The 1143805-nt window shown below is 45.6% G+C and overlaps 31 protein-coding genes, 1 long non-coding RNA gene and 1 other non-coding gene across 86 annotated transcripts; 11 read left to right on the top strand and 22 right to left on the bottom strand.

Annotated features, from left to right (window-relative positions):
* Positions 1-14024: 14024 nt before the first annotated feature.
* TEDC1 (tubulin epsilon and delta complex 1) lies at positions 14025-88268 on the bottom strand. The gene is made up of 7 exons (XM_062581353.1): positions 87934-88268; positions 82367-82569; positions 68763-68933; positions 62509-62607; positions 41376-41462; positions 34606-34818; positions 14025-15285 (listed from the first exon to the last, which is right to left on the bottom strand). Exons 1-7 carry the CDS (start codon positions 88055-88057, stop codon positions 14926-14928), a joined length of 1257 nt encoding a protein of 418 aa, XP_062437337.1. The 5' UTR covers positions 88058-88268; the 3' UTR covers positions 14025-14925.
* An 8787-nt stretch (positions 88269-97055) lies between these two features.
* Positions 97056-99386, bottom strand: CRIP1 (cysteine rich protein 1). The gene is made up of 5 exons (XM_062581003.1): positions 99282-99386; positions 97856-97950; positions 97706-97763; positions 97571-97618; positions 97056-97346 (listed from the first exon to the last, which is right to left on the bottom strand). The coding sequence occupies exons 1-4, from the start codon at positions 99319-99321 to the stop codon at positions 97578-97580; spliced, it is 234 nt and encodes a 77-aa protein (XP_062436987.1). The 5' UTR covers positions 99322-99386; the 3' UTR covers positions 97056-97346; positions 97571-97577.
* Positions 99387-102367: 2981 nt separating this feature from the next.
* On the bottom strand, positions 102368-107813 carry LOC134143191 (cysteine-rich protein 2). The gene is made up of 8 exons (XM_062581002.1): positions 107672-107813; positions 103695-103789; positions 103550-103607; positions 103305-103445; positions 103162-103230; positions 102948-103042; positions 102711-102768; positions 102368-102584 (listed from the first exon to the last, which is right to left on the bottom strand). Exons 1-8 carry the CDS (start codon positions 107712-107714, stop codon positions 102517-102519), a joined length of 627 nt encoding a protein of 208 aa, XP_062436986.1. The 5' UTR covers positions 107715-107813; the 3' UTR covers positions 102368-102516.
* A 2068-nt stretch (positions 107814-109881) lies between these two features.
* Positions 109882-113500, top strand: LOC134143193 (uncharacterized). 2 transcript variants are annotated; one of them, XR_009959054.1, is made up of 3 exons: positions 109882-110336; positions 110454-111209; positions 111296-113500. It is a non-coding gene; the product is annotated as an uncharacterized LOC134143193 (long non-coding RNA). The 2 variants fall into 2 exon arrangements; XR_009959055.1 differs by having other exon boundaries at positions 110506-111209.
* MTA1 (metastasis associated 1) lies at positions 113461-202049 on the bottom strand. 6 transcript variants are annotated; one of them, XR_009959052.1, is made up of 22 exons: positions 201942-202049; positions 182067-182134; positions 179218-179311; positions 171431-171557; positions 171184-171247; positions 165178-165295; positions 163453-163555; positions 160174-160273; positions 158529-158717; positions 157369-157443; positions 150033-150091; positions 142823-142938; positions 141845-141996; positions 139973-140162; positions 139486-139575; positions 136591-136743; positions 135293-135328; positions 127972-127983; positions 123134-123165; positions 120195-120346; positions 115930-116044; positions 115089-115163 (listed from the first exon to the last, which is right to left on the bottom strand). XR_009959052.1 is itself a non-coding variant. In XM_062580999.1 (21 exons), the coding sequence occupies exons 1-21, from the start codon at positions 201967-201969 to the stop codon at positions 115025-115027; spliced, it is 2097 nt and encodes a 698-aa protein (XP_062436983.1). In that variant the 5' UTR covers positions 201970-202049; the 3' UTR covers positions 113461-115024. The 6 variants fall into 6 exon arrangements, 3 of the variants coding, with proteins under 3 accessions (XP_062436983.1, XP_062436984.1, XP_062436985.1); XR_009959051.1 differs by having other exon boundaries at positions 115092-115163; positions 115854-116044; XM_062580999.1 differs by lacking the exon at positions 115930-116044 and having other exon boundaries at positions 113461-115163.
* Positions 202050-206592: 4543 nt separating this feature from the next.
* On the bottom strand, positions 206593-291819 carry PACS2 (phosphofurin acidic cluster sorting protein 2). Of its 6 annotated transcripts, none has more exons than XM_062580974.1 (24): positions 291692-291819; positions 263373-263460; positions 259114-259203; positions 253748-253873; positions 251291-251453; positions 250127-250200; positions 249045-249125; positions 246669-246728; positions 245151-245308; positions 242947-243037; positions 241510-241587; positions 240632-240753; positions 239731-239863; positions 238903-239007; positions 237887-237993; positions 237017-237171; positions 233504-233614; positions 231327-231435; positions 223942-223984; positions 220071-220113; positions 218729-218864; positions 214986-215212; positions 212874-212987; positions 206593-211852 (listed from the first exon to the last, which is right to left on the bottom strand). In XM_062580974.1, the coding sequence occupies exons 1-24, from the start codon at positions 291817-291819 to the stop codon at positions 211734-211736; spliced, it is 2661 nt and encodes an 886-aa protein (XP_062436958.1). In that variant the 3' UTR covers positions 206593-211733. The 6 variants fall into 6 exon arrangements, with proteins under 6 accessions (XP_062436958.1, XP_062436961.1, XP_062436960.1 ...); XM_062580977.1 differs by having other exon boundaries at positions 241510-241584; positions 249069-249125; positions 291692-291805; XM_062580976.1 differs by having other exon boundaries at positions 249069-249125; positions 291692-291805.
* A 387-nt stretch (positions 291820-292206) lies between these two features.
* SEC22B (SEC22 homolog B, vesicle trafficking protein) lies at positions 292207-300562 on the top strand. Its single transcript, XM_062581746.1, has 5 exons — positions 292207-292348; positions 292586-292695; positions 297001-297161; positions 298074-298220; positions 298591-300562. Exons 1-5 carry the CDS (start codon positions 292274-292276, stop codon positions 298743-298745), a joined length of 648 nt encoding a protein of 215 aa, XP_062437730.1. The 5' UTR covers positions 292207-292273; the 3' UTR covers positions 298746-300562.
* A 4110-nt stretch (positions 300563-304672) lies between these two features.
* Positions 304673-396312, top strand: NOTCH2 (notch receptor 2). The gene is made up of 33 exons (XM_062580875.1): positions 304673-304771; positions 315846-315927; positions 325797-326056; positions 326742-327077; positions 335260-335382; positions 350818-351051; positions 351862-352017; positions 353087-353275; positions 354394-354507; positions 355703-355816; positions 359246-359479; positions 360025-360135; positions 361724-361916; positions 364170-364315; positions 365521-365640; positions 365752-365904; positions 368091-368319; positions 370803-371004; positions 373690-373843; positions 374962-375146; positions 375987-376119; positions 378347-378592; positions 380624-380736; positions 381281-381810; positions 382598-382945; positions 383203-383345; positions 384218-384428; positions 385197-385293; positions 385724-385892; positions 390266-390567; positions 390911-391058; positions 391563-391660; positions 392553-396312. The coding sequence occupies exons 1-33, from the start codon at positions 304690-304692 to the stop codon at positions 393894-393896; spliced, it is 7299 nt and encodes a 2432-aa protein (XP_062436859.1). The 5' UTR covers positions 304673-304689; the 3' UTR covers positions 393897-396312.
* Positions 396313-399279: 2967 nt separating this feature from the next.
* On the top strand, positions 399280-400037 carry REG4 (regenerating family member 4). Its single transcript, XM_062581924.1, has 4 exons — positions 399280-399453; positions 399525-399662; positions 399754-399859; positions 399944-400037. Exons 1-4 carry the CDS (start codon positions 399280-399282, stop codon positions 400015-400017), a joined length of 492 nt encoding a protein of 163 aa, XP_062437908.1. The 3' UTR covers positions 400018-400037.
* Positions 400038-400554: 517 nt separating this feature from the next.
* On the top strand, positions 400555-403371 carry HMGCS2 (3-hydroxy-3-methylglutaryl-CoA synthase 2). The gene is made up of 9 exons (XM_062581433.1): positions 400555-400631; positions 400828-401267; positions 401581-401706; positions 401832-401996; positions 402075-402243; positions 402401-402571; positions 402823-402929; positions 403045-403170; positions 403265-403371. Exons 1-9 carry the CDS (start codon positions 400555-400557, stop codon positions 403369-403371), a joined length of 1488 nt encoding a protein of 495 aa, XP_062437417.1.
* Positions 403372-404019: 648 nt separating this feature from the next.
* Positions 404020-407947, bottom strand: PHGDH (phosphoglycerate dehydrogenase). Its single transcript, XM_062581332.1, has 12 exons — positions 407659-407947; positions 407379-407530; positions 407057-407122; positions 406920-406974; positions 406735-406833; positions 406470-406602; positions 406241-406389; positions 405872-406024; positions 405525-405657; positions 405053-405180; positions 404574-404802; positions 404020-404276 (listed from the first exon to the last, which is right to left on the bottom strand). Exons 1-12 carry the CDS (start codon positions 407794-407796, stop codon positions 404122-404124), a joined length of 1590 nt encoding a protein of 529 aa, XP_062437316.1. The 5' UTR covers positions 407797-407947; the 3' UTR covers positions 404020-404121.
* Positions 407948-413755: 5808 nt separating this feature from the next.
* LOC134143793 (myomegalin) lies at positions 413756-445271 on the top strand. Of its 11 annotated transcripts, none has more exons than XM_062582096.1 (44): positions 413756-413765; positions 413885-414069; positions 414472-414582; positions 415259-415335; positions 416107-416272; positions 416418-416578; positions 416703-416823; positions 422742-422861; positions 424649-424768; positions 424973-425065; positions 425176-425391; positions 425930-426088; positions 426478-426591; positions 426840-426977; positions 427287-427466; positions 427750-427944; positions 428834-428980; positions 430032-430110; positions 430657-430745; positions 430915-431031; positions 431592-431729; positions 432075-432187; positions 432973-433100; positions 437116-437207; positions 437339-437499; positions 437605-437920; positions 437994-438162; positions 438354-438470; positions 438557-439022; positions 439240-439475; positions 439640-439691; positions 439990-440207; positions 440675-440869; positions 441418-441642; positions 441820-441951; positions 442102-442221; positions 442305-442482; positions 442585-442709; positions 442960-443061; positions 443238-443425; positions 444043-444180; positions 444293-444431; positions 444594-444640; positions 444727-445271. In XM_062582096.1, exons 1-44 carry the CDS (start codon positions 413759-413761, stop codon positions 444757-444759), a joined length of 6423 nt encoding a protein of 2140 aa, XP_062438080.1. In that variant the 5' UTR covers positions 413756-413758; the 3' UTR covers positions 444760-445271. The 11 variants fall into 11 exon arrangements, with proteins under 11 accessions (XP_062438080.1, XP_062438081.1, XP_062438082.1 ...); XM_062582097.1 differs by having other exon boundaries at positions 416418-416539; XM_062582098.1 differs by having other exon boundaries at positions 416149-416272.
* Positions 445272-445516: 245 nt separating this feature from the next.
* PRKAB2 (protein kinase AMP-activated non-catalytic subunit beta 2) lies at positions 445517-454318 on the bottom strand. Of its 3 annotated transcripts, none has more exons than XM_062582104.1 (8): positions 454237-454318; positions 451525-451701; positions 450803-450969; positions 449761-449854; positions 449067-449187; positions 447400-447533; positions 446961-447029; positions 445517-446474 (listed from the first exon to the last, which is right to left on the bottom strand). In XM_062582104.1, exons 2-8 carry the CDS (start codon positions 451684-451686, stop codon positions 446397-446399), a joined length of 825 nt encoding a protein of 274 aa, XP_062438088.1. In that variant the 5' UTR covers positions 451687-451701; positions 454237-454318; the 3' UTR covers positions 445517-446396. The 3 variants fall into 3 exon arrangements, with proteins under 3 accessions (XP_062438088.1, XP_062438089.1, XP_062438087.1); XM_062582105.1 differs by lacking the exon at positions 454237-454318 and adding an exon at positions 453409-453994 and having other exon boundaries at positions 449073-449187; XM_062582103.1 differs by lacking the exon at positions 454237-454318 and adding an exon at positions 453409-453991.
* Positions 454319-454872: 554 nt separating this feature from the next.
* Positions 454873-460158, bottom strand: LOC134143795 (flavin-containing monooxygenase 5-like). Its single transcript, XM_062582106.1, has 8 exons — positions 459829-460158; positions 457984-458172; positions 457731-457893; positions 457136-457278; positions 456281-456480; positions 455814-456163; positions 455656-455728; positions 454873-455361 (listed from the first exon to the last, which is right to left on the bottom strand). The coding sequence occupies exons 1-8, from the start codon at positions 459961-459963 to the stop codon at positions 454980-454982; spliced, it is 1635 nt and encodes a 544-aa protein (XP_062438090.1). The 5' UTR covers positions 459964-460158; the 3' UTR covers positions 454873-454979.
* Positions 460159-460931: 773 nt separating this feature from the next.
* On the bottom strand, positions 460932-465717 carry LOC134143286 (flavin-containing monooxygenase 5-like). 4 transcript variants are annotated; one of them, XM_062581240.1, is made up of 9 exons: positions 465623-465717; positions 464650-464796; positions 464140-464328; positions 463887-464049; positions 463411-463553; positions 462931-463130; positions 462216-462568; positions 462058-462130; positions 460932-461763 (listed from the first exon to the last, which is right to left on the bottom strand). In XM_062581240.1, the coding sequence occupies exons 2-9, from the start codon at positions 464779-464781 to the stop codon at positions 461418-461420; spliced, it is 1599 nt and encodes a 532-aa protein (XP_062437224.1). In that variant the 5' UTR covers positions 464782-464796; positions 465623-465717; the 3' UTR covers positions 460932-461417. The 4 variants fall into 4 exon arrangements, with proteins under 4 accessions (XP_062437224.1, XP_062437225.1, XP_062437223.1 ...); XM_062581241.1 differs by having other exon boundaries at positions 464650-464792; positions 465623-465686; XM_062581239.1 differs by lacking the exon at positions 465623-465717 and adding an exon at positions 465218-465484 and having other exon boundaries at positions 464650-464792.
* A 2283-nt stretch (positions 465718-468000) lies between these two features.
* Positions 468001-473231, bottom strand: PLPP6 (phospholipid phosphatase 6). Its single transcript, XM_062581917.1, has 2 exons — positions 472832-473231; positions 468001-470891 (listed from the first exon to the last, which is right to left on the bottom strand). The coding sequence occupies exons 1-2, from the start codon at positions 473229-473231 to the stop codon at positions 470521-470523; spliced, it is 771 nt and encodes a 256-aa protein (XP_062437901.1). The 3' UTR covers positions 468001-470520.
* A 509-nt stretch (positions 473232-473740) lies between these two features.
* On the top strand, positions 473741-487724 carry FAM78B (family with sequence similarity 78 member B). 2 transcript variants are annotated; one of them, XM_062581193.1, is made up of 3 exons: positions 473741-474003; positions 480359-480500; positions 481185-487724. In XM_062581193.1, exons 1-3 carry the CDS (start codon positions 473741-473743, stop codon positions 481467-481469), a joined length of 690 nt encoding a protein of 229 aa, XP_062437177.1. In that variant the 3' UTR covers positions 481470-487724. The 2 variants fall into 2 exon arrangements, with proteins under 2 accessions (XP_062437177.1, XP_062437176.1); XM_062581192.1 differs by having other exon boundaries at positions 480359-481266.
* A 2020-nt stretch (positions 487725-489744) lies between these two features.
* PRDX6 (peroxiredoxin 6) lies at positions 489745-503471 on the bottom strand. Its single transcript, XM_062581194.1, has 5 exons — positions 503321-503471; positions 499123-499279; positions 492483-492629; positions 491750-491896; positions 489745-490471 (listed from the first exon to the last, which is right to left on the bottom strand). The coding sequence occupies exons 1-5, from the start codon at positions 503410-503412 to the stop codon at positions 490340-490342; spliced, it is 675 nt and encodes a 224-aa protein (XP_062437178.1). The 5' UTR covers positions 503413-503471; the 3' UTR covers positions 489745-490339.
* A 155-nt stretch (positions 503472-503626) lies between these two features.
* TADA1 (transcriptional adaptor 1) lies at positions 503627-526796 on the top strand. 2 transcript variants are annotated; one of them, XR_009959072.1, is made up of 9 exons: positions 503627-503729; positions 503851-503942; positions 504941-505006; positions 512613-512710; positions 515642-515851; positions 517270-517421; positions 518378-518540; positions 519501-521893; positions 522294-526796. XR_009959072.1 is itself a non-coding variant. In XM_062581191.1 (8 exons), exons 1-8 carry the CDS (start codon positions 503656-503658, stop codon positions 519651-519653), a joined length of 1008 nt encoding a protein of 335 aa, XP_062437175.1. In that variant the 5' UTR covers positions 503627-503655; the 3' UTR covers positions 519654-526796. The 2 variants fall into 2 exon arrangements, 1 of the variants encoding a protein (XP_062437175.1); XM_062581191.1 differs by having other exon boundaries at positions 519501-526796.
* Positions 526797-542713: 15917 nt separating this feature from the next.
* Positions 542714-552993, top strand: TNFSF4 (TNF superfamily member 4). The gene is made up of 4 exons (XM_062581668.1): positions 542714-542763; positions 545538-545760; positions 550170-550212; positions 552285-552993. Exons 1-4 carry the CDS (start codon positions 542714-542716, stop codon positions 552647-552649), a joined length of 681 nt encoding a protein of 226 aa, XP_062437652.1. The 3' UTR covers positions 552650-552993.
* Positions 552994-555724: 2731 nt separating this feature from the next.
* TRNAI-AAU (transfer RNA isoleucine (anticodon AAU)) lies at positions 555725-555795 on the bottom strand. Its single transcript has one exon. It is a non-coding gene; the product is annotated as a tRNA-Ile (tRNA).
* Positions 555796-695244: 139449 nt separating this feature from the next.
* On the bottom strand, positions 695245-698791 carry FASLG (Fas ligand). The gene is made up of 4 exons (XM_062581825.1): positions 698402-698791; positions 697977-698022; positions 696063-696116; positions 695245-695639 (listed from the first exon to the last, which is right to left on the bottom strand). Exons 1-4 carry the CDS (start codon positions 698789-698791, stop codon positions 695245-695247), a joined length of 885 nt encoding a protein of 294 aa, XP_062437809.1.
* Positions 698792-710515: 11724 nt separating this feature from the next.
* Positions 710516-754171, bottom strand: SUCO (SUN domain containing ossification factor). Of its 6 annotated transcripts, none has more exons than XM_062581732.1 (24): positions 753951-754171; positions 741983-742091; positions 740058-740165; positions 738627-738772; positions 734413-734553; positions 734087-734237; positions 733204-733324; positions 732847-732971; positions 732356-732423; positions 729971-730078; positions 728805-728910; positions 726588-726608; positions 726306-726361; positions 725207-725298; positions 724552-724617; positions 721228-721302; positions 720628-720724; positions 718550-719716; positions 717531-717618; positions 716123-716227; positions 713769-713923; positions 713311-713402; positions 712595-712650; positions 710516-712432 (listed from the first exon to the last, which is right to left on the bottom strand). In XM_062581732.1, the coding sequence occupies exons 1-24, from the start codon at positions 754013-754015 to the stop codon at positions 711986-711988; spliced, it is 3765 nt and encodes a 1254-aa protein (XP_062437716.1). In that variant the 5' UTR covers positions 754016-754171; the 3' UTR covers positions 710516-711985. The 6 variants fall into 6 exon arrangements, with proteins under 6 accessions (XP_062437716.1, XP_062437719.1, XP_062437717.1 ...); XM_062581735.1 differs by lacking the exon at positions 753951-754171 and adding an exon at positions 747723-747794; XM_062581733.1 differs by lacking the exon at positions 726588-726608.
* Positions 754172-780350: 26179 nt separating this feature from the next.
* PIGC (phosphatidylinositol glycan anchor biosynthesis class C) lies at positions 780351-782892 on the top strand. Of its 2 annotated transcripts, none has more exons than XM_062581416.1 (2): positions 780351-780511; positions 781719-782892. In XM_062581416.1, exon 2 carries the CDS (start codon positions 781878-781880, stop codon positions 782769-782771), a length of 894 nt encoding a protein of 297 aa, XP_062437400.1. In that variant the 5' UTR covers positions 780351-780511; positions 781719-781877; the 3' UTR covers positions 782772-782892. The 2 variants fall into 2 exon arrangements, with proteins under 2 accessions (XP_062437400.1, XP_062437399.1); XM_062581415.1 differs by lacking the exon at positions 780351-780511 and adding an exon at positions 781054-781393.
* Positions 782893-792057: 9165 nt separating this feature from the next.
* Positions 792058-975643, bottom strand: DNM3 (dynamin 3). 7 transcript variants are annotated; one of them, XM_062580961.1, is made up of 21 exons: positions 975498-975643; positions 959045-959118; positions 951017-951166; positions 949148-949351; positions 948484-948582; positions 947603-947763; positions 943122-943264; positions 939914-940049; positions 938493-938560; positions 934963-935101; positions 931789-931875; positions 929110-929180; positions 925388-925436; positions 923676-923705; positions 916484-916597; positions 863841-863950; positions 851743-851854; positions 818707-818871; positions 813443-813669; positions 811965-812201; positions 792058-792242 (listed from the first exon to the last, which is right to left on the bottom strand). In XM_062580961.1, exons 1-21 carry the CDS (start codon positions 975641-975643, stop codon positions 792206-792208), a joined length of 2559 nt encoding a protein of 852 aa, XP_062436945.1. In that variant the 3' UTR covers positions 792058-792205. The 7 variants fall into 7 exon arrangements, with proteins under 7 accessions (XP_062436945.1, XP_062436948.1, XP_062436943.1 ...); XM_062580959.1 differs by lacking the exon at positions 792058-792242 and adding an exon at positions 793733-794104; XM_062580958.1 differs by lacking the exon at positions 792058-792242 and adding an exon at positions 797894-798236.
* A 4673-nt stretch (positions 975644-980316) lies between these two features.
* METTL13 (methyltransferase 13, eEF1A N-terminus and K55) lies at positions 980317-987483 on the bottom strand. 2 transcript variants are annotated; one of them, XM_062581748.1, is made up of 8 exons: positions 987296-987483; positions 986437-987184; positions 984578-984777; positions 983754-983949; positions 983315-983458; positions 982759-982971; positions 982079-982210; positions 980317-981309 (listed from the first exon to the last, which is right to left on the bottom strand). In XM_062581748.1, the coding sequence occupies exons 1-8, from the start codon at positions 987449-987451 to the stop codon at positions 981035-981037; spliced, it is 2064 nt and encodes a 687-aa protein (XP_062437732.1). In that variant the 5' UTR covers positions 987452-987483; the 3' UTR covers positions 980317-981034. The 2 variants fall into 2 exon arrangements, with proteins under 2 accessions (XP_062437732.1, XP_062437731.1); XM_062581747.1 differs by having other exon boundaries at positions 986437-987483.
* Positions 987484-987697: 214 nt separating this feature from the next.
* ITPA (inosine triphosphatase) lies at positions 987698-992084 on the bottom strand. Of its 2 annotated transcripts, XR_009959103.1 has the most exons (10): positions 992007-992084; positions 991845-991902; positions 991696-991760; positions 991402-991475; positions 990567-990598; positions 989690-989805; positions 988911-988987; positions 988368-988506; positions 988145-988298; positions 987827-987916 (listed from the first exon to the last, which is right to left on the bottom strand). XR_009959103.1 is itself a non-coding variant. In XM_062581451.1 (8 exons), the coding sequence occupies exons 1-8, from the start codon at positions 992067-992069 to the stop codon at positions 987799-987801; spliced, it is 603 nt and encodes a 200-aa protein (XP_062437435.1). In that variant the 5' UTR covers positions 992070-992084; the 3' UTR covers positions 987698-987798. The 2 variants fall into 2 exon arrangements, 1 of the variants encoding a protein (XP_062437435.1); XM_062581451.1 differs by lacking the exons at positions 988145-988298; positions 988368-988506 and having other exon boundaries at positions 987698-987916.
* Positions 992085-997056: 4972 nt separating this feature from the next.
* On the bottom strand, positions 997057-1008903 carry VAMP4 (vesicle associated membrane protein 4). Its single transcript, XM_062581337.1, has 7 exons — positions 1008632-1008903; positions 1006818-1006864; positions 1006396-1006446; positions 1000514-1000614; positions 999584-999663; positions 998732-998783; positions 997057-997726 (listed from the first exon to the last, which is right to left on the bottom strand). Exons 1-7 carry the CDS (start codon positions 1008695-1008697, stop codon positions 997698-997700), a joined length of 426 nt encoding a protein of 141 aa, XP_062437321.1. The 5' UTR covers positions 1008698-1008903; the 3' UTR covers positions 997057-997697.
* Positions 1008904-1009982: 1079 nt separating this feature from the next.
* On the top strand, positions 1009983-1012697 carry MYOC (myocilin). 2 transcript variants are annotated; one of them, XM_062581893.1, is made up of 3 exons: positions 1009983-1010471; positions 1010553-1010663; positions 1011076-1012697. In XM_062581893.1, the coding sequence occupies exons 1-3, from the start codon at positions 1010015-1010017 to the stop codon at positions 1011861-1011863; spliced, it is 1356 nt and encodes a 451-aa protein (XP_062437877.1). In that variant the 5' UTR covers positions 1009983-1010014; the 3' UTR covers positions 1011864-1012697. The 2 variants fall into 2 exon arrangements, with proteins under 2 accessions (XP_062437877.1, XP_062437878.1); XM_062581894.1 differs by having other exon boundaries at positions 1011079-1012697.
* A 3755-nt stretch (positions 1012698-1016452) lies between these two features.
* Positions 1016453-1094791, bottom strand: PRRC2C (proline rich coiled-coil 2C). Of its 10 annotated transcripts, XM_062582192.1 has the most exons (35): positions 1094680-1094791; positions 1074842-1075009; positions 1073271-1073448; positions 1069710-1069816; positions 1066489-1066623; positions 1064169-1064404; positions 1063592-1063671; positions 1062482-1062615; positions 1062312-1062399; positions 1061888-1062029; positions 1060802-1060876; positions 1059351-1059993; positions 1058973-1059142; positions 1058098-1058344; positions 1056969-1057182; positions 1053287-1055647; positions 1051915-1052120; positions 1051118-1051272; positions 1050307-1050649; positions 1049747-1049832; positions 1048682-1048870; positions 1045657-1045908; positions 1040355-1040444; positions 1038533-1038634; positions 1034146-1034359; positions 1032990-1033193; positions 1031939-1032051; positions 1031205-1031341; positions 1028611-1028845; positions 1028062-1028169; positions 1026437-1026655; positions 1024559-1024662; positions 1021743-1021869; positions 1020519-1020755; positions 1016453-1018343 (listed from the first exon to the last, which is right to left on the bottom strand). In XM_062582192.1, exons 2-35 carry the CDS (start codon positions 1074954-1074956, stop codon positions 1018083-1018085), a joined length of 8307 nt encoding a protein of 2768 aa, XP_062438176.1. In that variant the 5' UTR covers positions 1074957-1075009; positions 1094680-1094791; the 3' UTR covers positions 1016453-1018082. The 10 variants fall into 10 exon arrangements, with proteins under 10 accessions (XP_062438176.1, XP_062438168.1, XP_062438167.1 ...); XM_062582184.1 differs by lacking the exon at positions 1020519-1020755 and having other exon boundaries at positions 1028047-1028169; positions 1069725-1069816; XM_062582183.1 differs by lacking the exon at positions 1020519-1020755.
* A 792-nt stretch (positions 1094792-1095583) lies between these two features.
* Positions 1095584-1104969, bottom strand: LOC134143552 (dimethylaniline monooxygenase [N-oxide-forming] 2-like). The gene is made up of 9 exons (XM_062581666.1): positions 1104839-1104969; positions 1103102-1103239; positions 1102526-1102714; positions 1101962-1102124; positions 1101105-1101250; positions 1099708-1099907; positions 1098624-1098973; positions 1098354-1098426; positions 1095584-1096460 (listed from the first exon to the last, which is right to left on the bottom strand). The coding sequence occupies exons 2-9, from the start codon at positions 1103231-1103233 to the stop codon at positions 1096073-1096075; spliced, it is 1641 nt and encodes a 546-aa protein (XP_062437650.1). The 5' UTR covers positions 1103234-1103239; positions 1104839-1104969; the 3' UTR covers positions 1095584-1096072.
* A 1155-nt stretch (positions 1104970-1106124) lies between these two features.
* Positions 1106125-1113407, bottom strand: FMO1 (flavin containing dimethylaniline monoxygenase 1). The gene is made up of 9 exons (XM_062581667.1): positions 1113285-1113407; positions 1112111-1112251; positions 1111782-1111970; positions 1111535-1111697; positions 1110821-1110963; positions 1110249-1110448; positions 1109312-1109667; positions 1108414-1108486; positions 1106125-1107245 (listed from the first exon to the last, which is right to left on the bottom strand). Exons 2-9 carry the CDS (start codon positions 1112234-1112236, stop codon positions 1106903-1106905), a joined length of 1593 nt encoding a protein of 530 aa, XP_062437651.1. The 5' UTR covers positions 1112237-1112251; positions 1113285-1113407; the 3' UTR covers positions 1106125-1106902.
* Positions 1113408-1126105: 12698 nt separating this feature from the next.
* On the bottom strand, positions 1126106-1135061 carry LOC134143213 (flavin-containing monooxygenase 3-like). Of its 2 annotated transcripts, none has more exons than XM_062581050.1 (9): positions 1134972-1135061; positions 1134658-1134795; positions 1133725-1133913; positions 1132658-1132820; positions 1131317-1131459; positions 1130909-1131108; positions 1129877-1130235; positions 1129094-1129166; positions 1126106-1127667 (listed from the first exon to the last, which is right to left on the bottom strand). In XM_062581050.1, the coding sequence occupies exons 2-9, from the start codon at positions 1134787-1134789 to the stop codon at positions 1127322-1127324; spliced, it is 1605 nt and encodes a 534-aa protein (XP_062437034.1). In that variant the 5' UTR covers positions 1134790-1134795; positions 1134972-1135061; the 3' UTR covers positions 1126106-1127321. The 2 variants fall into 2 exon arrangements, with proteins under 2 accessions (XP_062437034.1, XP_062437033.1); XM_062581049.1 differs by having other exon boundaries at positions 1134658-1134800; positions 1134972-1135052.
* Between the last annotated feature and the right edge of the window lie 8744 nt (positions 1135062-1143805).

Genomic DNA, 1143805 nt, shown 5'->3' on the forward strand with positions numbered 1-1143805 from the left:
CTCTCTTCCACAACCACTTCATTTTCTGCCACCCTGAAACTGTGCCAGAGATGGAAGACAGAGGAAATCGGCACCAGGGAGAGGAGCGGGACGTGAGGATGGAACCGTCACCCCAAATCCCTCTGCGGAACAGTGGCTGGTCCTGCGAGGGGTGCAGATGCCGAGGTCTCTGAGGGCTGGCTGAGGCTGACCCCCCCCCTTGACAACCAAATAGCTTAAGGTGGGCGCAAGCGGCGCGAGGTCCTGGGATGTCATCCTTCCTCCCTCACCCCGCGACGGGAAAGGACCTTGGAGGGAGGACAAGTGAGCAGGGGATGGAAGGGGAAGACGCCAGCAAGCGTTATAAATAGCCCCGAACGCTGCGCCGCGCTCAGTGGGAAGGTGCGAATCTCAGACTAGATGAGCAGCGGTTAGAAGCGGAGCAGCAAACGCGATGAGAACGAGGACGCCAACGGAGCAAAACGGCGGGATTTGGACGTGCGCCGGCCGGGCGTCGCGGTCGGTGACGGCTTTACCGTGCGCGCGAGGGCGGCAGGAGAAGCTGCCGCGGGTGAGCCCGGACGCAGGCCCCGGCGGGGCAGGCGACCCTCCCGGCGCCGCGCCGGGGGCACCGGGGCCGTCTTCCGCCCGGCGCCCGCCGCTCTCCTGCGGCAGGCGGGCTTCGGGAAGCGTCGCGTTGAAGCGCCCGATCTCATCAGCGGCTGCAGAAGCGCTAGACTCCCGCTTAAATGCGTTTACTGTACCCTCGCTTACAATCGCCGTAATGAATCTGGGAATTAATCGCTTGCCCATTTAAAACAAGTCCCCTCCTGCACCATGCCGCGCTCCCCTCCTCCCAGCCCGCTGTAACTGGATATTCCGGTTAGAAAACAAATTGGCATTCATTGGAAAATCAATCTTTTCATTGTTTAATTCTCATTTCTCCAGGGAACGCGTGGAAATGGAATTACATCCTCCGAGAGGAGCCCTCTCTGAATGCCTAATTGCGGCCGGGGAGCAAAGCGGCCGCACGGGGCAGGGCGGCACGGCCGCGCGCCCCGACCCCGCGCTCGCCCCGGGAGCCTGCCCGAGGGCGGCCGCGGTCCGCGCGCTGCAGGCGAAGGAGCCGGGCCCCCCGGGCTTTGCCTCGGGCTTCCCGGCCGCGGCAGGCAGCCGGCCCGGCAGCCGCTCTTCTGCTTCCCAGCGAGACGCTCGCTGCTAAATAAACCGCCGTTTTCACGGGTAACGTTGGTCGGGTTCTTACGCTTATTGCAGGAAAATGAATAGCTGCTTGTACACAAAAAGGGTTTACCGAGGTATCAGAAAGCACTAATGAACACCCAGAATCAATTTACACGGTCCCCCCCGAGCCAAAGCCCCCAGACAGAGATTTACAGCTAAACAGGCAGCAGGCAAAGACAAAAGCCTGTAGCCAAAGCAGGTCACACGATTAATCAGAGACAATAAATTTCTGAAAAATTGAGCTGGCAGTCCCTTCCTTCCAGGCGCCCAGCTCCATCCCGAAACTAAGTAACCTGCAATTTCGGGAAGCCCACGCAGCCGACGGCACGGGAAGCGCCAGGGCGCCGGCGGAGCCGCGCTGCGGGCGACGATGCCGCGGCGCCCGCCACCGCGCTGCGGCTGGGTTTCCCCCCTCCCCTTTTCTCCACAGCCTCACGTATGAGCACCTTTGCCAGATGCATATTAGGAAACATTGTTCGTATAAAAATTAAGGAGTATGGAAACGAAGCAACCTCTCTGAAAGCTGCAATTACACCGAGAGGTAATTGCCTCTCCCCCATACCTCCATCACAGGGTTTGGGAGTCTTCAGCAACAATTTATGTATTTATTATGGTTTAGGTATTCGTAGCCCTGGGCTCTTTGCAGTAATGAAAACACATAGCGCAAAGGCAGAGTGCTGCAGCTGCCGGCTGAGCGGTGCTGAAATACGACGGCAGTCGTCCCGGCCCTCGCCCGGGAGAAGCGGGGCGGCCAAGGCCCGGGAAAGGCCTGCGGAGGCCGAGGCCGGGCTGCGTCGGGAGCAGCATCCGGGGCCGGAGGAGAGAACAAGCTCATTTTGGCCCTTCTCCCCACTCCGGTCTTGAAGGAGGATGAGCATGTTGGCAGGGAAAAGCACAGTCTCGGGGGAGCAAGTCACTTCCCCGCTCAGGTCTGAGTAACGTGTTCTCCTGGAACACGAGGCAGCAGCAGCCTGGCCTGAGCATGTAACCGAAGAGGAGCCCTGTAAGACAGACAGACAAAATGCAAATTCTCCCTCTCGCGCTCTCTCTTCCCTTCCTTTGCCAGAAAGGCCCAAAGCCCAGCACCTTAGGTGAGAAAGAGATGATTTAACAGGGAAAAAAATGTCACAAAATCCCTGAGCCATAAATCACTCTCTTGCAATCTTGCAGCAAAAACATCCGGCATCCATTCTGCGCAATATCAGTGCCTGTGCTGGGGACTGCAGCTGATCGAAACGGCAGCGCCGCGCAGTGAGCGAGCGAGGACGGCCGAGCTGCTCGAGAAGGGGCAAGCGCCCGGGCAGCGGCGACCGCGGCCCGACTACGCTCGGCACGAGAGGGGCCGGCCCCAGCCCGCAGCACGTGTCGTGCAAGCGCTAACAGAGGTTGGGGGAAGTCGTGAGCAAAACCGACCAAGCGGGGAGAAAAGCAAAACTGAAGCGACCGTGAATGGGAAAGTTAAGAGCTCTCTCGCAAGTGCTTGAGAAGCAGCGAAGGAGCTGACCTTGCCAGAAGCCTGGCCAGACAGCTATTAATATATATATATATATACATACACGCACACACATACACATATATATAGGTCTAGGTATATAGGTTCTGGCCAAGAGCTAATGTTTGCTTCCTGCCAGTGCCGCAGCAGCGAAGGTCTAATTTTCTAGAGCACCGTGCATTAATCTAAATACACTTGCTGCCTCATTGCTTTTCACCCCCTTGTTTTTTATTGATTCTTCTTTTGACGCGTTCTTGCTCCCTCTTTTTAAAGATTTCTAAATACCTGACCCACTCAAAGGCAGCGCTGCCGTTCCAATATTAAAGCAGAATAATTTTATAATAATTTTATGCTGCAGTTTTCTTGCTGTTTTCTTGTTACGTTTGTTTTCATCCGAACGCCATTTCTGTATTACCGTTGCAAACGAAATTGTATTAGCCTCAGTTCTGACCTTGCCTCATTTTCTACTGGGAAATTGTTTCTGCTTAGAAATGGCCAGATTCACTCTTCAAGCTGATAAAATAAGTCTGCAAGGTTGAAAAGAAGAAGACAAAAGCAGGCACTGAAGATCACTTCAAATGATAGCAGCTGCACTTGGAGCAAAAATAAAACACCAAGCTTTCATCCAGCAATTTTCATCGCGGGAGAGCCAAGCGCTTCACCGCCGCGTCGCTGCCAGCAGCCCCGTTCTCAGCGGGGCCACGGCCTTTCGTCCCCGGGCACGGCGAGGAATTTGGGTAAAACATTCGCCGATCCCGTCGCTCGTCCAAAAGGGGAGCGATCGCGTCTTCGGCCGAGGGCCTCGCCTCGGGCTTCCCTTTTGCGCTACTTTACCTGCTGCGGAAAGGTCGGCATCGTGGGCTGCCGCCAGATAAAGCTCAGCAAGGAAGTCAGTCCTTGCAGGAGGTTTAACTGCGGGCATTAACCCCCGAACCTAAACGCTGCCCACGTACCTGCTCGGTGCCGCCCCTGCTCTGCTCCCTGCGCCGGTGTAGCTCGCCCGTAAATCAGAGGCAGGTGGTCGCTGCTTCTGGCTGCTCCGAAGGGAGACTCCGTTTAACTCGGATGTCTTATTCCAGGAAAATCACCCCCGAAAGTCTGAGGGCCGCCTGGGAAATCTTGCCGCGCCACCAGAGAAATGGATATTTAAAAAGGATTAAATCTGACGGTCTCGTGCTGAAAGCGGCTTTCTCAGGCACAAGCAAAGATTCGGGGGGAGAAGGTTCGTGGGCTGTTGAGGCCGCGGCTGCGTGCAGGCGCACGAGGCTCCGCTTCTGGCTGGATGTATCGCCTCGCGGCACGGCAGAATCGGGACAGCGGCGCTGGCCTCGCAGGAACCGACGACCCACCGAGCAAAAACCAAGCCCGACACCGTTAAATTCAGCAATTTCCTTTAAATTTTAGCAATCTCAGCAGCGGGGGAGCTCCAGGCCTGACGCCATCCTAACGCTCGCGGCACAGCGACCGTCTGGGCCGGGGGACGCCGGCTGTCACCCGCACGAGTCATTTGGGAGATGCGCAGAACAAGCGAAAACCTCGCAGGAGCCCGGCCCGAGCTCCAGGGTGCGGGCGATGAGGGGACGCTTCCGCATTCGTTTCCAGAAAAAGCCATTTTTCGCCACGGGGCCACCGAAACCGCCGCTGAGCTGCCCCAGAGGTGACGGGCGGCAGCAGAGCCTGGGGTGGGAGCAAATCCAACCCAGGTCTCGCTGAGTGGGTGAGGGTCACCACAGCGCTGCACGGGACCCGCAGGGACGCGTGGAGAACAGCACCGTCCTCCAAAAAAGCCCTGAGAAAGGACCCACCCCATTACTCGATACGACATTATTTGACTGTATTCTGGGGAAATTAGCTGAGGACCCTCCGCTGAACGTTCGGGAGACTGAAATGATTAACACCTCAGCCAGATCTGAAGAAATTTCTCATTTATTTCTTCTTCTGACTGGTCGCCACGAGAGGGATTTTCAAAGGTCAGTGGAAAGGTGGGAGGCGGAATTAAATATGGATCACTCAGGAGGCTGATAAACGAGCCAGCTAAATTTGCACCAATACATTTCACAGCTAGGATGACACTATTTAATTCTTGGTACAGATTCTGCATCCCTTCAAAACGAAGGAATCCGACGACGTTTAATTCCTGTACACCACGGTTCTGCATGTGCAGAAGGGTCATAAGTTACAAAATAAGTCGGGTTTAATAACCCCCACTCACTTCGCCCAGATGTTTGCGTTTCCCGTAATGCAGAAGCAGCTCAATTACCTGGATGTCAGAAAAAGAAAATAAAAATAATAAAAAAAGAACCAATAACTTATTCAACAGGAGCCATCCGGAGCGGGAACACTTAAACGCGTTCAGCCTTCGCGGCACGAGCACGGTCGTCGCTTCACGTCCCGACATCGGCACGTTTCATAGGGAACGCCGCCCCGCGGGACACGCGCCGGGCTGCAAAAATACCCGCGGGCCAGCGGGGACGAGCAAATATTTCTCTGACGCCTCCGTTTGCGGAGCCCGGCTTTGGCACTGGGGGCTGTGGGCCAGCTCCGCCACCGGGAGCCAGAGCCCGCGAGCCCGAGCCTTTACCTGCCGCAGCATCCAGCCTTTTCCATGCCGCGTTTTCAATACCCTCGCATTTGCGCATCCTAGCTTTTTTTTTTTTTATCTATATTTAGACAAATTATTAACTTTGGTGAAGTGTTTAATAGTTACATCACGATAAAAGCGCTATAAAAGCATCCTTCCCAAATATGCAGACTTCCCGCACATAAGCACACTCAAAGTCACATTAAAAGTTGACACTACTGAAGAAATATTTGATGAAATGGTAATTTCTCATATATACAATATTCATCCCAAGAACTAGATCGCGACAGTTACTAAGAAATAGCTGGGGGGGGGAGACAGAGAATAGGGAAATGGGGTGGGGGAGGGAACTCATAGAAATTCTCATGTTGATCAAAGACAAAATAATTCAAAACACAGGTTTTACAAAAAGTCAGACCTGAAAGTATACTTCTCCCTGGTTGTCTGGGGGTTATTTGGGAACATTCCCACCTGCCCACAAGCCTTAGAGGCCACGCACCGGCACCCACACCGCCCCGTGGGGCGCTCCCCGAGGCGGCCAGCAGCTCCCTACAAATTCGGCTTTTTCTCCCGCGCTCCCTCGGGGTCTTTGCGGTTCGGCGCAGGGCCAGAGCTAAGTCAGCATCGGCCGGACCCCTGCAATGTTTTGCAGGAAGTTTTTCCCCACTCAGCCCAATGCAATTGCAATCTCCATCAGCAACAGATGCAAATTGCCCCACTCGCTCCCAGGAGGACGTGGGCGCTCAGCACCACTGCTCAGCACCTGCCCCAGCTCACTGCTGCCTGGGAGGGGAGTCGGGGAGAGCCCCCCGCTCCCCATACCCCAGACATGGCCACAGCTGGGATGAGCTGTGATCGGAGCATCTCCACCCCCTCCGACTCCTGGTTGTTAGCGTACAAAGTCCCTGCAGCTAATACAGCAAACGCCCTGCTCCTTGCCTCCTTCTAAACCATTTCTTTCAAAACAACCTCTGAGAAACTGATGCAAAAAAAGTGATTTTAAAAAGCAGCTTTACCCTTGGAAATTAAATCCCATCTGCTGCCTCAGCCTTGCCTGCGGCGTCAATCTCCCCCCGAAGAGCTAGCGCGGGAAAGCTGGCTCCCGCGCGCCCGCCGGGCCCCCCCGGGCCGCGTCTTCAAAGGCGCTGCTGGGGCAGGATGCGGCCCGAGCGCAAAACCCTGGCTAACCAGCCGGATTTTTCCTTCATTGAGACACAAAATTAATATTGCTGTTTGGCAGGCGCAACGATGCCGAGTAAATAACTCGCAATTGAGCTTTATCGTTACGATGCCTTTTGCTGTTGCTCCCGGCCCCAGGAGGGTGGCAGTGAAGAAGGAAGGCTACAAATAGAGACCTGAAACAAGCATGCGGGAAGAACCGCGGAGCAGCACTGCAGCCGGCCGCCGGGCTCGTGGGGCGGCCGCCGGGCTCGCGGGGTGCCGGCGCGGCTCCCGCCTCCCTGCCAGCGCGAAGGGCCCGGGTAGGCAGCGGAGCCGCGAAAGCTGGCGTCAATCGACAGCCGGGTCTCCTTAAGGGTGATTAACGCTACAAAATACATATTAGCATTTTTAATGCTCACCAGTATAAGCAAGAAAAATGCTTAAAAAAAAATCTAATTAAAAAGCTCATTTAGTCAGAGGGCCAGAATGAATTAGCGCCGCATCTCAGGGCCGTGAAATATTCACAGGGAGAGCAAACACCCCGGGGGAAGCACGAGCAGGCGCTGCGGCTCGGCTGGTCCCTCCTTCAGACGTCGCGGGGCGGCAGCAGGACAGGGGAGCATGCACCTGGCTCGCTCCGCTGCCAGCCCTCCTCCACGCCGGGGGGGGGGGGGGGGGGGGGTAGGCCAAAATACTTGCTAATAGCCCCTAGCATCACAGGGCTCACCCCTCTCACCGCAACGCGGGCAGGGCTGCACAGCGCACGTCGGAGCTTACCAGCGATCTCGCCCTCCCTGCCGGCCCCAGAGCCGGAGCGGGGCCGCGGGGCCATTAACGGTGGTGTAACTCCGCTCCGCTCCGGTGGGCTTCCTTTGGGAGCTGGGAGGAGGCGCCGTCCCGGCCCGGCGCGGAGCCAGCAGGTAAACAACAGCTCATCCCCACGACGAAGCTGGGGAATAATCATTTCTGACAGTAATATCTGCAAAAGACAGGCAGAAATTATACCAATTATCCGGGTGCTGCTGGTGCCGGGGGAGAGGCGGCAGCAGCAGCAGGCAGGGCTCCCCTGCCCGCAGGGCGCACCGCCGAGGCTCGCTCGGAGCAGGCCGTGGAGCGCCAGCGTTTTCCCAGGACCTTCGGTTTGAGGGTGCAAAGCTCCAGCCCCTCCTAGAGCTTGCAGCACCATTCAGAAACCATTGAGGAGGGGGCTGCCGTGACACGGGGGCCAGGGATCAGGCTTGCTGCGCCTTGGATAGGCAAAGATCAGCACAGCCGCTATACCCGGGTCTGCCTAACTCCAGGAAGCTGCAAGTCCCATGTGAAAAACAAAAGGAAAACAGGATTAAGCAAAATCCTCTGCTTGGCCCCAAAGCGATGGGGAGCAATTTGTCAGATGAGCAGTTAGAATGGCAGAGAGAAACTTCTTAGCTTGGATCACAGTATTTATAACATAAAAGGCATTTTATGACTCCTGCAAGGCAAACCCAAGCGCATGAACGGTCCTGCAGTGCCAGCTCCTTCTGCATCCCTCCCTCTACCTGCACATCAGTCTTGCTCCACTGATCGGTTCAATCCTTCCAGAGGTTTTGCAGCCCACTCCCTCCAGAGCTGCTGTGGGCTGCTGCAAGGCAGAGGAGGTATCTTGCTAAACAACCAGGCTGCAGTCTGCCGCGTTAATAAGGTCAGATGGGAGAAGGAAAGAGCTAGAGGAGGGTGAGATTGTGCTTTCACAGCTACCCCAGTGAATTACTTGTTTGCTTCTCTTTGAGGCAGAGTCAGCCATGCTAGAAACCGAACGCTCAAACGTTTATTAGCCGTGCTTAGTGCTAAATCAAAGTACAAGCCACAGAGCACCGCTCCCCCCCAGCCCAGCCAGCACACAGACCACCCCGGCAAGCAGCGATTGCTCAAGCCATGCCTCTCCCCTCCCCGCCTGCTGCCCGTTTCAGCCCTGAGATGCCAGCATGCTCCAGAGAGAGGAGGAAGGAGCCTGCTATCCACAGCTGCTGCTGGGCTTCCCAAGAGAGACAACTGCACTTTGCACAGAGCAGAGGACAGCCATTGAAGAGCTGGATTCTGCCCTCTTCTTCTATTCTGGAGATGCAGAATAACTGCAGGGCCAGCCCAGCCTGGTGCAATTCTGGGCTGTTCCCAGACTGCCAGGCTTCCCTGGGACCTGCAATCCCTTCCACGGCCTCGCTGCCTTTCTCCTAGATGGGGTACGTCCCACCAAAACCACACACTTGCTGAGACAGGTGTGTGTATATGCTTCTACGTGTGTCTATTCCTCTAGAGCACGTTGACCCCATCAGTTTGCGAGCAGATGAGACTTCGCAGACTATCAGCTAGGTGGAAGCAGGCACCTTGGTACAAAGGGGAGGTGGGCAGAGAGACCCCCACAGTAGTGCCCCACCAAAGGCTGCAGCGTGAGCTTTATCACTGCTAGGCAGCAGAGAAACCAGCCCATCAAATCATGTCTCACAAGGACCCTGGTGTCCAAAAGGGCACAAATGACTGAGTCTCTCCCCAATACAAGCACACTCACACCTTGTGTCACCCTGCCACATGGATTCGCTGGTGCCAAAGGGGTGACTTCTTGTAGCAGTGTTCACACGCCACAACCATGTCAAGCCACCATGAAACACAAGAACAAGAGATCCAAGTCCAGGTGTGCACAGACTACTTACTTCAGCAAGCCCTACCTTTCTAGCTCTTGCTGCTTTCTAAAACAGTAATCTCCTGAAAATCTTTTTGTCTCATCTGGCATCAAGGTTGGAATATTTTCCAGTCATTGAGGAGAGGAAATACAGAGCAGAAGTAACGAAAGGCTAGCCCTCTGCCTCCAACAGCAGTGAGGACAGCAAGGAATCAGAGGCCCACTTTAAAAGGTTGTAACAAATGAGAGACAAGAGGTAAGGAAAGGTTGAAATCTAAGCAATTTGTCGTACTTACAGACTCATAAAGTGCAAGCTCTTCCCTTTATTCATGGTCAGTGTCTAGATGTAGCTGTGCAAAGAGTATCTCTTGTTGAGTAAAGGGCTCTTCACCCTTGCAGAGGAAAGCAAAAGTTCTGGATGCGGAGCCTGGATTCATGCTAGGAAATAAGGTTCATTTCACAGTGAAGGCAATAGACTGCCACATCTCCTACAGGCACAGGAGCAGTGCAGCTCCTTTATCACTGGGAAAGGATGGTGCGAGATCAGCAGACTCCTTCTTACAAAGTGCAACAGACCCCAGGAAGGGGCTGGGGGCAGGCATCACCAGTCTGGCCAGGAGCTTGCACTACACGAGAGATCAGATGCTTCAAATGTCCCATGTGCTGCACGCCTGTAGATGACGCAGCACGAGCCATTTCAGGGAGCTCCCATTTCCCCCTTTCCTCCCTCCATTTCCTTGTCATCAATCCCAACAGCTGGGAACGACACCTTGAGGAAAAGGGCTCTGGCCACTGCCTGAGTGCTGGGAGACAGGGCAGGTACAGAAGGGCTGGGAGGAGGAGGAGGAGCTTCCTTGCCCTTAGGGAGCACACCGCCAGCCACAAGAGCTTGGGCCATCACTCAAAGAGTGGAGGTACCAGTGGAGTTGTTTATAGGACGTGAATCAGCTGCAAGCTGTTGATTCAGGGAAGCAAACAGGGAAGGTCAGAGGCCTGTGGGTCTTGCTACCAGCAGCTGAGGGGCAAAGGAGAGTGTTAACCCAACGAGCGGGCACCTGCTGTGGTGCACGCACACCCCACTAACTGCTTCCAGCTCATGCTCCTGCAGGAGCTGCTGCAGAATTCCCACAGGGAACCCAAAACATTCTATGTTGGAAATTACTGCTTCTAACAGCTCTTATTTTTAAACATAGGTTGCAGCCCTTACTTACCAGCAGGTGCAATACTGTCAGAAGCAGGGAATGCAGATGGCTCATCTGCCTTTTCCAAAGTAAACCTCCTCATTTGGCTCCAAGCTGACTGAGGCTCAGCTATTTGGGAGAAGTATGCAATGCAACCCAGAGTTACTGGCCAATTAAGTATTTATAGCCAATTCCATTTTCCTAGCAAGATGTTTGGAAAGCAATTGCCAATTATCTCAGAGAGATTGGTTAAACTGTGTTCACCTGTAAATATCCCCACACTAGCATACAAAAAACTACACAAAACCTGTACAAGCTTCTCTCAAGGATACATTCAGAGACAATCCACCATCAGAAAGATGTTTAAACACTTTGGCAATAACTTAGCTCATCTTCAGTGAAATGTTACCAAAGAACTAAGCAAAATGCCTTGCATTTCCAGGCCCTGAAGAGCAGTTAGCTGGGTGGGGGCCTTCCTAACTGACAGACTATCACCAGGTGAATGTCTGGGACTGCTCCTTCCCTCCTGGCCCTCCTATAACTGAATGGGCAGGTGTGCTCCAACACCACCTGCAGCGTCTCTCATGGTTGCTGATTTCACCCCAGCTGTACACTCTTTTAGCATGGGCCATCATCTCCCACACGCCCCTCTCTTTCTGAGATCACTTAGGAGATCCTGGATCCAAACCCAAACCAAATTAATTCCCCTTAAGATGTGTCAATGGGAATAACTTTTGTTGAAGCCCTTTCAAAAACAAACAAACAAACTCCTACCTATTCCCAATGTTATGGCAGCAATTATTTGCACACAATGTGTTTGTCTCTCTCCCAACTCCTCCAGCTGAAACACACCCTTCTCCTTTCAATTCCATCAATAATTTTAGGATCAAGATTCCTGCTTACACAAGGAAATGTGCAACAAAGCTGGTGATGTGGCAAAGGACAAATCATTTAGCAGCTTGTATCTGCTATTCATTTTGTAGTGGGTTGTTTACAACACATTCCAATTTCAGTGAATAGTCAGTTCAGGGAACAGTCATTCAGTTAACATTCACCAAGCATGCTTGAGGCCAGGGATGAAACGCGCTGCTTGAGTTATCTTCCGCTTCTCACAGCATCTGCCAGAGATCAACCAGGGTACACGACCAGGGCCAGTGCATTGCCGCTTGCCACACATCTTCCAGAGCAACCATTCCCTTTCTTCTACAGCACCTTTGGCTGTTCACACTGGACCAAACCCTAGCAACTACGGCGGTTATTACAGCTTTTGAAACTGGTGTGTAACGACGCAGTAGCAGCTGAGAGGAGAAGTCAGCATAAACAAGGAGAGAAGAACTCTTCAAACACCACTGTAACTCAGATGCACAAGGTGACAGGCATCTATTTGTTCCTAAGTTGTATCTGGTTAATTGCTACTGTAGTCAACCAGTTCACTTTCCTCCTGCCTTCTGCCCTCATTTCTGCTAAGAGCCTAGAGTGATCTTTTATTTTAGGTGTGTTTATCATATATCATCTTCTAGCAGAGCTGGAGAGACAACCTAAGGAGACAACTTGGCTAGCTCATGAGGACCAGAACACATCTCCATTTCAAATGAATCGGGTGTGCCACAAAAGCAAGCAAAAGCTGTGACCAGTAACTGAAACCTGATCCACACCCCAGTCCGTTTGTGTCAAACTACTGTGGACGTGCAATGTTTTTTAAAAGGCAGCCTGCATTAGAAAAACATCCTGCAAATTTTGATGCATGACTGTGCCAAGCACTTAAAGTAACTACTGCTTCCAGGCTTTGCACTCTCCATGCTAGTGTGGAGCAAAGGGGCAAAGGAAAGAGGGGACTGCAGGCGCTGGTTTTAAAAAACACTGCCAGCTCAAAATGCCCTGCTCACCTCCATCAGCAATGGCAGAATATCCATTCTGCGCTTAATCTGCTAATTGCTACCAAAAACAAAAGGCAGGGGGAAAATCAGTGCTAGAAAAATCAAACTACTCTTGTAGGTGCTCTTTACCCAGTAAGTCTGAAGCACACAAAGCTAGCCTGGAGCACCAGGGATAAAAGGCAATTAAAAAAAAAAAAAAAAAAAAGCTACTTACCTTTAGCCCTTTCTAGGTGTTAATGTCAGGATAAGGAATAACAGTTCCAATCTGCTGGTTGCTCTGACAGTATCCCATTAATAATACGGCCACCTTGTTATGATGATTTGTGTCATGCGGTAAATGCAGCTGTCTAGGATTCACTGTAGAGACTTCTATATTTACACACACACACACACACAGGAACATAATTTTCACATTTCACCAGAGAGGGAAATAATTCTTCAGGGTCAAGCAGGGGGCACGTGCTCTGCCAGTTCTAGTCTCTACTGAAATGCAATTCATGGATGAATATTAAGACACACTGCACTAAGTACTGCATGCTGACAAATATTTGATATTGGGTAATGAGTTCATCTCCTTGCGAGTGACTACTGTCAGTTTAAGTGGATGGCAGTATAACACATCATGGCATACAGCATTGAGATGACCCTGATAAAGCACAGCAAGGTATGAGCTAGACTTGCATTTGAATTTGAGCTCTCGCTCCACGTTAAAGAACATTTGTCCATTCTTCTCTGCTGAGAATCCCAGGAGAACAGAAGTTCTTTTGAAGGCAACATTTTAAGCCTAAATTTGATGCAATGAGTATTCCCTCATACAGAAGTTAAAGGAGGACATAAAATGCTCAGAAAGAAAAAGACTGGTGCTACCATCTTCGTTAGTTCTAGGATAGACTGTATCTTTCACATTCACCAATAATTTTTCTAGGAGATCTGTGTCTGAATTAGTCCTCTTATGCTTTCAGTCAGCTTATGCTGCTTTCAGCAGCCCTGGAGTCAACACCTACACAAAGTTGTAACAGCCAACACCAGGGGCACATATGCTTGAAACACCGAGTACTGCATCTCCTGCAGCTACAGAGATAGTTTCAAAAGCAAAGCAACTTGGACCGGCTTTTTAAAGCCCAGGCTATTCTTCCAGTAGCAGTCTGCAGCCATCTGCCCCAGGTATGAATCTCTCTAGCCCACTGGGGCTTGTGCCTGGTGCCAGTCACGACTGTGCACGCTTGTAACCCTGGCTGCAGGTGGCAGCTTCTGCCAGCACCTGCAAATACCCTGCTCCTGGCAGCTGCCCTCCTTGTGTAGGGCTGACAGTAGTTGAGCTTTTTGGCTGAGAATACCACATCTAACCAGCCCTGCTCAAGCTTGACCTCCTGAGAACCTACTAGGTCCATGCAGAGGAAAAGCTGTCCCAAACTAGGTTCACATTACTTGAACTAAGTCTGCACACTCCTGGCCTACCAGCAATGGTGAAACCAGAACACACTGGCCCTTTGAGCGTGGCTCTCCACTGATGTTCGTATTGTCCCTCATTCCTGCACAAAATACCAGCACGAACGGGGGTCTGGGAGCATGTGAAGTTCACTTGGTGCAGTAGAAACCAGGAGATCTCAGCCCTGTCCATTCACTCTCACTTGCATACCATCTCTCTGCAGAACAGCAAAAAATCACAGATACCTGGAGGGGGTCCTTAAAAGTACTCTTACATTTGGCTGCTGAGTGAGCCAAGAGCAGCTGTTAATCAGCAATACAGTCAATCTGAGGTGGCAGACAGAAAGCCAGACTGAGGAAAGCCCACTGCTCATTGCAATTCACAAACAAAAAGCAAACTGTTTTTATTTCTGAAAGTGTACAACCAGAATATAAAAATATGCTTTAGTGAAAGCAAAATAGAAAAGGACAGAAAATAAATGCTAAGTGAAAATCATCCGTATGTTCCAGAGGGGAGGGAAAAAAAAAAAAAAAAAAAAAAAGAGAGAGAGAGAGACTCCGGAGACAGAGGATGGAGACTCCTAAAGCTTGTAGACTCCTCAGGCTTGGAATTTAAGGACACATTTCTATTTTACAAAAACTTCCTTACAGGAGACCCATAAGTTATCTCATGTGATTCATAACTCAGTAGAATGGGTTTCTAGATTGTTCTCTTTGCGAATCCAATCACCTGAAGTGCATCACAGCAGTGAATGAAAACATTGTGCTGCTTTATTTATTATTAGACATTTGTTTTTCCTTATGGTGACTGCATAATAGCTGCCACAAATATGCAAACTAGCTGAATTAAACAGCATACCTTTTTGAACATTTCCAATCTCTCTCAGCCTTGGTACTTTACATGTTTTCCAATACCTGGATTTTTCTGACTAATGAACACTTCCACTTGCTGGAAAACATTGAACACAGTTAGTACTTCAACCTGCAGTCTCAAAGTATGCTGTGCAGCAGCTGAGCACTGTAAAAGAGCCCAGTGCTTGGCAGAAGAACTAGAAATCTGAAAGATAAAAGGGAGATTTAAGCACACTCCCACTAAGGCCTGCTGCAGAATTTAATTGGCAAGGTTAGCAATAAAAGGGCTGCAGAGAGAACCACGAAGGTTATGGCCCCAGTGTAAGCCACAAAGCTGTAACAAGTTATGATTCCCAAGCTAAAAATTAGAAATTACATTCAGTTCCTCACCTCACACTCCCCCATGCCAAGTTGTGCAAATGTGTTCTGATCAAATAACTCTATTCCTTTGCTTTTCTCAGTCCAGTTTTATCTCTTCAAGGGGAGATACAAATCACTCCATCCAACCCTTGCGCAATTTCATCCATCCTCTGCCTGCACTCCTCCTGAAGCTGTTTCAGCTCTCTCTCCAGGCTGGCCTTTCTCATCTGCAGTTCTCTGATCACCTCTGTAGCACTGACAGTTGGAATAGGTTCCTCAGATACAGATCTACTGAAGCCTGTTTTGCTGGCAGAGTGTTTGCTTCTAAACACCAGTCTGCATGAACCATGCATCCTTTTTTTTTTCAGAGCACAACAGTATGTAAGATCTAGTAGTTTCAGCTCAACAGCTTCCTGTATCTTTCTAGCAGCAGCACAGAACTCCTCCTTCTGCAGTTCTTCCTCTCTTGTTTTCACCTGTAGAAGGGAAAAAGAGAACAGTAGACACCCATAAGCTCCTTGCGCCAGGAAACAACATGAAATGGCATGTTTGGACAAGGACGCACCAAGCAGAAGAGAGCCAACTGTGATTGCAGGCCTCCATGCATGGCTACAAAAACTGAGTTAAGCTAGCCTGTTCCTTCCATCAGGTAATAGCATCAGTGACCAAAGAGTTACCTTTGGTAATTTGCCTATGGATTCACAGTCCACCAATTCCTCCACTGATGACTAACCCACAGGGGCTCTGCACTCCTCCCTCTTACAGCAGTGTGGGTGGTTTGACTTCAGAGCCAAATACACAGAGCAAAATGAGATCTAGAGGAGTGACCTTCTCCATCACCACTGTGCTCTACGTCACCACGTTGTCATAATAGATTGATTACCTCATGACTAACAGTATTAATTCAGTTTGCAATTCTTAATTCTCATTCTTATTGAGGGGTAACAAACAGTAAAAGGAAAAGAATGGAGCATAAACAAAGAAGTGGAGGCTAAGAACAAGATGAACACCAGATAGCACACTTTCAGTGAAGATAGGTCCAATAAAACAAACCTTTTCTTCTGACAGAATCACAGTCTAGATGATAAAGCAATTGTATATAGTGGGATTTCTGCAAAGCATTTGATTCAATGTTCTCTAACAATTTGATATTAAGAACTTGCAAGATGGTAATTGCCTTTCCAATTTTACAAGTGGATTAAACACAATTTCAGTGACTCATCTCAAAACGTAGTTGTCAGTAGGGAAACATCAGTAAAAAGAGGTACCCTCCCAGGGTCTTCAGGGAAATGATTTTTGGTCCAACAGCATTCAATGTTTTATAAACAGTCTCTAGGCAGTGGTGGCTGGCAGTGTTCAACCCAAGCGGAGAATCATGGATGGAACTTGCAAGGGGGTAGCCTGGCACGTGACGGGCCCCAGAGAGTGGTCGTCCTGCCTTGCTGTCCTTCCCCATGCCTTGCCTCTGGCTGTGTATGCCCACTGTTCTACCTTCTGAACCCTCCATGAGCCAAATCAATTCTCCAGCCCATCAGAAAGCTCCCCACTGCATTAGCAAGGTGAATCAGCTCCTGGAGGTGTCCAGTGAGCACCATGCTGGGGTAAGCAGGGCAGACCTATGCACCTGGGAGCTGAGGCTGGAAGAACAAGGACAAGGGGGTCTCGCATCCTTCTGCTATAGCAACAAGCTGCCAAGTCAGCTCAGCAAAAAAACCAAAACAAAACAACAGTGAAAAAAAAACAAAGCCTCTGAAAAGCAATGCTGCCTCTGCAATCTGCCTAAGTTCCACAGCTCTGCTGAAGCTTATGCGTAGCTCTGGAGCTCATGCTTCATGAAGCATCCAGAAATAGAGAGTAGTATTCAAAGACAGGTCATCCAGCAATTCATAGCCCAAAAACAAGCCTTGTAACATGAAACTTCAAGAGCTCAAACTATTTTGTTTGTGCAGGGCAAGGCAGAAACAATTTGTTTTAGATTCTTACGTATGGAAAAGAAACCGGTGAGATACCAGACTTTGCTGATGAAGGCACAAGAAGATCAAATGATGAAAATTGGAGGTAGATATTCAGCTTCAAAATAAAACATTTTTTTCTACTGTGAAGATAATGAACCATGAAATGGTTCATTGTAACTCTGGGGATGAATCCTTTAGCCAGAGCTTAGCTCAGGTCAAGCTCAGTGCTAATGGGACCCCCTTCCAGTTCCAAAATCGATTAAGCTGCTCTGTATCACTCCCTTCACCGGCCCTGGGGTGAACCCAAACTCCTTCATCCTTCAGTTCTACGTTAAGACACTGATGATATATCACACTTTACACCAGTTGCCTGAAAGGTCAGGGATAGTTTGGTATCTCCCTGAAGCACCAGCAATTGTTCAGAGCTTAAAGTAGCACCAGTTGCAAGGATAAGAGTCTTAAGGTAACAAAGCCTTCCCCTTTGCCAGTGCGAAGCCATTAGCTCTTGATCATACTGATCAGGGTCAAGCCAGCTGCTGCATCTGGAGCCAAAAGGGTTTCTCCTTAACACAGTAGGGTGGGTTTCATCACTGGCACAAATTTAGAAGTTTATGACATATGGGAGACAAGGCTGTGTTCTCTTACAGTGTGAAACACTGAAGACATGAGGTCAGTAGCAGTCAAACTTCCCCGTAACACTACCATGTAGCTTCATTCAGTATGCTTACCCCGTGGTCCTCAGCACAATATATTCCACGTGCTTTGCAACCAAATAATTGACGCTCTCCATATTTTTCTAAATCCATCAAGCATGGAAGGAGTAAATTCCTCTGAATTTTTTCTAACATTTTAAAGGGTTTATCAACGCAGAACCATTTGCTAAGGGAGACCTCTGTTCATTAAGGCATTTGAATAGAGAGCGCTGAAGTAGAGAGAAGTATATCTTTGCCCTTGTCCAAAAATCCAAGGGTCCTTCTTTATCATAACCCCCAAGGAATCCCAGAATACTGTTTGCTGTTGGCTAAATGAACTTCTGAGGTCCAATTTTCTAACACTGCTTCAGAAGAAGCGAAACAGAAAAAATAAATTCAGTGTTATCTGGTATCCCCACTACCAATGAATAAAGTGAAGTTTGAAAAAAGCAGATTTAACACATTGGAATCAAGTATGGGAAAAATCTCCTGTTACTCACAAAGAACAAAATCATTCAGCAAACAGAGTCCACCTTTTTTTTTTTTTTTTTTTTTTTTTTTTTTTTTTACATTAAACTCAGGCAGAATACTAGCTGGGCTATATGAAAGCATTTCTAATTAAAAAAATGGTTGTCATACCTTCTACTAGCAAAAGTGGAGAATTTTATTACCCGCTGTGCAAGGCACATGACAGAAGATCATGCTCCTCTCAACGTTAAATGCACTGAGTTTTAACTTATCATTGGACTAGCTGATCTTACTGTACCTCAGCAACACCAGCTCTAAAGACAAGGACAACAGCCTATCAGTAAGAACAATCAGGGCAGCAGTAATTCTGACATCTGTGTATCAGAAAGGCATTGCACATTACCTTCTGTAAAGGGGGCCAATATCTTCTGGGACAATATTAGATGAATTTACTATGGGAAAATTTTGAAAGAAAGCATGTGAAATAAGAGAACAAGCTCAGCAAAGCATCATTTATGTCATATCAGGACAACTATGAGTGGGAAAGCAAGTCTGATTTATTTTTTGTACGGATGTTTTTGGTAACAGGTGAATTCTGCAACTACGTGTATGTTCACAGATATTCCTGCTGTGGCCTGTAGATTTCAATAGCTAAAAATCTCTAAAGGTTACCTTCAAGTAATGTTCTTTACTCTTCACATCCTAAAGACTCAGGAAAACGCCTGATAACCTCCTGCTATATGGTTAATTGCTGTTCTTAAATAGCTTGCTGTCTCCTATTAGTCAGCAGGCAGTGATTAATCCACACTGCAAAACAAGCTCAGCAAACCACTTTACATTAAACAAACATATTGTAAAAGATTAGGAGCCTCAGCATTTTGTATCTGCCCTTCTCTATCCCACAGCTCTGCCTTTCAGACTCAATCTACCAGCTGGAATTTGAATTCCCAATTAGATATGCAGTGCTGTCTGACAACTGCTGTGCATCCTCTCTGAATAAATACAACAACATGATAATCATCATTTCCACTTCTACAGAACCGACTTCATCTGAAGGGACCTCGTGCACCTCAAGAGAAAATGCACAAAGCATACAGGGGATCAAGCTGACGAGAAATCAACATCTTCAAGCCGTGACACACATCCAGCTCTGGAGTGAAGTACTAATCAAGTTAGTTGTTCACAGCAACTCTTGTCCTGCCTGCCTGGACGTACAAAAGGGAATTTACAGACATTAGGACTGAGTCCATGGAAACACAACATCCTTTTGCATACCCACCACACACATGCTAGTTTCACACCTCCAAGACCAAAATAAGCTATCTGAAAGCTTCCATGGCATGCAAGAGTCCTAACCAACCCTACAAGCACAGCGGATGGAGATGCGCTCTGAGTGTGCACATAGGAAGTACAGTTCCTGCTGTGTTCCTTCTACTCTTTGCGTAACCATGTCATCAATCATCGAATCATGCTGTTCAGAAGACAAACTGCACAAGCCTAGAGAGGGCACTTTTTCTGCCTCCAGTCTGATATGTCCACTCATTCTCTCAAATAATTCTCTTAATTGGGAGACCACTCCATATACATACAACATGAAATACAAATTTTTCTTCCCAGTTCACTACAGATACTAAGAAGCTACAAAGACTGCCTTTACAGGAGGAAAAAAAATAATAATAGAAAAAAAAGTAGTGCAACCTGCTCCTTATCACTCTGAGTCACAAGTAACTGAAACACTTCAGCTCTTGTCTTTTCAGGTTGGGGTGTGAAAGGAAATTAGGAAATGTGAATGGATGCAACATCCAAGTCACCAGGTCCTTCTGCCTTTGCTATCAGGAGCAAAATCACTCAGCTTCCATAAACTCATCTAATTCCGATGAAATCATTAATCAGCATCCAGTTTGCAGTAATTTTTCACTTGTACGAAAGGCAATTTTGGAACTTTATTTAAAGCTATCACATCCAAGATGGTCTCTGAAAAAAACAGCTCTCTTATTAATATCATGGGAATTGAAAAGGTCAGTGACATACTGGATGTTGGGGATTTTAGAGTTTAGGATCAAATTCCAGAAACAGAAAGGGCTCAGCAGGCCAGCTGGTGCAGCTACCTCGCTGGCTCCAAACTGCTGCCCACAGCACATCACCATAGCCCACGCACCAAGGGGCATTCCAAAGGCGCTGCCTTCACGGCACTCGAGCTTAATATATCCTGGGCAGATTCGTAATGAATAGACAAGTATCAGTCATAGATAACCTCTATAAATAAAAAAATAAAGTGAGATAAGCACTCAGATATTGGCATTGTTCAGAGGCTGCAGTCACAGATGCCATGCAGAAATCTTGACAGCTGAATGCTGAAAAACAGACAAGCTAAATTAAGGCTAGTTTAGAAGCTCTTCAGTTTCCAGACTTGAATCCAGATCAGTCCAGGGGCTGAACCTTGTAAATGCTCGTCCTTAGTCAGTGTGGTCCTAAATAAGACTGTTTATAAATATAATCATTATTTACACCTTTTGCTCTATCTTTAAATTTGTATCTTGTATTTATATCTACTCCATGAAAAACCTTGCAGAACTGCAATCCCAACTGACAATCTATCTAGAATAGAGAAGGCAGGATGCAGAAAGATTTGTAGATTGCTTTTAAGAAAACGCTCCCTGTCAGCACTGAAAAAAACAGCAGCTAGCACAAAAGGAAAAAGAGCAGAAGGAAATAATAAACAAAATTACCAAAAAAAACACAGAAAAGGGAAGAGTCCACTATAAGCAACTCCATGCAGGTAACCTGCAGTAACATTCCCCTTCAAAAGACACACAATAAATCACAAGGGTGAAGGCTCAAAAAAATCACTCTGCTGCAAAATCCACATTAGACTTGTGATGTGCTTTAATGGTAGCTTCCCTTTTAATGAAGTTTTAAGATTTGCACAAAATTATATCTGCATACACGCTTGCTTATGAGTTTTATTAGCTTGTGTTCTTTCATGTCTGATTCTTTAATTTCATGAAAAAAGCATAAAACAAATTGGAGAATTCCTTTTGGAAAACTTGCATGGATTATGCCCTCCAAAGCCTAAGCAACTTAGCTAGCGAGGTACATGTTCTTGTGTCCAGCAGAAGTCACTACCTCCTCCCTTTTCTTTTTAAGTTGCTTTACATTTTCCTTTCTAAAATGCTAACTACTTGTTCTCTTCTACTCTGCAGGACATGGTTAAGGAACTCACTTGGGGCCAAACTCCTGTCCTTTTCTATCACTTTCCTGCCCAAGCTCCACACTTTGACTACCTTCCACGTGCCGTTTTGCTGTGGGAGTCCAGCAATAGGAGGGAAATGTGGATTCTTCCTTACATCATGAACGAGGCAAGTATCATCATGAAAGGCGCAGTCAACATCTGACCACTACTCCCTTCACGTATGTTGGAAAAGCAAACCAAAAGCATCATCTGGATGCAAACATGCATGGTAGCAAAGCATCAGAGATGCAACTCTCTCAAGAACACAAAAATAACCATTCACAATTCACCTATTCGAGACAGAATGAGTTTTAAATTTAAAAAGGAAGTAAATAATAGATTATAAATTTCTTTATCTGTAAGCCTTAAAAAGCCCAAAACAAGGTAACAAAAATTAAGCTTTCTCACCCTTTTCCTGTTTGTCTCCTGAGTAGTGCTCATCTCAAAGCCTCAACCCACATGTCCTTCACCTGTAGGGGCTCTGTAATGAAGTTCTGGAATAGATTTCTAAACGAGCTCCTTTTAATGCAAATCCCACATGGCAAGGCAAATATTTTCCACAAACCTATGCCATGGCTTAATCTAAGAAGGGATTATAAGATTTTACCCTAATCTCATCCTTTATTTCACAAAGCAATCCTTTTGCTCTTATGCCAGGGAAGTTCTATATCAGTTGACACACCTTAAAAAAATAATATAAATGTTTCATTCCATGTTCACAGGATTTAAAGAAAAAAGGAAAAAAAAAAAAAAAAAGGAGAATGAATGTGTCTTAGACTGCACAGGCTATTTCAATGAACCTCAAGCAACAGTAGTCAGACAAAAGTATCACTTGTATGGTCTTACTGCACCTAACAGAGTGGCAACTGGAATACAAAATACAACTCACCTTTTCCTAACTAAGCTTGCCATTTTCTCCTCTGTTAGTCTCCCACAACCTCTACCCATGGAAAGATCTATCAACGTATTAGTGGAATGCAAGAAAATAGTCACAGGGATCACTCACTCTTCCCACCCACAACGCCTTTGTATTACCTGTACAAGAAGGCCATCAACGCATGTTTCGTACCTACTGCATGCCCAGCGATGGAGCAGCACTGAAAAAAAAAAAAAAAAAAAACAACCCGCGCAGCCCATCTTCACGTGAAAGAGCATGCTCAAGCAGAGTTCACCTGAAACCTCACTGGAGAGAGAGAGAGGCAAGACCTCAACGAACCAACACTCTTAACTCTCCGTGTTTGTATCACTGGCTGTGTATAGAACAAAGTAGAAGTTCACAAGCCAGAGATTTGGGGTGCACATGTTTCTAAAGGCAGAAAAGGAAATCTGTTTTCACACAGAGGTAGGATGAAGGCCTTACATTTCTTTAGCAAGAAACAAATATTAATAATTTGGCTAACAGGCCAGTTACTTCTAACTAAAATTTATTTATTTTTTTGAATAATCATGCTTAAGCGTGTAAGTTCTTTCCTTCCATAGCTATAGAACAGATGCACGTCATTACAGAGGCGCATTCAGCCCTAGAGAAGCTGAGAAAGACACATTTCATGGGATGCTATGAATGCAGTAAGTGATGGAAACTCAAATCCTGCAACTCCTACTTCTCCTGGGAAAATTTACAGGGGGTGGGGGTGAGGGGGAGGATGCTGCAGAGCTTATGAAGTTCAAACATTTGCTGAACAGTGTCTTCCAAAAATGAGATCCCTGACCTTCAGAAAAATGTCTAAATGCGCTTGCTGCTTATACAGAAAAACAAAAATTAAAGCAAAAGCAAGGTCTGCAATCAGCTAGTCTGAAAACATTACCACAGTAAGTAAACAGGTGCTGCTCTATAAAAAATTGCTTCCTCTAATTTCAAATTCATGTCTTAGAGTAACTTGCCCAAATATAATTTCAAACCTCTAAGAAAGTTATAGAGCTGGTACTGCAGCTCTGTAAAACCTGTCTCACTGAATCAAACTTCCTTGCCACTAGCTTTAAAGAGTTTTAATTTTCTGCGGCAATTTCTGCAAGGTAGAAAGTAACCAGGTAAAAACCCTGGAAACCGTAATTTCCTACTTTAACAGCTGAACACTTCCCACACTGTCCTGCCTAAATGAGCTTTCTTTCTTCTTGTGTGATCCTTGACTGTACAAAAGGAGACTTGATTTTCCACCAAAATAGCCCATTTAATACCAATGGACAGGATTTACAGATTTAAAGTCATAACGAACCGTTTGATTAGGCTAACCTATTACACAGCGCAGGCTGCAGTGTCGCACCCAGTAATTTCTGGACTGTTCTCCAACATTTTGCTAAGCTACAGTGACTCTTCTGGAAACACATACTTTCTGTCTTTTACAAGCTCCAGCTGATCAAGCTGCCCTGCCTCTGTGTTATTTCAGCAGTGAGATACACTTTGTGTTAAAAATGCACCCCTTGCTCGTTTCAGCCTCAGCCTCTGCCGTTGGTTACATCATTTTTCTTCTAAAAAGTCTGCTGTAACCAAAAATCTACCTGCCTTGGCTACATTACTCAGCCTGAACATCTTTCATCTCTCAAGAGAACACGCCAAGTAATTCCTTCACCCCTCTTTTAATCCTTTCTAACTTTTTAACCATTTTCTAATTGTGATGGTGATATAAATACAGCCAACATATTCCACTAAGCCCTGAACTGTGACCTGTAGCTTATTCTTCATTTAATGACCAGTAACAGATAGTAGCATTTTGCTACCCAAAATCTGACATCTTTTCGGCAACCCATTACCGTTAGGAGGCCACAAAGTAGAAATGTTTGCAAAAACACAGTACCCGATACTGTAAGCAGATCAACCTGTTCTAAGATAAACACATGGATATTTCTTACTAAAAAAAAAAAATATATCCTTTGGCTTAACAACTATAGAAAAATTTCACTGTAATACAACTACTAGTTTCTAACACTCACTAGTTCATCAACAACTTTAGGCCTTCACCTTCAGAAGTGATGGAAAATAAATGAAGGGGGGGGAGATCCCAAAATAATATTAATAGGGGGCATTATTTGCACTATAATCTATGAAGACATTTTGAAGGGTTGTAAAGCTGAGCTACAGCAACTGACAGAAGATGTAATTATACAAGCAGCTGCATTCCAAATTTTGCCCGGATTTGCAATTTCCTGCAATTAGGGAGGAATGTATGCATCTCCATCTTACGCATTTTAAGCGAGACGCTCACTATTCAGATGCTAGCTCCCAGACGCACCTATTGTTATTCCAAAACAAATTGAAAGAGAAACCACAGAGAGGCAATGTGTCCATTTTATCTAGAAACAGAAGGTCATCTTTTAATTGAAGAGGAGTCCTCTGAGGAGAAACTAAAAATATAGTTTTAATATCAGGCTGGACGTAGCAGCATCCAATGAGAATAGCCACAAACAGTCTGATAGGGCATTCTGTCATGCACTTCTTTTAATTATACACTGAATTATACACTGGGAAGGACTTGCTAAGCCTTCAGAATGGCATCCAAGCTGTTCTCCAATGGAGAGCTTTAAGATGGTAAGGAAGCAGGGTAAAGGAAATTTAAAATTTCACTAAACATTTGAGTACAATGATGGAATAACTTGATCTTGCATGAATGGTGATCATATTTTGTTGACTTTTTTTTTAGACAAACAAATCAATTTCTATTTAGAATCATTTATCTAAATACCACATTGATAGACTGGAGTCAAGAAAAGCAGTTAACCTTAAAACAAAACAAAACAAAAATATACAGCATTAAGCAAACAGGAAAAGAATGACATGAAGATTTTTCAGGGTCTGCAAACGAAACCTACAAACACCAACTCCAAACACAAAACATTTGACAGAGCACATCACCACTGACTGCTGAGCATACAAATGTCCATTAAAGGGGGAATTAATTCCCCTCGAGCCCAAAGAAATTGTGACTGTGTGGACAGAACTGCTGACAGTAATGGCATTGCCCAGCTCTGCTGCCAGAACGGAGCTGCATAGGATGTACCATGGTACATGTCTCTGTGCTGAAGAGAGGTACGAAGCACCTGGTGCTTCAGGGATGGTCTTTGGGCTGGATTGGTGAAGAATTTATCTGAGGCAACCACTTCAGTATGAAGGCAGCTCTGCTGAAAACCTCATGTGATACATGTCTCTCACCACAAAGCTAAGAAAATAATTTCATGTCTTATAGATATTTTCTGAACTACTTGTTCCTGAGTTTTTGGTGGGAGTAATTTGCTTAATCGGTGTTTAACTTCAGAGGAGAACAACTGAGTCTAAAAAAACCCCAAAAATAATCCAGATGGGAGTCAAAAATGTAATGTGATTATTATATTAGAGCAACTCTGTGTGGATAGAAACAGTCAGGGACAAATCACAAAACACTGAACGGTCTTCAAAGAATCACTAGTTTCTGCATCACCTCTGTTCATCTAAAGAGGACTCCAGAGATCCAAGCACAAGAGCAGAAACAAAGCATCAACACAAGCAGTCAACAAGATGGCCAGAATCACTGAGGCACTCTGGAGCCAGCACCTCATCTAAATCTCTTCAGCTACTTCCCAAGAAGGCAGGTAAGCCCACCACCAGGTAACGACACCACTAGCCAGGAGACAGAAGCAAACTTGCAGATAACCTTATCACCAGCCACAGGGAGACACAGTTTACACTTGTGAAAATTTCATATGCTACACAAGTCTGAATGCACAGCATGTAGAATAACAGATAAACATCTCACTCCCTTTTCCAAATTTTACAATAACCAAAAAAATTCCAGTCTAACAGCCCAGCCTTTCATTGTGCATTTATTTTTAACTATAGTTTTGAGTTATCTTTAGACTTTTTTTTAGATTTTGCAATTCAATTAAAAGATCACAAATCTTAACACAGTAACAGTCACACTGAAAATTCATTATAGGAAAACCACAGTATCTCAGTGAAAGTAATTTAGATACTTGCAAAAAGGCTGTGCTGCTACTCAGAAAAAGATCCTGACAACTATGAATTACAAAAGACAATGACAGACAAGTACTGCTTCATATAATAAATTGCTTACTTATTTTTCAGTTTGTTCTTCCAAATTTTTATCTTGAACAGCAGAGATGCACACTGATGATATGAGATACCCTCTCAGATCTAAGCGACTTCCAGAGGTCTAGAGGGCACTGCTTAGTTTTAAAGGGAACTTTACCATTCTGTGAAATACAGGCCTAGTCACTTGAGAAACAAAGTATTATTTATGATGTGCATTTCTCTGTATTTTCCTACTTTGAGAGAGCAGAATGTGAAACAACAAATTCAAGCAATGTCTGTGTACATGGGGCTAAAAGAAGAATGTCTATATAAACAAATCCTCAAATAGACAAACAAGAGGAAGGTATTATCACCTAGCAGTTCAGATTTGCAGAAAATGGTCTTCCTTGCACAAAAATTGCAAAGAAAATTAAAAAGTGACTTTTTAAGGGTTACTTCACCCCCAATCCAGAAATATTTCCATTGAAAAATCTCCCTGGTCACCTCCAGGGGCCTCGGACTTTGCATCACCACTGCAGAACAACCACCTTGGCACCTGCACCCAGCTCTGTGCATCCTCATCTCTGTTTTTGGGGGAGCAGTAGTGCATCAGGGGAGATAAAGGGTGCTTTGGCAATCTGGCCTAAACATAATGATGGCGTGAGGCAAATGAATGTCAGCTCCCAGGCAGTGATTTGTCTACACAAAACGTTTTCAGAGTTTCAGAGTAGACATTTTCTAAAGACACAATTGTAAAGAACAAAAAACAAAAACAAAAACCCCACACATTTAATCAAAAGTAGTTTCTCATATTAACTAACAGTTTTGATGGTGAATGTCAGCTGTAGTTAAATGTGAAGCTGCTCGAATGAGTAGCAATGACTTCTTGTAGCAGTCAAAGGCTAAGCCCTACAGCTGGCCTGTCAAGGGAAAAAAAAAATCTAATAGTTTCCTTACAATTTTGAGAGGATAAAGTGTTAGAAGCAGTGAATTCTGAGCTCAGAAGTATATTAAACCTTTATTTGGCTGTATTTCTGGCTGAGAAGAAAAAAATTGACAATATTAAATTATAGATTTACATCAATTCTTCTACAAGTGTAAGAAATGAGTTGGTTGCTTTTTTCTCTTACGATCAAGTACCCTTAGTTTCAGGGCAGATGGCTGGGAGGACAAGGCCATACAACTAGAAGGCAGCTAAAAGTTAATCTTTGAATGTAGGAATGCAAACAGCCTTTTTTTCCAAAAGCACCAGGCATCTATTAACTCACACAAAGCCCAAGGAATAATGCAAAGTACGCAACACATGTAACTCCTGCTCTTGGAGGAGAAACCCATCCAAGGATCTGCCTGGCGCTGTAAAGCAAGCCAGATGGTTGTCTGGAAGTTAATGTCCTAAAAGCCCGCTCTGAAAGGCTCAGTAAAACACTCTTAATAGTGTTTCAGGTAGAGCTGTTCTAAAATACTGCCCCTGGCCATGGTGTTTAATAGGTTCTCTGTCAGCCAGGAACTCACTATGTCCCCAGGATACTGCCCACGTGGAGGATGACATTTGTTATTGTGGCTCACCACCAGCTGGAGAGTCTTGACTTCAGAAATCTCACAAACAACTTTGTGATCCCAGGTACCATCAAATCTCCACTCGTCAGCCTCCAATCTTTTCATGTTCAAAGGATAAAGGCGATGCTGGGAACTGTGATCTTACAGAGCTTGCATATCTGCCCATTAGGAATGCCAGTAGGCATTCCTAATCTTTGCCCATGTTTTATGTGTTTTACCCGTGAAAACTAAGTACTACACTTATTTCTTAAAAATGCACTAAAACATTTACAGTGGCTACAAAACATGTTCTCTCATAGGAATGGGCTTTTTTACAGTTGATTGTTAAATAAAGCTCATCTAAAATTTATTGGAGTATAATTTTTCAGCTGCATTTACTGCCTGTTTTCATTGACTTGGTTAGTATCCAACATCTTGGCAAATAATATGAGTAAAATATTAACAGTGGTTATTGATTACATCTTAACAGATCCTGTCATCCGAGCAAACATGCTGCATTTCTGCAAAGGAGAGGAAAACCACATCTTTTGGGAAGCAAGAAAAACTTTCACCCACGCTTACTTCAAAATACAGAGTTCTGTGCACAACACAGAAGACAGCACTCTAGTTTTTAACGTTTCTCTTTTCCCTGAGGAGCTGAAGCTTTTCAGAAGATGAGCCCCATGAAAAATGTCAGGCTGGATAATTTATTTTTGGTTAGTTTTTGTGCCTTTTTGAAATGGGTTTGCTGATTTAGCAACTGGTACATAGAATCCCTCTCTCACACATTTCAGCACTCTTTCAGTAATCTGCACAGCAAGTTGCACCTGCAAACAAAGAATAAACACTTAACTTTTTCATTCCCTGGTATGCTGCAAACTTAACACTAACTATTCAAGCTTGACCAATTTGTCAGAAGTGAGCAAAATTATTTCAAAAAGCCTCCCAGCTCTGATTGTCTACAGTAACTTTCCATGTGCTTTTATAAGCCACACTTAAACCAGTCTAACTACAGGCTTGAGGTCTAATGAAAAAGACATCTCTGCTTGACCCAGGACAAACACCAGGCTCTGCTGTTAAGGGAAACAATGCATGGAGAGGACAGCTTATCCTCTGACCAAGGCAGGAGAGCACCTGCCTTCCAGGAACAATTGCCTGGATCTCCACTGTGTTCTCTACAGGCACTTCCCAAATGTAAGCAACCTCGGATCTCCTGCTGGAAATATTGATAAGCAAGTGATACGTAAACCAATATAACAAAATACATAAGCAGAAAGTGAATGCAAACTGTAGGATCTTACTTCCAACTGCTTAATACAGAACCATGCTTTTGAATAACCTAAATCTCCAGTTTCACCAATAGCAAATTTAATTCAGCATTTAACTAAATAAGAACTACACATAAAATCCATTAGCACTATCCCTCTTTGCCATCCCCCTGTCCATGGTCTCTATCGCTCCCTTTGATGGATGTTTCTGTTCATCTTGCTGGGTTTCCACCCCCACACCCAGACATCTGGACCCAGCCAACCATGCGTTTCCAAAAGCTGCTCTTGTGGCCTTGCTAGTTCTTCAATTTCTTTTTGCATGAAAAGCTCCTCTGACAGCTGCTCAGTGCTCCAGATGGAGGGTTTCAGACACAAAGTGGAACACAGAGACGCAGGGGGAAGGGAAAGGGGAAGGGGAAAGAGAAGGGAGAATGAGGTTATATAAGGAAATATGCTAATACGCTTTGAAATTCAAACTAGCTTCTTCCTCCTGCCCAATGAAATGCATCACCAGACTATTCCCCATTGCTCCACCACTTCCTGCACCCCAGATAGCTTGGATAATTAACCACTCACTATACTAATATCTTCAGAATATCAGCAAAAAGCTCTGAGAACTAGAATAAACAACAGAACTAGCAAAGATGAAATGGGAACAGTTTGAAAAAAAAATAGCTTTTGACAAACCTTGAGAGAGTTCTCGAGCAAGAGCTCAGCTGCAGCTTTGCCCCAAGCTCTGTGTTTGAGGCAGCAGAAACACAACCAAGTCCAGCAACCCTGGTGATAAAGGGAACACTGCGCACCAGGCATTCAGTCTAAGGTCCTTCAGCACTACCCAAGGAACTCCCCTCTCACAAGGGAGGAAAAAAAAAAAAAAAAAAAAAAGAGCCTTTAAGATATTTCACTCACACACACACACACACACCAGACATGCCTTTATTTTCATGCAAGTTAGATCTGATCCTAAAACAACAATGTCCTCACAACACAGCACAGTCACTAAGCATGCTACCTGGTCTTCTGTCCCTCACAGCTCATCTGCCCTCTTCCAATCCGATACAGGAAAAACACTGGAAATGCAACTGTCTGAATAGCTAAAATCCAACACCACCTCAGTTAAAGAAAAAAAGAAAAGAAAAGGGGAAAAAAAACACTAGAAAGATGGAGGACTATGTTTCAGCATTAGCCTCTGGAACAGCTTCCCTACTTCAAATAACGAAGTGTTAAATCAAAGTGCACCAAAAAACACAATCTTTTATAAACCTGAGATCATTTAGAAAAAAACTCCTTTTTTTTTTTTTTTTTTTTTTAAAAAGGCTTCACAACGTCTTGAGCAGTGTGCTGTGATAAGGTGGCAGTGGCATAAAGTTCCGAGTGAACCAGAGGACTACATCAGATAGAGTGAAATCCTGTTTGCTTTTTTAATCCCTTCCATCCCCACTTGATCAGGTATCCCAGGTGACTTCTACTGCCACCACTGACCATATTCAGTGCCTCTCTTGTAACTCCCCTCTCTCACACCTGCATGAAAAACAAGACATCCTGGTCCAATATAGATTCAGCCTCCCCCCAACACCCTAAGAATCCCAATGACATCTTTTCTGCTTCTCTTCTGAAACCCCCATCTCTATCAAGGCTGCACATGCAATAGTTTGAGGAGGCTGGGAGTTGCATCCTCCTCATGAATTCAGAAGCGGAGACACTGAATTCAGCTACAGCTCTAAGTACCAGAATGTCCCCAGTGAGCAGGAACTCAATACATAATTTTCCCTTCAGAAGACCAATAGTACCAATGATACTCGTTCAAGGCAGATGGCTGAGCTCTCTGCACTTTCTCTCCTGCTGCCTGTACTGTCAAGACACTCCCCTGAAAAGAGCACAAGAGATCACAAAATCTCTTTCATAGCTTGAGAAGGTTCTCAAATCTGAAGAGCTATAGGGAAATAAGAGACTTTGGGCTGGTACCTCCACCTTCAATGCACATCCCTTACTAAAGCATTCTTTACGTACTTTAAAAATAATATAAGGACAAAAAAAAGTATTTTGAAAAAAAACAAGAATGTCAGAAGAGATACAGGAAGTTGTTCACGAGCTACCAAAACCAGACAGCTGTCAACAACCATGGTTCTTTACATCAAACAATGCCTGATCAGAAAAGAAAACACAGAAACAAAGGCAAAAACAACAAAAAATATGCAGGCTTCAATGCACTATTCTTCTCATTAAGTAGTTCTGACATGGAGCAGGATTGTAACCTCTTAAATCTCATCTCACAAGTCTCAGTGCTCGAACACAGCACAAACCAAGCATGCAACCGCAGCTGTCAATACTGCTGGAGAGGACTCCAGCTTAATGTGAAGGGAGCATGTTCAAGCTCAGATTAATGGATCTGCTCTTTCCGGGCCATGCTTCAGAGACTGACATATGAGCCCACCCAGCATATCACCATTTGTTTTTAAATGGTGGTGAAGTCAGAGAATCCCGAGTTACAACATCCTATGCTTTGACGAGAGCTCAGTAGGGCATGAGCATTTATGTGACTAAAAGTAATCACCACTTGGAGTCAAACACTCTCTGCATTCCAGGCTGTGGCTGCTGAATGTTTAACACTGTCTGAAATCAAAAACTCTCTCAAATAGAGTAAATAATAAATGAAATACTCTGGAAAAAACAAAAAAAACAAACAAAATTCTCTTGGAACTATGCACCTTCTTTTACATTTAAGAATGTTACTGAGCAAGAAAACATTTTTAAAGCTTAATCATTTCATTCACCTTTTTGATCATTTACAAATCCCCAAAATGTCAAAGAAAAATAAGTACTTCATGTATTTGCTCCCTACTGCTGAATGGAAAAGAAGGGGGAGAAAAAAAAAAGAACAACAACAACAAAAAAAAAGAGGCCAGTATTCAGACCACACCTCTGCCAATACAGGTATGTCATATGCCTCTTCTCCTCCAAGATAAGGAACATATTACTGCCTATAAATGGATATCAATAAAAATGTCATGTTAACCAGGGTTGCCAACTCCCACAGCAACATTCAGTTGTCTTCTACTCGGGTGTTCCCAAAAAGGGAAACGATTTCAGTGTCATTCTAGCACACAACCAAAGAGCAAGCTCCAGTGTGATAACCCTCTACTCTAGTGCAAGAAGCCCTAATACAGTAAAATGTTCCCTGTTTAGAAATCCTTTCACAACTTCAGTCACCATCATTTCACCTCCCAGTCCCTTTTCCAGAACTGCATATAACATTCCAGGTTCAGAAAAAGGTATTTTCAGCTTTGTTTTCTTCTGCTTTCCTAACAGCTCTTAGGATTCAATTTGCTATTTTTGACCAGTGACACTTCCACAGAAATGCTATCAAAACCCAGGAGCTCATCCCATGCCATGAAAATTAGTTCATGAAAAACATGTGTGCAAAATTAGGATTCCCCCTTCACTTGCATCTTGTTAGATCTATCTCCATGCAATTTTATCTGCTCTTTCACTACTTAGCTACTCAGCACTATGAAGGCCCTCAATAATCCTTTGCTGTTGTGCTGTACCTTTATCATCAGTTATGTAGCCTCATCTGTTAACTTGGGTATCCAACTACCCTTCTCCAGACTAGCTATACAGATGCTGAGCACAGGCATGTGAGGCTCCACTGGCGACCATCACCTACTGCTAACATAATTGAGAGACAAGTCTGCATTCAGAAAGCATCCTGATGGTGGGGAAAAAAGACCGACAACAGGCAGAAAGCATCACACAAGCAGCACCACTGATAGAAGTAAGGGTTGATATAAAAAGGATTGATGGAGAGTCATCTGACCTCCAGCATTCCAAAAATGCTGTCATGTAGCATTACAAAATGATTCTGTTCTGTGGGATGCAGAAGGAAAGGCACTTGTGATAAACCACCCTTTTAACAACACACTAAGATACACTCCATTTGTTTTCCACAGTTACATACACTATGACATTCACTGAATTTCAGAAACATTGGAACCTGACTAGCCATCATTCAAATCTAAACAATGCATCTATTTCAATATACAATTAAGATTTCCTTGGTTATTCTTTTTGGATTTCATTCCCTGATTTATACATAAAAAGTTACAGTGTTATTACTATTAAATATCAGGCATAATATTTAACAGTACTTATACTGCTATGTATAAAAGGAGTCAGAGCATATCTTGCTTTAGAAATCATGCTTTGGAAATTTTATTTTTACAGTTCAAAATATTGTTTGTTCTGCTATGTTCAAGCCAGTCTTCACATAAGAGCAGCCAAATCAGATCATACTAGAGATCTGTCTAGGCCAGTATCACATTGCTGACAGAGACCAACAGCAAGCACCTAGAGAAGAGTAAAGACCAAGGCAAATACACCAAGATGCTTCCTCAGAGTAGTGTCCCAGCCTGCGATGATTTGTAGCTCTGCAACTTCCTAAGCTTATAATTCATATCTGTATACTAAATAGTTCTTTATGGATTTCTTCTTCTAAGAATTTGCCCAACAGATTTTGAATCTATGTAAACTGCTTATACCCACAGTGTCCTCTGGGAAGAAGTTCTGCATAGATTGTGAAGCAGCAGCTCCTTTTGCCTGTCTGAAACCTATTCCAGCTCATTCCTTGTTCTTACAAGGACAGAGAATGATCAGCAGTTGTCTACATACTTCTTCCATCCAGACCGTTTGGAATTCCTGGGCAAGTGCTTCCTGATCTGACAATCTGTTATTGTTTGTTCAACCAAATTATAATCCTATCTATCAACATTAATCCAAGAGACACCCAAAGAAAAATTCCCTCTCACAAAATAACATAGATACAAAATATTGATGCAGAAATCTTTTTGTTACTGCTCTGTCTGCCCCAACCGCTCCTTTCACCTCCCAATCATCCACTGCTTCCACAGTCTCTGGTACTCTTCTTTCCCCTAGAGACATAAAAAAAACCTACTAGTTTTTATGCCTCCATCTTCATCAGATCTCCTCCTCACACAAAATTCACCTTGTACGATCTACATCAACAGCTCTGTTGTTATCCCCCACTGCCTTCTCCTGCTCTTTCCTTGTATGTCCCCATCATCAGTGATTGCCATGTACACTTCTTTCACAGTACCTGCTTCTCCTCAGCCAGCCTCCATTTTGCATATCTTTCACTCAGTCTCTTCTCTCGCTTTGCAGGTTTCAGCTCCCTCAGTTATTTCAAAGACTACTCCCTCAGTGAAAGGTGACAAAGCTCTGGCCTCTCTCTTCCTCCTTTCCCTGCGAATACTCATCTTTTCTCACTATAAATATTACTGATACCGCCAACCTGATGCCTCTGTCCCTTCCAAGGGCTGCCATGATTTCCTCTTCCTCTTTGCTGCAACCCCTATCCTTTGATGCCTTCTTTTCTTACAAAAGCAGGAACACTTACTGTGTTTCAGACCGATGCTTCTGTGGGACAGATGCCTACTTTGTGCTTGAAAGAGCACTTGGTATGCTCTGGGCATAAAGAGACAAGTAATTGTAGACAGACATCAAAACTGCAGCAAGTTTGCTACAGAGCAGCAATAGTGAGGCTGCCCTAGGATGGACTATAGCAACAGAACTGAGAAATACAGGAGCTGAAAGGGCTCTTGGGATCAAGAAAGCCACCTAAAACCTTACCTTCTCATACCACACAGACTTACGATGAGCTACAAGTTCCTGCAGTTGGTAATGGACAGCCATTAGATCTCTGGATAATCTGTCAATTTTCCCCGTAAGACTGTCAGCCCAGTGGCAGCAGGAGTCCACCTCTGGTAGTGTGCTTTTCATTGTATGAGCATCCTGGGGCTTGCACATACTTCCCTCTTCAGTCATATTATCTAAGACAGTTTCCTAAGGGAAAAATAGTAAAAGTTACTAGTAAAAGCTTTTTAGCACAAGCAAAAATGGATTTCCCCTTTTGCCCCCTTATCCTCCCAGTAATTTATAGTTATAAATGCACTGTTGCCATTTCAGGATACAGTTTTGAAATTATTTTAGCAAATAATCTCTTCAGTTAATTCCAATGTATTTTTAAATTAATAACAACATATGTTGCTAATCTACCTTACTCTAGGAAGTACTGCATACTGTGCGCTACTCTCCACTGTTTTTACTAAAGTATGAGTGACATTCATGAGACAGAGATCATCTGCAGAGGCTCTAGATATGCTGCTTCTACTCACTCTCTGCAGTTCGATGTGCTTTTATGACTTTTTGAGACAAAGTGATGACCAGCACAGAGATATGTACTCACACTGTTCAGGAGAACCCCATCTGCTATGTGGACAAAGTAAGTTATAACACCCACAGGGCGACTTGTGTCCATGTAAAACTCTACAAAATGAGCAACTCCTGAAGAGTGCCAGTACTGCTGTGCAGTAGCTCTGTCAGCTCTGTTTGAACCTGAATCACACAAATGGCTCTGTAATTAGTTCTGCAGCTGTTTTCTGAGATAACAACAGTTAACTGAAACACTGCCCCACCCTCCACCCCCCTCCCCCCAAAAAAAAAAAAAGAACAATTAGGTTCAGAGTCCTCATTCCTTGAAATACATGTATCTATGCACTGTGGTGCTCACAGTATGAAGAAACACACTGTTTTCAAGCCAGGATACCATAACTAAAGCACCCAGGCCTCCTCACTCACATAGTATTAAATATTTATTTTCATTTTTATTAGAAAGTTTGCAGAAGATATCAAATAAGAAAGGTGGTAATCTCTTCTAAGAACATGGCTAGAATTCAAAATTATCTTTATAAATTGGAGATATGATCTGAAAATAGTAAGAAGAAATTCTGCAGAATTATGCAACACAGTCTACACATGGGTGAAGAAAAATCAAACGTGTAATTAGTGGCTCAACAGCAGCACTGCTGGAAGGGATGTCAGAAAACCAGACAGAAGTCCCCAATGTGATGCTGTTAAAAAAAACCCTCAAGTATCATTTTAGGAAGTATAAGCTCAAGTCTCTGTGCAACAGAAGAGAGCTGACTGTGACACTGGAGTACAGGTGAGGCACCTGAAGTTAAACACAAGACAAACCAGACAGAAGATCCCATATGGGAGCAGCAACAAGCATCAGAAGTTTGAAGGATGACCTACCTATACGAGGTAGGAAAGGACCACTTTTGTTCAGTCTGAAAACAAGGACTGGGGAAGCAGTGACATGCTAACAGCCCTCATTTAGATAAAAAGTTGCTTTAAAAGAGGATGGGAATCAACTTCTCTCCCTCTCTCTCTTTTCTCTGCAGGTAGGTTAAAAATTGACTCACATTACAGCAAGAGGTTTTAAGGATCATTACGAGGAAAAACTTTTTAAGGTAGCTGAACAGCAAAAGACATGCTATAAAACCTCCTTTCTCAGACAGCGTCAGCATTGCAAGCCGTCACAAATCACTGCTGTGACAAGCAGTTTAGTGTTGACCACAGGAATGGTTTGTGGTGATGCAGACATGCTCTGGACACACACAATTTAAAGGACTGTATTATTACTTCCATAATAGCGCCTGGAGGCAATTAAAAGAGACTCACTCCCATGTACGTCCTGTCTAGGTGCAAAGGACAGGAGGGCAGTACAGAAGGGATTTAAAAAAAAAAAAAAAAAAAAAAAAAAAAAAAAAAAAGGCCAGAAAAGCCATCGCTGGGTCTGGAGACAAGGAGAAGAGAATAAACCAAAGTGCAATATACTTTCATTACATAATTAAGAAAGTTTCTTAGTTCTTGGAAAGCAATCAAAATTATACAGAGCTTTTTCTTTTTTTTAAATTCATAAAGTGAGAGAATCTTAAAAGTAATATTAATCTATTTGAATTACCGCACTCACTCCAGTTGCTGCCGTTATGTCAAACTCTGGCCTACGGCAATTGGTTTGTCTTCCTTTAAATATTACATTTAAGAGCCAATACACTTGCCCTTTAAAGCCAGGGACTTGTGCCACAGCCTGCCGCTGAAAGAACCACTTGAATGCCTCCTACAGAAGCACAGGGCTGGTAATGAAGTCCCTTGCTGATTTCATGGAGTCCGTTTCATCCTCCTTTTTCAGTTTGCTGCTCTGCACCTGGTGGAGCATATGTGACTGTGCAGAAGAAAAGGGTCGGCTGAACAGTGAAGAACATGGAGAAAGGAAATACAGAAAAACGAGGGAAAGCAGGATGAAAGGAGGTCGGGGACAACAACAGGGAACAGATCTCTGTACCCCGACACAGGGGCAGGATAAGCATAAGGCACAGGCACACATTGCCACACGCATTAGTAGTGGTCTTTTCCTCATCATTTTCACAAAAAGAAAGTGGACTAAAACATAACCAAAGCTTTCACAAAATCCTATTAATGGGGAGTGATCATGAATTCCCAGTTGCTGAAATTATTTATGCTCTTCTGAGGTTGACTACAGTACATTAAACTTCAAAGCAAACTGGCCCACTTCCTACGATGAGGAAGTGAGGAGGAGGCTGTGCTTTCAAGACCAACGGACTATGTAACCTCATACTTCTTTTGATACAAGATACAGCACGTTGAATGTAGCAGTCTTATTTGTAGCAGTAAGTATATTTAAGGCCACAAAGTAAAATTCAGTCCTCCTTTTTCAAGTTTATCTCAGAATTTATGAAGTTCTCTACCTGCTCTTCATTTGAAGCTAAAACTCTTACATTTCGGAAAATTGATTAAGATTTTTCTTTTCTGGTACTTAAAAATGTATTCAGTATGTTTTGATAACATAACTGAAAATAAACAATATCAGACTTTAAATTTGCCAAGGAAAACTTTAGATTAGCAAATTTTAGAACACTAGCTAGTATCTATACTTAGCAGTAATGTCTGCTTTATAAAATACAAAAAAGTTGCTTTTAAAAATAACAACATTAAAATCATCTGACAACCTAGAAGTAGGAAGGTACGGAAGAAAACGCTCTTGACAGCTTGCTGCACTTGGAAAAAGAAAATGAACTGAGCATGCAAAGATGCAGACCTCACTAAAAAGCTGTCTTCCTACAGGCATGTGCAAGCTCAACTGCTGAATCAGGCAAAGAGAAGTCTGAAAGACTTACTGATTTCAGATCTTTAGCTGATGGATCCCTAGCAAGATTGAGGAGCCCAGTCTTGCATCAAGTCTTTTACATCTTCCATTTGGAAACACTGAAGGATGCACTAGTAGTTGTGGGAAAGTCCTTCCAATTCTTAAGATTATTAATACTTTTAATATGCTATAAATACCAACGTTCATCAGCACCTGAGCCAGACATTAGGTTTCCCTAGAGTTTGTAAAGGCACAGATAATTCTTGGGAGGGGCAGAGGAAAAGGGAACGCTTTTCCAAAAGTAACTACAAGTGAGCTTGTAAACTGATGGCCACCGAAGAGATTATTTAAAGGTCAAGGGGGGCGGGGGGAAGGACTCAGAAATATCATTCGAAATAGCACATACTCTTATTAAAACACACAGTTCAAAAACTCAAAAATCAGAAAGTAGCAAGACTCAGACTGCTTTTTTAGGAGGATACATGACAAAACTCTCTGGAGGAAATGTGATAATACACCTATCATCCCTTCAACCTGGGCCTCCTGCATTTAAATATTTATAGCAGAACTCTAAGTCAATACTTTATTCAACCCAACTTTAGGTAACAGTTTAACAAATACTTTGTTGAATCGCTCTTGCAGGAACAATTGCTCACACTCAAGTGTTCCTCCTATTCTTTCCTAGTAAGGATAATGCTTTAGAAAGCAACTTTGCAGCAAAGCAATTTTAAAACTCTGATTAAGTAATCTCTTTCACTTATCATTAAATCTGCTTCCTTCCCAGAATTTTTCCCACTTATATTTGTGAAAGCGAATCTAGTGAACCTTTACTGTTCCTAATTTAAGACATGCCAAGCTTGTCAAATGCATCAATTTTCCCTTTTTTTTCACCTTCATTAATTTGTCCAGCTCCTCATTCTGTGATTCTTTAAACTTAACCCCCTGGACACTGCTTTTCTTACAAACCTCGTGCTCATCACTGTGAGCACAGTGCCTCATGATTCACTGGTCCCAAGAATCCTATTGCAGTTGTTGTCACACATCTTGTTCTGACCACAGCTGAGCTGGGATTTGTTACCCAGGTTCCCAGTCTCCAGTGCTAAGCTATGTGCTCAGTATGGCTCAGTCAAAACAAACCAGGGCAAGGAGAGCACTTACTTTTAAAGTGTTTCAGCAAACCCTAATCATTCTGGATTAAACAAGTTCAGGAGCTATTGCCAACATATGTGAGGACAATATTCTACCATTCTGGACAGGCAGGCATGAACACCTGCAGGCAGACTGATAAGCCCTTTGCCCAGAACAGCATACACAACTGCTGCTTTCAGTTCTTAAAATCATATGAAGTAGATCAAGTTAGTATCCCTATTTATGAGTGACAAAGTTTTCCTCTATTAACAACATCAGGTAGCTGTTGCATTAGGACTGTTCATGTACATCAACCTCTTTCATGTCTAAAATTATATTTTATAGTACTGAAGAAGGCAGTTCTCTATCCATGCTGACTCTGCAGATTTGCTGAAGAATCACTTCATTCTTCTTCCTGGCAAACAAGAATTTGTTCTCTCCCCCTGCCCCCGCAGTACTATCAGAAGATGCAATTCTTCGGCACAATAGGGCAAAATAAACCATCTGAAGCAAGGACTGGGAAAGTATTGATGGAATGAAGGCATTAACTCAGACCATGGCCTGTGTGATCTTCTGGCTGCTACTGGCTGGCAGCGTAATTCCACATCAAGGACCACCAACTCTGTCACAACAGAAAGGCAGACAGCATCTGAGCCAAAAGGTGAGCAGATGGCCGCGTCAGGAAAGTCAGAAAACTGGTATTAGATTAAGTGATAAAAATTGATTTAGAGAAAAGAGCACATCATAATGGGGCCAAGTATATCAGAGTTCTGTCAGAGTAACATGTTTGATAATTAAGGAACTCAGACAAGACAAAAGTTAGGATAAGCGTAACAAGAAGGAGCAATGCATCCAGAATAAGACATACTCAGCAAACAAGGAGGAGGGCTGCACAGTAGATACTAAACTTCCATCAAGATTAAAACATTTAAGAACTAGAGTAAGGAAGCTGTATCAGGAATATGTTACTAACATTCCCCACAGCCATACAGAAGAAGTGGGAATAACCATGCAAGAACCATCCCATTCATCAGATCACCGATGCAAAATGTGGGTTAAATGGAAAGACAAAGCTACTGAATCCTCAAAGCACATCTCATTCCCATACACTCTACAGCGTGCAAGAACACAACTATCACCAGCAAAATGAAAATGGCAAAATCACCATACAGCCTGTTCTACAAAAACACCACTGTACGCAGCTCTGATTTAATGTGCTGGTCAGGTTTTTTTGCAGATGTTTATTTGGGACTTAACTCTAGGACACACTTGAACACCCACAATACTCCCCACACTGTGCAACATGTCAGGGGCTAAGGTTTTGGCGGGTACACTAAAAAGCCATTGCACTTGCAGTTACATTTTGCCTGTATGACTTCGGAGCCAGTTCACACCATTCCAGTGTTTATACTTTGCAAAGACCCTTAAGACGGTAGATAAAGAAAAAAAAAAAAAAAAAAAAAAAAAAAAAAAAAAACCACTAATGGTGATATGCAGGTCTGTGGATTGGAAGTATTCTTCAAGACAGGTGAGGTAATTTTACACTTCTTTGCCTTGCTTTCAGTGTAGGCATACAAGGCATATTGGCAATTAATGGTCAGCTCACTGATGCTCAAAATTTTTTAAATTCATACAGCTAATACAGTGTTCTGAAGGATTATTTTCAGCAACTGTAAATGGGCAAAACTTGTACAGAGAAGTGAGATGGATGTTACCATTTACACTCACTTGAGAAATTGTAAGATGCACAGAGGAAGGTTTATTGATTTTCTTACGATCGTTCAACATAGTTGAAGGGGAAATCTGCAATTTCAACACACTATTTGGCTGGGAAGAATGAAGTTGTTTTCAATATCTGCTGCTTGCAAATTCAGTTGTTCTCAAATCTGCAATAAAGCTTAGAGTCTGCAATAAAGCTTCTGAAGAGCCATTTAATTTTAACAAAATGTACACTTGCTATGTTTAAAAAAACATTAAGGAGACGAAGATCAGGCATTTTCATTTGTGTTAACTGTATGAAATTTTGCTACTCTTCCCTGCAACTCCTCATCTTAGCTGGGTAAGTCTTACTGAAAAAAGAGTGATGAACGTGAACTACGCAGGTATACTTTACTTTACCAAAGGCTTTTTTCTCTTTTTCTCAAAATCCTGTTAAAGAGATGTTTTACAGCACGTATTTTTGTGGGAAGGGACATTTGGAAGTAGTAACCTATTTGTTAGATTCGAGAAAGGTGCACCCTTTAAAATCAGTTTAATTCATTACCATCCACTGCCAATAAACTTGTTCCAGTTGCTTCCACTCCAGAAAGGCTTCTAATTGTGTTGTTTCAGACTCCAGAAACTGTAATAGCTACAGAGAAGGAAACAAAGGAAAGAAAATTAGGTAACATTAGTCATTTGTGAACTCAATGAAATGTATGTTTGATCTGAGTTATAAAAGAGATCCCCATAAGAGAGCGATATTATAATTTCAGAGGTATATGGGACATCTAGTGTGTTATTTCATAGGACCATTATAAAAACAGCTGTGCGAATGCAAATGAAAACACTCATTTCCCAACATCGCTGATTATTCCTCACCCCAATCATACAAACATCATCAGCTTCCACGTACATATGGTTTCCATATTTTTTTGAGGGATCAAAGGGACATAATTCAGATACATTAAGGCCTAGATGCATGTACATCTTTGAATCTTGCATGCTTTTTGACCACCAAAATAAGTTATGTTTCTCCAAGATTACTTTCTTGACCTACCCATTCACTCACATTATCCAACTTCTAGGGTCTAAACACCACTTTCTCTTCCAGGACATGCACAGCCTTTTCACTTGGCTAAAACTGATGCAATTGGTCTTTAATTTTATCACCTCATGCTCAACAGTAATAATACCAACTGTAGTACACAAGTATTTCCACTACTCCAAAATATCTTTCCCAAGTTGCTTATACTCATGGAAAGAACTCACAACTCCAGTGTCTCATCTCCCACCTGCCCCCTCCCCCAAACCTTTCCTCCCTTATTCAGATCACTAACTGAGATGATCTCTGATGCTCCAAAATAGCATGGATGAACTCTCTAAAAATGTTACATATTTCACATAGCCAAATCTGTCAGACCCTTCACACAAGGAATCCCCCTACTTACTTGAGGGCACTTAAAGAAGCGAAAGGGGTTGCTCTAGTAACACAACTTACAAATATATTCATATATGTACACACACACACAATGAGCATGTAGGCACACATACGCATACAGAAAAAGACAAAGATTCCAAAACTAACTACAGTATAACTGTATCAGTAAAATAAAAATTTTTGGAAAGAATGATAGATGAACTGATCAGGTATAAACAGTTACTGCCTTTATCAATTTCAATACTGGCTATTTATTTGAAATGAACAATTTTAACACTAATCTGACACCAAAAGCAACTTTTTAAGCTTACACACAAACAGAATATGGTCTCAAACAGGACAATCCTCAAAGAGGACTAGCAGATACTCAGCTAAACCTGCCTTGTACAGACAACTATCTATGCCAGATTTGTTGGTTTTAATTACTTACTACATAACATAGAATTGAAATAATTATGAAACATGAATTGGCTTTCCAATTTTATTCTAAGGATGTAACTTGAAGATAGAGAAAGAAAGGTACTCTTGCAAAAGTAACTGCTGGAAATTATCAGCAGTTCAGTCTAAAACACTGCTGGATCCAAAATGTAATCATTACATATTTATTCACACAAGTGACACTTTGCATTACTGTTACTGCTTCTACTAGTTTTGAGATCAGCTGGTATTAAAAAAAAAAAAAAAAAAAAGTGGCCTCAAAGGCAGAAAAATAGGTTTGTCTCCTTTTTTTTGCTCATAGATACTTCTACAGCACAAATGACTACATTACAGGACCTGATGCTGGCAGCAAAACCCAGCTGAAGAGCTGATTAAATATTCAGGCAACAGCTAAGTTGCTTGATTTTAAAGCAGCTTTGTAATGTGGTCATGAGCTGCATACGACTGCAGTACACACATCTTGTGACAGCTAAAGAGAACATAAAGATGGAATGGGGAGCTTTTTTCTTTTTTTCCCTTTTAAGTCTTAAAAAAATTCTTAGAAAAAAAAAAAAACAACTACCATCTCTAGTTTTAGCCTCAAAAGAGGAGGGCCTTAGTGCTGAAAAGACAGCCATTTGCTTTCAGATCACAGCTGAATGACTTGATTCTGAAACTTTACCAAACGTATTAGCGAGCCGCTGGAATAAACTGAGCTTCACAACAAACACAGCTTTTTGAGCAGTCTCCTAACCTCAAGCCTTTCAGGATTTGTTGTTTGTTTGTTTTTTAAAATGCTCTATTAGTCATGCACTGCTCAAAGAGCTGGGAAGCTCTTCTGATTCTGAATCTTCATCTGATTCACCTAGCTATCATGTCTTTACTTTACACTAAGATACGACCATCCTTGGAAATACCTAGCAGCCAGCAATAGTGTGCTAGACTCTTTCAGCCATAAATCAGTAATGGGATAATTACACAGCTAATCCTAGGAGGACAGTTTTTTAAACTAGCTGGAATGCTCCGTGACACTGTCAGGCTGCCTGCAATAGCCAACATTTTAGTTTCTACCCTTTGAGACTGAAGTCACCGTTTCTGAATTGCAAAATTTTGTGCCATCCTTTATACAGCCCCTGCAAGACTGTGCTGTTACTGCAGCACAGAGAATAAAGCAGAACACAATAAAAGCTCATGTTCTACAAATATCCTTGAAATACCACAGCAAAAAACATAAAAACAAATAAGGGTTCACTGCTGGAAATAAATTGTACACCTGCATGCCATTAATTTGATCACATGGCCAGTCTCCACATGACCCAGAGGCAGCACATATCTCCCACATATCTGCCCCTAGCAAATGAAGAGCCATCTGTACCAGCCAGCTTCCTTCCTCCCCAACTTCATCCTTTACTCAAGCTTCTTTTACTTAGGCATTTCTTGTTCTTGAACTACGCTACGCGTTTGGTGACTATGAGGCCAAAGGCGTACATCAGCTTAGGAACACTCCTAGCCACAGCAGCTAGGCTGAACGTTACATCTGCTGTTTCAGCTGTATTTGCCAGTGGGAGAATGAAAGCCCAGGTTGTAGCTCTGCATTTTTCCAAAATCCAGTACTCTTTTCTTATTCATCTAGTGGCAATAACGATTCAGGCAGGGATGCCTTTACGTGTGACGAGCAGTTCCACTGCTGCTGCTACATAAGCATCTCTAATGGAAGAGATAACTCCGCAAGCTGCAGCTGAAACTGTCTCCTCGTTCTCATTGACCTAAGGACCCAGATGTAGCTGTCCCTCCTAATGAAATTTAAAGACTCACATCTGCAGAAGGGCACTCGCTTTGTCTCATGAACTAAGAGAAGCAGTAAGTCAAAAATAGTCCTTATGTGGGAATCTAAATGATGCTTAAGGATAATATATGAAGATCGTCTTTCTCTCCACACAAAGTTAAGACAAGAAATCTATTTCCCTTTTTTTCCTAGAGGAAACTATTGCCACAAAATACTTACACTGAGAGGAAAAGTAATGACAAATTCAAATTGCCAAGCTCTATGGAGAAGTAATTCCGTAATGAACGCCGAGAGCAAACACTTTGCCGTAACAACGTTTCTAAACCACTGTAAAGAAACACTCTCTGGCGCAAGTGACTTGCGGGCAATAGCTTTTTTAGAGAGGCTACACTGTGCTTAACTGAGATGCCTCAGAGCACCTTGCTGGGAACCTTCCAGTGATGCAACTGAAAGCAAACTCTGTGAATAACATGCCTCTTCTCCTCTGATACGTAGGGAGAAACAAGCACCCAGCATTCGGTGTAGTTAATACACCTCAAGAATCTTTGGAAACTTCAATTTCAAAACACGTGAGTGACATCTTCTAGGTGGTTTTGAATACTCAACCATAGGCCAAAGTTCTGTTCAGTATCTACATATCTAACTGCTACAAAAACATCATTTAAACACATCTGTAATTACTTTTTCATATTACTCACTAGCATATTGCTAAATCATTGATGCCTGCAGAGTATTATAGAAATCAATAGTTAATAATTTGCCGCATCATGCATGCTTTTCAAAAGCTAAGTTCCAGACAGCTCCCTGCAACAAGTATTTAACTTCTGATGTGCTCAGGTCATAATTCAGCTACCACATCTCTTGCAAAAGTATTTTAAAACAAAAACTGCTCTACCTAAATATCCAGAAAAATCATCCTATTTTAAGACTTGAAAAAAAAAACAGGCTTTCAGCAACAAATTATGTTTCCTGGTTCGGAGACAAAACCCTTTGCTGATTCATCACTTACTCACATATGACTGTAGACAGCAAACTTGCACCAGACTCCAGATCACTGCAAACCTCTCTCCAAACGCCAACTTCTCTGAAGCACGATTTGAGGCTCTCTCAATTAAGATACAGTTGAAATGCGCTGGCTTTCAAGAGCTCAGTATGAAAACTTATATGGAGAGAGTATCAAGAGACTATTTTGTACTTTTATTTGCTTAACTTGAATTTTGGAAAGAAGAATACAAGTCCCAAACATTTAAGAATTGTGGGAGAGAAGAAAAGCAGGGAAGTTCCTTCACAAGAAGGCAAAGGAAAGCAGTAGAAGAACTACTGGAAGAGTTACACAACTTACATTTCCAGAAGTAAACCATAATAACTGAGATTAGAGAGCCTAAGAGACCTAGAAAAATACTGCATGCAAAAATAAATAAATAAATAAATACAACACAGCTTCATCTCCTCCACTACCAAATACAGGAATCTCTTACCAGAAGCAAGCCAACCTTGACAAATACAAGCCTTTCACAGCCAGAGGATAGTCAGATTAGGATGGCACGTACTCCCCGGCTTGCGTATTAGCAGGACTAATTCTGGCACTTTCTCACCAAAAAGCAGAGGGAATCCTGATATAAGAACCAAGTCAGGCTGGGAAAGAAAAATAACACTTTCAGCTGACACACTCAATGCTACACGATTCAGTTCCACACTATGTTTTCTCTAAAAACACAAAATACAAAATGGAGCAGCCTTGAGTGGACAGTGTAATTCTAGATGCTTGAAAATGCATGAAATTCCAAAACTAGACATAAGAGACTGATTTCTCCACTCATCAACACCAGGTTTCCTTATACCACAACTCTAACTTTAGTGACTTCTCAGTTCTACATTGCTCGGAGGAGGGAATCAAACCGCTAGTTAAAAACTTAAGTGACAAAGATCGTCATTATAAAACATAATTGCTATTTTGAAAGGATTTACAAAACAGCTGTTTAAAATGAAACTGAGAGAAAATGCAATTTAAAGCAAATAAAATGAAGTATTTGGAACATTAAAATTATAATACTGCTTTCACATTGCTAGGCAATGAACTGGAATGTCCTAACAATTAAATTCACTTTCAGAGGAACAGGCCCATGAATTTAGCACTTTTCATTTTTTCCCCTAAGGACGCAGCATATATTAAACACAAGGCCAAAAAATAATAATCAGGAAAAAGATGACTGAAGTGTGAGTTTTATACTTTAATGACAGAGATCAAGATAACTGAGAATGAAAAAGGTGAAGTTCATTTTCTTCCCCAAAGGTATCACTGATTTTGGGTGCATGGTTTGGCATACCTGAAGAGCCAAATTTTCAGGCAGTACTAAAAACCTTTTGCTGAGCATAAGCTCAGCTAATGCACATCCAGCAGGTACCCCCCCCAAAAAAAAACACAATTTACTTGAGAGAAATCTCAGCCAAAAAAATTTCAAAAGACAACATTAAATTTTATCACAGTACTGCCTGACAGCTGTTCACACTCCCCTGCTATCCAGAACTCCTATGTAGCTGGTATCAAAGAAAGATCATTACTCATCTGCTTTTATTCAGACTGTTTCTATACACAGAAAAAAAATTATACATATTCAGTTTCTTCTTTTTCCTCCTGTATACTTGCCCATTTTCCTGTATTTTTAACATCTTTCCTATATAAATGGAGATCAGAAAAATACACACAGAAATAGACAGAAACAGAAGCTATTTCCAATTCACTTTTTAGCCTCCACTGAATTCAGAAAGGAATGTTACATTTTTGAACTATTCCCATATCTGAGTTTCCACACTGCATGTTATTACACTGCGAACAAGAGCTAGTCACGAGATCAGAAGTGCATGTGCGTACGTGCGTTTGCACACACGCACATATGCGTTACGATTACCAACTTCAGCAGGGGAATTTACCCCTTTAGATTTTCCCCTTGCCCTTTTATTATTCTGTCCATCCTTGCCACCAGCTTATTATATCCACCTACTGGGTCCTTCCTTGAAATCCTTATCCTGCATTTGACAGTGAATAGATAAAAATAGTATCCTTAAAAAAAGTCTAAGAACGTTTCTTTTTTTAAAACCAGCCAGTATGTCAAACCCTTCCTAAGCCAAGGGATTTTAATTCCTTTTTCTTCCCTGGAGCATTAGGCCTGTCTCTTAAAAATAAGAGCTATGTAACACAAGTTCTGCACATCGGTCATGCCTTCACCCTCCTGCTGCGATGTCTCCTGCCATCACCTTTGCCTCCTGGCAGGTAAGCACCAAGTGATCTTTAACCTGGGACTCAACCAGGTTTCCCCAATGCTGCTTCAAGGGACTGCTACTTGGGGACAGAGCTGCTTCCACAGACTGCCAGGGCACCATCAAATACGCACCACGACTAGCACCGACATGTACAGCATCCATGGCAATAGAAACCCAACCTCTGAGCACTAACAAATACAAACATTACATAATACTAGCTGTCACCCAACGACAGAAGAAGAAGTGTGAATAAGAATGGCATTCACCCTGAAGACCCAGCAGCACAGAGAATTACCATAAGATGTTCAAGGCAGTTAAATAACCAATGAAAAAAGTTATTCTATATGCAGATTAATCTAAGCTTGCCAATTTGATATGAATACAATTTCTCCCAATCTAGCTCTTCTATGACAAGGCATCATAACCTATCATGCATGCAGGTATTTTCACACATTTTAAAATGTGCATGATCAACGAGACAAACTACTAATTTAAAGTCTGCCTCAGCCTCCCTTATGTCAATTCATTTCTCTTGCTGCTCTCTTAGCATAGACTTTTAAATTAAGTGACAAACATACTTAAGAAGAACCACAAATCTTAAACCACTTGCAAAGCATGAGTAATGGCCGATTTTACAACTCTAATTTTTTAGCTACTCAGAAAAACAAAGATACCTGCCAGCAGAGCTAAGTTAACATTATGGGCCAACTGCATGCTAAGTTTAATTTTAAAAAACTACAAAAAGCTCCACCAGTCTCCTTCCAATCTGAGCTGCATGCTCACCTTAAAGAACAGATTCCAGTTCAGTGTGACCAAAGCCACTGCAATGCATTAGTTTAACTTCTTTAACTAGGATTAGAGTGGAGATTGCAGTTGCCTTGTTTTGCCTGGCTTTCCAGGTGGCTTAAGTGTCTTTTCAATGCAGCAGTGGACTTGACTGAATTGAAAGGAAGCAAGGCTGCCGTTTTGCACTGAGAGAACAGAAGAGGGTACCTATCCTACCATGCACTGTTTTGGAGACATCCATTCGGTCCAAGAGCTGTAAGTTACAAAGTGGGGCTGTATTCAGACATTTGCACAGAGTCCTACACAAACAGGCTGAGTTCTCTTACTGGAGAATTGAGACTATTCATCCAGGGAGTGCTTAGTGTCCAAGTTAACAGCAGTCCCAGCTAGGGACCATAAGATCATCCTAACTCTGTAGCACTTCCTGATCAGCTTTCACCAACTGCCACATTTTGGCAAAAGAGAAAAATGACAAGTCTAAAGTCTATTTCCTGCCCAAGCTTTTAACTGATTTCTCTGGATAAAAATAGCAACATTAATGACACCACAAGCATAATGCGCAGATGCTCTATACTCTAGTGGTTACTATTAGCTTCATGGCTATTGTCAGCTTCAAGGTGCAAGTCAAGAGATGGGTTATGACTTTAAAAGCTCTTATCCCGAAGAATGTGTTTCCTGAGATTTAATTTGTTCCTTCAGGGCCCAATATCTCAGATAAGATCTGAGTTGGCTTGGGCCAATGAGACCCTTTGAAACTCCAGCACCAAAGACCAGCACCAGATAAGCCACTCCAGCTTTGAAGTCTCCTGCCTAGGAAGATCAAGAGGCCACATGGCAAAGTAGTTAGAGATGCTTTTCATGGCACACTTGCTCCTGAACACCAGCCCCTACTGATGCAGTTGCAAACAGGAACTTCATCAATCAGCTAAAAAGACCAGACATAACGCTAGTAATACTTTTCCCTGGGCCTGCACGACACCACAGGGCCTGACTGTCTTCACTGTCTTGGCCCAAAGCACCAGCTGAGCAGGGGCAGCTTGCTCCCATCATTGGCTTTACTAACACTACTCAATGCTAACTGATGATGAGCCACCTCAGCCTTGTCTCTACATTGATTAACTCTAGCTAATTTGTCTCAGGTGGAATTATTTTATAGCATGCCAATGTTATTGCCTGCTAGAGCATATAGACTCTGTTAAGTAGGGCAAAAAACAACCAAAGGTACAAAAGCAGAAGTGAAACTCTGTGTCATCCTATCAGTTTTGCTGTCTCTAGTAATCACAACCAACTGTTCATATCAGTCAAGCTGGGAAATGCAGTTTCTGCTTCAGTACAGCACATGTCTACTGTATTTCAGAGATACCTTCCTTTCTTGCGGTGCAAGAGACTAGGATATTGCTGCTGCATAGTCCAACAATTTATGGAGTCCGTGATGAACCACTGTACCATTTTTCAAGGACCAAGAATGCTACATGCTTGGTCAATAAAATGCACTAAGTAATAATTCATCCAAAAAAATGGTGACGGCAACTCCAGAACTGCAGCTCTATTAACTCCTTTTTTTGTATGGTTAAGTTTAGCTGAAGGCAATATTAGTGACAAATTGCAGCCCGGGGAAATTTTCAGATCAAGGTAATAATGCCATGAGGTAGAATGATTTGCTTTAGTGTTGCTATATAATGCTGCCAGTTCTTCCAATGGGACACTAATTGCAGCCAGAGGCCACCTTGTTTAAAAAATATCTAAAGAAATATTTTAGCACTAAAGCTGTCTGGAGTAATAAAAAATATAAAGCATCTTTCCCAAGAAGGGGCACTGGGAAAGTGAAACTGAGTAGAGTTCAACTGAATGATTCAAAGCTGACCATAAGAAACAAATGAGCTGCTTGTCCGCTAGGGAGGCTGGTCTTTCGATAACATTATCAGTTGCCAAGTAGAACCATGTAGATGAGTAGGGACCTCTAGGGGTCTCTACTCCAACCTCTTGCTAAAGTGAGGTGCTCAAGGCTCTGTCCAGTTGAGTTCTGAATATCTCCACCCCTTCTCTTGGCCCTGTGCGAGTGTTTGGCCACCTTCATGGTATTTTTTTTTTCCTTATGTCTGGCTAGAGTTTCTCAAGTTGCAATGTGTGTCTGTTGTTCCTCATCCCTGAGCACCTCTGAGAAGAGCCTTGCGCTGGGGAATCTCACAACTGCCGAGCAGAGGAGCAGGATCCCCTCCCTCACCTTGCCAGCTGCACTCTTGCTAACACAGTCCAGGATGCCATCAGCCTTTGCTGCAAGGGCACACTGCTGGCTTTTGAGCAATTTGCCTATTCAGATCCCTAGATAGGGTTTTTTGATTGTTTGCTCTCCCAAAGCTGCTTATTAAACAGTCTGCTCCCAGCTTGTGCCACTGCAAGGGGTTATCCCATCCCAGATGCAGGACTTTGCACTAGCCTTTACTGAACTCTCTGAGGTTCCTTTCAGCTCATTTCGACAGCCTGTCGAGATCACTCTGAATCGGAGCCCTGTCCTCCAAGGCATTGACTGGTACACACAATTTGGAATTGGCTGCCTCCCTGAGGGATGCCCCTAACAACCAGCCATCAGTTTGAGTTCAGTGGTCTAAGCAATTTTGCAATTTTCAATTATTCACTTACCTAGACTATCTCTAAACAGCTTGGCTACAAGGATTTTTCTTTAGTGATACCCAGACACCGGCACTTTCCCTGTCCCTATACGGCCTCTTCAGAGTTCTTTAATTGCGTGTCTCTGCCTCCTTCTGTGACAGGATACTTCATTCTGGTTTGAAAGGGAACCACCAGCAGGATCTGAAGAATCTGTGGAGGTGGAAAGTGTCTGTCCCAGAGCAGGCAGAACTGAATCAGCTAGTAACAGCAAGCATCAGATGAGCAGAAAGCCACCAGAAGCCAAAGAAAGTTGCAGGAAAGGAGAAATGCAGAGGAGGTTGTTTTGATCACACTCATTCTTCCAGATCTAAAGCAGTTTAGTCTCTTTCTGAAGCATGAGGAAGAGTCACTCTATGTCTTTCTAGCCTCTCTGTCCTCCCTAAATTATCACTCTCATGGGTACATTTGCCTCTCCTACCACCAAACCCAAAACTCCACTCTGACCTCAGCTGCTTCCTGCCAGCGAGATAATTCCAGTTCACCTTCCACTCATGATCTGGAAGTCTGGATCCACTTCTTCCAGAGAGGAGCTAAAGCCTGCTGCAGCAGCACAACAGGGAAGAGAGAAAGGTTAAGGAGCAATCCTCACCCAAGACACCTGTTCCAATGTTTGCCCCAACAGGAAGCCAGACAAAGCTGCATCATCCAAGGGCAACAGTATTCATATTTAATCTTTTTTTCAAATTCATCTCTTTGAAAATTTGTTTGCATCTGCCTTAGAAATATCAATATATAGTATTTTGCATAAACTGTTTCTCTTGCTTCTACAGTGCCCAGCTTTCTTAAAAATGGATCAGGAACCCAGCTACAAGTAAAACACCATACAAAAGCAGTTTTGAAGCTATATTTGACCTCTGTAACTCTTCCTGATTTAACATCTATGGTAAGAGTTGTATTGGCTCTGCCTCACTTTTGCAAATTAATACCTGGCCCACTGTTTCTAATAGGTCTTAATAACTACTACAGCAAACCATGTCTTGTATGATAAATGACAGCAAAAGAACTGAAAACCAATTTTCTGTGGAATTTAGGAAGGAAAATGACAAGGCAACCTACAACCTCCTTCTCTGGAGTGAATCATAAAAAAAAAAAAAAAAAAAAAAAAAGCAGGGATAAAATTCTTTGTTCTTCCCATGCAGCATGGGGTGAGCAGCACATGCTGTCACTGGCAGCTTCTTTGCTTCCTTAGCTCATATTCTGTCCTTGTGATGAAGTATGAGAAGGAGAAATGGTATCTGAATCATCAAGAGGTTTTTTATTTTATTTTTAAATTATCTTCTCAGTAGCCACTCTCCTACTCTATAGGAAACACATAACAACCACCAAATCATCTCATTTTTAATGGAGTATTTACTGTTGTTCCAGTAAGGAGCAATTTACACGTACATGGGCAGAAGCAGCAAAACAGGGGAACAGTTTTCTCCTGTTTCTACGGCCTCCAATGTACCAAGCATGAAACCAACATGTTTTTCTGGGAGAAAACTAACAAAAGTGTTCTGGTCTTTAAAGGTGATCTAGGCAAGCCTGCTAAGAGGATCAATTTACTTAAATATAATGTGCCGAACATCCTCGTCACACAAATGTGGGGCTCCTAGTACAGCTCATCCTTCCCGTAGGAGGCTCTGAAACTCTGCACTTCCCTACGCGCCAGCTTTCATCCAGTGCAGTGCTGTAGCGCGTACTCCATTCCTGACATTATACCACCAAAAGGCTGAACTAGTGATCATCTGGAGAGGGAAAGCAAACCTTTCAACCAGCCTAAGTCATCACAGTTTAAAGACAGTTCCTGCATCATCGTTCAGCTTAGCTATTACAAGGCACAACAGAAAAGCAGTACTCTAGGACAGGGCTGGACTCTCAGACCTGGTCAGAAAGCCAGCTCAGAGCAGCTGAGTATTGCTGAGGCTCTCTGAAATCCTCCTGAGCCACTGGCCTGAGACACCCAGCTCATCATACTGCAGCACCGAGGTTGTATTTACTTTGAATTTCTAGGTAACCTTCATATCAAACCCAACCTTACAGCTTTTATTCTTTCTTATTTGAACAGCCACTATATATATATATAAAAAAAAAAAAAATACATAGTGCTCTGTATCATACACTTCCTTTCAGCTTTCTCATGTGAGCCTCCAAGCCTCCAGCACTTAGATGCTGGGGCCCTATGCATAATTCAATATAAAATCTACTCCACTTCGCAACATTAATAGGTCAGCTCCCATGTTTGCTCTCACCAACCCAACTACCATGCATATAAAATGTCTAAAGTAGCTGTGGCTAGAACAACAACACAACAAATTAAGCAATTTAACATAAGAAAAAGATGGGTTTGACGGACAATGCTGTTCAGAGTGCAAGGCAATAGGCGTTTTACGCTTCTAATGTGCAATCCAGTAATATTACTACAAAGGTTGTAAATAGAAGCATTCAAAATTTAAAAGTACCAGAATTTTAGTGAACAACATTAATTTGACCCTCTTGTGTGTATGTTAAGGTCTAGAATTATGTGATCAAAATATTTCCCTGTATCATCTATCTCACTGAGGCACAGACTAGTTTGTGCTCACTCCACATGCTACTCCATTTCTGTTCTTTAAAATGCATATTATCCCATGTATTTTTCAGAGGGAAGTCACAGACTTATTTGCCATGCATCATTCAAATCATATTCTGAAGATAGGAGTTTTTAACTTCCACATAAACAAGTTATCTTTCCTAATGACCCATGTGAGATGAGACAACAGTATTATCATCACTTTACAAGTGGAAAATAAAAGAAAAGAGATGACAGAAAAATGCTTTTATTTCTTCAGGATGCCCTAATTGAAGCTTTTCAGAGAATTTATAAATCATTATAAAGCACTTTATGTTTGCCCCACACAATTCAACATCTTGCAGAGATGCTCTAGGTAGTTTTGATGGAGTTAGTTCCCAAGCCAACATAATCATGGCACACCGCCATGGCAAACGATTAGTTCTAATCCAAGAAACAAGCCAGCTGGTCCAAGCCACCCTAAAATCTCTCTACTGATTCTGGGATCCCGTCTAGCATTTCAGTGGAGTGCTGCATGGACCTATTATACTGTCCGGGGTTAATCCTCACCCTTTTGCGTGATGCTCTGCCAAAACATTTGATGGGCTCCAATCAGAGATCCCACCAAGTACAGCTGCAGCAAGAAACACTGAACATTTCTACAAGTTAGAATCCTGAGCATCAAACCAGACACACAAAAATGGCAAAAAACCCAGCAATGGCCCACCAGGGAAAGTCTAGTTTAGTGGGACTTAAGAACTCAGAGGTACAGAAATATGTCAGCCCTCCAGGAAAATGCTCTGTTGCCTTGATCATTAAGGTTTCCTTCTTCTTCCAACACTTCTCCTACTCTTACTACTACTACTTTGCTTTCAGTAACTACTTTATTCACCACAGCTTTCATTTAGAGACAAGGCAGGCACACTCTGCTCTCTGAATGATACAGCAGTTCTAGAATAAAATACTATCCTAATGAACACAGTTAAAACTGTCCTACTAAGGTTAAACTACCATCATTTTCTTTTCTTCCAATTTAGAATTTAGTATCTTTGTATGTTAAAAAAAAAAGAAAGAAAAAAAAAGAAAAAAAAAGAAAGAAAGAAAATTAAAAAGAAAAAGAAGATGCTTTCAGAAATTCCTCCTAAGGCACCAGAGATGCTTACTGGAGGACTATAACCTCTAGAGACACTGGATATGCCTCAGGTACTTGAGTTAACAGACTAATAGCAGTATTAGGTTGTCATACTGCATTCAACCATCACTAGAAGGGGATGAAATATTTTGCTGAAGTTAGGGAATACTCTTAGAATCCTGCCAGTAGCAATATAATGACTCAGTCTCTAGACAGACTCATCTTCTCCATTCACAGCACTCTCTGTACCTGCCCGGTCTTGATCTTTATGTCCTTATTCAATCCCCTGCTTTAGTACCTTAACCCAGCTCTTTTTGCCCAGATAGTCTGAAATCTTTCACATTACCAGAGCCACCTTCTTTCCTCAAGGCCCTCATGCAGGCCTCTTGTCCAGGGGTGGCGCTTCTGGATTTTGTCCGACCTCACTGAATGACAGCCAGAGCAAGGTGGCTCTCACTGCTCATGCCACTCATCTCCTCTACCTGTTCAGAGCCCTACCGCTTCTCCCAGCCTGTAGCTCCTAGCACAATCAGTCCATGTTCCCTGCGTTCGTCATTGAATAATATTAAAATTATTTAATAAAAGCAAGTTAAAGACAACAAGAGAGCAAAATCTGAATACATTAAAAGCGCAAAGCCTTTGCTATTTTTATTCAAAGCACAGTGGTGAACATATTTATGTAAATTCCAAAACCTTGTTTTAACTGACCTTTTTAAAACATGTGTGTCCATGGGTCTAACATGCAGTTCATTGGTGACCCCTAAAATTTATCAAAGGGCAATAATTCTAGAACTTCTTGTCATTATTCCATTAAAGAACTTATTTAAGATGTAGCCAGTAGTAATCACCAATGGAAAGCAAATCTGCTTAAAAAACAAGAGAAGACAAAATTTGTTATTCTTACAGAATATATCAGCTTATTTGTTGTTCTGATAATAAAATTCAGCAATGCCAGAGTCCAAGGATGTTTGTCATCTGAAGTCCCATAAGCAGATTTGTAAAGAGTCAGGAATCACTACTGATCCAAATTCAGTCTATTCTAGAAGTGTGTAAATTTAAGCCTAAATGTAATTGTGTTCAGATCCTTTTGGAATTGTCCGTCTCCTCCACTCTATTGCTCCAAGAACTGTGTCACAGACCTTTGTATTTCTTTTGGGGAGCTTGTTCTCCACCTTTCCAATCTCATTCACAGGAACATCATTTTTCCCCAACTTGAAAATTGGTTCATGCTACAATTTTTCTATGAAGAGTTCACACAGAGCCTGGCATAACACTTAACAAAATGAATCTCCATGAAGATTTTGGTGGAACTGGACTGCACAGAGGAGAAAAAAAATAACAAAAAATCTCATGTTCAGAAATACTCAGAAGCCCCTCTACAATTACTCTTGAAGTTTATGTCATATTTTTTCTTTATACAGGGTCCCCTCAAGAAATTTCAAATATTTTTTTCCTTTCAAGAAACTGAAACAAGATGACAAATAGTCAAAGCTGTCCTTATTTAGAAAGGTAGTCACAACATGAAATATAGATCCTCTTCCATGATAGAAATGACAGAATGATGACTCTTATCAAGGGAATGAAGCTACGAACATAAAAAAAGCTGAGGGCCATATCAAGCAGAATTAGTTGCCAGAGCATCATAGAAGATAATGAAAGCAGCTTGTCCCCAAAGCTCAAAGTCATTCATTTAGAAAACATCAGATCTTTTTTTTTCTTCCCCTAGAACTTGCATGCAGTACAAGTCTTCACTTCCTGAACTCATTTTCTGCATAGGAGCAACATGGTTTGGACTATAGCATGAATATAATTTTTTTCCACTGGTATCTACACTCATTCAGAAAGATGTGTTGGTTCAACTGCTTCTTGTACAACAGATGGATGGACATCATAAAATATCAGATGGTGCCATAGTAGGCTGCTTGAAATTCAAATAAGACAATGTATTCTTCAGCCCTACCATACAATACCATGGCAAGGCTGAGTGCAGCAAGTACTTCATACTAGCACAGGTCTGTGTCAAATCAATAGTTGTAACAGTGCGTCAAGTCTCGCGGCAGAATTTTAACTGTTCAATTTCATTTAGCTACCGCCTACAGTGCCTGTAGCCCCCAGGAACATTCCCTGAACGCTCAAACCACCAGTTTTAGAATACCAAATATACTGCACAGAACAGCCAGAATTATTCTGCCATAGTTATTCAATTTTCACCCAAGACAGTAAGCAACTCAGAATCCAGTTTTGGAGATACTCCAATACCATAGTGACTACTCAGTAATCAGTTGAATAACTTGCATTAGATAACAGATTTCACTTTTGCTGCACTGCCTTCACACACGTTCCAGGAGGTGGTGCTGTTACTCAGAGGGAATGGACCAAAAACTTGAATACAAGATTTGTGACCTGAAAATACCAGTTGATCTTAACATTTAACATGCCTGTGCAGTTGAAGTACATCAACAGTTCAGAAGGATTTTTGCAAAGAAGTACACAAGTCCGTATGTCCATGCACATGACTCAAACTGAAGACTCAAATTTCGTGCAAAGCAACAAGCAAATACATGTTCAACATTTTTGTAAATACAAAGCCTATTAGCTCCTAATGCCTCCAATCTCAATGCACTTGTTCCAAAAAGAACAGAAGCTCTTTAGTACTTTGCATGAATTCAAACCACAGGCTATCACTCACAGAGAAAGAACAAATCTGTTGTCAACCCATCTGTAACAGCCATCTGGGACAGATGTTTTAAATGGAAACTGTCAAGAGATTTAGGGTCCACAATCAACCTACCCTAAAACTTGATCATTTACCCCCTTGACTGTCCCAGCAAGAAATTATGGAGTCTCATCTGATCCAAGGAAGTAATACTAATATGGAACACTGGCTTCCTTCTCTGATATGTGAGCAGTCTGAAAACCTGATTAACAACACAGCAACATTGTTCTATCCCATTCCACCCAATCCTTCCTGCTTTGAGAGCTAAGGCTCACCTGAATTTTTTATGGGCCTGGAACTAACCATATATAATGCAGAGGTGGTCAGAAAGACTATTTGCTTGATACTATTTATTTGCTACCAAGGACCTTGCTTCCTTAGGACAGCGGAATACTCTTTAAAACAGTTGAATTATCAACAAATACAAACATTTTTCATAAAACTCTAAAATAAAATGATTGGCTATTTGCATATGAATACTCTGAATTCATATATTCGTTATACAGATTTCTTTATATGCCCATTTGGCAGACCCTTGCATTATTTATTTGCTGTTACGCACAGTACACCGATCTACTGGCATTTAAAGGTCTCTACTTTATCCATTACTCAAACAATTTCACTGATCTCTCCAGCACTGCCAGCATTGTACCAATGACACGAGTTCAAGCCTACAACTTGTAACGTGCTAATCACAAAACCAGCAAGACTGAATCCCACATTTAAAGCAGTACGAGGAAGACAGAAGAAACAGTTAATAGGCTGCTTTGCTTCAAACTTCATTCATCTCTATATAGTCACAACTTGATGAGAAAGTTAGTTTAGTGACTCTGAAGGTCAACCTACATTTTGCAAGTTCTAGGCAAACATCAGAGCCGGTGACAGCACAAAATTAAGGTAAACGTGCTTCAGACACAAGAATGGGATTATCTTATCCTCAAAAGTATGAAAAACTATCCAATTAGTCCCACTTCACAACCACTGTCCACAGTCACAAGAGGGACATGACTGCCTCCTCAGAGCTAGACCACACTGCCCTGGAGCATGAGGGGCAAGTTTTGGTTACCTTCAGCCACATCCTACGCAGGCTCAACCTGTAACATTTCCAAACTGTTTTGGTCCCAGTGCCAGGGACATCAGAACTCTGAATCTGCCCCAAGACATTTCAAAATGGCAAATGACAGCAGTCCCTAGCCCAACATCAGCTGACATGGGGAACCATCTAAAACAAGCAATACTGATACAACTTGAAAAATGCACCCAAACGCAACACATCCAAGGTACTTTTGACTACGTTCTAGCATAGTCTAGCGTGGTCATAGAATTATAGAATTGGTAAGGTTGGAAGGGACCTCTGGAGATCATCTAGTCCAAACCTCAAACGAGCAGCCCACACGGGGATCGAACCCACACCCCCGGCATTATTAGCACCACACTCTAACCAACAGAGCTAAACCTAACCCCCATACGTACAGTAAGTTTTAAAGAAAAGAGAAATTTCCTGACACGATGAACATCCAAGCTGCCTAGCAAGGCACAGGCTGTTTGATGTATGTTGCCATACTGTAGTTGCTAACAATCTGCATGCTCTAGCGTGGCCTCATAGGCAAATGGCTTTGTAACTGTCACCATTGACTGTGAGTAGCTGCTTTTGCTGGGAAAATGATCACCAATGTATTTCTCATTCAATAACCTACAAGCCAGTGAGCGCTCAGAAAGTCCTGACAGCATCCTGGGGAGGGGGGGAACCTGCAGGTAAGTTTCGACGGCCAACAGGAGCATGCAAATACATTCCCTTGGAAATCCATTATAAATCGAAGTAACTTCACCTCCCACTCACCGACACCTCTGGATGGCAGAGCAACTAAACACAGAGGTGACCTACAATTCACAGACAAACATATATAACCATCTAAAAATTTAAGCTGCAGGAAAAGTTGAAATTTTGATCATGTCTCACTAGAGAAAAACGTAATTAAAACTGTTACAAATGGAACACTTCCAGCTCTATGAATCTGACAAAGACATTTATGATGATAAAAGAATAATAACGTCCAGTAAAATCCTTCTACATAAAAGCACACCAGAAGAGTTTAATCATGAAAAAGCCAAGGGAAGAGCACTTTAAACAAGTTAAAGTGAATGTGAAACTTTTACAGAAAGGGGGTAGCATGACTTTTCCGTTTCTCAAATTAAAGTTTAAACTTCTCAGTTATCTGTATTCTGTCACATTTTGTCAAAATAAAAATCTCTTGTTTTATTACAAGTCAGAGCAAGTTCTCTCTCAAGACAAGTTTTGATAGAAATGAATTCTTGGCTTCAGTAAAACCAGCCCAGTGTCCCTTCTACGACCACTTAATTTTTATCCTTTGAAGGATGCCTAGCACAGGAAGGAATTTATTACACCATCCACCAACATTACAGTAAGAAAACTGATTTGTGCGCTTTTTTTTATTGATCCATGGAGTAGGTTATTATTTGAGGTAGCATTAACAATAACATCATTACTTAAAGAGAAAAAATATTTCATAGTTTTTAGAAAAAATATTTGCCAGAGTACTGCCATCTATACTAATGTTTGAAGACCAAGCAGTTCAAATATGCATAATTTACTTAAACTTATGAAGATATTTGAAAATAAGAGGCATTTTATTACATTTTTTCCAAAGAAGTATCAATTTGCATAGTGAGTATTAGATCCATCTGGAAAACTGGCACATGAAATAGCCTTGCCCTTTTAAGTCTATACTAGTTTGTAATATCAAGGTCTTCATACATACCAAACATGTGACTTTTGAAGCTCCTATGGGGAAATCAGGGCAAGGGGAGACAAACTACAGAGGCTGCTGAAATGATGACAGGAAGAATCTTAACTCTCTTGAGAATTCATACACTGAATTGTTGTGAGGATCTCCTGTGATCTGTGCCGATTTATTTAAGAATCAGACACAACAAAATAAACTGGAGGAACATCTTCTCTGGGAGGTTCAAAAAGTTAAAAAATTTCACAGCTGATTACACTGACAAACAATTAAAATTCTGGATGTCCAAGCAATAAGTAGCACAGGAAAGGAATTTTCATTGCTCATGCACCGAAGCCGGAACCTGTTTAGGCCTGCACCTGCTGTATTAGCAGAAATTAGAGATGGGAGATTGTGGCCACCTGTAGTTTATTTGCACAAACCATCTTCAGCTGCCCTTTCTCTGTCCCTCTCAGTGACCACTCCTGTTTTTAAGGGGTGTTCCTCTTTTTATTTATTTGCTATGAAAGCCTTGAAAAGGTGGATTTAAGCCTTCATAGATTATCGCTAAGCGACATAGCAGCCCACTAAACTTTCTTGACTATAGCACTTTACCTAACCACAAGGTTTGAAATAAAAAAGAATCTTTCTGGATTTTGCTGAGACTTCAGTGAACAGCAGCACGCCTGAATCAGATACTGCGAGTACGACTCCAGCTAAAACACATTGCCTGCTCAAGCATGATACAGTCTCACACCTCTGGTTCTATGGCTTTAACCCAGAAAGGGAGCAGCATACAGGAAAGAAAAATTCTGGGAAAAAAAAACATTTATAGCACAGGCAAAAGCAACCATGCTTTATTAGTGCATCAGTATGATTTGCTACAACAGATCAGTGACTTATGTAGGCTAAGGCTTTGAAACAGCCCAGTTGCAAAATCCTTCAAGATTTTCCTTCAAGTTTCTAGTACCTTTCTGGACATTGCTAAGTTCAGGACACTATAAAGCATGGACTTCAGAGGACTATGCTACTGTGTGTTCAGAGCCACTGAGCACGCTGTAGGAGGGGACTGTGAAGTAAAAGTGAGAGGGAAGAGAAGAGAAGGGGGGGGGGGGGGGGAAACACATACACACACACACTCACACACACCCTTAAGCTGACTTAGTCACTTTCTCCAGAAAAAAACAGTAATTTCCCAGGAAAGTGTTCTAAATGGCTCAACTTTATCAAGAGACTGGCCGTGAATTTGTCTTCCAAAGCATATTCAGTAATGAAAGATTAATCTGCACTTTACTTTACTCTAGGGGGTTTGAACATAAGATTGTCTCCCATCTTCAAATCTACTCTCCTGAATTTCTTAGTGTGCGATATTTACAATGCCCACTTTTACTTTTTAGATAGCAGCAGAAAAAACATTTTCCTTCGGTAAACAGATTTCAACAGATTGCAGAAACTTGCCAAATATTGATTTTGTTAAGGCCAAGCTTAGTTTGAAGTTGATTCAGTCACACATAGGATGAACTGTTTGTAAAACAGATGTATTACACTGCATTAAAATAGGTGAACTGTACTATCTGAAATAATAAACTGAAAAGTCTATGATAATTGAATATTTTAGAGCAGCAAAAATACATACTTAAAACAGTATATTAGGGAAAATGACTCTAAAATATTTCTGAAAATAAAGCACTGGCCCTCATTTCCATCCAAAAAGAGGGTCAACTTGTATAATTTCTGAAACTAGTGAATTTTAGCATCTAATACACTTTGCCTCTCCTGAAGAGGCAAAATACATCTCTTCATGTTCTCACTGACAACCTCCTCAGACAAGATCACAGGTAGACACACACTGCCTACCTTGTGTGGATGTAGGTACTGGTAGTATATAACCGCAGTCGGTCAACAGATCCAAAACAATTGTATTCTCCTAGTCTTTTCCTCAGAGGCACAATTAGTTAGTTAGGTCTCTTCACACTCCCTAGCTATCAGTTTTTTAATAACCTAACATAATACTTTTGTGTCTTCTATGTTCCTTCCAAGTGGAAGGAACCATTATGCGGATTCAAGTTATAAGCAAAGAGACACACAGCCAGTTTGAGAATATAAGCTTTATTTCCATTGGAAACCAACTTATAAATGTATTACAAGGCATGTAGTCTTCTGAACAGCGCTTGAATAAAGCACACTAAGCATGAAAGTATTATAGAAGAGGCATTACCTGCTTGTAGTTCTCTGGTTGTCTAACAAGATCTGTTTCCATGACAGAAAAGTGTCCAAGGATCTTGTCCATATGAGAGCCGCTAGTGAATAAATGGATCTGAAACAGATTAAAGGAGACTCATCAGTATATAAGGACCAGACCATTACCACCACCACTAGCTACTACCTGAAGGCTGTTTGGAGGCAACTCTGATGTGAACCCATGGTTACAAGCCTATTCCCAATGGAAAAGCACAAATGTAACTACTACCACCGCTAAAACAGATCTTTTTAAAACAGTCTGCAGGAAGTTTTGGCGACATGCTATGAAAAATTATCTCACTTGCAAAATGGTCCATCCAGTATTGTTACCAGAAACACATGCAGGAATTGCCACTGCTGCTGTCACAGTAAAACCATAAGATTTCTCTCCTCATCATGTCGGAGTCCTTTTCCTTATACCAGACATGCTCTCGTGCACAGCACAAAAGAAAGACCCGTTTACAGAGACAGCAGAAGTCTTCAAGAAGTGAAGCATACCCTGACAATAATTTCTGATTTCTTCTTTTAAAGTAGAAAATGCTACCTAGTTACAGCAAGTTTCTCTTTAGCTGTTGTATATTCTTGGCTTTCTTTTACCGGGACCTTGTCCCAGCTGCACTGGTGATGGTATCATCAATTATTTGACGAAGAAGCTCCCCAAGTTAGTCAAGGGAACAATAAAATGCAATTCCTTCTATTCAGAGCTGATCCCTTTGTTACTGTAATAACTGTAGCTGCCAAACAAGATAGCAGTGCACATTTGTCAGACAAGCCCTCATATTTCATTAATATTTCCGCCAGAAGACAGAGAATATTTGCTGCTCTTCTTCTTTTATTCTAATATGAACTTTATCATACACTTGGGTATTGACAACTATTTTAAAGTTGACAGGCACTGGGTAATTATCAACCCTTCCCTGAAACTCAGGAATATTTTAGCATTCCTTTCCCCAAACTCACTTCTGGTGACAACCATCTGTCACATGTGCAGAGTTATGCAGTTTAAAAATAAAAAAAGCACCTCCCCCCACAATGTTCTCTCTTTGTACTGCCACTGCCCATCCTGCTGCGCTCTTGTGTAACTGTGGTTGCCAACTTTTGGGCCTCCGGCACCATGGCTTTCACCCCTCTTCAGAAATATGTTGCAGCCATGTCACTAGCTAAAGTCCAAAACAAATACTTTAAGGACAAGATGTTCCTCTGAGACCAGAATAACTGGATACTGAAAAAGTCAGGTATTTGTTTTTTAACATTCTTGTTATTGATAACCACAACATTACTAAAGATGAAATAAGGCATAAAGAGGGAAACAGTTCTACAAGCCGTTACTGTAAGGAACTTGAACCAAATCAGACTAAGGAGGAGGCAAGTCTGATTTAGCCTTGCACAAAACTTCTTTCCATGAGAGTACAGGCACAGGTCCGCTAAATATTTCTTTTAGAGGACTATCCACTACCAATTTCTGAATGTCCTTGAGCTTAGACAAGCTGCAAAGAGATCAATTTATCTAATTCATCTAAGAGAACACAAAAAGAGAGGCTTGTTCTTAGTCCATGTGTACCTGCAAGCAACAGAAAAAATTACCATAGCATTGAAGAATGAACTATTAAGATCTAATGGCAAATTCACATTAGGAAAAAATCCAAAGACTTTCAAACATCGAAAACTTCAAAACAAAATAAAAATAATTAACCAATACAGCAATTTACAGAGTAGCATGGTAGATTCTTCATGCCAAGATCAGATACTTCTAGCAATTGCACTTCAGCTAGAACATAAATTACAGACAATGAGGTAATCGCCCAGTATCAGCCTCTGCCCTCTGTTACTCCAAACATTGAGACTTTTTCCGTGTCCCTTTATTCCTGTACTATGACATAAGGTAACTAGATACCACCAATCTAATCCACTGCACATTTCTTTTTTGATATTGCTCATCTTAAAGGATGCATAAAAAAACTGAACTGTTCTACCTCCCTTCCTAGGATATATTTCCCAGTACTAGTCTGCATTCTTACTAAAAGCTTCTAAGCATATTACACTTGTTGTCATTTTACCATGATCTGATAATGCTGATTATGTTAAATTCCTCTTCTATTGTCAAATACTCTATTTAAATATAATTTTATTCCTGTTAACCTATGCCTATAATCCACAATCGCACACTTAGCTAAACAATGTTCAACAATATAGGCTGTGTTCAGACTCAACCTGTCCCTTCCCTAGTTCAGTTGCAATCTATGCCCCAGCCTTTCTAGGATGGGGGAGAGCTGACAACATCCAAAGGAAAACCATTAAGTTTTACAGGAGCTCAGGTGTTTCCTAGTTCTTTTCACATGTTGATCGTAGCACAGTACCTTTATGAGACCCCAAGACAAAGCCATATTTAATCTATACAGGTTTCTACCTATTTTTATAAAACTGTACATGGGTTCTCATTCACACTTTTAAAGTAGATGGGTAATTCAAGGCCTAATTAAAAACAACCATTCTCTCCTATGAATTCAAGGGGGATCAAAAACCAGACAGACAGATACTCTACTGGAGCTTGCTAGAAAGAAGAAACAGAACAAAAAGAACCAACAGGCAAGCCTCAACATGGTAATTTGTCTTTCAGGCTTTGATATATTTGAGGGTATTTCAGGCAAATGAGAACCACTAAGAAATTTGAGGGAATAACAGTAGTATTACTATATTAAAATTCAAAGCAGGCCAACCTGCCGAGGTTGAGAGCCATTATAATGTTATTCACAGCTCATAGCCTCAGGCTGCAAACCTCCGCAGCAACAGAGAGGTTAAGATTTCCCTTAGGAATCTTCCCTCCTACACTAGGCCATGTGCACACCTGCATGCTTCAGCATGCCTTCTGGGAGCTGAAGGCACTGAAGAGCAGCTCGTCAAGAGAGCTAGCAAAGAGCAACAGCTAAGTCAGAGCACCGACAAGCAATTCACACCACATGAACCAACGGTAGCTCCAGGGAGGCTTCCCCTTTCCGTAATCTAAGCAGGATGCTGCAGGACTTGATATCATCAAACTGATGTGGCAGCAGGCACAACAGATTACATAGGGGCCCCAGCAATCCCATACGAAAGAAAGGGCAACTTCAGATATCATTTGTATACTTTAAGGAAAAAGTAGTCATATATTTTTGCCTCTTCTCCCTCGTATTTCCCTCTTGCTGCTCCCTTCCCTTTTCTCCAGGGAACACAGTACTATTCCATTAAGACCTGACTCATCACTAGTAACTTGGAAGTCCATGTCCTGACCACCCAAGCCATTCAATGCATTTTCACAGAATCACAGAAGTGGAAAGGCGGTCTCTAACCCTACCTCCTGCTCCAACAAGTATGACTGCCAACATTAGGTTATATTGGTATCTTGAAAACCTTTGTGAATAGAGATCCTTCCTCAGCTCTAGTGACCAGTCTGACCATCATCCTAGGGAAGAAACTCTTTCAAACTCAACCTGAACCTCCAAAGCTGCAATTTGTGGCCCTTTCCCCTTGGTTTGTCTTCTGCCACTACAGAGAAGAATTTGGATCCAACATCCTTGTAAATGCCCTTCAAATAGCTGAAGGCAGGTATTAGATCATCCTCTTTTGACTCTTCTCCACCAGACCAAACAAGTACCACTCCCTCAACTTCTCCTTGGAGTTCATGTCCATCTTAGTTGGCTCCTGAGCATCTTTGTAGCCCCTTGCTGTATTCTCTCTGTACAATTCCTATTTCCAGTAGTAGTCTCCATACTTGTAATGCAAACTGGTAAAGTAGTCATCTCTTGAATACGAATAAAGTTTTAAAGTGCAATATGCTTGTTTCAAAAAGCCCCAAATAGAGAAAATGGCATTTTAGAGCCTGTGTGAGTCACAGAATGAAATCTGTGGAAGTGTCGCCACTACTTGGCAAAAATTATAGCTTGTGATTAGCAGTAAATAAGACTGTTCCACAGTTGAGATACGTAACTTGTTAAGTTATTAAACAGAGCGAGTAAAAGCCATAATTATCATTTTCTAGAGAAAGCCCCCTGTAAATCTGTCAGTGTAATTAAAAAACATAACACTCATTAGCCTTTTGCACACTGTGTTTGTGGTTTATATTAGAAAAGCAACAATTCATACACAAGTCATACTGGGTCAGCTGGATTTCCAAATTAAATACACCAAGCCTCAGTCCTTTGACACACAGTAGATGAGTTTAAAAGTTTTAAAATTAAGTTAATGCAGTAGCACAGTCAAAAAAGAGTCAAGAAATATCAATTATTATTTATGCAGCAGCTAAATTGTTCCCTTTCCACACGCTGTATTCTGTGTTACCATAAACGTTAACATTAATGTGGCAATGTAATGAAGTCCCTTCCAAAGTCACACTTCTGCCTTTCAATTTTCTGCTTTGAATTCTGACTAGAATATAAATCAAAGCACTACACTTCACTCCAGGTCTACACAGAATTCCTACTGTTGCACATACCTATTTGAGCATGCACATATATGAAGGAACTGGGCTCCAGCCTATCTTGAGATAAATACATCTGTGACGACAGCCCTCTATGTACACCACAGAGCAAAGCCTGACCATAAGAAGCATCACCTACATTGCTTATTGCTTCTACTTAGTCCAACATTCCTTCATAGAGAAGGCAGATGCTTTCAGAAGCTGGACAAACAGACTTCTTTTTCCAGATTCTAGCAATCATGGTCCAGGGGGCCTAGTGGATAACTGTAATTTGCCTTATGTTTGTCTGACTACAATAGTCCTAACTTTAACAAATGCTTTTCCTTGAATAGCCCTGGGGAAAAAAAATTTATTTCAAAGAACAGCTTCAACAAAGAAGGTCGTCATCTCCTCTGTCAGCAGTTCAGTATGCTGCCTGATCAGTACATTTGTTCACATTTCAGCGCTTGATTTGGACCATGAGAGTATATACTCATTTGTACTCAAGGTCCCAGATTGGAACTGCTCTTTAACTCTTCCTTGGTCTCACTCACTGCAAGCTGGGGTACTGAAGCTGCCTAATGATTTGTTACTGCCAAGCACTGGACAAACCAGAGAACTGATGATGAATTATGGAGATTTTTGCCTCACCTACTAGAAATCAGCACAGAAAGCTTATCAAGGAGAGAAGATGACAGTAGTTTCATTTGAATTTAACATCACTAAGCCACCTCTCCTATTAGCAGCTGTTTCTAATCTCAGTGCAAAACTTAAGGACCAAAATTTGCACTTACAGTGAATTGTTATTTTCCTTCCCAGTTCAGAAAAGCACATTCACAGCAGGCGATGAGAAGTAAAAGGTTATTTTAGATGCTGCACACATGCAGCACCTGATCTCCCCCTACGGCTGTCAATCAGGCATCTTCCCTAGCAATCAATTCATGCAAAGAACAAAATGTAACCTCATTATAGTTTACAGGATTGCTCTGTCAGACGCAGGATTAAAGCCAAGAAGGCATCTTCATTCAAAACTCTCCTGCTCCAATTCTTACAGCTTCCTGATCAAAGGAATACATCAAATCATACAGGAGGAATATAACTCCTTCTTTGAGAAGAAATTTCTCAAAACCTGTTCTGAGTCTCAAAAAGGTTATTTGTGATGGTTCTGGGTACAACAACAAGTGGCACTGTACCAGTCACCAAACTGTCAACTTTGGGACTGTAGGCTGTTCCCATCCTAAGCAGACATGATGTTCCCAAATGTGTGCAAGTTTCACGTGCATTATAGAAACTGCTACTGTTCCCTGACTTAAAAGCAGCTATGCTTTAGTGTTCTGTTTAGATTTTCTCTAGTAATCTAGAAAGGGAAACAGCATTTTATTTTGCTGTCATTAGTACTTTCAACATTTGTGCCCAATATTTTGAATACACATTTGTGATGAACTAATATTTTGAATCACAGCTTCTAATGTCCTCAGCAGTGGAGTAGTCTGTCTTGCTTCTACCAGACATTTTCTGAGAAAAACGGAGACCGTCTGGCTGGCTGCAAATTGTCTAAGTTGTCAGTCTGCAAAGAAGACTTTTACGTAACAGTTGTAACCTAATATCCATGATACACACTTCCTTTTCTCGAGTTTCTGCCCACTAGAAAAAGGTAGAGGTATTTATATTTAGAGTAATTCACTTGTATCTAGACAAAACGCAAAACTAGCAAATAAGAGTAATTTGTACATTTAGCATTAGTTGACAAGGCTTTAACATAATAAACAATGCCATAGTGAGTCAGAAGAATCATTTACCTTATGCAAAAGTCTGCACTGCTCTTGATGCAGAGCGTGCAAACTCCGCCACTGGAACTTCAGTCTCCCATTTAACCATTGAAGGTATCGGACATCTACTTTGTCTTCTAAAGAATATTCAGGTGCTATTTCAGTCTTGTCTTTCTGGCTTTTAGGGAGATCATCTTCACACTAAAAGCAGAAGAGAACACCAAAACAGTTTAAATTAGCTTCAAAATTTTCAAACTACTCAGTAGTGAAAAGCATAAAAGATATATAAGCCAAAAAGGGAAAATATTTCCAGAAAAGGAAAAGGTAAGTTCCAGCAATGGAGATAAACAGGGACCTTTCAGAAACCAAGACTAATGGAATGCTGAGGGGTGGGAGGATGGAATAAATATCAGTTTCTCAGCTAACACGTGGTGAGTTGTCTTCTCTCCCGTTCTTCCTCCTCCATCCTCAGAAAGATACAAACAGTGATGGATCCTGAGACACTAAGCTTATTCTTTACCCAGATGGGCAAATCACATTTTGACTATGTTCTAATAAGTCAACGTAAAAAACAGATCTAGTTCCTCCATGGTCTTTCTGAAAGAGCTGCAGGCTGTATTCAATAACCTCACTTTGTAAATCAAGTCCTAAGACAGGGATGAGATTGTGGACCTGTGGTTACTCAGCTGTTTTCTTTTCTTCATCCAGCATCTCCCTTCTTGGAGGGGGGGGGTAGGGGGGGGAGACAGCTGATCTTGGCCATGGGGCTACACAGGTGTTCCCAGCTACAGCTAAACAAGCTGTCCTGCCTTGCTTTACTTTTCTCTGGAGTAATTAGGAAGAAAGAAGGGAGGAAAAGGAAAGAGGGGTTTTCTTCTGTTCATCTTACCCCAGTTTCCTATTACTGCAGCAAAAAAAAGCCACTCTCACCTTCTAGATGCAACTTCTCCTTGGCTAGCAGCCTAAGGAAAGCAAGAAACTTTTGCCACATCTTTTTCCCTGGGGAACACGGTGGGAGTTCCACATCCACCAGCCTCACACACAGAGAGCATTCACATTTACAAACAGACCTCTCTCTCTGCTTTCAGCTAAGACTCCTGCAGCTCATGAATTCAGAAGGGAGAAAGGCATGGACTGGTTTAATTCTGACATCAGTAACACCACTTAAAGTAAATCTGAGCTGTCAACTTCATCTAGTCTATAGTAAGTACATACAATGAATACATGCCGTAATTGCAAATTTTTGATTACAGCACATAAGTAAAAGTGTAATAACACAATACTGAAAGGTCTAGGGGGTTCTGAACTAGTGTTCTCCAGCTAAAGTGTCTCCCAGTTGCTGGATTCTTAAGACATTTCTTTATAATAGAAAATTTAAGATGCCTACTTGAAACATGACTGTTTTCAATAAAACACTTAAGCAGATATTTGTACCCAAAGACCTTGGTGGTATTTAAACATATGTGCCTCCCTGCTTCACAGACTTACATGTTCAATAAATCTTATAAAAATTCACTTGGCAGGCAACGCTTGAATGCAATCCCAATTTGGAACCTAAGCTAAAAATGCAAACTGTAAAATGAAGAGATTTTAATCTTGTCTAAATTGTAGATTTCAGAAGAAGTGAATCTGTAACTGATCAAATAACCTCCTAATGCTTGCTTTAACCAAACACCACCTCAGTCGACAGTGTCTCTAATACAGTGAATGTTCATATTATTTATAAACACAAAAATGCTGGTCTGGTCACAAAAAATGTGTCAAGATTACATTTTTTTCCCCTTTGCTCTGTGGTTCAGATAATGTATACTAGAAATTACAGTAGCACAAGGTTGGTAAAGGACTTTTAAAGGCACAGTCATTTGCCTTAAAAAAAAAAAAACAAAAAAAAACAAAAAAAAACAAAAAAAAACTCTTTTGTGTTAACCTCTTTTGTGTGCCCAAATTAAAAGGCAATGTATCCCTTCACCAAAACTAGCCAAGCTAATCCAAACAGAATGCAGCCCTAGCTACAGTACCTTTGTAGTTCAGTCTGCCTTGCCAGCACCAGCACAGTTTTCCAGACTATACAACTTTATTGAGGTGGTTACCAAGTTGTCCTTCAACATGCCAAGCCAAACAAGTGGCTACTACTCGTTACACTGAGGAGACACGTGTAAATAAAACTAGAAGGTCGTACATAAGCAGCCAACGACCACAAAGCCAAAGCCAGAGTCCAGCACGTGTCTCTACCCCTCTTTCATATTTCGGATTCCCAGATTAAAATCTGCATTTTCCACTATGTACATCTTAACTCTTGAGTCCCCTAGATTAGAGGTTTCAGCACAGCACACATACTGCTCTCCTGGAGAGTCATTTCAGGAAGGAATGGCATTAGGCTCAACTGCTTTGGCAGTACAATGACAAACACCACGCAGAGCTAATTTTATTGTAGCAGTTTGCCTTATTAATATTAAAATAAGGAAGTCAGACAATACATTTTTCAATGGGATTTCTCTATTATTCATTTCACAAACCACACCAAAAAATTACATTTGCTATGAAATACTTAGCCTGGCATAAAGTAAACAACAACAATAAAAAAAGGTCTTCCATATTACACTGTGACCTCAATTTCTAGTCTCATCTTTACAATCCAGATACTATTTACTACTCTCCCAGTGAGAGAAAAATCACAAAAATATGGACCATAGCTACAGCTTTTGCTTCAAATATCACAGTGCATTTATCCAACCTATGCAACAATCCGGGTATGCACCTGTATTTACCTCTAATATGCAGGTAGTGCATATTATTTAGTTAAAGTCATAAAGTGAACAAGGCAACTACCCAAGGTTTAACTTCAATTAAATTTCAGAAAAGAAAGGACTCACACCACATGCTCGCAGTATAAAATGTCGTGTTCTGAGTCTTCTTCCATTACACCAGCAATACCAGAGCTATCAAGCTATGCTTATCAAACAGGACAATGTGGGCTCCCCAGAGCACCGGCGATTAGTGCAACCACTATGCAGAAGCTAGAATGAAGCTCCTCCATTTCACTCACACTGTAACTCACCCCAAATGCTTTCTGTCCTAAAAGTTCAAGGTACTGCTGCTAGAAGTCCTCAATTATCTATTTACAAGATTCAGAAAAGCAAGCACAAGCCTTATAAAACACATATGCACATATTCACATAAACTTTCTTCAAGTTACTTCTTGAACTTCTCTGCCCACAATTCCTTAGAACCCCACGGGGAAGGATCAGGGCAAATAACCACCTTAGCCCCACACTAAATAGGTGCTCCAGGACAGAACACAGCACCATTCCAGCTAGGGCAGTTCACAAACTACAAACTTTAACTGAGCTCGTAAATACACCTCTGGCATAGTAAGAGCTAAACATCGTTTATGACCTAAAGCATATATTTAAAATTTTTTGAAACACTCTCTAGATTTCAAGCTCTAATGTCACATGAGTTTTATCACGAACATTCCTCCCTGGCTATTTCAAGTCCAATTATTATGAAAAAAGCTGCTAAATCCTTCTGAAAACATGTGAATATACTTGTGATTAGACAATGCAGCAAATGCAAGGAAAAAGGCTAATACAGTCCTGATGGCAGAAGTGCTCTGGCCAGACAAACCAGATCCACTTTTGACTAGATGTTTTTACGGACAACATAAAAGAAAGTAGAGGCACAGAAACAAGGCACCCTAGTATTTTTATTTCACTGTTTGAACTACATTCTAGAGCAGGATCCTTTCTTAATAAACTCAAACCGGGTAGTGACTTGAGAGAGAAGGAATTACGACGGCATTTCCTATGAACACTACTTCAGGTGCTCCACAGGGACCATGCGCTTCACATATTAGAGGGAGTGTTCTTAATTTGCTCCTTTTGCCTATATAGGTACGTAACACAAACACACTTAACACACCATAAACAGGCAGCTTAGCACATCTGTAAACTGCAGACTGAGCCAAGCCCTCCCTCAGTTCAGTATTTTGGAGGAACTTCGAAGCACAGAGAGAAATGCTAGGATGCAAGCAAGAAGGGGCTGACAGCCACCTACTTACCCATAAATTGACTGTCTATATGCTAAACTGCAAGTTACACAGATAAAACCTGCCTTGTGGACACTCACTATCATTCGAGAGCTGATTTTATAGCTCATATCTCCCCCCTCCATCTCAAGTAGCACACTGATTGGAAAAAGCCATCAGATACATAAGCACTTAGAGGAAAAGAATAAAGGTGGGAAGAAAGAGGGGGTGACAAACAGCCACATGGATATACCAATTTTAATTCACACTCCATACATCTGAGCAAGCGACTTGTATGTAACATACTCAGATAGAGAGCACTAGCTTTGCATGCCTTGCTTTAATAAGGGACAAAGGATTTAAAAAGATTAAGAAGCTTCAACTCATACAGCAGAAATAAAGGTCTTTTTGGTTTCAAATAAAGAGTAATCCCATGCCATCAGGAACCAAAAGGCAACACTACTAACAACGGATGGACCTAAACTAAACACGTACTTCATCACATAAACAGTTTATCAAAGAACAACACGAGCAGGCATGTGAGAAGAGAGCTTTTCTTTGCACTGTTTGCACCATTGAGATATGAGAATTTTAGTGACTTGGTGTGGGGCTGACCTTTTCCTACTACATACATTTGGAACTAACTAAACTTCAAAAATTGCTGTAAAGCAAAGTTCCTTGCAGATTCAGGGAAGATCACAAGGACCTAAAAAAAAAAAAAGAAAGAAGAAAGAAAGCCTTACAATATACCACCAGCAGCTGAAAAAATAACATAGTGTCTTATTCTGTCCTGTGTGCACGATGGAAATGAAAAGGTCTATGCTGTCTGCATTGCTGTAAAAACAAAGCTATGGCACAGCTAGTTCACTGAAGGATGCTCTTCCATGACTACAAGCTGCCCTCTGTCGGTAAACGAAGGACTCTCGCAGAAGCTGGTTCATCCCTAGTTAGCTATAGCTTTTTGTAGTACGTATTCCAAATCCATCAAGCAATCAACTCTCTGCTTCCATATGTGGACAATCACCAGCTTGTTTTCCTCCCCACAGAGAAACAGCCCTCCTGGAACATGTTTAACCCACGGACATACGCATTAATCAACTCCATAACCAACGGTAATTCTTGAGCAGAGCAAAACAAACAAAGCATCAGTCGCTTAACACCACTAATGCATGCTCCCACCCCAATACTCATCTTCAGACAAGTTAATCTGTGTTTAGATAGAAACTAGTTACTCTCAAATCCTACTCAGCTACACTAAGCAAGCACCTAGTATCACAAAGGTGGGAGGCAGCGTATCTAGATCCCTCACTGCAGGACTCAGGAAAAGCAAAATAATCCCAGGAATCAATACAGTGCTTCGGCAGCTTTTACTAATAGCTTGTTCTGAACTGCTCATAGTTCAGACAACAGTCTTCATGTGACATAACATATGTTAACCTGTGTAATTACAGATCTTTAAACAAGAGGGTTTTTTTTTTAATTAAAAGCCATAGCCAGAAATAACAGAGTATCAGACAGGGTTTACTAATTAATACAGCCATATATCTAGCTGCAGGAGGCGAAAACATGCAAAGGAACAATTTGAACAGATGAATGGGAAATGGACAACACTATTTTCATTAACAGCCCCAACAACAACAGTAATTGGAATTCCTCCTAGACATTGTAGGATCCAGGGATAGACAGGCATGGAAAGACGGACGGTGTAAAAAAATTACTCTCACATGATGCACATACTAATTAAATATCCAGACATTTGTACAGAAGAGTATGTTTTCTGCAAACATGTTCCCAAGATAGAAGTGAGGGCCATAATGTATACAGTAACACAGTTAAAATATTATCATTATTAATATACTTTATGTTTCTGTAAGGCCCTTTAGCTTAAAGTTTCAAAGACTTTTGTAAAAATTACATGTCACAACAGCACTACTAAGAGCTCTGCTGGTACCTGATCAGCAAAGAGTGAAGAAGAGAAGGTGCTGAGGAAAGGCACAGAAAATGTGAGCGCAGCTCCTACCAGTTCTTGTCTCATTTGAACAAGTCTGTCTGGCAAAAGCCACAGGCCTGAGGCACTAGAACAAGACTCTTATCCCATCTCTCCTCACTTATTCAGGAGTTCATGCTGAAGAACTATGCATTACAGCAGAAGCAACATACACTTAAAAGAGCACAGCAGTCTTGCCTAATCTTTGGAGCTGCAAGGTCAGGGTAACAACTTCCTAAGCAATACTTCAATCCCCCAAATCACTGCATCATGTATGAAGGCAAAACATGGAGGTCAAATATACTAGCGGAAAAGGAATACATATATATATAGAGAAAGGCAGACTCCAACTCGCAGAACAATCATTTTGTAGAGACTGAGACATGCTATATGGTCAACACCTTGCACTGCCTTCCCTCTGGCTGCAGCTAGCTACAGTCCTGCTTGCTCAAGTCCATTTTGCCCCCTTAAAGCAATATAGGTGGACAAGGGGTAACCAGTAAAGAGAGCTGGACACAGACTGCTCCACCAGCAGCAAATCTGGAGCCAGAGACCAATGGGAGAATAAACAGTAACTGCCCCCCAGGAGAGGAGAGGCAAGGCTCTGCAACACAGAGAAGGCCTGCCATGCCCCTTCTTTGTACATTTGTTTTGTCCTCCTGAAGGAAAAGTGTTTATTTCAAAAGACACTCCAGTGAGAATTAAGCCTGATCACAAAAAAGCAGAACACCAAAAGCAGAGGAGGTATTAACAGAGCAAAGATAATCAGAAGCTACCAAAAGGTACTGGCAGTTTCTCACCACTGGTAGGCAGGAGAAGCAGCAAAACATCTTAAAATTACACAGCTTCACCGACCACAAAGAAAAGGCCCTGTACACAAGATTTTAGCTCAAATTACAAGCACAGAATACCAGTATTACCATGCTAAGCCTTCTTATTAGTACATCTTTCTCTTCTCATTTGAAAGCTCAAGTGACATGCAGGCGTCTGGTGGTAGAACCCCATCCAGAACACATCAACTGTAATGTCAGGTTCAAGCAATTTTGCATTTATTTGAAATTCAGACATTACCGAAAGAAACAGCAAATTCAATAAACGGTGAATGTCAAATGCCTAAATTATAAGCCTTTCTGATCTTTTCAGACATATTTTAGAGCATTTTATCTTGACACACTGTCTAAAAATCTTGAATATACTCAGTGTGTCAGGCAAAAATAAGCGCTATTTGTTAACTATACATATTCCAGTGCACCACAGGAATGTGCTTTTCATTGGGGAAAAAGATCCACAACAAGCCTGAAGCACGGAATTGAAAAGTCATAAACATGAAAGATCAGGAGGAATAGTATGTTCATACGTACACAGAGCATGCAGAATGACAGGGAGACAGTATCAGTTGTCACCCATAAATTTTGCTTTAACAAAACACAGAACATTTCAGGAGTCCAAACTGAAGTATGCTCCAGTTTCTTTTATGGCAAAAATGCCAAATACATTCCTAATTTAATCACCTTTTACCAGAAAAATGTTTAAGTGTATGAGTAGTATCAGTAATTAAGGAGCTAAAATTAACACTTCAAGGCTCAACAGCTGCTTAGGCAGGAAATTATTTTAAAAAATACAAAAGGCAGAAAAGCAATTAAGATCCAAGCCTTTTTCTCCCTTAATTTCAGGTAGAAGCCTTTATTGGGTGGGAGAGGGGGAGGCAGTGCAGAGAGTGCTAAAACAGACCATCAGCCTCCCAGGAACCCAGTGAGCCTCAAAGCTCAGGTCCTCATGCCACCACAGTGGAGGCTGAGCGCAGACAAATCTAGCACCCACACTAAATCCACCTGGGTGAAGCAGCATTGCTTTCTGGCAAAAGTATGGTGAGGGAAATTCTGCAGGAAAAACTTAAGGGTTTCTGTGCCCTCTGTTCAGGTTTCAGGGGGCTTTGGAGGTGTTCCTTAGTAGCTACCATAATATGGCAACTGCAGTCTTGTAGTGGTAAAAAAGGACAAAATGATAAACGATGAGAAGTTCCAGGAAGACAAGAAGGCAAACAGAATGGAAGAAAAAGTATGGAGAATAGGGGAGGAAAATCAAACTTAGAAAATGAAAGCTGACAAGACAGTATGGCCCATAAAGGTCTGGAAAGTAATTACACTTCAGAGTGTAACCTATTTGAATAGGTGAAGTGAAAAAACAAAACAGAACAAAAAGAGAAAATTGATATTTACTGACACTAGTGTCAAAGATTTCTTGGTTTTCTATTTGGGGGTACATCAAGCCTGGTTGGTACATTAATGCTTTCCACTAATGTGGTTTATTGAACAGCAGCGCTGTTCAGGATTCCTGTAAGAGAAAGGCATTTCAAAAGCACCATTAGAAACCGAGCAGAAGCCTCACTTCATTGCAAATAGCCAGTGATACAAACCAGATTGCAAAAAACAAAAGATTAATCAAATTGCAAACCTAAGAGTCGGAAAGCATTCTTGGTTTCCTTTTTTCCCCCTAGAAGTAATTAAAGTGAGTTCATTTGGGCCTGCTAGAGATACACACATGAATTCCAACTATAGTAACTGTATTAGATGATCATAATAAACTCACAAAAGGGGAAGGAGCAATTTCACACAACAGCAAGAAGCAAGCAGAGGGAATTAGTGGAACCAAGAACCAATGTTTGTACAACAGATCTTAGTGATAATGAGGGAAAAACACCTCCACCCCGATCTAAAAACCGAAAGTCTCCACACAGATTAATTCAGCTCTACAAACAATACCAGCACAGGCAATGCTTCTCCCTGCAGGCAGAAGGAATACATGCTCACAGGTGCCAATATCTGCAAAAGCCATCACAGATTCAGAGAAAGTTGTGATATTATCACTAAAATTTTAAAAGCTAAGCAAAAACATTTTAGTCAAATATTGAATGTGTTAAGATGTGTTTAAAAAGACAGGTTTATTTCAAACGACTATTGGCAACTTTTTAAAAAAGAGTGAGCAAGGAAGAGATAGAGAATGTAAGAACTTGCCAAGTCTACCTTACAGGTTGAGTGAAGGACAGCTTTGGTGTCAAGTTTTGCAGAGAGAAAAAACATAGCTAGTAAACATTTATTGTTATGGCCCAATAGAGGGGTTTGGGCTTCACTGACACTAAACTTTGTTTGTTTGTTTTAATTTTGCCATTAACAGAGGACAGCTAGCATTTCAATAAACGTTTCTCTCAAAATCTCATTCTTCTTTGCTCCTTCCTGGGTGAACACCATATGCATTCTCCAAGATCTGCCTGGCAACCAGTCCTACCAGCTTTAGTCAATGAGCTGTCAGTAGACTACAAATCATACAACTTAAGATACAAGTAAAAGACTAAGACTCAGATCATTACTGGTGGAATTCCTCCAAAGGAACCAAGAACCTCCACCTCTCAAAACTAGTAAGTTTGAATTAGAGAGAAGTGCCTATTGCTGCTTAAGTTGGCAGTTGCAAAAGCACAGGGTTCGTTTGTGAATTTTCATAAACACACTGGGACAGCTTAGAAAACCTGCTAACTGTGAAGGAATAAATCCAAGAGGAACAATCAGTTCGGTAGAACCCCATTAACCTGTCAAATTAAGTAGGACTTGTCACAGGTAGTTCTTTATAAAAAGTGTTTCACATACTAGTTTTTAGACGTGTTTTGTAACTTTACCTGTACGCTGGAATACTGATGTATAAATAGGAAGCAATAAATGGCACTTAAGAATAATCTGCATATATGTGATCACACACACTAAGCTTATGGATGTCTTCGCTAGCTCAAGATCTTAAGACTACGAATTCCTTGCAGCAGTTGGTCTCCATGTCCATTATGCGTCATGAATACCCTTGCCTCTATAAATAATTGGCCCAAAAGCCTTCAGAGCTGATGGAAGTGTTCAATTTGCAGGGGAAGAAAACCGTGTTGCTAAGGAACTGCAAAGAAAAGACCACAGAGTAGTAATCTGACATGAAATGAAAGGAATTAATTTAATTGGCCCTTGATATGTTGGGTATTTGGCATATTACGAGCTATTTAGTAGGCTGTAGGCTTTGTTTCAGACTTAGTCTGAAGGAATAGCCAGAACACTGCTGCACCTTTGAGATTAGCTGCATTCTCTCCTCTTCATACAACAGACTGTGCCCACTTCTGCGAATTTCTGACAAAACTTTGAAAACAAACCATGTGCATTTCAGTTTGAACTAGCAGTTATGCCTACAATTCTTGAGACTGTTTTTTCAGATTAAAACAATAGAGAAGCACGCTTTTCTCATTCATTCTCTTTAGTATATCTACAAATGTGCTTTGCTGGTAAGTACATGGTTTTGGCAGAGACTTCAGCAATGAACAGGACCAAATACTATGTAACAGATATTTGTTCTGGAGCTTTTTCGTTTCAGGAAAATATTTCATTGCTCATAATCTTCTCAAAAAGACTCCAAGCAGTGGAATATTTGTCAGGCTCTTTCTCAACTTTTTTTTTTCTTTTTTCAATTTTTTTAAGAGTATCTCTTTTCCTTTCTTATTTTTCAAGGCCTAGGTTTCTCTTGTAAAACTTTTTTCAAGTACTTTTGCCTTTTTCTGTCCACTTACTTAAACGGAAGAGAACCAGGACTGCAACGATGTACATCTTTGGCATGTTTTGCAATGTCTTTACAATTTGTTACATATCTTTCAAAAACATCTCAGTTTAAGTATCAAAAATGCTTGGTATTTAACATTCACACAGAACTAGAATTCCAGTACTGCAACTGTTCAAACTGTAGTTTAAGTCATGAGATGTCAGGCATCAAACTGACAACCTGATCTCCTTTCCTTCCTTACTATGATTTTAGGGGGTATGTTCTCGAACACCATCTGACCACCGAGTACTCGATGCCGTAAGATGTGCCATATGATAACAATACAGCAACTATCACACTTTTATACAACAAACAACACACTTTCATGAGTGGTTTACAAGGAACTGACTTATGAACCAACAGGAGGTGTGTGATCCACCTACCTTCCCCCTTCACAGGATCATTACCTTTGGTAACAGTGCATTTCTAGACCTTAAATTGGTTAGGTTTTACTGGTTGAATTAATCGGTTCTGAAATGTCTACCTGCTCCAATAAAATAACATCTCTCCATGAAAACTGTTCTCTTTACACTCTTATGATATAGAATCACAAAACATGCTATCTACCTATTCTCAGCTGTAACTACCTTTTACAATTTTTCCCTAAGAACATCCTGATTTTATCAGGATATCAAAATTTTCTTCATGCACACTAAACAAAAATTGTTGCTATTAATATATTGAGTTTTACATATATACACCAACTCACAATCTATAAAAGTTTTATAAGGCCCACTGACAAAAATATTTCCAGACCTGTAAACCTTCCAAATACTGATCTGGACAGTTATTAGAATACAGATTTCATATTTTTCTCTATGTTTTTAAGAAACACAGGTGAAGTACAGTAAAATTGTGGTGAAAGGGACTGCAGTAATTTGCTTAATGCGTCTCTGTGTGGGCGTAAGAGATAACATTGTATTACCACAGTTCTGTCATGTCATTTTTGAAAATTCAAACTTAATCCTTCAGAGGAATATAGGCACTGCTCATTTCCTGAATTCATATTGCTGCTACACTTCACTCATCATTCTTTCGTAACAGAAATAAAGAATTTTTTAAAATTAAATAATCTGCTACTACACAACAAAAACAATTTAAAGAGCAGGAGAAATTTAAAGTAAAAGTTCTCCAGAAGTGGGTTTCTTCTAAGGCCTCAAGGTGTCCTTCACATCACTGGAGGGCACCGCTACTGACACTAAGTACACCAAGCGCTACCTGCAGCTCATGCTCTCTCTCCTGTGAAGCAGACAATTCTAAAACAGCAGCCTCAGTCTGTTACCTCAAAATACGGTTTACAATGATGTTACAGGAGATTCTTCCGTTACAATTGTTTCCCATTTATACAGATTTTTCCTTACAAAGACACTGTACTTTTATTTTGGTTTTCCAAAGTCTCTGCAACTAGCGTTAAGCACAGCCAAATACCTCCTCCTTGCAAGAATGCATCCTGCAGCCACACCATGTTCAGCAGCAAAATACAAAGGCTACTACTAGCCTTCCTGACACAGACAGACTTGGTCTTACATTCTGGGCTTTGAGCTGACACTTGGCTTCTAATTTCCCTCATGAAAGAACAGATTCCTGCACAGGGGGAGGCTGAGGAGGTAGTGGGTAGACATTAAGCCAGACAGACAGAGCACACACTGGAATACAGGTGGAAACCTCAATCCTGGAGCCAGAGGTTCTGCTCCTGGCAGGGCAACCAGCCACAGAAGCAGCTATAACTGTACTGCCTCTAACTCACAAGCATTAGTTTAAAACAAAGCTGCTGCTATTTGAGAATTTTCTTGAGATCACTGGCATTCCATGCTTTCCTGCTTTGCTGTACGCTCAAAAACTTTATTCTAGAAATCTAGGCAATTTAAAGTCTAGGAGAGCACGTATGCATGACAATGAAGATCAAAAGATTTAAGATCTTTTGAGATTAAATCTTTTTAAGATTTAAATATTGCTAGATATGAGCAGGCAGTATTTCTGAACTACAATGTCCTTGTCTGAGGAATGAAACAATTCTGAGTGCCTGCCATTTGGAATCAGACTTAACAGTAATTACTGTCTAACTAGACCAAGGTGACTTAGAACAAACTCACAACCACATAGAGGGACCTTGGCCACACTAACACATCGCATTGACCAGTTCAAACACAGCCTACCTCACCTTAAGGGTTATGAGTAGGCATAGTTTACTTGCAACAAGCCTGATACAGATATGAAAAAAACATCTATCATGTACCTGTGAGATTAAAATTCAAAGAATAAGTTTTAAAAGGAGTATCACTAAATGTTATTAGGCTGTGCTTTTTTTTTTTTTCCTGATCACTACATATTACAGCTGTGGCAGACACACAGCTATCCTTAGCATACTTCAGAGCATGCTTCCTATACATTAACATATTCTTATGGAAACACAACAATAATATCACACTGTTCTCTCAAGGAGGCTACAAAGTTATTAGTTACTCAAAAAGCAGTAGCTACCATTTAAGATCTAAATGCTTCTAGAAAATGCTGTTTGTCCTAGGATTACTTGCTCTATAAGCAACACCAACAGACCCAGTATTCACAGCCAACCTCTCTGCCTACACTGTAGAACTACAGGTGTGTACAGTCTGGAAGCATACAACTCAGAACCACAGAGATCACAAACATCTGCTTATTTGCAATCCTCCACACTGGTTTCATCTATATTGCAAGAAAAAGTCAGGGCATTCACACAGTGATTGGGTTTGGAAAAGAAAAAGAATCGAGGTTGCTTGCAAACAAAAAAGTGTACACTGGGGTTCCAGAGTAAACAGACACACTGTAGACTGGATTCTACATGGTGGTCCCTTTAAAGTTTTTTTAAAGTTAGGGTAAGGCAATAATTTTTTAGAGGTACCAAGGTATCACGTGTCAGGTAATACACATCAATGATAGCATCACAGCAATGATAGCATGGCTGCTCGCACAGAACACTACCTACAGATGGATGAGAGGGAAAGACACAAACATGCTCACCGTACACACAGAGGTTTCATCCCCAGTCCTCACTCTGTTCCGAGCCAGCAGCTGCTCCAACAGATTGATTCTGTGCAGCAGCCAGGAAAATGCCAGCAGCAGCTCCCGACTACCCGCTGAGCCATCGGAGGGGAGCCGGTAGAGTTCTGGCCTGCCATAGCCATGGTACCACAGCGCTGATTTTACAAACCTAATTTGGATATCTGAAAAGGAGAAAACAATTAAATACACCACACTGTGCTACTCAATACATTTACTCATTCAGTTCCCGAAACGGTTGCCTTCTCTGAGATCAGGGATCTTGAATCAAGACAGGGATTAGTAGGAGACAATGGAGACTACAGTTCTGCACTTTATCAACAACTGATAAAGCATAGAGATTAAAGAGTAAGCCTTCCTTATGCTGCCCATTCTGATCTACAAGAATGACTGTTGAGGGAAAAAAAGAAATTCAGAGTTCAGATCAAGACCACTAACGGCCTCCTGGAGATTAATAAAAGTAACAAGAGTAAATAACCATCCTCACTAGAACAGGACTCTAAATCGCCAATCATTTTATATAAGCCACCAAACATGCTATGAATTAGTAAATATTCTAGGTCAATTTAGTGCTGAATGAAACTGAAATTTAGAGATAGGAGTTTCACAGCCTGTTGCAAATTTCTGAGCACCAGTACATCTAAATGCTACCACACTGCATGGACTATTTAATTCTCAGTAATAGTCTGCTCCATATTCCTTTTACCTGACAGCGACAAGACAGGCACTGCAGAACTGTAAAACACTGGGGAAAGAAAGATGAAATTAAATCTATTATAAAAAGGGGGTCTGACCAAAAAGCCTGAGAACTGTACTAGATAGATCAGTCAAAACTACAAAGAACATAATTAGTGGACACAATGATAAACAGTGTATCCTAGGGAAAAACTACAGCTCATGTATAAAGCAGCACTGCTAAAAAAGGTAATGGGGTTTTCCTAAGGCAACAACTAGCAAGTGATTAACGAAGAGTCAACTGACTCAAGCCACGTAGATTTCCCAAAGGCATTCAACAAGAGTAACAAGAACAAATTAAGTGGCTAGAGTAGACAAGGGAAGGCCCTTGCATCGATGGCACAAGCGACCAGCAGACAAATCTGAGGGCAGGACTACATGGTGCTTTCACGTGACAGCTCTGTGCTAAACATTTGTTGTTCAACCAACAAAAAAAAATGACGAAAAGGCAAAGTAATAGCGACAGAAAACTCATTGCTGATGTGAAATTACTCAGGAATGCAAGCAGGTTGTGAAGAATTGTAGGGCACTAAAATGATAGATAAGATTCCATTTAGAAAAAAGTGAAAACTGATGCAGTCAGGGAAAAAAAAATCCTAAATTTACTGATGTAGCAATAGGCTTGGAGCTGGTCACTGCACTCTGGAAGACAATCTTGTATTGTAACAGTTCTGTGAAAATATCAAGCTCAGTTCTTGAACTCCAGAAGCAAACCAATGACTAGAAATCAAGAAAGGAATCTAGGTGAAACAGAAGAAACGTCATTATATTGTTGTGTAAATCTACCATGATCTCATATCTCAAATCTAGAGCTTGCTTTATTTCTTCAGTTCCAAAAAGGCAACAGAGAATTTGTAAAATATAAGACGAAGACAAGCAAGACCACAAGCAAAGAATATTGGAAGGAACAATAAAGTAGGCTGACAAGACAGCAGAGAACGGCCATGACAAAAATTTTTAAAAACATGAGTGGCCTGGAACGAGTGAACAGGGAACAATTCATTTACACTTCCTCCAGTACAAGTACTACTGGCCATCAAGAAAGTTAGCAGGCATATGAGTCAAAGCAAGTTAAAGGGATGCTCTTCACACATACAGGAAAGCACTGCAACTTCTGGCAAAGGTATGCTATGGACACTGAAAGCTATGTGGGCTGTAGCAGGGAGCGGACTTAGAGAACAGAAGGTTATGGAACCTTATGAAATACAAAGACATAATTGCTGGTCTGGGAAGTCCCAGTGTCTTATCTACCAAAAATAATACAAAAGTCAAGGCACAGAGAAGAGCTGTAAGTTCCTATATACTAGTAACCCTACAGGAGCAGCACACTTAGCTCTGCTAAGGCTGGAAGGAGCTGGTAATCATAAGGGGCCAGCAAGCCCTTTGTGCCTTGATAAACCAGAGGAAGCTTTATTGTTTGCATTGTCTGACCAGCTTCAGGGTTTAAGAAAGCAGAGTGTGCATTCCCAAGGAGACCCTTGTTTCCAGGGTGCTTCTCCTCCAAATACACTGCTGAAAATACTATACACATTACTGCATATGTTCAGCAGCAGGAGCAAGAATAGGTGATTAACCATGTGAAAGCTATAAATGAATCCCTGACAAAGACATTAACAGTAAGTGAATAACACAAAACAGGTTCAAGAGCAGGCTTAAACAGGCAACATGATGGTGCCAAACTACTGTATTTCGAGCATCAATGTTTTGCAACACAGACCTTCTGCACAAGCACATCACAGAGAGACAACTGATTTTAGAACTAGCTTGTTTCTGCTTTACAGATGGAAAAAGGATACACAAAGGCCTACATCACTGTGCTCTTTTTGCAGAATCTGTGAATGTAAAAATGTCTGACTTCCCTCCATGATGCTGGGGTGACCCGAGATGTATATGGTTTGCCAAAAATCTCACTATAGGGATGCACTCCAGTCACTTGTGCACAAGGAAAGCATTCAAATCTTAGAGATTTTATTTTGATCACTATTGAACATTCTCCAGTTACTTCAGTTTGCATGTTGCCTTTTTCTTTTCTTTAAGCATTTGTCAATGTCAGGAAAAAAACCTGCCATAACCAGGATGAAAGCAGAAACACTCTAAAAGCAAAGAAGACTATCATCTTCTTCCCCCGCCACTCTCAAACCAAAGCAGCACCACGTGCTGCCACCTAGAGTTCAGGCAGCTCTCTGAAAAATCACAAATTCAAAATAAAGAATACAAACAGCAAGCTAGCTTTTCTCTTTTCTTGCCATTCCCCTGCTATGACAGGTTACTCAGGACAAGACTCACCAAAGCAACTAGCCACCTGAATTTCTATGTGGTTCTAGTCTTTACTCTCCTTAATCTCCCCATTTCAGCCTTCCCTCTGCAACACACTGCCATTACACCAGAGAAGACATGACTGGTGCAGCTATCAGGCAGGAACTGTAGAAGAGCAATCCAAGTACAGGCCTGGGACTGGAGATTAAATAGTCATAGAGACTTTCCATGACCTTTCAGAAGTCACTTAGTTTTCCTCGTCTCTACAGTTCTCCACCTCACAGTGCAAAGATACTCAGATAAATGGTAGTGGAAGCTAGGTAAGCAGGCAAGAGCAGGATGGATTCTTCCAAACTGTAGCCTCAAAAAACATCACTCAGAGAGCAGATAATGCCAATCACTCAGACACGTCTTCTTTGTCTGCATCTTCTTATGGGCTTTCATTAGGATTAGGCAGTTTATAGAGAAAGACCTACTGAATCCTTCCAACAAATCCCCTTTTGCGTGCACACGCTGTTTATAAAAGCATCCGAAACCTCAGCTAAAACCAGAGGGTTTAGCTCTCTTAAAACTCTGTTCAAAACATGCTCTTCTGCTTCATGAATCCTGCAGAATATTTTCAGTGAAAAACAACGTGATATTCAAGTAAGGGCTTGCATTAATCTAGTTTAGGCAGGCTAAGATGGAAAGAACCTAAAAAAGTACAAGAACAGACACAGATACATTACTTCATGAATTCAGGCGAGAAACATCTGTGGAGCCAGTAGTATTACGGGAAACTACATCTGCGGAAGAATAGTTTCTGCTTCATTTGTCAAACAAACAAAAATATGTCATAGCTCCAGACCTCTTCCTCATAGAATAAACACTCAATTATAACTGGGAAAAAAAAGAATCTTCTCAACCATCAAAAAGTATATTGCACTGCTATCTCGTGTGGTTGTTAATCAAGTCCATCAATTCTCAGTTGCTTTGAAGAAAGAGCAACATGAAAACAGTAATCATGACTTCACCTACGCCAAGAGTACCATTATGCAACTTAGCTTGACTTGCACTCTACCAGTGCAAGAGCCATTGTTCTGACACGTTTAAGTGGCTCCAGTATGTGAACTGCTTCCCACAGAAGTTTAGAATAAGCACTTTTTATTGTATGAAGCAAAAATTTCTTCCAAAATGAAAAAAAGCAAAACAGCTATTTGCAGAATTTTAGCAGCTACTGATTGAGAGACTTCAGTAGGGTTTCTGGTTTGTCCCTGCAAGAATGCAGCAGTTGCTACATTTTAACACATCAATCTATGTGGCTATTTTTTTAATATATGATTCTTCATTGCATTTTCTGCTATTTGGGCAATAAAATGTATCAATCATTGAAAAAACATAATGTAGAATGTTTTTCCTAAAAGATACCACATTACAACCATAACAAGGGGATGGCTACTAGTTGTTCTATATAAAGTAAATAATCTTCCCTAAAAATCACTTATATAACAAGATCAGACCATAAATTTATTTACTATTCAATTGCACAGAGCAGACCAGTAAGCGGAGAAGCAAAAACAACAGGAACAGAAATAACAGTACTGTGAGCAACACAGTACCTTGCTAATTTCCTCCTCAGTTGCCAGCAAAACTATGGTGGTTTTGCATCACATTCCTTGAGAAATTTCAGACAAAATGTTTAGTCTTCTTTGTTCCTTTTTACTCAGTTTCCACAGCCATGAGATTCCTAGCTCTTCCAGGCTCAAACAATGTAGCTGAGCTTTACTGGTTTTCAAGAGCTGGGTTTATGTGGTTTAGTCCTAAGGAGATCTCTGTCTATCAGAGAATGCTCAAAACTACCTCCTACACTGAATATATACAGTGATATACACAGATACATACACAGATATCCTTGAAGGGAGACAAAAGCCTGGGGAGTAGCATCTTATTTGGAAAAACATATATTTAATTAGCAGGCAGTGCTCTGCCATTGTAAAGAGCCGACATGCATGAAGTTTCTCTCTGCAATAGAGGCCTTGTCCTTTCATGATCCCACTAAAATATCCACACACATTTGATTTTCACTTCTGTCTAGAAGTTAGACCCAGAAAATTGCCTTTATAGGTCACATTATAATACATAGTCCTGAATTAGGACTCGGTAGAAAATTAACCACAAAATCAAGCATCATATGTGGAATAGGGAAAGAAAATGGGATCAAAAGAAATCTGTTTTCTGTAGTTATCCACAAATGCTGATAATGTACAAGGTCAGTCCAGAATTTAATTGTGTCTGCAGTGGTAAGTCCAAGGCAAGCAAGAGCCCTTGGCAGATGCAAAAACATTCATTTCCGTTGCCTAGAACTTTGTTGGTTTGTATAAAATAAGTCAAATAGGAACAACTCTGCCTGCATGCCTGTGATAGAAGGGTAAGAGTTGGTGGCATAAACTGCAGCGTTGAGGCATCCCTAACAGGGGAGCAACCAGTTAAAGTACCATAAAACCTGCCCCGGGAGTTCCTTGAAAAAGTCTCACAGTCAGCTGAGTTGAGTAAGTTACCTATGGCATCGGACTCGGTCCACTTCCCTCCATGGATTTGTTTCAGAAGAGAGTAGAGCAGCCTCCAGAACGGCAAGCTCTGCAAGAGAGCACAAAGGGGAGAGAAGGTCAGCTTGCAAAACATCCGCCGCGTGTCGAGCCTTGACCGGCCAACCACACCAGCACCCGAGCGCCGGCCAGCGCACGGCCGAGCACGCCTGCACCCAGCAAACCCTCTCTCGCGCGTCAGGCAGCTTCACGCACAAGCTGACCTCCAGAAGCCACCAAGGCCAGGCACGCTCAGGAGGCGAGGGGGACCAAGGCGGGCTGCACGGCGCGGCCCAGCACCTCTCCCTGCCGCCCGAGGCTCGCGCCCGCCGGAGCTCCGCTTCCGAGCCGCCCGCCCCGACGCGGGCTCCTTTGGCACAGCGCGCAGCCCTGCCAGGCTGCCTCCGCAGACGAGGCCACGGCAGCAACCGAGAACTCGCGCACGGCGAGCCGGACACCCGACGGCGCCTGCGGGGGCAGGACGGTGACGCCGGCCCAAGGCTCCGCACCGCCAACAGGCCGAGCGCAGGCCCGTGGCGAAGAGCGGCGTGCCCCGAGCGGCACTGGGACGGGCGCCGCGCTCCCCCGCGAGGAACCCGGGCCTGAGGCGAGAACTAAAACCGAATAAAGTCTCTCTTCGAGAACGCCGAGCTTGCCGGCAGCCCGCGAAGGCCCTCCGGCGGCGGCGGGGCGGCTGCTGCCGACCGCCGCGGCGCCGCCTTGCCGGGCCCACGGCGGCGCGCGGAGCCGGCCCCACGGGGCGACCGCCGCGGGGAACGGGCGCCCACGCGCGTCCCCGTCCCCACACGGCAGGGCGGGGCCGCCGGAAGTCGCCGCCCGCACGGCGGGGCGGGGGGGGGAGGGTCGCTAGGCAACCGGCGGGGCGTTGCCAGGTAACGGGGCGCCGCGCGAGGGGCCGCGCGCGCTCACCGCCTGCGGCCGGTCGAACCTGGCGCGGCGGAGCGTGTCCGGGGCGGGGCGGGCGCGCGGCGGCAGCGCCCGGCACAGCGCCGCCACGGCGCCCGGCAGCGCCCGGCCCCGCTCCCGCTCCCGCTCCCGCTCCCGCCGCATCGCCATGCCGCCGCCGCCCGCCGCGCCTGCGCGCCGCGCCTGCGCGCTCCGCGCCTTCCGCCGAGCCCGTCCGCCGCCGCGGCGCCCCCTGCGCCCTGCGGGGGCGCTGCAGCGCCGCGGCGGCCGGCGCGGGCCGGTACAGGCCGGCGCGGCCCAGTACAGGCCTGCGTGGCGCAGTGCATCCCAGCACAGACCAGTGTAGCCCAGCACAGCCCGGCGTAGCCCAGTACAGCCCAGCGTGGCCCAGCGCAGCCCAGCGCGATGCAGCAGCCGAGCCCAGCGCAGCCCAGCGTGGCCGGGAGCCGCCCAGCGCAGCCCGCGGGCCCTCTTGCAGGCGGCCGCGTCTTCCCACAGGGCTCGCGGGGCTGCCAGCGAGCGTGGGCCCCCACGCAAAATCCTGCAGCAGACCCAGGCCGGCCGCTTGCGCCGCGGACGTCTGGACTCTTCCCCCTGGCGCTCGGCCTCAGGGCGCAGCTCGTGCCTAGCGCGGCCCGAGTCCACCAAGGGATTTTTTTTATTCTGGAACAGCACGGCTGTCCGTAACCTTGGGAATTGAGTTACTAATTTGGTGCAGCCCTGAATGCCTTTGAATCCAGGTTTTCAATGCACAAACCAGCTTTCCCAGTGCATTGCAAAGCTTCGCGTCATGTTTATAGCGATTTACTGTGTTTCCCAGGCCCCTGTGTGTCAGGAGAAAAATGTAAGCATGTTTCCTTGTTTGCACATAAGAGATCCCGAGTATTGCAGAGCCTGGCTTGGGTGCAGCATCTCCATGCGGTAGAGAAGCTGGAAAGAGCCGCCTTTCTCCCTGGCTCCTTATAATTCACTGATCTTTTCGTTATTGACCCGTTCTTGAGCTCATGTCCTGGGCCAGAAAATTCACTTTTTGCCTCTCTCGGACAGTCATCCAAAGCTGAGCAAGAAGTGCTCAGGGGAACGCCTGCGTACGGATGGCCTCGCCAGGGTTGTCTCGCTGCGCTGTCAGCGTGCGTCTCCTGCACACGCCTCGCCAAAAAGCCCAGGGGAGCCCAGCAAGACTCCCCCACCCTTCCTGGCTGAGAGAGCTACCGCAACCTCCAGGCTTCTCCTTCTCTAAAAATATTATTCTGCTGCTGTCAGAAGAAAGAAATCGTTTCTCTGCTGATAGAAGAATGAGCAATTTTGGCAGCAGGGGATCATTTCCAATCCCCATCTTCTTGAGCTCCTCTTAGTTTAATGGGGCATGATGCAAGGCTTCTTTCAGGCAGTTCAGGTCCCGAGATATTTATGCTCTTAATTGAAGCAATCCCAGAGACTGATCTTTGGTGGAAGAGAGAGGGGCACCAGGGGAGAATTTTTTCTGCTGTCTGGGAGGCAGTGTAAGGTGCTCAGCTGGGAAGCAGCCACGTCACGCTGCCCCTCCGAGTCCGGCGCCTCTGCCTGCTCAGCTGTCCCCTGGCCCCTCTGCTCGGCTGTCCCCAGGCTCAGCTCGGCTCCTTCGGGACGCTCCCCTCCTGCAGCCGGGAAGCACGGTCTGTCCGCGCCGCTCCCTGCACGCCTGGCCCTGTCCGAGTTGTATCCCCCGTGCAGCCCCTCTCTGCAACGAGGTCTCATGTGGAAGGTGGAAGCCCACCTCTGCTTGGGAGGCATATGGCGGAAACCTGGCCCTCCCTCCAGGTAGGATGAATTAACACCACGGATTGGTGTTATGGAGAGACCAAAAATGCTGCCTGCCAGGGAGACTGCTCTGCTCAGCCTCCTCGATCAGAGTCGAGCATGCCTGTAGGCTTCACACAGCTTCACAGCATCTAAAGTTGAAAGAAACCATTCAACCACCTAGCCTGATCCCTTGCAGGGCACACAGCTCTCCCGTGCTCCACGTGCTGCCCTGAGGCCCGCGTCTGGCTGAAGCAGAAGAGCCTGCCCCGTGCCAGCAGCCAGACCTGGCAACCCAAGCCCTGCTAGTCATCATCACGGCCGACAGCGCCTGCTTCTCTGCTCACGCCTTGTCTAAGGCGCTCTGCGGTCCCGAGGGTTTTATTCCCCCAGGGTACTGGCAACGTGCAACGAAGTCACCTCTCACCCTTGCTGCGGGTGCTGAACGGACCTGCCCGCCAGGCACGTCCTCCAGCCCTGCCACCATCGCTGGGGCACCTCCCCGGCTCACGCGACAGCAGCGGCAGGGCGATGCTGCCCCTGCGGCACGAGCAACAGGGCACCAAATCTACCGCCAGGAGAAACCGGCTGGAAACCCCCCACCTGCGGACGATTTCATGGCCGGTTACCCCGTTCATAACCTCTTCAACATGGGTGTAGTGTAGTGTTTTTTTTTTTTTTTTTTTTTTTAACATCTGAACGCCATGAACAACATGTCAAATTCCTTCCAGCTACGGAATTGCCTCTGTCAGCCAAACTGTTGCTCGCAATGAGGAGAGAAATCGCTTTTGTCCAGGCAGATGCTCTACAAAACCCTGCTTGCTAGCGTGAACTGCGTTTGCACTCTTTCCTCTTCGGTTACTGACTCGCAGGCGTTCCCATCCCCTGACCGGGCAGCGCCTTCCCTGTTCACGTATTAGCGTTGCATTAACGCACTCCCAGGCCCGCAGGTTCTGGCTGCTGCTCCAGACAGCCCTGAAAGGACTCCTGGGTGTCAGTTATCCGGGTTTACGTGGTGTTTTTTTTTTCTTTTTTTTCCCAAATATCTTCCCTAGCAGCTGTTGTCTTGCATCCTCCTTAGCTCCTAATGGCCTGGAAAGTATTTCCTCCTCCCTGTGTGAATTTATCCAGCTCCAGCTCAGCAATATCTCTCCGTCGCTTTGCCGTCTTCCCTAACAGGTCTGGCATTTCCATATGATTATTTCCCTGGGTCCCAACATCCTTTGAAGTGCTCTTCTGCAGCCCAGAGCCTTGCTGGACCCAGATTTTCCTCTGCTGTCTTTGGCTTCCCACGTCGGCTTTCTGCACCGTGCCGGTATCAGGCCCCGTCTGGTCTGCCCGTGACGCATCGCTCCCCTATTCCCTGGTCTCCGGAGCAGCCGCCGGGCAGGAGGGCCTTCAGCTGGCGCCAATTTCCTCTGTTTTTCTTGACCACGCAATAAACGCTTCTCAAAGCTATCCGTGTCCCCACGCACATTCCTCGGGCTGCGCCTGCCCCCGGCCTCCCCCCAACACCCGGAGCGCGCACAGGGCCGGGCACGCACCGTGCCAGCGCCGCCGCGGGCAGAGCCGCCGCCGGGAGGCCCCGCTCGTCCGCTCTGGCTGCAGCCTGAGCTGCTTTCCCGGGGCCGAGAAGCCGAAGGAAGGGAAGGCGGCGGTTTCCTCCTGCAGGAACGCACTCCCGAAGGCGTGCGGACCACGCGCACAGCTCCGGAGCGCTTGCGCATACGGAGGAGCCCGGGTACCGCTGCAGCCCTGCCTGCAAACGTGGGGTTTTCCGGGGGGGACAGGGAACCCCAGGGACCACGCGGCAGGGAACGGCGAGGAGAAGGCCGAGCAGGCAGAGCGATGCCACCCGCAGTGGTTTTCTTTACAGCGTGTCAGCTCAGGTCATTTCCGCCGGGGGTGACTCACCCGGGGACAAGCGCGCTGTGTTTGCTCCCGCGCTATAGCAACCCACCGCCTGCCAACAGCAGGGCTCCGCTCGCGCGCTCCGCGCCGCCGCTCCCAGGGATGACGGCCGTATCCCATTGCCTCATGCAGATTGTATGCGATAGCGGCGATCGCCCCGCGCCCACGACAGCCGCGCTTCCCGCCGTCCCCTCGGCCAGCCCGTGGCCGTGGCTCCACCTGGGGGGAGGCGTGAGCTCCCCTCCCGGGAAAAGCACCCCCGTTTGCTCTATTTTTATTTTTTCCAATATTATCCTTTCGAAAAACTCAGACGAGACACAGCCTGCCCCGGGCCGGGCCCCGGGCGCGCATCAGCGCTTCCCGCGGCCCCGCTTCCCACGCTCCCGCCGCCCGCCCGTCCCGGGGGAGCGCCCGCTCACCCCCCCGGCACCGGCGAGCCTCGCAGCTGTTTTCCCTGCTCGCCCCAGCGGGAAGTTGGGTGGCTTTCACGCCCCGAGCCGATCAGACCCACGCCTCCGCCAGACAGGCGGCACTTTCCCGCTGCAGACGTTCCCAGCTCCTATCCAGGGCCCGCCCAGCTCTTTCAGATACCGTTCCCCGTCGGGCTAACCTCGGCCACGGGGAAGGGCTGGAGGAGCGCCGACGTGGAGGGCTCTCCGCCGGCGCCCCGGGGCAGGCTTTCCCGCGGGCAGCGCGTGAGCCGCGCTGGGGGTCTGCTCCAGGCACCCGCGGGCCTTGGTGCTGCCGGGCCTCGGGAGCAGGGTCCGCACCTCGGACGCGATAATGAATCGGGAAGGCTTTAAAACACACACGCACGCCGATGCCTCCGTGCTCTTCTATGTTCTCAGGAGTGGCTCCTTTTCCCTTCTGCTTGTAAAAACAACTTGCCGTTCCTCTTCACACCCAGCTGCTCTCCTTGACACTGAATCAATATTTACTGGCCGTTTCATTACTCATCAGGGTGAAGATCTGAGTCTATCTCTGTCGCCTCTGCAGAGCTGCTTCTGGCAGCAGCACGGGGCTTCTCCTGCCCCACGGCCTCGCGGAGCTGGGCCGCGGGGGCCCGGCTGCCGGAGCGGGCTTGCAGGGCGCTCGCTCGCCTGCCTGACATGAGTTGCCGGCTCTCTTATCGCCGCCTAGATAAGCGGGCAGATATCTGAGCAAGAATTACCCAAACAGCAAGTATCAGGAGATGGGTGGACACTTTCTGGCTGCTCTCCCCGCAAGATATCAGAGTTCTTTGAGCTTGACACACACTAGCCTTAAAAAAAGGGGGAAAAAAGGGGGAAAAAAAAAAAAAAGAAGAAGAAGTGGTGGTGAGCTGCTGGGTTAACCCCGTTACGGACGCACCTCCCAAGACCGAGCACCCGCCAGGCGTTTCCTGCCCGGAGCCGCGCGCAGCGATGAGCAGGAGCTCCTCTCCTCTCCGTCCCCATCTCCCTGCGGGAACGGGTGCAGCAGCACGGCGTAAACCCACGGGGCTGCTGTGGGATCCCAGGTGCCTGCCACGGCACCGTGAACCGGGGCAGGGAGGAAAGGGCCATCTGCCAGGGGCTGGAGGAAAAAACAAAAAAAAAACATACCCGCTTCTCATAAATGAGCCGCCTGGTTCTGTCCTTTACCCCTTCCCCCCACACCCCCGTGCAGAAAGCCACAGGGCTGGGGGAGGCTGCAGCAGCAGCCCGGTTTCTGAACCCCTCCTGCGCCTTGCCCTTGCCAAAACCTCTGCTGCTTCCCTGCCCAGCACTTTCGGGCTCACCCACACTCAGCTGCCAGAGGAACGGGCCATTTTGTTTGTTTTTTTGCCACAATGATGAAATGTTTATAGCAACCAACTCTCAGCAAACCGCAAGCTTCGCTGAGCTCAGCCCGAGCTTCCGAATAATGGCAAAGGGCGGGCAGCCCCTTCCTCCGGGCTTAGCAGCCGCGCGTTTAGGCGGGGGGCTCCGTGCCGGGCAGGACCCTGCGGGAAGCCGCACGGCTGCCTCGGGCCGCAGCGTCCCCGGGGGCATAGCCCGGGGGCTGCTCTCCTCCGAAGGTCTCCTCTGGGCCACCAGAGCAACCGGTGGGGCGCGCTGAGCCGGTGTCCCCGGGATTCCTCCCCCCCCCTTCCCGGATATCCCGCCGTCCTCGCGCCCCTGCGGCGGGGAGCACCGTGGGCGAGCGGCTCCGGAGGCCGTGCTGCCGCCCGTCCGCGCGGCTCGTGCGCCGGGCCGGGAGATTTACTGCTTAATGGAGAAAAGCCCATGTCTGCTGACAGCCGTCTCCTCGCTCACCCCGTCCCCCCCAGCGCCGGCACGGCACGGAGGAGAGCGCCTGGCTCGAGCGCACGTTTCCTATCCAAATGCAGTACAGCTGTTTCTTCTTCCTCTCCAAAGACCGAGGCAAGTTTTAAGTCAATTTATGGTGTATTTTCTTTGACGGAGGCTCCGTCGGGATGCAGCCCAAGCCTGAACCGCCCAGCCCCACAGCATCAAGGGCATCGCACCTGGGAGCGTTGCTCCCGTGAGCAAAGCGCCCGGAGGGGAGCGCCGGGCAGCAAGCCAGCGAGGGCAGGAGGCGAGCCCGAGGCTGACGGAGCCCTTTGTAGGGGGCAGAGGGGATTGAAACCCCAAGGCTCATCCCCAGAGCCTGCCGGAGGCATCCCCAGTTTCCACCCGTGCCCAGGCAGCGGCTGGGGCGAGGTGGCTGCAGCTTGGGCTTGGCCCCGCTGCGTGTTTCCTGAGGCTGCATGGACCTTGCACAGCTCGAGGCGCCGAGAGCAAGGGGAGCCACCCCGAGCGTCGCAGACACGTAGCAACGCCCAAGGCGAGCCACAGTCTCAGCAGCCCCCGAGGAGCCAACTGAAAGACTCAGCAGCAGAGCGGTGACTGACAGCGCAGGGCCCCGGGGGCATAAGACCAGCCTCGGAGACCAAGGGAGGACCCAGTTATGGCTACTGCAAGACAGCCACGCTGCACCAAAGCCTGCACAAACGGGAAGAAGTCAGGTACCTCCATCAGTCCATGAGAAGTCCTGGGCTGGGAAGCAGCTCTCATGGTCTCTAGTCCAAGGCTTGCCCCAGGCAGGGCCACCTTCCCAACTCTGGCGAGCTGCTCGAGGTCTCAGCTGGTTGTGTTTTCTCTACCATCTTCACGTGGCCTACAGACTCTTTCCAGGGCAATTTCCCATCACCTTGTGCCAGGCCCACCACACTTCCCACATGGGAGCAAACTGCACTTCCCCCCATGAAGCCGATGGGGCTGTGGGTAGAGAGAGGCCGGGGTCCCCCTCCACCCTGACATCAGGATAGAGAAGAGAACACAGCAGATTGCTAAGCAAGGTCAAACCTGCCTTCATTGCAAAGTGATGGAGCTAAATAATCGTAAAACAGCCCATTAAGATTCATTCAAGACCCCTGTGGAGGAAAGCAGCCTGCTTTCATTAGCACAGCACTCGCAGCTTGCCCCGGAAGGAGGATGTGGTGGCAGAGCCCAAAGTGTGGGAGGCTGCAGCTTCCTCACCCGGTTGGCAGGTGCTTTGAGGATGCTCTGATGAAGGCAGGGTGCACTGCCTCCTGCCCCAGGTGCTGCCACTACCCACTGAAAGTGCTCTTCTTTGGAGCAGGGCTGCCCTGAGCTTCTCCCAGTCAGCACTTGATTTTGCCAAAGTGTCATCTGGTTCCCCAGTAGTCCCTGCTGGTTGGGGCTCTTGTCCCTGTCATTATCTGCTCCTGGAAAGCTGGTCTAAAAAGGTTTTGGTTTGGATACTTCTTTGGGAAGACCAAGAGACTGATTCAAAGTTCCCTTCCCCAGCTGGATGCACTTATGCAAGCCCAGAGGGTGGCGAGGCTCGTACTCACGATTATTTTTAACATCAAGGGCAAAGGGTCTCGTTGGCCTGCCCAAGGCCTCTGGGACTGTCTCGCTAGCTCGCTTTGAGGCCCGGCTTGCAGAGGAGAGCCAAGTTCCCGATACCCAGCGCAGGCCGGGAGCGCGGCGCGGAGGGGCAGAGCACGCAGCGCCCTCGGGGGCCGCATCCCCCGGACGGGGGCCACGTCCCCCGGACGGGTGCCACGCACGCTGGCGAGCGCGGGAAGGCTCCCAGTGGTGGCACGGGGCCCCGAGAGACCTCGCCAGTGGGGAGGTTCGCAGGCGACAGGGCAGAAACGGCCCCGATTTGCCTTTATATGGCCACGAGCGTTCGTCGGGCTGAGCGGGCGGCAGGCGAGGGCGCAGCAGCTCCGGCTGCTTGACCGTGTCGGGCCCAAGTGTGCTTAGTGGGTGCGGAGACCGGCGACATCAAGCACACAGGAGGTTTTAAGAGGCTTATCAGAGCGGGCTGCCCACGACACCGAAGGTTTTGGCACTACCCCAGTACGCCTGACCCCGGGCGGTTGGGGCCCCGGCGCCGCGCCGAGCCCAGCGGCGCTGCCCCCCGCCCCGGCCCGCCCCAGCGCCCGCGGGACCCGGTCGCGAAGAGCACGGCCGCCGCGCGGGGAAGAGCCTCGTGGTTTATTGCGGAGGGACAAGGCGAGCGGCGGGCGCGGGAAGCGGGGCCGGGCTGCGGCGGGGCGGGCGCGGGCTCCTCTGCGCCGGGCCTTCGGCGACGCCGGCCGCGTTGCCCGCGCCGCGGTGCGCCGGCCGGAGGAGCGGAGCCCCTCTCCGCGCCGGCTCCATCCCTGGGTAGCTTATTGCTTTTAACGCGCTAGCGTGCTGCGGGGTGCATTAAACTGCCTGTGCGCTGCGGCGGGCTCGTGCCGTCTCCAGGCTGCGCTGGGGCCACCGCACCTGGAGAGGGAAGGAGGAGAGGGCAGCTCGGTGCTTCGGGACGGACCCCTCGCAGCAGCGGCGGCCGCCTTTGGCGCCCCGGCACGGACGCGCGTGCCGAAGCCGCCGCCGGCACCCAGCACTGGCCAAGCCCGGAGAGACGCGGCAGCGCGGGGGACGTCCCCACCGGCCCGGGGCTGGGCGGCACCCGGAGGCAGGAGGCGAGCTGCAGAGGGGTCACCAACCTGGAGGTTACTTGAACGTGTGGCTCTCGGCTCCTCCCCGGCCGAACCCTGGAAGAGAGGCAGAGCGGGGTGGGCGCTGCCTGCGAGCGGCCGCCCGCCGCCCCACGCCCCCGGGAGCCCCAGCCCCCTCCTCACCTTTGGGCCCGAACAAGGCGGCGTAGCAGGGGTGGTTGCAGTAGGGCTTGCCGTCGTGCTGCGGGACACAGAAAGAGCGTAAGGCCCGGCGGGCCGGCCCCGCGGGCGGGTGGGCGGGCGGGCGAGGGGCGCCCCGCCGGCAGAGCTCACCTCCGCGTGGCCGCCGGACGTCAGGGTCTTGTTACACTTCTCGCATCTCAGGCAGGGTCGGTGCCAGTCTTTCCCCAGAGAAGTCACCTTCTCGGCTGCCGCGAGCAGGAGAGGGGTTAGCGACGCCGGCTCGGGTCTCCCGCGCTCCGGGGCCGAGCCGTTGCCGGTCCCCACCGCCCCCCCCGGGAGGCGGCCCAGGCTCCCGCCGGCGCGCGGCCACGGCCCCGCTCACGTGGGCGTCGCGTGGCTTTTCCGCGCGTGCGCGGGACGGCTGCGGTTGTGGCGCGGAGGGGTGTTTTCCGCAGGTACCTGAGCTCTCGCTACCGGCAGCTGCGCTCCTGGGGGTTCGCTAAGCCATAAAGCGGAGTTTTCCACGGGGACCTGCTCAGCGCCAGGTCCGAGAGCTCTTCCCACACCCGGAAAAGCGGGATGAGCCGGCAGCGGGAGCACCCCGCTCCCCAGCGGGCCCTGGGCATCCCCCGAGCGCCTTGCCTTCGGGGGCCAAGCGTGCCCACGGCAGCTTATGCAAGGAGCAGCCGGCGCCTGCAGGGGTGGGAGCGGGGGCGGCGCCCCGACGGCTCGAGGCACAAAGCGCCCGCTGTGCCCGCAGCCGGCGGGGCCGCGGCACCCGTCCTCCTCCCGGCAAGCCCCGGGCGCAGCAACCGGGGCCTCTCCCTGCCCGCAGCGCCGCTCGGAGGAGCGCCGGCTCCCGACCTCCCTCCCGGGCCAGCCTTCGCCCCCACCCCTGGGCAAAGCCTCCGCCCGGGCGCCCCGCAGCAGGCGGCCGCGACCCTCCCGCCGCGGGAGCCCAAAGGGCGCCGCAACCCGCCCCGTCCCGCCATCGCCTCCTTGCTCCCTTTTTCTTCCTTTTTTTTCTTCCTTTTTTTTTTTTTTTTTTTTTAATGGATGTATTCGGCCCAGAAGCACCCCGGGGAGGACAGGCGGGCGGAGTAGACCCTGAGCGAGCGAGAGCCACGTGCCCCGGTCCCGGTTCGCACCGCTTGCTGGGCCCAGCGCCGGCGCGGCGAGCGGATCCCCGCTCCGGTCAAGCGCGGCCCAAGGCGAAGGTGCCCGGGCAGAGGCGATGCCCAGCACGGCAGCCCTCGCACCGGGGCCCCCGCTTTCCATGGCCGAGCGGGGGGGAAGCGGGGCACGCGCAGGCGCGGGGCGCAGCGAGGGCCACGAAAGCAGAAGTCGGCCACCGCGCTTGGGCCCCCGGGTGCCCCGTCCGCGGGGGGTTAGGAAGCGGGGCGCGCACGCGAGGGGCTCCCAGCGAACCCCGCCAGCTCAGCTCGAGCAGGCCGGGGAGGGGGGAGCTCCTGCGGAGGGCACCGTCCCCTCGGGGGGCCGCCAGCCCGGTGCCCTGGCAGCCGCCAGCACCGGGCCGTGCCACGCCGGAGCACCCCGGCGCCGGGGCGCTGCTTACCGAAGTAGACCTCCTTCTGGCAGCGGGGGCACTTGGGCATGGTGCCGGCTCGGCTCGGCTTGGCTCGGCTCGGGGCTCGCCGCGCCTCTGCGGCGCTCCGCGCCCGCCCCGCCGGGGTCACTGCGCGCCCGCCCCGCCCCGCCCCGCCCGCGCCCCGGGGCGCCCGCCCCGCGCAGCCTGCGCCTCGGCCGCCCCGGGGCCGCCCCTGCCCCTGCAGCCCTTGTGCCCTGGCATCCTGCACCTCTGCACCCCCTTGTATCCCTGCACCCCAACACCCCCTGTACCCCTGCACCTCTACACGCCCCGCACCCCAACACCCCCTGTACCCCTGCATCCTGCACCCCATACCCCTTGCATCCTGCACCCCTGCACCCCCCCACACCCCAACACCCCCTGTACCCCTGCATCCTGCACCCCATACCCCTTGCATCCTGCACCCCTGCACCCCCCCACACCCCCTGTACCCCTGCATCCTGCACCCCTACACCCCATACCCCTTGCATCCTGCACCCCTGCACCCCCTGTACCCCTGCATCCTGCACCCCTACACCCCATACCCCTTGCATCCTGCACCCCTGCACCCCCCCACACCCCAACACCCCCTGTACCCCTGCATCCTGCACCCCTACACCCCATACCCCTTGCATCCTGCACCCCTGCACCCCCGCACCCCCTGTACCCCTGCATCCTGCACCCCTACACCCCATACCCCTTGCATCCTGCACCCCCCCACACCCCAACACCCCCTGTACCCCTGCATCCTGCACCCCTACACCCCATACCCCTTGCATCCTGCACCTCTACACCGCCCACACCCCAACACCCCCTGTACCCCTGCATCCTGCACCCCTACACCTCATACCCCTTGCATCCTGCACCCCTGCACCTCTACACCCCCCCGCACCCCACACCCCAACACCCCCTGTACCCCTGCATCCTGCACCCCCATACCCCTTGCATCCTGCACCTCTCCACACCCTCTGCATCCTGCACACCTACATGTCCTGCACCTCTGCATCCCTTGTGCCCCTTTCATCCTGCACCCTGGCACCTCTACACCACCCCCCCTGCGCCCCCCCCCCGCACCTCTACACCCCCCCCCCAGCACTCCTGCATCTTGCACCCATATACCTCCTGCACCCCTACACCCCATATCCCTTACATTCTGCATCCTGGCACCTCTACACCCGCCCCCGTACCCCTGCATCTTGCACACCTACACCCCTGTACCCCTGCACCCTGGCACATCTACACACCCCTGCACTCCTACATCTTGCACCCCTACACTTTCTGCACCCTTACGTCCTGCACCTCTACATCCTTCTGCGCACCTGCACCCGCTGTACTCCTGCACCCTCCTGCACACCTGCACCCCCTGTATCACACACCCCTACACCCCCTGTAGACTTGTATCCCACACCTCTACACCCCCTGCACCCTGGCATCCTGCACCCCCTGCATCTTACACCCCTTGCACCCCTGCAGCCCTTGAATCCTGCATCCCTGACCCCCCCCCTTTTGCACCTCTGCCCCCTTTTGCATCCAGCACCCATCGCACCCCCTCTTCCCTTACACCCCTGCACCACTGGCAGCTTTTGCAGGCACACACCCACTGCTCTCCTTGCACCATGCACTCCACACCCCTGCACACAGTACACACAGCAGCCCCGCACCCTCAGCAACCCTTGCACCTCGCAGCCTCCCGCACCCTGCCCGCTCCCCCCGCCCCGGCGCGGGCTGCGGCCGTGCCCCGAGCCCTGCTCGGAGCAGGCCCCGAGGCGTGCGGGGCGTCTGTCGCTTCGCCAGCCGGCGATGGCTCCGCGGGGCATCGTCCCCTCCGGACAGCGGCGGGCTCCTCCCCGGGGCGCGCGAGGGCTGGCCCTTGGGCAGCGCCTGCTCCGCGTGAGCCCGCGGCACGCCTCGAAGCACGAGGCGCCCCAGGAAGGGCGCCGGCTGCCCGACAGCACCGAGGACTCGCTTTTCCTTTTGGACTCAGCCCCAGGGAGGCGGCACGGGGCCGGGGCGGAGGACCGTCTGGCACTGCAGGGAGGGAAGAGCCTGTCCAAAGGTCTGTTTTGCACGCAGCAGCCATCCCTGGGGCTCGGTGCTGGGCCGGAGAGGCGGCGGGGGCTCGGGGAGTGCCGCGGCCGGGCGCTCCGTTGGCAACGCGGGGCACCGACGGCTCCGCGCCGGCGGGAAACGGGGCCCTTCGGCTGCCGGAGCTGACCGTGACCCGTGCTGCAGGGTGCCAGGTGCCCCCAGAGGAGAAGGAGGAGAAGTTGCTGGGATTGCTCCGTGCCCTAACCCCTCCTCCGGGTAGGAGCCCCCAGCCCCACGCCGGGCCCCGCCGGCTGCCTGGTGGCAAACGCACCGCGGGCCGGGGCGCATGGGCACGGTGCAGCGAGGGCCCCTGCCCGCCCCGCGGCTTGCGCGCAGGAAGGGGGGCACGGCATGGGGACGGGGACAGCCACGGCTGCCTCCGGCTCTGCTCCCTTTTAAGGGAGGCTTCGTGCCGGCGGGCAGGCGAAGACCGGCCTCTCCCGCGCCTCCTCGGGCCCGGCCCCGCGGCCGGTCCCCACGGACCACTTGGCACCCGGCCGCCAGCACGGCGCCCAGGCGCAGACGGCTGGCCCGAGCCCCACGCCCCGGCAGAGACGCGGCTCCCTGCGGCACCCGTGCCCCGGGGCGAGGGTGCCTCCCTGCGCCGCGTTTCGGGACGGGCGGGCAGCGCCGCCAGCCGGGAGCTCCCGTTCTGGGCGAGCCGGCCGCTGCTCCCGCTGCGGTTCGGGGCGCCGCGGGGACCGGCGAGCCGCGCGGGAGCAGAGCGCAGCGGCGAGGAGCCGCGGGCGCCTCTTCCCGCCGCGAGCAAGGTGCTGCAGAAACCCTTCCTCCTGCGCCGGGCAGGACGCCGCAGGACCGCGCGCGGCCGCCCGAGCCGTCCGCTACGGCTCCGCGGGACGGGCTTCGCGCCCGGCGCCCGGCTCCGCTCGGCCCGGGGCGCCCGCGCAACGGCCCCCGGGCCACGCGCCGCCCCCCAGCGCCGGCGGCCGCTTACGAACGGACGAGGCCAAAAAGCACCTTCCACCTTTGCCTTTCAACGCAGAAGCCTGTATTAGGGAGGGCGAGGGGCGGGCGCGGGCAGGGCGCCCGGCCGGGGCGGCACGGGGCCGGCGCCGGCCGCTGCCCCCGGCGAATGGGGCGCGCGTGGCGGGGCGGGGGGCCGGCCGGCCGCCCTCTACGGCTGGTTCTTCGCCTCGGGGTCTTTGTCGTAGATGTAGCTGCCCACGGCGCCGGTGTTGACGCCTGCAACGAGAAGCGCGCGGGGCAAAGCGCTGGCGGCGGCGGCGCCGGGGAGGTGGGGGCATCCCCACGCCGGCACCCGCAGCCCCCTGGCTCGCCGAGCCCCCCCCACCGCCCCCGGGCACTCACCCTTGGGCCCGAAGAGGATCCCGTAGCAAGGCTTGTGGCAGTACGGCTGTCCGTCGTGCTGCACGAGGGACGGGCGTCACATGCGGCGCGGGCAGCGTCGCCCCCGGCCCGCCGCGGCACTCCCCCGGGCAGGGCCGCAGGAGCCGCGCGCGCCCGCCCCGCCGCCCGGAGCGAGCCGCAACGCGGCCGCGGGGATGGTCGTGGGGACGGGGATGGGGGGGTCCCGGCCGTCCTTACCTCTGCGTGGCCCCCCGGGGTGAGCGTCTTGCTGCAGCGCTCGCAGCGGAGGCAGGGCCGGTGCCAGTCCTTCCCCAGCGAGGTCACCTTCTCGGCTAGGCGGCAGGGAGGCTCGCGAGCCCCGGGGCGGGCACGGTGCCCCCGCGGCGCGCGGCCCCCCGCCGGCAGCCCGGGCACCCCCCCCCACCATCCCCGCACCGCCGGCCCCCCTTACCGAAGTAGACCCTCTTGCCGCAGCGCGGGCACATGTTGGGCTCCCCGGTGAAGGTGGTGACGGCGGAGGCTGGAAGCAGAGGGGCCGTAAGCGCGGGGCGGGGAGGGGTCGGCGGCGCGGCGCCCGGCGCGGGCGGCGCTCACCTTTGCTGGGCGCCTTGGGCGGCGCGGCGTTCGCCTTCCTCTCCTCGGCGCGGGCGGCGTGCTCCACGGGGCCCGGCGCCGCCGGCCCCTCCAGCTGCGGCTTCTCGTAGATGTACGAGCCGGCGCCGCCGATGTTCACCCCTGCGGCGGGCGCAGACGGCTGCATCCCCGGCGCCGGCGCGGGCGGCCGCCCGCCCCCGCCCGGCACCGGCCCCCCCCGGCACCGGCCCCCCCCCGGCGCCTACCTTTGGGCCCGAAGAGCGTGGCGTAGCAGGGCTTGTGGCAGAAGGGCTTCCCGTCGTGCTGCGGGCAGAGCGGGGCGTCACGGCACCGCGGGGCCGCCCCGCCGCCGGACCCCCCCCCCCCGCCGCCCCCCGGGGCGCCCCTCACCTCGGCGTGCCCGCCCGGCGTCAGGGTCTTGTTGCAGCGCTCACACTTGAGGCAGAACTTGTGCCAGTCCTTGCCCAGCGAGGAGACCTTCTCGGCTGCGAGGAGACACGGCGAGCGGGCTGAGCCGATGGCGCCCCCCCGTCCCGCCGGCGCCTGCCCCCCGCGCCCACCCCGCTGCAGCCCCCCAGCCTGTCCCCCGCGCCCATCCCACTGCAGCTCCCCGTCCTGCCCCCCACGCCCGTCCTGCCCCCCACGCCCATCCCGCTGCAGCCCCCCGTCCTGCCCCCGCACCCGTCCTGCTGCAGCCCCCCGTCCTGCCCCCCATGCCCATCCTGCCCCCCCCCACGCCCATCCTGCCCGTTCCCTCTCCCCCTGCCACACGCCTGCAGGGACAGCCGGAAAACGGCGCTGCTCCATTAAAACCACCATAAAACAAAACCATAGGAGCCAAATAAAACATTTAAAAGGCAAATAAAGCGGCACAAGCGAAACGCGGCCCCGCTCTCCGGGAAGGCCTGCCCCGCGGTGTGCCGCACCGGCGGCCACAGCCGAGCTCGTCCCAGCAGAGAAACCCCCGGCGGGGTTGGCAGGCTGCTCCCGCCGACAGCGAGCTGCTGCAGCCCCGCTTCACCAGCGCGGGGGCACGAGAGCTGGCGCACGAAAGCATTGCTGCCGCCCCAGAGCTGCGCACGGCCGGCTGAAAGCCCCTGCCGCCCCCCGCCCGCGCATCCCCCTGGTGCGTACATCCCCCCCAGCCTGTGCATCCCCCTGCTCCGTGCATCCCCCCATCCCAAGGGGACCCCCCCCCCAGCAGGAGCTGGGCGCAGCATCCCACTCCCAGGACACAGGGATGCCCCTTCGGCGGGAACGCCAAGCCCGGAGCACATCCGCCCGCCGCGCACAGCGGCTCCCCGGGGTGGCCGGCACCGCTTCCCGGGCCGCAGCGTTGGCGCCGAGCGGAGGAAGCAGCTTGGAGCCGCCCCAGCCCCTTTCCAGGGCGCTGGCATCCCGCTCGCCTTTGCTCTGCCCTATAAATCACTGCAGAGAGAAAACGCCCGCGTCCAGATTTCCTGTCACTGAGCCACGTCTGCCCTGCAGCGGCGCCAGCGGAGCAGCCGCGGCCGCATCCCGCTGCCGCGGCAGGTCCCAGTCCGCGCCCCGGTGCCGGAGGCGCCCGGAGCCCGGGGCAAGGCGGCTTTCCGGACGGGAGCAGGGCAGGAGCACCCCTGCGCCCGGCGCCCTCCCGCTCGAGCCAGCGCCCCAGCGGCACAGGCACGCTCCTCCTGCGCGGGGGGCAGGCGAGCTGCCCGCGCCGCGGGAAAGGGCCGCGGGTTTCCTACCGCCTGCAGTATTCTCCCGAGGGAGAATCCAACGCTAACCACCCCACGGACGCAGCCCTTCCCGCGGCGGGGCCGCGCGCGGGGAGCAGGAAACTGGTGCACCCTCAGCCACCGTTTTGCAGGGGCCAGGGGAGCGGCCGCGCCGAGGCAGCGGAGCGGGCGCTTACACAAGCGCCCGCGCTGGCGATCAGAGGCTGCGCCGCCGCGCTGCGCTCCAGCGCGGCTCCCTTCGTCGGGAAAGGCGGAGTAACGCCGCCCCGGCGCTGCTGCCCACCCGGCCGGTGCCCTCGCCTGAGGACGCGGTTACTTATTAATTGTGGAGCGGCATCCGCAGCTTGAATTTCCGCCGCCCGGCGCCCCGCAGCAGAGCGTCCCCGAGCCCCGCGCGCAGCGTCGCGGGGGCCGGGGAGCCTGCAAAAGCCGTTCGAGGCTCGCGGTGCAAAAGGGAGCTCGGGAAATCTTCGGCTGTTTGGCTTCAGGGCTCTCGGGTGCTTCCTGCCAGAACAGATAACCCAAAACCGCAGCCACCTGCCAGCGCGGGAGGAGAAACCAGCTGGAGAGCTCCAGCCAGGCAGCTATTCCTGCAGTTAAATATTCACTGGAGCAGTCAGACCTCGGGGAGCAGGAAAGCTGGTCCCAGCGGCCCAGCTGCTACTGGAAACAATGTTACAGACCTCAGCGTGCTCTAAGGGGGAAAAACAACAAAAAAGCCAAACACTATTTTTATATTTTCCTGTGCTTTTTAAAGAAAAAAAGGCTCATTCTCTAGCTCAGGAAACGCCCACATCCTTCTGACTACGCAGGGAGGAGTCTGCTGGATTTTTCCAGGGAGCATGAAGCAACAAGCAGGCTGGAAATTAGTTTTCCATCGGTGCCCATTATTGTTAGTTTTGCACATTTGCTCAGCCAGCACTTATGCATCTTCCAGGAGGACGGCTCAGGGCCGGGAACAGGACGCGGTGGCGCTTCTCCCACGTGACCCAGGGCTGTAATCCCAGGCATTCGAGAAATTACCGCTGCCAGCATCCATTCAGCAGCAGCGAGGAGTGCTCCTGAACAAGCGGGGCTTTATGGATCGCTCCCTCCCGCGAAGCCCCGCGCCGGCTGCGGGACGCGGGCGCGCGCACCAAGCCCTCGGCGCCAGGCGCGGGGCTGCCGCCACTTCCTGGCCGCCAGGAAAGGCCGCGGGGAGGTTTTGCTCGATATCTGCCGCCGCTCCGGCCGGCCCCATCCCCGGAGCGCTGGCAGCGCCCCTGACCCCACGCCAGCGCCCAGCACGCTGGACAGACAGGCGACTTTCTGCTTAAAAAGGAAAAAGATTCACGCAAGGAAGCGCATCCAAGAGGCTGAGCCGTTCCCACCCCCACGCAAATAGGTTTATTTAAAGGAGGAAGACAGCAAATTCCTGTTTCTCTGTGTTTACTTGGAGATGGCCAGAGAGGAGCGGAAGCTCCCGACACCTCGAACGCTCAGGCTGGCGTCCTCTGCCAGGCAAAGCGGCCGAGGCAGTGGGGGCTCGGGGAGCCCCCGGGGCGCCCGCTTCGCTGGATTGCGGCGGCACGTGGGGGGAGACGGGGCTCAGCCCGGCCGCTCCTGCACGGGGGAGCGAGCGGGCAGCGCCGCGCCGGGCCAGCCGGCTCAGCTGGATTCCCCTCCAAAGGCACCCCGAGCCCGCGCTAGCACAGCTGTGCCTCGGGGAGGAAGGGCAGCCCCCTGCTCTGGGAGGCTCCCGGCCTCCGGATCTCCGTGCACGGCCAGGCTGAGGCGGACCCCGCCGAGCCAGGGGATCGGCTCCCACTCCCCTCCCAGCCCCTGGCACTTTCTGGAAGACGGTGCTAAGCCCAGGATGCCCAACGTGAGACACCCCGCAGACCCCGGCCAGCCACAGCGCCGTCCGGGGCGCTCGGAGCCCCACGGGGGCTTGCTGCCACCCAAACCCAGCTAGGGCGTCGAGAGGGACCTCCCAGCCTGGGCACTGCCTTTGAAGAGGTGCTGTAAGGCCCCCGAAGCGTTCAGTAGCTCGCCCACCCGGGAACACGCCGCGCGGGGATGGGCACGGGCGAGAGCCAGGCCGAAAGGCGCGTCTGAGGCACGGGGCTGGCAGGGAACAGGAGCAGAACGACTGGGGGGGCGGGGGGCTGCACCTGCCCCCCTCTGCTCCTCCACACCAAGAGCCACCCCACGGCTCACGGAAGCCGCCTGTCCCCCCCTCCCCCCAGGACAGCGTGTCCCCCCCGCAGACACCCAGCCCGCGTTAGGTGACCCGGATTCCCCTACGCCCGGGCCGGGGGGCGCAGGGGGACAGGCTGCGGCAGCCCCCGAGCGGCGCCCGCTGCCTGCCCGCTCCAGCCCGGGCAGCGGGCGGGGGTGCGGGCGGCTCAGCCCGGGGCAGCGGCGGCAGCGCCGAGCGGGTCCCCGCCGCGCCGGGGCGAGCGCGGCCCGGGGGCGGCCCCGGCGGCAGGCTGGGGGCCCGGGGTGCCCCGGCTCGGGGAAGGGGGGCCGGGAGGCAGCCCGCCCCGGCGATGGGGAGCGGGGGGGGTGAACGCCCTGGCCCCGGGGAGGCGTCCCGGGCGGCGGGGCCGCGCCCGGGCGTGGGGAAGGGGCGGCGGGGGCGGCGGCCGGGGCGGGGGCGCTCACCGAAGTACACGGTCTTGTCGCACTTGGGGCACTTGGATGCCATGGCGGGGAACGCAGTGCGGAGCCGTGCAGAGCCGAGCCGAGCCGAGCCGAGCCGTGCCGAGCAGCACAGAGCCGCGCGCCCCGCTCCGCCCGGCCCCCGCCCATTGGCCGCGCCGCCGCCGCCCGGGGGGGGCCGGGGCGGGGCTGCCGCGGAGCGTCTGCCCGGCGCGGCCCGGCCCGGCTCGGCCCGGCCCGGCACGCGGCAGGTGCACGGCCCCGCGGCACGGGGGTGCGAGAGGCGCGGGCGGGGCGAAGGCGCCGCGCAGGCGGCCGCGGGCCGGGGCTCCCCGCGCAGAGCCGCGGCCCGTGCGGGCTCGGCCTCGGCCTCGAGCCGCCCTCGCCCCGGCGCCAGCCCCGCGCCGCGGCGCTCCCGGCGGTTCCTCCTGCCTCGGGAAAGGGGCTGAAACGCAGCAAATCCCCGCGGCCTTTCCTGCCGGCTGGCTGCTGCCGAGGGGAGGCCGGTCCTCCGCGGCGCGTCCCGAGCACCCGCGCAGCCTCCGCGCGAGACCCAGCGCGGCCGCCGGCGCCGGAGCCCGGCGGGCGCCGGAGCGGCCTCCCGCCTGCGCGCTTCGGGGCCGGGCGCGGGGCTGCGGCGGGCAGGCCGCCGCCGCCGCCGCCGCCGGAGCCGCGGGCCGCGCCGCGGGGAGCTCCGCGAGGGCGCGCATTGCCCGCCGGCGGGCGCCCGCGGTGGGAGACGGGAGCCCTGGCCAGGAGCCGGGCGCGCGCAGGGTATTCTTAGCCGCATTTTTTCCGGATGGGATAACTGAGAAACCGAGATTAGGCAGCCGGGATGACAGGCCTGATAGGGGAGCCCTTGGCGGGGGCGAGGGCGAGAGCAGATAGCGCCAAGGGCAGGCGGGCGGGCGCCGCTCTCGGTCCGTTCCCGCGGCGCCGGCTCGCCGGCTTCCCCGCGCCGGTTTCGCTCCGCCGCCGCGGGCCGGCACGCGGGGCCGCGCGGAGGAGCCTCGCGGCGCTGCCCGGGGCCGGCGAAGCCGCCGCGTTAGCCCACGGCGCGCGGCCTCCGCGGCCCTGCTCCGCCGGCACCTCCTCTCCGCGCCAGAAGCCGCCCGAGCCTCCGGCGCGGAGGCAGCGGGGGGAAACCCGGGGGCCGGGGCCGGGGCGACCCCCCGGGCCAGGCGCCCCCGTCACTCGGGCCCAGCTGCCGCCGCGGCGCGGGGCCGCCCGCCCGCCCGGCGCTGTCCGGGCCGGATTAAGACGGATCTCCCAGAGGCGTGAATCCGCGCCTGCGAGCGCGCTAAGCCCCCGGCGGATACGGGAGCAAAGTGGCTTTAGCTCGTGCGTGCCGTAATCGGCCCCGGCTCCGGCGCTGCCCGCCCCGAGCGCGGCCCCGCAGCGGGCTGGGGTGAGAGGGGCGACCCGCGGCCCCTTCCCCCCCCCCGAGGCCGCAGCTCCCACCCGCGGCGCGGGGGATGCCGGAGGGGGTGGGGGGCTCCATCCCTCCCCGCCGCCCGGGAAGCTCAGGTTTCCACGGCAACGGCCGCAAATGCCGGGTTTCGGCAGCCGGGAAGCGCGCGGGAGCTCGCCGGGGTGGGGGCGACGCCGCCGGGCGCCCCCCCTGCCCCCCACGCGCCCTCCCCGGCCGGCCGCGCAGCCCGTGACCCATTTTCCCGCGGCGGGAGGGAAAGGCGCCGTGTCCCGAACCATCCTAAGCCGCCGGCGCCAGCTGGCCCCGCGGCCCCCCAGCGCCGGCTCCGCGGGAAGCGGCGCCCTTCCCAGGCCGCCCCCGCGCCACGACTCCCCTCCGCTCCTTCTCCCCTCCGCTCCTTTCCCCCCGCTTCCTCTGGATGCGCACGCCGCAGAAACGCGGGCGCTGGAGACCGAGCGGCTCGCGCACGGGAAGCGGCGGCCGGAAAACCTTCCCCTCCGCTCGCTCCTCGTCGCGTTCGCCTCGCATTTTTTGGCATCTAGAAGCGGTTGGCTTCGCGACAAGGCGAGACTGGGGGGGGGGGGGAAGAAAACATTTAATAGCCGCAATAAAAAGGTTAACTAAAAGGACGAGCGCCCGCGAGGCGCTGCTCGCCGGGCCGGCCCGGAGGCCGGCGCGTGCCGCGGCGCCGCGGACCCGCTCGCGGCTCCTCTCCTTTCAAGGCAGCGGAGCCCGGCCGTTATCGGGCAGGGCAGATAGGCGCCGTGGCCGGCCCCAGCACGCGTCGCTCCCGCCGGGACCGGCCTTCGCCCCGGCGCGCGACCCGACGCAGAAGCCCCCCCAGGCCCCAAGCGCTTCCCCCTGCGCTCTCCGCGCGCGGCCCCCGCCAGCCCTGGCAGCGGCTGGCACCTTCCCGGGGAAACGGAGGCACAAACGTGCGCGGCCCCAGGCGCCTGGCAGGACGCGACACCCCTCGGAGCCTGCAAAATCCTGGTTATTCGGGGACCCGCAGGGAGAAGCACCCGCTCGCCCCTCCGCTGGCGGGGCGCCATCCCCGCTCGGCGGCGGGCTCCGCGGCAATCCCGGGCGCCGCGGGAGGAGGCTCGGCCCCCCCGAAAGCGGCCCGCGCTCCCGCGGCTGCTGCTGCGGCCGCTGCTCGGGGCGCCGGGGGAAGCGGCTTTCCTGCACGCGCCACCGCTCCTGCTCAGCGAGCGCGATGCCGAGGAGAAAGCCGAGGTAATGGCTGCCGCCCCCTCCCTCCCCCCCCTCCCCTCCCCACGGTTTCTCCCTCCCTTTCATTTTCCTGTTTTTCCACAGCGATTAATCACGTTTTATTCCATCTAATCCCTCTAGGAATAAGGAGCCTTTGTCCCCGCTTTCCCTTAGCGCATCCTTTCTTCCCCAGGCTACTCGGGGCTCCCCAGCGCGCACAGCTCCCGAGACGGCCACCAGCAGCTTTTCGGACCTAGGAACAAACACGGAGGCAACGGCGGTGCAGAAGGGGTCTGCCAGGGGCTAACGCAGGAGGAGAAAGGGGACACACCGGCGTCCCCGGCCAACGAGCAGACGCGGAAGAGATGCACGCAGCCAGCCCGGCACGCCTGGCTGCAGCCTCTTGTTTCCCCCTCTAACACCACTGTCACTGCTTATTCCGCGTTAAAGGTGTTTTAATCCATCAAGAGGGCAAAGGTTTAAACAAAAACATGACACTTAGGAAAACTGGACTGTGCAACACTTTCCCTCCTTTTCCATCCAATCACAAAATTTGCTAAAATGTTTTATTCTTTATCTTCTCTTAAATCCCACAGCACTGCACCCTTCCCTTCCACCCTTTTCTGCTCCAGGCAGAAAATTCCCCATCAGCGTAGCATTTCCCCCTGCCATCACTCCAGCAGGTTAATTGAACTTTCCTCTTCGGTGGTGGAGAGCGGCTCCAGCAGCAGGGAAACCGGCCCTCTGAAAATAAGGACTGAGGCTTCCCAAGGTCTGGCTTGGGCAACATCTGCACCAAGGACCCAGAGCTGGACCAGGGCTCACATAGGCTCCAAATTTCCTTTGGAATGGAAATCTCAAAACATTCTGCTTTACAGCTCTGTAGCAATGTCCCAGGTAAGTCCACCTCCCAACCCAGGAGTCTGAATCTCAGAATTGCTAGCTTTGGTCATGTTTGCTTTTTTTCCACTCTGTTTCAACAGTGCACGTTATAGAGAGCAGGCTGCTGTCGTGTTACCGGGGCAGAAGCACAGCTTGCACGAAGCTGCTACTGAGAAGCTAGTTAAAATGCAAAAATGCACATAAACCCCCTCACCAAATTCCCAAGTTAACCCTGAAATTTAGAGAGTTCTACAGAAGTGTTTTGTCTCAAAGTACTGTGGGAACGTTCATGGTTCTCCCCCTGCCCCAAAGACTTTCTCGATCAGCTCCCTGCTCCCTTTAAGCCTGCGAGGTTGGGAACGCGGCCCCGAGCCCGGTGCCCTCCACCCGCCCGGCGCAGGAAGAGCCCTCTCCGCGCGCGAGGCGGGTGAGCCCGCGGCTGCTTCCCTGCTAGGTTGGAAGGGATGCCAGGGACACACGTCTCAGGGAAACTATTCAAGCGCACACGGCAAAACTCTTCCTGTGGGCCGGAAGAACACGCAGTAGGAAACCACCGCTTTGGTCGCGGCGCAGTCCCAAGCCGCGGGCTCGAGGGGAGCGGGCGCTTCCCCGCGCTCCACACAGGCACCGACCTGCTGCACTGCGATCCCTGTCTGACTGCAGGGCTTTTCGGAGGTGGACGCGTGGAGGGGAGGCAGGAAGCGAATCCCTGACCCACTTGTACGCACCTCTTTACAAGGTTCTGCAGCAGAAACAAATCAAAGACAACCCCTGCAACAACAGCGTGCCCAGCACATGGGGAACGTGGTTTTCAGCAGATGGAAAAGATGGAGCCATGGGACAGAGACAGTGACAGCGGCTGGCTAAAGAGAGCGATGGCTCAGAATTGGGATAGGCCAGCGATGGGACCTCGCAGTTCTGAATCCCTGCACCTGAGACAGGTTATTTCTTTGGTTTATCTGAAGATATCTTCCAAATCTTTCCAAATATACAGCGGTGAAACACAAAGGAATGAAGTCTGTCACAATACACTCAAAAAACTGCATCTGCATGAAAGAACATGCAAGGGATCCTTCAAAGCCAGAGCTGCCCAGGATGTTTTCTAGAGCTGCCTAGATTTATTTTCCAAAGCTTTTAAGTTGTTGAAACTGCAGAGCTGGCACCCCCAAGTGGTCACTCTAAGCCGCTTCGTGTGGTTTGAACACTGTCCAGTCAATAGTTCACCCGCTGACACCTAAAGCGCATCCCTCCCCGCGCGCAGGGATTTTTGAGCTCCCCGAACGTCCGCTGCTGTCAGAGCGGACAGGGTAGAGTACAGCCCTCTGCTACAGCCGAGGTGTCAGCTCCAAGCACCGCCGCACGGGCGCCAAGGCTGAATTGGATACAAGGACACCTTCAAAGCAATCTCCTCCAATTCCGTTCTGCAACGGGGAGAAACCACTATGGGACCTTCCCTTCCCGGAGGAAGGGTCACAAGCCACGAGGCCTTCCCACAGCCAGCACTCCTTAGGTACAGAGGGCTCATTCTACTCATTGACAGGGGCAGAGGAAAAACCGCGTGTGGGCTTCACAGTTCGGCACTGCGCTTGCACACAGCCCGCCGGCTTCCAGGCCGGCAGACCTCCTCCCTGCACGGACAGCATATCCTTCAGCCTTCCCTCCTTCTCCTCCTTTTAGATTACAGACAGGAGAACAGGAGAAGTAGTACAGGCTAAACTTGTAATTATCTGCTAAGTTTCACTCACAGCCATTAACAGCCACGGAGCAACTCTTACCACTCCCCAAGCAGCAAGCAACAGCAAGCGTTGAACCCATTTTGCTAATCCTGGTAGGGAGTGAACATAGAAATGATGCGCTGAAACGTGAACATCTCCTGCGAGTAACCCACAGGGATCTCACCCTGCCACATCTCACAGCACCGATCAGCAAGATGTACGAGCCACCGCAGACAAAAGGCTCGTTCAGAGCTTCAGCGCTGCATCTGCGCAGTGTTGAAATGAAGGAGGGAGTGAGTCAGATCCTGAGGTGTCAGAAACACTTAAACTGTGTATTAGTGGAATCAAACTACGAACCGCTCTCGCTCTGTGCAACGCAATGGCCCAGGCAGCACAGGGAGGCACCACAATTACACGAGCGCTTCCATGCCAAACAACTCACACAAGTAAAGCCGCAGGCGCAGAGGCGAGCGCGCCAGCCAGGTGGCACCCCGAGCAAGGGGCTTGATGGCTCTTTCAGAACAGACAAAAAGCAGATGTTTCACAAAAGCTCACTTTCCAGGTTTATTAAGTAAAGTTAACTGAATTGATTTTATTTTGTGGGGATTCCTTCCTGTCTAACCCAGCGGGTTGGCAGAGTTGCACAGAATCACGGCTGGACTGTGATAACCCAAATACAACTTTGGCTCATCTCACTGCTGACACATATGGAATGACTTGGGGGTTATTACATGCTGTGTCTGCTTGAGGCAGGTACATGTACAGATCAGCACAAGTTGCAAATGATAGTTTACATCCTTTCAAAACAGAGCAGGGCATTCGGCAAATGCACTGCAATGAGAAGACATATGAAAAAGAAATTATACAGACTTGCAAATACATAGTAAGTTCAAGAGATGCAAAAAACCTCAAACACAAGAAATGTCAAGGGAGGAAAAAAAAACACTTAATTTCAGACACAATGTGTTCAAATTAAAACTCAGCTGTAATTTAAATTCCCTTCAAAATGGGAAACATACAAGAATGCAGTTTAAGAGAAATGAGGTTTTGTCCTGGGAGAGATGTGTCCAAAAACACCGTCGCACAAACAGGTTCAGAATTCTAAGCAAAATGTCCCTGGGCATTGGTGTACTTGACTCTTGGAGCCAGAGCAAAGCAATTCATTACACTTGCTGGACTGCTGGGCCTACTGCTGGGTCTCGGTGGTACAACAGCACGTAGGATTCCAGATGTCAGAGAGAAGGCAGCACGCAAACTGCTGGTTACTGAGAGAAATGCTACAAGCCAGATCTCCCAGGGATCAATTAGAATAAGGACACCTAATTCTGGTAGCCTGGCCTCCACTGCACACAATGTTAGTGTAATGTTCTGCAAGGTTCTTCAGTTCTTAGCTCACTCCTTTCTCAGCCTGAGTTGTTTCTGTCTTGTGCAGGAGCACAACTGGCCATGCAAAATGATCCAAAAAACATAAGGGACAGGACCAAAGAAAACTGGCTGAACCTGGGGCTGGCTTTCAGCTCTTATTTCCAAATATCAGTTAAAGGTTGGAAATTTATCTACAAAAGAAATAATATAAATGAAATAAAAAATGGCACCGTCCACAAAATTAAAAAAAAAAAAAAAAAACTTACAACACAGCCTCGTAAAAACAGCTTTGCAACGAGAGCTCAGTCACAAAATGAAGGGTTCTAAGCTCTTCATACATCAGAAGAGGAAACAAAGCTAAAAAGTACTAGTCCACATTCTCTTAATAAGTTAAACTTACTTTCCCTCCCCTGTCTACAAAAGGGGTAGAAGCAAAGGGGAAAATAGGCTACCAAAAATTAAAAAAAAAAAAAAAAAAAAAAAAAAAAAAAAAAAAAAAGAAAAAGAAAAAAAGAAAGAAGAGAGAAGGAGAGAGTGCGCGCGCAAGAGAGAGAAAGAGCAATCTGTGGTCAGAGGCTCAGAGCAGGGCTGAGTTCCTTTTAAGGGTTTAAAAGATGCAAAACAGTTCCTCAAAAGTTCCCTCTCTTCAACAGTTAGTTCAACGCTGTAGCCATAGAAACTCAAGTATACGCTGGAGGAGAAATTCTTTCAGGCAGATCCACCGTCATTTGGAGAGAGCTGCGCAGCGTGTTAATCCTCGATGATTATGGGTTCATCATTCATGGGCTGGCGTAGCTGCACTGCCTGCATTGGCCGGAGGATAATAGGCTTGTAAGGGCGTCTGGCGGCTCGCTTGGCTTCAGAAGACGAAAGCAGTTTGCGGATTTTCCTGTAGAGAGGGGGGGAGAGAAAGGAACCGATTACCAAGAGCCAGCGCTTAGGCGTTGCAGATTTCTCTACTTCTCCAAGCAAAACCGAGCCTGCACGTGGAAAGGCCGCTCGCTAACAGGGGGCTGACGCTGTTTACTTCAGCAGTGTTTTCCCCTGGGAACCTGCCTGCTGCTATGTAAACCCACCAGGGAAGAGGACATTGCACCCTCCGTTGCAGAATCGTTCCTCTGCCAAGCGGAGGACATTCTCACCCAGCTTTGCAGGGTCAGGGCCCAACGTTGTAAATATAACAAATAACACATGAAATAGTTCAAACAACCGTTTTCCATATCACTAGAAGTTTATTTTGATGTGCGCAAACGCGTGTGACATGCTGCAGATGGCTTCCCGCAAAATTAAGTTACAAACAAATCTCTTCTGGCAACTTTGGTCACTTCCGTGCCCGTTAATCCGTCTCTCGTAGGGCTCACGCTGACATTCCCGTTCTCAAGCAGGTGCCCACAGCTGCCTCTTCCAAACAGATGTCAGAGCACGAGCAGCAAAGCCAGCAACACTCAGTGTCCCAGAGACTTACACTGCAAGGCCAAACTCCCACAGGGGAACCCTACGATAACTACTAAGAAGTGAGCCAGTACTGGAGCTTCCCCCTACACTGGGTGCGCTAGCAGGGTGCCTCTCTCGCTCTTACTTTCACAGATCTGAGGGACATGATGGATGGTGTAGGCTCCCCCAAAAGTGCAGCTGAAAGTGGTTGACATTAAAACCTCAGAGGAGAGCAGGGTATAGAGGTCCCATGCACAGAAAATGCAAGCACATCAGTCTTTCTCCAGAAATTTCCTCTCTCACTCTGTACTTCCTCCCACGCTGTATGGGCCCAACCTAGAAATGGGAGATGAATTCACGTCTCACATTGGTTAAGAGTTTCCCTGTATGCTAGAAGAGGGGAAACAAGTCTTATCAGAGGCAGGAAACAGACTTCCAAGAGGAGAGAAAGTAAACAAACTCTTCAGCTTGAATAAAGGGGGCACATGCTCAGGGTTTAAAATTTTAGCAAAATGAAGTAGAAAAGGTCAACAGAGAATGATTACTCACTGCTCTCCATTAGTAACAGGTTTAGAGCTAAAATAAGTACCTTTAAAAACACCTCACAGTTTATAATTAAAATGAAGAATGTGTGTCCACAGGATGTTGTGGTGATCAAAGGCATTAGAAAGAAAAATTATATATATATACACATATATATACACACACACACATATATATATAATCCTCACAGAGGAATAGTTCACCAGAGCCTACCAAATACAGTGATCTGAACACTACCATCAGCTAGGAAACTTGGCCAACAAGGAGGGTTTGGTGAGGACAGACTGCTTCTCCCTTATAGACACCTTCTTCTGTTTGTTCAATGTCCCCATTTCCCCAACTTCTAAAGTTGAAATGGGGTGAGGAGAGGGGGCAGATATTGTGAAATGGTGATTTTTAAGGCTCGTTTAGTTGAAGTTGAGCTACTTCTAGCCAATGGACTCCTTACGGTATCCGTGTGCGCTATATGAAAGATACCTGCCCTCAGAAGCAAGTCTCTCGGTAGTTCTAGATTCCGATCAGATCACCCTCCGCCTTCCTCTGCATAAATTACAAATACTGACCTCCAAGTTCCTTACTGCGAAGCTTGAATTCAAAGCCTTACTCCTTTCAATCTACCAACATTCGAAGTCATTCTCTCAAAGCTACCCAGTTTTCTAGTACCATTCTCAACTGTAGTACTCAAAGGGGAACAGGGGGAGGCAAAACCTTAGAAAACCTGCATTCTGGGACTGAAAACACAGCCTGACCCTCAGCCGGAGGATGATATGCAGATACTGCTGTTAGATTGATTGCCACGGAGCCAACACAAAGCTCAGATTGTTTCAGAGCTCACAAACAAGCCTCACATTCTTGACACTGGAATGCAGCAGATGGTTCAGGGAAAAGTTAGAGGTGAAATGCCCAACAGAAAACCCGTGCCGCTTACAATGCTACATCACTCAGGCCTCCCTGCTTTTCAGCAGACTGCCAAAAAAATCTCTTTTCGGCACTCATCAGTCAGCTAAGCAGCAAGGCTGTCAGACAAAGGAGCTCGTTCTTAAAAAAAAAAAAAAAAAAAAAAAAAAAAATGGAGGAGATGAGGTCTTACGGAGCTGATGTCTATCACCGCGCTATGATTTCTGCGTTTGAAATGTGGCTGCTGTGGAAGTGATCTTTCCTGCCTTGGTCAGTGGGCTGCAAGAGCAGGCAAATTCTCTGCTCCTACAGACAGTTATTCTCATGGCCAATAGCACACATAATAAATATTCTTACTGTTCTGCAAAGATCAAAGAACAAGACCTTGTAGTGGGGCTGAGACATTTCTAGCAGGAATCTGCAGTATTTTTGGAAGGCTGAATGATAAATATGTCAACAAATGTTTTGTAGATTCAGGATTATGAAATAAGTTTTGAGCATCTAAGGACTGAGCTAAGAGACAGAACACCCTATGTTTGAAATGGCACATGAATTTGTCAGAGCTGAAAGTCTGTAACAGGACCCCAGTATCTCTCTCCTGGAACATGAGAGCAACAACAACAACAAAAAAAAATCATTTCCCTTGAAAATTAAGTATTTCTCTCGCTCTACTTCCAATTACTGAAAGAATTCCATTTCTTGCTTCCACAGCACCTCACAGAAAGAAGAGTAGAAAGTGAGAAAGTGAAGATACTTTGAAAAGATCAGGTGCAGAGAACAGAAGGAAATAGCAAAGCATACATCATCTGTGCTGCCAAATGAACAAGGTTACACTAGTAACTGACTTAAGAGATCACATTAGTAACCTTAAGTCTAATAATCTACTTATTCCTCCAAGTTACACATCCACGCCTTATGCTAAGAGATTTCTTCAGCCCTCCCTTCTGAGTGTGGATTTGGAAGATTATTGTGTGCCATCTTTCATAAAGAGCATTTCATTAAGGCAAACCTGGTGCTACAGGCCAAAAAGGACTCAAATTTTATGGAGGTCACCTGTAACTTCCATCAGCTTGTTTGAATCTCCCTGGAATTCAACTCGGCATTTATAGCAGGTCCTTGAAGGAACAAGCAGTTCTTCATTCATATGCCTAGCAACTTCACAGAGATGGAAGGTACAAGATGCTTAGGGCTTATGAATATTGTGGCATTGCTTTCAGAGACCTCTAGTCACTGTTGCGCCCTTTAAGCCCTAAAATATGCCTTAATATGACAGAGGTGCCAGGCAGCTGTAACTGAGGTGTACATGTTTACACTGAAGATCAATTCTTTCTTTTGAAGTAAATGCTTTTCCTTATTCCCCTCCCTATGGCATTCTAGGACTGAAGCTGTCCCAGCTGACTCAGCTAGAAGAGATTAAGGTTGCTTTTTGAGAGGGAGACAGACACAAAATAAACAGCAGTGTTAGAGACCTCCATAGAAACAGGCCTGACAAGGAAATGAATTGAGTGTTTATTCTGAATTCTAACTAGGGTTTTTCCTACAAACAGCCCTCTCTTATCAGTGATGCTTTATTTCTCTGATAGTCCAATGGATAAGTTACTAATAACTCTAACATTACTACTCTCAGCCTGTCTACAAAGGAGACCTTTGGCATTGGGCCCACAGAAGTCACCTGACGCTTGAAATGCTTGGGACACTAAGGAAGAGGTTGAGGATGCTAGGATTGACCACCACCCACAATTCAAAATTAGTTGCAACACAGGGACTGAGTAATCAAAACTCATGTCCTCCTTGGTTACTTGTCAGGCCTTGGGTGTCCAATCATTCCCAAGTCTCCATTTACCAGGTACTGGAGGAAAGGACTAGTACACTCTGGCTCTTTGTCTGTCAGGGTACTGATACCGCCAGCAGCTAGTAACTCCAGCCTTTAGACGAAGGCAAGGAAGCTGGAAGGCACCTCTGCTTGCAGAGATGACCAATGAGGTAGCCGGCAGCTCCGCTCTCGCTTTCCTCAAGGTTACCCAGGAGAGAGGCATCAAGCCCTTGGGAGGAAATAACATGAGAAAACATCTCTACCTTGCTCACCATACCCAAGAGTCCTCCTTTCCTGGGAATAATACAGCACTGGCAACACAGCCACAACAGCCTTGCTTTAGGAATCAGGCCACATAGCTTCTGCTACATTGTCCACAGCCTGTATACAGAGTTTAAACAAACTCATCTAAGAAAAGTTTCTTCCCTTATTTTTATTCTGTGGGCAAAGTACTAAGACTAGCATAAGCAGTAGTCCCAAAGGAATAATAAGGAAATTGCAGGGCTTGATCTGGCCATTCTGGGTGAGAGGGAACACCAAAGAAATAATAGGCAACTCAATCCTCTGTGCCACTTGCCATATTTCATTACTGAGCCAGACTCATGGAGAGACAATCTGAGAAGTAATGCAACAAACTTCAGCATGCAAGACAGCATCCAGGGTGCACACAGCCTCAAAACCTTATTCTGGCCTAAAGAATCTGATCTTGTATGTACAAGGGAGGAGCACTACAAGAGTGGAACACACATTGTCATCTCTAGGCCTAGGTCAGCTGCTTTCAATATTCTATTAGGATAGTTTTGGATGCAAACTGATCCACGCTTTAATAGCAAGCAGAACCCCATGTACAGGAAGCTCTGTGCCTCAGTGTTATCCACAAGCCAGAAGGCCTCTATTCTGTTACTGAGATGGGACCTCCACAGGCATTTATGGGTCTGAAGCATGGTGAATTCCCCGTTTCAGTCTTCCTCCCCTTGTTGCCCATCTACAGGAATGGTTTGGGAAAAAAAAAAAAAGAATTTGCTTGCTCTGGAATGCAAGTGCATGATTAGGCATATCAGACAGTTATCACAACCTTTGTTCAACTAAACAGCTGAAGTGGATCCTGCATTCAATAAATGGGAACAGGTATGCTAAAGAGATCACCAGCTAACCACAAAATCAGCTGCAGCGTCCACAAGAAACAAATCAGAACACTTCCCTTAAACCCTCTGAAAAGTCCAAGTCTCCTACCTGGTTTCTTCAGTGGCCATGTAAAAAACATCATCTGGTGCATCAATCCAGTTCATCCTCCTCCTTTTCACTGGAGGCATGGATCCACCACGAATTAATCGGACTTTTGTTGGGTATGATTTCCCATTGAGCAGCAAGTTTCGGCTTGGTCCCTAACGTGATACATAAAATAGTACAGTTATGGACTGTAACAAATCTGCAGTAGCATGTGATAAGCACTCAAAGGAAAGGAGGATTAAAGTTTGCATATCAGATGTTGAGTTTCTGGTAATCATGTCCCCTCTTGACCATGACAGAATAAAGAATTCACAAAAAAAGCAATGGGCCACAAGCACTAGAAGTTAGGTACCTTCATATACAATAGGACTGCAATACTCCAACAACAGGATAAATAATAAACAGAAGGTATCACCAATAATCTGTTGCTTGCATCTAAAAGATGGTATCATGCTTAAAAGATTGAGCATAAGACTTAGATTTCAGCTACCACCATAAATCTGCATTAACTCCACTTCCATGTCAGGGAAAGACATCTAGTTACACAACAAATGAGATATAAAACTTGGAATTTAAAATTATGTGGGGATGCCAAACTTACCTATATTCTTTTTGTTCTAGGGAAGTTACTATTAATACGGATAGTATATAATTAAATATTTTTTTGAAAAAAAAACCCTAGAACTAGAAGCTTCCAACAGCTTTCATCATAAAATCCTTGCAGTATTTTAACAACAGAGATCTCCCATATATAATACACTTCGTTTTGCAAATCAACATGGCTACTGCTTTCCAGACCCACAAAAGCCCCTTTCACTCAACTGAGAAAGTACATGTTCTTATTAAGAGAGGTGCAGATGCAAGGGAGCAAAGCTTCTCAAATGCAGCTGTCCTTGATCATTTGGAGTCCAGTTCTGCTGCCCCTCTTCCTGCTGATTAGCACATTGAGAAATCTCACCAAAATCAGTAACAATCAGGAAAGGTGCAAAATGAGGGCCTATAGAAAATTTGATATGCATAAATTAAAGGTGGTCAAAAAAATGCCCCAATAGACTAATCCTGGTACTTCAGAGTCCATCTTCCCAGATCAGACGATCTCCCCAGATGCACCGAGGCTTCCGGTTCTGTCCCCAAAATGGGAACGGCTCACTAGGCAAGAGGATGTCTGGCCTGGAACAGCAACCTCCAAAGGGAAGGCCGGACTTGAGGTACTCAGTCCTTGAACGACAGGGTATGGTAAAATGACTGATGACTTGGTTTTGATCAGCCTTAATCAACTAGGCTAGATAGATCTGATTCTCGTAGAAAAATAAGAGCTTTAGAGCTAAGCAAACAAAATCCTGCCTTTTAAAATCCTAAGCTCTTCAAAGCAGTACAAGAGAGATTTTAATTTCTTAGTTGTCCAGCTCTATGTTACCTAAGACAATTTCAGCACCACAGCAAACGACTGAAATACTTCAAGAATAGCCTTCACATTTGAGGTTTATCAGGAACAAGGTTTACAATAAAAGGTTTGGCTTTTTTCTGCCCTCCAGTTTTCTCCCAAGAAAATCCTTCTCATTAGTGTTGAGAAGGGTATTTTCTCCCCACTTTCTACAAATACAGGAGAACAACTCCAGAGAAAGTATTTGGAAATATATAAAGGTACCCCATGTGCTTGGAGCTTGCCTTTTCTCTACCTGCACAGAGCAATATGTTTCCAGTGGCACATCCTGAAATACAGACCTTTAATTTTCAGGTCAGTAGAACACTTTGTCACACAACCAGAAATCAAGACAGTTCAGGGTTTTCACCCTTGCAGCTGAACACCTTAAGTCATCGCAGATTTATCCCACTGCACTGAGTTAGTTTATACAGCAGACACAAACAAGTAGCCAGTCTCCTCAGTGAGCAGAAATAAAACCAAATTCAATGGGGAATACAATTTACCACTGTGTATCTGATGCTCAAGTAACAAGCAGAATGAATGCTTCATTATTACAAGCAGACTAGCATGCTCCAGTTATATCCGACCCATGTGATATTACGCACCATCCAAGAGCGTTCTTAGATTTAATAATACTTGTGATTATTATTCAGTAACCACCATTCCTACCTGCTGCAGATTTACCCATTTCAGAGAGACTTTATTGACGCTAATACATGGTGGCAGTTCACCTGATAGAGCAGAGCTTGCCTCCTTAATACCAGGAGGAGATACTTTGTGGCAAAAATTTAAGCTTGAAGTTCTCTCCCATGAGTGAGGAGACAATGTCAAGGTCCCTCAAAAGCCATCGGTAAGGGATGGGGTGGGGTGGGGGGAAAGCAACACACAGCCTTTGTGCTGGCCCCTTCACACACACAGGAATTTCATGAGAAAGCATTTTGCCAGAGAAGTATCAGTCAGACTGGCTATTTGCTTCTGTCCTTCGATAAAACTCTCAGCAGAATGGATGAAAGGCTAGGAATCATTTTTACTTGGGGGAAAAAATAATAATAATAAAAAAAAATCAAGCATTCTCAGTAGGCAACTTGCACACCAACTTCCTAAAAAAACAAAAACAAAAAAAAAATTACAGGAACTATTTGCCAAACAAACCCTTCCATTATTTAAGCCTTCCTCCTTCTGTGAACCACATTCCACCTAGAAATGCATCCCAGGACTTTGCTGTAAACAGCGACTCATTTTCTGTATGAGCAGAAACAAGATGTTCCATTCAAAACAGAATCTCAATTACATATATTGATTTGGGGTTTAAATTTTATTTAAGTACTTGGACCTTCCATATGCCCAATTATTATTTCTGTTTGTTTGTTTTCCAATGAGAATTAGAAAGTATGACCAGCTATAAACAGCAAAGATAGAAGTGAAATACTACGGTTTAACAGGGTATTCTATCTAGAGAGGGTTAATAATTCTTCTCTTGCTTTCCCTTGTTTTTGTTAAATGAACATTCTCTTACCATTTGTCTGGTTTGTCCGTGGTTAGGCAGACCTAACAAACAGGAAAGAGAATAGAGCTGGTAAGACCATTGCTTTTCCAAAACAGAAAAAGTACAAAATCAAAACACACGCAGCTATGTTTGCAACTGGGTTGTTTTGCTGAAACAAGAGTTTTCTACCAAACTACCTTCTCCCCTCCTTGAAAGGTAACTAAGAAAAGAGCTTCCTTAACAACATATTTTGAAGAGTAAGGCTTGCAAATTTTTTTTTAAAAAAAAGTTCCACTCGCTCATTCTTTCCTCCATTCATTCATAATTTTCTTCAAACTACCACTAAAAGCACACTTCCTCTGTCATATCTAAGAATTTCCTCAATTCTGTGGGGAAACATTTTTTTTGTAGTTTTTGAGGAATTTACTGAAATCAAGGAGAAGGCGAAAGAAGAAGGTATCATACTGTCAAGACAGCAATATGCAAAAAGTCTTTCCTATCATTCTTGGATCCCCAGGGAACTCTTCAGCTCAGTTACCTATGAACTGTTAGCAAACAGAATATATCTGCTAAACTGCTCTGAACCTACCGCACATAAACACTGCCATTAGCTAAGCTCTGGCAGTCACAGAGCGCAGGAACTCTATCACCCAGAGTCATACTCAGTAACAGAAGCAGCACCGCAAAGCACCAAGCACAACAGCTGGATTTGACTAGATTGCCATTTGCTGTTCTACTGGCTACCCCATCACACTGCCCAAAGTCCATGTTCTAGGTGAGGATCTAGTGTGTGTACTGAACTGCACACTATACACATGAGACCTCAGAGGACACCCAAAAGTTTCAGGATGTAAGAGAATGAGGTGCTGCTATAAGGCAGGTAATAATAATGCTATAAGGTATGCTACAGAACGGACTAGGAGTCCTACTACATCTGTCACTACTTTTTAATTTTCTAAGACGCAAACTCCCAGAAAACACTATTTCATCAACATCAAGGCACCAAAGCACCTTTCAGCCCTTTCTGGCCCAACACCAAAAAGTTCAGTACAATAAAGCAAACAGGTACTACAGGCATCAGGAAATGCTGTCACCGGCTGCAGAAGTAGTTATCACTGTCAGTTCTGCTTTCACATTTATAGCAAGTTTCCCAAACTCTATCCATTTGGTTTGACATTTGAAGTTTCCCATTGTTTAGCCAGTCAAGCTGTGATGAAACAGCAGAGCTTTTTAACAACCCAGCAAAAACTGACTTTCGCATTTGTGGCTGTACTCCAAAAGACTCCTTGATAAAAGTGAACGCAATGTACTCAGTGAGTATGCCAGGAAACACATGCCACAGTAATGTATTGGAAAGAGTAAAGGAAGAGCAATGGGGGATTTTTCTGAGCATTGAGTATCATGATACCACATTAAAACCAACAGTTTATACATAAACTTTATTTTCCATTTTGGTAGGGAGGTATGTTAGCTACTTCAAACAGACATAGCTTCATTTTCTGCAGTGTTTCAGTGCCTAAGCATCCACATAGATGAAGAAAGAGTTGCCAAAAGATTTGCATCAAATCTGTAGAACAGATGTACTAGGCACCAAGTAAGATGACTAGTAACAACCTTTGGACTCTGACAAAGGCAATGTAAGCTCCAGATAATTATTCCTTTCTACACAAGAGCAGCAATCATGTTCAAAACACAGCTGCAAACAGCTGTTTGAGATGGATGGACAGGGAGGTCCACAATGCTCGGAAACAGCACAGCCAGCAGGATGCAACCCCAGTCTTCAGACTTCAGTCCAAAGAGCTAAGCTCTAGCACTTTTCTTCCCCTCTTCCATAACAGAAAGATAACATTTCCCTCATTCACAGGAGCTCTCAGAGATGCAAATCAACCGATGTTAGACCTTGGAGAGAAGCCAGATGTTTTACTTTAACCACACTCAGGATTAGCTCTTTTCTTATACTAAGAACATGCTTGATGCCAGAAAAGTCTAGCTTACAGGAGCAGCTGATATGTGGCTGCTGCTGAGAAGACTGCTGCTGGATGTATAGCAGACTGCTGCTCCTGTGCACCAGGATTAACCCTAGACCTTCCATGGTGAGAAGAGATGCTGAGAATGATACAAAACTGAAGGAAGGCTGAGTACAACTGCTTCCAACTGAGCCTCGAGGCTTCAGAATCCTTGAATGGCAAAGAAAACAGCTGGCTAAAATGTGGACACGTCTCACCAATAAACTATTGCTTCTAGGCTAAAGCAACCCACGTCAATGTTGTGTCGTATTGTATTGCAGCTAAGAGTTATGTTTTTCAATACAATTACTATCCTTGCTATAATACTAATAAGGTGTTGAGTAGCTAATTAATCCTTAAACACCTGAGTTTTCCCTTAGTCACATTTTGATAACTGGAGTATGAAAAAGTAAATATAGAAATGGACACTTGAAAGACTACTTCTGCTTTACAATAAAAAACATTACACTGAATTGATGTGTGATGATGTGTGATTGAAGCACTGTTATTAAACGAATACTTAAAAAAAAAAAAAAAAAAAGCAGTGGCCACAAAGGAGAAGCAAGAGGGACTGCATAATATCTGTAATCCATTTCAAACTTGCTGCCAACAGGATGCATCTGTACTCGCAGTAAAGGATTCTTGCCCAAGAACTGAGACAGGCACCTCCAAGAAATAAATCGATCCCGAGTTTCGGGATAAGGAATGGCACAGACAAACAACCCACCATGTGAAACTTAGTCCTTCCCAATGTGCTTGCTCCACTTTCACAGTTCAAGGTTTAAAAGAAGCTTCTCACACGCATCCATAAGCAGGTTAAAAATAATATATAAAGTAAGAGTATATAAGTATAAACCAGGAATAAAATCCATTAGGGCTCTGGCAGCTCCTCTATAGCTCCAGTACTAGACCAGAAGACAACTTAAAATATTATTTTATAGAAAGATGTCTAAGTCACCACAGGTAAGCAAGTGCAGATATTCTTTTCAATGATGTCTAAAGTCCAACTGCTTGAAATCAGACCTCTGTGTCAGAAGCAACATTGAAACTACAAAGAGTAACAGTCCCCAGTGAATCTAACTGGATTTCCCAGTCTTCTGCAGCCAAAAAATTGAAATATTTTCTGAAAACTGAAGATTTTTAAAAAAAAGTTCTACAGCAAAAAAACCCAAGGCCCTAGAAAACCTGCTATCTTTCAATCCCTCCTGACAGTCTCCTCTACACATTTAAATAAGGAGGAAGTTCCAATTGATACAATGAAGACAAGGTAAAAAAAAAATGTACATCTGAAGATAAACCTAAATCTCCTTCACCACTGACAATTCCTCATTGTTACTGCAACAGCAATAAAACAACTAACCACATTAGAGACATTAAGTGAAACCCTCCAAGGAACCCTTGACTCTTGATCAAGGCCTCAGAGCTTGTTTGAGCATAAGCACAATTAGGGATGAGATCTTAGCTTAGAAACCCCAGCCACAGCAGGTTACTATGGCTTAAGGATCCCACCACTCTCAAGTATCAAAGTTGCAGAGGAATAGATGTTCACAAAACAAATGAATAAATGAATTTGGCAGCAACAAGCATAATGCACTAAGACAGGGGGAGCGAGGAACTGCTGGCACCCAGTAACACAGAGTGGAAATGCGGGATCCAGCTTCCAGGCCAGGCAGAAAAACAACTCATCCGAGCCAGTCAGACTGAGATACGGATGCGCGTCCTTTTTATCAATTCAAACCTACCTGCAGCGAGTCCAGCAGGACAACCTCGCCAGCTCAGAGGCGCCATTCCAAAATTACTCCTACAGCTTAAATGCAATTCTGCCATTGCCAGAAGCAGGAGAGCCCAAATTCTCAGCAGTATCCCATCCAAACAGATTGGAGCATGGGGAAGTTTGCAAGAAGTTACTACAACAAGCACCAGGAAGCTGCAGAAGCAGCACCAAGCATTGCCACTTTCCTGCTAGGGTACAAATACAGGTCTTTCCATGCCTGAACATCCACAGCATGGCCTGTATATTTACAGGCCATTTCATAGTTTGGCACAAGAAGTCCGTACCGAGCTGACCCCAATATGAAGAACGAGCAGCAGCTCAGCCTCTAGTCTCTGAATGTATCTTGGAGTTGTTTAATTTATAGTTCCTAAACTGGCATATCCATTATACTCAAAAATATAGCTCCTTCATCTCATATGAATCTAATTCATCTTTTTTATCAATCAGGACAACAAGCAATTAGTCAGAGAGGCTGTTTTGATTTTACTTCTCTTTACTAATGAGAAGTCTCATGCAGAACATGCAATACACAAAATATTCATAAGCACATCTTCAATTGCAAAGAACACAGAAAATTTAGCAAATACTCTCACAACTGGCAGGTTTTAAATAAAAACTTTACTAAAATACATGGCTGTGATTTCAAAAGCCAAACACTCTTTATATACATTTTCCTTTTTCAAAAGGAATCCTTCTCGAGATTCCATCCTTCCCAGCCATAACAAAAATACCAACAGTATCACATTGAGTGAGCTATATTAAAAAAAGAAAAAAGTAGCAACACGCATGCATGAACAAGACTTGATAAACAAGGATTTCATCTCTAAATTACTGGTTCACTGCAAGTAGTCTGTGTATGTTGACATACACACACACAGACTTCTTGTAAGCTTACAAGAAGTCTTTAGTACCTCTCTTTCTTAGAGAAATTGAGTGTCCATCTTCTAACAATGAATGAGTAGAGTATAGACTTCCAGGAATGCAAGTATAACAAGCAGAGCATAAACTGTACCAAACACCACTTGGACTAATATTTTCTTAGAATTCTGTTGTACGTAAAAACAATGTTAAAATTGCAATTTACTTACCTAAGTAAGTTCCTACCAAGATTCGCAAAGGAAAAGGAAAAAGATGTAAGGTTAAGAAAAAAAAAAAAAAAAAAAAGAAAAAAGAAAAAAGGAAAGGTTAACATAGTTCAGAATACAGTAGCCCAGCTCCATGCAACATATACAGAAATACACACTGTTTTGGTTGTAATGAAACACAGAGGTGATCACATTTCTGTTGGATGAATAAACCTTGGACAACATTAAACAAACAGTAACTTCAAATGTGATATTCCACAAAAATGATTTTTCAGTTTGAGTAAGCTGTGGTTCTTTACCCACCTCTTTCTGCTAACCTTCCCACATTAGCCTTGTTGGATTTGGATAGTAGTTCCCAAAATGCTCAGTCTACCAGCTGATTAGTTGCTTCATCATGTCTCACAGATGAGGTCTTCTTCATGCAAAGCAGGACCACATGCTAGGAGTACTTCAAATGACCCTACAAATACTTTCTAGGCAGTAACATCCAACTGCAATGAGCCAAGAAGGCAGTAGCTGTCCTCTGGTAGGTACATCCAGATTGAAGAGCTACTGTCTATCTCGGCGTTGAGTGAATCACTACTGTCCACCTTAGTCTGGCTGTGACACATTGGAGAGGCAATAAAACCATGCACTTCACTTCTTTATGATTTGTTGTTCCAAACTATGGGAGCTAGACACAACCCACTGGTCTTAGAACTTGGAGTACTCCACTTAAATACACATATCACACATGCAGATGCCATTTATGCTTATGAGTTTAGGATTTGCATCTTTATGTATTAGGATAGGCACTCTACTCTCACCCAGTCACCATACTTAGGTGCTGCCATCCCTCATGTATTAAATACTTCTCCTAAGCTGATCTGCAGATTGCAAAGCCCATCTCTTCCTGAGCTTGTTTCCAGATCTTTCTCCATAATACCAAAATGAAACAACCGGAGTATAATGGCTAAGCTGAAGGTGAGTGAAAACATTTTCACTCAACAACTGAATATAAAATGCTAGGTAAAAATTCTCAGAAATAGTCTGTACTTTTGGCATGTAACCCAAAGCAAGGAAGTTGCAGTATTGCAGCACTCTTTTTTAAAGAGTATACCTAGGAAGTAACCCCTGCACATGCACAGACTGCAACTGCGGCTTGGCCTGATGCCTTCTTATTCATGATTATACAACCAAGTTGTAGTCTAGTCCTCAGGTAGAGATCTAAACCTCAAAGCAACTTCACTTTGGGCACAGTAGCCTTTCAAAAATCAAGTCTAAGACAGAGAAGAGATCTCTCCCAGTCCCATGGAACTATCATTTGTACAAATTCCACAATTAGACACCTTTAAAGAAACTGAGCTTGACAAAAAAAATGTAAATCAATGGAATTCAACTAAAAAAATTCAGCAGGAAGAAGCTTACAAAAAAATTGTGAAATGTTTCAGAACTATCAAACAAAAACATTTTGTACAGACACTCCTCCACAATAATTTCTAAGTCACACTGATCTTCTGAAGCAGCATTTTAAAAAAAGATGATCTAAATTGAAACAAGGTAAGTTTTTCTCAACTTTTACATAGGGTTTAAAAAATATATATGGTGAATCTCCATGCTTGTTTTTCTCCTTGTTCTCCCTTTTTGTCACAAAACCAGAAAGTTAGCTTTTTACTCAGCTCCAGTAGTTAACTAGGCAGGTACTGTTTTTAATGGTTCACAACAGCTGCTCCATGTACGGATATGACTGCATCTGTCTGCAGTCTCAGCAACACTGACTTCAGAGATTCTACTTTATCACATGCCAGTAAAATCACAGAGGCTCTTTTCTTCTAGTATCTAAGTAACAAGAACTGATAAGCAATCATGATGCTTGAGAAATTTGCCCTAAAATAGGATTACGCTATGTTCTACTCAACGCTTGCTTTATTTTTGACCACAGGGAACCTAAGTTTCTCTGGGGTTCAGAATACTTCTTTACTGTGTTCTTAACCAATCCTGAAAGCAGATGTAGCACATATTGATCTTCAGATCTGGGGTCAATTCATGAGCATGGAAAAGGCAATACTGCAGGCTGACTTTTCTTTTTTCTTTTAAATCTGTCTCTCCATTTCAAGTTCTGCTCCGCATGCTGAAGTCATTTTATCTATTCATTTTTACAAAAAAAAAAAAAAAAAAAAAAAAAAGATTATCGGACAAGCTTTCAAACTCCTCTGCCACTGATAGACCACTGATTCACTGTTAACAATTCCACCCTCATACATATCCTTTTAAAACCTTCACTAATGCTGTCTGTTTGCACTGCATCCAATATAGTTATCTCAAGTACTGCAAAACTGCACAATCACTACATCAGCATGTTTGCTACTAGCAGTCTTGAGTGCAACCTGTTTCCACTGGACAGACCACAGTCTCACCTTCAAAGAACAGGAAGCTCTCTTCTGTCTCTTGGAGGTTCATGTTACAGCTATTTCAACTATTTACTTTCTCAGCATACGCTCACCTTATTTTTCTACTTCTTTCCTCAGGTTTTGTATGCTTTTCAGGAAACAATGTCCCTGCTGGCTACCCTTACACCTTTTATGCCTTCTTGATTTGCCAGCTGCTTCCATTGCCTCTAGAAAGAGTATACAACATCAGGGTCACGGGCCACTGCCTCGGGTACCAGCTCATTCAGAGATTCTTTTAATTAGTTGCTCTCAGTTTTATATTCTGCCATTGCTCAGGGATCAGTCTCCCCCTGCTGTTCCGTACAGCTTGATCCTGCCCAGAAGACACTCTCCTACAGGTTCTCTCATACACAGGAATCCCAAACCTGATATAAATACACAGAAGATAGAGCTAACTGCTCAACTACTGTGCATCTACCAGTTTTGGTGATCTAACTAGATACAGTCAAATCTAGAGAAAACAGGTCCAAGACACATTCTAACAGTGCTCCCTCTTGGTTAAAGTCATTCCTGGATGGACAAGCTTCCTTTGGATGGTTATTCTCAACTTTGGAAAGGCAGACAGTGCCACCACTGATAAAGGAAGAATTGTAATGCAGTTAATGCAACCAGGTAAGTGCAAAGCAACAACCAAATTTTACATAAGGTCGAAGCAAGCAGAAGAGACCTTTGAAATAAGTCTCACTTCCTACATAGCTGGTGCCAAAGGACTTCCCTGTAGTCCCACCTCATAGCTGTCTTTGATCAAGAGCAGTGTTTCCACTTTCACCCTCATCTCCTGATAATTAAATCTAATGCCACGCTAGCCTGATGAAGTTATAATGTCTCCAGTTCTAGGAGTTCATTCATATTTCCTCAAGAGGCGGTAAGAAACAATGAACCAGAACACATTAAATTAGATCATCATTCCATTTTGTTTAAGAAATTCCCAGCAGTGGAAGCAAGGTATTTCAACAGTTAATTAACCTCATTCAAAAACTTGCAGCTTTTTTCTAACGTAAGTCTTTCTACCGTACCTTCTGGCTATGACAGCTTATTATTCCACTCCTGGCTAGACTAAAAGCCTTTTATTATCACATTTCTGCTGCTCCTGTCAGCAGTGACAAACATCTACAATTTCCTCTTTGATAAAAGATTTTCTGTTATAAGGTGCATTTTCCAGTCCCTTCACCATTTTCATGGCTCTTCTATGAACCCTCCCAAATTTTTCAACATACTACTTGTAGTATGATCCACCACCACTTTATTTCAGCATTAAGTTTGCTGCTGGGAAAAAGCCTTCCTTTTATTCTATCTACTTGTTCATGTTCTTTCTTTCTGCCAATTTTTATAGTGCATGTGATGACCCTGAGAAACAAATTCAATTAGATGAAAGCTAACGTGGTGCAAGAGAGAACAAAGTCCAACAGTGCTCCCTCTCTCCACCCACCCCGTAGGAATCTGCACAAAATGAGTATCACACAGACCCCACGTTGGATAGCTATGTGGACAAAAGTAACCAGGGTCCAAAACATAAAACATCCTCTCTATTGAATATTGTCAGGCAGGCTCCAGAACATTAATGAAATGAGGAAGGAGGAAAAAAGAAAAAAAGAATAGACTAATAAATTTTTGAACAACTCACTGCATTCTACAGCTTCTGAAACTCCGTGCACTTTTAAAGTTTCAAAACTAGTAATCAGCAGGAATTTTTCCATGCTAGCCTAAAGCTGAAGAACAGCTAGGAAGGCCACTGCACGCCTAATGATGCCCCCTGTAAGATTTAAAGGAGAAGTAATAAACAAAAATGCAGAAGAAAATTACACCTTTCTTACACAGTGGAACAGGAGGAGAGAAGAGAGATGAGATGAAGTATATTTTCCTGTTCTTTAGAATTCTAAGTATAAGCCTAAACTCTGGGTGTCTGGCCAGACAAATCATATTCAAAGCTTGACAAAATTCATCTCTCCATGGTTAGACAAACACAGATGATTCAGAAAAAGAAAAAAGTTAAAGAGCTATAGTAGCAAGAGATGAAAGCAAACCAAATTCCAAAGGAAAATTCTAAAATACTCTTTTAAGTTCAGCAACGTCTAACTTTTCCATAATTAATTTTGCTAGCTCAGACTGCAGCAACAGCAGTTGCCTTTCCTCTTCCTTCTTGATCTTCCACCACCAAGATCCCCCTTTTCCATCCTTTCCTTTGCTCTTGTTACTACCTCTCTTCACAGAGAGTTCAAGTTCATCAACCCACATACACACTCAGCCTAGAGGGTCTCCTTTCTCCATCCCTTCCACCCTTACATGTTATCTTGGCACAACTAATCATTTAGGAACTGTATTTCCATTTATCCAAGAACATTCAAGGTATTTCATTAGTTAACTTTTGAGGGCTGGACTCTAACCACCCACCAACCTAGTTGCCAAGGAGTGGAAAAGCCTCAGAGGAAAATCTTCCAACAGTGGTGCCTGAAGCAGCATGCAAAAACTTACATGAATGGTTTGATTTTTCAGCAATGTTGGATAGTCAATTCTAAATGAAGGTAGGTGCTATGGAGTTTAAATGCCTTAGAAACCTGGCCACCAAACACTTTACACCAAGCAAAAATACTAGCTAATATCAGGCTTATTCCTTGCAAAACAGTCTCTGGCTTTCATAGTGCTTTAAAGCTCTCCTTTTGGCCAGTTCTTACAAACTCATCATATGCCATCTGCTCAGCATCCAGTCATAATTTCTAGTGGATGAGATACTTTCCCCACACCTTTGGAAGGAATAGTCCAGCACCAAAAAGCTTTCAACACCTCCCCTCCCTTCCCACCAACAGCCCCTCCAACTAATAAGTCTATGTAACTCCATCCAGAGGCATGGAGGAGCTTCAGCAGCACATTCCCAATTCTAGCACAGCACAGAAAAGAGACATTAGCTATCCATGCCCTAGCCAGCAAGCCTTACCAGCTTGGGCTCAAATGCCAGCCTCATGTGCCAAGCTACAGGAACTTGTGCTCCGAGTCACACTGACACAAACTGGCTCCAGGCCAGGAATAGCTCTATCAAACATCCACCATCTGTTTTCTCATGCCCAGCACATCATGATGCAAATTCTTTAAACCTTGTTTCCTTGCAGGTGGTTCCTCTCCTGCTCCACCTTGGTGAAGCCTACAGCAACCCAGAGCCAGAAAATATTCCAGAGGTGGCAAGGTGTAGCATCACAAACACTTTCCACTCACAACTAAAACTCAGCCACTAAATACTCGCAAGAACATGCAATTAACACTCAGGGCCCAAGGAGGCAAACAAGTTCTGAGACTGAACTATGTTGAGCTACTTAGCAGTTACAGGACCAGTTAATGCTCCGGGTCTTTCCACAACTGGTTAAGAACAGACAGTAGATAAGCAGTAGGCACTCAGAGCCTGCCCCTGCACAACTTCACGTACACTGCAAAACCCCACATATTCTGAGCAGCCTGAACAGGTATTTCACTAACATCTTTTTGCAAACTTCTCTAGCATCAGTTATCACTGCAATATATCTAATAAAACAGGTACACCAGCAAGCAGGTATCTTACAACACTGCCATCACAACAGAAATTCTCCACCTCCAGAAGCACATGTTCTCAGGTTACCAAATTCAGCACTTCACACAGAGTGCCTGGGGGAAAGGGTCAGTTCCTCTTCCAATTTCCTTCTTTGGGCCACAACATTTTAGAGCTTCAGGAGTGTGTAATGTGCCAGGTGACTCAGCAGGCCCCTTGCTGATGAGGATGTTCAGCAGGGAACAGCAGGCATGACCATACGCATATACTTTTTAGGAGCTGTGGAAATTCAGAGAGCTACTCTGCAGCTGTTTCCCTTAATACTGGACAAAGCTGCTGAGGAAGCCACACTCACTAAATAGCGGACTCAGAAGAATTTTGTTATTTTTCCCCAAACAAGAATGTTAAAAGTGACATTTAAAACTCAGCAACACAATATCAAAGTATATATTGCCAAGAGAGCAACAGCACTGTCCTCATCTTTATTGTACTTTCTGCATGCATTTACCTATGCATGCATGTAAATATAGATAATAGCCAGCCACTGCCTCAGCTGTTAAACACAAAGCTTAAAACATTAGGGCATGCAGTGTGGGTCATCTAATGTTAACACATAAACCTAAGTTATTGTGCTTGCCTGTTTCATATTGACATCTTTATATCCTAACTATTCACAAATGGACTGCTTTACCAAATTTGGCAAAACAACATTACATGCATTTCTGATGGATAAATTTTCTGCATTATCCCAAACCAAAACTTCCCAGGACTACTCTTTTGTCAAAACCATTCCCCTTCCCTTCCCCCAGTGGAAGTTTAAAGCCATTGATTTCTACTGCATGTAGAAAAATGTGTGGTTCCACATTCCACAAGATCTGACCCAATGGAAAATACTGAGGCTTGAACCTAAGACTTGACATGAATACTGTCTCCTTTCTCTTTTGGTCAAATTTTGTAAATTTAAATTAGTGCAGGACATATAAAATTTTGAATAAAAAAGTTATAGTGAAACAATATCTACATTCAAATCAACCATCTCAAGTTTCAGTAGTTTTACAAAACTGCTAGCTGATTGCTGTGCGAATGTGAATTTACTAATCAACTCTGAATATCCCTTCTTTGCGTTAATATGGTTGTACAGCTTGTCTGCACATGAAAAGCCTGGCAGATGAGCAGCATAACCACAGGTAGAATGGTTACCCAAGGAACACTTAGACATCAACACAGAATGTGCACACAGAATCATTAGCCACAAAGCACAGACAAGCCAGCAGATGAAACTAGAAAAGAAAAAAAAAAAAAAAAAAGAGGCAAAAAAAAAAAAAAAAAAGCAAAAACATCTCTCTCCTAGCATAAGCTGAGCGCAGCTTCAAGGTCTTACCCCTGCTAGGCATCAACAGGCGCTTCTTCATGTTGCCTGACAGAGCACAAGTGAACAGAAAAGAGAAAAACATCACATCAGCAACCTGAACAGCAGCAGTTTAAAAAGTTCTTAATGTTACAGCACAAACAATAAGATATCAAATGGTCACAATATGCTTCAGACAAGCCACATATAAAGTTAAAATTATATGTAAAAAATGAGGAAGATTCTGTTCAGCTGTATCCAAAAAAATAAAATAAAATAAAATAAAAAAATCAATCATTGTGATTTTACTCCACTACGACAGCTTAAGTCTACAGGAATAAGACACAGCAGGACAGAATGTGTTTTCCCTCCAAGAAAAAGTCTGTAAGATAATGTAATTCAGCTTTTGTTCACTCCTGAGAGGACAGAGATTTTATTTCCCTCCCTACCCCACAGTCACTGTTAAAATAATGGTTCCATTCCTCTGCTATGGAGAGCTATCCTCTCCTTTAAAAAAAACAGATGTTTTTATTCCTGTTAAGACCATTTGAACAGGTCCTTTCATCCTCATCTGAGAAATAGATTGCAATTTCTTCTTCTCTGGCATTCTGAGGCTACAGCAGCTCTTCAGAACAGAGCCCTGGAACCCATGCCAGGAACACTTCGCTTCTGCCTCCCACTTCAAACACCTCTCCCACTGCCTTTTGTCCTTGAAGAGATGAAGCCCAACCTCTACTGCACGAGGTTCTCATGACAGGGCCAACAAAAGCAACTGCTCTTCTTGAGCAAGGCAGGAGCAGGTTTATGACATGCCAAATCCAGCACTGGATTCTGCCTCCCTCAGCTGAGCAGTAGCTGCCTTTCTCGGTGCAACACAGCCTCTGGCAGCTTTGCTGAAACCCAGGAGATCTAAAGGTTGCAAAGCCACCTGGGAACTGCACAGCTATTACCCACAAGGTTAAAAGCAGTAAGCCTCGAAAGAAAAATGAAACATCACTGGAAACAGCTTTTAAGTTTTTCTTCATATTACTCATTTAAAAATTGAAGGGAAGTTTCGATCTTGAATTGTCCAGTTTGCAAGGCTGGTCAAGCCAGACAGTTTCACTAGCACAGCAAGTCTACATCCATGCACCACCCAGACAGTACACATCACATGTGCACACTCAAAAATAAAAATGGAACATGCAACTTTTGCAAGAGGAAAAAGTTAAAAACCTTGAGAATAAGCTCTGAATTTTTATTAGGGCCTAAACAGTTTTAAGTTATCTCCTTGTATACTAAAAAGATAAGAGCCTATATAGACAACATACATTTTGCAGAAAAATATTTACCATCCATTCCATTGTGTTGTTCATAACTTCTTTTTCCCAGGATAGTCGGGGACCCATTATTAATGACAGGTGTAAACTTAGCAGGCGTCAGATTGTTGAGAGAACTGGACAAACTCTTTGCAGGATCTGGTTTCGGAGGACATGGATGAGACTCTGAGAAAAAGCAGAGTTTTCTTTTCGTTAGTGAACATACTGTAATTTTAAGTCTGAAAACAACCTGTAAACTTTCAAGGTGACAAAGTACACCTCACCTCCCCTTATATACAAACTATTTTTCAACTCTCTTTTCTGAATTTGACCCTAATTTTGACTGAAGACTAATACTCACATACAGCTATATATACTTAAGAAATTCACCATACTAAATATGTTTTAAGTAACATCATAACATTCAGCTTGATACGATATGTCACACATGTAACATAACATTATTCTAAAATAAGAGATAAGAAAAAAAACATACTTTATTTCTAAAATTTTATTTTCCAATCCTGTGGGATAATTTCTGGGGAAAAGTTACAAGCAACAGGAAATGGGAACTTAAGAGTGGCTCCACCTCAGCCCTAATCAGAGAGTCCCAGTTAACTTGAAGAGCACAGAGCATGACTCCTCCAAAAACTCATCTGTGTTCTCTCCACTCCATCAGCTACCCTCCACTCCCTTCTCCCAGCTTAGTAGCCAGAAAGTCTGACACAGCACCACTGAATTTACTCTCAGCTAGATTTCAAAGTAGTCTACCATTACATTCTGTGCAATTGTTAAAAGCAAGAGTTTATTCAACAGCAAAACTTGTCCTTTTATTGGCTTTATTTGGTTGCAGTATGCACTAGAGATTGGTAAGCCTTTGGGTATCTTATTAGTACACAGTACTTTAAGTAAAAGTCAACACTGAAACAGCAGATAACATTTAATAAGACACTGAACCTTAAAATATTTCATCAAAATATTCAGACAAACGTAAGATTAACTCTGGTGCTTCTTATTAGGGTAAAAAGGCAATCAATTTCCTTGTTAAGAAGGAAGTGTTCAAAGCACTACTCTCCAAGCTAGCTTACTGTTAGATTCATCTTACATTCTGCTCTAACATCCTAAAACTACATCTTCAGGGTATCTCTGTAACAAATCAGCAGCACCAGCAAAATTGATAGAAATATTTATATGACTACAAATGAATGCAAAGTAAATTTCTACCACTACAGACATTCATTTTTACTATTTACTGGAAACCTGCTACCTCTGTATCTGAGCCAAGAAAGTGTTCATGCTAGCTCTCTCTCACCACAGACTGCAAAGTCGGGAGAGCTGGAATACCTCACTGCTGAACCGGATGATTTTGTACCGAAAGATCACGTGCTCACATTCTCTGTTTCAAAGCTACAAGATGGGCTACATTGACCTGGGAGACCGTTAACTCCGTAACCTTCTCTAACTAGGTTCCCAGTAACGGATGTGTCTCCAGCCAAGGTGACTGCACTATAAAAGTCTTAAAGCACTTAAATCCCTTTTTTTAAGCTTGTTGGCAAGCCTGACAGATGCAAGCCAGCACCAGCAGAAGACACCATGTAAAGGTACAGAAGTTTAAAAAAAAATCACCATGGCCCCCAGCTATCCAATTAGAAACAGTGTGTTGTCCTCACTCACTTTAAACCACTAACAAAAAACATTACAAGTTAATGAACTGCTTCAGCAGAAACCAGTTTCCCCTGGCCTCAACTGCAACCAGATATAGTCAGCCCACGTGACGCTTAAAGTGGCTGGACTTGAAGTTCACATTATCTACAAAAATAATAACAAAAGGAAGATACTGAAGGAATGGGTTTAAAGGGGGTTATTTTGAAGTGATGCAAGGCATAAGGCCTTGCACATGCTTTCCATCAAAATACTGTATTTTCCTACTTCTATTGCATAAGGATACAGTACAGTAATAATTATTTTCAATAAAGATCAAAAAGGTCATGATTGTACTCTGCTACTATATTAAATCCTGATCAAGTGAGGGGATCTTCATGCAAACAATCTGTACCATATTTAAGATGTCCATTAATGTACTCAATTTCAATACTTTATTTTACAGCCCACTCATGAGACTTTTTCCTCTCACTAAAACAAGTGGTCGCTGTCTAATTAGTACTGTGCTGCAAATTATTGTATAATTACATTCCCAGAGAGACACCAAGCTGAACTCCAGAGTGGGCAGATCATCTATCTGTTCTCTTTGAACACCTAGAGCTTGGACTTAGGTCCTCAGACAGAGGTACTCAAGTACTGTCAGCTGAGCTGTAACAAGAGGTCCAAGTCCTCAAAAAAAAGTTAAACAAAAACAAAAAAAAAAAAAAAAAACAAGATAGAAGTGAAGAACAACAGAAGCGTATGCCCAGTCTAGCTCCAATACAGAAACAACCACCACTTGATTTAAGATATGTGGGACACCATGATCTCCTAAACCTGAGATGCTTCCAGACGGCCTAGTACTGAAACCATAGACTGGCCAATTGTTTCCTAAAGACTTCATACTTCTGTCAGCAGATACCCACTTGTCATATACATCGGGGACAAAAGTAGATTGTTCATCCCCTCACTTGAAAAGGTTTCTCATACAGGTCAGCAAGCAACAGCGCATTGCTGAGCCACTAGGACTGTCAAATTACGTATGAAAAGGAGAAATAAGAAATTTGTGGGAAAGGGAAGAAGCAATTTTGAGCTCTATCTCACAGTAGCAGATTTAAAAAGAGAAACCCCGCCCTCCCCCACACACAGCTCTAGAAAAATTTTGAGAACAGAATGTTCTTTTAATCCAGCAACCAGCGTCTGAATCTAAAACAAAATGGAAAAAGAAATTGTTGGTAGACTTAGCGAGTAGGATTTTTGTTTGGTTTGTTTGTTTGTTTTAGATACCTAAATAACGGAGTACTGCTTCTAAAGGCTTTCGAACCACTTGCTTTAATAGCAGTGGGTTTTCTGATGCCTCCGGTAAACGTGCTGTGCCTGTAAAACAAGGAAAAAATAATTAGAAGGTAAAGACATTTAGATATTACAGTAAGACTAAATTAACTCTTCTGAAAGAGCTTTTCTGTCAAAAGGAATATTCACAGACTGCAAGCATGTCTTGGCAGTAAAATACAAATGCAGCTGAATGCTATGTGTTTTAGCAAACAAGCGATACTGAAAATTCACGAGTTGTTTGTTTTAAAGTGAAATTTGAAAATAGCCTATAACCTGCAATCAGTTAGAGTAGTCTACAAGTACAGCTAGTTATTGTTTGACCATCAGTTACGAGCAAGAGTATCTCCAGAAGGTACAACTCAAACTTCATAGGAAGGGAATCTCAGATACTTCTTTTCCTTTCCTCTGTGAGGAAGAGCCCAGCTGCACCACCACTCACATTCTGCTTTGATTGCTGCACTGTTAATAGGCAGATAGGGATGTCGTGCAGCATGCCAAGGGCGCAAGATATCTCGACATAAACGTCTGGCGATTCTTGTCAGTTTGGTTGTATGGAGATAGAAAGCTTGTCGTGTCTTCATGGCAAACTTGGGGCTCCCACTGTTTCGCACTGGCACACCGTGAGGACTCTAATTGAGAAGAAAAATAAATACAATTTCTAACAAAATAATTACTAAAATGTCATTTTTAGAATAGAGATAACATCACATAAAATCATTTTCAACCACTGTTTCACAGATATAAAAACAGAAACAATATCACAGATGAAAATATCTTCAGCACAGCTCAGCTCTTCCTCATTCCCCAAGTCTTGCCATCAGCATTTGGCATTTTCTTCCAAAATGCCTCGAAGAATAAAGTGAAGATTAATGTTTTCTCTTCAAAGGGAAGTATTTGTTTCTGTGCCATCCCAAAACCTCAAAGCAGAGATCCAAAAGCCAGACCTAACGAAGTTAGCTGATGATTTTGTGCTAAAGAGCATTAACAGAAAGACTCTCAGACTTCAATTGCTTAGAGTTGCTCTTCATACATCATGCAAACTGCTTACAAGCCATTTGCAGGTGGGAGAGGGAAAATGGAAGGTAAACGTATGGCCAAAAATAGACATCAAAACCTGACTTCCCAAAGTAGACTACTACAGTTTGCCCAAAAGTTTTTGCCTCAGAACAGAAGTTCCTATTAATTCTTGCTTTGAGCTCAATGAATTATGCATATAGAGTTGTTGAATAACCATTGCACATAAAGAGTAATTCTGAAAGGTATTTATCTACTAGAAAAAATTAAAAGCAGCATCTTTTTCATGAAAAGCAGCTAGGCCAGTGATGTAGTATCTTGTTAACTGAGAAATGGGAGAAAATTTCACTTTGGGGAGAACCAGGTTTTCCCTTCTCAGGTTATGTAACACTATTTTTAAGTAACAAGAGTTTTAGGGCTGACAAAAGCAGGCAGCTAATTCCACAATTAAGTAGCTCCAGAGGGCACACAGAAGCCTGGAAAGGAGCGTGGCTGAGAGAAAGAAGGAGTAGAAAGAGAATGGCAGGAAGTAAAGACTGGGAGAGAGGAGGGAAAGAATCTGAGAGCAAAATTCAGTGTGCCATATCCTTCTGCACAGGTAAGGCAGCTGCACTTTCCCACCAGCCCAACAGATGATGCTCCAAGATTGGACTTTCAAATTCAGAAAAATTGTGTCAGTTTTCTTAAATTAAGTGGGAGGAATGAGGGAAAAGAGTGGAAGTCATACAATGCTTACTGAAGATCTATACAAAAGAGAGAAGGATTAATTTAAAAAATAAGATGAAGTAGAGAAACAAGTTAAGGGATCTCTCAAAGCTACTAGCTATTTGGGATAGCTAATTTTGAATGTGCCTTGGGGAAGGGAATAACTTGCAGGAAATAATGAATTTCTTTATAGAAAAAAAAAAACCCAACAAAAAAACAATCCTCTTCTCCGCACAGCTAAGACTGAGGAATCAGAATACCCAGAAACACTGGCTGTTTTTCCAACTTTTCCCATCTTCATTAAATTATCCCAAGTATTTGAAGGCTTGTTTGCTAAACAAAGAATGTTTCTTCTCTGGGCAGTACTGGGCAACATATTATATACAACCAAACCTAATGTGCCAGCTTTTGCAGGTCTAGATCCATACTAGATCTAGTATGTCCAAATCCAAGGACAACAATGAGAGTTGAAGGTATTCTTTTTGTTTTGTTAAATTTTTTTTTTTAAGAACAGCGAGTAATTAATTACATATGAGAGTGCACCTAACCTCCTGAATAAGAGTACTTAATAGTCTACTTTCATGATACCTACCAAATTATTGCGGTTTGGTCCTGGTCTCTCTCCATCTAACCGTGTTGGCATTTTCAAGCCACCGTATTTCTTCCAGTACGTCCAACAGGATGCACAGAGGCGACACTGCATGTTAGGGGGACCCCAAGAATACCACTGGTAAGACTGTGTGGCTAGAGATAACAAAGGTGAAAATTATATTTATCCTTAAACAGGATCACTTTTCAGAACTTATTCTCTCTAGAACTATCACCAACCCCCCCCCCGAACAAACAAAAAACCCACAAAGACAATGCAAAGCTCAAAACAGACCTTAGACCTGATGATGGCCTTCCTTGTCATCACCACTGTAAAACGTTTTGCATTTTCAGCAAAATTAGTTACACATCTTAAAATAAGAATAGTAAAAAAACAAGCAACAGGATGAAAAAAATTTCCTGCCATTGAAGCTAAAAGCTCATTCTGGAAAACCCATAAACAATTTCTCCGCAGCACAGGGGGAAGGAGATTCTCTTCAGAAAGTCCTCATACATTGATTTTACGTCTAAAGAAGGTAAAATAAGTTTTTGACTTGACTCCTCAAACAATTGTACATTCCAGCACAGCTGAAGGCTCTCCGTTAAGGAAGACGAGCATTAGAACTCAGCATACTATCAGGAGACAGCAGTTCAAATACAAATAAATATAATTTACACTCTACACAAAAGTTGTGGAAAAAAATTGTAAAGCTCACACTTCAGCCAAAGTCTTTAGTCAGTAGCCACCTGCAATTATGCAGGACATTTACTAGTTCCCCAAGCACTTGCAATTACATTTACCAACATCACATCAGTAACTTCAGAAAAGCTTTACTTAAATCCTGTTAGATCAAATTCTGCATGTCCCTCCCCCAAAAGCCTTTTCTCCCACCCTCCCACCACTACAAACTTTTTATTTTACAGTTTGCAGTACAGTACTTGTATTCTCTATGAACAACTGCTACATTTGCATGTCACTTACTATAACAGCTTTCACAGGCCCGTCCTGCTCCCGTGTTCTGTGCCTGCACTCCAGTACCATTTACCACTCCTGGTTTGACATTATTTACATTGATCTGGTTGGGGTTTGGCTTGTTACTTAAAAAACACAAAGCAAAAAGGAGGACAAACATTAATTGAGGCATGCAATTTCTTATGGGACTTTTTAAAAAAATAAAAAATAAAATAAAAAAGGCCCAAAAGGCTGAAGTTGAATATTGACTTTCTTTTATCCTATAGCTTCCAAAATAAGAAGCCTTACTTACCAGGAATCTGATTTCCACAAGTACATTTTCTGATGTTCATATCGTATTAGAAGCAACTTTCAGGAATCCAAAACCATTAAAAAAAAAAAAAAAAAAAAAAAAAAAAAAAAAAAAAAAAAAAGGCAAGCCACAGAGATCAGGTTGGTATCTCAGCTGTAACCCCAGGCACTCTAATCTAGGTGACAAAAGGATCCTATCTACCTCTCAATATGAGGGATATTTCACTTATATCTTCAAAAAGAAGAAAGGGATAAAGGAGCAGAAAAGGTAGGCAGGGAAAGGCCAACTCCCTCCTTGTTCAGGGAAAGGCTACCCTAGATTACAGTCACGTAAATATTTCCACATTATCTTACCGCAAAGGCTTGTCTCACGTGGCCCACAATTCCTGCAAGCACAGCCAAGACATCAAGCAAAATCTTTGATCCAGCATATGCACACAGATGTTTGCCTGCTGCGCTTACTCAACAGGTCCAGTCATGCAGCTGAAAAGGCTGAAGCATCTGGACCTTGCCAGTCACCAGATAAAAGCCTGTGACCCAGTGGGTGCATTCTTGCTATTAAATTGTGGAAGTTTTGTGCATAAGAAGCCTTTGAAACTTAGAAACTCAAAGCAACTCAAAGAGATTCTAAGCAATCTCTTTCAAGTAAAATGTCAACCTCTTATTACCTCATATACATAAAACACCATCGTGTTTACAAAGGAGTCCTCAAACGGCAGGATGAGATCCTAACAGGCCAAGAATCTGTACAGCTCAACAGGACAAGGTTCTCCACAAGCAGAGCCTGAGGGATTCAGCGCTCTTAGCGCACAAGACATCACTCTCAGGAAAGCACGTTTCAGCTGAGACCTGAGCTCTAGTTCCAGCTCTGCCCAAAGCCACGGGCATACAGGAGCTGAGTCATCTCATCTCACCAAGCTTCCTTTCCCAAGGCCCGCAAGAGAGGCAACACTTCCTTACTCCACACCATCTCTCTCACCTTCTCAGAACAGAAGTTTTTTAGGATTTTTATTACAGTTCAGAGGACTTTGTAGCCATAGCTGTAGATGAATATGAAAAATAATAATCCAAAAATCTGACTTTCCATCACAGGGATATTTTTCCATGACATAAAACTTGGGAACACCTCATATGATCAATTCTACAAAGACATTTAAGGCTCTAGCAAAAAGTGTGAGTCCTAGCAGCTAGGGAGAGAACTAGAAAATTGGTTTAGAACTGTCAGCTCTGCACAGTCTTCAATCAGTAAGAGCAGTTTAAAACTGTGGCTCACAAGTTCTCAGGAAGATGGAAGAGAAGCAGGAAGGGAGAAAAGTAAGTAGATAACTTCCAAGGCACCCAGAAAAAAAATACTGAATATAAGCCTTCTGACAAGTCTTTAAACTATGATCTGCAATTCTGCTGGAAAGCATTTAAGCTTCTGCCAGTTGGACAAAGTCTGAAAGCTTAACATCTGCAGAGCAGGAGATCCATCAACCGTTGTCATTAGTATATGTAACATTAGAACCATCTCAGCTCCTCCCTATACTCTGTTAAAATGTTGACTCAAAAAGAAAGCTACTGGCAAGAGCTGAAATCAGAAGGGCAAACAAATCTCTGGCAGAGAAAGAGCAGAACAGAAGAGTATAACACCTCTGCAAAAAAAAAAAAAAAAAAAAAGTATCTAAGGAGGGGACAAGGAGACATACAAAAGAAACTTAGCATGGGATGGAACAGGAGGCACAGAGAACCACTACTGCAGAGATGGAGAAGATGGAGGAAGGTCACACAAGAAGCTTGAGACACGAAAATACACAAGGAGATTTAAAAAAACAAAAAACCACCCAACTGACTCCAAATTGCTCTTAGGAGCTTGGCTTACAAAAATAAATAAATAAATAAATAAAAAAAAGTGGCACTTGGTGGTAACTTCTGAGCCTGAGCCAAAATTCTACATCCATGTGTGTTTCACTGTTCTCCTACCTGAAGACTGAAGGCAGCAGGCATATTCCTTCTACTTCCAACTGATAAAGCCATGATTTGGAATACACATATTCAAGCAGAAATATCTTAGAGTGGGCTCTATAGAATAGTTTTACAAAAATGCACCTTCTTGCACATTCATTGCACACTGACACAGGAGTCATATTGATTTCAGTAACCCAGAATATTTATTACTCCTCACTCTGATTAGTGCTGCAAAAACAGCACTGTGGAGAAATGGCCAAATTACTTTCTTTCTAACATAGCATCAGTATTAGGTTTCAAATTCTCAGAAATGACCACTGAATGGAGCCCCACATGACTGATTTCGGAAGACAACTGGACCGTGCAGCTTCAGAACAAAATCAAACTCAAACTGAAAGCTTAAGCTGCACTAGAAGCTAGAAGATCCTCTTTCTCATACTGAGATATAGAGCTTGGTAAAGCACTGCTATAAATGACCTAAAAAGACCACACACACCACACAAGGAGGTAAGAGTATTTGCTCAGTCCAGGAAAAATTTCAGATAGCATTCAGATGTTGCTCCTCCCTGTAAAGCTGAGGGTGGAAGAAATAGCTTAGAAGGCTTAGTGGTACACAAACACTATAAATAGTTTGTTCTTTCAGTGCATTGAGCAGCCCCTGAAAAAAAAGTAGAGAAAAAAAAACTCCAACCAGTACAGGCATTTAGATTAGCAAGCCTGATTAGGTTTTCTTGTTTTGTGTATTAATTTGCCTGGCTCCTACAAGGATTAAAGTGTTTCAGGGTTATTGGCAGAGTGCACGAGGTGTTGACGCCACAGATGGCATGAGATTTGCAGACATAATTTAACGAAGGGCAAGTTGAAGTGCAGTACATTCATGAAACCTAGTACTGCTCTTGGTATGTCGCTGCAGTAACTACTGCAGGACAACCTTTGCCTATGATTCACCAGCAATCTCTATCGGCAAATACTACTAAGATTCTCTAAAACAAATGACCATCACAGATGCACACTACTGCAAGCAGTGTTGCTCAACGGACTGAAGCACAGAAAACTAAGGCTCCACTCCAGGTCCTACAACTTCACCTCAGGCACGCTGCTGCCCTTCTGCACCAGCAGTAAAAGAGCCTGAAATCCATCAGCAAAGCACGTTTCAATGAAACACAAAGAGATCCTGTATTTGAGCAGCACACCCAAAAGTCCAGATGCATGTAGCTGTATACAATTAGTTGAGAATAAGACTGCGTGCATTGACATGCACACCCAAAATGCTAAGATGTGTAGAAAGGCAATGGCCAGATGCCATTGTCCTCTCAGTCCACCCTTACGAAACAGATATCGCAAACAAATGGAAGTGATGCATGGATGAAAGCTGATCAGAGATGACCATAGTGTAGCTGCAACAATAACTTCACTTCAGGATTTTGGAACACAAATTAACATAGCTGCAGTAGCAAGCACCAGAAAGTCTCTTGCCCCAAAGCAAAGTTTCACAACTGCAGTTATAGAAGAATTTAGGCAGCTACTCTTGTCATCACATCACAAGCAAACAGTTCTTGACTGTTGACAATTTGTTAAACTTGTTTGATTTCAAAGCCTGCTAGGGTAATTAACATGAGAATTAGATGAACAACTGAATGAATCATTAGGCAATTAATGAAGTAAGAGATACAAATAAGGTAGTGAGAAGACTGATGGTGTGGTAAACTATCATTTCTAGTTCTTAACTCAAGTTTGGAAGCCTTTTAAACAAATTTCAACTGCAATGGAGTACTCGAATATGCTAGACACAGAGATCACAAAGCACAAATTTCTAGGCTGTATTATGCTGGACATCAGTCTCAACTAAAGAGATTAAGATGAAAAGGCACATGCAGAAAGAAGGCCCTGGAAACCAACTATCATGGACTGAAAGCCTGCTCAAAAAACCCCAGTCAATGTGAAGACAATCCTGAACCATGCAGAAATGCTGAAAACTTTTTACTACATGACTCACTACTAGCATTTGATCCACAGTGCAATGATAAATTTTGTTTTAGTAGCTTTAAAAGCATTGCAAGTTTAATATAATCAATGCATGATTCCAGTTATTCAGGCAGCCACAGTGGTAATAGATGCAAAAGAGCAATTAAGAAATAAAATCTCAGAAATAGAACAACTTTTTATCCTTTCTAAGGAACATCTAATACCATCTACCCTTAGGTATCTAATTCAAGCATCTGAATTCCTTACGCAGACAGCAGAGAGGCGAGTTCTCATCACAACAGTCCAAAGTAGCATAAATACTGACTTCTTAGAACAGGACTGCTAAACAGTACTTTCTGAAAACAGAAAGCTTTCTCCATAGCACAAAGACTGCTGTTCGATCAGAGCTACATAAAGAAAGAACAGGATTATACTTCTGGTAGGCTTCCATGTTATAATGGACCTCTGTACAATTAAACAGGAAAGGAAAAGACTTGTTCCTCAGGCACAAAGAAACATGTATGGGAATTATCTTCAACGCGTAAAACGGTCTCCCCTTGCACTTGTCCAATACTTCGACCTATTTCTTCAGTTTCCCTATTAGTTTAATTAAAAGGGGGGGGGGGGAGGTAAATATTTCCCTACTTTACACAAGTTTACAAGACAGAATTTACAGGTCGTGAAAAATGCGCTGAGACTCTCAGATAAAATATTGCAAATAGTGTTTTAATTTTCATCTGCAGATTTCAGGTTACATCAATGTATTTTGAAAACTAGGGATCCCTAGTGTTCTTCCCTTGGTATTCTTACCCATTCCGATACCATTTAGACCTATAAAGCAAAAGAAAGAAAAGTCATGCAAAATTGCGTGTCTCAACTTTCATGATTTGCAAATATCCTAATCTCAAAAAGAACCAGCTAAACAACCAGATCATTATCAAAAAGAAGCAAGCAACTCTGAAGCATGATGCCCATAAGACTAGTAAAACCAGAACATGACTTAAACAATAGACTGAAGAATGAATTTGAGTAAATACTAGGAGAAGGAGACAGATTACATCTGCAGATAGAAAATTCTCCAAGCCCTGCATTTGCCCCAGTAGATGACAAGATGAAGTGTAATGAACACAAATCTTTTTGTGCATTCAGAATTCTGCTACTTCTTTAAACACCACTCCCACTGAAACAGAAACTGTTCCAGAAACTAATCAAGAGATTTTTCACTATTCCCTGAATACAGAATTCAGCTTATTTTATACCTTTTCTTCTCACCAGAAAAGCCTGTAAGTGCTTTTCATCCTTACAGATGCTTTACAAACTCACACATACAAACGTTGGGCTGCACTGTATTTAGTGCAGATGTCTGTCTCAAAGCCATGGGCTCTTCTCAGAAGGAGAACAGAAATGTTTGTCTAAGAGCTAAGATGTTGGTTTAGGACCTGAGGCTCTCAAGTCAAATCACTTGCATGAGTCAGCACAAGGCATGCGGCTTCTCTGTGCCTCCGTTACCCATACTATAAATCAGAAGCACACTATCAGGCTTAGAATGATAAGCTATAGAGCTTTACCTAGAGCTGTTATTTTTCACAGTATAACATGCACATGAGATGAAAAATAGCCTTTGAAGGCTGCTTCTATTGTTTTGCTTATTATTCTTAAAAGTTACTGGGACTAGAAATCAAAGGCAGAGACAGCAATAGCAAGCACATGGGAAGAAACAGAAGTCTTCTCTGAAGTACAGAGGGAAGTCGCCGATTCGATTACATTCTCTAGACTGCAACAGGAATTATCTTGCTGAGATACAACGTTGAGGGATAAGATACCACTCCAGACAGTCATTATCAAATGAGCACTGTAACCTTTCAAATACAAAGCCCTACATCCATTATAATCCCAGAGCAAGAGCAAGCCTACCAGGCCCTCTCTTCTACAATATCCTTTTGTATCTGCAGTCTAAATTTCATTGGCTTTTGCTTTACAGGCCAATCACATTGTGAATTCATGTTTAATTTGATGTCCAGTCTCCCCCTGCACAGTAACAGCATTGATAAAAAGCAATACTGCTGAAAAAGAGCAAGACAAAAAGACCTGTTTGGCTTCAGTTGGAATATTACGCTTGATTTTTGTTAAATTTACCAGTTATTGACACATCTCAAAAGGGGGGTGGGGGAATTGTCTTACAAGCTAAATATGTAAATTATAGTTTTGCCTTAATTAACAGAACACATGATAGAAGTTCATAAATATTTGAAGGGAGATACAATAAAAGAGTACAGAAATTATCGAGGGTAATACACATGAGAATGTGTCTGGGAGCGAAAGTAAAAAAGCAGAAGGGCAGGTGAAGATTTGATTTCCACATCATGACAGCTGCTGACTGTTTTTTGCATGCTGAAGGACAGAACACAGGGGAAGAAACACCTTTTACTAAGAATTAAAATATGTAACACATTTGAAACAACCACCTATAGATGATCCACTGATGAAAATAAGTAAGAGAAAACAAAAAACCCCACATACACACAGACAGAGCACAGTGGAGCATCCTAACCGGGAAAGCCCTGAAGGGAAAGTTCTCCACAAGCAAAGGAGAAAATACTCTGTGCTCCAGAAGTAGAAAGTCAGTATGAAGGAATGGTTTTGTCTTTTGCATACTTGTAAGCAGACATGCAAGTGTATCGAGACCGGTGCTGCTGTGTTCCAGCCAGCTTTGAAGTACCAGAGCTACCGTGTTTTATTTTGCTAGGCTCCTAGCTGTTCATCAGCATCTGGGTCATTAGCATTAATTCAGTTAAATAAAAAGGAATTCAAGCTTGTTTAAACATCAGCAGAAAGTTCATTACATTGGTAACCTAATTTAGTAATTCTGACATGTTTGTTCTCCTCCTCCTCCCCGCCCCCCGGCAATTAAAGCAAATATGTATCGCCATGCCAAGGCCATGGAAACTGAAAAAACAGACCTTCCAGCCTTCCACAGTGAAACAGGAAACAAAGTAACACAAAAAAAGATACTTACTAGTTGGGTATATACACTTGTTTTAGCTTGCTTTCTGCTTCCGCAGCTTTCAATCGTTTCTTTAAAAAAGAAAAAGGAAAACATTAGAATAAAAAAACAATGGCTACTTTTTTTTTAGGAGTCAAGTAATTCACCCATAAGCACCTTTAGCACTTATTAATAAACAGGAATGAATTTTCTTTTCACTGAGTGGCTACCACAAAATCCTTTTCCAACAAGATAACCACTGAAAACAACTGTGGGTATCAAATGACTACGTACACAGCATCCTGGAAAGTCAGAGAGATTACAGACTACTACTTATCAGGACAATCTTTTCATCCTCGTGCAGTCCGGTACAAATTCATGTGTTGTTTCACGCATAACCCTTTTTCTCCCCTGCAGAGACATATCAGACACGTCTGACATACCAGTCTGTTCTCCTTGATATTATGTACCAATTAGATAAGAACTGTATGGAAAAACACCTTCGCCAACATGTTTCCTGAAGAGCTGAGCCAATACAAAGAGTCTGAAGGAAGACTTTTCTGCTGACAGTCCTCATTTTTGTAACTAATGGAGAAATCGATTGACAGTGGAGGTTTTCCTTACAAGGCCGAGAGTTTAACTCAAAACTGATACAGAATTACCCAGTAAGTTTATTATTTATGGTTTATGGCTGCTGTTTAGTTTGAAGTGATAACATACCATAGGCAATCTGTGCATTTGCACTTTCTAAAAGTAAAAAGCTTTGGGTATGAAAGCACTAAATGTTTACTCCCTTTAAGGCAAAGAGAAATAAACTCCACACAACGCACATGCCTTAATCCTAGAGGACAAGTGGCACACACCAACACCAAGAGAGGGGAAAGGCAAGGCAGGGGAATTAACCATACAGAACAGCCTCCTAACAAAAAATACCTTTCCTAGAGATAGTAAGGAACATAACAGAGGTACGTTCAAGGGAAAACACGCACAAAGAGAACAGCCCTTCAGAGTGTAGGAATGCACATTTAGAAGTACACACGGTTTCTCTCTTTGCATGGCCTCACTTTGGTAAAAACAGTCATTAAAAGTTTTGCCCAATTTCTAGAGTAGACAGATGAAAGGATCCTTTCAGTGTGAAGTATAGCATAAATTCACCCCAAAGAGTATCAGCTCTTTGTTCAGTTATGAATGTAAACTTGCTGATAGCCGATCAGAACGTGGCATAGGTAGTAAATTAGCACAAGTTTTACTAACTCTCCAAGAATTCCTTTTACAACTCAAATATTCACACTCTTCAGAATGTAAAAGAGAATTTCTAAGGGTTTAACTTCCTTTTTATTATATAAACTAAATGGATTAAATGAGAGAATAACTCAGGGCTGGAATAACCTGCGGAGGCTCTAGTTCAAGCCCTTGCTCACAGCAGGGCCCATGCTCTTCTATTCCTCTGTCGGTAACAGAAGTCTACATAAAGCCATGACAATGTTCTCCATGCAAAACAACCGTGCAGTTTCTGCATAAAAGCTGGAGGTTTTTGATTGCTATCAGATTGGATGCATCAACTTCAACATGAAAGCACTACTATTTTGAACGGGATTATTTGCTCAGTGTTTTACACATTTCTAGGCAAACATATTAACTTAACACTTTTTGTGTAGCAGCCTCAAGGCACAGCCTAGAAAAATAACTGTAAAGCAAAATCATTCTCTGCATAGAAACAGGAAGCACAAGAAAACATAAAACTGAAAAAGTGTCACTAAGTGATTGGACTAATATAAAAATCTCCTTTACAGAGACATGATGGACAGATGTAGAAACAATGAAGTAAATGTTTCCGGCAAACATAACGCTTGCTATGAGCAGAGGGACAGTCTGAGCAAAAGTCTTCCATTTTGTAGTGTGACAGCTCGTCAGTTCCTAGTCAAAGCTCTTAATACTCCTAAAGTACTCCCACTTTACCTTTTTCAACAAATAAAAGTCAACTTGTCTTAAAAATCAAATACCTAAATTATCAGACAAAAAGAACAAAGTCTGAGAAAATAATCAGAACTTCTGAAAGTTATTGAGAGACTATGAGTACACTTTGAGCACTGCACTCAAAAGCATATTTTCAAAGCAGAAAGAGAGATTTGTTTCTGCTGACAGAAGTGAATTTCCCAGATCACTCCTGTTCAATCAGGTCTCATGCAATGACAGCTATCCTGAAATTGTCCTCAAAAAACCCAAATGAGTGCTTGCATACTCAATCTGTATCAAGCCTACAGACCTACAGGAATCAAAAATTCTCATTTTATTAGCAATCAATTTTGCAACTAAAGAGGTTCTCTCCCTGAATACAAACCAGAAGTTCCATACTGAACGTTTTCAAAACTTCCTGCTCAAGTGACATAAGTGACCAAAGCATCCAATGGCCAGTCTCAAGAAGTGCTGTGACAGTGGTTCTTCAGCAGCAGCAGAAACACTTCTCTACTTCTAGAAGAGATACTACCACACAGACAAAAAAAACCCCACACATGCCCACATACCCAAAGCCCTTCAAGAAAGCATGCTTAGAAGCTTTTCTGCCATTAACTGCAGGCTGTTCCATCCTCATGCAGGACTGAAAACCAGGTCTTCTTTCCACAGGCAATCAAAAGCACAGAGCATCATGAGCAGCTACATCAGTAAATGAACAGCCACAGAATTCATACTTTGTCCAGGAATAAAATGGAAGTCTAGCATCAGATACTAATAGAGGCCTTAAAATGTTCCTTGAGGAACACTGTACAATAATTTTATTTCCCTTAAGACCAAAGCAAGATATTCAAGGAATTTCCACTGGTACAGAACTGTGTCTCTCCTCGCCCCGACTCCTCCATTTCTACTAGATTGGAGGTAGCCGGAGGATACAGTTTTTTTGGTAAAAGCTCCCAAGGGGGACCATCTTGATTCATTATGTTATGACATTCTTGGAAATCTGTAAATGGAAAAGCGTCATGCAAGCACAAAGCATTACCAGCAGCTGAAACACTCCACTGTCCGCTTGGAGACATGGTTAATTTAGGCTATTAAGCAACACTTTAGTAAATTGATGATGAATATCAACCTCTGCAAGTTCTCCTAGTGGCTGACAACGACTGTGCAAACTCTGAGCTAACAACTCCCACAGGTCATCTGGACTTTGCAATACCTTCCCTTCCTACAGGTACCTGGAGATCACAGCAGAATGCTACATACAGCATACATCTTTATTTTTAAGAATACTAGATAAATAAACAAACTAGTAAACCAAGAAGGTGAAGGTTTTCAGAGTGGTACCATGATCTATTGGATAAGAACAGGCCAGTTTTATACTGTATATTGGGGGCCCTGAGGAATCACTATATCAGGTTTGACAAGTTTCCTATTCTCTGACAGTGAAAGCACAAAAGAAAGATGTCTGAAATGCAGTAATGCACAATAACAGAATAATACCTTTACAGAGAAAGTGCCTCACTAGTTCCTTGCCAGTTAGTAATTGATTTGTGCCTGAAGCAAATGGGTTTTAATGTCTTGAATTTTTAATGTTGTCTGATGTAGTTTTGAATGTTCTCATCTACAAAAAAATCCTTGAGCATTTGTAAGTTTTTCTAGAAGTCTAATGCAAATGAAATCTTTGTCTTTCTAAGTTATCAATAAACATGTATCTGAAGTACTTCCTCATATTCACTTCATCTTACTTCTCCCATCCATAAGAGGGAGATCACCAATTTGCCTTGCCCATTGGCACTAGGTAGATCATATTATTGAGAACAGTAGAGACGACAATGCTAACATCTGTCTTCTATATATCCTCTCCTTAGCTTTAACAGCTTTCACTCTACCCACTGAGCTCAAGAGAGTCTTAAAACATGTGACATATCAGAGCAAACATTTGGGGTCGTTTTCTGAAGAGTGAACATTTATAAAGAGGAAAATAAGGGAAGAAATCCAGGAAAGCGGGGGATATTTCAAGGTCCACCACACAAGGGATAGGCTGGTAGACAGCACAGAGAAGTCTCAATTCCTCAAATATTAAGCATTTATTAGTTTGAGCTGGGGAAGAATAGTCTAACTTTTTAAATTTAGAAGAGAGCTTTCACACTCCCCCCCCCCCCCAAAAAAAAATGTTACTTAACTGCTGGCGCTTTGGGATGAGATGCCCTATGTATGTGGAAAAACATCTCTTTTACATTATTTCTGCTTTGCTAGCACACAGTATTTAGGTAGCTTCATTCATTAACATATCACTTGCAGTTCTTTGCTACAGAGAAAGGTAGCTCTCCTTATTAAAGGCATCTGTGAGCCAAGATTATCTCTGTACCTGTTATCTATATATCAAGATTTATTACTCAGCCCTCTCTCCTTTAGGTTACAGAGATGAAATATAAAGACACTGACTTTTTCCAGTATCTTCTCCTTTATATTCATTTTCAGGTCTATGTACAACTTAAAATTCTATTGCTTCTTCCTACTTCATTTCTGTCATGCAGCACTTTTCTGACGACACTTCCACAGATTACAAGTTTCTACATTGTTCTGTTTTTAAAATTTGATCTTCCTCTTGAGGTTACGTGCTCCTCATGCACAAACGAAATCCTAAAAGTAAAATTAAAGCTTTCAACTTTCAGAAAATATGCTTAATTCAAATGATCTTTTGCCACTGCCATCTCCCAAGCTGTTTATCTCAACGACTGGAAAGTGTTATGTTTCAAAGTCCTCAGGATTTTTCCCTGCATTGGCATGCAAAATAGTACAACTTAAAAAAAAACCACAACCCACCCACACACACCGGAATTCAGAACTACCTAAGAACATAATTGTAACTTCGAATTAAAACATAGGCATGCCCAAACATCACATCACATTTTTAAGAGTTTTCAAATCTCTGGGGGAATACACCAAATAGAAGTTACTCAGTGGTTGCCATTTCAAACATTTCTGATTCAGAAATGCACATTCTAGGGAGTACACATGGAAAATCTGTCTCAGGAAAAAAAAAAAAAAAACACACACATTCAAAGGAGACATAGGATATTGAATTTGGACAAGATCTCCCTCATTCTTTTCTTCAAGACAAATCTGAAAAGGTGTCTTCTATCAGACAAGTCTTGGCATCACTTTGAACAGAAGTTCAGGAGCCTACATCAGGCCATAAATTCTCTGCTGACATTGCAGTGGGTGAAACATTCTCTCTAACAGTTCTGCTCTTGAGGGGCAGGAGGAGGAGGGGGGGGAAGCTGGTCCTTCTCTTGAAATTATTCAATTCCCAGCTATGCTGGCAACCTTCAGAAGTAAGGTGTAACTCAAGCCAAATAAAAATCATTGCATCTCTTATCCAAGTACATCCTCCAAAAGAGGACAATTTTGCATTTATCTCAATCACAGTATCCTAGCCACACAACAAGGAAGTAAGGTTGTATTAAGCCTTCTCATCCTACGTATACAAAGCACAATTTGTTTTCTTCTGTTTTTGGGGGGAGGTTTTTTTGTTTATTTGTTTTTCACATGCATGCAAGTACAACTCTTTCTGCATGCTAGTGCTTCAAAGAGAATACCTTGTGTGGTTTATTTTCAGAATACTTTGAATACTGGAACTGTAATTTCAAGCTTATACAGGATGCAATTTCCTAAAATCAGAAGATCTGGTTGCACTTTCCTTACTCTTCAGTTCTGAAAAGTGGTCTTCTGTTGAAGGCAAATCAAAATATAGCTTCTTTGATGGCAAGAAGTAGATAAATTTTACTTTAGGATTGTGACGGCCAAGAATCCTTTCTTGCTCCAAGAAAATCACAAAGCAGATACAGAAGGTAGTAAATAGATCCCAGCTAAATGGCTTTTATCAAAACAGGCAGTTTTGATGAAAAACAAAGGCTTCATTATTACGTTGTGTAATTCTTAGAAACAGACAGGTTAAATAGATGTTTAAGTGCATTCAGTCAAAAAAATTATATGAGAATGAGTATGTTATTTCTTTTTTTTTTAAAAGAAAAATGCTAACAATGCCTTACAGAGCAGAAATATAAATTTAGTCGTTCTTATAGAAGGAGGACAAGTGGAAGCGAAACAATTCAGGATATGCACTTCCTATATCCTTAGTACATTTTCAACACTTTATGTACAAAAATACTGCTAGCCCCCAGAACCATTTTGTGGTATTTGACTAAGGAAAGAATCTACGCAGACAAAATACTTTGAAGTAGACTGAACAAATTGGCGAGGAATGTGCGTTGTCACAGACTCTGCACATGTCAAGTAAAATATAAATGCAAGACACTTAGTTCAAATACCACTTCCTACATTTTGTGGTTTATACATAATGCCAGGTATATACAAATATACATGTATAATAAATACATATAATCTCCCTGGCATTTATTAAACATTTAATAGTGTTACTTGCTTGTAATGTTGTGGAATTTGAAATGAGGCCTTCAGCTCAGCTGAAACTTAATTCATGCGATATCTCTGTACTGCAATTTCTACCTGTTCAGTTTATAATCATACCATCTCTTAAGTGCTGAGGCTCTAATTGGAAGTTTTCCCCAAATCCTACTCCCTGGTACAGTCCATATGCTCCAGCGAAGCAAGACAAGCCAATTTTATAACTCCTCTTCTTCTATTACTTTAAATAGATGCCTACACATTATACTGATAATTATCAGGAAAATCCAATATATATTTCATCCTTCTTTATAATAAGTTTTCCTATTATAAGTAGTTTTCAGCAACTGATTTTCTACAACATTTTGCATGATTCTTGCATTGTGTTTTAATTATTTAAGGGACTAAGTAGCCTTTGTATTTATATAAACAGTAGATAAAAATGATTGTAAACACTAGTCAAAGTTGATTCTTAAGTATAATGAGTCTGGAAATCTGAGCCATCAACACTTCCCAGACAAATATTTCACTCACAGTTCTTACAGGAGGGAGCTTCCACGCATCTGAGTCTGCAATCAAAGTCATGGACAGGCAAAGGGGGGGAATAACCACAGGTGTCTGTGGTAGAGCAAGTGCCCACTTCCCCATAAAGAGTCTTAACTGAAGGTATTGCTAACCTTGAACTCAGTAACAGGCAGAGATTAATTATATTCTCTTCCTCAAACCACTGAATTCTAAAGCAGGCATTTGAAAGCTCCAAACAAGTGAAGTAGCAAAAAAATGAAAAGAAAGCACAAACCCTGATGCCAGATGTTTATTTCTGCAGGATGGCCTATGAGATTAGTGATGAGAGAAATTTCTGGTCCTTCAAACCTTCATGAACATCCAGCTATTGGAAAGGCTGAAGCCCAAGAAGGAGATAAAGCAACAATGCTTGGATTTCGAAAGTGCTTTCTGTTAGAATGAGAGGTGATTTTGAATTTCTTACCTGCTGAACATATCTGTCTGTAGTTTTCCACATGTAATAATATTCTATTATGCTTGTTAAGGACTTCCATGGGAGCTAAGGACATAAAGGAAAAATAACAGTCATTGCAGGGAGTACCACACAGCCTCATGGAAATCGTAAGGTTCCTCTGATGGACTGTTTGCCGCAGTGTCTTCCTACTACTAATCCTCCTAACAAAAAAATGACAGTGTCCGAATCTCTGGACAGCATCAGACACTCATGAGTCCGATGTTGAATTAAAATGGCCTTTCAAAAGATAGTGCCTTCAGTGTAGAAGTGGAGCAGGCTACAGGTAAATTTTCATGCCACACTGGCTCCACTGTATACCATTCAAGAGACAGGTACAATGTGGAAGAGTGCTCCACTGGTTCAGATGCTCTGCTTGAGCAGCAAAGATCCAAGCAAGAGCCACAATTACAGCATCTCAGTTCTGATTTGCTCAGTTTTTATGGAGTTATTATTTTAAATGGTCTAACAGAATTGTGCCACGCCAGTTCTATTCTCTGCATAAGGATCTCAGCAAGACCAGAGTGCTGTGCCACTCCCAAGCCCCTCTGTCTAAAAGATTAGAGCAAGGGACAAACTACAGTGAAACTACTTGATCTGTTGCAGAGGACTTGAACAGCAAAACAGCAAAACTCGTGTCTGTTTACATTGCTCCAGTAAAGCTGAGCATCTAGGGCGGAGCTCTGGCCAAACTACAGGACACTTCCTTTGCATCCTGAAGATTCATTTTTTAAGTTTTCCAAGGACCCTTTTTGAAATAGTATTATAAAAGTGACCGAATGTTCCTGTTTCAGAAGGCCCAGTACTTACTCTCCTTTAGAGGCATACTAATTTGAAGGCAGCTAGGCTGTCACAACACTTTCCTAAAACATCTCTCAGTTGTACTGGAGAAGATGACTTTAAATTTACATCTCTGAAGGAAAAGTCATCATCTGCAATTTAAAATTCTGACTGTACGGCAGGCTGTCATCAGTACGAGATCTTCTTTTCCCCAATTTACAACAAGACACATATTCCAGTTCAGAGCCCTCTTCTTCAGACTAAAGAAAAACAAGATCGCTTAGACACAGGCTGTAAGCCAGCTCTTTCACTGGTCAGAACTGCTCACCATGTGGCTCATTTTTCATACTTACAAAATCTTGCTGAATGTCAGTGAAATCTTTTCCATATTTTTCTAGTGCTTCCTCAAAGAGGTTTGCCTCTGAAGCAGACCACTCCTCCATCTCATCTCTGCACAGGACTGGCCCACCCTGTGGCACAAGTGCAGAGATCGCCTTGGAAATGTCATAGACATTTTTGTGCAAAGTATCCATAGCGTGGAACTATATGGTAATAAAAAAGAAAACATAAACATAAGGACATTCAGAGCAAAAAACACAGACGTGAAACAGCCATAACAGAAAACATGCACTGAGATTTGAGGGTGAAGTATTCTGTATCTACACAAAGCCAGTAGAAGTTTGTTCAACCTCAGACTCTCTGTAACTATCAGTGTACGCATCTAACATTCACTAACAATAGCGGAATTTTTGGAACAGGAGGCTCTGCATATCCATAGTTCTTTCTTTATCTGCTCCCCAGCAGCAGCTGCGTAGCGCACCCGTTAAGGAAATGCACGCGACATAGCCCTGGCTCGGCAGGACTAAGCAGCCCTGTTAGGTTTCATCCACAGATGGGGCATCAGAATAGATAACCTGGAGTAGAGATCTGAGAGTATATTGTCGAATAAACTTAATCATATGTTTTCTTTGTCAAACAATCCACTATATTTTCATATAAAAACAAATATTTAATGAAAGCAGCATAGACACACAACCACAAAGGCCTCAAATCCCAAAAAGGAATTGAGTCAAATCACATAGCATAACTAAGAAGGAAACAAAGAATTACTCCCAGGAGCAATTACTCCTCAGAAAGCTGAGCTACAACTGTCTTCAACTTGCAATTTGCAAGAGGCAGCACCATGCTGCGAGAGAGAGGAAATGGTGTTAGTAAATGAACGCTTGGCTCTATTTCTTAATTTCTGTAGTTTTAATTAGGATGTTGTTTGTCTTTCATCATACCAGAATTTTGTGCATGTGCACAATTATCCTACAGTGCTTTATCCTAGAATTTGCTCTATATATGATTTCGTGTTACTCCAGTTACAAGGCGAGATTTTGATAATAAAAACCTATGAAGTCTCCAGAGTATTGTTCACATTTGCATTAAACTCTTTAGCACAGAAGCTTAAATGTTGCCTTTCCTCTGTCTATTCATAATCACTTATGATTATAAAATATTAAGAATCACCACTCCTTAGGTACTTTAAAAAACAGCTCATAAAAGAGGAGAACTGACTCAACTTAAATTTCTTATCTAACTGCAAACTTTTTCCCCCAGATGATCTTGCTCAAGGGTGCCAGTGACAGTCTGTGGTGTTGGACAAGTGATGAGAAGTGGCATTCCGACATTATAACATCGCAGACAGGCACATAATCATTCACATTCTTTTCAAAATAGCCAGCTCATGGAGGAGACGGGCTGGGTAGCATGTGGTCAAAATATTTTAATAAAACCAAAAATTCTGGTAGAAATATCCACAACGGATCACAGGAGTCACAAGGCCAGATAAAGTTACTTCAAATGTAAATAGAGGATTCCTTTACAAAGACAGTATCTGGACCACAGTAGGCTACAATTACAGACCATCTTCCCCTCTACCTTTGTCAACTGCTATTGCAGAGGAGAATAGTTTACATCTCCTTTCAAAAACTTAAGATCCTCAAAAAATCTTACCAGTGTGATGTCCCTGGAAGCTGCCGCAGCACTCATATGCAAACTTGGCTGTCTGACAGAACTACTGCAATCTAGTGCTCGGGCAAACGTACCAACAGATCTGAAAGAAATTAAACAGCGCATTAACTTTGCATGAAAAACAAGCATAAACAAACACCCAACCAACGCTTCTTGAGATTAGCGCACTTCATTTCTCAGTAACAAGATTATACGGTTTGGCTCTAGTTCTGAGCCAGAGACCATTTTCCTCAGATGTGGTTTGTTATTATAAATGCTTTACTCTACTTAGTTCATATGGCCAAATAGACTTAGGCATAGGAAGGGAAAGAGTGAAAGACTCGATCACAAATGAGTGGTTTTGAACTCTATCTTCTATCTCTCAGTGGCTCCCTGAAACAAGGTTTAACAGAAATTGATCATAATCAAGCTTTATGAATGGCAAAATCTTAAAAAAAAAAAAAAAAAAAAAAAAAAAAGAGTAGTGCTTGATTGTCCAGAGGTACAAAGACAGATGCCAAGATCAGACAGAAAGAAATACAGCAAGCCAATTATTTTCCTAAAAGTTGCAGACAGATTAAAACAATTCTTTATTTTAAAAGTATATTATAATATTTTATATAATGCAAAATGTATACATACATATATATATATACATACACACACACACTCTACATATACACTATTATATTTATACATTTATACTAGGCTCATACAGAAGAAAGGGAGAGGCATTACAGAAACTCTGAATAGTGACCCACAGCAGAGAATGCCCCTGCCTCAACAACAGAAAAAGACTTTTTTCCAGCTGGACCACTTCCCCAAACTAGTTCACAGTGTGAAGAGGAACAAACTCCAGCATCAAACACTGCATGAGTAGGAAAAGAAAATATGTAAACAGTAGTTGTCATCAGATATATGTTTTTGGCCAAAAGTCTCTCAGTCTTCCCCTATCCATGTTCCCAAACAGGCAGCCCTTTCCAGGCCCTCAGTGAGCTACACTTCCAGCCACTCACCCCCTTCCCTGCCTCACAGCTTGCCCTCCCCAGCTTTAGCTGAGCTAATGCTTCTTTTTGTAGAGTCTAATTTTAAACTAGACCACTTTGCTGATTATGGACAACAGCAAATCTTTATACTGATCTTCTCAGTGACTCTGTTTACAGCATGAGTTCACAAGCAGCTGTAGCAGCACACCAAGTGTGCAGCAGCAAATAACCAGAGCTACCTAGAACAGCTTCACTGCCAAAAGCCTACACACGCCCCATCACGAAGCAGCACCGCTGTCACTCTAAACCATCCCACGTGCAAACTCTCATCCATGAGGGCACTTCCACCCTCTTGCTTCCTGCTAGGTCCTCCCATCACTGACACCAGAATACTGCATGGCTGAGGAGCAATTCTAATCAATCTCACTGAAAATTAACCTGAGAGGCAGAGAGAAGTGCTCAATGTTTTGGTGGTATCCTATACTTCACTTGATTGGAAGCGCCTGCACCCTCTTGCTGGTGGAGGGGATCATCGCTCCTCTTTCAGCCATTTCCCTATGCTCATCTGGTCAAGTAAAATTAATCCATTGTACATGGATGAGTTTGTTCAGCAAGTTTCACTCTACTGTTGGTGCGGTCAAGGGAAATGGCAATATACAGTGAAACCTTCAAGACTGAACTTTTACGGTGATCCCTTGATGTAGCCATAACACAAAGGATTTTTTAAATGAACCCTAAAACAATAAGCCTAGAAAACAAAAAGGATCTGTTTAACTAAAGGCAAAAGTGCAATAACCATGAAATTTTCTTCAGTCTAGACAGCAGTTAACATTTTTAACTTAACTAGTCAAGTTTCATTCTTGGTTCCCTGTTAGAGAACTCACAACAATCAAGCAGTCATGCAAACCTTTTAAAGCTCCTCGAAACAGATTAGCTGGTCAAAATTGCCCAGAATTTATAATAATGGCAAGTTTGATCTTCAGATTATATTCAAAAAAATCTATTTCATTGTGCACTTCCGAATACACACATTTCTCATCTTGTCCCCTCAAAATGCTGCATTTCACTCCATTTCCCTCAATTCACTTTTTTTCTCCAGTATTTTTAAGTCTATATCATTCAACTCGTTGAATGTATTTACTACTCTAATAAACGCATTCGTGGCATCATTCAACAGTTTCGATCAGAAGTAGAGTGCCCTGACTGAAAGAATTTGCCCAGACAAAATTCTTACATATAAGGTCTAGTGTTGCCCCTTTAGAGAGCATCCTGTTAACTTACCCCACAATGGGTCATAGAGAAAATTCAACACGATCACTCAAGAGGAAAGTCAAAAACAGGACATCCAAAAGAACCCAGGCCCAATTCAGCAGAGTATCTGATAAGTAGATTTAAGTTCCCGCTTTTCAGGGCTAAAACCTCTGGCTGAAGGGGGCTGCTCTGCCTGATGCAAATCAGGGTCGACATCTATCAGATTCCATGGCCAAAGAGCAGAATTGTGGAGTAGCAAGCCAGCTACTACTAGTACCTTGTAATTCTGCACACCCTTGTCCTACCTCTGTCCAACGATAATTTGCTCCACGACTAAACATACCAATAGGCCTAGTTATCCACCTCCTCACACTGCTTTCCTCCCATACTTCCAGACAGTACTACAAATTTGCCTAACGCACACAGTAAGAATTTGAAGAGTATTATCATTCTTCTTTGATGGTTAGAATTATTCACTCACTGGTTGCAATGGGAACCTAAAATTTAGTATGTGCTTCTGTCCATCCATCTCAGCCTCTCGCATCTCTAGATTTGCGGGCTTTACTTTACTGGGCCTAGCTACTTGAATCTAGGCATTAGAAAACACCCAGACTCCATCAAGAAAACGTTTTGTGAGACAACTCATCTTAGTAAATTATTATTGGATGCTGAAATGCTACTGACTTAGAGGAAGAAAATGAGCAGAGCAATGAACCATCAAGAATTTAGTTCACTGAAGTGTTCTGCACATTGGTTAAAGTATTTAAAAAACCTCATCCTTTACAGGATAATGTTTATATGCCATTTGCTTTTATTTTATGAAAGTTATTAATTGTGAAACGTAAATCTACATAGCTGTTCTCAGTCATGCAACTCCCAGCAGATCAGGTAAAACATCCATCATTTCAAAGTTTCAGAGCACATGAGAATCAAGCAACCAAAACTAACTTTCACATTAGTAATGCAGAAAGAACATAAGTAGTGCTAGGGAAAAAAAAAAGATATTAAAGTTTACTTATTCAAAGAAAAGGGAAAATGATCTTACCGTGCTACCACCAAGAACTGGTCTATCTGCTTGTCTACTAGTGGGTTAAAGGCTTCCCAAACTTTTGTTTCAAGTTTTGACTGATCTCTTCCATCATCCTCACCTGGTTGAAAAGTAAGTTAGAAATGTTTGGCATGACTGTTTTAAAATAGAAGTATTTCTAAATTTTCTATCTCACAATAGCTGAACTGCTGAATCATCTCAGATTCCCTGCCTTAGAGGCAGTAAAAGTTAAAGTTTCATTCATCCATTTGTCTCTGACAATATCAGCTGTACCTAGCAGCTGGACAGACACAGTAACCCAGCTCACCTCAATCAACCAGTTCTTCAAGAACTGGTTTTAAAGGGCACATGCAAGGAGAAACAGTAAGTCTTTCTCTGAACAAGACAGTTTCTCATCAACCCTTCTCCCCAGCTTTTCTCTCTCCCCTCTAACTTGCAGCAGTTCCAGAAAGAGAGACATTCCCAGCCTCTCTGAGCAGGCAAAGAGTAGCTGGCTGAATTGCGCTGGCACACTCTAAGGGGGAACTCATGGCATCAGACTCTTCTGCTTCTATTTTCCTTATTCTACACAAACCAACATACCCTATAAAAAATACAGGAGCCACTGAGGCCTTTTTTCTTTATTTCTTTCCTTTTTTTTTTCTCCCTCCCTTTAAAACATCTGGAGATTATCCTTCTCCCAAACCCAGTCTTGGCCTGCTGAGGAAGGAGAATGCCTTTCAAATTAGTTCATCCTTACTTCGGAGACGAGTCAAGTTGCTGAATAAATACCAATTTCACAGGCAAATTAAACAAAAGACCTGACCAATCCATCTGCCTGTTCTAACCTTAGATGAAGAGTATTAACAAAGCTAATAAGCAGAGATGGAAGCGCCTTCCTACTTTCACATCTCTGCCCATATAGACAACTTGGTGAAGATCTTTTCAATGTGGTTCACAATCCCTTCTCTTTTGGGAGAAGGATACCGAGAAACATATCTCTCTGCATCACATGGGTCTCAGAAAGGAACAAGTAGATACTTGTAGTCTCATCCCTCTCAGGTTTTACACGTACACACTTCTGGGTAGTGCAATGACAAATCCAAAACAAATCCAAAATAAGTTACTATTTGGCTCCCTGTTCCTGGACCAGGTTCCTCATGCTCCTTCTGCTCTATGATACAGCAGTGGCAGGCGAGGGCCTCACAGTACATTCAGATCAGCAAATTCTTCCTCCTGCCTGTTCTGTAGGTGAGAAGTCTAGGCTGGCAGCCAAGACTAACAGCTGGGGAGAGGGCTCTTCAGAAAAAGGCACCCAACAGTAATGGGCAAATTGATGAGGAGAGACAGCATTTAATTGGTAATAATTTGGGAGGGGCCTTTGTAGGGAAGTGAGGCTTGATTAAAAACACAAAGGGCTTTTACAGATGTGATAGAACTTAGAGCTTACAATCTTTTTATTAAGACATTTCAGAACTTCCATGGGAAGCACAAAGAGCCAATTAATTCAATTTGTTCCAACAACTTTTATGATCTGGACAAATGCCCACTTCAAGACTGGTTTTAGAGATAACTAACTGCCTTCAGTAGGCAACAGTCTCAGTCACTAACAAATCAGGCCATCACTCTACGCATGACCTGGAGAAAGAACCTCCATTGCCCATACCCATGCAAGTCGCACGCATGGAAGCGGCCATATTCAACATGGCCTATTGACAATTCTAAATAAATCATGAAAATTACCCTCTTTTAATAAGTCTGTTATGTCTGCCTGGTATCTGTTTCCAACTCGAATTTCTCCTTTATCAGCAAGTAGGGTCTTTTGTTGAGGATCATACACTAGTGAATAAAAGAAGAAATCCTAAAAATAAAACAAGAACAAGAAAGTAAACAGTATTATTAACTTTTATTTTAAGCTTTACAGACATACTAGCAAGCTTTCAAGTTTGGTTTTGCTACCTGCATATATAACTTAGAACAGGTGAACAAACAATAAACAAAACACTAATGTGAAAACTCAACATTAAATTCTGTCACTTTCTTTTATGTTGAAAGTTTAACAGTTGCCCTCAAAAAACAGCAGTTCCTTTTATATAAAATCTTTACAGTTAAAATGAATGCAGCTCCTCTTGCACAAACAGGGCTCTTGCATCAAGAGGGCCAAAAGATAATTCTTAGTAATACCAGCTGTTTTACAACACACAGTTGCACTTTCCCATATGCCAAAATAACAGTAAAGAAATGCTAGCAACTTATCTGCACAGAAACACTGACACAAATTAAAGCATAACTTCAAAACGTTATAGCTGTACTAACAAAATGCCCCAGCGAGACATAATGCCCCAGACTATCTTGGTGGTCTATGCTGGGCTCACTTCAGTATGACAGTTTATCGTATGCTGGGCGACCCAAAAGGGAAACAGCACTCCAGACGGGCTCTCACAAGCGATGAGTAAAGGGGAAGGATCCCCTCCCTCAGCCTGGTGACTATACTCTTGCTTATGCAGATTAGGATGCAGCTGATCTTCCTTATGGGACACATCACAGATTCATGTCCAGCTTGTCCATCACCATCTAAGCTTAAGTTGCCATATGTCCTTCTGCTGGTTATTGAAGGAGTAAAAGGAGTAGTAAATTTGGCGGCAGCAGCAACTAGTTGCAGGTGGTAATAGATTAATTTGTTGCCTTTGGCTCAGTCAATGAGAAAAAGGCTAAAAAGGCTGTTTGGCTTCTACCACCTGGGAAAGCATGTAAAATAGAAGTTCATACCAGAATAAGAATGACCATCCAGGGTGATGGAAGAAAATAACCACAACTGTAGCTCCTTAATTATGCAATATAAGCAATTACACTTTTTCACACAGTTAGTACTTAGCTATAGTTACTAAGTGACACATCAGAGCCCACACACATTTTAGGAATGAGTAGTGTGGAATTTGGGGCAGGAAGAGAACTCTGTTCGGTTTGTTATTTCATGTCCTATCACAATCTCTGTTCATAGTTACACCACCACTGGGAAGAAGAATTGCTTCTGGGCAGAAACACAGGATGTGCGATTTTTCACATCTCAAGCTTCAGGCTCTATGTCGGCATGCTGCTTAGTACCCCTCATTCCATGCTTGCCTCATTTTCCCTTCCCCTTTATTTGCAATTCAACAGCAAGAAACAAGAATAAGGATAAAAACCAGCATCATTTCAAGCCCTGTTTATCTTCATGAAGAGGCCAGGGCAGGGGGGAGGAAAGGGAGGGAGTCTCCCAGTCACTCACACAAAGCCTGAAAAAAGAAGAACCACTGCTAGTTCCTCCAATAATGTAGCAAAAATTCTACAGCCTAGAGATTCAAAGCTACATTATTTCTGCTTCCACAGCCCGGCTCATTGCGCACACTCATCTAACACTGATGCCAGAATGGTCCCATGTTTTCCCTAAATGTCTAAATGCATCTTGCAACCAATTACAGAATTGAAAAAGTGAAACACGATAGCTCTATACTTTCTGCTGCAATTTAATAAAGTCACCATTTTTCAGAGAACAGATCAATGTCTATGAAAGGGGAAAAAAAACAGCAAGCCACCCAAATGTGCTTTGCTACTTGAGAAAGCACCGCATAAAAATGTGTCACCTACAGAGCACAATATGAAGCAAATGAGGAATCTACCCTTATTTCCTCCAGCAGAAAACATATCCCATTTCCCCGGAGCAAAAGCAGTAACTTTAAGGGTAGGTACAATCTCACATTATATTGTGGTAACAGGATAAAAGTCATAACTAAAACTTAGCAACATACTGTTCTAACGCCCAGTCACATCAACTTTGGCATTCTGAGGAGGGTAGTGGACCACTGGGTTTCATCCTAAATGAATGACATTCTTGACAGCATTGGATCCAACTCCCACAGGCACTAGGGTCAATTTACATCAACCTACCAACAGAAGGGAGCTTCAGACTAGGTGAAAGCTTGTTTATATTATAGCTGTGTAAGGAAATCTGGGTCTCTTGCTCCCTGACAAACACAAAGTTCAAGATACCATAGTATTTTGAGGATGTATTGTTGCATAAATGAAATGTAGAAAGAGGTTCTGTCTTGCATGCTTCCACGTTATAAATATAGCGAGTGTTTTATTTGTTCCAGCTCCAAAATACCTAACTGTAGGACAAAGTATATGCAGTGCAACAGTAATGCTTTTCAGGCACATTGCCCAGCAAATACACAAACCAAACACTGTAGTATAATCACACTATGGGCTCCAAGGAAGGCCAGATTCTGCAGTCAGTTTCTTAACACTGTTTTTGTTGGACAGGGAAAACCATTTGCTGCACAGGGGTTTCCTCCTATGATATTTGACTGACAGATGCCTTATACATGCTCCTTTATACATTATTATTGCATATTTAATGAGCTAATGAGAATCATGTGATGAAATATCCAAACAGACTACATGTTTCTGACAGCTGTTCTTCCTCACTCCTTTTTGGGGGCAGGAACAAGGGAATGAAAAGGAAGGAAGAGAAGTCTTCTACAAAATAAAACCCATCCTTGTCTACTGGTCTCAGGTAATCTCTTTGTATCTTGTCCAGTTTTGTCTTGGTTCAAGTGTGGGTAAGACTGTAGACCCCAGTTAGAACACAGCAGCACTACCATCTGCCTCCATAGCAACAAGAAATTCAGCTCATGGAGACAGAGTTGGATTCCCAAAGACGTTAATAAACATCAGTTTAGTGTCAATGTAAACCATAGTCTAAGGAACAGAGCAGTTCGTTGTATACTCCAAAGGGCAAGGGAGCTCTTGATCACCTTTAAGTGAAGAGAATCCTACATGACATTTTTCAAGAGTTTCACAAGAGTAATATTCAGAAAATAGCATGGTTCTTCAAAAACCTCTGAAGCTGTCAAAACTGTGTATGTTGCTATTGCAACAGTGAAGAAAGAAGAGTTTTCTGGTTTAACTTCAGATCCCAGAAAACATTCTACATGTTTGGAAAAAATCAAAACGATCTGCCAAAAGTTAAAATTAAACCATGGCTTTCCACTTTTTCAAAGTGTTATACAGACACATATGCTCAGAGCTTCCCTACCCAAGCCCCTAACTACCAGTAGCTATAGCCAAGAGCCAATGCCAGTAAGCAACTGCAGAAAAATTGGCTCAGTGAAAGTACAGTACAAAATTAGTGGTTAGTTCATTACAGTTTGCAACCTTACTTTCATGAAGTCACTTGGGGTGAAGGGGAAATATGTTTTAACTATGCAGTGCTGTATTTTCAGAGAGTATGAAAAGGAACAGAAATGTTAGACATCTACCCAGCAGGCAAATTTCACACAAGCCCCTGCATATATCATAGCAGGGCAGTAAAATAAGTGGATACATATAAAACAGCTTCCTGCAGAACAGGAAAATCTAATGCTCCTGCCCTTTTCTTGATCTTCCTGAGAATTTATTATCTACTGGAAATTCAGGTTTTCCAGTTGCCTTCTCCCCACACACATGCACCTTCCTCCTCCTACTCCTCGCTTTTCCTACTACAATTGCAGTTTTGCCGTACCAGCGGCTGGCAGTCAGTGCTGCCCCCCTCTTCAAACCCTTCTCCCCACCTCCCCGAATTAACTAAGCAATCTACCTGGGGAATAAGACAGAGACACTGGAAGGAACAGAGATAACAAGCATAATTTTGCTGTACTTGTATCTCCCCAGATTTCCATCTATCTGAGTGTTCAACATCCTTCCAGGCAAACAGCCTTGGGACGAAACCCCACTTTTAGTGGTCATGATGTACAAGAAACCAAACAATAGATTCCCTAGAATTGCTTATGCTTTATTGACAGAAGACATTAAAAAAACACTTTAAAAGCCAAGGGAGAACTAATAATGGTTTCAGAACAATTCCATCCACTGCTATGAATTCACTGGGCTACAGCTACCTCCTTTTCTTAGTCTCTTTACCCTCCACCCAAGCACATTTATGTTCTTGAGCTTTTCATTTCCTTACCATCTGTCCCAAGCTAGTTTGCACCTCCAGTGAAGTACTGTGTTAAGTGACAGGAGACATTCAGGAAACTCTCATTCTGTGAAATCTATAAGTGCCTGCTCAGTTTAAAAATAACCCACACCACTCAGCCTGCATACTGAGAGTTCAAAAGGATGAAAAAGAGAAATCTCTTTCCATACCTGCATCTGCAACTAAGCAGCTGCATGATGATAGGAAAAGACATTCCCCTCCTCTACATACCTACCTGTAAAACTAGTGATAATGAAAATGCTTCAGGAGCTACAGAGAATAAATACTTGCTTTAATACTAGTAAATCTGAACTAGTTTTTGCGCAATTAGCTTTTACTTTCAAACTGGCATATCCTATGCTGATAGCTGGTAACAAGCACTTCTGAATACAACAGCCCCTGCTTGATAAACTGCCATTTGGCAGCCCGGAGCAGATTCAACATGGTTTTGGTTTAACATTCCAAAAAGAAGCCTGACTACTTAATTCCTACACTTTGTTTAAAAATCTCCTCAACTAGAGCATCAGATTAACCTTATGCTTAAATAACTACTAAAAAAAGTTAAAAAAGCATTTAAAAAATCCAACTATGAGGCAGACTGCAGTATGCACTTTGCAGAAATCACCTGTTTTTTCCTTGTTTCTTAGAGATTGGTTAATGACTATTACCCTACTGTTTTCAATTACAAGATTTTCTCTCTTGTATAACATTTAAATATTTTCAGATGCAAATGTAATGCTCACACATGTATTCAAATCATAACATACCAAAATTGGTTATTATTCTCCAATACAAAGTTGGAGGAAAAATTGCTGCTAATCTCCAAAAGTAAAGCCCCCAGATTGTTAAGTCAAATTCCGAGACTGTCTAACCAGCAGGCAGCCCACAGAGAGCTAATCACAATTAAAGGTACATAAATGTATTAATAAAGGATTACAACTGCAATGTTTAAAATCACAAAAATACCTGAAAAAGTAAAACAAGAATTAAATTCTGAATAGTGATTAACAGTTCAAGACATTTCAGATTCAAGTGTTCAGTCTGAGGTATTTTAAAGGAGCCAGATTCCTAAGATTTCAGCAGATGTCAGAAATTAGTTGACAAGCAGTTTTTCAAGAATCCAAATGTCTGTGGTGGCATATGAAGAACTACTGGCAAACATTTTAGAGTCCTTTAAAAAACCTGTACATATGCTACTCTGAGTTTCAGATTTTGAAGCCCGAACAAGTATGGGTTTTTTTATTATTATTATTAAAATAGTTTTTTTTTTAATTATGAATCAGTGAACTCAAAAGTAGATAACAAAGTTCCTCATAAATCTGAGAAAAGATCAAGCTTAAACCATTTTAACATAGATATTTCAGATTTCAGGAAAAAGCAAACATACAGAATTATAGCACACTGGCTTGTCTGCCTTTCTACAGTTACTCCATCTTGTACCTCACCTTGTCAGAGGGCACGAGCCTCTGCTTGAACTTTGATTGCCAAACTGATGAGCGATTACTTATGAGAGTAAAAAACTACTGCATGAGAGATTGCTTACTATCACAAGGATGTATACAACAAGTCTTGCCTGCTAGAGATACATCAAAAATAAACAGTATTCAGCCTAAAGCTTCTCATTATCAATGCCCATTACACTTAAGAAATGAAAAAAGATCAGCCTTCTGATTATAAAACTTGCAAAAAGTCACTAATCAAATTGTGCCAAAATAAACTGTTCAAGCTTGACAATTCACAAAATGGGTTCATACCTCCCGTTCCAGATATGATTTAAGGGATTCTGTCTCATTTAACAGAGTAACACTGCATTTGCCTCTAAAAAAAAAAAGAAAGAAATCACATTTTAGGAAAAAAAGATGCATCTTAAACGCCTGTGTGATACACAAAATGGTACTAGAGAAGTCCTGCACAAAATTTATTCTTACATTGAAGAATACCTGAATAGTATAATGACATTTGGGTTTTGAATAAACAACATTGGAGGAAAATAGCCATTACCTAATGTGTGTTGCTGGCAGAGATTCCAGCTGTCGTGAGAGAAACAATTCACGATGTCGCAGCTGATGCTTCTGCTTCTCTGGTAAATCAACCATTTCTGGATTTTCCATCTCTTCTTCCATTTCTCCTAGACATGGAGAGACAAAATGAACATCAAGAACACAGTGCAAGTATTGATTCTTGGCCAAACAGTATGCACTGCTCCACAATCAGTGCAAAATAAGAAATAGGCACAGTACCCAGATGAAATCTAACTTCACCTGAATCCTCATGTTTCAGTCAGTTGAGCAGTTAGACAATTAGCATATATTCTTTAAATTATGCCTGTAAACAATCTTAATCGGTCACCATCAGAATCAAAGATTTCCAGGTACACACAATTCACACCAGCTCACCAAGCTGCAAGTCACACTGGAATTTGCTGCCAACAAAACTGCTCTAAAACGAGCTCTTCTTAGAGACCATCACTGCACCGTCAGCTTTATCAGGAAGAAGCTGAGGCACAATGAAGGAAGCAGTAAAAGTGATGTCTTTTCCTTGGCCAGGTATCGCAACCTTATAACGTATTCTAGTTTCAGAAAAGAATCACAGCCACAGACTGTTAAGCTGTTAAGCATACAGCAGCTTGCTTTTACATATTATTTTTCTGAAGGGAACACTGACTGAAAAGGTTAGTTCTTTTATTTAGTGTATTTTATTCTGTCCACCCCAACCACAGCCCATAGATCCCAGTCACAAGATTAACTGGAATGCAACCAACTTGCCTCGTAACCAGCCCTACCAGACCACAAGCATCCGACCATCTGCAGGACTGCTGCATTTCAAAAGCTTCCCATGTTCTGCAGTCAGGATCTCTGATCTCCGACTTTGAGCTATGCTATCCCCATTCAACTTTTTTTTTTTTTTTTAACGAATACCAAAATAAATACACAAAATCATATCCACACTGACACATAACCGATCCAAAACATATCTAGGCATCTTTCTAGAAAGAAGTATCCTTATGTTTTGTGTTCATTAGCAAGTATCTTCCCTAAGGGATAAAGGCAGTTACTATATTTTCCAAAACCATGAAAAAGTTTCCCAGATTGTAGTAGAAAGAGCTGTAAAGTTCCGTATACGAACAGTAAAACTAATTTTGTTTCAGCAATACTCTCAAAGACCTGTCTTAGGCCTGCAGCTTAAGTCAACAGTTGTTGCCAAGAAACCTTTCTCTAGATACAAGCACAGTTATGATTAACATACCCTTAAAGATTAGTTACCTATAATCTTAAAAGTTATTTCTAAAGAAAGTAAATAAAGAAGATTTCTGCATTTTATAAAATGCTAAATTGCATTCAGTTTTAAATAGGCCACCATAATGCCAAAAGCAGTGACTAAAAAACAAACAAAGAGCCAAAAAAACAGCCCACACCCTCCAGGTTCCACACAATTTAATCACTTTGTTTTACTGTCCTGGAAATAGACCTGTGGTTTATACGCCCCTCAGGTAAACTGCTCCAGCAAAAAAAGCAAAAACAAAAGCAAAAAGTAGCATAATTAAAGCAGACTGCATCATACAATAGCTATTATACCACAAAAGCTGTTAAGCATACAGCAGCTTGCTTTTACATATTAATATTTTTCTAGGACACAATTTAAATTTGTGCCAGTTTCATGTTTCTGCAATTTATGAACTGAAGTGAATTCTGGTTTAGCTAAAAATTAATATTGTGGCTGCTGACCTGCACTATAAATACACCAGCAGCAATCCACAAACAAGTCAGCAAATTTCCAGCTAGCTTGTTTGAAAAGCTATGGATATAAAAATACAAAGGCATTCACGTCTGCACTTAAAGAGTTTTCAGAAAATGAGACTGGTGTGCTGTGCAACACAGGACAGAGACTGTAAGAAGCAGCTTAAAATACTTAATACATTCAGCACATTTAATAGCCTCAAGCTTTTAAAATTACCTTCTTTTTAAGCGTATCAACAATTATTTGCCAATAAATCCTACAAACAAAACGAAACCAACCAGCAAAACTGAGCTGATCTCAGGAACTGCATCACCTTCAGCTAGGATCATCTTCCAACTGGTGTTTTATTTATACATCTAGCTTTTGTAACAAAACAAGGAAGGTGGGAAGCACACGTTTTCTCCTTATGTGGGCTCTGCTACGCATAGCCTTTCAAAATAAAAAGGCACAATCCACTTTAAAAGACAGCTATTTCTACTGGTAACAAACAACACCCCCTTGCTCTATACCCGTAATATTGCCACAGCTCTCAAAGTCAGCGTTAGGAAAATAAATAAATAAAGCTCGATATGAGCATCTTCCCTCTTTTTTGCCCCACAGACATGATTCAGCACCGAAAGAATGGACTTGACAAACCCACTCTAAAGCAAATGCTCATGGAGAGAGCACAGGGTTGAATTCGGCACAGGCTCCTGCACACCTCGCTGAAGCAAGGCTTTTAGTTGTATTTTTTGTATTGTATTTTGTATTTGTATTTTTAGTTGTATTATTTTTATATTGCTTCTAGCAATAACATCACCCACAGCCTCTGCACACCGGGGCCTGACCTGGACTAATCCTGAGGTCAGCCTGTCCCTCACACCTGAGCTTCTGCACCTTCATATAACTCAATTATTCCAGCTTCCAAATGAAGCAAACGCCATAGCCTTCCCCTAGAAATAGAATCTCTACACACTTATATCTATCTGTATTTATATATTTATCTCTTTTCAAACAAGTTTGCATGCATTTATGACCATACTACAGAATACAGGCTGAGGGGATGCAGTAGATCCATTACATTGGGACTTAAACGGATCATTTAATATGCTCATAAAGTCTTCAGAATTCATCTCTCTGCTTGATAGATGCGCTCACGCAGATTTAAGACTAAACATTTAGTCTTAATACAAACAGTAATACATCAGCCGTGCAGGAGCAGCCAACAGAATGCTGCAAGGAGTGTGTCAGAGTAAGTATTATTTGATATTTGATGGTACTGTTTTTAATAGCCCTTTAAAAAAAGCTCAGAGATGGATGTTCTGTTGGAAACAAAGACAGGCGTGTTGGTCACAAACAGCAAGACTCACGTGAAAACTAACATATATGAGGAAAAACTATCTGAAAGAGTAAACATTGAACCGGCAGGAGAAACCCAAGAGGCAGAAATTGTAATTCAGAAAGACTGGGTATATGAGATGCTAAATTAAATATCAATATTTGCTAGACTCCAGAAAGAATAGCAATTTGATACAGATCAGATTGGGCTCTCTACACCAGAGGCAGAAAGAACCAGCCCTTTCTCTACAGCCTCCGCACCAGGTCCCACGAGTTATTACAGGGCAGAAATCAGAAGAGCAAAGGCAAACAAGATGCAGGAATTAGATTTAGAGAGCTCAACCAGAGGTACAGCCTATGAGACAGCAAAGTCTATAGTAACAGAAGAATTAGTTAGCATAGTATCACTAACAATAGCACTTAAAAAGTGAAAAAAAAAAGGGCAAAATAGCAGGGAAACACAAGTCAGTGCTACTGACCTGCAAAATAGTTTCTTCAGTAGTGAAAGAAGCTTAAAATCTTGGTGATTCAACAGCTCAACTGAACAGCTTTGAAGGATGTTGTAGAATTGATGCATTTGAAGAAATTAGTAGTATAAAAACTCATTCTCTCCCCCATGTCTAATTTCTAATGCTCTATATTAAGCCTCAGTCCCATTTACTTTCTCTCTACCAAAAGCTAGATATTGATTGATAGCTACTAGTAGTATGGTGAAAATTTTAACAAACTGAAATCCTTATGCTCAGACAGTTTGAAGGAGTTTGTCACATTACCAAGACAACATCTCATAATAATCCCTTCCAAGACTTTTTGTGATCCTCTTGAGCAGTCAGTCATAGCCACTACTACAGACATGCAGCAAGAAAAAAAAAGCAACAAAAAAAAAAAAAAAATCACACCACTTTGGCCACTTTGCATACTCTTTCCTTGCCATCCTACCCCCAGAAGAGGAGATCTCAGTTTCATCCTCAGTAACAAGAGTCCAAACTGTCAGTAATGGATTAGTGAATTCAACTCCTCTTAAATCAGTACGCGTAGCACAGGGGAAAACGGAAGTGGGAATAAAGCAGCTAGGAACTCGTTCATAAGGCTACAGGCAAACTGCATTTGACTGACTAGCGTTATTTAAAAAACAAATTCATAGACCTGAAACTGTTTAGACACACAGACCTCATGCAAAATCATAGACTGATTGAATAATGACACCTTACTACTGCAAGACATTTATTTTTAGAAGCTTTGGCACCAACACAAACGTGTTGTCGTATGTGCCTGGCACCCAAACACCAGCTGCTGAAAGCTAACCATAAACCTGTCAAAAGCTACTTCTCCTACCCAGCTGGCACCAACTACTCCAGCTACCAGCAACTACTTGCTCACTGATTTACAAAATGGGACTACATAAATATAAGAAGTGTGTGTGTGTATGTGTGCATATATGCGTGCATGTGCATGCATACATACATAGACACACACAGTCACAACACTCATGAGCAGTTTACGGAGTAAACTACAAAAGTCATAGTGCTCTTCTCTTTCATCAAGCTCTGCCTGCACTTTCATTTGCACACAGTATTTTATCTTAAAATTACTACAAAGCCTTTGTGCAAGCACATTAAATAGTAGTCTTCTCCTGGCAAAGCAGATTCATTTCAGAAACAGGTGGAGAAATTCCCTAGAAGAATTTGCAAGGTGATTAAAAAGAGGTTGATGAATAAAAGCACATGCAACGTATGGAAGCCATTATACAGCCGCAACATTTATAAGACAGCCCCAGACAAGCTTTATATCATGTAATAAAAATAGTAAGATCACAGACAAATCCAAGAATAAGGTTACATACATCAGGTACTAATTTACAATCTCCAACAACAAAATAGGTTTCTTCCAAATCATTTTTCTTCTTTATAAAGAGTTATGAGAAAATTCAACATATCTAAGTTCTTCCTGTTTCTAATATCTGATGGGCTATAAATTTTTTTTTTACTTAAATTTAGCAACATCCATTTCATAATCACATTTCTCTGCTTTCCTTGAGAGAAACATTTATTGTAAAATAGGTGTGTGTACACACACATAAGTGTTCATATTCTTCCATATTTGCCCAAATATTTATCTCACTGCACTGATCCCAATAGTAGCTCTAAAATAAAGGCATTTTAGATACAAGACTGTGCGAATCCAGAAACGTCTGCAGCCAGAAATCTCCATTAATCAGCTGAACAAAGGCAGTTAAAAGATCAGTGATGCAGATCCGTACATCTACTGCAAACTTATCAAAATGAGGCAACAGGAGACTTTATGGAAATGAACTCAAAGTCAGTGACAGTGCTGAGTATCTTCACTAGAATCTTAGTATCCACAAAAATTAATTTCATTATATCATGCAGGATGTAGATTTTTTCCAAAGTAAAGAAGTAACTGCTATCCACAAGTATAATTTTGCTTCCTCTTCTTGCTCCTTTAGAACAGGAGCCACACAACCATATATGGTTCCATCTAAACCAATGGAAGTTATTTAATAGCAATTTTATTCTGCACTAAAAAGGAAACATACAGGAAAAAAAAAATTAGTTACTAATGAAATTTACACTAAAAGATAGCCCGAGTTTTTTCTGGTAGCTTTATTAATAGGATTGTTCCGCAGAAGAATTTTCCTGTCTTTCAAACAGATCATGAAAACGAACAATGAATTATTTGTTTGTATTGGGGGAGGAGTTCTATCACAAAAACGATCAGTCCTTTCATGTTCAGAGAATATTTGCTCGGGTTTAAAGGCAAGATTTTTCAGTGTCGAACATTGCATTTCTTTGAGTCATTCCTACTTGCTTCATTTACTAAATTTACTGAAGTGAGATACAGATGAAGTAATTAATAGTCATGTTGTTTATGGTCAAGCTTCTATTAAGCTTCAGTATTCTTGGATAAAATGAGTGCCACTGCACTAAGATATCAAAAAGGTTTTACCTGCTACCACCATCAAATGGCATCTCAATGCCACATGACTGTATTTTCAACGAATGACTAATGCAATATGGAGACTTATTTGGACATAAAAACTACAAGAGAAAATATTCAAATAAAAGAGCTAGTTTTGCTGCATTTTTCCCAGTGGCATTACAATGCTGAAAACACAGTAAGACATTACATTCGTCGTTAAAACTAGATATCTGATTTAATCCCCATGCCGCACAACTACGTCGATTGGTATTACCTACACATCGCAGCCTTGTCATGCATATACTGAGAAGTACATTAAAAGAGGATGCTTTTTTACCTAAACTGAAGTGTTGACATACACAGATCAAATTGCTTTTCTTTTGTTTATCTACGTGCCTACAGGAAAGCCTTCAATTACAAGGACAGATATCATTATCTATCCCTGCTTTTTGCAAAATTTTAGCAATCTAAACTCTTAAGTTTCCCATACTTCATTATTAACAAGCAAAGTCAATTTAGTAATTCTACCTGCTTATTTTTTTCCCTTTGTAACATACCTGTTTTGGTAACTGTTGTTAGTATTATGTCTATCAGCTTGCAAGAACAGGATGAGAGGGACACTCAACTGGCAGAGAAAGGTGTAAGGAAGCTCAATCTCATCCTCACCAGCAATTAGAATAGTCAAACAGGCCGAAAGCATCCCAGATAAGGTGCCCAACATCACGTTAAAGTTGCACTGATTATCCTCCTGGAGATGGATATTCCTCTTGAGAGGTAATTAATGCACCATGCTCACACCATTTTAATTGAATTTAGAATGCAGCTATCTACAGCAGCTTCTCCGCTGTTTCACGTGCTTTTTTTGAACTACTTCAGTGTTTTTGTAAATTCTTGCCTTACATATTTATACGGGCAAGTATCTAATCCATACTTACACGTTTCTATTTTGGTATTTTTAATCCATTTCTCTAATTGAAGATAACACATTTGTTTTAAAATAAACATCCATCTCCACTCAACTAGGTGAGTCACACATGTCTCTGGTATGTTTGACAGAGGAGCAAAACAGCATAAGGTAACAGAGCATTCTATAAAATAGCATAACTAAGAATATATTTATACAATGCATGCATTATAGTAGTAAGTTTTAGTGTCAAAGTAAAGTTGCACAATCTTTCGAATTTTATGATAGTTCAGTTTCACAGCCTTTTTTTAAAATCTTTTTTTTTTAAAAAAAAACAAAGTAACAGTAATACTGAAGACAAACAGTTTTCAAATCTCCATTCAGCCTAGAGATAAACGAGATGAACACATACACAAAACAGTATATCCTAAAATTTACTACTTTTAAAATCTATCTCCTGAACATGTTCAGAGGAGACCTATGTCACTTTAAATTTCAACATTAGTAATGGTTTTCAAATAAAATTCCTGGTAACCAAACTGAATGTTTAAAGTTGGCTTTCTACATTCAGGCTATTTGATCTACTCAGAAGGGAAGTCTTCTCCACCAATAAAAAAGAACAGTCTCCCCTTTCTTATATTGCTTCTAATAAGCTATTTACTCTCTTTCCCAAAATTACAAAATTTACTTTTCATAAAGAAAAAAAAAGCAGTAACTTTTCCTCTCCTCTTTATAAAAGAGTCAGCCAAACAAATAATGCAATTCATTGGAGATGGATACAGGTAAAGGACATTTTAAAATTATAGTATTGGTCCTTCTAATTGCAGTATCAAAATTCTACCCAAGTTTGGAAATCGTGTAGAAGTGACTTGAACACAAACAAGCTTACTTGCATGTTTGTCTGCCAATACAATAAGTGTACTTGATATGTCTCTTCTTCTGTAGAAACATACCACCTTTGCTTCCACATTTCCATTGGCAGTCTGAAATAGGAAAAAGAAAAATTGAATTGAGCACAAATCAAAACCTAAACTCTACGTACTGAACTAGAAAGCTTCATAAATAACGAGCGATTTTGCCACAAGGGCTTATACAGGATCACCTTCTAGCATCCTCCAACTGCACAGACTTTTTCTAAAATGCTAACTCCAATGTGATCCACTACAGGGTTTCTAGGGTAGGCAAACTAAGCTGGTCCTTTGCTCCTAATTCTTTCTGCAGGATCACCACTTTAAGCAGTTACAGATATTTCAAAGGGCAAGAAAAAACACTTACCTGCAGTTACAATATACCAACAGGCCACTTTGCTACTTTTCAGGGGTTGCTTGCATTTAGCAGAATGCAAAAAGCATCTTTAAAATCCCAGTAAAAACAACCATGAAATACAACAACAGAATACAGGCTTAGGTTCAACTTTGTTCTCCAAACTCAAGAGGACAGTACAAAAAGCAAGAAAGAACCTAGGCACTACTATCTTTACAAAGGAAATAGGTAACATTTCCCTTTTCTGACAGCATTGAAAATAATCTTCTAGCTAAACAATAAGCAACTTGAGAATCATTCTAAAAAAAATAAATAACGAAGCTACAGCAGACAATCAACTCTCTACCAGTGACAACATACAAACAGGTCTGCGTTTGGGTTTCCCCCCACACCTCTTAAAACTCTTAAGATGAGACAGATGAGTTTCTTTTGAGATAGTACCTGACAAATTGTGACTGGCTTTATGCCATTCCTAGAGGAGGTACATCTACTGGCTTCTAACAGAGCCAGTCAGTGAACTGTCCCCAAAATAAATAATTAAAAACTGTAACTTAAAGAGTGGATCCTGTCATTGAAAAGTCTTCAAAAACTGGAATGAAGATGCACAGTATAATAAAATATAAAACTGATACACAAATGCCCTTCCAGGAAGCCTCCAAAAAACTGGTGGACCAGCAATCTATCCATAAGGAGAGAGAAAAGGAAAAAAAAAATTTTTAAAGCACTGATACATACTCTAGCTGATAAAATGTGAACAGAAGAAAAAATACAGCATATTTTAATGAGAGTTCTTACACAAACAATATATATACACACACAAATATTTTTACTGGTAGCCCACCAGTTTTTGGTGCAGTGCCTGTAGAATTTCTAACAAGTCTCCCAACCTTCTCAGATAAAATCATGCAGAACTTTTATTCTTTAATAATCATGCAGAACTTTTACCTATTTATTTATATTTCAATAAAAAGGTAAATGGGTAATAAAAGGTAAGAGTCAGCTTGTTAGAAGCAGACAGCTATAATGCAGAATTATCTATTTCAGTTAATTGTCTAGACTCTATTTACACTCAGTGAAAGAAAAAAGAGAAAAGGCAATTCAAGATACGATTTATCTCAACCAGAAATACTTGTTTCAAATAGTATGGTCAGAGAAATCACAGCCCAAGTAAGCCTTTCTCCACTTATGGTGGAGTGAATTTAGAATGACTAGGTTGGCTATAGACACTTGCACTATGTACCTCTGAAGTCTGGAAAGCCAAGAGACCCAGGCTGAAAGCATCATTCTTTTTACACACTTCAGAAGTGAGGAGGAGAAGAAACTTTCCTAAAAGGCAGTCAGCATATCTATACCTTTAACTGATGGATTATGGCTAATAAAATCACCTGGATATGGATCTCCTTAACCCTCTTCAAGCAAAGGATATCCAAAAGAATGAAAAAAAAATGCAATTTTCCTTCACTAGGAAGCAAATATATACATTTAACCTCAGCTTCCTAATACGTAGGATAAGTTCTGGATTTTTAATACTAAGATAAGGTAAACAAGCCCACCACCAGCTAACAATTTTAGGAGACCATTACTGTTTCCACAATGGAAGAGGTGCAAAGTATTTCTGCAGAAAATCTGTACTAAGAGTTTAAGAGTTTAAGGTTTAAGGATGCCTTAGTCTTCATATTCTTTATCTGTTATTATTCAGAAGAGTAAAATTTATTGATAATAAAAAAAAGAATCAATTTATCATGTTTTTCCAGGACTGTGGGCTGAAGCAAATAGGCCTTTTCTTAGCCACTTGATTTAAATTCAAATACAAAACAGCAGTGTTACATTCCTTCTTTATGTGCTACAATAGACAAGCTGCTATACAGCTTCAGAAAATAGCATGTTTAGGGCCCAGTCAATGGCTTCAAAACAGTCTTCTCTCCACATTTAGATAAGATTTCTGCATCAGAGACTTCACTGGGGTCCCCCATGTAACCTATCATGCTTCCTTTTCAGAGCCAATGAAAAGGAAATTTGGCAGCTAAAATACACTAGCCCAAAGGACAACTAGGAAAGACAAAATCTGAAGAAACAGATAATAGCTCCAAAGCTTTCAGTTGAGTGAGAGTCTCCCTAAGGAAGTTCAATCACAAAGTTCCTCATCCTCTTGTCAAACTGATATTTATCTTCATATCACATGACCATAGCACAAAATTGAAGAACTGCAGAAACATTTTGCCCTACAGGTGGGCATAATCACCTTGTGAATGACCTGCAGTTGACGCTCTGTCCTTTCATGCCAAGTGAGAACAATCTAGCAGTTCTCAAAGTGTTCCAGAACATTATCACAACAAAAGTATTTTTAAGCTGCTAATCATTAGACAACTGCTAAAGAAACACTTTGATTTTATTCAAATCAAATGGATCATAAATTCAATTGCCTCCAAAGACTCTGGAAAAAAATTAGCCAGGAAAAAAAAATTAGCAGTTTACCTTATTGAGTTCTTCTATTCTTCGTATCAAGTACGGGTTACTTGAAGAATTTTCGAAGTAGACATAATCTGATTGAAAAAAAAAAAGTCTTTAAAATACGAACTGCTAAAAATCAAATAGAGAATGTTACATGTATATCCATTAACAACACCATACCAAATTCATTTCTTGTCACAAGCTACTGCTTGCCCTAAAATCCACTAAATTTAGTATGCAATGCCCTAAAATTGCAATGCCCCAAAAATTGCAATGCCCCAAAAATCCACTAAATTTAGTATGGTAAGTGAGAAAATACAAATTCTAGGCTAGTATTTGCTAACCAAAAATACAAGGAACATGCACTGGTGCAGTATAAAAGCCATAAACTCACTTTCAGAAACGGAGCTCTATTCCCATCCTGTATATTAAGAAAGCAAAGCAATATGATGATCTTCCTCCTCCCTCAGATTATATTTCACTTCAATCACGCTATTTTCTTTACTTGCTTCACCTTCTTTCATAGCAAAATTTAGTTGCTTCCCCTAATTGGCATCATGCTTATCCTTCTCACCTCAGTTCAGCTCCAATCTACTGCCCATTGACTGAGACAATGAATAATCTTGCTCTTTCTTTATCTTTTCCACCGCTTCCTAGTCTATGCCTTAAATCCCTGTATTATCCCAGAATATCCTCGACAAAAGTCTATGGCAAGTCAAATGCATGTCAGTAAAGTTCATATTTTCAAGCAGTATAACCACCTTAAAAGAAAAGCAGTTCTTTACCCAAAGTAACTCCTAAAAAACCCAAACAACAACAACAAAAAAAAAAACCCCACCCCACACCCACCCACACAGAAATGCACAAAATGCACCAACTACTGTAACACTAGCTGGTTTTACTAAGCTCCATGGTATTACTAAGCTCCAAGCTTAAACATTCCTTTTTACAGATGAGGAACATGAAAGCTCAGAGTCTGGAATGGATTTGTTTTTTTGGTTTTTGTCATTCAATAGGTAAGATGTAAATTTATTTGGGTTCTAGCCTATCTGAGGCAAAAAGAGGGCTGACTCCTGCTCTTCTCCTGGGATGCTGATCTTGCACAGTCCTTAAGCATTACAGATTTCTCTTACACTCAGATGCAAAAACGAATCCTTCCAAGACATGCCAGTAAACTTAAGACAACTTCCCTTTAGATTTCCCAGTTCATTTGGAGTACAAAACCCACAGCCCCCAGGGCATAACTCAGGTCATCTTTTTAAATGACCACATTAGCATGATGCTCCACTGCTAAATGGCTGTTTAGTGGTGTAACCTTTAGTAAATAAAGATAACTGCTTTAGTTGTTAGCTTTAATCTTTCTGGAATGGTTGGTAAAAGGTCAGTCAGCCCCATGGATACTGTTATGCTCTTCCTCAACCAAAAGGAGTGGGGACACCCCCAGGGCCTCTGCTACTGGAAAGCTGCATGATGAGGGTTAAAGAGTCCCCTCTTACCTTCAGGGTGGGGAGGGGAGACACTGGAGCAATTCCCTCCTGTCTCTTAACCTTTCTTCCTTCTTAGCCCAAGGCCCACTGCAATGCTTTTACTTCCCCGTGGAACAATACTCAAGCTCCAGGTATGGATTTTTTTCAGGATACTGCTTACAGCCTAGGTTATTCATAGGTCTCCATGGAGTTAACAGACCAAATTGCTCTTGCATCTGTCACTTAGCAAATAGAGTAGTGAGCACTGAGCTGATGAAGCAGCATGAACTAGCCCTCACCAGCTACCAACTTGTCTGAACTGACTTGTTCCTGTGTCAGTTCAAAAAGGTTGCACCGGTTTAAGAGTGCTCACAAACCAAGAAATCCCAGGGGTACAATCCCAAAAGTGGAAATTCAAGAACTGGTTCCCAAACTCTTCTTTTGCCTTTCAAAATAAAGGCCAAACACACCGAGTTGAGAAGACATCTTTAAAAAAAATTTCAGCACAAACATGGTTGAAGTGATGAGTGACGAGGCTGCAGTGAGAATATTCGAACAGTCTCCATCCAAAAGCACCAGCTTTGTGTAACATGCTAAACAGAAACCATAACTTCAATATTGCTTTGACTAACCCTACCTCAAGACACAAAAGGAAGCAGAAGTCTTGAGCAATTCCAGAATAGGTATTACAGATATTAAAGCATATACTGATCAATAACCAGAGTAAGAAATCTTTGCTGTCATAGCAGAAGAGGCACAGATGTCCTACAACAGTGCACACACAGAATACAGGAAAGGAGGAAATGGAGGCTTCATCTGCTTTACAGTACCTCGAAGCGTGTAGATGCTTCTGAAGACAGAGAGCCTCTTTGCCTTTAATTTCAAGGCTCCACAACTTGAAGAAAGTCCCAGCCACTCCTCCACACAAACACTAGAACTCACTACCATTTATTTCAGATTGGGGCCAAATACCAAAAAAAAAATTTTTTTACATTTCTGAACACTACAATTGAAAATCCAAAAATGAGAACTAAAAGAATGTCAATTTTCTACTTGAAAATACAACTTTAAATCCATAAGTTTAAGACGACCATTACAAATCTTTATAGTTCATATCATTTTTAAGAGCCTTTGTGAGTACATGTGTGCATATATTCACACGTCTCATTCGTGTTTTAAGCAAGCCCCACGAGCATGCTCAGCATTTCACCAACAGCTATGCAACTAATGAAGAGCCATTTCTCATCATTCGAATTACAAGGAAACAGGTCTCCTCCTCTCTACATGTAATGCAGAGCCCACTGCAAACCACACATAATAGAATGTGGGAGAAGAACAGAAGAATAACCTACATTTTCATAGAGACTTTAAACACTTCTAAAATTGAAAAGCTATCCTGCACAGAAAAATACTCGTTACTCACTGTTCCACATACGCAACATAGAAATTTAAGTTCAACAAATTACTCTTAATTTGATACTTCAGCAGGTGACAGCACTCCTCTTACGTTGTTCCATAAGCAAAGCCAATCAAGACTGTCTTCCTACAAACTGGAGTTAAAAGGAGGTAGGACACCATTCTCCATTGCCTCTTCACGCCAAAACACCTCCTCTCTCTCTCCTTGAGCAATACTTCCCCCTCCTCTCCAGCTTCTTCCCGTGTCAGGTAAAAGCATCTTTCTCATGCTGCCTACCCAATAAAATATTGTTCCCCCAAAGTTTGGGAGAGAGCAGCTACTCCTACACACGCATATCCAATAACAGGAACCTTCTATGGGCTCCCAATATTCCCATGGTTAATGGGAGACCTTCTATATGCCCACAACTGCCAAAAATCTCTGTGCATTGGTCTGAAAGGAAGAATGGGGAAAGAGAGAAAATTAACAAGTCTCTAAGTAACAGGAAGATACATGCAGTTCAACTCCTACCACAGGACAGGAAGGAAGGAGTGCACTAAAACCAAAAAACATCTAGAGACTTGCCTGACAGCAAGTAAAACAAAGTCATACCCCTCAGACACACCAGACTGACTATCCTTGCCCATTTATTAGCTTTCCTACCTAGTGACTGAAGAACAGGACCAGCCAACCCCCTTTATATTCCACAAGCACGGCACACCTCCTTACAAGCAGCCACCACCATAAAGCACACGAAGCTCACTCTTTACCACCCGAACAAACGTTGGAGTCTCGGTCCCATACCTTCACAACAGCTTGTGACTCACACCCACCCACAATCCTTGCTTGATCAGCCATGGGTCATATAGCTCTGCATGAAAAACGTAGTTAGCAGTATCACTCTTACACATCATGGAATTTTCTATGGCCAGGCTGAAGTAAGGACTGAGGAGTGTGGCAATATGATAAGACAGTAAGGACTACCATGCAGGCCACCACCTTCCACCACCAAAAAGGATGTTCCATGCTGTTGCAGAGCACAAGTACTCACATACATAAGTCTACCCAAAGAGCCTTTCCACTCCACTTTTTTCCCCTTAAGATTGTTGGCAAGAGCTGTTATCATGCATGTACTGAACTGCTAGAACATACACAGACAGTCACACAACAGTACAGAAACTAAACACTAGAATGATAACCTAGGGACCATAAAAAGTGGAAATTTTCCACAAAGGCAGTAAAATAATTGTTCTCAATTAACAACAAACAGACTTGCTTTTTTCTCTCACATGTTTTTAAGACATTATTGCAAAATTGCTTCCTTCTCCACCCTCTTCATGTCCGCTGTTGACTAAGTCTCCATCAGTCCATGGAAAAGAAAATCAGGAGGGGGGGGTACAGCAAAAGAAAGAACTAACACTGTCTAGGTCATATATTTTCAGGATTAGCCATGTCTGAGCTACCTAAAAGCCCATAAGATTATTAAGTGATCAAGCTGCAAAAATGCCCCAAAGTATTTTTATCCCTCCCAATTTACATTTGCCTTTGAGACTGCAAGCTATTTTTTGAACACTAACTCCACTGAATATTCCCTGTGTTATCTCCAGAAACAGTCACAGAATGCATCTGCATTTGCTTCACATGTACTCAGGAAACTACAGAGGCTGACACCTCCTCTTCACACACTTGCCACGCTGTGCAGTACAGCACGCGTTTCCAAATGTGTGATATGGAAGTGACTTAACGGTTGCAAATACCTCCCATTCCTAATCCACAAAGCTGCTGCCCTGAATTAAAGATGAGTGTCAAGAGAGCTCATAAACTTATGGATGACCTGGTTATTTTACAACTTATCTTACCAGGAAAGATATGCCTCCTCATAGTCTAGATTTCCAATTCAATTTTGAACTTTTTTTTTTTTTTTTTTAAGGTAAGCTCCAGTTTTCAAATTATTCAGCAATTTGGTCCTGAAACTGTCCATCTCTTTACATTTGTGGCAATACAATCCCTCCCTGTCAATATTTTCCTGGAAGAGGAGGCCATAAAGACTATGCTGCTTTCAGTCTGGAAGTCAAGCAATCTCACTTGGCAGAGCCCAAGTCCCATTGCCTTTCAGCTTTCAAAAAAACCACCATCACTCACATTATTCTGTAACTGAACATGTCATCAGATGACAGCTAGATTCACTTTCAAAAAGAGAAAGCCTTGGGAGCACAGTATTTTCATTACATAAAATGTAAAACTGAAACATTTGTTTCTGTTGCTAAAAGAAGAATAAGGTCCAATACGAGCAGTATTCGTGAACCAGATATGCACAGTTAATTTCTCTCACAGATTTACAATGGTATCAAAGGTATACTGTCAGCACAAGTTCAACCATATTTCCCAGACAGCAGCATTTGTGGCTGCTGCATGCACATACACAGCTTGGCTTCTTCCTGAGCTTGCCATGCTGTCGGCAACACACCACTAGTACCACTCAAATCCTTGCACTGAAAAGAGAGGAAACAGAGCAACAATCCTAGCAGACAAGTATCATAAATACCTGTCATCATTTGGAAGGGGCACAGCAAAAGCCATCAGTATCACCTGCAGAAATCTCTACTTCATACAGATAGCAAACCATTACTAAATTTAATCAGCACAGGTTGAGGTGTCCCTGATAAAACATAGTAGTTTTGCTCTTCTGACTTAAGTGACTAAGTCAAAAGGCTGATGAGAATAAACAGAGCTCAAGACAGATAACCCTTGACTGAAATCTTTAACCAAGACACACGTCCCAAAAGGGAGCATGCTTGTTAGAAGGATCTGCTGCTCACACAACATTCCTGAGATTAGCTGCTTGGTCTCAATCAAAAGGCTTAAGCTGTACAAAACAGCAAAACAAAGCAAGGAGCTCTCACCACTGAAGTAGAGAGCCTAGCTTCCAACCAAGGATCAAGAGTAACAAAACCACTGCAGACTTCCTTCATCCCAAGGCCTGCAATAAACTTCCTAGATACAAATCAGCAAGGATAGTCCAACTCAGCTGAGCAAATGTCCATCCATATGCAGATTGCCTTGTCTCTAATCATGCAGTGAAATGGCCCGAAATCAAGTAACAAAGGACAAGGCTTCCTCAACAAGGAGCGATGCCACCCTACAGAGCTCCTGGTCACAGGACACAGCCAGCTCTGGCAGTCAGGCAAACGCCGTGGGACAACTGCAAGGTTTATAGGACTCCAGCAGACTCCTTCAGTGAGGGTGCCCATGACTCCCTGCACAAGCAGGGTGATTTACAGCCAAATAATCCTCAAGTACTTGCAGCTCTGCAAAGAGAAGCCAGCCAGATCTTCTAAAGCAACTGTTACACTTCTACCTTTCCCTTTACTGTCATCTGCTTCACTTCAGTAGTTAATGGCTTCTGGCTTGGAGTTTCTAGAGCATGGATCCTCAGCTCGCCCAGCGCTCCAGGTTCAGTGTATGCGGCCCTCCCATGGAGTTACGTGAGCATGCTCCTTCCAGAATAGCCATTAAGTCTAGTTAACTGCACACAGAAACTATGCATATAGGCTAATCTTATTTGCAATGCTGGCTTCTAATTATGCAAAATGCTTATTTCTGCTACAAGACCAACCCTCCCAATCAACGCGAAGTTGCTTTTCTACCATCTCTATATCCTCAAGCAGTTTAAGAAGGGTTCCTGTACGATCTTGAGCCTTTAAGGACGTATGAGGACAACATCCTAGAAATTAAAAATAAATCATTATATCATCTGTGTGCCAAGGACTTCAATGGTGAATGTGCATATGGTCTCTCTAGATTTTGCTAGTTCTTGTAATATTTCAGGTATAAGAAACATACTGTAACAGGTCTCAGAAAAAATGGAATTTATAGAAATACAGACAATGATACAGTATGTTCACTTCAACTTCACTTCCCCCCCCCCAAGAAAAGCAACATGGCTTAAAAGAATGCTGATGTTGTAAAACAAAGAGTCATGATATGTCTATGAAAAGGACAACTCTGAGCATCATTTAACAAACCAAAGCCTCTATTACCACAAATTCCAAGCATACATCTACATACACACACGCAGGAGCACTACTCAAAAATTGTGTACAAAAGGAAATAGTTTCACATGTACAAAAAGCACAACAGGAGTCCATGGTCTGAATTTCACACTAACTTCTATTCTGTCTTTCAATAATAAAAACAGAGCAAGATGCCATTGCAGCCCCAAGCAATGCAAAGACCAGCAGTTGGAAGGAAAACAAAAGTGGCAAGTTCATACATAAACAATAAGAAAACCGTGTTCTTGTGGCCAAGTCCCTCTGAAACATGTATGTGTATGAAAATGAGTAGAAGGTATGTGTATGAAAATGAGTAGAAGCTAATAAGCATTGCAAATACCAACACTTCATCTATACTTTGTCACAGAGTCAGCATGCTTGTAACAAATAGATGGTCGATTCCCCACAGTTTGTTAACTCGATTCTTTCTCTAATGTTTTATTTCTAAATGTGGGTTTCCCTGCAGAATGTGATCCAGAGCCATGAACATCAAGAAGCAATAATAAGCTCCTATCTCTTCCCCAGACTATGAGACACTCAAGAAATAAGGATTATCTGCACATTCAAGTTGGGGAACAAAATGTTTCACACTACATTTTTTTCCCCAAACATACAGCACTTATATAGAAAGGGACAGCCAAAGTAACTTAGTCATTTTGAGATGAAAACCATACATCAGTTTTGCCAACTTACCTCCAGAAAAGAAAATAAGTTCAATAAGTTCCCTTAACTATAACCTTAAAGTGGGGGTAATTCATGGCAAGGTCTGCTTAACAGGACTATGGATTATACAAAGACCTACCTACAAGGAAAGCTGGTATAAACAGTTATCAGTGCAATCCCTTCTCACTCTGTAAAAAAAAGAAATTACAACAAAAACAAACAAACCACACCTCACTGAAGTACTTGTGACAGTTACAAACAAAAATTCAAATACCCATGACACAGATCTCTGCTCAAGTTAAAAGACATTCTCCATGTTTTTGGAGCAAAAGCCAACCAATCCAATGATATAACTTGCTTACACAAACTGATGGTTGCCTGATCCAATTTTAACTCTGAAACATTAAGGGATTAGGGACTTTGCAAAGGTTTTCTGATCTTTGTTTTCTGTCATGTCAAAGAGGAAAAGAAAAAAGAAATCTTGTCCAGCCACCTCATGTCTATCCTTTTTTTTTTCTTGTCTGAATCTTAATGAAACAAGGTTTATGCAACTTCATTATCCATGCATTAGTTCTTCCCTATTAACTCCTGAACCTTTTGTTCAATTTCCAACATTTCACAGAGGGGCAGAAGTCTCAAAGATAATTAAATTCTGATCACTGCTCCCTATCTTAAAAAGGGAGGTACTAAAGCTACAAAAGAAACTGAGAAAGGTAAGACAAAGATAAGAAATAGTTCCCACGTCAGGAACAATTACTAGACTAGATTTTAAAACAAATCATTGGAGGCTCCCCAGTATTTGGGGGAATTATCACAAATGTGTGCTTTCTTATGCACTTCCCATCACCTCTGCTGTCAGTGCTGTTCGAGATGGATACTGGGCTAGATAACTTTTGATTTGATTCAGTGTGACTGCGTACGTTCCCAGAACGTTACTGTCTCCATCAGGGAGGAAAGTAAATACTGTGCCCAGCAGCAATGGAGCTGAGATCACAGCCCCAGACCAGGCACAGAGCAGGTGCTACATCTGTCCCAGTAAAAGGGTAGGATTATGAAGGGGGGGGGGAGCAGATAACCACCATCTCAGGGAACAAAGAAAGCAAGTTTTAGAGGAATTCACTGTTATTTCTATTCCTCACAGAAGAATTTGCCATCTTCAGCATGCAGAAGACTCATTAAAAAAAAGAAAAAAAATGGGGGAAAAAAAAGGGAAGGACTGCAGCCTGGTGATACTAGTGAAAAACAGCAGTTAGAGTGTCAGAAGAACTTTGCAGGTCACTGTTCTCAAGCAAGAACTCTGCCACATTGACATAACTGCTACTAGGGATGCCAGTTGAAACGTAAAATAGCAAGAATGTGTACAAATAAGGCTTTAAAAGTGAATTTGTAAGAACACTGGCAACAAAAATTAAGCTCCCAGAATACTACCCAGAGGATTAAGAAACAATTCTGTTCCTAAATATCAATTATATGGCAGTAAAAGGAAACCCATTTCAATTAATCCACTCCCAATATCCTAGAGATAACGGAGACACATTTGCCTGTGGCACTGACCCTTTAGGCTCACAGGGATCAACTCCTCCAGGTTGCTGCAGGATGAGAGTATACTAAATATTCCTGGACAGCCAATCATTTGCTTCTCTGCTTAACATCAGATATTTAAGCATGATTCAAAGTCTTTTGGACACAAAGCCTGTCCTGTTTTAGTTTTTCCTGTTACTCCAATTCCCAAGGATGTGGCCAGGCAAACATTTTCTCCAGTGGCAAGATTGCATTCCTACATAATTTCAGTTGTGCTAGTAAAACTCTGTGCAGCAATACCATAAATCAGGTGGGTTAAGAGGGAAGACCAGGATAATCTAATTTACAGAAGAGCCACACAAACATTTGACGGAAGAACTCTTTAAAGCGGGGAGAGGGAAGTATCCTCAAACTGCACCCTAATCTCCTTTTCCAGCAGCAAAAAAGTACCACCTATTCCACTGTGAGCCTCATTGCTAACGACAAAGAGGAAAAACATTCTTTCCTGAAAGATTTTTAGGCATTGCAGAGGATCACAAGAAACCAGCCTGAAGTTCCCTGCAAGTTTTGCACAGGCTGCAAAATTGGTAACTGTATACTTCAAAGGTTCTTAGCTAGTATCAACCTTAACCACAGGGAAAAAGAAAAAAAGTTGTTATTTTGGAAAGTATGTTCAACTTAGTTAGCTAACACAAATTAACTGCCGAGGCCACAGTATGACTATGCTGAGTCCAGGACTTGGGGCATTACTGCCAGATCAAAACCACCACGGCTTTACCACGTCAATTGTGTATAAGCCCTTGCCATAGTTCTGCAGTGCCAGAAGCTGATTCATCCCCCACCTTCTTATAGCACCCCCTCAAGTTGTGACAGCTTCTCTTTGGATGGAAGGAAGGAGGCATGCACATGGTAAACCTGATTAGGAAGTGATCCAGGTAAAAATAATAATCTCCAAACCAAACCAATTCCCTGATGTGCATTTCACTGGGCAGCCACGCTCGGTTGCGTCAGCCCAACTAGGAAAGCAATGAGAGGACAGTAACAAGTGTCTGAGAGCAGGCACTGCTTAAATTGATACCACTAACCAAAAGAAACATGTATAGAAATTGTCTCACTTGGCTGGTTCAAATTTGCTCAGAAGATGTTGACAACTTAACTCTGTAATGACAAGCTCAATGCTAAATTGAGAATCATCTGTTCACACTACACTAACTTTATGCTTGGTCAAGTATCGTCTGTCCTCCTACATCTCGCACAAAAGCATAAAGTCCCTAAGCTGCACATGATGTATTCTAGTTAATTCAACAGAAACATTACCACAGGCCACAGCTGATACAGATCACATTTGGTGATCTGGCAACAGACAGAACCAGAATTGGGAAGTTACAGGTACTACAAAAACTATACTCTTTTAAGTCACACACATGTGAAAGTGTGGAGAAGCCTAAATTTTTTCTCAGCTTACAAACTCACTTTAAAACAAGTTAATTTTTACTTGACATCGGTCAATGCAGTTATCTCAAAATCACTCCCCTCTTCCAAAAGGCAATACAGTAAAGGAACTGGAAAATCACAACATTTGCATGCTTGTTTCTGGGCTAGGCTGTACAACCTAAAAACATCATAGGAACTGCCCTTAAAGGTGATCCATTTTGCCTATAAATACCCATCACTTATTTCAGCAAACAGAAATACAGGTTTAGTTAGGAATGATGTACCAAAGATGTTCAGATTTGTACAAGATAGCGAAGAAAACTTCACTCTTCAAGACTTAAGTTCTCCCTTTCAGTATTGTGCAAAGAACAAATCAAAGAAGTCTTCACACCTCACAGGTTACTACCCACCCTCACATCCCACAAGCCACGGAGATCCCCGTGAAGAGCTCTGTGAAGAACAAGTCCCCACACTGGCAGCAGACCACTCAAGATACCAACCAGAAAGCTCTGCTTGAGGACCCTTCTCTCTTTGGAGAGGATTAAGTTGAATCTAATCTTCAGTGTTCATGAGTAAATAGTAAAATTTATCATGGAAGTCAAGTAGCAATTTTAAGCTTTTTTGTTAGGCAAACTATGAGCAAATCAGAAGCGTGTAGGCTATTCTCCTCACAGGCTGTATTCCACACTGACATATGAATGGTTTTGATGCATCTTAAGGCATTAAATTGCATTCAATCGACTAAATCTTCCTGAAAAACACTAGCTTACGAGAAGTACGAGAGAGGCACAAAGGAGGCAATATGGCATTTTCTGAAGCTACTAAAGAAACAAAACACTTTTTTCCTTAAAATCATCTTCGACTTTACTACATGCTCAAAGAAAATTGGTGAAACACGTAAGTATTTCTGGCAATCTTATTCTTTTCAAGGCTTAAACTTTGTCACATTTGCACATCTGACACCAATTCTGAGGACCTCGCAAAGTATTAACCTCCAGAAAAAGCTGTGCCACACACCCAACTAAACATGAGAAATTTGCCATCTGCAATTAGGAATAAATTAAATTATTCATCTAAGTACAAGAGTTCAACTCCCTTTGAACTGTGGTGTAACAAAGTTCCTTTACAAAAATGCTCTGAATACTCTTCTTTTATGCAAAAAATTCCTTGATGTTTTTCTCCTACCAAAATGCTTTCTTATGTATTAAATAATTAGCAAGAACTAATGAGCTTCTTCTGTAACAACATACAGATCAACAGACCAAATTTGGCTTTACAAGTTAAAGAGAAGAAGAGGAATCAAATAGGACTTAAAAAAAATGCTTTAAAGCAAGGCTTCTTTGTGTATTACATGCACAATGATGAACTCAGAGATACTGAAAACCTAGAACTGTAATATCTTCCTACAAAAGCATCTTTCCCAGCTACTCCCATTACCTAGCCTTCAGGGAAAACTCACGCAAGATTGCTGAAGTTACTTATTTGGGGAGTGAGGAAAAAAAAAGCAAAGCAATAAGATACAATGTAACAACTTGTCAAATGACGTGGAAGTGAAATTTACTTAGATTATTTGTTGTCAAAAAAACGTGCAAAACCAAAAGCAAGGTACCTCCAATAATTCATACCCACACTTTGAAGCCACCCCAAACTACTCGAGTAGTTTACAAAATTGAAATAAAAATAATAACAACCTTAATCTCTTCCGAGTAGTACAAGAAGAGTGTAAGTACTCTATTTATTTAAAACTAAGATGTTTAAACAAAGTTTTTAGTTGAGAAAACCACTCCATGCAAGTGAAAGGAACAAAAATTCTTTAACATTCACACACAACTCAAAAGTTTCACCAGCTTAAACAGAGAGGCTTAAGAGTCTCCCAATTACTAAACAAGTCCCTTGTTCAACACTTTCTTATCAAGTTGTCTTTTACTCACCATCACTGAATGGCAAAAAAGTGAAACAAAACTGCCTGGACTCCAAAGGTGCCAAAGAGGCAACTAGCAGGCAGAGCCGCCCCCGGGGCCACTGCTGCCCACAGCCCCCGCAGGGAGAAAGGGTTCCCAGCCCTGCACACGGTCCCTGCCAGCCTCCAGCACACCACCACAGACCAGCTTGAACTCAGCAACCCAGCAGGAAACTATCTGTACTGCTGTGCTAATTTTCTAACAGGCTGGTGTCACCAGTCTGGTCCAGATGGGGCAAGAGAGACTGGACTAGGCAGGAGGTGAGACACCTTGCTGGGCGCAAAGAGAGGAGGAACCAGGCTTCCATCTTTTGGCAGAAGCAAGTTGAGGGCTTTTACCGCGTTTTGTGAACTGCAAATAGCTCCACAGTTACTACAAACACATAGAGTGTACTGACACAGTCTGTACACTGTATCTAGCGTCCAAACACTCCTAAGCACGCTCACGATACACTCCAGACCATGCAATATTTCTTCAACTACCAAAAGCTACCAAACTGCTTCAATATCAGTCCAATATGAGGTAGGGAGGAGAAAACTCTAAAATAAATGAATATAAATCCCTGTGTAAAGGGAAATAATGAAAGAGGAAGATGAAGAAAGTCAATGGCTGGCTGTTGCTGCAGTGTGATAAGCAAGAAGCAGGCACATATCTACCAATGACTGTAGAAACCTCTTAGTAAGTAGCAAGAATAAACTCCCTCATTTCTATTATCTAGTTATTTAATCCCTTTCTCCAGTAAATCCAGTCTCAGCTCAAGTTACTTTCAAACACTCAACTTCAGGTAAAAATTAATAAAGGAAAAAAAAAACCCATACAATTCATCCTCTGATAAAGAATACAGAACCAAACAGTATACTGGATGGAGCTGCACTACCATCACCCCCTCCAGCAGTCTGATACGTATACACACACCAATAATAAAGACAGACGATAGGAGAGGGTCTACAAATGCATTTGTAGTTAAAGTACATGAATAATATGTTCCAGATTTGGACTCATCAACACGCTCCGGTGCAAGCCTTCTTAATAGCTCTGTATTTCACTTCTTCACTAGAAAAAGCGCAGAAAATTCTTATTGACATCACTGTGATGTCAAGAGAACAAATTCAGTCCTCTCTTAGCAGCTCTCAGACAGTAATATAGATGTTAGGAGTCACAAGCCATGAGAAGAGTTTAGATTCCACTCTATGGTATGTAATTGGATGGAGGCAGGTCAAATCATGGTCCTCAGTGATGCATTAATAACACTTTATAATAATAGAGAACTGATGTCATGCTGCCATGGTTGAAAACTTTGGGGATGGCTACGTTGCAATCAGAAGTATGACTGAGCACAGACAGGCACCAACACCAGTTCTAATCTAGCTAGTCTGAATAACAATACCAATTAAGTTGTGCAGCTACAGTCTCCAGGACACTGGAATAAAGCTACTGTGTAGTCATGGTTTCACTTTTTACACGTTAGATAAAGCTAGCACAGGGGGACCTCACAGTCCTGTGATCAAAACTTCCAATACAATTTAAATACACCTTAAACCTACTACAGACTCAAAAGCAGTGCCAATTTTGTAGCCTAATACACTCCTACACAAGTGGATTACTTTTAAAATTCAAAAACATATAAAGAGCTTTTCAACTAAAAGCATAAGTTGACATTTGTCTCCGCAAAAAGTGTTGGCTCCATCCTTCCTTTCCTTTCTTTCCTCCATCCTCTTGTTTCTAGCCCTCCCACTGAGCCCATTCAGCTGTTTACACAGTCCCCACAGTAAGCCAGATCAGGTAGCTGGAACAGATTAAAAATAATCCAGGAAAAACAAAAGGTAAGGAGGAGGAAAGATGGAAGAATTTTGGAGTTCCTCAAATCAGTACAACAGAAAAAAAAATAAATAAAAGCTTTTGTTTCACTGCAACTGAAGGAATGCCACAGGAGAATAAACCTGCAGTTGGGCTCAAGCAATTACAGCCACAGAAAGAAGTATTTGTCATACTACAGTTAAACCCTCCCCGAGAAGGCAGAGACAGAATAGCTGTTGGAAAGTCTCTTGATACCGAGATGACCTGTTCTCTTCCAGGAAGGTGACACAGTGCTCTCCTGAAAGGGGAAGCTGGCACTCACCAAAACAATGAGCATCTCTTCCCCCACACACATTTTTTCATCAGAGGCTCTCAGTCCCAGCTCAGACATCCCAAGTTTCTTAGATCTGGTGTTTATCCAACATTCCTGTAAGGTCTTTGATCATGCAGACAGCTAGGCCTCTCTACAAAGCAGCAGACCAAACCACAATGACTCCTTCCAGGCAAAGCAGCCCACCTTCATCATGCTACCTGTCATTTCAGAGCTGCATGACAGCTCTTAAGAAAATCTTCACTTTACTACATTAGAGGCACATAACTTCAAAAGTTCCTTCCAGATAAGAAATAAGATTCATACTTCATCTTGGAGGGTGATATCCTGGCCTTTTCCCTATACATCTGAAAGGTTTCAGGTCATCCATGAACTACACAAATATAAGAGGGTCCAACCTGCATTAGCAACTGAACTCCCCTCCTCCCACCATTAGAAGCGTACCAGGAAGGAGTTCACCAGGAAGCAGGAGACCCTCTTTCTACAAGCAACTAGATGCTATCCCCCTCAATTTCTGCACAGACTCTTATAACCATCCAAGCGGCAGCTCCCAACTCCCTCAACATCTGCTCTACTACACAACACAGAGTTAAGACTTGCATGCCAATTTTGGCCCTATGCTGCAGGCTGCTAAGCTCCGCCATAAATGAGCAATGGTATGTCAACATTAAGAGGGAGTAAGATACTCCATGTCCTACAGAATAGAGTTGATAGCTACATGCTTAAAAGAAGCCTTTATTAAAAGTGTAATCCAGCTATTTGTTTCTGAAAATGAGAATTCACACAGTTTCATGACTAGGCTGTAAGTAATCACTATCCATTCCAAATCAAAGCACACTTTGAGGAGTATTATCGATCAACAGTGAACAAGATGCTCTTGGCAGCTGCTAGATCTGGAGTCCATATACACAATTCAGCAACCACAAGGACAATAACAGACTGTCTGTTGAACATTTGTCTTCCAGTGAGAAGTATATGAAATGACTATGCACAAATCCCATTCAGGTTTTAATCATGCCCTGGAGTTCACACAGAATTTCAATGTGCACAGTCATTAATGAGAGCCACCAACATCAGGGTTCAGAAACAATACAGCACTACCAGCTCTTTCGGCTCACACAGAACAGAGCTGTCATACAGAAATGGCTCCATCTATCCATACGTTGATCTTGGTGATTTGTCAACTCAAGACTTCACCCATATGGGCAATAATAGAGGACAGTAACTTTGGCTGTCAGCCAGTTGCATTGCCCTCCACCTGGAAAGGTTACAGAGCAAATCCTGGACACTTACTTCCAAGCTTATGAATGACAAGAAAGTGACTGAGAACAGCCAAAAGGGATTTACCAAAAGCAAATTGTGCCCAACTAATCTAATCTGATTCCTCTCTGTGATGAAAAGACCGGCTCTGTGGATAAGAAGAGAGCAGTGCACGCGGTATACACTGTGACAAGGCCCATGCTCATCTCGCACAGCATACTTAAAACCAAATTGCCAAGATATAGACTGGATCTCTGGACAGTACGGTGGGTGGAAAATTGGCTGAACCACGCAGGCTCAAAGGTTTATGATCAGTAGTACAGCATTCTCCTGGCTGTCAGCAGCATCCCTCAGAGATCAATACTGGGGCAAATCTTGTTCAGTATTTTCATTAACGACCTTTGTAGGGGCTACACTGCACTCCCAGAAAGTTTGCCGACTTGGGAGGAACAGTTCCTGCGCTGCAGGGCAAGGCTGCTATTCAGGAGGGTTTCAACAAGCCAGAAAAACATGTTAACAGGAACCTCAGGAAGTTTTACACAGGCAAATGCAAAGCCCTAGATTCGAGACAGATTACCTCCTTGCAATGGCACTGGCCATCTACAAAACATCTTTGTAGAAAAATACCAGAAAACAAGGTGCCCGGGAGACAGCATTGCACCCTTGCAGCAAAGTTGGTGGCATCTTGGACTGCATTAGCAAGAGTGCAGTCAGCAGAGTTAGGAGAGAGATCCTGCCCCTCTGCTCAGCACTTGTGGGACCATCTAGAGCACTGGTTCCAGTTTGGGCTTCCCAGCACAAGGACAGTGACATACTGGAGCAAGTCCAGTAGAGGCCACCAAGATGGTTGGGGCTGAAGCACAGGATGTACAAATAAGAGGCTGAGAGACAGGTTTGTTCAGCCTGGGGGGGAAAAAAATGGGTTTTGAGGCAGGACAGATGTTACTGCTATCTACAATGTAGTGCAGAGCCAAGCTCTTCTCAGAGGTTCATGGGAATGAGGGGCAACAAGCACCTGTTCCAACCAGAAATTCCAACCAGGCATAAAGAAAACAACTTGCCAGGAGGGTGGTCAAACATTGGAAGAGGGCCCAGACAAGAAGGGGCATTGCTATCCTTGGAGATATCCAGAAATTCAACTGGATGCAGCCCCCAGCATCCTGCTCTAACTGGATAGCTTTTAGCAGGTGGTTGGACTAGGGCTTTCCAGAGGTCCCTTCCCACCTGCATGATTTTATGGGGAGCACAATCCAGGCTTTGTCATGCAAAATACTGGAGATGACATTCAATGCAAGCCTAATACCTGTAATCTTAAACATTAAGTGAAGATTCCCAGAAACAATTCCCTTTACAAATCACACCAGGAACAGAGTTGTAATCTCCTACAGTACATTTTGCTTTTCGTTTTTCTGCTCTCAACATTTCTAACCAAAAAAAAAGGTGTACACACACACAACCAGCTTGTAGCAACCCAAGAAACAAAGCTGGGACAGCTAAGATGCACACCTTACCCCTTTATGAAACCAAGTGCACCCAGGAAAAAAAAAGCGTGAATGTAACAACAGACATGACATTTTTCCAGAGTGCGAAGTAAGGGTAGGCCAGAAAAGTAGAAAGAACCAAAAGTAGTTGTTGATGGAGAGCAGCCAGACAGGATGGCTTGGCCACCTTCACTATATTTTCCCCTTGTTTACTTCACTCTATTTCTACAGAACTCCAAAAGAATGGGGTACTTTGAAAGGGAGGAAGCCCCACAGAAATATCTTCCCTTACATCCTATGGTCCAGGGAACAAGGAAGTTCCACAGAACAGCTTTTATGAAGGAAAATGGCTGAACATAAATTCATTCCAGACCACCCTCCGTGTTTATATTCCATAAAATTCAATCCCAAACCCCGTTGCCTCTCCTTTCTCTTCACATGAATTTAAACAAAGGACAATCAGACAGGAGTGCAAGGCTCTGAACAGAAGACTAATGGGAAAGCATACAATAAAACAGCACGGATAGAAGGCCAAGATCAGCAGGACTTGCTTCATGTGACTGCCCTGGTCCTACCAGTAGTCTCTGCTTATCATTACACTCGTTCTTATCCCAGCAACTCCCCGTATGTCCCCACCCTTACAACTTCATGACCCTAGTATGAACAGTCATTCAACCCTTCATCAGCCCCAAACCCAATCTAACTCTGCTTCCCCACGGCCTCCAGCCTTGCTCTTACAGGTTGCTCTAGCCCCACCAATCCACCCCCTCCAGCCCATGTCCTCATCCCAAATCTGCCCTCTACTTGTCTCTGTCCAAACTCCCCAACTCCCTCACACGTGCCAAGCAGGCCCCCTGTTGTCCTCAACCTCATATAGCCCAGGAGGGCTCTTCTCCATCTCCAGCCCTCCCAGATGTGTCCCCACCTCTGCTCCACACCCTGTACCTTGCACAAGGCCAAACACACCATCTCCCCAAACACACCACTTCACATCCACCCTTGCCTCACAGGTGAGCTCCAAGCCTCGCTGCCCACTCAAAGCCTCCCCAAACCACCCCCACAGCAGTGCTTCTCACCATTTAATCCCACCCAGATCCCCCTAGCCCTCCCACAAGGCTGCAGCCCACACAACTCACTGTGTGCATCCCACATGCTCATCATACCTGACCCCACCTTCCTGTCCTCTCCCCTTCCCCACACCTCCAGCCCAAACCCACCCCCACTCCACACACCCTCTTCCAACAGTCCTGCACCCACCTACCTCCTCTTCAGCCTGCCCCACCCCAGAGCCACCCACACCTCCAGCCCAAACCCACCCCCACTCCACACACCCTCTTCCAACAGTCCTGCACCCACCTACCTCCTCTTCAGCCTGCCCCACCCCAGAGCCACCCACACCCCCCACATGCCGGCCTTCCCACTCGCCTAATGTCTCCCCAAACTTCCCCCACTCCAGCCCCAAAGCCCAAACCTGCCTTACATCCCTACCCCAGTGAGAAATCCCTGGGGCCTCATGGCCCAACAGCCTCCCTCCCCCAAACAACTCCTGCCAAAGCCACCCCACAGCCCACCCAAACCTCCCCCGGAGCCCAGCCCCACACCACCCCACACCCCAACACAGCCCAGACCTGCCCCACAGCCCATACCCACAAGGCCTCACACCAGAGCACAGCCCAGACCTCCCCGGAGCCTATCCCCCCACCCCAACACAGCCCAGACCTGCCCCAGAGCCCAGCCCCACACTCCAACACAGCCCAGACCTGCCCCACAGCCCATACCCACACCACCCCACATCCCAACACAGCCCAGACCTGCCCCACAGCCCATACCCACACCACCCCACATCCCAACACAGCCCAGACCTGCCCCACAGCCCATACCCACACCACCCCACATCCCAACACAGCCCAGACCTGCCCCACAGCCCATACCCACACCACCCCACATCCCAACACAGCCCAGACCTGCCCCACAGCCCATACCCACACCACCCCACACCCCAACACAGCCCAGACCTGCCCCACAGCCCATACCCACACTGCCCCACACCCCAACACAGCCCAGACCTGCCCCACAGCCCAGCCCCACACCGCAATACACCCCAGCACAGCCCAGACCCTTCCCAGAGCCCAGCCCCACACCGCAACACAGCCCAAACCTGCCCCAGAGCCCAGCCCCACACCGCCCCACACCCCGCATCCCATCCCAACTCCACCACACGCTGCCCCACAGCCCATCCCAAACCCACCCCACAACTCTGTCCACCCCAACGGGCCCCAGAGCCCCGACCCACAGCCCTGCCCGCCCCAAGGCGCCCCACGGCCCGCCCCACGCTGCCCCCCACCGGGACGCTCCCCGCGGCCCAGCCCCAGCCCAGCGCGCCCCGCTCCCCGCCCGCCCGCGCCGCCGCCCCGCCCGGGCCGGGCCGGGCCTGCCCCGCCGCCGCGGCCCCTGACGCGCCGCTCGCACGCGGGGAGGCGCCGCCGCGCCGGGCCGGGCTGGGCCGGGCCGCGCCGGGGTCCCGGCGGGCCGCTTACCTCCGACCCGGTACATGTTGGCGGCCATGCCCGGGACGGGGCCGGGTGCGGGGCGCGGGCCGCTCCCGCCGCCGCCGCCTCCAGGTGCCGGATCCGCTGGAAAATGGAGGCTGGAGCGGCCGGGCGGGGGAGGGGAGCGAGGGAATTAAAGGGGCCGCGCCGGCTGCCGCCCGGCGCCGAGGGGAGGGCGGCGGCGGAGGGCGGGGCGGCGGCGGCGCGGGCCCGGCGCGGCCCGGCGGCGGCGGCAGGCAAAGGAGCGGGCGGGAGCGGGCCCCGCCGCGCAGCCCGCACCATGTGACGGCGGCGAGCGCCGCGCCCGCCCGCCGCCGGCGGCACCAGCAGCGCCGGGCGGCCTCCTCCGGCGGCGGCGGCGGCGGCGGCGGCGGCGGCGGCGTCGGGCCTGCACGCAGCCCCCGGCCCTGGCGCGCACTCACACGCGCACACGCGCGCGGCCTGTCCTCACACGCGCACACACACCACCTGTCCTCGCACACCGCATGTCCTCACACGCGCACACGCACTGCCTGTCCTCGCACACCGCCTGTCCTCGCACACGCACCGCCTGTTCTCGCACACCACTTGTCCTCACACACATGCACCACCTGTCCTCGCGGGCCTCCTCGCACACACACCACCTGTCCTCACACGCGCACACGCACTGCCTGTCCTTGCACACCGCCTCTCCTCGCACACCGCCTGTCTTCGCACCTGCATACGCACCACCTGTCCTCGCACACCACCTGTCCTCACACACGCACACGCACCACCTGTTCTCGCACACCACTTGTCCTCACACACGTGCACCGCCTGTCCTCGCGGGCCTCCTCACACACACACCACCTGTCCTCACGCGCGCGCAGCGCCTGTCCTTGTGGGCCTCCTCGCATGCTTGCTGCATGTCCTTACGTGCACACATGCACCGCCTGTCCTCACACACGCGCACACACACCGCCTGTCCTCACACACGTGCACCGCCTGTCCTCTCAGGCCTGCTCGCACGTGCACCGCCTGTCCTCACACACCCTCACCACCTGTCGCAGGCCTCCTCACACGCACACTGCCTGTCCTCACACACATGCACCACCCGTCCTCGCAGGCCTCCTCGCGCGCACACGTACTGCCTGTGTTCCCTCTCACACACACTGGCCGTCCTTGCGGGCCTCCTCCCACACACACCACCTGTCCTCACACACGTGCAGTGCCTGTCCTTATGGCCCTCCTCACACACGCACTGCCTGTCTTCACACACCCCGCCTGTCCTTGTGGCCCTCCTCTCACACACACCCCGCCTGTACTCGCAGCTCCCCTCGCACCGCCCTGCTTGCACACCCGCGCGCCCTGCGCGTGCGCCCACGCACCGCCCTCGGGGGCTCTGCTCACCCCGGCACGCCGCGCGCGGGGGGGTGCCCAGAACCCGCGCCCCGACAGCCCGGCCGGCGGCGGCCCAAAAGCGCCCTGGCACCAGCAGTTAACCACGCACGCGGTCGCACGTTTCACCGGGGCTGTGTGGCAACCACCCGCACCCTCACCCCCGGTTTTTACGAGGTCCCCAAACAGCCGCAGAAGACTACCGAAAGTTTTAACACTTGCCAAAATACGTCTTAAAAAAAAAAGAATGATTTTTTTTTTGCTAAAATTCTCCTTTTTATGTTAAAAACCCTATGACTCCAGTAGGCCGTTTTGAATTTGTATTTCCAACCCAGGCAAGGACTGCTGCTGAGAGAGGAGAGCGTTCCTGGGGCTGCGGATCACTCAGCTAAGGGTTAGTTCAGCGTGCCACGGGTCCTCTTGTGCCACTGCGGTATTTCCGCCTCTCCTGAGCTGGCCCCGTGGGAGCCGAACACGAGCAACTCGGCCTTTGGGGACATCACGGGACCCGCGTGTGCTGGGCGCGAGGACTGGTCGTCCCCAGGCTGTTCCTGCAGCCTCTCTGCAGAGCGGAAAATAATACAGTAGGACACAGAAAAATTATCCAGAATAAATATTTACAAATCGCATCATGGGGCACTTGGTAGTTGCATACAAAGAAGTGACCGCTCACATGGTGTTGACTGCTCTTCCCAGACGCTAAATTGTTTTTTAAACGATAGCAACAAAAACATGTCAGAACTTCCCTGCTGTTCCTCTTCCACATTGAGCAATACCTATGGTCGTCACTGGGGTGTTGTGCAACTGGAAAGGAGGGGAGCTGGCTCCTGCAGCTGCAGCCTGGAAAGGCTCTTGCAACGTCCCATCTCCCACCACCAAAATCCCAATCCAGTATGTGCCGCCAGCTCCTCCTGTAGCAAACTCAGTCGTCTGAGAATGGTTTCTGAGTGTTTTGGCAGGAAAGCTCCGTAGGTTTAGGTGGCCGAAATCCATCCTGCTCCTTCAAAGGTGTTTGCCCAGGCTGGTTGGATTCACGACACTGTCCTGTGCCTGGAAGGGGAAGCTTGATGTCCTCTGCCGCATTGAAGCCTAGCATGACTGGTGCTACGTTACAGCCACCTGTGGCTACCCCAACATGACTTTCGCACTCGGAAAGCTTCAGCCTGCCTTCCTGGCCACACACTGTGTCATCCTTAAACCGCTTCCACAGCGGTCTTGGGAAACATTCACATTTCAGCCACGCTGCAGGTTTGCCTTGCAAGGTCTACTTTCCTCCAGAGGGGGGGGGGGTTTCCTTCTGCAGTTGGGAGGGCAGGTAAACCCCCACTCCACCCCCCCCCCCCCCCAGAGCAGTGCCAGGAGCCCCTACTGTAGCTCACAGGGCTGTATCTCCTCCACTGGGATGCACGAGCAGGAACTGGACGCAGCTCCAGCTGCGCTGGTGAAGCTGAATCACCACCGCCTCCCCCTTTCCCGTACCCACCACCCTGCAAGCAGCCAGGCTGGCACTAATGCAGGCTATTTCTAGAAACGCACCGTCTACTGCTGTCGCAGCCCTCTCCTGCTCCGAACTGCCGGGCCACAGGCAGTCCCAAGCATCGGCTGGGTATAATCAGGGAGGATTAACTGGGAAGAGATAAAACCAAAGCGAAGAAGGAAGGAGAAATATCTGTCAGCTTGAACTGTGAGGCAGTGGCTGGGACATGCCAATGCCTCGCAGGGGCTGGGGCTTCACGGGCCTTCGTGCATGCAGGCGGGCGAGCAGCGAGCTGGGCACAACGAGGTGGGCCAGGCCTGCTGGATAAAGGTCAGGACGAGCCTCCTCCATGTGCCAGTTTACAGATGAACCTGTGCCAAAAATATGCACCCAAAGTACAGCCTGGACCCACTCACCTTTCCCCCAGCTGCTCTGCAGTGTTTGCCCTCTCTTGCCAGTGCTTTGGCCCTCATTGCTGTATCTGTACCAGCAAGACCATCTTTGCCATCTGGACAGATAACCACTGGGATGCTGCTGGGAGACCCTCACGTCCCATCCTCCAGCAAAGGAAGGGATGCAGGACACCTGCAAGCCCCAGAGGCAAATTTGGCTGGCCGATACAGAGAAGCTGGGGCATCCATTGAAAGCTGCCTCAGAAGCAGCCTGTCCGCATGCCAGGAACCCCTCGCCCTGGCCAGCCCTCCTCCCTTGCCCAGGGGAGCACGTGGACGCAGGCAGTGCTGCCTTGGCATGACTGCCGCCACCTGCAACAGGCAGGGCCCCGGGGGCTGCAGCCATGTGCCCATTTCCTATAAAATTTCCCAGAAATGGCAGCACCAAAGCGGATGTGCCAATGCACCAGTTCTGCTGGGCAGCCAGCTACATACCACCTAGGATCCCCCCCTGAAAACCGTGCTGTGGAGCTAGGTGTGAGGAAGTGACACAGGCCAGCTCAAAACAAGATTGCAGCTGCTTCCTGGAGATGAGGCCCCCTCAGGGGCTGAGACCTGCTGCCTGCAAGGAGCTTGGGGCACAGGAGCCTGCTCCCTTCCAGAAGCCAAGAAACTCTGTCCAGAAGGGGTGCTCTAAGCCAAGCTCCGCTTTCATTCCTCTTCCTTGGAGCTCTGTTGAGAAGATGCTGAGCAAAGCATGCCAGTCCTGTTCCCAGATCCCATAATGCTCCCTTTACAACACACTGGCCCAAGACACCACAAAGTGTTGCAATGGGCACATGGGCATTGCTCATCTGGTCACTCCTTACCTGCCACACAGCCCCTGAACAGTGGCACTATGGCACGAGCAGGGCTTTGCCCATCACCAGTGCAGCTAGCAACCCACGTTGAGCTCGTGTGCCATGCTTGGCCCCTGCCCAGGAGCCCAGCTCCCGTCTCCCACCTTCCCTCCCATGCCAGAGACGGAGAACAACAACTGAGTGACCAGGGGACTTTAACACCTTGCATTAAGGTGAGTCCTGCTCTTACGAGCCTGCAGGAAGGACAGAGATGGAGTTGCAAGGCTGCATCTCCACATTCCTGGTGGTGGGAAAATGCCCTCAGGGCACAGCCATCTGTACAGAGGGATGGGATTAACCTGAGCTGTGATGCCTTAACACAGCACAGAGCCGAACTGCCCCATCTCAGCACCTTGCAGGCTCTTCCTGCTCACATACATCCTTCTGCTTGGCCACCTTAAGGACTGGTTGCTGTCAATGCCTTCCAGGAGCAGGAGCATTTCCTAAGGGAGACAACCCCCTCCCCGTCATGCCAGAACAACTCCTGCTGAGAGACGACTCAAGGGACGGGTATGTGCTTTCACGTCCAGTTTTATTAGTGTTGCATTAGTACCATAAAATAGTTGACGAGGTCGAGCACGTTGCAGTTTGTTCCAAAAAAAGGCTATTTACATTTAATCTGTCTTCATAAAAAAAAAACTAGAACCCAAACAATACAACAATGAAACAGATGGACAACTGAGGAATCTACAAAGTGGTAACGTCCCTTCATATGCCGTGGTCCGGACAAGGCTCACACGCAACCCCTGGCACACACTGCGCCCACGCTAGCGAGGCGCTTCCCCACAGCTCTGCCACATATACGACCGGGCAGGCAGCGCTCTGGCAACCCACCAGTCGAGTTGCAAAGCTGCAGCTGACTGGACGCAGCTCCATAACAACAGTCTTCCTTAAGGAAAGCAGTGGGTCACTGGTTTCCAAGTGTGGTGTGTCCTCTTCTTCAGCCTGTCCCAAGCAACTGAATTGCCCTGCAAGAGTTGGCCCTGCCAGGAGCATCTCCCAACTTCTGGGAAAACCCTGCTTGAAGAGTCTCCAGGAAACGTCTGGGAGATGCTGCTGCACATTTCTGGCCCTCTCTCTGCCAAGTAAGCCCAGAGGGAATGCCACACTGAAATGAGTCACCACACAGCTATCTGCTGAGATCAAGACCACTGAATCGAGACCCAGGCAACAGAGGCAGTGCACCCAGCCTAGCTTCAGAAAAAAAAAAAAAAAAAAAAAAAGAAAGAAAAAGAAAAAGGAGAGAAAAGAAAAAACACAACAGGATCCCCTTTATCACTGCAGAGCAGGAGTGCCCCAACCCCAGGGTTCATACACCCCAGACACAGGCACCCTTGGCAGGTCAAATGACAAAAGGTGGCCATGGGCCCTGCTTCATCTTGCCTTGATTTTCTTCTTAAACATCACAGCACCAGGCACAACATCCTTGGCCCTGGCTAGCCAACGTTCCCTCAGACATGTGGAACTGGTGAGAAGAGACCGGGCAGAGCTGTCTTGGGCAAGCTGTGGCTGAAATCCCACTACTGCTAGGAAGCAGAACGGGGCCTTTGCCGACATCCCGGTTATACCTGGGTCAGCGTGGTTCTCAGCCGTCAGCGCATGGGTACATCTCTGCCAGCCCAGGCAAACCTCCCAGCCACCCACTCCTGCCTTCTGAGCTCTGCAGGATAAAGCAACAAGCACATGCTAATTAGAGCAGCAAAACGCAGCCGAGGAGACAGTGGCTCTCCCCAAACTCACTGGTAACTAAGAGAGATCCTGCAGTTACCACTGAGATATAAACAGTGACAATATAACTGGATTGCAAATGCAGCACTGAGCTAAAAGAGCTGCCTGAGTTCCCTCTGCAGTGGCCAGCACAGCAGAAGAGCCGGCAGGTGATGGACCATTGGCAAGGCAGAGGCCAACCCTCTAACTCTGGGAAAATCCAACCAGGGAAGTGTTCAAGGCACAACACGATGCCACCAGAACTTCCCATCTTTTGTCTGCTCACCAGCTGTTAAACTAGATCAGTATTTCACAGCCCAGCACAGCAACAAGCTCTCTCCTGAGACCTCACCTCTGAGCAAGGTGTGGACCAGTTTCCTAAGAGAAACTGCAAAAGACACCAGCTGCTTTGAGAAGCCACAGTCAGGAGAGCAGCGAACAGCAGCCCAGAAGGGACGGGGAGCCCTGCTGATGCTGCCTCCACAGCACCGCCTCAAGAGAGCGAGCAGTGGGAAGAGCAACGCCTGAGAGCGGGGCAGGGCTGCGCCTTCACTGGAGAGCCCAGCCCCAGAGCTGGACAGACAGGCGGGCTTTCACTCAAAGCAGGCCCCATCTGACACAGGCCTGCAAGATAACACCTCTGCGTTTCTTTGTTCAAGTTGCACTTGCTGTGCCAAAAGAGTCGAACGTGAGCTGTGCCAGTCCCTGCTTCAAGCCATCTTCCTGTATCATCAGCTCCCAAGCAGCCACCTCACCCCGCCGTGCTGGCACACCTCTGCCGGCTCGATCCCAGTGCTGCCCTGGCAGCTCTCGCTGGGAGAAGGTGGGAGAGCGCCTTGTGGGAGCCCTGAGCTCAGCTGCTCACCGGGTGCAAAACCCCTTCCCAAACCTGTCTGAACCACTTGTTCACTTTGACATTTGTTTGCTTTAGAGATAGCGACCTGTTTCCTCTCCAGTCAGGGAAAGAAACAGCTGCAGAAAACGGCTCCATATGGTACAAGAGAAATGACAGCAGCACAACACACCCTGATCAGAGCAGCACCAAACTCACCTGCCAACCCTTGGCTCCAGGGCTGACGGGGGCCAGGCCCAGCTGGCCCCGGCAGACGCGGGAGCACAAGGCTGAGAAACCAGGAAGCTTCCTTGCAAGAACGAGCGCCTCATTTCAGAGCGAAGGCAGCTCCCCGCAGGAGAGAAACCCCACAGAGAGGCAAGCCCTCAGGTGCAAAGAGTTTCCCGGTGAGTTCACTTGTATAAAATTAGAGCAAAACATAAACGAACGTGAAATGCAACAAGTCGGAGTGTTTTTCTCTCACACATACGCACACACACGTACATACAGAATAGAGCAGGGCAACATGTACTTGATGAGCAGGACCCTGGAAATCCTGTACTAGCTACCGTTTGTTTCTCTACAGTAGGTTGAAATACAAAGAGGAGCACAGTGATGGTTTCCCCCTGCCCTCCCGCCCCCCAGTAAACAAAGTTATTGCAGTCGGTCAGTTCACCCCACCTCCGCGGCGATACCGCGCGCCGGCACCCTGGGCTGCGTGCGGTTCCTGCTGCTGGAACCGAGCCCAATCGCTCTCCTCACACAAGTGTGAGACTCAAGAAAAAAAAAAATCACACTGACTAATTTCCTTTAAAAAAGCTTTTTGATGCAACAGCCTCAGTTAAAAAAAAAAAGTGATGTGCTTATACATGGGCTCCCACGCTATTGCTGCTAGGCAACGCTATACAATCCTGGAGCATCAGACCAGTTCAGGTCAACTTGAAACGCTTGAACCAACAGACATACCTACATTCAAACGAGAGTCGAGCCTTCGCCACGGCCAAGCGCTAGCGGACAGGATGCAGACCTGCCCCCGGGACTGTGGGAAGACAGGGAATATTGCAATTAAAGTGACAGGGCCTGCCCAGTAGCATGTTACTGTGCACTGGACCACAACATCTTCCCATGTGTGATTTGAAGGGAATACCCAGTTCCCAGCCAAGCAAGCTGCATTTGTTCTTGGAAAGGGTTTCATGAACAGTCTGCAGAGCAGCCCACAATGTTAGCTGCAACAGACACCAGATCCAGCAGGGACTACCCTCTTGCCTAACAACCTCTCTTCTCTTTAGCAGGAGGATGCCTAACAGAGCACACCATCAGCTCCCCGCCTAGAATAAGCTGGGTAACCCCTCTGCAGACCAGGACACACCACAGAGCACAAAGCAGATTCTCCAACCTTTAAAAAACTCAAGGGTAAAGATTAGACAAAGAATTTACTGACCAGTAGATGTTGGAAAAAGCTCAGAATCATCACTGCCCCTCTGGAAGGGCCTTCAAGAAATGCTTGTGGAGCCTGGCCTGCCCATAAGGGTGAGACCCAAAAAGTCAATCTGAACTTGGGTGGAAGACACCCAAAAGTCTTGCTCCTCCAGCTCTCAGGATGTCTTGCTGCCTGAGGCAGACAGAGAACCCAGCTGGCTTCATCCTCTTTCATGTCCAAGCTATACCTCCACTGCAGTTTGGGACTGAAACCATAGCAAAGCCCCAACCCACAGGCAATGCTCTGCCAGGGAAAGGATGTGACCCATGGAGAAATGCCCATGGGAAGGAATATTCAGAAATGAGAAGGCAAGGACAAATTCCATCTACAGACCAGGCCCGCAGGAGGCCACGTGCCCTTAGCACCCTCTATTTTTGTTACAGTTCTTTAATCACCTAGGACCTGTCCTCACAGGGACAAAGAGGGCATGGTGAAATTACACTTCTGCAGCGGCTCTGAAGCCACTGCACACAAACTGGGGAGGTGCACAAGGGAGACGGCAGCAGGCTCGCTAGAGCACAGCGCGGTCAGGGCAGGACAAAGGCAGAGCAGAGAAAGCAGCCCACGCTATCTCACACGTGCAGTTTGACAGATGGATGGGAAGGCAGCTGGACGTGGAGGGCGCCTAGCTGGCTCCGAGTCCAGTCACTACAGTGATGCATCATTTCATAGACAACGGCTCATCTTCCTGGGTTTCTTTTCTTTTTTTTTGGCAACTTAAAACTTTTTCTTTTAAGGAAGTGTTAAAAAAAAGTCTGCAGCTATTAAAAAAAAATCCTTTCCCTTTAGAGGCTGGATGAGGTTTTATTGACAGGTAAATAATCGGTGCGAGTATGTAAATAGCAGCGACCCCACTGACGTGGTGTCCTCCAGCAGCACAGCCAGCTGCAGGGACATTGTGACTGGCTCGGTTTGGTCATTGTCACAGACCTGGGACACTGCAGTTTCTTACATCTAGTGTTTCCTAATTTCTGTTCCTGCCCAACCTCCTCAGGCCTCACCTCAGCACAAACACCTGCCTGCCTTCATGACAGACCCACTCCTTGCACTGAAGGGGGATCTCCTCTCCTGACCTCCCTAGCTATGCAGTCGGTTTGTTTTTCAAACCAGACAGCTGAACTCCCTCCAGACTCACTGATCTCTCGTCCTTTGGCAGTAGAAAGAAAGACTGGCCATCTTTTTTTCTTCCTAGGAATACAGAGGGAGGGGGCTAGACACACTGTAATGCGTGTGACCTTTCACAAAAACCCATTCAAGCGGATCCACGGCTCCCCCAGCCCACACACACCAATGAGGTCTCAGGTTAATAAGCAGTGCAGTTATTCAGCTATCTGCTCATAAGTGGTAGGTGTTCTTGGGCAGGCTGCCTGCTCCTGCCGACTCCCCCACAACTTTATGTTGTCAGCACATCTATATTTAAGACTGTTTTTTTTTTTGCCTTTGTTTAAAGGGGTTTCCTTCCCTTGTAGTAAACTTAAGAGTTAATAGAAAAAAGTAATTCAAAAGTAATCCAAGCACATCTGTAAGTAATTCTGCAGGAGAGAGGGCAGAGCAATGCAAGTCAGAGTTGGCACGCATTTCCTGGCTCCTGGTGTGCAGTCTCCGGGACGGACAGAAGGTCCCTCCGCCGAGCACGGCTAGAAGTTAGATTTGGAGTGTCCAAATATGCAGATGGGAAAGTGCTTGACATGAGAGGACCACTGCGCTGCCAGCTGAAAGAACTTGACATCGTTCCACTCCACCCCATCGATCAGGACTGCAGGGGAGGACAAACAAAGAGGTGAGTTAGGAAACACCGAGCAGAGCCATCGACCCGAAACACATTTGTTAGAAACCTGCCTACAGTGGGGAGAGGGAGCCCTGGCCATATGCTGTGCTCACCGTACGAGCTGCTCTGTCTGGCCACCCTATTGCTGCCACCGTAACTAGCTGCAAACATGGGGAAAAAGGGTCAAGTGCAAGCCAGGTTTAGGGAGAACAGCTCAGACTGTTGTTCTAGCATCACCCCTTGTATCATTTCTGTTCACTGAAGCTGGAGCTCCTCACACTGCTGACTTCAGCTTCACCTGATCTGATCTCTCCAGTTTGCTAAACACACTCCACATTTCCCTTTGGGCACAGTCTTACAGAGGCAGACTTGAGCCTCTCTTCATTAGCACTTTTAACCAGGAGCTCAATGATGCTAAGAGGGTGACACATTGTGTGACCACCCCCAACACTGAGTGTCACAAGGGTTAGGCCAGGACTGAGGAGGATGACCTAAGTAGATATATTTGCTGTTAATGGTGGTGGGAACTACTAATTGAATAGAGTACAAGGATACTTCTGATACTGGATGCATACGTTCACGAGCAGTCTGCAAGATGCATTTACAGCTGCTGCTACAGCGTGCCTTTGTGCCGGAGTCCTGCCTAGAGGACTCTTACGGCTCTGCACAGTCACTTCCCAGTTGTGTACTGGAAACAGTGAACAAAAGGGAGGGAAAATAGAGCCTGCCCCAGCCCCTGGCCTGATGCAGGGCACCAATTGAGAGGAGTTCCTTGGAAAAGAAGCATTTTTCTCATGATCCAGACCCATTAAGCAATCCCCAATGCCATCTGCCAAAAGGACTATTCTAGCATCTGCTACAGGTGTGAGTGAACATATCCATGCCTCTTCTCCAGGAATACCCCCACTATGCTGGCTCCAGGACATCAGGCCAGTCATTTGCCTGGAGGACAGCATTAGCAGCTGAGCCTCACCCTAGAGCCCCTACAGGACATTAGCTCTGCACTTACCCCGCAGCATGTTCTGCTGATGTTTTGCTGTGCAAATCAACCTGCTGATTCCTTCAATACACTGGCTCTTTGACTCCACCTCCTTGTCTTTAGTTTTCTTGGGCAAAAACATCACTGTAAGAAAACCAGATCAGCACACAATGAACATCTGCCACTCATAGGAGCTGTTCCAAGGTTCATTTGGGTCTTTCCATTTAAACACTGATTTAAATCCAATTTAAATTCTGATGTCTCAGAACTCTAATAAAAATTTTATTTTCAACTCCTACAATTATCTCTGTTTGGCAGGAGTTTGATCATATGAGTGCACTGTGGCGTCACCTATACACACGAGCATTTTAGGCCTCAGCACCACTGCATGAAGCATTCTCAGCTCATAGCCCAGCTACCAAAAGGCACCTTCAGGATAACTTTCTTGCCATTCCACTGGGATCCTTGGGAAAATAGCTGTATCTGCAGCAGTAGCCAGCCTGCACCTTGCACAGGGCTGATGGGATCTGCTGGGCAGCCACACCACCTAGGGGGAGTCCCACATACTGCACACAGCTTCCAGGCACTGCGCTCTGCTCCAGCCCCCTCAGGCCCACCCAGATATCTCTGCCAGCAGATTTGCTGTGCTAACAGTGATCCAGAGGCCAACATGAACCAGGCTGCAGGGACACCTGGAGAGCTGGAGGGGCTGCAAACTAAAGGAAATGGCTGGAAAGAGGTGTTAGAAAGGACTCTGCTGATAAGGCTTCAGCCACCCAAGCAGCATCCAAATGTACGAGTAAAAATGCAGAAACTGGCTCTGTGAAATCTGGAGCTGTTCACCATGGCTGCTCTAGGATAGGCCAGCCTCAGTGATGACCATTTTGAGTATGTCTCAACATTGCCTCTCCAAGAGCAGGATATACCACTTAGAAAGGAGACATGCGTGACTGAGGGTGAGAGCTCTGGGTACCAACAGTGCCACAGCTGCGCTGGATGCAGGGGAGCTGCAGAGTTATGTGCTTGTGTACTGCAGCCACAGGTCTAGGAGGCTCTTCAGGTCTGCTCTCAGAGCCCCCTGAAACCTCCAGCTCCTTTAGGAATGACTTCCAGACCTGTGAGCAGGAAGTTGTTGTAAAAGATAGCTACTGGTATCTGAATTTAAGTGCAGAACTGCCTTGCTGCTTCCTTGAAAACACTTCTTAGCAGAGCTGTCCTCAATTTCCAATGTGTTTCACATCGCCAAGGTCAGCTACAAATACAGAATTACTGACAACATCTAAAATGCAATGTTTTCTTGAGAAAAATAATTTTCTGCTCTTAAACTCATGGTTCCAGATTTCAACAAGGAAAAATTAATGTCAGGCTTTGTACTGCAAGCATTCCTCTTTTACCTCCCTCTTGTCCTATAAAGTGTCCTGTGCAAGAACGTGGCAGCTTCTACAGAACAGCCTGCTCTGAGTGAGGTCGCCTCTCATGCATATGGGCACAACTAGCACTGGCTTGGCAGGTCTGGCTGGCGCCTTCATCCAGCTGTGACGGCCAGTACTCTAAGGCAAGGACACCATGTCAAATCCTATGAAATGTCTCTGCTGGGGCTGCTGCCATATGCTGCACCATGATGGGATGTGCACACATCCTGACTCCAGCTGCATCTTTGTCACGTGCCAGAGGAGAGACCAGAGCATAGAGCCTCACACGCTTCAAGGTCTGCCCTGACCCCAGTGAAGAGGGGCACAAGCTCATTCTTCATCTAAACACCCCAAACCATCACCTGTGAGTTTATAAAGAACACACGGAAGCTGTCCCAAGCAGCATACTTCCAGGGTCTCTGCACAGCCACCCAAAAAATGACCGTGCACTGTCCTTACTTTTGTTATTCTGGGCCAGACTATCTCAACTGTTCAACTACAAGGGTGAAAACATCCTGTTTTCACAACATGAAGAGGAATCATCCTTCCAAGCACCCTTTCACCTGATACAGTCACTTCTACTCTAGAGTCTAGGATTTGGGGCTAGCAATGCAACTAAGACTCTATAATGTGAATCTGAGAAGACAGGCAGCCTTGGAGCAGCAAACAGGGAGAACAGCATTTCATTCCTGGCTGCTGGCAACAATAAGTGTGTGACATCCCATCTTACCTTTCTTGTTCTTTTCTTTTGTCACAACAGTCATGGACATTGTTGGAGTGGTAGCGATCTCGCCACTAGCGGGTAACCTGCTGACCTGGAGGGACCGGAAAGTGCATTTCAGTGTGTTTTTGGTAGTGGAGGGGTCCTTCTTCTCCGGGTCTCTTTTTCTGTCCATGGGTGCAGCTGCGATCCAGTAATCCACCTGCAGACCCATCAACTCAGCACCAAGGCTCTGGCTACAAAACAGAAGAGGATCATTTCCGCACGGCACTGAGCAGCATTCCCACCCCTGTTTTTCAGAAAAGCTGCCATTCCTGGCCAGATGATCAGAGGACATGTGTCTAACTCTACAACATTTCTTGGTGCGACCTAACAGTCACAAATGCACAAGAAGTCATCACTCAGCAACGCAGTCTGGCTCATGTCACATGGGGGCAGTGGCTTGGCAACATAGCCCTGCAACAAGCTGAGACAAGCTGACCTGCTGCTCAGCTACAGGGACAAGCAGCAGGAAAGGGATCAGACAGACTGTTTCCTAACATGATGCTGAGCTCCATGACCCAGCAGGTGAAGGCAGCCTGCGGTGGCCCAGGTCATATTCAGGGAAGAGACAAGCTGCATGCATTTGGTTGTAGCCTCCTGGGCATTGATGAATCAAATGACTCTGGCCAGGCACAGTACTTGCAAAATCATCTTTGAGCTGTGGGGGACAAATTGCTGGTGGGTCCCTGAACATCAGGCGCTCAGTTACCAGCCTCCTTGACTACTTTCATCTCCTATGTCCATCAACTTCTGTCACCAGCTGCTTCCCTTCCTGCCTAGGTACTCCACCAGGACATACAGGATCCCTGCTCTCCTCAGTTCCGTATAATGCAGCTTGCACAGGGCAGTTCACCACACAGCTCTGCTGGGGGCTGGGGATCTCCCACACTGCAAAAGCGCTTTTCAAGTCCTATGATATTTGCTAAGCAACAATGGATTTCGGGATATGAAATTCTTTGGGATATACTGAAAACTCCTGCACGTAATGCAGTAATGGGCAGGCATCATATAAAATACACTGCCAGTCTTTCTTGAGCCAGAAAGGGGAAGATGAGCAGCCTGGGAAATTCCACCCACACCCCTTGCTTGCTCACTGCCTCTTGCTAGCTAATGAACACAGCATTTACCCTGAGCAGACCAGAGGTCAGGCTACAGCATGTCCCACAGGTGTGACAGTTGGCATGGGAGCCGGTGGCTGTAAACAGCCATGCTTACACCCAGCAAGAACATAGCAGGGAGGCACTGGACCTCAGAGTGAACAGAAAGCTCCCCTGAGACTGCAAAATGTGGTTCTTGTGCACCTGGAGAAAGAGGTGTTTGGGGGGCCCTGGATCAGGGAACCTCCAAGGGGGTTGGGACTAACTTAGCCAAGAGCATGGCTGGAGCTGGTGACACACAGCTTGGAGTAAGCCATATAGCAAGGTGACACATACATAAAGAGATGGGGGCAAAACAATGGAAAAAACTATTAAAAACCCCTGTATTTCACCACCATTATCTGATCTCCCACCTCTCCTTCCCCACATGGAGGGTTGTCTCTCTAAAATCAAAACAGTCCTAAGACCCAAGGTTCAATGGCCTCTTAAATGACCACTCTGAGGAACTTCACTGACCCAGGGATGAAGGCTTACTTTTGTCATTTATCTACCAGTCTGTTGTATGATTACATTTAACTGTGTCCCTTATTGGGGAAATGGCAACTGTTAACAAAGTTGAATCTGTGATCCCGAATGGAATATTTATCTCCCTTCACTGCCCGTGTAATAAGAAACCCTCAGGTCAAACAAGAGCATTGTTATGGTCCTCAGCAAATCTTTTCCTTTCCTCTGCTATTTATCAACTGCAGCCAGACTGCAGAGCACAGCTGATCTTGGATTATCAAAAACAGGTTTTGGTTTCCCAGGGCAATTTTAGAAGGGATTTTTTTAAAAGGTAATATTTGAGATGCAGCTTTGCACTAAGATGCTTCATCTTTACAGCTGAAATGAGAAACATGATGCAAAGCAGTATTATAATGCTCACTAGGCCTAGGCAGGATTTTCTACTCCCTCCCTAGTTAACTAAGTGGTTTAATCTTTCAGGCTGGGTCACTGCCTGACCACTGTGCTATTACACACAGATCCGTGGAGATGGAATAATATTGAGCCTGAGCTTTCTCATTGCCTGATGATTTTACCACACAGCCTTAAGCCAAAAGGTATCAAAAATTCATAGACCTAGGGATGCCAACTACAAATGTGCCATCTCCAAGACTCAAAGTTATAATGAATTATGCTCCTATGGATACAGGCTCCCAAACCACTTCTGCATTTGGAAAACCCATGCAGAGCTCATGCATGAAAAGTCAACTTCACTCTCCAGAGCCTGCTCAGTTCACTGCAGCACCAATCAGTGCTGCTGGGACAGGTCTGGGCCCAGGAGGGCTCTTCTGCTCTCAAACTGCAGGGGGACCAACAGGAGGGACATAGGGAACTGGGCCAACTGGGACAGTCTACAGGCCACAGACACCTTCCAGTAGCTGGATGCCTGCAAAACTGGGACTTCTACATTTCCACTTCCTCTTGTTAAGAGAGGACTTTCAAGCCAGTTTTAGAAGTCAGAGGTTAAAGGGCCCCATGCAGCTTTCTGAGATGGGTAGAAAAGGTCCCACTGAGGGAAACTAGTAGTCCCTCCAAACTTGGTCCATCTCCAACAGCAACAGTAGGAGATGCCATTTAGGGAGAGCACATGAGCCCAGTCTCTATTTGCAGACCATTCCATTGAACACTGCCAGCATTCATAATCACTGGATTAGGCACGTTAGAGGGGACAATCCTGCCTCATCCTTTAGCATCCATTTATGGACCTGCTGTCCATGAATTTGCTTAACCCCTCTTTGACCTGCTGATCCTGCTGCCACACAACGTAGTAGAGACAGACAAGTTTCTGACATGCTTTCTCTGCTGCATATCTAAGTCGTTTCCTTTCTCTCTTTTAATTATGTCTTCCTAGTTTCACTGTGTGCCTCTAGGTCTTGTATTGCTAGTTTGGTGCATGACAGTTCAGCATTCAGCAGACCCACCACCAATGTGATTTCATAAGCCTTGATAATCTTCCCTGTCGCCTTCTCCCCAAACTCTAGCATCTCAGTCTTTTTAGTGTCCTCACAAGGTTGCTGTTCTGTCCCCCTGATTGCCTTAAGTTGCCCTCTTCTGCACCTCCCTCACAGAAGCTGAGCCTGCTCCTTCCACAGCATCACACTGATCATATTAAGGTAATTTTGAGAGGCTAGATTAGCTGCAGAATGGGCATTTGGGCCTTGCCCAGGTGCCCTGAATCAAAGTCTCATTAGCTACATGTATCCCCAGCAGAATCCAGTCTCAAAGGGGAGCTGCTAGAAGATGGAGAACATAAACCCTCTCAAACAAGTGGCTGCAATGGCTAATCAGACTATGAGAAACAAGACAGCCCTTCCTAGTTTCCTAGTGTGCCTGCCTTTGAAAAACACACCCTTCTCACCAAGTGCAAGACCCCCCTGCTCTCCCCAGCTCCCCAAGGGCCAGCAGGTGATTCCAGAGGCAAAAGAAGTGAAAAGCAGAAGTGACAACTTCAAGCATTCACTGGGGAGAAAGAAAGCAGAGCTATGGGTTTTCCTTTAAAAGAAGTTTCTTCCCACCTGTATCTCAGATAAGACAGCTGAGGGGGGTGTAAGGAGACCAAGTGTGCTTTACCTTGAGGATGAGAAGCTGCCTGTGACAGATGGCGAGGAAGGTGGTGTGGGGGAGGCTTCCTTAACAGCAGGCGACACAGACGGTGGGGTAGAAGAAAGGACACTGGAGCTAGAGGGAGCTGCATCATCAGAGTCACCTTGAAGAGAAGGAGTCAAACTGTCTGGGTTTGTCTCACAGCCCAGTGCATGCACACTGGGCTAGCTCAGTCTCTTTGCCCACCCTCCTGCTGCACACTGCACAGGTTTCTGCTGGCTTTGCTCAGGCTCAATCCCAAAATCAGCTGACCGTCAGCTCTGACTCTCTCCATACCTTGTACCATGAGACTTTTTATAATCTGGTAAGAGGCAAGGACAGGCATTCACACTCCTCTGGGCTCCCCATCTGGCACCTGCTCTAAAGTTCCCAGCCAATTTCAAGCCTCCTGCACTGTCAGGGAGAGCCCAGACCACTGATACCTACTAGAGCATCTTCCCCCGTGACCGTGACAGATCAGCACCATTCCAAGACACCTGGAGAATCCAGTCATTTTTGGCTGACTATAGGGACTTCCCCATTCCCCCTTGTTTCTATCCTCCATGTCCTTGTTCCTTTCATGCTGGACTTTTGAGGGTGCTGGGAGCAGTGTGGTAGTATGAAGCAACCCACATAAAAGCTTTTTCCACACACCTATGTGCAATCCAGGCTACAGGCTTAATGGTAAAGTCCCAATAGTTTAGGAAAAAAAATACTCCTAACCAGTAGTGCATATGAAGGAGGAAAAAACAAGTTCGCACTGATAAAACACCCCACAGGCATGCATGTAAAGCGTGCTGTACCATGCAAGTCAGTTTTACACTACCCCACTAGAATATCTGGGACCAAATTCTTTGTCAGATTGGCAAACTAGGTGCCTTTACAGGAGTTTCCAGTGTTGGGCATGTGTTTGAGATTCATTTTACTAGGCATTTGAACCCAGCGTAGACAGATGGGCATAAAATTTCAGTGACCTGCCTCTCCAGTTTGGAAAAGGGGCTTCAAATAATCACTGCAGCAAAAATTCACCCCACTGAGAACAATCTTAAGAAAAATGAATGTTTGAGCATATCTGAGTAGAGATCTTAGACCAGATTTCCTGGATGAGAGTGAGAGAATTTCAGCTGCCTAACACTCCTTGTAAAGTAACAAGGAAAAGGGCCACTTGAAAGAGAGTGAGGACAGATGCTGAGAGTTAAATCAACAGAACTGGGAGCTAACACAGTCCAACTCCATCTCAAAAAATTCCAAATCATCAGCAATGGACAAGTCTGTTCAGCCCATGAGGTCAGGCTCCCATGACCTGTGTGAAATAAAACATATATAATACCTGATGTTGCAGAAGATTGTTCCACTATTCCAACCTTCACCACCTGAAAGAGAGAAGAGCTCTATGAAACAGCAGTCCCATGAACTTCAGGAACCTCCACTCCGAAGTAAGCCAGTCCTACAACCACCTGGGCACTGTCCTTGCAGTCAAAGAATAATATGAAAGTATATTAAAAAGTGGAATCTTCTGAAGAGCCAGGTAGATCTCTGCAGTGTCCAACCAAGCTACACCAGCTCACAACCCTTCACTGACTTGATATAAGAGGCAGCACAGACCCTACAGAGCTGTTACAGACCTGCACAACTCTGAATAGCCCAAGGCCAGCCCCAAGCTATGCCAACTACTGTGCTTGCCCTGACACCCAGGAAAACAGGACAGGAAAGAGGAACAAATAAATCTCTCTTTAACATTGCTTTGATGTACCTGCTAATTACGCACGAACATATTCTACCACACAAGTGCAGCCATTTGCAGGGTGCAGCATAGCTGGGCTTTGTTAGGGAGCCACGAAAGCAGCAAAGTACAGGTTTTGATTAAAGTTTTCTAGGGTCCAAACACAGGAAGTGCCTGGCAAAGAAGAAAAAGCTCCTGGCAAAGCCTGCAGGCATGCACATGGATAAACCATCACACGGACAGGTCAGAGCGATCTCAATCACATCATACATACACACAGGTGAAAATGCATTCTGATATGGCCAACCACCAGCTGGTACATCTAGGATGACAATAAATATTACACCTGGAGAATAGCAATAATTTGTGATATAAAGCAATTGACTAGCCAGTGAATGCAAGCTACCATGAACCAACCATGTCTAGAAAGATAAAATAACTCTTGGAGATACAAAAAAGCATGGCCTTTCTATACAAATAACCTGCTAGGGTGCATAGGAATCACATCTCTTCACACTGCAGAGAGAGGACCCTTCTTGGAGGTCCTTAAGAAACCTGTATCCAGGGCAAAGGTCTAAACTATTAAAGAAAAAGAAGAACAAACAACAAGAAAGAGTTTCACAGTCACCTCAAGTCACTAAAACCTGTGTTAGAAAGAGAAACTGACGCTCAATCTATTTGGTTTGAAAACAAAAGATGGTTAAACTTTGACATGACCATGTCCAGATCCCATCTACAGGGAACAGATTTCTACGCTACACGATCAAGAGAAAGCAGTCAATCTTTAGAAGCAAAATGCTGCGCAGTCCTTTGGAGTCCTTGGGGGAGCAGGGGGGCTGCATGCTCAACACTTCAGAACTCAGAGAGCTCTCAAGCTCTGGTGGATTCTTGGTTGACTCCAGTCTTGCACTAGCAATCTCTATTTCAGCAGTGTGTGCAGTGGTTCCCTGATGCTGCACTGGCTTGGGAGAAGGAGTTATCTCCTCTGGTGAAGGTCACAGCTCAGTTCGGTAAGTCTACATCAAAGGGCAATAAATTTTGCTCTGGAGTCTAGCAAATGTTTGTGCAGTATGTGTTAAAGGCTAAGAACCTGCTTCACAAACTAGCTGGAAACAAGAAGTGAGGCAAAGGAGTTATGGGGGAAAAAAAAAACACAGACAATACAAAACTGTCTAAAACTTTCTTGATCTGCATGCCAGAAAGGAAATCTCTTTTGGTCTTTTCCCTTCTGTTGGCTGACTGAAGATGCTCAGGTACTAACACACAGAAGAAAGATGACTAGGTTAGACACCTTCCCTGCCCTTCATTCAGCGACAGGCTTGAAACTGCTCCAGCTCCAAGGCAGTATCCATCAGGGGATGATGAAGCCACCTTCCTTTCCCTTCAGGAGGAACATGCATCCTGTGAGCTCTCTTGGCAATCAGCTGTTGGCATGGCACAGGCACAGGGCTGTTAAGCCTTGCAGCCATGACCCCTGCCTTCACATCCCACCGTGCCCCCTCACAAGGTTTTACTTTCATCACCTTGGAGCCTGTCTGAGCCGCACAGCACTGCTGTGCCTGCTTCTCAATCAAAGACTGTACACAACCCAGCCAGGGCACACGTTTGCCCTAAAAAAACCAGCTAAGTCCAACCAACTTCAGAAGCCCCAAACCTGAACACCACTGGCTCCCTCCTCTCATTGTCCAACAGCTCCAAGCAAGTTGCAGCAACTGAAGTAAAGAACACCAGTGTTCGTGTTCAGCTCCAGACTTTGTGACACCTATAATCTGCCTTTTAAGGTCACTCCAGGTATGCATCTCAGGAGGAATTACTGCATTAGGAGTATTTCAGCAGCTGAGATGAGAAGCACTGATTTTACCCTCAATCCCAGCCAGTGCAGGAAGTCAGTGTATGCTTTCAAGGAAAGCTTTTTTTCAGGTTAGCAGTGTTACAAACACAGAACAGAAAGCTCTTCACTCTTCCCACTTCTAGCCATTCAAATATAAACTGGAAAAGGGTTGCTAATGCAAGAACTATACTCATTTTAGAGCAACTGGACAAACATTCTGAGCCCCATTTGCTCATATATAGCACTAAACTAAATCAGCCTGGAGGAAAAGCTTTGCTGTAGCTAATAGCTACAGTGAGCATAGTCCAAGACCTCTGAAACCCTTCTGGGCTTTTTCTGTTATTGGGAAAAGTGAAATGGCTGTTTCATAATGGCAGTTCTTCACCATTACTCACAGTATATGGGAGAAGATCATGGCAAAACTCATCAGCAGGGAACAAGTCAGGCAGACTCGTCTGTCTACTTTAGCAGAGGACAACTTTCCTTTGACAAAAGCAGACTGTCATCACAGGAGCACAGCACAGAGACTCTCACCAGGGGAGAGAGATGCCAGAATGAAAGCAGGGTCAGCCCGAGGGCAAGAGAGACTAAACCCATTAAAGCCTTAGGATTTCAGATTAGCTCTGACGCATTGACAGGGATACAAGCAGGAACATACACAAGTTGGCTTAATGAAGAGACAGAAGAACAAGACAACAAGCATGCAAGGGAGAAAAGCTAAAAGAGAGCAGCAAAAGCTGCGAAGAGGACATCCAGTAGCTAAAGAGCTGTCAAGGGATATCCTTTTGGCTGCAGGTCAATGTCATTACACCTAAAATTTAAGAAATAGAAGAGCAGAACCAAATAAGGGGACGGAATCTAGAAAACGCAAAGTACTTAGTGCACAAAACACTGACAGAAGCATGGACACAGCCCAGCACAGACACTCTGCACTCAGTCCCCTGAGCTAGGAACATTTAAAAATGAAGAAAGGAGGCAAAAACAGAGACTAGTATCCCAACTACTTATTTACATATTAAAATGTATTAAATAGTTACTGTCTCAGACTCAAACATAACAGTGATAAATGATCTGTTTGGTGGGATGTACTCTCCACTAGTGGATGGGACAGTAAGAGGACTAGAGACTTTGTGATAAGCACAGGAGATTGACATCGAAATAGCAAATACAGAGGAATTAATTATACAGGGCAATCTTCAGAATAGCAACCCTGAGGTCAGGTTTCCAGGAGCATACCACTCGCCTCTGCCTGTGGCCCAGCAGCAACTCTCCACCAGCTGATTTAGCCTGCAGCAAAGCGATGTGGACAGGCAGTGGTTGGGAGCACTTCGGTGTTACACTTTCCTGCCTGCATTGCCTGAACAAGGCAACAGGAAGGCTGTGGTGTCTGTTTCAGTGCTGGCAGGGACACTGCACAGAGCTGCCCCAAGCCACCTGCCTGGGAAGTAAAAAACACCTAGTAGTTTGCTGAGGGATCTTAGTTAGAGGTTCACCTACATGCAGGCAGTTAGTTGCATCCAGCCATACTGCTAACACTACCTTAACAGTTCCTAGCGTTCCTGCTCTACCCTCAAACTCGGGCAAGTTTGTTCCAGTGCTTGCAAATATCTAGCTGGTTTGAGACAGCATAACTAAGATAACACTCACCCCGACAAAGGGAATGAACTTCTGCGAAGACTCTTCATCAGGGCTAAAGGCAAAGAGAAAAGAGTTGTTAACAGCCTGTATCCACACTGGGCACAATACTCACTTTATATGTTGCATTCAAGCATGCAGCAGGGACGGACAGTATGCAAGCGCCAGTCCAGTGTCTCCTTTCAAGGCCCCCTGCCAGCACGCTAAGAATCTGCATGGGTGGGGAAGAGCACACAGCTTTTGGCACATCTCGCAAGGGAAAGGTCTCTTCTGCCCTCCCTCACACTTCACAGAGAAACATGCTTTAATGGCATGGCAGTTGTTACAGACACACAACCTCCTACTGCAAGGAAATGGATCTGTGCCACGACAACATGGAGAACTGTGCATTACTTACTAGTACCTGAAGCGCTCTGCACTCATGGCCTTCACACGTCCCACCTTTGGAGTCATGTGCAATACCTTGCATATCCCAGCATCGCTAAAGCAGTTAGCCTGCCACGGGGTTATAAGCCGTGACACGTGGTTATTCGTATAGCACTAGCAAGTACATACATACGTACACACACAGACACATGTCCCCTACTACTTGGAGCTCGTGATCACTTAGACAGGCACACTACAGAAGTTACGCATCAGAGTGGAAGCAGAGCATACTAGGTAAATCAGGACACCAACTCCAGAACGGTGAACAGCTAAACAAAACCAACCAAAACACACATTATGTCCCAGAAACACCTGAAGACAACACTACATACATTTCAAAAACAAAGACATTAGCTCTCCCTGCCCAGAACTTGCCCAGGATTCAGAAGCCAGAGAGTGGAGAAGAGAACGGACCAGCAATGAAGGCCAGAGTCAAACCAAGCAGCAGTTGGAGAGAGATTCAAGACAGACAAGGCGGCAAGATTTGAGCAAGAAGGAAAACAGACAGGGAGGCTTACAGAATTACTGCACCCTTCAAGTGCTATAGAGAAGATGGACCAGCAGGGTGATGAGATAGCTGCAGGATTGCAGCTGCATACTGGAAAGAGTTAGAGTTCAACAAGGGAAGTGACTGCATGGCCCAGACACAGTATGCTTCTCAGTGGCCTACTGCAGGAAACAGATAGGAGGAAGACAAAATTTCATGTCTCTGTGCTGCCCCAATGACTAGAGCACTAAAGAATTCAGGAAAAAAAAAATCCAGTATTGCCTTCACCAAAAATTTTTCTGGTTGAAACACAAATACTTCAGGAAAGCAGGTATTTCTATGCTGTCCCCAGCACAAATCTGAAATGCACCCGATGCACAAAGGTTGCCAACCGTTGCATGACTAGCATGGGCTGGACAGTTTCCTCTAAGCCCTATGGAAAGCATGGCATATAATTGCAGGAAATATGACTCAGCTAAAGTTCCCTCTTGGTCCAAAGCAGAGTTTGCTTTTGTAAATAGCCTCTCCTCTTGGCTGAGCTCTGCAATAGAGCCAGAGGTTTTGCTCCCTTCTTACTCCACATCGCCAGGCACTGCATGTTCATTCTCCCCTCACAGCACAGGAGAAAACAATCAGATAAGGTCCACAGTTCTGTGCTGGGAGTCAGAAAGGTTACATCCTTTCAGCCACAGTTGCAGGCCTCTTGTCAAATAAATTTCTCAGGATCATGAGATTTCCAGCTCCTCTTGCAAGGAAAGGAGAAGCCTACAGAGCTGTTGGGAGAAGCAGAGAGCAGAGGTTCAGCTTTCTTTTCCTTTCTTCAGCTCCACTGGCTGTGAAGCAGACAGGAGCAAGTCCTGCTGACCAAACAAGCGAAGCACACTGGTAGCACATTTAGTGTTCTGAAAACTATTGGACTGTTTTGCTTCAAGCTCTCAAAAAATAAACCCTTCCCAGTTCCAGCAGAAAACCCATTTTGGTTCTCCTAGGCTGCCTAGACTATTGCTGAGGAGAGATGAGGGGTAATTCTGAAAGAAATCATTTGCTTCATAGTTCATCACAGCTCACAACAATACATGGGCTGTCTCCAAAGCAATCCTGCTGGATTTCAGCCGTCCTGTCACACATCCTCTTGGGAACTCAAACCTTCTACACACACCTCTGAAAAAGTAGCTTATCAGAATAGCTCTTCTCCATGGCAACTGGAAGGAAAAATGAGATGTTCTTCACTTTCTCTTTCACATTCTTCATTATTCTTGGCTTGCAGGATTGCCAAAACATTCACACAGAATCCCCTCACCTTGGCCCAGGCCCCTTCTTTTCCTCTACCAGTGCACTGCAATGAAGAGGTCCCCTGTCCTTGCAAAGGCAGGCCCCAAGCTTGTTCACTCTTCTTACCAAGGCCATACAGGTTCCCAGTTGCATTGATCACAGAAGGTTCTAATCCCCATAGCGACATCGAGGATACTGGTTTTATTCACAATGCTTCTGAAGGCCCCAATATCTCAGCTATAATTTAAAGCTAGACCTGACCCTTGTTTGTGGTTTTCAGTGAGGTTATTGGTACTTCTGGAGAAAATTCCAGATCTACAGAAAGAGGCTAGAAAGAAAGAAAATATTCCTTATCTGGTATGGAGGGTTCTCTGATCCAGTCATCTGCAATCAGTCTTCTGCAGTGATCTGTCCAGAAACGGACCCAAAGGCTCCCTCTCCCCCGCCTTTTTCCAGAGGCAAGAAGCAAAACTGAAAACTACCCAAGATAAATACACAGAATTCACCAAATCAGAAATTAATTTAGGTTGAACAAAGACAGCCAGATTAAAATGCTTCAAGACTCTTAAAAATGAGAAGAAATCACACCACCATGAACCATCTGCCTAACAAAGGAAAGAAATAGCATCTCTCACTTCTGTGGAGAAGGACAAATTAAGCTGCAAAGCACAGAAGTATTACAGTACGAGACTGAATAACCACTGTAGAGCAGTTATGCCCATTATTAGCCTTTTAATAAAATATTAAGACTACATTTATAGTTTAAGCAACCCAAACCAGATTCAAATGTAGCCAAACAGTTGTGATCTTCTAGCAGGAGGGTCCCAAGTATTGCCTTTATTCTGAGCAGGTCCCTCAGGAGGCTACAGAAAAGGTACTTTTATCACTAAAGGATAAGCAGGCCTCTAAGAGTTCAGACCAGGCATCACCAGCAACCCTCTCAGGGTCTGTCTTTGGTAGCAAGCATCTATCCTTCCCACTGAACGGCTGTGGCTCCCTGCTGGCTAACACTGTCCCTGCTTCATGAAGCCTCCAGCGGTCAAACCAAACAAAGCACAAAGCAACTCCAAGTCCCACTGATATACTTGATGAGTCACCTCTCCGTTTCCCAAGGAAGCTGTTGTCCAGCACCCTTCACGTTCCCACCAAAAATCGACCATACCCAGCAGGACATCTGGCATGTTTCTTGAGCCCTGACCTTATTCCTCTGCCACACTGCTCCATGAGTCGAGGAGCACAAATAATTCTTAATACATTTCCCACGGCTGCACAAGAGGTTCCTGCAGAGACGAGCCAGGTGATGCATGCACTGCTGAACCAGAGGAGGGACTGGCTCCATCTTCACCAGCTGTGTTAGTGTTCGGCAATTGCTGTAGGGTGCTTTGGAAGAAATACTTGGAGAAAGGAACGTGAGACTGCCTGGCCACTGCCCTCCAGAGTGTCAGGGACATGCAGCAGGCAAAAATCAACATCATCCCTGCTTCCTTATCGCTGAGGGCCTGAACCAGCGCTCTCTCCATCCCAAAGTGCTTGCTCCAGGGAGCAAGAGCTGGGGAAGTTCTCTTTACAACACAAAAGAGTAGAGAGCTTTTGATAAATATGTAATGAAGTAGGAAATGACCCAGCCCTCACCCTGACGAGTGTGCAATGCTTTCGTTTCCAACAGCCAAACTGCTCCCCAGATTCATGCAAGGGCTATCCCAAAGCCACACGGCATGAGCTGAATTACAGTGGGTGACATCAGCCCAGGTTTACAGCAATCCAGCTACATGGGGAACAAGTGTCCGCTGCCAGTCACAAATCCCAAATAGTGCAGGGTTTCATTCAGGAGAGCTGTGCAGGGAGATATCAATGTTGGATGATACACCGCTGCTAGCGAGAAGCCCATCCCTGTCAGCATTGTCTCAGGTCCCCAAATGTTACCAACATTGCTGTGTTGCTTGGCAATTTAGTAACTAGTATTTCTCCTAGAGTTCAGAGACGAAAGTCACCCAGTGTAACACAGAGGAGTTGAAATGACAATTCATTTCCTTCCTGAACCCCTTCCTCTTTCCCAGTCCCCTCAATTTCAGGTAAGGTCAGCAGATGCTCCAAAAGAAATGGGACAAAGCTTTCACACCATATGCAATCCATCACAGGCAGTACATGCGCCAACCTTTCGCCATGACAAACAGAACAAGGGGACAGGAAGGAGAGCAGAGGTCAGTCAAAACAGGGATAGTTAGCAATAAAATTATAAAGCAGCTCATCACATACAGCTATGCCCTAAAGACTAGCTTGCTGCCTTGGCTTTCCTGGGACCACTAAGGCTTGTTTAACAGAACGAATGCCAGGATTCTGGGAGATTGGTCTTGTGATGCATTTGTAGCTAGTGCTGCTGTTTCTACATGGACCATTGCCTTGGAAGTTGGCCTTGGAGAAGCCGTTCACCTCTGGCCTTGAAGGAGATTCAGCTCTAGTAACTTTGTGAACTGAAGACAAAACAAGTAGTGGCCTACCATCAGGTGGTTTGGAACAGGAGTTCCTGCAGAGCAAGGGGGTCTCAGTAACTTCTCAGAGACCCCAACCTCACCATTAGCATACACCATCTCTCATTTCTTAGCTTCAGAAAAGTCCCATACCTATGAGATAGCTTGCCAAGAAAAGAAGAGGCCTCAATTTTTCTATTACCAGGAGAAGACTCCCTGATCTGCACTCAGACACTGTATGGCTGAACCTTACAGGCACAACCCCAAAACCAGAGGCCTGAGGCATGCCCTGAGCAGAGCCTAGAGCACCTGAGCTCCAACAGATGGGAAATGAAAGTCCTTGCTAGTTCTGATCCTTTTGGAACTACACTATATCCTCTGATGGCTGTGGCCAAACAGCAAGGATTATTTACGGAACAGGGAAGGAAAAACCTACCGTCACAATGTTTTACTGCTCAAGGCTACTTCCTCAACAACCCTTTCATTCCCGTTCAGTCTATACGCTGGGAACCCGTACGTGCGGTCCAAAGGCAGAGCAGTCATTTTAAAGTGCATTCTGCCAGCAAATGCCATACTTTCAAAGCAGCGAGCAGAATTTAACCTGAAGCATAAACTGAGCATCCCAGACCTGCAGAACTGTTAAACAAGACACGAAAGACCAGCCCATAGGGAAAAAGAGATAGGAGAGGAAGCCTAAATAAACCAATACCTTAGAGTAAAATCAAAATGAAAGCTCTTTTTCCTTTTCAGAAAGCAACCAAAGGAAAAGATAAATATGTTATTATACTTACAATAAAATGATGCATTCATTTAGATAGTGCTAATGGAAACCCAATTTCTGTTTTTTTGTTTTGTTTTGTTTTTTTTTCCCCCCACAGTACTTTCCCTCAGCCAGTTCCAAGACTGCATTTCTAAAGGAAGCCATATGGGGAAATAATTGCCCATCACTCCATGGGAGTTTCCTCCTCTAACCCACTCTCCAGTTTGCTCATGTGGTATCTGGCTGAAAGTGGAACTTGTTTTTAAGTGGATACAACAGAGATACCAAGGGACTGTAGGCTACAAGTACAGATCTAAGTGATCTCTCTTCCAAGTAACCTTCTGCAGGGCTCAAGCCTGCAGCATAACATGAATTTCTCAGTTTCGGGCACAGCACAGGAAGGCCCAAAGGGTCTAAAACCCAAATTGATCTGACCAACTCAGTGAAGAGATCATGCACACTGCTGGGAGTGGTGAGTCTACTCACTGAAGTAGTTTTCAGAAGTCTTTTTTTTCAACAAAATACCTAACTGATATTTCTGGACATAGCAGAAACTCCAAAATTATTAAATGTGCATTAATTATGAACATAAACCTCCAACTGGGACCACAGAAGGCAGTGAAGATGGTACAGAAGCCAACAACTGAGAGGTGCAGGGAAATGAGCAAGGCAGCCATCAGAAGGGGTTATCTGCACTTTTGTACAGTTGGGACATTTGTACATTGTTATATTTGTAACTAATGGGAAGTCTTTATGCCAAAAAAAACAGGATAAAAGACTGAAGCTTCCACTGCCCCTGGACTTCCAAACTTCAGTAATGTTAACCTGATAAAGATGAAGTTCAGGTACTCAAAAATAGTTATGAGAGAAAAAAAAAAGTATGTGAAGAGAGTGCCCCTTTTCTAAAGGACTAGTCAGTCTGGAAATACTTCCCTTAGGCAAGTATCAAGAATGAGCTAAGTTTTACTAAATCATTTCTGCAAAGAAATGTAGAATAGGCAGATGAATCAAAAAGTAATATGTTGAGCTTTTGCCAAAAGGGGCAAAAAGTGACCATGTCTACACTTCTAATTCCTCCCCGTTTTTATGCAAACTAGGCACAAAGGAGGGATGTTAACAAACCATCAACAGCAGAACAGATACAGCAGGGATAATTAAAGTCATCCACTTTCTGCATGAGATTGCTAGTCCCTAATGGAGAAAATCACGAGTTGGGTGTTTGTCCTGCTCTGACAACCAGTCATTGGGACACGTGTGAATTACAGTCTATTTGTCTCAACTGTCTCAGAAACACCGCATCTCCCCCCCTTCAGTGACAGTACTCTTCTTCTGGGACCCTGGCCACATGAGGCTCTTCATACTTCCTCAGCTGGTTTTCAGACCGCAATCCTCCCTTCAACAGGCTTCTCATGCCTCAGGAGAGGCTGAAAGAAAACCTGGTTAGCCCTCCTCAGCAGAGGTCCTGTAGACTGCAGCTGTCTCACAACAAGCATTTTGTCTCCTCTGTGGTGAGCTCTGTTATTTACAGACAGCTCTAAAAAGAAAAAGTTCTGGTTCCCTCAATGCTGGTGCAAAAAGGCCAGGTCTCACAGGAGACACCGTAAGGAGGGAATGCTGCAGTCTGCAATCTTACACCTAAAGTCTCTCACCTACAGAACAACTGAAAGGCAGGTGTAAAGCTGGCAAAACTCTCTGTGGTAAGAGACATCTGGAACTTAAGCAGATACAGTCATACCCCCTACCTCCTCGTCCCGCTTCCCCAAACCTCCCAGGTCTTCAAAGTGTAAAAAGCAGAACATTGTCCCTGTTCTAGATTCACTGTTATCTAAAGTGGGATACATCACTGGGTGCAGGGTACGATAACGCTCCCAAGCTGTTTGCAGTTTGGAGCAAGTTTAAGGTTGCTAGCACACAAGATGAGAGAAGAACTTCACCTGCAACCTGCTGGTCATTCTGGCAAGTCAGTATTACATTAGTAACATACCTTTTCTGCTTGTATGTCAACATCGCTTCAGCAATGGGCAACTGATGTGCACAGTTTGCCCCTGCTATATATTGCGTTATTCTGGAGACAACATCAGGCGTTTCTGGAACTGCAACAGAGCAAAGAGAAAATAAATGAAGTGAATTCTCAGACCATCACTAGTGTTGTCCATTACCTGCTCAGGCAAGCAGCTAATGGTACCCAGCCAGCTGCATTTTAATTGCATCTTCTGAAGGAAGCTCTGCAACCTACCCCAGAGTGCTGCAAAACATGTCTAAACATAAGCCAACATCCTACAAGAGCTTCAGAGATAAAAGACTAGGAAAGCACATGAGTTGTAGAGTTCTGTACACAGCATTACTTATTGAAAATATCACAGTTATTTTATATTTGCTAAAACACTTTTCTTTGCAAAAGCGTATCTGCTCAGAGTCAACTTTAGACTTTTGTCCCTCTTGACTGTGAGCAGTTGCTAAAGAAAGTGCCCAGCCTTCCCTGCCAGGACCTTGGTGAGCTGCTCTGCTCACACCAGTGTCTGGGTTACCTGATTTCCTAATGAACTCAATGTCTTGATGAGATAATCGAAAAGACTGACAGTCATTCAAGGGTAGAAAGAGCACAAAGATCATGTGTTTATCAGCAAGCATGCTTAAAGTCTGTGAGTGAGTATTTGCCTCAAGTTGGCAGGGACAATTCCCTCAATGCCTTCCACACTGCTTTCATTCAGGCAAAGAGCCCGAACCATGAGATAAGGGAACACAAGTTACCTTCACCAGGCACTTCCATACCTTAATGGATATTTTAACCCAGAGCCTCTAACAACAGTTATTTTAGCAGCGAACTGTGAAAAGCTAGCATGCCTTGCCAGACCTCCTTAAGTCATCACAGGGTTTGTATGTTCTCTCTGCCCGGATGAAAATGAAGAACCCACAAGGCCTGGACTGCACAGAAATGGGGATGCATTTTCCTCACAGCATATGCGCAAGTAAATAAGGGCTGCAGCATAAACCCTATTAATGAAGGGACACAGCTCTTGGGCTGGACTTCCATACTTAATGAAGTATTCCTAAGCCAGACACAAAGGGCAAACTTGTAATACATTTGTTACCATTTTCAAGTGCAGCAAGGAATTGAGACCTATTCTAGGTATCTGTTCTTCCATGAGCTTGGAATCACAGAAAAATGTAGGTTAGATGGGACTTCAGGAGACCTCCAGTCCACCTTTCTGCTCCAAGTAGGAGTAACTTCACAGCTAGAACAGGCTGCAGCCAAGTTCCCATCTGCTGGAAAAGGCTCCAAAATATCCCCTGGAAAGAGGCATCTCTTTCCTCCTCTCACAGGAGGATGACTTCCGCAAGCATCCTATCCCCCTAGGGAGCTCCAGGCACTCCCCATAATTCCAGCAGGAGAAGCATACTGAAACCCCCCACCCTCACACTGCTCTGAAAATGCTGATGCTTTTTCCTGCTAGGGGAATTCCTGTGAGGGACAGGCCACCATGAGAGCATTGCTCCTCACACAAGTTGCAAGCCTTCAGGGAGGCCTAAACATCAGATGCAAATCCTCCTTTCTCCTGTTTCTTTCCGTTCTTGTAGGAACGGATGGAAAAACTGTAAGCATTAATATTTCAAGCGATTGAGTACTTTAACACTCAGTAAGATTTTACTCTGGCTTAGAACAGATTCACATCAGGAACTTGTTGATCTGACCAAGGGCAGCTCTCACATGTTACAACACTGGCAAAGAACAAAATTCTTTTTTAATGAGAAAGATCCTGCCAGCAATTTCAGATATGCCAAAAATCATTTTCTTCTGCAACTAATAAAAGCTGATCTTCTCAGAATTTGCAGTTTTCCAGATCTGGCTCTCCAGATCACCAAAGGCGGTGATGTAGTAAACTTTGTAGTGAGACCTTCACATCAAAAAACAAAACTGAGAGCTAGGAAAAACAATGTGACTCAGAGGCAGCTAGTGCCTCTCAGAGCCAACAAATGTTTGCAGACCACTAAGTGGAGGACACACAAAGGTCAGCCTCTGAAAAGGGCATGAGGTGGAGGAAGGAGAAAAGAGGAACAAAAACATTTGTCTGCTTCCTTTTGTATTTACTCGACCTTTACTAAAATTACTCATTCAAAGCTTTTATCCCACACAGGCCAGACACAGACACGTGGTCTTACCAGTGGTCTGTGCTTCAAGTTTGTTGAACAGATCTCTCCACGCTAGATCTTGGAAGAAGTTGTTGTATCTATAATCTACAGACCCCAGATACTTGGCCACTGGATGAGAGCCTAAGAAAGAAAGGAAAACATGACAGTTGTTCTTCCCAGCACTAAACACAGGTGTGGTTTCTGTCTGCAATTAAATTCCAAAAATCAAAACTACACTAGACACCTCAGAAATAAATTTCTATAATTAAAAAGAAGTTAGTCAAGCTTATCTCTACAACAGCAAGCGAATAGATTTTCCAATAGGGACACTGCTTCAACATCACTGACTTCTTTCAGAGTTACATCCCTCCCTCCCAGGCAATCCAAATATGAAAAGGCCAAAGAAAACAGGACTGGGAAACTGCTGAGGAACTAGATGATTTGGAAGACCCTGAGGCCCTACAGCTTTCCACCTCAGGCACTCAGTTTTGCAAGCATCTTGCACAGCAGCCCTTTCTCCCTCCCAGCTGCCCTGCACGCAGTGAGGTCAGGCCACTTCTGCCGAGAGGAGAGGGATCCCCTCCAAACACCACTCATCCCCCATGGCTGCTCTGCAACACAGAAGGAGCAATCATCTCCAGCCCAGGGAGGCTTGTTTAACCCGGGGGAGAGAGATAGGGGGGGAGGTTAGAGAAGGTGCAAAAGAAGCCACAACAAGTTCAATAATTAGGCTGTAATTAAAGATAGAAGCAGAGTCTGAAGAGCACAGTCCCTGGTGAATGCTGGCAATACACCTGAGGTCCTTGCTTGCCCTAGCTACACCCAACACTCTTCTGTGAGTTCAGGAAGACCTACTACTTTCACCAAGTTTATTCATGCAGGCTCCATCTTGCAGCCACGGATGGAGATCTGCCTTCACACCTACCGATACTGAGCAGGAGAGGGAAGGCGTTTAAGGGGCAACCTCTGCCCTGGGGAGGTATCTACAATTTGCCACCAGCAATTTAGGCTGCATGTGTCTGGAAACCAGATGATATGCCATTGTAACTGCCTCTCCAGTTTCCAGTACAGGAAAAAAGGTGCACCAGGATTAGACTTTCTAGTCATTATGTTTCAGCCTTTGCTCTTTCCATGCTCAGTGTGGATCCTGGCTGTTTAAAATCATCTGTGAACAGGCTTCAGAGCTTCTCCCAAACAGCTTAGTTTTATCCTCCCTACATACTGAATTCTCACATCAAGCCACATTTTCAGAGACCACAACAGTTGTGTCATCAGCTGGTAATCAGTAACCCGATGAGTCCAAAAACACCCTAGATTGCTTAAATATACTCTCCATCCTCCAGTAAAACTCATAGTGGAAAAAAATCACTGTGTTTCTTAGAACTCCAGACTAGCACAAATTTCCAGACTTCCTCAAGAGTTTCAAGCAAAAGATCTCTGAGCTCTCCCTGGTTTCATTAGAGACTAGAGCATAAGTTCTTTCCTGGACACTCAGGATGATGGCTACTTTAAGACTCATTCTTTCTTTTATAGTGGAGTTTTAAACAGTGCATGCAGAATAGCTCTGCATCATGCACTGGAGAAGTGACAGCTTTCTCACATGTCGGGAAAACACATTACATACAGTCGGAACCAAGTACCAAACACGAGATCTGCTGAGAAGCTGTAGCCACAGGGGCTAAATAAAATGCTGAAAACAAACAAAAACACCACAACAACAAAAAAAAACTTTGTTTCTCTTTTATTTGCTCCTTTGAATCATTACTTCACTGGTCTGGACATCAAGGGAGTCTTTCATCCAAAGAATCAGAAGCATGTGAGCAGGATGCAGACAACAAGCCATTGTACATTAACTCTTCTTCATCTGTCACTACAGAGTAGTGGACTAAAAAAGTAAAATCATCTCAGAAATTAAAAGAAAAAAAAAAGCCACCACTCCCTACTTAGAAGGCACTGGTAACAGCAGAAACTCTTTTCCTTCTAGATGTTTATGGCATAGTCACCACACTGTCTTTGGTGCATTAATTGTCAAAAGGAGGTTGCTACTCAATCACACCGATGAACTGCCAGAAAGCTGGCCAGAAATGAGTGCTTGATACAATCAAGAAATAACACAGACTTTCATGGGAAAGTCTCATTAGAGAAGTTTATATTTTTAAGATACATTTTAAAAATATTCACAGTTCTGAAGCAGTTCCACTATCAGTTCAGTGTTTTGTTCCCTTTTGTTTTTTTATATTACCAGGAAGAGTTTTAAGATTGAAAGTGCATTGTAAGATTTAGCTAATATTTTTGGATAATTTTTTAAAGAGAGAATAACCAAAGACCATGGGACGGAAAAACTACACTGCGCTCCTCTCCTCAGGCCAGGAGAAGGTGAGGACTAAAGCCCTCAGCCACACAGACTCTCATTTAAGCACATTTAGCCCTGCAAAAATAATTCTTTTGTGTGCATTTCTACCTTTCCTCTTTCCTGCTAACTCCTTTGGAATTAAATGTTTTTGTTACAGAAGAGAGCCAGGCCTCTTCATTTACCTTCTGCAAATCCCACCACTAAATTGACACAGCCTAACACCCTGTCCATGGGGCCAGGCAGCACCTTCTGCCTTCCCTCAGTCAGAGCAAACAAACACCATCCAGCCAGTTGCAAACCTTGAAGACTGGAATATACCACGGAAAAGCACTCTTCAAGCTCCACTTGTGTCACTCAGGTGCCCTCACTTGTGTGAGCAGCTGCTCACACAAACCAAGCATCAGACAAGACTGACCCCTTGCATCAACCCCCTATGACACACCAGCACTGCCCAGATGTTGCTCCCTGAGCATAGGCGACTGCCCTGCTTCTCAGGCCTCGGCTAGAATGCTCCTCATCTTCCTGCCTACAGCAGCGAGGCCCCAGTGCTATCGCTGGTCCGCTCTGCTCCCCGGGATGCAAACGCTCCAAGCTAGGTTACTTGCCAGCCAAGCAGCCTTGCTGAGCTGTTGGAAAGGCAAAGCTGAGGTGCTAGAAAACTGAGGAAAAGACTCAAGGAGAATAAGACATAAAGGAATGGTCAAAAGACACAGGTAATTTTAATAATTTGAACTCTCAGCAGTTTCAGAGCCTTTAAAATTTCCTCCTTCTTCTTTCACAAATATTTTGTGTGTCAGCCTGGAAGAGGCTAGAACAGTTATTGCTTCAGGAAACACTGCACCCCATAAATAAGATTTCAGCCAGAGAAAGGATTTCCAAAACATTATTCCATGAAGTCATTGCGTAGTGATAAAAAGATGCATAAGAACCTCCCCATTTGGGAAGAAAGGACTCAACCCCTGCTTCAAACAAGAGGTTTACAAGCAGACTTTGGCATCAAGAACATAAAGACGAAATTTACTCATGCAACGCAAGCAATGCAAACAAACAATATTACGGCAGCATGACATTTGCCTCATTTAACAGCCAGTTACCTGGCCAAAGCTTCCAGGAGGGCTGTTCCTGAGGGAACACATCACATTTAACTCATTCATCTTTCTACAAAAAAAAAAAATTTGTTCCTTATTTACCTAGAGGGATGATCAAAAATCTCATGTAGCCGAGCCAGTCTGGGGTTTTGTGAGACAGCTGCTCTACAAAGAGCCTCAACACAGCACTGAGGTAATTCTGGGCTCCGGCCACTGCAATTTTAATTGGGTTTGGAGGCTGGGAATTGCAGTTACAGCTAGACAAAAAAAAAGAGGGAACATATTCATCATTGTGCTTCCAATCAGCTATTTCAGAATAAGACAAAAATTTTCTTCAATAACAGTCAAGGTAAAAAAGAGCTTGTTCAATACACAAGGCAATAACACAATGACTAGTAGCAGCTTAAAACACCATTAATAAAATACAACATTGCTCAATACTTTAACTGGCCTCCTTGCTCTTTCTTTGACACATTTTGACAGTCTAAAGGGTTTGATTTAACTATCCAGGTTGGGATGCATGCACCACAGCTAATTGTGCTGGGTCAGGGAACACATTCTGGTATCCACAGCCCTCAGTAGATATCACCTTAAGGAAAAAAACAAAAACAAAAAACAAACACACCCATCCTAATTTAAAATCTACCTATCAGCTTTGAAAGCTTTAGTGCTTTTTAGATTAGAGGCAACCTCCAAAGAGCAATCGTGTAAAATCAGCTGTGTTGATGATAGGAGACTTGTATTCCCCCCCCAAACATGGCAGAACAGCAACACCTGTGCGAGGCTGGCAAATGCTGAAGAACCACACACCACTGACTTCAGGAGAGTGGAGGGGAGAAGTATTTCGAGCACTAGACAGAAAATTCCCTGAGCGTTGGGGCACAAGAGCTGAGAGGCATTTACAGCTAAGGACCACAAGCCCTCCTTTCTACAGGAGCCAGAACAAACAAAATAAGCAAGGTCAGAACTTACTATCTCTGTATCCTGGAGACAATAGTGCTAAAAGCCGCCTGAATATCAGCCGAGGAACACGTACAGACCACAGGCAGAGTATGCTTTTGCAAGACATCTGATAGGTACTGAGGAAAGAACAGAACATATCAATGTCCTTTTTGGCACAGTTTATCACAAAAAGAAAATCCCACCTCCCTCAGCCTCTTCGGGCTTTTCACAGCAAAGTATGGGCGCTCTCCTTGTGCCCAATTTGTAGGTAGCGGTTTCCTAAACACTTCTTTCCTTGGGCCTCAGCCAAAGAAAAGCTTTTCCTCTAAAAGACTGGAACCACTGCACCTTCTTGACCAATGTCAACAACACTCAAAAGTATGGCATTTATGCCAACAATAATTTTAGAAGAGCAGTTTGTTAAGGCCCCAGAGAGCAGGGAAGCTGCAGAAGATAAGAGCAGACTCTCCTACTCACCTGCCTCTGGAACTGCAGTTGCAGTTCTTTACAACTTAAAAAGAACTTGACAAATGTAATGTTCTGCCCACCCTCAAGCACTGAAAAAAGGAAAAGGCTATGAACACACATTCCTCATGATGAATTCTTCCCCCTCCATCCAGCTCAAAGGGAAATAAGATATACACAGACATAACATTAACAAGTCTCAGTAATTACCTCACACTTCTATCAAACTCCACACCATTAATCCATATCCCCAGGTCAACACTACCATCTTCTCCACTGATATTGCATATACAACCTGCTAATGTTACTGGAGGAAGACTTAAAAGCCCTCTCTCCACCTCTGCCACCTCTCTGGTCAAATAGAAGGCACCTCTTCAAGTGTGGTGGAGCAACTGCAACCAGTAACTCTGCTGGAATCGATCCCCCTGCACGCTGTAAGCCCCCACAGACCACTAGTGCTCTTCCAGCCAAGTGGGAGAACCTACTTGGCTAGTGTTTGAGCTCAAGGCCTGCACTCACACCATTGCTGAGGAGGGACAGCCAAGGAAAGCTGTGCTTCAGATCATGTCTCCTGCCTTTACCTGGCCTTGCCAATCAGACGTATTGACAAGAATAATGTTTTCTGGCAGCTGGTCATCAGAAACCAAGATGTGATTTAGCTGGTCATATACAGTTTTCCTGGGGATCTGGAAATACAAAGACAGAAAGAGAACATAATTGTAGGAGATGCCAGCTCTAACCCATAGCTCCAGCCCATAGCTCCAGCTCTGGGAATTCACAAAAAGCATCTGTGGATAGGCTGGTCAGTACATGGTCACCTCATCAGCAGGGTAGACTAGGAGCTGCACTGGTTGCTGGGACTGGCACTTGCCAGCTTTCCCAGTATCACAATATTACACTGGCTCCTCTATTAGCCACTTTGTTTTTGTCAGCCATTACTCCTTTTCCCATGCACTTCTCAAGTCACTTAATAGCAACTAATAGCAGCCCAGGGAATTCAGTATTCATAGAAGCCTGCAACTCTTTGTCAAGGAGGGAATTAACTGAGTCCTGCAGCTAAGAGTACAGCACAGAGATGCTCTGCATAAAATCAATTCCTTTTTGGCTTTCCTAGCAATTTCTCTTCTTTCAAAGTAGTCTTTCTCCAACACAGCCCTATATGTTCCTCATCATAGCAATCTGTCCCAGTGTCTTCAGTTTACGGCTGGCTGACAAAGCAACAACCTGGCAAAACCCAGCTGGAAAATACAGTATCAGCCAAGATGCAAATTCCCACCTTTCTGGAGCTGCAGGGCCCAATTCCCTTTCAGCAAGGACAACACTTGGGCCAGAAGAAAAGGGATCACTGGAGACAGTTTTGAGAAGAGAAAAACTAAAAGTAGCTAGAGAGGCAGCAATACTTTTCATACCTGTAAGTGGTGGCGGGTGTCTGGAGACCGTTCATTGTCCAGACTGTTTGCCCTCTCATTCTGCGGCCTCACTGGCTGCCTCTCCTTCAGAGATGTGCTTCTTCCCCGACGTCCAGTCTGCTTTCCTTCAGACCTGGTAGCGAGAAGTGATCATGTTCCAACTTAGGGCTTATTTCTGAGTGAGATTCATCCTCAAAACCCCATACCAACCACATCTGGCAATCTCAGCACTGTCAGCGGAGGTATAACCATTATCATACATGCAGATCTGAGCTAGCTTGAGATCTGTTAATTTGATAATGGAGAAGCTATTGAGCACATGGAGAAGCTAGAGAGCATATTCCCAGGAGTCCCAGGCCAATTTCTATAACCCATGCTAAGACCCACAACATTGCCCTGTTGCTACACAAGCAAGATAGGACTCAGTCATGTGAACTGCAGTTGCACATCCAAAAGCAGCACAGAAAGCAGAAGAAAATCTATTTGCTTGCAGATAACCAGATTAATTTATCTGATGGGGTTGTTCCTCTCTCTCAAAAGACTTAACAGTATTTAGACAGACTCAGCAACTACTTTTAAGGAGAAAATCTGCATCACAGGTTGATTTAGCAACAGTATCTTTGAGCCAGCAGGTCCTCAGTGTTACAAAAAACTTCCTTGCTACAGAGCAGTTATGAGGAGAGGAGACAGATCAAGGAATCATCCCTGAGCAACACTGGAGCAATGCTGCCCTTCAGGGCGCCAAGTATCCATATCTCAAGCACCATCACTTGAGTGCCTGAACACAAGGAGACTCTTCCTGCAGTCAAGAGCTAAGGGCCAGCCCAAACAAATACTAGTAGGCTGTCCATGCCCTCCTGCGCAGCCCTGCAGCAGAGACAATGCTGTGCCACTGCTCTACCTGGTGGATGGGATAATGAGGGACTCAGTCTTGGTGATCTTTCCACTGGGTGGGAGCTTCTCGACAAACACGTCTGGTGTGGGAAGTTCAGCTTCCTGGACCTCAGCTTGCTGGTTAGACTCCTGCAAACACACAAAGCACCTAAATAAGAAATAAAGCCTCCCTCTGCCTCCCAACCATGCACCTCAGGTTGGTTCACTCTGGTGCATATTCAGCCTGTCCCTCCCAGACACACTATTCACTGCCACAAGGGACAAGTCAATATTCACTATTTGGGGCTGCCAGGTCCCAGCTTTACCTCATAAGAGAGCTGTAAGGCAGGAAAGGTGCTCAGAAACAGAGTTTTGTAACAGGCACTCTCCCAGCTTAAAGCAGGGATATACTTCCTCATGCAACGCAGATTAACTCAGTTTATCATAACTAACAGAGAAAAGTCATAGAAGTGTTATGAACAATGTATCTCAGCAGTAACAACCCTAGGTTTGGGATTTTTACTCCAGGACCAGCTGAATTCCTAGCAATTACACTTGGAGAGACCAGACCTCATTGTAATTTTGTACAATTAAATGCAGCCCTAAGAACTCTTTTCAGGACAATACACATAGTCAGCAGCACACTTTGGGCCAGTCTTCCACAAACCAAGAGAAAGTCTGTTTAAACAGAAGTCCATGTAAAGCATTCCCATTTCAAAAGGCTGAAAGACATGAAAGACATGAACATCCAACAGCTGGGGTCAGAAGGACATCTCAGCATTATCTTCACTGCAGCTACTGTTATCTACATGAGTTATATTGTATATGTAGCTATATGGACATACAGACACATATCACAGACTGCAGTTCACAGCTGATACCCAAACAAGTGAGTTCTCAACTTACGTAAGAGACAGTGTCAGAAATACTGTCGCCTGCATGTTTGGTTCCAAGACTCTTGGACTTTTCAGGCACTTCTACCTGCTTGAGAAAAGCCAGGTATTAGGAGGTATAGCACCAGCACAATTCTCAGCCACACACTCTAGATCAGGCTGTTCAAAAGACACAGTTTTCTGTTTAAACACTGTGCAGTTCTGGAGCACGAGTGGGAACGCATCCTCTTCATGCTAGAACTGAATGCATTAGCATAGGATATGGCATGGTAACAACTGATTCCTCAACAGAAATTTAATGCAACATTCACGTTTAAAAACTTGATCACAAAGTCCCAAAAGAAGATCTGGTACCTATTCAACGGGATTTGGTCTCTGCAAGGCCAAGTTTTGCCAACTACAGACAGAGTTAGGCATTAACCAGCACAGACAGCCCTGCAGCTGCTGCACAGAAACAGCCTCAGCGTTCTGCAAATCCCACCGCCTTCGGAGTGTTGCCACGACCCAGCACATGGCTCATAGGAACCGGGAGCCTGACCAGACAAGGGGTGCCACAAGCAATGATCACAGACAAGCAATACAGGTGACCAATGGATGTGACAGCTTGGGAGACCACTGGCAGATGCTCAGGGCAAAGTTTCCACTGGAGCCCCTGTTCCAGAGCTTCTGGGCACAGGCAACTCCAGTGCAGACTGCAGCATGTACTCTCCCATCAAGGCCCTGCGGCTCATCAGTGTCTCTCTCTGGAGCTAGACACCTGGAGGCACACACTGCCCCATGACCAGCGGGGCTCCAATATCCACCCCTTCACTCACAGTCTTAGAAACTCAGCCAACTCACACCAAATGATGCGCTACAAATGCAGGAGAGGCAAGAAAGCGCTCTGGAACTGCGCTGTATTTTCTTCAATCTAATATACCACCCTCATCAGAAGCATACAGAAAAGAGTATGAGTTTCCCTTGCATTTGCTCCAGCCACCATCCTGAAGAGCAATACAGCATCAATGCAGTAAAGCTTTCTCTTAGCAATATGAGGGAGTCCACAGAGCTTCCAGGGAATATCTCCCACCCTGGCTTTCATTGCTACTATGTGCGAATCTGAGCTATTTATACCATCAGAAATTACTAAACACATAACCTGAAGATATCCACTTGAGTCAAAACTACATTTGCTATACAAGCAAAAAAGCAAAAAAACCCAAATCCCCCACCACAAACCATGTGTTCTTAGCACAAAATTCACGTCTCTGTATCCAATTCTTTGGGATCAGAAAGTATGCTCTAATTTACATGTGCAAATACAGACAGCGCTGTTATCAGGGCTGAACATGACAGGTTAATACCATGTGGCTAGAGCACTTTAGTTTCAAAGGAAATGCAGATAGGTAGGGGAAATCTTGAGGCTGCTACATTAACTGCAGATAAATAATCTTCTTGAAACATGACTTACAGGACTTGATGGCTCTTTCTGGCTCCTGATGCTGTGGATGCTACCAATTTCTGTCTGAGAGCTGGAGTGTGACAGTCCTTCAAAGTAAGGTCTATATAAAGGGAGGAAAAAAAGTTTCTTGCTATTAAAACCAGTTACAGCAATAATTCAACAAGTTCACAGTGAAGCAACAATGACTGTTCTTAGCGTGTTTTACTGCTCCTGACGGTTCAAGTAAAATTTACAAGCAACTTGTTTCTGTGAGCGAAAGGATGTGAGCAAGAGAAGTTAGCAAGTCCAGGGACCCCTGTCTAGCCCTGACACTGTCTGACCAACCTCCATTTAATGTATCCAGTGTGTCACCTGGGACACATCAGACCATATTTATTAAGGTCTCACTAGAAATACCTGCGTGCCCTCATATTACACAGCAAGAGGCAGCTTTTCATTCCTTAAAATGCAAGGTGGCTATAGGTCTAGCATTTCACACAGCAGAACAGATGCACATTCATTCCACATAAGCAGTTGTGCCCCCACTATCCCAAGCACCAGGTGCAGAGTTTCACAGTGCAATTCCTGTTCCAGCTGTGCAAATACTGAATTAGATGCCATTCCAGATAGGGCCTCGCTCATGACCGAAAGACAGCAAATGAAGTGGAATTACTGTCCCCCATTGATACTCTCTGCTCCTGTGGATAAGTGACTTTTGGTGCTAATACGGATTTTATTTCCAGCTTTCATCTGGATTTGGCTGCCAGCCCTAGGATCCAATTACACATTTGCTGAATAAGATAAGGTGGTGCATACAATCAGATTGTGCTTCCACGAAGAAATGCAGCTCATCACAGCAGGCTATGGGACTCTTACAATTTAAGGAACTGAAAGTTTTAGTTGCAAAAGCAAGCTGCCTACAAGCATCAGTATTCTTAACATCCTTTTGAAGATATAAACACAAGAACTGGACACAGTAAGCCAAAAGCTGTCTCTCCAGGATCAAGTGTAGAGGCAACAGACTTTTATTCCAGCAGTCATATATCCCAGAACGGTTAGCGCCTCAGCTATGGTACCAGGGAACAAGACACAAGCTCTCAGTGCATGTACTATAAACTTCACCTTGTTTCAAGGCAGCTGCTTACCCCAACATGTCTAACTCCAAATCCCTTCAAGGTAGGATCTACCAGTTCACAACACATCAGGTAAAGCTCCAAATGCCTTTAAAAGCCACCAGCCCCAGTACTTACTCCTCCTGCCCCCATCTATCCTTACTGTCTTCTAGCTCATTGATAAGAAACAAGTGGCTCCAGACTAAGAATTGATTCTTAGCCCAACTAAGTCATTCTATGTTAATTAGGACACTGGGACATTTGATAATTAGCTGGTGTTTAGCAGATACTGTACTGACCTTCTGCAGTTCTAAGCTTTGTGATGTTGTGATGGCTCTGGAATGAACAGGCCTGAGCATGCATCCACACGTCTGTCAGAAGCATGACTAGCTCCCATAGCCTCATGCTTTAAATCTTTATTCAGGCAGAAATGTGACACCGCTCTGCTAGCCTAAGGTCCTGCATCTGCTTGAGACCCTGAGCCCCAAGACAGCAGCTGAACCCCTGGCTCAGCTCCACATTGCTGTGACCGCCCACCTGCCAGAACCCACAAGAACTGGTTCTTGGGTGTATCTGTATGAGCCACAGTAAGTTCCCTTAGGCCTTGAGGAACTGCTCTACTTCTCACAGTCCTGCCTGCTCTCTCCCTGCCAATACCATCCTTCCATGTAGGATCTTATCAGCTTTTCCAGAAAGGCAGTTTGCCTTGTCCATCCCTCCTCTCTACCCCTGTAGCTCCCAACTACACCTCCTCCTGCCTCAGCATCAGATTTCCTGCCTGTTTCTACCATCTCTTCAAAGCACCTATGTAAGGTTTAATTCCACTGCCCAGCAATAGTTTCTACCTTGAGCTCAGCTAGCTGAGCAGGCAGAACATTCGATTGGAACAAAGAAACAAACACGCCTGCAGTAAGCTAGATTCCCCACACATACTATTAGCTCATGAGCAGTCATTCAAGTTATCGTAACATACACTAAGGCTCTTGCACCGAGTCAAGAAGGAAGGCAAGCAGTGGGGAACAGAAACTATATCTGTGCTGATGCTGGACAGAGCAAAGGGCACTTGGTCAAACAGGCTACACTCTACAGGGGGCTGGCCAAAACCAGTCATCTTATACTTACTTTAACTTTGGCTTTGGAGTGCTCAAGACACTGTCATCGTCCTCCATTTCTGGCCCGCTGTCACTAGGGTTTTCTATATCCAGAGTGTCATATAGAAGGTCCAAGTCCTCTTCCACCTCTGGAACGTGCTCTGCTGGGTCCTGCTCTGAATCCAGAACCTATACACAGGACAAAAGCAGAAACTGCTGACTCAGTTAAGAGCCAAATGAATCCTACATCATCTGAGCTCCCTCGGGGGCTGCAGCAACCAGCCCTGTAAGGCTGTCAACCCCAGACAACTCAGAGCAGGGAGGAGAGGGCACACTTGGGAGAAAGATTCTGTTTCCAGTGCAAGGGCACTATTACCCAACAGAAACATTAAGTAGTGTGTGTTGCAGGGGTGGTCAAGCTTGTCAGCATCTGGTTAAGCAACAGCTATCCATTAGACAAGGCATCTATGAACAAGCTTTAACAACGGATTCCATCATCACACAACCCACTCTATAAACAAAGTGTTAAAAAGTCCCGTTTTTCTTAGCACAAGTATAGAAATGCAATACTCCCAATAGTGTAACCTGTCTTGGGTTTTACTGAAAAAAGTTGCCACGACCACCTCATGATTTCAGTATCTAATTTCCAAGCAAGTAGAAAAGTGACAAAAATGTCCACAAGAGGCATCCGAAACCTGGACAAGGATTAGTTGCCACCCACATGCAAAACTGAAAAACAGACATTCACATCATAACTTCCATGGGCTTCTTCACACATACAACAGAGTAAACAGGCATCTATTGTGCAGTTCTGCACAGTTCAGAGCTTGCTTTTTGGATGACAGCTCTAGAAAAGCAGCAGCTCAGCTGGCTGAGACCTCCACTATGAGTGCTGACTCTGCTGAGCTAACTTGGGAGCACAGCAAAACTAACAGGACTGTTTGGAAGGGTAAGGAAGCACGAGGAGTTACTCACTCTTTCCCACAAGCCACAAAAGCAGCACGTGGACTGGCAGCCAAACGAGCTGTTGACTATTTTTATATTAGATACTTAAGTTTACACAGGTTTCTTGGGTTTTAGGTCTCTCTCTAAATGTCTCATTTTCAGCTCTAACCAGACAGCTGATCTCTTGCGGATCTGTGTTCCCTATCAAAGTTTTTCATGTCTTGCCTGGCTGTTCTAGTAGGATGATCAGACAAGCTGCAATTTAACTCAACAAGCAACATACATAGTGGACTACTTGCCTTTGTAAGGGTCAAGTATCATTTCAAAGCAGCCTGTAAAACTAATGGGTATACAAGTGATCGCTAAAATCTGTTTTTTTATCCAACTAGATCTAGAAAGTGTTTGACGATATTTTAAAACTGGCCCTCAAGCCTCCATACAGGGTCAGAGTATCAGGAAAGGTTACATCAGCTGCAGACTTGAAAATAAAATGAAGAAAATTAGGTGGAAATAGAGAAGAACATTCCTGAAGACTGAAGCAAGATGCACCAAGCAGCCAGAGGACAACACACAGAAACGAATGCATTCGCAATGCATTACTTACCTCATCAGACACTTTAAACCTCTTCAGCAATGCCACAACCTTCTGTTTGAAGTTTTGTTGCTGCAAGTTAAAAGACACTTTTGAGTAAATAAGGCATTTAAGTAAACTCTTTTCTTCCAGTGCATAAGAAACCCAGCCACATCTGACATTGATGCTCTAGCTGCTGCTTCAAATCAGACTATTGATGGGATGACAAACCAACAGGCTCTGCTGCACTCATACCAAAATCAGCTTTCAGATCCTTTCTCTCCTGCATTACAACAAATTAGGTCCCATTCCACTAAACATTATAAACCTGCTGGCCCTGACAGATGGCTCTTGTTGGGCTTGCAGTGAACATTAAAAAAAAAAAAAAAAATCTTTTACCTGCCAAATAGTCTCCTGTATCTGTCTGATAAGTTTTTGGCAAGCATTTGAGAGCCAAGTTTTCTGCTTCTTGATACAAGTGAGCTAACACAGACATCTACCTACTCACTGGCCCAAAGCATAGACATGTTTTCTACCAGCAAAGCACCGGTTTTCCAGGACCTTGCAAGTTCATCCTGGCAGGCTCTTACTTGATGAATGGCACTGTATAAAATTTGTGGGGCTCATCCTTCACACTTGCCTATCAGAAAAATGCTTTCACAATGTGATACCCCAGATCCAGGACAGAGAAGGCACCAAGTGAAAAGTAACAAGCCAAATACCTACATTTGCTTTCCATTCACTTGCCCCAAGAGCTATTTCTCTTGCAGGATAGAACAGCTCAAATATGCCATAAGATGCCCAGTCCTGTCGCTAACCAAAATAATATGCACAGTCTACAGACAAGAAGGACAGGAAGGGCTCAGGTGTGCAAGTGCTGGTACAGGGCATTTGAAGTGACAGCCCTGTGTGAGGAGAAAGAAAACAGCTGGCATAAGGATTCTCTTTGGTGAAGCAAGTTGCTTATTTTGCTGGTTCTCTTTTATCTCATATGAACTCTTCCTGTAAGTCCAACCACCCTCCCACTTTGGCCTGAGACACCTCATGCTCCTCCTCCTAAACTGGCTCTTTACCCCTGAACACAAACCCTGGGAGCTGCAATTGTCTTCTAGATAGCTAAAGGTTTGGTGAAATGTATCCATCAGGCCTTAACAAAGACTCTCCAAAGAGTTCTTATATTTCTGCCCCGAGAGTACTCATGAAAGAGGAATGCCCTCATGATAGCAAAGGCTGTCACCCAGCTCACGATGTCAAGCGAAAACTGTCCATTACACAGACCACCTTGGACCAACATGACAGTCTGTGGAGGGAACAGATGCAAGATGTCGTAGCAAAGGACACATGGAAGAGCTGTGCACTGGCCTGAATAGTTTGACAGTCGTATCAGACAGAAAGCATGTTGGGGTTGGAGCTGGGCAGAAGTTAAATTATCTGACAGCACCAAACCCAGTTTTGTACCAGTCCTGCACGCTGGAGATGCAGTATCACCTCAAGGTCAGGGCTAGAAAGATGTTATTCTTATTATGAGGAAGTTGAATGTTTAATAATCAGAGGGTATATTTTTTCCTGGCCAGTTGTTGGCACCTGCAAACAGTACTAAGGATACCAGGGATATGAGCCAGTACACTCCTAGACTCATCTATAGGATCTTTTTAGTGGCAGATTCAGGCCAAATAGGGTTTATTGCAGACATGGATTTTAGAAACAGCCTTGCAGGAGTTGCACCAATCTCCAAACTTACAGTAAGTCCAAAAAAACACCTTGACCCATTGTGGTGATTCTGAGTTATGGTCATTACAGACATGCATAAAACCTTGTGTAAGCAGAAAGCTTCGTTATAGCATAGTCAAGCACGAGTCAGTGCTCCACACAGATGTGCAACTTTGCATGCACATGCATGCTTGCTGAGAAAGGGTGGACAACTAACTGCATGCTACTTGCCAAAGCCTTCAATCTACTTCCATTGCCTCAGCACCACGTGCATCATCTCAAGTTCATCTGACAAATTCCAGCCCTCTACTAATTTAATTCTGAAACCTTCCCATTGGCCTCACACAGGCAGAACACAAGCAGAGGAGCTCCCCTCCACTTACAGCTACTTCCAGAATTCACATGAGCATGGATCTTGCACAGGCTTCCTCATGGAGGTGAATTTCACATATTTACGTGATATTTGGAGTTCCCTCATCTTGCAGCCAGAGGACACTCTACAGCATGTGCACACAACCCTAGACTGCCCACTCCCTGATCTGGCTGCTTTTGCTAGGTCTTCATGCCACGAGCAGTAACCATGCCCCCAACATCTCCGCTGGGCCAGGGTGTGTCTAGTACAACTGCTCTCATGAGCCCCATGCACTGCACATCCTGGCCAAACCCCCATCAGTGTTAGTAAAACTAATTTCCACCGACCCTGGTTATGGACGTCGTTCTTACTATCGATCTCCGCTGCTTCTTGGGCTTCCCCAGCTCGTACTCATCATCATCCAAATCCTGAACAAAAAGAGGATTCCTGTGTTACCTCTGTGATTTGGACACATGAGCATTTAAGTTGCAAAAATGTTCCCTCCACGCGTATTAGGAACTGTGAAGTCAGGCAACCAGTTCCACAGCAGAGTGCAAACTCTCCCTTATAGCATTTGCTTCAATGTCACCTGGAACTGGTGCAGAGGCAGAGCGCACCAGGGGGAGGCTGAAAAACCTTCATTTAGGCCCAAGGGACACAATGGAGGCACAGTGCTAAACCTCCAGGGGCCGATACACCATCCTGCAGTCAGGCACAGGACAGCTGGGCCACATCACTACACTATGTCTGCACTCCATTGAACTTGCTGCACTGTCTTCCAGGCTTTCAGCATGTGCCTTAATCACATGTGATTATGATGGCAGAAGGAAAAGAAAGTAAATCAGATCTGCAGAGAGCCAGGAATAACAGCTTGGAGAAGTGGAACGGCCCCATTTCTCCATTAAAGTAACAAGGAGAATCACAGTCCCATATTTCAGTTCCTCTCTCAGCCCACTCCAAGAGGTAAAATGCAGGTGATACCAGAATCTGAAGGCAAATAAGCTTCAAACTCAAAAGCATCTCAGTTCTACCCAGTGAGGTTCTCCCACTCCACTTTGCAGAAGGAGTTAACAACTACCAGTCTGACTCAGACCCCTATTGGCCCTTTAATTAGGAATCTAGCTGGGTCTTTGAATCCAATCAGCGTTACAGAGGTGATCAACAAATGCCTTGAGCATTAAGCACAGAAACGTACAGGGATGCTGATGTTTTAGTGTTAAAGACAGGCTAGTGCCCAAACACATGATCAGATAAATCACAACGTGGTGACACGGGTTACTGTGCATCCCTGTTCTCTTTCTGCCATTGCAGCCAAACACTTGGCAACAGTCTCGCACTGAGACAAACCAGCTTTTAGTTTCAAACACAAGCAGAGTGCAGGCTCTCTGCTGAAGCTCTCATAGAGAAGAAGCCATGCCCTAAACAGTACCTGGCCCTGTACGGCATCATCACTGGCCTCCTGCTCAGAAGAGAAGCTCTCGTACTCTTCCTCGGAATAGTTGTCTGAAAGGGAAGGAAAGAGGGGAAGAGATCCTGTGAAACTCCTTTAATGTGAGGAGATAGCCTCGTCTCAGGAGTAAAGAAGCCCAACTCCAATAGTCACAAACCAAGAAATGAAGCACACAAGATGCTTTCTAGTTTATCTTCTAGCTGTGCTAGAACCAGTGAGATAGGAAGCTCCTGGAAATGGGGAGCAAGGAAGAACATACCTAACAGGAAAGAAGGACCAGTAGACAGGTAAGGCTTCTCAGAAAACCATCTCCTTTTACTTTGGAAAGAACCACCTAGCAGACAGCAGGAAAGTACAGAGGTTTCTCCGAAAGGGAAATGTTTTTTGTTTGTTCTTTCATTTGTTTGTTTTAAACACCCTATATGGGCACAACAAGCTCAAAGGAGCAGGACAGGCCAGGAGAGTCTAAACTTCCTACTCAAATGACACTTCTAGTGAGCTCCCTGGCCACAGGGGTTTTCTCCTATGCTCCTGCAGCAATGCACAGGCATCTGAGTGCACTGCCTTCAATATGTCATTCTTCTGGTAGAAGAATGGCTGGTACCATGTAGAAGGTGGCAGATCATCATGGGTGGAAACCCAATGACTTCCCTACGTATAGGACAACATTGGATTTACACTCATTAAAACAGACCATAATCTACAGCTAAACATGGTAGGTTTATAGGTCTCATGCAAGTTAATGACATCTGTTGTAAAACACCCAAAAGAAGTTGAAAGAGCAGATTAAATGTGAATTTCCTGAATGCAACAGTTTTAGCCAGGTGAGAAGCTACAGGTTCTCAACACACCCACCAGTAAAGCTGGAAGACCAAGAGTGAGGAATATACATAATTCTTGCTGGATGGCTCAGGCCTGGTGCAATACGCAGAAGCAGCTTTGACAACTTGAGCCCCAATTACTGTCACACTCCCTGCTTACACATCAGCAGGTTTGTAAGGGTGATTTTCTTTGTATTAATCAGTTACAGGTACTGTTCTCATTTTGGTTCTCATTTGTCCCAAAAAACATCTGGTCCAAGTGAGATTTAACTCCAGCGGTGAGAAAAACACTGGTCCTCAGAGCATGTGGTTGTACTCTTACCTGTAGACTTGATTTTCTGGCTGGCCTGCATAGTGCTGTCTTCATGGTCAATTGGCTGACTTGACAAAGAGAAGATCCAGATTTCTGCCACCTTCACTGCAGCTTCTTTGATATTACTGAAAAGGCTCAGGACCTGGCCACCTTCTGTTGGATGCTGCATGACCTGGGACAGAAATAAAGCAGTGAAAGCAGTGCCTGCATTTAAATAGGTTTAAACTTACATCATTTGCATACTACAAGAATTATTTATGTTAATTGATTACTCCAGATTTCCAAGTATGGAAGAAAGCCAACACCCTGCAACTACAGGAACTGCTTGCAGGCAATATGCAATGCTAGTTTACCTTTTATTTGACTATTGTGATGGAAGGAAAGGAAACACTTTGAGCTTGACATATGATTAACTTATCCCTGAAGCACAGTATTTCGCTACTTCATTACTATGTATTTGCTTACATAGTACTGATTTGAATAATCAGGTTACCTAACTTCTGAACGTCTAACCAGTGAATTTAATTCTGTGTTAAAGCCCAGCAAAAGAGACAGTAACAGACAAAATTCTTGGTGAGGTACATATGCAAAGTACTTCCAAAAGTAAAAAAAAAAAATCCCTGCTCTAAAGAGCTGGCAACTGAATCTCCCAAGGTCCCCACCACACTGAGCTAACAAAGAATGGCTCACACACACACACACACACAAACAAACAAAAAAAAAGATGACAGTGGAGGCAGAGGCACACTTCAGTGTGGGTTTCTCTTGCAATCATCCTTCACAGCCCCCAGGCAGCAGGGCTTTCCCCAGAACTTACTGCTCAAGCTCTGGCTCTGCGGTGGGGCAAGAGAAGTCACTTCCCTGCTCCTGCTTGCCCACACCTCAGCTTTCCACCACACACTGCTTTGTCAGCTCCTCACAGGGCTTTAAAATGACCTCAGCTGATGAAAAACATATGCCCCGCTCCTCTTATACTCTGCACATACTCTATCTCCAATAGTCTTTCAGGGCTTTGTTTCAACTGCTAAGAGATTTTTTTTTTCTGAAAAAGTGTCAACACTGTTTAGGGGTCATTATACTACAAACTGCAAAGAGGAGAGGGAGCTTGGAAAAGGACACAAGATTTGTTTACTTGAAGTTTCCAATTTCAAAAGTATTCCAGATGAGCTGGAGAACAAAAAATGAACCTTTGAAATTTTACAACCTTCTAACCTCAGATGGCTGACATTACAAAAAGATACAAGAAAAACCACATGCTACTTTTCAGCAGTAAATGCCCAGCACTTAGAAGTTCACTGATGGGTCTAATTAATGAGACCACACATTTTCTGCCTTACTACAGTATTTAATTTCTAGCTCTTAAACAAATCAAATACTGTACAGGAAAAATACTAGCTACAACACCATGGATCAGTATTTAGCCAATTCCAAAGGAGAAATTCAACATTTACTACAAGTCTAAGGAAAGCTTAACTCGCAAATGAGTACTCTTTGTAGTGATTTAACATAGTAATAGATTACCAGAACATAACATGAACTATTTTGGATGGAACTTATTAGTTGACAGGATACAGTCTGATGAAAAATACTGGTGTTAAACCAAACTTGCTACTGCTAAGCCCTCTCTAAATATTCAAAAGCACATAGAGCAGAGATTAAACAGGGCATGAAATAACGAAGCATGAAGCTAAATTATCAAAAAAGCTTTAGGGTATAATTCACCTATACTCAATGCTACCATTAACTTTAACTGTAAATCTGTATATTTTATCATTTACCTCCCAGAAACAGAACCCCAGCTACGTTACCAAGAATAGCCATGAAGTAAGAACTGTGAAAGGGATTTCAAGCAAAATGATAAAAGCTATTTGATCATGAACTCTCATACAGCAGCACAGAGAAGCATAGCAAAGCTCAGCTGCTTTAACCTTAGTATTTCTTAGCCTTGGAACACTTGCCTAAATGATCCTAATGATCTTGCTAAGCACATCTGAAAAAAAGACATTCTACATTTAAGACTAACCCGAGATGAATGCTTGTGTTAGCTGAACTGAATCAAACATACTACACCTTCTGTTGTCTGTTTCGGGAAACAGGACACAAAGAATATTTAATGGTTTTTAAACTCATGCTGAAGTGTCCTGAATACAAAGGGAACAACACTATATTTGGGTAAAATTATTTGAATACAAATTCCTCAACCTTAAAAGAAATCCTCACAAGGTAATAAGCCAATTTTATGAAATCTTTTGATCTCAAGACATTATCTAGAAAACATATCATTATTACCTGATGTTAAAATCTGTTTAGAATCTTGCTCTGTGAGTGCTAAGTACAGTTTTGAAGATACACATATGAAATCTATGCAAATACTTCTTAACGAGGAAAACGACAATGTTGGTTTAATGCAAAGAAAAGGAAAAATGTGTACACTTGAAAACACAGACCCTGCCAAATGCTGCTCACCTCAGCCATGTTGATAGACCCCACAGCCAGAGTCTTGTAGCCCAGAATCGTTCGGTTCTTGTACCGCTTCCGTCGCTGCAGCATGATCTGAAGCTTGTTGCCTTCTCTCTTCAGAAAGTGAGGATACTGAGGTTGGAAACACAATGGAAAAGTTTATTACGTCCCTTGATGTTATCTCCCAAGCTGCCTCATTCGCAAGTAGACTCCATTCCTAGGGGTCAACGCATAAGGCTTTTAGTAGTGCCTAGGGTTGAACTAACATTCAGTGGACAACCCCACATTATCCCAAGAAAGCTTACATCTCTGACTGCACACCCCAGCTCTAGGCTTTCATTTTCCCCATTCAAACACTTCCTTGCTTCATCCATTCAACTCTCAGCCAGAGGGAAATAGCAAAACAAGTACCTGCCCGACACACACAGGCTTTGGTAAAGCTCTGATGGAGAACCCAAATGCTACGTGAGTGACAGGCAGATTAGGAGGGAGAGCTCAGGTAACCCTCACAGCTGCACCTGGAGAAATAGAGCCATGTCTGCACATAAAGCTCAGGTCGGGAGACAAGCCAGGCCTTGGAAACCTGCTTTACAAAGGGGGCTGCGTGCTAGAGTAGCCAACAGTTGCAGGAAACTCATCCTGGGGTGCAAGGAAGGGCTGAGCCCAAGCCAGGCTCCAAAGCCATGAGCAGGTGCCACGAGACAGGCTGTGAGGCTGCTTCCCTCAAGAGCCAAACGGAGGCTGCCCAGAACCAAAGCCCTGGAGCTGCAGCCTGGGGCACAGGCTACTGCGTATGTGAACAGAGGGCACCGCGGAAGGCATGGATGCCTGTGCTCTCAGAAGGACAGGGCCTCCCCTCCAGCACAAGAGCACATCTCAGTATTTGACCTTTCGCTGCATATGCTTAAGAGCCTGTTGTACTCTGAACGGCAAGCGCAGGGAAACACAGCTAAGAGGCAGCTAAGGATTTGCTGATGCCTATTTTGCCAAAGCAGAGACACCTACATGGTCCGTCAGTGATTCTCTCTAGGACAATGCTATCTCCATCATGCACGTGGCTCCTGCAACTATCAGTGTTTTCCAGCTTTAACACACTCAGGCTTCTATTTCTCAGAGTAGTTAAATTGTTAGCAATCAAATTGATTGCTCCCCTGACCTTACTGCTCTAAGTTCCCAAAGTCAATGGTGGGAAAAATCTCCTCTGACTACACTTAAGTGCTGGTAACCAGGGAAGCAGGCTAGTGAGTATCCCAAGTTCCCTGAGCTTTTGCTCTGCAAAGGCAGAACAGCAGCAGACAGTGAAGTGGACTGAAAACTGGCTGAATGGTAGAGCTCAGAGGGTTGTGATCAGTGGCACAGTCTAGCAGGAGGTAAGTAACTAGTCATGTCCCCCAGGTGTAAATAATGGGTCCAATCCTGTGTCAACTTATTCATCAACGACTTGAATGATGGGACAGAGCACACCCTCAGCAAGTTTCATGATGGTATAAAACTGGGAGAAGCAGCAGATATGTCAGAGGTCTCTGCTGCCGTTCAGAGGGACCTTGGCAGGCTGGAGAGATGGGCAGAGAGGAACCTCATGAAGCTCAATAAAGGGAAGTACAGAAGGACTCTGTACCTGGGGAGGAATAAACTCACACCGGTACAGGTTGGGGGCTGACCTGCTGGAAAGCAGTTTTGTGGAGAAGGACCTGGGGGGTCCTGGTATAAAAGAAGTTGACTGTGAGCCAGCAGCATGCCCTTGTGGCAAAGGTGGCCATTGGTATCCAGGGTTGCATTAGGAAGAGCATTGCCAGAAGGTAAAGTGATCCTTCCCCTCTGCTCAGCACTGGTGAGGCCAAATCTGGAATGCTGTGTCCAGTTCTGGGCTCCCCAGTATAAGAGGGACAAGGTGCTACTGAACTGAGTCCAGTGACTGGCCACGAAGACAATTAAGGGACTGGAGCATTTCTCACACGAGGAAAGGTTGAGAGAGCTGGGACTCTTCAGTCTGGAGAAGAGAACACTGAGAGGGGGAGATCTTATCAATGTGGATAAATATCTAAAGGAAGAGTGTAAAGAGGATGGGGCTAGACTCTTTTCATAGCCTCAGCCTGGAGCGCTGCCAGGCTGCAGGGCCCATTTGAAGGGCTGTGGAGGGAAGATGACATACAAGGGAGTAGCAATCTTCAAGAAAAGATCACATAGCCACATGAGTAGGTAGCTGAGATGCATCTTGAGAGCAGAGATGAGTGAGACCCAGGCTCCAAACATATAAAACACAGCACAAAGTAGCCTGCAGAAAGGAAAACATAATTGTAGGGATCTCAAATTGGACATTCCAAACTGAAAGATCCTTCATTTCACAGGCAAAAATCTCTCCAACCCTGTACACCATGAAATTAGCTTCCTGCCTAACAAAAACTTGATAAATATCAATGTTGAGTGCCACCAGAAACCCCCAAGATACTAATTTGCACTTCAGAACAAGTCTGGCTGCTACGCAGAGCATCAGGAGCAGTGGCCACACAGACAAGCAGAATACTAATTAACTGCCTGCTCTACAAGCACGAGATCTACTTTGCATCGCATGAGGAAGTGGCCCTGCAGCAGAGAACAGCAGTCCACATAATTAAAAGACCACATCAAAAGACATGTGCATTCAGACACAAGTTGAGCCTGTGACTTTATAGGAGTGCACTGTCCTTAAGTAAGGATGGAAGCACATGATTGGGGGATCCAAGAGGAGTTCAGAAAGCAAGATGGAAAAACAGTCCATTGAACTCCTTGGCAGGCTATCAGCAGGCTGGAATGACTGTAGAGATTGCTACTGCTTTAGCTGGTGAAGCAAGACAAAGCTGTAGCATGATGCTGTCCTTTTGGCTATTCAGCTATTCACCAAGAACAAGCAATGGACACACAGAATCTCCAAGGCCACAAGCCTTGGTTTCCATTAACCGTGACGCTCGGTGCCTACTTTGATATAGTCACCCTCAGTGCTTATTATCCCATCCTACATTACAGTTGGAGATTTGGCACTTTCATACTTAAACCTAGCGTTTCCCTCCCACTGGAGTCCTCCTACATGTTGCAAAGGCAGCAGGGAAGAGGACTTCCTTGCTCTCAGCTCAAGGCACTTGGGTCCAACCAGGGTTACTGCAGGATAGGCCTGAAACTACAGCTCTAGTTACACTTGGTCCCAGGCCAGTTCAGTTTCAATGTGTAAAATTTTCAGGGATCTTCAGGGAACCTGAAGGCTCAAGTCCATACATTTGCACACCTCTATCACAGCTGTACTTCCTGGCTACCTCTGACAATCATTCACAGAAATGATAAAAAATAATCCCCAAAGATACAGAGACAATCAGACCACTCAGCTGCCCACTTAAGTGCAAAGGCCTCCAGAAGAAAAGCAAAGTTGTTTTCACCGTGCAGACAAGTTATTTTTAGCTCCAGTCATGGCTTATCAGCTCTGCGGAATGGTTTCAACCAAAACTCTTCAGTAATTGTCAGTCCACGGTATGGACTGGAGAGGAAAAGAGCTCAGCTCAAAACATTTGAAATCAAAACTTTTAGAGAAAGCAACAAGCACTCCAAGTTGTGAAAAAATGGGGCCATCACACAGCAGAACAGCTACAGAAATTCTTTCTGAAGCCCCAGTAACATAATCCCTTCCATCTAGAAAGGTTTATTAGATCAAACACATGAATTAAGCACACCATGGAGCTGCAATGTTGTGCTTGGAATATCTGGAGAATTTCACCTGACCATGTGAAATGCAAGAAGAGCTGGGGAAAAAAAAACAGCCATTCTAGCAGAAAGGATGATGCTAGCTCACCTGCAAAAAAGGCTGTTGCTGGCTTAGCACTAGCTAACACGGTGAAACAGGATCAGACATATCACTATTCCAGGCCTACCCTAGTTGTGTAATAGAGCAACAGGAAACTCCTGCCTCCTGTTTGAGCCAATGCCTGCCAGACATAATAGGCTGTGGGCTACCATGCCAGCCTGCACTGTCACCTGGCTGGTTTAATGCTGACAAAGAAACGCTCCATGCAAGGGACAAGAATTTCACCCAAGAGAAACAGCAGAGAAGGAGGTGACTGAAGATACAAGAGGCTGCAAACCCAGACAGCTAGCACACTGTACACACACAGAGAGCAAGATACACAGTTCTAAGAGCTAACAGTGAGAGATACTGGCTGCTGCAAGACAGAGCTTGCCATGCTGAAACATCCATGTGCTAGCACTCTGTGGCCCATCACCACTCTCAAATATCCCAGGCACTAATTTCAGAGTGTATCTGGCTTAAGCTACAGACATTAGCCAGAACAGTTTCCAGCCACCACCCAATTAAGAAACAACAACCGTTGTCACAGAAATCCTGCTGCGCTATAATCAGTTCCTGGGTGTCACTGCATCCAAGAGCACTAATCCTTCCTGCAGCCAGAGAGACCAGCAGTACCTCTCTGCGTTAACATTGCCTGCTTTTCACGCTCCTTCTATGAAGGCTTCCCCACTCACGATGTTACACTAGGGACAGCATGAACCAGGAAAGAGAGGAGCCAGAAAGATACAGTTGTCCCAGTTCCCAGCCATCCCCATGACTCTGGAGCCTAAAGCAGCTATCTCCATACTGCTCCTGCTTCCCAGGACAGCACCTCCCTGGGCAACTCCAGATCAGAGGTTTACCTGTCTCCTTTCTAAAACTACTCTCCTATCGGCCTGCTCCTCCATGTTGCTCTCCATGGCTGTTCATTCCTAGCAAGGCAGGCAATGGAAGTAACAAAATAGCCATTCTGGTCTGTTCCAGTTCCTGCCAAGGCCACAAAATGAAGAGAAGCAATGAAACGAAGTCCTTGTGTTCCTAGGCACCAAATACAGGACGTATCAGGAGGAAGGTTCACAGACACTGTGAGCCCAGCACCCTGCTCCAGGCCCTCAGTGAAGACTGCAGACACTCAATGCAGACAGGCGATTCAAACAGATTTGCGTTGCCGCACTGAGAATATGCAAATTGCAGCTAGCATCTAATTTGCTTGTTCCTTCCAGGCAAGTCAGGATTACAGAGACCTGCTTTCTAGGATGCAGGGTTGGCCCCAAGACAATGCTAAAGGTTTACAAAACAGCTTTTCCAGTGGTCTTCTCCCTCTCCAAAATAGATCTCAGAAGCATCTGGGCCATTTTTGCAGAAATTCCCCAAGGCTGACTGCTAAAAGCTACAACCCCAAAAAGCTCAGACAGCTCCTCAAAAATGGTTGGAACAACCTTAAGAATAAGCATCCCTGGCAGCACTAGGAGGATTTTCATGTCAGACCCACATAGTACCTCCACTCACTGAAAAGCAGCAAGTCCAGCAAGCACATATGCCCCAAAACCAAGTCCCACATTACCTGCAGAGAGAAGGTCAGTGCAAGCTCTGTCTCCACATGTCCACTCGGGGGCAATACAATCTCGTGAGACCTCAGGATGCGTTTAGAGCCCTGCACAGAAACAAAATACAGCAGGTAAATCCCCTGGCACCCAACCCATTTACAGCCCAGCCATACAGCAGGTCCTCCAGCATAAAGCAGGCTCAGCAGCAAAACAGGAGAGCTCCAACTACCACAAGTCCTGCCCTCCCTGATACCACTTGCTCCACCTGTCCTAGGGACAGTTGCCTTTGGGCTGTACAGCAAACATCACCTCAGTAAAAGGATAAGGCAGCAGGTCCTGCAAGTGGAGGACTTGGAGAGCTTCAAGAAATGGGCATTGACCCGCAAGCATTGCCAGAGCAGCTCTGGCCTCAGCAGTGGAGTCCAGGCCCACAAGTCTATCCTACAGAGCAGTGGGACACCGGGCAGGAAGACTAATCTGAAACAGAGGTAGCCTTGGCCTGAAATCCTGCCCTAGCCCTATTTATTGAAAACTGGGAAGTATTTTCAGGGACTAGCACAGAGAAAACAAACAGACAGATCAGACCTTGCACTTCTGTGAAATATTAATGAGATGAAAAGGAGATATTTGACTAATGAAGATTTGGACATATTTACTGCCCCTAACTGCAACAAAGCAGCTTTTGTTCTGCCAAACCCCGGCATTCAAAAACTATGAGTCAGCCCCCATCACCCAAGTTAGTCTTATTTTAAAAGTCATTTTATGATTCCAGCCAATAACTATCAAGCTCTTCATCTCCTAGGTTCAGAGGCTACAGCATCACATTTAAATCTCTGCTGTTAGCCATGAAGGACCAGTCTTTTCTTTTTATATACTCCCTCCCTGCTTGGGGAAGGTAGAGATTTTAACCATCCAAACAACTCCAAGTAATTGGGGTGATAAAAGGAGGGGGAAGTGGAGGAAAACAGTAGGTACTACAATGGAATCTGGAGCTGCCCTGTAATCCTATCAGCTTTCCAACTCAAAACTGTGTTTGGACCGCTATATGCTAACCAAGTTACTGGGCTATTTGCTTTATGAGCATTTGATTTCACACAATTGAGAATTTTTCAGGGAAAACTAGCAGGAAAGCATGAGACAAACTGCTGCCTAGCAAGCACTTGTGGGCTGTTCAAACACAGTGGCAACTTTCAGAGGACTCTGGCTCAATTTCTGCTGAGACTGCAGATCTGCCTTTATCTAGATGGGCCAGTCTCCCAGAAGTACCGAACTGTAGCTTTCAAAAAAGGAGCATCTGGAAAACTGCAGACAAACTGGGGGAAACACTTCCCGGTTACACTCAAAGTTACTCAAAGTAAAATTGGTTCTGCCTACATCAGCCCCAAACAGGAACCTGAGATAAGACAAAAAGCAGAGACCAGTTTACACTCCTTCTTCCAGAGCAAATGCTGTGCTTTGCAGAGGTGCCTCAGCTCCTGTGCAGCACAGGGCAGGCTGCTCTGTGGAAAAGCAGAGGGTGCCTAAGCTCCAGCAGATCAGAAGACAAACAAGCAGAGCAGCATAAGAAAACAAAGGGTTCTCCCCACCCCCAAAAGCAGTGTGCATGGAAGAGGACAGCTGCCCAGTGGCAGCAGCAATGTCTGTTCCATTGGTGCAAAGCTCCTAACAGTGGCAACGCTGCTTTACTTGTTATGCAACTCAATCTACTGAAACACCAAATATTGCTGCTTTTAAACAGTTATAGTAGATAAATAGAGCACTGGCTCATGAAATGCAGTTGACAACTCTTTGAACATCACTGTTCAGGAGGCTGCAACGAGACATGGGAAATGCAGGTAACATGCTCTCATTAGATTTGAATTCAGTCATCCCCTCTGGAAGGGCTCCAGCGCCTGACACCTCTCTCCCGCAATTCCCCATAAAAAAGGAAGCCAGTCATTCAACAGAGACCATCTATTTGACGATTCAATGTCACCAGCCTCAAACAACAACCACGTCAGAAATCTGAACACTGGCAAATTAAATGATCCTGAAAGAGCTTGTCAGCATCATAGTAATAACTTGCAAGCATAGAAGTACTGCATTAAAATCCTTTTAATGAGAGGGAGTTTCAAATCACCCTGAGAGTGATTTGAGAGTTGCTACTGACCCACTTTTAAATGGCATTATCACAAAGAGATATGGGCGACAATGAGATCACAGCACAAGGAACACCTAATGTGAAGCTCTGAGCATCTCCAGGACAGCAGTCACTCCAGCCACTCCATCTAGGTCAACTGCAGCAGTAGATCAAGGGCAAAAGAAGACTGGCCCAGGCATCTGAGCTGCAGCCCGGGACTTGGCAGACAAGCTCCCCAAACTTCCCATACAATACAGGGCAAGTCCCTTCGCCTTCCACTTCTTCAGGGATAACAGCACTGCCCTGCTCTAGAAGGGAACGCAGATGACTTGCTCAAGTATCAGTGCTGAAGTTACTGTAGTGAGGCAGATCGCAACAGCATCCAAAATAGACCTAACTGTTAAATAGACCTAACTCTCCTAACTGTCAAAATTCCCTTTGAACTTGCAGATCTGAGGCAACATTTCCCACCTTTTCACACAGAGAAGGTGTAAACAGTCAGCAGTAACCTTGACAGGGAAAGATTTTGCTCTAGTAAAAGCTACCAAGCTCTCCAAACCAAGTTTGACACACTCATTCACTGGCAAGCCTCAGACTTTTACAGCTAGGAATACAAACATATGGAAAGCTTTCAACTTTGATAAGCAGTAACTGACAGCCTGAGAACCCACAGCTGTGTATCTTCAGAAATTCCCATAGAATGCAGTTGTGTGAAAGTATTCCCTACCTTTCTGCTCCCTGCTGTGGGTGTGTGAAACCCCCGCATTCACTTCACTGCCCACTTCTCTTCCCTCACATCCTGCCTCGAGCTTATAAAAGGGGAAGCAACCCTTTATTCTTCCTCACAGACCAAGAGCAGCCAAAATTGAAGCAAAGAGCTGCATTATTCCTCATTGCTCATGCTCCTACAATACAGAGCTCAGGTTACAAGAGCAAGGAAAAGCATTGCTCCACTTCTGCTTTCCCTCACAAGGAAAGCATCTTCAGATATTCCAGTCCACAGACTTGGGGGAAAAAAGTTGCCCCACTGTGAAGAGGTCCTAGACCCAGGAGCATGAGCATTTGCCTCATGTTACCAACACTCTTCAGGTGACTGCAAATTTCACAGGGGAAGAAGATGGAAAGAAAAGGAGGAGGGAACTGCAGCAGAGACATTTGAAACTGTAAGTGGTATTCTTTCAGCTACAGCTGCTGGGTAGCTTGATTCAATAGTCTTAACACAGAGGAACACCCTTTTATCCCAGCTGGTCTACTCACAGAGGTGAGAGATGTTGGCTGAATCCTCAGTTGCTTGTTCTTGCACCACAGACCCTCCATGATTTCAGTTTCCATGCCAGATTCTGTGTGCTTTGACACAACCACATCTCTGCAGGGGTTTGTCTGGCTTTTTATGGAAAAGCAGCAGCCTTTCATCGTGATTAATGGTGTTTTTCTACCTAGAGGTCTGCTAGGCTCTCAGTCAGTGCTTCAGCATTTCAAATGGTGGCAGCACTTGAGCCAGACTGACACTGCGATGCCCTGCAGAACTGAGCCCCCTTTCTCCCTAACCTGCCGCCAGATAGTGTGACCTATATGTAGACACTTAATTAAATGGCACCAACCTGTACTATAAAGTATGTTTTTTACCCTAGGACAATGACTATATTTTAAGGAAACAAACCAGTATGTGTAGGTGCCCTGCAAACCCACTGGCAAGCATCTAGCTACAAAGTAACTTAGACTCCTGGTAGTAGAGCTGTCCCTGAATAAAACAGAGAAGTTAATCAACAAAGGAAGGCCCAAACTAGGCTCCTGCCAAACCAGGGTCAAGTTACCAAAGACGTTCCGCCCTAAAGTAAGCTGAAGCATGTTAGAGAAACAGGCTTGGTTTTAGCCCAGGAAGAACTGGTGACAGCATAAGATCTGTAGCAAGCATCCTTACAGAGTCAAGCTCACGCTGAGCCCTCAATGAGCGGTATGCTTTGCTTGCAACAGTGAAATTCTGTAGGAACATGGGGGAAACATCACAAGGGACTCTCTCCATATCCAGAATGCCCTGATGTATTTGGGAAATGGCCCATGGTTGCAACGGACCCTCACAGAGCAGAAGCTCAGCTTATGCATCTGCCAGTATTTTCACCCAAGCAACACATTTAATTCTTAGAACTGAGCAATTACCTGCATTTTGACAGCAATGACCACAGAAATAAGTTCCTTATCCAATTCCTTTAAGACTACCAGTTTCTTTAATGTCAAGCTGCATAACCTGCAAATGGGAACAGAAGAGAAATAGTTATAATCATGCCTGAAAAAGGAAAAGCTCTGAATACCTTTCACACAGAGCAGTATCTCAGTTTGAGGGAGAACAGACTCCAGCCACAAGCCACATACAAATATAGAAATAAAGACAGCACAAATATCTGAGGTTTCCCAGGCTTTTCAAACTGAACTTCTCCAAATGCAAGGACATGGAGAGTGGCTACATTTCGTCATTTGATACAGACCCCTAGCCACATGGGAGTGCCTCACTGCATGGGCTTCTACAGACCACAGCCTGGGAATCCTTGCTCTGAGTCAGACCAAAAGCTTTTGCATGGTCAGAGGAATTAAATTCCAGCAATTAAAAAAAAAAAAAAGAGAGAGAGAGATCACTGGGTCAAGCCTGAGTCCAGCCAGTTATAAAGTCTTTTTCAAGCTTGTTAGCTTTTTCAGCTTCAGACTCTCAGCTCCCAAAGATCCAACTCCTAGCTCCTCTTGTCAACTCACATGTTCTCCTCCCCACTCCCAAACAGAAGTGTTAGCAGGCAGCTCATACATCCCTAGGGGCGAGGAGGGAAAAAAAAAAAAAAAAAAAAAAAGAAGAAAAGAAAAAGAGGCGGGGCGGGGGGGGGAGACTCAATGGGTGCCCTCTGGCCCTGGCCTTCACATGCTTTGCATATGCAAGTAAATCACATTCTTTGCCCAGGCAATGGCACATTGTTCTGGTTAGAGCTGTTTGCATTTCTGCCTTCCAGCACAGGGAGCCTGGGAGGGGAGGACATTTGGACTAGGTGCAGCTCGAGTTAAAGCTCTGAGGTAATGGGACCGCAGCCCTGGCATGGTCACAATTTCACAGAGGAAGAGTTACCCCCAGCCGATGTAATTTAGAGGGCGTGCCTAGAAAACAAACCTCGGGGAGGGAGAAACCTGAAGCAACGACAGCTTGGCCTGAGGAACACTGCAGCCAGGAAAAGCCGCAGGGTGGGCTCGAGCGCCCAGACATCACCCATGACGCGGGCCAGGAGCGGGCACGGCCTTCGTGTCGCCCCCCGCCCCACGACGGGGACACTCTCGAGGCTCTGCCGGCGGGACCAGCAAGGCTCGGCACACCTCCGGGACCGCTGCCGGGCTCTCGCTCCCGAGCGCAGTGAACGCAGTGTGACGCCGGTCGTCTTCCTTGCGCCGCTGCTGCTAGCGGGCAGTCGCGCTCGGCTTGCCAACCCCCCCGCCGCCCCGAGCCGAGCCTCGAGCCTCGGCGGGTCAGGTGATGGGAGCAGAGGCAGAACAAGGCGCCGGCGTCGTGGGCGCCCGCGGGCGGGCGGACAAAGGGCCCTTTCTGCGCGGCCCCGCGGCGGAAAAAGGTACGCACAGAACGGGTCGTGTGCCCCGCGCGCGCAGCGCCGCGCGAGAACGGGCGCTCTGTTCTCCGCCGGGCGCTCTTTCAATTCGTCATTTACGAGCTCGGATCAAACCCTGCGAAATGCTGGCTGCTTGGAGAAAAAGGGGAAAAAAAAACAATAAAAAAAAAATCTAAATGCCTCCTTTACAGTGATCAGAAAAACAAAAGCTGTTAAAAAATAAAGTCACGGGATGCATCTGCTTTCTTCATCCCCCATTGCCGGACTACTGGTACTAAAAGGCACTTCACACAAACAACAGTGAAACGTTTATATTGTCCAGCAAGAAAAAACAATGCAAGGGAAATAAATAAAAAAACAATCCTAGGCACTCTTACAGTTTAAAATCCCACCAAAACACTCTTACCCTCAACATGCTTGCTATTTAGCCCAGGTCTTCAGTCCAACTTTGCAGCTTACAAATCAAAGAAAGCTTCCGAACACATGGCTGAACGGAGACGTACTTTACTCAAGCAGCTTTAAAAACACACATATTTCAAGCACGTCTCTGCATCCCCCGCCAGCTTGGTACCCACGCTGCCAGGTACAGGGATCCCGACCTGCTCACATCCTCGCATGTGGCAAGGATGCGGGTTTCATGGTCTCCGAAAACAGCAGCCCTTCTCTTCAAACACCTACCTTTAGCCTAGATTTTCCTGTGCCTTTATCAAGTCTCAGGGATCAGGAAGGCAACTGGCCTCACAAAATATTTTCAATAACAAGTATGTCAAAGTTTGTCACCATTATTAGTAAGAAAAGCAGGGCAGAAACAGGCACACTGGAAAAAAACAACAGAGCTACATTTGGAAGTTTCACATACGTACATGTTTTCAGTGCCTACAGGGAAAATAACCCAGCACACAGACTCACAGTGGGAACTGAGAAGCACAAAGTCTGAAGCTGGAAGAGGCCAAATTATTGAGTGGCTTATAAAAAGTTTGGAACGACGTGACAGCAAGCAGGGGCAAGTGCTTTCTCCGTGTGCTTGTTTCAGCATTGACCAAGGTGTTGTTGCGCGTGGGGGAGTGAAAAGTTGCAAAAGCACTAAGTTAGCTGAAGCAGTGTTAAAGAAGGGCAAAGGAAATCTGAGAGCTGAGATTCCCACCCTTGTTTGAAGGCACATGCCACATCTCCCCACTTGCAGCACAGCTGGGTGCCAGGCAGCAGCTGCCAGTCCCAACAGGGGGGCTTGCGTCCCCGTCTGTCACACAGCTTGCTCCTACTGGGAGGAAGGATGCTCCACACCTCCTCCTCACGTTAACAAATCATTAGATAACTTAATACATTCTATAAGACTAAAATACTTCATCTTTTTAATACAATACTGCAAGAACCCAGCTTGAAAGAGGAAACCTGACCCAGTGTTTTTGACTCTCCCTGCTAACATGAGTTGGGCTGAATAGCCCCACCAGGGCTCGCTCCTTGCCCGGGGGGCAGTTATCCGCAAAGGAACATAATATTTTGGTAACTGAGGTCCACCATTGAACACATCCAAAACAACCAAACAAGGTGTTGAATTCTTTACTCATTGGATGTTTTGCTTTCACATCCCTTCGAGTAGAAAGACTAGGAAAACAAGTCTCCTCTAAGAAAGGGCCTGCGTCACTGAATTAAAGGTCTGTATCTCTACAGGGCGCATAGTAATTGCACTGAGACCTCACTCACGTAGAGACAGTCAAACCAACAGGAAGGAAAAATTAAAAATTAAAGACCTGTACTTTAATTAAGCCATATGGAAGTCAAAAATAATAATGGACGCACTCATAAAGGAGACCCCAAGTGCAAGAAAGGAACTGTAGCAGGAATAGTCTGGCTTACTGAAGAGGTTACCCTCGTCCGAACTGAAGGCCAAGAAAAATTGCTCCTAGAGGCAATGTTTCTTTCCAGGAACGCTCTCCTCTCCGAGATCTGTAAACTTCAATAAACAAGGAATTGGACTCCATTTGGTTCCTGGACAGATTCATATGACCCAGATTACTTCAGCATTTCAGGACAGCACTCGGCCTCCTTCCCTGGCGCTTTCAACCCCAGCTTTGAGTGTTTTACTCCGAGCTGACACTTTACGCACAAGTTAGTCCCAAAATAAATCGTGGGCCACGCGAAGGAGAAGTGGAGGGAGATGCCCGCCTACACACACGATTTTCCAGACAAACATAACTGCTCTGCACATAGCTGAGCGGGCGCTTACGCAGGAGAGGACTGAACGAGAAGCCCTGCACAGCACTTTTACGAGACAGCTGTTTGAGCATGCTATGAATGTTTGCAGCATGCAACCAACTGCATAGGCAGTTTCTTATGCCTATTTTGCGCATGTTGAGGAGAATAAACATAACACACATATACTAGTTACTGCACTCACCACCCTCCAGAAGGGCTCTGTGCTGGCCTAGGAGAATTAGCTCAGGGAGAGAGTGGAGGAGCAGAGATGGCCTCTAATGTCACTGAGATATTACAGGGGGGCCTACAGGTGAGAGCATCAATGGTAGAACCATTGCTCTTCCAGTAGTTTCACTCTCCAAACCTTATGAGCTAATTACCTCATTTGATTTCATCTCCATCCCATTCTCAAGTAAGTTCCGTGGTAAGTATGTATTACATGGGGAGGTAGAGAGGCCAAGAGCCCCAATTTCTGTCGTGCCAGAAATATAAGTTGGAGTTACAGAGAAGTATTGTGGTCCAATATTAGTCTCTTGCTTATTTCTCCTTCACTCACACCTAAGACAATAAATGGCAACCTTCAGTCAGCTGTTTTGGCTACAGATTCATTCAAGTAAGCTTCAAGAAATCAGGAAACAAAATTGCAAAGTAAGTATTTTCATTGTTACCGTGCTGAAGAATCTTGCAAGGCACTTCCCTGTTCTAACACAGAGAATTAAGCTCTTAAGATTCTAAAGACTAAGATCCACAGAAATGCTGTAGCCAGCAGTTCTTGTTCAAACAGGTAAGAGGATGGGAGATTATTTTACGCAACAGGCCTTCTACACAGGACCTAACAAGGACACACACACGCGCAGTCAGCTGCTACCCTTCTACAGTTGAAATACTGTCCTGCTCACTTCAGATATGTTGCAAATATACCTGCTCCAAAATGAGCAAGCAAAACTGGAGAAAGGGGGTGTGTCAACATTTTTCAGATGCACATCATTTCGAAAAGCTCCTAGAGTTTTGCATTGGCATGTTTGCTATTTTAAGGGGCACCAGACAGTTAATACGACCAAGGATTAAAGCACATCTGAGCTAGGATACTCCAAGGCAACATATCACTTGGGAAGTGCAGAGAGCTCTCCTCTCTCTTCTAGTGGGCTGAGACATTGCTGGCTGGCTCTATGGGCTTTACCCAAGGCAGGCAGGAATTGGGATCTCTGCAAGCCAAAGAGCTCTAGCTCAGAAGGGAGAGTTTACATATTCCACTGGCATATCTCACCTCTTAGCATTTGAAAGAGGAGGAAAGGAAAGGTCTTTACTAAGGCACAGCAACACTGGAGAAACCCACAGGAGTTAAAGTTACATTTCCACATCTCCACATACTCTTCAGAGAAGAGAAAAACTTTTCATGCAAACTGGCAGTTGTGTCCTGCCATGTTCTAACTACCTGAGCCCTGACCTATTCCAAGTCCCATCAGCAGGAAATCGTTCTGTAACCTTGACAGACAGCTGAGCAGGCGCGCAGAGCTGTGGTGCAGAGAAACTGCATCTCCCTCCCTTTGAGAAGTCATTTTAGCGAGAGCTGAAGCAGTTCTCTTCACACATCTGTTGATCTCAACTGGGATCTTAGTTCTTACGTACACTGCTAAACATTTGGTTCCTTACACTTCATTTTCATGGTTTCAAATCTCTCTACAGAGTGACTTAGAGAAAAAGCACAAAGCAGAGATTAGGTTGATTTCCCAGCACAGCTCCAGCAATGTTGTACAAGGGAGCGAGAACTACTCACCTGTGTGTTCACATGATGCTGCTTGCAAAGCCAAGCACAGGCACATTCCTAGTTAAAGATGCCTCTCCTGGTTTGCCTCCTTCAAACTCAGCATCCAGAGCACCTGGGTTACGCAGAACCTGACACCAAAGTGAGCCTGCACAACAGACTTCAGAGTACTGGTGGATTAGGTTTGACTGATGTTTTATAAGTTTTGGGGGAATAGGAAGGTGTTTTATTAGCTTTAAAAACTAAAGTCATCAAATGATGAAAAGCTGATTCACGGTTAAGACTCCTCTGACAGACTGTCAGGACTACATGTTCTGTACTACGGAGGACACAAACACAGCTGATACACTAGCTGTGTTAATTTAGTACCAGCTGTGGAAATCAAAGGTACCAGTGACTAACAAACAAGCAGCAAGACAGAGACAGAGCTGGAATAGCCCTGCCCGTCTGACCAAAGGCCAACTGTAGCTTGCGAGTCCAACGAGCTCACGCTGGACATCATGCACTGTGCTACCACCTCTTGCACAGGAAGCCTTGCAGCACTGAAATTTCAGTCTCCCATTTGAGCAGCTAATGAGAACAGCCAACAGCAGCACATGTTGGGGAAGGGGAACCTAGGATGTGGGCTAGTCAGATGATTTCTGTTGCCAGGGCTTCATTCCTGGGGAGAGGGCAAGCTCCCCACCACACATTTTGCAGATCAGAATACAGATGTACACAGAGCTATGAGCAAACTAATCATGCCTAAAACCAAAGGGAGACTCCAAAGGAAATAAAAATAATAATAATACAAAAAATGGAGTAAGGGATGCAAAGGAGAAACTTTCAGCTGGAGCAAATCCAGCAGCCCTCCCCTCCCTGGCTCACCCCTCTCTCACATGCCCTCCTTATGCAACCTGCCTTCTCCTTGCAGCCTCTTGCCCCAGGCAGCAGCGCCTGTCATGCAGCAGGCTGATCACTGGGATCAGCTATTCCAGGCATGCTATGGAAGCGCTTTCCTTGCCTGGCAGGAGCTGTTCCCAGCTGCCTTGGGACTATCCGGAGCTTCACAAAGCGACCAGCTGATGAGAGGGATCATCAGAGCTGGGGGTATCCTGAACTGTACACAGCTTGCTGCAAAGCATGGAGAGCAGCACATTTCCGCCTCCATCTGTACCAGGGTCCCCCTCCCAAGCCACCGGCGCCGCAGCCAGCGCGAGAACAAAGACGGCACCAGCCTTCCAGCCCACCGAGGCATTCCTCCCAGAGGTAGGACAGCTCTGTCAGCCACTAGGCACCAGGACAAAAGCGTTAAAGAGAAAACCTCACGGCATGTTTTTTCTCCAGCATGTGCCTTGCCTGCATGCTCCCTCCCACCATCTCCCCCCCTCTATCACATCCATCTCTCAGCCCGGAGTACGGCAGCCCCAAACACAGCAGGCTGCATCAGGCAGGGAACTATAACATCTCCACAGCAACTGGGGCTGCCAGAGCTGGCACGTGACCCAGTCCGCTGCACCCCTGCAACGAATGAGACCGCACTCCTTCGGTGGGCTGGCTCTTCCCTCCTCATCCCCCCTCCGGAGCACGTCAGACAGCAAACTCTCCTTGACTGCTGTGGCAAGAATTCAGTTCTCTGAACAGCCACTGCCCTAGCAGCTCCCCTGCCCGGTCTCAGCAGCGAGCCGCCCACGGCGCCTCCAGGCGAGGCGGATTCAGAGGGAAGTCCTTTGCCACTCGGGCTGACCTGGTCCTTTCTCCAGCATTTTCCTTTCGCAAGTAGGAAGCACAGGTCTCCAGCAGTCTCTCACCTGGCTGCTTTCAAACTGCTTTCCGTTCCCATCACTAAACTGCCCGCCGCGACAGCTCGCTGCCACGCCACCCCGTCCTGCGCTCCTGTGAGCCCACTCGGTACCCCAGGGAGACACCTCAGCCCCACTCACTGCAGAGACCGTCCCTCAGGCCGGTAAATCAACAGAAGCCAGGACTCGACCTGAAATCTGCTGATCTTTCCCTCTTGTCTGTAAATCAGCTATCAAAGGCCTCATCTAGAGGAAAAACTACGCCAACAAGTGCCTCGACTTTTAGCCCATGACAGAAGAGCTTGCAGCTGTGAGTTCAGTGCTGCTCAGGCTACCCGCCACCGCGCTGCCTTCATTGCGGGAGTTCACGACCAGGAAGCCTTCAGCAGGGAAAGCAGGCTAGGAAGAAATGCATGGATTCTCTTTCTATCTCCACAGATCAGAATTTCTTCTTGGGCCTGAACAATTTGCCATCTCTCTGCCTTATTTCTCTCCACTTAGAGCAGCTTCCATGACACCTTCTGATACACAGGTGGGCTGAACAGCCTGTCACTGCGGAAAACAAACAGGCTTACGCCGTGGGCCACATCAAATTACTGCGCACTCAGCCATCCCTGAATGCTGCCCAGTTCATCAGTGACAGTCAGACATGCTACTCTCCCAGTCAAAGCCGAGATCTTGATGGCATGTGATCCTTTAGATCTGGTGCTTCTCTGAAAGATAATCATATTTTATTACTCTGACTAAAAAGACTTTCTAAAAATTGTTGTGGGACAAGAAAAGCTTGTTTTTCTCTTGCTGGCCGAGATGGACCCAAGCCAGCAAAGCCTGGGCAGGCTGTCCATTCCAAGCAGATCGTCATACCATAACCCCAATTTAAAGCAGCTGCGTTCAGCACACAATGAGCACTTTTGCTTGCAAAGACTACAATATGGCCTGAAAAAAAAGAGAAAAAGAAAAAGAAAAAAAAAAAAAGAAAAAAGACAAGCCGGGAGGACCACATAAATGCCATTTAGAGCTCAAGTGTCTATCTGCTCTTTTACTGAGAACCCATGATGTCCTGTAAAGACAGGAGATGCCAGGGCTAGCAAAAAACATTTCTAAACTTTGAGGGTACGTTTGGTATTAGCCAGAAGAGGAATCAAATACGCAAAGCATCCTGCTGACGGGCTTGCTTTCAGGCTAGGAAAAAAACACTTCACAGATCCCAATGCTGTTCTCATTAAAGCAAGTCTGTAAAAGCCTGCCATTCTGGCCATCTTCCAGGTCAGGCATGTGCTACCAAGCACCCCAGTATCCCCGCAGAGCTGATGGTCTACACCGTTCCTTAACTTACCCCATATTTAACTCTGCCTCCCTAATCCCATGACCCATTAGAGAGGAATGACAGTCTGAGATACAGGAATTCACCACATTTTTTCGTACAATTCTAATTGGGCCGCAAGCACAGGAAGATTATTTAGCACTAGAACATATGACTTTTTTTCCAGCACACATAGGTTCCAAAAATACATCACTAGTAATCTGAACTACTTGGGGCAGGGGAACAGAAGGGGAAGTCACAACTCTGAAGCCCAAAGTATTCAACAGCAGGTCAGAAGGGAAGTTAAGAGAAGCATCAGCTCCCCAACGAGCAAATCCTGCAGCTGTATCGAACACCCTGCACAACACTCGCAATGTCTCAGCCATTTGCTCTGACAGCAGCGTGGCACGCAGAAGTCGGAGACGTGCAGCACTGCACCCCTCCGAGCCCCATGACACTGGCTTATCCCTGCATGGCTGCTTTGAACAGGGAACGGCAATACTGACAACCCATTTGCTTTCTGGCCACAGCTCAAAGGATGTTTCCAAGTCAAATATATTAACAGTTATAAAAAGGAGGTTCTTTCTTTCCCTAGCAGCATTATATTCAGATTTGAACAGTGCCAGTTCTTACAAGGCAGTAACACATAGCTGACAAAGTAGGCTCCATCAGTGCTAAATATAATTCACAAAAAACTCCAGATCCTGCCACCAAAGGAGCTGTACTCTTTTCAGAATTAAACATGTTGGAAACACTGGTTAATGTTCCCTCAAACAGAGTTACATCTAGGGAAAAGCAGCTAAAACTTACTGTTCCTTGCAAATCTCTCTCCTACGTAATGAGGCAGCAAACTAAGTACAGCTTTGCAATATTAACAGTGATTAAAAAAAAAAGAGAGAGAGAGAAAGAAAAAAAAGGAAAGAAAAAGCTGAAACAGCAAAAGCATTCTTCTCAGCCTGCAAGAAAAGTAATGCCTCTTGATGCCTTCAGTTGAGGTTGCATTGCATTCCAGCCCCATCCCTTGCATTTCTCCCATCAAATATTCTGGGCAGCACTTGCTCATTTACAGACTGTCTGCTACAGTGCTCAAAAAGCACAGATAAGCTGGGAGAGAGATCACAAAAGAACAGGACTAAGGGAGATGGTGAGATTTTAAGGTGGCAAACAGTTAGCCACAGCAGCTATGTTGAGGCAAGAACTAAATGGCCTTATGAACAACCATCACTACTGCCAGGGTACTTTACTTTAGTGCAAATAGTTTTAACATCCAAAACCAGCCAAACTCAACTGAAAAGGATTACAGAGGGCACAGCACCTATCCCACCACCCAGCAAACACAAGCTCTGCATCAAAGTTCTTAGAAACTCCAGAACCTGCCCAAAGTGCACTAATGAACAGAGAAACTAGGACCTCTCACAGTCTTCAAAACTGAAGTGTGGAGGTTACTTATTAGTGCTGCAAAAGTGTTTTTTGTATTGACAAAGACTGCGTGATTCACGTTCCTTCAGCTCTAAGGAGATAGATATTTGAACAGGAAGGAATCTGCACCACCGAGCTGTCCTTACAGGTCAGGGAAGCCACCGGGGGAAATGCATTTCCAGACCGTTGCAGCAGGGCTTGCAAACAGCTCAGGTTTTCAGAGCACTTCTGATCCATGCTCAAATAAAGCAGCTTCCTTTAAGGAAGCAGCCAGTCCCCAGATGATCTCAAAATGTCTCTCAACAATACTTAAAACATGTCTTTTTTTTGTTTTTTCTTCTCCAGTCTATCTCTTCACATCTAAATATACCCTGTATGTTCTACTTTAAAGAGCCGCTATTGAAAAAAAAAAGTTGGAAAAAAAAGGTTGTTTTCTTTAAAAATCTCATGATTAAGATTTCATTGTATTCCTCAAGGGAAAAGAGGAAAGGAAGGAGGATGGCAGGGAGGCAAAAGGAACCATAGTTTTTACTAAAGGACTTCAGAAAAGCCAGCAATGCCAAATGTTTGCAGTGGTGGGGAGAATGCAGTGATTTGCTCTGGAGAAACATTTGCATTTGCTTAATATTCTAATCCTCTTCAGCAGCTGTCAGAAGCTGAGCTGGCAAGCAGAGATTCAATATTATTTAGATATTACACTTCTTCAGCATCACTGCTGGTAATATTTCATTCCTGAAAGCAATAAGGGACCAGCAAAGCAACCTAGATGCCTGGATCTGTTAGTCCAATTTGTCAAGAACATTTTAATAAATATCTCACTGACCTATGTAAATGAGCAAACTAGTAATCCATGATGGACATAAGGTGCTCTGAGACCTTACTGAGGTCTTCACTGCACAGAGTTTGTTCCCAAACCTCGCAATATTTTTAATGCTGAAGATAAGCAATGAAGAAAACAAAAGTTATTTATAACAACCATAATGAGCTTGGTCCCCATAACCTTTTATCAGGCCTAAGAACTCCTGCTGAACTGGAATTTATCAAGATAAGCTACAGATGCTTCACCAAATCAAATACAGTACAGACGAGGTAAACGAGGCACGAACAACTGGAGGTTGGATGCGCGTTTGCTCTTCCTCAGCAGGAAATTAAGGCTTACTGCTGGGAGAGAGTACCGAGGAGCCCATCAAGCATTAAAATAGATTTACTCCATTTGTGGACAGGACCACGCTATGAGATCACACATGGAGACCAAACTCGACAGCCAGGCCAGTCTCAAGCTCCTGAAAACGTTCTCTTTAATACCTGTGCTTGATGCAATCAGCTAACGTCAGCTTGACGAGGAGCAAAGAACAGGATCAGCATTGTCCTGTGGTCGGTACTCGGGTTTGTGGATGAGGCAGGCAAGGAGCATCCTGAAAGCAGGTGAACATACTCAGGCTGCCAAGGAAACTTCAGTTACAGAAATGGTTCAGGATCATCAGTGGGGATGGAACAGGGACAAGTTATCTGGTGTCACAACATTATTTCAACCATCAGGATGGGACGTATCCTTCATTTTATCTCTGACTCAAAGGACCACATTCAACCTCCAATTTTTGCCACATTGGCTACAGGCATTATGATTCAGAGCTTATGGCTACTCATATATGAAACAAATTTACATACTCCCTATGTTTATGACCAGGAGCACCAAGCTCAAGTTTCCACCCATATCCTCAAAAACACTAATAAGCAAATGATCTACTAAAAATATATATTTTTAAAGCACCTAAACGTTCCACATATGGCATATTGAACTGAGATTTAACAGGATGATACATGAAGTTCTCAGTTTCAAGTACCTGTAAAACTAAACCTGTTCCTCCATGCCCATCCCTTACAGAGCAAGCCAAATCTAGCATCCTTCGTGCTCTTTTCCTTCGGAGCCTGGGTACTTAAACTGAAGCCACGATGAGAGCACTTTTTCTTATCTTATGAATGGCAGAGCGATACCTCCCATTTTAAGATTTCACACGCAATTTACATGAGGTCTCCCAGGCCATCATTTGGCATCATCTTCAGCACCAGGCTACTCATGCCCACAATCAGGAAAAGTCTGCGGACCACAAGTCATGTCACCACCGCAGTAGGAAGTCAGAGAAAGATTTCATTCAGGTTTTTAACACTGTTTCAGCAGCTGAAAGAACACAACTGAGCACAAACACAAAACTGCAACTGACCTTAAAATGTTACAATATGGCGCGCACATTTCAAAAAATCAATCGGCACAGCTTAAAGCCAGTAGGGTACAGGACACAAGCAAAGCTTCAGAACACAGGCATTAACTCAGAAATGATTAGGAGATGACACAGTCATTTTAACCCCAGAGGACTCACAAATTTCTCACAATTCAGGCACTCCCTCTTCAGACGCACATCTCTGAAAAGATCACATTGTCCTAACACAGAGAGGGAGAACCAGAAAAGTTCAGGGTTTCCAGGGCTCTGGCTCCTGACTCTGGGCAGTCTGAACCCCCCAGAGAGCCGGTGTGGATTTGCTACCACCCCCTAGATGTTTATTCTGAGCCTTCATTTCCCCTGCTGTGAAGCAAAGGTCAGCTCATCAGCTCACAGCAAGCGCCTCAAGCCTGGCTGAAGGGAAACATTAGAGCCAAGCAGAGTGCATGCTCCAACTTTGTTACTAAGAGAGCTTCATTTATGGCACATATGAGAATTACGAATACGTAAATATGTATGTTCATGCAAAGTACTATGCCATGTCTCTGCTTCCACACCAGAATCAGCGAGAATACTGCAGAGATGGATGGACCCCAGTGACTGATATGCAGTAGGGTCCTCTGGTTGCAGACTTGCTCTCTTGAACACAGGTTAGCTTCTCCTCTTGTGGGGTGCTGGTGGGGAGTGTGAATTTACTCACAGGAGGAAAGCTCATGCAATAGCTTGGGAAGTGTGGTATCATTCTGGAATGAGGACAGCCCAGGAGACTGTCAGTAGGAACAGCTGCAATCTGTTGGCAGAGGAAGGAAGGTGAAGAACAAAAGCTAGAGACAGAGCATGAACTCTCTATTTGGCTGTTCATGAGACAGGAACTGTAGGAGACAAGATGAAGTTTCTGGAGAATAAAGCATTGCTCACACCCAAGCCACATCAAATTCTGCCTTTAGACTGGTACAAAGGTAAACTGGTACTGTGACATCCCGAATGCCAACAAATCTGTTCCAGCTTATCTGTAAACTGATGCTGGTTCTTGCTATCACTTTGCTTCAGTCAGCCCCTCACCAAACCCTGTCAGTCCTAGAGTATGGTAACTGCACCAGAACGTGGCATGCCTGCAGCTTCCAGACACCGGGCTTTGTTACACATCCTAAGGAGCAAGGAACCACAAAGATCCAAGAGGAAAGGGAGACAAGGCTGCTCCATTCAGTAGGGAGGGCCAGTGGAAGGCTACCAAAGCGTGTCTTTAAACAATGTACCAGAGAGCTGCAGCAAGCAAGACTGGATAATCCTGCTGTTTCAAACATTAGTAAAACTTTTGTTTAACACTTCCTTTAATGTACCCTAGCTTTCAGATCTTTCTGCAAAACAGTGCAGGGAGAGCTAAGGAGAACTCAAGTAGGTACCCATTCTCAGGGACACGTTAACATATCTCCCCACTATGGAACTACCCTGTACCAGCTATTTCTCATCTGCATCAAACTGGAAGTCACGAGTAATTAAAATGTTTTCAGAGCTTGGTAAAAATCAAGCGTCTTCAATAAAATCTTCTTTGCTACACATTCTGATTCCCCTGGCTATTGAAACTGCAAATCTGTTCAGAGATGAACAATGAAGTGTCATTAAAAATACATTTGCAGCTGTGCATTTTTCTCTTCAGGCATGTGATTGTGAATTATACCTCAGCACGTGCTTGTAGAAAAGAGGTGGGCTGTCAGGGGGATGAGAAGGAGGAGAGAAAGGGAAGGAATTCCTTTTGAACAAAGGAGCTCCAAGAAACTGATACAACTTTGCTGGAAGCTATTACCAGCCTACTCAGCATTTTTGATTGTATACTGACATACCAGAAGTCCAACAAGGGGCATTTTTTCCAGCTAAAATATGAACCATCAGCAAATCTGACCACCATCAGAGAGAAATATAACATCCTAGTGGAAGCAAGGAAGAGCAAAGAAAAATAATTTTATGGTTGTCCTAGATCAAGAGCTTCTTTTGAGAGCTCACCATGGTGGCTGCTTTACACATCTGCCCAGCACCCAGCATACTGCTTGTCAGGACTTAAGCAAAGCAAGATTCCTGCGCAGTTAGTTGCTTTACTGTTACAGTAGGCTCATTTACACTGCAATTACGAGTACACACGATAACAAGGCACCTTTCCCCATCTCCCTAGAAGTCCTGTGCAGAACGATTTGGCTTTACCAATATTCACTAGATAGAGCTATGGTGACCCACTCTGCAGGAAAGTGTGTGCTAACTCCAAGTTTGCTGAGAAGGCAAGCACTGCACATTTCTTTCACAGCTTGAAACCTCAGCAGTGGCTAGTAGAACTGCTGTGAGAAGCCAGGAAAGAAGTAAATAGTACAAGAACACAGGAGATGGCACATGTTTGGGACCCTGGCAAGGTCAAGGTCAACTACTCACAATCCAGCTGTGGTCCAGAGCTCATACTTGAGCACTTTGGTGCAGCAGGTTTCTTGAATCAGAGATCCTCACGAACACTAACAAGAGTATAAAGGCAGAAGCACTGCAAACCAGGCTACTCTGTCCTACAGGAGAGCAATGTAGCAAAGCAAACCTAAGCATCCAAACACAGACACAGCAGATGCACTTCAAAACTCAAGGCCACCAGCATTTATGCAGGGCACCAAGAAAAATATGCACATGGCTCTATCTCTGCTATGGAGAGCAAGGGACAGGCACAACCCACAGGTGCAGTGGGAACATAAACACAGCTATTCAGTACTGCCAAATTGCATGTACATTTAGGTATGACCCTGGAACAAGGAAACAATTGTATGAACAGCATAAACTTATCATGGAGGTTTTTTAAGCACAAACAGCAAGATTTGCCATTTACACAACAGAGAAACGTTAGCAGGCTGACCAAAAGCTGAATGAGAAAATCCACCCCTAAGAAGTCCCTTCTTCCTGGAAAAAGCCCTACCCACTTATTTGAACTAAGCATGTCCCAGGCTTCTTGTCCTCAAGAACATCCCCAAGGGGCAAGGAGAGAAGAATCACCACAGTTTTGTCTCAGTGAGCAGCTTTACACATCAGCTGCTGAACATCAAATGTTAGGAGGAACAAATCCTCAGATCTTCTTTAGTATCTGCTTGGTAACTCAGAGCTAGGACATACTAGGACTGAGCGTGAGTAGGTGAAGCTCATCCAAGTACTTGAGGATCCTCAAAGTCTATTCATGAAGCAAGGGCAATTCTTGAATCAAGGACAAAGGCTACACTAACGGCCTTTGACAATCAAAATAAAGCAGAATTCTGGCAAAAATAAGATAAAGATCCTGCCAGCCAGAATGTGAGATCTAAGCACTTTATATTCTGGCACTCTCAGGTACAGCATAGGAAAGAGGTAGAAGTGCAAATAAAAGGAAGTTCAGCCACTAGCAACATAAAATATATATGATCCAGTTCTTGCAGTTCTCAGCTTTCCTTCCAAATCCTTATTTTAAGGCAGTGGGTGCAACTTGATAGGTAAAGGAGCATATTATCTTTCTACCAGTTAGAAGGCATGCAGATGTATTTTCATGAAAGGAGACATTTTGGAATGGTATTTTTGACACTGAAAACTATCTGTCTGAGAGGAAGAGACCGCAGAGGAAGGCTGTGGGACAGCCCCAAGGAACTCAGAGCCGACCCGCAAACTGTAAATCAGCAGGCAGATGGAAGGGCGGAAAGGGCTGTGGGAAGAGGACAGAGAGAAGAACAGGATAGAAGCACTAGAGATTTATGATGACCGATGCTCTAAGAATAGCTTTCTCTTAGAAAGGAAGTTCTTCCTGCTGTAGTGTATCCATTTAGTCTGAATATAGATTTAGACATTGGGGAAGGAGCACACACAGGACAGGCGACTCCTCGGTCAACCAAGAACAATTGCTCTAAAACTACTAAGCCTGCTCAATAAAATAGGCACCAGGAGAATGGTCAGTCTCTCAAGCAGTTGCCAGGAGTAGGTCAGTAGAGCTGTTCCAACCTTCACGCAGAGCCAGCACAGATTAGATGACCTAGTAAGGTCTTTTTCAACCATATCTTCATAATTTCTCCGCACCCAAGAGGTCATGTAGATGAAAATACCAACTTAACTAATGCCAGATTGGAGGCAAGTTAACCCATAAGAATCTTTGCATATTATATAATTACCCTCATTTCTTGTAGAAACATGGAAATGCTTACAGTCACTGGCTCGATATTTTGTGCATAAACAGTAAACACTTCTAGGCTGTTTATATTTTAAAGAAATTAAGCACACATGGTTTTGACCACATGGTACATTTAAGAAAAAAACAAGTCTAATTTTGAAGCTATGACAGGAGGTTATAGACACCAAGCTCTCACAGGAGCTCAAAACTATTCTTATTAAATATTTTGGTCAACACATGCTTATAGATTTACTAGGTAGAAACTTGAAATTATTTGCATTTGGTGTTAAATACACGAAGTCCTTCATTTTCTGCAGGATTCAAGGCCACGCAATTTATCTTCAAGTAGCCCCAACACATCAGTAAAGCAAACGTAGCATTAAAATGTCCAGCGTATGTTGATACCGAACCAGTTCACCAAGGCAAAAGGAAGCTTCAGCATTGCACGCACCAAACCATTTGCCAGAACCTACACAAGGAAACGTCATTTGCACAGGTAAGAGGACCAGCGAGAAACAGTTTGTCACAGATGCAGCTCTGCAAGTCATGCTCATATTATATAGTCACAAGCAATTAAAGATCCAATGCATGGATGCAGAGTTCTGAATGGAGTCAGTTGTATTTATACCTGTTCCAATAAAAACCAGGAGCACACGTTTGCATTTGCATAAGAATCGGTGTGAAAGATTCAATTACATCCCAAACAACCTCCAGTAGCTTTGGTTACACTGATGATTATTCAAGTAAGAAAGTACCTGGCTGACAACCTCCTCGTGAAGAGACTCAGTGACACACCCTAGCTCCCAAAACCTTTTCCCCCCTGGAGACCTCCTACCCTTGGAGCTAGGAGGAAGAAGCAGAGCCCAAAGAAAGGAGAGACCACCTCAACTCCAACCATCTCCTTCTCTTGGCTCACTTGACAGCTTTGAAACATCAGCCTTGAGCTGGAGAACAAACACAAGGCTTTGGACCGCCCAGGGTTCAGCACACAGCTAAAAAACACAGGCTCTAACAAGGGGCTGGACTTCCCCTCCTACATCTTGTGGATTTGCACAGTCATTAAAAGTCATTTCCCTGATCTGAAGAGAAGCTCTAACAGAAGTGTAGCGCACACACACTGGGAGCATGCAAATCCACTTTAATTCCTTCCACTTGATGCCTTTCCCACAGCAGCAATAGATTAAATAAGTTCCCTACCTCCCCACTGCTCTGTCCTCATCCTCACACTCTGCTAGCACAACCATTTGGACAGTCATGCAGAAAAATACAATAAAGAACTGATCTAGGTGACACAAAATCTCCTCATGCCTCTCCTGTCCCTCTCCCAAGAAAATCCTTTTCTGATGCATTTCACTATGTGAACTCTCAAATGTTTGCATTGGTGCAAGGCAGAAGGTGCTGACAAGGAGTAACCTAAGCAGGTGGCTCACAAACAGCCACCAGACACATCAGCCTCACAGGAATTAGTAAAAGCTAGCTATAATCTTACCTGGAGCATGTCAGAACAGTCTGCACAGCTCCTTGCACGTCTCAAAGAGCTCTTCAGAGACAGAACTATTATAGCTTTGCTGTAAGAGGCAGAGGAGTGGTAAATAGTTAAGATCTTGCACCTGTAACTACACACCGCATAGATGGAACAGAAAAAGGGTAGGGAGTCCCAGTCCCACTGGCTCCCCATAACATGGGAACGGATGCTACAATTGCTCTGCTGAGAACGGTAATGTTCCTGTCCCCATTACAAACCACTGACTTGACTTGGTTGAGGCAGCAGTGAAACCAGGACACATGTGACAATGTGAAATAAAGATTCTGCATGCACATCTGATGAGCTGGAAAGTTTGCAGGATTGTCATGAGATTAGACTCCATGCCACAGATGCCCATTTTGAGAACAGCCCCTCCAGAGGCCGCCAAATCTGGCTCTGGCGCAGCCTCCAGCTGAAGTGTGCTCTCCCTGAAGAAACCCAAGACTTAGTGACCTCAAATGATCCTGCTATATTTGTAAAAAAGCATGTGAGAAGACGTCCTCCAACAGCCCTGCGACTTTGACGGACTCAGGAAAGGCAGCACACACTTGTCGAGCTTCCAGGCAGACCAGGGTTATAACTTAAACCAACAGACAAGTTCCCTAAAATACAGGGGAAAGGAATCAGCCTCTCTAGTGTAAGGAACAGGGCTCTTTCAAAACTAAGGACCTGGACCCACAGTCCCAGAGCCAAATGAATCCAAAGAGAAACCATGTCTCCAGTGGGTCCAGCAGAACCTCACAAGCTGTTCACGGAGCAACATTTTGAACTGTTACAAAGCTCGCCAGGCTCTCACTTCTTTGGCTTCCCGATGTACTGTAAAAATGCTAGATGGACAACAAACCATCTTTGCTAGCAGAAAAAAAAGGCCACATTTCTCCTGACCACAGAGACTGCCAGGTCAGCTAAGAAATCTTACAGTGCACTGACTGGTTGAGAAAAGTCATGTACTACAGGCAGAGGAAGGCTGGCTGGGAATGGCCTCAAGACACCCTAAGTGTGAAACTGCACTTGCATTTAAACTGACAGGAGACCACACTGCTGCGCGGAAGGGCAGTGCTGACCACCTGGCTGTGCGTTCCTGCCTCTCCGCTAAGCCACCAGCTGGTCTGTTTTGCTGTGTTCTGAAGAAGCAGGTGGGCTGTACAAGGCACGTGCCTTTCGTGCCACAAGAAGCAGTGTGTCCGTGAAGGTTCCTCTCATAGTACAGCCTGGCAAACAGCTGCAAGAAGGAATTGCAACGGCATAAAATCCTACAAGAGCTGTTCCAAGAGAACTAATTGCCAAACTACGGTTTCACTGCTTTAATGAGTACATCCAAAAAACCAACACGCTCAGGACCAACGCTCTTCTCCCAGGAGATGTTATCAAAACCCAAGAAATCAAAAACTAAACACTTGCATTAGAATAATGCTAAGTTCAGACTCACACTGTAAAAATTCTCATCCGCAGCCCCTCACCCTCTTCCAGGATACATGTTTCTTCACATGCATCTTAAAGCCAGAAAACAGCCTAAAGCATATCAGTGTATTTGTCTTGTCTCACGAGTCCTCTAAGTCCCGTCTCATAACTTGCAAAAAACCCTGCGCCGCTTGGTGAACGTGCCACCCAGGGTGACCACGCCACCGCAAGTGACCTAACGCACCCAACGGCGCAGACGCCTCCAGCTCCACGGAGCCTATGCTGCATGCTTTAGCCTTGCTGGGCTCTCAGACGCTGGGGTGTATCTGCATTAACCATGTTCCACAGGCAGTGGATTCTCCTCTCAGCAGGAAGTGGATACAGGCTTATATAGATTATCTATAGATAAGATTTCCTAAGAATCTCTTTATGAGGGTTCTTCTCTGGTCTATGTCAAGACCTGGCTTAGTGCCTGCTGGGGAACACATACAAGGCAAGCCTATGTGCAAACTGCAGAGCTTTTTGTCTATTAACGAGGGCGTGCGCCAGAAACCCATGAAACACAGACCAGAACGCACATTAAGAGCTCAGTGGTTTTCCCGTGTCTCCCTTTGCGGCCCTCCGTGTGTTTTCCCACAGAGGTAAGGATCCCTTCAGAAATCTCTCTCCTGCACAGAAAAATTACCACTAGTGAAAAGCACCAACTCCTCACACCACAGTAGCTTTGCAGGGAGGGGGGAAAAAAAAAAAAGAGCAGGAAAGGATTTTTGAACTGTCAAGCTAAACAGAGCAAAAGCATCTGACAGAAGGAGATGGTGCCTTTCTCCATAAGATATTTAACAGCAGAAGATACTCTTCTGAGCAGTGAAAATGTATCACATTGCACACAGATACATACACTTGATTCTCCCACACCATCCTTGCACGCTGATCGCGACTTCCACCTCCTCTCAGCCCAGGCAATACACACTTAAGAAAAATGATCCTGGCTCATCATGTTTATTCCCTTTTTTCTTTTTTAAAGAGAAGGAATTATCTCCTGTAAGACCAAGAATAACCTGCAGGTTCTGCAGGTTTTGGTTAAACACCAACGATCCCACTTTCCTACTCCCTTCCACTTACATCCTACAAGCTCCAGTGAGCACCTGTCTGCCCCCAAAAAAAGAAGGAACAGGAGAGGGGAGTCAGTTTATCTTTAGCTCAAGCTACAGCTTGACAAGGGGTCCCACACATCTTAGAGCAAAGGGGAAAAGGTGACTTCACCACCACCTCCCAGCAGCAACCCAGTGATCTCGTTATCTATTCAATTTTAACAGAGGTTGGATGAGACATGCTGGAAGTGAGGTAGGTTGATGATAAAAAGCTTTCAGTGCCCTGCTACTGTTCTCTGCCTAAAAAGCAAACACTGTCCTTGGGGGCATCTCCCAGCATGCTCAGATGTCTAAGAGACAAATAGTTAACTCCCCAAACCAGAATAGAGATTGTGGATGAGCAACACGGTGCACATAACATCAAAGTTGATATTTCATGCTAATCTTTCTGCCTATAGGACAACAAATGCTATTTTCCTTGACAACTCTTCTGAAGTAAGATCTGAGCAATAATGCAGATTTCAAGCTCTTTTGAAACAGCAGTAAGCCAAACACTCTGCTTTTAGCATAAAAACTTCCAAAAACAGTCACTATGTTGCTCAGGCAGACAGCAACTTCCATGACGCATGCAGCCTTCAGGAGCTGAACTCAAACATCGGTGCACCTTTAGGTGCAACGGCTACTGCACGTCATCCTGAGCTAGCCAAATTTCAAGGTGCCCATCAACACAATTTCTAGCTTGTAGACACCATCTCTACTTTATACGTGCAAGAGCCTTCGCCAAGCAAGCATCACTGCACACAAGCTGCTCTGATTTTTACTTTTTACCTTAAAATTTATACTGTTTTCCCATAGGGGCAGGAGAACCCACACATTTGAATTCTTGATCAAATACAGTTAGTGTTCGGCAAGAAATAGCACCTGAAGCCAGACTGGCCTACAGACTTACAACCACTGGTTGAGAAGAGAGGGAACAAGCAGGCCACATCACAAGTAAGGCAAAGCTTGTGACAAGCATGTCAAGACAGGCTGGAGTGGTTCTAGAAGCACCTGGAAACAGGTTCCAGACTTCAGTATGCACCAAGATATCCCGAATATCTATTTTTCCAATTAAGGAGCAGGAGCTCTCCTTTCCCCAGGTTCAGATTCACACAGCAGATTTGCAGAGCTTCTCCTCTAGTTCCACTCACCCAAGAACAGGGTCTCAATAGTCAGAGGAGAACCACAGGTTTTGAGGAATCGCTTCTCCCAGAGTGCTTGCTGTTGCATGCCCATTAGAGAACTCTCTCAGTAATTCATTGTTTTAAACAAATGAGTGATTAGCAAGGATCCACTCTCTCCTCCCGAAGCTGGCTGCATGCCCTGCAAGCTGCCACATCACTGTACAGTACTGTAATCCAATTAAACCTCACCATGAGAAGAGCTTCACGCTATCACATTCAATTAGACACTTAAGCCTCTTATCATCTGTGTGTTAGGATTCGTTTGGCTTGAAACTCCTGCAGCGCCTGTTTGAAAGGCGTCATTCTTCAACTGAGCATGGACACACACAGACGTCTCGTTTGGGGCCACAGGAGGATCATATGGGTTAGGAAATTAGAATCGTTGGCTTACAGGTAGCTAAAAACACAGGAAAAATAAAAACAAGTGACCAGTTCCTGTCTGCTCACAACTACACACCGAGGGCCCTCTGTTCCCACTCTTCCTTCTGCTCCCTCACTTCCCATGGAAGTGGAGCAGGTCTGAAGAACACAAGAAGCCCAGAGGAATTTCTCTCTCTTCAGTAAGGCAATGAAACGTTGAAGCCTAATGGAGGGCCTGGCAATACAGAGCCATTTGGCAGCTAGCCATCAATTCCATAGGAAATACCCTCCCTAGAAGGTCACCATAACGGTGGCAAAATTTGGCCCAAAAGAATTAGAAAAAGCTGCCAAGATGTGACGCAAATAAAGCCAGTGAGCAGGCCAGCTTCCTGTGCAAGGCCAAAACACGAAGTGCTTTCGGAAAAAGAAAGATTAAGGGTTGCACAGAAACATAATGGTCTCTTGTAAGAGCCGGGTTGTTGCTTTTCTTTTCTGGCAGAAAAGAGGGATGTTTTGTTGCCATTTGATTAATCTATTATGCAAATCATTTCATAAGCTAATTTGATACAGCCACAAGCTTGACACAGAAATCATCTGCACACTCAGAGCTGATGAAAGGTGGAGTATCAACAGCTCCATTTGACAGAGCTTTTATTTCCTGGACAGCAGCAGGGTCACCTCCTCCCACGCAGGGCTGCAGGAACATGAGCCAGACCTGCCAGGGAACACAAAGACAAGCGCCCCTGCAGCTCTGACACAGTTACCCAGGAAAGGGGGTGCAACATCTTCAGGGCTGAGGCCCAGTATCCACTGCCACAGCCAAGTGCTGAGCTGCTCCAGGATGCATGAGCAGATCTATGGCCCAGGAGCAACAGCGTCGTCCCTCAGCCTTTCCATCACAGTGCACCAAGAGCCATCCAGCAAGGATTTAGCTGATGCTTCTGCCAACTCCAACTTCTGGGCCAGGGTCTTGTTATGCTTCCACCCCTAGCATAGCACAGCCCTTCCCAGGGCAGCCTTCCCTCAGGAACGGGGTGTCAGGTTGCTCTGTGGGCTCGAGGACCTGCGCAACGCGGCACAGAGCAAGCAAGGGCACAGAGTGACCACACAGTTACCTGTAATAGCAGTCCTGCTGCACCTCTCCCTGATGGAAGAAAATTGACTCCTCCTTTCCTTCCACTCCCAATAACCTTCTGCCAGATGAAAAACACACATAATCCCATCCAGAGATGTTTCGCTAGCAGCTTTGAGATTTTAAAACTTTTTCAGAACTACCCTTGACATTCATAAGCTTGCCCATACATCAGCTACACGCTGATGTGCTGAAGACTCAAAATAGGACTAACCGGAAGTTCAACTCTGGCCCCTGAGCTTCAAGAAACCAGAGTTTTTTCTCCCTGAATTCGAGAGCCCTACTTATCCAGTTAGACTGTACAACACAACAAGCTCAGTAACTGCTCTGGTAGGACATCCACTGAACACTGGGAGCACCAACGGATCACTTGATCTTGCCCACAGTAACGTTAATTCAGTCTTGTTCTCTTCCATGAAGACTGAACACAGGCAGAGGAGAAACAGGATTAACTACTACTAAAAAGGGCTGCTTCTGGCCACTGTGCTTTACCCCAGTATTTCATTTCCAATAGTTAGTTTGGGATGCTTTCCTCATACACCTCCAACATTTAACATATTTTTATTTAGCAATTTTTTTAAAGCCTATCCTATGTGCTTGTTTGTAGTCCAGTCTCCTTCAGTGGCAAAATGTTAGGCATTACACACAAAGTCAAAACAAAGCCTCTAAGTAAGCACTTGTAAGAGGTACATAGTCATCTGAGTAATTAGACATTTCCCTCATTCCAAGTGTACCAAAAAAATACAGCCTGTTCCAGATGAACACGTCAGCAGTTATCCTAACAACCTAACAAACAAGGGTTCCCATTCCTAAATGCCAGTGTACCAATGAATCGGAAGGTTAAGATGCATTTAAACCAACATTTCTTCCTACTTGAATTAATTAGTGATTTTAATTACTCACTTAAGTAGCATCACCTGATCATACTTACTTCTGTTGCAATTTGCACACCTTTCTCTTCCGTCATGGCCCCTTCTCACTATTGCTTGAGCCAGGCCAGAACGTACACACACTTATCAGCCAAATTAAATTCCGGTCTCCAGCAAAAGCTCACATCCTTCGTACTAAGAGGCAAAGCCTCTCCCTTCTGAAAGCATTCACTGCAACCCCACAAGGAGAACAGCAAGCCCTGCACTCCATGCAAGCCACAACCGTGACAGTGCTCTGCTGGGAAAAGGAGCATACGCCATAAAGGGGTGCAGACACGCAGATTGCTAGAGCCGCTCTGCAACCCAGCAGGTCCCACAAAGCTTAAATGCAGATCCACGAGAGGCAGCAGGTTGATTCAAGAGTTTGGTGCTGTCGAGCAGGAAGTCTCAGTCCTTGCTCTGTCCCTCCTGGCCACACATCTGAGATGTTAACCCCTCTGCCAGCCACGGCACTCATTAACCTACAGGAAGCAGATAGTGAGACAGATCAGCCTAAGAAGATGGGAGCTGGCACAGGGAGAGGAGCACATAGCCTGGGGCACTAGCAAAGTGTTAGGATTAGCTCAGCTGCTGTGAATCCACAGCCTCATCCCACTCAGTTTCCATTGCCCTGGGGATTTCCACACCAGCACTGGTACAAGAGCCCCATGCTGGGAAGCCAATCCCACAGCCTGCAGAGCAGTCGCATCGCTGCAGGAAGAACCCTCCTGTTCAAGTCAAGGGGACACACTTGGATTCTCTTCACGTTTCCTCACCCAACAGGCAAGCTACAGAGGCAAGCTGGCATGTGAAATGCTAAGGCAGTACCCAATAAACAGCCTCCAATTTCCAGCATAGCCTATTTCCAGCTCTGTTAAACGGGCTTCCTCGTTACCTCCCAGGGACCTCAGGTCACATTTGCTCCATGTGCAGCTCTGCCTCTCCATACACCCAACTTCAAGGGTTTCAAGGTTTTAAAATGAACATTTTCAAATACATGACAAGTAAGGCAGAAAGCAACACAAAACCCATTCTGAATAGGAGCACCAAACCTGGCTGTCTCTCATTCCAGGAGACCCCCTTTGAACAAAGCTTTCTCCTTAGACTACTCTTTTGCTATACAGAGCCTCTCCACAGCTCCCACTGCTACCTCTCATGAGGCTCCCTGTAAGACGAGACAGTACTGGGTTCTGCCATAGCTTCTTAAAGAGAATTTGGTGGCGGGGTGGTGGTGGGGGTAATTCCTATTTTTCAGTGTGGAGAAACTCAGGAGAAAGGTTTAGTCCTCTTACATTTAGGCTGTGAGGACATCATTCTTGTTTTTCACAGGTGTGTCTCCTTCCACAATGGAAGGCATTTCAAAGCACAAAACTAAGAAAAAGGGAAGAAAAAGGTAGGCATCTCTCTCTCCTGGTATGCAGCAGTTACACCCAGATAGTAAGAGTCTGAGTCACATTTCTGAGATGACTAAAAGAAAGGACTCGCATTTCAGAAACACTTCTGTACACCAGAAGAAGAGCCATGCCCATGACTCTCAGACATCTGGAAGGACACCGAGCTAGCTGAGGGTTATCACCCAGAAAGGCAACATCGCCTGGCCCAGCACACGGCTGGAGAGAGCATCCTGCCTAGCTGGGGTGTTAGGATCACTAACACTCCTGGAAAACCTACACACAGCAACCGCTTGCCAGTTTGTTTGTTTGTTTGTTTGTTTTTAATGGTTGCCATCACCAGAGAAATAAACACACGTCAAAGACACATTAGATGGTTTCTTCAATGGGCAGAAGAGAATGGGAGACCAGTACCAGTGCTAAACACCACCTAAGCTTGTAGCTCATGCAAAGCACGTTGCTGCAGAATAATGTTACAGCTCCTTACTGTTACTCTTCCGCGGGTTACATACAACCTTTTCCACACAAAGCTCTGCAGAAGAACCAAGAGAGCTTTCTAGATTTTACTGAAGACCCCTCAGGCTGAAAGAACTCTCAATAAATCAAACCCCAAGGGAGACCCTGTAGAAAAGCAGTACTTCAGAGAATAGTCCATTTCTCAGCCATCATTTGGAAAGCACATACCACATCTGCATGAGGACCCACACACTTCAGGGCTTCCTACCAGCCACATAGTACAACCCACCTGAAGTCCTTTGCCCTTAATTCTCTTTCCTGGCAAGCTCTATCCACATGAACATCCCAAAACACATCACATTCCCCAAGACATGTATGTGATAAAGAGAAATAACAACAGTAACTTAGACCCAGGACCGTATTGGATCAGTACAGGCACAGTTTGCTTCAGGCACTGCTCCTAATCAGACTCTCCAGCTCACTGTATGAGAAATTGTTTAGAAATGGAGTAAGATTTATCGTATCAAAAAAAGGAAGGAAGCAACACTCCCTCCGCAAACACACGTCCCTCTTCCGCATATCCTCTGACTTTCTACCAAGTTCAAACTTCTTCTCAACTACAGAGACCTGCTCTGTCAACAGAGACTCAAGAGAGGAACTTGTAACTGGTGGAAATCTCAGAAAATACCAAGGCAGTTCCCCACTACCTGACCACACAACAAAAGCCCACTCTCCTCTGCATTCTCCTTTCATATCTCATTAGCTGTCTGCCTGAACAATATGCTAATTTTGAATATTGTTTCTCCTGAAGAATAGTTTTCTTCCCAGTCTCTCACACTTTAACATCTTAAACACCCCTGTGTCACTGGAAAAATTATTGCAGTATGAGCTTAAAATAGAGAGGCAGTAGTATCTTATAAATTTTCGAACTCCTGCCTTCTCCGACATATTTTTGTGCAAAGCCTACAATAAAATGCAAAGCATCAATCTGATGTAGCATCACAAGATAGTGTTAAAACAGCAGAATTTAGCATCCAGTCTTTGCACGCCCCCCACCACTACAGATTTCACTGTTTGCCCAGCACACGCAGCATAGCATACACATTACTGTACAATCAGGCTAATGTCTCTCCGAAGGCTGCAATCTCATCTGCTTCTGACTTAATTTTAGATTAACAAAACACTTGGCACAGACAGCTACACTTGCAGACCTGCCACACACTGCACCCCTTACGCAGGGCTCTGGTGCGCAGGGAAGGTGTCTGCACAGCCCACGTGGAGCAGCCCGCATCCAGCCGGGCTGAGGAAAGGCCTGGTCACTCTGTCACTAGTGGCGGACATGACAGCTCTAGGTGTGCTTGCCCTCCTGGGCTCCAGGAGGGAAGGTCATCCAGGAGCAGCAAGCAAACGTGACAGCAATAAGGGGAATGAGACTAGAGGGTTCCCCCTCCACCACCACTCCTGAACTCTCTTAAGAGCTATGTTCCCAGCGGGGCCTAGTTGCCCCCCTTCTCCCACCACTGCCGCAGGCTGCAGGGTTGCAGCCCAACCATTTCCACCAGCCCCTATGTGACCGCTTGCCTCAGTGACTCCAAGCTTTCCCCTCTGAACTCCAGCTCTACCCCACCTGCACAGATATCTGCATTACCTTTGCGTTACCCAGATTCTTCCAGGTCCCTGACCAGCTGCCAGTAGCCTGCCGCCTGTCCGACCCAAAGACACTTCAGCAACCAGGATGCCGCCTCCATGCCCAAGACAGGGCTAGTGTCCTTGTGCCGCACAGTTCCAGTAACACACGGATTCACAAACAAGCAAGCTGTGTTGCGAGCTAGTTTTCATATCTGCGAGTATCAGCACAAATGATAATGCAGAACTGAAAGTCCTTGACAGCTACGGACGTTTGTTTTTTCTTTTAGTAACCACCGCTGCGGGGCTGGACGCGATGGGAAGTCAACCATGTTCCTGCAGCCGGGATGCGATGGAGAGAACAGTTTTCAAGGCACGTTACAAGAGCGCCGACGCTGCCCGCCGCGCACGGCCAGCACCGCGGGGCGGAGGCGCTTCCCCCGGAGGCTGCAAACCCCTCACGCCAACCAAGAGCTGCGGGGGGAGCAAAAGCGCCCGAGCGCTCCCACCGCCCGCGGCCGTCAGGGCAGCCCCAGGGACGCGGCGCTGGCGCCCGGCCGGGACCCGGCTGCGCGGCGGAGCGGGGCGGCTGCACGAGACACGAGCAGGCGAAGCCGCCGCGCGGCCGGCACCCGGGGCGCTGCCGGCACCCGGCGGGACGTTCAACCGCGGCGGCTGCCGCTCCCGCGAGCGAAACGCTACGGCGGCGAGCCCGCGGGCGCGGCGCGGCCCCGAGGGGCGGCCCCGAGGGGCTCGGCGGGCGCGGCGCGGCGCGGCGCGGCCCCGCAGGCAGCTGCCCTCCCGGGCGGGCGCCGAGGCGGCGGCGCCGGCGGCCCCGCAGCGGGCGGGCGCGGCCCCGCCGGGGAGCGCGCCCCTCAGCGCGGCGCCCCCCGGCCGGGGGAGGGGGGGGCGGGACCGCCGCCGCCGCCGGTACCTGGGGACGCAGCTGGGGCTGGAGCCGTCGATCTCCCAGGTGGCGAAGAGGTTCATGGGCACGGGCCGCCCCAGGGCGCCCGCGCCGCCCGGGAAGCTGAGGCGGCCCCGCTCCGCCGCCGCCGCCATGGCTGCCGGCCTGGCGCGGGCCCGCCGGGCCGCCGCTCGCCTGCGCCGCCGCCCCGCCCCGCGGGGCGTCACGTGAGGGGCGGGGCCACGCCGAGGGGCGGGGCGGGGCAAGGGGCGGGGGCTCGCCGGGGCGGGGTTTAAATCGCGGGAGGGGGCGGGGCTGGAAGCCGGGGGGCGGGACCCAGCGGGGGTGTGGCTCCTCCGGGGCGGGGCCTGGCGGGGCGGGGCGGGGCGGGGCCGCGCGCCGCAGGAGCCGCCCGGCGCGGCGGTGCCGGCTGCGCCGAGCGCGGCCCGCGGCGGCCCTTTAGCTGCGGGGCCGCGTTGCCGCCCGGGCGCTGTGCTGGCGTGAGGCCGGAAGCGCCCGGGCGGCTTTCCGTGCGGGACCGGATGTTGCGCTGGCGGTTTCCGGCTACCTCCGTGGCAGGGGCAGGGGCGGCGGCGGCGGGGCGCGGAGATGGTGCTGCTCACGATGATCGCCCGCGTGGCGGACGGGCTCCCGCTGGCCGCCTCCATGCAGGAGGACGAGCAGGTGCGGCCGCATCATGGCTGGGCGCGGGCCCGTCCTGGGGCGTCGGTGGGGCGCGGGCCTGTGGCCGGGGCTCCCGCGGCGCCGCGGGCCCTGGAGGGGAGCGCGGGGCGGCCACGGTGCCGCCGGGGGTGGGGGGAGGGCGGGGGCTCGTCCTGCTGCCGCCCGGCGTCCCGGAGCTGGGCCCGCGGCGGGCCCGCGGAGCCCCCGGCGCCCCTGCAGCCTGCTCTCCCCTCTCAGTCAGGCCGCGACCTGCAGCAGTACCAGAGCCAGGCGAAGCAGCTCTTCCGCAAGCTGAACGAGCAGTCCCCCACGAGGTGCACTCTCGAGGCCGGAGCCATGGCCTTCCAGTGAGTAGCCTGCGGCGTGGCGGCCTCCCCACCTCAGAGAGGACCGAAGGCGCTTCTGAGGCAGCTTGGGGCTTTCCTGGGAGCTGGGCCATCCGAGCAAGGATGAGTCCTTCACCTGCCTGCTCTGCCAGCTGAAATACGGTAGCTGCTTTAAGGGAGCCGCGTCTACGTTATTCCTTGCTGGCACTTGCTTTTCATCTCATTTCTTAGTTCTGTATTTGCTGTAGGTTTATGTAGATTCTATTTCCCTTAAGCCTTCTTTGTGGATTTGGCCCCCCTCATATCTCTTTACCTTTTATGGCTTTCCTATGGCTTCTGTGTCTTTTCTTGTGTAAAAAGAGCAGTCCTTGCTAAAAGCAGACTGGCACCACTTCTGTGAGCTCTTTGCGCACAAGACTCTCCTCTCTGCATATCCTACAAGGGTGTACTTTTTCATGCATTCCTTTTACATGTGGAAATGCATGCAGCTGCTCTGTTTGTTGGATTTTTTAAAATTTCCTTAACATCTGACAAGCCTTCCCCCTCCCACACTCTCAAATTGATTTGGTTGCGTTGTTGGCAAATGTGTTGGTTACATTTAATTCATTTCTTAAATTATCTGAAAACTCTCAGCTTAAGAATATCTTTGGCTTTTTCCAGTAACACATAAACAAGGGCATTTGAATATAAAATAATGAAAACTTACAACAAAAGTGAGTCAGACATCCTTATCTGCTAAGGAATAGAAAGGGACTGTGAATGAAAGTGGAAAGAGGAAGAATTCACAGCTAGTGAAAGAAAGAAGAGCAGGCAAACTTATCTTTGAGAAAAGGAAATGTTTCTTTACCATGGCACATAATTACTTAACAGACAAATTGCTGAAGAATTTAATCAAGGCCAAGATCTTTTCAAGCATCAGAATTACACTGTTGGCAGAAACGGTTATGTTATAAAAACAAGTTTATATGAGATCAGTGAGGCCGAGTTGTGAAAATTTCTTTTGTGAGTGACATGCAGAGTTTCACTAAGCACCGCTTCTGCTGCTGCCTCCCCAGTGGCGAGATCCCTCCCAGTTCCCAGGCTCCAGGAGCAGGGGCACGTTTGCGGTCGAGTGAGTGGGCGGCAGCCTTTGAATCCAGGGCAAGGCGTGAGTTTAAGGCTCTGTTTCTATAACAAGAGCCCTTTAACAACTCTCCTGCCCTGACACTTAGATGTTCAGAGATTTAGTGACATGAAAAGACAAGAACAGAAGCCTTTGGAAGGGCTTTAGGCCATTTGGGTAAAAGCCATGACATTGAGGCAGGCATTTCTTGTGATTGACTTACAGATGATCAACTATTACAAGATTTCTTCCCCTCCCCCCTCCACCAGCTTCTAGTTGCCTTTGATAACAGGGACTTTTGGTGGGTCAGATGGGGCACCAATTCAAATAGTCCAGCCACTCCTAACTGCTGGTGCGATTTGGGCGTTGTTCCTAGAGCTAACTGCAAAGTGCTGCTCAGCATCTTCTGGAAAGCTGTCAGGTTTTAAATGTTTCCCTGGCACTGCACTGACTGACAGTGGGGGCTTGGGAAGGAGCCTTTGTAGATCCTAGTAAATCCCTTGCTGTGTTTTTCAGTACTACTAGAACAGTGTCCAGGAAGGCTGCTCTGGTTGTGCTGCCCAGGAAACCAGAACCTCTTACTGATGGCTTTAACATCACCAGGCCTGATGAGCCAGGGTAATTTGGGCAGGTTCATGTTTTGATAGCAGGCTTGAAGAAACAACCAGGTTGTATAGCAAGGTTATATATAAGGGGGGAAAAGGAGTGTCTCCCTTCTGGACCGAGTCAGTCCACAGGCAACGGACAGCTGCATAGTGCTCGCAGGAGGCCTTTTTAAGAGAGCGTGTTAAGGCAGGATCCATGTGAGAGAGGATGACTTTCAGGTCAGAAAAAAAATATATCCTGTGATAACACTACAGAAAGGAGAAAACAAGGAGGCTTTTGAGACTTAGTCTAAAACAATGCTGACTGATGCTGGTTAACACAGCACATCTCTTCTGCCAAATCAGAGCTCTGACTGCTGAGGGCAGCATAGCCCAGGACGCAGCATTTTGTGGTGCAAAACATAAAAGTGTGGCTAAGGACATTGCTGAACCTGCTGAAGTGATGTTAAACATTTTTAGCTTGATCTGTTCAGAGAAAAGTCTCATTTCTGGTGAAATGTGAAGCTCAAACTAAGACTACTGAAGCAAATTTTGTTAAATGTAACATTTAGATTTCAGATCTGGAAGCTGTGCTGCCCTTTCAGCTACAGTACTTAGGCACTTCTGTACCTGCATGGCCATGGGTGCTATGCAAGTCTGCCGTGCTGTCAGTCATCAGTTGACCTTTGTCTGGTTAATGGCGTAAGTGCTACTAACACATCATGTTGAAACAACCCTTGGCCTTTGCCACTGGTATCATCTAGAAGGATTAAGCTTTTTTGTCTCAAAAAGGTTCAAAATAATTGTAAGAAATCTAGCAGCTGAAGTTGGCATGTGGAAATCTGGAGTACAGAAGATGTAAGTGGCAAGCTGCAGCATCTGCTGCTTGTGTGCATACATTGCCAAGCAGTCTGCGTAATCAGATGTTGTGTTAAAGCTCAGAATTGTGCACACAGTGTGAAATGGAGAAATCCAACTGTGCAGGAACTCTGTTCTGATGTTGCACTGAGGCTGACAAAGCTGTGCTTCAGTCTAGGACAGAATGGGTTGTGCTTGCTGTCTGTGCTGCTGGCAGATTAATGTTAAATCCAAGATGTTTAATATCACATCAGGGAAAGGCAAATTGGGAAATCCAGCTGAAGAGCTCCAGGCAGGACCAGCTGGCCTGAACAGAGATAACACAGCTGTACCGACAGGGGATGTTCCTTAGACTGCTCTCTTGAGCATGCTGCTCTGGCTCTCGGGGAATGCTGTTGCTATCTGACACGAGTTTTGTTTATTTCAAAAGACCTTTTCTGTAATGACTGTGGCTAAATCAAGCTCTGAGTGATGATCTAGGGAAACCCTGAGCTGTTAAAGAGACCTCTGAGGGTGAGGGAGAAACAGGAGCATGAGATGTACTGTAGAACTAACATTACAGATTGCAGTCCAAGCTGAGGGACATGAAAAGGAGATAAAAATGTGCTTGCACAGATGCTCTTGAATAATGGATTGTAACTGAAGTGTCTTGCTTCTGCATGGGATGGATCAGTTATTTGAAGAGTGGCAAGGTTTGCCCCCAAGCCATGGAGACAGCAGAAGGGAATAATCCTGAGCCTGAAAGCTACAAGTTGAGGATGGCTAACTTAAAGGATTTGGATTTTTCAGAGATGGCTGGAAACACGGTGGGGAAGAGGAGGAGGAAGTTGTTTTATAGACTTGGTGCATCTATTAACCAAATATTTTAAGCCATTTACTTAACTACAGTGGCCTTAAAACTGGGTTAAATTTCTAACACACTTTAATCTGTATGCTAATTGGGCTGCTACATAATGGTATTATGTGGAGAGTCAAGGAAGGTTATGTGAAAGTAGCATTTAATTCCCCCTTAATAATAAACATTCTAAGTGTATCCAGAGCCATCTGCCATCTCTGCTACCTTAGTTTTGGTAGAAATACTGTTCCCTCTGTTTTTGTATTGGCCAGATAAGGAGGAAGATATAGTGGGGAATGCGCTACTGCAGACAGTTGTGATGAAGCCTAAATAACTGCTTTTCTGTCTAGCCAGGTCTAAATTTCAAGATTGGCTCCACTTTATTAGTTATTTCAGGAAGCTTTTTATTTGAATTATAATGAAAAGCCCCTATTCTCATATGCTGACAGACACTGGAACTCACCCTGAAACAAGGTCAGAACTAAGCCTCTGAAAGCAAGTAAGTATTAGATGCAGTAGAGAATGGGGGTGGGGAGGAGGGTAAGAACAGGACCTCTGTGGGTTCAGCTGCAAAAAACCTCAAATTACATTATACAGTAACAGCAGCTTCTGGTTCAGAATCACATCTTGGGCTCCTAACATCGCAGCCCAGGAGCTGATAGCACAGTCATGCTTGGATGCTGCAAATCTGCAAGGGAAGTCATCAGATCCCAGCACTGATATTTTTCCCCAGCTGCCTTTGAACAGCAACACTGCACCAATAGGCTGGTGTCAGGGAAGAAAGGGGCATTTAGTCCTCCAAACTGGAAAGCGGGAGCATAACACAAACAATAGCAGGCCTAAACCTGATGTTCTCTCTGTCTCATCAGAGGAGGAAGAGTATGAAGGGTTGTGTTTGATAGGATTGGTTCAAAATTGATTGATTAATGCTCTCTCTGCTGTTCTAGCTACATCATTGAGAAAGGGGTATGTTACCTGGTCCTATGTGAAGCTGCATTCCCCAAGAAACTGGCCTTTGCATATCTGGAGGACTTGCATTCGGAGTTTGATGAGCAACATGGCAAGAAGGTGCCAACGGTCTCCAGGCCCTATTCCTTCATCGAATTTGGTGAGGTCTCTCTCCCTGGGACTAGTTAGGAAACTTCTTGGAGGGGCGGGAATGAGAAGCCAAGGGATCCTCTCCAGCTTGGCCTGTGGAGTTGCAACTTCAGCTTCTTTTTGGGACCACAAAAATGGGTGTTTTGAGCAAGTAGAGAAATGGTAGGAAAATGGTAAATGTCCTTTGATTCAGTTTTCCTATTTTAAGTTTCTTGGCTTCTCTCCAGTGAATGTTTGTGTGCAGTTGCTGTCTCAGAAATGCTTCTACTCCTTTGGCAGCCAGGCTGCTCTCTGTGAGGCACGACTTCTCTCTACACCGCATCCAAAGGAGTTAGTGCAGAGCTAATGGGGTTAGTAGGGCTTTTTTGGTACAGCACCTGTGATGAAAGGGAATGGGATGCAAAGTGTAGGGGAACCAATATCCACTAGAGTGCTGGAGAAGGAAGGAGAACTCTAAGTCTGTTGACTCTAGATCGGTTGACTATCCAGCAGCAAGGTCTCTAAGCCCTCCTGCCTTGCTGATAGGCTGAGGTTTCTCTGTGCTGGCCTGGTGGGACAGGTTCTACAGAGTAATGTAATAAGCAGCCCAAAGGGCTATCTTGTGCTGTATTACTCCAGTTGTTCTCACATACAGTGAAAGAAGAGCTATGCTAAACCTGAATGGTTTCTCACCCCACACGCTCTTTTGTGACGGTTTTTGAGGGTGCATTTCTATGAACGTTGTTAACCAGAAACCCTGGAGCTGTTTCGCAGCCCACCCCGATGTCTACCAGACCACTCATTGGAAGTCCTCTCAGATTGATGGTGAGGGGTGCCTCAGTTAGAGGGTGTAGGCTGAACCAGAGAGTTTGTTTTCTGTCCTTGGTAAAGCAAGCAGTGGGGGAAAATCCACTTTTCCACTGACAGCCACCTCTTGTTCCAGACACCTACATCCAGAAAACCAAGAAGCTCTACATTGACAGCCGGGCAAGGAGGAACCTGGGTTCCATCAACACAGAGCTGCAGGATGTGCAGAGAATTATGGTGGCCAACATTGAGGAAGTCTTACAGCGAGGAGAAGCGCTCTCAGGTACAGGGAATGGCTGCCATTTGGAATACAGTTCTCTGTCCTGTTGGTCAGCTGAGCAGGCGGAGCATACCTGAGGGAAGGACTTGCTAATCCCTGAGCCTCCTAAGAAAAGCAATGGAGTCAATGGGTATTTCATTTTAACCAGTTACATCCTAAAGCAGCCAGTAGGTAGTAGTAGTGTCTCACAGGCTTGGGTGACTCATCCTAGTGGAGCAAGCGTTGCAGCACTGCAGATAGTACAAGGCTTGCTGCTGTGCAGAACTACTGCACTTCCAGCATCTCCTGAGAAACTCTCAGTTAACGTAGTATTTGGGGAACATTTGGTTGTGTTAATCTTGAGACTAACTTCTCTGCCCTTTCCCTTTAACAGCTCTTGATTCCAAGGCCAACAACTTGTCCAGTTTGTCCAAGAAGTACCGTCAGGATGCGAAGTATCTGAATATGCGTTCCACTTACGCCAAGCTTGCGGCTGTAGCTGTGTTTTTTATCATGTTGATCGTCTATGTGCGATTCTGGTGGCTGTGAACTGGTTACAGTTGCTGAAGAGGGAAAGCCTGTAGCCTGGCAGGTGTATGTGTGCAGGACACTGTTCACGGGGATGTGCATTAGAATCCACATAGGACCATCACCTTTATGGGAATGTCCTGAAGGCGTTAGGTGACACCTGAGTACTACACCTCTTAGTGAATCCTAACCATAGGTATAAAGGCTTGTTGACTGCAGGCTTCTCCTCTGAGAGCGTTTGCACTAGAGGACTGTAGTTTGACCTCCCGAAGTTCTGCACCCCTCCTAGGGGTGAGCTCTGGGAACAGTCAATCAGTACAGTTTAGCAGAATCATGCTGTACATCCTCCTGTTGAGTAGCTCTAGTGGGAACTGGACTCTAATGAACATTCCTTGTGTTGGCAATGTTTTCTTTTCTAGAATCTGGGTCTGCAGTTGTTGGGTTTTTTTTTAAAGACAAGACTCCCTGTCTGAAGGCAAGTTCTGCACTGTACATATTGTAGTAGCTTTCACCTCTGTTGAACTAGCTATTGTTGAGTTTTTCTTGTCTGACAACTTTGCTTGTTACACTTTCAATTATTTTAGGAACAAATGGATGTTAAATTATGCCTTAAAAATATATTCTGGCTAGTACTAGGAGAGGCAGTGAAACTATTAATTAATTCCTACAAAATTAAACTACAGGTTTGTAAGTGTCCGCTTTCCCTCTCCTGACAGCTATGTATGAGAGTTTGTTTCCATGTGATTAAGAACAGGGTACTTAATTCAAATGCTCTTGGAGCAGGCACAGTGCAGACAATGTCAGCACTCTTTTTTTTTCCCCCTTCTATCTGCAGATTCACTACATTATTTCCTTCCTGTTTGTAACTGTGCTTTCCAAAACACATCAAAGCTGCCATCTCTAGGATGCTTATTTTCTTTCCCCCTCTTTCTTTCACCCCAAAAAACCAAAAAACCCAAAACTTTGAATGTTGTTGTGAAGAAAAGGCAGTGTTTCCTTAATGAATGTTTTAGCTTTACGTGAAGGATTCAGGATAACAACTTTAAATCCTTTGGAAATGCCACCTTTTTTTCCTGTTTTCACCCTCTCCCTACCTCACTTGGAAAGCTGAAACTGTAGCTGAAGGAAAAACTCACTGTGGGGCAATGGTGTATAACTTCTTATTTCTCATGGGCCAATGTGTATAGTTCCACTATAATGTGATTTTTGTCCACCTGTGCAAGAACTAACACTTTATCAGTCTGCCATTTTTAAAAAACAAAACCTGCAGCTCAGGCCTTTTCGCTCTTTTCTGCACTCAGGTGCCTGTTTCTGCCACTAGGCAGGAAACGGGCACTGTCACAGAAGGAAATTTCAGGGCTCCCCAGCACCTTTTAAAAGCACATAATCTTGTGCAATTCTGGACATAATTATGACCGAAAGTGTTTCCTGCCACTGGGTAGGAAACAAGACACTCTTGTCCTGGCTGGGAGCACTACCCAGCTTGGCTCCTCTTTGGACTAGCAGGGAAGCAGTTGGCACTTGTCCACCACTGATGAACCTAGCAACTCTGCTCTGCCACCTGGTCTCAAATCGTCTGATTTCTGCATGATACTTCCACGTGTTGCTTTGATTGTTGTATTATTTTTTAATCTTATAAGTTGTGTCCCTAACAGGTGAATGTCCCAGTGATGTAGGTCTGTGTGTAATGTAGGTCTTGAAAGGTGAGCAGACGCTGACCGTGCCTGGATTGCCATGACTTGAAGGGAGTGATGCTTCTGCAGTTAACGGCAGCCCCGTGAGCAGCTGCCTGCTGCAGCGCCAGTGTCAGCAGTGAAATAAACGCTTCCAAAAAATCCCCTCTGCTGCATGGAGTTTCCTGTCCGTATTTGCATGCTCTTGAAGGATGCTCTGTTTCCTTTCAAGGGTACAAGAGAGCAAAGACCTTTTGGTAAAAACTCCTGTAGTTGAAGTCAGCTGGGATGATTGCAAGAGTAGATGTCTGTGTTAGTTGTTCGCGTGGTCAAGGCTCTGAGGAGAAGCCAGTACTAGTTTCTTCGTGAACTTCTTGCGGGGGGTCAGAGATGTGGCTCCTTGCCCTCGTGCACAGCAGCAGCGGTGCGGCGTGCCAGGCCCTGCTAGGCAAGAGCAGCCCCTTTGCCAGCGGTTGCAGTGCTGGGCGAAGTCCAGGGCTGCTGCCTGCAGGTGGCAGTGCCTCCCTGGAGCTGGCACCGCGGCGCAGAGCCATGCCCGGCGCAGGGGGAGCAAGGATCTCTTCCGAGGGTGCCTCAGCCCCGTGGCATGCTCTGGCCTCCCGGGAGACCTGTGCAGCCTCCCCGGGCCTGGGGCTGCAGCCATCCTGTCGCGGGGCCTCGAGTGTGCCCCACCGAACGGGCAGGGACGGGCGGGCGGGCTGTGCCTGCGGGGGCTGCCAGGCCGTGTCCTGTCGCAGGGCCAAGCCCCGTGAGGGCACCTCATAGCGGGGAGTTCCCTCATCCCCTCCTTGTGACTCTTGCACCCCACAACCCTCTCGCTCCTGTTTCTGAGTTGCCCCTCTGCGTCCCAAGGGCTCTGGTCCAGCCCTTGCTGGATTGCCTGTGTCACGCGTTGTCCCCAGGGTCAGAGGGCTGGAGGCAGGCTGCACATGCTGGCTTATCTGCCCTGTGGGAGCCTTGAGTGCTCCCAGGATAGCCCTGCCCTTGGGGCTACAGGGCCAGCGCCTGGGGTCCTGGTCACCCCCAGGCGCCCGAATCCCACCAGGATCTCTGCTGTGCCAGGACACAGCCCCGTGTCCTGAACGCCTCCCCTGTTCAGACAGCCGCTGAGCTCGGTGCACAGTGTGCCAAATAGTCCCCATCAGCCCGTCTTAAGTTGTTGGCCCTCACCGCTTACCGCTGCCCCGGCCATCTTCTGTAGGCTTGACCAGCTGGGCGCTTCCCTGGCCGAGAGCCCTTCCCGTCCTCCGAAGCAGCGCTTCTCCGCTAGCCCTCCTTTCCGGGGAGGCACCGGCTAGCTGCCGTGGCCGTTCCCAGACCGGCTATGTTGCCTGAGGGGTACATCGCTGATCAGATTGCCCCCCCAGAAGGATGGCATGAGACTGCTCCGTGGCGAAGGCTTTCCCGGCGTGGCCTTGGCTGCCCTCTTGGGCTTCCTCCCTGCAGGAGCATCGGTGCTGCCGGTGCCAACCCCGTGCTGGGCTCCCCGTGGCCGCTCTCCGCAGTCCATCCTGGCCCTCCCCGCTGCATTCGCTCTACCCATTTAATACCTGGAGATGCTCAACAGGGCAACACCTGCACCTCTCCCCGGCCCGAGATGTGCCCCGCGCTGGCGCCAGCAGCATCAGCCCCTCTCTGCCGCTGAAGCTAGCCCCTGCATTGCCCTCCCCGGCCTCTCCTCCCCCAGGCAGCTGCGCTGGGACACCCACGGCGCAGGGACAGGCCGGGTGCAATGGAAAGCGGGCAGGCGGGGGTGCCCCGGGAGCTGCTCCGCTTGTCGCGGGCGCGTGGGGGTAAGCGACCTCGTCCCAGGAGCGATTTTGCAGAAAAGCCGCCAGCTTTCAGGTGCATTTGCTGCTCAGCTCCAGTCTGGGCTCCCCGGGCGTCCAGCCACGGCAGCCACCGCTGGAGCCACCCTCCCCACCGCTGGCACCTGCCCTGCTGGCGCCGCAGCCGTCGGGGAGGACAGCGCCAGCGCCAGCGCCAGCCCCACGGCTGCCCCACAGCTTCCACCACCGTGTTCTGAGCCCCAGGCCGCCGCCGGGTGCCCAGGCAGGCGGGAGAGGTGGCTGCCCCCACGGTCTTCGTGCAGGGCCACGTGCGGGAGCTCGCTGCTGGCGAGGAAAGTCCCCCGCCTGCACGGCCCGGCGTGCCTCGGAGTTTCCAGCCTGAAATCAGGGTTCGCTCTGCAGCTGGGAAAGCGTTTGCAAAACTTCCCGTGAGGCAGGAGGTCGCCGGTCTGCAGCCTCTGAAGACGTTGCAGGGGGATTTCGGGGCCGGGTTGGAGGCCAGAGGAGAGGGTGCATGGGGCAGCCAGCTGCTTAGGCCCGCGGGTTTCTCCTCCTCTTCTCCCCTGCTCGCAGGGACAGTCTCGGCGGTGACCAGGGCTGTGCATAGCGGGGTGCTTTGAGAGGCCCGGTGCTGCGCTTGGTGGCTGGCCAAGGGCAGCCGACTGCAGAGCAGCGGCGCACGCGCCCGTGCCGGGCCGAGTCAGCATCACTGCCTGTCCCATCGTGTCCCCTCCCATCCCAGCGTGTCTCTTCTCGTCCCATCCCCTCCTGTCCCGTCTGTCCCATCCCCTCCTGTCCCATCAAATCCCCTCTTGTCCCATCCCCCGCTGCCCCCTCCCGCCCCGTCCAGGGAGACACTGCGGTGCCGAGGCCTGGACCCACGCCTGCGGGGGGCCCCAGGCTGCCCCCGGCCCGGGGGTCCCCGCCGTCCCGGCAGGCGCAGGGGAGCCGGGGGGCCGGCAGACCCACACCGAAGGAGTTCGCTGGCATGACGCGAGCAGGGAGAAGCCCAGCGTGATTCTGAATCGTAGCTGATAAACCCTGCCGCGGCCAAGCCCCGGCGCCCCGCAGAGAGATGACAAACCTGTTTCCTGTGTCGTTTCTTTTTTCCCCCTGCTTTCCCCCTCCGTCGAGCCGTCATCAGCGCCTCCCCCTGCAGAAACACCCCGGCTCAGCGCGCCCCTCGGGCCCTGGTGCGCTGCCCGCTCGCCCCGGCACCGGGACTCCCCGGTGCGGGCGCGGGCGCATCCCCGTCAGCCGCAGCCTGCCTTCACCCCTGCCCGAAAACGCAAGCAGACACCGGATTTGCATAGAGCACCAAAAATAAACGCGCTCCCGCCACGGGCCAGCCCCGACTCCGGCCCCGGGCGACGCCGGGCGCCGGCGGGTCCTGGCTGACGCTGCGGAGAGCCGAGGCCGGAGCCCGGGGCCGGCGTCGCCGGGTCGGTCCTGCGGCGCCGAGGCCTGCGCGACCGAGCCGCTCTGAGGGCGCCGCAGGCCAGCGCGTCCCCCGCGCCGCGCCACGCCGGCTCCGGCGAGGGATGGAAGCGGGGCGAGCCGAGTCCGCGCTGCGCCGTCCGGGCGGCAGCCGGAGCGGCGGGCGCTCGGTGCGCGCCCAGGTAGCGGCAACGCCGTTTCGCTCCTGGCCGATCTGGGGGGTTGATCGTGCATGTTTTTTTTTTTTTTAAGACGAGACTAGCTAGCAGGTAAGGTAATGGCCAGCGAAGCCAAGTCGCGCGGATTTTAGCCGTTAACGGGCGCGCCGCGGGACGGGCTAGCCGCGGCGGAGCTGCGAGGCTGCCAGCCCTCCGGATTTAGCTGGAAGGCTCACCGGTGTTTTCGTTTAAAACCGCCCCGCTCCTGACGTCGTGTAATTATGCAGGAGCCTCAGCTCCCGTTTCAATGAGGTTCCAGCTCCGAGGTTTGCGAAAGAGAAAGCTGCGGCGTGCGACCCCGGTGGGTGCCGCGGACCCCCAAGAGGGGCGGGCGCGAACAGGGCGGTGTGCTCGCACGCCCGTACAGCCCCGCAGCTGAAGTCGGCTGCTCGGGCGACGGCTGAGCCGGGCCTGGACCGCTGGAGGCCGCCGAGAGCCTCCCAGGCGGCCCCGGCTCGCGGCGGCGCGGCCCCCTCGGCCCCGCTGCTCCGGCGGCCGCGCGGCGGGCAGGCAGCCGGGGCGCCCCGCCCCGCGCGCTCCCGCCCCGCCCCGCGCGCTCCCGCCCCGCCGCGCGCTCCCGCCCCGCGCGCTCCCGCCCCGCGCGCTCCCGCCCCGCGCGCTCCCGCCCCGCCGCGCGCGCCGCCTGGCGGCGGGCGGGCGCGGCGGAGGAAGCGGGGGCGGCGGCGGCGGCGCGGCCGTGTCCCTCCGCGGCGGGCGCCATCGGCGGCGGCGGCGGCGCAGATCCCTCCGCGCGCCCTCCGCCGCGCCGCGCCGCGCCGCGCCGGGACGGGCCGGGCCGGGCTGGCGGGCGGGAGCGGCCGTGGCCATGGCCCGCGGAGCGGGGCCGGCGCTCGCCGCCCTCCTCGGCTTGGTGCTGGCCGTGCTGAGCCGCGCCGAGCCCGCGGCGGGTGAGTGCCGGGGGTGGGGGGAGCGGCGGCGGCGGCGGCGGGACGCGGGTGGGGGGCGGCGGCGGCGTGCCCGCGGCACGCGGGGCGGGGAGGTCTCCGTGGGCTGCGACGGCGCGGGGGCCGCGCCCGTGGGGCGAGGCGGCGCGGGGGGTCGGGGCGGGCGCGGCGGGCCGAGGGCAGGCTGCCCCCCGCGTCCCGGGCTCGGGACCGACGGGGCCCCGCGGCGCGCTGGGGCTCCGCGCCGCCGGGTGGGCGGCCGGCGGCGGGGGCGAAGCGAGGAGCCGTCGGGTACGTCTCGGAGCGCGGCGCAACGTTAATGCGCGGCGGCGTAAGTAACGCGGGAGTTGCTCAACGGGGGGTTTCGCGCGTCCGGCCGAAGCGCGGCCCGCGTACGAAGAGCCGGAGCGGCCGAGACCGGCCCGGCCCGCCGCTGCGCGCTCCGCGGGGGTTGGGGGCGCCGGCCCCGCGGGGAGCCGCGCACGTCCGCGGTGGAGCCCCGGCTCTGAGCAGCGCAGCTGGCCTTAGGAAAATCTGCGGTAGGGAGACTAAGCATCGCGCTCTGGTGTGAGCTGAAACGTGGTGGGAAGCTTATGTGGAAGCCTTCCTCCTAGGGAAGTCTTCCTCTGTCGGCGGTGCGGCAGCAGCTGTGTCACACACCGTTGCAAAGGGACGGGTTGAGCGCTCGATGTTTTGATCTGGAAGCGCGGGAGGAAAAAGTGTTACTTCTTCACATCACCTAGATGTGACGCGTAGGTAGTTCAGCTTTACCGAGGAAGTACCTACGTGTTCAGGTGGATGGGAAGACTTCTTGAAATTGTTTCCTCGCTTTCTAATTATCAATCAACACGCAATTCAGGGTAGCTGAATCTACGTGTGCCCATTTGTGTCTCCGAAGAAGTTGCTCCTTTTCACCGTTGCTCCCCATTCTGTGTTGGCGCTGGCCACAGGTCTTACTGGCGGGTTGGAGGATGCGGTCCACAGCCTTGACTGGTCAGTCTTGCCTTCCTGAGGAGCCTCCCTGTTCAGGGGATAAATCATGTGCAGCCTTGCAGCACTTGAAAGCTGTGAAGGGCCAGCAGTCTTTGACTACTTGTGTGACTTCTCTTTTTTCTTTTCTTCTTCTTCTTCTATTTTTTTTCCTTTTTGCTCCTAATAAGGCAGATCACTCTTCACAAATCTTCTGAAAACTGAAACGATAGGAGAGAGTGGTAGTGGAAACTGTTTAGTATTTAGTACTTGACCAACTGAGCTGCTGATAATTTCAGCAGTTTTAATCTTCGTTATAGTTAGGAGTAGAAGCTGGTATCTGCAGAGTTTTGACCACCACTGCTGTCTTGGATACTGAGTAGCCTGGTTACTCTGTCTGTGTTTTGACTTTGGAATGATTGTTATTTGTCTTTTGGGAGGAATTTTGTGTGTGTGTGTGTGTGTGAATCTGAAATCTGACTTGCTTAGTCTTATTACTATGTTAGAAGAAAATGGTTGGAATCAAAAAAAGCGACTTCCTGAATATGTTTTGGCAAGGTTTGCTCAAAAACAATAGGAAAAATGAAGGCTCTTTCAAGGATAGGTGTCTTAAAAATTTTAAAGTTTGTTTCCTTGGTAGGAAGACGTGGTGCGTGTTGGGGCTGTTATTTCTGAAAATGATTTATCTAACACAGGAGGAGGCAAAATACTGTTATTTTAAAGACTAAATGTCATGCCCATTTATTTAAACTGTGGCTTAATGCTAGCAACTTATCAGTTTGCTGCTAGCTCTAAGAAGTTCCTTTTCTGATGCGGAAGCAGTCTTCACTTTCTGTGTCTAGGGGACTGGTTTAAGGCTTCCCATGTTGCAGAAGGCGAATTTGCATTGCGGATCAGAACTTGTTCCAGTGCCAAATGAAGACTGATTGTTAGAGATGACAAATCTAGAATGAAAACGACTCCTGGTGTTCTTAAGATACTGACCTGCCTGTGGTTCTTGGGAGCAGAAGTTGTGGCTAGAATGAATGGAAAAGGGAAAGGTGAAGTCACCGAAAGAGTATTTTCGGACACGGATACGTTCACCTGTCCTGACGTTCCTGTGCAAGAGACGACAGGTATCTGGTATCAGCCCTCTTGGTCAATGCGTAGGAGGCTGCTCGATGTGCTAAGTGCTGTGATTTGGACAACTCAACTCTGTCTCATCATGCAAGTCCAATGGTGCAGCAACTTGCTTTTCCAGTTGAGCTTTTGTTTTGTAAAAGGCTGGAGCTGAAGTTGCAGTAAGCTGGGGTGGGGCAGGAACACCTGTACTTTTGGTGAGAACACTCTCCTGATAATTGCTGTTAATGTTGACAGCATTTGTTCCTTTTTTGATCGGATAGCAATGGGTGAAACAGGAATCCTCCTTAGTGCAGCTCACTGTAATTATCCACCGTTATTACTATTAATGTTTGCTACTGCAGAAGTGAACTGAGTTTCTCTAAGCCCAAATTCACCAGATTGCAGTTGACAATCTGCCCTCGATTTCTAGCAGATTGCAATACATCTAGAGCACCATAACCGTAATGCCTTTGCGAGCCGCAGTTTGGCATCTTTACTCTTTAAAGAGCAAAACTTTTGAAGACTTCAGATAATGCTGACAGTGCTGGTCTGTTTGCTTGATGTGGATTTGCTGAAAAGCAAGTTTTACTCGATCATTTGAAGGTGTTACTGCTTATCAAATATGTTTTTATCAAAGATGCTGATTTAGACTTTCAAAACTGAGTGTGATTATAATCTGGCTAGTTTACATCACTTCCTGCAGGGCATCATTTAGTCAGTTAAAAAATATGTGAAGATACTCTCCCAGACATTCTCAAGACTTGAATCTCTGGAAGAGAAGTTAGGCCTCTGGTAGTATTTGGCATTTGAATTTCTTACAACGGGTGGATGGGGCTTTTGTCAGCTTCCTCTCTCTCTCTTTTTTTTTTTTTTTGGCCTCCTTTTATATTTCCTTTTATTTCTTGTCTCGCTGCTGCTGCAGTAAGTTGGCATTTTTCTTTAATATTATTGATCTGGTGCTATTCAGCTTCATCCAGTTCTTAAAAATGGTGTTTGTATTATGAAAGGGGACCCACGGCTGGGATTTGAACATTTGGGCTAAACATAACCCCCTGTCCTAATGGCTTGGGGCAGATGGGATCTGGATGTATGCTCCCTGTAAAATCAGGAGTAAATGAAAGAAGATCAGCAGAATTTGTACAGCCTGCTTCTTCCGGACTTGGGAACCTTACTTAAAGACAAAACCAAACATTCACAATTTTAAGTTGACGTAACTTCATTTCCTTTCAGTTTGTACTCTTGACTAATGACTGTGAATCCGAGGAACGATATAGTGACTATTAATTCTGACTCCTCTTTTGGTCGTATTAAGGAAATGTCATTCATGTTGGAAAAAACTTTCCTATGCATCTATATTAAAATGGCCTTTTGTAGTTATATTCTTAGTTTCTGTTAATTCATTTTAAGATGATCTTTCCAAAAAAGTAAGGGCTGTGTCTAGTCAATGCCCATGCAGAAGAAATAGTGCCTATATCATTCTAAATACATGATCGTCTGAGAGCTACAGAAATAATCATTCATTCTGTTTAAAAAATAGTCTGTTCTTAGGGCACATGTCCTTTTTTTAGCCTTCATAAGGATGAAAAAAGAGCTTTGTATCTCAGAATGGCGTTGGTGCCCGCTGTTTGTTCCGTGCAGCAAGTCTTAATCTTGTTTCTCTGACATCACCATTAATCGTTGTGGGGCTGCCACTTCTGCAGAGGCAAACATTCTTAATGTTCGGATTAATAAAGATTTAGTACTGCAGGATGATGGAAGACTTCGGAGAATGTGGCAAGTATAGTTTCTGTCTGCCATTTCCATGGAAACCCCAATGCCTCCTCAGCTCTTTAATTGCCTTAACTACATTTTTTTGTGGAAAACTTTTTTTTTTTTTAAGTAAACGCTTTGTTTTGCATTTCTGGATTTTAGATGTGTTGTCTTTATATGGAAAAATCTGAAAATATGGGAAGGCGGAAAACAACAGCTGTGAAAGTAAATAGAGAATATGGTTATCAGATTTTTAAACTGTATTAAAAGTTCATCCAAAATTCAATATGTGTTATAACTTGGAGCTTTTATCAGTAGTTCTTGAATAGGAATAGTGTCACATAAACTCTGGCCACATCTGATAGAAATGGTAGTCTTCCTACAGGTTTCTAAATCCAAGACCTTGAAGACAGAAGGACTCCAATTCTGTCTGTGAATTTGGACAATAGTTCTGCTCTTAAGAGGACAAATTAATGCTTTCTACCTGTTTCCTAGAAGCTCAGGGTCTTTGACTGGAGAAGAAATTTGAAACAGATGATTGTAGGACATGCAGGTCTGTGGGTCTGAGACCTTATGGGATCACCTCTAGCTTTATATAATGTAGTTGGGTTTGCTGTTTGTATGTTTGAATTTAACAAATTGATGGATTTCTAAAGCAAAATTTCTTCTTCTTATAGGCTTGTTTCTTCTGAAGTACATTTAATATTTAGGTTTTTTTTTTTTTTTTTTTGCAACTGTTTTTAGGCTTGCCTTATGGATTCTAGAGAAGCTAGTGAAGAAAATAGTTTAGACACATGGGGCTTTCTTTCTCAAATGGTACAGGGAATTGGCTATGTTCCTTCCCACTCCTCTGAGCTCAGGTCAGCTACTGAGTTGAGTGTTGAGCTATCCAATTTATTTCAGGCTTTTGTTTGTACCAATGACAGAGAACATTTGAGGGGCACTGAATGTGGTCTGTGGGCAGTTTTCTTTCAGCTCTCCTTGTTCCTGGGGATGTACTGGAAACTGGAGGAGGAGGCATTTCTTTTCCCACTTGGCACCATGTAAATGCTTAATGTTAATGCTTAAATGTTCCACCCTACAGGAAGAATGGCTGGATTTTTTTTTTTCTTTTTTTGCAGTTATCTTACTCATTTTCTCCAGCTCTTCCCCTGTGAGAAACCATTGTTTCGGTGAATACCTCTTCTCAGTGTGGAGGTTTGTGTAGTGTCTGAATGTGGACCACCCACCTATAAGACACCTTGCTGTTATGTGTGTTCTGTAGCAGATGGTAGAAATTACCTAGTTTCAAGTGTAGTTGGTGTCCTTGAGGAGTGAGGAATCTAGCAAGGCATCAGAACTGTCTCATGGATCACTATTTTGGGTCCTTTGAGTTATTGCCTCAACAGAGCTCTGAGTACTTCTCCCAAATGATTTCTGGTTTCCTTTTGGCTTTGGATAAATCTGCAGGTGTTAAAATCTGTCAGGCTTCAATATCAGAAATGAGAAACATGAAGGGAGGATTTATCTATTTAATGTTTTTTAAATCTTTAAATTTGAACTTTTTTTTTTTTAACTTTAGAGCTATCAAGAATGTCAGATCTTAATCACCTATTATCTTAGCAAGGATAAAGAGGAAGTCTTGAGCTGAGTATATCTTGTTTGAAAGTGATGAACCATGAGTCTTTTGAATAAATAAAGCTCTTGCAGCAACTGTAAGCATATGGATCTCTTAAAATGCTTTAATTAATCTGATTATGCTTACTTTATTGATTTCCATGAAGTACAGACAGGCTTCATCATTAACTACTACCTGAGACAGGCAAAATGCTCAACTTGCTTAAGTTCCTAAAATGTTAGTGTTTTTCTAAATCCATTTGAGCTGAATATAACAACTTTATCACTCCTTCACAGTAAGGATTTCTCCTATTTTCTTCTTCCTCTCTGTGTTGCTGCTGTTGGGTGATCTGGTCACTTCCAAAAAATAAACCGTTCTAGTGTTGTCTGCTACCACTTATTTATTAGTGGTTGGTTTCCATGATAAATAACCTCATTTGAACAGTAATCTGTTGAGTTTAGTGAGTAGCCTAATTAGTTATGTCTCCTTAATGGTTTTCTTCCAAAATTTGGTTATCTTGGGATATCCTCTGCATTTATGTAATTTCTTAGTCTTTTTTTTTTCTTTTGAGCGTTGAGTTTCCTCAGCTCGTGCATGTTGTCACCTTTACAGTGTTCTACCGGTTTACTTGCAGGAAGGAGCTACCAGGCTTTTTCCAGGTACTTCACCTCATCCTTCAACCTTGCTTTCTTAGCTCCTCTCGTCACGTAGTGTTTTTCCAGGAGGGAATCAGAGGCTGTTTGTTATGCTCTGGGAATCTGAGATTGGCGGTGGTGTTGTGTTTCTGATCTTGCTGATGCCTCTTTTCTTCAGAGCTCATACAACTCTGCAGCTATAAAGTAGTCTGAACTTGCACAAATAATTTCCCATACATGCCTGTGCTGCTGTGTGAACTGTTTAATTAATTTGAATCCTTTTCTTCCTTCCTCATGGTATATAAGGGAATAACACGGTTGAAATGACGTGTTGTTTCTCATGAATGTCAACTGAGACAGTAAATCCACTAAGTATATAAAGTTATTGAAATTATCCTGTTCTTAAACTTTCTAGTCTTCAACACTTTAGTTTTGGTCTGACTTTTTTCTCTGTTTTAGGTAGGTTGTTGTCCACCTTCTCCCTCAAGAGAGCTTTTGAACCTTTTGACTGGTTTCAGTCATATATGAGAGAGGGCTACATGTTTAGAAGATAGTAAGTTTCTATCAACTTAATAGAAGATTTGTGGGTAGAAGGAGGAAAGATACCCCTTTAGTAGCCTCCCAAGGAGAAGGCTGTACCGTGAGGATAGCTCTGTTAGTTATCTAGCAGTCTGTGTCAGATTATCACTCTCCCCTTACTTGCAGAAAAAGCTTTGGTCAGAGCCTGCACATTCTTAGATACAGGATAATCAACCACAGTTCACAGAGCTACAGGAAACCAGCTTTACAACGTCTCTTCCTCACCGCGTTAATTGTTTTGGTATTTTGCATTTTTGTTTCTACTTGATTTTTTCTCAGCTTGTAGGTGAGCAGTTATTAGCTTTACTGCCCTTCTAGTGTCTGTTACAAAGCCTTTTGGATTTTCTCCACTTACAGCTTCTCCCCCCCCCTTTATAGCAGTCTTCCTTCTTAAAAGCTGAATGCTGACACTTACAGCTTCTGATGTTAGTCCTTCACTATTTCCTTTTATTTTTTTTGCCTAAAAAGAGTCTGAATTTATAGTGTACAGAAGAAGAGTATAAATCAAATCACAACTTTCAGATCGTTTTGGCATCCCAAAGAACAATAAAACAGGAATGTAACTTTTTTTTTCCTTTTAGATTTTCTTTAGCTGTCTCTTTAGCCAGAAGAATTAAACCTGATCTAAACTGTACTCCAAATAGATGTGACCTTAGAGTGATTCAGATGTTTAGAGTCACAATATCTATTTTTTTGAGTCTCACTTTCTGCTTGTGTTCGTTTTACAACAGTGGCTACCAGTTTTTCACTCTAGCCTTGGGAAGTAGTCCTGGTAGGCAAGTTAAAATGGTAGATAAGAATTTTTGTCTAAATGCAGGTGTTCTGCAATGGTTTATAAGGACTCTTAAGCTGTGTAGTTTAGCTAATAATGTTCATCTCATACGCACTTAGTCTTTGTCTGATATGCCTTTTAAACTTGCTTAGATTGCAGCCTAGAAATTGGATATTTCTTTCACTTGGTGATGGCCTGGCCACTGCGCAGTAAGGGCTTGAGCCAAACTTTTGATAATCATTTAATGTTTTCCTAGTATTACCTTAATATGCCTAAAAGGACTGATTAAAATTATAGGGCAGTTCAGTGCAGTAACGAGCCCTGGGGATAGCCCCATGAGGTCCTACTGGCATACCTGAGTTACAAACAATTCCTTATCGTTCTTGGAAGAAAATTGTCAGAAGCAGCCTGTTAGACCCAAAGCCTTGACAGCTGATTTCATCTGTGGCTTCTAGAAAAAGGGCTGGCCAGGGTTTCTTGTTTCAAGACTCTCTCATGCTGTACACAAGAAAATACTTCCAGTTAACATCAAAAGTATGTTTAACTTTATGCTGGCTGAGGTAGAAGATAAAGCTTCTGATACTATTGACTTTTGAGCACAACATGGTGGGTAGCAGGAAGGTAGCTTTTGAAGTAAATCATGTTGAAATGCCTAGTTCTTTGCATGCATTGTGAAATCAAAGTTACTAAAAAATACAGGAAGACGGTGTTTTAAGCACAGAAATACTAATTTCATTGTGAAAACAAGTCCTCAATTTCCCCTATGATTTCTTTTTAAAAAAGAAAGGGTAATGTTACTTTTAATACTCATTTTAATATAGAGTATTGTTATATTAACTTGACCTTATTTACATTTGAATGTATATTTAGTCTATGTTAGTCTTAGGCTGAAAAGGGTAGAGTGGTCAGTTTGCTTTTGTTCTTTTTCACCTTCATTCGCTACTGAAATATTATATACAATATATATGTAATCATTGGCATTCATCGATTCACTTTTGGTCTCTCTTAAATTACTTCTAGCCCTTAATTCTTTTTAATGACCTGCTAAACAGGAGTTCAAGGCAAAAATAATTTGTCAAAGAAACAGTCGAAAATTGATCATTACTTTGCTGAAGTCTCTCTGTATTAGGCCTAGCAAGCTGGACCAAAAGTTACTTGCTTGCAGTTTTTCTAAGACTGTAGTTTTAGGAGAGAAGGGAGGCAAGAGGTGCTGCGTTCTGCTTCACTGACTCAGGATATCCTTACTGAAAAGCTGAAAGCAGTCACCCTCTCGTTTCGTTCCATGCAGTTGGGCTAAGGATGTTTTTGACCAAATGCTAGTTAGGTTTTTACTGTATGGATTACAAAAACGAATAGCTGGTCAGTTCTCGCTGGGGATGCGGTCCTCGAAGGGGTTACAAAACGCTGTTTGAAAGCATTGGCACAAAGGAAGTAATCCTCTGAGTATTTGCTTCATTAGCTTTATTGATGTGAAAGAATGAAAATTCAATCTTATGGTAGCGAGATGAGAAAACCAAGCCCGTTTCCCAGCTCAGTTCTCTAATATGTGCTCAGGCTCACTTTACATTCCTCCATTTCCTTGGAGTAGCTTAAGCAGCGAGAGATGTCTGAATATACGTGTCCTCTTGGGAACCTGCTGAACGCCGTATAACTGAACAGCGCCAACTGAAGCTGACGCGTGTTTTGAAAACGAGCTGCCGCATCCGTCGCGTTAGAGAAGCAGAGGAAGTTTAGAATTGAAGATCTGTGGATGTTGCTGGCAAATGGGGTAAAAATTGATAGGTGCAAATCAGAGTGTTTTCTAACCATTGTGGGAGGGGAAAGCCCTCCAAAATCTGCGTTAGTATTTCTGTTGCCAGTGGCATTGGCCCCAGAGGTTATCCGAAAGGGCCCGGAGTGCGCTGCAGAAGCAGTGTTACCTGGTGCCTCGTTTTCGGAAATCAAGTTAACGGGAAACAGCCATACTCGTATTGTGAGAAATAAAGTTAATGTCTTGTGACAGCCGGATTTAATGTCACCGTATTCCCTTGGGATTGCAAGTGTAAAATGCTCCTGTGTACCTAATAGTGCATGTGACCTGTTCACATGTTCCAGGATTACTGAGAAATAACATTTCAAGCCCTGGATTGTAGCTGGAGTCTGTTCCAAGCTGTCTGACTGTTGGACTGAACTGGGGCTTGTTGTAGGGAAAGCTTGATGTGCCTGATGCCTTTACCTCGTTCCTTTCTGAATCCGTTCTGTAATGACCAGAATATAAGCTTTAAGGGTAGCTTGGACCAGTCCCCCCCTGTATAATTTCAGAACTCCTAAGATTGTTCCTGAATTGGATGTTGGCTTCATTTTAATTGCGATAACCAGTCTTGGCCAAAGTGCCTAGAAGTATCAATAATATCCAAACATTTAATCTGCCACTTGTATTCCAGCTGCGGTAGGGCAGATGGCCTCTTTCTTTTGGTTTTGCTTTCCTCAAACAGTATTCCTCAACACAAATTCAGTTTCTGTGGGTTAAGTACTTTCCTAAATGCAGTACAATAGTTGAAATAGATGCTTAAAAGCATGGAAATGTGTGTGGAGGGATGGAAACAGAAATGGAGGCTTGGAAGATCAAGTGACTTTTGAGTATGTGGGTAGAGTTTAGGATAAAGGCCTAACTTCTGATTTCTAGAGCCTTATTCACTAGCTTTATTTAAATGACGGTTTCTGGCCTAGATGGATTGGGTAAATTTCTGTGGTTCCAGAATACTGTCTATTCCAGCAGGTCTTCTGCATTTCTAACCTTTCTGATTGCTTGAGAAATAGCTGCAGTGTGCTGATTAAGGTCCCACTGAAGACTAGCAGCTGCCAAAGTTGGAGCGAATGTGTTGCTTCCTTCCAGAAAGGCCTCACTAAAATTTCTAGTAGACATGGGTAAAAATTGACTAGTTTTGAAGTATATCATAATTAATGCCTCATTAAAAGTATTGTACTGAAAATGTTAAATTTGAGCTACAGAGTATCTCTTCCTCATAAATACCAATATTTTTCCTGCAGGTCTTTATGTTCTCCTATGTTTGTATTTATTCTGAAACATAACCATCAATGAAATTAGAGTAGCCATTAGAAAAGGGATGTTGCAGCAAATTCTGGATTGCTAGAAACATAGCACGTGAGCTTATGAAGGAGAGATACTGCCATTTCAATGCCACGTAACCCCGGAGATAATAGAAAGGAAGTAAAAAATTTGAGACAAGATATCATGAAACAAAGTTTAGGAGTAGTTGCCACCTACCTAAGAGAATCTGAGTGCTGAATTTTGATCAGAAAGTAGCAATTGTGTGACACTAAAGCCAAAATGTAGAAGTGCTGATGTGAATGTGTTTGTAGCTTGCTTAAATCATGCATGCTTTAATGCTTAAAAAAAAAGAAAGAAAAAAAACTCTGGAAGTGTTCAGTTGCCTGATGAACTAATCTGTATTTGATTCTTTTTTTTTTTCCCTAGTCTGGCTCTTTTGATGCTGCAAGAGATTAATTTAAACTATGTGATAGTGTCTTTGGTTTTGTTCCCCTCATGTAAAATTTATTTCTGTTATAACAGAATTTGCTATGTATAACGTTTCTGTTCCCCAAAATATGTTAATGAGGCTTTGGCTTTACATATATGACTACTGATCTGACCATCATTTACTTTTCTTTCAGCTTTACAGTGTATGGATGATTCCAAGCCTTGTGTTAATGAGGGAAGGTGCATTCCATATCAGAATGGTACAGGATATTGCAAGTAAGTCCAATTTATTTCTAATATTTTTAGTTGCTAATCTTCTTTCAATCGGAGCTCTAAATAATGAGGTAATGTGAATTTTTAATGTTTTCTTATTGTCAGTGTAAATGTTTTAGCACAGGCTGTGTTTCTTGCTAGTGCCTTAATTCTTCTCTACTAGCTTTTTGTAACATAAGAAAATTGGAGTTTCTGTCCAGACTTTTGGGCTTGAATATTTTCAGTTTGATTACTTTACCTACCTGACTAATGTGACCTCTTTTCCTAGACTAACGCAAAATGTATATCTTGATTCAGCAGATCCATAAGTTAAGTTAGAACTTCCTCTCCATCTTATAGCTGCGCTTAATTTATAGAACTTCAGCCCCAAACTGAATATTTTTACAATCTTTTTTTCAGAACTGCTCTGCACTTTTGAGTGTGCCTGTTCTTTTCCAAGTAGTGGACAGCAAGTAATATGTGAGAGTTAAAAAGAGGAGGGAGGGCTGAGGCTAGCAGAAAGGTTGACATTCCTTTACTGCCTTTACTTTGCTGCTGCATGGAGCACTGATCAGCAGAAGCTTTGGAGGAAAGTGTAGTTCCTGGAGAATGGTATCACATCTGTTTAGGTGCAGTTCATCTTTTCAACTATAGCTGCAAAGTCTGGATTTTTTAAAATGAAGTTATATTCTGGAAAAAAAAAAAAAAAACGCTCTTCTCTCTGCGGGGGTTAGATTACCACGTCTGGTGTAAATGGATTTATTTTCTAAGCATTGTTTACTTCATCAGGGCAAGTTGCGCCATATTGTAGCATGCTGAATCTCTCTCTCCTTAGTATTTACGTTCTTTAGATGTTGGTGCATTCTGTCTCATTGATTTAGCTTGGCTAACACATAACTCTACTTCCCCTTGCCCTTCACCTTTTTTGACACATCTGTTTTCCTTGTCTGTAGTTGTTAGATCTTCTCTGTTAATACAGTGCACAAAACTAGATATGCTTAATTTGCACCTGTGGCACACAAAGGGGAAATCATAGCCTAATTTGAAGTTCTTAGTTTCAAATCAATACCTGATGCAGCGAAGGGCCACAGGGGTGAAAAACAGTGGTAATATGTTATTCCAAACTGTGTTTTTAATTTTTCACTGTTAACTACTCCCTAGGCTTTTCCTTTCAGTTGCTTTTAGATCACTGAAAGCAGAAATGAACTGTCATCCTGAAAAGAAAACTGACATTTTTCCTACATTCCCCCTCTATCTTGAGATTGAAAAAAGAACCTATTTGTGTAACGTTAGCAGGTCTTGCTGATGAGTACCTAAGTCTGTTAGTCAGAGTCAAGGCTGGTATTGCTGTCAGTGTCTCTCGTACCTTGCTGTAGGTGTTTTCTCCAACTTGTTTGTTCCTGTTAACCATGTTTTAAACTGTATAAAATTGTTTAGTCAGATAACCTGATGGTTTAACTACATTTAAAATTTAAGTGTTCTTTGTGCAGGTGAGGCTTTGACACGTTTCCTCTATGACAGTGGCAGTTTTGACTGCTCTTATAAATAGCTCTGCGTTCTAAAATATTTAGAATTCTAATGTTGCCTTCTTCCTTTTCGAGCGTAGTTTTCTTGTAGGTCTTAAGCCACACACTGCTTTAAATGGAAAGTCAGTACTTCTGCAGATGCAGTAAATGGAAAGGCTAACACACACCTGTATTCAGAGATGAACATGTACCTGTTTTCTAGTTCTAGCTCAAAAATGTTTTTTTGCAAAAAGAAAGGAAAAATGGCAAAAAACCTTGGTTTTGGAGATTCTACCTTTAGCAGGCTGATTCTCTAGCATCCTGTTTTGGTTTTAAGTGTGTTTTTTTTCTTTCTTTTTTCTTTTTTTTTTTTTTCCCTTTCCTGCACTATGAGGAACTCTGAATAGGGGAACTTTCATTTCTGGTTTAGTAACCTAAATGACTTTCTGAAATTTTGATAGCTGTGAGAATAGAAATGTTTTGTTCAGAAAACTGAACTTATTACTAAGGCAAGTGGCTTGGCTTCTGGCTCTGCAGAATCACTCACTGATTAGGTAAATCTCCACCCCTTCCACTTTTTTCAAGCTTTCTGCAGTACTTCCTCTACTTTGCAATAAGCTGTTATAATAGGCTCTCTTCCTCTTTCTGTACCTCCTCTTGGCAAAGTTGTTTGTTCCAGTGTGTGGTCAGTCCATCTAGTTAATCTTGCTGCCTGTATGAAGCAAGGGAACATCTGAAAGGGAAGCTGCATCAAAGATAATCATATATGATGAATAAGACATGAGTAACATGAGTGTTGATAAGTAAAGCATCCAGTCTAAGTATTTGACAAAGCTTTCTTTGTCAGAGAATCCTATACGATCTACTCCATTAAAAGAGAGCTGGTTTTCTGCTAAGAAACCTTTATTCTGGTGCATCTGGCTTCTGTTATGGGAACAGAGATTGTGACCCGTGTAAGGAAATGGGAATTGAATCTTTATCTGATTGCTCTCGTGAGTGCACTTTAAGTAGCTCAGTTTCTCTGCTGACGCTGCTGGCCCTTGGCTGTCATCTTGTGGCACTTGTTTGATAGAAATACTGACCTTCTTTGACCTTGACTTTTATATTTAGAAAATCGCATGTTCCTGTGTTTGCTTCTTCCAAGATCAGGATTTTTGTTAGATTTCTGCATTCATTCAGTAACTAGCATGCTGAGGATGCGGTCCTGATTTCCAGGAGTATGGAGTATCTGCCTCAGAAGTAACAACGTGCGTGATAGAGTGGTATGCAGAGGGCCTGTCCCTTCAAGCTTGCTGGGTTCTGCTTTGAAAAGGGGCAGTTTCAGTTTGTAGTTTGGCTTGGTGCTGCACTGCAGTAGGGTTTTGTTTATTTTGTTCCCCACTCCCAGCATCTGTGGACAGTCTTTTGTGCATCAGGGTGTTAAGCATGAAGCAGCCTTCTCTCATACTCTTGTACCCAGCAGAGAAGCACGATAATGTTTTCTTGCTGCTTAGTGCTAATTGTGGACATCACAGGAAAAATGTTTTCACCTTTCCCTGCTGCTAGATGGCTGAGAAGGTAATAGTAGGAAGAGTTTGGTGGTAGTATGTTAACTTGCAATATTCGTGCAACTGCAAGTAGTATTAAGAGGTGTGGATGCAGGGAGGTATTTCACGGACAAACAGGGCAGAGATTTTGGCCTTTGCTGCCTGCTGTTTCCTGCGCACTAGAACCTGTTGTGCTGCCTGTGGCTGTAGGAACTGATTGCAGAATGAGGCTGCCCCTGTGTGCTGGGAGTCGGGCAAGGACCTGGAGCAGAGAGAATCACAGCTTGTTCCCCCAGGTTTGGCAGTTGCGGCCTTTCCACACTTCCCTCCAGCATACCCCAGTGATAAGGAGCAGGAACAAAACTGTGCCAGGGAAAGAAGCAGAAGTGAAAAGGCAGTTGGGGTAGCAGTGTTCGAAGGCTTAAGGAGGAAATTGGTCCTTGCTACTTTTCATGCTTTACAGACTTTTAGATTGAATTTTTGATCTTTGGACTGCTGCATGTTGTGTGGCCATAAGGGATTTCAGTACCTATAATATGGACCACAATACTCTTTTAATAGTAATGCTTTTATTGGGTCCTGATGTTAAAAAATGCAGTAGCAACCATAGGCTTGTTTGCTGTGCCCAGTCAAACATGAAGACTGCTGCAGCAGACTGATGCCAAAGGGACTGTCTCCTTCAACAAATCTTTTATGCCCAAAACTGCCAGGCTCTGTGCAGCTTTCTATACTTCTGTGCCGCTTCGGTGGGAAGGTGCTTTTCTGGCCACGTATTGAAGTTCTTGCACATTTTTAATTTCATGATTTTTTTTTTTAATCTTTTAACTGCAGACAGGAGGACTTGTAAGCATGCTAAACTCAAAGGAGGAGCAGCAGTTTGGCAGTAAGGGACTTCCAACCCCATAATATAACTTGAGCCCTCTTCTTCCTAGGATTTTGACCTACCTTTCTCTCCAGCTGAATCTTCTTAGATCTCGGTTAGAATTCAGTTTTGAGGACTTAGGTGTCTGAAGGCTGGAGCCTGCAAAACTGCTTCAGGAATGGCAGTGGATATCTTCTCAGGATCTATCTTTAGAGACTAATTGATCCTAGATCAGTCAATGGGGAATATCCATAGGAAGTCTTCTGGCAGGATGAGGTCTGAGAGTATTCCAGAAGCGGCAGTTAAAAACTTGTCCTATTCTGAGAATAAGCTGCCTTTTTCAGTCTCCTCTTTCCTTTCAGAGGTTTGAAGGAGACCCCAAAGACTAGGGCAGAAGAGAAGAGAGAGCGTATACACCGTTTCCAAATCTGGCGATGGGGATAAAAAGTAGTAGTTTGAGTCACTTGCTCGGAATATTTTATTGTGGTTAATCTGTGCGGACCAAAAACTGCTCAGAGCTCAGGTGGTCAGAAAATGCTTGAAATTGGAAATCTTGCACATTCGAACTTCAGTTGCTGTCACCGCTTTGTATACTGTGGAGTCCTAGCAGCCCTTGCTGGGGATTAGGAGCGATGGTTGCGTACTGCTTTAAAACCAGAACAGCGAGGCCGTCCCATCCCACAGTTTGCATTCAAAGCATGACGCATGACTGGGAGCCTTGAGACATGGGAAGGAACGTTTGAAAAGCTAACCAGAGAATCCTGTTCTCCCTCCTGAGAGGAGGTGTAGGTGTGGGAGTCAGAAGCTGGGAGCCAGAAGGAAGTCTGGTTAAAATCTGTAGCAAAATAGTTGAGACCCTTCTCACGTTAATCATTAGGCTGCGTTTTTTTTTTCTCTTTCTGTTGAAGCATCTTCCAATCAAAGTGGAGGGAGTAATGAGTTTGGGGGGAGAAGCAGGACTACTAGGAAATTCTTCCCTTCACGTTTTAAATTAAAACCATCTGCTTCCTTCTGTGCATCTCCAGATGATATCATTGGGCCCGAATGGGAAACTCCCATGAAAATCAAACATTTAGAAGACTGGTTAAACTAGGGTATGAAGGGGCATTTTAAATAGGCTATCGCGATGAAGGTAGTATGGCAGGTGAGGTGGTCTTTTCAGTAGAACAGGCATATTTTCCAAAAGACTTTTGAAGAGAGAATTCAGTTTTGGGAGCTAACTTCAGTGTAGTTTTGTGGCAGAAAACCCCCAAACCCGCAACTTTGGCGCATCTTGCATGTTGTCTTTGTAGCATTAGCTTGACAGAGTGAATGTAGCTTTATGGGTATGTGGATACTTCAGATTTGAATAGACACCTTCATTTTGTTTTTATGTCTCTTGTTCAGCTCCATGAGAGCCTGTGTTAAGGCAAATGCGGGCTGGAGCTGAAAAGGAGAGGGGGGGGAAGAGAGGGTTGAGTTCTGACTAAAGTATTTGTGCTGGAAAGTAGCCCAGAGAGAGTAAAGGAGAAGCTTTAATTAGAAGCAGCTGCATAGCTGATGCAGCCCACAGGACATTTTCCCATTTCAAATTCTCTAGCTTTCAGAAATCACAATTTGAATTGAGTTGTATGTGAAATTTGTTCTTAGAGGATTAAATTCCTGCTGAAGTAGGTTAAGAGAGCTCATGTATTTCCAGAAAGTGCCAGAACAAACTCCATCTTCCTGTTTCTGTTTCTGAGTATCAGATGGAAAACTGAGGAGAAACAGTGGCTTTTATTTGGAAAAGATTTGGTTTCCTGTTCTGAGCATGTCTTTTGGAGCTGACACAAGCTGCTACAATTTTAAGCTGCTCTGTTAGACAAGTGGCTTTTTTTTTCTCTCTCTCTCTCTTTTTCTTTCTTTTTTTTTTTTTCCCTTTAAGAGCTTGAAAGAATAACTTCGGATGAGAACCAAGTCAGGGTAGTGGAAGAAGCTGGAGTTGCTGCTGAGGCTCTGAATAGAGTAGATAATCATATCCTTTTAAGAAGGACTGGACTTAAATCCAGATTTTTCGGTCTTTGCCTCTATTTTTATAGAAACAGTTTGGTGCCTGGCATGGATAGAGGGCAAATATTTGCAGTTTTGCCTACACCAACATTTAGAACTAAATTACTAGTATTTGTGCCTGCAAATGTTGTTGACAGGAGACGTGACTGCAAATCTGGACTGCAGGTTTTCTTATTCTTTGACACTCAAAAAGGACAGCACGGAGTTGCTGGAGGAGAAAATAGAATAATTCTGTGATCAAGCATTAAACCACGAGGAGAGGAAAATGGTGGGTGTACAGGCTGTGTATGCCTGACCTACATCTTGCCACGTGCAGGCATTTTCCCTCTGGTGTATTCCGTAGTCACTTTGCTATCCAAATATAGAGAGTCCGATGTAAAAGAGCTTTTGCCTTTCCCCACTGGAGTGTTTCTCATGTTCTAGTATCTTCTAAGGCTGATCAGAAAAACAAGTCTGGCCTTGGACTCTTCCACTTCGTAGCAGAACAGTAACATACTATGTGCAGGGATATTTGTGGGTGAGGGGTGTGTTGTCTTGGAGCACAGGTCCCACCTTTCTTCGTAAAGCGAACCACCAGTGCTCTTACTTGGTGTTCAGGCTCCCTCCTCGCTGTTACCTGGGGGTAAGTTAAGTGCATATAAGCCTGTTGCTGCGTGCTGGAGATGGGAGAGAAAGTTGGAGAGAAGACATTATTTTGTCGATTTAATGCGGACAAAACGTGGGATGTTTCTGTAGACTTTCTAGTTTCTTTCACCATTAAGTGAGATAGTGGCCTAACTGCTGACCTGGTCAATGAAAAAGCATTTCAAGATTTGGCTTTTAGGTGTGCTTTGGTTAACTTTGTTGGAGACGTAGGTAGTGTTGGAGAGCCTCGTGTTTGCCCACTGAGATGTCCTAGCTGGGGCTCTGAGGAGTTCCGGTTTGTTGCTGCTCTTTCCGTGGTAGAGAGGACTTTATTTTGCATATCCTGTCTCCGCTGTAATTGGCATGAGGAGCCTAGTGCTTTGCTGACAGTGACCAAGGCTGAGCTGCCCAAACCCCATATTCTAGCTCACTGGGATGGTGAAACCAAAAGAAGTCCCTGTAATGAAAGCTTACAGGCCTTCAGGGACTGAAATTGTTTGACGTTTGCATTCCTCAGCTGCTTATAGATGTCCAGAAACATCGTTTAATTGTAGTTATCCAGACTAGATCTGAGCAGAGCTGGCCAGTGTACTGCATGCAGACTTGAATGCCAAGGAGTCCAACAGACCCACAGCTTCTGGCACGGGAAAGTTTGCTGGTGCCAGGCTTTGATTTGGTGCCAGGTACTGATTGCTAGCCTGTATCTAGGAGTGTTCTGGGGTGTTAAAGGAAATCTGTAGAACTGCCCATGGTTTAGGCCCAGAATATATGAAGATTGCCTTTTGTGTGGTGTGACCGCAGCTAATGCTGACTGAGAGCCTGAAGCTGTTACACCAAGGATGGTGCAAGAGTTGGAGGATATTCTATAAATGCTGTTCTGTCTCAGAGTTTGCTTCGTGTAACTTAATAATCCGGCCTTGCCCTTTAAATCTCTCCTTCCATGTCACTTCTTGCATACAAAGTGGAAAGTATTAAGGTATGGTGAAAAGAGCCTAATTTGCGTGTGGGGAATAGTAAACTATGATTACACACATTAATTATACAACTTAGTTGCTTTAAACTTATGGTTAAAGCTAGTTAATAGATTTAAACATGAGAAAAAAAAACAGTTGTCGTGTAGTAATGACCTCTTGCATAACTTAGATAATACTTCTCTGAATAGCTATGTTTGCACTAGCATGTATGCTCTTTTTAAAGCAACCAATTTGATATTTTTTAAACAAGCATGAATGATGGAGAAATTCCACTGCAATCTTAAATACATTTTTCCAGTGCTTGCTTTCACTGTTGAGAAACTGCATGCAAGTATGTGTACAAAAATAGAGATACTACCCTATTTCTAATTTGAATATATCTACCTGGAACTTTTAGCTACTGAGTCCTGTTACTCTTGTACCTTTTTGTGTACTTACAGCCTTTGATCAACTGTCTTCCCTTCTCCCATTGATAAATAGATTGAGCCTTTCATGGTGTCAAGAATTTTATATGTATCATTACTTTTAATTTCTTTGAATTTATTCAAATTCTTCAACTTCTTAAAGAGCAGACATGCGAACTACCCAATGGTCCAATAATACTCGTGCCATGAAAGTATCAGGTGTAACAGAATCTCATTTACTCTAACTTGATATTTTCTCTTTGTCCAACTAGAGCTTTTCTGGCCAAACTCTCATGTTGCGAGTTCACATTCAGCTCACTGCTGGAACCCTAAGACCAAATCTTTCTGGATTAGTGCCTTACTGGGGGGGGAAGATGCTTTACGTGTTTTCTTCCTGGATGTATGACTTTGCAGTAGTAAGGATACAAGTTGCAGGCTGACTGGCTTACTCAGCAGTCTGTGCTGTTTTCTATCAAGAACTTGTCTTCTGTCTTACTTGCACGTTTGGCTTGTGCTGATGTTTTCAGTTGTTAATCATTGATAAAAGCGTTAAATGGCATAGGAACAAGAACAGACCCCTGTAAGATTTTGCTGAAAACACTGCTTTATGAACTTTCTTTTGATCTTTAAACTGAAGTTTAAGGCCCATCCAGTTAGCTTTTTAATCCACCATACATTTTAAATACCCAAGGAAATGGTTTGTTGTAGTCCCTTCCCTGTTGCATTCTTATTTTGGGGCTAACTAGAAACTTGGTGTTGGACTCTCCTCCCCTTGGATTTGAGCAATTCATTGGTTTAATAGTTGCACCTATCCTGCCCTGGAAGAAAGTGCATCTAATGTTTATCCCTGAAGTCTTTATAGTGAAATGTTCTCCTATACAAGCTGTGTGCAACTTAGATTCAGTTAAAGCATGCAGCTGTGGACTGTAGAAAACACTGCAGGTTGACAGTTCTATTTTGTGTGCCCTAGATTTTATTTTTGTACTTTGTATAATCTTGCAGCTATCTGCTACCTGAAAGAAACAAATGAAAGTGTGAATGACACAGAGGTGGTATTTGCCTGCATGTTTGCCTGTGTCCTGTATCACTGGAAATTAAATGGAAAATTCATAGTACAAAGGCCAAAGAAAAGATGGATTACAGCTGACAAGTGTAGTCAGACTGTATTGACATAAGTTTAGGTTAGGGAAGAAAAAACTGCAATTATTCTGCAATCACAGATCTTTGTATAAAATATGACCCCAGTCATAGATAGTGTGTATGTATTCATTTCGCCGTGGGAGACGGAGGAACAATGACCTTGTCGTTAGGGTGCTAGCCTGGGGCGTGGGAGACCTGAGCTCAGTGCCTGTGTTGCTAGTTGAGTGCAGACTTCACCATGTCACAACCCCAGATTTGCTTATCAACATGAGGATAACAGTATATTCCTGTCTCACGGGAGTACTGTGGAGAAAGATCTGCTAAAGATCTTGAGGCCTTCACGTACTGCATTTGTGCAAGCTTTATAAATACTTTTGAAGATAGATAATTCCTGGTGCTAATACCTGTTACTAAAACTGCTTGATTTTCTTCTGAAAAAGAGGAGGAGTAACTGCAAGGAATTAATTGTTACTTAGTAGTTCTTTTAGTGCTCAGACTTAAGTTTTGAAGGGAAGTGCAGGATGTTTTTGCATTTAGTATAACTGTGATTGTATGCAGTGAGTGTGTGTGTATAAAACAGTTTCACAATTTGAACTTAAAAGTTTTGTAAGAATCTTAAGTTTCAAATTTTCAGGAAGCTGAGTCGGGTCAGTTGCAGAGGATGGCCCATTCTGTTCTATCTGTGACTTTACAGTTTAGGATGTCGATGTCACTGTTTAGATGTGGCAAATTCTGAGACTTTAGATGGTAATGGGCCTGCATTCCTGGCATCTTCCAGCAATGCAATGCTTGAGGTGAATGTGCTGCAAGTAATTTCTTCTCTGTTGCAGGTGTCGAGAAGGCTTTCTTGGAGACTACTGTCAGTACAGAAACCCCTGTGAAAACAATACCTGTAAGAATGGGGGAACTTGTGAAACTACATCTCTGATAGGAAAGGCTACTTGTAAATGTGCTCCAGGGTTCAGAGGAGAGGATTGTCAGTACTCCGAATCACACATCTGCTTTGTGTCCCAGCCCTGCCTGAATGGAGGAACTTGCCATCCCCACAGCCAGGAAACGTATGAATGTGTTTGTGCTCCAGGTTACACAGGTGGGATTCTGCATTTGTACCTTCAGACTCCCTGTTTTGTGAGCTATTTAATCCTAGAATATTCTGGGCCGTTTGTAATATGCTCTCAAAGCTCAAGCACAGGAAATGAGAGGAAGTGCATATGACTTAATGACCAGAAAAGGGGGGTGGGGGTGGGCAAGTCAAACATCCTACCCTTTACACTTAAACAGGAAGGCATTTAAATCTTGTGCTGTGGTCCACAAGGGAAAACTGACTGTGGAAGCTGTACTGGAATGACTGTTGCACTTCAAATGCGTAGTCTACCTTCTACAAAAAATGAAGTAAACTGGGCCAGCAGAATGTCTCTATGGAAAAGTTTTAATTTCTTGCCTGAGGGGAAGTATGGAAACTCACTTCTTTTGTTCTTAAATGGAATGTGTAGAAGAGAGTGATTGTCGGTGTGTATGATTTCAAGTCATGGGTTATTTCTTATAAATCATGATATTTTATATCTTGCTGCTACCCTATAAATGTAAAACAATTTCTTACTGTAACCAGCAAGTTGATTTAGTTTCAAATGCAATACTGTAAAATGCAGACATACTTAAAATTGTGATTGATATACCAAATCTTCGCCTAAATCATTATGAAGTAGCATGAAGGAAATACTATTTTCCATCTGATTAGTTTCTTATTAATGTAATGATCTGCCTTGATTTTACAGGAAAGGAGTGCCAGTGGATAGATGCCTGTACGTCTCAGCCTTGTGCCAATGGAAGTACATGTACTGTATCTGGAAATAAGTTCTCCTGCATCTGTTCATCTGGCTACACTGGCCAGAAGTGTGAGATAGATGTAAATGAATGTGCTACCTTAGCCCTTTGTCAGCATGGTGGAACCTGTGTCAATTTGCCTGGTTCATACCGATGCCAGTGCAAGCCAGGCTTTACAGGACATCACTGTGAGAGCACATATGTGCCGTGTTCGCCGTCACCCTGTATGAATGGAGGGACTTGCCATCAAACCAGTGACTTTATCTTTGAGTGCAACTGTCTGCCAGGTAAATGCTCCTTCTTCAAAGTGTTTGATTTCGTTGTCTCATTGTTGGATTCCTGGATGCAGTCTCCTGAAAACTTACCTCAGAATTTCTGTGTGATACTGGTGTAATGTAAGAGTTGAGAGGAGAAATGTCAGCAAAGCAACAAGCTCAGATAGGATCTTACTTTGAGTGTCAGTATTTCATAATGTGAAAGGGCAGCAGCAGAAAGAATCATAGAATCAGTAAGGTTGGAAGGGACCTCTGGAGATCATCTAGTCCAACCTCCCTGCTCAGCAGGGTCACCTAGAGCATGTTAGACAGGGTTGCATCCAGGCAGGCCTTGAATATCTCCAGAGAAGGAGACTCCACAGCCTCTCTGGGCAACCTGTTCCAGTGCTCCATCACTCTCACAGTGAAGAAATTCCCCTCACGTTCAGGCAGAACTTCCTGTGGTTCAATTTCTGCCCATTGCCTCTTGTCCTGTCACAGGGGACAACTGAAAAGAGTTTGTCCCTGTCCCCTTGACATCCTCCCTTCAGGTACTTGTACACATTGATAAGATCCTCCCCTCAGTCTTCTCTTCCCCAGGCTAATCAGGCCCAGCTCTCGCAGCCGCTTCTCATAGGGCAGGTGCTCCAGCCCTCTGATCATCCTCGTAGCCCTACGCTGAACTCTCTCCAATAGCTTCATGTCTCTCTTGTACTGGGGAGTCCAGAACTGGATGCAGTACTCGAGATGAGGCCTCCCCAGGGCTGAGTAGAGGGGCAGGATCACCTCCCTCGACCTGCTGGCAACACTCTGCCTAATGCACCCCCGGAGACCATTGGCCTGCCTGGCCACAAGGGCACATTGCTGGCTCATGGTCAGCTTGTCATCCACCAGCACTCCCAGGTCCTTCTCTGCACAGCTGCTCTCCACAAGGTCAGCCCCCAGCCTGTACTGGTGCCTAGGGTTATTTTTCCCTAGGTGCAGGACTCTGCACTTGCCCTTGCTGAACCTCAGGAGGTTCCTCTCTGCCCAGCTCTCCAGCCTGTCCAGGTCTCTCTGAATGGCAGCACAGCCCTCAGGTGTGTCAGCCACTCCTCCCAGCTTGGGATCATCAGCAAACTTGCTGAGGAGGCACTCTGTCCCCTCATCCAGGTCAGTGATGAAAAAGTTGAACAGGATGGGACCCAGTACTGAGCCCTGGGGGATGCCACTAGCCACAGGCCTCCAACTGGACTCCACACCACTGATGACGACCCTCTGAGCTCTGCCTTTCAGCCAGTTCTCAATCCACCTCACTGTCCACTCCTCTAACCCACACTTCCTGAGCTTCTCTAGGAGGATGTTCTGGGAGACAGTGTCAAAAGCCTTGCTGAAGTCAAGGGAGACAACGTCCACTGCTCTCCCCTCACCTACCCAGCCAGTCATTCCATCATAGAAGGCTATCAGGTTGGTTAAGCAGGATTTCCCCTTGGTGAATCCATACTGGCTACTCCTGATCACCTTCTTGTCCTCCATAGGCCTGGAGATGACATCCAGAATGAGCTGTTCCATCCCCTTTCCAGGGCTGAAGGTGAGGCTGACCGGCCTGTAGTTGCTTGGGTCCTCCTTCTTGCCCTTTTTGAAGGCTCGAGTGACACTGGCTTTCTTCCAGTCCTCAGGCACCTCTCCAGGACCTTTCAAAGATGATGGAGAGCAGCCTGGCAACAACATCTGCCAGCTCCTTTGGTACCAGTGGGTGCATCCCATCTGGGCCCATGGATTTGTGGATGTCTAGCCTGCCCAGACGGTCTCTAATCCTATCCTCCTCAACCAAAGGAAAGGCCTCCTTTCTCCAGACTTTCTCCCTCACGTCCAGGCTCTGGGATTCATGAGGGCTGCCCTTAGCAGTGAAGACTGAAGCAAAGAAGGCATTCAGTAATTCTGCCTTCTCTGTATCCCTTGTTACCAGGACCCCCACCCCATAAGATTGAAAGATTGAAGATGATGTGATTGGTTAGATCATAGATAGGTAACGAGACTTCTTAGGACCTCAGTTAAGGGCAAGGACTCACATAATCAAATAGGTAAGAACTGTTATGTAGATTTGAGTCTTTATCCCTAAAACATTAGTTCTTGTTTGCTTCTTTTTCCTCTCCCATTCCCTCAAATCTTATGAGGTATTATTCCCAACTCACCACATCTTTACTGTCTTGTGATACTTTCAGGTAAGTTATGGCTGCTTGTTCTCTGATAGCTTTTTCTGCTCTGAGTTCATCCACATCAGAGATGACATTCTGACTCAGGATCATGTGCTGTATTGGATTTGTGTGTCGAGCTGGGCTCTACTTGCCAAGGGCACCTATCTCTACAAATGACCAGATCTCACCTGGTTGGGACCCTGATGGGCTCATCCTACATTGCTCCTCTCCTTCCAGGATTTTTAGAGGATGAGGTTTTTCACTGAGTGATTCAACCCATGGGAAAATGATTGTTTGGAAATTCTTTTGACTAGATTTCCTACTTAAGCATATTGCAGTCTGGCACATGGACATGTAGTGTGTGGTGATCTAGAAAACTAAACTCTCTTCCCTTAAGTTTTGTTATTATTTATATGAAAGATGTAGTTGCCTTGTACTGTTTAGGATGAATGTTGAGAGACTGGATTCTCTTGGAGGTTATCTAGAGTCTTAGGTATGTGGAGGAAGAGTAGTTAGAGCTCAACTTGTGAGAAATACTTTCTTCTAGGAGACCTTTGTATTGAAGTGCTGGCTCAAGTGACCTTTAATGCTAACCTTAAGCTAAGGTTGCTAACCTTAGCTGGTATCTGCACAATAAATTTCAGGGTAGTCTGAGCAAACATGTGACTTTGAAGAATTTAAGAAAGTTGATCTTAAAATAGAAAGCTGTCTCATCTTTTGTGTGAAAGCAACTGTTTCTAGCTATGCTTGAAGAAACAATGCTTGAACACAGAGTCTTGGGAAACTTCATATCCTAACTAGTTGTTGCTTTCAGAGAACTTACTGCTTTTTCCATTTTGCGTGTTCTTAAAAGGAAACGGTAACCTGGGTATTTCTGGATTAAAAGACTTGACTAGTTCCACCACTGAAATTCAGAATTTTCTTAAATTCGAATCTATTTAGCTAGTATAAAGTATTTAACGTATCCTGCAGAAGCAGTGTGGTGGGAGGATGATGAAGTATAAAGGAATTTATCCTATAAGATTGATAGTACAGTTTGCATTAGTGACTTTTATAGGGATGCAAGACTGGGTAGGAGCACGTTTCCCTTAGACAAGTGTGTGGGCTGGCTAAGCTATGGTCAGGAAATGAAAAAGAGATTACTATAGTAACAGTTACACACCCACACTGCTCACACACATTTTGGATTATTAGCTGCTTTTTTAGACTTGTTACACAACATGAAAATGTGGGTGAGTTAATGCTGCTTTGAGAGCCTTCAACTTAAATACAGGAAATACAGAAATGGCTGTGTTTTGCTAACTTTATTTTTAAAAGTAGTCATATGAAAAACACCGAAAAAGGGAGAGATTGGAGAAGCCAAAATGCTTACACTAACCTATTTGATAAGGGCAAGGCACCCAGCCATTTCTTCTCTCTTACAGTCAAGTGTGTACCATGAAATTTCTGCAGTGTTGGGAAGGGATAGTCTGGGAAGGAGAAGTCAATAGAGAAGAGTAGTGGCCTGTCACATGCCAGGAGGATGTGAACAAATTCTGCTCATGTGGAAGAGAGTGCCAAGACCATGGGTTATGAATTTCTCTTCAGATTCCCTCTCTGTATTGGAGCAATGCCAATGATACTGTGACTATAAATGGAATTGCTCTAGCCCTTCTTTCTGGACTGTCTTAAGATGTTACCATAGCTCAGCATTATGGTGGTAGAGGCAAAAGGTAGTAACTTCTTGAACTGCTTGGGTGGTTTTTGATTGCATCTTGTGACCTGTGGTGCTGCTTAGAAGAAATGGATTATGCCCAATTAGCAATTTAAGCATCATAATTACTCCTGAACTCGCCCTGAAATGGATTTGAGTTTCCTGTAGATGTTCTGCTCTAATCTCTTCTGATTTGGTCAGTGGCTGACCTTCCACTGGAAATACTTAAGTTTTTTTCTATTAATAGTAGACATTCTCCTTATGTGGATCCTTTTCACCAGTAATGGAAACTGCTGAAATCATTATGCTCACACTTAAACTAGAACAAAGCTGCTTTTACTTTAAGTGATTTTTCATTTATTGTAAGTGAGAGCTTGAAAATAAGGCAGGGGGAATTCATGGAGTTACACATGTAACAACAGCATTTTCTATAGTACAACTACTGTTTATGTACAGTGTAGTCGAGCTGATATTTCTTCAGTTCTCAGGTTCCCAGTTCAGTTGTGGGTTTACATGAACCAAATCTTGCATTAGATAACTTAGACATGTGAATTGGCATATGTCAGAATTTAGTGGCAAGTATAACCGAAAAATTATTTTTACTCTTTATATTCTGTCTGTGTGAAAGGTAACTTGTTCTATCTACCATAATTATACTTTTCCTTTGGGCTTTATGATTTTAAATAAATTAAGATTGTAGACAAGTAAGAAGCACGTTTAGTGAATCATAATAGATAGTTGTAGTAATAAATACTTTTGTGAAGGAGGTGTAACCTGTAGTATTAACTCCTTTATATTTAAAAATGAGCTCATAGTTACAAATATTTGACAAAAAAGGAGCTCTTTTGGCAGCTAACCCTCAATGGAATGTTAAACAAGTCAATAGAGGAAGTTCTTAGCTGGGAAAGTGATTATTCATTGTTATCCATCAAAATAATTACCCATTAACTAAGATAAGAACCCTAGGGAATTCCAAGAGCTTGTTCAGGAAACTATCTGTCAAACTCGAATAGACTGTTTATGGGAACTGGAACACTTCCTGGAAAGAGGAAGTAACCTCACGGCGTTCCAGAGCGCGGAGTCGAGCTGCTGCTTGCAGTGAAGTGAGCATCGCAAACGTGGCCTGGAGGGCCTGCCGAGTTAGAGGTGTTATGTCGTGGGTGATGCTAGCACTGGATGTTAGCGGGGATGACCCCGCTTACTGGGATTTTGAAACGTGAACTGCTTACGGTTGGGTATGAGGAACTGCATGGCTGCATCGATTTTGTGGTGCCAATCCGTGTGCGTGTGTTTCCGCTCAGCGGGAGATAGCTTAACTTAACATTAAGCAGCCTGTCTTGCACCTATTTCAAGAAGCTTAACTGTCCAGGTTGCATGCAGACAACTACCACAAGGCACCTCGTATTCAGAAATTTATCTGTGCATTAAAATGATGTGGTCAGCATTAGTACTCTGTGTTGAGGTGCCTGATTTCTAGTCAGCAATCCCTAAATTTGGCAATAACTTGGGATTTTTGTTCGAGTGTAACTTTCTGCCCACACACCTAATCGGTTCTTGAGAAAGTCTGAGGTGCAGACTCACTTTTTGATATGTAGGCCCAAGTAAGGCTAAGGAAATTCTTTAAAAATTTGGAGGAAGCTGTATATGCTGCTATGGAATGGGCTGGAAATATCAGATGATGTAAGAGTAAACTCTTCTACTTTCGTCCCTCTTTGTGTACTAGAGAGGAAGGAATATGCCATTAACTATGGGAACCCGTTGCCTCTTGGGGTCTCATTCCTCAATTTTCTGTGCTTGGAGATGCAGAGCAAAATTCAGGGTGTGTACAGCAAGCTGTTCTCTCGCAGGCAGAGTGGGAAAGCAGAGGAGAACACGTCAGTCCCAGCATGGAGGAAGCAGGAAACTATCAGGTGCCCAAACCCATCAAAACCGTGAACTCCTTGGCCTTCTGGAAAAGTCTCAGATTATGTAACTGCAAAATTGGATCCACACACCCAGTTTATGAAAAATACTGGATACTGCTCACATGTCTTAGAGCAACTTTGCGCTTGTAATGCTCAGACGTAGATGCATTGGTTCAAACAGCCATAACTCAAAAGGACTGATTTAAATTTAAACTTCCTTAGGACAACTTTATTTACAAAGTAATCAGATCACAATATTGTGGTGTGTATCCGGCTTGAAACAAACATTAAAAAAGACCATGCCTTTAAAACTTCTAGATGTTCTGAAACAAAGCCAGAGTTTTTCTTCAGAGCAAGAAAAAAATGAAAGGAATTTGGCAGTCGGGAAGTTACCAAAAAGGAAACCTGCATTTTCTTCAGCTGTACACTCAAATAATGTCATTGTCAACATTTTAACCCTTCCTGATTCCTTTCCTTTGCAGATATCTTTTGACTAAGCATGCTTGGCTACGTGTTGCTACTCCTGAATTTTACTACATCCCCCTGCTACAACTACTTTTGTTTCTTTTCTGTGGTATTATCTTGCTTTTGGGGTGGAATTTTGAGGTGGAGTACATGAAGCTATGTATTTGCATGAGATACTTGAGTACCAGCTGTTAGACTTTAGTCTGGCTGGTGAAAATGTAAAAAAATGTGTAATAGCTTGATGACATTCTACTAGTGCAATGACTTTCATTCCATAATATTACTCAGAATCATTGGGACAAACTAAACTTGCAGTGCAATGAGGTGGTTTTAAATAAATGCCTGTTACTAAGTACTTACTAGAAAATAGAATAGGTCTTCCTATTGCTCGATCTGAGATGACAGGAACTTAAACCATTTGAGCTCATCGTTCTGGGTGCATTTCTATGTTGATCATGTTGCTGACATGACTGGAATGTGGGATGATTCTCTTTAAGCTCAAAAACAGCTTGATAGGACACTCCATTTTTGTGTTACATGGCCGAGCCTTTGGTCATGTTTGTTAGCTTTGTACCGTTTTAAATATAATGATCTGATATTAACTGTGTTCTTTGATTGTCACTCTTTGGTAGCTCTTTGCCAGGAATGTGTTTCTGTGATGAGTTGGCTTCAGATCAAGCTTGTTACATTTCTTCCTCATTTTTGCCTTCCCTACTGGCATGAAATCTGCAGGACCTTGAGTGAAGGTGGGAAGGGCTTTGAAGGAAGAGGGTAATGTTACAGGTCTCTCTTTTAACAGAAGTCATGTTGAAGCTGTGCTTCCTTGCTTGTGGGTCGTATAGCACTTGATATGGTTAAGGAACAGTGCTCCTCTTCCCTTCTGACTCTTACTTGTAGTGTTGGAGAAGTTTGAGAGTTTGAGATGGGAACTGATATGGATCTTTTCAAGTCTCTTTAGAATGGCCATAGTCTGGAGAAGTTGCTTCAGAGCTTTTCAGACTCAACCTCTTCTACTGCATAATGGGATCTCTCTGGGACCAGATGTTGCTCAGAGGGTCTGTGTGACTTGATGCAGATGTTAGGGAACTATCTGCAATGGGCGGTAAAAGTAGAGGGCGGTTAAAGACAGAGTTTGAGATGAAAGGCATGTGTCATGTAAATGTTGCATTCCAAAGTGGTGAAGAGGAAAAGCTGATGTTTTAAATTAATCTCTATGTTCTGGAATTATTTACTTCATCCACGTTAATATGCATCCACTTGTACTTTGATAAATAGCTTTCTAATTCGACAGAAATGGCAAGGTTATTTAATGAAGCACGAGGTAAACCAGAGGGGAAATCTAGGGGAAGATGGAGTACTGATAACTCTCTCTCATAAACTAAGTTTATAAGCATTAACCACATAACATGCATGCTGATTTGTTGATTGACTGACTTGTCAAACACCAAACAGGACCCTATCAGGAATTTGAACACTCATTTTCAAAGCATAAAAGATTTTACTTTGACATAGCCAAAGCATATGAACAATTCTGAGATGTTCATGAAATGAAGACCAGGCACTTTTTTACCATAGGGAAAACTATTTCTGGATGGTGTTCTTGCCACTGGTGGTTGGACAGCAGCAAGTTTATCTCCTAGTCAACTAAATCTCTTGGTCTTCACTTTGTTTACGTTGAATGACAATGCTTATTATTCACTTAGGTTTAAAAATTAAGAAACCCGATGTCTTTATATTGGTGAAAAAATGGTTGGTCATTTCCTATCCAGAGCACTAGAATTTTAACCATGTAATCTGACTGCACATTTGATAATGCAAAGGCATTTTACCAAGTCACTGGTCACCTTGCTATGCTGAAGTTTATCAGGATTAGGTTAACATGACAATTAGAAATGGAGGAAAAAACTGTGTAAAGAATTAATTCTCTTTAAGGAGATTTGAAAGCCTGTTTCAATCTCCTGATTTTTGTTTTCTAGGTTTCGAGGGAACCATCTGTGAACGGAACGTTGATGACTGCCCAAACCATAATTGCCAAAATGGTGGTATATGTGTAGATGGTGTGAACACATACAATTGCCGCTGCCCGCCACAGTGGACAGGTATGTACCATGGAAAATGCTCTTGTATGAGCTGACCTAACTTTTGGGACCGTATTGCAGAACTTCTGGCCTTCACCCAGTAAACAGCACAATTGCAAGTGCCTGGGTGAAACTCATATCTATACTGTGTTGTGCAGTCCAAGGGATAGATATCAGCGAAGCTCTTAGAAGATTGTTCACATCAAAGTCATTACAACACAGGGCAGTTTCCTACTGCGCTAGCCAGTATTACGGGCTTATGTGGGCATGGTTATGACAGACAGACACGTAGTAGGATTTGTGAACTGCAAGGCAGTGTGACTATCCGAACTGCACTTCTGCTTGTATAGGTTGCTTTGTATGGGAAGATGGATATTTTACAGAAGTACAGAGCATGGCTTTGCTGCTATAGGTGCATGCATTAGAGGTGCTTTGCTGATACATTTGCATTATTTTTCACCTGGAATAATAATCCTCATGTAGATGATGGTAACAGTGCAGCAAAACCAGACAGATATAGAATAACATAGCTAGGAGAATGGGAGGGAAGAAAAAGAAAGGGTGTGTATGGGAAGCTTATTTTTCTGCTGCATCTGGCCTTTTAACTGGAGTTCTCTGACTGGCAAAGTTACTTTTGCCTCATAAATGAGTCTCCTTTACACTGAGTCTATGTGGAAAAAAAAAGTGTGAATTTCAAGAAAGCAATGTGCTTGATGTGAAGAAGCAGTTTACAGGAAACTCAGTGTCATCTTCAGTCACAAAATGTCTCCATACCTCAAAAATAAACAAATACCTCTGGTTTGGGTTTTTTTGTTTTTTTGGCTGTTCTAGGTTGGCTTGCTTTTTTTTCTTTTTTTTTTTTTTTTTTTTTTGAGTCATACTAGTCATTCGTAGCTGGCACACTGTTTCAGTTAAGTATAATTTTGCCCTTCTTTCAGAATCATAGGAGAAGACATAGCCTTAAAGCTGGCAAACCGAGGTATAAACTTAACTTCATTTTTCCTCTTATTTACTAATTTGGGATGTTTTGGGGGAACTGACACTGAACTACTTTTTCACATTCTGGAGAACCTTGAACACATTTTACTCTGTATCTAGATAATAATGTTTTAAACCTGAACATCTCTAGTGGTTGGTAGCTCAGACAATTTTAATGTGAGGAGTTTGACTGCTGAAGGCCAGAGGTTTCATCATATTATTCTAGCTTTTTCCTCAGAGCATCATTCTTACGAGAAAACAGTTCTCATTAACTGTGAAGGAGGCCTGTTTAAAAACAGACAAACAAAAACCCCCCTCTCATTAACTTCAAAAATCTATATATTCTTAAATGAATTTAAAACCACATAAAAGAATGTAATGCATCACTGCTTGCATAGCTCTTTGAAACTTTGTGTAAGTAGGAGAAAATTAGTTCTGCCCTTGATGAGCAAGCGCCCTTTCCTCTCTACTGTTTCTCTGTCTACATGAGCTTAAGGTTTGCAGAAAGTGAAAACTGCAAAGGAAAACAAAACAAGAGAGCGTGGACGAGGAGCAGACAACCCTTCAGTGACCCCAAAAATCTTGTTCCATGCTGCACAAGTTAAAAACAGTTTTAGGACTTCTAGCTTCTATCTGTTGTAAGCTAATCCCTGGATTCTCTCTGAAGCATAAAGGATGTGATGGATCGTGAGTGTTCTGCAGCATGAGTTTAAAGCATAAAAGGAGTTGATTTGCTTTGCTGAGGTATCATAAACTTAGCTCGGTTTACAGGATGGTTGCTGTCAACGAGGGACACGACTTCTGCAGCTCACGTGGCTGAGGGCTCAGTGGCAGTAGACTGATTCTGTTTGGCTTTGTGGTAGACTTTCTCTTCAATTAAAGGCTGAAGTTCATTGCAGTGCAGTTGAGGTTCAGAAGTGGGAACTGCCTTATGACCCCTAACTGACCAGCACTGGGAAAAATCATTAGATCCATGTTGTGGCCCAGTCTTGTGCCATCTTCCTTTTTTGCATGTGGGTTCTCCAGCAGATCTTATTTGTGTGAAGAGTGCTTCTTTCCTGTGAAATCCTGAAAAGAGAGAGGAACTACCACAGACTTACGTCCTCATAGCTTTCCAGAACAATTTAATGGAATGGGTTTTCTGAGATTTCCCATCCTTTATGGTGAAGTTAACATTATGACTGAAGCAGTGGTTTCAGTTAATGACTTCTTCAGGTCATTGGTTTTCTAAACTTCAAGAACCAGGTCACTTTGGAGCTGAAATTGATCTCACTGTTTCAGTAATAGCAGCTTGCCTGGTTGAACTATGAACCATTGGAGTTTTGAGGGAGTTGAATGACCTTGTCTAAAATGAGCAATTTCAGTTTTGGCTTTCAAATTAAAACATGAGTATCTTAGGAAGTAGCCATGTGTTTTCATGTCATCTCTGCATATACTTTGTTTTATCTGAAGTATGCAGGGCAGTAGCTCTATGCCCATGTCCACAGGATGTCTTAGCAATAACCATACCTCAGCACTTCTGCTCCTCTGATTTGGAGGCTGAAGGCAAACAGTGGCAATGGAGGACTATATTTGGGGTTTTCTCTGTGTAGTTCTGCTTGAAAGCCTTTTGGCCAACTGGCCTGCAAGAATTTGTTTATAATGTCTGTAAGTTTCCTTTTGCTAATGAATGTGTGGGCAGCTGATGATGTCCCATGATGCCCCCAAATCCTGTCCGGCTTCAGAGTGAGTACAGTCATATAGTATGAGTGGGCAACTGTCTTGTAAGTCACTCAAATGTCTCTTGTTTTTAATGTAGTCTTGCAGATCACCCCAGTTGCGACCCACTTTGGTCATCTCAGTAGCTTTCCTTAAAAGAAATTTGTTTCTCTGGATGGGTTTCAGGCTCTTTCCTGTGCTTTCTGTAAGAGACCAAGAACATGCAGGATAATAGTCCATCTTCAGCTTGGCAGTAGGGTGAAGAGGTGTAACCCAGAGTAATATGAGACATGCATGCTAGTTATGCTGGCACCTCAAATGTGCAAGAGCAAGCAGAATGGGACTGCTCATAGCATTTAAACAGGGAGGCAATATGTGGTAAGAGATGTCTGAGTAATAGCATTGTCTATGTCTAACTGAGGCAGGGCACAGAAAGGGGGAAAGTAGGTTAGAATAGTTTAAGGAGAGATGAGACTCTTCAAAATTAAACTACTGCTGATTTTGCTAGGAGCAAAGAAACTACAGTAAGAGAGTTACTCAGCAATAAGGAAATGTATAAGTGCAGGTTCATCCTTCACAAAAACATGGCTTGTAACACTGTAAATCATCTCTAAGGTAAGAGAAGAAAGGAGGAGTGAACAAACAACATTTTTGGAATCTGTCCGGGTGACTGCTTATATTGCAACAGTATGGAACTGTGGGAGAGTCAGCACTTCAGAAAATCAAAAACCTCAGCTGAGACCTTGACTTTAGAGGACACTGGGTGCCACTTCTTTTTTTTTCTTTCTTTCTTTTTTTTTCTTTTCTTTTCTTTTCTTTTTTTTTTGAGAGAGAGAAGGGCCCACACCCATGTGTTTAAAAGCAAAAGATTGTTAAATCTTGCAAAAATACTTTCACTACATAGATATGCAGTGTTTGTAACAGTTCTTCTGCAGTCTTTCTAACAGGTATTTTTCAAGTAATCCTGAAAAAGTTCAAATAGGGCTCTCTGCAGTTTTAGTTTTGATACAGTCTTTGTGTTGTGAATGACAATTTAGCATGTTTGTTAACATAATTTGTGCTTCATAGCATACAGAAACCAGTCCCATTCCTTGCTAAGAAATCGGTAAGCTGTATTCTATCCAGTGAAGCACAGTTTTGTGTAAAGCAGTATCAGAGCATCCTTTACTGAAACAGAATCTGTCACAATTCCTTTTGCTAACCAGCTGCCTGCAGTGATTTCCAGACAGGTGGTAGACCGGAGCACGTAAGCACACATTTTTTTTCTGCTTGGTACTAGAATCCAGCTTTTGAGACGATTTGCTTTCAGCCTCGTTTCCTGTTCCTTTAACAGAGTTGGCTGCTCCCTTTTTGTTGCAGTGTGTTCCTTCTTTCTCCTTTCCTGCTTCTTTTCAGAAAGATAAAATCTTACCTTTCAATGACCAGGAGTTCCTGTTGTCACTAATACGATTTTGTAACCTCCCAAGTTCTCATGTTTCTTGTAATTCTAATGATTGTCAACCTCCGGAGTTTGTAGCTGGCAAGGTAATCTTTTGGGCATGTTTTGGGGAAGCTCTTCCCCAAATATTCTCTGTTGCTGATCGTTAGCTGGTGGTGGTGGTTGTTATTATTTTTGACCAGCATTCCTTGTGTTGTTTCAAGTGACTATCTGTGCTGCACATGTGTTGAAACTCACTTTTTCTTTCCTTTGAAGTAGTTAAGGATGCTTTTGTAAAAACATCCTTATTCTTTATTCTTCTGTACCTGATAGGACAGAGAATTTTGTGCCTTTTAGTGTGATCCGAGTCAAAAGTAGCCAAATATCCTGGCTAACATCTGCATGATGTGAAAGCTTTGCCTAACACTGCAGTTCTGCAGGTGGTTAAACCGACCTAGTGGCTCCCTGCTTCTGGCCACCTTTCCCTTTCCTCTGAGCTGACTCTGGTATTTGTTGGAGTGAGCCACTTAAATTCACTAATCTAGGAAAAAAAACCTAGTGTTCAGCTACTTTTTTTTCTCTCCCGCCTTTGCCTGGGATCAGAAATTAAAATGGCTCACAGTGAGGTCTCGTGAGTGAGCTGATACGCAGAAGCAAGGGGAGTGCAGAGCCGTGGATCGAGGCAGTGTGAGCGCGTGAGCTGTTAGGCTGTCCTTCCACAAGATGGAGCGAAACCACCTGAGGGTTTAAAGGCTGCTCAGTCGTCCCAGACTACAGTTCATACGAAGAAACCAGGCTCTCTTTAAAGCGCACCTGTTTGCTCTGTTAATCTAACCTAGAAAGCGTTTTGTGAAGGTGACTTTAGAGTTTGAGTACTAAGCTAATCAACACTACAAAAATCTGTAAATGCATTTATTTTACTTAGCTGAGAAGGTCTGCTACTTAGCTGTGCAAAGTTTGCTATAGTTCAGAGGATCATCATGAATCTGCATTTGACCGGAGTGGAGCACAACAGAACTTGCTATGATTTATATCCTGCATTGAGTTTTGCACTGTTCGCTCCTGAAGTGCTGCATCGGGATGAGCCTTTGGGTTTGGGGCCACACGCGATGTCTGTGCCGAGATGATTTTTTTTGGAAGAACTACATTATATTGCTTCAGTTGTTGGCTTGGCCTCCTTGCTTCCTTTCGTTTCCACGCCTGTGGTTGAGAAAGTGAGGCTCCCATGGCAGTTGTGTTTGTTCAGGCTTTGCTTTGGGCTGAGAAGGAGGCTCTCGTGATCTGTGTATATTGTTAAAATCTAGGAGACTTTTTTTTTTGTCTCGAGAGAAGCACACTGTGCTAACAGCTGACTCCACCAAATAACTCCAGTGTTGGAAGCAAGCTTAAGAAGCAAATGTTTGTCTTGAGGAAAGAAAAAAAAAAAAAAAAAACCCTTCAAGCAGGAGGGCAGTGCTTTTTAATTAAAATGACTGGTAGCTTGGTCATATGCTCTTGAACACAAGCACAAGGGTTACTTTTTCTGCAGAGCTTTAGGCAGGAATTTTCAATGGGGGGGGGAGTTAAGGGTTCAATTCCTATTTAATTAGAGTGAGATTTGCTCCCTACCTTCGTTTTCTTTGAAAATCCAGGCCTTAAACTCTGGCAGACGTGAATTTTCACTGCTTATAAGGGAGGATAAACATCAAAAAGCTAATGTTTAACATTTTTATGTAAGATCGTAGGCTCTGGAATTTTGTGTGTTCTCTCTCCCACTCCCTCTCCCTTCCACCCCCCTTTTGTTAGGCTCTCTATGCCAAATACCTGCTTCTGTATCTTCTTCTCTACTAGCTTCTGTATCAGAAAAGACACAGTAACAAATCATACTAATTTAATGTTAAAAACAATACTTCTTTGCTAGAATACTTAGAGGCTTGAAATACAGTGGAACTGAATCTGACAGTAAAGAACATTGATCTCAAATCTTGAAGTATTTAACGTGCCAGTTGCTTAAATGACAGAATGTATTTCCTTCCTGCTTAATAGAAAATATCATCGTCTGCCAGGGAGTGCTCTTGGGCTTGCACTCTTTACTTATTCTAGTTGGCATGCGCTTACATCGAGCGCAAAGAGCAGTCCTTATGTTTGGGTATGTGGAGGCTGGGTCAGATTCCTGCAAGAAGTGCAGTCATCTTTCCTGGTTGTGTGGTGATGATAGACTTTCTGGTGCCCGTCCAAATTTATATTAAAAAGCATTATAGCTTTTTTTCTTTTTTGGTACTAGCTCAGATCTGTCTGTGCCAAGCTCGACAAGTTGGCCAGTGGTTTGCTATCTCTACAGTAGTATCTCCAAGAGACGTAGCTCTCGGAAAGAAGCCAAGAGGGATTATGATTCTTTTTCTTCCTTCATGTATGAATTGGCAGATACAAAGGGAGAAGGGAGCACATGGCAGGCTCCAAAGCTGGCTGCTCTAAGTTTGAGCGTGCAAATGATTTGAAGCATCTGATTTAACCAGGTTTCATCCTGGGTGCTGTTTGTTTCTCTTGTGATACTTCTTCCTAGCAGCATGCCGAGCAGATTCATTTCATGGGCCTTAAAAATGATGCCAGTAGTTAGTGCTTTATCCAGTCTGAATTCTGTTTTGCACTTCCCAGTAACAAGCCTCGATTACGAGGTAGCTGTAAAAAAAACCAACCAACCAACCAAACAAACAAAACTTTAAAAAGGTTGAATTGGTCTGATGACAGCACGACAGCATTCAGTTTAGACCGCACTGCTGCCTCTTCCATTGTGCATGCGGTAACATTCCAGACTAGGAAATACTCTTTGAGGTCAAATGTGCCAAATAATCTCATGATGGGCTGTCTTGATGTTTCAGAACATTTTGCATGTGCTTGGCTCTAAGACAAAGCAGACCAGACTGCTCTCTTGTGAGTCTGGGTTGGTGGATATGTGCTGTGAGACCAGACTAATAGGTAACAGTTGTTATATCTGTGTCTGACTTCTTTTTTTCCTGGCAGTGTCTATCGTTTCCTCATACTTAGAATGAGGTGATTTGTCTTTGGATAATTATTAAAGATGCATTGTTGAGCTAGCTTGAGAATATGATGCTTTTGTTTTAAGTTTAAGCTCCAGCTGTTTTATTTTGCTTTTCAGACCTTTTCACTATTTACCTATTCCCCTGGTTTACTTGGTTTTCTAGAGGACATAAATAGAAGGGCAAGATGGAGAGTAAATTGTGGTGACTTACAATTCTTTTGACTTCTCCATACTGCTGCTGTCCCCAGCTACTTCATCTGCCACCACCATGTTAAGCTAGTTTATCATTGTTGCATCAGTTGGAATTTTTCATGAGTTTTATTGTGTTCATTAGTGATAGTACTTCTGCAGAGCCTTCTTACCCTGTAGTCTGTGAAATGATTTAGGGCAGTATTCTTGAGTACAAAATTTTGTGTTTGGAGGGTGTAAAATCCCTAGTAAATGACTTTATTCTACTACATGCTTCATAGTGTGATTTTCAAATTAAGCCCTTTCCCTCGTCATCTTAACTTGAAATGACTGCAGTTGTGTTTTTTTTAACTATACTTGCTGCGATTCTATAGATTCTTCTTCAGTTGTTCAAATTCTATAATATATTTTTAAATATTATGGTAACTTGGATAGCCTTTGACATTGCTCAAGATAGCAGATGTTTTTAAAAAAAACAACTGAACAAAAAGAACTTTAGGAATGCTTGCCTGTGCTTTGCTGCTTCATAGCTGTGTATTTTGAATGGAAAAAAGATAGCGTGGCACCTTGGGAAAAGGAACACTCTTGAGGGCTGTGATCCCTTTCATTTTTTCCAGAAAGCTTCTACAAAGGAGAAAATATTTGGCCCCAGTCCCTTTTCAGGAGAAACTACTGTAGTACTTAAGCAGGGAAGAGCTTTACTAAACACACATGCAACTGGGGAGGCCTTTTGCAGGCGAACGGTGTAGTCGGCTGGATTCCTCTGTGTGTCTGCAGCCATCCCAGAGGCTGGCAGTAGCAGTCCTGTTCATCAGAATTCCCCACAGGGAGTTACCGAGATGGCTTGGAGGGTCTGCAGTTTGAATGTGATCTGAATGTCGCATTCATCACTCCCTAAGCTTGGGTTCCCAGAGAGAGTAGGCAAGTTCTCCGTTAGATGCAACGTGGGCGTTAGCAAGCTGTGGAAATCTCTGGTCTGCCGAGCAGTCACCTCTCTCCTTAGATGAGCAGTGTGAGCTTTTCATCTTGAAGGGGTTTGAGAACTGCCGTCATACATTGATGAGGGATTGACAGCACCCTCAAGGTCTCAACTCATTTTAAGTAGATTGTATCAAAACCGAGTGCTTTTTTAACTTTGTGCTTTTTCTCAGCGTTACTTGTTTATTGCTCTGGGCATTCTTGTTGTATAAAGGTGTCACCTCTTTTAGAGAAGTTTGAAGGTTTATTGCTTTTGATGATTCCTTGGGTCAGTAAAGCTAATTATATAAATGATCAAATATTTTCTTTTGTATACCTTGCTATGTGCTGTATCTTCCCTGCAGTACCTTTTGTATTATGCTTGTACTGTAATATCTTTCTACTTTTGTGGGTAATATTTGCTTTATTAGTCTCTTAGACGTTCACTTCTTCATCAGTCTATTGGACTCTGAACTTCTCCTGTACCCCCATTTCGATGTTTTTTTATTAAGTTGGTGGCTTGAATGCTGCGAGGTGTATTCCACATTGAAGCTATGCCATTGCTATTACACAACAAAATTTGCATTACTTACTCCTCCTTGCAGTCAAATGTCTTGTCAGCGAATATTTGTTTTCTTGGTTAAAACTGAGTTGAGCAGAGATCCCCAGTGAATTGTTCCAGGCAAGCTAAAGTTGTTCTTTGAGGAGTGTCTGACCTAAAATTTGTACAAGAAGTCTTGTTTACACTTATTACTTGGCATTTATCACATCAAACCTCCTCTGCTGTTGCGCTGCCCAGTAACCTCTCTTAGATGAGTCTACTTGAAATTCCCTGGCTTCCTCTTGGTTAACATAAATATTACTGTGTTAGAGATACCACTGCCTACTGTTCATCTCTTTTCAGACTATCAATTAAATGTTCCTGTGCATGTATGTATTTTTTAATTATAAGTTAGTTTTTTCAAGGAGTAGGAATGATTCTGTTGGTTAAAGGTGAATGAATATGGGGGTTTTATTGATGATTTTGATTTTACAAATACATAGTTCAGAAACATAGAAATTGAAGTATTTCTTACATTTTACTAGAAGGCCTGTTGTTTTAATTCTTCTTCTCTATGTTTTTCCATTTACTGAGGAGGCTTGCATAGCAGCTTGAAGCAGCTAATCTTTGACCCTGTTGAGCAACATGCTTTGGGTTACTCGGGCAACACCGACCTTTCCTGTGGGTTACCAGAAAGAATGGGACAGAGAAACATTTTTCTTTAACAGATGCAGTCTGCCAGCCAGTATCCCGGACATGTGTAAAGGTGGTTAGAGGGGAATTGGTATGATCCCTTGAGGTGTTCCACTATTAACCTTCTACCATAACTAAAATTGGCCATTTACATAAATGCTGTTTCTTATCTCTTAGTCATTTCTTGAGTCTCGATAAGGTGGCTTTCACCTTGTAACAAAGTCTTTGAAACTTGGAAAAAAAGCATAAACAGCTTTAATGAGACACAGCCTTTCTTTAGCTACACTGAGCTGATTTAAAAACCTTATAATGATCTTTGGAATACTTTGTTCCAAGTTAAATCACTCTTTCAGAGAGTTTCTCTCTAGATCTACTGCATTATAATTTCCCAGATTTCCCGGCGAGATTTGGCTTGTGTGAAGGAATGCGAGTGCCAGAGAGATGCTCAGCTGCTTGCAAGGTGCTGGGAGGATGACGCCGTAAAGGCTGTCCTGCAGCCTGCTGCTCCTCAGCCACTTGGTCTTTTAGGACCACAAGGATCTGTGTTGGATCCGTGTTGCATTATCCTGTTCTCTCCCAGTACCACTAAACTTCTAAGAAATTCTGACTTATAGTTCGGTCTAAGTCCAGTGATGTGGTGTTCTTGGTTTTGAGAGAAGTGGACACCGACATCTCCCTTCAGCTCAGTTTTGAAGGAACTGATTTTTCAGACACAACAAGATATCTGCATCCTTTTTCCTAGCAGATATTTTTAGTGCTTAAATTGCATAGGAGATCTGCTCTCCCAGAGCATTTGGCCTCTGGTACTCCAGCTGTGCAGGTGAACAGCGGCAGCCTTTCCCATTGGAGAGCTGTTAAGAGACCAAGAATAGTTTCTCCTTTATGGAAAGTCTGTCCTGCCAAAGACCAGGATCTCTACAGGACTAATTAAAGCTCCAGCATTCAGCAGTAGGATCAGTGCAGTTTCCTGTCTTGGAATTGGAATTTATACAAAGACTGTAGGTTCAGTAGGATGAGCTTTTGGAGGCATCTGTTGCTGCTTCCCAGTGTGACTGTTTGGGTTTCTTGTTTGCCTTAAGCTCATGCTGTGCTCTTTCAGAGTATGATTGCACTTGTTCTGTGCACAGTTTTCATTACCTTGGCAAATCAGTGTAAAGAGCTCTAGGAGATGGGTTGTGCTGTTTCTCATCAGTGCAGGCTGGCTCGTAGAGCTAACTGAGGGGCTTTGGACCACTGCATCACGTGCCACCTACAGCGGGTCTCCGTGAGTTCCTGTGGAGCTCCTGCTGGCTCCCGCCGTAGCAGCGAATAGGCGCTGTATTCCTTATGGCTTTCTCGAGGGGAAGCGCACAGGAAGTCAGTTAGATTCATAGTGGGCAAAAAGCACTGAGTTGAAGGTTGTTCCCTTTTTCTACTTCTGATTTTCAATTTTGAAATACCGCACTGACTAGCTGTTTACACTGTACAAGGTCACTTTGAACCTGAGTCTGCATTTTGCTGATTTCCCAGGCTCTGCAAATATCAAGGTCAAGTTAGATTTGTATTAGCTTCTTGGAGTAATTTGTGCTTCCTTTCTTGTCATGCTTTATGTATGTGTTTCTACATTTCCATTTAAATATTATGTAATTAGTGTATTTACACTTGAAGCATTGTGTAAAGACATACTTCACTAGTTCACACTGTACTTAATTGTATTTCTAATAGAAATGTTGCGAAAGTAGCAAGAACACAAATAGACACCTACAGAAACTGTCAGCTAAATGAATTAACATTCAGATGAAATGCTTGTTTGTGGCTTTTGGAAAACTAGGATTATGAAGAGTGTTAGACTGTACAATTCGCAGTGGAATTTGCGCTTGAAAGTTGAATCTCAGCCCTGTGAATGAAAGACTTGGTTCTTCCTAAAACTCTTAGCAGGCAGCAAACAAACTTATCAAGTGCAGATCTACAAATAAATGTGCTGGATTCAGTTACGATTAAACCAAGCTGCATCCCTTAAGTAAACTGTTTCAGAGATCTTTCTGTCTCGCTTGATTTAAATCTAAGTAAAGAGGCAGAGAGAAAGCTTGCGCAGAATATTCACAGCGAAGCCTGGAGTTAAATCCCCTTTTTACGCAATACGATGAAAGGGCCTTTTGTCTCTGCTGTGGAAACGTCATTCAAGAAACTCGCAGGACAGACACCATATTGAAGACCTAGATTGCTGAACAGAAAAGTGCCAAGTCTCTTTGCAGCACCTGCCCAAAATACTCATCGCTCCCTCTCGTTGGTGCAAGGAGATGAAATCCTTCCTGAGGGCTGGGTAGCCCTTTGGGAATGGGAGTTTGTGGCCATCTCTTACTCCTGCTAAGAGAATTAAGTGGCAATGCTGCTTCGAGGAAGGGTAGTCTTAGAAACTATTTATAGCTATATGCTACTTTTGAAAGAAAAAAACTGTGGTGAAGCATTACGAATTGAGCATTAATCCCATAGTGTTAATACCTAGGGTTTAAAAACGCTACATAAACAACCTCAAGGTTTATAAAAAATTTACTGTATTTTTTCCTCCATTTTAAGCTTTTGGACTACAGAATACGTTTCTAAGCCACTCAATTCAGCATTAAAGGCTCAACATTTTCAGTGAAATTGAAATTGTTTTGTATGCTCAGGAGTTCAGCAGTTCTGTTTTAAAAAAAATGCCAGTCTCTTGGATTTTAGTCTGAGACTTGAAGTATTTTAAAATGTAATTCCAAAATCTTTCAAAAATAGTTGTCCTGGGATTGAGTACTTAAAAACGTAGTTAGATTGACATGCTCTGCTGGCCTTATGCTGTTTTTGATCATTATATTTTTACTCAGAACGTATTTGAGTCTGGATTTCAATTTTAACTTCAATAATGAACAAATTTTTCTCATTAAAATATTCAGTAGTAAAATGCAATAGTAAATTGCTCATTTATGCCTCCCATATCATGAACTGAATTTTCTTTGCTTTTTAAAAAAACTGCATTACGATGGGGCTGTTTGATTCATGTTTGTAGTTAAACCTAAATATGATTCATCTAGTAGCTACAAGAGGACCATTATAAATCTGAATGAAAAATCAAATTTAAGGTGCTCCAATGTGTTATGTTCTTGAAATGCAGTTGAATTGCTCGTAGGACTTCAAACCTTATGCTTCTCCCCTCTTGTGGAGATACTGGTATACCTTTAAAAGCTTATTTTGATCTTTAACTGTGGAGAGAAGGAAATAAGCAGTAGATGTGCAGTTAAAACAGGGTTATTGCAAGCATGCCACTCTGCTGCACTTGGTGCTGTATGGATGATAGGAAATAAAACCAATCTCAAAGTATTGCTGGTGACACTTGCAATGGAAAGTTAGTAACAAATCCAAAAAGTTTATGCGAGGAAGTAGTTTGCCCACCTTTGCTAACGATGTTCTTGGCCAGTCGCGAGGTGAGTGATTTTGAGAAAGTCACAGCAGCCCGGAGCGCTACAGCAGCTTCAGGGCTCTTCGGTTTCATGGTATCAAATTAAAATTGGCTGCAATCAAAAAGAGGATGCAGATGCTGCGAGAATGTTTCTGCAGAACAGTCCCGTGCTGAGCACGCGTTGGTCAGAGCGTACGTGCTTTGATCTGGCTTGGGCCCCCTCCAAGAATAAGAGGAAAATAACTTTTGTAATCAAATAATGCCTTGATGCCTTTTTTTTTTTTTTTGGAAGGAAGTCGCTTGTGTTGATGAGTTCTGTGATACGCACAACTGTTAGGCACCAGTCTGAGATAAGTGACTCGCTTCGGTTTGGTTACCGATAAGCTAATGGATTTGCTAACGGTGAAAGCTAATGAACAAATGACTTCTGTTATGACACATGCATTGTTTTGGTTCTTATAATAAAGGGACTTATGTTTTGCAGATAAGTGTGACGTTCCTTTGGTGTTATATCTTGCCCCCAACTGTTTTACTAAGTAACTAGGTGTGGGATTTCATTCTGAAAACTTTACCATTATTATTACTGCTATTAAATGTTTTGTTATTTTCATATTGCTTTATATTAAATTATTATTAAATTTCTCCCTCCCCTCTTTTTTTTCCCCAAGTGATAAAATCCTGGTTTTGAAGTAGTGCTTTTGGAGGGAGACTACACAACACTTGCACAAAACAAAGTGCAGCTGTGTAACTTGATTATTTTTTGTTGTCTTTTGCCACTGAGAGGAAAAATGCAGGGCTGGCAGGATCAAAGGCTAAGACTTCTTAAAGTGCTTTGGGAACAAAAGAAATAGGAACCATGGCTTGGCTGTAGTAGATGCAGATGGTTGAGGCTTAGAGGTTTTTACATTTTTGCCAGCAATAAAGATTTAAGTTCTCTAAAATCAAAATAAAGTGTATGTTTGTGTACTAGCATCATAATTTCCAGGCCATTCATAAATGAGGTTAATACTAAGCAGCATCTAGTATTTTTAAATTGGCAAACCTGGATATACTGTACCCCAGGAGACTTGACAGGGAAGATCGATAACCTGCTCTTGAACTTCTTATTCCTGGAATACTGGGGAAATTCCAGAGAAATATCAGTGTGCAGCTGATACAATAGCTGAAGATGATGAATGAGAGGATCTTAGTAATAGCAATTAGTTACTTAAAGCAGTCTTGGCCAAAATAATAGAAAGCAGCTGCAGGCTACTGAAGGAGGGGATGGTGTCAACTTCTAAAAATAAATAAATAAATAAAGGAGGAGAGGAGTCAAATTAAATCTAGTTTTATTCTCAGATAAGGGAACTTCCTTTAGTGCCGTGTACATCCTATCATCACTTTAGGAAGGATGTTGAAAAGCAGTAAGTTATAAGGAAGCTTAAAAATAAAAGGAAGAGATTTCAGAATTGGAGCCCTTAATGTAATGAGAAGGGAAGAAACAGTTTATCAAAAAGAAGAGTGAACTGTACTTCATGTTCACACATGTGTGCGCATATACCACCCTGGGAAGAAACTAGCTGGTGCTAAGCCATTATTTTTAGCCTGTTGGAGAAACTCAAAGTAAGAATGAATCACTTCAAACTTAAGCCAAATTATTTCAGCTTAAAATAGTAAACCATGCAGTTTGAATAGGGATGATGCATAACTGCTGAAACAAACTATTGATGCAGGTGGTAGGTTTTCCAGATCTTGTTGTCAAATCAAGAAGAGACGCCTATTTGGATGAATAAATATGTTAGGAACACAAATCTGTCAGTGAAATTCACTGTGCTGTGAAACCGACTTTGGTCGGTCATACTTGATGGTCTAGGGGCCCTTTCCCTTAAACCTCTTGGAAGCAGCGTGCTTTTGGTTCCCTCCCTTCAATATCACCAGCTGTTAAAAAAAAAAAAAAAAAAAAAAAGGGGAAAGCAGTTATTCATTCTAAAAAGGACTTGGCGGGCTGGGGTGTGTGTTTGTTTTTTGTTTTTGTTTTAAAAAAGCAAGCTATTTTTGATTGCAGAAATATGTGAGGATAAGAAAATGACTATTTTAGGTAGAAGAGCCTCAAGAATTCTGTTCTGCCTCATCAAGTAATATTTCAGCAAGTAATATGCATTGCATAGTTGTATAGGAAAAAAGTTTTTAGACGAGTTATTTCCCTGCTGGCCGTGTTTCTCTTGTGAGATTGTGCTCTGTATTCTTAGTCACTCTGGCTGCTCTGCAGGCAGGGCTTCCTTCATTCTGGTTCTGAAATCATCACAGATGTATCTTTGTACTCTGCAGGCCTTCTTCTGGCTCTAGCAGTGCACTCTTTCAAAGTTATTTGCAGTTCAGCATCCTATTTAGGGTCACACATGGATGCCGGTTCTTTTTTGTCTAAGCTCACAACAATGTTCATGGAAATTTTCAGGCTTATACTTGACCGAGAATATCCTAGAATTAGGAAGTGGATTTTGGTGTTTCTTGGGAAGAATTTTCTTGTATCTGAGTGACTGGACTTTCATTAAACTTGCTGCCTCTCTGTGCATCAGGTCAGTTTTGCACTGAAGATGTTGATGAGTGTCAGCTCCAGCCAAATGCTTGTCAGAATGGAGGTACCTGCACCAACCACAACGGCGGGTATGCCTGCGTCTGTGTCAATGGCTGGAGTGGGGACGACTGCAGTAAGAACATTGATGATTGCTTCACTGCCTCCTGTGCTAATGGATCTACTTGCATTGATCGAGTGGCTTCTTTTTCGTGCATTTGTCCGGAGGGAAAGGCAGGTAAGGATGGAAAATCTGTGTAGCTCTATCACTTTTGGAAAGATAAAACATCATAGCTCTGAAATTGGTGCATTGTTTAAAGTGATGTGCTTATTTTAAATGTTAATGCATACTGTTGGTGAGCAAAGACTTCTTACACCTGTGTAGCTAAGAAAAAAAAAGTGTTTATATTGAGCTAGTAGAAAAAATTATAACAATTTTTATTGCTGGGAAAGTAGATGTTTTTCCAGTGCTTATCAGGGCCTGTTTTTGAGAAGTTACAGGTAGAGATGAGCTGTTGTGTGCCATTTACAATAACTGTACTCAAAAGTGTAGAAAGTGAATTTGGATATTTTTGCACAGGTGCGGACGCCCTTAATGGCATAATGGAAAAGTTCCTACTGTAGGGTGGGTAAAAGGATTAAGGTCTCCTAACTACTGCTTGAAACATAAGTGGTGTGTTTATCTGAACTAAGAAAGAGAGCTTCATGCACACCTGTATTTTCAGCTATCAGAGGAATTATCATGCTAGTTGGAGAGAAGAGCTAGTTAACTGCTCCCAAAGGGAGGTTTTGGTAACAGTAAGCCATTGGAGAGTTCCAGAAGTGCTGGAGACACCTTTGAAATCATAGAATCTGTATTTAGTAATGTTTTACAAGTGCGTGGTGAAATTTCTTTGGCAGTCTGTCTGTTGAAGCCTACGAGAAACAACTCACACTTCCAGCTGTGGAGGTCTCTACATCTATTTGAAGAAGGAGAATTTGATTTTGTAACATGCAGTCTGCCTGCTGTATCTCACTGTTTTGAATGAACTCTTGTGTGCTTCTCTAGGTCTTCTGTGCCACTTGGATGATGCGTGTGTTAGCAATCCATGCCAGAAGGGTGCTCTGTGTGATACTAATCCTGTGAACGGTCATTATATCTGCACTTGTCCTCAAGGCCATAAGGGAGCAGACTGCACTGAGGACGTGGATGAGTGTGCGATGGGTGAGTTTCGTTTGCTGTTTGGGATCGTTTGCTTTATAAATGAATTGAGGGATAGGAATACACATTTTGTCACAGCTTTTTAACATAAATGACACTTCTCCCCAGTTCTCTGCCTTCCATTTCAGTGTCTTCAGTTGAGTTTTGAGCCTTGCAATCAGATGTGAGACAAAGGGCTGGGTCAGAGGAACTGTCTGTGTGTGAACTGTCAGCCTGTGAAATTTGAAAAGCAGTGAGATAAACTTAACCATTTTTCATTGTATGATAGAGCTTTAGCTCTATGCTAGGAGTGCACGTAAACAACTTCCATAATTAAACTGATACTTGGTTAGTTCTGTTGTACACTACAGTCCTCAGTTCATGTAGGAGCTATTGCAGCTTCTCTCTTGATATAAATGTGTAAAGGATATGAAGCAGCCAAAACGTGACTGAATCTTTTGTCTGCCTTTACAGACTGGTGACCATCTGGGCCTTTAAAGCTCTAGTTCTCCTGTATTTTCGTATTCCATTGTGTTGGGGATTAGCTGGACTCTTGCACGTTTCCTTGAAGTTATGTGCGTGTTAGTTTATGTTTATAGAGCGTGCTTTGTGAAGGTAATACCTTACCAGGCCTCGAAGAAGCATCGGGGGGAAGGAGCGGAAGCATTTCTGTGAATTTTGTTCTTCGTTCTGTCTTGGGCAAGAGTGCAGTTCGTTTCTGAAAACGCTAAAAGGACTACTTTGGTGGTTTTCTGATCTTGGTAACATCTTGTTAGCATCAAGAGCGAAGTAAATGTTAAAGATAACCTAGAGATGAGGCCTTCAAAGCAGCGTTAATTCTCTGATCCGTGTCACTTGACACTGTCCCCCTTAAGAACTGTTTTTAGCAATATGGACCAGAATTGCTCCTTAGGTCCATTGGTAATGATGGTAGCCTTTTCCCAATAGGATGAACAATCCTTTCTCCTGTATTACTTGCCAGAAAGGAATGGCATTAAAAAGATCGTGAATAATAAAGGTTTCTGTGACTTTCCTGCTCAGAGAAAAGGTTTTGACACAGATATATATATATATATATATGTATTTCTTGCAGCAAACAGCAATCCGTGTGAACATGCTGGGAAATGTGTAAACACAGAAGGCTCTTTCCACTGTGAGTGTTTGAAAGGTTATACAGGACCTCGATGTGAAATGGACATCAACGAATGCCATTCTAATCCATGTCAGAACGATGCTACCTGTCTGGATAAAATTGGAGGATTCACGTGTCTCTGTATGCCAGGTGAGGCGAATTTCTGAGAAAGATAAGGCTTCCAGCAAAGGTGGAAGAAATCAGAAGGTGGAGCACAGGCAAGATTGCCAGTTCTGCTGAGGTGGAAAACAAAGTTGTGATGGGGTGAGGCTAAATGAGATGATGAGAGAGGGCTGGCTGGGAGAACACCACCCAAAAGGACTTGGCAGTTTGTGCGGGAAAAGTGACCAGTGAATGAATTTTTTCTTCTAAGCTGGAATATACATGAACATATTTGTTATTCTACCTATTAAAGTATGTGAACAGAAATTTATGTTAGTGTAAGCAGAGCTGGTGTAAACTTTAAAAGAATAACTGTGTTCTGAGGTACGTGTATTATGGTTCTGAATAAAAGAGTGCAATTGTTTTTGTTTTTTATCACTTAAAATATCCCAAATTATGCAATCTTCCATTTATATGGGGAACTGATTATAAAAACGTTGCTTATAAAATATACCGACTCCAGTATGCCAGTGATCTGTATAGTCTGCTATTTTGCCTTCTGATAAAAAGTGGTTAAAAAAAAAAGGTATGCAGATTGCATCCCAGTTGCATAGTCGTATAAAGTGTAATGAAAGAATTGTGACCCCTGCAGGTGATCAGCTGATACCATGAAAACTAAAATACGTTTATGTCAATATCTAATCTCTGAAGAGAGGTGAAACTCTTGTCTCAAGTTTTTCCTAAAATTGTCCGTCTTTTCTGTCATTAATTTTAGTATAAGGGGTTTTCTTTTTGAAATGTCTACTATTTGTTACTTTACTTGTTGCTTTATATTGTTTATATTGGTGCATACCTAAATGTACTGGTGATCTTTTCCAAAACTCTTACACATAACTGTCTGACATCATATGGAAGAAAGTATTAGATTTGCATTTGGTACAAACTTGTTCATCTGTTACATTTGATGAAATGGGTATGTTCAAGATATTTTAACAACTGAAAAATGTACTTTCAGTGTCCATTTTCAGCCTCTAATGTGTGTTTTAACCTCAGAGGTTCTGCAAACTCTACTGCAGTTAAACTAGGCTTAGATTTTCAGCGTTGATAAAAGAGGCAGTCACAGTCTCAGACGCACATTCTAATGCCTCTTACAATTTTTTTTTCAGGATTTAAAGGTATTCACTGTGAAGAAGATATTGATGAGTGTCTAAGTAATCCCTGTGTGAACAACGGAGAGTGTATCGACACAGTCAACCGCTTCCTCTGTGTATGTCCTCCTGGTGAGTACTTATTTCTGGAAGTTTTTCCTGCTTCAGCTTACCAAGAATTGGTAGATTCCCAGTGAAAGATTGTGGACAATGCATTTCCTGTGAGTTTGTGGTCCTAGTGCCACATCTGCTTGAACTAGTTAGTTGTAGTCACTGATAAGTAAGAGTAAATACCTGTCTGGTTGCAGTAAGATTATGCCTGTAATTGGGTGAGCGCTGAGGAATATTCAGTTAGATGACTCTTGTTAAAGGGTGGTTAGCAACAAGAACTACTGTCACTATGAATATCATAGTGAGATATAGAGTAATATTTATAAATATAAACTACAAATCAGAGCCTCTGCATACTTTCTCCTGTGTTTGAAGTTCATAATAGAAGCCATTTTACATCAGTATAGCTTATGTTACTTGCATGAGGAGGGAGGTGGATTAGGTCTCCACTTTACAGAAAAGGGGTAGATGCTGAGCTGAGGGATCAATGTTAGCTATAGAGTAAAGATTACTTGTGTTTTTGGTGGCTTGCAAGTTTTGAGATTGGCATATACTTGACAAAAGCATGCTCTGCATCGTTTCTTGTTGAGTAATGTTCTGGCTTTTACCCACTCTTTCCTTGGTTCTTTCCCTCAGGAAACATTCCTGAAGCTTTTGATTTTTTGCTTGGAAGTGCCTAGGGATCTGCATCATAAGCAGCATAACCTACTGATAGTTTATTGACTATTTCAAGATATGTATTGAAAGATACAGAGCTGCATTGTATTACATGTCCCAGGCTGCTGTAGTAATTCTATTCTGGAGGCTTTAGTAATGAATGCATTATTGTTCATTGACAGTCACTTGCTTTGATTGCTGGAAATTTTTTCCTTTTATTTTACTGATGGCCTCTCAGTTTCTTAGGCAGGCATACTGGTCAGTGGTGAACACCACTTGTGCTCTGTTTGCTTTATTTCTGTTTGCCTTGGCCAACTATTTTCAAGCTGCTCCTGCTCCTTTGACCTGGAAGAGAGAAACTGTTTTGTCTGGTGGTTTCGATGAGGAACCAGTCTATTAAGGGTGTGGTGTGTGTGCTTAATGATGCAATCCAGCTTAGATTTACTGATCTTTTATTTGGATGGTTTTAAGAATTTGCTAGTAAGTAATTCCTGACAGTGCAGCTGTTAACTTAACACTTCAGATTACTTCTGGATTTTCATCTTTTTTTGCCTTTCAGGGTTCAGTGGTGCCGTGTGTCAGATTGATATAGATGACTGCTCCAGCACACCATGTCTCAATGGAGCCAAATGTATTGACCATCCCAATGGCTATGAGTGTCAGTGTGCCACAGGTTAGTCTCAAGTTCCAAGACTGGCAATTGCATGCAACCTAAACATAGGGGCGATCAAAAAAGTGTCAGCGTTTTCTCTTTCTCTGAAAACTTTGTCGTAAAGCTTTGTCTATTCCTTTGCAGTAGACAATAGCACTAAAATACAGAAACCTTTTGACTTATGACAGTGGCGAGTTCACAAATGATGAGTGTTCTGGCCTCCCTCTCTCAGTCCCATCTCTTGTTTCCCAGAAAGTGTCAGCTTCTTCTGTATTGATTAGAGAATTCCTGAATGGAAAAACAGCAGTGTGAAACCTTTTATCTGTGGTTTTCCCTTCATTCTTCTGTGGCAGTATATATTATTCAGTTGGAGATCAGGAGACGGACAGTGCCATACTATTGTGTATTCTTATTTCTGTTGCTTCAGAGTATTTTATATCAAAAATGGAAGATGTAAGTGCAGTAAAAATTGAGTGCACTGGAAGAAGTATCGCACAGGAGCCACCTGGCAGAATGTAGTTTAAGTGATCTGTAAAGCATCATACAGAAATTTTGACAGAGCTGTGGATGGAACTCGGGTTTTTCAAATGTACTTAATTCTGTTGTTCTCTGGTTAATTGTATGCTCAGAAGTGTCAGGTTTAATTATAGGATTTTCTTGCCTTAGAAGTTCTAAAGGAGATGTACATGTATTTCAGCTGTAGCTTTTATATCCGGTCAGATAAGAGGGTTTGGGCAGTTCAGAACTGTTACACTTTAATTCTCAGTAAGGATGGATGACTTTTGGTTGCTTTCAGTTAATGGTGGCTCATGACACGTATTCAGTCTGACCAGATGTGGAATGTACTGGCTTCAGCTCTTCCATTAGGGAAGAAGCTGAATAGTTCATGGAGCTGCCTGTGTCCCAGAAATGTACTGTTAGGCTGGTTAAGTTCATGAGCAGTTTTTCTCATCTTAGATCATTCCAAAATCAAATTGTTAAAACAAATTAGTTTGGCTTCGGTAGCGTATTCTGCACTGTATAGATTATAACAGAAGTTAGCCTAAAAATTCCTTCTCTTTTCACACCCACCACTCCCAATAACATGTCTGAAAAAACAATGAAATGGTTCTAATCAAGAGAGAAGTAATTATTCTTGTTAAGATTCTCTTTTTGATTACTGTGTGTGACAGAATAAGCTGACGCTTGCAAAAAGAAGAAAAGCTTAAGTCTGCTCTGAACTTGGAAGCTATCTTAGAAAGTCTTTCTCAAGCTAGTGTGTGGTCTAGTTGCTTTCGTTCACTGAGAGTGCAGAGCTGCTTTACCAACTCTGTAAAGAGCTTTCTGGGCCAAGAAGAGTTCTGATTCATGTAGTGGATGATCATTTTTGCTCTAAAGAGGCAGGAGAAAGTGTTTTGCTAAAGAGACTGTCAGGAAAATACAGCACTGTATCCTATTTCAATAATCTGGAGAGCTGCACCTTGAAAAGCATGTTCTGAATTAGAGCACAGAGCTATTTGAGAACCATTCAGGTGTGGAAATTCTAGGCTTCCTAGAACAGGACGAGGGAATTCTTCTTCCGTGAAAGCACATGGCGTATGGAGCATTTTCAAGGAATGGGCTGAAAGCAACCAACGGTATGGAGTACTAGTGCAGCAGCTCTTAGTAGCATCCCTGGTTAGGTACACTGGCTGAAAACTGAAGAGGAAGTCTGTACTGGGACTTCTTTCCGTGCACTCTAAGGGATTGGTTTGTTCTCTGTTCTCCAAGAGTTTTTTCTAGTCTTAACTCTGCTAAGAGTGAAGTCATATCTCACTAAGATATATACAGTTAAGAAATCTTATATATATATATATTTATATTTATATATATGTATATGTGGTTTTAGAACTAAAGTGTTTCAGATGAGCTACAATAGGAGGCAAGGAAATCATTTTTTGAACAAATGTATACTAGGTATTGTATTAATATGACAGCTTTTGTAAGACTGAAATGCAGAATTCATCATGAAGTAGCTCAGTTACAGGAATATAATATTCAGACATGTTCTTATTCTATCTCGTAAATATGAGCGATTTATATATTCCCTAATGATAATCACCAGCTGCAGAACTGGTTGAAAACTGCGGAATGTTTGGCCAAATGCTGTACAGATAGCTCTATTTACTGCTTGCTTTTTGTCTTTTCTTTCCCTTCTGGCATTATTCCACTTCTCCTTCCCAGTGGTAGATCATGGCTTTCCTTTTCTCCAGTTGTCCTAGGTCTTTCCTCTTTTCTCTCCCTCCACCCTCTGTTTTTTGCCACTGTTCGTCCTCTTCTCGGTTTGTTTTTCTCCCTTACCTAACTTCTTTTTATATCTATTTCTCTAACTAGCTTCCCTTCCCTCTCCCCACCTATTTCTACAACCATTCATCCATGCATACGTTCGCAGAGCTTGGAAAAGTTAGCCGTCACCTGGTATGTTTGACCAGAGAACTAGCCACAAACCTGTATGAAAAATGGGGAGCCTGTTATCCAGTTGTAATACTCAGGTGAGAATCACTCTTCAGCTGTTGAAATTCCCTGCAGCCTAGTTTGTATCAGTCTCCAGCTAATGCTTGAAATATTAAGTTCTACCTTCCTTTTTTCCAGCTGCTGGAAGGCAGAATGAGCTCCAAAACCTTTTCTCTTAAATTGTCCCTGTTTCATAGACCTCTACCCTGTTGTGGAAAACAGGGCTCTTGAGGGAGTTATCTGCTGTTTTAATCTATCTAGATTTTTTTTTTCTTGTTAAAGCCCTTCTTTTGAATAGATTCTGTCCTCCTCTGTTGCTCAGGATGTTTCCCAGCTGAAGCAGAATGAAACGGGCCAAATTTCTGCTCGTTTCATTGCTCGTAAGTGAAGAGGTTGCTTTCAGTCTTTCATAAATCTGCAGTTGGTGCATGACTGGAGTTATTGAAAGGTTTTTCCAGTGAAAGGGATGAGACTTTTTTCTTTATTCTTTCTTTTTAATAAGCAGAGCTGCAGAAGCTGTGATGCGAGCCCAAGGAACTCCCTTGGGAAGGTTTTGTGCAACATCTCTGCGGTAATTTCCTGTAAGGAAAAAGTCGAATCCCTTGGATTACTCTATAGAGGAAATAATGACAAGAGAGTAACTTCAGATCATTTATATTGATGCAAGGAAATAGTTCTGATGGTGATTTATGTGTTTCCTCTCATTGCTACCATGTTTTGAATACCGTGAAGGTAACCACTTCTGATGCTAGAATTCTTCATGCAAGATGTTCTGTAAAATGCTGTGAGCAGTGGAAGAGTCTATTGTTTTCCAGGGCTGGGAAGTGGACAGCTGAGATGCCCAGCTACCCTTTATGCTCTGTATGCCACTTTGCTGATTTTTAATGTGATGTTTTCTGTGTCTGTATTATATTCACTGCAGCATCAGACCAGTTTACCTTAATTACTTAATTACTCCTGTTGATCATTTTTCCTTAGGTTTTACTGGCCTTTTGTGTGAGGAGAATATCAACAACTGTGATCCTGATCCTTGCCACCATGGTGAATGTCAAGATGGGATTGATTCATACACATGTATATGCAATCCTGGCTACATGGGTGCCATATGCAGTGAGCAGATAGATGAATGCCACAGCAACCCCTGCCAACATCAAGGGCGCTGCATTGATTTGGTGAATGGCTACCAATGCAACTGTTTGCTGGGCACTTCAGGTACATAATGCACAAGGTGGAAGGATTGAATTCTATTAGAATTCAATTAGTATTTAATTAGTTCTTATGTCTGCTCTGATGTGTGTGCTGAATTTGCATATGGATGTAAATTTATGGTATGAGGTTAAGGAGATCTTATTTTCTTCACATTAGTTTTGCTTGCTGCATTTTCCTGTGTTTGTGTGCATTGTCAGCCCTCACTGGTACTGCAGCCAGTCTTGGAAGAATTTACCTCCTTCAAAATTCAAGTTTTACCTCCTCCAAAATTCAAGCCTACGGATGTATTGGCTGAAAAAATAGATCTGATATTCAAGATGGTTTATTGCTTTGCTTGAACATCTATTGACAAGTTCAGTGTCATAGTCAGAACCCATTGATTCAGGTGACTTTCCTTGGTTTCACACTGCTTCTGCATCATCACCTATGTAAATGGCACCAATCCCTACGCAACATTAAAGCAGGCAGGATTCTTAATTTGGCCGTTTCCCAGGAAATAGTTTTGTTGTCCATCTTGTAACATTTAGCTTCCTCTAACTTTTTTTCAGGAGTAAACTGTGAAAATAACTTTAATGACTGTGCGAGTAACCCCTGCATTCATGGGGACTGTATCGATGGCATTAATCGCTACAACTGTGCTTGCAAACCGGGATTTACAGGTAAAGTCAGCTACCTGATGGCTTTGAGTTCTTTTGAAGATAGTTATCCTGTGTGGTAGCTAAGGAAACTGTTCTTTGCATACTGACTATAAGGGATTCAGTCAGTATCTCAGTAAATCCTTCTAATCTGAATCTCAACATCTTACATTAAAGCCAAGTTCTACCACACAGGAATGTCCTAATCTGTGCTGTGAAATGCTGTGTAATTGAGTCCAATTCATGGTTCTCAGTTTTATAACAAATAAATCCATGTGACTTTGGTTTATTGTTTAATACTACTTTCCAGGGACAGAGAATATTGAACAGTATAGACAGGTGTGTGTTTGAAGAGTATCTTGGGTTTTGACCATGAGTAGTGTTTTTCTTTCTGAAAGAGAAATACATTAATTTAGCGTTCTAGTGAACAAATTAGTGAGTTCTTTCCACTCTGAAGTTTACAACTGAGTAACCTGGTTTTTTAGTAATTCTATTTCATAATGTCATCTCTTTTGTCTCCCCTTTAAATCAAAAGCGCTTATGTAGTACTATGCAGACAAGACTGAAAAAAACGAAGTTTTTATGCCCTTTCAGACTGATGTTCAGATCTGTAGCTCAACACCAGGACTAGTTCTGATGACTAAAGCACATCTCAATGTTATTTATAACAGACATAATACATCTCGAGCCATCTTGAATAATATGCTCTTAACAATTTTCTCATCACTTTTGTTACTGTTTACTACTGATTGATTCTAATTAGAATTGATCCGAAATGCATTAGAAACAGCACTGAGATATTTCAAGTGTCGTGTACAATTCTAAAATTCTGGAGTTTCTTCTACTGGTTCTGGCATGGTGGTACTGTCCAACCCACAGAACAGTTGTCTTATCTGCCTGCAAAATTTGTTCTTCTACTGGACTCCTTACTGTTATGCTCTTAAAATACTTTGGTAATTTGATGAATTGGCATTTTTCAGTCTTCAAAGAGCAGGTGTGCCAGGGATCTCATTGCTTTGTTCTTTCCCTAGGCTCAAAATGCTTTTCAACTTCCTGGAGTACTCATTCTGCCTGTAGTTTTCCAGCCTCATAAGATCTTATGGTCACTATTTTAAGGATCTTGCAGTCCAGGCATACACAGTAAACAGAGGCTAGGCAAAACAGGAAGCAGTGTTATTTAGATTTCCTTTTACGCAATAAACCACAAGAACTATATTTGCTGCAGAGTATAGCAGTATTAGTTGTTCAAAGGGTAGCTACTTCAGTGCAGAGCAGCAGGGCTTTGACAAGGAGAGCTCAAGAGGTTTGTTACAAGCATGATACAATTAAGTGATTTTTGTCTTCCTATTAGTAACTAGTTGTTATTAATGGAATTCTGCTGAGATTCTTAAATGATCTATAAATACTTGTTAAATATAAATGCTATTTTCCATGCACAGAAAAGTAGTCCTTCAAAAATGCTTCTGTTAATTGCAGGTGAAGTTAAAGTCACTCTAGCATGAGATCTGTCCCTCCGCATTGGTTTTACTGAACTGTCTCAACATTTGTTCTTGCAAATATGCAAAGTAAATGTTTTTATAAGAAATACTATTTAATAAATAATATTTTATAGGTCCACGATGTAGTGTGGATATTGATGAATGCACATCCAGCCCCTGTCATAATGGTGGAACATGTATAAATGAGATCAATGGCTTTCGTTGTGTGTGTCCTGAAGGTTACCATCATCCTCACTGTCAGTCACAGGCAGATGGTTGTCTTAGTAATCCCTGTGTACATGGCAACTGCACACATGTTATTAGTGGGTAAGTTCTCACTGTCACATTTAATGCTTTGAAATCCTTATTTTAAAAGTAGTACATGAATGTGAATATTCACAAGGCTACAGTTATGCCCCCAGCGTGAAGTCTTTTCGGTATAGATGCAAAACCAAATCCAAACCATATGTATGGTTTTAAAACCAGCCACCTGGTCACATGAGGAGGGCGCTCTTAAACATGTCAGAAAACTGATTTTTAATGGAGTTTCTTCTGCGCACACCTGGTGCGGGGCTGAATGCCCCATTTGCAAATATTAAAATCTTCTTAGCAGTATGGCTTTTTTAGGGTGTCCATCTATGACAAACTCAAATTTGTCTGCTGCCTTGTAATTTTTTTTTTTTTTTTATTTTTATTTTTTGGTTTGCTTGGAGTTCATTATGACTTTGGGGCTTCTGATTTTTTTTCTAATTTCTCAGTTAGCTTAGGATTCTAACTTATCCATTGCCAATGACGTGATCACAATAAGCTGTAGACCTTCAGTCACCAGCTGCAGTCTGGGCTGTTTCAAAGTTGGTTGTTCAGTCTCTGCTTTGTATTCTTTGCTGTCTTTGAATGGGCATGTACTAAAGGTGGTTGGCCACCATCTGAAGGAGGGTTTTATGTCATTCAAGTAAGCAGAAAAGTAAAATAAAGAAATGATTTCACTTTTTCTGTGAGCAGCAGCAACCTACTCCATCAAATTTTAGAATGTGGAACGTAGAGGCTATCTTGTGTTTGTGGCTACTGCCTTTTTGCTACTCGAATACTCTGTATTAAAGAAGTAAATAACTTTAAACAGTTCACTAGGAGCTGGAGAACTGCATGAGGTGGTCAGCTGGGGAAAGCTACGATTAACAGCCACTTAGAGGAGAATAGATAAAGGTACCTCTTCAAGGGTTAGAAACTGAGCTCGGTCTGGAAAGTCAAGGGGAATGAACAAATTAATAGCTCATGCTCTCCATCTTCCTCCTATTCCTTCTGTAAATTTATTTAACATTTTACCCAGAACAAAGTCAGTCATTACATTTCTGGGGAAAGCATTCCTTTTTAAGCAAGATGTTTTGTTTAAGTCAGTGGATTGATTACATGTAGTTGGCCTCTGACTGTTTCCTCTAGCAGCATTCTCAAGATCAGATTTATTGCTGAGAAGTGCTTGCCTAGTACAGTTTTTCCAAGGCTGATTCCATCAGTTTTAGTCGCTCTGTTGTATGCCTGAAAGAAGAAAGGAAAGTTCTTTCTGGCCATTTTGATGCCAGTAGTTGCTTGTGAATCTTCTCATCAAGGAAAACCAAATGCTGAGGTCAGGAGCCTTGAATTGAGACTCCTTTTTGCTAATGATGAGTCTGTGGTAGATGAATGACCTGGGCTTGGAAAAAGTAGGGCCTGTGGAGTTGGCAGATGTAGGGAGGGAAGGCTCATACTTGTAAAGCTCCCAAACTGTAGGGGGGCTCCACAGTGGATGATGATGGCTCCCAGACCTGTGCTGTGTCCTGGGAAGGGTTGTCAGCACTTGGGCAAGGGAGTGATTTACCACTGCAAATTGCTCTCTAGGGCAGGATTCAGCACTTTCTCTGGAGCTAACAGGAAGACTGTCTTTATTTCTAATTCAGCCTCCGCCTAAGCTTGCAAAGCATTTGGTTTATCTCTTCTGTCACCTGCATTCAGATTTATGCCCATTTACACCTTGTGCTGGGTGCCAGATAAAAATAAGACTTGTTTGCGTGATGAAGAGGGAGACCAGTGTGCATGTTGTGTGGCTTGAGTTCAGGGTGATTCACTGAGTCCTTGGTTTTATGTCATATGGGTGGAGTGCTGCCATGCTTCAGCTTTTGAAGCATGATGGAATAAGTTGCTGCTGCTCCCAGCCAGCTGCTTTCATCTGTAGCTACTAGTTTATATTAAATCAGTCTATTTGTCTTTGGAATCTATTGTTCCCCTTTTCTTAAGTAGTGTTTCTTTTTTTGGGGGGGAGGCATCTCTATTTAAATGTGTTGAGATGATCTTGTCAAAGAAGAAACATGTTTTGGGTTAATTGAGTACTTTGTGAAAATTATAACAAAATGGAATGTGGCTTTAATGGTAAGTTTATTTTCAATATTTTGGAAAATACACAGCTAGAGTAAGTGAATAAATGTAACTTAAGACTCTTCTAAAGACAAGTCTTCTGGTTTTCTCTCAAAGACCATTTGCAGGAGAAAGTGGGTAGTCGAAAAGTTATTTCAGAATGCTCTAAAATTGCTGCTGTTTTTGCTTTTAAAGGTACAAGTGTGTCTGTGACCCAGGCTGGGTAGGAGATTACTGTTCAACAGAAGGGAATGAATGTAAATCAAACCCCTGCCAGAATGGAGGAACTTGTGAGGATCTGTTGAATGGATATAGGTGTACCTGTAGGAAAGGATTCAAAGGTGAAATTTCAGACAAACTCCTGTTGTATTTATCTTTCCACTTCATTACACCCTTATTGTCATTTTAATCTTTTCACTAAACTTCATGGAAATAGGAGGGAAGAGGGAAATTCCATGCTTACATGAAGTTAAATGGCAGTTGATTTCTTATAGACACATTGTGGTGGTAGAATGCTTAGTAAAACCATTTTTAATTCTTGTTTGGATAGTCTTATTTAAAAATGTCCTGTTTTCAGTTCAGTTTAATTTATTTGGTAAGAAAGTTTAACTGAGCTATATGAATGCATTGAGATTTGAAGGGGCGTTAATTTACAGCAAGTTTAATGCAGTTTAGTTCAGATTAATTTTCCAAAGAGTGGGAACCTCTTAGTGGGGAATAAGGCTACTCCAGAAAGATAACATTTTCTTTTTTTCAGATAACAAAGTTCAGGTAAGATATTTTAAAAGTACTGAAACTTGCTGCATGAAAGCAACTAGGCATTAAGTGAGACAGTGAGTTTGTCTTACTCTACATTCTTCAGGGAAGTTTGTTTAATGTACAGTACGTTGCAGTTTGAAAGGCTAGTCTTTGGGTGAAAAAACTATGCTTGATTGTGACACTCTAGAAATGCTGGTGATGTTTTTGTGCAGTGGATGAATGAATCACTGAGTTCTTCCAGCATTTTCTTTACAAAAACTAGTCAAAGGAAAAAGTGAAAGAACATGTTAGAATTGGGTTATAAGAGCAAAACTAGAAGAAGAGCAAATAAAAAGAAATATGGTCAGAAGAATAGTGGGCAAAGATGTCAAAGAAGACTAAAGTTTTGTTTAAGCAGTACTAGTTGTATATTTGTGCCTTTCCCACTCACTGCATGTCTCCTCTGCAAGCAGACTTTTAGCTTTTATCTCTCTTGGGCTACAATTTTACAGTCTCCTATTTCTCTGTCCCTCTCTACAGCTTGCTGCAGTGAGTTTAGCTTCCTGTCGCTCCCTTTCAGAATAACTTTATGTTACTTGGAACTAGCATGGCTGCTTCCTGCGTGTACCCAGTGAGCCTGTGAGCAGTGCTCTGATCTCTTCTTTATCCTGCTAAGGTTTTCCAAAAATGGAAATGCCATTCAGTGCTTTGTAGGATAATCACACAAGTTACAACTGGAAGTTACAATTTTTCTTGCAAGAAGCACCAGGCGCTCAGCTCTCTTTGTTTCTCCCCATCTGCTCCCCAGGTGTGAACTGCCAGGTGGTGGTGGCTCCTTGTTCCCCCGATCCATGTGAGAACTCAGGAATTTGCCAAGAGTCTCCTGACTCTGAAGGCTACACCTGCCTCTGTGCCCCTGGTTGGGAAGGTAATGTGGATGAGTGATACGTTTTACTTTCAACTGTGAGCCCTGCTGGTACAGAGCCTTTTCACCATTGGCATAATGGGAGGTCTTACTTCAGCACTCCCTGTGTTTCAGGGGAGAGGTGTACAGTGGACATTGACGAGTGTGTCTCAAAACCCTGCAAAAACCATGCTTTATGCCATAATATTCAAGGCAGTTACCTGTGTGAGTGTCGTCCCGGCTTCACTGGAGGAGACTGTGACAGTAACATTGATGACTGCCTTTCAAGTGAGTATCAGTGGGTCGTTCTGTATTTTTCCATTTTCCCTAGAAATAACTTCGCTGTATCAGTGGTAACTACCATTTGACAGATACTTGAAATGGTTTCTTGATAATGCCTCACCACATTTGAGACGGACGGAGTCTGTCATGTTTAGCTCTTATAATTGGACTTAAGTATTCTAACTGATAGTAGGAGTTATTCTCAAGTTATTAAGTAGAACGGTCCTTGTAGTTTGCATACTTTAATAAGGAACGCTGGTAAAAGAAGAATTAAAACTAATTTGCCTGAAATTTTAATATACAAAGTTAAAGTAACATTGCAGGGCTTGCCGGTATTTCAAAATTAAGCTTGATAGAGGTGTCGTGGGAATATAAGGATAGCAGCCTTTCCTGAAATGTCTCTGTCTGAAATTAATATTCTGGAAAAAGTACCTGGTTACTGTTTCTGTTAATCCATATCTGAAAGCAAAATAAGCAATAGGAAGGTACTCTTATTCTAGAATAAGCCTCAGTTACATGAGGATAGCCCAAATACGTATGTGTCTTGAAATTGTCTAAAATGTTAATTTTTTTTTACATTTTTATGTCATGTGCTTGATTGTGCTATGTATACAGGAAATAAAATACATAGTAAGTTCTTGTTAGGCATATTCTGTATCATTATCAGATAAAATAAGTGTCTCCTGAAAAGTGTAATATGTTTAAAGTTCATTGTTACTATTTGAAAATTGCTTTATGAAACCTTGGTGTTGCTCACAATGTCATATTTTTGTAATTGACTGGTTCTTTAAGGGGAGAAAAAAAGGAATAATTTTTATTGCAATAACTTAAAAACAAAACAAAAGTCTTCAACACTTCAGGTATGAATTTAGTGAGCTGTATTTTACACTGAAAGAAGATTAAATTTGTGACTGCTATATAGAAAGATCTGAATAAGTACTGTAGTAAAAGCTATCACGGGGGATCCCAAAGCAGCACTGTTGAAAGAAGTTTAAGACACCTGGCTTTTGATTGCCTCTTTCTGAGCAAACAGGTACAGTACAGAAAGCGTCACTTTAGTTTGGTTCATCTATCCGAAGCTTTGTTTGCTGAAGTTAACAAAATTATTGCCAGTCCTGATGGGTTTTATATGGGTGTCTGAAGACATACACATTTTTAAAGTGTTTATCATCCTCTTTTTAACAACTGGAAAATCTCTCCGTTCCTAGTTGTGAGAGTTGAGATTCATCCAGTGTAATCTGTTGCATAGCACACCCATGAGGATGAAGAAGAACTTGAAATTGCTGCTACAGCTGATTTCATTCAGCATGACAGAAACCTTTCATGGCTTGGGCCAAGTGTCTTTAATCTATGAAGCAAACAAACCCTGCAACAATATGAACTTGTTGAAGAGTTGATACTGTAGTCTGCTTTTTCTGTGAGTAAGTGTGCAGCACAGAAAATGAATGCACAATTTTTGGCTTCAGTCATAAGTGGCTGGCTGCCATAGGCACAATTTAGCATATCTGCCAGGGCTCTCACTTTGAATGTGTTTTTTCTCTGCGGTAGTGAGATGACCTCTAAATGGATGCAGGTGTCTCTTATAACGCAAATTGTTGTGTGAAGGTATTTCTCAGTCAGTAAATGAGCTTTAATTACCTTTCACATCTGTTTATCTTCATGTATCAGTGAACAGAATGATCTTGTACTTAGGTTGAACTGCAGCATTTTTGTTTGAGCTTATTTGCATTTTAAAGTATGTGTTTTATTAGTACTTAGTTAGTCATAGATCAAGAAACTACTAAATAACCTCTTCCCCGTGTCCCTTTCCTGTCTCTCCTTTTTCTCCCTTCTCCCCATTCCCTTCCCTGCCTCCACATATGCAGAGCAGAAAAAGAAACTGGCTTCAGAGGCAGGATCTGACAGAGGAATGTGGGTCTTAAATCCAGAAAGTGGAAGGAATGAAATAAGAAGAAACTACTGAATGACTGATCTTTAGGGTTGATGGGTAGTTGTGGAAGTAGGACGAATGCAGTAGTCATCCATTATTGGTAATGCTTTGGGATTATCTCTTCCATAAGCGGTTCAGAAAGGCTTGTCAGTAGGCTGTCGCCCTCTAGGCTGAGTAATCCCTTTTTTCTGAAAAGCTCCTGCTCTAGACCTGGCTTTCACTGCTGTCCATTTTGAAACTTACTCTAATGCCTCTGTCTTAGATCCCTGCCAAAATGGAGCTTCATGTGTGGATGGGATAAACTCTTTCTCATGCATCTGCCTACCTGGATTTCATGGAGATAAATGTCAGACAGATACCAATGAATGTCTGAGTGAACCATGCAGGAATGGAGGCACGTGCACCCACTATGTCAACAGCTACACGTGCAAGTGTCCGCCGGGGTTTGAGGGAACCAACTGTGAGAACAACATTGATGAATGCACTGAGAGGTGAGAAGTTTGCTGTGCTGGTGTGGAGAGGAGGGAACTACGTAGTGTGCACTCGTGGCTTGAAATCAGTCCTACTCAGAAGCAGTATTTAAGGATGAGGATCTGTTTTCCTGCCTCCTGTCACTGAGACACTTGAGCTTCAGGCAAAGGAAACTTGCTTACCTTGTGCAGGTTGCCAGCTGTCAGAGTTGGTGTTCTGTCAGCAAGACCAGTCAGAAGTTTAGTCCTATTATAAGAGGAATATAACAGTGTTTAGCAAACATGAAGACAGTAACAGCTGCTAGCTTAAATAAAATAATTTGTGTTTTGATAGGAGCATATCATTCAGAGGAGGGAGAAGAATGGATTGGTTATGAACAGTTACTGTGTTGAGGAATACAAAAACTGCAAAATTGGAAGCAATGACAACTCTCAAAATCACAGGAAAAATAAATTAGCTGAGAGTAGAGTTATTCACTGCAAATAATGAGAAGCCAAAAAAAAGGAAAGGAGGAAGAATTTTGAAAGATGTGAAGAGGCAGCCAGGACCACAAACTCCACAAATCCTGTACTAGAAAGGTTTAGTCAGCAGAGAGATCTTTTAATGCTAACAAATTGGATGGAGGTTAGCAGTGTTGAGATAAAAAAAAAAATAAATAAATTCATTTTAAGAAGGTGTGGAACTGAGTTCAACACTTTGTTCCCCCAAATAATTGCTTGACTTAGGACCTTTTAAAACTCTGAGGAGTCTCTGTGGATGCCTCATCTTTCTACATATTTATTTTTAGAATTTATAGGATTTTTGTATGTAGATTTAGATTCTCAAATAAAAATAATTTCTAATATATTTTGAAATATTAAAAAAAAGAAAGAAAGCAAGTTGGAACAAATTGATCTGTTCCAGTTGACAAGAAATGGATGAGGTACCTAAATGTAAAGCTCTTGCTACTCTCATGCTTTTTTTTCCTGCACACAAAGAAACGAGTTCTTTATTGCCTCTTACAAAATCACAGTCGCGGAGGTATGTATTTAACATCTTTTGCTTAAGAACAGAATTGTGTCACTGATGAGGGTGTGTTTGATTTGCACAACATTGTGTTTAATCGAGTGAAGCAGTTGGGTGCTTTAGCAGAACGCCTGGTTCTTCCATGGTGTTCATCCTGTTCTTGTTTTCATTATCAGTCAGGTCAGAAACCAGTCTTGCAAGTATGAATGAAGGATGTAACAATTTTCAAAGCTCTGCTGAATTAAACCTGTCTCACCTTCTCAACCAAATTTTGCTGATTTGCATTTAAGAGTGCCATGATGGTTAACTGATTTGAATTTAGTTCAAATGATTCTTCCTTGTCACACGTCTCCTCCTCTGAGAGAGTGCTGTCTTCTCTTGGAGAAGAGTACCCGATTTCAGTGAAAAGTTCCAAGTGATTGACAGTTCCTTTCTTTTTTTTTTCTTGTTCCATCATGAATGTAAAAGGCATTTTTTTGCTCCTTCTAAAACAGAATTCAGCCCACAAGGCAGAAAAACAGCTCTGATAAATAGATTAATGTTTATCTCTACCATATTCACAGTCAAAATTCGGGTATTTAAAACTTGCACTTCAAGCTCAAAGAGATGAGTCAGTGTCTTCTCTCATGGAAGTACCCTTTGATAGTGCACCAGGCGGATGACAAACAAGAATTTGTTTGTGTTCTTTGACAAAGTGATTATCTTGAGAGTCTAATCTAGAGTTATTTTCAGAGGAGCAGAAGTTCCCTGGCACATGTTTCTTCAGAGGGAAAAATTCTAACAAGTTAATTTTGCCTGAGGTTTCACTGTCTCTATCTTTTCTAATAATTTCTCCATAGTGCATCTACTGTAGCAACATTTCTTATGATCAAAAGATTGTGGGATAACTCCCTCCGTTTAAATCAGCCATGGCATATGGGGGTTGTATTACAAATCAAGAACTTTACTGAGGTTCTGATGAGAAGAGGAGGAGGAGAATTAATAATACCAATGTGTTCACTTAATCAACAAAGAACGTGCTTGTCTTTGCGTGTTCCATGGACTTCTTCCTTGAGAAAATATACCTTGGACTCCTTCAAAGCTGGTTTTTTTTAATGTTTTGTAGCTTTTTTCCCTCAAGAATTTGTTATAAAATTGAGATTTTGTACAAAATTCATCAGTCTGAGCAAGCCATGTACACACATGATATAGTAATGTTTGTGGTGACATTGAAGTGGGGAAGATTTTAGGAAGTGAGAAGTTAACTCCATAAGAAATGACTCACTGAAACCCTAGTTTACTTTCTTTGTCTTAAAGGTAAAAGAGAGTAAACTTATCCCATTGCTTTGCTAATGCCTGGTTTATGCTCTTTAGTAGGAGCTAACCAATGGATAGATGATCCTGTAATCTGTTTTTCTGCCTCAGGAACGTCTCCTTTTCAGGAACGTTTACATGCTATATTTGACTGTGAGCTAACTGTGTTTTGCGTCAGCTTAGTTTTGTTCTCACTGTCTTGCAGTTCCTGTTTCAACGGAGGTACCTGCGTGGATGGGATCAATTCCTTTACTTGCCAGTGTCCAGTGGGATTTACAGGCTCCTTCTGCCTCACAGAAATCAATGAGTGTGACTCGCATCCTTGCTTGAACAAAAGCTCTTGTGTGGACAGCCTAGGGACATACCGTTGTATATGTCCTTTGGGTTACACTGGGAAGAACTGTCAGGTGGGTGATAGTTTGTCATGCCCATTTTTCAGAGGGAACATTTGTTTGAACTGTACAGTAGCAGAAGCTGCCAGGTAAGGTTGAGGTAGAGCAAATCTCTAAATGCAGCAGAGCTCTTTTTCCTTCTTGTTCTATTAGCCCAGGGAAAGCTTAGTTCAGTGCCATTCTGTAACGAAAGAGGTGCCCCTGTTCAAAACTTTAGAAATCAAACAGTGTCTACTAGGTACAATGAAGAGAAAAAGGAAGCATGGTTATTTTCAGGTGAAGGTGTTACTGGAGCATTCTAGATTAGTTTTCTAAAACCAAAAATAGGTGTTAGCTCTGAAAATGGCTGTACTTCATTTGAAACATAAAATTGTCCTGGTTGAATACTGTTCTTCCAGGCTGACTGTAGATTGCCCCTCCACCCCCCCCCTCCAAAAAAAAAAAAAAAAAAAAGCCGGTCATGGTAATTAGGGTAACCGTATCTGGATCAGAGACAAAGTGTGGAGGCAGTAACTGAAGCAATCATCCTGTTCACAACTTCAGTAAAATACTCTAGCCTTACTCATAGGCTTCAGTTCAGGTGTTTATGGCTTTCCACAGTAAGCATAGGAGTTGCAAACCCAACTCATAAATGACTGACTAGTGCTCATTAAAGATTCATGTGAATTTGATCATTTGCTACAAATACAAGGAAATTGTAAGAGTTGAGCTATGAGATAAATGGGAAAATGTCTTCACAGTGTTCCAGTTTCCTTTTTAAAATTGATACATCTGATTTCAGCCTTGATACTCAGTTCTAAGCATAGAAATAGCTAAATTTAAACTGTGAAACTTGGCATATCACAGTGGAAGCAGAATGCTGATTTCATTTTACATTTGTTTTTAATTTTCTTTTAAAATTTTGTGGTTACCAAAACAGCAAGAATGATTTGAGACTGTATCTAGGTTTGGAACAGTAAGTACTGACATTAGCTTCCTTCTTTAAGCAGTCTGACTGACTGCTGCGATGTTTTACAAAGAAATCTATGAATGTCTTAAACTACTGGAAAGCACTATGGCTTCGTAAGGTTTTTGCAATTGTCTTTCACGCTAATATGTCTGTGTAACACAGTGAGTGTTAGAGGAAGTGTTTTACCTGGGAACTGGGGGTGCTTTTCTAGAAGAATAGTGCTAGACACTGAAATTGTCAGTTCTTGCTTCTAGGTATTGCTAATGGAGGAAGTAAATGCAAATGAATTATAAAGACACAGCCCCTCTGCTACCCTAATTATGTATTCTGGACACACTAATTCAATCTCACTGGGAGAACTAGCACTGAGAGAGATCATAAAGTACTGTGAAGTTCAGTTGTTCCTCCTCTGTTACATTTGCTTTGTTATTACTTGAGAAAAGGATTAATGTTCCCCAGGCTAAATGTTGTGGATTCTGAGAGAGTCTGCTTGCATTACATTCAGAGAGAAGCTTGATCATAGTGTGTTACTCGTTTTGTACAGGGAAAGTGAACTTATAGATACTACTGAAAGCTGTATTGGAGTGATTTATAGGTTACAGCTACACCGCAGTTCTTGTCTTAGTAGAAAACTTGCTTGACCTAATTAGCAAAGCTAAATAAGCAGAAGAGAATTGAACAATGATTCATAAGTTATGGAATTTGCATGTAAAACAGCCAGCTACTCATTACAAATGCGGAAGCAAGAGGCTCAGTGTTTTCCTTCTTCACACTCAAATGCATATGATAAAACTTAATTCCAAGTTTTAGTTGCATGTGGAAGCACAGATTTTTTTCTTCTTTAATCTTTATGGGGAGACAGCTTGCTTCTAAAAAGCAGAACTTTCTGCAGGTGAAGTTGCATTTACAGCCAAAATTCAGTTCTGCTCTCTTTAAAAACTTCATCCTTTCCTCAAGTCAAGTTGAAGTCAATCAGATAGCTATATTACTTTGGAGACTAAATGGTCAAAAACAAAACAATGGTTAGTGGCTGATTCATATTAGGTCAGATAGTTATTCTGAATCCTCACTCCACTTTCATCTGATAATTTACTATGAGAATTCTAGTTTTTGTCTGGATACTGTTTGTCTTTATGTAAAGAATCAAGAAATGAAGTATACTCTGGCCCATCTTCAGTTTGTAAAATAGCTGTGAGATTTTAATTGAATCTCAGAAGATGGAATAATTCAGAGAAAACGTACTAGAGCAAATGGAGCTAAAAGCAGGTATGGTGAGCTAATGATAAAAGGGAAGAACAAAGATCAAAAGGTGCAACACATCTGTCGTCCTCAAGTGGTGAAGTTGGAGGGAATTTGGGAGAAGGGAGCATCTGTTGTTGATATCTGGAAGCCTCCTGCTAACTGTGAAGATAAAAGCTTCGTCTGAGATAAAACTGATTTTTCCTCAAACCTAGCCAACTAAAGATCCCTCTGCATAGTAAAGTGTGGAGATAATCTTGTTCTTGAAATGATGCTGCCATCTGAGGCTTACTTCTCTTTAGATTTGCCCTCTCCTAGACATGAGCTCTTGAGTCTGTCAGTGAAGCACTTAGCTTACCCTAGGGAAGTCCTTCTCCCCTTCTTTCCAATGCCATATGCAACCCGTTCTGCAGAGCCTGTTTTCCTTTTTGTGTTTCTTGAACTTGTGTGGTGATAATGTTTCCAGCAGCTCTTGTTATGTGTAGTGTTTTGAATTTTTTTTTTCTCTCCAGACACTTATGGATCTGTGCAGCAACTCTCCCTGTAAGAATAAAGGCACATGTGTCCAGAATGCAGCCCAGACTCGATGCCTCTGTCCATCCGGCTGGACTGGTGCTTACTGTGACGTGCCCAATGTCTCCTGCCAGGTGGCAGCATCACAAAGGGGTAAATAAGGTTCTCTGGTGCTTCAACTAAAAGCATTTCCCAGTACATTATTAATCCATTCCTCTTTTCCTCGTGCCCCTGTATACACAGCATGCACTGGAAATCCCAGAGAGCTTGGCCTCTTGGAAGTCTTTCACAATCACATTGAAGCTAGAAAAATCTATCCAAGATTATATTGGGAGTCAATCTCTCTTGATTCTTCCTGGCATAAGAAGCTAATTCTTATCATAAAAATATTAGAAAAGAAAATTTGAGTATTTTCCAAAGTCTCAGTTTCAGTAATACTGTACTACATGGATTGCCTTTTTATAAAATACATCTGCTGTTTTTATGCCTTTATAATAAATCCCAGGCAGACCAGGTTTAAGATATGTTGTCCTTGTACGTGAAAATTATGTGGTAACTTCTTATCTTTTTAAGCATGTTGTCAGAGAATACTAGCTACCAAATCCTTTATCTGGCTAAAGCTAATACTGTGGGCCTCCACAGTGGTAATTTCCTATTTCAAATATTGTAATTTTTTTTTAAAAAAAACAAGTTTTGGAAGTGAATCTTCCTGGAAGTCGTATTGGAGCCCCCGCTGATGGGCAGTGTCATGCTGTTCAGGTCAGGAAATCTAAACAAACGGATTCAGTGCCAAAGGAATAGGATCTGGGGGCAGGTTTAACTCAGTTGGTTAGAGCATGATGCTGCTAATTCCAAGGTCGTGGGTTCAATCCCCGTACGGGCTATGCTGAGGGTTGGACTAGATGATCTCCGGAGGTCCCCTCCAACCTTACCATTCTATGATTTGCAATAGGTTTTGCAAACATTCTAGATAACAGAGTTGAATCTTTGTACTGTCACAGTTACACCTTGGAGATGTATATTCACCAGTCAGTGGTAAAATAGTACGGTAGTGCAAATAGTTCATGCTAGTATTGATGATAGTCCAAATGAGATGGAAGCCAGTAGTGGTTCTGTCTTTTTGTGATTTAAGGAGCAGCTAATAACTATTCATTCTTCAAATGAATAGTTTCCGCTCATTGGGTCTGGCCATACTTATTTCTGGCTGAAATATCAACACTGATGGCAAGTATGTTTCACCTGTTTGCTTGCTTTACTGAACTTTGTTTTAGGAGTCACAGTAGACCAGCTGTGTCAACACTCTGGCCATTGCCTCGATGTTGGAAACACGCACTGGTGTCAGTGCAGAGTGGGTTACACCGGCAGTTACTGTGAGGAGCAGCTGGATGAATGCAACTCCAACCCGTGCCAGAACGGAGCTACCTGCCGGGATCACCTGGGTGGTTACCAGTGTGAGGTAATGCACAGTGGTTTAGTAGAAAGAGCTCTAAATACTTAAGAGGATTGTAGTGAAGAGGAATCAGAAGAAATTAGAAAAACATGCAAGTAGTAAAATAGATTCAACTAGAGAAAAAAGCGATCTACGCCTGGGAATAATTTATAATTTGTCTGTGGCAGAAGCAGTGCTCCTGAAAGACTTTTAAGATTGAATTAGAAGTGTGTTTGTAAGGCATAAGGTTGGTAGTCATTTGAATTCCATGCTCCTTGGAGATGGAGTTCTTAACTGAAGAGATTTCTTATCTGAGATATGATTTAATGCACTATACATATATTTTAATATAAAAGAATATTGTATTCCCTTTACTTGAGTGGGTGAATTATCTCTTGCCTCTTATGGTGGGAGATGCCTTCTGTTGCAGTCTGATTCCTACAGCTGATGCACAGGGCAGTGTGGACCAAGAGGTTATGGCATCCAGACCTTTCTAGGCTTTTGAAAATGGTAGAATAGCTTGGGAGCATGTGCTCAGAAGAAAAAGATGAATTTCATGTAAACCTTAAGTCAAAATTTCTGCAGTGAGCTCTGTGCTAAAGAGTTCTAGGATTTGATTGTCATATTTTATAGGAATAAAGTCACTCAATTTCAGACATTCACTGTGTAGTTGAATAGGCACACAGTTAACTTGGGTGCTTAAGCTGTCTGTCTTTGCAGCCCTTGAAATCACTTACGGTTGTACAGCTATAAAGGAAGGTAAAATCTGTCCCATGGAGGGTTCTTTTCCTCTGTGTTAGCCTTTCTCAGTTGGTGCTAATGTATTTGTTATGTGAAGATTATTCACACTTATTTTTATTCCGGTAGTGTGTGCCTGGATACCAGGGTGTCAACTGTGAATATGAAGTGGATGAGTGCCAGTTTCAGCCCTGCCAGAATGGAGGAACATGTATAGACCTTGTCAATCATTTCAAGTGCTCCTGTCCGCCAGGAACTCGGGGTATGAAACTCGGCAATTAAGTGAATATTACAAGAGTGAATTTCCCTCTCTAATAACTGGTTTCATGCCACAAATTCTACAGAGAATACATTATTTCCTGTGAAGAATGTTCCCAAAGTGCACTGAATTCCTTGAGACAGATATTTTCTCTGTAAAAATAAATACATAATTTTTTTAGGCTATGGGATCTCTGTCTTGCAAATATATATATATATATATATATATATATATATATACACACACACACACACACACACATATATATGTATATTTTGCGCATTTCTTTTTAAGGAATAGGTCAGGACAATGCCTGTAGGGAGCGATCATCTCTGATAATGGGGATGGACTAGATGATCCATTAAGATCACTCCCAACCCTGTCAGTTTTGTGACAGTAAATTCAAGGTTCTTTTTAGCTAAGATGCTGTTAGCCATACAGGAAACCTGCGTAATTCTTGCTTAATTTTCAGTGTCCTTTACTAGTTTAAATTTTGAGCCTCTTGTCCTCTGTCCTGGAGTCTTCTGTGGAGGAATTCTGTGCCTCTAGGCTAGCTTATTTATTCCAGAAAATCTGAACTGTTGACTTTTTTTTTTTTTTTTTTTTTTTTAAAAAAAAAGTCTACAGTTACATAATGGTGGAAAAGTCTACAGTTACATAATGGTGGTTTTCAGTAAGTATGATTCCACAGCCTATTCAGTGTCATTTTTCTTGAAACTAACCTGCCGTTTCCCTGTTATATCTGACCTGATGCCCTGCCTTCTACATTTGCAAATACTGAGGATTGCACAGAGAGCACAGATCAGATGCTTTAACCCTTCACCAAGTGCTTTCTATTTTGATTTTTTTTCTCAGATTTATTTCTCAAATCGGTTAAAGATTTTTACCATTTTTACCATTCCTCTAAACTTAGTTTTTCTTTCTAAAGTGTAACATCTCATTAAAAAAAAAAAAAAAAAAAAGTCTTCAGCTGAGGCTAAGTGCATGTTAGGTAGAAGTAGATTCTTGTTTTGTATTCTGAGAAAGATAAGATCATAAAATCATTGAAAATGTTTGCCTCCTGCACATGCATTATGATGCATTTACTTTACAGTGGCTGCCAGCATACTTGCAGTCTGCGTGTTTATTTCTTTGTAAGTCATTGTGAGAGCAGTTCCACATATTGTTTTTAATTTGGTATTCCAATTAAAAAATATTTGCTTCTAGCGTCCCTATCTCAAAGTACATATTTACGTACCAGTTTCTGCATTGCCAGGATATCTCTAACGTGCTAAAGCATTCCTCCTCCTTTTGAAGAATCTTTGAAGTTCTGAAAGTACTTCTTTTAGTTCTTCCATCTGTAATTGTTGTGATGAGTCGCTTGCTTTTTTAAAAAATTTTTTTTATGAAAAGAATTAGAAGAGAGTGATTTCACTGCTTGTGATATCAAGAGTTAACTTTTGTCCCTGGCTCAGTTTGAAATCAGTCCTTTACCAATGACACTATAGACATCCTTTATGTTTAGGTGCATGGTTTTATCTGCTCGAGATAGGTCAGCTGCGTTAACAAGCAAAGCTCCTTGCCCAGCTTGCCCTCTCTGCACCCCCTTTATCTGTTTTGCTGTGTGGCTACAGCAGAGCCGGTAACAGACATTTTCTCTGGACCGGGCACCCTGCGGGGAGAGGGGGGAAGCTGCCGTCCCTAGCAGTGTGGAGAGTTTGCTGTATGCCCCCATGGGTCAAACTGCTGAAGTGGTATGCTGGCTAGGAATCTGTGTTTTATCACAGTTGTTTTTCTGTTGGTTTGTTGTTTCTCATTTTAATGATGTTGATTCCAATGCCCTTTGCAGAGTTTCAGTGTTACTGCCAAATTAAATGAGTAGTGGGCAGTTTACAGCCTTGCAAGGGACAGCGCGAGGCTGGTGGCTGAATTCAGTCACAGGAGTAAATTCGGTGCATCTTGTTTTGCTTTGGTTTTTGTGTTTTTAATTATGCCCTTAAAATAAGTCAGGAATGAAAGCTGCTAATACCAGTGCAACATACCACTGAGAACAGGCTGGATCTGAAACACGTGCTCCCTAGGTCCAGTCTGAGGTTGAGTGAGTGCAGTGGGTATGGATTGAATTATATTGGGATCTTTACCTGTTTGTATCTAGGGCTGTGAGTGAAGCAATCTTAAAACTTGTTGATCAATACAGGAAAGGAGGCCACGACACCATATCCTCAGATTGCTCTTTTTACTGTTTTGACAGGCCGCTTCTGTGAGGAGAATGTCGATGACTGTATTTCAGATTCAGGAGTACCCCGTTGTTTTAATGGAGGACAGTGCATTGACCAGATCGGGGGCTATAGCTGTGTTTGTCTCCCAGGCTTCGCAGGCAAGCGTTGCGAAGGGGATATCAATGAATGCCTCTCTAACCCTTGTAGCCCTCGTGGAAGTCTGGACTGTGTTCAGCTGATAAACGACTACACATGCATCTGTCGTAGTGCTTTCACTGGTGAGTATCTATAAATATACTTCCAGTTTCTCAGTGATATCAAGAAAAATGATCTTTCTTTCACTTTCTAGGAATCATATTATCTAGTCCTTTTTCCTTTACAATACCTAATTGTTTCCTTGCACCATGTCGTAGTTTTCAAACCAGTCTTTCTTTGGAGCTTTTAAGAAATGGATCTTCCAGAGTTGTCTCAGACAAAGCAATCTCCAGGGACATCTGGCTGCCAGGATTATTTTTTTTCCTGGTATTTTCTTCTCCTTCATAATTTCTCATTCCTAATATTGGAAGGGAAACTGTTCACGTGTCAGCTTCTCCAAAGCTTTTCCTTCTGCAAAGCAGCATATGAATTTTCTCTCAGTCTCACGGTATCCATAATCAGCTTTTGACCTCTTTTTCTACCCCTCACTCCCTTTCTGCCTTGTATTGGTGATGTGGTCAGGATGGAATAGTCTATGCGTAGACAGACTTTACATTCCTAGCTTAGCGATGTGATCCTTCCGTAGTCCAACTTTGAATCACAAATCTTCAAAAATTTCTTTCTGCACAAACTTATGCCTCACTCTCTCTAGATCTCTTCTTTGTCAGTATTACTGCTATTCTGCTTTCTCCCTCCCACTGAGTATAAGTTTGGGCTAATAGTCTCCAGATGTATTTTAACTTTCAGCTTTGAGTATACAACTCCATTTAACTTATATATTCTCTTTTCTTCCATTAAAACCCTTCACTTTTCCTGCTGACCAGTGGCCTTTTATGCATGCTTTACCAGTACTTTTTACTTCTTTTCTTTCAAATTTAAAGGTGCTGAGATTATTCACTAAATTTGTGGTTGTTGGAAGCAAAGAAATCACAAGAACATAGTGTACCTGAAGAATACATGTGGTAGTGTTTGAACATTACCTAGAATAACTGACACAAGAAGTTTCTAAAACAGCAATGTATGGGGGAATTGTAGCCAAGATAGGTAGTGGGACACTGATGCTAAATGTTAGATAGGTTTCTATTTAAGCCTGTCTGTTAAGCTTGTTTTTATGAGTTATGCCTCATATTGCTCCTGGCTCACAGGAGGTTTGCTAGAACTTGCAGCGTGGGGAGTACAGACCTGCTGCTCCTTTGGAGGAATAGGGGGAGCCTGCTTCTTCCTCTAGCTGCTCCTCTTCTGCACATTCCACATTGACCCGCTGCCTGGATGGAGAAAGGCTGCCTTTGGTATGGTTTGTGATTGATAGGGTGCCAGGACTCCTTGGGCCATCCTACCCTGTCTGCTCCTGTTTGTGAGCAGTCAGTCTTGGCCACGTGTAGAAGCTTCTTTTAATTTGTTCCTAGGGGGTCCATGTCGTGCTTAGGCCATTGTCATCTTTCTAACTCTGGCACCAGTGAAGGCTGCCGTTGTGTGCTGCTGCAAATGCTAGTTAGAGCAGTAAGACCTCTCCGTGCAACAGAGCCTGAGGAAGCTCTGCTTGCTTGTCCTATTTACTCATGTTGTGTCTGGTCGTCTTTATCTCTTCTATCTATCATGTGGCGCCTACATTACTTCCAGCACTAGTTAATACTAGTGCTAATACGAGTGTGTTCCTCGTCTCATTTACCTCCTTGCCAGAAACTGAGGGTTGTTCATTCATGATTAGAGAGTGATTTGCCTTTGGATTCATTGAGAACCTCCCAAAAGGCACAGAAATCATAGCAAACACACATGTGATACAGCACCTTTAGCCACTGTTCTGGATGCCTTGGTGACAGCAACAAATTCTGTCCTAGCACTGGATCACACAGGTCCTTGAAGAGGCAGATGAAGTGAGGTGTCTCCAAATGCTCCTCATGAGTCCTGGGTGTTGGGCCTTCCTCATGTCCAGGAAAAGGCTGCTACTTAGACAGCATACGCTATCTGAAGAGGTGTGCCCAGCCTCTTCTGAGGAGAAGGCCTCACTGAAACTTTTGGCTCATGGGCTGCTAATCAGTGTTTTATTTTGTGATGGCTTTTTGGTACATACAGACATTGCTCTGCTCTTTTCTTCCCATATGTCTACATCTCAGGTCGTCACTGTGAGAGCGTAATAGACGTGTGTCCCCGGAAGCCTTGTCAGAATGGAGGTAGCTGTGCTGTTGCCAGCAATATGCCAGATGGGTTCATCTGCCAGTGTCCTCCGGTAAGTGCTTTATTCTGAAATTGGTTAGCTTGCTCTAGCTACAGTGACATTAGTTTCGCTGGCCCACTATAGGTAAAGGATTTATTTTCTGTACTGACGGCACAGCTGTGTCCTTGGGCCCTCTGTTCCCACATCCTTTAGGTTATCTACTTAGCTGGGAAACCCCAAGGTTCCAGGTGCCCTAGGAGAATGGTATTGGCTGTTGCTACCCGAAACAGCTTTGCTTTTGAGGCAGCGTAGCTGATTTTTGTCATAAAGCTAGTATTAAATATTCACCAGGCTTTTTGCTCTCCTATGCTCTCTGTTCTTACTACAAGATTCCCCTTGTTAAAGGCTCTTCTAAGCCCTTTCTAAAAGGTAACAGAGCCTTGTAAGGTCCTAGTTTATCCCTGAGGCTAGACTCAGAAAAGCATGACATGCTCCTACAATGAGACTAGAAGAATTACTGTGGAGAAAGGATTTGCACATGATGTCTTGCCTCTGACCCTCAAAGCACTGAAGAATAAGTTTGTGAGCCTATTTTTTGTTTTTTTATTCCTCTTAGGGTTATTCTGGGTCAAAATGTGAGTTCAGCAGCCACAGTACTTGTGGGCAAGTAAAATGCAAGAAGGGGGAGCAGTGCATCCAGACATCGTCCGGTCCCCGGTGCTACTGCCCCAAGCTGTCTGCGGGAGAGGAATGCCAGACAAACAGCGGTTGTGCCAGTGCCCCCTGCCAGAATGGTGGGAGCTGCCACCCTCGTTCTCAGCCTCCTTACTATTACTGTCAATGCCCTGAGCATGCCCAAGGCAGCCAGTGTGAACAGCTCATACATCCCAGCCAAGAGCCTCTAGGATGTTTGGATTCCCAATGTGCGGAAAAGGCAAAGGATGGCTACTGCGATGAAGACTGTAACACTCATGCCTGCCAGTGGGACGGAGGCGACTGTTCCTTGACAATGGAAGATCCTTGGGCCAACTGCTCCTCTTCGCTGCGCTGTTGGATGCTTTTCAATGGACAGTGTGATGACTTCTGCAACACACCCGAATGCCTGTTTGACAACTTTGAATGTCAGCAAAATAACAAGATATGCAAGTAAGACTGGATGCTGAAAACTGTTTTCTTTGTGTCACTAATATGTCTCCTGCTAAAGCTTTCGATAGCTTGTGTGCTTCACGGCTGTTTCTCCTCTCTCCTTTGTTTTCTGATGCCGATCCATAGTTTTGCTAAAAGTTGAGTATCAAGCAGTTTCCTTTTCTTTTTGTGTACTTTTCATCTATTTTTGGAAAAAAGTTCTGGAATTTGTATGTTATGAGCTAAGATGATACCCTGAGTAATGGTAGCTGACCTGCTTGATGAATCTCTGTTGTTTTCTATGGAAATGTGAATATAAGGTGTTTCACCTCGTGCTAGATTTTGATAGTGCTGCTTCCCATCCTGGATTCTCTTCACAGCTGCAATACCTATATCTTTGTCCCAGGTATATTTGGTACCCCAGAATGTGTGTTTCTGCCTTTTTGTCATGATGCTACTTACTCTTCAATCATTCATGATAAATACTACAGCTTTGCTCTGATGATTGTCCCTTGATGAGACAGGAGGCCTTACAGCTTCATCTCAGTAAATACAATCAACAGTTCTCTTCCACCGTTACCAGAACTGCGGTGGATGTTCTGCGCTTCCTATGTCCACCCTGCCAGTTCACAATCTGCCTCCTGGGGTTGCATCTTTTTTCCTTGTGTGCTGAACACAAGTGTTCTCAGAGAACAATTAAAAAGAGATGTAAGGCCTTGTATACTAATCTGCTGGCCCCTGGATTGCAGGTGTGCTATACAGAATGTGTGTATCCTGTGTACTAACTGTAACCCTTTGATTGTTCCAGGTATGACAAGTATTGCGCCGATCACTATGCAGATGGACGCTGCGACCAGGGCTGTAATAGTGAGGAGTGTGGCTGGGACGGCCTGGACTGTGCCGGTGACAAAGCTGAGAAACTAGCAGAGGGAACGCTGATCATTGTGGTGTTGATGCCCCCTGATGAGCTGCTGGGTGATGTCCGCAGCTTCTTGCGCACTTTAGGAACTCTCCTCCACACCAACCTGAGAATCAAGCTGGACTCCCAGGGAAACCCCATGGTCTTCCCGTACTATGGTGAGAAATCAGCAGTGCGGAGTCGGCGATCCCTCGTGATCGTTCGCAAGCATAGAGAACTGGAGCAAGAGGTCATTGGGTGAGTGGATGCCGTTGCCTTTCTCCGGCCTTGTTATGCTGATAGGTTTTGCTTGTTAGGTGTGTGGGTGCTCTGCACCATCTAGAGCTGTAGCCTGTCTGTTTTGCTGTGGGGAAGTTAAAACCATTGAGACTGCCAAATTCAGTGCTGTAGTGGAAAGGCTAACCTAAAAGGCCACAATTTAGCTTAGCAATCCTTTGGGCAAAAAACTTCTTTTCATGCTGCTGACTTTGTGCCCTGTTACTGTGTTGTTGCAGCACCAGGGTGTTCCTGGAGATTGACAACCGTCAGTGTGCTGAGGATTCAGAGCAGTGCTTTCAGAATACAGAAGCTGCTGCAGCTCTCTTAGCTGCTCAGGCCATCAAGGGCATGTTGCCCTATCCCTTTGTGTCTGTCCAAAGTAAGTGATCTCAAAAGGAAAATGTCTTGTACAGGGAGGCAGATGGTAACCTTGAGCATACAAAATGCATGCTCAGATTATTGATCATCTTCATGTGTCTCACTGTTCAGTATGATTTCTGGGAGATAATTTATTCATCCCCAGTAATAAAAGCATGCATGTGCAGTATGCTTTTTCTGGGAGGACTTTTCCTGCTTCGTTAATATGGCAGGTCATATTAGTTTGGAACCTAGTCATTTTAATGCATGTAGAAACCGTATCTCCCACATGCCGCTGTGGTGTATCACACACTACAGTCATCTTGTCTGTCCTAAGAGCAATTCATGTGTTCATGAAGCCATGAACTAAAGGAAAGAGGTGCCATTAAAGAGAAAGAAAGAGGGGGATGTGCCTCAGTCTTCCAGATATGTCTTCCTCTGGTGCTATGTATTGCTTTTGATTTTTCTCCCCCACTGCCTCAGTCTGAGGCTCTGCTGCTGTTTCATACTGGATTGGTAGCATCACTAGATTCTGAGTAGAGGAGGCTCAGTCAAATCTTTATGCAGATCAGATCTTCCCACGTTGTTCCAGGGTGACTGTCTTCAGTCAACCATACTCTTGAAAAAATAAAATCTTCAGTTCAACAGCCATGTACTCTGAAAAAAAAATACTATCTGAGAAACAGTATCAGTGGAAGCTGAAAAGACAAGATGTATTCTCAGGACAGTTGCAACACAGCCTAAGCTTCCAAGCCTTTTTTCTAAAGGCATCACTGTGTAGAAACAATATGCTACCTCCATGGGGAAAACCCTAAGTGAGAAAAGAGCGGGTATAGATTGGAGATTGTTGTCTCAACTTCATTAATCTCACTGCATTGTGATTTGGATTTTTAGGTGAACCCTTGTTACCACCGAAGACCCAGTTGCTTTACCTGCTTGCTGTGGCAGCTTTGATCATCCTCTTAATCCTTCTCTTGGGCGTGATGATGGCAAAGCGTAAACGCAAACATGGTTCACTGTGGCTCCCAGAGGGCTTTATTCTGCGCCGAGATCCTAGTAATCACAAGCGTAGAGAGCCGGTTGGGGAAGATGCAGTCGGACTCAAGTAAGTCTGCGTTTGGAACACTAATCCCCTGTTTACCAGCATGTTGTAGGATTTAAAGAACATGGTTTACAAATCTTACATTAAAGACACTTAACTCCATAGCGAAAGCTGCCTTTTAAACTACACTGTTATTCTCTCTCTCTCTCCAAATTTCTTTCACATTGGACAGAGGAATTTTAAATGACTGTAATACTCAATGTTTTTAATGCAGCTAATGCAGTGCATGCTTTCAGAGATGGAAGGCCTGGGTTTACACTTTGCAGACATCTGGGTAACACATCATTACCAATAAAACCAGGCACCTAATTGCACGTATAGTTCATTTTATAGCCCATAAAGGAGCTCTGGGAGTGAGATATGTGCAATCTGGTTTGTGCTTCTTGTGTTGCCTGGAACGGCAGCGTCTCCAATCAGTATGACGGTGTGACAGTTGTGATTGTTTGCTGAGCTTGTCTGTCGTCTTCAAGCGTGTTGTGGGTGTCAGGACCCAGCCTTCTGGTGCCGTGGTTGATATTTGCGATTAGAAACTACAGAAGCTCAATGCTATAGCTGAATGGTTGGGTGCCACTAATCTGTGTTATGCTTGTTGTCATGCAGCAGTTGTGTGGCATTTGTTTCAGTTGAAATTTTAGTTGTTCCTTTCTAACTTCTTGGTCTCTCTGCAAACTACCATACTGGCTGTAGCCCATCTCTGGACTCTGCAGACTAGTGTGAATAGTGATAGTAGCACCTGGTCAGCCTGCAAAGTGATGTGCTCTCCTTTGTTAGAAATCTATCAGTGCAGATACCAGAGGGTAACCTGACGGATTCTGGACCAGCTGAACACTGGGCAGGTGATGGTGGACCTCAGCCAAAGAGAGCAAAGGTAAGAAGTTGTCTTGCGTACTTACCACTGAGACTGCTTTTAGCTAGCAAGGAAAACAGCTGCATTAACTTCCAAAGTGTGCCCCTTGCTCAAAACCTCTCATTGCTCAGGTGTTAGATGTAACTAAAGATATCTGAGCAAATCTGCAGGTTAGTGTAACCACTCCAGGCCAGTAGAGAAAGTGGGTAGCTTCCGTTCCCGTGTCTCCTTTTTACCAGGCCCCACTGTACCAAAAGGAAGAGAAGACTAACAGTAGTGTGGTATCTTGCAGCTCAAGCTTAATCATGTGTGGTAGGAATGTAAAAGTTCAGAGTGCCAAGCAGAGGTAAATGGAGGCCTTCATTAGCTTAAGAAAAAAGAATGAAAATGTGAGAACTTACAGTGTCTTTGGCCGCTTGCTCTGAAGCAACTTCTTTCTTCATGTGCTCAGGCTGAGGATCAGGCCTTGCTCCCGGAAGGTGATGAACAGGTAGATCAGCGCCAGTGGACACAGCAGCACTTGGAGGCAGCAGATATCTGTGGAAGCACATCACTAGCCCTTACACCACCTCAAGCAGATCAAGAAGTGGACGTTCTGGATGTCAATGTCAGAGGGCCAGGTCAGTACTGTGTGCTGCCAGCCACCTCAAGCCTCCCATGTCTCTAGCAGCTGAGACTGATAATGTTTAAAGCTGATTTGGGAAATGCAGGAATAACAGTAGAAGTTTTACAGTGCTTAGAGGAAAGCTTGTGTACAGTCCCAGAAAGAAAGCTGGGGAGATTGGATCATGGTCTGAAACATGAGGAATATCATAGGAAAAAAAGAGTTCACTTGTCACACAGTAGTAGGAACTAACTGAAGTCGTTTGTGATCTCCTGCAGGACAATGCATGCCTAAAGATGTGGTCAGAATGCTGTTGTAGCAGAAATTTGGAATACACAGTTGTGCTGGAAACTATCAACTTAACCAGTTCATTCACTGCTGAGATTTATGCCAGCTGCTGCGGGGCAACTTAGCAGACTTTATTCTTTAAACTTCTAGCAAGTGTTTTGTCTGGGGTGGGAGCGAAGATGGCCTTTTCCTGAACAAGAGACTTGTGGCAGATAATATGGTTAGCACTGTGTAAGATTGTGCTGGAACAAAGAGTAGCAGTGCAGCAAACTTTTTAATGTTCTTCTGTTCATTGATTTATATCCTCAACTTACGGATTCAATAAACTGTTGAAAGGAAGGAAATTTTTCCATAACACACACACCCACACATGCACTTGCACTTGCATGTGCTTTCTCTCTCTCTATCTCAATTGACTACCTGTAGTAGAAGTATTTTGCTGCATGTGTAAGCAAGCTGTGTGATGTGGTAAGGGACTGCATAGACCATTTGGTAACTACATGATTTCTGCCTTCCTAAGGGAAGGGATTTGTCTAAGAATTTGATGAGGATCAGAAGAGCTTACTGTCTTTTCTGCTCTCTGACCCATTAGCACTCCTAAATGCAAAGCACAGGGAAGGAGGGATTTCAGTGTAATGAGTGTGAGAACCTAAATCAAATCTAAGTCTTTTCTTTTCCTTGTTGAAGCTTCTTCCTGTGCGGCTAGGGTAAAAGCTTTCCAAGTGTAGGCAGCAATGTTTTTAAATCTTCAGAATGCCTTTTTTTTTTTTTGCATCTTCTTAAAACATAGTTCTGCAACAGAAATGAATAAGATTGATCTATCATTTGTTATCCTGCTATTCAGATGCAGCTGTGAAATTTGCAGCAAGCTGCTGTAAGCTATCCCCTTCCACAGCATCAGAAGCAAGCTGCTGCATTATTTTCGGAGAAAGAAATTATTTAAAGACTCAGAGTAGAGTTGGAGAGGTGAATTAGTAAGGAGGGGCAGAATTCATAAGAGTAAATGTTGACATTCGTCTGAGCTGGCCATCTTCCTCCTTCACAGGCACAAGGATGGAATAGGTAATTCTGACATGTAGTTCATCTCTGTCTCAAGTAGAAATTCTATAGATTAGATAACTTACGCTTTAGCAATGCCTCACTGCCCCTCATTAGGAAGGGAGTCTAGGCTGATTGTCGCAGCTGAGGTGTCTGGGTTGTAGTTGTCTGAGGTTAGGTGATTTGGATCCCGACCACGTGTCTAGGTGGTCGATAGAAGAGTAGAGCTCTCTTTCTGGAGAGCAGAGGTAAGTCAAAGTGCCTTGGTATACCAGGGGGCTGTTCCCAGTCTTAATCCAGCACCTTCTCTGCCCTCTCCAGGTTAGGGGCGGGGATCCAGGAGGGCCAGTCTCTTATCAAAGTACTGCACAGAGACTTCTCTAGTAGGTTCTCCACATCACAACTTTTTTGGAGGGGGGAGGGGGAAGGCAGCACTTTTCTTTCTTTTTTACCCTGTATACAGTCCTTCAGTTGTATCTATCAGGTGAACTTTTAGGCTTTACCATCTTGCCATCTTGGTGTAAGTTTTACATCTACTCAGGGGGCCTTTTTCTTGGAAGATAGCAAACAGAAGAGTTTTTGTACAATGCTGCCTTCACCTTTGCCTCACCAAGCTGTTCTTTCTCTGTGTCCCCCAGAGTGGTGAGGACATTCTTTTCAGTGGAGTTATTGTGAGTGTGTAACCAGGGTAATGCAATTATAAGCATAGCTGGTAACACCACCTATAATTAAAACTGATTAACTGTCCCTATTATATGGCCCTCTTTTTTTAGTTGCTTAAACTTTAGTGGTTCACACTGGAATTTTCCATGCTGTGTGTCTGCCTCCAGCTGGATCCTTTTGAATTCTTTTCCAGCTATTTCAGAGAACAAACTTGGAGGAGGAAGAAAGCCATTGTGTCTATGGCTTTTCTCTAATACTCCAAGACCCATTCAATTGAGACACTCTAGCTGGATGTGCTTTTTTGCTAACCTCATGAAACTATCCCTATGTGGCTGACTTAGAAGGCTCTGAGAAGCACATACCTGTGAGACTTGTTGGTGGGTGGCAGTTATTTTTTCGAAGAATTTTATGTATGCTATAGCCATGTGTCCCACAGAGCAGCCCTATAGTCTGTCCAGGACTGCTGCAGTGATTGATCAAGACCTTTCCTGCAAGAGCTTTTCCCAGGATTGTGGTACTAGAGAGAAGGAAGGCTCCTCTGTCTGCTCCATCTCTCCACTCTTTTTCTGGGGGGGGGGGGGAAGTGTGAAGGAGACCACAGCCTGACTTGAATACTGAGAAGTATTCATTTGGGACAAGAAAGTGGAGCCAGCAGTGGGAAGGAGAAGCACAAAAGGAGGTGTAGCCTTGGACAACATGCAAGAGTGTCTATAGACATGACTGGATCTTGGAATTGAACCCAGACCTCTGTGCCAACCCTTCTCTGCTGTGCAGCAAATCTGGAGAAGGTTGTTTGGTGGAAGCGTGTGTGTCCTTTGCTGTTGAGCCACTAGGAGGAGCGTGCATTCTGCTGCTGCCGGGCTGGCTCTGTGCTGCGGGTCTGAAAGCTGCAGCCTTGATCTCTGCGGGTTCCCTGTGGTAGAACTACAGATTTTTAGAGAGGATTCCTAAAACTTTTGGAATTGTACTAAAAAAAAGTCAGAAAAGAATGGTGATTAAAAAAAAAAAAAAAAAGGAGGGGGAATGAGGGAAGAAGGGAAGGGTGTTTGTTCTCTGTATTACATTTATTAGGTGAATACCACTTTTTTTTATACACACGAAATCCTAATTCTGTGATCACACTGTGCTACTTTCTGCAGGGCTCATTCAGTACAGACTGTGTACTGTAGACTGAGAGTTGTGTATGCAGGGAAGCTGTTGTCTGTAGGGTACAGCAAGTCCCCTGCTTGTACATGGAATAAAGCAGGCAGTTGCTGAAAGATTGGCTTGGGTCACTGCTGGCGAGCCACACTGGAGAAGCAGAATTTGGGTTCACTTTTGCAGAGCTCCTGTAGGGTACGCAGCAAATCTCTTAGGGCAAAATGTTCCACTCACGCTCCCCTCTGGGTCCCACTTGCTTTTTGGGTGTCTAGGATGATGTGTACAGGGTGAAGCAGTAAAATCAGTAAGCAAGCATTAGATTACAGTCAGAGTCTGTGATTTTAGGAACTAGTGATGCTATAAAGTTCAGGGTGTGCTGAAATTCAAGCCCATGGCATCTGATTGGTCACTGAAAATCAGTGGAGATGTTTTTAAGCTTCAATTGCGCTATGTCAAGGGGGATATTAACAAGGAGGAAATTTAAGCAGAGTGAACTGGTCTTCCTAGACCACCCTCTGTGATCAGTAAAGAGAGAGGGAGGTTCTCCCAGGGGAGCTAAGTTAAATTAGAAGCTGCCTGGAGTCTGTCTATCTTTCAGTGACAGTGGATTGATCCTAGGGGGATGAACCATCCTAGCCTGAAGTTAGCCTTTGTGAATATCCCATCAGTGTGAGCCCATCATGGAGAATTGTGGAGAGAGATGAGCCTGGCATCTTCCAGAAGACCTAAACTGTAGGAAGACTTTCAGAGATTTGTAGCAGTGAGCAGTTAGTGTTGTGATGGAGGGGTGCATGGGGAACAAAGCATTGTGCACGTGTAGGATGCTGCTGGTATGCACATGAATAAAATTGAAATTTGAATTAAAGTTAAATTTTTCACAGCCTCAGTGCCCTTCTAATGAAGATATAGAGGTGTAACAGTTATGAAGACTTCTGCTGCATTTCTCTTCAGGTTACTGTTTACTAAATAGCTGCCACCAATAATTTTTCTCTATAAATTGGTTCTTTTCCTTAGTACATTATCAGGACATCCACATAAATTATTCTGTTGTGGTTGCAGTAACTGTTAACGTCCTGCTTGGAAGGAAAACAGGCCACTAGTTCTGTTGGGATTTAAGACAAAGGGAACAGTTCTGAGTTGACATGACTAGAGTGTTTGTCTTTAGCTGTCAGTGCTTAATGGCAGAGGATGTACTGTGTGAGGGCTTCCTTTCCTTGCTCTCACTGGCAGGTTACTATGATAACATCTCTTCCTTTGCAGATGGATGTACTCCGCTTATGTTGGCATCTCTACGTGTGGGCAGCTCTGATATTAGTGAGGATGATGAGGATGCAGAAGATTCCTCAGCAAATATAATAACAGATCTGATCTATCAAGGTGCCAATCTGCAAGCCCAAACGGACCGTACTGGGGAGATGGCATTGCACTTAGCAGCCCGTTACTCAAGAGCAGATGCTGCAAAACGTTTGCTGGATGCTGGTGCAGATGCTAATGCACGGGACAACATGGGACGGACTCCTCTGCATGCAGCTGTAGCTGCTGATGCACAGGGTGTCTTTCAGGTATGGCAATTAAGGAACCCTTTTTAGAATCATAGTACTCTGAAACATCTGAGCCTTCCCAGGTTGTGCTCTGTTCACTTGCAGCCCTGCTTGTGCCTTGCACAGTGCAGTGGCTAATTGAAACTGTATTGGGTTTCCTCAGGTATTCATAGCTTAAGGAACTCAGTACATAAAAATAATTTTACACATGTTTATTAGGTCTGTTTGCTTCTGTGTCACTTGTACCCATTATCTGTGTCCTCGTGCTGCTGTTTCATTACAAAGTTTCTCTTGAGTTTGTTGTAAATCCTCAGTCTCACTCCTTAGAGGTATGAAAAAAAATCTGTCTTCCTTTGTTGTCCAGATCTTGATCCGTAACAGAGTGACAGACTTGGATGCCCGGATGAATGATGGAACAACCCCGTTAATTCTGGCTGCACGGTTGGCTGTGGAAGGAATGGTGGCTGAGCTAATTAATTGCCAGGCAGATGTGAATGCAGTGGATGACCATGGTAATGTGGCATGAAGTACCAGACTGGGCAGATGTTTGTCATGGTGTGAGCAAGGAGGGGTGGACTCCTGCTGTTCCAGAGTGCAGGCTGCTCATAAGTTACGTAGCCAAACAGGGCACGCGTTGTCTCCTACGGAAGCGCCTGTCCAGTAGTAATTGACTGCAGACCACTGCAAACTGTGTTTGGTTGGATGATCCCAGCAGGGAAAACGAGAAATATAGGATTGGATATGCTAGGGTCTTCTGTGCTGTAGACATGACACTGTGGGGTAGGTTATTTAACGAAATCCCAAAGCCTGTGCTGGAGTCCCATCACACTGTGAGAATGTAGGAATATGTCACAGTATGATGGCTACCAAAGTCTAAGCATGTGCTTCAGGAAATACCCTACTGTGAACTGTACTACAGGTCCTTAGTTTTTCTACAGGTGTGATCTGTTGTTCATCTTGGTGCTTTAAAAAATAGCTCCTCAGCTTGTTACTGAAGTTGTTGGGTTTCCCTTTAGGTAAATCTGCTCTTCACTGGGCTGCTGCTGTCAACAATGTGGAAGCAACGCTGGTGCTGCTGAAAAATGGAGCCAACAGAGACATGCAGGATAACAAGGTACAGTACAAGTGTGCTCAGCGTGGCTGTCATTTCTCACTCAAAGGATCTCGTTGCTGTTGGAAGTGAGCTTAGCTCAGATTTTCTAAACTGAGTGTTCAGTGCAGGCCTTCTAAACCCAGATCGTGACTGGAACTTTCTCTAGCTGCTGAATGATTTTTTTTGATGTGGGAGAACAATTCTCATTTTTATTTGGCGAGGTCCTGGGCATCAGTGTTGCCCTGCTTTTGTTGCAGAAAGGGATGCAATCAGCAGTCAGTACTAGGCTGAAATGCTGCTAGTGCCAAGCAGCTGAATTCTTTGTTTAGCAGAGCCAGGTCTGATGATGCAGCAGCAGTCACGTTCTGTTGCATTACCAGAGACTCCCACGTAACTTCTCTGCTTGAGAGGAAGCCTGTGCTGTGCAGACCACCTGCTATTTCATTGCTCTTAGTTCTTGCTGTATATTAATGCTCAATTTTTCTTCTTCTATTTGGGATCTCATTTTTTGATTATTACCTGTTCCTCAGGAGATTTCAGAACTACCCACAAGCTCAGGTTCTTCACTGGTCTGTTTTAGTCCTTTGTGCCTTCTCCCTTGTGAGAGGTGATTGGAGAAAGGCACCAGGTGTGTTTATAGTTCCTCAAAGGACCCATGGTAGAACAGTGTCTGGTGGGATAGTTTAACCTGTATATTTCACTGTTATGTACAAAATCACTAGACTACTCCTGTAATCTGCCTTATTCAAAGATCATCTCCTGGAACAGGGTGTTCTTGGAGGCAGCTAGCAATACACCACGTTAGGACTAATAGGAGCGTTAGCTCGAAGTTAGTCCCCTCATAGTGATATGGTTCCCTCTAAGTCTAGTATACGAGCGAAGCTGCTGAAATTTCTCCTCCCTTTGCTTTCAGGAGGAGACACCACTCTTCCTTGCCGCTCGGGAAGGAAGCTTTGAAGCAGCAAAGATCTTGCTGGACCATTTTGCCAATCGAGACATCACGGACCACATGGATCGCCTGCCCCGGGATGTGGCCCAGGACCGGATGCACCATGACATAGTGCAGCTTCTAAATGAGTACAACGTGGCGCACAGCCCTGCGGGGCACCCAGGCGCCATGCTGAACTCTGCCCTCTCCCCAGTCATCTGTGGCCCAAACAGATCCTTCCTCAATCTGAAGCATGCTTCATTAAGCAAGAAGTCACGAAAACCGAATGCTAAGGGCATCATACCCACAAACCTCACCAAAGATGCGAAGAGGAGAAGGAAGAAGTCCCTCAGCGAAAGCAAAGGGCAGTTTTCAGAGAGCTCAGTGACCCTGTCACCAGTTGATTCCCTAGAATCACCCCATGCTTTTGTGTCTGAACCAACATCCTCTCCTGTGATGCCGTCACCAGGGGTGTTACACTCGTCCCCCAGCTCGCTGCTGACTGCCTCATCAGTGCAGGCCGCACACACGATGTCCTTCTCTAACCTCCATGAGATGCAGCCCTTAGGACGTGGTTCTGGCACCGTGCTCCCATCTGTCAGCCAGCTGCTTTCACAGCACAGAGCCACCCCTCCAAACAGTGGGCTTGGCAGACTCCGGCCAGCCAATGTTTCCACCGAGTGGATGAATCGTATGGAAATGAATGAATCCCAGTACAATGAGATGTTTGGCATGGTGCCCCAGGTGATGCATTCACACCCTAGTGTTTCTCAACAGAGCGGCTTGGTTCAAGCAGATGCAAAGCACCTGGGAGTGTCAAGGGAGTCTCTGCCACCTATCATGACTTTCCAGCTGGTTCCCAAGGGTGGCATAAACCAGCAAGCACTGCCACAGCAGGCCCAACCAAACTGCGCTCAGAACATGTCTGGTCCTCTTAGCTCCATGTACCAGATCCCAGATTTAGCTCAGCTGCCCAGCGCCTCGTTCTCCATGGCTGCCATCCCTCAGCAGGATGGGCAGGTGGCTCAGACAATCCTCCCAGCCTACCACCAGTTCCAGAGCTCGATGGGAAAGTACCCCACGCCTCCATCACAGCACAGCTGCTACTCCTCGGCCACAGAACGGACTCCTAGCCACAACCGGCACTTACAAGGGGAGCACCCATACCTGACTCCATCACCTGAATCTCCAGACCAGTGGTCAAGCTCTTCCCCACACTCTGCCTCTGACTGGTCTGATGTGGCAACCAGTCCCAGTAACAACCAGCGCGGGCCTGCAGCTGCTCACATGTCTGAACAGCAGCGGAACAACATGCAAGTGTATGCCTGAAGGCTGGCCAAAGTGAAGCCTATAAAGCGGACTCCAGAACTGATGAAGGTCTTCCAGATGGAAATGAAGAACCATTTTAGTATCCAAAAGTCTTAATGAGCCCAGGATGCTTTTCGTTGGAGGGACTGTGGTTGCTATAGGCTTTTATGCTTTCCTAAACAGAGAATTGTAGAAGCTGGTGATGGAGAAGACCAGTTGGGTCACTTCTAAGTCCCTTGCACCTAGGATGTGATTGCTGCCTCCACAGGATTCTCCATTCTGTTTTTAAGTATGTTCCACCATTTCTCTGAGGAGACAGCTCTTCAGCTTAATGCATCTTACGGTCGTTTCTCCAGAAATTTAGCCAAAACCAGCTTTATATGTTTGTTACGCATTTTGTTACCTACCTAACCTCTTTCTGAAGCACCTTCTACTAGTTCTTCTTGAGCTCAAGTTGCCGTGTCTTGACTCAGCTCAGAGCTGCACCCACATTCCTAGACTTCTCTTTTCCACGGCTCTTCTTGCTCAGCAAGCAAGCCAGACTTCCCGAAACACCTGCAGGTCAAGTGACTGGTGCCATCACCTTCTGTCACGCAGCCTCAGCTTTCCCTCTTCAAGAGCCTTTTTCTTATACAAACCCACTAATATCCGTGACCATTCTAACTGCCCATACCCCAAGTATCCTGACATAGCATATCCATAGAGTCTTCTCTTGCATCTGTTTTTGTCCTCAAAGTACTGGTCTGAGTTGGTCTTCCCCCTGCAGTGGCCTGTAGATGCATCTCTCCTGTCTGTATGTCTTCCCTGAGACGCATCTGACCATTCTGACACACTACCCTTCCTGTGCCCCAGTAATGCCAGATGTGTCTATGACCGCCTTCGTCTGCTCCCCTATCAGAAGAGAGGCCCTGGAAGTAAAACAGGCTTGTTGGGAAACTCTTGGGATCAGAATGAGCGTTTCAAAACCTAATAAAACAAATTCCCAGCATCACTGCACAGAACTGACCCCTCTTCCATCTGAGGGTTGCTGTGTGTCTTACCCTGCAGGTATCGTGTGCTGCCTCTATGGTATTATCGACAGAAGCTGAGGATGTCGTTGTGTGTTTGCATTGTGTGTCGTTCTGTGTCATGAACCCACGGTCTCCTGGAAGGGTGACCAGCCCTTTGAAAGCGGCTGTTTCACTCTGGTCCTGGGACAGTGCTGTCTGCTCCACCCCTTCCAAAGGGGAAGCTGCAGCTCCGGCTCCTGAACCGGCTTCAGGCGGTGGCGGCACATCTAAAACCAGGAGCTGCGTTAAGTTGCAGACCAAATAGTTCAGAAGCCATTGTCAAATACAGCTTGGTTAACAGGTTTGGGGCTGTGCTTTGCTATCAGCCTGTTGTTAAGACTTCCCAACTGTGGTGCCATTCCTTATGTACGCTGTGGGACAGTGGTGGCATTTGTACTGCCGCTCCCCTGGTATTTTTGGAGTTATGGAAAACAGCTGTTGCTGACATTGGGTAAAATGCCACTGCTTCTCCTTTGTCTGCATCTCTGTTGCAAGAGTAGCGTTTCCCTGAAGGGCTCTGGACAAGTCAAAAGTAGAAGGGTACGTTTCTAGGGATGGTTTACTTCTACCTCCTTGGGGGAACCCTGCAAACGAGCTTTCCAAAGAGATCTGAGAGCTGTCAACTGTTGCCAAAAGACAGAGGAGGCCACTCCCCTCTGAGCAGTGGTTATTTAGCATCCTACCGTGTACAGTATTTCTTCCAATGTTTCGTTTCATCTTAATCAAGTCAAGAGTAAAGCTTATTCTTTTTTTTCCTTCTACTTTTTTTCTTCCTTGATTTTTGACTCAATGGTACATGAAGGCAGGGCCTCAGGGGGAGCTGGTTCCCGGGGCCGTGTTTTTGGGCTGAAGTTTTTATTCTGAAGTTACTGCTTTTTATGACGCACACAGCATTCCCCATCACACTGGCGGCAGTGTGTACTGTGAAGTTTAGATGCAACTGACTCAGATTTCCGCTCCGGGAGGTCTGTCCAGGTACATGTTTCACTGCAAATAATCAAGTGTTGCTAAACCAGTGCTAAAGAAACAAAGGGCTTTTCCTTGTAAGCCCCAAATAATCAAGTGCCTTTTTATATGTGTGGCTGCCGTTCACAAGATGCGTGCCCTCTGTGGAATGAAGCCAGTTTCGTGCCTGGTGTCTTAATATGATGGCCCTCTGCCTTTTTTTTTTTTATTTTTTTTTTAACTACTTGTAAAGATAATATCTCCTTAAGGTGGTATTTTATCTCGTAAGTCGTAGAGTAACCATTCACACAGCAGCGTTTTCCTATATTAATAATGGAAAATATTTGCTTATTTTTACATTTTTTATAAAAGTCTTTTATGAAAATAGTTGCTGCAAAATGTATAAGCAATTTTTATCCCCCGAATAAAAAGTATGTGCCCAGTGTCTTTGTGCTGCTGTTTTTATTTGTCCCCCTGGCTCTTGGGGTGCAGCTGCGGGATTATCAGGAGCTCACTGGGGTTTGGTAGCTGTTCAGATCCCTTCCAAGGGAGGACTGGTTAGTACTGCTGCAGCCCAGGTCAGGAGAGGGGGATCAAGAGAGCTCGTTGCCGTGGCTCAACAGCAGTTTTTTGCTAAGCCCAAGGGAGTTGTGCCTGTGAGCTAGAAGTGTCCTAACTCAAGCGTGAGGGAAGGAGCCTCGGTTTCTTGGAGAGCTACAAGGAGGGTCAGAAACCAGCATCCACGCATGCTGGAAGGGACGGGGAGCTGGGACATGGCCTGTTTGAGGTACTTTGACCGAGAGCTCTTGCTTGCCTGGGAGCTGGCACAGAGCTGGGGCTCGTGTGCGGCTTTTAGAAAGGCCGTGGGCGAGGGGAGGGCAGGCGGTAGCTGGCGGAGACGTCCCTGCGCTCTCCCTTTCAGCCCTTGCTTGCCTCACTGGGCCCTTGGCCCTTGCTGCAGCCAGGAAGGGGCGACCTCATCCGTGGGGCTGCGAGGCCTCCCCGTGTGTGGCTTGAGAGTCAACTTAATGCCTGAAGACATAAAACAGGGAGGTGCGACCCATCCTCGTTGGGCATTCAGACTGGAAAAGTCGGGGAACAAGCTGGCAAAGGCGTCGTTCCTGGGTTTTAAGCAGGGAGCTGTCTCCTTGGGCCCAGCAAATGGTCACCTGGCAGGTCCTGTGGGCTCTGCTGAAGCTGGTAGCTGAGTTGCAACACCCACCGGGCGTAAAAGCTGCTGGGAGGCGTTTTTTCGGGGTTTAATATTCAAACAACAACTCCTTTATCTTCTAGTAGAGCCAGCTTGGCAAGTAAATACCTGCAGGAGGCTTTTGTGTGCGTTCTGCCATGGGCTGTGCATCTGTGCCAAAGTTTAGGGAGCGCTGCTGTTCGGAGCTGGCACAGCTGCGCGGAGTTTGCTAGTGCTCAGGCTGAAACCCGAAACTGCTCATCGGGAATGGTACATGTGCGTCTTCCCCTCTCGGAGGTGATCGCTAGTCTGCAAAACCTCATTATATTGCGTCCCAGCAGGCCTAGCTGAGCCAGCTGGGCAGGGAGCTGAGGCATTCCTTATTTAATTAAGGAGTAATGGGGTAGCCTCAGGCTCCTTCAGGGAACCTTCTCGTGCTTTCCGATAAAACGGGTGGAGGCTTGTCCTCTGGGGGGTCGCTGTGGCCGTAGAGTGGCTCCACTCTTGTGTAAGTTCTTTCTTTCAGAAATGATAGCAGGCAGGTGCCTTGGAAGCGGGACTTTACCCTCTTTTTCTCCCCCGAGGGCACCCAGCGGGCTCTCCGGGTTCGGAGCGGCCGTGGGGCGCAGCAGGAGCTGTCCCGCAGCCTCGTCCTCCTCCTTTCCCAGGACGAAAGCCAGACGTGCCTGCGCGTGCCAGGGTGCAGCTGTTACCTGTGGGCGTAGCAGCGCTCCGCAGGCGTTTTTTGAAAAGCCCTGCCAAAAAGGAGCCACGTGAGATCCCGGGAGGGCAGAGGCCTCGGGTCTAGCTCGATAGAGACAAGCAGCAGCTTCGGGTCGGTTCCAAGCCTTTCTCTCTGCCTGCTCGTGCTGTCCGTCCTGGTGGCGGCGGGAGGCTCGGCACTGGCGTTGTGTCCGGGCTGCAGCTCCGCGGTGAAGCAGCTTCACGGGTGGCAGTGAAGATCCCCGGTTGTTTTTCGTGCAGAGCAGTGCCTGCAGCACTCGTCTGCCCCTGGTACCAGCACGACGTCTGTGCTGGCACTGTGCCTCCTCGGCCCTGGCGTGAGCGAGGCCGTGCCGTGCCGTGCCGTGCCACGTGGGCAGACGGGCCCTGGAGACCGGAGCCCCCAGCGCTGCGGGGAGGAGGGCAGGGAGGCACGGAAAACCCGTGGGACGGGCAGGGCCCCGCTCATAGCTTGCGCGAGGGTGGAGAAGGGAGCTGGCAAAGCGGCGCTTAGGAGCAGCGGTTGGAGCAGCAGGGAATGCAAGCTTCAGCCGCCTGCTGCTGCCGGCCAGCGTGCGGGGAGGGCGAGGGGCTGCTGCCGGGGACCTGCCTCCGCCTCCGGCCCGCGGCGGGGGCTGATGAGGCCCCGCGTCACCGCCGGGCACCCTGCTGCTGCGTGATAGTGCTGGCCGGGCGCCCGGCTGTTCCCACGTCCCCGAGCCCTGCATCCTGCTGGCAGCAGCCTGGAGGCAGATCAAACAAGGGCGGCGCGGGGCTGACGCACGCACGTCCGGTGGGCTGCGCGGGGCCGCCCGCCCGCCCGCCCGCCCGCCCGCCGCCGCCGGGGCAGCCGGCCCAGCGCGCCGGCGGCGCGTGCCCGTGGCTCGGCCCCGCGCCGCGGGGATGCTGTGACCTGGGCCGGCTGCAGCCTCCTGCAAACGCTCTTCCCTCGCTGGCCGCTCCTGCCTGGCTCCGCTCCAGGGCCGGGGCTGCCGCGTGCTGCTGGGTGGGCAGCTGCGCTCGCTGTAAAACCATCCCGGTGTTTGCTTTAGCTGCTAACGCTAATCGCAGGGGGTTTATTGACCAACTAGGAGAGGTTCTTCCTGGCCCTGGTAGAGAAATGTCAAGTGCAAACAGAGCTGAGAGCTGGAACGCTTTCTAGGGAAGGGGTAGGGGGCACAATCAGCAATAAGACTTTTATGATGGGAATCACCCAAGCTTGGCAAACAGCGGTTCCCACGCGCGGCGGGGTATATAGGGGAGCCGCTCGCCAGCCCTGCAGAGCCCGGTGAAGCCGTCACCCCTCCCGATCTCCGAGCGGCAGGTGAGAGAGGCCCCGAGCGGCTCGGGGGGGCCGGCGGCCGCCATCCCCGCTGCCACGGCGGCGGTTCTCCGCCCCCGCGGAGGGGAAGGTGAGCCCGGTGGGCCGGGGCTCCGCGCTGGCGGCCCGCGCTGAGCCGCGCCGGGCTCCTGCAGGGCACACGGGACCGACCGCAGGATGGTGGCGTTGACCGGACTCGCCGTCCTGCTGCTGGGCTGCGCGGGCCTGCTGCACGGCTCCGGCGAGTCCCGCGGCGCCCGCTACCTGCTCCACTGCCCCACGGGCTGGTCCTACTACAAGCTCAGCTGCTTCAAGTACTTTCGGCAGCTCCGGAGCTGGGATGAGGCTGAGGTAAGGCATGGGCGGGCGGGGTGGGACGGGGTGGGACGGGGTGGGGGGCTGAGGCCGGCGTCTCCCCGCAGGCGCAGTGCCAGGCCAGCCAGCCCGGCGCCCATCTCGCCTGGCTGGAGGAGCCGAGCGAGGTGGCCACCATGAGGAAGCTGGTGTCCTTCTACCAGCGCACCCAGCCCTTCTGGATCGGCCTCCGCTGGGCGCAGCAGGTGAGGGGGGGGGCCTGCGCCGGGCCGCGAGGCGCCCGCGGGGCCGGGGGCCGGGGCGGCTGCGGCGCTGACCCCGGCTCTCTCCGCGCAGGACCAGGCCTGGCGCTGGACCAGCGGGGCCGAGCACAGCGAGGCCAGCGGGCTCCCCTGGAGCGGCGCCGGCGGCGGGGCCTGCGCCATGCTGCCCCACGTCGGCGGTGAGCGCGCCCTCCCCCCCCCAGTCCCCCCTCCGCCGCCGCGGCCCCCCGGCCCTGCTGACAGCCACCCCCTTCTCCCCGCAGGCTTCTCCCAGTGGGCCGGCGCCGACTGCGCCCAGCGGCACCATTTCCTCTGCAAGCTCACGCCGGCGGCCTGAGCGCCGCCACCGCGCCTGGAAACAGCACCTAAAAAATAGCTGTAGTAATAAAAACCAAGAGTGCGCTAGCCGAGTCCCTGCGCCCGGCGCGCCCGGGGGAGCTGCCGGGGACGCGGGGGGCTCCGAGGGGTGCTGCCGGCGGTGCTGGGACCAAAGGTCCCTTCTCGTGTCACCAGCGATGCCCCAGGCACCACGTGGCTGTTTGCTCTGCGCTCTCGAGGACGACCCTGCTCCCGGCTCGGCCCACGGTCCCGTCCCCCCGTCCCCCAGCCCCTGCCTGGAGCCGTCATGGGGGGTGGGGGGTCCCGCGTCCGTCCCCGACCCCCTGGAGCGGCTGCAGCCACCGCCGCCGGCGCAGGGTGGAGACCCCTCGCGAGCCCCCCGGTCCCCCTGCCGCCCCCGTCGCGTTGGCTGGCGCTCGGCGACCTTTGAGCGCCGGGGCCGGGCGCGCTGATAAGCGATGGGGGGGGGGTTATAAAAGCGCCGTGCAGGGCCTGTCCGTCCGTCCGTTTGTCCGTGCGTGCGTGCGGGGCGAAGATGCTGCGCTTGGTGGGCCGTGCGGCGCGCTGCTGGGGCGCCCGGCGCGGGCCGGCGCTGGCGACGCTGCCAGCACGGTGAGCGGCCGCGGGAGGCCCCGGCCGGGGCTGGCGGGAGCCGGGACGCTCCCCACCCCTTGCCGGGGGCTGCCGGGCACGGGGCGGGCGGGGAGGGGGGGATGCGGTGGCGGCAGCAGCTTGGGGACCCCGCGACGTCCCCATCCCAGCGGCGCGGGGACGCGCCAGGATGGTCCCCGCTCCCTCTGCCCCGCAGCCTCTCCGGGGCGGCCGGCTCGGGCGCCTGGCCCAAGGACGTGGGCGTCCTGGCGCTGGAGGTGTACTTCCCCGCGCAGTACGTGGAGCAGGCGGAGCTGGAGCTCTTCGACGGCGTGGAGGCCGGCAAGTACACGCGGGGCCTGGGCCAGCAGCAGATGGGCTTCTGCGCCGCCCACGAGGACATCAACTCGCTGTGCCTGACGGTGGTGCAGCGGCTGGTGGAGCGCGCGCGCCTCTCCTGGGACGCCATCGGCCGCCTCGAGGTGGGCACCGAGACCGTCATCGACAAGTCCAAGGCCGTCAAGACCGTCCTCATGCAGCTCTTCCGCGACTCGGGCAACAGCGACGTGGAGGGCATCGACACCACCAACGCCTGCTACGGCGGCACGGCCTCGCTCTTCAACGCGGCCGACTGGGTCGAGTCCAGCGCCTGGGACGGTGGGTCGGTGGCTGGCGGCCCCGCGGCGGGGACCCCGCCGGGGCGCCCCGGGCTCCTGCGGCCAGCTCGTGTGCACGGGCCGTGGGATGTTGAAGGGGGCAGGAGGTTGCCTGAAACCCGGAGACGCTCCTGCAAACCCCGGAGCCCCTCCGGGCTCTCCGTCATGCCCGGCGGTCCCCGTTTCTTGCCCCCGGTGGCCATGGCGCCCCAGAGATGGGGGTGATGCTGGTGCGCTGGGCTGTAGCTCTACCTCCCTCTCGCGTCCTGCCCCGCCGGCGGCGTGGGACTGACAGCCCCTGTGCCCTCTCCTAGGCCGCTACGCCATAGTGGTGTGCGGGGACATCGCCGTCTACGCCACGGGGAACGCCCGCCCCACGGGGGGTGCCGGCGCCATCGCCATGCTGGTGGGACCCAACGCCCCCCTCACGCTGGAGAGAGGTGGGTGCTGCGGCCTCGCGAGACCCCCCCGGGGCTGGGGAGCGACCAGGTGCCCTGGGGTCCCGCTGGCTCCCGGCGAGGCCACGACCCACGCTGACCCACGGGTGCTGCCTGTGCCCCCCCAGGCCTGCGGGGGACCCACATGGAGCACGCCTACGACTTCTACAAGCCGGACCTGGCCTCCGAGTACCCGGTGGTGGACGGGCCCCTCTCCATCCAGTGCTACCTGCGGGCGCTGGACCGCTGCTACGCCGCGTACCGCCGCAAGGCCGAGGGCCAGCGGCAGCAGGGTAAGGCGGCGCCGGTGGCGCAGCCCGCTCGCCCCGCCGCCCGGCACCCCGCTCACGGCCCCCCGCTCTGCCTTCCAGCCGGCGACTGCCGGCCTTTCACCCTCGACGACTTCGAGTTCGTCATCTTCCACACGCCGTTCTGCAAGCTGGTGCAGAAGTCGGTGGGGCGGCTGCTGCTGAACGACTTCCTCACCGAGCCCGAGCCCGACACGGCCGCCGGCCGCTACAAGGGGCTGCAGCCTTTCCGGTGGGTGCGTGGGGCGCCGGCGCCCGCCCCGGCCCCGGCCCCGGCCCCGGCCCCGGCCCCGGCGGGGAGGCTCCCCGGGAAGCCGCGGGGCTGAGGACGGCGCCGCTCGCCGCGGGTCCGGCCCTCGCGGGGTTTGAGCCGGCCTCTCTCCGGGCAGCGGCGTGAAGCTGGAGGACACCTACACCAGCAAGGAGGTGGAGAAAGCGTTTCAGGCGGCCAGCCAGGAGATCTTCGACCAGAAGACCAAGCCCTCGCTGCTCCTGTCCTCCCGCAACGGCAACATGTACACGCCGTCCATGTACGGCTGCCTGGCCTCTCTGCTGGCACAGTGAGTGCCCCGAAGGCTGGGCAGCCTAGCTGGCGCGTGGGGAGGGCACCCCGAGGGGCCCTGGGGAGCAGAGCCGCTGCGGCAGAGACCCGGCGCTTTCGCTGCACCTAGCCGCGGGCCCCGCTCGTCGCGCCCGGGCGGCCGCGGGGGCCCCGTCTCGCCCTGCGTCCCGGCCCCGAATCCCGCGCAGGGGCGGCAGAGGCTCCCGGCTGCCGCAGAGGGGCTCAGCGCCCCGCTCCCCACCGCTGCAGGTCCTCGGCGCGGGGCCTGGCCGGCTCCCGGATCGGCGCCTTCTCCTACGGCTCGGGCCTGGCCGCCACCATGTTCTCCTTCCGCGTCTCGCCGGACGCTGCCCCGGGTGAGCCCCGCGCTGCCGGCCGGGGAGGGGGGGCCCGGCTCAGCGGCGTCCCCGCCGCGCCGCAGGCACCCGGCCAGCCCCGGCTCACCCGCGCCTCCGCCTCCCCGCCCGGCAGGCTCGCCCCTGGACCGGCTGGTGTCCAGCCTGGCGGACCTGCCGGCTCGCCTGGACGCCCGCAAGCGGGTGGCCCCGAGCGACTTCGCCGAGATCATGAAGCGGCGGGAGGAGACCCACCACTTGGGTGAGCGGGGCCGGGCGGCGGCGCGGGGCCGACCCGCCCGCGGGCACCCCGCGCCCGCCGGCGCGCTGAGCCCGGCCGCGCTCTCTCCCCGCAGCCGACCACGCTCCCCACGGCTCCCCCGCCGACCTCTTCCCCGGCACCTGGTACCTGACGCGGGTGGACGGCAAGTACCGCCGGGAGTACGCCAGGAAGCCGCTCTAGCGGCCGGGCGCCGGACGGCGGCTGCCGGGCGCTGCCGCCCCCCCGGCCGGCCCGCCGCCCCGAAACGTGGGGAGCTCCTCCTCGAAGGGAGCGGAGGCGGCGAGCGGCCGGCGGCGGCGCCGGCGGGGCTGCGGGGCAATAAAGCGGCGGCTGAGCTCGGGAAGCGTCGCAGCCTGTGGCTTGCGAGGGGCGGGCGGTCGCCGGGGCCGGGGGCGACTCGCGGCGGCCGGGGAGGACGCGGGGGGCTCGCGGGGGGCTCGGCCCTCCCGGGGCGTCCGGCTCGCGGGGTGGGGGGGTCGGCGTGTCCATACCCCCCCCCCTCCTTGGGGACAGCAGGGCCGAGCCAGCATCCTGTGTCCAGAGGGGGAGGCACCGCGGGGGCCGTGGCTGTCCGTCCGTCCGTCCGTCCCTCCGTGCAGGACCTCGGCGGGGCAGTAGCAGCCGCGGGGACCTTTGCACCCCTTGAGCAAACAGTCACGCGGCCCCGCAGCGTCAGCAGCCCCACGTGCGCCAGCGGGGCCGGGGAGCAGGAGGAGGGCCGGGGGGCAGAGGCGCCGGGGGGGGCAGAGGCGGCGCGGGGCGGGCAGGAGCGGAGGGGGCTGCAGCAAGGGAAGGGGCCGAGCGGCACGGACGAGCCCTCGCGTGCTCTCTCCTCCCGGACTCTTTATTGAGCCCGGGCCCAGTGCGGGGGCCGGGGGCGGCCGGGCACCATGCTCCCTCGGACGGCACCGCGGTGCGGGCGCGCGGGGGCTACAGCTGGAGCTGGAAGACCTCGGCCACGCGCGGCTTGAGCTCGCCGAGGTCGGGCAGGGCGGCCGAGAGCCCCGCGACGCTCCACTGCTCGCCCACCACCGTGCTGGAGCTGTGGTAGGACTGGAGCTGGATCCCCGCCTTCCCCAGCAGTCCTGGGCGAGAGAGGAGAAGTGAGGGGCTGCAGCCCGTCCCACTGCCCCGGGACCCCACAGCGGCGGGGGGGCAGGGGCAGCAGGGCGCTGCCCAGCCCAAACTGGTCCGTGACACCGGTTTCTCCTCCCACCCCCCACCCTTCGCTCTGGAGTCCCCTAACCCTATGCCTCAGCCAACCCATCCCCGTCTTTCCATGTAGTGCCCCCCCTCCCCAGTATCTGCACCCTCGCTGTGGCCTCCTCCCCAGCTCCACCCCGCATGAAGCCACCTGGCTTGGGATTGTGTGAGGTGCTCACCAGCGAGCGTGGGCAGCGTGCTGGGCTCGGAGGCTTTGGCTCTGTAGAGGAGCACGTGGCCGGCCAGTGGGGCCGGCTGCTTGAAGGTGGCTCCGTTGAGCTCCTGGAGCACCGGGGTGCTGCCCTGCACCGTCCCCGTGGCCCGGTGCAGGGTGCCCTGCAGAGCCACCTGCAACAAGCCGGCGCTGCTGTCGGGCTCGGGAGCCTCGTTGTTGTGGGTGGTCGTGACCTGCCAGAGAGATGTGGCTCAGCACCCAGGCTTGCACATGAGGACACCCTTCCCTCCCTGGTATGGCCACAGGGAACGTCCTTTGGGGTCATCCCTGGTGGACCCCCAGCCCAAGAGCCTGTTAGTAGCTCCATGGGGTGACGCCACCCCCAGGGCTTTGCCCACCAGGCCGGGCTTGTGCTGATTGGCAGAGAAGGAAAGCGTCTGGCTGCGCGAGGCCAGTGCAGCATGCCCTGGGGCCCCCACGCACCTTCAGCCCAGCCTCCTGGGCGAGCAGCAGGGCATTCACCAGGGTCACCTCCTTCTGCATCCCACCGGCCAGCATGCCTGAGACCACAGCAGGTGCCAGGTAGCTCCCAGCCTCCTCTAGCGGTGTCCCTGGGATGCAGAAAGGAGGCAGATGATGGATGGACTGGCAGCAGATGGAGAAGTCAGCCCTGCACTGGAGCCACCAGCTCAGGGCCCACCCGTCCACCCACACACCCATGCATGCATCCATGCATCCACCTGTCCATACCACCACCCTCCTACCCATCCATTCATCCACCCCACTACCCATTCTCCCATCCTTTTGCCCCACCACCCATCCTCCTGTCCATCTACCCATTCACCCATCCCCATTGCTACCCATCCTCCTGTCCACTCATGCACCCCAGTCTCAGGGTCCCTGCATGCCTTGCAGTCCCTGTGCCTAGGTGTGGGGCCCATTCTGCCTGGTTCACCTTGGGTGCAGATCTGCATGTTGCCATGCGCTTGCTTGGCCGTGGTTTGCAGCACTGTGCCCAGGGCCTTGGCCAGGGTGATCCAGGGCTTGGTCTGGGGTGCGAAGGCCTTGCTGAGAGCCTGCCCATTAACCTGCAAGGAAGAGTTGGGCAAGCGAAGGGAACCCTGTCAGCAAGCACGTAGGGTGGACCCCAGCACCCCCACGTTTTACAGAGGGGGAAACTGAGGCACAGAGGCCTTGGTCTTAGGCACAGTTTTAGCTGAAGCCTTGACCCCCCTTCTCAAGTGACTTCCTCCCCGACCCTCATGAAGGGGTGTCCCATGCGATGTCACCGGGGGGACTCACCATGCCAGCCAGCCCCTTCCCCTTGGCCATGTCTACTATCTGCATGGCGATCTCCTTGCCGCAGCGGCTCTGTGCCTCCTGCGTGCTGGCACCCAGGTGCGGGCAGCAGATGACGTTGGGGTGGTTCACCAGGTCGCGGTCCTTCGGGGGCTCCTGCCGACACAGCCCCGTCCCAGCTGTCAGTCCCCAGGGCCCGGCCTCCCGCAGGGCCAGGAGCACCCAGGAGCCCATGGGTCCATCTACCTCCCTCCTCCCTCACAAGACCAGAGCTGAGGCAGGGCTCCTACAGGCTACCTTGGCCCAGGAAGGGCAGAGTTAAGGTGACGCTGATGCCAGAAGATCCCTAGAGGCCCTGCGGCCCCCGTTCACCTGCGTGAAGACGTCCAGCGCGGCTCCCCCGCACTGCCCCGAGCGCAGCGCCTGCAGCAGCGCGCCCTCATCCACGATGCCGCCCCGGGCGCAGTTCACCACCTGCACGCCGCGGCGGCACTTGGCGAAGGTGCTGTCGTTCAGGAGCCCTGCGGCGGGAGGGCGCTGAGCTGAGGATGGGCTGTCCCGCTCTTCCTCAGCCCCCCGGCCCTGCATGCGTGCCCCTTACCCGTGGTGGAGGGCAGCAGAGGTGTGTGCACCGTGATGAAGTCGCACTGGGGCCAGATCTGCTCCAGCGGCAGCTGCTCCACGCCGAAGGCGGCCGAGTCCTCGGGGGTGATGATGGGGTCGTAGCCTATGGTCTGACGCAGAGCGGGTGCTCACTCCTGCAGCCCGGCACGGTGCCCACCGCCGGGGCGCCGCGGCCGGTCCCGGGAGCCGCCGGCTGAGGAAGGGCCGTGTCCCCCGTCGCTCCTCCCGCCCCACCTCCTTACCTTCATGCCGAAAGCCTGCATCCGCGTGGCCACCTCCCTGCCGATGCGGCCCAGGCCCAGCACGCCCAGCGTTTTCCCATTCAGCTCCATCCCCATGTACTAGGTGCAAAGCAGACAGTGACGTGGGGCTCCCTGCACGGGGACCCCGCTGCCCCAGCTGGCCCGAGGCGCTGCGGCTGTCCTACCTTCTTACGGTCCCATTTGCCTTCCCTCATGGAGGCGGCCGCCTGGGGGATCTGCCTGAAAGAGGAGGCCACGGTCAGAACAGGGTGTGGGCTGGACAGACAGACGGATGCCCACCCTGCCCTGCCGTTGTGCTCACCTGGCCAAACACAGGATCATCCCGCAGGTGAGCTCGGCGGCGCTGAGGCTGTTCCCAGCAGGCGTGCTGGGGGCGGAGAGCGGCGTCACTGGTGTCACCAAGCCGGCGGCCTCGGCCTGGGGGGTCCCCCACCACCCTCTGGGCTAGCCGGCAGCCCCACAGCCTGCCCCATGGACCATGCCACCCCCAGGATGGAGACCCCCAGGGCGGTGGCACGGAGGGAGAGGACGCCCCCTTAAAATCTCGGCCGAAGGCAGGCAGTGGTGCTCGCCCGCGCCCCGGGGCTGCGCGTGCTCCCATGCCACGGGGGTCCTGCTCTTACTTCATCACCAGGACGCCCTTCCTCGTGGCCGCCTCCACGTCGACGTTGTCAACGCCGGTGCCGGCCCTGCCAACCACCTGCAGCCTCTGGGCCGCGCCGAGGACGTCGGCGGTGACTTTGGTGGCCGAGCGGACGATGAGCCCATCGCAGTCCTGGTGGGGCAGAGAGGGTGCTGGGTGCCGGAGCCCCGCGCCCCCGCCAGCCCCGGCCGCGCTCTTGCATCAGACGGGAGGCGGAGCGGGAGCCCGCCCGGCGGCCCCCGCCGCCGCTGCCCGCTCACCCTGATCTCCCGCAGCAGCTCCTCCTTGCTCAGCCCGGGCTTCTCCACCACGCCGATGCCGCCGGCTTGCAGGATCTCCCGGCAGCAGGGGTCCAGGCTGTCGCTGATCAGCACCTTCTGCAGCTTGGCAAAGGCCATGGCCTGGGGGCGGCGGGCCGGCGGGGGGCTGCGGGCGGCTGTCCGTCCGTCCGGGCGGGCGGGGGGCTGCGGGCGGCTGTCCGTCCGTCCGTCTGTCCGTCCGGGCGGGCGGGCGGCTGCGGGCGCGGCTCGGCGGAGAGGCTGCGGGCGACTGCCCCCCGCGCTAAAAGGGCTGCGAGCGGGGCATGTTTTTCGGGCTGCGCTTTCGTCTCATTGGATCCCATTTCCATAATCTCCATAATCCCACCTCTTTCTTTCCCACCTCTTTCCCCTCCTCTCCCCGCCGCGGCCGGCTGGCCCGGGGCCCGGCGGCCCTGCCCGCCCCCGCCGCCCGGGCCCGGGGGGCGGAGGGGCCCGTGCCCGTGTGCCAGCACCCGGCCCGGGAGCGCCCGGGGCCCGCGCAGCCCTTCGCGCCGCCGCCGTGCCTCAGTTTCCCCGCTCGGGAGGCAGGGCTGGGGTGCGCTGCCCCGGCGCTTCGCCCCCACGCTGCCAGTGCTGCTGGCGGGAGGCAGCCGGGCCCCCGCTCCGGCGTCCTGCACAGCCCCCGGGAGCGGGGGTCCCCGGGCCCCACGGCGGAGCGCAGCTGGGTGTGGGGTGGGGCGCGGCGGCGTGGCCGCCCTTGAGCAATGCCTTGATAAGGACCCGGGGGCAGCACGCCCGCCCCGGCCACCAGCTCCCAATTGCGCAGGGCGCACCAGAGCCGCCCAGCAAACGCCCTCCCCGGGGTGAAAGCCGCGTCCACCGCACATCAGCCCTGCGAGAGGGGACCGAGCACGGGCGCCAGGCCCAGCGGGGAGGAGGAGGAGGAGGGACAGGGGCCTTTCTCTAGCCGGCAAAGCCGCACAGTACTGCTGGGCGGGATGGGCCCCCCGGTGCAGGGCCAGGACCCAGCCCCTTTCCACGTGCCGTGGGGGAGGGGGCTGGGGGGGCCCGAGCCCTCATGGTGCTGCGGTTGCCCTGCCACAGTGCGACAGCCCCAGCGTCATACTCGCCATGGCCACGGCCAGGGAACAGCCGTGACGCCAGAGGGGGGAAAGTCCAGGGCAGCCGGCACGAGGTGAGAAGCGAGGTCAAAGGCTGCAGCTGGAGCAAAGCCGCGGCAGGGTCCCGCCACGGCCCTGCATGCAGCGGCTGCAGGCCAGGCACTGGCGCAGGACCCGCTCTCTGCTGCCTGGCGAGCAAGGACACCCCAACCGGGGCCGGTGGCGGGGCCTGGTGCGACCCCGTGGCCATCCCCAGCCTACGTTAGCTCCGCTGTGCACAGCCCCAGGGCTGCTGCGAGCCACGGGGCAAGCGATGCCATTGCACCGCCCGGGGCTGGAGGGCTGGCAGCACCGAGCACTTGCGTGGCACGTCCACACCCCTCTACTTGGCCAAGGGCTCCCCGGGTTTGGGGGGGAGAGGCCGGGGCCGCGGGTGCTGGCGGGCTCGCGCCGCCCCGTGCGCCTCCCGTGGCGTGCAGGGTCCGGCACCCGGACGCGGCACAGCACCCCGGAGCCCCCAGCCACGTGTGGCCAAGCCATCGCTGCCGCGTGGTGTCTGCGGCTGCTCGCTTTTGCCGGCCGGCTGGTGCCCTCTCCTGGGGAGTGGCGTGGGGAGCACAGCCCCGCGGCATGCCGGCGTCCCGGGCCCCTCGCGGGGGGCTGGCCTGGTGCGGGCCAGGGTGGTGATGCCAGCAGGCACAGCGGGCATGGCCCCATGCTCCTGGCCTGCAGAGGAGCACCCAAACGGGCAGGGCCAGGGCCTGGGGGCTCTCGGGTATCGTGTCCCCCGTCAGCAGCAGGGTCCCAGCGTCGCTCCAGCTCTCCAGTCTGCTGCAGGAGGGAGCCATGGACAGGATGGGATGCAGGGGGCCGTGGTACCCCACTGCCACCCCATTGACACCGGGAGCTGGGAGCTCGGTGGGTAGAGGGGCCATGAGGACATGGGTGCAGGATGAAGAGAGCAGGGCAGACTGCAAGGGCTTGGGGTGGGGTCCCTGCACATAGGGGACGGGGCAGGAGAGGCAGCAGGGATGGGGGGATTTGGGGGTATCGAGGCAGGGGAAGGAATTAGGGGTGCCAAAGGGGACTAGGGTTGTCAGATTAGCATGGCAGGTGACAAAAGGAGAAGCAAGAGTGAGGGAGCGTGGGGAGGGGTCAGGTTGGGACATGCGTTAAAGGAGAATGGGGCTGAGGGGGGCGTGAAGGGGCACTGAGAGTGACAGGAGGGTCCCAGTGCAGAACTGGGGTGTCGTGGAAGATCAGAGGGTAGCTGAGGATGTTGTGGGGTGCCAGGGATGGCAAGGGGGGATTGAGTGTCTGGTTGGGACAGAGGGGCAAAGGAGGACCAGGGTGGACAAGACAGACTGGGGGCACCTGGGGTGCTGGGATGGAGGGTTGAGGGTGCTATGAAGGATCTAGGTTACCTGGAGGCCCTGTAGGGTCCCTGGGAGGGGGGTGGGGGAAGGACTGGGGGGTTGGGGAGGGATCAGGGCTTGGAGCCGAGGGTCCAGGGCGTTGGAGAGGGATTGGGGATCAGGACTTAGGGGAGCCAGCTTGGGGTGATGGGGGTGGTGCTGGCGGGTCGGGGAGGGGGGCGCCGGGGTGCAGGAGATGGGAGAGGTGGAGGGATGGAGGGAGGGCTGGAAGGGTGGAAGGATGGAGTGAGGGCGGGGTGGATGAAGGTTGGAGGAGGAGGAGGAGGAGGGGATGCCGCCGCGGCGGGCGGAGCCGGCCGGTGCCGCAGAGCCACCTCCCCGGCGCACGCTGGGGCGGCCCAGCAGCGCCTGCGGAGCCCCCCGCACGGGGTGCCGCGCCCGGCCCGGCCCGGCCCGGCCCGGCTCGGCCCGGCGTGGCCCGGCGCGGCCCCGTGCTGCCGGTGCAGCGGGGCCCAGCGCCGTGCAGCCGGTGCGGCAGGGCCGGTGCAGCCGGTGCAGCGGGGCCCGGTGCAGCCCGGCGCGGCCCGGCGCGGTGCAGCCGGTGCAGCGGGGCCCGGCGCGGCCCGGCGCGGCCCGGCCCGGGGCAGCCAGGTGCGGTGCAGCGGGGCCTGGCGGGGCGGGATGCGAGCACCGCAGCAGAGGTGAGGAGCGAGCCGGCTGGCACCGGGAGGCCGGTGCGCGTGTGTATCCGCTGCGTGTACCCGCTTGCGTCCGTGGGTGATGCAGGTCGGGGTGCGCGAGTGCCCGGGACGCATGTGCGGGCTGTGTGTGCCCCTCCCGGGCCGGGTGGTGCCGTGGCGGTGCCGTGGCGGATCAAGGCCCGCTGGCACGTCAGCGTGGCCGGGTTGCGGGTTTGCTCCCCTCGGGGCTGCGTGGTATCGGAGGTGGCACATCCTGCACGCTGTTCCCCAGCTGGAGCCCGCCGGGTCACGGCTGTCCCCTGGCTGCCGCCGGGGTCCTGTGGGATGCCCTGTTCCCGGGCTGCCAGCTTGCCAGGCGCTGTGCTGTGCAAGCCCCAGAGCGCTGCCGGGCACCGAGGCAGGCGTTTCAGGGGAGCCCAGAGCCTGCGGGACGGGAGCGAGAGCAACTTGGTCAGCGCTAGAGGAACAGTGATGCAATTTGGGGATGCCAGTGCGGGCACCCCACAGCCACATGCTTGCCCTTGGCTCGCTCCACCTTTGCACTTGCCCTCGCCTTCCCCCAGCTCGTGTCCCTCTCCAATTCCAGTGTGAGCTGCCGGCCAGTCTGCGCCCGGCACTGTGTGCACCGTGGTGAGAGCCACGCTGGGAGCTCACGTAGCGCCTGGCTCCCCCCGCGCTGCCGCGGCTCAATGGAGACCTTGTTGCCGTGCCCTGCCGGCGGGTGGTCCGCGGGGCGGCCGTGCGGGCCCACCGCCCCGGGCTCCACCTCCCGCGCCACGACACTCGGACCCGGCCGAAACGCTCGTGCCGACGAGTCAGCGGGGAGCTCGGAGCCGCCGCGCTCGGACCCCCCTGTCCCCGGCGCGGAGCCGCGGCGCTCGCCGCAGCCCAGACGCCACCACCCCTTGCGCCCGGAGAGGCCGTGCCTGCAGCAAGGGGCCGGTGCGTGTGGGGGGCTGTCCGTCCATCCGTGCATCCATCCGTGCGTCCATCCGCCCGGGAGAGCTGAGCCAGGAGGAGGAGGTGAGCTGCTGGCTCTTTTCTCCCCTTGGTGTGTGGTGCTGAGCGGGAGGCGTTGGGGATGCTCGCCGGCGGCGCCCGCCCGGCGCTCTCCCCTCGCCCAGGCGGCCCCGCGGGGCGCGGGCGGCCCCGGGGCAGGCTCCTCGCCTCGGCGCTGTGACTCAGCGGGCGCTCTGAGTCAGGGCTGCGTGGTGGCACCCCTCGTGCCAGGCTGCCGGGAAGTTTTAAGGCACGTCGGTGGTGGGAAGTGCTGCCCCGGAGGGGGCCGTGTGGGGCTGAGTGCCTTCCCCGTGCCCGCGGCTTTGCACCGCGCCGGCGGTGGAGTGGCCGGGCATGAAAGGGCTCTTGTCCTCCTGCAGCGCCTGCAGCATCGCGGCATCTTTCCCTGAGCAGAAAACAAATTCCCAGTGTCGGTGCCGGTGCGCGGATGGGGAGCTGGGGAGGCTGAGCGGGGGGAGCCCGCCTGGAGCACCCAGCCAGCCCCCTGCAGCGGAGCGGTACCCCGTCCTCTCCGCCACTGCAGCGCCCGGGGCGCCCGCTGGCCCCGCTGCCTCCGTGGCACGGCACGGGGCTCCCGGCACTGCTGCGCGGGGACGGCGCCGGCTGCGGGGCACGGGGCGCTCTGCTCCCTCGCCTGGGAGCCCGCGGCCAGCCACGGTGCCAAGGTGGCCCGGCCCCGAGAGGTGGCCCCGAACCCTGGCGCTGGAGCCCCTGAGGGTGGCCGCCTCCCCGGTCAGGTGTTGCACCTCTGGGTGTTGCACCCACTCGGGTGTCGCGCCTGGCGGGATCGTGCTGTTGGGCATCGTGTCTCCAGGTGTCGTGGCTGTAGATACCGTGACTATGGATATTGCGCTGCTGGGCATCGTGGTGTCGCGCGGCCTTGGTGCGGGGGCCGGGGTGCCGCGCGGCCGCCTGCCCCTGGCAGGCCTGCGGTGCTGCTCCCGGTGCGCCCGCGGCACCGGGGGGAGCGGGCATCCGGCTGTGCCTGCGGCCTGCTTGAAAAGCTGTCACTTCGGGAACGGGGCGGAAAAAAATCTGATCTCTTTCCTTGAGTCTTGAAACGAGTCACACTTCCCTGTTTCTGAAAATAAACCTGCCTGCGGCCGCAGCTGGCGGCCGGCGAGCCACGGTAACGCCAGGGCGCGGGCCCTCCCCGGAGCTCCGGCGAGCGGTGCTTTTGGCGTTTGGTGTTTCCCGGCAAGGTCCGGGGCGAGGTCCGGGGGGGGGAGGGTCCGGCAAGGTCCCACGAGGTCTGGCGTGGGTCTGTGCATGCCTGGCGAGGGGCGATGCAGCCCCCCGTGCCCGGCCCCCCCCCCCCACCGGGGTCTCGCTGCGGGGCTCAGGTGGCCACGCTGCCCGCAGAGCGGGGGGTCGGGGCTGCTAATGGGGCTAAAGTGCTTCTGACGGGGGACGGGGGGGGGGCTCGGCCATCTGCGCCGCCCTGAGGGCCTCGTGGCTCGGCACTTAGGGGAAAGCAGCCTCCAAGCGGCAGGAATACACGCGTGCGGGTGTGCCCCGCGTGCCTCGCGTGCACGCGCACGCCCCTGCGCGCGCACGCATGCACACGCGTGCGCACATACCCGTGCACCCTCGTGCGTGCACACCCACCAGCGCACAGAAGCACGCGTGCACACGCGTGGCGCACGCGTATCCGTGCCTCCCCCCACAGGCATGCTTCCCCCGTTCTGCTCACACTCGTGCACACGCGCGTGTACCCCCTCCCTCCCTCCCACCACGGGGCGATGGCACGGCGGGGCTGGGAGGCTGTGCCCCGGCAGCGCCGTGCCCGCCGGTGCCGTGCGTGCGACGCGGGCCGTGTGCTCCCCTCCGCAGGGACCCGTGCAGCGGCGAGCGGCCGGCCGCGCAGCCCAGAGCCAGCCGCATGACGGGTAAGGGGCTCCGCGCTTGCCGGGTGCCGAGGCGGCCCGGCGGCCCTCCGGAGACGTCCCGGAGGGAGGCTGCGCCCCGAGCCCCCCGCTCGCCTCGCTGACGCCTTGCTCCCTCCCAGAGCCGGGGCCGCAGGGCGAGCACCGCGAGCCCCCCGCGCCGGCCGAGCTGGGGGCGCCCCCTCGCCCCCCGGCCGCCCTGCCCGGCCCGGAGCGCAGCCCCTTGGCGCAGACGTGTCTCCCGCGGGACCTGGAGGTGGGCAGCCAGGCGCAGAGCCCGAGCCAGACCCTGCGGGACTTCGAGAAGGTGAGCGGCGGCGGGGCGCCGCGGGGCTCCCCGCCGTCCCCATGTCCCCGTCCCTGCCCTCCCTCCCGGCCGCCCGCCCGCCCGGCGCGCGCGGGGGGCCGCCCGCCCGGCGCTCAGGTTTCACCACTTGTCAGTCCCCTCCGGCGCCAGGCATTCCTCAAATAGCTCCTGGGGGGGAAGGCAGGGAAAAAAAGTTAAAAAAAAAAAAGGAAGGGAAGCGGCGGCGGCTGCGGCACCCCACGGGAGCTGCGAGCGCGGCGCGGGCACCCGGCCGGCTCCCCGGAGCCTCGTCCCGCGGGGCCGGGGCGGCGCGGGCCGGCGGCGCCATGTGAGCGGGGGGCGCGGCGATGCCCCCTCCGTGGAGCGCCCGCCATGGCCAACGGCTACCGCACACTCTCGCAGCACCTCAACGACCTCAAAAAGGAGAATTTCAGCCTCAAGCTGCGCATCTACTTCCTGGAGGAGCGCGTGCAGCAGAAGGGCGAGGGCAGCCGGGACGACGTCTACCGGCGGGTGAGCGCGGGTGCCGGCACGGGGGGTCCCTCCTGCAGCTGTCCCCGTGCCGGGAGGAGGTGGGGACGGGGCGCCGGGGCCCTCGGAGTGGGTCGGGGTGCCAAGGAGGGAGCTTGGGAACGGCGGCAGACCCGGGGCTTGCACGGGGGCAGGGGACGGAGCATCCCGGCGGCAGGCGTCTCACGTCCTGCCAGGCTTTGGGGTGCTGGGAGCTGTCTCCTGGGACTTTTCACCTTGCTTTCCTTGACCGGAAGGAGCGATGGCTCATTCTTTTGGGGAGCCACCTTTATAACAGAGAGCCGTCCTGCGGCAGAGGAGCCCCTCTCCGTACCGCGGCGCAGCAGGGCTGCAGAGGGACCTGGGGCTGGTGGGCTCCGGGTAGAGGCAGACAGCTGGAGCGGGTACGTCCCGTCCCGGCGCCTGCCGAGGCCGTGTGGGGCAGGCTAAAATAGCACCCATGGCGTTGGGCTTGGCAGCACGGTGCCAGCAGCCAGAGCCAGCTGGAGCGGCAGTCCGAAAGCCCAGAGCAGCCCCGGCGGTGCTCGCGGCTCCCAGCCTCCCCGCGGCGCTACGGGCCCGGGCAGCGGCTCCCGTATCCCCAGTGCAGAGGGGCAGCGTGGGGCTGCCCCGCGAAGCACCCCAATGCCACCCTCACCGCCCCCATCCTCCCCTCCAGAACATCGAGCTGAAGGTGCAGGTGGAGAGCCTGAAACGGGAGCTCCAGGAGAAGCAGCAGGCCCTGGATAAAACATGGTGAGCGAGGCCGGCCAAGGCATGCGCGTGGTCCGCGTGGCACTGGTGGCACTTGCAGATGGGCACTGGGGACAGCGGGTGTCGCGGCCCCGGGCAGTCGGTCCCCAGAGCGAGCCCGGGCTGCGGGCAGCGGCGGGGATTTGCAAAGGGGCCGTGCGTCCTGCTGGGAGGGCAGCGCAGCCCGCGGGGCTCCTCTTACACCCCCGCTGCAGCGTGACCCGGCACGGCTGTCGGCGAGCCAAAAATAAAGGGCAGCACCTGTCTGCTGAGGGAGGGTGAGCGCTGTGCTGCGGGGGCCACGGCACAGGTATCCCGCTGTCAGTGCTCCTCCGGGCACGGGAGGCGCTAGGGGCATTTCCCTCATTTCGGGGATGTGCAGGGACAGCTCTGGCGTTGCCAAACATGCCATGCGCTGCACAAGCCCCAAGCAGGATCTAATGATGCCAGATGAATCACTTTTCCCAGAACTGTAGCTTTCTGGGTTTAAAATACACCATGCCTGGGTGCTCTTGCAAAAAAAAAGCAGCCGGTGCCGGCAGGCAGGCTGGGTAGGGCCGGGCAGCCGGGATGGCTGGGCTCTCCCACCCCAGCCGGTTTGGGGTTGGGGCTTTTGCAGGCCTGGCCTGCCCCGTGGGGAAGAGCAGAGCCCCGGCCGTGGGGACGGGCAAGGAGAGCCAGGTTTGCGGGGCCTGGGGTCCTGCTTGACCGATCCCCGCAGTGCAGGTCCCTTCCTGAGGCCCTTCTCCATTCCCTCCCCCTCCGGCTGGGAAGGGACGGTGCGGGGGCCGTGCGGTGCCAGGCCGTGCCTTGCAGGGTGGCCGCGGAGACCCAGACGAACCGCAGCGAGGCAGCACTCCGGCAGCAGTACGAGGAGAGGCAGCGGGAGTCGGAGCACGTCTACGAGCTCCTGGAGAACAAGATCCAGCTCCTGCAGGAGGTGAGCGCCAGAGGGGCAGGTGCCCGCGGCCGCCGGCACCCCCTCGGCCGGAGGACGACGAGGGCCGGGAGGGGGTCGGGGGCCACTGGGCAGCGGGGCTGGGGAGCGCGGCCTGTCCGGGCTGACTGCCCCCGCCGCCCCGCAGGAAGCCAGGCTGGCCCGGAGCGAGGCGGAGAAGGCCGCGGCGCTGGCCAAAGCGGAGACGGAGCGCTGCCAGGAGCTGGCCGCGAAGCTGAAGGAGGCGGCGAGGAGGAAGGAGGAGAGCAGGCAAGGCGCTGAGAGCGGCGTGCCGGCCCAGAAGGACGGGTAGGAGCGCGGGGCGCTGCGCGGCCGCCCGGCCCGGCCCGGCGCGGGCCCGAGGGGCGGCCGGTGCCGCGCAGGCAGGCCCCGCGCCGCGCCTGAGCCTGCCCCGCCGTTCCCTCCCTCGCAGGAGGGCCGAGGGGCCGCGCCGAGAGCCGGCGGCCGGGAGCCAGCTCGCGGAGCCGCCGTGGGCCGAGCGGGGCGACGTGCCGCCGCGGCAGCCGGAGGAGCCCGCCGCCGCCCGGGCGCAGGTGGGTGGGTGGCGGTGGCGGCGGGGCGCGGGCCCGGCTCCAGGCACGGGTGGGCTCGCCGTCGCCGTCGCCGTGCCGCTCCGGGGCCCCTTCCGCGGGCGCGACGGCCTCGCCGAGCCCGGCCCGGGCGGGCAGCCTGCGCGCCTCGCTCGCCTGGCCTCGCCGGGCGGCCGCCGTTTTAGACCTGAGTCCTAAAATACCCCTGGCAGCACAGGCAGGGCCGCGGGGGCCGGAGCCGTCGCGGCCGCGGGGGGCGGGGGGGGTGCGCGGTGCGCGGTGCGCGGAGCCGTCGCGGCCGTGGGGGGGGGGGGGGGGCCGGGGCGCTGCGCCCGGGGGTGGGGCTGGGGGGGGGAAGGCGGTTACTGCGCATGCGGGCCCGCCCGGCGGGGAGACTACAAATCCCGGCAGGCGCTGCGGCCGCCGCGCATGTGTGCGGCCGCCGCCATCTTGAAACCTGAGCCACAAACCGGGCGCCGCCGTGGCAGGAGCATCCTCGGCGAGGGGGAGGCGGGAGCGGCGGGGGCTGCGGGGCCGGAGCGAGGGGGCTGTGAGGGGCACGGGCGAGTTCCGGGGCGGGGGGCCGTGAGAGGCAGGGGAAAGGCCGGGGCGGAGGGCCGGGCCGGGCCGGCGTGAGGGGGGCTGTGAGGAGCTGGGGGAGCCCCCAGGCGAGGGGCGCTGTGAGGAGAGGCAAGGCGAGGTGAGGTGAGGTGACGGGAGGGGAGGGGGCAGCCCTGGGCGCCTGGGCTGTGGGGAGGTGGTGTAGAGTGGCAAATCTCTGCAGTGCAGGGAGCCCCTGGGGGTCCCAGGGCCTGAGGTGCAGGAAGGGGGAGCCGAGGTGAGGCCTGCTGGGGGCTTGTGGCCTGGGTGATGCGCTGAGGGGGTGGCAGAGGCCTGGGGAAGGTCTCTTGCAAAGCTCTGGGAATAGCTGGGGGTGCTGGTCAGGAGGGAACATGAAGGAAACCTGCCGGATTTGTGCCCGGGAGTTATGTGGCAACCAGCGGCGATGGATCTTCCACACGACGGCCAAGCTCAACCTGCAGGTGCTGCTCTCCCACGTCCTGGGCAGGGAGCTGTGCCGGGACGGCAAAGCCGAATTCGCTTGCAGCAAGTGTGCCTTCATGCTGGACCGCATCTACAGGTTCGACACGGTTATCGCCCGCATCGAAGCCCTCTCCATCGAGCGCCTGCAGAAGTTGCTGCTGGAGAAGGACCGCCTCAAGTTCTGCATTGCAAGCATGTACCGTAGGAACAACGATGAGTCTAGCGCAGATGACAGAACTGGGGATGGGACTGTGGACCTTTCTAACCTGCCTGATGTTCGGTACGCTGCACTTCTTCAAGAGGACTTTGCTTATTCTGGGTACGAATGCTGGACGGATCATGAAGAACACGGCTTGGAACCACACAGCTGCCACGCATCAGAGGGAGCAAGTAACCGACCGCGGCGCTGCCGTGGTTGTGCTACGCTGCGTGTGGCCGATGCTGATTATGAAGCGATTTGCAAAGTGCCACGGAAAGTGGCCAGGAGTATCTCTTGTGGGCCATCAAGCCGGTGGTCGGCAAGCATGGGCAATGAAGAATCATCTGTGTGCGATGCTGCGGAGTCGGCTGGCGCCAGAGGGCCGGTGGATGGGGAGAGCATGGAGGAAGGCACGCCTGCATCCTCCATCGAGTCGCTGGACACGACCATGGAGGCTAGCCCTCCGCAGCAGAAAGATGAAGATGCAGATAAGGGAGTGAAAAGGAGTGGGAAGTGTGACGATTTCTCAGATGACCACATGACCCCAAACTCTTTGCTGAGTGGGAATAGGCTGGAGCTGGCCCTCAGCTTGATCAAGGCCGTGGACTACAAACCCATTCGGAGTCCCAGAGGCAGCCGGCTACCTATTCCTGTGAAATCCAGCTTGCCACCTCCCAAACCCAGCCGTGACTTGGCAGATGGAAGTACTTCTGCTGGCTTAATATATGCTGGTTCTGGTTTCCTGAACACAGACAGGAAATCCCTTTCCAGAGCTCATTTGGGTCTTTCCTTGGAGATTTCTGACCTGCAAGAGCTGTGGGATGATCTCTGTGAGGATTATATGCCGCTTCGGGTACAGGTAGAGGTCATTGTGTAGCCTTTCGATTGAGTGGCGTCCTTGCAGCTCGACTCCAAGTCCATTAGGAATTCCTCCGTGTTGAGATAATACAGATAGCCACGTGTCACTGAACCAAGGGCTAAGAATAGGCAGCTCAGCCCTTTTTAGGTGCGGTCCCTCTCTCTGTCCCTCTCTTGTGATCTGTTTCCTTGTTCTGGGAAATTAACCTCTACCTCGATCATCTCTCCCTGTGAATGCAGGGTACTAGCTAGGACTGAGGTCTTTGTATTCTTTCTTATTTTCTGATGAAAAAATACCAGTTTTGCTTCTACTTACTCTTTAAACAGCTGTTCTGAATTTTACCCACAAATAAAGGGAGTGTTTTAAGCTTCTGGGCATGTTTTCTGGCAAATTTTCCATGTTTTCCAGGAAATGCTTTTTCTCTGTGCCTTGGTAAAGGCTCAGTATCAGGCACGTCTGCCTTTAGAGCCCTGCCTCTGCAGATCGGGCCTCAAACCAGTCTGACATGCAGATCTGTGTAGTGATCTGTGGTGTGTGCCCTAAGGAGAAGGTGTTTTCTTTGCAGGTGGATTTGTGCCAGTGGATGACTTTAGGGTTGGTATTCTAGATAATTGGTTTTATTTTCTGATCCTTTAAAAAGATTCGTCAATTCATGGTAGTTATTGCTGAGAGGCAGTGAGCTCTCTTGCTTTCACAAGGTGCTGCAGTGCTGTTATCTGCTTAGATTTTAGTCCTCTTGTAGTGCTGGATTGCCCCTGCTTTAATAAATCTTCATTAGTACGCAGTCAAAAAGCTGAACTTGTAGCTCCTTTATCACTTCCCTTAATGAATAGAAGGCCTCAGTCAGCTTTAATTCAGGAATATCCATGTTAGCCTAATTGCATTCACATTAGCAGCCTTAGTGCTGTCTAATACTCTAGGTAGCCTCAGGGAGTAGAAAAGTGCTTGTTTATTACTATGGCAACTGTAGCTGTACTGCGTTGCATTTCCTATTCAGTGAGGGCTGCTTGCATCTACTCGGGTGTTTTCCAGAGCTGTCTGCTCCTTTCATAATAGTCTGCTTGAGAAATGACGTTGTGGAGGAATGCAAAACAACACTCATTTTCATGTGGTGCACTAGGGCATTGCATTTATAGCCTGTGATTGAATATGTGAAGCTGGGCATAGATGCTGCTGCTATATTCTGTCAGTTGCTGCTTGGTTTCACTTTCAGGGATGTATTTTCAGCATAAAAATAGGGTTTCTCTTAACAGGGTGTAGAGTAATCAGTGTGACGCACAAGCAGCTTGGCTTTATGTTGTGCCTTGCTATCCTTGTATGCTGGAATTGCTTGGAGGGGTTTCTTTAAACCCCAGCCTCTGCCGTACAGCAGTCCTTGCAGGGAATTCATCCTGTCAAATTCTTTCCTTCATTTCTTGCCATGGCAACAGCCCAGTGGCAACTGCTGACAGCACTGTGGGTCTGCCAGAAGGGGAAAGTGCTTGAGCATTCAGATGGTTTTTAAAGGCAAAAGTGAGAAGTTGGATGCTACTACTAAACTAAATGGCTCTTGTATAATTTTTTTCTTCCTTCTCTGTCTTTGTATGAACCACATGCTTTTCTAAAAGTCAGATGCTGCTCTTCAGTAATTTGTATGCTTGAATGCCTGTCTGGAAACATGAAAGGAATATATAGGACCGCAGTTTCCTTACTGCTTTAGGGAAAGTGCAGTTCTCTAAATTCACTGCCATAAGTTATGATGACTGAGAGCAATCTGGTGTCTGAGGCATGTGACCTTTCAGGTACTGTCTTGGGTGTTTTCCTGAACCATCTACTCTTCCCCTTCACTACCCATGCCCTCAGAAAACACCACCAAACCAAGCCTTCCTCGAGCATGCTCTTATAGCTGTCTCTGGAGCCATGCTGGCTCTACTGCCAGTTAGCCAGTGTTTTACGCTCTGTATTGGGAAGAACTGAGCTCAGCAGGTATAGGCAATGCGGTACTTTTTTTGTTTTGTACTACTGTCTAAGTTAATGTGTGCTGACATTGCTGGAGCTGTGTTGAAGAGAGGGCAGTGAGGAGAGAGTGGTTGTGTGTGTGTGTTTTTTTTTTTTTTTTTTTTTGTTTTTTTTTTAACACAAATTTTGATGTAGGAAAAACTCTGGGCAGCCATGCTTCTCTTCATGTGACGTGACTGCAGTGAGGCTTGAAGAAGGAGGCAGCTTGGGCTTAGGGACTTTGGACTCTGGAGCTGGCCTCTGCCTTTTTCCTCCCTTTGCTGTTCACAGGATTTTTGTTTATTTTTCTTTGGAATATGCAAATTGCAAGGAAAGAGTTTTCCCTCTATTTTCTTTTCATCAGCCTTACCTGCAAAAGAGTTATTGTGTAAGAGATTCTAGCAGCTCTCCCTGTCTGATCTGAAACCTTCTGGCTGGACAAAGTCAAAACTGCTTGCAGTGACTGGTTAGGCTTTCACCTAAAAAAAAAAAAAAAAAAAAATCAGTATAAAGGGAAGTGTTGATTAACAGGAAGTATCACAATTAGGAGTTTTGGCAGTACAGGAAAGATTATGTTGGTAGCTCAGTGCCGTAGGAGCAGACTTGTGTACTGTTTAATGTGCTGTGGAGTAAGGGTGCAGTTCAGGTGATGGACTAGAGGATGAGAAATTTGCATGGATAAAAGGAGAAGAGTGCAGAGGGTAGGGCAGGGGAATGTGGAAATCAGAAATGATACGGCATTTCTGTGCAGACCGTGAGAGGCAGTGTGGAGGCCTGGAAGGGTTCCTTGGTGCTGTTTGCCTTACCCTCAGAAATATAGCCCCTGGGAGTTCAAGATGAAGATTCAACATGACAGGGCTAATCAAAGTCAGCTATTCTGCTGGGTGCTGTGCAGCCTGGAGCTGATGCTCCTGTGTGATTTCTGAAAAGGGTCTGTCATCTTCTCATATCCCCTGCTTATCAGGGCCTTCATTTCCCTCCTACTTAAAAATAGACACTAGTACGATCAATCTTGTATTGTTGAAGGTACTCAGTAATACTTAATGTGTCCTGTGAGGGCTGGATTGGGTGGCTGGACTTGAATGCTGCTTGAGGGAGGGTACAAGCTGCTGGTAAGGAGGTAGCAAAATAGTAAGAAGGGATGACGAGGGCTTAGTGTATGCTTAAGCCATAAAGTCTGGCACGCCATGTATCAGGAGACAGTCGGCTGTTTTCATTCGCAGTAAATAGATGTCTCCTAAGAATAAAAGCTCAGCTGTGGCATTGAATTTGATTTGTAGAGCTGAAGGGAATTGTACAAAACAAGGGTGCTGTAGCATGAAGAGCTGTGAAGGAGAGCTCAGAGAACCACAAGGGGAGGAATTTAGAGCAGGGGGCGACTCTGTGTCACACAGGCTAATAGTTTTTGGGGAGGAGATTGAAGGTTATGGGCTTGATTAAAAGGGATAAGTTTGGCAGCATATGGGGAGAAAGAGTTCAGCTTAGCTGAAGCTGCCAGCAGGGCACATAGGAGGGAGGTTTCAGGACATAGCTTGGGTGTGAGGAGCAGATCTGTCGGCAGCCTGGAGACAGCAGTTAGAGCCAGGCAAGCTGCTGAGCTCTCTGTGAGGGAGTGTGGAAAGATGGAGAGCCAAACTAGAGCCTCAGGGAAGCTTTGGCAGAGAGCAGCCAGGTATTGACCTGCCACACCAATGGAGGGAGCCATAGGCAGCGTGATATTTAGAAGGCAGTTAGAAAAACCCAGTGATGCTTGTTTAAGCCTGTGCTGTAAGGTCTGTGAGGGGCTGGGAAACTGAATAGAGACTAGTGCAAGATTTGAACAGTTTCTCTCCTCCTTCCCAGAATCTGCAAGATGAACATCTGCAGCCAACTCCAGGTGACTCGGCAACAGCGGAGCATGTGTCTGATCTGCGTGCTACAGAGCTGCAGGGTAAAATCCAGCAACTTGATGCCACCAATAAGGTATTTTTTTCATGAACAACAAATTCAGTGCCTAATGAGTATTACATAGTAAGGGGGAGCCCTCCCTTCCTCTCGCGCCCAGCCTGGCTGGAGGCAGACATCTGCACCTCTGTTTCAGCAAGGGTGCATGAACTGATGCTATTCTTGGTGCTGTTAGCTGTCAGCTTGAGTTAAAAGCATTTGCTCTTTTCCTACAGCTATGATGTATAAACTTTCTATATTTTTATTTTTGCAAATTGTGTTCTGAAGGAACTTTCTGATTGCCTTGTAAGCTGGCTGGAAGCTAATGAAGGAGAGACACACAGAGCGTTATTTTCCACCTTGTGTGTTTGCCTGGTTTGCCACCTGGTTTGACCCTGGTGCAGGAGAGGAGAGCAGCTGCCTTTGAGACAACTGGCTTCTTTTTTGTAGGCAGTAAGGGGGATCAGCTTGAGGTGGGCTGTGGTCCTGCCTGCACTTAGATTTAAAGGTTGCAAGTTTCTTTCCTAAGAAAGCTGTGTAGTCTTGAGGCAGATCAAATTTAGCACACATTGCATGGGATAGATGTTCTTAGCTACACTCTTGAGCTCAAAGGTAACTACCTACTGGGAAATGGAGGGGATAAAGGGAAAAGCATCACTGGGTAGGTTCTTTATTTAAATCCAGGACAGCTGTAAGCTGTTGGAGCTGCCTGGTCCACAAAAGTTGACAGGGAGATAGAAGAGGCTTAAGGCCCAGTGAATGCAATTGAGAGAGTTTAAACAGTGTGTGTGGAGGGAGTGTGTCTGAGTGTATCTCAGAAGAGATAACGTGACAGATATGTAAGCCAATAAACAACATGAAGGTGATTATATGGCAGTACCAACTCCTTGGGAAGCTGAGGCTGGAGTCAGTTCCAAGAAAGATGTGTATCTTCTAAGACTAAACATGCTGCTTTTTGACATTCCTAGTAATGCAGACAAGCACTAGTTTTCATGCACTGTTATATACATCTCAGTGAAAGAAGAGTCCTAAAACTGTCTGAGCTATGTTCCTCTCCTTAGGGTGAAAATGTCAAAAGCAATTGTTCCTCTGGTTTTAAATCACCAACAGAGTATAGCAAGTTTCATTTTCCTCTGCAGCTGTGCTGTTAGAAGGCTGGCACAAAGTAGACTCCTTTGTGCTGAAGCCAGAACTTGAGGCTAGGTGAACCACTGATCTGATCAAATGTGGAATTACCTAGACCAGCGGTTGCTGCAGAAGTGCATGGGTGATGTAAGGAGGTAGTAAGAGAAGGGGCTGGAAGACTGTAGACACGTAACTGCAATGCACTTGGAGGCCACAAAAGCAAAGGGTTTTTAGGGTGTGTAGCTTCTCTATGGTGACATTTTGGTTTGGGTCTCTTAACAGTTTTTTGGCCTGAAGCAGTCCTTTCTTCTTAAGACATCATTTTGTTTAGGGAATCATTTGTTTTATGATAGAAATGGGGAAGGATGCTGGGCAATCTGAGCAAGACTTTCCTGGAGTATGTGGGAGGTAGTTCAATATATGAAACCCAAGCCTGGAAACTCTGCCCTGCGCCTGGGGGCTGTAATGGAGGAACTAGGAGCACTGAAAAAGTTCTGTGGAGAAAGGGAAGGCTTTGTTTCTTCATAGTAGTCTCCACCCAGCTCAAACAGTGTATTTGGATACTGGAGGGGAACCACAATGGTCTTGATCTGGTAAACATCTGGGCTATATGGACTGAGTAAAGGCTAGAGGGAGTCCTAAGTATATTTAGATAGAGCAGTAGGTAGGATAAGCCAAATTACATATTTCTTTGTGTTCAGTTGCTACAGGAAAAACTGAATGAATTGAATTTTGAATTAAAATCTGTCCAAGAAACATCGCAGAGGCAAGACCGTACAATCCAGAGTCTGAATGAAACCCTGAAGAGCAAGGAGAGTGAGGTAATAGCATCGGGCAGGCAGGGTGGTGCTCACTGACAAGAGAAAGTGTGCTAGCCCGTGTAGGCAGTGACTGAAAAGCCATTGCATGGCATCCTGGATCTCATTAAATTGTTTCTGGAGAAACTCTTGCTTTCTTGTGAGTCTGATGGGGAGGGTTTGTGCTTGATTTGCCAATGACTGGGTTTCCTGTGCTTTGCCTTGTAGACGGAAGAGCTGTACCATGTCATCGAAGGGCAGAATGAGACAATGGCCAAGCTGCGAGACATGCTGCACAGAAGCCAAGTTGGACAGTTGCAGGTATGTCCCTGGAAAGCCTTGAGCACATCAGTTGTGGTTCTGCAAAGCTTGTGAACTTCAGATGCCTCATGTGAAACGGATCTTGCATTTCTTTGCTTCCCTCTCGATAGATGTCAGAGAGTCGGCCCTCATCCCAGCAGCAACATGTGGCACTGCTGGATCTTCAGAACACGCTTTTCTATAGCCAGTTGGAGGTGCAAAAGTTGAAGACAGCTCAGCGCCAGAAAGAGCACCAGTTGACTGAAGCCAGGAGGGTGACCCAGCTCCTAGAAACCACAGTGCATGAGGAAGAGCAGCAAAAGGAAGCAACTTGGAAACACAACCAGGTATGACAGGCACTTAGCCTGGTGGTCTGTGGGGTGACAAGGGTTAAGAAGCACTGATACGGTCCATACACTGCCCTCGTTCATCTCTGACTGTACCATCTTGAGCATGCTTGGTTATACTTGGCTAACCCCATCTGGAGATTTCTCCAGCCTCCTTAGCTTCCTACCCTAGGACTTAGAATCAGCAAAGATGTGATATGTGTATGTTATCACTTGTGTGCCTTTAGTTGCTGCAGGTGTCCCATCTCTGTGTAATGTTACAAAGCTATGTTCACTGCTGCAGCAGGCTAGCTGTGGTAGACCATGAAGCCAAACCTGTGGCCACAGCGAGGGATTTAAAAATAGATGGGTGCCCTGGGAAGGGAAATATATTCAAATTTCATTTGCAAGGAACTGTATTTTGAGATATAAAAGTTGTGTCTAGTATCACACAGCATTTCTGGCTGCTCCACAGCCCTTGTTGTTCTCACCTTCAGATTGGCCAGTTGTTTACAGGGCCACTGAGGACTGTAAACAAGATAAGTGCTTTCCCTTGCAGGAGCTGCGTGCTGTGGTGCAGCTGTTGCAGGCAGAACTGCAGGACAAGGTTCAGCAGCTCCAAACTGTGGAGTGGGAGAAATGCTGTGAGCTGCAGGCCCAGGAACAGAAGTTTCAGCGTTTGAGTCAGCATCTGGCTCGCAAGGAGCAACTTTTGCAGGTGAGATGCAGAAAGACTTGAGCAGAGCATAAACAGCCAGGAGTTCTGCTCCTCCTTTGGTATTTGGAGGTGCAAATGTCAATCTATAGCTCTCACACACCTCTGAAGCGATGGACAGAGATGCTTCTGGACCCTGTGCCTCCCTGAGGAAGGAGGCACAGCTATCTGAGTGCCTCAGCTCGAGGTGGTGCCTGGTGAGCCCTCACAGGTGCTTAGTCAGCCAGCTTCCAGGTGCTGGGACTCTGTTGCCCTTTAACAATGTGGGGGTTAGAGCTGGCAGGTGTAGGTAGTTGGCCCAGACTCTGCTGTAGTGCTGTCTGGACATGTCCTGGACTGACAGTTTTACTGGTGTGTGTGTGTGTGTGTGTGTGTGTGTGTTATCCTTTTAGGAGTCAAGAGAACTTCTGCAATGCCAGCAAAGCTTGGACAGGAGCCCTGCAGTCATTGATACCATGCTGGAGAAACTGCAGCAGCGAATCAGTGACAGAGATGCTGCTCTAGAGGTAAGCACAGTCTGTCAGTGAAGTCTCCCTGTTTTCTTTGCAGCTCAGCCTTTGGGTTACTGCAGTGGTGCAGCCTCACACTGCTACCCAAGGCTGATGCCAGAGCAACCATGTCTTTGGAATGCTCTATGCAACCCAGTCTGCCAAAGGAACCCCCTGGAAGGGAGGGCTTAGATACCTTTAAAATACCTGACATGGCAAGTAGTGTATTCTATCCAATTTTGAGAGATTACCCTTTCTCATCCTAGCGAGCAGTAGATGAAAAGTTCTGTGCCCTGGAGAAGAAGGAACAGGAGCTGCAACAGCTCCGTCTCTCAGTAAGAGAGCGAGGAGGTGACCTGGAGAGGCTGCGCAGCGTTCTGTCCAGCAACGAGGCCACGATTCATGTGAGCGCTTGTACCCGCGTATGCGGAGCGTAGCCTGGCTGCAGTGTGGTGCCGCCCTAGACGAGTGCTCTTGTGTAAATGCTGTGGTTGTCTCTGGGAAGAGCGGGTGCAGGGTGTTAGCCTTTCTCTGGCCCTGTGTGCTGGGCAAGTTTCTGGGTCCATCTGTGGTGTTTCTGGGCTGGGTGTGGAGGTGAGCCTTGAAAGGAGGGGGTTGAAATCTGCATGACTCTCTGCTGGCGGAGGAGACTGGTGGTACCTGTTCTGCTTAATTCAGGGTAAAGGTTGATCTGCTTCTGTTGTGGTCCCCAGAGCCTGGAGAGCCTCTTGAAAGCCAAAACCCTGGAACTGGAGCAGGTTTCAGCATCCTGCCAAAACCTCCGCTGGCTCAAGGAGGAGATTGAGGCCAAATCCTGCAGCAGGCAGAAGGAGCAGGAGGGGATCATCCAGCAGCTGCAGACCTGCCTGCACGACAGGAACAAGGAAGTGGAGGTAAGGCTATAGTTTGGCCTCCCAGGCCTTCAGTCAGTTTGTCTGCAGAGGGCAGTGCCAAGAGCGTCCTGCCTGCTGCAGAGGAGTATACTTAAACTCATGTTCAGTGCCTTGGAAACTGGCTGCTCTTGGCACCTGTGGGATACTTGTGCTCCATAGATGTTGCTCTTACTCAAGAGCTATACTCAGGCTGTTGCTACACTCAGGCTGAAGAACTGTTCTGCCCTGAACAGCAGTGGGAAGGGTAGTAGAAATGTCTCTCAAATTCCTCTCACTTCTTCAGGAGCTCACAGCAACCCTGCTGTGCAAGCTGGGCCCAGGGCAGAGCGAAGTAGTAGAGGAGCTGTGTCTGCGTCTCCAGCGCAAGGAGAAGATGTTACAGGATCTCCTCAGTGACAGGAACTGTCAGGCTATGGAGCATGATGCTGAAATCCGGGAGCTGCTGCAGTCTGTGAATGCCAAGGAACAGTGGAGCCGAGTGAGTTGTGTGCGGCACAGCAGCAGGAAGGCTGAGGCAGATGCCTTCTGCCTTGTATTAAGTAGATGGAAATGGTTATCTGGCCACAATCAGTGCTGCCTAGTTGGAGCTGCTAGGTGTTGGAGAATGACTTGAGATTCCATGAAGTCCCTTCTAGGTGGGTCTCAACCCATTGTGTGGGGGAGCACTTATGGAGCAGCAGTTCCCTTAGCTGTGTTCAGGGGCCAGGTCCCTGGCACCAAGCAAGCTGGGCTGGATTATGTATTCTTAGGATTTGCAGGTGGAGTGGGTGGATGGGTTTTGGGGGAGGGTCACTGCTTCATATGGGTGTTAGCACACCAGAAGGGAAGTCTCCAAGCTGTCAGTTATATAGCTCAGAATTTTGAGGAAACTCTGCTCATTGCCTGTTAATTTATGTTTTAATCGAATTAGTGCATGATCCTGGGAGTGTAACTGCTGCTTGAAGAGTCACAGTTTCTACTCTGCCTACTCTTGCACACTGGATACACCTCAGTGTTACCTGAGATGCTTTGGATTTTTATTTTCATAAAAAGGGGGCTAAAAGACTGAGCCCCATCTCCTCCTTTTTGTTCTCTTTGCCTTTCCTGTGTCTCCATCTGCTCTTGGGTGGAGTGAGGGAAACTGAAGAACTTGCTCCTCTGTAGGCAGAGGCTGAGCCCTGCTGCTCCTGTCTAGCAAGTGGAGATGGGAGGGCCACTGTGAGGGGCCGGGAGCAGTAGCTCCCAGACTGGTTTTTAGAGCTTTTCTCCTAGTCTCAAGTGACAGATAAATATTGATATGTTTTCCCTTAGTCTCTAAGGAAGGTGAGGGATAGGGAGCCAGTCCTTGATCATAGCTCTGCCTTCCTCTTTTTTTCCTGCTCATTCAGACTGCTGCTGAGAAGATGGCACGTGCTCTGGCTGAAAGGAGCTGTGAGTTACAACTCCTGCGCCAGCATGTGTCGGGGAAGGAGCCTGTTGGGACTCAGTCAGCTGGTGCCAGGCTATTGAAGCAGGATGAACAACAGCCCATACAAGTAAGAATTGTGCGGTTTCTCTGCCTGCAGCCTCTGAACTCCAGAGAGAAGTGATTGCTGAAGGAGGAAAGGAGAGAGGGGAAAGCACCACGCAGAATGGTAGTAAAGAGAGCAGAGTTAGGGAAGAGACTTCCTGTAGGAGGAATGGACAAAACTGAGGAGCAGAAATATTGCCTGGATGTTCTGATCTTGATCCCACAAGTCTTTGTCACTCAGTGTCTCCTTTCGTTTTGATAAAGCAGTATTTGAGTCCCCAGGGCATGTGCAAATATGTGAGGAATCCACCCTCTGACCTTCTAGCATCAACCCAGTCCTTCCTTGGGCTGGGCCAGGCCGCTGCGTTGTAATCCACTCCCTGACATTGTCACATTCTGGAAGGGACAAGGGAGCTAATTTTAGGCCCCAGTAAGTCATGGCAGAGCTAGCTGGCCTTTTGCCATCTCTTCCACAATTGGAACTGATATTTTTAAAGCAGCTTTGCTAAAAACCCCTTTGAGGCTGAGCACAATTCAGAGGCTACATATGCCACACTCCTACTTGAGCATCTGTTAATCGTTTACTGGTGAACTGACATGTTGAGGGTTTTGAAACAGCTGTAAGCAGGTGGCTCATTTCTATTCTTGGGCTCCAGAGACTTTCAGAGATGTGTATGTGGGCCAAGCTCTGCACTTTACTTTCTGTGTAGTCCCTCTGGTAGGCTGAATCCCTGGAGGAAGACTTAGGTCTGGTAGAGTCTCAGTTGAAAGATGGGCTTGCTATGGTTGAGTGAAATATGTTTAATCCTTATTGTAAAGGAACTCTCTCCCAACAACCCCCTAGTCCAACAAAGTAAGACCAGAGCCTTGTTCCCATATGTGAAGCTTCCAGGTAGGGTGCAACTCACTTGCCCTGCTGCCTGGCTAGCTCCCCTTCACTGCTCTGTCATGTCTCAGGCATCAGCAAAGCAGCCAGCAGTCTGCTGTAGTCCTGGAGCCCAAGCTAGGTTCCCCATAAAGTTGAGAGCTTGCTAGGTTCCCCATAGAGGTGCAATCCAGGAGGATTTTGTTTTCAGGAAGTACTGCAAGGAGCTTGTGGAGCTACAGCCACTGCCAGACCCCCACAGGGAGACAGCAGCTGCAGGACAGAGGGTGGTGAGTACTGCGACAGCTTCTCTCTGGATCCCCAACGATGACCCAGAGCTTTGGTTGTGGAAGAAAGTTTCACAAAATTATGGGAGGGCAAAGAGCTTTGAGCTAGAATGGGTGTTTTGAAATAAAGCTGAGCTTTCTCTTGGGTGATGGTTCTGAGGGTGCATGAGGGTGTGAACATGTGAAAAGAAAAGTTGGTGTTGATTTTAGGGTGAGATGCTTCTGCTCCACAGTTGATGCTGTCCTGTGTGGGGTTTCTGACCAGATGGTTCAGGCTGGGGGTGAGAATGTGGGACTGACCTAGGGTTAGCCTTGGCTCCAGGACACCTGAACTTTGCCAAAGGTGGGACAGCAGCCTTGGGACACTGCTGTTCCCTGGAGCTGCTGTTGAAGGATCAGTAAGGGAGCAGCAGTCTTTAGGAAGATGAAGTGTGCTGGGGAGCAGGCCTCATGGACTTGTCTCTTACCAAAGACATGATTTTTGTACAATGCTGGAGTAAGAGACTATAACACAGAGTAATCCTGCAGTTAACCTAGCTTTCTCTGCAGTTACGATGTCAGCAGCAGAACTGGAGAAGGAGCTTGTTAATGCCAAAGAGGAGCTGGAGCTGATGGCAAGGAAGGAAAGGGAGAGCAGGGTAAGCCTTGTCAACGGGAAACTGTTGGGCTGCCCCTCACTGGAGGTTTTGGACCTTCTCTCGCAGGGGGGCACTGAATGTGGGAGATGTAGGGCAGCAGCTTGCAGTAGGGTTTTAGCCTTTGGGGGTTTTGGCTTTCTATAGTTCTCACAGACTCTTCCTTCCATAGCGAGAGCTCACTGCTCTCCAGTCCGTTGTGGCCACACAGGAGGAAGAGCTGCAGGTGCAGGCCTCAGATATTGAGTCCCTGACCAGGAACATTCAGATCAAAGAGGATCTCATCAAGGTGAGGAAATACACTGTCCTGGGTCAGTTCTGCCCAGAAAGGCTGCAGAGGAGCCTCTTACTTCCCCATGTCCTGTTCATCAGTCTCTCGTTTCTGCTGAAGGGCAAGATGTCAGGTGTAAAGCTGTTGGTTTCTGTGATAGCAGTGACTGCAGTCCTCTGCTAAGGAGTGAGGGGCCTCTTCAGATTAATGTGGCTGGCTGGCTGTGGATGGGATTGCTGCTGGCTTGCCTAGAGCCCTTTGTTATTTTGCCCAGACTACAAGGACCCCAAACCTGGCCTTTGCTCAGAATGCTGTTATTTGGCGTTCTGTTCCTCGTGTACTAAGTGCCCTTCCTCGGGAGTTTTCTAAACAGTGTCTTGTCCCTCCTCAAATCTCGCTTCAGTGTGTCATCTGTGTTTAACGCACCCTGGCTGCATTGATGTTTCTGTCTTTGGAGACCCTGATCTTCCCTAACACTGGAAACTTTTGGCAACTGCATTCCAGGGAGGGTTACAACAGTTCAGCTGTCCTTGTTCCTGAGCCCTTCTCCCCTGAGCCCTCCTGCACTTGATTTTCAGGATTTACAGATGCAGCTGGTGGATCCTGAAGAAATTCCAGCCGTGGAAAGGCTGACTCAAGAAGTGCTGGTGCTTCGGGACAAAGTGGCTATAGCAGAATCACGAGTACAAGAGGCTACTGGAAACAGAAGGCAACAGGTAGTGTGCCCAGTGAAGCAAGTGTGGACGTGTCATTTTTCTGCTGATGCTTGCAGTTATAAAACTTTCTTTTTCAGTCTCTGGATATTGTGTGGTGCTCTTGTCCTTAGAGGCTGACAGTGTATGGAAGGGGGAACACAGAGGAGGTTTGGTTTCTTCTAGCACTGGCCTCAAGGGCAGTCTTTTGGGGAGCCTGGGGTGACACTCCAGTCGCTTTGTCTAAGTGATTGAAGCTAAGAGGGGTGGTTGGTACATCTGGAAGGGTAAACCTCCACTTGTCAGGGTCGACCGGATGCCTTCTTTGGTTCCTGCCTCTAAGTGTTGCCTCTTGTCTACTCTGGCCAGTTGTTGCTGATGCTAGAAGGGCTGGTGGCTGAAAGGAATCGGCTAAATGAGGCTCTCCAAGCAGAGAGGCAGCTCTACAGCAGCCTGGTGAAGTTCCACACTCATCCAGACAGGTAAGCAGGGCTGCCCTGGCTCTGCACTGCTCTGCTGCTGGGGCATGAGTGGGTGCTCCAGGGGATGACCTGACCCCTGAAGCAGTGAGTGTTCTGCAAGTCTGTGAGCCATCAGTGAGAAAGAGGGAGCCTGGCCCTGAGGAATTGGACAAGCTCAGCTTTTGGTGCCCAGATTTTTGGCAACCAAACTGTAGTAGCCAGCTTCAAATGCTCTGTAAACTGCCCCTGTTTCTACCCCTTGCTCAGGCCTTGGGATTTTCATCCCTATTCTCTGGCTTCTCCCTTTCCTGCTGGGCTTCTTGGAGGTCAGCCACTTCTTGGAGGCTGCTGTTCCCCATGTTAGATTCCCAACCCTACAACTTTTGGGTTGAGAATGGTCTATCTAAGTGCTTGTCTAGGCTGTTGTCCTGTAGCAGAGTATAGCCTGCATTCTCTATCCTCCGCACTAATCCCCTGCCCTTCATGGGACTATAGCCTCTGGGATATTTGAGCTACCTGTCACCAAGAGAAGCACATATGTGGAGTGCTTGGGTAAGTACTGAAGAACAGCTGTGACCAAGTTCCCTGCCCCATGCTGAAGCCTTTTTTGGGGGATTGGGTGTGTTCTGGGGAGGTTTAGGGGTGAGGTGGGAGGTGTCCAAATTGCCTATGAGGTACGGAAGGCCTGTGGATGGAGTAGGTGGTAGTCATGGACGGCGGGGACCCAATCTGATGTGCGCTTGCTACTCTGATGATTGCTGCAGCCTGTCTAACCGTCTTCCCTTTTGTGCGGCGTGTCTGCTTAGCGCTGCAAGAGACCACACTCTGCAGGTGGAGCTGGAGGGGGTCCAGGAGCTCCGGGGACAGCTGGAAGAAGCTCTTGGAAGAAGCTTGGAGCGTTTGAGCAGGCTGGAGACACAGGGCACCTTAGGAGGTGGGGAACAGGAGCGTGTGAGAGTCCTACCCCAGCATGCCTTCTGAGCCCTGGCGCTCGCCCACCTGCCACGGAAACGGTTCACTAACTGAGCGAGCCTGTCTCACTGACTCCGGGGGTTTGCTTTGGTACTTAGTAATGGTACGGTAGAATTGGTGTGGGGTTTCTTGTTTTATTTTTAGAGCTGCTTGGAAACTGCAATCAGTGCAATCCACCTGTGTCTCATGTACGTTCCTGTCTGACCCACCCCGTGGTCACTGATGTATTTGCACACTCAAATCATTCCATTTTAGTTGATTTCCCTTTATCTCCCTTCCCCTTTTTCCCAGTGGGCCAAATAAAGATTCCCTTTCACTGAAGGAAACACCAGATGTTCTCTATCATCTCCCAAGTGCATGAGTGTGAATTTTTATATTACCTTCCCCTTTTTCTACCCAGTAACATCCCCCTCTTGGGTTGATGGCTGCTGGTGCAGAAGGAAAAGGTGTATGTGGACAAGTGGGGTCCAGAGCTAGGGAATTTGGGAAGGGCTGCAAGATCTGTAGAGCAAGGACTGCGTGCTGCTTGCCTGGTAATCTTGTATGAGTATTTTGAGTATATAGAGCCAATGATCCGTTTTATGCTCAAACCAAATGCTATGTCAGTAGTGAAGACTCTCCTGAATTATTTTTTTTATTTTTTTCTAATTTTTTAGTTGTGAGTTCTGTGCCTTGATGGAGAGCACAGATGGTTTGGGGTGAATAAGACTTGTCCCTGCTCCCAGGATCTGGGCTAGGACCTGCTGGATCTGCTGCCTTAGTGTGTGTGCATCTTAGGCTCTACAGCCCCGTTGGATGAGGGGCGGGCCCTATTCCACTTTGCCAGTGACAGCCCCACTTGGCACTACTGCTTACCTTCTCTAGGGCAGCTTTCTTTTTTTTTTTCCTAGGGCAGCTGGGAGTGTTTGGGTTAGTGTAAGAACTGGAAAGTGATGGCAGCAGCTCTCCAATGACCTCTGCTTCCTATGTGCTGAAGGGTTGGATCAGCTCTGTCATACCTGATCACTTCCCAAGGTGGTGGGACTAGATCATGTACCTCTGATTGCCTCTATTTGTGCTGGCCAGGGGAAGTCAAACCTGGAGGGTGGAGCAGAAGAGCTCCATCTTGCTGGGCTGTGTCATCTGGACCTGCAACTGCTCTGCTACGTGCCTCCTTGCGACTGCTTCATGTGTTGGCCTGTATCTCATGCCTTGCCCTCATGTTCAAATCCTCCCTTCCCTGCTTCAGAAACAGGGATAGGAGTCAGCACAGGCTTTTCTTCATGCGGCAGGGCAGTGTTGCACCTCTGTGTGCCTAGCTGCGGCCTGAAGGCCATGTGGCCTGAAGGGATGTGGCTGCTGGGCAGCTCTGCAATGTGGCTGTCCTTTTTTTTTTTTTTTTTCTTTCTTTTGTGTTTTACCTCATATGCTTCCTCTCACTTTTCTGTGTAGCACCATCTTCTCTCTCCTTCTGCCTCTCACTTTGTAGGAACTTTTGTGGCCCTGTCATTGTATTCAACCTTCCTACTCCATCCTTAGCTTTGATGTCTGGCTTGCTCTCTGGTCCCTTGGGAAGTGTGGAGCCCAGGACTGAGTGCAGGCCCCTTGGCATAGTACAGGGGATGCCTTGGCTGGTGCCCTGGCAGCTCCCATGGCTTGTGCTTATATTCTGCTGCAAATCTGTCTCTGATCTGTCTCTCTTTCCCCCCCCTCCCCCCCCAAATTTCACCAGTGTTAGACACTGTGCGAGGTGAGTATTGACCTAAACTGAGGTGTCCCATGTTCTCTACCCTGTTCTTTAGGGCCCTGTTTCATCCCTGTTGTCCCTTGCTGTATGCTCCTTGGCCCTTTGAAAGGCCGGACTGAGCACCCCGTGCAGAGAGCACCCTCTGTGGAACCACTCTCTGCTGTCTCGCAGCTCCCTGTGGAGCTCTGTCCTGCTTTTGATTTCCCTGAGGACCTTGTTCCCCTTCTCCTGTTGGTGTGAAGATTTCCAGTGCAGCCAATGTACCTGGAGTCCTTCCAGCCCTGTGGCCCCTGTGCAGTTTTCAAGCTTTGCAACTAGTCCCCATCAAGCTCAGTGTGAGAGGCGCAGTGGTCCGTGACAAACGCACGCGCGTGTTTGCATCCCTTCTGCGCAGAGCCGAGCAAGGTAGCCCCTGCGCCCCGCGGCACACGCTGGGGCGCTCCTGCTGCTGTGCAAGGGTTCAGACGCTCAGCAAACAGCAGCCCGGGGCCAGTCTGCCCCACACTTGAGCTCCCTTTCTGCCCCCTGCACCAGCTTCCTCCTCCTCCCATGTGTGCCTTTTTATTTTTATTTTTCTCTTTCTCCCCTCCAGGCTCGTGCTCCCTTTTGTCTCAACCCTGGAGCACTGGGAGCTCTAGGGGACGGTGGGGGCTGGTGCCGTTAGAGGCTGGTGGAGAGGTGGTTCTCCCGCGTCCCCAGACCTGGCCTGCCTGCCCTGGCTCGAGAGCTGTGTGCGCGTAGCCGTTGGCCCCTCCGCGCAAGCCCGTGGCCAAGGGCCTACAGCCCCTCTCCCCCCAGGTGCTTTGTCACCTAGCAGCTTGTGCCCCAGAGAGCCCCCCCTGCCATGGGAGCTGCTGCTTCACCTGAGTCCGACCGCTGCAGCTGCTGCTCGTTGCTTTTAAACGTGGTGCTTGGTGAGGAGGGCCTCTCCCAGCTCTCCAGCGCGAGGAGCGGGAGCTCCCCGGGCTGCTGTTAGGGCCCTGTTCTTGCTGAACATGCCCCAGCGGGTGGGGTGTGATGTCTGCCCGGGCCAGGCTGGGAATTGGCCCCGATGGCTGCAGCTTTCCAGCAGTTGCTCTTAGTGGGGGACCACCCGGGTCGCAGAGCAGCGCGGTGCCACGGCCCCCCCTACCCCTGCCCCGAGGCGTGCTCCCGGCTGCCCTGGGCTCGCTCTCCCGGGAGCAGCACGGGTTCCTCCGCCAAGTGCTTCCAGACTGCTTTCGCCTCCCCCAGTAATGCTTGTGCCTCTCCTCCGGCCACGCTCTCCGTGCATTCCCCGGCTCCGTGTTCAGCCTTGCCTGGGAGCTTAGGAGCAAGGCTGCGCTGGGGAGCTGGCACTCAGCCTGGCGGCCGGCAAAGCAGCCAGGGGGCTGCCGAACCTGGCCCTGCGTGGCCCCCGGGGGCTACGGGGGCCTCGGGCCCTGGGGACACACGAGGCTGTGGGTGGCCACAGGTGCAGCAGGATGCTGGTTGCAAGCATGAGCTGTGCCAATCCAGGCAGCCTGAGCTGCAGCTGAGCCGGCCGGCTGTGAGCAGCGTGGTGGAAGGGCACGAGGGCTGAGCTGGCCGGGCCAGGGGCAGAGCTGTGTCCCCGGGTGCAGGGTGACCCTGTGGCCCCTGTGCCACGGGATGCAGCAGCCCCTCTGGCTCTGCTGCAGCAAGGCCGGCGTGGGCTTGCACGGTGCCCGCTGCCACACGGTGCGGTGGGGGTGGCGTGGGCATGGCGGTGCCCTCCAGCGCTGCCCCATGCCCAGGCAGGCAGCGGCCAGTGCGGGACCGCTGGGGGAGCGTGTGGCGGGGCCCTTGGGCCCGAGCCTTTGCTGTTGCTGGTGGCTCTGCCTCGCAACGCCGTAGCACGGGTGAGATGCACGCTCAGCTCGGGGCGGCGGGGTGTCCGCTACAAGGTGGCATGAACGTAGTTGTGGATGTGGCCCATGGCGTTGCTGAGATGGCCGTCTTCCCTCGGCACAGCGATGCCAGAGGCAGCTGGGACCGTCCCCTCCTTCAGCACAGGGCTCACCCTGGCACTGGGCTGAGGCTGCAGCACGCAGGGGCAGGTCAGAGGGGCCACAGGGAGACCCCGTCCCGCTGAGAGAGCCTGATGCTGCAGTTCGGGCCCGTGCGAGATGGGGCTCTGCCGGCAGGGTCCCCCAAGGCTGCCCACGACGGGCGCCTGCAGTTCAGCCCAGGTACGGGCACTGCCAGGGGGCAGCGGCATCGTACCTGAGCGTCTTGCTGTGCTGTCTCCTAGGTCAGGCCGTGGGGACGGACGCTGACGACGCCAGCACCAACTTTACTGACAGCATCGAGGAGGAGGTGGCACGTGGCGCTGCGAGCCAGCACGTGAGTCAGGGCAGCACGGCACCGGGAATGGGGGTCCCAGAGCCAGGCACGGTGCTCTCCAGGGCCACTGCCCCACCGTGCCCCAGCTCTTTTGGAGACATCCCCATCACCAACTACCTCTGTCCTTCTAGAATGGCCTCCGAGTCCCCAGGGAGAGCGGGGGCACTGAGGGTCTGCTGCCAGGGAGCGCGGCGCCTGCCCTGCCGGATCGGGAGGCGCGGGCGGAAGAGGAGCTGCAGGAGCTGAAGGCCCAGCTGGAGGAAGCTGGTTTCTCCTCCATCTCTCACATGAGGCAAGAGCCTCGGGACCTGGGAGCCGGCGGGTGACAGCGACTTGAGGTGGGGGATGCCCCACGTCCCAGCCGCTGCCTGCCCTTCACAGTGCTGTACACCCCCAGGAAGGCGATGCTGAGCCTGTGCCTGGAGAACGCGGAGCTGAAGGAGCGGATAGGTGAAGCCACGTCGCTGCTGGAGAGCGGGGAGCAGGAGGAGGCCGGGGCGGGTGGCCCCCCGACTCCCGAGCCCCACAGGCTCCAGCGGAAGGGCCACGGCGCCCTGGCGGACCACCCGGCCAGTGGCACCGGGGACGGCGAGGGGCTCCCGGCAGAGAGGGGAGCGGTGCCCACGAAGCGCCCTGCGCTGGACGCACAGTCCTGGGACGATGCGCCCAAGAGACCCTGCCCCAGCACCCCGGGCGGGGAGGAGGGGAGCCACGTAAGTGCCGCGGGCATGGGGGACCTGGGTGGGGGTGCGGGCGGCTGCTCGAGGCCCGTCTCTGCTCCGGCAGGTGGAGGGCACGGCCCCCGGCGGGGGCTGGCCGGGGCTGGGCACGGAGCTGCGCTCCCAGGTGGTGCAGCGCCGGAGGCAGTGCCAGGAGCTGCAGGACAAGCTTGCGGCCTCGGAGGCCACGGTGCGGGCGCAGGCAGAGCAGCTGGAGAAGTACCACGTCCTGCTCCGTGAGTCACGGCCAAGGAGGGACGGGACGGGATGGGACGGGATGGGACGGGGCGTGATGGGGTTCTTTGCCTGCCTGTGGGACCTGCCCTGAGCCAAGCCCAGGACACCCTGTGCGAAGCGCTGTACGTGGGGCAGGGGCCGTGGTCCCTCCCGGGAGGGAGGACCCCGCGCTGATGGGGCTGCCCGGCAGGTGAGCCCCACGCCCAGCAGCTCAGCAAGCAAGTGCAAGTGGACTTCCAGGACCTGGGCTATGAGACATGCGGGCGAAGTGAGACGGAGGCTGACCGAGATGAGACCACCAGCCCCGGTGAGCAGGAATGGGGGCTCCTGGGGCTCCTAGGGCCTTCTCCACCTGGTGTAGAGAGGTGACACCATGCCTCATCTGCTCTGCAGAGTGCGAGGAAGCAGATGTATTCAGTGAACCCAGCCTGGGTGAGGAGCTGGGGTCCTGGCTCCGGCCAGGGGTCAACAAGGCTGTCCTCAAGGCCGTGCCCCCACCGGATGTGGGGGCCTTGCGCCAGCACATCCAAGACCTGAAGGTGCAGCTCCTCAACGCCAGTAAGGTGATCCAGAGCCTGCAGCACCGAGCCCGCTCCGTCTCCGTCACCAGCGGCTACGCCTCGGGCACGGAGCGGCCGCTGCCGGGCCCTGCGGCCCTGGTGTCGCCTGCCCACAGCCTCACCGATGAGGACGAGGGCTGGCAGTCGGACGGCCGCGGCACCCTCTGCCCGCCCGCCCTCCGGGCGCACCGAGACCTGGAGCGCCTGGTGCACCGCGTCGCCCTCCTCGAGGCGCAGCTGCCTGCTGCCAAGCCCGGAGGCGTTTTGCCCAAGGAGCTGCAATCTGCCACCTGGCCGGGGTATGACCGCGGGTGCACGGCGCGGGCAGGTCGGGGGCAGCGTGGGGTTTCCCGCGGGCGCCCAAGGCGGTCGCTTCTCATTGCGTGGCTTTACCTGCGGCCAGGCTCCTGCGGCAGAGCCCCGCGGGGACGCCTGCCCAGCGCCCCGGCCCCGCGGTGCCTGTCGTGGGGGCGCGGGCAGCCCCAGGGACACCTCGCTCGCCAACCTCCCCCCTAGGAAGTACGACTCGCTGATCCAAGCGCAGGCCCGGGAGCTGTCCCACCTGCGCCAGACGCTGCGGGACGGCTGCGGGGCGAGCCGCGGCCTGGCCCAGCACCTGCGTGACGCCGTGCGGTCCTTCGAGGAGCTCCTCCGCGGCACCGACATCGACTACTACCTGGGCCAGGCCTTCCGGGAGCAGCTGGCCCAGGGCAGGCAGCTGGCCGAGAGACTCGGTGACAAGCTGAGCACCAGTAAGTGCCCGTGGGGTGGCACTGGGGCCGGTGTCGCGGGACGCGGCAGGATGGGAAGGGACGCCGCGACCGGCCTGCTATGGCTCTGTAGAGAGATGAGCGCGTGGGAGGGCGGCGTCGGGGCGTGGGAACACTGACCGTCCCTCTCCGGGTTGTTTTTTCAGGAGATCAACAAGACGAGGAGGATAAAAGCAGCCACGAACTGCTGGTGCTGAGGTACGAGCTCCCAGGGAGGGCCTGAGGGTCCCTGCTCTGGACGGGCTCCCCAGGGCCATCACTGCTTTCGGGAGGGGGGTCCCGGCTACCCTCAGGGGCTGCTCTGGGTGGACGCCCTGAGGCTGCCTCCGCTCTGGGATGGGGCATCCCAAGTTCGCGCTGGGTGCCCCACGGCCCGGGGCAGCCTTGCAGCCTGGGCAGGACGCTGGCTGGAGCAGGTGCAGCACGGCGGGAAGGGCTGTGGCTCAGGGGTTACCCCGCTTCCCTCCTGCGTCCCAGTGATCAGCCATCTCCGCAGGCTCAGCCGGGAGCTCCAGGAGAAGGAGAAAGTGATTGAGAGCCTGGAGGTGAAGCTGCAGGAGCGCTGCGAATCTCTGGGCAGCAGCCGCCCGCCCTCCGAGTTGTCCCGCTCCGTCACCAGCACCTCCTTCGTGTCCGACGGGCTAGAGCCCTGCTCTGACGGGGACGCAGCCAGCGAGTGCAGCCAGTGCCAGGAGGAGCCCACCCAACGCGCAGGTACCACGGAGTGCTCAGGCCCCAGGAGGGCAGCCGCGGGCTGGGGACGGGAACCACGCACGGTGGGAGACGCAGCCCCTCTCTGGCACAACAGGTCCCTGCAGGAGTAGGTGCCCAGCCTGCTCTCGCTCTGTCACACCCCCCAGCTGCTTCATCTGTGGGGTCCTGGTGGAGGCCACCCGGCACAGCCTTGCCACGTGGCACCGTGCCCCCAGTGTCAGCCTGGCTCCGCACCTTGTCCAAGCACACAACGCCGGGGGTGCCCTGCTGCGGTACCTGCAGTGCTGCGAGGCTGGGACCCAGCCTGTCGCCCATGGGGCACCCCAGCCGTAGGGTGTCCCAGCCTGCGGCCGCTGCAGACACCGAGTTGGCTGCTTGGAGCGTGATAAGACCTCTAGGGAGGAGAGTTTTCCTGCAGCCTGAACCAGAGCCACGTTAACATCTCTCCGTCTCTCTCCTGTCTCTAGGCCTTCACTTTGACTCCTTGTCCAAACCTGTTAGTGCTCCCCTGCCTGCACTAGTCCCCGGGTTGCCCCCCTTTCTGCCTGCCGGGCCCCCCCCTCCTGCGACCCCCGTGCTCCTGGGTTGCTGCGGCCCCCCTGTCTGCTCCCTGGCAGAGGCGCAGCAAGAACTGCAGGTGCTCCGGAGACAGCTGGGAGAAAGTGAGCATGCGGCTCCAGCGCGGGGTCGGTCCTGCCTGCCCGGCATGCTGCGCTGCATGGCCCCCGGCCCTTCCAACCTGTTAGTCCTGCCTGATTCCTTCTCCTGCTCCCCAGGGCCTCTAGGCTGGGTCCCACTGCTCTGCTTGCCTGGGGGTGGTGGGGACAGGCAGCCGTCGTGTGCAGGAGACGGAGGGTGGGTGGACGCATCCCCAAGGCTGCTCTGACCTTTTGGTGGGTGCTCAGATACCCCAGGGGCCCCTTGAGAAGGGCTGGTTTTGTTAGCCCTCGTGTAAGAGTGGGGCTGAAACCCTCCAACTCATATCACGTGCTCCGGGTGCCCTGGAAGAGCCTCTACTCCCCAGGGTGAATGGGTTGGGCAGGGGGCAGACAGTGGGGACTAGTGATGGGGCCACCATAGGGGAGTCCTGTGCCATACTGCTGGGCACAGGGAGGAGGAGGCAAGAAGCGCGTAGCAGGAGGATGTTACTACTATTCTTCCTCCCTGCTGTTGCGGTCCTCTTCATCACCGCCTTGTCCTGTGTGTGCAGGTGTGACACTGCCAGCAAAGCCTGCAGCCCCGCTGGGCCCCTTTGGAGAGGACAGCAAACCCTCAGCATCCCTCTGCCAGCACGGTGTGCCGCAGAGCCTGGCTGAGCCTCCAGGGGCTGCCGAGACCCGTGCCCTCTGGAACGGGCCTCCTCCCAGCCAGCCGCTGCACGGGCCGTTTTATGGGAAGTTGTCTTTGGGGTACCCACCTGGCCAAAAGCTAACAGGTAAAGTCCTGAGAGAGGGCAAAGGGGCACCCCAGCTGGGCACGAGGGGGTGGGGAGGAGACCCAGCCCCAGGAGGGCTGTGGGACATGGCTCTGGCATGGGGCAGGGTGGTGGGGATGGCACGGGCTAGAGGACCTGGCCACCCTTGGCCCTGAGCTGCCCCCCTGGCCGTGGCAGGAGCAGACCTGCTGGAGGAACACTTGTTGGAGATCCGCAGCCTGCGCCAGCGCCTTGAGGAGTCCATCTGCACCAACGACCGGCTCCGGGAACAGCTCGAACAGCGCCTGGCCTCCACTGGCAAGGCCAGCGGTATGGAGCAGTGCTGGGACTGGGGCCATCGGGGGTCCTGGGCTCGATGAGGGGCAGGCTTTGCCCACCCCATTGCATGGGGAAGGTGCTTGCCCTATGGACAGCAGGGAATTGGGATGAGGGGATCAGCACCAATTCCTTCCCTTGCAGGGTTTTCCACCGACATCTACGTTCAGGGGCAGGAGCTGGGGTCCCGACTGAGCAGTGAGAACAGGGCCCTTCATGAGGACAACCGGACCCTGCGGCTCCAGCGTGACCATCTTTCCCAAGGTAGGGCCAGGCTACCCGGCTCCCGGCTCGCAGGTACTCGGCGAGCAGGGCCATGGTGACGTCTCCATGCTCTCTGTCCCTAGAGCTGGCACGGGTGCAGGAGGCGCTTCTGGCTGCCTGCTCCCGGGCACGGGAGGCCGAGGCAGAGGTGGGCCGGAGGCGTGGGGAGCAGCGGAAGCTCGCGGATGAGCTTGCCGAGTGTCAGGAGAACATCCGGCAGCTCCGGGACGAGCGTCTCTCTCTGCAGAAGGACAACAACAGGTAGAACTGGGGCTTTGTGGCCCCGGGGCCAGCAGGGCTGGGCGGCGTGGCCAGCCCCTGACCCGCGTGTTGCCCCTCCACTCACCCCTCACCTGTCCACAGGCTGCAGCACACGGCGACGCTCCTGCAGCAGCAGTGCGAGGAGCACCGCCTGCTCGTGCAGGCCCTGCGCGCGGAGCTGCACGTCTACGAGCGCCTCCCCGGCCCCTCTGCAGAGGCGCGTGCAGGTACAGGCCCTGCACCCAGCCACCCGCTTGCCCTCACCTGGCTGCTGGCTGCACCCAGCCTCTGCCCAGCTGCTGGTTCTAGGGTGCCCTTTCCCTGCGCAGTCCTTGGGGGTCCCAAATGCTTGTCACAGCAGCAGGAGGAATGTGGTCGCTGGATGTGGCCTGCAGGCAGGGAGGAAGGGGAGGCCTCCAGCAGCCCCTGGCACAAAGCCACAGCTGCCTGCAGGGGGTCTGTGACTTCTTGTTCCAGGCTGCTTCCCATCTCCTCCAGTGCGGGATGTTGGCATGAGCTCAGCAGCCCCCCTCTTCTCCCCGCCACCCTTGGATACATCAGTGACCCGGCAGATGGGTGGTAGGTCCTGGAGTCTGGCCACCTGGGTGCCTCAAGGTTGCTGAGGCCTGACAAACTCATGGTGCTGCCCTCACTGGGGAGGGATGGAGAGCTCTGGGCAGAGCCAGGTCTCTGGGATGGGGAGGCTGGAGAGGGGAGCAGGTGGTGGCCTTCACCCAGCTCTTCTTTGCCCACAGCAGTGCACGGAGCCAGCTCACCAGCGAGGAAGAGTGCGGGGCTGGCAGGGGCTCATGTTGTTGGCCACCTGGACACCTACCAGGCCCTGGAGCAGCGCATCGTGGAGGGGAAGGCGCTGGCTCGTGAGCTGATGTGTCTTATGCACCCAGCACTTGGGCTACCCAACCACTCGCTCCTGGGCAAGGAGGTAAAGCGCGGGCAGGACAGGGCTGGAGCCAGCCAGGGGACGGACTCTGCTCCTGGGGGAGGCAGGGCCACGTGTCGGGAGGCCCCATCAGTACCAGTGAGGCCAGATGGCAATTTGGGTGATTTAAATGCATATGTGCACACACACACACATGCCCTCCCAGCCATGCTGGATCTTTGCCGGGGGGGGGGGGTCTGCAGCAGGCACATGCCGCGCGCTTGGTGCGGCACACGTCCAGCTGAGGCTGCGGCCCAGCGCGTGCCACGCTGTGCTGTGCTGAGCCCTGGTATTGGCACATGCCACCCTGGGGTTGCTCTACGTCGTCCCCAGCCCTCTGTGTGCCAAGGACACGAGCCACCAGGCTGCGGCTGGCTCCTAACCTTGCTGCTCAGCTTGGTTTTTGCTGCAGCTGTTCCCAGCGCGGGAGCCCAACACCCAGCACTGAGCTTGCAGGGTGGGTACACAAGCAGTTGTGTCCAGCCCGTGGGCTCTTGCTGGCACTGCCCCGCTGTCCTGGCTGGCACTGCCCCGCTGTCCTGGCTGGGCATCGCAAGTCCTCGGGTGCAGTGGGACGTGGGTGCCCCAGCAGCACCCGCTCCCGCACCCTTCTCCCGCAGGCCCGGGGGTGCGCTGGCGCAGGACGCGTGTGGGGCACCGCCAGCACCCTGCAGCGCATGCTGGAGGAGTGTGGGTCTCTCCTCGCCGCGTTCTGGAGGGCTGTGCTGCCTGCTGCCTCTGCCCAGCATCAGGGCAAGGTAAGGACCAGGCTAGGCAGCAGGGCAGCTTGCAGAGTCCGAAATACCTGGATGAGCTGGCGGGGGGGGTAGGGTCAAGCACTCGCAGCTCGTCACGCGTGTGTCGTCCTAGGAGCAGGCGCTGCAGGGTGAGATCTCGGCGCTGCGGGCCCAGCTCTTGGAGAGGGAGGATGCCCTGCAGAGCGCGGCTGAGCGGCTTCACAGCACCACCCAGCTCAAGGACAGCATGGAGCAGTTCATCGTGAGCCAGCGTAGGTGGCCAGGACGGGTGGGTGGGCAGTCCGGGAGAGCGCCTTGCTGTGGGATGATGCGGAGTGGGCTTGGTGTACCAGCAGGCCTGGTCCCCCCGCCTGTGTCTGCGGTTGCTCCTCAGGACGGGGCTCTCACTGACTCTGTCCCTCTCTGCCTGACAGTGACGAGGACTCACAACGTGCTGCGCAAGGCCAGGACGAACTTGGAGGTGAGTTTGGCCTGGCAGCCAGTGCGGGGCAGAGCCTGGGGCCCCAGCTGGCTCAGCCCTCGCTGCCACACGCGTTCTCTCCCCAGGTGAAGGCCCAGCAGGCCCTGCCCGTCGCCTGAACCCTGCCCTTCAGCCTCCACACCCTGCCCTACTGCACCAGAGGGCTGGACTGTACTGCTGCCGGGGGGCCAGGGGTCGAGGGGCCTGCAGCACTGCCCCAGGGCCAGGCCCGCTGCAGGTGCTGGACAAGCGGCGTGTTTGGGCTCCCGCACCGCGGCACTTGCGTGCCTGCCGTCCACTGCTTGGCAGTGCAGCCGCAGCTGCTGGCTTGTGCTTTGCCTGCCCCACTCTTCAGCACTCAGCCCTTCCTCCCACCCTCCAAAAGGCACGGCCTTCCAAGCTGAGCCCGTCTCACCCTGGGACTTTATCCTGTTTGTAACCTTGCCACACACCTTTCCCTGCTCATGGATGTATGTATTTATATATATATATAGAGAGAGAGATAGAGCTATTGGAGCTGCGTTTTGGGAGCTCCCTGGGCACATCAGGGCCCCAGCACGGGAGGAAGATGTAAGAAATGATGTGTTCTGTTCAGCAGCTGGAGTCCCCAATAAAGGTTCCCTTTGAGTTATGGTGGTTGTAGCATGCTGGTCTGAGCCCCAAACCAGTACCCTAGGGCAGCCCTGTGTCCCACGGGGCCCTCCGCTCCCTCCCCTCGCACCAGCCCACCAGCAGGTGCACCGCAGCCTGCGAGCCGTCAGCCCAGCTGCGGAGCAAACCAAGCCAGCGCAGCTTCTGTGGCCAACGTCACAGCAGGGCAGCGCAGGCAGCCTCCTCCCTGCTCCAGAGCCCCCTCCAACATCAGGCCAGCAGCGCTGAGAACAATAAATACTGTAATAAATAGAGAAAACCCTGTCACATGGCACTGCCCCAGCAGCTGACAGTGTAGCTGGAGCCAGGGTCCTGGGGTATCTGCCCTGCTCCGCTCTCCCTGGGCACCCCTCTAGTGCGAGCGGGCACGGGTGCCCCTCCAAGCTGTGATGAAGCGAGCCCTGCCCCGTGGAAGCGCTCCAAAGCGAGGACAGGGCGGCCGCTCAGGCCTCACCAGCGCTGTCCTGGTGGCAGGTAGGTAAAGCGCAGCCGCACCCAGCAGCACCCTCCTCTCTGGCTGGACGCTGAACCCGAGAGGGTTGGTGCTGCAGCCGTCCGCCCGCCGGAGGTAAGAGCACTCTCTGAAGCTGGGGAGTGCCAGGAGGGGGCAGCCCCAAGGCCAGGGCTGAGGGGCACGTGGCAGAGTGCCTAGAGCCCAAGGTGACCTTGGAGGGATGTCACCAGAGCAACACAGCAAATTCAGCGGGGAGGAGGTGCTCCCTGCAGGCCTGGGCTGGGGCCAGCAGGGCAGTGCTAGGACAGCCTCAGGGACCCTGCAGGCTGGAGAAGAGGGTAGGGTGAAGCCCTCTCTGTGGGGGGAGCTGGGGAAGGTGATTTCGGTGAGCAGAAAACAAAGTGGCTCCAGGGATTTGCAGAAGCCAACAGAGCTGTAGGTGGGTAGAAACCAAGGGTTAAATCAAGCCACACTGGTAGGATGGGACAGTGTCACAGGCCCCAGCAGGCCTGGGCTCATCACTGGGGCGTGCGTCCCTGCCAGGTGCGAGGCTGGAGCCAGCAGCCAGTTCTCACAAAGTCCCGTGGCCCAGCATGTGCAGACAAAGTGGCACTTCATGTCCTGCGTGGGGGGGCAGATGAGGCCCCCTGCTCAGATTGGCTTGTACAGCAGTGTGGTGACATACTTCTTCTTGTAGCGGTGCGTGGCACTGAGCACCATCACGCCATCCTGCAAGAGGCACAGCATCAGCTGGAGCAGGCAGAAGAGCACACTGCTGTGTGGCAGCCTAGCTTTGATCTGGGAGTGGTGCGCCCCTGAGGCAGCGGTGGGGAAGGGGCTCCTCTGCAGCTCTGTGGGCTTGGGGAGCAGCCCTAACCACTCCCTGCAGGCTCGAGCCTTGCTGCCAATGAGACACATCCAACATCCACAACCAGAGCTGGGGCAGAGCGAGGAAAGGGCCCGGCATGCAACAGGACAGCCCACTTCTGCCCAGCTTCACCACACTGAGGGGAAGTGGCCACAGGGAACTGGGGGCTGTAAGGAGACCACAGCCCGCATCCCTGCATGTGCCACGTGAAGACTGCTTGGCTGCTTGGTGAAACGTGAGTGTCTCTATCCCTGCACCCTTTTCTCCACATTGCAGCTGGGTAGGCTCTCGGGAACCCCTGCAACTCCCCTTCTCTCACACAGTAGCCACCTGGGGTTTGCCCTTACCTTGATAGAGAGTGCATAGAGGTGGTTGAGCATGACATGGTTGGGTTCAGGCAGCAGAGCTGGGTCACACTGGAAGGAGGAGAAGTGTCACAGGGGAACAGCAGAGCCCTGATTCCCCAAATCCGGCCCCAACCATTACAGGCAACAGGGAGGGAGAAGGGAATTGGTGTCTCGGGTGATATGAGCTGGTCTGAACATGAACAGAGTCCAGGTAAGCACCAGGCAGAGCAAGAGACTAAAATGGAAGAGGTTAATAGGAAAACTGACCCTTTTCCCAGCACATGGCAACGGCCAGGCACCTGCCAGTGGACAGGATGTGTCGGCAACACATTTAAACGTGGACAGGCTCTTTGGAGGCAGGACTCCCCTTCCAGCCCCAGCCCAGGTCTCCACATCAGGAGCAGGAGCCCACAGCATGCAGACAGGCGCTGGTACCCACCGAGATGTTGGTGTCTTTGTTGAGGATGACCTGGAGGAGATGAGGTGGGAGGATGGGTGGGGATTTGAAGCGCTCCTCAGGCCGGTAGACGTACATCTCTTGGCCATAAGGTCCAGGTGGTGAGCTTGACAGATCTGAAGAGAACAGACAGGAGGAGATATGAGATGGATAAAGCAGGACTGGCAAGTACAGAGTAGTTCCCAAGACACTGAGAAGGACCCAGAAGGGTCTTTCCAGCCCTAACGGCTTCCATAAGCCCAGCCTGCAATTGTTACTGGGCAGACTGGGTTTAACATGCAGTGGGGCAGCAGCACAGGCTTGTCACACGCTTTGTGTCTGGAAGTCCAATGTCTGCTCCCCCGCAGAGCCTTAGAGCACAGGGATCTGGCAATGATGCAGGAGTACAGCAAATAGGGAGACTCAGGGTCCCATTCACAGCAGACCCACATGCAAGCCTCCTCACAGTTTCCAGAAACCCACTAGCCTCTGGGGGACAGCTTCCCCTTGACTATATATCCTAGAGCAACAGCTCAACCTTTTCACAGCAGAGTAAGTAACCAAGCAAGTGCTGGGCATTTCCAAGCATGGCTATAAGCTGGCACATGCACTGACAACACAAGCAGCCTGTGGCATCTGACCCAGGACCTCTGCATACATCCTTCAGTGCTGTTGGGTTCTTCTCCCTGTTGCAAGCAGCTGGCTTGTCAGGAGCCAAGGGAGCCCAGGAGCTGCTCCCTTTGCAGCAGATACAGAAGCATAGCAAGCAGCATGCCTGCACGCTCGCCAGTGTCGCGGGACTGCCTGACGAGAGGGTCCGCAAAGGGCAAATGGGAAATCCAAACTTAACAGCCGTTCAGCCTGGGTGATGGGACCACAGGAGCCGGTGGTCACTGGGAGCTGAATTGGCTGCACCTCCTGACACATCTGACCTGATCATTTTGGGACAGCCAGCACTCTGAAGTGCTCCACCTCACCGGAGTCGCTGCTGCTTGCTGGCTTCTTTCCAATGAAGTACCTCCTGCTCAGGCTGGGCAAAGACATGGAGCTGAGCCTATATCTGAGATGGGGCTCATACCATGGACAGCAGGCCACATTCAGAGCGCCCTGGACTGAAACATTACTGAGCTACCTGCCAGCATTGAACACCGAGCCAGCACTGCAAGTGTGTGAGTGGTAACCTAACCTGCTGCTGTAACACAAGTGCAATGGGAGACGTCCAATGGGTTAGCACTAGGACAAACTGCCTTGGCATGAAAGCCAAAAACGGCTACTGAAAATAACTTGGATCCTGTTCTCACTTAACTTAGACCCCAGATCAGATGACTTGCTCACATCTGAACGACAGAAAGAGGTAACACTCCCAGCAGGCTAGGCTCTGGCATTCATCAGTCTGAAATGGCCCCAGCCCCACACAGGCACTGACCCCATTGAAGGCCAGCGCTACCACAGAATGAGTTACGCTAGCATAGCCCTGCTATGGAAACAAGGCCTCCACCAGAGGCTTCTTAGGATGAGGGCAGGACACACCACCAAACACTGCTCTCCCTGGGATGTGGGCCTGCACCTCTGCTCAGGGGGCCTGTTACCACCAGAGAGGCAAGTCTCAGAGTGAAGGAGGTGGAAAACGGCACATGCAAAGCTGCAATGCCACAAAAAAAAAAACTCACCCCGACCTGAGGTTTCTGAGCTCTCCAGAGAATCCACCTTCAAAGCATCGAACACCTCAAAGTCAGACTTCTTGACATGAATCAAATTGTTAATTGTCCCCATCTGGCTGGTGACCACAGGCTGAAGAGAAGAATTGAGGTAAGCATCTTCCCATGATCATCTCCAACCGAAGCACACTCAGACCCTTCCCAGCAGTTCACAGCCCAGGTTCCCTTTGCTGTCACACCCAAGTGTCTAGTGTTCCATGCTAGCAGGTCTCTGTTGTTTACCCCAGGAGGATTTTCTCCTGCTCCCGGGCTCCTACCCATACAACACCTCCTGTTCTCATACTGCTTCCTGCTCCTCACTAATGGTAAGTGTCCCCTCTCCTCCTCATGCTGCTCCTGCATGTTCAGTTTGGAGGAGAATCTGTAAGTGAACACTGGCCCATGGCCTGCCTTTCTCTACAACCAATTCAAATGGGGTTTAAAAGGGGCAGCGAGACACCAGAAGGCCTTTACCTCCCTGACACTCTTCCATATAGCATGTCTAAGTCCAGAGATACCAGCCTCTGGAAAGATTCAGGGGATGGGGCTGCTCCTTTTGTTTTGGCAGATACACCCTGCTCTTCCTGCTCCCTCTCTGCTGCAGTTACACCATATCTGGTACCTCAAAAGAAGGCAATATCCACAGGCATAAAGCTTTGAGATTTACCTCAGAAGGATCATGGACCCACTGGCCATCCACAAAAAATTTGTATTGGTGCTCTCCTTCAGGGAGGTCCAGGATAGCAACAAAGTCATTGTGGCTGGAAGGAGAGAACAGATGTGCAACAGCATTACCTCAGTGCTGCTCTAGACACTGCTCTTCCACGAGGTCCTAGAACACAGCACTTTGTCCAGTCCCCCCACCCTGAACCCAGGATTCAGCTTAGTCATCATCAGTGATCTGAGGCACAGACACAACAGGCATCAGCATTCAGGGCACAAGCATAGCCCAACCCCCTGCGAATCCAGCCATGAAGAGCTCAGGAGACAACCCAGCTTGCAAACCTGCCCTGCATGCCCACAAAAAAGTGGACATGACATTCCATGAAGGATGCACTGGACAGGATGTGTGGGCAACAAATTTAAACGTGGGCTGGCATTGCAGAATGGCAGCAGGAAATGATAGCAGCCCTGTTTGTGCAGTCTGCAACAGGGATAAACCAAGTCCATATGATTTGCTGGGATTATGCCCAGAATCCTACACAGTGACTCCACAGAAATCCCTATGGTATTGCCAAACAGTGAGAACAACATCATTAGAGCAGGAGGACACGTGAGGGACAACAGAACAACTCCTGCTGGCAACAATACAACTAGGCAAGGGGTAAGGTAACAGCCAAGGGAAGAGCTAACAGCTTCCAAGGAACAACTGCATACCTGGGCAGGGCTCTGCTGCTAGGACGAGATACTGCACGACATTTATCTGGGAAAACAAAGTGGCCCAGCCTGTCCTTTCCCTCTGTTTCACAACCTCCACCACCACAGCTGCACCACCCAGGGAAGAAGCTGACTACATACTTTTGCTTGGGCTACATATTTGTGCTCTACCTTGGGCGTTGTGAATGGAGAAAAACTGAGTAAGCAAAGGAAACAGCAGCCGGAACAGGGAAGGGAAAACATTCCCAGTAATGCAGCAGGGGATAGTTCACAGGACAGCACAACCACGTGGCCTGTAAGGCAGGAATCAGGTGATCTGAGGGGCTGGCTACCTCTTGATGAGTGGGATCTTGGCACTCCAGTTGTTGAAAGACCCAGAGATGAAGACCTCTTTGCCCCCATCAGCCCAGCGGATGACAGTGGGACGAGCCTGTTGGGATGGTTTCACTGCCTCCTCCAGATCTGGCTGCCAGGATACGAACTCCTTGTCCCCAGGAACCTGAGCAAAACAAATCAAGCCCGTCTGACACATAGATACAACTGGAACCATGTCCACTTCTCTCTTGACTCCACCAGCCCATCTGCACATCATAGACAACAGCACTGAAGAGCTCTTCCAGCCTCCCAGCTCTCCACAGACCCCTCACAGCTCTCGCCTTCTCTCATCACATCTCCCCTCCTCTTCCATGCACTCTCCAGTCATGAAGTCTTTGCAGACAGAACCCTGTCCTTGTACAGCCAGCACACCAGGCCAGGCAAGTAGCTCCACTCCTGTGTTTAAGGAGATGTTCCTGCAGTGTTGCAGCTTTCCCCTGCTCTGCCAGCAGTTCGCTTAAGGCAAGTGGTCTCCTAGGACTCAGGTTGAGCTCAACTACACTGCACTTGAATTTATCATTAAACACAGAGCAGCTCTCACATCAGCTGTTACTGCCCACTCGGACAAAACCCACTCCACACAAATCGTCTCAGCTTAGCAGAGCCACCCCAGGGGTGAGCTGAAGCACCAGCCAGGACCCCAGACAGAAGTGCAGGGAAGGCAGTGATGAGCCTATACCTTGGAGTCATGGGAGCTGAAAACACTGGGGTCGTCAGTGCTGCCCACCATGATCTTGTGCGGGTGCTCCTTGGTAGAATGGGGAGTGCCGGAGCCGTCCGAGCGGTGGGACTTGGAGCCATGGCGCTCTCCAGACAGTCGCTCACTAGTAGTGTTCCCCATGGCAGCTCAGCAGCCCTGTAGGAGAGAGATGACAGTGTTCCTATGCCCACAGGCTCCTGCAGTGAGGCAGTGAAGGCACTGTTTCTCAACGTCCTTTGCCTAAGGATACTGACAGCAATCCTAAAAAAGGTCCAAAGTTCATTCCCACTGCCAAATTTGGGAGCTGAAAGGATTTTAACAAATGAGCTAGCTTGATTAATTATAGCCATATCTATATGAGCCACTGGTCTAGTTAATCTGGTAATTGTTATACTCTAAAACAGATACAAATTACACTGCATCCTACACAACCCTCACCAGCCAGCATAACAAAAGGGCTGATGGGAAAACTAAAGCCAACCCTAACTGGCAAATCAATTGCTTAGCACAGAGCCTCTTTCACAGTCCCAACAGGCTCTGCAGACAAAATCTCTATATCCAGTAAGAAAACAGCCAGGGAGTGAGAGTAGCAGCTGTTTAACAGTGCTGAACAACTCTCCAAGGGCTCACGGCAGATGAGCAGAGCCTTGTGCCTGGCAAAAGCAACAGGGAGCATTTAAAGAGTCCGAGTGGAATTGCCCAAGCTGGAGCTTGGCCAAGGCATAAGGCTAATGCCCTGGCGTCTGCAGAAGGCTCAACTCTTGATGGCATTCGCTTATCATTCACCAGGCAAGTTGCCATGTCAGCTCTGGCACAGCACAGCAAGGATGTCCACTCGTTATAGCCGTCGCCAGTGGCGCTACCACGAGTGGTCAGATGTCTGGCTGGCCATCCAGAGGCATACCATGAACAAAACGCAAGTCCAGCTGCTTCAGCACTGCTCTGCACGTGGAGATCGGGCATCATCCCCGATTTCTTCCAGTTCGGCAAATGTAAAGCAGAAAGAACTTGCCATATGGCGTCAAGCCGTGAACGGCTACACACCTCTCAGGGCAAACAACAAAGCCATCATGAGTTACATAGGTCTCTTCAGGCCTGCTCCAGGCCTTACCCAACTTGTAGCAGCTGAGAAGGATGGCAGGTTTTGCCCCATTCCCAACTTCATTCTGTAGCTCATATGCTTTCAGTCATACTATGCTGATCTCCAGCTCTGCGGGCAAGGCAGTAGAACACGCTTGCTTGCAACATTTTGAGATTTGTGTAGAAGATCAGGTTATACATAGGGTGCCAGGCAAGGGTTCCAGCCAAGGCCAGGCTTCAGAACATTACCAGTAGAGTGATTACTAAAGTATTTCTTAAACCCTTAGGGCTAAAAGACAGTTCAAGAGAACATCTAACCCATACCACTGCCCCCTCTCTTAGCTAAGATCAAGTGTACCTGAACAGCCCAGGGCAGGAGAGATACTCCACTTGCTCTGACATCTTCCCCTTCTCCCTTGGAGGAGACTGAACCAGCTCCTCATAAGACCTGCCCCTGCTCAACTATACATGGTGTTAAGAAGTTTCTTCTCTGTTATCTCAGCTAAGATTCTCTTACTTCTCCTCTACTAGGAGCAAGGTAAGGGGGGCTGAACAAGACAGCTCTGACAGAAAACATGCAGACAGTTAAATATCTGAAGGCTCCCTCTTCTCTTTTCTAGATGGAATCCAATCCCCTAGATGTTCCCCAAGGTTTCTCCCAAGTGGTTACTCCTTTCCAAAGTACAGCATACAAAAATCACTGCAAGCAAGAACCTTCTCCTGCATCTTGCACACAGCCACACTGCTGCGCTGGAACAGCAATATCCTTCTGCAGCAACTCACCTGCACCTTGCAAATTCCTACGACGACGTTCCATTTCAGTGCTCTTAGCGCACATCCTGTTGTACTTTGCTTTACTGAATTAACTTTTACCGATCAAGTTCAGCCATCCCTTGCAGCACAGCATCCTCTGACAGCTTGATAAAAGTACCTTCCAATGCATCATGCAAGTCATCGGTGAAAGCCCTGCCTATAGTGCTAAGCCTTGTCCGGCCCGAACTTCCTCCGCTTCCTTATGAAAACGGCACGTGAAGTGCAAAAAGCCCTCCCAAGAGTACTGCACTTACTGCTCCTCCCTCTTCTTTTGGGCCAGCTCCCGCGCCACAGCCCCCGCCAGCAGCCCCAAGGGCTTTGCTCTGCAGAGATCAGTTTGACGTTCAGCCAACAGCTGCCCACAGCCTGCTCAGCTGACACCTCTGGCTGCTGAAGTTAGCCAAGAAAGTTTCGTGTCACTGGGTTCTCCTGTCGCCCTCTCTTAGGGAAGAGCACAGCTCAGCGATGGCGCCGGCCCGAGCTCCGGGCTGGCGACCCGCGGAGACGAAGGCGTCTCGCCCCGCGTCTGCTCAACGCGGCCGAGCTGCCGCAGCGGCGCCGGCGGCCGAGGCGCCGCGGGGCAGAGCCCGGCCGGGCCCACGGGCGCCTGCAGCCGGGCCCGCCGCCGCCCACGCGTGGGCTCCCGCGGCAACGGCTCGCCCAACCCCCGCCCCCTCGGGGAGGCCCGGCCAACGGCCGCCGCCGCGGCGCTCCGGCCCGCGCTCCCCCCGCGCCGCGCTCCCGGCCGAGCCGCCCCCGGCCCCGGCCCGGACAGCGACGGCCGCGCCCCGGCCCCACCTGGCCGCTGCCGCCGCCGCCGCCTCCCCTCTCCCCGCTCTCCGCCTCCGTCCAAAATGGCGACACCCCCCGGCCGCCACCGCCAGCCTCTGCGAGACGTTCTGGCCCGCCCCCGCGCTGCTCTCTATGGCCGCGCCCCCGCGCCCCGCCCGCCCGGGCGCCGCGGCTGCCCGGGCACCGGGGGACGAGAGGGCGGCCGCCCCGCGGGCAGGCCGGGCGGCGGCGGCGGCGCTGGCCGGAGCGGAGCTGGCTCCCCCCACACCGCTCTGCGGCCTCCCGGCCGCTGGGCAGCCTCCATTTTTCTTGAGGGTGGGCTGGCTTCAAGCGGTTGCTGGAGCCGGGCGGACGGCAGCCATTTTTGTTAGGGGCGGTGGAGCCTGGCGCGCGGCCATGTTGGCTGGGAGCTGCTCGGCTGCCGCGGCGGGCGGAGCGGGCGGCCATGTCGGTTGAGGGCAGGGCCGGGCCTGGGGCGGCGGGGCCGGGCCTGGGGCGGCGGGGCCGGGGCCCGGATACCCCGAGGCGCTTGGCGCGGAGGGGCAGGAGCTGGAGGCGAGACGGGGACGGCCCAGGCGCTCACACAGGGCACTCAGCAACGCCCTCGGCACGGGGACGAGCTTTATTGCCCTCTGCGCATCGAGCAGAGGTGGGGTGGCTCCTGCGAGGAGCCCACGTCCTCTGGAGGGCCGAAGCCCCACCGCAGGAGGACAAGTGTCAGCAGGGCCCCGTCTCCCACGGTGGGAGCATCAAGGAGAAAGCCAGACGTAGACGAGGGTGGCCGCGATGAGGCCTACGCTGAGGAAGACCTTGAAGATGTGGGGCATGGAGGTGGCGTGGGGAGGAGCGTGCCTGCCCCTGCGCCTGTCCCTGTCCCCGTCCCGCACGCGCAGGGCCTCGACGACGCGCTCCCGCTGGGTGAGGATGGCCTGCCGGGCGCCATCCCACCGCCCCGGGCCCTGCAGGCGGTACTGGTACGGGCTGCAGGGGCCAAACAGCACCTCCATGGCCAGCCAGGGGTCAGTGAGGAAGAGTGTGAGCAGGTTGGGCTTGACGCCCAGCTGGCAGGCGAGCTCGTCCATGTAGGGGATGTAATCCACCTGGATGGTGTGCCGCTGGCTCTGCACGTACCTGCGGGAGGAGGCAGACGAGCGCTAGGGCAGCAATTTTGGGGGCATGCTGGGCGCAGAGCGGGGAGCTTTGGGGGTAGCGGCAGGGCTGCTGGGGCTGAAGGCATCGAGAAGCGAGCGGGGATGGAGGAGAAGGGGGACGGGGCAGCACGTCCTTCTTGCAGAGCGCGGGAAGGCAGGAGGGACCGTGGTGCTCGGAGAGTGATGGGAAGGGGAAGGACCCTGGGGACTGCCCCACCGCTGGTAGGCGGGCAAGCCTGGCCTCGAGTCGCAGAGGCTGCTAGCAGGACCTTACCGCTTGGCCATCTCTTCTTTCTTCTGCTTGATGTCAGCCTCCATGTCGTGCCTGGGAGGCAGTTTGTTGAGCCCTAGAGGGGAAGAGCCAGAGCGGGTTCAGGTTTGGGGCCTACAGGCCGTAGACTACAGCTGCCGGGGACGTTTTGCCTCGCTTACCCTTGAAGATGCGGGTTGCCCATCGGCACTGGAGCTCAGAGATGGGCATGATGGCACCCAGGGGCTGGATGAGGCCGATGAAAGCCAGTGTTGGCTTCTCCAGGTGGACAGGGAACATGTATTTGTACAGGGAGATCTGGTTCTCCACCACTGTCACGCAATCCTTGAGGAAGGGGAAGGAGAAACTGTATCCCGTGGCAAAGATCACGGCATCGATGTCTTCCTTGGTGCCATCCTCGAAGATGGCAGCAGTTGCTGTGAATTCCCGGACGTTTGGCTTGACTTTCACCCTGCCTGAAATGATGCGGTTGGGCAGGTCATCGTTGACGGTTGGGTGTTGGTGGAGGATCCTGGAAAGGCATAGGCAAACCTTGCAAAGGGTTGGGGTGGATGCATGGCGGTTTCTCCGGACTGGCAGGCGGCATCCTGGCACCTGGGCAGGGCTCTGTCATGCCATCCACACTCACCTGTGCTGAGGCTGCAGGCCGTAGAGCGCGTGATCAAACCGGACATTCAGCTTCCTCTCCAGGATGAAGCAGCTGATGGAGAGGGGAAGCATGCTGTGGAGAAGCTGGGTGAGGCGGGTGAGGTAGGAGAAGTCAAAGGGGTAGCCACTTTCTGCGAGGCGGTGCACCACCCAGGTCCCACGCCTGGTGCTAAGGAAGACCTGGGAGGAAGGAGAGAAGAAGTGGAGGTGGCATGGGTGCCATGAGGGGCAAGAGCCGTGTCCTGAGAGATGTTTCCCTTGTGCACCCCAAAGAGGCGTTTTAGTCCCCTGTCTGGCAACCACATAGCTGGGATCAGCTTGAAGGGCGATTGGGGTGCCACCAGAGTCCCGGTCAATGGCTACTCCTCTAAATTACGTGCTGGCTTCAGGCTCCGTGCAGCAGCCAGGGGACAGAGCTGTGTTCTTGCTGTGCCCCTTGGACACAGAGCTGACATAGCTGCTGGGGTAAAAAAAGCCACCTCCTTCAAGAAAGGATGGAGATGCTCTTGAAGGGATACGGTGCAGGAGGCAGAGGAGCCTGCAGGTGGTGGAGGAGGCCTGCCCAGTATCCTTTGGGATCAGGTTGCTCTCTATAAACAAACATGCCAGCGAGAGAGAAGAGCCTTTTAAGCTGAAGTGCAATCTTGGCCTGAAATCAGACAAGTCTGCATAGGCTAGGAATAAATATAGCCTGGGAGCGAGACAAGGGAGATGGGAAGTGCCCAGCCACTGTCTGCCCTGGCAGCACAGGGTGAAAACCCAGCCAGGTTTAAATGAGGCCCTCCCAGGGGACGGAGGGTGTCCCTGTGTGCATACAGCCATGCCACGGGCGTACCTGCTTCGCCGTGGGGCCCAGCTCCACAGCAATGTCAGTGCCCGAGTTCCCAGTACCGATCACGACAACTCGCTTCTCCGAGAAGGCCTGGGGGGTCTTGTACTCCCGACTGTGCAGGTAGCAGCCCTCGAACCTTTCCAGCCCTGCAAGACAGAGCATAGCCGTGCCAGGGAGGGACCATGGGGCCAGGGAACAGCTGTCCCCCTGCTCGGCCTGGCGGCGTATTTTGGGAAGGAGCTGAGTCCACTGCCCTGGGACAGTGCCCAGAGAGGTGGCGGCATCTCCAGCCTGGGGGATGCTCACTGGGACACAGCGCAGCGCTGTGGAGCAGGGCTGGGATTGGACACCTCCCCGGCTCCCTTCCCTAAATCCTCACGGAATCCAGCAGTATCTCCCTGCAGAGCAGCCTTGTCACATGCTGAAGGCACTGCGAGAGCCCTGTAGCAGATAAACCACCGACTGCATGTTCCCACAACAGGGAGTGGTGCAGGAACCTATCGGGGACACTTTTGGTAGCAGGGGCCTTGGGAAGCAGGTAAGGGGTCTGCAGGGTCGTGAGACCCGTAATGGGCTGAGGGGAGCCGGTGCGGCGTACCTGGGAAGGTGTGCAGCGGGAGGTGTGCGTCAGTGTGGTGCCCGCTGCACACCAGCACGGCGTCGAAGATGGCAGACTCCTGTTCCCCACCACTTTCGGTGACCACGTCCCACTGGCCGGTGACGGCGAAGTCGGGGCGCTTTGCCACGTGGCACACGGTGGTCTGGGCACAGGTGGCAAGGAGCACGCGTCAGGCTGCACCCAGTCCCCCAAGACCCTCTCCGTGTGCCCTGTGGCACCTCATGGCGCTCACCTTGAAGCGGATGTGTCGGAGCAGGTCGAAGTGCTGCGCGTACATGCGGAAGTACTCCATGATCTTGGAGTTGTGCATGTAGTTGGGGAAGTCATCAGGGATGGGGAAGTCGCTGAAGCACATCATCTCCTTGGAGGTGTTGATGATGACAGACTTGTAGATGCTGGCGCGGCCCTCCTCGGGTTGCTCCTGCAGGATGGTGGCACAGCTCAGCACCCACTGGGACTCTTGAGGGTGAGGGACAGGTCTGCAGGGTACTCCCAGCAGGCACCTGTCTGCTCAGCCTGTCTTTGTCTGTGCCTTGCCGTGCTTGCAGGGTCGAGCCTTGTGTGGGAGCTGGAATAAGCTGCAGTGGGTTGGAGTTGCAACAGCAGTTAGACTGGGACAAGCCAGGAAGAGATGGAGGGGACTGGGACTGGGACCAGGACAGCCCAGGAGGGGATAGACAGGACTGGGAGCGGCACTGGGGCAGCCCAGGGAGGGATGGATGGGAAGACCAAGCCAGGACAATGAGGGCTGGCCCGAGGAGTGGGTCTGTGAGGAAGATCCCATTGTGCTGCTGTTGGAAAGGAGATTGTTCCAGTGTGATTGGCACATGAGGTTGAACCATGGGAATGTCCTGATGCTGGAGCAGTTTTTCATTTCTGTGGTGTTCCTTGGAAGCTGCAGATGGGACCAGCTGCCTGCAAAGTGGGAGAGGAAGCTCTGAATTGGTATGAGGAAATGCAGTGATGACAAGTGGATGGCAAGCAAGGTGTGTGTCTCTGCAGCACGATGAGCAGTCTTGTGCCTCGACTTCCCTGCTCCCTCCGGTACCCTGTTTCTACATTTCCTTCAGCCTTTGCTATGAGGCTTTGTGGTGTCCTGGAGTGGTGGGGGTGTTCAGGCTTCAATGAAGCAGCATGCTCCTTGGGCACCTGCCATATCCTGGCCCTTGCACCAGCAAGGCTTTAGGGCTGTTGAGCCAGCTCTGGTGTTTCCAGCTCAGCTGTCGTTCCTGTTCTCAGGGTGATTTCTGCCTGACCAACCTGCCAGCTCAGCTTCAGGCTCTCCTGTGCTTGCTGTGCTCCACCATTGCTGTTTCAAAGCCATCATGGACAGAATTAATGTCTTTTCAGCCAAACAACCCCCAACCCCTACACTAGCATGGTGCAATGTCCTCCCAGAGTATCTGCCACATCATCAGGGCTTATCTTTCTGAGAGTGATGGCAGATGGTTCCCCAGGCATAAAACACAGCAGCATTGCAAGGTGGGTGTAAGAACGAGCTCAGTGGCTTCCCTGGAGGCAGGGAGAGCAAAGGCAGAGGCGTGCTCGGTGCCTCTGTATGGGAACGAGAGAGGAAGCAGAGTGCCTGAGAAGGGACTGAGGGAACTGGGACCAGGATAGCCTGGGACGGGACAGAGAAGACTGGGACTGGGAGAGCCAAGGAAGGGATGGACAGGAGCAGGACCAGGACTGGGACAGAACAGGAAGGGACAGATGGGGAGACAGACAGGGCAGTGAGTGCTGGTGTAAGGTCTGGCCCCAGGAGTCCGTCTGTGAGGAAGGTCCCGTTGCTGGTGGAAAGGAGCCTGTTCCCATGTGGTCAGCACACAAGGTTGCCTGGAGGAAACACCCCGCTGCTGGAGCAGTTCTTCTTTTCCACAGTGTGCCTTGGAAACTGCCCTGCCACACAAGCGCAAAGCAGGGGTGCGGTGCTTCGTTAGGTGTTAACGAAGGATCCTCTGTGTGCTGGAGCGGCAGTGGCAGCCCACCCCCGAGGCTTCCTGCTCACGGCGGTGTGTGGGGAGACCTACCGTGCCAGGATGCCGAATGGCTTCCTGCAGCATGGTGCCAGGCTTACCTTGAATCGCCAGAGCCCGCCGATGTCCCCGCTCCTCTCGAAGCAGGTGGGGTCCAGCCCCTCGTCCAGGCAGCATTTCACAGCGCACAGGCCGGAGGCGCCGGCCCCGATGATCGCCACTCTGCGGGCAGCCATGTCCCGCGGTCCCACGGTGGGGACGGTGGGGAAGCCTTGGCCAAGGGTGGCGCTCGCTCCGGAGGGGGCGTGCAGCCCTGCGGGTTGCGCTGCGAGGAAGGATGGGGAGGCGCGTCTGGTTGCACGCGGTCGGCGCTGGGCAAGCGGGGTGCCGGGAGCAGGGCTGGCAGCTACCTCCCCGTGCTTCCCAGCGCAGCGCAGGCGGCCGCCGGAGCGATGCAAGAAGTGTTTTTCCCAGACATGATTTACAGGTTCCTGACGCGGCTGTGCCACACCTCCTGCCCGCGCACCCTCCCTCCTCCAAGGGGTGATTATTTTATATGAGCGCTTTTATGATGCTGAAGCCAGCCCCAGGGATTTCCTGGGTGTGGGGGGCTGAGATGTGGCCTGGCTCCAGATTTTGGCAGGCCACGGCATGGGAAACAACATGGTGGTGAAAATGCTGACGTCAGGAGGCAGCAGACGTGCCAGCCTCAGCGCAGGGCAGCTGGGACCTGCTGCCACCGCTCCGGGTCCCCAACCAGCGTCTGCTGCCAGCTGGTCCTCTGGAGGAGCTGTGCGGGAGGCAAGGGTGGGACTGAGCTGTTGCAGGGCCATGAGAAGCACGACGTGGGCTGTGAGCCACCATGACTTGCTCCATCTGAGCGCACTGGCCGCAAGCTGGCTCCAAGGCTGCAACGCTGCAAGGCTGGCCGTCCCTTCACCAGGCAGGGCTGTTTTGCTGTGGCTGTATGTGCGCGTGCACGTGCAGGCCTGCACGTGTGTGCACGTGTGCAGCCAGTGTTGGCGCTGGGCATGGCATGGCAGTTGCAGCGAGGCTGCCCTCGTGCACAGAGGCCGTGGTGGTTTCCACAGCGGGTTGCACGCTGAAGCCTGTGCACTGCGCCGTGCTGCATGGTGGCTTATTGGCAACCTGAGTGCCAACGTGCCAGCTCCCACCTCACCTGCTTCATGCACAGCAGTCTGGCTTGTTTTAATGCTCTTTAATTGAGAAAGAAAGTTCCTAGTGCCTTTGCCTTTAGTTACAGTGTTAGATTTGTTAAGGTGCTGCGTTGCAATTACATGAGGCGACAGAAAAGCCCAGCAAGTCCCCATTTAGGCTAAAGCATTGCGAAGAGGGACTGATTTCACACTGAGTGTCAGCATCTTTTCTTGCACGTTTGCAGATGCGGCTCCCAGAAGGAGGCACAGAGCAGCTGCAGGTGCCCTATACCCACAGGGGACGTGTTGGGGCTGCCCTTCACCCGGGGTCTTGCGCAGAGCCCTGGCTTTCCCAGCAGCTGGGGAGACTTTGGGGGCTGTTGGGTCTGGGCTGCTGCTGCTAGGCTGTGCTATGGTGCTCCCGTGGGTGTGCTGGGCAGGAGGAGGTCTCCAGCATGCAGGTGTGCTGGCTGGTCCCTCACCACGTTTGAAAGCTTCCCTTTCCCTCCAGCAGCACAGCTGGGAGCGAGAATCTACAGGTAAGTGAAAAGAATGGCAACGACAGCCACAACCCCAACCAGCTTGGCCAAGAGCGGTACTGAGGAGGATGAGGTGCCTTCGTCCACCTGCCTCGTCTTCAAGGGCTTGATGATGCGCTCCCGCTGGGTGAGGATGGCCTGCCGGGCGCCATCCCACCGCCCCGGGCCCTGCAGGCGGTACTGGTACGGGCTGCAGGGGCCAAACAGCACCTCCATGGCCAGCCGGGGGTCAGTGAGGAAGAGTGTGAGCAGGTTGGGCTTGACGCCCAGCTGGCAGGCGAGCTCGTCCATGTAGGGGATGTAATCCACCTGGATGGTGTGCCGCTGGCTCTGCACGTACCTGCGGGAGGAGGCAGACGAGCGCTAGGGCAGCAATTTTGGGGGCATGCTGGGCGCAGAGCGGGGAGCTTTGGGGTTAGCAGCAGGGCTGCTGGGGCTGAAGGCGTCGAGAAGCGAGCGGGGATGGAGGAGAAGGGGGACGGGGCAGCACGTCCTTCTTGCAGAGCACGGGAAGGCAGGAGGGACCGTGGTGCTCGGAGAGTGATGGGAAGGGGAAGGACCCTGGGGACTGCCCCACCGCTGGTAGGCGGGCAAGCCTGGCCTCGAGTCGCAGAGGCTGCTAGCAGGACCTTACCGCTTGGCCATCTCTTCTTTCTTCTGCTTGATGTCAGCCTCCATGTCGTGCCTGGGAGGCAGTTTGTTGAGCCCTAGAGGGGAAGAGCCAGAGCGGGTTCAGGTTTGGGGCCTACAGGCCGTAGACTACAGCTGCCGGGGACGTTTTGCCTCGCTTACCCTTGAAGATGCGGGTTGCCCATCGGCACTGGAGCTCAGAGATGGGCATGATGGCACCCAGGGGCTGGATGAGGCCGATGAAAGCCAGTGTTGGCTTCTCCAGGTGGACAGGGAACATGTATTTGTACAGGGAGATCTGGTTCTCCACCACTGTCACGCAATCCTTGAGGAAGGGGAAGGAGAAACTGTATCCCGTGGCAAAGATCACGGCATCGATGTCATCTTCCTTGGTGCCATCCTCGAAGATGGCAGCAGTTGCTGTGAATTCCCGGACATTTGGCTTGACCTTCACCCTGCCTGAAATGATGCGGTTGGGCAGGTCATCGTTGACGGTTGGGTGTTGGTGGAGGATCCTGGAAAGGCACACGGAGCTGTCAGGATGATAGAGGGTCTGCACAGTTTCCTGTCTCTGTCCACTACTCTCTGCTTGGGTGCCTGATGCCCTCTTGGTCCCCAGAGATGCTCAACCCCAACAATACTTCTCAGCTGCCACTGCTCTGGTGTTACCATAGAAAGAAACAGAAGCAGGTCCCTTAACCACTACCTGGGCACAACGGATCTATTAGCTGGGTTTCCTGGATCAGTACCTTTACCCCTGGCTGGGTATAGGAAGCATGGAAATGCCAGCAACACCATCCTTCCACCTGAACTGTTCTGGATGAAGGGGGAGCTGGTGGATCTCTTCCCCTGGGCAAAGGGGGTTGTTTCCAGGCACCTGTGCTTTGGCTTCACGCCGTAGTGCGAGTGGTCGAATCTTGCGTTCAGCCGCTTCTCTGACCAGTCGCTCACCATGGATGGGGTCAGCAGGTTCGCAAGGATATTCTTCATGCGGGTGGTGAGGACAATATCAATGGGGTATCCCTCATCTCCAACACGGTTGAGGATCCACGCACCCCGCCGAGTGCTCAGGAAGACCTGTATGAGTGAGAAAATACAATGTCTTTAATGCTGTGACCATCATGGAGGCACCCAAGAGCTCTCCCAGAGGGGACACAACCTCTCCATGCAATTGCTCCTCTTTCCACAGCCTCAACAGCCGCCTACCCAGGTGCTGGGCAGAGACCCAGAGGCTAGAGTACTCTATCTCAGACATTTCCAGGAGAGGCCTCATCTAAGCTTGTGGTATCCCATGTAGGGACAATCTCCTGGGCATGGGGGGACTGTCCGGCTGTGGGGATCCCACTCTGGTTGTCACCTGCTTGGCTGTTTGGCTGATCTCCACAGCCAGGTCCGACCCCGAATTCCCGATCCCGATGACAATGACCCTCTTATCCGTGAAAGCTTGAGGGTTCTTGTAGTCTCGGCTGTGGAGGTAGCAGCCCCTGAACTTCTCGATGCCTGTAGGGAGGGAGGAAGGATACTTTGCTTTCTGGTGCCAGACTGGAAGGTCAACTCTCAAAAAAATGAGGCAGGACCACTGCTGTGGCCTCAGGGCTGCAGCCCAGCCCAGCTCACAGCCCCAGGATGGCCAGTGCCATTCCTCCGGCACTGTCTAAAGGAGCCGTCCTGGCCTGGCCAAGTGTGTCCCAGAGGCTGCGTGAGCAGAGAAGTGCATGGGGCCACAAGAGCAAGGGAGCAGTAGCGACATTAGAGACTGCAGCAGCAGAGCTTCTGGGGGGTCTCTTCTCACAGCTGGAAACAGCTGGGCCAGCGGGAGCCGGTGCGGCGTACCTGGGAAGGTGTGTAGCGGGAGGTGTGCGTCAGTGTGGTGCCCGCTGCACACCAGCACGGCGTCGAAGATGGCAGACTCCTGTTCCCCACCACTTTCGGTGACCACGTCCCACTGGCCGGTGACGGCGAAGTCGGGGCGCTTTGCCACGTGGCACACGGTGGTCTGGGCACAGGTGGCAAGGAGCACGCGTCAGGCTGCACCCAGTCCCCCAAGACCCTCTCCGTGTGCCCTGTGGCACCTCATGGCGCTCACCTTGAAGCGGATGTGTCGGAGCAGGTCGAAGTGCTGCGCGTACATGCGGAAGTACTCCATGATCTTGGAGTTGTGCATGTAGTTGGGGAAGTCATCAGGGATGGGGAAGTCGCTGAAGCACATCATCTCCTTGGAGGTGTTGATGATGACAGACTTGTAGATGCTGGCGCGGCCCTCCTCGGGTTGCTCCTGCAGGATGGGTGGATGTGCTGATGCAGGGCACAGTGGTGGGGACGGCAGTTGGGGGTCCGATCAAATGGAGGGGTCGTAGAGTCTGGGGATGCTCCCAGGGAGGGAGCAAGGCTGCGAGGCAAGGTCTCTGCGATGCCTGGCCCCAGAGAGGCACCAGGACACGGGGCTGATGCGAAGGCCCTTTGCATGGTTCCCCGCCTGCAACACCCACCTGGGTGACCACCCACTGCTGGGTGCGTGCAGCCACATTGGTTCGATCCCTCACTACTGCACTGCCAGCAGCAACAGCGCCTGTGCCTTGCAACCAGTGCCAGTTACCTCAAACCGCCACAGGCCTCCGATGTCCCTGCTCCTCTCGAAGCAGACGGGCTCCAGCCCCTCTTGCAGGCAGGCTTTGATGGCGCACAGCCCGCTGCTCCCCGCTCCGATGATCGCGACCCTCTTTGCCATGCTGTCCTTCACTGCCTACGGGGAGAGCGAGCGATGGTCCTCACCACGCATCCACCACACATCTCTCGCAGGGCAACCAAAGCCAAAATTTTGCCTGGGAGCAATTCAGCCTTCTGTGCTCAAGACTAAGGCTTTGGGAGCAAGAGGTAAGGTTGGGTGACACCCCCCCCCCTCCGGCAACAGACAAGATTTTGGCCCTCTAGACCAAAGGAGTCCCAGGCTGATAGACAGCTGCTGGGAGCTGCCAAAGGTCCTGGTGGGACAGTAAAGCACTTGCTATCCAGCCCCAAGAGGGACCCAGAAAGTGCTGAGGTTTTTGCACCTCCATGGTGCTGCCCCTTGAAAACTCGAGGAGAAATGCTCCAGGGCTGAGAGGAGCAGGGGCCTGAGCACTGAAACTCCCCAAAAATCTCCCTGTCCAGAGATTAATACCCACCTGGAGCAACCAAGAGCTGAGCTGCTAGCCAAGTGCACCTTGTAACTGGCCCTGCTGCACTCTGCCTTGACACCAGCACCCAGCGTGCCAGGGCTCCAGCCCCGCTGGGGTGCGCGGGGCCTCTGCGTCCCTTCCCCAGAGCAAGAGGAGCCGCCTGAAATGCCTGAGGTGCCCTGAGCCTGCTGCGCCCACTGTCCTGCTGCCTGTCACTGCTGACCCCAATCAGCACCCAGCCCGTGACGGGCCCCAAAGGGAGAACAGCCCGTGCTGGAGCCGGGGAGGAGCCCGGCAGCCCGGCTGCCGGAGCTGCCTGGGGCCGCGGGGGGGGAAGCGCCCGGCCGTGCGGGCGCACATCCAGCACGGAGGCATGCGCGGCGCGACGGGGCACGGGGGTCCTCAACCGACCTGCAGTCGCAAGGAGCCGTCCCCAGCCACTGCCCCGGTTTCTGCCCCGTCGCCCCAGCTCTGAGCTGCGACACTGGACTCTGGCCTGGTTTTATGATGCCCAGCGTGAGCTGGGCTTCCCCTCCGTCACTCCTCCCACGCCAGCCACGGGGCAGGAAGCCAGTCCCCAGCTCAGCGCTCTATTTTTTCCGGCCGAGGGTTTCACAGCAGCTTTGAACTGTTGTTTTGAGCTGTTTTTCCCGGGATGCAGGGGAACCTCTGTGCTGGCTTCACCGTGGGGACACAGCTCTGCAATGGGGAGTTACGAGAGAGGCAAAGATCCAGCCCGTTACTGTGCATGCAAATTGGAAAGGCAGAGCTGCAAAGCCAAATGCTTCTTTGAACTTTATCCTCCTGGATTATTGGGATCAGCACCACCCTGCTTTTGCTAAGCCCTGCCAGTACCCAGGGGGCACACGCGGCTTCGTCTGCCCCGCGGGCACCCTGCTCTGGATCGCCCACATTGCCCACAGCCCCGTGGGAGCACCAGGGCTGGGCATGTCAGCACGTGGCATCCTCGGAGCTCCTGCTGTGCTCTCAGCCGGTTTGTGTCCCAGGGGCCGGGAGATCCCGGTGCAAAGAGGACCGTGTGGCGGGGAGCCCCAGCAGCGCGGCCTCCACAGCTCTGCGTATCTCCCTGTGGGAGCAGGCGCAGGAGCGTGCTGCTGGCTCCCGAAGCACTTGTAGCCGGAGAGTGACTGAAGGCAGCAGGAGAAATTTGCTCTCATGTTTGCTGGCTCCGGAGCACTTGATGTTGCCACCCGTCCGGGGCACTTCGTCCTGGAGCTGAGCCACTGGACTGGAGAGGCCAAGGTTTGCAGCTGAAATGGATTTTAAGCTTCCAAAACTCATAGTAGGTTAGCAATAAACACAGTAAAGCTCTTTCTGCCCATGAAAAGACAGATTTTCACACCCCAGGCAGCTGTGGGCATAAGGGTGGGTGCTGTCTTTGCAAGGCAAAGGCACCACCTGGGGAGAAGCCCTGGCCCCCAGAGCCCGCTGGGCTGTTCAGGCGTCCCGCTGTTACTGGGCTCCCTGGTTGTGGGGACAGAGCCGGCCGCATCCTCGCGGCACGACCCCTTTGCTCTTTCACAGCAGCTTTGAACTGTTGTTTTGAGCTGTTTATCCCGGGATGCAGGGGAACCTCTGTGCTGGCTTCACCGTGGGGACACAGCTCTGCAATGGGGAGTTACGAGAGAGGCAAAGATCCAGCCCGTTACTGTGCATGCAAATTGGAAAGGCAGAGCTGCAAAGCCAAATGCTTCTTTGAACTTTATCCTCCTGGATTAGTTTTGCCTCCAGCAGAGGTACCGCGCTACCAACCCACTCTCCGCATCTCCACGTGAACCGGCAAGAGCATCTCACGCTGGGCACAGAGACTGGTATGGGGTCACCAGGGAGGCAACACCGGGAGTATTTTCCTTTCTGCTTTGGTCTCTGCTGGTTTCTTCTGCAGGCGCTGCTCTAGGGAACAGGTACTATTGGTCTGGTGCCTCTTTCCAGGTCTCAACCCTCTGTTGCGCTCTGTAACATTTGTGCAGCTTGCCTTTGTGTCTGCTGGTCTTCCTCGGAGGCCACAGCGGTCCCCGCAGCCCAGGACTTCACCCTCCCCACTCTAACGTGACTGCTGTCCTGAGCGGGACAGGCCTCTCAGCCACCCCGCTCCCTTTGGCCCTAAGGCTTGTGGCCTGACCAAGTGGGACAAACAGGCACAAACTGCTGCATGGGGAGAGAGCCGCCTCCGCCTCGACGCTAGGCGAGGAGCCAGCGCGGCCCTGACCCTTGGCCGGGCATCGGGCAGCACCCGGCGCAGGCGCATCAGCCGGCACGGCGCTGCCTCCTCGCAGCTGGAAGGGGGCACGTGGGGAGGCGAACGCTTGCCGCCGTGCTTCTGGGGTGGCCTCCTTGGGGGCAGCCTCTCCGCGGCAGGGCACGCTCCAGCCTGCAGGGCTGCTGGCGAGGGAAGGCGCTCAGCGGTAAGGACTGCAGCTGGGGCTCCGTGCCTCGGCAAGGGCCTGCGCTCTTCTCCTCCCTATGGGAAGGTCTTGGTCAGGCACCGGCTCTGCCAGAGCAACACAAGGCACCAACTTAGACTTTGGCCCTGAGGCCAGCTGGGTTTCCCCAGGGCGGGACAGCCAGCTCTTTCTTACAAGAACTTGAGAGGGTCTTCTTGCAACATCTGGGGCCATGGGCTCCCCTGGGCCCCAGCCACCTCTCTGCTGTGTGGGAGAGACCAGGGCAAACATGCCAGGCCACAGCATTTTGGATACACAGGCAGCCCTTGGCTCCTGCAGGCCCAGGGGAACAGCAAAATGCAAACAAACATGAGTCAGAGCGAGTTGGAAAGGTTCCCTATTTTAATCAAGTCCTGAGGCTCCAGAACACCGTGCTGATACACATTGGAAAGCATATACAAACACACCTTCTGCTTCTCCTGCACACCAGGAGATGCAAAGGTCTTGCTGGCGGAGATATGGAGGAGGAGAGCCAAGAAGGCGAGGGGCGGCGCGGGCGGCGCAGGCGGCGCAGCAGCAGCACACGACCGTGTGGGGCAGCGGCAGGAGAGGAAGAGCCCAATGGCCGTAAAAAACACTTGGACAAAGAGCGTGTTGTGCTTAGGGAGAAGAAAGCTTAGATGTTTTGGCATGGCTCGACAAGCCCTGATTGCCCCAAACCCTGACGACATCCGAGAGTGCTGCTGCCTGGCATGCAGACACCCTGTGAACCCACAGCCACTACTCGCCTCTCCTGGGGAGAGGAAGGGCTGCCCAGGGTGCCAGGGTGCTGTCTCACATGGGCCCAGCTGGACGTGTGCTGCGTGGTGCAACCCAGAGAATTTGATTGCTGCTGTGTAAGCCCCAAACCGTAATGCAAACACGTAGCCTCCTGAGATCCTCATCACCCCACATTTGCCGGGGCACTGAGTGCACTAATAGGCCTTAATGGCCCTGAAGAGCCTCACCTGGGGCCTCCACCCACCCTCTCTCTTCATGGGCCCAGGAGTTTATTTCAGCTCCTCCTGGGGCCTTCAGTGCTGTTATAGTGCTGGTCTAAAGCTCCATTCCAGCCATGTCCTTGCCCTGCTAATCTGTGCCACAACTTGCAGATTGACTTCCCAGCTTGACCTCAGCCCTGCTTTGTCACCATGGGCCTCCTTGGCAGTCACTGGAACTGGACACAATCCTGACCCCGACCTCTGATTGCCTCCTGAGCTTCATTTTGGACCTGTCTTTTCACTAGATGGACTTTTGGATGGACCTGGCTTCAATCTCCTGCTCTGCTCACTTTGCTTAGGTACTGTGGGTTTGGGCTCCAGCCCTTACTGCTCCCAGGCAATGTCTTATTCCAGTAAAGCAAGGGGTGTTTTGCTAAAGCCCTGTTTCCCATCAGCTGAAGCTGAACAGGCATCTTGAGGAGGTGGATGGTGGGGAAGGGCTGATGTACCCCACATTGCAGGGCCAGCATAGCCCCACTGTGCCTGAGGACGGTCCTGGGAATTAGACACACGAGCCCTCCCAGCAGCAGCAGTGAGAGGCTGAGGCTTTCTCCCAGATGGAGGGCTCGGCTGCAGTGAGGAGTAGTGTTTCCCTCAGGTGTGGTCCTGCTCAGTCCAAGCATTACCCTCAGTACTGTAAGGCTGTCCCAGGCAAGCTGAGGGTCCCTGTGTCCTGCCTCTCCCCAGGAAGTCAGTTCCCCAAGGCAAAAGCAGAGGCTTTCAGATAGACAGCAGCTGCCCTTAGGCCTCAGGAGTGGGTGAGGCATTCTCTGCTTTATTTAAGAAAAAAAGAAGAAGAAAAAAAAAGGCTTACAGGACAAACAGTCACAGTAAAAATGCAGAGTCAATACCCTCGGAGCACAGGGAGCTACAGCTGCTGGTGGTGCAGCCAGGGACCCCTCTCGTTGGGAGGTGCAGGTAAGGCCCGACTCCTGGGGCAGACTAGCAGGCTGCGCAAAGGCGGACCAACAGCCACAGTTGCAAGAGCTACAGGGAAGCAGCTATGCTGCATGCCACTGTCAGTGGCACGCATAGCACATGCTAACAAATGCAAATTGCTGTGAACCCCCCCCCCCCTATTTTTTTAACCACCCCCTGAGAGACAGAAAATTCCATGGAGGAAACAGGAGCTGGAAAGTTCTGCACAATGGTTCTATGAGCAGGTTGCTGCTGGGAGCCGCTTCTCCAGCCACCCACTCACTGCCTCCGAGGTGGCTGGACCAAACCCTTTGTCACCACACTCTTTCCTCACGACACTGGGAGCCAGATGCCTGCATCCTTCTAGGCTGAGATTTGGCCTTGGCGAAAGGCTTAACGGAAGAGCAACAGGAAGGACACGTGAGCTGCAAGGCAAAGATTTTTACAAGCCCAAGAGGACAGACCGCAGCGAGTCCCCTCCAGTCAGACATTACGGAACAGGCTGCACAGGGCATGCTCACCACAGCTCAGCATATTTACAGCACACAGACATGTGAGCAGTCACTGAGAAATCCCTGCAAAGCCACAGCTGCCACTTACACTGCAAGGGTTAACGCAGCTGATGCCCAGCAAGGGCATGCTGATTCACAGTATCAGCACTGAGCTGCCAGACAAATGTGTCAGCTCCTCCCCAGACTCTGCAAGGGCTGTTTTTTTCCCTGGAGAACAGTCAGCACAGCCATGTGGCTGGTGCACTCTGCCTGACAGCTCACTGGGAGAGCAGAACAGCACCAAATGTCCAAGTACAGCCCTTGGAGCACCGTTAGTGTTATAGTTTTGGCTGTTTACATAAAATCTAGGATACTGGTTCAATGAGCCCCAATATCCACTCCGTGCGTGGCAGAGAGAACAGAGCGTGCACTTCCTCCTTGAGGAGGCTCAGCCGTCAGCGACTCCAGAGCGCAAACAGAGCGGGCGCGCTGAGCGGCGACAGCCAGCAGTACTCCACTACGCTGTACAGCATGTAGCCCAAGAGCAAGCCGAAGAGCACGTCTGTCACATTGTGCCTGCCCAGCATGACCCTCGAAATGCCAACGATGAGAGCCCAGAGCACCACGAGGACCCGCAGTGGGACAGCGAGCACCAGGTGATGCAGAACGAAACGGCAGACCAAGGCAGCTCTGGTGGCGTGGCCCGATGGGAAGGAGTACTTGTCCACCGAGATGGTGACGAACATGTCCATCTTGTTGTGGGTAGGCCGCCGCCGCTTCACGAGCCCTTTCACCACTGCCACCAGCACCAAATCCAGCAGCAACGCTAGGAGACAGTAACAGCAAGTGAGAAAGGAAGGCTTTGTCCCCATGGAAAACAAGGCAGGAATCAAAGCAAAGCCACTTACTAAGAGGAAAGCACATGGCTACTGAAACCTGCCAGGAAAAGGCAGTACTTCCCACAGCAGCAATGCCGGGGTAGGGAGAGCACAGCACTCATCCAGGTACTGGCCTCTGTCAGCATGTGCTGAAGAAGTGCTCTCTGCCATGTGCAGCCTTCCCTGAGGCCAGATCCTCTGCCTGCCACAGCCAGTGTCACCACTCGGCCTGACTCAAGCTCAGGGGCTTTTCTTTCTCTCTAAAATCTGCTCTCCCGATGACTTGGGACTCAAACTGGCCCCTTAATTTGAAGGCAATGAAGGGTTCAATATTCCCCAGGAGTCCTGCCTTGAAAGGGCCTTATTAGTCACACTGACTCAGCACAGCTTTGCATACCCTAGCAGTCGAGGTCAAACTGATAGTGGTGAATGATCAATCCACTTTGATTGTCCAGCTACAGCTTGGCACCTGGAGCTGCAAGCTGACACAGCTCTGTTAGGTCCCTCTAGTAGGCCTGAGGGTAAACAGCTCCAGCGCTCCTACAGCCTGACTTCTCCCTCCTGCTGGCAGGAGTAATGCCCCAAAGTTAATCACACTTTGGGTTTTCAAGAGTTGAATAAAGATGATTCAAATAATGCCAGCTTGCTCAAAGAGGACTAACAGCTATTTCAGTAGAAGCACCTGCATGGAAGAAGTGTTCAGCCAATATTTGGCAAAAATAACTTCTTGCGCAGGGCAGCATGTGCTTTCTCCATCCCCATAACTCAGCTTAGCTCACAGTGCTGACGGCTGGGGGCGCTTCTTCCAAGGAAGCCTAGTGCAAGAGACTGATCTCTCCTCGTTCTGAGATGTGTTTCTGGGCACCAAATCTTTCAGTCACTTCAGTTCATTCTCTTTGGATAACCATTTGAGAACAAAACATTTTTTCCATTTAAACCTAAACTGAGTTTTCTTTTTGATCACTTTTTCCTTCTTAAATGTATTTCAGACATTAGGGAAAACTACTTCCTCCAGGTGGGTGCTGCATCCGTGGGAGAGGGCACCAGGGAAGTGAGGGGGCTCCAGCCTAGTGGAGTTCAGGCCTGAACACAGCCATGGCACCTGAATCTGGTGCCAAGCAGAGGCTGGGCTGGAGGCCTCCAGGCCGCTCCCTGCTGGCTCTGAAATGATGCTGTAATTTAACCGTGTACTGTTAAACGGAAACTGATGGTTTTGTGCATCTTTTCGCAACCAAGCAAATTTAGACTTGCATAATAAATGTCATTCATTGCTTTGCAACTAATGAAAATGTAAGAATTAGGAATGTGCAAAGGTCTGCTGCTCTAGGGGTGAATGCAGTTTCTAAATGAGCAAAAATGAATGGAGGTTTTCTGAATGAGCAAAAATGAACTGAGGTATGCCAAACAAGATGGGCTTTGGGGGGAAGTGGGAATATTACAGCGCACGAGATTAAAATGTGTGCTTCAAAGCAAGCTTTCCTGCTGGCTGAAACAGGTGAATCCATGCAGAGATGGTCTGTGGCGAGCCCAAGGGCAAAGATGTCTGTGCTGCAGAGCAGGGCAGCAGCCGCTTGGGGGAACGGCTGGTGTCACAGCGCGAGGCAGATGCACCTGGAATGCACTGTTCTGGTGAGCTGAAGGCCCAAAAGAGAGTTCAGCTTCCCCCTGAGTTTTGTGCAACCACGGAAAGCGTTCAGCCAACAAACGCCAGCGTGCAGCTCACGCTGCGACGCACAGAGCATCCCGGTGCCAGCAGGCTCCCCGGCTCCGGGGCGGCGCGGGGTGCCCCGCGGGAGGCCGGCAGCCGCCCGGCTCCCTGGGGGTGCTGCCGGAGGGGCCCCGCGCGTCCTCGGGGCCCCGCGCGCCTGCGGCCCGCTCCGCGGCTCACCGAAGAGCAGGTTGAGCAGCACCTCGCGGGTGGCTGAGCTGTCGCTCTGGCAGAGCCCGTAGACGGTGCCCAGCAGCCAGGGGATGCCGTGCCCGGACACCTCGACGACCTTCATGAGGGGCCGGGCGCTGCCCCAGGCCGAGCCCTCCGCCGCGCACACGCCCAGGCGCTTGGAGGCCCAGAGGTCGACGGCGAGCAGGGAGCGGAGGGCGATGCCCACGAAGGAGGGGTTCAGCCTCATGCAGTCCTCCTCGGGCAGCGCCGCCGCCGCGCCGCCCGCCTCCCGCCGCCGGCTCGGGCTCTCCGGGGCGCCGCCGCCGCCGCCGCGCGGGCTCACCAGCGACAGGAACTCCAGGCGGCCGCCGCCGCGCCGCTCCCGGCTGCTCCGCGGGCTCGGCATGGCGCCGCCCGCCACCACCGGCACCGGCCCGCGCGCCGCCTCCCCGCTTCCGCTTCCGCCCACGTGACGCTGCCAGTTGCCGTGGAGACGCGTCCTGCCCCCCCCCCCCCCCCCCGAAACCGCCGCCGCGGTGCGGCCACGCGCGCTCCACCCCCCCCCCTCCGCCCCCCCACGTGCGGGCGCGCGCGCGCTCCGTCCCGCCCCCCCCCCCTCCCCCGCGCCGCCGCCCCACGTGACCGGCCGCCGGCCCGCCCTCCCCGCGCACGTGCCCCGCGGCGCCGCCCCGCCCCGCCCCGCCCTCCCTGGCAGGCCGGCCGGCCGGCGGACGGCAGCCGGCGAGGGCCGCAAGAGGCGCGGGCGCGGCGTTCGCCCTGCCGGCGCCGGCGCGGGCGCCGGTGCGCGGGCGGCGGCGATGCGCGGGCGCGGCGGGCGCTCGGCGGGGGGACGGGCCGCCCCCCGCCCGCGGCGCGGCGGCGGCGGCGGGTGACCGCGGCGGGGCGGCGGCGGCCATGGGGTGCCTGCAGAGCGTGGCCTGCAAGGCGCGCGTGCGGCGGGAGCACATCGTGGTGTCGGACGTGTCCGCCACCATCGAGCCGGCGGCCACCGCCATCGAGGAGAGCTCGCCGGTGGTGCTGCGCTACCGCACGCCCTACTTCCGCGCCTCGGCGCGCGTCCTCATGCCGCCCATCGCCCGGCGGCACACCTGGGTGGTGGGCTGGATCCAGGCCTGCAACCACATGGAGTTCTACAACACCTACAGCGACCTCGGCGTGTGAGCACGGGCGGGCGGGCGGCCGCCAGCGTCCCCGCGTCGCCGGCCGGCCTCGCGCCCCTCCCGCATGCGGCGTCCCCCCGGCCCCGCGCTGCCCCCCGCGCCGCCCCGGGGGCCCGCCGCCCGCTTTCCCTCCCTCCCGCTCCCGCTCGGCCCCCCTGCTTCGAGGTCGCTCGAGCCCCGCTCGCGCCCCCCGGGCCCCGCCGCCGGCTCCGCGCTTGTCCCGCGGCCTGCCCGCGCGGGGCCGCAGCTCTGGGGCTGCTGCCCGCGCCCCCGCGTTATCCCCTGCCGCTCTCCGTTTCCCCGTAGCTACGCGCTGGCCGACTGCCCCCAGCACCGCCCCGGCACCGGAGCACGTGCTCCTGTGCCACCCCGGGCTGAACGCGTGCCGGGGCTGAAGGGCACCAGTTCCCCCTGCCCCTGGCCTGAATCGAAGGCTGCCTGTTCCTGCACTGGAAAAATCAAATTTGCCCTGGGGAAAACTGTGTCCTGCACTTCCCTGGGGTGGGGAGTCCCCAGCAACTGAGAGGGGTAGGGTGATGTCGGGTTTAAGGCTTGCAAGGAGAAGGAAAGTGATTCAGGGAACTGGTGTGGACCTTGGGGTCTTCTCTAGCTGCATGGTGGTGTGCGCTGGTTGCAGCTCGGCTCTGCTAGAAAAGAGGTGAGCAAAATTACTTTCCTCAAAGGTTGCCTAGAATGCCCCAGGGCGTCTCTGTGCCTGCCTGGGTAGGTAACAGCGTGGTCCAGAGATGATTTCCAGGCAGGCTGGGGCTTCCCGTTGCGTCCCCGGGAACGTAGCAGCAGCGTCTGCATTCTGGCTGGTTTGCGGTATGAGTTGCTGACAGGAGCCCTGCAGAGCACCACTGTGGAAAGAGCGAGCTGGCTAAAGAGCCTCCAGTCCGTCTGCGCCTTGCAGAATTGTCAGGAAGTCTGGTGCGACTGGGAGCTGGTGAGCTCTGCAAACGCTCGGCTATTAGCTGCGCTGACACCCAGCGATCCCAGGAATTGCCTGGAGTACTAGTGTGGCAGTGTTGAAATGTGCAGATAACAGAAACCCTTGCTTGGAGAGCTGCAGAGAGAAGGTTGAGATGCATTTTTATTTTTTTATTGTATGATTTTAGTTCTTGCAAAGAGCAGAGTGTGGGGCTGTGGTAGCAATAACTCCTCTTTACCTTTACTGTTTTGCTCTGACCAGCCCACATGGGTGCAGTGCGGTCATTGCTACGTAGTGCTTTGCTCCTTCAGCAGCATGCTGCTGCCTCTGGGCCTTGGTTATGATCCTGGCAGCCCTGTGGCAGCGGGGATGGCTCTGCTCTGAGCTGCCTCCTCTCATCTTGCCCTAGAGCAGGTTTCTGCATCAGCTGGTAAATGAATGAAAAATCCCAGTCTGCAAAGTGCTCCTGCCAGCTCTAGCTCTGCACCCTGGGCTCCTTCCTGTGTGGGAGGCAGGCGATGGTGTTTCGTGCTCACAGGAGCCCTGCTAACCCTCCCGTTTGGCGTCCTGCAGGATTTCTCTTGCTGATTCCCAAAGCAAACCAGACTTGAGCCTTTCAGCATGCACGAGCCTAAGACTTCAGAAAGTTCAATTGCAGGCAGTACCCAGACTCTGACATGCAAGGACTTTCTACTGCTGGAGGTGGATTTAATGCTGGGAGTCTTGACAACCTCTGGATTTTTATTGTTCAGAGGCTTTGCTCCAGCTGGCCCCTGTTGAGTAGTGATTTCTTCTGGTGGCCAGGTTACAAGTGCAGGCAACTCTAGAGGAGTTCCTCTGCTTGCTATGCTAAAAGGGAAAAGCTTTGCTGTGTTCATAGTATTCGTATAAAAGCTGTAGGAAAGGCACTTTTTCCAAGGTTAAGAGTGTGTTGGTGACTCAGGAGGGTGCAAAGGAACAAAGCTGTTGGCTCTGTAGCTGTATTTTCTGCTTTTTGAAACAGATGATGGCAGAAAAGCAGAAGATGTGGCTGCAAATGGCTAGATGGATCTGTTTTACAGCTCAGTAGCAGGCTCCTGGTGCCGGTGCCTGGGTGTATTGCATGTGAAAATTGCCAGTGGTTTGTAATTGCCCAGAAAGCCATTAAGTGAAAGTGGGTTGTGTTGCCAGTGAGCGGGGAGGCCTGGAGCCTGTAATGCTGCATGCCTTTTTGTTACGCTGCCTTCTCCAAGCTGTGGCATCTTCCCCAGTGAAAAGTGGGGAGAGGTGCGTGCTCCCGCTCTCCGGGGAGGTAAGGCCACGAGCGGCCGGGCAGCAGAGCCCTGCGGGGCTTCCTCTGTGAGGGTCCATGCAGGAGCTGCCCAGCGTGCTCCACCAGCCTGGCATCCCCGGGAGTTTGCTCGCCGAAGGGCATCCTACAGTGAGGGCAAATGAGCCTGGATTCAAAGCAGCTGGAGATCGGGCACCGGTGGTGGTGCGGGGGGTTTGCTGGAGGATGGTGAGGGCCCGGTGCAGAGGCGCTGCAGGGCTGCGCTGGTCCGTGCTGGCACGGGCTCTGCTCGCTTTGCAGAGTCACATTCCTGCATCCTCAGGAGGCTGCTGCTCTGGCACAGCGCTGCAGCCTTGCGGGGCTGCTGCTTCTTCCCGCTCACTTGCAGGGGGATGGGGGCTGAGACGGGCTACCGGGGCTGCCCAGTGCCTGCACTGAGCAGGGCACGGCGTCCCCTTGCTGCACCCTGTGTCTGCGGGCCCTTGGTGGGAGCAGGGGGATCATCTGCCCCAAGACAGATGATAGGAGCCAGGGGAACATTTCAAGCACTGCTGCTTGCATGGGGTGGCAGCTGGAGCTCGGAGGAGCTGGGCAGACCAGGGAAATTTCAGACAACGGTTCTCTTGGGCTGCAGCCCTGCTTGAAAAGCCTGGGCAAAACCGAATTGTTGCTCTCTTTCTGTAATGCAAAAGAGTTCTGGGCAGCTTTTTGCTTTATTTATTGTACCGAAACTAGGAAGGGACGGAGCTGTCTTTAAGGGGAGTTTCTGTATAGAAAGCAGCAGGCATCGGACTGTAGAGGACCCCTGATTCTAGCAGCTAGAGCAGCTGAAATGGAGTTGCCACAGGTCTGCGATGGGTTGGGGATGTGACTTCTGCGGCCAGGTGACGAGTCCCTCTTCAGTGGTGCCAGCGCTGAGGGGCGGTTGGCTGCACCGGGACTGACTGGTCTGATGTGTGTTGCAGAGGGGGTCACAGCTGGGAGATAGCCTGGCAACGTGACTGAGGGCCGGGGCTCCGGAGACCCACCTGGCCCCAGCACCCATGGCTCTGCTCTGGCCCCCAGCAGCCTAGTCCCGTTGGAGCCGTTGTCTCCGTTCCCCCCTGCGCTGCCGGCGCCCGTGCCGCGTGCCAGCCCCGCGCTCTGTGTAAAGTGCGGGTCAAGGAGAAGCCTCCACAGCCCCGTGCTGAATGCCCTTCTTTTAAGGTTATAAAGTCGGTGCTCGCAAGTTAGCAAACGGCAGGGCGGAGCCTGCTTGCGCGACTTCAGTCCCGTCCCGCCGCGGTCCCCTGTGCTGCGATCTGGTATCTAATTAGAGGATGGCATGCTGTTTCCCTCGGTACCCCTGCTCGCGTGGGGAGGCGCCGAGAAGTGAAGCAGCGCTGAATATTTCTTTTTTTCTGCTCTGAGGCAGTTGGAGAAGTGATGCTCGCTCAGGATTTACCACGTAGTAGGGTCCTGCCTGCCTGCGTTTGCAGAAATTGGGGTTGTGGGTGAGTGGCAAGCAGTGACTGTTTGGAAATGCGGGTTTCCAGGCTGTGTGGCCCCGCAGGGGTGCGCAAACCCCGTCTGCGTACCTGCGAAACGCCTCTGGTGCACTCTGGCAGCTGCTGCCTCCGCTGTTGAGGGTGGTCCCTGGGACCTCCTGGTCTGAGCAACGTTCCCTGCGCTGTGTAGGAGCGTGACTTCCTTGCTTTCTTGTGTTTCCTAGCTTCTCGCGTTCCTGTGCTGGAAAAGCACCTTTTCTCCGCAGCCTGGAAGTTGCGGTGCCGTCGTTATCAGAGACGCTTGCTAGACGCTAGCAATCCCTGACTCAGAGAGCGCGGCGCCTTGTACAGCTCCAGGCTGCCCCGGCTTTCCAGCCGGGAGCGATGGCAGAGGTGGTGCTGGCGTGGTTTTGCCCGCGGAGCCGTCCCCGCTGCAGGAGCGCCCGCAGGCTGCTCTGTCCTGCCTTTGCTGCATTTGGGGGTGTAACAGCTCCCCCAACCCTCATCTCGTATGGGAAGTGGGAACAGCCGTGGCCAGTGCCAGGTTTGCTTCGAGACCCCTGCCCTGTGGCAGGGAAACTGCTGAGCTTGCCCTGTCCTGGCAGCCCTTCCCGAAAGCCAAACCTGCTCAGGATCTCTTGTGGGTGCAGGACGCTGCAGGAATGTGCTGGGATCAGTTTCCTCCAGCTTCCTGCCCTTCCTGGGGACGGCGGAGGAACTTTCTGCTTTCTGCTTTGCTGCGTTGTGGCGGAGGGGTGTCAGCCACTGGTGTCCTGTGCTCTGCGTGCAGCAGGAGGTGTACCAGGGAGCTGCCCTGGCCCAGCTCGCTGCGTGTTGGCAAGACCGTGGCTTTGGAAGCTGGTTTGTTTGAGGAGCTGTGAGATAATCTCAGGAAGAAGACTCGTCCTGTGAATCCATCCCGCGTTGTGAGCGGCAGCATCGGTGGGACACGCGTGGTGTGGCCGGTTCGAATCCTCACCTGCTGCTTCCCTTGCTGGGGGCCAGGAAGGAGCTGTGACAGTTGTGCTCCTCTGCACCGCGTGAGGAGCCTTTGCATACCGCTTTAGCGTGGTTGGGAATGTCAGAGCAAATAGAGAGTGTCACTTCTCGGGCAGAGTGGAAGCCAGATGTCCCGTGCCGCTTGTAGGTAGCTTTGGAGCCCAGATCTGCTTGAAGCCAGAGCTCTGACTCGCAGGAGATTTCCACCAAAGCAAAGCACCTGAGTGTTTTTCAGGCTTTCCTGTGCTTTTCTCACTTCTTTGGTGTCCGGCAGCGACACTACCAGCTTTTTGGCATTGAGTAAAGATGCTTGCACCCTGGGAACCTACCCTGCCTTGAGACTGAGATCTAGCAAAATGACGCGAAGGTGATTCTGACTGCCCCTTGCCACAAGTAGGGGGTGGTGGCCTTTAAATTGAAACTGTGTATGGCATTCAAAGAATATCTACTTTTCCAGTTCTCGGGATTTCAGGAAAGGTGCCTGGGAGTTGGGCTGGGGCTTGTTCACAGCAGTCACAGAGGCTGAGAGCTGTCCCCGATCCCAGCTGGTAATTACTACGTGGCAATCTGCTCCCATTGCTGTGTTCACGTGGTGCTGCTAATGTGGTTACCAGCCAAGATCTCGGCTGGACCTCCCTCCCCCCCCCAGCCTCCACAATGTTACAGGGATTTCATCCCACCAATAGCAGATGTAATTGCAATATTTAATTATCATGTATGTGTCTATGCAAGCGCATGTACTTAGGGATGTAAAAATTGCACACTGAGCTGAAAGCTGGGGGGAAGCTGCTTCCGGGGTTGGCTTGTGCAGTCAGAGCTGTGCTGCAGCTGACAGATAGGAAAGGCTGTTTTTTCCAGTACAAGAGCTGATTAGAGAGAGGGTGACCTGAGAGAGGCTCTGATATGAGTTTTTGCCCAGTTGGTTAGATTGCAGGTTAATTAACATACTGTTGTGCTGGCAGAGCAAAGGCTTCAGCTGGCTGTGACTGAGTCAGCGAAGGAGCTAAAGCTGAATTTGTTCTTGAATTAGGTCCTTGATAGCTTCCTGCAGGTAGGAAAGTAGTTCCCAAGCTCAAAGTGCTGTCCTCTGCTCTAAAGTCTCTGCTGCAAGCAGAGAGACCTGGTGGTTAACCCAAGAGATGGATATTGGGAACAGCTTTGGCTGGGCATGTAGCCTTGTTGAAGTCTCTCGCTTTGGGTTTTGCAAAGCTGTCCAGTGGCTCCAGGCACTGAAGAGCCTATTGATGCCTTGCTGAACCCTGGCAACTTTGCATGGCTCTCCCTGCCCTGTTTCATGCCTGTGTCCTGCACGGGCAGCAAGAGCTCCTGCCTCGCTGAAAGGTTTCAGGTGGTTGCAAAGTCTAGGCAGTGCTTTGTAACAGCGATGCTGGCGTGGCACAAGCAGCAATCCTAGCAGCTTGTCCTCCGTTGTGTGAGCACTCTTAGGAAAATCTGGCACTGCAGCAGTGAATTTTTCAGCAGGACCTCAAACACTGAATTGTTATCCTTTTGTCTGTGCTCTCTTCCCCTACTCTAAAGCAGTCATTTTACTGTGTGAGTGCTCATCCATAGCTGCTTGCCTCTCGTCCTTCCCTTGCAGGCACCAACTGAGCATCATTGTTGCTGTTTCCCTGATAACCTGGCCTTTCTGTTTCTGTTCACTAGATCAAGCTGGGAGCTGCCCGACTTGCGAGAAGGAAGAGTAAAAGCCATCAGCGATTCTGATGGAGTGAGCTACCCCTGGTACGGAAACACCACAGAAACTGTGACCCTGGTCGGGCCCACTAACAAGATCTCCAGGTTCTCGGTGAGCATGAATGACAATTTCTACCCCAGCGTGACGTGGGCTGTCCCTGTGAGCAACAGTAATGTGCCGCTGCTGACCAGGATTAAAAGGGACCAGAGCTTTACCACGTGGCTGGTGGCCATGAACACCACCACCAAGGAAAAGATCATCTTGCAGACTATAAAGTGGAGGATGCGAGTGGACATTGAGGTTGATCCCATGCAGCTCCTGGGGCAGCGGGCACGGCTGGTGGGAAGGACTCAGCAGGAGCAGCCCCGGATCCTGAGCAGGATGGAGCCCATCCCGCCAAATGCACTAGTGAAACCTAATGCCAACGATGCCCAAGTCCTCATGTGGAGACCCAAGCGAGGCCAGCCTATAGTCGTTATACCTCCGAAGTAGAGCAGCACCGGGGCGCGCACCAGTGTGTGCCTGTGAGGACTTTGGTGCTGTCAGCATGGTGCAAATGAACGGGGTTTCTGAGCCAAAGCAGACCTCTTGGGTTCACCTGCCTTTGTAGCTGTGATTGGAAATACGGCTTTTTTGTAGTCAGAAAGAAAGTGTGAGCCTGGCCTGGCCAGCACCGGGTCACAGAGGAGGGATTGCTGAGCTGGTGGATTGCCCAGAAAGTGGAATTGAGTGCTTCTAGGAGATTGTGGCTGGAAAAGAGGCTGTCTTACCTGAACAACTCGTATTTCCTTGCAGGGAAATGCAAGGAGCAAGAATATGATCAAACCGTGCCTGTGGCAAATGCTGCTTTCCACCCAATTAGACGTAGAAGCGGAGACCATGCCTACCAGACGTGGAGGGCTTGTGCAGCGAACCTTCCTGTCTGCCCTGACAGGGAGCGGGTGTCACCACAGTGTCTATACCTATGCATTTTGGATTGATAATCAACCCATCACCATGCTCTTTGGGACTCGGCGGATGTTTGTCGGGAGATGGAAAGGCCCAGGGCGGTGGGGGAGCTGGTGCCATCCGAGGTGCTGAGCTGGAGCCTGGCGGCCGCAGCTGCCCAAGAGGAGTTTTCTGCAGCCGACTCGAAGGAGGACATTTTGCATGCGTCTCAGTGTGTTTGGAGTAGTTGTGAATATAGGAGATGCCATAGTTCTTTTCAGTTTTGGGGTGAAATCTAAGGGCAGATTGGATGTCCTTTAGTTTTAAGGTGCACTAAACCTTTGCAGTTCCTCAATCCCCCCCTTCCCACCCCTGCCAGCTCTTCTTTTACAGAAGCAAAGATTATTCTCAGCTGAAGGAGAAATTGTGAGCGATGCCTGTTTACCCAGCCGAGGGAGAGCAGGCCGTCACTGATTGTGTTTGCGTGGTATCCAAAAAAGCTTGGAGGTATTCCAGGATTCAAGCACTTCTACTGCAGACGTAAGTTGGTTGCGAGAAGTTGGGTGTTTGCTCATTTTTCACGCAAATGCCTGTTTGTGTGGAGAGCCTCATTCTTAGCCACCCACAGAGCAGCGCAGCTAGAAGTTTGCGGGTGTGCTTGCACGCAGTGCTTGCGGATGCCAGCACCTGTACCGAGGCCTGGGCTCATGAGGGTGGGCTCCGTGTGTGTTGCTGTGACTCTCCGCGCTCTGCAAGGGTTGGAAGTGTGTGAAAACACTGTGGGGGGTTTCCTATCCGTGAGTCAGAAGCCCAGATGGGAGCAAATGCTGCTGTGGGCAGGCCTCAGTGTGCGGCGGGGTTTGCGCTGGGAGATGGAAGGGAGCGTGCTCCCTGGGCACTACCTCCTGCTGTTGCAGATGTTTGGCAGATAACAGATATATATATTTTTTTCCTCGCTCCTCACCATTTCTTCACTGCCTGGGTTGATGGCGTTGTCCTGGTGCGTGGGGAGATGCTGCTGTGTTGGTTTGCAATTTCCTGTTTGTTTTAGCCCTGGGAGCAAGATTTCTCCTCTTTCCTGTCCCTATCCCACCAGGGAGGAGGGGTGGCACTTTAGCTTCTCCCTCAGGATGCACCAGAGGCAAAAAACGTGTTTGTGCTGCTGCTACCACCACAAAAGCGATTCCAGGCACCCCATAGCTCCGTGAGAATGCAAGACAGATGGTTGCAGCTTCAGCTGCTTTCTCCTGACCTGCTCCTGTCTCCCGCTCTGTTGGGCAGCCCCAGCACCTGGAGGCTTTTGACCTGGCAGGGAGGCAGCACCCAGGGCCCTGAAGGCAGGAGCAGGATGAGAAGAGCTGAACATCTTCTGGCAAGGCTTGTGTCCAGCTCAGTTCCCTCTGGGAAATGAGACCCTGCTTGTTTTTCCATTGCTGTTTGGAGACCCTGCAGCGCGGGGTGCATGGGGGCCTGCTGCTGAATCCTGCCCAGCGGGACCACGGCCGTTGCAGGAACCGCGAGCCCCCGGCAGCTCTTCAAGCTTGGGTTACTGCCCTCGGGAGCCAGTGAGCTGGCAAGGGGGAGCTTGGGTTGTTGTGGAGATTTAGGTAATTCCTCCTCATAGTTCCCCAGCTCCGAGGCCCCTGTGCCACCTGCCTTCTGTCAGCACGCAGCCCACTGAGCCCTCCTGCTGCCTGGAGGGCCAGGGGAAGGGTGGCCATGCTCAGCACTTTGTGTAAAGCCCTAGTTGCAGTATTAGCAGTGCTCCCTTGCGCTTGGCCATCGGGCAGTGCAACTCGGAGCTGCTTCGCTCCCCCCGGGTGCTGTGCCTGCTTTCCTCCGCTCGGTGGAGGAGCGCTTGCCCCAGCGCGCACACGCCGAGCCTCGCGCTTCTGGGCAGCACGGATGTCCTGCGGCGGTGGGTTGGGGGAAGGCCGCTGGCGGCTGCGGGAGCTGCTTGGGAGCAGCAGGAGCTCGGCTGCTCAGCTGAGCAGGGATCGTGCCCGGTTAACGTACGCCACGGTGCTTCTCCAGGCCTTCTGGTTAGGGTTGCTGCCTTGCTGTTGCCTTGTACGTTAGTACCCTGAGCCCCTTTGGTGGCAGGGACCAGCTCGAGTGTCCCAGGCAGCAGGGAACATCGCTTCTCAGAGCACGCACAATTTCCTGCAAAGCTTCAGCCGCTGCTTGTGTTCTTCCAGGGTGGGATGTGCACCCCGGACATCTGGGAGCCGGTCCCCAAGAGTGAAGGGACTCCCCAAGCATCTTAGACCAAAAATCCCTGTGATCGCCCCATGCTATTTATTATTCTCAGCAGTGTTTGCTACTGACTTACTATTATTTTTTTTTCTTTGGGAATGTTGAAGCCTCGACGCATACTTTGAAATGTTGCGGCCAGTGGAGCCAGTCCTGCTGCTCCCGTTCGCCCTCGTGTGAGCAGAGAGGTTGGCTAGCCTGGGAACCAGCCTGCTGATTTAGGTGCCTCCGTCTGGATTTAGCTGAGGGCTGTGTGAAGCCTTGCAGTGAGGAGGGTTTGGAGGGGGAGTGGGCAAAAAGCTTTGGTTTGTTGAGCAGATCTTCTACAGGGAAATTGTCAGCATGGGAAAATATCCCATTTTTGTGAGATTCTGCTAGTGTTTTTATACTGATATGTGATAAAAGGCATTTTTGCCATCATTGATGTTTTGTTTATCGGAAGTGTGTGTGGAGGGGTGTTTTGGTATGCAGAAATTTTAAATACAATTTTCAGTAAAACTTGGGGGAGGAGGGGTACCTTTCGGTTTGTAAAAAGACAGACAAATATATTTTTGACCTAGTGAGACAGAAACAATCCTGAAGCATCTTGTGAAATCCTTTCCCAGGGTGCTAGCCAGGTCCCGTCTCTGAAGCGCAGAGATTTCTCCACCTGCCTTTACAAGATGGTTTCAATCCGTTCTGAAGATAAGTGACTGGCTGGTGTCCATGGTATGCACGGGGGGAGACCGTGGGCATTGGCTTTGGTTCTCTCTGTGTTCGGGTTCAGGTTCGGTTCGGGTCTCTGTGGTGCATTTGAAGGAGTCTCTTTCTCAGGCAGTATCTGAACCTGGGGAAGGAGTTCCCTGACAAATCTGTTGCCTTGAGGTGAGCTCGAAGCTAGGAGAAGACCGCTGAGCAGCGCGTGGTGGGAGCCTGAGGGCAGGCGTTTGCCCTTCCCACGTTTCTGCCAGGCACGAGCGACGAGGTGAAGCCGCCCGGGGCACTGCCGCGTCCCGCGAGGCTGCTGTGGGGCCCGGCTGAGACACGTGGCCATCTGTCAGTGCTGGGAAACCCGGCAGAAACGGTCCGGGGCTGTGCTCAGGGAGGCTGCGTGCTGGCCCCGGGAGCAGCTGCGGCCACGCGGTGACGCCAGCCAGCTGGGATAGGAGAGGGAAGGAGGGAGCGGTGGAGAGATGCTGTTGATTTTGTTGCCGTCTTCTGGGATGTGTTGGCTGGCCGGAGCCTGAGCAGATCATCTGCTGTGTTTTCCCAAGACCTAGACAACGGCAGCCGCTGTTCCTGTCCGAGTTTCAGCAGCATTCCCCTTGGGGAGCTTTGTGCCGAGTGTTGGTGAAATCTGGGTCGTGTGCCGGGTGCCGAGGGTTGCCTCTGCCCCGTGCTGGCAGGCTGCAGGCAGCTCAGCTGTAGCCTTTGCTTTGGCCCAGCCCTGTGGGACTGCCTACCATGGGATTTACTCCCACGGACTCTTCTGCGACGCCTCGTTCTCATCTATGTTGTCCTTTAGAGCGATTTTCCCCTGTGCTTGTGGTCTAAGGACCGTGCCCGGTACGCCTGAACCAAGAATGGGTCGCAGACATGCTGTGTAGGGCTTTGAGTGGCCAGGGGGAGTCTGTCCTCCGCAAGGAGCGGGGAGGGACCACGTTGCTTTGGATCGGCCACGGCTGCTCACCAACCTGTCTGGAGCTACGTGGCCTCATTTGTGAGGGTGCTGCCAGCACTGGTGCTGTTCTCCCCTGCGCCTTGACTGTGGCTCTGGTTCTCCTCCCTGTATTGGCTTTTGTAGGGGAGGGAGGACCAGGAAAAAGGAATGAGATTCACGTAATCCATGTCTTCTGCCTGGCTCCCATGCCTGCTCCTTCTCTGATGTCTGGATTTGGTGCACAGAGCTAGTTTTGATTTGTGGGTTGTCTTTGTGGGCATTACACCATGCTGTTTGCCCACAAACAGCATGTGTGCTGTTTGGATCTAGTGTGTGGTCACTAGATCCTCCTTGGATGGAGACACCAGCTGAGCATCTCTGGATTTGGTAGTGTTGACTGGTGCATTGGCTGTCCCAGGCCTGTAGTCCCTGTGTTGAGCTTTCTGCAGCAGGCATCTGGTGTCCCATGGCAGGTGAACTGCTGCTGTGTGCTGTAGGAGAAACCCAGCTCTGCTCTGCTTGTGACCAGAGGCAAAAGTGAACCCAGTCTGCAGGAGGCTGAGCTGAGTGCATTGCAAGCTCGCACACCCTCTGTGGGGTGGCAGGAGCTGGCGTGAACGTGCTCCGTCACCGTGGCTCTGCTGAGCTGCTGCTCCACCAGCCAGCATTTCAGAGCATCGTCGGGGGGCAAAAGCCGGCACAGAGGTCTCGTCGGAGCTGGGGTCCCCTGGAGCTTGCTGCCCAGGCTGGCCGCAGGACAGCGGGCATGGGGTTTAATCCTGATGGCTTTCCAGTGCGGGGGATGCCGTGGAGCCTGCAGGCAGGTCTGCCTGTGGTGCTTGGAGGGTCGTGCGCGTTTGGCTGGCGCGGAGCCGGGGTTTCCCTCGGCTGCTTGCTGTTGCTGGCTTGTGTCCTCGTGCGTCATCCATCGCTGCGGGGTCCGAGAGCCGCCAGCAAGCGTGGCAGGGCTGTCTGGGCGTCTCAGCATCCCGGCGCGAGAAGCCTGCTAGATTGGAGAAAGTGGGAATCACACCAGGGCCTCTGGCAGGTTTTGTGGGTGGGAGAGAGCTGAAGGCTGGTGAGATGCTGGGGGCCTGCAGGACGTGCTGGTCCTCGGGAGCAGGGCTGTGCCGCTCGTCTCTGCGGCCCTGCGCCGTGTTTATGAGGGCCCGGAGGGGCTGAGCGGGAGCCCTTGGTGGGACCTGCCGAGGACCTGCCCTGGTGCAGAGCCCTGGGAGCCTCTGGTGCCTCCCCGGGGCCCCGAACCCGGAGCAGGGAGGTGTAAATCGGCCTGGCGGGATGCTTCATCCTCCAAATGCTCTGTTTTCTTCCCAGCTCCCCTTCTTTGTAGCCGGTACCCCATTATCTTGGGGAGGACAGGTCGCAGGAACGCCCGCCGCCCCGAGGCTGGGCCTGCCGGGGCGCGAGCCCGCGGGCCCTCTCGCCTCCCCTCCCTCCACCGCTTTGCGCTTTCGCGGCCGTGCCTCGGGCTGTGCGGGCAGGCCCCGCCGCCCCCGGGCCAGGCTTTGCAGACGGCGTCCGTCCGTCTGTCCTTGCGGCGCTGCCAAGCGAAAAGCGCCGGGCCGGCACGGGGCCGCTTGGCGCCGCGCTGTGGCACGCGTGTCCTGCGTGCCGGGGCACGGCTGCATCGCCGAAGCCGCGTGCCTGGGGCGGACGGACAAAATGCAAAACCGAAGCAGGGTGCAGCCGACCCCGTCCGGGTCTCGCTTCCGCCGAGCACGGGCAGCTGCCCTGGCGCTCGGTGAGCGCGCGCGCAGACGCGTCTGCCTGCGGGCGTGCTTGGTTTGTTTGTTTGTTTATTTATTTATTTGTATTTATTTAAGGTTTATTTAAGTTATTTATTTGTATTTATTGACGGCTGGCACTCGGGGTTTATTTCTGCGGCGCGTGCGGCCGGGCCCCCTAGGCGTTTTGGGGCCCACCGGAGGCGAGCGGGACCCTGGAGGCACTGCCGGGGGGATGCCGCGTGGAGCCGCGCTGCGTCCTCGCCCCTGTGCCGTGACGGCAGCTCTAGTTCTCCTCCCTGCACTGGCTTTTGCAGGAGAGGGAGAACCAGGGAAGAGGAGTGAGTTTCACGTAAATGCCGCAGGGAGGAAAATCCGGGCCCGTCCTCTCCCTGCGGAAGCTCGAAGCCCCCTTGCCCCGCTTCCCGGGCACTGTCCTTCCTCCCGTGCCCGTCTGTATTTATTGGCCCGGCCTCCCCGTGTTTTTCTGTTTGGCTCACGCTGTATTTAATGTTGCCAGTTTCCGGAGATGGTGATAAAAGCAAGAATGTGTGGGTGTCACTATGGAGAAAAGACAAAATCAGGTATTCTGCTGCCGTGTGGGGAAAATCAGAAGGAAGAGAAGACGAAAGCTGGTTTTGCAGAGTGCCTTAAACACAAATGACTTTACTGAGTAGGGGGCTTGGACTCTTCTGTCTTTGGATGTTATTTCAAACTCAAACAAATGTTGCATTTCACTTCTCTGGGATTAAAAGACGAATATTCAATCCATACTGGAACCAGACTCTGTTTCCTTGAATAGGTACAATTTTCTTACAGCTAGAGCTTGTCCCAGAGAGCCAGGCACGCTGGGGACGCATGGGGCTGCAGGGGAAGGAGGAAAGCCCCCCAAAGCCCTGGTGCTGAGCCACCTGGGGGTCCCTGTGTCCCCATGAGCTCATAGGGTTTCAGAATTCGGCCCCCACTGGCTCAAATTGGCCTGACTGTGGGGTGGGAGAAGCTACTGCCCTGTCAGGCTCTGACCTGTTCCCCTTCTGGCTTTGTACCTCTGTGGTCTGCCAGGGTGGTTACTGCGAGGTTGTGCTCGCCCTGCAGCGTCCCTGCTCTGGGGATGCTCAGAGCTTATTCACAAGTCTTGTAGGGGGTCCAGATCCTTGGGCTGCATCTCCCCTTCCAGAGGGAAAGCTCTTGTGGAGGGGGTGGATGTGCTGAGGACAGGAAACCCGGCCAAGGTGAGGGCCATGAGCTGAGGGACGTGCAAGAAACCAGGGAGCTGTCATTGCTGCGGAGCTCAGGAAGGCAGAAGCCTGAGGTGCAAGAGGCTAGGATGAGCTGGGCTGCTGGCCTTGGGCTTTTTTGGGGGGCACTTGGGCTGAAAAAATACAAAGATCTCCCCTTTGAAGTCGCTGATTCTCTCCCACTTCTTGCATAGTGGAAAAATGTGGAACAAGATTCATCTGAGAGTCGAAGTGGTGCTTTTTTCCATAATCTTCTAGTGAAAATAATAAATGAAGATAATATAGAATTTTATAATATTCATTAAAAAATCCACAACCAGGGAAAAATAAGAGCCACTGAAACATTTGGGAAAAGCGGAAATGTTTGCAATATAGTTTCTGAAAGCCATTAAATATTATTATTTTGGTAATGAAAGAAATTCTCTTCTCAGCCTGAGCCCTGCCTGCACATTGGCGATGGTGGAAGACAGCTGATGGGCACAGGGAAGGAGCTGGTGGCTGAATCTTGTTCGAGGACGGCTGGGCTGTGTCCCGGGCGGAGGGGAAGCTAGATGTGGCTGCTGCTGCAGGATTAGGCTCTTGCAGGATGCCGGAGGGGCATCGTCCCCTCGCATTGCACAGGGAGGGAGGCAATGCATTACTTGCAGTGAGCATCAACCCTCTCAGTCCCCTCTTGCTGTGCAGTACATTTGTGCCCTGCACAGGCTGGTTTCTTTAATAGCTGCTTGTTTAAGTGTTGCTGGTTGCGCTAGGCACCAAGAGATGCTGGTGGACAGCCAATGTGTTATTTGATGAGTAGATTTCTTTCCTAGGCTTATATTAAACCGTCAGTTATCTACTTAACAAGTTTGGGACTGCAGCAAACGTTGGTCCCTCCAGGCACGGGGGAGTGCGGCAGTGGGTGCAGAGCATAGCCCCAGAAACACCAGTGTGGCTGAGGGGTGCTGCAGCCTCCTCACAGGGGCTCTCGGTGCGATTAAGGGCTTAGGAGAGTTTGCAAATCCTTGCTGGTGGCTTTGCCCCTGTGGAGCGGGATCTGTCCCCAGGTAAGAGTTGCTCCCAGTGGCAACTGTCTCGTCCTGGCTGAGGGGCTGGGGACACCATGCCAGGAGCAGGATGGCTCTGGCTCATTGAGGGGAACAGGGCAGGCTCGCACCAAGCTCGGGGACTGACTCCCAGCAAATATGGGGCTGAGGCCTTTAGGAACACTCTGGTCCTGGGAAGGAGAGAGACATTCCCAGCCTTGTCCCTGTTGTGGACATCTCCTGCCTTGTCCCCCAAGGCTCCTTCGTGAAGTGAGGCAGCACCACTGCCCCTGGGCCTGCTGCCTCGGCTGGGACGATGTGCTCCAGGGCAACCTGCGTTTCCCAGGTGCCTTATTTACAGAGCAATCACAAGGGCAGTCTGGGGCCCTGCCACCCATGGAGGAGCGTGGGCACGCATCCTAGCGGCACAGCCACGGCAAGGAAAGAAATCCTTCAGGGTGCTGGGGGTGAAGTATCAAAGCTGCGTCTGCGCAGGCCAGCAGAGGCACAGATGAGGGATACTGCATGTAGTACTGAAGAATGCTTTATTTGCTCCATTCCCTCTTCCAGAAAAGCTGAAAATATCAGTCACCTTTCAGCAAGAGAAAGCAGTAAGTAAGTGAGAAAATTTGGCTCTGCAGCTCCTCGTCAATTCATGGGAACAAATAAAGGTGTTAATAAATTACTGATGGCTGCTCCTAAAGGCACGCAGCAGTCTGGCGTCCGCTAAGCTACCTGGCAGGAGACGTGAACCCAGCAGGAAACCCCTCCAAGGCCTGGCTGCTGACCCCACACCTCTTGCTGTGCCTCCAGGACAAGTGTGGCCAGCACTGAATAGGAGCAACTCCACAGCACTGGCCCAGGAGCTCCTGCGAGCCTGCTGACCTCTTCCTTGCTGGGTTGAGTCAAGGCAAGAAAACACCCAGGGTTTTAATTTAAGAAGATGTGGGGGGAAAAAGGGGATGTGGACAATTGATTTAGTATTGGGATGTAACACCAGCGTGACACTACGAGGCTGCTGATCAGATGACGTCAGGGAGGCAGGATCTCCAGGTGTCCCACCCACGGAAGACTCCCAACGCCAAATGACCCACAGCCCAGCGTGGCGGACACGCAGACCCGCTCACTCTGGCTGTGGTGTATAACGTAGGTACTTCTTGCCCGATGGCAGGTCCTTGGTGAAGATTCCTTTGGGGAACAGCTTCTTGGCTTCGTCATCAGGTAAGGTGGGAATGACCATGACGCTGTCACCAGGCTGGGGAGCAAATGGGAAACATGAGGGCAGCAGAGGAACTGGCAGGCTTGGCACGTCCCTGCTAGCAGGTGGTGTGTTGCCTTCCTTGTGAACACTTAGCCCCAGTGCATGTCCCCTGCAGCTGTCCATAGCCAGCAGTGAGGACTGAGTGGGAGGTGAACCAGGAGATATGGGCAATGCAGAAAGGGAGAGCTGCTCCATCTGCCAGTCAGACCCCATGGTGCAGCCCTCCCCATGGTACTGTCAAGGAAACAAGGAGCACGTAGAGGTGAGCTCAGCATCGGTTCTCTACAGCTCATCTTTGCTGCTTGCTGAGCAGGGCACGCAGCAAGGCCTGCACCTGCTCATCCATTCCTATTGCTCAGGCACCCCTGGAAAGGCAGCACTTGGCCAGGCCGAGCCCAAGCGCTTCCCTGGGAGGAGAGGTGGTGGGTGAGCTGGCCCAAAACTGCTGACAGCTTATGCTGCACTGCAAAAGGAACTGCCTACAGGGACCCTTGACACCTTGGTCCCTGCCTCATAACAGAAGTACTACAAGCCTAGGACTTCTCGGGAGCCTGTAGCAGCAGGAAGGAGTGTGTCCTCTGGCTCCAGACAAGCCGGTTTCTCTGGTAACAGCTCTGAAAGCCAGCAGCAGGATGGGTCCTAGAGCTGAGCAGCCCTGCCAGGCCAGGGAAATGTTGGCTAGCTAAAGTGCACTGCTTGTTCTTCCTTTTTAATTGGCTGCCCAGACTATTTTTTGGAATTTTAAATAATGCTTCTGAATTGAAACAGTAGCTAAGCAACTTCAGTTAGTTATCTTCCACAAGGCTAGGACTGGGTGTGTATCTGCTGGGCAAAGTGAGCCTGTGCCCATATTGGCCTTTCCTGGCTCAAAGGGAGCAGAGCAATGTGCCAGCCTTGAAACCAGCTACCCTGCACTTACTGCTTTTTTGGTTTGTGACACTGACTTTGAGTGGAGTTTGGCCTGGCAGCTGATGGCCAGTAATGTTCTTTCCTATCATGGTCAACAAAGACAGGATCTGCCTTGCCCCAGAGCTCGAGTACTGATAGCCCAAGGGAACAGGCTCCATATCTGCCAGCACCTGGGATGAAGGAGAGGGAAGGGAGGTCTCTGGCTAACTCTAGACTTCAATGGCCCTGAAGCCTGTGCTAGGATCCAGCTCAAATCCCAAGATCTCAGTAGCTCCCCCCAAGGGGGGCAACTGATGTTTTAGTGCATCTCTGCTTTGCCCACCCGCTGCAGTGCTGGGCTGCAAGCTTTGCTCCCCTTCTCACCTTCCAGTTCACAGGGGTAGCGACCTTCTTGTACGCTGTCAGCTGCAGGGAGTCCACCACTCTTAGGATCTCATCAAAGTTTCTCCCAGTGGTGGCTGGGTAGAGGATGGAAAGTTTCAGCTTCTTATCCGGGCCAAAAACAAACACCTGAGCATAGGGAGACAGGGTCAGATTCCTGGGCACCAAACACGTCCTACTGCTCTGCTAGATCTGCCCAGCCCTCCTGCTCCTCCCTCTCCTGTATGGTGTCCTGCCAAGATCCCATTTGATCACAGGTCCTTGGGAAAGTGGAGACACTGTTGTGGGTATCTCCTAGAACAACTAGTGCCCCCCACTCTGGCACAGGGAACATGGTGTTTTTTCTAAGAGCTTGTTTCCAACATTAGGTTATTTCACTACTTGAAACATTTGGTCCCCACCCCAATCTGGGCCCCTTGTAACACAAGTGCTGCAGGGGAGAACAAAAGTCCAGCATATCAATGACCTATGGGTGTCCCTTCTCTGCCTAGACCAGCACAATCAGGATGAGCAGGTGCCAGCAAGACAGGGCTGTGCCCAGCCTCTTCTTGCAGAACAGCACATGGATCTACCCTGGGAAGTTGACTCAGCTCCCAAGGCTGGTCACATCCATGCAGGTAGCCTGCTCCTGTCTCTGTGTCCCAGACAGGGCAGGATGGCAGCTCATACCAACTGCTGCAGTGCTCCAAGGCCAAAGCATGATCAGGGTACTCACCACACGGGCAGTCAGGGGCATGCCATCCTTGTCCCGCTCGTCCGGGTCCAGCATGCCCAGCTTGACAGCAAGCTCCCGCTTAGCATCAGCAATAATGGGGAAGGGGAGTTTCTGCTCGTGCTGGTCCCCATTGTATGCATTGATGTCCTGTAGAGAGAAGCCATCGGCATACTCATGCTCCCCATCTTGGGTGCCATCATGCTGGGGATGGAGGCTGGAGGCAGTGTGTGTGTGGCGCAGACTCCAGCAGTCACACAAGTCTTTAACCTCTATTTTGGTATGGGTGGATGCCTCACCTGCTCTCTTACCCCAGCTGGGCTCTGACGTGTGCCAGGCCTGCTCCTGTGCAGAGCATCTCCTCCCGCTACACACTGATGCCAGGACTGACACTGCCCTGTACTGTGTCCCTGCCAGCATGGCACCTGTGGAGAGGCCACACAGCCAGGTGCCCATGGCCTTCCATGAAGTTTCTAAGCTTCCAAAACTGGGCAACAAACCAAACACCTGCATGCCAGGTTGCTTACCCTCTTGAACTGCCGGTGGCTCAGCTTCGCCCAGGCACACAGAAGTAGGAAAAGTCTCCCTATGTCACAGGCAGGATTTACTTGCTCTGAGAATGGAAGTCCCTCTTGGAGCCCTCCCCCAAAAGTGAGCCAGCATGACCGACAGACATGTTGATATAGCATCTGACTTGGACTGTGCTCTTAAAAAACAGTTTTTCTAGTGGTAGAGCAAACCAGTGACTCTAGAGCTAACAAAGCTCACATGCCAAACACAGGTTTTGTGTGAGGGAGCCAGCGCCATTCAGCAAGTGACCTCTACCTTAACTAAAGGCTCTTGAAAATGCAATGAAAGTCTGAGTGTGTATGCTAAGTTACATTTTTTTCTTTTTTCTTTTTTTTTTTCCTTTTTTTGACCAGTATCTGGGAACAGGAGAGAAAACAACCATCACTTGGTCTGTGAAGTTGCTTCCTGTGCTAGTCCAAACTTGATTTGTATTACAGGGCATCCGTATTTTTAGCCTTTCTGAAACTGGTGTGGATTTGGCCAAAACATTCAAGTTTTCATTGTAATCTGGGGCAACTCCCATACGGTTTGGGCTGAGCTGCAGCAGGGCTGAGAGTAGCTTGCTCAAGGCAGCACAAGCAGAGCAGCTGGCAGCATAAAAGCAAGTGTGAATTCAAGGTCACCGCCCCAGAACAGCACTATCTTTTCTTTCCATCCTCATTTTGCTGCAAGGGAACAAACTCAACTCCAGCGCTGATATAAGCCTCCTCCACCACGCTGTGGTGTGTTTTCGGCTGAGCTGGCAATGCGAGCGTACAAGTCCCTGCCTCCCTCATGCTTTGAAGGTAGGGGAACAAACTGGGCCTTGCTCAGGGGGAACGTAGAAAGGGAAGGGTTGGAAATGCTGCCCCTTGGCACTGCCAACTGTGCTCAGATCATGCCAGAGGCAGCAAGAGCAAGCAGGCCCAGCGCTGGTCCTCAGCCCTCCCAGGCTGATGGTAGTGACATGGGGGGCCGTAACCCTGCCCTGGTGAGCAGGTGGCTGCTCAGGATGCTGCAAGCAGGTCACAGGGTGCACACATGGCAGGATGTTTCCTTTGCAGCTTTTCTCTTCACTTGCTTCCTCCCCAGAGCCTTCACAAGTCAGCACTGCACGGCCAAGAGGGGCTGTTCATCTCGGTCTGGCTGTGTGCGTTTCCCAGCTGAGTCCTGTGCGACAGCAGTCTGTACACCCATCCTTGCAGAGCCAGCTGAGGCCAGGAACATGTTTCTGCTTGCCTGAAGTTGCAGCCCTTTCCTCATAGCCATGGGGACAGCCAGCTGGGCACTGAGGACAGCAGCAGATATCCATCTCTGCTCCCCCCCTCTCCCCCCAGCCTCGAACACAGAAAAATGCCTCAGGAGGAGTTCCTGATGCTGCGATGTGGCTGTTCTTTCACTCCTTCCACATCCCCAGCAGGTCTCAGAACTCCTCTGGGGCATAAGGTACACAGACAACCCCTTTTTGCAGCTTATGAATTTTAGTAAGTGCCCAGCCTGCCTTGTGTTCAACAAAGCAGAAAACAGAGGCAGAAAGAAGTCACTGCAGCAAGCCAGTGCTGTGGGAGGCACCTCTCTCTATACAGGCCTCTTGAATGAGTGAGAATCAGCCACTGGAACAAGCATGCGAACTGCAAAAGCTCAGTGAACAGACCAAGCGTGGCAGAAGCAGAAGTCTCTCTCCACCTTGAGCTGAATTAGTTTCTTCTTTTTCAAAGATAACCTGACTTTCCTTTGCTTTTGCTCCCCCTGCCCTGCAAATGTTGGCCAGTGTGTGCCTCCTGTATCGTGCCTATTGGCTTGAACTCTGAGATCAGAATGTCGCTGGGATGCACCCTCAGGTTTTCTGACTTAATTTCTCCTAACTCCCTGCAGCCTCTGTGAAGAGTGGCAAGAAATCCTGTACCAGGACAGGACACTACTCTTTGGAAATTTGCAGTATGACATTTTGTTGTTAAACTGCAATTTAACTGAGACTTACTACAGAGCCATTCTTATAGACCTGAGTAAACCACATGGGAGTGGTTCAAAGAGTAAAGAAGAGCTGTTGTGAACTTCTGCCTAAACTTGCACAGTCTGAGTCCATTCAGGATTTAAAAAAATTGTTTGGCAATCTCAGTTCAGCTGGCTGAGACAACTGTTTGCAATAGCATCTGCTGCCCTTTAGCTGTGTAATAAAAATGGGAAAGGACTCTAATATGACGCATGCCCTACCCAGGCATGACCCAGCAGAAGTCTTGCTCCTTCCCAGAGCCAGACACCTTACCAGCACACTAAATCTGCAAAGAAAATCATCGGTCATGGATTTAAAGGAATAAAGGTTTTCTCCATGGCTGTTCATGTAGCCTTCTCTGCCCTCCAAGTGACAGTTCATCCTTGGATTTCTGTATCACAAGTCACAGGTCTACCTGAAAAATCTCTTCTGCTTGGAGCAGTTCAAGTTGCCCAGCAAAAATCTCTACTGCTGCAGCACTCTTGATGGTGCACTGAGAGGTGAGAAATTAGAAACAAGACCTTTGCACAAAACTCTGCTCTGGGATGGAGAGTGCTTCTGAAAAGCAATAGTCAAATCCTACTGTTTATAACTCATTCCAAAATGCAAATAACTTTATCACCCACGGGAACTCTGTACAAAAGTGTCATAAACGCCACCCTCTTGTGCAATAGGACACCCAGAGTCATTCACTTCCCTATGAACTATTTTTCTTTCCAGAGTCCAAGCTGAAACCAGATACTGCTGGAGAGATTTAGTCTCCCCTGAACTCATGGAGGCTAAGGCACTGGTGACCAAACAGAGCATCGAAACCATCTCCGACATGAGCAGCGCATGTGAGTCACCCCTGCAGCGGCCGTTGAGCTCAGAGGAGAACACAAGCTCTCTACATGCCACAGAGGGCCCCTGCCCCTGGTGCAGATGCCCTAGTTAATCCTGCCTAAGGAGCCTGTGCATTCAGCCAAGTCTTGGAGATGCAGTGCATAGACTAGGAAGGCAGAAGAGCAGGATCGGTCCCTGGTGGAGCTATAAGCTTGCTGAGAAATCTGGAGCTTGCTCCTGAGACTTTGCTAAGGATGGCTAAGAGTATTGGTATCTTGGCTGGGAAAGGATGGATTGACAAAGTGATGTGACAGCTATTGGTCATGTTGTGGTCTACAAGCCTGCTTCCTGCTGCTAGATGAACTGTCTGCCTAGTTTATCTCCTCTCCTATTTGCTCACTGAAATTTGGCAGCAAGGAAAGCAGAGGTTTTTCTGTTGTTTCATGCAGAATTTTAGCCACCTATTCCTTGCTGCCCATTTGCTTCCTCGCAGGCTGCACTCTAGATGAAAACAGCTTCTTCCTCTCAGTACTTTTAGTACCTTCATCCGAAGATGAAGTGTCGGTGTATAGAGGAATACTGCATAGAGATCTGTTTGCCAAAAGCTTTGCTTGACCCAAAGACTTCTCTCTAGATTGAGATCTAGTGAAGGAAGTTGCAGTTTTTCCATCTCAGGCTAGCATCTAATGTAGACTGCTTTTGTCCAGACAGGCATCTGCTCCTAGGTCTTGGTATCTCTGTTCAAGGCTTTTTTTCTTTGTGCCTGGGCAGAAGAACCTTTGGGGCATTGTCCACAGTCTCAGATTTGCAGCAAATTTTAAAGGCTGCCTTCCCAGTTCTTCTCTTCATCTCTCTGCATTATTTCTAGTTCTTCTCTGCTTTGTCAAGGACCTCTCCTAGCTTTTCAAAGGTGTGCAACAACGTTAATGAATGGGATTGGAGTCATCTCAGGTTTCTTGCATGTAATGTAACTGTTTGACAGTTTAGATGTCCCCCCTTCACCCTTCCTTGTACAGCGCTAAGAGGTAAGCATACTGCCCAGCCAGCCTCCAAAACGGTGCTGGGGAAGCCTTCATCCTCCACTCCTGTTAACTAGATGGCAGAGTTGTCACCAGGGAAAGGATCACATTTATAGCTCAGGTCCAAGAGCAGAGCAATCGCACCCTTGTCCTCCTTTAGCCCTATGATGTACACTTGCTGAGTTTGTTGCTTCTCCATCCTTCCCATGCTGCTCACCATGCTGCAGCCTGGCACATGCCCCCAGTCCCAAGTGAAGAGCGCCAGTCTCTGCACTGAAGCTGTTCCAAACCTTTGAGCAGCCTTTCCCTGCCTCTGCCACATGCATACTGGATCCCAACCTTGTTCCCCTGTAGCCTGAGAAAGGGGCAATTTCAAATACAGGCTGCATGAGAGAGTCAAATCTGCTACTGATTTATCCACACCAATTTGAACTTTTGCTCTGGCTGCGTTTAACAGTTCTCCTTTTTACAGATGCCGAGTTGGCATTTGTAAACCACTGTCTCTGAGGCCTGTCCCTATCCTGGTGGAAAGTTCACCACTGTGATGCACAGCTCGTGCTGTTGCCCTTTGCCTTCCTCTGCAGTTTCCTGGAAGGTTTTCCAAAACTGCTGTCTCCCATTAGTCAGCATTGCAAAGCCACACTGCAACTCTTGGTTTTACCTGAGGCTGTGCAGAATAATCCTGTAGCATCAGCAAACTCAGCTCATTGTTCACCTCTTTTCCAGATCATCTGAGTATGCTGAACCACATCTGTCCCTGCAGACTCTTAGGGGAGCTCAATGCTGCCTTCCCTCCTCTAACACAATTACTGCTTCCTCCTATCTCCCAACAAGAAGGGACAAGAGAACCTGCCCTTTCACAGATCATTTCATTCAAAATTCTTGGAAAGTCAAGGATTTTATAGTCAGCAATATCCCTATCGTCCTTCTACAGGCTGTAACAAACTGGGAGATGAGATTCCCTTAAAAAGCCAAACCAAAACTTTCTGTTACGCTTAATGGAATGTATCTGCTAATTCAACTGGTGGTTTTGGCCAATGGGACCAATGCAGAAATCTGATTTATTGGTGTGGGTTTCATATGTTTTTCTCAAGCCTTTCTGAGACCTGGCATCACAGTTGCCATGTTCCATTCAGGTACAAAGGCCAATTTAAGCAATAAGGAATAACTAGAAGACTTCTACAGCAAGTCAAACATGAATTAATGTTTGAGTGGAAAAGTTGTTCACCTTTACCACTTCTCCCCTTACACACACAAGCATCACCAGCCCTGTGCAAATCACATGAGAATGTTCCCAAGTTTAAAAGATAACAAAGAGGCTGACAATTTTCACCTAGGTTTTATGTGCTCTGACCTTATCTTTCTGAAACGCTCATCTTGTTCCCCTATCACCTGTCAGCCCCGGAGTCAAGACTCCCTGGCAGCACAGCATTGCTAAGGCTCCATTTTAAGTTTTTCATTAGTCTCTTTTTTGTTCCTTTAGCAAGTTATTTTGTTGTCATCTTTTTTCTTCTTTTCTTTTTTTCCCTTACTGTGGTTTTATATTTAACGTGCTCCTACTTGCGGTTTTATGTTTAACATGCTCCTATTTATTCTTTTTTCTCTATTCCCTGCCTGGACACGAACTGCACTCTTGGAAGCTATTCAGTTCCCATGCCTTTATTTTTCCATTTTTATGCAGAGTTTTTTTAGGGTCTGTGGATAGACTACCTTCCTCTGGGCTTTTGACACTGCCTCATACATCTTGCATGCATTTTACCCTTTTTGATGATCGACTGGAGAGCTGTAATAGCACTTTCTTCTTGTTTCAAAGCGTCAGTGCACAGGGGTCTGCAGTACTTGCTGACACACTTGGCTCACTTATATGAACTTTAAACCAGTCCTAACGGGTATACTTTGGTGTCTGTACCCCAGTGAGTTTCCAAAGTGCCTGTCACGCAAGGACAGCCAGGAGCATTACTTGTTTTCCAGACCTGTTAGCTGCACAGAAAGAAACGCACATGCTTGGGCCAGCTTTTGGAGTACTTCACAAAAATGGGATATCTGTGTAGACCTCTCTCTATTGTTCCTGTTTTGAATTTTAGCATCCCCTATCCTACATGCTTTGGGATTCAAATATCTTAGAATGTTATCCTCAGAAGATGTGTAAAGATGAGCCTGTGCTCATCTCTGTGTGGGCCTTTTCTCTGGTCTTTCACATGAATGCTCCTCTGCTGCAAGGCAGCCCCACAAGCTCCATGTGCCTCCCCAGGCCCCGTACCTTGCTCCAGGAGAGGTGGTCTTCAACGCTGTCAATGGAGAGGGCGATCATCTTCACGTTGCGCTTGCTGAACTCCGAGGCTAGCTTCGCTGCCTGGCCAAGCTCCGTGGTGCAGACGGGCGTGAAGTCCCGGGGGTGAGAGAAGAGGATGCCCCATCTGAAAGAAGAGGGCAAGCGACAGCATGAAAGTGTGTTGTCATTCTGATCTGCAGTGTGGACAAAGGGCTGTACATAGTGCTTTGGACAGAGGCTAGATGCAGCAGCTCGTCTCCTCACTAAGCGGAAAAGGAAATCCTGTCCTGGGAACTCCTCCTTCCCTAGCGCTGGAAGCCTTCACAAGAGAAGTCCTATTCATCATGCTCTGAGGAACTCCAGCCTCACAACCCTTCTCCTCCCTCCTACCCAAGAGATGCTGGAATAGCCTGCATTTCCTAAAGCAGAGACAGACATGATGCCACGCGCGCAAAGTGTGTGAGAGCCATGTGTATATGCCATACCACAGAGATGCCAACCTGCAGGCCATGGTTTTATAAAGATTGCTGCTGGTTTATAAAGCTCATATTTACTACGCTGTACATCTCATAAATCACCACGAGGAAAAATACCCACTTGTATCATGCAACTTAAAGGAACAGGATAGGACCAAACCTTAACCCAATTGCTGCTGTGAACTTCCAAGTGGGTCAGAATGTCAAAACGTCATCCTATTCCAAAGGGACAAAGCAAGATACCCTGCAGCTCAGACAGAGCTGTGCAATTACTGTAGCTCTTAACAAAGTTATGGGGCAGCTACTCAGTCACTGGTGTTACAACGTGTATTACACAATACTATGCTACTTGAATAAAAAGGCAGCAAACTGCAGAGCAGATGCTGGCTGATATGTGTATGATTAGGCTGGAACAGCCAGTTTTAAAGAATCCTGCAAGCAACGCTTTATTATCTCATTTGAACAATTTCTTTTTTTATCTCACTTGCCCAAATCTGCAATGCCCAAAGGAATAAACTCAGAACGCTGCATCATGCACACCAAGCCCTGAAGGAAGTGTGTCCCATGAGTGCTGTGCTAGACCCCTCCTGTTCGTGCCAGAAACGGAGTAATAGGCTTTGCAGGACATCATGCCTAAATGTATGTGGCTTTGCATGTCAGGCTGAACCAGAATCGGAGCCCTTTGCCACGGTTCAATTACATGTCTTCACATGCACACGGGCTCACTCACAAAGGATGTATGTGACTCCTGAGCTGATTCCCAGGACTGGCCGGGACTCATATGCTGCTCCGGTTGTTCTAGTAGGTCTGGCTTTGCTCCATGCTCAGGTTCATCAGACACCCGTTTTACTGGGGGGGCATCCAGGTTTTCAGAGTACCTCCTCCCTCTCTTCCAGGGAGGAGCAGAGCACACACGAGGGGAGAGTCATCCTTGCTGCAAACCTCTGCCCGTCCTGCCTGCCTCGCAAAGCAGAGCTCAGCCCTGTTCCAACAGGCATCTGTGCTGACACACAGACCAAATGTCATCCCAAGAGGACAGGACACACAATTTAGAGGCCAAAACGCATCGTCATCGCCAAGTCTAACGTATCACGCCTTTCGCATGCTGAGACCAGCAAGCTCCCTCCAGTGTCGCAAGAAACGCTGTTAGCACAGCTCTACCAAAGCAGAGGAGCCTGTATCTGCCTCACCGCTGGCTGCCCTGGAAAATCCCAGCGTCCGACTGCCCAGCACATAAGCGCAGTGACCTCCCCAGCCTCCAAGGGCATGCATCGGGAGGGCTGCCACAAACACCATCCAAAAAGACCGTGGCAGAGACTGGTACAGGCGTGCCTCCTTATTCCAGTCACGCTGCCCACGGGCAGAGGCTGATCTGCACACAGTGTACAAGGCCACGCTCATTTACGCCTCCCGTCCAGGACCAAGCATAGCTGACAGACTGCCAAAATTCATCCTCTCTTTTATCTGCCTTAAAAACAAAGACCGACACTGATCAAATAAGTGGTTTCAAAACCTGTAGGAAATCCCTTGCTTCCACACAGGTTACAAGAGCTCATTTCAGAGGCGTGCTGACTCCTTGCTTACCCTGACAACAAGCCAAACTTGCGAGGCCCAACTTTTCAACTGCAGAATAAAACCACCTCCTTGGGAGCATATGTTCTACAGTGCTATTCAGACTGGAGGGTACACAGCCTTTTTCTTCCTGGGCACAGTGTTAGAGTCATTCCCTTTCCCCTAAATCATCCACTCCACCCACACTGAGATCTCCTTGCTCATGTGGGACAGTTTAGGGTCTGAATGTGTTTTACCAAGGAAGGACTTCACTCACCCTGATTGCAGGCCAGGAAAGCCTTGAGTAAGTGCAATATTATCATGGGGACACTCCCTGAACCCAGAATAGCAATCAAACCCTTAGAGGAAGAAGTCTTACAGAACTGCCTTGTTACACCTCTAGGAATTAAAAAGCCTGTTTGTCTTTTCGGCATTCAGCTGCAGCACTTGGGAGCCAAAAGAATGATGTAAGACTGAAAAAGGAGAGCGGTACTTTCCCTCTGCGCTGGCATGGGCAGCCACAGTGCAGCCGCAGTGAAAACAGTGCGCAGGACGATCGCATAGCTTCACCACGACCTGCACAGTGCAGAGCCACAGGTTTGACCCAGGGCCTTATCAATATGGATCTGTGCAGTATCCTCCCAGAGGATTTCTTGTTCAGGGAGCGCAGGTTGTCCTAGCCCGCTGGGCAGGTGGAATTGGCCACAGTGCTTAAAGCAGGGGGTTTATAATTTGGCACATAACCTCATGGAGGCAAGTCACGGCCAGTCTTCTGATTCAAGCTTAAGCCAGATTTGCTCTTTCTGAGCTCAGACAGCAGAAGGAGAGATCAGGAAAGTTAATAAAAGCTAGCAAAAAGGAAACGCCAAAGGGCTTGTATTATGTAAATCAGATCATGGGAACTTATTACTTCTCCAGGATAGACTGAGAATAAGATTTAGGAGCCCTCCCTGCCAGGCTCCTTGGGAACATTTCACCACGTGATCTGGGGAAACAGATGGGTTTTTTTTTCAAAATCTCATCTTTCTGTGTGCAGAAGAGGAAGGGGTGTGCTGGCATCTCCCTGGCCAACGGGTGGGAAGCATAGGGTCCACAGGGGAGTGAGCTCCAGTTTGGGGCTCTGATGCAGCAGCCCCATGCGAGAGCGCTCCACCTCCAACTGCCTGTGGCTCTGCGCGCGGGGGGGACAGACCAGCCCCCTCCTCCATCCTGATGTTAAGTATGGGTGAAGGGGGCTGAAAGTGCACAGAGCTGGGGTGCCCGGTCTGTCCAGGGCTGGTTTTACACATGGGATCTCCTGCTCCCATTTTCATTTGTTTTCATGGTGGTGAGCTCTGCTCCAGCCCGGCCGAGAGGGTCCCGGTGATCCCAGCTCCCGGCTGTGCCGCCCATCCCTGCGCTGGTACAGCCCGTGGGGGCCCGGAGCCCTCCAGGGGATCCCAAGGTGCTCCATCCCGGGGGATCCCCGTCCTGGGGGTCCCAATCCTGGGGGCCTGGGGCACCAGATCCTGGAGAGCTCTGGGGGATCCCAGTCCTGGGGAACTCCAGGGGAGTCAGATCCCGATCCTGGAGCCCTGTGGGGGATCCCGTGGCACCCAAAGCCAGAAGGCTCCGGGGGACCCCAGTGCTGGGGGATCCCGACCCCGGGGGCTCCGGGCACCCCAGTGCTGGGGGATCCCGACCCCGGGGGCTCCGGGGCACCCCAGTGCTGGGGGATCCCGACCCCGGGGGCTCCGGGGCACCCCAGTGCTGGGGGATCCCGACCCCGGGGGCTCCGGGGCACCCCAGTGCTGGGGGATCCCGACCCCGGGGGCTCCGGGGCACCCCAGTGCTGGGGGATCCCGACCCCGGGGGCTCCGGGGCACCCCAGTGCTGGGGGATCCCGACCCCGGGGGCTCCGGGCACCCCAGTGCTGGGGGATCCCGACACCGGGGGCTCCGGGCACCCCAGTGCTGGGGGATCCCGACCCCGGGGGCTCCGGGGGCTCGCGGCCCCCAGGCCCCGCGGTTCCCCGGCCGGGCACTGCGGTCGGCCGGCCGGGTCCCGTCCCGTCCCGTCCCGTCCCGTCCCGTCCCGTCGGGGGGGGGTCTCCTTCCGTCCCTGCCCTCCCCCCCGCCCAGCCCGCGGCGGCCGCGCTGCCCCCCGGGCCCGGTGCTCACGAGTCGCCCAGGAAGTCGTGGAAGCGGATGCGGCCCTGCGTGGTGTCCGCCTCGAAGTTGGGCGCCTCGTCGCCCAGCAGCAGGCCCGGCATGGCTCGCGGCGCGGCACGGCACGGCACGGCGCGGCGCGGCGCGGCACGGCACGGCACGGCACGGCACGGCACGGCACGGCACCCTAGCGGCGGCGGCGGGGTGGGGTGGGGTGGGGGGGCGGGGGGCGGGGCCTGGCGCCTGCGCGCCGCCACGCCCCCCCCAGCGGCCCCGCGGGCCGTCACGTGACGGCGGCGTCGACGTACTTCCGGGCGCGTTTTACGGCGCGCTTTACGGCGTCAGTGATGGCGACGTACGTGAGCGAGCTGGAGGCGGCTAAGAAGAGCCTCAGCGAGGCGCTGGGCGAGAACGTGAAGCAGTGAGTGCGCTGGGGCCGGGCCGGGGCCCTGGGCCGGGCCGGGGGGCCTCGCTGCCGCGGCGCCTCGCTGGGGCGGGCGCGCCGGCCGGGCCGCGGGTGCAGCGGTTCGTGTCGCCCGCAGGTACTGGGCGAACCTGAAGCTCTGGTTCAAGCAGAAGATCAGCAAGGAGGAGTTTGACCTGGAGGCCCGCAGGCTGCTCACGCAGGACAACGGTGAGCGGCGCGCGGGGGGTCCCGCTGCCGCCCCCCCCCCCCGCGCAGCGGCTTGTGCGAGGGAGGGGTAACGGCGGCTGCGGCCGCGAGAGGCGGGGGCCGCCCTGGGCTGCGAGGGGAGAGCCCGTCCTGGCCCTGGCACTGAGATGCGGTGTGCAAGCAGCCAGAAGACGCTCGTTCTGCTACTGCAGAGACCGGGTCCTTACCGTGGGGACCTTGGCCCCAAGCCCTTTGCTTGGGGCTGGATTGGCGCTTTGGCCAAAGCGAGGGAGGAGAAATCCAGAACTTATCGAGGCAGTTTTGCAGCAGACAACTTCTTCCTCCTCTCTGCAGGTGGCTGGGTGGAGCTCTGCAGGGTGAGAGACCTGCAAGTGTTGGCTGGTATTGCTGAGAATGGTGCAGGAGCTCCTAATTTCCACCTTTGAGATCCTGGAGGGGAAGGACAGGGAGCTTGTCAGCTCTCTGGTTCAGAGGCCAAAGAAGATGTTGTAATCCTCTGGTGCTGGTCTCTAAAGTTCATCTTCACTCTCCTCACTTTGTGTTTCAGGTGCCCTGCTAGGAATTTATATCTTATCAGCAAACTGGTTGATTTAACTTAACCTTCCTGGTGCAAGCTCACTGCTGTTTCCTAGTTATTTTTTTCAAGGAAAACTAAAAGCCCTGCAACCAGAAATCTCCATTGGAGAAGAGAAAAGTGATCTTTCACTGACTGAATATGCTGAGCTTCTCATATCGTGTGTTTTAAGACTAGATTTCTATAACTCATGGTGAATTTGCCAAAAGTGACTTTTTTTTGTGCCATGTAATATTCCTTTTGTTAGGATGAAAAGCTGTGTAGGTTTTGGGTCAAAGGAAAAAAATTCTCCTAAAAATGTAAATTGAAAGTGTGACTAGGCAGCTAAATGCGTGGGAAAAATATGACTGTGGAAGGTGTAGCAAACTGCTTTGAGATTACTGCACTCTGATGTGTTGCTAATGAGCTGTCTGTCTTTACGCAGTCCACTCTCACAATGATTTCCTCCTGGCTATCCTTACCCGATGCCAAATCTTGGTTTCTGCACCAGGTAAGTCCCAAGAAGATTCATTTAAAAAAAAAAAAATAAAATAAAAGGAGAGCAGAGCTTTCACATGTGTGTGTTGAGTAGGGTTTTTTAATAGATGTATAAGGTACTCTTAACTTTCTGGGCCACAACATTCATGTTCTTTTTGCATATAGTAGATGCTGTGTTAGGTAGTAGTGATCCCGATAACTTCAGCAGAAACACTTTTATAGATAAACTCTATACCTGATCAGAGGCTGGTGCTTTCATTTGCTGTTTACAATACGCTGGTTTGATTTCTAGATTGGATGTTTGTTGGGCCACAAGTCTGAGAACTGAGGTGTCAAGGGAGATGCTGCTTTGCTGTCTTTGATCTGCTTTGCTTATTGCTTCTGTTTCTTTTGGCCTTGCTCATACTCTTTGTTCTCCTCTCTGATGAGGATAACATTTTGAGGAAGCTGGATTTTTCCTGACTTGGAATCAAGTGTGTATCTGATAGAAAAATGCTTACTATGGATGCTAACAGTGAAGTCTTAATTGAGTGGTAGCCAATTACTTCTGCCTTTTGCGGCTGTGATAATTAACCTCTTTAACTCCTAAGTGTTTAGAAAGGTTGTTGCCAGGGTGGCAAGATAGCTCTTTTGAAGACTGAAAAAAATATCTCTGTCTAGATATCTGATGTGAGCAATAACTGAGCTGCAATTTAGAATGTGAAAATGCTGTGTGGTTAGGGAGAGAATGCTGTAGCTGTGACAGGCTAAAATCTGAGAAATGAGTTTTTAAAGATGAGTGCCTAACGTAGCTGGAGGAAGGAAAAATGCCAAATTTATGGCTACCCAGAGCTCTTGTGTTATAATGGTTCTTCAACTCTACCAACTGGGATGATAAAATACTATCTCCCCTCTCAGAACTTGCTTTGTCTGATCTTGAGCTTTACAGGCATCTTTTCTTGAGTCTGTCTGATCCTTTTTAGCTGTCTGCACTCATGTAAGTCTTCTGCTTGTTGCTTTTGCCTTATGGTGCTTACAACTGGATTATAAAACAAAGGTCAAGAGCAGTAATCCCACTGAGTTCTATCTGAAACAGCAGAGTCTAGCAGTGCCTTTGGAAGACCCCTAGATCTGTAGATCTTTAGACAAAAGACAGTTCATTCTATAAAGACATTATTTGTGATTATATCTTAACAATATCCCATAAAATACTTAATATGATACAAAAAATGCTTTCAGTATTTACTAGGTAAAATAATCTTATTTTTGGTTCCTAACTTAAGTTCTTTTTATAAAAACTTTGATGAAATTGTGTTGATGTTCTCTGACTCCTGTAAAACCCTGTGTGGAACACAATTTGTCTTATCTTCCAAATCTTCTTTGACATGTTCCCACAAATCCTTCCCTTCCCTGCCAGTCTCTCGGCTGCTGGCAGTCTGCATCTGCCCCATCCTTGTTTGCTTAATCCAGTGCTAGTGCACACAGTGCTGTTGTTGTGCAGCCATGTCCTTTCCTGCTTTGTGAACCTCAGGATGGTTCTGAATGCAAGGGATGTACACATTTGAGTGTCCAAACTCTCTGGCATCAATTCTGAGCTGTCAGTGCTGTCAATTCATGTTGCAGAAATTGACTCCAAACTGATGCTTGATGTTAAGGAGTATGTTGCCAGCAAATGACATACAGTGTATGTAGTGGAAAGAGGCTGAAGTCATTTACCTTTTGGTGCGGTTGTTTTCCTGCAGTACTCTTGGCACAATGTGAAGCAGAAAGGATTTGAGTGGTAAAGTGGGACTTCTGTCATGTTGTTTGTTTCTATATGTTTGTTTTAGTTTGAAGTTCTTGATGAAGCTGCATAATGTTCTCTGGTTTGGATTTTGTGACTTAAAGCTGTGCTCTTGAAGTTATGCTCTTGGAGGCTTGTTCCTCTGAAATCTGGTATCCCATCCCCTGTTTCATTCCTTGGGACCTTTTATGAATACCTGCCTGTGTGCCAGGAGCTGGCCTTTGATCACAGGGTTCCCAGCACTGATGACACAACACATCTTGCAGGTCTGTGGCTGTCTTCTGTTCTTTGGCTTAGACCTGTCCTACCAGTGGTAGATAATGGACATTAGTGAAGACTTGAAGTATAGAAATAGGACACTAATACAGTGAAACTCCCCTGATGTTTGTTGGCAGTGTTCAGAAATTTGTGGTTCATATATGCCCTGATTTGGCATTACTTTGGATGGTTTTTGCTTGTTTTTTCCGTATACACTTTCCAATTGTTTTCTGAACCAGTGATCCTGAAAGCTCATTCAGTATATTACAGCAAGCTTTATCTCACTTGGCACACAGTTGTTTCCTATCCATCATAAGTATGCATAAAGTTAGACCATTCCTAACTTTACTGACTTTTCTTCCCACACTGTCTTTTCATTTCCAAGCTGACAAATTCTAGTCTACTTTGTTCATTTGTGGAGCCCTGTTCATACCTTTGAGCTTTCTAGTCTTCTGTTATTCAGACTTTTGTATTTGGGGTGCAGGCATGTTTTGGCTTTATGTAGGAACGCAGCAGTGTTCTCTCTTGCTAGCGTTTGATTGGCTTTTTGTGAGCGCTGAGTTGATGTGAGCACAGTAAAAGAGGGCACAAACTAAAGGTCTTGCTTTTGAGTGATGGTAGTTAGGTCAGAGCTCACTGCTGCATGGCTAAAGGCTCTTTATACCAGTGTGGACTACTCTGTGCTTAACTGTATTGAATTTCATGTCAGTTTATCACCCAGTCATTTAGTTTCATGCAACTGTTCTGCAGCCATTTGGACAGGCTTCATCTTTACTGGCTTGGATAGCTCAGATCATCAGCTGATTTTATCAGTTCCCCATTACCTCATTTTTTCCAAGTCTGTCTAGAATGTGTTAAAAGTATGAGCCCCAGCAAAAAGCAGTGTTGCATTTCCCAGGTTTCTATCTTATGCTGTGAAAGCTACTCATTCTTTATTACCTTTTTAAATTTAAAGTCCTTGCAAGGACTTTGCCTTTTGTCCTGTTCAAGCCTGCTTTCTTCAAGAGTCCTTGAAAAATCCTATTTTGTAATGCTTCAACTGATTGCCAACAGCATATAACCCAGTAGTAGCACTAGCTTACTAGCTGGTGACCTCCAGTGTTTCCAGGCAGGCTTTTGTTGGCTTAATGTCTGCAGACCTGCATAAACCATCTTGGAAAAAAAACAATTTGATCATGTCTGTGTTCCTAAGGCATGGTTTCGTGCTCAGCAGTTAGTACATGCTTATAATCCTTTCTGGAGTCCTTCTGTTTTGATCTCCTCAGTTGCCAGATCTATGCAGATTCTTCCAAGGATTTTAGAGATGATCTGTGCAGAGACATTTCAGTCTGGGCACTGACTGGCCAACTGGTAGATCTATTACACAAGGATTTTACTAGACAGTCTCCTGTACATCGCTTAGTGAATTGTAAGTGCAAGTTCAGGCAAGCACAGTACAACAGGATACTGGATGATATGTCTAGAGACTTTTTTCCCTAGATACTCATCTGACACTTGTAGTTCTTGCGTAAAAATGGAAAGCTAGCAGGGTCCTGTTTCCACCACCAGCTATTACGTAGAAGATGTTTACTTCATGATATGTGGCAACAAGTAATTTTGAAGTAGTGTGTTGGATGTTCTTAGCTTGTCATCGCAAGAATTGCTGATGCATGTAGCTTCTACCCTCATGTGAGAGAGAAGGAAGAAAAACTTATCTTTAAAATACCATTTCATTTTCTTTTTTAAAAAAGTGAGGTCAGTGTTACAAGCTACTTGATAGCATTTGAGTAGGAAGCCTTGGAGAAGGTATTTTAATCCCTGTTGAACCATTCAGATGAACCTATCTGATCCAAATTTTGCTGCCTCTGATAGTGGTGGTTCTGCCTGGGCTTGTAAGTGAACTCTGGGTGAGTGTGACCCTCTGGTAAGAAAGAAGCCTTTCCAATTCCCTCTTTACTAGGAACTGCCTTAGTGCTGGTTTCAGGTTGGCTATATTAGCTTGAGTGATGCGGCAGACTTCCCATAATGAAAAAACTGTTTCCTTTGGTGGTATTTTTAGCATTATTTTCAGAAGTGCTTGTCTGAGTTTATCTCCATTTTCTCTTCTGAGAGAATTTCTTTCAAGAGTAAATCCAACGTAAAGCCTCTCAACCTTCATGGTTTTGCTCACTAAGCTTATCTTGTTTGTGGAAAATTGCAAGCAATAAAGTTAGCAAAATTTCTTGAGTTAATACATCTTTCTTGGTTACCTTCCTCCTTAGCTAAAAGTTAATTTAATAAAACTTAAACAACTGCAAGCACTTGAGTTATGATAAAAGTTTAGTCTATTTACTAATAATCTTGAGCCTGTGAGCACTTGAGTTAGTGATGAAAGCATTCAGTTTGTTTACTACTAATCTTGAGTCAGCTAAAAGTTAGTTCAGAGATCTTGCTGGGATAGCAGCAACATTTTATGGTTGCCCTTAGACTTTGCTTTGAGGGCAAACTCTTTTTTTCTTTTTTTAAAGAAGAGTCTTTTTAAGGACTTTTAAGTCTTTTTTTTATTATTTTTTTTTTTTAAAAAAAAGCCAACTGTGAGAGACAGGCTTAGGTTGCTTGTGTGCTGCTTCTCTGCATATAGAAGGAAGTAAGAGTGAATTCCTGCTGGAAGAGTCATCAGAAAATATTTGACTAAATCTTCATCCCTGCAAGAAGATAAAATACTGTAAGTCAAATAGTCCTTTCCTCCTGTGATTTGCTGTTTCAGCACATCAGGAAAACCTTGTGTATTCTGTCAGGACTGTCTGCTGTCATCACCACAGAGATATGGCAGCTCTTAGAAAAATGTTCTTACCTGTTGCTCATCTCTGAGGGCAATTCAGCAGCCATTGTTACTGATCTGTTAACATCTAATTCTCTTGCTGGCAAGAATAAATAAATAAATACTAACATTTCTTAACTTTCAGGCCTAAGCCATCTCAGCCTTCTCATTTCTTGTGGCCAGGAAGGCAGATATTGTTTTTCTTAGAATAGGGGAGGGAAGTTTTGCTTTCTTCATCTGGTGGCAGTCAGGCTTATTAATAGGAAAATGTAGAAAGGAGCCAAAAAATTCTGCGCTGGGCTCTTTGTAATGGGAAATAGGAAGTTGTAGCTTACCCTTTCCTTGTTACAAATTTAACAAAAATACAGCTGGATTTAGAAGCTCAGAGTTGTATCTTTCTGACCTATTATCAGAAATTAATTAAATTGCCGTTTAGTTTAAGTCCCTCTCTCTTTAAATCACTTTTAAAACTAGGACTCTGTTGTAACCTATTGTGTGTTATGTCAGATAAAGTGAAGGGTATTGTTTGCTATTTCTGTCTCCAGCCACTCCACTTTTTATCCAGGAACACACTTAGCTAAGGATACTTCCATAGGCGAGGCTCGAAAGAGCTGTGAGACCTCTGACAAAGAGGAAGGCCTGGAGCGGGTAGCGTTACAAGCTGACAAGAGAGGCGTTCCTACTGGAAGCTTTGAAATGGGCCAGGCAGTTTCTAGGCTTGTCCTTAACGCACCACACCACCCCTTCCTAGAAGGGACCTGACCTAGTGAGAAAGGAAGAAAGGATTTTACTATAAAGAGCCAAATGTCTTAGGGAGAAATAGCAAAATTTTGACAAATTCTAAAGTATAAACTTTGAGACTTCAGTGGAAGGTAGCAGTGGTCTGTGATAGTTGTCTGTGGTGCTTTCCCACGCTGTGGTGTTAGGATATTCTTGATGGATAGTGGCATCACTGTGGAAAGAGAAGGTCTAAATATCTTAATTCCCTGGAACTGACTGTTGGATTTTTGACAACAGATTCCCCTCTAAACTCTATGAATTTCTCATCACTAGCAGGATGTAGTTAAACTTGGTAATAAACTACTTGCTTTTGTGGGGGAAAGAGGGGGGAGTGTATGCCATGTCTCTCAATGTGTAGGCTGTTTCGAACCTCTTAACAGCTGATCATTCAAACTTCATCTGCATCCTCTGTTTGAGCCTGATCCCCAAAAAATCATCTTTTAGATGGTTTGTGTGTGTGTGTGGTTTTTTTTTTTTTTGGCTTTTTGTCTGGTGGCCCTTCCCCTACCCCTTCATGGCACAGACTACTGCGCTTCTGCTTTTGGTGCACCTGTGAGTGTGTGAGGCTACGTGTAGCCAAGGACTTGCAGCCAGCCTCATTCATAGGAACAGGGCTGCAATATAACTATGAATTCCAAATTGCAGCAAATTAGATAAGTTGCAGGAGTCTGGAAAACTGGTGTGAACTTGGTCTTGCACCTTGGCAGGCTGTGGTAACAGGAGAGAAGAGCAGAACTGGCAGAGTGTTTGTCAGTGCTCAGCACATGCTTTGAGGTAGGCCGGTCTGTGAATGGTGAGCCATGCGACGGCTGCTGTGATATGTTGCCCAAATCTGGAGGGAATGGCAGATGTCATTTTTGGTTCAGGTCTGGCCAGGAGACATCTGAGACTTTGCAGTGCTGCTGTCAGCATTGCCTGGGCAGCAGAAGCACAACCTCCTTGTCAGAGACCACTGTTGCCTGAGCTCGCTGGATTTGGCTGGTGACCCCGGCACTGGGCACACTCTGCTCAGAGCTCCAGAGGAAGAACAACGCTGGTTTTCTTTGTAAAACCAAAGCAAGTACTGGTGAAATGAAATAGAAGTTGCCTCTGTAGCCACAAGAGGGCTATCTGGTCTTTGGGATGCGAGAAGCACTACTACTTTTTCACTGTCAGCAAGCAGGCATTGGATTCAGTCTCCTCTTAAACACAGATGTGCATAATTCTCATTCAGATACAAATCTTATAAACTTATTGGTGGCAAATCTGCTAGACCTTTCCAAGAGCTGAGCTGTACGATTAGCAAGACATGAGTTGGCCTTCTGTAGGTGTAGCTAGCTATCAAGCAACATACAGTGGGTTTCTGAGCAGTCTCATCAAGGTGATGTGGCCAGATCTATTTATTTTTCTTGACACTGTGCAGTAATAGACTTTGGCATTAGCAGCACCACGCTCTAACCAACTGAGCTAAACCTGCCCTGGTCTTCCCTTGCTGCTTGCCAGTTGCACACAGTTTCAAGCTCACTGTTCATACTGGTGTCATCCTGCTCCTGGGCTCCATGGCCTTTGCAGTTCTGCCACCCTGTCCTTTCCACTTCAGTACAACAAGAATGATAATCCTTGTTGTCTAGTGAATCCAAGACAAAGCCTGCTAAAACTGATGGGGAAACTGTGAGGGCAGTTGTAATGAGTCAGATTGCCCTGGCTAGCATCTGCCCTGATCCAGGATTGCCCCCCTGGGCAAGTACCTGCTGTTTTTTTGAAAAAACCTGTCTTGCTTCCTCATGACTTTCCTTGGAGGCTGTGTTCTCTCCTTCTGTTATTAGTTTTTGTAGTGTACAGACAAAAACCTCTACTGAAGTAGGAGGCTTGAGTCAGTGGGGCTAGCAAAAGATGGGGTGGACTGCTGAAATAGTTCTGCCCTGAGAAGTTCTTTATCTGGCTCATGGCTGTGGGTTTTTGAGCCTAGCTGGGGGTCTAGGGTTAGGGTTTTTCATATTAACAGGATTATCCTGATTTTAAATCAAGTGTGACACCTGTCAACACTTTTCTGATTCATAGAAGGTGCAGGATCTCTACCGTGGCCAGGTGGCTCAGCAACTAAACCTGGAAAGCCCAAAGGAAAGAAGAAGATTTCTTCAGTTCGACAAAAATTTGATGTAAGTGTCTGCGGTCGAGTGGTCTTAGCTCTTTGAAATTTTCTTGGGGATGAAGTTGTCTGCTTGGCGTAGTGTTTTCATTACTACCAGGGTGAAAGTGTTTCATGTGAAATGGTGTATGTCAGGTTTGTTCTGAGCTGGAGCTGGAGCTGGGCGCTAGTAGCTGCTGTTCTTTCATGTGGAAGCTTCTCTGCCAAAGACTACAGTTTGTCCTGGCTTTAAGATGCCAGAAAGCACATTGAAGAACAGCTGAATGTCAAAGTTGCAAAAGCTTTTATTTCAGGAACCAAGAAGGAGCAGCTCTTGCTCTGTAGCCACTCCAGTAACACTTGGATATATCTTTCATAGGTCGGTTCATCTTTCACTTTCTTTGTAATCTCGTTTGCTTTATAGTGTTGCTAAGCTTGTGAAGCTATAGTTATTTCCTATTTATTCTCCGTCATGTAGAATTCCTTGATGCATGATGCCCTCTGCAGGACTCTGTATAGTCTGAGTGGTTAGAAGTAAGGTGTTCCTTACATGCCTTTTAGGGGGTTTAGGTGTTTCAGAATTGAAAATGCCATGTAAAAAAAAAAATAACTGTCCTCTGCAAAGTTGTTTTGTGGTGGATGGGAGAAACACAAAATCCAGTGTGGTGGGTTTTTTCCAGCAAAGACTCTTTACATTGATTTGATCTGGTGACAAACCTGTTCTAAAGTTGTTTCTGTCTTGCCAGATGAAGGAGGATTAAAATGGGACACAGGTAGGATTTCATGAGACAGCCTGAGTCAAATTAACAGCTTGCTGGAAGGGAGTGTGTCAGCTGTCCTTCTGTCTCACTGAGCCAACTTTGTCAGGTGTCTGACCATACAGTGATCGAGTTTATTTTTCTGCTGTGTCAGTGAACCAGCTGGGTGAGGCAGGGGGGAAGTGGTTTTATTGCTGGTTTATTCAGCTAAATCCAGTGTTTCTTGTAGCTGGATGAATGCTGAAGCCAGTGCAAAGGAAGGAGGGACAGCCACAGGGCTGAAGGTGGGGGGGAAAGGTGGGCATGTGAAACCTTCCCCTTCTACAGCTGTGAGAAGTTAACTTAGCTCAGCCAAACTGCAAACCACACTTTGAGGCACTGTGATTGGACATTGTGTGTGAGCTTCACAGAACAGCTGTTGAAAAAGATTGTGAATCCAGGTAAAGGGTGCTTATATTCAGAAACTGCAAAAATACTTTGTGCTGTTTGCAGTTGTGACCTGAATTGTCATAGTTTTTGTTTTAAAATCTTATTGCTGAAAAGTTACAATGATCAAAGAGGTGGTGCATGGTGGAAGTCTTAGAATTTGGCTTACTTGAGCACTCTCACATTATATCACACTATTAGTATATGTTTATACATGTGTTCCTGGAACATTTGGTGGTAAGTTCTATATAAAGTGTCTGTTGGTGGAATTCCTTAGTACTGGGAACTTAGTACCTTAATATTTCTCGATTGTTTCTTCACTAGTCAGAATAACTGTGTAGAATGAACCTGTGGTCATTTATCTGGCTTCTGCTTTCTCAAACCTTGTTCCTTTTGGAGTAGTCTGTTCTTAAAAAATTATTTTTCTATTCCCTCTAGGCATGCAGGAATGTAGCTTGTAATAAAAGCCTAGGTCTTCAGAATTACTGGGGTGAAAGCCTTTCACATTATTGGTAGGTGGATTGGTTTTCACTCTGACTTAAATGGCACACTGTCCTTTGAATAAAGCAGTTCCCCTTTCTATCTTGAAACTGAGATATCAGAAATCCATTTAGCTCTGTATTTGTTTATATTTCAAGTATGATTTATCACGATGCCTTTTAAGAGCCTGATGGCAATTTCTGTTGCAGAGCAATGAGATTTGTGCCTTGTAGAGCTGAGGAATAGGAGTTCTAGGAGTACTTCATGAGCAAGGGCCCTCTTCTCCTGTGGGTCAGGGCTGGGCTGAGCAGGTGTCTGGGACCAAGGATCAGCAGTCTCTCTTGGCTTCCCCCCTACCTGGAGACTGAGGCTTCCCAAGAGCTAATGCAAGCCCTCTGCCAACTGTAAAAGGGAGTTTTATTGGAATGTGCATGGCCTGGGAACTGTAGGGTGTGACCTTGTGGTATGAATTCAAGTTGTGTGGTGAGTTTTTTTCACTTTTTTGAAATAATTGCGTTAGGTCTGAGTAATAGCCATTTTCTGTCTCTGAAACAGTGGCTGCTCAGTAACACAGTGCTGCTTAGAGTGAGATGTGAAAGTGCATGTGAAGACAAGAGAACAAAATCCAGAACTGGAATTTGGCTAACCTGTTGCATTTAAAACCTTATGCTTTTGTGAAAAATTACTTAGGACCTTTAAGACGCACACAAGCTTAGAAGCATAGCTTTATATCTTGATAGGAAACTATAGAGTTTATAGTTAAATACACACCCTTATTGTCCAATAGCAAAAGGCTTCTGTACAAGAAATGACTAAGTAGATGAGAACCCTTCAGTATGGAAGGAGTGGCTGAGAGGTTTGAAAGTCTGTAAAATCATGACTCCTCTGGATAGGTGAATAGAGACAAGGAACAGGGAGCACACTTGAGAATTACAGAAGCAGCAACAGAAGGTAGCAGGAAGGAAGTACAGAGCAAACCAGAGGAGATGGCTCTTCATGGAAGATGTTACACTAGAATATCTTGCTGCAGGATGTTCTGGACACTAGCGATCTAGATGGTTTAAGGTGCTACTGGGCAAGTTTACAGGCTGTTAAATAAAAGGACAGCAGCACTGACCCAGGGAGTTCTTTGCTCACAAATTGGGGTTTGGGAGAGTATCTTGGGTGAACATTGTTCTGTTTGTCCTGCTGTTGTGTATTTCCGTAGGCACTTTCCTTCCAGTTGGAGAAGGGATGTTTGACTAGATGAACTGAAGGGTCTGACCGAGCATATCTCTATGTTCTAATATTGGTAACAGCATCGGTTCCAGCCTCAGAATCCATTGTCTGGAGCCCAACAGTTTGTGGCAAAAGATCCTCAGGAGGATGATGATTTGAAGCTGTGTTCCCATACTATGATGCTTCCGACACGTGGCCAGCTGGAAGGAAGGATGATTGTAACTGCGTATGAGCATGGGCTAGACAACGTCACAGAGGAAGCAGTGACAGCTGTTGTTTACGCTGTGGAGGTGAGGCTGGGCTGGGCAGCAGTGGTGTTCCCATTACACCAGCAACAAAATGCTTCGTGTGCAATGTAGAGATAGTGTCCCGAGGGGAGGGGAGCCTGTTTCTCTGATTGCCTGGTTGCCCACGAGGAATAAGCTCAGAATCAAAGGGATTTCGGATCTGTGGCATCATTGACACGTTTGGAGCTTTGGCTTGTAGGTGGTTTCTGAGTCGCAGTTTGGAGGCTGACTGGAATTCCTCATCTAGGAGTGAGGCTAGATTAAGTAGTGCTTACTGAGAAGTAGTGCCTACTTTTTTCCTCAGTGCTGCTTATCCCACTGTTTCAAGGCACCTGCACAGTGTGAAAGAGGGATGAGTGGCTTTTTGATGTAGTTTTAGGGCAAATATTCCAGTGAGAGTGTAACATCTACTGCTGATGAAATCTTTCAGCTCTTCTAAAGAGATCTGCAGCTGGGGATTTCGTGGCATTTAAGAGACCTATTTGACATGGGAAGAAGCATATCACATGTTGAACTACGTGTCACAGGCTAATACACAGTGCCCTCTTTGCTCTTTTCTCCTCATAAATAGGATAATGTTTCTATGTGAAATAGTGTAATGAACTGCTGACTTGATATTTTCTTGTCTTAAAAGAATAAAGCAGAAAAGGACATACTAATGCAATAACTGAAGAATTCTAGTGTTAGACAAGTGATGTTCATAAGATGAACTCTATGTTCAAGCATAGAATTGTTGGCTGAAAAGAGACCAAATGCTGGAGGTCTGCTAGACTCATCTCCCCTCTAGTGTTGACTATCCCCTACACTAAATCAGTTTGGCCATGGCTTTGTCTAGCCATGTCCTGGAAACCTCCAAGGATGGAGATCCCTCACCTGTCCCAGGCTGTACCAGCTTCCTGGGGAAGGAGTTTGTTCTACTGTCCAACCTGAACATCTACAGATGAAACTTGTTGCTGTTGTCCCTTGTTATGTTGCCTACTGCTGCCAAGAAGGGTTTGGTTGTCATCTTTAACTCACTTCCAGTAGTCTGTAGGTGGCAGCTAATTCAACTTCTGTCTGCCTATATTGCTGGTTTGGGAGGTTGACTTCTCCCCTTTCCCTCTTCTCCAGATTAAGAAGAAATCTGTAAAATTGTCTCGACAGATATACAATGCAGTTCACTACCTGTTTTATAATTCTTTCTACAAAGAAATGCTAAGGAATGCTAGTGAAGGAATTCTGAGATGCCATGTCTTTATTCAACTGTATCAAGTAGTTAGAGCATACTGTTTCCTGTCCAGATCTTGGTTCCATCATGTCTGGAGTCCTTGTGGTTGTAGCAGCACTACCTCTGTCTTGCCAATTGGTGATGCACTTGTCACAGCAGTAGTTTGGTAGGATGAGTGAGTCGGCATGTGTAACAAAGGCTTTTTTTGTTGCAGAACCACCTTAAGGATATTCTGACGTCTGTAATATCCAGAAGAAAAGCCTATCGTCTAAGAGATGGCCACTTCAAATATGCCTTTGGAAGCAATGTTAACCCTCAGCCATATCTGAAGAACAGTGTTGTTGCTTATAATAATTTAATTGAATGGTAAGAAAGCTCAACATGCTGTTAATTTCAAATGTAATTTGCTAGTCCTGAAGCTATTGTGTTGTTCACTTTCTCTTTCCACCTACTGGTGACTGTTAGTAATGCTGCTTAATTTTCACATGCTAAGAAAGTAGCAGTACAGAAGACCCTACTGTTAAATGGAAGGAAAGATGTGGACATTTCTCAGCAGCAGAGTTGAGGACAGTCTTAAGTATTTCTTCCTTGCCTGCACTTGTCACTTATATGAAGCTGAGCCCTGGTACTCCACAGCTTCCGAACAAGACACAAGAAAACATTCAGTGAGTGCCACAGACATTCTGCTGGCCTCAGGGAAGCAATCCCTAGGCAGAAGAGCCCTGTGTTTGCGGGGACACCTCTGTGCCCTAAGAACGAGTGTCAGTGAGGTCCTGGAGGACCTTGCCGTTCTGTCATTTGCTGCCTTACCATTTGACAGCCCTTTCTGGTGAGCAGAGCTCCGAGGGCATGTTTTCCAAAATGTCAGTGCCTAACAGCTTACACTGCATCTGGCAGTGTGTATGTTTGTCTATGACTGAGTTGCTCTCAGTTGGTAGGAGGTTGTAGGTGTTTTGAGATTTGCTTATAGCACAACAAATGCACAGTTGCCTCGAATGGATTGCATCTGTAGCCTAACAGCTTGTATCTTTTAATTTCATGTTGTATGTGCCTTGCTTTTTATGCTGTGGAAAATGTTGTCTGTAAATAAAAATAACAAAATAGGCATCAGCTATAAAGCAGGTTTGATGTCAGGAATCAATTTGCACTGATTTTGTTACTGGAATTTTAAAGATCTTAATTACAGCTGGTATAATTATATGTAGACAAGGCCTAAATCAACTGATACAGAAAGTGAAACTTGGGCCAAGCTGCTGCTTTCTTACTTGGGAAGCTAGTGCTTTTTTTCTCAACTGAAGTTTTGCTACTTGTTCTCTCTGCAGCCCTCCAACCTGTGTGGCACCTTTGGCTGGTCAGAGTCTAGCTCCCCAGCCTCCACCTGATGATGCTGAGCAGCAAGCAGCTCTACTATTAGCATGCTCTGGAGACACCTTACCAGCTTCTCTCCCTCCAGTGAACATGTATGACCTTTTTGAGGCATTGCAGGTAACTGTTCATGTATAGTATTAATATAATGCTGAGTTGTCTCAGGGCAGTGCTGATCTGAGTACCAGCTGCTAATCTCTCAGATCTGGTTTAAATGCACTGAGATCTCCTAAAATCTGTTTCCTTCTTACCCTCTCAAATTAACAGTTCTACTTGCAGCCAGTGGCTTTCACTTGCTTACACCATTACCTAACTATTGACATACAGTCAGCCCAAGCTCTGCCTGTTTTGAGCACCTCTTTCGGAGGGTTGATGAAGAGGTCCCTCTCTTCCCTTATGGCTGCTGTAGGAAAGGTGAACTCTTCCTCTGTAGCCAGAACTGATCTAGACAGATTTTGACAGAAATGCAGCAAAATGATTTGCCTGGCATGTTGCATTTTGCTACCTTCCATGTGTGTGCTTCAAGGAGTAATTGCTTAATTGCTCCTGGCATGCAGATTGCTGTAGTGAATTACCTATGATCTCCCCAGCTTTGGGGAGATGCCTCAGGTAGGCTGGATGACTCTACCTGTGGAGATGACTTTCTGTCCCTCTCCATCAGCCCTAGGGATGTGTAAATTAATGTAAATGTCTAAGGCTAGCTGCAGGAAATCCTTCCTCTTTGTGGACAGGCCCTGGGATTTTGTCTCAAGGCTGCGGCAGCAGAGTGTTCATGGCAAGAGCTATACCCTCAAGAATTCATGTCCTGTTTTTGGTCAAATAGTTGTTTAGCCACAAGATTTTGGAGCAAAATGATTTTCTTGCTATCTCAGTCCCTCATAAAACATTGGAATAGGCATTTGATCTGTGTGGGTCAGTGTGGCAGTGCTGGCAAGTTGCAGCTCCCGTTGTGTGGGACAGCCTGTGTTCTTGCTCTGCAGGGCTGGTTCTCTGCTCGTCCTGTAGCAGAGGCTGGCTATGCCTTGGGCAATATGGGAAAATGAATATGAAAGCATGAGCTTTTCTAACATGTATCTCCAGGTGCACAAAGAAGTTATTCCTGCACACACTGTCTATGCTCTGAACATTGAGAGAATTGTCATGAAACTCTGGCATCCAAATCATGAAGAGCTACAGCAAGATAAAATTCATCGCCAGCGCCTGGCAGCAAAAGAGGGCCTCCTGTTCTGCTAAAGCTAGGAGGCACATCAGGCCTCAGATTGCTACAGTGCTGTTCCTTGGACTTGACACTGGGATGCTTCTTACAAACTTGTGTCAGCATTTCAAGGAAGATGTAAGTTATGAGTCACCTTTTCCTACGGAAATATGACTGAGTTGTGGTATGCTTTGTCCGCTTAATCAGAGCGGTGAGCTGTGGAGTGCTTGCAGCAATACCACTAAATTGGAAAGGGAAAATGAGGTTTGTAAAGACTGTTTTTTAGGAAAAATAAATATGAGGGTGGAAAGAGTTGCTTTTAAAGAAGATGTATTTGTGTTTTCACTTTTGAGCATGTGGAATCTGTCTCCTCACCTTCGCTTCTTGGGCAGTTTCCCTTCTGAGCACAGTCTCCAGGGACTTTGTCCAACTTCTGTTGCAGTTGGTAGGATCCTTGCTGTTCACTTCACTGGAAACAAGATGGACTCTTGAAGTGAAGATAAGTAATTCTGTAAGCTGACATTGTTCCTGCTATGCCAGGGGCACTTCTGATTTGAAAATCTGAGGAAACAAGCTAGAAAAGGACCTTTCCTTTTTTGCCTTGTCTTTTGAAGTGCTTTGTATTATAAAAACACAAAGATATACACTGGCTATTATAGGAATCTCTCACCAATTACCAAAATGTGTTTTTTTTTTTTTAAAAAAAAAAGAGTAATGTTTGCCTATCCGCCTTGTTTCCCCTCTCATCCCTGTCATGCAGCATTTGTGATGAAATATTGCAGGAATTGGCTGAACCTGTGTCAAGAGGCATTCTCAGCAAGCAGCTTGACCATCCCCAAGGTGGGACAGCAACTCCTATATGCATTCAGCAGAGCTACCAATTCAATATCAGTGTTGCAGGATCTTTGGGTGAAGGAGAAACATGTATAAGATCTTAATCAAAAAATATAGTTATGCCAATATGAGTCATCCAGCTCTGTATATAAAAGGAGGAACTCCACCTGCTGTATTTCAGGTGCTTTAGCGCCCTCATGAGTCAGCTGCATCCTCCTCAGATGCTGAAGGGAACAGACTTATTAAGCAGTTTTATAGAATTCTCTTAATTTCTGTATTACCTGTTTTTAACTACAAATATGTAGGTATCTCCCAAAGGATGAGATGGCTTTTTGTTCCTGTTGTGCCATGGGGTGGAGTGCAGACAGCTTCCTCTGTGGGCATATGAAAGGTGAAGCATATGGTTTCCCTCTAGCCTGCTTTTTCTCTGTTTAGGAAGTATTTGGGTGGGAGAGCTATAATGTTTCCCCCCACTTCCTCTGCAGTTTCCTTTTCCATATGTGCTGCCCACTGTTAAGTGAAGAGGGAGCTGGTTCCTTCTAGTGCTGTGTGTGTTAAAATTTTATTCTTTTGTAACTTCCTTTGAACCACATGACTGGTTTTGTTGGGCCAGACTTGTAGCAAGGGGCTGTGCATCTGTCACTGTTTTTGGTTTTCCTTTATTTGCCCCTTCCCTCCACCCTGTCTTGAGGCATCAATGCATTTTGGTGTGAGGTGCAGCAGGAGCCATATTGATATCAGTGGCTGTCTGCACAAGAAGAAGGTTTTAGGATTATGAAGAAACTGGGGAAGGTAGCGGCAGAGAACTACCACAGGCTGGCAGGATAAGAGCAATCGTGCACTGGTAGGTCACATCTTCTGAAATACAGTGGTGTGTGGTTAAGCAGGAGTGGAGGGCGAGAGGGGATTGAAGATGTTTTGGTCCTGTTCTCCTAGCTGCTGTTTTTTTATTTATTTAAGCATATGTAACTGTCTAGAGTGAGCCATTAGCTCATAGAATTTGACCCCAGTGGCTTTTACATGATGGTTTTTAAAAGCAATGTTGAACCCAGGTAACTGGTGAGATCAGCAAGTCACCCAAAGTGTGGACTCTGGGGCGTGGGAGGGGGATTTCCCAGGTAACTGTTATGCTTCTGGTATAAAATGAAAGCATTAAGTTTGTTTGCTAGAAACTTTGGGGCAGCTCTGAGGATTTCAGGTCTGAAGGAATCTTCTGACAGTATCAGAAGTGAGTTCTGAAACAACAAACTAAATATGGCACAACAAAGGCATAAGAAGCGCCTTTCTCTTCTGTTTGCATGCGCTAGGCGGAAGGCTCTGCAGACAGAGCCTTCTGCTCTGAAGAGCTGAATCATCAGTTCCACATTGAAGAAATGGGTTAACCAGGACACCTGCTACACAGCCAAGGCTTGAATAAGGCAATCCTGTCAGCCCTGCCTCACAGGTGGGAAAATGGAATGGCACGTGTTCTCAACCCACAAAGTGCGAGATCTTGTGAGAAGCGGTGCTATTTTTTAAGTTAGCTGGATGGGGCATCTGGAGGTCATCTTGTCCATCCGCCTTCTCAAAGAAGGGCTAACTAGTTAATGAGTTACTCCTCTCTGAAGATGGATGTGCCACTTCCCTGGTTTCTGTTCCAGTGTTTGACTGGTCTTGTGAAGTTTTTCCATGCTTCTAGTCAGAATTTTTCATGTTGTACCTGTGCCTGTCACCTTTTGATCTTTTCCTGTGCACCTCTTTAACCCCCCATTTGAGAGCTGCAGACATAGTAAGATCTTTCACCTTTTCTTCAAGTTGAACAAACATGGCTTTCTCTGTCTTTCCTTGTATGTTGTGTGCTTCAGCCTCGACCACCTTTGTGGCCTCCATGGCACTTGCTCCAATACAATTACTGTCCTGTGCTGGAAGCCCAAACTGGACCTAGCACTCCAGATGGCCTCACCAGTACCTGGCAGAGGGGCAGGGTCCCTCCTCTTGCCCGGCCAGCTCCATCCTTGCCCAGGATGCTGTTGGCTGTCTTGCTGCCAGGGCACATTGTTACCTCCTGGGCAACTTGTCCCCCTGGATCTCAAGGTTGTATTCTGCAGAGCTGCTTTCTAGCTAGTTGTCCTCAGTCTATTCTGCTGCAAGGGGTTATTCCTTCCCAGGGATAGGACTGGGTATTTGCCTTTGAACTTAAGGTTTTTCTCAGTGCTTTTTTCCAGCCTATCTAGATCCCTCTGAATAGCAGCCCTGCTCTCCAGCATATGAATCGTTCCTGCTAGTTTGTCATCTGCAGACTTCATGCCCATATGCACCATTCCATCATGCTGGTCATTATTAAAGTGTTAAACAGTATCAAACCAGTACTGGCCCCTCGGTGTTGGCCCCACTATTGAGTGCCACTTGCAGCCAGGTGGACTCTGAACCCCAAGAGTAGTACTCTTGGAGACCTGCATTGTGAGAGCAGGGTGATGCTATTGATTTATAGCCCACCCACCCAGTCCCTTCTCTACTGCTGGCTCTGTAGCAGATTCAGCTTGATCTAAACTTTTTCTGACAGATGTCACCTTAAAAGCTAATGATGGAAGCTTTCTTGGTTATCTTGGATGGTCGGTCTTGCTGCTGAGCTCTTTCTACCACTGAATGCTTTTCCCATAGTCCTCAGCCTTTCTTTGCATCAAAGTCTGTTGCTGTAGCTTAGGTCGAAAAGATCTAAAACTTCTTGTCCTATTCACCACAGAGTATTGTATGGAGGCATGAATGGCAAGAAATAGTACGTCATCTGCCACATCTTCAACAGTAAGAATTGCATCCTACATGCTTAATCCAGTAGGTACCTTGCAATGTGCTGTAAGTCTGCAGCTTCTTGCAGACTTGAGACTTGCAGTGGGAAACTACCAGCTGCCACAGGAAGAGAGAGGAAAAGTGCTTGAGAGCTCCATCTGGCTCCCATGGTGATAAGAGCTTTGCTGGGTGAAGACAGCTGTCTGATCTTAGGAGGTAGCCAGTGCCTCTGGAACAGTGGAAAGCAGAAATAAACCCCCCCTTTTTTTTTTCCTGACAGTTCCAGCTGTCAGACCTGATCTTCAGTCTGAGCCTTTCCAGCTGGATGCTGAGGAAAGTCCCAGAGGCACAAACAAGTCCTTCTGTACACCCTAAATGGCCAAACTCCTGACGCTACTGAGACTGGTAACTTGCATCCCTCTTTCTCCAAGCTTTGTGCATTGACATAGGGGAAAACATCTCCTTCTGCTTCAGAGCAGAAATCTGGAGCATGGCACTTATCAAACACGTGCTGCAATCTGCTGCCTTTCTCTTAGCTTAGTTGCTTCCATGTCTCCTCCCAGCCTTCAGTCTTCTCCTACAGCTGAGGAGGGATTTCAGTTACCCTAGTTATAGTTGTTTGTCTTCTCTAAAAGAATATCTTGCTGCTGTAGAAGGCAGGTTTCTCAAATTTAACTGGTGGTTTTGTGTCACCTTCCTCAAACTGGGATGACTCTTTAGGATACTTCTAGCAAAGAGGAAAATGAGGAAATGAGAATGCTTGCACTTAATTAAGAAACCACAAATTCTGCATTTTGTGTCACTTAACACCAATGAACCGAAAGCTGGGACTACAGAAATGCCCTGCTGTCCAGTAGGGCCAGACTAAACCAAGAAAGTCTTTTTCTTGGGCTTCTGGGGTGGAAGGAGCATTGCTGCAGTCAGGAGCTGTCAAAGAAAATCTCCACAAAATAGTTCTGAGAAAGCAGCTGCAGAGAGGCTTGTGGCATCTGTTCTCATGATGGATGTGCCTTGCTGGCCTAAAATGATGTGCAGAAGTGTTTGCAGGCCGTACTTGTAGCAACAGTGTGATGCCAGCAAGCTCCTGTCCCAGCAAAAGGCATGGCTCATACTGCTGCAGGAGGTGCTTTGGCAGCACAACTTCAGCTGGCTCCTAGAAGGAAATCACACCTGAGAGGTTGGTTTGTGGTGGTATCCTTCTACACCAGTGTGGTTACTGGCACGGTTGGTTGGCATGAGGAGAGGAAGAATTCAAATGCCTCGCAATTACTGCAGCAGAAGTTCTAATGTGCAGCTGTAGACTGACAGCAATCTCTTCCTCCTGGCAGGGAAAGGCAGATCAGAAAAATCTGTTATGCTGTTTGCTTCTGCCCTGGCGAGATGCGGTAAGGTCCTGCTGTGAACTGTGCCATGTGCTTCTCAAGAGCTTATGAAACTGCTGTTGAATATCATGCCTCTCAGGAGGCTGGAAAGCCAAGCAGTATTGGGTAAATGCACCCTCTGTGTCCCTGAGAAGGCCAATATGCTCTGCACCCTGAGCAAGCCCAGACCTGTGCATCTAGGAAGCCACCAGTTTATGGAAATGTTCTCTGCTTGGTACTGCTGAGAATTGTTTGCACAGCAGCTGTGCATTAATGAAGAGCATTCAGGCAGGCCATGGATGCCACTAGTGTCTTCAGCCCTTAGCCAGCTACCTTCCTCATGTTAGTTCATGCTGCAGGTTGAAGCCAGGGCACTTCAGCTGCTTTTAAGACTTTGCATCTTCTGCGGATTCCTGTTAACTGGCACAGGCATCCTCGTGGAGTCGCTGCCTGGGTGAGCGTATGCAGCACTGACACTAATGGTGTGGATTTCCTCTAGGTCAAACTTGGGCTGCAGGCCACACTGCTAAGCTGCTTCTGTCACCCAGCTTCTGCCCTGAGGTTGAGTTTGATTGTGATCAAAAGTACTAATCAAATACTGATTTTTCTTTTTTTTTTTCCTTTTTTTCCCTTCCCCCCTGCCCTTCCTAGACCACAAAAGGCCAAGGCAGGATCAAGTTATCTAGGCTTGGACAGGAAGCTGGTTTAAAAAAAACCCTCAACTTTTCACTGAAGTGTTTCAGTTCACTTATTGCCAGGAAACAAATTTATATGTCCAGATAATGTCTGGCTGATGTGGGTTGTGTGGCCACGGACTATCCCAAGTCTGAGGATGCTTGTGTGGAGCACAGGTGCTCCAGACTTGGGCTCTTATTCTGTCTGAGGAACAGGTTAAATTAGGGTAAGTGGTTATGCATTTGAGCAGTATGAGCTGTTCCTGGGGCTCTGCTGGGGGCGGGGGGGGGCAGCCCCTGCAATATTTTGGGGGGGATGGTCTGCAAAAGAACCGTAAGCTGCTGCTGGAGCAAGTGTCAGTTCATGGCCCTATTGCCAGCTAAGGTGTAGTGGAGCCGTCCCCATGGCAGAGCCTGTGAGCAGAGCCCTTCACCGCATGTCCAGCCCTCCTCACCCTGAGGGGACCGGCTGCTGGGGGGGCTGCTGTCGGGAGCTGGGGTGGATATCTGGCTGATGGGGTGTGTGACAGCTCGTTCTCCTTCCTCTGCATTTGGTGACAGGGTAACCACTGGAGGAATCCTTTCTAAAAAGAGCTCTCATCAGAAAGATCGCAGGCATCAGCTTAATTATTGCCTCTCTGGGCATGTTTTGTAATGGTTGGTTATCATTAAAAAGTATTGTTTCCATTTGAATTTCTGAAACTTCAGTTTCCTGTTGGTGGGTTTTGTTATGTCTTTGTTGAATTCAAAAGCTCCCAGAATCAGATATCTTGTTCTGCGCAATGACACAGTCACTTCTGAAACTTCTCTTTGATAAGAGAGAAGGAGCTGGGTCTGCTTTCATCTCACCACAGAGCAGTCCATAACCTCTTTAAACCCTTTGCAGGTTTTTATATCTTGTTATGGAGTGCAGGAGCAATGCTCTTGTACAAGTCCCAGCAGTGGTATAGCAGAGGCCCACATCCCTTATCCCTCTTAATACATAGCTGGAGATAGCACATGATAGGAAACACTAGCAAACTATGACCCTGGCTCAGCAGTTTTCCCAAGCAGTTCCTGATGTTGCCATCATACCCCTAGTAATTCTTCAAAAAATAAATAAAAAGAAATATCTGTTTGTCTTCCATCTCAGGCTGCACAGTAGTAGTAAAGACACTTTAGGTGGACACTTTACCTAGCTTTCTCTGGACTAGACACGGATCTTGCAGATGCTGCATGCAGAGTTTGGTATGGAACCCCAGCCCTGTAGCTAGCTGCAAGTTGTATGAGGTCAGCCAGATCCTTTCTTTGAATTGGAGACAGGTTATTTATGTTTTGTTATTAGACTGTTTAAAATGCTGATGGTAGCAGATACTCTGCTCTAAGGAAAAGTAAAATTTCAGATGTTTTCCACTGAGACTTTCTCACTGCTGTTTTCTCACCGGAAAGAGATCACAGGGCAACTTAGCTTGCTTTATTTTCATCTCTGGCACTAAGCTTCCTTGTCCAAGTTGTCAAATCTGGTTCTTAATTCTACAATAAAGCCTGATGCTCTTATCTCCTTGAAGCTTATTGCGAAGTAGTGCTTACCTATCACCTTCCCCTCCATCCTCACCTTGCAGCCCTTTCTACCCTGCTCCCTTAAGACAGAACATGGGAAGCAGAGCATGGCTGTCCTTCACCTTGGGGGTGCTCAGTGGAGGTGCAGCCCTGGTGTTCTGCAGCTGCCCGACAGCTTGCACCAGGGGCAAAGCTGGAGATGTTGCTGCCCACTCTGGGCTGCCTTCCTGGGGAGCACCTTTGGGTCTCAGCTGGACTCCCTGGAGCTCATGAGCAAGGGCTGCACAGCAATGTGGGTGAGAGTAAAGGGAGCAGGGTCACTGGCCTTGGCCAGTGCAGGTGGCAGACTGCAAAGCTGTTACCCTGTCAGGTCTGGCCATGGGGCGAGGAGGAAGGCCAGATGGGCACCTTGCTCAGGACACTGAGCAGGCTTGGCTTGCACTCAGCATCCCCTCCACCTCTAGCGAGCACCCAGAGCTGCCAGGAGCACTCTGCACCCTGTGAGCCATTCAGGGGCTCAGCAGCCACAGTTCAGAGGACTTCTGATGTGTGACCCTGAAAAAAAGGGGGGGAGGGGACACACACCAAACCCAACACTTTAAGGCAAAAAAAAAAAAAAAAGAAAAAAAAATCAAATGGCTACTCTTCTGTCCAAAACTATTTTGCACACATCTGATGCAAAGGTAATTAACGATAGCAGCAGCTAATCAAGTAGCTGCATCTTCCCCATGGCCACAGTCTCCTCCCAGTACTGCTGGTGGTGCGAAGCACGGTGAGATCTGGCTGCCTTGCCGAGATCCGGTTGAGGATCCGGCTGCTGGGTCGCAGAGGGCTGCGGGAAGTCTGCTGCGGAGCCCATCGCCCTGTGCTGCCCCACATCTGAATCCTGAGTGGGTGTTCCCCCCCCCTCCAAAACACCCCCATGCACAGCTGAGCGCCGCATCCTGGGGCTGTTCGTGCGCCGGCTGCGTTATCCCTCCACTTCGGCTTTCTCGGTTTCGCTCCTGCTGGCTGCGAAAGCCGGAGCCAGTGACGCACTTGAACAGCGCTCACGCGGCACCTGAGAACAGGCATCCTGTTTCCAAAACAGCCAGCGCAGCCCCGCTGCCTTCGGCACCCGTGTTCCTAAGGGGAAGCAGAGGGAGCTTGAGAGCCAGGAGTGAAAGGAGAGGGTGGGAGTTTTTTTAAAAAGAATATCAAAATGAGACAGTTTTGCGAGCAGCTGGGAAGGAATGGTATAACGTGGCTGCAAAACCTGCAAGGGTTCGGGGCAGTGGCGGGTCACCAGGGTGTCCCGCGGAGCAGCCGGTGCTCAGGCGGCAGCGCACAGGCGCATCGCGTGGCTGTGCAGCCTCCTGGTGGCTTCCTGGTGCTGCAAACCCAGCCAAGGAAGGGGACTAGCCAGGAAGCCCGTCGCTGCTACCAGGCTTCCCTGGGTCCCACGCAGGCCCCCCCCCCTGCCCTCTCCTGGAGCTGCCCAAGGAAGCATGAAGGGCTGGACTTGCTTTATGGTTTTTTGAGCTGAACGTTCAGCCTTTAAATCAGTGTGAGGCAGATGCCAGCTGGGGAATGTTTCATCTAGGCTGGGTGTTGTGGTATAAATTGCCACCCGTCCCTCGTGCAGGCATCGCTGGTGGTGGCAGCGGGCACAGGTGCTGCTGGCTGGTGCGAGCCACGTGCCCTCCGAGCGTGGCAACTGCTGTGCGGCTCACCGGGCAGTGGCACGCTCTGGCTCGATGCGATCCGTGTGGTTTAGTGGGCTCCAGCACCCCTCGTCCCGCTTGGACAGTGATGGCGGTGGCGACCTTTGTGGTGTTTGAGTCTTCAGGACACCCACGTGTGGAAAAAAACGGGGGCGGGGGGGGGGCAGGAAAATTAAAACTACCCAGATGCACATGCACACGGAGCCCTGCTCTCCTTTCCACCCGTTGCTGGCTTGGCAACGACCAACAGCCTCTGAGCCCCAGCTGGAAACTGCGCTAGAACACGCTGCATCATGGCCACCAGGAGCCGTGGGGCCACGAGCCTGCACCCCAAACCGCCCCAAGCCTGCTCCCCGGGTCCCCTCCCTGCCGAGCCGCTCCTGCACGGGGGGCAGGAGGATGCACACAGTGCAGGGGGGCACTGGCACATCCCCCCCAAAGCCAGGCTTCACCCTGGGCCCCCTGCCCGGTGGCTGGGCTGAGCCGCGGGGGGGGGGGGGGCGGGCAGAGCGAGCTCCACTGCATTGGGGTTGGGGGTCTGCGCCGTGCCGAGGTGGGTTGCGTTTTGCAGGCTGGGCTGCTCAGCCTGGCTGCAGCCTCCTGAGCGCTGTGAGTCACTTCATGCTGGTATTTCCAGCGCGCTGGGGTTTGGCTTGCAAGTGGATGCCGTGATCGGAGTATTTTAAGCTTTGGCACTGTAGGGACACAGGGAAGTTCACGTCCCAGGTCATGGGAGCACGCCAAAGATGCTGATTTACAGAAGTGAAGATGCTGACCCTGACCAGCAATTCCTGGTAAAGCTAAATAGCTGCATCAGCAGCCAAAAAAAAAAAAAAAAAAAAAAAAAAAACCACCACCCACCACAGCCTGACAGGCATCATTAATACCGGCCTGCATCAAGCTGCTCAGCGGGAGGCTGGTGAACACAGTCCTGGCTGCTGGTGGGGCCAGCTGGCTCCTGAAGGCAATGGGAGACAACTGCTGTGCAAGGACAGCCCGCGTTCCCGCACCCCGCGGGCCGCAATGCAGCGTCCTGTGCGCGCCGCGGTCACCCGCGAAGCCGCTCGGCCGGTGGCTTCTTCATCCCTCCAGCCGGGTCTGGGCAGCCCGGGGGGGGTTTGGGGGGGGGGGGGGGGCTCTTGGGCTGAGCTTGGAGCGGCTGCTCGAGCGAGGCAGCTTGTCTCGGTAATACAGGGGCTGCCGGGGTGGGTGGGGTGGGGGGACCGCTGGCCGCGTACCACGTAGGGACGTGCCCGTCCTGCCGAACCGGCGCAGCAAGGTAAGGCCGGAGCACCCTGCCTACCGTGAGGCCGTGGGGCAGCAGGGACAAGGCGGGCCGCGGCGGCCGTCCCCGGGCGCCCGGGCGCTGCAGGCACCCCGGGCACCGTAACCTCACGTGCGACATCAAAGCGGCTGAGGTAGCGCGCGATGCAAATGAGCAATACCTCAGCGCTGGCGCCTAACCACAGCGCCGCCGCCGCCGCGCCGGCTGTGGGAATGAGCTGCCGGTTCCCCTTTCTGAGGGCTCCGGCAGCGCGCTCGAGCGCTGCCGCCGCTGCCCGCGGGCTCGCGCCGTCCTCCGGCCGCTCCCGGCCCCCCAGCTCCTTTGATCGGGGCTTACTCTGCTCCTAAACTCGGAGGCGTCTCAAACCGGCTCACGAGCGCGTGTCGTGCCGGCTTCCTTTCGGCTCCCGGCTGCTCGTTCCGGGTTGTTCCGCAATGGTTTCCCGCAATGGCAAGCGTGAGAAGCGTGCCGGTCCCCCGCCGGCGTCGGCGGCGCGGCAGACAGCTGCCGGGCCGGCCTGGGGCCGCGCCAGCCAGCGCTGATCAGTTGCACGTTTTTTTTTTTTTTTTTTAATTTAATTTATTTATGAGAACAACATGCCCGGTGCCTGCGCGGCAGCCCGGCCCTCCGGAGCCGCCCCCCGGCCCCGCAGCGGCCCGTCGCGGCGGGGAATTCCTCGGCAGTTGAGCCCCGTCTTTCTTTCTTTTTTTTTGTGCTGTCCTTATCTGTGGTTTCTGCTCATTTCTGAAGCGCGCTTTCTATTTAAGGCACCCCCCCCCCCCGCCCCCCAACCCCGGCTCCGAGCCCGCCGCTGCCCCGGCCCCCCGCGCCCGGCCCCCCGCGGCCGCTCTTCCCGCCGCCTGCGCGGCCGTGCAAGACCCGGGAGGCTCTGCTGGCGCCTGGGGAAATGAGATCTCGATCTTTGCTTGCTTCTTCCTGTATTTTTTTTTTCTTTTTTTTGGTTGTTGTTTTGAGAACTTTGGGGGCTCCGACTCATCGCGGTGAGTCAGAGAACTGCAGGGAGGCCGAAGAGCGGAAGAAACCTGGCGGCGCCGCCGCAAATCCCGCTCGAGGGTGCGTTCGGCGCCGTCTCCGCTCCCAGCCGGGGCAGCCCCGGGGCAGGCCCCGCGGTGGAAACGCTCCTCCAAGGCCCGACTGCGCCACGGGACAAATGTCAAGACCAAGATGAGGCGGGAAATCCTCTCACGGCACGTCGCAACACCACCGCCTGCCCCGGGGCTCGCGCTGGGCACCACAGCTGCCCTGGTGTTTGCAGCTAATATCCTTCTTTTTTTGGGGGGGGGGGAGGAGGGCCTTGACTTTTTTTAAATTTATTTATTTTAACTACGTATGGCTCACTGTTGCAGCCCAAAGCTAGCTGCAAAGACAAGACATGCCGTTTAGCTGGGAGTGCTCATGGCAAAAGGGAAAAGAAAAACTCAGAGAAAAGCCTGCCAGCGAGCGGTATTTCGACACAACGCTACGGAGCAGCCTCCAGTCCCACGCTGCTGCTTTTAGGGCCTTGCAACACGTGCACGTAATCACTACCGATATGGGAACACGATCCCGCTTTCAGGAACACGGGCAGTGTGTGGGAAGGGGCAGATATCCCGGGCCACCCTCGGAGCATCTCCATTAACTTCCATGAAGATGCTTCAGCACGAAATACCACTGACCACGCGGATGCTATCAGGCTGCCTCCTCTCCGTGTGCTCATTTCCTGTGGTTTTCCTCCCTTGGACAACTTACACGTGGTAAATGAGAGCGTGAGTCTCGGAGACACTCAAGATCCAGTAACTTAAGGAAATTAACGTTGCAGGAAGAATCCACAGGAAACCAGAAACACGCAAAGGCATTTCTCTCTGGAGCTGGTGCCAAATGGGCCACGTGGCCGACTGCCAAGCGACGACATATGCAGCTCCTGCACGCAGCCTGTTTTGGCTCTCCTAGAGGCTTCGACTATTATTTACTTGAGCTAAATGAGCTGGCTTCTCAAACGGTAATCTCCATACGCTACCTCCGCTGCCTCCAGTAGGCTGCAGTCCAGCTCCTAGGAGCTTTAGCTCCCTCTCACCGAGCAAATCTTGTCTTACCAATAAGGTGTTCACCAGAAGGACCAGAGTTAACCCGCAACCAGGAGGCCAGTATCTAGCAGCCCGTGCTGGGACTGGTTTTGAGACGGGGAAAGAAAGATGCAGACAGGCAGCCTTGCAAGCCCCTCTGCTCTCCCTTCGCCAAGGCTACCCAAAGCCTGGTAATGCTGCTGAGGCAAGCAGCAATGACGACGTTTGATTAAATGGCCAGGGGATTACCGAAAGACTCTTGACACAAGAAGGCACCAGCTTGAAAAGAAGTATAGAAATACATATATGCTTTCAGGGCATCTCTGGATTAGGTCTCAGACACTCATGAAATTCCTCCTTGCCTGCTAGCATCATGACCAGACCTCTTCTGGTCGTGGAGAGGCTTGGACAGGAAGACCTAGGCTCCCATAGACACATGGTCCACCTGAAAATTTCCAACCAACAACTCTAGCATTTTGTTCTTTCCATCCTATATTCTGCACAAGTCATAGCAGTAATGATGGTATCATTGTGTGGAGAGACATGACTGCACCCACTCCCAGCACTATGCAGATGACTGCACCATGTTATCAGCTGAACTTTTCTGGGAATTTTTTTTTCAATCATCAAGTACCAAAAGTTTTTTTTTTCCCAGCCAAAATGCTGATTTCTCCACAGTTAAACTACAACAAATTAATATCAAACAAATGCTGGAAAGCAGAAAATGAGCGGATCAAAAGGGAGCTCTTCAAATGGTCTACCTGGCCTGAGGAAACATCTTTGTGATAGTGCTTAAAAAAAAGCTCCCTTCTCTCCTGTGCCACTGTGAGAGCCAGACCTGCAGGCAGGGCTGGCATGGCATAACAAGGAGATAAGTGTGGGGGCCTGGGAAAACCATGGGCACTTTATTTTCCAGTGCTGACCAACATCTCTAACCAGATCTACACTAATTTTGTAGGCAATAATGGCACTGATGGTGATTCATAACCATAAATATTATTCATCCATTAACACAATTAGTATGGTGCTCAGCCTGCCAGGAGGAATACAACTGCAGAGAAATCAGTGGAAAACAATCAGGAGAGAGACCTGGCCCTTGAGATGGGAAAAATGGGACTGAAAAGCAAAAAGTGCTGTGTAACCATTTGTGATTTGATGGTGACTTTGATACTACCAGGCTGGGTCTCTTACAGGAATCACCGTATCCAGCGTTGAAGCAGGATAGCTGCCTATGATGGAATGACTGGCTGGGTAGATGAGGGGAGAGCAGTGGACGTTGTGCACCTTGACTTCAGCAAGGCTTTTGACACTGTCTCCCAGAACATCCTCCTAGAGAAGCTCAGGAAGTGTGGGTCAGAGGAGCGGACAGTGAGGTGGATTGAGAACTGGCTGAAAGGCAGAGCTCAGAGGGTTGTCATCAGTGGTGCGGTGTCCAGTTGGAGGCCTGTGGCTAGTGATGTCCCCCAGGGCTCAGTACTGGGTCCCATCCTGTTCAACTTTTTCATCAGTGACCTGGATGAGGGGACAGAGTGCCTCCTCAGCAAGTTTGCTGATGATCCCAAGCTGGGAGGAGTGGCTGACACACCTGAGGGCTGTGCTGCCATTCAGAGAGACCTGGACAGGCTGGAGAGCTGGGCGGAGAGGAACCTCCTGAGGTTCAGCAAGGGCAAGTGCAGAGTCCTGCAGCTAGGGAGAAATAACCCTAGGCACCAGTATAGGCTGGGGGCTGACCTTGTGGAGAGCAGCTGTGCAGAGAAGGACCTGGCAGTGCTGGTGGATGACAAGCTGACCACGAGCCAGCAATGTGCCCTTGTGGCCAAGAAAGCCAACGGTATCCTGGGCTGCATTAGAAGGAGTGTTGCCAGCAGGTCAGGGGAGGTGATCCTGCCCCTCTACTCAGCCCCGCTGAGGCCTCATCTCCAGTACTGCGTCCAGTTCTGGGCTCCCCAGTACAAGAGAGACATGGAGCTACTGGAGAGAGTCCAGCGTAGGGCTACGAGGATGATCAGAGGGCTGGAGCACCTGCCCTATGAGAAGCGGCTGCGAGAGCTGGGCCTGCTTAGCCTGGGGAAGAGAAGACTGAGGGGGGATCTTATCAATGTCTACAAGTACCTGAAGGGAGGGTGTCAAGGGGACAGGGCCAAACTCTTTTCAGTTGTCCCATGTGACGGGACAAGAGGCAATGGGCAGAAATTGAAGCATAGGAAGTTCCGCCTGACCGTGAGGGGGAATTTCTTCACTGTGAGAGTGATGGAGCACTGGAACAGGTTGCCCAGAGACGTTGTGGAGTCTCCTTCTCTGGAGATCTTCAAGACCTGTCTGGATGCAACCCTGTCTAACATGCTCTAGGTGTCCCTGCTCAGCAGGTTGGACTAGATGATCTCCAGAGGTCCCTTCCAACCTTACTGATTCTATCATTCTGTGATTCTATGGGCCCTCAGCTTCGAGGTGGCAGCCTGACTCCCAGTGTGCCCATGCTGGCTGGACAGGGGGGCTCTGCCTTAGCTCCTTGCTAAGCAGCCCAGCCTGGACAGTTGCTGGTTCACTCCTGATCACAGCCCAGCAGGGCTCGGGTGGACGTTGGGGTTTGCGCAGGAATAGACCCAGGTGCAGATGGATCTCTAACCACTCCCATTTTCACAGCTAGGCTGGAAAATGTCCCAAATTGACTGGAGCTCATCACATCTAACACAAAAGAAACCACCGCTTCCACCACGGCTGCCTTCGGTTGACCTAGTTGAGTCATGGGCAGACAGCGCGCAAGCTAGAGACATCCTGCGCGACATGGAAAATAAGGTGTTTCTGACAGATGCCCCACAGGGCAGTGGCAAACTGCCACGGCACTTGCTCGTCCGGGAGAAGCCCCCCACGCAGTGGGGACAGTGGGGTGAGGGGGAGGTCCTTCTCTGCCCCCACACAGGCAAGGAGGAGCACAAAGAGCCGGGGCAAAAGGTGGGTGCCACAGGGCAGGGGAAGGCAGCCTGGCTCTGAGCAAGCCCTGCCAACACCTGGCTGGGCCCTGAGCTCTGCTTTAGACATGTTGAGCATGTTTAGACATGTGTTAATCGCTTGCAGGCACTTATCTAGCTTGAGTTTCAATGGAAAGATGTGCAGGTCTCAAGCCATCTCTACAAGTGTCTGAGCTGATCGTTGTCCCTCCATGATACCCATGACCCGGCTGGCCCAGGAGCAGTGCAGCAGGGCCAGTGGCGCAGCCCATGGGTGTCCAGGCTGAGCTGACCGCAAGCTGTGGGGCAGGATGCATTCGGGCCTGCTTCTGGAGGGTGCAAACCCGGGCAGTGAGGACAGGGCAGTGCTGCCCCCTCTGTGTCACCAGATGGGCTGCAGTGTAGTAGCCTTTCCTAGGAAAAACCACAGCTCTATTAGTATTCTTTGTGTTAAAGGCTGCTAGGAAATGGGACATACAGGCAAAAAGTAGGTTTTTTTCTGAAAAGCTTTCTTTTGTGTGCAAAGCTGTTTTGTCAGGGAAAGGGACAAAAAAATCTCAATGTGGGAGAGCTGGATATGGTTTTAGTGTGTCGCGGGTTGGGAAATGGCACTAGGACTTGACTCTGCAAGGAAGTAGTCCCCAAATGCAAGGCAGTGGGAAGCAAAGGCCTGGGGAAAGGCCTGCAGAGGCCGAGGCCGGGCTCAGCTCATCGCTGTGTCGGGAGGAGCATTCGGGGCCGGCTGGGCTGGCGGGGAGCTGCAAAAGGCGCAGGGTCAGGGCTGGGCTTTGGTGGGCTCTGTGTCCCTGCTGGGCACTTTGCTGAGAGCCGTGCTGGGGCAGCAAAGCTTTACCTCACCTCTCGGGGCACCGCGAACGGGGGTTTTCTTTGCACCGACTGAGGCTCTCGCAGCTGTGTCCCATCACAGCCCTCTCTCTGGTGCAAGGTGCTGGATCTGGCTGCTCACGGCTCCCTCCCTGCCTGCGATGGCTGCGCTGCTGTGGCCAGCCTGAAAGAGAGCGAGATGCAGCAAGAGAACAAGCTCATTGCGGCCCTTCTCCCCACCCCCGTCTTCAAGGAGGATGAGCATGTTGGCAGGGAAAAATACAGTCTTGGGGGAGCAAGTCACTTCCCTGCTCAGGTCTGAGTAATGATGTGGTGCATCTGCATTTTGGGGGCTAATGTTCTCCACCTCCCACCCCAAGGAGAGCAATTAGAGCATCCGTCTTGATGAAGAACTGGGAAACTCTCCCTGGCCACCTTGAAAGCAAAGGGGGTGAGTGCCAAAAAGCATGTGGGACATTACTGGATGCTCAGAAGTGCATTTTTTGGACTGAATGGGATGGGATTATTATTATGGGATGTTTAAAGGAAAGACCAGAGGTGGGGAAAGGAAGGGGTTGATGTGGTTTGGGGAGAAACCACCATGGGAGAAGAGGGAATAGGGCACAAAAGGAGCCACTCGGGGCTGTGCCATGCCCTATGTCCAATCACCGCAATGTGTCCTGCCTTCTTCTTAAACTCCATTTCTGGCCATTTCCCTGAATGAGGAGCTCTCTGTTGTCTATGCATGGGTGAGTATGGAGGTCAAGGTGCCAGTCACATGGTGTAGGACCATAGACCATGGAGACCTGTGTGCCAGGAGCTGGAGAAACCAGAGTGGGTGCACAAGGTGTGGGCATGCAGTTACTAGCCAATATTAAGCCAGGCCAGCTAGCGAGTAGGATAACCAAACCTGAGTGCAGGTTTCCTTGTTCCCAGAGGGACAGAGGTATGAAAGCAAAATTGCCCCACACGCATGAGAAGTGTCCCCCATCCCCTGCAAGCCCCCTACCCTGTGGCTATGCAGGGGCTACCAGCTGTGAGCCAGGGCACAGAGAGCCCAGAGCATGCCCTGAGCTCTGGACATGTTTGTGCCCCTGTGGGAGAGCCCAGGCAGGGCAGTTCATTTTGCATTTAAGCAACAGTGAAAATGGCAAGTGAAGGAGAAAGCAAAAAAAAAAAAAAAAACAAAAAACAAACAACAAAAAAAAAACGGGCAACCACAAATATCCATGAGAAAGGAGGGCTGGCTGCGTGTGACACCAAGGGCTTCGCTGCCTCTGCTGGATGCCCTGCCTTTCTGCCACCATCCCGAGCCCAGCAGCATGGGAAAGGCAGGAATCGCCTCCCAGGGATCTGTGGCTGTGGCTGAAGATGAGGAGGGTTCATCCCATCCCCCTGCTTAAAGCCTGGCTGGAGTGCAAGTGCTCTGGTGTGTAATACAGAGAAAACCTCTGGCTGGGGGTTAGTCATTTATGGCTCTCAGTGCTGCCTTGCTGCTCTCCAAACCACTGACACGGGCAGCTGGGAGCTTTTATATAGATATCCCTGCCGACACCAGAATACATCCCTTGCCCGGCATGCGCAGGCTCCCCTGCCTGGCTTAGGAGTCCCTGTGGGCTGGGCCCCCCAGCGCCGCTGCCTCCTGCCCGGTGTGACATGGGGCAAGTGGGGCTCAGCCAGTTATTCTGGGAATAATTAGAAAAATCAGTGAGGCAACACGAAGTGAGGAAACAGCAGAGTTCCTGCTCTCGCTCTGTTGCAGACTTGCATGAAAAAGACTGCAAATTACGTTAGGTATGTTTAAAAATGTGAGGAATATCTACTGAGACCACTGAAGGACTAGGGGAAGGGGCTGACAACTATTTATTTCTGCATGGATGTAGACCTTTTCTTAAAAACTTTCCAATTATTCATTCAGGCTGCATCATTTGGCAATTTATTTTGTTGCAAATAAAAAAGAAAAAATAATAAAAGAGACAAAAGAAGGAACCTGAGAACAGGTAGTTTGGGTCTGCCAGGTTCCAGCTGAGCTGAGCGTGAGCCCCCAGCGAATGCTCCTGGCCAGACGGGCAACAGGAGTGGTGCCGCCACGGAAAACATCCCTCGGGGAGGCTCTTGGAAGGTCTTACACAGCTGGAGTGAATAGCAGGAACTTTCTAAAGGTTACAGCTGACTATTTCCTAATATGACAGCTGCTGAACTTGATGCAAGAGGATGCTATATTGGTGCTTTTTGTGGTGAGTAAAGATGATTAAATTGATGAAGAAGTGGCAATTGCACAGGGAGCAGTGACCACGATCTGATTATACTCAGAATGAGCAAACAGAGGACAGTCCCAGCCAGTAATATAGGTACTAGGTGTTTCAGAAAAACTATTATAAATTGGGGGAAATTAGAAAAACTGACCAAATGGAACAACAATAACTAAATGACTGTCAATGGAAAATTAAGAGCCCTTTAGGAAGTTTAATTTTGTCAGAAGTCTAACCTGACAGCTATTAAACACAAGGAAAGCAATATTCAGAAAACAGGGAGGGGAAAGAGCTCCAAGTGTCCATAAGGGAAAAGCTATGGAGTGCAGAGATTTGCAATGAGAAGCAAAGCACCCGAGAAGGTGAATTTAAATACAATTAGAAAAGAGAAATCCTCAAAATGGATCTTTCTCTAGGCAGAAAAGGTTCGCAATTCAGAAGGCACAGGCAGATGTGATTGAAAGAAACAGGGCTGTGGCAGGATTTGATCAGGAAAGACTACAGGCCTGCAGAGAGACCTCATGCTGGTCAACACACACTTGTTGGCACCAGGGCTTGGTTCGTTCTATGGAATTACATGCTGAATGGATAAATCTGCTGACAGAGCTTGTCTTGAGAGATGTGAAAAGTGGTATTACGCATATGCTGACTAGAAAAGGATGACCATGCGATCCCAATAGAGTATCTGGCAAAGGCCCAATTGACTCATTTCCTAGAGTAGGAAATGGTATCATGTGGAAATCCTTCTCCTTGGGTTTGGCCCGGATAGGAATGATGTCAAACCTTCGTCCACCTCTGTAATATATCATCTGGAAGTAAATATAAGACCATCATCGCTGACAAAAAGCACAAGTGGCATCAGGATGCAGGGAGGGAGGGTGCAGAGGGAGAGGAAAGGCAAACAACTCCTCTGAAGCATGAGGCTGTGAAGCAAAATGCCTAATTCCACCAAAAACTAAAAACCATTGATTCTGGTAGCAATGATGGTTTCGTGAAACAACAGTGTCCTCACCAGTTCAGCTCCCACTAGCCCTGTGCTGTTTCTGCAGACAGCAGTCTCCAGCCCGTTCTGTCCTAAAAAGGTCACTAACTCTTAGCACCTCTCCCCTTATTGTTGTCTCTGCTTGCTAATCTCCTATCTCCTAATAAAATATAGTTACTCTGCCTGGAACCTACCCTGAAATCCTGCACTCAACTCCTATTGTCGTGTTTAAAAAAGATTTCAAAATCCAAGTGAGTTGGCTATAGAACCACAGAATGAGACAAAAACTGAAATAAATCATCTTTTTCAGGAGGGTTGACTCTCAGACCATCTCTGTTGGCCAACAAACTCCTGCAAGGATGATGAGGGAAAGCATACAAGCTGGTGATGATGGAGCAGATGATAGGCAAGAAGAAGTACTTCTTTAAACGTCCTCTGCCTCCCCGGGGCCGAGCCAGGTCTGGTGCATGATTCACTTGCACTTTTCTTTTAGGGGTTTCTAATCCTCCAGGAATGACTGGGAATGAAGCTGGCTGGGTGAGTCAGGATGCTCTGCCTCCATTTTTAAATGAGTGCCCTATAATTATTTATTTTCCGATAGACTGTTATTTCTTTCCAGCAGAAAAATGTCAAAAGATGTACTTGATTTTATCTCCTGGTATCTTCTGGCATGATGATATACTATGGTGTGATTTCTGACCAAAGTAGCTACCGAGGAAAAGGAAGGGAGCTTGGTATGACTAAGTTCACCTCGACCTTTTAGAAGTGCCATAGTGAACACAGCTCCTTCCCACTCAGCTGACACACAGTAAATGAAGTCCACCTAGAGGAACATCTACAAAGGCCCCCTGGAAAAAGATAATGCTCACTGCAAAGATCAGTCAGCAATGGAAAATCTCCTGTAGAGCCAAAAAGGGGCTGCAAATGGCCTTTAAAGATGTGAAGAGTTTGATAATCGTCAAATCTTTGACAATCCTGTCACTGCCATGCAGCGACGATGCACTGACTTCCCCTTGCTCATAGACTTGCTCAGGGCTGTGCTGCTGCTCATTGGCTCCACGGACCATGGCCATTAACCCACAACACAGCTCTTGCTCATGTGCCGGCCTAGCTTATGGACACTGCCTGTCCTGGGGCACAGCACAGACGGCTCTCTGTATTTGTAAAAGCCTTCTCCTGGCCCTGGGACTGCAATGAGCCCCTGGCCTCAGGACTGGGGAAAATAACACCGTGCACAGGGTTGAGGAGCCAGCAGCTGCCTGTGGGGCTGCCATGGGGAAGCTGTTCACCCCGCATCCCGCTGCTCCTGTACACACAACAGCTCCTGTAGCAAAACCCCGGCTCCTTCTGTCAGCTCTGAGATCAACCATCAGCCACATGAAGGTTAAAAAAAAAAGAGGTCCCACTGCAAGGTAGGGTGCGTGTTTGGGATCTCCCCACAAAATCCTGGCTCCACACAGATGACAGTATTTTTATTTATGATTGCACTGAATTTTTCACAATGTTCTCATATATTTCAGGCTGCCAGAAGGATCTTGGCCAGTGCAATCTTCCTGCTGGCTCAGTGCTTCCACTGGCAGAAGCCCTTGCAGCATACATGAGGCAAGGAGTGGCCATAAGCCAGAAACAAGAACTGGACATGCAGAAGTGAAATTAATTGATGAAAAATATTTAACATGGTTGAGAAACATGGGAGCAGGAGTCACGTTTTTGAATCAAAACGTCAAAACATTAAGTCAAGGAATTTTGTTGAAGAAAACAGCTAGTTAGAAAGTACTTTAAATTATTTCTGGAATGGATCAAAACACTAAGCCGTGGTAGGTGGGGCACATGAGGGAACAGCGTACCAATCACATAACAAGAAAGCAAGAATATCAGACTATCAGAGCCACAAGCTATGGAATGATGTAGGCTGAAGCTCCTGCATTAAACGAAGCCATTTGTGCTCAGGCACAGCAAGGGCAGGATAGTGCAATGGAAAGTGCAGTTCATTTTTGTCTTTCTGTTGGGAAACTCTTGATGGTGCACAGGAAATCTGAGCCAGCTGCTCTCTGCTTACACAGTACTCTCCACAGATGGGACTTCTGTGCTCCGGCTTTGCTGGTAATTCCAAGATCATAAAAATTCAACTCCATCTTCGCGTGAGACTTGGCACTACCTTGGTGAGGAAAATCCTGCCTTTTCTCATACATAACTGCAAGGCTTCCTTTGCTGTTTCCTACCAGATCAAATGGTATGACCAGTTATTCTCTAAGAAAAGACAGTCTTCATGGAAAATGTGCAACCTCATGGAAGAAGACAGTACAACATCAGCCATAAATCCTATTACCTGTCTGCAGCTATGGGAGCAACAGCAACCTTCTGTCCCAGAGGTCTGTTCCAAGCAGAAGCTAATTTTTTAAATTACAGGCAAAGACTTCTGGAAAGAGGAGAGGCCAGAGGTAATACCCAGAGCTACTCCTCTGCCCAAGATGCTTTTGCCCATCACAAGACAATATTACATTTTGTCCTCAGCAAACCCACATTGGTTGCTATTGGCTGCTCATTTCCCTATTCCTTCCACGTGTTTACAAACAGTTCAATTACTTGTTCCACTATTTTACTAAAAAGTGAAGTCAAACTGTCCTATAATTCCCCAATTTCTCCTTTTGGTAGTTGTTAGATAGCTGGTGGTCAGAGCACTTTCCTCGGAAACGTGAACTAAAGCGAGAAGGTGACCCCAGCGTCTTGCAGCTGTTGGACAAGCACCAACACTGTTTTACTCCGGCATGCGAGGTGCCCAGTGCTTCCACCAGCCTGTGCTGCAGAGCTCAGTGAGGTCCCCAGGGCCATGAGGCTCTGGCACAAAATGCTCTTTCTGCTGCTCTGCGGGTTGGAAAGCAGCAGCCTCATGGTGCGAGGCTCTGGTGGGTCGGGGCTCTGCACCCTAGACTTGGTACAAAGCTGACACTGCAGCATTCAGCTTGACTACAAGCAAATATTACCACTATATTTTAGCAAAGGTTTTAAAACAATCATCTCCCCAGTCTGAGAAAGCCCAGAAATGACAAAAAATAACCATTTAATGTGAGAGATATAGGACTGTTGCCAAAAAATACCCCAACAAGCCATCCCTCCAGCTAACTCCAGTGCCCTTCAGTCCTCAGGAATAAAGCTGCCGTAAGCATTGCCCGGAGGCATTTCTAGGGAAAACTACCATGACAACCAAGCAACCGGTTTCTGCTGCAGAAAACCAAGAGGCCAGCACAGCCCTAAAGCCACCTGAGCCTGCCCTGCTTGCCCTGTAACTAGAACGAAATGTTGGCTGCAGCTGAGAGGCTCCAGCTTCAGGGGTCATTGTGGAAAAGAGCTTGTCCCCACCTACCCTGCCAAAGCAATTCGGATCAGTGCAGCAAACGGAGGCAACCGCCGGGGGTGTGCAGCAAACCAGAGACCCCATGGGGTGATACAGGCTGGGAAGCGGAAGGTTTCCCATGGGATGGAGCACAAGGGCTCTGACGGCGCACGTCTGAAGCCACTAAATCTGCATGCACTTGGGCTTTCGTATGCAAGGCAAAGGGACAAGACTTAAACCGTGAGAGATGGTCTGTGCATAGGTGTTAATGACGCTACTGAATTAGCTGTCCTCTTTCCTGTTTCGGACACAATACCAGATACATTACTTGAAATGTAGCTTTCGCTCCTCAGTGCTAGCAGTGTAGATAACCCAGGCTGAGTGACACTTGCACTGGGGGAGTACAGAAATGATGAGGCAATTTCAGAAATATATATGCACAGCTTCCACCCACATTTTGAGCTTTTTTGTTTTTTTTTCTTCTTTTTTGGAAACAAAACCAGTGCAAAATCCAAAGTTGAGGAGGGAGGGGATGGAGATGAGTGAGAGACTGTGCCTGGTTCAGCGGCACATACCGGAAACGTGAGAATTAGAGGAGCAAACTCTCCTTCTTAGCTAGGTATCCCTGGCATTCTTACAGGAAACAACCAGCAATGGTAGAAACCAAGTTTCCTTTCTTGGAGGGAGCAGGGAGGAAGCGTGCAAGGCAGAACAGCCCATGCTGCTCGCGCTCAGCAGGGCTGCTCTGATGCAGAGCAATGCCTGCTCTTCCAGGAAGGCAGATGTGGCGTGGTGATTGCTGTGATTCCCCACCGAAATGCTCGCAAGCTTGTGGGTAGGCTGTGCAAGACCGGCAGCTGCCTGCCTCTGCAGTCGCTCGCCCGTGCCTCACGGGGCAGGTACGAACGCAAGGACGGGGCATGCCCGGCTCCCGAACGCTCCCTCCATGCCCGCCTGCTTGTAGGATGCCGCTGGGCGGGCGGCGGGTGCCCAAACCTCCTCCCCAGAGGGCTGCCAGCGGGTCTGGATGCCTGTGCTAACCCCGGGCTGATGCTCTGGAAAGGGAGCCCCTTCCCCCAGCCTGCACGGGAGCTGCCGCTCATCCGCGGGGATCACAAGTGGTGGGGGTCTGGGGCCAGCAGCCCCGAGACATCCCTGTGCTGCCCCAGCAGCGGCACCTCCGGGTCCGGGCACGGGCAGGACAGCCCCCGGCATGCCTTCCTCGCCCGCAGAGCCCCGGTGCCGACGTCCCGGCCGCCCGCCGTCAGTCTGCGCTGCCGGCAGCCGAGAGCCGTGCCTGGGGAAAGCTCCCCGAGCAGGTTTGCTCCCCACCAGAAGGCAGATTGGAGGCTGCTTCGTCTCCAAAGTCTCTGTGGGATCCCCCCACACCACCGAGCCCCTTACGGATGGATACTGGAGTGCCAAGCGGGAGTTTTTTTTTTTTTTTTTTTTTTTTTGGGGGGGGGTGTCTTCTCAAGCAAGCACCTATACACGGCTGGACCTTGCAGGAGCAAACCAGCCCCCTCCGAGCCTCCCCAGGCCCCAGCGGACCCCCGCAGCCCCCCCGAGACAGCACCTCGCTGCCCTGCGCTGCTGGGCCGAGCCCGGCCGTCGGCCGCCGCGCGGTGCCGATGCCGCTAGCCCGGGGCCTGGCTCGGCTCCCAGGCGCAGTCCGACCGCTAGGTGTCAAGATCCTGCCTCAAAAGCGATGCTCGAAATCACAAGGAAGTGCTCAGCGGCAGCCCAAACGCCGCGCGAGTGGGCTGCCGCCGCTGCCGCCGCCACGGCAGGCCGGCGAGAAGCCCGCGCCGACGGCTCGGCTCGAGGCTCCCCGCGGCCAGCGCGCCCGGGAGAGCAGCCGCTAGCGAAAGCCGGGTGACAACTTCCACCCGCTCAAGAACCAATGGAAATTTTGAAAAAGCGGAACGTTTTCCAGCAAGTTTCCACGCCTTTCGATTTGCTCTTAAAAGAACTCATTGACCAGCGCCTATTCCTGACGTGACCTATCAGTTCTTGGCAACTTATTTCTGAGAAAAACACCTAAATGTGCGAGGACAGGGGACCTCACAGCCGTGTATCTACCTGATGGCTGGACTCCCCCCTTCCTTTGATTTATGTTTATAGGAAATATCCTGGCCTAAGTGGAAAAACACATGAAAGAACATTACTTCTGCTTCTTCTGCAAGCAGTGTAGAAGTTTGTCAGGACCTGTGCCTTGTGACAGGTTGAGGGAGCACATTTTGGGGAAGAGAAACTTTCTGACAACTCATGTCCGAACGGCAGACTCACGATAACCCTCCCAACGGGCCTGATCCTCACTGGGAGGAAGCAGCGCCTGACTTCAGTCATGATATGTTAATTTACAACAGAAAAATCCTGGCTGAAAAAGCAGTGTTGGACTGCCCCAAAAGAGGGGGCAAAGCATGTCGCTCAAAATGAGTACAGGAGACAGTCCCCGCTGCAGACCACTGACATTTATCAGCTCATAAGCAAATGTCAGGAGGAGACAAAGTGAAAGGGAGGTGGTGGGACAAAAGAGTCAGCAGAGAAGCATTTAATAGGGGCTTTGGGATGTGCAGAGATAGCAAGAGTTACGCTCACATTTCCTACATCCTCGTGGAGCATGGCCTCGGGGGTGTCCCCTCCCAGGGTACTCCTTGGACTGTGGGCTGCAGGCTCTGCGAGAAGGGATGTGCCCGGAGCAGGTCTCAGTTTTCTCCTTCGGAACTTCCCTGCAACATGCCACTGCTTTAAGGCTGCAAGGGAAAGGAGGTGACATGCACGCTTTCTCGCCCATCCACCTGCCCTGCATCCCCTCCTGTTCGCTGCTGCTTTACAGAAAAGAGATTTCAGCAGCATCATATGCTACTAACAAGAGAAGGAGCCAATCCTGTAACCCTCCCACCTGCGGCTGATAGAGAGCTGGCAGCTTTCAGTGACAGGAGACTTAGAGAGGAAAGCAAGCAGAGTCTACCCAGCCGGTAGGTATTGTTCGAAACATCACTTAGCAAGAGCCACAGCTGTAGCTATGAAAGACATAAACACATCTACTTTCAAAGGCCCTTACTCAAAACTGAACTGGGATGCACTAAATCAGCCCCCACATTCACTAAATAAAAAAAGAAAGAAAGAAAGAAAGAGAGAAAGAAAGAAAGAAAGAAAGGAAGGAAGGAAGGGGAAATTCAGATTAGTCACAAAGAAGTTCCCCCGCCTGCTTCTCTGTGTGCATAAAGCACTCTCCTGAAGGCACTGTATTCATTTCACCTCTGCTCCTGGGACACGGCACCTCTTGTCCACCCTACTGCTGCTGCAGGCACTTGGGACCCTGCTGGGCTACGGGCCACTTTCTTCAGCAGGTGGCGCAGAGCAGTGGAGATGGACAGACGGCCAGACATGGAGGTGAGAAGGGAAGAGCATCGAATGGATCTCGAAAGGGAAGCTGCAGAGGATGAGTGGGAGAGCTGGCAGAGAGGCCAGCTGAGGAGGAACACACTGCACCTCATGTCTGCAGCTGCTCAGTGGATATTACTGTTCGCCTGCTTGATCTACCTTGGCATAGATGCTCTGCAACTCTCGACGGTAAGAGCTTGCGTTCATCCCATTGTCTACTGGCCTGTAAAACTTTGTATGGGCTTTTCTTAAGAAAAGCATTTAGGTTCATCCCTAACTGGTTCTTAATTATCACTCTTCCCCCCCCCATCTCCTGCCCTCAAAATAACACCCAGTGTCACCAAATGCAGGGTTTAGGGGACAGTTTATTGGGAAGGGGGATTGTTCCAAGAATACTCTTTGCACAGTAGCGCTGGAGGTGGAGCAGCCTCCTGGGGAGGGAGCTCTGCCTCCCTAGGGATCTGTCTGCTATTCCAGTCTGCAGCCTTTGGTAATCACTCACGCATATTTTCACTCAGTTAATGGGATCATTTGGGTGAGTGTTTGCTTTCAACAAGTGCTGGACGAAGAACGAGAAGCCAAGTTGCTTGTAAACATTGCCTGAACTTTTTCAAACATACAATATATATGCCAGCAGATATTTTAGAAAGAAAGCTAACTTGTGACAACCCTAGCAAGACCCCGGCACACTTCAGTGTTCCCAGCGTGCGTATATACTGGCCTTTGGAAGTAGTCAACTATATCTGTAGAGGAAAGTGTCTCTGTGCATGCCAACAGGACTGACACCAATTATGTGATCAAAGAGAGTTTCCTTCACACACAGCATTGTTCCAAACTCAGTATAAACAGTAGAGATGCTTGAGATACTTCAGCAAGACTTGCAGCAAATATATTTTTCTCTTTCACATGTTTGCAGACCAGTGGATTGTCAACAACTTTTCACTGCTATTTCAGCACCGCTTACGTGCTAGCTACTTCTCCTCCCACATCTTCTCAAAGGCACTTTGTACACTCTTAAAATTGTTATGCTTCATCTTAACAGAGTTCATTCTTTCCTCCCACTTAGTCTTGGCAGAGAAGCAACCCAGGCACATAACCATACAAGGGTTGGACGGGTCATCTGCCATATTATGGAAACCTGACACTCTGAGCTGAGTCTCACAGCAGTTATTAAGCATTAGAATGATATCCCTGACGGAAGATAACTCTTTCCAATGGTTCAGTCCTCTTTCTTCTCCCTCCAGCTCTCTTGCTCTGCTCAGGACACAGTAACCTCTTGTGTCCCACTTTAGCTCTTAATATCTCTCAGTTCTATAAAAATGTCAACTTAAATCCTCTTCCTCTAGAGGAAGGTGGCACTGGCTGGCATTGCTGCATGTGAACCTTACAAGCCCAAGATGGCAGCAGTTGAGGAGGAGACACAGTAAATGCCTGGAGTTTCCCTTCCTCAATAAAAATGACTGAAACAGGATGCTCAAGGAGCAGCTACTGCAGCAGCTGAAAAGTCCAGGCTCTGGGAGTCACCAGAGGACCCTTTCAGTTTTAAACACTTGCTAAGGGCAGGCTCAAAACTGGTTTCTATTATTTAAACTAGATAACCATAGTCTTCTGTTCTGACTGCACCATGCTGGGCAGGAGAAGTTGCACTGGCTGTACGCAGTGGGGATTTCATTTTATTTTACAGGGCTCTGTAAAATAGCTGCGAACTGACCGTATAAAAGTCTAGAGAAGAGGCAATCAGTGCTAAGCTGAGTTGTCTTGCAGGGCAGTTTAGGGAGACGGACTTTGGGGGGTTTTCAGAAGTGTGGGCACACCACCATCATTATTAGAGTGGCAGGCTTGAAGAGCTGCTCTGTGGGAAAAACTGAGACACTGCCTGGCATGGCACTGTCCATGCTCCCGGGAAGAGTCTCCTTCTTCTTTCCAGGGCACAAAACTGCAGGAATAACTTCAAGAGCAAGACAGTAGCTGTGGTTTTTTTTAATAGCAAGAGTGCTATAAATGTTTGATTACTTTCTGTTGTCTTCACGGCTCTTAAAAACTCTGGAGTAGTCAATAAAAATATAACATAAATAGCATTATGGCGCATGCTCAAGAGACAAACAACAGCGTCTGCAGTCCGGACTGCGCTTAATAAAAATGGGCAGTGATCTGTTTTTCTGTCATGATGTGGCTTGGAGAGCAAGCCTCAGCTGTAATATCCAAATGAGCAGCAGTGAAAAAAATGCTAGTGATAGCTTTTGCATCTGCAATGTTTATGACTTCCCATGTTTCCTGGGATGATCTCCTCTTGCTGTACCAGTTGGGATAAGGCTAAGGACAGGCCACTCAGATGAACTCAGAGGGTGTGAAACTCCCTAATGACAAATGAATATGAGGTAAAAACCTCTAGCAGGTTGGGGAATCTAAAGGCTACTAATGATCTGTTACAAGCGGGGTTTGCCTGAGAAGAGCAGGAAAAGGTGCAGGAGGAGTAATTTTGCAGAGGTTTAACACAGATAAGGAGGATGTGGCCATAATCCTAGCATCTCCTGGTGCAGAGAAGGTATGAGCCACTTGCACTGCACAGTAGTCTGCAATTTCTATGATACAAGGAGTCAGGCACATGATTGCAATGGCCCTCTCAGTCAATGCATCTTGCTATGGTCCCCTGAAATTTGCACTTTCTGCAATACAAACCTATTCCCCAAATTTCTGCCTCCTGACACTGCTCCAGAGAATGCAGGATAGTAACAAATAGGAGGTCTCTGGGAACCACCTCACCAAATCTCATGTTTGGGGATCCTGAACAGCCAAAAATGGTGTGGTAACTATGTAAATGATGCAGGAAAATCTGAAGCAGTTGCTAAGGAGTTCCTCTCTGACCTAAGACCCTCCTGGCATCCTTTCCTGCACTCCATATAAAGGCGGAACAGTGAAATAGGGATGATGAACTTTGTTACGACCTCATCAACTCCACTGCTGTAGGGGATTTCTTCCCTCTGCAAAATCTATTAGTAGATAGTTGTAAGGTGCTTTGTGATCATGTGGTGACTGGAATAGAGATGTAAAAAACAGGTAACATGCATCAGCAGCAATTGCAAGTTTATCACCTAACCAGTCCATGTTTAATACAGCCTACTGTCTACTGGTGGGCAAACAGAACAGGTTGCAAGGGATGTTGTTTGACCTTTGAAGCTCAGTGGTCCTATGCTTAGCTATTGTCTTCTTTGGAAACTACCTAGAAATCCCAGCTGCCTGAGCCAAGGAGTCAAACACTTGTGCACTTAAGCTCACAGAAATGGAGCAAGTGTAAGGCTTGAGCTGCTGGATAGGATCAGTAAGTGAGAGGGGAGATGATAGTCCCACTGGACTCGATGGGTGATCGCGCAATAAAAACTTGTATTTGGTAGGCAGGCCAGCCTTGCCCGCGGAAAAAGCTGCAAAGCATCAGCTCTAGCAGCACTAGAGGGTGCCAGAGGAGGCCTTTCCCGCTGCCTGCGCCGGCACCCACCTCACACCCGGCACAGAGCAGCTGCTGGGCTCCCTCGCCAGCCGCTTGCCTCTGCAAGGGCACAGCCCTGAGCCCGCACTGCAAGCTGCCCGTGGGTTCTCATTCTGCCGTCCGCTGCTTCCAGCGCTCATTCTGCCCTAAGGAGGAGCCATCAAACGAGGCTAAATATACAGAAATCAGCCCAACATGAATCTGAAGAGCCCATTTTCCCGTTAGGATACCTATGGCATAAACAAAGAAAAGAAAACGGAGCAGCGAGCCTAGCCTTTCGCTCTTTAATCAGGCAAAATGCTGAGGACTTGTGGTTGTGAAGCGCCTGCAGACCTGGGCCTCCTGTGGTTAAGATGAGAGATGGGTTTGAGATGCACAGTTCAGATTTAAAAATCTAGCATAGAAGCTTGGTGTTTTGCATATCTGATCAGCAAGATTCACGTTTCTGTATTCACATTCACTTTTTCTGTTATACTCATAAAATGCAAGTCAACTTTAAGGGCATCCTAAAGCACTTTTAACTGAGCCACTGAGAGACACGCATCCTGTAACAGCCTGACACAGGCAATAAGTGGGAGAGCTCAGCGCGCGCCCGTGAAGCCAGGCGCACCTCTCGGCGCTCTGCAGGACGAGGGTGAGACAGCAAAGCTGCGCATCCGGGTCTCGGCTCGGCGAGCCGCCTCGGGGGCGTCAGGCAGGGGGGCTCTGCGCCCCGAGGGCCGGGCCCCCCTCACCGAACGACTCGACTACGTTTACCGGGATGATTTTTCTAAACGGGACCAAAACTACTGGGTACGCTCGGGAGGGACCTAAGGAGACTCACCTAGCTGAGAGTCGGACTGGCAAGGAACTACTGTAAAATCGCGTTTAATAATGACAGTAATAATAATAAAAGCAAGTAAAGAGCGCAGGTGGTTAGCAGCAAAAGCGCGCGGCCGCGCCGGCCCGGCCGCGCCGGCGGGAGCCCCCGGCCGCTCTCGCAGCCCCGCAGCCGGTGCCGGTGCCGGTGCCCGCCCGGTGCCGGCGGGAAGAGAAAGCGAAAGCGGCGGCGACCCGCCCCGGTGCGCGCCCGCTCCGCCGGGTCCTTGACGCGGGTTTCTCTTCTGTTTTTTAGCCTCGGAACGACAAAGTCCCGTGGACCTACATCCAGTACACAGGTTGGTGGGCGCCCGGGCAAGGGGGGAGGGCGGCCTGGTTCCCCCCCTCGCGTGTCTGCACCCCACGACGGCTCCCCGGGAGCGCTTCCCCGGCCCACCGGGACAGCTCCCGGCCGCCCCCAGCGCCCCCCTCCCCGTTCCCAGACGGCTCCCGGCCGCCCTGAGCGCTCCCCCCACCCCGTCCCCAGTCGGCTCCTGGCCGCCCCCAGCGCGCCCCCCAACCCGTTCCCTGACGGCTCCCGGCCGCCCCCAGCGCCCCCCTCCCCGTTCCCTGACGGCTCCCGGCCGCCCTGAGCGCTCCCCCCACCCCGTCCCCAGTCGGCTCCCGGCCGCCCCCAGCGCTCCCCCCAACCCGTTCCCTGACGGCTCCCGGCCGCCCTGAGTGCTCCCCCCGTTCCCAGACGGCTCCCGGCCGCCCCCAGCGCTCCCCCCACCCCGTCCCCAGTCGGCTCCCGGCCGCCCCCAGCGCTCCCCCCAACCCGTTCCCAGTCGGCTCCCGGCCGCCCCGAGTGCTCTCCCTGTTCCCAGACGGCTCCCGGCCGCCCTGAGTGCTCCCCCCTCCCCTCCCGTTCCCAGTCGGCTCCCGGCCGCCCCCAGCGCTCCCCCCAACCCGTTCCCTGACGGCTCCCGGCCGCCCCGAGTGCTCTCCCCGTTCCCAGACGGCTCCCGGCCGCCCTGAGTGCTCCCCCCTCCCCTCCCGTTCCCAGTCGGCTCCCGGCCGCCCCCAGCGCTCCCCCCACCCCGTTCCCAGTCGGCTCCCGGCCGCCCCCAGCGCTCCCCCCAACCCGTTCCCAGACGGCTCCCGGCCGCCCCCAGCGCTCCCCCCAACCCGTTCCCAGACGGCTCCCGGCTGGGGCAGCCAGGGGCCCCTGAAACGCCAGAAGTTGTTAAACACTTCGTGTCAGGATAACGGGTATTTCTTCCGATGGAGGAAGAGGCCAGGAGAGCTGTCTGGTGGGAAGAACTGCAAAATCAGACCCAGCAAGCTGGCTAAACCAAAAAAATGGGCTTTTCAGGAGGGGGCAAAACCTACAGTTTTGGGGTGGATCTCTGCAATAGTTACGTTTTCCAGAAATCTGGGTTCTGTTACCCGGTGTGCAAGCAACCAACAGACCCACAGGGTCAAGATACTTCATGTCTGCGCAGAGATGGGTGCTAGGTGGTAAATCCACAAAGCTAGCAGCCCTTCTCCCCCTCTCATGCTTTGTTTATACACACTTGGTAACTTAGTGTGTACATACAATATGCTCTCGGGAGTATTTTTGAAACAAGTGAATGAGTTCCTGATTTATGAAAAATGTAAATGATTTCCTGGGGAATAGCAAATGTACAGCAGAAAAGGCAGTGCTCTCTGCACCATGCTACGTTGTGCATTTTGCCCAATGACCTACCTCAGTAATAGCAGAGAGTATTAAAAAGTGTAAATCACACTTAAAACATTGTTGACAGTTACACTTTCAATGAGGATTATATGAGTGGCAGTGAGCGTAAGCTAACATTGTACAGAAAAACTCATTTTCCTAAAGAAAAAGCTTGAAAAGATTGACCTCAGCCAGGAGGGGCTGCGTTGCCTGATAGGAGACATCTGACAAAATCTTCTCATCAGGGCCCCCAGGGTCTTGGTCAATGTGCTGGAAACGCAGGAGCACAGCTGGCAAACATTTCGTTATCATTAAGCCTTCTTGTTAACTTTTTATTTTCTGTTCTTTTTAGGAATCTGTGCTTCCTAATCTCAGAGGGATGCTGTACTTACATGTCTGTATTTTACAAATGAAATACATGAAATAGTGCATGAACAGAAGCTCAGGGGGATAATTCAAATAAACTGGAGCTAGTCCAAAAGGCACAGCTTGTTTAGAAACAGGAACCTGGAAATGTGTACTACAGATCTCCTTTTTCTCTGTTTCCTTCATGTCTGAAACAGATCATATTCTAGATCCCTTCTGCCCTCTTATCTATTTCACACTCTTCCTTTACTGTATTTTTCCACCCTTCCTGCAGTCAGTCTTTATAAAACCACCATCTTCCAAGAAGTCATTCACCTTCATAGGACTATCTTTGCTTTCTTCCAGGTAAAAGTGTCGAAGGAACTGCCATGAATCTCAGTGCTGAGACAGGCTCTATTCATATCAGAAATGGTTCCATCATGATCACGTGCGATGGCCTCTACCTCGTGTCCTTGAAGGGTGTTATCAGTTTCCCTGAGCTGGAGAAAAACGACTCATTGAAGCTGATACTGGGGAAGAAAGATAACAAAACCAGCGAGGCCCTCTGGGAGCAAACTCTCCAGGACGATGGCAAGACTTTAGATCTCATCACGATGCTGTACTTGTTTGCTCAAGATAACATCGCCCTGTGGACCAACACAAACGCCACTGTCAAGGGTTTGTCGTTTAGCCTTGTGTTATTAAGTCCCATCTTCTACTGCTTCCTGTAGAAGATGACATATTAAAAATGTAACATGTAAAGTACAACCTTTCCTACCAACACCAAACTAGAGCCAGCTACTAATACATCCGTTTGTGGGAGGCTTGTTCTTACAAGCTGTACTTGTACCAGAAGACTGCTCTAACTTCCTGCCTTGGGGCTATGGAAAGTATCAGCTGGGGTGAGATAAATCACAGTGCAAACGAGCTTTATGTAGTGCATGCCATGTTTATCTCTGGAGCTCTACGCATGTATTTTGCTATCTAGGATGGATCTTCCTAACACTGGAGAAAACACTGGATATATGGCACCCTTGAGGACAACAAAAACAGAAGCCAAAGCCACTCAGCTTTGCTCAGATTCAGAGAAACCCTGGGTTTCTCTATTTATTTGACAATATCTGTATATAGTAAAGATGTGCTGTACATATGCTAAAATAAGTCTGTTAAATCAGGAAGATACCTCAAGTGTCTTGAAGCCATTTGGAGAATGAAGAGAACAGATCTGCTAAACAGCTCTTTGCCTGGCAGGGCAGGAGAAAGTGAGGGGACAGCAAGAAACTTCTCTTGGACTGATTCTGGTAAGTGCTGTCTGACAGGCAAAGGCAATGAACGACAGTATTTGGAAAGGAGCTAACAAGACTGCACTGGACAGCAGAAATACTGGCCCTGCAGTGACTAAGGGGCAGCTTTTAAAAGAGATGATAAGAACTGGCTGTTCTGGCTGGCTGCAAACTGCTGAAGCCTGAGCCAAGGGGACATCTGTTGTGGCGTTTACATTTTGCTATCAGCTCTCAGAGGTGTTAAGCTGAAGGGGAATCCGCCTCAAGCATGCACAACCAGACTCAGAGTTGGGTTGACCCAAAAATAAGATCCAGGCACATAACGTTTGAAAAAACTCTGTTTTGGTGGGTTCTCTTTAAGGGTCCAAGTGAGACCTCCAGGTCTGCGCCTCTTTTCTGCTGAGATGGTTCAGACAGGTCCTGTGAGCCTCCTAGCGAACCCAGCCGAACACACACATCCTGATGAGCTTCACAGGCCTGACCTCCACAGTGTGCTTGTGCACCCGAAGACAGCCTGCCCTTGCTCCCATCGCAGTCAAGAGACAGACGGCTCTCGATGGCTCGTGGCTGTGCGTCCTTCTCATTACAGTTTGCAGCTGCTGAGGATGATGACTGCCTTTCCTGGGCTGATGGCAGCATGGGAGCTCAGCACACAAGAACCTACTATGGACTCAAACCCTCCTTACTGTGTGCTTGCCGTGAGGAGCAGAGCTGCTGATACCAAAGGGCTTAGGTCCCAGTTGCGGCCAAGAGCTGCAGTTCACACTGGTTCACAGGAGCTGCTCTCCCAACAGAGACGGCTTGTGTGGTGGCACGTAGAGCCATCACATTTTCAGTTGAAGACGGGTAGACTTCAAGAGCAGGTTGATAACCTTGCTCCCAATGAACCCCAGCAGCCTTTCGGCATCTCACTGCTGACTGTACACTCCAAAGTGGTTGTTAAAAGTATTTATGTATTTATACTGTAGGCAGAAGAACATTATTTGACATTTCTTAGAAACACTGGGAAGGCTTCAGACTTCAAGTTTCAGTGCTAAGCTCTTTGCAGATGCTCTCAAGTACCTGGAGCTTTCCTGTCGCATGGTGGTGGGTGGCACCATCGTGCTGCCGCTTGCCTCAACTCCCCTGCTTCTTGACAAGTGTGCCTCAGGTGCCAAAGGGAGCTTAGGAAACCTTGCAGGCTTTGAGGGGCTTTTCTGTGTGCTTTCCACTGTTGTTGGCAAATCTGATACATCTCCCTCCCCAGAGGTCCGCGGGAAACCTCTGTGCTGAAGCAGTTACTCATTCAGGCTTGGGAAGCAGCTTTTCCTTATCTTAGGACTGAAAAGTCCTGGGCTGACTTGTACCTCCAGGGTGCAGCTGCCCAGCTGCAAGAGGCGTTTTGGGCTTTTACCACTGGTTACCCGCCTGCTACTCTGCTCGCTACCGAGACCGAAAGCAGCTGCCACCCTGACCCAAAGCTGTGTACTGTTATGCTCTTTGACTGAAATGAGAATGTTTCCTTTCCTAAAAGTTAATAAAACTTTCTTTTGTAAAGTTTGGGCTTGCAGTGTCCCTTTGGAGGGGGGAACCCTGGTTAATTATGCATTTAACTATATTTGAGTGGATATCTATACCAGTATGAAAAGTATATGAAATTTTCATATACTTTTACAGATCAGTTTCAGTTCACCTCAAGGATATGCAAGTCAGGTCCTTCCGTTAGAACAGGCTTGTTCACAACTTTGGCAACATAGGCCAGCAACATGAAGAGGTGCACAGTCTATGAGAAAGCTTAAGCCTAAAGGACTATTGGATTTGTACCTCAGAAAGGACTAATCTTTCTCCTTGTTCAGAGTAGGAGAGGGCATTTTACCCAGTGATTCCTCTATGCTTTGAGGCTGACCTAGGAGATGTACCTATACATACATATGCAAATATAGATACACTTCTTGTCTTGAAATAAAGGTTGAAATAATTCATTTCCAGACGTTAATTGCTTGAGGGGCTAACTATCCTCACTGCTAAGTTTCCATGTTGCCAATGTCTGCTTGTATCTTGTAACACCTTCTTCCACAAAGCTAGAAGTCTCCTTGTTATGAGACAGGTTAATTTTTGTTAATGGAGTTGTTACGGTCTTGTAGGAGCTTGTGGATGGTGCTGAAGTCATGTTTCACAGCTCTGTTTGGCCAGGACAGTGCACTGAGCTTTTATGTCAGCCCTCACAGATCATTACAGCTTGGGGTTTTGAAGCGCAGGGCCTAGACTGGCAGTCTCCAGTCACAGTCTCTAACTCTCCCTGGAGGGACAGTGCATTCTGCCTGTTTCTGCTTACCACGTCTCTGCTCACACGGTCATAAATTGAAATAGGTCTCCCCAGCGTGTGAGGACTTCATGGTCTGTCCCTCACAGGTCTTTTCATGAGACCCATTTCACAGCATATGGTTATCAGACAGTGATTACTGAATCACAGCATCACAGATCATAGAATTGGTAAGGTTGGAAGGGACTTCTGGAGATCATCTAGTCCAACCCTCAAACAAGTGGCTCATATGGGGATTGAACCCATGACCTTGGCATTATTAGCACCACGCTCTAACCAACTGAGCTAAACCTAACCCCCAACATCCCCTATTTTAGAGCAGTCTCCACTTACGCTATGTCTTATGTTCAGCACACGTGTGCTGTTTAAACTACAGCGGCTCCCCTAGCTCTCCTCTTTCCCACGTCCTTACAAGTGTAAAGTGAAGGAGAGCATGACAACACTGATGTAAGAGCCACAGTCACCCCTCGGGAAGATGCTGGCTCCTTTTGTACCTGTTAGACCAACTGGGCTCTTGCTCCCTGGCCATGCACAGAGACAGATTCAGGTTACTGAGAGCAAACAGCTTTCCCCACCAGTACCCTGGACATATGAGGGTCACAGAAAAGTAGTCATTGATACCTGCTTCAGTGACTGAGGTTCAGACCCCAGAAGAGAAAAGCTGGTGGTAGCTCAAGCTATTTTTGATCTTTTCTCACTGTTCCATGAATCAGTCTGAGTAAATCTGCTGTTTTATTGCTAGTTCCTCGGGGCTTTGGGAGAAGCATTCACTACGTCTGCAGGTCCTGCCACGAGGCCTGTATTCAGCAGAAGCGGTCACTGCAGAAGATACTATAGACAACAGCATAGGGCACAGTGGGCTAGGAGCTGTTTGTCTTTAAGTTGGTACAAGAGTCAATGAATAGAAACATTTAAGCTCCTTTACAAGTCATCTCCTTTGCTACCACAAACTTTTACCAATAATGGTGGATAATGAGTTTGTGGTTTTTAGACACCACTTACATTTCATCACTGGGCATGAGTCACAGTTATTGACTGCCTCATTAGCAAGAGGGAATGAGGGAGCTGGTATGTGCTTAGCAAAGTGCAATCAATGCAACTGCTGTAAAGTCTGCATGAGAAAGCAGAAAGCAGAGGAATCTAGTTTTCATATTCAAGTATCAACATGGATAAGTCATATGAAAATCCAGCAGTTTCTTGTGTAACTGGTTAGGAGAATATGACTTAGTAGATTTTGCTCAGCGACATCCGAAACGCCAGTCAGTAGATCTGCTCTGACAAGCAGCCCCTAGCTGGTGGCTATTGTTTCTGAAGGGATCCAGATCAGCCCTAGGGATGCTCACTTCCAGGAGTATGGGAGTCTGCTAAAAGTGAAATGACTAACAGTAACTAAATGCTCACTGGGGATTGGCAGAAGGGGAATGAGGACCAGGCCAGAGATGGAGAGTGGCAAGACAGCTGCAGAACTGCAGAAGGATTTATAGTTTGCCATGTCCAAGCTTGTGAGTCCAAAAGCCATGGAAGATCACAGGGTTCATTTGCTCAGTTCTCTAAACTGATGAGGAAGGCTGGGAAGGGCTAAAAACCTAGGAAAGTAGAACAGAGACTGAAGGTACATCTCCATGCAAAGGTGCTAAGCAGTGAGCCCGTGCTGAGTGAACTGTGCCTCAGTAAATGGCTAAATACAAGAGCTGCCTCCCCAAGCATTTATTTTCTCCTCCCAATGCAAAGGCCTTGCACAATTACCTGCTAAGTACAAGAGCTGGTGCCAATAGCTCTGGTTCTTCTTAATGAAACAAGACTGTCCCAAGCGGAAGAGCATCTGTGTCTTTACAAGCTAGAGATGCTCACAAGCATAAACAGGAGCTCATGGTCATGCCCGCACACTTTCTCTTGTCTCTGCAGTTCGCTGGAGTTGGCGGCCCATGCTACTCCTCAGTGGCCAGCCAAGGCAGCGGGGTGTGGAGCTGGGTCTCCAGCCAAGGCAGTTGGATGCTCCATCAATGTTTCTTCAGAGAATAAATAGAACAAGCCCTGAGGCAAGTCAAAACTTGACGTGGGCTGAACTATACTTTCCTGATAATTACTGTCATTTTTGGCTTTAAGTCAAAGTTCATACTGTTTACTGGCAATCTAGAGACCTGTTTGCTTTACCTATGAAGATGAAACTGGCATTGAATATACTTCAGAGGATGAACAAACATTTATCCCAGCATAGGATCTCGTTCATAAAATGTACAGCAACCTTGTAATTTCACCATCGAGCAGATCCCTGAGACAACATATCATGGGTATTATTTCCTGGAGGTCAGAGGCCTCACTGTCCTTTGCCTGATGGATTAATTTCAGGTTTCTATTGCTGTTAATATCTGATATTGGATTTACCACCACCAGCACAGAAACATTAGCATGGCACATACATCCAGCTGGGACAAACAGATGAGATTTGATTTCAGACATCACTTGGGAACATGTGCAGCAATTTGAAATACTGGTTGATCTGCTTCTCCACCCATCACTTCACATAAGAGCCAGAACCCAAATTTCTTTTGCTGGTAAAAATAGCACATTTTTGACAACATAAAGGGCTAATTTTGGAGGCTGCTCATCAGCTCTGAAGAGCCTCCAGCCCAGATTGTATATTGTCTCCAGCAGTATCCACCCTTTACAAGAAAAGATCTGCTCCGGCTTGCACATGCAAGATCCCACTGTTTCCCAGTTACCTGCAACAACTCGAGTCACCTCCTGGCTACACCCGAAGTTAGGCTCAACTCCCTTTCTGAGGAGTGTCCTTTTCATAAGCTGGGCAGGCTCAGTGCTCCTGCTCCAGAGCTGCACGGCCCAGGTGCTGGCCCGGACAGTTATGCTGACTGTGTTTTCATAGACACAGCCAGAGACCTCAGCTGCCTCGTACCAGGCAGGAACCAGGACTCTTTTCCTTGCTACAGCATGCACAGTCACATTCAGCCTTGCCTCTTGCCTGGCTTACTGAGAACAGCAATAACAGGAATAGCAGATGGAGAGACCCCCATCAACCCTTCAGACTTTCCTAGATGTGTACATGCAGCTGTGGCCAAACTGGGACCATTAGCAGGGACAACACTGCAGGAGGGAATGGGCTGAGTTGAACACCCGAGCCACTAGTGAACAGTCCTGAGAAGCAAGCTACAGATCCTCCGAGATTTCAGTGCTGTGCGATGCTGAGGTGTAAAGAAAGCTGTGTCAGAATGAGAGAAGAAGCTGAATCACTACCTGAAACCTGAGCTTAGTGGAAACCACCTCTTCTGGCAATTAATAGCTACTCCATCCTTGCCGTGCTTCATATCGTAAACACAGCCGATCACAAAAGCAGAGACAGACAAAACCACCAAAACCCAGCTCTGAAGCCACAGTCAGGTGCAGAGGTAGACAAATGATATGTAGAGAGACAGAAGGCAGGAGAGCTGCCTGCTGCTAAAGACCATTCATAAATATCTCAGAGAAGGTACTCAGCCAGCATTTAAATGGATAAACGGAGCCTAGTGGGAAAAGGCTAGAAGGCTCTTTCAAGCAGATGGCTTCGCAGAGGGGCAGCCAGCATCTCTGCACAAGGAGGGAAATGAAAATCTTGACCGGCAACAGGAGCTCCCTCCATGGCTGGGAGCAGCTGTTTGCCAGTGCAAGGCCTGCTCACCCCTGGACAGCACGCTCGCTGCACACGACTGTCTAGGACAGTGCATTTCGAAACCCAAGGAAGCCACAAACACAGACCGTACATGATAAGACCAGTGAGTACTGCTTTTGGCAGGTTAGTGCTATGACAGGGCATATCGAAGAATATGATGAAAGGGCTACAATCTTCATTAGGAATGGATTCAGAAGGATTTTGTACCTTCCTAGGCACAAAAAAAATGCTATTACAGGCACTGGTTGTTCACATGGTGAACATGTGGCAGAGAGAGAGGTAGAAAGCTTTCCAGCTTTTGAACTCTACATTGAAGCTGGGAAGACAGTGGAAGGAAGCACTCAGCAGTGCCAGTTGCCACCAGTATCACAGGGTCTCTGCCCAGGAAGGTGCAGGGGACAGACAACCCAGTGGTGCTCGGGGTCTTGCAGGCTGCCAGAGTATCTCGGCTTATCGGCACCCAAAGGCCAAGTGACAAACTGCTAATTCATACAGTGCCAGGAGTGACTGTGCTACAAATTACTACAAATCATATCAGGCTCTAAAATCACACGGTTTTAAATAAGAATTAGTTTGGTTAAAAAGAACAATTTAAAAGGTTAGATTACTCAGAGGATATAGCTCAGTCATAGTGAAAGAATACAGTTATCTCTTAAGTAATAGGAGATGCCCAGATAGTAACCTGTTGAGGGTCATAGGCATAAGCACATTGATTAACCTGCTTTGCTCAGCACTGATGCCTATCAAATGTCTTGCTTATTGTGTGCCTTTTTCTTGGGCCTAAGGCTGTATTATAATCCCACTCTCAGGCAATGATTTTCCAGCCTTATAATTCTGTAGTATAACTCTAAATGAGTGGCTTTACCCATTTCAGCTTTCTCCTAGAGAGCCTGGGACCAGACAGTCACCAGAGCTCTGAAAAGCAGTGGGATGTGAAAGTAATGTGTTTTTTCTTCTTTGTCCTGTTTCTCAACCTCTGGTCTCAGATTGAGTGCAGTGGGTCAGACCTTGGGGTGCGAAGCTTTGTCTTTCTCCTTTCCCTGCCCAGCGTCATCAACAGCACAGCCAAAGTCTGTGCTTCAAATGCACATACATTCAGTATGCAATACAGCCATTTCTACCATATCCAGGAAATTGCAACAACTGATTAAGTGGAGACTGCGGTTATAGATATTATGCCACTAGTGTCTGAATATTTTAGATACTTGGGAGTGTTCCCCTCAGCTTGTCTATTTCTAAATCTGTTTTGCAATGCTTGCATCCCTGATCCATCCTCAAAAGCACTCTTTTTCCAGACAAATCAACTACTGCCCACAGTTCCTGTAACACTCACTTCTACAAAGGACAAGGCACATGAATTCAGGAATATGGTGGGAAATGAATCTCAGGCCCAGGAAGGTGGGGGGCCAGTTTTGTTTAAAATGGACCTGAATGCCTTCCACAGCCTGAAATGCCAGAACAGCCATGGGGTCTTGCAGAACATGCTCTAACACTGCTCAAAAAACGGGTGTTTCATTCTCTTCTGCTCATGTTCCAGCCAGTCCAAAGAGAAATGCAGCAAGGGATCAAATAGAAAGCCACCCTCGGGAAGGCTGTTAAAGCAGGCCTCCATCAACTCAAGCATTATTTGAGACAGACAAATAGAGCTTTAAAGGCCCATATTACCACCAGTGCTCCTGAGCAATGTATAGGGGGAGCCATGGTGGCTGGCAGGAAACTTGTCATGTTTTGGGCCAGCTTTTGCCCCCTCCCCAGCCAGCCCTGGTTGGGTTGTAGTTAAAGCAACGTGCATCAGGGCTGGAAACCTCGCCTGCTGTGGAGCCTTGTGACAGCACAGACTGCTCCTCAAGGTATGATTCTGCCTGGAAAAAGTGACTTCCCCACCACGAGCTGCCATGCTGCGTGTGCAGAATTGGTACACCTGCTCCAGCTAGGCAGTTGGTGGTTATTAACATAACTGCCTGCTGTCACTGTGGCAGGATGCATTGGATTGCTGCCTAATTTGTGCACTCCCAATAGAGCAAGCAACTGTGGAGCCGATGCTCTTCTCCGTGTCCCCAAAGCTGCCCCAAGAGCAAGGCTCCTGGCCCCAAGAGGGCAATCTTGCTTACCCTCCACAACTGACAGAGAGGTAGGTGCCTATGAAGCCCTGCAGAGGGCAATCCAGCCTGCCTCACTTCCACGTGTCCTTCTGGAGAGCCTGAAGCAGGCCAGGAAGAAGCTGTGGGCTAGTCTTTCCCTCCACAGGCAGCCTCTGACATCTCCACTGACCACATGGGACTCCCAGTGCCTGCCCTTTGCATGAGAACCCTGCCAGAGACCAGCATTTGGTCCTGCTAAATTGGAGGCCAGTTGTCTCCGCAAAGCCATATTGAAGCCTTTCTGTTGTAACCTTGCATGCTGGTGTGGCCCTAATCCAAGAGCTATGAATGATGAAACGCTAGGTCTGGAGATCTGCTCTCTGTTCCTGGCCATGGTCTGGGTTTTTATCTAAAAAAGGGCCTAATAAAGAGTTTGCAAAGGATATCCCATCCTTTTGGCCAGACTTGGGTTCCTTCTGGCTTAATCTGCTCCCTGTTCCATCACTTTTGCATGGTGGCTCAAACTCAAGAGAAAGGTTGGAGTTGGCTCTCACGTAGCAATGAGAGACCTCATTCTGGGTCCAGAAGCCTGCTGCCCGTCTCACATGTTGAGCATAAATCACCATGCAAAAAACAGGCTACAGCTGTCCCTAGCTAAATTCCAGTTTTCATCTGATTTTTCAACTTCCCCCATAAGGTCAAGTCGAGATCACAAAATTAGTTGCCCAGAGAGCTTCAGGCTGAACAGAGAGGCTCCTAATTACCATAGATTCCAAAGAGCTCAGGCAGCCTTGAGAAGAATACACCTGGAGAGGCTGCGGAGGATGTCCCTAGATCTATGAAGCCTAAATGCCACTCAGTGTGCTGGCAGGTGGCATAAACAAGGTGAACGTCAGCTAGGGTGTGGGGGTGAAACACTTGTCTCCCTGTAAGCAAGGAAGGCCGAGGCAGATCCCAGTGCTGCGGAGGTGGAAGCTCCAAAATGACTGCATTATAGTGGGCGTGAGGGGGTTGGCTGTGGCCCAGCAAGGCTGCCCTGCCATCACAAGAACTTTCTTGTGTCATTTTCCTGGGATGCCCTGAAGTCAAAGTTCTTGCAAACAAAGTACACTCCCTTTCCTGCTGCATCTTGCCTGCCTCTTCTCCTTTTCCTCACCCCGGAAAGTGCACCATGCTACATGAGATCATCCAGCCACATGTCTAGTGGGCAGCAAGAAACAAGTTCAGTCAGTAACTTGCCAGCTTCTGCAAGTTCAGCAATTTCACCTCACTTCGCCAAGAATAGCAGTAAAAGAAGCTGCTTTGCTTTTGCCAAGCGGGAGGCTGATGGGAGAGGCTTCCTCAGGGTTTAACAATTAAACAAGGAAGCAACAGATGCCAACCGGTAATGCCAGCTTATCAGTTTCTGGGCCGGGAAGAAAACTTCATTAAGGCTACAACACTCACTGAAGTTTCTTTCTGCTGAGTCTTCTTCAATGTTTCTTTCCAGAAGCTGAGAGGGCAGGTAAGTCAATAGAGAGGATCGCCTTTCACTTCCAGCCCTCCATGCACTGCCAGGGTGTGCAATATCTGCTAAACTGTGCTTTCACCACTTGCTATATTCCCTCTCAGGGTTGAGCTAGGGGGAATCACCTTGCCTTCCCAGCTCTCAACCTGCAAGTGAGCTCACTCTTGGCATGTGTCACGGTAAGGACAAGCTGAAGCCAAACATGGGCCACTGTGACTCTACTGTTATAGGAGGAAAGGGATGGTTAAGTTCAATTGATTTTCCATTCAACGTGCCCAGCACATAACCTCTGCGCCATTCTCTCCTACCAACGAAACACATGAAGACTAAAACCTAATACCTATCAAGCCAAAGCCTCCGGGAAAGAGGCTGTGCATTTCCCAATGGTGAGCTTTAGGAGAACGCTGCTACCCCTTCTACTTTTGCACACATGTTGCAGCTCCACAATGCTAACAGAGTTAAAATACTGGTCTTCTGATAGCCACATGTTGCATAGCTGCTCTGAACTCACCCAAGTAACAATTAATTTGAATATTTAAATCCCCTCTAGAATCCTGCAGGCATTAGTATTGCACTGCAATAGCAAAGTCGAAGAACCGAGTATCAGGAAAAGGTTTTCAGAGGGGAAAATAAGTATAGAGAGAGTGATAGATCAACAGAGCACACGTAAGTCGCAGGGAGTGAGGCTTGGGTGTTGGCAGAGGATGAGGGGATGTGCTTAGGGCCAGGGAGCCGGTCGGTATGACGGAGCTGCAAGGCCTCCGAACATGAGCTGCAATGCAGGTTTGAGCATACAAGAAGCAGTAACTCTAGAGGGTCTCCCTCAAGTATGATTCATTTGAAACATCCACAGTCAGATCAGATTTTAGATAAAGGCTTGTGACTGTTCTTAATTGGAGAAAATGTAGTGGAGTTGGGTCAAAATCTCGAAGCAACCTTTGAGCCCACTCAACTTGTCCACCCAAAGCTGCAAGATTAACAGCTCTGGCTGACCCCCTTTGCGCTCACGTCCCGGCTGGGCAATGCGGCTGCGGGGTGCTGCTCAGGCACAGCGTGGGAGAGCCCGATGGAGCCCTGCCAGGGTGAGCCTGGCAGTGTGGGGCCAAGGGGTGGGTGGTGTGCAGTGTGGAGCTGCACAAAGCCGAATTTACACAAAGCCTTAGCTTTCCTCTGAGTGAGCCCAGGCCACCCAGTGCCCTGGGAGAGGAGGAAATCCCCTCTTACAAAGTGCATGTAATCAAAGTGCAGGGTTGCACAAGCTGGGTTGGGGAAGTGTATTCAGGACACACATACAACTCCGGCCCTAGCGTTTCCAAATGCTGACTTTGCTAGTAAGGTGGTAGTTGCTCAAATGCACAATGGAAATAAAATCAGCATCTGACCATCCAGGGCAAAAGGGAGATTGCTGGGAAGAAATGATCAAACATCTGCAGATGAGGCTACGGGATGCAATTTGCTTGGCTGCCCTGGAGCAAAGCCATGCAGGGAGAAAGGACACACCAGCGCCAGCCTGGGACACCACCCACCACTGGGCCACCAACCCAGTGCACCTTGCACTGTGCTCCTGCTGCTAAGATAACAGGAAGTATGGTGCTGCTGAGGATTTCTTTCTTGGAAGGACGGCCAGGAATGTGTGCGTAGGTCCAAGGGGGGCCATGTACAACAACAGGGCCCCAGTTTCATCCAGTTTTATTTTGCCAGTGAGGGCAGAGGCAGAGGAAGGCAGGCTGCCAGATGCTGATGCAATGGATGATGCTAATTTGTGATGCTTTTGGAAGGATTAGAGGAAGAAAGATTTCAGTGGCTGGGAGTGGGTGATGCAAGCGTGTCAGCTCTGGACTGGGGAAGAACCATGCCAACAGTTCACGGCTTTTGGGATGATTTCTTCTTTCACATCTCAGCAAGCTGGGATCTCTGCCAGACAAGGAGTAGGAAGGATGAGTAAACAAACAGCGCTTGGCTTTTTTTTAAAGCAATTAGGAAGTAAAGTGAAAGAGATGAATGAGATAACGTGGTAGCTGCTCTTTTCCCCTCTCTCGGCTCCTTGTTGCCACGTGCTCTGGCTACAGGGCATGCCCCGCGTTGGTGTGCTCTTGTATGCCCAGGGATGACACTGAACACTCCACGGCATGCCCGAGGGTCCTGTGACTTCACAGGAAAAAACCTTTCTTTAAAGGTTTTCTTTTCTTTTTTTCTTTCTTTTTCCCCACCCCATTAGGAGGGACATTGCTGCATTCCTCTTCCCACGCGAGGAATGTCTAGATTTTATACAGAGGAGCCAAGTTTTGTTGTTATGCAGACAGCAAAGAAAAAGAGAAGAAATCAAAAAAAAGGGGGTATGTCTGAAACTGAAGTAAACCCACCTAAACCAGTAAGCTGATCTCTGCTAGTTGAAATCTCAGCAGCTCCACTAGCAGCTGTGGGCCAAGTTGATATGACTTAGCTTAAGGCCCACTGGAGCCAAGATGAACACTTTCCTACTATGAGACTCCATAACTGATTCAGAACACTGTGCTATGGTGAAGAGCTAGATATAAAAGACCATCTGTGAGCTTTCAAGCCTGGACACCAAACAGGAGTGTTATTGAAGGGCAGGGTTAGAGTTCTAGAGAGTCTAGGAACCTGGAGAAAGGATCTGAAAAAATGAGAAGCAATTTGGGAAGGAGGAAATACAAGTTTATGCTTGCACTTACAAAGGGAGCTTGGTGTAAGCCTGGAGGGAATCTAGTGAAGATGCTAGAGACAAGACAGGAGCCTCTCAAGCATCTCTGTCTTTTACCTTGTCATTGCAACCTCCAGACTGAGGGGGAAAGCAAGAGAGGTCCTCATGTCTGTGGTCACGAAGAAGCCTCAGGGATGAATGGAGGTGAGTCTGGCACAGCAGCTCTGAGCAGGGCAACCTGCCCCAACCCTTCCCCATGAGGATGGGACCAAAGCCGTACACCAGTCATTGCACCAGTGGCAGCAACCTGCCTCTGGATAGAGAAGAGCTGCAGGGCTGCTATTCTCCACAACTGGATTTGGGTGATGCCAGTAAATCTCAGGGACCCCAAACGCTGGGCCCAGGCTTGGACAGAGGTAGAAAGCAAGGCTTACTTCTCCTTGCTCCTTGGAGGAGTAAAGCCTACGGTAGCATGGAGCAGGCCAAGCCTGCAGCCCTGCTGTTTGCCCTAAATGTATTGCTGCAGAAACCTCCAGACATTCCTCTGCTGTGCAAATCTGAGGTCTCTTGTGGGTTTTGCTGCATCTTCACTTCTGCCTAAAAGAGCAATCAGCAGCTGAGACACGTGGCCCAGGAAAGGTGGATGACCTGTCAAAACACATGCTGTGTAACAGCTTGGGAGAAGCAGGAGGGACAGATATAAAGGGCTCGTACAACATCAGCCAGAGCAAAAAAAAAAAAAAAAAAAAAGCTTGCATGCTTTGCAGACAACTTCACTGCACTGACATAAGTGGTGACAATCAGCAAACCATGTGTTCACAAAGCACGCCAGATACATTCACACACACACACACACACACACACAGAGCTGACTAGACAGCCTCATCCTGTTTGTGCCTCTCCCAGAAGGGACAGAAGACAATATGAAGGAAAATCTTATCTCCAAAATTACTTCTTTCCTATTAGGCATATCATCCCCAAATCAAGACCATAGCTAGACTGCAACTTGCCATATCAAATGTACATACAGACACTCTTCTGAGGTTCATCAGTTGGCTGATGCTTGCTATTGCTTACTTGCCCATTAAACCCACAATGGCTTTTAAGCAGGGGCTGACTTTCCAAAAGATCTCATGCTATTTGCACTTTGTCTCTCAACGCACCAGCTCTTGCAATCGCTGCATCTAATGCTACTTGTCTGACAAAGTAGAGGTTTGCAGCAGAGGCACAGCTGTCTTCTGCAGGGAAAAGGATGCTACTATGTAGTCTAAAGAGCCAGAGCACAGTCACTGAGAACTCTGGGCAGCTCTGCAAGTGGCTTGTAATCCAGAAAAAATCTTTACTCCTCCCTGATGGTCCCTGGAGGGCTGCTAGGCACCTGGCTAGGCCCAGATAGAAACCCTGGAGTCAAAGTGGCAAGACAGGTAGGGAGCTTGCTCCAAGACAACGCTGACATCTGAGAGCCAGCAGACTAGTCTGGCTGCAGACGAAATACAGAAGGTAGACTTCCTTTTTACTTGGTGGAAACCCCACTGAGAAACTCCATGTTAAGGGACTACCTGTATCTCACAAAAATTTGTCCTGGTAGCTCTATTAACTGCATCAAGGGATAGTGTAGATGGTTAACTTAAGCGAAGCACCAGCATCAGATCTGGCTCTTACAATGCTAAAGGCCCTGAAACCTCCATGCTCACAAAGAGAAAATACAAAAGGGAAAACTCTTTTGGAGAGAAAGCAGAGGAAAGTTGGCACAAGCAAAGGAAGAGGAGGGTGGAGGATGCATCAACAGCTGTGTTTACATATGACAACACCATCCTACATGGCTGATGATTAACGAAGACAAAGAGGAAGTGAATGTTAACTCTGAGATTGCAGTGCTGAGACTAGAGATGGAAAAAAAGGAGAATTAGTGGAGAGAAATGATGAGTGCAGGGGCAGAGGGGTCAGCTCAAGACTGGAAGCCCTGTTTTGTGAACTAGCCCACTTGATGCTCCAGAGCTAGTATCAGTGAAAAGAAATGATGGAGAGAGAGAAAACAGGGGACAGGTGAACTATGTGAAGCTCGGAGGCTGCAACAGCTCATTCCCTTGCACTAAGAAATGTGGGAGCAGGTGAAAAATTTGCTTTTCCCTTTATCTTTTCCATCAACCTGACGTGTTGCCCCTTGCAAATTTTGTCATCTATTCAAGTGCCAGCAGGTGAGAGAGCAGAGTATGAAAAAGATCCCTCTGTAGTGGAGAATAAACGTTCCTGGCGTTTTGAAAATTGAAATCAGAAGTGTCTCTTGTGCAACTTTTTCCACGTATTTCCAAACAAACAACATCCATTTGTATAAGTAAGTCTCCTAGAGTAATGAGATACTGCTGTGGATGCTGGGTGGGAATTGGGCTGCTCATCTCTTCCCACTCCTCCCATTCCCTGCAGGTCTGATTGGAGGTGGATGTGCCCTAAGATCACCACAATGTGCAGGGGCTACACCCAGCTTCCCCAAAGCAGCGGCTAGTTTTGATAAATTAAGGCTCTTGTCACGAGTCATCAACATCTACTACGCACAGGGCAACGTCCCCTGTAGGCTTCCATTGATTATGCAGCCAGCCAACCCCTGAAACGAACCAGTGAAGAAGTCACCGTTCATATCATACTGCTCACCAACTTGGCAGCCAGAAACACGATGAATGAAAAGTGAAGGCAGACAGTGCATAAGATGCAAGTCTTTTAAACTCTGTGAGAGGTTTGGCTTGGGAAAACAAACCTAGGTAGGAATGTCATGAATTTGGAACAGCCCGTAGCCCTCAAATCAGGCACAGCCATCTTTCTAAGAGCAATGCTCTGGCAGGAGCACGTGTGCCTGGGCTCCCTCCAGGATCCCCCAGGTGGAAGTTGCTGCCTGTGCTCTGCAGGGAGCTGAGGTGCACTGCCGTTATGGTCTGCGTAGGGTTTGGTCAAGCTGCAACTCTGGAAAGTGCTGCTGCTTTACTAACAGTTTAAGAAAAAAAGCAGAGAAGCTACAAAAGTTTAGGAGAAGGCTGTGCCCCAGGGAGACTGCAAAGAGAGTTTAAGGAGGAAGATTTTGCTAAGCTGACAACGTGTCTGTTGTACTTGGGCAAAGAACCAGCTCTTGAAAAATACTGCAATGGGAAATGCCCTGGCTGCAAGCATGCAGGGCTTTTCTGAAAACTGCTGCTGCTGTACTCCTAACCCCAGCCTGGCCCTTTGTCCAACACCGACCGACACACGAAGCACCTTTTGCACCAATTGCCCCCACTTCCCACTTGGCTCTTCTGTCTTGCAGCCCTGCACAGTGCTAGACTGGGTAGATTTGGGCTGTCTTCTGTATGGCCCCGGTCTGAAACATGCTGTTCAGAGTAAAAAGCACCCCACTGAACTTCTACAGACCCCGGCCTGGACCTTCAGGGCAGCCTAATCAAAACCAGGCATTTTCACTGTCAAGTGTGAAATTACCGATGTTTAGGCTATTGAGTAAATAAAACCTGCTTCAGAGAGAGGCATTAGGTGTTTTCAGTGGCTCTTCAACATTAATTTCATTGCAGATAGCTCACATTTTAAAGAACAGTTTCTACACACGGTGAGCATAGCTACCAGAAAGAAATGCACACCATGCCATTTGGGCTTCCTACCGAGCTTCAGTAGGAGCTGCACGTGCAGATGTTTGGGCTGGCCGCCAGGATATGCTGCCAGTGGAAGTGAGACTTCACCAGGGCTTTTCTGTGTTTCTTAAGTCTCTCTCAAACCCTTGGAAAGCTTTGACACCTGAACACATGCCAGCCTTCCCACAAGTGCATGTAAAGATAGGCTGCACTACAAAGAAATGATGGAGCAACCGATGTCATCACTGCAAACTAACTGGAAAGCTTATCCTGGAGTTAAGCAAAGCTCATGCTTATTCTGGGTAGTGACATGTTTGACAGTGAAAAGCGTATCAAGTCCTGCAGCTGCTGAGGCTGCCTGGGCTGCGGAGCACGGTCCAGCACCTGTGTCAGCGGCCATGCGGAAAAACACGCTCACTCTTCTGCTCGCGACCGATGCCAAGAGGGTAATGGAAAGCTCCCTGCTCAGCATGCAGCTACAGGGCAGCAGGTCCACGAGCCTCGACCTGCACCCAGCCCAGGAGATTGCTGTGGCCTCAGGGCTGTGCTCTGGCAGGGAAATCGAGGCCAGCAGCACGGCCAAGTGTGTGAAATTCCCATTCGCCTCTAATCACCCAAGCAGATACTGTATGTTGGAAAACTGGCCAAGAGTCAAGTTTCTGCACCCGGGCATGCCAAAATACTGAAAGCTCAAATGCTGGAGATTATCTTCATGCCTTTGCAGCTGCAGCTTTGTAAAAAAAAAAAGGGGGGGGGAGAAAGAAAAAGGAGGGGAACAGAGAGAAGAAAAGAAGGGAGGAGGCTCATCCTGCTCCTTTCTATGGAAGGTGCTCATTTCTCTACTGAATTTGTTTCTATTCCTTCTGGCAGGCTGTGAGAGAAGTGGAAGAGTGGGAAGGATGAGGATGGCCTATGGCAGGTGCCACGCTGCTCTATGGGCCTGTTGCAAAACCGTATTCTGATGAAAAGCAGCTGAAACTGCTTTTGAGAAGAGCCCAGAAATGAGCAAGAAAAATAGCCCAAACAGCGCGGTGCTCCGTGTCCTCTCTTCTGCTGGACTTAGTTTTGGTTTGGTTTTAAACGAGAGATAAACCCCCCGGGTGGCAGCACGTCTCTACAGCACCGTCACTGCTCTCCCCAGCGCACACCAGGCAACTTATTTTCGCATAACTCAGTGGAGAGAGATTTATAACCCCTGGCTGCAGTCCTTCAGTGCACAGAAACTACTGCGTTCACACATGGGTTTCTGCACGATAAGAGCAAAAGGATGATAAGAATAACGAGAAATATTACCACTAGCTGGGCTCCACCTCCACTGAGTGCAATGTGTATACATAAATATTATATACGGATATTTACAGCTCGAGGCTGGGCAGGAATGGAAAAGCTGGTGGGTAGGGCAGCCCTCACTCCATTCCTGAAGCTGCATGATCCTTCCCATTTTAAGCTTATTTTCAACTCAGTAATTGGCAAATTTGGAGCACTGGCATTGACATTTTGTGCCCTTGAGCTCTATACACAGTGTCACTAATAATTTTGTTGTTGTTGTTTCACAAAAAACAAAAAAAGGAGCTGAAACTGCTGTTGGTAAATCTTGGTTGTTGTTGAGATATTTTCTTGTTTTTGTTTTTCTTTATATGCTTCTTTTGAGATTCTTGGAACTAATTTTTATCACACTTCACAGTTTTTCACCCTAGTGTGAGGGTTTCTGCTAGAGGCAGCGTGGTGAATAATCCAGGAACTGATGCCATGGCACATGCAAGCCGCCACTGGCTCGCAGAGAGCAAACATTCCCGGTCACTCTGGTTGCTCAACTCCTGATCTCATGAAGGCCTGACCCTTTGCTGCCTCTGCACTACATAAGATGTTACAAGAAGTCTCATGCGCATGTTTTAAAACAAAGCTTATTTTGGTCTTTCTTTTGTAGTCAAAGCCGCGAGTTTAGCAAGTGATGACCCTAGTGTCCAGGGCTGCAGGCTGACGGTGTTTTCCAGTCAAAGCAGGGTTTCTAAACCAGCCTGAAGGATGAAGGCTTTCTGCCCTAACACCGCCCAGACCACAGGCCCCCCTTTGCAGCCAGTGGCATGTATTTGCCATCCCACTGGTCCCCCCTTTTGGCAGGACCACTGCATTTGGTCGGGCTAGGAGGGACAGCTCGATTGTCAGCCGCTCTCCTGGGCACGGCTCCCAAGAGCTGTTTGTTTAAGAAAGAGAGGAAACACCTAGTGCAGGGGTGGTCATTCCCACCTCCTTCCTATCAGCTGGCCAGGAGCAGGGGAGACTCACCTTACAGAGGCTGAAGGTGAACAGCATTCTGCTTACAGGAACAGCAGTCTGCTGACAGGCTGCCAGCAGCGTGTCAACCAAGTTCTTAATTGCTTTTTCTAGGAGGGACTCTGCTGAAACTACTCCAGCTCTCTGACATCACCCACGCGGTGCCTCTGCTCGGGCGTACAGCCTGCGCAGCTGCGGCAAGTACAGCAAAGTCACCGGGAGCAAACCCAGGTGATTGCCCCGATTGCGTGCCTGGCCTTCCTGCAAGAAAAACTTGCTCACTTATGTCACCTCTGCAAACCAGAGCTTAGCCATCAGCTGCCCATTAGCAGAGAGTGTATCTCTAGAAGGATCTTGCCCAGGAAGGGTTCTCCTGCAGGGACATAAATGGAAATATGCTTTTATTTACTCTGTCAGCTGAAAATACATCACTGCTAAACTACGCTTAATAGGAATCATGCATTCACTTCCCAGGTACAGAAAAAGCCAGGTAACATTGATAGATTCAACGATACACCTGAGTAATTCCCTCATGCCTTTTCTTCCGAGAAGCGCCTTGGCTTCATCCTCGCTTAGTGCCTCAGCCCCTTCCCTCGGCTGCGCTCCCAGACTGCCGGGGGCTGAAATTCTGCCCCGAGCTCTCCGACTCCTCCACAAAGACACGGCAAACTTACCGAGGCAGTAATAATGAACAACAGGAAAGGGATGATCCTCGGGGATTATTCTGTACTCGGAGTATTTCAAATGATTAAAAAACCCACTTACACATACATATACGTACACACAGATACACATATATATACATATATATATTTATATACACACTTACATAAATGTACACACTCTGCTGCATGTGAATACACACTATCAGGCTTTGAGCTGACAGAGTAAATAAAAGCATAGTCTGTATAAAGGACATTTTCCATGTACCCCATGCATTGCAAAGAGGCTGCAGCAGAGCTGGTAGAGATCTACAGGCAAGGTCTTTGTATATTAGAACATTTTTAAATAAACACCAATCAAGAATACTTTTTCTTGTTGAAATAAGATTCAAAAGATTTTGCAAAAGCTAAGAATAAAAATTACTTCTAACCTTAAGAATCGAATTTATTTTCATTTTTGGCTTTGTTTGATTTTCCTTTTTTTTCTTCTCATGCCCTCATGCCCATTTGCCTTTTTTTTTTTTTTTTTGCCTCCCCCATGCAATTACTAAATCACAATTTTGTTCTCATAGTAATGAATTTTGAAAGTAAGAAAAAATGGAAAGGGCAAAACTAAAAAATATTTTAGTTGTTGTCAAAATATTGACAACAAACTGTCTCATTTCAAATTTAGTAGTTTGAAATAGTAGTTGCACGCGCAAGTTTCCACTTGCCCCGAAGCTGCGTTTGTAGCTCCCACAGCAACACTAGCTTGCAGTCATATTTTCACATGTGTCTGATTGGGAATCTCGAGTAGTTTCACTTTGACTGCATGAATCATGTCCTCAGGGAACTGCAAAAATGCTCTTCCGTCATCAAGGCTCAGATCTCCCGTGTCAAAATGAGAAACAGATTTAATCCGGTGCCAATCCCTCGACCATGAAAAACACATTGCCTCTGGACACATAAGCAGATCACATGCAGCAATCAGAAACATCTACGCCGGTACCTGGTCCTTTTGCTTCGTGTTTAAGAGAGAGTTTGTGAAATTATCTCCTTGCATGAGAAAGTCTGGAGTGCTTATCTAAGCTCTCGTAGTGCGCCTGCTGCCTGAGTTTCATTTTGGTCTTTCTGGGCTGGAAGCCAAAAGAAAGTTCTCTGTCTCGGCATCATGAGGAAACGCTACCTCACTGCCTTTCAGCCCCAGCTAGTGATGAAACACCCCGTGGCTCCTCCTCTTGGCTTTATTAGCGCGGGGACACCTCCAGCATATAATTGTCTCGATGCTCCGTCTCGATAATCAAGAGCTCAGGAATTCTGGCAGTGCCTTTTTTCACCTTCTGGCTGTTTGCTTCCTCACCTTTGGCTGTCTCAAGGATAAGCATCATGGAAGCACCAAGCTTGCTAGAAAATGGAAATATTCCACAGAAAAGGAAATTCTCCTGCAGTCAAGTGGCTTTTTATGCACCAGCATTTCTCTTAACTGTGATTTCTGTCCTGGTTCCTATAGTCTTCTGCGTGCTCCATCATAAGCAGGTAAGGACAAAGCAAAATTCCTAAGTCTAAAGAATAGGGAACACATTAATCCTAATGATCAATACTGCTGTGTTTATACCATGAGCTAACTGCAACATAGTCATTCTTTATCTTTTGCGACAGCCAGTGCTTTACTTTCCAAAGTTTCAGCTGATGGCATTTCCACCAGTCCCTTGGGGAAATGTCATCAGTACTTTGGTTTCATTTCCATAAGGCAAGAAAACAGTTTTTATTCCATTCTCTTTTGCTCCTCTCCTGTACCAATGACATTAGCTCTCCCAATGCAGTATGTATGAGTGATGCTCCAGGACAGGCAGGGCTTAGGAGTCCGTCAATTCAGCAGGCATTAAGCCTTCTCACTCTTGATTTTACCAAGCGTTAACATAGTATAGTCCAAATAGCTGTCGCTGAGTCAAGTTGTCTTCTGCATTTCATTAGCTGAGTTCAATTTCTTCCCCACTTTCTATATCTGTATGTACACTAGCAGCCAGAAATAGAGGCATGAGACAAGAGATTGGCTCACTGAGGTCCAGGGTTTTACTTTCTGGTTTCCAGACTGTAAATCAGTCTCCAGGAGGATCCAAGTGTTAATTTGGGATGTTGGTTTACATACCCCACTGTGATGTAGCTCCTTGCAATTCCTGTTTAAGGGAGGAAGGGGACATGGAAAAAGATCCCCTTGGTTAAGAGACAGGATGGCTTGCTCTCATGCGCTGGTAGATCTTTGCGGCATGATGGCATCACAAACACCTTTGAGGACTGATCGTGTAAGACACTACTTGTTTTTTATAAAATATGAAGACTGCTAAATTCCCACCAGAGGGGAGTGTGATCTGCCCCTTGCAGCACTATCACATAGCAAGCAGTTAATTTTTTTTTAATTGCTTTGCTACTTTTAGCCCCCCTCCCACACTCTTTCCCATCTATACTGGAGCTATGAAGCAGAAGCTCTGCAACCTGTGACCACAGCTGCAATTCTCCGATGGCAGATCACATGGTGATGAGCACAAAAATGCACACAGCACTTCACACACATTCCACTCCTCCCCCTCTTTAATTTTTTTTCCATATTGCAGAAAAACATTTTTTTCGGTAAGTAAAAGAACTGCCGTTAGTCTCTTAGGTTCATATTAATTACAGAAGGTCAGGCCAGGCAATGAAAAACATTCCCTGCTAAGAACTGCCAACATCCCCAGCACGCAGGACAGCAGCTTCCTAAGGAGGAGACAAGGCACGGTTTCATAGTGATCCAGACATTTCAGAGCTTGCCTCCCATTGGATGTGAGAAAGAATTGGGTTCCTACGCCTGCAATCTGATCCCAGATCTGCTTTTTCGAGGCTCTGTCCAGTCAGTGAACATAGCTCCAAACTCAGTGTGCCAGAGAAGCGTGACTTCCAGAAAGAAACACTGAGCTATGGCTCACAGGAACATACCGAAGTCTATTGCCACTGACAATTTATCACCTGGGCTTCTGTGAAGCCTCCTCCTTCCCTGGGCTGAAAGGGTTCTTGGAAGCAGCGCTCGGCAGAGGACCATAAAGTGCTACAACCAGTACTCTGAGCATCCAAAGGGCTAAGCATGCTTTAGCGGTTAAAGAGAGGTGGGCTAAAAAGTCTGAAGCTATCATCTCAAGTCTGCCGACAATATCAGGTGCAACCTTGCAAAAATCTCTTGAGCCCTCCATGCGTCCTTCTCCCTCCCTGTGCAGTGGGTGCAGAGGCCCAGAGTGACCTCAAAAAACGCAGCAGCTGTATCCACACACGTTAGCTGCTCTCCACGTGGAAAGTGTCACAGAGGAGCAATGCATTCAAACATTGCCATGAGTGCTGGCCCAGGCTGCCCTGGCACATGCTGACCTGGTGGCTAACTGCTGTTGAACCATGATGCACAGCAGGAAAGGTTCATGGTTTTAATGCAAGTGCATTAGTACGACACTTGAAAGCTCCTGGTGTGGAGGCACTGGCTTTAAGCTAAGCCCATCTCCAGAGACACCCCACTGTGGCACTCTGTGAGAGGTGAATCCAGGGATGGAAGCAAAATCCTGCCTCATAGCATTGATACGTAGGAGGCCCTCCTCTAGGCAATGCTGATAGTTGGCTTTTTATTTTGTGGAAATATCACCAAAGCAGATATTAAGAATGCTGATAAATTTTAAGCAGTTAAAACTTTGCTGGACCACAACTGTTTCTTCATAACAAATCATCACTCATATTTGAAAGCAGCAATTGTTTGTAATTATGGATAAAAGGTTTATTTCCCTTTCTGGGAGAATGCTCTTTGTGTGCCCGCAATAACAAATCTCCTCTGCTGAGCTCCCTGTTCGACTAAGAAGTCACAGTAAAAAGAATGACCAAGCTCTGCTTCTTCCCACAGGCACCAGGGACATGCTGGGCCCATGGGTCTTGTAAGTATTGAGATACTAGAACCGCTTTATGATTTTGTTAAACTCACACTGTGATACAGATAGCTGTAACACAGCAGGGTAATTCTCATATTTGGCAACACCTTGTCCATAGACAGGCAGAAATTCGGAATACAGAAATTTACAGCCCATATAGTACTGTGGCTACGACAAAGATATTTCCTCAGCTCTGGACCTAAGGCTGTCAAACTAGCGACCTTAAAATCAGCCAAGTGCACCTCTCTGTAAAGGCTCAGTATGATCAGCATTGCAAGGGATGAGTTTTATTGCATCTTGGTGATGGTGCATCAAATTCTTTCAGAAAATGGGCGTCCCTTCTCCCAAGTGTTAGTTCTGCAAGCTTAGCGTAAAGCAGTCCTAAGGTAACATCCAAAGTGCCAGCTTAGATGCTCAGAGAGGTTTAATTAAATCAATGCAATACTTCCGCCTGCATAAAGCTTCAGGTAGTGACTGTTGACTGTGCAAGACAGGATGGGAGCCCCTTCTCCCCCCTCGACAGACACAGTTGTGTTTGATAACTCAAGATGCTGGCCAGCACTGTGCTATGAGCCTGGTATCCTCACACGGTATTTAATCCACTCCACAGGCAAGGCCCCACTGCATTAGGTCCTGCAGAAATGCCCACCCTCAAGGTATGCACAGTCCAACACTGCCGTGTATTGTTGGGTCCTTCTTCGTATGCACAGCGAGGGCCGTAACAACCCCTCTAGCTTTAATACCGACAGCATGTGTTCACTCTGTACAGAGAGGGGAAAACCTGAGGATATCCCACAGGTTCAGCTCTCATGAAGGACTACAGCCACAGGCCACAGTAGCCAACAAGCAGAGGGTTATTGTAACCACCTTCATCATCCTCAGATCCAGCTCATGAATTATTTCCTACTAGAGCTCAGCTCAGACTTGATCCTGAGCCATGAAAGTTCCCTTTCCCCAGGGTGCTGTTGGCAGCTAACCTGGCCATGCAGTGAGCCCCTCTAAGCGACCCCTGCCCCTGGGGGTCCTTCAAAGCCTTTACTGGTACTTGAGGATTCAGACCCCTTCCTAGCACTTCTGAAGTTCAAGAAAATCCCAAAGAGTAATAATAACAAAAAGGTAACAGAAAATATCAGGAAGGTAGTTGAGATAGAGATGTGCAATGGAAAACAGTAAAAAAGCATACTTACATAGAGAATAAAGTTGTCCTTAAATAGAGTTAATCGCCATACCCTTTTTGTCTGTTTTCCTCAGTCTCCTCACCATCTAACCTTAGAGATAACATGACCTGGGATTGGAACTTAACACACTGCGATGGATTTGTGAAGGACAATCCTAGTCACCTGATAATCATGGCGAGCGGCAACTACTTCATCTATGCTCAGGTCAACCGCAAAAAAGATATGAACGAGTCTTTCACACTGATACTGTACAAAGAGCCAAACATGCTTCTCAACAAGGTTGTGGGACCAAACATAGGAGATAACAAGGCTACAATAAATTTTGGGAGACCTTTCTTCCTGCACAAGGGAGATAAGCTGTATTGTCAGACTAATTTTAATCTTGACTCTATTCTGGCAGAGGGTCAGACTTACTGGGGCCTGTATAAAATATAGCAGGATTCTGCTCTGAGTTAACTCCTCCCTTACTCCCTCCAGGAAACCTTAGGGAACTTATCATTATGGCTGAAGAGTTTGTGATTTCTCTTTGTATGCAATTCAAGTTGATGGAGTAAATATCATAGTTGGGCTGGTATCCTGCAATGACAGGCTAAGATGCAGAACCAAGTGAGTAACTTTGGTAATAACGGGTATCAACGGACTGTTGTGAGGTATGAGAGAAAGATGCTTCTGGAAGGAAAAGACCTTAAAACTTTACAGGGGATGACCCTAAGACCCTAGAAAAATGAGTTGTTATATTCAATCCATCCTGAGCTGGGGAGGAGTTCTGCTGTGTAGCTGGTTGCATTTCAAAGCTGGGTGCGTATCAGTACCTTGAGGTCCCTTCTAATGAAAGGTGCTATGTAAAGCTAAGGTATTCTATATCATTCCTGCACAGCCTGCCCATGAAGCAATGTCTCTAACGCAGAGAGACAAAACAGTTCAGAGACGGTCTGTGACAGAAGGAAAGCTTCTCACCTCCATCTACAGCTTTGCCCTCTCAATGCCATCAGCAAGGGAAATTCCACATCAGAGTTTCCTCGAAAAACCTTCATGTTTCTGGGTAGTTCAGAGCACAAGGACCCTTTTGTTCAAGCACAAGCAGTGATGCTCCTCTATGAATTCACGTCAGTTCACCCTCTGGGTCCAGACACACACAACACACTGAGCTCACCGTTCTAGTCAATGCAGTTGCTGGCAAGTGGCTGCCATACAGAGGGCATCAGTGCTGGCTGAGCAGCCTAGAAATGCAATGGAGGTGGCAGGTGCAATATGCAAGCAGATATTACAGAAAAGAAACAACAGTAGACAGACATGTATGGGAAGAGCAGGCACAGAACAGAGAGCAGAGCGTGGAGGGTCTGAGTGCTGTTACTGGCTATTTTTTCCACTTCTCTGTGCAGCTGGGGTTGCAATCTGTGCAGGGCAGAGCAGGCACAGTCCTCCTACTACAAGCACTGCTTTAGCATCCAGGACAAAACACAAGCCAGGCTGCTATCGCAGCAAAGAGGTGGGAAACATGAGCTAAGAGTGGAGCAGCACACCCTTTGCCTGCTTGGAGGAACTGGTGGGTGTTGAGACACTGCTTGGTTTGAGGCCTTGGCCACGTGCTGTGCTCCCTGGGATGGGCGTCAAATCACCTGCACATCACATGAAAGTTTCAAGGCTTCAACAAAGGCAGAGTGCTCTCAGGAAACCAGTCTGCTGTGGCTCCATGATGGCCCAGCTGCCCCATGGCGTGATGTCTGCACCTCGCTGGGCAGGCCTTCCCAGCGGCTATGTGCTTGCTTTCCTACCATCTGGACCTTCATGGGTGAAAACTGCTCTACCATTCCTCAGAACATGTCTTAGCCTTGTGGTTTTGCAGGGGAAAGCAAAGCAACTGAGAAGCTGCCTAGAAATAAACAGTGGTTTGGGGTGGGTTGGGGCAGTTAGGGGCGCTGGTGGCTCTAACAATTTTGTATGCTATGCATTGCCACTCTAAAGAACTAAGAGCCAACTTTTTAGAGATGTCTGCAGTCTTGTGTTTTGTTTCACACAATCCTTAACGATGAAAGAAATGTCTTTTTACTTTTCTTTTTAATTTCCTTTATTTTAAAATAAAAACCTTACAAATCACAAATGTATCTTCCTTCTTTGACATGATCAGGGAAGATAACTGACAGATACTTCTCTCTACCATCCCTCTGCTTTCACTGAGCTGCCTAAGTTAGATCAGAAGATCCCGAGAGGATGGCAGTGTCAGTATGGTGTAAGATCAGTTTGAGCTACACAGTCTTGGCTGCACTCCAAACAAGGTCCTCCTCTTATTAGTGCAGGGCAACCAACTCTGCTGGGCTAGGAAGACAGGAGGATGTCTATACCCATGGGAGCCCACGCACCTATGGAAGCACAGCGCCAAATCACATTAATGCTTATCTGAGCTCGTTCACAGAAAGTTAATGCTAACATAGTACATATAGTTGTCATCTTTCAGTCCCTGCCAACTTCAGCAGCAATCAGAAAACACATTTTTATAGCAGAGGTGATCAATAAATTAGCCAAGGCAGGACAAGAGACAAACCCTATCATGATGACTTCTAGCTGCTTCTACCTGCCTCCTCCATGTTGTTTTGAAGGTCACTTGTGGCTTGGGGAGATGCTGGGGGACAGACACGGCAAGGTTTATGTTCCGAGACCCTCCTGCATGCTGTAACTGTGCAGTAAATGGTACATCTGAGAAAAGCCCTCTGCTGTATATACCAAGAAGATCACAAAACTCAACCTTACTTTTCTTTTAACTTCTTAGTGAAACGACAGAGCAGCCAAACTGCACACTGGACACCCAGCCCCAGCTTCAGCCAGGCAGGCTGGCAAGCAAGAGACAGGCAGAAGAAGCAAGTGATAAGGCTTCAGCATTTGGCAGAAGCTATCATGTCAAGACATACCCAAGATCATTTTCTCGGACACAAAGCAAGTCCAGAAAAGTCCATTGAGGACTCCTTGTTCCACATGTCAGAGCAGCATAATCCTGGATCCTACACACCCTGGGCCTGGAGATCTGACAGATTAGACCCAGCCACCAAGGCAGAGATGAGAGCAGAAGGCAGATACTGAAATGCCAGTATCTTGCCCTGTGGGTGTTTCAGCATGCTCACCCAAGCTGAGGAGCAGGACAGTTGAAACACTGCTTTCACGTTTGTGTGTCATCAGTGTCTGCTAAGGCTTCCTACGGCTTCTTAAGCATGGCCTTAAGTTCGGTCTCCTGTCTCTGCTCCTCATTTAGGGAACAATTGGGGAAATCTGCCTGTCCTCTGTTTCTATCTCTCTGACTCAGGCTTTGCCCATGACATGCATTTAAAGCTCTTAACACTCTGGCACTCAGATTCATCATGGAACCTATATCATGAATGTCAAAAAAACAATAAAATCGTTCCCACACCTCCTCCCCAATCTGTCAGGGACCAGCTGGCTCAGACTCTGTGAAGACTTAAATGTCTCCTTGGATTGTCCCTAGCACTGGAGATTACAGGGCAGACTAGAAAGGCAAAGCTCCTCAAATGCTTTACTTGGAAATCTTGCCTCTCAGAAAATTGCTACACCTAAGTAATCATCAAATCAATGTAGTGTCAAAAAGTCATTCATGTAGCAAATGTTCTTCTTTAACAATTTGAAATTATCATTTGCCACTTGGAGAGTGTGTTTTCACCGGGATGTTGAGTCATGAAACAGTAATTTATTTCTCTATAGTATAGAATATCTTTATATAATACACATTTTCTAATCTATAGGAAATACATTTTAAAGGAGAGTAAATATATCATGAAATTGATGGTATGCCCTTCATGCCCTTCAATCAAGAAAAAAATGTATTCTGAGATTTATTTTTATTACTGAACTCTCCCTAAGTTTCTGCTTTCCCAGAAGCTTACTGCACTACATAGCCTGCAGCAAGACCAAAGGCAGAAAGGGCCCTTGCAATATACAGAGTTCTGAAGCTAGACACAATGTGGTCCTACAAAAAGATGGCCAGTGCTTGAATATAAATAATCACAATATATTCAGCAACAGACGTATTTATTGAACAGCCAGTTCAATTAACAGTCACGAGTCACCTATTACCACCATACACCAATACACTCTCTCTCTATGGTCAATAGGAGTTGCCTATTTTTCATTACAGTGTGATCTGAAAATTTAATGTAGTCTTTCAGGCAACAAGTACCACACTGTACATCAAAACAAGTATGTCCTTTCCTCTAAGCAAGGCACAGAGGCACTTCTAATGGTCCATAGATACACATCTTTTAGAAAAACATAGAATCATAGAACCAGTAAGGTTGGAAGAGACCTCTGGAGATCATCTAGTCCAACCTCTCTGCTCAGCAGGGTCACCTAGAGCATGTTAGACAGGGTTGCATCCAGACAGGTCTTGAATATCTCCAGAGAAGGAGACTCCACAACCTCTCTGGGCAACCTGGTCCAGTGCTCCGTCACTCTCACAGGGAAGAAATCCCCCCTCACGGTCAGGCAGAACTTCCTGTGCTTCAATTTCTGCCCATTGCCTCTTGTCTTGTCAGATGGGACAACTGACAAAACAGTTTGTCCCCATCCCCTTGACATCCTCCCTTCAGGTACTTGTACACATTGATAAGATCCCCCCTCAGTCTTCTCTTCCCCAGGAAAAATTTGTCCAAGAATTCCTTGCTCACCCATTGTATGGGCTTCTCAGGCCACTCCAAAACCCACCACTGACCCCAGTCAGCCAACTGGAGTATGTCAACAGATCTTGTGACAAAGCAGCTCCATTTCTGAACTGCGTGAAAACAGGGCTGTTTTTGCCAAAGCTGTCAGTGCATTGAGAACACACTAAGTCCAGAACCATCACTGTCTCTCTGAGGACATATAAGTAATATAACATGTGGCAGTATCACCCCAAAACTGGCACCAGAACAGCTCCCACACGCTATCTACTCATACTAGTTAGCAAATATATCGTCCATTGAGAGTTTCCAGGTAATTATTGCCCACATTTCTGAATGCCTCTGGTGGCAGGCACTGGATGATGTCCACACACACCTCCAGGATGTGACTTTTATTGGTCTAATGTCCTCCAGTCAACCAATAAACCATCAGTCAACACCATGGATGAGTGTGCTATTTGGGGAGGTTTCATAGTGTGACTTGCTTTCTGGCTGTTCTTACTAAATTTTTCCCTTGCCCTAGAAACCAGCCCACAATACACAAAGGTAGCAGCAGCAAAAGGAAGTGCGGAACAACAACTCAGAAAGCTGAATGCCTCATCCCAAGGAACCAGTGGCACACAGTGAGGTGAGAGCCTGCTGTTCAAATGGAAGCAACTCTTTCAGGTTGGTTAGTAGAAAGTAGCTACTCCAGAAAACTCATGTGTTGTTGCAAATCCCTTGGATAGGCAAGGTCTTAGAGATGCAGATGGTCAAATTTCACCCTTGGTGCAGCTTGAACACTTGTTCCCAGAACTTCCCAAAAGTCAGTGGGATTCAGGTACTGAAGTGTCAGAGTCACTTTTGAAAATGGGACTCTGGCTCCAAAAATTACTTTAGTGCTTTGAAATTTCTACCCCAAGTGGTTTTCTTGCAGAAGCCCCACTGAAAGCTATGGAGACATATTTTTTTAAGTCATGCAACTGCTTTTGAAAATCCCACCCTCCACTGCTTAAGCACAGAGGAGCCATTAGGAAGCATCTATAGGCTTTCAGTTCAAGCAAATATCTCTGAATGTGTTCTGCTTGCCTTGCTACAATTGAGTCTTACTCCTTTCTTGAGACTTCACGACAAAAGCAGAACTAGAAAGCACATTCTTTCATTCATTCCATTCACAATTTGAAACAAGAAAACTTCTGAGCAGTGAGGCAAGCCCCCACTGAACACCTGGAACATGGGTTCATCATGAGCCCATTTCCACAGCAGTAAGTGGATGACCGACGACAGGGGAGAAGCTGCACTCCAGTTCATCCCACTAGAGCGTAGCTGGATTTCACTTCCTCTTTTTACAGTGTTTTGCAAGTTATGTTTCTAGTTTTGGGAAATGCTTTCAAAAATAAGAGATCTTTCGCTCCCTACTGGAATACAGAAATGCTACATGTTGTAATGCTCTTACCATGCAAATTCTTCCGTGATGGTCTGCTTCAGAAGAGCAGCCCATCCACCCTGTAAATCAGAATAGTCTTCAGTAGGAGGGATATGCTCTCTCTATGATCGCAGAGATTGTAATTACTGTGTCAGACAGCAGAGCAGAAGCATTTATCTCAGAAGAGCACCAATTTTTCTGGCCTGCATGGAAACTCACAGGATTTCACCCAGAGAAGAAGAAATTTCTGTTGGTGAGCAAAGGAGAACGGGTTCAGCTACTGTGGTTTTGTACAGTGTGCTTGTCAAGGCTGTGGTCTGTGGATCTACCATAATTTATCAGAATATGGTGGTCACTGTAGGAAACAAGAAAATAAGAAGGTAAGAGGCTGGAGGAATGAAGCGAAGCACTACAGGGCTGAAAACCAAAATGGTGTTTTAAACCTCAAGAAATCTCAAAATTTTATCAGCTACGGAACAGAGAATCTGCTCTTAGTTATCTGCATCCAGCGTCACATCCTGGAATAAGCCTGGCAGAAAAAGGGAACAGTGGAGAAACTCAAGAAATTCAGTTCAGAAAATTAGTTACAGCTGTTAAGCAGTTCCCATTTGTCTCATAATTTGTGGTTACAACTCCCCATACTTGGTTCACACCTGAACCATAGCTCGCCCTAATCTACACTTATTTTTTACTAAATCAAAGGCAAAACTTGATTGAAACTTGACAGGAACATAGCCATCACTGCCTCTTCTTTAAAGTGAAAGTGACAGTAAAAATAATTCTGTGCTTGTAGTTTTAATCAGACTAATAAGTATGCAGGGATCTGCCAATACGATTTTCACTAAAACCTCTGTGAGAGCCAACATCTGGGCAACTGGATCTATCTTGGAATTAAGTTACATGGGCAATGATAAAACACCTTGTATGGAGAAAGGTGTGTACGTACTTCCACTTGCTGATTGTAATTGAAGAGCGTTAATATTCTGTTTTACTGGTGAAAATAAGAACTAGAAAAAAGTTGTATTGTTTAATAACAGTAAGAGCTGTTGAGCTTTCCTATTCTATTTGGATGGTTGGCATATCAGAGAAGATATGAGGGTTGGATATCGCCAGGGATCACTCTACATTTACATTACATTACATCAAGTCACTCCGTTGCTGGTGGGTGAGACTCGAGTTGTACCTGTAATGAGAACTGCAAAAGCAGTATCCAAAAAGCAAGATAAAACTTTATTCATTATATTAGACAGTTTTAGTGGATTCTACTAATGTTTAAATGTTACATATTTTTAAGTATTAATGTTCAGTAGCTCTATAGCCATCATTATAAAGCCTTTCTGTACCTGTTTGAATGTAAAATACTTTTCTAGTGTGCTACAATGCAATCAGCTTCTGCTCTACCGTGAAAATCCAGAGGCAAACTACTGTGACCATCCGTGCTGGTGAGTGAGATTTCTACAGGTGAATATGGGAAACTACCAGGAAACCCTTCTGCTTTAGTCAATTTGGAGGCTGCAAGGGAGATAAAAGAAAACTGCCTGGAGGCCAAATCCTGCATTTTCCAGGAAAAAAAAATCAGCCCTGCACTGGCAATTTCAACCCTGTAGATTGCTTCTCAGGAAATTTTAAACCGATGAAAACAGTCTGCCAAGAGAACCAGTAGAGAAGTATTATTGTTACTCTTGTCCTTAGAGAGAGAGAATCATTTTTATAGTTTTTTTTTTTTCCATAAATCCTCTTAGTGAGACAGGGTCTTGTGGTGGTCTTACTCTACTGTTTCTTAGCTTGTGGACATTTAGTGGTGCAACCCAAGAGGCCTTCACTCCAGGCAGAATCCTCCTGCTTCTTACCTACTGGTGACACGTCACGTGTCCTGGCTGGGGGGCAGCTGTCTCTTCCTGCTCTCTTCTCCAAAGTTAGGGAAGGGTTTGCTTCTTGCTCAGCCTCTTCCTCTCCCAGGCACACCACAAGCTGCCCCACCATGTGAGGTGACATCGGCCCACACTTAGAGGGAAAAAACTTACTATCAGCACTTTACAGAGAGGGAAGAAAGGTGATGTGATTTGATCACAAGATGATGTGATTTCCCTAAGGTCACCAGAAGTCCAGACAAGCAGAAGTAAGAAATGCAACCATGTTGCAGAGTATGGCAGTGTTAGGAGGCTGGCCAGCACACTACTCACCCACCACTTCCTTTGGCTTCCTTGGGCACCCGCACCCAGCTGTGTTGTGACTCCCTGGGCTTTAGTTAGCTGGGAAGCAGCTAACTTTTCTTTTCTGCTTCTGTTCTTTCAAAATAGGATTTTATGGTAAATGGCCCTCCTCGGGAAAAGCAGCTCATCCCACCTTTCATCTGGTTTGAGGAAAAGAAGAACCAGATAGCATTTCCTTTTCTTTGAAATACAGCATTTTCTGTGGGAGAGAAATTCTGATTTCATCCCAGACCTATGTAGAAAGACCTCTTAGCACTTTAGCTCCCATCACCTGCAAAGCCATCACTAGCATTGGTTCTACACACAACATAGAAAACATTTGCTTTTGGACTCTTCGGTAAACAGCACAAGGTCTTAGAAATAGAGCGATATTGGGGTAGCAACCTCTCAGGATGGCTTGGGTACTGCAGAAGACATTTGCTGACATGGGCTAGCACCCTGCCTACCTCTCTAGCAAACCTCTGAAGTGGTGGGAACAATTTGGAGGCGATATATACTGTCCTTGCAAATTCACGGAAGAGTGGCTGAAGGGAAGTCACTTGACTCACTCTGGGAATAGCATCACAATATATTTCTTTATATGACAGCATAACAGGCAAGGGCTGGGTGCCATTACACGCAGTGATCTCAAATCCACTTCTTGCTATTGCTTCTCCCAGATCTACCCTTGTAGGCCCCTTGCACCCATCCTTCCTAATGGAAGGTTCTGGATCATCTAAAGCCCTTCAAATACTTCCAACTTTAAATAAGATCTGGCTGGTTGATGCAGTCTTCATCACATGCAAGGATTTTACCCCCAGCTCCCTTCCCTCTCTCATCTTAACTCTCCCATAGAGCTGAAAACTTGCTACCACCCCTTCTTGAACTGTGAAAAACAACTGAAGATGAAGCTTTCATCTCACCATGGCTTTCCCACAGTACCATATACCAGAAGTGCAGATTTCAGTTAAAGAATTTACTCTCTGCCTCAGAGGTTTTGGAGAAAAGGTGAAAAAAGGGAAAACAAAGGTATCAAAAAGCTCTAGAATCCCAGACATTTAACATTTTACTTCTTTCAGTCTCCAGATTTTAGAGCCAGTTTTACAGTTTCCAGGTCTCAGTCATGATTTTGAGTATGTGAGACTAGCAATAAGGAAAGATCAAGCAAAACATCCTAAAAATTACTAATTGGAACAACTCTATGGTAAATGCCATGAGACAGTCAACTAGCCAAAGTTTGCTTACGATATCCAGCAGACATCATCACCTGCTTTAGAAGGTGCTATGAGACTTAATTTAGGAAAACTTATATAGTCTTTTGAGATATGTGGAAAAATAACGTTACAATTTTGGGCATCTCAGTTCTGTCAATTCTGGGGTCATCTCAGCAACATGTGAATTCATAGAGAAGGACTTATTTCTTGTTCATCACCAGCATTTCTCTCAATATTTTTCAGATGTGAGTCAAAACTGTGTGGCTGGATCTGAATGCTAGGGAGAGCTTTTGAACTCAAGTTGTAAATAAGGTCCCCCAAGATTGCAGTTCAAAGGTAGGGTACTGTAATACCACTGACTTGATGACTCTCAAATTCAATTTTTAGCAATGATTTCAGGTCAAGTTAATTATATGCACAATGCACTGAGAACAACTTCTCCTGAAGGGCTAGTCCAAACAAAAAGGCAAAATGTCTCTCAAGAAATTAATGCCCCATAGAAAGGAAAGGCAGGGACCTTCCTAGCTTTCCCTTCATATATAACAGTTCTACATCCATGATAAGTGAGGTTGAGGAGGGCCAGCTACTCTCAGATATGAGAAGGAAACATCAAATTATGAGGGAGACCAAAAACTTGAGCAGCCTCTGAGCTGTGAGTAAAGAAAAGGCATCTGAATGGACAAGGAAGTGAACTTACATCAGTGAACCTTAATGTAAAGGGGCCCTGTAGCCCTCTTTAAAATCAGATTTCTTGGATTACTTAAGCCTTTATCCTTAGAAACAGAGTGGGTGAAACGATGTCCCAAGTGTCTCTAAATTCTCCCTTTATGCAGGTCTCTAATCCAACTCCTTTTTGCACATTTTTCTTTCTTCTTTCATTAGCCAGATGAGGGGATCAGGGATGTAAGTGGAAGTATAGCTCACAGGAGCCTGATGGGCTAATCGTTTGCTTAAATATCTGCCTAACTTTAAGGTAATGAGGAGACTTCATCAGAGCTTAAATTTAGGCTGTGTGTGAAATTGAATGCTTTTCTGAATAGAGACTGCTCTAGTGGTGATGGGAAGCAGGGGTAAATCCATAATACTACATCCTGCTTGGCATGGCCCTTGTTGGACAAACCTGGAAAATCTCACGCTGTGTCCTGAAGGACTGGAGGTGGTCAAATCCTTTCCATTTGGGGTACGGTGGAAGCTTTGGACTATGTTAGCTGCAGCTTAGCTCTCCTATTTCTTTCAGTATTTACTCTTCAGGAGAAGGAATAGCTAAAAAGAACTTTCTTCCCCTGAATTCCCAGTGTTTACAGCCCTCACTGGATGGGCACAGCCATGTAGCTTAGAAAGCAGTCAAATGAATAAAGCTTGCTTCTTCCATAAACTTGCATTTTACGCTTGGATCATCTGGTGCTGAAAATGGATACAGCTGATAAAAACCGTTCCAGCACTTGGAGCTTGCATAAGAGCACAGGCCTGTGTGATTCTTTGATGTCCAATAAATGGTTGAGTTCAACCACTCCCTGTTCTCTCTCCTCTACCAATTGTCCCACCTCTGGGAAATGGCAACAATTTGACACTGGTCTTTTCATATTTGGCTGAAACCGAATGCGCAAAATTGGTGGAGGTATTTGTGTGAGTGCAGAGGATACAGAAACAGAGGTATACAGAGAAACAGCATTACCACATAAGTTTTTCCTAACATAAAGCATTAACTTCAGCAGAGTTTGCACATAACGGGTGTTGAAATCTTTCCTGGAAACTTGACACTTTATAATCTTTTTATTCTCAGCATCATATGCCTGATTTGATGTTCCCCTTTATACTGGAAAGATGACAATTTATAGTAGCTTAGTCTTCAGGCTGACCATGAAGTAACACATCACAAGATCAAAAGATCCGTTTGGTGATCTAGAACAATATTTACTAGAAGCTACAAAACAGTCCCCATACTTTATGATGAGCTCTTCTCTTTGCTCTGTTTCGCTTTTTGGTAAGAGATTTTGTTTTACTTTTTAAGCAAAACTGTGTGTGGCACACGAAGGGGAAAGTAACCATTTCTATACTGTATGTCAGAATTACCTCTCACGACAATAACAGAAAAATTCCAGCCACCAATAAAAGGTATCAGACCTTTACGACGTTTAAGAACAGTGCACAGGGTCACATACTGATAGGACTAGGAAGATATCTGTGTATAGTTAAATACTACTCTCAGTAAAGCCTATATTATGATTTGAAGCCTGACGGCTGTTAATAGCAAAGTTCACACCAATTTCAGCTGTAACCTCTCAATGCTCTGTGCCTCTGACAGAAGCACTGTAAGGAGCTGCTGTCTCAGTGTGCTGCAGCAAGCTGTGTGCTGCCAACCAGGCTTCACGCAAACTGTGGCCATGCTGCTCCAGCCCCGCCAGCTGCATTACACTTATATTCCCCAAGCCCATCCCATTCATTAGTGTCCTACCTCGCTAGCAAATACCCACCCATATGCCATGGAGTTGGTGTGTACCATTGCTGCTTGCTATGGAGCCACTGGGTGCAATTCTGGCTTGGAAGGGCTCCTCTGTTCCCCGATGAACATATTGGATCTAGAGACACCAGCTAACGGCCACCTTTGCTTTCTTGTCACTGCAAATAATTGCCTAAATCAGAATTCAGTGGAAATTGGACTTGGACATAGAACTGAAACCCCTCCACTGGTGATTCTTTGCTGCCCCTACATCAACAACAGATCTTGTTTCTCTCCCACCTGATGGACTTCAATGCTGTACATAAGATGCTGTGGGATTGCCTGGCAGCAATAGCAAACACCCAGGAGACCATGGTAAAATGGTTGTGTCCTCTCTTGAAGGACCAACCCAACATTTATGGATGAGAAACCATGCTTCAGTTCTCATCCCTTATTTGGGGTATTCTACAAAGAAAGGTTTTCTCTTTGGTTCAGTACAACACTTAGAAGAAGCCTCCACATCAGACAACAGAGATATAAACCATTTGATGAGACCAAAAAGGGACCCGTCCTGCTTATCATTTGCTTTCATGAAGCCTCTGCCACCAAGATGAGCCAATGCCTGTATATGATCAGGTGAGGAAGGATATGCTCCACTTATTTACAAACAGAGACAACAAAAGCAACAGAAGATCATTTTGTAAAAAGAACTGGGAAAAAATACCTGGGGAGCATGACTACAGCAAATCTAAATGCCTATGTTTTTTGTTCATTATGGACACACATCTGCTACCAGATGCTATGAGCTTGCAAGGCGTTCAGTCTCTGGCCAACAGGAAGGACCAACCCTTCTGGGCTAGAGCTAGCCAGATACAGACCTCAAATCCAACTCACAGTCAAGCTACTAAGAAGGAAAGGGAGGTCAAGAAAACAGTACTATATACAATAATTATGAAAAGATAATGCACAGATTCTCCTAGTTTGTCATGTAAAGTAAGTCTTAAAATTCATACACTTTGAATCATAAAATTTCTGCTTACTCTTTTTTCCAAGGCTAACTATCTCCCAGCTTTTAAAATCTGTTTCTGTCCCTACTTATTCATACCTATTTTGCATTATTTTCCCTATGCACTTATTTTTCATGTGGAGATTACGTACAAATAATAAAATGAAAGTGTTTCTAAGATTTAAAACTAAAATATAAAACTATATATTTCATTATATGAACTAAGAGATTTTTCTTCCTATGTGATGCTAGGTACACTGTTGCTGTTATTTAAAATAATCTTAATTCAAAGTCTCAAAAAGGAAAAAGAAAACATTTAAGGATGTGAAGGGAAATTAGCAGACATGAACAACAGAGCTCACTCCAGTTCTCACGTCAAAGCCAGCCTGGGCGGAAGAAGCAGGGGAGTAATTAATCTAGGGAGACCCATGTGATCGTTCCAGCCCAGAACTATTCTCATTCACCCGCTTAAGAAATGCCACATGTGGGTGAAGATCATGACTCTCATTTAGGCTGCAGGAATCCCAGCCACAGACCAGACAGAGCTACTAAATTAATATGGAACAAGTTTTCTACCCTCAGTTCATAGCTTATATTGGCTGTTGGGAAGCCTTTTTGCTACTCCACAAGCATTCATTTAACACACCCTCCAGACTGAAGCGATTTGATTAAGTGAAACTATACTGATTTTATATGCATATTATGTATGCTTTTAAATGTTATTATTTACGTGCTGAAATTCAGACAGTTGCACAACAGCCTCAGCAGTTAAAACTCAAACCCAGTTACATTCAGATATTATTTGGAGGGGAAATCATATAAACAGTTTATATTTAGCCGTTTATAACAACTCCTCCTTCAGTGTAGGACATCAATCCAACATGAGAGCATGTCCTGTTTAATCATCGGGCTTGCTAATACATGGGGGCTGAAGTGAGCTAAGCTCTGCACTGACAACTTGATTTGGATATTTTAATGATTAGCAAGGGTTTGGGTAGGCCTCCAAGGACAAGGACTAATCATTTACTAGTATTTCACTGTGAATTAGATAAGCAGAGAAATGTGGTCCAGGACAAAAGAGCCGCCAGGGCTCCACGCAGAGGAATTTGGACAGGTGATTTTAGTATCAGCAGCATGGAGATCTAGGAGATTTTTTTTTTCAAAAAGTGCTCAAAAATATTATTCCAGCTCTGGAATTCAGCTACATACTTCTAGTTTTAGTCACACTTCCAGCCTCCAGTGCATGGTCTTTGTGGAGCCTGCTTTTCTGGCTGCCTTTGCATTGCCTAGCACTCATGAAACCACATGGGTATTCTACCATTCGTTTTTTTGTTAGTACAATTTGAATGAAAGGCCAGTAGTACCTTGGACTGCAGAAACATGAATTTCATGCCCAAAATTGCTTCAAATATGCAAAAAGAAGAATTCACAGTTCCAGCTTGTAGGGAGCTGAAGTACAAAGCGATTGGCATAAAGTTAGACAAGTCTGGGAGAGATTATGGTACCTCCATATTGATACTTGAACCTAGAGATGATTGATACAGTGATGGTTTTTTACCTTCTGTTCAATTTTCCCTCAAAGACCTGGAGAACACAATTGTTTATGTTGCTTGCTTGAAGACTGAGAGAAATCTGAGCCCATGCAAAGAATTTGGATACCCAGTTTCCAGTGGTAGCCAAGAATACACAGAAGCTGTGATCCCTCATTTAGCCTCACCTCAGGCTTTTGGAAGTGCACTAAGCAACCTGAACCATGTCTTCCGTGAAGCATGACTTTCCTGCTGCCTGCTGTGACACTCAGATCAACAGAGTAGTAAATTACAAGCTGTCTTTAGAAACCCAGAATCTCTTCCAACAAAAGCTCTCAGATCCCTTGTCTCTTTGGAGCAGTGTTTGGATCCCCCCTTTTATCCTTGTGTTATGATTTTAAAGCTGTTCTGGCTACTGCACAGTCTTGGGGCCATGTGTTGCTGAATGAAGTCATAATTTCCTAGTTTTCCCTTCTGCTCAAGGATGTATTTGGGCCTGGTTTTGGTTAGGTGAACTATACGATCAAAGCACGTACACAGGAACTTCTGCAAGTCTACCTCACATTTTCCCTAGAAAAAAGTTATTTAAAACAGATCATTTTTTTTCTGAATGCCTGTGGCTGTTCTGCATTGGCAGCAAAGATGCCCACAGATCAGGAAAACACACTGAACGGGAGATGTGCCTTCATGAGGATTTGCTCTTCACCTTTTGCAATGAGTTATCAAGGTCACAGAGCGCCTTTTCCAGGCAGTAGGTGAGAGCACGGCAGTGCTGCTTTCATTACAGGCAGAGTTAGCTGGCTGCTATCTCTTCAGCTGATTAAGATTTTCTTCTTATAAGATTCAGAAAATATTTACTGGATGAAGTCATTCTGAGAAACTACATCCAGAAACCGGCCATTTCTCTTCCCGGGAGCTGCCAGGGAGCTCTGCAGCACTGTGCTGAGTGCTGAACGGAACAGGCCACTCGGGGCATGAACCCAAGCAGAGCTCGGGGCATCTCCAAGTTTGGATAGTGGAGACTGGTGTGGGCAAAATCTCCCTGTCTGCAGTGCAGAGGGCAGCACAAGAAGAGGTTCAGGGGTCCACTTTGGGATTTTGACATCTACTTTCTCAGTAAATAATGCTTCAAGCCCTGAGCCCTGTTTTGCCTCACGTCCTTTGCCAATAACAGAGAGGCACCAAAAAAAAAAAAAAAAAATCTTAAAAGACAGTGCTTTCCTGCCAGCAGCTCAAGTATTCAAAAGTTAGGAAATATCAGAATTTAATTTGTTTTTCAAATATAATGCAAGCTACTTGTGTGCGTATATCCTAAGAAATGCTAGGGCATAATCAAATATCTCCCACGGTATCCTGTCTCATTTTAAGCGCAGTGAATACCTCATTTAGGGCTGAATTTGATTCTGTAAAAACAGATCTGGTCTGTTGGAGCTCTGCCGTATTTGCTGCAGAAATTGGGATGCGTATTGGGCACAGAACAGGGGACTGCAAGCTGACAGATAGTAGCCTCACTAATGAGATGACATAATGATGAGCTCAAAAATATTAAATTCTGTCGCTGCTTCTACTAATAGCATATTTGTGTGATATTAGGCAAATAGCATAAATCAAACCTTTTAAAAGTGGCTGCTAATTGTGCATTCCTCTTTCTCTGAATGTTCGACTTGAGACACTAGACTCTGATTTGTAGAGCTACAAGGATTCTTAGCTACAGGTTAAATCAATAGGTTATTGTGCACTGGTCCTCTCATTTATAATGGTAAGCAACCTAAAAAATATTTTGGAGGATCATCATCCTTGCCCTGAATAAGGTAAGGGTCCTGGAGCACGCAGCTGTGTAATGAGAATACAATCACTGAATAAAACCTGTCCTGATTCATAAACACAGAAGACCAAACCAAAGGTACCAAGGCAGCTCTAAGGCAGAATTCCCTGCCTTGTGAATACTCAGCTAATCAGTCCTTAAAGTAATTTAACATGGGTGCAATCTGAAATCTCTAAAATTTTCTGCCTTGCTTTTGGTGTATGGATGGGGGCCAACACTACCATAGAGCCATCTATACTCTTATTTCTCTTGCAGTACAGAACAGCTGACATAAATATTCATTTCATATATTTTACAAATAGACTCTTACTGTGAGCAAAGATGACCTGATTGGTCAGCATTTATACACAAGAGAAGAATCGAGTTTTGATTCTTTTTCAAAAGTCTACTCCTATATGGAGCAGGAAAGAGATTTTCTATAGTAGATGGATATAGTAACAACTTAATTAGTGTCCAAGAATTTATCTTTGCACATATTTCCCTCTGAAACACCCATCCGTTACCAGTTGAGAATTACTCTAAGTCTGCTAAGGAATGATGCTTCCCCAGAATCCTAGTTTCCCATATAGTCCTATGTCTTACCTAGAGCTTCCAGCTACTATGCTTGGACCATTCCCCTCCTGGAAAACCTGCAAGCTTGATTACCTCTCTGAAATAACTGTACGCTAATGCACACAGCATGGGAAATAAACAGAAAGAATTAAGAGATCTGTGTGCAGTCACAGCTCCATGATCTCACTGCAGTCACAGAGACATGGTGGGATAGCTCGCATGACTGGAATGCCGTCATGGATGGCTATGTGCTTTTTAGGAGAGACAGGCCAGGAAGGCGAGGTGATGGAGTTGCTCTTTATGTGAGAGAGTGACTGGAATGTATCAAGCTCTGCCTAGGGGTGGGTGAAGAGTGATTTGAAAGCTTATAGGTAAGGATTAAAGGGCAGGCTAAGATGGGGGACACTGCTGTGAGTGTTTACTACAGGTCACTTGATCAGGAAGAGGAAGTTGATGAGGCCTTCTGCAGACAACTGGAAGCAGCCTCATGATCACAGGTCCTGTTTTTTATGGGGGACTTCAACCCTGATATCTACTGGAAAGAGAACACAGCTAGGCACGAAGAGGCCAGGAGGCTCCTACAGAGCATTGATGATAACTTTCTGACACAGGTGAGGGAGGAGCCAGCGAGGAGAGGTGCCTTGCTGGATCTTGTAGGAACAAACAAAGGAGGACTGTTTGGAGACGTGAAGGTTGGAGCAACCTTGGCTGCAGTGACCGTGAGATGGTGGAGTTCAGGATCCTGAAAGGAGGAAGCAGGGCAATAAGTAGGATTGTAACTTTGGACTTCAAGAGAGCAAACTTTGGCCTCTTCAGGGACTGTCTTGGAAGAATCCCATGAGACAGGGCCCTAGAAGGAAGGGGGCGGGGGTCCAAGTGAGCTGATTAATATTCGAGGACCTCTTCCTCTACGCTCAAGATCAGTGCATCGCTATGAGTAGGAAGTCAAGCAAAGGGGGCAGGAGATTAAAAAAGACAAAAGACAAACAAGACAAGCAACCCCCCTTGGGGTGTTTTGGGTTGAAAGTTGAAAAGAAGCTGGGGACACGAAGCCCCAGCTTCTCTTCAGTTCTCAGTGGAACTAATCTCCCACCATTTCTGATGGTGCACAGCACCACTATTGCAGTATTCTAATGCCACATAACTGATAGGAGATTTTCAAGAGAAAACTGTTACCTGCAGTTTACAGAGAGGAAGGAAGACTGGCGGGGAATAAATGACTTTTCCAAGGTTACAAAATAGCTGTCACATGTTCTTCTGGCTTTCAGAGCAGTACTGGTTCAGAGCAAAGGTCCATCTAGCCCACTAATGACCAAAAGCAGCTACCTAAGGGAGAGGAAGGGCAGGACAAGCATGCCTGCCTAGGTTTCTTAAAATCTTGCTGGTGAGGGCCTCTTTTGAAGCTATGTATCATCAACATCTCCTTTATCCACAGGAATGCTCACCTTACCAGAGATCTTCAAAGGGTCTGAGGAGCAGAATTTCCTTTTACAAAAGCCACATTTACTTTCCCCAGAGTATCAGTGCTGCTGCCCACTAAATCTGTTCTTTGCCTTAGCTTTGCCATGCAATTTGTTTAGCTTCTCTACTGTGATCTTCTCTCTCCTTGTTTTTTTTGGCATCTGTCAGCCCTGCAGACGTGGCAGGCTTCCTGCCGTAAAAGTGTTTACAAAAACCCTAATCCTGTGATTGCTCCTCAGAATGTTTTTTGACCAATATTGTTGCACTTTACAAGTAACCTCCCAGAGCTTAAGAATCTGTCCATTTTTCTCATTTGAACTTGACTTCAGCTTTTTGAAGAATGCCTTTTTTCTGCCAATAATGACCCTTGTCCGGCTGTTCAGCCAGCTGGCTTCCTGCTGTCCCTTCTCAGCAGCGGCCACGCGTACGTCGGCTCAGAGTGCCTGAGCTCGGGTCCTTATGTCCATGCTTGATGGAAAAGTTAATTCCCTTACTGCCCCTTGTATAGCTGTTTTCCAAGAAAGTTCCTCATTCTGATGAGTTTCCCATTTTGGAGTTGGCAGCTTTTGCAAGTTTGTCTTTTATCACTCCTGCAAGGATGCTGACTTTAAGCGTGCAGTGAGTGCTGTTACAGAGTGGCTCCTCAATTACAGCCTTAAGAAATGTTTCTGATGTTTGAGGATAAGGAAGGGATTCTACCCTTTCTCGTGGGTTCCCGGACCAGCCCCGCTAGGAGGCCATCACTCATTGCATTTCAAAGTTTTTTCTCTACTTTGTGTCTTTATGAGACATTTGCCCAATCTAAGAGTGTAGACAGAGGGAAGAGGTAGTGGAACTCTCCCATTACTACTGCATTTTCTGTCCTTGCAGGCTCCCTGACCTCCACTGGTTTATCACAATTGGTGTTGTCATCCTGGTTAGATGTTCATTAATGCAGACCCTAAACTATACTCTTTCTATCTGGGCCTGGAATTTTAATCCTTTGGATTCTGTGGTACTACTGAAATCACTAGCTCATTCACCTCGCTTGACTCAAAGTTTTCTTTTGCATAAATTTTAAAGACATATATATATATATATATATATATATATACACACACACACACACTTTAATAAATAATATACGTATGTCTATCTCACTTCTTCCTCAGCAGCATATCCAGCTGTACCTTTCCCCTCTACTTTCTGTTGTGGTATTAAGGCGTTCCACTGACTATCTTCCTCCCACTAACTTTCCGCTATGCCTACTATGACCGTGGCAAGTGTAGAAATCTTTGTATCACTGTTTTGGTTTTCTTTCAGTGTGTTGTTTAAATAGACCTTGACTGGTTTTGCATTTTTGACTGTTGCCATCCTCTGCCCTTTCCTCACCAATGGAGAACTTCTGTGGCTTTGTCAGTAGTGACTACATCATTTTGAAACTTGTGTGCTTTGCTACCTGGGAATTTTCCCCTGCTCTTCAGTTCAAAAGGCTCACTGATCACCTCTTTCTGGATTTGAAGTGGCAGCAGCCTGTTTCAGTTGTGGTTTAAATAGAGGTTGTCCTTTCTGCATACATACGCTGCCTGTAGTCTAAGCTACCCTCACGCTCTGAGCAAGCAGGGTCCTTCCTCCTCAAATCATTTTCTCTGCCAGCTATGAAAATTTTACCTTCCTCTCCAGACCATGCTTATGAGGAACATTTCAGAGCATGCTGCCACAGAGGAATAAATTTGAAAAATAATTCACTGATCATTCTTTACAATAGGACAATCTGGGAGTTAATATTAATTTTCTGCAATAAAGCAAGACTGTAGCAATTTAAAACAAGTGAGTAGAGTGTGGTTGTACCATACCAGATGTCTAGGCATCGCAAACACAGTACTGCAGTGCCAAAAGGGATATCATTTTGAGGATGGCTGCCAAAGGTAACAGGTACAGGATTTTTGACCTTGGAGATTCCTGCCACTGCTGTGGTCTCAGGGGGTGGAAAGGGTGCACATGATGCACAGAGAAATTACTCCTGTTAGGAGGCTTTTTTGTTTGTTCTAGCTTCTTGTCCACATGAATGTTACCACAGATATCCTTTCAATTGACTGCATTTCATTTATCTCAGAGATCTTGTTACGAGAACAGTTTTACTGTTTTAGGCACACAGAAAAATTAGCAACTTCAGCAAGATGCCCTATGTGGATCCCCTTTCAGAACCTGCTGAGAAAGGATTTGTCATGTTCCTCCTTTCAATACCACATGGCTTCTCTGAAACTACAGTTTAGAATCGGTGACCACCAAAACCTCATAAATGATCAGCTCCTTTTGCATATGAAAGTCTGTGACCAAAATAGATAACAGGATCAAAACAGTGTAAGAAGAGCCAGTGAGACAAGAGAAGAGGACTGAGAAACAAAAACATACTGCACTTTAGTTAAGATAGAAAGGTTTCTACGTTTAAAGCTCAGATGTAGGTTTATTCAGTATGGACTTGGAAAATATCTCAGATACTTTGTACCCTGCTATGTAATGACCAAGGCTATGATTGTAGGACAGCACATAGAAAGGATGGAATAAAAACCCTGTGAACAAAATTGAAGCCTACTGGAAATTACCTTGTACTTTTAAGTCTTTTCAGAACATTGGCTTGGTTTTCTATTGTTTTAAAAAGGCTGGTGGCTCTGAAGCAACATCAAGTAAACATGACCAAATTTAGAGTTCCACTCTGCCATGCAAATTACAAAAGATAAAGTTTTAAAGCTTTTAAAGCTTAGATGAGATTTTGTTTTAGGCATGGGCTATTAGTAGCAGAAGCAACCCATTTCCTGAAAAGTAATTTTGGCTAGCAAAAGAAGTATCCTCAAGGAGATAATGCAGATCCTAATATAATAGCAATGGTTTTATTTATCCCTACTCTTGGGCCTACGGCAAGAAACTTGTCTCAGGAAGAGTTTATGGCATCTTTGTCCTATGTGTGGCTTAAAGCTTTCCTCCTGGTACTGCTAGGCACAGATAGAAAGACATGAGTAGACACCATCAGGCAGATGGTATGAAAAGTCCTGTTTCTAGCTGGTAAGTACAACAACACTCTTCAAGAAAGATTTGAATGAAAAAACACTCAAAGCTTTTAACATATACGACCGGGTCCTAACACAAGAGCCTCAGCAGAGCTGTAATAACTGATACCAGCTGACATCTGGTTGATTTAGAAAACTGTCGAAAGAATGCAGGAAAAATGTCCTCCCCTGCAGTTGAAAGTCACCAAGGGATTTACTGGTTATGTCTATGCAGCCGGTTGCAGATGTTTACATGTCTGCTCATTTTCCTCAGTTCCCCATCATATGAACCAGCTCCAATATGGAAATGAGACAGCTGTCTACATCAGCCTGGCACTGCCCCCACCACTGCAAGGCAGGGCACAGAGTATCTGACCAGCTGCAGGCCTGGATGGAGCAAATGAGGGACCATCAGTATTCATTCACGTAGACAAGCCCTCAGCAGTCTCTCCAGCAGCACTAAGGAATTAATCCGGCAGCAGATGCATTTCATTTTCCATCTCAGCATTTCTTCACTCAGCTCTTCCACACCTGCTGATTGCTACATTTTCCCAGGTCTTTAGCAGGCTTTGCTAGCTGGGACCATCTGATGCTGTGATTTAGGGTGCCTCACAACAGGAGGAAGAGATGTTGGGAAGGAGAGCAGTAGGAATGGCTTGTAGGAGGGAATAGGCAGTAGACTTGGGTATCCCTTCAGAGTGGGAACAGGGAAGAGTCTTTTTTCTCCTTAAAATAAAGAAGGGAAAGCTTAGGCAGTTGGGAGAGGGTTGGTGAGGACCTTCCTCAGGATGCTCTGTACTCAGAGCTTTGATCAGTACACTAGACTTCAGAAATAAGGGTTAAAACCGGGCATGTCTTTTAGAGCGGTTAATAGTCTTTTACAGTTGCTGTGTATTATATAACAAAGATCTTAGCATCAAAACTGTAACAGCTACTGAGGTTTGGACATTTTCATTGCATAAGAGACTCCAAAGTAAATCCCTTTCAGTGGAGGTGCTATGGTAGGATTTAGCAAGTCCTGGTTCAATTCCTGGATTTGCTTCAGTTGTACTGCGGTTTGGGGCTTGACACAATCTTTCTGTACGTCTCCAGGCTGAATCCTCAGCTGTGTCGTACCTTACATAACCAGTAAAACAAGTACAAATCCTTAATCAAAACAGTAGAGTTTTCCCTGATTTGAACAATGAGATGTTTTGCACGCAGAGAAATCAGGCCCTCTCTGGTTTTGTTTTTCTCAGATCCATGGGGATAAGCCAAAAGAGAAGGTTATTGTTTAATGAAAAAAATTAGCAGCATCTTGATAGAAGCCTAGAGAAGGTTAGAATATTCTGTGTCTGCCCATGCCTTATTGCACAACAGTCCTGCGCAATTTGTTTTGATTATTTTTATTCTCTATGCCAACAATTTCACATATTGCAATAGGGGAATTAGTCATAGAAGGCACATAAAAATAGACCTTGCAAGTATGCACACAAAGATATAGGGAGAATCATTCAGGGCTAGCCTTAATCATCTGCTTCGATCACCGAGGCCCCACTTCCTGAAATGTTTCTTTCCTTTTGAGGTCTGTATCCAATAGGTTAGCTATTTGCTTCACTGGGAAGGCCCTGAGGACTACTAAAAATCTCTATGATAGTAACGCAACTCCTCAGAGTGCAATTTAATTTAATTTCTACTATTTAAAATAAGTCAACTGGACAGGACTTTACAAATAATGACAAATATGTTATCATGCTGCCTCTGATATTACATTTTTCTTGGGAAACAGAGATTAGGAAAGGGAAAATGCTAAAAACAACAACTGATAAAAGCTTTCCTAGTTGCATAGTTAAAACAAGGCAAAACATAGAATTTGGACCCAGATATTTTAGATGTAAATTTGTCACTCTGGATGTAAAGTCCACCGGTCAAGATGTGTGCAGAAGTTGTTAAAACTGAGTAAGCTGCATCCAAACAGATGTTGCTTTGCCTCTGTGCTGGGTAGCAGTTCCAGAACTATACTGCCCTACACTTCTTTACCCATGCTTCCAAACTGAACATACTCCTTTTCAGTTTCTACCCATTTATACCTCAGTCAATTCCTCCAGCTCTTTATTCCCCACTTTATTTGCTGAGGTGTTTATAAGCCATCTTGCTCCTTTCTAATCTGCATTTAGCTATATAATCTTGTATATAGTATCCTGATGAGGTTGTATCAACATTTTGTCCAATTAAAAGAACATTTCCCCATCTCAGCCGGAAAGATGGCATCTGACAGAGCCAGGAGCCAAATGTGCTTCCTGTGCAGCTGCACCACACCTTTACCAGACTGAAGATTATGAAGCGTGTCTAAGTCGCATCCCCTTCCACCATTTCCAGCTGATGAGTTCCAGGCAACAGCAGCATCTCTTGGTTTTGGTCCCAAAACAGTTGCCTTGTACTTAGAATGAAATTCAGTAACACAAAGTCACCATGCTCAGTTCCCAATCTTGTAAGCAGATATTTAGAACAAAATAATTGTTTTCTATTTACCCAACAGCAGAAGGAAATTCGTTAGGTGAAACTCCCTGCTGGTGGCAGGAAGCAGGCTATGCTCCACACCACAAGAGAAGGTGGAAAATGTTCCTCCCTGCTCCCGTCTGGCCATCTGCTTAGCCAGAGGCTTGGGAGTAAGGCAGACCAGTGAGCACCAGAGGATCCAATATTACCTGAAGAGCCAACACACCCCTCTCACTCTCCTGACTTCACTTGTCACCTCTATCTGCTGCTTCAGAGAAAGGCAAAACCCCAAAATGCTGAATTCAACTTGCTCCACAGAGAAAACAAAAACACCCTGACCTTAGTAAATAACAAATAGAATCCTAAAGCAGCAACAGAGTATAAATTAGATAAAAGATTAACAATTGTTAAATCCCTCCAATTACTTTCTTACCAGGACCAACAATACTTGTAATCCAAAGGCTCGTACCATCAAAACTGCCATCTCTAATTCTAAGATTGCCTTCAACTAATCTCCTCAAACACCATCTAAAAATAAGCTGAACAGCCACCCAGAAGTCTGCTCAGGACTCTTGTTTCTCGGATGGTTACAAAGCTTTCTGCAGTTTTCAGCTTAGTTTATTCATTATTAAACAGTCTTGGACTCAACTATCCTTAAAAATGAAGTAGTCTCCCTCTTTATTACTTACCTGGCCATGTATTTGTACAAAAACATGCTATCTTCTAAACTTACCCTTTGCTAGGCTAAACAACAAACTCTCCACTCTCTTTTTTTTTCATAAAAGGATCTCCCAGGGATTACCTAGCCATCCTAAAAGTTCTCTTTCTCCTTTCCCAGTTTGTTTATATTTTTTGGTTTTAAACATAGGGGATCAAAACCTTTCTCAACACTCTCAATTCTCAGTAGATACAAAGAAGCATTAGGACAATTGTAGAAATCATTTTTAAGACTCCCACGTTAAAGTTGATGCATCCTACAGCCTTATTAGGCTTTCTTACATCTGAGTCACATTGGCAATACATCATTTTCTGTCCTCCTCCACCCTTTCTAATGAACAGCTTTAAAGGCTATTGCAAAAGTTCTTTCTCCTTTACTCTTGACAAGCAACTCTGCACTTCATGCTACTACTTTCAATCCTTATTTGAAAAGACCATCCATTTTTTCCTATATGAGAAACCAGTCCTCCACACTAACAATATTAATCCTAGCTTTATGTCATCTGCAAACTTCAGGACCAAATATCTATATAACCAGTGAATACATTAAATAGGGCCAGTCATTAGAACGATACCATTTTCTATCTGAAAATAATCCTGGCAACTCTCCTCTACAGCTTAGTTTCACTCTGCCTTATAATTTCCACTGTCATTTCCACCTTTAAAAAATAAAGTTCTTACGATGTTATGGATCGGTGTTTTACTCGATTATGTCTGCAGCATTGCTCTCGTCTTAGAAATCACTTATCTTCTACCAAAAGATATTAAATCACTCCTGCAATGAATAGCCTTTGATAGAAGTGGTGTATTTTATCCCCTTTCTTCTGCCTTCTCAACCTTAGCTATCCTTTCCCTCACATTTTAAGACTCTATTTTTGGTAGCAAACTAGGAGGGTATGTACATTTCTGGATTTTTTTTCCTCTTGTTTTTGAAGGTAGCTACTGTATTTTTTACTCCTCTGTTCCCAAATTAACAGATTAATTGAAACTCGTTAAAACTAAATCTGCAATTTTATGCACTAATTCTTTCAATAGCCAAAGACAAAGGTTACTCAAGCACCATGGCACTTTCTTACTGAGTAGTTCAAAGATCGTTTCTGCTCCAGATGCTAAAATATTAATATTAAAATGGCAAGGGAAATTCAACATTTATTAATTAACATTTAGCAATTATTCTTACAGATCCTAGCATTAACCTTATATATGTTGCCATCCTTAGTGAAAACTGATAAAGCATTAATTCAGTATTTGGTGCACAGCTCAACCTACACAACTTCCTTTGTGTAAGCATCTCCGCTTCCTCACCATCTCTTCTCCTTCTGTTTATGAGGCTGAAGAAGCTTTTACCCTCTACTTGTTTTCTTTCCATGTTTCATTTTAATATTTTAAGCGTGATGAGGTTCAAGGAAATAGGCTTCCTGGGTATTCATGCGCTCTTTCCATTCAATGTAGTTTCTGAATTTACCCTTGCTTGAGATGTTTACTCACCTGGGGGGATCTATTACCATTCTTTATTCCAAGCAGTACCCACTGCTTGGAAATGAAGGGCTAGCTTCATGTTTTGGCAAAAGCCCCCTCCAGTTAGACACTATCACTTCAGTTTCAAGGGCAGTCAGATCTTTCTGTATGCCACCCCAACTTCTTTTGTACTGACATCTCCTATTTGTGTCATTGGCAAACTTGATCTCTGCTACCGTATGAGAATTTTCCTTGGCCAGCATTCAGAGTCTTTCCAGAATTTGTATAGGCAGTAGATCTAGGTTAGAGTATATTTTTTATGATTAGACAAAAGCAATGCCAACCTCAATCTGGTTATTCCTTATAAGCCACCTCTTTTGCTAAAGACAAACAGCTCTTTCTTGCAAGTAAATACAGTGATGCCAACGAGTTCTGTATGAGCAGGTCTGATCTAGATCTCAGTGCATCCAAGAGAAACAATGCAGTTCATATTGTACAGTCTGCAGATACCTCTGGATCCAAAAATAGTTTGTAGTTAATGTTCCAAAGATCCTGGCTGAAACTAACATCTCTCTTAAATCAGGACTCATCCTTAACTTGCTTGTTTATGCTTTCCCTGATTCCTCCCTAACGTTGATCTAAAAGAACTGATTAAAGTGTTGCGTATAAGATAATAAAGAAACTAGATAATTTGGCAGCCCCATTATCTAGCTAACAGCATGACAAACCACAAAACAGTCACTTCTGCAGATAAAGAACTTATTCCCTCCTTTACAATACTGCTCAACTCAGTACAGCATGTTCTGCCTCCTGCTTCCAGGACAGCCTGAACAGGATTAGCTCTCCATGTTTGGTGGTACGGCTGCGGTTGGTGCTTGGGTTACCCAGTTCTCGTTGCCTCACCTGATAAACCACCCAAACAAATCACCTGCTTTTTATTTGCAAAATGGGGAGGTCTAGCTGCATTTTTATCGTTTGCATTGTGGATCTCAGTGGAGGCCTTAGAAGGTCTTAGGCCGATCAGCCCAGGCTCTGAATGCCTGCAATATGCACAATCCTCCATACAGCCCTCCGTGGGCACGGCAGGCCACAGCTCACAGCAGCATCCTTGATAAAGAGTCGGGTAACAACTACTTTAACAACAGGCCAATGCAGACTGTGTCTGCTGGCACATACAGACATGGTTTCAGTATAGTGATGTGACTCCCTAGAGCTCAAATATTGACCATGCTGCACAGAAACAGTTTGGAGAACATGAAACCATGCAGGCAGAGTACTAGAAGTAAATCTGTTCTGAGAGGGAAAACCCTGGATATTTTCTCTCGTCATGAAGGCTGAAGTGAAATGGGGATGTGAAAAGCAAATATCCTGGGTGGGAAGATTTACATCATGTCTATGATATTCCAGTTATGCCTACACAAAGGGAGAAATATTGGCAGCAGTTTATGTGGAAGAAATGTGAGGAATTGTTATTTTTGAGGCTATCTCATTCTGGCAGAGAGAATTCACAAAGGCAAAGAAAGAAACTTCAGTAACCACTCCTCTCAGGTTGGCTCCCTCAGGAAGGTCAGATCTAGATCTCCTACGCCCTAGCAACTGCTCTGGGTGGCTCTGCAATGGGTCAGTGCTGTGCTGTGGGTCCTGAGCAGACCAAAACAGCTCTAGGCCTTCCTGCACTGCCTTTCACCCAGCAGCAGCAGTTTTCTGGGGAGCATGCAGCTTCACAAGGCCTTGAGATGTCTTTGCCTCATGAAGAGTGAGATCTCTGCCCCATTTCTTTCAATCACCTTGTTGGTTTTGCACAGCCAACTTTTAGGCCTGCGATCCACCCTTTGGAAGGATGTTCGGTCACTCTGATGCCTCCATCAGCCTATCTGCATATCAGCTACCCATCCTTCACGGTCCCCTGCTCTATGCCAGTTGTGTGCACATCAGGACTCAGATCTGTGCAGGGCTTTTGTTTACCTCACGCCTCTACAGCGTCTTGTGCAGGGACTCAGCCAGGCCATCTGGGCACCTCTGTAGTTTGATTAATACTGGTAAATTCCTCCTTCAAAATACCTGTTTTGCAGTGCTGGCAAGACAGTGAGGCAAAGCAGTGTGGTTGAAGTCTATGCTGCCCTACTCCTCACAGGGCTGATGGAGTCTGGTATCCTACCCTGATGTTCTGTATATTCGTCTCTGAGACTTGACCTACAACAATTTTCCTATCTGCTGTATCGCCAGGGACTTTCATTATCTTTTTTTCCTGAACTGCAACTACTGCCTTACTCTCCTGGCTTCTCTCAATCCCTTTTAGATACACACATTTCTCATTTCACTTGTGTCCCTCTTTCTGTCCCCTTCCATCCTCACTTAGTCTTTTCCAAAGTACTATGGAAACATCAATTCATTGTTGTACTCTCACCTCCTTCTTTATAAAGGGCAACTGTAATATCTCTAGCTTCTTTGATCTAACCACTGATAAATGCTGCCACTGAAACCAGGATGGTGAAAGAAAAATGACTGTACGTAGGCAGGTAGCTTTGTAACTCCAAGCTCCACTTGCTATGCTGATGAAGGGGTGAAAGACTCTTTCCCTAGGAAGTCTGGGCCTCAGCCTCATCCTATGGAGTTTATGCTTCCCTTCAGTCCCACAAAAATTTTCAGGATAAACACAGACTGAGTCAGCAGATTTGTCTGGAGAAGTGACTCAGGACGACATCACCAACTTCTGCCCCCTAGACATGATCTATCAGTGTGCTTGGGAAGTCCCTTTGCAAAGGACTGGGAAAACACTCTCTAATCTTCTGTCTCCTTTCCATTCACTTGGCATTTTGCTTTCACCATCTGTATTTCTAATACTCACAGCCAGAGACACTGCCAAAAGGAGTGTGTGATTCAGCAGAGAAGTTAAATATGGCTCTCCTCAGCCTGAGTAACAAAATGATTTGAGGTCCTCTTTAGGTAGTGAAAGATAGATAATGAAAAGGTCAGTCCAAGCACTTGGCAACATGGAACATAAATACTCTCCTAGCTATATTAAGACCATAGTTTCAAGTATCAGACATCTGATGTTTGGCAGAGCCAGCAGGAGCTTGGTCCCTGTGACCACAGCTCTAGATACCATTCCTTTTTACTCTCAGTTTTGAAGCAGATGATGCAACCATGAAGCACCAGCTGAGTATCTCTGGCAGCAGACTCCTTTTGTACCTGGAGAGGATGGATGGATTGATGGACAGAAAGAAGGTGTAGCCAGGGCAGCCTCATCTCTTCAATTCCCGCACCTGGTATTTGTGACTCAGAAGTCCCAGGACAAATCTGTCCTGGAGCTAGGAATGCTGTCAGAGTACGTAGAGATACCACGAGGAAGGCTAAGGCCCAGGTGGAACTGAGTCTGGCAAGGGATGTTAAGAACAACAGGAAGGGCTTCTTCAAATACATGAGCAGCAAGAGGAGGACTAGGGAAAATGTGGGCCCACTACTGAATGGGTGGGGGCCCTGGTGACAAGGGATGCAGAGAAGGCAGAATTACTGAAAGCCTTCTTTGCTTCAGTCTTCACTGCTAAGGGCAGCCCTCATGAATCCCAGAGCCTGGACGTGAGGGAGAAAGTCTGGAGAAAGGAGGCCTTTCCTTTGGTTGAGGAGGATAGGATTAGAGACCTTCTGGGCAGGCTAGAACAAATCCATGGGCCCGGATGGGATGCACCCACCGGTACTGAGGGAGCTGGCAGATGTTGTTGCCAGGCCTCTCTCCATCATCTTTGAAAGGTCCTGGAGAACTGGAGAGGTGCCTGAGGACTGGAAGAAAGCCAGTGTCACTTGAGCCTTCAAAAAGGGCAAGGAGGAGGACCCAAGCAACTATAGGCCGGCCAGCCTCACCTCCATCCCTGGAAGGGTGATGGAACAGCTCATTCTGGATGTCATCTCCAGACATATGGAAGAAAAGAAGGTGATCAGGAGTAGCCAGCATGGACTCACGAAGGGGAAATCCTGCTTAACCAATCTGATAGCCTTCAATCTGATAGCCTTCTATGATGGAATGACTGGCTGGGTAGGTGAGGGGAGAGCAGTGGACGTTGTCTCCCTTGACTTCAGCAAGGCTTTTGACACTGTCTCCCATAACATCCTCCTAGAGAAGCTCAGGAAGTGTGGGTTAGAGGAGTGGACAGTGAGGTGGATTGAGAACTGGCTGAATGGCAGAGCTCAGAGGGTCGTCATCAGTGGTGTGGAGTCCAGTTGAAGGCCTGTGGCTAGTGGTGTCCCCCAGGGCTCAGTACTGGGTCCCATCCTGTTCAATATTTTCATCACTGACCTGGATGAGGGGACGGAGTGCCTCCTCAGCAAGTTTGCTGATGATCCCAAGCTGGGAGGAGTGGCTGATACATCTGAGGGCTGTGCTACCATTCAGAGAGACCTGGACAGGCTGGAGAGCTGGGTGGAGAGAGAATTTCTTCACTGTGAGAGTGACAGAACACCTGACCAGGCTGCCCAGAGAGGTTGTGGAGTCTCCTTCTCTGGAGATATTCAAAGCCTGCCTGGATGCAACCCCGTCTATCATGCTGTAGGTGTCCCTGCTTGAGCAGGAGGGTTGGACTAGATGATCTCCAGAGGTCCCTTCCAACCTTACTGATTCTATGATTTCTATGAAATCTCAGCCTCTGTGTTTAGAGAATGTGAGCAGGTGCTTGGCTGCTAGGGGGTCTGGGGCATGACTGGTCTCTTCTGAGGCATTATCCTCCATGTCCCAGCATTTCTGCCCACAGCTGTACCCCGAGAGCATGATCTGGCCTCTGAACACTCGGTAACACAGAGTTTCAGCTTAGGAACAGCCAAAGCACAAATACAAAAGAGAAACTGCAGAAAGCAGAAGTGGCATTCCCAGACCTCCTTCCTTATCACACAAGCAAAGGAATGCTGCCTGGTTTGGAAAGTGGATGCTTAGAGAACCTGCAGACCTGGGATGAAGCTCCCCTCTCCCCACCTCACACACACAGACATGTTTTATCATCAAACAGAAAACACGCCCAGCTCAGCTTCACTGCCACCCCAGCTTCCTACCATGACTTCTCTCACTGCACTCTGCACATGAGTTGGCATAATGTGCCAACGAGGCACATTTATTCTCTAATTCTCTGTTTAACAGAGAAGTAAGTTCAGACCTGCTCTGTAACCTAGACTAAATTCTAGGCACCAGCAACAGCCTGGAGCAAGGCTGCTGGTACCCTTTCCACCAGCAACCACTAAAGCAAGCGACATATCCAATGTGTTAAACCACACACCACCCTCACAAATATCTGCCTCACAAATACTTGCCTTCACAAGAGATGATCATCTTATCCAAGACGTGACATCCATGACGCACAGGGTTACTTAAAGTGGGATTAGTCTCCCCCAGCTTTTGACACCCAGTAGCTGTCCAGCTTAATTAGTCATCTAAGCTCTTGCTATACAATGGAGCTAGTCAAGAATCCAGAGAGAACCGGCTATCCATCACCCAGTTCAGGGTAAGAGAAATAATACTCTGTAAGTGACTTTCACTCCTTATGAAATGAGGAACACTGAGGAACATACGAACTACAGAGGACGCCTAGATGACAAGGCAGCCAGTGTCTAAAGGCAGCTGTGATGGATCGCACTCCTAGGAATCTCTGCCAGCATATCTGTCACTGATCAATACTGCATATCTGTCACTGACCAATACTGCAACTAAGAATTAATTTCCATTTTGACACGGACAGTGGCATACCTGTAGGAAAGTCTATCAAAGGAGATCTGCAGCTGGTCTCTGCAGATTTTAAGACTTAACTTTTACAAAAATGTCAGTTCCCGAGGACAATGCAACTTTGTTCCACAGGAAAACTTGTGGGATGAGTGTCAGAAAGTTTGAAAAACATTGGCCTCCGTTGAATGGCACTAGAAGATTTGCAGTAATTTTCTAAGCTTAACCACTGGGTCTTTTGGTGGCCACCACAAAGTCATTTGTTTTGAGAGCCAGCAGCCCTCAGTACAGATATTGCAGGCATCTGTATACACGTTTGGACCAGAAGTGCCAGGCCGGAGCTCAGTTGAGACTGAAAGCCAGAAAATCTGGAGAGAGGCAACATTCAACAGCTTGCAGCTACAGTGTGAGCCAAGCTGGGAGTGCTGGCCTTGGACAAGTGCAAGACAGCAGCAACCAACAGGTCAGCGGTATTATGACTCTTTCAGAGTCGGCACCTCCGCGCTCACTGAGGCCCTAGAGGCAAGCTTAGTCTCCAGCATGGGCAGAGGAACTGCCTGGTGCGGCGCCTGGGAATGGCTGCCAGCTACAAGCCGTCCACTTCCTCTCCATTCCCCGCCTTTGACAAAATTGTTTCTGACTTGAGAGTAAATTATTTACCTTGGAACAATTTATTGGGGAATACGATGAATTGTGCATCAGCTGCTTCTTCATCCAAGACTTGTGCTTTCTATGCTCTCTACAAATACTTGGTTAATTGAAGCATAAACTGCAGATTTGTAATGGTTCTTCCTAACACCAGGACGCTGCTTTTTGTAATTCCCTGCCTCTCTGGCTCGGGAATATTTTGTCACGCATGGTGTTTTGAAATCCCAGCTCAAGCACTTGTGAATTAAATGTCTGATTGTACTAAAACTCCCAAGACATATTCAGATCTGTTTTTAAATATAAGCAGTGCTGAAAGCCAAAGATTGAGCTACCACAAAATAAAACGAGAGAATTTTTAAGACTTATCCACAGAGTCCAGCACAGACACTTTGTGTTTGCCATCATCCTTTCTGCAGTCAACATGAAAAACAGCAAGATATATGAAACCCAGAAACAAACTGAAAATAGAAACTGAGATACTAAATATGTAGAAACCAGAAGAGAACCTGTTACATAATTATTGTTACTGAGACAGAAGAAATCAGTATAAAATTGGGGAAGCTGCAGACAGAGTGCTCCTTCATACACAGACAATTCTAAGTGATACCTGAGGGAAATTACTGGAAGGCAAAACTGATAAAAGGAAATATTCCGTTACCTCGTGCAAAACTGAACACAGAACTCCTGGGCTCCAGGATCTTTGAGGGCAAGACTTTAACTAGATTCAAAACACTATTTAGCAATCAAGAATAAAAAGAAACCTTAACAATAAAAGTTATACAGCACAAATTCCAGCCTACTTAATACACCTAGCAGAGGCACGGAAAAATGAGCAAGGACAGAGTATGAAGCTCCAAGAGTCAGTGTTGCAAAAGGGCTAGGAGGGAGGAGTTGGGAGGAAGAGAAGAATTTGGTTTCAAGGTGTGCTTGGAGCGCTCTATGTCCCCTCCTTGACTAATGTTTTTTTTCCCCTGGCTGATCTGATCCTTTGGAGGTATCAGTACTCTCCCCTCCAGGACAGCTTCCCTCTCTAGCATCTATTTCTCCTCCCCAAGTCCCACTTGTATCTTCAAACTAAAGAAAATTCAAGGTTGGGAGCCCCTGAACAGACAGTTTAGAGGACCATAAGGCTGCATTAACAGCCTTAGTTGCATCCTACCTCCTCTTATATTGCACCATTTCTTCCTTTCCTCACACTGTTGTATTATCTAAGGGTAGGAAGACTTAAAAGCCAAAAAATGCCAGTGCTCAACCACACTCAGTGCTGATCCCTGGACACAGCTCAGCTGCCTATCTGTCAAGCATTGCAGCCAGTGAGAGAAGCAGCAGGTGGGAAATCTCTCCCATATTTTAAATCCATTTTCAAATTGTAAGTTCGAAGCTGAAAAAGATCTCTGCTTTCACAGACGTCAGAAGACTCTATTATTTGGCTGCTAAAAATTTTCTGTAAATAAAAACTGGAAAATCACACACACTCTCAGCCTCTTTAGCTAAGCACACAGAGCTTTCATTGGCATTTTTGAGACCCTCCAAGCTTTGGCTGTACCACTATAAAGAACAGTTCTGCCTCAGAGGTATTCGCAAATAATGTAGTTTTGTACTTACTGTGATAGCAGCTATGTCTACACAGCATGTTTGTAAGCTCCAAAACATGTCTCAACCACAGGCAATTTACACACAAGTCCAGCTTGTTTAAAACATCAGGGCAGAGCTTCAATTCTTGGGGAAAACTGGATCTATATTCAAAACTATAAATCTTATTGTGGTAGGGCCAATGTAATCTTATCTATACTATTAAAAACCTGGAGTCACCGGGTGCTTTATCCCCAAGGCTGAGGCACATTAGTTGCACTAAGGTTACATAAATTACTGGTTCAAACAGTGTAAAAATCATCAGAGTTACCCAGCTCATTTGAAATCAGATAAGTTACTGATGAGAAAATTTTTTCTCTCATCTAACAGCTAGGGCATTACATGATTCTCATGACATGAAGATGTTGATAAGTGGAGGACTGGAATGATATCTTGCATGGTAGAAGTAGTAAGAAGAGGTGCAATATCAAACGCAAGAAATCTGCTCAGAAGCTATAGTGATCCATAGCCATTCTTGTGTCTGTGTCTCAGGTTTGGTTGCAGAAGATGGTGAGTGAGTAGCCTTGAAGATGGAAATGGACCTTTCCAGATCTGTCTTTTGGTACTGCTGCCAAAGCCTGAATGGATTCTAAAATCATAAACATACACGGGGCTTTTCTGCTCATTTCGTCATGCACCCTTGTATACAAACACACTGCTCACTACCTTGTGTGTATTGCCATACAACTTATTAAAAAAAACAAATTTAAAGGAGCTGAGCGCCTATCCTCTGGTATCTCAGAAGACCTCACTTTGAGGTGGCTGCTAGCTTGCACTGTGGCAGTTTCACTTTCCACACATAACATGATTCATTAACTCTTTCCCTCCTACACTCTCACTTTTCCCACTTTAAGTATTTAAATGCAACACAAAGAGATAAGAAAAGCAGGATACCTGCCCAAGATCATGCTAGGTATTCCAACAGTGTCTCATTCTTACAAAGATCCTTCACTGCTCTCTTCTGCATTTATTCACTGCTCAATTTTTTTTTCTAAATTGTCCACAGAACTGGTCTGTGAGCATGTGTGTGTATTTGCCCAACACAGCAGTAGGAGGGGACAGATTCTGTTTGCACAGTGTCTGTTTTCTGTGCTGGAATAGCAAGAACACTTGGAGAAGATCCCTACAACACCAGACTTTCACACAGACATACACTTACAAACAAGAATGTGAAAAATCTAGCAGCTCAGTACTTCCTCATGCACTGACATCGGTGCCAAAACAGCACTATTCCTTCACCAGAAGGGAAGGGATGAGACTACGAGTGCATTTTTAAGAACAATGTCTTGTTAGTGAGAACATTTACCCCGTGTGTATTTGAGCCGCAGGTATTTTGGCAACCAGCTATTTTAGAGAGCCCTAGGACATGCTCCAGCCCATGCTGTGCCCAGCTCACTCTCGACAGCCATAGTCATAGTGCTCGCCTTGCCTTGAAGAGCTCTGGCAGTGGAGGTTTGGCAGCTGCCACGGATGGCTGCTTCCAGCACCTCGCCATCCTTCCTGCTAGAAGAGTTTTCTAAGATCTAAGTTAAATCTTCTTCTATGATGACAGCTCATGACTTTTTGCTCTCTCCATGAGGGATCTGGAGAACAGTTCATCTTCCTTGCTGCTTGCACTTACTTGAAGATGACTACAATCTTCCTTGATCTTCTCCTCCAATGCTAACCAGCCCCAGTTCAATTGAGCTCTCTATGAAAGCATGTATTTAAGATCCTTTGGAAGATCAAGCAAGTTCCTACTCCACATTGGAAGCAATATCGTTAAGCTGTCACCTGTCGGTCACAGTCTTTATTTCTAGCGATAACATAAGCTGTGACAGAAGCTCAGCCTCACGATGTCAGAATGAAGCTAGTAGCTAGAAAGTCCTTAATTTAGAATTAAACACCTTTGATCTGTAGTTGAAGACAGACTTAGCATGGGACTGCAGTCTTGGTCCTCTCTGCAGGGTCTATGCAAAGCAAGTTTAGGTAAAGGAAAGGTTTTGTTGACAAACACAAAATGATGCACTAGAAAGAATTAATTTATGTTTCCTGTAAATGTTTTCAGGATCTAAATTGATAACAACACTTAGAAAAATGTCAAATATGTTGTTTTTGACAGAAAACAGCTCAGGAGGCAGCTGCAGGCTGAGGAAGGTCAGAAAGATGAGAACGTAGAATAAATACTGACATGGCATTGCCTGCACATCCCAAAGGTTGCATGGGATTTCACTACCGTGCCTCCCATCCCCCTTGGTTTCGCTTTCTCCAGGCTTGCTCCTGCTCCTGTCCCATTGCCTGGCCCTTCACTCGCCTCCAGCCTCCTGCCAGCACTGGCTTCTGCCACCAGACCAATGGACACTTCCAGCTCTTTGACACCAGCTGGCTCCCTTGTGCTGTGCAGTTTGTCCTATTTCTCCCCATACTACTTAGTTGTGTTACTTAGAAACTAGCAGCCCTTGAGAGTGTTGAGAGCCCAAGGCAACTTTTTGCCTCTCAGTTCTAGTAAAAATAAAATCACTTGGCTGCAAAGCAGAAATGATGTGAAAAATCCACAAGCCAGACATGAAAACAGACCCACCTCAGACATAGATGGAATTGTAGTACTTGACTGCCCCCATGGGAATAAGTTTGTGCTAAGGAGACGCAGAGAGATTCTTCAGACCTTCATAATCTGTCTGGCTTTGGGTTCATTTTTGCTTTAATTGCAAAACTGCTTTTTCCTGAAACCTACATAATTTCTCTGCCAAGTTCAAACAGGCACTCCAGAGGCAGAGAGAAAACCTCGATCAACAAAGTAGCTGAGAATAAGTCCAAATAAGAGATGAACTGAACTGTTGTAGCTAGGGCTTCAAACAAAATCAGTAAATAAAGTTTTCTCCAATGAGAGATGGAAAAAAAATCCATGTAAATAAAATTGGCAACATTAAAATGGAAAATATTCTCATTTTAGATCATTTCCCACAACAGAGGGAAGACCGGGAAAAAACTCTAGCAATTACTAATCACCTCCTAATCCTGGAAATTTGTATCCGTTAGGGGAAAGAAGAAGAGAAGCTTTCAGGACTCTTTACATCTGACAAATATTTTCAAGCTATTCTCAAGTGCTTGAAATAGACCTAACCACAGCAAAACCATAGTTTGGGATTTCAGTGTGTACACTCCCTAAAAGACTCCAGCCACAAAATAAGACAGCAGGGACTGAAGTTTAAAAATATCCACCTTTCCCCAGGTATTTTCAGTACTTTGAAATGTTTCTGAGATATTTGCTTGTGCTAACTTTGATAGGTGAAATGTGTGCTCCTCACATTACCCATAAATGAAATTCAGGGTGAAGGGTGAGATGATAAAGTTTGCTGATAAAGTCACAGTAGTCACATTTGAAGGTGGCTTTGAAGAGCCACAGAGGGCTCTCATGGTCCAGAGCAAGTGGACAAAAAATTAGCAGAAATTCAGTATCAATAAATGCCATGTAATACTCCTGGGGGAGAAAAAAACCCAATATGCTAATAGTTACATGCTGTTATTTACAGCATGCTGATAATTACTAAATTAACTGGGAAAGAGACCTCAATGTCCTGTGAAGACACAAACTCAATACCCATGAAATCAGGCAGAGTATTAGGAACTACTGGAAAAATGCACAACATTAGTATGCTAGCCACAGCTTGTATACTGTTTGCAGATCTGCTCACCTTGTCTTAGGGAAGATACACTAGAATCAGAAAGACTATAGAGAGGGAAAAGGTGGCTAAGAAACTGAGCAGAGATTAGGCAAAGTAACTTCTTAATTTGGAAAATGTTCCCCAAGGAGGAGCATGCAGTGGGATACAAGGGATGAGACGATGTTCAGTAGAGGAGGAATATTCTTTATTTTCAATGCACAAAATCTAGGAGCAGCCAATGACACTTTCAGTCAGCAGATTTAAAACAAGCAAAAAGAAATACTTCACCTTACAGGAAACAATCGAGCTGTGGAAACTAATTCCCATGAGAAACTGCAAAGGCCAAAAATGCTAGCATATTTAAAAAGAGAAGACAAGATAACATAGCCTCCCAAAATCTGCAAATATTATGTTTATAAACATGATACAACTTCCCCAAACCAGATTACTGGAAAAAAAAAGCAGTGTATATGCTGTTTTCTTCCTAAAGCATTCCCCATTAACTGTTATTGGGGCAGAGCCTGGGACCAGGCAGAGTATACTCTCTAATCATCTGTGGGCTCACAGAAGAGCCCTCTTTCTGCACATTTTCATATTTTTCTGCATTTGGCAAATACTCAGCACATATTTTTGTTCTTCACCTGTTAAATACAACTCTTCACTCAGCTTGAATTTTCACTTCCTCCTCACTCCAATATCACAAAAAGAAGCATTCATCACTCAGAGAAGGTAAGGGACAGTCTTATACTTGCTTGTGTCTCTTATACACACACACACACTCCTGAAAACAGTAACTTTCACCAGAAAATGCATTTGGGAGTTTTGAAAGTTCCAGCTAGTATCTGAACATGAACTTTCACAGTTCCTTCCGAAGAGTTAGCATGAGCCAGTCTCTTACCTGCGAGAAGAGCACGCATCGACGGGCATTCGCTTTTCTGCAACTCAGAAAGGCCATCAGAGCTGAAAGAGAAAAAACAAGAGGAGATGGAAGAGTAAGCTCAAGAGGTCACCAAAACATACAGCAACTCTTAGGAAGCTCAATATACCAACCATGCTGTGAACTCAGCTGCCTGCAAAGAGGTAAATCTGGACACAAAGAGCTGAACAACAGTGAGAATGGCTAGTTCCCTCTGAACGAAGCTGAAGTGCTTTTTCAGCATTTGAGTTTTACAAAATTGATCAGTCTCAGCACAAGTCCAACCTGGGCATACCCATTTCCCACAGCCCATGTCCCAGGGGCTGCTGTGAGAGATGTATTGGAAGAGGGGATTTTTCAGCTACAGGGTTTGCCAAATAACTCAAACGTCACAGCAAGGAGTTTCTTACTGTGGGAGAAAGATGACAGAAAACTGTAGGTGTGTAAAGCATGCGTGTGAATATTAGAAACCTTGCCCAGTTCTTCCCTCCATAGGAGACACTGTTCCCACTGCTTGGCCAACGGCAGATTTAGCTTCATTCGCGCAGGTGGGATCTGCTGGGTGTCTGGCTATAGGACAGATCGTAGGGAGCAGGAAGAATTCAAGTTGCTAGTTTTGTGCCTGTGGACATACACACTGCCTCCTGTCACCCCAGCAGAGCAGGGTCAGTTTCCATATTCCCGGTTCCTACTGCCCACATGGCAACTTTTTTCCTGACCTTCACCCACCAATGGTGATCAATGGACAAAGAAGGAGAGGAGTCCTTTCATAGGAGACCTTGAGATCAAATTTGCCTAAATTTGCACCATTCCCTAAATGTCTCCAGGACATTTACCAGCAACACAGGAGCGAAGTCCTACTTGTTAAAAGTGTTGGCTGTACATTTTCGTTTTCAGTTATTTCATCTATTGCTACAGCAGCTCCCCATGCAAAAAGACAAGTTAATTCCTTCACAAAACTTGAATAGGAATTCAGAATTCACAGCATCAAATAGTCTCAAATTTATTTGTGACTCTCCACAGACAGCTAGACTTTCTCTCTCAGAACCAGTGATACACAGGAGGATTGAACCTAGAGTTACACAGGAACTTAAAAGCACTGTATTGTAGTTCTATGACAGCTAAAACGTATTTAATTATACCTGTCACTCTAACTAAAGACAAGGGGTTAAATCCAGCCCTTACTGAAATCAGTGGAAGTTTTGACATTGACTTTAATAGGAGCAGGATTTCATCCCATACACTTGGAGGGACAGAGAAAAATACAGACAAGCAGGCAAGTGGCAGATGATGTTCAGGAGCTATAGCATTAGTTGTACTGATTTAGGGCTGCATTGAGTGTTTAAGTTTTTTTTTTTTTTTTTTCTGTTCTATTTTGCTTTCTTTCAAGGAGAAAAGATTTGTTCCTTGTTATGTTTGGGTAAGACATAACAGCACTATTATTTTCAAATGGGAACTATAGTCTCCAAAAACTCAAGTGCCTTTTATTCTTTTTTCAAAAAGTTCAACTTCTTATCAAGAAAATTATAAAACATTTTTTGGTCAGGTCACTCACTCCTAACTAGAATATTTCACTTTGCTGAATCAAACTACAACTGTCTCATTTCCAGACAATATCACAAAATACAAAACTACACTCCCCTTGCAGTCTGGAAAAAGTTGTTCTTGCTAGGCCCTTTGGAGAACTGCATTTCTTGTAATGTTAGAGAAATTTTTAATTGAACCAAGATGTGTTGTGTGCAGCAGGAGCCAGAATCACTTTAGGGAGCTACTGGCCCACAAGTCAGTGTGTCAGGGGTAAAATGGCAGGAGCATGCTCAGGAACTGGAAGTCTCATGAGCTCTTGTAAACTTGTATTTAATAGTGAGATAGCAGACAAGGCACAAGTCTAACTCATTTTTTTAAACTAAACTATTATGATCTAGAGAAATGTCAAAATATCTCAACATTTTCAAATGCCCTCTGCCCCCTCACCACCCAGCCAGATTTCAATCCAACAAGAACATTTCAGAGTTTTGTCTTGTTGTGGGAATTCAGACTTTCATTCATCTTACGCTGTGATTTTGCAAGTCATTGTGAGGGGAAGCCAAATACAAACAGAGCATGGTCTGTCTGTGCCCATCTGAACCTATCTGGCCTTTCTGTTGGGAAAAGAACAAGAAATCACAGAGTTAACATACAAACTAATTCAAGGCAGTTAACAGATTTTGTTTTTTTAATAAAAACAGTTCCAGGATGCATTTATTCCCGTCACAGCAAGAATCTGTTGAAGTGCAATGATTGCCTGTCTAGACAGGAACACTATGCTTAGAAGTAGCTAGTCCAGACGGCTCAGAAGCAGACAAAACCTTCCTCACCGACAGTCTACCTGACTGCGCAACTTCCTGCTCCTCTTCCAACAAATCACAGGACATCTTATCAATCAGCACTCAGCCCTCCAGTCTTATTTAGACAAAGATCTACAAACTGCTGGGCTACATCATTAAGTACAGTCAAGACTTTTGACTTTCATTCTTTCATTTTTCCACAAAAAGTAAACAGTCATTAAAACCAACACTCAGTTGTAGGTGGCTTTGCTCTAGCCAGAAGTGCGATGCAAGACTAAAGGGAGAGTCTGACAGCAGCAACGCCCATTTACTAAACATCAATTTAGTGGCCAAATCACTTGCTGACAGAGTGACAGGTCTGATCTCTAAAACATACTTGAGCCTGAATATTAGTGGAGGCACGATTACATGATCATAGGAGTTCAGGGTCTAACCTCACACTTGTGAATTCAAACTGCTCTAATTAGCCCAGACTGAGAACTTGGCATATTCACGTTAGGACACACAGCTGGCTAAAGCAATGCCTGCATTTGCTGGCAAATCAATGTCAAAACCAACAAGCCTGACAGATTGCCCCATTCAAGTGAATTCATTGCCCTATTCAAGTGAATGAGGATGCTGGAACTGGAATTGAAAGAGGAAGAAATGGACGCTAGTCATTTGTTTTGTTGGCAAGAAGGTGGGTTGGAGGCAAACACTAGGGAACAAAGGCAAGCAATCAACCTCCTTCTTGGAAATTCCTGAAGCTCCTAACTCCCAGGGCTCAGGAGATAAGAGAAGAACAGGTAATGGGAGAAGAGCGAACAAGTGAAATTATTCATGAATAAGTTTCCTTAGTTACTCATTCTTCACTTCTCCCAGTGGAGGACAAACACCCAAGAAAATGGTCTTGTTTAAAAAGAAAAACTTTGAGGTATAAGAATTAAATAACTTAATTCTGGCTAAAAGAAACTCTTAGATATGACAGGAAAGAATTGAACCAAAGGGTATCCTGGACATCATTGTCCATGTCATTTTCCACGACAGTGACATTCAAGAAGAAGAGGTTGAGCAAAGGAGCTAAGAGGTGTGATGTGAGAAGATGTGTCCAAACACTGCCGCTGTCACAGAAGCAAGGTGCTGCAGGTGACAAATCCTGGGTCGCCTTGGGCAAAGACAGCAACCGGCAGAACAGCCAGCTAGGACATGGACCCTGCAGCCTCACCACGGGGAACTTCTGACTCTGCAGTGAGAGTGTAGGGGGACATGGCTTGCTGCATCTACTTCCTTCAGAAAAATAGACAGGTAAGAGACAAAGGGAGCCTGATAAAGGAGTTTGAGGCTACTCTCAATGCTTTGGGATGCTGTGGTTCACACTGAATTCTCAAGGCATGGCAATATGATTCTTTGATCCTCCATACAAACCATTTTGAAGGTCACAGAATCACAAAATCACACAATGGTTGAGGTTGGAAGGGACCTCTTGAGATCACCTAGTCTAAAACCCCTGCTTGAGTAGGGCTACCTAGAGCACATTGTGCAGGATTGCGTCCAGGCAGGTTTTGAATAACTCCAAGGAAGCAGACTCCACAATCTGGAACAGACAACCTATTCCAATGCTCTGTCACCCTCACAGTAACGTTTTTCCTCGTGTTCAGATGGCACTTCCTGTTTTTCAGTTTGTGCCTGTTGCAGGGCACCACTGAAAACAGCAATGACATCCGCTAGCTCCCTCAGCACTCATTGGTGCCCTATCAGGGCCCACGGACTTGTGTATTTCAGATTTTCCTAAATGATTTCTCCCCCAATCCTCCTCAACCAAGGGAAAGTCCTTCTTCCTCCAGACTCTCTCTCTTTTCTCCAGGGTTTAGGATTCCTGAGGGCTGGCCTTAGAAGTAAAGGCTGAAGCAAAGAAGACATTTAGTATCTCTGCCTTCTCTGTATCCTTCGTCACCAGGGCACCAACCCTACTCAGCAGCAGGTCCATATTTTACCTAGTCTTCCTTTTGCAACTGGTGTATTTGAGGAAGTCCTTCTTGTTGTCCTTGACATCTCTTGCCAGATTAATTCCAAATGGGCCTTGGCCTTCCTCATTGCATCGCTGCATACCCTGGCAACATTCCTATAATGCTCCCAAGTGGCCTGTCCATGCTTCTATCTTCTGTGCACTTCCTTCTTGTGTTTGAGTTTTGCCAGGAGCAACTTGCATGCAGATCTCCTGCCCCCTTTGCTTGACTTCCTACTCATAGGGATGCACTGATCTTGAGCGTAGAGGAAGAGGTCCTCGAATATTAACCAGCTCGCTTGGACCCCCCACCCCCTTCCTTCTAGGGCCCTGTCTCATGGGATTCTTCCAAGACGGTCCCTGAAGAGGCCAAAGTTTGCTCTCTTGAAGTCCAGAGCTGCAATCCTACTTATTGCCCTGCTTCCTCCTTTCAGGATCCTGAACTCCACCATCTCACGGTCACTGCAGCCAAGGCTGCCCCCAACCTTCACGTCTCCAAACAGTCCTCCTTTGTTTGTTCCTACAAGATCCAGCAAGGCACCTCTCCTTGCTGGCTCCTCCCTCACCTGTGTCAGAAAGTTATCATCAATGCTCTGTAGGAGCCTCCTGGACTGTTTGTGCCTAGCTGTGTTCTCTTTCTAGCAGATATCAGGCCATGAGAGCCTAGGCCTAAAGGTGATGTAGGTTTCAGCCCTCATTCTGCCTCACACCTTCTGAAATACCACAGTAAGTTAGAATGACTCACTGTGCCTCTGCCTGCTCATATGTCAAAAAAAAAAAAAAAAAAAAAAGGACAAATATGATTCTGTACTGGGTAGAGATAAAGGGCAGTTCAGTATTTTCAGGTTCTGAGGAAATAGGATAAAAAGCATCAAATAATAAAAGCTAAATGCTGGAATAAAATTATTGCACTGAACAGTGGGTTGCATAAGCTCATGGAGCTCCTCCTGCCAGCACTGGTCTGACTGGCAGGTTCCAAGCTTGTCCCCTGCAAGTCTTCAAAGACAGAAGAGAAGGCCATCTAGTCTCCTACTGAAAATCAGATTTGAGGTTGGACATGGACACATGGAATAAGATGCAACATATTGTATACAGACAGATCCTCCAAATAGCCACAGAAGGTTAAAGGTGATCTGGAGGGCAGGCCCTTACGGCTGTGGGGAAAAGTAGTCAGACCTTGACATGGAAGAGCTCAGTCCAAGGTTTTTTTTCCAGCTGAGGCACTGGTGACACTATGGAACTCTTCTGACAAGCACACTCTGCTCCTAAGACAGTGATAAGGATCAAAACCTGAATTGAGAGAACTGCCAGTCCTGCAAAAAGTACTAATCCAGGCCAGCAGCAGCTATGTTTTGGAGACAGTCTGCAACCTGTAAGCCAGCCACACTAAGGATACTCCTAAAGAAACCATCCTAAGAAAATCACTTCAAATCCCTACTGTGCAGTAGTGCCCCAAAGAATCAACCTGTCCTCTCCATCGGGAGAGCAAGAGGAGCCGCAGTAATTATAGGTAGCAAGGGCTCTCCTTTGCAGACCACGGCAGAAATGGACAACATCAGCATGCACTGTATAGACAAGCAGAATAACTGAGCAATCGATATTCTTTAAGTCTGGTCATTAGCAGAAGCAGAGTTAGGGCCCAGAGAGCAGGTAGCTAAGAGAGGTTAGCATTAGAGACAATTGCAGACCAGAGCAAATAGAAGACATTACTTAGGAACATCTGCGCCATTTGAGCAGAAAACTGCAGAGAAAGAGAATACAAGTTGTGAATGCTGAGGAGAGGATAAGTGAAACTTAGAAAGACGTACAGTGATAAACAGAGAATTGAAGCTGAAAAAAAAAGAAGGTACCACATTTAGTAGATCAGGAACAGGTGCAAGATGGAAAGCTTATTTCCTGCTGTTCTTTTTTGCGGAATAGGTGGAGAAGGATCTTTGTTAATAAGTCCATTGATCTGATCAAAGATTTCATTATGTTTGAAAATTGTATTTTAAGTCTTGTGTGTGTTTAGGCTGCTTAGATCAAGAAATACCATCATGATACAACAATAACACAGAAAACATGAAGCAAATACGGTCTAAAATACTAGACACTAAACCAAAAGTACCCAAATGCATTATAGGAAAAGAAAACAAATAATTTTAAAGAAATCCCATTGCATTGGGGTCTCCAAGATGGTATTTAAATATAATTTAGCCCATACATTTCTATTCATACCCCACAGAAAGCTTTAAAAAAGCAGACTTTGCTCCTAGCTGTTAAATTATGCAGAAAGCTGTTAACTTACTTCTCTTAGGTATGGTTTGGGGCAGGCAGTGCAGCATTGCTGCTTTTGAGAAGGAGAGAATGGTACCCAGAGGCTTGCACAGAGAAAATTTATTGGATAAAAAGATATCAGGGAAGAACAAGATTTCCAAAAGCAATACAATTTCTCACAGAAAACTTGCAAAAGGGAAAAGGCAAATGAGAGGAGATGGACAGATGGTGGACAAGTAACAGGAATCAGCTTACAGTTTGTCTGGAAACACTTAAAAGACGAGACAGTCTAAAAAACAAATGAGTTGCACAAGATCCCAAAACAACATGAGAGCTAAGCTCACAGTGGAAGCCTCATCAATCATCCCAAGATTGTATCATAGAATCATAGAATCAGTAAGGTTGGAAAGGACCTCATGAGACTATCTAGTCCAACCTCCCTACTCAGCAGGGTCACCTAGATCATGTTAGACAGGGAAACGTGGAAAAGATAAAGACAAAACTATGTTCCTTCATAGAGAGAAGGCTTCTTCTGCCAAGGTGGGGGATAGGTTCTTTGGAAATCCTCCTTGAATAGGAGATGGACTCCCACCAAAGAGGTGGGCTGCACACCTGAACCAGCTGTGACAGTCTTTAACACAGGTTAAAGATTTTTCTCCCATCACTAGAGGAGAAATTGCACCCACACTACCAGGAGAGGATAGCACCAAGGTGATAGACAGAAAGGGAGTCTGACCTTGTCAGATGGTCTGAGGACAGGAGCTCCATTCAGCACAGCATGGGTTAAGCCCTGCACATCCTGCCTGAGGAAACCATTCTGCCTCTGCCTTAGGTAACTGTAAGCTGGCTAGTGCTGTCCCAGAGGGCTAAATTGTGCGGAGAGAAATGCTAGCTAGAAATGCTGGTACAAGAAAGGAGCATCCTAGCCGAAATTCCTAGTACAAGCAGGTAGATAAGAGAGGGCATGGCCTTGAAGGCCATACGGCTTGGGCAGGCCCTCTGCAGAACAAAACTTAGACTTGCTGTGAGTTTGCATTGATGTTTATGTTTGATGTGCCAAGTAGCCACAGGGAAAACAAGTTTTACCCACTCAGGTTGTAACTGCTCTGTACACTGCTTCTCACTCTGCAGTTGTCTCTCACCTAGGGCAAGGGCCCTAGCAGGAGCACTCCCCCATGGCAGGAACCACTGGATTCCCAGTGCAGTGGATATATTAGCTGCATTTCAGGTGGAAACAGAGAGCTTCCATGAAGGCTTTGAAGGAACCTATGATCCAAAAGGCATCACCAAGAAATGGAAGTGGCAGAGCAGGGCTAGGCCAGGCACTAAAGGGAACAGAGACCACCATTTTTTCTATCTACTGGAGAACTTGCTTCCCATGAGGGTGAAAAGGCAGCTCTGACTTACAAGCCCATCACCACCACAATGGCTAATCTGAGCTCAGCTTTACTGGCAGGCTTCCAATAGGAAGTCCTGGAAACTCCTATTTTAGTGTAAAGGAGATGTGAGGTCTGCCTTCAGCCACTTTTTCCAGATGCTGTGCCTGGCTTAGGGACAAATAACCCAGCCAAGTATAACTGGACAAGGAAAAACAGGCAAGAATTGTCTACTAAGCTTCCCAGCAAGTTCACCATCCGTCATTCCTCTGCAGATTAGCTCAGATTTCAGGAAGACAAACCCTCTGGATGTTTCCATGCACCTAGAGGGAAAAGAGGAGCACTCCCCTCTCTGCTATGCATGGATAGCTGGAGAGAGCAGAGTCAGACAAGCCCAACCTCAGCACTTAGGAGCAACTTGTGCTGTGGGGTACAGCACAGCCAACTGTAATTGAATCAATTACAGGACAAGGTCATGAACGACCTTTGTGCTTCTTACTAGCCACGTGAGTATCTCTCACTATCAGCAGCAAGTGTGATATTCCCACCCAACTAAGCCTTACAGTACAGAAACCGCCCAAGGCTACCTCTGAACTATGGATTATTAAGCACATCTGGAATTATGGTTGCTATTCATTTGGCTTTTTGAAATATTAACATCTATTGATGCATTACTTTCTTTCTAGGACAGCTAATATCCTAGTAAGAAACACTTGTCACTGACAGTTATGGGCTTTAGGGGTTTTGTTTGTTTTATGTAAGCTTCAAAATATACCCAAAATTCAATCCTATACTCAGTTTCCATGATACAAAACTGCTGTATCTCTTAGCAGCAAAAGCAATCCTGCCACAAGCAGGAGCTGCACGCCTCATCTCAGTACAGAATGTGCACACCACTTGCCCTCATTTCCTTGCAGCTGTGACATTTCTGCTGCAGGTTTGTTCCCAAAGCCACATGCACAATCAAAAAATCACTCAGTATTCGCTTGATTTTCTGCTGTCCTTAAGGGAGAACTGTGTTGAGTCAAGCAGGCAACCCACACGTGTATGATAAAACTGCCCTCTAGTGGGAAAGAGCCAATCCACCCACGTCCAAAGTGCAGAGACACCAGAATCCCCAACACATTCGTGAACTGGGCTGGATCAGATGGGCATCGCATTCTTTTAGATTCTCCTTCTGTCAGGACTGCAGTGACTGACTTGGCTCAGGGCTCCAGCTGGGCTGCCTGCTGGTTCCCAGCATGGCTGCACCAATGTAACCATAGCAAACGTTGCTTTGGCTTTTTCAGCCAGGCCTTTTGTACTCTGACATTCACTAAGTACCACAGAAGAAATCCTTTTCCAGCTAGTGTCCCTAATTAGGTGGGGGAACAGTCTTACAGAGAATGAAATAAAAAGGCTAGATAAATATCAACTGATGGACAACTTGGTGTGATTTGAACACCTTGCATTCTCATGACTCCTAGCGCTTGGACCAGCATCAAGGCTGAATGCATCTCAGCAGCTAGAGCTGAAGTCCTGCAGAAAGAAAGGTCTTCTCCAGGGCCTCCTGCATAGAGGATGCCACCTCGCTACACCCACAAGCCCCTCTCTTCTCCTGCCATATGCACTGGACAGTCCAGCAGCTTAAAGACATTCATGGTATTACCCCTCTTCGCAGCAGAGCATGGTAAGGCCTGGATGAGGGACAGAGCTGTAAGGTGGGACCAGAACAGCCAAGCACTGGCAGGGCACAGAGCAGCACTTCTGCTGCAAGAGAAATAATGCAGCGAGGGGAATACAGCTAGGCATAAAGAGGTCAAAATGAAGGAGAAAATGAGACTCCTTGTTAGAAGAAAATGAAGTCCAGATACCTGCATGTCTTGGCAAGGAAAATTTGCTGTAGAGTTGACTGAAAAAGGGAAGAGAAAAATTATAATACAAGGACTGATTGTGCACTGGTTATTGCATCAGCCCCCTGCTTCCAAATGAACCTTATCCATCTTTAACTTTCAAAGCAGAAATGTTTAGTTTCAGGGTGATGATGCACGCGTGTTTCCAAGGACACAACCTCTTTCTCTGTGCAGACATGTTGTCTGGAAGGATCAACTTCCCTGCACCTCCCGAAGGTACACACAACAGTCCCTTTGCTTCTGAGTCCTCTTCTTATATCTGCCTTGGACACATTTGAGGGAAGCACAGCAGTCCTCTCTAGTGCAGCGAGAGGATGTGCTGCAGCCTCAGTTTATACCTGGCCTTTATTAACAAAACCTCACACTAAAGGCATTTACCATGATTTTCTCCTTTGGGAGCTTGATTATCAGCTCCAGTATCCTCCCTGCTGCAACGTTGTCAGTTGTGCCTTCAGCCAAGTGACTCCAGGGATTAACTGGTCCCTCTTCAACAGTCCCCCTCTGCCTTTTCTACAACCAGAAAGTTGTTAGAGCTGCCATAGGATTGCAGCCCTCGTTTTCACCAGGCATACCGTCTCCTTCTTGCAGGGCTTGTTGTGTTTCTCCTACCAAAGCTAGTTATTTTTAGTACTAATTATCCACTGTAGTCAGGATCTTTGTATCTCTCTACTTCACTGAAGTAAGGAAAGCAGTGATATCTCACTTCTACCCTTTCCATTCTCATTTGCTGAATCCCAGGCTATGGTTTCACTCTCTCTTGCCACAATTTTAGAAAGGCAACAGGTGGCTTTCTGGAAGTGCTGCCCATTCCCAAGGAGAACAGCTCAATTCCTGAGTATTCACAGACGGTAAGAAGTTGGCTGTACTGTGCTCTCTTGGCCAGATTTCACCATTCCACCTTGCAAACAGTAATACACCCTGACACACGCAGGCAGCACAACCACACTGGGACCCCCAGTGGCAAGCACCCAGGCTAGGGAGGTGGGAAGCTTTCAGCTCTTGCATCAGGGTCTGTCAAGCATGCTTTACACTAGGCTATTTGCATCCCTTCAGCAATCTGTTGTCCAACATCACATCACATGGCTGAGCATTCAACAGTGAGCCAGAGAGGTAAGAGGAGGTATGAAATAGGTGCCGGGTCTAAAACTGGGATAACGTGAGATTATGGCATTATTTCCTCCTCATTTCCCCAGGGATGCGAACAATATCTTAGCAACGTAAGTAGCCCAGTAATATGCCTGTTGCCAATAGGCTCTAGCAGCTCTAGCAGTTCTTCCTGCCTCCTGCAGTGCAGAGCTGCTGAATGTTTGTCAAGTATACAAGATCTTGCTTCCTTTTGCAGAACATGGGGGGGGAAGAGGAGAAACCATCCATGTTTATATCCACTATCTTTAAATTCCGACCTTAGACACAACTTCTACAACAATGTCGTGCCAGCCCCCTCAGCCTCGTCTACCTACAAAGCAAAGTGAGCAGCAGAGCTCATGTGCCCAGGGCCCCCTACTCCCTGCCCCTTCAGGCATCCTCAGGTGAGCTCTCTCCCTGGCCCCAGGCCACCAACAGGGCAGTGCTTGGCAGTCCTGCCCATCCATCCCCCCAGACAACGATCCCAGCTTGGACTCTGTTTATTATTTCTACTCCACAGGATGTGAGGACTCTGGCCAAGACCATCACACAGACTCACAAGCCTCCTGACCCAACCTTTTCAACCTGTTCTCAAACTGCATAAAAATGGACGTACAAATGGAGTGTACTCTGCTTGCAAAGGTTGCTAGCACCGCAGCCCTCTGGCAGTGTTAAGCCTGCTTGCAGAAGCAAGGCCCTGACAGCCCACGTGGTCATCAAAGAAAGTAAGAATTTGAGTCCTGAACAAGAACATCTCCTAATCATGGTTTGTTCACGCAATGTTAGGCCATGTAGATAACAGCCACTGTTATTCTCATTCCCATAAGGAAACCACGAACCTATCAGCCTGCAAACAGTATTCCTCTCTTCCTCTAAGAGCCTGGGACCAGCATATACAGTTGTGCTAAAATGCTTGCAAATACAAGCTCCCAGCTTGAGCTGAGACAGTCTCCGAATGAAAATGCCTGCAGGAGGACTAATTTCATACCAACTGCACCCCACAGATGAATTTAATATTCTGCAACAATGTTGCAGGTTAATTCAAGGCTTTTCATTTAAAAACAACATATATATCTTCTCTTCTCCACTTTTAGAAATCTATCTGCAGGTTGTACCAGTAGTTCATTATTCAGGGTGGTGGGGACATGGGCTTTTAGCATTAATCCCAGAACAGAAAATGCTTAATGCTCTAACTTGGGCAAACTGTGGTACTTGACTCCAGACCTTTAACACAATCACTTAAATATGCTGCCCTGTACATAGATATTTACAAAGTGGAATCAGTTTAAAACCTATTTTCAGGCTATTAGGTTTATTTTTCCATGACATTCTGTACCACACATCCTCTGGTTTCCTTTGGTCCTGATACAACCCCCCCACCCCCCTTGGAGCAATCTCCATGTTAGGTCAAAGTCTGATATGTCTAAACTGCCTGCTACAGTTCAAGCCTTCCAACAGAAAAGCTTTTCCACCGGCCCCCGCTGTAGAAATGATCAGTATCATATAGTGGTGCAGTAAGAAGCTCCCCTTTCTTATCTGAGCAATTCTTCAGATGTTGATAAAACTGTTTTCCAGGGACACCAGAGGACAGTCCTAACGTCTGTTCAAGCACCTCTCTGCTTATCTTGTGCTTGCAAGAGTAACTTCTGCTCTCCAATATTTACGGCTAAGACCTGTACCCAAAAACAGTACACACAAGTTCTGTAAATGAAAAGAGCCTGCATAAAGGACGACGTGCAAGGTAAAGCCCCCGCTTTTTCTTAAGCTCAAACATCAGACCTCTACTACCAACTTTTGAATTACACCGACAACCATGAAAGAAGAGTTGAAGTCAAAACGTTATCCCAGACTTGGGTTTACGAACCCAATCTCTGCATTCCTGGTTTCAGAATTAGGCTCAGATTAAGATATTTCATTTTACTGTTACGTACATTTAGAGCTGAATTGCAGAATTATTTCTTTGATCCACAAATAAGTTGCACGCTTTGGAATTTAATAAGCATTTGGGAATAATAAGAGGGTCATCTTTTTCAAAGAGTCATGACAAGTTGCCCAGATGTGTTATTTCTTATTATGGAGTTTTTCTTTGAAAAGGTGATAGTAGTTTGTCCCAAACCATGACCTAGAAGCATTAAATCCAATTAGCTGGAAAAAAAAAAATGAGGTTATTTGTTAGGTAGTAATAATGTTTCCAGTGAATAGCAGTTTTGTTATTATCTGATCAGAGGCAAACACAAGCGGATCATTTTGGGTCAGTTCATTAACTTTTGTCAAATATTTTTGCTATGCCTGCAGCATCTCAGGGAAATGTGAGTTTATAAGCATTTGCTCTGGTTTCCTCTGTGTGCTCGGGGAAATCCAAAGATTCCCTTTGTCCTGCTGGGCCCTGATGAGGGGCTCTGTCTGTGCAACGATCTCTGAAGTTGCTTTCCTTATTCTGGGCAAGACCTTTTAATGCTCCAGTAGGCCTTGATCTCAAAAATGCGCTAGTAAGGCCAAATACGTTCAAATCCAACAGCACAGCTCAACTCAAATACATCCTTAGTTACTAGGCAAGGTGGACAAAGCCAGTTTACTGCATTGACTTGAAGAGATGAGGTGTTGCCACCAGTTCCTTGCTCATGGGCGCTGTTATCCCACTGCAGCAGGTCAGCACAGGGAAAAGGCAGCACTAGGTGTCCCCAGGGATTTCTCATGGTTAGAGTCACGAAAGCTCTTCGGCACACAGCAGCGGCAGCTTTCCCACCTCCTCCAGGGGGTGCCCAGGGACTGACAATGCGAATGCCCAGGGTACGCAATCAAAAGAGCAGCAGGCTACAAGAAAATAGAAAACACAGACTTCGCTGTGACCCTGGTGCCAACTCAGCTCTCAGTCACTTTGAAAGAGTACTATACCCCACTGGAAGCTCCTCAGGGCTGGCAGAGTAGCTTGGCCTACCCTATTTTGGGCAAGGCATTATATTCTTTACATATTAGTGTTCACAGGCTTGGAGATCATCACTGCGTCTCAAGTTTTACCTTCTAGCCTTCTCCCTTGTAACATTTGCGTGTAGCACAGCGTAATTACCACTGTGGGTAAAATCACTTGTGCGGGACAGCTACATGAAATGAGACTCGGACGTGCAAAAGCAAGAGCAGACAGCTCTCTGGAAGCTGTACGTGGGCGGAAACCAGGGAAGACTGGAGATGGGGCTGCTGGGGACTGAAAAGCCCCAGTCCAGGAGGGGGACAGAGCACGTACTGAAAATTCCAAGGTGGGAAGAAGCCCACCTGGCAGGTGACAAGGACTTTAAATGACAACCTAAGGTAGTTATTAGCACACTTTTCTCCAGAACCTGATGTGTGGCAAGTCAACCTCCCATTGCTGCTTCTGCCTGTCAGCACCCTTGCACTTCCACGCCAAAGCTAAGCGCTCCCCTCGCTGCCTCTCTGCCCCCTGTGGCAGAGAAGGGTGATGGATGGGGGCATCTCTTTTGTCTCACCCTTTAGCAAAAGGGCAGAAGCAGGAAGAAGCGTTGCTGCTTGCAAAACTGGTTGGCCTGGACTGGTCGCCGATTCCATGTTACAAATGTCAACCAACAGGAAGTAACAGTGGCAGAACAAACGCAGTGAGGTGCCAGCACAAAATCTGCAAGCGGAGAAGATGCCTATGCTTGACCTGAGGACATTGCAGTGCAAACAACAGCAAATGCATGCACTAGCCAAGCCAGTAGAGCGGGATGAGTAGAAATAACTCGTACTGAAAAAAAGCAGAAGCTGAGCTGTGCATTTAAGTAAGAGCAGAGCTAGACTGGCGTAATTTGTGCCACTCGAGCAGAACAGAGGTTTCAAAGGGGGCGTATGAACTGTGAAACTGCAGGAAAACAGGAAGCTGAAGGATGGTATCATTCTATTTTCCATATTATGAACATTCAGTTCTTCTCTGCAGGAAATCTGACAGGGCAACAAAATGGAGGTATTTTTCCATAGCCTTGGGGTTGATTTCAAGAATAAGGATTTGCTCATTTAGAGCAAATATAGGTGGTTTTACAGTCTGACTAAGGGACATGTAACTTTCAGGTGGATAGTTTTGTTAGTTCACAGAATTGGGAGAGGTCCTGGGAGGTAGAAAAGAGGTTTAGTAAAGGGAGTTTCCAAGATCAAGGGGATTTTTTTTTCTGAGAATCCCTATGAAGAGGAGAAGATGAGGTGAGGATGGGAGGACTCCCTCTCCTAAACCGTACTAACCACATGTGATAGCATGCAATGCATATGTCATCATTATAGAGGTGGGGCTATCCCTTAAAGTAACTTGGACTTCTGCTCAGAGCATTCCCTTGCTTTCAAGGAAGAGGAAGGGAGGCCACTTATTTATCACCTGCCATAGGAAGGGAAGGAGGAGTAATGCATCCCTGTCTGCTCCTGCCACACACCAGAACAGTGCCTCCTAGGCACTTCCAAAGGTAAAAACCGCCCAGCTGGGGGAGATTGGTAGCACTGGTAGCCATGAAATCTTGCCCTGAAATTTAAAGCCATGATGATATCCTGCTTTGAAGCCATGTAGCCATGGGAGAACCGCCAGGTTCACCAGAGATAAAAATGAATAAAAATTAATGTTGTTATTCAGGAGGGAGAAGGATTGGTTAAAAAAGTTTGTACCAAATTCGATTTTACTTCATCAACCAATATTCCAATCACCTGTCTGCAAAATGAAACAGCTAACAGGGGGCAAGCACCAGCATGTCCCTCATCCCCCTGGAAGGGATTTATCTGTTTCTCTGGGATTCCCCTTGAAATTACCCATTACTACCACATCTCCCCAAAAGCTTTCAGTGTCATTAAAAAAAAAAAAAGTAAATAGCATTTTAAAATACTTCAATTTTCACTTGTCCCTGCTGAAGACATCACAGTGAGTCTGAATTTCTAAAAGTTCATCACTTGGCATTCCCTGGAAATAAGCCCGATCTCAAGTGTCCTGACACGGGCATCTATCATGAAATATTTCTAAAAAGCCTTGCCCTCTATCCCTACTCTAAAGATTAGGTAATAGTACAGACCCAGGGAAAACAGCCATGAAAAGGACACCACTACAAAAATCATTAAATTCAAAGGGAACTTATGCACATCTACACTTAAGTGCAGACTTAATTGTTTCCCTTAACTGGTGCCTTACAGCCCAATGCAATAGGGACTATGTCTAAAAAGGATCATTACGATATCTTAGTCTTGTGTCTTACGTAACACACCCAGTGAGCTGTACCAGCTGTTCCTACATTACATCCTCTCCACAGGAATTACCCCTCGTGTTTGCTAGTCATTCATCTCACTGGAATGTGAATGCCACAAAACAGTATCTGCATTAAAAGGAGAAAATCCCTATGTTTGCTTCACCTCTCTGCAGGATCAAAAGCACACAGAAGAAATGAAATTTTGTTGCTGCTTAGCAGTGAAAATACATCAGTGAAGCCTTGTCATGTATGCTAAAATTCTTGCTGACCTCAGCAGGACTGCATCTAGGCTGCAACCAAAACACCTAGCAGGTGCAGTGTTACAAGAAAGAATTCGAAGTTTGCTCTTCACTCTCCACAGTTCATGTATCAGACACACACAGACAGCCTGCTGGGCCTCCAGCTACCCCCTTTCTTAACCTGACAGCAGAAGAGCAGTAGCCCAGCATTGCCTACATGGACAGGCAGGGACAGAAGAGCCAGAAAAAAAGCACGGCACCTCTTGAAGAGATGTGCACCCCCATGCTGTGCTGTGGCAAACTCCAGGGTGCCGGTGGCATATGGCCTCAGCACCACCCCAACAGCGAGGATTTCTACCCAGGCACATGGGAGGCATTACAGGCTGTGTAATGTGTGCTGACTGTGCTTGGCTCAGGACATCCAGAGCTCACCGTGCCTGTTTCTCTTTTGCTGCTGCTGGGAGAAAAGTCCCTTCATCATTCCAGCTGTGTGCAATCACACTGGCATCTTTTCCGTCAGTCTTGCAGCCTGCAGAGATGATTCTCTATGGTGTGACTATTAATAAAGGGAAACTTTTAGGAAAGAACCTTTTAGGAAGAAAGTCAAGACAGCACAAGGCAAGCTTTCAGGGTAAGACAAAGTGAGGGATTGGCAAGGACCTTCCGGAGCAGTGAGAACGTGTAAAGTGAAAGGAGAAGACACCAGCGGCAGAGCCTCAGACAACCCTGGCTGCCTAAGGTCCAGCAAAGTCTGTAGGGCTATGCAGTTTGCACTACTCTGAGATATGGGCCAGCTGTTTGGTGTCCTCATCAATCTCTCCTCAACTGGTGTGTCCAGAATTCAAAAAGTCTAGAAATCAATCAAAGAAAGACTAATAGAGCACTCCATTGGCAAGATAGGATCGGAGGGTACTCAATTTAATAAATATTCAAAATTTGGATCCTGGCTTGGTAACCTAAATTCAGTCCCATTCCCTACAGCTTCTAGATTCATACCATGTCCAGTCTTATTTTAAATAATGGGTGCTTTTGCCACAATTCATGCTGAAAAAGGTCTGTGTATAAAGGGAAGAAAGCAAGGAATGATTACAAGGTTTTTGGTAAAGACAGTGTCCATATACTGCTTAGCTTTTGGTGGAAATAAACCCACAGATATCAATAAGGGGTCCTGGAATTACCTCTGAGGAGATATATAGAAATTATAGGGAATTATCACAGGGAGTCTGACAAAAGTATGATAAAAATAAGGTTAACAGACTTAAGAAGTTGAGGCTGGAATACAAACCTCCTGGATGATGCTTGCTTAGACCCCAGCATTAGCAACCTGGAAAAGAAAGCAATTCCTTCCCCTCCCTAACAAGCACTTCCCTCAGATATTTGCTAGATTTTTTATCTACTAAGGACTCCTTGAGCCTTCGAGCTCGCTCTCAAGAGGGCAGGAAACTGCAGCATCATCCAAAGCAAAGATGCAGCGTAATGCGCTTTCCAGGCTACTTGCATATATCAGAAGAAACCGCAGCCCCTTGACTGTGGTCACCCTGATCCAATGCGAGAGCAACTTCTTCCTGTCCCAGATTAATCATCACCAAAAAGGCCTCCCCTTCTGGGAAGGGGTTCAGTACCATCAGTGATGACATTGTAAAGGTTAAGACTATGGCAAAACCCTTGCATTACTTTACCAGCCCTCTCTTCCTGCCTTGAGCTGTTTGCTATCTGTAAATAGTTAGCAGTAATAGGGAACTGTGCAGATATATGCGCTAGATGGAGAGCAAACTGGCTGTTGGCAAAATGCAGTGGGACTGAACTGCTCTACTCCTGCCTTTTCTCTATTCATATTTCCTTTCTATTAGTTTCTGTCCCTTTTCCCTTTCTCCTTTCCTACTCCTCCATCTTTCCAAATTATGGCCAAATTCTGACATTTGGGCAGCACAAATTCAGGCAGCTCCCTGAACAAGGCAAGATACATAGCCCGAAAGACGTAGAGCAGTCTCGAGTAGCAGTTTTCAGATTTTCATTGGGTTCCATTTTTTCGTCTTTGCAGCAGTGTTGGCCCTGCTTATTTCTTTCCTGTCTCATCTTTCAAGTATTGGCATATCTATACCTGTTCCACCTCTCTGGCTTATCTCAGCCTCCATATCCTTATCTCAAGGCTCCCAGTTCTTGCTAGGTATATCAGTCTTCCTGTCTCTCCCTTTCACCCCCCAAAACCCAATTGAAAAAATTCTTACATATCATGATCCAGCTAAGCTACTCCTACCTCTCTCTGTACTAAGCCCGTAGCATTTAGCAGGGTCTCCTGAGGCTCACCACCTCTCCACTTAACAGGCTCCCTACACCAGATCCTTCTCCCTTTCCATAGGCACAGCCGTGGGCCCTTGCCCCTCCTGCTGGTGGCGTTAGAGCTGGTATGGCACATCCCACAGCTTTGCTAAACAGGAGGAGATGGGAAACTCTTGGCCCACAGCCTTGCACCCTCTTCTCATGGCCACTGGAAAGGAGAGAGCCTCTGTGGGGCCAAGGAGGACACAGACCCCAGGAGAAATGTTCTTGGTGCTTCTTTTGTACCCCCTCCTCCTACTCAAGCCTGGCTCTCCCCAGCTTAAGAAGCACTAAGCCACATGCCAAGGTTACAGATAACCTGTAGCATTTCCACACAAAACCAAATACAGCAGGAACTACTAGCTGGAGCCCTGGGTGCTTTGTGTCAAAAAGGCATCATCAAAAGGCATAAAACTTTGTCCGTTTGTACCAGTGGGGGATCTGGCTCACAGTAAGTCCGGTCTACAGGAAGAGCATAACAAGTGTCAAACATCAACACGCTGCAAGTCTCTCTGGGGCAGAGGAAGCAGAGATCACGCAGAGGTGTGTACCATGAGATGTGAAAGGGTGCGGGGCGGGCAGGGGAGGAAGGGCAAATTTCCTGATTCATGTTCTGCAAAATGTCAACAGAAGGTTGTCCCCAAGATACAGTGCTGCAGCAGCTATCACTTTCTTTTTAGGTGTTTTTCTTACTCACTTTGCTGTGAAGGAGAACTGCTTAAAAACTGCTGCTGCATCAAGTGGGGAAGTTTCCTGTTACACACAGCAGAAGGGCATCCACAGCACAGAGGACTGTACCACTACATGTCGATGGCAAGCCCCAGGGAATTTCCCTGTAACTGCACAGGCCGTGTCAGTATGTAGTCCACAGCAAATTGTTGAGTGGGTTAGTTGAAACATTATCCTGCAAACACAAATCTTAAATACCCTCCACTTCGGCTTTCAGCTCCCCAGGTCTCCCTTCTCCACCCACTTGACAGATGTCAAACAACAGCTCCCTCTTCTAAAGCTATTTCTTCTGCCTTACCAGGGTGAAAACTGAGGCCAGGGGACCTAGAGGAGCTCATGGCAGAGCCAGGAACAGAAAGGAGGAGGCCTCAGCCTTGGTCCGTCCTGACTCCACAGCACTTCTAAGCTGCTCCTGTGTTCCTGGAAATTTTGTTCTAACTTGAAAGAGTCTGAGAAGAGGGGCTGACAACTGGTTTGCAATTTTACCCCTCAGCAGGCCATGGGAAAAATTATGTAAGAAAGTGTCACCAAATGGCCAGATGATTCTGATACAGATTTGCAGGGCCCCCAAACACACAGCACCCCAATGAGTTAAGCTCAATCCCTTTTGCATGGATGTAAGCAGCTACACCAAACACAAGGTGACAGAAAAGCAGGTTTGTGAGCTTGAAATCCAAACGGATAAGTTTTCTGCTTGCCAGCTAGGCCCAACATGTCCAAGAAAAACAGCAATCTCCATATTTTTCCTAAGGTTTCTTTCACTTTTCCCTGAGGCAGTTTGTACAGGCCAGTGATGAAGACAATATCCTGGAGCAGATGAAGCATGTGTGCGATTTGGTCCAGAGACAGGTATACCAGGATACAGACACAGATCTGCTCATCCAACTCTTTTCCAGGAGTTCTCTCAATGAAACAATAGCCAAAATACTCTGTGTTGCCCCTCATACCTTCCCGCCAAGAAGCTGAAAAGGCATCACAAGCTTTAAATAAACTCCTACAACCTCACTCCAGGGAACTGAATAGATTGCAACACCCCAGAAACTGAAATAGAGAGAAAGTAAATGATTTGGACCAGATTTTGTAGCAAAAATACAGAGATACAAGTAATAAATATAGCTTCATCTGTCCCAAGTTCAGCAGCCTAAGATCATCAGAATAACAGGTAGTAAACGTGGCCTCATCCACAACCAGTGAGTTTGTCTTGATGCTCTCACCTAACATACGGGACACACAGGTCCCTGAAAATCGGAGCTGGGAACGTACACACCACATCCTCACCGCCTGGCGCTGGACATCTGCCCCTGCACAAGCACCCTTCCACCAGCGTGATCCCTATCAGGTACAAAGCCCACTGCCACAGTGGTAAAGGTATTTGCCCTGGGTTACGGAGACTATGGCTTTGAAACATGGTGGGACTTGCACCTCCTTATGTTACAACAAAACAGGAAGGGACAAAGTAAGTATCTTCCCAGATTGGGAACTGCTGGAGACTTTCTACCAGTTTCAGTGCTGCTGATATGGCCAGATGATGCCGTTTCCCCACAAGGCTGATAAGCCGACGATACTCTTTACATTCCCAGACCTGCCACGTGCAATTTAACCGTGCTCATTTCCCTGCTGAATCACAGCATCCCACATCATGGCTAGGAAGATTCCCTCCAGTTCCAGAAGATACGTGCCTCTCGATATCACAGATGCAGCTGAAGGCCAAGTGTTGCCACTGAGGGCATCGCACGGGGATTTTACACAGCCACAAAGAAGAAAGGAAGTTTGATAAATGAGCTCCTCATTTAAAAGGAAAATCACCATGACAAAGGTCAAATATTACTGCTTCACAGATTTTTCTCCACTCCTTTCCTACTCCCCCCGTCCCATCTCCCTCCCACCCCACTTCCTTCCTCTCCTCCCCCATGCAGCGCCCCAGCCAACAAAATGAGTCTAGGTAACAGATTAAAAATGTACTTGTTGCCTAACGTATTAGTAGACAGCAGTGAAATATTCTGTGCCAGATTTATCACTGCCAAAACCAAAAAAAGCACTATGCAATAGTATAAGCAGGGATGCACATAAACGTGGTGAGGCCGTTAATTTGCAAAATTTAAAGGCGGCGGTGCTTCAAGTTTGAGCAGATAATTAGCTCTTGCTAAAGTGAAACTGAAAATGAGTGCCAAAACGACATGAATGTCCTGGCATCCTTTTAAAACACGAAGAAAAGACCATGATGATGGAAATGTTACCCTACATCTATCCTCAGCTTATTCTCAGGCATGCAGTTTAAAACGATCTCATCCACGTGGGCCACACGGAAGACAAATGCTGTGGTCACTAGTGGAAACTGTACAACTGCTTCTTTTAACAGCGCGTGTTATAACAGTTGTGCTCGTGTTTCCTAGGAGGTCCCTACGCTGATCGAGGGGAGGACGCACATCGCGGCCAAGGCGGGCGATTCTGCACCGCAGACGCCCAGCGCTCGGCCAGACCACCTCGCCGCCAGATCGCACTGCGCTGCAGCGCCTGAGCTGCGAAACGCCTGCGGCGAGCCTGAATTGCCCCAACCGTCCCGTCCCGTCCCCTAAGCGCCGACTGCTAAGAAAGCCGGCCGAGCTTCCCAGCGCCCCGTTTCCTGCGGCTTCGCCTCGACAGCCACCCGCACGACAGCTCACCGGAGGAGAAGCCAATGCGTGGCCCGGCGGCGGCCGGCGGGCTCTGCTCCACGCCAAGCCTCGCGCAGCGACGCGCCGAGGACCGTCTCGTCGCCCCGGCGAGGAGAAAGCACGCGATTCTCGGAACGACCGCAGCCCGCAGTCGCGCCGCGGCCTGCCAGCGCGGCCCTTGCCAAACGCTAAACCGCAGGGCTCGGAGGCGCTGTCGCGAGGAACGCTGCCGGCGAGCAATATCAGCTCCGACACCGGGCGAAATGAGCGGCGCCTCGAACGTACACAAAAGCATGCGAGGCCAAAACGCACTCAGGCAGTGGGAATTCACAGGTTACTATATATAATGCTACCAAACCATTATGACTGGGAAATACTGGGTGCATTAGTGTGTTATTAGAAGAACAGGATATATATTTTTTTTTAATTTACAGTTAGATGACTGGATTCTAAGACCATAAGGGATATTATTGCTGTTTATTTTGCCTCTCCGAAGAGGGCAGCTGGTTCCTTCATTAAGCTACTGTTTTGTGGTCTAATCACATTTTTTTTCTTTTAGAAAGGCGTCATACTTTGGTTTAAAGTCTTAAAGTAATAATAGAAGCCAGCTCATTTCTGTGCTATTTGCCTCAATGACTAGCTGCTCTCTGGTTAAAAAAAGGTCTCTTAACTCCAGCTAGAAGTGATTTTGTGCCTAGTTTCCTCCTCATACAAAACTTATTTTTATCTTTTGAACTTTAAGCTAATAAATTGTTTTTTTTCCTCAGAGAGACGCTTAGAAATTGTGATCGACTAACTTTGATTCAATTCTGATTCAATTCAATTATTGTCTCTTAATTTTTGGCTGTAAACTGTGGTTAAAAATCCCTAAGCCAGTTTTTACCTTGAAAACTAGAGGAAGAAAAAGCAAGCAAGAAAAGACTGCTTCAAGAACTATAGAAAATGAGCAAAATACTTGGAAGTCTGTTTTGCTTAACAAAATCCTGGAGGACTGGTCCTGGGCCAGACCAGAGGAACATCCTCTGGCTAGCGTTCTGCAGCCAAAACCCAGAGACGTACAAGAACAGGACAAGTGCATATCATGCTTTTTCTGGCTGTCGCTGCAACCACCAGTCATTTCAGGCTCAAGGTCTTCCTGAATTAGAAATAATTTCTAGGGACTTAATGACTCTCAGGGAATTTCTTTTTCACTGCACTTCCCCATTTGATCCATCCTAGATCGGAGTGCAATTCTTTTAATATGCATAGTTATTAATCCCCATGATATCATTTTAGAGGCACATAATAAGTAGCTAAAGGAAAGCAAAAGTACTATATCTTGCAAAGAAGCTATGGACTGTGACTTGTGGGGCCAGGGGCAGGGAGGTGTAATTTGCCTAAATGCCAGAGCAGATTTTTCTCCTTATCACACTTTTGTACACTGCCCTTGAATATGGAGGATTTGCCTCTTGTTGACAAGACAGCCAAACAGAGAAACCTTTCACGGCAGCCGTCAACTTTTCGATGCATATTCAGGCCTCTGAACTGCTGATGAAGTTAGCAAAGGCATCCAAGCTCTCCTCTCTCCTACCTGGTCTTGCTGAAAGTTTCAATACACACCATATCAGCTGTGATATTCTGGCACGTTGTACCAAAGATTTGAGCTAACCCAACTGTAGACATTGCAGAAAAGCTGGAGAAAGTGCAGCTCTAGAATTCTCTCACCTCAGAAGGGAAGTGAGATTTCTTTAGACTGCTAAATTGGAAAAAGGGACTTCCCACAAAAGACGCTCCTATTATCACCGTTCTATTTAAGTCTGGCAGCAGCATTCCTCAGGGAGTCAGGGAGCATAGTCTGAGCATTGGTCCAAGAGGAAAAGCTCCAGATACCTCGCTCGGAGGATTCCTTCTCCGCTGGACAAAGCAAAGCGCAGAGATCACATGCACGTCCAGGAACAGCAGTGGGATGACTCTCAAACGCTATGTCTGACTAAACCACTAAACCAGCTCCTAAGAACTTTTCACTTGGGTACAGACTAGAAAAAGCCTCATTCCAGAATCCTGATTTACAATATCTGTTCTTTTCCAGTGGATTAGAGAAAGTAGTCCAAAGTACAGAAACTGTTCCCAGTTTGTTTTCTCACCTTATATGTTTCTCTTATTACAAAAGGTTATAAAAAATTGTTGGGTCTATTTATGAAACGTACAACAACAACAAACACATTGAAAGATTATTGATGATGCAAGATTCAGAAAATGCCTGAAAAAAGTTTGCCTCTGCAACTTTAATTTGGCTTCCTCCTGTGCACTCATGATATAACTTCCAATTACCTGATAAAAGCACTGTTTTCTTCCAAGCATCACTGTATTGCTCCATACACAGGACAGCCAAATGATCATTTAATGAGCATCAGTTGGCATTTGTTTCCTTCCTATTGTTTAGTATATGACCCTGGTCTTATTAACACCTGCTATCTAAATCTTGCACTAAAGAAGGATAAATACCCTTCTCTCCTTCTCTCCACAGGATTCTTATAACTATGCTTGTATATATTATATTGCTATAAATTATATATATAATTTATAACAAGTATAACAATATAACATTATTTTGTTATATAATTGTATACAACTATACAAGTGCAGAGAACTTCACAAGCATCGTAACCGTGTGAGGTGCATAAAGAGATAATGATGGGGGAAGCAACAGGACAGTTTGGAGGTGGACAGGCTGGGTGGCAGGCTGCTGACACAAGTAGAGCTCTCAAAACATTCAGAAAACTTGTTTCTGAAACAGTGCTGATCTGACAGAACAAATGGGCTACGTCAAACAGATTGAGCTGGTCTCAAGGACACAAAATCCCTCAGTTACAATGCAGGAGTCCAGGAGCCCCTCTGCTTGTGATCGCCTCCCATATCCTTTTAGCCTTTGGATCCCTCTGCTTTGGCATTAGCTATCCCCAAAATTCAGCTAAGCCTTGGCCTCCCACCTTACCTCTACCAGCAACTCAAACCTAGTTTGAGTGTACACTCAACACACATCTACTGCTCCAACTCCTGCAACGAACAGGGGGGAGGTCCTAGAGGTGCCTTCTCTACACCCCATGAGCTGCCCCCCAAGTGAGGCCATCCCCTATGTGGCCACCATCACAACTGAATGATGAAGTACACTGACAGTGGGGACCCTCTTACTGTTTGCCTTTTCACCTCTGGAGTCCTAGTCTGTCCTTTCCTTCACCCTCCTGCTCTTCATCTCCTCAGGTCACCAGCTTCTTTGTCCTATCTGCCCCCTATGCACTGCCTCTGCTCCTATGCCAGCTGTTTATCTTCACTGTCCCAGCCTCTCTTGCACAACTCACCCCAGGCTCAGAAAACCCTCAGCCCCATCTGCTCTTGTCCTTACTACCTTTCAGATAGGCAGCTTGCTTTTCCATACAACCCAAGCAGCAACAGAGCAGCCATGGCATGACATGGGCACAAGATCCCTCGTCTTATTTCTAGCACACACTCAGCCTGGCCAAGGCCAAATCTACAAGGGGCACCTCAGGCCTAGGCCAGGGGCTCTGAAGGCTCATGCGTGCTTGATACAGACAGAGTCTTTAGGCCTTCCTCTTGCTGGACTGCAGTCTATCTCCGCTAAGTATGTATGTAGTATGGCATTTCAAACACTTGTAACTTGAACACAGTGCGTAAGGGTCACCAGGACATAAGACTGAAAAATGAATGCTATTTCCCTCACTTCATTCCAGGGAACACTAGGTTGTTGGGTCTCAATTTCCTGAGAAGTTCTGCTGAAGGATGACTTAAAGTGCTAAACTTCAGCTCATATGGTTAAGGTGGGTCAAATTTTAAACAGCTGAAGATAGGGTTTCTCAGCTGAAGCTTCAGCTGGTATTAGTAGTAACCTCCACCACGTTCCAGAAAGTCAAACCACTAGTGAAAGAACTTTGTTCCTATTTTTATGAATAACAGACTCTCAACAAGCAATGATGGATGCCCCTCAAACTTGAAGCAGTTCTGCTGTATATCACTCTCTCCTTCATGTTGCCTTCAAAGAACCTGGTAAAGGTGCAACTGTTTGGTCCTATCTTGAGGTTTGATTCAGAGAATTTCCTGGGAATTTGTAAAAGGAAGTAACTGGCTCCCACAGAGAAAAGGCAATTTTTCTTGTTATCTTCAAATTGTAGCAGTGCTATCTTCCCAGAAGTAGTGGGATATTCATCTACTCAAGATCAACCCAGTATGGAAGGCAGGAGATTTAATCATACTGTTTATTCCCCATTGCTACCCACTTAAACACATTCCAATGTCCTGATTAAGTCTTACAGTCTTCTTTGCTTTCAGACTGATGTGTAGTCATTGGACAAACAAAACAAATCTAACAGTTCTGCTTGCTCCAATTAAGAAAACTAAATAGAAACAACAGCTCATTGCCCCAGAATTCTGTTTTTGAGCAAGCAGGAGACTTCACTGCACAAACAAGAGGGCAAACCTACTGCTACTGACTTCTTACCTTCCACAGGCCAAGTGCACCGACTTTCCTAGTGACCCTGGGATTGACTGCTGATATCAGAGGGTTTAGTTAGCTATCTTTTCAATGAGAGTGAGTCAGCCAGGGTAGTCTTCGTAGTTTACAGACTGTTCTGTGATTTTAGCTACACCAAAAGCAGAAAACGTATATCACTGACCAAGAAGTTAAACAACATTTACCTTGACTCAAAATTATTAAAGCAAATGGATTGTTTGTAAAAATAAATCCGACCGAAAGCTCTAATAGTTAATGTGCACTGAAGCCATCTTTTCACGGCAAACCAAAATTCTCTTTGGAGAGGACTCCTTTAATGACATTGGCAGGATGAATTAGACCAACAGGTTCAGAAGCGAAGAAAGGTTTTGGTCAAAATCTGCTCAGTGATCAGAAACAAAAAACCCTAGTGGTAACTCTGCTGATCATCACACTTGTGTAGAAATAAAGCTCTCTGATTTCTTGACTTGGCTTCCATTTATTAGATTGGAAGATTCTCTTCTTATTAGCAGCCTTATAGCTATGAACCTCCAAGGAAAACTCTGCTCTTCCCTGCCCTGAACTCCTGCCCACTCTTGTTAGTTCCCAGGGAGCTGTCAGAGTAAGTGCTGGCAGACAGGACAACTTGTGAAAAAAGGATGACAATAATGAGTTGTGAGAACACTATGTAGTTTTCCCCAGTTCCTTTCAGGACATGTAATATCTCTGCATATTACTGCTCAGGTATCCAAAAATGAGAAGCAAGGGAAAGAATGGTTTTCAAATGGCTATATTGTAACAGCCCACATGGAAACCAGATTGCAAAGTGGTCATGGTGCCATGATCCAACTACATCATCACACATATTCAGTCTCCACAGGTGGGTCTTTTGCAATGAAGACTCTGATGGGAAGGGCATTCTTGTGTAGCCAAATATGCCTGCAGTCACACTGGAGAGGGCTCACACAAATGCCCCCACGGGATTTTTGATTTCACTATCACCACTTCATAGTCTAGATGTACTCTGCAGATTCACTGCACTGGGGCTGGCTTTGCGAGAAGCACATGCTAGAACAAGGTGGGTCAGCTCGTTCACTTTAGCCCTGCCAGGGCTCCCTCATCCTCTGAGCAAAATGCACAAGGGGAAATTCCAGTCTCCAAGTCCCATGACAAGTTCAGATGAGTGTGTGTAGTGTGGTCCCCACCATGGTCCTTAACTATTGGCTCTAGCAACCCAAATGACACTCTGCGTATTACTCAGCAGTGGCTGACATTGTTCTCTGGCACAGTTCACGCAACCATAGCGATAATGCTGGGTCATGCTGCAGGGAGAGGGGATTTCTCTCCATCCTCATCTTCGTCTCTCTCATACCTCAGCCTGACAAACAATCATGTTGCTGTGTTTGTATGTGAGTGGTGGGACAGGGTCTCAGACATGGCCCAAGGATGTCAGTGCTCCTCTGAAGATACACAGCTGCCTCTTAAGCATCATTTCTTTCTCATTGCCACCCCAGTCCACAGTTTCTTAGAAGACATGGACTCCCTGTTCAGAATGAGATTCAACAAGGCATAAATGCTGTACACTTCCCTTCACACTCCCACTTACTCTGACTACGATCCAGACAAACTAATACAAACCTGAGTTTGTACAGCAGCTGCCTTAGCTAATGGATCCTAGAGTGCTTTGAAGAGAAGACAGCTAACAGAGTAACAAATATTTGCTGCATTTTCAACTGCTCAGACTAGCTATCCTATGTAGTTACCAGAGGACTGGTAAAAACTAAGGCAATTTCCTGTCTGTTTGGAATTAATGATTGAGGCTGTGAGCCCGTTCAAGTGGGCACAAGGGCACGAGCGCAGGATCAAGAGCACCTAGTGAGAATACACTGAAGCATGCTCTGCTGCACACTCCTATGAGAGTTTGATGAGCTGAATGAAAAGCTGCAACCAGGACATGTTTTTTATCGTCCAGCGAGGACAGAAGCTAAAACATGATACAAACTTCTACTGTGGCTGATACCTCTCTTAATTGCATCGATATAAGAAGTTGGATTAGCACAGATACAACTAGAAAATGCATGAGGTTCTTAGGTGTTTGTGCAGCAGGGAAAGGAATTTGCCACCAGCTGGACCTCTTGCTTTCTCGCCTCCCTGCTTGTGGCAGAATCTGAGTCCCTGGAAAAACAGTAAGTTATTTCAACATACCAATAGCTCCCTGGCATCAGTAGACATGCCGTCTTCCCCCTCAGACATGCCTTCCTAAACCGCTAGCTCTAACGATCACGAGGCTGCCTTCCTCCTGTTTAAGTGATGAGCTGCTGTGTCACTCCACCTGCACACAGACAGCCCCAATCCTCCTGCTAATGCTCAGAGTTTTCCCAAGTAGGAGATTGCTCCTCCCACACAAGGCAAGCAAAGGTTTTGTGTTTCCCAGCCACCAGTTAATCAGAGCCAGTGTGAACCACCCAGAGGGGGTAGGAGGTCATGCAGGGGTATAAGTGATTCATGCAGGGGCTATAAACGACTTGGGGTTTTATTTTGGCAGAATCCATGGGAATAGGCAACATGATTCCACGTGAACATTTCCCTTTCAGGCTCTTTCAGCTGGTGGCTGACCTGCTGGAAAGCAGCTCTGCAGAGGAGGACCTGGGAGTGCTGGTGAATGACAAGTTGACCACGAGCCAGCAATGTGCCCTTGTGGCCAGGCAGGCCAATGGTCTCCGGGGGTGCATTAGGAGGAGTGTTGCCAGCAGGTCGAGGGAGGTGATCCTGCCCCTCTACTCAGCCTTGGGGAGGCCTCATCTCAAGCACTGTGTCCAGATCTGGGCTCCCCAGTCCAAGAGAGACATAGAGCTACTGGAGAGAGTCCAGTGTAGGGCTACAAAGATGATCAGAGGGCTGGAGCACCTGCCCCACGAGGAACAGCTGTGAGAGCTGGGCCTCTTCAGCCTGGGGGATCTTATCAATGCCTACAAGTACCTGAAGGGAGGGTGTCAGGGGGATGGGGACAAACTCTTTTCAGTTGTCCCATGTGACAGGACAAGAGACAATGGGCAGAAATTGAAGCGCGGGAAGTTCTGCTTGAACGTGAGGGGGAATTTCTTCACTGTGAGAGTGACGGAGCACTGGGACAGGTTGCCCAGAGAGGCTGTAGAGTTTCCTTCTCTGGAGATACTCAAAGCCCACCTGGATGCAACCCTGACTAACATGCTCTAGGTGTCCCTGCTTGAGCAGGAGGGTTGGACTAGATGATCTCCAGAGGTCCCTTCCAACCTTATCTACTCTGCGATTCTGTGATTCTCTTGCTTCTTCTCAAGGATAAACAGGCTTAGCCCTTCTGCATCCGAAAGTAAAATATCTTAGAAAATTACTACAAAACACTCTTGCTTTTGCAGAATTTTTGGCTTCATTATTTTTCTTTGTAAGAACACCAAAATAGCACATTTCAGGTTAGGTTCTCTGAGACAGAAACATGACACCTTTTTTGAAGCATTATTGTTTTAAGTTAATGTAACTGAATGGCAAATTGACCTGAATTGCCTTGGTGAAACACCAGAGCTGTCATCCAAGGGCCTTACTCTCCTGTTCTCCTTTATAAGGAGGGTTTTTAATCAGATCGATATCTCTAGCATGCATCACAACTTCCTTTTCAATAGCATCAGCAAGACACGTCACGGGAATTGCAAGGGTCCCAAACCTCAGTTCCTGTGCTCCCCCGCTCTTTGAGTATACCAAACCAAGGTAAGAGAGGCACCAGCTATCAGGTCAAAACACGCTGACATTTCCATTGAGGGAAAGGCAAGCCAGATTCTCAAGCAACTATGCTGAACTCTTTTTCACAAACAGTTCTGAGATTTTGGGTTATTCCTAGTCCAGGACAAAAATCTTTCATGAAGTCAATTCACATTTTCCCATAGGATGAGAGTAGATTTTTATGGTATTTCCAGAGCCTCCTGTTTTTACGGCATGAATCATACTGCTGCCCAGTGAAAGACTGCAGTCTCTAGCAAGCAGAGACCCCAGCAGAGCAATTCTCTGGAAACATACAGTTAGTAGTCCAAGGGCCATCCTAGTAAATATGGTTTTCAATTCATCAATTCACCTTAGATGAAAAACAACTAAGATATTCTGTGCCTAAAAGATCTCATAGTGTTTTCCCTATATGATTTGTGCCATCTCCTCTCCCTCACAAAAAGGACTGCCTTTTTGTCATGAAAACTTCTCTGAAACCTGCAGGTGCTAAACAAAGTAAAATCACATCCATCATTCAAGCTCTGCTTGCGTGGGCTATTCTGAAATAGTTCAGACAGCTACTGGAAATTCAGAGAGCAAAGGAATGCACTGCAAATGCCAATGGGTATTAGACCTCAGCAGCGGAAGGATGTTACGTCAGAAAAGCAGAAAAAATGTTTCTTTTAAAAACCCTATAAATAGTGGAGTGTTGGGTAGGAACATACAGAGGAGGAAGGAAATGCTGAAATAGAGAGGTGAAAGCCAGAGCAGAAAGCAAATACCATCACAGTAATGCACACAATAGCAATATAGCAAAAGCAAAACCAAATAGCAATATGACAGTTCTGCATTACAAGGCTGCTGTGTATTTCTAGTTTTCTGTTCAACATCTTATACGGCCATAGAGCAGTGTTCTGACACATCTCTTTGCAAGGAACCCTATATGTCAACACCTTTTGCCTGTATTAAATTTTGCGTTCCACCAAAGACCATTTTAGAAGCTGTCGCAATTGTTAAGCAGTTACTCCTCATTTCCCTGAAATATAAACAGCAGCATAGCTGCAAGGAAGGACCAAATGAGCCCAATAACAACAGAAAACAGCATTACATAGCACTTGGTTCACACGTCTGGAAGCAGGCAGCTCTTGGCTAGGTGCAACAGAACAACCTGGTGTTTCAAACCTCAGGAACAACCACAGGTCTGAGCAGAGAGCCAAGAGGTTAAATCCACCTCAGAATCAAGATGTGATTGCTTGTTAGCATCAGAAAGCAGCAAAGAGGAACAATGAAAGCTTTGGATTGTTCTGAAAGAAGAATCAGTATTTTATGACAGCTACTGCATGAGCACAAACAGATCTTTGAAAATATTTGTACTAACACTGATAAAAAAAAATGAGCAAGTGAGACAGAGAAGTAACTGAGTAACTGTTAATTCCTTCCTCCAGTAAATAAGGAGTAATGTTTCTGAAATAGAAAATAAAACTGCAAACTTGTAAAAACAAACGAGGACAATCAGGCTACAAGGTGAAAACAAGCAGAAGGGAAGAAGTTTTGGCTGGCAGCTCTAGAACGGGAATCTCTTGGGGCAACTTGTTCCCAACCACAATAATTCTCTATAAAAAATTAGCCAACTTTAGAGGCAGCTTTAATATGCTGTGTACTAGTGAGTTGATATTGGGGTGGAAGGAACACAAGGATCACATGCCAGCCAGAGGTTAACAGGTACACTTATTGCAGAACACCTTCAAGATAAATCTGATCTCCTACTTGCTTATATACTGGAATTAATTCTGTCATAGCAATAACATTACTTTGATGTTGCTTTGCTGACTTCTGTGGACATGTTCCCATTTTGTATCGGAGCAAAAGAAGAATCAGGTTCACTCAACTTCTCTCATGCTTTCTTACTTCCAAGTCCCTTCTTGTTTCCTGTTCTAATACCATCTCCTTGTTCCTGATGTGAACTGCATCAACTTGTACTTTCTGCTTTAGACCAGACATTTACATGCACTACTTAAAAAGGACAACCTGAATGAGAGTTACACAACTGTCAAAACACAGCAGTGATAATACTTCTCCTAAAGTCAAACTTTCCAGGCTGACGAAAATTCCAATCATCATACAATTCCAGAGAAAATTAAATAGTTATGTTTCGAGAGAAATGTCAAACAAGGAAGTCACTGGTGCTGCAAAATGTTGAGCTGGTGAGAGTATCCAGCTGCTTGTGGAAGTAAACATTCGCACGTATATAAAGCAGACAGTTGTGATGCTCTCAGAGAGATGTAACTAAGTGGTGTGTCTCAAGTCAGTGGCGGACTGAACAAAGTTCAGTGGTGGACAAAACAAAGATTTCACAGCTCCTGAATCTCCAATGCACCACTGCAAAGTCAAAACCACAGCATTTCTACAGTGATGGGATCATCAGAAGTAGAGACTCATCACAGAAGAATTTGAGTCAGTTTCTGCACCACAAAGACGGGGCAGACTTGGCACAGAAGTACAAGGTCATAGCATCAGAAATCCACAAATAAAAGGTCAGATTCTCTCTGATGTGAATCAGCACAGTTATGTACTTCAACAGCAACTTCATTGTCACTAGGTGCCTAGACACCTTGTTTCAGTTTTACCTTGACAACTACAGGCCTACTCGGTCAGGTGGAAATGCTAGATAATAAGCTGAACAGCAAAGATGTCAAAATTGAAAGCAACTTTGGGTTTCATATTGAATATCACCCCAAGGCCTGTCCATCTCTGCAATCACAACATATGGACAAATTGGAAAGGACGGAAACAACAGGTCAGTTATCCTGATTTCAAAACCAGATGAGATGAATGAGACAGGGTTTGCTCCTGCACTCTTCAAGATCATAGCAGAAATCATGCACATGTCAAACACGTTTATGCAAGCAACATCGTCAGCCATGTTTGAAGCTCTTATACACATCTAGGAAGCAACAGACTCTCTGCTGGCAAATCACAGGATGTTTTAAAGCACATAAAACTACATGCCACCCTCCACCCACTGTAGAGGTGGCAAACACAGATCATTGGTGCACAAGACCGTAGCTGGGAATGGCGGATGTATGTCCCCCTTTGCACACATGCTACTGCAAAGAACAACTACACTGTTGTCTTAACAATCACATTAGCTACAGCATTCATCTTTTTGCATGACAATCTCCCAAAAGGAAGGGAAGAGAATAAAGTGGATTTCCAACAATTATACTCTGCTGATTGCTGTATACACATGCGTAAGAATGGCTGCAAAGATCAGACAGTAAAGGGCAGTTGAGGTGAGACACCTGCCACCACCAGTGGGAAGTACCAAGTGTTTTAGAAGGAATACCAGAATGCGGGTGCATGCATGAGCCATCCTTTTGTTTATCTTCCAAATTCAAGTAACCACGATTTTGGATGATCCTAACTGGAAGCTAAATCAGTATCATTAGGTTAAGCACCTCCGAAGCTCCATAAACATGACCAATCCTTTTCTTAATGTATTAATAATCTATGACATGCTGGAGCAACGAGATCCTCAGTTTAATCATGCATTCCTGACAGATCTTCAGCCTTTTCTCAGGAACCTCCCATGAGGCAAGCCATAAACAGATGAAGAGTTAATGGACACACTAAACCTACCTTTCAAGACCTGAAAACAAATCCAAAATTCAGCTTAGACAGAAAGGCTCACAGGCCCACAGAATACCCATCATCTCTTCCTGGGAAGAGCTGGTATTATCCCAGAGAGGGGGATGTCATGCAAATAGGGGAAACTTGGCTTCCACTGTGGGTGAAACCACAAAAACCTTCACGAGGCTTCCTTTTGCTTCTTTCCTCCTCCTCTCATTCTGTCCACATATACCTTGTGCAATCCCAGTACGATGCCAAGAAATGGAAAAATACCTGAGCATTGCTAGATCCTCTCAAATTAACACTGAAAATAGTCTCTGCAAAACCTGACACATTAAGTTTCAGGCTGAGTAGGTAAGTCCTACTAACATCAGCAGCTGACACTACATTATTAATAAAGATCTCGTGCTTTAGTCCGAACATGCGTTCAGCTCTACTCAGTTACCCTGAAATCCTCTATCTCTGGTCTCAGTGTTCATACTGTCTGTTCCATCTTTCACCATGAAGGAGAATGGAGGGTGTGAAGATTTTTCTCTTTTTCAAAGTTCCCTGATGGTCTCTATCTGTTAATTCATGTGGAAGACAAGTTATCCTGATTTTTTTTTTTTAAATCAACCTTTACAGGTAAGGCTTGTACAACCTTCCTAGTATTTCCTTGGCTGCAGTACAAAGCTCCTGCAGAAGAAAGGAAGCAGGAGGACATGGTGGTCAAACACCTGTTCCTGAGACACCAGGACTTTCCTTCAAAGTTGTCCACACAATGTCACCATCCAGCACAATACTCAACTTCTACATAAACACACCTGCAGAGTTCCTCATCGAGGACAGCAATTCTATCCAGCACAATATCCTGTTTCTGATAGTGGTAAAAAGTGGATGTGGACTCTTCATCAGGATGAATGTTAAAAAAGTGTATGTATAAGCCCCTGCTTTACCTTCCCATTTCCAGCAAGCGTACTTCACTGACTTCCTGAGCCAAGGTCTATAACAGCCAGTCATGGGCCTACTATCTTCATATGCATCAAACCCCTCTGACCAGGTATATATCATCAGGTAAAATATCCTGTAGCAAGTTATTGCACTTGGATAATGGGTTGTGAAAAAAACTACTTCCTTTGGCTTATTTTAACCTGCTGACAAATAATTTCACTGGATGCCCCTGCACTTGCTCCATAAGCAATCACAAAGAACAAAGCCTACGCCAGTTACCTGTGCCATTCACAGAAACACACACCTCCAGCATATAGCCCCACAATTGCTTCTTTCTAAGCAGAAAAGCTTTGTTTGTGTCTTTGCATATGAAAGTTCATCATCCTAGATGCTCATCTTTGAATTTCCTATAGCTCTACTGTAAAGTTTGAGATAAGCTGACTGGAGCTGCCCCCACTATTGCAGGTGTGGGTCCCTAGAGCAAGCCAGTATTTCCCCCTCATGCACTGCTTTGAAAAGATTGTTAACAAGTTTCATTTGCTCTCTTCTCATCCAGTTATGGAATATCAGAGATCCTGTCTCTTAATGGGCAGGCTGCCACAGGCCTTTGCTTTGCAAGTGTTTATTTGGGATTTTTTTGTTGTTCACTTCCAAGAAAAGTGCTTTACTAGGAAAAAGCCCATGTCTGCTAACCAATAACAACTGTTCTGGCAGAAAGTTAACTGCTATAAATCCTTATTATTTTCATAATTGCAGTATTGCCAAATTCCTTCTGATTCATACTATCAGAGAGCCTAAAGAGAAATAAACACTATCAGCAGTAAATAAACACAGTTAAAATCCTAACCACAGCGTAGATCTAACTGAAAAGATTTTCACATCTCTCTGAACTGCAAAGATACAATTTGGAAATGCTTTTCTTTGTTCACTAGAGCCCACTAGCTCCTAACTCGACTTCCAGCTTTGCAAATCCCACTCTCTGGATACTACCCTATATGAAAACATTAGCCATATGAGGACTGCAAAGGTTGATAGCCAGGCTCAGGAATCTGATGCCCTCATCAGCATCCAAGAAAGAAACAATAGGAAACATCAGCTGGCCTGAGATATATTCCACCATCTTCCAGCTATTGCTAAATACTGAATTTGATCTTCCATCACCAGTGGTCTGACACTGGGTACCACTTCTTGAGCCACATCTGGAGAGAGAGACTCCCACCTTCAAAATGGTAATAGTGGAGATATCCTCTACAATGACTAGGAGGAACTTAGTCCCAGCTAGATCTTCTCAGCATCCCAACATCCTGCACTTTTCCAGTCACTTTCATGTTGGCGTTTGTGAATCTTTGTTGTTAGTGAAGCCCTGCAGGAAGATAGGAAGCAGCAGGTTGAGCAATAAGCACATCCTCATGCTTGTATTATGGTGCCAGCTATGAGTATTAATGGCTCCAGTATGGTTTTGGATTTCCATTCCTGAACAGCCAACTATTACTCCTGACAAATTTGTGATTCCTTCTGTTTACAGCTAAGTCATGCTAATAACTACTGACTGTATAGCCATCACCACAAGACTGACAAGCTCAAACACTTGCATGTTCCAAGTGAATTTCTAGCTGATTTGTCATAGCCAAGGACTGCCAGCTTCCAGAGAACAGCAGCATACATCTCTCATTAAGTGGACTGGTACTAGGGGATTGGACAAAGCTCTCAGCTCCACTGCGATCTGCTTCCTTGCAGAAATGGAAATTTTGGATGAGCTGGTCATTATCCCAAGGTCTCTGCCGTATTTGGCTGCAAATGAAGAGTGGTGACTAGAGAGATCCAAGTGTTCCTTGCCTATCTGGGATAGCTGATGAAAAAGACTTCTGCATGGAGGTGCCAAGGAGGGAAGATGAGTTCTCTTATGAGGCAGTAGGAAGAAATCCCAGCAGATAAAAATGGCAAGCTGCAGAGCTCCCTGGGATATGCTGGAATCCACACTCATGTTTCACCATCACCAGCAATGTAAGGTAGCAGGTTTGATAAGTGCCAGACCTCTTGTAATCTTAGGCCAGAGAACAACCAACAAGTCCAGCACTGTAATATATAGCATGACACTTTAGCAGTAGAAGATATCTGAAGGGCACTGGAAAATTAAAAACAACAACAAAACAACTTGGCCTAGGAAATATGCACATGGAAAGTGAATGCAAGAGTTTCCAAGTCCTATAAAAATAATAAAGTACTGCCTTTCTTGATACTACAGAAAGAAGATGGCAATGCTTTAGAACTTGTTCATAAATAATATTCTCTCTTCCATATAATACAGTCCAAGATGGTGTTACACCCCCTATCAGTACTGCTTCAGGAATTAGCCAGGAAATACCAATAGAATAGCAATAAAATTGCCACAATTATTTCCAGCTTGCAATTGCACAGAGGACACAAAATGTGCTCCACAAAGAAGCTAATTCATAAAAGTCTTAACAAATGCAATAAACCAGAAGGCGGCAGCTGTCAACGTTGAAAGTCATTTGGCTCATTTACATCTTGCCAGAGATCAAACTCTAAGCTAATTTAGGCTTAAAGGTGACTCGTGTGCTTTTTGACAAAGACATCACAGTGTTTTGCTTGTGGTTACTCTGATTTTTCAAGGCACTGGTCTTGGCTAAGTTCTGCCTCACGCACATGGCTTGCCAAATCTCCTCCAGGAATGAGACCGTAATCAAAAACAATCACGCCAAAAGCCCCAGCCTCTCTGGTGGCTGGAACAGAAGAGATCAATGCATCAAGTGGTTTCTCTGAATACAGAGGAGATGGAGCTCTGACTGCTTCAAGAACTGAAGGCTGATACGTCTTGAGCTGCAACACCATGGACACCGTATAACTTCACTAGCAACATACCAAGAGGAGAAGAGCCCATCTTCACAGACCTCACACTTGAGACATGAAAATCTCAGAGCCAGACTCTGCACAGGAGTTTTCACTGGGACTCCTGCTGGAAACTAATTATAGCCTCTAGGCACTCTACGATAACCAACAGTTAGATAAACAGTCTTCACAGCCTATCCTTAACGGAAAGTGTAGGGTAAAGGCAGAAAGTAAATACAGACATTTGAGTCACAGATAGCCTCAAAATCAGAAAATCCAGGTTCTGTTCTTGCAATTCCCACAGCCCTTGGGAGTCCCTAAAAAAACAAACAGAAAATTAAAAAGGCTAGATGTCACGTCCCAGACATGCTCCTCTGCAGGAGAAGCACGGAGGGAGGAATAAATCATAAAGTAGTTCACACACAGATCAAACACCCAGAAAAATCTGAGCTGCCCTGGAAACCCTCATGGACCCTGGAAACCTTGCAAGCACTGCCAAAGTATCTCTGCCACATTAGCACCTTCTCTGCTTGGAGGTTCATAGGAAGAGCCAGAAGCAGGGCAGTGGTGGGAGGCACACACAGCTCTTACACATGGGATGGCAGCATCTGTCCCTAAGCTCCCCTAGGAGGTCACTGGGAACGTGCCCAGGCTGTGGCTCAGCCCAGTTGGAGAGGATGAGGAGGGTTGAATCAGCTTTTCAGTTCTCAGTGGAAGTGCACCAGCAGCAGTCTCTGTCTTTCTGCCAGAGGCCTGGAAGAGACAACAGGTCTGCATCTACAAGACAGCCTCCCTCCATTACAGATAAATGGATACATACAGGTACATGTAGATACATCTGTGTAAATATGGGTAAATTTAAATGACAGAACTACAGTTAAAAATACAGATAAACTGAAATGGCAGGTGGACTCTCTCCAAGTTACCCAGCTGGAGGCAGAGCTGCTGGGTCTCATGTCCTTCAGAAGGTGCATAGGCAGGTAGTGCACTCATCAGGAAAAACTTAAAGAAAGTGAGTCTTCCCCACAAAATATCCCACAGCCTGGGAAACCTGAGCCACACTTTCCTACCATGCAGCGTGCACTTCATGGCCTTGTTAACCGGTAACTGATAAACCACAGAAACTGCTAGTCATGTATTTCAAGTCAAAGTCAAAGGAAGTCCTTTACATCCATGAGGAGACGGACTAGACACAACCACCTGGCACAACCACCATAGGCCCTTTTCTGTTTGCTGCTTTGCCACTGTCCTCTGAGCCTCAGTCTCTGCACCTCACCCACTAGGAGCCCAAGTTGACTGCACCCTAGGTACTTTCCCACAAAGTGGTTTCTTGGTTGGCACTGGTTTTGACACCATCCTCTGATGCTCAGTTTTCAGAGTCACAAAAGGAAGCAGGGAATCCCAGCACTGATGCTCCAGTGCCACCCCTTGGGGAGCTGTGCAACATGCTGAAAGCAGAGCTGCCAGTGATGCTGTAAATTGGGCCACAAGAAGCTGGACAAGTTGGCTCTGCCAACGGAAAAGAAACCCAAGAGGTAGATGAAACCTGTAAAAACCATCCACCGTCCTTGGGGAGGAAAGTAATCACCAGTGCATGCTCTGGAATGACTAATCCACAACAAATATTCGTAATCTGAACATTGAGTTTGGACATCAGTTGAGGCTGCATACTAAAGCTTATCATTTTTGTTTGGATTTCTTAAGTACGTCTTTCGGCTTAGTGGGAGCTGTCCTGTAAGGATGGGGGCACCATGACTGCCAGACTAGTTTTGAAGGACCGAGAACCAGTGAAGAAGAATCTGCCTGTGTGCCAAGGCCAGCAAGAGCTATCCCAAATCGCCTCTGCCCAGAGCAGGTCTTGGCAGTACACACGTCCTTCCTCAATCGCAAGCTGCTACTCTTGGGGATAGCACTTCTCAGCCACTGGCAGCTCAATGACTGTTTCAGTACCTTTGTATTGAGCTCAAGTCTGACTTCGGTATGCCACAAACTACTCTGCAGGTCAGTACCCCCTGCACCAGGCAGGACGTATGGGGGCAGGACTCCTGTCCTCCCACACAACACACTCACTGAGGTGCCTTTGACTGCTGGCTGCAGTTGGAGAGACCAAGAACCTGCACTTCATTTAAAGGCCAAATAGCTCTTTCACCTTCTGTGCAGGCCAGGTCATGACAGAGGCCATGACCCAATGAGCTCCCCATGTCCAGGGACAGTCACTGCCTACCTGCATCTGTCATCCTACGTTGCCATGTCTGAGCACCAGCTCCTGACCCTGCCAGCCAGCGCAGCCCAGCCAGCCTTGGGAAGGCACAGAGAAGTAAGTGGGGAGCATGGCAAGTGTCCAGCTCCCCTCCTTGATCTCTTTGCACTGCCTTTCTCCCTGGCACTGTAACAACCATGTCCCTGGGGCAGGGCAGTGTGCTTGGTTGTTACACCAAGACACCTCAGGACAGTGCTGGTTAAGAGAGCAATTTAGTCATGCTGTGACTGTACTAATCCTACTGGTCTATCACCTGAGGTATGTCCTTAGCCTGTGCTAGGATCCAGCCTTGCTAACTACCTCTGCAAGCTCCCCGTCAGTCAGGCTTGCACGCTGGCAAGGAGTAGAAGAATGGAAATTCATCCTGCAATTTTCTTGGGGCAAAAAAGCTGACTTCACCTACCAGAGCTGTTAATTGAGCCAGCAAGTTTCTAAGCTGAGGATTATGTGAAACCTATTGCAAATAAGCCATAGGCTCATTTGCGTGAAGTTTCATTTGTAGAACCGGTAAATATTTTTCATTCATTATTTTTTCCACATTCATCCTCATTTAACTGCGAATAAGAAGTTAAGCTTTACTGCCTGTCTCTCTTCAGAAACAGAGGCATGGATAGCATGTTAAATTTGTGTTGGTTGAGTTCCCAGCCAGCTTTCTCTAAGTGCTGCAGCCTCTTAGTACAAGGCTGAAGACGAGCCACCCTGCATAGCTCACCTGAGCACAGGTAATGGGCTCCAGCTCCTGTGCACCAAGCAAGACACTGAGGCAGCTAAAGGAGTTGCTCACTTTCTTCCTGCACGAGAAGGCACCTGGACCTCAGAGCAGCTCTTTTCAACATAGGGCATGGCCTAAAATGACTTCTAGTGCCAGTTTAAGCTAATACAGCTCTGAGAGCTTGGGGTGGTAACCCATGAAAGTGCTGCAGCTAGTCAGACTTGTCTGCCAAAGCCCAGCCCAAACTACCTCCTTTACCAGAAGCACCCAAATGAAGTTGGCAGTTTTCATTTCCAGACAAGATACCCATCTACCCTCCACTTATACAAACAAGCATTGGTACTCCAAGCAGGCTTTCTCCTTGATAGGAGAGAAAACACAGCAGCCTTACCGTAAAAAAGGATGACTGTTTAATTATTTTCTGATAAATCTAGATTTCAATATGTTTCTTGGCTTAATATTAAGTTGTACCTATTCTAATTTCTTCAACTCTAATAGCTAGACCACATCATTAGAATCAAATCGCAAGGAATTTGTTAGCAGTGCTGTTTGAACAGAGCCTTGGTTTCATACTATGATGAGTTTATCATGCTGTGCTGCCAATTTATCTGTAACTTGTCGCTTTTTGACTGGCAGTGACAAAAATATCCTTTGCTTTATTAGATGAGTGAAATCCTGAGCATGCATACTCTTTCACTAAAGGAAATCTGACCTGGTTAATTTTTCCACAGTAAAGTCTAAACTTTTCTAAGCATGACCCAAAGACTTTCCCAAGCTCAGATGAACTTTAGCAACATATGAATTCTTACCCAGAATTTCAGACTTTATATTATAAGCCAAGTGCCTGAATCATTTCAGTACCTAGATGAGGAAACCTGAGGTCTAATGTTTACTTTGGCTTCATGAACATTCTCCTGAGGCAAAAAAACAAACAAACAAGTGCTATCAAGTTAACAAACTATCTTGTCTTGGCATCTGTTTAAGTTCCTGTGAAGCACAAACACACTATCCTCCCAAAGGGGCTATCCCAGGTCTTGTTGGGTCAAAACTGTATCAAAAAAGAGAGTCTTAATGATGTTCCCATAAAAGGAAACCAGCGTGAGTCAAAGTGAAATCCTAAACTTTCCAGTGGTTCTTTTAAAACCAGTGGCTTTAGGTGTAAGCTTGATATTTGACAGTTGCTACATGAGCAGAGCTGCATTTGAAAATACAAGAGTTCCTCCTGATCTTACTCACATCAAGGTGCTTTAATATCTCCACTAAACTAAGCAAAGTTACATCGCAGAAAGGAGGGTGCAAGTGAGAGAAGAATCAAGCCATGAGGTTTAACTTCTCGAAGCGGGGATTTCTGTATAAAGATATCTCAGCGTGACCTATCTACCACTGGGACCCTGACATATGCCTGTATCGCTCCAGGCAAGAAATATCCCCTGATGCTAAAACACATGAGAACAGCTCATTTCCTTCCAGTGATGTTCAGAACAGTAGTTTCCAGCCTCTTCAGACAATTGTACCACTTACCACAAGAAAAAACAGGTCTAGATACTAACTGTTTTACAAATCAATTAAAAGTAAGGACTTGGACAAACTGCCCCCAGCCTGCTCCAGTGGCTTCACCCTTGTTACGTCCAGCTCTGCACAAATGTGGGAGGAACCAAATCAAGGATGTTCCAGCCTTGGGAAACTGCAAGAGCACCTTGGCTTCTCCAGCCACTGCCTGCAGCTCAAACCACTCCTGGCAAAGAGGAAGGTGGAGACATCTGTCCTGCCTCATCAGGACTCCCTGGCTTTTTGATCTTAATTGTATACAGTTTCTAGAGAGCGTTACAACGGAACCACATGGGACAGAACAGTCTTCCATGGAAAATAAACTCAGAAAAAAGCTGCAATATGAGAACAACCTGCTACCAGGGAATCCAGAGCAATTCTCTTCTCAGAAGTAGTAGTAAACACAGGGAAAGGTAATGTTCAAAAGAAATGCAAGTCTTACTAAAGAACAGCCTGCTAGACATCAGCTAATACATTTGGGTACTTTGGGCTGCAAACTTAAATTCAAGAGCAGGGATGAACAATCTCTTTCTAACTTCATATTACTAGACATCTTTTAAACAGAAAATTCACACCATTTCTAATTTCACCTGAGCTGCAATATGATCAGCATAATCAGCAGCATTAGTGAGAATGACTAAGCTTCTGGTATACATTTCTGGGACTAAGCACAGTAGACGGGCTTGTGGCAGAATTTAGATGATACAATGCTGAGAAGAGCAGCAGGAACCAGATGTTCATCTTCATGAGGGCTCCTGATGTTGCTGAAGTAAACATTAGTGATCTTGCTACCACACTGCTTGGAACTGGTGCAAAAGCCCTGAGGTCTCTGGTTCTGAAGCCCCCAAACCATCAGGAGAAGTTTTAGGAGCTGCACAAATGCAGCAAACTCCTGCTTCATCTTCTGAGCTTAAAAAAGCCATTATCTGGAGACCCTCAAATCAGTACTATGGTAGGTACCAAAAGCATAAGAAGATACATGTCCTTAATAGGAATACATTTAATTTGGTCCAGACTGGACCAGCCTGGAATGTAACTAAGATTCAAAGTCTAAAGTAAAAGCCACAAAGTAGTAGAGGAAGTAGAAGATGACTTAGTGGAATAGATCACAGAGGGGAACTGAAGGCTGGGGGGCATCTACCACATGCTCACTCCATCCTTATACTCTACCACGTAGTCATCTGCTTCTGGCTGCCCTCTAACTCAGTATGGCCCCTCTTCTGCTCAGTTTAGTAGAATAGACTAGGATTTTAGGAGAGAAGGAGCAAACCCCTGGGTTGGGTGCAATCCTGTCTGGATGGGGAGCAGGGCAGGTCCAACAGAGTGTTGTCCTCCATCTGTAGGTAGATGAACTGCACCCTCCCTGCCTCCCGCAATGCAGGGTGCCCTGCGTGACTCAGTCTGCTTGGGAGGAAGACGTGGCTTCAAGCCTTCACACAGTACATGGCAGAACAGACCTTGCAAGGAAGCATAACTAAAATTCACTTATCTAGGGCTGCCCTCTCTCTTTTTGATCCTGCAAAGCTGAGCCAAACAAAAGCTCCCAAGACCCTTTTGACTATAAGAGGAATAGTTTTCTTCTTCCAGCAGATATGAATCTTCCTATTTAAATTATACCACCGCTCAAATACAGAAGTGAAACCAGTGCCTGTTGAACGGGAGTTAGCAACACGTTACATGCAAGAAGTACCTTAAATCTATACTGATAAAGTAAACCAGTGGACATCTATGGCTTATAAGAGCAATTACTTTATATTTCATGAGAAGGTCATAGGGTTTGTCTTGGATCATGCCTGCAGGGGAATCAAGTCAGCAACCACAAACCACTCTGAGCAGACACAAATGACCAGCACCACATTTGTTTTCCAAATCTTTCTCTAATTGTTCTTAATTACCACACCTGCAAAAACATTCTACAAACACTCCTAGCTCCTTCCATCATAGGCCTTACTAACATAGAGAAATCACAGCTCTCTCATCTAATCTGCTTTCAAATCATTTAGTTAGATCAAGGGAACATTGATTTCAGGAAAGCGCCCGTGCATATGTTCACACTGATCTATCTTGGCTTACCTTGTCTCAGTAAATTTGGGGCTTGTGAACATACCACTTGCAACAGCTTTAACTATCTGCAAAATTCTGTAGCTAAACCAGTTACAACTGTCTGCTTGCATACATTTTCAGCAAACTGGCTTCTACTGATTAATTTTATGCTAGCAAACAGTCTACAAAACTTGCAGCATTTTAACCAGCACCTTGTCTGGGAGCACTGAATTGGATGCAGGTTTATAGACCATCAAAGCCAACTCTGCGCTATCATAGTCCCTTGTAGAATGTCTTTTTAGAGGAAAAGCTACATTTCTTGACCCTTCTCTTTCTAGGAGGAAGATATTCTAAATCCAGATGGTTAGAAATCTCCTTATTTTCAGCCCAGATACATTCATCACTTCTTATATTTTTCTTCTTCCAAAAACACTGTCCTTCAGTTTAGATTCCTTTCCCTTCTAAAAATTCAACTCATTTTATTTTGTTTAGCCTTCCTTAGGCTTTTTGCTGGGCTTCCTTTTTTGGTGCTCTTGTGTAAGAAAGAGTGAGTATCCTTGAACATCCACGTGGTCATTTTTCACTTGTGTTCCAGTTCCTGGGACACACAGGTATATCCTCACACTAAAATTGCTTCTTCATGAGAACATCATATTAATGGTTCATAGTCATCTTGTGATAAGCCAGTACACCAACATCTCTCTCCTTCTCAGTATTTTCCAACTGATGAGTCCCGAGTTTACAGAACAGATTTTTGTTATTAGTCACTGAGCACCCTTGCACACTGTACTGCTAAGTTTCAGCCCATTTCTATTAATTTGGTCTCAGCATTCCTAGTATGATATTCTGATTGTTCCCCATGCTAAAGTTGCCCCCTAAATTTTGTCCAAAACACATTTTGTTGATCAGCCCCAGTTTTTTTATTTAGGGGAAATAATGAAAATATTAGATAAGGCTGAGCCCTGACGCTCTTCTCCTGCAGCCATCTCGATACCTTTGATCTTGGTATTGCCGGTTGTCTCCCATGGAGTAGCTCCTAATGCACCTTACAATTCTTTTAGCATTTCCCATCTTTTCTAACAGCCAATAATCTCCTGCGGACTGCTTATATACTAAACAATGTCTAGCTAGATGAAGGAGCAGAAAAAGTTGTGCTGGTTAGATTTCAACTATGAACTTAAAGTAGTTAAGCAGAATACGTGCAAACACTCACATGGACACTTGTCTACATGACACTTTGAGGAGCTGCTTATTTCCAGCCAGCTCCAATTGACTCCTAATCGGATGAAGCCAACTTCTAACAGGCTTTAGGAGTTACTACCTATTAGTCAAGCCTCTGGAAAGGTCATAGGAATATGTTTATAGGAAGAGTGTGTGACTTGCCTGAATTCAGACAAAGCTGACCCATGATCAAGGAGGGCTAATGCACACATGCGTGCACAGACATACTCCCACTTCCTGCCCTTCCGCTCATGAGTGGCAACTTTATCTAAAGCCACCTTAACCCAATCACCTACCCAAATCCTGAGGCTTCCTTCACAGGATCTGCTCCAGTTTGACAAAGTTTCTAATCACAATTTTCATTAAATCAAAATTTGCATCAGCATATCTGCATCAGCTAATGAACTGACCAAACAGGACCAGGTATATTATTACAATAAAAATGCACCCTGAGAATTATTTTTCCATTTTTACAGGTGGGAAAGACAAGACACGGGTGATATGTGGCTAGAAAAAACTCTGAATAAGCATTCTAGACACCCAGGAGTCAGGCCCCAACAGCCTTCAGAGTGATTCAGAAGCCTCGCTACAGTTTCTGTAAATGCAAATGAGACAGAAAGCACACCTTTAGAGATGTTTCAAGGTGTTGGATTTGTTTAGAAATTTAGGCCCTTACAGTTTTCTGAAAATATTACAAGATGCTCCCAAACCCACATTTGCACCAAGATCTTCTCAGCTCCCCTTCTGGTTTCAAAGTTGAATGTTCATATGCATTTAGACTTGATGTGCCTCATCATGCCACATGGATTGATTAGACTGCTCAGGCTGGTGAGATATTTCTCTATGTTCATGGTGAACTGACCCACATGCCTTAGACAAGCTGCCTTCCTTTTACATGGTTACAGTGAGGCAGAGTGTCACTCCTGCTCCTCACTGGTGGGGACAAAGGCAAGGCGTTTTGGGCCAGCCTGTCTCCCAGGAAAGATGGGAATGGCTATAACACACAGGGGCACAGTGGCTTGGAACCATAACAGTGTTCTGGAGCTCAAGGCAACCACTGCAGAAGCAAAAAGCAAGCAAGCCCTGTGGGCACAAGCCTCTTGGGCTAGTTTAGCTGCTGCTGGAGAACTCCCTTATCTGCAGCCACCAGCAGCCTATGAAACATTCATGACACAGTTACGGAAAGATGAGCACCTCTTGATCACTTTGCAGTGAGACACAAGGCTGTGGACAGCCTGCTTTGCAGCCAGCACTTAAATCCACTTCTCTTTATCAACCACACTGGTTAGGCAGGACCAAGGTCCCCCAACCACTGACTACCCTGTAGCCCAGGGTCATTGCTGACTGAGGCCAGAGAATCCCAAACTGAGAAAACTTCTTAATTTGTTATGAATTTAGTCATGTGCAATTCATATTTACATTTGGGATTTCTCTAAGGGAAAGCAGGTGTGTCAGGAAGAGAATCCAGAGAAACCAGGTAAAACAGCTCATTACCTCCAAACTCAGAGCAGCGATGCTGGGGCTCCATGCTGCTCCCCAGCCTCTCTCTCCTGAGCTGGCAGTGGCAAGACAAGAGCACTGGTTTCAGTGGTGTCTGTGGGAACCACCAACCCACACAAGGGCCATCAACTGTCACAGTAAATAACTGCTAGTTTCAAAGCAAGACATTATGCTTGACATGCTACTCATAGCATCCTAAAGTCACCTGAGACTGATCTCTTACCTCAAATATCACCCCTTGCAAATATCTAGGGCCTCATTTTGCTCTCTGTTCTACCCAGACACCTTTGTGAATATTGAATGATGTAGCCAAAGGCTTGGGAACTCAGATACTACACATCTATTTTATCTACTTAATTACCCACACAGAAAGGATAAACTGGGCTAAAAGAAAAGGAAGCAGGAGCCACACTAATGGAGTATATTCCACTGGTACTGTAGCTGGAAATTGAGGATGCCAGAAAAGTCCTTCTCTTATTCAGCCCAAGCCTGATGAACAGCTTTGGACACTGTCACTCACACACAGGTCACCGCTCTTGTTTGACTTGCATCTTTATTTGCATCTTTATCTTTGGTGGGCAAGAAAAACATTAGCTTGACACCATCAAATCACATGACAGTCCTCTGCCTGTCAAATTGCCCCAAAGAAGGGAAGGATGTGGGATACGAGCTTAGGAGCACAGTCACAGTATAGTACGGCCCAAGACAATCCAGGCAGGCACTAATATTGCAGGTTGCCAGGGTCGTGTGATGAGTCAAGGCGTTACCCATCGCAAGCCAGCTGTAACCCTCCTGCTCAATGGCACCAACTCTGGCAGAGGCTGAGCCACACAATGGTGAGTTGTTGGTGAAAGCATTGCCTCAATCCATCCTGCAGCATCATGCACAGGATGTGAACACTGTCTGTATTAAAGTGCTTCCCCACGTGCACACAAAAACAAAGCCTCTTGCATCTGCGTAAAAAATAAAGGTCACAGTCAAACCAGTGAGTTTCACAAAAAACAGATAATTCTAAAAGAAAAGGAGAAGAGTTTTGTTCTCTTCAACGAATCTGAGTCAACTTTTCATCTCTGTTTTTTGTGAAACTCTTCTGGCTTTCGGTGACCTTTCTCAGACAGCTATCAGCCTTTGATATTGGAAGTTAAATGCATCACTGCACAACACAATGAAAGGAAACGGGCCAGGTCCTGTCTGAGGGGTGGATCTGAATGTTGCTCAGGCCTGTGAAACTTGATCAGACCCAAAATATGATCGGTAGGCAAGCGAAGTCTCTACACTTCCAAATCAAGTCTGCCAGTCCGAGTGGAAGGCACATACGTGGCAAAAAGTATAAGTAAATAAAATATCAAAATTTCAGTTTCTAAAGGCGTCACACGCGCATGACATACCCAAAGTGAATGACAAGAAAACACTGCAGAAAAACTTTAGCGAGCTGATTCACATCTATCAGGAGCCTGTCCTTCATCAGCTACAAAAGATTTGGCTAATTTGTTTAGCCAAGCCAAGCCTGGACTCCCCCCACCTCTCTAAAGACTACAGCTGAGGATGATGAACTCAATAGCAGGAGGAAAAACAGCATAGGAACATGTCACCTCCTTTGCAGATGGGCTGTTGACTCTCATAACCATGCAAGGCTGCAGTATCCTCTGCTTTGTTTTGAAGGCAGAATCAGAAACTGGGTTCCCCTGCTAGCCTTACCCCTCCCCAAGGGGCAGTATTGCCTCACATCATTCAAGATTGACATTTTCAAGCACCATAATTCAAAGAGGAGAAAAAGGCTGAAACTTGGGGAAGAGGCAAGGAAATAGTAGTATCAAGGAATTAAAAAGAAAAAAAGAATGAATGAAAAGAAAAAAACCAATAAAGCAGGAAGTTTTATGGGGAAATTTCACAGGTCTTCAGGGAGGAGAAAATTCACCTTTTTAATGGGAGTTTTAATTGCATTCCTGTTTTCATAATAGAGTTCTTCTCAGATTGAGTCTCAGTTCTGGGCGATTTCAACCACCAGTTTCTATTTCTCATCTTCAGCTGCATGATTCCTTCCGCTGGAGCCTTTCTCTGAGCAGTTTTTGTTTCCTCGGGTGCTGTTTTGGAGCACAGTTCCAGTCACCTTCTCATCTAGGGCACCCTCTTTCCTATAACCCTCCCACTACTGCACAAGCAGCCTGCACTTCTATTAGCATTACTAACACCAAGCGTCTGCCCTGGCTACAAAATAGTTCTGCAGAGGAAGGCAGTCTTTGCTTTGCCGATTAATGGGGTCAGGCCTCATCAGATTTTTCTTTGTGGTTTAGCTAGCTTGCTAAGTTACTGCACCAAGCCCACCAATGTTTAAGCAGAGAGGCATTTACAAAGCATACATACACCAGAAAGATTCAGACAACCTCCCAAGTTACTGTAAGCGTGCTAACAGGACTCTGCTGTTTTGGTTCTTAAGTATTTTATTCCCTGAAACAGCACCTCGGTTCATCAGCTGAGCCGCATTTTTCATCGTCATCCGCTTAAGTCAAAAGAGGTGGCATTTCCAGGCCCTTATGGTTCATGAGACATCTCCATAGCTGCACTGAACTAAGCTCCCTGTAGTTTTTAAGCCAGCTGAGGTGGAGGAGCATTGCCCCATCAGACATCCTGTGATGCCCCCCCCCCCTTTCTTTTTCTCCAGAGTACAACAGCTGGTAGCCCTTCACTCAAGGGAACTTCATGCTTTCTCTATCCTTTTCATTCCTCCACCCAGTTTGCATAGATCTAAACAATTGCTTCACTTTTGCCTGCTACCAAACCCCCCCAGAGCACAGACAGGCAGGAATACAGTCCAAAAAAATCCCATCTACCTGCTTCCTCTCTGCACCAAGAAGTCAAGTTAAATCTGCAACTTGAGCTGTTGTTATAAAGGACTTTCCAGAAGAAGCTGAGCTAGTCCCGCTGCTAACAGACCCTGCTGCCTCTGGATTACTTTCCCTTCAGCACAGCCCAATGTAATCAGACATTCTGCATCTGACTTAGAGAGCATGGAGTCCAGTCCAGCAACAGTGCATGGGCTCCAAATAACACCAACATCCACTGGGACCCAGGCTTTTATCTAGACCCATGACTGATTTGCAAGTTAGAGAGCCCAGGGCTTCTTCAAAGATTACTTGCTGCTCTTTGCTTTGCCACCTTTTAGCAGGAAACGCATTAACTCAGCATCATGTTCCAACCACAGCAGCATGCCCACCCTCTTTGCCATCTGCACATCGTAGCTGGCTTGACAACCCGGGACACCAGCATCCGCTCTTTATTTACCTAAGTGTGGCAAATGGTGACCGTGTGGGCCCCAGAAGAGCAAATGTCTTTAAAGCCTACACACTGTGGTAGAGCAGTAACAGGACTGTTTGTATCTCTTGGGACACCAATACCCCAAATATTGTATCAAGCTGTCAATGGAGATATTATAATCTGGGGAGCAGAGAAGGAGACAGGGGCCCCCTAACTTCTCACTGCCTGCAGATCTGATTTGTCTGATGCTGGCTCAATACAAGGATTGTGCCCAGTGGAGTACCTCCTGCAGCTGCACAGGGATGCTGGGCTCCAGTGTCCACTGCAGCAGCACTTGGCAACCGCACGCTCGTGCCTCCCATAGGCACAGGGACCTCGCATGTCTGCTTGGAAGAAGTTGTCTCTCTCAGTGCCATTCCTTTGTATTTACACACATCTGAGCAAGGCTCACACTTACACTCGAAAATGCACTCATTGGTGATTCAGAAAATCAAAAGTATATGAGGGCCACATGAGCAGTGTTACATGTAACCACAAACCACATCAGAGCCAGTCAACCAGCTCATATGGTGGGAGAAGGCTACAGCTCTGAGCTGGCTTGAAAAGAATGTGCAGAGGAATCCTGCATCTATATCAAAGCATTTTTAAGCACTGTAAGAATTCTTTGGACAGCAAAAATGAATGAATCCAAACTGGCTAAAAAAACAACTATACAGTTTGGCTAACAGGGAATTTCATCTCTCTCTCTTGGAGCAAGACTTTTCTAGGATGAAGAATAAATGTCCAGTCTCACTAACAGAAGACCCATCATAGAGATGTCAGCCAAATAGTAGCAGTTTGGATAGAGCACATCCAGCTCACCATCACATTTCAGAAACATCAGTGCCACCCAGTGCTAGATACTAGAGAATTTGGGGACTCGTCTTACTCAAGTAAGACCACTAACTAGGCTAGCTCCAACCCCCTAATTTCAGGGATGCAAAGCAAAGCCCCTTCACTGTTGGGTGCTGCCCCAAGGTTGGGAGCTGGAGTTGCCCTACTTCTACTAACATGGTTGTGAAGGTTTCAGAGTCAGGTGGTATGTGAAAGTTGTTCTACCTCCAGCTCTTGATCTCATCTCAATGCTCCAACAAGTATTTTCCCTTGTCATCTTCACCTCCAGATGGTGCCTGCCTCACTTACATATGGCAGAATAGGACAGGGCTTACAGCAAGTCTATGTGAGTCTGAGTGATGTCCTGGAGTCTCTTCTGCCAAGATCTCCAAAGAGACTGTCACCACGGCAGTGATGAGGTCTGGCCACAGGAACTGGTCCCAGATGGCTGCAACAGATATGCTGCATCCTCCAAGATTTTGATTGTTGGTGAGAAACTGACCAAAGCCAACCTCAGAGAATTTGACCATGAATGCTGCAGCCCAAACGTTGGAGCAGCATCAAAAAGCAGAGTGTACTAAGAAAGGACCTTGAGCCAGTGACAGGAAACCATCATGAATCACAAGCCAAGAACCAGGGCTGGGAGCAATTACTATAGGTGCCAATTAACTATTGCAACTGCAGATACTGTTGCTGTCAAATGTTCTTGCAATTACCATGGCTATAGCTTACTTATTCAGAAGTTAATGAAAAATTTCCTCATCTGGAAATAGCCAAGTGCAGATCTGGCAGAGCCCTGCATACTTATCTCCCTTTCTCAGCTCTTCACTGTGCTCTAAGCTACCTCCTCTTTCCTCTCCATGTTCTCTCTTCCTCACTAGCTTTGCCTCCTTCGCAAGCTGGAAGTGCATCCAGCTGAGTCACACAGGATCAAAGGCTAATGTTACCCTGGACACAAGTGTTTCAACACAGAAGGAAGTTCAAGAGGTAGGATGGGTGCAAATCTGAAAAAGAAGATCGCATTTGCCAGAAGGGCTGGATGCTTCAGGACTCATTTGGCTGACCACATGAGCAAAATGATACAAACTTGGAAATGTCATTATGTAGTCCTCCGCAGGAGCTGGAGGACTACAGCACTGGCAAGCAACTTGCAGCATCCCCTGGAACTGCAGTAAGAAAAAAATCCTGGTTTGCCAGTTGCCCAGCCTACCGAGAAACACAGCCTGATTTCTGTGCTGGAAGATGGTGCCCTATCGCAGAAGCGAGACTGAAGCAATTTTTATGCCTGCTGCTCTGGGGAGGCCTCAGACTGGCTGCTCCCAGAGAGAAAAGTTGTATAGCAGACTCTCAGTGTTTTTGTGATATTCTGCTGGCTGTCCTTGTGCTTAGAGATTCAGAGCTGAGTAAATCTCAGGTCACACCTTCCCAAAGGCTGCATCAAGTACTGACTGGAGGCTTCCACTCCTCAGAGAAACAACTTCTTTCCATCCCCAGCTCTCATTCTCACACACTTGCTCTGCATCCGGCTGTGTCCTATTCCTGCCTCTAACCAGACAAGAGGTAGTTAGGAGCTGTTGTAGAAGATGCCATGTTTCTTACTACTCGCTCTGGACACAGAAGCTTCCAGACAGCTCAGACAATGTTAATGATATATTTGTTTGGCTTGGGATTAAACAGAGGGCAGCTAGACTTAAAAGTCTGAGTTACTACTACTCAGCACTGAATACAAAGAGCTTTGAAGCAAAGCCAAAAAAGCTTTATTCAACCAAGTTGCCAGAGGATAAATGCACCTACGCTGCAGTGGTAACACAAGATCTCACTTTGACGCAGCCCAGCTGCAAGGCAGTCAGCTGAGGTTTAACTCTACCCTAATGTGCTCCAAGTTCTCCTCCCAGTTGTGCCAGAAACACTAGTGTTCACATTTTCTTTCCAGGGAAAGAAATTAATTTCTTCTGCCTTCCCTTCCCCCAGACAATTTGGATTCAAAACAGGTGAGATAATGAAGAGTATATAAGAACAAGCAGTGGTATCTTTCTTGAAATGCAGGTTCTTGGGTTTCTCAAAGGGTAAATCAGAGCCTGTCCAACACCATGATTTTAAGGGACAGTTTGAAGAGGAACTGTCCCAGAAATGTCCTCAAGAAATCTTTCAGTGGTCTGCTCAAGGCTTCACAAATGCTGACCCTGGAGCATTGAGCAATATTCTAATTGGACACAGATAGCCATAGGCAAGATCTCCCTGAAAGCCCTAGCTTCCTTCAAGGAAAACTAGGGACAAATGCTCTTTTAGAAGTAAACCAGGACCACCTAAGTTCCAAAACTTTCTCAGTGCCCAAAAGGCAAACAGTGGTCCCGCTCTTTTAGAATTAATCCCTCCCCACCCCCAAAACAAACCTGAAAGACACTCCTCATGGCAAAACAAGAAACTTCTATTTGTAAAACCTTGGTTTCCTTCACTCCTTTACTCCAGTAAATATTTAAGCATACTAAAGATGACTATGGGTTCACTAGATCTATGTCCACAGTAGCCCAAATTGGGGGTGGGAGGGTGCCGGATGCTGAGCGCCACATGACTGCTACCATCAGGCACTGCAGCCTCGTCCCAACTCAAAGGCACTGAACAATGTAGCTTGGAAACACCAGGCTAAGTCAGGCAGGGGAAACTCCCTCTCTGCTGCTGGGGGATGGACCCTCTGTAGAGATCCAGCCTATGCAGACCAACGTGCCGCCAAGGCCCTGCACAGAGCAGACTGCTCTCACGAGTGAGAAACCTGCACAGCTCCTTTCAAAGGGTTTGTCTCCACAGCCATGCAAGCGTCTGTTTGCATAGCGCAGCTCCTCTGTCAACCCAGCTGCTTACTCAAGCCAAAACTTTGCCATTGTTGGGCTTGGGAATAAGAGTCCTTCTCCTCATTGTGCACAAGCAACTGCAGCACAGCAACTTAGAGCACGTTGTGTGCTCCAAAGCAGCCATCTCCTGGGCATACTCCTAGGCCCCAGTGCTGCTGAGCTAAGCATGATTTAGCCAAGCTCTCTTTCACTGCTGGCCAAGCTCCTTAGTATCACTATGCATTTGTGATTTGGCTCACAGGTGGAAGCTTCTTATGGCACAGTAAGTTCCCGGGGCTCTAAAGGTCAGAGAAGTAATGGAGTTTGGGTGGCCTGTGCCTGTCCTCATATGGCAGGTTCCAGAGAAAAGGTCCCATCTCCTTGTTTCAATTGCAGCAAAGACATAAACAGGACACCATACATTAGCTCTAGCAAACCATAACACAGCAATAAGAGGCAAAGGAAGGACAGGGGACAGGGACAGCTCTATCTCATCATCCCCTTTCCTCATTTACTCTGTGCCACGGCTCTAAAGCTTTGTGCAGCACTCCAGCTTCCCAGCGGGTCCTCAGCCGCCAGCACCAGCTGTAGGGAGGAGAGATGATGTTCTGCTGCACAGAACCAGGGAGCAGCTGCTGCTCTACAGCTCCTCTAGCCTCCCTCAGTTCACATCATGCTGCATCCCCCCAAGACAAGGTCCCATCCCAAAGAGTCCTTAGAGTGAAGCAGTCATGGAGACAGGGATGCCCTATAGGCTGTGAGACAGTCTGCCCAGCCCGAGGCCAACCCCCCCCCCCCCAACATATAGTGGGCAGCAGCTGTTTAGGTACTTTTCAGCTGCTTGTGCCCACCCACCTTTCCATCCCCAGAAGCAGCTCATGTTGTCCACCTGCAGGAACTCAGGTGGCCATCAAACTGCTCTTTCCTGTGACACATGGTCAGGAAACAGTTTCCATTAATCGTGTCAGGAGACAGAAAGAAGCAGCAGAGAGGTGCTTGCATCATTATACCTGTGCTCTACCCATCCTGACACCCAGCCTATCTGACCCCCAGCCCTGTGGGCATGGAGCACAGCAGAGAAGTAGCCCCTTTCTGTCCCCCAACCCAGAGCCCACAGGAGGAAACAAATACCAGCCCCCTACCCACCCCCCACCTGGTTAAATCAGTGGCACACCACAATCAATACTTTCTGAGATTGGGAAAAAACAGATTCCCACCAAAATGGCTCCTGCAGTCCTCCTGCCCATGCCAAATCCAGTTAGCCTTAAAAAACAGCAGCAGAGGCTGCCCCATTTCCAAGGGGGGAGGCCACACAGCCTTGAAGGGAGCTCACAGACTGAGCAGCTTTCCCTTTCTCATCCACATGTTCTGGATCATCCCATATCACATGTGTTTGGAGGTCTGTTCCTTCTCACTAAGTATCTCAAACTCCTTCTGCTTGTTTGCGTTCTACTTTCCAGGCAAAGCTGTAGCCACTGGCCATGTGGCAGCAAGTACTTTGGCTGCTACTTACTTGCACCAAACAGCCAGCTTTGCAACACAGAAATCCTGTCAGCAGTGATGCCTGACCCTCTTCTGCTCCCCCCCCCTCTTTCTACCTGCTCTATCCTGGGCATAGCTACTCCCAGGCGGAGCTGATCTGCATAGGGTACAGAATATAGGTCTGATGAGCAACCCTGTTCTTGCGAATTGCAATGACACACAGCTCTGGTAGGTCACACTCCCTGCCAGGTATAGCCTCCAAGCTCATCCTGATAAAGTCCTTTGACTCAGGGACCACAGCATAGACAGGCATGAAGTGACAGATACCAGGAGCACACCACGCAACAGCTATTTTTTCAATAGCTGTACCTCTCCTTTAGCTCTGCTGCATTCCAGGAGCTCCACTGCTCTACCAGTGCGCTCAGGCACAGCCATGGGAGATTTTCAGGCCAATCTCCCCCAGTTAAGAGTGTCTCCCGCATTGAACTAACTCATGTATCCCCTTACAGGGGTTCAGTCCCTTAACGTGTAGCTGCTTCCCATCACTTCTCTGCACAGCCAGCTCAACTTGGACACATGCTACTCCCTGAAGACATTTCTGACTTACATAATGCTTACACATTTTGTAGTCCCTAGGGTTTGGGCTCACCTCTAGCCCAGTCATCAAGTCCTTGGTTTCCTTACGTGTCAGAGAGGTCAAAAAACAGACCTGCCACACAGGGAGACTGCTGACCCCTTGCAGCAGTCTCCCAAACCCCCACAGCAGGGCTGAGCATTGCTGGCAAGCTAAGGTGATGCCCTGGCCTGAACTGGGGCAATATGGGACAAGGGCAGAAGGGAGGGAGCTAAGTGAGAAGGGTCCCACAGAAACAGGGAAAGGCCACAAGGGAACAGAGCAGGAGGGGACAGCATCACAGGACAAGAGCCCACTCCTGCACCAGGCCAGCTGCAGTGAGCCTGGCCAGCCCCAGGACCCTTTCTCCAAGAGGTAGCAAGCAGGATCCTTCCCCTTCCCCAGGGGCAGGACCTCACCCCAATGGTTGCTCAGCTCTTTCCAGCAGGCTTTGAGGCCACCCAGCCTTTTCACATACCTTCCCTGCCCTCTAGTGGGTTTAGGAGACTTGTGCAAAAGGGCAGGCTCTGGCAGAGCTGCCTCCTCCTCCTCACATTCCCCAGCCCCATCACCAGGCAGGTGGGCAACCTCTTGCTAATATTGGCAGCACCCCTGACTTGCAGCAGAAGAGCAAAACAAGCTGCTTTGTCAGGGAAATGCAGCTCTCTCTGAGATGGGTCATAGGTTCAACAAGCACCTGGGGATCTGGGGAGTGCATTTTGGGAGAAGCACATTGCTCTGCCTGCAGCGAGGGAAAGGGAGCAGGGCGCCTTCACACCAGACTGCCTTCTCCTTCTGGAGAGAGCTGGGCAGCCATGTTTGAAGCATCCTCTGTGCACAGAGACATGGGCCTCCCATGATCATGGGGAACAGAGATCACATTTCGCTGTATAAAAGTCCAGTAGGATCTTTGCAGATTTTCTAAGAGAAGCAAACCCTGGAGCTGGAGGGTCCCCCCTTTCAGTTCCCCACTTCTGCACTCTCCACACAAGGCCACAGTTTATAAATCTGTGCCTTGTCTCTCTGCTGTTTTTAAGCCTTTAAACAGGAGCTGGGAGTGCTGCACATCAAACCCTGGTTTATACAGACATCTAGCGGTCTCTGCTCAAACTCCACCAACCCCACGACGCAGCCACGCTAGCATCATCATGTCTTTGTGCTGTCAAAGCAAAACCACGCTATCTGTGCTGGTCTCTGAGCACATCCAAAACAAATAAGCATGACCAGAAGAGTCATCTTCATCAGTCATTAAAAAAGGTATTTTAAGGAGTCCATGCCATGAATCAAATACCTCTGAGGACCAGTCCAGTGCCCTAGCCATTTTTTAGAAGTCAGACTCTACAGTAAGAGAAGAGAGCACACATACATCTACTTGTATAAGTCTGGTAAAACATCTTTGAATCTCTTCAAACCAGAAAAGACAACAGAGGCAGGCGTTGCATAGTAGTGTTTTGCCCATGCAAACCTTCAAACCTGTAAGAAAAAGCCCCAGGGGGTCACAGGAAATCCGGTGCTGGAACTGCAAAGCAGTCTTTCAGCCAGCGCAGCCTGCGGGCCTCGGCCAAGCTCCCAGCGCCACGAGCGCACGCGGACGCTGCAACTGCACTGCACGCTGAACCCGCGCAAGGCCCTCGCCTCTGCTCTCCTGCAGGCAGCCGTGTCCAGCGGGGACGTGTCACAGGCATCGCCCTGCTTGGCTCTCCCACCAGCCACCGCTGGGCCTTTTGGCAGCAATCCTGCGTACCTGAGAGGCGGCACTGAATCTGCACAGAGCTAGATGTCTTTTGAACAGCTTGAATGCAGCATAAGGACAGATCTTGTTCAAATCTAATATGCACATCACCCTGTCAGATGCTTTAGAGCACCGAAAGCAGGCAGTTTCAGCCCTATTTGTCTTCCTCTCCCTCCTCTGTGAAAGGTGGATACCCTCACAGGGTCTACCCCAGGGCACCATAATAATAATAAACCCATTCATATTTCAGAGTCACTTAGGCTGGTGAGCAGACAGGCATGACTGAGGGCGCACACCCTTCAGAGCTCAGACATTTTGCAGTCAGACAGTCCTGGGTCACTACCCAGGTATCCAGAAGTGACAAGAGAAATCCTAAAAGAAAATCCTAAAACCCCTAAATCCTAAAAATCCTAAGGCCTCTTTGCTGAGCAAAACAGAAGTCCTATGGGAAAAAGTAAGAGATGCTCGTAACACATCAGGACTGTCCTGGCAGCTCTGTGTGTGCTGGACTCTGCTCCCACAGTCTGCTCTTTTTCTCTGAAGTTCTAATTTAAAACAAATATAATCCCGAACAGGAGAGAACCAAGTTCATCTTGGGCCCACGGTGGGACCCTGCTCAGCTGCTGCCATCTAGAGCCCACAGGCTCTGGCATCCAAGCAGTTGGGAAAGCAGACCCTACCTGGGACAGGGGACAACTTGCCCCCTGCCAGCAGGATTCAGCCTTCCCAAGCCTGACTTCAGGCTTTAGAGAGCAGTTGAGCCACAGGACATTTTCCCACTTCTCTTCCCTAGGGGTTTCTTATCCCTCCTGCTTGAGCATGAAAGCCACTGCTTCCTAAAAATTATGATCATATGACGATGCTCATGGAAAGCTCCCAGAAGCTTAACCTGGCACTGAAGACACGTGCTGAACCTTGGTGGGGTGAAATGCAGCCAGAGCAGTGCAGGAGTCCTACAGGCATTAGAAATGAACTTCCCATTGCTCCTGTGGTTGCTGCTCCTCCTGCACTGGTCTGGTCTTCTCCCCCACCACGGTCACTCCAGGGCTTCCTTGCACAGGAACACTGTTACCCCCTCCCACATGTGACAGCATGCTACATGCAGCTGCCTGGGGAGCAACGGGCTGGAGTAAAGGACAGAGCAGACAGAACAGCACCTTGAAAGGGTAGCCGAGTGCAGAGCAGAAAAGAGAAAAGCCACCCCAAGAGGAGTCCCCGCCTGCACCATGCAAAGGTGACCCAGTCCCAGGCTGCAGTTGAGGAGCTCTGCTCTTTGATCTCCAGAGCTCATTTGAATTTGAGGGGGTGGGGATGCCCATGGAGCTGCTTCAAAAAGCCATTTGTGAGGTGTCCCACTGCCTGTGAGGCTAAGGAGGAGTCACGGTTATCAGCCTAGTGAGATTATCTCTTGGTTTCTTGAAGCGGTGACGTTCTGAGTCACTCGGCAGTGGGAGAGTGGTTTCCTCATGTGCTTATTGGAGCAGCCTAAATGCGTAGGCAGGGTAAAAACAATGCAGATGCAAGTGATTATGGGGGCAGACAGAATCGCTAGAGGAATGGTATTTTTCCTATGTGTTTGGATACGTATAAATAACATTCATCGCATCAGTGTGCAGAGCTATTTGCAACTCTCCCCCAGCATCACAGCTGGTGAATAAGCATGGTGCCCACACCCCAGGGCATTCAGCAGTCCTTCATTTCCCACTACCCCACCCCACGCCTGCTGATGCCCTATCACCTGTATTTCTGCTCTGCCTCCACATGGTTTCATTGCCCCCATCCAGTACAATCCTCTGTGGTTGCTCCTCTGGGGACTTCATTTTACACTAGAGCTTCCCTCTCTGCAGCCTACAGCCCAGAGTGAGATGAGTTGGGGAGGTTTCCAATGCCAGGTGCCAACCTTGGGCAGCAAGGACACAGCGATCTCTGGAGGAGCAGGTAGTGCCGTCCAGGTGAGCTGCCTGCTTGCTGAGACAGGAACACATTTGCCATCTCCCCTGGCCCCTCAATGCCAGCCCTCAGGACCCACAGCAGAGGGACTATCCCCACATATGCACCCCAGCCCCTTCAGAAAAAATGATGAGACACAGTCACAGGAGCCAGTACATCTCTGCTAGCACAACCCTTCTCCATGCCTTTGTCCCTCTCGAGGCATTGACCTGCTCACTCCTGCTGAGCCTGCCCATAGGCCTGAGGTAAAGCTACCAGACAGGGAGAGAAAAAGAGCTGCATCTCCTTCCTGTCACAGTTTTATGACTTGTTTCTCTGCCATGGACAAGGCCTCTATCATCAGGCCCTCCTCACTCTCTGTGACTGCTGGAGGGGAAGAGGGTATGAAGAGCAGAAAATCCTTCCCAATATTTCTCAGGCTAAGCACAACCCTCGATGCTACCCAAGGCATGAATGCACCTCTCACCCCATCCAGAAGAAAATGAGCTGCACAGTAATAAAGCTCAAGGCACATGAAAGCTAACGAGGGCTGTGCTCCATTGCACCAGCCACCTGTATCGGTTCTTTACACACTCACTGCATGTGCAACCAGGCTGAGGGGCAGCATTTTCAACTAGGAATGAGTTTCACCATTCTACTAGCGAACATAATAAAAAAATCACAAGTACAGTATAAAAAGTCACAGGAATATTGTCTCTTGAACAACAAAATTCCAGCTGGGAAAAAGACCTCATATCTTTGGGGATAATTTTGCAAAGTGTTTGTAAAACCAGCTCCCTTCATCAGCCAGCATGGAAAAAGCAAGCCATCAATTTTGCGTTCAAATAGGTATTTAAGAGAACAGTCCTATGTTAGAAGGAGAATAGGGAAGATCATGTTATCCCAAGCCTGGTGACAAACACGCATGCCCAGAATGTGCAAAAAGCTAAATGAGTACACCTGTGCAGTTGTAGTCCACTGCCTTTTCTGAGGGTTTAAAGCAGGACCAAATGGCTTTGGAAAGGGGAATCATATCAGTTCTTCTGGGAATGTGGTTCTCTGCTCACTGCACTACTGCTTTCTCTGGAAGACCCAGGGCTTGAAGCTAATCCAGATTCAGACATTGTCTTACACCATTACCATCTGCAAGACCAAAAGACCTTGTCATGATGGAACAAGCAGGAACTAGAGGCGTGAGACACCACAGTCCTGAGTCACTAAGAGCTGGTATTACTCCCACTTCATTAAAGAAAAGTTCAATTCATCCACGAAAATTCCACCTCTAAGACAAAACTCTCTGGCTGCTACAGCCGCATCTCAGAACTGGCATAAATCATGTAAACATGTATGACAACCTGAGGTATTATAGGATGGAGAGAATGCTGCAGGGAAGGAGAGGTGAAGCCCACCTCACTCCAAAGATTTCAAACACCTGCACAGAAGCTCCTGGAAGGAGGGATTCCAACCTTCTCAGCTTCTCTACCTCATCTGACAACCTGGACAACTGCTTTTTACATAGACACTACAGCCTCACCCTAGGCAAAGCTTTGAGGTCCCTAGCAGGAAAGTGCTCGCCTTTAACACTCAAACAAACCAAGGGAGAGGGGAGAACACGCTGGCTGGAAACAAAGTTAAAATAATGACAGGAGAATTTTTGTTTCAACCTCCCACACCAGCTAATCCAAAATCCAGTTTCTCTGCCATTTTCCAGCCCCACAACAGAGAGGAGAAAGCTGGAAGCACACTCAGCTGAAACACAACAGGGTAAGACGGCAAGACAAGGAGTGAGGCTAAAGGACCCTTGCATACAAGTGCTGCTGCCAGCTAGCATCAGAGCACTAATACACATCAATTTCTTCAAAAGTCCACTGCCACTCCACTTTCTGTGCAGGTTGCTTGAGCATAAGGAAGTCCTGGGACAGAGCCAAATGCCCCTTGGCTGCCAGACCATGCACTAGCACCAGCCTCCATCAGCAGGATGAGGCTAGAGTGGGTAGGGCTGCACTCTCTCCCCACCAGGGCATGGAACCAATGTGGTGGCGGAGGAAAACTTTATTTTTTAAATTTTTTTAATGTCTAATGGAAATACCTACTGACAGTGGGACTGAAAACACCTTATCTCATCAGATCAGCTTTAAGGGGGGGTTTGCATGAATTGCTTCTGATCAAACAGTGCCTGAGAGCCTTTGAGAGAAACTGCCTAGCTGTCATGCAGCATTGCTCCCAGACCCAAACCAGGCAACAAACCAGACCCATCCCTGGAGCAGGACCCCTTTGTACCATAAGACTGTAGGCTCCCTCTCTCCCCCTTACCTTGCACATTGCCCCATCCAGTGCTTGCACTTGCTCCACTCCAGTCCAGCACACCCTACCCTGCACTGGCAGCTTTACGCCAGCAGAGCTGGGAACACTCAGGTTGAGCTGCCCGTGTCGGGAGGCAGGCCCACGCGCTCCGCGCTCCTGTTTAGTCACTCAGGCCCTGGCACACCAAGCAGATCTTGCAAACAGCAAACTGAGGGAGAACTGATGCTCAAACAACAAGAAAGGGAGCACAGATCCGGTCAGGTAAAATCACCAAGGCTGATTTCACAGATGGTTTCCTTTTTTGTAAACACTTTTTGATCCCTAAGCAACCTCTGGTTAGCTGAGTTTCACTCTCTTCTTTGACTGCTTTTTCCTGTGTGACAAAAGCAGGCAGGATTTAAGGTTCACATTTCACTTTGTGACTATAGAAGAACATTTCCATGACTGTCATCCCAAAGGCTCCAAACGCACCCACTCCTGAGAGAAAGGTGAGGACACCTGCAAACAGGATGATGTGGTGCCACATTTTAGCCACAGTCACAGCAACACAGCTTTCACTACCTTTGTAGCAGGGCAGCGTAGGCAAGACTTCAGATTATAAGAACGAAAATGCACAAATCTCTCTGCAGTCCAGGTATCAGTTGCCAAGAAGGTAGGTAGAACGATCCTCGTGGGGAAGAGATTCATCTGCCTTTGGGATATATCTGGCTTCCATACCAGCAGCTGTCCCAAAATCCAGAGATATCGTTCTGAGAAGTTACAGCGAAGGTGCAATAATCACATAACACTGTATGAGCTGTCTGGGTCAGACCAAAGGTCCCCACAGTCTGGTCTCTGGCACTGCCCTCTAACAGATAGTTGGCAGGTAAGAACTAAACTCCTTCTTTTGGGACACTTTCCCAGCTTCCAGAAATTAGCTAGCACACAGCCAGGCTGTGCCAAGTCAGGGATAATGCCTCAAGCTGAGACAGAACTGCTCAGCAGCAAAGTTTAAAACACAAAGCTAGGACAAGCTCATACATCCTCCTGTCCCGTACAAGCTATCAAGTATGACTAAGCTGGCCCCTGCACACCTTTACCTTACCTTTAAGTAATTAGCACAATTAGGGAAATTAACCTTTGGCTGAACTTTGTCCATCACACAGGTGTAAGGATGCCTCAAATCAGAGTTCCCTGTTCTCTTTCCTAGTCTGTTCCTTGAGTTAATCAATCCTCCCTGTGCAAACCAGGTGTTTCATTTATCACCCAATTAGGCTGGTTTTCACCAGTGGATCTCAGGTCTTTCTCCAGTAAGGGAAAGAGCCTTCTGTAGCCTTCTGTATTTTTTCCAAGAAGTTAGTTATGACCCAGCATAGAACTGCTTCTCAGAGTCTTCAGACACAATAAGGTGGTTGCTGTAGCACTGGAGGAGTCACTTGCTGTCTTCTCTGGTTTCTGCTCCTTTCTCTACATGTTCCAGCTCAAATACTGTTTTTGATGCCTCAGATTGTTGAGTTGCTCACCCAGAGCAATCCTAACTGTTCTTCAGAGTCACTCCATCCCAGAAAGCGGCTTTGTATTGTACCAGAGGGTTGTAAGAGCTGGTACTGGCACTAGCAAATGATTTAGTGGTGCTTGCACACCAAGGTGTAGGTCACCTTTCAGGCCCCCCTGAGTCTCTATTCTGTTGTCACTTGCCCAGTCCCTCCTTTTCTCAGTGGAGATTTGATAAGCCACATCAGGGCCCTGGAGGCCATCCAAGGAATGTGAACAACTTTGAGGTATTTTTTGTTGTCTCTTTAGAAGTAGTCAAGACACCCTTAAGGACTGCAGACCCAGGTTGAAAACTAGAAGCACCTGATAGCCAAGCCTGCTGAGAACAAAGCGATTTCAGAGAATACCTGAGGCATTCAAGCCACAGAGACAGCTCCAGTTCTAGTGTTCCTCTTCGACTTGGTTACAACTGAACTGTTGAGTGTCCCATTATTTGCTCAGATGTTAGTGCCTTGGTTCACTGTTACAATTACCATCACACATTACTGACATATTTCCACTCTGGAATTTCTCCACTTTTCTAAGAATTCAAAGGAAGTGCATGTTTTCTCAGGAACCTCTTTCAGACTGTTAGATACAAATTACCTAGGCCAGGTAATAAATAATTCACAAATCATTTAACAACTTATTACTACTAAGAAAGCTGAATGCTTTTTTCACTTCTTTCTACTTCTCACAGCAGATCCTGCTTATCCACAGGATTTAGCCTTTTCCAAGTCTATGACAGTCTTGTGACAAATGCTTAGCTTTGATCAAGGCATTTTTTGCATGCTTAGTCAGGTTACCAACAGCTGATGAAGAGCCATGGAAGGCTGCAAACTACATTGCAGCACCATAGGATGCTTCTTTGTGTGCTCAGAATCTTGTTCTTGCATCAATACTGAGCATTTCGTTGATGAGCTGATATGAACCTTTCAATATGATATAGTTCACATCACAGTCAGTCCACACTGCCTAGCCAAGAGACCGAAGGGACAAATCTTCGAAAAAAATTAGAAAGTTCCAGTCCCAAGGAGGTTTAAAACTGCCATGTTTGTCTGAAGCTCTGCAAGAGTATAGCTGGAAATATTACTATGTCTAGCTGGTGAACAGTCTCAATAATGCAATCCTGGCAATAGACATCTCCAACATCTTTGGACTCAGAGATTCAGGTCATTATTTGGATCTTTATCAATTTCTGAGTTTCCTGAGGATTTTATTTTTAAGATTACTCTAAACTCAGCTTCTCATTTAACATTCACAAAGCAAGCCGGGTATGGTTTTGCCAAAACCCATTTTGACACGACCACATTTGGTATCTGCATTCAGAAGTCACATCTCAGTAAGTGAGATCTGCATGTGAAAAGCAGGGCATTCATTTAAATCATGCCCTTTAAGCCTCCCTTCCACCGTCATCAAAGGTCTCCACATATTTCATTTCAGCAGTTGGTAATTTGCAGTGTCAATGGAAGCAAGAAGCTCAAGGAAAAAACTGTTATTCAAGAATGCAATCAAACCTGCCTAGAGAAAGGAAACAGTAAAAAGGAAGCTTTTGCTGCAAGATGTGTCTTGGACAAAAAATCTGGGGCTCTGTTTGACTTGACAGCAGAGAGTTCTCAACAGAGGATGGAGCTGTACCTAGACTGAACAGCTTCCAGCTCAGAGAACCACATCAAGATCTGTTAAGTTTAAACCCCTACTGATCGTAGCCACAAAGTGCAGAGCAAGAGCTGGTATCTAAGGTAACCTCAGGCATGACTATTGATGCACGACATCAGTCGTGACAGTTTTTGGCACAGTCACTACTACTGTCTCATTGATAGAGGATAGCAAATAAGAGAATGTCGCCACCTTCTCTGGAGCAGACTGATAGGAAGAAAATGCTTTAGTCTATGCTGCAACAAACTTGTTTCCCAGCAGTAAGGAATCCTGCCTACAAGAACAGAGGCAGACCTGGCACAGGGGCAGTCCCTGCTTGTAGGCTCCCATCATTCGGTTGCAATACTGTCTTGAGTATGTCCTCCTCAGGTTACAAATGTTTTTAAAACCTCTTTCCCCTCCTTTTCCTTTCTTGACCCTTGCACCTTCCACCCCAGTGCTGGCAGTAAAAATTACTTGCTGATTACTTTGCACACTGTCCAAAGGAAATCAGTCCTCCTCTGGAGCAGCCACTTTCCCAATGAGAGCCTTGTGAAAAGAGTTTAGTGCCAGCTCCCAGAGAGTATAAATCCACCTCTGCTTAGTGAGCTGTGCTGATTTCAGCTTCTTCCTTGCAGAACATTTCCTAGGAGCTCTCATCCAGCCATGGCTGGGGTGTGCAGGATACACAGCAAAGTGGACCAGTTTAGTGGACCTCCCCATTTTAGAGGTCTGACATCCCTGCGCCCCCACCCTCACTAAAGCCTTGTGAGGTTCCAGAGACCCCTTCACAAAATTAAGATGTTGACAAATCTTCAGAGAAGCGGTAGGCTGAGAGCTCTGACAGAAACATGTAAACCCCCCCGCCCCCCACCCCGTCCTGTCCCTGTCCTCAGTAACCTCTGTTTCCTGCCCATGGCAGCTCAATTTCCTGTAGTTGTGTTTACATGAAATAAAGAGGAAACATTTTCTGTTTGTATCTGCTCTTCTAACAAGCCCCAAACTGCTTATCACAACTGCTACTGTTACACTCCTTCCCAAGCAGTGCAGAGCTGTCATGGGGAGACGGCCCACTGCAAGCACCTGTGGGTGGAACAAGCCCATCACACTCAAAGGTGTCTGGAATGGGGAGGAACTGTTCAGCCCCTCCTGCAAGTCGTCCTGCTCTCTGGCTGCTGGAGGAGAGTTTTCTTGAGTTAGATTATCACCTCTTGCATTGAGACACCCCATGGATGAGCGGCAATTCTAGCAAGGGACAGAGCCAGAATCTGGCATCGAATCATAGGCAAAGTGTGAAGAGTCTCTCTGGAGAGCTCCTGTCCCACCTCCTGCTCCACTCAGAACTGACACTAAAGGTAGGGCATGGTGCTAGTACGGGTACAGCCCTCCCTGTAGCTCACAGTCCCTGATGCCCTGTACTGCATGGAGCCAGCATCACTTCCTAAGGGAGGCTGTGCCACACCAAGGCTCTCCAAGGGAGGCTGCAAGTTTTGCAGAGGGCACAAACTCATTCTGTAGCCACAGGCCACCGCCTTTGTCTCTCAGCAACCACCACAGGGCAAACCTCACTTCTGGGATTAAGATAAACCCAAGGCAAGGCTGCCAACTAGCCAGACACTAATTCCTATCCTGCTCAGGCCCTCCGGGACCCACAGTCTCAACCAAGACTAGAAACAATAGGCCCAAGGAAGGAGGTCTTGGTACAGTTTAGATCATCAGCACTTCCTGCCCCCAGATGCCACTACACACCATGGAAATGTTTCACAGTTGCCCTCCTGTTCCACTGTGAAGGCAGCATGGGCAGTCACAATGGCCTTGTAAGAGACATGGGGCCTCTCCACGACCAGCCTGCAGCAGGGATGAGCGAGGCCTGGACTGTGGATGGCACTACTGCACTCCCTGAGCAGTGCCCTGATCTTCACTCAGTTGCAGGGAAAGTTTACAGCTGTGGGATCAGGAAGGCACTTTGCTAAACAGTGAGGAGGAAAGAGTTTCTGAAAGCTGTTCAGACTCAGTATGTGCAATGCTGCCAGGGTACCCTGGCCAGGGACAACTTCATGGAAAGAACGGCCTTTTCTCCCCCTAACCTCTTGCCACCACCAGATGTGATTCACTCGTCCCAGCAGAAGTGTCATTTGCAGAATGCAAATATTTATGAATCACCTGCAGGCCTTGCTGTCTCCAGGGCTGTTTTGGAAGCATCACACCACTCATCTCATAGTGCTTTGATGCCCTTGTGGACAAGAGTCCTAACATCTCAAACCTCAAGTCCTCTAGGCAGCACTGTGTGGCAGGACTAAGTTGTACAGGCAGGACTCAGGGACACTGACTTAGCCTGTGTTAATGGTTAGGGTGCACCTACTACATAGGCAGAGCCTGGAGTCACCATGCCTGCAGTTGGGACCCATGTTTGTCATTCTTCATGCCACTGTTCCTGGTTTACAGATGGATTCTCAGAAATTCAAGATTTACTAAAGATTTTTTTCTCCTATGGCTGGAAGACCCGCAGCATCATCCAGCATGGAAGACCTCTGCTAACGTCCTTCCAAATACCCTGGCCCCAGCTCCTTGTTTCCATTGCCTCTCTTACTGCAAAACTAATGTGTGTGTGGCCCTCTCCCTCTCCTTCAGCTGAAAATATCCCTGTAAGCATGATCTCAGCCACGAACTGCACACTGAGGTAAGAGTCAACTAAGGATCAGTGTCCTCCAGACAATTTAAGCTATTTTTCATGTACCACAGGCATTGCATCTCCAGTCAAGCTCACATTTCCCTCATCCTTAGCATTGCCAGCTACTCATTCCAGCATCTTACTGTGAAGTGAGTCTGCCCTTGGAGGGGGCTTTAAAACAGAGCACATCTTGGATTTGAACTCATGCAAACATTAACAAAGGTGAAGGAGGGGGGGGGGAAAAAAGAATACCATGAAAAATGCAAGTCATTACAGACTGCTGGGAGGACCTTGGTAGCACCTGAAGATGTACACACACACACACACACACACACACACACCATGATGCCACTGTACATCAAAGCGCACTAAATGCTGACAAGCAGCATATAAATCATCAAACAGAATAACAGTAAGAATCGTACCTCATCTGGAAACACATGAGAAAAATGCAAGCAGAAAGACCAAAGAACAATACAAGGCAGAGTGCAAAGCACGGCTACAGATTTCAGCCACCTGCAAAGGCTGCATGGGAAAATGCTGCCTGGAAATCAAACATTAAGTCACTCTGGGTGAAACAGGAGTAACCACCTCAGACACCAAACTGTTCTAATTTCAAATGGGAAACTGGCTGTGATGAAGAAGGCCCAGCAAGCAAAGCTCAGGTAAAACAGAACTATCTGTATGTCCCTGTCCTTGGGAGGGATGAACCTCACATACCGCTCACTGGCTACTCTCAGCTGTTAGACTAGACTTCTATAGATCACACGTCATATACTCTATAGAGCTCCATGTAAATGACTTTTGTCTTCTATAGTACATAATAGATAGAGCAATATGCAATTTCGACAATAAATAATAGAATTTTTAATTCTACTCATTTTCTATTGAAGCGGGGTTACTACAGGAGTGGCATTCCCTACAGATGTCCATGTTGAGACAAAGTTTGTTCTTTAGTTAGAGTAACTGCTGAGTCAACAGTCCAATTTTCAGGCAACCAGGCTTCTCGTTGGGTGGCCAAATAAAAACGTATCAGTTTTCCCTGCAAAACTTTTCCCCCATACCTCCATGCAGTGATGATTTCACATTGGTCAGCCCAACAGTGAAACCAAAGCTGGGTACCTGCCCCAAGGCACTGGCTAGTTGGCTGCACTTGGGTGTGTGTGTCCAACACTCATCTGCTTTTAAGTGAAAGAGGTCCAATAGGAATCTGTCCGTGGAGATATTGAGCCTGTCTGGAAAAAAAAGGGTCCCCAAGACTTTGGAGAGAGAGCAGGGAAAGGAGTCCTGGTGAGGAGTTGGGTCCATTGACCCAGGGTTGATGAAGACTTTGCTGGGGCAGCGTGAGTCAGTGGTGGGAGGCAAGGCCCCAGCTGTTTAGGCTGAGTAGCCCAGGGCAGGGTTGCTCTGAGTTGTCTCTTACTAAAAAGAGGTGTTTTGCAGTTTCTATTCACGCTTTTCTTTCCATGCACTAGCTCTGAGACCACACTAGCAATTTCATTTTTAACAGCCATCAGACTACTGCCCTGTTCTTACTGTGCACTCTAAGATTTGATTAAAACCAACATCCATAACTCAAACAGCTCCAGTTGGAAACACAAGACTAACAGAAGTTCTCAGTACGGTTTATCCAAGCCTTCTGATATCAAGAATTTCAGTTTTAGCAGATTAATTACTATTGGAAATAAAAGTATCATATCACAGTTATATAATGATTATATTCCATTTCTTTCTAGATATAATTCCAAAACATTTCTCAAGTGTCCTGCCTTGATCATTGTCAGTTCGATCTACTCCATGGCTACCTGCAAATAGTAATATTTTTGCTTTTCTCCATTTAAAGAAAAAAATCTGTCCACAATCACACATAGCACTGATTAACTAATAGTTTTAACTTCCTTTATCAAAAATCTGAACCTCTTCACTTCTGATATGATCTAATGGGCTCAGTCTTGTTGTTGTTGTTGTTGTTGTTACATTGTCTCTTCACTGAAGCTTTCAGCTTTTCCTCTTAACCAAAATAGTTTTAAATTCATTATAATCTTATAATGAGTAATGAATACAGGTAAGGTCTTCCTAGGAATCGCCTTGTATAAAGTAATGTATTGCACTGCTACTAATAAGGAATTCCATTTTTCAGGAATGCTAGGGATGTTTTTATCAGTTATCCTGCAGCTCAAATCCCCCTGGTAACACACCTTTCTTCCTGTATGTAACAGTTCATGGTTTATGGAGTCATCTCTTGCTGCAGAATGAGATTTGACAGTCTGCAGTGGATGCAGATGCTTTCAGCTTGAAAGTAGATGTCTAAGTATTCCAGCTCCTGCAATTCCAAGGTTTTCAGAGACCTCATATGATCCTCACAGACCTCCCCATTCCTAGGACTCCATCCTTCCTGCAGGGATTTTAACCAGTGATTTTTTAATATCCTATATGAAATATTAAATATTTAAGGAACCTTGTCATAGCTCTTTGGTTTTGCCTGTGAGATCACCTTTGTTCCCATTGCAGTCATTTCAAGATCCTTCTGTTTGCTACCCACATTCGTCAGACTGAGCTATATATATATGTATAGTTGTTCTATTACATATATAAAAATATGTGTTATATATATATATATATATATATATATGTATACACACATATATATTGTTTCATCAAACTAGAAGTCACAACCTTGGGTAAGTTCCCAGAGCTGAAACATGTTACATTGATGCATCATTCTTGGTGTTCCACAGGTTTCCAGAGCCGTATCACTGCTTCCCAAACGTTTTGAGTATTATTTAATAAAGTATTTAAGTATTCAGAGATGTGTGGAGTAAATATCTTGTAGGATTAAAATAAATTTCATTTTTATAGCATATTCCAGCTCAGAGTCTCAGTACTTTAAACATGGCTCAATCCTGCTTCTCCACTGCACAGATAAGCAACAGTCCCCATCTGGGAGACAGGGATACTGAAGTGGAAAGCAGACTTTTCTTCTCCGGTGGAAACATGTATGCAGTGCTGACAGGACCTTGAGAGACCAAGATCCTGTTCAGTGGAGCAGGGAGGGATTCCCAACAGGCACGCTGCCTTGCCGACTCAGCGGTACTGCAAGAGCCTGAGTGTTACTGGAAGTCAGCCACCAGGGTCTTCACCGCCTACTTGCTCCGTTTTACGCTCAGCAAGAGAATGGGAAGGTTCTTCAGATTCCTGTCTCTGCGTTGAACGTGCACTTCAAGACCACAGGAAATAGCACCTTCAGAAAGTAGGCTATGGTGGGCAGGGTGACTTTTTTTAAACACAGAGGATATTAAAGGTAGAGAATGAGAAGAGTCAGAGAGGTTAAAAAGAGACCACATTTCCAGACTAATTATGCAAAGCACACTGCTAACAGACAACTAAACGGTTCTGCAAGAGGTTTTCACACCCTAGGAGCAAAAGCAAATGTTCAGCAATGCCACCTGACTTGCAGTGGGCACAAATCATTAGAAAACAGCCTAAAGAGCACAAGGCAAAATAATCTGGTCACAAGCAAGATGCATAAAAATTCCCAGAAGGTCATACTGAGAAGAATGTGTGCTGTCTAGGTGAGGTTCCTGGAGAATCAACGATTTAAGGCAATAAATGTTAGTCTCTAAGCCAGGTCTCTCGTTCAGAATACCTCATTCTCTCTCTCCAGAGAGCTAGGCGTGCTGATTTGGCCTATTGTGGTCTGGTGGGGCAGGGTTGGAGGGGGGGGAACAGGCGACTCACCGCTGTCACCATTTCCTCATGCATTTTTGACGCTGGTCCTAACCCCAATACGAGCACTACGGGAAAATTAGCAAGTTTTTCTTCACCGTGTCCTATAATACTTAGTGATAAGCACAGTTTACAGGCAATGAGCTGAAACACAGAGAAACGAAAGCGATGGTAACAAGTGTCAATTTTAGGATTTCTCAGAGAATACAGCAGTTTATAGCTCTTGGTATGCTCTGCAGTCAGCCCCAGCAGTCTCAAACGACAGCCTTGAGTTTGGCACCCCGCTGGGACACGGCTTTGCCTCGTGCCCCCCACATTCTCTTAATTTGCCCTCCCAACGTATTTTCCAGCTCCCACTGACAAGCAGGGCTGGATTTTTACTCACTTAGCTCTCCACGAAGACAAAGGGTAGGGGATAATTTTGACTGGAATGGTTGTTAGACCTTTCAGACCAGGGTCCCACAGAAGGAAGGATACAGCTCACAGAGGCAGCAGCTTGCAGCACCCACTGCAGCCTGTGGTTCACTGCCAGCCTCAGCGGAGAGCCCAGTGGGGATGGGTGCTGCTGATGTCCCATTCCCTGGCAAGAAAGGTGCAATCCTGCCACAAGCGTGTGGTGCCAAGCCCACCTGCAAGTTCTGCTCTGCTTTCTGTCTCTCTCCTTTCAGCCTGGCTGATGAGCTAACAAAGTGGAAATTACAAAACCTAAAAAAGACCCATAGGATGCCTTCTGCTATAGCCTGTACCTAGAAATCTTTCTAATGACATATCCTAGCACAAGAGGAAGTGGGGAGTTTTGCAGCATGATTTTCCATGAGCTCCTAAGCAAGCACGATGTCACTGGCCACAGCCCTCACTGCATTGATACACATGGGAGGACACTGATGATAGGCTCCTCCAGACTCTTTGTCCCGGGCTGGAAGACCATTTCTGTGTCTTTTCCAATCCATATGTACTCTGGGAGTGAGGATCACACAGACCAGGAGATTATGTTAGCATCAAAATGCAAGTCATGCATCTCAGGATGCAGTGCACAGCTCTTGTACTTCTGTTGTGGCAGTATCATCTGGGTGATCTTGCCAGCTCTGAGGCACCTTTATTCTAGGAGTGAAAATACACCAGATACAACTACTACACGGATGGATGGACGGACGTTCAGTGGCACATGTTTTGCCACTGAGCTCCCGCCAGTGCAGAAGAGATTGTATTTGAAAACAAAAAAACAAACAAACAATCAGAAAAACACTTCCAGGTCAAGGAGAAAGGAAAGAGAGACATAAGTGCCACATGCAGCCCTGGCTATACCTAAGGGTGCTTCTGGCTGTTCAAGCCATTACCATCCTCTTCTCTCCTACAACAGCCTCCCCTAGCTCACAACTCCCAGCACAGCAAGCAGGGTCTCCACAGGATGCAAGGAAGAAGCTTTGAGCAAATCTGCAAAACTCATTCCCTACCCTTGCTGCAAACTTATGCAGTAGCAAAGAACCCCAGCAAAACTCACTCAAGTCTTTGGTGGCTCAATCAAACAAGCAAGCAGCAGCTGCAAGCAGAAGGCAGAAATGCACCCCTTCTCTCCCCCCCAAAAAAAACTCTTTCATATTTCCAATGGCCACAGCTCTGTTAGCAGATGGTAACTCACTCAGCCACAGTAACTCCCTGCTATGTCTGAGCCCTCTCGACAGCAGTAGCAAAGCAGCACAAACACATAAAACCGGACACAGCCTGGCAGGACTGCTCAAAGGCGAGGACGTGCAATACTGATTTCAGAGCACGAGAGCAAGGAACATCACGAAGGCTGTCACAGCACACTTCTGCTTATTTAAAAACAAGGCAGTCAACCCAGTCTCACTCAAATCAAATGCAGCAGTGGGATTTATCTCCTGAATATGCTGAAATTCTCCTGAAGGAACAAGAAAAGAGTCCTTTTGAAATCAGTCAGAGAATTACGGCAAAGTACATCCTCTTTTGCTGCCAGAGCATTTCTGATCTTCTGTGGTTTGGATTTCTCTGTCAGGACTGTAATGAAGGCCAAATCTTAGATACCTGCTCCTTCACGAGTATGGATTAGCAGGGAGCAGAGATAAACAGAATAATAGTGTGTCCCTCGGACAGTGTATCCTTCAGAGTCTGTTCTGAGATGGGATAGCTCATACCATTTTTTTCAGTTGAGCCCTGGTAGTCAAGAACTGCATCAGCCATAAACAGATTACACAAGGGAATTTCACGTCTGTCTTTCAGCCCACGTACAACTGAAGATCAGCAGGAGAAGGTGATGCAGTGTGAAAACACCCAGCACTTGCTATCTCAGGGGCTGGTAGCAACAGAAAGGAGGTTTTCCTTACAGATCTGTAGCGAGCTAGATTCACTCCGGCAAGAATAATCCCACTTCCCTTCCGAGACTATAAGGACAGCTGACTTGAGTGAATTTGCACAGCCTGGGAATGTCAACATTCAAATTTCAGTTCATATGGATGCAGTGATCTGCCTTAAGTGCAGATGAGGTATCAGATGTAGGAACTGTTTTTCACGGCAGTTACAAAAATAAAGTACTAAAGGTGATTTGAATTTCTTGAGTAATATTTGAAATGGCATGAAAAAGTGACTGTGTTTTTCACTTATACTTTCAGTTCATAACTGGTTAATATGCATTCATCAAAGCCTCAAGGGAACAGTCTGAGAAACATGCACCATATTTGCCCCGTTTGAGCTAACAAACAGGAGCGGACGGGCTGGTAGTCCCACGATCACTCCATGTGTCAACACACATGTCAGAATGGGAAAAGTTTCAGAACCGCCAGCTCCCTCCATTAATTTCCAAGGGAATCCAGATGACTACCTCCAGCATGATCAGTAGATAGTTTAAACTGGGTAGAACTGGGGGCTTTTCCAACAATTGTTGAATAAAACTAGCTGCAGAGAAAGGGTAAAAGAGAGAGAAATGAATATTCCCTATGATTTGGGAGGGAAATTATTTTCAAGTGGGAGAGAGAAGTTGAATCTCTTTAGAGAGAGCTGAACCATTCGGAGGGTGCTGAAGAACAGCGAGGCAAGCAAGGCAGGGGGACACATGTAGGTGCTCACTATTTTGCCGGGAGTTTTTTATCTCATTGCAACCCAAAGTAAAAAGCAATTCATTTTCCAAAACCTATGAGATTTCACAATAGAAAGCCTATGTGCTTGTCTGCATGACTGTCAGTGTCCTGTCAAGGGTAACCTGCTGGTGGGATCCAAAAGCAGCTTGCCTGGTCAGCATCCAGGCATAAGCCAGGGAACTCTACATTTCTTCATACCTAAGTCTGTGAGAAGATACTGTCCTGCACACTGCCAGCTAGGGAACAGCACTCTTGCACCAGATCATGCAGTCCCACTTCTCCCATGTCACTGCTTTGGTAATGTGCAAGGAAAGGAATATCTGACATTCTGTGTTACCCCAAGAAATGAATCAGCAACAGGTTGTCAAGCTTTTTTTCCTTTTTTTTTCTTTTTTTTAATCAACAAGAAATTAACGTGCAAATTGTCTCATCCAAACCCCTTCTCCTTACTCACCTCATCCTCTTGCTTGCGTTAAACCTCAGTCACTTAGTCATGCCTAAAATTAGATTTTTGTAACCATGATGTAACATACCCACACTTCTGAGTGCTAAAAAAAATGATATTAATATTTAAGTTTTCCTCTACCTCCTTCTTCTCCCCACTAGACAACATTCCTTCACAACCTGGTAAAAGTCTGGCTTGGATACATTCTTTAGAGCCATACAGGCTGGAAGAAGTAACCCCATGAGACATTGTAATAGAAATTCAGAAAGCCTAGGGCTGGCTTCAGGTAAGTGAATAAGCATAAAAACAAAGCAACAATGAAACACGTCAGATCAAATTGAATGCAGCACAGGACATAAGTGGCTGCAGAAACATCAGTTCTTCCATTCTTACTCATGCTTGCTCTCTCCCTTGGAGGGCTACAGAAACAGTGGCTGGTATAATACATCTCAACAGTGCCAGTTCCATCACACTACAAAAAATAAGCTCTGTGGTTTTTGAGCCAAGATCTGAGTGTATCTGAGTGAGCCTGCCAAGAGCCAGTCCATGCTATGGCACCATTTCTTGACTTCGTAACTCTGCTACCTCAGCACATGCTGAGAGATGAGCTAGAAACAAGCAACCAACTGCTCCTTCTGCTTTTTTATTTTGTAAGTACCCTTCCGGCCTTCGCTGTGTGCCTGTACCCATTGCGAGTGACCACAGGCTGGAGAAAAGTCAGGCTTCGGAGACACAAAATGTAACAGCAGGTTGGGACCAAGGACTGAAGCACACATGGCTAATGGGGAGTGAATATGACCCCTCAGCCCCAGCAGGGCTGCCTCCTTGAAAAGCCTCCCTGGCCTGGTGCTGAGTGATGTTGGTCACATCTGCCCAGGGAAGGGGCATCCTGCCTCTCTGAAGCGGGATTCTCCATTGGAGAAAGCAGAGCAGCTGCAGGAGCTGGCAGGGCTGCTCACCAGCATGCTGCCCCCCATGCACCAGGCAGCCACCACTGTATCCCTGGGCCTGGGAGGAGCTGCCACTGCAGTGCAGCAACCCTCTTCCAACACACTGACAGCTCGGCAGACGTTTTGTGCAACAGGACCAACCCCCCGCCTCCCCAAAGCCCTGTTCATCTCTCCCCACTCTCTGCTAACCTGCCCTTTCCCTCAGAGCAGACCAGGCCTCTCTTTGCTTCCACCACACTTTTGCCGCAGAAGAAGCAATGACGCCATCTCTACACTCCTTTCTATGAAGCAGTCCTTCCTGCCACTTCAGTTATTGTACATACACAGAGTCTGTCCAAAGTTTCTAAAAAAACTGGTATGCTGCCCTCTCCTTTCCTCCATGGTGGGTAGGTAAATAGGGTGCAGCATCTCACACACATCAACCACAGAAGAGCCCGTATCTCTATAAAGCAGCTCACTGTGCTAGGCCATGTAGCAACACAGCTGTATCCAGATCATGCAGAACCTGAAGTTGGCTGCCTGCATACCCCAAACACACAGACATTACCTGGGAAGGGTTCAGCTGAGTATGAGTGTCTGTGTGCCTGCAGCAGACTCACAAGCATGGCTCGTATTGGGTTCCTCAGACTGGATCATGTAGGAAAGCGTGATCCAGCCTAGAAAGAAAGGGCATGAGCCCCCCCCCACACAAGGAGCAGGCCAAAAACCTGTTGCTAAATGATCTGAGTTTATCGCTTCTCATTGGCCATGTTATCTGCAGAGACAGAGCCTCTCCAGAGCCCCACTAAGCGTTAAACGTTCCCAAATCTCACAGCACCTCAGCACATGTCCCAGACAACCCCATCTGAGCAGGACAGAGGAGCTCAGCTCAGGCCCACTGCCATTCAGAAACCCCACTGCGGGCCCTGAGTGCTCTGTGGGGCAGGTGCCTGCAGGAGGCCATGCAGCCATCCTCAGCTGTGGCAGCCACAGCCACTTGGCCTTCTGCAGGGACCAGCCCTTGCGCATCACTGGGCGAGAGTGCTCAGAGGTGCATGTTGGATTGGGGGTCCTACCTCCCAGGAAGCACCTCAGATGACTACCACATCTAGAGATTCCTGCTACATCCTCTGAAGAGGAGGATGGAAATATCTTCTTAAGGAAGAAGGGTTGGGCCTGCAGCACCAGAGGACTGCCAGCCTGTGCCACAAGCAACGATGGCACTGCTAAGGGTGGCCTTTCCAGAGGCCTTGCCAACCATCAAAAGTCACTAGGAGGAGATTAGCTAACAAACTCAAATACATGGCAGGAGGGATTTTTCTTTTCCCTATCACAGGGAAAAAGGAAACACAATGGCCAGTCCTGCAAAAGTAGCTGGGAAATCCTTTCCAGTGCAGACATCCTTCCCCCCGGGAAGGGAACAAAATACTTGATAATTTTAAAATAAATTTCAATAATTTTAATATTTTAATTAAATGAGTAATTTTGCAGAGCTATTAATAATGGCAATGTTAAATAACCATTGAGTAGTTCATGTTAATATTAAGCAGGTATTTCATTAAATGAATAGATCATTAGCTAGATAATTCAATAGACAACTTCATTAAAGCTGCTGTGGCACAAGCAACATGAACTGCATCAGTGTCAAACACACACTCCTCAGCTGGATGTCTCTTCACTAGGAAGGCAGCATAACGCAAATGGCAGTAAGGAGGTGACAACTTCCAGCCCTTCTGGGCTGGGTCTGGATTCACCCTGCTGGTGAATCCTGTTCTGCGCTACGTGGTTTGCCCTTCTGAAACGAAGAAGGGGATAGAGGCAGTGAGAGTGCAGCAGCCAAGCAGAAAGGTCCCTAAACTTTGACCTTTCAAGGCACTTTCCTTCCTGAGAAATGCAGCAGAGGCGCTCCGAGTTTTACAGCAGCAGTTGCGTGAGCAGAAAGCGTTCACCTTGCTCCAGCCACACCAATAGCCAGTCTACTTCTAGGTTTCAAAGAAATATGTTTATCTGAAGCAAGCAACGGGGAACCGCAGGCTACACAACACCGAGCTGAGAGCAGACCATGGAAAAGGAAATACACGCTGCGTGCTGCTGAAGAGTCACTGCTAGCTGTGACCAACACCAGAGCTGCTGGAAGCCAGGACCACAGCAAAGTGGTGCACCACAGCCACACGCAGCCTTCGCATACTGCCCTGCGGCAGCACGGCAGACGGCCCCCGAGCGAAGCAACGCAACAGAAGCGCTTCGCAGGCAAGCTGCCAGAGCGAGCGAACCTTCTTTCACAGCAAACGCCTCTTCCTCTCCCTGCCCCTCAAACTGCCACGGGGGAAGTGCCGGCGAGGGGGCAGCGAGCGTGGCACGGCAGCTTTGGAGACAGCCGCGCTTACGCCGAGCGCAAAGCGCCCTGCACCCAGAGCACGTCCTCGACTGCTCTGCCGCCTCTGCCCCGCTCGCATCCAAACCAGGGCTCGAGAAACCGACCCAGAGCTCGAAAACCAGAGCAAGGATGGGGAAGGGGAGGCGGCGTGTGTGTGTGGGGTTCTCCGAAGCTGCCTACCCATGTCTTTCCACACGAGCTCAAGCCCACGTTTTGAGATGACACCAAAACCAAACACCTGCTTGCCCCCCTCCCGTCCACGCTGCCCTTACCTCAGGCTGCACCCCTCAGGCCCCAAATCCCCACCGTTTCGGCGCGGGAGCCCTCGTGGTGGGAGCCCTCTGCCCGCAGAGGCCGGGCTGCGCCTGGCTCCCCAGAGCAGCATGGCGGCCCCAGCCCCATGGCGGGCTCGGACCTGGCGCCTCCGCTTCCACTGGCGGCTTCGGGGCCGCGGCCGTCGCAGGGGCCAGCTCCCCCTGAATGAGGAGAGAAGAGCGCCAACTTCCTAGAAAAATATACTTTTATTTACCACCAGCCTTTTGCTCTGGAAAGAGCAGCTTGTTACGGGGGGGAGGCCGAGGTGGGGGCGCGCGGCCTCCCTGCGCCGCCCCACAGGCCCAGCCACCGGCTGCTTCCGGAACGTTCCTCGGCGCGAAGCCGCGCGGCGAGTTAAATAAAGGAAGGGGGAGGGAGGAAAAATGCACATTTTTCTGGGATGAGAATGGTTGATAACTTATCGCAAAATGAACGTACCGCGCTTCCCGAGCTGGCTAGCCGGGGGGGCGCCCGCGGGACACTGCGGCATGCCCGGGCGCGAGCCCGAGGAGGCGCTTGGGGACGCAGCCCCCCAGGGGCCCTTCTCCGCCTCCAGCCGGCCCCCTCCCCATGCCGCCCACTGGCCCAGAGCCTCCCGCCAGGCGCCACAGTGGGGCCGTCATCTTCTCAGGTAGCAAAATCTCTTCTGCAGCAAGTAGTGAGTGTCAAGGTCGTCTCCGGCGCACCCTGGGTTTTTTGTCAGGGCGGGGGGAAACGTGCTGTTTATTCACGTTACCCCAGGACCTTTCCAGAGGCCAGGTGTCAGACCCTGGAGAGCCTTACTCATGCTCTCAAGCCCTCGTTCCAAAGGCCAAAAAACACAGTTTCTTGGTGGGCTTCCAGGTGCAAGACTCCAGCTTGCCTGCCTGGGCAGGTTGGCTGCCACTCAGCCCACCCTTGCATGTCCTAGTGTGTGTGGGGCTGCCGGCCGCGCACTGACAGTGCTGTTCAAAGTTTAAATAAGCCAAAAAAAGTCTTGGATTCCTCAAAATTAACCAGAGCGATTTTGGAAACATTGACATGCAGACTGTCCATTTCCCTGAGCTTGAACAAAGCCCCCAGGTAGCTTTTCCGAGCCCACATCTTCTGATTGGTGCAGTAGTTGATCTTTTTGTCCTCCATCAGCACCTGGCTGCCCGGGGAGGCTGGGTTTTTCTTGTACACAACGTGGGTTAACACCTGGCTGCTGCAGGCACTTCCGCGGAAGAGCACGTTGGAGTATACGAAGTAGAGGCCGGTTTCATTGATCACCAGGCCCTGATTGCGGTACTGAATGCCGGCGGTGAAGGCATGTCCGGAGATCGGTTCCCACTCCAAAGGGAGGTCCTGCTGCATGGGGTTCCCTGGAAGCCGAGACCAGAGGGGCGATTTGAGAAGCACAGGCATTTTCTGGTTTTCTCCAGTGTCAAGACAAGTCCCCTGTTCTCTACATGCTCATTTCGGCATGGGACATCCGCCCCAAGCCCCACAGAGGTAGGAGCTGTCACCTTCTGCTTGTTCAGCACCAGCCTCTTCTGAGAGCTTTTGGTCCCGCAGACCCCGAAGGCAAAACAAAAACCAAAAACCACTTAGGCTGAAAAGCCTAAACGAAGGACAAGATTTTAGCTGTGGGGTAACTGAACTCTCAGAGCACGCACGTTACCCAAGGGAACTGAGAAGGCCTATATGAGGCAGACTCCTCACAGCTATAACCAGGCTGCCCTTTTGCCCCAGCCACACTTGCCTTGTCCCCCACGCTCCCGTCTCACTGGCCCCTCAGCACATACCCGTTAAGTGTGCTGCTTTCCTTTCTTCCTTTTTCACTGACTCGCTCTTCTCCCCTGCATGAAAATGGAGAAAACTTGAGCCACACGCTCCATGGAGAAGCCAGCCCAGAGACCAAAGGGAGCTGTCTGTAATGCTGAAATGGGGCAGGTTCAGAGCAGCACAGGGCACACAGGCAACACCGCTTGGTGCAGCAAGGCAGATAGGTGCTCAAGCAAATGCTTCAAAGCAAGGAAGCGTTGCAGCAAAGGATCCAGATTAATCAGAAGCAAGGGGAAGTACAAACGAGCAAGGAGAGCTTTCATCTTGAAATGGCTCAATCAGTAAGCTCAAGCAGAGGCCTCTCCCTCAGGGTGAAGGAGAGGACAGTACTGCCCCATTACCTGGTATCTCGGGCCCATGCCAAGGTGACTACTCATGTCCTGCCAAAGATGACTCTGTTTTACTGCCCCTTTCCAGTCCAGCACTGCCAGGGGCACCTGTCCCTGTGACAGCAGACAGCTAGTACCAACCCTCCTCCTCATTATTAGATGAGAAAAGATATTTAAGACATCCTACAAACCATTCTGCTGGCCAGGCAGACTCTGTTAAGAAGCAGAACACAGCTAGAAGAATGCTGCCCCCCCCCCCAATAGAGGGAGGCCAGTTACAGTGAAAACAGGTGGATGCTTGGATTCCATCCCACCCCATCCTTCCCTTCCATTCAGTATCCATTCCCAAGCACCAGGTTCTCAGAATTTAAAAGAAGCCTCTGCTTTTCTCACGCCAGCTAAATTCCCCTTTCTTCTCTGTCTTCTCCTTTACACTGTTTCCCTGGCTTTATTTATTTATGAACCTCAAGAATTTTGAGGTTAGTATTTATGCCTTGTGCTCATAAATTTATGACTCAGGTGCTGCTAAAGTAGCCTCTGATCAGAGCACTGAGCATTTGGTTAAAATGACAGCTCTCCTTCCTCTAAGCAACAGACTACAAAGTTAATTTGAAACCAGGACTGTCCTTTCCAAGGAGTTTTGCTATTTCAAATTTTGCTTTCATTCTATATCAGAACAAACTTGAAAAGAAATGACCTTTCCTACTAAACAAAATCCTCAAGAAAAAGTATCTTTTCAGGTATGTCAAAAAACTAAACATTTCTTTCAGCTTTAAGCTTCTTTGATAAGAGATATCATCATTGTTAATATCAACATGCTATGTAAAAGTAAAATAGAAAAAAAAAATCTGAAATTTCCAAGTATAATTTTGATAATGCTCCAGTTTAACTGAAACTCTGCTTTTTTCCTAAATGATATTTTAGAAAAATTGGAAGGTTCTTGTGGAAAGTTTCAATTTCACTGAAATAACTTTTTTCTAAAAGAAAAAAAAAATATCATCAGGCTTTTCTCAATCAGCTTTGTCTACAGTGAGACTTTGTACCAAAAGAATTTTGGAAAAAATAAATTGCCCTCTCAAGAGAGGAAATGAATCGTCCACCCCCAAAGAAAATGAAACCCTCCGTGTCCTTGCAAAATCTTGAATATTAAGGAAACAAAGAAGTAACATGAGCGATGCCTATCTAGGATCTCTGTTCTCCTCACTCCGTTCATGTTGTTGCTGTATGTTAGGGCAGTAGCAACTCACTGTAGAGCCCCTCTAGCACCATTGCCCGTTGGGGACTGGGAGGTCCAAGCCAGGGGCAGATCGTCCCCATACCCAGGGGTGATACCGAGACAGCTCTCCTCCAAGCAGGCAGGGTTTGCGACCCCTCCCAGCACCCTGGAGCTACATTTCCCATTCCAACTAAAGTAGTGAAATCAGTGCTTTCAGAGCATCAGAGCTGCAACCCTGTTTTTGCTACCTTGACATGCGGAGGGAAAAGTGAGATGGAAGCATTCAGACAAGCTACAAGAAGGGAGTTCCTCTACCTACATCAACTCACCTATGAGTTTCTCCAGAGCTGGAGGTATGTGTTCAGTGCTGGCAGACTGTCAAAAGAAAAGAGGACAAGGTCTCTTAGCATGGGAAGAACGTGAGGGCGTCATCTGGAACAGCCAAGGACTATCTTTGACAGCGGCTAGTTCTGGACACTAAAGCGGAACTGCAGAGCAGTAAGAGAAAGTACATCCAAGGACAGAGACCCTGCAGCACTTAGAAATTAGAGACAACCGGACATATCATAGCCCCCAACAGAGCAGTCCTCTACAATGTAAAACAACCCCACTCAGACAAGGAGGGCAGACATTCAAGTATCTGCCCCATGGGGAGTTCTGCACCGCCCGAGCATCTCAGACCTGGTTTTAGGTTTCTTTCTTCCCCCCATCCCCACCCCCCCAGAGCTTCTGTGACAAGCCAGATGGACTTTACCTCTCTGAGTTCGGTCAGTTCCTTCTCCAGGCGAAAAATCTGAAACATGCTCAGTCCAACTCCAGTGAGAGACAGTAGGATCAGCAAGGAGACCACCAGGAAGCCGATGCTGTTCCCTTCTCTGTTGCTCCTTGGCTTTCTCTTCCGATCAGGTACCGGTGGTGGGAAGGGGGCAATGGAGGATTCCGAGGGGCCGGAAGTGCTGAGGTTGGTACAACCATCCACCCAGAAGATCTGAGGGTACACGTAGTTCAAGTTCTGCTGCATGGCTGGGAGTCGGATGGGCTGGACGTGCTTTGTGTGATCATCTGTGTGGCAGCTAAAAGGCGCTGGGGCTGGCCCAGACTGAGTCCTGGGGGAAGACCCAGTTCTGCCTCTAAATGCCTGCATCACTCTAGCAGCAAACACCCAGCTCAGATGCTGCGCCTCTATGAAAGCCTCAAGCAGCAGCAAGAAACCCCAAAGAGTTTCCGCCTTCAGCTGCAAGTTCAGGGTTGCCCGCCTGCTCCTCCCACACTGAGGCAGCACACGTACACCAGGACAAACCTGGCAAGCAGGCTGCTTTCGCACAAAACTGCACCCGACAGCTAGGTTCAGGAGCAGGTGCACTGAGCAGCAAAGCACTTGCAGGGCACCAAACAGGGGCTGAGTAATCAGCCTAGCACACACACGCCAGCCAACCACCTTTTCCAGCAGCCCACTCGGGCAGAGGCAGCTGCTTTTCCACTGTGGTGCCCTGGACCAAGAGTAGAGGCAACAGTAAAGCCTGTCGTGGGTCTAGCAGCCTGCATAAGAGGGAAGAGGCAGAGCCAAGGACTCTTCTCCTTGGAAAAAGGGAAGAAAATCAAATCCCAAGTGTGGTGGTGGACATTGGGGAATTACTTCGTTTTGTACAGGACAAATTACTTTTATGGCAGCATGTTGCACATTCTCCCTTTCCTCTATCTGTTCCTTAGGGCATGGATTGTGTGTACAGTTCTGTATAATCCCTGACAGAGCAGAGGTCTGGTCACTGACCCTGTCCCGCTGTGGTGTAATAAACCTATGTAACTGAAAAGAGGAAGGCAGTGTCACTACTGCAGCCTCAGTACAGCTGCCCCAGGATTAACAGCCCAAACCCAGCCTTCACCCACACCCAATCACTGCAGGGCAGTGGCCAGGCTCAACAAGTAGCATGCTGTAACGCAGGAAATACGTATCACCTTGGAGCAAAACCAGGCTTCTTCGGCAGCTTCTGCTACCCCGTATAGCAGAAAAAGTGAGAGATGCCTCCAGCTAGGAGCCAAGAGAGACAGCAGGCTGCTTGGGCAAGCATCTACCATCAATGCACTCCTCATGCTGCCTATGCAGCACTCCAGCCCTGTTGCTCCGCTAGGCTCAGGCACCTGAGCTGTGTGTGGGGGATGCATTATCTGCTCAGGCTCCTTGCTCAGCACCATTTCCTAGCGGTTGGCACCTGTGCTGCCTCACTCAGACCAGTGAGTACAGTACATTTGTGGTTCTTTACGAGGTGGACACTGAGGGAAATAGGGAATCACTATTTCTTCCACAGCCCTCTGTGGCCCCTTCAGCTGCTGTAAAATATAGTGATGAACTGGGGAGCAAAGACCAAAGACTGGAACTTCTTGGGACCAAAAACCCTCTCTTCAAACAGGGTTACCACTGCCTCTCCTCCAGCCAGGTATTTGGGGCTGGAGGAGAGAAGAGCTCGACTGTTGGAACAGAGCTCCTCTGGCAATGCAGGCAACATCCAGTTATGAAGGAGGGAAGAAGACCGTCTGAAGAGCATAGAACAGAGCAAGGAAACTCCCTTGTACTTTTGGGATGCTGGTTCAGGAACGGACTGGCCCTCAAAAACCAAAGTAAGCCATGCCAGAGCTGCCTCGTCTTTGTACAAATATTCACAAATTTAGTTTTGAATTTACCCCAGGACAACCAGCTCTGCATAGGTACCTCATGTTGGCTGAGCAGTCAAATGGTTTTCATTCTTGCTATATGGCACACATCTCATCAACAGCTCTCAAAATTAAATATCTGTCCTACCATGGAATCACAGAATAGGTAAGATTGGAAGGGACCTCTGGAGATCATCTATTCCAACCCCCCTGCTCAAGCAGGGACACCTAGAGCATGGTAGGCAGGGTTGCATCCAAGCGGGCTTTGAATATTTCCAGAGGAGGAGACTCCACAGCCTCTTTGGGCAACCTGTCCCAGGGCTCTGTCACCCTCACAGGGAAGAAATTCCCCCTCACGTTCAGGCGGAACTTCCTGTGCTTCAATTTCTGCCCATTGCCTCTTGTCCTGTCACATGGGACAACTGAAAAGTTTGTCCCTGTCCCCTTGACACCCTCCCTTCAGGTACTTGTACACACTGATAAGATCCCCCCCCTCAGTCTTCTCTTCCCCAGGCTAAGCAGGCCCAGCTCTTGCAGCCGTTCCTCATAGGGCAGGTGCTCCAGCCCTCTGATCATCCTCGTAGCCCTACGCTGGGCTCTCTCCAGTAGCTCCATTTCTGTCTTGGACTGGGGAGCCCAGAACTGGACACAGTACTCGAGATGAGGCCTCACCAGGGCTGAGTTAGAGGGGCAGGATCACCTTCCTCAACCTGCTGGCAACACTCCTTCTAATGCAGCCCAGGATACCATTGGCCTGCCTGGCCACAAGGGCACATTGCTGGCTCATGGTCAGCTTGTCATTCACCAGCACTCCCAGGTCCTTCTCTGCACAGCTGCTCTCCACAAGGTCAGCCCCCAGCCTGTACTGGTGCCTAGGGTTATTTCTCCCTAGGTGCAGGACTCTGCACTTGCCCTTGCTGAACCTCAGGAGGTTCCTCTCCGCCCAGCTCTCCAGCCTGTCCAGGTCTCTCTGAATGGCAGCACAGCCCTCAGGTGTGTCAGCCACTCCTCCCAGCTTGGGATCATCCGCAAACTTGCTGAGGAGGCACTCTGTCCCCTCATCCAGGTCACTGATGAAGTTGAACAGTCCTCCAACTAGACTCTGCACCACTGATGACAACCCTCTGAGCTCTGCCTTTCAGCCAGTTCTCAATCCACCTCACTGTCCACTCATCTAACCCACACTTCCTGAGTGTCTCTAGGAGGATGTTATGGGAGATAGTGTCAAAAGCCTTGCTGAAGTCAAGGGAGACAACGTCCACTGCTCTCCCCTCCTCTACCCAGCCAGCAATGCCATCGTAGAAGACCATCAGATTGGTTAAGCAGGATTTCCCCTTCCTGAATCCATGCTGGCTACTCCTGATCACCTTCTTTTCCTCCATAGAAAGTGATCAGGACTCTGAAGGATTGGGCTGGATGGCCTCATACAATTATATAGAGCTGGAGGGAGGGCCAAAAGCCACCAAACCTGCAGCTTGGCCTGGAAAGAATCCACTCTCAGGGTTTTTCTGATACTGTGTTCAATGCAGACAGCTTATGTTGGTGGGATTGCAGGCACATTAGCTACCTCTCTTAAATGTCACAGATGTACTTACTTGTCACCCACTGCTTTCTTTTTTCACTAATACACTTTTCTATGAGTGGATGACAGGGCAGACACAATGAAATCAGTGAAAACCATTTCAGCCATGCTGCATCTTCTCATTCGCATGTTCAGATCAAGAGCCTGCTAATACCACATGTTGTGGCAAACCAAAGCTTGGGCTTATTTTACCATCAAAGGATCTTTTTTTGGTGCACAGTGTGTTTTCGGAGACCTCTCCCTTCCCAGCACACCCCACCATGCTGATCTTGTTCTCACATTCTGTTTCCTTTGCAATCACCTTCAGAGACCACCAAGATGATACACCCTGGAAAGCAGCGGTAAACAGAGCTGCTTCTGTGCATCACATCACGATGCCTACAGGCTCTGCGCTCAGCTGGCTTCTTGTTGCTCACATGACACGTATTAATAAACAGGACTTTTGAAATAATAGCAGGACGATTTGCTGAAGACAGACACCTGAGTCACTGAGTCTCTTTCACTAGAGGGCCAAGAGCAGGAAAAGAGGACAGACACAGGGAAACAAGATGGGAGTCAGCTGTGGCTCTCTGCCTCCCTATCCCTCTCTTTGCACTGTTTGCAGGAGGCCCACGCTGTTTTCTACAGCCCCATTTGAACAGGAGGAAGTATTTTCAAAAGGAAAAACTTTATATGCTCTTTGTCAGAGGATCCCCTTTGCCCACAAACACACTACAGAAGACAAGCCACAGCTACATGGACACAGGAGGAGGGTTTGCTCAGAAGGCATGTGCACACACGCTTCCCCTGAGGAAAAATAGGAACTCTTATTTATGATACTCAGTATTAACAACACCTAGATTCTGATAGCAATGAGAACTGGCCAGCACTTAGAAATACAGCTAAAAGTCTGTATCTAGCAGGTTTAAGGACAACAGGATGGAATTCCTGACATTTATCAAGGAAAACAGAACTTGAACAGTGATCTAGATCTAATACTTGTCAATAAATAAATAAAAAAAGTGGAGCATGACCCATTACGTAGGAAGGAGACTCTCAGCAGGCTCTGGACAAAGAAAAACGTGTCAACAAATATCATACCACAATAATGACTGGCAGAAATGCTAAAAAAAAAAAAAAAAAAAAAAAAAAAAACACTATTGAAAGTCTACAGGGCTGCAAAAATTACAACCAAGAACAACTGAAGAATTAGCTAAGAAGCGTTCTCATTCAAAAAAGACAGGATAAAGAACCAACGATGTGTTCATTTCACAACGTTAACCCTAGAAATTACAACCTGATCCAACTTTTGTTGTCCCAGTTTAAAATCTACCAGCAGAGCCAGGAGAGGCAATCAGGTTTTGAGAACAGTCTTGTTTTTGCAAACAGCAAGTATCAGCTGAAGTGTGCAAAACAGATGCAAGTCATTAAGGCTTGTTAACGGCTACATCAGAAAGAGATGCATCCAAACTGAGAGCACAGACAAAGCTTCTGAATTTCTCCTGGGGATTATCCTTGACACAATACCATTTGAACATCTTTAGCACTGATTGGGGAAAAATTAAAGAAAACAAAATGCTACACAATAATTGCAGATGAAAATGGTTGGTAACTGTGATCAGACCCTTTAGGAGAAAATAACAACCTAGGAAAAATAGTTCAGAAACTGATACAGAGGCTGCCCCAGCTGGATGTTAGCTTTCCATGGAGAAAGGGTGCAGGATCCCTGTGCTGTAAGCTCGCATAGCACAAGCACGACAAACAGGAAGACACAGACAGCGCCAAACTCACATTGCACGATCATATTCAACTTCAGCAGGGCTCAGGAAGAGGGTGAAAAAAACTGCCTCAGAGCAAAGGCACTCACTCTGGTTCACTGGAGAGAAGTTTAAGAGGGACAGACAACATGTGAAAACATGTAAATAGGGACAAGATTTCCAACAGCAGCGGTCTCTTCAATTTCACAAATAAAAGCTTCCCAGAAAGCTACCAATTGGAAACTACAGCTGAAGTTTATGCTAAAAGCATAAAAGACAAGGATTTTTGACTGAATGCTTAAACGGGCACTTGAGGAAAAACTGCCTCCAACCATAACTCCATTGACTGAAGCCTTCAAAGAGGCTCAAAAGGCTTTGAGTTACCCCAGAACTCAGCCAGCATTGCCAGAAACTCACTGCATCCACAGTGCAGGAACCCTGACCAAAGGGCCCATCAGTCCTGTGCTGCCTGAACTCCTGGGATACACATCTGTTGGATTTTACAAGGCAGATGGGACATAAATAAGCTGTATCAGTTCCAAGGGTCTTGCAATAGCTCTACAGGACTACCCACCAACTCCCCCATAGAGGCTGGACAGAAAGGCACTCATCACACACACTGCTCTTCTGTCTGCCCAGCTTCTGCTCTGGGGGGATCCCATGGGGAAAGCGTTAGCAGAAGCTCAAAGCTGCAACGCTCTCTGTGGCCCAGCAACACGTAGCACTCCACAGCTCTGCACAACATTGCGGTGAACGCTGACGTCCTTGTTTTGTTTATTACTTTTTTTTTTTTTTTTAAACAGTTAGTTTGCCCATGCAAGGCTGATGCTTTTGATTTCCTCAACTACCACTCCTTAAAACATTTGAGGTACAGAGACATGCCTTTGCATGAGCAGCTCATGAGAAAAATGTTCCTGTATTCACAGTCCAAAGCAGATTTCAAAATCCATTCCTAAAGGCCCTGGTCTGGCATCATAGTGCTTGACATAACACCCCCCCTGCTTCCAGTGAGATACTTTGTACTCTCTTTTATTTAGAATAGTAAACTATGCCATGCTCCCACCAAGTAAGCAGCAGCCTTGAGTCTCTGCAGGGCCCTTTAGTGTGGAAACGGGGGTAGGAGAGACTTGAGCAGGGAAAGGAACCAAGCCAGCTGAGAAAAGAGCGGGGGAAGATTTTGACTGCATTTGTAATAGAAGCATGGAAATGAGATAGAGGGATGATGAAGTAATGAAGCAATCGTTTTTGTAAACAGTACTGTTTTACCCATTGCTTAAATGTACGAGGAGGAGAAAAGCAAGTTATTTAATAACACAGAACAGCTTAGTCATGGAAGAAAATGGAACAAGCTGTTGGGCTGCTCAAAGGCTGGGAGGAAGACCACAGTAAAGCTGCAGATGTTGATTTGCTGTCCTCTCCTTCAACAGCTGAGAAGTACGTTCACAAGCTCTTTGGTAGGAATCTACACTCCACTGCAGGCTGCTACCACAAAGACAGTCACAGCCCAAGAAAATGCCAACTGGTGCTGCTGGTCTATGAGGTAAGTTGATTCCTAGTCAGTACTTGACAATTTTATGCTCCACAGCTGGAGCTGCCATTTCCAGCCCATTTGAAAAAAAAAGCTTCACCAAGATCACACCCCAGCTCTGCATCACTGAGATGATACTGGAGCATTAATGCTGTGTACAGCAAGCCCCAAAATGCTTGCATATAGTGCCCTAAAGAAGTACCCCAGATCAGCTGACCACCCAAAACACTAAGGGACCTTCAGCTGCTGTTCTTGAGATTGAACTCTGAGCAAGATGTTTTTATGGGCGATGTACACAACCTTGAAGTTTCAAAAGTAACCGTGCCATGTTATGATTAATGGGAGATACTGATTTGCTGCTTAGTTCTTTTAAAGGATCAGACAATAATTCTTGTTTGCTGTGAATGTGTAAAGGGCTCAGGAGCTTGATGCCTGCTCCAGCCACCACACGTAACAAAGGGAAAAAAGCCTCAAACTAGGAAACATTTCTTTTGCATTACTAGGTCCACAAGGTGGACCTAGCAGTTAACTTCCCCTTTCTCTATCAAGAACTACACTTCTAATCAGTGACTTAGTGATTCTAATCAAAAGCAGCATGAGCAAGACCAGCTGCAGTTCACAGGCCACGTGTCTAATAGGTGAGACAGCATTAAGGTGGCAAAAAGTTTCAAAACTCTTAAATATGTAGCTGAGGGCAAGGCATTCATCAGAAAGTCTTTGTTTAATTAAAAAGTTACCAAAGGGATACATAAGAATTCACAATTTTCGCTATCCCCTGCTAAGCTAAGTCATGGCTAACACATTTCATCTGAACAAGTTCTGGGAACATTGATTTTTCTCAGGCTGGTTACAAACCCCAGTAATTTCTTCACCAATACCTGATATTGTTTGACACTCAGGGTTTCCAGATGAGACACACTGCCTGATGGCCTGCCCACACCACTTTGTGGTCAGAGCTCAACACTTTAATTGTTCCAAATGAAGTGGAACATGTTTGTACCAAATTAAGTGAAGCAAGTTAAGCTGTTCCATCTTGTCTTACCTTGCACTGCAGGATGGCAAAAGCCACCCAAAGACACTTTAGTTCTGTTCCTAGCAATACCACATAGCTGGTTTTGCTCATTTTTAAAATACTGTCTTTCCACTCTGGTGCTTAAGATAAAACACTAGATACTGCATTTTGCCAAGCACAGCTCGTGATACATTTGTGACAGTCCATCCTCCGATGCAAGCATTTGTGTTGCCTAAATACTTCTTGACCCTGGGCAAGCACAAAGAGATCAAAGCGCTCGAAGCGCTTCTGTGTACAGCAGCTTTCACAACAGGAAACAGCTCCTTTCTCAGCTGTCACAGGCTTGCTGCAAGAGATCCCCTGATCGGTTTGTGTGGGAACTATTACCAGAGGTTGCAGCAGTGCTCAGGTGGATGCAACAGCTTCATGTAACCTCCCACTGGTACCTTTAAGTTGAAAGTCCGATTCTGCCATCACCATGATCTTTAATCCACTACATCTATGCCTTAGGAGATTAACAGGACAACACCCTGAAAGATAAGACTCTACACCCCTCCCTACTTCCACTTGAATATAAAATGCTGATATTCACACTAAAGCTCATCCCTCTCTAGTCTAGCCCCCGAAAGTGCTTATTACCACTTTCATCATTTCTGGGCATTTCCTACAGCTAGCATGACATGACATTACTTTCAAACGCGCTGGAATTCAGTCAGCTGTGTTGTTGTGCCCTTATGCCAAAAGGCTGACAGGATCCATCAGTTTTCAGTGCCCTTTTGTCAGTTTTGACTGTTCCCTTGGGTTTCTTGCTTAGTCTCTATTCGCCTCCTGGAACTGAAAACGTAACAGCATTCCCTATGTAAATAGTGCAATTTGTATGCTTAGGTAATTCCTTTATAGAGAGGCTTCAGGACTCCCAAACTCACGATAAATTCTATCAAAATCTGTATTTTTGAAAAAATGTGGGTGAAAACACAGACATCCTAAAACAGAGAGGAAACAGTTACAACTAATTGACTAAGTCCTTCTTATAAAGCAGCCTAGAAATAAATGAGTTATTACTTCACTTTTCGTATCTGCCAAGTTTGATTTCTAAGGCAATCAAGAGCACATCATACCATACAAATTTCCGCCACAGGTGGTAGCAACAAAGCCAACACCTACCAATTAATAGCTGCTTTAGAGTGATATATGCTCTAACACAAAAGTAATTTCTCATAGCTATCCCAGCATGGCTTTTTGAAGTCAAGCATTACACTGAGGGGAAAAAAAAAAAAGAAAAAAAAAAAACTTAGCACAATCTAACTCAAAGTGCTCAGAAATCCACAACAAAGACCAGATTGATTCTAACTAGTAAGGTCGATTCTAACTGGTACACAGTAGGTGGGTTTTGGTTTGTACATATGGTTTTTTGTTTTGGTTTGTTTTGGGGTTTTAAGTTTTATAAACAGTTTAAAAGCTTTTTTAAAAAAAAAAAAAGAAAAAAGAAGAAGAGGTTTAGTCACGGAACCCTCAGTAGCTAGGCTCGTGTTTCCACTGTGCTGGCCTGAACCCTTGACAGTGAGCAGTGAGCAGTCTCCCTTGTCAGAGACCAAACACAGCAGCCCGGAAGGTGTGGAAAGCTCCTGGACCAGGTCCCTTGCTCCCACGGAAGATACCAAGAGTACACAACACCCTTCCCACCCCACCACACTTCTAGAAAGTGCAGAGTAAGTCAGGCCTTGAACAAGCTGTTACTCAGTACAAAGCTAAGAAAAACCCCAGTAGCTGCCTGCTACACAAACCTTAGACACCATCACACTCAGAAAAATGGAGAGACATTTCCACTGGTATATGGTGTCTAAAAATAAGGCAGCTCTCAGCCTCCAAGACAGGTATTTGAAGAAACAACTGGAGAAAAGAATTGGCAAAAGACAATGGAGAAAGGATGCAGTCCTTACTACTTCATATGCATGCACGTCTCTTGGTATTTTACTCCAAGGACTGCTTGACCTTACTGATGAAATATCACAAGATGAACTACACCCTCCTTTTAAATATCCACACAGTCAATGTTAGTCAAGCTTTATAAGCTGTCTACCTGAAAAACTATTCAAATAAAAAATTATGATCAATTCAGAAGACTTGATTTCACCAGAGTAAAGAATCAAGTTTTGAAAGCTAGAGTCAGCGTGGCATTAATAAAACTGAAATAGGAAGTGAAAAATTACTCAAAAGCCCACATAAAAGAGTGATACTAAGCAATAAAAACTTGACTTTAAGGAAAAAAAAGAAGTGGTTACAACTAATTAAAGGTAATTAGTACAGCACGAGGAAGCTGCCGTTCAGTCTCCAGTCTACTGCCAGAACAAATACACAAGTTTGCATTAGCTTAAGCAGCTCAGTAGGTTCCTTCAAACATGGGCTTTTTCAGTGGTTGAGGTATAACCTGTGCATTGATTGGAGAGTTTAGATCTAGACACAGTCAAAGTGTTCAGGTAGCGTATTTACCACGGTACGAAAAGTCACTCCATGTCTGACGTGCACTAGCAGTGACCCTATGATGGACGCACTATGTTCACAAAAGTCATTGCTGCTAATAGCCACCACTTTTGACTTAGCGCAAAAAGACTTGGCTAGTATCTTCACCATGACGACCCAGGTCTGTTAGCCAGGCTTGTGGTCATCTCTTAAAACACCGGTAAGTTGGCTGCACTACAGACAACTGCTTTGTTCTCCCATCACACCAGCTGAATTCACATGAGCTCCTAAACACTTAGAGCCGCATTTCTTAGCGATATTAAGCAGCTTACAGGAAAGTGAATCTACACAGCTAAAGACATTTATTCTTTAAACTGATTTCAGTGGACACCTCCAGAAGTGTGACTGCTACCCGGACTTTTCAGTGTTGAAGCGCTTGAGCCTGAGTGGGAAGTGTTTCTGGCCCTATATTATCTATCACTTCTAACGTCTTCCACATCTTCGCACATTGCCAGTGTGAACTGCAAGCCACACTCCCTCAAGCTGCATAATCCAAATGGAGCTCTGCTATGTATCATTTTCATAGTGTGTTGCCTATGTGTTCATTACATAACATATATGGATAAAATATCTGCAATAAATGCAGCAACTCCAAGTTCTTTCCAATTACAATACATCAGGGAACCAGTGCTGTTTTAGAAGCCATTTATTTTCACACCTGAAATTATTTACTTGAAAATTTAAACATGTGCTTGGGATTGAAAACACACACAACCTACTCGGATTCACCAGAACCTAAGGGATATAACATCATATCAGCAGAAGAGTGTCAGGGAAAAAAAAAAAAAAAAAAAAAAAAAGTAGATTTCAATCCAAAGCTAAGTATCACCTTGCTTATTTCCTCAGGAGAGGATGGAGACATATACAGAAAAGCTTTTGGACAAGCAGTACATTCCTCTTGGATAAGGAAGCGCAGAAAAGTGTTCTGCCTGCTCAGCTGTCATTTCCAGGAGATCTTCAAGGATAACTCAAGTGCTGTGGGAAAACCAAGTCTACAAAAGACAGAAGATAGACAAAATAAATACCTGTCATTGGTTTATACTAATTTAGTGGAAATGGGCTGTTTCACTTGTGTCCCACTTCAGCTGATTCTTACTGATTAACGATAAGAATAGCTCAAAATTACCAGGGCAGTAAAGGAAATCAAGCTTCCTATAAGTGATGTACCAAGAGAGGGGAAGCAAGAAAAAAAGCAAACTTTCTTACTCACTCAGAACTAACAAAGGTTTTCCTCTCCATCACAAAACTCCTTCTGATGAACCAGAAAACCTGGAGACACTCCACTAAAAGATTAGTGCTGAAGAGACCTCATTTGAGAGCAGAAATAGTTGCTGGACAGCCAGTGAATCTGGCATCTGACTTCAGCATTGCTACACTTGCCAGAAGTAAGTTAGGAGGAAGAGGAGACTGGCAAGGGGCAAACTTCTAACTGAAAACACTAGTTTGAGATGTATGACTTTAGGTAAACACTTTCTTTAGAAGAAAGTGCCTGTTACATCCACCACAAGCCTTAGTTTTGAGTACTGACAGATAATTTCATGCAGACATCTTCACATGCAGACATCTTCACAAAGCTACCACTTCTAAGGCCCCATCAAGTCAAGAAGTTAGAGACAGCTGCTTGAAACTTTTCTTTCTAGCAGTTTTACATGGCAAGGATTTCTGAACTTTCAGGCAAAGCACCATTCAACCATGAGCATTTTTCATAGACATACTCATCTAGGATGACGATTAAGCTGTGAACCGCCAAACAATCCCCAATGATGATTTTGCAAAGCTAGCTCTTCTCAGAGATAAAATCAAGCCACAAGTTTGATTTTCAAAGGAAAAAAGCCACTAAGTTAAAGACAAAGTGTTCAGATTTATTTGGAAATTCACAGTTTCTAATAGCACTACAGCTCTGTAGTTACATACTCTTGTTCCACAACATGGTGTGCTGCACTCAGGTGGTAAGTCTCTTCCTCATTTGGGTTTGAAGCCCTTTCGATTTCAGGTTCAAGAAATCTGATTCATGTGCTCTGACTGGCTAATTGTGCAGATCAACTCCAAAAGTACATCACCTTAAGGTATTCATAAACTAACAAGAAAGCAGCAAAAAAAGAAAAAGGCTTTAAATAAGTCACATTACATACAATACCCAAGAAAGGCATTAGATCTGTTAAAAAGGGTACCACTAAAAGTGCTCAATAAGTTAACTTATCTTTTACAACATGAACCTGTAAAACCTCTCAAAAGAAATAACCTCGTGTTCCACTCACTCTGATACACATTCAACATTTTACCATTCATTCTACAGTATCCAAATATACAATTACAATCAAAATAAAAAAACTCATATGAAAATACCAACCATACAAACACTGCACATTTGTTAGCCAATACAAAAGCAAACATTATGGAAATATCCGCTTTAAATGGACCTGACTGGTTAGACTTCAAGGCTTTGCAAACTCTACACATCCAGAGCTGGCATGGAACACTACCCAGCTGCACCAACTCACACTCACATTTTTAGGCTGAGCCTTTATCCAAACTCTGAGCACAGAAATAGTGAACAACCCCAATTTACCTCTTTTAGAGAGCTAGAGCAGTCAGTCCAGGTAACAAATGCACATTCACAAGCATCAGATCAACTGTCATTTGTTTAGTACAGACTACAGTTCTGGTTTGTAACTGAAGGTGAAAATAAATGTAATTGCAATTACAATTCCAGCTGAGTTTTCTTCCTCCACTGAGATTGCAAAACCTGAATCTAGTCAAGTAGGTCCATCTATTAGTATTTTTACAGTATCCAGTCCACATTGAGTCCAGCTGAAGGTCAACACATGTCCCTTTACAGCACTGTAGTGTTGCATCTTCAAAAAAGCTAGAGAAATTACAAAATAAAATGACAAACAATTTTATCTCCCCTCTTCCAGTGGCATTATAAATAGACAAAAGGCACATAAATATGGGAAGGTGCAAGAAATAGGAACAAAGCTAAAGGAAGAGGATTAGGCTTTTATCCCTATTCCACCCAACAAACTGGGTTTCAAAAAAATCTCTGCCCCCAGGAACTGTGAAAAAAACCTTTATAAAATGAACCCTGTCCCTCCCTCCCCCAAGCTGTTCTCATAGGAAATTATCAGCCTTGTAAAGCTGCAGCTTACAGCCAAGATTGACACAATCCCATCTATTTAAAAAGGCAGAAACCAAATTTCTGAATACTTTCCAATTACTTGAGCTCTTCGTCTCCCACTAGCCTCCCACAGAATACCACAGACTGTTCTCAAATGAACAAACACTCTCCTGTTCGAGAAGTTCAGCTAGTTTTAGATGTGTCCAGAAACAGCCGTGACACCAAGCGTTCCCACTGTTATATCTTTGTTTCCTTTGATTATGTCATGCAGGCTTGGCATTGACCCCGACTTAGTCTGTATTAGAGTTTTTATGAGTTTCCCTTGGTCTGAAACTTTAGACCGCCTTCGTTTTATAGCCCTCTTCTCAGTTTTTGTCTTTTGGGTCTGCCCATTGCACAGACTCGTACAAGCTGAAATGCCACAAAAATAGGACTCCTCAGACTGTGACGAAGTTTCTGAGCTTCCTTCAGATGGAGGGCCCTTATACGAAGAGTGATAAACTTCCCCGATATTAGAGAAGTCCCTCTGGTTCGTAAACGGCTTCCTTCCTTTAATTTCCCCATTGGCTATTGGATGCAGAGGCTCTGCTGTTGGCTTGATAGTCTCTATTTTTTCACTTTTGTATTTACAGCGCTTTTTCTGAAAGCACAAGTAACAAGAAAAACAGTTAGCTCCTGGAAGGCAGGCAACGGGTAACAGCCAAACTGAGCAACTGGCACAGCAGTGAGGAGGCTTAAACATGCACCACCTACTGGCAGAAACATGCTCAGACTCAGCTTTTCTTTCTCACATCTACTTTACCTTCTTCTCCGGGGAAAACTTCAGAGGTTCGACAATGTACAGGTCCTCTGGATCCGCTGTAAGAGAGGTTGCAAATTTAGCAGTCCTAACTGACGCTTCCAGCTCTAGAACAATGCAATTTAAATAAGCGATACCATGACAGTGTGCGCCACTTTTCCACACACATTTTTGCTCCTGTTACAAACGCAGGGGATAAAACACATGCACTGAAAACGATCCCAATACTTTGTATGCACTGAAAACGAACTCTACTCTCAGGACTTCTCAGAAGTAGAGCACTGAGATCTTCCCAAACTTGATATCCAAAAAAGGCTGCTTCTTGCGAACTTCATGGCTTTGCAAACCTGACTGCCTACATGCACTCCTATTAACCCCAAGAATGCTGTACTTTATGCTCTATGGGCACAAATAGTGAATTTAACAAAGTTTTAGCACAATATAGCTAGAAGACTGCCATGTTAAAACTACTGCATTTACAGGTTGTGCTTGCTGGAGACAAGCACCTGCATGGACACTGATACAGTTCTGAGAGGGTCTGGTAACTTGGTCTTAGACCACCTCAGCTTACAGAATGCAACCAAAAATATAGTAGTGGTATAGTAACACTGCAGGGTTCTTTGATATTAACTTGTGATCCTGTTCTTATATATTCACAATAAGACATATCATATAGATCTAACAGAGTAACACTAGAGACCAGGTGTATGGAATAATACCTTCTTTACCAGACAGCTGAAAGGACTGTGATCGGACCAGTGGAAGAGAAGTTCTTCTTTTCAAATTCATATCGTCATAGGAGGAAAAACATCTATGGAACAAAATCCACAAAGCTTTAACACACTTTTCCTAGGACTGTCATATACATTTTCCTACTAAGCAGCAACAGAAGAGTTAATCAGTCATTCACCAAGGTACCCAGGAAAGCCTGAAAAACCGACAACACAGTCCTTGCAAAAAGCTATCAGGGCATGTTACACTTAGTGCTCCCAAAATGCTACCATTACTTTGTGAAAAGTGAGCATTACTACAGAGTAGTAATTGGTTTTGGCTATCAGTCCCAGTGTGTGAGCTTGCAGAAAGATGACCCTTAGAACTGAAGCAGGTGTGGCAGTCCCAGTTGATTTAGGAACCATCAATAAAAGCTGCAAGAACAATTAAGTTTCAAATACATTACCTTTTGGGGCTAGGGTAATGATTACTTTTGGGAATTTTAGAGAGGTAGTCTTCACAGAATTGAGACGTGCTTCTGCAGCGTTGCACACACAGCACCAAGCCCAGGATGACACACAGAACCAGAGAAATCACAAGGTAGGTTTGTCTATCAGAAACCTGGAAGAATTTCATACAGTTGTTCAAAACAAGAGTAATACTTTCATCAAATTATTCTTTAGTTTTTAAGTTAGATTTTTAGAATAATACAACTGATACATTTTCAAGGCAACTTCCTTGAACCTCACTTAACACTGATGTTTGAACTTTTTTTTTTTCCCAGAGTTTTGATTTAATACCTTGGTTTTACAGCATTCAGACTTTACTCCTTGAAAAACACTAGTGAGTAACACAAGACAAGATTCCACTCACTGAGGTGCTACCATAATTTATAAAGGTGCCTTGCATTGTGAAAAGCATACAAGCTTATCCAGAATCAATACATTTTTCATAAGAAAACATTCCAGGAAAATAACTTCTCTGCTTTACAGTTGACATGGACATACCACCAACTCACTTTTTATATAAATGCTTTTCATCACTTGGTATTAATGTGATTAAATGAGCTCCATTGTTCTGACCACCCACTCATTCCTCATCCTAGCAGGAGGACTTTTTCTTAGAAGTATGTTCATTTTGGAAGACTAACACATGAAGCTTACTAGAATTCAACTCACACTGAAATGCAAGAGTATTTGCAAATAGTTTCAAAAATGAATTTCACAACCATTTTTAAGAAAAATCTATTTTAGATACACTAACAGGTCTTACAATCCACATGCAGAAACCAAAAATTAAAAGAAAACCCCACCACCACAATGCACACTACTTCCCCTTTTGTAATGGGCAGATTATAGAATAGGTAAGTAGAATAGATAATGCTATAGATTCATAGAATCTGATGACCAGAGCTGAATTCAAGGAAAGCAACGTATTCACCTCAGAGAGAGTCACCTAACACGCCCTGATGTATCACTACTGTCAAATGCCAGTTAAAACCACAACAATCATTACAACAGGAGCTTAGCCTTCCAGGCATCAATAAGGGAGTCCCAAAAGGTGTTGAAAAAAAAAAAAAAAAAAGCTTGAGATGTCTTTAGCACTATGCACAAAGAGGAGTCATGTTTAGCGTCTGAGCCCTAAGGAAAGGCTGAGCAAGCAGGGACTGTTCAGCCTGGAGAAGACGAAGGCGTGTGGGCGGAAATCTTATCAACGCGTATAAGTATCTGAAGGGAAGGTGTAGTGAGGATGGGCCGGACTCTTCTCAGTGGTGCCCAGCAAGAGGACGAGAGGCAACAGGCACAAACTGAAAAACAGGATGTTCCATCTGAACATGAGGAAAAACTTCCTCAATGTGAGGGTGACTGAGCACTTGAACAGGTAGCCCTGGGAGGCTGCAGAGTCTCCTTACTTGGAGATACTCAAAAGCAGTCTAGACAAACCTGGGCAATGCACTCTAGGTGGCCCTGCTTGAGCAGGGGGGTTAGACTAGATGATCGTGTTACCTTCCAACCTCAGTGATTCTGTACTACTGAAATCAAGGAGGGAGAACGTAAACATTTGAGAATGTGTTCCTAATATTGATGCCAAGACTCCTTTAAAGATAAAATAACTAGAAGGATAAGAGAAAGGCATCTTAGCAGCATCAATCTGTCACTCAATCATGGCAAGAATGTAATCCACCACTTGTCTATTATTACTGCCCAGTTACAGAGTTAAATACGCTCTCACACACTGAGTCTGAGTGGACAATATACATGTTAGACACTGTACAGCAATCCTGTTAAGGTGTCTAACAGAAAAATTACAAAAGACAACTGGATATAGCACATCAAGTGCCAGAAAAATTCCTGAAGCAAGAAATTTACCATTTCCCCCGCCTCATATTTTAAACATACCATAACAAATTCCATTACTGTCATTTTAAAGTCAGTGGTTATTCTTTAATTTCTTCTTGCTTGTGTTTAAGAATAACTTCACAGTATAAGACTATCGGCTTAAGTGCAGTAAAGAAAGGCTGAAATATTACATTATCCTGATTAAGTTATCATCTTTTATCACTACAAAAGACTACAATAATTCAGCTAGCAAGGCTGTAGAAGTTATTAGCAATCCTGCTGAGAACAAGACAACTCAGGTCACTTAGCTTTTTCTCCCTCCCTTGCTCAGGTACTGAAATAATGTCACATTCAGCCTATCGACATCTTCCCAAACTTTAAGTTTCATTTAAAAACTTCTGGCCTCTTTGAATTAAGACATATTAATGCATCTGTTTCCTCTGCTTGAGTTCTCATGCCATACTGCAGGAGTTGTAATTACCTCACGTTTTAATTCCGCCACAGTCGTTGACAGATTGGAAACTAGCTGCGTCATGTTGGTCAGCTGAGCTTGTAACAGCTGGATTGAGTCTGTTTGCCGCTGATCCTGTATTGAAACAGTCGTAACTATGCTGTTTAGTTGTTAGGATTCCACTATCATCTACTTTTACCTGTACCATATTAACATGGTCTGAGACAGTCAGATACAATGCAGCTACATGACCTATTTACAGTTCAATTAGATGTCCAAGCAATATCTTAATTCAGCAGTCTTCAACGCTACTTTTATACAACAGCATTTGAAACTGTTTAATCAGCATTGTGCATAAAGATCAAACTATACTACTAAAAACCTCAACAGTTCTACTTCACTGAACAATCTTTTTGTAACATTACACCAAGTGTATTCCATTACAGCAACTTCTATCTTCTCTAGGGGCAGAATAAGTAGCCAATTCTATGCAACTATTATCAGGAAGTTCTGAGTACAGTCATGTTACAAAGCACTTGCGCAGATGGTCTGGCAGAGTTAAAATCTAAAGGGTGAAGCTCAGCTTCTGTTCTGGGGTCAGGGGCCCAAACCAGCTAGGAATGAGCCTTCTGTAGCAACAGCCTCCTGGAAAGAGCCAGTAGTTATATCAGCACTAGCAGATAGGAAACCACAACTCATGCAATAGACAATGAATATTCTAGGACCTGGCCCCAGATCTGTAACATCCTATGAAAAATTGATAAGGGTAAAGAGACTATCTAGGATGTTAACTAAGAGGATCACCTCAGATTGACCACTGTTTAGTGACGTTCAAAACAAGCAGACAATTGAATGCATGTGATCCTGGGGAAGTTCCCATTTTCTTTTCTTTGGGGAAATAAACTACATACCTTGGACTGTACTTCAGAAACTTCCAGTGTGCCACATGCAAAATGGTTTAATGATTATTCAATACTGCAGCTATCTGGCAGGTGCTCCGAGAAGCAAGGTCCTGCTAAGAGAGCAGTGCCAGAGGAAACGACACCACTGCCCTACAGCTCCCACATTCTTAAGTCATTTTTAAAAGAAATCAATACAAACTACACTTCCAACAGCAAGTCTGGCATAAGCCAGTACTGTACTGCTCTCCCTTGCTAGACACGTGGTCTCTTCAATTATACCAGTCAAGCACTCATCTAGTTGTATTTTAAATCAGAGTTGCAAGAAAAGTCTGAAACTGACTGGGAACACGTCCGCAAAATTTTGTTATGGAGAAACAAGTTGGGAAACATGAAATGGAGTTGCTTTAAAAAGGCAGATGCATGGCTAATAAAAACTGAAAACGAGTTTTTGCACATTCTTCTAATCTTTCTGAAAAGCAATCCATCTTAAAGTAATCCTTCCTGATCAGCAAAACTTTTAGCCAAACAAGCCATACCTGCTCTTCTGCTATTCTTGAGGTGTTCTGAAGTTTTATTATAGTTTTATTGAAAGCCTTCTGCATTTCTTCCATTTGCTTTCGATACCTAAAACAAGTGTATAAAGGTCAGAAACGCTGGATTCATCATAAAACTCCGCAGCACTAGACTTGTCACCCCAAAATACCACTATGTAAGGAGAAAGTTTCTCTTTGCCCGAAGAAGCTATTTAAACTTCAAGTGGAATTCCCTTAAGTTTCATACATAAAACAAGGACAGTCTATGTCCAGTTTGTATTTCCCCCTCCACCCCAAAGAACTCTGTTTCAATACTTAAGAGCTGAGCTCTAATATGCTGGAATTCACTATGGAGAGAATTCACTGCAAACCATTTGAGTGTCAAGAAAGCAAGCCCAAGTTAATATAACTCAGAGCCTTTCCTTGGAACCAGTCCTGAAACTGGTTTATTTCTCAGTTTTCCGGTAGTTAGTGAGCATATTAGGCAAACATTAATAGATATACATCCAGCACAAAGTTCTGGTTCTCTCTCCATGCTCCCAAGAGCAGAATTACAGATGACAATAGTTTTAAGGGAAAAGCAATGAGTTTGGCATAGATATATAATGTCTTCTCTACAGAACTGTCCATTCAACTTAGCAGCAATAGGATGTGACCTTCTGTTGAAAGGTCTATGGGTAGGTTTAATGCTTGCATCCTGACAACACTCCTCCTCCACCATCAGCACCACCCCCAACACACAAAAGTCCCATTGCACACACCAAACCCACCCACAATGTTTCTTAATGCCAAAATAAATTTGATAGTAGCTGGGAACACAGGAAGGAAATTTGTCACCTGCAGGCATCTTGGCGTCTGGCAGGTTCTCAGGAATACATACTTTTGTTTTCCATAAAGCTCCAAGCTGTGACTGAAGTTACATCCAGCTTTGAATGCATCACGTTTCACATGCATGCATTTCTTTGAATAGTTGGCTGCATCAGTTACATATGGTAGACTTTCCTAGTCTTCCTCAGACTTACCTCTGACTAAGTTCTTCCAAGTAACGGCTGCTGAGAGACATATTTACTTCCAGGGCTTTAATGCGATTGTTAAGTCGCATAAAGACAGACTCCTTTTGATTAGACCCATGCACAAGATTTCCATTAGCATAACTTAGATCTGTTGAATTCTGCAGTTCAGCATAGAAATCTGTAGCTGTTCTCTGTTGTCCCCCAGAAACTGGAATTGCCATGAAAGCATCTTCAGTTGCCTGATCATCATCTTTTATATCAGCAGATACAGAGGACTCAACAGTAGACAAGACAGGTTTCTGCACTTCTGGAGTGCTTTCTTTTCCTTCCCCAGCATCACTGGCTAACATGCCCACTGTATATTCCGGCTGCAGAACAGTCTCTGTAGGCTTTGAAAGCGTTGGAATAGCAACAGTCTCTCTTGTGCTCACGTCTTTTACTTCACTGACAACACTAGTCTCAGAAGCCAAAGGTTTTTCTGCAATGATAGAGCTCACAGCTTTTTCTGTTTCTGCACTAATCTCAGTTACATCCACCTGAGGAGTCACAGTTGGTGCTACCTGGCTTCCTGCTTCTTTTGCAGGTTCCAGTGATACTTCTGTTATTGGCAATGGCTTAACTTCAGAAGTAACTTCTAAGAGGAGTGACTGAGACACAGTTTGAGGATGGCTTGGTTCCAGTTCAATAGCCTCTGTGGTCTCATTATTCATCTCCTCATAAGCCACACTACTAAAGTCACTTGCAACAGTAGATCCAGATGGTATTTCTGTAACTTTGCTGTCCAATTCCTTAGACAGAGACTCATCTACTGAAGCACGTATAGACTCTGTCAGAACAGCCTGTGGCCGATGAACAGCAGAGTCATCTTGCTCTTGCTTACCTTCAGTTTTACCATGTTGCCGATGGAGAGCTATTATAACTGAACACCATTTATACAGATACTCTGAAAAGGTAGAAATGCAACATATTGTTGCCATGTCATAGCAATATATTTGCGTCTCAAGTTCAAACCATGCTGATGCTTCTTCATCTTGATCATCACTGGGCAGCAAGGTCACTGTTGACTGGCTTGCATCTTCTTCGTACTCCTGCACTAGCTGAACAATAGGACTTTCTTTCGTCAAATCGACAGTTAATTGCTCTTTATCTATTTGTGAAATATCTGTAGTAACAAGTCTAGAGAGAAAGAATTAAAGACAGGATGTTACTTCGACAGTTTTGCATGCCTGCTCTGGAAGTCTAAAATATCCTACTTCTGCAATCAGCAAAGCTTATACCAGTGACCAAATGCCAGTTCGCACATATCAAATTCTACATTATTTTTGCCAGTATATTTCAATCCTGATTTGCCAGCCAGTTACTCCAGCCATGGCTTCTGAAACAGCAAGCCTTCTGAATCAGATATTCTTCCTTCCTCCACGCTCGCCCCAGAAAAAACTGTCAGTTCAAATATCACTAAGCTCTTACATGAGGCAAGCATCTTACTCTTCTACTTTAATCTTCAAATCCAAACAGGAACTACAATTTTTCAACCAACTTTCCTCAATCTTTCATCAGAGAACTAAAACCATAAAAACACTAGATAGAGCATAAGTCAAATCTTGACACCTAGTAACTACAGACTTGGCTCTAAACAGCCAAATCAACTCTTAAAAATTGTAATCAACTGAAAGCAAAAGACTGTCCAGATTCAGCTTCTTCAGTCTAACTCTGTATCTTAGCACATATATTTTTATCAAGTAATCTCTAACAAAAAATACAACCTAAACTAGAATTTTTGTCAGTGTAATTTACATGAAATTTTATTCCTGGTTAGTCATCCCTGAAAGAGACAACCTGCAAAACCTGGAAGAACAGTAACTCACTCTCCACCTGAAAAATCTGAAATAGCAAACAAGCAAAGCCCTTCTACTACAGCTTCTAAACAAAGTACAAGCAATTGACAATGTTAGTGTTGCAGTTTGCTATTTAAGTGCTAAAACATGCAATAATGAAAAGAGCTATGAAATCATTCTACTACCAAAAATTTCAGACTAGTATAGTCAGTCTCTGCTGGGATTACATTTAAAAGCACACCAATCACTCACTCTGGTGAAGGAACAGGAGTTGGCTCAGGTAGTCTTGGTGCAGATGTTGAAGTTGCAGGGTTGACAGTGACATTTTCAGACATACTTTTGTTCCCTGCTGTAGAATATAAAATGGAAGAATTTGGACAAGAATTCAGGAAGCACTGACCAAGCATCTAAATTACAAGTTTCTTTTCACATTTGTGTCGTTCCCCCTCGCCCCTTGCCCTCATGTTTTTTTTTGTTTTTTTGTTTGTTTTTTTTTTTTTAAGCTTCTTAAGATGATTAACTGTACTACCAAACTAACTACTGCAGGTCTCATTAAAATTCTAGTTGGAATAAAAGTGTTAGGGATGGTTGAGGTATAAAATGTTTTGGACACACGGTAAAGACATCATCAGAATATAGCTGAGCAAATATATTTTTGTACCCATTGCCTTCTCAACAAATTCAACTTCTTCACTTCATGTTTTGCAGATTTCTAAGATTTCTATGTCACTAATCACCACAAACATTTATGCCACAGAAGAGTGAAAGAGAAACATTTAAATTTGTCATCCAAGTCTTCACAGAGAACTAAAGCATGCAAACAAAGTAACCAAAAGGAGTAAGAAAAAATACCTTGAGCTTCAGAAGTCTCTTCAGTTTTGGCTCCAAGAATGTTAGCAGCAATATTCACCATACTTAGAATGGCATCTGAAATAGAAAACAACTAATCAAAAAGACATATACAGAGATCTCAGGAATTAGCACCACCAGGCAATATGCTGTTATGAAACACTTCCTTTAAATGAATGAAAACAACAACATTAAAAAAATCCAATCATTCTATCATACTGAAAGCACCGGTCTCTTTTAAAGGATTACAGACTTTCTGTTTAGGAATAGCACAGAAACATGTATTTGAAAACCCCTATCTAATCTATACCAGTCAGTCTGCTGAAGTCTTCTTTTGTTGCCTTCCAGATAGCTTAAATCATGTTTGTGTGTCCTGCCTGTTTCAAACAAATGTTGAAAGAAAAAACTCAATATATAACATTCCTCTTTGCAGCAGTACTAAAGTTACTGTACTAAAGTACTAAAGCTGGTTGTAGCAGCTAACCAAAGTTTCCCTAGCAACTCCAAATAGCTGCACATGCACACTTCCATACCCATCTCAAACACTGCCTTAAACAGTACTGTACCTGCAGTTTGCCTGCAGTTTGCCTACATTAGCTTTGGCAATTGCTATACAAGAGAGATCTGCTCTTCCCATACAAAACTCCCTTACAGAAAAAGTTCACAACAATTTCCACAGTGCATCAACACTTGGACAAATCTGGATCACCCAGCTAAGCTTTCTAACATCAAGACAAGTAGTGGTGGGAAGTACTCACTGATCATTAGACCACTGATCATTAGAAATTCAGGAATAAGAAAGAAATATTAGAGTATTTAGGTACTGAACTGCCTAGCAAAATGAACAACCAAGGGAGGGTCCCAGGATCAACTTCCAGCTTGAACCTGAAAAACTCTGACAAAGACATTATATCATTTGTTGTAATAGCACCCAAGAAATGAGTGAGGACCGTGCTAAACAGGACATAATTCTGCCCCTGAACACAGAATGTGCACAATAGGAGAGAAACAGGAGCATAAAAACTCAATAAAATTAAGATGAACTGGCTCTTGGCCATTGTTTCATACTTCCGTAATCCTAAGTCTTACTTTCTACCTTGAACTTACCTTTCTACTACCTCCTCTTGCAACATTACAATTCAACTCTTAAAACACTTAGAAAATCTAGCCTTTACAATCTGATCCATGAACACAACCTATATCAATCAAGCAAATGCAAGAATATCATAACAAATATCCACATATTTGGATAAGACTTAAGGACCCATAAAGTATAACAATTATTTTCTTTTAAACATTTCAGAATTAATGGCAGAGACAACCTGCTATATATATGTGCATATATATAAGCACACACACACACACAAAAATAGATACAGCTAACTCTGGCCTGGATGATACTGAGAACAATCAAACACCAACATCGGGCTTATTTAGAAATAAGATGAGGAACAGGGAAAGAGCACCTTACTGTAAACATGCACAAATGACCCAACTTTGCCCATTCTTCTGACATCTGTCAACACACACACTTACCACACCAAAGGGGTAAGTTCATTAGAGACATTTCAGTAGTACTGACAAAATTCTCGGACACTACAAAGCTCAGTTAAGAAAATTCCAAAATGCTTCAAAATGTACATTCCTAAATTGTGCTATTTTTGCAGGCTTTTCTTTGACTTACCATCCCTTTGAGAAGTAATAATAACCAGAAGATGTTAAACTTGAAGTATTAATTGATTTGCTATCATTGATAAACAAACAGGAAAAAGCAGGGGGAGATCAGGAGTTGGTAAAGAACCTTGCCAGTCTATAAAATTTGGCAGAGGGAAACACAGGTCTGTAACAGCATACTGACCTGTAGACTGAAACACTTCTAAGGGAATAAAAATGTCTGAGAACTACACTATCCCTTCAGAGGTCTGCCTCCCTCTCTGCGTATCAGTTACTATCTAAGGCAGAAGGCTTAAATGGAAATCTCATTTGTCCAAGTATATATTAAAAAAAACAAACTCAGTATTCAAAGATACCACAGCAATCATTGGTTGAGAAGAAAGATCCTCTAACAAAAGTCCAATAGCAAGATCCACTAGGCAGAACTAAATGACTACCGCAATGCTTCAGTGCTCAGCTGTGCTTCTAAAGCAGCGATAATAGGTGTCAAGTCTTTTCATCCCATTTTCAGTAGCCTGTAGCAAACCTTATGCAAGGAAAAGCCACTACATTTTTCAGACAGCAAACAAAACTTGCCACACTGCATCTGCAGATAGAACATGTGAATACACTTAAGACAGAAACTTTGAAAGCCACAGATAAAAGCTGGCATGTGCCTTCTCTCATCTGTGAAAGGCTAACATTTAGAAATAAATCATCTTTTGCCACTGCCTACTGCCCCTTCAAAAACTGTATTAAGCTGTGCAATATCTCCAGCCATAACCTTTTTGCTCTTAAGTGGCAACCATGCACTAGGAACAGACAACAAAAAAAACCCTGCAGCTTTGATACATTTAGTGGATGAAAGGAAAGCTTGAGCACTTAACTTGTAATCTTCAGTCCAAACAACAATCATAATTTCTCAGTGTAAATGTACAGTGAGTTTCACTAACTGGGAAAGAAGGAAGAACGATAACAGGGAAGAAAATTTTAGGATAAGTTGTGTGGTAGACGATATTCTAAATAATTCAGAAGTTAAGAATACCATTAAAACTAAATATTCTCCTCAAGCATCCTTAGCCAAACAAATTCCACACCTGGCAGTTTTCCAATGGGAAAAGTGACAACAGACAGTCTGAAGAACCATTAGCTCTCTTAAAAATACAGCTCAAGATAAAAAGAGAAGCTATAATATTTGCAAAAAGCCATCTCAGAAGCAAAGCGCTTTTCCATCCCTTTCCTTTAAGATGTAGGAAGTAAACCTTTATATTGCCTCCTAGAAAAAAGGTAGCTTAATTAAGAAGAAATGCATGGATTTTCAAGTTCTGAATAATTAGGATTCTACTGTACTACTGGTTACTTACAGCCCTATGTAAAAAACAAATTATCTTAAGTGCTTGGGATTCTATAGTATTAAGTACAAAAATCAAAGTTTCCAAAAATAAAGTGAGACCTAGGAAGTTCTACTTTTAGAAGAGTTATTTTAAGAATGATACCCTAACTTCAAATTGTCAGTATTTATTCCTATGCAATTAAATAGAAATCACAATGAACTATTTCAGCAGAAAACCTGAAATTTAACTGCTGCATGACAAGATGTCATTTCACTTTCAAGTGGCTCATTTTATTTTAGTCCAGCATCAAGATTCCTAATACTCACTCCATCATACTCACTTGTAGCAGAACCAAGGAGATTTTTTGAAGATTTTTCTTCCCCTGTATTGTAATCCAACAGATAATCTATTTAAAGAAAAACACTTATGACCATCAAAATTAGATGCATCATGAACAATGAAAATAAACCTCAAAATTTAACATGTTATTTAGCTATGTCAGTTTGACATTAAAACAAAGACTACAGAAATAGAGTTAAAGGTCAGAGATGGCAAACTGAAGTATCAAGCTCTAGACAATGAGAAGTCAGAAGAGATTCGAGTTCAGGTTTCAGTTTCCCCCAAATTCAAGACACAGATGCAATACACAGTTCACAAGGGTTAATACAGCATCTTCCCCTCCTCCACTATAAAAGGCATGGACTACTTGGATTATTTTAGCTATCCTTTGTCACCATAAGCACATGAAGATGTTTTTGTCTAGCCCATCAACTGAAACTGAGACTTAATGCAAGTTTTTTAAAATAACCCTCCAAACAGTTATAACATAGATAACATTAGTTTAAAACTTAAAAGAACATATGGATAAGCACTGAAGAACTGTCAACAAGGCTAAAAGTAAACTCAGCAGCCAAATAACTTAGCATATGCAGGAAAGAAACAGCCAGACTTGCATAAAGCATGTCCGAAAGCTTAAAAAACAGAAACTTGCTTACCATAATCTTCATCAAAGAGTTCTTGTCGTTCTGATTGATACTGAGAATCAGCTATTTCTTCATACTCTTCTACCATGCTTGTACCAAATACCCTACGAATAAGGTTTTTTAAATTAAAAACTGAACACTAGATATATCAAGTAGTTAAATGGCTGATAAACTAACAGATGAGCAACAGATAATTAATGGACAATATCTGCCTTCTGCTAACTTAGACCAAGCAGCTCATATTTTATGTACATATGCTGAATTTCTCAAAACTTCTATCCAGAAATTCTGTTGCACATTGTCAAGCGCTGCTCCAAAGCAAGACACTGTTTTTAATTCTAATACTTCCAAACAGACTTTTCTTCCTTTTTAACTTGAACTCATGTCTGGATCTCCATTTCTCAAGCTCCGTGTGAGCTCTTAGTTTCTCCCTCAGCTTCACTTTAGACAACAAGTTTAAGAAAATCCTCCTGACTACCTGACTGCTCATACTATTTTCTCTTTCACCTACTCTGTTAGAATTGAATCATTTGAACAAAGCAGACTTGCCAATTGAAAACATGGTTTGACTTACAATGCTAGAGTACCCATATTCAAATCCTGCCAGAGCACTGATAGCAGAATTGAAATTGGATTTTAGGAACAGTAGAGAGGCCAATCATTCTGTCAGTGTTGTTCCGATTTAGACACTCCAAAAATCACTGATGATATATACCTGAGGTGTAATGCAACATAGTAGTTTGCCAAGAGCACTCACAACACCTGCTCTTTTAGTGCATACATTCTCTTTTTACTTGGTCAGCTAAGAAAGACATTAGTGTTCTCCTGTGAGGCTGCCCGTGTTCCTGCAACTCCACTCCCACTCCTCCCCCCTCCCTGCAACAGATACAAACTACTCAAATATTGCAAAAAAAAAAAAATCAAGACTCAAAGCTTTTTTAAACACTTGAAGCATGTTGTGCAATATGTAATTTAAGCAACTACTTCAGTTCATAGTATTTCCAACTAACTCAGATACCAAAAATTAGAATTTTTTTCCAGTTATTATTAGAATACGCTAATCCTTACTGCAAGCAGGTTATAATACAAAGCAAAATACTTAAATTATTACCTTATAAGACTTAAAGGACAAAAATGTTCTGATCCAAAATGTGATATCAACTCCACCTAAAGAATAAAAGGTACTTAAAAGATCAAAGACCCACAGAGTTAAGAGTTCATTTAACATGTGCATCCAATCTTGAATTTGCAAGTTATGTTTAAGGGATCTGTAGAATGCCCAAACAGAAAAGATCTGAAAGCTTTATTCTTGCCATGCATTAACGTGCTGAGCCGCAGCAGAGAACACCCCAAGCCCTAAGCATTCAGCATTCCAAAAGAAGAGGTTTCTAACCTTTATGTACTTGATGAACATCTGAAGCGAGAGAAAGGAAAAGAAAAAAAAATAGATGTCAGTACAAAGGCTGAACACATGCCACAGGCAACTACAGAGTTTTGTTGTTTTTAACTCAGTACTATAAATGCCTAAGATGACAAGTTATGAAGAATAAAGTTGCAATACTACTTTATCTGCCTGAGTTACGAAGATTTCATTTAGTCCTCATACCTTGCAGATAGGTCACATGCAACGCAAATGTTTTATTAATGAACTCTGTCAAGTTATTCAATCTTTCTAGGCAGCCTGATGCCAGACAGTACTGAAGCATGTTAAATTCATAAAGTGTAGATCCCTTCCCACCCTCCAAAAGAGGGAAGGCTAAACTGACTCAAGAGGGAAAAAACTCAAAACTTAACAGCATGCTTTCTGCATACCACTACTGCTTCAAGTTCAATTAAACATGCTCCAGGTTACAGAAACACTTCTGGAAGAAGTTGTACAGAGCAGCTTACAACACATTTGGAAACTCCATTCATCAGTATATTTTAGTGAGAACTTGTCTACACATTTATTTAATCTAAAGCCAAAGCACTACAATAACAACCCTTCCAAAATTTTGCCATGCTGTATTAAAGGCAGAATATTACATCCTTGAAGGAATTAAGTGTTGAAGTATCTAGCATACTGCTGAAACTTCAGTGACAGTCAAGCTATCTTGAAGCATTAATTCAGCCAGAAAGCAGAATTGAAAGTAAATACATAAAATATTTATCTTTGACTTGCAGACTCATGCAGGATTTCCGGGTATAGAAATTAAACAGATAATTATTCAGAGCCATCTCTTGAAGAAAGTGCAAACCTTAATTTGGTAGTTAAAAAAAAAAAGTTTACAAGCACCACAGCTGCAAGATAACGTATCATGGAAGAAGGCTTTAAAAGCCTCTATTTTATTTGAATTTAAAGCTCTAGTATATTCCAATATTTTCACAAAAGCTTTTAACCCAGTCCAAATACCACATTATTTATGGATTTTTATTCTCTTTGACTCTGAGTAACACTAGTTTGCTGCAAGCTATTTCGAAGAGGAAGAGATTACAAGCACAAGACAGTAATCTTTCCAGTCACGCAAACTTAACTTCAGTGGCTACCATACTGGAGCACCGTTGCTTTTTATTTCAGTTCCCTAACTGCCCCAGAAATGCAGAAAGAGACTATATCATACTTTACTGGACCTCAATCTCAAATTTGAGATTGAGTTTTACACTGCACTGATGCTTGTTTTAACAAATAACTGAATACATCAAAAGAGATGTTATCGCTCTGTCCATATAATAAAGACATTGCTTTAGGAAGTAGAGCAGCATATGGAAGGTAATTTTACCTCCAACTTTGTGCACAGTCAAGTGCTTTCCTTCCCCCACCCCCAAATTAACACACACATTGAAATTCATGTTTCTCAAGACCTGCCTTGAAAAAATAGGAAGAAAAAACCTCTGAAGTTATAATTTGAGATGTTTAGCTCCAATAGCAGTAAGCCTAAATAATTTTTTATGAATAGCAGTTATGTTTGAAGAACTGCACTTTGAGTCTATTGATGAAAAACAGAATTCAAATGCTTACCCCTTTCAGATATACTCAAAAACTATACAGCAGAAGGCAGCACAGAAGTACCAAGAAACATGCATACTGTAATCTGTGCTCCAGGGAGTATGAGTTCAAATGGAGTACTAGTGATTTGAACATTTAAATAAATCTGAACAGGCACATTCAAGAAAATTATGCATCAAAATAGTCACCAGATTTTATTTCTACTTGTATAAAAATTCATTCACGCACATGTATGTATATAGGCAAATACAGCCAAGAGATACAATAGGTTAACAGTTCTAACCAACTGTCCCTGAATGTATGATTAATTCAAATACAGTTTATTGTATTTGACATTGTCATTGTCTAGATTCTTCTCAACTCAGATAAGTTACTAGGTGCTTGGACAAAGGGTAAACACGTGCTTTCCAACATCCTGTCAGTTACCATTACAGGAAATTAATAAGTTTGTGACTGTGGGACAGCAGTTTAGTACACTATCACATTAAAGCCATTAAAAATAAAAACAATGCAACTAATGGAAAGCACACTCTGACACACAATTCTGAATGCTCTGTTGTGGAGGGCACAGCCCAGCATACACCTCCTTTCCCAAGAAGTGTGGATGCTATTGTAGCAGATTACCTTAACATATTTTGCATACATCTGTTCATCTAGAGGAAAGCTTTGGACATTTCTCTCATCTCTGGCATGGAAAGTACCTAGTTTAATCCATTTGTTTGTTGGATACCTGAAAAAACACACAATAGTCAGCTAACAAAGTTCAAGACCGACTCCACTGCTTACAGACATCTGCTGAAGCTTCCCAAAACACTTCTCTGAAGAACTACTTCACCCCCCCCCCTTTTTTTTTAAGGCATGGTAGTTGTAATGTCTTTTTTAAACGGTAAAGAGCAGTGTCTGATAAAGCTAGTCTCAACACAGAAAGCTTCAGCAGCACTCCTTCATACACGTAATTCAGTTTGAAGATTTTAAACGATGAAACCCTACATTTTATTTGGTTACTGAAATTCAGCCAGCTCACCCTCTGTAAAGTTCTTGGAACTGAAAGGACTCCTCAGGAAAACACTTCAGAATAATGAAACTGTCAATACTTTAAGCAAGGACAAAAGAGTGAGAGAGCTAGAATTAGTCAGTGGACCAACTGTGGAAATCTGAATTGACAAGCTTTGAGTACTGTAGAAAGAGCGAGTTTTTTGATGCAGTGTGTATGTCTCCTCTTTCACACGCAAGAATTATCTTCTCATTCCAGAATGTGTTGGGCATAGACAATGCCTAGAACAAAGCCTTCAACCAGTGACTCACCTGACCAGAAGTATTTTCCTGGCATGCTTGTTTTGACAAAGTCTAACATTAAAAACAGACTATGCCACATGAAAATGGTCTGAACAGCAAATGAGCAGGAGACAGCCCACAACCCCAGTGGCATTCCATTAATGAATGTCCATTTTATAATCCGGCATCCACTAGCTAGCTAGCATTTCATTTCTACCGCTTTCCTGCTACTTTAAGACATTTTTCTTTTTGTTTTTAAGGTGACAAAAATACACTAAGAATGAAGAGCTCAAACCATGTATTCTAGAACTTTAGCATTGCCTTTTCGGGGAAAGAAATTGCTAGCAGTTGATAACGCACAAAGAAAATCCATGTATTTAACAATGCATTACATTTTGCAAAACTACAAGCACACACAGCTCATGTTTTGTGAAGTCATCCATTTAATATTCGTCCCCATTTATTTTTCATTCAAAAGGTCAGGATAACAACAAATGTAAGTTATGACAACATACCTGTCGCTGATGGACACCAGAAAGTCTTTAGGAGTGGAGGAGAACAATTCATGATTTGCGATGTCAAGCTGCTTTACTTGGATTGGTTCACAGAGCTCAATAACAAACCTTGAAGACAAAGAGAAAGCATTTTTAAAAAGCACTTCACCCTATACAGTTACATTCCTCAGTGCTTTACTTTGTTTTACTTCATACTTTACTGGGTATAAAAGCATACTACAAAAATCCTACACAATAAGGAGGCATCACTTGTTTTTCCCCTTCAAAATCATTAGCAATATCATCAGTGTATCTAGCTTAACTCTGGAGAGCACCTACAGCTAGAAGAGCTTCATCCAACCAACCCTCAAGGGTGACATGTCACAGAACTGAAAACTAAGTAGTAAGCACATCATTTAAACTACATCTGAAAGACCAGTCAGCATTTGGTAAATTCCAATCACATGCCTTCGAGCATGAAACGAAAATCTTTACTTGAACACTTAGTGCTTTTCCTTCTGCAAGATTATAACAAAATACCATTCAAGTGGTACAGTTAAAATACAGTTAGCATGATGACACAGTGTGATGCTGACGATGCCGGCTGACAGATATACCCCCTGCTAACAGGGAGCAGACTGACTACACAATGCATTTAAAGGCAGGTGGAATTCTTGCTATACATTAATGAACAATATTAGATTTTTTTTTTCATGCAGGCTATGATCCGCCAAAGTAGTCTGATGAGCCCTGTATCTCACAGCAAAATTACTACATCATTCCCGAGACAAGCTTATCTAACCTGTTCCTAAATGCCACAACACCTTTTTCCCTTGCAACACACAACACTGCTCACTACAGTTACCACTACAAGGTAGCTATAGGGGGCAGGGATTAGCTTCTGCCTCCATAACAACTCAAGATACTGACATTGAAGTCACTAGGACAAACAGTACACTCCTAAAAGCAGAAAGAAAACTCTGCCTAATTCTGGATTAAGTAGCTACCCTAGAAGCTCTATTACAGCCTTTTGGGCAGCCCCCAGGTTACTCCAATTCAATCATTCATCAATTCAGCCAAGGACATGCTGTCAGTTTCTGCTGAACAGCAGGCCATAAATTCTGAACAATTCAATGAAGTAAACACAAATGGGATAGGCTGCAAACTAAATGCAACAGCTGAACAGTGGAACGAGGTGGGCACTATGCTTGCTGTCCACATCTCATTTCAGAATTGACTGCTGGACTTACTTAACAGCAAGCACAAATCCAGATATGGCTGCTAAGGAGTCAGGTTTGGCTTTTGTGTTAGAGCAAAGTTGACAAGTCACGGGAAAAGAAACAAATGACAGACTTGCTCTAGCATTTATTTGCGAGGAGGACATCTTGTTGCCTTTCCAGCCCTATGTACAGTTGCTATGTTCCTCTATATATCTGCTCAGCAACAAACTAAGTCTCTGAAGATCTAACAGAGTTCCTCCAAGAAGGCCCACGCAGCCCAGAATATACATTATATAAAACAATCCGAAAGTTTAAACTCTATAATGTGACTCAGCTAATCAAACTACCCAAGATGTAATTATTCAGATGCTTAGTTAGATGAGAAGCTGGCATGCAGGTCACCATTACTTAAAAATTCTTCTGAAATAGAAGTTTGCCTTTGTTTTTTTGACAGAATAAAGCATCAGCTATTTCAAAACCAAGAATCAGAGAAAACAGAACTTCAGTTAGTACCATTAGCTTGTAACTAGGAATCCCTAAATCAGATCTATACTGGCCACATGAATTCCAAGGTAAGTTTCCTCTGTTTCAAGGTTTTATATCAGATAAAAGACAGTTATGATACAATTTTACACCACAGTAGTCGGATTAATTGGAAGTGATAGTGCAGAGGAGCGATAAAAAGCAGCTATTGCAGTCTACCTCTAGGCTAGCAGCACACTAATGTGGTCAGCCTGAGATCCAGAACCGTCGCCTGGATATTCACTACGCTTCAAACACTAAAGTACTATAACACATTGCCATAAGTCAGATTTGAAGACCACAGACAACCTTCAATTTTGATGTGACCTAGGAAAGGTGAAGAGAATTTATTCTACTGAATTCAGGAAGTGCTCTAACATCCACACACTGCTTGGGACACATAAGGCTATTCCTCATTTCATGCATTTTGGTAAGAGTTAAATGAAAGGGCTTAACTATATAAAAACATGTGAAAATACAAATGCTTAAGTGAATAAAGTTATCCCCTTAATCTTACATCTCAGTATCAGAGAAATAATCATACGAGGGACATAAAGTGTCTTCTGGACACCAAGGTCAAGTCAGCCCAACAGAATATACAGACTCCTGTCAGGATGGAAAACTAGGTTAACTCCCACCACACAGACAAACTGCTGTAACCTACCAGATTTTAGTACTGCATGGATTTAGCATATAAAGGTCCATGTTTTCCATCAAAATAGCTGAAGTGCTCTGAATAAACAAGAACAGGATGAATATTTTAAATTGTATGACAGACAATGCATATCAAAGGTTCCCCTCCCCAAACAAGTTTGATATTAATTATGAAGTTGGTATTACTCTAATTCAGACTCTAAATGAGAATATACAGGAGACAGTATATCATATACCCCTTTTTAGACAATCATAGCTTATTTACTATGGCTATCCATTTAATACAACTTTGCTCTATTTCTGTACTGAACAGATTCCACTTCCCCTGCCAAGCATATATATTTAAATATAAACATGTATTTATAAATCCAAAATCATGATAAAGCCAAATACAAAAACAAAGAATTACTTCAGAAGCTAGTGTTCTAAGCAAATGTATTTTGCACTGTTTCTCAAGCAAAAGTGGACTAAAATAGTATGCACTAGTAGTGAAACACTTACCTTTGCCTCTGGATTAGCTGCCAGAATTTTGGCACCACATTCTACAGAGGCATAGTTATTTCTATTTTTCTGAACCTTTTTTGTGGAATGCTGTCCACCATTAGCAGAAGGGTGCATAGACTGACCTATGAAACAAAAAACTTTGTTATTATACACACCATATTACCATCTCTTCACTTCCACAGAAATGCCACTCAGTGCTTTTGTATAATAAGTGCTATCAAATACATAGCTTTAGTAGAGAAGTGAACTGCTGGGCTTCATTTTGAATTCAGATAATTTTACTATCTAAATTCCAGACAAGGTTAATAGGAAAGTGGTTCATATTTAGGCCGATGGAATGAGTTCTGAACTTACTCTTTTCCTTCTCTACTTCCATAACCTTCTTTTTCCATTCATCAAATGTTGGAATGTCTCCTGGGTCCTTTGGGGTTATCACAGACGTAGGGTCTATTTCTCCTGGTTTTTTATAGTCTTTCTGAAAAAAAAAAAAAAAAAAGTCACCACTTGGGAATGTTGTTTCTCAAAACTCAAAAGGAGGAAAAGAAGTTTCCCTGTTGCAGAAATCAGGAGAACCTTGAAGAATCTGTTATGACCAACATTTATATTAAAGAATTCCTGAACACATCATAGAAGCTTAACAGCCGAATGAAATATTCTCTAATAATGTTTTATTACTTTTTAATGATCAAAGAACTCACATTTTGGACCTGCCAAACTCCAAAGCAGCAACCTTTAAGTTATTCACATGCTATGCCATTTCAAGCCTCAACTTTTGCTTTGCACACACACATTTCCAGGTCTTTACACATCACCAGAACAGTGAAAAGTGCAATCAGTTTTTGCTACACGCTTCTAGTGTAGTGGATTTCTTATTTTGTTGTCAGCATTTTACAGGTAATAACTGCCTTGCAAGATGGTATTCTTCTCTGCACTTAGAACAAAAGTTATTTCATATATACTATAATTGAAAATTCTCAGAAAGGAGCCAAAACCACATAGTTAAGCAGAAGTGTAGTGCATGACAGATCAATGGACTAACCCTGCTGCCCTTCCATCTTAATTAAACCCTTCTTCAGATGACAGCACCAGAACCATATATAGTGCTCATGATTTGAGAGCTCTGAATTCATACAGTGGCAACAGAAAAGCAATGGAAATCACTCATAACACCGGTGATCATCTAGGAGGTCATTATGCTCCTGTGTGTATTCTCTGGACAATACCACTGACTGCTTACCTCCCTTTTTAAGTTCTCAGAAGCATTCAAAGCGGATTTTTGTTCATCTGCCCCCTTTTCAGCTGCTGAGACTTTTGGTTCAAACTCAGATTTTGTCGTCTTTCCCTTGCCATGTGAAGATGATATGTTCTCTATCTGTTGACCTGTGAGGCTGAAAATTTGCAAGTATTAAGGTCAATAAACCATCACACATTTTTCAGTCATATACAACGTTAAACACACAAATGAAGACAAGCAAGCACATGCAAATGTTTATTGCAAGGCCAGGACAGAAAAAGAACAGTTACCTTTAAACTATTCATCTTATAACCTACTTCAATACTCACCTTTCTGCTGGACTGACAAAAGAGGAAGGCTCACTCTGAGGGTCAGCCTCAAGTGTCCCACCAATATCACAGTCAGGTTCTGACTGCTCAGCTTCACTAGAGCTGACTACAGGGATATCAGCACGGGAATTTTCTATTGCACTGAAGGGAAAGAAATAATATGCTTTTTACCCTTCTGACAATACAAGTAACCCTACTTATCAAGTACATAAATTAAAGATATTTGAAAGAAAAAAAATTAACAGTCCCACAAAAATAATTAAGAAAACAGAATACAAAACCAAATACAAAACTAGGAGGGATGGCTGACACCAGTCAGTTGTGCTGCCATTCAAAGGGAACTTGACAAGCTGGAAAAGTGGGCAGAGAGGAACCCCATGAAATTCAGTAAAGAAAAGTGTAAAGTCTTACACCTAGGGAAGAATAACTCCTTGCACTAGTACAGGCTGGGGACCAACCAGCTGGAAAGCAGCCTTACAGAGAAGGACACAGGGGTCCTGGTGAATGGCAAGTTGACCATGAGCCACCAATGTGCTCTTGTGGCAAAGACAGTCAACAGAATCCAGGTCTGCATTAGGAAGAATATTGTCAGCCACTCAAGGGGTGCAATCTTTCCCCTCAGCACCGGTGAGGCCACATCTGGAGTGCTGGGTCACAAGAGACATGAAGCTACAGGAACAAGTCCAGCAAAGGACCACAGAAAATGATTAAGGGATTGTAGCTTCTCTCATGAGGAGAGGCTAAGAGAGCTGGGACTGTTTAGCCTGGAGAAGAAAAGGCTCGGGGCGGGGGGGGTGGCGGAATCTTAGCAGTATATATAGCTATCTGATGGAAAGGTGTAAAGACTGAGCCAGGCTCTTCTCAGTAGGGCCCAGCAATGAATTGAGAGGCAACAGGCACAAACTGAAACACAGAATTCCATCTAAACATAAGAAAACACTTTACTGTGAGGGTGGCTGAACACTGGAACAGGTTAGCCTGGGAGGCTGTGCACCTGACTGCAGAGTCATGGGAAACCTGCTCTAGTAGATCCCACTTGAGCAGGAGGGTTGGATCGTATCATCTCCAGAGGTCCATCTCAACCCCACCTACTCTGACTTTTGTAAACAGAAGAGGACTACAGTACACTGCACTTGTGGAACTGCACACTCAGGCTGTACCAATGCAAAAAAGTATTCCCCTTGTCAGCTTATTAGTTTCAGCAAAGGAACTTTTTCAAAGTTGGCTTCTCATCTTACCAATATCGCAATGGATAACGTTTTTCATCATCACTACCAACTAAATACAGCTTCACAGCTATATGACTGCCAGGAATATTCACTCCCCTTTCACCAGATGTTCCTAATGTTCCCAGGTCAGTAGACAGCAAACAGGACAGAACCTGGCTAAACATATCCCAGAAAGAAGTGGCATAACAATATGCAGGTGAGTCAGCCTGACTTCCTTTCCACTAGATTTTTCTGCTGGTGGGGGGGAGGGGTAATCCAGCATGGTGTAATTATCTGAGCTATATAAAGGGCTCAAAATGGCTAGATAATCTGCCCACTGCTTTAATTACTTCATCTCCCAGAATGAAACTTGCTAAGAAAAGAAGGAAAGTCTGCCTAGATGTTCTTTAGTAGGTGGAGTAGATAGGAGCAGGGGAAGTTGGACAAATAATTGACTTGATTCGTCTCCTGCCTTCTCCAGTGCAGGTATGGCTTTCACACTGATCTAAATAACAGCTCTTATTCTGCCCCCTGAATTTCACCATAAGCATTCATCAGCAACAATCCAGTTAATCCAATATCCTGGTAGAGCGCTGCAAAATGCTTTCTTCCCCTCACAAGCGTAACAGCATGCCAGCAACTTAAAAGCCAATCTTGATTTTCCGACTGCTATGATCAACTGAAGCAGCAGTAACAAACACCAGGAGCCAATTTTAGTACCTTTCATATCACAAAGGTTTGGGAGGAGGGAGAAAGAACCACACACAAGCATTCAAGACTTTTGCTATGAAAGAAAATCTAGGAAGCCCTACAAGTACAAGTAAAGAATTTATTAGCAGTGATCATGGAACAGTTTCAGTGAAACTGGTGAGAAGCACACATCTGAGACACACATATTTTAGCTCTGCACTTAACCCTTTAATGACTAAAGGTTGACAAATATTTAAATTAAAAGGCTTCACATACTCTTGATCTTAGCAGATAGGGTGCACCTGAATGGCTCCAAGTAATTCACTCTGGCAGATGATGATTAGCACAAGCCTAAAAGCTGTAGCATCCTCTCTCCTCTGAGTATCTTCACTTATTAGTACCTTAGTCTTTACTTTTAAAGCCCAATACTGAGTTCACTATACATGGCAGCTGTCTTCACTTACTGCCAGAAGAGAAGTTTGAATTACTTTTTCAGGAAGGTTTCCCAAAACTAAAGTCTGGACAGATGAGCTACAATCAAAAATGGCTTGGAATAAAATTCTTTCCTGAGCATTATGACTTAGAGGTCCTGCCAGTGTATCAAGCCCACAATATTTAACGGAGCTGGAATTTGTTAAACTGACATGAATTACCTTCCAAAACAGGAAGAATGCAGTCTAATGAATGCAAACATTCAACACTCTTGAAAATGTTGTAATCCAACTCCATATTAAACAAAAGACCAGACTTTCTGGATATTAAAGTTAATTTGCATAGAAAAAAATACACACATTACTATTTAAAACCAAACTGAAGTTTAAAAGAACATAAAAGTGCGCATTTCTCTATTTTCATCCTGCCCTTTCTTCCTGTAAGCAGTACTAGCATCAGAATACTACTGCCAAGCATTAACTAATCAACTAGGTCCTCCAAACAAGTTTTAATTTTCATCTGCTTCCTCGCTTCCATCGTTAGAGTTCATCATTCTAGCTTTCCTCAATTTTGATAGAAGACTACTTTCAACAAATACAAGATACTGAGCTTCTGCATGTTTAAAAGAACATAAGATACTGAAATTTTCAAGAGCTGACAACAGGACCTGCATCATAGCACACAAACAAGTCAGTACAGTAACAAACAAAAGCTATAAAAAGCCCGAACTGAAATTACACTGCAGTTTCGCTTCTCAAAAAGCATGCACTTTGGGAGCTCGATCTTCCAAGACTTGTAGTTAAAGCACCAGAAGATGCTTAGATCTTAGCCCTAACAGACTAGCAAGAACAGTCATCAGACAAGATTTTTCAGACCATTTCTATTGTAATGAGACTAAACTTGGTAAACCAGAAACACTGGATCCAAACATACACACAGAGGCTGGAACTGATCTAGAAATCTATGCCACATAGTAACTGAAGCAAAGAAAGACTTCTGAGAATCTAAGCAACAAGCAATAAATGACTTTAGATGCATTAAAATTTATCTGACAAAATATTAGAGTATCAGCAGATGAGCAGAAGAATATTTTAACTTCACACACAATAACATGCCTAGGTGAATTCTGCCTACATGAACGTGCCCACATGAAAGTGACTACCAGTATATACACATGCATTTCTATACTACCATTCACATTTGATTGTACAGAAGTCCGTAACATGACAAGAGAGGGGAAAAAAGTTAGGCACACCATATCTTGGAGCAGGAAAGCACTCCAAGGCTGTGTGCAGCAGAGTTCACCTTGTAATACACTACAAAATACCAGATGGAAAAACTGCTTCAGTTGCTTTAATACTAATAATTTGCAGTTCTATCAAAAGAGACTCTTAATAGCAGAACTTATTTCAGACTGTTCTGTTGCAACTGTTGGAGAAAAGTCCTACAAAGTTCATCCTTAATTGGAAGCATAGGCCATCACTAAAGCAGCCTTGACACATCTGTGCCTTATCACTGATGTAAAAGCATGTTTGTGAGGGGCAGAAATACTAACATTGGAGACCTGAGGGCTTCCACAGTACAGTTCATCTAGCATACAGAGACATTAGATTCCCCCCCATACTTTCAAAGCAGCTGCTCAAAATCAATAGTGACAATAGCATGACACTTCAGACAAGTACACAACTCTTATTCCAGGCAGAGTAGAATGATGGCATATTCCACTAGCTCTGACACCACAAACCAAAGCACAGCAGAAGTGTGGTGCAACAGTCTGCAAGAGAACAGTTCCTTACCCCCAACGAACCTGAATAAGTAATCCTAACACCACCAGAATAAGCGGTAGTCTCTGAAAGACCAAAACAATAAAGACAAAAAGCTTACTCAGACTGCGAGACTGGAGATATCTCTGAGGTAGCTGAACTGGAAACGTTTTCAGTGCTTGCAGCTATGCTAGGCGAAGCTTCATTTAAATCTACTGAAGGTGGAATCTCAACTTCAGGCCGGCTTGCTTCATCCATTTCTGTAGTCTGTGAAAACATTAGAGATGAACCTAAGTTTTCCAAAGTTTGAATAGGGCAGGCGTTCACAGAGTAGTTTCTCGTATGGAGACTTGAGTTCAATAACTCAGATTTCCAAAATCAATGAACCTGAAAACTAGACTGAGAAACCAGACAGTTTAGAAAGAACTTGTCTTTCCTCAAACCTAGGTGGTACTCAGTACTACCTTGGGGCGCCTGTAACATGCTTTGGTCAACTCCAATAATAGCATAAAAATATTAATTGGGAAAAAAAGCATACGCAAAGTCAACTTCATCCATGCCTCCCTATGAAGGTACAGCCAAGAAAAAGCAGGCCTGAATAGATCAGCAAGTGAAATAAACAAACAGTTACACTCGCATGCTCTGTCAAAATACCACTTATATTTAGCATTTTCATTCTAAACTTTTTTTGTGAAGCCTTTTGATTTTTGTCACCCCAGTGAGTCCTGAACTGATTTAGAGCAACTGAAGCAGAGTAGTTTGCCACTTCTGACAGTCTAGTAGTCTTGAGCTGTACTTATTCTAAACCTTCAGTTTTTAAGCTCTCACACAGCATAATCAAAATAAGTCTTCCTGAATCCAGGAAAGCGCAAAACCACTGAAACAGACCAGACTGACAAGTGGTTCTTGTTTAATATTTTGTATTCCTTCAAGAATTAACTGGATTACATATGTTGTCTTGAAATCTGCAGAACAAAAAGATATTTATCAAATAAGTTATCTATAATGGTAGGCTTTGTAGCACTTCACTGAGCAATGACTTAGAATCATCAATGGAATATTTTACTGAAACAGCTGTTTGGAAAGGGCTGCATTTTAACATACAAAGGAAATCAGTGACAAAAGCCATTATGGATCAAGGCTAAAAAAGAATGCATAATCATTAAGTTTGACCTATGCAGAAGACTTTAGACAGACGACCAGTATGGCAACACTGTACATTAGTAAAGATAGAGGTGTGTGTGTGTGTGTGTGTGTGTGTGTGTGTGTGTGTGCACATGCATTTCTTTTAAAATAAAGATATCCATACCTACCAAATCCAGCTTTAATTTAGAAAGATTTATTTAATAAGTACCTTCAAATACTACATTATTCTATTACTTGCACATGTTGAAATTGCAAGGTCTGTTAGCTCATGGGTATTCACCTTCATCGGAACGATGAGTATCACAAAAGAGAGTTACCAAGAGCTTTAGACAATCAAAATGAAGGACACTAAAATCCAAAAAGCATTTGAAGAATGTATGGAGAGAGTAATGAAATAAAGGCTTGCCTGGTCAGATTTGGTACAATCATCAAGCATCTCTTCTGTGGAGTAACTCTGTTTACTTGAGTCTGCATGTTCTGAAGGCTGCATTCCAGTAGGACCAGCCACTTCCCCCTAATACATTAGAAGGTAAAACAGTAAGAAAAATGCAGTAACATAAGCCTGCTATTCTGACAAGGACTTAGCTTTGGTAGAGAATAATCTAAATATTACTACCTTTACCACCACTACTAGAACTTCAACAGAAAATTAAGCTACATGAACCTTCAGAGCCACAGTCCAGGTATGTATAAGACCTACAGCAAGTTAAAACAATTCAGTTAAGACAATGTGAAGATGGTCTTGAATTTGCCTGTGAAGACTTAAGACATTCAGTCTGTGTGCTCAGACAAGTTAATCGCTCTCCTCTACCTTCGCAAAGGCTCCCCGTGTTGACAAACCCTCTCTATACCCATGCTGCCCAAAATAAGAAAAAATGATTTTTTAGATTTAAAGCAATCACTTAAGAGAATTACAAAATAACATTTTGGCAGATTTAATCATTCACATTTCATATAGTAATCTTCTCACAAAGCCAGAATAATTTCACAAGTCTGCTGAAACCTTTTAAAGTAAGTTTCTTTTTTACAACTAAGATTTACAATCAAGTGCAACAAATTCAGAGACCAAAATGAGCATGTACTTGAGGAAAAAAATGTTTTAAAAATACCAGAGTGTAGAATTAACAATAGTTATACTTGTCTCTCTGAAATTCTCCCCGAGTACAGCAACTACAACATATGCAATTTATTTTTTTTAGAACATTCTTCCTGCTGTGCTATTTTAAAATGTAGCAATAAAACTGGTAGTTTATATAATCCCTTGTTTTAATGGCAATCTAAAATCCTGTTGTCAAAATCTGAAATGCTGATGTTCAGACCCACAATGGACAGCTCTGCTGTACAAGATTACATGATCATAACTGTGCTCAATCTTAATTTGAGAGGGTTAAGGCACACACACAGAGTACAAAACTGTACAAGTAAATCTTAAAGACAACAGGCAAGCAACATTTTTCCCCAAATATTATTAGCTCACATCTTAAACCCTAAGATTAAATCACATCAATGCCTTTAAGAGACAACTGATCTCAGAAACTTGATCAAGGGCTGCAAGACTGCTCCTCTTCAGCAAGACATCTCTGTAAGCCTAGTCACGAGTAATAGGCACATGCGTAAGACTTCTCAGACCGCAGAGATTCTTCTTTAATGGTAAGAATACAGACCGATTGCTTACCTATGTAAATAAATTGAAACTACTATAACTTTATAATGACTCAGTTGCTTGGGAGCTCACTGTGAAATTGAAATACGTTACTCTCATAAGGAGTTACTCAGGGTGAAACCACTACACTGAATTTAGCCTAAAGTGCTGAATAATGTAAATAAGGGACAAAATCTTTAATAAGATTTCCCAAATCTTTGCGCTTTTGTTAAGTTTTAAACAAAAGGAAAAGACAGATAAAGACAGACATAACAGACAGCCCATCTTAAGTCTTCTCTTTAGGATAGTAATCATGGATGCAGTAGGTGATTTGCACAGATGTAAATTATATACTGTGGCCTAGACACATGCAGGACATCACCTCTTAGCATGGCCTCAGCAGATCCACATATTATCCCTATCGTTCATTTCTTGTAACACCTGGCACTCAAATGAAAAACCTGCACTACCATTGCTAGCTTTTTACAAAAAAAAAAATCATCTAAATATACTGTCTCATAATAGCAAAAACCTTGAAGTAGAAAAAACAAGAACTCTGAGACAGTGTCAGAGTTCACAGGACACCTGAGTACATTAAACATTCTAACAAAGAATACTAAATGAATCAGTGCATGTATTTAACAACAAGTCAGATTAAGTAGTTACTCAACATCATTTATTTAGCATACCTTTTCTTGGATATTTTCATCATCATTTGCCAGGGCACAAGCATCACCTGGAGCATACTGTACCGCAGATGAAAGACTCTCTTTACAAAAGACATGCCAAATAGGAAGCCTGTTAAAGAACAGGAATAAAAAAAACAAAAGCCTTAATTTAAAATGAACATAAAATATTATGAGCTTCCTCAACATTATCTTCTTCTGCCTTCTTACAGATGTTTCCATGAGATTCCTAAAAAATCTTCATATACAGTTCACTGATACTCCTTTATCAAAACTATTAGAGGGCATAACTTTAAGAAATTAGAAACAGAGAATGCACTATATATGTATTACTTCCAGAACAAAACAGCCAAATAGTTAATGGGTGATGATATGTCATACAAAGCGGAAGCTAACAAATTAGCTATTTACTGTATGTTAAAATAAACCTGAGTCAACTTTATTCTTTGTTACACAGTAACAGGATATCTGTAGCAATGCTTATTACTAGGGAAAAAATTAAAGCAAAAGACAAAGAATTAAGTCCCTTTCCACCCCTCCACCATACACAATATATCTGAGAAAATTCTATATTGTCACAAGTATAAAACATATTTATGAGAATTAACAAGAGTAAGTATATTAGATAAGAGGTCTTTGGAGAAACCAATAAAAACACAGGTACAAGTGGCAAACCACATGCTGCTTTAGCTATATCCTCCATAGAGATTTGTTTTGTATTTTCATCCTTGAACAGTTCCCCTGAGTAGAACTGCTGGATACAGCATCTTTTTGATGCAAAAAGATCTTACAACCAAAAGCCCAGCCTTAACAGTCAGTCATGATAGTAACGATATTAATAGGTTAAGATTCACTTACACAGTTGGGAACAGTTTCGTGATTAGAATTTGAATCATTGTCTTAACAACTCAAATATCACCTTTGCTGAAAAGCATATCACAGCATAGCTCCCTCCACCAAGGAGGAGCAGACCTCCTGTCTACCGCAGCCTCATAGGCTGCAATACATCATAGTCACACATTACGTTTTAAAAACACTGTTTCATCCACCTCCATTAGATGCAAACTGAAATTTAACTTCTTTCACCCAGAAATCTCCTTAGCAAGTCAGGCCTACAATATCGCTAGGTCAGTTTTGCAACCACTAGTAACCAACAAATCAAGATGTATTCTCAACTGAAAAATGTCTCAACAGCAAGTACACACAAGGCAGAGCACACAGAGCTAAGCCTCACCTTATATCCTAGCAGAAACATCTCACACCTGGCAGAACACATTCATTAGAAGATGTTGGAGTTAAATGTTTAAATTGCACCATTTTTCCACATCATGACTCTTTTACATTCAGTGCCTTTCAATGAATGCCACATTACTCTTGGGCAGAGATGAGAAGAATGGTAGTTACATGCAAATTCCTCTACGATTCATAAGTGCCAGCAGCAGTATTTATTTGGGATGTAAGAGGCACTTGATGTGAAGCCCTAAAATTGCCATTATTTCAAACAAGCTTTTATACTCACACAGACATAAATATATGTACACACAATCTATACGCACACAGGCACATTTATATTTGTGTATTCATATGCAGGGAAGAAAGGGTCTCCAGGTTGCAGGCAATCATAAAACTCTGCTTTTGCTGTTGTGATATAAACTTGCCGCTTTTCTTCCACCTGCATTAGCAGAAGTGTTAGCAAGGAACTAGCCACTCTAAAGCTAACTCTTACCACCAGAAGAGCAGAAGACAGCAAGCTAGGAACTTGTGTGGTCTGACATGCTATTCTGGAGATACGGTAAGGCAAATAATGTGGCCCAGTTCTGTCCCACCCACCACTGCATCTCAGCCTCAGCAACTCCTTCTGAGGTAACAGCTTTTCTCCAAACAAAATGGAAGTCCTTAAGACAAACATGAGCAACTGCAATTAGTGAAAACTATACACTGAATGTTAAGAACAAAAACATTTGTAACTGCAGATTATAGCAGCTACACAGTCACACATCTCAATTAAGTCAAAAATAAGTGGCATGGACTCCCATATACCTTGAATTTGCATCTCATCATGTAGCTACTTCTTCATATTGAAGTTTCCATTGAACTCCTCTCTTATCCTAAGCAGCAGATATACATTTAAATAACATCATTAAATGCTACCAGACCTTTAAGGTCTATTCATCTCTTAGCTCATCCCTGGAAAAATTATTTATCCTGAAACTTCAATTCTCTTACTTTTTTGAATAGCGATTTCAGTCATTTCATAAAGACGTTCTCATGCTCTTAATTTCAGCAGCTCTCTGAACTTTCCTTCCAGCTATATTAAGTCCCTGGTTCTCCATAAAAAGTACAAGATCAACCAAACACTACACAGAACACACTGTTGCTCCCTTTTTAGGGAATAACCTTTATGTATATGTATTATTTTGCTTACTCTAAGCTGAGATCTTCACTGAGCTGTGCAGAATACCACCAAGTCCCTTGATGTGGGAAATTGAAGGTATCCTTAGTGTTGGCTGTTAATTCAGCATTTTAAAATGCAAGGTATACTTTCACAATAGCATTAATAACTACTTTAGCATCTGTAGTTATGAAAAGCGCTTGGCACAAAAGCATGGCACATATCTTATGTACTGATGTTTTTAAGGCAACAAGACATACTTCATTAGCCTAATGAGAGCTTTTAGAAAAACACAGTTCAATGGCTAATAGATTTAAGCTAGGCTGACATAAGCTGTGTCCAATATCCGATTTACTTATTTTCAAAAATTCTTCTCAGCCTAATCACTTCAATCAAACATGATGCCTCAAGTCTGCTAAAAGCCCTCTAAGCAAGGGAGGAGACTTTTATACGCATGCATGCACACACACACACGCAGATAAAAGTGGGCTCCTACTGCAACAGAGGAAAGGACATATCATTTGGTTCCTGACATTAAGCTCTGCCAGAGCATCAGGGACGCCAATTCACAGAAATCAAGGCCACATGAAACCAGCCGTTCTGTGAGAAGTCAAATTGATCACCTTATGACTACTATTACTTTCTGCTCCCCCTCCCCATATTTCAGTGTTCTGCACATTCAACGGGCTTCTTTTGCTAGTAACAGACTGATTAATGATAAAGCCTTTAATAAAAGCCTTGCCAAATGGCAAGGCACCTGTCAAATCTTTTCACGTATCCAGAAAGACACACAAACATGAAAATCAAAGTGTTTATTTACTGAGAACAGTATTCTCACAGTTTAGTCAAATCATTCAATATCTCCAGCCAAAGCACAGCAGCTTCCTACAGCTGTGTATATTAATACAGCCTTCCCTTCCTCAAAAGGGTAACACTCTGATGCTGACTAGAAAGTAAGCACATTTAACACCCAAGTAGCAATGGATGTTAATCACTATGTATTACCTCAGGTACAAGGTATATACCTTGGGACACTGCAGAAATATTTCAGAGATTGTTCCAAATGCGTAACATTTAGTGACTTCTGTGAATACAGAAGTTTCCAACAGCTCCATTTTTGCTAAAGTATGACTCAAATAGCAGATACTATTTAATTTCATACAGAAACAAAATTTAAGTAAGAGCTTTTTAGTATCATTAATGTATTTTTAAAAGCTATTTTCTCAAGTACTCCATGAATTTTTCAGCTTCATATGCATAAATCCAAAAGCCAAAGCTGCAAGCCCAAAATTACAAACAGAAAAACAAATCTTCACTCTTCACAGGACAAGCATATGCTGACCTTCTCTAGCTAAGTCTGCTCATCCTATCCAAATGGTATAGTACATTAGTTGATTGCTCTAGGAATTGTCTATGGTCTGCGGATGGCTGTTAGGGCTTCTAGACTGACCTGACTGAAACTCACAGAACAAGCTGTTTTGAAATTGCAGTATAGGTTTCATCTGAAAGACTGCCCAGTTTTTAATTCAGTTCAAATTCTTGAAGTAATTGCAAAGGAGGCTGTAGAAGACTCTCAGATAGCACAACTATCAGTAAGTGCTTTGATAAGCACGAAGATCAAGTAGTAAACTGTCATAGGAAAAAGATGCGTTATACAAAGTACAAAGTACAAACACCCAAAATAAAATAAAAGTCTGAATTAGCAAAATCTGATCATCCAAAGCAGTTTGTGCTCAATTTGGTCTTCCCAGAGAAAAAACAGTCTATGTTTTCCCTTTCAAACACTGACACGCACTCAAGATTCTGTTCAAACATGTGTCTGCTAAACAATTCAATAGTTTGCTTAAATTCTCCCCAGGTAAAACTCACTTTTGGGCAGCAGAGAGCAAAACAGTTCAATGCAGTTTGAAGTTGACATCTGTGAGACAGGACAATTTTAAGCAAAGGGGAAAAAGTTACCGCAAGCATACTGATTAACAGGGCATCACTGCATGCGAAGGAAACTGTCTCTCCAGGACAGTCACTGATATTTTCTGCTTCTCTCAGAGGACTGTATTACCAACAGGTGCAAACGCACCAAACTCGGTCAGACAGCCAAGAGGGAAAACGAAGATGTCACTGTCTGCCGCGTGACGCTTATCTGCTAGAAACATTCACAGGATCAGTTCAGAATAGGCAGTGCTAGATGAAGAGAACAAAGGCTGGAGGTGGGAGGGAAAGTCTGTGAAAGGGGGAAAGGTGCACACTTGGGGGTTTAAAAGTTTACCTTCTTAAGTACAAAATAATTTATTTTGGAATAATCAGTTAGAGAGTCAGAAAACTTGCGAAAGGGTGGGGAAGGCAGGAAAAATGTTTTGCTTTGAACAAGTACTATAGTCTCTTACTACTATCACTAGCATCACTTAAAGGAGAAAGAGGGGCCTGTAACAAGGAGGAGCTCAATAGATGCTAAACCAGACTCTTGACTCAGGAGTAGTCTGCCCTTCAGCTGCTGGGCACACAGAAAACAGTGAAAGGCAGGAAATCTTCAGTCTCTCTTCAGTGACTTACTGTATATATCAGAATAGTTCAGAATAGTTCAGCAAAAGGAGTCTCATTTAAAGGGGTCTCCAGAAAGCAGTAAACCTCTGAGAGAAGAGACTGTGGTTTTAGGATAGCTACATTATTTCAAGCATCCAGAGGAAAGCTGTCTGTGCTAAAACAGTCAATGACTTGCAACCTTCCCTGGATACAATATTCATTTCTCCATGTGATGCAGACGTAAATGTTGACAAACCTAATGGAGAACTGTTAATCTTCCTTAGTGTTGTGGAGGGGAAAAAAAAAAGTCACTTATTACCACAGAAGAGCAGCCTGCATTATCAAGATTATTTTAAAAAAATAGTAGTTCTTTGAGGGTGGAAAAAACCCTTAAGTTTAGATCTGTAGATACAGACCAAGCAAGGATGCTGCCAAACAGTCACTAAGGCTCTGTTATCACCTGAAGCAAAATCATCTTATTTCTTACTACCTTCCCTTAACTACAGTGTTCCTGCATTCCACATTCATAAAAAAAATACCACCACACACCTTACCTACTCATTGCAAAGAATGTGCTCTCTAGTCTACCCCCTGACTGGAATGCTATACAAAGATAGTTAATCCATTCATTCAGAAGAGACCATTACAAAGGTACTTCTGAAACAGTCAAATTTAAAGCTTGAGACAGCAAAATTTCAATCTTCAGTTTAATATGGCTTTCATCACTCCAAATGCATTAGCACACAAAGACCATAAAACAAGGTTACACTTGCACCATCTACTTCATCATTTAACTGATTCACAGCCTAAAAGGGTAGCCCTGAATCTCACCTTTAGACGCCCATTTCTCCTGCATCCCCTGATTCAATCTAGTAATTGTGTGGGCACGTGTCAATTAATGCTGAGGGAGAAAAATAAAGTTAGTTTTTAGCTACTGCGTATTCAGTAAATATGTGAGAAGGTAGAGAGAGAACAAAATTTGTTGGTGACAGTCCATAGTTGTAGCAAGTTAAATAACAGAAAGCAAAGCTGAAGAATAACACTGGAAAAACCTCTTCCTTCCTTACAGTGCTAGCAATATCAGCCTCCTTATCTACAGAAGACGGCTGATATAACAGTCATCCTTACAGACCTGTAATTTTGTATTGTTTAGATACAGCACTCAGGCTCCTGTATTAGATGCATACCATAAAGTAACATTGAAAAATGTTACACTGAACACTCCTTTTTCTCTTGGAAAGAGTATCTGGGCAGTCCAATTAAGACATCCACAGAACGACAGATCTTCTAAAGTTACAAACCCTAGCCCTCAAAAATGTGTGAATTTGGAAGTGCTCAAGGGAGTGTGCAGTTCCTAGTCATTCTTGATAATACAGAATGCTGTAACACTGCCCTAAAACTGTATCAAAGTCTTTCAGCATTGTTGAGCTCTCAAGTTACTTCTTTTTGCAAGAATTTGGGAAAAATAATACATTCTGGAAAAAAAAAGAGTTATAAATACCCACCAAAAAGTCTACAGGAAAACAGAAAATAAGCATGAAGCAATGCTTAAAATAATCACCTGTGCTTAAAGTTTAAGGCTTTTAGTGTCTGCAGTAGTGTCCGCTTCACAGGTCTTTGGAGACTTCCCTCACTACTTACATTCATAAGCTTGTCTGCACAGGCATAATACTGCAATGGCAGGCTGAGAGTCCTCATCAGCTGCTCTGCACCAACTCCCCGTGCTTAGAATTCATTGTAAATGCAGCAGTTTAACAGAGTACCAAGTGGAAGAATTTTAGCAATACCAATATGAGTTTTGTCTTAGAACATTACAAAGCTGCTAACACCTAGCTTCCAGACATTGTCTGATGTATTTACAATAGATTTCTTTCCTTTAAATGAATTCAACAATAAATTGATTACAATTCCAAAAAATATTCTGAACCAATAGAGTTCCTTGGAGTAGTTGGAACATTTTACTGATATTCTGATCAAAGTTATTGACACTAATTTTTTCAATCACCTCAGAAAAAAAGTCCTTTTTGCTAGTTTTAAGATCAGTCTCCCTGTTACACCACCATGCTGCTCAGTATTTTCACCAAGAATGAAGAGAAACTTTTTAGTGACTTCCAGTTCTATGTTACCATGTTTCACATAAAAGGTATACTGGTTTTCATGCTTAAAAACTACGCTCTTCAAGCAAAGGGCTGCTAGCAAGCCTAATACTCAGGTTGTAAAGAAAGCTGCACATCCTGCTCTTGAAAGCAGCATGGACTTTGCTAAAAGGTGGATTACTAATGGAAACGAAAAGATAACAGAAGTTAAAAAGCAAAGAATTATTCTGTAAACTTACTTAGTGAAGAAAAACATTAAAGTGAAGCAGAAATAACAACAGCTTAGAGAAAGGCATTTCAGAAAAAGATGAAATTAAGTGCAAAGAGATGTGCCTGACTTGAGCAACAGCTAGGGTCTTATACAGGAACACACCACCTCATGAAGCGATGAATGTCAGTTTAGTATACTACTTGCATAACAAGCAAACAAATTTGAAGTTTCTAGGACAAACCTTTTAGAAGATATGACATGAAAGCACTTCACTGATTTTCGAAGACAATTTTAGAAGTTGAATATTCAAGAACTGATTGAGCCAAGGACTCATCTTTAAGAAAAGAGAGTAGAAGCTCTGCTTGCCCATGACCTGCTCAAGTTGAGGACACTGCAAGTTAGACATACTCAAATTTGATTTTAGGAGTCCAGGAGTTACCGAGCAATTTTTGTCCCAACCTTAACTACAGGGCAAAGGCAGTTTCAAACAAGATACTCAATAACTAAGAACATACTTTTCATTTTGAAATCAGATGCCTGAAACAAGTGTTGGTTACACAAACAGCGCAAGTCACTTCATTTCTTCCTGCCATAAAATACACACAAAGTGCTTATTTTACTATCAGTCTTTGAAATAGGTTAAAGTAAAAACACAAGAGGGGGATCAGCATACCAGAGTTTGAACCCCAGTGCAAGTTACACTAACAGCTCTACCCAGAATATTCGGGCAGCCTCCTGTGAACATTATTCTGCTGCAAATAGAATTTCTATGATAAGAAGTCCGCGCCACTTCAGAACACAAGCCTCACGGTGCTGCCTCCAACTCACCTCGCTCCCCAGCTCTGCCATTCATCATCTTCCCATTATTAACAGACTCAAGCTTAAACCGTAAGGTAGAAGTCAGCAATAGGGCCAATGTTTAATTAGCTAAATCTCTACTTCTGTGATCTCTGACCCAGCTAGCATAGTTTTTGCCTGAACAAAACAGAAGTAGCAAAATAAACTCATGTACACCAGGGACAGTATCACACTACCAATACAGCCTTGTTTTTTAAAAGCTCTTCTTGCATTGCAGAAGCTTTCAACAAGGACACCTTCAACTATGTAAGAGGTTATAACATAAACCAAAGACAGGAAAACTAAGAATATTTTCTCATTAAAATACACATAAATCCTCTTGCTTAACCTCTTATAGGGAGGAATACAAAGTAAAAATCTACCCTCTCCAACGTACTTGTGTTTAGATTTAGTCGTAGCTATGCCACTGACCCATTTTTACTTCTAGAACTTTCAAAAGTATTTTGCCATTATGCATTTGAGTCAACAGAGCTACTACAGGAAGGATTTTCCATCAGAAATAGCACAGCTTATCACTGAGTTACTTTGATACAAGCATATCATACCCTCAAAGTAGCTACAACTAAAAGATCCTATTGTGCACATGCACTTAATCCCTATCTTCCTTTTATTTATAATTGTAAAACTGAGAATGATAAAATAGCTCATTAAGCTAAATAAATCAGGATGTGCAAAGTGCTTTGATTCTGCAATGAAATGAATCACAGAAGCACAAATTAGGGCATGTATGATTTCTTCATTAAAATTGTATCTAACACTGGAAGTGCAGCTTTTGGTAGGCAAAGCTACCAAATGTCAGAACGATTTATACAGGTTATTGTTTAAACTACTGTCACAGCAGGTCTCAATGCAGATAGTACTAGAACCCCTATAAGCTTCTCAATCTATGCCAATTATTTAGCACTGTATATTGTCAAACTATGAAGCACCATCAATCTGAAGAGTGATTTTCTATTACCATGATCCACACAAAGGGATTAACGAAAGCCTAAAAAACCTTTGTGCAGATTCAGAACAACAGGAGTCACTTATGTACAACCAGAGCTCCGGTTTGCACAGATGTGTATTAGAGTACTATATTCGTAAGCCTCACCTCTATCAAAAGTATTTCTCTAAAACCAGGCAGCCACCCCATTCTTTTGGGCTGCTTGCAACAACACTGCTAGAACATTATACAACAACTATGTGATTTTATATTCCTAAAGGAATAGAAATTTCTTTTTTCTCCAAATTCCCAAAGCACCCTTATTGAAAGGGCATAGCTAGTAAATCACTCAACCCAAACTTCTGTCCTTCTATAGATTTCCTAATGCCCAACAGTCACATTTAAGTTAGCAGGAACTGTTTTTTTTTTTTTAAAAAAAAAAAAAAAATCTCCCCTGGTAAGAAAACTATCACACATCTTGCAGGTGATTCCTACTAGTTGCTATTTTTTCATTTCATCAACTTATTTAGGAAGCTTTATAATACCTGCCTGGGAGACAAACTCACCACCACTACCATTTTAAGCTTAATTTAACCAAAACAAAGAACATAACCATCTATGCAGGAATAAAACCGTCCAAGTTTAAAAAACACCAGAGCCCAAGTAGCTTGAAGTATTCTTTCAGCAATTCTACTTCACCTTTTTCTTTTAATTTTTGTCCTGTTTTTTGTTTTTTTTTTTAATTTTGATCCTCTGTTGCAACAGACCATTACTTTCATACACAAAAAAGGAACTTTTCTTACTAATGCCAAATCCTTTGCAGAATACTTTTCAAGACAACTAAATTTAAAAAACTGGCAGACTCAATTATGGGGAAATGCCAACATTTGTAACACAGTTAAGAAGCAAGTCAAAGTCTTCCACTGACTATTTAAAGGTTTTTTTTAGTGGCTTGCATGAAAAAAGTTGATGATTTTTAAGAAATAAACAACAAATACATCACAACTTACATTACATAGCTTAGCAACAAGATAGATCAATAGACTCAGACTTCCCAATTACAAACCTGACATGGCTGCTGAAATTAAAGAAAGCCCTAATGCTATCCTGTAAACAAAGTTAAAACTCTACCGTGAATTAGTATTTGGACAAGAGATTAAAGAATTAGAGTTGTATCCCTCTAGCCATCTAAATTAATCTACTGGCTCTTTAACCAAAAGCAGTCAGAGTGAGCACATAGTCCGAACAACTTTTAAATAGCAAAAATTTAGAGATAGTCTAGTACAAACTAGAGATCAGACAAGACATTGCTTGAAAGAACAATCTCTTTTTAAGGGCAAGAAAAGACTCAGACCAATTTTTTCCCCCAAACATACCCAAGATGAAAGCAAAAGTCATCTGAACTTTACAAGGAAAGCATTTTTTTCAATAAGTTGGTCAAAAATGATATTACTTCAACAACACTGAGTAGATGCCTTATTTTTTCTTAAAGTTATCCATTAAAACAACACGTTAACAACACAGCAACAGATTACTCTGACACTCATATATCATTAAACTGAGAACACTTCCACTTACAGAGTACCCTAAGGCAGGAGCAGATCATCAGCCTTCAACATACACCAAGTAAAAAACCCCAAACTGCTTTCCTAATAAGAGTATTAAGGAAGACTCTTAACTACCAAAAAAAACCAAACCAATGGCTGGAGAGAGTTACATCAGCTTCACAGCTCAGTTAATCAAATCCATATAGCTAGAAACTTTTCTGGTTTTAATTTTTCCTAAATGTAAACATAGCAACTGAGCTTTGAAGATTTGTTGTATTTTCTCCTAAAAAATAAACTGTGATGAAGCGAACCAAATCTAATCCAGGACTATCTGAACCTATTTATGAGAGCTTCAGTGTCAGTTCTGCAATTGATTCTGAATACACAGATCTCTACAACCTAACTGAACACCATTAAAGGGCCTCCCCTTGGTATTCAATCAAAAATCAACTGCAAGAAAAAAAATACAACTTAAAAAAAAATCTTTTGAAATACTTTTAAACATTTCTGAGGAAATATATTAAAATAACACATTGCATACAAAACTAACAACTGCTGCTGTTTAGGTTTTAATGTCTGCAGTTTGCTGTTCAAACTGGCTATGATTTCTCAGTGAGTCAAAGTTCAAAGCAGGTCAAAGTTTTAGAAGTTTAAAAATTATCATGACAAAATATATTGTAATATTTGGGGTCTGATAAAGGTCATAGTTTAAGTAAGCTTGAAAGCAAAGTTAAAAGAAGATGTAGGGACAAAGCATAGCCAAGAGAATCACTACAGAGAACACCTCTGAAAGATGCACTCTACACAGAAGTGAAAGGGCATCCTGGCTTTCCCTTACCAAGGGTCAAGCCATTGCTCCTTCAGAGAGCACAACCAAATTTCAGTCTGAAAGGCAAAGAATGCAACAAATCTTCCTGCTAATAACTCAAACTGACAACAGAATGCATGGAGAAATGCATAATGCAACTCTGAACTCTTGATACCTGAAAAGCAACTATAAATATGACACTCCTTATTTCACGAAGGCAACAAAAACCCTAGATCTAGTATGATTAAAAGAGATTTCTTTTTTTAAGAGACAGCACCCTTCCGAAGTCTACCTTCCTCTCCCACAGCACAACCCTGCAGCCGCCAGCACGTTAACACCGTCTCTTCCCAAAACGCGGCCCCTTCCTTCTCCTAATGGTATTTTCCCCACTTCCACCTCCCGCTTCGCGTGTTCCCCCAGCGCTCTGCCCACGGGGCTCGCCGCGCCGGAGCCAGGGCAGCGACAGGCTCCGGGCCCGGGGAGCGTGGCGCGTCTCCGGCGGGCCCCGCTCCGGGCGAAGAGCCCGCTACCAGCCGCGGGCCGGCACCGCGCCGCTCGCCCGGCGGCCCCAAGCGGCAGGACGCCGCCGCCGCCGGGCGCGGGCCGGCACTCACCACAGCACGGCGCAGAGGAACAGGCAGGAGCCCAGGGCCAGGAGCCGGCGGGGCGGCTCCTTCATCGTCTCCGCCGTCTACTTCCCGCGGCCGCGAAGAGACGGCGCATCCTCCCGGGCCGAGGGGAAGCGGGAGAGGCGGCTGCGGCACGGCCGTTGGCGCTGCCCCTCACCCGCGCCGCGCCGCGGCGCAGCCGTTACTGCCCGCCGAGCCGAGCCCCCTCCCCCCGCCCCTTATCTCTTCACGCGCTGAGCTGGAAGGATACGCGTCACCACCCCCCCCCCCCCCCACCGCACTCAAACCCCACCTCCTCGCCGCGTCGGGGCCAATGGCTTGCGCGTCTGCACGTGGCCACGCCCCTCTCCGCCCTCTGCTGGTGCCGATTGGCTCCTTCGCGCGGCTACGGTGGCGAATCAGAGAGCGGTCTCCCTTTCGTCGGCCCTCCGAGGGCGTCTCTCAGACGCCCGCATGAAATGATCCGTTAAAGGAAAAATCGCCATAATAATAAATAACGGCTGACGGCAAACCCCGGCGGTGGCGGTGCGCTCGAGGAGCGGGAGGGCGCTTTACCTCCGTAGCGGGGCGTTTTCAGGAACGGCGCTCCGACAATGACACATCTTTTTGGTCAGGCTTCTCCTAGGGCTGCCCCAGGCAGGCGAGCGCCCATTGGTGGCAGCGGAAGGCCCTCAGCGGAAAAACGGTTCCCGGGGCGGGGGAACTCCATCTCCCAGCGGGCCGCGGGCGGCGGCCGCGCGGGGCCTGCCGGGAGCTGTAGTTCTTGGGTGGGCGGGGGTCCTACCGCCGAGCCCACCTCCCCGCCGCCATTTTGCGCCGGCCTCCCCGAGGCGATGGAGGCGCGAGTCGGTGGCTGCGCTGCCACCCGCCTGCCGCCCCCGGGCCCTGCAGTCGGTGCCTGTAGGGGATTGCAGCATGTAACGTTTAGATGTGGCAGCACCAGGAGGGTCGAGGTGGGGGACAGAGTCGAGGCCCCCTTAGCACTGTTGATGACAGTGGCCGTCGAGGCCCTGCTCGTCTGTGTCATCTCCTGACCGTCCCCTCTGCTGCGTGTTGCTGCACAGTTAAATATTTGCTGAGGGAAGCGCTCTTAGTGCCTATGGTACCGGCCACTGGCAAGCGTGGGCACTGATGGCCAGGCCCAGCCGAGTCACCAAGGGAGTCATCGCAGGCCCCCTCACGCCTCCTTGGTGGCTGCTCAGGCTGCTGGCAGCCTGGTGACAACCCAGGGGCACGCCAGCGCTTCCTGGGACTTGCTCAGGGAGAGCTTTCCTGGGACCTGACATCCTGGCCAAGCGCTGCCAGCTCAGCGTCTTGCCCCATTGCTGCAGCAGATGTGCACAGAGCTTCTCCACCCACCTCTTCCTCAGCTCTGTCTTGGCTCTGGAGGCTTGTGTGCTACACTGGAGAGATTTTTCAGTCTAGTACAGGTCACAGAGTGGTAAGCGTAGATCTCAGCAGCTGTGTGCAGCTGCTCCTGATGCAGGAGAGAAGGGACTCACCTACCCTGGTGCTGGTATTTTTGGGTAGACTGGTGTAAAATGTATTTGTTGTTACCAGAACATTAGCGATTTTGCTGATAGCCAGGCCTAAATTTGCCTGTCAGAAGCATGGCATTATAAAATGGTCCGATGACATGATTAGCTGCTATCTATCTACAGTAGCCAAGGGAACCATCATAGCAGCTGCTTCTTAACAGAAACCATCTGATTTGGAACAGGCCATCAAGGTGGGGGAGGGCTGCTGTTTTAATGAACAGCCGTTGAGCTGATAGGCAGACCAAGTTCAGATGCGTGTGAACAACACAGTTGCAAAACTCATTCTGGGTTTAAACACAGCCCTGCAGAACAGAGAGCCAAAACAGATGCCTCCCTGAGAGATGTCGCTGCCAACTCAGCTCAGGACGGGGGCTCCTGCTGTAGCGTAATCGGAGCCACAGTAGGCAGCAGCCCCCACGCTCACACTGCAGGCCCGTAACTCTCCCAGCTTGCAGGATGTTATAAAAGGCCTGAAACTCACAGGTGAATTAGTCATGAGTGCTCTGCAATGGAAATGTGTGCATGTGTCAGGACTCTCAACAAGGAAGGACAGCTTTGCCTGGAGGGAGGTGCAGAATCCATATGAATCACTGCAGTTGTTACTGCACTTTGAGGAGCAGAGCCCTCCCCAGCCAGATCTGGTGTTTCCCCGCCCCGAAACACCACATTTTTGCTGTACCAAAACATACAGCACCAGCCCTGCTGTCTGCACATGCTCACAGGCGAGAGGGGTGTGCATGCAGAGCTCGCCCTGAGTATTGGTGGTGCTGCGAAGCAGACCAGTGTGACCACAGGGGCAGATGTTCCCAGCTGGCAATGAAAACTTGAGCAGAATCTGTCTTATCCTTTTCTACCTTTTCACCCTATAATTTTGTGTTTTTATTAATATTTGGCATTGCCAGCCCTCCTGACAGCTCTATGTGCCACAGGCAGTGGAAAGATACTTTTAGAGCCTGGACCAGGAAACACATCAAGGAGAGGGGGAAATGTAGACAATCCAGCTTTGTGCCATATCCACACATGGTGCGGGTTTAAACCCTCCTGGGCAGCAAAGCAAAGGCTGCCCCTGTGACAGAAAGAGCATGACCTGCTGTGCCAGAGAGGGGGAGATCTGCCCAGAACAAGGCCATGTCTGTGGGAGGGAGAAAGCTTTTGCGTCCTTGCTCTTCTGCAAGTAGCCGTGGCGCATCCCCAGGCTTGCTGTGGACAAGCGGCCCTTGGAGGTCACAGAGCACCCAGGTCTCACACCCTCGCCCTGCCAAATGTTCTCCCTGCTGCTAAGGGCACGGCAACCACCAGGTGTTTTGGCTGTCACAGCGCTGCACAGCAGCAGCAGCATGAGCAATGCCAGCAGCTGCCGAGCCAAGCACTAGGCTCAAGTACCTTGCTTCTAAGTCTTACTGGGAGCGCGTCAGCCCAGCAGCATGGTGCTCCATGTTATCACAGGAGTATCCTGTGGACAGCCAGCAGCCTGGATACTCCCCGCACCTTCTGCTTCCCATACAAATGTCTTCTTCAACAGGTGGTACATGAGTTAGCTAGGTCTCCCATTGACATCAAGCATGCTCCCCACCTCTGCTTGGTACAAGCAAGGGAAGACCTCTCCTATAGTACAGACTCCCCCAAACTATTCTCTCATCACAGTTTCTTGGGCCAACCCCCTGCTAAGTTTCCAAAACAGTGTCCAAATTCCCTTTCACCTGAGTCTTAGCACGAGAAGAACTAACCCTGAGGTTGAAAGGCTGCGCTGTGAGACTTGTGAGCTCTGTGACTAGCACAGCCATCTCCCTTCTCCAGCGCAGAGGGCTGAGGCAGCAGTGAACACAGCTGCGCAGAGGCAGGTGAATTGCTGCTGGGGCTCTGTAGGAGACGGGGGATAACAGCGCAGAGAGCAGAAAGCTGGGGTGTGAAACAGCACACTGTGCCCCAGCACATCGCAGCTTAGCTGGAAGCCTGGCTTAGAGCTGCTGAACAAGGCTGTGGCTTGGGTTGAAAAGGGAGAATTTTCTTTGAAGGTTGCTAGTAGGTTTTGGAAGAATCCCTTGGGATTTAATATGAACTTTTAGCTCAGAGAAATTGACTCTTTACCCCAAAGTTCAGATTGGCATGAAAATGGCCAGGAAATAGCTGTGTTCTCAACCTCTGTTGCGAGGTTCCTGTACAGAGGTATCCAGGCCCTATGGATCTGCTTCCCATTAAACATTTTCTAAAGACATTTCCTTTAGCACGCTGAGAGTCTGTTTTCTTCCTAAGAAAATGTTTCACAAAAACATATGCTTCCAGGACAATCACACAGAGGCTGCTTTTTTTCCGTCAAAAATTGGCAAACCCCAAACTGGTTATGTTTAGGGTCCTGAGAAAGTCTTTTTGGACACAGATTTCTACTAGCAGCTCCGCAGTGTGTACACAGCTGCCCCAAAGGGCACGGTGCTGGAGCTGAGGGCACAGCTGTGCCTGAATCCACCTCTGAGCCATGCCACCCACGCTGGGGAGAGCCGCTTATCAACCACCTTCCCTCCATCCTGGGGCCATGGATCCCTGCTCTCGCTCACAAGCCTGCCAAGTCGCACATGGCCAGGCCAGCTGAGGGTGTCGAGTGTCTGAAAGCATCGCCACAAGCGCATGGCTTGTTGCTGTGCTAATATCTGCCTTTTTCTAACAGTACTCTAGTAACTTCCTTCAGGGACAGATGACAAAGCAGTGATGTCTTCACTGTGGAGTGAATGGCAGCTGAACCACCCAACCTAAATTTGCAAAGGCAGTGGCACCGGCAGTGGCAGCATAATGCCAAGAGAGCAATGATCACCTTCAGGACGTGCTGCTAAATCAAACAACAGCACTTTTTAGGAGGACAGAGGAAGTAATTAAAATGTCACCCTGGAAATATCTAGAGAGCTCCAAGTTCTTCCTTTGTTTGGCTGAAGCAGTTCTTCAGTCCCCGTTGGCTGCAGGACCCTTTGGCTGAGAAGCATGAAGCTTGGTGGCAGCTGGGACGTGCCCCACAATGGCTCTAACAGCGAGCAAGTTTGGTTTGTGTCCCCACACCAGTGCCCTCTGCAAAGCCTGCAGGCAGCTCTCAGTGGGTCTATGGTAGCCCTGGGTGCCCGGGACACACGGCTCTAAGCACCTCTAGCAACTCCCCGGTCAGGTCCTGTTGCCCCAGGAGGATGCAGGACCAGCCCAACAGGTTACAGCAGCACAATGCAGTCCTATGTGTGCCGCAGAAAAAGTCAGTGAGAAACTGCTTCAAGACACCTGCTGGGTGTGAGCTTCCACCTTTGTCACACTGACATATTTTGAGGGTTTCTGTGCCCTTTTAGGAGACCAATGCTAAAACGCAACACTGCAGTGGTGTAGAGCTGTTACTGTGTGCGTGTCTAGCCCTCCTTGGGTACCTCCCGAGTGGAGATGCAGCCCAGAGGACACAGCCAGGCCCTGGGGGACCCACCACAGCATTTCCATGCTCAGAGCAGAGCCAGGTGCTGAAAGCCTCTAAGCTGGGCAGCACGCTTCCCCATCCACCCCAGGGGAGCAGCCTCAGCAGCAGGAAATTCCCCTAAACTTCCTCAGTGCTATCAGAGAGCAATGAGAGCAAAAGCACACGTCACACCCGCAGCTATTTTAACCATGTCAGGGAGTGCCCAAAATCGTCACCAGGGTGAAGACGGTACCGAAAGATGCAGTGCAACATGAGCTTTGACTGCAGTTGTCTTTGCTCCCTGCCATACCACAGGAGGCACGGACATCTCCTGTCCTCCCCATGGCCCATAAGGCTGCTCTCCTTCCTGCAGGAAAAGCTCTGGCGTCAACTACGGCACCTTCCCTTTTGAGGCAGAGCTGCATGTCCACACAGGGAAATGCCAGGCAAGGTGTTTGCACGCATACATGGCATCCTCAACCTTACCTGGCTCTTAGCAGGAAGAGCCACCTCAGGCCACCTCTGTCCCACAGGTGGAGCGGTTCTTGGGAGCTGCTCTGCTCCCAGGGCTTGATGCTCACAGAAACCCGACTCACTGGTTTCATTGCTGAAAAGCGCAAGGCTGGGAGGAGGTGGGCAGCTCTGGAGCACAGCACAACGCTCAGACCCTTGCTGAACACGCAGAGGAAGGTTGGATGTGTCTTGACACAACATGCTGGCTCCTGGACATGAATCCCGGCCCAGTCCTTGCTGTGGCCGTGCATGCATCATGTGAGACTGGATCATGTCTCCAAGGGCCACCCTGGAGCAGTCCACATCTGCTCACACAAGTGCCAGCCGTGGCACGCACATCAGCACAGACGATCTGCTCGTCTGCCTTGGGCTTATCTTCCCGTGAGCTCAGGTCCCTGTCACCAGTGAAGGTTTTACAGGAAGCACCTCACTGAGCTCCCACCACCGATGCCATGCTGAAGGGAGAGGGGCTCCCTTCACCTCAGGGCAGCAGGCAGACTTCAGTGGCTGGATGGCTTCGCTGTACTGACGCTAACAACCGATACAGCCGGGGCACACGCTCTAGTCAGGCCCCGCCGGCAGAGCCTTCCTAGCTGAGGTTACAAGCTGTTACGGGCACAAACTGTGTGTGTTGTGCATAGCCAGGACCAGAGCAGTAGAGAAATCCACCCACCAGGCAGTGGAAATTTAAACAATTGCTTAGCTGTCTGCTAGAAGAGCTGTTAAATATTTATTAACCCATTGCTAAGTATTTCCAGCCAGAGCCCTTCCCGCGGCACTGGCAGAGCATGCTTCGCTCAGGGCTATGCCACAGGTACAGGTGGGATCGTCTCCACTGTGAGCCGCTGTCTTGCTCCTCAGATAGCTACTCCCCCAAGCTCCTCACTAAGAGCCTGGGTGAAAGGGTGGAGAGCAGGGCCGAGGGACTCGCAGCCGGCGCTGATCTCTGCTAGCAAACGGAGCAGGGATTTCACGCTAGAGACCCTTTTTCTGAGCAGGGAAAAAAAGACTTTGAAGCCACTTTTGCTCAGCCCATGTGACTGCTCTAGCACAGCACGGCTCCCACATGCTGTAGTCCTGTTGTCATCCAGGGATTAATCATACACATCTCACACCATGCATAACTAAAGAGCTGGCACAGATGAGACAGATCATTCCAGGGAAACCATTGCAGTCCCCAGGTGGGACCCTACAGAAAAAGCCCTCTGTGTGCCCCCAGCCAAATTCACTCCTTGCCCAGCCTCTCTGAGTCCATCTCTGTCAGGTGTAAGCCTGTACAGCTCAGCCTCACTGCTGGGACCGTCGGGAGGTTTCCAGTCCTTGTGTTGGGTGAGAGCCCCTGAAACAACACTGGTGCCCACCATGTGCAAGCCGAACGAAGCCCCATGGAGCCTGAGAGCTACATGCCATCTCAGCACCACCTTGATGTGGCAGAGGATCAGCGAGGTGCTTCCGCATGTACCTGCCTGAGACAGCAGGCCAGCATATGCCTCAAGAGCTGCCATGCCCTCACACAGACACAGGTTTTGGTTGATCAGCTGTAGCAGATCAGAGAGGCTCAGTACTTGCTAGGCTTGTTTCTCAAACACTGATAAGATGAGATGTACAATGGTAAAAATATTACAGATTGCCCAATCTCCCAACTGGAGCCTATAATTAACCCACAGTACAATGTACCAGAGGTTACCTGGGAAGCAAATATCTGAATGGGATTCTTAAAAAGTATTACACACTGTAGAAGGAAGATCAGTGCCTGCAGCTGCATTTTCTCCTCAAAAGTCCTGGTCAGCCATAGAATAGTTTGATCAGCAGCTGGAGATCAAGAACAAATTTCTCTTGGGCACAGTCAGAGATGAAGTCAGTGCAGTCCTCGGGGAGGGTAAGTCCTGCCTCAAGGCTGAACTTTGACCGCTACGTTACACAACTGTGCATAGATATTCTCGGGGGGGGGGGGGGACGCACCTTGCCTACAGACACAGTGTTCGGATAGCTTGTTTTTTTCCAGAAGAGCCGCTCCACTGTTCCCTTACCAGGAGAATTTGCTAAGAAAATGTTGCAAGATAGATTTGTATCAGCAACTGCATGATGAAAAAAAGCTCCATGTTTTGAGAGAAGATAGCAGATCACCTGAGTCAAACTTGTTTTGTTAAGTCAACCCAGAAGGGTGCTTTGATAGGTGAGGAAGATAGGTGGTCACGTCTTTCTGAACCTGACACTTTTAGCAGCAGGCTTGGAACTGTACTTTCAGCGGCAATCACTGGTAGTGCATGAACCATCAGACAGGCTGATCACGGGCTTCAGAATGTACCAATTTGCGGTCGCAGAACAATGTGAACATGCAAAGCGTAACGTGTTCGGGTGGCTGCAGTGTGAGTGCCAGTCTGGTGACCTGCAGTAAGAGAAAGCGCGTGGTGTTCAGGGTGCCAGGCAGGGAGAACAGGAGATGCCGTAGGTACCCCTCTGGGCAGTGTTTCTGAGAGGGAGGTAAGAAAAGGTGTCACTGGTTTACTAGAGAACCTGCAAACCAGGGCCGATGATGGGCTAATCCTTGTCCCTTACATTTTAACTCTCAAATGCATTGGAAGTATTTTCCAGGCCATTGGGTATCACCCAGTGCTTCCTGCACTGAGGCCAAAGACGAGGGTCTAACTTCTTCCAAAGAGACAGCTGAGTTAAACCTGGAGATGCTACCACAGCCTAAGTCACGGAATGAATTATCTTCTAGGATTAACAAAGAAATGTATCTCATTTCTAGCTGGGATTCAGCTGGCTGGCCCTTGTCATGCCTTCGTGCTCTCTGTTGGCCTGCTCTGCAGAAAACCAGACATTCAGAGTAAGGAGCATCTTGACAGCTTATACTGGAGGAGTATGACCTGGAAACACTACTGCAGCTGCAGCTTGCTAGGTGCATATTAGCTTCTGCTCCTCATATAGTGAGAAGATCATCAAAATGTGAAAGGTAGCGCTGGGCTGTCACCTTTCAGTCGCTGTGTGTGGCAGTGCCAAGAACCAAGAGGATATGGGCTGAAATAAAATTCTCAGTTGGGACTTCTCCATTTCAGCACTTTCACGTATTTGCTGAAAATGTTAAGCTTTATCTCTGATCTATCAATATCTTCTATTTACAAAGGCTTTTTTTCCAAGTGTTTTTTTTTTCCCCTCATAAGTGATTAACTCACACAAACTCATTCCTTTTCTCACTATTGATCCTGGGCCTTTATTGCTTAAAATGATGTAAATCTTTCCTAAGCAGGTTCTGACACTGCAACTCTTGATTGAGTTTTCCTTCCAGATACAATTTCCTGTTCAATTTTCTGACCATTTCTTATTGAGTACAGGAAAAACTATGAATTGCAAGTTTGTGCTGGATAACTTCCTCTATCTTTAGATGAACCATTAATAATTGCAGGAGAGAATCCAGCAAAATACAGTAAAACTTTTAAAATATCTGGAGATTGCCAGATAATTGAAAACTCTTCTGTGGTTCACACTGAGGGGGAATGAACTGTGTGAAAAATGGGGTTGGAATTGTTTTGCTTGTGAAATTCCGCTTATAGCGTATTTGATAATTGCTCTTTCATTGCTTAAACAAGCTCTTTCTGAAATACAGATCTTTTCCTAAGGGTTACTGAAAGATTTCCCCAGTGTGATTAAGCACCAGGAAGGCTATCGGTTGAGTCTGTACCACTGATCCTGCTCGTGTCGCATCCCTGCCAAACGCGGGCTGCCCCTTGCTGTCCCTTGGAGAGATGCCTGCGTTTCTGTGCAGCTGCAGGCGTGTGTCCCTGAAATTCCTCGTGCGCACGTGCTGATTTCCTCTCGTACATCCGTCTTGGGCAATTACTGAAAATGTGTAGCATGCCAAGTAGTGTCACTGGGATGTCAGAGTTCTGGATTGGAAATAACAGTCACAGTGACTGGCTCGTTAAACTGCAGATATACGGTCCAGGTCACCGAAATGCTTGCTCTGCATAGAGTCTCCTTATGTTTACTTAACATGAGACTGCACCGAGCTACAGCGAGGGAAAATTGCTGTAAATCGCTTTTGACACTTTCCCAGCCCTCCTGTCCGACGAGCATGTTCATGCCCTTCTCTTGGGGACCCTGCCTAACTGGTCCATTGCTTTCCAAAGTTATAACTAGAACTTTTGCAACCAGTTTTTCTACAAGTCCTTGCACTGCTGTGGTCTCTTTGGTGTCCCCGTCCTGGATCTGCAGGTCATGGCTCAGCACTCCCGGTCCTGCCAGCTGTTTCCATCAGCAGCTCAAGGCCAGTCATTTCTTGAAGCGGTCTTTTTGATCCTAAAGAGTGTTCATGGAGCCCTTTCTCCCATGCAGCTGAAACAGCAGGCAAAGCGCCATTCCCTTGCTCCCAGCGCTGGGGAAGCAGATGACAGACAGGCTGCTCCTGTTGCTCTCCCTCCTTGCAGGGCTCCCAGCAAGGCTGTGACCTCCCTGCGCTCCAGCCCCTCCAGGACCAGCCCGGCACTCACAGCCTGGTGCTTTAGCTGCACCATGCCCCAGCCACGGGCTCGGGCCAGAGCCACCCCAGCGCCTCACATTGTGCCTTAAGTTCAGCTGGCATCGAAGGTCTTGATGCGGCGAAACGCCAAACAGTGACGGAGCAGCAGCCCTCCCGCTTGGCAGGTGGCTGATTACTGCAAACAGCGACATTTGGCTGGGGCTACCTGACCTGACGCCAGAGAGAGACTGCCTTGATCTCCTGTGCTGAAAGAGCCTTGAAATTTGGCACAGGTAGAGGGTGGCAGAGGCTCCCAGGAACACCGACAGATGCATATCTAGGGCGTCCAGGCAGAGGTGCAGCAGGCTCAGGTGCTCCAGGTGTTGCTCCGAGAGCCTCTCGGGGAGCATAGGAGTAAAAGGAGAAATATTTGCTCCGGCTGGATGTGATTCCCCCTCTTCAACAGGTCTACCTTCAGGAGCATGGCCAAATGCAAACTCCCTGCTTGGGCCTGCCTGAGCCCTGATTCAAAACCCTGTCTGTGAATCTTTTTGCAGCACTGAGGGTCTAGGAAGCTGAGCAGCAAGTTGACTTTCTGTCACACAGTGAAATAAATTATGAACAAATTCGAATTTGTTTTCATCATTTCATGTTGTTTCATCTGAATTTTAACTCTGACTAGACATAGAAAATGAAGCAATCTCTCCCAAGAGAGTCCCCAGGTGAAGCGCTGTGGAAAGCCATACCATTTCCTAACCTCATCCCAGCACCAGGGAGCCTCTGCAACAGCAACCATTGATTCATACACGTGGTGCTTAGAAAGAAGTGGTTTCTCTGCCGGAGATGGTATTTACCAGCTTCTTTTAGACCAGTCAGCAGGGATGACGCCTTGAGCAATCTTTCAGCATCATCTTAGCTAGATCCTGCCCTGCCTTCTGCTTGTGAAATGTTCCCAAGACACCAAGCATGATCCCACCTGTATGTGGACTTGCTGCCCCTGCCCAGCCCCGTGCTGGCACAGGGTTTGTGCTGATGACTCCAGGCTGCGGCAGCCCGGCAGCTCCCCGGGGAAATCCCTGGGAAGGCAGGAGTTTCTCCCAGAGCCTGAAGTCATCACCGGAGCCAGTAGCATGTGTTGTTGGGGGCCCTTGGTGCTGCGCAGGGGTCTCAGCATCCACCGCCGCAGGCAGCTCCCCGATTCGCACCCGTGGCCGTGTCCCGCAGCCGCAGGAAGGCTGCGCCCCGCACAGGCTTGGCAAACCTGGCATATCCAGTTATGCAGCCAAGGCACAATATAACATTAACAGCTTATTTGGGTTTTTACTATTATTTCCTATGTTTTTGAGAGGGCTTGGGGCAGTGGGACACAAGTCCAGCAGAGAGCAGGGAGGGAGGACAGCAAAGCACTTGTTAAGATCTAAATGGATTATTGCATGTTACTGAAGATTCCTTCTGCTACTTTAAACTCTTTTTTTTTAAGCTTGTAAGAGAAAATGGCACTTTGACATAGCCTCTCCAAGCACCTTGCTTCCCACAGACTCATGAAAACAGTGACACTCTGTTAAATTTGACCTTCTCTAGAGGGATGAGGGCAAGGCAGGAGGACCTGGCCTGATGCAGCTCCTGGGCTGAAGATGAATTTAGCCCCAGGGGATGGTAACTAAAGAAGCAAGCAGCTTTCTAAAGCCTCTTGCCTATCAGCACAAGTCAGAAGGCAAATGAGCAGGTAAAGCAACGACCCACGAGGGGTGAGCCCAGCTGAGGCACCGCTGTTAGTCCCCAGCTCTGTTAACCGCTGCCGGGGAGCAGCGTGCTCGCCGGGGCGGCCCAGCCCTGCCCGCGCGGTCAGGTGCGCAGGGACTTTGGCACTCACGTTGGCAGGTCACCGAGTCTGGAGGACTGTGGCGGTGGCAGCTGACCCCCGCGCTGTGGCGAGCGGCGTGTCAGACTCCAGCGAGGGAAAGCAGCTGGGAGGGAGTTGGGCTGCTTGTGTCTAATGAGAGGGTTCAGCTGTGGGTGAAACGGGGCTCACTTGGGTCTGCGCTAGCTGAGCCAGGGTCTTTGGGGTCTCCTACCACCAACAGCACTTGCCTTCCAGGAGAGACCAGATAAACCTGGCTGTATCCATTCACCTCTTGGGCAGCAAGTTTCAGGTGCTACACGGGAGGGCAGCCCTGGGCAGCAGAAGGGGAGAGTGCCACCACCTAGATGAGTGAAGGGGAATAACCAAACCGGTCAGATCCCACCCAGGGGAGAAATCTCAGTGCCCGCTTGGACAGCTGCTGACCCATGCTCCCACCGAAGGATGCCCCCCCAGCACACTCCTGCAGTCCAGGACACTGTGTCAACACCAAGTCAAGTGGCAAGCGTGACAGCACTTGCACTGCTGCCGTTGCCTGCAGCAGCTCCAGGTGGCCGTCTCCAGCTGCCCTGCACCACACGGCACTGCCCTGGCCTGCGTCAGCTGAGATGACCCTGGAGCAGAGGCCGCTCTGTGCCAGCTCATTGCAGGCATGAGCTCACTGCAGCTGGGCTCTGTCAGCAGGCAATTTGAGTTGGCCAAGGACTTCCAGAGGTGCCTCCCAGCCGGCGTCAGGCTGCGAATCTACGCTGCATCTGTGGCAGACACATGCTAACTCTGTCAGTGCTTCCCAGCAGCCCATAAGCTGAGACATCCTGCGGAAAAAAGCAAGCAAATCTCACTACAGAAACTGAGAAGCAGTAAAAGTTAAGGATGGAGGTGGCAGCCCCAGGGAGCCATGTCAAAGCGCGTGACTCGGTGGTGCACCGTGTCTCCTGGGAGCGTCTGGCGCACACCCACAGCAGGAGCTGCGTGCCTTGTGTGTCAAGGGCATGAAGCACGGGGGCATGCAGGCAGAAAAGGGCACGCTGGCCTTAGACCACAGGTGTAAACCTTTTTTTGGCTTTATTTCTAGGAGGGCAGCGTGGGCTGAAGCTGCCCATAACCCACCAAGGAAAGCACCCCAGACGACGCGCCGGTGATTTTCTTCCTACAGCACTATGCAAATTGTGGGCAAAGCTGGGCAAAGTTGCAGGCACATCATCTGGCATGACTTGACATCTGCTGTCACTCTGTCAACAGTAAAATTAAACCCCGAATGCCCCAGGGCTCAGGTGGCTGTCGGAGCCCCCCGGAGCCCGGCCGGTGAGGGTGGACACCAACGGCGGAGTTGGCCCCACTCGCTGCAGCGAGGCTTGGTGGCCCTGGGGCTGCTGGCAGCTGCCGCGTCAGGAGGAGCAGCGTCAGGAGGTAGTGCTGCCCGCCCGGGAGTGGGAGCCTCACCCTGAGTAAGGAGGGGGGGGGAGATGGCAAGTGCTGCAAACTCACCCGCGTTGTCCAAGGGACGGTCACAGCAGGTCGAACAGCACAGGGCAAACGTGCACAGGGAGACCTGCTCAGCGGCGCAGGCACCCCAGGCACTGGCAAACGCCGTCAGGGGCCATGAGCACGGAGCTGTGTGTCCGTGCGTCATACTGAGTTTTAGCCGGCATCTGTTTTGGCTGGAGAAGGGAGCTGCAAGAGTTGACCTTTAAGAGCCTCTTGCTATGGCCAGCTGAAACCAGCTGTTGCATTTTGAGGAGGTCTCAAGGCATGAGGAGCTGCTGTCTGATGCTACCTCGGCCCTGGCTCTGAGCAGCACCGAGGGTGCGGTGCCCATGGGAGAACTGCCGTGTGCTGCACTGTGCCCAGACAGGATGGAGGGGAGCAGATGTTGCAGACACCTCCCAGGTGGGTCCCACTGGAGATATGCTAGGTGCCGAGCGTCTGGAGCTGAGGAGTTGCTGGCCCATCGGTTGGCTGGCTACCGTATTTCCGAAGGTCTCGTGGAGCCCCCGGGGACAGGTGGCAGAGAGCACTGTGGGCACGATGTAGGGACACGGCAGAGCTCAGCGTCACCCAGCCCAGGACTGTGGCAAGCACAGGAGGTCACACACGGGACAGCGCCTTGGGACCAGCTGCTTCCTTTCCTGTTTGTACAAGCACTAAAATTAACTAAATTCCCACCTGGCTCCATCCCCTCCCCTCTCCAGAAGATATGTAAAAATAGGGAGTCAGATGACCGAGTGCCCCGTGGCTGATCCCAAGGGAGCCACGCTCCTTGGGGGACACGTGCTCATGAGGGAATGGGCATGTCCAGCGGGGCCCCAGCTCTGCCCCGCACCAAGGGGACCCGTGCAGCTCCAGGTGTAGGACACACAGGGAAAAGTACTGTCTAAGCTGGTGTTTCCCAGCAGCAAAAAACACACCTTGACTCTGGCATCGCACCACTCTTTCCAGGTATATGGGCTCCTGTTTGGAGGTAGATGATGGTGGGAAGGGGAAAGAGGGAAGGAAGGACTCCTGGGGTTAATATATCCTCTCAAGCCGGTGTGTTTCCAGGCTAGGAGACCACGTTGTGTTTTAACACATGCTTCTTCTCTGGTAAAATGGGAAGGTGGGAGGGGAGGAGGACCCTCTCACAGTGCACCAGGCTAAAGCAGTGATTTACAATCTTGAGCAGTCCAAATTTTTTCCTGATCTCTCTGGAGAGAATTGAAGCTTGTGAGAGTCCTGTCCCCACTTTTACCTTCTGGACATCCACAACAGTCCACAATCCCTGGGGGTCCCCAGATGCAGGCTGAAGCCTGTAGATCTAAGAGGTCTGGAACAAAATCCATGTTGATGCAGTCAAGGAGAACCGTTACAGATCCGGCTCACCCTGACATGCCTCTTTTCACCCCACCGCAGTTACAGGGAATAGCAATGGAGAAATAAGAAATGTGAGCATGTGTTACAGAAATGAGTGCTCTCGGTCAGCTAAGTGAGCCGCTTTCCCCCTTCTCCACCATCTGACATGCAGTTCACTGGACTCCCTGCAGAGTTTAATATCCCTATAGCATGAGGGATTTGCAGAGTCAACGGAAACCTCCAGGGAGCCAGGGGAAATCTGCGTGACGATGCTGTAGTGACAAGCTCAGCACTTTGCAGCCAGCTTTGCAGAGCACACACGAGGCACACGCACACACACACACCGCTATGGAAAGTGGCTTTCTTCTGTCTCTCCTGGGACAATCACTTTAAACTCACATTTCTGAAACAGCCCCATTTACACTGCCTATAAAAGCCATAGCGTTTGCATTCTTCACTTCCTCAAAGGTCCCCCTGTCTACTTCTGAGTTTACACAGATAAAGAACAAAAATATCCCCTAGGCAAACGGTAAAAACCTAGTTAGGAAACACCGTGTCCCTTCATGGCTTTTGCTCTGAATCCCTCTTTAAGGAGGGCAGTGGATGTTGGACAAGGCTTGGGGTGATGAGTTGGTGCTTGAGAGCGGGAGCATGCCTCCAGCAACGCCTCTGTGCAGAGGAGTGGGCCACAACCACCACCCCTCATTTACAGGCACTCCTACATGGCATGTGCCTGCTTTTGACCTCCAAGGACTTGACTTTTTCAATGTTTTGCAGTCTTCAGCTCTTTATGCATTTTCACTGACTGCAGCAGAGCTTGGTCAGCACTTCATATCTGATCCCCGTGTCTCAAATTCAGGGCTAGACAGAGGAATGTATGATCAGTAACAGCTTGACAAAAGCTGTGCTCAGGAGAGACCCAGTCCTGATCTGCTGAGAGAGGCAAATGTGTGCCACTGCAGCTGGCTGTCATGCGAGAGCTGAGTGGAGACTCCTTCTTCACCAAACAAATCTGCCCTGCGTCAGTGACATCCCTGGCCAGGCCGGCATGGACACAGGCGCTGCCCAGGACACGCTCTGGGTTGCAGGGCACCAGCAGCCCTATGAAACATAAGACCATCCTCGGTCCCGAGTCTCAGACATTTTTCACCTTCCAACTTCAGAAGCAACAAACGCTTGGGTCCTGCTTGGGCAGTTTTTAGCTTTTTACTCCCTAGGCCTGGTTTCCTCCCTGTGACTGCACGTTAAGGACATGCCACGTACACCTGAGCTAAGGTTATCTGCACAGCTGAAATTTGGACTCTTCCTACCTTGGAGAGTTTGGCCTGTGGCTGGCAGAATGCGTCTTTGACACCACGCTTTTGGCTGCCATTTCCTTTTCTAAGCAATTAAAACAAGAGCACCTTCCCCGGGTGACAGCTTGATCTTCAGAGAGCTCCCCTATGAAAAGGGATGCTGCTGACCCACTGCCCTCAACCTGGCAGGGAACTCCAGCAGGGGCAGGTTGTTCCTCTCCCTGGAGACTAGGACGGTCGGTGGGAAGGGCATTTTGCCACAGGGCTTCACAGATGCGAGCTGACCTCCAGGGAATGTCAGGACTGAGGGCGCTCAGTTTCCCAGCCGAGCCACGGAGGCAGCAATTTCCAGAATCATCTCTCTGTAAGCATGTGCCTTTCCATGTCATGTCTTGCCCCAGCTCCTCAAGCCCTCTCCACAGCAGTCCTGCTTTTCCACCCTTCCCCCCACCTTCAACAGGCTCGGCAAGTCCCAAATCTCCAGCTGCTCCTTCCAGCGCCTCTCAGCACCAGCCCTAAGCAGCGTCGCTGGGTTTCTCCCACGACCTCGGTGACTCTTTTTCTTAGTCTTGGTTCCTGGTGGGTACCAAGCACTCCCCTTGCCCTGGTTACTTTGCATTCTTCTTCCCCAGCCACTCTTGTTCTCCTCCTACAAGTCCCCTTGTTTTGCCCACCCTATTCCCCATGCATGAAGTGCCTCTAGGACACTGCCCTGATGGAAAACATAGACTCACCAGCAGTCAGAATGCCTCCAATGGGACTACAGCAAGGTCTTGGCTTGCAACCTTGGGCAGGCTCCTCTCCATATGGTAAGTCAGGTGACACTGTATGCAGTGAGGGTCAAAAACTGGCATAGCTCCCTCTTGAGTTATGGCAGTCGGCAACACCCTCCTTGTAGGCACTCTCATCTTCTGGAGACAACTCACTGAGGACAGCAAGCTTAGACACTGAAGCAGGTGACGTCCTTGCCACCCAGCACTCTCATGTTCGGGCCTCGGAGTGGAGACCCATAGGCATCACTGCACACTCCCTGCCATGGGTGCACCTCCCAATGCAAACCAGCACTACAGCATGCATCTAGGGCCAGTAGGGCCATCACTGATCTGATACTGGGTCAAAACATCCTTCGCCCAAACATACAGGAAGGTTTCCTAGATGATTGATAGAAAATACTGTGGAGGGGCAGGAGGGCATGTGTAACTTCAGCTGGATCTGGCCAGTGAGGCCAGCTAACCTACACAATACCTATCCATGAGTGAGTCCAGGAGCATGCATCTCTCCCTGGCATGGGCTTGCCATGGTGAGGGCGCCTCTGCACAGGAGATGCAACCACAGGCTTCACATACTGGCAGTGGCCCTTCTGCTGCTGGGACCAGGATGTAGAACTGGATCCAGGAAACTTGGCCCGCCAACACAAGCAAGGGAGCTGATCAGAGAGTTGGACCAGTGCTAACTGGGTCTGCCTGATCTTTTTAGGAAAAGCAATCACAGGAGGACAAATGTAGAGGAAATCAGGAGCTCACATGATGGTGTTAAAGGGCAGGCAGGGCTGCTCAAGCAGGCTGCCCGCAGTGCTGCCATGAACCTACCCCCTGCTCACCCAGGCACACTGCTGTGGGAAGACCCCTGCGGCAATCAACCCCGTGTGCTCCAGAGTCCTCCCACTGGGCTCAGCTCAGCTATGAGCTGCTCAGTTCTCGGCCTGGTTTGCTCTGATGGCTGTTGTAGGGCTGCTCAGAGCCTAAACAGGTTTAAGAGTGCTGGGCTGGTATCACCTGACTCTCTGCCAGCCCGGCTGGGAACTGGATCCAGAAAATCCTTAAATAGGTGATTGCAGGAGAGCAGAAGCAGCAAATGTTATGGGGCCATTTAAGGCAGGAGACACTCTCTGGTAACGGAAAAATTCGGCAGCTGGAGCTGTGCCAACCTCCCCCCTCCCTGAAAACATTCCTGCAAAGGGAGCTTTCAGCTGCAGGGTCAAAGGGAATAGCTCAGGGATCAGTTGTCACAGAAACGAAGCCCAAGTGTGAATAGCTGCACTCACAGGCAGCCCTGTCGCTCCCGCTGCCCCAGACCCCCACAGCCAGCAAAACCTGCCCGTGGCAGACGCAGCTTCGAGACAGACCTCAGTGGCAACCCAGAAAAGCTGGAGCAACCCTCATCTGCACAAGCACTTGCACCTCTCCTTGCAAACCAATGGTGAGAACGAACGAGCCTGCGCCGTGGGGCAACCTGCAAAGCTCATCTCGGCATTTCAGACTTGCATTTTTGCCTAGTCTGAGGGAGGGGGTCTGGCTCCCCAGGGTAGCAGTGTCCGGTGAGGCAGGGCAGTGTTGCTATGGCCACTGCGGCTCAGACACCCTCATGCAGCACTGAAGGTGACACTCAGTGTCCCTGATAAGACAGACTTGGCGATGTGGCACCCTGGTGATGGAGGTGACTAGTGCTGTAGAGGGACACCACTGGGAATGTGCACAGCACAGACCGCATTTATTTCCTTAGTGCTTTCAGGGCCGAGCCCACAGCCCTGAGTGTCCCTCACACTAGGGACTGCTTGGGTCCATTAACTGGGGCACAGTGCGGGTGCTGGGAAGGTGCTAAAAACGATGTGAGTATGCGCAGGAGGGAACAGACGGCAAAGCCACAGGCTTTCAGCCTTCCCTCCATCACGGTGCTCCAGCCCAGGGCCTTCCCTGGGAGGTTCTCCTCCCTGCTGCCTCCATGATTCAAGCTACCGTCGAGCAGGGGAGGTTGTAATCCCCCCTCAAAGGCATGCTGCGGGCAAGTCGCTCATGGGCTGGAACCCCCAGCCTGGCGTGCACCAGGGATGTGCACCCCCTCCCGCTCTGGGCAGCCTGGTCCCCTGCAGGCCAACGCGGCTTGGATGCAGAGATGCATCAGAGCAACGTTACATATCTCCAGGCCCTAATGCTTTGCTGATCCCCCCAACTGAGGGCCCAGCAAGTCCCCAGTTTCTTCTGGGCGGTCTGTGCGATCCAGAAATGTTACATTACACAACCACTCTTGCTCAAACAAGAAACCAGTAAGGTGTGCACACAGGGCCTGATGGTTTCCCAGGCTCACGCAGTTTCCTGCTGTCGTTACAACGGTGCACACCAGCACTGAGGGCAGTGCCTTTCTGCTGAGAGCCACTGAGGAGGTTTCACAGTAGTGTTTTGGGTCGAAACAGATATGAACTGTTATCACTTTACAAATTCTGCATCATTATTCTTCAGGGTAGCCACTGTCCCTTTCCCTTGTGCAGCACCTTGCACCGTGGGACCGGTCCGTATGACCTGCTGAGAACTGGCAGTGCAAATACCCTAAGCAGGGAGGATTGTTTAGTTACTCTGAAGCCTGGTTGTTTGTGGCACAAATGTCAGTTCACACCCAATCATCGCAGTCTGGGAACAAGCAGATATATTTCGAAGCGACCCATGAGACTGTGGTTTGCGTGTGTTGGCAGAAGGGGGGGTGCAGTGCCCTGAATACTTTGAAATTCAAATTTCTCCAACTGAGGCCTAGATCAGTCACAGCTATTTAAATCTCAGGCTGTCACCTCTTCCAATGTTACTTCCAAACAGTTTTAGCAGCATATTAAAAAGTCGGAGACCCACAAAAATTAAATAGATCCACGGTGGGGTCTTTTTCAAAAGACGGGTCTACCAAGCAAACAGGAGTCATCGAAGCATACAGGGTATGCAGGAACATCTAGCTCCCAGGATCTGCATTTCAGCAGTGGGTCCCAAAGCACTCTGTGAGGCAGGTCAGCCTCAAAACCCCCATTTTATAAACAGAGGTATGAAAGGAAAAACAGAGATGCCCACAGTCATTCGGCAGAGACAATGTGTTCACGCAGGACAGGGCTGACTATCTGTGGCCAAGTCTCTCCTTCAAGCCCCAACACTGCTATCCTGGCCATCCCCTTATGCAAAGACTGGCCCGGGCAACAGTTGAATGTGGGTGCCAAGTGGAACATATCAAACAGGATATCCTGAATGGGTCACAGCCAAAGCCTGATGGTTTGAGCAGTCACCTAGGACAGGACACCCTTCAGCAAAGACTCCAGCTTGCTCCCCGTAGCAATCCTAGCCTAGGGAAGAAAAACTACCCTGGGTTGCTCTGTTGAGAAAATACCCTCTTCTGTCAACAAATTCCCAGTCATGCAGCACAGCTGCTGTGGTCTGTGGCTGTATGATTGCTTGCTGGGTTTTCTCCTGAGATTCACTCCTTTCTTCCCAGGAAGCTCCAGTAAATGGGAGAGACTCTGACACCTCAGTATGGGAAAGCCCACACGTAGTAATGCCTCAGCAACTCTGCCTGGACACCAGTGCTGCCCCATACAGAGCTCTGCACCTGCAGATCCCCGCAGCTTCACGGGTAGGTGGGAATAGGGACCTTTCTTTTCTGGAAGGGGAAAATGAGGCCTGGGACAGTGATACGCCCCAAATCACCAGCATGTCCATGGTTAGGAGGGGGAACTCCAGATTTCCTACAGCCTCTCCAGAGGTGCAAGAAAACGGGGAGCAACACTTCCCTGCTGGGGTTCCTGGCTCCTGAAGGGCAAACAGCTCAGCCCCAGGTCTCTTGTGCAACACTGCAGTGAGTTCCTGAGATAGTTGATTACCTCAAAAGGGAGTTGAACCACAAGCTGGTGGGTTGAGCGGGAAGTGGTCTGGCCCTGGGTTCTTCACCCTGAGGTGGGGGTTTAGGCAACACCATGATTGCTCCACGTGGTGTTAATAACCATCTTCTTAGGCTAGAAGAAAAAGGAGAGGGCCCCTAGCCTGGGCATGAAGGCAGCAAGAGGGCAAAAAGAGGGAGCCACAGGTCCCACAGGACTGTAAGGGGGAATCCAGACACTGTAGAGAAGCTCGGGTTTGGGGTTAGAGTCAGACAGCAGCTCAGCCCGCTCAGTCCTGTAATATGGAAACATGAACCACACAGGAGAGAGTGGTGTGGAAGGTACCTGCAGCCCAAGTGCCCAGGTGGGGTACAGCATGTGGCCCTGCCAATGGTGTATCCTGGTGCACTTCCCCTGCAGCATTGCCTACTGGTTCCCAGCATCCTCCAGGCTGTAGAGCAAGGTGGAGGATGCTCAGCAGGTTCAAGGTGTGGGAACAGCTAGCGCTGCTGGGATGCACTAGCCATCTGATGCAAAAACTGCTCTGGGAAAGGGAAGCATAAATTATCTGCTGTCACATGCAGCAGAGCAGGGCAGAAAAGGGCCCAGGACATGCAGACCTTTGCTCCCCCTCTTTCTGAGCTAGGACAAAAAGGCTACCCCCACCAAGTCTGCATATCACTGTGTGTGCATTTGCCCCTTTGTGCTGGAAGGGGGCTGAAACACACACAGGTGGTCCTGACTTCTGCCCTTTAGGTATCCATTGATTCAGGCCCTTTGGATACTACCCAGGCCAATGCCCTCAAACTTGCTTTCTGCCTGCCTACCTGCAACAGCCTCATCATGCAGAGGAGCTGCAGCTACTGCCTATGGGAGCAGAAGACTTACGGGAAGTCTCCAGTCCTCAGCAGAAGACTACCATACAGCCAAGTATTTTCCTGTATCATCGAGGGCTGATCCAGTCTGCTGTCCAAACTCCCTTACTGCCATCTGATTATCTGCAGTTGGTGGGACAGACCTTGTTGCATGGAATTGAGAGCAGGAGTTAAGATATTCACAAGGGGGGGGGGGTGTGCACCCTTAACCTTAGTCTACTGCTTGGGGATCCTGTGTGGGGCATGACAGGAATCTCCCACCTGCTCTGCCATTTCTGCCTATAGAGCTCCGCAGCCCACACGGCACCACGAGGGTTCAGGGATGACTCCACAGCACGTGCTTTCCTCTGAGCAGCGGGGACAGACAGTGACCTGGCTGGTCCTGATAGGAACAGGGCTGTCAGGCAGACAGGTGAATCAGTCCCCTGCAGGCAAAGTCTGGGCCACCTGGGAAAGGCTGAGCTGCCCTTTAGACTTTGGGCAGTAGTGTGCACCACAACAGAGAGCACACACAGTCCTGTGCTACGTGGATGCAGTCCCAGAGAGGGACATGAATCACAGTCAGCCCTCAGACAGCAGCTGGACTAGCATCTTCCAGCTGCAGAGGCAGCTGCTCTGCTCCAGAGTCTCTCTGTTTGGCTTTTCAAAGCATGGAGCAGGTGTCGAGCCCAGCAAGTCTCAGCACTGAGCTGATGCTGCCTCAAGCGTGCAAAACCAGGACCTGCTTGGGCTGGATGATCCCCTCATGCAGCCGTGCTGGGGCTGTACACGCAGGCAGGGGATCTATATATGCTGCACAAACACTTCCTAGATGAGCTCTGCTCTGTGGTCACCACGTCTGGCATTGCCCGGTGTTGCCTGAGGATGTTGCATGTTGTAAAACAGCAGCTGTCTCTCACATCTCCTTACATCTGAGTGAGACTTTAATATTCAATAACAGAGAATTTCAAAGAGTGTGAGAAGCACCTCTTACCTCTCTTCTACACCCTCTACTGGATGAACTTTCTGGACAGACTTGACCACATCTTGACTACATGAAGTGTCCCAGCCCCAGCCCATTATTCCCAGTCCCCAAAGCATCCTGCTTAGATATAAGAGCCCAGAAATAAATCAAACTAAACCTGATATAACATACACGTTATGGACAACAGCAGGGGCTCCAGCGATGTTGGAGTGGAGAGACAAAAGCCTGAAAGGCAAGCAGAAAGCAGTATCAGGATGGTGGGGCTGGGCTGGGCTTGGGGGCCTGACTGGGAGCTGGCATATAGGGGGCCATATGACCCTCCTCCAGCTACACAGGGCTGGGGCCTGGCCTGGGCCTCTGACAGAGGGAAGACTTGCAGGCTTGGAGAGGATGGCAAGAGCAGAGTACTGCCCTTCCTTGTGCCCGGGGGCTGCAAGGGCTCCCGCGGGTCATTGCAGTGTTATTTCACATCCATGCATAGGGCTGGCCAGAACTATCCTCCGAGGTGTGGATCTGCTCTGGAGAACCAATGGCCAAAAGGTTACCTTACCAAAAGGTAAAATAGCTGAGTGCCAGGAGAAACAACCAGAGTTACAAAGTTTGGGACTGCTTGGTGCATTAAGAGCAGGGGAGCAGGTCTGGAGCAACGCTGTTATTTATGTTTGTATCCCGGGCCAGAGCTTGTCCCAGACATGCAAGGGAGATGTATGCAGCTGAAGGTGAGCTGTGCTGACCCTGGGACAAAGAGACTAACTCCGGTGCCATTTGCTTGACCATATAACCTGGTGTCAACTGAAGCAGGACTGAATCACAGTATAACTTGCTTTAACAAAACAGATTTCTATCTCACGGGGAGGAGGGCTTTCCTCTTTACTGAATGTCCCTGTATGTGTCCCTACACCAAAAACAGTGCTGGTGAATGCACTGGTTTTTACAGGGAAGTTAAAGACTGCCTGGTGTAGGGAACCTGTAAGATTTTGGTAATGCCCTCTCCACCCAAACAGTGCAAGTATGCGCCAGTTGAGATTAAAAGCAAAGCAGTTTGTTTTGCAAGGAGGAGGGATGAGCTGCCCCTCCTTCCAGGCTCTGAGCTTTTCTCTTATGCACCACAGCTTTTCTCTGCAACTTTGAGAAAAAGATATTTCTTTCAAAATCAAATTCCAGCTCTGTAATGCCTGGGCTCTGGGAGCTGGGCTTCAAGGTGATGCCAGTGACTGTAGGAGCTGGCAGCACTTCCCTTCCCTGGGGGCACAAGCTTGTGTGCATGCAGACACGCGTGGTCATGCACAAAGCAAGAGGACTGGGTGCTTTTAACCAGCATAGTTAAAACTTAGTTTAGCTTTATTCTGCAGGAGCACTGGGTAAGTAACAGCTCCTGCCTGTGAGAGGAGAAGGGGCAGTACCGGGGTGAGCAGGAATCATAACTGTCTTGTCTGAGTCGGGCAGCGATGGCCCCATGTCACTCTGCAGGTGGCTGCCTCTCTGCAGCATGGCACAGTACTGCGTCCCCAGCCGAGAAAGCTGGGAACGCAGTGCAGCAGGAAGCGTGCGACTGACGGGGTCAACAGCACACCACCGCACGTCCACGGGTATAGGGGAAGTCTCGACAGGTTTGCTAGGGTGAACACAGAATGGCCTTGACGCTCCTTTCCTGCCTGCTTTGCAGAACAAGGGCAAAGACACATGGCTAGGCCTAGTGCCAGAAGGTGACACTTTTAGATGCAGTCATGAGGTGACCCGCACCAAGGCTCCCCTGCAGAAGGTACATTTGCAGTGGATGGGTTACCTGCTGCTCTGCATTTCTCCGGAGGAAAGGTGAGGGTACAGCGGACTCCCTGACATCCTCCTCTGATTGGAGAGTCCTCCACGGTAGGAGCAGGCCGACTGTGGCTGGTACCCAAAAGGAACGAACTGCATGAGGTGTGGAAAGAAAAAAACAACCATCAGCTCTTTCATCTGCTCCTAGCACAACAACCACCACAGGACAGCCATGAATGCTCCTTTCCTGAAGTACAAACAGGGCAGTGTTCAGGGCTGCTCTACCCCAGTCTGAGGCCTCTCAGGTCCTAGATCATGGCCTTACTAGTGGCCAAAGTAAGCAGTTCCTCTGCAACAAGCACCTCACTGTGGGCTAGGAAGGAGACCGATTCTGACCTGAGCGGAGCTGCTCCTTTTGCAGTTGCCGCCTTTGGGAAGGGGCACGTCATGCCATGAGGCCATCAGCTGCCTGTCCCCCCAGTTCACAGCTGCAGCAGAATGGCTGGGCATGCTGCATGACTGCTGGGAGTCACTTCAGAGGTCTTGTGCAGAGAAGACAGCTGCAGCCTGTAGCCTCTGCAGGCTGCCCAAATTCCCCAGCCCCGCATAGGCTACAGCAATACCTGAGCCAATCGCAGGGAGCATGGCGTGGCAGGGACGAGCCCTGAGCAGAGGCAGCACATTTGCACTGAGCGTGCGACCGGTGCTACTCCTGGTGACCCACTTGCTGTTTGTAAATTGTCTAAATATTAGCAGCGACTAAATCCACATCGAGATACCATGCAAGAATACTCCTGGTGTCTGCTTCTCTCCCCACCAAACACAGACTCTGGGTCTGCAGACACAGAGGGCTGGGAAGGACCAAACAAGCTGCAGTCACAACCTGCTGGTGAAAGGTGGCTTGAGCCTTGCAACATCACACCCACACAGACGCGCGTATTTACAGGATGTGAGAGCTCAGCAGCCTGGTTTGGCCAGAAAAGCAGGTAGCTACCTGGGTCAGGATGGAGAATGGCACCTGTGACACAGGAGGCTGGGGGCACACACTGAGGAGCAAGGCCACACACACGGGCATCAGGGTCCTAGGTCCGGGCTGCAGGATGAGGAAGGAGGTGTCAGCATGTTGGCACGGCAGGGTGAGCCCAGCCTAGCTGGGAAGGGACGGGCCCCTATCACACAGGGCACAGGAAACAGTCCCCAAATTACACAGTGCTTGCAGGTGCAAGTGAGCCAGCACTCCTGGCTGGGGCTCAAGGGGTTCTGCCCTCCAACCCCAGAGGTGCACCAGAAACGGTGTCCCACAGACTTGCCGTGTCCGTCTTGGTGCCCACTCCAGGGTGGCTCAGTGGGGGTTGCAGGAGGGTCCTCCCGGACAGCTCTTCACCCCCACGCCTGAGCACGGCCTCTGCCAGGGCTCTGGCGCTGGTGCCCTGTGCTCTGCCCAGCTCTGCCTGGCCCTGGGGGACAGCGGCAGCCTGGTCCCCAGCTCGGCGGCTGTGGGATCTAGGACGGAGGAAGGCTGAGACCTAGCGGCCACTTCCACGCACTGCAAGTGAGGTCTCTGCTGCCCCAGGCTGTCCCACCTGCAGGCCCCAGGCCTCAAACTGCTGTCCCGGCACAGCAAGAGACCCGCGCTGAGCTCTCAGCACGCACCGAGCAGGGCGGCCGAGGCTCCCCGACACCACCGGTGCTTGTTTAGGAGGAGCAGAGCTCGGCTCGGAGCACTGCTGAGTCTGCGACGTCCACACGCGGCGCTCCCCACGGGCGCTGAGTTATTTTTCACCCTGCTGCTGCATCGCCTGACCCCTCCATCTCCTGCTGCCCTGCTCCACCGCCGAGATACCCCAAGGCCTCAGCATCCCTGGAGCCTCCGTCCCCTCCCGGCCGTTACTGACTGCGCTGCCCAGCCCCGGCCGGCAGAGCCCCATCTCAGCTCGAAGGGAGTCCCGGGACCCGGGAGGGGGCCGCGGGAGGGCCGCTGCAGTCCCGCGTCCCGGCAGCACCATGCGCGGCAGAAGGCACCAGCCCCAGGCCGCGTCATCGCCGCGTCCCAAAGCTAAGCTGCCTGTGCTGAAAGAGCTCCCACAAAACAACTTGCTTCAACAGGTCACTTCAGGGTAAACAATAATATTTTGTTTGGATGATAGGGGACTTCCGTGTCCTTGTTACTACCAGTTCGTTTGTTTATATAGTTTAGATTTTATACCATAGCAATGCAAATGAGAGAGAGAGAGAGAGAAGGAAAGAGAGAAAGGGAGAGAGAGAAGGATAGAGAGGGGAGAAGGGAAGGAAGAAAAAGAAAGAAGAGAGAAGGAGGGAGAAAAAGGGAAAGAGAGCAAGAGAAACAGAGGGAGAGGTGGTTTTGGTGGCATTTATCCAGAGCCAGTGCCTCAGCTCAGCCTTTAAAAAGTAGGTGACAATAGCACATTCCCTGGGGGGCTGGCGGGCTGGGGGGCGGCGGGCGAGCGGGACCCCATGGGGCCGGGGGAGGCGGTGGGCGAGCGGGGCCCTGTGGGGCCGGGGGAGGCGGCGGGCGAGCGGGACCCCGTGGGGCCGGGGGGGTGGCAGGCGAGCGGGGCCCTGTGGGGCCGGGGGGCGAGCAGGACCCCGTGGGGCCAGGGGGGCAGCGAGCGAGCAGGGCCCCGTGGGGCCGTGGGGCGAGCAGGACCCCGTGGGGCCGTGGCGAGGCAGCAGGCGAGCGGGGCCCGCGGGCCGGCAGGCCGGGCCCCGGCGCACCGAGCCGGCAGATGGCAGCTCCGAGAGGCCCCGGCATCCCTTGCGCCAAGCCGGCGGAGGCTGCAGGGACGGCGGCGGCGGCAGAGGCCGCGGGGCCGGCGGGCGAGTGGCGCGGGGCCGGCGGCGCGCGGGCTGCCGAGGCGCGGGGCGGCCGCGGGGCCCCTGGCTGCGCGGCGGCCGCCGGGGCAGGGCGCGTTTCCGCGCGTCTCGGACGCCGCTGCCACGGCCGCGCCGGCGAGCTCCCCCCGCGAAGGCTGCGCTGGCGGGAGCGGGGCCTTGCGCCCGGCCTGTAGCACCCGGCCGTGCAGCCCGGCTCTCCGGCTCCTCCGTGGATTAGGGATTAACTAAAAGCCGATGCAAAAGGGAGGAGGGGAGGATCCCGCTTCCTCTCGGTCCCCCTCTCCGGGGGGGTCGGCACCGCATTCCCCCGCAGAGCTGCGCGGTGCCGGGCGGGAGCGCCGCGCGCCTCCGACGGGACACGGGGACGGGGGTGCCCGGCTTTGCCCTCTTCGGCGGGGGTTTCAGCGCCCGCAGTGCGAGCAGGCTGCCCCAGGGGTAAGACTGGCCCTCGAGAGTTGCCCCCTCCCCGCGGTGGCAGGGGACCGCGCTAGCCCCAGGCCAGCTCACCCGGCCCAGGCTGCTTGGGTTGCTGCCCCGCGCCAGCCTGCTCCTCCTGGTCCCCATTTAGCCCTGCGTGACTCAGGCAGGCTGCGAGGAGACGTGGAGGCTGTGCGATACCTGTCCCGCAGCCCGGGCCTTTCCTCTGCTCCCTTGCAATCGTGGGCAGAGCCGGGACAGAATTGGGAAGCTGCCGAGATTACAACAGAGCCCTTCCCTGCGCCTCCTGCCATGGGGTAACCCAGTACCTTGCTCTTCCTAGGAGTCCAGCGCTGTGGGTTACTTGCCGGAGGAAGCCTCAGCCAGAGGAGGAGCAGGACCTCACGAAGCTACTGCCACAGGTGTTCCCAGGATCCCTGTCTTATGCCTGCAGCACTCCCAGGCACACTCAGAGGCGATCGGACCAAGCACTGATAGAAGAATGGTCTGTGCCCAGGTGGCGACCAGCCCCACGAGGCGCTGGCAGAAGGTGCTGTATGAGCGCCAGCCTTTCCCGGATAACTATGTGGACCAGCGGTTCCTGGAAGAGCTACGGAAGAACATCCATGCCCGCCAGTACCAGTACTGGGCCGTAGTCTTTGAGTCGGGAGCAGTGGCACAGCAGCTGTGCAGCGTCTGTGTCTTCGTTGTTACCTGGTGGTATATGGATGCCGGGATGCTGAGCCCACAGGGGCTTTTTGGGGCAGGCCTGGTCTCTTCCCTACTTGGCTACGTCTTGTTCAATGTCATTGATGCTGGGGTCGGGCAGCAAGGGAGCAGGCGGACGTGGTGGGCCGACCTGAAGAGCACCCTGGTGTTCATTGCCTTCACCTATGGCTTTTCACCAGTGCTTAAGACACTGACAGAGTCGATCAGCACGGACACCATCTACGCCATGTCGGCCTTCATGCTCCTTGGCCACCTCATCTTCTTCGACTACGGTGCTAACGCTGCCATTGTATCCAGCACGTTGTCACTCAACATGGCCATCTTTGCCTCTGTGTGCCTAGCATCCCGCCTGCCTCGCTCCATGCATGCCTTCGTTATGGTCACCTTTGCCATGCAGATCTTCGCTCTCTGGCCTATGCTCCAGAAGAAGCTGAAAGCCCAGACACCCCGATGCTATGTGGTGGTCACCACACTCTTTGCACTGGCAGCACTGGCAGGACTGATGACCATTTCCAGTGTGGGTGCTGTTCTCTTTGCCTTGCTGCTGCTCTGTATTTCCTGCCTCTGCCCCTACTGTCTCATTCGGCTTCAGCTGTTCAAGGACAATATTCATGGGCCATGGGATGAGGCTGAGATCAAGGAAGATCTCTCCAGGTTCCTCATGTAGGCCTAGCTCAGAGGAAAAGGGGGAGGGAGAGAGGGAAGAAGGGACCCTCTGCTGTAAGCAACACAAAGGTTGCTTTCTGAGAGACTAGACACCTTGTCCAATAAAGCTTCTTGCATGGAAATAGTGGCACATTTGTATGCATTACCTTCAAGAACGCTAGAGCAGGTGCTGTGGCAACGATCCTGGGTATGGAGAAGACTCACAGGCAGTGGCTCACCCGGTCTGTAATACTTGGTGCTTAAATAAGCCGCCACTCCCCAGTGTTCCACAGCTCCCCGTGGCCTCTGTTCCTGCAGCTGCTGCTGGTGGAGTCATGATGGCAGACAAAAGTTTTGAATCAGAATTTTCTAGTTTGGAAAAAGCCCACTGAGCAGACAGATTATGTAATTCTAAGATCTGACCTGCTGTTTTTTGGCTAATAAAAGAGCTGAATTCATCAAAGTAGCCAGCCTGTGGAACAGTTCTGGAGCACAGGCAAGCAGGGGTGGTACCTGGTGTGGACTGGCAGACTAGACAGATCCATAGTTGTATTTTGTCCTAGCAAAAAATAGCAGGTTCCACACACTCATATTTAAAGGCATCCCTGAGATACACTTTGGCACTAGGAAGATGCTAGCCAGATGGTACTCGGCAAGCTGGGAACACACACCCCAACTCCAGTGTGAAACATGAGTGAGGCAGCTTGGCTTTAATCTAATCGAGCAGACAGTGGATCTAATCGAGCAGACAAGACCTCTCGGTCCCTTATCTATGGAGTGGTGGTGGCTTGTGCTGATGGGAGGGTAGGGTACATTCCCTGAACAGAAATATGACTCAGAAGAGCTCAGATCTAGTGCAGCGCTGATAAGGCTGGGCTGGCTGTGCGTGGGCTGGCTGTGGGAGGCCTCCTCCATTCCCCTGGTTGGGGGCGGGGGGCCTTTCCCCAAGTAGAAACAGGGAGGTAGAACAAGAGAACCAGGGAGGAGCAAGCCAGCCAGCTTGCACACAGCATGAGTAACTCCACCGACTACCATGACACTGAGTGCTCCTGGAGCTTACCTGCCCCACAGCATGCCTAGCACAAAGATCCTCAGCCCCTGAGACCTCAATGAAAATGGATGGGGCAGCCCAATGCAGGCAGCTCCTACCCTACAGCATAGGAATGGTGACACACAAGGACTGCGTACGTGCTGGAAGCTATCCAACATCTGGAGAAGAATCCAGCCCTGGCCCCCTTTCTGTCCCCATCTTGCTGGGTCAGTTTTCACCCTCACCATCTTCAGGAAGAGCCCACACTGGGATGGGCAGTGCAGGGCAGCTTCCCTGTTCTGCCAGGCTCATGCCTGCCAATATAAACGCTATGATGGTGGGAGGGGCCCAGCATGGTCCTGTCCAGCAGTCTAGTCCAGCAACTGTCTATCTGGCTCTGGCACACACCACAACAGAGGGCACTGCCGGCAAACAAGTCATGCCGCAGGACACACTAGGACAAGCTGAGATGTGTGCCGGGAGGATTTGTCCAACTTTTGCATTCCTATCATTGCATCTGTGAACCATTCCCCACCACCCCTGCCCAGCACCTACCAGAGCTAGGAAGCATACAGCCTGAAGGAGGCTGATACCAGAGTAGCTATAAGCGAGAGGGAACCCCTGGATCTGAGGGGCCTACAGCCACTCTAGTGGCCCTGAGAGCCACGCCGGAGGCTTTGGCCTGTGCATCCCTGGCATTCTCCCCAGCTGGCGAGGACAGCTAAGTAGTCTCAGCATCCCACTCCATGAGTGCAGGCATCCTGGTGGCACAATGCTGGTTGGAGGAGAGTTGGCGGTGCTCCCTCTGCCCAAGGTGAGGGGACAGCATGGAGCTATGGGTGGCACCTTGGACTGCCCCCTCTTTGTCTTGGCCACTGCTGACCCTTAGATCTGAGCTACAATAACTTTCCAAGTATTTTGTAGACATGCTCTTGGTCACAGAGGCCTCTTCCCCTCCTTGCCCTATGTATTCACATTGTATTCTAGCCTGATGTCTAGATGCCAGCTCACAGTGAATACAGTGGTACCGGAATGCGGGGAATAAAGGCAGCTCCAAAAAGGACAGCAACATCCTCCCTTGGCTTTAGCCTAAAGCACCCACTGAAGACAAATAGCTAAGCAGAGCTTTGACTCACAAAAAGGAGAAGTGTCACAGGATTCCTTGGCCCACTGGAGACTTCCAGTGAGATACCGGAGGTGTTACATACCACATCACAGGAACACTGGGGACATGTGGTACACCTGGGTCTTTGTGAATCTAAAGCATCAGTCTGGGAGATATTGTTGCCCTGGGAGAGATGAGTCTCTGTGATTACCTGGACCGAGAGTGTGGTGCAGAGAACAGTAAGAACTTCAAGGAGCGGGAGAAGTCAAACAAACTCAGACACTGCCAGAAAGTAGTTGTGCTCCAAGTAACAGCACTAGCATTAACTTAAGGCTTCCAAGAAGCACATCTGGACTCCACACTACTGGAAGAAACCTTCCCCAAGAAAACGAGACCTCTGCCCTTGAGCCACACACACAATTTAGCAATGTCAGCCCATGTTTCACTAACAAGTGCTCTCCTATTACTCATCATTTGCACCGCAGTGCAATTTGGCAGCTCTGTCCTAGAGCTGGACCATGCACCATGCAGTAGCCTGCAGAACAGAAAGACGCTCCTTTCCCAAGGAGAAAGACAGCAGGTGGAGATCCATAGGTCATGGCTGGCAGTATGACAGCTGGCAGGGCCAACCTAACAGTTCGGGAGCACTTTTTGGCAGAGTCAGGTAAAAAAGGGGGGTTCAAAGAGAACACAGAAGTGCTTCTATACAAACCTTTTTCCTAATCTGAAACATTTCTGTTTTGGAAATGTACTCACCTGCTCCGGAGGAGGACAGTGACCACCTGAGCCATTAGGCAACCTCTGCTGCACTCACTGCCCTTTCATGCTCTGCTGACAATGGACATCTCCACACTGCTCGGGGAACCAGCATCTCAACAGACCACTGGGACTGAGGAAGCTTGGACTGACAGCTCTCATTCCTACGGCGTTTCTCTCTAACATTGGGGAAGGAGTAAACATTACTCCTGTCAAGTTAAAGAATAAAATCAGATCCCTCTTACTCAGGAGGCTGTGGAAGGACTTACAACATCTGAATACAAAGATAACTAGTTCTCCAGTAAGATGTAGCATCTGCTTTTAGCTCTTGACTGGCTGAAGATCTCAATGATCATATCATATATTCCCCATGAAACATGTCCATATCTAAATTAGCAGTAACCTTCACTTGTGTTTTCAGAATTGTTTCAGGAGTATGGTAGCACTCATTGGAGAAAGCTGTCCACACAAAACACTGCAATGTTTTGTGCAAAACAGCTAACTAGAATTTTTGGAGAGTGACACCCGGTGCTTAATTGCAGGACCCAAGAGCCCAGGATCAACCACTGATGAAGGAGAAGCTGATTGCTTTTCCTCCTCATTAGCCTCACTGCCAGCTTTGCACGTGCAGTTGGGGATCACACAGGCTGGCTGGGCTCCTTGCTCATCAGCCCCAGCAATAAAACTCCTTGGGTAGGGAATTCGGGAGCTGGAAGGCACAGCAGACATGCACATAGTGTCTGCCATTGAAGAGGAGGTTACTTGATGGACAAGACATTATTTTTCTTAATTTTTCATGGGGCATCTGTGGCTTAAATCCAGCACAGCTATAAAACAAAGCTTCCCTGTCATTCACAGATCAGCTAACTGATAGTATCAGGTAGAAAGGAAGAACTGGGAATCTCCAAGCTGAGCAGACAGAAACAGCTGTGGTTTATGGCTTACTTCTAGCAAACCTGTCAGAATAAACCTGTTTTGCAAACTGGCTAGGAAGATGCTAATATGGCACTCTTTGAAAGGGCTTAGTAGAAGATTAGAAGGATGAAAGATTACAAGAACAAGGAAATCTGACACTACAGAAGTGCAAGTTTCTGCTTTTTTTAATCCATCATGTGTGAGGAGGTTTTGCAGGCAAACAAGTTCACATTGAGAACTGACTTCTCATCCCAGCGAGCAGGCGCTTGCAGCACGTTCCCTGGGTTTTCTAGGAAATGAGCAACCCACTTTGGAGTCCCTAACACCTCCAATGTTTTGAGCAGTTATGTCACTTGCCAAGTTTTAAATGTTGTTGTTGTCATGGTGACAACTACATCTCATTTTTATTTTAATTAAAGAAAACCTGTAAAAGCTTACAGCACATGCTCCAACCTTGCAGAGAGCAGCAGACTAGCCAGATGCTCACAATCAGGACAACATTTTTTAGTTCTCCTGAGAGAAGACTATTTCTTTTCATGGAAATTTCCAAGAGAGTTGTTCTGCTGCCAAGAACTCAGATACCCTATCTTGCTTTGTGCTAAAGCCATTCTAGCTGTACCATCCACAGCTGATTCACAAAGTCCATCTGTAGGGAAAGGCTTCAGTGGATTTGGTTCAAATTTAAGAAGGTAAATAAGCACTTCTTTGTTTCTGTCAAAGAAGTAAATAAAATCTTGGCTGCCTGGCTCTGTAGTCTTAACATTTACCATAGTTAGAGGCCATGCTAACTCTGGCCAGATTTACTTGAACTTTACTGCTACACAAACACACCTCTTCCACAGAATTATTATTAACTGTAGCCATAAATCTTCGGGGATATCAATTGCTGGTACACCTTAGATGTAGCACAGGCCTGACTGCATTTTGAATATGCAGCATCCAGGATAATGGATGAATTATGAAAAAATGAACAGTTTTGGTTGGGTGGGTGAGTGGTTTTTCAGGCAACAGACCTAAACTGCCATCATGCTCAGCTTTGAGGCTTTTAAAGGGAGTATGATTAAAGTGCCTGAGACAGGGATCATCTGGGAGCCCTAGGAGGTGAAGGAGAGTGTTAGCTATTACAGCTACTGCACAAATACCTGGCATTAATAGAATGACTTGAAGCTAAAGGTTGCTACCTAGCTCAAAGAAACAAGTCTGTCACATTTTCTTATGGGAGGAGCTGACAGTGAAAATCCAAACAGCAGAAAGAACCACACACCCCTCTTGGAAAGCATTATGAGAGCTCCATGTTTTTGGAACAGGGTCAGGCACAGCTCCAACACTTCCTCTCTTCTAGGGAAAAATATGTCGCACCAAGCACTGACTGGAAGGCCTCAAGGTTGCCAGGCTGCCTCCTGAGCACTGAGCTGTGATGAGGAGGAGCACGCCACATGGGCAGGCAGGTCAGCTATCCTTTTACCAGTCGTCCAAGGTGGTTGCAGGTCCAGATGTTTCATTTGGCTAATCCAGCTGAGCCAAGGCAGCTTATGATGTTTGTGTCTTGAGCATAGAAGGATGGCTACAAGAAAGCACAGTTTCTGTTGGACTCCCTATCCCTTCCCTGAGGAGAAATATTTCCTGAAAAATACTCTTCCCAAATCCAGATTGTCAACAATCCTCCCTGGGTTAGGAAAAGTGCAAACGTCAAATATGCAAATTTGAAACCAGGTAGAACTAGGCACAAACTAACATGGCTTTGGGAAATAAGGGAGCTCTAAAAACAATGACAGGCAGAGAATCAGTGTTTTGTGTTGCTGCCCCAAGCAATGCTCCACTTCAGACCTGAGGACTCAGGACAATGAACTGGAGGAAGTATTCTTACCTTCATTGGAGACCTCTACTTGCCTGGAGCTGCTGTCTCAGCGCTGCACAGCTAGGGCCAGTCAAGCCCTGATTTGGGATATTCAGGTCACCTTCTCTGCTCAGGGACACTTCTTCCTGGGAGGAAGAAACAGATGGGTTCTCAAGGGGACACCTTGAGCTTGGGGGAGTACCAGTGGGCAGGAGGAGGTGGCTGTGCCACCGTCTGCCTCAGACACAGCTGGAAGCTGGGAACCCAGTGCAAACTTCCTTGTCTTTCATGCAAAAATCTCTGGGCTTTGGTCAGTTCATCAGGCAGGAGACACATCTTCCCAGCCACCATGCAAGTTGCAGGGTTCATGCCATGTGGCTCACCACAGGCAGTCTCCTCCTTGCACACAGCAGGCCTCCCTGCTCTGCCCAGCTCCTTCCTTTCACCACCTCTCCTTTAGCCTCAGTCATTGCCCAGAGATCCCCTGGGGAAAGTCTTCCCCTTAGCTTGCCTGCATGGCCACCCTGCTCTGCCTAACCCAGGAGTCTTTAGGAAGCTGAAGCTCAGTCCCTGGTATGGGAGCAGGAAAGGACTTTCAAGGAGGGGAGAAAGGAAGTGCTAAGTAAAGGCGAGTAGGAGATGCAAAGGCCAGGTAGAGTTTCCCTGGGACTTCTTTGATCTTCCCTCCCAAGGAAAGGCACTCTGTGGCACTGTTGCAGTTGTTTAGAGTCAAATGAATGGCATAAAGAATATACCTTTACAACTGAGATCAGAATAGACTCTATACAAGAAAACTTTGTCATAACTCTCCACTCAATTCAGCGACCCCTGCACAAAGGTCTCTGCAGAGGGGGAAGTGAAACTGGAGTGAAACTGGATGTCCTTTAAGCATTCACTATCCAAGTATACTCTTCTGGGGCTCATGTGATGCACATGAGGGGACCAAACAAAAATATTAGTCCTTCTTCATTTATACGCCACTGAATCATTAACGAACTGAAAAGCATTAAATGTTACTTTGCACTACAAAGCAGGTGCAGTTTCTTTAAGTTGTGGTTTCCAAACCCACTGAGATACAGTACTTCAAAGAAACATTTTCTTTCAACTTGAATCTAGCCCAAATTTAAGCAATTCTAAACTGGCCAGGGATAAATCTCGCTCCTCAGGGGAACCACTGGCACGTGCCATCTGGAATATCCACCTACAGTCTGCAGCAGGGAAGATCAAGCGTCAGCCACCACAACAGCGACAACAGGCTGTCAGGGGCCCATGTCTCTCTCCCAGGCAGGAGACTGGGATCTGGGCAGCAAGCAACAACGAAGGTTTAGTTTTTGAAAGCAGGAGCTTTTTCTCTCTCCAGTTCACACTGTCATCATTAACCTTTTTTTTTTTTTTTTTTTTTTTTTTTTTTTTTTTGAGCATCAGATAACTTTGTGACATGAGAGGCCACAGCAACAATTTGAATGATCAGAAAACAAAAATTAGGATTTTTGTGCCAACACATCCATTGAAAAGCAGCCTAGGATGCATAATGCCACCAGCTGATGTGCTGCACTGTTAGCCTTCTCCACCTATCCACAGAATATATGCCACATTTGCAGGATGGAAATAGCACAGAAAAGGTTAAAAGGTTCTTCAAAGTCATAATATGCATTGATGCCAAAAAGCCACCTATTTTTCCAGTCATGAAGTTCCTTAAACTAACAACCAATACCTTTTTATTTTCTTTTCCTTTTTTTTTTTTTTTTTTTTTAGGAGATTTTAAGAATAACTACCAGAAATCCATGTAGTTCATAGCCTTACCTCCAACAACAGCTTTTATTAAATACTTCAGAAGAAGGTAAAGATTTCTCTGAAAGATTTAACACCACAAAGTGTCTGAAAAGGAAGCTTGTGCTTTACAGCCTAAAGCATGGGTGTTAGTCCGCAGACGGAAGCAACAGCAGCAGCTCCTGGTTCAGGTGCAGTACATGAGCCCACAGAACTAAAATATCAGGCACTTTTTATTCACTGTTGCTTCCTCTCTTGATACCATGCCATATCCCAGAGGGAAGGCAGTGGAAGCTTCCCCCAGTGCAGAACAGACTTTTGAGCAACCTGGAGAAAAGCACCTCGTGAAATTCAGGCTGCTCACATTCATTCTTACCTGAAAGGCAAAGCATGGCCAGAATCACCTGCATCTTGAAGAGCTCCTTGCATACAAACCCCATCGCTTGTCAGGAACAGTCCTGAAAATAAGCAATTTCCAAATTCTACTGAACTCTTCTGCCTCAGAATTGAGATACTGCGAGCAGCAGTGTGTTCCACAGATGAAAGATGTGGCAAAGTTAGCCAGTCTGTGCTCCCCTTCCCATTCCATACTCTGGAGGCAACAGAGTTCACAAACGCACTGTCTGCACTCTCTATTAGCACTCTCCACTCTTCCCTTTTCCCAGAGTGCAGGGGAACACACTGCCCATCACTGCGCTCTCCTTAACACAGGGATTTCTGGTTTAGCACATGCAGTTCAAAGGTCTTTATCTCCCTCTCCTAAAAGTTGCTGTTCTTCTGTTTTTTTTTTTTTTAACTTCTTCCTGCTAATCCCTTTTACTATTTTTCCTGTTATGTTCTATCAAACAACAAAGTCTGAGCAAGAAGCAGCAAAAATTGGCATAAGTCTACAGCCCTCTGGGTTTGCATTCCCTTATCATTTGAGTAAATGCAGAGTCTGGCATTTACCGGCACATCCAGGTGAGTCAGAAACTCCCTGGATATATGAGCTCTCAGCAAGGACCTAAATCAGCTGGAACGGCTGAACTCAGCAGGGGTGTTTCAGACCTGGTTTGAAAGGTCTTGCCAGTTCCTTTCTACACACTGTACTAATCCCATCTACTCTCCTGCCCCCATCCCCAGAGCAGCACTGCTGCACATCCGCCTCCCTGTAAGCTTCCTCCTACAAATAAATACATGGTTCCTGCCTCTCAAAAAAAAAGCTGGCATCCTGACACTACTTCTGCCTCCAGATCATGTGTGCACAAATGCCTCCAATTTATCTGCATGGTTTGTGAAACACCCTTTAATGTTTTAATATGAGAAAAATGAAAATATTGATTAGATGAGCTCCTTTAGACTTACTCCTTTATATACTTCTCCAGCACCAAAAACAAACACATTTTCTGATCATTAAATACCAGAATTCACCTTTCACTTGGATGCCATAGGCACAGACATATTTGGAATCCCAGAGGTAGCTACTTACAGTTACTTGAGCTCAGATGCTCCAACAAGGTTGGCTTGCAGAGAATTCAGCAGTTCAGCTACAGAAATGGTCACAGCAGTTGTGATTTCTTTATAATCATGCAGATTCATCAATTGAGAGACTGCTACAATCTGTTCCTTGGACTCAGCACACAGTCTGGTGCCACCACTGGTTTATTACACATTTCTTCAGAGAGTCTCTCTCAATTTCTGTTGTTAAAGACTTTGGCTATTCTTCCTCCTGCTACCACTAAGCCAAAGCCACTTTTCCTGAGCAATCCTAGTGATTAATGAATTCAGAAGCTGTGGTAGAATCCCAGCAGCATGTCCCTCCCTTCCCACATCAGACCGCCAGAGTCTCAACAGGACCCAGGCAATTGCTTTAATGGGGTGTTAATGGCTCCATTTAAGAAAGAGTGGGTAGAGTCTTTAATGGAAAAGCATTCTATTTTATTATCATCAATCTTATCTTTGACATCTGAAAATAAAATCTTATTTACAAATAGTCTAGTGCAAATTAAAGACAATTTTGGGCAAAAAGACAACAGATTGCCTATAAGACAAAAGAAGTATGCATTAGGATGATCTTCCTGGAACAGCTGGAGGAGGTCGCCTAGGAAAAAAAAAAAAAAAACAAAAAATAACCCCAAATTCATGGGGAGGAGGGGGAAAGAGAATTAAAACAAAAGGTTAAGATACAACAAAATGGCTAATATACAAAATTATAAAATGAGTTAAGAGAAAAAGGGACAGAACATGCACAGTAAGGAAAAGAGCAAGAATGAGATTAGAATCAGTTGGCTATCAGCACAGCCTGCACAGCCTCTGCTTTCATCCTCCAAGCTTCCCATCTGACATGCTGGCGCCAGAGAACTAGGACAATCCCATGATGAGTGCCGAAGTTGCTGGTCAGAAACTTTCTAATTTTCTTGCAGCAAATAATATCTTCCAGAAGAGCTTTTCCCCAGCCAGCCTTAAAATCTGGACCACACTTTATTTCAAACATTGTTCTTGGAGTAGACCTTTTAAGTGAGATTCTGATGGATTAGAGGAATGATCAAACAAGATGATCTATGTGTTGGATTGCGATATTTGGAGGGGTCATTGCTGAGGAACGCTAAAACTTTGGGTGATGGCAGTGCAATGAATCTACTGCCAAAACTTGCAGAAAAGACCCTTGGCAGTCAATGGCTTAGTGCAGCAGTCAGAGAAGAGCGGCTGCTCATCCTAGTATCCAGCAGACAGCACTGACATATTAGCTGGCCAATAGGCAGGGAAACAACTCACACAGGGATATTTAATGTACTCCAGCCAGACAGGACACGTGTGTGACACTCCTGTCTGCAGAGAGCAAATGCAGACTCTGCCCCAGGCATATGCATTAAAGGCTATTCAAAAAAAATGCTCCCAAGTGTTACAGCAAACTGAGAATACAACAGGATATTGCTGCTTTGCTCACCCCCCATTGCATTTTGCCCCCCTCACTTTCCCAAATCCTAAGGACCAGCATAGTGACTGTTGTGCTCAGAGCCTCCGATAGGAAGCTGTTGTGTGTTTGCTACCTGCTGTGCCAAAACAGACCACTCCTGCTCTTCCAAGCGCTGATTCCAGTTACTTGGCTCTTACTAATCTGAAGGAGGAACTGAGTGACAGAGACATTCTGAGGCATCTGCACGTTCATACAAAACCACTTCAGGGAGAAATCTCTTCCAGACAGAATGCACACACATACACAACTTCACTCCAACTTCTGCTCTTGAGGACTCAGCCTGGCCCTCTGCTCTGCTCTGAATCTCCCCCAAAACCTATCTTCCCCAACAGTGAAACAAATACCAGATATTGCCTGAAAAACACTTACCTATTTGCCAGCACAACATCTCTGTAGCACTCCAAGTCCCTAACAGGGTAGCAAGCTGAATACTTTCCATGGGTCACTTCCCTCTCATCTCCCCATACACTTAAGTGGTATCTCTAGTGATATGAACTGCAACATGTGTCTCTCATGAATCCTTACTGCAGTCCAAAGAGAAGCAGAGTGCAGCATGCTGTGATTAGGGTGAAGACCACTCATGCGCATCCAGAAAGTAATAATAGAAGCCCATCAAGAGTTACAGTTTATTTCAGGTTCAGAAATGCAGCATAACATTTTTACAGCAGGTGTATGCAATGCTCAGTAATGACCATAGTTTCAGGAATCAACTTACTATGCTCAAAGGCCAACAGCAGGAACCATTTAAAGACTACGAAGCCAGTGGCAGATATTTTGGCTCATATGAAACAGAGCATTAACATACAGAGCAAAATTCAGAAAGAAATCAAGCATTAGCTTCTTACAAAAAGAAGACATTGTTTACACCATTCTGGAAAAGTAAAGAAACAAGAAGTGAAACAAACGGCCGGCAAGATGGAACAAATCATATATCAAGCAAGAGTGAAGGACTGTCTGGACGGGAGGAGCCATCCGTATCAGCTCGCCTGCAGACAAAGCAAGAGGAAAGACAGGCAGAGTAACATTCATTTACACAAGGGAGCTGCTCTGCTAGAGCCCCAGGGAGGAGATTCAATGCAAAAGCAGGAGGCAGTGTGCTTTTAAGCACACCAAGACATCAAGTGCCTCCCCAGTGTCACATGTACAAAGTAGGTCTGCTTTGAATTTAGGAGGCTTGGACTATTTTATGACAGAAAGACAGAGCTAGACAGTAATCTCAATATGCTGTATACATATTGTCTATTGTAGCTGTCTGCAACATACAGTATAATATTTTCTAGGTTATACATTAACACAAAATGCCATAACCTATAATGTATCTCTTCTAATATAATAAATATCTCTTTTTATGAGGCTTACTCAGAAAGTGCAATAAGATCAGCAACAAAATAAACACACATTAACTATTTACATAAACCTTTTTCTTGAACATACAATCTTTTTAATCCTAACACAAGATCCCTTGAGATTAAAGGCTGAGAGCTATTTATGGCCCAAGTGAGCTCTTCAGCTGTTAGTCATCCATGATGGGATGAGGTGGAACATATTCTTTACACAGAGATCTAGGCTTAGCCTAAATGCAGTAACAGATGAGCACCCTCCTGAAACTTAGTTAAATAGATCATCCAGCTAATTATCAAGCTCATGTAAACTCAAAAAACCTTCTGTTGCTTAACTGGAGTCTCCACTACTCCCTATCTTCCGAGCTTCCCCAAGGGAATCAGATAATGGGAGAAGAACCTATGCTCCTCAGATACAGGAGCTCATGCTTAGCTCACCCTGCATACGGATGTCCAGCGAGAGGTAAGTAGCCTGTCCTGGCCAACCAATCCCTCTAGCAGATCTATGGAGATGTACTGGTGAGTTTGTCCTGCTGTCTTTCAGGCCTGGAGCGAGCTGGTGCCAAGGCTGCTCCTCCAAGAACAAGGAACGGGGAGAGACACAATTCACCAGATTCTGGAGTGAGCAAGACAGACAAGCTTGTTCCAGGCACTTACAGCATGAGGAAAGGGACCACGGTTAGAGGGTGAGAATTTAGTCAGCTGTAAGTACCAATTTCTTGGGGAAGCACTTAGAATTGTTGTTTCTTAGAAAAATGCTATGCAATTTATTCTGAAAAGTATATATGCAAGAAATTAGAGGTAAAAATCATCCAACTCTGGATCTGTGCTTAAGGTTAATTAACCTATAAACCTAAAAGTGTTGCATTTCAGGAATAGGTCCAGATTTAGGTGTGATCTGAATGGGGATGCAGAAGAAGGAAGGGCTGTGCAGCTGTACGCTGTGTCCCACGACCTCAGAAATGAGTGCAGAACCAGGCAGTGCTAACACTGGGGCTACAGATCCCTCACTCCCACCCTCCTCTTTCCAGTAAATCTGTGCTTGAGTTTATCATTTATAATTCAAGATTACCATGGAGAAATACAACTCCTTGTGGGACAGGGTTAAGGGTAGCACTGAATTATGATAATTGCGTATTTCCTTAGGCTTGACAGAAACCATGAGTAATGTAAATTAAGAGTCTCAAGCATGGAAGATTTAATTAAACATTTTTAGACCAAGAATTATGCCATCTAATTGAGGCTCCTAACTTACCAGCATTATCACCCTGGTGTCCCATGCAGTCACACTGGTCTGAATCACCTTTTGGAGCCACTTTCTCTTCCCATCTTAAACACTTGACACCTTGAACAACTAAGGCTGTACTCAAGCATTTAGGATTGGGTGGGGTAAAGCCAGATCTTAGCCTTATAACATTACTGAGTATTAAGATTTGGAGTTAATATAATGACTTTCACTGGCTGAGGTGGAAGAGGTACTAAGCATGGCTTTCTGACAGAAGACAGCTGCCAGCCCAGTAACAGAGTTCGGCTAATCTACATACAGGCTTGCTGGTAGGCAATAATATGGACTACTACAGTTGCTTATAAAAACACAACTAATAGATGCATTATATGTTACAGAATAGAGTACTACACAGTGGAAAACAGAAGAAAAATCATCAAAATATGTTTTGACTTTTCTGTAGTAAAAAACAATGTAAATGCAGTTGGGTTTGCACCTTTTTTTTTTTCCTTGTAAGCTGATTTTGTGCACTTGTTCTTGAAGATACGGTCCTGTTCTCTAGGGAAACACTGGCCATTTCAGCCATTTGCTGAGATCACCAAGATGCCACTGTACTGACAGATTCCATCTTCATTGCACTTCAAATGCTGACCTCTAGGCTCCCTAGGTGTGTGTCACAAGTATGAGATTGACAGGATATTAAAGTTAAGCTAATATAAAATCATGGTGCTTTTCCAAACTCATCTCTCTCATGTAAGCAGAAGCATGATGTGTTTCAGTGGTGAACATAACTGTTATTTAATTAGCAGCCTGGGACTACTTAACAGGGAGAATTTCCATTGGTTGTGGCTCTTTGACTGGATTCTGCCTAACCACGGAGCTACAACATATTGTAGCCCTACGTGCAGTCTCCATAAATAAATTTATTAGATTGGTTACACTAGTGGCCTTTGAAACCACCAATGGCTTTACCTAGGTATCTGTAACTGTAATTGTAATAACAACAATTAATATTTTCTGAAGACATAAGGCCAAATTAATCTCTAGTATAATTCTGTTGGCTTACATTTTAAGCCACAAGGATGACATCAATCCTAACTGTTTAGAATTAAGTGATATAGTTAAAATATATATATTTTTTACAATGTACTAATATACAATTTGTAAAACAACAGGCAGAGAAGACCTCTGAAAGTGAATATCTGCTAAAATAATACATTGCCAGGATGCACAGCTGAGTGCTTCTCAGTACCTATTTGGATAAGGGGACAGCCAATCTGAGGTGTGTGGGACTTCAAGAGATGCAAATAGAAAATCTTTATATAGTGGAACTTCACTGACGGGGTTGAGTCAGTATTTTGAATCCAAACTGGATCTTTGGAAAGCTCAGATCCACACCTAGGCCATAGCTCTGTTGATTGGCTCACACAGTGGGCAGAGGAGTATATGGGTATTTTTTGAATTTCACATAATGACCAAATGCAACACTCAACTTTCTGGATCCTGCCAGGCAGTATATATATACCTATCACCCACACTCACACACGTAGCATTTCCAGTGGGCTCAGTGGGAGTACTAATGTAAGTGCTGCTAGAGGACAAAGTAATCTGGCACATGCTGGCCTGTCATGTACTAGCCCTTCAAACTGCTTTTCTCACATCCTTGCTGCACAGTGTGGCAACTCCACATTGAGACTTCTAAGTTATCTGCTGGGACTTCTGAATTTCCATTTCTATAGAGCACTACCCAGTCTAAGCCAGGGTACTGCAGCCTGGTTCTTGCTGATCGCCAAGCCAACTGCCAACTTTGGATGTCAGTCACCAATGTGGAAAGAAGGATTTTGTAAAACAGTGATTGTACCATACGCACCCTTCTTGTTTAAAAACATTCTTTAAAAACTAGGCTTCTGATGAGGAGAACTATAGGAAAAGCTGCCATCCAGCAGGCTTGCAAGAGGGACATGGAAGTGTTGGGCCAACAAAGAGCCTGCATAAAAAAAAACATTGCTTTCCTTGGCCCAGTTTAGCCATTAAAGGAGAAAATGGGCATAACTCTAATTCCAAACAACAGAAAACCTTTTTTCAAATGATACGCCTTAGAAATCTGAAAGTTACAGATAAAAGCAAAGTGCCATTCAGATAGAAGAAAAAAAGAAGCAGACTTAGACACGTGCACACACACACACACAAAGTCAATCCCTCGTTTGACTGTATAGGATTGTGAGCATAGCTATCTGGGTGAATATGTCAGTAAGTTAGCTAATATCAGCTACAGCACAAGGAAAAGTCAAGGCAGCACAGACCTTCCCAAAACATTTAAGACTTCATAAGTAATGCAGAATGGACAGAGTGTATATCAGTAAAATTGGTTACTTGCCTATGGATGTCCATACATGCCACTATACATTGGTTATTCCAACAGTTATCAAGCAATCTGCTTCCACATATTTGGTTAACAACGAATGGCATGCCAGAAACTTCGTTTAGTCTAACAGGGACGAATCTAATGGACGAATTACAGTGGGCCGAGTAGGTGAAGGGGGTGGTCTTCGACTGGAGAGAAAGAAAGAAGAAACATTAAGTGGAAACATTGAGAATGGACCTTTTGCTATAACTACGTGAACATGCACATGCACCTAAGCATTATATTCTTGTGCTCATTTACACTGAAGCACGCCAGCTCTAAGCGTCCACAATAAGGAAGAAGGCAAAAGGTTTCTGCACACTGTGCCTTATTCTCACACATCAGACAACTCTCCTCTCTGGTCAAGTCTGTGAATTCTTTGAACACAATTACCACCTGTGCCATGTAAATGATCACTGGATGATTACTATTCCCGTTTTCTCTGGGGTCATTCCCAGCCTGGACAGCCAAAGAGTGGACATACAGGCACTTTTTCAGAGTAGCCAGTGGGAATCTGGGAGACTGGCTGGAGCAACTTCAGGTGCTTTTCGCCAAAGCAGAAAACATGCCACTTCTTGCAACAGCTACATGAACTGTGCTTGAATGCCAGATATCAATGGCCCCTTTTAAAAATGCCAGCTGTGGTGATGGATTCTGGATTCATTCACTTGTCACTTATGTGTTCATCTATCAACTTCAGTAACTGCTAAGAGAATCCCAGGTTTCTTGAGAGGGCTCAGGGGACCTTATCCCCCTATTTCAAACGGCTGATTCAGCCTAGGCTCCTGTGCACTGCCAAACCCTGCATTTCAGTTTGGGCTGCATCCTATAAGATACTGTGGTACAAGAATTAGCCAGTAGCTGCATAACCCCTGAACATGTTCCACCTGCAGCCCAAGCTGAGCAGGGGTAGTACACAACTCCCCTCCCTTCCTTGGCCAAAGGATGACACAACTCCGCTAGAGCTGTTGACGAATTCTCTCTAGCTAGCTGCTTGTTTGCCTTCTACAGTTTTGCGTGTATTTAGGGTACATCTCCACGGAGCACTTCAGCGCTGTGTAGAGACAATCCAGTCAGCGTGGTTATGAAGATTGCTTTGTAAATACTCTGTTCCACCTGAGCTAGCACAACCCACTGCTGAGCAAAGCCTGTGCGGAGCATGGGGTGAACATACCCCTCCTGCCCTCAGTGCCTGCACTAGCTCAGACAGTTCTGCCTAGCACCACTTTGTACTGTTTAAATATATACCTAAGTGCCTGCTCTTCACAGCCAGTCTGCTCCCTCAGTTAGCTACTTAGCACTCTGCAACAGAGTTTTGTTGATGCAATTTATTCCAATCTCTCTCTTACATAGTCTTTTTGCCCCTCATTAACAGGAAATATTCATGCTCTCTTCATTCCTTAATCCTAATCCTATCTCAGAAGACTGCAAAGAAAATGCTAATCTTCTTTGAACCAGAACATAACATATGAGACAAATTTATACTTGACCGGAAAGGAAAGGAAAGGAAAGGAAAGTGCTAAAAAGCTCGTTTGGCTCCAAGCACATCTTGTACAGCAATATCCTCCTTTAGTGAAGAAATGAGAATTTTAATCCCTACTATACAACAGATACAAAACATTTCAACTGAAGCATTCACGTAAATCAACAAGCTAAAAAAAAGTGAGTGAATTATAATTTCTTCATAGTGTATTTTTCTTACAGAAAAATGTTACTGTGTTAACTATTGTTTCTTAGGCTGCTCCACTGTAGGTCTTCTGGACCCATTTCCGAAATCTGTAGCTTCATAAAGAACCACTTCTAAAGCTCTGCGTTTCTGCTGGGTTACATTAAATTACTCCTTTGTTGAAATGCCCCACACTGCATTGTTTAGTGCTTACTGAGAACATCATATCATCTGTATACAATTTACAAACAAGGGAAAATGCATACAGCTATCCTCCTATCAAATTTAAAAGATACAAGCCCAGCCTTGTATTTTAACACCAGGTTAAATGTAGTGCACTGACTTCAAATGACGTAATTTAGTCAAATTGCCATTTAAGACTAGTTAGGCCAGAAACTAGAGAGCACAGTGGGAAAACATCCTGGATTTAATCAGTCAAGCCGAATCTGAACCACAAATGGGTCTGAGCCGTTTTCTCCTTGAACCTGTTACTACACCTGAACCATTACTCTGAAGTTTTCATGAAGCCCAATCTAGAACTGAACCAGGAAAAAGAAAAAAACCAGCAGACTCTCATACCGCTTCAGAGCAACAACTCAAGCAGAAGCCGATACTCCCAAGGGGCCCCTCTGGCGCGGAGCTGCTGACGCTGCGAGGGTCGGCGGCGCAGCGGCCGCTGCAGCCCGCCCCGGGCAGAGCTGCCGAGCCTGGCGGCTCCCCGCAGCACCGCCAACATTGCTGTGCGGCCCGCGGGCAGCCCTGCTCAGCAAGGGGCCCCGCAGTCTCTGCGAGTACCTTCCGGGGGAGATGAGTGCCTCTTTCTGGGTCCCTGTGCATGCAAGTATTTGCGCACATCTTTCATACAGGTCCAGGTCCGGACGTACGTGAGGAACAGGGCACACTTCTCATTAGCTTCAGTCCCACTCCGGCTCCTCGGCCGCAGGGATGCTGCTCGTTCCCAGGGCAGTGTGGTCGTGTGGGGCTGTCTTTCAGCTCCGTAGCCCCCCGCACCATAGCCTTGGGAGCAGGACTGGCACCCTGAAAATCAGAAGTACCTTCCAGAGGAGTGGCAAATGGGCCCTATTGCCACTCTGGCTGAAATGCCATGGTGATGTGATCCTCCACGTTTTTAACTGGTATCTTTTTTTCCAGAGTGAACAAATCCAAATTGGTTCAGGCTTACTCTGCTGTTAACAAACTGCTATGAGAGTCCAAACTAGAAAAGCAAGATGCCAGTCACAGGGAAATCTAAAGCAATGCTTGCACTACACTACTTTGACTCCCAGCTTTAAATCCTGCAGTTGGTCCTGTGCAGTGGATTTGGTCAACTCAGCAGCTGTTCAAATACAACATCCACAGTGACTAGCCTCAAACTATCTGCAGCTAGGCTTGTCTCTCTCACTCTTGGGGTACTTCTGCAGCTTCTCTCTTGTGATCACACAGGATCTCAGTGATCCAGAAACAACCAGCACACATGGCCAAGATGTGGGAGAGGGGCTGTGCTGTTGTGTTACAGGGGGAGATGCAACTCAGAGAGGACCCTGCATAGTCTGTCTCCTGTTAAATGGCCAGAAGGCCTGGATATGTCCCTGGTGGACAATGGTGATGTCTCACATTTTGAAAAAGAGGGTATGTGAGAGATGTGCAAAAGCACCTCTAGGCCCTCCACTAACAGCCTCGTGGGAAGTCCTTAGTTCCACGTGCCAGTAAATACAGCAAGATGGGCTGTGCTCCTGGATGCTAGGCTGGGGCTCAGTTGAGGTGGCATCTGGGGTCAGAAACCTTGGCTTCACTAGCCCCAAGCACACAAAAGGAATGGGCCCAAGCTGAAGACCAAATCTATATGAGCTGAAGAACAAGCCCAGAAGTTGCTTGTCACTAGCTTTCCCCATGAAGGTGAACAGTCATTCTGTGACGAGTTTTACACAGGGAGCAGAGCTCAGTCGTTTCCGCCCTCCTCCCCCAGGGTCTCAGTCACAAAGTCAGGAAGAGAGGTCAACCCCAAATGCCTCCCGCCTCTTCCCCCCTCTTTACGTGTGGAGCAGTGACTGGAAGAGCTCCAGCAGCACCAAGAGACTTTGGGGGCGGGGGGGAGGGAAGGGGGGAAACCTGGGCATCTAAACTGTCGCCCTGGGATAACTGGACCAGCAAGTCAGCACTGGGCTGCTCCTTGTAAATGCAGCGTGTGGAAATGGCGATGGTATGGGTTCCAGTCCCACCTTCTTTTTTTTTGCTCTGAGCTCATGTGAAAAATGAAAGTCTGAGGAAGCCTAGCGTGATTCCAGCACGATTGCGCTCCGAGTGTGAAGGGCGAGCAAAGGTTACGTAAATGTGCTTGCCAGACCCTCTGAACCGCAGTAACGCAGAGAGCGAGGGCAGCAGGGGGAGCTCCAATCCGCTTCTGGGCAGCGCAAAGGGAAACTGGAGAAAAACAACCTCCCCCAGATCTGTGCTCTGCCCTAGCTGCCATGTCAGTGAGTAAATAAGTGACTAAGCCCAACTAAATGTTTAGTCTGAGGCCAAAAGATGATACTGGTAAAGACAGCAAGGACCGCTTCTCTCTGCTTTATCAGACTGCGATTCCCTCCGCCCGGGGAGGGACGCGGTGCATTAGCTGTTCCCAGGCTAAAAAAAGGCTGGTCCAGATTCATAGAAAGCTCCTGCTTATAAAAATGCCATTTCTGTGGTATTTCCAATTTGGTTATTGTTTCAAACATTTTAACTGCGTTTCCAAGCTTTGGGGCCGAGTCCCACAGCCTGGCCCCTTTAACGGTCTGCGGAGTCCGTTTTTCTTTCTTTTTTTCTTTTTTTTTTTTTTAAAGGGAAACAGTGTTTGCAAAAGTTAGTGCTAAAGGGGCAGGGGATCATAGGTCCCCAGGGTTGAGTAAACGAGTCTGCAGAAAGAATCAGTTCTTCTAACTAGCACATATTAAGCAGACATAAAGAATTTACCAATGAAAATCGCGGACTAAGTATGTATTTAATAACTCCCTGATGTTGCTGCATGGACTCCTCCTTTGAAGAACTCAGTGGGGTTTTGAATGAAGGATAACTCTCATCCCCTCCAAAAAACTTTTAAAAAGGAAAAGTTCTACATTTATTTTTAACATAAGTAGCACACCCTAATTTTTCAGTTTTAAGAGAACTCCTAAAAACTTTAGTTAGGCAAACACAGAGCAAAAGAAACTAAATAAAGCAAGTCTAGACTTAAAATTCGATCGGAAACATATGGGAGCTCTTCAAGCTTTTCTTTTTTGAAAAGTGCTATCACTCCACACGCACAGTCCACAAAATATGCTTTCAGTAAAGCACAGCCATAATTACGCTGGGAGGCCCGGCTTTAAGAAGACAGCTTCTCTTTTCCGAGTGCAGCTAACATACTTCTAAATAAAAGACTTTCATTTCCACTTACATTTTACATTCTTATTTGCTTGTGACACTTGCAGAAGGCATGCACATAACCATATTTTATGATACATTCCTATAGATTTGAAGTTGTAAACAAAAGTCCATTATTCTCCCTCTTTTACGTGATTTTGGCTTTCCTATAAAGCAAGCCTCTCAGAATACCCTGAATTGTCTTTGCAGAATATAACAAGAAAATATTCAAACAAAATCTCTAAGCAGCTTTAAATCTGACTGCAGACAAATGTTATTTTAGGTAAAAATGAAAATGTGGGTGTGAGGCATACAATAATGGGATTAAAGAGTAACATTCTTTAGGCAAGAAATAAATATCATTTCCTCATTCATGTGATTTATTTACAGAGAATAGGTAGCCAATTTCCTAAGCTTGTCCTTAGGACTATTGTAATGCCTTGACTGATTTTGATTTTTATACAGGTTTCACTGTTTCAGTGAGATCCTAAGAGACCTACACAACTTACCCTCTACTTTTCCCCATTCTTACATCAACCTCTGTAACTTTTATATGGTACTTCTTGACCTATATCAGCTTCTGAATTTAGCAGAAAATCCAAAACAGGAATGAAACTACTGTAAGTCATGATGGTCAAAGAACAGAAGTGAGACATGGTTTGTAGGTCTGATCAAGTAGTTCATCTACAACTTGTACCTATAAACTCTTTCTTGATAAGAATAGGTGCAGCACAGCAACTACGGAGACTCAAGGACAACTCAGGAAGAAGGATCTTCACTAGAAGTGAGAAAACAAAGAGGAAGAAAGAGACTTGACACTAGTGACAGAGGTTACATGAAAACAAGAAAAGCAGAAAAAGGATGGTGAGAGGAATAAAGGAGGACTCACGGCCAAGAATGAGGAGGAGTAAGAGATTATGGGAGAAATGAGAAACAGCACTAAATAGTGATGAAAAAAAAAAAAAGTAACATGGGAACACACATCTGAGATTGTCCCTTATCCCAACACAATGGTTCAAGAGAGTAAAAATTTCTTTGATTTGTTTCTGTACTGGAAAATGCCACTTTGTCAAACACAAACTGCTTCTAGTAAGCACACCCAGAGGATTGCTATTGTAAGGCAAGACAGGAACAGATGGACTAAGAGGCAGAGCACACTGTCTGAGGACAAATGCCAGTTTTAAAGTAGCTCTCCAGCGGAACACATATGTATCAGGCTCTACAAATGCATAGAGTGTGTGACTGCACTGCCAGATTATTCAATTTTGTCTGATACCTAATTACTCCCTTTCAGTGAAAGAAAAAAAAATAGCGAATCTGAAGAATGTATTCTTCCGCTACCCACCACTACACTGCAGCAATGTAAGTCTCCATTAATTCCAATACTAACGCTGTTCCAAAACATTAGGATTATTGGGGTTCCACTCATTTAACCTACTATATATTCATAATATGAATTGTCTCCTTTCAGAGGCAAAGGGTTGCAAAATATACTCCATTAGCCTAATTTCTTTGCAAATTAAGCTGAGTTTTCTATATGACCATCATAAATTAACATCTATCACAAACACACACAAACATATTTATCTTTATGTGGGTGTAGCATTTTGGAGTTCGTCATTTTAGGGAATTAATGTGTCATATGGAAAACTCAGCTTGAATAAACAAAGAAATTAATTGAATAGAGCAACCAAGAAAGACTATTATTCTTAACAAGCTGTGTTCTTGTTTGCCCTTCAGCAGAGAACATGTCAAGTAAGCAAGTGTGCAACACATTAGCGGAGGACTATCCCAACTCTTCAGAAACACTGGGTCCAGATGGTTGAGAAGATCAAAACTCTGCTTGGAGGAAGAGGAAGCTGGGAGTGCTGAGCGCATACATTCACAACGCTGCTCTTCCTTCCTCTGTCCACAGCAGATGATGTCAACTGCAGGGCCACAAAATCAGCAGGAGGAACTATCTTGGAATAGTAGCTGAAGCCTTGTGTACTGTTCTGTGTTCAACTGCAATGTTCAGTGTCAGTGAGAGTCATGCGTATCCTGTCTTTAAAGATCGTATCTACTTCTGCCCGCTCTGTTCGTCCTTCTTACTCGCCTCTACTTTCTCTTTGACCTCCCTCTGCCTTTTTATCTCTTTCCTCTTTACTTACCTTGGTAAGAAAGGGAGTAAACATCCTGATTGTCATTTCCAGCTGGACTTGCACCTCTTCTTATCCATGATGACAGCCACTAACATGATTATCAGTGTCATTAATGTGACCATTGAGTGCCCTTTTTTCACTAACGATCCAACACAGTTTGCAGGGGACAGGAGAGTTTACAGCCTTTCAAGCTGCCTGCAGATTCAGAAAGCTTACACTATCACTGCTTACTTTCTATTTACTGTCATATGCTTTCTCTTCCAGCACAAGGAAAACTAGAGATGCCCTGCTATTCTGCCCACTCTTCCAAACATGGCAAGAAATTTCTTATTAGACAACATTGCTCTAGTCCTGCATAGCCTTTATGGCAACCATTATTTAGCTACTCTGTTATGAGATGAAATACGTTCTAGGGACAAAACATATCTTTGAGTTCCTGTCTGTATTCTTGGCAAACAATATTTGCTATTGTTTGACTCTACTTTCCTTTTCAAGTTCAGAGTTGCTAAAAATAAAAACCACTTCCTTTTACTAATAGTATATTGAGAGAGAAAAAGCTAAGATGGCAAAAAAAGTTTTTGCTGAAAATACCTAACAGAATAAATTAGTCACTCATCCAGCTCACCAGCTGACATTCCCAAAGCAAGCTTCAACTGTGCTTGGGGACTGCACTCCTAGCAGTATCTTTATCCTAGAATCACTTCTTAGAACTCTTCTCAGGTTCCTTCTTTTCTTTATTCTCTTTCCTGCATCATTTCCCCATTTTGGGAGATTGGTCTACACTGAGATAGTAATGAGGAGCCATTTCCCAGCCTGAACCACTCTGCTGAATTGAGAAAGTACTTGCAACAGTTCCAATAAAATGGCTTTCTCCTAGTTCACCCGATTTTAAAAACAAATTTTGCTGAATAAGGTTTAAACAGGCAGGAGAAAATATCTCAGGAATGATAGACAATCAAAACTAAGATACAATAAATGGACTTAACCCCCCAAAAATATAAATAATTGACTCTTGAGAAAGATTTGCTCAACTGTCATCAACTGTCACAACCCATCAGAAAATTCCTAGACCACTAAAGAAGTAAAGTGGAAAGCCTGCCTCTGGCTTATTAAAGGAGATGCTGGTGGGAGTTAAATTCAGTGCAGGTAGGCTTAGTACCTAGACTGGGATGACTGACATCAAATAAATTTTGTTTTTTTTGTTTTATCTGACTTTTAGGACAGTTATTTGGGGGAGAAGTATATGAAGGAAAATGGTGAACAAAATCCCACTGCCAGCGTAGGAGAAAGCCACCCTTTTGGGAGCAGTGGTGAACGAAGCTTTTGGAGCAGAAGCGCAGACTCTCCTGTATCTCTCTCACAGCGTTACAGTTCAGGCAGCTGAAGAGCCAGTTCTGCGCAAACGCTGTTCCAAGTTTCTCTTACGATCAGCATTGCAGAGTTATAATGAAACCACAAGAGTTGATATATTGTGATATTTTACATGTTTTTAAAATCTGCTGTGACCTGCTTTCTGGCCAACCCCAACAATATTCATCCTTATTCAGAATGCTACTTATTTTGTTGCTTCAGTTAGGACAGAATCTGATGATGACCCTAGTTAGGCTGACGAGCATTCCTCCACTGTTTTTTTGCACGTGCTAGTATGGTTACCCTAAAGATAGCTAGTGTTTCCAATCGTCATCATGACCACTGGCACCAGGCTGCTCTTAAAAAAGATTGCCTGCTACTGCAGTTTGAAAACTGGATGGAAAACATTAAAAGAAGGTAGAAATGCAAGGAGCAGGAGACAGACTTACAAAGGTGTCAGGGAAGGGATAAGTTGGAAAGAAACCAACATAAGATGGTAAGAAGGAAAGAAGGGAATATATGGAGAAGGAGACAAATGTATTGGGCAGGAAACTAAGTGAAGGGAGAATGTGAAAGAAGATGCAAACAGGATGGGCAAGAAGGGGATAGCGAGGGAATGCCAGAAAGAGGCAAAGACGAAATAGCGATAAAAGGAGGAGTGGAGGACGGGAAAAAACAGATCTCCTTTCTAAGGGATAAGAGAAAATAAATGGAATATCCCGCTCAAAGCAGCCAGCAGCAAAAGGAACATATTACTGTGTGTGCGCATTTGAACAAGAAATTTACATTGGATTGGTAACAAATCACACCGAGGTGTCTTCCCCCAAGGCAGAAATCACAGAAAGAATAATTTATAGTCTCATAAATCTCATGATTTTTGAGTACTTGGATAGGCAGAGTTGGAATCATACTGACTATGGAAGAGCAGTATTTTCAGCTGCGTCGGGCTCTGGCTTTGCAGCACTCCATACAGCTGTATGTTCTTTTGACCACAGACATGAATGGCTTCCTTGTCTCCCTTTAAATTTAGTAGGATTTTGAAATCCCTTCTGATAACACTCTCATCTCTCTGCATGCATTGAGCATTCCTAATTGCTGATTATACTTTCCGACTATAACTTTCAGTGAAGATCATTCAACGAAGGCATACTGACACTGCTGTGGGACAGTGCTGTGCTTGCATGTTCAGACTGAGATCATCAAACTCAGCATGAAAATGCTTTAAAAGTGGACACTTGTTCATCCTGCCAGAAGAGTTTGATGTAATGGCTATTTGACTATTATTTATATTCCATTAAAATATAGTAGCATGTTTTTAAGGCTGCAAGGTCAAACCCTCCGGAGAGAGGAGATTCCCAGGGTAAGGCAGGATAACCCTCAGGCCTTACATGCCTAGGCATTATGACAGATTGTAGTCAGAGGATCACATGCAATTTTTGCAAGGGATCCCCTTATTGCTTGGTGCACAGGGTTAGACTTTTTGTTAGGTCTTTCCAAAGAACTCTGATCCCTAAAAATTCACCAAATAAAACTTCAACTTAATAGTCGGTATTTTGCAATCAAATAACAGAGTACAGAGCCTGGAAACCAAATACCATTAAGCAATGATACTTTCTTTAGTGCTTCTGGCTTTGTCTGGAATTTTCTAACTGTAATTACTATCAAACATAGGTATTTTTCTGCACTGGGGTGGCAGGACTACATAATGATAGCTTATGACATAGATTAGTTACAAGCACAGCAGGTCATGTAATTAACCTCGGTGACATAGGAAAATGTAGCTGCACAGCCATCCCCCCTTCCCTGCTGACTGGCTGCGGATTGAAGCGAACTGCAGGGAGACTGCTGAAAGAGGTGGTAGGCAGCGTATGCGGCTATTCACAAGCAGCATGATGTGAATTCTCTCTCCCCTGCATGCTTCACATTTAAAGATCATGCTCTCTCTGCAGAGGCTGTGTACCAGCAGGTCTGAGCCTCAGAACATACGTGCTCAAAAGTGTTTATTTTCCTGCCTGTGTGAAGAGACGTTGCAGCCCCCCGAGTCCTATGTTTAAGCAGGTACCAAGGTTCCACCTCAAGTGGGATCACATATATCATTCCAGCAAAGTGGGGAATGATCTTTAAACCTTCCTTGGGAAAGCCTTCATGAAGCCACGGTAGCACAGCAGAGCAGGACAGAGAGAGAAGGGGAGCACCCTCCCGCCTCCGCTACCACCCCGGGCCCTGCTGCCAGCAGAAAAACAGTTCCAATTCAATTATTCTCCTTGGGGCAAAGCTGAGATCCCCATTCAGGACATTTAAATGTCATAAAGCATCTGTAGTAGAACTAAAATTGATCAAGATCAGACTTTCTGAACAGGGAGGCAAACACACACCATGGCAAGCTAAAGTGGTTCAAGGGTCTGCTTAAAGCTACCTTACCAAAGCAAATGCACAGCTGCATTTTCTTTTAAAATACTGCTGCAGCCTTTTAAGAGAGAGGGGAAATCATCTAAATTCTGGCAGTGGGGAATATTTCACAAATCATATATGTTTTGGCATCAAGCCCTTCACAAAACCAGGGGCCTTTACTCACAGGCTTTGCTGGGAGAGATCCACCCACCTCAAGTGGGATTAATTAAAAGAGGCATGTATCATGCAAATAGTTTCTGTTTCCTTACAGAAATATTCAGAGCACATAACCCAAAACAGCTTTAGAATCAGAGGCAAGGAAAAAATTATTTCCTGCTCCCCTAACCCCTTTCCTTTCCCTGTACAGTAAGTGAGGAACCGTCAGAAAACACAGAGAGCTCAGTTTCTGCACAATTGTTATGATTAAATGCTAATAAAGTTTGGGGGGGGGGAAGGATTTTTCCAAAGGCAGGGGCTATATCTCAGTAACAAGGTGGCAAATTCTCCAAACAAAACGTGTTTATCATTGGAACAAGATGGTTCAAAACTTACCCCTGAAAATGAGCTTTTTATCTTGCGGCAGAACACGTGAAAAAAGAATGCCTATATTTTCTGGCACATCAGGATTTTCAGCTCCATGTGACAGTGATGGGGGTGCAAAGAAAGCTTCTTTGGAAAGCTAGAAGAACTTTAAAAATACATCTTTCTTCTCAGGAAGCTGAGCTATTTCCCTAGATATGACAAATCCTGACATTTCAAGCAATCATTGCAGAAAATGGTGGTAAAGCAGACAGGGCACAGAGGCTTAGTACAAAAATAAGTCACAGAGAAAGCTCAAGTTTCCACAAGAACTCTTCCTCAAAACCGTTTTTTTTTTTCCCCCTTTTAATATCTCAGACTCATTTTCTGAGTCAATTTCCTACGATCCTGCGAAGACTGTTATTAAAACCAGACGAAGCGCAGCAGAAATTCCAAGGCTCAAAAAAGACTTTTAATAGGCACCGGAGCCTGCCACACTGTCTCCCTCAGGTGATTTCCCCTGCAGCCCCTTCCCTGGGATTTCCTTTCTCAGAGTTTAGTCAGCAGGAGAAACCTGAAGTCTCAGCAGAAAGGCAAACTCTTCCTTCATTCTTAAGCATCTGAGACCTTTATATCTGAGGCTTTCATAGCTCTAAAAAAGGAGAACCAGGATGCAGTCCAGAAGATGTGTATTTCAGACATTTTTTCCACAAAAATGTTAGGCAGTCATACACTCAATTATATATCCAGCTACAGCATTTGAAAAGCACTGACCTCCTTTACCAGCCACTGCTTTGCATGCCATCAGCGGCAGCCATGAATTAAGCTGTTCACAGGCTGCTTACCCGAGTGTCTTTTGTAAGCTAGAAAATCCCTTCCTGATCTCCATCCCACCTATCAGTTTAGCATCAAAAGGATTATCACACATGTTCCTGGCAAGCATTCTCAGGAAAGCAGGATTCGTGCAAAATCCCAGCCAGGCAGGACCACGGAGACGCGCTCATTCGCAAGGCAGGCAAGGTGAGAGCTGCCGGGAGCTACGGTTCTCTCCAGTAGCACAACTGACAACGTACTGGACTTCCCTTCTCTCTCCAGCGAGTGGATTTATTCTCTGATGGCACGGTGGAAACACTGATGCTACTGCCCTTCAGCTCAGACCAAAAATGATCCATCTGGGGGACTCCACTCCAACTTCCACCTTTTCAGTGCAAAGTTTAGTACCCAGAAAGGCAATTTTGCACTTCTCCTCAGTAATCCTAATCTGAGCTAGGATATCCACTAAGGTGGAAAAATAATTCATAGTTGGGCACTGATGCAACACTCTTCATTGGAAATATATTAAAATGTTTCATTCATTTGATATACCTCATTTATTTATTCTTTATAATATAAAGAGCAATTATATTAGAAATATTGAGCCTCAAATTTCAGTTACTAACAGCTATGACATATTCACCTATTTAAAAGAAAGCATTTAGTAGTTTTTCTCCAAAGGCGGAGGATGGTTTTATTTTCAATTACTATATTTAAAATGGAAATGTGCACATTTTTTTTCTGCTTCTATTTTAATCTTCATTTCTTAAAAACTGTTATTATTTCAACGTAACAGTAAATTTATTAAAAACAGAGAAATCCTTTTGTTCCAATGTGGCTAATCTGCCCATGCCTGGAAGTTACTGAAGCCCTTGGAATCAGAACTTTTCACATTTATGAGTGATTAAGAGTATTAGGTCATAGTGAAAATAAATCTTACGGATATTTTATTCAAATATTTTGCAAAAACAAACCCCAGTTAATGCCACATAGAAAAAAATATAAAATATACAAAGCTACTTTTAAAAGAACTGATAAATGCAAAGCCCTTGGAAGTAAAGAAAACAACGCGATCATGAAAATACTGCTCTTTAACCAACCATTTTGTGCTATATGACCTACACCATTAGTCAGCCATGGACTATTCTCAACTGGCTGTAAATTATTTGCACTGTGGAATAAAAGTCAGACTCTGATCACTTTGTTCCACTGATTCTATGAGGGCTTGCTCTTGTTCTCTCCCAGAAGATCCATTACTTCCTCTGGTGAGGACTCAGAATGACTAAAGTGAGTTATTGTACCCAGTGCCACTGTTCTAGTGGAAGAATAGATGACTTTTATCTTTACAAAGCCCTCACGTAGATGCAACACAACAGTGGTTCTTAAGAGAAAATATTTGTTTTTTTAAATGAGAGAAGTTTATATCTTTGCAAAAAGTGGTATTTGTGCTAAAAATAGGTTCCTCAAAATGCTTGTGACTCACTGCAAGGAATGTTTAATTTTGTTTTGGTATAATACTTATTCAACAACGATACTTGACTTTCACACAACTGCAGAATCAGTCTGTTATGCTAGAGGAAGAGAACCATGCCCAGCACCAGGAAGTTTGGATGTCTTACCTGGGGACGCTGGGAGGAGCTCGAGTTGGCCGAGAGGGAACCTGGGGAGGTCCTCCAAGGGCTTCACCACCACTTGGAAATGGAGGCAATGGTCCTGGGCGGAATGGGACAGGGGGAGCCCCCGCCTGAGGGCCTGGAGATGGGATCGCAGGAGCAGGTCCTCTGCCAGATAAAGGTCTGGTTGGGGGATTATTTAATGTAGGTCTCCTCTGAGTTGAGGGACTTGGAGGAGGAGATCTAGTGAAATACCAGAGATTAGGCTCAATAAGTTGGTGTCTTTTTTTTTTTTTTTTCCAGAAATGAAAAAACTTTCTTATATCCGTGACAACATTTTCCATTGCTTGCATAGTGTCTTGAATCTGAGAGGTTTAACAGGGTGCTGAATGAGCATCACATGTATTTAAATTGATAACTCTCTTTTTCCCTTGATTTTTTTCTTTCTTCTGGATGTTGCTTCCCAGGTTTGAATCCCATTTGAAAGGGCTATTTAGTAACACTTCAGATATTTACAAGAACTACTTCCCTTCCCACCAAGTACTGTTCCCTCTGCAGCTGAAGAAAAGATATCACACACACACTTACCTTTCCCACAGATAGTATGCATTAAGATGGTCAGAAATAAACATAAATGAGGTAAATAAAATGGATTTTAATATTAGAATTCTAATAATGTTTTGTTAAGTGGATTTTCTAGGATACAGAGCCTGAAGCACTGAAGTCTTGTAATGGATTGCAAGTAGTGGCCTTGAGGGTAGACAGTTGGAGTTAATTTGCAGATGTAGGTGAGATTACTAGAATAAGGAAAGAGAAAGAGTTGTACTTCTAAAGAAAACAAAACAGTATTTGGTGACAGAAGTCACTAGCTGAAATATCAGCTAAGATATAAGTCCATTGGATGGTCCTCTTAAAGACAGGCATTTACATACACATCCATAGAACATGTATATGTGGGAAAATGTTTTTAAAAAATGAGCATGTAAATTGGACCATACAGAATGCATGCTGGTCCTCATCTGCTCTGGGGATTGTGATCTGGATTTCTGAATCTGGCTTCCTGCTAACACAGTACAGTAGAACACAAAGCTCTTCACATTCTAGGAAGGTCACTGCTCATTGAAACCAAAACTAGAAGCAGTCTTTCCTCGAAGACATTCTTGAACACAGCATATGATATTAGGAAAGACGGCTGGTGGCTTGACTGGAAAAAAATATATTGATATTTAAAGTCCAGCTTGCTTCTGAGATTCTTGGCAGTATGCAAGAAAATCAGCTTATCTGCATGTTCTTCATCTCTTAAGTACTTGAAGCAACTCAAAACATCATCTGGATAACAGCAAGATTTTCCGATTTCCCTCATGAATGTCATTAAAGACTTGGAGGACTACTTGCCCAAAAAGGGGAGTAGGGAGGGAAGCGCTGATGCTGACAACATCTGCCTGTCCTAACTTTCATTGCAAAATGCATATGAAGATCCTTACCTGCGGGCTTGCTGAAGCCAAGAATCATCTACAGGAGGAGGTGCAGGGGTTGACACCGTGCTAGTGCTAATATCACCAATGATTGCTAGAGCTTCCCTAAGTGCTTGGTACATGCGTAGCATTTCATCTCGCCTCTGTGCCTGTTCAGCTGACTCCTCCATTAGAGTGTTTTGGTCCTCAGAAGAATATAAGTGAGCGAGAAGCTCTGCGTTGATAAATTCTTTTACCTATTTCATGAGACAAAGAAACTCCTCATTATTATATTAGCCATTAAAAACACAGTACTGAACAAATACAGCAGAAGAACCACTGTATCAGGAGACAAAGCACAACTAAATTTAATCTGTTACTCCGGGAATACTATCAGATAAAAGAAAGTATAGGTGATACACAAGAAAAGCAGAGTTTAGGAGGAATTACTGTGTTCATAATGTGCCAGATATACCACAGAGGAAAAGAAAGTTACCTGTTAAATGACATGAACTTGAAAGAGAAGACAATACTAGTTGCATGAATTTTCTCCCCTCTAATAAAAAGGGGTTGAATTAGCAGCAGTCAGTTCAATTCTCCATGGCCCTATACAGAAAACTCACAGGGTTACCATTAGTGACAGTTGCTTTCTCCTAATCTCTAAATACTTGGCATGAAGGAGGAAAAAACAGAGATCCCCCAATTATGCTGCTGTTTGTTAAATCAGCTGACAAATATTTGATCATGGAAATGCTGAGATTAGAATATACACCAAGGTAGGCAGCGTTGGTGAATTTGCATGTTTTGCTTATCAAACTTTCTAAAATGTTTTGAGGTCAACAGGACAAAAATGCAATACTTCTCTATGTACACCTGTGTACAATCTCCCTGTGGTTTCACAGTCAGCTTCAAGCCCATCTAGGTACAGGTTCTTCTTACTCCAACTACATCTTCCTGCTACCTTGTTTATGGCAACTCCAGCAGCCATGCAGCTTTGTATTAGGTTAGATCAGGGACTGATCCAGCTGAAAACTCTCTACAGAGGAGAAACACTAAAGAATGTTGAGCTCAGATCCAGGTGACTGTGCAACAGCCTGAGGGCTAGCTGTGGCCCAAGGAAAGGCTGGCACATGCAGCTGAGCAGAACAGATGAAAAAGGATGGACTGGACATTTTGGCAGATGCCTGCATGTAGATGGGCTTAACACATTTATGAAATCACATTCAAAGATTACTCTTCATGTTTCAAAATAAAATGTTTTTGTGCAGTCACTCCACAATGCACTGTGGCTGTTTTTTGCATGTCTTTGAAATGCTGGACATGGTTGGAGTCAACGCTGATCTGTGCCTCCAAGGTGACACCTGTGATTACAATTCATGTCAAGCAGCCTTCCCAATGACTCCCAGGTACTGGCATTTTGGCCCAGTTCTGAGCTGCTGACTGAGAAGTGGATGACAGCCATTACCAATGCTGTCAGATACAAAGTTCCCCTGGGAATGGGAATTTTCACACTTTAAAACATCTCTGTCCATTATTTTCTTAGCAACGGTTACCCTACTGTAGACCATGTCTTTCATCTCTGCCAGCTTTGTGAGATTCTAAATATCCCATCCTTACACATTTAAACTGAAGGGAGAAGTCCCAAAGTAATCTAATTTAGTATATTGATTTCCTGTTATGCCTGCCCTGGTTATAGAAACCTGGGCCATATTAAGAGAGATAAAAAGCTAGAGGTACTCTGATTAAATAAGACTGTGGTAAACAGACCAACTGCTGACCTACTAAATCCTCACATTTGAGATTTTTGTTGTTTTTCTGATCTATTTCTCATGTGGCATTTTGCTCTATAAAGCTTATTTGAGCTGCAGATGCTAGCGATTCTCAAGATTCTGATTACATAAACCTGAGCTGCATTTGGAGGGGCAGTTGCACTAGTTAAACTAAATTGATTTAAAATCTGACAGTTAGACAATGTTTGTGTTCAGACAAGATCAGTAGGAAAGCTGCATGGGCATGGGACCCTTCACTGTCACCTAGCAATGAAAAGAAGGCCAGGAAGGATCTTACAGGGGAACAAAATCATATTGACCATACTCTGCTGTCATTTCCTATTCACGTATGACAGGAGATACATAAATTCTTAGCAAAGCCTGCAAAAATTTTCCATGAGTCTCATGCTGTTTTCCAGTAGATGGTACTGATCAAGAGCCAGAATACACTACTTTGCTTATGAGTGCCAAAAACTCCACATTAAAAACAGATATCATAGTTAAACAGCATCACATTCTACTTGATGAAGTGAGCATTTTAATGGCATCACTTCAAAAAAAAAAAAAAAAAAAAAAAAAAAAAGTAGTCCTAAAATTAAATTAAGGCCAGAGCTGATTGTAAAAGCATTGTTAAACCACAAATATCTGTTTGAGAAAATCAGCCTGTGACAATTACCACGAGATCCCTGTCTGCCACTAGCACAAGACTCAAGTAACTCGCTAGACTCTTCTGCAAGATGACTGCTACTTTAAGGACAGTCCTTTAGTCAGTCTCCTTCCCTCTATAGGCAAATGCACTTTACTAGATAGCAGTAGATTTTCCACAAGAACCACTTTCTCCAGCCTGGAAAGGAAAGGGAAAGTGACACTTCTTCATGCCTTTGTTCTTTTCTAGAAAACAGAAACACAATCATAGGGATGGTTTAAAATGTGTTCATTCATGGACATCAGACCTGCAGTCAAAACTGAACCACAGCAAGCATCCTATATGCTAACATCACTCTGAAACAGGGTGAGATGGGCTTGCAAGGAAACTTCAGCCATCAGCCCAGTTGAGCCAGTGGGACTGACTACTACAGACACCAATGACTCATATGCAAGGACAATTAATTCCTTGATCTTACATTTGCTATTAACATTTACTTTGGAGTTTTCCTACTCAGATAAGACTAATATCAACACTGCTTATAGAGTATACATTGTCTATTGCAAGACTACCCCTCTTGTATAATCTGTGACATCTAGGCACCATGAAATACAAATTCTGAAATGTGCATTTTGTTTTGTGCATGTTTGAATTCCTAATGGTAACTCAATGCAGTTCGTTGTGGTAAATATATTTTCTTTAAAGGTAATCAACACCTACCCTAAGGGAAGAACAAGGATACATTTGGAATACAACAATCTAGGCTTAGGCCTTAAAACATACTTTAGAGACAGCATCTTATTATTTTCTGTACACTAAGTTTAAATCTGATACTTCCCCTGAATTATAAGCGCTCACTTACAAGCCCACAATGGGGAAAGGAAGTTCTAGGAGTACTTGGGAGGTTACAATTGCCATGGAAACAAACTCCTTGGGATCAATTTGTTTCTAGAGTTTTGGAGGCAATGTGATGGGGCAACAGAAAGCACAGAATATGATCATTAAAGCCAGGGGTTACTTTTATTTAACTCCTGGTGGATGGGTTGGACTTTTGAAGACTCCAACACATGCACTGTTTAACAGGACCTACCTTCCCTCACAGCTCCACTGCTTTCTAGGTCTTTGTAGAACCATTGGTTTGGCTTGGCAGCCTTAACTGAAGCTTTTATTTCTCTTCTAAATGGTGTTGATTTTTTAAATTCATATCTTAGCTATTGTTTTTTAGCATGGTATTATACTGCCCATGCTGCACAGAAACATGCACATTAATGTTTTATTCTCATTTTTCATAGTCTTTTAAAAAGATTTGATTCTTTGGCATAAATTCAAATTCTAGGGTTGCACTATAGTTCTTAGTTAACACTAGCAAGTCCAAACACAGGCTATGCGTTATGAGATCAGTTGAAAGAAAGATCATATTAAAAGTATGCTGTTACTGTGTGCCCGTCACCTAGCGTGGCAGACTTTACTAATGGAACAGCTGATGAGATTTAAAATACAAAAATACAAAACATTGCAGTATTCTACTTCTGAATAGAGCATGCACATCAGAGACCCTTAACTTATTCCATACGAGGAGGTGAGTGGCAGAAAATTTAATGTAAATTTTCAAAAGAAACTGCTCACCAAACTCTGCATTTCATAGAACGTGAGCTGAAAAACAGCCTGTTCAAAAGACACTGAAATTGTGCTAAGTCTAAGCAGCAAGTTGCCAGCTGTGATTTGAAAAGAGCAGAAGGAACGTGTCCACCATATGAGTTAAAAATCACTGTTGATTTCAGGGAGAAAAAGGTATTTCCATTGTTCCCATGCTCTTTTGCAAAAACTCAGCCACGATTAGAGCATAATCTGGAGTTTAACTTTCTTAACTCTAAAGGAGTTAATGCATTACGTCTTGCCCTTGTGTGAAAATTTTGCTCACGCTGTACGTATGAGGAAATCCTATTGAAATTTCCTATCCAACCACCTAAAACTCTTAAGTGTAACACAAATTCCACAGGGTTAAATGAGGCCCATCAGACCAAAGCTAAAGGTGGCTCTGAGTCAGAAGTAAGTGCTACTTTCTAATCAGGTTTGCTTTATAGTGTGTTGTATTCGTAACAACTGATTTGTTTGATGACTCAATAGACTACAGAAAAGGTGTCATCCAGAACTAACTGAAGTTGTGCTTTCCATTATTAATTTATATGGCAGTAATAGCAAACTTAGTTCAACAAGGTCTGTTCAGAACTCTGCCAGGAAGTGAAGGTTGATATCCTAGTGCACTGGAAAAAAATGGTATCACAGAGCTATTCCCTTCATTGAATAGCCTTCAGATCAAAGACGCACACAATAAATCAAACTACACCTGCTTTTCGAAACTATAGTGCCCAAGGCTTCTAGATTTATTCCTTAAAAAATGATAACCTGCAAATATAAAAAAAATCCAAACAAAATAACAACTGCCTGAAGGACCCAACAAAAAGGGCTGCAGATTGAAAATGAAGGAAAGACAACTCTGCTCTGCTGCTCTACTGCCTAGATGGAGCTCCCAACCCCAGTTTGTCCTGTGACATCAAAAACAGATGGAAGAAAAGGATCCTTCCTTTAAATAACAATTTATATACTGATTAAGATGTAAGCCAATTCAATCCTATATTGAAAGCACTGTAGCATTCTGGAATAAGGACACAAAGCACTGCATCAGCCTTTTAGAAAGCTGCAGAATTTTGTTATTACTATTACAGAAGATAGGAATATTTTGTTTTAGAGTGCAAAATTTTAGGAGTCTGTTCCCCTCTTTGCTACATGCTGCTGTCACCGCTACATTCAAGACGTGTGTTTCTATGAAAGTCAGAGATGATAGACATGTAAAAATAATTTCAAACTGTGTTACTTACGTTATTGATCATAAGGTGCATGATTGTTTTTGGTATCAAATCTCGGATACACTTGTTGATAATAGACATGTAGGAGTCCACAAGATTGCGAATTGTCTCCACCTGTCTCTCCAGCTGGGGGTCCATTGAAAAATTGTCTGCTTGGCCATTTTCATCATTTTCAGTCTACAGAGAAGCAAAAAGCAAAAGTCAAGTCTTTCAGAATGCTGAAAACTGGAAACATATCAGGAATAATCTGTATTTATATTGTAGTAATCCAGCAACATAAGTCATACAGAGAATGTCTGGAGGTTAAAATATGAGGTACCAGCCTGTTTTACATTAGTGTTTTGCATCATGAAATCTGGGCTTTTAAAGGTTAATGTAATATAAGACATGAATATTTTCAGAAAATACAATATGTATTTCTGCACAACCTTGGAATTTTATATCAAAGAATGTTTTGGTACACAGGCATGTGACAGTAAATGAAAGCCCAATAAATTCTTTCAGATCACTGGGTGCGTTACTTATTATCAAATGTTTTAACACTGAGTTTCAGCCAGCCTGATTTACGCAAGCACTGAGCAGCACTGTAAACCTGGGTTTTGAATTTGACTCTTCTATGAGTAAAAAACCATTCTTGTTACTTAAGGCTGATTCAGTTGCGACAAAATCAGCAGTTCAGCCCCAAACTTGTTAGATGCAAATAGCACCTCTATAAACAAAGGATTTATGATGGATAACAGCAAAAACATCTTTGGTTCCAGCACTCAAGGCTAAGCATAATGTAGGTGGGTTTACATATTAGAGATCTCTCTTTCATTGGACAGAAATAACTTATTTGTATGTAAACAGCTGACCTAATTAAAGAAAATACCACATACTTTAACTGGAGGCTAAAAGGTATGTACTTTACTCCAGTCTGGAGAGTTTAAAAACAAGAAAACAGAAGAAAAAAAATCCTTTTGGCAAAAGCAAACTTCTTTCTCAGGCTCAAGGATGCCAAAAGAGTGGAATTTCAACCTGGAATGTTCCCCAAACTCCAACCTATAATATTTCTCCCTGAAAATTAGGAAAATGAATTAAGCCATACTAGCACAAAATTTAGACTTGTTCTGCTGGTAGCTAAAAACGTAACACGAGGAAATAGAAATTACCTGCAAAAGATAAATAACCTATTAACAAGAACTACCTATATACCAGGTAGATTTATCACTATTAGCACAACTCCATTTAGATTATAGCATTTAGCTAAAATTTGTAAATCTCTAGTGCTTTACAGTTTCCCTGAGCAGTTGAAGTAGGTGATTACATGAAGGTTACAGCTCTTCTCTAGGATATCAAATTAATATAAAAATCTATACTTTTTACATACTGGCTGCAGGATGGGTAGGTGTCAAATGAAGACTACTAAACTGGCTGATATTTCTAAATCCTGAGTGCCTCCAATTTGCAATGCCCAAACTGAGATGCTTTAAAAGATCTTGATTTTTAGCGTGTGGACAACCCACATCTGAAACGCACAAATACTGTACCGCAGCGTGTCAACACAACTCAGATGCCAAAAAGTCACCTTGGAGACCTTGGTCTCAAGCAGCTACACTATACTATTCCCCTTCTCCAGAAAACATGAGCTGCATCAATTCCTAAGCGGTAATAAGTCACATGATGGAGTGAACCTCACTCATATGAAATGAATTTGGTAAGTGAAAAAACATTAGAGCTGGATATGAAACATGTCACCAAAAAAGAGGCTTCTCCTTGCAATGAAAAGCCATCCTGAGTCACCGAAGAGATTCCTAATCTGACCTGCTATTGTGCTCATGCAGAGCACTGGCAGGCACACCACTTCATATTTACTCTTTATAGATGGTGGCTGGATCCGTCCAGTCCAGATTAAATGACCACAGCTGTGATTTGTGAAGTTGCAGTTTTATTAAGAAAGGAGATCTAATATACCATTATATAAAAGAGAAAACCCCTAAACACTTGTAAAAGAATAGGTTATAACAACTTCAAAATTTCACACAGTTTTTAATAATAACCAAATTACTGGACAAACAGCTAATCTAAGGACATAAAAACAATCAGCAGCACTTTCTAAAAATCTTGGGATGGTGAAGGACACAAAAAGAGCTCTTAATGCAAATCTTGTTTTCAGTTCTGTAACACTAATAGACACAGTAACATGCAAACTTCAATCATTTTGTTAGTGTACTTCATAAGCAGAAGAGTCACAGCACGCAGCATTTTTCTTCCCCTCCATGCTTGAAAAGAAACTAACTGTAATTTTCCCTTTGAAATACTCAAAATAAATGGATAATCATGCATCTAGCATATATCCACAGGTTCTAGCTAAACAACTGCAGACAGAAAATGCTCCCTTCCCAGCTCCCGCAGACCTGTCTTGTACTCTCTTTCTTTATCTCTTTGCTGTCTATATAAAGTATAGTTTGTCTGTGTCTTTTTTTTTTCTATTTAAATAACAGATTGCAGTAAGATTCTTAGCTGGCTAATGAGCAGAGTGACAGATGTTTATCATTATCCTCATCAAGGGAACATAAAGTAAAAATAGTAATTTGTCTCTGATCTTTATAGCAAAGGGTAATAGTCTGCAAATATTTAACCTTTTACATACAGGCTCGTAGGTGATATTTACAGAAAGTGGGTAATACTTCAGGAGTCAGTCTCCTGTTTGAATCTGTAACAGAGTTGATTTTGTACTGTTGATTTATTTTCCCTAATTTTGAAAAAGAACAATCTTTCATGGGTTTACAGTGATTTATTATACAAGCTTCTAGCCATTGTACTCTTAATCATTAGCTGCCTCAACTGAAGGCTTGTCATGCCAGGAATCATCTTCATGTTAGTGTTTGCATAACATCCTGAGCAACAGAAATCTTTGCTTCTAACAGATTTATCTCTGTGGTGCTATATACTTATAAAAGTTACCAGGTTTTCTTCTCTAAATGGTCTCCACTTTGTGCCAACAGCAATGTTTGAGAATAAGGCTGCCTGGTAACACTGTGTATGATAACAAGATAGAAGTGGTAGAGACACCTTATTTCATCTACTTTCCAGTCTTTTTAAATGGCTAATTTTCTCACTGAGCATGATGGAGGCTCTCATTTTAGTACAACACACCCCTCAGCCCAAATGCATGCTGCCATGCATTACAGAAATGTATTTGCAAGTTGGTTGCAATGCATAAATCCAAACAAGAATACTTAAAAAACAAAACAAAACAAAACTCGTATCTGTCTGACCACTGATAAAAGTCATTTAAAGACAACACTGAACATTTCAAGACATTATCTTTTTGATGACCAAGCGGTAAGCCCTGTGTTTTCAGCCTACCAAGCATTTTTTCAGTTTAGTGAAGAAAGCACGGCAGTCAGCAATGGTGTCACTGAAACAACGATCACGATAATACCTGATCACCGGCAGTTTTTTTTTTAAATAAATAAAACTACTATTAACAGCTGCTCTTCAGAGTCTTCCTTGGAGGGTATCATCCTACCTTTCTGACAAACAAGTGCTCACATACAGACTGAAAATTCACTAGCGTAATAAGCAGCCTAGCAGGCTTTATCGGCATGTTCTCTTGGTGCATATAAACTGCACTAACGGTTCGGCAACTTGCAATCCTACAGCAACTGCCATCGTCTCCAAACAACCTCTGTGCCTTCTCTGACCAAAGGCAGTGCTTCACGTTCCTCCCACGCCATGCTGCCAGAAACTGAAAGAAGGCCAAGAGATACCACCTTGGTGAGATGAACAGAAAGGGAGAACGAAGCCACCAGTGAGAGCTTTCTGTGCTTCCTTTCCTGAGGGACAAGGCAGCCACAAGTCTCCTTTCAGTGCTCCTCCTCCTTCTCCTCTAGCCAGAACTTGCTAGTTCTGCTAGCAGGTGATAAGTGACTAGATATGAATCTGGGCTAATTTTTCCTGAAATTAGATGCTAGCTATTTATGTTCAGTCTAGTCTTACTTAATACTGTTAGTTATTCTCAGGAGCAGATTATTATTACTTCAACACAATTACAGCTACTTTGGGAACATTTGCAAGCCTCCAACAAAGAGAAACTATGGAAGAATCCAGAGAGCTAAAACCAGGGAAAGAAAATCAAATTCATCTTGAAAAACACAAGCTCGGAGTTTCTGATGGAAATAAACCACAGCTACACACAAGCGATAGGTGAACAAAACACAGAGGAGAAGCTGACGCGAGAGTCAGGATAGTTCTTTCATTTGTAGGCACGAGTACATTGCCACAGAGATAAAGAGACATTCCTTCTCTTCTATGTTCTCCACATTTTAGAAGAATGAAAATAATGTATGTTCTTATGCTCTGCAGTATATCTTAACTCTCTTTCATAAGCTGCTTTATGATCTTTGCACAGAAAGCTGCTAGTGAAACACAAAGTATGCATCACTGCTACTACCCTACCCTTCCCAGATATAGGTGCCTTCTGTACCAGTAAGGTACAGAGCATCCCAGGAAAACAGGTTTATGTAGCAAGGATCAATAAAAAGTATCACAAAAGAGATTAAAAACTGCATGTGAAATCCTAACCACTTGGGTTTGTAGGGATTTTACTGCTGGCTGCAATGGGGATAGGATTTCACCCTACACATGCATGTCTACATAATTAGACAGAAATTATATCAGAAGATCGTAAACTCTCTGGTGCACGAGCAATGATTTCATATGGTACAACGGGATGTAGCTTTGAGTAATTACATGCTGTTTGAAAAAGGAATAGTACCCCAGAATATCAGGATAATTTTCCTGATTCTGGGAATTATAAACATGTTGGCGAAGATCCCAAGAAAAATGCAGGAAGACTAATTCCTTTGGAAATTTACAGCAAAACTGGATAACATACTAAAAACAGTCCTGAGCTGGCCACACAGAGAGAGTAATACTTCTAATTTCCATGATTTCATTAAATTCAGAGCAGCTGCCAGCATATTTAAGAATGTCTTGTATAACATTCCTGATGTCAGTTCCAAAAAGGAGTATTTGTCTAGTGTTTTTGTTAGAAAAATGTATCAACAAATTTTCTGTAATCAGAAAGGCATTCTATTGACAATGACCTAGAAGAAGCAGACTAGAGGTGACTGGCTAAAGGGTACAAGTCAAAGCATCAGCAAAGCAATGTAAAGGTAGAATATAAATCCATGATTGCTGTCAGAAACCAATAGCCTAAAAGCTACTTTCATAGCTTTCATTTAGAGATGCAAGCGTGTAATGACAACAAAAATCTGAAAATAAATTGTTCTTGCATTTATGTTTTAATTCACAGCTGCTAAACATAGATTTATCTATTTCTACTCAAGTAGGGGTTTTCTTTAAAAAATCAACACTCAGCAAACTGCAGTTGTCCTAAACCCCTCGCCTTTTCCTAAGTCTTTACAACTGGTTCTTGAAATCCTCTTCGCTGCACTGTGATGCTGTATATATATAATTCAGTTAACGTACAGTTGTAAATTATGTATTTTGTGCCAGAGGGCTGCTCAAATCACATAATGGCTTCACACAATGAAGTTTTCTTACTGGAATGAGCAACAAGTAAGTGACAACACACTACTTTTGCGTACTTACAACAACACAAGCAGCATAAAAAGAACATTTCCCGGGTAGCTTGGAAGCCATCCTCTTCCCGCATAGAAGAGGGACTTGCCACTCTCCCATGTCCTGTCCGTCGGGGCATTGCCTTCGCTGACCCACCCACAGGCTGCCCCCTTGCAAGCTACCATGCTCTAATTAGCAGCCTTGCAGTGCCTAAGTACAGAGCTTATGATTCTGGCTTTCCCTTCCACATCCCTACTTCACACCCCCGTAGAAGACAGACATAACCTAGCTCCATTGGATCTGAGCATTTAACTATCTGGATGAGTTTAAATGATTTTCTACTTAGATTCTTCTTTGTGATTGTACAGTACAGATCATTTGCTAAAATCCTATGCTAAATCCACACACTGGTCCCTGGATATTTGCACAGCATTTGCGATCCCAAACATTTAAAATCTATATTAGGCTCAGTCCCTGCCTCCTTCAATCAAGAAACTCACTTGAAATTATGAGACTGAAAGCAATAAATGGAAGAACTGTGAGTATTGTAAAGGACAGGACAAAAGTTCACAATGATCACAGTGATGTGGAGAAACAGTTTCAAAATCTAGATGAAATTCATTATGCATAGAAATTATTTCATTTACAAAGGAATAGATGAGTTATACACAACACGAGAATGGCCACTTAAGTAGCAACTCTGCAGAAAAGGAACTGGAGTTAGGGTGGAATATAAGCAAAATATAATCAATACTGTCTTGTTATTACAAAAAAGAAAACATCATCTGAGGGAGTAAAAGCAGGACAGACTTATGAGGCAACTCCATTCAGTACAAGAAGAGCGCATGCAGTTCTGGTCACAACACCTCCAGAAGTCTGCGGCACATCTGGAGATTGTTCAGAGGAAATCAATGAGGATGTTTAGGGCTCTATAAAACATTACCTGAAAGGAAAAGCTAGGATCAATTGGGACTGCTGAATTAAGAAATCAATTATGGAAAAGGACAAATGAGTGTCTGGATTTAGGGGAAAAAAAAGTGGGAAACAAATATTTGGAAAACATTGTACGGTAAGAACTGAAGCACAGACGTAAATGGTCTAGGAGACTTGCAGAGTCGCCTCAAGAACTTAGACCAATATCCTTCAGAAATGGCCTAGGTACAGAGATCCTGCCCTGAGACAGGCGAAAGAACTAGACAGCCTCTTGCAGCCCTCCTGTTTAATGGGGGATACTGGGTTCAAAGCAGCATAAAATTATAAGCTGGCAATACTGCAACAAGAAAGGGTGTTTTGGGGAATCTATGAAACCTGACATCACCTGCTTTTCCTTTTGTTCTATAGGAAAATCAAATAAATCTCAAAACAGTAACAAATGAAACATTGCTGTGAATAGCAGTCTCCCATCAGAGAATCTGCACTGCAATTTCACTGTTTGCTGCCATGTACCTCTCTCACACAAAGGACTTTTACATAACCCTCCCTGGACTCCAGGTTTTGATTCAGGGCCAACAGCTGCTTCGTGCCTTTCAGAACAGACTGCTGGACAAGCAAAACCAAAAAGAAGCTGGCATAAGGAAAACAGCACCTTTGTTTATAAAACAAATACTACTTTGGAATTTGCAAACTTTTCAGTCAAAGAATTTCCTTATCAAAACAACACATTAAGTGCTTCATATTTATAGGGGAGACTAGGAAAAAAAAAATCTAAGGTGTGAGATATATTAGCATAGTATTTGCCATTATTTCAGGGTAGAAGGAGGTCAGTGAATCTTGGACCATCCAGGATCATCCAGGAATTCAAGTCATGATGGTAAAGACTAGAAGTGTGATGAATAGCCTAGATGTTCAAGCTGAATTTTGTTATATATTTATTACCAAGTGCATGAAACAAATCCCCCACTGACAACAATAGCATGAGCCAGCAGTGGACATTATTTATATAAGAAACAGAATCATTTGCTGTGGGAGAAGGTAATCAGTGGTGGAAGCACCAGCAGACATCTGAGGGTTAAAGCTAGTGGCTGCGCTATGCACTTCCCTGAAAAATGAAAACAAATATGAGTCTTTCAATTTCTGCCAAAGAAGATGAAAACAGAAAGCAGAAGAATCATACAAGCATCCATGATGCAGATCAGAGTAGTACACAGCATCATGAGGACTGAAATAACACCTAGCCATTCATCTTTTCATCTATTATTTACCTCCTTACCAGTAAAATTCTTAAAAGCCCAATCTTTGAAATGCTGGTAAAAAATGTTCAGTATTGAAGGCTTTTACTTAGCAGTTCCCATGCAAGAGAGGGTGACTAACAAAGGTTTCCTTATTCCAGCAGCCGTGTGTCAGCCCTGGCTGGAGGAAACCTTTAGCGAGGGGGGAAGTGTCTCATCCTATGGGGTTAACAGGGGGCAAGAAAGTGCTCAGTGTGGGGACAGTGGCTTGTTGAGGGCAACTCCTGAAAAACACATTGCCCAAGATTAAATGTTTAAAACATAGCTGATGACTTCACGTGCCTGTGCATATAATATAAAAGAGTTGCACGCTTTCCTCAGAGTGGGATCATTTTAAAGGTAGGCACCAGAATAAAGAATAAAAATTACTATTCTGTTTTTCCCAGATCTGGTACTGAGCTCCTATTCCATGCTCTCTCCCCCCTCCCACCATTTCTTTCAGCAAAGATGGTAACTTTTCAGTACTTAACATCTTGGTTTGAATAAATTTGAACACTGGGAGGAGAAGGGCAGTATGTGAAAGTACTTGCGTTCTGTGAGGGGTGGACTTGGGGGAGGCCTTCTAGAGGGGGAGCTCTGCATAGTGTCCAATACGTGGGCTCTATAAATTACAGCCTTGCCTTTTATTTTTAGCTGATCTAATGTAATGTGTCACCTATGACTGCACTCTTTTCCATAATTAATGATGTCTGAGAAAATATTCTGAAATTCTCCTCTGATAAGCAGCTAGACAAACTTGATGTGTCCTCTATGAAGCACAGAAGAGGACATTAAACTGCTTTCACCCCCACATCCTTCTAGTCTTGAGAAGTACCAGATCTCTTTTTGCTGGGCCAGACTAAGCCCTTGTTCACCACAACCTCAGTGCAGCAACGACAAATGATCACTATAGTAAATGATGCAAATAAGAAATGTCAGCATGTTCCAAAATTCCTCACTTAATCTTATTGCCAGTTGTATAGTCTGGATAATCAGTAAATAAATCCCTCCAACTTTGCTCAAATCCTTAGGGGCTGCAAATACAGAGAGCACTTTCTAATTCACTCTCATTAACCTTCCCAGCTTTAAACAAAGTAATTTCCGACTTCTCTTAGTGTCTGATTTTTTCCACTGGCCTCTGCAACACCTGATTTAGCAGCAATGATTTCTCACTTGTGATTTCTGCTCCGAACTGGCATTGTTCTTTCTCCTCACACATATGCTCGCTGGAACAGCACGAATCAGCAAGATTCTCAAGTCTGAAGCCCCTGAAGGGAAATTGCAGTTGCGATGCCAAGGAACACAGTCGTACGTTATTTGACTTTTCCTCAGCCAGGCTGACAGCAGAGGGGGGAGGGTGGGAGGAAGGGAAGGAGGAGGGAGAGGAAGATGGCATTTTAATAGCACCCACACTGATTTCACACAGTTGGATCCCTGTGCTCCAGGGCGCCACTATTTCCTTTCCCCTTCGCCTTGCGTTCAGTCAACACTAAGCTGGGGTATACGGGAAGGATCCTCAATCTTCTTCTCCCAACACTGACCACATCTTAATAGAGAAATCTGTCTTCTGGACATCTCCCCCTCCCAAGTGTAGCTGGCTAGCCCACACTTTACCCCTGTTCCTGACAGACCATCGCCAGCTCAAGCATTGCACACGCTACCCACCCAAACGCCAGATGCGAATCAATGGGCCGACATGCCTGCCCCAGCAAGATGGATTATCCCGTCTCTCACCCCAGTTCCCATAGTCTCTGTGGTACCCACAGCAGTTGCTTATGTGAAAAAAAATAGTAATAACAGGAATGTATTCCATCTAATTTAGCAAGTGGACATACAAGAAGAAACCAGCATTTTGTGTAGACAAATCTATCTTTCCCAGATGTTAGTCATATGCTGAACATCTTGGCCAGACAGAATGTTCTGGTCAAAATATTTCACTTGATAATTTAGGTCCTAAGATTCAAAGCCCCTCTTATTCATTAATAGGTTTTCCATAAACCCTCAGTCAGGCAGAGTGACAACGGCCTACGAATTCTGGCAGGAACTCTTATCCCAGTAGAGCATCACCGATCACCACCATCGGTGTTCCCCACTTAAGAACCCCCTCAACTTAGCAAGTAAAAAGTGGAGCTGTAATACTCCTATGGTGGAGGAACCCCACAGGAGAACAGGAGACAAATCTGAAAAAAATAAGACCTTTACTGAAGCATAGCAAATACTGCTAAATAAAAGAACTTCACCCATCCAGGAGCATTTTGGATTCATGTCACAAGAAAAAAAATGAAAAATATCAGGTAAAATTATTTTTAAGGGAATAAAAGAGTTACGAGCTGCACACATGACCAGATCAAATGAAATTCAATATTACTTTATATGCCTTATATTTTGTTCAAATACTCTAGAACTCTTCCAAATGTTCTACAAAACACTTGAAAGTTTTCTACAAAGAAAATGAACACAAAAGAAAATTTTATTTAAGAGAGAGTGAGATTCTGGTAAGTTCATGTGCATGCCTATAAATAACAAACTTAACAGCACTTCTGGTGTAAAGCTATGTGCTTATTGGCAAAAAACAAAATGAAACTATGAAGTCTAAGTCGTAAGTCACTCTAATCTCCTTTCTAAAGGGACATTAAATGACATCGGTGGTTAGCACTCTACCCCGAAGTCCACCAGGAAAACAACACAGACATGACATAGAGTTTACCTTTGCAGTCAAGATCATCCGGCTATGTTGTTGGTACAAGCAGCTCTAATTCTAATTGCATAATTTTGCCAATTAACTTTTAAAATAGCCTGTAGCATTTTCAGTTCAAAGTTTTCACAGTTTTTCTTCTTTCTGTTACTGGTCAGCAGCAAGAAGTACAATAAAGACAAGATTCATTTAACCAGAAATCATCTCTCATTTTGCAGCTCTTGCACAGCAGTGTACAAACAAGGAATCTCATCTTTGCGGCAGAATTATGAACGCACAAACTTCTTTTAGAAAGAGAGCACTAGATCACATTCACTGCCCTAAGGATTAGAACGTCTTTTGTCAACAAGAGAAAAAACAGTCATAATTTTAGGGCTATTACCTCTCTGTTTAAATGGCTTATGCCTGCTGGGCAAAGATGGGTAGTAAGGGCACTGCTTTAACATTTGTCCAGTGATGAAGTGTCTCACGGTACAGTTGCAGATACAAAGTTGCGTTCTTTTTCCCCACGGTTCTATTTTAAAATGTTTTCTGTAATAAAATTGAGACAACTAAATCCAAGGCCAGGCATTTAACTTGAACCCATGGCCTTCTGGCTTAGAGGTGAGACTATTCTTAACTGAGCCAAAGTGACACATATATAATATGCTTTCAAGGTTTTTAGAGGGCTCTGTCATGATTTAAAAACACTAAGTCTTTGTGGTACAAACCACAGCACAGGAAAGAACCGGGGCTCCCTTTTTACTGCTAATTTTAGCCAATGAATTGTTTATAATCTCCTGCAAAATACATAAAGCCTTATTCTGCCTTAAGCTAAGAGAGAACAGCCTTTCAAAACTGATTCTTAATTATAGTGTTCCCCTGCTAGATGGGATGGAGGCAGGTTCCAAAATTGTGTCAGAGTATATGAAGTGATAAAATGAGGATGAGTGAGCTATTTTTAAACACATTCAAAGGCTTTGAGGTCAAAATCCCTGAATTTATGGCCTTATGGCCATATTAAGACTCATGGATTATTAAGACCTGCATAGTGAGACTCAAGAATCATTACATTTGAGACACCCTCTGGCTTCAGAGCCTGTGTTCCCTAACCATGCCTGCCAAATTGCGAGCCCACAGGGAACTGCCTTTAAGCACAGATTATACCCCAACTGAACACAGACATTTGGGAGAAAAAGGGATTGGATGCTTCCATTGCAGTGTATTCCCTCCTCTCTCTTCCCAAGACATTTTGCAAGTCAGGGGCTTTCATTTCCAGATGGGCAGGAAGTGAGCAGTTAAAGACAGAGTTGAGGACTCTTAAGCAAAAGCATATAATTACTTCTTACTCTAGCCCTTCTGGAATACTGGCTAATACAGCCTCAGCTCCTGGTGATATTCCCTTGCTGCATGTTGAGATGGCCATTGAACAGGTCACCTGGGCATCTGCTGGCACTGTCCAGGAAGCTCACGGCTGCTGAGACAGTATGGGGAGCTACACCCCAGGAATATCTAGTTCAATTCATGCAAAAGTAATACTGCCCTCTCCTGCATAGTTTATTCTCCCCAAGAGAAGAGGTGCAAAAGCTTCAGAAACACATCATAGACTTTTCAGAAAACTCAGATTTTTAACAAAATCATTGATCTAATGGAAATAAGCCATGCACAGGCATCACCTGGGAAGCAACTAACACAGCTCTGGCCTCCCCACAGATTTCCCAGCACTCTCAATAAAAGCTAGCAGGCTGGTATACTTCTGATCTCAGCTTTGACTCACGGCAGCATTTGGCTGTCACCCCCTATGCACATGATGGTTTCCTTCCAGTAACGATTAACATGCACTATTTTTGTGAAAAAGGAGGACCAAGCAAGGAGAGCCACACAGGACAGGACTACCCTGCCTTACAATTCTAAGTGGAAATAGCCCTAACTCCTCCTCTCCCCCCACCCCCCTTTCTTTTTTTAATCTTTCTTGATAGTCTGCAGAACCTTTTGCAGTGTCTTCCTCTGGAAGGTGTAACATTAGTCAAACAAAACTCAAGCTTTTTCTTGATTGCTTATGGATTCATAAAGCAATAAAACCATATAACATAAACAGAACAAAAATCTAGTAAAAGAAGATTTGTTTTTTTTAAAAAAAGACTAGCAACGCTTCTGGTTCTGTGAGTAATTAATGTATATTTGCGTTTTGATCAAAAGATGTTACTGAAATGAATTCTGTATTATACTTATTAGAAAAATATGATGCACTTATTTATTACCTCTAAAGAGTTTCTCCCTTTGAACAATGCTGAATGGATCCATGTTCCTTATTTAGGCATTTTGTAAATACCATGGATTTGTAAAAAGGTAAGATGACAGACCATCCTAAAAGTATTAATGATTTGTTCGTTGTAATCTTCTATTTCTAAGTCTGAAAATCTTTTCTTTACCATTACAACAGCAGTCAAAGTGGTGATCTCAGAGATAGTTCCTTGTAGTTGAGAGATCTCATTCCTATATTGCTACAGACTCCAATTACTTATTCGAGAATTGTTACTTTTAGCAGTTGGGCCTCATAATCTCCAACTGAAGTGGTACTAATTTTTGTCCTGACACGCACTGGCATATAACCAGACTACAAGAAAAGCTTCCTTACATTCCAGGAGAGGCAAAGCCTGGTTTAAAGCTTTTCCTACAGGTGCCCTTCATGAGTATGATTTTCAGGAATACAGAGTTCCTGAAAGTCCACTCTGCACCACAAATCAACTGTCAGCTACATCCTGTACTTGTACATCCAATCCTGCTCTCAGTGAAGCTCTTGGCAAAATTCCACTCCCCTCCATTTTAATAATTCTGTCCTATTTCGCCCAGTTCTTAAGTGAGGTTAATTTCTTTTCTCTAAGTACAAACAGAAATCAGCAGGTAAAAAACCTTTGTCTAATGTAGCGCTAAGGCTGTGGAATTTGCTCCCATGTGAGAATGGCACAATAAAATCATTCGTTTAAAAGCAAATTGAAAACATTCCAGTCCTCTCAGGCTTATGATTATTAGCTTTAGTTCTTGCACAGTGCTGTAGAATGTCTGGCATCAAAGGCACTTTGTACACTGCACTGAACTTGTACTGGACACTGTTAGTGGACCATTAATCACAGTGAACAAAGATCCTATACAAACATAAAAAAAAAAAAAAGAAAAAACGATTTTTCACATATTCAGCATGGACTAGAAAAGGTTTAACACTACAGTTTTTTGGATACCATATACATTCTGATATTGGAAGTGTTGACAAGGCAACTGATAGGATGCAGATTTTTCAGATGATAACTACATATTCCCTGTCACATCAAACAATTCCTATTTGTGCCTAATACTCTTTAGAATTAGAGATAAACTTACCTTAGGGTATTCTAACTCAATTTAACAGATGCCTAGATGCCTACAAATACATATACTTCCTTAAACCTAAACAGAGATAATATGTGTGTGCAGGGGCGGTGGTTATTGGCAAGAAAATCTACAATTATGTGTACCCAAACTATGATGGGAGAAAGGAAAGACTTATGTGAAACACGCACTGATAGATAAAGGCTGCAGGGCTGTGATTGTATCTTTGGAAGTCCTTCTGGGAGAAACTGGGTCTGAACCAGTATGAAAATGAAAAAAAATCTGAAAAGTAAAACTAGTTGAAGGCCAGGTAAGGAGCAAAGAAGGTATGGAGGAGAGATCTTGGTCTTGAATCGTAGGCTGAATTTCAGGATGCTAACTTATTGTTAAGCTTAAAGGAGAAAAAGTTACTATGTCACAGGAGCCAGAAACACTACTTTAAGCTCTTCATGGTTGTCATGGGCAGTTTCTTGTCATCGAGACCAGAGTCAGCGCAGGGGAAAATCTGACTCTTCAGAGCTGAAGCCTGTTGTTCAAAAACACAATCTTTTTGTTGGGTTCCTCACTGCAGTTAAGTATTTAGGCCACTAAGTTTTCTCAAATAAAGGCTCTTCTACTCCCGTACTGTCTCAGGAGAGACAAAACTTAGTATATCATTCTTTCCTAACCTGGACAAGAGGTCTGAAGGGAAGCAATGAGTGAATAAATCTGTACCTTCAAAAAAGACAATTACATTGCACATTATCCTCAAAATTTTTCACTGATTTTCATATGCATATCTCATCATCAGTTCCCACTAGGGCTAAGAAAACAGCTCCTGCTATTGCCCACAAAATGGAAGCAGAAATCAACAGTATGAAAGTATCAGCAAAGTACTTGGGCAAGTGCAGGGACTATATGCATCAAAAGAAGAGAAAAGATGACGAAAGTAAGTACAGGTCTGCTGGTCTAACCTTAACTGTCTAGAAAGGCTTTTGAAGACATTTTAAAAGAAAGACTGCTTTAAGAAAACAAGAAAATAAGCAAAAAGTATGACAGCAGAACATGCCAGACTTGCTTAGTAAGTTAACTGATTTCCTGAATAATGCAAGCTTAATAGATTCTTGCTTCAACAAAGTTGAGCCCTTAGGAGACTGGTAATTAAGCTGATAAATATGGGCAAGAAACTAACATAAGTAATTGATAGTATTGGAAGAGGAACTAGTAGCCTTGAAGTTCATCAGTGTCCCATAAAACAAAACAGTGTGATCTTGTCAGTTAAATTTGTTGCTGTCTGTAACACAAAACTGAGACACCATCAACAAAACAGAAGATTGGAAGTGTGTCCTGAAAGATACGGACAACTTCAAGGATTGGAAAATCAGAAACAGGATAAAATAACAGTTTTATGTTGACAGAATGAGTACTGCTGCTCTGTACTGGAAGCTCATCAAGTAGCAATAACAAGAGAAAAGTAAGCCCTACAGACTCTAACCATGAGATAATTTTGAGATACTGGTATAATATGGCCATGAAAAGACCAAAAGAGCTAGTAATCGCTGCTTAAAGCAATGCAGGTCCGGTAGGGGTAATAGCTTTCTTTAAAGGTACTGATGAGCTCTTGTCTGGACCACTGATGGGAGCAGGCTATGCATTCTGCTGGAAGATGTTTTGCATTTCCATCGTTTCCAGGCTCACTGCAGTATTTCCTTAATAGACAAATGAAACAGTATGGTCAGAACAAAAGGATTTTATCACAACAGCACTGAAACTGCTTTTCAGCCTCTGCAGGAAACAGTCCTGCAGTCTTTGAGACCACTAGACAGTTAAACTGAAATAGTTCTACATCTTATATGAACTATATGGTCCTTTTCCTTCCTCCTGTACAAAGCCCTTGTCCATGTGCCGAAGCACACTCTCCTGATTAGAGCTGCAAAGAGCGTTGGGTCAGCTCTGCCATTAAGCTGGGGAGTATATCTGGAAGGAAAGGGAAAAGGTATTTGGTTAGTGGTCACCGAAAACTCCCACGTATACCTTGATCAGCTCCATGCTGCTGTTTACTGGGCCTGGGAAAGGATGAATGTGGCCTTTGGAAAAGACCTACTTTCTTAAGAAGCCATCTGGCACGGAGACTGTTGTTGGACCACTTTTTTCAGGGCAGCCTGGAAAAGCACTACGTGTTCCACAAGCCTGTAAAAAGTGATATAAGTAGCCTGGAGAGACCAGTGTAGAGAAGTGGTGTAGAAAATTCCTCCCCTTCTAAGTGCAATTTTCCCCACTCCTGTCTCTGAACTGGAGGATCAGGTTAGCCCAGTGAATTATCACCTTCTACAGGCTTGTTTCCATGGAGGAGAGGGGCCTGGCCGCAAAGAGACTAACCTGAATCACAGAAGGAGCAAACAAAAACTGCCCTTGTCAGTACAGTGAGCTGGTCCCAGAGGTTGCCTCCTGTCATCCCTCCAGAAGCTGTTGCCTGCTTGGTAAGAACACACGACCTTTGCATGAGAAAAGCAGGCTACTGAAAAGCTTAGAGCTGACCAAAGTGCTTTATGTTAACATTATCAAAGGGACCACTGGTTACAGCTTCCTTGTAATGGAGAAGGGAAGAAAAAAAACCGTCTGAGACTCAAAAATTCGTGTTTTATTGAATTAAAGAACATTGGACTGGACCTTCAATACTAGATATCACACCTGAGACAAACACCATATCAGCGACTAAACTATTCTAACAGAAGGTGACTTCAGAATTATTAGAGGATCAAATGACACATTCGAGGATCTGTTACACCAGTTAAATTTCCATAATTGTCAAGGGAAAATTTCTGGGGTGTTTATCAGGAGGAGAATGATAGGACGTGAACGTTAAAGCACAATTTATTTTCTGGCTACCTTCCTTTAAAAGGAAAAAAGGAGAAAAAGTTCAGCTTAAATAAGAGGCATGTAGATAAGCTGTTTTAAACCCAGAAATTCATCCTACATGTTGATTAATAGTCAAACTACTAGGGCTTTAACATGAAAAATGGGAAAGGCTTCAGCCCAAGATTGGCTGTAGCTAATGATGCAGTGGAATGAACATTTTCATTCCAGCTAAACCATTCCTGTTCCTGTAAAAATAAAGAAATCCAATCTTGGGTTATGAAAAAGACTCAGAGAATTCTGCATACTTACTGGCTTAAAATGATGCCGTGCATTTTAAGAAATCTCTCTATAAAGGACATTTTATCTACATAGTCAAACATATACATAATTACACACATGTACACACAGAGTGTAAAGATCTGAAGTGAAATCAGGCACCGGAAGTGAAGTCGGTGACCATAACCTGGAATTTCATGTGTACAAGCACATTATGGAGTTACTAGATTTTAACATAGCTCTTGTCGGGCTAAAAGATTAAAATGTAATAACGAAAACACCACAAGGAAGTGCAGTGGGCTATATAGATTCTGCCTGGCAAGGCTGCCTAATATACACAGGTCTTGCCTGGAGATCTCCCTGTGGTTCAGCCCCTGGCGCCATCAGTTGGGCTTGAAATCAAAAGCAGTGGAAGGAGGCAATTAAAAGTGACTCTACACCACTCAGCTGGCAAAAAAAAAGACTCTGCTGCAGCCACTGAAGGAGGGTGGGAAAGGATTCAGGAGTATGCAAGAGAATGCAAGTGTCTGTCCAGCTTTAGTGATTTCCATTATGGAAACACAGTGCTTCACAGCTTTTAACCTTTATGAGCCAAAGTCAAACATCTACTTTTTGTTTTAATTTCACCACATTAAATACATACTCCAATTTGGCTAGTGTCAAAACACATTCTGCCTAAGCCACATGTAAGGTGCAGAGTTGAAAAAGCACCACCAGGCAGAAAGCTGAAAAGCAGAATTATACACAAATTATGATTGCCACCAGCACGTCTGCAGGCTAGACCAGTCATTTTCAAGACTATGGAAATCAGAAAGGGGGTAAGGGGTGGAAGGCTACCAGGTTCAAATCTTCCTATTGGCTGTAGGAACAACCGTTAAAAGAAATTAAGAGAAAAGTCAGACCCCAGAAGGAGCAGAAGACACAGTGTTCCAATTCTAACCAGCTGAAGGAAAGTTTATATAAAAACAATCACTTGGTTAGTGACTCATAAGGAAAGAATTCCTAAGCTTTCTTCAGGGAAACCCCAGTAAATAACATGTCTGAAAACACATGAAGATGGTGTTGTCTATTCCGTTGCGATACTTTGTCCACATGATAAAACCGTTGGCAACAGAACAGCCTACTGAGCACAGTTCTCTTCGGGAAACCCAAAACCAGGCAGAAGTGCCATGGCTCCTTGAAAAGTCTGCCTTATATTCTAGCTCTTGTATGACATGCCCAATGAAACTGGGAAGAAACGTGAAAAGCATGTTTTTTGCTACAATATTGGAGAGTGCTTCTCTGTTAACTACACGCAGTTGTAGTCTCAAGAAATACAAATGCCTGGATTTCAATGCATTCTTCATCTTTTATAACTAAATCTTTATGGATCCTGCCGTACTACACCCAGAGAAACTGAATGAAAAGTTCTCTGCATGCACAGCCTCTCTGGAATATATTATCAGACACACAGCAGGCTGTGCAAGAAATAGTATCCTATCAGAAAAAAAGGCTGGATTTTACTTCCAAAGTATACTTCTTTGGTCATGAGTTTTTCTTTTTTTCTCTCTTTTTTAATTAGCACAACATTTTGAAAGTATGTTGTGTATTTGCAAGTGTATCCTCCAGCAAAGAGATTTTAAACTCTGTAAAATAAGTTCATAAAAATAGGAGAGTTCACAGTGGTTTCCAAAGAAATGATCAGATCTGAATATTGTGACGTCTGATTTTGGACTAGCTAAGAACATTACTGTTAGAGATTCCAGGTATGAATATAAACAAAAGCACACACATTCTGCATCAAGCAGAGCTGATATTCTGTAGCAAAATCTCCTAGTTTTTGCCTAAGCCCAGGAAGACAGATTGGAAAGTTGGTAACAATTGTTTTACTGATTTTTGGTTTCTTTCCTTTCTCTCTCTTTAATGAGTTTTTCACTCATTAAATGTGTATGTACACACTCTAACCTGCCCAGAAACATCCTCTGCCCAAAGTTATTCCTTCTCACACTGATTTTATTTCAGGCTATGCTGATCCCCATATTTTCATTTGCTGCAGATCCCTAGCAGCCCCCAGAAGTTTTCAAGGATACAGCCAGAAACTTGCCAAGAAAAAAGAAGGAAGGTTCGAAGTACCCTAAAGTAATTCTCAAGGGACTGTGGAGTTACCATAATAAAACAGTGTTTTTATGAAAATGCTCAGCAACAGAAGAGGTAGTATTGCTGATATTTGAACTGTAGTTTTCCAGGTTCAGTTAGAGGGTGAATTTGAAATAATCAGAAAGATTGTCACAAACACCCCGTTTATCTGTAAACTCAGAGAGAAAGCTTAATGTTTTCTACACATGATAATATATATGCACGCACACACACACATACATATACAGGTACACACACACACACACACACACATATGTATATAAACCTGTGAAAGAACAGTTTAAAGGCTAATACTGATGAAGCATGAGCTTCACATAGTGAAATTACAGGGGGCAAAGTAAGAACCTGCTTTCAAATAGGAGCATCTCTTAGGCTAGATAAATTATTCCATCATCAGAAACAGAAGATTTAGCTAGAAAGCGCACAGGGAGGAAGGACTTTGCCTCAGAACCCAGGGATTCACAAGAAGGGTGAATCCCTTCCTGGAATGTCTGACTGTGGCTGTGATTTCTGCCCCATGTCATATTTCTTTTATTTTATTTAGTTCCATCTTATTTGTACAGTTCCTGGAATGACTTCCAGGTCATTCTGGAAGTGTTGCATCATTTTGACTTCTACAGAATGGCAACTTTCCTGAGCTCTGTCAGAGAAAGGATGTGTATTTAACTATTCCACTGTAAGTCTGACTTTCCCTGTTTTACTGCCATGTTGCCATAGAGAATTACCTAGGAAGTCCTCCACTGAGATTAATTTGGCTGATGTGGCTATGGTACCTTGCACTCAGGGTGACTGAGGTTCTGCCTCCAAGGTCGCACTGTCTACAAAGAGATACTGAAGTAGCCTACATTCAAAAACTTCAGACTTAGAAGGAATCATCTGTTTCTAGACACAGAGGCCTGGCAATACATGCAATTCCTCAGTAAGATCCTATCAGAAAAGATCTGAATTTTGCCAGTTGATATTTGATATTTTGATATTTGTATTAAAAAAGAAACAAAAAAAATATTCAGCATATCTGAGCAAAGACACCACAATTCTTTGAACACACACACACACACACACACACACACACGATGTCTTGGGTACAATCACATTTCAAGGTTTTTCTTTTCCTCCTTCATTAAACCAAAAACAGGATGGAGACTCTCATATGCATGCTGACAGCTAAAATCAATGATCTTGGTGAACTAGCTTAAACCACTTGAATAACTAACCCAACAAAACCATTTGAGTAAATTGCTAATTATACATTAAGCTGAGATGCTTCTAGTTCACCAGCTAAGGAGGGTCACTCAAGTGAACTCACCAGATTTTAGAAATGACTTGAAAAAAGCCTGGTAAATAAGTAGAACAGAAGGATTAATCACTGCTTGTCCATAAAAGACAGGCAGAAAGAAATCACTTTATACACAAAAAATGTTGGAACAAGGTATTTTTAAAGAATAGAAGATGAAGACATCTGGCTGAGCCTGCTTCAAACAGCACACAATTTTACTGCCTTCTCAGGCTTGAAGAGAGAACTTCTGTGAAAAGAAATCATGATCCTTCTGGACAGAATTCTTTAGTAACAAAGAAATCTTAAATCCCATGTCCTCTGCTAGTCAGACCACTAGCAAACAGGTAGTTTGCCCTGAGACCCTCTATCTCCAGACACACTCATTAGCTAGCAACAAACTTCTACCAAGAATGCAGATGGGACATTGCTCAGTAAGTACCAATCTATTCTCATCTCATCCCTTGTAAGCTCTATGAGCCAGGAACCATGTTTTCAAAGTTTGTAAAATGGGACCCTGGTTCACAGCTATGGCTTCTAGGCAAATAACATCTATTCACAATATTAATAACAGCTGCTAGAAAAGAATCATGCTGTGGCCCACAAAAGAAACTTACAAATAAGATGGAACTAAATAAAATAAAAGAAATATGACATGGGGCAGAAATCACAGCCACAGTCAGACAATGCCAAGACTGGTTCTAGGAAAGGAGATCTTTATGTTAACAGAACAGTAATCAGACTACAGAAAGCAAGAAGGATAAAAAAAAACAAAACAAAACATACAAACAAAACCGCGGTCCCCTAAAAGACATCCAATGCTAAGGACAGCACTCCCACTCACAACAGATGAAATCCTAGCCCTCCGGAAGTTGATAGGAGTTTTGCAATTGAATTCATTATGCCCAGTATTTCATCCATGTTTCCAGCCTTTCAGTGACTTATGGTGGTTGCAGCAAAACAACTTCTAAGCTTATGAATTTACTCATCAGTTTAAGAGATATTTCCTGCACTATGTAACAAAGAGCACAGAGAGAAAGAGTTGTATTCACATATTCAGAAACAGCTGAAAGATGAGCTTTCTAAAGCAAATGAACCAACTTTCACCATCCCAAGGATGACATAGACAGTATTACAGACTGCAGACAATGCTGTATTTTGCTCTATCAGCCTCAGTTTTAACATTTTAAACAGCTTTGAGCTCTCAGCTGGAAGCCATTGGTCTAGGAGATGTGCTTTAGGTAAGGATAAGTATTTCCCTGTGCATGGGACATTGGTTACTTGCACAAACATAGAGATATATATTTACTCACATGCAGCACACTAACTCTGGTTTGTGCATAACCAGTATCACGGCTATAGACTCCAAGACATTCCAAGATGTTCGCTGATGTTGTTGACACAGTTAGAGCAGCACCTATACTGAAGCTCTCCGTGAAGGAACAGCAAGGAACTCTGCGCATAGAGCTCCTTGGTGTGCACTGCTGGCATGAAAACTTTGTTTTTCCCGGGTGTTTGCAGCCACATCTTTTGGGTCATAGGTGACACAAAAGAGAGGTTGAGCTATCTGAGATGCTTGACTGCATGCAGTTGCAAAGGCGGATAAAGGGGCTGCCTCTGACCTTTTCTCCCATGTCCTCACAGCAGAGCCACGGACTATCCAGTCCACAGTGTTTCAGAGAATTTACCCATGCAAATCATCCAGGTACCTTTTAATAACTACATGCTACTAATGCTACAGCAGGTGTTTTCAGTCTATGGCCCTGAACAGCTACAGGCTACTTCCACAGTATCTGCAGAGCATAGCCAGTGACAACAAACTTGTGATTGGGAAGGCTTCAATGCATTATACAGGGGTCTATGCAAATATCTAGGTCTGCAAATCAAAATTTAAACCCACTAAGCTACAACTGAAAGGCAAATTACATTAAATAAGACTTATTTTTCTAATGTACTTCACCTCACATGCTCTGGATTCATCTCTTCAGTTGATTTTCCTAACGGCCTTTAGCTGTGCTGCTCAGTGCAGAAATCCCTACTGCCAAACATAAGATAATATCTTACAACATATATGGCTGAAAAGTTTGATTATCTGCTGTTTAAAGGGTCTAGTATGGGCCCAATACCTTGTGTAATGGTTCGTAGGTAATTTTGTACTTACTTGCCACAGAGCTTTTATCTACCCAGACAACTTCATATATGTTTTTTGAACTTAGTATCATTCAAATATACATAATTCTATCTTTGAATTACAAATAACTTGGTTATAAAAGAGGAAAAGCAGCAACTGGGTAAAAATACTCAAAAACCAAAAATCATCTTTTCTGGGAGAACATAAAGGAGAAGTGCAAGTAAGACCATTGTTTCTGAACTGCAGGAGCAGGAGTTTTAAGAACAATAAAAGTCACCAACGTGAAAGAATTTCACATATCAAACAGCACAAAACATCCACAGACAGTTTTTCCTAGTGGCAAAATCAGATTATTTCAAACTAGCACAGTTGATATATCAAGCATTATACACATACAGCAAGTAGAGAAGGACAGGATCAGCCAAGCAAAGGCCACAACAGAACTGGAAAACTGGTGGGACAGGAGCTGCAGAGTGACCGCAGAACAGGAGCAAATGACAGCATGAACGGAGTGTTAAGTGAGAATGCAGTTTCAGAATGGAGAATATTACACTCAGAAAATGAGACTTGGGTTTTTCTCTCCTTGTGGATACCAATTATAAACTTATTTCCAAAAATAAGATAGGTAGGATAGGTTAAAAAAATCCAGAATGAAACCATGCATCTGATTAGACACTGTATATATTAGTTTTTGTCCAAAAAGGAGACAGGGAAAATGGCACCCAGTTTGTCTTGATCATCTTGTTGCCTGTTGCAAATGAAAGAGAGAAGAGAAGTCTCTGGCTGTTTACCAACTGCCCTCCACCCTCATGTCCAATGACTACATTTCCTGTACACTTTAAATGCCATGGAGGTGTGAGCTTGGTGATGCTTTTGGCAGAAAAATTTCTTTCAAATTTATTTAGTCCCTACTACTTTTTTAAAACAATGCTACTCAAGGGTAGGTTTTCGTGTCTTGGAAGAAAAGGAAGATATTTCAGGATCATCCCGAAGTCCGGGGATATCTGCCAGTCAGTTTCTTCCTTCTGTTCAGCTCCTCTCATGGAAGATACCCTAGTGTTGCACCAGAAGTGAGGGAGAGGCAACTGGACCTTCCTGACCATGGCCACCCTGAGACCTAGAGCTGCAGACACCTGAGATGCAGGCATCAGCCTGAGAGGCCAAAGGATCTTTGTAGCATAGGGTGGTGTAGCACACTCCAGGTGCACCCCTCTTCTCTGCCAGCCAACTCTCTGCACTCATCTGCCTGGGCTAGGAAAGCATCCTTGGAGGCTGGCCTTTGGCACTGCCCGCCCCAGGGCGAATCTCACTCCCTAACCCTTTCAATAGGCGCGTATGTCCGGAACTGGACCGACAGTTTTGCTCCATGATCTGAAACTTTACAGCCAGAGAGTTTTCACATTTTTGTACAGCTTCAATGAAATCGTTCATAAGGGTGGAAGTGGTGCAAAAATTAGCTGTGCCATAAAAAGACGAAGCATTTCAAAATATTTTCAATATGCAGACACGTTGCCAAAAGCACAGTAAAGAGCCCACCATGAATACATTAGAGAAATAAAAAATGTTTGCTCATTTCTAAATTTCCTGAAGCTTGCTTAATGTCAGCAGGTCCATTTAATAGCAGAAATGTAAAACCCTGCAACAGCTATTGAACCCCCGACCCCTGATAGGCAGTTACCAGCTTTGCTGGGACTGGTTTTGAAATCATTCAGTTAGTTCGCCTGCATCTTGTTACAGTCAGTGCAACTGATGCAATGCTATGAATCTCTTTTTCCCCTGTACATTTTTAACTCTCTCATGTCAGGGATTATTTTACTCGTAAGAGTGAAAAACAGGGCTGACCTATTCCTTGGCTCCTGGCATTGAAGTCATCTGCCATTTGGTGAACAACACACTAGCTGCATCTAGTTTTTGTTTGAACTAATAAGTATTTAGAGAAGGTGAAGATAGTTTCTATTTGAAACATTTGCTCTCATATCCTTGAAACAGTGAGGCAGCAAGAAAGGGACTGAAAAATAGCCTGCCATTTCCTTTCCTGCCTGTATTTTGGACTGTGTTTGACCCAGCATGTGAGCGCATGCACACTCACTCTCTCGCTCTGCTCCTTTACACCGTGACTTCATTGTAAAATTCAATTCATCTGTTCGAAGCAATGACTGAAACATTGTCTATAAAATCATGGCATTTTTCCACTCAAAAAATATTTTAACACTTCTTCATTTAAAAGTTATTTTTAAATATAGTTGGCCTAAAATCAAGTTTGTCGTAACTGAAGTGGATTCTTTTTTCCTTAGAATTCAATGCCTTCCTTTTCTAAAATGTGTTAGTTTGTTTTAAAAAATTGTAAAAAATAGTAAATGCACAATTTACACTTATACCTACACTGTTTAATCCTCCACCATATCAGCACAGTTTGCTTTTCAATTTCTCACTCTGCAACAAATGCAAATGAGACTTTACTTTTTTTATAACTTACGAACTTAACTCAAACACTGACTTCAGCAATCTCAGAGCAGAACCGCTTACTTTCAGTTTGTATCCGGCTGGGGCACTAGTACAACATCACCAGTCAGTGACTGGCTAAGTCAGATTTTATATCTACGAGGTCGATGAAGACCCTTCAAAAACATGGCTGAATTGGAAAAAGGAAGCATCATAGCACTTTTATTATGCTAAGATACATATGACTTCTGGAACAGTTCCTCCATTTACATGTCAACTGCCAAGCAAGAAACAGATTAAATGAGAGCACTGTTGTGATTTACTTGAATGAGTATCCTGCATTCACTAAATGTAAGTTCCCATTTTCCACGACTGTCTCAAGAGAAACCAGGACATCTGGTCTTTTTAATGAAATAGCTGATCTGGAATCTGGACATGGTAAAACTACCACCCCCCCACCCCCATCCAAAAAAAAAAAAAAAAAAAAGAGAGAGAGAAAGAGAGAGAGAGAGAGAGAGAGAGAGAGAGAGAGAGAGCGAGAGAGAGCGAGCGCCTTGAACCTTGAATCTAAGCAATTAAGATGTCACCAAGAACTATTTTAAGGAATAACAAGCAAACTGACTGGTCGAGTATTTTCCTGTGTATTTTTCTTCTCCTTTCAAAGGGAATTTTGTTTTTCTCTACAAAAAATTCAAACTAAATTATGTTAACTGACTTTATATTCAGCAAATATTCCACATGCCCAGTATTACCCACATTCTGAAAATTTCACTAACCAAGATGCAAATACATTATTTATTATACTTCAGTTCTCTATGCTTTGTAAAAGATATCAGCAAGTACAGTAATGCAAAGTACTTAGAACAGAGCACTGTAGTCACTATACCCACCTGAAGTAGTTTAATCAGGCTTTTATTTTCTAGGGTTCTAGGTTGGATCTTCTCAAGTCTAATCACTGCATTAAGCTGTTTAACATTTCAAATCTAGCAGAAGTGATTGCTGAATTCAGGGCTTGATGACCATAACAGAAAGGTGAACTCTTCACATTATTTTTTTTTTTTCTTTCTCCCCCCCCCCCCCCGCCTTTCCTTTTTTTCCTATGGTTTAAATACCTATGGATTTGGAACCAAAATTTCATGAGGACACAGCATCTAGCTTATCTTTTAACTTAACCATGTTTTACGTGTAATTAAAATGAATTTCATGAGTATTTTTTTTTAATAGCATGCTCTGGAGAACTATTTTTTTTTAATAAAGGTGAAAAAGGTGCATAGGGGAAGATCCAAATCCTCAAAGATATTTAGACAATCAACTTCTGTGTCTTCAGTATCTGGACTGAAGCGACAAACAGCTTCTCAGTGCTCTCCTGTCTCTACACGAGATTGTGGAGTGGAGTTCAGTTTTAATATTAATAAGATGTGGCTCACCAACATGTGTTTGCTGAATGAGGTAGCTCTCCATTACCTCATTCCGAACGACCCCTTGACAGATCTCATCCAACAAAGCTATTGAAGATATATTATCTTTAACCATGTGAGAAATCTCACTTACATTAATGATTGTGCAACAGTAAAAAGTAAAAATAAAAATGATTAGTAGATCCATTGATGATTATAAACCTGTTCTCTTCTCCTTTCTTCTTCTTCTTCTTTTTTTTTTAAGGATCTCATTACTCCAATATTTATTTTTACTTTTGCAAATCTAAGAGTGCAAACCTAAAGGCAGAGGCATAGAAGCAGTCACAATTTGAATGGGTGGATGTATACAATGATTGACTATGCAAATATTACACCAGACAGCAGTAACAGGAGCATTACAGCTCTGCTAGATGCCCAGAGCAGTAAGGAAGGATCATACTGCTTTGAAAAATCAGTGTGATCTACAACTTGCTCCTCCTCTGTCCTCCTGACACCACCTCAAATTTTGTCATCACTTCTCAGGATTACCCATTTAATTTTCTATGCAACTAGATGGTAAAAGTCTTCCAACGTCTCATAGGCTGTGGAGTTTGAGCCCCTGCAGGCAGCTGCAGACTCATTATACCTAACTGGGATAAGGTAACCCCTAGAACTCAGCCTTAATGGCTTGCGTTAAAGAGGAGGGGAATAACTGGAGACACAGCTGATGATGCAAAGGATCCTCAGGATGAATCAGGGCTGAGCAAAAGACCAGGAGAGCTTTCAGAGACATTTCTTGGAATTCCCTTCTGGTTGACAGATCGGGCCAGTGGGAGAACCTAGAGTGAGAATTTCTCTTTGCTCTGTGCTTGGAGCAAAAGGAGGGCAGACAGCTTCATCATCTCTCAAACCTCACAAGTTTCTCTGGTACTTGCCTGTATGTATCCTGCCCTGTACTAGCAGTTACCTCTCCCAGTGTCAGGTGCTACTAGTCCTGACCTCCCTGGAGTGACCCATAGTTCAGGTCTCAGGAGAACAGAACTTCTCTATGCAACTCCTGACCTCCTGCCAGTCCCATGAGTTCCTTGATGCAACATCTACCCACATTCCCTTGACAGAGCACCTACAGTCTATTCTCTCTCATCTGCAGATCAGATCAGCATTCACTGCAGCAGTACAGACTGAATATGGTAAAGAAATACTACAAATGTTAGCTTCATCTTCTAGGTCTCTAGACCTAGACCTAGGTAAGGTCTCTCTTTCCATGCCATCCATGCACCATTTTCGTAACTCCTCCCTACCCAACACTAAAATCCTCTTTTCTCAGACTCAACAACAAAACCAAGGATTTTTGGTGCTTCTGAGCTCAGCTACTATGGAGACAGAGGAGTCAAAAATTGCTTAGAAGTACAAAAATGAAAAGCAGACAAACTCCCAAACCTTCAGAACATTTTAAAGTCTTTATGGTCTTTCCTAAATACCCCAGAAAAGCTTCAACCTCTGAATGTGATGCAGCAAGCAATATTTCAGGGATTAGTGTCAACATTTGCTAGGAAGTATCTTTTGATGCTCCAAATACATCTTTCCTAAGGGCTAATATACCAAAATGGGGGGGGGGGGGGGGAGGAAAAAAAAGAAAAAAAAAAAAAGGCACAAAAGCTGTATAACTTCTTTCCACTGTATGACAAACTCTCTCTGCATCATATTCCAAAGTGTGAGATGTGCAATTTCCACTCTTAAGCTCAGTAAAAGTGGCATAAAAAAATGTACTAGCCTTGGGAACTGCCTGATTATTAGTTTATCAGATCAACATCAGCAAAACTGTCTTTTTATGTGCTGCTTAGTTTCAAAAACCTACCATGCATACTTCAGCTCTCCCTCTCCACACCCCACACCCTTCTGCTGCTGTCCAGCTGGAACACATCAAGGGTCTAGAAGCCAAGTCAAATGTTGACCCCACCCTCCTCCATCCATTTTAAGGCACCTTCAAAGCCAGTACACTGATTTAGTTCAGCTTAGCCAACAACGCCAGCAAATCTGTTATTTAAGACTTTAGTGTTGGGTTTTTATAACTGCCCATTAATACAAGCTTTGATGTATGGTCAAAAAATCCAGCTGTAATGAGTTTCATCAGACTGTAGTAACCTTTCCTCAGAAGGTCTTTATTACTATACCTTCATAACTTTGGTCCCAATACTGTTTATAGTATCATTCTTACTGAACCGCCTTAGAAAAACAACATTCAGCAACATTTAACACATCTCCTTCCCCAAAATTAAAACAAAGAGCTATTAATAATTTTATAGATGACAATTTTGCACCAACATTTATAATACGATTTTTCTCTAAAGAGTATGCAGAAAGCAGTTGTATGAACCACAAGAGAAACTGATTTTTCTGACAAAACCCTTGAGGCAGGTTACAAAAGAATTTTGTAAAAAACCAAAGAACTTACTCTGTTGTTCCCCTTTGCAGGAAGCAGTAAGGAGGAAAGAGGGAAAAAAGAAATATTAGATACATTTATTTTACACGCATTCAATCTAACTTGTACAGCTCTGGAAGTCACTCAAATCAAATGGGGAACTGACTCAAAGAGTATTCACTGAATCCTTTGGTTAGGGAGCTTCCAGGGGAGCATAGGGAATTTGCAAAGGATTGAAGATGTTTGGTGAAGTTGTAAATTCACTGTTTTAGAAAATTTCCTCTCTACCCAAACATTCTGATTCTCCTTTTGCTTCCTCCAACGTGAATCAGAAGCAGCTCCAGGGAAGTCTGCGGACACTAATACCAGGGACGGGAAAATGAGGCCTGAAATGATCTGGCGATGGGACCAAAGCCAGAGGGATTTTCATGCAGTGGTAATACTGAACTAGTACGCAAAGCAACCCACTAAACATGTCTGCTTACCTTTCACGACAACCACTCCCTATGACATGTTAATAAATGGAAAGTTTCATTATCCAACACTTTTTAAAAAGCAAATATTGTATATTTAGATTAGTAATAAATAAAAAAAAAAAAAAAAAAAAAAGGAGATGGCATAAAGGGAGAGAGAAAAAGAAAGACTCCAGTGCTAGCAAGGTAAAGTGTGCAGAACAAGTTACGACGAACATCTGTGCTATTATTTTTTTAATTGCGAGTTTTGCCATGAGCTGGCATGAACAGTGTATATTATACAATGGGAAGTCAGCCAAAATAAACACCAGCCTACAGTTGAGAAATACAGTCTGGAACAGTTAGTCACAAAGTTGTAGTCATTTTTTAAAAAAGGAGGTTTGGATGCATCACTACCGAAACCCAGCAGTAATGTCAGCTGGTAAAAGGATATCGCGTTTCAAAGTGAATTGGCCACAGTGTGATTTATATCAAGCAAGCTGACTTGCATATGGGTTGGAAAAATAAAAACACTGATTCACTGCTATCTGGGTGGCTGTCAAAGCCCACGTCCTGACAAAAGCAAATTCCCTGGAGGAAGGAGGTGACTTGGCAAACTGCAAAAAAATTCAGGGGCTCATGGAGCAACTTTTTGGGGTGGCTGAAGGTAGTTAACAAGAGAGTGAATATAGGAATGTGAGTGTGTGTCTCCATATGCAGGAGGCCAGGGAAGGCAGGCAAAAGGAAGCGAGGAAATGGAGGAATGGAGTGACATCTGGCCTTTAATTTTTAATACGTTAAGGAGTATATGCTAAGGTGGGGGGGGGGGAACCAGCAATCTTGGACTTAGCTTACAAATTAAATTAGTACTGGGGACAAATAGGTGGAGGATGTCTTCGTGTTTGTGGCAGAAGTGTTGAGCCTCCTTATGCCTGTAATTACACAATTTCAAGCAGCTTTATTAGAAAAACAATAGAAAAAATATATTCTTAGTGGAGTTTGCTACTAGGGAAGATTCAGAACAAATCTCTTGAATACAGTGACAGATTCCTAATATCCCTGCCACTACAGAGGTATCTCAAGTAAGGGAAAATGAGTTGGATTTTACATCAGCGTCTTGTACATGAGTAGCAGAACTGTTGATGAAAACACACAGCTTAACTTTCAAATTCCAGGCTGTGTGCACTGCTCTGGCAGTTACAGAAAGCAGGCTGGCTTCACCACTGCAGTACTCCAGGTTTACAGCACTATTAATCTATTTTTCATTTCTAAGCAGCAATTTTTCTACTTCTAGTGCCAGAGTCTTAGATACTTAAAGTTATCAGCTGTAACTTGTACATGTGAAACAGTGAGAAGGTCATCCTGTGAAAGGGCTAGGGTACCTCTTTGCATTTTTAACTTGGGGATCGCAAAACTGTGAGGAAACACTAAAGTGAGAATTGCACCTAGTCCCTAGCAGTGTCACTTGCACAAAAACACGGCCTTTAATCCTTTCAAGGAGAATAAAAGACTAACTGATGTGTCGAAAACTACTTCATATTGTCAAAGGAAGATCTGAAACTGATGTGGATGCACATGATCTTAATAATAAAAAAAAAAGGTACTACTGATTTTTGCTAAAGTTATACTGCAGTTTCTAAGATGTCATGAGCCTTGAAACTTTTGCTCTACAAAACTCAAAACTTCAGCAGCTTCTCAGTACACTTTTGAAGCTCCAGTCTTGTAGGTACAAGGTACTTTGCAAGACTAGAGTAGCATCAACAATCTCTTCCTGCAGAGCCTGCAGGAGCATGCTACTCCCACAGAGTAGAATACTGGATGAATTTCAGACTGTAATACTCACTCTTTTTGCAATGTAAAGATCATTTCAGCTCAAGGGAGAACTGAATTTTGAAGACTCCCTTCACTTTTGTCCTACAAAAATGTCTCATCTTATATCTAAGATTCCTTTAAGAAAGTTAAACAAAAACAATCTTTAGAAAATTTGAATGCAAAATATTTTTAGGGGTAAGGAAGAGCTAGGAGGACAGAAGACAAATTTGGAAATCCAACTAGTCTGTCTTGCTTAAAGATAAAGCATAAAACATACGAATATGACAAATGACACAGAATAAAAGATTAAAACAGCATATTGCTATATCTGATTTAACATCATTAAAACCTGAGCAATAAAAGGAAACTATAATATTTCAATTCTAGTAATTAAGCAGATAACCTCTCATAATTAATTCTTGCAAAATGCTTCTGATGGTCTTAGGTAAGAACTGATCTGTGGGGACAGGCAACGTACTGAAGGGTCACTGAAAATTTTTTAAAAGTATTGATAAAGTCTCAGACATGTGGTAAGTTGCCAGCTAAATTTGTAATTGGCCCATTAAAAAAAATCATCATCATCACTGCTCATTCCTAAAATAACTGGAGAATCTAACAGTTCATTCTCTGATTTAACTTTCAATGACAGCCTTGAAATTTAGTATGAAGAGATCACAGGTTTTTTGTGCGCATAAATAGCAGTATACAAACAGATACAAACAGAGTTATACTGGAAGCTGTGGAGGTATCACAGTATAAGGGAAGTATTAGGAGAAAATACTTTAGGATATAGAATTAGGAGAAAACGACAAGGTAGAAGACAGCACAAGATCCCAGAGCAGAGGACTTTAGGGGACTGGCCCTTCCATGGAACACAGACAGAAAAAAATTTTAATCAAAATAAAGCATCGTTTCTCAGAACAGATCTAGACCTGAAGGGATCTAGCAGAGTAGCATACTTGCTGAAGAAAGGTCAGTCATATATTAGAGAGAGAAAAACTTTCAAAGGCTCAAATGACAGTTATTAGTGCTGAAGTCAGCCATCACTTTGGATATCTCCCCTCAAATATTCACTCAATATTACAGAAGAAGGTGTTGAAAAGAAGAATGGAGAAAGATACCATAGATATTTTCACCTCAAACCATTTAAGTGCACAGCCCAAAACTATAAAAACCTGAAAATTAAGAACTCGCCCTACACTGATGAAATCTCTTGGGAGTTCAACCATGTAGAGGGAGAAAAAAAAAGTACTATAGATTCATCATGAGTTATAAAGGTACTTCATAACTGAAATCTTATTCAAATGAAGTAGCCATAGTCTGAATGGTGCTTAACCAACACTGGTGTTCAGTACTGAGATTTAGTTCTGGTGCTATCGTCCATATTGCTATGGCTTCAGTTGCACTAGCACTTGAGGAAGCTGGGCTTTGGGAATGGGGTTAACACCCCACTCCCTAACTTGTACAAAAAAGAACAATACAAAAAGACAGAGCCCCCAAAACGTGAAAGAGTTGCTGGGAATATTTATTTTCTGACTTTCTCTCCTTTCTGTTTAATTAAGAGGCCTCTTTTCTGTTCCCTATTCAATTTGCTTTACATTACCATTAGCTGAGTAAAATCATCTTGGAAAGGTTCAGCATGTGTTTCATACACAAAAACATCCAGTGAATAAGTAGAACAAACATTATTGCCTAGATGCCTCCATCAGTTATGTGATACAGAGCTTGCAGGAATAAACTCTTCAGAACACATCTTTACCTTAGAAGACATTAATAGCAACAAAGATCAGGAAACTGCAAATGGCTCAATGCTTTCACTGATCAGAACCAACGGTTAATATTTTGGAAGATTTTTTTTATATTGAGGTTTAACACATTAATCAATCTTAAAATGTTTCATTATGAATATTTTAAAATAACTGTAGAAGAGATAACAAGAAAGCTATAATTTCTTGAAATTTCTGCAGACATGGTGTCTTCCCAGATGATGAGATTGTGGTTCTGACTCAAATAGAGCAGCTACTGAAAAACTAGTGAGCTGTTTAACTTACTGAGGATTTATCAGGATAGACACCGGCTCGTAGCAGAGATGCCTTCCAGCTATCCACCTCCTCTTGGGAGTCACAGGCTAGCTCAAGGAAACGGTAATCCTTGTAAACATTCCTAGAACAAAGAGCACCACATTGTAAAACTAGAATTTTACTACTCTCTATCATGCATACAGCATTTTAAATTAAAAATCCTTTGGGATCAGAAATGATTTGGTAATTGTTTTGGATAACAGAATTTATGAGACAGGTGCTTGTTTAATAATTGCATGGAGAACTTAAAAATAGCAGAGCTCTGGAAATAATAATGATCTGAAAGGACTGTGTAACTACTTAAAATCATTTTTCCAGCTTTTTGCCAAATTGGGGCACATTTAGGAAAAAAATGCAGCTGGGATGCAGAGGACAAACACTCACATAAGATATGACAATAAAATTGTGTCTTGTGACTGACTGCTGTTGTAAGCAGTAAATACCAAGATAATTAATGACGGAATCTTTTCCCATGTTAGGTCCTTTCAGTGCACTATACATCCTTTTAAACTTTTAGGCATCTGCAGTAAAAAGGAAAAGAAAACAAATGAACAACTATCGGATTAAAAAAAAAACCAAACTGATATCTGCCATTGCAATAAAAAAACTGGGATATGTTTAAATAATACCTATTGCAGGTACTTAATATAATTACAAAAATGCAAGCAATGCACATAGTGAATCACTTAATGGAAGAAAAGAGAGAGGGGGAAAAATACTTAATATGAAGGAAAGTGGTACTTGTAAATTCTCCAATAAACAGAGCAGATTTTCCCCTTACGGTTTAGCCATTAGTTTCCGAATTCAAAGTCCACATACAGACCAGATTGCTGTAAATTTGTCAGCCAACAGCCTTTTTAGGAAAGGCCACAAGCTTAGCTAACAAAGGTTATGAAACCACATTTTGCTAGATCTGAACAGATGCACCAGAATCAATCTTCCATTGCAACAAGACTATTTCCTTTCCTTAGCAAGAGGATCATTTGACTTTCAAAGACAGCAACAAGAGGTTCTTTATGCAACTAAAGAGGCCTTTTCTGCTACCGTATTTTGGAAAAAAAAAAAAATCTGAATACACCATAGAACTGGGAAATAAAGCCATTATTACTATTGGATAGGCCAATTTCTTCAGCATTCAGGGACTCGAGAGATTTCGCCCTCCACCCTTCTGGAATACAACTGACTTGATGTAATTCCCACTCACAGAAGTGCTTCTCCTTTATCAACGTCACCTACAAACTGCTCCTAGCCATGCTTTTTAGAGGATGTCACAGGGAACAGATAGAAAAAATGATACTGAACAGTAGCTGCTCGTGCCTGAGCATGAAGAGGCCCAGAACTCAACCATTAAATTACCAGCAGCAAAACCGCAGTATGGCAAAATGGACAAAACATATCCATCCCCAAAGACAGAGAAATTAGGTATTACTAGCATGCTTAAGGATTGCACTCAAAACCATAAAAAAAAAATGGACAAACTGAGATTTCTTGATATCCGTGCCATCATTCTCACTGATTTCAGTGACTACAGCTAAGCAGCCTGACCAGCGTGCTCAGCACGGGGGCTCGCACTACTCCCTCAAGCACCCAGGCTGGAGATGTGGCTGGAGGGCCTTTCAGTGCCATTCAGCACAGCTCAGCTGGGTTTCATCCCCAGGCAAACAAGCCCACAGAGGGACAAAGTGACATTAAAGGGTCAGGTCCCATATTTCAGGCAAAGCCTCTGACAGAGCACGTGATTTCGAGTGCTGTGGATCTTTTGTTAATTAGAAATTTAAAAGAGAGATCTTTTTTTCTTCCTGGCTCTAAATGTACTAATACTGCCTTAAGGGAAAAGACAGCCTGAACCACCTTATCAGATCCTGTTATCTTGAACTGATGAAAACACACCTGAATTTTAATCAATTTACCGTATGTGAAACTCCAAGTCAATGTTTATTGAGTAAAGCAACAGACTCAATGAAAATGAAAAGAAAAACAAGATGAAATCTCCAGAGAAAAGTGCATTAATTTATTGTTAGGAGAAACTTTTACTGAGATAAGTTTTTGGCTAAGTTATCTAGGCAGCTATAACAGTGTACAAAAGAGAAACTGAAATAGTAAGGGATATGCTCAGAAAAAATGACTAAAAATAACAATAGAGCAAATAAAGGCTGTAAAACATAGTGACAGGGAAATTCCAAAAACATTTATCTGCAAGAGCAAAACAACATGACACTAGCTTACGAAAAACTTTTTTCAGGGTTGTCATGTTATACATTAAACTTTTTGACATTTTTGTGACTTGCACAGGTTGAACAATTTATGAAAAGGGATTTTAACCTACTGCCTTGAACAGATGCGAGTCAGGAGACCAGGATTCCAGTCTGCATATCATGAATTTTTCAATTCTAGGGGCAACTTATGACCAAGCTGCTGGATGCCTCCTGCTACCTGAGGCCCATCTCACTACAGTGCCCAAGCAGCCCACTATCGCAGCGTAGCAAACCTTACCCTACCATCACCAAGGAAAACAGGTTTCAGCTCACAGCATAAATGAGGAACTAAAGACACACTAAGGCAGAACTCATGGGAAGCTTGCAGTAGGGAAGATAAATGGATGCATGTCTCCTAAATCAGCTCTCTTGCCAAAGGACTCCCTTTGCCTTTCTTTCTTCCAGAAACACTGAAAGGCACAGGAATTTTTCAAAGTAAATAAAGCCAAGGTAACTTCTGAAGATAGTTTGTCCTTTTTCCTGTTACTAGCAGAATCTTACAAAAACACATTAACATGTTTTAGTCATTAGGACTCTGCTGGCATCTTATGGAAAGCTGTAAAAAAGTTCTTGAAAACAATTCAAATTTTCTGGTTCATTTTTTCTTCCATTTTTTTTTAATTGCTGAAGATACCAGCACAGAATGTTACTATCAGTCCTTACCTATTTACTCCATATGGAATGCAATGAGGTCATGCTCTCATTCTCATCTCTGTAGCAGCTAAATTGGATGTTATGCATCAAAAAGAATACTATAATACAGGATACCAAGAAGCAAAAGAGGAGAACTCTCAACAGTAGAAATCAGACATCTTAAATTTAAGGGACCATAGAAACAAACAGATGCAATAAATGGGAATCTGCCTAGCAGTACAATTTGTGTGTAATATTCTCCTTAAATATTTAACATTTTTTTAACATGAGTACACAAAAAAAGGAAACTGTGTGCAAAGCTATATTTGTATGCTACATCTGCCTATGCTACTTCTTCCTGTAGAGTTTCATCATTGTAATTCAATATCCTGTACAGCATCACAAACATGAAAATATATCTATGCTGAATTCCTGGAAATTAAAATAATACTTTTTTTTTTCCCCAGAATGAAAAATACAGAAGATTACCATTTATCTTCTACAAGTTTTATAATAGTCTAAATACATATACCTGAATAGCACTCCAGAAAAAAACACAATACAACTGCTTCTGGAGACGATCATATAGTTGGAGAAAAGAAGCATTTCAGATTCTGGAATGGTTCCAAGTTCAGGACTTATCTTTTCTAGACTGTGGCCCATTACCCAAAAGCTCAGCAGATAATCTGCTATAACATCTTACCTAGCAGCTTCTTCATTTTATTGTCACCATTGCTTCCAGCACACTGGATTACTTTCCTCCATGTACCTCAGGGCTCAAAGTGAACTTTCTAATGCAGAAATGACATTTGCACTGTCCATCTGAAGGTAATGACAGTATTTTTTAAAAAACCCTTTCCATCACAGAACCCTAATATGAAAATGGAGGATGCAAGTAAAGTATTCGAAAGTGTACAAAAGGAAACAGAAATGTCAGACAACTTTAAAGAGTGAGCACCGTTGCAGTTACTGAGATTCCTGTCCCATTTGTCCCAAACTCTGAGTTGCAGAAGATTCCATAGGGAAAAGTTAGATTTCCTACAAAAACAGCAGAACTATATGATCCAGGTCCAACAACGGAATAAAACTGAATTGAAAGCCACAAGCAAAGAGCTTGCCAGTTGCCTACTGCAGTGGAAGCAGTACTAGTAGGTTTCCTTCCGCACTGATTGCGCCTTGCTCGCTCAGTAGACTCAACAGTTAGCTCTCGAGATCCACAATTTCTCTTGCAATTTCTTAATAGTAAGATAAGGTTAAATATTTATCTCCAGCAAACCTTGAAAGAGTTTAAGGGGAACCACTGTATAGAAACACATTACAAATACAGATGATACACATGCATTCGTGATGCATATCCACACACTAACTGTATGCACAGGCAGCTTCTCTGACACTTTAGAGCAAATTGGGCCTGGAATATTCAGTAAAAATAAACATACCTTAAGTGCATGAAATTTTTTGAATATACAGAGAAAATAAAAATCAAGATTAAATGAAGTTGCATTTAATCTTGCCCCTACTCTAAACCTGCCAATATAGGAAGAGACAGAACAGTAATTACAGAACAAGAATAATAGTAAATTTTTTACATGTTCATAACCAATTTAACTCATCCTGCAAAGGACACACAAACATACTTAACCTGAGCAGTCGCACTGAAGTGAGTGAACTCACAGACTGAAAGAGATAAGAGTGGATGGGGATTTCGCACGTGTTTATCATCTAAAATTACTTTTTTGTAAACTTCCGGTCTATCTATTAGGATGCAATCAGAATTAAAATAATTGTGGAAGCAAATGCAGGTTGGCTCACTTGATTCCATGAAAAAGGCAAAAGATTCAATTCTGAAATATTTTTGATTGTTGAAAAAGCAATTGCATTGCATATGAGCTGGATACCTAGCCACACAAAATGAGAAAGAGAGAAAGTAATGGAATTCACACACTCTAAATATATGTGCGTTATTGAGGAAGCCAATCAATCTTGAACGCAACTCGCTGTATATACTTCACTTATTCAACCTTAAGTGTACCATTTTGGGCACCTGCAAGTACACAATGGCTGGTTTGAATATATACACTATTTTTCTTATATGAAAGCTCTGCTAGAAGCTCCGCAAATCATATGTATGAAAGAAACGGAACTGACCATCTGCTATGAGTTAACAGCAATGACTAACATTTTCTACCAAGGCGTGCCATTTCAGATCAGTCCAATGTGAATGTTAATTAATTTTAATTAAATGGCTCTGAACAATATTTTTTTCTAACTAGCCAGAAAAGCCAAAGAGAAATCTCGGATACAATGCCATCAAATAACAGCATTTAAGGATTTTACCATATAACTCATCTAAGTGGTCTCCCAGAAGTATAGGGATCTTTTCAAGTCTGCACACACATGCATGCACAAAGTTTTAAGGTGAAAAGGAACAGAAGATATGCTGATTAGTATATAACTGAGCCTGGACAACAAAGTGTCTAAAATTCTATAGGTAATCCAGACCAGAATTACAGCCAAAACTAACATCATGTAGGCCAAAACCTGCAGTAGTGATAGTAACTGGCACAAAAATACTTCATAATTCCCCAGAGAAGGGGAGTTTGATCATTTTTGTGGTGAGGGAAGGAAGCCTGTGTTGGAACCTGTCTTGGGGGCCACACAGACACATAACTGTTTACAGCTGTCAGAGCCTCATCATACGTGGAGGGAGCACGTCTCCTGCTCCAGTCCTCCTCTTCCCTGGGTAAGGCAGTGGTGGCCTTTCTGGGTTACAGGGACCAAGCAAGGTAAAGCTGTCCTGCAGGCTGAGTCCACCAGTCATGACCTGGCCTTACCACAATCGTATCTCTGATAAGTGTCATAATGTTCCAATCCTACACAATCACTTTGGCATATAACTATCACATTTATTGCATGGCTTTAGCATTGCTATTTCTTTCTCCAAGAACCCATTTTTGCTTTGTAGTGCCAGTTTTCATCTGTATCACCTAGCCACTGTCCTATGTTTTGCTTATTATAAAAAGTATTCTTGTCAGTGATGACAAAAATGAAATATTTTAGGAAACGCAACTTTTTGTAATGGAATGAAACTGAGGTATAATGGCCACTTACTCTTCAGGTTTGTTTATTTTCCTATTCTTAAATATTATACTCATCAGCATCTTAGAAGTTTACTTGTTTAAAAAACTCAGCAGCTTTATTCTGGATTAAATTAATGGGATTTTTAATTAGATTCTCGTTCTTTCATTTCTAACATAGGACTGTGAATAGCTTACAGTCCAGCTCTTCCTGGGGCTTAGCTTTCTTAGTAATTCAAAAAGAGTAACTAAACATACATCTCATTTTAGGCTTTTTCCCTTAACCTGGCTTCCATCCAACACCTCCTCTGACCTAGTCTCCTTTCACTGGTTCCCTTTATTTTGGCTTTCTTCCAATTTCCCTTATATATGGATAGCAGTTAACTAGTTGCTGTCCATAAGAAGAAATTCAGTAATTTTATTTAAGGTTCTAATGCATTTGAAGTCCCATTCCTAAAACAACATTCAGCTTTCACGGCCTCTTTGGAACCTCTACAGGACCAGCTTTTGAATTCTCATGTCTCCTCAAAATCCCTGTGTAATTGCATTCCCATCCCAACCTTTTAGCTTAAGTTCATAGCTAACTAAATATCACATAGAGTCCAGGAAGATTATTGTGTTTTGCAAAAATTTCCGCCAAAGTGAATGAGTAGGAGATGATCTGCACTGATCAGCCATGAGCAGGAAGATTGCAGCTGAAGCTCCCTGTGAATAGATCAAGGTCTGCTATCTGCCGTTGCTCATTTGGAAGTACCATGAAAGAGATAGCAGGCACCCAAGATAAATATTGTCAAGTCTTTTACTTAATAGACGCAGTGCCCTTTCCTGGATCCTCTCAAACAATAGTTGCTTAGGCAGTTTTATTCTTAAGAGTTGGAGTGCACTCATGATTCAGAAGCTATTGTTTGCCCTCAAAATTTTCTTTTGATGGCTCTTCTCCCATCATTCATTTATTTCTCTGATTAAGAATCTGTTTCTCCAATAATTCTGCCCCAAATACTCATCTCTCATGCAGAGATGGTAGGTTCTGTCACTCTGCTTCACAATTCTCAAGGTGCATTTAGGTTGCAAGGATCTATTCTTGTGCAGATAAATAGAGGAACAATTTTGTACTTTCAATTCCCTACTTACATCCCCTTACTACACAGAACCATAGAGGAGCAGAAAGCAACATTATTACAGAATCAGAATGGTAAGGTTGGAAGGGACCTCTGGAGATCATCTTGTCCAACCCTCAGCGTAGCCCGTATGGGGACTGAACCCATGACCTTGGCATTAGCAGCATCATGCTCTAACCAACTGAGTCTAGTTATTCTGTTTTATCCAGATACTGGCTGGGCAGGAATGGGAAGAGCAGAGAGAGTTGGTGGGACCTTCCTCTGGAAGAGAGGACTTCATATACTAGTTCTGCTTCTTTACCTCCCCGGAAAGGAAAAACCTGAACAGGAACAGAAGCTGCCTACATAAGAAAGGCTGTTGATAAGGGACTCCCCACTGGATAGTTCTTCCTCATTTTATATGTTGTTACTCCCAGGGTTGGTGGGAAACGCACGAAACTTCTCCAGTTCAACAAACACTTCAGGTTACTATCATTTTATAAGTTCAGAATGTTTACCTGGTGCAATCTATTTTCCTACAGAAGAGGAAGAACTCATCTCTTCAAACTTGGAGAAGGGATGGAGGGAAAGCTTCTTCTCTACTCGAGGCAAAATAAGGTATTTTTTGCTCCTCTTTCCTTCTTCCTTAAAGGTGAAGTGGTATTTAGATGGAGCACTACTGACAAAATAAACCAGCAAAAAAAGTGTAACTACTCTACTGCAAAGCCAGAAGATTACTTTAGGGCAGTACAGAAACAAGTAAAATTGTGCCATGTGGACTTTGTAGCCACTGGGCAAGATCATGAGATATGATGACTGCTTGCCCTTATTAACTAGGGAGAACTGAGACTCTTGCACAAATCCTGAAGGGAGGCACTTTTAAGACTACAGTTCTTATCCCAAATTACAGTACTTGTCTAAAAGAAAAAGTGCCAATCAGCAAATAATTTTTACGGGAAATAGGTGGGGAACAGGCAAAGTGTTTAGATTGAAATCCTAGAAGAAAAGTAAACTTCCTGGGATGGACAGGGTTTGTTTTGTTTGTTCTTGAACTCTGCTCAAGAGTCTCGTACATGCATCAGTTCAGACATTACAGGTGAATCTGCTGCATGTAAGCACATGTGCTGACAAAATTCTCTCTCCTTCATTCTTAGCCCTGCTTCAGAAACCCAGCCACTGGCTACTTCTACACAACAACCCGGCCAGCCCTTCACCCCCACCCCCTGCAAAAAACCTTAAACTGCCCTGTGTTCACCAGAGTCTCTAAAGCTGGCTCCAGTCCTTGAGCTCTGGGCCTCTGGGAATATTTGCCCAGTACTCATGAGCAGCGTCCTGGCATACCTCATCGCACGGTGAGGAACTATGGAAACAGTCAGCATTCAAGCTGTTCACACAAATTTCTCCTAATCATGCTCTGATCACGTGAAAGGCAGTTAGAGATTTATTTTTCTTGCTCTTTTCATAGGAGTAAAAGTGCACAATTTCACTTTATGTTATGCAGCAATGCTGCAGACATTTGTTTTTTTCTACAGATTAATTATTTTCAAATATTTTGCATATATTTGATTTCTTTTGCAGCCTAAAATATTCACCAGTATTTTACTGTGGAGATAGAAGGGGAGGAGTCAACAAAATACCTCTCACTTTCTTGACAGCCGTAGGTGTAGACACACACTGCTCAATCCTGCAGCTCAACCTTATTGCTTTAACGCAGATTCATGTAGATGGACACCACCAAAAGTGACCCATGAGTTAAAGGGCAGTTGCCCTAATGTACTTTGCTTTAGTATCCAGTGCTGCTACGATAAGTAAACTAGAGAACCCCATCTCCAGTGTGGTGTCTATAGATACCATCTCCATGGTGTCTATAAAGTAAAGTACATGGGCCCACTCAAAAATTTTAAATAATTACTTAGTTTGCCAGTAGGCAAACCCTTCCCCTCTTTTCTTTAAGCAGTACAACTTCTATTTCACATTACAGGGGTTCTTTTCTTTTTTTTTTCTTTATTTTTTAAATTTTTAATTAGAAAGTAATATGAAAAGAATTTAATTATTTCACAACACAGGTTTTTCATAGACATGCAATTATGTTTCATTTCATGAGAATTCATCTTCACTGTGAAATCAATCATCACAGTCTCCATTTACTACACATTACCAAATCACATTTGATTTCTGTCAGAGAACTGTTGACTTCTGCAGTAAATCAAAGTGACAGATACTGTTAGTTTCTTCCTGCCTCTACCCCCAAGTTTCCTAACTCAGGCTGGTTTCTCCTTCTATTCAGTGAAATGAGGATTTCCCTGGTAACTGTATTTCACAACTGGAAAGCTTTCATAAATGGAAAAAATGTCGTGCATAATCCAGGAAACTATTGAAATGTATAGTATCAGAAACATATGGCTGTAGCAAATACCTACACAGTGAGGGCCTGGGAAGGAAAAAGAAGAGAACAAGCTTATGAAAATTCTTTTCCTAAAAAGATTTTTGCTTGAATATTAAAATATTTTAATTGTATATTAAGAACATTTGCGTAATCAATGAAAAAAATTCCTGCAGGTTATGGGGAAAAAAATATATAAAAAAGAGAGGGAGATACAAAATAGTCCCCACACGATGTGGGATGCCGGAGGAGATGATTTTGCCTTTGTTCTTTAATAATCTACATCTTAAATAGCAAAATGTTTCCATAGCCAGAACCCTCAGCAGGCAGACTCCAAAACAGAAAGCTCGTTTGTCTCTCAAAAACTAGCTTTTCAAAAAAGAAAAAAAGTAGAAAACAATATAATGAATTTAGAATGTAAGAATGTTCAACTCCCCATATATTCAGAAACCAGAAAACAACATATTAGCATAAAGTAAAACAAGAGCCTTTATATCCACTATTTCTGTGTTTCAGTTTCTCCAGTAATCTGGGATAGATAACAGGAACAGAGTGCTCAGCTGAGGGCTAGATCACTTTACCCCAGTATCCCAGCTACTGCAGCTACAGCCTATGAATTTAGGAGGCAGCGGATAGCAAAATGATACTGAACTTGATTTGCTCAATTCACGCCAGAGAGGAGATTCTGAGAAATAGCAAAAAAACCCAGCTGTTTCATAGCAACGGAGAAATAGCTGTTTGCATTAGAATTCAGTAAATATTTCTTCAAGAACAAGTTCTGCCTCCTTTCAAGCTCGGGGATTCCCCTCATAAACAGCCCCTCCCAAGGCAAAGTTATCTTGGCACCTTATCACTGCGCTGTCATGTCTTAGCATGTCCACGTAGCTGTAAGGATGTTTTTAGAGCAGCATGCAGATGCTGGAGGACCCACTCACAGCCCAGATGGGCAGGGTTATTACAGATACAGCAAACATTTTAGACATCTCACTTTGAAACCCTTGCTGTGCAGTCTGCACAAAGATCCAGTGAAAATGTAAATGTGCAGTTCTATAACTCCCAAACAAATCCTAGACTTGTCAAGGGAAATAAATGCTTCTCTTGGATTTTCACAACAGTTCAGTGATTAATATTTAAGATGTAGAAAATGTGCAAATCCATTAGCCAAACAAAGGAGAAACAATGCACGAAAATTAAAAGATTTTTCACGGAAGAAACTTAGTATGTACAAGCTAATATGGAGCTACTAGGAAAAAATTATCTTTCTTGACTGATCTATGTGCAATTATGAGATTATTCATGCACATCTACAGTAAAATAGTCAGAGTTGCATTAATTTTCAGCATTTGAAGATAAACACGTATGTTTTTTCAAAACACAGTAAGTTTTTCAAAGCTTTTTCTGTGCTCCAGAAATACAAGTGGTCAAGTGTTTGAAATCTTATTCCCAGCAAGTATTTGTGAGGCATTTTTTCAAAGTGCATCTCCTGGCAGACAATGCCCATATGTAGGTCAGCTGAGCAGTCAGCAGATGTAGGCAAAGCCTTCACAAGGCAGTCGAGAGACTCGCATTTAGTTCTTGTGCTTCTGGAATCAGCAGAAACTATGAACAGCCCAGAAAGCCTGTGCTTTGCTTTTACTTTGCAGGAGGGAGGGACATTCCTTGCTTCTGCAATGACTATTTCTGGCCAGTTCAGGAGCAACAACAGCTGGCTCTGCAGGAAGCAACATCCAGTCCTCATCATCCTGAACAACATCTGAATGTATTGCCAAGCTTTGGTTATAGAAGGGGGAGCAGGAGTGAAGGGACTTAGCAGAAGAGAGGAAGAAAACAAAGACATGAGTGAATGTCACCCCTACAAGTAATTTTACCTGTTTTTTCTGGAAAAAAAATTACAAAAATTGCACCTCATCTACTAAAATGCAATTTCACTGATCTAGCTGCAAATACAACTTTTCCCTTTGGTTTTTTAAAAACACACGCAAACAGATCACTTGTATGACCTTAAATATTTCCATGTTTTCTTGACTTATTTGTGCATAGGAATCTTAACTGTCTTCCATGGAGTACCCATACCAGTTAGATCAGAGGATGGTGTCTGAAAGGAAAAGTATGAGGCAAAACACTAGAAAGCAAAGATTCTGATGACTTAGGGAGGCAGAGGAATCTCATTTGTTCTTCATGCAGCTGTATTTAAACCCAAAGAGATAACAGAATGATTCCCAAGATTACAGACAGTGCGATATTCCACTGGAGAAAGTGGAAAATTCTAATGAAGCTTTTGTGATTACACCAGTTGAATCTGGTCACAAGGTACAGAAGTCATGAATGTTTTGGTAAGCCTAGGAGAATGCTAAACAAAACAAAAATAGGCTCAGGAGATGATTATTCAGCCATACAGAAGAACTACATGACTAATCATGGAGCTGTTTCCCCCTACAAGTGGCAAGGAGGATGCGAGCGTTTTGTTCCATGATTATGCAATAGCACAGAAGCAGATGAACCAAGGGCGTCAAGACCTCTGTTCACCCACATAGTGGAAATACTAGAACTATACTCCCAGTGATTAAAATGCTCAGCCAGGTACACCTTCACAGAACTATCTGCAAATAGCACATTTTCTTACCTCTGTTCCGTGTTAAATAATGCAAAGATATGCTTGCTAGACATGAAGCTCTTTTCAACATCCCGCACTTTCAAGTTGTCCAAAGGAAGCATATACTTCTTCTCTTTTTCCTACAGAAAACAGATCAAATCAACACTGGGTAAGACATCTCAAAGAAATCTGAAATTAGCATGTTCTATTTAGTTGATAATGTCTTCAGTACATTTATTACCACAAGGGAATAATCCAGATTGAAATGTCTGGTCATCCTGTGTACACATATCCACAGCAGAAATGAAATCTAAATTCCAGTCCTACTTTTCACTGACCCAGTTCAGATGACAGCTAATAAAAAAGTCTCACATCAAGAATCTAAGCACCTACATTTCTTCTTCTTCATTCCTATGAATATCAAAAAGAAAAGGGTCAGATTTAACTAAAATAAAAGTATCCACAGTCAATGGAGAAATGTTCTATCACAACTGGAGTAACTTGTGATACAAAATTCATCTCTAAGGTTGTTATGATTAATTATTTACAGGTGGCACCTGATGATCCTAGTGATAAATTTTCATTCCACAAATTAAAAATAAAAAAATCACACAAAAACAAGGTTTCACACATACCTCTTATACATATTACCACACATATGTAAATAAGCTTACATATATATATATGTGGTAATACCTAAACAAAACCATACTCTAATTTTACCAGTTCATCATCCAAACAGTAGGAACGACCAATTCACTCTTGCTGCAGTCAACTCCTGTCTCATTACTAATGATTTAGAGCACGATCAGTGTAATTTTACCTTTTCTACATTATTTGTTTCCTATGACTCCTCAAAATTAAGGATTAGTAACACTCTCAAGCTACCTTGTGATGTCAGAATAAAAAGATGTAAAATAATTAACTATTCCCACTGCGTTAACATTCCTTGAAGTCCTTTCATTGATTAATAAAGCAGGGCAAAACTCTCCATTTTGCTCTGTTAATAGGGCTTATACTAAGTAGAAGTGATCTCTGGAAGACAAGAGCAGCAATACTTGCATCCTCATACCACCGTTTTAGTTTTGTATATCATGCTAAAACTACTGACAAGGTACTAATACAGTACAGAGCTTAACAACATTTAAAGGTTGTTAAGGTACTGTTAAGCCTTGTACTATTACCATGGCAGTGACAGGGCTGGGAGAAGATTTACAGCCCAGAATTTGTGTAGCAGATACCAAATATAGCTTGAGATTTTCATGAATTTGGCCACCCAACAACCCTAAGGAAGTTCAATAAAGTCACCAAGGCTGGAAGGCTTAAGATTCCTTCACAGTCCCTTTTTTGCCAACATGAAGTAGACAGACTGTCCTCCCTCTAGCCATCAGCACTAGCTGTGAAATCCGGCATGGGTTGTACTTGTCAAGGAACTATGAACACGGACATTACTTACGTGGGGTGGCTCCAGTAAGAAATACAAAAGCAATTACATAAAACAGAGCAAAGGGTCAAACCCAACTAGGACTCGTGTTTCTCAGTACATATTTCCCAGTTATTTCCAGAAGATATATATAAAGTATTTTCTATTGTAAAGAACTGGAAGAAGTTCTGGCTAAACTTTGAGATACAAGCATTATGAGCGCAGGTGCAATTCAGCTTGGCTAAGCTTCAGAAGATTACTGAACTAAACTAGATGAGAACATACATAAGAGTGAAACTATAACAACATTACAGTGACGCATCCAGTGATGTCTCACTTTCCTAGACAGCTTTTTAACAGGTCTCAGTAGAAGGAAAAGCCTATTTCAAAGGCCCTTGTAAAAAACACCTCAGTTGTCCATCTCTTTATCAAAAGAGGTCACATCATTCCAAATCAGCAGACCTGTTCCAATATTATAAACAGTACTTGTAGCATTTAAAAGGCAACAACATATGTGTTTTGCTGCCATGCCTACATGACATAAACTTGATAAAATTTCATAGCAGGTAAGTTCAGCAGAACATGTTTTAACTTTTGCTTTTAAAAGCAAATCATATTTTTGAGTTGAAAGTTGGACTATGTAGTAATATACTTTGTTTTTATATTTCAAGCATTTAAGCTTATAACTTGAATCTTTTTGGCAGAGGTATTCATAAGTTACTACTTTTTTCCATCACTACTAAGAAAAAAATAGATAAGCTTAATTTTTATTCTTTAACTATTACCTTTCATATTATAAAATCTGCCTATAATCATTTATTTATTCTATTATCAAGAATACAAGAAGTGATGACAGACACTTTATTGATAAACTAAGGAACCACAGAAGTGTAAAAATAGAACCAATGAAAAATATGTACCAAGAATCTGATTGTCTAAACAAAAGATCTGGAGGCAGGAAAGTTTTATGAATGTTTTAAGCCAAACTGTGAGAAAGTGTTTCTTTTGTAGCCATCAGGAAAAAGGAAATGCCTACTGAAGGCTAAGATGTGGTTGGTATTTATTTACATGGCCTCTACCCACACACTGACACAGAGCATAGTCTCCAAGAAAGGGAAATCACAGGGTGCCTATATTTGAAAGTACAACAGAGACAGCGTGTCACGTAAGAGAGATCAGACCTAAATGCTGCTTAGTTTCAGGAGAAAGGTATTATACACTCACTGCAACATTCAAGTGTGGCAGCAAAACCAAGAGCAGTATTTTCTTTAGACAAAGCTGGGGGGGGGGGGGACAGAGAATATAAACACATCACGAAATGATGTATCATCTGAACAGAAGATGAACCCCACATCAATTCACATTATGTTATGGCAGGCCAAAACACCTCCAGTCGAGACTGTATCTGTGCACGCTTCCATCCTGAGAGGCTGACAGCGTAAGAAATGGAGAATGTACAAAGCCTGGGAGGAATGGGGCTAGGCACACTTCTGCAAGTGATGACACGCACATAACTGTGGGTCCAGTTTGTCCCCCTCAGCATTTGTTCTTTTATATTTATAGATCTTTATTTTTGTAACGGGGCACAGAGCTTAAGCAAGACACAAGGGGGAGAAAAAAGAAAGAAGCAAACATAAGCAGCTCCCCTCCCCCAGAAAGGTCTCAGCCGTTACTTACTTCAAATCTAATGAATTTGATCTCATTTTCTGCCAGAGGCTGAAGTAATTTAAACCTACATTTTCTCCCTCTGCGTTTGGAACTTTGTAGGCTCCCTGGGAACAGCGGAAGAAGAAACCCTGGACTTGATTGAGCTAACTTGGTTATAAGGGTAATATAATTATTCTAAAGATTTCACTTCAAAGAAAAGAGATTGTTAAATTTGTCATCTTTCCAGTTATCAAAGATGATTCTCATTTTCAGTTTTCACTTCAAGACAGCTACTACACAACAGCAGCATTCAGGACGAGCTCTGCTCTGTCTTATGCCTTGAGGGATGGAACAAAATTCAGGCAGGACTTTATGTTAACACAAATATCTGCTCCTCAGATTCTGAAAGGTAGATTGGAGGTTGAGCTTTGGACTAACAGCCCTTTCAATTAAATCACTGGAAACATTTTTAATGCCTTTTAGAATACCAGTTTTCAATCTAAGGGCCATGACACCAAGAAAAACCTAACTGTTTATGCTAATTGTAGGGACCACAAATTCTGGGAACCACAAATGCAAATAAATCAGGCTTGCAGCTGGAAGTACAGGCCACACTTTTGACTCTTTTGGGGGAGGGGGAAGCTTGACAGAGGCTGTTTTACAGCAGCATTTGTTCTGCTCACTGTATTGAAAGCACAACTCACGAATAATTACTGCCCAGTGATAGTAAATATAGGTGTCCATGAAACACCTCTGTCAAAAGAGTTTGGCAGGATAGCCAACTACTTAATCAAAAACTGAAGCAGCACAGCTTTGAATTAAAGCTGGGGAGCAGCAGATAAAGAGGTTGGTGTTCCTGCCTCTTAACTAGATTTCCAGACTGACACTGTACTACTCTGTTTCCACATCAGAAATTCTGCCTAATACTTACCTGTCTCACAGGCATACTGCTAACCCTTGGTTATGTGGAGCAGCTGGTGATGGGAGGATGGGATTAAGGTATTCTGCAATGAGGGTGCTAAAATGTGCAAGTGGAACACCACAGCTAAGCAAGTACTTTACAAAGCTGTTAAGAACCAGAGGCAAAAAATACTACCAGCATAGAGATCTTACACAGTACTGTACTCTTTTAGATCCGTGGATCATTACTCCCATTTTACAGACAAAAAGAGATGCAAAAAGCAGTGACTTGTGAACCAGCTGAGCCAATGACCTATACTAAAGCAAGAAGAGAAAGGAAATAGAAAGAGTGAGGAAATGCTGGTGGTGTGCTACAAATGCGCCTGCTTACACCTGCAAAGGAAAGTCTTAGACGCGTTTACATCTAGGAGCTGCTGTCACTGCCAGTACAGAATAGCCTGTCCTATGGCCTCTGATAAAAACGCAAGCTATTATGTCTCATGGCAACTTTTATAGCATTTAAATCAATAGCCAGGAGTTAGCTACAATCTAACTTTAGATATACCCAAGAGAATTTTACTGTGTTTATATTTCAGTTTATTTTTCTCTCTCAATTTTGAAAGTCACACAGCATTTTCACAATGGTCTTTGCCACACTTGGCTTTACAACATACTCTGAAAAATTAAGCATAAGATACTTTCATATTACTCCAAAATTTTATAGAAAAGCAAGGCAAGTGATTTTCTTACAGACAACTAAGCAATGTGAGATTCAGGCTTGAACATACTCCTGGGTACAGCTATAGAAAACGATTCTAAACTGCCTATAAACTGAACAACGCTGCTTTAGCAGAAAAACGATGCATACATAAACATTCTTTTATGAAAAGCAAGGCAAAAAATAAGTTACAGATGAAAAGAGCATGTTTCTTCCACCTCTCTACCTCTCCCTCCAGTCCCCAGCCCTAAACTCCTAAATGGCTTTAGCTTTTGATAACAAAGCAAGGAAGTGAAACACTTCCAAAAGCTCCTTTCCTTTGGCCACTGCATGGCAGCCCCCACTTTGCAGGACTCAGATAAACAACTTTTCCACTGTCCATCTCTCATCTCCCTTAATAACAAAGGGTGGCCAAAGAGGCATCCCGTTGTACTGATGCAGGCCCTCAATGGCTTGATTCAGAAAAATACTGAAGTCATTTCAATGTTATTCCCTGTGATGCACTGATGATACAAAAGCAAACAGATGTGTATAATAGTTTCTGGAATACAGAACAACTGCAACATGATTAAGGACAGGTGGAAGACTGCCCCTCTTTTTTGAAAGAGGTATTTCTTATCACAGGTAGAAAAGCTAGTGTTTCACTGTTCAGTGCTGTAGGGATGTGGTGTCAGTAGAGGGATCAATCTGAGAAAGGCCCTGGTGAAGAAGAAATCTCTGTTTAGCTCCTATTAGTTGGAATCTTGAAAAGTCATTTTGAATTTGGGAAATCTTATCTGGGAAAATGGCCAGCAATTCCTCTGAACTGAAGTGGTGCTGACATTTAAAACAGAGAGAAAGCACCCACCTGATGAACCAGTTAACAGTCTGGAAAAATTCTGCTAGATGTGACTAGTGGCTGCTCTGGAGGTAGGAGGGGGGCAAGGAAGAGAGAGTATCCTTTGACTTTTTTTTTTTTTTTTTTTAATCCATTGTAACAAAGTCTGTTTTTACTAGCTTGTTTTTCTCTACAGGTGCTCAAATTTTTATTTTTCATCTGCTGCAGATTATCTAATCCCATTGGTTGATAGGAGTGATAGCACAGGATGAAGGGCTTTGGTGCAGCATGTCTGTGCTGGCAGAGGGCACAGAGTGATAGTTACATATCAGTTCCTGCAAAATCTAGCTTCTCAGCCCGGTAACGCTTTCCATTGCAAGTTTTACAATTTCACTCAATAAATATATACTTTTTTTTTTCTTTAAAGGAAAAACCTAACTCCTGGAACCTATTTGAACATGAGTGAGGCTCAGATTTTGGTCTGGGCAGGCTAACCTCTCCAGTTCTAATAACCTTCAGCATTAGGCACACTAGATTAACATCGAAAGAACCTACAAGGTTTTGCTGTATTTTTAATTTCCTGACTTCCCTCAATCTGCACATAAAAAGACAGCCTCTCATTTATAAGGCTCCTGCAGTTCCCTGATAAGTATATGAAGAAGATATACCTTTGCTATAGTTCCCTTTTCTTCCTGCTAGGAAGCCAAGATATTCTCTCTTTGGGTAGCAGCTGAAGTGTCTGGAGGAAGACTGTGTTTCTAGGTGTGTGTGTGTGTGTGTGTGTGTGTGTAAGCAAAAGTCCTTCTTACTAAAATTCAAATGATAAATATGTAATTATATAACACATACATAATATGTAATTACAGTTATGCATAATTTTTTAAGCAGGATTTCCCAAGTCAACATATCTGTTTCTACAACTATCCTGAAGATGCAACAAAATACACTCACACAATTAATTCATGCCATTTATACGGCTCTGCTTGTTTGTTATCATTAAAAGCTTTCAGACAGTAATCAATTTCACCATAGTGGAGATTACTGCAAAATGCATTAAGAAGTTCACGCCTGTGGCAATGGTCACTGAAAATATTTTGGAAAGCATCCCAGAAGTATAAGACTTTTTCCAGACATCCGAGAGAAACTCTGGTATGACAGGGCTTCTGGTCTCGAGTTGTCTCCCCCACCCCCTACCTTTTTTTTTTTTTTTTTTTTTTTTTTTTTTTTTAATATAGCAGCATTTTTTGAAAGGTACATTTCAGTCTTCTTCTTTTTTTTTTTTTTTAAGCAAGCCAAGATATTTGGATCATGGAAAACATTAATTTTTGAGACACAACTGCCTGAAGATATCTCCTTCCTTACCCTACATAAGATGTATAAACATACTCTGGCTTCTTAATTTCACCAAAGAAAAATTGTTGACGTATAACAAAAGAGTGAGGCAACCACCCGCTTAGTCCATCATAACGATATCTGTAATTTTTTTTTTTTTTTTTTTTGTAAAGTAAGTAGCTTTCAGGGTGTTAAATAAAGAAAAATACCAGAATACTCTATAAGCAACAAGCACTACATTTTCTTCATATTAAGAACATTACCTTCAAACACTAAGTGACATACACCATCAAATCTCCCAGAGAATAAGTTTGGAAAATGATTTAGAATTAGACTAAACTAAAGATATCCTAAAATAATTGTGGTGACGGGTAAAAAAACTGTGAGACTCTGTCCTTGGAAATAGTAGCTGTTAGACTGAAGGCTCCGTAGAAACATTTATCAAAAACAATTTCCATGAAACTGTCCCTAACTGAAACACTCCTGAAGTTCATAGCCAAAGTTGTTCCTCAAACTGATCTTAAATCATCTTAGATTATAATCCTCTCAAGACACAGGTCTCCTGTCAATGCACAGTGTCTGTCTCAGAAGGGACCTGAACTCAAGCAGGGTTGGAGACTTTATCATAACCAACATCGAACAGTAAGTGAACTCACAAAAAAAGAACCTGGCAAGGATGGGCATGGGAATATGGAAAAAATGTTGGTAGTCTAATCAAGGTATTATGAACAATCAAGGGCTAGAGAAGAGTAGCCAAAAGGCAACATCAGAGCATTCTTTAAAGTTATTGTCATTAAATAAGCGACTAAATGGTGCTAGACACTGTTCTAACAACTTCCAGCGCTAGGACACTGCTAGATATTTTGACTGTGCTGCTCAGCTGTTCAGTCACAGAAGTGTACAGAAAACAAAATTTCTGTTCCAGTGCCACCATAGCCGAAAAGTATGTCAAGCTTACAACATACCTTAACAATGCACAACTGAAACGCAGGGACAAATTCTATTGCATTGGCCACATGCTCTCCCTGAAAACCATGACAGATGGTGAATTCAGACAGAGGTCAGCAGGAGGTACCGTGGTCTGGGGAAGCTTAGAGAAGCACCTCTAGAATGAAAGAGATCTTCGAACAGAAACGACAATGACAGCTCAACTGTCATCACTACTCTTGTGCGGTCACAGAATTTGAATAAGTTATTGATAAATAATCTTTGTAAATGCCATATTTGTCACCTTTGTGCCCTTGCTGAAACAGAGCGCCAAGGTAATATTCAAACACCAAATTCACCAACTATCAAATATTTGGCACCGAAGCAATTCTCCTGCAGGTCCAGTTAGGCAGTCCAGCACAGACAACGCTTACTAGATAGCAGATTATCCCAAGCTATGGGGGTATAGAAGCATATGTTTCTATGAGCAGGATAGAACAAACAGCTAAGAGTGAACAGCTAAGAAAGAGGCCAGTAAAATTTTGCAAGCATAAACTCCAAGCAAATTTTCAGTGATGTAGTATTAGTTCCACTACATAGCAGAACTCTGTAGCTGTCACCTCCAAAGAAAAAGATCATGCACTGATGCAGTTAAGGCCTATGAATAAAGTAGGACTGCCACTGTGCAGTGCAAGAGGCACCAGAGGAAAGCAGGGCACTGACCTCTGGAAGCGACATCTGTGACACTTCTAGCTGCCAGATGAATTTTCAGCAAAGAAGCCACAAAATCTCAGTCAGCCAGAGACTCCATCATCATTACTGCAAGCAGTGAGTGGAGGAACAGGGCAATGAAAGCCTGTCTCAGAATATCAGCACCTGGTAGTAAAGAATTTCCCTTTCTTCTGCACGGTGCACAAGAACTTGTGACTGCCAGATTAAAAATCTTGCAGTTACATTCTTCTTACTACCTGAAAAATACACCTTCACAAATCATTATAAGTATTTTTAACCATTTTTCTACTTTTATTTGCATCTCTTCTAATCTGAAATAGCACCAAACCTTGTCATTTCTTGTTATAACACTAATACGTCATTTCTTCCCTGTATAAAATGACAATATCTTAAAAAAATTCCAGTTCTCTCTTGCCTGGATTCCTGTAACCAAGCATTCTTCCAGATCATACCTAACATTCTCTTTTATTTGATGCCATATGGTTAGGAAGGAAAAAACAAGACAAACATACATTTGTTCAGACTAGAAACTGTAGTAAGATGATAAACACTCACATTCACCTCATCATCTCTGTTAACATACAGCCAGTTGGTCTCCCCAAGAATACAACTTTAGAAAGAGCTTTTTACTAAGAAAAAGCTCTAACTGACAGCCAAAACAGTTGTAAGAAACATTTCCAGCATTCTCTAAAAATTTGTAACTTGTGGTTTGGATAATACATTGTTGTTTCAGTGATCTTACGAAAACAATATTTTATGGAGTTGACAACCAAGAAGTCAGCACAATTTTTCTCCAGTAGAACTTTCTATACATACCTAACGTCAGCTGTTTCAAAGAAGCTATGAAACACTCATCTTAGAAAGGCCCCAGGATTTTCAGAACGATAGGCAAATGATGCCAATGCAAGAGGTAAATACATTATTGCAAACACAGAGCAGGCAACAAAAAGAGTGTACTGAAATGTGAAAGATGAAACAAGCCTGCAAAAACGAGTGATTTTTATAATAAACAACCATATTCTTTACGAAATGAAGCACCTCTGCTTCTCAAAGAAAAGTATTTATTAGGAAACACCGTTTCCTCAAGAATACAGGTTTCCATCAACACTGACTCAGAACATTGTAAGCTATTAATACACTGGGCTTACTGTTGCAGGACACCACTGTATTTGTAAAGAGTCACTCCAAAGTACGCATGCTAATTCTACATAACATTGACATACAGCATTGAATTCCCAGACAGTCAGTCAAAGTTCTGGGCAGGAAACCTTTATTTTTTTTTTTTTTTTTTTTTTTTTTTTAAACACTACGTCAAAACACTCCTATTACTCATTACTTTGCGCTTTGAAAGATATACTCCATTACTCCTAAACATCATTAGATTTTACAGATACTGCAACCAACAAGGAAATGCTGCTGGAAAAGAATATATACTACAACTATTTTCTAACACTGATTTATTGAGAGTATTTCAATATGAAAGAGGCATTATGGCAACAGAAGATCCAGTATAAAGACGACAGCTAATTTACAAATATTGGTACAAATCTGAATTTCAATAAGGAGTCTATAATAGTGAAAAAAGCTGCTGAGTACTAAAAAGATTTTGTCATTTTCCACATATAAATTCTTTCTAGGACTGATTTTGAAAACTGAATTTATACACTGAAGCCTTATTGGTATAATCTGTCTCATTAGCAGTCAAAGAACTAATTTCACACACAGCGATTCTTAACAAATCTCTACAGAGATAATTTTCTAACAGGTCCTAAAATAATATATGATTATAAAAAGCAACAGTTCAGGCAGATATTCTCTCACTCATTTCAGAGATACAAAGCAGGCAGGAGAGCCTGCAGAGAGGAACATTGCCCCTGCAACAGAACAGCACAGAAAAGAAAAGGGAAAAAAAATTCTGAAAGTTCCCTCCCTGTAAGACTCAAAAATACACTGCTGAGATAGAATTTTCATTAAAAATATGCAAAGAGCTAAACATACTTGTAAGCACTGTGATTTTCTGTGATCTATTTTGAAGTTTACATTACTAAATGCAATGTATGTTTTAATTATATTCTCAATTCATTTGTTTTGCTGAAATAACATTCTATTTTCCTTTGAGAATATTCCAAAGGTTATAAAAACTAGAAGTTTAAATTTGTTTTAGATGTCTAATAATATATTACACTGAAATAGTTGGAAATAATGAGGATTTTATATTAAGAAATTATTAAATGATGTAATTACTAGCAACTCCCAATCAAAAGCCCAGGACAATAGACTTAATGCTAAATGCATGGCTGGTAAAGTAAAATACATTACAGAACTACTGTCATTACTCAAAAAACCATCAAGCATTATAAACTCAGAAAATGTAAAATTAAAAAATAATCCATATTGCCTAATGACAAAAGAACACTTCAAATACTTTTCAATCTGAAATTGCACTTCAGAAGCGGGGAGAGGGTAACTATTTCAGTCAAGGGAATAAAAACACTTTAGCCTAGGAACAAAGAACTAATATTTTAAAAAAATGGAAACAGAAATTAACAGTTAAAAAAATACAAAATTGTCAAATTTCTTTGGCAGCTGCACAGCATCTTTATAGGTGAATCAAAATTACCCTTGCTTTTCTTGCATTTACTTTTATCTCTCCACTCACCTCTCTGATCTCCTACTGAGGACATTTGGTGTTTGAAGTGTTTTAAAAAATAGCAACTTCTGCAGCATGAAAAACACTTTTGTCATGCATTTTATATGTGGACAAAGATCACCACAGCTAGTGTCTTTCTGCAGAGAAAGTCATGTTATGGGACTGAAACTATATGCTGCAGTCTTCTTTCAAAACCTTCATTTTCAAGGGACGTGAAGATGGGCAGATAGCAGGCATAAACAAAACTCGCAGACCCTTTCAGAACCGTGAGACATAAAACCATCTTGAAAAGAAGCAATTCGCGGGATTTCCTTTAGAATATCTTTTTTATGCTCACTTAAATGGAGGAAAATACTATATATAGTAACAGGCATATGCCCTTAATCAGAAATAATTGTATTAGGGAATATCAAGTTTCTCTAAGTTTGAAATACAGATGCAATTTGGAAAAGGGGGGGGGCAATCTTTCACTATTAAGATCATTTAGTACAAAAACTGTCTGATCTCAAGTGCTGAGATTCATGAAGAATACATTTCAAATTTGAATTAGCCTATAAGTTCTCTACTTACTCTGCACTCTAACAGAATTATCACTGCCCTCGCACACGCATGCATCCACACAAATACAGCACTGCTCAGAAAGAAAAAAAAAGTTGTCAATTACAGAATTACATCTCTTGTTCCCTATTCATCCATCTCTTAAAAAGGGGAGCATATTAGTGAGGAGGACCTTAAAACACTTCAGATCATCTCAAAGATGAACATTAGAGGGTAGAGATTCACTGACAAGAATTCTCAAAACACAACCAAAATTATGACTTAACAGAGACTTAGCGGGATAATTTACATAACTGGAAAATTGACCTAAATTCATGTTCTTGTTCAGGAAGCCGGAAAGCAAAATAACTGGGAAAGCGTTATCCTTCTTATCAAGAACCCACGTATTGGTGTGAGCTTCATGCCAGACATGAGGAAAGACCTGCTGGCAACTAAACTTTATTAATAAAGCAGTGGTGAGAAAGCCCCAGTATTCAATGCTTTTTTTTTTTTTCCTCCACAATAGTTTTCACTAAAAAGACAAAGAAGCAAGAAAGATGATTAAGCTTAGCTATTAAGGGGGAAAAAAATAAAGAAAATGAAGCACTAATATAAACTGCTAAGTTCAATACCAACACAAACTCACTATTCTTTCATTTCTCTGAAGTGCCTTCCCTTTCAATCAACAGTATAAAGTCACAAGAGGAGAAACTCTGCAACTGATACGTGTAAAACTGTTATCTAAATTACACAAAATGAACAGGGAAAAAAAAGAGTTTAAAAAAAGCACAAGAGTTCCTTGCAACTAGGCCCTACTCTTACCCTGCTATTGACAACGCAGCTAGCACCTCTGCTGTAACAAGATGACTTGTAATTCTTGCTCTAAAATACAGCCTAAGGAAGAGGGTCTCAAACTTTTTGAGCACATTCTCTCTTCTCTCTGCTCTACTTCAGAATTTTTTGCCTACTGCAGCCCTGCATCCTCCAGTTCCTTCTCCAAGAAATCCCAGCTCCCATGCCATGCTCTCTGGGAAGGTACGGGATGGTGGCTGCAGGTGAGCGGAGTTGTTTGGGACGGAAACACGTGGTGCAGCTGCAGAACTATAGAAGGTGATTTACCAGGAACCATGCTATAACTACAGCGCTCCATGCTTACCCAGCATGAGAGCTGCTGGTCTACAAAATAAGCTGCTGGTACAAACCAAATTACACTGCTGGACTCTGAGAAGTGGGACATCTGCTTATCACCATGCAGTGGCCTGTCCAGCTGAGCAGGAGACTCTATCAATACAGGCACTGCCATCTTCCAGAGCAGAGGTCAACATCTTGTACTGCTCCAAGAACCAAAGGGCCAAGACTCTGGGAAATAATGTTCCACACCTTCTTTAACCCTTTGAGGAAGGTCCCAGCCTAGCCCAGGAGCAGCTAGTTGTCTTTGCTGTTTGGTGGAGTAAGGTGTTGTTCTCTCACCTCAGTGGCAAATAAATTATAGCAAAGAATCATTTCATGCATCTTAAAGGAAGATACAGGAATGCACTGTACACAGCAAAGAAAATAATTATGGAAATACTACAGATTAAGCTTCATGTAATTTGTGCCAATAAAGTGTTAGTTATCCCCAAGTTAAGCTTGTTATATAAGCTATCCTTAAACTGTTGAGATAAACTTCTTCATAAACACGGAGAAACAAAGCTATAAATGTCGTAAGTCCTTATTCACATTTTGACCTAAAATGCCTAGAGGCACTTGTTCTGCTCCCAGAGTCTGGAATGCCCTCCCACAAAGCGCTCATGCAGAATCTTCAGAGGCTATTTTTGAAAAGCATAATTAAAAGGCATTTCTTGTTAGAGTTTATCGTTAAAAGTGAAGCTTATTGGCCATCTTAGCTCTGCGGATGCTTACACTTTGTGAATTTTCATACAGATGAGATTACTGTGCAGCTACCAATTACAAAATCTAACTGAAAATTTACAGTTGTTAACCATAGGACAAAGGAGGAAGCAGTCTTCTCTTTATGTAAGGAGGTACCAGTCTCCCCAGTGAAAAAAAAAAATATTGTTTCCACGAGGTTTATTGTAAATTTACGACAGCAATTAAACTGTCCAGTGAATCTCTGCCTGTATCAACTTATTTCCAGATTCAAAACCAGATGTAAAAACCATCCTTCATTTAATTTGATTATTCTAACTTGGGTAGAGCATGTAGAAACAGATATTTTGGCAACTAGTTGCTAGTGAGCTTTCCTAACTCTTTAAAGCTGTTCTTGCGATCGTTTTCCTACAGTATTTACAAGAAAAAGCTAATAATTAAAAAACATTAAAGGTGTTGCTTCTACTGCAGCAGAACACACTAGCTCTCTTTCGTGCAGGAAAGCTTTTCAAATAGGCCTTCATTAAACACACTGTCTTACTGGCCATTACCTCAGTTTTTCAGATTTGGACTGTACAGCAAAGGGTTAGTAAACCCATCTGCACTAAAACGCCCATTGCTGTACTCCACCCATCAGAGTTTCTAACATTACCAAAAAATGTGCAGTATTTTTTTTAACCCATTGCTGAGCACTAGCATTGAAATGCTTAGGCAGCTTTCATTCTTTGTCTCTCAACAGCATTAAATGCTCTTTGTAAACCTAAATTGAATTTTATTAAATTGAACTCCTAAACGGAAGATGCACAGTATTTTTTGGATGAGGCACTCACCAATAAGGGATCAAAGGGAGATCAAAGACATCAATTTGATGTTTTAATTTAAAACCAACAAAATCAACACTCATATATTCATCAGTATAAGTTACTACCTGTTCCTCTACGCATCCAACTATCAGTCTTTAGATTAACAATCAGTTTCCTATGCCTGTGAACTTGTAAAACAACAGTGCAGATGGGGAAACAGCAAATTTCACTTTAGCAGAACCCAAGTGTACACCGATTCATACATAATGATTTCCTTCAATTTCTGCTTCAGTGTTTTAATTTGGTTGAGGCCCCAATTCCAGCAATCAGCAAAATAAATGTGTTCCAGCTAAGGTAGCACATGACAGTATTTTCCTGGAAATATTCTCTTTTACCCAAACAGAAATCCTTCCATAGTGGAAAAGAAGGGACATGACAACTGATCCAGGATTTCCAGAAGCCAGGTAACCTAGTCAAAGGTGTAGCATACAGACTGCACGCACATCCGTATCAGCCTCCATCCACAAGGCACGTACAACGCTTCACTGCACATCTCCAATGCAGAAAACCACATATACAAGACAGACAAGGCAAACAAGCCTAGAAAAACAACTGAATTAGTAGATGATTCAATAACTTTGCCTATTGCATGTGCGGGTAGTTTAGGCTGCTATTATTGGTCAAGACATCAATGCAAGTTCACACAAGTCATTAGGGTAATTCTTCCAAAATAAGTGCGTTCAATTATTAACGTCTCTATTTGCTATTATAAAGAGAAATAGAATGAAATCAAATAGAATTGGTCTAAGGATCGGAACTATGAGTAGGATAACCGCCAGAACAAATGGAAACAAGGAACTGACAAGTGCATCTGCTAAACAATTCCCCAACAGCAATTTTATCAACAAAAACAGTAGTGCTCTCTAAAATATTATCTAGAACCTAAGATAAAAATTTATCTTCAAAGTTGTGGGAGAAAAAGCTTCTCTTTGGTAAAACTCAGGAACATTCCTGAAAATTAACAGCCTGATGTACTCATTAACTTTTTAATATCCTTCCCAACAGGTTTTGTTCTGGTTCTCACGCTTTGCTCTGACTGCCAAGACACTAATTTGCTTGTCTCATATAATAGAAAATAGTTTCCAAAATTCAAGTTATTATCTACAACTACTAGAAAATTTAACAGGCCAGCAAAGACAGTCATTCATCCAAGCAGCTAAAATAAGGAATTAACAAAATATTTCAGCCAAAAAAACCCTACAGTTATTTCAGTTATTTGTTCTGTTGCTTGTGGCTAATAAGGAGGGATAACTCAGCAGAATTCAGCCATATTCTGATTATTGGCAAAAAAAAAAAAAAAAAAAAAAAAAAAAAAAAAAAAAAACACACATTCAGCTGTGTGGGTCTGTGATACAATGGGAGCACAAGAATGTGGGCAGGTCTGGGAAATTCAGGGGAAATTCAGTTATTTACAATCTTCTGCTAAACTCAGGACCATTATCATAACTTGCATTGTGGAAGTGTCTAGGGATCTACAGAATACTTCAAGGTGGTCCTGTAAAAAAGACTTTAAATAGTTCTTGCCCAAAGGGCTAAGGATCCTTGTCACGTTGGTAAAATGCTTGGAGGTCATCTGGGAGTGTGCCACCTACATGTTCTTTTCTCTGATGCTGCAGCTAGACCCTATTTCAAAGGCAGCAAAATTGTAACATCTTAGGAAAGTTAGAGTTATTTACAATTTGCCCTTCCCTTATATTTGCCCCCTGTTAAAATTTTTTTAGTGTTTAATCCTGTCCAGGAAGCATCAAAGGGTCCTCCCTGTTAGGAGACCTATACAAGGCAGAGTCTCACAAGCTTGTTATCGTATCTGCCATGAACAGTGGTAGTTTGCCATTCAGAAACCCCGGAAAATTGGGACACCTATTGCCTCCACTAGCATCTAGTCCAGCTCTGAGAAACAGGTAAGGATATTCTGCTACTACAAAAATTCCCAAACCATAAGGATCAACCCCAAATTCCCACAGTGAAGCTGCAAACACTATTCACATCCTCAAGAGAGCAAACAGAACTGGCTCCTCTGCACACTGAGGGTAAAGACAAGAATGTCAAACACTAGCTGGATTGACCAATACTGGAAAAGAGAATACAGCAACGCCTGTGTTAAGGACTCAGCAGAGCGAGATGCAGGAAGCTCTGCCAAACTGCTTATAACCAGAGGTGTTGTGTCACTGCACAGAGTAGCACTGAATGAAGATCCTGAGCACAAGTAGGGCGGATTTGTTGCCACGGGGTTGCACTCAGGTTAGTCAGCCCTGACCTTTAAGAAGCTTATCAGCACAGGTCCTGTGTAATGTGGTTATAGTGTTCTCAGTTCCGGAACAGCTACAAGCTCCCTCAGTGAGTGCTGTTACATGGTATGGGCATGGTCCAGCTGCCCTTGCTCCAAGTGTGACCACTCACCAAATTGTACCCAAAGACACTTCTTCAGCCTCCCTTTGCCAAGCAAGGCACTGAACGTACAAGTCAGTCGCGGGAAATACAGCTGAGGAGAAGAAATGCCTTTTGAATGCACTCGGCTTCTTAAGAACAACCTGCAGCAAGTGACTCCAGCTACTCTAAGTACACCATGACTAACTTTTACAAAACATTCGATAGCTAGATTGCCTCATAGGCGCAAAAAATCATTTTGTTCAGATCTGTACGGCACGCACAAACCAACTGAACTTACACAGTCCGTGATATCACCAAAGAGCAGAGATGCTACCATACACGCTCCCGTTGATGCAGCTTTGCTCAATAGTTCCACAGCTCAACACTAGAGGCACCAAGTTACATAAGGACATACAAAGGACCTAGAAGAAAAAGCATTCAATAATCACTGTGGTATGCATGAATGCATGAGAGGATCCAACAGCACTGTAGAATCTGGGCAATCTCCAAGCTGTATGCAATAATTATTAACTAGTGCTTTGGGCAGAGTCTTGCAGGTTTGTTTCTGGATATTGCAACTGGAGTTAGTGTTCCTTTAAGGTACATTGGACTCGCTTTATGCAATAATTATTAACTAGTGCTTTGGGCAGAGTCTTGCAGGTTTGTTTCTGGATATTGCAACTGGAGTTAGTGCTCCTTTAAGATACATTGGACTCTCTGCTATAACCAGGTGGTTACGGTTTGCAAAGTTTTCACAACACTTGCCCCTCTTGCTGCCTTTTTTTTCCCCCCCCTTCTGCTTAAGGTCTTTGTGTTTTTTTTTTTCAGGTTTATATTTAAAAACATGAAATAACCTAGCCAGTGAATTGCCTAGTTTCTAATCAAAGCAATCCAGATACTACACAGTATTATGGTACTTTTGCTTACAAGCAACAATCTCAGACCAAAAGACTTAAGATTATCTGACTCTTTGACAAGGTTAATCAAAAGACAGTGAAATAATGGTGCTGGTGGTAGGTGAGAATTTTATGTGACTAATCAGTTTACCAACACATGAGCTTGTTGATAAAACAAAGCCGAAAAGAGTCTAAGTATCTTTGGGAGGCCACAGGACTGGTAAAATAATAGATCTGAAGTCCCCTAGCAGAAAGTATGATATAGAGGGTGGGGCACCAAACATACATCCCTTGTGAATAATGTGGTTGGAAGTGATTATATATTCTGTTAAAGTTAAATAGCTACGGGAAACACAAAGGATTGGAAAGAAAGCAAATATCCCTTTTCTTTCAGCAGGAACAATACCTAGGTGTCACAAAAGACAAAAACCTCACCATGTGAATGTTTATGGGTTTGGGGCAGATTTGTAATGAAATGTAAAACCAGGTTAATTTCATGCTTTTTGAGTTTTCTCTGCAAAGTTTTAATAGGCTTTTCTAAATACCTACTTTCATCACCCAAAAGAGCGAAAGAAAGTCACTCTTGCTTGTAATAGAAGGTATAAAAGGGACAGAGAAATGCACTTACATACGTACAGCACCAACTCCGCATATAAGTGTGGGCATAATTAACAAGAACAGTTATATAGAGACAGCTTAACTTCAACATTTTAAAAACACAGATTGAGCCCCCCCCTTCCCCCTTCAACAAAAAGCATTCAGCAGCTGAGCTTTCTGCGCTCTGAGAAGGCTAAGCTGGGTAAACTCAGCCAACCACAAGGTTGAAAATGTAGCAGACGTATCATAAAAATTTAGTAACGTTTTTAAACTACTTCTCACCTCGATGGTTTGATGGTGGTATGGTACTGTTATACAATATGTGCGGTTGCTAAGGCAACTCAGTCTCACCTCAGCAGCTGCTACAACTTCAATGAATCAACGTGACGAGCTGTGGCAATTCTGAATTATTATATATTTTTTATAAGAGTCTTTCCAAGTATAAAGCATATTCAGATGAACCTCTGGGGCTCTTTTTCCAAAGACTGTATTTTCTTCTCAAAAATATCTTTTACCGTATTATAGTGGAAACATTTTGACATCAAGTTCAAAAACATATTCTGTTAAATCAGATTTGTGTCTGGCAATTTTATACCTGGTGTAAAACCAATATGATGCCTCTGTGTTCATTCAGTTTAAGTACAAGAATTTTACATCTCTGGCAACAATATGAGTCTGCCTGGACAGTCAGCATGTTCTTTTCCATTAAAAAAAAAAAAAAAAAAGGAAAAGAAAGAAAAGGAAAAAAAATGAAGAAAGAGTAAGAAAGAAAGAAAAAAGAAAATCCTAGCTCCTCAGAACACAGAAGGCGTAAGTTAACTCATCCCTTCAACAGGAGCCAAACTGTAATATTGCATCAACTCCATTTTAAGCAGACTAAAATAAAGTTCTAAAACATGATTTTGTGCAAAGAAATCAGCACAGAGGGCTTCTGTGATAAAGGCTTTTGTGGAGGGAGGTGGTTGGAGTCTCATGGTCCAAATCTGAACAAATTATTTCTTTTTTTTTTTTCCACGTCCTTGGCTTCAGGACAATGTTGTGTGAGCAAGGGCTAGAAAAAGAACCAGAATGTTACAAGTCTTCCATGCAGTAAGTAATAATTGCAGTTTTTAAGACGATTCAGTGCTATTCTTTCTTTTTCTCAACTTGTTTGGGTACAGAACCAAAGTAAACATACGACAGTAGAGCAAGCCTGTGAGGGTGTTTTGTGAAACTCAGCCAAGGTTCCTCCTATTTTAATTTGAGGAGAAAAATAAGTGTTACAAAATGTCTAGGAAAAGTTTGTGCTGAGAAATCACGTAAGTATTTAAAGGTGGGCAATGCAATTTATTGAAGAGGAAGAACATAAAAAGTGCATCAAAATCATTAGGGGAACGATAGACTTATTAGCAAAGAAGTAAAGAAAGACTTGATTTTTTTCCAGTCTAGACTTTTCTCCTTCCCTTCTTTCTTTGCCATTCTTCCCATCCCAACCGTAATCATATATCTGTCAGAAAGAACTCTAAAATAGTGGCTGATAGGAAAAATGCTGGCCCTAACTGTATACACGGTGATAGTCCTCCTAATCAGCAATTCAACAAAATCCGTGTAGGTGCATGATTGTTACTTTCTTTTTTTATCCCGATCTGCAAATACAATTTGGGAAAGGTCCAGTTCTTCCTTTTAGTTCAGTAAAGTATCTCTATAAAAGCTTTCAAGAGTCTCTCTGCCTGTTAATCAGCCTTTGCTATGAAAATACACTGACAGACAACCTATAAGTGTCCACCGCTATTCATAAAATTTACAACGCTCAACATACACCCGTACGATCCTTATGCTTCTCTTTTTCTATCACACAGTTCAAATAAGAGTATCAAAAGCTGCAGCAGTAGTACAGAACCTGGCAATGAATCTGCTAAGCTTAATGAAACCAGAAGAGTTAAGGAAAAAAACAGGGGAAAAAAAAGAAAGAGCAAAGAATGAACCTAATTACCACTAATCCTGCCTATTAGATTTCAGTCAGACACCACAACTTCTTTCAAATAACCCTAGTTTATTTTTGAAAAAAATTCCTTTCTTCAGACAGGATATGGGGGAGGAGTCAATCGGTGATGTTTTACACATGCACATCTGGATACAGTCCAATTATTCCCCTTATACATTCCTCCAGTTGTTTTCATTTTGCTCCATGCTCTGGCATTCATAAATTTGGGAGATTAATTGTGTGTGAGCGTCTGCAGTCTTCAAACTGGGCATGCTTTTAGCAGCAACACAGCTAGAAGTCAACATTAAAGAGCAGCTTCAGTTCAGAAAATACAATTTAAATTTATATATCCTTGATACAGTAAGGATCGAAACAACCACCATCCTTACCACATGCACCAAGTTGGTAAGATTAATTCAATACCAGCCAAATTATATTACTGTAGTTAGTTGGAGCCTCGTGGAAAGTGATTCAGTTTCAATTGCAAAGGAAGGATATTTTCAGCCTTTCTTTTCGCTGCTTTTGTTTGTCTTTGAGAACATTACGACATCACGAAGCACAGAAGCATTGTAAAACCACGAAGGGGTGCAGACAATCTAGCACATCCTGCCACTGCAGCCACTAACAAGGTCCGTGGACTTGGCACATCAAGCAACTTGGGAAATCCCCGTATCAGAGGTATTCCCATGTGGAGCTCATAGATTCCTTGCTGCTATAACTTGCTATTTACAGTCCTCAGCGTATGCTGGCAGGAAGGTTGTGCCTGGACTTCTGCTGTGCTTTGGCTATTCCAGGCTGCTAGAACTGCCCCCTTTGGGGCCAAAGGCAAGTGAGCTTAAGCCAATCATCAGAATAGGGAAAGCAAGGGTGGCTAAACATTGCTTCTCCTCTCCTGGGGCCAAGACTTCCATTTACTGATGTTTTGTATTTTATGTGCAATTTACTAACCAAAACCACCTGTTTCCTCAAGCTCTCTGCAATTTATTGTTTTGCAAAATCAGTTTCACATTACACTTCTGATCAGTGCAGTCACACACGAGAGCTACAGAACTGAGGTGATGTATTAAAAAGCCAGGGGGCAAAGGCCAAGAATTTAAGCACTTCTCTGCAAGCTTTCTGACCCAAATACAGCGCTGCACGTCCAGGTTCCACTTGTGCTCCTACGCTACATTAAATTCCACATTGTGATAGAGCTGTCAAGGCAGGGTGACAAGGGAGCTGAACTGCGCCTAGCTTACACGACTTTTCCAAAAGCAGTTAGTTGCCGGCAAAGACATTTGAATAGCTTTAGACTTGCTTCCCACCTCCCTTCCCCACTTCTCCTTGACGGATATTATATTTTTTTAACAATTACCCATCAGATTCAATGGACTATTTACCGAAATATATTGAACTGAAAACTTCTTATAACCACACTGAGCTTCTTTTCCAAAAATTCAGATGCACTGTATGAGATGCAATATAGGCATATCATTTCAAATTTAGCAGATGATAATAGTTTAACACACTTAAATTCCCTAACATTTCCCATTATCAATCCTTCTTGTGTTTATCTCTGAAGATATCTCAGATCTGTGCTGTTTGGAGCAGATCTTCAGTAATACATAGCAGAATAAAACAACTCCTTAACCCCGGATCTTTCTTTTCCACCCCATGAAATTCTGCTCCACTTCTCTTGGTCCAGAAGGAAGAGACTGAGGATGGGATTCCTCATACCCACAATACCTGAATCTGCAGGGACAATTTTCTCCTCCTGCCAACCATCACAGTTATCCTTATACCTCCCCTTTGGCAACGATTTGTACCGCAGTGCTGAAGGTACAAGATGCAAAATGCAGGGAGAGGGGCTGCAGCTGCAGAGGGTTCATTACTGGGGCAAGCATGGCTAATGGCCCAGCCCAGCACTAGCCGTGGCTGGAGTAGCACATGCTATTACTTGAGAAAGGGACCAGCTGTGAAGCTCAGCCCCTCACCCGGAACTATCATCATTACATCCAATTCCAGCAATTGCATAAATAAGATACTTTAGTCTTTTCCTTTCCAAAGTTAGCGAATCATACCTAAAACCAACAACTGTTGCAACTTAAATTAAATCTTTTCAACATCAAGTACCTGAGAGTGAGGGAATGTCAGATTTATGGTTGCCCATACAACCTTAATTCTGCTCCTTGTGTGTATGCACTGTGGTTAAGTATCTGATTATGTGACTGTGTACTACTTTTCTCCAGGAATTCTGCCTCATTCCGTGTGCAGAAAGTACAAACAACAGGGGAGAATTACATTTGCTCAAACAACCGTAATAAATCTGGCCTTTCCTAGCTTCTGCGTGCTGGACTTTGCAAATAATGTTCCTTTAACGTGCGCTTTGGTTGTAATCCTTACACAGCAGACACCGAAAAGAACCCTGCTACAAGTTACATTGTAGTTTCCTCCAAGAGCATACAACCAATTGCTGAAACCTCCACATTTTATGGATATAACATTTTCAAAAGTCTCATTTCATGGTTGCACTATGAAGCTTATGAAAGCCATATTTTCCACACAATAGAGGCGGTATAAAAATTGAAGCAAGCGGTCCGCTGATTGGCCAGGCTGCCTGCGTTAGTCTCGTTCGTGCTAACAACAACCGGTGTTATCTGAGCTCCAAGCAAACAATTAAGAAGGGTCAGCGTGGGGGGTAACCTATAGTAAACTGCACTGTAACGACAGTATTGTAAAATATTGCAAAAAAATAAAAAAGAAAAGAAAAGAAAAAGAAAAAAGCAATGAAAGAAATAATCCCAGTTTTGCCAGAATTCTACTAGGGGATCACAGTGCTATTTAGTAAAGCAAAATGTCTAAGTTGCAGAAAAAGGCACAAATCTTATCCAATACAACATTAAAGAAAAACAGAAAACAATTTTACCTCTTTAAATTTCCAGAAACATATTTTCAAGCATGGTAGCTTTTATACCTAAATCAGATTATCAGAATAAGTGTCAAAAAACAATGTACAATGCAGTTGCTGGCTCAGCAGGTGGCACTGGATTAATATAGATACGATACTTTTGCTTCATAGCCCACAAACAAGATTTCTGAGGAAAGCTAACAGTGCTGATCAGTAAACGGCAGTCCCACTTGGAAAAACAATTGTAAGGTAGTATTGAGGGATCCCATATTACCAGGTCTCTCTGATTCCACTTTGAGAACTCATGGAGGAAAACTGCCAGCTCAGCCTGGGATCTACACTACATCTCCAAGGTAATACACACCTTGCAGTCTCAAGTATTTGTCTAATTTTAGTTGTTCAATTACCCTCAAACATTGGGGTATTTGTGCTGGGCAGAAGCAAACCAAAATTAGCAAATTACTGTGTCTGCTTTACTCACTCTCAATTGTGTGAGCTGAGGAGTGCAGAGAGGAGAAGGAAACAGTGAAACAAAAATCCAAATCCCAAAGAATTAGATCAGCACCAAGAAAAATACAAGTAGAGACAAAATATTTCCCTGAATAGCTATCTCTTCTTCAAGTTGCTTCCCATGCCATCCAGCCCTTGCAAGAATTCTTAAATTTTCCCTTTGATTTTGGGAAGAGCCTGGACAGAGTTCTAAATGAGTTACAGTTTAGAGAAATCAAGTTTTTCACTAAATAGACTAAACATTTCAGGTAAATTGGGGCTGACACTTCTATTGGAAACAGGTAAACAGGTCTCTGGTATTGCAATTCATTCTGGAATTTCCATAACAGTTCACAGTGGCTCTTAACAGAGATGGAAACCAGAATGAAGCATTTTTAGGCAAAATGAAACTTTATTATAAAATCAATATGGAAGCAAACATAGACTCCTGTGAATACACACAAACATGCTTTAGTGACAGCCTCAATATAAATCCTCTATGCTGCATAGTGTAAACACAAGCATTTATTTCCACAGACGATAGGAAATGGTTAAAGGGTAGAAAAGCAGGATTTCTTGCCATACACAGTAGAGTAACATCTTTGCTTCCAAAAAAATATTTTTCAGAACAACATTACCAACCAGGCTGAAGAGCAAGTAATGAACATATGGAAAGAGTTTCTCAAGGCTAAACTCTAATTGCTCAATAAGAACATTCAGAGAACGTCCTTCATATGTTCAAGCCAATTCAAGGTACGTATCTTCAGGTACAATAGGCAAGTGCTTATTTGATGTTCTGTTTTTCTAGACAGCCGAAGACAGAACAAGGATTCATCAGTAAGCAGCCACTTAACTAAGACAGAAGATATTAACTAAATACCAACTTCTTCATTAATTAATCAGCAGATGAGATATTCCAGCATACCTACTGCAACCTTTGGATGCTCTTCAGGACTCCTCTAACAGCTTCACATTTCTCACAAAGCCTTGGAGAATTTAGCAGCTATGGACAAGTTTAATTTTTATCCTTAACCATGTAACTACCATAGGAAGATTTCTGGGTGCCTGTCTATATTCCAGTATATCCACAGAAATAAGAACCTGGAGACTATCCACAAGATAATATTAATCTGATAACATTTTCTATTACAAGATACAGTGAACAACTTTTTGCCTTCTCTTGGGATCTGGCAAACTTCTTTGAGGAATTTTCTGACTATGCTTACGTGCATGTTTAAAAACAGTTAAATATACAAATCTCTTATTGACTGAAATTTTGGGCACAAAAAAAAAAATCTTTTTCTCAATGACAAGCCTTGATAAGAAACAGTGTACACTTACAGGTTCATCTATCTGTACAAGTAGGAGTGAAAAGGTACATTTAGGCAGCCAGTGTTGATGTCCTGTTCTAATTCCACAGTGGAAAAGTCATTTTGGTGTTAAAATTCTTCACCGTCAGAGACTGAGAAAGCATCTAACATCAGCTATTTCTAGCAAATCCAACTATCATTTCTCACTTTTGCTGTTTTGCTACAGCAGACACTAAATAGCACTATACTGGGACACTACATAGCAAAAGAATTATAATTTTTGTGAGTATTTTGAGGAAAAAAAATATTGTATTTCATAAATCAGGAATCCCATTTTAAATATTTCTACATTTGTTTAAAAAGAAAAGAGATCAGCCAAATCTTACCTTGTTTTTAGCACTTAAGGATTTCAGGGACACAATCAAGACTGTACCTCTAACTAGTCTTTTTTTCTTCAGAATGTCAGAGAAAAAAATGCAAGGGAAATAACTGAGGAATAACGGATTCAAAGCTATCCATTGGGCCAAGACAAAAGCTGTGATGATCACAGTCTAGTATTACTCCTCACTTCTTTTGAGGTCAAGTCAAGCACATTGGTGCCTTGGCTTACAGGACAGCAATTAACTCAGGCATGACAGGCAAAAGGGAGTAAACAAATGCAATGCAGTTATGATTTACCTATATAGAGCAGCTAAGGACAATCATTTTAAAGATGATGAAGGGTTCTCGGTTTTATTTTTAAATAGACCATTTATGACTCAATCGGATAAACATGTTCAAGACCAAGTATTAAATAAAAAAGGAAGAAATTCATAGATAAAAGCAGAACTACATTAAAAATGAATCAGAACATCTTCATAAATATATGAAGAGTGCAGCACAGTATAAAATAACAGGTTCTGCACAGAAGACTATAAATTGGGCATCTGTTTAATAGTTCTCCCTGATGTTACCTTTAGATACCATAAAACAAGCCCTCATTTCTGACTTCCTGGCTCTGGAGAATGTTTTTCTTTAATTATAATGCACATACGCTATGTAAAAGGAATTTAGCATTAGTATTTTGGCCTTTACCAGACATCATTATTAATTATTTTAAAATACCAAAATTATGATAGAGAGTGAAGATAAATATAACCACTATATAGAAAGAGATTTTGCAGGAGATTGGACTGCAGCTGCAAGTAGGTGAACAAAAGATACATGATTTCCACAGGTTCTTTTCCTAGATGATGTTCTTTTCAAGCCCAAACAGACGTTACAGTAAGATCACAGCTTATGGCAGACTGACTACAAACTAACAAGCTTTTTCCGTATGATCTATTGAATGCGATAGGAAAAAAAAAAAAAAGAGAAAAGGCACGTCAAACTCAGATCTCTGGCCGAATATTCAAGTTCAACACAACTAGACAACACCATGAGCAGACCAAATCTGAGAGAAACGGCTTTGGTCTTTTTTTGGTCTTTTTGGCAGATTTTTGGCAAATTGCCCTCAATATATAGCCATAAGGGGCAATTGAAGTTTTTAGTTGTTTATTTCTATGTACATTGAATTAACTATTAACCTCACCAACCACATGGGAGAAAGATCTGTGCAGAGAGCAGAAATGAACGTGAAAACATGATTGGGAGAGAGTGTCCCTGGGAACTGGGCTAATGTCATAGACAACGAAGTTGAGATGAAGGACTGGTGAAGGATGACGAAGGTACAGAAGTAATACGCCACTAGGGTTTCTGATGTGACTGAAATATACTGAACACGAAAGAACAGTACGGAAATGGTTATGTGGGGCTAGAATGGTTCTGGGAAGCAAGGAGACTGCAGCGGCAAAAAGAAATGCAGTATTACAGCCTCTCAGTGACAGTTATTAGAAAGCTGTAGTTTGCAGAGACAACCGCAGAAGACAGAGTCACTGGGGGATGGATTGAAGGTCCTTGAGGTGAGCGGACTAGACTGATAGATGATACTAGTATGGTGGTGGTAGGGTCACCGATCACCAGGTGGACAGAGGAGTTGCCAAGTTACTGAGTTCAAACAGGAAGACAGCACTCTCAGCATCACCTTCTGTTGAATATATCATTACTGCTGTGTCTTTTAACCCTCATGTCTATAACATAATGAAAATGAACAGCTAGAGAGAAATACAGAACAGATCCTGCTGATATCTTTATTACATAAAGGACTGCATAAATACGTACATGCCTAGTGTCAGTCTGAGGAGAAGTTCACACACGCATCGTGTAGGGCTACAGCCCCTCTTTGGAGTACAAGCTGCCCATTGGAGCCAATTTCTTCATTGTTTTTTCAAGCTTGCTTTGAAATGGGTCGTTCAGAACCAGCTGATTTGCAGGGATGATGTGGTAGCATGGAGGACAGCAGCACTGCGATTACAGAGTACGCTGTGTAATCTATCACACCTGACGGTATGATATCTCATCCTTTTTCAGGTAGTGAGATACTGTCTTTATACATTACTATCTTTCCTATTACTGACCAACTTACATATTTCTGTTTAACTCTCATGTTATGATTCTATTACAATTGAAAACGACATCACGCTTTTTATTATTTTAAGGAAAGCAAACGATGTCATAAACTGACATTAAACTGGAGTCATGAAAAGAAATAATCACATTGCATGGAGATTTATACAAGCTTGCTGTCTTTCACAGGAAATTTTCTATCCCTTTTCTGAATGACCAAACATTTATGGATAGAAAATTAAGTGTATAATCTCTTTAAACATAACAGAGACTTCTAAAATAGCAGCATATTGAGTTTACTTAATTAAATGCCTGGTTAATCTTCAAAGTGAGGAAAGTGGAGACATCATCAAGCTTTTTTTTTTTTTTTTTTTAATGCTCATGATTGTTTTTCCTAGTCAAGACAACAGTCTGTCAATACCTCAGAGTATGCCAAATACGAAGTTTCAAAACAAGGGCTTGAATTATGAACGAAAGCTAAAAGAACACCACAAATATTTCTCAACAGGTGGAAAATATATAAATAAAATTTCAGATGATTCAAATATGTTCAAATAGCAAAATTTTCCCCAGAAAAACATATTTCTAATTAAATGAAAATGTCACATCAAAGACAGCACTGTGATCTATCTAACCTGAGAAACAAAATATTTCCCATCTCTCCAAAATTAAAAGATGCAAAAGAAAAGTTCTAGAAACAAAAGATTTCATGAAACAAAGCACAAACCAAATGTTAGTATTATTGGTAGCAAACACATTTGTTACTGCAGGATCCAAATGCCATAACTTAGGTTCAAGTCCCTCACACTGAGATTTGCAAGTACACAGGGAGATAACATTTTGTAGTGCTTATAGTTTAAAGACACAAGCAAAGAATATTGCATGGGAATGAGACACATCAGGCAAATATATCTGACAGGAAATAACACCATTTTTGCTGAAGTTCTTGGCTTAATTTGGGATTTTTGAGGAGTGAAATACATTTATGAATTGTTTTGTATCAGTCAAAATAAGAACATTCACATTCTGCCAATAAGACACAAGAATACAATAATTCAGTCTCCTTCTGTCCACTCTTTTGCACTTTACCACAACATAAATAACATGATATCCATTTTTTTTCAGCGCCTGGTTTGCTATGAAGCTTGTTTGAACCAATCCCAAATTACACTGTGGCTATTCTCACAGGACAGAGAAATCTCACTGTATTTCACAGATGGACTGCTAATGTCTCATTAACACCTTTTCATGAAGAATGAAGCCAAAACAATTATCTCTTGTATTTGATGCTTTAAAAAGCAGGAATTCAGAATTATATTCCACTGAATTACATTTTAGATTTTCCTGTTCAGGATTCAGTTACCTTGATAGAAGGTGAGTTGTCCAACATTGACAAAACAACAGAAATATTCAGTAGCTTCTCTGACTTGCTTTTTAGCTTTACCCTTGTGTGCCTTCAGGTCTTTGTTGTTAATCAAACCAAGCCAGATTTCTACCAACAGCGTGACAGTAGTGTCATTGGCATCAAATCCGGTAAGGCTTTCTGAAAGTTCCTCTAATTATTTTTGTGAGTTTAGTGTCTCTTTGTGAAGTTCTTCGCTGTGTAAAATGTGAAATTTGATCAAAGCGTATCTTGCACTCAGAAGCGATTTTAACATTCTTATAAGTAGTTACATATAAGTACAGAAAGGCCCTTTAAAGAGATCCAGCAATTGAAATTGGCCCTTCAACCTTCCTTAATCTGTGCAGCTGACAGTAGGTACAGAAACACTTTTGAATGCCCGCAGTGTTCCTCTATGACAGCATTACTATTTTTTCCAAGATGATTTAGATAGCTATCTGTGGAAATCTAAGAAAACTGAATTTGAGGACCCATTTCCTTGCTTAATTTTCACTATGACCAAATAAAAGAGATTCCTTAACATGCTGTTTACATTTCTGGATGGCATATTCAACAGCTTGAAATCACCGGACAAATGAAGGTATTTACCACTTACACACATGTACTGCTGAGCACCTGATAACTATCACTGAAGATCCTGATTTTCTATAGCTTCCCAAAGATCCAAGATTCGGAACAAGAACTGAAGATTTTCACAACTTCCCTTTCAAGCAAGTTAGGTCTTTTAATCACTGATTAAACGTACAGTAAAACATATCCAATAGATTAAAAACCTCAGCTTTTTTAAAGTGTTGTATTCAATTTTATTTGTCCTATGTCACTGCTTTTCCTGGGCTCTGCACAAACACAAAGGACTACCTTGGCCCTAAAGAGTCTCAGTGAACTTTTAAAACAGAACTTCTGTTCAAAACTAGGAAAAAAAAATACCCAACCCCTGAGACTGACTAAATCGACTGGATTGTTTTCAGAGATGTTGAAATTTTCCATAACTCCACACCAGATCGTGAATTTTTTTTGAACAATATTAGAGTTCTACTCTAAATATTTTGAGCCTACTAAATATTTAAGTTCTGCATGCAGAGTTCATCAAAACTTTTACACCTCAGTGCCACTACTGGAACGCTGCAGCTCTAAGTTAGTAACCTTACAGTTCTGTTCATGTCATATCAGTCTAATCCACCAAAATTTAAAACAATGGATGTTTCAGCATATTATTTACAAAATATTTGTTTCTACAGAATCCTACACAAAATTATACTACTAATCAGATACCAATTTTTCTTAAGTATAGAAAATACACTGCCCTTTATTTTAAGCTCCAACTAGCAGTTTGTTTCTCTCTCTCTTCTACTAACAGAAAATATAATACAGGAAAAGATTTAAATGAAAAACAGATCTCTGTGTAGTGAATTGCATGTGGTTTCCATTTTCCTTCATGCAATGTTTCATAGACAGTCAACTGAGAAATCCCTCCCACAAATCCAGATCTGAAGTCCACTTTCAGAATCTTGTCAGCACAGGAGTTAGGAGACAACTCGCTATGTATGAAAACAGCACAGTACGTCTGTGCTCTATCTTGTCAGGGCGAATCATTCATAACAAGTACTGTTGGATCAGGCCAATAAATCAGTATACATAAAATATTCATACCCAAATGATGCTGGCTGTGTCTGTGTGGACCTGCCATAGAGTTTCCTGTTTTCAGGCATACTAAGTTTGTGTCCACGGCACATAGCTTATTGCATTTTATGCCTGTTCACGACGCATGGATTTTTCCAGTGCTAATGATTTTATACCTAGTTGACATGCTCAGTGCTATATTAAGCCCAGCCAATAAATAGTACTTCTGCCAGAAAGCCTCCATAACTATTATATTCCATCAGTTTTCCTAGCTCCTTTAAGTAATTACTTCCAAGCACTTTCTGCCTTTGTTTACATAAAATGCATCTTTTCCTCCTATTCCTCATTGCCTGTACTAATGATCGTCTTTTTTCTCCAGCACTCTCAGCTGTTCCTGGCACCATACAAACAACAAAGTGAGCATACCACGCTTCTATCAGAGCCTATGGGAGGTTTAGGAAAGCAGCAAGCTCCTGGTTTCCCTGGCCACTCGCGAGGGACTTCCATGTCAGCAAAAGAGAATGAAGCATGAGCTGCCACTGGACAGGCACTGTTACTGGTGCAGTGAGTTGACTGTTGTTTGGATTTCCTCTTTAGAAAAAGGCTTTGAAGGGGGCAGGAAAGGGAGGCAGGAACAAAGAGGAGGAGCTTGGAATACCTTCCCTATTTTCCTTCAAGGTAAAAGTCATGATGTGTTGATGTCTTGTCTTTGAGAGAATGAGCACACTCAAGGGGTGAAAGCATCTTTTAGCCTGAAAGACATAGCCTTAACGTGAAAATTAGTATCTGTACATTTATATACTATTCCTGTTGTTCAGCAAAATCACACACCTATTAAAGGTTATCTGTTATTCAGATTATCTTTGATGGAGACTTGTGCACTGAGAATTCTTTGACATGTAAGTTTTGCTGATTCTATGTCTCCTTATGCTGTGCATTAAAAAAAAAAGAAAAACAACCTAGGGAAAGGTATAGTCAGCACAAAACTTTAAAATATGAAACATGAATATATATTCATGGAATTGAAAAAAAAAGAAAAAAGAAAAAAAAAAAAAAAGGTTTTGTATGTATGGACCTAGCAAGCAATCTCTACAGCACCACATGCTCTAAAATCCAGTAACAGACCTAGCATCCCCATAAAGCCTACAGCTCAGTTCAAATTGGCATTTCAGATCTTAGCACCCTTGAGGGCTGTGGCCCAGAGTCCAGGAACTCCATGCTATGGCACGTCATTGAAAAAAAAAGCTTAGGAGAACATTCTCTAATCCCACTATCTTCATATGAAAGTCACCTCCAAACAAAGCCAAATTTGCGTGAACAACCTTCTCTATCAGTTATTCCCCTTCACTCCCATTACTTCTTTTCCAATCTTCTTACCTTTTTAACTTCCTAAATTCAAACTCTGAATTTGCTTTCAGACAATTCCCAGAGCTCGGCCAACTCTTTTCAGTTTGTTAATGTTTAGCACTATTTCTACTGTCCAATATTTTGTCTTCCTTCTTTTTATCTTCCTATTTTGGGCACAATGTAAAAAACCAGTGGTCTCCACTGTATAGGTCCCTCTGTTGAGGGAAGCTACGGAAAGACCCGGGACATCTTCCCAGTATTTTCCAGCCAACTCTGGTCTGTGGAGCACACAGTCTGAATCCTTTTCTTATATGCACAAGTACATGATACTTATATTTGACAGTTTGTCTTTACAATCATTGAAAATTTTCTTCCTAGAACAGGATGCAGAAATTATATTTACAAATTGTGTTTTGGGTTGCAACCAGTGACAGAGTGCTGTGGACCTGACAGTATTTTCTTACTTCCTTAATGTAACCTTTTGATATACGGACACATATCAAACCTGCTCAAGCAGGGTCACCTACAGCATGTTGCACAAGATTGCATCCAGGCAGGTTTTGAGTATCTCCAGAAAAGGAGACTTCACAACCTCTCTGGCAACCTGTTCCACTGCTCTGTCACCCTCACCATAAAGAAGTTTTTCCTCATGTTCAGATGAAACATCCCATATTTCAGTTTGTGCCCATTGCTTCTTGTCCTGTCACTGGGCACCACTGAAAAGAATCTAGCCCCATCCTCTTGACACCTTCCCTTAAGGTATTTGTAGACATTGATAAGATCCCCCCTCAGTCTTCTCTTTTCAAGACTAAAGAGTTCCAGCTCTCGCAGCCTTTCCGCGCAGGGGAGATACTTCAGTCCCCTAATCATCTTCGTAGCCCTATGCTGGGCTCTGTCCAGTAGTTCCATGTCTCTCTTGTACTGAGGAGCCCAGAACTGGACACAGTACTCCAGGTGTAGCCTCACCAGGGTTGAGCTGAGGGGCAGGATCACCTCCCTTGAGCTGCAGGCAACACTTTGCCTAATGCACCCCAGGTTACCACGGGCCTTTTTGGCCACAAGGGCACACTGCTGGCTCATAATTAACAACCAAAAGTCCTGCAGAAGTATTCTAGACAGGTGCATGAAGAAACTACTGGAAAATAATGTTGTTCTATAAAATCTTTTGTAATACATGGACCTGTTGGGTCAGGTCTTCTGAAGTAAAGATGCTCAGTTAGGCTTGTGAAACCTGCTTTTTTGTGAAGCTTTACAGAAGTGTACTTAGGCATCTGTAACATCTCAGGTACCTATGCTCACCATTCTCATGAATCTGTCTTCAATTTATCCACCAAACTGCTTTTCCTGATCTCATCCTACATATACTGCATTTCTGAATAGTGTTGCAAGCCATATTAATGCCCATAAAATGTGTCTTGTTCATACCCAATCCCAGACAGAGCTGCATGTACAAGGAAATGTTTTGGTTTAATGTACAATGAAAATGCTTTTCTACAATTTTTAGAAAAGACATGTTGAATAAGCATACCTTGTAGGTGGCTTAAAAGATCATACACTCTGTAGTGGTCCTTGGTTCTGTTAGAGAATCCAACTAGCTTTTAACCAGTCCCTGATTAAGTTCCATTTTTTTCCATAGATGACTGAAGGTCCATTTGGGGATCAAAAGCAGAGTGATCTACCAGAATTTTCATTCCTAAACTTCAGGCAGTCTTCAGAACACACTAAAGTTCACATGGCAGATAAACATCAGCAGAGCAACAAAGGAAACTACTGTAAATACGTGAAATGTGAGCAATGATATGGGCAAGTTTATCTTGCAAATTCTTTGTATTACAATAGTACCCGGAGAGGCCTCTATCAAGACCGGATCCTCAATAGGTTAAGCACCATAAATATAAGAGTAGATGTAATGTATTTGCTAAATTAATGTATTTGCTGTCTTAGGCCAAAGTCCTCAACTGGATAACAGAGAGGGTAATTCTATAGAACCAAGGAAAGGTCCACCAGCAAAGGGAGGCCTGAAATGAAACTGTGGAGACTGCAACAAAAGGAACACATAAATACACAGTGAAGGTTACTATCAGTGAGAGATGATAAAGCATGGATCCGAATGGCTAATATATGAAAGAAGAGAGAAGAATCATGCAGGATCCTGAGGGGAAAAAGATGTTGCAGCAGACTGAAGGACTTCAAAGGGGGAATGCAACATTATTTTTTAATAATATTAAAAGGTTAAGTTATGCTGTGATTTTGAACAATAATGGGGGGAGGAGGAGAAGAAAAAAGAAAAGCCAAAAACCCGAAAGAGTGAAAGCCAAGTGGCATCAATCTAGGTGTTCACCATTAGTACCATCTGCTGTGATTAGGAAGCTATACAAAGAAAGAAATCAGGACTTAAAATAACTGACCATTAAAAAGCTCTTCATAGTCCTCACATTGCTCCATCTCTCAAACCCTCTCAGTTAGTAAGTTGCTTAGTTACTTTGAAACTTGCATAAATATTCTGAAAATATTTAGTAACCCAAGAAAAAGGAAATTCTACCACCAACATAACAAAAAGCCTCAACAGAATATGTTTTACTGAACTATTGAGGAACAGCTGCAGTGAGTTTAGACAGCTGTCAAAAACTCAGAGATATCCACCTGACCAATGCAATGGACAGCAGCTCACAGATACCTTGAATGCAGCTTGTCTTAACATCAGTGAAGCCATGATAAACATGCATTTCCTTATCTTGTCATGTAAAGCAACAGACAAGGCAAAGCACTAGAGCTTTACAGTAAAATAACCATGTGCACTAAATCACAGAAAGATTATTAATCCTTATTAACCCTTCTGCTTCACATGTTTTCAGAAAAAATTCCCTTAAAAAAATACAAATATGAGACTTACACATGGCAGGATCAGCATTCACCAGTTCCGATGAATTCTGCAGAGAGCAGATCTCACAAGGCACCTTAGTATCTCTGAACTATCAAAATGCTTTCAACTTGACTGTTAACTCCAATTTAAATGCTTATTCCTAGATGATATACTCTGATCATAGACTGATGGTAGTGGTACATGATTAAATCATCAGAATCTACAGAAAAGTCAAACAATACCCAGCTCATTTATCTACCCTGGGATACTCCTGACCTGAGTGCTTCTTGGATATCACTTCTTGATCTTTGAGGATGTGATTTAGAACTCAAAAAGTCATAAAAGAGAATGAATGGTGGTTTTAGGTGGCTACACTTAAAATATTTCATGGAGCTGTAGCAACGCAACTCCACTGAGGCTTTAACAATCATCTCTTCTTAGAACATGCATCTCTGCACAGCTCAGATGACCGATTTCTATATTAAGCCTCAGGAAAGGAACTCTCTATTTCACATTCAAGAACCTGACCCATTATTGTTAAGTCTTTATCAAAAGTAAGTCAACTTAAGAAAAAATTATATTATGAACAGAAGTTTTGGCAGGACAAAGATGACACTTCATGCAGCAGTTAATACAAAGAGAGGATGATAGCTCTGCCAAAGACAATAAATATTAGAAGAAATGGCCTTCAGTTTCAGAGGCCCTAAGCAATATTGCTGGTGCTCATTTTAAGATCAGCTTCTACAACAGAATTCTCTTGAGAGTATTCCTAAATGTGAAAAGGATGAATGTTTTTGTTTTGGAATCATTCACAATGTTGGCACTGCAAACCACAGACTTGAACTGAGGTGAGAGTTAACATCATCCTGCCATTAATTTCTTTCAGTTGCATTTTTCTCTTCCTTGATTTCCCTTCACTCTGAAAAAAACAACAAAAACAAAACACAAAAAAACCCAAAACTCCAAGCATTACTATCAAAAATATTCTCAAGTAATAAATCATGTATTTGCTCTCACGTGACTGGTATTCATTAAAGATCTCCAAGATCTGCCCCCAGAGTGTATTATGTTACAGAAATACAGAAATAGCTGCAACAAAAAATTTTGATGGGGGGGGGAGAGCAACGATGAACTGTCTCTCAATTGGGTAGAAGAAGAATGCTCATAAAAATATGTTTGAGGGATTTGATATATAATTAGACAAAAATAGCGGTGTAAACCCAACAAAACATTTGCCAACCTAAAACATTTCATATAGGATTTTCAAAGTAGAAACTTCTACAATGCATATTCTTTTTTTTTTTTTTTTAATGGAAACGAATGAAAAAATCACTTCTAATTTGTCTATTATCTACCTTTGCTTTTGTTAGTCAATGAACAGTATCCTACTACATTCGCACAAATGCTTCCTTTCCTCTTTATTGCCCAATTATTTTGCTTTACTGAATACCACAATCACTTTGTAGAAGTGAGATCTATTAGAGAAACAATGATTTTTTTTTAGTGATGTGGTAACCTGACTGAATCATCCGAGTGGGGGAAAAAAACACTTGATTCAGCTGCACATCTGGGTTTTATAAAGGATCCAAAGATTAACATTAACATGTTTCAGGGCTAAAATGAAGTCTGAGGAGATCACAGCATTCAAGAACGAGGACAGTGTTAATCCAGGGCATATTGTGCTTTTCTCTAGCACTCTAAAAATTAACTTAGCTCAGCTAATTTTGCATCTCCAGTAATTGTGTGTTGTGTATGAGTAAGCAGTGACTAAGGAAATGTCAAAGCTATTCCATATCCTGTTCTTTTCCTGCAGTATAACATGACAGGCAGAGAGGATACCTCCTATTAGGCCATAACAATTCAACAAAGCTGATATTTATTTTAACAAGAATGAAAACTCACATGCAAGCTAAACATTGCCATTCAGTCATTACAATCACTTGTGCCATGAATAAAAAAATTAACAATTGAACTGAACCAAAAATCAGTTCAGGCGTTCAGTTACACGCACATACACATGCACCAAAACTTAAACTGGGAAAACTTAAGCAAGCATGAAGTTTCCCGTGCGCGAAGATTCTTGATCTGTGGTACTCTGGTTACTTCAAACATTTCAAATATCACATATGAAGGCAATAAAAATACTGAACAATGAAGAACACCAAATGATGCACACATTACAACTCGGGTAAAGTTAACCAGGATTGCTAATGAGAAAAAAAAACGTGGCATCAGTACCAAAACTCCTGTCACTGCTCACTTCTATATACATGCAAAGGAGGATGTCAACATCAGCTAGCTGAAGTACCCACCTCAGAGGCACTGAGTTGTCCTCTGCTCACTGCATATGCAGGAAACACAAGTTCCAAAACTTAGCAGCTATCAATTTCAGCTTTGTTATATACCCAAAATAGCTGAATTGATCTCCTCCAGCTCTACTTTCTTTCCATTCATCTCTCTTACAAGCTCTTGCGCCAAGTGTGAGGCAAAACATATGGAGAAGAGCAGAAAAACAGAATAGGGTAGAAAAAGGAAAACATAGGTTGCTAAAGAGTATGCAGAAGAGTAAATATATCCAAGCATCCAAGTTATATGTCTGATGAAGAGGGACAGCAGGCCAGAGAGGGGCAAGTGAAAAAGAGAAAGGGGGAAGGAACAGGACTGGGAGCAGGAGGCAGTATTTAGAGGTTATGGCTCATCTGTCCATTATTTGCTTTACTCACAGGAACGACACAACTGCGGGGCTTTGGTGGAAGGGTATCCCAGCATACATGGAGTTGGACAAAAGTAACTCATAAAAGAGGCAACCAAAATACATTACCAAGGCCAGGCTAGTTAGAAATAAAGCAGCATTTAAAGATGCACCTATTGCCAATCATATATAGTCTTCATACAGGAGTCCTTACTAAGGGGAATCTTTGCTCAGCACTATGATAAACTTCTGCCAATTCTCACGATTTTCTCCCATGTCTCATATAGTGCCACAATCAACAGATGAAGTTCACGGTGCAAAATGAGCAACACTGCACAACTTGTTCTCATAATAATGGAAACCACTACTTACAAACACAGATCATTCTGACATGTATTGGCCAGAAGTAACAAAATCTAAGAGGCAAATGTAGGAGGGGGAAAAAAAAAAAAGATAGATAGATAGATATTAGTGGCTCAGACGGCAGTGGAGTACCAAGAAACAACAGGGTTGCCAGACTACATCAGACCTTCCCCAAGCATCACTGATGTCAATTGGTTAACAGAAAGGTGACAAAATATACAACCAAGTATCAGATTATCTCTGCTTACATGGAAATGCTTCCTCAAACCCTCCTTCTCTTCCCCCATATAATATTTCTCTTCTCAGATCCATAGGCCAAGCATTCCAGATAAAAGGGAACATAGTTTTATGATGCAACTAAAGGGGGCTTTTCTGCAAGTTGACACTACTCCTTTGCATTTGTTCACTTCCACTGCTATTAAATTCTCCACTCAGTTTAGTTAGGCTTTCTAAAGATCATCATCACCCTTCCTAGCCTTGAGTAAGTTAAACAATCATCATCTATAAGCTTTACTAACTGCCATTTTACAAATAGCTAATATTAACTTTGGCTACAAAGTACGACCTAGAGTTAGTCTTACATGCTTTTTTGTGGTGATGAAAATGATAGCTTGTTCCTACTGTTCCACGCGTCCTATGCCTACCTGTTTCTAATTCTCTTAGCTCAGGATTCAGCTTTTTGAGGGCAGAAAAGGGTTAACTATTGGATATGCAAAAAATAAAATAAAAAATCTAGAACAAATCATGGCAGACATGAATTTCTGTTACAGAATAATTTCAAGAATAACTATGTTCCTTCAACTAATTTATCAGCTGCAGACATACAGCTTACTATTCTGTAGTTCCCTGGATCTTATCTAAAGCTTTTGAAAAACACAGATAAAAAAAATTTACAATTGTCTAAACACTTCCTATAACAACTGTGTTTTTAATGTAAAAGTGCACATTAGCAGCAGTTCAGTTGCTTCACTAGTCTGAATACAACCCAGAATGCTTTACAAAAAAAAGGGGGGGGGGGGGTTGGGGGGGAGAGAAGTATATAGATTCCCTGCTAACTACACACTTCAAGACTGTTTTAAAGATGCCTGTCCCATTCAGTTTGAAGAACGGCCTGCCACTATACTGCAGTCTGGCATTAAAAGAATAAGCAGAAATACAGCAATTTTATTTTCATGGTAGCCCTGCAAATAAATGCTAATGAAGAGTAAGGAGTTGGACTTTGCAAAACTCTTAGTTTCCTCCAAATTAAAAAAAAAAAAAAAAAAAAAAAAAAAAAAAAAAAAAAGTAAGAAAAATAAAAGAACATTTTAGTCTTGTGGAGAATAATTTTATCATTGGGCAGCATTCATAGGCATGACAGAATTGTCACAGGATGACAAACTCATAAAAAAAAATGAAAGTTTATTACCACCTCCAGAAGGCACTTAAGATGAGCTTTAGGTAGCAATTTATTATTGATATAAACACACTCACTATGAATCAAGATTACTGCAACCATGAAAGTGACTTCCATTTAAGAAACTGCAACTAGAGGAAAACCTCAGAAGATTATCAACTTTGTCAGAAGCACTTTAAAATCTCACAGTATAGCTGGGGAGCTATTTAGTAGCAGATTTCAAATATTTTAAGTATAGTGTTAGCCTGTTATCAGAAGGAACCGAGATACTGTTTTCTTTTTGGGCCTACCCTTTTCCAAACAGGTATCAAGTGAAAAAGGAGGGACTGAGTCTGAAGATCTAACACTGACACATGAAACTCATTGACTAAGGATGAGAAAGATGCATAAAACGACCAAATAGCTTTGAACTGTATTAGAGGACTGTCCCAGTAAAGATTTAGAATCTTTTGGGGTTCTCAGAACAACCCCAAATCCCTTTTCATTTACTCCATTCTTCTGGAGCTCTGCTTTTGCCAGGGAACAAGCTTAGAGGGACAGAATTTCCAGGCTGCAATGTGATGAGCTACTCTGGTTCTGCTTAACCATCTCGGGAAGAATTCACGGACTAACACTGCTGCAGTCAGCAGCAAGATTCAAAACTTCACCTCCCTCAGCCTCTAAGCCTACTTAGATCAGTAAAGCATTGCCTCTGGTTTTATTCAGGATCTTTGCAACCTAAACTGCAGGGACTGAAAAGTCAGCCTACCTCCTCTTTTGCAGATGGGGAAAGAGGATCCCTCCAACACTGTCTTTTCTTGACAACGTAACAATATCTTGGACCAGTGGCACATGCAGCAATTAATCTCTACTGACTCCTCACTGGGGAAAATCTGACCCTCTAAAGTAAGGATTCTACTCACAAAAATCTCTCACTGCTCAGTCTTTCCAAAATCATATTCTCCTTCCATGAGGTAAGTACCAAGTGGGAAAGTACTAAAGGGAAGAGCCAGTTCCTACACCTGCAGGGATGTGCAGGTAAGGAATCCTCCTGGTTTGCTCATACTGTGCCCTGTTTTCTCCAATATAGCAGCCTTATCTCTGGAAGCTCTTACCCACCAATTTACTTTCTCTTACACACTGATGTGGTGCTGCTGTTCCTAAGGGAACCAAGCACTCTACATATTAAACCTCTCTGCACAGCTTCTTCAAGCCTCTATCTTCACTAATTAAAAATCTCACCATTGCTTGGATACATGCTAGTCTCCTGTCATCAAAACAGCAGAACTGGATACACAATCCAAAACACACACAGGACGCTTGGCCTGCCACCACAACAAAGCACTCCAATAGCCGCTACTCTCTTCATTGACTTACAACTGCGAATCCAACCTGCTTGCATTCAAATTTAGCGTATTCATTCTCCTCGAAGTTAAGAGTTCTGCAATCTGCTTTGTGCACGCCTCTAAGAGTTACAGGTCTCGGAGAACCTACCATCATCTAGGAAGAACTGTATCACATGGCTATTATTTAGGACGCCAGAGTTCAGAGCGCACATTTAGAGGTACATAACAACTTGTTTCAAAAGCTGCCCAGGAAATTAGAGGGTACGCACCTTTTGGGATATACTCCCAATACTGCCTTCTGCCTCATATCAACCAGGCATCTAGTCAGACAAAAAGCTACAGCAACAATTCCATATGTGCATTTTAAAAACTACTTAAAAATCACCTGGAGTTCTGACTTCAGAAAGGCTTACTATGGAGCGCCTGATAAGAGTGTTCCTTTGTTTTAGATCAAGGTTAAGGCAGATTTATATGAAAAAAAAAAAAAAAAAAGAAAAAAAGAGAGCAAGTACAACGCTTAGAATCAACAGGCACGAGTAACAGAGAAAGAAAAGAGTCCGCAGGAGATCAAGGATACATGCCTGTAGGGAGAATATCTTAAAATCTACGGTAAAGTCATACTTGGCAAAATTCAATAGATCTGGTAAACATCAAAGATAAAATTTAGCAGGATAATTCCATCAAGCACCATTAAAAGAAAAATGGGACCAGCAGGGTTACCAGTGAAAAACAATGCCAGGCCTAATAGCACTGATCTACCAGAAGCAATTTATTATGACACCAGAAATAGCTATTTTCACAGTGGATGCTTGAAATGAAAACTTTAAAGCTTCTTTAAGTCTTGAGCTATAGCAAAGTATTCAGCCAGCCAGCCAAAATAGCTGAAGGGAAATAGGAAGGCCACATGTGGAACTAATTACTCATGTAGAGGCTATGACAAAGAACATTTCTCCAGACTTTTCATGGGGGCTTCACTTTCAGGAAGTAACTCTAATTACTGTTCAAGTCTCGGCAGCCTGCATGCCGCTGACAGTTCCAAGAAAAAATGAACCTATTTGCCCTTTTCTTAGTCTGAAACGCCAAAATATAAAAGCATAACTGGAGTCATTAAGAGGAAACAAAATAAGCACTGGTTTATTGCATTAGCTTCTCAAGCACAAATCTTTTTATAAATTCATTCTTTCAGTCTTCACAAAACAGCAAATTCTGCGCCTACGTTAACTCACTTCTCCGTTGGCTGCAGTGAAACTGTACATCTTGACTTTTTACAGCTTTTCCATACTGGGGCCCACTTCCTGCCCAGCTGAAGAAAAAAATCTGGCCTGAAGATGAAATGACTGCTTAACATTACACTAAAACATCTGGTACCATTTTATACACAGACCCATGTCTGAGAGCAGGCAATTCTAGCGGTCTCACCAGCGGCACAGTGCATACCCAAACCTCCCTAGGGTGACATCATCCCATATATGGACTCTCAGGCCCAGCCCTCCCCCTTTTCCTGGTCCTAAATTCATTGCCAGATCCCCAGTCTGCTGCAAATGTGCCACGTCAAGACTGGAAATCACAGCACTTCAGTGTGTTTCAGTGAGTGCTGCAGAGTGTGAGGGAGAGCCGAGCACAACCCGTGATGCAGGAAGGCAGTTTTTCCCAAAGACTAAAAGAGGATTTAAAATAAATAAATAGAAGCGTCCGGAGATCCTGCTCCGTCGCCCCAGTGTTCAGACTACCTGTTCAGGACAATGCTGTTGTACAGTAGTCTGCACATTGGTTAGACTGGGCAAGGCAAAGCAGCGAGATGGACTATTGGGGACGCAAGTTGCCATTGCCAAGGAGAAGACAGTTATTGCTCCTTTCAGATCTCATATACAGTATTTTTCTTCACAGGTTTTGCACACTAGGGAATAAGAAACGCTAAGGGACACTGTGAAAAAGGAGGACTTCAGAATAATGCGGGGAAGACATTCTGGTAAGGCCTACTTTGGAAGAACACCTGGCCTATGACCTGGCGAACCTAGGTGACTCCCCCTCCCCCATTCCTCCAGTCATCACTGCAAGAAAGATGGAGCTCTGATGATTTACCAAAACGTATGCAAGAAACGGGAGAGGTATATTACCTAGAGAAGCGTACAAGAGCATAGCTAAAGTTGATCATTTTCTTTTTTTTTAATTTAAAATAAAGCTTTTTTTTTTCCCCACAAACTAAAAAGGTAATTTTTTTTTAATTGTAGCAATCCGTATAAATATTTAAGGAGTAATTTTTTTAAAATGTAGAAAAAAGCTTGATAGAAGTATGTATTCTAAATAGTTCCTGTTATAAAGTATGATCTGAAGATCAATTTTAAGAAAGTATTTTCTGTTGAAGTAATAAAATAATAGAACAGAATGCATGAATAATAATTTAAAATATTGCGAAATATTCTGTCTCACCATTTGGAGAATTGTACTTCGATTTTATATGCAGTTGAAACTTCTTTGCAAATAACCTATGCTATATGCTAATGAAAACTGGGAGGAAAGCCATAGGGAATATATGGCTACTACTCCATGCTCAGCTTCTGCCATGTAGAATACAGAATCTTTGATTGTCAGGAAAAAATATCCCAGAAAGTAAAAGAAGTGATAGAAAAATAATAGACGAATAAAACAGAACTAACAGCTTTCCATCCCAATACTTGGCTGGCTATTGCTTAGAGGGATCAGGAGCAATTGATTGTTACCGCTCTCCTGTATAGTTTGCATTGCTGATATTTCTTCTAACATTCAAAATGATAAGTTACTTTGTCCTGAATCCCACTGATAAAAATGGAATTTGTAAACGAATGCAGAAGTTTGCTTTGGTGAGTTTCCAGCTGTCCTGGTAGGGGAAAAAAACCCTCAGGCTGAATGAAATCCCCACGGAGAGAATAATACAAAAAGTCTGGGCTGCAATTTGATACCAGCTGAACTCCAGAGTCAGCTCCCCAAAAGTTAACACTAGTAACAAACTACTGCAACTGGGGGGGGGGGGGAACACTCTATACGGTGCTCACTATTGCTAGGAAAGCTTTGAATACTTGTATTATAAACAAAACTAGCATAAATATACTGCTATAAATATTATAATCAATTTACTTTGCAAAATGCATGTTATATTTTAGACAGCCTTGTTGCTGTGCAATTTTTAAAAATATGTATATTTTGATTACCTTTTGCATTGCTCCTTCAAAGATCAATAAAAGTCCTACTGAGAGGAGATGACCATATAGTATTAGTACGACAGTGCTTTCACTGGCTGTCTTAAAAAGCCTGTGAATCAAGAAGCAGCGCTGTCATTTCCCTTACCCTCCCAAAGCTCGTGTATTTTGACTAAAAGATGTATATTTCATAATTTTAACCACCTTCTCTTCATTAAAAAAAAAAGTCTTTAGATTTAAATTCATTTTTATTAACTCATTAGAGCATGTGAAAGAATTTTCATTCTTGTCCTAATTTAAAGTGAAGTTGCAACACCCAGTTATTTGTAGTTATTAATAGAAAATCTGAACAGACAGGAAGAAATCGAAGGGACGGAACAGAATTCAAACTTGCATTAATATTTCTCAGTCTTGCTTTAAATATGATTGCTCTTTTAGGCACAGAAAATCTGGAAAACTTCATGATTTAGATTTTATTTAAGCAGCAGAAAAATAGTTTTCCAGTTATGCTAAGAAACTTGCTCAGTTATGCTTTCAAGGGAAATACGATTGTGTGTGCATATTTTTTCTATATAATGTTTAATTTCATAGTCACATTTTTCTTAATTTCTAGATCAGAATTATAAAGAAACTGTTGTTATGCACTCAATAATAGCCTTTAATGAAAATACCAGTAGAGAGCCTGTGTCAACTTCTGCTAAATAGAAGACGACAATGAATACATGTGCAATTTGTGTTTCTCTTATCTTTAGCCCACTATTTGCATTAATCTTTATTTTAAATGACCTTTCTGTATTTAGGAAGTGATTCCCCTCCCATACACTCATGACTCCTCAAAGTTACATTTTTAGACTGTAAGGCTGAGATCTAGGAGGCCCCCTTGGCATGGGGTTTGGAAAAAGGGAGGGAGATTGCAGCGTGCAAAGCAATAGATACAGAAAGAAAGCCTGTATTGTTAGGAATGAATAAGGAAGTATCTACTCAGCTCAGTAATCAAAACATTTTCAAAGTGAATTAAGCGATTCTATGATTCTTGAAATACTGCTCTTTTATCTGAAAAAAGTTCTAACTGATAATAATCACATAGAAGACAAGACCTCTCTAGTTATAAAACAGAGGTTTAAATATGCATGTCAAAAAACACACGATAGCTGTATACAAACTTTTCAAGACCAAAAAATAAAGACATTACATTTTGTAGTGACTGAAAATTATTAATAGGGTCCAATACATACTCACTCACAGACAGAGTTCTGCGTAACCAGCATTATACCGATGCTTAAACCTGTTGTATGTATTAAATGATACAGTTCATGTTATTATAGAAAGAACAACAGGAAAAGCAAATTAAAACTAGCATGAACATTTAAACAGGTCAGCATTTAAATATGATGGACTTTTTTTTTCATCTTTAAGGAGCATGGTTTATTTAGTACAATCAACAAAACTATATAGGGAAGAGGGGAAAAAAAATGACTTTTCCTATATATTCTTCAATGCAAAAAAAAAAAAAAAAAAAAAAAAAAGGGGGAAGCCGCTCAACCATACAGAAATAAATACAGATCAAAAAAGCATCCAAAGACAAAAAAAAAAAAAAAAAAAAAAAAATTTTTTTTTTAAAAAGTCACTTGTCAATTTTCAGCCTTGCCATTAAGTTGCATGTTGTATTCTGTATTAAGGTTAACGATGCTGTTTAACGGGTCTGTATTTTCAGACGGCTACAAGTCACTTCTGTCCTTTTCATACTCCTTGCCCGCCTTACTCTTCACAGCCTGTACTATCACCACACGCGCACGCACACACACGCACACACATTTCTGCAGACCACCCAAGTATCATTGCTATGTGGAAAATTCTATAAGCAGAAGAGCCAAACGCATGCAGAAAAATCCCAACCTCTAAAGAGTGTTAAATGATTATATTCTTTTAATCAAAATCTATTATACAGAATGAAAAAAATATTTTCCATAAATTCTAGGTTTAACTTTTTTTTTTTATTATTTCATCAAGGCTATAACTTCACTCTTCATTGCCAAAAGCTCTGCTTCTTAAGCTGTAAGCTGAACTTTATAAAAAATATCCTAATTAAGATAATATTAAGGATCAGGAACTTAAAACTACAAAAAGACAGGAAATACCAGAGTTAGGAATTAAACTCTCCTGAATAATGCTACTGTGCTTCTGTGCTGCATTTTATGCTGCATTGCAAAATAGTATCTAAAAATAAAATAACAACCTCCTCTCAGATATAAAGTCCAAATCACAGTTGGAGAGAATTTACTTCTCAAATCAATCTATAGACTACCTAAACTTACAGTCAAATCCTTAATATACATTTCTGAAACTAGAATATTTGTAATCTTGAGATTCTTCTTTGTTCACAATATTTTAAAGTATTCTTGAAGTTTTTATTGACTTAATGAATGAACTAGATACAGCATATGCAGATGTTAAGCCCTTTTTTAGCAACTGAGTTAAAGTTTGATTTTAAAAGATGATATTCCTTTCACAACATAGGAATCAAATGCAGATAGCTATCTAGTCATCAGTAGTACCCAATGAATTAATTTAAAGCAAAATAAATCTGCCCCAATTACTGGGGCAATATAAAGCTCTTTGCTGTTTCTTTTAAAAATTCTCTTTGTATACCATTAGAAGAATATGCAATCTTTCACTTACAACTTTTTCTCTTGGCACCAATTCCCAGATAATTTTTAATAGAAAAACTGTTAAAATGTGTACTTATATTTTTCTAGTCTTTTCATACTGTAAATTTCAATGATTTCTACTGTATAATTCTTTTGCTGTTTCAAGAAGCACTCATAATATGGAAACCTAGACCTAATTTTCTCCCAGACTAAAAATCAATTTCTTCAACCACCAGATGCATGTCAAATTAAATGAAATCTATAAATCAAGCAAAACTTTTTATATTTGTTTTAAATGCATTTTTGATTTGTCATTTTTTGTTTTTTAAATAAAGCCTCTTACTCTGAGGCGGGTAGGAGGACATGCCACCTTAAAGGATTCAGTTAAAATTTTACTTAGACCTATAAAAATTACAAAAACATATGTTAAACATATTATAAAGTCAAAGTAAACATATTTAACGGCTTGGAATAAATAAATGATGTCTGAATTAGCTAGTCATGTTTTGTAATTGATTCATTTTGCAAGATATCTTATTCTATCCTGTTTGAAAGAAAATTGATACACTTTATTCATATAATTGATGTATTTAATTCATATACTTCAACCTGCCTATTAGCCAAAGACACAGCTTTTTCTTTATGGCAAGATAATGATTAATGCCAGAACACTGGAATAACTAAATATTAATTTATTGTTAGACCAGATCAGTTTTCATCCCAGTACAATGTAAATTATTATGCTGGTTTTTTGTACGGGATATGTTTGAGAAGCATCTGAAAATACTAGCTTATGACTTACCTACGGTGGCACTAGTGAGCACGAGCGACTGAAGAACACCATAATAAAACACAATTGTTTAATCTGTGTAAAAACTGATACAGCTATTTTTTCTCTTTTAAAACTTCCAGTGTATTTTATACTTTTTAAAATTAATAATACCTCAATAATGTGGTGTGTGTCATTTCAAAAGTAGGTAACATTCACTGTGTGTATTTTATATACAGAGAAGACTGGCAAAGTAATATACCTTGTGGAAATTATGTTATTTGGATGCTTTTGAATTATACCATAGTCTATACTTAACTTTATTGAGCTTCAGTAAGTTTTTCTGTTATTTGCTTTTGAAGTGTGGATTTCAGGAGAAAAGTAAATTTAAATAATATGCTAAGTTGCATTTATTTAAATAGTATGCTTGCTGCTAAAATGCAACCAGTTTTCTTTCCAGGCTATTTCCTTTAGCTGGGTTACTGTACAAGCGGTTGCCTCCATTTATACAGGAAGATTTTTATTTTTAACATGCAAGATTATTGTACTTATCTGCTCCTAGAAAATATGTACTGTATAAACATATCCTTTATCTTGAACTTCAGTATTTCTGTGCTTCCAAGAAGAGTAAAAACATCTGGCTAAATTACTATGCTCTGTGCAAGTACAATATGCAGGCAAACTCCTGTAGGAATTGCATCTAAAATAAACCAGTTTCAACCCTTTTTGGGGGGTTGGCTTTTTTTTTTTTTTTTTTTTTTTTTTTTAATATGTTTGTGTGACCAGTCTGTTGAAATCACCTCCCTGATACATGTCAGCACAATGATAACTAATGTACTGAAATGCTTATATTTTTCTGAATAAAATCAAATTACGTTCTTGTTCTACAGCTCCCAATGTTTTAAAGTTTAATTCTGTTATGTGTGTTCCCCCAACAAAGCCCCCCAAACCGGAATGGTACAAACTGATTCACACCAGCGGTGATGGCTCCAAGGGACTGGCTGGACGGAGTTGTCATGTGTCTGCCTGTCTACACTTGCTGTGCAGAACATCCTCTCACCTGTACAGCAGGCACAGACAGGCAGTCACATGACAACCCAGCCTGAGTGACAGCCAGCCAGTGGGAAACAGCTCTGACACTAGAGCATCTTCACCAAGAGCTACAGCCAGGAGTCACTCTGGATCTCAGACTGTCGGTCAGTAACCAAGTCGTGTATTGCAACCCACCTAGAGTCAAGCGAACAGTGCCTATAAAATACAATAAAACCCACTGATGAAATTTTTACTGTGCTTTCTATAGTACTCTTTTCCTAGTTGTTCTGATTAACTCACTAAGTGTTATTTATATGCAGCTTTGCAGCACCATTGTAAATTGGAGGACAAAATATATTTCTCACTCGTATCTTTAGGAACCTACTTTTTTAGATTATTGTCAGTGTAAAAAACACTAATCCACAGAGCAGCTCACTGCAGGTGTTTATTCCTATAAACAGGCAGAATGTTAGACCTTAATTTGTCCCCTTTCCACCATCTGACCTCCCCCTAGCTATTTTCATTCTTCCACCCCAAACCACACAGAATTTGACAATTGAGAATGAACTGTGAATTATAAGCTGCATCTAACACTGGATGCTATACTTTACTACTGAAACAAAATGGAAATATTTGAGCTGGAAATGACAATAATTGGAATTTTTCAAATAAATGTAAATTTCATATTTCATATTTTAAAAGTTCTTATCCTAGAATCCAGCTTGGCATTCTTTGCACACCAATAATGCCAGTGAAATCTTGGGCTGCTTTAGACTAATAAAGAATACAAGATCACATTCTCCGCCTATGCCTTACAAAAATCGTACATGGCTTTACAAACAGTTCTTTACAGAACTTTTGATTCACAAACTCGAATGACGTTCCCCATTCTCAAAAGTCATTTTAATCGAATGCAGAAGCTGCTAATTCACAAACTTCAAATTGGCAGTTTGACTCTCGACTGCATGAACCTTAGCACAAAGATCTGCAGCTTTTCACACTTTTAAAGCAGTAATAACCAAGACCTGAGATGCTCAGATTTATTTTTTTTGCAAGTGTCTCATACTATTTTAGCCAGTATGACATGAAATACCCTACTAAAGAAAACTGTATTTGCAAGCTGAATGAATATATTAATTTTGCACTTATTTACAACTGCCTCAAAACTGTACGCTCTATTACTCATGTTTAATTTTAAGCACGGTGAAAAAAGCACAAAGACATGGCGCTGGTCATGCATCAAAATTATGAACGCAAGCAGCTACTCCAGGATCATAAACTAATTCAGATTAGTATCCACACATTTGAAAATAGCATCAGTTCGATATTTCCACAATTACAGAACCAAAAAGCATTCTTAACCACTGATTCCCATTTGATCAATAAAATACTATTGTATGTTTGAGAAGCAACAAAATCATGTCAATAAGGAACAAAAGAAATTACTTAAGATCTGAAATCATACAACAAATTTTGAAATCTTTTGCCAAAGTAACTTGCTTCAGTATGCACTCCACTGTGAATTCTTCACTATAAAAGCCATAACTCACAAGTAAGAGAAATAATTCACATCCTTCAAAAGGCACTAAGCCAGCAACTACTTGCATTCGGAGAGTGATTTTTGTCTCACAGTAAATTCCAGACTTCTCGAAAGGGGTTCAACTTACACCAGAAGGGGTACACAGCCTTAGAGGTCCTAGCAAACGCTGTCGCTTAATACGATGCATTCTCAAAGTTGCTCAGTGGTTCACATGAAGCTACAATAGTTCTTAGGGCAAGAGTGGGGGGGATATACTCATCACTGTGGCTAGCCAACGGCCAGGGATATCAAAGGTGAGACTTAATTTTCTGCCTCTTTCCCAACTGCGATGGAGCGGGTCCTGCTACTGCGAAGGAGCTGGCTGCAGAAGTGGCTGGTCCCCGAGCGGGAGGCACAGGAGATGTGAACTCCTCATGACCTCACGGAGCACACATCCATACGGAGCCTGGGCACAGCCCAGACACATGGAGACGGGCATCACCTCACACATCACTGAAGACTACATATCTTACCAGGGCAGAAATACAACAGCATACAGCCATTTCGGTAATCATCTGAGAACAGGATGTGACAACTACCAAACCTAGCTGCAAGTGAGGAGAACGTTTTAAGGAGACAAAATGTAATTATCCAAACTGGAGTTCAGCCAGGAGACCAAACATTTGCTGCTTAAGTTCAGAAGCAGGTAGTTCATTTCTGAAACAAGTCACTAGTCTTCTGATTAACTTAATGGTCAAGCTGTGGCTTTAACCATTTTCAGAAAAGTATCTAAAATACAGACCTTACTAATTTTTAAGTCCCATTGAGAAAAACCTCAGTAAAAAAACTCAGCATAAAGCTTTGTGAACTCCTTCTCAGAGCAGAATAATCAAACTATACAGCAGATCTGTACTTGAAGAAAAACTTTTCCATGAGCAAAATACGGAATACTGGGCTGTTATCTTCTCTTACCACTGTCAAATGTTCCTAGGTGATCTCCCTTATCAGCCTGAATATACTATTGATATTTTCATGACTATCAGAACCAACTGTTCAGCACTTAAGGGACAGCATTTTAAAACATATATACGGGAATCAGATGGCAGCCAAGCCCTTCCATGTCTTTCATACTGCTTCAAGATTCCCAAGCGACTTTTTCTAACAGACTATCAAAACACACTGTTTATTTTCAAGTGCAAAGCAGAAGGCATTCCATAGGTATTTTCAGGAATTTTTATATTTCCTACTGAACAAAATTCAGACTCCCCTCCCCCCAAATTCAAAAACCGCCATGGCACAGTGCAAATGCATTTTTAAGTGCTTGAGATGAAAGATAGCAAGAAGTGTTAATTTTGATGCATCAGTTACATTTACAATTAAGTGTACCTAATTTAAGATTTACAACAGATTTACCACAAGTTACCAAAACTTATCAGAAAAATGACAGTTACCTTTAAATTTGCATAGATCTTTACATTTCAGGTTGTTAGTTTATTTTTGTTATGTTGTAATAAAATACTTCAAATTATAATCCAGTAAAATTTTGAGGATAAAGCTTTTCTTCTTGACCCAGCACTTGGTTCCCTCCCATTGACTGATATCTCCTGTTACAGTAAATACATTTGTATCCCTCTAAATTGTTAAAAACAAAACAAAACAAAAAAACAAAAAAACACACGGAGGAGGGAGGAAGGGGGCCAAATCTTCCAGATTAACCAACTCAATCCAATCTTCCCTGATTCTTAGGGGCTATCTCAAAATGAATACTGACTTGGGAAAGAAAAAACAAACAAACAAAAAACCCCAAAAAACACTAGCGACCAGAACAATTTCCAACGTCAGTAGAACTACTGAAGTTAACTACTTATCAGAAGTACCACATTCTGGATTTGCAGGACTTTGGGCTCTGGTTTATGGACATGTAGTGCAGGACTTTTACACAGGAGGCCTAGAAAATTCACTGAAGTAAAATGCTAATATAAACAGAATATGAATTGTCTGCGCAGTCCATCGGCTAACTTTGTTTTGTAATTCAGTATTTTGATTATTACTAAATAAGGTAGAAAATTGAGTGATATTTTAGAGCTTGTCAAAAGTATCTGTTTACTTGTGCCACTTCCATTCAACAAACTAGCTGAACTTAAAAGCACTAACCTTTTGCTGAAAACAATTAATTAAAAATAAAAATTGAAAATGAAAGGAAAAAATATTTCTGGAATGCCTTTTTTTTTTTAACATTAACAGCCCAATTTTTCTATGAAAATCAAAATAAACCTAAAAAAAATCCAAGAACTTGATTGTAAAGCTAATAGGGCACCAAATAACTCTATTTTAATCTTCAAAAATTAAAAATAGGATGGCTATTGAGTTTGAGGTTGAGAAGAACATTGCTAATATTGTTGTAAAAAAATGACTAAGTAGAATAGATTAGCGAAAAATTGATTCCCAAAGCTGTCTAACAATATATTGAATAAAGTGAGGAACCTGGATGTCATGTTTTTTGTAGAACTGCTGTTTTCTGATTCCCTTATTAATTACCTATATATTTTTGATTAGCAGCAATATTTCTTACCAAGGTGCATTTATTGGCTTTTCAGTAGCAAATTTGAACTCCATATCAAACTGGCTACATAACTCTGCGGCCAAGCTTTTCAACTTCTCAGAATATGAAGCAGGAGAACAATTGCTATCATTAGATCAGTTGCTGTAGTAGCTCACAGCAGTAACTTTACTTAGACAATTCTTTATGGCCACCTTATAGCTGACATGTAAGAGGAGTCCAAGCAGGCACAGAACAATACCAGAACGTTCCAAACTAGGCTTTGCCTTCTCCCCTGCTTCCAGTTCTATGTGCGAAACCACAGGAAGGGAGGAAAAAAGAAAAAACAAACAAACAAACCAAGAAAAAACCCAACACACCCTGTATTTATGCTTCCAACATTTCTACAGAAGTCTCAGAGGGTATCTCCATAAAACAAAAATAGAAAGTTGCAAACCTTAAAACGTTCTTTCAGTTCAAGTCTGTACAAGCCAATTTAGTATTTCAAGTTAACATCAGAGGACTGAATAAATCCTGTTTTTTCAGTACTTAGAAGCTCTTAATTCCTTACCTCATCATCTTTATACCAGGACAAGCTTTCTGCAGTCAGAACAAACCAGTATTCCTTGGATCCTCCTTTCATGATTCCAATGTTGTTGATGGTCAGCCAGCCTTTCCGGATGACCTGCGCAGAGGTGCAGTCAGGCACAAGTTTAGTTCATTATTCATTTGACATTGTTTAACTACCAAATTCATTCTTTCAAATAAAGAATAAAATAAGAGGTGGTGCATTTTCTTCCTTCCCTGGCAAGTTCAACACAGGTTTTACAGATTCCAATCAGTCAAGAAAAATGTAATATATAGTGAAAACAGTGTTTTCAGACAAAAGATAACTTGGAGGAAGAGAGAAGCCTAAGAATGGCCATGTGAGCTTGAAACATGGTTCAATATCTATTCTTCGCCATCTGTAGATGTTTCAGTAGGAATTCCATTCTGTTCAGCATGCATGTTAATGTAAATATAAGCTCTCAGAAAAAAAAAAGCAGCTTTGGTGTGCACAGAGAAAGAGACTACTTTATATTTAATAACCAAACTAAATAAGAAGGAGATTAGGAGTTGCACCTAACACACTGGTAAAAATGTTGGTAACACATAATTTATTAATTTCCACCTTATTCCTAAGTTTTCCTCCAAACTTAAGGAGATCTAGGGAAGAGGGGAAAAAAAAAAAAAAAAAAAAAAAAAAAAAAAAAAAAAAAGCATTCTCCCTATTACTCCAAGATCAGCTAAGAAAGAACATTACCAAGAAAGTGGAATATACATATATCACAAAGGGGATATACATCTGTCATTGCCCAGGGCAATTAAAATAACTGAAAACACAACAAATTAAATTTGTTTGGACAGGGGAAAGATGCAGACCATATAAATACTATGTTCAGCAAAATCAGGTTACTCAAATTCATGCATAGACAGAGGGCTGTGCACACACTACCACTGCATGATAAATACACAATCATTGACTGTAGGAGTTCTGTATGTAACTGGGCCACACAATCACTGCGGCTAAGTGTGCCATGTTCTGCCTCCCCAGCAAGGCAGAACAAAGATTCCAGATTCTATAACCTTTCACCAAAGCTGCTTAACCACATAAGCTTCATATGCCACTTTTGCCTGAGGCAAAGACTACCGGCATTCAATCTATACTGTAATCAGCATTGCATTTCTTCTGATATTTCACCAGTCCTTTCTTTGAAAAAGAATATTTGCACAGATTCATGGCAGGCACAATTTGGGGTACTGACAATCCCTAAACTTCTAGGCTGCTTCAGAATCAGCAAGCTCAAACTGGACTTGTTTATTACAGATATCTGCAGAGGGCTACTAGATAACACTTTGGCCAATGAAACCTTTTGAGTATCTGTTGGAGTTGGGACTCCATTCTGAAGGAATTAATTTTAGATGCTTGCTTTGCTAGTTAAAAAAAAATGCAAGGTATTTACTTTCACCTGCCATAATAAAAAAAGCTGTTGGGTTAGAGGGACCTTTGGCCTGACAGATAGAGGTGCTCCTACGCCATGCTCTGTTCAAACCATCTCAGACCAAACCCAAGCAACAAGCTCTAGTCAGTGCTAGGAGCGTTGCTGATGCATACCAAAGGTGGCTGCACCTAGCCCTTTTCAGAAACGAATTTTTGAGGAAGTTAAAATAGCAATGAGTTAATAAATGGGTAGTAAAGGGGAAAAAATTGTTCGTTCCTTGTATTTTGTAGGAACTGGTCTGAGAGAATCATTTCCATTTCAAGTAAGACAGTCACATTTTCCATTCACTACCAAACACACCAACAGTCTAGAGAAGAAAATCACTATAGATTTGAAAATAGTCTATGGGTTTTCAGCTCATAAACAGAGTGAATTAATATGGTTCTAAAGGCTCAGTATGCTATGAGAGAAGGGGACATAGCTCCTGCAGACAGACTCCAGGGTATGGGCTGAGCAGACTGGATAGAGCAGCAAGCACCACAAAGGTCTTAGAAGTTTGTTGTTTTTTTTAATGATCATGAAAATAAAAAAAAAAAAAAAAAATGGGGTGGGAGGCTCAGAGAGAGGGCATTGCTTTACCTGGAATACTTGCATGAGTGCAAGTGGAGGGAAATACACTAGTATTAACTAGTACTAACCCATGAAGTACTTCTTTTAAAATTTTACTTTATGCTGTTTATGGAAGTGTATGGAATATAAAGCTTTTAATAGAAAGCAAACAACATGCATATATAGGCAAATAAAAGTACTAGCCTTCAAGCTACTTCCACAGGTTAAGTTGTAGAACCAAGTTATTTTTTTTCCCCCTGCACTTAACTACATGAATGCAGCCCTGTGGAAGAAATTTTAGAAAAAAGCCAGGAAGGTAAGATTTTCCTATCACTTTAACTTAGCTTCATAACAAGGTGAGCTGTGCTTTTATCGCTGGCTCTATGTGACTCAAGTATTTCAAACAGTTTCACAGCAAACATGCAAAGATTCCCATGTTACAAAGAACCTGCAATAAGAGGCTGAAAGGATGCTGCTGGACCATGTTGTGTACAATTTAAAATACTGCATGCTTCATAGGAAGCAACACATCACATACAGGAAGCAGAGGCAGTCAGATGAACACAATATTGAAAACTGGTTTGGACACAGAGAGGGAAAAGATTTAAAGACAGGGAAAAGATTTAAAGACAGAGTTTGTAATGGGGATAAATTGTCAGGTTCTACAAACAAACCAAGGAGAAACACCTGACTAGCAGGTTCAAGATCCTTACAGGTGATAAATAATTCAAGTGGCAAGGGAAGTAGTTTACTATGGGTATTCCACTCAATGCTCTCCCTCATCATTAGCATAGGCTTTGCAGAATGTTAATACAGTTTTCCTCAGCTCCACAAAGAATGCACGTGCCGCAGTAGTCTCAGTACAGACCAAGCTACCATTTCAAAGTCTCTAAAGGATACAAGCCATTTAAGAGGTAATTAAGTTTTTAACGCTTCCCTTTTAATGTGGGACTACCTCAACTGCACACTTCCTAAAGACCATCCTCTCTGGTCTGATGGACATCACCCCATAGATGCATAGCCATCACTGAGTGTGCACAGAAACAGGCTGATTTGGTAATGTAAACATTGGTCACTCCGTCTTGCAGAAAAAGGAATTTGCCAGCTGTTTCCTCAAAAATCCAGTGTGCTAGGGATTAGATCCAGCTGTCATTCCCACACCACAGTGAATCAAGAGCAGGACACCAAGCTACAGTAGTATCTTGAGCATGTGTTTTTCATGTGCAAATTTCTAGATCTGTTTATCTATACCCCTCTGGGAAAACAGTGAACCAAGTTCTCTAAAATACCCTAAATACTACAAGAGATCACAGTTATCCAAAATATCTGGAAGCCATTCCCCATGCGATGTCATTGGAGAGAAAAAATACGTATGTGTATCTAGGTGCACTATAATAGCCAAAGAGTAATCCTGGAGCCTGATGTTCTCATCATCAAATTGTTCACATTCCCCAGGCATATTTTGTTAAATACAGTGCAACAAACAGGTTGAAGCAAACAGTATCCACACTGGGGCAGGGTGGGGGAAAGGCAGGTCTCAGATCTAGGTGTAAATTTTAAATAAAATGAACTTAAGCAACATAGTTTTACTTCCCAGAGGAGTTGGCTTACACTACAGATTCCAGCCAATTTCATCTTTAAAAACAGATAGCTCAAACTATAATTTTTAGCACTTTCTCAAGCAATAAGCAGCATGTATTTCTAAAAAGACTGTTAAATTCCATCACCATGATTGATTTTTTTTTTTTTTTTTTACTATTATGTTAGCTATGTCTTACATTATTAAGCATGGAAAAGAAAGTAGCTTTTCTTTTTACTGTTTTCACTAGTTCATTTTCTGGTTGTTTTGGATTTAACAGATTCATTTCAGTATTTTCTATCATTTTTCTAAATATCACCCTGTATAAACCGGATATTAGTGACATGAGTTATGATCTTCAGGAAGGTGAAAAACATAAGCATTGCCAGAAGCTAATGAAGACAATATTCCAACCGGTAGTTGGACTCCATGTACAGGATGAACAAGAGATGACACAGTTCCTTCCTTCAGGGTCCTGATATCTAATTTGGGTGTCTGAAAAAATGAAACTTAGACGGTACAAATACACATGAACAAGCCAGAAGGAAGTCATTTTCTGATAGTTCAATTGCACAAAAAAATCATATCTGTTCTTTTGATTGTCTACCATTTCATGGGTAAACAGGAAAGCAAGATTTGACAAAACAAGTACATATTATATATATATTGCCACGACTTACTCATTCCATTACATCAAATAAGATTTTTAAAAAAGAAACACATTAGAAATTTAATAAGTGTTCCACTTCTTGAAAAGGTGATATCTGAAAGATGATTTAAAGAAAGGTAAGTGAAATTTGCTGGGCAGACAGGGAAACATCACATGAGAAAATCACGAGATTGGTTACTTCAGCAACAATACAACCAGTTGCATTCTGTTGAATTAGTATAACTCTGTAGAGTTATGTTACCTAACCCCATTGAAATAATGCTGGACAGGCAACAATTGCCAGCACTACACTGCTTTATCTTCTAATGATTGTGATACAATGTGTGTTACCAAAAGGTAAACCCACTGAGGGAATAAAAAAAAAAAATCACAAAAACTAGTATGTGAAACATCCTTACAATCCACTGATTCTTTGGGTTCAAATATGAAGGTTCTCACTCACAAAACAGAGGACAAAAAGAAACAGTATGTTGGAAGGAATTCTAATAGTCTTTCATCATAATTTGCTAAATGCCAGAGCATAATCTTAGTAGATTAATCATCTTGTTTGTGCTCAGTATCCAAACAGAACTTCTTGAAATGACAGTACTTCCTCGAAGTCACTGCAAAGTGTATTCACAGCATAACTTAAAAAGAATGGCAGTGGCTTAAGTCCTGAATATACCTCTACTTTAAAGAAAAATTAACATTAAATTAAAAAATAAAAAATTAACATTTTCACTTTGTCTTTAGTGAAACAAAGTACTCAGTAGTGAGAAACAGGTTTATTCCTCCAAAGAAACATTGAGGTTATTAAGTCAACCATGAAGAAATAACAACCTAAAAAAAATAAGTACAGCTAGAGGCCAGCAAGTACAGTACTACTTCTATAGCACTGATAAGGTGAAAATACAAGAGCACATCTCATTCAAGGACATTTCAAAATTTATTAGCATCACTCTGTTGTCAATCTGCAGCACCTCTAGAATCTTTCACAGAAACACTGCCATTTCTTACAAGACAGCCATGTCATGTCTTTCATGACCACCTCCCTGACTCTAGGGCAAGTTTCCATTTTCACCTACTTGCTATAAGAAAGTCTGTAAACACATATTTCTGGGTCATGCAAGGTAACAGGATTAAGTGTAGTATATGAAGACAAGAAGCAAACTACACTAATGAAACTAGATTAAAACAGAAAAAAAAAATCAACAAAAAAAGCATTGCTGTGGGAAAAGTCAGCACCACAGTTCAGGCCCACTGATGAGGTCTGAAAGCTACTTGTGTCTAGAGGGAAAAGAATCCAATTGCTGCTGTAACCCAAACCTCAAAGTCTCTCAGACAGTGACTTTAAACTAATATTCAGATTAAGCCCCTTCTCCAATTACAGGGGCTACTTCAAATGCAGCAACACCAGATTTTGCCATAGAAGTAAAACAAAAAAGCAGAACTGTGTGTGAAAGATAATTCTTTGTAATCTGAGTAGTTTACATCCTCAAACACTTTGGTATTCGTTGGGCATATGGTACAATGGCACCTTCAAACTGTTAGGGCTTAACAGGAAGGGGAGTTTTAAATGCAAAGTTTTAGTGACAAGAAACAAATCTCACCACATGAAAAACACAGTAAAGAGTGGGTTACAGCCTTCAGGATCCAGATCTTGCTAGAATGCTATGTAAAACCAAGCATTGCATTGGTTATTTCAAGCAAATTAGAAGACAGACTAACCTGTGGCTTAAAAAGAAACTTTGTGGAGTCAGGTCAAAACCTCAGGCGGTAGCAAAGAAAAAAGACAAACAAAAAAGGCCAGAGATTAAGCATGAGAGGATAAATTAGTAGTAGGGAAAAAAAGGAACAAAAATACATTAAGAGGAATTGGCATTACACTTCTTCCAAAAATATAATGCTGGGCACTCATTTTATTTCTGAGATACACAACAGTCACCCGCATCATCACAGTTCAAAGCAAGTTACAAAAAAGAAAAGCAATGACATTGCAAATGAGCACCCCCACTACCACTCTGGAAAAACTTAACAATGTAGAGAAATTTAATTCAACTGCTGTCAGAATCGGTGCTGTCTGGTCATTTTTCCTTTACTGAACTTCTGTTTAGTTTTAGTTTGCTTGCCATAGTAACTAGTAATGATGTGACAATATGGCAACATCCTGGAAAAATGAATACATTTTCATCATAAATAATACCAAAGAATGTACAAGATAGAGATTTACCTCTTACAACAGTCACTGATCCAGAAGTGACTTGTTATAAAATTAACTGCTGTTTAGGCAATTAATTCTAATTAGTAATATTAAATACATTCACACATTTATTTACTCATGAGATGGAAGGGTTAGAAAGAAGTCTGTCCATGACATACTGGTCCTCCTGGTGCTATAAAAAGAATGTCTAAAAAGGCTTTAGATATTTTTAAGTTTATTAATAAAACCCTTTTTTTTCTATCAGAAGCAATTTCTTTGTGTAAACAAAATACCAATAACAGTACCTGTACCCACAGACAGTAAATTCATTTAGCAATAGCTTATGTTTCCTTTTCGTTACCAAATACTCATTTATCCACCTTTCAAAAAAGTTTCACTACAAATAAAGGCACTTACATCAGATAAATACTGCTTTCCAGTTATATAATTAAAAAATTAGTCATTTTAGTTTGAGAACCTCAGTAAATTATAAAATATTACTTTTCTTCAAAATTATCTAGCACATTTTAATTTCTACTAGTTCATACTCATAACAGCAGGTTAGTAGCAGTTAAGAGATGAACTGCAATTATACTTTGTTGAGAAAGTGTTACGGATGAGATAGTTTAACATGAAGTAGTTTAGTAGCAAGTATTAAACAAACTAATAAGTTAGAGACAAACTTTGCCCTCTGAGAAGCTAAATGAAAAAGCAACAATAAAGCTTACAGAACTTAGCTCGTACAATTTGCCTTGAAGGCGGTAGATTGGTTCCCTGAAATAGCAAATTACAAAAATGAAGTTTTATTTCAGAAACATTTTCTCATTCTTTTCAACTCCAAAAAAATTAACTTACAAATACTTGTTTATTCTCTTTAAAATAAAAGGTTTAGCAAAGTCCTTTATGCAACAAGTAATCAAGTTTCAAAATCTTATTTAAAACTCCAATTTTTTTCTCCACTTTAGAGAGTTAACATACACTCACAGAATCATTCATTTCATTTGTGTATTTCTGAAGAATCAGATAATTGTCTGTTTTTCCTTTTACGGGACACTCCAAAGTGATGACGGTTGTTGTGTATGACACATGTTCCTGACACAGCTAGATAAAAAGGAAGTCTCTCCTCAAAGGGGAGTGACTATCTTTGAAGGCATTTCAGTGTTTAGACCTTTCAATCTTGTTTTTTTTTATTGTAGTCCAAATAGTGCATTATGTCAAAAATGCTTCTCAACGCTATTCAAGCTCTGGGGGAACCATCACATTCCAGAAATTATGGATCATTTTGACTAACCTCTCAGAAATGACTAGCAACATCTTGGAAGGAGAAAGAAGTTGGATTTCCTTCCCTCCAAAAGACTACTAAGTTTTCAGAAAAAGCTGGAAACCTAATCTATTACAGCAAAACAGGGAAACTTTCAGAAATTAAGTTTATCACCCCATCCCACCCCCCAGTGTGAGGGGTCTACACTCAGTGGTCACATATGGAAATCTTGACCTTTTAACTCTTTAGAATTGTTTGACCCAATTGTACATGAAAACATCAGGAGTGTATTCATTGGAGAAATTATTTAAACAAAAATTGAATGCCTTTTTTTTACTGGAATCACATATACCATTTAAAGAATTTACTAATGTCATAATATTTTCTTTCTGTTTAAGACTTTGCAAAACCCTCAAACTGAGCAAGAATAGATTTTATATCTGTAGCATCTTCATTATTTTAATTTCTTATAAAAAACAAAGGACTGATCCTGAGAGTACTGAGCACCCATGGTCTGCACAGAAACAAAGGAAGAAGCAAAGCTCAGGAGCACTTAGCATCTTGCAGAATCAATCCTATATCGTATGACAAAAAGAAACAATCAACTAGTTTTAATTACTGCATCTCAGAAAAAACATTATTAAACCTGAGACCACTGATCAGTTACATTTTGTTTACTTTGAGAGAGGAGTATGGTATGTAGTCAACATCTTCATGAAGTCAATGGAAGTTTTCAAAAGAGGTAAAGGCAAATCTGCGTTTGCTTGCTGGATTGCCCCTTCACTGTTAAATACACTGTGTGCACGTGAGAACTAGTAACGTATGTATGTAGTATGACAAAGCGCATACAAGCAACTACTCACCAGCATTTTGGATTCTGAAATTCACAAGCTAGCAATTAATGAAAAAATACATTTAGGTGTAACATGAGAGATTCAATATACTGAATAGCATGGGAGGGAAGACACTAACCAGCAGTGCAAACAGTAGCAGAGTCATTAAAAATAAATTATGACAATAATGAAAGTCAGGTAGCTCTGAAAAAATTAGTAAAAAAGGGGAGATGATATATCGTCTGTATGTTTCAAGCAGATAACGTAAATTACACATTTACAACAAATAAATGCAGCCAAGAAAAACAAACAGCTTGTATTAACTAGCACATGCCATTATCCGTTCTCTGTTAGGTGCCTACCTGATTTCCCACTGCACTTTTGTTAACCTGACTGCTTCTTTGTTGGGCACTAAGGAAAGTAGAGGAGAAAAGTTATTCTGAAGAAACTCAAAAACTAAACCAGTTCCTGAGCAATAGATTTTGGCAGTAAAAGTTTCTTACTATTCCAGCATTGAAAGCTAGCATAACAAAGAAACACAGCAAAATCATTACATATAAATGTATCTTTCAACTACTTTTTCTTACAGTGTATGAATATTTGCGTGCTTCACACAGGAAAGACATACACAGCAGATGTCCTGTGCTAATTTTGTTCTCTTTAACTTCATCCTACTTAACTTGGTAAAGTTACTAACAGCACAGAGAAGTTACAGTTCATATGAGTACTTTGGAAACATTAGCCTCTATAAATATTAAAAAGAGACAAAAGGCAAGGCATTTCTGTTGTTTAAAGGAGTTCATCAAAATCCTCTCCTGTCAGAGACTCCTTAACAGCTTTATCCTTACAGCCCATTTTGGACAATATTCTAACATTTATATACATTTTGTGGGTGTAAATACATAACTGATGGATGAAGCCACCACAAAAACTGGTTCAAAAAGCTGGAATCTTAAAAGAACAGAACATATTTAAAACGTATTCAGAATATTTTGCTCAGTTATTGAACTCTGGTAATTCCTATTCCGGAAACAAAACACACTCCTGTCTCAAAAAACATACAAGTTGCTATTAATTCCAAAGGCATTTGCATTATGTGGTTTGTGTTAGACCACACAATTAAAATATTACTGGAAAGAGGAAAAACGTGTTCAAATAGCAGGCAATAGCTACTAAACCACCAGACTGGCTTCTGGTGACAGCAAGTTTTGTTTGGACAAGATAATACCATTTCAGTAGGCATTGATTAAGTGATGGGGGGGAAGGGCTTAAAAATATATATATATATAATCTACTCAATCAGCTACATCAGCTACAAACATTGCTGTGAAAAAGTGAGACATGCTTGGATCACAGCCTACAGGCCCAATCCTGCAACTGTTTTGTGCACAGCTGCTGTTCTAAAGAATTACTGAAGCACCAAGTCTAGCCTCATCCCAGCTCTGATCCTGTATTTAAGATCTCACCCGATCAAATCAGCAGTGCACTTGCTCTCAGTGTGACAATCCACAAACCATGCTTACTACACATGCCTATTTGCTAAGCTTTGCTCTGAGTCACCTAGATACCTGTGACAAAATTACATTGCATGTCTCCAGTGCCTCATCTGGACTGCATAAATATGGTGTATAAATTATAGTTAAATAACTTGCACACATAAAACATTCGCCCTTCACCAACACTGACCTGTTGTTCCAGAAATGCATAGAAGATCACTTCAGAAAAACTAATTGCTGCTCTTGTGGGTCATTTTTATTCTATTACCTTAGGGAAGTTAATTAAATAGGCAGCTGACATTGTACTAAGAAAGTCACTTCTTTTTAAACAAAGCTCAGCAATTGGTCCTTTATTTACTGTTCTGAATACAAATTACTCTTCCTGCAGATTGAAGCATGTAGCTATGCTTTGCTTACACCAACTGGAAACAAACTCAGTCCTAATATTTTACCACTCATTCTGCTAAACAAGACAAACATTAATACTCTAAAATTTCAGAAAAGTAAATATGTTTCTTTGTAATTATTGTAAGAGCAAAATTGTTCTAAATATTGGCATTCTTAAATCATTTTGAGGTGAATTCACATTGCATTGTACCTGTCTGGGGCTCTGCAATGCTGCAGAGTATTTTGATGTGTCTTGTGCTCTCATTCTTTCCTATGAACGTGGCTAGCAGAACTCATACCTCTAAAACATTGCAGTGACATGAGACAACTGGTTAGGATGTTCAGAAAAAGAAATGAAACACTACAGCATATGGGGAGACTATAGTCCCGGATGTTTAGATATTGCTATATATTTCATTATCTGGTTCTAACATATAGTTGCTGTAAAAACAATGTGATTATAGCTTAAAATGTGTATATTAATGAGCTAAACAGTAAAAAACTTTAAATTCTAAATTGTTCTTAGCTATCCAAGTTTCATCTTCCAGTTGAGCACACTTCAATAGAGATACTTGCCTTCCCATCAGTTTCTATAGAAATACTTTCTTAAACTTAGCATATTCAGTGAACTTAGGGAGGAATTGTCATTTGTTATCTCTTTATACTCCTCACACAGAGCCAGGGAATTTCCAGGTCTGAAGTGCAAAAAGAGGAAGAAGCTTTCCCATGAAACTGAACTTGGGCATTGCAGCTCCTTGGACAAAATGCAGGAGTGAGGACAACAGACTGAACTCCAGTCCTCAGCAGCAACATCCATGAAAGAGATTCTTCCAGGGATAATGAGATAGCTCCAGATAAATCTGACAGTCCAGAATCTAAACTATAAAGTAGGGGAATTTCCAGCTTGACATAACAACAAAGAAACAAACGAAAAAAACCCACCTCACAAACATGTTCCACAGTGAGCACAGGCAGGCATTGGAACGGGCCCCATAGTGAGTCTAGGGAATCTCCAGTTTTGGAAGTTTTCAAAATCTGGACAAAACTCTAAGCCATCTGGTAGGAACTCAACGTTGACCCTCCTCTGAGCAGCACACTGGACTAAATGACCTCCCAAGTCCCTCTCAAACCTGAATTACAATTCTATATGCTGTCTATACATACACAAACACATACAACGTATATATGGAGTGTTTTTAGCAGACTTTTCCCTGTTGGAAAACGATGAAGAGGAATAAGTAGTATGCAGGTTGTTATCTTGACCTCTAGAAGGCCAGCTACTATTCCTACAACATCCTGTCATTTTTCAAGAGAAGTGACAAGGGGTTCTAGGATCTGCAAACAATACCATAGAGATTTGTTCAAGCCAAACACAAACAGTGCCTGGCTTTGCCTATTTCTTTCCTAGATTACTGTATCCCATTTTAAACCTTCACGGCATACTGCCGAAGACATGTACTTTCTTCCACAGTGATATCTAGAATAGGTCCTAGTATAACATGTAGTGTGGTGCCAAAGTTGGTTGCCAACATCACACACAGACGAAACCTGCTGACATAACAGTTTCTAGAGCCACAAATATGGCACGAACATAACTGAAAAAAAAATATTTGTTCTTCAAAGAGTGAAGACATCTCCAACAATTTAACTAGCATCAAAATGTTTATACAAAGTCCTTTAGGCACAACTTGCTGGAAACTAGGAGAATATTCTGGAGAATATTCTCACAGTCTTTTCAATTAAGTGAGAACTGTCAAATTGTGCCCTGGAGGGCATTCTGGTACTATTATCCTCTACAGCCAAACAGCAGGCACACTTAAATTCAGCAATAGCCATTACTCTTGGCAACACTATTTCATACACTGTTTTACAGCTCCCAAAATATTCATCGGCAGCAGTGTGGAAAACCCTCCAAAATTATACATTTCTGTGCTCCTAAAATGGATATAGTGAGGGCATCAGGCTTCCAAAGCTGTTTCCAGAGATTCATGTTATTCCAGATCAAGACATAAGTTTGAGCTCCAGTAAAACCAGGCTTGTGAACTGCGGAAAGAATGCCCTCTATAGCTACAAGTGCACAGAGTTCAGCACTGCATATACTGAGAAAGAACATCTCTACTGCCACACTTCAGGGTTTTGTTTTTTAGACTTAGTAAAAAGAAAACCACTAGTGTCTTTTAACAGATTCTTTATATACATACTTTGCAAAGCCAATGAAGTCTTCATGATTGGTGTTGATGTAAGATACCTGGATATCAATCAACAGCAGTACCTATTATGGGAGAGGGGAGACCAGTAAGAGGGTCAGGGAGGTGGTGGAGAGAGATTGAGGAAAAAAGAAGGGAGAGATGAACAGAACTTTGAGTTTGCTGCATTATTAAATGTTTCTTTCATAATTATTCAAACTAAAAGCAACAATATTTCCTAAACATGACCACTGCGATTTCTGTGCTTGTTTCATAAGCTAGACTACAGAAGAGTGATTCCTGTCCTGTCCTTTACCTGACAGACCTCATTTTTACCAACGAGGCTGTTGCTCACTTCATTAAGGCTAACTACACATGGCCAGAAGAGTTTAACAATATGCAGCACAGGTTCTAGCTCTACATTTTGCAAGTTAAGCAAAACAGTCTATTTGTACCATTCCAGTCAGACTAGCAATAAACATAAGATCAGTGTATCGTTTTCTTTAGGTTCTGCATTAAGCAGTAGTAGGTAAGCTAGTCATTTCCCAGAAAATTATTAGTCCTGATACTAAAGAGCTATTTTGGTGCACAAATAAGAGTTGAGAAATGGGCTAGTCAATGAAACAATAAATTGTTTATAAAAATATTTTAACTTATCATTTGTTGATCCTTCAATATTCCAGAGAAAGAATTTAAATTAAACTTCACAATCTAACCAGAGAACTTGATAAGATATTGGAGAAAGCTCACTCTATTCCACATTTGGACAGCTTCTTGAACATGCCCAAGACTGAAGGAAACCACAGCTGCACTTTTCCCACTGTATTTTCAGACTTCCACTTCTCAGCAGGGAGCAAGAAACCTAACCAATCAATTTCTTAAGAAATCTGGCTGAATACATAAGAAAGAGGAAGCATTCTAGCATCTTCTCCTACTCTTATTTAAAGCTTCATAACAAAACTAATAGTATAAAATTGCATAATTATCCAATCCAATTCACCTGCTAAGCCTACGCCTCAGGGACAGCAAATTATCAGTAAATGCTATTGCCAGACCATGGTGGGCAAGAACATTTGGATGGATACGCCTCAGCAATGACCACTTCACAGAAATAGAAGGCTCTATGCTCCCCCCCTCAAAAAAAAAAGAGTTATCTAACAAAATAATCCCACCAATTTCCTTCCAATCACTTACACCCCTTACTGGGCCCTATCAAGGCATCGCACTGCTGTGCTTTTGAGTAAGAGCTAACCACTAGACAATAAGTTTGCCTGGTTTCTTTTCTTCAGCTTTTGATCTCCTCAAAGCATACACAATTACTTCTACGCAGCTCCACAAACATGGCATCATTCCCAAATTCTTCAACATTTACAAACGATACCAAGAGCCTCATCCAAAGCAAAATATAGTGAAGATTTAACATCTAGTTCTTACCTCTCAGAATTTCCTCAATAGCATTTTAATTTATTAACAATAACTGCTAACAGCATAAATAATTATGTGAATATGTGACAATAACCTATTTGACCAATTCTTGGCATTTACAAAAAGCTGGTATTTTGTACTTTGTTCTGGGAACTTGCCAGGTATGTGCGCACAATGAAGAATGGAATAATAAGACAAAAAAAGACTCAATTATTCTAAGCAACTTTTATCTTCTTCCAAATTTTGAAATAATTGGGTGTGCTAACTAGAGCTCCCTGCAGGCACAAGACCAGCAAATACAACTGTTTAAAATTACTGTTAAAACTACATTCACAGTACAAACCAACAGAAAAGAAGCAGGACATGCTGCACAGTTCCCCAGCTTGCACAGGAACATGACTAGGGAGCCAGGAATACAGAACTACGCAGTAGTTCTGCCTAGCCCTGCTTCCCCCAAATATTTCTGCCATCCAACTCTGCACTCTCCAGACCATAATTCCTGCTTCTACTTCCAGTAGATTTTCTCACATGTAATCTAAGCTTTGAAGATTCCTGGATTTGAGTGCTTGGCTGGTTGATGAATGTTCTTAGAGAGGTTGCTCTGATGATAACTTTTTTTTTTAACTTCAAGAGTTCAACTTTCAACATGTACACTCAAGAACATGGAATACGACTGATCAAATTTTTGAAAGCCTGAGTTTAAAATACCACAGCTCAAAATCATCAGCTTGATAGCAGTCCATTCCTTTTAGAGAAGCTACAGGAGAGAGTCTTTTTCTGGTCAGTTTTAGAATCCAAAGTAGAAATTGTCTTATCGATCTTCAGATTTGAGAGACTGATTTTCAAAGCACAGAATAGCCCTTGGCCACTAACATGGTCAGCTCCAGTGGTTCTGCATTACACACCTCAGCAAGCCTGCTGATATGATCTGAGAGAGACAGGCCAAGTTTCTCAACCTGCATGCTGACACCACTGTTTGATAACCCAGGATGTCAACAGCGATGTTTGCCTGAGCTTCTACATCCGCTACATGGCTTGTCACCCCCTCAAGTGTCTCAGTACAATTGCTTGTGGGCCCAACTGTAAATAGAACATGGGACTGGTTTGTTTAAAAGTCTGCTGGGAGTTGGTGTGTGTGATGGAGAGGAATTCTTCACAATCTTACTACACTTTGTATGCAAGAACTTTCCTAACATAGCACAAAAATTCTCCAGGAGAACTCTTCTCCACACATTTCCCCAAACTGTTGAATCCCTTACTTATTCTCACCTGATCCTTGGTCTTCTCTTCTCTTTCACGAATGTAGCCAGCAACAATTCTTTCTGTTTCTTCACACAGCCTTGGATACGTTGCCAGCTGAAAAGCAAAAAAGAATAGGGAGTTACATCCGCAGGGTGACTTCAGTAGAATACAGACAGGGGAGTCTCCAGCTTTCTTTTTTGGAGAAAACCAAGTGTTATAAGTGCTGGTACTAAAAAAATGACTGCACTACAAACCAAGCCTTACTTCCTAGTAATGGCGATTTTTGAGAAAGCCCTGGAGAGATCTAAACCCCTGGATTGTTTCTGTGCTTTCACTCCATAGAACTTTCAAGAGGAAGACAATGATTCTGGAGGTGTGAGCCTTTTCAGACACAAGTTTTTGGAATAAAGCAACTGTGACACTGAAATCCTAATACTTTCAGCTCTTTTCTTTTGTCTGGATATGAAGTAAATGTCTCCAAAAACGTAAAAAGGAAAGACAGAAGTTGATCCATAAAAATACATAAAGAAAGCAGACTAAGACAGCTTTCTTTCTGTGTTGGGATTTGCTATAAAGAGAAGTCTGAATAAAAGCAGTCTTTACATACAGTATTTAGTAACACCTTAATTCACCCACACCTCTAAGAAATACCCAGACTGTTGCTTTATCAGATCAGTCTACTGGGTTTTTTTGTTTGTTTCTTTTCTTTTCTTTTTTTTTTTTTGTTAACTTATGCACTCCAATTTCTTGTTGGACACTCCAAACTTTGGGTCAGCAGTAAAAGACTCCAAATGCAGATCTGGGATAAGAGGTCAGAAAGGGCTGACTGTTCTTGCATGCTGCATACCACTTTAGCATGTTGCATGTTCCTTGGATGGATATATAAAATACAGTATCATGATACATATATACATGTGTGTATGTATATATACATACACACACACACACACTTGTATCACGCTGCCAATACAAATCTTCACTGATGCTAATATGAAGGCACAAGGTAAAGGTTTTTCCCCTAAACATATACATTCTGAAAGTTGGTGCAGATAGCACAGTAATAAAGCTTCAACAGCTAAAGCACAAGTAGTCAACCATTCTAAGAGGGGGAAAGTGTACTCCAAATAAGTTATACTTTACTTAACTGCCCAGAAATCACATAAATAAGAAAAGCTTCCAATCCCAAACTACTTTATTGCCTACTACTTTATTTATTTTATAGCAAATTTTTAAATTGGTAAATATATTTATCTTCATCTTGTTCAGTCATCCTACTTAGACACATCAACTTAGATACTGCAGCCACTATGGGTATTATCAATAAAATGCATACTTGAATAGTCTGGAAGAGAAATTAAACAGAAGAAAAACAAAACATAGGCTTGGATGCAACCTCTAAATATCCAGCACGCTCTGAAAGAAGTGCTATGCTACAAGTGTATTAACTCAAGAGCAGCTGAGCGGGGTACAGTTTATAGTACCCACAGGCAAACCCAGTTTATCAGCCTTGTGGTGAGGGGTCTCCACATCTCTCTTCCCCTCCTGTGTCTGTAATTAAAGCACTGCTCTGCAAAGTGTCTTGTTCTTTGAAGGCGCCACCTTGTGGCAGCATTTGTACTGCTCAAGAATGGTACTTCACAACACGAACAGCAAAATAGTCACAGTAAGTTTAGCCAATAGCACTGGGAAAGAATTCACACAAGTAATTAAAGTGGCACATCTTCCAAAATTTGAAAAAAGTGGGAAAAAAACTCTAGAATCTCAGGTCAAAATATTGAAGAGAGTCTTCTTCTCAATGATCTTTGCCAAAAGTCTGTCATCCTTTCCTGGTTTTGAGAAAAGCTCATTTAGCAGCTCAATGGTACAAAAAAGTTGAATTATTCAGAGAATAAGGCAGAATACTTCTCAAGAACCCCAGCAGACTCGTGCTCACATCCCAGAACTACTCTTCTAGTTGCTACTATTAGGGTGCCCTGTATTCCAAGATGGTGGGAAAGCCACAACAAGAAAATGCAAAACAGACATAAAATCAGCCAGTTAAAGACATTTACAGTTCTTTATACTGGAAGCAAAGAAGTCCATGAGAGTCAGTGGGACCCTCCAGAATATCCCACAGCAAAGGCAGAAAAAGATAATGCTCCAGATAAGTGAATTACTGTATTTACAAATGACAACTTTACTATGTAGAGGTAGTACAAAAGAAAAAAAGAAAAATATTCCCTCCAGGTCAATGAAGTACACTCAGTTGATTTCTGATTACTGCATTCGTTCAGCTTCCTATATTTCATATCAACGTCTGACATTCTTCCTTAGTTACAACTGGAAGGGGGGAAAAAAGCTTGAGGTTCATTCTAGAAGCATAATCAAACCCAAGCACACACTTCAGGAAACCCCTTCCCATATACTCATAGCACACCTATGATTAGTTTTGATAAACTGATGTTAATTTATTATATTTGTGGGATCTTGAGTTATATTTAATTGATGCATACAACTTTCCCACAAGGAAAGTCAATACACGACAGTTCTTTCCACTTAGAAGTTCAACATTTATGTGCAACAAACTCATCCTTCAACACTTTAATGCAAGAGCATTATCAAGTACAAAGGAGAAGAAATCTTCCTAGCATTCCACTTCTAACTTCTTGACAGTTGGAGATCAGAAGTTTCGGGCTTGTGTGTGAAGAAAGCACAGAAAAAGTTTAGTGTCTCCCTTATATACCAAAGAAATGTGGTGCTACCCAGTAAAATTTCAACACAGACAGAGCATTTTTTCCTCAATATATCTACTCTCAGAATACATTTGTGACTTTCGCTCCAGAAAGATTTCATGGTTTATTCCTACATGCATTATAAAATAAAGCTTTAGAGTGCGATCTTTTTTCTACAATTTGTATATAAGCAGAATTGCTGCCTACATTCCATTTGCAGCACCAGTAGAAATAGGGTTATAAAGAGGAAACTAGGGGCAACATCTGACTCAAAAACTCAACTGCCTGGTATGCAGAGTCAAAACACAGAAATCAAAAAAATGAACATTTTCAGCATTACATTGTTTTGAGTTTAGAAGAAGTCATAATCGCATTAGAGCATCTTAATCTGTTCCGCAAGTGACTGAATACAAAATTTATTTTAATACTATAAAATGCAAAACAGGCTTATCTACTGTATCATTCCATACCAATTTATTTGGCAAATTACCTTTTTAGTGCACTTCTTGACAGTGTTGATTAACTCTTGCATCACCAGATCCACACTTTTTAAGCAAGGTCCTTTCAGCTTCACTATCTGTTTTTTAACAATAGCCTCAAATGCCATGTCTGGAGTAAACAAACCTGTTCTGTGGACATAACAGAATATGCAAGTCAGTAACACAGATATCATGCAAAGAATATTTTCTACTGAACTGCTCATACCTTCAGAGACTTGCAGATTAATACAACAATATTCCTATACAAACAGTCTTCCACAGCACTCAATTTACTGGTTTCTCCTTAAAAACAAAGTTTCATTGTGGAGTAAGAATATAGAAACATGCACTGCTATTTGAAGATAACAATTTCAGGGCTTCGAGCTCACCAAGTCACCTTGCTAGTATTTCCAACAGAGCATTTCCTATACAAGTAGCATGAAGAACTTTTTCCAAAAGACTAAGAATGGCAAAGCTTGTAAGCAACAGTTTCAAAAGAAATTAAGTGCCCACAAGCAGGTAGAGAGTGTTTGGGGGGGGCACAAATCCTCAAACCCAGGCCTTTTGAAATATGTTCTATTGTTAAAAGGACAAAAAAGGGTAAACGGGTATGCATCTGAAAGTCCCCCCAAAACAGACTAATCATTCCAAAACAATTAAACCATTCCAAAGCAAATATTTCCTCCTCCCAAACCTAATAAACTGTAGATATATGCACAGAGTGAAACCTTAGTAAACTCATCTGCAAATCAGTCACTTCAAGACACAGTCAAGTATGAGGGAAGGTAAGGCAGCGCAAGGAGCCTCCCGGACAACAACATAAATTGAAAGTTCTTTTCCACTTCAAGGCACAAGTTTTCCCTCAAAGACTTATGATTTTTCAGAAATACTGGCTCAAGAGCTTGGAAGGATTCCAGATCAGGACTCTGACATGACACATTCCGAATCACCGTATTTAGGATTCTCAGACCTGGATGGTGTGGCTCTGATACTATGAAAACTGAAAGACAGATTTGATGTTCCAAGACCAGAGTAAGATACAGTTCAACTGGCACCTGCTTGATCTTCCAAAGAATTCTTGAATTAAACATAAAGTGGAAATGGAAAGGAAAATATAACCCCAGAATGGAAAAAGATTTAACAGATGCAGGGTCACACCTCTGGACCAAAACTGCAGATACACACAATTCCCCTTCAGAACAAAGAGAGCCTTTTGAAGAATTCCTGTGCTTTCATAATGCCAACATAGCCAAATTCTTGGAAAAAAACTTTATTAACGAAACAAATTCTAGAAGACATTGTCTCTGCCAGGCTGCTTTCCATTTGAATGGAAAGCCAGAGATACAGCACCACACAGAAGGCACTACCTTCCAGACTTGACAGTTTCTTGGTAGAAATGGTCAGGAGTGATCTCTGCCCTTTAGTTAACACAAACTCTGACCTTCGGATGTCTGTCAAGGTCTGACCTTAACTGTCACTGACTTGAGAACAAAGTTACCAAAGAGACAAATTGTAGAGCCTTTAAACCTTAATTTCTTTGGTTTCTAAATGCCTTTTACCAAAAGATGGTGCAGATGGACCCCTAACATGCACCTGAAGACAAAAATTAATTTCAGACAAGACCAGACGAACACTGTTATACCTTTAAAGCCTGAAACTGTTTGAGGTAATGTGTTGCTTTGCACATTGTCTTTCACATTTCCGTATATCATCTGCATGATGACACTAGTTTGCTCATTTTAAGCCTAGATAAAAAGCTAGTATTAGGCTATAGGTATAAGCAAAAGCCACTTACAAACATACGCTTATGTAATTTCAGCTAAGTTATAACATTCACTGGAAAGTTTCCATGTTATCCCTGACAGAAGATGTATACAGTCTCTTGAAGCTCCGGTAGTCTCTCAGAGCAAAAATAATATAGGGAAAAAAAGACAAGAAAAATAAATTTTCTACAGCAGTAGATAAATGAAGGAATTCAATCTAATCTAGTCAATAAACAGAGAACAGGTAGGCAGAAGCTCTTATCTAATGCCAGGAGGTGGACCTGCAAGCTTTCGGCTCTCAGAAAGGCAGCAGTCTTCAGCAAGAATTAGCACAATTCATTCAGAGCTAAAAACTGACTTTGCTGGTCCACTGTTGATGCATGCTACATTTTGATACTTAGTCTCCTCTTGTTCTAGGTGATGAATTTTACGAAAGATAAAATGGAAGAAAGTTTTATAGGAGTCTGACTATTTGTTCTCATAGCTCAAATGGCAGTGAACTTGACTTTATCACCACTCTCAGACACAGACACAAACAGAATTATAGCTTCTTTTTTAAAAAGCAGTGAGAATTACTTCTGGTAGGAGTCCTGAGGTAAAAAGGCGGAAAAGCCTAAGGAAAAAGCTCCGCAAGGCACTGTTTAACGAAAAGAACTAGGAAGTTGATAAAGCATCCAAAATAGCTAGAAGCATAAGCCTAAAGTGTGGTGGAAAATATCTGAGATGACGATTGTTTAATATCTAGACACATTTGCCTGAAGGACCCTGGGAGAAGCCAGCCATATCATGACCAAAAGAGGTACAGAGCATGTCATGAACAAACACTACTGAGTAGGACAGCATTTGTTTAAGAATTTACTTATTTGATGTTTTGTGGATACTTTGTTATCAACAGTTGAGCAAATTTCATGCTGACATCTTTGACATGTTGACCCATTGGGAATGCTACTGGAATTTGGGATGTTACAACTGTTACAGTTGAGTGAAGTTCTTCTTAAAAGGCTGACTGTTAGATATGATCATCAGATGTCAAATTTTAAATACGAACACGTGGCCTTGAACATCATTTACTTCTAGAGGTTTCTGACTTTTCCACAGAGGGTTTGTGTACTACCAAGCAAAATTAAAATGCTTCTTTGTGACTTTTTAATCTTTTCATTGGAGGAACAAAGTTCAACGTACAAACTAAAAATCCCCCAAGTGAGTCACTATGCCAGCTTCCCCCAAGCCACAGTCATTATAAGCAAAGTTTCACTAAATGCTTTGTTCTCTTTCAGTATTGTCTTTCACGCATTCAAAACTTCTTATAGGATTTGCAGCTGATACTAAATTTAACTGATAGGGCAATTAAAAATAAGCAGAAAAGGGAAAGCTAAGAATTGCTCCACTGTGAATGCACAGCAGCAATCAATTACACAAATTCCAACAGCCTTGATGCAGTGGAAATCTGGTGTTATATTGGAAGCTAAAGTTACATACTTTAGCAGGAGCAAGAAGTGCTACCAGGAAAAAAATATATATATAGTAGTCATTGATCTTCTCTGTAGAATAATTTCCCAAGAGTTCCAAGCAAGTTAAACCTCTTTACACAAAGTAACTGTCTGTCAAAAATACCAATCTGGAAAAGTGAAGTATGAAAAACTGGAAGAAAAAAGTCAGGCACTAAGAGCAGTGAGTTTGTGATGTAACACAACAACAGGCAGCAAGTGTATCCACAGATTAAAATAGACAACACCTTCTATAATGTATATGAGCTCATGAACACAGGAAGCACTTGCCTGATACCATGTATGTTCTTGATTGCATAACTTATTTCTCTCCGCAGTTCTTTCTCATTGAATTCCATCTAAAGAAACAAAAATATTTGAGATCATATTAACGATAGCTCTTAAATAAATAAGAAATTACTACTTTTCCCAATGTAACTGCAAAATAGACAAGTTCAACTGGTAAAATATTGATTTCTAACTATGCTAAACATGAAGCACAACTATTTTAACACTAAGACTACAGGCAGCAGCAAAGATTGTTGCAAATTATGCACCCTTCCATTCTAGCCACACTAATGGCTGGAATGATTTTGCAGAACATCAAGACAAACATGAGATGACACAGTGAACCAGAAAAAGCATTTGAAAGATACAGCTTTTCTAAGCCAGGTTTCCTAAAGCAGTGTAATTTCTTTGATTATGTTCTTTGTCTATCCTCCCCTTCCTGCCCTACTATTTTTAAACCAAATTTGAGAGAGTAGTAGTCTATCAAGTACCCATAAATTTCTTGGCACATCAGCTAGCAAGATCCAAATTAGATTTACCATGAACAAAAGGGTTATTATTTAGGCCCAACTCTTATCTGTTCTGTTGCCCTGCTAGCTAACCTACATATTTAAACCCTGGAAGCAGCCACAACCCTGGCTGACATTTATCCAACTGAAAGTTAGGGAATATCAAGGGAGCTCAGTATAAGACAGGTGAAAAAGCAGCTTAGAAACAAGAGGCAGAAAGAATAGAAACTAGAAATACAATAGTGTACAAGGTAAGGAGAAGCTGAAGTCATTGCGTTGCAAGAGAAAGTGAAATAATATGTAATGCAAATCTGTAAGAAATTAGCTTTCATTAGTCCACAGCCCACTGAACATCAGCTTATTCTGTAAACCAAAGGATGGACAGGTATGGGGAGATGTACTGGAGGAGGGTGGGGTGGAGAAAGATAGCTCTGAACATGAAATCTACTTCTCTCCCCTCTTCCCATCATAAAAATATGGGACTGAAAACTGGCTTTGTTTTATGCTCAGAAAACAAAAAGTAGAGAAGTCAGAAAATGGCTATTCTCCACAAGTCTCGTTTTAGTATGTACTAGCTACTTGAACACAGCAACCTAAATTATACCAGCTGCAGTTGCTTCCCTGCCCCATCTAAGCAGAATGAGGAGGTCAATTGCATTAGAACAACAAACATACAAACAAACAAGGCAAGGAAAATAGTACGAGCTGGGACCATAGTTAAAATCTAAATATTGTCTTTTGCAATTCTCAGGTCTTAATATTCTTAACTATAAAAGAAGTATCTCAATGATCATTTAGTGTAATTTGTTACTCAATTAAAAGCATGTTCTTCCAATCAAACCTTCTTTGCTTTACTTCTATCAACACGCACATAAAAATACACATAAAAAACAGAAAAAACAGGAAAATAAATACCTTCACTAGTTCAAAAGGAAAACGTTCATGGAAAATCCGATTGATTTTCGCACCTCCTGAAAGTTCTAATGTGTCAACCTGATCTCCTGATCCTTCAATTCTTTTTTCAAAGTCCACTGAAAACTGTTGGACCATCCTAAAATTTCAAAGGGTGAGAAATAAACAAACAAAAACATTTAAGCATGTCAACTACCAACCCCATATTTCAGTATTATGTGACTAGTACTGCCCAACTGAAACACGTTTGGGAGTTGACAAGACTATCTGTAACAACAATTCATTCAGTCAAGTTGCCAATTCAAGGTGCTACACTTACTCACAGTCTTTGTAAATCCAGTCCTTTACATCTGCACAATTCTCAACCGTCACAGAGCATAGCTCCGTATATTATTTTCTTTCTTCATATTTTTTAAATACTTTTTATGAAACTGTATGTTAAAGTCAACTATAAATATAACAGGGTAAAAAGTTACATTCCTGATTTTAATCAGAGATGACAAAATTGTAAAAACGACAACCATTTTCTACATACACTTTTTAGAAAAGAATAAGTGATTGCAATCTGAAGCAAATAAAAGTCTTTAGGTTTAAGCTATAACACTTAGAATTTATCAGATAGAAAAGCACATCCACATTTAGATGCTATTAAAGAAACTGCAGAGCTCAAAGGCACAGACAAAAATTGCCAGTCTTACGATGAAAAACATCCTTTGAGGAGAGCTCACTTCTCTGCAATGCACTTTTGATCTAAGATCTTTCAAAAAGATAGTTAATAGTATGATGTGAATCAAGTCTCTAAGCTGATCCTGTACTGGAAGATTTGGAAGAGGTGACCAACAAACTTACTTTCCCATGACAAAACTGAGGCAGCCCAAGAAGCAGTACTAACAAGTCAACGTGGCAGCTATCAGTACCATAAGCTCCAGCTTGCCTGGTTATGCCTAGACTTCGGCAGCAGAAGCATTTAGAAAAACACTCAGGAGAACTCCTCCAGTTACAGAATAGTCAAGGATAGCCCAACAATTTTTTTTTTTAAATTAAAGTAAGGACAGGTGATTGGTCATAAAACTTGAAGTGACAGCTGCCAAAAAGTAACATTGCGCATCAACTGTGCTTAAATCCCAGGTATCTGTATAGCCTAGGTTAACAGGGTTATAGAAATAGTGTAAGTGCAGAGCCTCAAACTGAACTTATGAAGAGGATTACAGAAACCTAATATCATCTTATAGGTAGGGGTGGCAAGTTTTATTTTCTTATAGGCATTATGGAACTTGCTCTTGAGTGTCAGAGGAAAAGGTTTCTAGATATGTTATTTTCCACATGAAAAAAAAAGGGTTTCTTCAAAAAGAAAAAGCAAAAATGAGGACAATTTTTACTGCCAGAAGAAGTTAATTTCTCCAATAGCATCTACATATGATGAAAGAATTAGAAAAATTATGCAGAGAAGTAGCAAGCACAACGAGTTAGGTTGAAATGAAATTAAACTCATTTTCCTTTAGAAAGTGCTACAGCAGTAGAAGCAGTATGAGATGTCAGCAAACCTAACAATTCAATACACTTCATATACTTGTTTCCAACAACTAATTCAGCAAATATACATAGTAAGGAAAACACTTGTGTTGTCCTTTTGTGGAAGAGTCCTAGATGATCTCCCCAGATGTTTAAGAAAAAAAAAAAAAAAAAAATCCACTATCTAATGAAAAGCTATGAGGGACAGAAACTAATGTCCACTCTTTTGGACATAGGTATTACAAAAACAAGGACTAAATCAAAATCTTCAGTTGGCTCAAGAAAGTCTCTTTAGTCCTAGTGACCATTTTCCCCTTCTGAGCTCCATATAACTTATGAAAACGCATCCTGTTCAAAACTTACGTATTTTTACAATTCAGGCCTCTATCATCTACCTCAGAGAGGTGACAAGGCTGAAAACCTTTGAAATCAATCAGGTAGGAATATGAGAATGGTCATATAAGGCAGAAAAGCTAGGACTATTTTGCATCTTTTCTGTGGATGCTTTCTATTTAAATGGATAAGTTTGATTGCATACAAACATACAAATGGCTACAGAGGGCCACATTTAAGAAAGAAAATTAAGAATGGCAGATCTTTCAGACAACGAGGAATGAGGTACACTATACTGGATGGTTAGCATCCCTGAAATCAGATCAAATTGGGAAGCTATGTGAAAAGAAGAAGTGAGTGCTAACTAAGGCTTCAGTCCCTAATGTCAGCACTGTCCTTTTTCCTTAGTGCTAAAACCACAATAAGGATTCTTTTCTCTCTGATTCCACCTGTTTGATTGAAAGTCAGATCAACAGTCACCTCTATTGCATTGCATTACATTAGTGTTACCAAAGCCTTGTCAGATAGATGTATTTTGTGGCTGAGACCCAAACTGGACAACGACTTGTATGGTGAAAAGCTTCCTGGTTTAGAACTTATGATAATAACATAGCTCTAGAAATAATTACAATTCATCATGCTACAGCATTCAACCTGTGGCTTCTCAGGCCTCGGAGAGTCAGCATCTATCAGGTCAGTTTTACCACAGTCATGGCTGGCATTTCCCAACATCTTAATTTTATGCAAGTTCTGAAGCCTCATCGAGCACAAAGCAACAAAGAGGTTTTCATCCACCCCAGTACACCAGTGCAGCCATTCTTATGTTCATGTAATAGAGGGAAACAAAAGCCATAGCATAGCAGCCACCAATAGTAGACATCTAGAGAAAAGTACAAGAATGGGACAAGCACACAGTGGTATTTCTTCAAGATACTCTCTTGGACTCAGTAAACTGGTGTTTGTAGGCTGCATAGAGATGTGTTCTTGTGCTTATGAACTTCTAATGCAACATTATCCCCTGGCCTGCAGTCATCTTTTTTTCCAAGTTCAAAAATCTGTCTATACAATCAGAAGCTGTCTCTGACCTTTGATCATGTACGCTGCTCATCTTTGTATTTTTTCCTATTCTACTTTATTTCCTTCATATAATTATTAAAATTAATTTAGGGAAAACCTTATTGAAACATTAAGTAGCTAAAAATGTTCAGGGACATCAAGCACAAAATTCTTCGGAGTTTGCATATAGTATCCTTAATCAAATCCGAATCTTTTACCTTTAAATATAAAATACAACCTCTTAGGAGGAAAAAAAAAGAAAAAAAAAATTTTACACATCAGATAAGCAGATGAAAAACTAGTCACTCACTGCAGCAAGGCTTTAGTTTTTCTGGTTGGATCTTCTGGTCTGAAGTTTTTGTATACCTCTACTTCATGCTCTATAGAAAGCAGTTGGCTCTGAAGTTTGCTCCTGAAGCCTGGCAGGGTATCCCGAATATGGTTGGTAAGTTGCTAAAAAAACAAATAAAAGACCTTTTATATTCTAAATACAGATGAAAGCAAAAGCATAGCCATTTCCTTCTAACTGCCAAGCATATCAACCATGAACTGTGCTAGTTTACTAGTATACTCCCTTTTGATCTTTGTAGCAACGGAGACAGTTAAAGAACAACACATACCACTTTCATGTACATATTACATTGAAGCTTGAAAAATGTCTTGGCCCTCTCATTCACTGGGCCCTATTACTACATACCTGTTTAGCTACACATTCAATAATTAAACAAATTTAACCTTTTACCACTCAGCACTTTGATGCCTTCACCCTTCTCTTCAGCTGCTTTTCCTGATAAAGGCTGTCTCCTAATTCCCTAGAAATGCAAATTCTCTGCATGAATGCCCCTTGCTTCATAGTTCCTTCTTAAAGGAGCAACAGTACAGAGGATTCTTTTTTTCCCCTCCCCAAATACCTCTCTAAACATCTTAGTTTACTCCTGCAGTGAATGCATACTGTCTTTCTTAAAAAGACATGACAATATGTAAATATGCTTCACTTGTGATCACTAGTAGGGCTGGAGATGAACACACACATCAGACCCCCTAAAGACATGTATGTTTATTGTTGGAAACACTCTACTGCATCATTACACTTATTTTAATGTTCCTAGACTTGCGGGCCTCCAGTTTCCCAGATCTGGGCTTTCTGGACAACTATGTTAGGAAGTTAGTTCTGTCAATGACACACACACACACACACACACACACACACAAAAAAAAAGAAAGAAAGAAAGAAAAGAAAAAAGAAAACACAACACACAAACAGTTTTGAGACATACTTCTCAAATCTTAAACTGAAGTATTTAAATCACTGCTATTATATTAGAGTCATCATCTCTAAGAGCCCCTTGTAAACAAGGCTGCAGGAAAGTGGTATTGCCATTCAGCTTGCACTGAATGACTCATTTATAGCAAAAGGCAATGCAGAAAAAGGAACAGATTCTGAAAGTCAACAACTAGTCCAGAAGGGTGATGGAAGGAAACACAGATACACAGTGTGTCTTATCAGCTTATCAGTATTTGGGACTCTCTGACCATTAAGACATACCACCTCCACATCATTTCTGCTCCCTTGTACAAAGTATACTGAAGGGAAGAGTTTTACTTCATGAAGATTACAGCGTTTTAACTTTTTTTAAACGCTTCATCTTTGGCTGAAGAAGTTCTAACTTCTACTTCAAGAGTATCAATTTTCATTTCTGAAAATACACGTACAAGCACTAAAAAATAAACTGAAGGAGACAAAAAGTCTCACCAAATCTGTTAGGGTTTGACATACTTCATTTATTTTGTGCATCTTGCAATGTGTTTGGAAAGCACTATCAATATGTTACCTGTGCTGTAAGTGTATGATTTCTGAACAGTTCCTTGATTAAATTCAAAATAAACTTCTTGCAATTCATTGCAAACTCTCCTCCCAAGCCCCAATTCCAACAAGCTATGAATGAATAATGTTATATGCCAAAACTCCTAATATAAAAGTTGTTTGGTATATGTGACAGCACAGAATCAAAGGCTGGAATTTCCCTGTAGCACCATCTTGTGGATGCAGAGAAATTTGAATTTCACCTGAACCACAAACCCTAATAGGTGTTTAATGTCTTAGGAATAAGACTTGCAGAGTTTTCCCCATATATAACATTCTTCATACAGTAACAGACCAGAAAAATAAAATCATATTGAAACATGTAAATTTATAAAACAGCTCACAAAAAAAAAATTAACAGTACTTAAAGTAATACACTTGAGGAAGGACAAGACAGTCCAAAGAAGTAAGATCAGCTGTTTTCATCTCAAAACTAAGATGTATGATATTAAAGATTTAATATATAGAAAAAGACAAAACATCCTAAACATAGATGAGTGCTTGCACTCTGCTGAAAACTTGGTTCTGCAGCACAAATAAATGGCATTAGTATTCTTTATGCATTCATCCACAGCATATTTCAACCTTACTGTCAAGTTACACAGCTGCAAAGTCACTGTAGCAAGAGATTAAACAGGCAAGCCATTTAGCCTTGCTCCTCTTAGTAAATAATCTCTCTGCTGTTTCCAACTTGTCAAAAACACAGTCGGGTAGACCTGGTCTCTGTCTATCCAAGACCAAAGGCCACAAGTTGACAGCAAATTGGAGATACAAAGTTTGACTTGTTGGAATGCCAGGAATATAGGTCAGCTGATAAACCGAGTTTCAAATAAATCATATTACATGATCAGGCATTTTAGAAAGACATGCATGATTTCACCTTGTCCTCTTCAAATTTGCCATGAGGTACATCACTTGAAGGTGATGCACATGCTATTCAAGTCTGCACTATGAAAGTGGCATTCCTCAAAGACGATCATCTAGTTTCCAGATGATCCAAAAAGGAGTTAATGGCATAGTTAACTGCAATTGTGACAGTGCGAGATCCTTCTTAAACAGGCACTGTGTTCACACTGGCCTAAAGAACAGACTAGTCTTAACATTTCAACCAACGCTAAATATAAACGAGTAGAGTTGGACTTTAAAAACAGATTAAGAAAGACTCATACATTTTGTCACAATCTGCCAGCAAGATTAATAAGCTTGTTAGGGGTATGGAATCAAGTATCATGGACACATGGCATATATAACTCAAACAGCAAACCTCCATGACTTACAGACTTCCTTCAGAAAACGCATGAATATCTGAGGCATGTATCTCCAGATTTATTGCCTCTAGAGCGCTACTTTATGGAGAACAACTCCTGACACAAAAGTCTAGTTACTAGCCTACTGACTGATTAATTCCTTGGAGATGATCACAGAATTTTCATCCATCAGTGACAGCTAACTCTTGTGTCTCTCCCAATTAGCACAGTGATAAAGGGAAACATGGAAGAGTGAAGAAAATTATGCACTCTTCCACCTCTAGTGTTGGCAGTGTCTTGGTTAGAACAGTAAGGAACAGGATTCTCGACAGCTAAATGGGAAACAGACTTCTCTATTTCATGCTAAAGGAAGCTGTGATCTGATACAGTTTGACATGAACTTCTAAAAACAGACCCTAAATTTGGGGGGAAAAAGTAGTGTGAACGAAGTGCTCTGATAACTGTATTTGTCATTTACATCAATAGTATATGGTACATTGTTTCTGCTAAAAACTTGAACAAAATGTAGATCACGAGATTAGAGTACAGATGTACAGTGAACCCTCAGAATATATGATTTCTAAAATACTGTTAATCTTGACATTTTGATCAGTAGGAACACCTATTAAAGTGGAAAAATGTGATAATTAAGGAATAAAAGTGTATGCTTGGAAAAACACTCAGAAAAGGAGCAGAATCTTATTTTCTATGTTCATATCCAGTATTCAAGAGAACAGAAAAGATTTCCTCCTGAACAAAGGGCCAGGGAACTGATGCAACAGCAGCCTGAAGTTGGCACATGGTAAGTTCCCAGCCCTCCAAGGCCACTTACACTTGTCAGGTTTGCTTTCCTTTTTTTGTAACCACACTTCCAGTTTTGTAAATCAATACCATTTGGCTTTGCTAGAGAAAACACAGGTTTCTAAGAGTTTTTGCAAGGAACATCAAGTCTTCCACATGGCAGCAAAGCATCTCTGTAGCCCTGAACAGCCATGACAAATTTCTGCGCAGTTACCTACTTCACTCAAACCAAGCACAGTCCAAGTCCACAGTGAGACTATGATTGCTATATGCAGCCCCACAGAACAAAAGTGAATTAATGATTCATCTCTCGCCAACCTCTTCTCTCAGGTTGTAGCAGGTATGCCCACATTATTTCATGACTGATGTTATAACCTAAACTTCAGCCTGACATAACAGTGAGATAAATAAGCAATTAAATTAACTTCTAAAACCTAAAGTGGGATAAAATATTACAGAACTTCTAGATCTGAGAAACTACAGTCATAAAACAGAATCAGTAGCTTATGCCTGGATGAATAAGAGAGCAAGTCTGACTTATTTCTTTTATTTCTGAGTCAAAAAAAAAAAAACCCATTTACTCTGAAAAAAGTAGTGTTTGAATGTAAGAAGTTGCCATCCTTGATAACATTATGATTAGCAGACTTAATTTTAGTTGTATGCTGAAAGGAGCCTGGAAATTAGGTCCTCTGCTTCTCACAGTGAATCTGCATATACCACAGGTAATATGGAGCTTTGTTTATTTCATTGTGAAACTTTAAAAGGTTAAAGGCAGGAAAGAATAAATTAGGTTCACTGACACACATTCCTTTTAACAAGGATTTTAGACTGAATCTATCATTACAAAAGCGGCCGCTCACCACAAACTTCAGCCTTTACCTGGTTTAGAACTTTCTGGAGATACGGTGTTCCCATCCGATCTGCCATGTGCCTGTATGCTGGATGTGAAAGAAAGAATTTCCTTTCTGCTAGGAGAGCTGCCTTGATATCCTTCTTCCCATCAATGTCCTTCTGGCTTCTATTTACAACACCAATATAACCTAAAACAGCAGCAAACCAGTGGGTAAATCAATGCAGCTACTGCCTGAATTGCTGGATTCACATTCAATTGAACGAGGCTGGCTCAATTCAAACAAAACCTTTCAATTAAAGCACTTCAGGTATTGTTTAGAAGTACTGTAGTGAATTTAATGGTGACCAAATCATTGATTCAAATGCAATAATAATCCATTTCACCACATTCCTAGATTGTTTTCTGTGTTATTATAACAGGAGGAGGAGATAGTCTCATTGGTAAAGCGTAATTAGAATCAAAATTCTTGATACTGTTAGCAGTGCAAGTGACTGTGACAGTAGCTTCAGGAACAGTCCCACAGAAAATTTCTGGAAGGGAAAAAACTTGGTTTACAGTGAAGTTACCAAAGCTCTGGTGCTTGCTTCTGAGATAGATAAGGAAAGAGAGTCCCTTTTGGGAAGGCATGGCAGCCTAGTACAGAAAAGAAAATTTGCTAACTACTTATTCTGGCATTTTTTGTTTCTGGAATAGCACAGTCTATTTTCCAGGTCCAGTAAAAATATCTTAATTACTCTATATTTTGCCATGGCCTTCTGTTATATTTGCTGTTTAGATAATGATAAAAAGATTGCAACTCTTTAAGACCCATACAACCTTTGATTCACCGTCAGAGCTGTTTTATATACCACTTTGGCCCAAATCATTACCTGGGTTGTACAGGATATAGGCAACTGAACATTCTCACCTCTACGAAGAGGAAGTAGTTTGTTTTCTAGAATTTCTCTTGCATCTGTTCCTTCATCCATCAGATCCAATTTTGTGATCACACCAATGGTCCTAAGGCCTGACCCAGGGTGGGGAGACGAAAAAGATAACAAAGGATTATTTATAGTCAAGGAAGGTCAATTACACCTTAGAATTACATAATATTTAAAATATTTATTTTAAAATTCACAAATATCATAAGTTACACAATACTAGGCACAGCTGCAAGCTGAAATGTGCCTGCAAAAGAAGGGATCATCATTCCCAGTGCTGAAATGCATTCTTAAATCTCTTTAACCAAGTTCAGCATTCCCATGACACTACCGTCAGTTTGATAGAGTATCCAGAAATCCCATGGACACTAAGATCCCCTTTTGTGAGTTGCTACAAATGTTTCTAGATAGGCATTGCCCCTTGCTTATAGGAGTTAGTGACAGAAAAAAAAATTACAGCATCATTATATGAATTATGTTAACAAAATTATTTTGATGCTGAAGTCTAGATAAGAATGCATACATAAATCTGTATTATAATATGCATTAACAGTAAAACAAAAAAAGTATAGTAGTCTTAGTTATCACATAATTGGAAGTATGTTACTGTATTCCAGAATAAAAAGCAGTTGAACATTCTATCACGCTTACCTTGAGGGTCCACTTCTTTAGCTAACTTCAGTGCATCTGAATTGGCCAGATCAGTGTTAGCTGGAGTTACGGCCAGTATCAGGCAGTTTTCTCGAGAGATGAACTGCATTATCATGTCTCTAATTTGTTGCTCAATATCTGGAGGTTGATCCCCTACCGGCACTTTAGTGATTCCCGGCAAGTCAATAAGAGTCAGGCTTAATACTAAATGGAAAACACAGCATCACAAAATTGTTTAGCATGCCAGATATGTTTAAAGAGATCGATGGATCTCTGGCTGCAGACAGCTTTTTAATCACAAAAAAACCCACATAATTACCTTTATAGGTATATAAACATTGTTAATGGTTGAAATAAAATGTCTGACAATCTGAAAATTACACTTGTTAGCACAATTGTTTCCCTACTGGTTTTTTATCTCTAGATTTAAGATTACTGTTTAATAACAAACATCAGAATCAGCATAGGAGAATGATTCTCACGTTGAATAACCTTAAAAGATCCCAGAAAACCAAACAAGACTTTCTGAGCTTTTTCCACAAATGGCAGTACAAACAACAAGCCGTCCCCGTCTCATCTTTCAAATCAACCCAAACAGGGTGGGTTTTTTTTGTTTTGTTTCAGTTTTTTAATACTGTCCTTCTCCAACCATCTTTCAACAGTGTCTCCAACTAAGAACTTTCCAAATTGAAAGTTAACAATTAAACTTGTATAGCAAAGTTCTTTTTTTTTTCTTTTTTTCTTTCTTTTTTTTTTTTTTTTGGTGGTGGTAGAGAGGAACAAGCAAGAAAAAGTTTACCTGGTAAGAAAAGCTGTTTTGCTTAAGCATGATTTCCCCTGTACAGGCCACAAGGCCAACAAGGAGCATCCTAGCTTTCTCACAAAACGCTGGGGTAATAGTAAGTTACTTAACAAAGTAAGAGCATTAGACAGGAAATTTTCACCTTCTCCTGGAGTCAGTATGTTCCACAATTGAGCTTTGAGGCAGGGTGTTTAGTTCAGCTCCACTCCTGTTAGCTATGCCACATCTGTACAGCAGAGATAGGGCTCAGGGGCAAGTGTTCAGAATGAAGTCTGCTCACAGCATATCAAAAGGAGGTTCAGTATCTCTTTAATTACCTCTCCTCTTATTTTAATCCTTCTATTCTTTGATTCTCAATCAAGACATCAGATGAGGGGGTTAGGAAAACAAAATGCCTCAGCCAAATACACCACTTTTCCCCTGGATCCAAAACAGACTCAATGCAAAACCTTTTCTCAGGGCTGCCTTCATTAACTTGGGCAGATGGCAACCAGAGGAACTAACTTCGATCTATACTGGGGGTCTACAACAGGAAGCAGCTTCAAGAACTCTTAAATATGTTTCTAGTGACAGGGAACAATAAACATCCAATATGGCAGGGAGACACACTGGCTTTCTAGACAACCGATCAGGGAATCCACATAGGATGTGAGAAGGTGGCAAAAAAGGTCTTGACGCTAAGTCTCCCAAACACATATTATGTATTCTAACTGCTGAACTATTAACTAACAGTATGTGTACTAGAGGATGGAAAGGTTTCATCCTGATGCAGAATAGGAATATTTTTATATCATAAGAACGTTAAACATGACAGAGAGGCTGCTTTCTGCCCAGCTCTAGTGGCAACAGCTCTCTGCAGCAGGATAGTTTCATAACACAGGAGAAGCTGAGGATTCTTCTAATAGGCAGACGTATTCAACACTTCTGGTGCAACTGAAACTCAGAAATCATTTCATCCCCAAAAACTTCTGATAAGTCAATGAGAACTCACACAAAAGGAGACAGCTAAAGAGAGACAGATAATCTATTACATGACAGGAATATGAAGAAGAATGATTTTTACCTACCATGTGGGGAATATATTCTTAAATTAATAGGAATTGAAGAAATGCCTTTGTTCACTCCTGTTATTCTATCTGTTTCTACTTCAATTTCCTGGCGAACTTCATCAAAATCAGTAAATTTCCTCCCTTTGCAGTGTAGAAATTCAGCATACTCTGAAAAATATCAATAGCATCTCTGAATCTCAAAAGGCTTATAGTCTGAGACACTGGCTTTCAAGCAGCTAGTATTTTTCAGATGTGTAAGCACAAAAGCATGTCATCACAGATAACAGCAAAGTGTTATATATGAACACATGCTGTATATGGAATTGCACTGATGAAAACCAGCCTACAACAAGAAAGGGTTAGTTTAAAAAAAAAAGTCAAGTTGACTGGATATGATTTATTGCTTTTATCTTTAGCATGTCATCTACTAGATGAATCTAGAAAGTTCAAATAAATACTGTTAAACTTAATAGAATAAGAAACAGATTGCGAATCATTCTGAGTTTTCATCTGATTACATTTGCCTGTAATACATCAATAAACTGAAGAAAAGGAATTCCAGTTCTACATCATGAAAGAATGTTAGCATTTTTCAACAACAGCCCACATTACACACGATTTTAACAAAGGAGCTATGTATGTTTTATAAGTTCACGATCAAAATAATATCACTTAAAAATATCGTCAAGTAATTAATGAAATACTCAATTCTTCACCCTAGAGACTTCTTGAAGCCCAAATCCAAATCCTGCTTACAAAGTTTTTAAAAGTTTTTAGAGATACCATGGCAATTTTGCCAAAGTAGGAGAAAACACTGAATTTGTAAAATGCCTTACACAATCATCACGCACTTGCCCTCTTAGCTTGAAAGGGCTTCAGTCAGGAATTTTCTTCCCACTTTCATCAGAGATAAATACAGTCAGTACTTCAGTATGACACTAAGTCCCTGTTTTGACTCTTGAATCCAAATACGGACACTGATTACTATATCCTTCTGGATCTTCTTCCCAGAAGAAATATGGTACATAACCAAAAGCGCATCTCAGCATTTTAAAACTGGAGTTTCTCCTTTTAGAACAGGGCAAAAAAGTTTATCCCACTAATAAGATATAACTGGGTTATGATATAAATGGCTGTCACAGTATGAGCTGACATCCGTCCCCACAATCCTCCCCTAAAAAGCTCTTAGTAGGACTGCAGAATGTTTGGACGCAGTTGCACACGTTCCAATATTATTACATTTTGCAATCAAGGTGTTTCTTCCTAGTTTATGAATAAAAAATTCTCAAACCCCAAGGCAAAGATATTGCTTGATATTCACAGAAAGAAGGCAAAAACAGTTCAGCAGAGCTGATCTGAGAATATAGATTAATGGAGGGACTTATGTATCAGCACTCAAATTTGTTTCTCAGGTCTGCCAAAAGTTATTTGATTATTGTTGTTGATGGAGCTGTTAAAAAATAAATAAATTAGCGAAACAACATGCATAACCATCATGACAGTTAAAGTAAACTGAAAGCCTAATAACAAAAGATAGGAGAGGAAACAAACACCAACCTTTCTGCCCTGCATTAGCATTATTTCTTTGGATTCAAAGTGCAAAGACAGGGGCACCCATCCTTGTTAAGGAATACAGACACACACACACACACACACACACGCACATTATATTTTTTATTTATATATATTTTATATATATATAAAATTTTAAAGGGAGAATTCAAAAACCTCTGTCTTAAATCTGAACAACTTAAGAATCTCTGCATATCTTGTATCCTTTTTCAGACCTGGCAAAAAAATGACAAGGAATAAGGGGTTGTATGTTTAAAATATTAAATTATTTCTTTAAGGAAAAAAAAAAAAAAAAAAAAAGGAACATTCAAATATTCCAAAGTATAACAGTGAAAAAAAAAATCTAGGTTTATCTAAAACACTTGGGAATTTACACTTGTAAAATTTATTATCTTAAATTTAGAAAATAGCTTCCCACCAAAAAAAAGCTGACAAGTGATTCTTATTTTGATTGAGTTCTTCATGCACTGCTCTTGGCATAAAATAAAATGTATTCTTCTCACCTACAGTTTTTATTCAGTGGTTCATTAGATTTTCTCAGAAAAAGATTATAAAATTCAGACAATTAACACTTAGTGTCTGCTTTCTTACTCTATGATCTGACCGACTCAGCTGATGCTCAGAGAAGCTTCTCTGTTCCACTTAACACTTGGTAACAGTAAGAGTATCTGAAATGGCTACAAGTCCAATCAAATGAAAAAAAATAAGTGAAATGAAAATAGTTAACTACTTTTGAGCTATGTCAATAATTATCACTAGCTCGTTCCTCTCAGCGACATTTGTGGTCCTGCTAATTCTGAGGGAATTGACTTTACTGTTCTTCATACCCTATAGCATATATGAGATGCTACACACAGCCTGCAGAATAAAAATTCAAATGAACAAATCGTGCTTTGTTTTGCTGCTTTCAGCTCTTTGCCTGCCCTTGGCAACGATTCCTCTAGCCAGACTGAATGAGCACACATTTTAATGCAATCTTCATTTTTCAGTTTTGTACAGAAAAATGCTAGGAAAATAAATACTATATTATATATTTATATGATAGTTTACATTTTTGTGAAAGTGGACATGAAGTCATACAGAAAGAGGGACTCTGCCTAATGCTAATTTTAAGACATGTATTTTCTATACAGAACTTGTAGAACCAAGTATTTGTGGATATGGTTGATCTGTCCAAGTGTGAGCTGAGGCCCATGCCCTGCTTCAGGGTACTGATGGGAAAGCCAGCTGAGCCCTTGAACCCAGTCTGACAGATCTCAGCAGTCACTGTTGGTCCGCTCGGGTCACCATACACACTGTTGGTAGTACACACGGACAAACATCAGCAAAAAGATAGAGGAGTCTCTGCAAGCTTATAACAGTTTAAACTCAGGTTTCAGACTCTACCAGCCTGTCAGCTCTGATTAGATGATGGGTTGTCCCAGATTTGGGTCACTATCACCTTTTCCCCATGATGACTGTGACTCTATAGATTCCAGGGTACATGCCTCCTCAGTCTTCACTGGTCTGCATAGCATCCCTCTTCATCATCTGAATGACAAGTGGATGCCAGGGAGTGGGACCCAGAGAAGGCCAGGCACAAGCTTCCTTTCCTCCCTGTAACGTGGCCAGTCCTTCCCCTATCATTGATACTATGGTATCTTTCTAGTTTTTTTTTCCTTGAAGGCCTCTGAATGCATTTCTGTTAATGAGATCTTTAAAATCATTTGCATTAGTTGAAATAACCAGTCTAAATTCTTTTAATCAATTTCCCATTTTCTGTTAGAGGATTTTTTTATTTTTTGCCAGCAGGTGGCAATAAAAGATGGGTACGCATTAGTAGTAGTCTCACAATAAAAGACATTTGCATTAAAGTTCAGCAACCTTAATAGAAAAGCATCTGTGAGATTTGCAAATATTTCAGTTCTCTGAACCTTACGATGATTTACTTTCTACTTAGTGTTGTAATTAACAGAACGGAAACATACGTGGATATTGTACATATGGATCATTAATCTAGAATGTCCAGCCCAATAACGATTTTTAAAATCTGATAGTCTGCCATTTCTTTGGCACAGAGATTTAAGAACTAGCCTTGAAGCAAATTTGAAATTCTTTAAAAAACAGTTATCAAAACATGGAAAATTACTTTTAAAGATATGTTAACATTTAAATAAGCAGCATTAATATAGCAGGAAAATCATTTTTAACAAGCAATAGCTTCACCCAAAACCAGAGTGCATTTTTTGTTGTCATTGCTATTGAAAAACCATACTACCCAGATTCAAAATATTTGGATAGTTATTTCCATTTCACAGGCAGAAAGAAGCACAGCAAAAGGAAGAGCAGACTGCCTAAGGTTATACAGAACCTATAGCAGGAGCAATAAGGAAAAAAAGCAACTTTCCTAAGATATTCTCAGATGTTTTAGATCATTAGCTTCCCAAAGCCTACTCAGCAGCACTGCTTAGAAGTATCAATTAACTCCTAAGAAAGATGTATTTAATTTTATTAAATTTGTTATTATTTTAATAATCACAGAATAAAGAATTGTCAAGATAAGTATACTGAAAGTATGAAACTTAGACAACACAAATTTGTGAAATACAAAAAATTTTAAATATGTTTAAGAAATTGGCTTTAACATCTAAATTACGACATAGCCTTTCAAAAGAAAAAGAAAAAAAAAACAAAAAAAAATCCATCAGCTCGCTAGTTCTCCTTGAAGGAAGCATGATTACACATGACAAATTTCTTTGCTCCCTGGCAAATTTTGTCAGAAAGAGAGTTAATAGTTAAAACAAAAGCAATGTTCCTTACACAGAATTTGAGATATATTGCTCCAAGACTATCTAACACTGTTGCAGTCCCTGAAACTCTTGTATCAGGTCATGCTGCGCGCCAACATTTACGTCCTCAGTATACACAAGGAAAAAATCCTTCTAAAAGTATAACTACAGGAGTATGCAGTACACTATTTCTCTTGAAAAAGAATTATGAATAAGTATGAGACAACCACTTTACACTAGTTAGTAACTGCTGAAATATAAGGACAGTGTAGCTGTGAGGTCAAGAGCGAGGTTCCTGTACCATACACTGCAGCAGTCAAATACCAAGAGCACTGGCATTTCTTTTACCTGATTCGGACATCAGATTCTCACTAAATGAGTTATTCTTACATACAACTTCTCACCTAGAAAAAGAATAGGTGGAATTCTTCCCAAAGGCATAAATGGGGTAAAATAATCATCACAGATGTCGTGCCTGCCTTGTAAAACCTGAAGTTCTCTATCAGACATTCTGCCAAACACAACTGTGCCTTCTAAAAACTCACTGAATTGTGTGTCCGGATGGAACTATTTTCTTGTAAACCATTTCTGTACTCCAAGCTTCTTTACACATTAGCAATGGTGAAGGTTTCTAGGTTAGACCTGGGACTAGCATTGGGGAACTGCCCAGGGCCAAATGCAGTGACGCAGAGGAGAACATCAAACTGCTTCTATATTCTTTACCATATTTGGTGCAAGAGAGCAACTCTCTTTTTAATTGTGATTTTTGTATGGAAAACAAAGCTGCATTTTAGGGCTGTTTATTGTAGAACAAAGACTTTATGCTTATTTGGTTCAATTCTCTCTTTCAAAAAGAGACCACATATGCCATCTTTCTCCAGTAGAAGAGAAGCAACTTAATTGAAAACATGAGCCGAAGACCAAGCATGAAAAACTGAACCTACCTACAGGACTCCCATGAAATACATTGGGACCAGTAAAGAGTACTATGCATCTCAAGAGAGCCTTGCCTTAGAGCCTCAAAAATATTTACAAGACAGATTTTTTTTCCTCCTCTAGATGATACAGTAGTTTACTGAACATAGGCCACATTTACAATTTCACTTGAAATTCTGCTGGGCAGCCCCAAAAAGGCAGCTCTCAAAATAGGATAGCTAAGATATAAGTTAGAGTCCTTCAAAAGATTGTGAATTCATTTTTAATAGCCAGAGATTCTATGCTACCAGACATTCCTGACATCATCAAACTGAGAGGAAAACAGTCACAACTACAGAAGACTGTCTTGTCAGTTGTAAAGTGCAAAACACGTAAAGCTGTTGTAGGAACTGCATTCCAATAAAAAAAAAAACTGTTACAGTGATTAAATGAGGTCAAAAGGTTGCTACAAAATGGCTTTATACTAATTGCACAGAATTCTTTAAAAAGAGGAAAGTGGAATATTTTAAAAAATTTGTATACTTCCACAGGAGATATATTTCTTAGCATTGAATTGTTTCATGTTACTGCTTGCATATTCTCATTTTCAAAGCACAGAGTCCAGCTCTTTCCCTAGATGTGTCAGATCCTTCCCAGATGTTGGAGAGCCCCTGATACTCTTCCCCTTACCTAAGCGTGACACACGCCTCAGCTATCAACCTTTAGCCCTTAGTGCCATGACTCACAGTTAAATGAAGCTTTGACCTCCATAATCAAATTCACTTTCCAAAAAGATCTTCAGCTGTTACAGAATGATGCTAAAACTACCTTGTAGTCAACCAATCAACTTGGTATGCCTGTATGTTACAGTATACAGAAAGCATCCCTCTTCTCCCCCACGAACACTGCAAGATTAAAAATAGTTACTCTTGAAAGAGTCAAGAAAGAGTCTAGGATTAGAGATCTATTAACCTTGCTATAATACCAGGAACCTGACACACTTCTCTAATAATGTTTTCTAACATTTAAGATAATTATAAACTTGATAAAAATCAGTCCAGCATCTGCTTCCTGTAAAAGAACATTGTGCTTCTCTAAACAGTTGCTCTTTATTTTCTTTTTTTTTTTAATATTATTATTAGTTTAAAAGATGCAGGTAGCTCAGAAGGTAAAGGAATTTCATAACACACAAGAAAAAAAAAGAAAAAGAATAGAAAAAGGAAATGAAAGGAACAAGGAAAGATTAAAGAAATTAACAAAACAATCAAATTATGCATTTTTCTAAGACTCTGGCATCTAATTCCAAACAAGCAATACACAGCATTTCTCAAAGGCAAAACATGCCATGACATTCAGTAAATAAGAAACTGGCTGGAAGCTCACCTCTCCAGAATTTGGGGTGTTTTCTGTTGTGTTTTCAAGTTATAATGAAAAGACACTTCTCAGCAGAGAAGGCACTCCATATGAAAACCTGGAAGACCTACCTAAAAGCTTGTAGTATAACGTGAATATAGTAAAATAAGAGAGATAAGAACCAAGGGACAATGATGATTTTAAAAATAAGGCAATAGAGATCAGCTAAAAGTAAGTTTAGGATGAATGTCTAGGGAGAAGTGTTTAACCACCTGACATTAGAATATTAGTTTACTTACTAATTCATTCACTACTTAGTCCTTGCAGTTTAGTCATTGTATTAAGAATGCCAGCACAGAACTCAGTTCTTTTCTTTCTTCTGCTTTTACACGTTGCTAGGAAAATTAGATGGATATTCTTCATAACTAGGGTTTACACACACATTTCTGCATGCTCTGACAGAGATCTAAAGCCAGATGTGCAGAAATGGCAAGCATTCATACCTCCAACTACAACAAACTTGACCCTTTGATATAAGACAGTATAAGCACGTTGCACACTCAAAGATCCTAAGGTTCCTAAGCTGACCACACAGATCTATTGCATTGCACATTTTTCCTTCTCTCCACCTGTAACACTATGAACATACTTTACAAATACTGATGTAGGAAAAAAAAAAAGATCTTGTACACTGTGGAGGTCACATACTACTGAACGTAGAAGATACAAATACTTAAGTCTATCTTCCGACTGAACAATAACATGAGAATCTTGAAAAACAATAGCTGCTTTTAAATATGCCAGGGGATCAGACTACACAACAGCAGTAAGTGCCACTGGTAAGTTCATGAAGCAGTGAATTCTGCTTCAAAGGTCTCAATACCTCAAGTATCTCAGTGGTATACACTTGCTGTATTTTTTATTTTTGAACAGATAATTTTTAGAAGCTTCATTCTCCCCAAGTCTACCTTCTGCTCTACTTAGTGCAATGAGCCCAACCAAAAAAGACAAGTCACGAAAACAAGCTGCATGGAGCCAAGCCTGTTGTGCACTGGAGCAAAGAATTGAAAGTAAAAATACAGCAGTTTTGCTACGTTAACTAATACAACAACAATGCTCATCAAGAAAAGAATAAATCAAAAATCATTTATAAAATAGCTTGTACATAATGTTTCTCCTCTGCTTCAAGTTTGACCTTGAATTAAATTTACTGTGTGCACTAAGATTTAGATTTTAATATTTTCCTAGATAGGGCTAACTAGTTTTAAGCACATAGTTTTGAAGCACTGGGCCTTTGTTCCAGATAGTCTAGTTGCACCTTTCTTCACACTACTGAAGTTTTTCTAGAATTTCTTTTTCCCTCAAATTTTTTCTTCCCTTCTATTGAAGTAAAGCAGAACTTTGTCTGGATATTGAAATAGAAAGAAAGACAGGTTACCTGTTTTAGCAGTGACAAGTTGCAAAACCAATGGCCGTCTTGTTACAATTCCAGATCCTCGTGGAAGAAAATCCCTAAAAAACACAGAAATAAAACAACTACAACCAAGAAACACTTCCCAGTTATATAAAACTGATTTGGAAGCTCCACTGTATCTCCCGGTGCAATGGAATCAGAAAGTTGGCAGGATAGATTTACACTGAACACTACTATAAAAAGTATTATTAATTTTGGCTTTCAATAGCAATAGGTCACCAAGCAAATACATTGTAAAATTGAATTACTGGCTTGGGGTGTTACCAATTCCCTTTCTCCATGACTGTCATAAATAACATCTCAAAACTCCCCATATATAGTAAGGGTACTTAAGCCATGTCCACATTTATGGAGCTCCCTAAATAAATACGTCTGCACCTTGTACTTTATGTGAAGGTGCACAGAAAGCATAGACATGTGAACATACACACTTTCCACACACTACACCCAAGCTCCGACCAAACCAAGAGTTTGCCAGCACTCTGCACCTACTCTGTCAGGCACATAACTTCTGCCAGTTCAAAATCCCAAATCGCTTTTCCAGCAACACTTCCTCCTGGGAATTCTTGAACGAAAGCCGAACCACAGAAATACTCTACAGCGTGAGGGAGTGTCCTCAGACCAGAAAACCAGCAATAAGGCAGAGAGAGCAACTACACAACCCCACAATACCTTCCATGCCTCCAAAGACAGTAAGAGTCTCCATGCAATGGACACCCAAGAAAAACTTTGAATCAGTTACTATTTGTAAAACTGACCATCAGAAACCCAAAGCAAAGTAACAAACAAAGAGCTTTTTCCAGGGTCTGCCTCTGTCACCATACCGACTAACCTCTTAAAAAACCTTGAGATAAGGTGCAGTGATGGTCTTTGTAGAGCACTCCTTTCAAATAAGCATCTTCAGAGGAATAAAATTCAGAGGTGAACGTACAGTTTCACAATCAGCTGAATTTCAATTAAGTCACCTCCTTTTGCCTGCCTTAGCAGCAATGCTGTATCACCTGTTTCAGGTGAAAAGTAATCTAACAAATGGTCAGGGCATGAATTTTCAGTCAGATCAGAGAGCCGATCTAGGTGCCCAGGGAGCCACAAGTACAAGTAGCCAATACAAAGGACGAGGCAGGAATACGCAGAGTGTGTTTGGGAGGGGTGGGGAGAGGGAGGAGAGGATAAGGAAGAAAGATATGGCCCTGTCAGCCCTTTTGACAGTACTGCTTAGAGGGGTCTGCTCAAGCCACTTACAGGTGGCCACTTACATCTTACCTGTACCCTCACATTTCTTGATGATGATCTTATGATGCCTGACTTCAGTAGTTGCTTTAAGGTAGCTCCTCAACCTACAAGGCTTAAAACAAGTCTGTAGGGTACATCTATGAAAAAACATCCAAAACCAACAAATCCCACAAGTATTTCATGAAGCTTCAAGACATAATTTGTGCAAGTCAAAAAATTCTAGGTCTATGCAGTCTCAGCTCAGGACTGTGACACCAGTGACTCTCTTCACATAAAAGGAAACAAAGTAGAAAAGCTTTGGAGACCTGCAGAGGAGAGCATTCGTTCCTTTAGAACATGACCGTCTCCATCAAAATCCCAAAGTTATACACAAGTTTCCAACATCACAGGTATATTAACCCATGAAAGATGTCATGTCTTCATTACAGTGTTTGAAGAGCATGATACCTGAGAACACATCACATAAGTGCATAAGCAGCCCCAATCCCTAACCGATCAGCATATAAATCCCAAAGAGTCTGTTGCTAGAGTAGAGACTTCACTGGAAAAAGTAATTCAGTTTCCTCTGAATGAGAAAATGAATTCGTAAATTGCTTCCTCCACATCAGTACAAGCATGTTCTACTGGGAATCCACTACACTTCTCAGAGAAACTTAAGACTGCACTTGCCAAAAAAAAACTTAAGGGAAAAGGCCCTCTAATACTCCTAAAACATTATTTCCAAGATAACTAAGTACTACCCTACAGATTATTGGGGGGAAAAATGCCTATTAAAGCACAAAATCCCTTGTATTCTCAAGTACCTCCAATAGCTGCAAATTGAACAAGGAAAAAGCACTTTCTGAAGTGGCAGAAGTTATCATATAATAGTGTGAGTTTAAGCTCAGCAACAGAAACCCTCTTCATGAAAATAATAATATTAAAAAGATATTTTTGAAGATTTTTTTAAAAAAATGTTTCCTCTGGTGTAAGTTCATAGGAGCAGTTCTTTATGTTGAATTCATCTTCTCCATTGTCCCACAGTGATATCTGCCTGATGTGAAAGAAGAATGATTCCCACATGGATCAGCACACATTCTGCAAATCAAAGAACCCTTCTATGCTGTACTGTACACACAACTCAGCAGCACAGATTAAGGCTTGGTGGTGGTAACACTTCAGAGATCATAATGTAAAGTATCGTTAGTATCTAAGATAAGACATGGTTTGCCATCTTCACTTCATCTAAATCTTTGTTTTCTGTAAACTCAGGCACTGCTGTGTGAGAACTAGGCTAATAAATATTTATTTTTCTTGGATCTGTCTCCCCTCTCCCACGGGGTACGACCCAGAAATATTTCTAACAGTTATATCTTGTATTAAGATTTGAAGATCAAGGTCAGAAACGATTGTTAGGTCTTCTGTCAACGCTTCCCGAGTACACTGCTTTTCAAATGAAAGTAGAGAGCAGTTGCAAATTTAAAAAAAAAAAAAAAAAAAAAAAAAAGGCAGAAATGGAATTGCATAACAACTGCAAAAACCATCCATGCAGGCTAGACCAGAGAGAAGAGAGCTGGTTGGAATAGCATGCAATAAGAAAAGTTTGAACTGGAAAAGAATGAGTTGGCTAGATCATTTCTGGAACAAGACTGAAGTGTCTGTAATAGGAGGAGCCCTGGGAAATGAAGCACGAACATCATCATATGGGACATTCACCTCCCCAACACATTCCACCTAGCTGCCTAATTTGGGGAGAGGACCTACACCAGACTCACTCCCCACCACACAGACATAGCCTTTTTCACTATTGAAAATATGACAGTCCTACTTTTGGTATATGCTCTGAAAATTTCATTTCGAGAAACATCTACAACATCTAGACATAAAAAAATAAAAATAAAAAAATAAAAATCACATAATCAAGCAGTCCTAAGGCTCTGAAGAACATGTGAAAGACTGGCAGTCAGCCATGCCTGACAGCACTTTAGGAATCAGCAGCATTTGCAATGAAACAATGTTGATTTCTAGATAAAACCAGAGTCTCAGTTTCTCAATACCTCTTAATGTACGGTTATTACAATGTTGTCTGTTGACAACTGCAAACTAAAGCTTATTCACACCATTAAAAAAAAAAAAAGATGCTGTTCAAACACAAGCTAGCTCATTAACTTCTGTACTCAAATACAGATCTACAGGCAATGTAGTCAATCAGAAGTTTAAGTCATGTCTGAAACAAAATGCAAAAAGCACCACAAACACACTGATTTAAACCTGATTTACAACACTTGAGACAGTAATAGGTATTTTGAAAACTTTTGGTACCTCTTTAATCTAATTTTTGTATTCTATCACAATGTCAATACCTACCAAGTGAGAGACGTCTCTGTCTCAGTGAAGTGTAATCAATTGATATTTCTCCCTGGGAAGAAGATTCTAACAAAAATGTATCAAGTTTTCTGTATGCACTGAAATGACAGTAGCCTGATACGTAGGAAATACCTAGCAAGATGGCAGTTTCACACTTTGATTTTCAAGTATTTCATACCTGATTTAAATATATATTATATATATATGTATTTTTTTTTCCATCAAGAAGCTAAAGAAAATTGACTTTAAGGATAGGCTGATCACACAAAAGCTAGGGCCCCCTAAAACAACACAGGAGACAGTTAAATCATTCTTCAGAGAATCAAAGGCTGAGAAGTCTATTAGCAATTTTCTGCTTCTGGCTAAGCACATTCAGAGATAAAGAACACCGTATTAATGCAACTCCAAGTTATACAACACTGACCTTCCCTCAACAGCAAAATTACAGAGAAAGGTAAGGTAACAGTCTTCTTCCAAAACATTCTCCTACCACATACAAACTGGATGACATCTAACAACCCTCTCTAACACGTTGAATTGTTATCAAAAAACCCATCACCGGTTCAAACAAGCACCAGCATGGAGCCGAGGAGAGTCACTGAGCAGAAAGTCTGATCTTTGCTATGGCAGGTCGCTCTACGGCATGAAAAAGTTTTCATTTAGCAGCTCTCTAGTACACTAGCAGTATTTATCATAGCAAAAAACAACAAACAAACAAACAAACAAAAAAACACAGTACAGTCCCCAGACAGTCCCCAGTTTGTGCATAGGAGATGAAGAATGACATGGTATCAGTACTTAAGATTTTATCATTGTTTCAAAATCATTTAAGTTTGTTTAACCTGGCCCGTATAGTATCGTGGAACGTTCTGCACTTTGATCAAATTTATGATCACTATTATACAGTTTTCTGTAGAATAAATGGTGAATTTAAACTGATATCAATATAATAAATTTATACAAAACATAAAGGGCACTCCAGAAAACCAAATAATGGAGAAAAGCATCAATGTTTACACATTAAATGCATTAATTAATAAGTACTAGGAACAATGTAAAACTGTGATAGCAATGAACTGACAAAAAGGTAAGTCCCTCCATAGAAAAAGCCTTCACGTTTTTCACAAACTGTAGAAACATGCCTCCAAGCAAGCATCACAACTATCTCACTGAGGAGCACAAATCACTCACTGAAACCTATTTCATTTTGCCAGACAATTTCACTTCATGCAAGTTTTTCTATTTAACCCAAAGCTCTCCCCAAGTACGTAACCCTCCCTTCACGTGCAGAAAGACCATACTCCCTAGGCTGTTCATACGAACAGCGCTGCTGTGGTTGCACTACACGTAAGTCTTTATCTCCGAGGTTTGCCAAGTACTACGACACAGCCTTAATTGCAATAGGAAGTGATTATGCCAAGAGTCAACAGTTTTCCTAGGCTTTCTTCCAAACACACTATTCATTGTTCTACACAATTCCAGCCTGGCACGCTAGGAGAACCGAGTGCGTGCTGCCCGCAGAATGGCAATATCTTGTGCAAAAGAACTTTTGCCCAGATTCACAGTGAACACGAACACATGCTTATCACCCAAGGATCTCCCATTTCCCTGGTAAATTTACACTGTACAGAAGTTCAAAAAAGGGTGAAGTGTTGATGTTTTATTTTTTCCATGGATCATATTTAGCTGTAATGCAAAGCATTATAAAAGAACAAAAAAGGAAAAAACACAGCACAGTATTGTCCGGCATAAGCTTGCAAATGAGAATCGTTAATAATTGCTAACAACTTTTCTCAGAATCACATCTTCAAAATTATAAACTAAAATTAATTTATGCCAAAAATAATTCTTAAACCTAAAAATTTACTTCTGGAGATCTAATTTAGCATAGATACATTCATTCTACCTCCTCTTGCTCCTCTGCTCACCAGCATCACAGAGGACCTAGCATTACATCCTTCACACACTTTTGGACTTTTGCAAGATATGCTCAAGTGATGAGCAGTATACTTTGTATTTTAGTAGAAGCTTTCTTTGGAATTAAATTCTTAGCACTGATTTACCTAATTACTTCCTCAGAGCAGACTTTTCATCACTAGCACAGACAGTGCTCTGTTTATCCTTCCTTAGTGGCTTTGGAAGCACAACTCTCCTGTCCTCTAAATGACAATACGAAGATAACTCTGAGACACTTATGTTTTCAAGAAGTCCCAAAAGCTCCAGGGCAGTACATCTGTTCTGTGTTTTGATACGTTCCCAATCACACTTCATTTTTATTCAGCAATACTATAAAATAATAAACTTTATCAAACTGATATTTAGTTACACATGTTCTTCCTCATTAATTCAAAGCACACAGACCAATTCTTTTCGTCAGTCAGCACTTGATCCCTCACCTCCTTTCATTAGTTACAGAAGAGCAAATGCTTTTTTGTTTTGGCACAGTGTCTATCAGTCAAGAGAATCTCCCACAATTTTCCCTCAGTGAGCGCAAAATCTCAACCTAACATAATTGCGCTTACAGAAAGATGTGCAAAGTAATTAATCCTCTTTATTGAAGAGGATATCTAGCTTAATTAGATCTACTAGATCTCTATTAGATCTATTAGGCAAGCTAAATGTGTTAAGAGGCTGTGAAGTGTTAGTGACCTTGGATTTTTTAGTTCTTAAAACTTAAAAGCAGTTTTTTCAGGTTTCTTGATAAATCATATAGCAGATAACTGGCATCCTTATCATCAAGCTTTGTGCTCAAGATCTCCTATGAAATTTAATTTCAGTTGGTTGTAGCCATTCTTTTAAGGTCAGTTAATCTTCTTTCAACTGAGAAATGATTTTAATTAAGTGCTGAATCAAGATGCAACCCAGTTCCTAGGAATCATAACTACATACTGCAGCCTATGCAGTTTGTGCATGACTCCAAGGGCGAGAAACTGGGTACTGAGACATCCTAGGACTATTAACTATCTTCTCCTTCCAAGGCAAGTAGGAAAAAATTGGTCTCCCAGCTCCAAAGTTTTTTTTGCGGTTTTTGAAAAGCCATTTTCACAGAATCACGGAATGGTTGAGGCTGGAAGGGACCAACAGCCCCAGCAGTGCCCTTTATCACCACTGTTCATCCACTGGAACTGACCAGTCAAAGCAAGTATTATCCCCCAATTAGCCCACCCATCACTTCCTGGTGATCACACACAAGTTGAATGAACACTCATTTCTTCTGGAGAAAACAATCTTGAAACAGTAACACAGTGGGTCTCCTTTTTCCCAGTTCTCTATAGAGCTGAAACCAAGCATACAGATCCAGAAGGCAATGGCACTAAATAAAAATAGACAGATAAAAAAATAAAAACTCACAGGAATACAGTGAGTGTTGACTCTAGAGGTAATAAATTTTTTAAATATTAGTAAAGAAACTCAAAGATGATGCAAAGAGAATTCAATCATGCTAGCTGGACAGCTCCATAACAGGTATGTTCAAAGAAAATGCTTAGCCACTACTAAGGTGAGGAAGCAAGTCTGAGATTACCTTTTCATGAAGAAGACTAGAGATGCTCTAAAGAGCAGGCTTAAAAACCACCTTCATTACACTTCTCCCAGATCTGGAATAAATTAACTCACAGCTGCGTGCTTGCTCAACAAGCTACCAGAAATTACTGCATGAAAGGAAACATTATAGGGCTATCTGGAAACTGATGTCAAAAGTTACTCTAGTACCATTAAAGATGACAAGAGTCAAAACTTTCTTCAAAGTATGGGATGTCTGAACAGAAGTCTAAGGCAGCACACATAATAATTGGTACCCTAATGCTAGTATCATATTTTGGCAGCATTAGAAGTACATTACATTGCATTTCTGCACAGAAAAAACAAGTCTGTTCACTGAAGCAAAGAAAGAAAATGCACACCCTAGTTAAAAAAAAAAAAAACACCTTCTACGTGATAGAAAGTTTTAAAGTCTCAATATTGTTTATAGGGCTGAAAATTTGCCAACATACCAGCTATGAAAACTTGCCAGGCAAAAACATAAAGTGCTAAGATGAACAGTGTTCTGTTTGCACTGATTATGCTTGGGCTGTAGGCTTGCTGTATTAACAAATCAGGAAGCTGCCAATGTGCAGGCTTGTAGGCAAGTCACTGTGTGCGCGATGCATCTGTCCTCCCTGGCAGGCATCCAAAACCTTGCTGCATCATTCTAATTCCATTTGTGAAAAATGCTCTTTTCCTCTCTCCCCTTTAAGATTTTACAAAAGCTTCTGCTATTTCCTGCCCAACGGTGCTCTCCAACAATTCCAAGCAGGGGAAGAAAACAAAGCACCAAACCCCAACAATTCTTAGAATTTTCTTTTTAAAAAGAGTAAAGCAGACTTTTCAAGATAGCTGTATTCTCCTTAATCAGATATGTTTGCTCTTAGGGGAGGACTAATTTGCACAGGCTGTGAAGGCATAAAAGCAAATCCATTCTCAAGATGAACAAAAATGCAATAAGATTTTGTATCTCAACACAAGCAATGACAAATAAAAATACCTTACTCGCTTTAAACCACGCTCATTGCTCTGAACAGAGGTGGTTGGTTTTGATCACTTACAGCTTCTAAAAGCTTACTTTTTAAAAAAAATAGAAAAGATGTGATTAGGAAGCTTTCCTCTATAATACAATCAGATACAAACAAAAAAAAAATCCTGATTGCAAGGATCAGACAAAAAATATCTAATATATCATGTCCCCATGCTGTGGACATATCAGCTACAGGAACCAAATTATTACACAGTGACATGCATTTAGCTTGTAATTTACTTCTGGAAACTCTATCATGATACAGTTTTAGATATGACAGATTTCTGTGCTCAAAAAGTGTTCAGATTTCAGTAATCAAAAATCCAGGCAAAATAAGAGTCTGCCTTTTGCCCCAAATAACACTATCTTGAACTCAGATCCATCAGCATAGATTCCTTAACCAGTCGTATACTGTATTATCAGCCACGCCATATCCCAGTCAAGTCCCAAAATTTTGCTTCTTCAGAAGCAACACAAAAACATATTCATCTTTTTGGTGGCAGACAAGGTGTCAAACTTCAGGATTATGTTTTACAAAAAAGTGAGTCATTTCAGGTCATTTTGCAAAGCTGGAATGCAACTAGACCCAGATTTTCTACTCCTTTCACAAAGTATGCACACTAGAAACCCAGTATGAAGGCAGCCTAAATTTTACAGACAGAGACAGCTAAAGAAACAGAGGGGTAGTGATGGGTTTCCAAAACAAATGATCTAAGTCTCTTATTTACCTCTGTTATCTAGCCATTTCATCTTTTTACCTCACTATTTATCCTGCTTTTCGGCTAGTGATATGTGTAGACGGATGTCCTGTCTGTATGACAAGGTAATGCCTGCTTAGTTAACTTTTGAAATTTACTATCAGTCATAATCTGCCACCCTTTCACTCACCCCAAACTAAGAACTATTACTGCAAGAAAATCTTATACTAGCAGTCTGACCAAATCAGTGTTTTACGCTGCTGAAATTACATCCATAAAGCATTAGCAAAGTCAAAGTGCTGAAGCTCTGATCCCGGGCTGCTAAGATTCCCAGGTCATGCCCTAGACCTGATGGAGAACGGGAAACTTCTGTAAACATGGTATGCAGCTTATGAACAAACTCATGGTGAACATACAAGGACATAACATTGCTGCTGAGGGATCACATTAAAAACCTGTTTCAGCAGTTACCACTTCGGCTGCTGATTAGATCTTGAATATAACCGAATTTCATTTACTTTCAGGAAGCAGAAGATATTTCACAGTGATTCTTGAACTTGCTGTACAGAATCCTGCCTATTATCTGCAGGTGAGGAATTTACATACTGATAAGTTTTTATCATTTTAAAGGGTCTTGTATACTTAAGCACTACTGAATATGTTGTACATTTGTAGAAATCTGTACTATACATAATAAACAAATGAAGCATTGAATGTTTAAGATTTATTCAGCTTTGATATCATCTGTGAGAATGAAAATCTAGCTGTATTTGCTACAGCTGTTTGCTGTAGCAAACATTAAAATTCCTACATATCTGAAGAATGAAACCTTAGTGATTTTGCAGGAAAACTATTATGCAGAAGTGCTATGCTAATTGTTGAATTAGAAGTACAACTACTTATTCATACAAATTATAAAAATTGACATTATTGATAGATGCTTTGGTTGAAAATCTCTCTTATCTACTGCTACAGTTTCCTTTGCATCCCACAGGCCATCACAGACAACAGTACTTGGCAGTACATCAAAGCCCAGCATGCAGTTAAATGGGATTTTGCTCCTCTCTAGTTCAATAATACTGTCTTGTTCATCTCAATGCAACTTGCTGAAGAAAAAGATGCAAGGTCACAGTTAAATAATGCTCATTTCCTGTTCTCAGCATATTTACACTACAGGCTTTACACTGCAGACACACAGCACAGCATCAAAAGCGTTCCTTGTAACCCATTACACACCAGCACAACAAACAGGGAATTCACAGGCTTGTATTTACTAGTAGGCCTCCTTTTGTAATGTTATACTTAAAAAACAGAAAAGGCAAGAACAGCCTCTGCCCCTCAGGGCCTACTTTCTAAACAGACATTATTTGAGAAACCAATGAATATTTAAAATAATATTATTGATTTGTTCAATGACCAACTGTATGCATTGACAGATACCAAACCACAAACATAATCTCTTTTAGTGACTAAGCTGTTAGAGGTACAAAGTAAACATCAGCAAGGATCTGTATTTTGAAAGAAGCACCACTGCTGCATCTCAGCTGTACAAAGCAGAACGCAATACTCAAGTTTTGATGTCACGTGGATATTTAAGGCAGCTGTCATATGACACAGAAAATAAAGCAGAAAACAGCAATTTTGAGATCGCAATCACAGTTAACCCATACCAGTTTAAAAGCTGTATGCTAACCTCTTCTTTTAAAAATAGAAGGAAATCAAAAACAAAGGAATAAAGTCTAAATCCTACATATGGTTAAGAGAGGTAAGATGTGAAGCATGTACATATGGATACAGATGATGCATAAAAAATAGTTCAAGTTCATATAGTAGTTCAATGGCAGAGAATAGCCTGCATCCTTACTTCTGCTCCTCTGCTGTAACCCATACAAGCATCACTTCCCAGGTTTACAGGTGAATTTCCAAGCAATCATAATGTGAATATATATTTACATAAACTGGGAAGTCTTGTTCTTTCATTTACAAAGATGACTAACATAAGCCTGAAACATTAGCAGAAGCAATGCCCATTAGCATTGCACAGACAGCAAAACAAAAAAAAAAAGCACTTTTTATTTGTTGACTCCATCACTGCAAAATCCCAAAGCTAAGGCTCCTTCCTGAGGGAAGCAAAGACCAGGGTTTGTATAAATTCTACAGGAACTTACACAAGCGCTTAGAGAGTCAGGCAATCCATTAAAAAAAATGAATTTTCAGAAGTGCCCCTATATTAAGAATTGGGAAAGCTTAGACAACTGTAAGCAGATACCTTTAAAAGCCACTAGAAGCATGCATCACCTTTAGTACCCTGACAGATTGAATTCTATTATCAACAGCAGTAAATTAGTAGCATTGATTTCCCTGAAGGCACTCAAGACCAAGGAGGATTTTTGTTAATTTTTGGAGGTTTTGTTCTTAAAAAAAAAAAAGAAATCTAGGTCTCAGATTTGAACTATCAAACTTCTGTGCACTAAATCACAAGACTACCATAACCTTGCCATGCTGTATGTGATTAGATTAACGCCATATGTATTTTCATAGGTATACAAAAGTCTTAATATTACATTTATTACATTTTAACTTATCAACTCTAAACTGCTCGACACACTGAACTCAAATGCTGGAATATAAGGCAGAACTTCCTACATTATTGCTCATTATTGAGCACAGACTTTCTGAACTGCTGGTAAGAAGAAACCAGCAAAATTTAAATGCCAGAAATAAGACAACAGGCTGCTCAAGAACAGTTCTAGAGGAAAACCTTTTAGTTTAAGGGTCTTTTTAATAATAATAATAATAATAGAATAAAATAAAAACAGCAATATTGTTTGCATGCATGTTTGCATATGTATTTGCTTTATTTTATATTGAGTTTTAAGAATTGTTATATGCAAAAAACAAACTTAAATACACAGAGTTATATCTAAGGACAAAACTAGGCCATCTATATCCCATCCAAAAGTCCAAATTTGTTTTGCTTCCTCTAAGTGTAAAAAAGTATTTGAGGAAGAAGTGTAAACTATGTATTGTCTAATTTTCTACTGTTTCTATTTAATAGATTACCCAGAAACCCTTCTTGTTCTCAGTGTACCAGAATATTTTGATAACTAGCTTAATACATTAAATGCAGCTGCACAATAGCTGAATTAGTCAAGAAAAGAGTGAACAATTCTAATTTCCCTAAGATTAAAAACAAAAAAAAAAAAAAAAAAAAAAACAGAACACAACACAGTACCAGATTTCAGTTTGAATCTCTTACTGCTTAGCATTTCCATAGCCGTTTAACATAAGACGAAAAAAATTCCTGTGAAAAAGTTTTTTCTGTCAATGACTATTAGCTAAAACTATAAAATACCTGCACTGATTTTGACTCTCTCCCCCCTAGGAAGCATACAATTTAAGCATATGTCCTCTCTTTGGAGGAATGCTCTGCTTCAACAGTCAGATTGAGACTCCGTTCTTTGACTCAATAGTCTCTCTCTCTCTTTTTTTTTTTTTTTCTTCCATAACTGCCATCTCAAGGAATAATGAGCTGGACACATGAAGAATTACGGTAATTTGAAAAAACACAAAATTAGTACAAGTTTCATAAGATTCATAAGAACAGTTATCCAACAAGCAGTGGCCATAAGACTATCAAAAGCATCTCAGATCAGAAAGCTACACAGCTGTATTACAAAACCAGATCCCAGGCTCTCAAAATGAAAGTGCTTGTTTGATTATGAATGACAGGCTTGTAATCGAGAGTTCACATCTCTTATAAAACAATTATTTGGCCACATGCAGTTTAAATTACATTAAGCAGAAGAGGAAGTAAAGAGCTTTTAGCTTTAAAATCTAATTATTAACTTTTCACTATTTGTTAGACTAAAACAAGGCTCTGGTTCAAACCTGGAGAAAGAGGCCCTGACAAGTCACAGACGGCAAGCTATCTTAAAAGCCCATTTTGCTGGATGAAGTAATAGAAAATGCTTTCTCTCCAAATACAGTTTCCGAGGATTGTTTCCTGCCATTATTTTTCTTCTACGTTATCCTGTTTTTATCGAAAGAAAAGATGTTTAAAAAGCATAAATGATACATAGGGTCATGAATCTGTGCTCATCTACAACAAAGGAAGAGGACTAGAAATGCCCAGCTCCCATGGACATTCCATTGGTATTTAATTTCCTTTTGTGCTTTTGAATCTGTCTTCCACTAATTTCCACCACAACTAGATTACACCCTTTCCTTTAAACACTGGCTCAGTATTTCATGGATATATTTACTTTCATTACAAAGTGGAGCGGATAGAAGAACATTTGCTCTTACAATACTCCCTCCTCAGACAATAGCATTTCCTCAAATGAGTGCCATGAACTCCAGTTACGGACACATGAAGGTCTAACCCCTAAATGCAAATAGCTGATTTTCTCAGTTGTTCTTCAGAGAACAACTATTTTATTCTAAATACCTAAGTCTTTAAATTTTTAAAAATTTAAAAACTATTTTTAAAACTTACATTTTATTCTAACATCTAGAAGTCTAAGAGAGGAAACCCTTCAGACATAGTCCTACACTACCAGAAGATGCAAAGTCTCCTTACACACAGAGGAGCAGTAAGTAAAGAGTAAGCTCTTCAAATGCTTTAGTGATTGCTATTTCAAATGATAATACCAGAAGATTTGACACTGCTCCACTCCAGCCTTTTTCCAAGCTGACCCACAATGACATAAGTAGTTCTGGTTGTCACACAATTCCTGAAGCAGGCAAAGATACAAAATTCATCTTTGTGCAAAACTAGCATCGACTTATACCAAACAGGTAAACTAATCCCGATTTACTTACTGACTGTTGTCAGGAACAAAAGGTGTTGCGTGCACCTAAACATGACTGAGTAACAGTGCTGCCTTGGGGACAGCAAAAAATGCATGTCACTCAACACCTTCAGAAATAACAAAACTTGGATCCAGCTCCCAGAATGATGTGCCAGCCCACTAAGCTATGCCAGAGCCACATCCTTCATGCATGTCCTGAAGGATCATGGCAATGCATAAAATAGATGCTGAGCAATGCAGTTTAGCCCAGCATCTTTCCCCAGCAGTTATGCCACAGGAAAACTTCAGCTGTAGTGCAAGCTAGAAAGTGGTAAGAAGTAATCTTTGCACAAGCACAAGCAGAGACCCTATGAAGGACTAAATTAGGGGCACAGTGGTCTAGTGGCTACAGGCAACAGAGTAAGAATCTGATCCTAGAGTTAATATGAACAAGAATCTTACTAACTCTCACTAGAACTCCACTAACAAATATTCAAGTAACCAATCAACAGTGTATTTGTAGAGACCCCACATGGAGGATAGTACGTTTTCCTGTTACGAGTAACTGCTGTTTCTGAGGAAAAGGAGATTTTAACTGTCACTCTGTAGGCTGAAAGCTCAAAATTTGCTAACAATAGTGATTCATACGGAGTTAGAAGAGGGCAACACATCTCTATATTGAGACAAGCTACTTGTATTGGTCATAGTAAGAAAGACATGGCTATAATAGACTTCTTGTTTTCAGAAAGCAGCTTCGTTATCAAAGGTGTTACCTGTAGATCTGTAAAAATAGCAATGTCCTACAATACAAGAAAGAGAGCTAGGCTGCTTTATCTGCTGATCTGATGACCAAAATGCCCTCCCTACCTCATGGATATTTGCTTATCTGATTCACAATCAAGTTCTCACGGCTTAGCAAATAACCACACATCTGCTGGCCACGCATAATCACTTAGACAAGAGGAAAGGCATGAGTAAAATACATTTGCTTCAGTCTAATGGAAACAGATTTAAAATAATGCATTTTAATCTCACATTTGTAAGAGGCTCCAAACTTGCAAATAGGGAGGTACCATTGATACTGCATCTCAACAAGTTACTGCAAAAAACAATCATGCTGAACTCACATTGGTTTGAAAAAATCCATATTCCAGCTCCTGCATGACAAAAACACTGTCATGCAGTGTTTGTAAATCACACCAGTTTGTAAATCTTCAGGGAAGGGACTCTCTTGTAGTCTGTGAGGTGCAGAATAAATAACTATTCAAGTGAAAGAAATCATTGCCTTAATATTTCTTCATAGTTCTTGCTAGGTATGTCTATGTCTCCCTTGCGCAGGAGGCCCTAACCCACTTTTGTTAAAATCAACCAGATTAGCACAGCCTTCTCATTTACTCTGTTTGCTCTAGCCTGGCTAATCTCGGGGGAGATTTGGGTGGGGGGGAGACACTCAAAGCAACAGCTCCACCTGCGGATCAGATGGAGGAGAGCCCTCCAGCAGCCGCGCAACAACATGCATCTGGGAGCAGTAACCTCTTCCAAGAGCACCGCCGCATCCAGACAAAAATATCTGCCCACAGCCCACCACCCTGAGCCCCAGTCCCAGGCAGGTGCTGCCCCAGACAAGCCTTTGAGACAGGGACTAAAATATCTTTACTTGCTCGAAGCGTGAAGATTGCCCTTCCTCAGCACCCATGTTTTGCAGAGCTTCGTGGACAAACAGATTAAGATCTCAAAGGTGTTTTCACCTTGTTTAAAGACAAGTCTAATAATGTAATGGTAAATAGTGATTTCTGAGGACCTCACTCGTGCTTTCTAAACTCCAGAGACTTGCAATGTTGTCAATGCTAGTAATTAGCTCTAGCCTTCATGTAGAAGGAATAGGAAGAACTGAAATTCAACACAGTAAGAGTAAATTCCGAAATTGAGCCACAGAAACAACAACTATACGGTATTTTTATACTGCATATCAAGAGGTGTACCACTTTGAGATATGGCCAGTTGTAGAGACAAAGCATTTAATCTTAATTTTAATGAAAATCGCAGCATACGAAAGTTCACAAATCACTGACAAAATAATACTTTTGATCCCAAATACAGACTAGCAATTGTGGCTATGCTCTGAAAACACAAGTGCTCTCTAACAGCCTGCAAACAACAATTCGCTGCAAATACAGCAGAACTTTACAAAACGACACTTAACTCCATGTTTATCTCAAGACATCTTCACAGATAAAGTCAGTCCACTGGCAGGGCCAGGTAAATCTTTAGGCTCTCTCTCTCTGCTTTTGAGGCAATTTTAAGCAAAGATGCTATACCCGTACGTACATACGAAGGAACGGGTGAGCTGTAAGCGTTAGCAGCGTGAGAAGCGGCTGCCACAGCCAGGCACGCTCTTTTTCAGACAGCTCTTTCCAGACCCGCTGCCCGGCCGCACGCACGAAGCGGCTCGCACGGAAGCGGCGCTGCCTTTCCCGCAGCGCGCAGAGCAGCATCCTCGCCCAAGGACGCCCCGGCGCTGCCCCGCCGCAGCGCCGGGCCCGCCCGCCGCCCTCCCCGAGCACCGCCGCTCCGGGCCATGCTGCGACCCCCCCCGGCCCGCGCAGCCCCAGCCCCGCCGCCGCCCGGGCTCGTGGAACGGTCGGTTGGGGGGGGGGGAGGGGCGCTGCAGGGGGCGCGCGCGCTGAGGGGACCGTTGGGCGGCCGGCAGCCGTTGGTGGGGGGGAGGGGGAGACGGCGGAGGCAGCCGTTGGGGGCGGCGGGGGCGTCCCGGCGCCCGCCGCCCTCCGGCTCACCTGGAGACGCAGTTCTCCAGCACCGAGCTCTTGCCCGCGCTCTGCCCGCCCACCACCGCGATCTGAGGCAGGTCGAGCAGGCAGCTCTGGCCCAGCGCCGCGAAGGCGTCCTGCAGCCGGTTGACGAGCGGGATGAGCCCCTCCATCCCGCCGCGCCGCGCCGTCCCCGCCTCCGCCTCCTCCGCCGCCGCAGCTGACAGGTAACGGTCGGCGCACTGCGCATGCGCCGGAGGCGGGGCCTCCGCGGGGCCGGCCAGGCCACGCCCCCAGAGGGGCTAGGCCACGCCCCGCGGGCGGCCGGTGCGGGCCGGGGGAACCGCACGCAGCAGCAGCAGCGGCGGCGGGGGGCAGCGGCCCGACCCCCCCCGCGGGCAAGGCCTCCACCGAAAGCGAGTCAGCTGGGACCGCTCCAGCACGGACCAGAGCGGTCAGGTGCAACAGAGCCCGTTAGCAAACGGCCGGTTGAGAAACGCACTGCTAACAAGGCCCAAGCAGCGCTACTGCACGCTGCCGCTGGGAACCTGCAAGCAAACAGCAGAGATGGGATTTGTCCGCAATTACCAGCAGCGGTCACACCACAGAGACATCGGAAACAGCGGCTTTGGAGTCCTGCAATGATGACAGTTGTCCTCTGCGTTAAAGCAAACAGCAGCCTCGCGCTGCAGGGACAGCAAGACGGAAGGGAACCGCCAGCATCCGCTGGCTGGCAGATGGTAACGATCGGGAGGTTTATCAAAACTTCTGGGCCAGAGCTCTCAGTAAACGTAAGAAGTCGATCTGTACGGGAGACCAACTTGTAACAGTGAAAACAGACCAAGGAGAAGTAAACCCCGCACAGACACACCGCGGGAGCGCAGCGCCGGCAGTGGCCGGGGGAAAAAAAATTAAAAAATCGTGGAAGCAAAGCAGCGCGCATGGCTGAAATCACACTCACAGCGCTGCAAGCAACATTTAACCCCCCCTCCCCCCCCCCCACACACCCACACACACACTCCTGACTGTGCCGGCTGTGCCTGGGGGCATTAGAGGAGCTCTCTGGCCTTCCTCCAACTACTGGGTTTCCACAGAGGCAGGAACTCAGGAACAGCAGTACTGCGTTCTGGCAGACCTCTCCCCGCCTGAGCGTAGGAGCACTTTGCACTGCCCTCAGTGGGATCATTAAGATCCGTAAAAGAGCAACCCGGCAATACGACTGCATCGAGAGACAAGGCAACATTAAAACCAGGCAGGAATCCTTGGGAGCAATGCTGTGCGCACCTTGAAATTAATAACCTTGGGAACAGGCCTTTCCATTAGGGTTTTAAATTACATCCTTGCTTCCACGACTTTTTTTAAAGGTTTTTCTTTTTTTTTAATAATAGGAAAATATGTACCATTATTTCATAGAATAGAAAGATTATTCTGCCAAATCTGGAAATTTCCAAACCAAACACTTTTTTTTCTGTCCAAGCTGAGTGAAGGCTAAGTGACCACGCTCACCCGGCTACTCCATCACTTAAGAAAATCTGTTCTCCCAAAAGCAAGGCCATGGGCAGCCAGGACCTAACTTTCCTGCCCCCTAGGAAAGACGTGAATATTTTTATTATGCATGCACACGCTATAACAAGTGCATTTTTTGAACAGCTCTAAAAGACCAGTGGATAAGAGAAAGCAGAGGACTCTGCATTTCCAGCTCCCTGCTCTTCCTACCACATGTCTCCACAGTTTGTTCCAGAAGACCCCAGACCTCAGTGCTGAGCCCACTCTGGCTTTCTGAATTCCTTTTATGAAATTAAGGGTAGCTAAATACAAGGAAAGCAGGGACAGTACTAGCAGGACCCTTGCCAAGCTTCTTGTAATTTGTAACCTTGAAAAAAAAATAAATAAAAACGGAGTCAAACTCACGTCAGACAGCCAGGCAAAAGCCATTTTCCTGGGTCTTCAGGAGCATGGCAGGGGCAGAGCTGCTGCGCGGGCCGGTTAAACACGCTGCGCTATTTTTACCTTGCAGTCAGTTGTGCCTGTTGGAAATTTATCATTTTCTTTTGCCAGGGGACAGGCTCAGCAGTGAGCCCTTCGCCCGCGAGCGCTCAAGCTCCCATCAAGCCTATGGGCAGCAAGTTTGTCCCACTTGGACTTCCAGAGAAATAAATGGTAAAAGAAACGCGGGTGGCTGGGTGCAGCTGTAACCACCTTGCTCACCCCGAGACATTCCTCCCTAACCAGGGAGCATAATAACAACTTGAGGGCATTTGGGTCAGGTCTCCAGGTTGCCTCATGAACACACCCCAGTGTAAATCACTGCCCGAAAAAGCAGTTACATGAGCACTGTAACAGCGGGGACTTGCAGAGGCGGCGGCACAGCTCCTGCCTGCAAGGAAACACCAAGGCTCCCGGTGGGGAGCAGCGCGCAGAGGAGCGGCTTCCTCCCCGCCAGGAAGCCTTTAGAGCAGGCGAGCTCCTTTATGCCTGGTTTTCCCGTCCCTCCAGGGACCTTCCTCACCTCCTCCTCGGTTCAGATGCAAACCCGAAGCCTTGCAGAGCTCTTCGGGCCGCAGCTGCCTGCACGAAGCAGCAGGCCGTGGAGACAGCAGCCCCGCACTGTCCCTAGCTGCAGCCCCCGAGCATCATTTCTTCCTCAGCCACGATGCAAAGTGCTTCCGCAAGGGAAGAAGCAAAGGACAAGACACCTTGTAGTCCCCCCATCCATGGAGGCTGCTGCAGCCTCTGAGTGCTGCGATACGGCCATGCCCAGGCAGAGCGTCCCTGCTGTGCTGGGCCAGGCTACGCCCTCGCCGAGGCCTTCCCAGCTGGAGGAATCAGCTTGGGTGCTCAGGACCTACAGCTTTCATTATTGCAAAATTTCTCCCAGCTGCTTAGCATACTTTCAGCTGGTGGCAACAGGCCCCCCCCCCCCCCCGAACCTCCACCAGGAGAGCAGCTCCCGCAGGCACTCCCCACGGCTGCGCCCGGGCTGGGCACGGTCCCATGACTGAGCTGCACGGTGATTTACACAGCACTCTCTTCTTGTGCTGGGAAATCCAGCAAGAGGGGAAAAAAAAAAAAAAAAAAAAAAAAAAAAAAAAAAAAAAAAAAAAGAGCATTTCAAAGCCCATCTGAGGTTGCTAAGTGACAACAGCGCTCGATGCCATCCCCTCATTTACAGCATGACTGTGCCTGAAAGCGAGAAGGAAGCGATGTAAACATGAGTCCATTGCCAAAATACGCAACGGAAACCCAGCTGCCAAATGCATACGTTAGCTACGCGTTTATGGCTGCTGTGAGAGAAGATTACTACGCATCAAACACGCGTCCAGCCTTAGAGCCTTCCACCGGCTGAGAACTTCAGGTATTTGCAGCTGGAACATACTGCTGGAGCAAACCTGCAGGGCTGTCGGTAACTGCAAGGGCAGCTGCAACAAACCGAGATTTCGCCGTTGCCTCGTTCCTCGTAGATGTCTTTCCTCCTGCCGAGGGGACGAGGCGTTGCACAGCAGCGAGGAAGCGCAGCGCCGGGCGAGGGAGGGCTGAACGCGTCCTTTGTCCGAGCTACGAGGGGGAAGAGACGCAGTGCTTCACATCAGAGGGCACACGCACGGACCTCCCTCACCAGAATTACGCCAAGAACGGAAGAACTAAGTTAAAAATAGATTAAATGCAGCATGGTTGATCCAATCAAGGAATTTGCGTATGCCAAGCCAGGCTGTATAACAAAGGGTCCCCTCTGCCCCTTTATTTATTTTTCCCACAGGGCAAAAATGCCCAGGTCCTGCTGACAAAATCCAGGCTGATGATTCATCGCAAGCTAATACCCTGCAGACACAATCAGTCATAAAACTGCCCAGCGCCTGTCGGTGCTCCCTGCAGTTGCATCACTGCTGCATCGCCCCGCGGTTCGGCACGCGGGCAACGGGACGCAGGGCTCCGCTTGCCACCGGCACGAGAGGCACCAGCAGCCGCGTGAGGCTGAAACATCGGAGATGCAGCTTCAGCCGTGGCCACGCAACGCCTCAGCCAATGGCAGGATCGGGTGGCTCCCGGAGCCTCTTCCAGCATGGTGTTGCCGCCTTCAGGCCAGCAAAGGGCATCTGCCGAAGGCTTGCTTGGGGAAGCCACTGCAGGAGACATGTCGTCTCACAGCAGATGGGAGCACAAGGTGAGGACACGGCATTGACAGCAAAGTAGAGCATTGCCTGAGCATGTGCTCGGTGCCTGGGAGCACTGGCCGTTTAGACCTTCCAGCATCTCAGGTGTGTTTCGGTAGAAGCTGTTATGCCAGGGGGTAGGAAGGCAGCCCCTGAAATGATTGCTGATGACCAAGAGATCAGCAGAGGGTGGGCCAGTATCTACGCACCCAGGTCCCACACACTAGCTCTGCAGCTACCATCTGTAGCCTTTACTACAGATCCTTCATTCAGGACAGCGAGAAGAACAAGATGCCCTGCAAATGCCTTCAACAGGTATTTTCCTGATACCTTTAAATCTAGCCTGAAAGCTGACCTGCCCCATCATGGCCAGAGAGTTGCCTAACAGAGGTTGGGGTTCAGGTTTAGGAAGGTGAGTCAGGAGCGGGAAGGCACAAGGGGTACTGGTCCCCCCCAAGATGTGTCCTTGGGGAGCAAAGTTGAGCTCACCTTTATCAGGAGGGCGGGTATCAACTCCCCGTCCTGCTTCAACGATGCACGGTGGCAGAGCTGGAAATAAAACCCAAGAGCCACCCACCTCCCACGTACGATCCCAACACCGAGATGCTGCAGCCTCCTCTGTGTCCTGTCACCCAAGCTCAGCCCCCTCCCTGGGCCATAGCTCGACACTGCTAGCGAGAAATACACGTGGCAAAGCCCAGCGGGCCGCAGGGCAGCCCGAGCATTTTATTGTTACAGCTCGCAGCCCAAATGCACACCCCCCCTACCCCGACACCCAGGCTTGGGGCAGAGCCGTGGGGTTGCATGGAGGTGGTGGACACGCGGAGAGAGGCACAACCAGAGGGAGGGAGCTGTGCTGGAAGGGAAAGGGGCAGTTGGCAGAGTGTTTTTGCACCAACAGGGCCGTATGTCCCCACAACGTGACAGCATTGCAAAGCGGCATCAAGCGGCTGCATTGGCAGTGCCCAGGAAGAGCAGCCACCCCGAGCGCAAGCTGAGGATCCCAGCGGGCAGCCAGGCTGGGCTCTTGCCCAGGATCTGGCATAAACCGCAGGAAATAGGGGTCAGTCCCAAACACCAATCCTGCGATCCCAGGTGAGGAGCGCCTGCCTCTCCTCACCTCCCAAACACGGCTCCTTCAGCTGTGCTGTCCCCTGCCAGTCCAAACCCTTCCCCAGCCCCACTTCCAGCATGGGGGAAAAGTCCCATATCGAGAGACCGCGCTAAAGGGGCTCCTGGCAAATAGTCTGGCCCCAGAGCCCCAGCCAGCTGCATGGGGCTCCCTCCTGCTGTGGGGAGCCTTTCAGACCTTCAGGCAGAGCCAGGCCAATGCCAGCCCCCTGGCAGAGAGGGCAGTCCTGGCTATGGCCACAGCACCCATGCAGGGACCCTTCTTTCCCATCACAGCCCCTCTCACAGGATCTTCACAGCCTGCAGCATGTCTGCAAGGACGTAGGAGCTGTCCCAGGGGCGCCCGGGCTGTCGCAGGGCCCCCTCCAGCGCCTGGGCACGCACCAGGAGCTCTGTGGGGTCCCGGGGCCCCTTGGGGCTGGGCTGACAGAACAGGATCTCGTTGACCTCCCCATCGATGCGGCGCGCGTACAGCAGCGGGAAGATCTCCCTGAGGGTGGCCAGGACGGACTCCTTGAGCCGGGTGTCTCGGCACACCAAGTTCAGCACAAAGACTCCTGCAGCAGGGACAAGCAGCAACAGGGACGGTCAGCTGGGTAGAGATGACCCACAGAGCAGTAACACCCCCCCCCCAAAAAAAAACCCTGCATCAGCACCCCAAGGTCTCAAAACCCTCCTCTGGGTGCTCTGCTCTCACGAGGGCTAGGAGACCACCCCTGTTTGCACGTCCACTGACTCATCCAGTTTCAGGCTCTGTGGCTCACACAGGCAGACAAATGGATGAGCAAACGTTTGCCAAATGCCAGGAATAACCCAACGTGCGGAAATCTGCTCCCTCTCTCACACTAGCCCTTGGCTGCACAACAAGTACCGACACCCCACCGGTGCCCTTGGCCCAGCTCCACGTCCCTGCCGTAGGCAGCCATACAATCTGTTCCCAGATACCACCTACACCCTCTCCTTTTCAGCAACCTTAAATGCCAGTGATTTCTCAGCCTGCCTGACCCAGCAACACCGCAGGCCAGTTACAGCCCACCTTCTTTTTCTACCAAACCACACTGCTGCCATCACAACATCTACTAACAAAGCAACGGGATTCTGGGTCTGTTAGGAGCAACGGATCCCTTACAGCAATCCTGGCCACAGTGGCTGTTTTGCAGGGTGAGGAAACCATCACACAGCCCCTTACTCAGGCCCCAAGTGGCAGGACCGGGTGCAGCCATAGAGCCCCATTCTGCAGCCCTGCCTAGGGGCGGCAGCAGCTCTTCCCCGCTCAGCACTGACATTGAGGCATGGGCAGGAGCACCACCAAACCTCCCCTCATACCTTCTGGCTTGAGGATGGTTTTAACTTTCTGCAAGAAAGGCTTTTCCACAAAGGCTGGAGGTGGGCAGCTCATTCCCACCGTGAGGTCTTTGCTGTCCACATCAAACATGACGGCATCATATTGGGCTGAGGCTGAAGGAGGGAGAGCAGAGTTATTAGCCCTACAGGATGGGGTGATGAGCCACGCACAGTGTTCACAACACAATCACTGGGGAAGCACTGAAGGAGATGGTCAATATAACCTCTCTTCTGTATTACAGCCACTTCTCGCTAGCGGGGTCTCTCTTTCCAAATAAAACCCAACACAGCCTCCCCTTGAGGAGGAGCAACAAACTCTGGGTCCCCTGCACACCTGGGCAAGGACAGGGAAGCTAGCTGCAGAGACCTGGTGATGCAGAAGCCTGCGACATATGGCAGGAGATACCAGAGAGACTGTGGCACAATCATCTGAGATCTGGGCTGGCACAGAGGGACAAGGCAGGGAGTGGTGGAGGGAATGGAGCCCTCAGAAGATCTGGAGACCTTTGGGAAGGCAGAGGATTCAAGAAGCCCATCAAAGAAGCACAGGTGGGATCTCCACAAAGGTTTTGTGCATGTCCCATGCTTCAGGGACTCCTATCCTGCACATCCCACCTGCTATGCTTAGTGGGGGCCCTTGAGGTGCTTCCACAAGGTGGTACCTTCAGTTGCCAGCTTAGCGATGTAGTCCAGGCCATCGGAGACATGCACTTGCATCCGGTCATCCTGGGAGAAGCCGAACCAGCGCGTGGCCACTTCCAGCATGGAGGGGTCGATCTCCACCACAGCCACACGGGCCTGGGAGAAGTAGTCGTGGAGGAAGAGGGGCAGGCTGCCCCCACCAAGCCCCACCACCAGCACCATGAGCGGGGCTCCTGACAACAGAGAGCACCAGCATGATCCACCAGGACAGCTGCAATTGGGCTGCTCGTCCCACCAGCTCACCTGGGTGCCCTAGGCCGCTTCTAGCGAGCAAAAAAAAAAAAAAACCCTCCCCAGCAAGGGGAGCTCACTTTGCCCTTCGCCTTACCCACTTATGGCTCATGGCAGGACACACTGGGGGCAGAGCATCTCCATCCCACCACCCGGTGCCTGTGACACTCATGGGGGCTCTGCCAGGCACCCAGGACGTGCTGCGGGCAGGTGTGAGGCCGGCACCCTGATCACCCATGTCCCACCAGTGTTTGCAGGGCTACGAGTCACCACTAGCCTCATTACCTGGGAGAGAGTCATGGCTCCCCAGCAGGCAGAGCCCGGCCACCATGGCCTTGTGGTGCTCGCAGCACAGGTAGCTCTTGTCGATGGCTGAAGGCAGCTCAGTGGGGTTGGGTTTCTTCCTGTCCTTCCTCCGTTTCTTCTGGCCTGAATGACAAGAGGTATCAGGTGGAGACGAGGCAACACAACCACACCAACTGGCTCAGGACAGGGTGCTTTCTGGGAACTCAAACCACCCCCTCCCCTCAACTTCTGCCCTGGTGATGCAGATGTAAGAGAGAGAAAAGCGCTCTCAGAGCCACCCTGGGATGAGGCAGACACATCCCAGAAAGACTCTTATCTTCTTCCCTGTATCGATCTCACTGTCTAAAGCCACCCTCAGCCCCTGCCTCTTCCCCCAGCCCCTTCCATCTCTCCCATCGTCTTGCCAAGCGCCGTGTACCTGGCAGAGGCACTGGGGCCAAGAGCCGGGCTTCTGACTGCACCACATTCCTGTTGCTGAGGAAGACGAGGCGGCGGAAGTAATACTTGTCATCCCCCTTCACATCCTCCACAACATACTCCCCGCTCAGGGGGCTGGTATCACGGTGCTGCACTGTCCGAACCCCGATGTCGCCTCCCACAGACAAGAAAGGCACCTGCAGGGAAAACATGGACTAAGGCGAAGGCAGGCAGGCTACAGGAAAGGCCGTGAAGCTCTCACCATCCTAGCGGAGGCTAAAGAGCTGGGACAAAGCAGATGTGCCTCAGGAGCATGGGGTAGCCACAGGCAGCTGGGTCCAGTGCACAGGACACCGGGACGTACCCAGAGTTTCCCCTCTCCCACGTGTTAGGGCACAAAGTGGACACCCAGAAAGCTCTTGAAGGAAAAGTTTGTGTCTGAGGAGATGGGGCAGGAAGAAAAAGACAAAACGAGGTGGAAAAGTTACAGCCAAGATTCTCAAGAGGGCACAGCAGCTCTCAGGATGCCTGTTCTTTGAGGATGCATGGGTTTCAGAGGGCAAGGACTTCACACCGAATCCTGCTGCCCAGGCACCTGATATTTTCCCTCCAAGCAAAGAAAGTGGACTTGATCAGGGAAGGGAGAAAAAGTAAGAGTGGCTATGCTTGAGCCCAGCATCCTCCCCGCCACTGCAGTCAGGTCTCTTTGCAAGTCCGACTCCCTCGCAGAAGAGAGACCTGCTGCTGGCAGAAACCTGGAGGCGTTGTGAGCCAGTGAAGTGCTTTCAGGGAAGCCAAGCGAGGGGGCCGGGTGGCGGAGCTCACCTGCTGCCGGGCAGGGAGGCCCGGTGGTGCCAGCTCCATCACCTTCCCCGACAGCTCGGCCTGGATGCCCTCCATGCCCTCGTAGTGCTGCTCTCTGTGCAGAGTTACGGTGACGAGGCGCTTGAACCCTGCGCTGGCAGCCAGCTGCCTCCGCCCTTCCTCCGTCCCAAAGAGCCACTCAGTTTCTCTGCCCTGTGGGACTGAGAAGGGGGCTGCAGTCAGCTGATCCCAGAGCGGATCCCAGCCCCAGAGCAACTGCCCCGGCCTCCCAGACAGGAACTGCAGGGGAAAGGCGAGATGTCATGATGACACCCTGCTGTGTGACTTGTGACAAGCCTGCTTTGCTTCTAGACCTAAGCTCTGTCACCGAGGAGCAGGCTGACACAAGAGGCTGGAAAGGCCATGTCTCATAGAATCATAGAATCACAGAACCAGTAAGGTTGGAAGGGACCTCTGGAGATCATCTAGTCCAACCTCCCTCCTCAGCAGGGTCACCTAGAGCATGGTAGACAGGGTTGCGTCCAGGCGGGCCTTGAATATCTCCAGAGAAGGAGACTCCACAACCTCTCTGGGCAACCTCTGCCAGTGCTGTCACCCTCACAGGGAAGAAATTCCCCCTCATGTTCAGGCAGAACTTCCTGTGGTTCAGTTTTTGCCCATTGCCTCTTGTCCTGTCACATAGGACAACTGAAAACAGTTTGTCCCTGTCCCCCTGACACCCTCCCTTCAGGTACTTGTACACATTGATAAGATCCCCCCCTCAGTCTGCTCTTCCCCAGGCTAAGCAGGCCCAGCTCTCGTAGCCTTTCCTCGTAGGGCAGATGCTCCAGCCCTCTGATCATCTTTGTAGCCCTACACATTAAGGGGGTACCTGACAGCTCCACTTCTCATTTCCAGATTCTGCCAAGCCCTGGGCTTTGTGGGCAACACCAGGCACTACTGGCAGAGGCCAACATATCTCTGCAAACATCAAGCAAGAGACTGACAGGACCCTCCATTCCCTGCAGGCAGATCACACTGAGCTCCAGAGAGAGGGATGTGCAAAGCCAGATCAGCACCCTCAAAATTCTCAGAGTTGTGGGAGTGGGTGGTGGCACCGCAGCCGCAAGCGGTCAGAGATGCTGAACTCTGCCAGGCTGCAGCTGAACATCTCTAGTGCAAACAACCCTGAGTGGCCATGTAGGCTCACCTCCCGCTCTCTCCCAGCTGTGGGCCTCTAAGCAAAGATGAAGCCAATTCTGTAGTTGCCAGCAAGGCGCAGAGGTTAAGCTATTTGCCTAGGAGCACACAGCAAAACTCCAGCATGTTGCCCACAGAGCAAAATGAGCCAACTGAGGGATAAATCCATCTTGCTGGTGTCAAAACCTGGCATCCCACGGATCACAGGCTGCACGAGCAAATGCACAGCAAAGCTCCCTTCTGCTGCATACCAGCAGCTCCATGCTCAGGGCATAGGGAGGCCAGGAAGCCAGGCAAGGACGGCTGCATGGGCTGGCAACACTTTCAAGCTGCTTCCGCTGTGCTCCTGCTCTGTGCAGCAACGTGTCAAGAAACACCAGTACCAGTGCCTCCGGGGCACAGACAGAGGCCACCTCAGAGAGGAGAGGCAGCGCAGGCAGCATCTGTCTGCTGCCAGATAGGCAACTTCTCAGCATCTTCTCAGCTCTGGGACTGAGCTCTGCCTGCACAATCATGCAGTATGCATCCCACCACAAGGTGGGATTAAAACACCAACCAAATCCCACAAAGACAGGTTATCCCTTCTCCTGCTCCAATTTTAGCAGGGCCAGGACTACTGCCCATTTTGCAGACCCTGACTAGAGCAACGTCTCATCACAGGTGTGAGAAGCTGTACTCACTGATGAAGATGGCAAAGTGATTGTCCCGTGATGGTTTCATCGAGGGACTGTCGACCACATGCAGAGTGTATCGAGGCTTCCCACCATCTCTGCTGCACAGATCCAGGGAAAGCTGCTCCCCACTGCAGGCTTTGCTCAGCTGGCTGCGGAGCAGGGCATAATGCTGCCTGTCCTTCACTGCCTCCACCAGTTGCTCCGCGCTCTCCACCCGTATCGGCTTGTCCTGCTCCTCGGGGCAGATCTCCAGGATTTGTGGTGCCAAGCCAGGGACTTTTTTAAACTTAGTCATGACGTAGACAAAGATAGGGAGGACAAACTGCTGCTTGTCCCCGCTGCTGGCCACCTCATGGATACGCACTACCCAGCCTTCCTGGGAGAAGTACTCCACCGCCTTCTTCAGCACATGGTCTTGAGCCAAGGAGACGCAGAGGTAGCGCCCTCCTACCTGCAGGACCCGGCTGATCTCGGCAAACATCCTGTCCACCTTGGCTAGAGTGGCCTCCTCTTCGTCGGTGAGGATGGCGTCGAGCGTGCCTTTGTCCAAGACGACCTGGAAGAGGCCGTCGGGGAAGCCCATCTGGAGCACATCCATCCGCACGTAGCTCATCTTCGGCCGCCCGCTCCCGCTCCGCTCCCGCATCTGGCGGACGACCGCGTCGCTGATGTCGATGTTCACGATGTCCTCGCACAGGCCCGCGTCGTACAGCTGCTCGCTCAGCTCCGAGTTCCCGCAGCCGACCACGAGGACCTGCGAAGCGGGACGAGAGCAGCGGGGGCGGCGAGAACGCCCTGGCGACGAGGCCCGGGCGCCGCGCGGGGTGGGGTGGGGGGGGGGGGGGAGGCCGCGTCCCTCGCTCACCTTGTCCCGCGGGCGCAGGTAGCGGCGCAGCGCGGCGCGCAGCTCCGGCAGCGCCCCGTACCACTCGAAGGGCCGCTCGCCGCGCTGCCGGAAGAACCGCGCCCAGTAGCCGGCGGAGCCGAACTCCCGCGGGCTCCGCGGCAGCAGCAGCTCCATGGCGGCGGCGGCGGGGCCCCGCTGCGCGCGCGCGCTGCCTCACGGGCCGCGGGAAGGGCGGAGTCACGGCGTCCTGCCGGCCCATTGGCCGCCGCCGCCTCCCGCGGCCGCTCCCCATTGGCAGGGCGGCGGCGGGCCCCGCCCCGCCGGGCGCGGCCGCTCCGCTCCCGCCTCCTCAGGCCGCCCGCGCCGACAGCTGAGGGGAAAATGGGGCGACGCGAACGGAGAGGGGGAAAAACACATCTGTGGCCTCAGACTGAGCTTTAATTTAAGGACACGGCTGAAAAGCGATCTTGCAGCCCCGTGCGGGACACGTACGGCAGGCGGTGTCCACGGCGGGCAGGACACTAGCTCGGACTGGAGGGGCCCTCTGAGCGGCTCCGGAGGAAGAAGGCGGAGAGCTCGCTCAGCGCCCTGTACCGGTGGGAGATCGAGTTCTTCACTGCCTTGGGCAGTTCAGCGTAGCTGGAGAGGAGAGGAACCAAGATAATTCACAGCAGCAGAGATGCTGCAGCTCGTGTCCCCCAAGGACGCGGAATCCCCCCCTTCGCTTGCCACCTCTGCAGCAAAACGTGGTTTCCCCCCGTTCCCAGTAGGCAATGAGACATCCTGTCCGTGTGTCTGCTCTCTGCACTGGCTCTCTGAGCTCCCCTCTCTAACCTTCTGCAATCTCAGGCAAGAACATTCACTTACCAAATTAATCACAGGAGAGCTCTCAGTAAGAAAAAAACCACGCACACCTCAGCTACAGGAAAACAAGCTCGTGCGTGCACAGCAGTCTTCCAGCTGAGCTTGAGCACTGTCCTGCAGCCAGGCGAAGCAGCTCTGCCCTGCTGGCCAAACAACCCTGCTGAACTGCTTCAGTCAGCTGCTGCCCACCATGCGTGACCAGAAGCTAAGCAGGACTGTAACTCACCCCTCACAGGCCACTCAAGGAGGGGAACATGCACCTCTGCTCCACAGAGCCCCCGTTGTTTCCGGAGGGGCACGCTAGCCTGGCTGCCGGGCCTGCTCTGCCTGCTCCCAGCTCCTGAAGGCTCCGAGCAGAGCAGTGCCTGCAAGGTGAGCTCTGTCTGGTTGGGGCACAGGCAGCGCCCAGAGCAGGCAGGAAGAGCAGGAATCCCACTGGCCCTGCCCATCCTCCTCTGCCTTTTCTCCTAAATAGCAAAATGGATCCTGGCACACTCCCCAGCAGTCCTCCATATGGTGGGAACTCTGGTTCACTTGTTTTATATGAAAGTACTTTTTTTCCCTTTATTTACTGGTTGCAGCTTCAAGCCAAACCAACAATCCTCTTCCTGGTCTGGGTGTTCCTCATAACCCAGTGGGTTCAGATCCAGGATTATGTTTTCTCCTTATCACAAGTACTTGTAAGCCATTCCTCTTGACATGGAAACCAGGAGCAACATCAGCCCCTCGCTTTCTTTACATAAACAGCTAAAGGTGAAAAGCTACTTACGTCTGGTCATAGCCATCAGGCTGAAAGCAAGGATCCCAGCCAAAGTCTCTAGGGCCTCTGGGCTCAACTATCAGTCCCTGCCATGAGAAAGCAAAAAAAGCACTGTAAGTTGTGGTTCCTCAGCACTTCTCTTGAAGTCACACTTCAAACACAGGCTGAAAAGTTACACTCAACCATACTTTACACTGTGGCCACCAAAGGCTTGCTGCTGTCTACACTCCCAGCAGTTCTCCAAGACATGACTAAAATCAGCAGCCTCAAACTGAATCATCATCATGTTGCTCTAAACTGACAGCCTCTTTGCTCTCCCACTACCCTTTAATGTTAACCGAGCTAAGGGCTGCACTCAGAGCTGTGTTAGTGACCTTATGCCCCCTTCTTCCATCCCAAAGCTTCCTTGGAAGCTGGCTTGCACATGCATGGGAACCAGGAACTGCAGATAGACTGGAAGCTGACTGGAGAACATAGCTTAGCTCAGTACTCCCATTTGTGTCTGCATCCCTCACTGCACAGACACTGCCCGTTAGAGTGGCATGAAGGGCCTGAAGAGATTGAGGTAACGCACAGAGTTGGACACGTACAGCTGGGTGAAAGGGCTGCAGCAACCAGCACCCGCTGATTGTCAGCTGCAACTTCTGCAGCCCTTTTACAACAAGAGAAGCTCCAAGGACTCTCTGTGATCCAGCTGATCCACAGGTCACTAACATTGATCTCACTAGAGCCAATGCCATTAATAAAGTCACCTCAGCATGTTCCCTGTCCCCAGGTACAATACTTACATTCGTTTGGCCTTTGAACAGCTTCACCGGCTCCTCTGGGTTTCCAGGACTGAATGCAAAGGTACAAAGAGCATAAGCAGATTTGTCTTCAAAACCAGCTAGCAGTTTGTACAGACCTGAAGAACAGAGAAAGGCTCCTACTGTTACAGCATTTCTCTCAGTGCACAACACATCCATCTAGAGACAAATCAGGTGAGTATTCTGAATTCACATTAACAGCAGAGAGCAAGAATTACACGGAGGCGACAGAGCTAAGTCAAAAGGATGCTCTTGGCCAAGTCTGCTTGTATGAAGCCAGGGGCTCGCAGCCTGACCTGCAGAGGCAAAAGCAAACAAGTGTGGCCCCAGAGAAGGACTAAAGCACACTCTGAGTTAGTGCGATTTACGCCTGTGCTCTTGATGCCACTACAGGATTTGCAGCCACACTCTTTCCTTAACTGTGGGAGCAGATGCAGTCACTGTGCTCTGGCACACCAGCACAGGCTAGCATTCACAGAGAGAAGCTTGCACAGAGGCCAAAGGGGCAGGAGGCCTTCCAGATCACCTCGATGAAAGACAAGTAATTCCTACAAACCTTGCCACCAGCATACGGAGGCAGAAATCTGGAAAACCAATGCAGATATGATGGTGAAGCTACCCAAGGAGACAATATCCAATGAAGTAAGGCAGAGAACAGGCTTAAGGAGAGAATGTGAAGGGACAGAGATGGACAGAGGGTAAAGGAACTGGCTGTGAAACAGGCAGTGAGGCAGGCAAGCACACCAAGCAGAACTCAACACAGGCAGGATTCGTTGGCTGCAGTTACATTTGCCCCCAGGAGCCCATGACTAACAGGAACGGTATTACTTGCAGAGCAGAAACTCAAGAGAAGCGGTACCTTCTGGTTTGAGTTTTTCCAGAAACCATTTTCTGAAGGGGAAGAAAAAAAGAAAAAAGATGATTTGTGTCATTAATACACAGAAAAACAACCATTCCTGAGGCATTGGTGCCTTTATTTTCACAGCTCTTCAAATCCTTCTTAAACGGATTGCCTTCAAACCACCTCATTTTGGCCACTTTGTTAATAAACACAAACCTAGGTCTTAAACTAAATAAGTCGCAGTTAAAGCAACAGGAAGGCTGGGCTCTGTGTAAACAACACAGTTCCCATGAGCACAGACATGCTGAAGCCCACTTCTCAATCTAACTTGTTCGCATCTTATGCCCAGTTCTAGTGTCAACTGAATTATATGAAGCATTTGCTTAGCTAAGCAGAGAGAGTTTGAAAAATATTAGTCCCCCTTAAAAGCAATCCCAGGAGACATGGCAGTTATTTTATTAGAGGAATTACACTACCTTGTAATAATCTTATCTGCTGGATTAAAGCAGTCTCAGTGAGGCCATACAGTAATACAAATTCAGTGTCCTGAACTTAAAAAAGCCCCACGTACCACTCTTACTCAAGGCCAAAGTTTCTCATTGGCATTACCTTCAGCACAGTTAGTTCTTGGAGTAAATTTGTTCCCACTACACCAAGCTGACATCTCGGATCAAGGGATATTTCTTGTCGAAAGCAGATGTTAGAGCCGCGGTCGTTCCGAAATCGAGGGCACCAGGACAGCAGGAACCTCCGCGGCCCCCGGCGCAGGGAGAACCTCGCGCGAAGCAAACGCGAACAGCCCGCGCTCCTGACCCCGGGACCGGGCGGCTGAAGGAAGCTCCCTCCTACTCACATGTAGGGCCCCGGAAGGCCGCCCAGGGCGTTGAAGCACAGGCAGGTATCCTCCACCAGGACGGGTCCCCGGACCTGCGGCGCAAGCCAGGGCTGGAACCAGGAGCTCCGAGGGCGAGGCGGTTCCACAACGCGGGCGGTGCCACAGGAAACTCGCCCGCCCTCAGAGCTCTTCCCCTCTCCGCACCGCGGCGACGCGGGCGATCCCTGCCCCCCTCCCCCCGCCGGCGGGCGGGCAGCCCCCACGCCGCGCCACGCCGCGCCGCGCCGCGCCGCGCGTGGGGAAGCGGCTGACCTGGCGCGCAGCCTCGCGGCACTTCTGCACGGAGATCTCGTCCGGCTCCCCCTGGTACTCCGGCACTGGCGGTACGAGGCAGGGTCACGGCGGGCGCCCCCCGGCCCCGCGCCGCCCCCCGGCCCCGCGCCGCCGCGCCGCCAACTTACGGTCAATTTTCTTAGCAACCAGCTTGTGCGGAAACGTGTCGCCGAGGATCTGCACGACCTGTGCGGAGGGGGACGAGCCCGTCAGCCGCGCCGGCGACGCCGCTCCCCCGGCAGCCGCCCGCCCGCCCCGGGTTGCTAGGCAACGCCCTCCCCACCGCACACCTCCTCCAGCTTCTTGGCGTTGCCGGTGACGAACACCACGCTCCTGCCGGCCGGCGCCGCCATGCTGAGCCCGCGCGGCGGCGCGTGCGCACGGAGCCGCCAATCACAGCAGCGGCGCCGTCGCCCCGAGCAACGGCTGGCCAATGAGAACGGAGAAACGGACGCGAAAATTCCGCCGCCGTGTCTACCTGCGGCGAGCTGTTCCGGTCCTCCAAGGGAGGGCGCGCGCGTCCCGCCGGGCCGCCCTTGCGCATGCGCGGAGCCGCCTCCTCCGCGGAAAGTCTCGCGAGAGCTGCGGTGGCGCCAAGCCGCAGCGCCGGGAGCCCCGCGATGAGGGTGTCATGGCGGCGGGGCCGCCGCGGCCGCCCGCCCGCCCGGCCCTTTCCTTCCCCCGCCGCGCCGCTGGCTCCTGCGGCGGCTGCAGCTGGGCCCCGCGGGGCGCCAGGCCCGCCCTGTTTACTTCTCGGGGCCTTGGCGGGATCTCCCCGCTGCCGTCGGGAGTGACCACGAGTTTCCTGGCAGGTCGCTGCGCCGCAGCGCAGTGTTGTTGTTGAGCCGGGCTGTGCTGTTCCCGGGATACCCTGGAAGGCGGCACCGACAAAGCAGGTGCCAAGGCCGGACCGGGAGCGCGCAGCGCGGAGCGGAGCGGGGGAGCTGCCGCGGCCCGGGCTCACGCACCCCGCGCCGCGGGAGACGGGCACCCCGGGGCTGTTCCCCGCTTCCCGGGGAGCCGAGTGCAGTCGCCGGTAGTCGGGGGAGTTGTTCACGCAGCGCTCCAGGCGCTGCTGCGGCTGTTTACTCCCTGACCTTTGTAAATCTTTTCACTTTGTGACCTCTTGAGCTTCCTGCTTGGGGCCAGTCGGGTGTTGCCTTTCTAAACCCAGGATCAGCTGGGGTCTGGAACAAAAACGTTAGTGGGGGGAGCTGAAGCCGGAGCAGGAGTTAAAAGATGCTCCCTGCTCCTGGTGCTGACTGGGACTTGCCTTGCCTGTCCTGCTGCTCTTCTAATCGATACGAATAACATAATAAATCAGCCCCCCAACATCTGCTACAAGAATGAAGCTCTGTTTGCTCCAGCCCTGAGGGAACAGCTGAGCCCTTCAGGAATGGGTCAGTGAAGCCAGGTGCTCCCTAGGCATACAGTGGCAGAGGACACTGCCCTGCCTGGAGCTCTCCCATAACAGCATCCTCCTGGCCCCCTGATGCCAGAAGAAGGTGCTGGGAAGCCTGGAATCTGGCTGCTTGGGGAACAGCAGGCTGCAGAGGGGTCTGAGTGTGGGGCACAGCAGCAAGGCAGGTCTGCCAGGCCTCCCCATCCATCCCTGCAAAATCCACCCGAAGCTCCTTTTTTGTAAGCCACCCAAGGGTGGCTTCTTCTTCCCTTCCCAGTCAGGACTGCTCCTAGTGCCAGGTGGGGGAAGCCTCTCGTCACCTGCTTCAGAGTTGTGGGACCACCACAGATCTCTGCAACCTCTGTGCCCCAGGGTGAGGGATCCCAGGATGCCAGCCCCACTGATCACACCAGCAACCCAGGAGAGAGGAACCAGTCCTGGATGAGGAACTCACAATTCCAGCCAAAACATGCCGTTCCTAGTAAAAAGTGACCATGTGGAAACCAGCCACTAATGAAGAGATCTGTCTTCTGCACGATGAGGGAATGGATAAAACAGACCCTGCACTTGGGTGGAGGAGTTGTTTTTGTTGCAAAATCTCCTTCACAACATCAAAATGAAAATCAACCCCAAGGCATGCAGACAGCTTCTCTCTGGCACTGCTGGAAATGACAACTCTTTTCCAGTCACTACAGTTCTCCTGGTGATCAGGGCATGGTGGGACTGAACAGGTTATAATATAAAGACCAAGGTATAGTTAAGAAATGTGAGGACTGCTCTGTAACATACCAGGGATCAGACACTGTAATGGTCTTATCAGCCTTGCAGAAATCTATAGAACTTGCCCTATGTCCAATTAATTCTGTTCATGTTACTGGCTGGGAGTGTTGATTTGCTGTTGCTGGTGACTCTCAGGTCCATTTCCCAGCCACGGCTGGTCTCTCAAGAAAGGCAGTGCTCAGCGTGACCCTGGTGTTCAGCGACTTGAACCTAAAACTAATCTAAACAGAACCCTGGCAACTTGGAGAGGGGTGCTGAAGGCAGTGCCTGGTCTTTGGCCTCAGCAGCTCTTCTTGCCTTTCATATCAAGTACAAACATTTGCACTCCGACCTCCTGGGAGATGCTGCAAAAACACTTAGGCAGCCCTCGCTGTCGAGCAAAGCAGATGTGCCAGGTTGTGGCCCTGCTCACTGGGCTCAGCTGTCTGGGGTGATCCAGGTCCAGCTCCTTCAGTATCAGAGACTGATTCCAAGGGAGCAGGTTGGTGCATGCACAAGACACAGGTGGTCCTAAAACACTAAAGCTTATAATAAAAGCTGTTTACTTTAGCACTTGCTTTCACAGTAAAGCCATTTTTTTCTGGGCAGAACCTACTGATGAGAGCATCTGGGCTCAGCCAGGACCTGCTTTTAGTCCCTGCTCCAGCCATGAAGGTACAGCGTGTCAGTGTGGGGAACATGCATCTCTCCTCTGGCTGGAAAACTTGCCCCACTCAACTAGAGGCTGCCTGGGGTGGAAAAAGGGAATGTCCATCCCTTCAGCAATGTTCTGGGATGAGCCCGGCAGAGATGCCCCTTTCCAACCTTGACAAGTGCTCAAAGTACCCATGGCCATCACTCCTCTGCCTCCTTGGGAGCCTACTAAGGCTTAGGCTCACCTTCCTTCAGGTGGTGCACTTCCTCTGCCCGCCCGGGACACTAGGAAAGGCTGCCTCACTCCCAAGGTCTGGGTTCAGATTGGCTCCTTGAAGGAGCATCTACATCTCTAGGGCCTCTCCAGGCTGGGAAACTACATTCAAGCTGCACCACAGCGCTAATGCAGCCATGAGCTGCGCAACCCCCGGCCCTAGCAGGACAGACAGGTGGGGTCAGACGCGCTATGCAGTTTAAAGCAGAGCTAGAAGCGTGTTCAAGGCAAGCCAGCGGAAGGTAAGGTAACCTCGCTGCCTCACATTTCCAAGGATTGTAGCAATTCAGCTGAAAAACTCCTGCTTCTCCTCTAAGCAGCATATTGCTGGGATGCTAATGACAGTCTTCCCCAGGGTTGTACATCCGGCTGCTTGTGTTGTCTCAGTGAGGCACTATGATAGGTTAATGGTAAGTGGAAACTCCCCAGAGACATGCTGTTGACAAAGATCTGCTAAACCCAGAGAGGACTTGGGTCCTGCTGGGAGCTGCAGAGGCAGCTTTGGTGGTTCCTATAATTTACACCCATCTTTTTCCTTCCCCAGCAGTACCTGCACAACACAGGGGCCAGAATCGCCCCATGGGCGCCAAGCCATCGGCCCCCTCTAGCTCGCAGGAGCATCAATGAGGGAAGGGCAAGAGCTCCCAAATTCTGCAACTTCTATCCACTTGTTTGATAAAATAGGGTTGCCATGAAGCCTCAGTCATACCAGCATCCAATCTACAAGACCCTCAGCCCAGCTTTATAGCCACACTTTGCCTCTAGCGAGCAACTGCAAAACTAGCTTATTTTGCTCAGACCTGGTCCCTGTATGGATTTGAAGTCCTAACGTGCTCCCGCAGCACCAAGTTTTTTTCTGTGGGTGGCAGCAGCAGCAGCAGCAAAGGCAAGATGGGGCTGGCAGTGAAAGCCATACGTGTTGGAAGGACTCTCCAGCAGCAGAAGTAAAGCCTGCCCTGAAGTGCAGTACACAGCACGCACGGCACAAGCATCACAAGGGCTTGCAGTGCTGTTAAGTCATTTTCCAGTCTGACAGCAGAAGACCTGATACCTGAGACACCTGCAAACTCTCTGAAGACACAGTCGCTCTTTATTTACCCTCTTAATCTCTAACAGCTGGAGCGCAGCCAGAGACATATGCAAGATAATTTTTATCCCTTCCACTGAGTGCGTGATTTTGCCTTCAGGATCCTAAAACCTGGCTACAGGTTAGGAGGAAAAACCCAGCTTGGCTTTCTGATTCCCTCCTGGAACAAACAGGGCCCCTAAAGGGAAAAGCCCTATCTACTTACTAGCTGGGCAAGTGGAGCTTGTAATCAGATCTAACAGCCTGCTGTGCTCACTGTTAATCCCCTTCTCTTCATGGAGAAGCAGCACCGCTCAGGTGGAAACTGCACACAATATCTTGTGTCTGCAGACAGGCTCCGACAAGGAAGCTGGGAATTCTCTGGGGCACCATTTCCCCTCTCTAACCTCACTTCAGACGCAGGCTAGGCAGGACAACATCTCTCTCATCACCAAGGAGTCAGCAATAAAAGAACCAGAAGAGCCTGATCTCAGCTTAAGTCTCAGCCTCAGAGCCAGAAGGAACAAGGACCTTAAAAATAATGGGAGGACAGAAAGGCACCAAATGCCTGAGAACAGGAGTGAAGGTAACAGTCACAGCCGCCTCTTATTCAGGCTGTCCATGCTGCGAGCAGGGCTTCAGAGGGGCTCCTGAAAGCATGTTGATGCAGGAGATCCCTACAACACCCTCCAGGCACACAGAGACGTGCCTAGAGCTTTCACAGAGGGTTGCACAGCTCTTGCACCCAGATGCACCCCTTTCCCTGGCCTTCACATCAGTCCCACCTGCAGATTGAGAAGCTCGGCTCCTAATCTGTCTGGCAGGAGCCCAGGGGCTCCAATCTCCCCCAGCATCCCGATGCAACTGTCTGGGAACAGCCCCCTGCCCACCAGATCAGAGAAGCATTCAAGACCGCAGCCACCACAGCAAGGTGAAGGACTCTGAGTATCAAGTGGGCTCTGTTCATCCTGGACTGATTTAAGGGGCATGAGAGTTGCCACACTCCTGTTGTGACTCCTGTATCATTGGGCTGCCTGCTAGAGACCTAGGCTTTACACGCTCTCCTCCCTTCTTTTTAAGGAAACACTCAGACAGCCCTTTCCTAGGGATTCCAGATAATAGAGCATCCTGAAAGCCCCCCCCCCCCCCCCGAAACATTATAAAGACGTGCAGGAACTCCACACATACAGTCAAAAATAGGTTTACTGGAATGTCTTTAGTCACAGCTGTAAGCAGCAATACTGAAAACACTGAGCTTAATGCATTCCCATGGCAGGATCAGAAAGTCTTCTGGCTTGTAAAGCCTAATTACTTTTTCCTTTTTTTTTTTTTTTTTTTATTGAATAGGAGAAAAACAACACCTTTGCAGTTCTTCAGAGGGTCAGTTCCCTGTCACATAATGGTATGTTTCTCTTTAGACACGTTTCCCCTCCTTTGCTCTGAGGGAAGGACAGAGTCCCCCTCTGCCCTCCACCGCTGGCGGGAGGAATTGCTCAAACTGTATCATTACAACTTAACCGTATATACAGATAAACCATAACGACAAGTAGCTAGATCCAAAGCAGAGACCCAGAATTCAGCAAAATCGGTGGTTTGGGAACTGAATCTTCTGTTGTAAAAAAGGTGTAATAACAAGAGCAGGTACTTGACCAAAAAAGGGGTCATTTGGCAGTTCTCAAAATGCTCTGTTAGAACTGGCTACTTGCCACCACCTTCTCGCTCCTCTGAGGAAAACAACTTCAAAGCTATATACAGATAGTTCACTTAAATTACACAGCAGTTTAGTTATCCCAGAGCCAGCTCCCCTGAAGCCTCCAGCTGCCTGGTCAGGAACGGTACTTCAGGACTATGGGTACTGAAAAACACACACAAGAAAAGTTCTCAGCCACATGCCTTTGAATGCAGCACCGATCACTGTCAGAGAGGGAAAAACCCACATTCCTTTAGTCACAAACACCAAGCAGCTGTAAGGGAAAGCATATTTCCCAGCTCAAGCCAATGCAATCTGCTGCCTGTACACACACTAGACAACACTCCTTGCCATCTTCATCTCCTTCCAACTTCCCAAAATGAAACCAGATGGGATTTTCCATTAGCCTCTCTCTACAATGCTCCTACCCTGCCCTGCTGTCAGCTCTGCGACTTCCGCTCTCAGCTGTGCATCAGCGGGACAACAGGTCGTGCTGGTTTTGCTGAAGGGCAGCATGGGAACTGTTACAGAGCTGACAGGAGAAAAGCCTCCCTTTAGGACCACCGGCACCAAGGAACTGCAAAGAGCTGCGCTCCCATGCTGGGCTGCTTGGGTCCTCGGAGCATGTCACCCAGCAGGCAGAGGGATGAATTACTTCCCTGCCTTGAAAAAAAGTCATTATTACCTATTCAGTGGGAGAAGCAGGAAAGGATCAATCTGCAGGGAGCAACAGCAGAGCCTCCAGGCCAGCTCCTTGCCCAGCAGCTTAGGAAAGGAGCGTCTGCTGCGAGCAGACCCATTGCAAAATGGTTCATGTATGTGGAGACGCCCTTGAAGACATTGTTCTGGTCTGAAACTCTCACATCTCCCTCTACAAGCAATGCAGCCCCTGCTAACCCTGGATCACCACAGCTTTGGCTGCATCTATCCCTCCTTCTTTAGGAACAGTAGGACTTGGTTTGAGCCAGCTCCTCTGTGCGCACATTTAAACTGCAGAGCAGAAGCAGGGTGTAGGCGCACATATTACTGCTTGACACAGCATGGGGCCCAACAGGAATGGCTCAGGCCCTTTCCCTCCCAGGGACAGCGATACCGCAGCGTTATGCATGGTGCAGAGTGCCATGAACATTTCAGCACCAGAGGCAGCTGGGATGACTTGAGGCTACTCACTGATGATCACAAGCAGGAGAATGACTGCCACCAGGGCTATGACCGCCTTCATCTGCAAGAGGAAGAACAAAGACAGGTTACAGGAGATGCCATGTGTAGCTGCTTCTACCGGAATGGAGGCCTTTGGCCTCCAGCCCATAGATGCTCGTCTGTTCAGCTAGAAAGCACAGCTTCTTCGCCTAGCAGGGAAGGCCAGGTAACCGCTCCTGCACCCTAGTGTGCAGATGACCTCTCACAGAACAGAGGCCTCAGCAGTATCTGCTTTCAGGCAGGCAGTTATTTCCCATGACAAATAGCACAGGCAATCATGTTGTGTGTCTTTGTACACAAACTGACCAAGAAGATCCCAAAGGATCCTGCAACTCCTTTGTGACTCTGCCAAGGGGATGCCTCAGCCCGGGCGGACCTGGCTCCGTCAGAACAGAGTAGGGAGACAAGTCCTGCCAACTTGGAGCCAAAATGCTGTCCCTGCAGGATCATGGGCAAGCAGTTCAGGAGGGAGGACAGCTTCAAATCATCTACCAGTGGTGCAGCATCTCACACCCTGCCTCATCTCACGGGGCAGCATCCAGCTCAGCTAACTGGACCCTGGCTGCCCCAAGGAGCGAGCAGGAGAGCTGCCTCCTGCCAGCTCCCACACCAACTTCATGCACCATCTCTAGGGGCACCTCCAACACACTGAGCCTTCCATTGTTCATACTGTTACAGGCCAGCCCACAGGACAGGACATGCACTTCCTACACCTATTTGCTCCCTTGTATTCCTGGCACCCAGAGTGACCCTGTTGTTCAGCCCGGGATCGAAGGACCTGCACGAAGAAGACCACTCCTTTCTGCTCCAGGTCTCACTCACCTTGCAGCCTCGCCACCACATCTGTCTTCGAAGCTGTTTGGCTCTATTGCTAAAAGCTGTTGCATTATCTGATAAGCTTTCTGTTGGAAAGGAAAGAAAAAAGGCAATTCAGCAGCACAACCACAAAGCATCCAGTTGTTCCACCAACAACACTTAGTTTCAAGCAATAAACTTAGCAACAGAGGAAGAGACCCAACCACAATGTGATTCACCAAAGCCATGGCAGATTCCAACAGTCTTTGTGTGGGAGCACACACCAGGCTGCAGAGCCCCACCAAGCCCCCTTTGCACTGGCTGCCCTCTGAGGAAGGGACTGCGCTTTGCCAGCCAGAGAGCAAACAGATAGCTGAAGTGCTCAGCACCATTGTTAGTCAGACCAATCTACGCTAGCGCAATGGCCAACTAGATCACAGCATCCAAACACCTCCAAACTAAGCCCTTGCCCAAACTTGCCCAAATCTCCTACAGAATTGGTCCCATATCACTGCTGGAACGCTGCACTGGGCTCTTCTGAGACCGCTCATGAACCAGGACAGCTCAGTACTGACTGGCAGCTGCATACACAGGAGGAAGTTGAAGAGCAGCTGCAGTGATAGAGGGGTGATCAGACACCCAAACCCAGGCTGCTTAGTGACCAAGCCAAGGTGAGGAACCAACCAGCAATTTAAAGGCACCAGTGAACTTGGGCTGGGGCTGTGCAGAGCAGCAGAAGGTGAAAGTGGAAAGAGGAACATGCAGGCAGAAAGTTAGATCTGCAGCCCAAGGCAGGGAAACACCATTCTTAGGCTGGAAATAAAAACCCTCATGGAACAGGGCCAAGTCCATCTTTAGGCACTCTCTGATTTGGAAGCTGATAACCCAGCTCAGCAAGTGAGGAAGAGATGCAGGGAAAAGGACAGACAGACAGGGGAACTGCAATTGTCATCGCACCTGATTTATCTTGCAGGTCATCTAGCCGCTCGCCTCTCTCAATCACCTTTGTGATGTTCTCCTGCATAACGTCAATGACTTCATCCACCTGGTTCTGGACACTAGAGCAAAGCAAAGCCAGAGTGAAGGGCAGGAAGCAAGCACCACTGACTGCACATTGCAGCACCAGCCCTCGTGCAGAGCTGTCCAGGGTCCAGGGAGCTCACCAACAAGAGCAGAGGGGACAACAGCAGAGAAAGGTTGCTGAGAAAGCTACTGGCTTGTGTCTCTTGAGCAGCACTGTGCAGGGCTGATCTCTGGCAATCCCACACAGGGTGAGAGGACACAAGGCAGGGGCTCAAAGAGAGCGCTGGAAAGTCAGCAGAGGTTGGGCACCCTTCTGTAAGGGGGCAGGCATAGTGATCCAAAAACGTAAGTGCAGAAATCACCATCCCAAGCATCTGTCTGGAAGTTTAAACTGAACAGCTCTAACGCTGTGCTGGACATTACAATACTTTGGAGAGTGGAACCTCTAATGCCTAAAAATCATACAAAAAGGCAGATTGCTCGTGGTGGCACCTCTGTTGTGGAAGAGCCCACATCAAAGGGGAGATCATGCCTTATCTTTCCAAATAAGCCAGAACCCAGTACCACACCTTTGCTAAACAACTTAGAGTAAAAGTAAAGGGAGATGTGCTCAACCCCCTCCAGAAAATGAGTTGCCATATGAAACAGTCTGCCAGGAGCATCAAAAGGACAGTAAAGAAACTGTTGACATGAACTAAACCAAACTGATGCCTTGCACACATTTATAATTTATAATTCAAATTCTTACAGGTTATGCAACTTTGTCGTAGTCATTTCAGTGAACGGTAGCCTAAATCACACCCACAAGGTTATTACGAATGCATTTATTCATTCCATAAAAAAGCCACATTGTTAAGAGAAAAGTTCTCCTGGTGGAAAAATACTGCTACATTCTGGTTTGTATTTTGGAGCTAAAAACACTTATTTTCCTGGAGGTAGAAATAATACATTTCTTGGGGCCCTAGGGAGACTACATTTTTTGAGACATACCACGCTCAGAAAGTAAACGGCAGCAGCAATTTCTGGGAGGCAATGCTATGCACAGGGCAACGAAACGGAAAACAACCCCAGGACGCTTACTCTGCCTAAAGTCTGATGTTTGATTTCTTAGGTTGCATTGATCAAACACACTTAAGCACTTGAAAAATACTGAAATTCATCCAGCATTTACAAAACACGCAGTTCTCCACGTTACGGGAAATAAGCACCCTCTATTAGCAGCGCAACACTGGTGTCCCCAGGGGAAAGAAGGATGGCTACCACCTCACCATTCACATCTGTCTAGCACCCACACTCTCCTGCTCCCCAAAGTACCCAGCGATAACCTCTTCATCCTCTTTGGACCAACCAAGAATCTTCTCATCCCCATTAGCATCTCCCGGATGCAGAAATTCAGAGATGCTATTTGCCAAATCGAGGTCTTTACCGTAGCACAATGCCCAACAGTAACACCCAGGGAGCCGTCACCCAGCACCTAGCCCCAGAGCACTTGGTAAGCAGAGGACAGCATAACCTGTCACAGCCCTGGCAAGTGAGGCCAAAAGAATCACAGCCACTTGCCCAAGGCCAGTCAACAGGGCAGCTGCAGGTCTAGGAACAGGACCCTGTCCCACCGCTCTCACCACAAGCCACAGCGCCTCTAGGTAAAACTTCTGAACCACTTCTGGTTCACACTGACCTAGTTCTCCCACCTCCCTCACCAGCCTCTCGCTGAGCAGATGCTTGTACTGAGATACACACGTGAGCAGCAGCTGCAAAAGCCCAGAGTGGTTTCAGTGAGAAAGCTGATGCCTGATGCCTTGCACACATTTACTTATCATTCAAGAAAATCAAACAAGCAAAGAAAGCTACTACAAGTTTTTTTTTTTCGCCCTCCCAAGAGCTCAGAAGGCAGAAATATGGAGGGGCTTCCCAGCTTGGCACTTCAGGTTGGGCTTTGTAGAGCCACTGCACTGCGGCTTCTAGAGTTGGAAAAGACAAACCCTCTGAAGCCAATTTCTGACTCAACATCCTTCATATGGCACATGCTGGACTCCAGCAGTGCACTTGCTTTATTTAGGATGGCATAAAAAAGAACCTGGCTTTTCCTGCGCTGCGTCACAACGTCCGCGGGAGCAGTGTGTCTCCACAACACCTGCCTGGGACACACAGGGGCTGTTCCTGACAAGTGACCGCCTGCAACATGAAAGGCAAGAGTTTCTTATCCGGATGGGGAAAGGCCTGGGTAATCCCCAAGCATCTCTCAGTAGAAACCCGTCTCATGACCACAAAACTTTTTTGATTCACCATTTTTTTTATAACGAGGTAAGAGGCAAGTGGCAGAACTGCCACCGCCCAGCACACGCAGGTGAAGGTGGCACCGAGGAAGCAGGCAGTCGCTGCCCAGGAAGCGCATTTTATCCCTCTCAGGTAGAGGCGCAAAGGCGCCGGCCCCACGCAGGCCTTGCGCCCCCTCCCTCGAGCCACCAGCCCCTCCAGCCCCTTGGTGGAAAGGGGGCACGCTCTGCCAGGGAACCTCCTTACCTCGGCACACCAGACAAGTCAAACTGAGAACTGCAAGCAACCATTATAGCTGCCACACTTAGGGTGAGAGAGGAAAAGCAGAAACATCTGCTTTCCCACATGAGCATGGCAAAAAAAGTGGTTTTAAGGCCTGGGAGTTAATAGGCAGAAAACTGTATTTTCAGGATGCAAATATTTCTAAAACCATTTACTGGCTTAAAAATAAAGACTCCTTCCCACAACAGATTTATGACCAAGTTTCTTGGTGTGACTACCAAGAGGAAGGTGACAAGGACACAACGCATACAGGAACATGCAGTGCAACACACTGCTACTGGTATCCCCACCCAGCACAGTTCAGAGCCTGCAGCAAAGCTGCTGCAGCCCAAGGTACCTCGAAGCATTAGAAGCCAACTGGGGTAAGTGTTTAACTTAAAGCTGCTCTGCTGTGTACTAGTATTTAGAAGACCTTATGAAGCTCAGATCACACTGCACAAGTTGCACCTCAGCATCCCACCTCTTTTCGCTGGAGCTAGGAGCCGTGTGCCAAACACTGTGCGCCTTCGCTATTTATCTGCGGCCTGGTCACACCGTTAGCCTCCATCTAAGAAAAATGAAGTATTTCAGAGACAGGGAATAGAAACAGGGAAATCAAGGCCCAAGCAATCATAAAGGCCTAGGTGTTTGACTCCCACCAAAAGCAAAGTTATTTGAGCACCCCAATATCCTTTAGTACCTGAACTAAGGGATGATCTAGGAACAAGCAGAAAGGGGACCGAGAGAGGGAGCTGAACTCCAGTCTCCGGGGTCCCACACAATGCCTCAAGCACTGGCAGCCAGACCATGCTTTCTACTCTCCCTCATCAGTCACTCCAGCAGAAATGCCTCTCCAGGAAGGGGCTGAAAGATCTGTACATTAGATATGCAGTCTCAGAGCAAACTCAACAATTCCCACCAGTTCTGCATGCTTGAGGTTGGAAACTCAAAGTCACATCAAGAATAAAACATTTCCTCGTTTTATCTGGCAAGAAAGAATGAATCCTTAACAAGAAGCAAGCTTGCTGTAGGGAGCTATTGGCTTCTGATGTATACATTTCATGTATTTCACTCCCGCATCTGTACTCTGTCAGATTTCCAAGTGAAATAAAGCAGAATAAACACCTGCCAGTAAAGGGAGTAAGACAAAAGCACAAAATATGTCTCCCTGAAGTCCTGGTTCATATTAATGAGTGCAGATACACTGCTTTTAACAAGGATAGTAACCACACACCTGTCAAAGCAGCGACAAGAGATCCACTGGCATTTAACTTGGTTTAGTCTTTGCTTTCACGTGCCTTGCCTGGTTCCGAGCAGGAGGAATAAGCCTTTCCGCTTTAGCACCACTGAGTTAGCTCCTGAGAAACTCCATAGGCCGGTTGCACTGCAGGACTAACAACAGTGCCGCGTGCTTCAGACACCATGACCGGGCCACGTGCAAACCGCAGGACTTGTTGCTCTAACTTGCTGCTCTCTCCAAGTTGGCTATTTGTAACCAGCATGACACACTTCTATTTTCCACCCTAGGCTACACGTTGGTATTAATAGTGCTATGTGTATTTTGGGGAAAAATATACTGAAACATCCCTTGTTGTGGCAGTAATCCAGGAAAAAGGGAACAGGAGACAGAGCCAAGGCTGCTCAGTCAGTGCAAAGGCAGGAGGCCGGTGCAGCTGCAGCAGGAGTAGCACAACCTCCGAGCGCTCCCCGGGCCACAGCTGTCTGCAGAGATGCTGCCCCATGGGATTCGCTGCTGAACTCAACGATGGGATATCAGTGCTGAGCTGACTCACAAGTCACAGCTTGTAAGTTGCTGTGAGGACACAGCTGTGAGGAACGAAGCAGTTTATGCCTCCCCAAGGCTTTGTGGTCCTTGGAAGGATAACACCCAGCAACGATGTCCAACAATATGGTCTTGGCATCATTTCCAAGTGAACAGTGACAAGAGGAGAGCTCTTGTTTTCTTTCTCTGTGTAGCAGAGACAGAAGATACTCTGTACTCCTACGCCAGTATAGGAGAACTAGGGGGTAGGCATTGCCCCTTCTCTACTTTGTTGGGAGGTAGAGAAGAAGAGAAGCCACTCACAAGTACAACAATTATTCCCCACCACCACCCCCATTTACTTCAGCCCAGTACAGCCCTGCACCAAGAGGATGGCTTTCTCCATACCAGCTTGCCATAACGAAGAATTTGGCTCTACTAACAGCCCTGTCTCCTCTGTAACTCAAGTGCACCTTGTGATTCAAAATAAGGTGGTAAGCAGGCACACAACCAAGCATTGCTTATAGCTGACGTTGGCAATGAGTCATCTCAGAGCTGTATTGGCTTCTTCCTGGCAAGAAAAAAAATCCCCAACGAAGAGCGACTCCAAGGCTGCAAGCAAAATGACCGATGTATTAAACACCTGGTCATCAGTTTCCCACTGATGTTTTGGCACTGGGGTTGCAGGCAAAGGAAATGGTAGAGCACAAGCACAGCAACCCGGGGGTCTGTGAATATCCTCTCCCTAAGTACCACAATCGCATCCCTAATAGGAAACCATGGGGTAAAGAGGAGCTCGCCCCAAGCACCATCCAGGAAGTGACTCGCTGGGAGAAGGATCCAGGGTGTCTCCTCCTTCCTTCTTGCCCTAATACCAGGGTGTTTGCTCTTCCTTACTCTAACTGTTTGTTACAGCCAGTAATTCTCCTCCAGCTGTAACAGTTTCCTGTTTGTCCAGCTGCTTTGATCCCACCAAGTCACTACTTATCTCCAGGTCATCCAGATAAAGTTTTCACCTAGAGAAAAGGAGGCTGGAAGATCAGCAGCTGTCTGAAAAAAGGGGGGGGGGAAGTCCTTACCTATTCCTGACCATTTGTTTTCTTGAAACATTGAGGAGAGAGTTGCAGAGTAAAGGAAGAAGCCATGAAACAATAAAAACAGAAGGTATGTGAGCAGTGAACTAGCTCAAGTTTAAAATTCAGGGTTAATGCTCCAGAAAAAAAGAGATTGGAAAAGCATGAAATAGTTTATCACCAGAATACAGTGCGGGTTTTGGAAACCCTATAGTGCTACCATCCTATCCTTTTATCTGAATTAATGCACAGTTCCTGGACAGTTTGAAGCAAATTTGAGACTTCCCTTAGCTGAAGACAGGTAGGGTAGAAAACCACAATGCGGAGAAACAAAGCCACTCTCATACCCAGAACTACACAGGCTTCCTCTGTAAGAGAGCAGCAGGAGCCTGTGATGGCAGAATAAAATATTATCCATGTGACACTGGGGAACAGGAACTTACTGCCTGATTTTGTCATTCCTGGGTCCAAATCTTGGTCCAGAAGGCCCTCTCCTGCAGGCAGAAAAGAGAGCTGTAACAATAGAGGATACAATGAAAACATACATTTAAACCAGGGGACTCAGAGATAGGCAAGAGAGAACCAGTGCCTTGTGGATGGAGGATTTTTCTTATGCCTCCCATCAGTCCCTCCCATGTCTTAATATGTGGGGTGCCCCAGTTTTACACAGGTCACATCTGCTAAGTCTTAATTCACGCTTGCTGCCAAGGCTTTGGGAGATCATCTCAAAGGAATCAAGTGTTTTGATCACAAGAAGCCTCCGCCTATTTGGCGAGGAGCAGCTTTTGGGTTTCAACATTGCCAGTCTCAGATCTTTGGTTAGTTAAGATATCCTATTCCCTACAATGCCCATTCAGAAACTCACAAGAAGAAGTCTTCCTCTTCATCTGAATCTTCCTCTAAAAGGTTCCTCTGCAAACACAGAAAAAAACCCAGCTTGTCAATAAGCAGCCACCATTTCACACATGCATTTCCAGGCTTTAAGACACAAGCACATGTCTCTAGAAAATACAGGCTGCTACACAGCTCTGATTTGGGACAACTCTCAAATTACTGCCATTAATCCACAGCAGCTTTGCATCAACTGCTGGCTTCTTGAGTAGCTTCAGATCCTACTTTTCTTCCAAATATCAGTACACCTTCCCACAATGCAGGAAGCAGCCAGTCCATCAGTGTGTTGAATCCTACCTTCAATCAGCCAGCAAGCAGAATCCCTGCTTGTGCTGGCTGGGGCGGGCAAGCCCTCTTGGCTCAAGGGACAATCCAAAGCACTACACTCCATCAGCGGTAGCAGCTCAAAACTTCCATGTCACCTACAACCACCCTGGAGTATCCCATCTAGGCGCAAACTTGTATCTATTGCTGATTCAGAGGATGCTGTTTTTCCAGCCATCTGATGACAGCACATCCAAGAAGGACGACAACACTGAAACAGACTCCGGCCTCTCCCATTCACCATGTCTGGGCAAGTTTGCCCTTCCAATCTGCACAAGGAGGAAAAGGCTACAGGCGGATTGGAAAACAGGAGCGCTCTGCTATCTGTTCTGGTTCACGCTGAAGGACTCATCCTCCTGCATGCATTTTCCTGCAACGTTCAGAACAGGACAGGATTTGAGATCATCAAATCCTCTTTTTCCTCCCAAATGCACATCCTCATTCAGGGACCACACACCTCTCCTAACTTGCTCTCTTTAGCAGTTCACTGAGCTCAAACTTGCTGTTCCATTACACCTTACCAATTGGTACGAAGGCTGATTTTTAAAAGCAGCCTCACAAACCCACTTGTACCTGGAAGTTTTGGACAAGGAAGACATCAGTAGATTTCATCTCTCATATTGTGACAACACAAATTCGCCACTCAGGCTGAGGTGCACCAGTAAAAGCTACTTTGGGTTAAAAATAATCAAGGGGGAAGCGGCACCCTACACGTGTGGGCCCAGCAACACAGACTCAGTCGTTATGGCACTAACGGATGCTGCTTCCCCTGTGCATAAACTGGAGCTGCTAGCTGCAAATGTGGTGTTCTTATTTGAAGCCTACCTATATTTTAGCTTTGTCATATTTGCTCAATCAGCTTAAGCAACCTGAGAGACCGTGCGTGAGCTGAAGCCATCGTTTCCTTCAAGAGTGAACTGCTATTGGCAGCGCAGGATCCTCATCTCACTGACAGCAGTCGTGAGCTGGAACAACATTTTAGATAACAGCCAAAACTCGGTTTATACGCTGTGTGACCCCAGGGTCGGGGCATCAGGTTAAACCCATTTAGCCTGACACAGGCAACGGTACCATTTTGACCCATACTTCAAAGCCTGGGACGTAAAGGGCCCTTAGCGACAGGGGGGACGCTCGGCTGCAGAGCACAGCGCGTGCAGTGCAGTCTCGCTCGAGGCTTTCACACAGCTCGCTGGGGAGGAGAGCGGCGACGTGGCCGGGACGAGCTCTGCCCGGGGGCAGCTCCCCTCGGCAGGCAGGAGCCCGCCGGGGTCTCACGGCAGCAAACGCGGCCTGAAGGAACCGAAGCAAGTTCTCCACAGAGCCGCTGCTCCTAACGGGTGAATGCGCGGAGAGCCCCTTCCTTAGGGACTCCCGCCACCGACAGCGACGCTGGCCGCGGGACCCCCCGCGCGGCCACGGGCCCAGCGGCGGGGAGGCGCCGCCGCAAGCCGGGCGCTCACTCACCCGCTCGCTCCTCGCCGAGCCCGTGACCTCGTCGTCGTTCAGGTGCCGCTTGAACTTCGGCGGCATGGCCGCGGCGGCCGCAGGCCTCACGGCGCCTCGCGCCGCGCGCTCACCGCCAGCCTCCCTCTTCCAGGGCCCCGCGAATCCGGGCCGGGCCGGGCCGGGCCCGCTCCGCTCCGCTTCCCCCCCGCCGCCGCCGCCGCTCGCCGGGCCCCGCTCCGCGCCGGCGGGAAATGGCCGGTGCCGCGGCGGCCAGTCAGCTGGCCCATCGACCACCTCGGCGCTCCGCCCGCCGCGCCGAGCGCCGAGCTATCGACCGGCCCCTGCGCGGCGGGGGCGTGGCCGAGGTGGGGGGCGTAGCCGCGGCGTGGCCGGGGCCTCGCGTAGGGGGCGTGGCGTCGCGGGGGGGGGGGGGGGGGCGTGGCGTCGCGGGGGGGCGGGGCCTCCCGGGGCGCGGGGAGGCGCGCGGCGCGGTGGATCCGCTTCTCTGGGGATATCTCGGTTTTTCTGGCTTTATTTCAGAAGAATCGGGAAACAAGCGTAGTATTGGGGAGGGTTTTTTTTCTTTTCCCTCGTTAATGCCACTAAGTGGTTCTCCATGTGCTGTTCTCCTGAGGCCGCTCCCCTGGCGCGGCGCGCCCGTGCCGGTGGCGCGGTGCCGGCCGCCGTGTCCGTGTCCGTGTCCGTGTCCGTGTCCGTGTCCGCCGCGGGCGCGGCCGGCGCCCACCCGCCCGCCCGTGGGGCCGAACCCCCGAATTCGGCCTTTTTGCAGAGCCGCTCTGCTTTTGCACGCGGGGCTCGCGGGTGCTTCGCGGGACCCCCCCAGGACGCGCACCGCGGCCTTCGCGGGGGGCCGCGCGCCCCTCGCTCGGGGGCCTCCTCTCTGCTCTCCCGCCTTCCGTGGCCGAGCGACGCGAGGAATCCGGGCCGCGGCGCCCGGAGGGGGCCGGGAGGCGCCGCGGGGGGCCCCGTCCTGGCGCAGACGCGCTCCTTGCTGGCTGTGCGTTCCCGCCTCTGCGCAAACATAACCCCCGGGGCAATAAAATAACGCTGACAAACAAGCAAATAAATCAACCAGCGCGCGCACGGGGCTGCTTGTGCCGGCAGCAAAGCCCCTCCGCTCGGGGAGGGCCGCGGCGGCGGGAGGAGGGGGGCCGCCGGGGCCGCGGCAGCCCTGGCGCGGGGCCGCCGGAGCAAATATTTTGGCCGCGTGCTGCGGGCGCGCAGCCAGCGCGGCCGGGGAGGGAGGCTGCGGCGGGCGGGGGGGGGGGGCGGTGAGGGCGCCCCGCGAGCGCCGCGGCCGCTCGGCCGGCGCCGGCGCCGCGCTCTGGAAGCTTCCCGCCGCCCTGCGGCGACCCTCTGCCCTCCGGCGCGGCGCTATAAATGCGGGCGGCTCGGCCGGGCGGCGGGCTGAGCGGCGCGGACGCCATGCTGCGCGCCTGGCTGCTGCTCTGCGCGGGCCTGGCGCTGCCCGCCGGCGGGGAGGACGACGGCGGCGACGGCGGCGCCTGCACCTACTCCTTCACGGTGACGGGCCCCGGCGAGGCCGGCTGCGCCGAGGCCGGCGGCGCGCTGCGCGCCGAGCTGGCCGCCCTGGCCGCCCGCCTGAGCCTGCTGGAGAGCCGCGAGGCCGGGGCGCCGCCGGGCCCGGCGCAGGGCCCGCGGGGCTGCGGGGAGCTGCGGCGCGCCGCGGCCCGCCTGGAGGAGGACAAGCGGCGGCTGGAGCGGGAGAAGGAGGAGCTGCGGCGGCGCGCGGAGAGCGGCGCCCGGGAGCTGGCCCGGCTGCGGGAGGCGGGCTGCGGGAGGCGCGGGGACGGGCCCCGCCGCGACGGCGGCCCAGGTGAGGCGCGGGGGGCGGCCGGCAGCGGCAGTTGGGGGCCCCCGGGGCCGCCTCCCCGCCGACGCCTCGGCCTCGCCGCAGGGCGCCCGCGGACCGTCGGCTACCAGGAGCTGAAGTCGGCCAGGATGGAGGTGCCGGCTGCAGACCTGCTGGAGGAGACGGCGCGCGGCCACCCCGGCGCCGGCGCCTCGGGTACTGCCGCCCCCGCTGCCTGCCCACCCGCCCGCCCGCTCCTTGCCCGAGCTGCCGCCATCCTCCCCCGCCTGCGGGCACCTCTTCCAAGGGCTCTGCGCGCTCCAGCCCAGCATGTAAACGCTCCCGCCAAGGCCCCCTGCCCTCCTGCTCCCTCCTCCCTTCCCGGCGCTCGCAGCCGTACCTCTTCCCTCGCTGGCCCTACAGCTCCTCCGGCACCAGCTGCTCGCCCGCTCCCTGCCCCGAAGGAGCTTGCTGGGTCGCCGCTCCAGGTCCTTTCCCCGCCGCCACCGCTCGCCCGCTTGCTGCCCGGCGCCTCTCAGGAGATGCCACCCCACCCTGCAGAGCCGGTGGTGGCACCGCGGTGGAGCAGTAACGTGTTTTTTTCCTCCCCTGTTCCCCCCACCCGAAGCAGGCTGCGGCGAGCTGGTGTGGGTGGGGGAGCCCGTCGTCTTCGGCCAGGCGGACTCCATCGCCGGCAAGTACGGCGTGTGGATGAAGGACCCGGAGCCCGTGCTGCCGTTCACCCGGGCGACCACGTGGCGTGTGGACACGGTGGGCACGGAGGTGCGCCAGCTCTTCCAGTACGATGATGACGAGCAGTTCGGCAAGGGCTACCCAGCCAAGGTGTACATCCTGCCGCGGGCCCTGGAGAGCACTGGCGCCGTGGTCTACCGCGGCAGCCTCTACTTCCAGCAGCGCCACTCCCGCCTCCTGGCCAAGTACAACCTGCGGGAAGAGGCCATCGCGGCCGAGAAGGAGATCCCGGGCGCCGGCTATCACGGGCAGTACCCCTACTCCTGGGGCGGCTACACAGACATTGACCTGGCAGTGGATGAGTCAGGGCTCTGGGTCATCTACAGCACTGAGAAGGCCAAGGGGGCCATCGTGCTGTCCAGGCTGGACCCAGAGACGCTGGAGATCCAGCGCACCTGGGAGACCAACATCCGCAAGCAGTCAGTGGCCAACGCCTTCATCATCTGCGGCGTCTTGTACACTATCAGCAGCTACGCCGTCCCCAACGCTACGGTCAACTTCTCCTATGACACAGCCACCGGTACCAGCCAGCCCCTGAGCATCCCCTTCCAGAACCGCTACCAGTACCTCAGCATGGTGGACTACAACCCCACGGAGCGGCAGCTGTTCGCCTGGGACAGCTTCCACATGGTCGCCTACCCCATCCGGCTCGCCCACGCGTGAGCGGCGCAAGAGCGCCAGGAGGAGGCACCGCGCTCGCTCACGTGAAGCAGGGGCCCTGGGGCGAGCTGAGCACCCCCCCGGCCCCGCGCGCGCGCACGCACCTCACGCTGCTCCCCGGCTTTCCCCGAGTGCAGGCCTGACTCCCGCACGCCAGCACCGCAGCACCGCAAACGGGAGCCTTCGCCGAAGCTGTCCCTACTCCGCTCGACCGCGCTGGGGCCGCAGGCACGTCCGCTGGCACCTCCTGTGAAGTCGGGTCATGCTCAGACGCGGGAAGATGAAGCAACGCGCTTCTGCAGCGCTCGGCCGAGCCGGCAAAACGCCTCTCGCTGGGCTCAGCGGGTTCGGACGGGTGGCAGCGGCAGGACAGCTCCATCCTCCGCAGCAGGACTGGGCTGGCGTGCAGCAGCACCGACCTCCGCACAAGGAGCCTTTCAGGTCCTGGAGGCGCCTGAGCGTCTTCCAAGAGCGCCTGGAGCCGCTGCTCTCCAGCTGGAGGCACGAATTTGGAGGGGGGATGGCTCGGATGCAGCGCAGGCTCAGCAGAGCAGGATGGAGCAGCCCGCAGCCCCAGCTCGCGCCCAGACCCTCTCCGCCCTCGCAGCGCCTGTCGCCGCCCCGTGCTGTTTCAAGAGCGTGCATTTTTAACTATTTATTGTAAAAATGCTGCAGAAGGTTGATTTCCACCCCCCCACACCCCAGGGCGCCTGCAGTAAGCGCAAGCAGCAGCAGCAGCTGCTCTGACGCCGCCAGCCCCGAAGCAGAGGCACAGGCTGCCCGGCGAGGCGGGAGCAGCGCTCGGTCCGGTCACAATAAACATCACCCCGCAGCGCCGCCGCAGCGTGCGCGTCGTCCTTCCGGCCGCTCCGCGCCGCGGGGCCGCGTCCCGGCGGGCTCCAGCTCCGCCGGCGTCTCCCCGCTCCTCTGTGGCGGCCGCAGCAGCGTTGGGCGCTTCCCTAGCGTTTTGCCGCTTTCGGGGAGTTTTCTGCACCCTGGAGAGCGGCGGCTTCCCCCAGGCAGCCCGGGGCGGGGGCTGTCGGGAGAGGCCCGAGAAGAAGGGGCTTCTCCGGGGCGCTCCCCCAGCCCGAGCCCGGGGCGAGGCCGCGGCCCCGTTCTAGAAGGGCGGAGGACAAGGGCCGGGGGCGGCCAGCCGGCGTCCCGCAGGCTCCCCAGGGCCAGGGCCGCCACGGTGAGCCCCCGGGCGCTGGCGGGCCAGGGCAGGGCCCTCCCGAAGCCCCGGGGGTGGTGGGTGGGGGAAGCGAGGAGGGAGCCTGGGGGCCGCCCCACGGGAGCGAGGGCGGCCGCGGCCTCCCCTCACGCCCCGACCCCTCGCTCCCTCGCAGGCTGGCGGCGATGTGCGCGGCGAAGCAGCGGCGCCGCCGGCGCCTCGCCGGCCCCGCGGCGCCCCGTGAGCAGCCGGCCGCGGGGGGGGCCGCGCTCGCCTCGCCGCGGGGCCTGGCCGAGGTGGACCGGGGCCACATCCCCCCGCTCGCGGCCAGCCGCGCCGTCTTCTCCGGGGAGCGGCCGGCCACCGGCTCCGCGGGGCCCCGAGGCTGCGCCGTCTACGCCCTGCGGCGGAGCGGGGGCTGCTGCCCGGCTGCGGCGCTCCGGCTCGGAGACGATCCCTTCCCCGCGCTGCTGCTGGTGTACGAAGCCCTGCCCGGGAGCGGCTCCCCCATCGACCGCAGCCCCCTGCCGCCCGTCCCGGCCTGCTGGGCGCTGTACGCCCGGGCTGAGGGCGGCCCGCGCTGAGCTGCACGAATAAAGCTGTGGCCTGACCCCGGCGCTCCTGGCCTTCAGAAACAGCGGTCGCCCCTGCCAGGCCGCTGGGAGCAGCCTCGGCCCCGGGGCAGACGCGCGGGTAGAGGATCCCTCCGTGCCCACCGCCACGGCCGCTGCCTCGCCCTTGGGCAGAGGGACGAGCTCCCCGGTCCCTGATGCAAGGGGCGCAGGCAAAGCCGGGCTGAGCGAGGCCGGTGCAAAGCGCCTCCAAGCCAGGCCGGCCCCAGGCCCGGGAGACACCCACGAAGGGGCAGGTAACGGTGGTGGTGGTGGGATGCCAGCGCTGCAGAACCAGGTTCCTTACCCCAGGACCCGGGTCCCTGAGCCCCCGGAGGCGGGGGAAGGCCCCGTCCCTCGCGCTCCCGTCGCCGAGACAGGGCTGGCTTGTTCAGAAACGAGCACAGGAAGGGCAGCTCCGAGGGCGCTCACTGTGGAGACACTAAGCCCATAGAGGCCCAGCACCAGTAATTTACGTCACCCTCCTTTTTCTGCCAGGTCCCGGATCTTTTCGGGCTGGGGAGTCCATCACTTAATTGACTAGGAAAATAAATGAAGACCAGCCAACGTACACAGGGTTTCCAGAAAGCTGGGCTTGAGCCGAACCATTCTAAGTACACAGATTTACTTAATGGGCTTTTCAAAACAAGCCCAGAAGAGAAGCCCCCACCCCTGGGAGCAGAAAGCACGGTGCTGAGCAGGGCTGCTGGATCCGGCCCCAGGCACATTAATTCCACTTCTGCTCTTGCCTGTGGTCTTTTCACAGACTGGACTTTGTAACAGAATTAGAGAATTCCCCAAACAAAGTAGTTCACTAATTTAGGGGACATTCTCAACACAGTTACTTGTGATGTGATGTGACAGTCCCAGGAAAGAGCTTACACAGCAAATCCCACTCAAAGAAAAAAAATCAAGATGCAGCCTAGCTGTAAATAGCCAAGAACAAGTTATCTGGTTAAATGTTACAAAAATATTGAATGAACTGGGGTCAGCTTTGACTGAATGCTTAAGCTGGCCTTAAAAGCCACAGAGATGGTCCAAGGCTATTTGAGGCATGCATCAGGATGGCTTTACTCACACGTACTACACCCCCCAAACATTTGATTTTGATTAAGATTTTGCAGAAATATCCTTGTTTTGTTCAACATAGCAGTAGCCAAAAGCTTAGCACATTCCCACTGCTGATATTTGGGAAACCTGTCTGACTTTTCTAGTGGCTTTATTACAGAACTTTAATTAATCCTTTCAGCAGTTTTCTTTTTTCTTCATTACAGAAGGGGTCCAGTGAACGATTTTGGATTTTAGGGATCTTTCCAAAACAAACTAGGCAGAAGATAGCCTCAAATAGGGAAGCATCAGCATAAAGCCACATAACCAGAAAGAGCTCAACTCACAGAAACATTTTGAGTACACCGTAATAGCACCCTATTTTTAATACAGAACACATTTACCATTACAAGCATCTCTTCTAGCACATCATAGACCAAACCAGTGTCTAGAAGCTTACTCAGTTCTCATACCTTCCTCCTCCTCCGAGCATTAACTGTACTTGTGCTCTTGAAAAAAAAGCTTCACTTCAGCTGTGATGTTACCTACTCAGAGGTAACTTCTGCCCAACCATTGCTCCATTTTCAGATTACAGCATCTCTGTCCAATTCACATTGTTACAATCCTATTATAAACCCACTGAAAGAACCAGGACAACTGGTCAGGACAACTCTAGCTCCTCCAGCGTCCCCAAATCACCGCTTCCAGTCCAGCGAAAGCGCTGGCAAGTGTTTGCTTTGCCACTGCCACACAGTTGCCTGCAACACATCTGAATAAAGGCAAATCTGCACCGCTCCCACCAGCAGTTGTAGAAATATCCCAACTTAAGTTTGCTTTCATTCATTTGCATTTTTTGGAAATACGCCACCCAGCAACTGTTCTCAAGGCGGGATTTATTTCTCAGACCAAACGGAGGAGGAGGGTTCTGGTCCTTGCTGCGAATCAGGAGTACCCTCTGGCGGCCAGCTGAAGAGCGCAAACCTCGAACCGCTCGAGCCTTTCCCCTTCTTCCTCTTGGGGATCGCCCATCGCACACAAGGCCCACGCAGAGCGCCTCATGGAAACAAGGATGTCTTCACCCGGGCAACTGAAACTGCTGTAAACACTTCAGTACACCTAGTGATTAAGGGTGTTCCAGAAAAAAGCCAACACTTGTGATTTTAATTGTTGCAAGTGTTTGTTAGCTGGCCAGTTTGTTTAATTTTGGCCCTGCACCAGTGAATCGGGAATGGAGCAACTGAAGGGCCCGGAGCGCGAAGGGCAGCGCCGGGAGGCAGGCACGCTCCGCGGGAGCGCTCGTGTCACGCCTCGCTGCCGCTTCCCCCCCGCGGGAAGTGGCCACCGCTTGCTTTCAACAGCCCCTCGCTGAGCAGGTCCCTGACAGCCAGCATTTGTACTCACACGCAGGCTAAAATCAGGGTGACCAGCATGGCTCATCCAGGTCTCCTCCGACGAGCTCGTCTTCTCCAGGAAACAAAACACAACTCTAACACCACACAAAAGCGGTAATGTCTTGCAATGCAACCGGCCGGCTCCTTCCAGAGCTAGATGGAAGCCATGTCCCATGGGACCCTCACTGGAGAACGAGATCAAGAGCAGTAAGTGCGAGGAAAACCAAACAAAAATAAGCTGCTTCATAAACTCTTTTTCTTTACAAGTCTGTTTTCCCAAGCTGTAATACATGCTTTTCATTTGGCGCGTGATATTCAGGTGATCTGCTTGCATCCTGTAGCACGTAGCTAATCATGAGATTACCAGGATACTTTATTTAGAGAATACTTTATTAGTTTCTGTAATCAAACCCATGTAAATAAGACCTTACATATTTAATACAGTGCGTTACCCCTGTACAAATGGAAAAAAAAATTAAGTTTAACATTTCTAGACCAATATGGCTGTTAATTTCTGTACAATGCCAACTCACACTACAAGTGGGATACTTTTTTCCAAAGTTGACATCACAGCTAGTTTCCAAAAATTCAAATTATATATATATTTATATAAAAAGATAACCAACAGCGATTCACTAGGCATCAATAGCAGCAACAGCCTTTCCAGCTTCTGCAGTCATTTGAACAAAATTATACACATTAGACTTTCAACTCACTCTTCCTTCCAAAAATGTAAAAAAAAAAAAAAAAAAAAAAAAAAAAAAAAAAAATCTCAGAAAAAACAGCAAATTCTGCTACTGATGTGGTACCTGGTGCTTTTTATTAGCTTTTCAATCATTGTCTGGAAAAAAAAACCTCTAGAATAACATTATTAAAAACAGCTCCAGTATAGCACAGTCACTACTACATATCATAAGCAGGTACAGGATATCTTACATTCACAGAAGTATCATACAGTACTGTCCTACAGCTATAATACTAGAGGATACAATTAAAAAGGCATTATTTGACTTGATTCTACTTTCCAGCACACTGTGGGCCAGGAGGTGGTGCGACGCAGCTCTGATATAAAGAATGCATCTTTTAGATAAAATTCTCTTTAATCTGATAAGGTTTCTTTTATTCTAGTGGCACAGTTCTAAGTGCTCATTGCTCTATACAGACATAAGCTGGAAACCGTTTAAAGATCACTCGCTTCATATAAAGATAGCTGGACAGAGGTGAACAGAACAAATTTGACTATCGATGCGTTTAACCTTTCAACTCCAGAGGTGAACAACTGAGGGGGGGGAGTGGATGTAAAAAACACAGGTGGCCAAATAGCATTTTCATATTGTGATCTAAATACAGTATATTATCATCCAAGAAGCAGCAGCCAGCAAGCACTGCCTTCAGAGGGAAATTCAACAACATCAAGGTTACTGTGTTATATTACGTTGGATGTCATGTGGGAGAGGCAATTTTGCCAACTATATGAATTCCCCTGTTTATTACATGACAGCAGCTTCTTCAGTCACTAAAAACACACATTACCTGGCCCAGCTCTGTCTTCAGATCTGCATATTCTCATACACATGGGTTTATAAAAAGATAAATAGCAGCTGAAGACCATAGCCTGAATAAAGAGAATTCATCTTGTCAGCCAGGAATATGCCTCCCCAGCCACCTTCTTCCCCGCTGTGCCATTTCTCAGTTTTCAATTTGGGTAGCATACAGGTGTGTAAGCCAATGCATGCGTACACACTTGTGCACACACTACCAAAAGCAGCTGTCATGCTGTTAGAGAAAATACAAGTCCAAAGAGCCTAGAGAAGCTCAGCTGGATACGCAACAGTTTACATCAGTTTACACCCGTAACTGCTGACAGCCTCCCCGCCCCTGTACGCTGTTTTGAGCCCTGCAGGAAGAGCAGACTCTTGTCTTACCCTTTGGGCTACAGGTTCATGCTGCTGTTATCTCACCCGCCCTCCCCTCTTCCCCCACCTCCGAGGAAACACAGCCTCTAAGATTTTGTTTCTTCGGTTTTGATTGCCTGAGGTTTGATTGGTCCAGTTCTAACGGGTTTTGTTGCTGCAGCAGGTGCAGGGGCAGGTTTTTCCTCAGTTTTGTCCTGGCAGACTCCCGAGGAGTCAGCAATCGCCTCGGAGGGTTTGCTCCCGTTCTCATCCACTTTCTGCGCTTTGCCGCCTATCGGTTTGCTCTGCTGCTGCTGCTCAGAAAAGAATCTCTGGGTGGACTGGAGTACCTCTGCTCTCTGCTTTGCCTTAAGAAAGGGAGAAAATATATTTACTGAAGAGAGGGCACAGGAATAAAAGTGACTTCACAAGAGTAATTCCTAAACAAAAGGGGAAGGGCTGACTGCAGCGACCAGACTCTCTTAGAAAAGCAGTGTTTCCAGTTGCTTCTCAGATGTTACCACATCTGGGCACTTGGCTCAAAAGCAGTAGTTTACATCACGCCTAGGCTTCCCTCGCTCTTTATAATCTTCGCTTCAGAAGAGGATTAAGGATAGTTTCAAGCTGCACATAATATCTTTTTAATGCCTTGTGCATCTGCAAACTCTTCATACGGAATTTCAAAATATGAACCCTGCTCACAGTAGGTTCAAACCGAGTCCACATAAGGATGAGATGCAAGCAGGCTGTGCTGAGCCCTGACCCTACCCCAGCTGTGCTGACACTGCCAGCCTGAGGGCTGTGCTACAGCATGGCTGCACTTCTGCTGCCATGGGTTTTGCACTGCTTGATCACAGGGGGTTGCATGAGAACAGCAAAACCTGGTCAAAGCACTCAAGCTGCTCCCTGTTGCTCCGGTCACAGGTTTCAGTCTGCAATGTCAATGCAACTGAACCTGATTCAAGGTTGCGCTATGTAGCTGAAGCTTTATCTGCTCCCCATTCAAAGCAGAATGTGCTTCCTACTCCAGGAAGCACAAACTACTGCCTGACTTGCTTCAAAGCCCTCTTCTGCATCCTGCTAGTAACCTTGACTTGCACCTGTGAGATTCAGTCCTTGTGGTAACATGTTTATATTATTATTATTTTTCAGACCTTTCCTTTGTCAGCAAAGTGCTGTGCAGACCAGGCACTCCAGACCAAGCACCTGGCTTTCCTGCTCAGATTCAGGCCAAATAGTAAGTGTTGCTTTAAAAGTCCGATCTTCTGGAATAGGCACTATCAGGTCCAATGCTAGCAAATGCCTTTTTTTTTTTTTTTTTTTTTAGTTAAAAAGGATGTTATGCATACAAACGAAACCTCCATGTACCCCTCTGTAAATATTTTATCATTTTTACAAAAAATGGGGAGAAAAACAGCAGAAGTTTGGCACAAAAGCTCTTGGCTTCAATACTGTATAATAACTCCAAGTAATTCAACCAGCAACAGTAAATCCCTCCTCCTCTTAAACTCCGATGTGCAGGACTGCAAAAACAGTCTGAGTTTACCGTAGTCACACGGACACCTGAAATCCTTTGTGTGGATGTCATACAACCCCTGAGGTTAAGGCTAAAAAGCTGGATGATTTGATTACAAGTAACAAGCATGACAGAATAACTTACATTCTTTGAAACAACATTTGCAGGGAGATTCAGAAAACCAGGGCTGCGTGTTTCCATCTACTGTGACTGATAATACAGATTCAGGATGACACTATGCACCACCTGCTAGGGGCTACAGCTAGCATAAACTGGTGGTAGAAAACTAAATGGACCACTTGTTTAGAATTTAAGGGGGTAACCAATTCCTGTTGTTACCATACGTGCTTATCTTACTTTTACATCACAACACATGCTTTATGGCAAAAGCCAATAGATGAAGGAGCTCCTTAGTACAGTCTTATCCATACAAGCAGCTTATCCTGCAGAAAACCAGCAGATGAGCTGCACGATGTGTCCCCACACAGACTCCCCATACTACAGTCGCTACCTTGGTAAGAAGAACTTGCCTCATCCTGAAAGGTCCCAAAGTGCTTTAACAAGTTACAGGACTGACATTGACTACTGAAACGCAGCTACCTCTTCTGTGGAATATACCATGCTACAGCAATCTAACAGAGTACCACCACAGACTCTTCACACTATTGGGAAGTGAATTGTCAGAGTGAGAGAGAAGAGAGGCTGGCTCAAACGCGTGGGTTCGTACTGCTGCTTAGAGTTTGGGGAAGGCGGTGTGAACTGACAGCTAACACTCAGGTTCACATGCTTCATCTCGCAGAAGATTCAGGCTCTTGAAACCTAGTTGTCAAGACTGCCTTCAACAGCAGTGACTGCTTCACAAACACCGACCGTAAGATCATTTAAAAGAAGCTCCCTATCAGTTTTTGGGTCCAGCTACAGGTTTTGGGTGCAGAGGCATTTTAAGACATGATTCATAAACACATTCTTGCCCTACAATCTGTCGAGACTGAACTGGTGTTAACAGCACAGCTGTTCAAATACTAACCTTCACGTCTTGTTCAGCCTTCATCACAGCCTGGGCCTGATTGCCTCTGACTCCAGATACTGATCCACAAGGACCCCTGGCCACATGCAGTAAACGAGGGTGGCTCATAAGGCCTGTGGTCATCTGAGGCAGCATATGACTATGCAGTACTATTGGCAGCCTCTGAACAGGCGCTGGGAAGGTGTTAGTATATGGGGCTCTTACCAATGAAAGGATCAGGTTAGGCTGAGAGAGGATCTAAGTGGGGGAAAAACAACAAGAAGAGACATTTAGCAATAAGGAAACCGCCAACTAGATTACTTGTTGGCATTATCTTAAAGTGGGGTGAAATGGCCTGCTCTGCTATCAAACTGATGTCAAGAAAATAGTCTTATGTTTTGGGAAAGGCCATGCTTGAACTCCAGGAGAAAAAGAAAACAGCCTTCTAGTGCTGCTGTGCCTATAAGCAGTACTGAAAACTTAAAAATAGCAAGTGATAAGGAAACAGACCCATGCAACGTAGTGGAGGAGTCACTAATGTTAGGTAGGTTAGATTAGGTAGCTTCTGCTAGTTGCAGTCAAAAAAGAAGAAACAAATCATAGTCCTGCAGTCACTCTAAATCTTAAATCCCACATTTTTTATATAGAGGCTATATTTCCATAACAGCCTCACCACAGTCACTTATAATAGGAAAGCACCACCCTGAAATGCTAGCAGCATGTCAAATCCTTTGCAATCAGCCCCGGAGCAGCAGGTTGGGCTGCATGACCTTCAGAGATCTCTTCCAAGCTAAACTACTGCATCTCAGGCAAATGACTACAAATCTGCTTCATGTTTAAACACTTAAAATATGCACTGGGACCCTTGTGAGATACTAAGCTTCTCCTCCTCCTCAAACAAATGACTTATTTATGCAGGAATGAGGTGTGTTACAGCTATGTGGGGAAAGCAGCAGAACCATCTGTTCTACATCACTCCAACTAATGTTAAATTATTCACTCTGGTGCACAGAACTGTCAAAATTAAACACCACAAAGTATGTGCTACTAGTTAACTGGACAAGAGCTTCCCCCCCCTTTTTTTTGGGGGGGGGGGGGGGGCCTTACTCTTGAAATCAGTGGTCTTATACACACCATTCTCTTTAAGGATTGCACTTTTTTAGTCTTCTCATAATCAAATACGCAGAACCACAGGTTCTGCAAAGTCACCCAGGTTATAAAGAAAAAGATTTGTTTGTAGCCTACCTGGGGGGCAAACTGTGCAGGAAACGGCTGTGTCATTCTCACTGCAGCAGCTGCTGATTGAAACTGCTTCTGGTAGACAATGCTGTTCATTTTATTGGACTGATTGTTAGGACTTGTAGAACTGGCCCTAAAGAAAGAAAAACTCCATCAGTTAGAACCAACACACTGCTTGCATTCAAGGAATGCTTCTGCCTTTAGTTACAACTTAACTGCAAATTCAACATTGAGCTAAAAAAAAAAAAAAAAAAAAAAAAAAAAAAAAAAAAAAAAAACCCCAAAACTCTTTACAGAGAAACCAACATCAGATATTCTTCTGAATCTATTGTTGGCATCAAAGGCAAACCAACCTGGAACTTAGTAATACAAAGAAAAAAGAATACCAGAAATTTATGATATGGAGAGATTAGAGGGTAAATCCTGCATAAAAAAGGTTTTCCTAAAAAGCATTCATAACACAAACACTGATCTTAAGCGTGTTCCCCCTCCCACCCCTGCCATTTGCTGTTAGGTCCTACTCCTTTACACGGCCTGCAGCATTGTGTCAAGCTCTGAGCTTGTCATGGCAGGAACACGTGGCAGAAGCTGCAATGTGCAGCTGCTTCCAAGGCCCTGTTTTCAGGTGTTCCAAAATACATTTGAGCATCTTCCCAGAATTCACAAAAAACTACCCCCCCTATTTTACTTAGCTAAGAATACGTTTCTCCATTGTAAGTTTTGAGATGTGTTGAATCACTATGAAATAAATGAAGTCTGAAAGATGATTTGCGGGGAGGGCATAAGACAGCCCTCACATAAAAAGGAAACTAAACAGTTTTCTCCTTTGAGAACATTTGATTTGCCTTAGTTCCTACACACTGAGTGCGTGTAATACACTTTTACTCAGCATAAAACTGCAGAAATGGCAAACAACTGAACTAAGTTTAGTTATGCAAGCTACTGCTATTTTAATGCACATCCCTGGAAAGCTCAGCAAAGCTAGAGATGCACACACTTGACTCTCCCTTCCTTCTGGAAGTTTTGCCTGCATCAAGATTTCCAAAGGCTTCCCTGCATTTTCTGCCTGTTTCAGACCTGCAGAACATGCCGTAGAAAATGATGCAATTTTACAAAGACACAGGCAGTAAATGAATGCTATAAACAACTTAATGTAAAGCAATTTCTTACAGAAAAAAACCCCAAAGCCATAGTAGGCATTTATATCTCCCTCCTCGTCCAAGGCTAGAAAGGCTAATTCTGGAAACAAGCAAATTTAACAGCTATACTAATTTAAGATGTAGTGAAATGAAGTAATCTAAGCTGCAAAGTCAAGTCTTAAGGACAGAGACCATGCAAGAATTCCAGTAATAAAAGAAAGCAGCTCATTTCCACCTGCTAAACTTAAGCTATTAAAGGTATGAAATTTATGCAAGTTTGGCTCAATACCTCTACAAGCCATTTCATGCAAAGTATTCTGGGATGTCTTGAGAAAGGACTTTATTTTTTTTTTTTACCCTCCAAATAATTTAATATTAAAGCACACTAGGACTTGCTAGCCCTCTATCAGAGCTACAGCAAAGGTTTCAGCCTTAGATTTATTCACTGACCTAGGCTTCCGGACTAGTAGTATTAAGCAGTGAAAAAAATGTCAGGAACCAAAATAAATGGATTTCCAATACACAGACCATATCCATATGAAGATGTAAACCAATTTGTAAAGGAGACTGAAGTTGCCCACACCAGAGCACTGAGGTTAATAGCAAAGCAAAACAGTGCATGCAGAAAAGTTATTATAATAAAAGTTCTGGAAAATGCATAGCGTTTTCTAGGCATTTTCTGACCAACAATGGGTCTGAGCTGTAACTGCAGCCCTTAAAAGCAGTGAAAATTGCCAGGCTTTCTAGGTCTAATTCCATACTTGCCACTTTAAGGTCTGCAAAGATTGATGCCTCTGCTTCTGAGAACACTTGCTGCTTCTTTCAGGTGCACTCTGACTAAATTAGAAAGCATACCTACTGGCACCTTCATCTCCCGGATGCCAAAAGAACCCGAAGTCTTATTATTAAAGCCTGCTTTTTCATTTAAGTTTTGTATGACATACAGCAAGTCCTTTCCTCCTGCTACTGTTGAAGTCTGTTCTGATGAATCCTATTTAGTTTAACATTTCTTCAACACAAGTCATTCATTCAGCAGCAAAAAAACCCTGGAGAATCCTAACTTTTCAGGCCCTTCTAACACGCACTGACAGTTAACAACTCCCAGTTTTAAATTTCCTTCAGTCCACTATTTAACCCACAAGCACTCCAGTGGGTGCATCATGAAATATACTATGCTTACCAGCAACATCTGCTTACTAATTAACCAAGTAAACCTGCAAACAACTTACTAATTTCACTTTTGAGAAGCTTGTACATCATGCACTGAATATTAGTTCCCTGGAGTTGTTGCCACAATTACTGCTCTGATGTGTAAAGCTCTGAGTACTGATAGTTAAGATTACCTTCATGGAAAAGAAACAGTCTACAGTTTCAACCCTAAGCACGTATTTCCCACCACTTCTGTGTTTTCCTGGTACAATCCCAGATCATTTTTAGGAGAATTGTTCAATTCCACTTAATTCAAAGACTACCATTTTATTTCAAAGCTATATGCTTTTGGCTGAGCGTAGCAGAACCTGTGACCTACTGGAACACTGCTTGTGAGCTAAGATTAAGCTTAAGGTATTTACATTAATTGCTCTTCACCTCATACCTTTCAGAATAATTTGCCGATCACGTCTGATTAGTTACAACATCTTCAAGATCTGACTTCAAGGAATTTTGAGCTTAAAAGACTCTTACCGGAAGGGACTGGAAGTTGGAGTAGTACTTCTACCAGTAACTGGTGGTGTTCCAGGTTTAACATCAATGCCACTTCCAAAGGCCTTCAGGTCCATTTCTGATATCTGAAAAAGCCAGTAATTGGCACATTATTTCTATCAGAGTGAAGAAAAGTTACATTTACTAGGTAACCTGTACTGTTAGGTTACCTCAGATTTTTCTCAATGAATAAGGGTCACTTAAAGCAAGCAGATGTGAAAGCTAGATTGCAAACAGCTACTTATAATGATGACAACCCAGCAGCATGCACAGTTGCATATAAATTTCCTACACTGGCACTTACTTCCAGTTATAGTACTGTTTAGTACTGGATTTCTAACTTGAATCCTCTTTTATTATTCAGGAAGATCATGACTCATTCCAAGTTTCTGGCCCTAAAAACAGTGTTTTAAGGTAGCACTTCCAATTAGATAGCTTTAATTAAACAAAAGTGCACAGCAAAAATAGAGCTGTCACTCAGTCTCCAGGCTCTAAATGGAGCAGTGAATCTTTCACATTCTCTTTCAAGCACAGTCAACAGTTCAATTTACAGTTGACAAAAACACATGGAACGGTATAAATTAGGTCACTTAGATAATATCTTTCCATATGCATCCATGAAGCATAAGAGCAACAATAAATCAGTTAAAAGCAAGTTGCTGTTTTAAGTTGACTATCCTTAGCAGAAACTTGATGGAAACCTTAAACACAGGGAAGCAAAACCACCCTCCAGGGAAAACCCCACCATCAGGACCCCTCTTCCTGATTTCTTTTTGAGGTGACTGATCAAAAAGACCATTTGCCAATCACAATGGTAGCAAGAAACATGCTGCTGATTGGAAGATGGGCTTATAAAAGTTAAGGGTGAGAACTTTTTAGCTAGATCTTTCTAAACTAGCAGACTACATGGGGATCACTGCACACTTTGGTAAGTGACAGGATGAAATTGTAGCTAAGTCTGTCTCCACTAAGCTTACCAATAAGCTTCAATCTAGAATTTTGGTCGCCGTTACTGTTCAACACATCAAGTTAGCTCTCTAGAGATTTTTAGTACACCTGTAAGCCATCGGGAGAGTAGAGCCATTTTATGTCCAAGAACACCCTCAAATCTAGGCTACAAGTTGTAAGGACTTCAGATGCAACTTCCTGAGCTAGATTACTCCCTGCTCCAGGAAAAGACCTTGCCATGCCTGACAGAAAGCTTAATTGTGTTCATGACTAGTATTACTGGCATTGCTTTTCTGAATGTATGCTGCAGATACACCATGCTGAACATTATTCTAAAATATCAAGTTCCCATAAATCTGTGATTCCATTTAAGGTATGAGACCTTGCATTTGGAAGTCAGCTTCACACATCCCTTCACTGGCAATTACCACAGCAGCTCTATATAGTAAAGCAGAGGATTCCTTCACAGTTACTCTGACATCAGAGCAGAAACACAGACAGTGACAAACATGTACACAACCAGAATCAGAAACCCACTCTGATAGTCTAACGTTGTTTGTCTGTTGCTCTACCAATGGCTCCTGTACTATTTTCTGCATGGCTGCCTATGTGAAATAGCCTACTAACTCTGTTCTGCCTAGTCATTATGAGACTAAATATGTCCCACAGTGCAAAGGAACTAGTAGCAAGTTACCCATAAACTAAACTCAGCTAGACCTTCACTAAGTGAACAAACCTAGTCACTCAGGGACTAGTCTTCAATGGCTCTTCTACCTTCCCCTCTGACATTAAAAGGGACGAGACAGGCTTTTAGATGCAGGAGTCAGCAAGGCTTGCTGTACTGCCGCTATAAAACAATGTAAAGCCAATGCCTCATGTGAATTTTTGTGCTACAGAGTTATGCATAGTTACCTTCCCAGTTGCAGCAATCATGCTGTGCTGAGTTCCTGCTGGGATTAATCCTCTGAAAGGCTGGGTTACTTGTGCAGGTCTGCTTAGATTTTGAGCCTGTGCTTGCGGCGCTGTGTGCTGTAGTGGTGGTTGTAAAGACTGGGGCAGGGCAATAAGTGGCTGGGCTGTGGATCCAAAGTTGGGCAAAGAAAGCTGTGATCCAGGTAAAGGTACAGTCACCTGGAAAAGAAAAAAGAGTACAGACTCACCAGCAACATATACACAAGAGTGATTATTTAACTTTCTCTACTAGCTCTATGATAACAGCTATATTCAGGGTAAACAGCTTAATGAGTTCATACATTTGCCCACAGAAATGCAAGCAAATGATAACTGAATTCACTGTTCAATTAATCAGTATAATCAGTTCTAATAGCATTTGGTCTTTGCTTTTCAAAAACAAAGTAGCCTACTAGCTAACCTCTACATCATCCAACATGACTTTAAGTTGGAAGAAATAAATTGAATTCAGTTCAGGAAATAAAAATAGAGTAAGATAGCCTTAAAAAAAAATTGTGGTCATCATAACGGTACTGTTTGGGATGAAAACTAGATTCTACTTTCTAGGAGAGCCAACAGCCAGCATTTCTAGGCTTAAACAGAACTGGTGGGCTGTTCTTTGTTTGCACTAACAGGGAATGCTATGCGCTGAAAACACTGCAGAATGGCTGTGATAAGGGGTGAAAATACCATAGCAGTGGCCCGATCTGCAAGAGCTCCTGCATTTCCCAGTCTGAACATCAATCCAAAAATCCACAGAATTACATTCTGAGGGTGACTAGATGATGTGATATTCTCTAGATATGAAAGACCAAACTAAACCAAGGCTCTGCTCTTAAGCATAGAATGATAGAGACAGCCAAGCTTCAACACATTAAACTAGCCCTTCTACAGGGGCCTGAAAAGTTTATGCTTGATTTTCAACATGAAATTCAGTCTTTACTCTTTTCCAGATTCCTGTCTTGATCACTTTTCATGTCTATGAAGTAGTCTATTACAATAAAATAGCCTGTTTTAAACATTTAACAATCTATTTAAACAAACAAAAAATCCAACCAACCAAAAACACCCATGAAATTTGAACCAGAAGATGGAAACCACTACAAAGCACGTTGCAAACATGCTAGAATGCTTGCACATAGCAAACTGGGTTCTTTTTGATCTCACAGACACATATGGAAGCTCTGAGGTTTTACCTCAACAGGACTTGATGTTTACTACTAGGCTGCATTAAGCATCTGGAGTTTGCCTGGCTCCCTCCCCACTACCCCACTGCTCCCATAAAAGCAGTGTATGCCTGAACCAATTAGCAACACTACTGTGTTGACTAAATCTTTACCTATCACTAGAAAGTGAATTATTTCAGAAAAGTTTGCCAGACAGCAATTGACATGAACTTGTAGACAATTTTTCAGTAACTTAGTTTTTCAGTGCTGCTACAGTAGCTTTCTTTGCAATCAATTCTTGCATTTTACAAGAATTAAATATTGTCCCATCTCCCTAGAGCAAACTATAAAAAACATCAACAACAATAACATGCTTTTAAGAAGAATACAATTTAGGAAATTTACCATGCCATAGTTTACCTGCTGGAGAGCACTGGGAGACTGTGCAGTGTTGTAGAAATTGCTCTGGCCAGGCTGCTGAACTTGCCCAGAATACAGATTTGAAGCCTGGGTAAGTGTAGCTCTGGCCTAGAGAAAGACACCATTATATTAATAACAACAACAGTTCTGAGACAGCATGGCACATTATTTCAATCAGTACAGTTTAAAAAAAAAGTAGCACAGAAAGCTGAAAACTTGGAAGTTTCCGCTCTCAAAGGAACATCCTACCACTAGCAAGTATTACTTAAGGTAACAGAAATCAAACTAGTGATAAATGCACAAGATTCCTGTAAAATAGCTGGGGGAACAATCCTCAATCCAGAGATTACCTTAACGCACCTGTATGAAATTAAAAAAAAATATTGTCTCAAGTATCTAAAGTTCCCTGCCACCTAGACTATCATGTAATATTCAAGCGAGGGGCTTATCTTAAGCTAAGCAATACTTTATTACTTACAAATATTACTTTTTAATGTATTATCTGTATCAAATCATTGCAGAAGTCTTGCAATTCAGAACATTTCCTACCTGCAGAATGTGTGTATCAATAAGCTGAGAGCCTCCCAGTCCTGAAGCTTGACTAAGTTGATGTTCATATAAGATAGGAATAGGTTGTGTATTTGAAGTCTGTTGAAATGCCAGGCTTGACTGTGCCTTAGCAAGCTCCTGGTGTTGCACAGCTGGGAAGTTGTGTAAGGCTGTACCAGACAGAACTACTGGCGATGGCTGAGACAAACCACTTTGCATAAAAGCTTGCTGGGATCTGCAAGAGATTGATGCATGCGTATAAAAATGCAGAGTCCAACAATGAGCCACAAAAAATTACAAACACAGGTTATGCTCTTTAAAGAGAGCTAGAACTCTAGCCTCTATTGGCCAGATTTTCATCTGAAAAGATGAGATTCTCCCACTTACTCTGCACAGAACAAAAGAACAAGTGCTACTAAAAGTCTATGAGAAGAATGACCAAGCTTTTTGTTTAAATAATGAAGTACACCAAGTTATTTAGATGTGCATGTTAAAATAATTTTTGCACAGTTCTAACTGAATTAATATAACACAGGGAGGCTTCTAGTTAGTTTCTACACTACCAGGTAGGACAGCGTGGAAATACTACGTGGCTGTAGTCCCACTTAATCATGGGGTAAACAGCTGTGCTCTATTAACTTCAAAGATTTCCATATTCTGACCTGATTCCATATTCTGACCTGATTCATTTAGCATGGCTAAATCACTGGATGCTAAAGTTCGTAGTTTTAAAATTCATGTCCTGACTCCAAAATCAGACCACTGATAGATGCCAAAGCCTCCAGTTTTAGCTAGATATCTGACTGCTATACAAGCAGCATAGAGAAGTTGCAGTTTGTTAAAAAAAAAAAAACAAAAAAAAAAACAAAAAAAACCCCAAAAATAAAAACCAGTACAAAGTACTACGAAAAAAGATGTTTTGGTCCACCAGAAAATATTTATCCAAACATTTACATTAAGAGTCAGTTAAATGGCCACCTTCTGATTGAAGAATCAAAGCAGTTTTAAAAAATATCTGAGTTGAAGAGCTTTGAGAGAGCAGAGCAGAGCAGAGCATTATTCATGTAAACACATTTTTCATCCAATACTTGGCTGACGTGTACAAGCATAACTCTGGCTCTGTTAATCTGTGATGCATAGAGGCCATGTGCTTGTCTGACAAAATATTTGGTATAACTCCATTCTGTACCTTCTTAAATTGCCTTCCTAAAAGGTAGAACTCTGGACTTAACCTTTAATTAAATCCTTAAATTTAAAACAGCTAATCCTGTACATTCTGGAAAAGTTACACTACAATTTATCTTTAATGTAGAAAACAATATTTTCACAGGTTTTTAAAAAAATTAATTTAAACCAATAACCTCTACATCTCAAGGCTTATTCCTGCTCTGCATCTTTTAAGATGATGAAAAGGTATTCATACTCTTATTAAATAGAACAACCTAAATAATACTGGGTTTGCTCATTATCAGATCAGCCAGAAGCACTTTTTTAATCTGGACCACATGCCAGAGTGATTGCATATTGCAACAGAATTTGTCAGCTATGGAACAAGAAGCAATGTATGCTCCAATATAAAGTCAGCCAAGCACAAAGTTAACCCATTCAAACATTTCTAAACAGTTGATCAGCCAAATTACTGTAGCACCAGTAAAAAACATTACGGCTACATAATGTGCATGGATCTGGTGAACTGTAAAGCTGGATATGCAGAACACTCCACTTCACCTCAAGAAACTTATCCACCCAATACAAGAGGCACTTCGCGTGCTCAGGACAGGGGGGAACTGACTTCAGTTGGCTAAGAGATTCAGGAAACTCATACAGCCAATTAAATCCTCTCCGCTAAGTCTCTGCTTACGCAGCTTCAGCGCTCTACACTGCAACAGCAAGTTTTCCTACAGTACATGCAAGAGCCTGTAGTTACATTCGCAAAGAAACTTGCACATCCCAGTGAAACCAGCACAAATTGTTTGTCAGCACTGGTACTGCTGTGAATGAATTTTAGTAGGAACTGTAAGGAAGCACTGGAAAGACTTACAATGGCAACCTCTCTGGCTATCAGTGGAATTTGAGAGAGAATGCTCTTGCTGTTATCTTTTCTAGCAAACAAAAAGCACTTATTTTAAACGTGCCAGGCTATCCCCTATTCATCTGAAACAGTTTCTACCACCACATCTTACCTAGCCATTCAAGCTAGGATTTTAAAAGTGTTTGGAGACCACTGTTGGCTTGAGTAGAAAATAATGAACACAAAATACTGAACTATGGGGAGACAGACAGCTCCCTCAGCTTTTTTTCTTTCAGCTTTTGAAGGCCGGGTTCCTGAAGATACAAATATTGTGTTTACCTACCCTCAACAACTTTTGGGGCTGTAATTTCACAACTACAGCTGCATGTACAGGCTAGCCAGACATTCAGCATACACAAACATCTCAGCAGACCCTTTTGAAATATGCACATAGATGAGAGAAAGATCTCAGGAAAGATAGGAAGATGAGGTTGTTATTGAATAAAAAACACAGGTCTGTAAGGAAGCAGCTTCTGTAAATTCTGCCATCCAAAAAGCAAACAAATCCATACATGCTACTTACCTATATGGTTGTAAGGAGGAGTTGAATAACTCTTGGGCTTGTGAAACAGCTGGTGCTGCTCCTAAACTCAGCTGAGCTTGATGCTGTCCTTGCAGAGGTGCATAGATGGGGATGGGGATCTGCTGAACTGAGGCAGGCTGTATAAAGAAGAAAACATTAACTATCCAAGGACTAAGATCAAAAGCCACAGCTATTCAAATTTGTTAAAGAAAAAGTTACAGGCACCAAGCGTGCACCAGGTTTTGTTGTACACGTAACATAAAAAGAACATAAACAAGATCAAATCCCAAGGCTATGTGGATGCTGATACTGCTCCTGTTCAGAAAGTTGCTTACTAGTTGTGTATTTTTACACTTCCTCTGCAATTAGACCTGGATTAACTGTTTAGATTTGTGTACAAAACAACTGCACAAGATTGCATACAACTTCATGTATTTGTACTAGAAAAAATGAATAAACCTTCAGTAACACAGCCATATGTATACTTTATGTGAATATGTCCTTCTACATAAAGCGTATTAGTGAGGGAAAACCTTTTCTCTTATGACAGATGATTTTGTTCATAGGAACAGTAGACAAACACTGCCTGCAGGCATCAGAATAAAATAGCAAGGATGGGTACAACTCCATTTTTGCAGATTTCTTAGCCCCATCCTCCCCTGTCCCTACTGGCCCATCAGTAGAGCTTTAAAGACAATATAATAGAAGGGAAAAAAAGAAATCTTTATAAATACCTGAGAAAGCCCTGGTTGGAAGCCTTGCTGTTGTGCCAAAGAAGGTGGTGCCAAGCGTGCATGCTGGGTGCTGAATAGATGACTTGTATCCATATAGAATGCTGGGATTTGAGCTGCAGTACCTCAGAAAGAGCAATTCAGTTAGTACCTGACTGCCAGACATCACCCTGCTAGACAGGTTTTCCTCAACAGTTAGAGATACAGTCACTTTTGGTATTCCTTGGATTGACTGCTACCACGGAATGAAACTGAACTGAAGAGCAAGGTGCCTAATCAGCCTTGGTGTCCTTTCCAATTCACTCCCAGAATCTCTCAATCTTGCATATCCATTTCCAGTCCATTCAGATCTTAAATGTTAGAGGGGATGAAGCAACAGATTCTGGCCAAAATAGACCAGATCATGCTATACTGTCATTTAATATAAACAAAATTATGGAGGTTTTCTGTAAATAAAAATGCCACAATTATAAACTATTGCATCTCTCAGAAATAAGCCAAAAACTGAAGTAATTCTTCGTCTTATAGAGGAATTTAAAGTTCTGTATCCAAAAGATAGTATAGCAAGAAATACAAACTTATTTTATTTCAGCAAACAGCTGACAGTATAGTACTATCTTCACACTTACTGAGAATCATAGAATCAGTAAGGTTGGAAGGGACCTCTGGAGATCATCTAGTCCAACATCCCCGCTCAGCAGGGTCACCCAGAGCATGGTAGACAGGGTTGCATCCACGTGGGCCTTGAAGATCTCCAGAGAAGGAGACTCCACAACCTCTCTAGGCAACCTGTTCCAGTGCTCCGTCACTCTCACAGGGAAGAAATTCCCCCTCATGCTCAGGCGGAACTTCCTGTGCTTCAATTTCTGCCCCATTGCCTCTTGTCCAACCTCACGTATTTAGAGTAAAAACGAAATAGCGAGTATCAGCTTACAAAACACTCTCCATCATTCTGCCTTTGCTGCAGATAAAACCAGAACTGCATTCAGTTCTCCAGCTTCAGAACTCTAAGGAAAACAGAGAGAAATGGCTTCATAGCCTCAAGTACTATTACCTGCTGCAGACTGAGACACGTAGACCTGGGGACTTTGCTGTTGCTGGGCAATGAGGGATGGCATGCAGCTCAGCTGGGAAAAGTGACCAGCAGAAGCAAGGCTGCTTGTCTGCAACTGTTGTGGTTTCACTTTACATATATTGGGTGGGTCTGAGGTGCTTGTAGTCTTTGTACTCAGTGAAGAGGTTGTGTACGTTCCAGCTCCTAAAAGGAAAACAGCAAGCCATGTATCATAAAGCAGCTGAAGATATTCCAAAGCTTCATCTTCTGGTGGTCAAAATTTTGGGACAGCTAATGCAAGCACATTCACCACTGGCAAAGGATACGGAATCTTATTGCAGCTGTTCCCATCACTGTAAGATGGACAGGGAAGACAACTCTAAAGTTCAGTACAGGAAGTGTTGCAACCCTAACAGTTCTGAAGTACGGACATATTAAAAAAAAAAAAAAGAATTAGATGCTTTGGTTAATTATCCAACAAATCAACACATTGCATGGTGGTTGTGCCCCTTATGGTGCAACCTGCCTATACCAAGAAAAGTCTTTGTCAAGCACTTCAGCTGGAATTTCATCACACATTCTAACGTGCCAAGGTGTGAAGATGTCATGAGATATAACATCTTTTGTTTGCTGCAAAGAACCACGTGGAAACCTGCATTGCTTGTGAGGAGCACCTGGACATTTGCTCTGGATAGTATCAACTGTTGGAAGTCCTGACTTCCAAACCTAGAGTGCAAATGAAAATAAGACCACAGCTAACTGGATAAAGTGACAGAAATTTGAAGCCATCTGCTGGAAGTGAGTAGCTGTCAGTCACCAGCTTCTCTAAAGTCAACTTGTTTTCCTTCATTCAGCCAGATGAGGTGAAATGAATGAGGTAGCCAACAGCAGAAGGCTACCTCCTCTTTCAAGTCTACACAAGCAGCATAGGCAGAGAGATGTCTTCTCAGTATCACTTTCATCTGACTGTCAAGTAAACAGCAGAGGAAGTATCTCCTTGATATGTAAGGAGATACTGTTCATATCTGACATTTTATACTTGCACAAGATGTGTTAGTTTTACATTAAACATACTTCCAAAAGGAATCTGATCTCATGAAAAATTTAACCAAAGAATATCATAATAGGAAACTAAAGCAACCTTGATATCTAGTACCTGATAGCGAAGTTGTCGGCGTAACTGAGGCCACGGGAATAGGAGGCATTGATGCACTAGAGAAAGAGTTGTAAGTACCACTGCTTGGGCCAGTGCTGCTGCTGCTACTGCTGCTGCTGTTGCCACCAGCAATGGGAGATGCTGCTGAGGTCACTGGTGAACTCTTCTCTCCCATGTTTGGTGAATTCTCCCACGCTTTGCGGGCAGACTCCATCTATTTAAAAGAAAACACATTTCCTTATCTATTAGGAAGTTTCAACTAGTCAAACAGTCTTCCTATTTTAATAGTTCTTTTTAGTTGGAAAGGCAATTCAGGCTTCATGCGAGCCTCTTTAGTCACCAAAATCGTGCAACTCTTCATGCAAAAAAAGCATACAGCCTGCTGTTGGAGCTTCTTATCTATTCCAATTGCACACGTGCATAGTTCACCATCTTAACATTCAATACTCAAGAGAATTTGCTCACACTGACTTGGCTGGGTTTTGTTTGACATGGAGAGCAAAAGGCATGGGGCAAAAGAAAGGTAAAAACCCCTCTATTTCCATGAAGTCCCTTACTGCAAAGTTAGGTCGTTTAAATGAAGTAACATCTTACTTTCTTGGTAAATTATTGTGTTTGAGTGACCACAGAAAGTATCTAAGGCACACTTCAGTAAGTACCAGAGTAGATCAAGTTCAATTTCCAAAGTACTTGCCATTCAAGAAGCAATCAAAAGCTGATATGGCTTGTGCATACTGCTTTATATTAATGCTGAAGACACTCCATGTGCCTCCATCCCTATAATGATTTTAAATTTTGCACAGCAAGAAAAAATTGTAATTACAATATTTTTATACATAGTTCTCTGTTCCACCAATAGAGGGAAGAATTATTGTTTTACTGCAGCCAGTATCAATCTGATTACCACTATAATTGACTTGTAATGCCAGGCCTTTGAACTGAGACACTGTTGAGGGGCTACTGAAAAGGAAAATATTAATATTCACACTACACTTCCTAATTTAAGGGCTCAAACATGATATACAGATTTCTCTACAACCCTCAGCTATCCCCACTTCCAACGGAAAAGTTTTGCTAACAGAGTTGGATGCTGTAAGGGGAAATCTTTCCTTGGGCTGATGTAAATTTCTAAAGGCCAGATACTACCTTTAATTATTTGTAGAGAGGCAAGTACATTTTTATCAAGAAATCTGACCTAGTTACCAGGATCTAGAGTGCCCTAACTGGAACTTGTAGTCTCTGTAAGGTGCATTGTAAAACACCACTTTATGCACGTTGAGCCCAGTCTGGACAGATGAAAGCAGGTTATTTGTTCTTGATGCTTCAGAATTGAAAAAAAAAGCAAAGCAATACACAAAGTAGGGCAACAAAATCAATAAATGTTTTTGCTTTAGTAGAAAACAGCTAAAGCTCTGTACTCCTCAAGAGAAGAAAGGAGAAGGGGAAGCGTGCGACTTAGTTACAGATTAAATCAGTTTGAGATAAAACATCAAGGTATATCCCTTTTCAAGACCACCCTCCCTAGAAATCATGCACTCATGCTCACTTTCCCCTCCACAACATTTTGCTCTGAATTGGGTCCAGTTCTTGCAGATACAGCAAACTGAGATTTATCATCAATGTGCTGGAAAAGACTTTGCTTAAAGTGGGCTATCACTAAGACTACAAGCTCCACCGGCTTCTCATAAGGCATGTAACAATTTTGCACTGCTCTGGGTTTAAAAGAAAGTGAAGTACCTATGAATGACTGAATGGAGAAGGTACAGAAGCTTCAACCATATTCACTGAGTTTCAGTATGTCCTGGAGAAGCTAAAGTCTACATACTGATTTTTACCTTTCAAACCTAAACACTACCAAGATTCCAGGTCATCCCATATCTGCACAGTTTGCTATGAAGGGTACATAACAGTCCAGAGCTTTGTAATTGCTTTTAGAGAGCTCCTTAAAAATCTCAGATTTCTTAAACCTGGAAAAGGGATGCAGGAAACTTAGTCTAGGAGCATCCAAGTGGCACCTCCTACATGCCAGATATCAAGAAATAAGAAGCTCTCAAGTTACGTGAAGCTGGGAAAGGTGGTGTGATTTTGCTGTTCTTCCAGTTAGGGGAAGACGACAGCATGGGTTGGAGATTTCAAGTCTTCTCTTCACTGCTGATGCACTAGGGCCTTCAAGCTGCCCTAGTGGTCCAGTTCTTATTATGCATAAGTTAAATACCCACATACCCAAATATCCTCAAAGTAAGCCAAAGTTTAATCAAGTGATCAGAAAAAAAGTCAGGTGTCAGAATCCTTTCCCAATTATTCAGATGTCTACAGAGAAATTTTAGATTGAACTTTGGAACATAGAACGGGGCCAGGCAATTCAGTTTAAGATTGATCCAACTTTTTTGCTCAACTTCTTAGCTACAAATAGACCAGCCAGCTAAGTCCTTAAAGGACATCAGCCTTAGTAAAGGGCTCTCCAGAGAAGTCACTGCAAGGAAAACAGATGTCTCAATAAGCCTTCCAAGCTGAGCACCTTACACACTGGCAGAATGATGGTGAGTAGTGAAAGCAGTTGCAGGTTGTAACTCAGCTGATAATCCTTCTGAGTCTTTTCACAGACAGTTTTCTGTGACAGGGGATGGAGGAAAGGAAATGAGAGGGTTATTCTCTTCTGGAGGCACAGCCTGGAAATTTTATTCCAAGAGAGAGAAGGTAGTGCCTTGCTTGTTGTTGCTCCCAAAGTACCTTTTAAAAGCAAGGATTACATTGAGCAGGATGAGAGTAAAGAGCAGCTCTCCTGTTAGGGACAGACTGTTGGTTGTGATAGTCTCAGTGTGTGCGTCAAAACAAGCGGGCTGCCTTGTATTTGCCAAAAGGAGGCAGAGTTCCAATGGCTGGAGTAGAGAACACGATCAAGATAAAGCTGTTGCCAAACACTCTCTTCAGATTGTGATCAGAATACTTCAAGGTAGCCTCAAAACATGGATATTTGACATACTTTGTTATCACATAGCCAAGATCTATCATCCGCTGAGAAACTAATCAGATCTCTGACACCAAAACCACAGAACAAGAAATTGCAGGATGAAATACACCAATGAACACTGCAGTCTGCTCTGTAACTCAGCAGTGTTACATTCTTTGGAGTATCATGCTGTAGTAATGTTCCTACCTGTGTTACGTGTTAATCAGATATCCAGCTACTAAAAGACTGCTGTTCCAGAAAAACACTTCCAGACACCAGAAAGTCAGATTATGAACAAACATGTTAAACAAGAAAGCGATAAAAAACAGTTATTTTGTTAAATTGCTTGTCCCTCTCCAGCCCTTTCCCCGTACTGCTGGCCCAAATGTCTACAGTTTTAAAATGGTGTTACGTTCTTTCAGGAAAAAAAAAAAAAGTGTTAACAGAAGAAAAGCAAAGGTTCAACAAGAGTTCATTAATAACTACAGTCCACAGAGAACACGAGCAAGCAACTGTCAAACCATGCCAGTGAGACAAAAGCCTCACCGGGATTGACAAGCAAGCTTCTCCAAAGTCTGTTAGTTGTGCATCCAAACCCCCGGTTTCAGATTCCTCCCCGCCTCCTTTAGTAAAGCCGAGTTCAAGCACCATTCTTCCTTAATACTACAAGCAGCAGCAATGTTTCTATTAATTCAACCACCTACAGTCACAATCACAAAGCAGCTCCAGGATACTGAAAAAGACCAAAAACTTCTACAGATGCAGTAGCCAAGAGACCAACTCCATGTTAGTGAGTTATACAACGCACACAACCCAAACACCTATCAAAGCTGGTAAATGCCATTCAAAATAGCCTACACGCTTGCTCTATGCTGGAGAACAGGAAACAGAACACTTGCAACACAAAGTCCGTTCTGACTAGCCAATAAAACTACCCCTCAAAAAGACCAACACTCTGCCTATCTTTTACCATCTAGAACTCCGGTCATCCAACTTAAAATCACATATCACTGCACCAAAGACTCACAGCTAAGAAATTCAAGCCTGGTTTACTAAAGCAGATCTTTATAGTCTTTAATACCAAAATAAGCAACCTTATGCCACACACACAGAAACAAACAAACAAAAAATCAAAACAGTCAAACTGATGCTTTGTCATGAACGCTATGGTACGATGCTACAACGCTAAGGTTCTTTTCAGAGTAGTGGGAGCCAAGACTGGTTGATGCCAAGTGTTAATGCAACATGGGGTTAGAGATTTGTAATTTAAATGCATCCTCTGAGACAGTCTTTTGTTTCAGCCATCCGTTTATATGCAAAAGCAGTTCAGCAGAGGAAACAAAGGAAGGCTCTAAAAAAAGGTTTCACCAGCAAGTTCTCCATTAACTTTTTCCCCTGCATGCAAGAAAACGACCCTTAGAGGGATGTGGTACATACCTTGAGGGTGAGGTCGACGGTAGCGGGAGAAACTGGAGTTAGGCTGGAGCTCTGTTGTAGAGTCTCCCTCCTAGGGAGGGGAAGGGTGTGGGGCAGGGGCACCTGAAAGGCAGGCAACACACATCACATTCTATGTCTACTACAAAAGCCCCAGAAAAGCAAAGCTCAAGCGGTATTAAATGAGCTACAATTTCTTCAAGGCTTGAGCGTTTGGAAGGGAGATTTTGATAAAGATAGATGAGAATTTGGTTGGTGGGGAAAGGCCATTCAGCAGGTGCTGAGATGCTTCTAAATCCTCTTTAAAAGAGGCTGAAGACTAACGTTCCAAAGCGTCAATGTCTTCTGTACAAACAAATACCATTTTCTACTTTGGAATTTACTTTAAAATATCATTTTAGTTTACTGATATACAAAAATTCTTCTCAAGCCAAGTTTGGTTCCTTTTGTACCAATACAGCACATGGGGTTTGGTGACCTCTCAAGTTCCAAGATGCAGTTTCTGAAAAGAGGAAGTTGTAATCCTTCAAAGTCATAAAACCAAAATGAATTTGCCAACTGACAACTGAATTCAACGATTCTCTTTGACTTAAGATGAAAGGTGCCAAAACTTAGGAAAACAACCTTGACTAAACACTACTACTATCTTTGCACAAGAAAACACTAATGATGGATCTCCTAGAAACTCTAATGAAATGTATCAGAGAACACTGCAGAGGCCACTTCTGGCCATTTCTCTCTCTTCAAGTGCAAAGTTAATGGAGTTCCACAAGATGAGATAAAACTAGTCCAAAAGATGCAAATATCAAAGCTTTGAAGGAGGTGACAGCACAGACCTGTGTGGCTAGGAGCCCCTATCCTGTGCTGCAAATCCAATTCCAGTATGCCACAAGGGAGCATACATTAAGATCATTAACACCAAAGAATTCAGTCTTCCAGACTAACCACAACAATACAAAACACAACCCCATCAGAAAACCAGCTGAATAGGGTCCACCAACATTGCTTCAAAACTGCATTGAAGAATGCTATGATAGGCTGAAATTTAATTTCTTTGAATTCACAAGACCTTTTTATAAAAATTTGAGACCCTACAGTATGATTCTTTCCTCTTTCGTCAACAAGTCACTGAACTTTGAAAGCTGATTACATTTCCACTGCTCAAACAACAGAAAGCACAAGATGCAAGTTCCCAACCTGATATCCCAACAAGCTCAATGCAGATTTGCCTCAGCTACCCGTCGCAACCCAGCTGGTCCTCAGTCATCACAACACATACATGTACACACGCACACCCAGAGCCGGGATCATTCTCTGTGGGGCCTGCAAATACCAAATCTTGAACGTAGCTGAACTACTGACATCTTCTTTTCTGCTTTCAAAAAACACTGAGCTGCTCCCTTTACACACAATTGCTGTGACTTCAGGGTATAATTCAGAACTGCTTTGTTTTTAAAAGCTTTTATCCAAACTCACTTACAGACCTTTGCTATTGGTACCAAAGTTCAAGTCCCAACTGCTGCTCAGAGTACATTCTCTTATTATGGCTACATTGGCTTAGAATTGCCCCTAGAAACATTTTTTCCCACTTCTTATGCTCCTTAGCTCATCATGGTTTTTTAAAGACAAAACATCTGAAGAGTTCAGGAACAAATACCAACTGAATCAACTGTTCTTCAGAGCAAGTTACAGGATAACGCACAGCTAATTAACATAAAGGAAACCCTACTGACTTGTTTGCTGTAGGCAGTATTTTGTGGCCTGAAAAAAGCATGAAAATATTTTCTTGTCTTCAAAGTCAAGATGATCACTGCAATAGACTTACGTTCGTCACCAAAGTCTCCTCCATTTTTGTACTGCTAGTAGCCACTGTGTTAGGATGAGAGGAAGGTGTAGTGTAGTCTGTTACAGACTCCTGTGAAGAAAAACAATGCCATTAAAATATCTCCCTTATCTAAATTAGATTTCAAGTTTGGTGGGTGGAAGTCAGCCTTTCTATAGGAGTTCACCAAGCAACAGAAGGTCAGAATTTCATCCCAAAGCTTTTTCCTCAGAGGCAATGTCCAGCATTCCTTGCTGCTGAGTATCTCCTGAGGCCAGAAGAACTTGAGATATTAGTTTGCTTCATGGCCTCACAACATGCACCTGGAAGGAGTTTTATTTAAAACACATTATCTTTAAAATACAGTCTTTAAAGCAAGAACATAGTGATGTAATGCCTGTGCACTAGACACTGAACTGTGGTGGCATAAGCAATCATCATTTGTCACCCAAGATGCTTTAGCCACCTGTAGGCAATTTTAGCCTACTTTATTTAAAAATCAAAACAGGTTAGTTGAAAGCTTTTTATACTTTTAAACTCAGAAATTTCTTGGGTAAATCTTTGGCAAATAAGGCTTTTCAGATTAGAAAAAGGGATGGATGGGAAACATCTGACTGAATGATTTTACTTATCCTCCTCTTTTGAAAGTCACAAGACTGTCTCTGGATAGCAGAGTCAGCCTCCTGGATTTCTGCACTGGGCAGTGATTTCGAAGAAGGAAAAGGGTGAAATCTCCGGTCTACTCAGACACCTTCCTTGAAGGTTATTTGCCATCACAGTTAAGCAGACCTTTATGTTTTCTATTAACAAGGTCCAATTTCATTGACTTAGCTGCAGTCAGTAAAAATTGCAGCTGTACATATAAACTGAGTGAAGAAGGTTCACCTAACTGATGATGCTATCAGCTCTCTAGTGGACGACCTACAACAAATAGAAAGAAAAGGCACTGGTAATGCTCTGAAGCTGTGTTTTGCTCCTTTACAGTTCTTGCCACTGGATATGTACTTTTGAGCGTATTCCAGATGGACAGTCAGGCATTATCAGAACTTGACCCCAAAACTTGGCTAGATTAATGGTGCGATTCCAAGGTGCATTCATTAGCATGCACTGCACGAGTTTTATATGTTTTAAGTTCTGCTTTGAAGCCCAAAACAGCACCAAAACCAAGAAACTGAAGGATAAAACCTAGTAGCAGAACTGTTCATAAGCGCCTGTGCTTGCTAACACACACGCTGTTTTGTGCCTTTGAAAGCATTCTGTTATGCTTGTTTAGCTGCATCTAACCAATATGATAAGCTACAAAAAAGTACACTCAACTTACTCCTCAAGCCTATGGTGATATCTCCTAGAAGAGTAACTAAAATCTCAAGATACTAACTGGCACATAAAGAACAATGCTAAAAGGATGACCTTATTTTGGTAAAAGGCTCAAACAACAAACTGAACTATAACAAGGGAGAAGACAGCAATGGATGGGGGAAGGCACTGCACATACTATTTTTTATCTGTGAGGGAAACGGTGGAAAAAAAATGTTTCTCTAAGTAGTCTTTTTCTTCCCTCCTTGTTAAACCATTGAGATAACAGATGTGTTTCCCACAATCCAAACTACCAAACTGCCAGCTTGCACATTTGTATTTGAATCCAATAATTAACTTTGATTTGGGCAGAATCACGCAAGCACATAAGGCTGCTCTAATCATAAGGTCCTTCTAATGAAGTAATTGACTTCTTGGTTTTCTAAGAAGCTCAACTACATTAAACAGGAAATTTTTAATAAAATATTATCAAAATCCCTTCAAGGTTTGGATTCAAGTCTTAAAAGGTCTCAGCACTGAAGCTCCTTACAAAAGTTACATGTAAGACTACAGATATTTTCATTGCTTTCTACATGTCCTTTCACTACTATTCCTCACTTTGGAAACTGCACAAAACTTTCTTTTGCAAGAAAATAAAAGAACAACCATATGAATTCTGGTGCCCTTGAATGCTGAACTGCTTTATAAGGAAGACTTGGATCCTGAACATGCAGATAAGATAGTCCTTTTGCCATAAGATCACTCCATAAACTGCAGGTTGCACAACCATTACCCTTCATTTATTGATACATAAAATCTAGAATTCTCCTTTAGATACAGCTTATTGTCATAAGCTTTCACAGCTCAACTAAAATGTTTCTCTTGTGAAACTACTTTACTTAAAAAACCAAGTCTTTCATTATGAACTAGTAACAATGACAACAGCAAGAGAAAAATTGGTGCATGCTTTTTTGAAGTTGTTTGAAAGTGATTTAGATCTGGAGAAAGGAGAATAGACAAACATCTTACAGCTACCTAATCTGCCGAGAAAGAAGAGATAACAAAACCTGAAGCGACTTTACGAGCAAAAGAATAAGGCAGACCTTACAGGTGCCACTGCTATAAAGAAACAGGAGACTAAGTGATTCTTTCAATGAACGCTTCATTTGTTTCTGCTTTACAAAAACCATTCAAACTGGAGAGCTTGTCAGATGCTGAATCATCTCAGAAAGTCAACTCTCAGTTACAACTTGTGTTCTCTTGGACATCACCTCTGAAAGTTGCAGCTTCTACCAGCTACATAGGCATATATTTCATTGCAACATCCACAGTCAGGCTTTGATCACACCTGTGATTTGAAAGCTTCAAGACTATTTGGAAATGGTGAGGCAGGCGGGATAAAAAGGCTAAAAAACCCTCTTACCTGATCAAGACTTACACAACAAATTGCTTTACTCCAAAAATACTACAAAACCCATGAGAAACAGCTGTAATTGCTTTAGAGGAGCACCTTTATATTCCTGATTTAAACAGCTCATCAATATAAAGTCATTTTAAGTTATGCAGTTTAAGGTAAAACTGTCTTGCATAATTAAATGCATGTGCTGTTATTAAAGGAGTTTTGTTTTGCAATTAATGGGGGACTCTTACAAAGCTTCTGCTTCTGAAGGAAGACAGCAGGCCTGACTGTTACAAACATTTAAGTCACCAAATATACTAAACCACGATGGCTCAATCTTTTTAATCAGAAGTAGGAAGAATCTCTTCCCAGAAACTGAGCGACAGTTTCCAAGAGGGACACTAAAGAGTGTCCAAAGAGATATCACTTAGATTTGTGAAACCTTAATAGTACTTGACATTCAAACAACAGATTAAGGATGATGTTGTCATTTCTTCCCTCATTAATGGGGGAAGAAAACACTACACTACAGAAACAAGTGTCTGAAAAATAAATCACTATAGGAACTCCAGGACTGTAATAGTATTTAAAGCTATTTTAAAGGCCACTTTGCAGTGGCAAGACTGTTCTTTTTTCTGCAAAGTCTAGAGGAAGTTTCACTTTCCTGAAAAACCTGCAGGTTGTTGTTCAACTTCCACAAAATTAAAAATAAATCACCCCTTTTCTAGAGAACGTACCGATGCCTGGAGAAATAGTCATAAAAAGGGATTCAAAAACAAAATGGAAACTCGAGATAGGAATTTTAAAACTATTATTAAACGCTCCTATTAGCATCCACTTAGCATAATAAGTGGGCTGCTGGAATTCTCATAATCCAGCACAAACTGGAAAGCTTCCTTTCACTCTGGTCTCCCAGAATGAAGTAGCTTGAAGCTTCAACACTGCAATACTTCAAAGAATCTTCACAGCCCATTTTTAATTAAGAAAACAGAAAGGTACAGAAAGACTTCAAAACCCAGACTGCCCTTTTTAAGATACCCCATACTTTCATACCATGATTATAGAGAGGAAATGATGATGATTTACTTAGTAGAGCTACTCAGGAGTCTTATCCTGGAGTAATCAACCAAGATTCATTTCCTATGCTGTAGTTGTCTTACAGTTGAAGCAGAGTCCCCTTCTCCTCACCTCAACGAGGTCACTGTTAATGTTTCTGGTCATAGGAGCTTGAAAAATGGTGAGAAAGCACATAGCATATACACAAACAGCCCTCCTCATGAAGTAATTAAGTTAGTGCTTATGGGTCTGTACCTTGCATTCTGCATAAAATAAGTGCACTTTATCATGGTCAGATACAAACACAGACCATTCACATCTACTTAGTAGATAGAAACTGCCAAGAAGGACACAGAATCTGAGTTTCCATATGTATTTGCCTTTCAACTCAAAATAATGAATTTTGCAGTTAGCTGCTGGGACACAAACACAGGATAACACCTGCTTGTAGAACACCTTTGCAAACGCTAAAGCTTTTTTTTTCCTTTAAACAGAGAGGGAAAAGAAAACTGAGTCATCTGCATTTCAGATACTTCAACTATTAACATTGCTGTTTTACAGAGCAACAGTTTTCCTAAATGGGGTCAGAAGATTTCTGCTTAAAACTAGGAAATGGTAGACTAAGCTGGCATGCAACAAACTTGAGTCTAAACTTGTAAAATGTTCTGCAAGCACACAAGCAGCCTTTTGCCACTACCAATGCAGGTAACTAGAAGCTACTCAAACTGTGTGGTTTCTTTACTGTTGAGAGATAACAAAACCCATGTCCAAGTTCTTGCTCAAGAAGCACAGCTACCAGCAGTACGGACTGTTTTATATTCCACATGCCACTCCTCACGCAGGTCATTACACAAAGGAGTAGGTATTTTTCATAGCCTTTCTGTGCTATCAGAGCAACACAGCTAAGAATGGATTTGGAGAATGATGAATCCCAATGAATTCTGACAGCTAGTCACAATCTACCTGTTAAACACAGGGAATATCCTGACAATATCTAAGTCATCAGAAGCTAACCTATTAACCTCTTAGAGAGACCAAAAGAGCCTTATTCAATGTGCTAGCATATTACTAGTTCAGAAATCTATATTTTTTTTGCCCATAAAGCAGCACTTAACTCAGTTTTGGGTCATCCATTCACTCAAATCATCCTTGGGCACATTACAAGACTACAGTTCCCTGCTGAAAGTCGAGTACTTCTCTTGCACATTGCAAACGTGTTCAAGAACAGAGTTTACAGAATCTGCCTATACGAGGCTCCAGTATCACTCTTCACAGGCAAGTTAGAGCTCTGGACAGTTCTCACATTCAAAAGACAACAGAATAGTTTAAAACCTTCCAAGCTGAGTTCTGCATAGAGGTATGATGCACTGCACGTCTCCATACCACTTCCAGAAAACTGCTGAATTCAAGCAGTGTCCATACATTTCAACTCAGTGGGCTCTGCTGTCCAGATGATTACCACCAGCAGGCAACCAAATGTCAATTCAGTGACCATTAGATCATTGTAATCATATTTAAAGACAGTGGTCAGTACTTTTTCCATGTTTTTCTTACCTTTGTGTTTGTTCCGAACTCTGGAGCAGACACAGATATCATCGTTCCTATTTCCGTACTAAGTTCACTTGCTGCTTTGGTCTCCTTTGCAGTTACAGGTTCTGGACTTCTGACAGAGGTGGGAGATGGCTTCTCCTGTCCCTCCGGCTCTCCCTGTTGGGCATCCTTCACCTTCCTGTTCTTTAAAGAACGCTCTTTCCCAATAGGACCAGGTTTATACTCTTTGTTTTCTACTGGACTCAAGTCTGGAAGCTAAGTTAGTGTTAACTTGTCAGTTAGGTCTTCCCCCCCATGTCCTATCCCATAAGAATTATTCTAACATGCTTAGAATAACTTTGTTTAAATTTAGTATAGCTTTCCTAATAGGTAAGCATTTTCTTTGTCAATATACGGATCATTTGAGACTAAGTTAGCAACAAGAATGTGAAGTGCATCCCTTCTGAACATTAGGAATCTAAAGCACTGTGTTTTCAAGCAGTGTTATAGTGAAGTGGCAGAGTTCAACTAAAATCGTATCTAGTTAAAATCTATAGAAGAGAACCACTTTGACTCTTCTTATAGGGAAGCATGAAAAAAGTAAGCAAGCCACAAGACTTCATGTACATAAAGGTTACTTCAGTTTTCAGAGAATCTGGATTTTACAGGGCCCTAGAAAACACAAGACTGTCTTCATTCGAAGATAACTGGACATACGGATGTTGGTAGCATTTTTCCCTGAGGGCTGAGCACTAAAGGTATATCCAGAAAAAAAAAAAAAAAACACTCCAGTATGCAAGTTTTGCCTTATTTTGCAGAAACAATGGCTGGACCAGCTGTTGTAATTTAGTAGCTTCCATTTGTGCAGCTGAACCAAAGCAGAGTGAAAGGCCTCAAGAAACCTGAACACTGTGCTGTTTAAGCAGTCATATCCTTTCCACCTGAGACCATCCAGCCCATTTAACCACAGAGCAGCACAAAAATTTGTTAAGGTAGTCCTCACAGTCCTATTGCTTAAGCTTCATTAGTGGAAAGACAGCAGCTCTGCAGAAGCTGCTGCTGTTGTCTCCACACAACTATCTCAGGAGCAGATGAAGACCCTTTACCACACAATGCCTCTGGGCTTGGGGAGGGTGGAGGTTCCTAACAATCCTTGCTATCCTCAGAAGGCCAATGTAGACTACAGAATGTTTTCAAAGGGGAGGGAGAAAGCAATTGTAAAAGTGGATACCTAAGCTCTGCAATGCCAAGATGAAGATCATCAGAAACCACCCCCCCAACCTGCTTCACCCAAGTATTTTTGCCTCCACCGCTTTACAGAAAGAGGAATCCCTCCAGACACCTTAGAGACACACTTGAAAAGGTAAACTGTTTCATACATGGTTCTTTTATACTGTCCAAATCAGTTCAACAGCACCAACCTCCAATCCTTAACATAAACTCATATTTAAGCTTCATAACAAACAGTATCACCATGAATGAGGTGAGGAGAAGGAACTATGTTTGTTGTCACCAAGAGAGCTAAAGGATTACAGCCCTCTCATTTGTAAGAGCCCCCCAAAATGTAAACTTCCAATGAAATCCAATCCCCAAATTCTCCCTCCCCACTACCATTAGAATTCACCGCACAGTCATACATTTGTCTTTCAGTAAAATCTACAGAAGCCTGGATAGCTGTAATATCAGAAACAAGTAGGACCCCCTACCCCCCAGCTTCCTAGACACTGTAGACAACCTTATTTTGGAATTCAGTATCTTTCAGTGATTAGATGTATGCACTTTCAGGTGTTCTACTAGTATGTTTGAGAAGGTTTCTGAATGTGCTAGGTTACTGCACTTCAGCAGCAGGATTAAACATGAAGTATTTCCCTGCTATAACGGTTTTATATTTTGCAATAAACCCAAGCCAATTGCAGGCTATCCAATAAGCATCTCATGTAGAAGTTAAACTCACTTTACATCTGACCACACTTTCAGATTTCTACTTTTCTGGAGAAGGAAAAAAACATCTGATCTTCTAAAAAGTCAAAAGAGCTTTATTTACATCACAACCACTGCCAAGTCTCAGACACCCACAGGGACTGAAACAGCTGGCTCAGTAAGTCACCAGCCAAGTTTATCCGCCATAATTTTCTCTTTCTGGGAGTAAAAAGCTGGTGTTGAGTGCTAGCAATGCACAGATAAATATGCATGGAAAGTGAAGATAACAGGAATGTAAGTTTCATTAACATGAAAGACCACTGCAGGTGTAATTTAAATGACAGGAGGAGAAAATATTACTCCTTTTGAGTGGTCACAATAGAAAGACAAAGAGGAGATGATCAACTGGAGCACCAAATCTCTAGATGGCAAGTGATGCACATTTTTAAACGGAGGTTGAGTGTGGTTACTTATTCAGTCTTCCCAGTTTAGTTACAAAAAAAAAAATAGTTATCTAGACATCTGTGCATTTGAGATTTCTAATCAGTGACTCTTAACACTCCTCCCTTTCCCCTAAACACTACTTTCCCTGCAGGTTGGTGTACTACTCAGCTTGGTAATCCAGCTAAAAAACTAACACAAGAATATTTTATTATTATTATTATTATTTAATTTTATTTTGAGATACTAGGAGTCAAAACTGGAGATACAGCCAGGGCAGAAGTGGGAGCGCCTGCTTCAAGACATCTCTGAAAGTCTGAGTAGAGTATGCACAAAAAAATGCCCACTCTGACCACTTCCATACTAACCCAAAACAGCTTTGGCAACTTACAGTCCCTTTCCTGCCCAAGTCACCTCCCTTGCACCAAGCATGGAATCAATGGACAAACTCTCTTGGGCTAGGATGCTATTTAATTGCATTCCTGAAATGAATTTCCCCATCTTCTCTCCAAGAATCACTTGTTGATTGTTTTAGGAAGCATATAAATAGAACTTGATTTTTATAGGTAAGGTCCTAACTGAACAAATATCCTATTTCATTATTAGACTAATAATTTGTAATCTCTTCTTTGCCTGAACTTCTTTACTATTGAATTTATAAGTTTGTACTGAATATGTGATCTTTTACCTTTTGCGCTTTGATGGGTCCAGCCCGAGGCTGCTTTTGTCTCTGCTCTTTTGGTTCCGGTAGTTTGTCAGTGGACTTCTCAGAAAGCACAGGGCCAACTTCATTGTCACTGCCACTGGAAGCTGGGGCTCCAAACTGAATAGTTTCTATACCAAGCTCAACTCCACCTTCCTGCCCAGGCTTTGTTCCCTAGTTAAAAAGTAAACATTTAAATTTCAAAAACACTTCTAAATCAATACATTGCTGCTGGTTCAGGACAATGCATGAAATATGGTCAGCTTAAAAACGCAACTGTACTTCTAGCTCCTGTCAGCATCAGCAACGTTTGTGACCACAATGGATTTGCAAGAGGAGCAAACAATATCTGAATGTACATCCCTAAGGCACGCTCAACTTCCTACTGTTTATACAAGCTTAGGAGAAGGGGGAAAAAAAATGTGGTGGAAAAAAAAAAAAATACATAAACAAGGCCAAGAACAAGAACTGGTAGAGAAAGGGAAAAGGACAAATACAATATCCAGGTGCCCAGATTCAGATTTACAGTATTCTCCTGAAGCTTCAAAACTAACATTAAATTCAAGAGAAAGGAGATAAAATAGGTTAGACAGCATCTGTGTGCTTTTACCATCGCTGCTTTAATCAGAGACAAAAATTCTGGTTCCTCAGAGTCATCTTGTTTTCTGTGTACATTAGTGACTGGTGTGCTCACGTGCAAACTAAACAATATTTTAATTTAAAATATATCCAATAGCACCTAACAGTAAAATCTATGAAAGATCTTAATAACAAAGCAGACAGCTTTCTCCATTTTAGAGTCATAAAAACATTAGCTAAGTTAACGATCCAATCACTGTACTGAATTTAGAAACAATCTTAATTACTAGTACTGTTCCAGTAGGTGTCTCCGCCCGGTGCTCTTTCTATACCTTCTCCCTGCTCCATGGAATTCTACACACCCTCTCGTTTAAGCATGTGCATGAATATCCAGATAATCCGTACCCAAACCTAGTCAGGTATACTCTGAGTAAGCTTCATATACGCTACTACTCTTCTCTTTGTTCTTACCTCCGGAGATGTAGCTGAACCAAAAGATGTCAAAGGCTTGTTCCAAGCACTGACTGAAGGGGGCTGAGGTGGACTAATGGGTCCCACTGGCAATTAAGAAAATAAAGTTAAGAATTGGTTGATTGAAAAAAAAAAATAAATCTGAAAGATGCCTTATTTAGTAAACCCGGGACAATTCAGAAATTCTTAGCCTATTCAACACTTAATAATATGCAACTTACTTAGCTGTTCTCAAGTGGGGTGATCCATCACGTTTGGAAACAAACAAGTGACAAAACAGCACAGATTTTGAAGGGAGTAATAGCTGCTTATTCAGTTTGAACGAAGAATACGACAACATAGAACACTGGATAACAGCTTGTATTACAAATATCTCTTTCAAGAGTCTCCACAGGTTACAGTCCTGCATCAGAGGAGGCTGCCCTCTACTCCCTGCGCAGCAACTGGACTGCATTTGCACAGGCAAAGGAGACATCAGTGAAGAAAGCTGGCAATCACCATTCTCTAAACATATTGCTAGTCTCTCCCCTCCTGTATAAAATCCAAAAGATGCCACTTACACTTTTTGGAGATGTCATTTAGCACTGCTGTAGAAGGCACCTTGTTTTCCCATAATTCAGTTCCTAGACCATTGTGAGCCTGAGTGTTCTGCAGAACTTTGCCCGATACTGCATATTCGACACTGGCTGTCCCTCCCGCAGCCTGGGCTTGAGGCTGAACAGAAGCCTGCGGCTGGCCTGGAGTCTGGGTCATACACTGAGGCTGCGCCTGGGCCTGAGCTTGAGCTTGTGCCTGCTGCGCAGCTGCAGCTGCTGCTTGTTGCTGCTGCTTTTTGGCAAATCTGGGTGGCAGCTTGGAATTCTGACCTCGTCCCTTTTCACTTGATCCTTTCTTGGTCCAAACCTGTAAGTGGAATCAATTTTATTCTTAAAGCTGACATTCTGCACAGACGACCAATTGCACTGTACAACAGCAGAAAGCAAACTGGTTAAGTCTTCTTTAAATAATATTTTTTATGGTGTATGTAACCACAAGAACAGTGATTTATTTCTCATCTTTTTTTCCTCTTAGAATCAACTGATAAACAAGCAATAGCACAAGTCTTTTTAATAGTATAAAAAAAACCTGTACTTCAAATTGGCCAGTCCCAGCTGCCTGATAATGACCAAACAGGGAGCACAGAATCCTAAATTGTCTAAGGAAAAATTAATTCAGCTTACTAATTCTGAACAGCTTAATAAAATACTGCAAGTATCTAGAAGTATTTAAAAAGTGAACACATAGCTGCTTGGAAACCAAGACTCTGCAACCTTCCAACATTACCAATACTGTGAGAAGTTTCTTCCCTATTATGAATGCTGTGTCTTGTACCTGCACCGTCTGTTCTTCCTTCTTTCTGCGCTCTTCATCTTGCAAGCGTTTTTGTTGCTTCTTAGACACCACTTCAGTAAAGCCATCATCATTCAAGTTAGACTGTGAGTCTTCAACTACTGTAACTTCAGGGTGATCATCAATAATTACAACACCTATAGAAAAAGGAAAGGTATAGATGGTCTTTCCCTACTACTTTATCAGCTTCAAAAGCAGCATGAAACAAAATACCCCAAGTCAAAAACTGCTTTAGAGTAGCAACAATTTTCCAGCAACCAGCTACAGAGAGTGGCCCTGAATATGGCTAAGCTTTTGCATGCTACAGTCATTGCTGGTGAGCATCAAGAGAGGAACTTTAGTTTTTCATTAAATGGCTGGTAATTTGAAGGTTTCTGTACCAGACTCTCCAAGAAGAGCTAAAACTGCTCAAAATAATTTCTTTGATGAAAACTCCTCCTGAATATCAGCTGGAGGTTTATCAGTGATATCCACTGTCTTTGCAAATTATCAGAGACCAAGTGGTAGAAAACGGTCTGAATGTCAGAGTTCAGAACAGATGGTAGAAGAAAACTGTTCCCATCTACATATAAAAACAGAGATATATGTCACTGTTTAGAGGGATACATGTTGTTACTTAGATATGACCAAGGTAGCAATAACTGAGTACATGATTTTTGTGTTCTTCATTTTTTGAAAATCACTTTTCTTCAAAAGTTTTCAAATATCTAGCTCCATGTGCAGGAAAAGCTAGTAGGATTTATTAATTCTTGTTAGAATTGGACATTATCAGTACATACTTGCATAGTTGTTAAGATCAAACTGAGACAAGGCATCCACTTTTTCTTTAGGCTTCTTTGGACCAGCCTTGGGCTCCTCTCTCTTTTTGCCACTGGCATCCTTGGTGCTTTTTTGTCCTGCAGCAGTAACACCTTCTTCCTGATGCAAGGAATTGCTGTTGGTGGGATCAATACCAGGCATACTTGCTGTCTGGTCTTCAAATGGTCTGTATTAGAAAAAATTAAACAGAAAATTGATAATCAGTAATAGAGCATACACAGTCAGGAAGACTAACTGCCCAAGGCTACAAGTGTCTATTGTGTAGCTCCTAAGAAATCCAGAATTTTACTTTCAGGTCCACAGGGAGTAAAACTTTAAGAGCAAAGCTATTTGGGGAACACATCCAACGTCCTGCTGCCAGAAAGAAAAACAGAAAAAGCATGTGATTTTAATGTCAACGTCTACAAAGACTAAAACCCAGAAAATTTGCAGTTCAAAACTCCAGTAAACCCTTCAGCGTTAAAAACCTACACAACAGCAGTGCACAATGGAAGCGAATATACACATAGTACAGTTGCTCCGTAAGCTCACTTGCAAAAAGCTATCTGAAACTGCTGACAAAGTCTGAGATTTGCAGAATTGTGACTTTCACATGGAACCTGAAAAAAAAATCCAAGTTTTGCTTCACAGTGCTTCCAGATCACATTTAAGCAAACAGGCAAAGAAATTCTTCATATTTTTTAATTCAGAGTTTAGAGTACTGATCACAAGTTTAAGTCTGGGCAAAAGTCTACCTTAGAATACAGTAACCTACAGCACAAGACTCTGAAGTACAAGATACTTCCCAACTATAAAACTGTACACTGTGGCTACAAACAGTGCGCAAACAGTAATGTTACATGATTATCAAGTTTCAATCAAATTCAGCATATAGAAAAATAAAAGCTTTATTCTCAGTGATAAGCATTTCTCGACACGCTTATTGTATCTTTAGATCAGTCACCTAACATACTGATGCCAAATGCAATGCAGCAATCTGTGCATCTAGACTGCAAAACTGCTTACAGTCTGCTCACATTTAAATTTCACTTGCATCCAAATCTTGAGAAACACAGCTCAACTGAGAAACAGCACTGTAATTCTTTTCATTATGCTCTTGTAACAGAGTGCATACATGTAAGAAAGCTCTGCTCTTACCTGTTTTCCAATATTTCCGTACTCAAATGGAAAAAACATGAAGTACATAACCATAGGTGCATATATTTCCGACTGTCTTACTCTTTCCAACCAATTACTGCAAATCTAAGATGACTAGTAATGATTTTGAACCACAGGAGGACCACAGCATAAGTCCACAGCCATATGTGCTTCCTCATAGAAGCTGTCACTCACCCTCTTTTTCCACTTCTGGGAGGAGGACCGCTCCGCCGTTCACTCCTAGGCCCTGAGAAGTTCCTTCCTGGTTTAGCTGGTCCATTGTTGCCACGTCGATTTTGACGGTCTATTCCAGGCCGCTGACTAGAGAAACTTCTCTTAGCTATTTCCCTTTTTGGAGCTCCAGTGTTTTCTCCTGCTTTTACAGCCACCTGTGCTGCTACATCTGCTGTCTTCTTCTCATCTCTCTCACGTCTCTCATTGAAGTCACTGCTTTCTGAGGCTGTTTCCCATTCTTCATTTGCCTGGTCTGAAGAATTCTGGTTGGACAAGTCTGGTGTCTTACTCCCTGAAACATCCAGCACAGTGTTGGACTGCTCATTAACTGCATTACTAACTGTAGCACTTGTTGATGAGCTAGTTACTGCTTCATTCATCTTTGATGCAGCTTCCCTTTCTTTTAGGCGCCTGAAGCGTGGTGGCTTATCCTGCCTCGGAGGTCGAGCAGGCCTTTGTCTTCGTGGCCTCTCTCTAGTGGGATCAAACTTCCTCTCAAATTTTTGAGGTCTTTTATCAACTGGTATAGGACCGTAATGTTCATTTCTTCTCGGAGGTTCCACATCTTCTGTTTTAATGATCTCCGTTTGCCTAGGAGGGTTCCACTGATTGTCTCTGTAGGCTGGCCTCCTTATTGTAGATGGCCGTGGAGGACGCCCACCAGGATCCCTACCACCACGTCTAAACATTCCCCCTCTGCCTCGTCTAGAAGGCTCTCCTTTAGGAAGGAATCCTGGTTTGGGTTTATTCTCATCATCTCTTATGTATGTTTTTTCTAGGGATCTATTGTCTATTCTGATATTGTTTTCAGGTTTGAATGTCAGGGGCTTTGAAGGCTTCTTGCCATCAACTCTCTCCTCTCTCTTTAGGTGCTTACCTTTGCTTAAGCTGTCTTTGTCTGAAAGTAGAGTGTCACTTGCACTTTCATGAACTTCACTGTCAGAATCTGTTTCTGAACCATGCTGTCGTCGCCGTTTTGGGATTACTTCAAAATCAGAACTCTCACTACGAGTTTCACTCTCTTCCCTTTGCCTAACAGGCCCTGAAGGCACATGGTCTGATCTAGGCTTAGTGTCTCTGTAGTGTGGGTACTCTCTATTATGGCCTCTACTGCCCCGGCCACGTCCTCCATAAGAACCTCTGTAGCTACGACCTCTAGAGTAATATTCTCCACGACCTCTACCTCTATATCCCTGATCTGGGAACCAGTCTCTATCCCTAGCTTCCTTCCAGTATGTTCTAGGTGGTAAGCCAGGCTCTCTTTTTACTGGTCTGGTTTCTAAACGTGGTTTCTCTATAACCTCCTTGCTAGCTACCTTCTCTACATGCTTCTCTTCTTTTGTTGTGGTAGCTGGCTGCTGAACAGGGGGCTGCTGCTGGGCTGCAGGCTGAGCAGGCGGCTGCTGCGGCACTGCAGGGGGAGGCTGTGGAGCAGCAGGCTGCGGAGCTGGGACCTGCTGCACTGGAGGTGTGGCTGACTGGACTGGAGCTTTAGATGCCATCTCAGTCTGACTGCTTTCTGGGCTTGCTGGTATTGAAGCAGCATCCTGGGTTATCTTCTTAGCTGGAGGAGCACTGCTGGAGGCAGATGCTTCTGGCTCTGCCTGAGGCAGTGGCACTTGAGGCACTTCCTTTTTGTCACCTTTTTCAGACTTGCCAGGTTTTTCACTAGCTGCTTTTTCTCCTTCTTTCTCCTTCCTCTGCTCACGTTCTTCTCGTTGTTCACGCTCTTCTTTCATATCTCTCAGTACAGGTTTTTTAATAGGACCAGATCTTCTTACTGGTCTATCACTGCCTTCTTCTCTTCTGCCATAACCAGGTCTAGGACCCCATCTTGTTTCAGACTTAGGTTTGAATGTTTTTTCAGGTTTTGGTCCTTCTGATGTTCTATTACTGACCAAAGTTTCTTTTTTTGGCTTAATCTCAAGTCTCTCCACTGTCTCCTTTGTCTCAACAAGCCTATTATTTAATTTAGGAATATTCGTTGCCGCCTCATTCCTCTGGTCTTCTGATTTTAGAGAGTGACTTGAACCATGGGAAATGCTTCTCTTTAGAGAAGAGTGGCTTTCACCCACATGCACCAATTCTTCCTGAGAACTGCGTGCAACATTCTCATCAACTCCTTCAAAATTAACTGCTGGGCTAGGTGTGTCAGTTTGGAGAGGCTGCACATCTTCCGAAGGCCGGCTTGGGAACTTTTGTACCTCCACCTCTCCAGATTCTCTGAAAAAGTCTGTCTTTGGATGAGAGTCCAACTGGTTGTGTTCTACAGGATAAGCTGCAGGGACAGCACCTCGTTCTTGCTCCAAGCGTGCCTCAGTCCTAAGAAGCAGCAAAAAAGAACGTTAGAGGTGAGAAAGCTTTTATTCACAAATATTGCAACTTAAAATTTATCTTTTAATTTCCTTGATATGAAGGATTTCTGTCTGCACTAGGAAGTAACAGATATCAACCTCACAGTGGCTGCTATTCATAGAAATCCATTTTATTTTACCCTGCTTATGAATTCAGTATCAAATGCACAATTAGCTTTAGGAACCTTATATTTTAAGTCGCTTCAAATGGAGCCCTTAAGTTTGCAAGGCAGTATCACAAGTATTACCTAGAGTTTAGCAGAGTGAGAAGAATTTTGAGACACTTTCAAGACGTACAGGTAACCCTCCTGACCTTTTATCATGCAACAAATGCCCAATGTGAACACCTTGGTTTATACGATCTGTATTTAACATCACTTTTGATACTAATATATGTTGGAGAGATGTTCTTTGCTACGGGAAGGAGAGAAAGAGAAGATGGGGGACAGGACAACATCGCAGAAAAGTTCTACAACACTAAAAAGTACTCAAACTATTAAGGTAATCACCATCCAATTCTGGGCTCCCCAGTACAAGAGAGACATGGCACTACTGGAGAGAGTACAGAAGAGGGTTATGAAGACGATTAGGGGACTGGAGCGTCTCCCCTATGAGGAAAGGCTTGAGAGCTGGCTGGAGAATAGAAGACAGGAGATCTTATCAATGTATGCAAATATCTTAAAGAAGGGTGTCAAGAGGATGGGGCCAGAATCTTTTCAGGGGTGCCCAGCAACAGGACAAGAGGCAACAGGCACAGATTGAAACACAGGAAGTTCCATTTGAATACGAGGAAAAAATTCTTTACTGTGAGGGTAACAGAGCACTGGAACAGGTTGCCCAGAGAGGCTGTGGAGTCTCCTCCTCTGGAGATACTCAAAACCAGCCTGGATGCAATCCTGTGCGACATGCCCTGGGTGACCCTGCTTGAGCAGGGAGGTTGGACAAGATGATCTCCAGAGGTCCCTTCCAACCTCAGTCTGCAATTCTGCAAACCATCAAGTTACGTTAAGGATCCTAAACAAGAGGTAAATTGCTGCCTTCTAGTCCCTCCTACGGAGCACGCGAGTCTTTTGTTTCACATACAATCAACATTCACTTGCAGAATTTCTGTCACACTTGAAAACAACCACGCCAGGTACATATCTCTCCAGTCATGACTCTTTTTAAAGTTTGTTAACAAAACTTACAGTTTAAACTGTGTTTTGTAACATGAATTACACAGTTAAGTGCATAAGTACGTATGGCTGAGAAGTGACATGTAGGAATACATAGATACAACTCAGGCTTACCTCAAATCTTCAGGCTCATCTAACACTTTGGGAGGAGAACTAGCTTGTTGAGGTTCTGTGTGGGGGTACGGGTCAGACCCCCACATCATGCGGGGCTCTGACAAAGGAACAGTGTGCTCTCTTGCCGAGCGAGCTATATGTTCAAATGAATCCGAATTAGTTGCAGATCCTTCTATCTGGTCTCTTCTCATCAGTGGTTTGGGAGGCATAATTCCTGTGACAGATTTAAGGTTCGACAATTGAAACCATTTTAGCATTAAGTGCAAAAACTAAGCCTACAAGAAGTACCAAAATACGCTACTCTCTCTCCTCCCTCTTCCTTTTCTCTGCAACTCACACTGTTTGAACCAAGTAACTGTTCACTGCCAGATGACCTCAGGAAGATAAGACCATCTTCACCACTAGTACCCTACCAACCAACAAAAGGAAAAGCTGTCTGCTTCCACTGTAATGCAAAAACAAGTTCTGTAAGCCTATAAATTTTTTGAGGAAGTTTCTGCTGCAAGACATGAAAGAAAGCTGGCTTTTAGTACTCGATTAAGGATTCCAGACACTTTTTGTTATTGTCATTTTTAAAGATGTCACTTTTTACCACCTTTGCTTGGTTTACCATTTCTTCCATTCATTCCTTGCAGACTCATTCACAATACCCATAGTATTTTAGTGTCAAAAAAAGAATCCCAAATCCACAAAATTAGCAAGACTACTAAGGTGCTAATAGAAAAAACATAATTTCAGGTATATTTTCATTTTTATCAGGAATATAAAGATGTTAACATACAATGAAAGGTGACTGGTAAATACACTATTTTACTCAGTTCAGTCTAACTCAAGTCAGCTTTAAAATCCATAGCAAAATAAGTTTATTAACATTTTGAATACAGCTTTAACTGTTACTAACATAACTGCAACACACTATGATTTTACCTTATATTCAAAGATGGACACTGATATATAACTATCATTCTCCCAGTTTTATTAAAATAGACTTGATTGCAAATAATGAAGTTATATAGGCTTATCTCCTCCTTGCCAAAATTTGCAGTTAATACACATAGTGCGGCTAAAGAAAGACTTTTATTCCAAAAAATCAAGAAAATTCCCAAATCAAAATCCTGTTAGATTTTACCTGGATGAATAGGAGGCATATCCATTGCAGGTCTTCCTGACATCATTCGTGGGTCCATGTAAGACTGCATCATAAGCCACCGCGGATCAAAGCCCATGGAAGCTAAATGCTGTGGATGTGGTTGCATGGGTTGGTAGAGAGGTCTATGCTGGGGAGGAGGGACAGGGCCACTAGAAGGCTGTGATGGAGCAGATTGTGGAAGTACACCCTGTTGCTGTTGCTGCCACTGCTGCTGTTTCATTTGCTCCTGCATAACAGAAAGAGTATTATGAGATTTGTTGTTAAGATGCAAACTTGGGCAGAGTTAAAATAACCCTTCAAAACTAGAGGTGAAGTTATCCCCAGAACACTAACTAGCCTAAAAACCAAGGACAAACATGTATCAGCATGAACTGATGCAGTGGGAAATCAAACTGGAGAATTTAGAATAGCTACAGTTCTGCTGGTCGTCACAAGACATACAGAACAATCTAGACCATGTACAAGTCATTAATATAACAAAGTGTTCTTCACAGCTTAGGATCTGAGTGCAAATTGCATCTGCACATGTCAGAAATCCTTTAAGGAAATCTGTCAGGAGAAACTGTTAACTTTCAGATTCCACAAGAACCCACAAGTCAGTGCTCTACTTCCATTAACAGATGCAAGAACAAGCCAGTTGTCTCTTTTGCCTTCTGCTCAATTACATACTTTCCAAACAGTGAGAAATATTTCAAGTAGAACAATTCCTTCTAATACCACAGATGTTACAGAATTAGAAAACCAGTAACTTAACCTTTTTATAACTCATACGATCAGATTTTTCCAGAATGAGACAGAAAGAATTATGTTAATGTAAACATATTATTTCTTCTTTTAATGAACTAGTTAGTTACCTGCTGCCTCTGAAATCTTGGAGGCAATGATTTCTGGAACTGTTTAGAATAGCCTGAGGAAACAGTAGGACGAGGCTGAGATCCTGAATCTGGCTCACTTTCATGAGTCACTTGTGAATTCTCTTTCTCATTCCGACCACTATCTTGTCGGGTAAAGACTGGTTGATCTTCTAAAAGAATAAAAATAAAGAAGTGGTAGGTTGGAAACAAGTTTTCTCAAAATAACTTCTTAAAATTAAAAATGTGACATTAATGTGCTATGAAAACAAGTAGTCTAGACACACTAAGCTAAGTAGGTGTGCATACTGGACTTCTAAATTACAGCTGTGCTCTGTGGCTCAGCTTTAAGACAGACAGCTCCTAGCTGTGCAAGCATACCTTTATCTTCCTGGTTATTCCTGCTTTCACTTTCTTGTTTTTCTACTGCAGGTGCTGCCATAGGTTCTTCAGGCTCAGGAACCTCAGGTGCTGGCTTCTCTTCTTCTGTCTCTTTCTCCTCCTTTTCCATCTCCTTTTCTTTCTCTCTCTCTCTTTCTTGTTCTTCGGCTTTCTCCATTTTTTCTTTTTCTTCTCTCTCTTTTTCCATCTCCCTCTCCCTCTCTTTTTCTCTCTCCCTTTCCCTCTCCCTTTCTTTTTCCTTCTCCCTCTCCCTCTCTTTCTCTCTCTCCCTTTCCCTCTCCCTTTCTCTCTCTCTTTCCTTCTCCCTCTCCCTCTCCCTTTCTCTCTCTCGTTCCCTTTCCCTTTCCCTCTCCCTCTCTTTTAGAGGGTCATCCCGGGAGGGTTTTGTCATGCAGCCAAATTTCTCATTTAACCGTTTTAGCTTTTCTGCACAAGCTGCTTTTCTTTGTTCTTCCATTCTTCTTTCTTCCTCTTCTCGTCGCTTACGAGCTCGCTCAACTGCAGCTGATATCTCTGACTGCTGTCTTCTCCTCTGTTTCCAAATTTCATCTTCATCTGGTACTGGTTTAGGGGGAAAGGGACCCTGTCTTCCAGGTCCCACCTGGCGATCAGGAGGAGGGTGCTGCAATATTAAAATGAGCAAGTCTAGTAGAGTACATATAATACCAGTCAGCTGAAATACTACATTTTAACTATTTGCCAAACTTGTACTTGGATGGCATCTTTATACAGCAAGGTATGGGGAAGACAAAAAGACAGCCCCCACCTTCCTGCTTCAACTCTGACTCATGAAACCTGAGCTCAGTGAAGAGAGGCAAAGATTCAGCTGGGCTCATGCCAGCCTCCTCCTCCATCACTGCTACAACAAAATGACTGTGTAAAGATGACATCAAACATCTTTTAGGTTTGGTTACAGTCACAGAGACTCATGCGAGAGCTCAGACAGCAGTCCCCACCAAGGAGCCAGAGAAATTCAAGGTAGCTTAGGATACCACAGAGATTTTAATAAGGACTGTCGAAAATTGGTAACAGACTACCACCTACTCATTTCACTACAGACATCATGTCCGCCAATCCACTTTGCCTTTTCTCACATCTTCAATTTGGCTGCGTTCAGCCAGTATCCCCTTCAAAGTCTACCTTGCACCCCTGTTCGTTCTTTCCAGTCCCCAGAAGGGGCTGGATAACTAAAGCTCCTGAGGTTCCCATTCATTTCACATGCAGCTTAAAAGATGGGGCTGCTTTATGCAGTAAGCAGCATGGCTGTGCTGGGGTCTTACCCTTACTGGCCTCAGCTACTATTATTTTACTCATTACAGAAAGGACTTATCTTTATATGAAGTATGTTTACTTCTCCCAGTCTAATTCCCTTGCGTTAAGAGCTTTAATGCTATTGTGGAGGAAATAAAGACGGCTTTAATTTTTCTTACCGGTGGTAGAATAGATTTTGGATGAGGAGCAGGACCACCCCTTTCATGTATAGAAGGCTGTGTTGGACCTCGATCCTATTGGATTGAATACAGTACTACAGTAAGCAAGTTTGTAGTGACAGTCAGGCTGGCAAATTTTAGATTTACTGTTTTCTACTGTGGTACTTAATATGTCTGTATTAAGATACCACATCTAGCAAATTATCCTCCATCTGATATAAATGTGTATACAAAAGAGGGCAAGAACATCTCTATATCCTGTACTGAGAGCTCAATAATTACTTTAGAAATGTCACACATCCAAATATCAGAGTTTATGCTACCAACACTGCTCTTCCTCAGATTCAATGTAGTGACAAATCCTGAAAGGCTATATGGTCTTTATCTAGAGAAAGGGGAGTAAAACAAATTCAGAATCCTCCACCTTCGCTATCACTAGTATCAATGGACAACTTTGCCTGAAAATGTTATGGAAAGCCAACAATAGCTTTTCCTGGGAGGAAGAGGAGAACCAACAGGGCTCAGGAAGACATACGCTTAGGCAGTTGCCAATCTTCCACTACCGCAAGATAATTCAAAAAACCACAATGGCTAAACTGATAAATTCTGCATTATCTAAGACATTTCTGCCTGAGAAGTTAGACGCAAGTTGGCTAAGCTGTGCTGAAGAAAGTGAGTCACGATATAAAATCGGGAAAGATGTGTAAGCCAACAGGGCACGTTTACCCAGTGCCACTATAAAACATGACAGACAGCAGCATGGCTTCATTCACTGTTACAGGGTATGGTCACACAAAAGTATCAAGTTAAAAGTTCGTCAGTTGAGCCACAGCAACTGACCTAAGAGTTCTCAACCCCTCACAACTGTGGATTAGAAACCACTAGATAAAGACATGCTATTTTTATTTTGTGACTCGAAGAAGCTAAGTAGCACCCGATCAGTTACCACAGCTCAGACAAGCAGTAGTTGCTAACACTTTGACTCACACTCATAACCACTATAGACCTGATAGTTTGGAAAGACACCTGAGTCAGGCCTCTTCTGACAAGGTTTTTGCCAGAGAAGTTGGAGAAGGAAACACAAACCTGATCAAGTTGAGAGCTTTTGCCATAGGATGCTTTGGTTACTGCTGTGGAAACCTGGGTGGCAGACTTAGTACTTGTCTGGTCTTCTGCCTCCTTCTGGCTATCAGGGCTTTGAGAGTCTTTTGATGGTGTTTGTTCATCACTGTGCACAAAGGAAAGAAAGGTGTACTCCACAGAGGTATTTGGTGATTTACCTTCTACCTTCAGCCTTTCTTAGCAAGAGCAGAAGTTTCTCACCATCAAGATCACTTCTACTGCATGTCTAACTGGCTCAAGCATGCAAAAAGTTATGCAATTTATTATAATATTAAATTATTTAAATAAATGTTGTTGGAAGGAGTAAGCTTTGGCTCATTTCATTCAACTTCCTCAAAAGCTAAGCTAGTTACACATCATCCACATAAAACTGGCAACACCAACTCACCCACTTTCCTTCTCTTTTTGACTGCTTCCTTGCTCATCATCATCACTGAAGTTCAGCTGTTCAGTGTAATCCACTTCACTCTGAGCACCTGTTGCATAAGCAAACATTCATTTAAAAAAATTAAAAAGATTTAATGTACAAATAAAAAAATGTTAATCTGCTGTTCTTACCTGCCCAGCCTTCATCGGCCTCCGCATCTAGATTATCAAATTTATCCAACTCTTTAAGCTCGCTAGCACTAAGAATGGATGGGCGCTCAATAGGTTCTGAGCACCATGAAGGTGGTCCTCTTCCCCTTGGCCCTCTAAAAGAGAAACAGAAGCAAAGGCTGCTGTAACCATTTGTCCAGCAACATGAATAGATAAAAGGTCAACTTGTATGACAAGCAATTATTTCAAGTAGAGAGTGCTGTTCTCTTAAACACAGGCTATGAATTTGAGACAGGTGAGACTACTGTATTTCAAATAATGACTGTTACAGCACCATATTGGTTTCTTACTTGTTTGGAATGTTTCTGGAGAAAGTTTCATAAAGGAAGAGAAAGATTAGATGCTATAGCCTTGTCTGCACACTTTGCAACAAGCCCAATGTTCTGTGTTGTTACTTGACAGTAGAAAACCACACATCTTGTAGCTTGTGCAGTGCATACACAAATCAGATATCCTTCATACCACCTTTTCCACCTCAGCGATACTTCTTTATGATTTCCCTGCTTTCCCCAACATCTAAAGCTCTGTACCCTCTCCCTACTTAAGTTCTCCCAGTCACCTCTTTCCGCTTCTCCTGCCTCTTCCCTGTCCCAAAGCATCTGTCAAAGTTTGTACCCTCCTGCTCATAGGACCCCCCATTCTCTCACATGCGTGCATAGCCGCTTTCACCAACAAAAAGACATACAGGAAGGAGGAAAGCTAGTTTTAACACACGGCAGAGTTCTACTTTAATTGGCAAGCAGTACAGTTGAGAATCAGGAAGTACTTTCACTGTGAAAATGGAATAATAGTCCTCTTACAGACAATATGCTTCTTGAAATTACAAAGGTAAGGTGTTCCCAACTGTCTCCTGCCCTTCCAAATCAGAAGTCCTATGAAGTGGAGAAATCCCTCAAGTATTGCATCTGCCTAGATGCGTTTTTCTGCAACACAAGTGACCCCATAGCACTGCTCTATGCAAACCAAACAGTTAAGCTAGCTATTCAATAGGTGTCAGTTTTGTTTTAAAAAAACAAAACGCACACACAGACTTCAGATCTATACAACAGTAACACTCGTACTGTTTCTTACCTGCTAGGCTCAGAATTAGGGAATCTGGTTGGACCTTGCATGGAAGGAGGATATGCCATTCTTGGATACTGATTAAACATCTAGGAAAGGTTTATAACAGGAGCCACTTGTTAAAAAGAAATTATTGTATTAAACATACTGATAACATCAAAGGAATCATAATGGAAGTAAAGGAAGATTCTTTACTTGGGAAAGTTTGCTCTAATGGCAAGTGTGTGAAATCAAGGTACCAAGGTGGAGTGACTACAAACCTTCACCACTTCCTGACAAGTTGAAACTTCGTGGCAGGCCTTTCAGGAAAAAGGATTAGTAGCAGATCAGCATTTTTTCTTCAGTAGAAGGCTAGTTTAAAATAGTAATAGCACACTCAAAAAGATATATGTAGACTTTCATCTGGGAGTATGACTTAAAATGGAGAAATGGAAACGCTACAAATTCAAAATTCCAGTCTAACATTGAAATGTTTGTTTACCCAGTGACAAAAGCAATGCTGATAAGCATTCCAGGGACAAGGAAATCAAATGAGCCAATAATCACTCCCTCCTGCTTAAAACCTTTCCGTATAACCATCACTTACATAAGGTGGCATCATTGCCCTGTACTGAGATGAGACAGCTGGTTGCTGCTGACCATTCAGCTTGGGCTGAGGGACCTGTGGTAGTCGCACATCCCTCTTTTCTGCTGCCTTCTGGGCATCATTTTGCTCTCCTGGCACTGCAGCACTATCGTCTTGCCCAGGAGTTTTAGCTTCTTGATCAGTTGGAGAACCAGGTGAGTTGTTCTTATTACCACCTTCTCTCCAGTTGGTAGCATCTGCATGGACAGAATCAGTACGAAGGAAAAAAAAACAAGAACAGACTTTATATTACAGATTCACGGACAAGTACGAGCAAAAACACAGTCTTCCTACTGAGTTTCCTGTGGTACAGTAATTGCTGTGCAGACAGATGTTCATATTTACTGCTCAAACAAGCAACAGCTACTTAAGAAAAAAAGGCATTGTTTTCCAATTCTCCTCAGGCCTACCCAGCTGAATTCCTAAGGGGTGAGAGAAATTTACAGGTTGCTCTAGCTGTCTTTCTCACCTTCCAGAATACAATGCAACTTAGGAAGGGTGTTAATAGTAGTGCAACACGGAGAACAGCTTCAGCTGTGGTAAGTCGGCTACCCTGTCGACTTGATGTCTTAATGGTATAGAAAGAGCTGCTGTCAAGGGAAAGAACAAGCTTCTTAAGTAGCAGAGGCCTACCATGAATGACTAAAGCAGCTCAAAATGACATACTCATGTATCACATTTCTAAGACAGGTACCTAAAGTCTGACTCAGCTCTAACTCACAAGGATGGAATGGAAGTGACAAGGGCTGCACATCTGTGTGCAAGTGGCCAGTAAAGAAGTCTAGGAAAAGTAAAAGATTTAATGATCTAGCACTTGTGCCAGGCAGCTGATTCCTCTAGAGTTTTCTGTTGATTACAGAGCAGGGATTAGGACAAAAAAATAAAACTTAGCATCCCTGTTCACATCCTTAAGGACCGCCACCAACTCACAGACATTCACTGCCCATGATGTCGTAGGGACGACTCTCCTACCTCACGCAGTGCTAAAGCTATGCTCCCAAATTCCCATTAGAGTTCTTCCATTACCCTTGCTAGGGAGCATGACTGCTAAAGGACAATACTCACCAAGCTTGTTTAGCCCTCTGCTGTCAGACAGAAAGAAGGGCTTAATGGCATGCATACTGCTGATTAAAACTACAACAGAATGATGCAGGAGGCTGGAACAAACATAGCTGTTTTCCTAGTGGTGTTTTATTGACATCTCTGAGATTTCTTTTTGGCTTATTCTTTACACCAAAACCAGGCAGGGACCTGAAGAAGTACATTGTTTCAGTCTGCACACACATATGTTTCTACATTGAAACAAGTCAAGAAGAACCTGGGTGAGTAGCAGAGAAAGGGGCTCACGATTTTCTGAGAGCCCAAACCACTACAGCAGCAGTGCTTATCTTCTCCGCCACAGGCAGAAGGCAGTGCCAATTACAGTGCAGAAAGTGTTCTCCAGGTGCAAATTCCAGCAAAAAGTTCTGATGAAGAAAGGAATCCTGTTCCTCACAGGAAATGAGTGTATTGCTTCCCCAAATGCCTTCCTATTAGAAGAACTTGGGGAAGCAATACACTCAGCTCTGGACTGAAACATATAACACGAACCTTGTTTATATTTATGATTGTGTTTGCTATAGCTAATCATCTAAAGCTGAAATAAATCTGCCTAGTCAGAACACCTGGGAGAAGAGCTAAGAATGCCCCAGACTTCCACACCATACTACATTCTGACCTTGCAGGCCAAATGGGATTTTTCAGGCTAGGCATATGAGTATCCAATCATTTCAGGGCAATTCTAAAGACTGTTTTCATGGTTAGTTAATATTAGGAGAGTATTTCAGATACATTTTCAGCTGTTGTGGCATTCAGCAGGTAAAAGTAAAAAAGTGTCAGTATTGTGCAACCAGCAAAAGCCCCCTGGAGAACAAGCGGATTACTGACCAGTTTAGAAAAATGAGGAATGAATGGCAGATTAGGATTAGGAGAAATCCTGTTTCCACACATCGGAAACATGGTAGAGCAGGGGAGAGGGAGGAGAAAAAAAAAAAGCCCCCTTCCCCACCTCCCAATCCCTATGACAAGCTCTTAAACAAAATAACCATATAGTGAAAGAGAGTTGCAAGAGTTTCTTATGGAAGGACAATTTGGCTCATTTTCAACAGTTTATGTATTGTAGAGGTATATTGATTAAAAAAAATCCATTCAGTGTACTTTGCATGGGGAGTAAGCAATCTTGTAATAAGTAAGTCCCACACAAATGCATGCTATTTCACAAGAATTTGTAATATATACTTACTTTGTGGTCGCAAATTGGGTCCAGATCCATGCTCTTCAGCTGCATCTTTCTCTCTGCCTGACTTTTCTTGATCCCCAGCTGCCGGCAGACTGGGAAACTCTTGCTGGAAGTAACTATTTACTTGAATAGCTGGACCTACACAACAGTAAAATCACAGTCACAAACTTCTGTAGTCTAAAGAGGTCAGAAGTCTGATCATCCTTAAAAGGTGAACTTGAAAGCTACACTATTTTACTGGTAACATAGAATTCACATAAGCCTAGAGTAATCCTTATAAAGGATTCACATTTGCTAACAAATACCGAAGTCATCAAATCTACTGGGCCAATTACCACACCTGTCAGGACTGAGGAAAAAAGCTGAACCAACCACCAAAGAGACAAATGGACAGCTTGAACTGCCCAAAGGAACAAGATGCAACACAGGGAGTACAGTACTTAAGTTCCTCGGCTCTGTCAACATCCTTTTTTCAAGCACAAAGATTTCCCTTGTTTTATTCACAGCAACTGCAGTCAATTCAAGAACAGGCAGTTATGTTATTGCCAAAGACCCTAAGATTCATTACTGTTCTAATAACAAATAATTCTGCTGGACTATTGAAGGCCACAGTTTTATCTTGTGAGAAAACTTAAGTATCAAGAACTGTAGCATTCTTTGATTCAAAGCAGTGTTAAGAAAACCACTAAACAGGAACATAATCTATGTTTGGTCTATCAGCTATAACAAAAGCCTTAAATTCCAATCCAGAGTTATGTCAAAGGTTTTAAGCAAATCATTTTCCCCTCCTGCCAGACACACAATGAATACTGACCTATTAGCCAACAGCATTCTGATACCAAACCACTGATAAACTTGCTTAGGGAAAATTTCTAATCATTCTGAATAATGTCCTGTTCATATATCTATCTTAGCTACTGGATATTGTAAGAGACAGCATGTTAGGCCACAAAGACTACAGGGAAAACTGACAAAAAACGGATGTGAACACATACAGTCCAAAGCAAACAATCCCTTGGATCAGAGGAAAACAAAAAAGAAAAACAAAAAAGCTTCCTTATACCATTTTTTTTGTTTAAAGCTCCTCTTCTCTCTAACCCACAAAAGAATCCTTCTGAAAAAAGGCTAAAATGTAGGGATCTTGATGTTTTTTAAGAGTTAAGCACAGGACAAAATCCTCACTCTTTTCACTTCTGTTGTAAAGTTATGACAGCAAATATCACAACATTTGTATCTGTGCCTACATATGAGAACTTTCATGCTTAATTCCAACTTCACCTTCTGCAGGTCAGGTTAACTGAGTTTTTGTTACAGATATTAGACTCTTGATATGCCCATTTAGCTATATCCAAAGGCTTGTTTAATGCAACTGAAATCAGCAGTCACGCTAAGTTGTTGGCCTGCCAGGCAAGGGATCCTCTTTCAGAGGTCCTGTGGTATGCAATACTCATTTTATAAATCCTGAAAATGTTTTCTGCCCAAGTCCACAGCACAGCAATAATGTTTTAATTGCAAAGCAATACCATGCTCAGTGATAAGCCTGATAGCATTCAGGTTATCAACCTGAAATAGCTAGGCTGTCAGCCAAAAACAGTTCACCAATTAAGGTTTTCAAAGATGTTACAGTAGCAATTAACTTTGCCTCCTAATCAACATGAGAACTGAAAAATACATGCTGCAATTAAATTTTAGAAGTCCTTCCTTTCTACTTGGTCACAAGGAGTACCAGAGAAGGATTTAGTCTCGCCTCACTCAACTGAAGATGTACAAGAGCATGAGGCTGCTGGCTCATTTCCTGCTGGAATATATACAAGGCCTCTGGAAAAAGCCCAAATTCCACCAGCCAAATGCAGATCAGGAAAATATGAGCACGACAGGTGTACCCCAAGTTTCAAACTGAGGAGCACAGCAAGCAGCCGATGCCAATTCACACTCTCTATTCCTTCTTGAAATACCAAACCCACTACCGCATTAATTGAATGAAATGAGGGCGCCATCTGGGATTGGCACAAAGTTGCCATGGCAACCACAAAATAATTAGCTAAATGCATTTTGAAGCCACTGAGCTGAATCACTTTATTTCCTGTGTCAGTCACACTAGCAATGATCCGATCAGCTCACGTAGAAAGGCTGATGCAAAGTGATCTGCATACCAGTGCTGGCTTTTTCTGTTAAAAAAAAAATTATTCTACAACATTCCTCCAAGACAAAATACAGAGCGAGCTTAAGGGAACAGACTTTCTATATCAGAGAATGGATGAAACAAGGAACACGAGATGGGAAAGCAAGTGTAGAATCTACAAACTGCCACTTCGAATACTTACTCCATAAAAACAGCAGTCATTAGACATGCAATGCTAATATCGAGCTCTATGTAAAGGCTTAGAATTTACCTCCATATAACAGATTTATGCTACTAGATCCATCCAGAAAAGAGTTCATTTCAGCATAAAAGCCAAAATCATGTTTTCTGGCCACAGAAAGCTTGCAAGTCTCAGATTTAAGACAACAAAACAAGTCATGGGTTATTTTCCATAATGGAGATGCAGAAATTCTAAGCAACCTCTCACTCCATGCAATTTTGAAAGTCTGCTGAAGAACGAGCTCTAACCTTACATCTGTAACAGAAACACTCAAGCTAAGATCCACAGTTATGGAAACGATTCTCCATTCTTTCATACAATTACATAAGAAAACCACCTTTAATACTTTGCCCCTACAAAAATATCTACTTGAACAGTATCACTTTAAAAAGAAGCCAACCAGCCAAGGAATCTAGAAGATAAAGTAGCGTTGTAACAGACATTTAAACAGAAGCATGACTATACACCTTTTGAATAAAACGATTCAGAATAATGAATAAATTGACCACTGTTTACAGTGTTCCTTCACGTGCCAGAATTATATGCATTAAAAATAGAGATATTTTCCTCCTCCCATTTCAGCCCTGTTCAAGACCTTGTGCTATGACCACCATTGCTCTGCCAATCCAAAAAAAGAGGCCATGCAAGCCCTTTATAAGGCAATCAGACCTGCTACCTATTAAACTGGGCTGGAGTTCACTTGAGTGACAAGGGACTGGCTCACCTTCGGGCCAAGAAAGTTGCTTCCACAGCATTCTCAGTCCCAGCTGGCTCAAAAGGTTGCTGAGTCTGGATCTTTCACAGCAGCGTTCATAGCCCGCTAGGCCAGTCCAGATTCCCTCCACCTTTAACACCACTTACCATCGCCTTGCCCACCTGGCTTGGTACTGGCCCATGATTTGGCAACAGGAGCTGCTTCTGGAGCAGGAGTGGCAGGTTTTGGCTGCGTCTGCGGCACTTCTGGCTGTCTGGAATTGGAAGAAAAGCATTCATGAATACAAGACAGAGCACAGAATGAGGCTGTCAGGACTACTACTGCAAACGAATGAAATTTTCAAGTTATCTCGAAAACGAGGTAACTGCAACTAAAGAACCAATAACTACTTTTCTGTAGAAAAGCATTTTCATACGTCACAGTAGGTGTTATAGTAACAGTTAAAAATTGGAATAAATTAGCTAATTCTTTCAAGACTGGATTTCCTAAAGTGAAAAGGCATGAGTAAAAATGGCTGGGAAGACAACGTAATCAGTCAAACAGAATTACAACTTTTAAAGCACTTTTATTAGATGATCAAAACCCAATCAGTTTACAACCACGTAAGGGAAAAATGTGGAATAATATGCTCTTGGCTCAGTGGCCAAGAGAGGAAAGCAATTAAAATATATATATATATATATATATATATATATATATATATATATATATACACACTATTGTGAACAGACAGAAAGACAACAGAAATAAGTATGTCAGAAATTGTGAAGTACAAGGAAATGATAAGTAAAGCTAAAGACATCATGAAAAAATGTCCAGGTACAGAGTTCAGAACAAGAAAGTTGAATTCTATCGAGAACAAAGGCAAAGTCTCAATTTCAATATCTAGCAGGAAGAAGAGACAGACATTTTTCAATAAGCATTCACTTTGTCTCAATCTAAGAGGTGAACACATACTTGAGGAAGGTCTTTTTGGTCTATAAATCCAGTGAGGCTGTTTAATCTCTTTCAAGAATACCTATTTCTGAACTATGCCTCCCTAAGTAACTTAAGCCTCCAAGGTGTCTGTGTCCACAAGTAAAGACCTCCAGCTCATCGATACTTACTATTTGGTAACACAAGAACAGGAGAAATCTAACAGAGTAGAACTGCTTTATGGCACCAGTAAAGCAAGACCTAACTACAATGCCATGTTAGTTGATGTACTCAAAATTTTTAGTTTACAACACAGACTTTAAGAAGATCGCTCTGCTTAGGATAACAAACTGACATCCATTAACATCTTTTTGTGGAAAACAAGCCAATAGCAAAACGGGCCTTCAGGTTTCTGTAGAAGTATCTCTACAGATCTTATGCAATTAACTTTTTTAATAGGCAGTTAATTTACACTGCATAATATTTCAATAAACAACTATAAATGCTTTAAACAGATCTCCAAGTAACCCCAAATTTTTGAGAACTGTCACTGGAAAAAAAAACAAAACAAAAAAACCCCACATTTGGGTTCCGCAGGGATTAGCCCAAAGCACTACACAGCAGTCTCAGAAATAGCAGAGCAAAAAAAAAAAAAAAAAAAAAAAAAACTCCTCAACCCCCTAAACCCCCTCCCTCCTGCCCCCCCCCCCCCCCAAAAAAAAATACTGCAGGGGGAATCACATCACAGATGGATGGCAACTGCCAACAAGAGAACAAAGTTATTCAGGTTACTTAATCAAAGGCAATCCATTCTAAAAGAAAACAAAACACTTTTTCCTTAGAGCTAAATGCAGGAATATATATAGTCACTGAGACTTTAAAACATACAAGACAAATGAATCTACATAGCATGCAAACTGGACTGTTTAAAATCTTTTTGGCATTTAATATATTGAATCCTTACAAACTTTTAGTACAAATGTAACACTAAAATACGAAAAACTGATCAGCCTTTAAAAAGTCACAAAATTAAGTAGTTCATCATAAAGTTCACCATTGCTTCTAGACAAAACATGCTAATAATGGTGCAAAGCTAATCTGAGTATCAGTGAAAGACACTCAATTTAGTGATCTTTAGTTAATGGTAACATAAGGACAGAAAATTTTACATTTTTTTCAGTTATCCATCTACCTTAATTGGCATTTCACAAGGACAACTTTTGATTTATGTCCACAGACTACCAGAAGAAAAGAACTTCTCCACCTCTTCTACGTTATTCCTTACTTACATATTCTTACAGCTAGATATTTTCAAAACAGACTTTGGGGAGACCAGTATCAGAAACCTCTACGTAACAGCAGCATTTATAAGCACATTGAAAAGTCGGAGCAGTAGTAAATACAAAAATGGTCTGAAGACCCAAGCAAATGCTTTAGATAACCATAGCTTAAGAGAATTTACTTGTAGCCTGGACATACATATCCATTCCTGGGAGCAAGTCCCTCCTCCCACTAGTTTTACTTCTGTGTGAAGGGCTTTATCAGAATAACGCATAATGAAAAAACAAAGGCAAATATCTTCCAGTTGCAAATAAGGCAGAGTTATTTTTAAGCAAACCATCACCTACTAAAATACACTTTAACAGAAGTAGCAGGATACAGAAAGACAGACTTCAAGATATAGGTATTTTTAGTTAAGCTACTAAGCTCAAAACAGATTTAATTAGACAAAGTGTAAATGACCTCTTATGTACAGAAAATTTTTCATGGAAGTAGCATACAAACACTCGGCAGATGATCCTAAATTTACAGCTTCATAGACCTAAAACAAAAGCTAAATATAATAGTAAACTTGTAAGGGTTTAACAATCAATTTCCAATCTTTTTAGACAGATGATGCGAAAAATTGACATTTAAATGTAGGAATGCATGCAGGAAGAAATAAAGGGACAGCAAGAAAGGGAAGAAAACATTCAATCATCATTTGCTTTCACTAGTGCTAGTAACACACCAGCAAAACCACACCACTCTGCAACAAGCAGCAGTGCTTCAGTCAGGTGATCAAGGCACTAGCTGCAGAGCTTCATGAACCACAGTAACAGCTCCAAGAGTAGCAAGGATTCTAGCATGAAACTACATTTATATCCAGATTGAGTACGGGGAATTATATTACACAAAACACACAGAAGTGAATCAACATTATCACCATTTTCATGTTATTTTCAAGTTATTAAATTGCAAGTATTAAGAACCACCAGAGAAATAAAGTGGAGATTAAACAAATGTATACAAAGTAAAAATTGGTGATATTTCTCTGCCACAGATCAGCATAATCACACTAATTAAAGCATACTTTCACATACTCTCTCAAGAATTCACGAGTAGAGTTAGATAGCTTAGCTGCTGTGTACCTAAGGGTTCTTCCTAGAGTTTCAAGGCTTTAAGGTGATTAAACTGATCTTAAGAGAATGTGTTATAATATTCCCTTTGTGTCAGTTCTGGTGACTGTTCAAGGACAGCCATGACAGGCGACAAAAGGAAACGCCAAGCGCTTCCCCTCATATGGAACGTATAAGCATACTGCCTCCAACATCAGTGGGATTCTTTTTCCAACTGGCCTCTAATAGCAAACTTCTCCTCACAAAAACAGAGGTGCCACTTCCTCTCTACTAGATATCTTGAGGACATTCAGGTCTAATCAATTCTTCCCCACTCCCCACCTATCCCTAGTTCTGGGAAGATTTCTTGAGAAGAGTTACAGCAAAACCACCCTGATCTCATTGATCACTTACTTTTCTTCCTCATGCTGTTCTTGTTTCGAAGCCCATCCTGTGCCATCTTTAGGCACGATGTTCACATTAGGGTCGTTGCCTTTGTTCTCTGCTTTGAGACTAGGGAGGTTAGCAGGGGGAGGCATCCTCCTCGAAATAGCAACTTTTCCAAGACTCTGCAATCCATGGCGTGCGGCAACTGCATGCCAAAACAGAAAGTGGAAGTTAATAATGCTCTTCAGCAGAGCTGCAGAAATCAAAAAATGTTTTGCTAAAAAAAAAAAAAAAGAGAGAGAAATTTTAAGAGAAGAAGAATTAGAAACTCAAAATACTTGACAATTTAATTTAAGTGGGAATTAGAAATACTTGGTTTGGCAGAACTCAAGTACTTTTTAAACAGTGAGTCAATATAGTTAACCTATTCCAGAGATGAAATAGGATATACGGCCCCACTTTTAGAAGCGCTGCTCAGTGACAGTAAGATACAGGTATCTTAAAATCCTTTAAGATGACATTAAACATTATTCATTCTGTCCCACCTTTTGGGGTTTAACATACCTTGATAAGTACAGGAATACACACATGGGTCCAGCCCATTTCTTTTTTGCTGCACAAGCCCACTGGCTGGTGCTTCAGTTTCAGCTGGCAGATGCCGTTCTTGCAAAAACATTCCTACAAAGTGCATTCACTCCAGACCACAGGTATGAAAAACAGTACGAAGCTAACTGTACACGGTACATCCAACCTACCAACTAATCAAATCAGGTGAAAAAGTACAAAATACTATCCTAAGTATGTTATAATGCACAAGTATCTCAGCTTCAAACTTAAACCTCTAACATTATTGTAAACTTTAATATTAATATTAATTATTAAAAATAATTGTCAAGTTTGAACCCTCACTCCAACTCTTCGTATGTTCTCCCTCTGGATTTAAGTATATCGAATCAAATTATCAAATTCAAGGTCTGCAGAGTTTTTTTTTTTTTTTTTTTTTTTTTCCCTCCTGTGCTTCTCAATCCAATCATAGAAAACCATAACCACACTGGCCTTACTTGGGACTTCACTGAAGTTTCACCCAGTGTTTGTCTGCAGAACTCTAATGAAGCACCTGATATGAAAGTATACATCCCTTTCTTGTGAATCGAGTACCTCCAATTCTGCATAGGTTTTGTTATTTACACTCCACAAGGTGGGCAGGAACAAATACACTCACTAAAGAGTTTGAAATACAGTCAGTGGTAGAAGCACTGTCATACCCACTTCCCATCAATTAACAGTTAAAAACACAGCTAGGGAATGGCCTGTCAAGTGCTGATAACAGGGGGAGACTGAAACTATCAAACAGTTCTCTTATTCATCTGTATTCTACTTTCTATTAGACTGAAAATATTGTCTCCCTGAACTGAAACACTAGTTTACAAGTAATCAGAAACTGCAATCAAGATTCCTTCCCACAACTCTCCCATTTAACCACAGTTTCAAGCAGTTCAAAAATCTTTCTGTGGTTAGGTGCTCAGGTACTTTGCACTCTTAATAGACTGTCCTACAGTGATAAGGGAACAATGCAAAATTAAAGTCAGTGTACTCACCTGTGGTTTTCTGAGTTTCCAGTGATTTTCCCTTGTAAGTATTAAACAGACTGAGTGTTGCATACTTTGTTTTTCCATCCTTTGCTTTTGTACTCTGGCCTGACTTTTCCGACATTTCGATGGAAACTCATCGAGTCCGGTACCTCCTGCTCACCCCTCAAAATCAGCCTAAAAACATCAGAAGAGTAAAACAATTTGAACACTAGCCAATACTTCAGGTAAAATTCGTAAGACAAATGTTGCCACCATATTTAACTGTATCGTCACTGCTGTATCACTGCTATTCCTTTTAAGCATGCTGGAGATGCTTTAGAATATGTTATATCCAGGAATCCTTGAGCCTACTTAAGACTATGCCATTTTAAAGTATTTCGAGCTCCACAGTTTGAACTTTACAACTCCAGGAGAGTCAGTATTCAATCAATATAAAACCCTGTAAAAATGTTAAACAACATGCACGAGCTCACCAAAAGGCATGCGAAGTTTCCACCAGCAGTTAGCAACCCATGAGAGGAGCTCAATGACTTAATCCAACTCTACAGCCAAGGGCTCAGATACCATTAACTATTAGTGGTACAGTATTTTTGGATTCCCCCCCCCCCCCCCCCCCCCAGTTAGAATCCTTATGGACTCAGCAGCTAGAGAAATTAAATACACTGAGTCAAATTTCTTTATCAAATTGAGGAATACAGTATGTTTGGGCAAGAGGAGGGAGAGGAAAATTCCTTAAATCAAGGGTTACACTATTCTTCTTGCTACTTGTAGCACTAAATTACAGGGCTGTTAAAGCACAGCAGGTCATCTCTTTCCTCCCGCCTCCTCCCAGAATAGCAGACCTTGAGAAAAAGAACCCAGTAATTACCAGTTACACTTCACAACATTATTATATAGTCAATTAATCTTATCACTACTCAAAAAACCTGTTATATCCTTTAGGATAACTGGTTCCATTTATTTCCATACAGATTCCAGAATAGTTCAGATAAAATAAAATGCAAGAGCATCTGAGCTAAGAGCAAACAGCAAGAAAGCTGTCCATCCAGTTCAAACACTCTGGTGATCAATGAATCAAACACAGAGCCTCAGAACACTTTCAAGAAGAACTCAATTCACATACAGGCATTCATGTACTAAGTAGCCTGCATGGACAAACAATCCAGAGAATAAAGCACTCACTTAGTCATGAGAGACATTAACCAAAGTCAAAAGATGAGGGAAATTTCATTCATACAGAAGTGACAGCAACATTCCCACCTTACTTTTCCTTGCACCCCAAGGAAATGTGTGCTATTTCTACCCAAGTTTATTATTAAAAAACTTAACAAAAAAAACAACAAAACAAAACCCTACAAATAGAAAATCTCCCACAAATAACCTTAGGATGGTTCAACTGCAACAGGGCCAGACCCTATCCCACTACAAGCCTTGCAAACTTCTGAAAAGGAGGCAACAGTCTCCAGCTTCATACTGAGCTACATATGCTGCCATTCTCGTGAAGAGAAAACAATTTGCAGAAACTTTTGCCAAACTTAGTCAACATTTAGCTGTTTCAACATGTTATCTCAAAAGTCATTCTTCATTTCTTCCAAAAGATGTGATGCACAGAGTGGAAGTTAGCAAAATTCAGCCCACAAAGTGAGCCATGTATCCAGAACCCAGACCTTGGATGTGGTCAACAGTCCACTCCTGAAATCTCTTCTCTTAAACAGAAGGCACCTTTAACACAGTCTTTTTTAAAAGGATGGTGAAGTGAATGGAAGAGGATGTTTCCCTATATTCCTCCTCTTCATTTTTCCCCTCTTTTTTACTTTGTTGTCACCTTATCATGCCTGCTTCTCCATAGATTTTCCCTTCTCTATCCAAAAACTTATATATGGACACCACAGCTCACTACTCAACCAACATTACAGGCACAGGGAAGAAAAGAAAATACAGCCTGATAAATGAATTTAGGCAAGCTTATTTTCAGCAGCTACCAATTCAAGCTGATTTCAAACAACCATTTGCTGTTCATTGCAGCCCTAGTACTCACTTACAATTCAACAACATGCCAAACTTTGCCCATTATTATAACTCATGACCATGCAAGCACTTCCAGCTAGTCTGGAGACCTAAATCAAGGCAGACTTTTATCAAACTAGAGGCTAAATCAGGTACTAGGCCCTGAATTAATCCATCTTCTTCTACAAGGAAACTTGGTTTATCATGAGGTCGTCACTAAAATGGCTGTGAAAGGATTGGGCAGATTCTTCACCTTCAATTCTCCTATTACACTCTGCAAGACCAAGAGTCCACCACAAATGTCCTGGAGCATTAAGTAGAGAAGTAGGTATTGATCAGATAAATACCAGAGTGCTGCATATGTAGCAAATAAGCTTTCAGGTATGCAGTTAACATATCAAGTTAACCATATCAAGCATCAACAGGCTGAGCAGAAGGTAGTTTGAGAATAATTTAAAATAATGCTGATTTTTGGTCTTACTTTTCCAAGCTTGTACCTCTGGCAGAAACCACACACAGTCTTACTCTGTAAGGAAAAGAGTTATGATTAAGATGGAGAATTAGTACAGAAGTGCTTGAGCAAATCTTCATTATAGAATCATAGAATCAGTAAGGTTGGAAGGGACCTCTGGAGATCATCTAGGCCAACCTCCCTCCTCAGCAGGGTCACCTAGAGCATGGTAGACAGGGTAGCATCCAGGCAGGCCTTGAATATCTCCAGAGAAGGAGACTCCACAACCTCTCTGGGCAACCTCTGCCAGGGCTCCGTCACTCTCACAGGGAAGAAATTCCCCCTCACGTTCAGGCAGAACCTCCCATGGTTCAGTTTTTGCCCATTGCTTCTTGTCCTGTCACACTGGACAACTGAAAAGAGTTTGTCCCCATCCCCTTGACACTCTCCCTTCAGGTACTTATGGACATTGATAAGATCCCCCCCTCAGTCTTCTCTTCCCCAGGCTGAAGAGGCCCAGCTCTCGCAGCCGTTCCTCATAGGGCAAGTTCTCCAGCCCTCTGATCATCCTCGTAGCCCTATGCTGGACTCTCTCCAATAGCTCCATGTCTCTCTTGTACTGGGGAGCCCAGAACTCGATGCAGTACTTGAGATGAGGCCTCACCAGAGCTGAGTAGAGGGGCAGGATCACCTCCCTCGACCTGCTGGCAACACTCTGCCTAATGCAGCCCAGGAGACCATTGGCCTTCCTGGCCACAAGGGCACACTGCTGGCTCATGGTCAGCTTGTCATCCACCAGCACTCCCAGGTCTTTCTCTGCAGAGCTCCTCTCCAGAAGGTCAGCCCCCAGCTTGTACTGGTGCCTAGGGTTATTTTTCCCTAGGTGCAGGACTCTGCACTTGCCCTTGTTGAACCTCAGGAGGTTCCTCTCCGCCCAGCTCTCCAGCCTGTCCAATTATAATTGTCTTTTCTAGAACACCTGATAGCTTTATGAACAAGGGAAGGCTATCATGTTTCCCATTAATGCTTTTTGATACTAAATTTGCAAAAATCAAAGTCTGCTTATTACAGCTGAGCTCTATGAATTCTTTGTATTAAAATTCGTACTGCTTGACAACTTTTTCCAAAGTTACAAAGAAAAAAAAAACAGGGAATATTTTAAACTGATTAAAATTGCACATTCCTCACTAATCTGATTTGCAGAAAATAGATCAAGCACTGCAAGCATGGCTCTTTTAAACTAGGTCAGCCAAAACATTCACATTTAACTAAGTTTAGATCTGATATTGGGTGCTAAAGAAAATACACTTGCAAAATTAAATTTTAGATCAGATACTCAAGGCAGGGATGACAAATCCTCTCTTTGAAGAGCTTATCTGGCCCTCTAAAAACATATCTGCCAGGTCACACATTAAACATGCACTGTCATACCATCTAGTAATAGTTAAAAGAGTGGTTCCAAGCCATACAAAATAAAATTTCAGGATGTATCCAGCTGTAAGCCCCTTGGTTTCTTCACTTCATTTTATCTTGTATATACTGCATTCCTATATAGAAGCATTAAGAATCACTCCCTCTGTGGACCATCTATGAGATAGTTATCTACACAAATTAAAAATTTTACGTTAAGCTATGTTCTAGGTTGGCAAGTACTAGATTCAGATTCAGAATATACCCTAATATTTATATCTAACTATCATCCATAAGCTAGCTGTCCGTTTGAACTCTAATAGAGAGGCTCCTAAAAGCTAAGTGCTACTGTGTGCTAGGCTTAGACCACTGTCAAACGAGTAAGAACACAAGACAGCTGTGTTATCTCTGAACAGTAGCAACACATACAACATTTCAGAGCTACTTACCAAAATTAAGTAACTACCATGAGAGCAACCAGAAGGATAGGCAACAGAACAAGTAGTAACAACTGGCACATTTCGCCATGCTGTTATGAAGTTTAATGTAGTCAGTGGCTCATTATCAATTGCTGTGGTTACTCTGTGCATGATGACAGAAAGCACAATGCCCCCTAACTTCAGGAGCAAAGACTGCATTTCAGCCACTTAGTAATGTTACCAAATAAATTAGTTGACTCCTACTGTGGCCTTGTTTGTGATTCAGAGATTAAAATATTACTATAATTTCTGTAACAGTCAGTCTTTTTCAGACTGCAGCTGGTTGCTTATTTAGATCCTGCAATGAACTCAGAAGTATGTGGACAGAGTTTAGCACAGTAAGTAGCTGCCAGGACTCCTAGATAACATTTACTTATACCATTTTAAATACTTATAGCAGGTGGAAGAGCAAACAGAATACAGTATATTCTCCTAGATTGTGGTTGCAGAATCATATTTCTTCAGGAAAACAAACAAACAAAAAAACCCTAAGTTCCTACCTCCAGGAACATTTCAGGATTCCCTAAAACAAGTAGGTTACACTCTAATTGTACTGGTTTATATATCTGTAAATTTTGTGTAAGACCAACTACAGACTAGAACAGATCTTAGCTCCACTTTAGGAAAAAAGATTTTATGTGATTAAATTAAAAGATAAGTAGTATTACTTTTGAGGTCACTTTTGAGGACTGGAACACTACAAAGTTTAATATACCAAACACCTTAACTCAGCATTTCTCTTTTGTCCAGTTTCCTCCTCTCTCTCCCCCACCATGACCATTTCATTATTTTGTAGTTTTATAACAAATGTGAAAAACAGTTTTACATACTTACAGGTGAGAAAAGAAAATCACATTCTGTACAAGCTATCTAGATGAAAAAGTACTGACAGGCATGGAAAGGCAATGGGAGGCCTGTAAAGGTTCAGTTAGAAAGTTACCTTCTTTATTCAGAGCTTTTGGAAAAGGGCAGATCAACTCTTCTTATTGCCATGGGAAAACCTACATTATTTGTATTTAAGCTCTTCCAGCTAATAGGTTTCTGTATATGTTTAAGACTATCTATATATATATATATATAGATATAGATATATAGTTTCTCACTGCTGAGAGGATGACTACTATGCCCTATAATCATCCCCTCCTAACTGATGTAAGCACAGATGGCTGCATGGCAAGCTCATATTTTATATGCTCTATTTTTTAACTCCTAGAGAATTTTTTTTTTTTTTTTTTTAAGTTTAACATGTCAAGAGACTTCTTCATGAATATTATAATTATCACTTATGTAGTCCCATCAGTTCTTTCTTTTAAAGTTTTTTTTCTCTAATTTAAAACTAGGAGTATACAGTCTTTTAGGATTGGGAACTTGTATGTTATCTTCAGAGGATTTTGAAGTTTTATGAATATTAACTAAATACAGGAATCATTCCCACATTCCCTATTTAACACAAAACGGATATCCATGTCCTACATGTGTTACATTCTGGCAGAACTTGGAAAAGGATAAGCTGCAACGATTTAAGGAAGAGAACACAGTTCAAACCTGCTAAAAAATTTCCTAGGATCATAAGCTCTTAGTCACTCAAATCCCCATCTGCAAAGTAGGAAACATCATGAAAACACTACAGGAAAGTTTATTCTTAACTGGGATACATTAGCACCTCTCTCAAAACAGAAAACAAGAAACAAATCCCAAAAGACTGCTCCACGACATCAAGTACTCAAGAGGCACAAAACTCCTATAAAAGTTTGTCATTCACATTTGACCAAAATTCCAGTTTTCTTAAGATAGTTTCAAAACTTGCCAGAAATTAAGCTAAAAAGAAATACAATCAAGGGTGAATGTTTTTGCTATGTGGCTGATTGGATGTTAAGAGGCTGATGTTCTTCCAACTTCAGTGCTACCGATTTTGAAAGAGCATTCTCAATACCTCAATAAGTCCTGCACTCAACACCCTAGATGAATAATGTGGTACTAAAAATTTCAGCTAGAAAAGTTCCATTTCAGTGGTAAGTCTAGCATATTTAGATTCTAGAACATCACTAAAGAAGCTGCTTCATAACAGTGCAACTGAAGCATAATCTGCAGTTAGAAACAGCCATATTAAATTTGTGATCTTCAGAGAAGACAACAATTTAAGCCATTTACAGAAAAATACAATTGACTTAAAAAATGGGAACTTGTAAGATACCAGATTCTAGCTACTCAGAACTCAACTAATACTTCATGCCTTATTATCAAGAAATACTGTTATTAAAAAGATAAATATTGTATAATTGCTGAATATATGGTTTTGCACAAAGAAAAGGTGGCACACAATTAACAACAAATGGAGTTACAATTAGACATATTGCCTTTGCTGCTCTGACACGGATATGTTTACAAACAACATACACTAAGCAATCTCTAACTGATGAGCTTACATTTAAAGTAGCTTTCAAGTGACCAAAGCTTCATTACACGACTGAAGTTTTTCAGGCTCAATTTCTACTCAAAGTTTCAGCCATTCATCCCACTACGAAGAACTCTGAATAGCTCTAGCATCAGGCAGCTTAATCCAACATGAAAACATGCCTCCCCTGCCCACCCCCCCAACACCTAAATAGCAAAAAGCCTTGTCAAGCCAAAGCACCTAATAAAGAAAAGCCTCTGAGGTCAGGAAATTTTTTTAAGAATAATTTCTAGGAGTGTTCATTGTTGAATAGTTTGTTGCTAAGCAGGCTGAAAATTACAGAAAAGATTTCAGGGCCTTTTGAGCTTCCATTTCACACACCTCAGCAAACTATTTACAAGAATAATGGCTCTCTGCATCTTCAAAGACTGCTGGCTAGATCTCACTACAATTCATTCTTGAATAAGATCTATATTAAGCTTTATTTCCGTAGAAAGGCATGCTAATGTGCACTTCCATCCCTACTTTTCTTCCCCATCTCCGAATTTTGGGCTCACTGGCTATTTTCAGCTGAATTTGAAAGACATTACAATTCTAAAAAACCACTCCTCTTCTATAAATCCTGTGAAAGTAAGTGGCCAAGTAGGAAGATAAACCTCTTTTAATCATCATCTCTTCCTTGCCCACCATCTCCGAGGAAAAACTGTACGGTAAGCTGATCTCCTAAGAACTGAGCAATCTATAGAAGAGCATTATGTACGGCCACCAAACAGAAAATCAAAATGAATTTTGCTCCTTAGAACCAAACCATTCCACCATAAGACAAAGCTGTAACAAAGCAGGCTTCGATAGTGCTATTATTCTTCAAATTATTCCTCTTTAGAACTTGAGAGAGGCTTTCCGAACCTCTATCAAAACTAGACGTGTCAAAGGAAGACTATGGCAGGAAAAGCGCCATTTTAGGACATTTCCCCACATATAAGATCTTATAAACCTGCAGTCTGTAGATGCTAGAAATAAGCACCCACAAATATGCCTGCATCAGTTTTAAGAGACAGTTTAAATAGAGCTACTAAGGTAAGTGATGAAACTAACCAAAATTAGCCACTCACAAAATAAAGTCTACATAGAAACCAACTTTATTGCAAAGTGCAACATAAATTTTAAACTAGCAATCTATAAAGTAAGCATCTCTTGCTGCCTTAGAAGACAGGATGGAGTTTGTTAAATTGTCTTCTGTAAGAAATACCAGACACCTTGAACAAGGCCTTCCAACAGGATAACTAGCAACAAACCACAATTATCTCAAGTGTAAGATGGCAGTAGTACTAATACTCCAAGTAAACTTTTAGGACACATCCTGAAGCAGGAAAAAAAAAATCTGTCCATTTTTATTCAGCATTTTCAGAGCACTCTTAAGAACAAAAGGAAAATAAAGGGCAACCAGCAGTGTCAAAAAAGACAGATAACAGGACAGCAACCATGCAAACCTCAAATTTGTCTTTATTCAGATTTGAATATGTATTTAACTGCATGTACATGAATATTTCACTTTACAGGCACTGAAATCATATTCCTTTGGAACAATCCTGCTAATAGAAGCTGGCTTCATAGTCCTCAAAATCAGTGTGCCTTTTTAAATACACCCACATAACAGTGATCAAAAAGCCGCAAACGGGATAAACTCCCACTAGCAATAAAATTGTCAAAAATACACTAAATATTTTCATTCTCCTGTAGCTATTTTCTTTTTCTTAAGGAAATTTCTAATAGCCAAACTGCTTCTGAAATCTTCCCCTCCTGAAGTGACCTCAGGGAATGGAGAAGTTAGGGTCCTTCCCCCTCAATAAGTAGAATGATGCCAGTAGAGCTAACTAAATACAAAACTCTGGGAAAAGAAAGGACAACTTTCATTTTACATTATTTGAGGATACTTCTTTGTTTTTTTTACATTTTTATGGTTGTAGAATCATGTAAAACAATTCAACATTCTGACAACTATTACCTAAATCTTGTTCAAGGCAATACTGTTACCTGCAGATTCAATTCTTTCAGTGATTAGTCTATGGCATTCTTCCACATTTTATACCACAGGCTCAACTTTGCTCTGCTAGTTTCCATCCTACAAGAAGCTGTTCATCAACATGGCTCTTCTATTTATTTTGGCCTTTTACATGGAATTATTTTGGCCTTTTACATGGAATTATTTTGGCCTTTTACATGGAATTATTTTGGCCTTTTACAAGGAAGGAAGGAGATAAGAAACATTCAAAATATAAATGTAATTATTCTGGTGAACAAAATGCTAAAATGAAGAATAAGCATCTCCTGAAAACAGTATTTAGTTCTCAACTATTGTACATGTAGAAGATTTAACACTTCTGACTACTTAAAATTACACTTAAGTACTCTTCAGGCTGTAGATTCTTCCATATTTGAGATACAAAGCTAGTTTTATCACAAGAAGAGATTCAGATGTAAAATGTAAAGTGCTGTTAACGAACCTTTTCAAGTAAATAGCATAAGAATGCCTTCAGAAGACATAAAATAAGGCATATCACAAAGTATCACTCAAAGAACAGAAATCTCTATTTTTGTAATCTACAAAGATACAACACAGCAGGTTATAAAGGTTGTTAGGAGACTAGCAGAGGACCAAACAGTCACCACCTAGCTTCCTTCCACGCTTTCTTGTTACCTTCGCAAAGATACAGGCACATACTGCAACAAAGCAAACTCTCATGCAACTGAAGAGTAAGATTCTCTACAAAGTTCTGCATAAATTCTTATGGCTGTGATAACATCCAGTTTAGGTCTTTTACTCTAAATCCTCACCATATCAGGAAGAATAAAAATAGTAAGGAAGTGGTTAAAACTGAAAACAAACAAAATCCCTCTTCCCTAAGGAAAAAAGAGCCAGAAAAGCAAAGCACTGGAACCACTCTCTTACTTGAAGAAGCTGACAAATCCAAATGAAGTTTAAGGACTAAAATCAAGATCCCTCTAATTTATTTAGACTTCTATCTCTTACTTTAGTCAATGGGAGTTAAGTTCCTATATGCTTATGATCTAACTACCTAGTAACTTTCCATAGCTTTCACTGCTGTTATTCAGAAGCTTAGAACATCCAGCAGCACGTTCACACCCTGAGCCACCCAAGTTCTACTTTATAGCTACTCAGATGCAAACAAGCTCAAGCAGTAGCACTGGGGTTTTCCGTAAGACAAACACAGAAATTTTAAGGAGACAGTATATCACTGCAGAAAAAGTCCTAAGAAAGCAACAGATGCCCCCAAGCAGCATGCAGAGAGTGAGGTCTGGAGAGCAAAAACCCAACAACCAGCACCAGATGAGCAGCTGACTTAGAGTTCAGGAACAACTCTCTAGCAGTCAGTCTCTGCCCTCCTTCCCTGCAGGGAAAAACCATTATCAGACTACTGCTTCTGTATCTTCTGTTAAAATTTTCATTCTTTCTGGTCTGATCTTTAAGTCAAAAAACCTCTATAGAGGAAGGATGACAACTTAGTACTTTACAAATATGTCAACAACTAATTCAGTCTGAACATGTAAAGTTCAGCGCAGAATAATGAGATACCTGGTCTCCAGTTTTACTTGCTGTTCCCAGAAAACTTTTTTCTGTGGAGGTTAACAGAAGGATGCAGTTTTACAATGCATAAATTACCTACAGCTTAAACAATATAAGTGAACCACCCTCACTATCGTAAGTGCTACCACTGAAAAAAATACGCAATGCCTCCAATGTTATCTTAACTAGTTCTTTCTTAAGCAGTTCTTATAATCACCACACCATTTTATTAAGCTCCTGACGCACTTTAATGGCTATACGCAATTGAGTTTTCCTGTTTCCATAAAAATGACACATTCTGTCAATGGAGACAAAACACAAGGTCAAATTAAGAAACAGCCCTGAAGATATTTTCTATTCTCAACCTAAATACAGATGATAAAATTAAAGCTACCCCTCCTCCTTGTCATAACAAATACTGTTTCCAGAATTCCAGAGGAGTAGAAGCTAATTCTTAGAATTACAAAAAGTTGAAAAATGAAAGAGGGTATAAGTGCCACACGGAATTTTTAATAAAAAAAAAATCTGTTATTACTTCTCAGTTCCTAGTTTTGAACAATAATCAGACTTACTGCCACACCTCCATGTGCCACCACTCATGCAAGACCTGATCTGCTTTACCTCTGAACACCTGAAGTACAATTTAGTCTACACAGTTGGGTAAATTCAACAATAATCAAATAGCTTATACTAAACCAAACACACATCCTCTCTAAGAAACATTATGCTTGGAGTAATCACATCATATAACAGATGTCAGATCTTCAGCTTGGAGTCACCTCCAACAACGTGACTGACAGACATCCATTTCTACAGAAATCCTCTCCTATAATCATGCTAACATTCAAGTACTTTCAAGTAGCAAAATATGTACTGTCCAGGCTCAGTCTTGAGTCTGTAGTCCTCAGCACAGCCAAAATAATTGAAAACTGGCTTAAAAGACCTGGATAGAAATGGCTTTAGTCTGCCTTCTGAGTTAGAGAGTTTACTTCAGTCATGTTTTCAAACATCTCTGAAACACGAGGGATAGACCTCTAGGTAATTTACAGACAGAATGTGCATGCAACCAAATAATGAGAGAATGGATTTCAAGGTTTAAGTTGTTATAAGGATCAGAAAAAGTCCGAGAATTAAAAACCTCAAATGTTTCACTAGATTAAAGACATTTGTGATCACTCCTGCAGCTGTAATTCAGCATTCACCTATCGGAATGGATCAGAATATGGTCTCAGGACAATCACACCAACCACAACACTGATCTAGCCTATCTGGCTTTCGTTCTCCACACAACCATATGTTTATCCCAGACAGCTTCTCATTAATGACCAAAATAAACATGGATGCAGGCTTAAAGAAACACTACCCTGTATGTCTGTTGGCAAGCTCAAATAGTAATGACCGACAGGCTAGTAGAGTGAGCCTGTAATTCTTTTTAGAGCAATTCACAATTTTGGTTGCAGCACAACAAAACAGCAGTAGAAAAGCAATTTGTATTCTCATAGACAAAAAGCTTCCAAATCCTAAAAAGACTAATTTTATTACATGAGAGGAATACAGTTACTGGTCTAAAATTCTGCCAGTGGGGTATAGCAGCCACATAAAACACACTATGGCCTTCATTAGTATTATAAGTCTCTAGTTTATTTTTTTCTAAATACACCAGACTGGCGGAAAGAAACTTAATGCAACCACCACCAAAGTAAAAATGACAAAGGTTTATTAGCAATCACTAACAAAGGCATTAACAGAAGTACCCCTTAACGTATCAGCACATTTTCAAGTTATCAAAGCATATTTAAATAGCTTCTTTGCTAGAGAGGATTTTCCAAGCGATTCCAGTAACAGAATGGCAGTGCATACCACACACATTAGAACTAGCACATCTTAAGCTCATGCACTAACACAACACAACTGTTCTTGCCACATTCTGATAATCCTAAAGAGTAAGTTAGAATAATTTAAACCTGATTTGCAAGACTACTGAATACATTTTACAAAAAAAGATCTGAAACTTCTTTGCAGCTCACTTTTAAGGCAAGTTATTTTATTCCTAGTTAGCCTGACAGTTTCTTTTCAGTCTTCATTTCTTTGTAATTTTGATTGCAGGACAGGTTTTTGCTTTACCAGCTTTGGGCAGACAGTTAAGAAACTTTTTAATACCATAAATTTTTAATTGTGGCAGGAGTTTTGAACTGCTGGAATGAAGCCAGGATTAGTTAAAAAAGAAAAAAGAAAGAAAAAAGAAAAAGGAAAAAAAAAGGAACAGCTTCTATACAATTAGAAATATCATAATGAGATGCATTCTCATTAATTCAGAGAGCAGAAAAATGTGTTTTTCACCCAGTTAGCTTTTAAACTTGCAGATGCCAAAGAGATTTTTATTTTCAAAATCTGCAAAAAATTTTAATAAAGAAATTTCCATTAAAAAAAACAGAAAAACTTCAAAGCTCTCAGAACTGAAGCACGGCCTATTTTAGAGAAGGGGGAAAACCCCTCCTTCTCCCTATCCCCCCACAAGTTCCTACAGAAACAAGCCATATACCTGCTATCAAAGAAGAATACTATCAACTCTAGGTTGGTAAGCAGCACTTTTTCTCTGAATACAGAAATCTAATATGATAGCTGTCATTGCTATCTGAGCTCCTTCTTAAATTTAAACAATTTACTAGGCTTTTCACAAATTAATTTAGGTCAGTTAGTTTCTCCTGACCACTATTGCTCTCTGTAAAGGTATCTGTTACTGTCTAAGATACCAAACAGTCTCTTAAGAAAAAAAAAAACACAAAAGCACTTTGCATGCTGTCACAAATATTACTCTATATTTCTTGCTCACCTGCATCATATCATCCTGCAGAAGCATGGAAAGGCAAAGACTGGCATATACCCATTGTCCGTAAGTACACAGAAAGCTACCTGAAAGTTTCCTGCTTAGTGGTATCCTGAGTAGTGGTTGCTGCGTCTGTCCTGCTGCTGACCTGAGAACAGCATGCCTGAGAACAGGGCTACAAAAGGGAAGTCCACAGTGGGGCTGCTGAGGAAACGAGGCAACCGATAAGATACATTCTTGTGTTCATTCAAATGTGAGGGTCAAAAATACTGAAAAGGCTGGAATTTCTTTTCACTTGCAAAGTTGAGGTTTAAAAGCATCAAAAGCTAGAAAGAATAAGCAGAACTGGGATGCTGGTAGGTTTAATAGATTGGAAAAGAACAAAACCACACAGAACACACCTCTTTTACCCTATAGTGAAAAACAACAAGTCTCCATATAGTCACAGAATCACAGCATGGTTGAGGTTGGAAGGGACCTCTTAACAAGATTCTTTCAGATTTCTCAACACAGAGAAGTAATAGTGTGCAGTGGTTCCATTCCCGCTGCAGTTAGAGAGATCAGACTTCAGATGCAGGCTTAACAGTGCTCCAGATGTGCTACTCTGCAGTGGGCTGTCTTTGATAAGTTACCAGAAGCAACAGCTGGGCTGAATAAGACAGAGTCACACTCTTAGGTGTAAAACACTTGTTTTTAGGAAGCTGATGAAAGATGATCAATAGGTACATGAAAATGGACCAGTTTCCAGAGGAAAACTCCTTTCAATACACTGCTACAGCAAAAGCCCTTGCACTTTATCACAAGCTCTGAAAAAACACTATTTAAACTGCGGGTATGCTTTGCCTCTCTGGTCTCTCACAACCATTTGCTAGGTTGAAAAAGTCCTTGCCCCTCCACGCCACGTTAAATTGGACAGCGAAGGAGGAGAGAACAGATTAAGAGACAAACCTAAAAGCAATTCCTTGCTGTGAATAACCCAGCCTATGAATCTTTTTCACGACTCTGATTTCATGTTCCTGCATCACTTCATTTCCCATTCCACTGTAACAACTAACATTTCTTGCCAGAGAAGAGACTGTGATCATTTTCAGCTTCCTTCTCAAGGAACCACAACTCACATTTAGTACTAGGTTCCTCTCCACAAAATCCTTTTCTCCCTTGGACCTTCCGAATCTCTAAAGGATCTCTGATCTCAGCTGCAAATGCATGTTTTTCACAGTTTTTATGCAAACTTTTCTTTCAAACCTCTTCTCATAAATCACTTCTTGAGTAACTAATAGTTACACCTAAGCTTCCTCACCTCAGAAAACTGTTAGATGTTGCTTTGAAATAGTTTCTAGGCAACTTCTTACATTCATGAGCACCTCCAGAATATTTTGTAACACACGAAAATTACTCTAGGGCCAGATCCTTATGCATTTTCATACCTCTTTGGAATAGATTTGCCAAATGAATTCCCCTTTATAGCTTTTTGTTAACCTTTCTTCCTTTCATCTTCTCAAAGTACCTTTGTTACTGAAGACTGCAATTCTAATACAGCACACTTATCAACAGTACGAGTTTGAAGAATAAATGCTCTTGGAAAAAAATCTGCATACCTATATTGTTAGCATATACACTCTGTTCAAAAAATAATTATTCTAATCAGTTATCTAATGACTTAAAGCTACTGGTCACACTTCCTACTTTGCTTAATACCTGAATTCTATGGTGACTGCAACTCCTGCAATATTCCTAATCTGACGTATCACAATAACTTCTCTTCTGGATTAGGGAATTTGGATTATATTCACTTTTAAGTCTATTTTAGGGATATTCCCACTGTTACAATTAAAGCCAGGGTTGTCAAGTGTACCACGTTCATATGCCACCATTGACAGCATCAATAAAAACATTCATTTACATATATACAAAGGGTGCAGAATTTGCTCCTTCAGAAACCTTGGTCTGGCCCAACTTGGAACTCCCAGGTGTTCATTAATACTGTATTTTCTACATAGCTGCCAGTTATTCCCTTGATGCCTACTTACATCTTCATCCCTATTACCTGCAAAATTTTTGGAGCAGAAACTCTCCCTCCTGTATTTGAAAGAATACTTAGCACAACAGATGAAACTGCAGAAAAACACACCCATAACAGCATTGGACAACACTAGTTAATTACAATAAGGGCAAAAAGAGTCAACTGCAGCCATCCGCCTTAGACTAGATTCATTCATGTTTTGTTTTGCTTTTTTAAAAAAATGAAGAACTGAAGCCTTATCAGCATACTCAGTTTTTTATACTTGCCTCTCAGCATTACAGAACGCATTTTACATGGAAGTTAACTTGCATCTGCCAAATGGCTTCAGAAGAATTTAACATTTTCAGTTGCTCCTCAGTTCTTTGTTGTTTATTCTACTTAGAAAAAAATCCTACATAGGCTCAATATGCTATCAAAATTAAGGTTAAGGAATGTTTTTTACTGAAAGTTCAGTGCCTGCTACAAAGTTTAGTCCATGCTGCTAGCTTGATCTGGGGCATAAAAAGATAATCCCCTTATCAAGGAGACTTCAGTAAATTAATGAAACAGCTATATAATAAGCTAGCACAGGCAAGTTTCTCTTACTAGAAACTGTTTCATATTGACAGGAGAAAAATTTATTACTGCTCCACCTCTCTACAACTTTTGCTGTACACTTATGCATTTAGCTGCATCTATATAGGAAGCACAGATTGTCCTAAACACTATTATAAAACAAGCCCTGCAAAACCAACCATTTATTTTGGCAAAATGAAAACATCAAAGCTTTCATCTAGAGACTGTGCAGTAGTTCAGTGGAGTATGTGATCTTTTTTTGAAAAGGAAAAAAAATACAAGTTCTGAAGCATATCAAGTCTTAAATTGAGAAGAAGCAAAATATCAATAGCTTCTCAATTAAGAACTTATTCTTATGGAAAACTGAACACATTCCTACAAGTCCACCTTAGCTGAAGATTTAATATAGTGAATAAAAACTGAAAGATAGCTCACAAACATTTTTTAACAAGTAACACCTTAATTTAACTATTCTTCCTGCAAACAGAGTTTTGAGAGATAAACCTAGTTCTTTTCCCCTGGAGTTTATAAATCTTAAAATTTAGAAACACTAAGGTCACATGCTTACAAAAATTTTAATTTTAAAAAACAAGCTATTGCTGTTTATATGATTTAATGAGGACGGCCTGAAAAGGTTTGCTTTTCTAAGCAGAAAAGGTTTGATCTGCTAGCATAAGCAAGCAGCGTGCCAAGAACGGCCAACCTAGTCGTTGCTGGTTTTACTACGGAAAACTATTAAGTACCTCAGAGTATGTCCAGTTATATCCTACATCTGAACCATCTAAACATTGAGTAAAGCAGTCCTTTCACCTATTAGTCAGCTGTACACTGAATTAAAGTTATTTAATAGAGTCCTTCTCTCAAGTTACCCAGATATGACTGATTACATCATTCTTCAACCAAAACTTGTGTTTGACAGACCAAATGTGAAGTGCAACATTCCTTGTCCCCAATGTTTTAAGATCCTGAAAGCACAGCACGCATGCCTTTTTTCTTTCCCAAATATATATCGGTTAAATTTTGCCATCATTATACTTTGGATAGAAGACATACAATACATTTCTGTTCTTACTATAATCTTACTGTTAATCAAGGCAGTGTCAGATCTATATAAACATAAGCAGCATGAATGATACAAAGCTTCTGCCTTTAATGCGTGTTTGCAATTTCTAACAGGCTAATTTATTAGCATTTAGTTAGAATGTTATGTAATGTCTGAGGAATTTGTAATAAAAACAGTCTATTTCTGTTAGCCTGTTCTTCATAGACATAAAAGCTGTCTTCATCTGATTTTTATTAGGACCCCATCATCTGCTCTTTATGCATTTTTAAGACTTCTGTTAATTCAATTTTCATTTCACTAAACACACAGCATTTTTTCCTCCCACCTCGTCTCACATTTAATCTCTTCTTTTTGCACCTGCCTTCACCTACGGGAAATTTCTACAAGGTTTTGTGAAGCCAGGGCCTAGGAAAAAAAAAAAAGAAAAAAACCTACAAGAGTAAGAAGCTGAGTGAAGAAAAAATTTGCTACAGGAGATGAACAACTGGTTCTACCAGTAAAACACCACTGGCAGTCCCATCATTACAAGTCCAACATCCATCCCCAAGTAGTGGAAAGGTGGTGCATTTTTAGGGCGGAGTTTTTTCCACAAACCCTCCATTATGGTATGCAACCTCCAAAGATGTTCCCTGCTTCCCTTCCACAAGAGGACTGTGGAGGAATAATTCTTCACCCACATCTCCAACATACCATGCAAAGGTTTATCCCTCTTCAAGAGCTAACTTTTTCTTTCTAGATCTAAACCTCCTATGCAGGCTATCAATATACGGCATTTACGCTACATTTTCCACCCTCTCTCCACTTTCACATGTTGCTTCCATAGTTAATATAGATAAAATTTTGAAATAAGGGACTTGCACTTTCAGTAACCTAAGACACCTGACAAAAGCAAATCCCATACAAAATAACCAGTTCTTTGACTTACATTCCTTCATTTTACTGACCTACAGCACTCATTAACGCAGGACCAAACCCAAAATGAATCTCTCTTCTGAACTGTATCATCTTTTCCCTGTTCCTGTGGTCTGTTTCACCTTCCCTAGCAGACTTCAAGACGTGAGGAAATGATGCCTAAGGAAGATGCATAACGTAAACCTTTACCATTGAACAAGGACTCCAGCAACACAGAAGTTACAGATGTAAACTGAAATAACAGTTTTTTAAAAAGGCTTCTTTACAAAAAGCTAAGGCTTACAGTTATGAAGTCTAACCAAAGTAAATTATACATGACTACAGCGATATTAACAAGGCTCACAGAAATGACTGTATATTGGGTTTTATACATTTTATAAGCTATTATTTATGAAAGTGATACTTTTGATGTAGAAAACGCGTTATCTACTAAGGCCGTGCTCCAAATCACAGACTCAAAGCCACATAACAAGTCGTCACCCTAGCCTCCACATATAAGGAGTGGCCTATGCCAATTCTCACTTCAGCTCTAGTGGCTATCTTTTAAGAACTATCTCTCAAAAGCTAAGTGGTGATACTCCTCACTCAGTAAACTCATCAGAACACAATATTCTTGAGGATGAACCATCTTTTCATTAAACATGCACCAACTTGAAAGAAATCTCAAGCCTTTCCAATTCCTTAGTCCCAATGAGACCACTGTGGGACAGTTCTAAAACACCTCAAAATTCATCTTGAATAAAGTTCTCTGTATTATATTATTCAAAGAAAATTGAGACTCATGTAGCTCCAGGCAACCAGTATTAAAAGGCAATCTTTCTGTTTCTGAGTGATGTACAAATGACATCACATCCCATTTCCTCCTCCCTTCAAAAGTAGCTTCTTGTCTTGGCAGTGCTCCGAGGTCCACACAACTGGTAAGCTTGATGTCCGACCACACAAGAGAAAAAGCTACTAAGAAAAAAAAAATACATTCCACCTGCTTGAAACAATGCTTACTTCCACTAATGTACCATTTGACTTCAGTCAGCAAGAAGTGATAAGAACAAACAGTTTTTACTCAGTAAGAAGGTGTTGAAAAGCTTTCACAAAGGGACAAGCTTACAAAACACATGGCTGAGAGACAAAGGGAAAGAAACACAAAAGTCATAAAGTGTTCCAGACAACTCCCAACATCATTCCCTTGTGCATACTACTCAAGCCCCCCCCTAGCCCATTAAAACGACCTGAGCTGGAAACTAGCTGTGCCATCTTTGGCCCCAAGATTTTCAAACCCTGCACCCCTCGGTGATGGCTCCCATAATACCTACTGCAGATCGACTACCTGAAATTTAGCCATGTCATCTAACCTTGCTCACATCATGGCTCAAACAGTAAATTATCAGGAAAAAAATACTCCTGGCTGTGCTCAGTCCACTTCTCCAAATCTTACGCCTACAAGCAAAAACGCAATACTGTCGTGGAAGGAGCTTTACTCAGTCCTGCATCAATTAATCCAGGAACAGCCTTTGCCATCTATCTGAAGAACTGTGCATGAACACTGCAGAGTAAGAAAACCAAAACGCAGCGACCTGCATGCGCCTCCAGCACGCCCTGAGAAAAGCCTTCCCCCTTCCCCCCCCCCCCCCAAAAAAAAAGTGTTTCTGGAGCAAGGCTCATGCCGCACAGTAAGCGCAAACGCACGCAGGGGCCGGCACGCTCCTGGAGGAACCTCCCTAGAGAGAGACCCGGAGCCGGCCGAAGAGAAAGCGGAGGCGAGAGGGAGGGAGAAGAAAGCGGCGGCCCGGCAGCCGGGCTCCGCGGCGCCCACCCCAGCGCGGCAGCCCCCTCCCGCCGCCGCGGGGCGCGGCCGGCCCAGGGCGCGGCGGCGATGCGGCGCGGCGCGGCTCGGGGCAGCCCGGCCGCCCGCCGCGGGCCCAGAGCCGCGCCGCGAGGGCAGCGGGCCGCCGGCTCCCGGGCGGGCCGGGCCCAGGGCTGCGGCCGCCGCCAGGCCGGAGCCCGGCGGAAGCCGCCCCCTCCCGGGGCCATGCGGCGCAGGCCGCTCGCCCGCCGCCGCCTGCGGCCGCCGCCGCCGCCCGCCGGGGCGCGGCGCTGGGCCCGCGGGGCGCAGCGGGAGGCGGCGGCGCCGCCGCTCACCTGGCGCGCGGCGCGGCGGGCCGGCGCTCCGGCCTCCCCCGGCTCCCGGACTCGGCGAGGCCGCTGCCGCTCCCGGCGCCGCGACGCCGCGCCTGAGCCGCTTCCACACAGGGGCCAAGATGGCGGGCGGCCAAGCCGGCGCCAACGACGTCTGACCTCACCGCGCCGCGCGCGCGCGCGCCGCCCACGTGACGCCGCGGTGCGGCAGTCGGGCGGCGCGGCGCGGCGCGGCGCGGCGCGCGGCGGCGCCCCCTGGCGGCGGGGCTGTGCGCCCGCTGCTGCCGCCGGCGCTGCGCCCGGCCTCGCTGCCGCCCTTGCCGGGCGCGACCGGGCCGTGGGCGCGTCTGCGTGGCCGTGGCGCAGTTCCTTCGGTCGCGCTGGGAGGGCAGCGCCAGCGCGATGCCTGCGCGGAGGGCGCGGGCTGTGCACGCCACTGCGTCGCCCGCAGCGGGCGCTTTGGGCAGAGCCCCTGGCAGAGCCGTTTGGCAGCGCCAGCGGCGGCCGCTCTGCGGCGAATGCAGCCCGAGCACGAGCGTTTAGCGCTCGTCAGCTGGGCTTGCACCAGTATCCTCAGATCAAATACATATATATATACCCAGTATCCCAAAACAGCCTGCACACGGGGAGGATCTGCCTCGCTGTCTCTGCCGCCGAGTTCGCCCGCCACCCTGGGGCTGCTCAGGAGACACGGGCCCGCCTGCGTTTGCCTCTGTTCCCCCCTGTGCCCCGCTGGATACCCTTTTACTTAGGATGGCGTTCTCACCTCAAGCATGACTCAGGGTACTAGGTCCACTTGAAAAAAACTCCTTCCTTGCACCAATAATAAACCCGTTAATAAAAAAAAAAAAAAAAAAACATCAGAGAAGTCCACGATCAGTGAGATTTATTTCTGGTTATGTCTGAGAAGTCACCAGGCAAATAGAAAGAACATTGAGTGTTTCCAAAATCTCATTATTTTGTGGGTCTTGCTGAAGATTTATGAAAGTGGCTGGAGCCAAGCAGAGGGCCAAGAAATACTGGCTAGGGCTTAGACCTGTGCAGACCAGCACTTCAGGGTCTCCCCCACCAGCCTGTAGAGATCCAACCTGACGCTTGCAAAAAGCAGCCGGATTTGGGGGCAAGAACAGACCGGGGAGTTGCAGATGGCTTTCTCTGTCGGGAAGCAGCCTTGGTAATGTTCACCTCCAAAGGCAGCGAAATGCAAACAGCAAATGCACCCGGCTCCCTCTGGAAGCAGGAGATGGCTGCCGTTATTTTGGTGGTGTGCCTGGGAGCCAGATCACTTCCCAGCACCCCTGGGGACAGCGTGTGTGACAGTCCTAGATGCCGCTGACGCCGCCTTGCAGCAGCACAGCTCTGCGTTGTCCCCAGCTCAGGTTTTGCCAGGTTTCATCTACAGATGGGAACCTGCCTGGGGGACCCACCACGGTCGGGGATGTTTGGAAAGGAGGAAACCTGCCACAAGAACCGCAGGCAGGGCAAGGAGACACAGCCAGCGTAAGCTGCAGGAGCTGTTGGAGGAGTCATCTAGGACGCGGGTTTGCAAGGGCCTCAAAACCCGCTGCCACTGAGTCAGGATGGCGTTTCTGGCCCCGCTCCAGCGGCCCCGTCCCATCAGGCGGTACTGGTAGGGTGAGCAGGGGCCAAAAAACACCTCCAGGGCCAGCCGGGGGTCCGTCAGGAGCAGCCTCAGCATGCTGGGCTTTACGCCGGCACATGAGGCTATTTCATCAGTGTAGCTAATAAAGCTCATCCACATGTTCACCTTCTCGGGAGGATTCCTTCATTGGGACATAAAACAGAAAGGAAAATCAAACGACACAGCCAGGCAGCTCTGCGCTCCTTCCCGCCTCGGTTCCCAGCTCCACGGGGAGCAAATGCCCAGGGCTCAGACAAGTCATCCCATTGCGGGGCACCAAGGAAGCAGTGGGCATCAGCCAAGCCCAGGGTCTGGGCTGAGCTCCCTTAGCCTGTGCTCTGTAGTCAGATAAATAAGCCTAAAGGCACCCAAAGAGCCTTTGTGTGGTCGGTTACTAACAGTTACCCCGGCGCAGGCAGTGAGTTGAAGCTTGTTTTGTCTCTGTAACCCACTTGTGGCTGAGTCCTCAAAAACGTAACCCTGGGAGGGGGGGCAAACTAAGGAATGGTTCTTGCATAATGTTGCCATCATTATAATGACACAAACATCCATGTTACGTCCTTCCTCAAGATTCAAGGGTTTGGATTTGGCCCTTTTTGAGAGGTGAAGGAGTCTACACTCACAGCTAAGATTGCCAAATGGACTGGGGGAAGCTAGCAGATGCGTAAAGCTTCCTATGCCAAGAGGAAAACTGGAAAAGCTTAGCCTCGCACTCCCATTTCTCCTCTTTGTCATCAGCTCATCTGCTATTAGTTCATTAGGAAATGTACTGAGAACTTCAGCTTGTTTGGCAGCCAAGCAGGTTGGTAGGTGATGCCTGAGCTCTTCCACTACCCCATTCCAACACCAATCCAGAGGCTAGAGCTGAGCCCTAGAAAATAGTGAGGACATGGAACAAATCCAAGTTCTTTCTTCCTGAGGCCTTATCTTCCCTGCAGAAGAGGTGTGCTTAGTCCACTTCAGCGAATCTGAGACAGCTTTATCTCCATTGCAACTCAGACTCCCGTATTTCTATGTAACAAAACGTGTGAGTGTAGCGTGCGTGTCTGGAATAGATGGGGCTCCTGATGAAAATCCACGTGACTCTCTTTTGGCCCAGATTTTTACTGGTATCCTTAGTTGTATTATCCAACTTTGCCCTGTCAGGAGATCTAACCCAGACCGCACGCTGTCTTGCCGTGAGGTCTCACAACTTGCTCTGGATAGGACAGCCAAGAAAGCTGCTGGTGACTGCGAGGCAGCACATCCAAAGCATTTGTCCCATAGCCTTGAGCTACGGTGTCATGATATCCTGACCGACAGTAAAATCCCAGAATCCAGTGTGAAGAGGGTAGGCCTTAGTACCCATATACACAACAGATGTGTTAGAGCCTTGTCTCATTTTCATTTTGATCTGCCAAAAACTGTCACCCAACCAACCGTGGCAACCAAGCCTGCATTACCAGGCTCCAGTGGGGTTGTGTACGGGGTTCTGGCCCTAAAGTTCCTGGTGCACGGATTTGGGAGGGAGAAGCCACAAGATGGCACCACTAGTCTGGAGGAAACCAAGTCTCCAGCTTGAGATGCTGGAAATAAGGGTATGATTTAGCTGCCTGGCGAAGGGGGCCACCAGCCTGATGCATCAAGGGTCTTGCTGCAAGTTGCTCCAAAGGTCAGTGGTGTTCGGAGCATGCCTGAGAGCAGGATGGTGAAAAGGGTGCCCTGGCCGTGGGAAGCTCCAGCCTGTGGTGCTGTACCTAGAGCTGAGCCTGGGAGGGGCATGGTCAGCAGGAACACTTTGGATCCCAACGCTTCTGCAGAAATGAAGCAGCTCTGTGCTGCTTGACCAGGGGAGACATGTCCTTGGTGTCTTGGGTTACCATTTATCGAAGGGGATGACAGCATCTCCCTGTTTTGCTATGGGTATTGTGGAAGTATCTGCATTCAGGAAGTTAGATGCCATAGACAGGTCCATGATACAACCACTACAAGGACTGCCTTCACCCGTGTTGTCCCAGGCAATGCAGCATGTGTAGAGTGTGGGAGCAGCACTGACCTTTTAATCAGCTGCTTCTCCTTCTTTGAAATATCTGCCATCATCCTGCTGACAGGAGGCAGCTTGTTGCAGCCTGAGAAGAAAAAAGAAACTGTGGTCTGTGGGCCAGAGGCTAATGCACTGTAAGTGCCCACAGTCCCCAAATGTACAGCTCCATCAAAAGATGGAAAGGGCCCTTCCCGATGTGGCCTGGGCCTTGCAGAGAGCTGGCCAGGCTGCGCTTGACCTCCCTCCCAGCAGCTCCCCTTGGCTGGGCACATGCGGTCCTACCTGCGAAGATTCCTGTCACCCAGCGAGCCTGCATTTCTGCTGCCACCATCATGGAGCCCGTAAGTTGTACTAAGCCGATGATGGCCAGTGTTGGCTTTTCCAGTTGTGGAGGGAAGATGTATTTATAGAGGGAACAGCTATGTTTGAAGAGGCTGCGAACTGAGTCTTCCAGGAAGGGAAATGAGAACACGTATCCCGTGGCGAAGACCACCACGTCAATGTTTTCAGTTGTCCCGTCTTCAAAAACAGCCAAGCTTTCAGTGAACTCCTTCACGTTTGGTTTCAACACAACAGTCCCAGAAAGGATGCAAAACGGCAGCTCTTCATTTATAATTATGTTAAACTTGGAACTTGCACACAGAGGGAGAAGGAGAGGAGAGAAAGAGAGTAGCATTAGCTTCTGGAGGGGTCCTGGAACATCAGGAAAGGGCTTTTGCAGCAGCATTTGAGAAACTAGTGCTGGCAGGGTCCTAGAGGGGCTCACATTTGTACCTCTGCCCCCAAAGGCAGGATCAGTTGTTGCAAAGCAGCCTGATGTAGGTTTAACCTGCCCCTAAAATGCCAAAGTGATGGAAACTCCACAACCTTCCCAAGCTCTCTGTGCCTCACCGATAGATTTTTCTTAAAGTCTGATCAAGTCTCCAGCTTTACCCAGAGCAGTCTGGAGGAACAGGCTTGCTGCTCCTCGCAGTAGCAGATGATGTCCTAGCACAGCTGAGAGCCGTCTATGGTATGCAGGCTCTGGCCCATCGCGCATGGCTGTAGAGGGAGCAGTCACACCACCTTTATGGCTGTACACGCAGAAGTGCATCTCCCTGCAGGCAGAAAGCTTGTATAGAAAAGTCCCCTATGGCCAAACTGTGGGTCCTGAGTCATAGGCACCAAGAGGAAAGCTCCTGATGGTCTCACGTTGTGTGAGCATGAAAGTTTGGTACAAAAACCAATACATCATAAGAAGCTACTTTAAAAAGCTGATTTCCCACTAACAGTTTGCTATTCCTCAACTATTCCCTGAAATGAACAATTGGATATTTTAAATCATCAAAAACCACCAGTGAACCAACAAAGCAGTCAGAGAAAATACCTTTTAACAGAAGCCAAGCCGTAGTTTGTATGGTTAAACCATGAATTGAACTTCCAAAACCTGATCCTTTTCATAATGGCTGATGGGAGAAGCCAATCGAGAAAATGTGTGAAGCGTGTGGTGATGACCACGTCAAAAGGGAAACCATGATCTGAAATACGACTTAACACCCACGTGCTGCTCCTGGAACTGAGAAACACCTAGGAAAAATGGCAGGTTTGAGACTCTCTTGCCCAAAGGTCTGATTTCCATTTTTGCCCCAAATGGCAAATCCCATCTCCTGTGTTTGGCAGCAGGGAGCTGAATGAATTATCCCAAGGGAGGGAGTGTCCAGATGAACAACCAGCTCATGGTGGCTTTTGCAGACTTCTAGCAGCTGAAAACTAGCCACTCTGCCTCCCAGACGGTCTAAACTCCCCAGGAATTGCAGTACTTATTTCGATGGCCCACAATTTGAAGTTTGGTTTATTTAGAATTGGGCAATGCTTTTCATGGGCATTTCCACAATTACTGGTGTGGACATCCTATTCTTGTGTCCTCCAGTGTCCCTCATGAGACATAGATCTCGGGGAGCAAAAACTCCAGTAGCATGGGTTTCTGTAGGTACTGAGAGGCTAAATGTAAAGTCATCTTTGGGAAGTGGGTGGAGGGAAGAAATCCAAGGTCTAGCTATAGAGTGCAGGACAGCTATTAGGGCCTGTGCAATGGCCTGGCTCCCACTTTTGTCATGGGAGGTGCTTTGGCATCTTTTCTGTCTACCTGGAGGCAGTCTGGGGAGATATCTGGGGATGGGAGGTGCTGGGTGCATGTAGCTGTGGTAGAAGAGGAATGATGAACCTTTGGTCAGAGGGCTGGGAGGTGGGAGAGAAAAAAACAGCTCAATGCCAGGACCTGGAAAAGGGTTCAGCAGGGGCCATGCGGAGGAAGGGAAGAGGCGTCCCCAAGGGCAGTTCTTGCTAACTTTATCATCTGTCTCAAAACAGTAGCATGGCATATCTGCGAGAGACCCCCACCGGGCAGCGGTGCCTGTGGCTGCTGCAGTTGCAGCATGGACTGTACTCAGCCTGGTGCCTGTTTTGAGAATAATTTTGTTTTTTTCAGCCTGGTTTCTGTTCCTGCCCTGCTGTGATGCTGTTTTCATGAGGAGCACTAGCACCAGCTCTGGTGTCTAAACTGCTGTTAAGCAGCGGCTTTAAGGGAAGCCGCAATTTTAGTTTACTCCTGTCTGCATCTTGTCCCCAGGAGCTCCAGGAGGAGCTTCTGCACAGCCTGGGGGGACCCAGTGCAGTTGGCTAACGCAGCGCCGAGCCGGGGCTTGGCCATGCTGCCCGACTTGCTGTTGGCAGGAAGGGCCTGCAGCAGCCGCCGGCAGGCTCAGCACCGGGGTGGAGCCGTACCTTCGCAGCCACGCGGCTCAGCTCCACGGAGATGTCACCACCAGAGTTCCCGACGCCGACCACGAGGACTCGCTTCCCCTGGAAACCCTCCGTATCTCTGTACTCCCTGCTGTGGAGGTACTGGCCTTTAAAGCGCGTTTCGATACCTAGGCAGAGAGCATTTCCTACCATCCAGCACATTGGCTTGCCCTGGTGACATGCTTTTGACAGCCTCATTGCTGGTCCCTTCAGCAACCCTCAGACCCTTCCGCCCCTTCATCTTGCCTCCTGTCTCTCTCCTTGCAGCAGAGCCCAGTGCAGTGAAGCCATAAGGATCTTACTTCTGTTGGGTTATGCCAAGAGCAACTACGCTCTGTCTGGCATTCCTCCTCTCCTACCACCCGGTGCATGTTTGTTTTGGTCCTGCTTTATAAATTCTTACGCAAGAACAAGGCCACATCTTTTACTCAGCATTTCACCCGTTCCAGATATGCACACATGCATTTCTGTGGGGTGATGTTCACATCTGCCCTGGCCCTTGGGGTTCATGGAGCTTGCAAAAGCAAATGCTATCTGCAGGCTACCCACCTTCAGGCTGAGTTCCTTCCTCCCTGGGCAAAGCAGCATCATTTCACTGGCTCTGATAGCAGTACTGCCTCTCCCCAGAAGATTTTACCCCTAAATCTTTCTCTTAGTGGAAGATGGTGCAGCTTGTGGCTCATTCCTGGCTTTGGCTTTGTCCTGGAGTGGTGCTGCAGGGCAGGGGGAGCCCACAGCATCACAGAGTTGTGAGATGTGGCCAGGGCCATGGCTCTTGTGGGAATGGCCCCTGAGTGGCATAGTTGTCATGCCCACGCAGGTGTGAAGGCAGGGCTTACCTGGAAAAGAAGCCAAGGGCAAAAGGGGCTCCTGGTAATGGCCAGTGCAAACCATAACAGCATCAAAGATGTGCGACTCCTGCCCTGCTTCAGTCTCAGTGATGACATCCCACTGGCCCGAGGTGGAGAAATCAGGGCGCTTCCTCACACTGCGAACTGTTGTCTTGCACCAAAGCCAAACAAAATTGCAGTGAGGGACTGTGCCTTATTTGCAGGAGGTCCTGCCTGGGCAGGGCTGGGGTCTCTGAGTGCAGGCTGGACCTTCAGAGAGCCTCATTCTGCCTTTGAAGCTGTTAAATTGGGCACCGAATCTTTCATCTGGCAATTGCCAGGGCTGGAAAGGCATGGATGAGGACTGTCACTGGGCAGCATGTGTTTGAGCAACCGAACGTACAGGCTGTATTCAAGATGTGAAAGGCCCACAGTCCTTGTGGACTTCATGCATGCCATTATCTCGTCCCCCCTGTGCAATGCCCTGGTAATTGCAGCTACCAACAAGCCTGCTCCTGACAGCTCTTTATGGACCATCCCTCATAGCTGTGACACACCAGGGCCCCAGCTTACCTTGAAGTGTATGTGCTGCAGGAGGTCAAAGTGCCGAGCGTACATCCGGAAGTACTCCAGGAGTTGGTGGTGGGGTAAGAAATTGGGAAAGTCTTCTGGACAGGGGAAGTCGCTGAAGCAGGACATCTCCTTGGAGGTGTTGGAGATGACTGACCGGTACACACTGGTCCTCCCACAGTCTGCTGTGTCCTATGTGAAGCAAGCAGTGCCATTTGCAGAGGGACAGATAAAGACTTTCTTCCTCTGAGTCATCAGAGTGGCTGGGATGCAAGGAATAAACTGTGGCTAGCTCCCATCACCTCCACTTTTGGCTCCAGGACAAGGTGAGCAATGAACTTAGAGTCCTGCCAGCCTCAGTGCCTGTCCCACATCACCACTGCTCGAGGCACGTACCCCTGGAGACCACGGCTTCTGCTCCCCCATCCCCTTCTCCCCTTGGGGCCAGGGGAGCCTTGTGCCTGGGATGGAGACAGTCCCTCAGGTCGCAGTTGCTCCCTCTTCTTCTCTGAGGGCAGCAACCTTCAAAGACAAGCAGGGAAGTGATGCCTGTGCCCTGCGCAGGCAGAGCCAACTCACAGCAAAGCACCAGAGCCCCCCGATGTCGTTGTTCCTCTCGAAGCAGGTGGGCTTCAGCCCTTCGTCCAGGCAGCATTTGATGGAGGCCAGCCCGCTGGCCCCAGCCCCGATTACGGCCACTCGCTGCACCATGGTGTCCTGCAGGAGGCAAAGCAGGAGCGCCAGGCAAGAGGTCTTACTCACCAAAGGGATATAATAGAATGGCTATAAAATGTTCCACAGATCAGCAGGAACGCTGGTCTTCCCACCCCATGGGAGAGCTCCCCAGAACTCCTCTGACGGTAATTGTTCATGAAGGAAAACTGTCCTTAGGCAAAGCCCTCTTCAGTTCCCAATGTAGGGAATGACCCCCAGGCATCCAGGCAGAGCCTGAATGAGCAAGCGAAAGAGGAGCTGCTCTGCAGTGGTTGGTGGATGCTGCTCAATAACCTCCATACTACGTCAATAAGCTGCTAGCAAGAGTAATGAGCCACAGGAGAACGTGTGGCCCAGAGTAACTCCCTGAGGATAAGTCACATCTGTCCCAGGGACCTTGCATCAATCGGCATTTATCAGGGAGGCAGGTGTCCCCAATGGTCCAGCGATTCCCCTCGTGCAGGCCAGGGAAAAGCAGGCACCTTTTCAAATTTCACCACACTTCCTTTTCTATTTATTCCCTTTCCTGGTCCAAACTAGTGCATGAAAAGAGGGGGAAGCTCTTCCCAGCTAACTGCTTTGGGATCGCCCCTAGCACTGCCTCACAGGCATCACCCTACTTCTGGAGAGTTTCCTTATTGAACTGCATTGACTGAAAGGGGTAAGAAGACTTCTCATTTCTCAGCCCTGTTACAATCACGGGTGCAGCCGAGAGCCTGCCACCACACAGCTGGCGTGGGCTTGCATCGTGAGCGCATGGGCACCAGGCTCACCAAAAGATTCAGGCAATGAAACTTCATCTGGAGGAGTTTCAAAGAAGCTAGAGAGGAAAGCAGGGGTAGAAAAAGAGTGGCTCTGTTTTGCAAAAAAAAATGAAGGTTTTGACATCTGTTTTTCATTCTTATGCAAAACAAGCCCCCCCCTTTGCCCTTATTTCAACTAAATTGACTCATTTTCATCCTTTTAGTTTCAATTAAATGGCATTTTCTTGGGGGGGGGGGAGGATTTTAAAAAACTTGTAATACCTGGCTCTGAGTGGGAATGCAGATCAGTGATTCAGAAGTTATAAACAGTCATGAAAGTGCTGCTCATATTACAAAACACAGGAAAGGAAAAAGAAAAGGAGAAGTTAGAAACCCAGGAATTCAGGGTCTAGAAGAGAGGAACTCAAACCTCAGGGCATGTAAACCGAAGGCTGTGCTACACTTTGCTTAATAAAGCAAAGAAACTAGAAAAAAATTAACTCGGATAAAGTTTGATTAGATAGCAAATATTCAAACTGCAAAGTCTCAAACAGGAGTAATTTATAACTGGATTTCAACCCATTTTATGGCAAACTAAGTTAATTTAAGAAAGACTTGGAGGAAACTGCAGAAATATAGAGACACCTTCCCTAAGAAAAATAGAGAAACTGTAACGATCTCATGAACTCTCTCAATCCCCTGCTTTGCCAGCCAGTGCATGAAGTCAGCCCACAGCTGGTTACTTTTCTATGCAGCTGATAGATATTCAAAGAATTGCATATGTAACGCTGAGTGACTTCCAGCCTGCGGCACTCCTTGATCCGCAGAAGCAAGGGATGAAATGCCGAAACTCGCCCACCTCCCGCACCCAGCCGACTCCTTTGGGAAAGCGGAGCGACGTGCCTTGGGTGATAAGTGTCACCCCTCTTCTTTTAGGGCTGCCTATAGAGTGGTTTGTTTGCAGGACGAGCCTTGGAGAGCTGATGCTGCCTGGCTATTGCGCCGGCGGAGCTGCAGCCTGGCCTTGCGTTTCCCACCACGACTTCATGTCTCCTCCCTGTCTGCATCAGTGCAAAGCTCGCAGTTAATGACAAAACCCCGGGAGAGAATCAAATGCAACAAAATGCTAATCGTTTTTTTTTTTTTCGTTGTTGTTGTTAAAGCATGCAAATAACGGGTGGAAAGAAGTTGGGAACAAACCTTTCCAGGGCAGCGCTGCGCCTTTTCCATTCAGGGTTCGTCTGTCCTTTGCTTGGAGTTTCCCTAGCCACAGATTTAAATGACAGGCTAAAGTCCATACAGCCCCAGCTCGCTGCTGTTCCCAAACCCCCGACCTTTATCCCCGTGCTCCTATACTCACGCGCTCTTTCTCTCTGCTGTTGCATTTTAAAATGCTTGCAGAAAGAAAGTTCTTTGGGCGCAGTGACCTGCGGCATAGGCAGAGCCCAGCTCACCTCCAGCCTGCCACCAGGAAGCATGTAAATCAGTTTTGGGCTGATCTCAGCAGGGCTGGAAATGGTGACACCTGTGTGTGCCTGGGACTGTCACAGAGGGATTTCTGTGCCTACCTTTAACCACCCAGGAGCTGGACATCTTACCTGACTGATCCTATGGAGTCTGGTCTAGGAGTGGTCCTTCCTCATCTCTGCTGGGACCTAGGCAGGAAATGGCATCAGAACCTGCCCTGAGCTAGACAGGGGCTCAGGGCCAGTGCGATGGGCAACCCAGTGTCCAGCTGCACTCTAATAGCCCACAGGGATGCACTTGCACAGACTCCCACAGGATCGCTTCGCTGCCCTGACTAGCTGTGACACAGCTCTGGGTGGCATCTGTGCACTAGGGCTCCCACATCCTGCTGCAGTCCTCGTCCCATGCTGTGTCTGCACCACAGGAGGTCAGTGCTGGCACTGACTCGGTGTCCCCAGGAAATCAGTAAAATCACTCCTTTTGCACGCATGTTACAGACAGCACAGAGGGGAATGAATGTGTACGCTACGACCTTATTTTTGTCCTCTCGGCACCAGGCTATAGGATGTGTGCTCACAGTGATCCAGCACTGCCCAGCCTCAGGAGGGGCCCAAGTGCCTGGCCAGCTCTCCAGGCAAGGACATGACAAGGCAGCTACCTCCGGCACAGACAGCGATCTCCTGCTGATAAAGCTTTTATTGTGCAAAAGACTCTCCATACAGAAAGCAAGCCCAGGAATTGCACCATCTTGGGGAAGCTAAGACCGCCCAGCTTTACTCAGGTCCTAGCCACTGCCTCCCGAACAAGCGCCCAGGGCGGGAGAGAGGTGAAACGCAGGGCCCTTCACTGAAAAGATGCACCAGTTCAACCCAGCTTAAGTGTTTCGGCTCCTAAGCTCTAAGGTCCTAAGAAGGTACAGCCCGACCTGCGTAACCGGTCCAGGTAGCTTCTTGCAGGACTAAAGCCTCTTTGAAAGACACCAATTCGTGGCCGATTTGCAGCAGGGCTAGGCATTTGTTTTACTTTCTGGCTGCAGGTTCAACAACAGTGTTCGAAGCAATTCTTGCAGGTTGTGTAGTCTGCCTGTAGGTCAGTCCAGTCTGGACAAGGAGCTTAGTTGGAGCTGTTCAGACATGCTTTGCAGAGTAAGTTAGCGAGCAGTGATCACACCAGCAGCAATGGGGGCAGGTCAGAGAGGAGCACGGCGACAGGGGAAAATGCTTGGGGGCAAGAAGGGGGGAAGGGTGGCATGACCAGCTTCGTCAGCTAAGCAGGCCCACAAAGATGAAGCTACAGGAGAGAGAATTTAGGTGCTATTGGTTAAAATTTTAAACTTGTTCTCCTTGTCTGTTGCAATCCCTTTCATCCTCCACGCTCTTGGCACACCCTGTGGAGCTGTCTGATCTGAGATTACATTCCCCAGGACAAAAAAACAGGCTTTTAAATCACATCAGGGCTACTGGAAAGCAAAAAACACTGCTGCCATGAGCAGAAGAAACCCAAACAGAGTAAGGAAAGATGGCCAGGCACTGGAAGAGCTGCTGGTAACTCGCGTTCTCGTTGGCTTCAGGATCCGGTCCCACTGGGTAAGGATGGCTTGTCGTGCCCCATCCCATTGCCCAGGGCCTTGCAGCCGGAACTGGTAGGGGGTGCAGGGGCCAAAGAAAATGGAGAGGGCCAGCTTGGGATCTCTGAAGAGCAGTGCCAGCACGTTGGGTTTCGCACCAATGAAGGAGGCAATCTCATCTGAATACACGAGGCAATCAGTTTTGAGGACTTCATCAAAGGACAGGCCAAACCTTAATGAATTAGAGAAAAGGAGGTGGGGGAGAGACTGGTGTCAGCTGGTTTAGCAGAGAGAACAGAAATCACGTACTCTTCAACTGCATTATTACTACATTTGGACATGACTGGCATCCTTTGGTAAAGGACTGGACATGAAGAATGGGAATTGAGGGCTGTCCAGTTCCAACTCCTGCCTAGAACAAACTGAGCTCATATGAAGTGATCTTGGTTCTGGTGAACACCTTCCGAGTATGCATCGTTCAACCGTTTCACAACATGGGTGTCCAGATGCTACTTCTGTGTTCACCTTGATGGATCTTTTTCCATATGACTTTCTCAAATCTGTTTCCCCCCCCCCCCGATTTTTCCTTTCCTCTCTGCACTGAAATCATGTGCTTGTGAAAAAGGTAGCAAACTTTAGTTTTCCTCTGTGGAAATAAACTTGAGTTTGGTGAAAATGTATGGAGAATTACTTCCCATTTACTATCTCTGCAGAAGCCACAGCTTCATGCCTTACCTTCATCTGGTTGAAAGAAGCCATGCTTGTTTAGTCTTGTACTGTACAGAAATTATTCTATGCAATCGGTGGCAATTCTCTGTTTCAGTCTTATTATCTTTTCTACTACGGTGATGTAAGTGAACGATGGATTAATATAGCTCCTTATTTCATGGTTTCAGCTCATTCATTTCCTAATAATTAGCCTTTGATTTGACTTTTTGACTGCCTATCAAGCACATGCCAATACAATGTCACACAATGACTCTGAGTTCTTTCCTGAGACGTGAGGCTTATTTTACTTTGTATGTACAGGTCAGGTTAATTTTTTCCTGCTGAATTACTTTACCTTTATTACCATCAATTTCTCTGCCATTTATCCCTCAGTCCCTAGGGATCACTGGCTACTTTCCCAACTCTCCAACTAAGTTTTAGTCTTGACTACACTGGATTGAGTTCTTCTTGTCACCAACATGCAAAATGTCAGTGTCAAATTTGAAGGTTACATTGGATCTCCTCAGTGCAAGCTAATAAAACCTTGGCTGGATCTGAGAGTGCCCAGCTTGCCTCCACTATATATACAAGGAACAGCTGCGGAGTTTTTGAGCCTACATATTGCTGCCTCCAAAATTTCAGGGGCTTTTCAGTCCACCAGAAGGCCTTGGGGATTGTGATGACTGTCTTACCACCGAACTTTGTTTTTCTTCTTCTCCATTACTTCATTCTCCATGACAGACCGAGGAGGCAGCTGACACAAGCCTAGAAAACAGAGGAGAGGACCTTGCAAAGTCTAACTTCTGGGGAGACTTGTGAATTCATTTAGTGGTGCAAAATACGGGAAGCTTTTCTCCAGAAGGGCAGGAATACTCAATCTCTCTGATTTAGCTTGGCAGTGGGGAATTCTGCCTGGAGTCAACTCAGCATGTTTGTACAAATTCACTGGTACTTTCTCCTAGTCTTACAGGTTAGTGCTGTCAGGACATCAGGTGATGATGGAGGAGAGGAGCATGAGATGGGCTGCACAAGCCCCAGAATATGGTCCCTAAGAGAAATCCCAGTGCTTTCCAGCACTCTGTCGAAGAGCATTGCTGCAGCCCAAGGGGAGTGTCTTTGTTTTTGTGTGTGTGTTTTTTTATTTCCTCTTAAGAACATTATTTGTCTCTGTGCTCCGAGCTCTGAAGTGTTTCAGAGAGAAAATATTTATGGGTTCAAATATGCGACTATACATCAGCTGAGTCACAGTAAGTAACCAAGGGCATGCTCTTAGCTTCCAGCAGACAGGGTTAAAAAAAGACAGGGTTAGTAAAGCATTAGCTTAATAGGCAACAACAGTAGTTTAAGGTGGATCCCATGAACTTGCATGCAGTTTGGACCAAGTGTGCAATCACATTGCTGTAGCTCAGCTGAAGTGAAATACTTGGGAAGAGGTAAGTCTGAGCCCTAGAAATGGTCCCTCATCCACTGTGAGCTTTTAGCTGTGATGTTCCCAAGCACAGAAGTTCTTCCTGGTGCATGCAGGGGACAAGATGTGCCCAGTCTAAGGTACATTTTTGCGCAAAGGAGAGCTCATGTTAACTCTCCTACCTTTGAAGACACGAGTCACCCAGCGTGCTTGCATCTCTGTCACAGGCATGATTGCTCCAAGTGGCTTGATCAGCCCAAGAACAGCCAGGGTGGGCCTCTGCAAATGAGTTGGGAACACGTATTTGTAGAGGGATGCATGCTTGTTTTCCACCTTGATATCTGCTTCTTCAAGGAATGGGAAAGAAACGTTGTAGCCTGTGCAGAAGACGACAATATCAATAGGCTCCTCTTCAGGGCAGTTGTAGAAAATGACTGAGTTTTCCTTGAACTCCTTCACGCCTGGCTTTATGGTGATCTTCCCCGTGAGGATATAGCTTGGCAAGTCATCGTTCAACACAGGCTCACGTACCAGGCAGCTGCAGAGAGACCAAGGGGCTCTGAATGCCGGGAGACCATGAACAAGCTCTGCGCTGTACCATTTACTCCGAACCTGGGCTCTCCAGCCCCATAGCCTCATTTACTCCAAGACAAACAGTGCTGCCTCTCTCATCTCCAAACACTAGAGCGTTTCATGCTTTCCGTAGTATCACCCGGTCCCACAGCCCGATTTACTCAGGTGTATTTCTCCTTCATTCTTTCTCTGTTCCTGCCATTATTCTTTATACCTACTCTTTTCAGAGCTGATCCATGCTTTAAACCTCTTTCCTCCTCTTTTTTTCTGAGGAATTGCTTGGGAAAAACTTGTCTGGCTGTTGCTGGAGTGCTCTCTCTCTGACCTCCTAAGAGGGCTAGAGCTCACCTTCTTCAGCTGGACTATGAAACCCCCTCAGGGGTCATCCCCAGCACTGTAGTCTGAGATCATTCTGCATGTTCCCACACTTGCAGCTTTTGTGTCTGTGCTAGTCTGGCTCTGACAAGGAGCAAAGGGAACTCTCCCCATCCTCCTGCAACACAACCCCTTTGAAACCATGCTGAAGGGAAACCACCTGAGAAGTACCTGTTCTCTGGCTGAAGGCCATAGTTTTCATGCTTAAACCGCTGGTTCACCTTGTGGCTGATTAAGCCTCGTGTGAGGGCCCCTGGGAGGCTGTTCCTAACCAGACTCATAAAGCGAGTGTTGAAAATCATGTCCCATGGGTAGCCGTGGTCAAATACACGGCTGAATACCCAGGCACCTCGGCCAGTGCAAATCATCACCTGGGAAATAGCAGAGAATCAAAAAAATCAAATGAAGAATTTGTTTCTTTGCCTTTATAAAGCAACCCCAGACAAAGCACAGCACAGACAGCTACACAATGAAAAAACTGCGACAGCATCTAGGATTTGCTCCCAGCAGGAGAAAAAGGCAAAACAAAAGAGAAGAGAGCAATCATCCTTCTTTCATGGAAGATTTCCAACAGAGAAATATGGACACAGAAATACTGTCTGGATACCATGCAGGGCAGATTTGAAGAGAGCTCACTTTTCCTGCGTTGACGGCTTGCAAACAGAGCTATTGCACCCCTTGGCTGTGCACAGCAAAGCCAACGTTACCTTCCCCACACATGTCAAAGCAGCTGGCACTGGTACCTTTGCAGCTATGCGGCTGGCCTCCACGGCAATGTCCACTCCTGAGTTCCCCATGCCAACCACGAGGACTCTTTTCCCCTGAAACATGTCTGGATGCTTGTACTGCCGGCTGTGAAAGTATTGGCCTTGAAACTTCTCAATGCCTTGGGGAAAAGGAAAACTTCTTAATTACTTTAGCAAGCACGCATCAATATTTGCAGTTTTCATAGTGACAAGTGGAATAGAAACAATCCAGATGGCAAGAACAAGGAATTTCTATCAGTAGCCACCAGGGACATGAAGAAGTTCAGGACCTACGTTTCCGCTCCAAAACAAGGTCTGGGCTTTGAAAGTCTGACATATTAACTCCCCAAATGAGCTCTCTGTGGTAGCAGAAAAAAGAAATCCCCAACTCCTCGTGGTCTTCCAAGGAGGTTAAGGGCATGTTGGTGCTGCACAGTGGAGTCAGCTCTGCGTGAGGCAGGTTACCCTCACTTCGGGGGGCAGGAAGGCATCCTAACGTGGGACTGGGAAGCACGTTAGGTGAAGGTGTCACCTTGGGATGCGGCCTCTATTAGGTGGGGACGCAGAGGTTCAGAAGAGCCTGCAAACCTTTTCTCCTCTCCTGAGAGGGGCCTCAAAAGTACTTAAAGAAAGAGAGAAGACCAAACCGTCGCAAGGAACTGCTCTCGCTTCCCCCCGGGGGCTGGGGAGGGACCCGAGGGCGCTCCGCACCGGGAAAGCACTGCAGCGGGAGGGTGGGCTCCCAGAAGTTGCCGCTGCAGACCATCACGGCGTCGAAGACGTGCGACGCCCGCGTCCCGTCCGTCTCGGTGACGACGTCCCACTGGCCGGTGGCAGCGAAGTCGGGGCGCTTCCGGACGCTGACGACGGCGGTCTGTGGAGCGGCGCGGGCGTCAGCGGGCGGCGCGGGGCGCGGGCCGCCGCCCGGCCCTTCCTCCCCGCGCCCGGCCTCGCTCACCCCGAACTGGATGTGCTGGCGGAGGCCGAAGTGCTCCGCGTAGCGCCGGAGGTACTCCAGGAGGCGAGCGTGGGGCATGAACACCGGGAAGTCCTCGGGGTAGGGGAAGTCCGAGAAGGCCGACATCTCCTTCGAGGTGTTGCTGACCACCGAGGCGTAGAGGCTGGGCCTGCAATCTTCGATGCGCTCCTGGCGCCGCCGCCGTCAGCCCCGGCTCCGGCCTCCTCCCCGCCCGCCATCTTCCCCCCTCCTCCCGCCCCGGCGCCGTCCCCGCCGCCGCCGCCGTGGGGAGCGGGGCCGGGGCCGGCCGGCGTTTCCCTCCCACCCACCGTGTACCGCCAGAGCCCGCCGATGTCCTGGCTCCGCTCGAAGCAGGTGGGCGCCAGCCCCTCGGCCAGGCAGCACTTGAGGGCGGTCAAGCCGCTGACGCCGGCGCCGATGATCGCCACCCGCATGGCGACCCCTCTCCGCTGGTTAAATTAAAAATAAAATAAATTAATCAAGCCGCCGGCGCTTCGAGGCAGCCCAGTTAGCAGGCTGCAAAGCCTGGCGCTTGCCCCCGAGATCGGCTTAGTAAATATGTAGTTCAGCCATAAATTGCTGCCAATTTTTTTTTCTTTTTTTTTTTTCTTTTTTTGCTTACAGCTGTGTCTAAGTTCTCCCTCCTTATCAGTCATGCAAATATTTGGATTTCAATCTTTGGAGATCTGCCAGTGCCTTTCTTGAAAAAAGGCGGGGGGGGGGGCGTGTATTGGGATTTTACACATCGCACGGTCTTTGCATCAATAAGCTGGTCCTATGCCCTGGTCCAGACAGAAAACAACTGCTTATTTACCAGAAAAAAAAATATCAACAAGGAAAAAAAATAAGCCTGGGATACAGTTTTTTCTCTACAGCATTGATTTCCCTGTGAGCAATTTCACCCTTCAGCAGAAAGTCAACATTAAAGAATCCTTTGCTTTGCAGGTTTGAAATGAAAATTTGATATTTTTCTTTTTCAGCGCTAGTATAAGCTACTCATTATTTTATTATTATTATTATTTTTTTGGTGTGGTAAGAATACACATAGCTATGCAGAGCATCTAGCTTCCTACCCCCATGCTCAGAAGCTAGAAATAGTGTCGAGGAAACACGGCTTCAGCTAACCGTGTGCATGCTGCTACCACGCTTTCTCGTGCAAGGAGCTGCAACAGCTAACCACAAAAGTTTCTGCCATGACTCAAACCATGGGCACGTTCGGGCTGGAGATAGCAATCCACAGCATTTGTCATCTTATTTGCTCTTGGGCTGGCCCCTGGCCTGACGCTGCAGGATCTGCTTTGGGTTTTGCTCACCACCCCCCTCCAGCGGGCCCATCGGATGCCCGCGCGGCACTTCTGGGGCGCTCGCCGCACTGCAGCGGGTTTCTCATCGGATGCAGGGGATGCAAACGCCTCTGGCGCGTGCAGAGCTAACGCCCAGCGTGCCCATTAACGGCGTCCCCGTCGTGGGCTCCTGCCTTACCTCCCAGCCTTGCTCGTCACGCACGCCGTCTCTCCGCGAATTGTCCCCCGGCAGCCACGCGCGGGATTTATAGGCGATGCGGGAAGCAGGGGCAGGGGAAGGAGGCAGCTCCCTTGCCGAGTGGCTGCCCCGCGGTGATTGCACGACTGGAGCTTGCTGTGGGAGGAGCGGCCCGGACACGGACAGCTGTGCTGCGCACGGGCCAATATCTGTCGCCGTGCGGGAGCAGCGAAACGCGAGCGGAGGAAAAGTTGGCAGCCACGATAGCTGCAAGTGACTCCCCAAAAAGAATCACGGTGTTTTTCCTTCTGCAAGAAAACCAGTGCTGCTTGCGCAAGGACAGCAAACCATGGCTCACGGGAGCCCAAAGAACTCCCAAGCCCACGGGCTGGCTCCCCCCGTAGTGCCTGCTCCGTAGGAAGCTCAGTGAAACCAGATTTTGGGGGGCTGTTTCCACTTGCCTGTTGGCTGGCTACCAGAAAAGTAGCTGAAGCTGCTAACAGACTGGAGGGTTTCAGCTGGACTTTGCCCCTGGAGCGTCACAGCTGGCCTGCCCCGGTGTACGTGGAGGGCTGCGAGGGCAGCTCTGCCCGCTCCCTCCTCCAGGAGCCCACCACACGCACGGAGGGATGGCTGTGCCTGCAGCCATCCATGCTATCAGTGGGCAAAGTCCTCCTCGGAGCCAGAGGCACCTTGCACGAACAGGGAGAGACCAAAACAGTTGCAAACACATAGCAGGGTTGTAAATACAACAAAATTGGGAATGGATGTAGAAATACTAGTGCAGAACATAGCACATAGCAGCAAGATGTGCCCTAAAAGCAAACTATCATAGAAGGGGAGTGCGCAAGGGTGACTTAGGAGGAATCTTTACCCTCACTACTTAATATATGTAGGAGTGATCTGAGAGAAAGTATTAAATCCCTGCAAATGAATACAAATGGACACAGAGTCCAAGGGGAGACTGTCAGCAGAGGGCCATGCCTTTAGCAACACAGTGTTCAAAGGGACCGCAATGCTTTTGCCACAGGGTCATGGCAGATTATCTTGATGAGTGTCAGATCCCAGTGAGAGTGGGGGGTTGAAATCTCGTATTAGACTTTGCAGTATAAGACCAGGGAATAAGAGGAAAGGTGCCAGCCCCATCAAGATGGAGCATTTCCCCCTGGAGAACGTGCTCTTGGGACAATATGCCTCGACTTGGTATCAGCTCTGAGGAGGGTGTAAGAGAGCGGTCTCTCTGTAAGAGCTCTTTTGAAGCAGAGGGTGGTAAATAAAGCAGCTCCAGCCTCTGTATTTCATCAGAGATGTTCAACCTTTACTATAGCATAAAATGACCAACACTGGGAAAAGCCATCTGTTAGCAATGTGCTTTTAGTTCTGCAGACACTGGTACGAGATATACCTGCAGCTGGAAGTTGAAACTAGCAGTGGAAATGCAATGCACATTGGTAACAGTGAGAGTAACAATCCCCAGCAAAATCTTGCTAAATTTTGAGGTAGAGCCCATCATTTGGGGAAAACATGAAAACTAGCCCTAAAGTCAAAAGAGGAATTAATAATTGTGTAAAGATACTCAGCACAGCTGGCTCCCATCTGTGGTCTTTGTGCTGGGAGCAACCCCACTCTCCACAGACAAAGCTCACGGGGCAGTGTGTGGCCGTGAGTAGTGGGGGGAGGCAAGGACTGCTAGGCCAAAGGGCTGGAGCCTACCTGCTTCATGAGGTTGTCAGGGCCGCTGGCACTGCAGGGCAACCAGAGTCACCAGCAGCACGAAGGCTGCAGCTGTGGTTAGCCTCAAAGCCACATCCCTGCTCCACAACAGGGAGAGCTCGTTCCTTACCTGGGACACCTGCAAACGGGCCAATCCAGCTCAGCTGCATTAGCAGAGCCAGGAGGTGCCTGCAGGAATTTCTGCTCCTGGTGGCACCAGCATCTTCTGGGAGATCCAGAGAACCTTCTGGGAAATGCAGTAAGCCCCTAGAGAGCTCGGTGCTGCTGGTAGTCCCCTCAGGCTGGTGTGACAAGGTCCTGCTGGCTTTCCCATCCTGCTCTGGCACCGGGGTTTAGGCACACTCAGTAGGTCCTGTTTGAAAAGCCAGGTTTGGCAACTGCTCAATTGCTTTACTGAAACATAGGTGACTGGTGCCTCCCAGCTGCACTTAGCAGCAGGACAGCAATGTGGGTGTCCTCCCTCCCCTGGCAGGAGGTGTGTGAAGAAACAGAGAAATACCTGCATTTTTTTTTTTTTTCCTCAAACTTATTTCTTGCTGACACAGATAAGAGGTCACCTGCCATATAGTAATACACTTAAATGACTCAAATCCCTGTGGGAGAAAAGCAAAGCTGTAACTTCATCCCCGGGTGAATGAAAACCAAACACTAGGAATAAAAAGAGAATAAAGAAAGAGAGGTTTGTCCCCTGCGGCATTGGAGGGGATGGGGTTCACATTCCTGGTGCTGTGGTGGTGTTGGGAGCACTCAAGGAGGGCAGGTTGTGCTGTAAACTCTCCCAACCAAAGGGTAAAGGAGCCGTATCCTTCTCTTTAACAGCCCATTTGGTTTAGAGAGAGTTTTTTGCAAACGCGCTGCAGACAAACCTATAGCAGGGTTTTCCCGTGTGGTCCACAAGCTGTGGTCAGCAAGTCAGAGCCATGACTGGTGCCATCTGGAGAACAGAATGGCTCTCTGTGCCCCAAAGACCCTGTGATCCCAACCAGCCTCCTCCGTCCTACCTGGAGAATGGATCCTTTTCCAGGTATGTGATACCTTGCACCTGCATAGATGCTTACCAGCAGTTGGCAAAAAGAGTAGGAAATCCTTGAAGGAAAATATTTTGTTCCTTATTCGCTCCTGTTTCTCCAGGTTTGCCAGCAGTCATCCAAGCATCGCACACAGTAGGATCTGCACTCACGCAGCCCTACTGCAGCTGAGGAGAGCTTCCCTGAGGCAGCATTAGTGCTTTTGGAGGGTCGGTTCAGGGAAGCTGCCTAAAACAAGTTGTGTTTTGGTGTGGGAGAGTCAATGGCATAGAAATGGGGCCGGATCCCTTTGCTGCAGCCCTGGTCCTTAGATGAGATTGCTGCTGCCTGCAGCAGCAGTGGATCCAACCTACTGCTCCAACCACCCCAGATGGGGGAATTCAGTCTCTCCAGGAGTTCATGAAATGTTTTCTGAGAACTGAGAGAAGGAAAGACAGACTTAAATCTTTTTTGATGGCATGGGCAGATGGAGAGATTTAGGGGCAAGCCATGCTGTTAGCCTTCTCCTTACTGAACCCTAGAGACCCAGCCTTAGCCAGGTAATCTCTTTGGGATTTGCTTGTGGGGTTTAAAGTTTGGTTTTTGGTTGTGCCATGTGGGATTTCTAAGGTGCAGAGCCTGTCTAGAGGTGCAGGAAGGGATGTGGTTAGTTGTACTGCATAGGGCAGTGGTAGGAACATGAAGATCACTTTCCTGTAGTCTATCTCAGGTCTGTGGGAGTTGCCCTCCGTGAAGATTCCTGTAGTACAGAACAGCATCATTGGAGATGTATGGTGTGATAGCAGGGATATAATTACTGTAATTATACACACACATGCACATGCCTTGGACCCTGAAAAGCCCTTGTAAACGTGGAGTGAAATTGTGGTTGCTTTATTCACTTTTGCTGCTGCTCTGCAGGGGACAGGCTCCTGGTCCCTGCATTCTGCCATCCCTGCTGTGGCTGGCAGGGAAAGCTAGGATTTGCCTTTCCAGCCTTTCCAGCCTCTCCTGTCTGGAGACAGTCAGTGCAGAGCAGAGAGGCGAGAGAACAGCTTAGTAGTAGCTTTTGTACATTCACAGAGCTGGAAAAGACCTTCATGGCCTGGTTTTCAGACCAGAGCGTCACCTGAGAAGTGAGGATTATGTTGAACAGGATGTTTGCAAAAGATCCCACTGAAATTCAATTTTTGCATAAATATAATATTTAGCAGCTATCCCCAGCTCTAGTGAAGTTAATTTTAGGAAATATGTTTGCCTGAGACCCCTTTCTTGCCCCACAAGGCTTTAGGAGGTCAAGACTATCACTTTCGCAGCAGGCAGTCCAGGCAACAGGACATGTTTCAGGGGAAGAGTATCCTTGTGGTTGGCCTGGAGAAGGGCAGGAAGCAGACACTGCCACAGAGGCCAGCCATGGATGTTTCCAGCTCTGCTGCTTTCTAAGCAAGTAGGATCTGCTGCTGCATCCATCCGCTTTGGGGAGAAAGTTAGACCCTGCAATGCTCCCTCTCTCAAGCTATTGGGGAAAATAAGCTTTAGCCCAGGGTCAAGGTGAAGCAAAACAGAGACACGTTAAAGTGACCCATTTCTAGTTTGGGAACCTAATTTACCCTCTTCCTGCTACCCAATTTGAGATAGACAGCTGTGTTTAATCCATACCGTCATGCAGTCCCAGGAGTTTTCCAAAACACTGAAGGCTTGGTCTGGGAAAACTGCCCAGTCATTGATTTGGCCTCTAACACACGGGTGCTCCCTTCTCTCTCTGCTGGAGACGAGTGTGGGCCAGGGCTTCTGGGTGCTCTGCCAGATGTTTGACTGTAGCTACCACAGGACACTGCGTTCAGTACATGTTTCGCAACCCCGGTCAGAAACTGCCCCCTGCCCCTGGCATGAGTGCTGGTTGCATCCGGAATGAACCAGTGGTTTAGCCATACCAGCCCCAGTATGTAGCCTGTGGAAAGGTGCTGCCCTGCTGGGAAGCATTACAAGAAAGGACACGAGCCCAGTGTTGCCGAACAAGGTGAATGGAGGTAGAGCATGCTGCTGGCTGGTGCTGACCAGTCTACAGGGCTGTGATGCCCAAACCTACCTGTCCTCCCTATGCTGCCAGGAGCAGTGCCCAGAGCAGCTCCTGGGAGAAGTGGCTCCATGAGCACATCCATGCAGGGGAGGCGGCAACTTGGCTGCTTAGCTTCGGTAAGCGATATGTGTTCCATAGGTACAAGTTCTCCTTCCTGTTCCTGGATGAATTGGTGGCAAGAACTGAGAACAAGCAGGTGTTCCTCTACTAGAATGTTTTTCTAACCCTTCTGCAGAAGCAGACTCTCAGTGTCACCAGCCCTCTGGTACAGTCACACCCATTGCAGAGGCAGAGGCATGCTGCATGACACATGTCCTCAAGGTTAGCAAAGAGGAACAAGGAGGGTGATGAGACAGGGGAAGGGGAGGGCTCCTAGACCTGTGAGTGGTGGAGTGTCACCCAGCAGGGGGCAAGGATCTGTTTCCCCATTGATGCTTGAGGTGCTTGGTCACCAGGCACAGGCTGAGACATCACAACTCAGCACACGGTTTCTTTGGGGCTATCACAAGTGAAAAGAAAGAGGAATGTTTCATAGTTTCAGCAGCATGCGCAAGCTTTTTTTTTTTCTCTTTTCTTTCTTTCTTTTTTTTTAATGACTTCACAAACAAAATTCCAGTTAAATGCAATTGGGGAGTATTGGGGAAGACATAGGAACCTAGGAAGGAGGGGTAGATAAGTGGTGATGGTCCAGGAAGAGAATCAAGAACAGGGTGCTGCTCCCATGCATTCTGCATGCTGAAGATCCCCCTTCTCTCCCTGAGGAGTGAAGCTCGCCAGTCCTAGCACCTTGTTATCGTGCCACCATCATGCAAGCCTCAACTCTGCAACAGGCTTCCTCTCCTCACCTCCTCCACTTAAAGCTGGGTGGGCAAAAGGAGGATAAAGAGATCAAAACAACCAATTTTTTCTAAATGAGATAGGAAGGAATTCAGCAGGTTCTTGTCCTCTCTAGATGAAAAACATTCTCTGCAAAACTCTGGCACCAGTTTTATCACTTCTGTCTCAAGTAACACCCGGAGTTAAGGAGGCACAAATCTAAATTTCAACATGTCTTGGCATAGCCTAGTTTGCTGTTTTGTAGGCTTCAGTCAGCTGCTTTCAGAGCATGTCATTGCAAAGGAAGTCAATAAGAAAAACAGGTTTCCTTTCCATGCCCACAAACTCTGTGAGATCTAAGAGATGCAGAAAATGAGTCCACATTTTTAATCTGCTCCCATTATTCGGAATATTGGGGTCTGAGGGAATCCGGTGTTCACAACAGGATTGTACTTAGCCTTTACACAAGGGGATTGAACTGCATCTCTCAGGGTGGACTAATACAGCTGGGATATTTTGGGCATCTAACCAAAGAGGATTGGTCAGTCAAGCACAGTAATTGCTTCCCCTGCTTCCCATGAGGCTAAGGTATGTGATGATATAAGGGATGAAAGGAGATTATGAGAAGCTGCTGTTGAGAAAAATATATATATTTTTTCCCCTCTATTTCCAAAAACCTGGATTTCATCCTAGGAAATCCCCCCTTCAACTTCTCAAAAAGAAAGAAAGAAAAAAAAATAAAGACATCGTTTACTATTCTCAGTACATAGAAGACACTCAAGCATTTCTTTGAGATCACAGATATTTGCAGTACATTTGTGTTTCTTTCTTGTCAAAGTCAGATATGAATTACCTTGAACTTTTCCTGAAATCTGAAGGACATCACTGTAAAGGAGACCCAAAGGATGTGCAGACCCCTTGAGTGACTACCATGGGCAGCAGCAGGTGGTACAGGAGAGGGATCCTACTAGTAGGCAAGGAAGGCTCTGGAGAGGGAGTGTAGCATGTTCTACACACACATCCTTAGCAAAACTTAACCTGATTTAATCTTAAGTCTCCGTACTTCCCGTGTGTTTAACCTGTGAACTCTGACAAGGAGAAGCTACCACCCGTGTTACATCAGTTGTCTCCTACTCTATTGATGAATCTATGAGAACAGCAATTCTTAATTTCTTAGCTTTGAAGGTTTTAAAAGTGTAGAGTTATGAGCTTCTCTGTATAGCTGGAAAAAAAAAAATCTTTAAAGGAACAACCCTAACAGACACATGTCCACTTCCCTGCTCACCATGTCTTTGTACTAGAACCCAAAGCAGGTAAACATAATTATCTTCCACATGCCCTGGGAGATGTGCCCAAAGAATGCTTAAAACTAGGGAGGGCTTTAGACTTTCCTCCTCTCTCCTGGGGCTCTTGTGGTCTGTTTGTGCCATTTCATATGTAATGGCTTTTAAAGAGACTGTCAGAGCCAACAGTATTTACACATCAGGATAGCACTTGTAAGCAAACAGTAACAAGGCACTCTCCAGAAAGCACATGGTTAAAATATTCACACACAGGCCAGAAGACACCCTCCTACCACCACTATCAGTGGAAGCCATCGGTCAGCCTTCAGGAGTTTTTTTAAAAAGTTAATCAGCCAGTTGACACCCTTCTAGCAAACATTAACCACACTTCTAACCCCTTCCATTTAAAGGGCTTTCCATTCCTGCGGTCTCCGTAAGAGCCTCTTGAACTGAAGTGTTCTCATACTTGACATTCCTGCTCCCCAGAGCACAGCCAGAGCAGCGCTCTTCATCCTTGCAGACATACATTTCTACATTACACTAGGACATCCAGACTCCCACCTGGAAGGACTATTTTTTGAGCTTATTTATTACCAGAAGTAATAGTTTAGAGGAAAAAACACCAACATCAAGCAAAATATTGCTCTCACACCACTCACTCACTTTACTGAGGAGCAGCCAGCATGGGCACTGGAGAAGAAACACCAGTTTATATCAGCTGGCAGATCTTTCCTTGTTTCTGAGAGTTTTGAGCCCACAGGAAGCAGGATGAGAAGAAACCTCAGGAACATCTGATCCATCTTCTCTAGAGGAGCTCTTAACTGACCTCATCCTTTCCTTCTAGGTAGCTGTTAAGTCTTCTATCTTCACAATACAGACAAGCTGATCAGCACAGAGGTAACTCCATCTGGCTATATTTGAGGAGATTTTGCAGCGTTGCCTCTCTAGCAGTTTAAGTGGGAGTTTCTAGATTAAATTGATAAATGTCTTTCTCATTCCTTTGATTGGCTTGCTAATAGGTCTAAAAAGTTGCTAAGCACTCACAGCTGGTCCTGGAAATTTGAAGCTGCTCAGTGCTTATGTAGATTAGCACCACCACCTGGGGCTGACATTAGAAGTTATTTCTAAGAGAAAATCATCTTGCACCCCATAGAGCATTGAGTTATTTCTCTGCAAGCTTGACACACACCTGAGAAGGTCAAGACTGAGAGAGGTCAAGGACCACCACAGCCAAGGCAGCCAGACTGCAAATAGACAAACATGAGCTAGAGCAACAGCCTGGGGAGTTGCCTGCTACCTGCACCATCGTGTGCTGAATGGTTCTTCCCCCCTGAGTCAGGATGATGTTTTAGGCTTCCTCCTGTCTCCCCTGCCTGGCCAGGTAGAGCTGGAAGGGGCTACAGGACCCAGAGGAAACATCTAGGACAAGTTTGAGACCTGTCTGGAGCAGCTGTGGATGCTACAGCTCTTCTGCCATGGATTTCCTGAGCTGCAGAAGTGCAACCTGGTTTTGGCCATTTGTTTTAAGTTCCAGGCTTTACCTTTGAGTAGTGCTTTGTTTCTATGGAGATGAAAAAAACTATCTCTTCCTTTCTATTTACCACAACATGGAAAAAAGTAAGGGGGCAAGAGAAGGGTTTCCTAAAATTCTTGTCTGTACTACAATCTTTTTTTTTTAGCTTTTTCATATCTATGGATGCTTGTTTAAACATTTTGCTTTTAACACCAACATTAGGGGGTTAATATGTTTCCCACCCTGTGTCTGAGGCTAGGTCTAGCTTTTGGCTTATAACACGTATTGGTCACAAAATGCAACAAAATCGAAGATAGTAAACATATAATAAAATTATTTTTTGTCTTATTAAAAAAAAAGTGTGGCCTGAAACAGAACTGGCATTGATCTGCAGCACATGTTAACCAGGATTTTCATGTTCTGTGTTTCACCATCTTGTACTGATAATCCCCATTGTATCTTCTGCCCTGGAGACCTTTTAAAAGATTGAAGCATTGCATGACAGAGCTTCAGTCCTGAGGGCACATGGAGAAGCATTCCCTGGAGAATGACTGCCCTGGTGGAGACCTCTCTGCTCTGAAGGGGCTCCATGAAGGTACAGAACACAATGCATCTACCTGCTTGGCCTCTGGGGAGAGCTCCACTGCTACATCCAACCACCAAAGTGCTTTTCCACTCAAATTTGTCAGAGGTCTTGTACTGCTGGCTGTGAAATACCAGCCCTTGAACTCCCTCAATACTTATAAGAAGGGAAGGAAGGAGGGAAAGAAGGATATTCAGGGCATTTGGAGCAACTTAAAATCTCTGGATAATGCGATTCAGGCTTTGAGGGCCAGTTATATACTGGGTCAAGAGATGGAGGAAAGCTGGGCTCAGGGATCCATTTCATTCCTTGCTTCAGGACCACTGCATTACAGACCTGCCTTTGCCCAAGCTTAGATGGTTCGTAAGAAACACATCAGTTCTTGCAAAAACCTAACTACAATATTGCTTCAGCCAAGAAGCAGAAAAATGTAGTAAGCAAGTTTTCCTGCAAATCAAGGAAGCGACCTATGAGCATTGTTGAAGCTCTGTCTTGCTGCTGCTGATGTGGCAGAAATGAGAGCCACTGTTCTCTAAGTATGGCAAAAGAGACCCATTATTTTTTGGCAGATGTTTTAAGATAACTGGAGGGCTTGTAACATATAATGCTTCTGCAAAATACTGTCACACAGAGAGGAGACCATCTCAGAAGCACATCACTCCTCACCGTGCCCCTCTCCCCAAAGTGCAATGCGCAGCGCGAAAGCGCGTGGAGCCGCAGTCTCAGTGCCCCATTTCCCAACGCCAGGCACAGCACGTGCACAACGCAGCTGCTGCAGATAGCAAGGATACGTGGGGAAAAAAATTAGTTTGTTTCACCCAATTGGGCAGGATTTTGCAGTAAAACAACATGAAACTTGGGAGACAAGGAAGTCTTCAAACAAGTAGAAAAAAATAGGATATGAGGGTTGAGCACCCACATGCCCACGAATGACTTCCGATTTCTTTGAGAGTGTTCTTAGAGCTGGATTCCAGTCTAGGCTGAGTTTGTAACATTATATTTAAGATGTTTTCCATGTATATGCTACCCTTAAAAACCACACTGGCTTCTTCAGCATAGTTTGTACTACGCAAAGTCATAGCTTTGCTCCAAAGTTGTTTTCCTGACAGGGTGGTGGGACTGGTATTAGTGTCAGTCCAGTGAGATCACTTTGCTAATTCGAAGGGACCTCCCCCCCGCAGTGCTCGCGTGATGATGGATCACTGTCCCTGTGTGCAAGGTGTTGTTTCAGCGGCAAGGAAAGCCCAGATTACCAAACACCTCTCCACGTGCAGGGAACGTGCCCTTGCTGGGTCTGACAGAGCTAAGACCCCCAAGCGAAAGGGTCAGCCAGGAGGGCAGGAACAAGCCAAGGGCAATAAATTTTTGTGAAACTACAGCTCTCATCATTGCTATTTTTTAAAGCACTATGTGGCTTTCATCAAAGTTTAATGCAGTAACCTAGACTGCAAGTAATTTGTATATATGTCTTTGCTGTGAAATAGCCTAAACCTCATCCTGACAAAATCTTAGCCTTGCCGCTATCTTTACTGGACAATCGCTGCCAGCATCAGATCCCCAGATCAAACAGTCATGGTGTATTTTAAAAGGTTTAAAGCCTCCTTTGGTGAGGGATAAGGGACAAATGACCCAATATTGGCAAATCATTCAGCTCTGGCCATGTAGCATTTATACAAAGAGCCAGATAAAGCATCTGCACACCCATGGGATGCAGGACTGGCATGTATGGAGAGGCAGGTGCTGACTGGGTTATTTGGGCTGTTCCTCTTCCCCAGGTGATGTAGGATGGTATCTTTCCACCTTCATAGTTAACCTTCATTTACTTCTAGCCAAAGACAGGCTGGAGGATTTCAGCCTCTCTTAGCAGGGCTTAACCTCCTCCAGGCCATGGGCCCAGCAGACAGCAGCCCTGGCCAGCTGTGCACAAGCCAACCATCTCCCACCTTCCTGGTGTACAGCTGCTCGGCTGTTATTCTCCTGGAAACAGCCTCCCCATCTGGCACATATGCAACTTGTTAACCCTATTCCTAGACAAGTGCTTGTAGCAGCACTCTATAAACAGTTTTTACCTCAAACGGGCTCCAGTGGGACATACAGATCTATGTATGGTGACCAATACAAACCATCACAACATTAAAAACAGCTGTCACTGAGACTAACAGGAAGCAGGAATCAATAGCCCACTGACCAGTGGTTGAGAAGTCCTGAGTCCTAGCTTTTCTTTCTTCTTTTTTTCTTTTTTTTTCCCTTTTTTTTTTCTTTTTTTTAATGCTGGTGGCTTTTGTCAAAAAGGAAACTATAGCAAATGCATCAGTATGTAGTCCCTGCATTATGCCAATGCCAAACAAGACAATTTTGGAGCTCAAGAAGTGGCTTGTGGCTCTGCTTCACACTCTAACTTGCCTTAAAATAGCCATCTCAGCTGCGAACAGTGGGTCATCTCAGCTGCGAACAGTGGGTCAGCCTGGGCCCAGCTGGCTCAAACCCCTTGAACCAATGGGCGTTTCTGAGAAGCAAGCTTTTGTGATCTGCAGAGAGAGCAAGAGCACAGCCCTCAGGTGGCTCAGGACAGGGTAAGCCGCTCCTCTCTACCTTGGTTATTGCTGGTGTGTTACCTCCTGCCCTTAAGTAGCTCTGGGCTGCAAGAGGTGGCATGGGCTACCAAACCAGCACATGCTAGGTGAAGGACTTGCTCCAGCAGAACAGAAATAATTACCTTGGCATTTGGTCTGCAGGACACAGTGCAGTTTTGCTTCCTTTTCACCCTACAGCTGGTCTTGATGTTGGTACCCTAAAGCCTTCCAACAGAAGCAATGTCAAAAAAATTCTGGCTTGAAAAGCCCCTTTTTTCAAGCAGATTGATGATGAGTGAAAGTACCACATGCAGTTATTGCTTCAACATGTGTGAAGTAATTCTTTGTACGTGTAAACAGCAGAATGAAGTAGAAGCTGGTATAAAAGGAATCCTGGGGCATGTGTCTCTGACCTGCAAAACACTTAACAGGCAAGTACCACGTGCCGAGGGGATGCCCTTCAGGTGAGGGTTATGGGCTCCAGGGTGGATTTGCAGAGTGGCTGTGAACCCATCACCCATCTCTCCTGACATTATAACCTGGCCCCAGGTTGGCATGCTGCATAGATGGACTCAAGCAAAAAAAAAAAAAAAAAAAAAAAAACAAAACTCCCCAAAACACTTTTTTTTCCTTTTTTTTTTTTTTTTTTTTTTTTTTTTAGCATAATTCACCTTCACCCTCATGTGCTTCAGCAAGCCAAGTGCCTTACATACCTCTCCAGCCACTCCAGGAATGCAGTGTTGTGCAAGAAGTTTGGAAAGTGCTTTCCCTGCCCGGGAGGACATCTCTTTGAAGAACTAGGTAGTTGTTGACTTGTAAATATTGGCCCTGGCCTCCTCTACCTAGAAAAGAGCAGGTCAATGGGTATGAAAACATGATAAGAAAGTGGAAATATCCACCCCACATGCCTGCAGGTGGTGGGGACAAACTCATGCTGATGAACAGGGTCCCCAAGGGGCAGGGATGGGGATGGCACTGCCAAGCTGGTAGCTTGCTGCCCCTGCCCCAGGGGCTCGCCGCCAGCCTTCAGCCGCAGAGCGCGTCTTCCAAGCACCGCTCAGCTGAGCGGGAAGGAAACGGCAGTGTCCTCTGCCACGGCAACTTGTGGCCAGGCGAGCGACGAGGCGGCAGCCATCGGCTAGCATGAAAACCACACTGACACACCACGTACTGTTTGCTAATTGTGCAGAAAAAACAACCCAAACCAAACAACTAAACTAGAAGATTGCACTATGTTTTTATTTGTATTTGCATTTTTGAGATAGACAGCATGTCATTCGAGCTCTTTTGACTTGGACCAAGGTCAAAAAAAAAAAAAATCGGCTTCCTACTATGAGTACACATAACCTGGGTTGGGAGAAGTAAGAGCAGCCATAAACCTTCATCTCCTGGCACCAGAAAGTTTATTAGCAGAGGGCTCAGCTAGAAGCAGGAGGCACTGAAAAGGGAACATCAGGCTGTCCCTTAGTCTCTTTTTGAGACCCAGAGTTTAGGATAATAATGCTGTATAATGCAATTCTGCATTTATATGGTGCCTTGTAAAACCGTGAAGCAGTTTGCAAAGCTGACTAAAATAATTGCTTCATGGAGGCAAAAGACAAGATGCTGCAAGTGCATCCTGCGACTGCAGCCTGCCCCGTGCACAAGCAGGGGGTGGCAATGACAGCCCATGCTCCTGGGAAACGTCTTTTTTCCAGGGTCTCAGCAAACCACTTGTCTGATACCAAGGTGCTCATGGAGGATTTGACTCCACCATAGCACTTGCTTGGACCAAGCCGTGGCCAGTGTCAGGCTGAGGGCTGATGTCCTCCCAAGGCCCCCTCAGCCACCGCTTTTGGTTATGCAACCTGAGCTTGGCAGATTATTTTGGTTGTTGGACACGGTTCATCTCAGCTTTCGAAAATTCACATGCTCCAGCAAAGTCCAGATGTTTTTCTCAGAAATGGTGGGCAATTTCTTTTTTAAGCTGGGGCAGGGATTATTTTCCAAAAGAAAACTACCTTTCAAACAAAAGTATTCTTTCCTCTCAATATTTTTATTTTCAACTGAAAGTTTTCATTTGTATGTCTTTCCCCACTGTAGGAAAAAACATGGATATTGGTATTTGTTTACTATGAAATTGATTTTCCAATTAAAGTAAGCTAGTTTTACCCAAAGGACAAACTTTACAGCAAACAAACATGGTGGCTCCATTTTTCCACTGGGAAATGAGATGGTAGGTGGGGAGATTTGAAAACCATGTACCTGTGAACCACTTTTTGACCACATTTTGAGGAATAAAACAAGCAGCATTGCTAGGCTCAGTGTTTACACTCTGCTGTAGACCTAGCTGAGAAGGCTCCCAAGTTTAAAGAGTGTGGAGATTGCATCTTATTTATCAGTGCCATCCTCATGGGCTATTTAGGGGTAACACCATTTCCCACCTCGCTGCTCCTCACCAGGCCTCTCCTAGCAGTAAAAGGCAGCAAGGATGGCCACGAGGAGCAGCGGGAGGAAGAGCACCCTCAGCATCGCCAGGACGGGGAAGGCCAGAGAGGTGGTGGGGGCCACCCGCGTCCGTGTGGCTCCCACCGTTCGGTCCCACTGGGTGAGGATGGCCATCCGGGCGCCACTCCATTTTCCTGGGCCCATCAGCCGAAACTGGTACGGGGTGCAGGGGCCGAAGAAGACCTCCAGTGCCAGCCGTGGGTCTGTCAGCAGCAGCTTGAGCATGTTGGGCTTCACACCAATGGCAGTGGCCAGCTCATCCGTGTAGGCGACATAATCTGTCTGCAATGTGCTGCTGCTCCCATACCTTCAGGGAGAGAGGAGAGGACAAGGCTCCTTTGGACACGTTTCCCCCCTTTTTCATCCAGTAGAGCCCCAGGCTCCTCCTGCAGCCTGTAGTGGCAGGCAGAGGAGGGGACCCCCATGCTGGGGTGGAAATCAGCTCCTGCCACCCAGCCAGCTCTCTCTGCAGCCTCCATCTCTGCGCTCAGTCCAACGGGGCACCCTACCGTGGGAAGCCACCCTCATGGGGATCCTTTTATTTTGCACCTCCCATCTCTGCTCGAAAAGGAGCGTAAACTGCTTAAGGATGCTAAAGTACACTGCTACATCGTGCTAAAGGAGAAAACCTGCTCTTGCCACCCTACGTGTGCTAGCAGCATTCATCATTACTGTCTTAAAACCTAAACGCTATTTCCACTCGAATTCCTTGCTCAAGCTTTGGAGGAAGAAAAATAAATAAATAAATAAATAGATAAATAAATAAATAAATAAATAAATTAGCCCCCCCCCCGGCTCCGTGCAGGGTCCAATTAGTGCAGGAACCTGGCAAGAACCAACAGGAGCCCCCTCTAATTTGCAGTCTCTCTTTTTCCATCTCCCCCAACAGAGCATTGAGGCAAGGGACAGAGAAAGCTGCTCCCACCGGGAGCCCCCAAAAGAGGGAGTCATGTGCATCCCCTGCTGGCACAGCGGAGACAACGGTGTCCGTTCCCCGCTCTCCCCATCCCAGAACTGGCCGGGAGCGCGGCTATGTGGGACATAGTCGTTACTGTTCTTAATAAAAAGGTCTGGATCACAACACAATGCTGCATGTTGAAACTTCCTACAATGCAACAGTTTCTACAAAGTAAAACATTGCTTGGACCAGTGTCAGTTTTGACTGTTTATAGTCTTATTTTTACTTTGTATATTTTAAAAACGCTGCTTTGCTATAATATGAAATACACTCAGAGTGGGGCAAAGCAAGGCATTTTAATGTAATTTGGGAAACCAAAAAGTCAGTCTGAAGAATACTGACAGAAATGCTCTATTTTTGCTGGACTTTCGCTCTCACTGTATGTGAGCACAGACCACTTTTTCAAACTGATGCGCTTGGTGATGGCAAAAAAACAAAAAGCACTTTTGAACAAGAAATCATACCATCAGAAAATTTCCATCCAAATTTGCCTAATCTAGGCCCTATTAGGGCTAGTAGAAACAGAAGCACCAACAGTAGTGAGAGCTGGGTTGGGTTTGTTCCATCGGACAGGGGCAACCTGTGGGTTAATGTGCCCAAGACCTGAACAGGGCATCTCAGAGACCACCCTTGGAGGGAGCTGCCTTCCTCTTGCTCACGAGCTGCCCTCTCAGCAGCTCCCCCAGGGTCCCCATCCCTGCACCCATGGGCAGCTGGGACAAAGGCAGGGCTTTTGGTCCCCCACTCTGCAGATGTCCCTGCGAGCTGCACCTACCACTTGAGTTTCCTCCCCATCTTCTCATCAATGTCGTCCATCATCTTGTTTTTCGGGGGAAGCTTGCACAGCCCTGGAAAGAGAAGAAAGAGTGTCGGCAAAGAGAGAGGATGTCTTGAAGATCTCTCCCACAGCTGATGGGATTTGCATGCTTCAGCTGAGTCCTTGGGTGTTTCACTTCCTTTTGGCATGAAGTTCTGGGCTCAAGTCAGTCTTGGGGTCATAACAAAACCAGGAGCCCACCGAAGCTGTCTCTGTAGGACCCTGACTGCAGCTGGCTTCCCTGTGTTCCTCCCACCCCAACCTTTAGTGCGTATGATGATGCCCAAGTGGCCCTTCTGCTCCTCACCAGCACCACCCCCCGGCCACAAGGACCTTATTGCCATTGGCAGCAGACTGAAAAATGACCTGCTCCCATGGGGCAAGGCACCCCATCACACAGAGACTGGCAAGGTAGCTTTGTAGCTATGAAATAATAATTGATGTGGGGGGAAAAAAGCGCACACACACACTCATTATCAGTCTTTTCTTGGGATAGAAACTTCCACATGTCTTCTCTCCCTTCACCATTACACTGTAGACATGCAAGACACTCTGTGTGGTGTTGGAACAGTGATATCTCCGGCAGGGAAGTAGCAATAATCACCCAAGGACAGGGAGGGATGAGGAACCTTCTCCGGAGAATTTACTATTAAAACTGGTAACCACAGTACACCACTACTGGAAAATGCTAGTTCCCATTAGGAAATAGACCACTTGACCAGGATTTGCCCTTCTACCTACCCTGAAACACCTTAATTGCCCATCGACACTGGAGCTCTGATGTTGAGATGATGGCTCCAAGTGACTGGACCAGCCCAATGACAGCCATGGTTGGCTTCTCCAGCTGGGGAGGAAGGATGTTTTTGTAGAGCGTGACCTCATTGCTCTTGTTTTTGATAATGGAGTCATCCTCCATGAAAGGATAGGAATAGCCGTAGCCAGTAGCAAAGATGACCACATCAACATCCTCCTGCACAGTCCCATCTTGGAACAAGACAGACGTTTCTCTGAATTCCTTCACATTAGGCTTCACCACAACCATGCCACACGAAATACGGCTCGGGAGGTCATCGTTAAACACTGGCTCTTTACGGAGAGTCCTGCAAGGAAATGGGTAGTGAGGCCACCACGCACAGGCAGCTCCTACTGCCAGCCAGGATGGGCACGCCAAGCACTGCACAGTGGGTGACCAACTGCAGAAGGAGTGCTAACTCAAGCAGCAGCCTTGCTGTTTGTGGTGCCACTACTTTCCTTAGCCCTTAGAATACCCTGTAGGCAACACAATAGGTACCACGCAAAGGCTGGGTTTGTATCAAATGCTTCAGAACAGCTGCTCAGGGGGTGCAATTGTAACAGAAAAAGGAATTTAAAAGGTTTCAGGGAATAGTTAAGGTTGCAGACTGAATGTTTGTTTATTTAAAAACAAAACAGGCTGAGTTTGCCTCCCCAAAGGCAAGCTGAGTGCAGGGGCATCACCTGGGCTCCATCTGTGGGCAATGAGCACTGGCATCTCGGGGGGCACCTGCCCGTCCTGTGAGATGGGTCTGATGCCTGGGCTGACCCACCACCCCCAGCAGTGCTGCTTCTCCTCACTAGTTTAGCCACTTCCCAGACACCTATCAAAGCGTGGGACAACCTCACCCTGTGCACCCAGAAGCACGTGAAGCAAAGGAGAAAAAGCAAAGGAGCTAGGTTCTGTGGTCAGCCCGCTGCCATGAGGACACATGTCCCTCTCCTCCACAGGCAGTTTGGAGACAGACCACACATGCTCACCCATCCACGGGCATGAGGCCGAAGTTCTCATGCTTGAACGGCCAGTTCATGCTCCTCATATATAGCCAGTCACTGAGTGCCGTGGGAAGGATTCTATTCAGCCAGGACCGAAAGCGAGTGACGATCACCATGTCCCACGGGTAACCGTGCTCCCAGACGCGACTCATCACCCATGAACCACTTCTGGAGCTCAGGTAGACCTGGAGGAATGGCCAGGCAGGCATGAGCTGCCCTGCAATTGCTGTGAGCATCCTCACACGGCCAGAACCAGCTCTCAAAGGCCATGGCAAGCAGCATGAGCATGTGCTGCAGCAGGTGGGGGCAGGGTCTCCTGGCTTCCCAGCCCTGCTGCGATCCCTCTCAGCTCTGACTTTCCTCTCCACCACCACGAGGCTGTGAACCCCATACCTGTGATGCCACAGTGCTGAGCTCCACAGCAATGTCACAGCCTGAGTTGCCCAAACCTATCACCAGCACTTTCTTCCCTCTGAATTTTTCTGGCTCCTTGTACTCTCGGCTGTGGAAGTAGCAGCCTTTAAACTTCTGTATTCCTGCACAGAAGAACAAAAAGGAAGTTAATTCACCCCAGGAACGAAAAGGAGAGGCTGTTCTGAGCCTTGGGCTCTCAGCTTTCCATGGTGTACTCCAGCAGCTACTGGTGTAGTATCGCTCTTTGAGGCTGTATCTCCTTAACACAGAGGGATGATGCATCCTATAGTCTGACAGATTTTTGTCTTTGGGTTCATTCAATGTTTAAACAGAAGGAGAGGGACCCCAGCATGCGAGTACAGTTTCACAGAGTAGTTGGGGCTAGGATGGACCCCTGGAGCTCATCTGGTCCAACCCTCTGCTCAAGCAAGGTCACCTAGAGCAGGTTGCCTAGAACCATGTCTGGCCAGGTGTTAAGTATCTCCCAGGATGGAGACCCCATAGTTTCTGTATGACCTAGGCAAGTAGCTGTGATTTCTACAGCTCCTTTTTAGCCCTACAGGGGCCAAAAAGATAACAGACCAGGCCCTTTGCTTCCGTTTGACCCAGTCTTCTCTTCCACCAAGCAGGGCCCAGCAAAGCCGGGGCTCTGGACGTACGCAAGGACATTGAGACACTTGGACAGCAGCGGCAAGGAGCTGTCATCTGGTAAAGGAGGAAGGTGCCCTGTGAGCATCGTGTCTCTGTTGCATCCTTGCAAATCAAGGCCTGGGGCTCTGAGCACTGTATGGCAAAGGTTCCCACACAGCTGGCAACACAGAGACGAGGCCGTGCTGCTGCGCTGCCAGTGCCCGATGCCCCTCAGCCCTGCAAACAGTCCCCGAGCACGTGTTCATCACCAGAGAGTTTTTTTTTCCCCTAAAAGCCTGACTGGCTGCTGAGAGGCAATGGTTCTCTGCTTGTGTGCGTGACATCTGTGCTAAAAGTCATGGGAAAATGCCAAAAAGAAAATGTTTTACAAAATCCTTTCAGGAAAAATCTTTCTGTTAATGCCTTTTTTTTTTTTTTTTTTTTTTTTTTCCCCAGGGGAGAACTAGAAATACCTCCAGTAAAAGTGTCCTGGGTTTATTCTTTTAAAAAACTTCTAATTTTGATATCCTTAATGGGGAAAAAAAAAAAAAAAAAAGCAATGTTGGTCACGACAACAACATTTGCTTTAAAGCTGAGAAGGGCTTTTTTTGAAGGGAAAAGAGTTTGATGGAAGACTTTTGCCTGGCTGTGTCACGTTAGGCGAATCATACGCACGCACATGCAGCTTACCTGGGAAGTGAGCGACAGGGAGATTTGGGTAGACGTGATGCCCAGAACAGATCATGACAGCATCAAAGACCTCAGTCTCTTCCTTCCCTTCCTTTTCCGTAACGACATCCCATTGCCCCGTAACAGAGAAGTTGGGGCGTTTTTTAATCTTGGTGACCAGAGTCTTAAATAAAACAAACAAAGGGATCCACGTGTATTTGGAATAATACAGATAAAAAGGTTTGTAAAAGTTAATGCTCCAGTGGGATTCAGGGGTCCTGGGGAGTCTAGGGGACATTTGCCTCTGCAATTTTGTGCTGACAACTCTGGGGGAGCACACACACCCATTCAGGAGAGTTTGTTGGAAAATGGTCATAAAAGATAAATAAATAATAATAAAAAAGAACTAAAACTTGCTAGAAGTTTGTGGACTTTTTAAAAACTTGCTTTTAAGATTGTTTTACTTTTAACTGTATTTCCATTTCGGTACAGTTTTCATAACTGGGATTCCTAATACAGATCAGAAAACAATAACAAAAAAATGGGAGAAAACTCCCCAGGTTCAACTCTGCTGTGGCCAGATGAGTCTTGCCTCCCTCTCAACTGAAAGGTCACAAAGCTGGCAAATATTTTGGATGAAGCAGTCTGGCTGTTCTGCAGTGCCTCCTTGTGCCTCCCGCACTCTTGGGCGGAAGGGTTTTCAAATCACTCCAATAACCACAGTTACTGAATAACTCGGAGCAGACTCCGTCCACGGGGCTCATCCCCTGCCCCCTCCGCAAACAAAGCCCGGCACCGCTTGCACGGGGTCTGCTGGTTGCGTGAGGTTTGGCAGATATGCCCCTGCCAAAATGCTGTTTGCATGGAGAAGATGGTGTAGAAGATGGGCACTATTCCCGTTTTGGGTGGTTATTTAATGCTACCCACTGAAGAGCCAAGGAGGCCCCATCTAGCAAAGCCAGCCCAGGCAGGGTGCTTTTCCCTAGCACTTCTCCAAGGTTTTTCCCCTGTGGCAGGAAGACCCAAAGTGACATCCCCTTGCCCAGGCACCTCAGCCACTCTCTGCCCTCACCCCTTCACGCTTCTACCTTGAAGCGGACGTGCCGCAGCAGATCAAAGTGCTCGGCGTATCTTCGGAGGTACTCCTGGAACTTCGAGTTGTGCATGTAATTGGGGTGATCGGCAGGGAAGGGGAAGTCAGAGTAGCACATCATCTCTTTGCAGGAGTTGGTGAAGACGGTGCGGTAGATGCTGGCTCGGCCCTCCTCGATATGCTCCTGGAGGCAGGAGGCACACACTGGGTGAAGGGGAGATGGGTGAGACCTGGCAGACCCAAGCTTTGTGGGTTGGGCCTGAAGAATCACTTGTAGCATGTCCCCTAGTAACCTCAGATAGCACTATTTTTCAGTCTAGTGAAATTTAATCTGCATTTACTTTGCAGAAACATGAATTATGATGTTATTCTGCTGAACCTTGTGCACATGTGGCAACTATTTTACAACTGAAACATATTGTCTCATAAACAGATGCAGAGTTCAAAGTAGTTTTTCCTTCTGCTTAGCTGGAATACGCGTAGGCTGTCACAGGTATGTTGCTCCAGTGTGCACCGCGCAGGGGAGGAAACGATCCTGGTGGGCACTGCAGAGGCTGAGCTGAGGAGGAGGTGAGCATGTCCCCCCTAAAGTACTGTGGCTCCTGGCATCTGACCAGGGCAGAAAGCCTCCAAAATGCCCCGGGTGCTGATCCTTTGCTGGCATTTCATCCTCCTGGTTGCGCGAGGGCAGCGAGGAGCTCCACCGAACACGGTGGTTTTGGCTCAGCTGCAAGGCTGGTAAAGGGTCTGGCCATATTTTACCCAGCTCAGACCCTCAAAAGCGACACAGGGTGGTTGTCCCCAGTCCCTGCAGTGCCCTATCTCTGCACCAGCTGGTGCAAGGGATCTCAGCACCCAACCCGCACCTACGGGTCCTGCCCCCTAACCAGGTGGCTTCGAAATTGCTCAGCAAAAACTCTCAGCTCACCTCGTAGCGCCAGAGCCCGCCGATGTCCTGGCTCCTCTCGAAGCAGGTGGGCTCCAGCCCCTCTTCCCGGCAGCACTTGATGGCGGTCAGCCCGCTGCCGCCCGCGCCGATGATCGCCACCCGCCGCACCATCGTGCCCTGCGCTGGGGCGAGAAAGCAGCCGTCGAGCCCGCACGGCAGCACCCGCGCGGGGCTGTGCATGCCCCCGGCGATGCCGTCACCCGCAGGGACGGGGCCATCCGCCTCACCCCCCTTCCCAGCCTCGGCTCGCTGGGCTCCCTCAACCTCAGGGTTTCCCCCTGCTCCACGCTTACCTGCTTCCTGCAGCCCCCAGACAGGCGCACAAGAGTTTCAGGCAGGGAGGAAAACCCGCAGCTTCCCCAGGACCTCTGGGCACCCGGAGGAGAGAGCGAGGCTCAGGAGGAGTTTCCCTTCCAGAGCAAAGCTTTTATGCACCATGGCACAGGAGGCAGGGCCAGAGGCAGGAGGTTGCTTAAGTGAGTGACTTGTGCTGTTTGGACTTTAGCAACCCTGCAGCTGTAACGTGAGGAGGAGCCGCGGGCTCGGAGCACGAGAATTAGGAAATAAAGCATCGGAGCGAAGTTACTGCAAGATTGCAGCTGGAGTCGCCGAGCAGCAGCAGCCACCTCTGGCCAGCTGGACTAGGAGTCTTGCTCATACACTCAGACCCGTCTGAAACCGCACCGCGATGCCCGTGGTGTCAAGAGCAGCGGGTAGGGCCAGGCTACTCAACATCCCCGCTTCCCTTCCCAGTGTTGTGCTTGTTCCTTGGCAAAGAGGGGGGCCAGCAGCTCCTCCCGTGACACAAGCCAGAGGTGCTGGTGGCTCCCCTGCCATCCTCTTCCCCCTCCGCTCCCCCCTCACCTCAGGCAGGATCTCACTGCAAAGCATCCAACTGCTTTCCCGTTTCCTCCACGCTCGGGGAGCTGCATGGGCTGAAGATGGGGGAAGGCAAGGTGGACAGATACAGACAGAAGGACAGAGCTCTTTCTTTGGAGGGGCCACCAAGGAGACTATCTAAAGCAGGGGTGGGGGGGGGTCATCCACCTAGTGATCAGCTAACAAAGAAGAACAAAAATGCAGGGACACCGAGGTATGGGCAGAGTAAAGGTGACTGCAGGAATGGCAGACCAGCAAGCAGAGCTGTATTTTATACACCACTTTTCTGTCTTGCTTCTGTGGCACTTGTAAGTATTGCCAGAGCTGTGTCATTCACAACCATGTCATGCAATGGCCCAGGTTCCCCAAGCACAGGCCTACGAGTAGCTCACTAACTCGCTTAAACTCCATGCGATCTGTTACTGACACGGCTTAATCCTCTTGCCTAACAGTGGATTCTTTACGGCTTCAGTTTTGCTCAACTTACTATTTTAATGTTGTTTTAAGTGCTGAAATGTCACAGTTCACCTACTTAAAGTTTGATGTATGCTGTAGCAACTTGGCCAGAATCAGGTTTGAGGAACAAAGACCTATAACTTCAAATTCATATGGACTTTCTCTAAGCCACCTCATGATGTTACCTTCAAATTCCCAATTCTCATAAGTGTTGAAAATGTTTTAGAGGATATCTGTGCAAAAGGACATAACACAGACAAGAGTGGAGAAGTTTGTTTACAAGTCCAAACTCATCTTTACACTCTTCATCTAAGCCTAAATGCATAAATTCATCAATCAAATCCTTGCCTCCAGAGAGGCTTTATGTGAAAATAAGTCAGCTAGTGAATTCAGACATCTGAAAGTTTACATTTTGCTGTTGCTGGTGTCCCTAAAGCTGTCTAAACTCAACTATTCGTTCTAAATTGACTTGAAATAAAATCGAGCAGAGAATGCCAGAAAAATGACTGCACAACCGAATCAAGAAAAAAAAAAAAAAAAAAAAAAGCTAATTTTTCACTATTTGGCAATTGTATGGGGCTTAAGGGAACAATTTTGGAGTCATGGTTAGGTTGACCTCATATATTGCCAAGTTGGCTTTAGGCACTCCAGACTGGAGGAGGACATATAGACCCTCTCCTGCAGGGCACAAGCTGGAGGAGGACAACCTCTGCAAATTAAAGCATTTGTCAGAACCACCTAGCTGTAATGAAAACTATTGTTTTGTTTATCTTCAAGCAGGAAGGGTGAGCATTTATGGAAATAACCGTTGCTAGTTCACTATCACCCCCAAAATTTATCAAATATTTTAGATTTAGGCTAACATCATAAGAATTACATTAGCAGGAATCTTACTTCTTAGCTGGAAATCTTTGACTCTTTCAGTGAACTTTATTGATGGATTTGAGGAGCACCCAACATATCAAGTCATTGCATTCAGTTGATTACCAGATGCAAGGGTATGATCTTCCTTTGAAGACATGTAACTTTTTCCTAGTCTCACAGTATTATTTCACCTTTGCAGGCAACAAATCCATCATGTATTATTGTGTAGCGTATGAGTCTTCTCCCTCCCACACGTGGCCTTCAGAAACCAGGCCAGGGTCCTGACAAGCTGCAACCCAGAGCTAGCATCAGCTCCCCCCCCACACACACCTCATCTGCCAAGTGAAAATGCATCACTGGTCAGGAGTGGCCACTTCTAGCAAAGAAACACGAGGAAAACAGAAGTTTTGCTCAGGACTGCTGGGACTTGTGGCAGCAATAGGCAAGACCATCCTCGTGCAGAGGGAAAGGAACAAAGGTGCAAGAGTAAATCATTTACCCAGAGTGACACAGGAGAGCATCAGAAATAGAAATAGACCATGAACCTCTTGACTCATCATTTCCTAGTTGATATTTTCTTCATTAAAAAAAGGAGGGGAAAAACATTTTGTACTTTTTTTTTGCCATTTTTCCTCTCTAGAAAGGAAAGAAAGAGGCTGCAGGCATGGGAAGTCAGAAAAAAAAGTTCAGGTATTCAAAAATCCCTAAGCCAAAAATGAAAAACCCGTAACATTTCTAATGACACTAAAGGCAGTTCAAGCCAACATCTGCAAAATTATATTTTACTTATCATATACTACAGGAAAACAGGAGGGAGCTCTCAACCTTCAAAAGAGTGAGAACAATTAACAGAAGTGGTCTTGCTTACGAAAAACTGTCTTCTTCCAGCCTGAAATGCCATTCTCGGTAGTCAGCAGTTTTGACCACCAAATGACTTCGATTGGTCAACAAAGAGTACATTGGCCCAGTGGCCAGCAGCTCTTCCATACCTGGAGGTGACACCAAATCAGCCGTTTGTCATGCTCACATGATGGTGGCAGTTTCAGTGCCCACATGGCACAGCATGGGTTGAGCAGGTATCCAGGTGGTCTCCTCTGGAGACAGATAAGCTGCAGCCTCCACAGCTTAACAGCCAGAGGCTAAAAGTGAGCCAAAAGTGGCTCTGACTCAGGCCAGGCACTATTTAAATGCTATGTGGCAGCTGCCCAGATTGTGACCAACATTTTGGCAGTAGCTGGGTGTAGCTTTACACCATGGAACTGCAGCAGCAAGGTCTTTTCCTGACTAGAAAATTGTGAATGCACTTCTGAAAAGCCATGGCATAGTACACATATTAAGAGTTTGCATCATCACCTCCACATCTCAGTGATGGAAGTCTCTTGGAAACACCAGCACAAATGGCTCCACCAGCTCTTACTCAGCGTAAGAAAGTCTTTACTCCAATGGCAGCTGGCCTAGTGTTTCTTCAGTCCTGGATTTCCATCATCTTCTCTGCAGATCTCACTCTCCTAGAGTGATTAGGGCATGATGATGTGAATCTTATTGGTGACAACTTCAAGGACAGGAGACATAAGAGCTTTACAGTACACTTTCCATTTTTGAGTAGAGAGTCACTGTTCTCACCTCCTAAGCTGTGGTGGTACCTGTTCACAGGAGAGAGTGGCTACATGGAGAGCAACAAAAGATCAACCCTCCCTTGGTCATGACTTATCACCAGCAACCTGTTCAGGAACTTGGCACTACAGCAGCTCTCAGCATCTTTGGCCTTGGGAGCCCCCACCCCCAGCACTGCAATTGGTCTTGGGACACAAGTTCTTCATGAGAAATTATCTCCTTGCTGATGGCATATGATAAAAACCCTCATCTATTCCAGCTAGCTGCCACCACACACGTGTTGTAACCCTGAACCTGTGCATGCTTACATGACAGTGGCACTGTCCATCCTGGCTGCCCGTGAAGGTCACTGGCTCCAGAACCAACCTCAGAGCAGGTATTCATTAACCAGAGTGCAGGGGTTGTGGTGAACACTGGCTGAAATAAAGCAGACCTCACAAGAGAAGTCAAGCCACAAAAGCTGAAACCACGATGGGAACAAATCAGATGGGTGACAAATTAAAGCTAATGCAGTGCAAAGCTGAGCCAGGCTGGCAGGAAAAGACACACAGCCCTACTACGAGGCTTGTCACTGGCCCCTGGAGTGCTTTCCTGCAGCCACTCACTCTTCCTCGTTAGCACCTGCAACAAGTCTTTGGATCACCCATCAGGGCTGGTGCCCTCCTATGTCACTGACCCAGGTGGAGCCCAGCAACAGGTCCCTTATCCCATGCAGGATGCACTGATGGCCCACCAGCTGCAGTGCTGCTCTCCCATGCAGCCCAGCCCAGGGCTCGACAGCAGTCAGACCTTTCCAGGAGCACCATATCCTGGAGGGGCTGAGGCATCAAGGAAAAGCACAAGCCATGGCCACGACAGCCATGTAGCCTGTTAGCTCTTCCCTGGGACAGAGGACAGCAGTGCAGGGCAGCCTTCTGACCAGTACTCCTCTTAATCCTCCAACTGGTAGCAGCAGCAAAGGAAAAAGCCCTCCAAAGTGCCAGTGTTAATTCCATCTACACTTTGTGCAAAGGCTCCCCTAAATGCAGTGCTTACCACTAAGGGGAGTGTGGCCCGGGCAACAGCTGGGGGAGGACTGCTCAGCAGGACCCCAACTCCCTCCAGGGATGCAGAGCTATTTCAGATGGTGGAGAAGAGACACCAAACACGCTGGAGGGCTGCAGTGGAGCAGATAGGCTCAAGCACTCCTCCAGGCTTCCCACTGGATTGGGCAATGTATGCACCCTGTGCAGCATTACTCCTCCTTCTGCTGCTGGACACGGCACAAAATACAGCGAGAGCCAGATGTTCCCCAAGGAGCGTTCCAGTCCAAATGGCTGGGAGGAGGATAATCACACATGTGCTAAAGGGAATAAGTCCCAGCATAGCGTCTTGATCACAACCATCAGCCCCCCTGGAGCCAGCTGAGAGATGTGCCCAGGCAGCCCGGAGCAGCCTTCGGTCTCCGTAACTCCCCTCTCTGCCTGCCGCGCTGGCCTGCGGGAGGGCAAGCACCCAGGAGTAGGCTCCACACACCAGCTCCACATTGCAGCGATCTCCGCTGTGATCTCTGCCGAAGCGCAAAACCCAGTGGAACCGCAGTGCTGCATCCCAGCTGCGGCCGGGCTCCAACTCCATTCGCAGCAAAACATGAACAAAACTTCCCAGAGGCGCCGTTGCCTCGCTGGGGGAGCGGTGGGGCTCTGCGGCCCCACGGCGCTACGGGGGGGGGGGGGGGGGGGCGAACAATTGTCCTCTCCTCCCGCATCCCTCTGACTCCAGCTCCTCTGATGTGCAGTTACATTGTCAGATCATCTTTGAAGCGTCAATAAGAAACATCCTGCGCAGCTCAGCCAAGCCCTCCAGAAACCCCAGCAGCATCCCACCAGCCAGGATTCACTCTCAGGCAATAAATCAGCAGCTGGAGTTGCATTAACATAACCAGTAAACAAGAACATTCACCTCACATTCACCTTCCCAGGCCAGCTCTTATTTTTCTTGAACACTGCTAAAGATACATTTTCATTTTCTTTTTCCATCCCCTTCCCCCCATTTTTGTTTGTAAGGAAAATCCTTCCAGGAAAGATCTACAAGACAGTTCCTATTACACTTGGGGCTGATGAAAAAAGCACCCTGGGGAGACAAATGTTTTGCAATTACAAGAGCAAAGATAACAGCTTTACTTTGCTCTCCTTAACCCTTGTGTACCAGTCCTGACTTGAGGGTAGCTCCTCTCCAGAAACCCCTGTGATCTTTCTTTTCTGCTGCAAACATGGCCAAAAATGTTTATTTGGTGGGAACTTATCAGCAGTGATCGGTCACTACTGCCTCCTGTCACCACTCCTGTGAGAGGGTCCCTGTAGAGCACTGTACCCCTTTCACCTCAGGCCCCAAGAAATGTATTTCCCACATATTCCCTTCATACCAGCACCCTGGGGACCCAGGGGATGAGCCAAGCAAAGACTTGAGTCTCTCAGCCAGGCTGGCACATAGCCTCACCACCTCTACCCCAATAGGACACCACCTTGCTCCCTGCCTTAACCTTGCCCATGCAAAACCCAGGCTGCTCAAGGCTCTGGGGCAACCAGGGTGCAGAAGATGCTGCCTAGCATCCCAGCAGCACTGCCCATCATCCACGGACTAGTGGCCTCCTCAGCCTCCTCCACCCTGTGAAGAGGAGGATGTGCAAGGGAAGGGACTCTCCACCCCAGAGGGTGGGCACTTCAGTTTAGATGAGGTCAGTGGATTTGCCCAGAGCTTAAAGTTCGCTCTCCTGGTACCTGTTCCAGAGAACTAAAATCCTAGTGCAAGCATGTGAGCATGAAGGCATACACACACTGCTGCATTTACCCTCAGGACAAGGGAGCAGTGCACATTACAAGTCCCAAAGAGGTTAATTCTTCCCCTTGTAAGGAAGCAGTTCCCTGCTGACTTGCAAGAAGATCAAGGAGAAAGTAAATAGGAGATGTGAAAGCCAAACAGAAGAGTTTTCTTACACAACACCCAGCTGGAGTGAGGAGAGGAGATGGAGCTGCAGCATGCCACTGAAGCCAAGAGCAAGTCCAGGCTCTGAGGGGTCAGGTACATTCAGAGATGATGGGTCCATGGTGGCCTTTTAAATTCACATGCATAACCCAATCGAGGCAAGCCCTCCCATGCTGGCTGTGGGGGTAGTGTGCACCAGAAAAGGGTCTGTTTCATGTGCTCTTTATTTTACCATCTTTACTAAATACTGCCCAAGACAGGTGAGCTGCTGGGTAGACCTCAGAGGTAACATGATAGGTGGTTTCATCTCAAGGGCTGGCTGGACATCTTCAAATACTGGGTTTGCCACTGCCCACAGAGCCATTCTTACCTGCAGCTTTTCAGTGGGGGCGTGGAAGAGGCTAAGGATATGGATCTCACTCATGTTCATGGTTCAGCAGGCACCTTTCCAAACAAGGCCAAACCAGCCAAAAACTTCATCATGCCCCCCATGAAGTCTTCCTTAGCTATAGTGACTGCAGTATGAGAAACACTTGCCACTGCATATGTTTCAAAGGCATCTCTCTCCAAGAGAAAAGCTTTCCTCAGGTCCCCAGCTCTCACTATCACCTAGTTATCCTGTACCAGGTGTCTTTTAGACCTCTGATAGATGGAGGCAGGATCCCAGGAACATCCTAAAACAGCTGAGAGCATTAGGTAGGACAACATTGGAAACCCCTAGTGGCCCAACTCTGAGCCAACTCATACTCAGAGCCCCATCTCCAAAGCAGCTCCCAAGGGCAGCTCAGCACTCAAAGTTGCCTGGGATCCTCCTTCTCTTGGGCAATCATCTGGCACAAGTGCATCCAAGTATTCACGTGGCTTCTGCTCTAGCTCTTGCATAACCTGGTTGGCCCTGAGGTGAAGCAGAACAGCGGAGGGAAACAGAGGCCCACAGGAACAAATGTGTCAGACACCTCAGCTACATGACAGGCAAAAGCACCCCAGTCCATACCACAGGGGTTTAGTGCTGCAGAGGGCTGCTGCACACTCTCACAGCACCTGCTGCATCTCTGCGGAGGCTGGAGGTGCCGCACACTGACAGCAAACATCTGGTCTCAAATGTGGCTGTCCTGGAATTGTCCCATTCTTCCCTGTCAAATGATCTTAAGAACATCCCCTTCTGATGGCTGCTTTTCCTGTCATTACTCTGCCCGTATTTTGTCAGGTGCATCTCTGGGGAGATGCAAGACCAATCTTACATGGAGCCCCAAGCCTTGGTGAGGTCCCAGGCTGGGAGTGCAGGATTTGAACTGCTTTTCTGCCCTCCTCTCCCCACCTCTAAGCTTCACCTTTTAAACTGGGAAGTAACAGCAGAAGGAACAAGCACAGGTTTTGTTCAGGGAACCAGACACCATCAGCTCAAGTCCTAGCACGAAACTGCTATATGACACTTCATGGCCGCACCTATCTGGAACAGGTTTTGTTGATTTAACACACTATTCCTACCAATTAAGCATATTTTCCCCTTTGTCCTTGGGAGCAACATATCCATGCAGCAGGTAGCAGGTGCAACCCGGAGCAGGATGCTAGTGACAAACTACTCAAACCTCCATGACAGAGACATGAAGGCACCTCTTGTGCCTTCTAGCCCCAGGAAGCCTTGACAGCATGGATGAGGTTGAAGCTGCCATCCATTGCTTGATTCAGTGCATTTTGCTCAGGTGTCTAGTGGAGAGACAAGGAGCTCCTTGCTTCTTTGGTGGAAAAGTCTTCTTAAGGCCCCAGGGTTTAGCAGCGAGTCCTGCAGACTTTCAGTGGGATGAAGGCTCCAAAAGAAGGAAGGCTAGTTAAGCCCAAAATCCTCAGCACCACTTTTGCACACGGGTAACTCCCCTCCTCTCATCTCCTCCACCCCCCCCCCCAAAAAAAAATCTCAGCTGTGCCAATGCCCAGATGCCCAGGTAGCCCCACTGTCCACTGAGGCCCAGCTGCCACACACTTGCCAGGACAAGGTAGTGTCCAGGAGCCAGACAAGGAGGGCTCTTGCAAGCAGATCCTTCAGTGTTAGATCAGCTTCTCTTTCAAAAGCAGAGCAAGAAGAAAATGCATGGCCAAGCCCTCCCTGCTTTAAGTGCTGCTGTTACTGAAAACCACTGTTACACCAGGCAGCCTGAGCACCCATTTCTCTCTGCAGGCCACAGCTGGGCCCCATCAGCAAGAAATCAGGTCACATCATTATGGACTTAGGGTTGTTAATTGCCAGTTGTGAGAAGCCCATCTAAAGACCACAGTGCCCCTTCTCCTCTTTGAAGGACTATTCCACCCCCAAAGATGTGCACAGAGGAGGGTCTCCAGGTGATGCTTGCAA

Source organism: Rhea pennata, chromosome 8 (assembly GCF_028389875.1).
Source record: "Rhea pennata isolate bPtePen1 chromosome 8, bPtePen1.pri, whole genome shotgun sequence".
Lineage (NCBI taxonomy): Eukaryota > Metazoa > Chordata > Aves > Rheiformes > Rheidae > Rhea > Rhea pennata.

What these genes read in the sequence shown, in the direction of transcription:
- MYOC (XM_062581893.1), top strand. Translation starts at nt 1,010,015, where the DNA reads ATGCGGGCGGCTCGGCCGGGCGGCGGGCTGAGCGGCGCGGACGCCATG. An exon ending in CCGCCGCGACGGCGGCCCAG is followed by an intron (nt 1,010,472 to 1,010,552) that starts GTGAGGCGCGGG and finishes GCCTCGCCGCAG; the next exon opens with GGCGCCCGCGGACCGTCGGC. An exon ending in CCCCGGCGCCGGCGCCTCGG is followed by an intron (nt 1,010,664 to 1,011,075) that starts GTACTGCCGCCC and finishes CCCCACCCGAAG; the next exon opens with CAGGCTGCGGCGAGCTGGTG.
- PACS2 (XM_062580974.1), bottom strand. Translation starts at nt 291,819, where the DNA reads ATGGCGGCGGCGGCGGAGCGGGGCCGCCTCAGCTTCCCGGGCGGCGCG. An exon ending in AGAAAGAGCCATCAAGTCCT is followed by an intron (nt 241,588 to 242,946) that starts GTAAGTCATGTT and finishes GCTTTTCTCAAG; the next exon opens with CAGGTAGAAGTGCCTGAAAA. An exon ending in ACACCCGCCACCACTTACAG is followed by an intron (nt 239,008 to 239,730) that starts GTATGAAAAGTA and finishes TTGTATTTCCAG; the next exon opens with ATCCCCAGGAAAACTGTATA.
- PRDX6 (XM_062581194.1), bottom strand. Translation starts at nt 503,412, where the DNA reads ATGCCGGGCCTGCTGCTGGGCGACGAGGCGCCCAACTTCGAGGCGGAC. An exon ending in TGCCCCTGACTGCCCGTGTG is followed by an intron (nt 491,897 to 492,482) that starts GTGAGTACCCTG and finishes CCCTATGCTCAG; the next exon opens with GTGTTTGTTTTTGGCCCGGA. An exon ending in CTACCCCTGTGAACTGGAAG is followed by an intron (nt 490,472 to 491,749) that starts GTGAGAAGGGGA and finishes TTTGCTCCCCAG; the next exon opens with CCTGGTGACAGCGTCATGGT.
- LOC134143795 (XM_062582106.1), bottom strand. Translation starts at nt 459,963, where the DNA reads ATGGCTGCCCGCAGAGTGGCGATCATCGGGGCCGGCGCCTCCGGCCTG. An exon ending in GGCCTGCAGCCTCAGCACAG is followed by an intron (nt 456,164 to 456,280) that starts GTGAGTGTGGAT and finishes ATGCCTTTCCAG; the next exon opens with GATCCTCCACCAACACCCAA. An exon ending in GGCAACCCGCATCTTCAAGG is followed by an intron (nt 455,729 to 455,813) that starts GTAAGCGAGGCA and finishes CTTCCCCTCTAG; the next exon opens with GGCTCAACAAACTGCCTCCC.
- TADA1 (XM_062581191.1), top strand. Translation starts at nt 503,656, where the DNA reads ATGGCGACGTACGTGAGCGAGCTGGAGGCGGCTAAGAAGAGCCTCAGC. An exon ending in AATCTTGGTTTCTGCACCAG is followed by an intron (nt 505,007 to 512,612) that starts GTAAGTCCCAAG and finishes TCTGATTCATAG; the next exon opens with AAGGTGCAGGATCTCTACCG. An exon ending in TATAATAATTTAATTGAATG is followed by an intron (nt 517,422 to 518,377) that starts GTAAGAAAGCTC and finishes TTCTCTCTGCAG; the next exon opens with CCCTCCAACCTGTGTGGCAC.
- LOC134143191 (XM_062581002.1), bottom strand. Translation starts at nt 107,714, where the DNA reads ATGGCATCCAAGTGCCCCAAGTGCGACAAGACCGTGTACTTCG. An exon ending in GCCCAAGGCGCCCAGCAAAG is followed by an intron (nt 103,231 to 103,304) that starts GTGAGCGCCGCC and finishes CTCTGCTTCCAG; the next exon opens with CCTCCGCCGTCACCACCTTC. An exon ending in GATCCTCTTCGGGCCCAAGG is followed by an intron (nt 102,585 to 102,710) that starts GTGAGTGCCCGG and finishes TTCTCGTTGCAG; the next exon opens with GCGTCAACACCGGCGCCGTG.
- ITPA (XM_062581451.1), bottom strand. Translation starts at nt 992,069, where the DNA reads ATGGCGGCGCCGGCCGGCAGGAGCGTGGTGTTCGTCACCGGCAACGCC. An exon ending in ACGCCAAGAAGCTGGAGGAG is followed by an intron (nt 991,903 to 992,006) that starts GTGTGCGGTGGG and finishes CCCTCCGCACAG; the next exon opens with GTCGTGCAGATCCTCGGCGA. An exon ending in GGTTGCTAAGAAAATTGACC is followed by an intron (nt 991,761 to 991,844) that starts GTAAGTTGGCGG and finishes TCGTACCGCCAG; the next exon opens with TGCCGGAGTACCAGGGGGAG.
- PRRC2C (XM_062582192.1), bottom strand. Translation starts at nt 1,074,956, where the DNA reads ATGTCGGAAAAGTCAGGCCAGAGTACAAAAGCAAAGGATGGAAAAACA. An exon ending in AAATGACATCTCCAAAAAGT is followed by an intron (nt 1,049,833 to 1,050,306) that starts GTAAGTGGCATC and finishes CTTAATTGCCAG; the next exon opens with TGGGACCCATTAGTCCACCT. An exon ending in CTGCACAGTTTGCCCCCCAG is followed by an intron (nt 1,020,756 to 1,021,742) that starts GTAGGCTACAAA and finishes TCCCCCACTTAG; the next exon opens with ATCCTCTCTCAGCCTAACCT.
- MTA1 (XM_062580999.1), bottom strand. Translation starts at nt 201,969, where the DNA reads ATGGCCGCCAACATGTACCGGGTCGGAG. An exon ending in AATCATATCTGGAACGGGAG is followed by an intron (nt 165,296 to 171,183) that starts GTATGAACCCAT and finishes TTTTATTTTTAG; the next exon opens with GATTTCTTCTTTTATTCACT. An exon ending in GACCAAACCGCAATAATTTG is followed by an intron (nt 140,163 to 141,844) that starts GTAGGTATCATG and finishes CTTCTCAATTAG; the next exon opens with AGTCCTCACGGTGTGCCAGT.
- FMO1 (XM_062581667.1), bottom strand. Translation starts at nt 1,112,236, where the DNA reads ATGCGGGTGGCGATCATCGGCGCCGGCGTCAGCGGCTTGACCGCCCTC. An exon ending in CCAGCCGCATAGCTGCAAAG is followed by an intron (nt 1,110,449 to 1,110,820) that starts GTACCAGTGCCA and finishes GCTATTTCCCAG; the next exon opens with GTGATGATTTGCACTGGCCG. An exon ending in GGCCTTCAGCCAGAGAACAG is followed by an intron (nt 1,109,668 to 1,110,248) that starts GTACTTCTCAGG and finishes GTCTCTCTGCAG; the next exon opens with CTGCCTGGTACGTGAGCCTG.
- LOC134143286 (XM_062581240.1), bottom strand. Translation starts at nt 464,781, where the DNA reads ATGGCAAAGAGGGTCGCGATCATCGGAGCGGGGAGCAGCGGGCTGTGC. An exon ending in TCAGCCAAACAGCCAAGCAG is followed by an intron (nt 463,131 to 463,410) that starts GTGACAACCAGA and finishes TCACTCATACAG; the next exon opens with GTCTTCCTGAGCACTCGGCG. An exon ending in GGCGTGAAGCCAAAGCACAG is followed by an intron (nt 462,569 to 462,930) that starts GTGCCTGGAAAC and finishes GTGCCTTTCCAG; the next exon opens with GATCCTCCACCAACACCCAA.
- FASLG (XM_062581825.1), bottom strand. Translation starts at nt 698,791, where the DNA reads ATGCAGGCATTTAGAGGCAGAACTGGGTCTTCCCCCAGGACTCAGTCT. An exon ending in AACTGACCGAACTCAGAGAG is followed by an intron (nt 698,023 to 698,401) that starts GTAAAGTCCATC and finishes TTCTTTTGACAG; the next exon opens with TCTGCCAGCACTGAACACAT. An exon ending in GAAAGCAGCACACTTAACGG is followed by an intron (nt 695,640 to 696,062) that starts GTATGTGCTGAG and finishes CTCGGCTTCCAG; the next exon opens with GGAACCCCATGCAGCAGGAC.
- TEDC1 (XM_062581353.1), bottom strand. Translation starts at nt 88,057, where the DNA reads ATGTTTTGCAAGCTGACCTTCTCTCCCCTTTGTGCTCTCTTGCAGAGC. An exon ending in AACCAGAGAACTACAAGCAG is followed by an intron (nt 41,463 to 62,508) that starts GTAATGCCTCTT and finishes CCTTCTCTGTAG; the next exon opens with CTATTACAGTTTCTGGAGTC. An exon ending in AGTCTGTGTGGTATGAGAAG is followed by an intron (nt 15,286 to 34,605) that starts GTAAGGTTTTAG and finishes TCCCTTCTACAG; the next exon opens with GTGAAAACAAGAGAGGAAGA.
- NOTCH2 (XM_062580875.1), top strand. Translation starts at nt 304,690, where the DNA reads ATGGCCCGCGGAGCGGGGCCGGCGCTCGCCGCCCTCCTCGGCTTGGTG. An exon ending in CTGTCGTAGTGCTTTCACTG is followed by an intron (nt 378,593 to 380,623) that starts GTGAGTATCTAT and finishes TCTACATCTCAG; the next exon opens with GTCGTCACTGTGAGAGCGTA. An exon ending in TCCCTTTGTGTCTGTCCAAA is followed by an intron (nt 383,346 to 384,217) that starts GTAAGTGATCTC and finishes TTGGATTTTTAG; the next exon opens with GTGAACCCTTGTTACCACCG.
- PLPP6 (XM_062581917.1), bottom strand. Translation starts at nt 473,231, where the DNA reads ATGCCGAGCCCGCGGAGCAGCCGGGAGCGGCGCGGCGGCGGCCGCCTG. An exon ending in GCTGCTCAACCTGCTCTTCG is followed by an intron (nt 470,892 to 472,831) that starts GTGAGCCGCGGA and finishes ACTGTCTCCTAG; the next exon opens with CGTTGCTGCTGGATTTGGTG.
- LOC134143552 (XM_062581666.1), bottom strand. Translation starts at nt 1,103,233, where the DNA reads ATGGTGCAGCGAGTGGCCGTAATCGGGGCTGGGGCCAGCGGGCTGGCC. An exon ending in GGGGGCTCTGGTGCTTTGCT is followed by an intron (nt 1,102,715 to 1,103,101) that starts GTGAGTTGGCTC and finishes TGCTTCACATAG; the next exon opens with GACACAGCAGACTGTGGGAG. An exon ending in TGAGCCGCGTGGCTGCGAAG is followed by an intron (nt 1,099,908 to 1,101,104) that starts GTACGGCTCCAC and finishes CATTTTTCCTAG; the next exon opens with GTGTTTCTCAGTTCCAGGAG.
- HMGCS2 (XM_062581433.1), top strand. Translation starts at nt 400,555, where the DNA reads ATGCTGCGCTTGGTGGGCCGTGCGGCGCGCTGCTGGGGCGCCCGGCGC. An exon ending in CCCCCTCACGCTGGAGAGAG is followed by an intron (nt 401,707 to 401,831) that starts GTGGGTGCTGCG and finishes GTGCCCCCCCAG; the next exon opens with GCCTGCGGGGGACCCACATG. An exon ending in AAGGGGCTGCAGCCTTTCCG is followed by an intron (nt 402,244 to 402,400) that starts GTGGGTGCGTGG and finishes CTCTCCGGGCAG; the next exon opens with CGGCGTGAAGCTGGAGGACA.
- LOC134143213 (XM_062581050.1), bottom strand. Translation starts at nt 1,134,789, where the DNA reads ATGGTGCGGCGGGTGGCGATCATCGGCGCGGGCGGCAGCGGGCTGACC. An exon ending in CCCTGTCGCTCACTTCCCAG is followed by an intron (nt 1,131,460 to 1,132,657) that starts GTAAGCTGCATG and finishes TCTTCTGTGCAG; the next exon opens with GAATACAGAAGTTTAAAGGC. An exon ending in TCAGCACTGTGGCATCACAG is followed by an intron (nt 1,131,109 to 1,131,316) that starts GTATGGGGTTCA and finishes CCATTCCTCCAG; the next exon opens with GTCTACCTGAGCTCCAGAAG.
- FAM78B (XM_062581192.1), top strand. Translation starts at nt 473,741, where the DNA reads ATGGGGTGCCTGCAGAGCGTGGCCTGCAAGGCGCGCGTGCGGCGGGAG. An exon ending in ACCTACAGCGACCTCGGCGT is followed by an intron (nt 474,004 to 480,358) that starts GTGAGCACGGGC and finishes TCTGTTCACTAG; the next exon opens with ATCAAGCTGGGAGCTGCCCG.
- VAMP4 (XM_062581337.1), bottom strand. Translation starts at nt 1,008,697, where the DNA reads ATGCCGCCGAAGTTCAAGCGGCACCTGAACGACGACGAGGTCACGGGC. An exon ending in GCTCGGCGAGGAGCGAGCGG is followed by an intron (nt 1,006,865 to 1,008,631) that starts GTGAGTGAGCGC and finishes CTGTGTTTGCAG; the next exon opens with AGGAACCTTTTAGAGGAAGA. An exon ending in AGGAATGACAAAATCAGGCA is followed by an intron (nt 1,000,615 to 1,006,395) that starts GTAAGTTCCTGT and finishes GCTTTGCTCTAG; the next exon opens with TGTCCAGAACCAGGTGGATG.
- SEC22B (XM_062581746.1), top strand. Translation starts at nt 292,274, where the DNA reads ATGGTGCTGCTCACGATGATCGCCCGCGTGGCGGACGGGCTCCCGCTG. An exon ending in GCCGGAGCCATGGCCTTCCA is followed by an intron (nt 292,696 to 297,000) that starts GTGAGTAGCCTG and finishes CTGCTGTTCTAG; the next exon opens with CTACATCATTGAGAAAGGGG. An exon ending in CTATTCCTTCATCGAATTTG is followed by an intron (nt 297,162 to 298,073) that starts GTGAGGTCTCTC and finishes CTCTTGTTCCAG; the next exon opens with ACACCTACATCCAGAAAACC.
- PRKAB2 (XM_062582104.1), bottom strand. Translation starts at nt 451,686, where the DNA reads ATGGGGAACACTACTAGTGAGCGACTGTCTGGAGAGCGCCATGGCTCC. An exon ending in CTCAGAAACCTCAGGTCGGG is followed by an intron (nt 447,534 to 449,066) that starts GTGAGTTTTTTT and finishes TGTTCTCTTCAG; the next exon opens with ATCTGTCAAGCTCACCACCT. An exon ending in TCTATGCACTCTCTATCAAG is followed by an intron (nt 446,475 to 446,960) that starts GTAAGGGCAAAC and finishes TGCCTCTTGCAG; the next exon opens with GATGGCGTGATGGTGCTCAG.
- DNM3 (XM_062580958.1), bottom strand. Translation starts at nt 975,643, where the DNA reads ATGGAGGGGCTCATCCCGCTCGTCAACCGGCTGCAGGACGCCTTCGCG. An exon ending in ACTACTTCCTCTTCGTAGAG is followed by an intron (nt 947,764 to 948,483) that starts GTGAGAATGTTC and finishes CTGCTGTTTTAG; the next exon opens with GTTATATTGGTGTTGTAAAT. An exon ending in TCCAGAAAGTTCTAAACCAG is followed by an intron (nt 943,265 to 947,602) that starts GTAAAGGCTGAA and finishes TTGTTTTTTTAG; the next exon opens with CAACTTACCAACCATATTCG.
- REG4 (XM_062581924.1), top strand. Translation starts at nt 399,280, where the DNA reads ATGGTGGCGTTGACCGGACTCGCCGTCCTGCTGCTGGGCTGCGCGGGC. An exon ending in GGAGCTGGGATGAGGCTGAG is followed by an intron (nt 399,454 to 399,524) that starts GTAAGGCATGGG and finishes GTCTCCCCGCAG; the next exon opens with GCGCAGTGCCAGGCCAGCCA. An exon ending in GCCTCCGCTGGGCGCAGCAG is followed by an intron (nt 399,663 to 399,753) that starts GTGAGGGGGGGG and finishes CTCTCCGCGCAG; the next exon opens with GACCAGGCCTGGCGCTGGAC.
- METTL13 (XM_062581747.1), bottom strand. Translation starts at nt 987,451, where the DNA reads ATGGAGCTGCTGCTGCCGCGGAGCCCGCGGGAGTTCGGCTCCGCCGGC. An exon ending in TCACTTTGCCATCTTCATCA is followed by an intron (nt 984,778 to 986,436) that starts GTGAGTACAGCT and finishes CCCCCTTCTCAG; the next exon opens with TCCCACAGGGCAGAGAAACT. An exon ending in GCCTCCCTGCCCGGCAGCAG is followed by an intron (nt 983,950 to 984,577) that starts GTGAGCTCCGCC and finishes TTTTCCCTGCAG; the next exon opens with GTGCCTTTCTTGTCTGTGGG.
- SUCO (XM_062581732.1), bottom strand. Translation starts at nt 754,015, where the DNA reads ATGAAGGAGCCGCCCCGCCGGCTCCTGGCCCTGGGCTCCTGCCTGTTC. An exon ending in GGAAGTAGAGAAGGAAAAGA is followed by an intron (nt 732,972 to 733,203) that starts GTAAGTTCAGAA and finishes TTTGTTTCATAG; the next exon opens with GTCAGTCTATGCACCCTTCT. An exon ending in TGTTCATCAAGTACATAAAG is followed by an intron (nt 726,362 to 726,587) that starts GTTAGAAACCTC and finishes TTTATTCTTTAG; the next exon opens with GTGGAGTTGATATCACATTT.
- TNFSF4 (XM_062581668.1), top strand. Translation starts at nt 542,714, where the DNA reads ATGGAGATGAGTGAGAGACTGTGCCTGGTTCAGCGGCACATACCGGAA. An exon ending in CAGCGGCACATACCGGAAAC is followed by an intron (nt 542,764 to 545,537) that starts GTGAGAATTAGA and finishes TTTCTTCAGCAG; the next exon opens with GTGGCGCAGAGCAGTGGAGA. An exon ending in ATGCTCTGCAACTCTCGACG is followed by an intron (nt 545,761 to 550,169) that starts GTAAGAGCTTGC and finishes TCTGTTTTTTAG; the next exon opens with CCTCGGAACGACAAAGTCCC.
- CRIP1 (XM_062581003.1), bottom strand. Translation starts at nt 99,321, where the DNA reads ATGCCCAAGTGCCCCCGCTGCCAGAAGGAGGTCTACTTCG. An exon ending in CGTCCGGCGGCCACGCGGAG is followed by an intron (nt 97,764 to 97,855) that starts GTGAGCTCTGCC and finishes TGTGTCCCGCAG; the next exon opens with CACGACGGCAAGCCCTACTG. An exon ending in CGCCTTGTTCGGGCCCAAAG is followed by an intron (nt 97,619 to 97,705) that starts GTGAGGAGGGGG and finishes CCTCTCTTCCAG; the next exon opens with GGTTCGGCCGGGGAGGAGCC.
- PHGDH (XM_062581332.1), bottom strand. Translation starts at nt 407,796, where the DNA reads ATGGCCTTTGCCAAGCTGCAGAAGGTGCTGATCAGCGACAGCCTGGAC. An exon ending in TGCAGGCTTTCGGCATGAAG is followed by an intron (nt 406,603 to 406,734) that starts GTAAGGAGGTGG and finishes GCTCTGCGTCAG; the next exon opens with ACCATAGGCTACGACCCCAT. An exon ending in TCTGCTGCCCTCCACCACGG is followed by an intron (nt 406,390 to 406,469) that starts GTAAGGGGCACG and finishes CTCCCGCCGCAG; the next exon opens with GGCTCCTGAACGACAGCACC.
- LOC134143793 (XM_062582102.1), top strand. Translation starts at nt 417,774, where the DNA reads ATGAAGGAAACCTGCCGGATTTGTGCCCGGGAGTTATGTGGCAACCAG. An exon ending in CAATCTGCCACCTGGCCGGG is followed by an intron (nt 439,023 to 439,239) that starts GTATGACCGCGG and finishes CCTCCCCCCTAG; the next exon opens with GAAGTACGACTCGCTGATCC. An exon ending in GCAGTTCATCGTGAGCCAGC is followed by an intron (nt 444,432 to 444,593) that starts GTAGGTGGCCAG and finishes TCTGCCTGACAG; the next exon opens with TGACGAGGACTCACAACGTG.
- PIGC (XM_062581415.1), top strand. Translation starts at nt 781,193, where the DNA reads ATGCAAAAGGGAGGAGGGGAGGATCCCGCTTCCTCTCGGTCCCCCTCT. An exon ending in GCGAGCAGGCTGCCCCAGGG is followed by an intron (nt 781,394 to 781,718) that starts GTAAGACTGGCC and finishes TGCTCTTCCTAG; the next exon opens with GAGTCCAGCGCTGTGGGTTA.